The sequence below is a fragment of the Oncorhynchus keta genome, chromosome 13, assembly GCF_023373465.1.
Source record: "Oncorhynchus keta strain PuntledgeMale-10-30-2019 chromosome 13, Oket_V2, whole genome shotgun sequence".
NCBI lineage: Eukaryota > Metazoa > Chordata > Actinopteri > Salmoniformes > Salmonidae > Oncorhynchus > Oncorhynchus keta.
The window spans coordinates 17538805-18676304 of record NC_068433.1 but is presented as its reverse complement, the minus strand read 5'-3'; the positions used below and the strand labels follow the sequence as shown (position 1 = coordinate 18676304).

Genomic DNA, 1137500 nt, shown 5'->3' with positions numbered 1-1137500 from the left:
AGCTGGACCAGTTTTGCCTTGAAGAATGGGCAAAAATCACAGTGGGTAGATGTGCCAAGCTTATAGAGACATACCCCAAGAGACTTGCAGCTGTACTTGTTGCAAAAGGTGGCTCTACAAAGTATTGACTTTTGGGGGGTGAATAGTTATGCACGCTCAAGTTTTCTGTTTTTTTTAATCACAATAAAAATATTTTGCATCTTCAAAGTGGTAGTAGGCATGCTGTGCAAATCAAATGATACAACCCCCCCCAGAAATCAACAAAATAGGAAAAATGAAGGGGGTGAATACTTTCGCAAGCCACTGTAAGGAAGAGTGGGCAAAAATCCCTCAAAACAGATATCAGAGACTGATTACTGGCTATCGGAGACGTTTACTCCAAGTTATCGCTGCAAATGGAGGTGCCATTGACTGAAGGAGTGCACATATTTTTGCACACATCAATTCTCTGTTTCTGTTAAATAAACCACTTTTGTTAAATAAACATTGAACATATATCATGTCTTGGCGGTTGCTGTCATTTACTTGGAATGTCTTTTACGAATTGGGGTTTAGATAAGGATTTTATATGTTTATTTTAATATTTTATAGCAAAATAAAGACCAGCCCTGTAGTGTTCACATACTTTCAAGCAGCACTGTATTTTTGCAAACATCAATTCTGAGTTTCTGTTAAATAAACCACTTTTGTTAAAAAGTTTAGTTAATTTGTTATTGCAACCGCCAACCACAGGAGGATCCAGTAGCCCACTCTCAGTGAGTGTAGACAGCCTGCCTACCTGTTGCCACTCTGCTAATCGTCAGGTGGGGTGAGGAGGTAGGGGGTACCACGTGGGTAACTGGGAGGGGGCTTGCCTTGACTGTGTAACTGATTAGTAACAGGGGGAAACAACAACAAAAAGCCCTGGGGCCTATGATTTCTGGCAATGTAAAATTATGTTTGCTGAGGGGAAGGAAGAATTTGCATGGAAAGTAATAACAAGGAGTATTAGTTTAATCCATTGATTAACTAGAGCATAATTTGGTCATGACAGGTTCTCAACGTTAATAAAGTATACCAACAATAACCATGCCAACCTAATCTCACGGGTCCCAAAAGTTTGGAAATGAGTTTTGAAGAGAAACAGATTAAGAATATTACGAAACCTCTGAATTGCATGTAAATTGCATATTAATCTTCTGTTTCATCTCAAATATCTGTTGATTACTATACCTTTTTTTTTAATTAATGACACCTGTTGCAACTTGCATGTGTAGCTGACTAACCAAATGCAACAGAGGGATACTGGGGGACACAAGCTGAACAACAAATGTAGGATATTGAGGGGCCCATACATCATTGTTAGGCCATTTGAGTAACATTTTACTGTTCCAAACAAACACCATTTATGGCTTCATTGTATAAATGGGGATAGATAAAGGAAAGGATCTGCTTGGTGCTAAGTGGTGATGCATATTATAATCTTACTGGTTGATGGTATAAGCCAATCACAACACTAAAATCACCAGAGCTGGTATATCCTTCCCTATTATGGAATTAGAGAAAATAGCATCTGCAATTGGCAGGGTATAACAAATTGAAACATAACTATGTTAGATGAACAGTTATCACAACAGAGTTGGTGAACCTGAGTGTCAAGGGACAGAGATCCCCAGAGATCTTACTGCACCATGTAATTGTGGGCGGTTCCTCACTGTGTGTGTGTGTGTCTGTGTTTAAGCTGCATTCGAAAAAAGCATCACAGTGTGCGTTGTGGCATTTGGTGCTGTTGCACAGCCCTCTAACGGCTTTGTGGAATTACAGGCATGTGATAGTGAACTCCGGAATAGAGAATAATACTCTGATCCCGTCGAAAAGTGAGAGGGAGGGGGAAAAACTAGGCCAAGACAACCTGTCAGTCGTCAAATCCTCTGGGTATTTCTACCAGAAGAAGATATAGTGTTCAGCTTCTGAGAATCATGAAGGCATCTCAAAGACAATAAATAGCAAATAAAAAAAGCTAAATAGAAGCACTGAAGGATATATTCATCTTTAAAGGGGCTGGCCGCCTTGTAGATGCCGGCAGCTTTGTTTTGACGCGCTCATTGTGTGGCGTCTTTGAAATCTACAAGGGAATTTGCTCTGTATTCATTGAATTTTTTGGTCATTCACAAAAAGACACTGCCAACAGTACTTGAGATGGGCTTAAGAGAAAAGGATGCCTCTGTCTTTGATTCTATGATAAGAAAATCTTGAACCAGGGGCTAGACAATTCATGTCATTGTTTGTATTTGTCTCAAGAATTCAATCCGTCTTGGTTTGTATGGCCATTGCGAAAAAGCATCGGTTTATTGAGAATTTTGGAATGTAGCTAGCATTAGCTTATGGTAGATATAGACGTACAGTAAGCCAAAAGAGCCACATTAACGGTAATTAAGGTCTGCCTCAGTAAGAGGTTCAGAAGAACTTCCCGTTAGACAGAAATGATACAGGTGACCCAGACAGACCGCAAGCAGAAATCAGAGGCAGGCGAAGACAGTGCCGCTTAGACACTACACGACATCTTACACCTTGATCACACTGACAGCGTCATTGCATTTTGGTAAACCAGAAGCACATTCATTTCCAATGGAATGCTGCGTTTGCCTTGCAGCATTGCGTTGCAGAGGCAGTTGCAGTGCGTTCTGTGTGGTGCGTACATTGGATTTATCCAACATGTGCATCACACTGTATGCATAGATGGCTTGACAGAAATGGTAGCCGAAGGTGAATGTTGAACTTTTGTTGCACACATATCCAGATGATGCTGCGTACCATTTTGCTCAATGACGCTGTCGGTGTGACCGAGGCGTTAAAAACCCCACCAACAATAACAGTAGAAAACAAGGCTTCAGCAATACTTCCCCTCTTGCTTCATCGTGGTCTTTTAGAAGGTTGCCGTGCCAGGCTACTCTAGAGCTGCTAACGATTTTCAGTCACTGTAGTACGAAGCAACACACGCCAGACTACAATAGACAGATGTCTGTTACATCATCTGACCTTTTTTGCATGCTACGATTTACAAAGCGAATCCCATCCAGCGGCCAGTGCACTACGTCTGCACCCGATCCGTGAATATCTATTTGGTGATAATTAAATTGTTCTTTCCCAGCTTGATGTGGATTAATAATCGTCCGCTAATACTGTCCTGACATTTTCACTGCATCAACTCAATATTGTTTAGCGCAACAGCGGCGATAATTATGACGCTAGGGAGAGAGGGGGGGAGGAAGAGTGGGAGAGAGGGAAAGAGGGGAAGGGGGAGATAGGGAGAGAGAGAGAGAGAGAGAGAGAGATGGCTTGTCCTTCCCATTAGTCATAACTAGGCCCTCCAACTGTTGTCGGAGTGGCAGATTTTTTTACTTGAAACACTGGGCCAGAATCCTTTGGCCCTTGTTGTTTTCCTATGAAGAAAAAGATGAACTCGTGGTACTTTTGTTACATCATTAAAATCAACCAAAGAGAAACATTTTCAAGAACCTGAACAAGGGCCTTCTATAAATACAGGGATTGGGAGGAGGCGGAGTGGGCATAGAGCCACGCCACCACCTCAACTTCCTCCACGGCCCATCTGTGAGCGTGTCCCTCCCCTGGTATTCAAGGACCCATCGCCATTCGTTTGTGTATATTCTCCCTCTTTTGTCCCCGTTTGCTACTAGTCTAATTAGGTTATTTACTCCAGCTTACCTTCCAGTGTTTCATTACATAGGCCAGCAGCTGATAGGGACTGCTTCACACAGGACAGGTGAAGATAAAAAGTTAGGGACAAAAGATGATAAATGTCGGAGCGCGGCCGAAATGCAATCTGGCCGCCACGATGCAGAGATGCTCTAATGGCTTCTAGCGAAGAAGGGGGCAGGCACTGTCGAGATGGCAACGTGATGAATGGCACCGGCCTAGCAGGGAGGACTGTAGGCTATAGACAAACAGGGAAAGCGGCAAAGGATCCAGACAAAAAAAAAATGAGGATGGGCACGAAAGGGAAGCCAATTTCTTCTGAACTCATCTCCTTGTGACAAATTCAGTCCGGAAGGGCCAGGGAGGGAAATTGTTTTTTGGGGACGAGTTCCAACCCACCCCCCTTCTGCAAAGAAGAATCTATATGGATTCTGACAATGTCATGGCACAGGTAGAATGATTCTTGAAAGACTCCCCATGTGCTGCTAAAAAAAACAAAATGGCCACCCAGAACCCCACCTCGTCATACTGCCAACATACCTGTATCATGGAAATGTTGACATGACAAATTACCTGCATGATATTACCAGTTGTCACACCAAACACTTGTTTCACTGGTATTATGGTAGCCATTTTGAAGTCTCTCTCACATTGAGCTGATAGCCAGGTAAAGCGACCCCTACACTATAATTGAACTAGATTTGTCTTATTTCTATGTACCAGAACACTATCCCAAATAGACCAGTAGTAATTCAACATGGTTGAGTAAATCTGCACAAACCATTGGTGCCCATGACTAGTTTCACATTGGGTCATCGACGCCAACCGTGCCCATGTGTGATTTAATGAGGTGCCATAATGGGGGTGATGCCCACTTCCCAGTGCCACTGGGTGGCAGTTTGTGCCATGATGGCATCTCCACCGACCCCTCCAACACACGCATTGGGCAGACATTTTCCTTTCCTCTTAAAGGTTTGTTTTTCTCTAATTGCGCATCTCCTCATGGACAAGGCCCTTGTGCATTGAACCAAATTTTAGAAGCATTGTTGGACACTTTTCAATTGGCAATGGTGGAGTCCACAGTGGTTGTTAGAGGTTATGGGTAATGTTACAATTCCTACGAAATGGTGAAGAAGGAAGGTAATTATGCCTGACTTGCTAAAAAAGGCACCCCTTGCTGTTATTAAAACAGCTAACTATTCGATCTTGCTACTGTAAGAACACGCTGATTGATGTTGTGGCTTCAGTTCGGTGTGGCAATGAATCCAACCACTTTAAGGTAGAGATAAAACACATGCTTTACAACTCACTTGACACGCTAAGTGAACTGGCTTTCCCTAGAATATTCATGAACCTAACAAACAGTAATGCTGACTCAATGTGAGTATTTAACCTTTCTGCCTGTTAGTGTAAAGTGAAGACAGGGCCTGCCAAGCTTTAGAGGGCATCAGGATACCTCATGGCATTTCATTAAATAGCATTGGCTTTTCATTGAGTTGTGTGGGTTGTTGTGTCTCTATCTCTTTCTCTGCTTTGTGTTTTCACCACTCCCCGTCTAGAATAAAGACGATAGTTGGAGGGTTTACTAAGAAACCTGAAAACCCAACCGTTGCTAAAACAGGGAACCACCTGGGAATGTTAATACAACTTCCAGTTAAAACTCTGATACAAACCCAGTCAATAATAACTGTACTGTTATGGTAAGCCTCTGAGGTAAACATGAGGTCCTTTCCTGTGGTCTTCTAGATTTCGTCTCTGTGCAGTTACCCAATGGCCTTAAAACAAGCCTTTGGAGGTGCTGGAAATATCGGACACCCTCTTGTTTTCTGCCATTTGGGTACATATCATCCAATGCTGTGATAGCCATTGTTCTCTTGCTCAAACCAGTGTTCCCCAATCATCATATCTGCTGCGTCTTGGCTTGCTTTATTTTGACAGTTCTTTAGTGTGGTTGAGAGCGAAGCAAGCTATTCCAAAGTCATATCTTCAATATTTCCAGTTCAGTTTTAGCTGTGTATCCCCTCTCTCTGTGTTTGTTAAACTGTATATATACTGTATATCTACCATTTTTTCCCCTTGCGGGCACGCTGGGTTGAGCACCAACATACTGTATGAAGTAACATTTTACTGACAATAACCTGCACTGCATTCTTCATTCTGATTGGACTACAAGAGATACTGAAGATTGTAAATGGATGGAACTTTTTTACATTTTGTTTGGAAGCTCTGCAAACCACGCAAAACAGGCACAGTCGGTCACTAAGGGGATTGGCAAATACACAGGCACACACACACACACACACACACACACACACACACACACACACACACACACGCACAGTGAAAACAGAGGGGATCCCACATACGTAACCATTTGATGATAGCTGGCAAATTGAGTGGTAACATGGTGCTAGCAACAAAACACACACACTCAGACCTCCACACACTCTCTAACAACAAAACCCACACAATCAGACCTCCACACACTCTCTAACAACAAAACACACACAATCAGACCTCCACGCACTCTCTAACAACAAAACAAAACACACCCACTCAGACCTACACACACTCTCTAACAACAAAACACACACACTCAGCCCTACACACACTCTCTAACAACAAAACACACACACTCAGACCCACACACAAACTCTAACAGCAAAACACACACACTCAGACCTACACACTCTTTAGCAACAAAACACACACACACACACACACACACACACACACACACACACACACACACACACACACGCACACACACACACACACACACACACACACACACACACACACACACACACACACACACACACACACACACACACACACACACACACACACACACACACACACACTCAGACCCACACACACTCTAACAACAAAACACACACACTCAGACCTACACACACTTTAGCAACAAAACACACACACACACTCAGACCTACACACACTCTTTAGCAACAAAACACACACACTCAGACCCACACACACTCTTTCTACCTCTGTCTCACACTCCATCGGTTAGGCCAGCACACAAACACACAATCAAAAAGTCGAATCTTTAAAGTGATCTGAAGTTATTCATTCTCTGTATTATTTTAATGAGATCCCCCAGAGGGTTCTTGTTTTTGCAGTTTGCGGTGACATTGCCCCGCTCACATCCCATTCCATCACTCTCTACCGCCCACTTTCATTTGTTTGTCATTTGTGGGTCTTTTTAAAGACTAAGTAACAGCTATAGAAACGCACACAAAATCAACTGGGTACATTTTTGGTGCACAATTAGGCTTCAAAGCGGCTCGCCACGTTGTTATGGTGTACAATGAGTGTGGTTTTGTAGTTGACTCATCTGGAAACGTAGATACATTTCAAATGGAGCACAGCCAACAAAAAACAATGTATTCGTCATTATAACACACCCTCTGTCTGACATGTGTAAGTATGTAAGTACAAAATAAATGTGTTGTATGCAATATAACAAGCCATCACATATATAGATAGCTGTGGTATCTCCACTGTAAATTCTATTTATATTGGCATCAGGGAGATTACACTTCCACCGTTAAAATATTAATTTGATGTTAACTCCAACACAATCAATGATCATCTCAAAACCACTGACCTACTCGTTTGGGGTCGAGTGTTTTGATGAAATCAAAGGAAGTTAAGGAAGCGGGACAATTTCCTGCATCTTATTAGCATAATGATATAAACGCTGGAGCGTTTTGCCATGAATCAATACAGACAGTCACATTAGTGTATTAATTTGCTTCTTTTTTATTAAACGGCCATCAAAGGTCAGTGTCTCTCCTGATTAAGGATAAAAATAACAGGACCAATTGCCTGGGGATGTATCAGTCTTACTGTCTGGCCTCCTTGAGGCTGTCATTAGCTTTGTGTAAAGCTTGCATATGGAGTACATTTCCGATTTTCCATAGTGGTCACTCTTTTCTGTTGGCATACACGTATGGTGTACAGTGGTGTAAAGTACTTAAGTAAAACATATTTTAAAGTACTACTTAAGTAGTATTTGGGGTATCTGTACTTTACTATACTATTTATATGTTTGACAACGTTTACTTTTACTCCACTACATTCCTAAAGAAAATATGTACTTTTGTATTCTATATAAAAAAAACTTACATTTTGAATGCTTAGCAGGACAGGAAAATGGTCCAATTCACACATTTATATAGAGAACATCCCTGGTCATCCCTACTGCCTCTGATCTGCGGACTCGCTAAACACAAATACTGCATGTGTGTCACGTTCTGACCTTTTATTTATGTTGTTTTTGTCATTATTTAGTATGGTCAGGGCGTGAGTTGGGGTGGGCAGTCTATGTTGGTTTTTCTATGATTTTGGGATTTCTATGTTTCGGCCTAGTATGGTTCTCAATCAGAGGCAGGTGTCATTAGTTGTCTCTGATTGAGAATCATACTTAGGTAGCCTGGGTTTCACTGTTTGTTTGTGGGTGATTGTCTATGTTGATTGCTTGTTTCAGCACAGTTCTCATTAGCTTCACGGTTGTTATTTCGTTTATTGTTTTTGTATAGTGTTTCAGTGTTCAGTGTTTTCTTTATTAAAATTCATGATTAACACCTACCACGTTGCATTTTGGTCCTCCGATCCTTCTCGCCTCTCCTCTTCAGATGAAGAGGAGGACGACCGTGACAATGTGTAAATGATGTCTGAGTGTTGGAGAGTGCCCCTGGCTATCTATAAATAAACCTCTTTTTTTTGGTGCTGTCTGGATTGTTTAATATAAGGAATGTGAAATGATTGATACTTAAGTATATTTTAGTAGTTATATTTACTTTTGATACTTAAGCATATTTAAAACCAAATACTTTTAGACTTTTACCCAAGTGGTATTTTACTGGGTGGCTTTCACTTTTACTTGAGTCATTTTCTATTAAGGTATCTTTACTTTTACTGAAGTATGACAATTGGGTACTTTTCCCACCACTGATTGTGTATATTCTGCACAGTGCATCATACATGATCATGAATCCTTGCAAGGCATGTCTGTCAGTTTATCTATATTATTTCATCTTCATTCTCCATTAAAATAATTCATAAACAAATAACGAAAGTGCCATGGAGATTGATGAATTTGTACACATCTGAGCATGGCTTGACTGCTCTTGTTGTGATGCTGACCCACTGTGACGGGGGATCGCACTTACGAGATAAGACAGATAAACTGACAGACATGCCTTGCAGGGATTCATGATAATGTATGATACACTTGGTTGACCAAGGAAAACAGTGGGTTCTATGACAGCCTCCCACAGAATTATAGAATTATGCATTATCACCCCACCCTCAACAACGGACATCATGCATCATCAACCCCCCCCCCCCCCATCCAGTTCTGTATTCCCCTTTGCAGAATTTCTAATACTAATATAGTCTTCTTCCTTGTGTACTCTCTAGAGAAGTGGTTAGAGATGGCTAGTACACCGCATGGTACAGTATGTGCTAGTCTTCTGCAAGAGCCTGAGAAAACACAGTGTGTATGGAATGTGACATTTGTTACGGCTTGACAACTGGCGTCCATCGGAAATGGCTTGGCACCAGTTGGCCATAACATTTTTGTCTGTTTATGTACACTGTCGAATGCCCTGGAAGGATTCTCGACATAATCCATCTGTGCTTCTATGGAAGCAAATATGAGGCAGACTTTTCCACTCGGCGGTCGGAGGAAAAGACAATTACATGAAAGTTCATGCATTTCTAGCGATAGTGTGTGTAGTATAACCAGCTTTATTGGAGTCTTGTTTTGTTGTTGACCATCCTTCTGCTATTTGTTTGATTTCAGGCAAAGATATTGTAATATAAATGAGCTTTTGGCTATATGGATTACAATCAGAGCGTTGGAGACCTACCAACATATGATTTTTCTCTGCTCTGTGTCATTTTGGAATATATCATTTGTTTACAACCCTGTAAGTGAGCATTTCTCATTTGCCAAGATAATCCATCCACCTCACAGGTGTGGCATATCAAGAAGCTTATTAAATGAAATGATCACTACACAGGTGCCCCTTGTGCTGGGGACAATAAAAGTCCACTCTAAAATGTGCAGTTTTGTCACACAACACAATGGCACAGATGTCTCAAGTTTTGAGGGAGTGTGCAATTGGCATGCAGACTGAGGAATGTCCACCAGAGCTTTTGCCAGAGAATTCAATTTTAATTTCTCTACCATAAGCCGCCTACAACGTCATTTTAGAGAATTTGGCAGTATGTCAAATCAAGTTGGATTGGTCACATACATATATTTAGCAGATGATATTGCGGTTGTAGCAAAATGCTTGTGTTCCTAGCTCCAACAGTGCAGTAGTATCTCACAATTCACAACAATACAGTGGCTTCACCCCCCTTGACATTTTTCCTATTTTGTTACCTTACAACCTGGAATTGAACAATTTTTTTTTCTGGGGGTTTGTATCATTTGATTTACACAACATGCCTTCCACTTTGAAGATGCAAAATATTTTTTTTAAGACAAAAAAACTGTATTTAGCGCCATCCATCATTCAATTCTGACCAGTTTCCCAGTTCCTGACGATGAAAAACAACCCCACCGCATGATGCTGCCACCACCATGCTTCACTGTGGGGATGGTGTTCTCGGGGGATGAGAGGTGTTGGGTTTGCGCCAGACAAGGCATTTATCTTGATGGCCAAAAAGCTCAATTGTAGTCTCATCTGACCAGAGTACCTTCTTCCATATGTGTGGGGAGTCTCCCACATGCCTTTTGGCGAGCACTTTAAGCAATGGCTTTTTTTCTGGCCACTCTTCTGTAATGCCCAGCTCTGTGGAGTGTACGGCTTAAAGTGGTCCTATGGACAGATACTCCAATCTCCGCTGTGGAGCTTTGCAGCCCCTTCAGGGTTATCTTTGGTCTCTTTGTTGTCTCTCTGATTAATTCCCTCCCTGCTTGGTCTGTGAGTTTTGGTGGGTGGCCCTCTTTGACAGGTTTATTGTGGTGTCATATTTCAATTTTTCAATAATGGATTTAATGGTGCTCCGTGGGATGTTCAAAGTTTCGGATATTTTTTATAACCCAACCCTGATCTGTACTTCTCCACAACTTTGTCCCTGACCTGTTTGGAGAGCTCCTTGGTGTTCATGGTGCCGCTTGCTTGGTGTTGCGCCTTGCTTAGTGGTGTTGCAGACTCTGGGGACTTTCAGAACATGTGTATTTATAGTGAGATCGTGTGACAGATCATGTGACACTTAGACTGCACACAGGGGGACTTTATTTAACTAATTATGTGACTTCTTAAGGTAATTGGTTGCAAAATATCTTATTTGCCCGACTAGCATCACCACACTGGATGGTTCCGACCTTGAATATGTGGACACCTATAAGTACCTAGGTGTCTGGCTAGACTGCAAACTCTCCTTCCAGACCCATATCAAACATCTCCAATCGAAAATCAAATCAAGAGTCGGCTTTCTATTCCGCAACAAAGCCTCCTTCACTCACGCTGCCAAGCTTACCCTAGTAAAACTGAATATCCTACCGATCCTCGACTTCGGCAATGTCATCTACAAAATCGCTTCCAACACTCTACTCAGCAAACTGGATGCAGTTTATCACAGTGCTATCCGTTTTGTCACTAAAGCACCTTATACTACCCACCACTGCGACTTGTATGCTCTAGTCGGCTGGCCCTCGCTACATATTCGTCGCCAGACCCACTGGCTCCAGGTCATCTACAAGGCCATGCTCGGTAAAGCTCCGCCTTATCTCAGTTCACTGGTCACGATGGCAACACCCATCCGTAGCACGCCCTCCAGCAGGTGTATCTCACTGATCATCCCTAAAGCCAACACCTCGTTCGCCGCCTTTCTTTCCAGTACTCTGCTGCCTGTGACTGGAACGAATTGCATTAATCGCTGAAGTTGGAGACTTTTATCTCCCTCACCAACTTCAAACATCAGCTATCTGAGCAGCTAACCGATAGCTGCAGCTGTACATAATCTATTGGTAAATAGCCCACCCATTTTCACCTACCTCATCCCCACAGTTTTTATTTATTTACTTTTCTGCTCTTTTGCACACCAATATCTCTACCTGTACATGACCATCTGATCATTTATCACTCCAGTGTTAATCTGCAAAATTGTATTATTCGCCTACCTCCTCATGCCTTTTGCACACATTGTATATAGACTCCCCTTTTTTTCTACTGTGTTATTGACTTGTTAATTGTTTACTCCATGTGTAACTCTGTGTTGTCTGTTCACACTGCTATGCTTTATCTTGGCCAGGTCGCAGTTGCAAATGAGAACTTGTTCTCAACTAGCCTACCTGGTTAAATAAAGGTGAAATTAATTTTAAAAAATTTAAAAAAAAAATTAAAAAAACAATTTAGGGGCTTCATAGCAAAGGGGGTGAATACATATGCACGCATCACTTTTCCGTTTTTTTTTTTTTTTTTAAATTTCTTTAAACAAGTTATTTTTTTCATTTCACTTCACCAACTTGGACTATTTTGTGTACGTCCTTTACATGGAATCCAAATAAAAATCCATTTAAATTACAGGTTGTAATGCAACAAAATAGGAAAAACGCCAAGGGGGATGAATAGTTTTACAAGGCACTGGACACACAGATCTAAATGTAAAAGCATGTAATTAAGAAAAATATAAATATTAGGACGAGCAATATCGGAGTGGCATTGACTAAAATACAGTAGAATAGAATACAGTATATACATATGAAATGAGTAAAGCAGTATGTAAACGTTATTAAAGTGACTCGTATTCCATTATTAAAGTGACCAGTGATTCCATGTCTATGTATAGAGGGCAGCTGCCTCTAAGGTGCAGGGTTGATTATCCGGGGATAGCCAGCTAGAGATGGCTATTTAACAGTCTGATGGCCTTGAGATAGAAGGTGTTTTTCAGTCTTTGATGCATCTGTACTGACCTAGCCTTCTGGATGGTAGTGAGGTGAACAGGCCGTGGTTCGGGTGGTTGATGTTCTTGATGTTCCTTTTGGCTTTCCCGTGACATCGAGTGCAGTAGGTGTCCTGGAGGGCAGGCAGTGTGCCCCCGGTGATGCGTTGGGCAGATCGCACCACCCTCTGGAGAGCCCTGCGGTGCGGGCGGTGCAGTTGCCATACCATGCCGTGACACAGCCCAACAGGATGCATTCAATTGGGCATCTGTAAAAGGTTGTGAGGGTCTTAGGGGCCAAGCTGAATTTCTTCAGCCTCCAGTGGTTCATTATATCTATATTTTATGGCCAACTGGTAATGTAATCAAAAGGTTTCCATATGGTTAGTCATTTAGCAGATGCTCTTATCCAGAGCAAATAGGGTTAAGTGCCTTACTCAAGGGCACATTGACAGATTTTTCACCTAGTCAGCTCAGGGATTTGAACATGCTACCTTTCGGTTACTAGCTCAACACGCTTAACCTCTAGGCTACCACCACATGCATTTGAAACACTTTTTGATTGGGTATGGTTATTTTAGTTTGAACTAGACAGTTCATCCTTACCATTACACTGGAATAGTAAAATATATGTTATCGTTTCATCATCTATTCTCAAGTCCTCACTGCCCTCGCGTGATAACCGTGGTCCAGTTTGTGGTTGTGGTCCATTTAATGAATTGTTCCATTGCACAGCGGATAACAGAATGAACTAATACATTTTTTGCGTTAGTGGGCTGCCACTGCCTATCCTATCAGATAATTAACTTTCACAAATACACTGTGCCGTCTACCAAGCAGAGCAAGGCTGCAGCACAATTAGAATAACTTCTCTCTGCACACTCTTATTTCCACCCATTGTAAGAAAGACAAAACAAATAAAGGCAAATGTCATACTTCTTGGCAACCAAACTTTCAGACCCCTTATTTGTCAACCAACCATCCTGCAATTTCGCTATTTATACACCAATGCATGAATAATAAATGAATTGGTATGAAAACTGAAAGTCTGAGGAAAGCGATGTCTTCTGCGTGATACTCTTGCTGCTTCCCCATTCAACAAGCCGAGCCCAGATGTTCCGAATTCCAACAGGAGGGCTAATGTTTCCACCTCAATCGCTTTTCATGACACTTGGCCTCATGCCGACACGGGGCACATTTCAATATTCATTCACCTCCTTCTGTCTGGTTTCCACTACAAAGGGACGTTTCTTTTCATGTGTGCCGTTGGCCACCGCTGTAGCGATCCGGGTTCGCTTTGAGCACCGGGGGGGCCGTTTGAACAAAACCATCTGTTTTCCTAGGCCATTTTTATTAAGTGACAAACTGGATCCCCCCCCACCTTACTAATGTGTCTCGTGGGACACGGTGGCGGAAGGCAGCGGTTGGTGGTGTGTGTGTATCTCTTAACGGGTAGACACGTCTGGCAGGAGGATGGTTTGTTCTGCAGTCTCTCCACATCAAGACACTTCTGGTCGTGTATTTCAAACAACCTCTGAAACTCTGAGGAACAGGCGGTGGAGCACAATAACTGTTATCGATTCAGTACAGTACCTGGGCATTGGGATACATAGTACAACTTGGAGCCTTGTATTTATCCTTCAAAGACTGAAGTATAGGAAACTTGTATTAATTCCCTCCCATCTACAGTATGCGGCTTATTGGATAAAAAGGACTTATTCCTTCAGGTTATAAGAAAACATTTTTATTCTACAATGACCATTTTAGCCTTAAGCCACACTGCTGTTTTCCATTAAGATTACTAAGTGGTAAAGTATCATTGAATAGATTGTCCCTGGAAGTGTCCATTAAGCAAATGTGACTATCTTTTCCACTCTTCCTTCTGGAAGGTGGAGAAGGCAAAGAAAACATGAACTTTTCATGCCATCCACTCTTCTCTTCCCTCCCATTCGGCAGTGCTCAGCCTCCCTCTCTCTCCCACATGCCGGAATATCCTCGCACCTTCTCTCCACCCGCTACTTGGGATAGTGTAAAAATGTGTGAGTGTTTCTGAGTGTAGTTCTGTGTGTGGAGAAGGGGAGGCACGTAGAACAGAGTCGTGCAGTGTACTGCCGTATGGGAGACGAGAGACCATTATCTATTCTTTCTAAAGCAGTTCTCTTTTTTTGTACAGAATGCCACTGTCCCCAGAGCCCCAGAGCTCAGACCTCACAGAGCAGTGCCACAGAGCATGAGTAATGCAGTCGAACTAACACTGAGGATAGTTCCATATCATTTGAATGGGGGTTGAAGGGGAGGAGGGATGAGTGCTGGTCGGTTATCTCTTATTGCTTTGGACTTTCACCTATCATCTCCTAAGATATAACACAGTTATTGTGTTTATAATAATGTTATTAAGTTGTTAAATTTGTTAATGAATACATTTCGCGTGTAGTGTTTTTGTGATCAGATCACATATACAGTAGCAGTAGCGCGGCTCGTATTATGAACTTTATTATGTGACAAGCACGGAGATATTGACAGAAGAGCGTCGCAACGCCCCGAACAGTACAGTGTTAAACATCCACAGTGAATTCGTGTACTTTTCCTTATCCAGTAATTAACAATAATTCGGGGGACATATCCCTTTTCAAGTAATCACTAATTGCAATAAGAATTCCAGTTCCATTTAAGGCGAGATTACCGATGAGAATGCAATGCAAATCAGTAAACATTTCTAATTAAGCCTTGCTTCCTCCCTCTCGCCTGGCCCTTTGTGAGTACACATGGTGTTTCTCCACCAGCAACGAAAAGGCAGTTTTTATCACAAGTGTGCAGATGTAAAGCTGGTTTGTGCGGCTCAAAAATGCTTGACAGTTAGGAATGCCATGCGAGTTGCGTTATGTTTATTTTGCAGAGGAGTGTGTGTGTGTGTGTGTGTGTGTGTGTGTGTGTGTGTGTGTGTGTGTGTGTGTGTGTGTGTGTGTGTGTGTGTGTGTGTGTGTGTGTGTGTGTGTGTGTGTGTGTGTGTGTGTGTGTGTGTGTGTGTGCGTGTGCATGTGCAGTGTGTGTGTGTGTGTGTGTGTGTGTGTGTGTGTGTGTGTGTGTGTGTGAGTGTGTGAGTGTGTGTGTGTGTGTGTGTGTGCGTGTGCGTGTGCATGTGAGTGTGTGGCGGTGTGTGTTAGCCGACCCCTCTTTTCTCTTGTAGGAAAGGGATTTATAAAGTAGGATCATCATTTTCATCATAGACATTGGTCCAAAACGCTAATTAGTCCAGAGAGAGGCGAGCACTCATTCAAATGCTCACTCATTTTCATAGCACAACTAAAGTATCCCCTCTAGCCTGTATATTGGAGTTATTCCTGTCCATATAACGTGACCAGAGACATGTCTCGTCTCTAACTAGGGCCCAGAGTTTTTACCCGTTTGTTCATGTGGTCAGGTTTAACTCCTGTCTCTTATCCCTATTTCGATGATCCGATATCCAAGAGTAGTCTGTTGTATGAATACTGATGCTTTCACCAGTTCCTTTGCAGAATAGAAAAAGTGATTCCTGCCACGATCAAACACCACCACCCTCTTGCCGCCATTACACCACTTCCACTCCTCTTTCTCCTGGGCCAATCCTTGATGGCAACAGTTTCCATTTTGTTTGACTTGGCGAGGGTACGATCATTCATCAATATTTCCGAACTGATACAGCGTGGCTTTAAGACATCAAATGAGGTTAATGGCGTCTTTAAATGCTCCCTTTCTTCCCCTGTACATCCAAACGGGAGCGGGTATTTGTCAGACTGCCATCCAAAGTGATAGGATTAATTATAGTCCTTCCCTTTCCCTCAGCCCTTCACTCCCACCAAGTGAAAGAATCGGAAATGTGCCCTTTTATGCATATTAAATTGAAAATGTCACTCAGTATAATTGTTGAAACTGAGCGGTCCTGTACCGGATGTCTACTGTGGGAAAGAGGTATTAACAGGCGCTTCTCGACCTCTCGATTCATACTCTTAAATCGTCTGGCTGTTATAACACTAAAGAGGTATGAACAGGCGCTTTTCAACCTCTCGATTCATACTCTTAAATGGCCTGGCTGTTAGAACACTACTCGGGGCGAAGGCTCAATAGCTTCAAATGTTTTTGCCATTGTGAGTCGAAGCTCCGTTCTCAGATAATTTTGAGGAGAATGTCTCGGGCTATGTTGTCATGAATGTAGAGTTTTAGCGTGACTTATTCAGGCTTATTCTCAAAACAGAAGCATTTCATGAGGAGAATTTTGCTTCATCATTCCTTATTTTCCACAAAGCTTTGAAAATGCATATTGTCACAAAGGTATGATGTACTTTTTCCCAAATCAAATCAGTTTAAAACCAGTGTGACCTCTGAATGATTACTGTCGTTTTGCCAAACAGTGGCCATATTTTGTGACGAGCTCTCAATGTGCATTTTCCCTGTTGCATCATGCCTCCGTAACTTCTCTAGAAAAGGTAGTTAAAAGGCAGTCTCAAATCACAGAGCACTAATCAAATAATTTGGCAAAACAATGGGGCCTTCTTACCAACTCCTCTCCGAGCTCTCTCACACACTGGGCTTTCTGTTGTGCCAATAAGAATTGAGAAAGCAATGTGTGCTTTTAGTAGCTAGCCACAGTAACAAGCTCTGTACAGCAGCTGTCTCTACAGCAACAGCGGACATATTTTATATTTTAATCTCCCATAATGCTCAGAGATGGATCCCAACTGATCTCAACTTTTGAGCCTACCATGACCTCATTGGTGGATCAGACTATTACTTAAAGTGAGCTAGCTGGGGGGAGTGGCTAGAATGATTGTGGCCACATTTTCCTCATGAGGTCAGGTGGAAACCTTTTTAGATTAGAATAAAACCTTTACTATCCAAGATTTCCCATTCGTCTGCCTCCCATTAGACATTAAGGTAATTACATAAAAAAAAACATCACATTTAGCAGTCTGAGCAGTAAAGAGTGCAGGCTACAGAGGAGGCTGGGAAGATCCTGCTATAGCCCAACGGCTCTGTTAAAAAGTACTTAGCCCACCCTCCCCCTGTTAAGATCCAGCAATAAAAACCCACTGCCAGTCGTGAAAGTCTCTCTGCCACACATGTCCCCGGACACGGTGCTCTTAAGAGCGGCAATGGCTTTTCAGTCACCAAATTATTAATACTGTGTCTACCCAGGTTAAAATGAGTGGGATGCTTTGAAGCGTGACTTCTTTTTCATTAAACTTAGTGAATACGGACAAGGTTATATAATGACCCGCTGGAGAGTAGAACAGCGTTAGCGCAGGCACAACATCACTAACCTTTTAGCTTGCACCGGGCTTTACATTTTTCATTTGTTTGCAGGCGACAGCTTAACAGCGGATTAGCAGAGCTAGCCTCTGTATTAAATTAGGTAGATTCAAGGCATGCACAGCGAAGAAGCTACTGAGGTGCCGATCCAAAGTGATGACCGGGCATGATGGGTAATTGTAAGTGTTGTTGTTTTTTTGCCGTCATCCTCTCCTAAAATATTCTGACCATAGAGAAGCACAACATGTTTGTTTGTTTGTTTTACTCAAAAGCTATTTATTTTCCCTCTTGTCATAACCATTGGCTATAAGCTCTTTCTCAGACACCCAAATGGCATAACTAACAGATTTTTTGACAGGACGATATTTGATGTCACACCCTAGTCTTGACTTTGCTAAATATATATTTGATAAATGGAGACTCCAATATAGATGCTGTAATTTTACCTTTGTCACTGTTAAGTCAGACAGGGAGACAAAATATATATATATATATATATATATATATATATATATATGGTGGCACAAAGCTCTTTCTTTTCTGTTGGCCAGAACATGGCGAAAACACCAGAGAGGCACTGCTTGTAGATATCTGTATCTATTTATATAAAACAGAGGACCTGCCTGACTGGAGAAGATGCAGCGCAGCCTCCCTCAGGTTTCTGTGGCGCCCCCTCTGCTTTTAAATCTACATTTAGACAATAGCTAGTAACAGAGGCATCATCGTCTGCATCGCTCCTGAGCTCTCCCCTTTCATTCGCTGAGCAAAACAACAGATCATAGTATGTTTAAAAGGAGTAGGAGTAGTTAGGAGACACTGGGTCTGACACTGAGTCAGATATTTTCTGCTCCCCCCCTAATCCCCAATGGTGAAGGTTAGTGTAATCTGATCCTAGATCTGTGGTGAGGGACAACATCTGGGGGTTTGATTATGATATCTACTACCCTTGTCTCTGAAAACACCATTTCCTCAGTGTCACACCTCAATCATTCCCCATGGTGAGATGACTTTTCCCCTCCCTCTCACCGCCATCCCGAGTCCCCGTACGTGTCATCATAGTCCATCACAGCCCACGCAGGGAGAGGCATAGAGCCGTAATAGATGGCCCCCCGAGCAAACAGCCCAACAGCATATCAATTACCCATCAAGCCCTGCTCACTCAGATGCCACGATGCAACCACTCCCCAGCCCAGCAGACGATAAGATAACGTGCAAATACAGATATAATGGCACTTTTTCTGTTGCTTACAAACTGTGTGCTGTGGACCCAGCAGCACACCTATCGGATCCCGTCTGATGTGTGTGTGTGTGTGTGTTTGTGTGTGAGTGTGTGCCCGCTGATTTCCCAGTCACATATGTCAATGGAGGCCCAGCTGCCAGCTTGTTGATGTGCCCTTTTCATTACAGGCAACACATCTTATGTCATTTCTTTATTAACCCTTCAGGTTAATTTGTTCAGTTTCAGTACTGCCTGACGATCATACACAGACACACACACACAGATGAGGTGACTCAGCCGCTCCTAGTATTATTGCCGCTGTGTGGCCCCTAATGGCCCACTGAAGTGATTGATAAAAGGCATTCAGTTGTTGAACACAGGGACAGATGGAGTCACAACTCATACTGCATCTCGCCTCTCAGGCTGAGCAGGGATGTCTCCCACTGCAAAGCCTTATAGATAAAAGGGTTACAAAGGGGTTCTTCGGCTGTCCCCATAGGAGAACCCTATTTGGTTCCAGGTAAAACTCTTTTTGGGTCCCAAAATGGTTATACTCGGAAAGAAAGGGTTAATTTCAATCCTTTTACAGTATCACAACCACTTCTGAGAGCAGATTACCTCAGTGTGTAATCCCTCGCATGTGTTGTGTGTCCATGGAGCCATACTGTATGTGTACAATAAATTAATTATTTGTAAAAGAGAGGATTGCAATTCTTTGAAGAGATCAACAATGAATCAAGCAATTCATTTCGTGGAATTAGATGCTTAATCAAACAATGGCCCCAGATGACGTGGGTACGAGGTGCTGATTCTGAGCAACATTAAAAAGAAGGGTTAATGTCATATAGTGTGAAATTCAATTCAAAATCAACTGTAAATCTCTCATGGCCGTCGACACATGCCACAGTCGGACAAAGAAAACACTGTTCCTGTCTACTACTCTCACTCTCTCCTCCCCTTTACATTTCTGTACCTCATTGCCTTTACACTTGACTAGTTGTGCTGAATTGCGAGCACCAATTAGGGCTTAGAGAACCCTCACATGGACAATCAGAGCCTTGCCAGGGCCCTTATCAAGTGCATGTCTCATTTGTGCGGGATACAAGCCTGATGCCAAGTGGGTGGTTTTCCAGGGATTATCGATGTGAAGTAGCGAGATGTTCTCCACACACTGTTAAACACGTGAGGTCGTGGCTGTTATGTGGGATAGTTATCCAAAAGTTAGGTGACTCTATAAGAGGAGGTTATAAAATCCTCCTCCAACCCCTTTTCCTGGATAGTCTGTCTGTGATCTAGCACACCTGTTGCTACTACTTGATTCCCATGATTACCTTGATTAGCTCAATCAGGTGTGTTGGAGCAGGGCTGGAACAAAATCCTGCATGCCCAGAAGCTCTTTGGGAAGGAGGTTTGGCCACCCTTGTTCTGGAAGATTCTGAGGTGGAAAGCCGGTTATAGCTCTTCTATTTAGCGAGGTGAGCTCAGTCCGATGTCACTGTTAGCGTTAGCATGCTAACTGCCAAGAGCCATGTCGAACATCAATCATCGCCTGACTTCTGTTTCTCTCTAATGTTTTGGGAAATGGTGGCCTCGCTCATTAGAGACAAAATGGGGTGCCAGGAGATGTTAGGCATCGATACAGCAGATAACATGGGACTCATGGACTCATTTTAAAATGTGAATATTTTGAGTTCTGAAAACATCTGACAAACCTTGATTTGGGAGTGAACTGTCACTTTAAGACAGTAGCTGGGGGTAAGGCCTATTTCTTTGTTCAAAAGAGAAATAAATAGTTAACAACTTAACAACAAGGACAGGTGGCGGAAACAAATATCACATTTCCTTGTCTCACAGTGCCACATGGCACAAAGCGACTTACTTGCCCGTTTTGTTAATTAACATAACACTTGCAACTGCCGTAAACTGATTCCTTTGTCTAACTTTCTAAAAGGAGTGGTAGAGTGTGATAATGTGGAGTGTGAGAGCATTGCTGGAAATGGATATAAAGACCATATGTGGTTCCATGTAGCTCCAAACTTATTTCCAGTGTATTAGTGCTGCACACTGCTTAGTGTTAAGTGCTTCATTTTTCATACTTGTAAGGGATCCATGTTCTGCATAATTCATGTGTGGATGGGCCTGACTCTGGAGGTACCTTAGATAAATATTTAAACGCCAAAGTACCCACTACAATGTGACAGGCGGGCCCCACATTCTACCAGACACATCTCTGGCACTCCGGCACTCCCTCCTATTCACTAACACAGCGCAGAACCTCACACACAAGGATAGAGCATGGTGGCTTCGCTCATTAGAGACTAAATGGAGGGGCCAGGGGCTTGGGGCTAGGAGATGTATGTCCCGTAAAGCAGCATACACATAATGCACTGTGTGATATAAAACAGCTTGTCTCGATAAATGTGGCTCGGAGCGCTGAATGAGCTATTTCCGTCAAATATGACTGGCTCACTGTAATGTAATGTTCAGGATACCAGTGGCTCATGTTCATACACAACAAGAGAGGGAAAAGGTTACTGTGCCATTCTGTAGAGTCGGCTTCGATACACCCGGCTGCTAGCTTAGCCTTCTTCCCCTTTAGCGACTGTTTCTCTTGCTAATGGTTGCTAAATGAAATCAAATTGCATTCGTCACATGCTTCGTAAACAAAAGGTGTGGATCAACAGTGAAATACTTTCTTACAGGCCCTTCCCAACAGGGCAGAGAGAAGAAAATAGAGAAATAATAGAAAAGTAAGACAGGAAATAATAAAAGCGATAGTAGATACACAATGAGTAATGATAACTTGACTATATACAAGGGGTACCAGGACTGGGTCGACGTGCAGGGGTACTAGGTAATTGAGATAGATATCTACATAAAGCTAGCAATAAAGTGACAATCACCGGGAATATTGTGCAACTATGTGAAGCCTCAGCAAAATAGCATAACAGCAAATCCATACCTTAATGTCTGATTCCCAATAATAAACGCAAAGTACCTTTAATAAGATGTTGATTGGCTAGGTTGGTTGTCTTTCTTATGGTAGCATCAGGCTTGGTGGTAATTGACAACTTTTGTTATTGTGGTTTGCTTTGAATCAGTCCAGCTAGGAGCTTGCCACCTGTGCAGGCCTTTATTAATGAACACATCTTAGATTTGAAGGAGTTGTGTGTATTTATTGCGGGAACATGTATCTTGAACCTTATCCTCGTCCTGTTTTTTTTTATATCCCTGCCTCCTGTACATTGTGGCCGTTGACAAATAAAATTATTGTTTGCTGTCGTAGTGTTTCAAATGTCACCCGGCGTTTTTCTCTCAGTCAATGTAAACATTTGCATGGCAAGGTTTGGCCTTGACTGTACACGCCAGGTACAATGAGCACAGCCTGTGGTTTACTCAACGTCAACCTTCACCTTCGAAACGGGTCAACCTGCAACGAGATTGAGTATTGCAGTCAGCAGGAAGATGCTGGAATTAGCAGGATGTGATAAACAGCTGCTGTTTGACTCGCACACTCACTGGGTGTGGTTTGTGAAGTAGTGAGATGTTCATTTTCAGCTGGTATTTACAACAGGAATTTTCATTGAAGTATGCTCATGAAATGACTGAATGCATCCCACAGTGTGTTTTCAATCTATAGGCAGACACACTGTTTAAATATAATATATAATAATAATATAATATAATAATAATATGTAAATACATCACTAAACCTTCGCCCCCAATCTTTTATTCCTCCACTTTATATATGTAGTCCCTATACTGTATTGCACTCCAAATGGATGACTTCATTTACAACACTAGAATGTATTTACTACAAGGATTATATCTGTATTCCTACTACCTGCATCCTTATAACTATTATCCTATTGCATCCTTATACATGTATCTGATCTTACATTTCCGCATTGAGAAGCAATGCAGGCTCCAAACAGAGTCTGTTTTGACCTCCAAAGACAATCCTCTTAGCGATACCGTGCAACTGCTGACATCGGAAACTTTGTGACCTTCTGGTGTGAGCACGTTGATAAGGGAGAGAAATGACTTGCTCTCTACAACACTTAGCCCCCGCACTAACTATTTATGTCCTCTCTCACCCCCCTCTCTTCTTTCCAGCACCACCAAAGTTTTTAAGAACCCCCAATGACCAAACAGGCGTGCAAGGAGGGGTGGCGTCCTTCATTTGCCAAGCGACGGGAGACCCACGCCCCAAGATCGTTTGGAACAAGAAGGGGAAGAAAGTCAGCAACCAGAGATTTGAGGTATTAGGTCTATTGTTCTGATGTAAAATGCTCGACAAAAACGGGAATGCTCAACAGTGCTTTTGGTCCTCCCCCAAACCCCTAACACATTATCCACCCCCCTCTCGCGCAAACCTCCTTTGCCACCACGCATTAGCAGGCTCTAATAATCACGCTGGCCCAGGCCGTCTGACATGCTTGAGTTATAATGAGCAAGTACACAGAGATCTGGTGACAGATTTGTAATTAAAGAAAGGATGAAAGGGGGGAAGAAATGGTGTGCCCCAGATACCTATATTAATGCTGTGTTTGGCTGCCTTATGCAAAACGAAAGCGATGTAGCTCTGTGGTTCAAAGCTCTTTTGCTTCGTGGCATCTTTATCTAAATGCATGTCCCCCTCCCTGCTTGGCTTGGCTGCAAGCTTTGATTTGTTCTTCTCTTTAATCGCCATGACAAATAACACATCATCTCCGAACACCGATAAGATTTCTATTAATTTCTGTGTCATTCCCTTTCGGAGTGTATCATAGTGTGGCTTCTTGCCACACTACTACTCAGCAGTAGTGGTTTTATCTGGGTTTGGAGAACCTTCTCGCATCTTTGGCATCTCACACGCCGGGCAGAAATCGAATCTTATCAGAGTGCATCGCATTTGCGCCGCTCCACGTGCTGAATGCTAACACGCTAGCTTGCTAACACTCCCTTCACCGCCGCGAAGATTGCTTGCTTGCGTGCAACCACCCTCATTCCCCCACTCACGTGCCGCCGCCTCCTCATCCCTAACAAAGCCCATTTCCCTTTACAGAAACACTGAGACTTTCTCAATCCCATTTTCTTTCTCTTTGAGTTTGAAATGGGGAAGGGAGCACTTTTACTTACCATCATCACATGCTCTTGCAATGATTGCCCAAATGTACCATTGTCGCTCGGCCACTGAACCGCCAAGGTGTTTTGTTAAACTAACACGTGAAATGATATGCTCTGAACTGTACCAATGAGTATCGAGGCCGGTCCTCTGTACGTGTGTGTCTGGGTGTGTGCTTATGTGCCTGTATGCGTGTGTGTATGAAGCAGAGGTTCTTACCAGTCCATTGTTGTATGTAAACCTACCTAAAAATGCTTAAAAATGAGTTATGATACAGGGCTTTCTAAAAACAGTGAGTATACAGCATGCAACGATAGCTGTAAAAGCTACAAAACACCCGTTTGTGAACATTTTGTGTCGTCCGTCCAAAACAATCGGTCCTGTCTTTTTGTACTACTATCACGTCATGGTGATAACAATTGTTCGTTACTGTTTATCGAACCACATTTAATTGTTTGTTAATGTTCTGTCCCATTTGATATATTTCAATGTGATACATTTGTTTTTTTTAGAAATAGTGTGTCAACTTTAAGAGTGGGGCGAACCAAAATTAACATAAAATATAAAAACAGACATAAAAGTTAAAGTAATTAATTTCCTGACTGGCCAATAGATACTTTCCCATTCTTAAAGTTAGTTGTCCACTTTGGTTATCTTCCCAATAATTAGTACACAAGATAAAGTCATATTTCGGATTGAAAGCTGATCTCAGAGAGCTGTGAGCCATCTTTGAATTGATATTATGCTTAATCTTCCAATACATTACTATATAATAATAAGCTCTCTGAACACAACTTCCCTGGTAATAACTATACCAGTGGGTAGCCAATCATAAACACAATCATAGATAACAGTCTAAGGGCATAACTAGCCATACAAAACATTGATCAATATTGACAATGATGTAATCATTATCTACATGCTACAGACATGGGATATTTTCCTCTTATACTCACAATGCGTGGGTTCTATATCAATTGCCTAAAACTCCATCCTCTCCTCGTCTCCTCCCCTTCACCTGCACATAATTGAAAAGACATGCCTCAGGCTGACTTTCACCTGGTCAGTTGTCTCAGGTCAGAGCAATAAATGAGAGAAGGTGAGTGGATGGTGGATGCACTTTTTAGACAATTCAGAAAGAGCCCATATACTCCCAAACACTCACTCAAATAAGGTGCTTTTATTAAGAGCTGATATTAGCATATAATATGAGGCTATACTATCCATAGCAGCTTTCATAGTTTTCTGACGGGAAGCACAGTGTGTTTGGCACCATCAAGTGTTGTAGGCCAAATGTGTTTATTCTCTGCTGCAGGAGTGGATGGAATTGCTCTGCGCAAGCTTCCGTCACCGATTGTGAACAAAAAAACTCCTTTAACATATCTTGTTTCTCGCACCTGCAGGTGATTGAGTTCGATGACGGCTCTGGCTCGGTGTTGAGAATTCAGCCCTTGCGTACGCCCCGAGACGAAGCCATATACGAGTGCGTCGCCTCCAACACTGTTGGAGAGCTGAGTGCAACTACGAGACTCACTGTTTTACGTGGTAGGTGCTGCTTTCTCTGCAACCGAAATGCTAACTCTTGTTCATTTAACTCTCAGTTTCTTCAACTAACCAACCAGGTAAGCTAGACTTTCTTTGTTTCTATGTCTCTGCTGTCCTCTTTCTTTTCCCTTTCAACACATATAGTTGAATATCAGGTTTTGGTTCCACTCATGTTGAATGTACTGACTTAATTAGTCTTACTCAATTAGTAACTTAGCCAAATAAGTTGGATTTTCTAAATCAATTAACACATTTTCCTGACATGATAATTAAGATGCTGGTTGAGTTATGCAGAGTAGTTTCTATTTCTGTCTCTTGGTGTTCTAATGGAAAGTTCAGCGATATTCAAATCACATTTAATTTGGCTTATCTGCTTCTGCTTTAGTATTCACTTAACTGGAGAGAAAGAAATGGCTCTTTGAATCAGGTTTAAAACAATGAAATGTCTCAAATGTAAGTGGCTCATTCCATCATATAGGTCATGAATTATCATGTTTTAGCCCCTCTTATAATTTAACTGTATAACTAAATGAGTTTCCTATATTTGGTTGTAACTCTGTAATACTTGCAGTTGCTTGAGATATATGCACTGTCATAGGAAGTGCAAATTCACAATAGTTTCCTTTGAATACAAACATTTGTCGCATATCAGAAGTTATTTGCTTGCACCACAATCATAATCACTAGCACATACTGTACATATAAAAAGCAAATTCTTATCTTGATTCCACACAACATCCTATTGAAATGCTAAAGCCCACTATCCCGGGACTCAAAAAGACAATGTGGTTTTAGACCTATCTCCCTAAAGCAGACTTGTTATGTTCTGAATGGAGAAAATGCATATAAAATGCCTTGGCGCTCTGAATGAGGTGTGTTCCATTATCCCCCACAATTACACAGCATGGAAAATGAGTTCCTATTGAGTGGGGAGCTCCCAACCTAAAGGAATGAGCTGGCTTGACGACTCTCTGAAGCGCCTTGTCATCTCTTCCTTATCTCCACCGCCGAGGCGAACACAAGGCCCCTGGCACGGTCCCCGAGGGCCCACTGAAAGGGAAAGGTGGCAGATTCCCATGCAGCCTCCCCCCATGTTTACACTATGGCTCGGTGTGTGTGTGTGTGTGTGTGTGTGTGTGTGTGTGTGTGTGTGTGTGTGTGTGTGTGTGTGTGTGTGTGTGTGTGTGTGTGTGTGTGTGTGTGTGTGTGTGTGTGTGTGTGTGTGTGTGTTTTATGAATTTGTAACATGCAGGCACATACTGTATACACACACACACTTACACAGAGACAGGCGAGGGAAATGAGTGTCATTGTATCTGCTTCACAGACCCTATGCCTCTCAGCTCAGCTAAGGCATTAGCATGTAAAGTGCCTTCAGAAAATATTCACACCCGTTGACTTTTTCCACATTTTGTTGTGTTACAGCCTGAATTGAAAATTGATTAAATTGTGAATTTGTGTTACTGGCCTACACACAATGCCCCATAATGACGAAGTGGAATTATGGATAGTGTATAGTCACTACAAAAATACAGGCGTCCTTCCTAACTCAGTTGCCGGAGAGGAAGGAAAACACTCAGGGATTTCACCTTGAGGCCAAAGGTGGTTTTAAAACAGTTTAATGGCTGTGATAGGAGAAAACTGAGGATGGATCAACAACATTGTAGTTACTCCACAATACTAACCTAAATAACAGAGTGAAAAGAAGGAAACCTGTACAGATTAAAAATATTCTAAAACATGCATCCTGTTTCCCATAAGGAACTAAAGTCAAAGTGCAAAAAATGTGGCAGGGAAATTAAATCCAACTGAGTTATCATGTTATGTTATTATCACATCATGTTATGGGTATGCTTTTAGCAGAACAATAACCTAAAACACACTGGAGTTGCTTACAAAGTAGCCTAGTTACAGTTTTGACTTAAATCGACTTAAGAATCTATGGCTGTCTTGCAATGATCTATAAAAACTAAGAGAGTTGCACACTTTATATAAACACAGTCATTTATTGGGTAAACCACCAACGTTTCGGCATCACTGTGCCTTCTTCTAGCAATGATCAACAACCAACAGGCTACAACACAACAAAATGTGGAACAAGTAAAGGGGTATGAAAACTTTCTGTAGGCACTCTAGTTATGTTACCAGTCCCTAGTTCCCTATCTCTCCTGGTGTCCTATCACCGCTTTGACGATGAGCGAAGCCACATAGCCCGCAGCAGAAAGCCCTTCTGTGTTGCAATAAAGTAATGCTTTCTGGTCAAGCCAGATGAGAGCCAGATCTCTCTCACTCACTCGGGCATGCACCAGACGCCCAGATATACACACACACTTTCACATCCACATAAACCCTCAACAGATTTGCCAAACTCTACCTGAATGAGCACATTCAACAACAAAACAAATCTTGTCTTAACACCTGCTTTTCTCTAGAATGTGTTTCTGGCCAGCGAAACCAACCAAAGTCAAACATTGTCGAAGTTGTGTTTCAGAACGCAACCTCTTTTGGAGGCCTCGTGTCTTATTCATGTAGTCTACTGAGCGAGAATGCAAGTGCCCGTTGCAAGGTCAAGCTTTTTACGTTAGAGAGTGGGGTGGTAGGGTACAGTTATAGGGCAATGTAAGGGTCGTGTACTTTTACAATGTTACAGAACAATGCATAATACATAACACAATAAAGGCGTAGACATACTATTCTATCTCTGCTCTGTTCCAAAAATAGTCTACGTATCTCCGACATGGTTCTGTATCTCCCTTGGAGAATATATCTGTATTTGCGGCCATTTTGTTAAAGAGCCATGTACAAAATTCCTCTGCCTTGTACTTTATTTGGGGCTTGATACACCAAAAAGTCAAATCTGAGTTCCATCTGCCGGCGTAGCTAGGAGCTTTGGAGATTCTATCTCTAACCTTGTATTCCTCTTGCCGTGATGCGACAGACGGAATAGATACATGAACAAATGAAGACCCTACTAATATAGTGATACATATAAAGGAATTGTTCATTTAGTTCATTTGAGCTCCAGTGGCCTGTGCTAGGAGATAGGTTAGCATCTATTTCTGGTAGCTAGCTCCAGGAGGAGATAATGGATAATTCCATAAAGAGGGAAAAGTAACATTGTTGTAATTGCCACAGCAATGAAGAGTCAGGCCTGCGAGGTGAAGAATCCAGTGGCAGAGATATTAGCATTTGGGTGGGCTGCGGACTTGATAGAAAACGCCATTAGTAATGAACTTCTCTGTCTTAGAGAAAGTAATTTGCGTGAAAGGCAAAACCTGCGAGTGTAATGATGTTTGTACCCAGAATCTACTTTTCCAATGAATGAGGGACCTCATTTGCATATTGCATTTTTTCCTGTTTCTTTCTCTCCCCCCCCCCTCCATTATGATCAACACGGAGATGACTTAAGTCATGTCATATGTGATACGGGTGTTTGAATGAAGGTTATATAATTTGAGGTTGAAATTGCAAAATGGCTGAAGAGGAAGGGTGATACGAGAAGTCAGAGAAGCACAACAAATGGAGTCGTAAGTGTTGATGATATCCGTGTATTGTGTTACATTTTAACATTTGATGTTTTTTGTCTGATTTTACAAAAGGTGTTCTTGTATTGTAGGATATTTTTCATATTCCCCCAGGATACACAGAGACAAGACATCAATAAGACATTGATTCCCAAATGAGAAAATTATTGCATCAGCCAATATGTCAGCCAAGTGTCCATATACTTTAGATAGAGAGAGAACTATCCGTTTTGTCATTCTAACTACTAATCTATATCTACAGTATATTACATGTCAACCAGAGCATTTAGCCAAAGATTTTCAATAGTAGGCATGTCAATTTAAATAATTGCCTTCCAAAAGTAGGCACCAAACACAAGCACACAGACCTCATGTTACTTCAGCAGCACAATCGTATGCTATTATCATGTGCTATGGCTATGTCAATTTTCTTCACGGCAGATTCATTCATGATTAAGAAAGGTAATCTATCCATTTATTCCCATTATACTGTGAATCGTAATTTCTTTCGCCACTCTCACAAGCGTGCAGATGTGCTCAACCTGACAGAGTGTAAAATAGGAAGTCGCTCTACTCTGACGGATAAAAGGCCAAAACAAATTGCATTATTTCCATTTCTGTCGCAGGGTGCTCTCACTCTGGAAAAGTGGCCACGTTGAAGGGGAAGGATAATATTTTCAGAAGGAGCCTATTGTCACGTTCTGTCCTTAGTTCCTTTTTTATGTCTTTGTGTTAGGTTGGTCAGAGCGTGAGTTGGGGTGGGTAGTCTGTTCTTTTTTCTATGTTATATTTCTATGTGTTTGGCCTAGTATGGTTCTCAATCAGAGGCAGGTGTCGTTCATTGTCTCTAATTGAGAATCAAACTTAGGTAGCCTGTTTTCCCCAGTTTTTTCAATTAAAATATGACGAACACTTACCACGCTGCATGTTGGTCCTCCTCTCCTTCCACCAACGGGAATCGTTACACCTATAGACAACAACTTAGTTTACATGCTTAACTTTCTACATCTTGCGGTTTTCAAACACTCGACTAGAGTACAGTTTGAATAGTGTAATATTGAATGAGAACATGTGTATTAGGGAATGAATTGCTGCATCTGTAAAGAGAGGAAAACGTGAATATTATGAAGTTCCACCCACGTAAAACCAATAAGAATGTCTATATAAAAGTAATTTGTGTATTGCTATGTGTTTGTAGGCCGTACTGGCATAAATTCACCACAGTGATAAACTTAAACCAATGTTCCCAGTCTGAAGTTCAGAGTAGAACCCAGACAAATTATATCGTATTCTTTCTTTCATCATTCCCTCGAGTTGCAGTGCCCAGGCTATGTTTGCTCTTTGAATCCAACAAGGAACAGAATACGTCTCGACCAATAATAGTCTTAAGCACTCGCCTACCCACACAGATACATCACGTTTGTCCTCTTCACCATACTATTTTGCAAGGATTTCTATTTCAAATCCTAAAGGACTATTTTTCTGTGTCGTGTTGTATGGTCTTAATACTAATTCTTCACATGACTTTGTTTCTCAACTCTGTACTTTCTACTCTGTAGCCTACGTCCCAGGTTGTACTTAAAACAAGCACAGCCTGACCGAAAAACAAAACATTAACTGAGCGTTCAAATTGCTCGTGAAGCAAATTGCTGCCTCAGCTGTCTTGGACTGCCAGAGCAAGGCACGCAGTGGGGGCGAAGCAGGTGGCTATTGTACAATTGCAGAGCCTGAGATCGCTATGTTTGCGAAAGGCAATGCAGAAGGTGAACAAGGTAGCATAGTGGGCCAGGAGAGAGAACACAATGCTGTTTGGTTCACCGGAAAGTTCTGTACATACCCCATGCTACAAAACAGAACACTCAGAACACACAATTGGGCTGCGGAAGTATCAATAAATAGGGACTTTCAAAATCCTGCTGACTTCAACCCAGGTGAACTCCTTTTGAGGGGAGAAATAAGGAATAATTATAAACTGCTAGATAGCGTTTTAAGTGTAGCATAATGTTTGGTACGGTCATAAAGCAGTATAATTTCGAATTTCTTTCTGGTTCCTGAGCAGTTGAGCAACAAGTGGAGCATGGCAGTTGGTTATTTGCATGAGAGCAAAAAGTAGTCATCAGGTCTAATTGAACAGACACAGATTATTTACATTTCTCCATTTTAGATTGAGGATTTTCTTCTAAACTGTGGTGGTCCCATGTGATCCCGTGTGGCTCAGTTGGTGTTTGGAATGCCAGGGTTGTGTTTTCATTTCCCAGGGGGACAAGTAAAAAATAAATAAATTAAAATGTATTCACTACTGTAAATTGCTCTCGATCATCTGCTAAATTACCAAAATGTAAATGTAAAAATTTCAACTCTGCAGATTAAGGTATTTTATCAATATTGTCCGTCTTCTATAAATATGTCCAGATAGATAGCTCTTGCATTATGCACATTTTTCAATCAACCCCAAGCCTCGGAATGATTGTAAAACTGTGGTGAAGCTGCACATTATAATATAAATCTGTTGGCCAAAAAGACGAGTCTTGTATTGGCTCTCCCCTCAAATCTAAATCTCCTCAGTCTCGTTCATCACCAAAAATGGAACAGATAATGACAAGTTATTTATGATTGTAATTATAAAGATTGAGTCGACAGTCCTCAAAGAAATTGATCTCTCGGCGGAAGATAATTCTCTCTTAAATTTCCCTGCTTAATTAGTCTAGGGTGGCGAATTGGTATTTGTACAGTACTGAGTGTGATTTAAGACAAAAAAAAGTGTGCTGTCGTGGTGTTTAGCTAGAAATGACCTGCGGCTGGCTGCTATCAAGATGGATGTGCTTCTTTATGGTCCAATAACGAATGAGAAAACATCTGCTGAAGCCACAAAGGGACTGGGATTGCACTGTTAAAATGATAGATAATGTGGTGGTCAGGATGTTGGAGTATTTTCAAAATAAAAGCAAACATGACCCCCTATAAATTAATCATTATCGATTCAGACAGATGGGGCTAGTATTTTCTGCTTGGTGCTCCACTATATCAGTGTCCTCTGTAATGACCTCAGGTTTTAAAATGGGAGGCGCAATTAGTTGCTTAATGATTTGAAAATGCTAATTTCTTGTCACATCTCCTAGCAACAATTATTTTACTTGTTAATAGCCCCAAAAGGTTGGAGAATACAAAAAAAACAATGCCCACTAACTAATCTGCTACATGGACAGGCCAGACAAGCAAATGTCAAGGCCTAAACATTCCAATACCCAATTTTGGTGAGAGATACCTATCGCATACTGTAGGTTTCATCCCACTAATGGCACTACCATACAAATCAAAGGATGTGACAGGAAATTAATAATAGCTCAATAATTTCAATTATCTCCATTAGTTCTGTTGCTCTATATCATGTTACAGACCTGGAAGGTATGCGTGTAAGTAGCGATTTGCACACACTAGTCACAATCATCACAATTGACAAGGGGCTGTTTGGTGGAATGTGTCATCGTTACCGGGAAGCATTCCATGGGCTGTGGGGACTTGAAGGTCATAAAGTGGGAGTGTATTAGCCTGAGCCAAGGAGTCAAGGGGTGCTAATGTAGGCGCTTCGCTTTGATCTCAGCCATACTCAAGTCATTTTCTAGTACATTAATCGGGCAATTTAGGGTCACTTCTAATGCATCTAATGATGCTCTTGAGAAACCTCTAAAAACCTGCCTGCAAGGGTACTGCTAATTAAAGCCAAACAACTTTAGACTGCTAAAAAAACAAGGAAGGGAACAAATAGCCTAACTTTTGTTGAATGTTTTTCCATAGTTGTCATCATACGATCTTGGGTTATTTCGATTGTATTGATTTATTTAAAAGGCACAATGCAGATGTTTTTATCTCAATTTCGAATGATTTCTGAGTTACAATTAAGTACCATACCAAAAGAAGCAAACATATCTTCTGTCACAACTTCCGCCGAAGTCGGGTTCTCTCCTTGTTCGGGCGTCACCGGTCTTCTAGCCATCATCGATCCACTTTTCATTTTCCATGTGTTTTGTCTTGTTTTTCCTCACACCTGGTTTCAATTCCATCAGTTCTTGTGTATTTAACCCTCTTTTCTCCCCTTGTCTTTGTGTGGGATTGTTTATTGTAAGTGCTTGTGTACGTGCTGTTGGGTGCGCGACGGGTTTTTGTAGCCACTTATTCTTGTTCTTTTTATGCCGTGGGTTTTGCTATTAAACTGCTCCGGCTTTTACCAAGTTCTGCTCTCCTGCGTCTGACTTCCCTGCCACCGATTACACACCCCTTACAGCTTCTTAGCAAAGAGAAATTTCTCAGGCAAGAATTTAGCTTGGACTGTCTGGTGATGTCACCAGGCAGGCCAAAACGCCATCCCACCAAAACAGGCTGAAATTTCTTCCGGTCTTTTCAACAGCTCTTACACTAAAAGGGCATTATTATAATTTTAAACATTTCACGATATTATTCCAACCTCATAGTGTGTAAATATACAGTGAGCTCCAAAAATATTGGGACAGTGCAATATGTTTTGTTGTTTTGGCTCAGTACTCCAGCACTTTGGATTTTAAATGATACAATGACTGATGTTAAAATACAAACTGTAAGCTTTAATTTCAGGGTATTTTCATCCATATCCGGTTAACCATCTAGAAATTACAGCACTTTTTACAATAACAGGATAGGTAAGCATTTTTAGGGGGGTTGAGATATTTATGCATCTAACTTTCTCACTCATCATTATTCACGATTCATTCAGGATTATCCATAATCATGGTAGCATCCACATTAATGTAATATTTAGAAACGTATTCTATTCTTTTTTTTTTTTTACAATAAAAGCGACTCCAAAATGACACAATACATTATTTACCATTAATTTCTATTGGGCACAAAATAATCTGAAATACAACCAAAATAAACAGCAAATACATTCAAAGAATGTGTACAGTCACAAGCTTAATGTAGTCATTGCTTTCTAGGAACATTTTGTTACGTTACAGCCTTATTCTAAAATGGGTTAAATAAATAATAATCCTCATCAATCTACACACAATATCCCATAATGACGAAGCGAAAAAGGTTGCAAATGTATTAAACTATATATTTTTTTACATAAGTATTCAGACCCTTTGCTATGAGACTCGAAATTGAGCTCAGGTGCATCCTGTTTCTATTGATCATCCTTGCAATGTTTCTACAACTTGATTGTGGTAAATTCAGTTGATGGGACATGATTTGGAAAGGCACACACCTGTCTATATAAGGTCCCACAGTGCATGTCAGATCAAAAACCAAGTTCTGAGGTCAAAGGAATTGTCCGTAGAGATCCGAGACAGGATTGTGTTGGGGCACAGATCTGGTGAACGGTACCAGGCCTTAGTCAGGGGGGTGACCAAGAGGTCACACTGACAGAGCTCCAGAGTTCCTCTGTGGTGATGGAAGAACCTTCCAAATGGACAACCATCTCTGCAGCACTCCACCAATTAGGCCTTTATGGTAGCATGGCCAGGCAGAAGCCACAGCTCAGTAAAAGGCACATGACAGCCTGCTTGTAGTTTGCCAAAAAGGCACCAAAAGACTCTCAGACCATGATGAACAAGATTATCTGGTCTTATGAAACCAAGACTGAACTCTGTGGCCTGAATGCCAAGTGTCACGTTGGGAGGAAACCTGGCACCATCCCAACTGTAAAGCATGGTGGTGGCAGCATCATGCTGTGTGGATGTTTTTCAGCTCAAGGACTGGGAGACTAGTCAGGATCGAGGCAAGGATGAATGGAGCAATGTACAGAATCCTTGATGAAAACTTGCTCCAGAATGCGCTGTATAAGTGAATTTGTCCCAATACTTTTGGTCCCCTAAAATGGGGGGACTATGTACAAAGAGTGCTGTAATTTCTAAACGGTTCACCCGACATGGATGAAAATACCCTCAAATTAAACCTTGGCAGTCTGCACTTTAACTTCATAGTCTGGACGTCACTGTATACAAAACACAGCAATATCATGTTTTTGACTGCACTGGGCCTTTAACCTTTATTTTAGCTGGGTAACTCCCTTTGAACCAATGCGTCTTTTTCAAGGGAGCCCTGCATGTACACAAATCATACAAATTTACAACATTTACAAATACAATGCAAAAATAAATTATATTTACAAACAATATAAGTAAAGCAATCACACTTATGTTAGACAAAAGCATTGGCGTTATTTGCAGTGTCACATAACATTCTTTGCTAATTCATAGCATTTTGGTGGATGTATGGAACACATTGCGAACAAGTCTTTCGAACCAAACGTTTCCCACGAGTTTCAAACTCACTTTGCGAGGTTCAAGTGTCCTATGGCTAGACCTTGAGCCTAGAAATAACCATTTATGTAATGCATGCCACAAAACCACCAACGTCCCATGGAGAAACCCCAACTTATGCGGCAGTAACTTTGGGAAAACTTCTGTCTGTTTATTAGAAAAGAATGATGTAACCTGACTCCATTAAGGCCTTTTGGGAGCCATGATGTCCGTTCTGCCTAGTGTTAGCCCAAGTATGAGTAATCTCCCTTTTCTGTAGCATACTCTTAGCCCCAATCTTTTCAATAATGTAGAACTTTTTTTTCTCCTCTTGCCATTTATGTAGCGCTGCCCTTCTCAGGTGGACATGAACTTGTATAAAGTCTGTTCTCTCAGACATTTACTGTAGATGTTCTCTGGAAATTGCATCAAGACGATACCGTGCCCAAATGGATGAGAACTGAGCCATGGCCTGTAAAATAGCTCAGTGCTGTTACGCTAAAATGGTTCAGGGAGAAAATTGGTAAGTGTTCTTATATTGGAGAGCATGGTTTGCAAGTTAAAAAAGGGTGCATGTCGTCATTCAAGGAGTAATCTGAATATAATTCTATACTATTTTGGTGTCCAAAATATGTCTTCCTTGCACATTACATACACAAAATCACTCGGTCTTATGTAGCAAAAATTGAAATTGTGTTTTTTACATTGAATAAAATTAGAGACTCAGAGCTAGGGAATTGTCCATCATACAATGCAGTTGAGTGTGATGAATGAACTTGTAACCCCACTTTTGAGAAAATGGCCCTTTTTTTGGTACACCTACTGGAGAGCTCTTCTTTGTCTACGCCCATTCACCATCATTCACACCCTTTTAAGCCTTAGTGCCACCCATCTCTTTAAGAATTCACATGTGAAGCCATGTGATAAACACATGCTATATCAAATCAAATCGAACTTTATTTTTCACATGCACAGGAAAAAGAAGGTGTAACCGGTACAGTGATAGTACTTGCATAGTAGCAATATCAAAAACAGAAAGTGTCCACATAAAAATATTTTATAAATATTTGTATCATTATTAGATGATGCTTACCCAGACACACTTGTCTAAATTCATGGGTAATGTGAAGGAAATGCTAAAACCACTCCTCATCAACACCTAGCTAAGTGGATGGGTCCCTATTGTCTAGACATGTACACATGTTCATGAAATACAATCGATGGCCGTAATCACCCCCAGACACACCTGCTAATTTGTTGGGTCATGTAATAATCCATCCAACGTGGTAACTAGCTAGCTAAACAATGAACTGGCATAACCCCAACTCATACTACTACCAATACAAACATTGTCAGAAACTGTCATATGAATCTGCACGTAGCTAAATGTAAAAAAACTAGGTTTAATGTTACTAGCTAACATTAGCTTTGCAAATGGTTTTCTGATTCAAATAATATTACTACACAGATCATACACATAACATTAGCTGGCGAGCCAGCAAGCTAACTTTTGCTAGCTAACTAACAGTATGCTTTGACTTGCAATAAAAAATACTTTTTGACAAAATTAGAAACGTATATCTGAAAATGTAACTAGACTCTTAGCCGTATACATGGATGAACGTTTCACGGCAGACTGGAACTCTTAACTCCGTTTGGTTTGTAGCTACATCTTGTTTGGCCAGCTGTGTGTAAATTCACTCCGGTTCACACTGACCGTGGTGTGTGTAGAAAGTAGCCCATTACTTTTTCCTACTGATCTGCCGACAGATAAATTCAGGGCATCAATGTTGTTGAGAAAAGTAGCTAAACTTTTTTGTAGTTCTCGATTGCTAGCATTATATCTTTCAAAAACGGTGCAGTAGAAAGGACTGTCAAACACATACTGAACAGCTCACGTTATTGACAGAAGCGCGCTACATGGCAGACCAATCCAAACTCATCTCCCAGAATGTCCATCCCATTCATTATCTCAGCCAATCATGGCTAGTGGGAAGGTTCCTCACTTTTCCCATGGCTAAACCAACTAGGCTCGTAATTTAACAATTTTATTCATAATTATGGATGGAATACAAATTTGTTATTATGTTCCACAAGGCATTTAGGCCAAAAAAATGCATTTAGAAAAAAATCATATGTTTATATTCAAATGCTGCTCCTGTAAAGTAGTGACGTGCAGCATACACCTAGTTTCATGAAAGGAGTCACATTTGAGTAATTTAGCAGAAGCTCTTATCGAGAGCAGTTAGGGTTAAGTGCCTTGCTCATGGGCACATCGACAGATTTTACACCTATTCGGCTCGGGGATTCAAATCACCGACCTTTCAGTTACTGGTCCAATGTTGTTAACTTCTAGGCTACCTGCCGCCAGGTCATTAGGAATGCCCGTTTGACCAAACTGACCTTGCTGTTTCTTAATGCAAGGTACATGAAGGTTAATGAACCAATAGGATATGTCACAGGCCTATCTTCTTGCTTGTTTTCCTGCCTGGCTGGGAGGCTCACCTGGTCTCCGACACTCCGCTGGCCTCCTATAGATATGTTGTGGAGCTAAACAGGCTAATATGTGGATGTTATTTGTTAGTTAATGATTAGTGGATGCGATTGTATTTCTTATCTCAGGACTGTATTCCTTATCTCATATGTCTTGGATGCTTCCATTCTCACCCTATTGGGAAGTGAGAGAGGGGGAAAGGGACAATGAGAAAGACTGTCTGTTTCTTTGTGTGTGTGTGTGCGCGCGCGTGCGTGTGTAGCCAAAACAATGGGCAACTGGGCATTTTTATACATGACCCTAAGCATGATGGGATGTTATTTGCTTAATTAACTCAGGAACCACACATGCTTTCCATATACTGTGTCCCTCATTAAAGCATTAAATAAAGTGTTTCCTTTATTTTGGCATTGACCTGTACATGATGGGAAGCACAGAAATACAATTCAAAAACAGCTCTTCCAAGCAAAACAAACAGTTGAATTCGGAAGTTTACTTACACCTTAGCCAAATACATTTAAACTCAGTTTTTCATCATTCCTGACATTTAATCCGAGTAAAAATTCCCTGTCTTAGGTCAGTTAGGATCACCACTTTATTTTAAGAATGTGAAATGTCAGAATAATAGAAGAGAGAATGATTTATTTCAGCTTTTATTTCTTTCATCACATTCCCAGTGGGTCAGAAGTTTACATACACTCAATTAGTATTTGGTAGCATTGCCTTTAAATTGTTTAACTTTGGTCAAATGTCTCAGGTAGCCTTCCACAAGCTTCCCACAATAAGTTGGGTGAATTTTGTCCCATTCCTCCTGACAGAGCTGGTGTAACTGAGTCAGGTTTGTAGGCCTCCATGCTCGCACATGCTTTTTCAGTTCTGCCCACAACATTTTTATGGGATTGGGGTCAAGGCTTTGTGATGGCTACTCCAATACCTTGACTTTATTGTCCTTAAGCCATTTTGCCACAACTTTGGAAATATCCTTGGGGTCATTGTCCATTTGGAAGATCCTTTTGCGACCAAGCTTTAACTTCATGACTGATGTCTTGAGATGTTGCTTCAATATATCCACATAATGTTCCTACCTCATGATGATGTCTATTTTGTGAAGTGCACCAGTCCCTCCTGCAGCAAAGCACCCCTACAACATGATGCTGAAACCCCCATGCTTCACGGTTGGGATGGGGTTCTTTAGCTTGCAAGCCTCCCCCTTTTCCCTCCAAACATAACGATGGTAATTATGGCCAAACAGTTCTATTTTTGTTTCATCAGACGAGAGGACATTTCTCCAAAAAATATGATCTTTGTCCCCATGTGCAGTTGCAAACCGTAGTCTGACTTTTTTTATGGCGGTTTTGGAGCAGTGGCTTCTTCCTTGCTGCCTTTCAGGTTATGTTGATATAGGACTCATTTTACTGTGGATATAGATACTTTTGTACCTGTTTCCTCCAGCATCTTCTCAAGGTCCTTTGCTGTTGTTCTGGGTTTGATTTGTACTTTTTGTACCGAAGTATGTTCATCTCTCGGAGACAAAATGCGTCCTCTTCCTGAGCTGTATGACGGCTGCGTGGTCCCATGGTGTTTATACTTGCGTACTATTGTTTGTACAGATGAACGTGGTACCTTCAGGCATTTGGAAATTGCTCCCAAGGATGAACCAGACTTGTGGAAGTCTACAATTGTTTTTCTGAGGTCTTGGCTGATTTCTTTTGATTTTCTCATGATGTCAAGAAAAGAGGCACTGAGTTTGAAGGTAGGCCTTAAAATACATCCACAAGTACACCTCCAATTGACACAAATGATGTCAATTAGCCTATCAGAAGCTTCTAAAGCCATGACATCATTTTCTGGAATTTTTTTCAAGCTGTTTAAAGGCACAGTCAAATTGTGATACAGTGAATTGTAAGTGAAATAATCTGTCTGTAAACAATTGTTGGAAAAATGTCTTGTGTCATGCACAAAGTAGAGTTGGTTAACAAATATTTGTGTAGTGGTTGAAAAACTTGGTTTAATGACTCCAACCTAAGTGTATGTAAACTTCCGACTTCAACTGTGTATAATACATACCCCAAATGATTTGTAACAGGTTAGACGCACAATAATAGCCACATTAAAACATGAAGAGATTGAAATGACTAAAAGTCCTCATGGCATTAAGTGTTAAGGGCATCATCACAGAGCATCTTTATGAAATAACCAGCACTACTGCACTGTTTATGTATTCCTAGCCACGGCTTATTTATTTATGAATGCTTAATGTGCTCAAAGGAGAGAATGTAAGTTGAGGGACTGTTAAAACCAGAGCTCCCGAGCGTACGCCTCCCGGCTGATGAAGAAAAAAGAAGGAGACTTCATCTCTGCTTTGTGCTTGGTAAATAGCTCGAAGCTTTTCTGAAGTAGCTTTTTTTTTCTTCCTATGCCCCTCTTCTTGATATTAGTAATCATAACAGAAGAAATTGCTGATGGCTGATAAGTTGACGTAGAAGACACCCCCCTAAACAAATTAGGTTCCGTTTTTAAGGTAAACGGATTGAGAGAGAGAGAGAGAGAGAGAGAGAGAGAGAGAGAGAGAGAGAGAGAGAGAGAGAGAGAGAGAGAGAGAGAGAGAGAGAGAGAGAGAGAGAGAGAGAGAGAGAGAGAGGTACAGCTACAGGTACAGATCTCTATCGGAAATAAAAAAGACAAACTCATGTAAAGATAGGAGGAAGGTGTCAAAGGATAAAAATGATGAAAAGAGAGAGGTGTTTAAAGAAAAAGTGGTAGATGGAAGAAGCGACTACCTCTTTCTCTATCTACTCCTCTCTTTTTAGCTCCCTCCCTCCTTTTCTCCCTACCTCCCCTCCCTCTGTCCATGCTCCCTTTAAGTGATCTCCACCACTCAAAGGTAGTACATCTGCCTGAACTGACTTGCTGTCTACAAAGCTAGGCGAGCATTTGAGTGTAGACAGAGCTTTGTTGCTGACTGCCTGCCTGGCCAGGCCTGTGGAGAGAAGGCCCCAGTGCCTGTGGAGAGAAGGCTCCAGTTCCCATCCTGCTCCATCTCTCCTTTTCATCATTCTCTTTATCCGTCCATTTCAGCCCGACCCCTGGGGCATCCAACACACTCTCACTCCCTACCTCTCTACCTACCCCTCTCTTTCCTCCTCCCTCGCTCTGCTTCCTTTGCTTATGTGGAAATGGAGGGATATCATGGCTAATCCGTCATGTTTATAAATGTTGCAGCTCAGAGAGTATATGCACAGGCACCAATGTGAGCCTCACAGTGGTATCATATACATTTCTGTTGCACTCAGGTCAGTTGATGTGATTTGCTAGTCTTCTAGACATCGATGGCTGTAACAGATTGGCGACTGGGGCTACATGGACTGCAGGCATGGAGGAACAGTAGGTGGGGTCAGTTTAGAGGGCCTGTCCTAAGAAATACCACCCTTCCCACCCTTTCTGTCAGGCTGCAATGGAATGTTTGGATGTTTGGTTTGTCAGGAACAGTGTTCAGCTTGGTACAGTGCAATTTCTGTGAGAGGCCATTTGTCCTCGTAATGAACCTGCCACGTAAAAAGAGCATTCATTTATCTTGGTATTGACAAGACTGAGCATTTTACATACATTTATGGGGGAAAAGCGTTTTTTAAAAGAGGCTCCAGTTTACTGTTAGCTAATCGGTTTTAAGGCTCCTCTCTATACATTGACTCCTGTACATTTTCAGTGTCTTCCTGAATGAAGAATGAGTGGGCGTGTTCGTCTGTGAAGGAGGTTTTGAAAAATAGAAAATAGGGCAGCCGATGATTAATTGATTGACTCAGCAATGGAGTCCCCATAATCTTACGCATTAGCTGAGGGTGTTTTAATAGCAAATCAGAAACATTGAATTAGTTATAGGATCTAAAAGGGGATTTACACATGAAACAATCAGTAGAGAGAGCGAGTGGGGAGAGGATGCTATTTTTCACTGAGACCGAATGGATACCTGAGGTTGGAGAGCTTTCTCCTCCCCCAAACTCTAACCTCGTCTTCCTCCCTCCCTCCCTCCCTCTCTCCATCTCTTCCTCTTGTGCTTTCCTTCCTTCCTCTTACTCCTAGAGAAATTCCCATGCATATTTGTAATGGGATACCTTGCTTCTTGTCAAAGCTGATACATTACGATCGTTAATGAACAGACCGGACACAATTTCGCAACTCGAATTCTATTTGACCCCTCAGGCGATGGAGGTGAAAAACACATTTCAGCAGCTGTTGAAAGTGACTAATTTTCACACTTGGTCCCTGCATTTTCCGCAAATTAACTTAATGTGCTCTGTAAATTAGTTGCATCCCTTTGTTTTGCTGGATACAGTTGAAGCCACTCTGTTTGGGAGGCATGGTAAAAACTTAAGGGTATGAACATTTAAACGTTAAAATGTTGAAACAAAAATTCCGTCACTATCATGCAAGAAAAGATGCGAGTGTTGGTGTCCTCGGAAGTACGGCAACTAATCAGTCTCCTCCGTTCCCAAAATACTGAATCTTAAGTCGATTCCGAGCTCAAGATGAGTTTTCTTTCTACTAAATGTCTTAGTAAGCCACGGTTTAAAGTACTTTTTTAGGAGAGAGAGGTAGCTCGAGATTACACGACTATCAACACCAGCTGTACCTGGCTCACGGTACCAAATACCTAATACTATTTACCCAGTGTCAACTGAACACATTCGTCTGTATCACACATGGCAAGGAAATGGCTGAACATATTTCCACCTCGAACAAAAGCATGACCAAACACACTCGGTAGATTATTGACAGAAAGCTGGATTTTGAGTACCGGTCTGTTTACACAGCGGTAACTGGGTCAAGGGGTTTTTCGCTACAAATTTGAACTATTCATTTGCTTTCTAAATTCACAAGGTATTAGGGAGGACTGACAAGTCCTGCGGGTAGATTTGATTATTCTCTGTTTGTTTTTGTTGCTTTAGAGCCACTAGCGTAGTATTTACACAGATCAGATCAGACCAAATGCCTTTTTATGTAACAGGTTTTTTCACCAATGGCTATCTTGAGAGGCAACTTACAACAAAGTAAAGTCCTTGGCTTTGTTAGTTTTTGGTTGTGTTAGTTTCTAGCAGTCGGGTCTGCGGTGGACTCTGAGCTTTGTGCTTGTCTGCCAAGTACAAACCTGAATGATATATTTGGGAAATCCCCCCCTGCATGCTGTCTCTCCATTAAGTGCTGGTTATGAGGATTTTGTCTGCAATACTTGTATTTGTACTTTGACTGTTATCTAATGCTTTTTGATGGAAGGAGGCCTATTTGAGGATGTAGCTAGTCAGAACTAGGTGATTATGTGCGAGTGAAGATCTAAACCGACAATCCGATATTGTATAAAATGGAAGAGGCTTTTAGTTAGATCGAGATGACCTAATAAGATTCATATGATGCGATACACCCAGATTATGCTCAATCAGTCCCGTGATCAATCTAACGGTATCTTGGAGTGAATGTCATGTACTATATTTTGTGGTCTTCTATTTGACTGTTTTTGATGTTTGCTGTCATACATTGTTAATATTCTTGGATTATATTTAGCACTCCCTCCAAACCTTGACAACCTTGCTTTCGGTGGCAGTCTTGACTTGTATTGCTCTGCGTGGTTTGCTACACCTTCCCCTCCGTGAGATAATTTTGTCCATTGATGGTCAAAGGTCATCACTTTCACTTGCATCTTAAGTATTCGACACTGAGACGTTTATAATCTGACAAGCAATCCAACGGAATCTCATAAGGAGGGGGGGGTCAAGTTCCAGTATGATAAGTCTTAAACAAGCCCTGTATGTACAGCAGTGTGTCTTGAAGGGATATGTTGTGTTTGAGTAGCTCGCACCGAAGTGCTATCAGTAAAGACCATGGTGCTCGCCTACGGAGCTGTGAGGGGAACGGCACCTCAGTACCTCCAGGCTCTGTCAGGCCCTACACCCAAACAAGGGCACTGCGTTCATCCAGTCCCTACCACTGAGGAAGTACAGTTCCCGCTCAGCCCAGTCAAAACTGTTCGCTGCTCTGGCCCCCAATGGTGGAACAAACTCCCTCACGACGCCAGGACAGCGGAGTCAATCACCACCTTCCGGAGACACCTGAAACCCCACCTCTTCAAGGAATACCTAGGATAGGGTAAGTAAGGGTAGGTAATCCTTCTCCCCCAACAAGATTTAGATGCAAGTGGCTGTTCCACTGGTTGTCATAAGGTGTATGCACCAATTTGTAAGTCGCTCTGGATAAGAGCGTCTGCTAAATGACTTAAATGTAAATGTAAATGTAAAGACAAGTCGACAAATCAGTATCGCAAACTCCTGGTGGTCAATAACCATTTTACGGTCAAGAGCTCAAGCCTAATCTCTAAACACACACACACACACACACACACACACACACACACACACACACACACACACACACACACACACACACACACACAGACAGACAGACAGACAGACAGACAGACAGACAGACAGACAGACAGACAGACAGACAGACAGACAGACAGACAGACAGACAGACAGACAGACAGACAGACAGACAGACAGACAGACAGACAGACAGACAGACAGACAGACAGACAGACAGACAGACAGACAGACAGACAGACAGACAGACAGACAGACAGACAGACAGACAGACAGACAGACAGACAGACAGACAGACAGACAGACAGACAGACAGAACAGCTATCATAGTCCTCATGGAGAGCACACCGTCAGCACACCGTTTATCGGTTGTGATGTGTTAAAAGCATCATTTAGGTGACAGCTTTCCTGTTCAATACAGTGCCAGAGAGAGAGAAGGCAGTGAAACCAAAACGTCAGCATTTAGGACTGTTTTATATTGTGTCAATCTCTTTCATTTCCTAGGCCCTGTATTCACGATGTGCTTTCCCCACCTGTTCTGCTTGACATACAAATACAAATGTCATTTAAAAAATCTATTTATGTCATTGTAGGATATGAATTCTATTAAAGCATATGTCTTGTGGCCAAAATAACCCTGGAAGGGTAAGTTTTTATAAGGGAAATCTGATTTCAGAGACGTGCCTTAACCTGAAACCTTGTTTCTGTTTCAAATGGAAGAGGAGTATGTGGGTGACAGGCACAAGCGAAAAAAAAAAGCAAAAGGAATAAGCTAATTAAATGACAGTAAAACATTGTGCCCACTGGTCCGAGGGCACAAGATTGAGAGAATGATATCGCAGTGCAATGTTCTTGTAAAAAAATACATATAAGGGACAAGTTTCACCTCTGTAGAGGGTTTATGGAGGAAATGATGGATGGATATGTGGAGAAACACAGCCAGACAATATTCTGTCTATAAAAAATACTCTTTTTGAGGTGGAACTGTCACATTTTGGAATATTTCAATCCAGCTGTACATAGCTGATAAAGCAAATGTGGGTAGATTGAGAGGCCTGTCATCGTTGATTTGCTAGACTGTAAAATATCACCTTTTTACTGTGGTGAGAAGTGCACCTTGTAAGTGGAGCAGGGGAAAACAACAGCCGGGAGGGTAAGAGATGTAGGGAAAAACAAAGAATGAGAGATTGCGAAAAGGAGAGCAAATGGCGTCATAGATTTGGCACAAAGAGAAATTACTGGCTGCCTTTGTTACTGAAGAGCTCTTACATTTGGTCGAGTAATTTTGAGAGAAAACAAAAGCATAATTAACAGTTCCCTCTCGAATGCCAACATAATTAAATACATTAGTTGTACGGCTGCAGAGAGAGGAACATTTTGTTGAAGAGGATTCAGGTTCGCCCTTTAGCGGGTGTACTAACTGGTTGTATTGAACTTTGTGGGGAAAAATTTGAGCGAATGCTGTCGTAGTACAAGAAGCTGTCCTACTCAACTACTCAACATTGCTTATATTTCTTCAAAAGTTTGTGTCTCAACCAAAAACCCCTTAAAAAAATATAGTCCATGGCAAAACTAAAGAAAAAGTATTCTCCTGTCACAAAAGACGGTTTGTTATCAGCATAATAGAATACCAAATCCTAGGCATGTTACACTGCCACGTAACCCTCTGGGTCACATACAGTATTGAAACAGAAGGGCTGGCACGGATGAACTCAATAACGTTAGTGTTGCACGGTCTGTGCTCTTTGTCAAAAGCCATTTGCCCACACATCCTGCACAGTTGGACATCTGCCAGTGTCCTGGGGTAATGGTCAAGTCCTGAGTGCGTTACGGTGCCAGTCATCCTTAGATCGCCTTTTCTGGCAGGTTTTCTTGGCCTGCAGATTTCGCTCCCTCATCTATGCCCTGAGAGATGATTTGTTAGATGATTTATCCTGGACTCTGGCACCATTTCCATTTTATCCTCTCCCGAGGCCACTGCACTCTGTCTTTCATTCTCTCGTTCCTTCTCGTTCCCGCTCTCTCTATTCTGTGTGCGTTGCATGCCTGCACTTGTAGGTCACTATTATCCAAGTCCATAAAGCAACCAAGACTTAATTAGAACTAATTTCCATTTAATGCCCAATCAGCAATGCATGCCATGGACTCCGCAAGCCAGGACCCAACTAAATGATTGTCATTGGAGGAGTGTTGGTGAAGCAAAAGAGATGGTTGGTTAACATTCCTAACCCGGGAAATTCTTCATCTTCCAGGCTGTTGCTTTATTTATTTGGTGCTTTGATCGCAGCTACATTTCTAATTAGTGTGCCTTAACTGAACATTGCACACTATACTGAGGAGAAAAGGCCGTGGCTGCTGTGTGATTTAGGGGTGGAAGCAAATAGTTACAACCGTCACACTCAAAAGGAAATGTGAAATGTACTGTGCCTTTTTGTGCTGCCCGAAAAACCTAATCTCAAGACCAAAAAGAATAATAATATCAAATTCTAAACTGGACATGCTGTACAATAAAGCTAAAAGGATTGAGAAATATAAGACGGATGGGTGTCATACCTGAACAGGCAGGAGTGATTCCCAAACAACAATGATTCTCAGCACGCTCTTTCGCTACTGACCTGTGACAGCCTCTTTAAGTAGATTGTATCCGCTCAAAAAGGTCCAACAAATATATCTTATTTTAGCCTGTAGGGATTTTCCCAGAAGAATAACCTAAAGCCTGGGGTGAAAAGTCTGGTTCCGCCAAGGGGGGTTGACTGAATCCAATCCTTGTGCGGCAGGCATGGAATTAATGACGGAATGGGACCGGAAAGGTTTATGTCTTTATGGATTCCTTTTTTTTTTGGGGGGGGGGTCCACCGCACAACAGAAAAGGCTTATTTATTTCCTCCCCTTAAATCCCTCTGTACTTATTAGGTCATTTTGAAATTGAATGAAGTGTGAATTATAGAAACCACTACCGCGACCTCGCTGTATTAGAAGCGTTGACTGCCAGATTTATTAAATATTCCACTCACATCTCAATGTTCTAGGCAGGATCATGTGAGAGTGGTTAACTAGCAAATAATGGCACACAGCAAGTGCACACTTCCTGACATCCTCTACCCAGGTCCAGTGTGTGGAGTGTCAACAGGAAGCTGTCCGTCAAAGAAGTGGTTTCTAATAGCTGTGTAAATCTGATGTTAAAATGCAGCAAATATAGCATGGCAGAAGTAGCCCCTTGGTTCACCTCGCTGAGATAACCGCATTAGGCTCACAACGTTCTGTAAACATGGTACCCCCTGCTTCTTCACTCTTCCCTCTCTCACTCCATCCACCGTTACACAAACTGGGCTAAGTTGGTCTGGTAAACAGTAACTAATCACATCCCAAATGTTAGCCTGGTCTGCCGAGACTCAATTAGCCAGATTTAATTAGTGGTCCTCCCAAAGAGAATATTACTTATGTTTGTCAGTTGTAATTACACCACTGTGCAAAGGGAGTGTCGCACCGGGGCGTTTTGGGTGCGTTCTCTGGGGTTAGGGGAGAAGGGTTTGGTGGTGGCAGTCGAGACAAATTAGAGGGCTGGTTAGAGTTTTGAAGCCTTTGAAGACTTTTAAATATACGTGTATGGCTTCCCTTATCATCAAGGAGTAAGCAACATGTTGTTAGGGAGACAGTACGGAGACGTATGACTGATCGATAGACATCATTTGCTAATAGCCTGAGCTTATGTCCAATGACCTATGGTCTTAAGCCAAAACATGCTCACTGAGGTACTATTTGAGCCAATGTCTTTTTTTTTCTATCCTCTTATACTTGGCACCTGATGGCCTGACTGGTTAATGTGTGCAAATTGTCATTGCAAGTGCTTTTATATCAAGCACCAGCTCTCAGCAGTTCTTTAGAAGGTGACTTCAGCATTACTCCCCTCCATCTCATTTAGTGTGTAGATCCATTGTTGAATACAGTACAGTCTTGAGCAAAGTTATGAAACTGCCCTCACCTTAAACTGTCCTTGAGCTTTCAGGTTTTTTTTCTCCTGTGAGGTGAAAAGAAACCCTCACAGAGGTCTCTTTATGCTGCATTTTACATCAATGCACAGAGAATGGAGATGTCATGCATGCTGAACACCGACACACATATACACACACACACACACACACACACACACACACACACCCACACACGCACACACACACAAATTCAACGTTTTCCAATTTCCAATTCTATCACAGGAAACAGCCAACAGTTCCCTGAGCGGTAATGAATTAGCCCGTGTTGATAATTTATGCAACCACAAGTCGAAAACCCAAGCCCTGCCTATTAGCAGAACTGCAAACATAGCACATAGTAAAATTTCTAGCCGCTTTGCCCCGTTAGATTAATGAATTAATTCCTTTTTAACACTTTGTCAATAACTCCACCATTTTTCAAAAAGGCGTACAACAAACATCGTGTTGCATAAATTAACTAGCGATTATTCTCGTTTTATTTGGCTCTCTTGGCCTCCTGAAGAAAATACTGCCGCAGCTTGGCCCAATTTGAGTTGTTAATCACACCATAAGTGGAGGAAAGGTGTTTCATTTCCTCATTTATTAGCACAATGCTAATTATTTACGTTTATCCTGTTAGTGAGTGTATACATTTTCATACTTTTTCATTCTGGCCCCCCATGGGAATCAAAACCCACAACCCTGGCTTTGCAAGCTCCGTGCTCAAACAACTGAGCCACACGGTTCATTCTATGAGGTAACATTGTATACTGGGAGTGGCAGAGGAAGGCCAAAAGGGGCCTTTTTGTTATTTTTAGATCACAGGGGTAGTTTTAGAGTTATGGTCGGGCAGTATCTGAAGATACCTCTGATGTCATGACTTCTTGGCTGCTCCGGAGGAGCACGACTGCACTACCTTAGATCTCTCAAACTCGAGCTGATTTTGTATCAAACAATGGAATTCTGACAAAGACCACACAGTGGATATATTTGAACATGTAGGTATTGTCCTGCGGCGTTCTCTTTCAACTAGCTTTGTCTACAGAGTCAAATTAACAAGGGTATTGCTTTGCCCAGCACGAGAGCAATTTTGATTGATCAGAGAACGGCACAATTATGATCTCCTGAACACATATTTGCCCCCTCAACCATACATTGTACTTTTCTCCGACAATGATTTTTAGGCTGCACAGATTGTGACATCCCATTATGATATTCAACATGCGTCCTCCGAGGCATGCTCCTGGTTATTGTGTTTGAGCAGGTAGCTTTAGAAATCGACTGATTTTCCAATCGACCTTCGAACGGCCTGTGGAAAGCTCGGGAGAGGGAGATACCTCTCTCAATTAATTCCTCTCCTCCACCTCATCCTCCTCTCCCTCCCCTCAAATGAACACCTCTTTCATTAGGCTGTTTCGTTAATGGTACTTTAACACAGAGGTGCATTCTATGAAAGAGAAATGTACCGTCCTTGTCTCTTTTCCGTGTCTTCTTTTTACTTGGAATCCAAAAACATTTCCTGTTATTTTGTGCCGTGTGGGCAACGGCTGTAACCAGTTGATTTAATGTCACATTTGATGTATTAATCTGCAAAGCTTTTAAAGCATTCTTCTTGACCAGCTTTCTTAACTGAACTGCATACCCCTAAGTCATGAGAGGAGGTGTGCTTCGAAATAGTTTAGAAGTTCAACATATTTGTGAGAAACATGTTTGTTAGGCTCTCGAAATCTAAGTTATTTGAACTTTTTTTGTCATTCCTTTTAAAAATCAAAGTAAATCATTTGAATCGCTGTGTCACGCCCTGGTCTAAGTATTTTGTGTTTTCTTTATTATTTTGGTCAGGCCAGGGTGTGACATGGGTTTATTTATGTGGTGTGTTTAGTATTGTTTTTTTTTTGTAGGTATTGGGATTGTGGTATAGTGGGGTTTTCTAGAAAAGTCTATGGTTGCCTGAAGTGGTTCTCAATCAGAGGCAGGTGTTTATCGTTGTCTCTGATTGGGAACCATATTTAGGCAGCCATATTCTTTGAGTGTTGGGTGGGTGATTGTTCCTTTCTCTGTGTTACTGTGTACCAGTATAGGCTGTTTTGGTTTTCGTGTTACGTTTTTGTATTGTTTGTGTTTATTCGTTATTAAACATGTATGAAAATTACCACGCTGCATTTTGGTCCGATCCTTGCTACACCTCTTCGTCAGAGGAGGACACACTGGTTTAGTTCAACAATATCATTTAGTTGTCCCTATTTTAGACTTGGACTATCAGTATTAAAATTGATGGGCCTGCATGAGTATCCAACATTGACACAAGTTCAAGCCTTATCCGATAGCAAATCCATACCTTTATTGATGGTTAATTACCATACAATGAGAGAGCATGTTTTGTGGTGACTTATTTTTGTATAGACTGAAGACTCCTTACTAAATAAAAGTGTAAGTTGTGTATTTGCTCAACACACTCTGTGACTCTTTCCCCTCGCTCTCGCTCTCTCTCTCTCTCATTAGTTGCCTTGTGATCAGTTGAGAGAGTTGAGATTTCCATTTGTTTGCGGTGTGATGGATTGTAACTCAAGATGTTAATAGAGTAAACATTAGCCAGTAGCGTCGCCCCAACAGGTAGCTCAATACGCCTCAATGGAACTAAAATGAGTTAGGATCACATATTCACGGTTGTGTGAGAGTGAGTCTCTTTATGTAGGATGAGGAAACATGATGCCAGCAAACTTTTAGATGGACCAACCCCCAGGCATACCTCATTTCTTTAATGGCTAATGATCGAGAAGAGGACACTTAACACCTTGGATTGAGGATGTATTCTAAACTGTGTGTTTGTCATGATGTATTGCTAATTACACTTAAAATAGTATTGTCTTATTAAAAACCATTTCCCCTTCCCTTAATTACTCTGAATCGCAAAGACTTGGCAATTTGTTTTAGCCACCCCAAAGACATTCTCCAAGTTCATTTTTTTAGAAGTTGACTGTCAAACCTATATGAATATAAATAGAATGGCTTTCTATTTCTGCGCTTATGCCCTCATCCCCATTATTCACTCATTGAAGTTAACCTTGGTTCAGGTTGGGACATTAACTTGAAGAGGGATAGTTTTGAAGCTCAAAACTAAGTTCCTAATTTGTAATGAAGTCCAATTCTTAAAAAGGATGAACCCGCCACGGTATCCTCTCCTACCAGATAACCAAAAGTATTGTTGGAAGGCAGCCACGACTGTTGTCAGCTGCACAGAGACAGCGGCTGCTCAAATCTGTTTCCAGCCTGATGTGTGTCTCATGAAACTTTGATGAAGAGAGTGAGTCAGAATAGGTGGCTTTTGCGAGAGGGAAGGAAACATGAGCTAATTGGCCATATCATGATGGGAAGAGTGAAGCTTTAAGGTGTGCTTCAGCCTCACTGGTATGCCAACCGCATTGGTTCTGTGTGTCATATTAGCGCTTTAGTGTTAACTTAACCAAGGTAAAGCAATAGCCATTTTGGATGGGATATGTGCCCCAGCGCTCTCTGTAAAAGCCTTCTCTCGCTGCGAAAGAGCGTCAGCTTCCTGCTAAGAGCCTCAAGGGCCAGAAAAGCTTATGTAGGCCTTTGATTGTCTTTGTTTTGTTAAACTGATTTTTTTTTGCTCAGGAGAGGGCGCTGCATTAGTTATCTTGTCTTGCATCTCGAAGAACAGCGAGAGGAGCAGTCCCCCTTTCTGATAGCAGCACTTTGTAGCACAGGCAGAGGAAGAGACTACAATGTATGGTTGAGAGGTTTATGTGGCAGAGATCCATCCAATATGCAGTTGTACAAACGCTGAGAAGCAGTACAAATACTCAAAACACACCCCAAGTGTCAACTGTCTGAAAAATCTGTTGTGTTTTGTGTCACATTTTTAGAATGCAGAGCCTTGCTGAAATTGTGACTAGTGGTTATGTAAATGTTCAATCTCAGTTTTCATGTTATTTGTATTATTTGAAGGTTTATGCAAAGTGTAACTCGGATGGAATCAGAAAATAGTATTATGTCACTGAATAACTGTTTAGAACTTGACAATAGTATGAACGCAGTGCACGCATACACATCTCAATATGTCACTTTTCCTTGCTCGCTCGCTATCTCTCTCTCTCTCTCTCTCTCTCTCTCTCTCTCTCTCTCTCTCTCTCGCTCTCTCTCTCCCCCTCACACACACACACATTCTTGTTGATTCTAATCTCCTATTGATTGTGATTATGTCTGCCCTCTTCCTCTGGCTCTCTCCCCCTCCTACTCCTCTCACTTGCACTCAATGTGCTCACAGCTATGGTTTCCTCTTGGTTTTCACAGAGGACCAACTGCCTGCTGGTTTCCCCACCATTGACATGGGCCCCCAGTTGAAAGTGGTAGAGCGAACTCGCACGGCCACCATGCTCTGTGCCGCCAGCGGCAACCCTGACCCAGACATCTCCTGGTTCAAAGATTTCCTGCCCGTCAACACCACCAACAACAATGGACGCATCAAGCAGCTCAGATCAGGTAGGGTGTCACTGCCGCCCCCGGATATAAACCGGGAGTACTATTTTATATTTGCACCCCAATCCCCTCCGTTTCTGGTCTCTCGTTCTCCTCCTCCTCTTCTTCTTCTTCTTTGGCTTTGATTTAGTAGGTAATGGCATTGTTTCTACTGCTGCTTCCTCCTCCTCAACTGTGTGTGTCCTGGTGTGTCTCGTCTGTTCCTCCCACCCCTGCCTCCGGTTTTGTCATGGCTCTGTCGGTTATCTCCATGTTTGTTGCCGCTTCAGTCTGACTCTCTCATTGCTCACTGCTGTGACTGTTCTTCTGACGAGTTTCTTTTCTTTTGGTTTAGTTGATTCCCTTTGACTGCCCCGGTGCAGTGTTTGACGGATCCATTCTCTTCTTTTGATTTCCTCAGTTTTTAATCACTTGATTTCACTTAAACGATTAATATTCAACGTTGGGCTTCATTCAGAACTTGCAAAGGAGCACCCATGGTTTTTAGCAATTGAATTGCTTTCTAAGACAGCAAGAGAAAATTGACGAACGGAGTGAACAGGCAGACATTTAGACATTTTCCTTTCTAATTCTTTGTCCTTTTGGTTGTGATTTAACAACAAAATGTCCTTTCAAACTAACAGTTGTACTAAATCAGAAAAGAAAAGCTAACCTAACTTTGACGAAGGCAACTTTTCTTTCCGGAATGTTTTCCAGCCATAAGCAGCCACAGTAGTGTGTGAGACTTGTGTCTAGCTTTCCCAGTCCCTTGAGTCTCTCTGGATATACTCAATGCTTTTCCGCGTAGACTCCAACTTTCGCTTCCCTATGCTTGTGGCTTATTCCCAATATTTCCACATCCTGATCCCCTGAATATTCAAAGTTTCCTTTTGATATTGACATAGCATTAGAAATTATATATGCTTATTGTTACTTAACTCGTAGTTTGGCTAGCAATATTTGCTAATAGCAAGCTGTTTAAGATTTCTCACTACTTCTGGTACACTTAGTCTTCTATGTTTGACCACCTGTCTTCCCAGATTCCACAGCTGTCCTTTGTTAAATTGTCTTGTTAACCCTCCTTTGCCTGTTGTCAACAGAAACTGTGTAAATTAACACTTTTTTTATGTGCGACTTTCATTCTCCTGTGACGTAGAGTTGATAAAGATTTAACTCTGACAAAAAAAACCATGTAACTAAACCTAAGGAATATAATCATATTTTTATGCTGTCTTTCTTCTCTCCGTATTTAAATCTACAGAATCCTTTGGTAAGTGCTTAGTTCTGAAGCACACTTCACTCCCCACTAATTTTTCTTCATGTTATAACTATTAATAAAATGCATGGCATGCATTTTACTAACAGTTAGTGTAGACACAAAGATAACCCTAGTGGACACACATATACACCCCCCCCCCACCGCCACAAAGTTTTCCTATAAGCCATACAGGCACCTTTTCAAGAGCACACACATTTCACCCAGCTTAAGCCCAATATATGCCATATCCACCACCTTTGTAATATAACCTACCTATCTATCCTCACTGTATCGTATCCTCTCACTCAATCACTCACCCACTCACCCACTCACTCAACCATGTAAAGCCTACTAGCATTATAGAGATTTAAGCAGATGTTTAACGATTACTATGAGGTCAAGCTAAAGGGTTCCAAGTCTCTTAAACGAGTCTCTTCCCTCTCATATTCCAACTCCTCCAAGCCTTCCAAAGTAGATGGTCTTCAGAAGCCATGCCACTTCCAAAATGGCTGCTCCCCTGAGGCACACCTCTGCACAAGTTCTCTGACCTTCTCTGACCTATGATACCTTCCTATGATGAATCCTGTCTTTTTTTAACCAATAGAGTAGAGTTCTCTTTATATCTCTCTCTCTTTCTTCTTTCTCTTTCCTCTAGTACTCATTATTTACGTACTCTGATAAGTCTAATTTGATTCTTCTTCCAAAGCCCCCAGACTCTATCTTCTCGTACTAATGCTTCTTCTTTCTAATCTTATTTGCATTCATATTATCCACCCAGGTGGTACACCAATAAGAGGTAAGAGTGCTGAACTGACGTTCACAGAATGAACAAAGCAACTTCATTCTTGCTGTCGTCCCATCCATCCGCCCGTCCGCCTCCATTTTTGTCCTGTTTCCCGACTCCGAATCCCATTTAGTTCTCATTATCGACTTTCCTTTTTATTTGTCCTGTTCCGTTGACTTCATCCAATCTCCATTTTTTGTCTATGCTTTACTTCCTCCTTTGAATTTTGATTTGAAGAGCCTTTTTCAAAAAAACTCAGTTGTGATATGCTTGCTCTGGCTCAAAGAAGCATATCCAATGACAACTTATTTTTTTCGAACTCAAATTTTTATTTCATTTTTTGTTTAATTTTTGGCCATAGCGACTCATGTGTCCCTCTTTTTGTCCAACTAAAACAACCAAACATTTTTCCCCCTTAGCTGCTCTTGTTCAGCACTTAAATGATGCACAGATCCTGTGGAATCACGCAGGCATGCTGAAGACAACATTGCCTTTCCTCTGCTTTTTTTTCCCAAAGAACTCTTTCTGTCTTTGCAAGTCTATTTTTTTTATTTCTTCTATTTGCTTTCCTCTCCTGTACCTTCTGTAAAAAAATATATAAAAAGCCCAAACAACTACTTTTTTGATAAAGTTTCTCCCGGTGCTTTTTTCTCTTTCACCTATTTTTCTTACTTTTCTTGGGTTTGAAGGCTATTTTACTTTTTGACATTTTTTTTATTCTTCAAGGTTTTGGGGAAGGCAAACAGTTGAGTCAGGCGAGGACCTGGCAGGTCCATTTTTGCCATTTGGGAGTTGGAGAGTGATTGATGCATAAGCCATTTTCCCCCTGGTCATATGACACCACACTGCGGATCCCATTGGTGGATTTTTATGGGTGTCTTTTGTAGCTTTCACAAGCTAACGCAGTCAGTGGTTGGTTGCCTTCTTGTCGGCTCAAGGCCACCATTTTGAATTTTGTCTTCTAATACAATTGCATTTTATTTTTCAGCTAAGGGTTGTCAAAAGGTTGTAAGTTGTGCCGACATACATTTCTTGCTCTTTGGAAAACATCTGCATGTCAAACATTTTGTGACAGAGGGTGATATATTTGTAATACGATATTATGATGAGTATTTTTTTAACATATCTCAGCGGCATTTTTCTCCCCCCCGTTTTTTGTAAGTGCTGCATTTTTCTAACCAACTTTGACTGGATGAAGTCCTAAATCATTTGATTGATATTGGATCTGTGATTAAATATGCTAAAATTCATACCCAAATTTATTGTTTTAATGTTTTAATTGTCCTCCCTTGTTATGCTACTTTTGTATACTGTAAACCTCTTTTGTTTGAACCATGCTTCCTTGAAGCAGTTTCACTCATCCCCATATTGACAGTCCAGTGAAATGTTGTACATTGCAGGGCTTGCCCCTATCCCTCAAAGTCGAGCTATTCTATGACATATTTTAACACTGGCCTTAAAGTTGAGTGCCTTTTTAGACCCTGCAACATGTATGTAGGTTTGTTTGTATCCACTGAAGTCAATAATAAGGTAAATGTTAAATATTAAATATTTTTTCCATGGTTGTTAAATGTCATTTTTTCCCCCTAAGATTTCTGTAGGTCTGATAATGTAGCAATCTGACTGCAACTATCCATGATTACTACAATTCAAATGTATTTTGTTAATAATCACAGAATAAACGGAATAAAGATGTCACACATTTAATACATCAGACCAGGGGAATGTTCGGGGAAAATCTGTCAAGTTACAAGAACAATGCCTATTTGCTCAACAAATATGGTTGTGTTGGTCAATGTTAAAGTGAAATATCCTCTGTGCAAATGATCCCTACAGATACCAAAAATCCCTCTACGCTAGTTACAATGGTAGCCGATTTTACTCTGTACCCTCATCGATTAAAAAAAAAAGAGCAAGTCTAGGAGTGATGGGGCCCCAATGACATGTTGGCCCCTGAGCAGTCTAAAAGTGCAAATCTAGGAGTGAGGGGGCCCCAATGACATGTTGGCCCCTGAGCAGACTAAAAGAGCAAGTCTAGGAGTGAGGGGGCCCCAATGACATGTTGGCCCCTGAGCAGTTTTACAACAAGCACGTTTTTTTTATGTTTGTCAACTCAATTCAAAATGGCAGACACTTAACCAATGGTGTCCGGCACATATCTTCTATTCCCACGCAGGGGCCCTCCAGATTGAGCAGAGCGAAGAGTCCGACCAGGGGAAGTATGAGTGCGTCGCCACTAACAACGATGGAACCCGCTATTCTGCCCCCGCCAATCTATATGTTAGAGGTAGGAAAGCAATGATCAAACAACAACGGTATTCATCTTTGGAAGAAAAACATTTAAGTGGTATATTATGGTATGGTATATTATAGTACAACTGGTGTTGAAAGTGGGTAATTCTGGGTGCTGGAGTTACTGATCCAGTCCAGAGGTCCATGTCCAGTGAGGTACTTGTAAGTATGGCTGTTTTGTTCTATTAGACCTACCTGCACTGATTTGAACCTGTGTGTTCTGTTTTGTGTTTTTCTGTTCTGTTTCCTAAGTCTAACTCCAATGACTTGACTGCTTGGTGTGTTTACCTACTAATTGACTTTTACTCCTAAATGTACCTTGAGGGGAAATGGGTGGACAATCCCTCCACCAATCCCCTCTATTCATAGTAGCGGATCCTCTCTGATCTTTCTGTTTCTCTTCTCTTTTGAGCAACATTGGAAGGACACCTTTAACTCATCTCTCTTTGTCAATACAGTATTAAAAGTGCTGAGATTATATTAAATAATAATTGTATGTAGTTATCATTAAATATTTCATTTTAACGCCGGGTTTAAAATTGCAACATCTTTAATGTCTATGCTCGTGTTGATAGCATCAGCACATACATGTATCTGCTCATTTTCTTATAAGTGATAATTCATTGATAGGTAACACTATGTATTCTGGCTTTCATATCACCTTCTTGCGCTATTACAAATCTTTATTCCAATTGTCACAAACTGTCTATGTGAAAGTCACATTACATAGTTGAAGGCCAGTGGAATAAATGTTTATTGTGTGTTTTTTAAAATAAATTCTCTACTGATAAAATGGAGGTTTTATGTGATGCCGTGTCCATTGTTACCTTTTCATATAGATCAGTTAAACGTAATGGATATTCTTTTTTTCATATTAAATGGAGTAGTTTTTCATCAATTTTGTATGAATATGTTCACTGGCAGCTGTAGGTATTCTTCTTTAAAAAAACTAAGATCTATGATTCTGTCCGAGCCTTGTGGTTTGCACTGTCATCACGGATCATCAATTTAAAACACAATCAATGACAATACCTAGAATACTGAATAATGAACTATTGCATGTCAATCCTCGATATAAGCCAACCACATGACTGGGACAGGATTATATGATATGCTAAACATAGAAAATTATTTCAGCCCTCAAAATGCTTAACATATTTCATTGGTGCTACAGGACCTCTGCCTCTAAACTAGGGTGTGAGGGCAATGCAGTGGACTCCCTGTCCCCATGTGACAGGAAGTCCTTCACATTTTTTAAGTAGCAGTTTCAACGCCTTGAACATGGCCTTTTTACTCTCTCTGTGTCTCCCTTGTTTCCTTCTCCTTTCCTCATTTCATTGTGTTCTGCATCAAACCCCCTACATCCCTCAGAGCTGCGAGAAGGTTGGTGTGTTTTTACTTTTATACAAAACTGAAACTAAAGAAACTAATTTATTGCAACCGTCCAAAAACACAATTCTCAACAATACAAATCAAATACATTTTTCTCTCTCATTTTGTTCTATTCTTGGTTCATTATCATTTATATTACCGATAGCCTTGTATTACTACTGTTGTTTCTGCTGAGTTTCTCAGTTCACCTTTTCCATGAAGAATGCCCTTGGTCTTGGCTACGATGCTTGACTGTCCAAAAAGTGGTGCATGTCGTGGGAGGAAATGTGCATCTTTGGGGCGGTGGGAGGGTGTGGGATAATATTTGCATCTTCGGGGAGTATTTGCATGGTGACCTGTTTATGCTCAAGCTAGAGATCACCCCCCCACGCTCTCAGCCCCACCCCTGCCCCTTGCCCATCGGTGTCCTTAGCTTGTCAGTGTTCCTGCTTGGTTACTCAGGCCAACGGCGTGACAATGGCAGGCGGCACAAAAAAGCTCAGGGGCAACATGAGCCGCAGCACCGGAGGTGTCCTAAATCACTGCAGGCTCCTGGAATGAAGCGCTGCCATGCTCTGCGGCCTGCCTAGCTAAGACTGGATGCACATTTTCCCTCTGTTGCTCTTCATCATAGTCTCAGAGAAAGTTGTTTTAAAAGCTATAAGCTAAATTCCCCTTTGTTATAATCAGTGGCGAGGTTAGGCGCTCAGCTGTTAGCCTTGTGAGATGTACGCTGCCTCTGCAAAGGATTTTTCCAACAGAGGCTTTCATGAAAGAATGATGTATTTGGAGCATTAGCTGTAAGACTGGACAAATGTAATGATATTCAAATTAGTATGATAACATTATGTCATGGGGGAGCAGGATCCAATTGGATATTAATGAAATATGAAGCGAGTGAAAAGTTGTATTTAATAATGCAAGTAGTAGTTTCTGAGATTCCTTCTCTCTGGAGAGGCACAATCTGCTTAGCAGAATGTGCTGTATTAAATGTGATGGCGGTTGAACGCATTAGCTAATTCTACATGTAGATGCAGGCTTTTAGCTTTAGCAAACAATGCTATTAGCAAACAATGTTATTTTAGCTAGCCCTCAGTTTTATATCACATCACGTTAATGTATATTAATGACCACATACTGCGGGAAAACCCAATGGCTCTTGCCATTACATTAGTCAAGGCATTTTTGTGCCCCATATTTGAGAGGAGATTGTTTAATTTGAATTAAACGTGATTGGGACGATGGGAGTGTTTCACCCTTTATTAGTATGACCAAGGTTCACCGCCAAAGCACCTGAGTGATTAATCTTTCCAAGGTGCATGGAAGAGCAAACTGCATTCCCCAAATTCTGCCACCATTACGCATCTGCGTATCAAAGGAGATTGGCATATTGGGACTTATATTCATTCTGAGTAATATAAGCAGTAACACTGACTTCATTCCTTTAATCAAATTTCTCACTAGACATGTTTTAAAATCCAAACCCATTCCTCCTCTGTATCTGCCCCAGCCCCTGCCCCTTAAATATGCTTACCCTATATGGTGTGTTTCAATCGTATGTGGTTAACTAACTTAGTTAAACCTCAGAAAACGTTGTGATTCGTGTTGAGTTGCCTCTGCCTATCCCTGTCCTGTCCTGTCCTGTCATACTGTTGCATTTCCCCTAATCTGTCCAGTGACACTGTAAATTTGTCCTGCCCTAGCAACTCTCGCTTAAGTAGTGTTAATTTCCCAGAAACCCAACGCTGCCAGCCTAAACCTTACCTCCCTCCTGCCAGCCTAACTCTAACCGTCCTCCCCATGTTTGATATCTGTCTTTTTTTGTTACTATTTTTTTTCCCTCTCAATCCTCCTCTCTCCTTCCCATTCACCAAACATGGTTGCCTCTCTAAGCCAGCTATGTGCTTGTGTGCATGACAGAGAGTCCAAGCCACCATGACAAGCTCCAACCTTTTACCTCATAATGGATGCTGTTTCTTTTCATTTTCTTTTCAATATAAAATTTGGATATGTTTTTTCTTGTTGTTTATTCTCGAACATGGTTATTTTGGAATGTGTATCCACTTTTTTGATCTGAGAAGCAGAGTTGCACTCTATCCCATGTACCGTAGTTGGATGTGTTCCCACCACGGGCCGTAGTATGTGTGATGTGAGAATGTGACGCGGCACATTTACTTCACATCAACTGGAAGAACGCAGCATTGAAGTTGTTCTCTTGTACACTTCACTCTGCCATGCTGGCGACGCTCCAGTTCCTCTGTGCTGTTCTCCTTATGTCTGTATGGATGGTATCATTTGTGCATGGTGTTTGTGTAATCATTAGTCCGTAGCTAGTCCCATCTTTGAAGCCTGGACTGTGTTAAATATATTACATTAGATATAAAAGTAAAATTTCGTGCAAGTTGTATTGTAAATGTAAATATTTTTGTTATCCGTCTCTATACTGTAAACTTATGAGTCTCTTTTTTTCTCGGCCGTTGATGGGAAACCTTGGCCTTGTGCGGTTTGTACGAGTTGTTACCATTGCCTTTTGTCTTTTGCAGTGCGCCGGGTACCCCCGCGGTTCTCCATCCCGCCCACGGACAACGAGATCATGCCTGGAGGCAGTGTCAACATCACCTGTGTGGCGGTGGGCTCCCCTATGCCCTACGTCAAATGGATGCTGGGTGCCGAAGACCTGACGCCCGAGGACGACATGCCCATTGGACGAAACGTTTTGGAGCTCACTGACGTCCGCCAGTCGAACAACTATACCTGCGTGGCCATGTCCACTCTGGGGGTCATCGAGGCGGTAGCGCAGATCACAGTGAAAGGTAATGCACGTTTACTTCTTTCTGTCACGTATTGTTGGTCTCTGGAAGAAGGTTCCTAAAGCCTGGGATGTGTTGACGCCAGCCTCCGTCGATTAGATGCTAGATTGAGAATCAGTGAAAGGCTTATCTCACAACCAGGGGAGTTAAACGCCAGCGCTCTATATCCCTGTTGGTTGTGTGTTTGTGTGTGTGTGTGTGGGTGCGTGTGCATGTGTGCGTGCTTGCAACATAGTGGGTATTGTTTGATCTTCTCAGTAGGCAGGGTACTTATCAGAGTGTAAGCATCTCCTCCAATGCATACCAGGGAGAGAGAGATTCCAGATTGTCGTCATCATGTACACACACCAACACACAGAAGTACACGCACACACACGCTTTGTTTCTCCCAGACATAACAGAGGGATATTAGTCACAATATAACCAAGGCTGCCAGGAACTTCCCCCAATGTTACAATTGAGATAGCATATAAAGAGAGTCCATCGCCCTCATATCTTTCGACTCGTGTCACTGGTGTAAGTATTAAAGCAATAAATTAACCCACTACATTATTTAAGAGATACACATTGGAATTCTCTGGTTAACAGAAGCTTCCAGGGCTTTTGGCCTTTTACCTGTTTAACAAGAGTTCAAATATGGTTATAATGCACTGATGTGGCATACTAATGCAAGGTAAAAAATGTATGCACTGAGTGTACGAAACATTAAGGACACGTTCCTAATATTGAGTTGCACTCCCCCCTTCTGCTCTCAGAACAGCCTCACTTCGTCTGTGGCTAACAACACCCGTGCCAATATATCCTCCAAACAGCGGCTTCTCTGGCATTATCACTTAATTATACCATGGCATTGTTGAATACTCCTTTCTGATTGGCTTGCATTATTTCCCTATAAAGCACAGTATATTTGCACGGTAGAATTCAATGGCTATAGTTAATTTTTACATGTTTTGTTTGAGTTGCTTTTGAAAGCAAAAGTCAAATAGATAACAGTATTGTTATTGTTAACCATGATTTTCACAATAGCAATCTAGGACTGATGGTATGGTTAGCTAAACTAGCAAGTCTGTTTGTTTCATTACCACGGTAACCACTGCAGCTATCTAGTGAACTTGGTAGCTACGTCAGTGGATGTTGAACCCATACCGGCAAATGAACCCATTTCTAGTGGCAAATGTGTTTTATTATAGCCATGGTATAAAACGTCATTCCTTATTTTACATGTATTTTTATTTCACCTTTATTTAACCAGGTAGGCTGGTTGAAAACAAGTTCTCATTTACAACTGCGACCTGGCCAAGATAAAGCGAAGCAGTTCGACACATACAAAAACACAGAGTTACACATGGAATAAACAAACATACAGTCAATAATACAGTAGAAGAAATCTATATACAGTGAGTGCAAATGAGGTAGGATAAGGGAGGTAAGGCAAAAAATAGGCCTTGGTGGCGAAGTAATTACAATATAGCAATTAAACACTGGAATGGTAGATGTGCTGAAAATGAATGTGCAAGCAGAGATACTGGGGTGCAAAGAAGCAAGATAAATAAATAAATACAGTATGGGGATGAGGTAGTTGGATGGGCTATTTACAGATGGGCTTGAGCTTACAGATGGGCAGCTGGTGCTTAAAGCTAGTGAGGGAGATATGAGTCTCCAGCTTTAGGGATTTTTGCAGTTTGTTCCAGTCATTGGCAGCAGAGAACTGGAAGGAAAGGTGGCCAAAAGAGGAATTGGCTTTGGAGGTGACCAGTGAGATATATCTGCTGGAGCGCATGCTACGAGTGGGTGCTGCTATGGTGACAAGTGAGCTGAGATGGGTGGGTGGGGCTTTACCTAGCAGAGACGTGTAGATGACCTGGAGCCAGTGGGTTTGGCGACGAGTAAAGCGAGGGCCAGCCAATGAGAGCGTACAGGTCACAGTGGTGGGTAGTATATGGGGCTTTGGTGACAAAACGGATGGCACTGTGATAGACTGCATCCAATTTGCTGAGTAGAGTGTTTGAGGCTATTTTGTAAATTAATTCGCCGAAGTCGAGGATCGGTAGGATGGTCAGTTTTATGAGGGTATGTTTGGCAGCATGAGTGAAGGATGCTTTGTTGCGAAATAGGAAGCCGATTCTAAATTTAATTTTGGATTGGAGATGCTTAATGTGAGTCTGGAAGGAGAGTTTACAGTCTAACCAGACACCTAGGTATTTGTAGTTGTCCACATATTCTAAGTCAGAACCGTCCAGAGTAGTGATGCTGGATGGACTGGCGGGCAGGTGTGGGCAGCGATTGCTTGAGGAGCATGCATTTAGATTTACTTGTATTTAAGAGCAGTTGGAGGCCACAGAAGGAAGAATTGTATGGCATTGAAGCTCGTCTGGAGGTTTGTTAACAGAGTGTCCAAAGAAGGACCAGATGTATACAGAATGGTGTCGTCTGCATAGAGGTGGATGAGAGAATCACCAGCAGCAACAGCGACATCATTGATGTATACAGAGAAGAGAGTCGGCCCGAAGATTGAACCCTGTGGCACCCCCATAGAGACTGCCAGAGGTCCGGACAACAGAGTCGAAATCCTTGGCCAGGTCGATGAATACAGCTGCACAGTAATGTATCTTATCGATGGCGGTTATGATATCGTTTAGGACCTTGAGCGTGGTTGAGGTACACCCATGACCAGCTCTGAAACCAGATTGCATAGTGGAGAAGGTACGGTGGGATTCTAAATGGTCGGTAATATGTTTGTGAACTTGGCTTTCGAAGACCTTAGAAAGGCAGGGTAGGATAGATATAGGTCTGTAACAGTTTGAGTCTAGAGTGTCTCCCCCTTTGAAGAGGGGGAAGACCGCGGCAGCTTTCCAATCTTTGGGAATCTCAGACGATACAAAAGAGAGGTTTAACAGGCTAGTAATAGGGGTTGCAACAATTTCGGCAGATAATTTTAGAAAGAGAGAGTGCAGATTGTCTAGCCCGGCTGATTTGTAGTGGTCCAGATTTTGCAGCTCTTTCAGAAGATCAGCTATGTGGATTTGGGTGAAGGAGTAATGGGGAGGCTTGGGCGAGATGCTGTGCGGGTTTCAGGGCTGTTGACCGGGGTAGGGGTATTCAGGTGGAAAGCATGGCCAGCCATAGAAAAATGCTTATTGAAATTCTCATTCTCTCTTATCGTGGATTTATCATTGGTGACAGTGTTTCCTAGCCTCAGTGTAGTGGGCAGCTGGGAGGAGGTGTTCTTATTATCCATGAACTTTACAGTGTCCCCGAACTTTTTTGAGTTTGTGCTACAGGATGCAAATTTCTGCTTGAAAAAGCTAGACTTAGCTTTCCTAACTGCCTGTGTATATTGGTTCCTAACTTCCCTGAAAAGTTGCATATCACAGGGGCTATTCGATGCTAATGCAGAACGCCACAGGATGTTTTTGTGCTGGTCAAGGGCAGTCAGGTCTGAAGAGAACCACCGGCCATATCTGTTCCTGGTTCTAATTTTTTTAATGGGGCATGCTTATTTAAGATGGTGAGGAAGGCACTTCTAAAGAATAACCAGGAATCCTCTACTGACAGGATGAGGTCAATATCCTTCCAGGATACCCGGGCCAGGTCGATTAGAAAGGCCTGCCCGCAGAAGTGTTTTAGGGAGCGTTTGACAGTGATGAGGGGTGGTTGTTTGACCGCAGACAGTGAGGCAGTGATCGCTGAGATCTTGGTTGAAAACAGCAGAGGTGTATTTGGAGGGCAAGTTGGTTAGGATGATATCTATGAGGGTGCCCGTGTTTACAGATTTGGGGTTGTACCTGGTGGGTTCATTGATCATTTGTGTGAGACTGAGGGCATCAAGCTTGGATTGTAGGATGACCGGGGTGTTAAGCATGTCCCAGTTTAGGTCACCTAGCAGCATGAGCTCTGAAGATAGATGGGGAATCAATTCACATATGGTGTCCAGGGCACAGCTGGGGGCAGAGGGTGGTCTATAACAAACGGCAACAGTGAGAGACTTGTGAGAGACTTGTTTCTGGAAAGGTGGATTTTTAGAAGTAGAAGCTCAAATTGTTTGGGTGGTAAGACAGAACACTATCTCTGCAGTAGATTGCAACACTGCTCCCTTTGGCAGTTCTATCTTGTCGGAAAATGTTATAGATAGGGATGTACATTTCAGGGTTTTGGTGGTCCTCCAAAGCCAGGATTCAGACATGGCTAGGACATCCGGGTTGGCTAAAGCACTGAATAAAACAAATTTAGGAAGGAGGCTTCTAATGTTAACATGCATGAAACCAAGGCTTTTATGGTTACAGAAGTCAACAAATTAGAGCACCTGGGGAATAGGAGTGGAGCTAGGCACTGCAGGGATTAACCTCTACATCACCAGAGGAGAAGTAGGATAAGGGTACGGCTAAAGGCTATACGAACTGGTCGTCTAGTATTTTAAAAGCACGTTTCTGGGCGCAATATAATAGATTCAAGGCATAATGTACAGACAGGTATGGTATGTTAGGATGTGAGTACATTGGAGGTAAGCCTCGGCATTGAGTAATGATGAGAGAGATATTGTCTCTAGAGACGTTTAAACCAGGTGATGTCACTGCATATGTGGGAGGTGAAACTTAATGGTTGGTTAAGGCATATTGAGCAGGGCTAGAGGCTCTACAGTGAAATAAGACAATAATCACTCACCAGGACAGTAATGGACAAGGCATATTGATATTACGGAGAGGCATGCGTAGCCAAGTGATCATAGGGGTTCAGTGAGTGGTTGGGCTGGCTGGAGACATGGCGATTCAGACAGCTAGCAGGCCGGGGATAGCAAGCTAGCAGAAGGGCCTTAGAGGGATGTCGCGACGGAGGAAAGTCTGTTTTAGACTCCTCGTGCGGTGATGTCAATAGACCAGTCATGATGGTTTAGTAGGGTTCTGAGTAGCAGACGGGTCCAAGTCCAATTGGCAAAATAGGTATAGTGGCCAGCTAGCTGGCTAGCAGATGGGCATTCAGGGGACGTCGCGACGTAGGAGCCAGTTGAGTACACCCTCAAGCAGATTATGTCGGTAATCCAGTCGTAAAGGATCGTCGGGGTTCCATTTCAGTTAGCCGGGTGATGGGCCTAGCATGAGCTAGCTCCAGGTTAATTGGTACTTGCTTTGGGGCAGTGACATCCAGGTGAAAAGGTTTAGCGCTTGCGGTAGGAATCCGGGGATATGGAGAGAAAATAGGTCCGGTATGCTCTGGTTTGAATCGCGTTGTACAAACTGGCGAGAGCTCTCCGAGCTAACGGTTAGCAGATGATCACTGTCGGTGGGTAGCTGACTACTAGCTAGTAGCTTGTGAGCTGGCTAGCTGCTGTTGGGGGATTCTGGTTCGGAGGTAAATAAAAATACTTTAGAATAAAACAGAACCACACCACATTGGGTGAGGCGAGTTGCAGGAGAGTATTTTGAAGTTGAGGTTTAGAAAAATAGTTTTAAAATATATGTGAAGAAAAAGATAGATAAAGAATTATACATGGGACACGGCAAGATGAAGGGCAAAGACGTCTGACTGCTTCACCATCTTCGATTGAAATACATAGAACGTATAGCCCCTTGTTGATTATCCCTTACATATGTTATCTGTTTGTTTTTCCAGCATTGCCCAAGCCTCCCGGCATTCCCGTGGTGACGGAGCGCACGGCCACGAGCATCACGCTGACCTGGGACTCAGGCAACCCTGAGCCTGTCTCCTACTACATCATCCAGCACAAGTCCAAGTTTTCAGAGGACACATACAAGGAGATCGACGGCGTGGCCACCACTCGCTACAGCGTGGGCGGCCTCAGTCCTTACTCGGACTATGAGTTCCGGGTGCTGGCGGTGAACAACATCGGGCGTGGGCCACCCAGCGAGGACATCGAGGCCAAGACGGCTGAGCAAGCACCCAGCACGGCGCCCAGGCAGGTCAGGGGTCGTATGCTCAGCTCCACCACGGCTATTATCCACTGGGACGAACCAGAGGAGGCCAACGGGCAAATTATGGGCTACCGTGTCTACTACACCATGGACTCTGCGCAGCAAGTCAACACATGGGAGAAGCAGATAGTGCGTGGATCAAACTTCCTCACCATTCAGGGCCTCATCCCCAACAAGACCTATTACATTAAGGTCCTGGCCTACACGTCTGTGGGTGATGGACCTCTCTCTGCAGATCTCCAGATCATAGCCAAGACGGGAGGTAAGATTGTGTGTGGCCTATGCATGTTTTTGAGGACCAAAGCCTTGAAATGGACAATTATGTTAACTGTATATGAGTTGGGCTATAAATCTTATAGGAACTGAAGATCCGCAATCTGTGAGTTATGAGTAAACAAACAAATCATCTAACTCTACAATGGAGAGAATATCAACAGGCTAATTTGACAGCCATGTGTCTTCTTGGGAAAGCACATTACTCACTCAGTCTTTTTAGTCAGATAAAAGTATCCTTGTTTCTGACCACAGCAGTAAACACATTTGAAAGCTCTTTTTGGCACGCACTTGCTCTTGAGTGCCAAACAATTTTCATTTGGCATTCTGAATGACAGTTTATTAAACATTATAAACTAGGTGGTTCAAGGCCTGAATGCTGATTGTCTGCCAGCCGTGGTATATCAGACCATATACCACGGGTATGACAAAACATTTATTTTTACTGCTCTAATTACGTTGGTAGCCAGTTTATAAAAGCAATAAGGCACCTCAGGGGTTTGTGGTATATTGCCAATATACCATGGCTAAGGGCTATAATAACTGCCCTTAGCTGTGGTATATTGGCCGTATACCACACCCCCTTGGACATTATTGCTTAATTATACAACAAGTGGTTTGGAATTCCTATTGTTAGAGCATATCCTGCCTGTGATATACAACACAATATACACATGTCCAGTACATTCATAAAATGTGCCATTGTTTAAGTCGTTACCTAGCAATGTACTACTGCTACTACTACTTTTACAGATCCACTGTCTCATCTGCCCAGACATGCAACTTATAAACTTGATCACTGTAAAAAGTATCTAGACATTATCTCCGACATTTGCAACATTGTTGTAATATTGAAATTCAGGCAGGCAGCTTTTCTCAGCTACTCAAAATCATGAATCCGCATCATTTTTATTGATATATACAAAGGAAAGTAAATAGAGACAGGTAAAACTAAATGAAATGCAGCTAGTTAGCTCTCTTTCCAGCTTCAGTATGAAGTGATTGTGTTAGCTGTGTAGTTGGCTAGTTAGGAAGTGGGGAATGAGCCTCCATAGCAAACATTTCATTTTTGTTTGTCATAGCAACCTGCAAAGTTCTGGAACTATCATCCAGCGCTTGGGTAGTTTTGCTTTACATGGCATTCAATACGAATAGAACTAACGATCAGAGAATGCCTAAAATAGCACTTAGTTGAAAATCTGGATGGTTTAGGAAATAATCTAGATTTTTTTTATGCTGGTAACCCATTTTATAAAAGCAATAATACACTCAAGTCCATGTGTTATGACATTTTCATGGCTGTGGTGGTCTATCCCACCCTGTTTCGCCATGTGGCTATGACCACGTCCCAGCCATGATAAAACATGCATAACACATGGCTTCACATGTATTATTGCTTAAGTATAAAATCAGACTTGAGAACTTGAATAGTTCTTGAGCATAATTTAGACTGCCAATCATACATATTTAAACTTGTTTTCCTTAAATTATTTTCTAATCCAATATGATGAAATTGTGTCTGTAATTGAATAGTAATAACAGGTAGTCGCAATCACAGGTAATAGTAATAATGTATAAATAACAAGTTACTGCTAATGTTATTAGTAGTAAAAAATAGCCGCAGCAGCACTCGTGAAATACCTTTAGCAGCGGTATGGTGGGCGTTGCAATGAGTATCATTGGTTTAGTGGGCCAAATGTGTATTTGTATTGCTTTCCCAGTCCCTTCTCAACCGACCGACTTCAAAGGGGAAGCCAAATCTGAAACAAGCATACTACTATCGTGGATAGCCCCAGCACAGACCGGACAAGACAATCAAATCATGGGATATGAACTTCTGTACAAGAAGGGGGATGACAAGGAGGAGGTAAATGGTTTCTCACATTCAAAAATCAGCTATACTGGCCCAAATATATCTTACGTCCAATGGTACACGTTTTTTTGAAGTCCTGAACTGATGACATACCATTTTCTCAACAGAAACGCATCAGCTTTGAGCCTACCACCACGTACCTTCTGAAGGACTTGAAGCCCTTCACTACTTATACTTTCCAGCTAGCTGCGCGCAGTAAGCACGGTATCGGGGCCTACACCAATGAGATCTCCGCAGAAACCCCTCAAACACGTAGGTCCTCTTCCATATCTCAGCTCTGGCCAGACAGTTTACCACTGGATGTGGAAACTCCTTGGAGAGAAAATACATTCTTACATTTTCAAACGCATCTACCTTGGCCAATTTAGAATTACATCCGCTAAATTCCAATACCTTTTGCCAAAAACAGGTCAATGACATGATAAAAAATAAATGTAATCGAAAGAGATTGATAACTCTTAATAAAAATAAATGTAATCGAAAGCGGTGGATGACCTTGAAAATGGGTTAGTTCTGCAACAATTGGAGCTGAAACAGTGTGTTTTGTTGTCTACCTGACAATGCACCTATTAACTTTGAAATGGCTACATGGACAGAGTTCACTAGGGCTCTCCTGTGAAGTCAACAGACAAGGTCAAACAATATACAGAATCTACTCCTCTTCAACATCTTTGATGTGCAAAACATCCCAACCAAAGATAGAGCTTTGAACTATTCAGAAAAAATATATTTCCTATTTATCTGACTGTCTGTTGTTTTTGATTAACAAAAGTGCATGTTATCCCGCTATTGGAAGCCTTGTCTCTTGATTTTGCATTTAAGCCACGTCAGAGTATTTGCGTATTGAGACTGAGCTTTCTATGGAAATAAAATTCTGCCCATTTTATCTGGAGGTCAGAGGGGTTTCCTTTTCTCAGTAGCATAATTGGTAATGCCAACCCCTTAACTATTTTTTTTACAAACAATTGGATGGACTACCAATTCCATAGAAAGCTCAAAAGCAAGTAGTAACACTGAATATAGAGAATTACCGTTTTTCCACACAATAAGACCTCAGGTTTATTGAAATGACAAAATTGATCAAGGCACCAAATTGAAAGCTAGTTACAAACAAGTAGTGTATTGACTATTAGAAAATAGAACATTTCATTTCAAAAATTGATTTGAAATATTATTTGTAATATATTTAAAATAAACCGGAGGCCTGTGCAAGACAAAAAAGCAGAGAACAGGTAGGTATTAAGTTCAAAAAGTCCTAACGCGATGGGAGGTATCAAGAAAAGATGTCTGCATGCCAATGTGTTGAGACTTTCAAAAGTCAGTCATATCACCTTGGGAAGTTCTCTTTTGTACGATCAGGCTTTTACCACAAACCAACAGGCTTCGGAAAGGTTGGTGACCAATACAACTTTTTACACCTTGCTAGAGTTTAAGCATCAACCTTTATGTTTTTGGATTTGTGGTAACTGCTTGGCAAATGTATGATATTTGGTTGGAATTTATTAGGATTTTATGTGATCAAGAGAACTTTTACTGAGCAGTCATTTGATAAGTTTATATGAAATTTGGGCTTAGTCTTGGTAATAAGCCGAAGATATGAATCCCTAGAGTGATAATAGTTTTTAGGGAAAGAATGTCACATTTTTCATTTACAAAGGTAGGTTACATATTGTGAAGGTGTCCTATTATCTCATGACAACCCCATCCATACATCCTCATTGTATGTGTTTTTATTAATTGAGTTGACCTTGTTTGAAAGAAGTGTTAGTCTTTTGTCTTGCCTTTAGTCTCATCTTGATTGTGAAACCTCATTGACTTTTGGTACCACATCTTTGCAAACATTGTTTCAGTGCTTGTGCTTCATCCTCATGTCATATTTATTTTCCCTTTCCCTTTTCTTTATTCTTTGTTTGTTTCCACCACCATTATCCCAACCCCCCAAAAAACTTCAACCTACCTGTGAAACCCCTCCTCGAAACAAACAAAACCACAACTAAAATGGTTGATCCAATCAAACAAAACCCTGCTCCTCTTCCTATCCACTCCTCCAATCAGAGCCCTCAGCTCCACCTCAGGATATCAAGTGTTCTAGCCCCAGCTCCACCAATATCCTGGTAAGTTGGCGGCCTCCTCCTACGGACTTACAGAATGGGATCATAGTTAAGTATGCCGTCCAATACGCCGCCACTGAAGGGGAGGACACCACCACCCGAAAAATATCCGACATCCCTCCAGAAAGCTCCCAGTACCTCTTGGAACACTTGGAAAAATGGACGGAATACCGTGTGACAGTGACTGCTCACACAGATGTGGGTGAAGGACCTGAAAGCTTACCACAACTCATCCGCACCGAGGAGGATGGTATGTTTTTCCGAAACCGCTGCCCCCGTTGCAAATCCAGTCTGCCCTCTAACCTCTAACCCCCTTCAGAAACTGTCTAACAGCATTAACAGTCCCTCTGACTTAGCATCCCTCTCTTCTTCTTCCTCCTGCTTCTATCAAAGTTGGCAACACTCCTAACTCATTATGAGCCCACTTTTACTAACTTGGACCACTTCTGTGCAACTTTTTTTTTACTGAACAGACTGACCTAACTTTTTTTGTAAAGCTTAGTTAACTTTTTGTCAGTATTTTTCTGCCTTTATCCCCTAATACTCAATTTCAACATATGGTATGGCATTTTCTCCTGCATTGAAGCACTTCAGGCCTTTCTTTGACTTCCAGTCCCAAACTGTCTTTTTTTTGTATGAGAAAAAAACTTGAGATTTTAACCGTTTTTTTAATGAATTTGACTAAATGTGAATGTATGGACAGTGGAAAGGGAAGGTTCTTTTTTTAATTGGCCAAAAAAACAACACATTTTAAAAAATATATATTTTATTTAACTTTTTCTTCACGCTTCATAGCCAAAATTCTTGCAGGGTGCTTCAAGCTTTTGAAGCATCCCCTTTGGCTCCTCTTTTCAATTTTAACAAACACATTTTTATTCCATGTTTTTAATCCACTACTCCCATTTTTGAATGTTTCCAGATGAGGTCAATTGTCAGACCTGTTTTTGGGGTTGTTTTTCTTTTCCCTTGCCATTGTTGAAATATTGATATCATACAGTGCTTGTTGCCGTATGCTCCCCTTTTGTAGATTTTTTGACCCCAGCATTTTGCTCTTTGGAGTTGGCCAGAAATTAAAAGGGGAGAAGGGGTTCTCTATAATCTTGACCTTCTTTCTTTTATCCCATGGTGTTCCTCCAGTTCCCAGCGGCCCGCCTCGTAAAGTCGAGGTGGAGACTGTCAACTCTACGTCAATAAAAGTAATCTGGCGCTCGCCGATGCCCACCAAGCAGCACGGGCAGATCCGAGGGTACCAGGTGCACTATGTCAGGATGGTTAATGGGGAGCCCATGGGACAGCCAGCCATCAAGGACATCTTGATTGACGATGCGCAGGTAAGCACCCTCCTCCTCCGCCTTCCGCCCAAAACTCTCAGGTTCTCTCACCTTGAGAAGTTCTCTGACACAAGGACAGAGCATAAGAGTCACACCTGCCAGAGTGAAAATACAAGGATACAGTACTAAGCCGTATAATGTGTGGTTAAAACCACACGTTTTTACAATATGGTTTAAACCTGATGACACCAATTAGTTTTTCTCAGCATCTTTGAAACTGAGTCACCCATTGAGTAAATATATGATAGATACACATTCATACATTGGTGTGCATTTATAGGAATAGACCTACGCAGTATGGGACTCACCATATGTTACTCTCATTATCTAGTAGAAACAATCACAGGAACTACAGTGCATTCGGAAAGTATTCAGACCACTTGACTTTTTCCACAATTTGTTACGTTACAGCCTTATTTTAAAATGTATTAAATTGTTTTTTTTCCCACATCAACTGAACACATTATCCCATAATGACAAAGCAAAAACTGTTTTTTAGAAATGTTTGCGAATGTAATATAAAAAAACAGATATCACATTTACAATGCCTTGCGAAAGTATTCACCTCTTGGCATTTTTCCTATTTTGTTACCTTACAACCTGGAATTAAAATTGATTTTTGGGGGTTTTGTATCATTTGATTTACACAACATACTTACCACTTTGAAGATGCAAAATATTTTTTATTGTGAAACAAACAAAAAAACTGAAAAAGTTTCACCCCCCAAAGTCAATACTTTGTAGAGCCACCTTTTGCAGTAATTACAGCTGCAAGTCTCTTGGGATATGTCTCTATAAGCTTGTCACATCAAACCACTAGGATTTTTGACCATTCTTCAAGGCAAAACTGCTCCAGCTCCTTCAAGTTGGATGGGTTCCTGCTGTTGTACAGCAATCTTTAAGTCATACCACAGATTCTCAATTGGATTGGTCCTTCTGTAGCTCAGTTGGTAGAGCATGGCACTTGTAACGCCAGGGTAGTGGGTTCGATTCCCGGGACCACCCATACGTAGAATGTATGCACACATGACTGTAAGTCGCTTTGGATAAAAGCGTCCGCTAAATGGCATATTTTTTATTTTTTTTGGATTGAGGTCTGGGCTTTGACTAGGCCATTCCAAGACATGTAAATGTTTCCCCTTAATCCACTCGAGTGTTGCTTTAGCAGTATGCCATTTTCTTGCTGGAAGGTGAACCTCCATCCCAGTCTCAAATCTCTGGAAGACTGAAACAGGTTTCCCTCAAGAATTTCCCTGTATTTAGCGCCATCCATGATTCATTCAATTTTGACCAGTTTCCCAGTCCATGCCGATGAAAAACATCCCCACAGGGATGGTATTCTCGGGGTGATGAGAGGTGTTGGGTTTGTGCCAGACATAGCGTGTTCCTTGATGGCCAAAAAGCTCCATTTTAGTCTCATCTGCCCAGAATCCCTTCTTCCATATGTTTGGGGAGTCTTCCACATGCCTTTTGGCGAACACCAAATGTGTTTGCTTATTTTTTTCTTTAAGCAATGGCTTTTTTTTCTGGCCACTCTTCTGTAAAGCCCAGCTCTGTGGAGTGTATGGATTTAATGGTGCTCCGTGGGATGTTCAAAGTTTCTGATATTTTTTTATAACCCAACCCTGATCTGTACTTCTCCACAACTTTGTCCCTGACCTGTTTGGAGAGCTCCTTGGTGTTCATGGTGCTGCATGCTTGGTGGTGCCCCTTGCTTAGTGGTGTTGCAGAGTGTGGGGCCTTTCAGAACAGGTGTATATATACTGAGATCATGTGACACTTAGAATACACACAGGTGGACTTTATTTAATTAATTATGTGACTTCTGAAGGTAATTGGTTGCACCAGATCTTATTTAGGGGCTTCATAGCAAAGGGGGTGAATACATATTCACAAACCTCTTTTCTGTTTTATTTACAGAAAAAAATTAAAACAAGTTATTTTTTTCATTCCCTTCACCAATTTGGACTATTTTGTGAATGTCCATTACATGAAATCCAAATAAAAATTCATTTAAATTACAGGTTGTAATGCAACAAAATAGGAAAAACATCAAGTGGGGTGAATACTTTTGCAAGGCACTGTACAAAAGTATTCATAGCATTTATTCAGTACTTTGTTGATGCACCTTTGGCAGCAATTACAGCCTTGAGTCTTCTTGGGTATGATGCGACAAACCTGCATTTGGGGAGTTTCTCCCACTCTTCTCGGCATATCCACTCAAGCTCTGTCAGGTTGGATGGGGAGCGTTGCTGCACAGCTATTTTCAGGTCACTTCAGAGATGTTCGATCGGGTTCAAGTCTGGGTTCTGGATGGGCAGCTCAAGGACATTCAGCGACTTGTCTCAGAGCCACTCCTGCGTTGTCTTGGCTGTGTGCCTAGGGTTGTTGTCCTGTTGTAAGGTCAACCTTCACCCCAGTCCGAGGCCCTGAGTGCTCTGGAGCAGGTTTTCATCAAGGATCTATCTGTACTTTGCTCCATTCATCTTTGCCTCAATCCTGACTAGTCTCCCAGTCCCTGCCGCTGAAAAACATCCCCACAGCGTGATGCTGCCACCACTGTGCTTCACCGTAGGGATGGTGCCAGGCTTCCTCCAGACGTGACACGTGGCATTCAGAGCTCTGTCAGAGTAACCATCAGGTTCTTGGCCCTTCTCCCCCGATTGCTCAGTTTGGCCAGGCAGCCATGTCACGCCCTGACCATAGAGAGCCCTCGGTTCTCTATGGTGTTAAGGTCAGAGCGTGACTAGGGGGTGTTCTAGTCATTGATTTTCTATGTGGCTGGGTTGTATGGTTCCCATATTTAGGAAGCCCTTTCTCCCACCTGCTTTGTGTGATATTCTGTTTGTGTTTGTGCTTGTAGCACCACTGATGTCACATTTTAGTTGTTGGTGTATTGTTTTTTTGTTTGAAGTTTCACTGTAATAAAGATGTGGAACTCTACACACGCTGCCCCTTGGTCTGTTCATTACAACAACCGTGACAGGCCAGCTCTAGGAAGAGGCTTGGCGGTTCCAAACTTCTTCCATTTAAGAATGATGGAGGCCACTGTGTTCTTGGGGACCTTCAATGATGCAGACAGTTTTTGGTACCCTTCCCTAGATCTTTGCCTCGACACAATCCTGTCTCGGGGCTCTACGGACAATTCCTTTGACTATGGGGCCTGATATAGACAGGTGTGTGCCTTTCTAAATCATGTCCAACCAATTCAATTTACCACAGGTGGACTCCAATCAAGTTGTAGAAACATCTCAAGGATGATCAATGGAAACGGGATGCACCTGAGCTCAATTTCGGAGTCTCATAGCAAAGGGTCTAAATTAATATTTATTTATTCATTTTTCATCAATAATGTCTAAACCTACTTTCGCTTTGTCATTATGGGGTATTGTGTGTAAAAAAAAAAATTATAATAATAATTTTATCAATTTCAGAATAAATCTGTAACGTAACAAAATGTGGAAAAAGGGAAGGGGTCTGAATAGTTTCCGAATGAACTGTATAGGGCATTAATTGAAATGCGATGAATCACACATCCTTAAATGCAATGGAACTGACATATTCAATAACTTATTGGTGGTCAGTGAATGAAATCTCTTAGGGGTAAAATCATCCGTTAGTATATGTGTCTTGTCTGTGGCTTCTCCTCTACTGTTCTCTGTACTCTACTATCTCACTAGTGACCGCTGACTCTGTACTTTGCCTTTGTTTTGTTTTCTCTCTTCTTTCCTCTCTCTCACATCTTAATCAGTGGGAATATGATGATTCAACTGAACATGTGAGTAGATACAGAGACCTAATACAGAGTTAATCCCGTTCCCCCCTTCGATCCCCTGCATGCTCTGTGTCTCCTCTGTTCCTGACCGTCGCATGGTTTTGGCTGTATTGAACCTCACATTACCTCCTAACTGTTCTGAATCAAGCTAAGACAAAAAGAGAAAAACATACTCTAACTGCTTGTTTTCTACTTGTAAATTGATATGGAATGGCTTACTAACAGAAATCCATAGCCAACATTACAAGGCTATTCAGGAATGCTTAGCGGTGTTTATTATAATAAAGAAGATTTTCGAAAGGGGACCTAGTTTCAAAAATATAATACTGTATGTTACCATTGGTACTGCAGTACTTAGTCCCTTGCCTTTTCAATGCATGGAGTGACCTATGCTGACACGTCCACCAGTCTGATTGTTTGCATGGAGCGAAGGATCATATGCATTGAGCAAAGGATGGTGGACTATATAGTGGCAGGACAGATTTGTACCAACCATGTTCATTGCCAGTCATTCACTAATTAGTGAGCTGATATCTGTGAGATAATGTCCTCTGAATTAATTACAACATAAATGCATGCACAAAAATATTACGCCCACCCCGCAAAAATGACCAAATTGCAGCACAATCACAAGCAAGAGTTCTTAAAAGTCCCTATTATTCTAATCCACAGGAAATGGTCATCACAGAGCTGCAGGCTGAGACTATGTACTCAGTTGCTGTGGCAGCCTACACGACAAAGGGAGACGGAGCTCGCAGCAAGGCCAAGCTGATCACCACCACTGGCGCAGGTAAGGGAACTGTCATCACTGACAAATCTCCCCCTGCCCCTCTGCTAATGTACCCTGTGATCATCCCAAAATGCATTTGTGCTGTAGAGAGCTGTGAAAATTGCACCCAGTGAAAGGAAGCAAAAAAAAATGCTAAATCGACCTTTCCCCCCCATGGCTATTAAAGTGTGAATGCGGCTAATTGCCACCTCAATTATGACAACAATTGTAATTCCGCTCAGCCGCCGCTTTGACATTGGAATGCTCACAGGGGTTAAGGAACTAATGGAAAAATCAGGTGGGGAAATAGGGGAAGAAAAATACTTCCGAATTAATGGCAGCCCGACAGTCTGTTCTGCTCTCATTGGTTTCTTTTGAGAGAGAGGCATGACACAATCCAAACGGCAATTCAGAAATACTTTGCTGTGTGTTTTTGACATATAATTGCGCTGTCATCTAATCTTGTCTGTAAAGCCTTCCACCTGCCTCCACCGGCGTACAGATACAAATGGCAAGTGTGTGTGTGTGTGTAGGGTGGGGGGGATAGGAGCCTTCACTCAGTAAAGGCTTCACAGGTATGCCATATTGGTTAGGTATCAAAGCAAACAGCAGTAGCATTTATGCAAACAGGGTGTTAGCTATCTACTGCTCCCTTGGTGGGGTAAGCCTGCCTACTCATGAAGTCATAACAGCATCAGGCAATGACAACCCTTTACGCTGAGTAGGAAAGGAGATCAGATTTTGCTGTCATGCATTATGGCTTGGGTTGTTTTGGAATGTCATCATCCTCTCATTATTGTCGTAATGTCCGTTGGATATTCCTTTTAAAATGCTATAGCAGTTTGAACGGTTTCTTTGCATGGTATTTGTATTGAAAATTGTGTTTTGTCACTGCTCTTCTCTTAGTACCTGAAAAACCACGACTCATGGTCAGCCCCACCAATATGGGCACTGCCCTCCTCCAATGGCACCCCCCGGCTTTAACCCACGGCCCCCTGCAGGGCTACCGCCTCCGCTTCGGCCGCAAAGATGTCGACCCTCTGACCATCATTGAGTTCCCAGAGCGTGAGAACCACTACACCACCAAAGAGATCCACAAGGGGGCATCATACACCTTCCGCCTGTCCACCCGTAACAAGGTGGGCTTCGGCGAGGAGACGGTCAAAGAAATCAGCACACCTGAAGATATGCCTAGCGGCTTCCCACAAAGCATTGTAGCCGAGGGCGGCACTACTACCACCATTCAGGTGAGCTGGAATCCACTGTTACTGGCGGAGCGCAACGGCGTTATCGTGAAGTATGCCCTGCAGTACAAGGACATCAACAGCCCTCGGAGCCCCTCAGAACTCTTCATCACCGCCCCGGAGTCCACCATCACCCTTGACAGCCTCAAGGCAGACACCACTTACGATATCAAAATGTGTGCCTTCACCAGCAAAGGCTCCGGCCCCTATAGCCCCAGTGTCCAGTTCAGGACACAGCCCTTGGATCAAGGTAGGACCCCACCGCAATTCAACCTCCCGCCCACAAATCCAACTTCACCCCACAGCCACCACCAACAGCAACCACATCGTCAAGCCATAGTGGCAGAAGAACAAACAGATTCATCCGATCTCAGGATTGTTTTAAAATCATCTGTATGTATACATAGCACTCCCTCCCCATAAGAAAGAAAGATATGAACAGGTGGAGTAAGTATATGTGTCCTATGTCTTGTCAGCCAAGCCAACGGTGAGCCATTAGGTTAAAGAGCTGCTGTTAATTAAAAGGTAAGATAAAAGTAAGCTACGGTAAGATGGGAGTACTGTAGCCCTGCTAAGACCACTCTCGTGCTGGTTTCAGACTGGTTGTAACGGGAAACATGTTCAGGTAAGAGGTTTGTTGCTCCGGAATCCATTAGAGAGGGTTGTTCGTTTCGTGTCTAAATCATCTGCTCCCCCTTTCTTTCAGCAGTGTTTGCAAAAAATTTTCATGTGAAAGCTGCCATGAAGACAGCTGTGCTCCTCACCTGGGAGATCCCAGACAACTATAATGCAGCTCAGCCCTTCACAGTAAGAGCTTTTCGTATTTTAGTCAACAATGTTTGAGGACAGCAATCCAGAAAATATGACTTGTTTCTGATTGGCTTAAAGGGCCTTCTAGAGTGTGCATTATTTCCTGAAAGCAAAAGTTGAATTAAAACCATTATTGGCATTGTTGAATTCAATTTTCATAACAGCAAGTTTGGACTGATTGGTTTGGTTAGCTAAACTAGCAGGTCTGTTTGTTTGGTTAGCAAGGCAACTACTGTAGCTTCACTACATGATCAAAAGTATGTGGATACCTGCTCGTCGAACATCTCATTTAAAAATCATGGCCTGGCTCGCAGTCGGCGTTCCACATCTTCCCAAAGGTGTTCGATGGGGTTGAAAAACAGCCCCAGACCATTATTCCTCCTCCACCAAACTTTACAGATGGCACTATGCAGTTCTTGTGCTAACTTTGCTTCCAGAGGCGGTTTGGAACTCGGTAGTGAGTGTTGCAACCGAGGACAAATGATTTTTGAGCTCTATGTGCTTCAGCACTCGGCCCTTTCTGTGAGCTTGTGTGGCCTACCACTTCATGGTTGAGCCATTGTTGCTCCTAAACATTTCCACTTCAAAATAACAGCACTTACAGTTGACCGGGGCAGCTTTAGCAGGGCTGAAACTTGATGAACTGACTTGTTGGAAAGGTGGCATTCTATGACGGTGCCACGTTGAAAGTCACTGGGCTCTTCAGTAAGGTCATTCTAAAGATAGCATAGCTGTGTGCTCGATTTTATATACCTGTCAGCAACGGGTGTGGCTGAAATAGCCAAATCCACTCATTTTAAGGGGTGTCCACATACTTTTCTATATATAGTGTCTCTAGTAAACTTGCTAGCTACTTCAGTGGAATTTGAACCGATTTCTACCTGCAAATGAACACATGTCTCGCAACAAATGTGTTCAATTATAGCCATGGTATAAAAGGGACAATCAACTCGGAGCTGTATGTGTTCTCTGGAAAATATTACAACTCCGTGGAAGATTAGTTCAACTCCGCTAGCAGGTCGTGGAACACACCTCGCACGTCATTCATTATTTTACATAGAATGCATAGCCCTTCGTTGATTATCACTTAGATATAAATATGTTAACCAGCTACCGTATTGAGCAGAAGTTCAGACATGTCCCTGACTAAACAGACCTCAAGTGTCGAATTAGTGCATATCCTCAACATTCACACACCCTTTCCTTCCATCGCACATCCAGATCCTTTATGATGACGGCCAGAGCGTGGAGGTGGACGGCAAGCTCACTCAGAAGCTGATCACGGGTCTGCAGCCCGAGACACAGTACTCCTTCCTGCTAACCAACCGGGGCAACAGCGCTGGCGGTCTCCAGCACCGCGTCTCCACCATGACCGCCCCTGACATCCTGCGCACCAAGCCCTACCTGATTGGCAAGACCAACTTGGATGGCAAAGTCACTGTAGAGCTACCCTCAGTCCAGACTTCAGAGAAAGTCAGGTGAGTGGCGGGGATTAAAACTAATGCTATCGCTAATTGCAGACTTGTACTTACAGAGCTGGCTATTTAGCCTAATTTGATTGCACTTAATTAATGTGTCTCGGTGGCTGACCTAATCCATTTATTTACCTTCAGCTCATCTTTTGGTTCAATTATATCAGCATGATACCATTAAAGCTTATTTCTCCTTATTGCTCAATGTCACTCACATTGCTGTTACGTTATCTGTATAGTTGCACCTAGTAACTGAAAGGGACAAGATTTTTCACAGATTTCTCACCACTTTGTTTGTTTGACAGGGTTTGAAAGGTCAGAACATCAGCACTGAACTTCATTGCTTTCTTTAGAATTGTACACTATATTTTACATTCACTGCATTGTATCAAGCATGTTCCTCTTGTTCTCTCTTCCCCAACACAGAGAGGATGACACCATACATTCCCCCATCCAATTTATCCCACTCCCCAGTATTAAGTCTTGTAATGTCTCTCACTGACTTTCCAAATAAGCTCTGGGTTGTCAAAAGGCCAACATGCAGATCCAATTGTAGACTGGCATTTCAAACCCATTTCGGATTTTGATCTTGCTGGATGCGCTCGGGCCCACTCTCCCCCATGCCAGAGCTTAAGCTAATTAGCTTCCCATTAGCCTGCCACACTGCCTTCCTGGCTAAAGCTAGCTAGCACTGTGCCCAGCCAGGAGAAGCCCTCAAAAAAGTCTGGCAGAGGCTATTATCTCCCTTGCCGCCCGATGGGGGGATGAAAATCCCTCTAATTCCAGCTCCTCTTCTCTCCCTCGCGAAGGGCTGCTAATTAGCCCACAGAGTCTTCAGCGAGGTGTGACAGTGTGCCCGACTTTTCTGATCATGCTTCAATTAAAAGACAAGCATGGAAGAAAACCAACTCTTAATGGAATGATAACGGTCTAGCGTAACTCGCTAATGTCGCAATCATTCGTTGCCTTTGTCTGTTGTCCTCAACGCCTCCTACCCTATTACACCTACAGGATTAGTAGGAAGCTTCTCAACAAAAAGACGTGTTATGGTCCCCATGGAGACTAAACATTGTTGTGTCTGAAGCGAAAAGCTTTGATCTTGGTTTGTTTTGTCTAGACTCAGCATGTGACCATGTAAAAATGGTGCATTGTACACGTATTGTGGAGTGAACTGACAATGACCTTGAAGAGCTTGTGTTGTTTTTTCTTTCTTTCCCCTCTCATTTTCTAGGGGATACTACATAGTGGTGGTGCCTCTGAAGAAACAGCGCACAGGAAAGTTCCACAAACCCTGGGACAGTCCAGATGAGATGAACCTAGAAGAGGTAGGTACCACAAAATAATCCAAGAAATGAATACAGATTCCAAAAAGTCCTTTATTAGACATTACCATTCGATTTCTGTTGTGGATTCTCTATATTATTATAATTTTTTAAAACTAGGCAAGTCAGTTAAGAACAAATTCTTATTCACAATGAAGACTCAGTACTGAGTGAATTACAATGGAATTAACTTCAACCCAAATCCAGTAGAGACTGCCTCGGTCTCATCACTCTCTCAAGTCTTACTAAAAAGAAAGGTGGTAGGAAGAACTCGGCTCTTAACTCTGCAGATAGGAGAGGATGGGGGTGGGGAAACCTGGGGACAGGGCTGGTTGATTGATGCAAATAGCTGCAGAGAGCATTATTCATATGGAAATGAGGTAGAACATGGAGTAGTCATCAAGTGCACTGCAACTCAACCCCCCCCCCCCCCCCTCCCCCTTCCCACCCACTCTCTCCCCCCTTCCCACCCACTCTCTCCCTCTCAACTGAAATTACCTTGAAGAGCTGCATCAGGCCTCTGTGTCTGTCCTTATTCAAGGGAAAGGTATCACATTGGTTATGCACAAAAGTACTTGACAACATTTATATTTAGCCGGTCTAGGTATTTGAGAAGCTTTCATGCACTGTGTATGCTCAGGTACATTAGTGGAGAAAGCTTACGTAAGGATTTTGCCGTCAAATCGTAAAGTGTGCATGCTCTTTGTGATGCGTGAAACGCATATAGACCGTCTCTCAGCTATGTTAATGGCCCTCACCACACCACACACTCACCTGCCTAACACATGTGAAACATTCCTAGCACTCGTAAGATACTATGGATGGCATTCAATGAATTGCAGTAAGTGGGTCTCCAGATAGCGCTTCCAGAAATGTCTTTGGACAGCTCAGCATTCAACACCACAGTGCCCTCAAAGCTCATCAATAAGCTAAGGACCCTGGGACTAAACACTTCCCTCTGCAACTGGATCCTGTACTTCCTGACGAGCCACCCCCAGATTGCAAGGGTAGGTAACAACACATTCGCCACGCTGATCCTCAACACAGGGGCCACTCAGGGGTGCGTGCTCAGTCCCCTCCTGTACTCCCTGTTCACTCATGACTGCACAGCCAGGCACGACTCCAACACCATCATAAAGTTTGCCGATGACACAACAGTGGTAGGCCTGATCACCGATAATGACGAGACAGGCTATAGGGAGGAGGTCAAAGACCTGGCCATGTGGTGCCAGGACAACCTCTCCCTCAACGTGATCAAGACAAAGGAGATGATTGTGGAATACAGGAAAAAGAGGACCGAGCATGCCCCCTTCTCATTGAAGGGGCTGCAGTGGAGCAGGTTGAGCGCTTCAAGTTCCTTGGTGTCCACATCACCAACAAACTAACATGGTCCAAGCACACCAAGACAGTCATGAAGAGGGAACGACAAAACCTTTTCCCCCTCAGGAGACTGAAAATATATGGCATGCGTCCTCAGATCCTTAAAAGGTTCTTCACCACATACAGCTGCACTCGAGAGCATCCTGACTCGTTGCCTCACTGCCTGTGCCTGGTATGGCAACTGCTCGGCCTCCGACCGCAAGGCACTACAGAGGGTAGCGCGAACAGTCCAGTACATCACTGGGGCCAAGCTTCCTGCCATCCAGGACCTCTATACCAGGCGGTGTCAGAGGAAGGCCCTAAAAATTGTCAAAGACTCCAGCCACCCTAGTCATAGACTGTTCTCTCTGCTACAGCACGGCAAGCTGTACCGGAGCGCCTTTTAAACAGCTTCTACCCCCAAGCCATAAGACTCCTGAAAATCTAATCAAATGGCTACCCAGACTATTTGCCTTGCCCCCCCCTCTTTTACACCGCTGCTACTCTCTGTTGTTATCGTCTATGCATAGTCACTTTAATAACTCTACCTACATGTACATATTAACTCAACTAACCGTTAGTTGAGGAAATATGTACATGTAGGTAGTGTTATAAAAATGACTATGCATAGATGATAACAAAAGAGTACCAGCAGTGTAAAAGAGGGGGGCAATGCAATAGTCTGGGTAGCCATGCTGTTGTCTCATCTGCCGATCTTGGCTGATGTGTCACGCCTTGAACGATTACCCAAAAGTCGTCCCCTCCCGTCAGAATTGATTTGTTTGTCAATATCAGGCTCTCACCTTTTCACAACTTTTCCCAAGGGCGGCTGGATTTAGCCGTGTTGACATGGGAGATGATTGAAGACATTATCGGACAGTGCCACCGGCCCTTGTGACAAAGCCAGTGCAGACACTTGACAGGCGCACACACACTCCAGAGAGAGAGAGAGATATGGAGGTAGAGTTCTGACCGAGTAGCTGGCTTGGCTTACGTTGATACGATGTGTTAATTTCGGGAAGTCAAGCAGACATGAAACCCTTACATACATTCCCTTATTTATGTCAGTTTTCATTGGGCATGAATCAGCGTTATCTTGTAGCCTATAGCAATAACACTTGAGCGTAGAACTGCATACCATCACACTTTCCCATAAGAGCAAGCCAAGTTCTGCCTTTTTTGTGCGGAAGCAATCATACTCCCATTGTAAAAGTGTGACCTCATTCACATTCTGTCCAGGTTGCCTGGTGTTGCTACTAGGTAAATAATGACAGGTCGTCCTATTAGTGCAGTGCAACAATGCAATTTGAGACGTTAGGGGAGATGGGGGGCTGAGAGGGGGTTAGACTGGTTCGAATATGCTGAAGCAGCATTTTTCTGTTATGATACAATACAGTCGCCTTGGGGACTCACCCCTGTATTTTGATTTGGATGTTGCTCCTGGCTACTTACATAATGGGAGTGGTGTGTGTGTGGTGTGTGTGTGTGTGTGTGTGTGTGTGTGTGTGTGTGTGTGTGTGTGTGTGTGTGTGTGTGTGTGTGTGTGTGTGTGTGTGTGTGTGTGTGTGTGTGTGTGTGTGTATGTATTTACCCATGCTGAGCAAGGAACAGAACACCATTGCATTGTTGTTTAAGTGATACCTTGAGGCCAGGGGTGGGCAAACCTGTTCCTGGAGTGCTCCAGGTACTGCAGGATTTTGTTCCAACTAGGTACCACACCAGACCAACTGAGCTAATTGATCAGTTAAGTGATTGCCTAAATTCAACACACCTGGTCTTGCAGGTCGGTTAAATCAAAAACATAGGACATTTGGTGCTCTTAGCACTTTCAATGAGTAACCCCACCTATATTAACCCCTGTTATTTTGCATGCCACAGGGTATTTGCTAATATACAATTAAAATCAGTGCATTCCAGTGACTATAAACCATCATGCAATTGTGATGGTTCTGGTATCTGAGGAATATATCAACGTAATATATCCTTACCTATCCACAAGTACTGCAAATTTAGTCAGTTTACAACATATTTGCCTCTCTTCTCTTCAAAGGTTACGCAATGCTTAAGCACATTAACCCTCGTCCTCTTTATATCGCCAATGGAGCCAAAAATAAAAATGTGTTGTGACATCAGGGCCAAGGATTTCACCCTGAGCCAGTCAGGAACACTGTACACACACATGCATGCACATACACACACGTGTACACGCACAAACACACACACACAGAAACGGCAGAGCCACTGGAACATCAAAACGTTGTCTCCTTTCTTTAAAAAAATCGGATTTTTGATGACTTAAAATCCTTTTCGAAATGTTTGACAGTACATATGATTATTCTAGAATCTCATTTAGGAAAATCCACACATGTCGAAAATCCTTGCCGTGTAAGACAAATGAAATCCAAATGGTAATATTTCCTCTTCCGTTGCAATCAGTAGTTTGAGCTTTTGTAATCAGGAGGGATGTAACACAGATTTGATCTCTGTGTGTGTGTGTTTGTGTCCACGTTTGTGCGACTGTAAAACAAGTCTTTGTTCCTTTTTATCGACTGTCTGCATCATTTCTACTCTTCACTTTTAGCTGCTGAAAGAGATTAACCGAACAAGCCGAGGCCTTCGCTTCCGGAGGCAAGCTGAGCCCAAAGCCTACATTGCTGCCTACTTCAAAGACCTTCCCACCGACTTCACTCTGGGAGACACCAAGATCTATGGTGACTTTGAAAACAAGCAGCTCGCCAACGGCCAAGAGTACATCTTCTTTGTGCTTGCTGTCCTCGATATCTCTGAAAATGTAAGTATATGCCTTTTTATACTTTTTTTTTCTTAGAAACCTTTTCTCTTTCTCTCTCTCTCTTCCTTTGTTTCTCTTCTCTTAGACACCCCACTCCATAAAGGAATTAGTTCAAACAGGCACTACAGACGGCCCTCTGGTGATTTCCTTTGCCAGGGATCTTTCGCCTTCATGCTTAAAGTTGCATGTTAAACGTCAAAGACCCAAATCCACTGTGTCTTGGCAGGGGGCACCTCCCTTGGATGGATGCGTTACGTCGAGTCCTTTTGAGCTCCGGTCTCTGAAAAAGGGCCAAGGCAAAGAACGGAGTCCGCTACTGCAGAGGGGAAATTCCACAGGGGCTCCTGCCAATCGCAGGAATATCTCTATAACGGGACTCCTCTTTAATTGCGCGCCTACGGGCGAATGCCTTTATCTCCTCCACTGCAGCTTTGTGTGTGTGTGTGTGTGTGTGTGTGTGTGTGTGTGTGTGTGTGTGTGTGTGTGTGTGTGTGTGTGTGTGTGTGTGTGTGTGTGTGTGTGTGTGTGTGTGTGTGTGTGTGTGTGTGTGTGTGTGTGTGAGTCAAAGGAGAAAGGGGCATGATTAGTTGACTAAACGCGGTAGAATGATGTATTTGATGAGCTGGGAGGTTTTACAGCAGTCTGTCTTTGACTCCGCCAGTCCTGACTACAGGTAAAGGAGGATGATAACGGCAGGCAGGTGGGCTGACAAAATGGGAGGGAATCTCCAATTTGTCCACCACAGCACTGATTGGCTTTTTCTTTGCCCCAAAGCCACATTTCGTTCCCCTCAGAATGACGTGACGGAACTCAATCAGGGCAGAAATGAGAGATATTAGAGATACAGTATTTCAACATACCCATATCGTTTGGAGAGGTGAATTCGTAAATTAGCATTGACACAATAACTTTGAATAGGCTAATGGTGGCGTAGACGTCACATACAGGTTGTCCCAATGTCTTTGTGAAAGTCAGACTGACCGAATCTACGTCTTCTAAGATGAAAGTTGGAAACTTTTGAACTTGGAAACTTTCAGTGGCCTCACAGAAGGGCTGAGTTCTATTGATCGGAGTTCCTCTGTGAGGATAGAGATGTGAGAGAGTGCAGGTTGTTTTTCTAGACACTGTAGAGGAGGAGATCATTTTATGTTGAGGAACGATAAGGAACCTAGTCTGAACTGGGATCACAAAATGTGTTTTCAAAGTCACAGTAGGCAGAGGAATAGTGGAATTGGAGTCAGCCAAAAGTATTTCCTATCCTATTCTGCACAACTTGGGTAACTACATTGTGGTGCTAAAATAATTTCCCAAGTTCGTCCTCTACTCTATTCTGCTATATTCTACTTACATGTAATTACTAGCCTATGAAATGTTTTATTTATTTAAATAAATGATCCCACTATGAGTAATACCAATCCCCTTCCTCTCCTTCCCAGACCATGTATGCCACAAGCCCCTACTCTGACCCTCTTGTGTCAGCTGACCTTGACCCCCAGCCAATCATTGACGAGGAGGAGGGACTTATCTGGGTGGTGGGCCCAGTGCTCGCTGTTGTATTCATTATCTGCATCGTCATCGCCATCCTCCTGTACAAGAGGTAAGGACCGGAGAAAGAGACACACACACATACACAAGAAGGTGAGAGAGAAAGAGACATATTAAGTACATTCAAATACACTATCACACACAGTCTACCTTTCAGAAAAGATACACGCTCAATTACACGAACAGGCACACACATTTACACATGCACTTTCAACACACACACACACACACACACACACACACACACACACACACACACACACACACACACACACACACACACACACACACACACACACACACACATATTTACATGTACATAAGCACTCTCAATCAAACACCTATACGGTGGCTTGCGAACGTATTCACCCACCTTGGCATTTTCCCTATTTTGTTGCCTTACAACCTGGACCACCCCCAAGTCAATACTTTGTAGAGCCACCTTTTGCAGCTATACAGCTACCAGTCTCTTGGGGTATGTCTCTAAGCTTCGAATCAAACCAAATCTAATTGATGTATATAGCCCTTCGTACATCAGCTGATATATCAACGTGCTGTACAGAAACCCAGGCTAAAACCCCAAACAGCAAGCAATGCAGGTGTTGAAGCACGTTGGCTAGGAAAAACTCCCTAGAAAGGCCAAAATCTTGGCACATCTAGCCACTGGGATTTTTGCCCATTCTTCAAGGCAAAACTGCTCCAGCTCCTTCAAGTTGGATGGGTTCCTGCTGTTGTACAGCAATCTTTAAATCATACCACAGATTCTCAATTGGATTGAGGTCTGGGCTTTGACTAGGCCATTCCAAGACATGTAAATGTTTCCCTTTTAACCACTCGAGTGTTGCCTTAGCAGTATGCTTAGGGTCATTGTCCTGATGGAAGGACCTCTGTCCCAGTCTCAACTCTCTGGAAGACTGAAACAGGTTTCCCTCAAGAATTTCCCTGTATTTAGCGCCATCCATCATTCCTTCAATTTTGACCAGTCCCTGCCGATGGAAAAACATCCCCACAGCATGATGCTCCCACCATGGCATTCTTGGGTTATGAGAGGTGTTGGGTTTGCGCCAGAAATAGCGTTTTCCTTGATGGCCAAAAAGCTCAATTTTAGTCTCATCTGACCAGACTACCTTCTTCCATATGTTTGGGGAGTCTCCCACATGCCTTTAGGAAAACACCAAACGTGTTTGCTCATTTTTTTCTTTAAGCAATGGCTTTTTTTCTGGCCACTCTTCCGTAAAGCCCAGCTCTGTGGAGTGTACGGCTTAAAGTGGGTCTATGGACAGATACTCCAATCTCCGCTCTGGAGCTTTGCAGCTCCTTCAGGGTTATCTTTGGTCTCTTTGTTGCCTCACTGATTAATGCCCTCCTTGCCTGGTCCGTGAGTTTTGGTGGGCAGCCTTCTTTTGGCAGGTTTGTTGTGGTGCCATATACTTTCAATTGTCTAAATAATGGATTTAATGGTACCTCATGGGATGTTCAGAGTTTCTGAGATTTTTTTATAACCCAGCCCTGATCTGTACTTCTCCACAACTTTGTCCCTGACCTGTTTGGAGAGCTCCTTGGTGTTCATGGTGCTTCTTGCTTTGTGGTGTTGCGAACTCTGGGGCCTTTCAGAACAGGTGTATATAAACTGAGAACATGTGACGGATCATGTGACACTTAGATTGCACACAGGTGGACTTTATTTAATTAATTATGTGACTTAATTGGTAATTGGTGGCACCAGATCTTATTTAGGGGCTTCACATCAAAGGGGTTGAATACATATAGCATGCACCACTTTTCCGTAAAAAACAACAACAAATATTTGAATTTCTTAAAACAATTTGTCCATTACAAATTACAAATTGAATTACAGGTTGCAATGCAACACACAGAGAAGAAATCTGAGCATCTCTTGTCCTGGAACCCCGGCAGAAGCTGGCCGTTTGCTGTCACCGCTCATCAGTTAGGCGTAGGAGGGGAGTGCTCAGAGTATCTGCTACGTGTCAGTGCATGCGAATGCCCCCCCACACACACACACAAGAGAACCGCGCTCCTGGCTTGCTTGGTTGACCCCTTGTTTCCCTGGTGCTTCACAAGGACACATCTCTCTATCCTAGCTTCTCCCTCGTCTATTTTCAACCTTGAGTGAATACTGCTTTGGGCCACGTGGAGCAGTCTCCATAGCATCCACATTGAATGACACTGTAGAGCATATTAACGCATTACTTGAGAGAAGACTTTGGTGAATCTGTGCTTATAGTCAGTCTATCAATAGGTATGTTGTCCACTCAACACCACAAAAGAACATGCAAAGTATCTCTGAATGCATAGGTATTCATTAAACATACCAACATCAATCCAACATGAAAAATACCAATACCAATCCAACATCATTGAGTCTTATGGCTATTTACCTTAAATTGTTAGGTGTGTGTGACTATTTGGTTGTCCCAGGGCTTCCATGTTGGACGGGCAATGTCAGAGGCACCCGTGAAGAGTATTGAACTAACTTTCGGACATCGAATTAACGTAGAGGGGGGCTTCTCTGGTTTCTGTTTGTGCCCAGGCAGATTTACACAACAATGACCAAGTCAATGTCACCTGCGTGTCGGGACTTTCCGGTCCATAACCAGGAGATATATCACTTGTCAAGATCAATGTGATAGAATTGGTGCCCTGTGTGAAGAGAAAATGACAACATTACCGTGTGTGTTGAGGCAGGGGAAAGGACAAGATCATAGCAACACAGCATCGCTGATGAACTGTATAAATCAGTCACAGGAAGATGCACACCTACATCCCCACTTGGATACAGATCATAAACATGTTTATGTTAATCTGAGCTGAAAGTCATGGTTCCCTGTGTCCCAGACACCAAAACAGATCACAACGAATATAGGTGGCTTTTTACATTTTTTTACAACTGTTAAGGGGATAGGCCATATATACTCAAATGATATTATCTAGGTTTTTCTATGGAGTTTCTTCAATACTCCATGCAGGCACGTTATTTGTATTGTCATGTGTTGTTGCCTTGATGCAGTTATTCTTCAGCATAGAGACCTTCCATGCTTGAGTGACAATCAACCCCCTGAAATTATAGTATTTTAAACAACAAATAACCAATGGGGCATAATTGAGCGTGGTGTCCGTAGCGAAGCAATGCTAATCTTGCACGCCAATCAACATTGAGATACAATTGTTATTTTTTTGTAGTTAGTATTTAACAGGAAATGGTACATTACAGTATAAAATATGAACGCTAAACTTCAACTTCAGCCTATGGGGCATGATACTGTTGTCAATATTATTCAGTCGTCATAGCGATGGGTCATGTTGCCGTGCCAGCTAACGTCCTGTCATGTTTTTCTTTTCCCTGCTTACGAATGGAGCAGCAAACCAGACAGGTAAGAGTGAAAGGATGCGATATGCTGACAATACCACAACAACCCCCCACCTCAACCCTTTTAGTATCCCTTTGAGGACATTTCCTACATTCTATCTTGTTGGACAAAGTTCAATCATTGCAGAAAGTGGTTTTCCGCTTTCAAAAGTCAGCTGTTTGCATCGATTGAATTCAGACCCAAGTGCCAAATGCTTGAATTTGAATTGACACTGTATATTTGATCAGCCAGGACAGTTCATCTTAAAGATTTGAAGTGATCTTTCATTGCTTTTTGTTAGTCTCACCCTACATTACATTAAAACATCAATATATTTGATATTATTCCCATTTGACGAGAACCTAGCTTGTCATTAGAGTTGACACGTTGTAACGTTTTCATCTTGATATTCACTGAATACTGAGCCATCTCACCAACCCGTCTGATTGTCCTGTCTGTCTCAATACGAAGGGGTCATTTCCCGATGAACACAACCTCTAGAAATCCCCGTTTCTTAGATTCCAACACCATTCGTCCGCAAGAGACAACTTACTTTGCCTGTCTAGAACAGACCTGCATGCATTACAATGCTTTGACTGCTCCCCCTCACTTTCTCCTTAATTCTCAAAATGATATATATCTATCAAAAATAGATATATTTCTTCAACAGTATGACGTCACAGCCAAATGTACTCACTGGCCAGGAAAGCACTTTAACAGCATTTTCCCAGCTTTCCCCGCACAACTACTCCCCAATCATTGCATTGCATTTTACATTTGTTTTTAGCAAATGAGCCCTTGCATCGCTAGATGGCTATTACATTGTAGGTTACAAGGTAGATTTACCAAACTCTCACAATGTTAGACATAGACTCTGTGTTCAGATGTACCCATGCTATCCTTTTCAGACATTTTCTTGCCCGTCTTCTCCACCAAATGTAGCAAATCGTATGGAGGCTTGAGTCATTCTGTATGGTCCTGTGTTAAAACACATGCAAAGATGACCTCAGAGGGCGGCATCGACCTCGCGCGACCCATTCCGTCTTTTGTTGTTGTTCCTGACCATTACACCGTTGATCCCCAAGGCTGTTTACACAAGCCTCATTGCTTCCCATATAATGCAAAGGTCACAGGCCAGTGATTTCACTTAGCCCTGACTAGGAGAGGTTGGAGGTCAGAAGTCAAACGATGATGCACTATTTAAAAGGTCACTCGTAGTAGAGTGTTAGTCTCCCTTGTACTCTGTACACTTCTCGTTACACAGATCAAATGTATTGAGTCTTTGGGCAGATCCCCTTGTCAAAGCTCTTTGATATAACGATTGCAAGGGGTAAAAAGTAAATGGATGGATTCTAGTTCATTGATGAAATCTCCATCTTCCGTGTAGGTTAATCTTAGGTCTGAATACATATGGCACCTCGATATCTTCTCATAAGCATGATGTGAAATGATTTAAACTCCGTTTGTATTGTCGGAAGGAATTAAAGATGCTTTAACTTTATGCCTCTAGAATTGTTCATTTGATAAGCATTTATGAACATTATGATTTATGTCCCACTAAGAGTAGCATTCATCCCCACGTATACTAAAGATAACACAATCTGTCGGATTAAAGGAGGACTTGAACAATCCTGGAACATCTGATGTAATTCATCATTAAGACATTATATTGTATATGTAAAATGCACACATTTGATTATATTAATATAAGGGAATGTCTTCAACAGGAAAGGAAAATGCACCAAATAAATGATATAACTTAAAACAGTATTGATGTTTTTTACATGTTTTTTTCCCCACAGGAAAAGGGCAGAATCCGAAGCTAGAAAGGGCAGTCTGCCCAACAGTAAAGATATGCTGTCTCATAACCCCACCGACCCTGTGGAGCTTCGACGCATGAACTTCCAAACGCCTGGTAAGGGCTCACGCCCATCACTTCCATCTCACCCACTGTGAAAGCAAACATCAATCACACCAACCACTGCAGGGCTTCTTAGATCCAATTCACTCAATGACTTTTTGAAGTCAAAATAAAGTCAAAATAAGATGAATGTAGTTACTAATCTTTACCTGACTTAAAGGAACAGAATGAATGTCATTTATCAAATTGTAAATGGGGTTAGTTATCATTGGGGGAGTGTGTGAATGTGATCTCCTAAATGCTAAACCAACACTTCTCACGGAGCTCTTGTGACTAGAACATTCTGTGGGGTCAATGTTCAAAGTGTGGAAAATGGACAGGTGGCAGAGAAAAAACACAGAGTCAAAAATGAAAGAGAGGGAGATGCTGGAGAAGGAGGTGTAAGACTAACACTTTTATGGCAGTTAACATCATCTGCCTGTGCGGCCTTCGCCAAGCTAACACTAGTCTCCTCAGAGTGACAGCGTAGCATGTTGGAAGTCAAAGTTAGAGGTGAGTTGAAGACTACAATACTATGACAGTGTCATAATACCATATTACATCCTGTATTAGGCCAGTGGAGGGAAGAGCGGGCCAGTGACAAGCTGTGAACACAAACGTCCCCTCCCTTTTGACCTTCTGCGGTGAGGTGAACATCCGTCATGCCTGAGCTGCCTGGTCAAGGGACCCTTTTTGTCACCGAGGGGAAAAAGATGGCCGTCACAGTCTATTTGTCCAGAGGAGAGCCAATGTATTCTCTCCCAGCTACCTTTTTTGAGCGAAGAGACATGCCCAACTTGGTAGTGGGAGCAGTATGACAGGTGTTTGGATGTTAGAATGGCTAAGAATGTTAGAATGTTAAAGCCATATTTTTCAGGTCAGCTCGTATGAAAGAGGAATACAATCTAAAGACTATGAATATTTATGAAACCCCTACTCTCAATGACCTTATATCCATTACTGGCCATTACAAACTTGGCAAGAGGGGGCCTTTTTTCCCCCTCTCAGTTTCCACTTTGAGAAGCCGAGTTCAGAGTGATCTAAACCTCCACACTTTCCCCATTCTGGAACTATTCCGGAAACCTCTACAACCATCTTGATTAGTCTCACACACCCTTCTCATTTTCCAAAGAGCCACTCAAAGTGTCTCTCGACTTGCTGGAGAGGTCCAAACATCTCTGTCTCCCTCTTTTATAGCTTCCTCTCCAACGCTGATTGGTGCTACATTATACCGCGTTTCTCTTCCCTCCCTCACTCCCTCCCTCTTGTCATCCCTCTCGCACATCGCTGCTCCTCAATGCACATTTCCATTCTGAGGACGCTTGATGTGTGCATGACGCCACTCGGCGAACGATTGTTCCATTGTCAACCTGCGGATGAAAATGAGTCTTGAGCGGTAGGGGCCGATAGAAACACCCTCCGGAGAGAGAGAGTGAGAGAGAGAGTGAGAGCGCGAGTGAGAGCACACGAGAAAATAGGTCCCGTTTTTTCCTTTAGCTAATGGCTACTTGCGTTATCAGTGTAGATGAAAAGACCACTGACAGACACCTGTCTCAGACGGGAGAGTGGGCTATACGGCGCCTGTGTCCCGGCTATTATGAAACCTCAGCTATCTGGGACACGGTGATAACCCTTTGTGCGGACGCTGCCGTCACGAACCCTGAACACTATTTACATTTAACAATGTCAGTTCTTCCTTGTCAAAGTAAAGTTCACTAAAGTTTTTTATACAAGGTGAAACGTCCTGCCTGCAGGCTTTGTATGATGTCTGATGGTCAGAATGGATTTCATTATAGGATTGTGTGATCTCTTCACTCGGTTCTTCAGTGTCTTCGAATTGCCTCTTCTGCTCTGTTTTGTTGAGTGTTTTAATGTATTTCCCCCTGATTTACGTATTGTGGCGTAGGCTAGCTTCTAGCATGTCAATGTGTGTGGTACTAACTGGTCAATGGGACATTTTAGATGATACAATGTAGAACTTTAGTTTCCTTCAGACCCCTTCCCCAACTGTTTCTAGCCCTAAAACAAAAATAATCATCACATTGCTACGATCGTCTGCAACATTTTATTTATGCCGCCGTTTCCTCCGCAGGTTCAGGTGACCCTAGTTACCCCAGTAACTTCCATTTGTCAAGTTAGTTGGTCTTGTTTATGCATTCGTCACATTCTTCTTTTCTCTCTTTTGTTTTGTTACGGGGTTTTTTCCCATCCCGCTGTCTTCCTCCTTTCTACATAGGCTTGTAGTCAATCTCACCCCCCCATCTAATCCACACGTTACTCATTGCCATGTCACCTATCGCAGGAGGCAGAGTTAAAAAATGACACCCCGGTCATCAATCAAAGCAGACAACATTTCGGCCTAACTTTTTGATTCGTTTCGTTGTCGTTTGGTTTGTTTGTGCATTTGTTTGTGTCTTGCGTCATGTTAACTCTCGCCGGTCTCTTCGGCGTAAATAACATTCTTCTCTCACAGTAGGAAGTGTTACAGGAAGTGAAGTGTGCTTCATTTATTGTGATTGGCTTCCTTTCCTGTCATATCTTCCTATGAGCATGCCACTGCTTTGAGTGAAAAACTGGCCTAACAACGATCACTTCCACCTCTTACACACATGCTGCTTTTCTAATGATTCACTGGTTGTAACTGTGGTAGCAACCCCTTACCCTGGCGACTGACCTCTTGTCCGTTTGATTGATAGGCATGGCCAACCACCCACCAATCCCCATTTTGGACCTGGCCGATCATCTGGAGCGATTGAAAGCCAACGACAACCTGAAGTTTTCACAAGAATACGAGGTAAACATGAGGCTTCAGTATCTTTCCTATCTGTTTGTGTCCTACCTGTTTGCATATTTAGGTCAGATTGGAGATGTTATCGGAGAAAGATTACTGTTTTTCGATGAACTAAGATGCCATCTGTCATTCAGAACAAAGGGTTGGTATATTAAAGGCTTTTGACATTTGATTATGCTATATGTCCTGTTTGGGACTGACTTGTGCAGCCCTGCTACAGTGTATGTGAAAACATGAACATGATTCCAATAATCTACATGCTTGTTAGCGTATGGAACCCCAACAGTTTAGGCTCATGTGTACAAGAGAGAGGCTGGCTGCCCTCTAAACTCATTGTGTCACTCATTGTCACTCATTGTGTAATGTGTCATGGAGTTTATTTAAGCCTCAAGTCTCCCCATGTAATGTTATTTTTTCCGGGAACCTTTAATCCGGTCATTACAAAAATGTCACAGCCCTGACACAAAGCCAGTCCTCACATGGCAGCTGGCATACGGGGGAAAAAATTAAGATGGCTTCCCGTGGAGAACCTGTTCACCGGTCTCACCTGGGAAACCCAAATCCCCAATCCTTCCAATCTGCCCCATGCAAAGTGAAAATCAAACATTCATCCAGTGACAGCAGGCTTGATTGAAAGGGCCGTCATCCCACGCCGCCGTATCTCGGAACGGTAATCATTTTGGCATTTAATATGGACGCAGCTCGGAAAAGGTCAGTATCTCACCAACGCACCGTAAACTCATTAGCCCGCAGACAAGGTGAGGTGACTCGTCGGCCAGGATTCGCCAAAGTCTCTCATCTTCGACCGGGGAGGGAGAAGGGAAGTGGAGGCTGGAGTTGTCTTCGGTTCAGTGCGTTCACAAAAACACAATCCTATTTCCGTGATTTCATCAGACAATGAAACCTAGTGGGTTTGATTGATTGGAGCAGAATGTCAGGGGCCAAAAGTAAAGTTACTGTCGCCAGGTTTTTCCCACCACTCACACACACATCACTCTCGGCAGCCACTTCACAAATGGGGAATTAAATACCTTTAAAGCCCAATAAATCTCTTCCGTTTTTCCACCACCGCTTGTCATTGCTAGATGGATTCTGTACGAAACACAATGGGAGTAAATCTAAATAGATGGACTTGCGTACGCCTGAATGTCACTGAAGCTGCAGAATTGTGCTCGAGCGCCAGGGTCCTTTCAGGGGCAATGCGTGTGGTGGAACTGCAGTCGACCTCTATCTCTCCCTCCCCTCTTGTTCTCTCTGTGCCTTTGTCTCTGCCTCTGTCTCTGTCTCTGCCTTTGTCTCTGCCTTTGTCTCTGCCTTTGTCTCAATCTCTGCCTCCAAATCTCTCTCCCTGTCCCTTTCACTCCCTCTACCACCACTGCTCCGAACCATGAGATCACGATGTGGCTGGCTGCCAAGCGGCTTAAGTACATTGAATTTTAATTCTGAGACAGGTATTTTCACAAGGAATTAAAATACATTTTCTGAGCACAAGGACACCAGGGTTCTTTATTATGAGCAAAGTAGCGACCTCAACATACAGTACCAGTCAAATGTTTGGACACACCTATTCTGACACCTACTCTGACACCTACTCAATCAAGGGTTTTTCTTTATGAATACATTGTAGAATAATAGTGAAATAACACATATGGAATCATGTAGTAACCAAAAAAGTGTTAAACAAACCAAAATATATTTTATATTTGAGATCCTTCAAAGTAGCCACCCTTTGCCTTGATGACAGCTTTGTACACTCTTGGTATTCTCTCAACCAGCTTCACCTGGAATGCTTTTCCAACAGTCTTGAAGGACTTCCCACATATGCTGAGCACTTGTTGGCTGCTTTTCCTTAACTCTGCGGTCAGACTCATCCCAAACCATCATTGGGTTGAGGTCAGGGAATTGTGGAGGTCAGGTCATCTGATGTAGCACTTTATCACTCTACTTCTTGGTCAAATAGCCCTTACACAGCCTGGAGGTGTGTTGGGCCATTGTCCTGTTGAAAAACAAATGATAGTGGGACTAAGCGCAAACCAGATGGGATGGCGTATTGCTGCAGAATGCTGGTTAAATGTGCCTTGAATTCTAAATCAATTACAGACAGTGTCACCAGCAAGCACCCCCACACCATCACACCTCCTCCTCCTCCATGCTTCACGGTGGGAACCACACATGCAGAGATCATCTGTTCACCTACTTTGCATCTCACAAAGAAACGGTGGTTGTAACCAAAAATATCCAATTTGGACTCCAGACCAATGGACAGATTTAAACCGGTCTAATGTCCATTGCTTGTTTTTCATGGCCCAAGCAAGTCTCTTATTCTTATTGTTGTCCTTCAGTTGTGGTTTCTTTGCAGCAATTTGACCATGAAGGCCTGATTCACATAGTCTCCTCTGAACAGTTGATGTTGAGATGTGTCTGTTACTTGAACCATTTATTTGGGCTGCAATCTGAGTTGCAGTTAAGTCCAATTAACTTATCCTCTGCAGCAGAGGAAACTCTGGGTCTTCCTTTCCTGTGGCGGTCCTCATGAGAGCCAGTTTCATCATAGTGCTTGATGGTTTTTGCAACTGCACTTGAAGAAACTTTCAAAGTTCTTGAAATGTTCCGCATTGACTGACCTTCATGTGTCTTAAAGTAATGATGGACTGTCGTTTCTCTTATGCTTGTTTGAGCTGTTCTTGCCATAATATGGACTTGGTGTTTTACCAAATAGGTAAATCTTCTGTATACCAACCCTACCTTGTCATAACACATTTGATTGGCTCAAATGCATTAACCTGTTGCGACGAGCAATCCCGTACCCGGGATCCTATTTATAGCCTCAAGCTCATTACCATAACGCAACGTTAACTATTCATGAAAATCGCAAATGAAATTAAATAAATATATTAGCTCTCAAGCTTAGCCTTATGTTAACAACACTGTCATCTCAGATTTTCAAAATATGCTTTTGAACCATAGCTAAACAAGCATTTGTGTAAGAGTATTGATAACCTAGCATAGCATTAAGCCTGGCATTCAGCATGCAACATTTTCACAAAAACAAAAAAAGCATTAAAATAAAATCATTTACATTTGAAGAACTTCAGATGTTTTCAATGAGGAGACTCTCAGTGAAATAGCAAATGTTCAGTTTTTCCCAAAATATTATTTGTGTTGGACAAATCGCTCCGTTTTGTTCATCACGTTTGGGTAAGAAAAAAAACGAAAATTAAGTCATTACAACGCGAACTGTTTTCCAAATTAACTCCATAATATCGACAGAAACATGACAAACGTTGTTTAGAATCAATCCTCAAGGTGTTTTTCACATATCTATCGATGATAAATCATTCATGGCAGTTTGGTTTGGAAATGGAACGCGCATGGACCTGGAGATTACGCAATAATTTCGACGCAGGACACCGGGCGGACACCTGGTAAATGTAGTCTCTTATGGTCAATCTTCCAATGATATGCCTACAAATACGTCACAATGGTGCAGACACCTTGGGGAAACGACAGAAAGTGCAGGCTCATTCCTGGCACATTCACAGCCATATAAGGAGACATTGGAACACAGCGCCTTCAGAATCTGGGGCATTTCCTGTATGAAATTTCATCTTGGTTTCGCCTGTAGCATTAGTTCTGGGGCACTCATAGATAATATCTTTGCCATTTTGGAAACGTCAGAGTTTTTTCATTCCAAAGCTGTCAATTACATGCATAGTCGAGCATCTTTTCGTGACGAAATATCTTGTTTAAAACGGGAACATTTTTTTATACAAACAATTTAAAGAGCGCCCCCTATCTCGAAGAAGTTAAGAAGGAAAGATATTCCACAAATGTACTTTCAACAAGGTACACCTGTTAATTGAAATGCATTCCGGGTGACTACTTTGAAGAATTTCAAATATAACATATATTTGGAGTTGTTTAACACTTTTTAGGTTACTACTTGATGTGTGATTTCATAGTTTTGATGTCTTCACTATTATTCTACAATGTAAATAGTACAAATAAAGAAAAACCCTTGAATGAGTAGCTGTGTCCAAACTTTTGACTGGTACTGTATTTGGATGAAAATAGGTCAGCTTAGCCAAAAGTTTGTGGCTCACTGGCTCACACAGCATTCTGGTCCCACAGTGTAAATTATTCAGATAATGAATGTCACACAGCTGGGATTTGGTCTTACTCACAACGTTCACATGCTCTTAACACTAAGTCAAGGGGGCATGACAAAGCTTGTTCACTCTCGGAGACTGAAAATATTTGGCATAGGTCCTCAGATCCGCAAAAGGTTCTACAGCTGCACCATCGAGAGCATCCTGCTGACTGGTTGCATCACATCCTGTTATGGCATCTGCTTGGCCTCCGACCGCAAAGCACTACAGAGGGTAGTGCGTACGGCCCAGTACATCACTGGGGCCAAGATTCCTGCCATCCAGGACCTCTATCCCAGGCGGTGTTAGAGGAAGGCCCTAAAAATTGTCAATCTCCAGCCACCCTAGTCATAGACTATTCTCTCTGCTACCACATGGCAAGCGGTACCAGTGCTCCAAGTCTAGGTCCAAAAAGCTTCTACCCCCAAGCCATAAGCCTCCTGAACAGCTATTCAAATGGCTACCCAGACTATTAACATTGCCCCCCCCCCTTTTTGCGCTGCTGATACTCTCTGCTATATCTATACATAGCCACTTTAATAACTCTACCTACATGTACTGTACATATTACCTCGACTAACCGGTGCCCCCGCTCATTGACTCTGTAACAGTACCCCCTGTATATAGCCTCGCTGTTGTTATTTTCAACATTTCCACTAGCTTAATTTCACCAATTATGTCATGTCACTGCCAGATCAGTTATTACTATTGAGGAAGGAAGGATGCTTTTAAATCATATTTGAAAAATGTTCCCTCTCTATGCCTTCTGTCTGCCCTTCGGTTTCTAATACCCTTTATTCCTAGTAGTAAGCATAATCCAGCTCATAACTCCTTTACTGCAAACATTAAAAGTTAGAGACTCAGATCGTTAAAGAACACAGCCCAATATTTCCTCTGACATGTGAAATGGAACACTATCTTTCACAACATGGTGTTTTCTCCCAAATGGCTAGTGGTATTACATTTTATAGCCCATTTATTTACGCTGAGGGATCGTTTTCAATCCAGGCTTTACAGAGCTATAAAAGGATTAGATTGCTGATTCTTTTGGTTGTACTCAACTGTACGGCTCTTCTGTGTACCGTAAACACTAACCCGATAGATGGACCAAGGATGGTCGAGAGAAAACATGGCCTTTTTGGAAAAACTTAATCTAGAAATAGTGGACTCTTATCGTATCCTAGCCAATGGAGAGAGAGAATGACCTTTGACTAAAAGCATATTTGAAAGTCAACACATTCCGCCATGTTTTCTCCTCTTCCTTCATGCCGTGAAGACCGTACTCTCTCTCCGGGCTTTTGAGACCAATGTTCAGCCATTGTATGCTTCTCTGCCAACTGTAATTAGAAATTTGTCAACCCAAACATTGCTTGCAGGCAGGGCAGATGCCTATCAAAATTCTATTTTCAAAAGACAGTGAAGAGTAAGGAATACATTTTGTTACAAAAGTAAATAACTTGAGGTCGGTCAATGCTATAATATTGTGAAGTATGCTTTTTCCTCACAATTCGGAATAAGCTAAATGTTTGTTGTTGTTGTGAATAACGTTCAACTCTAAATTGATCATCTTTCGTCAATGATGGCTAATCCGTCAATAATGTCTGATCCCTGGCCGTGATCCTGCTCCCCCCGAGGGTGTCTCAGGGGGGAGTGGGAAAAAGCAACAAACATTTCCATTTCTAATCTCACTCTCGTACAGGTAACCCACATGTACATGCAGTGAAACAGGACACATATAAGCACCCCTTATTTGACCTTTGATCATTCCAAGTGAGCACCCCAAATGGCACCCTATTCCATTTTATAGTGCCCTGCTATATACCCTTTAGAACCCATAGGGCTCTAATCAATAGTAGTGTACTATATAAGGAATAGGGTGCCATTTGGACACAGCGCCAACCATCCTTCAGTTTAGACTGACAAAAAGGAGGCTCAGTTAAAACCATGACCTTCATCTGATTTCACATTAAATAGCTGTACCCCATTCTGAATGTATTCGTATGTTTTAATTGTGCCATTCATTTTAGCAAGTGAAAGCACCCATATTTTTTAAAGAGTAATTGAGAATGTCATGCGATTGAACTCAACTAAGGTCGCACATGCTCAGGTTAGGTACGATTTTATGGAAAACCCTGTGCTATATGATGAGGCCAAATACACTGACACGGCGGCAGCGAAAGCAAACTGTACAGTGTATTTATGGTACAGTTTATCCCTCTTCTCCATTTCAGAACCAGTGTACAGGATGCATGTGAGCATGCGTCACTGGATATTTAGGGACGCATAATATGGAATGATGGCGTTAGAATGCACCAGCCAGCTTTGGGACGGCTACACTTACCAGGGCTTGTCGCTTACACAAAATGTCTGTCATGCTACAAGTCAAAATAACCCTGGACGCTTTGGAAAATTGCAGTTAAGGCAGTGGAACGCGGGCCTAGAGTTTCAAGCTGATAATCCTGAAGAGTGTAAATACCGTCAAGCTTGAAGGCTTTGTTCACCCAAATTACAAAAATGACATATATTCGGGATATTGACTTGCATTGGTTTTGTGCCACAAATGCAAAACAATATATATTTGGAGACAGTGGCCAGGTAAACCAAACCAAAGCATGGATTGCTGTCATACTTTGTCCATCTGCTACTTACAGGGCAAGGAAAGTAATATGAAATGTTGTAATTTGGGTGAACTATCCCTTTAAATGTGTCTCCTGAATCTTCACAGTACTATAAAATGTTTTTTTTTGCTAATCCTCTGAATTATTATTATTGATCCGAGTTTGAATCTGTATTACTGCTCTGGGAGATGGAGCTAAATGGTGGTCGTGAGCACAAGTGATAAGTTATAAAGGAAAGTCATGAATAAAAGATCTCTCTACTTACAGTCCATCGACCCCGGGCAGCAGTTCACGTGGGAACACTCCAACCTGGAAGTCAACAAACCAAAGAACAGATATGCTAACGTGATAGCATACGACCACTCCAGAGTCCTGCTATCAGCTATTGACGGTAAGCAGCTTGGCTTGAAATGACTGTCGAGTAAGTCCACTTCCATACCACTGTCTTCTGTCCCCCATGAGTATTAGCATACGTTGAGTTATGCTATCTATGAAATCATATACACACTGCTCTCGTTTTGCAGGTCAATTTAAGATTTCAATAACATTCCTATATGAGGATTTACTTAATAATTATTGTATGTTATCATCAGTGGGGGGTCCCTCTCAAAGCTTTTCCTCCACTTCCCCAAGTGTCAGACATAATGTTTTATTCAACCTGTAAAGGACCTCAACTGAACTCTTTCAGGCATATCTGCATGATATATTTCTATCGGCAGTTTGTTTCAGCTAACAGTGATTTCTTTTGAAGAGCTAGTTAATCCATCTCTCTACACACACACACACACACACACACACACACACACACACACACACACACACACACACACACACACACACACACACACACACACACACACACACACACACACACACACACACACACACACACACACACACACACACACACACACACACACACACACACACACACACATACCTAACCATTTCCATTACATTTCTCCCATAGACAAAAATAATATGAGAAAAAAGAAACATTAACAGACTTCTGCTCTCCCAGTAAGTGGATGCTAATGGGAAGAAACCAGATAAAGTCTCTTTGCAGTCTCCCAGAAAGCCCATGCAGCTGAGAGTGTTGATGGATCCCATTAACTAGGCATAAACACACATCTGTAAGCCCACATCGAAGCCTTTGTGAGGGAGGAAACCGCTACTCCGCCAGACAGGCTTGTGGGACTTCCCCCTCGGAGCTCAGAACAAAGCCTTTGGCAACCAGGACTTCTTTGTTTACTTTGATTGAGTTATTTTGGCGCGAGGGACTTGTCTGTATAAGTAGATCACCAAGCAAGCGACTGACTGTCGAGATTGGAATGGAGGAAGTTTTCCTCGGCTGCTTTTGTAATCCCCTGATGTGTGGTAAAGTGTATGGTAGACTATTAGCATTGGCTATGCTAGAGGGGAATTGGGTGACACTTAACTTGACCCCTCGGTCCTTACAGGCCCACATAACGATGTCATGATAATGTTATAACAGATGTCATAAACAGTCCCAACACATGTTCAGCATCATCTGTTGACTTATCATAGTCATTAATCATGTCCACATCATATTATTGTTGTTGTGTGCCGTAAGACATGAGTACCACTTCATTAAGTCATTTGTACGCTTCCACAGGACTTTCATTTAGTTAGCCAACCTTTGTGTCTTCCTCCCACTTTGAACTCCAAACCATCCATCAAAATGTCTCCTTTCATTTTGACATTCCTCACCAGATGAATACACATTATGTAAGCAGACATCTGTATAGTCAGTTTTCCACTGTACTCTGCTTCAAAGCTGTCCCTGAACTCTATTCTTAACTCTGTTGAGACGCAGTTCAAAGTGGACCGACTTGAGTCACTGGCCAGCCCTTTCTCAAAAGGTCAGTGCAGCCAAAAGTGGGGAATCACAACACAACGTCACGGTTTTCCGTTGCTTGATCAGGGAGCTTTTAAAGCCCAGGTATACCGGTTATTCTCCAATTGTTGAAATTGTGAAGGCAGGTTGATGATGTAACAGCAGAGAGAAGCAAACTCATCAAATGTTATTTGTCACATGCTTTGTAAATAACAGGTGTAGACCAAACAGTGAAATGCTTACTTACTAGCCTTTTCTAACAATGCAGAGAGAAAGAAATGAGAAATAGTGTATATTTATATTATTTTATAATAACATGAGGAATAAATACACAATGAGTAACGATAACTTATATACATGTGTACCAGTACCTAGTCGATGTGCAGGGGTACAAGGTAAATGTGGTAGATATGTACATATACATACGGATAAAGTAACTAGGCAACGGGATAGATAATAAACAGTAAAAGCAGCGTAAATGATGAGTCAAAGGAGATTAGTTCAAAAAGGGTCAACGCAGATATTCCAGGTAGCTGGTTGGTTAACTATTTAACTTACTGTTGACCAGTCTTATTTTTTATTTTTTTATTTCTCCTTTATTTAACCAGGTAAGCCAGTTGAGAACAAGTTCTCATTTACAACTACGACCTGGCCAAGATAAAGTAAAGCAGTGCGACACAAACAACGACACAGTGTTACACATGGAATAAACAAATGTATAGTCAGTAACACAATAGAAAAAAAAGTATATATACAGTGTGTGCAAATGGCGTGAGGAGGTAAGGCAATAAATAGGCCACCGTAGCGAAGTAATTACAATTTAGCAAATGAACATTGGAGTGATAGATGTGCAGATGATGATGTGCAAGTAGAAATACTGGTATGCAAAAAAGTAAATGAAAACAATATGGGGATGAGGTAGGTAGATTGGATGTGTAACAGTTTTTGTCCTCCTCTCCTGAGGAGGAGTAGGAAGGATCGAACCAATGCGCAGCGTGGTAAGTGTCCATAATATAATTTTAATGAAATATAACTGAACACAGAAAACAAAAGAATAAGAGAATAAATGGAAACCGACACAGTCCCGTATGGAGCAAACACTGACACAGAAAATAATCACCCACAACCAAAATGTGGAAAACAGGCTACCTAAGTATGATTCTCAATCAGAGGCAACGATCGACAGCTGCCTCTGATTGAGAACCATACCAGGCCAAACACAGAAATACAACAAAGAAAAAATAACATAGACTATCCACCCCAACTAACGCCCTGACCAAACTAACACAAAGACAAAATAAAGGAACTAAGGTCAGAACGTGACAGGATGGGCTATTTACAGATGGGCTGTGTACAGCTGCAGCGATCGGTTAGCTGCTCAGATATCTGATGTTTGAAGTTAGTGAGGGAGATATAAGTCTCCAACTTCAGCGATTTTTGAAATTCGTTCCCGTCATTGGCAGCAGAGAACTGGAAGGAAAAACGACCAAAGCAGGTGTTGGCTTTAGGGATGACCAGGGAGATATAGCTGCTGGAGCGCGTTCTACAGGTGGGTGTTATCATGATCAGTGAGCTGAGATAAGGCAGAGCTTTACCTAGCAAATACTTATAGATGCCCTGGAGCCAGTGGGTCTGGCGACGAATATGTAGCGAGGGCCAGCCGATGAGAGCATACAGGTCGCAGTGGTGGGTAGTATATGGGGCTTTGGTGACAAAACGGATGGCACTGTGATAGACTGCATGCAGTTTGCTGAGTAGAGTGTTGGAGGCTATCATGTAAATTACATTGCCGAAGTAGAGGATAAGTAGGATGGTCAGTTTTATGAGGGTATGTTTGGCAGCATAAGTGAACGATGCTTTGTTGCGAAATAGGAAGCTGATTCTAGATGTCATTTTGGATTGGATATGCTTAATGTGAGTCTGGAAGGAGAGTTTACAGTCTAACCAGACACCTAGGTACTTGTAGTTGTCCACATATTCTAAGTCAGAACCGCCCAGAGTAGTGATGCTAGTCGGGCGGGCGGATGCGGGCAACGATCAGTTGAAAAGCATGCATTTAGTTTTACTAGCATTTAAGAGCAGTTAGAGGCCACGGAAGGAGTGTTGTATGGCATTGAAGCTCATTTAGAGGTTTGTTAACACTGTCCAAAGAAGGGCCAGATGTATACAGAATGGTGTCATCTGTGTAGAGGCGCAGCAAGAGCGACATTGTTGATATATACACAGAAAATAGTCGGCCTGAGAATTTAACGTTGTGGCACCCCCATAGAGACTGCCAGAGGTCCGGAAAACAGGCCCTCCGATTTGACACACTGAACTCTATCTGAGAAGTAGTTGGTGAACCAGGCGAGGCAGTCATTTGAGAAACCAAAGCTGTTGAGTCTGCCGATAAGAATGTGTTGATTGACAGAGTCGAAAGCCTTGGCCAGGTCGATGAAGATGGCTCCACAGTACTGTCTTTTATTGATGGCGGTTATGATATTGTTTAGTACCTTGAGCACGGCTAAGGTGCACCGGTGACCAGCTCAGAAAACGGATTGCACAGCGGAGAGGGTACAGTGGGATTCGAAATGATCAGTGATCTGTTTATTAACTTGGCTTTCAAAGACTTTAGAAAGGCAGGGCAGGATGGATATAGGTCTGTAACAGTTGGGTCTAGAGTGTCACCCCCTTTGAAGAGGGGGATGACCGCGGCAGCTTTCCAATCTTTTGGTATCTCGGACGATACGAAAGTGGGATTGGACAGACTGGTAATAGGGGTTGCAACAATGGTGGCGGATAATTTTAGAAAGAGAGGGTCCAGATTGTCAAGCCCAGCTGATTTGTACGGGTCCAGGTTTTGCAGCTCTTTCAGGACATCTGCTAACTGGGTTTGGGTGAAGGAGAAGCTGGGAGGCTTGGGCAAGTAGCTGCTGGGGGTCCGGACCTGTTGGCCGGGGTTGGGGTAGCCAGGAGGAAAGCATGGCCAGCCATAGAGAAATGTTTTTTGAAATTCTCGATTATCGTGTATTTATCGGTGGTGACAGTGTTTCCTCGCCTCAGTGCAGTGGGCAGCTGGGAGGAGGTGCTCTTATTCTCCATGGACTCCAGTGTCCCAGAACCTTTTGGAGTTAGAGCTACAGGATGCAAATTTATTTTTGAAAAAGCCAGCCTTTTCTTTCCTAACTTGAGGGTAGAAGCTGTTCATCTTGAGGGTCGAAGTGGTTTATAGCTTGAGTGTAGAAGCTGTTCAGGGTCCTGTTGGTTCCAGACTTGGTGAATCGCTGACCGCTTGCTGGTGACTTGGGTGGCTGGAGTCTTTACCCATTTTTAGGGCCTTCCTCTGACTCCGCCTGGTATAGAGGTCCTGGATGGCAGTGAGCTCGGCCCCCAGTGATGTACCGTAGGTTTATATCCTGGCACCACACTGCCAGATCTCTGACCTCCCTGTAGACAGTCTCATCGTCATCGGTGATCATTCCTACCACCGTCATGTCGCCTGCAAACTTAATGATGGTGTGAGAGACATGTGCAGCCACACAGTCGTGGGTAAACAGGGAGTACAGCAGGGGACTATGCACGCACCCCTAAGGGGCCCCTGTGTTGAGGGTCAGCAAGGCAGATGTGTTGTTGCCTAGCTTCACCACCATGGGGCAACCCTTCAGGAAGTCCAGGATCCAGTTGCAGAGGGATGTGTTTAATCCCAGGGTCCTTAGCTTAGTGGTGAGCTTGGATGGCGCATTGATGTTGAACGCTGAGCTGTAGTCAGTGAACAGCATTCTCACATAGGTGTTCCTTTTGTCCAAGTGGGAAAGGGCAGTCTGGAGTGCATTAGAGATCGCGTAGTCTGTGGATCTGTTGGAGTGAGTCCAGGATGTCTGTGATGAAGATGAGGTTGATGTGAGCAATGGCCAGCCTTTCAAAGCCTTTCATGGCTACAGATGTGAGTGCTATACAGGTGATACTCATTTAGACAGGTTACCTTGGCTTTTTTGATAATTTTTAAATTTAATTTAACCTTTATTTAAATAGACAAGTCAGTTAAGAACAAATTCTTATTTTTTTTTATTTATTTTTTTATTTCACCTTTATTTAACCAGGTAGGCTAGTTGAGAACAAGTTCTCATTTGCAACTGCGACCTGGCCAAGATAAAGCATAGCAGTGTGAACAGACAACACAGAGTTACACATGGAGTAAACAATTAGCAAGTCAATAACACAGTAGAAAAAAATGGGCAGTCTATATACAATGTGTGCAAAAGGCATGAGGAGGTAGGCGAATAATACAATTTTGCAGATTAACACTGGAGTGATAAATGATCAGATGGGCATGTACAGGTAGAGATATTGGTGTGCAAAAGAGCAGAAAAGTAAATAAATAAAAACAGTATAAAAACAGTATGGGAATGAGGTAGGTGAAAAAGGGTGAGCTATTTACCTATAGACTATGTACAGCTGCAGCGATCGGTTAGCTGCTCGGATAGCTGATGTTTGAAGTTGGAGAGGGAGATAAAAGTCTCCAACTTCAGCGATTTTTGCAATTCGTTCCAGTCACAGGCAGCAGAGTACTGGAACGAAAGGCGGCCAAATGAGGTGTTGGCTTTAGGGATGATCAGTGAGATACACCTGCTGGAGCTCGTGCTACGGATGGGTGTTGCCATCGTGACCAGTGAACTGAGATAAGGCGGAGCTTTACCTAGCATGGACTTGTAGATGACCTGGAGCCAGTGGGTTTGGCGACGAATATGTAGTGAGGGCCAGCCGACTAGAGCATACAAGTCGCAGTGGTGGGTGGTATAAGGTGCTTTAGTGACAAAACGGATGGCACTGTGATAGACTGCATCCAGTTTGCTGAGTAGAGTGTTGGAAGCCATTTTGTAGATGACATCGCCGAAGTCGAGGATCGGTAGGATAGTCAGTTTTACTAGGGTAAGCTTGGCAGCGTGAGTGAAGGAGGCTTTGTTGCGGAATAGAAAGCCGACTCTGGATTTGATTTTTGATTGGAGATGTTTGATGTGAGTCTGGAAGGAGAGTTTGCAGTCTAGCCAGACACCTAGGTACTTATAGATGTCCACATATTCAAGGTTGGAACCATCCAGGGTGGTGATGCTAGTCGGGCATGCGGGTGCAGGCAGCGATCGGTTGAAAAGCATGCATTTGGTTTTACTCGCGTTTAAGAGCAGTTGGAGGCCACGGAAGGAGTGCTGTATGGCATTGAAGCTCGTTTGGAGGTTGGATAGCACAGTGTCCAATGACGGGCCGAAAGTATATAGAATGGTGTCGTCTGCGTAGAGGTGGATCAGGGAATCGCCCGCAGCAAGAGCAACATCATTGATATATACAGAGAAAAGAGTCGGCCCGAGAATTGAACCCTGTGGCACCCCCATAGAGACTGCCAGAGGACCGGACAGCATGCCCTCTGATTTGACACACTGAACTCTGTCTGCAAAGTAATTGGTGAACCAGGCAAGGCAGTCATCCGAAAAACCGAGGCTGTTGAGTCTGCCGATAAGAATTTGGTGATTGACAGAGTCGAAAGCCTTGGCGAGGTCGATGAAGACGGCTGCACAGTACTGTCTTTTATCGATGGCGGTTATGATATCGTTTAGTACCTTGAGTGTGGCTGAGGTGCACCCGTGACCGGCTCGGAAACCAGATTGCACAGCGGAGAAGGTACGGTGGGATTCGAGATGGTCAGTGACCTGTTTGTTGACTTGGCTTTCGAAGACCTTAGATAGGCAGGGCAGGATGGATATAGGTCTATAGCAGTTTGGGTCCAGGGTGTCTCCCCTTTGAAGAGGGGGATGACTGCGGCAGCTTTCAATCCTTGGGGATCTCAGACGATATGAAAGAGAGGTTGAACAGGCTGGTAATAGGGGTTGCGACAATGGCGGCAGATAGTTTCAGAAATAGCGGGTCCAGATTGTCAAGCCCAGGTGATTTGTACGGGTCCAGGTTTTGCAGCTCTTTCAGAACATCTGCTATCTGGATTTGGGTAAAGGAGAACCTGGAGAGGCTTGGGTGAGGAACTACGGGGGGCGGAGCTGTTGGCCGAGGTTGGAGTAGCCAGGCGGAAGGCATGGCCAGCCGTTGAGAAGTGCTTATTGAAGTTTTCGATAATCATGGATTTATCGGTGGAGACCGTGTTTCCTAGCCTCAGTGTAGTGGGCAGCTGGGAGGAGGTGCTCTTGTTCTCCATGGACTTCACAGTGTCCCAGAACTTTTTGGAGTTGGAGCTACAGGATGCAAACTTCTGCCTGAAGAAGCTGGCCTTAGCTTTCCTGACTGACTGCGTGTAATGCCGACCTATCCCGGCCAAACCCGGACGATGCTGGGCCAATTGTGCGTCGCCCTATGGTACGGCCAGATGTGGCCAGATGTGATGCAGCCTGGATTCAAACCAGATACTGCAGTGACACCTCTTGCACTGAGATGCAGTGCCTTAGACCACGGTACCACTCAGGAGCAATTTTTGGGCACAGGGACTATGGTGGTCTGCTTGAAATATGTAGGTATTACAGACTGGGTCAGGGAGGTTGAAAATGTCAGTGAAAACACTTGCCAGCTGGTCAGTTCATGCTCTGAGTATACATCCTGGTAATCCGTCTGGCCCTGCGGCGTTGTGAATTTTAACCTTTTTAAAGGTCTAGCTCACATCATTTATAGACTCATGACCTCTTGCCTGGGGTTACAGGCCAACCTAGTACTCTGAAAGATAACTTTTTCCAAAAGTTACTTCAGTGTGGATTAATACCAAAATAAATGGAAAGCCATTAAAATTCCTAACACACATGGCACTTTCAGACAGTTTTAAGACAAGCTGGCAATTTTGTATGTGATTCTTCGATCATTTGCCAAGTTTTAATATCTGCGCCATATTATTAGTTGTGTTTCTGTCTTGATAACGATATTGAAAGTGTTGCAAGCAGATGGTTGCGTTCTCCACAAATCATGAGTGACACTTCAGCTGTCTTCCGAGAAACCATTTAGCAAATATGCATCCAGACACTCTTGTTTTCATTAAATCATGATAGTGTCTCTTTTTCCCTCCCAGTTTGAAAGCTGGGGGCTTAATCGTCTTTATCCCTTGTCCATCATGGAACTATACAGCCAGGCAACGGCTGTACTAAAGGGTTTAGGAGGGAAAAGGAAGGGAGGAAAAGAAGAGTAAGAAATGTTGGGGTTTGAATGAGCTCAGATTCTTTTTTTTTTTTTTTTTTGGTTGTACTAAATACGTTACCTGGGAGAAAAGGGGAAGGGAGGAGAGCTGGAGCGTGGGTGGGTTGACTGTGGAAACGTGGCGCCCATGCAGATGAGACTTATCTTCGTCGTCCATGTGTGCACCGGGCCCTCAACTGCCAGTCCCGAAGCATTGACTAACTGTCAGCTCCGTCTTCTCCTCTTCCCGGATTGGAAAAGACCACGGCGCTTTCATTTAGCAAGCGGTGAAAAAAGAGGAGAGTAGGAGGTTTTGTTGTTTGTTTTTCTCTCTGTGAGGTTGAGGAGAGAGGTGGGGAGAAGGCGTTTTTCAAAGCCAAACTCTATCTCTCAAGTTCACGGTAGATAGCGGAAATGCTCTTTTTGGAATCATCGTTACATTCAAGAGTAAGATAACAATTGACACAGTGATTCAACAAGTAGACCGCCATTTTGTGTTGATAGATGACACAAAAGGCACACAATGGCAAAGCTTAAACGAAAAACACAGTATAGACTGTTTGCCTGGGTAGTGCCTGAGTAAGAAAACTAACCCTGGAGTTGTGTCCTTTTTTGTTTGAAAGAACTGTCAGGATTAAGTGTTGTTTATTGTCAAAACAACTGAAGGTATTGAGTCGGACGAGCAGGGGTCTAAACCTGTAAGCACTACCATAGTGGGACTTCACCTTTCACAGTACCTGCAAGTGGATGGACTAACATTATTGATCCCTCTGAAGCTGAAGCCACTGTTTTGTGTCACTCATTGCGTCTTCCCTGTGTGTCGTACAACCAAGGTTAATCACTCTCCACACACAGACCACACACACACACACACACACACACACACACACACACACACACACACACACACACACACACACACACACACACACACACACACACACACACACACACACACACACACACACACACACACACACACACACACACACATCATCATCATCAACCATTCTAATCCCTTTCCCTCCTCTTTCCAAGGTATCCCTGGAAGTGATTACATCAACTCCAACTACATTGACGGCTACAGGAAGCAGAATGCGTACATCGCCACGCAGGGCTCGCTGCCTGAGACGTTTGGCGACTTCTGGAGGATGATCTGGGAACAGCGGAGTGCCAACATCGTCATGATGACCAAGCTGGAGGAGAGATCGAGGGTAAGCACAGATCTGGGATCAGCCCTGTGGGATCCATTATTGTTCATTTGATTATCATGCTCTGAGTAGAATGTGTCTTTAGCAGAGGTCTAGGTCTATTGCACAGATCCACGTTATTCAACCCTGACATTAGTCATAGTCGAAGAAACAACATTTAGTCATTCTCTGAATGTCCATATATGGGACACGTGTCATATTATTGGATTTGTAAACAAGAAAAAGTCAGGCACTGAAATGTGAAACTATGCCATTGTTATATGTTCTACCTCAAGCATCTACATTTTAATATCAGTGTACATGGTCTGTAAAGCAAGTATACCGGAATGTAATTCCAGATTCCAGATATACTTGTCAGATGCAAAATAGGTACAATTCAATGTGTCTGTTTTCCATTAGCTTACTTCCAAGCTTTATTGAAAAGGCAACATTATACCTTAACTCATGACTCCTCATGGCTCCTCCATTTTCTTCTGTGATGCAAATTCCCTGCCTTAACATTTTCTTTGGCCTGCCCATTCTTCCTTTCATTCTGTGTTCCTATTTCTTTGTGCATTTTGTGTCATGTCCCTTCAGATTCCCTCATATTTCTATTCTGATGCCAATGGATGTCACTCACTCCTTTATTTGCCACCTCATGAGTTTTCCTTTTGTCTTTTTTAGTATTAGTGCTGCTAAACCGTTAGTGTAGTTAGTCGCATGGCCACTAGGCTAGCCAGCAGCACTGCTTTAAAGGGACAATCTGCCGTTGCTACATCCATTTTTTATTTCAACTTTGAAACGAATAATACATACCCGTTGATTGTTGAAGAATTTAACAAATACATGCCTCATAAGCTTAGTTCAATAGTTCTACCCCGTCAGAACACAAAATATGAGCTGGTTTTGCTCCTTCCTTTGTAAACAATGTAATTGTAAACAAACACTGTAGAGCCTAAAAAAACATGGTTAAAACTATAATTGTTTTATGGATGGTCAGTGCTCTGTCTGTGAATTTGAGAGTGGTTGCATGTGTGGTTTAGCTATTTACCAAAATAGTTGTGGGGTGACCGCTTAGTTATTGTCTGAACTGCTAAACGACAATACTGTAATGAAGGTTTGAACGGCAGATTGCCCCTTTAAGCTATAGCGGAATATGTCGCTAATGCTAAAATGTCAGTCACTCGGCACAACAACCAAGCACACAGCACTTTTTCACTCTTTCAAGGTGAAAAGACACACTTGTGTCTGACACTGCAAGGTCTCTTATGTATGTTTGAAATCACAAAGAAACAAAGACCGCATGGTCTCCACAAGTTGCAAGGTCGCTACTTACACACAATTCCTTCTCTAAAGATCTGTTATTAACTTGTTTAAATGGTCTCCCAAAAGACATTGGTCTCTCAAGAGGAGAACAATTCAATGTATTCTACCTGACATGTCACTGTATCACCTGGTAGAACTCAATGAATAGATGCTGTGAGTGGATTGCTTTCACTATTCGCTAGCCTATATTGTAGACCCGAGTGCATGTGTTGATGTCTGGTTCTAGTTCTGTTGTGAATACATACAAAAGCTGCCTTATAGAACTCTGTCAAGCTTTAGCAGCTTGTTTGACAGCATTTCTGATGATTTAATAAGCTTCATTGTGTAGCTAACATCCTTTGGATGATTGGCTCGAAACATCTGAAGCCCTCTCGGTATATTGCAGATGCTCTCATACACTACATATACAAAAGTATGTGGACAGCCCTTCAAATGAGTGGATTTGTCTATTTCAGTCACACCCGTTGCTGACAGGTGTATGAAATGAGTCACACAGCCATGCAATCTCCATAGACAAGCATTGGCAGTAGAATGGTCTTACTGAAAAGTTCAGTGACTTTCAACGTGGCACTGTCATAGGATGCCACCTTTACAACATGTCAGTTCGTACATTTTTTGCCCTGCTAGAGCGGCCCCAGTCAACTGTAAGTGCTGTTATTGTGAAGTGGAAACGTCTAGGAGCAACAACGGCTCAGCCGCAAAGTGGTAAGCCACACAAGCCGACAGAATGCAACCGCCAAGTGTTGTCCTCAGTTGCAACACTCACTACCGAGTTCCAAACTGCCTCTGGAAGCAACGTAAGCACAAGAACTGTTCATCAGGAGCTTCATGAAATGGGTTTCCATGGCTGAGCAGCCACACACAAGCCTAAGATCACCATGCGCAATGCCAAGCATCGTCTGGAGTGGTGTAAACTTCACCATCGCACTTCACCATCTGGCAGTCCAGCGGAATGATCTGGGTTTGGCAGATGTCAGGAGAACACTACCTGCCCTATGCATAGTGCCAACTGTAAAGTTTGGTGGATGAGGAATAATTGTCTGGGGCTGTTTTTTATGGTTCAGGCTAGTCCCCTCAGTTCCAGTGAAGGGAAATCTTAACAATACAGCATACAATGACAGGCCTAATCGCCCAACATCAGTCCCCAACCTCACTAATGGTCTTGTGGGTGAATGGAAGCAAGTCCCCGCAGAAATGTTCCAGCATCTAGTGGAAAGCCTTCTTAGAAGAGTGGAGGCTGTTATAGCAGCAAAGGGGGGACCAACCCCACATTAATGCCAATGATTTTGGAATTAAATGTTCGACGGGTAGGTGTCCACATACTTTTGGTCATGTAGTGAATGTTTTACTTGGTTGTTATCATTCAAAATACTTTCCTAAAGTTGTGGAAATGTATATATGTATTTTTTTAAATAATCTTTAGATTATTGAAATTGTGTATCCTTACTGCACCACATTTACTGCACACACATTCTGTTGATTATACACTGATAATAAGAAGAATCTATTCTCAGTTGAGTTTCAGCAGCAGCACCTTCCACTGTAAGATGAGGGTAGTATAGTGTATGAGGTAAGGCATCTGCATGAAGACTCTTTGAGTTCACCACGCTTCCCTTTTGCAGCGAAACGACAATACTGTAATGGAGGTTGTGTTTTATTGCCTGTTTGCTGGACAACAAAAATGCTATAACCATAATAAACGTTTGCCTGTAATGTGATTGGAAAACTGCAGTTAAGATTGTAATTACAGAACCTGTCAGGCTAATAAATAGCACAGTCGGGCTTGAGTGGAACGTCTTAGCTGGGCCTGTTTTCCTCCATTGTGAAATCACACAAGTGATCTTTGCCTCGCCTCGACTTTCCTTCATGAAGCTGGATGATCATGCGTCAGTTGCGTCTATTAGGGTCCGTATAGTTCCAACTCAAGACAGTCGTTCAGAGAGTTAGAGGACAGAAATGGAGCATTGAGGATCAGATCAGATCAGAACTTTTTTCATACTGTTGTTAGGGATGTGGGCACAGACTCTCTAAGTTTAACTTTTTGTACACTGAAAATATAGAAGATATCGTTTATTTGACGTACTTCAAACAAAGTAGTTGCGTCATGCCTCTATTTGTTGGAACCTGGCTAGAGACAGAGTTGTTCGAATGTTTGACCAAACCACTTATTTTCTCTCAATTTCAGGTGAAATGTGACCAGTACTGGCCCACGAGAGGGACGGAGACCTACGGCCTCATCCAGGTGACACTTTTGGACACGGTGGAGCTGGCCACATACTGCGTCAGGACATTTGCACTTTATAAAGTACGTTTTATTTCTTATTATTAATTTAACCGTTATCTTTATTTCACCTGGAAGTCAGACACCAAATTCCGGTCTGTACCATGAACTCAGAGAACTAACACAGTCCAACACTTTCCAAGAGTAAAGTCTATTAAACTGAGTTAAACTGAGAACCATAGCCACGGGCCAGTAGCTTTACTCTATTCCCCTGGCATCATTGATGCAGTGCCTTTGAAATGTTATAAAGATCTTTTTTTTTTTAAACTGGACCACACCTCCTGTCCACTAAAGGCATTGAAGTATTATTGACAGACTTTTCCTCTGTCTATCAGAATGGCTCCAGTGAGAAAAGAGAGGTGAGGCAGTTCCAGTTCACGGCCTGGCCGGACCACGGGGTACCCGAGCACCCCACTCCGTTCCTGGCCTTCCTCAGACGGGTCAAAGCCTGTAATCCCCCAGACGCAGGGCCGATGGTGGTACATTGCAGGTAAGCAAGGCTCCTGATTTTGCTATCATAGGCTATGTTAGCCTGCTGAGCTAAGGACTTCTGGTCTCAGACAAGGTTACTCGTCATTGAAGCGCTGTTCACTGAATCACAGGTGTAGATAAAGACACAGAGGGAGAGAGAAAGAGACCAGGAAGAGAGAGCAAAAAAAGAGGAGGAGGTTAGGAGGAATGACAGGAATAGATGACATGAGCTGCATATCACTGACTGAGAGCCAGAGGGAGTCCTCCTTCTAGCTTTACCCAATGTTTATTTTTTCTTCTTGATTTAAAGGTATTTACTACAACAGAGTAAGAATTACCGATGTCAGTGCCCTTGGCGAAACTTAAACATCCCTTCTCTACACACAGCACACACACACACACACACACACACACACACACACACACACACACACACACAACACACACACACACACACACACACACACACACACACACACACACACACACACACACACACACACACACAGACACACAGACACACACACACACACACGTCCTCCCCACACTAACATGCCGACATCAGAGGTCCACGAGCATCCAGCTTATCCCTGGGGTTATTACAAAACACTAAAGGACTTATTTCACACCCCGAATGAGAAGGAGGACCAAACTCCAGACAAAAAAGAGAGTTGGGAATGCAGCCGTCTGCATCTCCTCAGACTGGGGATTTATACTGAAGGAGGCTCTGCAGTGTGTGTGAATGCGTGTGCGTGTCAGGGTGAGAGAGAGAGAGAGACAGACCAAGAGATAAATAAAGGCAGAGAGAGGAGGACATAGGAAATGGAACTGAAATAGAGCGAGCGCGAAGATACACATTTATGCCGGAAAAAAAGACAAAAAAGGGGATTACCAAATAATTTTAATGACCACATGTTGGAGTTAATTAGACCTAGTCGCAGAATCAGTATGAATTGAAAAATCCCAACTTTTTACGGCGAAGCAGAATGCAGGAATTAATGTCACTGTGCAGATGGGTTTTTGAATTCCTTGCCACTGCATCAGATAAAGAGTGCAGAGCTTCAAATCCCTATGGAAGTGTCTCGCACAATCCAAGATCCCCCAATGCTTTGTCAGACCACCATTTTGAAAATATGATTTCACCCCCCTAATTTAAAAAATACCTAGCCACCAATCCACTGCTTTTAGATTTGTGTGAAGTTGTAAACGAGTACACACTTCAAAATAAGATAGATATTATTGGGACACACACCCTTATATTTTAGGTTATATAAATATTTTAACCTTTATTTAACGAGGCAAGTCAGTTAAGAACAAATTCTTATTTACAATGACGGCCTACACCGGCCAAACCCGGACGGCGCTGGGCCAATTGTGCCCCGCGCTATGGGACTCCCAATCACAGACGGTTGTGATACAGCCTGGAATCAAACCAGTGTGGCTGTAGTGACGCCTTAAACACTGAGATGCAGTCCCTTAGACCACTGCGTCACTCGGGAGCGTAGAGAATTTGTGAGATGGCTGGTCCATCATGTCCTCTATCTTACTAGGATGTTGATGGCGGCACAGACCATTTGCAAGTCTAAACAAAAGCCGTTGATTGTTTTGTGGCGTATAATTAACTGCATTGTACAGACCTCTGAGCTTTTAGTAAATTAGCTGGTCAAGCTATTGCTAGCAAAAAACAGGCCGTTTACCATTCTCCCTGTAAGAAGTCAGTATTGCAACAGACTCAGACTGACCAAAGAGAGAGTCATAGTCAGTGTGGTGTGGGTGTGACCCAATCCCATAGAAACATGTATAGTTTTCACACAACACAAACACGTGTACCATGAGTGTCATTTCTTTTGATGGTTTGTTTAAAATATTTTCCTTAGAGACTTTCTCTCAAACATGCATCGACACACAAAACACACGTACAATCATTTGATCTGCAATGACCCCTAGAGTCGAAGGAACATAATTCATTTGACAAACACACACAACACGCAAACAATCGTTTCATCTGTAATGGCCTTTTGGAGTGGGAGGAGCAGAATTAAAGTCTGACCAACGTGGACCGTGTCTCAAGACCTGCAATCGATTTAGTTGCTTTGTTGTCACGCCCGAGAAAGAGACGCCAATTTACCCAGGCTGCAACGGGACTTGCCTTGTGAAAACGTGACATCGTAGACAATGAGATGAGCTTAAGTGGTTGGTGTCCTGTTTTTAACATTGGCTTGTGCTTTGCGTCTTTTATTCATTGAAAATGGCCGCCTTTTGTTGAAGACATCACTGTTAGTGTATGGCAATTAGGAGCATTAGGGGTTTGAGTTGAATTTGTTTTTGATAATGAGTGATAAAGAGACAAAATAATTCCGTTGGATTATCATTGTATTACAATTTATTCAATTTGATGTTGTAGGACTTTCCACTGTATGATATACCCATTGCCATCACAGTGTGTTAAAAGTTCACTTCATGGCCAAGTTCTTTAGTCAAATGATTGACTAATGTGAGGTTGCTCAGTTTACAGTCTGAAGGTTGTTAGAGAGTAACTTTAATTAGGTATTTGTTCGATAACATCGCAAATCCTGTTGCCAACCTTAAATAAAGTGTCAGAAAGATTGAAGAAGAGAAGAAGGATATTATTAAAAGTACATCCATGTGTTCCCACTGAAGAACTCTGTCTTCCCTTCTCTCTCTCTTCCCTTCTCTCACTTTCCTTTTCTTTCTCTTCTCTCTTTCCTTCTTTTCCCTTCTATCTCTCGTCTCTTTCCTTTTTTCTCTCTCTCTCTCTCTCTCTCTCTCTCTCTCTCTCTCTCTCTCTCTCTCTCTCTCTCTCTTCCCTTCCCTCTCTCTCTTTCTCTCTGTCTCTCTCTCTTCCCCTAACTCTCACTCTCTCTCTCTTCCCTTCTCTCTCTTTCTCTTCCTTTCTAACTCTCTCTCTCTCTCTCTCTCTTCCTTTCTCTTTCTCGCTCTCTGTTCCCTTCTGTCTCTCTTCCCTTCTCTCTCTCTCTTCCCTTCTCTCTCTTGGCCTACCTCTTTTCTCTCTCTCCTCTGTCTGTGTCTCTGTCTCTCTCTCTTTCTCCCTCTCATAAGGTGAAGTCATTGTTTCGTGTGTGTGTGTGTGTGTGTGTGTGGGGGGGGGGGGGGGGTTCTGTGTCTCAACAGTTTCATGCTGTTCTTGGTAACCCATAGGGTCGATGACTGTTGTGCTCCTATTGGAACTGAGGCCGTTGAGGCATTATGGGCTCACAGGGAGAGATCAGAACAGATTCGCCGGCCCTTTCTGCAGCTCTTTCCGACACAATAAGCACCACATGTTTAATTCTGGGTTTCCCAGGACATAGACATATCTGATATTGGCAGAAAGCTTAAATTCTTGTTCATCTAACTGCACTGTCAAATTTACAGTAGCTAATAAAGTGAAATAATACCATGCTATTGTTTGAGGACAGGGCACCGTTTTGAACATGAAAAGTTATTAATAAACAAATTAGGCACATTTGGGCAGTCTTGATACAACATTTTGAACAGAAATTCAATGGTTCATTGGATCAGTCTAAAACTTTGCACATATCTAAATTGCACCTGGGCTGGAATAATACATTATGGCCTTTCCCTTGCATTTCAAAGACGATGGTACAAAAAACAATACAAAAGAACGGTTAGTTTTTAAATTTGTATTATCTTTTACCAGATCTATTGTGTTATATCCTCCTATTTTCCTATCAAATTTCCACAGACTGCAACGTGTTTCCTTTCAAATGGTACCAAGAATATGCATATCCTCGCTTCACGGCCTGAGCTTCAGGCAGTTAGATTTGGGTATGTCACTTCAGGCGAAAATGTAAAAAAGGGGGCAGATCCCTAAAGGAAAGGTTCTATCAATTCCCTGGGTCATTTCTTGTTTTCATGTGTATCTAAGTTATTGGCATTCAAGCAGGTAGAAATCTGGCCGTAATGACGTAGCACCGTGATAAAGTTGCTCTCACTACACTGGAAGTGGGAAAATGTCTATCATACATGTCAGATTTCAGTACTGGCCTATGTCATAACTTTGTAGGATGTCTTCTCTCGGATGAGCCATTGATCTTATGTTCGTGATATTCCTACCTCGAGAAATGTGTAATTTAATGGAGGGGTGCATTGCATGGTGCCGTTGCCAGAGATATTATAGAAAGGGGATAGGAATCCAATGAATGAAGGAACATATTACGCCCGACCCAGCAAACTGTCGCATTCACTTTGTCATACTGCATCACACGGTTGCTAAGCTAATCGTCACGCAATCCTTTCTTCGGGACAGTTGGCTTTTCACTAGGACCGGGAGGAAAAATGGCTACCTCTCTGTTTAGCGCAAAAAAATCACACTGAGAGCCAACAACTGACCACTTACGCAATGTGGACGTTTACGCTCATTCTTCAAAATAAAGGCCTGAAACTACATCTAAAGGCTGTAGTCACCTTAGGGAAGCCACAGAAAAAAAGGAATCTGGTTATTATTATTATTATTATTATTATTATTATATCCCTTTCAATGGGCAATAGGGATGCATAGAAAGACAGGGGTTTCAAAATAAGAGTCACTTCCTGATTTGATTTTTCTCAGGATTTCACCTGCAATATCAGTTCTGTTATACTCACAGACAATATTTTTACAGTTTTGTAAACTTTAGCGTGTTTTCTATCCCATGCTATATGCATATTCTAGCATCTGGTCCTGAGAAATAGGCAGTTTACTTTGGAAACGTTATTTTTCCAAAAATAAAAATAGTGCCCCCTAGCTTCAAGAGGTTAACACTGTACATGAAAGGAATGAGTGATTTTGGGTTGATTTTCATTAAGAATGAGAATGAATGTTTCTCATGCATCAGACATATTCTTTGGAGGTTGTTTGATTCATACTGTAACGACCCTGGGTTTATAAGCACGGAAATCGACCCTGTCGCACAAGCATGCTTTTGCGGCACAGTCGATAGCGTGCCGGACCTCGGGCTCGAAGGTCAAGGGTTCGAGACCCACTCCCTGCTGTTTCGTTACAATACTCTATATATGAATGTCTACCACGTCTAGTCCAACAGGTCGATCTCCAAGGCATTCCTAGTCGATCGCCAAACATTTCTGTAAAAAAACAACAACAATAAAGCCTTGCGTTCATATTTGTATTTATTTGGCTCAATCTGTTGATGGTAGGTGCACTTGATTCAGCTGGCGGCTAGGCGAAGTGTTCCGGCAGGCCCGGGGAGCAAATCAAGTGCACTATAGGCCTGACGCTGGCCAATCGGATGGCTTAGGTTACTGTGTCTGCAGTAACGTAGCATGCGTAAAGGAAAGTTAAAGAAATGTTGATACTGTGAGATTTAAAATGTTTTAAAAAATGACTAGGGTGACCAAAAATGTCTTACTCAGTACTGTCAACAGTTTTCATTCAACACTTTTATACGCCAGAAAATGCACCTTCTTCCTACGTCTACTGGTGCTACAACCAGTACTGCTGCTGTAATGAATGATTGGGAAACTGTATCGATAGGCTTGCACTGTTGTTAATAGCGGTTTGGGTCTTTTTAAATATCGAGGAATATTTCACTTTCACTGTTCATAGGAGAAACAACATGCATTTGTGCATGAGGCAGGAATAATGCGGCGCTACTCGAGTTTCACTATCGACTTGAACATGGTGTCCCTTTTCGGTCAGTAAACTACCTACTATAACCTACTAAACAAACCGAATTGCTTAAGTACTGTTTTTAATAGGTTAATGTTGGGGCGGCAGGGTAGCCTAGTGGTTAGAGCATTGGACTAGTAGCCGGAAGTTTGCAAGTAGCCGGAAGGTAGCCGGAAGGTTGCAAGTTCGAATCCCCGAGCTGACAAGGTACAAATCTGTCGTTCTGCCCCTGAACAGGCATTTAACCCACTGTTCCTAGGCCGTCATTGAAAATAAGAATTTGTTCTTAACTGACTTGCCTAGTAAAATAAAGGTAAAAAAAAAAAAAAAATGTTGCAGAGGCGTAGGTTCTGTTTTTTAAGTCAAGTAAAAAAGAAAATCTGAATGGTAGATCTCGGGCTCGTATTTTAACTCAAAGTGAGCTTGACTTGGTGACTTGGTTGGTGACCACTGGTCTAGTCTATCAGCACCGACAGTAGTTAAAAGTTCATATTAGAGTGGTGTCTCAAATGAAGAGGAGGAAGGAGTAAACATTAGTCTGACGGAAAGAAGTCTAGACTTCTGCAAGGCCGTTGGAAGTCTGTGTCTGTCTGACCTTGCTGCCTCATCACGCAGTGAAATGGAGTATTCTCCTTGAGGCACTTTGAGCGGCGAGACTGCGGTCGCGTCTCAGACATCACGTGATGGGTTAAAAATGTGTCATTGGCTGCATCTGAAATGGCGCTTGAAATGCACTGCTTTTGACCAGGGCCCGTAGGGGATATGATGCCATTTTGAACACAGCCAGTGTCTGCTTTTGAGGTTGTGGAGAACAATGTAAGCTTACTGCAAAACGGTGAATAGACACATTTTCCTTTATACATACAATCCTGTGTTGCTATGACTGTGCCTCTGATGCATCTGCTTTGCCTTTCAGACAGTCTCTTGTATTTAGTGCTGATACGCTAAAAGTCATGCTAAGTAGAAGGGCAGCATTTTGATACACACTGTAAATGTGAAGATAATTGCGTAGTCTTTCTGTGGTCGCCTTAATAGGCCTTTATAAGCTAGAGAGTTTGCATGACCGAACTAGATTTGGTGACAATACAACATGTAAATTGCTTTTACTGTTGTCCAGGCTACATCTACTCTGGGTCCAGTTACAGCTGTTTTTAACAGTGTACAATCCCCCCGTTCCCCACACTCTGAAAAAAAAACCTGAAACCACTTTAGCCTGCCGCTGATGTATGCGGACGGCCAAAGCAGCTGGCCGCGGCTGTCGGAGCAGCCAGAGACAGGTCGTTAGTGCTGGGGGGAACGTGGAAAACAGGCCCAGAATCAGGGCCAGCCAGCCCCTATAACTGCCAAACATAAAGAACCTCTCAATCTCTTGCTCTCTACCTCTCTCTCCCCCACTCTCTCTTTCTTTCTCTCTCTACCGATAACGGAAGAGGCGAGCCAAGTGGCTATGTCACTCCCCCCCCCCCTCTTCCTCCTCTTCTTCCTCCACCTTCCCATCTTTCTGGCTCGACGCTGTCACTCTGTCACTTGCTTGCTCACAGGTCATCACTCTCCGGGGTTTGGGACTGGACTGTGAAAGCGGTGAAGGATTGGAAACAGCTGGGGCTGGGGTAGAAAATGTCTCACGCTTGCCGTGTTTTCTCCCCCCGCCGTGCTGCTCCTTAATCCCTGGATGTGATTCATATCCTCAAATATTCCTGAGAACATTTCACACGCAATATTACACACACACACACACACACACACACACACACACACACACACACACACACACACACACACACACACACACACACACACACACACACACACACACACACACACACACACACACACACACACACACACACACACACAAACCAATCTCTTCTCAAGAAGCTCAGCAACAACCGTGAGCCTCTGCTAACTACAGATGAAGTCTGAAGTTTACATACACTTTGGTTGGAGTCATTAGAACTCGTTTTTCAACCAATCCACAAATTTCTTGTTAACAAACTATAGTTTTTCCAAGTCGGTTATAACATCTACTTTGTGCATGACACAAGTCATTTTTTCCAAGAATTGTTTACAGACAGATTATTTCACTTATAATTCACTGTGTCACAATTCCAGTGGGTCAGAATTTTACATACACTAAGTTGACTGTGCCTTTAAGCAGCTTGTAAAATTCCAGAAAATGATGTCATGGCTTTAGAAGCTTCTGATCATTTGAGACATCATTTGAGTCAATTGGAGGTGTACCTGTAGATGTATTTCAAGGCCTACCTTAAAACTCAGTGCCTCTTTGCTTGGCATCATGGGAAAATCAAAAGAAATCAGCCAATACCTCAGAAAAAAGATTGTAGACCTCCACAAGTCTGGTTCATCCATGGGAGCAATTTCCAAATGCCTGAAGGTACCACGTTCATCTGTACAAACAATAGTACGCAAGTATAAACACCATGGGACCACGCAGCCGTCATACCGCTCAGGAAGGAGACGCGTTCTGTGAACGTACTTTGGTGCGAAAAGTGCAAATCAATCATAGAACAACAGCAAAGGACCATGTGAAGATGCTGGAGGAAGTAGGTACAAAAGTATCTATATCCACAGTAAAACGAGTCCAATATCGACATAACCTGAAAGGCCGCTCAGCAAGGAAGAAGCCACTGCTCCAAACCTGCCATAAAAAAGCCAGACTACGGTTTGCAACTCATATGGGGACAAAGATCGTACTTTTTGGAGAAATGTCCTCTGGTCTGTTGAAACAAAAATAGAACTGTTTGGCCATAATGACCATCGTTATGTTTGGAGGAAAAGGGGGAGGCTTGCAAGCTAAAGAACACCATCCCAACCGTGAAGCACGGGGGTGGCAGCATCATGTTGTGGGGGTGCTTTGCTGCAGAAGGGTCTTATGCACTTCACAAAATAGATGGCATCATGAGAAAGGAAATGTACGTGGATATATTGAAGCAACATCTCAAGACTTCAGTCAGGAAGTTAAAAATGGGTCTTCCAAATGGACAATGACCCCAATTATACTTCCAAAGTTGTGGCAAATGGCTTAAGGACAACAAAGTCAAGGTATTGGAGTGGCCTTCATAAAGCCCTGACCTCACTCCTATAGAAAATGTTGTGGGCAGAACTGAAAAAGCGTGTGCGAGTAAGGAGGCCTACAAACCTGACTCAGTTACACCAGCTCTGCCATGAGGAATGGGCCACAATTCACCCAACTTATTGTGGGAAGCTTGTTGAAGGCTACCGAAATGTTTGACCCAAGTTAAACAATTTAAAGGCAATGCTACCAAATACTAATTGAGTGTATGTAAACTTCTGACCCACTGGGAACGTGATGAAATAAATAAAAGCTGAAATAAATCATTCTCTATTCTATTATTCTGACATTTCACATTCTTAAAATAAAGTGGTGATCCTAACTGACCTAAGACAGAGAATTGTTACTTGGATTCAATGTCAGGAATTGTGAATAACTGAGTTTAATTGCATTTGGCTAAGGTGTATGTAAAATTCTGACTTCAACTGTACCTTAAGAGTGGCAACAAAGCCTGTGTCGAAACACGCTCCCAAATCAATCAGGGAACGTCGGCCATTTTAAACGCAAGCACATAATGTTTTGCTGCAACAAATGACTCCCGTATGTGTCTTAATTCTCTCTCCCATGCCGCCTCCGCTGCACCACGGCACATTTTCCAGACTTAGACCCCGGAGACTATCTTAACTCAGTCTTGAATCTTTTTGCCCTCCCTTTTTTCCCCTTTGTATAAATGAAAAACAAATGCTCTATCAGGGGAAGAAAGGCAGGGGAGCGTGGCTCGTACCTCGTAGCCATGTCGACTTAATGAGTTGAATAACCTATTTACTTTAGAGCAGCCAGCCAAGGACTGTCTTGTCAATGCTCGGCTGGGGGACACACGTGTTTGTCAGGCGGACTGGAGTTCATACTCCTCAACGATGCCATTGTGAAGAAAATCGAATAAATACTGTCAAAAAATAACCTCACTATGAAAGTAAAAAAAAAATGTTTGTGTTCAAAACGTATTTTGCGTTGTAAAAAAAAAAAATGAAAATTTGCATAATATGAAAATTAGACATATCCTCAGCTGTCTGTCCTTGTCGTTAAGTTTATGCTGCAATCTATTCTGAATAGAAGTGAAACATTAGCGACACATTTTCCCTCTTTTCCTTTGACATTTTTTTCTGGCTCTAATGTGACAATGTGCCGATGGGATTCTTAATGAAGAGGCCTGCTTTTCAGTGCCTTCTTGAGAGCCATTAGGTGCTTTTAACACATTGCGCTGAGCTAATGGCAGTAATTGACGTCAGCTGCTCTACTCTCTTACAAAGATACCCGGCAAATTTATCCGCATCTCAGTGACACAGGGAAAAAAGTGAAGCACATTTGTTTGTGTGTGTGCCATGTTTGCGATGTGTGTGTTTTGCGTGTGCCATGTTTGTGTGTGTGTGTGCCATGTTTGTGTATTTGTGCCATGTTTGTGATTTGTGTGTGTGTGCCATGATTGTGTTTGTGATGTTTGTGTGTGTGTGCCTTGTGTGTGTATATGTGTGTTTGTCTGTGTGTGTGGACGTGTTCAACTTTTCTTGTGGGGACCAGAAGTCCCCACATGAATAGTAAACAAATAAACATTTGACCAACTGTGGACTGTTTGTGCTATTTCTAGGGGGTTTATGGTTAAGGTGAGGATTAGTGTTAGGGTTAGGAGCTAGGGTTAGTTTTAGGAGCTAGGGTTAGGGTTAAGGTTAGTTTTATGGGTTAAGGTTAGGTTTAGGGTAAGAGTATGGGTTTGAGTTAGGGTTAGGGGTTAGGGAAAATAGGATTTGTATGGGACTGACATGTGTGTGTCCCCACAAGGTTAGCTGTACAAGACTGTGTTTGTGTTTGTGCTTTTTGACACTTCAGATAGAGGTTAAATTGAAATGTAAAATGTAATTAAATAGTGATTAGCTCAGATCAGGTTGGAGAGGACTGTAGGTGGGGGGTGCTCTGTGATTGCAGTGTCTGTAGAAAGCCACAATGCAGACTGCAGACCAGCACGGATTAACAAAACGTACGAAAAATGACAATTCTTCAATAAAGTTTTTGGAAATGTTATTTTTTCCTGTTTCTTACTAAGAAATTTGACTCTCAAAAATAATGTTGTTGGATTTCTTCTTGGAAATGTTCTTAATTCCAAGATACAGTGCCTTCCGAAAAATATTTACACCCCATTACTTTTTACACATTTTGTTGTGTTACAAAGTGTAATTAAAATGTATTTAATTGTCATTTGTTGTTAACGATCTACACAAAATACTCTGTCAAACTGGAAGAAAATTTGTAAAAAAAACGATGAAAAATAAATCACTAATAATGTTATCTTGAGTAGATAAGTATTCAACCATCTGAGTCAATACGAGTAAGAATCACCTTTGGCAGCAATTAGTCTTTCTGGGTAAGTCCCTAAGAGATTTGTTCACCTGGATTGTACAACATTTGCACATTATTCTTTAAAAAAATATCTTCAATCTCTGTCAAGTTGGTTGTTGATCATTGTCATTTTCAATCTTGCCATAGATTTTTAAGTTAAAACTGTAGCTAGGCCACCCAGGAACATTCAATGTCGTTTTGTATATTTGGCCTTGTGTTTTAGGTTATTGTCCTGCCGAAAGGTGAATTTGTCTCCCAGTGTCTGTTGGAAAGCAGACTGAACCAGGTTTTCCTCTAGGATGTTGCCTTTTGCTTAGCTCTATTCCGTTTATTTGTATCTTAAAAAGCTCCCTAGTCCTTGCCAATGACGAGCACATGATGCAGACACATCCATGCTTGAAAATAATAACAGTGGTTCTCAGTGAAGCGTTGTGTTGGATTTGCCCCAAACATAATGCTTTGTATTCAGGACACATAAAGTTCATTTCTTTGCCAAATGTTTTGCAGTTTTGCTTTCGTGCCTTATTGGAAATGGGATGCATGTTTTGGAATATTTGTATTTATGTACAGGCTTCCTTCGTTTCACTCTGTCATTTAAGTTAGTATTGTGGAGTAACTACAATGTTGTTGATCCATCCTCCGTTGTCTCCTATCACAGCCATTAAACTCTGTCACTGTTTTAAAGTCACCATTGGCCTCATGGTGAAATCCTTGAGCGGTTTCCTTCATCTTTGGCAGCTGAGGTAGGAAGGACGTCTGTATCTTTGTGACTGGCTCTATTGATACAGCATCCAATTTGTAACTTCACCATTTATCCACCAATAGGTGCCCTTCTTTGAAAGGCATTGGAAAACCTGCCTGGTCTTTGACTCTGTTTTTGAAGTTCACTGCTCGACTTGGGGACCTTACAGATAATTGTATGCGTCCATGGAACTTATTATGTGACTTGTTTTAAGTACATTTTTGGTCCTGAACTTATTTAGGCTTGCCATAAGTATACTTATTGACTCAGGACATTTCAGCTTTTAATTTGTAATTAATTTGTAAACATTTCTAAAAACATTATTCCACTCTGACATGATGGGATATTAAGTGTATGCCAGTGACACAACAACATGTGGAAAAAGTTAAGGTGTGTGTGAATACTCTCGCTGAACCCTAAACTAATGAAAACAATTGAACATGTTTCATTCACTCACAAACTTCCTCTGAAAGTTTCAGTAGTGATTGTTTTAAACCAAAAAACATATTTTCAAACTGTCATCTCAGTAAGAAATGTGCGAGCATGATTGTCATTGCTTCGCAATATAGCTATCTAGATCGGTTGCCTAGCGACAATCCTCTAGAAGTTCGTAAGAAGATATTTGAGAAGTTCATCTTAAGATATTGTTGAGGAATTGCACTTATGAACTTCTATTTTAAAATTAAGCTTCTTAAGTTTTTGTTTAAGTGTTTTGTGAATCTGGGCATGTCCAGACAACTGCAGCCAAAGCCATTCTCCAATTCCCACTGGTTCTGCAGCACCACATCAGATTTGATTACTCTCAAAGTCAAAATGGTCAGCACTGCAGCAGCCAAGGGGTTGGCAGCGTGGCCAAGGTGTTAGAGTAGCCAGGGAACTTCTCAGTTCCCCACAGCTGACACAGGGCACCTTTCTCAGCATTGAACTGTCACTCATTATCAACCAATGGAGAGTAGTCATTCTCATAATGGGCTTACACAGCACAACAAAGCTATATTGGTTAGGGTTAGGGGCTATAATAAACAAGAACGTTACAGTAACATCTGGGGGCAGATTTCAGGAATGACCGTCAACATGACTTGTATCAAGTTGCAACTGCAGAGGAAATTGTGACGCTATTGGCCCATTATCTCAATAGAGTTCTTACCTCAAAGGTTATTCAAGTGTCTTGTCAGTCAAGCTGGACAAGCCACTAAAACAGTTAGGTCAAGTCATCTATTGTCAATGCGGCTCAAATCAAGCCAATAGCAAGTCAACCTTGTCAGTTCTGACCATTTCCCTCCCTCTTCGTGTGTATTTGGGGACACAGTGCTGAGGTGTGCAGCACAGAATATTGTCTCTTAAGTGTCGCTTTGTTTTGTCTTTAGTGCCGGGGTGGGCCGCACGGGCTGTTTCATCGTGATCGACGCTATGCTGGAGCGCATCAAGCATGAGAAGACAGTGGACATCTACGGCCACGTGACGCTGATGCGCGCCCAGCGGAACTACATGGTGCAGACGGAGGACCAGTACGTGTTCATCCACGACGCGCTCCAGGAAGCCGTCACATGCGGCACCACTGAAGTGCCCGCCCGAAACCTCTACGCCTACATCCAGAAGCTGACTGGGATTGAGGGCGGAGAGAACGTCACGGGCATGGAGCTGGAGTTCAAGGTGAGTTGGTCTGCGTTGTATTATTGCCATGGATCTTTTATTTATTTATTTAATTATAATTGGAAAAATCCACACAAAAATTCCATTTATTTTCAAGGGGAATTATTTTAGTACAGTGCATCTAGTTGTAAAAGTAGCTTGTACAGGAGGCTTACATGAGTAAGCATGCAATTATAAAAAATATATTGCAAAAGGAATAGATAAACTGATGAAGGGTGCAATGCTACAGACAAACAGCCAACTTAAAGATATTGGACAGCCTGGATGCTAACCCAAGACCAATGTGCTCCAGCTCATATCCTGCTTTATAGTTCCAAAGTGGCCATGCCGACAAAAGAGAAACTAGCTATATAAAGAAAATAAGAAAAAAAACATTCTAGCAAGCGCCAGTGACTTTTTATGTCCAATTTTGTCGGATCGCAAACTTTAATTTCTTGTATTTACTGAAAGTCAGAGGGTGGTTAGATATAGTTTCATGTGAAAACCCCAACCCTCTCGTTCCAACTAACCCACCGGTCATAGTCAGCCAGTCTGTGGTGTGTTATATGTGCTGTATGTAATGCTTTTTGGCCTTGCTTGGTACGCACCCCTAGGAGATGATACAGGTTAGATTACCCATGGCCCTGTCCACATCGGGCTTGCTGCGGCATGAATTTTTTTTGTTTAATCACAACATGCAATTCTTTGCTCCGCACTGCAAATCTGAGGAGCAGCAGTAGTTCCCTTGATTCTCCTTTACATACTTAAAGGGCAATTCCACCACTTTTGAACCTCGTTTTCATTATCTCCAGCACAATACCAGTGTCTACATATGTGAAAACGGCAGATTTATACATTTTATAGAAAAAAATATCAAGTAAAAAAGATATACCCGATGACATCATCAAAAGTTGAAACATTTAAAAACTCATTGCCTGTTTAGAAAATGTTCTTTAACTTTTAATGCAACCCTTTGATGTCAAAGAGAAGCATTTTTGGGGCCTTTCTTCTTATATTTTTAACCACAGATCATAGAAACGCAGTGTTTTCACATATGTAGACACTGGTTTGGTGCTGGAGTTGATGAATATGAGGTTGAAAAGTGTAGCCTTTTCACGTTCAGAATGTTTGGCAGCCCGAGAACCCATAATCCTACTAAGTCCTTCCCTCACTTTTGCCAGCATTATATTACACAAGCCCCCTGTTTTTAATGTCACCCTCAAGCCAGACACTAGGTAAATAAAGGAGAGAGCTGCATTAGCCAACAGTCACCTAAAGGCAGTGCTTCTTATCTTCCTCTCTGCAGCGTTTAGCCAACACTAAAGCCCATACCTCGCGATTCATCAGTGCCAATCTCCCCTGCAACAAGTTCAAGAACCGCCTTGTGAACATAATGCCATACGAGTCCACGCGAGTGTGTCTTCAGCCAATCCGAGGGGTGGAAGGCTCCGACTACATCAATGCCAGTTTCATAGATGGATACAGGTGAGGAGAGCTTCTTTCAACATGTTGACCAATGTGGTTGAATTATTGAGACTCCTAGTAGACCACTTCGACCTTGTATTTTGTGATTCTGAATATTTTTATATTGTTTCAGGCAACAGAAAGCCTATATTGCCACGCAAGGGCCGCTAGCGGAGACGACAGAGGACTTCTGGAGGATGCTCTGGGAGCATAACTCCACCATCGTAGTCATGCTAACGAAGCTCCGAGAAATGGGCAGGGTATGTCATGCTAAACTATGTTGTTTCCGTGCACTCTGTTGGCCATGCTAACCAAATGTTGCTAATACTTTAACATGATAACATAACTGACAATACATATAGAAATGAACTATGCGAATATGCAAAATAAATTGAATTCAGACCAACAATGGGCCATCGTAAACAGCACGTACAGCCATACTCTGCTGGAATTTCATTGTACCGTATGAGGTAATCCCACTCATGGGGTTGGTTTCTGTTGTTTTTCCACCGCTGCAGGAAAAATGCCACCAGTATTGGCCAGCAGAGAGGTCGGCCAGATACCAGTACTTTGTGGTGGATCCCATGGCTGAGTACAACATGCCCCAGTACATCCTGAGAGAGTTCAAAGTGACTGACGCCAGGGTAAGTACTATACTGTTGTACACCCGTCTTTTACTGTTCAAACGCTCACTAAGATTTGACAGTGCTATGAAGCGTTCCTGACTTTGTAGTTTTTGTCAAAATATATCAGATTCGTTGTTTATTGTGTGGAGTTTGGTCAAACGCATAAATCTGTCTACTTTGAAGTTTTTGTCTTTGAATAACTCTGTTTCATGATAAAAACTTGGCAGCACCCGCTACCATTTCTTTGAGCCATTTGATTTTAACGGTTCAGATTGAGACTTGGACTGACAGTTGGCCGACTCCTACTGACCGGGTTTTTTAACTGTGCAGTAGTCCTCAAGCCAACATCTGGGACCCACATCTAATAAGTTGTTTATACCGAACTGGAGGTTTTTAAATGAATATATGCAGAAATATATTTGAGGGAATTATGACATGTGTCAAAGGTGTAAAAACAAATACGGAGCATGGCAGCCTTGAGCCGCTGGGACTTAATTCCATCAAAGGCTTACACTGATAAATGGTGCAGGCTTCTCCTTTGTAGTGTGTGTTACACTGGAACCTCAATGGGATTGCTTCCCCTTATCAAAGGGATACAATATCACTTAAGTAATGCACACCCTCAAAGACAGCTTTTCAAGAGCCTGCCAAAGCTCAGGCACATCAAAGGACTTAGCGTCTTTACTATTCATATTTTAATACAGTCAGGTGAAAATTACAGATATCTTTAGTAACAAACACCTGTCTCTGGTGCTTATAACTTTGTGCCTCGCGGCTCCCTGATTCGTTAATGACCGATATTGATATCTTCAATGGAAAAGCACACAAAAGACAGCGTCATTACTGAGGCATATCGAGATTGTCCGTTTTCTTTTTTTCCTCGACTATCTTCTTATGTGGCCTGTTGGTCAAGTGCTATGTACAGGTTGTCTTGTCTTGTATCCTCTTGGCTTGACGTTCCATTCAAGTGAACACACTGTATTCTCTCTCCCTATTTGTCCAGGACGGACAGTCACGGACGGTAAGGCAGTTTCAGTTTACAGACTGGCCCGAGCAAGGAGTGCCAAAATCGGGAGAGGGCTTCATCGATTTCATTGGCCAAGTTCATAAAACAAAAGAACAGTTTGGCCAAGATGGGCCTATATCTGTCCATTGTAGGTAAGGAGCCACATTCAAAACAATATTTTATGGAGTTTTATATAATTTACAAACAGTGTATAATGATAAGCAAGTACAATAACAGACCACAACGTTTAATGGTATTTAAAAGATTTAGCTCAACTTACAGTGGTGCTTAACTTTGATGTTACCAGGATAAAAGATCAGATTAATGATCTATCCAGACATTAAATTAGCTCCCAGACACCCCACAGCAGTCCTGTGAGAAATCATGGCAAGTGGGGAACATTAATATATAAACAGTCTAGTGAACAAAGACAAATAATGCAGTTTGTTTATAAATAGTCTAGTCTAGATTGTGTTGTTTTGTCTAGACTGTTGTTTTGTCTGGTCATGTGTTGTTTAGTCTGAGCATGTGTTGTTTTGTCTGGTCATGTGGTGTTGTCTGCTCATGTGGTGTTGTCTGGTCATGTGGTGTTTTGTCTGGTGATGTGGTGTTTTGCCTGTTTTTTTTCTGGTCAGATTGGAGGTTCTCAGACTGTTTATTTTCTGTCTGATTATCTTTTTATTGTTTCTTGCAGTGCTGGTGTAGGAAGGACCGGTGTCTTCATCACCCTCAGCATCGTATTAGAGCGAATGAGGTACGAGGGCGTGGTGGATATCTTCCAGACAGTGAAAATGCTCCGGACACAGAGACCGGCCATGGTGCAGACAGAGGTGAGATACCCTGTTGACCTGTACTTTACACACCTCTCACCTTATACACTAACTATACCAAACACTAGGAACACCTTCCTAATTTTGAGTTGCACCCCCCCTTTGCACTCAGAACAGCCTCAATTCTTTGGGGCATGGACTCTACAAGGTGTTGAAAGTGTTCCAAAGGGATGATGGCACATTTTGACATCAATGCTTCCCATTGTTGTATCAAGTTAGCTGGATGTCCTTTGGGTGGTGAACCATTCTATATAGACACGGGAAACTGTTGAGTGTGAAAATCCTAGCAGCATTGCAGTTCTTGACCCAAACCCCTGCTCCTGGCAGCTACCTGGCAGCTACTGCCATACCCCGTTCAAAGGCACATTTTATGTCTTGCCCATTCGCCCTCTGAATGGCACACATGCAGAATACATATCTCAAGGCTTAAAAATCCTTCTTTAACCTGTCACCCCCCCCTTCATTTACGCTGATTGAAGTGGATTTAAGTGACATCAATAAGGGATCATAGCTTTCACCTGGTCAGCCTATGTCATGGAAATAAACAGATGTCATTAATGTTTTGTACACGCAGTGTATACTATTAACTATTAGGCAGGTAACAACCCACAGCTATTTATAAGTAGTACGTCTCAAAAAGATTTACCATGTGCTGGGTTGAGCTAACAACCCACAGCACCACACACTTAGAATTTAAACGGAACACACAGGATTATCCTTGAATTGAAATGACTGCAGTTACCCAGCACAGTGAATTATCTACATAATCTGTGCACTTATCAGGTAGCTACTTCTCTGTTACATGGTGAAGTCAGCAGTCATATTGAGTCAGCAGTCATATTTCCTCTGTGTTTTCAAAGAAAGACTGTGTATACAAATCGATGCTCATGAGATACAGAATTCCACTTGCCGTCTACAAAATATCATTTGAATGGATGACAGACAACTGTTTCCAAGATCTATAGAAAAGATACACAATAGCTTACAAGTGGCTCTCTGAAATTGCTTAAAAGCAGCAATCTTCTACTCTCTGGTGAATTAAGTACATTTTTATTTATCTAATTTCTGAGCAACAGCAAATGTGAACGTGGCAGGCGGAGAAAGAGAGAATCGTTGAGTCCATGGAAACTAAAGATCATACATATGGAGAGTGGCAGAAAAGAAAGACAGCGAGACAGAGAGATAAACAAATGAATAGGACCTGGTTGGAAAATGGTGACAAACATTTTGGACCAATGTCTAATTTTCCTTCTCTCCTTTCTCCTCAGGATCAATACCAGTTCTGTTATAGAGCTGGTTTGGAATACCTTGGAAGCTTTGACCACTATGCAACGTAAGAGTCCCTGTCCCGGAGGAAAAGCAGAAGGCCCTTGGACAACCCCAGCGAGCCTCTCTTCTGAGCCATAATTTCCTGCTTGAGAAAGTACTTCTTAACTCCTAACTAAAGACTCAATTTAGGCCGAGATTCAATCAGATCAAGTGTTAACCGGCGATAGCAGACACCCGCATAGCAGATGTTTTGGCAGTGTTGGAGGTGGAACTGCATTGGAGTGTCAAATCGGTGAGCAGCTGCTCTTGCGATCCTTGTCATGAAGTCACACCCACCCCACTCACATTAGAAGTTCAGAGCCAGAAAGTGTAGGCCATATGGAATTAATTACACTCAAATAGAAAAATCATTAAAGGAAATAATGTTTCTATCATCAAAATGGAGGTGTAGATTTCATCTCACATTCCAGTGTTCCAACTTGTAAAACATACAGGCCATGGCAATACGCACTTTAGGTGTAATGCCGGGAGCCACCTGTGGATTTGACAGCTCTAACGCAGTTCCACCTCCAACACCGTCAAAACAACCACTACACGGATGTCGGCTAAAGCGGATCTGATTGAATAGAGCCCTAAGTGTTAGATGTGAGACACAAAAATGTCAAAAAAATCATAAAGATTATTCCTGGAGGACCAAGTGTTTCCCAAAACCCATGGAACTCATCCTGACACGGGAAACCGAGAGGGAATCCTGACTGTTGAAGCATCTTATGGAATTATTTTTTTTCTGTTGCTTCAAGGATTCGTCTTGGGTTAAAAAAAAAACTGAAAGAAACACAAACAAAATAATAACACAACGTACTATTACATCGACAAGTAATGCATCATATTACGAACCACAAGAGAGAGAAATGGAGGCACACAGAATGGCTTAAAACTTGATACACATTGTAAAGAGACATTTCTGTTCCACAATCAAACGACACAGAGACATCTATCCTTTGAAAAAGAAGACACCAGTGCTTGGTCCACTATGAAAAAAATACCCCGTTTCCTGTCGCAACGTTCATCATTTAAAGAATTGGGGGGGAAAGGGGGAATGTTTAAAGATATATGAAACAAATAAAACCTATTGATTTAGTTTTTTAGTACTTTACTATACAGTTGATATGTGCTTTATTTTAAACTGTGTGAAATTTGATTTCCTTTTTTTAACAAAACGTATCACTCGACAAAGTGAATCAAACAAAGTATTTGCGTAATCGTTCACTTTTCTCTTCCGAGTTGTATTTTTTTAAGCTGTAGAGCTGTTCTAATGTATGCACCGTCATGCAGAGAAAAGTCTTTGCTCTTTTACTTTTTCTTGCAAATTTTGGGGGTTTGTTTGTCTCAATATGTGCAGTCCTGTATTCACACTACCAAATGTTGACTTTGCTACAGTTTTTTTTGAGTTTTGTCTTATTTGTCCAATATCGGATACACAATAACTTACTTACACACTCATGCGATAAACTGCGGGCTTTGTGGAATCAACAGGGATGAGCAAAGTATGAAGTTGCTGCTACCGATTATCTTAGTTCTTCCATGTTAGAATGAAGGTAAAGATGAGCACCTGATGGATAAGATACGTGATATATAGTTATTTATGGTATATAGAAGATGACAGATATGAATGATATATTCATTATAATATGATCATGGCCTATTAACATATGTCTACTGAAATAAAGTACATATATAAAACGAATGGATTGTATATGAAAGCGTCCATAATGAGATGTCTATACTTTGGGGGAAATTAAAAGATTTTTCACTGGAATGCACATCAGTAGGACAAAATGTATTCAGTGCATATTTTCTTGTGCAATAAATAGGTGTATTATGAATAGGGTTCATGTGGATACTTTGTTAGTCATGACATTGTTGTGGTGAGGCATGTAGGTGGGGAAGGTGTCACTCGACGTATCACCAGTGCATTTAGATATGCTCAGAAAGTTTGTAGTTCCATAGCAGGGGGTCGCTTAGACTAAGTCAATGTTCCACACACTAGGACAAGGTACAAAGACGTCACTTTCTTCTTGAGGTGTTAAAACGCTCAACAGCGTAACATGTTTTCATTTTGCATTTAGAGTGCCTTATATTTCTGTCAGTTTTTTTATAACGTTCATTTAACACATTATTGTAATATTTGAGTAGTCCATGCATATAGTTCATATAACTGTACATTTAATTTCTATCTTAAGTATTCATTTGTTACATAATATGAAATTATATATGCAAATACGTACATGGCAAGGCTTTCTATTTTCAGTCCTTCTTGTGGCTCAGTGAAAATAATTGTTAAAAAAATAGCAGAGCATTCTATGGGAACGAGACCGATGTTTACCCCCCCCCATTCGCATTGTCCTTTTGTTCTCATTTCAAGTTCTTAAATCTATAAAAAGATCCAGCACTTAATTGGGATAGATGTATATTCAAAGAGAGGCAACCAGTCCATGTGCATTTTAAACAAACTAGGACTATTAAGAATGTTAGGAAAATTAAGGGAGTCAAAGCCAAATGCCTGTTGTCGACAAAGACATGCATCATGGGACAATTAGCGGAGTCCATGAGCTTTTACTGACCTTAACAGTGAAAAGCATTTTCTCTATTTCCAATGAGTCAAACGGACTCCAGCAAACGGACACAGTGTATAGTATATAGACACTCAGCCAAAGGATCCCTTCACTAGGCCTCAGGCTGGAAAGTATTAGACTGATACATGTATTTGCAATTATAAACAGTTGCAGAAATATACAAACTGTTGGAACAGTTAGTTACAAATCTGACAGTACTTAATTGTGTTTTACTGCTAGTGCGGAAGATGTACAGTACCAGTCGGAGTTTGGACACACCTACTCATTCAAGGTTTTTCTTTATTTGTATTATTTTCTACATTGTAGAATAATAGTGAAGACATCAACACTATGAAATAACACATATGGAATCATGTAGTATCCCAAAAATTGTTAAAGAAATCAAAATATATTTTAGATTCTTCAAAGTAGCCACCCTTTGCCTTGATGACAGCTTTGCACACGCTTGACATTCTCTCAACCAGCTTCACCTGGAATGCATTTTCAAAAGTCTTGAAGAAGTTCCCACATATGCTGAGCACTTGTTGGCTGCTTTTCCTTCACTCTGCGGTCCAACTCATCCCAAACCATCTCAATTGGGTTGAGGTCGGGTGATTGTGGAGGTCAGGTCATCAGATGCAGGACTACATCATTCTCATTCTTGTTTAAATAGCCCTTACACTGCCTGGAGGTGTGTTGGGTCATTGTCCTGTTAAAAAAAAATCTCTACAGAATGCTGTGGTAGCCATGCTGGTTAAGTGTGCCTTGAATTCTAGATAAATCACAGACAGTGTCACCAACAAAGCAGCCCCACACCATCACACCTCCTCCTCCCTGCTTCACGGTGGGAACCACACAGGTGGACATCATCCATTCACCTATTCTGTGTCTCACAAAGACACAGCTGTTGGAACTAAAAATATAAAATTTGGACACATCAGACCCAAGGACAGATTTCCACCGGTCTAATGTTCATTGCTCATGATTCTTGGTGCAAGCAAGTCTCTTCTTCTAGTTGGTATCCTTTAGTGGTGGTTTCTTTGCAGCAATTCGAACATGAAGGCCTGATTCACACAGGCTCCTCTGAATAGTTGATATTGAGATGTGTCTGTTTCTTGACCTCTGTGAAGCATTTATTTGGGCTGCAATTTCTGTGGCTGGTAACTCTAATGAATGTATCCTCTGCAGCAGAGGTAACTCTGGGTCTTCCTTTCTTGTGGTGGTAGAGATAGTTTCATCATAGTGCTTGATGGTTTTTGCCACTGCACTTGAAGAAACTTCAAAGTTCTTGAAATGTTTTCTCTTTGCATATTTGAGCTGTTCATGCCATAATATGGACTTGGTATTTTACCATATAGGGCTATCTTCTGTATGCCACCTCTACCTTGTCACAACACAACTAATTGGCTCAAACACATTAAGAAGGAAAGAAATTCCACAAATGAACTTTTAACAAGGTACACCTGTTAATTGAAATGCATTCCAGGTGACTACCTCATGAAGCTGGTTGAGAGAATGCCAAAGTGTGCAAAGCTGTCATAAAAGCAAGGAGTGGCTACTTTAAAGAGTTTATTTAACACTTTTTTTGGTTACTAGATGAGTCCATATGTGTTATTTCATAGATTTGATGTCTTCAATATTTTTTCTAAAATGTAGAAAATAGTAAGAATATAGAAAAACCCTGGAATGAGTTGGTGTATCCAACATTTTTATTATTACGTTTTTTGGGTTGAGGACACAACATATCATTTTAACCCCACATTTATTTGACCCTCGTGCTCTTTGATGGCTTTGTGGATGTGCATTCCAGGTGCTTTCTTTCCCTTTTTATTTCAAGCAGCTAAATTGTTTAGTTTTTTTTTTTAAATTAGGTGCTTTTTTTCAACTCTTGTCATAACCGTATAAAAGTGCTATTATTATTTAACCTCGATGCCATATTGTATGTACTTAGTTCAAGAGTCTGTGCACATGAACTGATCCACAACTTTCATTTTGTTTTCCCATCTTGATTTTTTTTATTTCAATTATGCATGGTGAAACATTGCAGAATGGCTGCAGCCGGCCTAATAGGAAGAATTGCACTTTCTTTATCTTTGTACTATGCACTGCCCTATTGATTCTGAACCCAATAATATATTACTTGAACCCATCTGTAAGAATCTCCTTCAACGTTCACTTTGTGTGTATGTAAATAACACATAAAAAGGATCGACTTTGAAAAAGACAAAAAAAAAGTTTGTGGCAAAAAAAGCATCAGTGATTATTCCAGAAGACAACTTTCAGAAATTTGTCCCAACCATCTGTTATTAACTAACGTGGCTTCGCCATTCAAGCTTGGAGTGTCATTACAGAAATAAACGTTGTGTTCTCTTTGCTCTCTCTATCTATCTCTCGTCTGGATGCATAGACTGAAATTAATTCATGAAATTGTAAAAAAAAAAGGCTTGTTAAAAAGAATCATACAATTACCTCTTATTAGTTGTAAGTGTAAACCGTTTTTTTTTCTGAATGAAAGAAGTGCTTTTTATTTTCTTAATTAGGTTACATTGGTGGCGAAAGAAGTCTGTATGAAAATCAGTTCTTTGCTGACACAAGTTCCATTTGTTATAAATGAATTCTATTAAAAAAGTCAGTGTTATGCACCATGGTCTTGTTTTTTTCCTTCTATCGCACATTGACTTTGAAAGACTAATGAAAGACATTTTACCTGTCACTGTCACATATTATATCCAGAGTTTTCCTCTCAAAAGAAAAAGGGGCCTCATCATACCATCATTGATATTGTGCAGTTAACTCTGTCAGTGACACATTAGCTGAAACCTGGGTTTCAATTGTACATCTACCCATGACCACCATTGGAAATTGGAAGAAACAAGGGAGACAATTTAAATTGTAATCCAATACACACTACACAAAGCTTGTGATGGCCAGGTTTCATAAGTTGCAATAGCATTTCATTTCAGCTGATGAATTGCCTGTTTGGTTAGAAATAGATATAGGGAAGTAGCTAGGCCATGGCTGGACAGTCCATTTCCACCATGCTATCCCAATCGATAGGGGTAGCGGTAGCTGGAGCAGATGCACTGAGTTGATTAACAAGGAGTGATCTTCCCTTTCCCCTCCCCTTTTTGCGTTACAAAGTGTAATGAATTCACACACCAGAACAATAGGAGGACACATGCACCTCTAACGAATCAGTGTGGTGTCAGTAAAAACAAGCTCTCACTCAACGTCAACAAAACAAAAGAGATGATTGTGGACTTCAGGAAACAGCAGAGGGCGCATCCCCCTATCCACATCTTTGGGACAGCAGTGGAAAAGGTGGAAAAAGTTCCTCGGCATACACATCACAGACAAACTTAAATGGTCCACCCACACAGACAGCTTGGTGAAGAAGGCGCAACAGCGCCTCTTCAACCTAAGGAGGCTTAAGAAATTTGTCTTGTCACCGAAAACCCTCACAAACTTTTACAGATGCACAATCGAGAGAGTCCTGTTGGGCTGTATCACCGCCTGGTATGGCAATTGCACTGCCCACAACGGCAAGGCTCTCCAGAGGGTGGTGCGATCTGCACAACGCATCACCGGGGGCAAACTACTGCCCTCCAGGACACCTACAGCACCCGATGTCACAGGCCAAAAGGATCATCAAGGACAACAACCACCCGAGCTACTGCCTGCTACCATCCAGAAGGTGAGGTCAGTACAGGTGCATTAAATCTAGGACCGACAGACTGAAAAACAGCTTCTATCTCATCAGACTGTTAACAGGCATCACTAACGCAGAGAGGCTGCTGCCTACATACAGACTTGAAATCACTGGCCACTTCAATAAATGGATCACCAGTCACTAATAATGCCACTTTAATATAATATAATAATATATGCCATTTAGCAGACGCTTTTATCCAAAGCGACTTACAGTCATGTGTGCATACATTCTACGTATGGGTGGTCCCGGGAATCGAACCCACTACCCTGGCGTTACAAGCGCCATGCTCTACCAACTGAGCTACAGAAGGACCACATATGTAATCATGTTTACATATCTTGCATCACTCATCTCATATGTATATACTGTATTTTATTCCGTCTGTTGCATCTTGCCTATGCCACTCTGTAATTGCTCATCCATATATTTATATGTATATATTCTTATTCCATTCCTTTACTAAGATTTGTGTGTATTTGGTAGTTGTGGAATTGTTAGATTACTTGTTTGATGTTGCTGCACTGTCGGAACTAGAAGCACAAGCATTTCGCTACACTTGCAATAACATTTGCTAACCATGCGTATGTGACCAATAACATTTGCTAACCATGCGTATGTGACCAATAACATTTGATTTGAATGTTTTCGGACCACCATAATACTATAGATGAAGAAGATTGACTGGTTATTGCTGATCGAGAAGCCTCCCCGACCCAGCAGGGCTTTCCCACATGTAGGTAAATCCTTTTGGTATGCCTTTCTATTTTCCTTTTGTATGTTATTACTTTGTCACCATCTGAACATCAATGACCCTGGACCCTTCACACTGGGCACAGACATCAATTCAACGTCTATTCCACATTGGTTCAAAGTAATTTAATTGAAATGACGTGGAGACAACGCTAAATCAACAAGTGTGTGCCCAGTGGGTGGTGAGTATGCTGTTTCCCCGAGGGACATACACACAACACCCACTGTGCCTCAGACTTCACTTGTTTTTTCAAATAAAGTTGGCTGCTTTGATGTTTCAGAAGCACCGTCTGGTAAATAGGCCTCACGTGTTACAATCTTACAGCAAAGAAGCAGAATGGCACGAGAAGCAACTATTTCCAAATACTGAAGTTCTATTTGAGAATTCACTTCAGCTAATGATTCTCTACAGTGAGGGATTGATTTCTGTGATTTTTTTATGATCATCAAATTGCTTTACGTTGATTGGAGGGAAACTTACCTCAGCCACTATCCATGATTAGCGCCCATCTGGGTGATATTGCGACACTGCATTAGTTGTGGTTACTCCCTCCATTTAAGGTACAGTGGTTCCTCCTTTAAAAGTCGCGAGCTTGCACTGTTGGACTTAGAGATACCCAGAGTCACGGCTTCATTGCTCCAGACCACCAGAAGGGGGAGATAGAGCACTCATTATGCATTGGGTCCCAAGGTTTTTATATGACCAATCATATCGAGTGATTCCAATGATGAATTTTGACGCCAGCCACGTGGTGTTCTTCAACAAAGATGGCTGACAAAACTTTACAGTGGTTGTAACATCATAACTAGTCAAGCAAAACATTTACAATTGAGAGGAATATGTAGAGACAAACAGTTGTGCATATTTTTTTGTCATAATGTTAATTGACAAAAATCGCTATTTTGCAAGTTATCTGACTAGCTAACATTAGCCAACTAGCTAGTGTTAGGATAATTAATTTGTAATTCGTGTTGTTTAATGTTTTAGGGACGCCTGAGAAAACCAGAAAACCAGGCTGTCGTCTTGTGAAACATTGGATGTAAAGAATCTAGCTAGCTAAAGCATTTATGCAAGATCTCAGAGCAAGTGATGTCACCAATTGAAACGCTATTAGTGCGCACCCCGTTTTCTCGCTAGCCATTTCACACCGGTTACACCCGACTTGAAAAAAATCTGAAAATACACATGTCTCACATGCGAGAAATTTGGCGAAATAGACAGACATACCAATATTTCCCCCATAGGAAACAATGGGAAGACCGCAGAATTTCAATATTATTTTTGTTGTTTACACTTTGTTGTTTACATTTTAACTATAAAACAAAGTGAGCAGGTCTCATTGCCATCAATAGCGAAGCAAACATTGTAATGTTGAACAATAAGCTGGGAATAGAACGTTCGGAAGGCGAGTTGGTGCCACGGTGCTCAATAGAACTAATAGGAGCTGGCAGGGAAAAAAATGCATGAAAATAAGGCCTTCAAAATGAAAGCAAGCAGCTGGGAAATATGGTCATATTATGAAACTGGGCTCCATGGTGGATGCAATGAACTAGCTTTTATCAGAAAAGAAAGTTGTTAAAAATGTAATGTGTCCAGCCTACTATCTACACAGATTTCAGATCAGAGCACTCTCGTCTGAGTGTACTAGAGCGCAGAATTATTACTTTACAAGCGCTCAACACCCGTTGAATATTGCCGGTGTCAGTAAACGTCGGAAAAAAAGCTTAATTAAATTGTTTCAAGCAGCACATTTTACAGTCACCAACATTCTGGTTAACACAAAAGCTGCCTTACCAGCTCTGCTAAGGCGAGTAAAATGGTCAGAGTGGTCTCATTTGCGTCTGGAAGTAGCTAGCCAATGTTAGCTTGGGTGCTTGACTGCCGTTGTAAGGCCAGAATGCTCAAATCAACCCTACTCCTTGGACCGAACGTGTGCTCCGAGAGCAAAACGGTCTGAATTTACAAATGGACAGTTTTTCTCTGAATGGAAACACCATCATTTTAATCAAATTAATTAATAATTTCTTAAAATCAATCCCAGATACTATGTTATTCCAAAAAAGGTTTTAAATTCTCTGGTAACGCCAATACGGAATTACTATCAAACGCTTCTCAAAGATGCCCTCTGGTGGTCAAACTAGCAATAACTTGCAGTAACAAAAGAAATGGCTGAGAATGAAATGACATGCAACAGAATGCTGCAGCAGCACGCAGGGTGTGCCAGAGTATGACACAACTTTTAAAGGAGGAACCACTGTACACAGCTATCTGTATTGATGTCTCTAACTGAAGTTAAGATGTCATCCTTGGAAGAATAGGTCATAAATCCCTCTCTATTTGTCTTCTACCTACAGTATCTACCTATTGAGGAATATCAATTGCTTTGAAGTGTATATATACAGTACCAGTCAAAGGTTTGGACACAACTACTCATTCAAGGGTTTTTATTTATTTGTAATGTTTTCTACATTGTAGAATAATAGTGAAGATGTCAAATCTATGACATAACGCATATGGAATCATGTTGTAAGCAAACAAGTGTTAAACAAATCAAAATATATTTTATATTTGAGATTCTTCAAAGTAGCTACCCTTTACCTTATGTCAGCTTTGCACATTCTTGGCATTCTCTCTACTAGTTTCATAAGGACTGCTTTTCCAACAGTCTTGAAGGAGTTCCCACATATGCTGAGCACCTGTTGGCTGCTTTTCCTTCACCCTGGAGTCCAACTCATCCCAAACCATCTCAATTGGGTTGAGGTCAGGTCATTGCTAAAATCACAGATTGCCCTTTCAAAGGAACAGTCTGTAAGAAGACCTAAGGTTCGAAACATTGTTATAATATAATTACGTGGGAGCATGAGCAGCAGTGTACAGCATTTTCCTTTCTGTTTTCCACAGTCTGTAAGATTCCCTGCTGTTCATCGGTTAGTTGAATGATATTCTGTATTGTTCCAATGACATTAGAAATGATAGTGTCAGGGGCAAAGAATTTATTTAATTGAAAAAAAAACAATGTTTACTTTAATTTTTACCCCTTTTTCTCCCTAATTTTGTGGTATCCAATTGTTTTTAGTAGCTACTATCTTGTCTCATCGCTACAACTCCAGTACGGGCTCGGGAGAGACGAAGGTTGAAAGTCATGCGTCCTCCGATACACAACCCAACCAAGCCGCACTGCTTCTTAACACAGCGCGCATCCAACCCGGAAGCCAGCCGCACCAATGTGTCGGAGGAAACACCGTGCGCCTGGCAACTTGGTTAGCGTGCACTGCGCCCGGCCCGCCACAGGAGTCGCTGGTGCGCGATGAGACAAGGATATCCCTACCGGCCAAGCCCTCCCTAACCCAGACGACGCTAGGCCAAGTGTGCGTCGCCCCAAGGACCGGTCGCGGCCGGTTACGACGGAGCCTAGGTTAACGGTCGTTGTCGGTGGAAGAAAAAGAGGACCACGGTGCAGGGTGGTATGTGTCCATATCTTTTAATAAAGAACTTGAACACTGAACAAAAACAATAAACCGACAACCGAAAACAGTTCTGGCTGGTGCAGACACACAACAGAAAACAGAAAATAATCACCCACGAAACACAATAAATATGGTTCTCAATCAGGGACAACGATTGACAGCTGCCTCTGATTGAGAACCATACCAGGCCAAACACAGAAATAGCAAATCATAGAAAAACTAACATAGACAACCCACCCAACTCACGCCCTGACCATACTAAAACAAAGACATAACAAAAGAACTCATGGCCGGAACGTGACAATTGCTTGCTATTTCATTGGTGCTCTTCACTTCATTGTAAAGGAATGAAAACAAAACAGAGTTAAATAATTAAATGATCAAATAACAATTACAAATCTGATGACACACCACAAAACATAGCTGCCAGGTCACCATGGAAACAGCCATGTAGGGATCTCTCAGCTACTGGTAAGATTATGACGAGTTGAATCAGAAAATCGTCTTGCTACCAGATAAGAAAATGTCATTCAACTCTGTAGATAATGAAAACTGTCAAGGCGGTCTTGGGTGCCAAGGTAAATTATTATCTGGGTTCCAATAAAAAATGCATTGTGATTTCCAATATGAGCTTCACTGATGTTACATTGGATGTAATAGTTACCATATTTCAATAGTTACATGATTAGTGATAGTATACGATGTGTCTCACACAAGGATGCTCAATTTCAAGGACTCTTAAAAGCCGTGTTACACTTTAAAACCACCCAAACAAAAATGATCAGCATACTGTCATCAGCTATCAATGATAGTCTTTGTTGTCAAAATTATGTTTTTCAAAAGTGTGGACACTGCCAACCAATGACCACAGCAATAGAGAGCATTTGCTGCAGGGATTGATGCCTACTGGCAACCTGATATCATAGGTTAGAATTAACATAGTAAATATAAATCAAAGACACTCAAATTAGTATGATATATTATGATTGGTATGGTTACATAAGAAAGATGGTTACTTAAGGCAAAATCAAAAGCAGGGTGGTTGGTTGGGAGTATAACTCAAACATCTAGCAACCCAAAGGTTGTGAATTTGAAACTCACAATGGGCAACTTTAATATTTTAACTAAATAGCAAGTTTTCAAGGACTTACTACTTTTTAGCTAATTGGTAACTGATTAGGATGTTAGCTAACCCTTCCCCCTAACTGTTTAGCTATCCCTTCCCCTAACCCTTTAACCTAACTCAAAACTTAACCCTAACATTAACCTTATACATATAGTACATTTTTTAAATTCGTAACATATTGTACATTTTTCAATTTTGTCACATATAATGCGGTACATATCATACAAAATGGGTGATGGACATCCAGAAATGAATACCTATAATCCAAAACGTAACATATGATACTAAATGAAGACTCTCAGATTTACATACGGAATAACACGAAAGGCATTTAGACCAGGTTGTTACTAGGGGTTGGTGGAGGACCTTTCTTCAAGACAGGACATCTCTTGTCTGACCCTGCATCGAAATTCCGAGCCATTTTTCTATAACCGGTTTCTGCTGGGAATTGCATACATGAGTTTCAGACAGAAACACGGGCCACTCCATGTCAGTGCTCATCAGTACAGTCATGAATAATACTTTTCATTGCGTTATAGCTACTACTGTAAGATTCATGTGTCCCAGACTTTTATAACTACCAACAATTCCCAATCCCTTGTCCCCAGGCAATTCCGCTACGCACACTACAGGAAGATAGTCCCCTGGGCCTATGGCGTTCTAAGACAGCACATCAGGAAACCTCTGCCAACCTGTGTTGTCTGCTATCCACCAACAGTTCCCTGTCTCTTGAACAATTACAGAGTGTTCCAGTGGCCCAATTTGGATGATCATTGACAATAAAAAATGTTTTAATTAAATAACTCTGTTTTGTAATCTAACAACAAAAGTAATGACAGTGTCACTTTTCAGAGTCTGCTAGAGCCTGCTATGTAATTGCTATGGTCAAAATAAAACAGCACTCTATACATATCAGAGCTTAAAATGAAATCATTTGAATGAACATATAACATATAAAACATTGACATTCCTTTGTGTAATATGAATAGAATAATGCCCAGACAAAAGATAGAGGTGGTTGTTCATCTAGAAGACGTATTATACACGTTCACAGTGGTTGTACAGCAACTGATCTCCATAATGTGTAGTACCAATGGTTTACCATGAGGTGTCGTATTACTGATACTGTCGTAAACAATACATGTCAATCATGTCAGTGTTGTGCCCAGAACAATGCAATTACATTTATTACATTTATGAATATCACCTATCAAACTAGTGTTACCGACTAATGTTGTTTCGAAAGTTAAATCATTAAGGCTGGTCTGAATGGATCACTTCATCACAACCCTTCCCAGCTCACGTATTAGAATAGCAGGCATTTATAGTATATGGTAGTGGTTTTAATGATACCTCATCAGCATAAATAGCAGGTATTTATATGGTAGTATATATAATGTTACCTCATTAGTATAGCAGGTATTTACATGGTAGCTGTTATATTACTGTATCAGCATAGCATAGCATAGCATAGCATAGCATAGCATAGCATAGCATTTATATGGTCCCTGTTTTGTTACCGCAATAACACAGCAGGTATTTACAGTGTATGGTAGCTGTTATGTCACCACTTCAGCAAAGCAGGTATTTATATGGTAATGATTATAAAGTTACCTCATAAGCATAGCAGGTATCCATTGTAGTGTTTATAAAAGGTAGCTCATAAGCATAGCAGGTATCCATTGTAGTGTTTATAAAAGGTAGCTCATAAGCATAGCAGGTATCCATTGTAGTGTTTATAAAAGGTAGCTCATAAGCATAGCAGGTATCCATTGTAGTGTTTATAAAAGGTAGCTCATAAGCATAGCAGGTATCCATTGTAGTGTTTATAAAAGGTAGCTCATAAGCATAGCAGGTATCCATTGTAGTGTTTGTAAAAGGTAGCTCATAAGCATAGCAGGTATCCATTGTAGTGTTTATAAAAGGTAGCTCATAAGCATAGCAGGTATCCATTGTAGTGTTTATAAAAGGTAGCTCATAAGCATAGCAGGTATCCATTGTAGTGTTTATAAAAGGTAGCTCATAAGCATAGCAGGTATCCATTGTAGTGTTTATAAAAGGTAGCTCATAAGCATAGCTGAGTTTAAATGAGTTTAAATGTATTTGGCTGAGGTGTATGTAAACTTCTGACTTCTGTATTATCTAGAGAGTGCTAACACGTGGCCAATCACTGCCATTAGTAACTGAGCTTGCATTAATGCAGTTTGTGCACAATACAATTCCACATTGAGAAATACCTGATGGAGGGTGTAGAGTCCTCAGGTTACACTGTTTCAGGTCCAGGTAGCACTGTGTTCTACACTGTCATGTTGCTGGTGCTGAAACTTCTGCAGCCTCAAATTCAACCTCATCTTCACCATCAACTGGTGCTGAGACAGGCACACCAGGCTCAGGTCTGTGCACCTCTCTTAGGGCCTTCAGAAATATAACTTAATGGCGGGGATCACGTGACCAATGGGAGATATGGTCGATTGTCACTAGAGCACTGCAAACCCAATACCTCTTTCATATTTATTACATTATTTTGATAAGGAACATTTCAACAACAAACCCAAGACTGACTAACAATGCCTACTACTCAAGATGGCAAGTAAAACAGCGCTTCTTTGACTTCTTCCCTTAAAGTTAAGTGTCAGAAGACAGCCTTCAGGACTGAAACTGAGGCCTTCATAGCTGGCGCGATTTCTGAGGCGTTAGCCAATCAACAGAACTCTCTCAAGGATATACTGTGTTAGCTGAGACGGTGGAACCACTCAACAGAAAACATCAATATACTTTAGCGGCTGTTGAAGCTCTTACAATCAACGTTGAGAGAAGGATGAAAGTGATTGACAATCTGTCTACTAAAGTGGACAATCTGAAAGGTTAAAATAAGGAAAGTCAATGACTGTTCTTCACAACTGGAGAAGATGGCTGAAATGGAGGACTGTTCCACATCGCTCAAATGTAAGATTAATTGATTTGAAAGAAGGAGATGAGACTGATGATCCCATCGAATTCCTACAGAGAATGATTCCTAAATGGATCCCATCCATATCTCATAAGGTTGTTTTAGAAAGTGCCCATCGCATCTACTCTGGACCTGGGACTAGTAATGCTTCAGACAGACCGAGGACGCTGATATTCAAGATCCTCCGGTACAACAACAGCCAAGCCATTCTACAAGGAGACAGAGCAGCAGAGCTCATTCACCACGCTCTTAGGGTACTTCGGTTTTTCCCTTACCACAGCACGCACGTCTTCCAATGCCGCAAAGTCTTCAACGAGGTCCTGAACAAACTCAGCCTGAGGGGCATCCAGTCATTCCTCGTCTATCCAGCAACGCTCCAGGCCACACACAGGGGAGAGCGCCTGTCATTCACCACAGCACAAGACACCAAGGAGTTCGTGGCATCACTTGGAGAGGACAACCATGAGCACCACAGTGGAGCTAGTTAGTTCTCCATGTTTGTGCTATGTTAAGGCATAATCGTTCAGTCGATTGAGCAGTTCTTCCCATTCTCTTATCTCCATTGTGTCAGTTAATGCATGATATTTAGGAAATGGAGTGAGTCATTCAGCGGTATTGGTAGGGTTTTAGTGACAGACACTGCTGCGTTCAGTCACAGGTCTAACATTGAGTGGAGAGGGCAGACTGTTGTCTCCTAACCTGTCAGGGAGGGAGGGAATCTTTGTTTCAACTGTTTTGATACATTTGGCAGGGTTATTGGGGTGGAATGGCAATCTGAAGGGTTTTGTAATGTTATACATCATTTAATCCAACAATGGATATGTTTACTATTTTTTTCTAGAATATCTGGCAAAGATTTTCTCCCTTCTGTAACCAGAAGCCTGCTCAATTTATCGGATTATAAGCTTATTATTGGAACTGACATGAATGCCATTATTGATTCTATGATAGATAGATCTGGACTTTCTCATAGCTCATCTCAAGTGAATGCTTCCCTGGCACTTAAACAATTTCTTAAAGATCTTCATCCTAATGTCTCCTTTAGATTTCATAATCCGACAACTAAGGACTATACATGCTTTTCTGCTAGATTTAAGACTTTCTTGAGAATTGACTATGTTTGAACATCTACTGATATTACAGGGAAGATGGAATTTATAAAAACATTACCGGCCATTCTATCTGATCATAATCCCATTCTTTGTCAATTTCAAATCTTTCCAATGAAAAAGAGGTTTAGTAATACTTTACTACACAACGCTGACTTCATCATACAGTTTAAATCCAATTTAAAATATTTTTGGGAAATAAATTACCACTCGGTGGAGGACTCAAATACGATATGGTTAACTGTAAAATGTTTCATAAGAGAAAACTAGACATTTTTCCTATAATTGACAGAAATTGGAAAATCATTTTTAAATGCTGGAAGACTCCCTTAAATAAATAACTATTCAACAGAGAGAGAAATTGAGCTTAAAACAAGTAGACTGGAACTTAATTACATGTTGCGACGTAGAGCAAAATTCATTATGCAGAGGGTACGACAAAGATACTATTTTCAAGGGAGTAGACCGAGCCACTTACTGGCACTGCAGCTTAAACATACTGAAACAAGATCCTCAATACAGCTCATCAGATCTCCTTCTAAGGGACTGATATCTGATCCTACAGAAATAAATACACATTTTAGAGCATATTATTTAGATGTATGCAGTTCCTCACATAGCTTTGTACTTCTGCTTGACAGCAGTTCCTGGAGAACGGTACGTTGCCCAAATTCTCAACGACGTCAACGACGTCATGCTCTTAAAATTAAGTTGAACAATAACCCAACACGTAAAGTGTTGTATCCATGTCTCATGAGCTGAAATAAAATATCCAAGACATTTTCCATAGGCACAGTGTAATGAGTTTCCTCCTCTTCTTCCGAAGAGGAGAGGCGAAACGGATCAGAGGACCAATACGCGGCGTGGTAATTTTCCATGGTACTTTTTAATGCTTTAAGGTACACATGAACAAACTAACAAAACAAGAAATGTGAAAACTCAAAAAACAGTCCTATCTGGTGCACACACAGAGACAGGAAACAATCACCCACAAACACACAGTGAAACCCAGGCCACCTAAGTATGATTCTCAATCAGAGACAACTAATGACACCTGCCTCTGATTGAGAACCATACTAGGCCGAAACATAGAAATTCCCAAAACCTAGACAAACAAACATAGACTACCCACCCAACTCACGCCCTGACCATACTAACTAAACACAAAACACAGAAAATAAAGGTCAGAACGTGACAGTACCCCCCCCCAAAGGTGCGGACTCCGGCCGCAAAACCTTGACCTATAGGGGAGGGTCTGGGTGGGCGTCTGTCCGCGGTGGCGGTTCTGGCGCGGGACGCGGACCCCACTTCACCCTTGTCTTTGTCCGCCTTATTTTCCGCCTCCGTGGCTTTCTCACCATGGCAACCCCTCTCAATGACCCCACTGGACAGAGGGGCAGCTCGGGACAGAGGGGCAGGGGCTCTGGACAGAGGGACAGGGGCTCTGGACAGAGGGACAGGGGCTCTGGACAGAGGGACAGGGGCTCTGGACAGAGGGACAGGGGCTCTGGCGCCTCTGGGCTGAGGGGCTCTGGCGCCTCTGGGCTGAGGGGCTCTGGCGCCTCTGGGCTGAGGGGCTCCGGCAGCGGCGCCGGACAGGCGGGACGCTCCGGCAGCGGCGCCGGACAGGCGAGAGGCTCCGGCAGTGGCGCCGGACAGGCGGGAGGCCCGGCAGCGGCGCCGGACAGGCGGGACGCTCCGGCAACGGCGCAGGACAGGCGGGACGCTCCGGCAGCGGCGCAGGACAGGCGGGACGCTCCGGCAACGGCGCCGGACAAGCGGGACGCTCCGGCAGCGGGGCGCCGGACAGGCGGGACGCTCCGGCAGCGGCGCCAGACAGGCGGGACGCTCCGGCAGCGGCGCCGGATGGGCGGGACGCTCCGGCAGCGGCGCCGGACAGGCGGGAGCACCTGCAGAGAGGACACAGAGAGACAGCCTGGTGCGTGGAGCTGCTACAGGAGGCAGCGGCGCCGGACAGGCGGGATGCTCCAGCAGCGGCGCCGGACAGGAGGGACGCTCCGGCAGCGGCGCCAGACAGGCGGGACGCTCCGGCAGCGGCGCCAGACAGGCGGGACGCCCGGCAGCGGCGCCGGACAGGCGGGACGCTCCGGCAGCAGCGCCGGACAGGCGGGAGGCTCCGGCAGCAGCGCCGGACAGGCGGGAGGCTCCGGCAGCGGCGCCGGACAGGCGGGAGGCTCCGCAGCAGCGCCGGACAGGCGGGAGGCTCCGGCAGCGGCGCCGGACAGGCGGGAGGCTCCGGCAGCGGCGCCGGACAGGCGGGAGGCCCGGACAGGCGGGAGGCTCCGGCAGCGGCGCCGGACAGGCGGGAGGCTCCGGCAGCGGCGCCGGACAGGCGGGAGGCTCCGGCAGCGGCGCCGGACAGGCGGGACGCTCCGGCAGCGGCGCCGGACAGGCGGGAGCACCTGCAGGGAGGAGACTGAGAGACAGCCTGGTGCGTGGGGCTGCCACAGGAACTACCAGGCTGGGGAGACTTTCAGGAGGCTTGATGTTAGGAGGAGCCTGAAAGATCGGGCTGTGGGGAGCACTGGAGCTCTGGTGCGCAACCTTGGCACCACTTTCCCAGGCTGGACAACTACTCGAGCCCGGACCCTCCAGAGTGCAGGCACAGGTTGAACCGGGCTGTGGGTAAGCACGGGAGATCTAGTGCTTACTACACGCACCTCTCCCCTAGGCTCCACTCCCACAGTTGCCCGGTACGAGCGGAGCGCAGGCAGAGGACGCACTGCACCTCCCAGCGCCCGGAGACACAGCACGCAGAGCCGGCGCAGGATAACCTGGACCAAGACTGCGTACCGGCGACCAGACCCGCTGAGCAGGCACCATACGCCCTGGCTCAATGCCCAAACTCGCATGGCACTCTCGGGGGGCTGTCCTATAGCGCACCGGGCTATGGACACGCACTGGCGACACCTTGCGCTCAACCGCATAACACGGTGCCTGACCAGTAATGCGCTGCTTATCATAAGCACGAGGAGTGAGCTCAGGTCTGCTACCTGGCTTAGTATCACACCTCGTGTGCCCCCCCCCAAAAAAAATTTGGGGCTGCCTCTCGTACCTGTCGCACTGCCGTGCTGGCTTCGCCAACCTCATTCTCCTGTAACCTTCCTTGCATTGCTCCATCGAATCCCAGGCGGGCTCCGGCACTCTCCCTGGGTCGACCGCCCACCTATCTATCTCCTCCCAAGTTGTGTAGTCCAGATTCAGCTCTGATGCTTGCCGCTGTTGTTGCTGCTGCTGCTGCTGTCGTCGCTGTCCTTTACCACGCCGCTTGGTCCGATTGTGGTGGGTGATTCTGTAATGAGTTTCCTCCTCTTCTTCCGAAGAGGAGAGGCGAAACGGATCAGAGGACCAATACGCGGCGTGGTAATTTTCCATGGTACTTTTTAATGCTTTAAGGTACACATGAACAAACTAACAAAACAAGAAATGTGAAAACTCAAAAAACAGTCCTATCTGGTGCAACACAGAGACAGGAAACAATCACCCACAAACACACAGTGAAACCCAGGCCACCTAAGTATGATTCTCAATCAGAGACAACTAATGACACCTGCCTCTGATTGAGAACCATACTAGGCCGAAACATAGAAATTCCCAAAACCTAGACAAACAAACATAGACTACCCACCCAACTCACGCCCTGACCATACTAACTAAACACAAAACACAGAAAATAAAGGTCAGAACGTGACACACAGAAAGCTTATTTCTCTCAAATTGTGTGCACAAATTTCTTTACATCCCTGTTAGTGGACATTTTTGCGGTCAGCCTATTGCAGGAGGATGGATTATCTTGGCAAAGGAGAAATGCTCACTCTCTTGGGTTTCAGTTTAAGATCCCCCTCCGTATCACCCTCTGTTTGCTCTTGTGGCTGAATGGCAGCAAGTCCACGCAGCAATGTTCCATCATCTAGTGGAAAGCCTTCCCAGAAGAGTGGAGGCTGTTACTACAGCACAGGGGAGACCAACCCCATATTAATGCCCATCATTTTGGAATGAGATGTTCGATGAGCAGGTGTCAACATACTTTTGGTCATGTAGTGTATTTAGTATGGTTTTTCCGGTCCTTCAATGGAATGCTAGAAGCTTGATAGCTAACAGGCACACGTTTAAGAAATGTGCATATGACATGGATGTAGTAACAGATGAAGGCATGGCTCAAACCTTAATTGGAGTTAGTGATTCTGGGATTTAGTTCGGCGATAGAGTGGAGGAGTCGGGTGGGGGTTGTGCTACATTTTTTAAAGAGGGGATGGCGTCCAGAGTATTGGAATGTGTGGGAATAGAGGTAACATTGTAATAGTTCATTTTTTTTATAACCCGACAAACCTCTTATGTTAGCACAATTAGAAGGGATTGATAGGAAGGTATTATGTGGTGGTGATTTTAATGCCCGTAATGAAATCTGGGGAAGTATGCATGAAGATAACAACAGGAGTATCGTTGAATAATTAATGGATAACAGGGGATTACTATGTATTAATGATGGGAGCGGAACAAGAATCAATGTTGTGAGGGGTACAGAGTCATTCTTCAACTTGACAATGGTTTCTGCGGTGATGGCAGGGAGGTGTGAATTGGAAGTGATAAGAGAAACCACGGTAGGGAGTAATCATTTTCCAGTTCGATATAAGGTCAATATGGATGTGTGTATGCAGAGTAGAGTCAATGACATGAGGTTGTGATTTGAGAAAGCTAACCGGAAGATGTTCAAGTACATGTGTGAGCGGGTGGGACAAAAGTTACCAATGCAGAGATCTGTGGATGAGTGCCATGAGAAAGTAATGTCTGTAATGACAAGTTCATTAGAGTTCATTAGAGTTAACTGCACCTCAGATTGCAGCCAACATAAATGTTTCACAGAGGTCAAGTAACAAACACATTTCACATTTCAACGTTTCAGAGAAAACTGTGTGATTCAGGCCTTCATGGTCGAATTGCTGCAAAACAGCTCCTTAAGGACACCAATGATAAGAAGAGACTTGCTTGGGCCAAGAAACACGAGAAATTGACATTAGACGGGTGGAAATCTATCCTATAGTTTCAACCGCCATGTTTTTGTGAGACACTGAGTTGGTGAACTAATGTTTTCCGCATGTGTGGTTCCCACCATGATGCATGGAAGAGGAAGTGTGGTGGTTTGGGGGTGATTTGCTGTTGACACTGTCTGTGATTTACTTAGAATTCAAGGCACACTTAATCAGCATGGCTACCACAGCATTCTGCAGAGATACGCAATCCCATCTGGTTTGTGCTTAGTTAGACTATCATTTGTATTTCAACAGGACAATGACCCAAAACACTGTGTAAGGCTGTGTAAGGGCTATTTGACCAAGAAGGAGAGTGATGGTGCTTTGTTAGATGACCTGGCCTCTACAATCACCCCACCACAACCCAATGGAGATGGTTTGGGATGAGTTGGACCGCAGAGTGAAGGAAAAGCAGCCAACAAGTGCTCAGCATATGTGGGAACTCATTCAAGACTGTTGGAAAAGCATTCCTGAGGAAGCTAGTTGAGAGAATGCCAAGAGTGTGCAGAACTGTCATCAAGGCAAAGGGTGGCTACTTTAAGAATCTTAAATATAAAATATATTTTGGTTTGTGTTGTATAGCACACTGTATTACAACTAATATAAGGACAGGACATGAGACGGGAGTAGAAATTAATGTGGGCATTGTTTAATGCATTTCACAGGTAGAACATTCCAAGCATTTCGACATAGGGAAACAAGGGGGGTTACAGGTACCCTAAAGGGACAAAACTAGAATATCAATACACAACAGTTTGTTGAACACTTTTGGTTACTTCATGATTCTATTCATCATTTTGATATTTTCACTATTATTTTACAAAATAGAAAATAGTAAAAATAAAGAAAAACCCTTGAATGAGTAGATGGGTCCTAACTTTTGACTGTTACTTCAGTACCAAATCATATATATATATATATATATATATAGATATAGATTTGGTACTGAAGGGAGATTATATAACCTGGTTTTGGCCTTATTTAATCACTATTTTCAAGTTAAAATAGGATCAATTTTATCTGATGCCTATGGAGGTGACAATAGTATTCTTTCAGGCAGTGCTATATTTTTTTCTACATTATGATTAACAATGTGTTTTAGAATGTAGGTAGGGGTATTGGAGATTCCCTATATGTGACTAGTTTCAGGAAACTAGGCATATGTCACAAGTCACAATTTCACAGGAGAGGCAGAAAGGCCTTCTTGAACATTTGAACTTTCATGTGCCTAAATAACAAATGTGTATGCCATCTGAAAATACAAATACGTTTCTTAAATTACGAGCCTTGTTGGTTTAGCCACAGAAAAAGGTGGGAACCTTCTCACTAGCCATGATTAGCTGAGATAATGAATGGGCTAGACATGCCGAGAGATGGGTTTCGGATTGGTCTGCCGTGTAGCATCTTCTTTCTATAAAATTAGCTGCTTGTTACGTGTAGATAATCCTTTCTACTGCAGTTTTTTCAAAATATATGACGTTAGCCATGGAGAACTGTGTTAGTTGCTATTATCAGGTGCTGTTGACAAAGGTCAGTGGGAAAAAGTTGTGATGGACTACTTTCAGGAGGATGGATGCTGACTCTCTGACTCTTTCCCAGTGGAAGGATCCGAACTAGAAAGCCTGCTGCAGCCCAAGTGATAGCGGTGGATGGACAGCTACTCCGGGGTTGAGTGACTGGCGATACCCCAAAACAAGAATGGCGATATTTCCAAATCAAGAATAACCTTTTGTATCAGGTGTCGCGCTAATAGGGTGAACTTCGAGAGGTATTGTTGCTGCCCCGACGGTACGTGGGAACCGTTCTTCAGCTGGCCCACACCCGCCTGTTGGGGGCGCACCTGGGAATGGAGAAGACCCAGGAACAGATCGCCGCCCGCTTCCACTGGCCCGGGATGAGGAGGGCCGTGGAAGACTACTGTCGCAGCTGCCCAGAGTGTCAACTCACAGCCCCGAAAGCACACTTCTGAAACCCACTGGTCCCCGTACCGATCATCCGGATGCCCTTTGTACGCATCGCCATGGACATAGTGGGACCCCTGATAAAAACTGCACGAGGACATCCAATGGAATCGCCAGGGAGCTGTTCCACCTCTTTAGCCCGGGTGGGCATCCCGAACGAGATCCTGACAGACCAAGGTACTGAGTTTATGTCCCGCCTAATGAAAGAGTTGTGTGCTCTCCTGCAGATCAAGCAGATCCGGAACTCCGTCTTTCACCTGCAGACGAATGGGCTCATTGAGCGCTCCAATAAAACGCTCAAAGAAATGCTGCGAAAGTTCATGATGGAAAGAACTGGGACCAGCTACTACCCCACCTTCTCCATCCGAGAAGTACCCCAGTTCTGGGTTTTCCCCTTTCGAACCACGTGGCCTACTGGACCTCGCCAAGAAGGTGTGGGAAGCCCAACCGACCCCCTTACGCAGCGTGGTAGAGCACGTGGAGAATATGAGGGAGTGGATGACAGCCATATGGCCAGTCGTGAGGGAACATACGGAGAAGGCCCAACGCTCCCAAGCCCAGGTCTACAATCGGGGAGCGCCCAGGTCTACAATCGGGGAGCCCAGCACCAAGAATTCCAGGTGGGAGACAGGGTGTTGGTCTTAATCCCCACGGCCGAAAGTAAGTTCCTGGCAACATGGCACGGGCCATACGAGGTGATCTAGAAGCCGAGACCTGTCAATTACCACGTACGGCAACCGGGGAGACGGAAACCAACCCGTTGAAGAAGTATCACGAGAGGACAGCCTTGGCCGTGTTATGGTTGGGACCAAGGATGCCAATGGTACCAGTGGTGGTCCCGAGCAATGAGGACCTCAACCCGGCCCAGAAGCTCGTCGATCGGAACACTGCGGTGCTCTCCAAGAAGCCGGGCCACACAATCCTCATTGAACACCACATCCGTACCCGGCCGGGGGAAAGAAAGAGGCCCTATCGGATTCCGGAGGCCTGAAGGAAAGCCGTGAAACAGGAAGTGGAGGCTATGCTGAGGATGGGGGTCGTTGAAGAGTCCCACAGTGCATGGTGCAGCCCCATCGTGTTGGTGCCCAAACCGGACGGTAGCCTCCGCTTCTGTAATGATTTCCGCGGTGTGAACGACATAAGCTTGTTCGACGCCTACCCCATGCTGAGGGTGGACGAGCTCCTCGACCGATTTGGAAAGGCCCAGTACATCAGCACCCTTGAACTGACCAAAGGATATTGGCAGCTACTGTTGGCAGCCTCCTCCCGGGAGAAGATGGCATTTTTGACACCAGACAGATTGTATGAGTACAATTGGTCTCCACAGGTCAAGTCCTTCCTAAGACTTGCAGGATACTATAGCCGGGTTTTTCCAACTCCCATCCAGACCAGGGGAAGGGATACAAATGATCGGGTCACCAGGTGGTTCTTGTCCCTTCAACGCGAAGCATGGAAACGCGGATGCCCTATCGAGAAGGGAGACATACGTTGCACTGATGCCAGTCCCCTCCCCGACAGCAGGTCAGCCTGACAGACGGAGTATACATCACAAATCATACTTTTTGGAGAAATGTGCTCTGGTCTGATGAAACAAAAATAGAACTGTTTGGCCATAATGACCATGATTATGATTGGAGGAAAAAGTGGGAGGCTGAAACACCAAGAAAACCATCCCAACCATGAAATATGGGGGTGGCAGAACCATGTTATGGGGGTGCTTTGCTCCAGGAGGGAAGATGGCATCATGAGGCAAGAATATTACATGGATATATTGAAGCAACATCTCAAGACATCCGTCAGGAAGTTAAAGCCTGGTCGCAAATGGGTCTTCCAAATGGACAATGACCCCAAGCATACTTCAAAAGTTGTGGCAAAATGGCTTAAGGTCAACAAAGTCAAGGTATTGGAGTGGCCATCAAAGCCCTCAGCTTAATCCTATAGAACATTTGAAAAACTGAGTTTAAATGTATTTGGCTAAGGTGTATGAAAAAGTCTGACTTCAACTGTATGTATACATATACACACTACTTTTCAAAAGTTTGGAGTCACTTAGAAATGTCCTTGTTTTCCATGAAAACATACATTAAATTAGTTACAAAATGAATAGGAAATATAGTGAAGACGTCACAAGGTTATAAAAATGATTTTTAATTGAAATAATAATTGTGTCCTTCAAACTTTGCTTTTGTCAAAGAATCCTCCATTTGCAGAAATTACAGCCTTGCGGACGTTTGGCATTCTAGTTTGCATTCAATTTGTTGAGGTAATCTGAAGAGATTTCACTTCCTGAAACAGTTCCCACAAGTTGGATTGGCTTGATGGGCACTTCTTGCATACCATACGGTCAAGCTGCTCTCACAACAGCTCAATAGGGTTGAGATCCGGTGACTGTGCTGGCTACTCCATTATAGACAGAATAACAGCTGACTGCTTCTTCCCCAAATAGTTATTGCATAGTTTGGAGCTGTGCTTTTCGGTCATTGTCCTGTGGTAGGAGGAAATTGGCTCCAATTAAGTGCCGTCCACAGGGTATGGCATGGCGTTGCAAAATGGAGTGAAAGCCTTCCTTCTTCAAGATCCCTTTTACCTTGTACAAATATCCCACTTTACCACCACCAAAGCAACCCCAGACCATCACATTGCCTCCACCTTGCTTGACAGATGGCTTCAAGCCCTCCTCCAGCATCTTTTCATTTTCTCTGCGTCAAACTTAGATTTGTCTGTCCATAACACTTTTTTCCAATCTTCCTCTGTCAAGTGTCTGTGCTCTTTTGACCATCTTTAGATTTCATTTTTTTTGGCCAGTCTTTTTCTTTGCAACTCTGCCTGGAAGGCCAACATCCCGGAGTCGCCTGTTCACTGTTGACATTGAGACTGGCGTTTTGCGGATATTATTTAATGAAGCTGTCAGTTGAGGACTTGTGAGGCATCTGTTTCTCAAACTAGACACTCTAATGTACTTATCCTCTTGCTCAGTTGTGCACCGGGGCCTCCCACCCCTCTTTCTCTTCTGGTTAGAGACAGTTTGCGCTATTCTGTAAAGGGAGTAGTACACAGCGTTGAACCAGATCTTCAGTTTCTTGGCAATTTCTCTCATGGAATAGCCTTCCTTTCTCAGAACAAGAATAGACGGACGAGTTTCAGAAGAAAGGTCTTTGTTCCTGGCCATTTTGAGCCTGTAATCGAACCCACAAATGCTGATGCTCTAGATACTCAACTAGTCTAAAGAAGGACAGTTTTATAGCTTCTTTAATTAGAACAACAGTTTTCTAATGATCAATTTGCCTTTTAAAATGATAAACTTCGATTAGACAACACAACGTGCCATTGGAACACAGGAGTGATGGTTGCTGATAATGGGACTATGTAGATGTTCCATTAAAAAAATCAGCCTTTTCCAGCTACAATAGTCATTTACAACATTAACAATGTCTACACTATATTACATTTACATTTAAGTCATTTAGCAGACGCTCTTATCCAGAGCGACTTACAAATTGGTGCATTCACCTTATGACATCCAGTGGTACAGCCACTTTACAATAGTGCATCTAAATCTTTTAAGGGGGGGGGGGGTGAGAAGGTTTACTTTATCCTATCCTAGGTATTCCTTAAAGAGGTGGGGTTTCAGGTGTCTCCGGAAGGTGGTGATTGACTCCGCTGTCCTGGCATCGTGAGGGAGTTTGTTCCACCATTTGGGGGCCAGAGCGGCGAACAGTTTTGACTGGGCTGAGCGGGAACTGTACTTCCTCAGTGGTAGGGAGGCGAGCAGGCCAGAGGTGGATGAACGCAGTGCCCTTGTTTGGGTGTAGGGCCTGATCAGAGCCTGAAGGTACTGAGGTGCCGTTCCCCTCACAGCTCCGTAGGCAAGCACCATGGTCTTGTAGCGGATGCGAGCTTCAACTGGAAGCCAGTGGAGAGAGCGGAGGAGTGGGGTGACGTGATATTATGATACATTTTATTTTATTTTAATGGACAAAATAAATAGCTTTTCTTTCAAAAACAAGGACATTTCTAAGTGACCCCAAATGTTTGGTCTGTAGTGTGTAAAAAGATGAGAGAGGCCTGTAATTTTCATCATAGGTACAATTCAACTATGACAGAATAAATGAGAAAAAAAATCCAGAAAATCACATTGTAGGATTTTTTATGAATTTATTTGCAAATTATGGTGGAAAATAAGTATTTGGTCAATAACAAAAGTTTATCTCAATACTTTCTTATATACCCTTTGTTAGCAATGACAGGCCTCTCTCATCTTTTTAAGTGTGAGAACTTGCACAATTGGTGGCTGACGAAATACGTTTTTGCCCCACAGTATATATGGGAAGCAGGTAAATGCCTTTCACTGAGCTGTGTAAAGATAGACTGACAGGGGTGAGACAATTAATTGAATTGTATCTTAATGTTATTTTGTTGTTTGCAGGTGGACCCTGATAGTGGGCACATGGGAACAGGCGTTTACTTCCTGAATTTGATGTGCAGATATGTAGAAACTAACAGATAAACTGTGAGTATACTCAGTTGAACTATTGGCAATAATTGTTGCCCTCCAGTGGGTGGAGCCGTATAACCTGTTAGAATTATAGTATGCTCATCATGACTCAGGATATGACCCAGATGCTGACACAGGAGGCGGAAGGTTCGGTTCTCAAAAAATTCATTATAACCAAGGAGCAGGCAAAAAGGCAGGAGGAGGGCAGGCATAGGTTTGTGGTCCAAGGCAGAGTAAAAACGTGACAGAACTGCTCACAGGCTCAGGGCAGGCAGAAAGGATCGGAACCGGGAAAACTAGAAAACAAGAACTGGAGAAAAACGGGAAACGTGCTGGTAAGAACTGACAAAACAAATGAACTGGCAACAGACAAACAGAAAACGCAGGGGCCTCCCCCCGAGGCAGAGACGAGTAGTCTCCAGGTCCTGATTGGCTCGTTCCGATTGGCCATTGGACTGGGGATGAAACCCGGAGGACAGGCTGACCCATTGAGGGTGTAGAATGTCTTCCAGAACCTAAACGAGACCTGAGGACCACGATCGGAGACCATGTCGACTGGAAGTCCATGGATCCCGAAGACTGCACCATAAGCTGGGCCGTTTACTTAGCTGAGGGTAACTTGGAAAGGGGAATGAAATGAGTAGCTTTGGAAAACCTATCCACCACAGTAAGGATGTTGGTATTGACATCTGACAGAGGGAGATCAGTGACAAAGTCCAGGGATATATGGGATCAGGGGCGATGAGGAACAGGGAGTGGTTGAAGGAGGCCAGCCTGAGCTTACCGCGGAGTCTTGTTCTGTGCGCACACATTGCAGGCGGCCCGAATGCAGAGGCATCCAGAACCATGGTGGGCCACCAAAAAAGTTGCCGGATAAAAGCTAGGGTCCGATGGGAGTCGGGATGACAGGTGAGTTTAGAGGAATGGGCCCATTCCAGGACTGGGGACCGGGCCGAATCTCGGACTAACATCCGGTTAGCCGAGCCCGGCTCTCAATAACCCAGACTAGTGTAGCTGCTAAACAAGAGGTAGAGAGGATGGTGTCAGGGTCAGATGGTGTAGCAGCGGAACTATACAGGCTGGAGAGGGTGTTCTTGGACCCAGAGCGGTAGGCAATGGTAAAATTGAATTGAGTGAATAACAGAGCCCAACGATCCTGTCTTGAGTTGAGGGGATTGGCCGAGATATTCCAATTTCTTATGATCGGTCCACACTAAGAATGGATGTTCCGCTCCTTCAAGCCAGTGCCTCCACTCCCCCACCACCATCTTGACCACCAGAATGTCCGACGTCATAGTTCCTCTCAGCAAAATTGAGACGATGGGAGAGGAAAGCGCAGGGATGCAGCTTTTTTGACCTGGACAGAATGCTGGGACAGGATGCCCCCACTCCAATGTCCGAGGCGTCAATCTCCACCACAAACTGACGGGACGGGTCTGTATGGATGAGGTTGGGGCCTGTGGTGAAACGTTGCTTCAGATCCAGAAACGCCCGGTCAGCAGCTGGAGACCACATGAACGGAACCTTGGGAGAGTTGAGTGCAGAGAGCGGGGAGACCAGGGTGCTGTAGCCCCGAATAAAGTGGCAGTAGAAATGAGCAAATCCCAGGAAACGTTGCAGCTGCACTCTGGATGTGGGTTGTGACCAACCCACCACCGCTCTCACCTTGTCAGTATCCATCTGAATATTCCCTGCAGCGATGACGTATCCCAGAAAAGAGATAGTGGAACAGTGGAACTCACATTTCTCCACTTTAACAAACAGCTGGTTCTCCAGGAGGAGCTGGAGGACTTGTCAGACATGGAGAACATGCACTTGAGCCATCTGGGAAAAGACTAGGATGTCGTCGAGATAGACAAACACAAACCGATTCAACATGTCACGGAGCACATTGTTGACCAAATCAAATTGTATTTGTCACATGTGCTGAATACAACAGGTGTAGGTAGACCTTACAGTGAAATGCTCACTTACAAGTCCTTAACCAACAATGTAGTTTTAAGAAAATACCCTCAAAAAAGTAAGTGATAAGAATCACAAATAATTAAAGAGCAGCAGTAGATATCAATAGCAGGGCTATATATAGGGGTTACCATGACCATGAGTCAATGTGTCAACAATGTGTCAATGTGCGGGGGCACCGGTGTCAAGGGAATTGAGGTAATTATGTACATGAAGGTAGTGTTATTAAAGTGGCCATGCATATGTGGGGGGGGGTGCAATGCAAATAGTCTGTGTAGCCATTTGATTAGCTGTTCAGGAGTCTTATGACTTGGGGGTAGAAGCTGTTTAGAAGCCTCTTGGACCTAGACTTGGAGCTCCGGTACCGCTTGCCATGTGGAAGTAGAGAGAACAGTCTATGACTAGGGTGGCTGGAGTCCTTGACAATTTTTAGGGTCTTCCTCTGACACCACCTGGTGTAGAGGTCCTGGATGGCAGGAAGCTTGGCCCCAGTGATGTACCGGGCCGTTCGCACTACCCTCTGTTGTGCCATGTGGTCGGAGGCTGAGCAGTTGCCATACCAGGCAGTGATGCACCCCAGTCAGGATGCTCTCGATGGTGCAGCAGTAAAACATTTTGAGGATCTGCTTACCCATAACAAATAACTTCAGTCTCCTGATGGGGAATAGGTTTTGTCGTGCCCTCTTCACCACTGTCTTGGTCTGCTTGGACCATGTTAGTTTGTTGGTGATGTGGACGACAAGGAACTTGAAGCTCTCAATCTGCTCCACTACAGCCCCATTGATGAGAATGGGTGTGTGCTTGGTCCTCCTTTTCCTGTAGTCCACAATCATCTCCTTTTGTCTTGATCACGTTGAGGGAGAGGTTGTTGTTCTTCCACCACACGGTCAGGTCTATGACCTCCTCCATAAAGGCTGTCTCATCATTGTCGTGCCTGGCAGTGCAGTCATGAGTAAACAGGGGGTACAGAGGGGGCTGAGCACGCACCCCTGAGGGACCCCCCGTGTTGAGGATTAGCATGGCGGATGTCCAGTTGCAAAGGGAGGTGTTTAGTCCCAGGGTCCTTCGCTTAGTGATGAGCTTTGCGGGCACTACAGTGTTGATCGCTGAGCTGTAGTCAATGAATAGCATTCTCACATACTGTATGTGTTCCTTTTGTCCAAGTGGGAAGGGGCAGTATGGAGTGCAATAGAGATTGCATCATCTGTGGATCTGTTGGTGCGGTATGCAGATTTGTCAGGGTCCAGGGTTTCTGGGATAATGATGTTGATGTGAGCCATGCCTACCTTTTCAAAGCAATTCATGGCGACAGACGTGAGTGCTACGGGTCGGTAGTCATTTAGGTATGCTACCTTAGTTTTCTTGGGCACACGGACTATGGTGGTCTGCTTGAAACATGTTGGTATTACAGACTCAGACAGGGAGAGTTTGAAAATGTCAGTGAAGACACTTTCCAGTTGGTCAGCGAATGCTCGGAGTACGTCTTGGTAATCCATCTGGCCCAGCGAACTTATGAATGTTGACCTGTTTAAAGGTCTTACTCACATCGGCTGCGGGGAAAAGAAGTTGGACCTTCAGAACGCCTACCACCTGGGCCTGGAACACTGCGGGAACCAGGTACTTGTAGTGTCCAGCATTACCTAGCTGTGCATTGCTAGCTGTGTTGAAGGCTGTTTTCGACAAACAGCATTACCAGGTACTCATAGTGACCCCTAGCCGTGTTGAAGGCTGTCTTCTTCTCGTCTCCTTCCCGTCTCCTTCCCGTATCCAAACCAGGTGGCAGGGGTTCCGAAGGTCCAACTTCGAAAAGATGGTCGCCCCATGGAGAGGCTCAAAAGCAGAGGAGTGGTAGCGGGTAATGATTGTTTATAGTGATGTCTTTGAGGCCCCGGTAGTCAATACACACACGGGTGCAGGGTTTGGTCCTTCTATTCCACAAAGAAAAACCCTGCGCCGGCAGGGGAGGCAGAAGGACGCATGATCCCGGCAGCTAAAGAGTCCTCAATGTATATCTCCTTGGTCTCGGTCTCCGGGCCAGACAGGGAAGAAATCAACCCCCAAACTGTTATGTTGCCCGGGAGGAGGTCAATAGCGCAATTGTAGGGTCGATACGGAGGAAAGGATGTGGCACGAGCGTTGTTGAAAACCTCCTGGAGGTCCTGGTACTCCGCGGGGATATAGGAGAGATCCGAGACTTTACCCAAGCCTGCAGAAGGTTGTCCCAGGGCAGCCTTAAACCAATGTGCATTGGCAGAATGGGCTCCAACCCAGTATAGAACCAGTAGCCCAGTCAATCAGGGGGTTATGCCTCTGGAGCCATAAAAATCCTGAAACTACAGCTGATTTTGATCACAGGCATATAGCCTAGGCATGCGATGGTTGGGAAATTTGAGGAAATCCGATTTCAAGAGTGAATACTGTTAGTAGAAATAACTAGACCAGCTAAATTCTTTATGAACTGCTTGGGTGTATTAGCTACAACTGTCCTCACATTTGTTCATTAACTAACATAACAACTGTTTCGAGCAGGCAGGTACGGTGGCTCCCATAGGACATACAGTTGAAGTCGGAAGTTTACATACATCTTAGCCAAATACATTTAAACTCAGTTTTTCACAATTCCTGAAATTTAATCCTAGTAAAATGTCCCTGTTTTAGGTCAGTTAGGATCACCACTTTATTTTAATAATGTGAACTGTCAGAATAATATTAGAGAGAATGATTTATTTCAGCATTTATTTCTTACATCACATTCCCAGTGGGTCAGAAGTTTACATACACTCAATTAGTATTTGGTAGCATTGCCTTTAAACTGTTTAACTTGGGTCAAATGTTTCAGGAAGCCTTCCACACGCTTCCCACAATAAGTTGGGTGAATTTTGTCCCATTCCTCCTGACAGAGCTGGTGTAACTGAGCCAGGTTTGTAGGCCTCCTTGCTCTCACATGCTTTTTCAGTTCTGCCCACACATGTTCTGTAGGATTGAGGTCTTGGCTTTGTGACCCATTTGTGACCAAGCTTTAACTTCCTGACTGATGCGTTGAGATGTTGCTTCAATATATCCACATTGTTTTCCTTCCTCATGTAGCCATCTATTTTGTGAAGTGCACAAGACCCTCCTGCAGCAAAGCCCCCCCACAACATGATGCTGCCACCCCCCTGCTTCATGGTTGGGTTGGTGTTCTTCGACTTGCAAGCCTCCCCCTTTTTCATCCAAACATAATGAGGACATTTCTCCAAAAAGTACAACCTTTGTCCCCACGTGCATTTGCAGACTGTAGTCTGACTTTATGGAACAGTGGCCTTTCAGGTTCTTCCTTGCTGAGCGGCCTTTCAGGTTCTGTGGATAGAGATACTTTTGTACCTGTTTCCTCCAGCATCTTCACAAGGTTCTTTGCTGTTGTTCTGGGATTGATTTGCACTTTTCGCATCAAAGTACATTTATCTCTAGGAGACAGAATGAGTCTCCTTCCTGAGCGGTATAATGGCTGCATGGTCCCATGGTGTTTATACTTGCATTCTATTCTTTGTACAGATGAATATGGTACCTTCAGGCGTTTGGAAATTGCTCCCAAGGATGAACCAGACTTGTGGAGGTCTACAAGTGTATGTAAACTTCCGACCTCAACTGTATAAGGTGAGTGAAAAGGAACACACAACCATAATCCACAAGGGTTACATACTGAACATAACAAATAGAACTGTTATTATGGATTCACATGACAATTAACTTGGCATACGCTATACAAAGTATGCGATTTGACACTCTCATGCGCAAATTTTGAAGTTGTCATATCTCTCTGTATGATTTGGGCTTTAGCAACAGTGTCAAAATTGACCAGAATTGTTTCACGTAGCTGCATAGACATGATAAAAATACATTTATTTTCTAATTTGATTCACTATATATGACACCGTTGACACAAGGCCGGACTGTTCTCTCATTCACTATCATGCATTCTGATTCCAGCGTGTACACGCTCAACCATGCTCGTCAAAAAAAACTGCTTTTCTTTTGATTTGTGCTTGCTTTGAGCTTTACAATAACTAAAACTCATGTGAGCTTCTTTGCGAGGCATTGGAAAACTTCCCTGGCCTTTGTGGTTGAATCTGTGTTTGAAATTTACCGCGATTTTAGCATGAAAATCTTGGTGGGACAAACAACAAAATAATAATATAGGTTGCATGCCAGCAAAGCCACTACACAACACAACACAATACATTAATTGCACTATAACGATGACAAACGGGCCTACGTAAAGTCCCAACAGCAGTACCAACACTTTACCACTGCTACACCTGCCTATCAGCAGAGCCTCTTCTGGCAGCGAAACAGTTCATTCAGCCTCATTTACTTCCTTTAAAAGAAACATAGCTGATATGGGGTGGCAGGTAGCCTAGTGGTTAGAGCGTTGGGCCAGTAACCGAAAGGTTGCTGGATTGAATCCCTGAGCTTACAAGGTAAAAATCTGTCATACTGTTCCCCAGTAGGCCGTCATTGTAAAAAAGTATTTTGTCCTTAATTGACTTGCCTACTTAAATAAAGGTGAAATACATTTTTTAAAATGTGGTTTCTACTGACAATTGAGATGTACAAACTATGGCATAAGGGGATGAAAAGCAGATAAGAGGCAATCTTTAATTTTGATTAAGACATTAATGAGCCAGCTAGGATAGACATAGTCAATATAACTATTTGTTCAGCACTTCTGAAATGTACAGAATTTAGAACATTAGAACAGAACAGGGCTGTTCTCCCTGTACACCAAGTCAGAACTGTAGGATAAATAAAGGAGGCATATATTTTTTATTTTATATATATATATATATATATATATTTTTTTTTAACCTTTATTTAACTAGGCAAGTCAGTTATGAACAAATTATTATTTTCAATGACGGCCTAGGAACAGTGAGTTAACTGCCTTGTTCAGGGGCAGATTGACAGATTTTTACCTTGTCGGCTCTGGGATTCGATTTTGCAACCTTTCGGTTACTAGTCCAACTCTTTAACCACTAGGCTACCTGCAGCCCCAATAATAATAATAATAATGCTTGCAGTTAGCCACTGATTCCTTCCAAACCACTCATTGTTGAATTTGCGATTTTCAACTTGTTGTGTAATGTTTATGTCCAATTGGCGATGAGCACCGATCTGTTTATCTATAATTTCTCTTCATTATTTCTCTTCATATGACAAGGATGAAAAATGATTTCCTAGTTGATTGTCGACTAGATTCATGATAACTGATAGCTAAGATTTTGAAAGTATGATGTTGACGCGATCAGTCCAATCAAAGCTACTGTAGATATAACCGGATTTGACTTCATTTTATCTGTGGCTAATGACATCGGGCCTTCTTGGATGGACACTTCTAATGTAACTCTGTAGCAGCACTCAAGGGGCTTGAATTTTTAACTCTACCCTTAGATTTGGCAGTTTTTTATTATTTTTATTTAACCTTTATTTAACCTGGTATTTCAGTTAGAAAAAGCTCTCATTTACAACTGCGACCTGGTCAAGATAAAGCAAAGCAGTGCGACAAAAACAACAACACAGAGTAACACATGGGAAAAACAAAAGTACAGTCAATGACACAATAGAAAAATCTATGTACAGTGATGTGGTGTCCCCATGAGTGACAGAAAACTGAGCCAATCACGGTGCAACTAGAGAACAATACCAACCCCTACGCTTTGTATTTTACGCTGGCTGCCCACAACCACAGAAAACACATGTTTTTTAATGAAAGTTTTATCAAAAACTATAGGTGGCGCTCTAAAATTTCCGCTGATTTGGTCCCGCCACAGGAACACTCCTCCATAAGAAGTTTTAACTTCTTCGAGATGGGGGGCGCTCTTTTAATTTTTGGATAAAAAACGTTCCCGTTTTAAACAAGATATTTTGTCACGAAAAGATGCTCGACTATGCATGTAATTGACAGCTTTCCAAAACTGCAAAGATATTATCTGTGAGTGCCCCATAACTAATGCTACAGGCGAAACCAAGATGAAGTTTCATACAGGAAATGCCCCAGATTCTGAAGGTGCTGTGTTCCAATGTCTCCTTATATGCCTTATTCTGTCGTTTCTCCAAGGTGTCTACAGCATTGTGACGTATTTGTAGGCATATCATTGGAAGATTGACCATAAGGGACTACATTTACCAGGTGTCCGCCCGGTGTCCTGTGTCGAAATTATTGCGTAATCTCTAGGTCCATGCGCGTTCCATTTCTTCAGAAGAGAAAGTCAACTGCCACGAAGGATTTATCATCGATAGATATGTGAAAAACACCTTGAGGATTGATTCTAAACATCGTTTGCCATGTTTGTCGATATTATGGAGTTAATTTGGAAAAAAGTTTGCGTTTTAATCACTTAATTTTCATTTTTTTTCTTACCCAAACGTGATGAAGAAAACGGAGCGATTTGTCAACACAAATAATCTTTTTGTAAAAACTGAACATTTGCTATCTAACTGAGAGTCTCCTCATTGAAAACATCTGAAGTTCTTCAAAGGTAAATGATTTTATTTGAATGCTTTTCTGGTTTTTGTGAAAATGTTGCATGCTGAATGCCAGGCATAATCCTATGCTAGGCTATCAATACTGTTACACAAATGCTTGTTTAGCTATGGTTCAAAAGCATATTTTGAAAATCTGAGATGACAGTGTTGTTAACAAAAGGCTAAGCTTGAGAGCAAATATATTTATTTCATTTCATTTGCGATTTTCATGAATAGTTAACGTTGCGTTATGCTAATGAGCTTGCGGATAGATTTACACAATCCTGGATACAGGTTTTTTTCGTAGCTAAACAGCAGCAAAAAATGGAGCGATTTGTCCTAAACAAATCATCTTTCAGGAAAAACTGAACATTTGCTATCTAACTGAGTCTCCTCATTGAAAACATCCGATGTTCTTCAAAGGTAAATTATTTTATTTGAATGCTTTTCTGGTTTTTGTGAAAATGTTGCCTGCTGAATGCTAACGCTAAATGCTACGCTAGCTATCAATAGCTATCAATACTGTTACACAAATGCTTGTTTTGCTATGGTTGAGAAGCATATTTTTGAAAATCTGAGATGACAGTGTTGTTAACAAAAGGCTAAGCTTGAGAGCTAGCATAATGATTTCATTTCATTTGCGATTTTCATGAATAGTTAGCGTTGCGTTATGGTAATGAGCTTGAGGCTGTAGTCACGATCCCGGATCCGGGATGGCTCGACGCAAGAAGTTAATTTGTGAACATTTACACATTTATTTTCTCCAATATGGAGTAGTGTGTGTAGGCCAGAGACAAAACATATCATTGTAATCCTTTTTAAATTCAGGCTGTAACACAACTAAATGTGGAACAAGTCAAAGGGTGTGAATACTTTCATGGTCTCCACAATTATACAGAAATTGCCCCAATTGGATTACCAATTTCTTTCAATAAACCTGCCAAGGCAGATGTTCACTTTACAGTAGACAGAAGACACATTTTGATCAAATCACTCTATTGTCACTTTACTTATTTTTCCACTGAAGACTGCGTGTCAGATGCACAGAGCAGATGTTTAATTATTGTTTCTCAAGACTCAGCAAAATGATTAAATCAACCAGCCAGTCACAACACCACACACAAGTCATTTCTCATTTATCTGTTCTTTAACAAAGACAGCTTGCCAGGCTCCAATTGTGCTTCTCTCAGTTAAAATTTTGGCTGAAACTTTTTCAAGCAAATGCTGATATGAGTACTGAAGTAGCTTCTGTGAAAACAAACAAAATGTGTCAAATAAAGCACGTTGTGATGTGGGTCCTAGTCGTACGTTTGTCTGTTTCCATCTCCTCGTTTCTCAAACCACCCTGAAGTTAACTTGCTCCAGCAAACTCTACACGCCTTACATCTTTGCCCTCTGTCTTCAGATGAAGACCTCATCTCTTTCCCAATTTGACATGACTCTCAAAACGACCCTCTGTCAGTCTCTCTATCACCCTTTGTCGTTTGGATTTCGCCCTTGGCCCATCTCAGTGACTTCAATACCTGTGTCTGTCAGATTTTAAAACCCTTTGTCATGAAATGGTATCTATCAAATATTCAGTGAGTTATGATGATCGCCTAGGCTTCAATCCTCTTAAAAATGTATTTAATGTCGGATGCAGTTGTTAACATTGATTAATTTCATCAATTTAACAATGTAAATGTATTGTAATGCAACATGATTCATATAAAACTTGATTCCTCTGATCTACACTACTTGCCCATTTTATTCTCTTACTGTGGAAACCAGTTTTGACTGTGTAGAACCATTAATCTCTCCATATCAGTTTCACACATCAGGGAAGAAGGGACGAAGCAACGTTAAAAGACTACGCCACTTCCAGAAGTCTCAGACTGACTAAACACACAACAGTGCACCAGAGTGTTCCTGTCGGGCAAACAAAATGGACAGCCACGGCTCTGCGAACACAAGGACCTCCCCCCCGGACCAAACCTGCCAGAATGGAGGAAAGCCGAAGCCTCTGATCCGGTAAGGAGAGAGGCACCATGCCCTGGATGAGGCGGATGATCACATTACATATGGACGTCCACCATCGTACTGACTTGGAGCTCAGCCGAGACGACAAACTCAGATACGAGCTGTCACTGCACCCAACGCTACACTTGGCGTGCATGCACATCACATTACTGCCCCGTTCTGGGCACAAGGATTCATCGAGCTACAAGTAATTGTGAAAAGAGAGAAGAAAAATGGGTGTATTTACAAGTAAAGAATATGTAGCAACTTTTCATTGGTCAAGAAAGTCTTCAAGCATTAAGTTCACTGCGGCGGTTGGATCATATACTGTATCTTGCTTTTCTATCATCTACCAGTGTTTGAATGAACTATTCTTCAATCTGATATGTTTATTATCTCTCTGACTGAACCGTATGGTGTGCACCTATTTGTCCACACTAATCTATAATGTTACAAGCGCATGGTGAGAAACAGATGGGTTGAGAGAAAGTGACAGAGAAACCAGGCATAATGTATATGGCCATATAGCTGGAGAGGTAACAGTAGCAGCCAGTAGCACTAGCAGTTCAAAGACCTGAAGGTTAATACCACTACCTCAGCTTCTTGCCAATCTCCTCCCCATCGCAACCTCTGCAGTCCTGCCATCTGTTCATGCTTCCCTGCCACTGGTTACCTCATCCCCTGTCCCCTCTATTAGTCTCAGAGAGTCCTCTACTGCAATGCACTCATCAGCCAGGACATTAACAAAAAAAGCACTTTCACCTCTGGCTGCAATTCCAGCAAATAGGAAAAGTATGTATGACGAAATATACACAAAACACAACGAAAACATGGTTCTGCAAAATGTGGGTGATTGTGGTTTTCTGTCAACATACCAGGCAGTGGAGGCTGCTGAGGGGAGGATAGCTCATAATAATGTCTGGAATGGAAAATCATGAAAATCATATTTTTTTGTACCATTCCATTGACTCCATTCCAGCCATTATTAAGAGTAGTCCTCCCCTCAGCAGCCTCCACTGATAGCAGGTGAGCTGGGAGTTCCATCCAATTTGAGATTTCCGACCTAGATTAGACCCTTGTCGTAAGACTCTCACCTCTCTTAAAACTTTCTTGCAAACGATCTACAGTTTGAGTAAATGTGAACGTTACGGTAGCTCTAATCAATTACCCCGTCAATGCAGTCTGTTGGGTGGCAGACAGAAAAAGGAAATATGATTTACGGGAGGTCCCGACAGCTTTTGTTGCAATGTGCGGCAATAATGCACATAACATTCCATGCTCAGCTGCAATCCTTCTACATGCCGGCGCCTCGCCATGGGTATAAGTAGGCTACAAAGCTTGTTGGACTCAGGGTATATTTTTTTCTTGACCTCCTAGGGCAGCGTGTCAATTATTCTTGGCATAGCTGTGTGGAGTACTTCATTCACGTAATCAAAATAAAATGCCAGGGCAGCAGAAAGTGAATGGAGCTAAGCCCCCAATATTCTAAGGAGAAGGCGGGTGGGGAGGATGGGGGTGTTTCAGCAGCAAACAACTCCATTACCAAAAGGTAAATGGGACGCATCAGCAATTTTGACCCTATTTGAATGGTTCTGGCCCGTGACCACCCCCGCATTGAATTCCTCCATTTCTCCACGAGGGAGCTGATGGCCAAAGTGTTTTTTTCTCTCACCCCCCAGTCAATCTTACATAATACATGTTGATAAAACTCTTCCTCGTACAGCTGCTGTGCTAACCAAAAATGGCTGTGACTAACTCACTGTAATGAGAAAATTTGGTTTCCTCAGTTTAATGGGAAAAATAGAGAGGAAGAGTCAGTTTAAACTTTTATGCAATGCTGTAATGCGGGTTTAACCAACTCCTGCATGGGGACGGGGGACGGGGACAGCGGGAGATAATTAAAATAAGCTGTCATGTTTTTTTCCGACCGTCTGTTATAGTAATTTCTCAGTCAGGGGTGTGTAGGAGTGTGTGTAATTTCAGCTGATTGTGGAGACAGTTCCGCAATGAGTAGATCTTTTTTATTCACTAACACAGCGAGGGAGCACTTTGTTTTTTTTTCTCTCACTATTGCACACCTTTAATTTACTTATTTTCTCTCTCAGGGGTCTTAATTTCTTAAATTGTTGCCAGACAAGCAGTTTTCATAAAAAAAATGGAATAACAGTGAAGGAATAACAGTGAATACCATAATAGTCAGAATGCATATGCCTTTATACTGTATTTGTACATTCCCAGTTGGCAAAAACTGGTTGAATCAACATTGTTTCCATGTCATTTTCAACAAAGATGACGTTGAATCAACGCGGACAATCAATGTGGACAACTGATTCAATTTGCAAAAAGTCATCAACATAAGGGAATTTAGTTTTTTTTTTACTCAACTTTTAACCTAATGTTCTTGAGCCTATTCCCCCTCAGGAAATGAAAAAGATTTGACATGGGTCCCGAGATCCTCAAAAGGTTCCACAGCTGCACCATCGACAGTATCCTGACTGGTTGCATCACTGCCTGGTACGGCAATTGCTCAGCCTCTGACTGCAAGGCACTACAGAGGGTAGTGCGTAAGGCCCAGTACATCACTGGGGCAAAGCTGCCTGCCATCCAGGACCTCTACACCAGGTGGTGTCAGAGGAAGGCCCTAAAAATTGTCAAAGACCCCAGCCACCCCAGTCATAGACTGTTCTCTCTACTACCGCATGGCAAGCGGTACCGGAGTGCTAAGTCTAGGACAAAAAGGCTTCTCAACAGTTTTTACCCCCAAGCCATAAGACTCCTTAACAGGTAATCAAAGGGCTACCCGTACTATTTGCATTGTGTGCCTCCCCCAACCCCTCTTTTGCTGCTACTCTCTGTTCATCATATATGCATAGTCACTTTAACCATATCTACATGTACATACTACCTCAATCAGCCTGACTAACCGGTGTCTGCATGTAGCCTCGCTACTTTTATAGCCTCGCTACTGTGTATAGCCTGTCATTTTATTGTTGTTTTATTTCTTAACTTTCCTATTGTTCACCTAACACCTTTTTTTGCACTATTGGTTAGAGCCTGTAAGTAAGCATTTCACTGTAAGGTCTGTTGTATTCGGCGCATGTGACAAATAAACTGATTTAATTTCATGTTGAATTCACGTTAGTTGACAACTCAACCAAATTTCAATCAAAACTAGACGTTGAACTGACTTCTGTGCCCAGTGAGTTGTCAATCACAGTTCTAATTAAAAACAACATTTTAAGTGAGAAGTAGACTTGTCTGATGCCAAAAAATAAATGAAATTTACTTGCCCACCACAATGCGTACTTCAGCCAGGCTCTACCAACGTTTTCCAAGCTAACCCTTTTTACATCTGTGCAATCACACAGTAACATAATTACAGCTGGGACTAAAAATGTATGTCAAACAAAAACCAATGATTGCAAAGTTAAACAAACCATACAACTCTCTGCACAAGGACAACTTTAACAATTTCCACAGCAATTCTTTACAAAAAAAAACAAATTTACTTGAAGAACAGTGCAGGAGCAAACTTAGGTAACAGAGTGACAGTTTGTGCTGTTTGTGCATCTGCACGGTTCTTCAAGTAAATGTGTCTCACCATCATTCTGCTACCATGGAATTGCCAATCTTACTTTCAATGCAACCAATAAATGTGTTACTGAATATTAAACCGCATGTGAGTCAATTGCAGTTGATAGCTTGTATGGGGTTCCAGACTTAATTTATCAGTTTAAGGGCCATGTGTCAATCATACTGTAGAATAATTCTTTCTGAGTATAAATAGTGTTGACTGATGTTCTTTTCCACAAAACAGACTTGTTTCATCTGTCTTTTTCAATAGATATTTGAAAAATATATCAGTATTGGCAATTGATGTTGAATGAACTGACAGTTGACTCTGAAACGGAATTTGAAACGGAATTTCCAAACCTGATATACCGTACAGAAATCAAATGTGATGCAGTATATGTCCAATTATATTTTAAATGACTACACTGACTTCAAATTATGTCGCCACCACATCTGTTGCTAATGTCATTGCAGTTATCGGTCGAAAACCTCTTCGAACGCTACACCAATGATGTTCTTAAAAAATAACAGCTATCTGAGACCAGTCTGAGAATCCCTATCCCTCTACGCAGCTGGTGGCAGATTCCATTTCCCTCACCAAGCGGGGTATCCCATCTGAAGCATTAAAATGCAGGAAATTGCTGTGTCATTTAAAATAAATTTGGTGGCACCTTCCTCTGTGTGGCCTATGGTTTATCCACAGGGTGAAGAATTCTCGGTGACACAAGGAGATGGGTTTCTTATTAAGCGCATGCTAATGATTTTGTGGTCCTAGCCGCTGGGTTCCTGAGTGGGCCACGGAGAGAGCTGTGAACATTAGCATCCGATACGCTGTGGGACAATGGGGGCTATGGAGGGATGGAGAAAAGGCACTGAAGTATATCAAAGGGAAGAAGGACTTATCTGTCGTCCTTGTGGCCCTATTCTAGAAACTGTGTTTTTGGGAAATGGCAACGGATCTTAGATGGTCAACCAAGGTGGTTGCTTTTGACAGTGCACATGTAAGAGAGTTTGTAGCCAAGTTAAGTTCAAAACAGAAACGCAACTTCAAAATGTTTTTTTTTTGTGTATTGGAAACGTCAGTCATCTACAACCATATGGTTGCTTCAACTATGTGACTTCACATACGGCCATCAGAGTGGTAACGATGCTGAGTAGTTAGATGTTAAACTCTGAGGCACAAATAGAGGACTATTAAAATATAGATAATTCATAGCCTAAGGACAAAATAGAAATTGTGATGCTTTCTGTAACATCTGTGTGGACGTGAATATAAAGCTAAATATAAATGCTAGTATTTCTAGGTACACAGGTCAGTTATCTTGACTTGGAGTATTCATGGTCTAATTACCTTCCAGTGGGCCTCCAATGATTTTGCTAGTCACTCTCATTCAGATATCATGTTAAAACTTGCTACAAACTTTCTTTAAAAATGCACAATTTTCACTACGCCTCATGGCAAAATTGCAGGAAATTGTAGAATTGCAGGAAATTAAAACTTTCTTTCTCTCCGCTGTCAAGATGGGGGCTGCTAAAATGCTTTCAAATCAAAACAAATCAAATTGTATTGGTCACATACACATGGTTAGCAGATGTTATTGCGAGTGTAGCGAAATGCTTTTACTTCTATATCCATCAGTGCAGCAGTGTCTAACAGGTAATACCTAACAATTCCACAACAAAACCTAATACACGCAATCTAGTACTGGAATGGGATAAGAATATATAAGTATAAAATATATGGATGAGCTGTGACAGAGCGGCTAAGATGCAACAGATAGTGTAGGATACAGTATATACATATGAGATAAGTAATGCGAGATATGTAAACATTCTTAAAGTGGCATTATTCAAGTGACTAGTGTTCCATTTATTAAAGTGTCCTATGATATCAAGTCTGTAAGTAGGCAGCCGCATCTCTGTGCTAGTGATGGCTGTTTAACAATCTGATGTCCTTGAGATAGAAGCTGTTTTTCAAACCTCTGTCCAGGTTTTGATGCACCTGTACTGACCTCACCTTCTGGATGGAAGCGCTGTGAACAGGCAGTGGCTCAGGTGGTTATTGTCCTTGATGATCTTTTTTGCTTTCCTCTTACATCAGGTGTTGTAGGTGTCATGGAGGGCAGTTCATTTGCCCCTGGTGATGCATTGAGTAGACCGCACCACCCTCTGGAGAGCCCTACGATTGTGGGCGGTGCAGTTGCCGTACCAGGCGGTTACACAGCCCGATAGGATGCTCTCGATTGTGCACCTGAAAAGTTAGTGAGGGTTTTCGGTGACAAGCCACATTATTTCAGCCTCCTGAGGTTGAAGAGGTGCTGTTGCGCCTTCCTCATCACACTGTCTGTGTGTGTGGACTATTTCAGTTTTTCGGTGATATGTACACCGAGGAACACAAAACTTTCCACCTTCTCCACTGCTGTCCAGTTGATGTGGATTGGGGGGTGCTCCCTTTGCTGTTTCCTGAAGTCCACAATTATGTCTTTTGTTTTGCTGAGTGAGAGGTTATTTTCCTGACACCACAGTCCGGGGGTCCTCACCTCCTCCCTGTACCTGTAGGCTGTCTCGTCATTGTTGGTAATCAAGCCTACCACTGTTGTGTCGTCTGCAAATTTGATGATTAAGTATCAGAGGCATGCATGGCCACGCAGTCATGGGTGAACAGGGAGTATAGGAGGGGGCTGAGAATACACCCTCGTGGGGACCCAGTGTTGAGGATCAGTGGAGTGGAGGTGTTGTTTCCTACCTTCACCACCTGGGGGCAGCCCGTTAGGAAGTCCAGGACCCACTTGCACAGGGTGGGGTCGAGACCCAGGGACTCAAGCTTAATGATGAGTTTGGAAGGTTCAATGGTGTTGAATGCTGAGCTGTAGTCAATGAACAGCATTCTTACATAGGTATTCCTCTTGTCCAGATGTGATAGGGCAGTGTGCAGTGTGATGGCGATAGCATCGACTGTGGACCTATTGGGGCGGTAAACAAATTGAAGTGGGTCTAAAGTGGCAGGTAGGGTGGAGATGATATGATCCTTGACAAGTCTCTCAAAGCACTTCATGATGACGGAAGTGAGTGCTACGGGGTGATAGTCATTGAGTTCAGTTACCTTGGCTTCCTTTGGAACAGGAACAATGGTGGCCATCTTGAAGCATGTGGGGACAGCAGACTGGGATAGGGATTGATTGAATATGTCCGTAAACACACGTGCTCTGAGGACGCTGCTAGGGATGGCGTCTGGGCCGGTAGCCTTGCGAGCGTTTACACGTTTACATTTTTACTCACGTCGGCCACGTTGAAGGAGAGCCCACAGTCTTTGGTAGCGGGCCGTGTCGTGGCACTGTATTCTCCTCAAAGTGCGCAAAGAAGTTGTTTAATTTGTCTGCTAGCAAGACGTCAATGTTTTGCCTGCAAGGTGGGGTCCCCCCCTACAAAATTTAGGGCCAGTTCTGATTGCATGTGTGGGCATGGATGTTGGTACGCAGACCTGCGAGCCGCTGCAGCCCCTCATGATGAGCGCTTCATGATGGCCCCCACAACTTTAAAAGTTGCCCATCTCTGCATTAAAAGAATACTATTTTAGATTGACCTGCTATGATTTATTTTGCATCTGTTTTGGTGCTGCCATGCATATAATCATTTTATTTCACCTATCGTTACTAAATGTGCATTACTTATTTCAGTGTGTATGAGCATATCCATGTGTTTATCTGCTTGTACTGCAGTTAGAGAGGTCAAATAGTTTGCTTCACAGTTCCAAGTCCTTTACATAGTCGTATGTTCTGGAAGAGAATGTTGAATGTCATTGCAGTAGTGCATTTAAATTCAAAGATGGCTTAGCAGTCAGACATCTTTGTCTTTGTCTTGTCTCGTCCCATGTGTATATATCTTTTTTTTCACGTTCTTTCAAAAAAAAACTTCTAAATACTTTCCTGCAACCCACCTCACACAATGTGGTGTGGATCTGTTTTTTCCCCAAAAGTATTTCTATTTACCTCTGAACTGGAATACCTCAACTGAAGCTAGCTAGCTAACTAGCTACGAGCTATCAGTCAGATAAACACTGCTAGCGGTCATCAGCTAACCTTTAGCTCGGAAAGCTCTTGCCAGTTCGTACAACGCGTTTCAAACCAGAACATACCGGATCTATTTTTCTCTCCATATCCCCGAATTCCTACCACAAACTCTGAACCTTTTCATCTGGATCATCACAGCCAGCTAACCGCAACCCGGGTTGACTACTCCTGGCTAATGTTTCCATTCCGGAACTAGCACCATCAAGCCTGGGCCTAGCCCATGCTAGACCCATCTACCGGCTCACTCCTGGGCTACAATATCCGGACCCCACCGATCCTCTACGACTGGAATACTGACATAATCTGCCGCAGAAGGCCCATTCTGCTAACCAGCTTGGACTGCTAGCTACAGTACCTAGAGCTACTTGGATCCCTACTAATTCCACGACTGGTCTATCGACGTCACCGCACGAAGGTGCAAAAAGAGACTTACCCCCATCGCGACGTCCCCCATAGGCTAGCCCCGGTCTGCTAACTTCTAGGTTGCTAGCCCCGGTCTGCTAACTGCTAGCCCCTGCTAACTGCTTGCTAGCCCGGTCTGCTAACTGTTAGCTTGTTTAGCCTCGGCCTACTAACTGTTAGCGTGTCAGCATCGGCCTGCTAACTGTCTGAATCACTGTGTCCCCAGTCAGCCCAACCACTCACTGGACACATATGTTCACTTGGTTATGCAAGCCTCTCTCTAGTATCAATATGCCTCGTCCATTACTGTCCTGGTTAGTGATTACTGTCTTATTTCACTGTAGAGTCTCTAGCCCTGCTCAATATGCCTTAACCAACCATGTTGTTCCACCTCCTACATATGCGATGACATCACCTGTTTTAAACGTCTCTAGGGACTATGTCTCTCTCATCATTACTCACTGCCTAGGTTTACCTCTAATGTACTCACATCCTACCTTACCTTTGTCTGTACACTATGTCTTGAATCTATGCTATCGTGCCCAGAAACGTGCTCCTTTTACTCTCTGTTCCGAACGTGCTAGATGGCCAGTTCGTATAGCATTTATCCGTACCCTTATCTTACTTCTCCTCTGTTCCTCTGGTGAAGTGGAGGTTAATCTAGGTCCTGCAGTGCCTAGCTCCACTCCCACTCCCCAGGTGTTCTCATTTGTTGACTTCTGTAACCATAAAGGCCTTGGTTTGATGCATGTTAACATGAGAAGCCTACTCCCTAAGTTTGTTTTACTCACTGCTTTAGCATGCTCTGCCAACCCGGATGTCTTAGCCGTGTCTGAATCCTGGCTTAGGAAAACCACCAAAAACCCTGAAGTCTCCATTGCTAACTATAACATTTTCCGACAAGATAGAACTGCCAAAGGGGGCGGTGTTGCAATCTACTGCAAAGATCGCCTGCAGAGTTCTGTCTTACTATCCAGGTCTGTACCCAAACAATTCGAGCTTCTACTTCTAAAAATCCACCTTTCCAGAAACAAGTCTCTCACTGTTGCCGCTTGCTATAGACCTCCCTCTGCCCCCAGCTGTGCCCTCGATACCATATGTGAATTGATTGCCCCCCATCTATCTTCTGAGCTCGTGCTACTAGGTGACCTAAACTGGGACATGCTTTACACCCCGGCCATCCTACAATCCAAGTTTGATGCCCTCAATCTCCCACAAATTATCAATGAACCTACCAGGTACAACTCCAAATCCATAAACACGGGCACCCTCTTAGATGTCATCTTAACTAACTCGCCCTCCAAATACACCTCTGCTGTTTTCAATCAAGATCACTGCCTCATTACCTGCATCCGTAATGGGTCTGCGACCAAATGACCACCCCTCATCACTGTCAAACGCTCCCTAAAACACTTCTGCGAGCAGGCCTTTCTAATCGACCTGGCCGGGATATTCTGGAATGACATTGACCTCATCCCGTCAGTAGATGTTGCCTGGCTATTCTTTAAAAGTGCCTTCCTCACCATCTTAAATAAGCATGCCCCATTCAATAAAAAAAAACTAGGAATATATATTGTCCTTGGTTCACTCCAGACCTGTCTACCCTTGACCAGCACAAAAACATCCTGTGGCGTTCTGCATTAACATTGATTAGCCCCCGTGATATGCTTACTTTTCAGGGAAGTTGGGAACAAGTATACACAGGCAGTTAGGAATGCTGAGGCTAGCTTTTTCAAACAGAAATTTGCATCCTGTAGTACCAAATCAAAAAAGTTCTGGGACACTGTAAAGTCCATGGAGAATAAGAGCACATCCTTCCAGCTGCCCACTGCTCTGAGGCTAGGAAACACTGTCACCACCGATAAATCCACTATAATTGAGAATTTCAACAAGCATTTCTCTACGGTTGGCCATGCTTTCCACCTGGCTACCCCTACCCCGGTCAACTGCCCGGCACCCTCCACAGCAATCCGCCAAATCCCCCACCATTTCTCCTTCACCCAATCCAGATAGCTGATCTTCGAGGGGGTTGACACTCTAGACCCAAACTGCTACAGACCTATATCTATCCTAGCCTGTCTTTCTAATGTCTTTGAAAGCCATGTTAACAAACAGATTACTGATCATTTCGAATACCACCGTACCTTCTCCACTATGCAATCTGGATTCAGAGCTGGTCATGGGATCACCTCAGCCACGCTCACGGTTCTAAACAACATCATAACCGCCATCGATAAGAGACATTACTGTGCAGCCGTATTCATCGACCTGGCCAAGGCTTTCGACTCTGTCAATCACCACATTCTTATTGGCAGACTCGAAACCCTTAGTTTCTCAAAGGATTGCCTCGCCTGGTTTACCAACTACTTCTCCGATAGAGTTCAGTGTATCAAATTGGAGGGCCTGTTGTCCAGACCTCTGGCAGTCTCTATTGGGGTGCCCCAGGGTTCAACCCTCGGGCCGACTCTCTTCTCCTAATACATCAATGATGTTGCTCTTGCTGCTCGTGATTCTCTGATACACCTCTACGCAGACAACACCATTCTGTATACTTTTGGCCCCTCTTTGGACACTGTGTTAACTAACCTCCAGATGAGCTTCAATGCCATACAATCCTCCTTCCGTGGCCTCCAACTGCTCTTAAATGCAAGTAAAACTAATAGCATGCTATTCAACCGATCACTGCCTGCACCTGCTCGCCCGTCCAGCATCACTACTCTGGACGGTTCTGACTTAGAATACGTGGACAACTACAAATACCTAGGTGTCTGGTTAGACTGTAAACTCTGCTTCCAGACTCACATTAAGCATCTCCAATCCAAAATGAAATCTAGAATCAGCGTCCTATATCGCAACAAATCATCCTTCACTCATGCTGCCAAACATACCCTCGTAAAACTGACCATCCTACTCATCCTCGACTTCGGTGATGTCATTTATAAAATAGTCTCCAACACTCTACTCAACAAACTGAATGCAGTCTATCACAGGGCCATCCGTTTTGTCACCGTTTTTGTACGCTCTCGTTGGTTGGCCCTCGCTTCATACTCATCGCCAAACCCACTGGCTCCAGGTCATCTACAAGACTCTGCTAGGTAAAGCTCCGCCTTATCACTGCTCACTGGTCACCATAGCAACACCCACTCGTAGCATGCGCTCCAGCAGGTATATCTCACTGGTCACCCCCAAAACCAATTCCTCCTTTGGTCGTCTTTCCTTCAAGTTCTCTGCTACCAATGACTGGAACTGTCACGGGCGTGGTAAGAAGTCGACCAAAGTGCAGCATGGTGAGTGTAAATGACTTTATTTCTAATGTTGCCAACAAAACAATAAACAATATAAAACAACCGTGACGCTTAAGCGGGCTATAGTGCCACGAACAAGGTCAAGTACCTAATGCGAAGGAGGGCAAAAGGGCTACCTCAGTGTCATTTCCAATCAGAGACAACGATAGACAGCTGTCCCTGATTGTGAACCATACCCGGCCAAAACATAGAAATAAAGAAACATAGAAATCAAAACATAGAATGCCCACCCAAATCACACCCTGACCAAACCAAAATAGAGACATAAACAGGCTCTCTCAGGTCAGGGCGTGACAGGAACGAACTGCATAAATCTCTGAAGCTGGAGACTCATATCTCCCTCACTAGCTTTAAGTACCAGCTGTCAGAGCAGCTCACAGATCACTGCACCTGTACATAGCCCATCTGTAAACAGCCCATCTGTCTATCTACCTACCCCTTCCCCATACTGTATTTATTTATTTATCTTGCACCCCAGTATCTCTACTTGCACATTAATCTGCTGCACATCTACCATTCCAGTGTTTAATTGCTATATTGTAATTACTTTGCCACCATGGCCTATTTATTGCCTTAACTCCCTTATCTTATCTCATTTGCACTCACTGTATATAGACTTCTTATTTTATTTTGTTCTACTGTATTATTGACTATGTTTTGTTTATTCCATGTGTAACTCTGTGTTGTTGTATGTGTCGAATTGCTATGCTTTATCTTGGCCAGGTCGCAGTTGCAAATGAGAACTTGTTCTCAACTAGCCTACCTGGTTTAATAAAGGTGAAATAAAATAAATGTATCATAGCTATTGATGACATTCATCAACACAGTACCAACTGATGAACACTGTTCTTCATATTAAAAAAATACATATTTCTCAGACTGTTGGACAATGTCAAGTGTAGTTGCAATTATCGGCCTAATCAATAAAAATCATGGCGGAGGGAACGGAATCAAATCCATCGCCTAAGATATTACCATTAAGATGGGAAAGCGATCGTTTAAGAGCGATTGGCTCCAACTTTTCCACTTGGAATTTAGAGGCTAGCTTGGCGGTAGGGAACACTGGAATGCATTACGACATCTATTAGCCATCGGAACAGTTAGGATAGCCTACCAAGCGAACGGCCATCGCCTTAGGAACACGACTGAGTTGTTTAGTAGAACAGTAGCGTTCCCCGTGGCACTTTTGTGTCCCTCTCCCAATGTGGGAATGATGGGAATATGTGTGGATAGACACCATGTCGTCACACTTTTTGTTCTCCCTCTCAGTCCTTCTCACTCCCTCCGTCTCAATCCCTCTGTCTCTCTCACTTCCCCTATCTTTCACTCCCCCAGTCTCTCTCTCAGGTTGGGGGCATAAGGGATGGCTATGTGTTCTCCCCCCTTTTACACCAGTAAAAATACTCTCTGTTTGTGATGCAGACCATGGGTATTGGGCAGAGCACAGGAATATGGCGTGTCTCCCACACACCTCGTACCAGAGGGAGGAGGAGGAGGGAGAACGGGAGATTTTGCATGCATGCAGGATTAGCTTAATTAAAGTGTCAGCCTGAGAAAATTGTAGACGTGCCTGGGTTAATGTCTGGGTATAACACCATGCCTGGCTCATCTTGGCTATGATGAGATATTTGGCTGCAGCATCCAGCTCTATGTTTCCTGGGGTGGCGGGGGACATAGGCTACTTTCCTGCTCGCACATTATAGGGACATTATAGGGATGCCAATTGTGTAACCCCAACAGTCATTATATTTATTATGCCGGTGTTCCATTCCAAAGAGCACCCTATTCCCTATATAGTGCACTATTTTTGGGCTCCGGTCAAAAGTAGTGAGCTATCTAGGGAATAGGGTGCCATTTGGGAAGCAAGGTGGAAGCTGCAGGTTAGGTAATTACTTAATGCCATTATGGCCATTTACTTTAAGAATTCGCATTTAATATCCTGTTGTATTATTGGAACAGCAGTTGTATAAAGCTTGATTAATATAGATTACTGTACGTCCAAACCTCTGAGAGCTTTGGTTAATGTTAATGACTGTTATTACACACAGCCAAACACATTCGCCATAGGTCGTCATAGCTAGTTCTAACCCCTATCTCTGTGCCTAAAATGAAATGCATCGGTGGGAGAGTGCAGATTGAGCCGTGAATTAACAGAGGCTCAATCTGAAATGAAAAAGGTTCGATCCCCACAGCCGCCAAGTTGGGCCCGCTCATTGAGAAAAGTACAATTTCCTTGCTAGCTAAGTATACATTTGTTCAATGCAGAACTGTTTGCTCCCGAGGCATGGCTCAAAATGACTACCTTCAGCAGGTCTCTCTCTGCTCCACAGCCATCTCCAATAGAAAACATGGTCAAAAAAACTCAATTTGGAATGGTAAAAGGGTTGTGTTTCTAAGAAAGCTTTAATAGTATAATAGTGTGTAGTGGTATTTAGAGTGCAGTCGTGATATTGATAGTTTTGTCTTGGAAATTGTCTGAAGTCAATTGCTTTGGAACTGTTACTTATTTATTGGAACTTATTTATTATTTATTGGAACTGTTACTGGCTCATTTGGAGCTACTCTAGGAAGGTGAAGATGTCTCTGAGATTTAGAGATTTTGTTTAACAAACTTGAAACATACCACCATATCCTTCAGTTTTCTTCTTCAACTGCCAGCTTTATCTCCCTCTTCTTAATCCAGACTTTACTGCAAACAATATGGCATGATTGTTTACTCTCCATACATTAATAACTAGTCTAACACAATTACAAGCTTTATGGGAAACACAACCAATGGGTGATTGTGAGAATAAACTACCGCAATTCACATTTAAAAAGAGATTTTAATAGACTGAAATTCCATCCCAGCAAGAGTGTATCAAGTGAGTAGTGCCAACTTTCTTTGTGGGAAATCTGTGGTAATACAACCAATTATTTGTTATTACTGTCTTGAGAAATCCCAGAGGTCCAACTTAGTCAAAAGTGTTTAGCTTGAACTTGAATAATTGGCTCTCCTGTTGAAGGTGCAGACCTCGACTTCCTGTGATAACGTGAGATAAATCAGTCCTCCTGAGAGAGCGTTGTTTCTAGCTTCACATCTATAACTCCATACACCGCTACTCCATAAATTAGCTCCGTATTTGAATTAGCAATAGTTGAGAAACAAACTTTGGGGGCTCTAAGGTGCGTCTTTGAACTAATTGTCTTCATCTCAATTAGACTTAAGCCTGTTTCACAGGGAAATCAACCACAGCGTCAAAATAATGTGTTTACCTTACCTTGTGTGATGGGTGTGGCTTGTAGTATGATGTTTATCAATTATGTCATATGGAAATGAAGTGTAGGCCTATGATATTACACATAGGAAGTTTCACTTTGTAAAACATTATTACCTTGACATACATATTAACAATGTAACCCTAAATCTGAAATACAGTGAAGTTGTTTTCCCTCTATTATAAACCTGAACATCACGTAAATGCTCAAATTCCCCAAACCAAGCTTTTCTGTCCTTGCACTAAACTAGCAGTATCTTAAACGTACGTTTCAATGCCAAGCGGGAAAAAAAAATGTACTGGTCAAGCAATATCTGTGGGAGGGATATTTATCTAACGGCAATAAAACATTGCTTATGCACGGACATGTAGTGGGTTCCATGGGAGACGGTTGACACTGATGAGCTAACAGTTGTGGTAAAGTGCTACTAGAGGAGACAGGTCTGAACTCTGTGATCGTTCCTCTTCCTATAGACCAATTCATCATAAGAATTATGAGCAGGACTTATATGGTTTCAGTAACTTCGAACCGTTCGTTTAAAGAGGAAGATCAGTATGTTAGAACTTCATATTAGATGGTTCTTCACCCTGAAAGTAGCTGAAGTTTGTTGTGACCGAGTTAAAGAAAAGCAAACCATGGTATACTCTCCCCCCTGGCCTCTAGTCTAATCTCAGCGTGAGGAACCAACTAAAATCGAGTTTCAAGGGGGCGGAGCTAGCATGTTGGAGTGAACGGTTGTGCGTGAGAGGCTCCTGCAACTTTTTTGCGAAATAATCTAATTTAACCTACTTTATGGCACTTTTTACAACAAACGTTTCTTTCTAATACAAGATTGTAACTTTTTATATGAAAATGCAGAGTAATAAGCGACCAAAGGACAATAAATCCACAGCGGAGGCCTACTCCCCATTAAACAACGAGACAGACATGGCGGGAGGCACATGCAACAACGTGACACTTACAGAACTCACCCGGGCTTTGGGGGAGCTACGTGTTGCTATAGCTGAGGATCTTAAGGCCACTATTGCTGAGCTGGACACCAAAATCGAGAGCGTCATTCGAACGGTCGCTTCGCATGGCCAGAGTATTGTGGACCTTGGGAAAGCTTCTGAATTCAACGCTGGTAGGATCGACGAGTTAGAGAAGCTATGCACGTCATTGCAGGATACTGTGCAGAGGCTTTCTGTGAAAGTGGTGGACCTGGAGGGCCGATCCAGACGTAATAACCTTCGCGTTGTTGGTCTGGCAGAGGGGATAGAGGCGGGCTCTCGCCCTACCGACTTCTTCGCCAAGCTATTGAAGGATGCAATGGGATCGGATGTTTTGGATTCGGATCCCCAGCTGGACCGCGCACATCGCTCCCTTGTCCCAGTGCCTGGACCGGGCCAACGTTCTCGCCCAGTAATAATCTGTTGTCACAGTTTCAAGACCAAGGATCTTATCCTGCGTGAAGCTCGAATGAGGGGCAACCTGTCACATAAAGGGCATCCATTCCGTGTCTATGAGGATTATGCGCCCGATGTGGCAAAGCATCACGCCGACGACAGAGATGTCATGACCAAACTCTACAAACTCCATCTTCGCTCAGCCTTAATCTTCCTTGCAAGACTAAGAATTACCCCGCCTTCCGGTGAGAAGATTTGGCTCTCCTCGGTTTTGGACGCAGAGAAGTTTATCCGGGGATATACACCAATCCCCCGTACAGGTTAGAGTGCCTTGTTATTGCGTGTTAGGATCTGCTCATGGACTCGAATCCATACTATACCATATTGGGTGAAAACGTATTAAACGGGCTCAACAAGGGCTACCGAGCATGTAAGACCAATGGATGGCGGTCAGAGCTCTCATTTAACGTTAAATTCACTTTCATCCCGGCTGTGCTCAGCGATGCATATTTTTTACTTCCAGGTTTGATCACTGACACCTTCGGACGGATATACTTATATTCCCCCACTTTTGTTTTGTTTCGTTATTTATTTTACAATCCTTACATCACTCTTACTACCATACCATTTATTTATTGCTTGCAGGGGACTGCAAGTTGACGCCTGGTTGCAAGTTGATGTTTTGTGCCGTTCTGCCTTTGTCTGGCCGTGGGCCTCTCTCCCGACTAGAGTCCCACCAGCCCTCTCTAGTGCTTATGTATGTGTAGGTGTGCGTACATATAATCACTATTTGTACTTTATTACTATTTTCTCTTAGCATTTTAGTATTATGTATGTGTATATTTTAAATCAGTGTAGATTGTTATTCTGGGGTATGAATGTTTGTATGTGTATGTGTGCATATGGATGTATATACATATTCTTTAAATATATATTTCTATATATGATTTTTTTGTGTGGGTATGTATACATACATGTATATGTATGTATGTGTGTGTGTGTATGTATGTATGTATATATATATGTGTGTGTGTGTGTGTGTATGTATGTGTGTGTATATATATATATATATATATATATATATATATATATATATATATATATACACACATATATGTATGTGTATACATACACATACATATATATATATATATATGTATGTGTATGTATGTATGTGTGTATGTGTGTGTATATATATATATATACACAAGGTATATATTTTTATTTATTTTTTATTAAACATATTTTCTTTATGGGGGAACGTTTAATTTAACAAATCCTTGTTCCGATCTCCTCACCCACAGTATGTAAAGGTACGGCTGACTATGTCGGTTGCGGATGGTTTATTTTTTGACCGGCAGTGCTTAGCAATATTATCTTGAGGCTATATCTTGCTTATCTATGGGATTGACCCAGGATGATGCTTAAATGCGCAATACGTTTAAGTTGCAACTTATTCGGTTTAGGTTTATTAGATGCTAACTGAACACTTAACTCGCGGGAGCCTCCTCAGTTCATATGTTAGTAGAAGTTCTAGGATAGTGAGAGGTGAACGTATAGTTGGGATTTTATTTTTGTTTTACCTCTTGTTCGAGGTCGCGCCGTGCTTTTTTGGCATCGGCCAGACAATGTGTTTATTATTTTAAAAATATTTTTTTTCTCTCCTGTTTGTACATGCCTGTTAAATGTGGGTTGATGGGGGGGGGGTAAGTGTTGGGGAAATTAGGGGAACAGGGTGGGAAGTAAAGGTGCTTGCAGGGGGGAGGGGTGGGTTGGATACTGCTCGGGTGTAGATGCTGATCGTGATGGTTTGGTGCGCTTTCTTACCTTTTTATCAAGTTACATGGTATGCAGGCCACCATAGGAACTACAAACGAGAGGAGGGCGGGGCTTACATTCACTTCCTGGAATGTCAAGGGTTTAAACAAACCAATTAACCACTTGAAAGCACTCTCGTCTGATATTATATTATATTTTTGCAAGAAACCCATCTGAAGAATAACTCTCATAGCAGACTTTATTTTTTTTATTTTACCTTTATTTAACCAGGCAAGTAAGAACACATTCTTACATTCTTATTTTCAATGACGGCCTGGGAACAGTGGGTTAACTGCCTGTTCAGGGGCAGAACGACAGATTTGTACCTTGTCAGCTCGGGGGTTTGAACTCACAACCTCCCGGTTACTAGTCCAACGCTCTGACCACTAGGCTACGCTGCCGGCCCACTTAAGTGTAGGTGGGTGGGGCAAGTGTATCACTCTAACTTCTCTGCCAAAACGAGAGGCACAGCGATTCTGGTACGGAAAGGAATTCCCTTTCTACATAAAACCACTATTGCGGATAAAGAGGGTCGGTATGTGATCGCAATAGGAGAAATCCACTCTACCTCAGTAACTCTACTAAATATCTATGGGCCAAACATTGACAACCCCTCTTTTTTCAAAAGAGTCCTTGCCCTGATTCCAGATATCTCCCATACTAACCTGGTCATTGGAGGGGACCTTAACTGTGTGCTAGACCAATATTTGGATAGATCCTCTACCTGGCAAACCCCTACCTCCTATTCAAGCGAATTTTTGAATACCTACATAAAAATTCAAACTTATTTGATATATGGAGGATCGCTAACCCTACGGGTAGGGAATACTCCCTTTACTCTCATGTTCACAAGGTTTACACTCGAATTGACTACTTTTTGTTGGATGCTAGACTACTCCCCTATACCTGTAATGTGAGGTATCATGATATTATAATCTCGGACCACAGTCCACTCACCTTCTCCCTGAGATTGGGTGACATTGTACCAAATGAGAGGGTCTGGAGGTTGAATCCTCAGCTCCTCCCAGAACCAACATTCTGTGAATATCTTAAAGACCAAATTACATTTTTCTTTGATACCAACGACAACACAGAGACCTCCCCAGCATTATTGTGGGAAACACTGAAGGCTTATCTGAGAGGCTGTATCATCTCCTTTCAGGAGTAGGCAAAACAGAGGAAAACTGGAAGAACTAGAGGGACAAATTCACTTACTGGATAGGGAGAATGCCAGCCACCCATCTATGGAGAAGCATAAAAAAATACCTCTTTAAAATTTGAATATAATCAGATTCTCTCAGCTAAAATTGCTAAATCTTTTCTCTATGCCAAGCAAAAATATTTTGAGTTTGGTGACAAACCACATAAATTACTCGCCAGACAACTTTGAAAAAATGTGAGTGACCGAATGATTCACAGGGTTAAATCTGCATCTGGGGAATTACTCTCTTCCCCCAAAGACATCAATGAAAGATTCCGGCAGTTTTATGAGACTCTATATACATCTAAAGCGGATCCTAACCCTGCCCTGCCCTGAACCAGGAAGATTCTAACTTCCTGAATAAGGAAATATCTCTTGATGAAATTCGAGAAACAATTAAATCTCTAAAGAGTGGCAAGACCCCGGGCCCAGATGGATACCCTGGTGAATTCTATAAAACATCCAGCAACATGCTCTCCCCCTATCTGCACAAAATGTTGATTCAGGCCAATAAGGATGGAGCTCTCCCTTCTACTTTGGACGAAGCGTTCATTACAGTTATACATAAGAAGGGTAAAGATCCAGAAGAGGTAGGGTCATACAGACCAATATCTCTCCTTAATACAGACCAAAAGATTTTAGCAAAAACTCTGGCTAACAGGCTTAGCACTTTAATTGGCAAATTGGTCCATTCGGATCAGACCGGCTTTATCCCTAACAGAAACTCATTCTTCAATCTCAGGCGCCTCTTCAATATTATGTATTCTCAGAGGTTACCCAACGTGGACCTTACCGTCATATCTCTTGACGCCGAAAAGGCATTTGACCAAGTTGAGTAGCCCTATCTATTCAAGGTCCTACAGAAATTTAATATTGGAGATAGGTTCATAAATTGGATCCAGCTTTTATAAATTGGATCCAGCTTTTATATAGGAACCCCTGTGCCAGAATACTCACTAACCAATCATTATCGCCCCGATTTAACCTCAACAGGGGGACAAGGCAGGGTTGTGCACTGTCGCCTATGCTCTTCGCCCTAATTATCGAACCGCTCGCTCAGACGATTAGATCTCATGCAGCAATACACGGCTATAATACTAAAGATACTCTAAATAAGATCTCCCTATACGCAGATTACATCCTCCTCTATGTAACAGAACCCCAGGCTAGTATCCCAGCTATTCTTGATGTGACCAATTTGTTTGGTACCTTCTCGGGATACAGAATAAATTGGAACAAGAGTGAATTAATGCCCGTACGGTCGCAAAATACCTCCTGGCTAGAACATCTCCCATTTAAGTTATCTTCAGAAAAATGTACCTACCTAGGAATTGTAGTTACCAAACAATACTCCTTACTATTTAAAGAGAATGTCCCCTCTCTGATACAAAAACTCAAAGCAAACATACTATTTTGGAGAACTCTCCCAATTTCTCTGCTCGGAAGAATTAATGCCATTAAAATGGTCTTCCTCCCACAACTGCTCTACCTATATCAGAACATCCCAGTATTCATACCTAAATCTGTTCATAAACAACTGGACTCAATTATCAATCCTTTCATCTGGGATTATAAAACACACAGGATAGGTAAAAAACACCTCTGTAAATCCAAGATGGAAGGAGGATTGTCTATCCCAAATTTGATATTTTATTATTGGGCCGCTAACCTCCGCATTGTTACGTTTCTGTTGGATGACGTACTCCCGGCATCCAGCTGGCTTAGTATGGAGCGTGAGGAGTGTCACCCCTTCTCTATTGGCGCTGTGATTTTGTCGCCTGTCAATCTGGAGATGTCACTTTATTGTAACAATCCTATAATACATAGCACAGTCCGAATCTGGAAGCAAATTAAAGTCCACTTTGAGCTCAGACCAATGTCATTCATGCTCCCTGTCGCCAGGAATCCCTCCTTTGCCCCTTCTAACCTTGATAACACCTTTGAGCGATGGGGAGAGTTGGGGATAAGTACCATAGGGGATTTATACATAGAAGGGACCTTTGCTTCCTTTGAGCTGCTGAGGGAAACTTATAATCTTCTCAGAAGTAATTTTTTCAGATACCTACAAATTAGAGACTACGTTAGAAAACACCTCCCAACATTTGGGAATGATAAACCTTCCATGTTTGACGGATGCATAAAAATATGCCCCACCTCAGATAAACTGATATCGCGTCTATATGATGCTTTTCAATCTGTTAGCACACCTTCTACTGATGCCATCAAGGCAAAATGGGAGGAAGAACTAGGGACTGACATCGCAGTGGCAGACTGGGAAGAGAACTTGGAGTATATCCACACATGCTCCATTAATTCCAGACATCGTCTCATACAATTCAAGGTATTACACAGATTACACTCTTCCAAAACTAAACTGCATAGGATATTTCCTGACACATCCCCTACATGTGATAAATGTCAGGCTACGCAGGGTACACTACTCCACTGCTTTGCCCTATGCTCTAGCTTGCATGGTTATTGGTGTGGAATTTTTAGGATCCTCTCTGAAGTTTTGGAGACGTCAATAGATCCAGACCCGCTTCTGATAATCCTGGGAGTATCTGAGTCCCTAAACGGATTAACCAACCCCCAAAAACAACTAATCTCGTATGGTCTCATCTCGGCAAAAAAACTAATCTTGTTGTTTTGGAAAAGGAGGGAAGCGCCCTCTACCAAATTATGGCTCAGTGAATTGGCAAACACTGTACACTTAGAAAAAATTAGATGTATTCTGAACAATAAATTATCAACATTTGATAAAATCTGGCAGCCTTTCCTCTCCTACTTGGACGAGTCGGCGCTGTGAATTTGTACTTATTAACGCACTCTCGATTGTAATATTTTAATCTACCTTTGGGCAGCGTGTGCTGGCCCTACCACCCGAGCAGTTGGGAGGGGGGATGGGGGATAGGGGGGACATCTTCCCTCTTTCTTTCTACGTGTCCTTGTTTTGTATGTCGTGTTTGGTATTATTTGTACTGCACCCAGAACTCTGGGTCTTGTTGTTCCTGTCTGCTCTTTTATGTTTAGATAAGAATTGTATACCTGTCATGTATACCTATACACCATTCTTGTGTGTGTTTAATAAAAATATTTGAAACAAAAAATTGAGTTTCAAAATACGGAACCTCCCCTTTAAGTGCCCCTCAAGCAGTAGTTTGAGCCAGGTTTCTCAAAAGACTAAACCAAACTTGCAAGGTGAGCAAAAGCTCCCCTCACTCCTGCTTGTTTTAATCCAGCTATACTTCCTCATTTAATTTCAATTTTAGACCAGATAATCCCTATTTGGAAGAAATATATGTTGGTGTATATTATCATTATGTATACTCTAATATATAGTTTCATTCAACACAAATATTTAAATGTTTGCTGGGGGAGGAGGAGGAGGAGTATAAAGCTTTTTATCTCTTGAATTCAAAGTGGCAAATGCACAAAACACTCACTGCCCGAGGTTAATGAAAACAAGGGTTCATTGCAAGTTGGCTGCAAACCTGCCCTCTCCGCACGACATGCAGAAGTCAGACATGAAAGATACAATAGCATCTGGCCAGAGGTGAAATCGCCCGTCATAACAATGCCACAAAGAATGAGTATTCTGGGAGAAAATGGTGATTATACTTAACATTGAAGCAGTCCCTTTTTACCAACTCCATGTGGCAGGCTCTTCAGATTCAATTAAGTGGACAAATGCTAGCACCTAGACAGATTTAATTTGTGTGTCATGGGGAGCTATTGTGTGAAGCCGTGTACTGCACAATAGAAAGTCTAATTGCGTGACACTACGTCTCATGACCAGCATTACAATGCATCTATAGAGAGATTCATGAATGCGCCATGAGAAAATGTATTAAATGGCTATACGGCAAGAGAATAGGATGATAGCTGGAATATGAGAAAATGTGTCAACTACCAATTCAGTCCAATCGTCTACCATTCTTCAATATTTTATAAAATATCTTGACAACATTCTTCATCAACAAATGCAGTTGAAGGCTCTGTGTAAACGTTGGTTAATTGATGCATTAAGAGTACAATATGATTGAGTGTAGTCTGGCCCAGGAGTGTGAAGTTGAACGGAAAGGCTCTGGAGCAACGAACCGCCATTGCTGTCTCTGCCTGGCCGGTTCCCCTTTCCACTGGGATTCTCTGCCTCTAACCCTATTACAGGGGCTGAGTCACTGGCTTACTGGTGCTCTTCCATGCCGTCGCTAGGAGAGGTGCGTCACTTGAGTGGGTTGAGTCACTGATGTGATCTTCCTGTCTGGGTTGTCACCCCCCCTTGGGTTGTGCCGTGGCGGAGATCTTTGTGAGCTATACTCGGCCTTGTCTCAGGATGGTAAGTTGGTGGTTGAAGATATCCCTCCAGTGGTGTGGGGCTGTGCTTTGGCAAAGTGGGTGGGGTTATATCCTGCCTGTTTGGCCCTGTCCGGGGGTATCATCGGATGGGGCCACAGTGTCTCCTGACCCCTCCTGTCTCAGCCTCCAGTATTTATGCTGCAGTAGTTTATGTGTCGGGGGGCTAGGGTCAGTCTGTTATATCTGGAGTACTTCTCCTGTCTTATCCGGTGTCCTGTGTGAATTTAAGTATGCTCTCTCTAATTCTCTCTTTCTCTCTCTCTCTCTCTCGGAGGACCAGAGCCCTAGGACCATGCCTCAGGACTACATGGCATGATGACTCCTTGCTGTCCCCAGTCCACCTGGCCGTGCTGCTGCTCCAGTTTCAACTGTTTTGCCTGCGGCTATGGAATCCTGACCTGTTCACCGGACATGCTACCTGTCCCAGACCTGCTGTTTTCAACTCTCTAGAGACAGCAGGAGCGGTAGAGATACTCTTAATGATCGGCTATGAAAAGCCAACTGACATTTACTCCTGAGGTGCTGACTTGCTGCACCCTCGACAACTACTGTGATTATTATTATTAGACCATGCTGGTCATTTATGAACATTTGAACATCTTGGCCATGTTCTGTTATAATCTCCACCCGGCACAGCCAGAAGAGGACTGGCCACCCCCCCATTTTCCTAGCCACAGTGCTTCTACACCTGCATTGCTTGCTGTTTGGGGTTTTAGGCTGGGTTTCTGTACAGCACTTTGAGATATCAGCTGATGTAAGAAGTATAATGGGCTGTATAATTATTATTATTTTTTTTTATACAATAATGTGTGATTTATTTTTTGTTGATACTTTGTACAATGAAATGACTCAAATGTCATTAGATACTTGAGGTGAAAATCTTGTGTGAAACCCTTTACTTGAAGTTCCTCTTGCTACAGTTGGAGACAAACCTTTAAGGTCTACCTGATGCTATCACGTTCCTCCATTTAGTTAAGGACCCCTCTCCATTCTCAAATGGTCGAGTCAGCAGTTTGTTTCGATGAGGTCCCGCCCTCAATGCCAGTACAATGACATGGCACTTGGTTATATATGGCTGAGGCTGTACCTGACAATGACAGGACCTCTATGGGTGCTATGCCACATCTCCAGTCACCTGCTGCCCGACTAAAAATGTAACTACAATACCTTGAGAGAGGCTCATGAATAACAGCCCTATGTACTATGTACTGAGAAACACAAAGGCACGTGCATGTGCACAGTTTTTTACTTTAGTTAACCAGGAGAATATCTTGAGGTTGAGAACATCAACCTTGAAGTCAATGGCTATACGGCAAGACAAAGGGATGATAGCTGTGGCAAGACAAAGGGATGATAGCTGTAAAATCAGACAACGTGTCAACTGCCAATGTCAAGCAACACAGTCTGATTTTCTACTGTTCTTCAATGGTTTATCCAAAATGGATTTTGACAACATTCTTCATCATTGAACATAAACGAAGGCTCTGTGTAAACTGACATTGGTTACTATAAATTATGCATTAAAGTGTGTGACTAATTTGTTGTTGTTACATTGTTCAATGAAACAAAACTTTAATGTCATTAGATATAGTGTAAGGGTTACATCTGGCACGGGGTGGTTTTGAGTGAAAAAAGATATATACAGTACCAGTCAAAACTCCCAGGAAATAGCACATATGGAATCATTAGTAACCAAAAAAAGTGTTTAACAAATCCAAAGTTAATTTGTGGAATTTATTTCCTTCTTAGTGCATTTGAGACAATCAGCTGTGTTGTGACAAGTTAGGGGTGGTATACAGAAGATAGACCTATTTGGTGAAAGACCAAGTCCATTTTATTGGAAGAACAGCTCAAATAAGCAAAGAGAAATGACAGTCCATCATTACTTTAAGACATGAAGGACAATCAATACGGAGCATTTTTGAGCAGTCACAAAAACCATCAAGCGCTATGACGAAACTAGCACTCATGAGGACCGCCACAGGAAAGGAAGACCCAGAGTTTCCTCTGCTGCAGAGGATAAATTAATTAGAGTTAACTGCACCTCAAATTGCAGCCCCAAATTTTTTTTCACAGAGTTCAAGTAACAGACACATCTCAACATCAACTGTTCAGAGGAAACTGTATCAATCAGGCCTTCATGGTCGAATTGCTGCAAAGAAACCACTGAAGGAAACCAATAAGAAGAAGAGACTTGCTTGGGCCAAGAAACAAGTATAATGGACATTAGACCTGTGGAAATCTCTCCATTGGTCTGATGAGTCCAAATCTTAGATTTTCAGTTCCAACTCTGCATCTTTGTGAGACGCAGAGTAGGTGAACGGATTATCTCAGAATGTGTGGTTCCCACTGTGAAGCATGGAGGAGGAGGTCTGATGGTGTGGGGATGCTTTGCTGGTGACACTGTCAGTGATTTATTTAGATTTCAAGGCACACTAAACCAGCATGGCTACAACAGAATTTTGCAGCGATATGCAATCCCATCTGATTTGCGCTTAGTTGGACTATCATTTGTTTTTCAACAGGACAATGAACCAAAACACACCACCAGGCTGTGGAAGGGCTATTTGACCAAGAAGGAGAGTGATGGAGTGCTGCATCAGATGACCTGGTGACCACAATCACCCAACCTCAACAGAATTGAGATGGTTTGGGATGAGTTGGACTGCAGAATGAAGGAAAAGCAGCCAACAAGTGCTCAGCATATGTGGGAACTCTTTCAAGAATGTTTGAAAAGCATTCCTCATGAAGCTGGTTGAGAGAATGCCAAGCGTGTACAAAACTGTCATCAAGGCAAACGGTGGCTACTTTGAAGAATCCCAAATATAAAACATTTTTTCTGGGGGACGAGGTGAGAGCACAGGGAAGGTGCTTTGTCGAGGTAGAAAGGAACTAGCAAGAGATTATGAAAGAAGATTTCTGGATTGTTTGTGCTCTGTTTATGCTCTCAAAATGTTGGAGCCCAAAGAAGACCCGTTTTTGAGGTGAGCAGGATGATTATCAAATCAAACTTTAATCGTCACATACACATGGTTAGCAGATGTTATTGCGAGTGTAGCGAAATGCTTATGCTTCTAGATCTGACAGTGCAGCAGTATCTAACAGGTAATATCTAACAATTGCACATCAAAATCTAATACACACAACCTACTAAAGGAATGGGAAGTCTAAAATATGTGGCTGAGCAGTGACAGAGCGGCTAAGACTCTATAGATAGTATAGGATAGATAGTGTAGGATACAGTATCCATTATATACATATGAGATGATTAATGTGAGATATGTAAACATTCTTAAAGTGGCATTATTCAAGTGACTAGTGTTCCATCTATTAAAGTGGCCAATGATATCAAGTCTGTTGGTAGTTAGCAGCCTCTCTCTGTTAGTGATGGCTGTTTAACAATCTGATGGCCTTGAGATAGAAGCTGTTTTTCAATCTCTCTGTCCCAGCTTTTATGCACCTGTACTGACCTTGCCTTCTGGATGGAAGCTGGGTGAACAGGCATTGGCTCAGGTGGTTATTCTCCTTAATGATCTGTTTTGCCTTCCTGTGACATCGGGCGTTGTAGGTGTCCTGGAGAGCAAGTAGTTTGCCCCCGGTGATGCGTTGTGCAGACCGCACCACCATCTGGAGAGCCCTGCGGTTGTGGGCGGTGAAGTTTCCGTACCAGGCGGTGATACAGCCCGACAGGATACTCTCGATTGTGCACCTGTAAAAGTTAGTGAGGGTTTTCAATGACAAGCCACATTTTTTCAGCTTCCTGAGATTTCTTCATCACACTGTCTGTGTGCGTGGACCATTTCAGTTTGTCGGTGATATGAACACAGAGGAACTTGAAACTTTCCTCCTTCTCCACTGCTGTCCTGTTGATGTGGAAAGGGGGATGCTCCCTTTGCTGTTTTCTGAAGTCAACGATCGTCTCTTTTGTTTTGTTGACATTGAGTGTGAGGTTATTTTCCTGGCACAACACTCTGAGGGCCCTCATCTCCTCCCTGTAGGCTGTCTCATCATTGTTGGTAATCAAGCCTACCACTGTAGTGTCGTCTGCAAACTTGATGATTGAGTTGGAGGCGTGCATGACAACGCAATCATGGGTGAACAGGGAGTACAGGAGGGGGGGTGACAACGCACCATTGTGGGGACCCAGTGTTGAGGATCAGCGGAGTGGAGATGTTGTTTCCTACCTTCACCACCTGGGGGCAGCCCGTCAGGAAGTCCGAAAGCTTAATGATGAGTTTGGAGGGTACTATGGTGTTGAATGCTGAGCTGTCGTCAATGAACAGCATTCTTACATAGGTATTCCTCTTGTCCAGATGTGATAGGGCAGTGTGCAGTGTAATGGCGATTGAATTGTCTGTGGACCTACTGGTAAGCAACTTTAAGTGGGTCTAAAGTGACAGGGTGCAAGTGATATGATCCTTTATATGGTTATGAGATGCATCAGATGACCTGGTCTCCACAATCCCCCCACCTCAACACAATTGAGATGGTTTGGCTTTTATCCAGCTGCAGAAGGAGTTTGTAATTGCCGACAGCTGTACCCCTAATGAGAGGGCGGGATCAGAAGTCCAATCTGCTGGAGCTGACCAATCAGCTGCTTGGGGGGAATCCAGGAAGCCATTTCCTGAAATACACAAACAACCCATTTTGAATTCAGGTTGTAACACAACAAAATGTGAAATAAATCAAGGGGTATGAATACTTTCTGAAGGCACTGTATTATGGAGTATGAGATTAAACTAACCCAGTAATTACTTGTATTGGCAATATTCTTTAATAAGCTATGCATTTCAAATGTTACACATTATCATACTTGACAATAGGTTATAAAAATGTAATCATGGCTTTATTAATCAGAATAGGATTTTAATCAAATATGTGCCTTTATAAAGTGCTTAGATGTTTCTTTGCTGCAAGACTGCGTTTCTGACTTATTTCATGACGTCCAAATGAAATCATAGTTATGTGGAATCTCAAACACTAAAGAGGGGCAAACCTAACTACCTGGTAGGCATGTGCTTCTGCGTAAGGTGCGTGTTGCTACCGAACTGAAAAAAAAGTGAATAAAGTCAATACAATTTTACTCACTTTTTGAATGAAGTTACTGGGTATAAACATATCACATCATCATCACACAATTCACTGGCGACACTAAATCTGTTTAGTAGAGGTTCAGAGATAGGAGCATATCTCCCTGTCAAGCATATTCCGAGTGATACCATGATGTGCAGTGCATGCACGCATGTTAATTCTACAGCGCAGATGGCTTGACTGATCATTTTCCTTTGCAGGGTAGGTTGTCACAGAATATGATAGCTGCAAAATTTAGAATGCAGCTATATTTATTCTGAGGGTCTCTATATAAAAGTTGCTGGCCCCGAACCCAGGGCCGGTTTAATGCAGGGGCTTACCGGGGCTGAAGCCCCTGGGCCCAGGCCCGTGGAGGCCCAAGAGGCAGTAACGTTCAGGAAATATATACTGTGTTTATTATATATAGATATATGTAGAATATATTTGATATTTTTTTTCACTGCAACCCCTAACCACAGAAAGACTCAGGTGCCCGCTCACAATGAGTATAGATAGTCTGCTAATCATCAGATGGGAGGAGGAGAGAAGGTAGGCCCACGTGGGTAACTGGGGGGCCCTGCCTTGATTGGGTAACTGCATAGTCAGGGGCTTGGCCCAAGCCTGTAGGGGGCTTAGGAGGCAATTATAATTTTTTCAATCAGTCTACTACCGGAGAATATCAACACCAAACACATTGGTTCACCGTTTGGGCAGTACACAGCATACCATAATGTTCTGAATAATGGCCAAGTCTAGCTCGCTCCTTATTCTACTGAACCGCTTAGGCGTAACAAACACAAGTCCAACATTTATCGGAAACTGTTAAACTACCTGTTCACTACCCTCCTGCTCTCCGGGGATGTACAACTCAATCCTGGGCCCAATATCACCGAGCCAGTGATACGCACCGGAGTGGAGAGCGGTGGAAGGCCTCGTCCACTGGTGGGTGAGTGCTATGGTCCTATGGTTTCTCTCGACTCACCCGGCTCCAGGATAGATTTTGACTCTTCAAACATACCAGAGTCGCTATATGCGATCCCTGACTCTGCTTCTGGTACGCAAGCTATTTTAATTAGTTCCCCGCATCCAGTGCAGGCGGGAGGGATTGTTAATTGCGCTACCGAACTGCCCCTAATCAAAACGAAACAAAACGGCCTAAACCCAGCCGTCAGAAAACATCAAAATTGTAACTTTTTCAATGTGTCAATCACTCTCGAGTCATCTGGGACCCACGAGCTAAGCCCAAGGGACTACTAGGGGGCACTTGAACATTCGTAGTGTCATTCCAAAAAGTGATCAGATTCAACATCTACTCACCGACTCCAACCTTGACTTTCTCTGCCTCTCAGAGACATGGCTCCATAAACACTCTCCATATGCTGCTTTGATTGTGCCTGGCTACAATGTTTTCAGGAGAGACAGGATTGAAGGAAGAGGAGGGGGTGTGATGATTTACATTAAAGAACATATCCGATGTAAACAAATTGAGTGGTCATGTGATAATGAACTAGAATGTATCGGCCTGAACGTTACACTGTCTCCCCAAATGTCTTTAACCCTCATTGGAATGTATAGGCCACCTTCCACCAAAAGTGTGTTTTTTGATCAGTTTAATACCATGCTTAGGGAATGTGATTTTGGGAAAGAGGTCATCTTAATGGGAGATTTTAACATTAATTATGAAGACAAGTGTTGTAGGAAAACCCTCAAACGGATCACTAATACCTTTGACCTTACACAGCTAGTTAAAGGGCCAACCAGGGTGACTTGTTGCTCTAAAACACAGATTGATTTGGTGTTCAGTAATAAACCAGAGAGAGTGACTAAATCATTCAATATGGTTACTGGGCTGTCTGATCATAATCTGACACTTATAGCCAGAAAGCTGTCTAAGAGCAGGTTTAACCTCTCTACTGTTAGAAAGCCGGATCAACTCAGAATACCTAAGAGTGAATTAAACTATTTTGAAAAAGCAATTAAGGGAATAAACTGGAATGATCTCTTGTCCTATACAGACGTGGAAGCTGATAGTCAGGTTTTTCTATCCACAATCCAGACTACAATAAATGGCTTCCTAAAGAAAATCAAATCCAAACCTGGCCAAAAGAGCACTCTTCCTTGGCTAAATGGAGAAATCTGGAAATTGATGAAAGAACGAGATTATGCTCTAAAAACAGCCCTAAAATCTAAATTAGAGCATGACAGACGTAGGTTTACCATGTTGAGAAATAAGGTGATAAAAGAAATCAGACATGCCAAGGCAAACTTTTTATTAACATAATTGGTGAAGCAAAGGGAAATTCTAAATTGATATGGGAGAATCTAAAAAAGTTAACAGGGAAAGACCATAGTAACACTGCAAAAAGACTAGAAATCATGGTGAATAACAATCTAACACAGGATGCAGTTGAAATAGCAACAGCCTTCAATTCCTACTTTATTGACTCTGTCAGGTTACTGACACAGAACCCTCCACTGATTTCTTGGGCTCAGTGCTAGTGAATGACACTCAACTTGTCTTCATCATAAGGGAGGTTTCTGAGTCAAAGGTGAACAAGGTGATTAGCTCACTAAAGAACTCTAAAGCCAAATATGTGTTTGGGATGGACTCTACCTTTCTTAAAAACTACAAAGTCACTCATTGGCCCCATTACTAAGGTCACCAACACATCTATTGGTCTCGGTGTGTTTCCAAGGGTATGGAAGTCGGCCATAATAACGGCCATCTTTAAATCTGGCGACCCTGCTGACGTGCGTAACTACAGGCCCATTAGTATACTACCTGTGGTGTCAAAGGTTGTTGAAAAGTGTGTAGCAGAACAACTGATTGCCCACCTCAACAACAGCCCCTTCACATTACACTCCATGCAGTTTGGCTTCAGAGCGAAACACTCCACAGAAACGGCCAACTGCTTTCTTCTGAAAATGTGAAGTCCAAGATGGACAAAGGGGGTGCTGTTGGGGCTGTGTTTCTGGACCTAAGGAAGGCTTTTGATACTGTTAACCATGAGATTCTCATCACAAAATTGTCCAAGTTCAACTTTTCCCCTGATGCCTTGAGATGGATGAAATCATACCTTGAAGGCAGAACTCAGTGTGTCAGAGTGAGCAATGAGCTGTCGCCCACTCGTAGCTATGATGTGGGCGTGCCCCAAGGGTCAATACTGGGGCCCCTCCTGTTCAGCCTGTACATTAATGATCTGCCTTCTGTCTGTACTGGGTCTGAAGTTCAAATGTATGCAGATGATACAGTGATATATGTGCATGCAAAGAGCAAACAACAAGCTGCACAAGAACTCACTACTGTAATGGTCCAGGTTACAAAGTGGCTCAGTGACTCGTGTTTGCATCTCAATGTGAAAAAACTGTTTGCATGTTCTTCACAAAGAGGGCAACAGATGCTACTGAGCCAGATGTCTATGTGTCAGGGGAGAAGCTCCAGGTGGTATCCGATTTTAAGTACCTTGGCATCATACTTGATTCCAACCTCTCTTTTAAAAAGCATGTGAAAAAGGTAATTCAATTAACTAAATTCAATCTAGCTAATTTCCGATTTATACGAAATTGTTTGACTACAGAGGTAGCAAAACTGTACTTCAAATCTATGATACTCCCCACTTAACATACTGCTTGACTAGTTGGGCCCAAGCTTGCTGTACAACATTAACACCTATTCAGTCTGTCTACAAACAGGCTCTCAAAGTGCTTGATAGGAAGCCCAATAGCCATCATCATTGTCACATCCTTAGAAAACATGAGCTCTTGAGTTGGGAAAATCTTGTGCAATACACCGACGCATGTCTTGTATTCAAGATCCTCAATGGCCTGGCTCCCCCTCCACTCAATATTTTTGTTAAACAGAAAACCCAGACATATGGCAGCAGATCCACAAGGTCTGCCATGAGAGGTGACTGTATAGTTCCCCTAAGGAAAAGCACCTTTAGTAAATCTGCATTCTCTGTGAGAGCTTCCCATGTCTGGAATACACTGCCATCAGACACACATAACTGCACCACATATCACACTTTCACAAAATGCTTGAAGACATGGCTAAAGGTCAATCAGATTTGTGAACATGGTCCCTAGCTGTGTGTTGCCGCTTTCCATGTTGTCTGTAGCTTGTGAGGTGTGGAAACACTTTGTTGCTTTTATGAATTTTGTCTTGCTGCTTTTTGTTCTATGTTGCTCTGTCTGTATGCTATGTCTTGCTTGTCTTATGTTGCTATGTTGCTATGTCTATGGTGCTATTCTCTATATTGTAATTGTTTTTAATAACCTGCCCAGGGACTGCGGTTGAAAATTAGCCGGCTGGCTAAAACCGGCACTTTTACTGAAACGTTGATTAATGTGCACTGTCCCTGTAAAAATAAAATAAACTAAACTAAAAAAACACGTACTTGAAATCCCTTGTTTACTCAAGTGTTTCCTTTATTTTGGCAGTTATGCCTACAGTAGGAAAGGCAGCAGTTTGGGCAGCATGCAGGCCAAATATTGGCTACAGATGGTTGGGTTGTAGCCATAGACGGGTTTTATAACCTCTTACCCTGGAAATTGGATTGTTAAAGTCACAGGTATAGCGTACCCTTCCATCCAGGACCTCTATACCAGGCGGTGTCAAAGGAAGGCCCTAAAAATTGTCAAAGACTCTAGCCACCCGAGTCATTGACTGTTCTCTCTGGTATCGGAGCGCCAAGTCTAGGTCCAAGAGACATCTAAACAGCTTCTACCCCCATGCCACAAGACTCCTGAACAGCTAATCAAATGGCTACCCAGAATTTTTGCATTGCCTCCCCCTTCTATGCTACTACTACTACTCTTTAATATCTCTACCTACATGTACATAATGCCTCAATTACCTCGATACCGGTGCCCCTGCAGATTGACTCTGTACTGGTACCCCCCACTGTATATACAGTGTCTTGCAAAAGTATTCACCCCCTTGGCATTTTTCCTATTTTGTTGCCTTACAACCTGGAATTAAACTAGTTTTTTGGGGGGTTTTGTATCCACTCTGAAGATACATAATATTTTGGGGTGTGAAAATAAACAAGAAATTAGACAAAGAAAAATAACAATTCACCCCCCCTCCCCCCAATACTTTGTAGAGCCACCATTTGCATTAATTACAGCTGCAAGTCTCTTGGGGTATGTCTTTATAAGCTTGGCACATCTAGCCTCTAGGATTTTTGCCCATTCTTCAAGGCAAATCTACTCCAGCTACTTCAAGTTGGATGGGTTTCGCTAGTGTATAGCAATCTTTAAGTCATACCACAGATTCTCAATTGGATTGAGGTCTGGGCTTTGACTAGGCCCTTCCAATACATTTATTGTTTCCCCTTAACTGTTGCTTTAGCAGTATTCTTTGGGTCATTGTCCTGCTGGAAGGTGAACCTCCGTCCCAGTCTCAAATCTCTGGAAGACTGAAACAGGTTTCCCTCAAGAATTTCACTGTATTTAGCGCTATCCATCCTTCCTTCAATTCTGACCAGTTTCCCAGTCCCTGCTGATGAAAAACATCCCCATAGCATGATGCTGCCACCACCATGCTTCACTGTAGGGATGGTGATGAGAGGTTTTGGGTTTACGCCAGACATAGCATTTTCGTTGATGGCCAAATAGCTCAATTTTAGTCTCATCTGAACATAGTACCTTCTTCCATATGTTTGGGGAGTCTCCCACATGCCTTTTGTCAAACACCAAACATGTCTGCTTATTTTTTTCTTCAAGCAATGGCTTCTTCTGGCCACTCTTCTGTGCAGCCCAGCTCTGTGGAGTATACGGCTTAAAGTGGTCCTATGGATGGATACTCCAATCTCCGCTGTGGAGCTTTGCAGCTCCTTCAGGGTCATCTTTGGTCTCTTTGTTGCCTCACTGATTAATGCCCTCCTTGCCTGGTCCATGAGTTTTGGTGGGTGGCCCTCTCTTGGCAGGTTTGTTGTGGTGCTATAGTCTTTCCATTTTTTAATGACGGATTTAATGGTGCTCCATGGGATGTTCAAAGTTTTTTATATTTTGAATGACCCAACCTTGATCTGTACTTCTCCACAACTTTGTCCCTGACCTGTTTTGGAGAGCTTCTTCGTCTTCATGGTGCTGCTTGCTTGGTGGTGCCCCTTGCTTAGTGGTGTTGCAGACTCTGGGGCCTTTCAGAACAGGTGTGGATATATACTGAGATCATGTGACAGATCATGTGACACTTAGATTGCACACAGGTGGACTTTATTTAACTAATTATGTGACTTCTGAATGTAATTGGTTGCACCAGATCTTATTTAGGGGCTTCATAGCAAAGGGGATGAATACATATGCACGCACCACTTTTCCGTTTGAATTTTTTTTTGTTTCACTTCACAAATTTGGACTATTTTGTATATTTTTTATTTTTTATTTTTATTTCACCTTTATTTAACCAGGTAGGCTAGTTGAGAAAAAGTTCTCATTTGCAACTGCGACCTGGCCAAGATAAAGCATAGCAGTGTGAACAGACAACACAGAGTTACACATGGAGTAAACAATTAACAAGTCAATAACACAGTAGAAAAAAAGGGGAGTCTATATACAATGTGTGCAAAAGGCATGAGGAGGTAGGCGAATAATTACAATATTGGTGATTAACACTGGAGTGATAAATGATCAGATGATCATGTACAGGTAGAGATATTGGTGTGCAAAAGAGCAGAAAAGTAAATAAATAAAAACTGTGGGGATGAGGTAGGTGAAAATGGGTGGGCTATTTACCAATAGATTATGTACAGCTGCAGCGATCGGTTAGCTGCTCAGATAGCTGATGTTTGAAGTTGGTGAGGGAGATAAAAGTCTCCAACTTCAGCGATTTTTGCAATTCGTTCCAGTCACAGGCAGCAGAGTACTGGAACGAAAGGCGGCCGAATGAGGTGTTGGCTTTAGGGATGATCAGTGAGATACACCTGCTGGAGCGCGTGCTACGGATGGGTGTTGCCATCGTGACCAGTGAACTGAGATAAGGCGGAGCTTTACCAAGCATGGCCTTGTAGATGACCTGGAGCCAGTGGGTCTGGAGACGAATATGTAGCGAGGGCCAGCCGGCTAGAGCATACAAGTCGCAGTGGTGGGTAGTATAAGGTGCTTTAGTGACAAAATGGATGGCACTGTGATAAACTGCATCCAGTTTGCTGAGTAGAGTGTTGGAAGCGATTTTGTAGATGACATCGCCAAAGTTGAGGATCGGTAGGATAGTCAGTTTTACTAGGGTAAGCTTGGCAGCGTGAGTGAAGGAGGCTTTGTTGCGGAATAGAAAGCCGACTCTTGATTTGATTTTCGATTGGAGATGTTTGATATGGGTCTGGAAGGAGAGTTTGCAGTCTAGCCAGACACCTAGGTACTTATAGGTGTCCACATATTCAAGGTCGGAACCATTCAGTGTGGTGATGCTAGTCGGGCATGCGGGTGCAGGCAGCGATCGGTTGAAAAGCATGCATTTATTTGTACTAGCGTTTAAGAGCAGTTGGAGGCCATGGAAGGAGTGTTGTATGGCATTGAAGCTCGTTTGGAGGTTAGATAGCACAGTGTCCAATGACGGGCCGAAAGTATATAGAATGGTGTCGTCTGCGTAGAGGTGGATCAGGGAATCGCCCGCAGCAAGACCAACATCATTGATATATATAGAGAAAAGAGAATTGAACCCTGTGGAGACTACCAGAGGACCGGACAGATTTGACACACTGAACTCTGTCTGCAAAGTAATTGGTGAACCAGGCAAGGCAGTCATCCGAAAAACCGAGGCTACTGAGTGTGCCGATAAGAATATGGTGATTGACAGAGTCGAAAGCCTTGGCAAGGTCGATGAAGACGGCTGCACAGTACTGTCTTTTATCGATGGCGGTTATGATGTTGTTTAGTACCTTGAGTGTGGCTGAGGTGCACCCGTGACCGGCTCGGAAACCAGATTGCATAGCGGAGAAGGTACGGTGGGATTCGAGATGGTCAGTGACCTGTTACAGACCTGACTTGGCTTTCGAAGACCTTAGATAGGCAGGGCAGAATGGATATAGGTCTGTAACAGTTTGGGTCCAGGGTGTCTCCCCTTTTGAAGAGGGGGATGACTGCGGCAGCTTTCCAATCCTTGGGGATCTCAGACGATATGAAAGAGAGGTTGAACAGGCTGGTAATAGGGGTTGCGACAATGGCAGCGGATAGTTTCAGAAATAGAGGGTCCAGATTGTCAAGCCCAGCTGATTTATATGGGTCCAGGTTTTGCAGCTCTTTCAGAACATCTGCTATCTGGATTTGGGTAAAGGAGAACCTGGAGAAGCTTGGGCGAGGAGCTGCGGGAGGGCCGGAGCTGTTGGCCGAGGTAGGAGTAGCCAGGCGGAAGGCATGGCCAGCCGTTGAGAAATGCTTGTTGAAGTTTTCGATAATCATGGATTTGTCGGTGGTGAGTCGCTGAGATCCTGGTTGAAGACAGCGGAGGTGTATTTGGAGGGCCAGTTGGTCAGGATGACGTCTATGAGGGTGCCCTTGCTTACAGAGTTAGGGTTGTACCTGGTGGGTTCCTTGATGATTTGTGTGAGATTGAGGGCATCTAGCTTAGATTGTATGTCCTTTACATGAAATCCAAATAAAAATCCATTTACATTTCAGGTTGTAATGCCACAAAATAGGAAAAACGCTAAGGGGGATGAATACTTTTGCAAGGCGCGGTAGCCCCGCTTTTTGTTATTTACTGCTGCACTTTAATTATTTGTTATTCTTATCTCATACTTTTTTGTGTTTTCTTAAAACTGCATTGTTGGTTATGGACTTGTACGTAAGCATTTCACTGTCCGATCTACATCTGTTGTATTCGGAGCATTTGAACAAATATAATTTAACTTAACCATCGATGTAAAAATACATCCAGTTTCCTTGTGTTTTTTGAGTTGTGGTAGTTTCAACGGTACGTATGCCCCTTAATCCACTATTGATTTATTACCACTCGACAAAACAACATGGTTTTTGGTGCATGTGCCGTTTAGAAGGTGTTAATTTAGATTCAATTAAAGTAATATAATTACTATTGTTGCACATGTACACTGAGTATACCAAACATTAGCAACACCTTCCTAATATTGAGTTGCCACATTTTTCGTCCTCAGAACAGCCTCAAATCGTCAGGGCAAGGTGTCGAAAGTATTCCACAGGGATGCTGTTCAATTTAGCCTCCAATGCTTCCCACATTTGTATCAAGTTGGCTGGGTGTCCTTTGGGTGGTGGACCGTTCTTGATACACACGAGAAACTGTTGCGCGTGAAAAACCCAGCAGTGTTGCAGTTCTTGACACAAACCGGTGTGCCGTTCAAAGGCACTTAAATATTTTGTCTTGCCCATTCAACCTCTGAATGGCACACATACACAATCCATGTCTCAATGCTTAACAATCCTTATTTAACCTGTCTCCTTCCCTTCATCTACACTGATTATTGTTGACATCAATAAGGGATCATAGCTTTCACTTGGATTCACCTGGTCAGTCTATGCCATGGAAAGAGCAGGTGTTCTTAACGTTTTGTACTCTCAGTGTATGTGTAGATAGTATATTTTATGTTAATTTTTCAATATCACAAACTATTTCTGCAAATTGGTTATTGATTTGGACACTTTAAAACTGTGTTTTGACATTGGGCTACTTATCAATATGTCAACAGGAAGCAGCGACAGCATAATTATCAACTTAAGTTTTAGGAATATAAATGGAACTTTCAGTATGAACTTCCAAGGATATTGTACTTAAAAACGACCGAATGAGTCTTTTCTGTGATTGATTTATTTGTATGATATACTAGAAATCACCAAAACGGGTTTGCCCTGCCTACTAAGAGAGAAAGTTTGGCACTATAAACTCTACCTGTTACTATCACCATCCACCATTTATACTGAACAAAAATATAAACGCAACACGTAAAGTGTTTGATCTTTTATTTCAGCTCATGAAAAATTAGACAAAATAAAAGATCAAAGAAATGTTCCATACACTCAAAAATATAATTTCTCTGAATTTTTGTGCAGTAATGTGTTTGTGAGCATTTCTTCTTTGCCAAGATAATCCTACCACCTGAGGTGTGGCATATCAAGAAGCTGATTAAACATGATCATTACACAGGTGCACTTAAAAGGCGACTTTAAAATGTGCAGAATTTTGTCACACAATAAAAGGCCACTCTAAAATGTAATTTTCTGTTACACAACACAATGTCTCAAGTTTTGAGGGAGCGTGCAACTGGCACCCTGACTGCAGGAATGTCCAGCAGAGCTGTTGTCAGAGAAATTTATGTTAATCTACCATAAGGCGCCTCTAACGTTGTTTTAGAGAATATGGCAGTACGTCCAACCGGCCTCACAACCGCAGACCACGTGTAACAATTTCAGCCCAGGACCTCTACATCCGGCTTCTTCACCTGTGGGTTTGTCTGAGACCAGCCACCCGGACAGCTAATAAAACTGAGGAGTATTTCTGTCCGTAATAAAGCACTTTCATGGGGAAAAACATATGGCCGGGCCTCATGTCCGGGCCTGGTTCCCCAGTGGGTAGGCCCATGCCCTCCCAGGCCCACCCATGGTTGTGCCCCTGCCCATTCATGTGAAATCCATATTTTGTTCAGTATAGTTAAGGACACCTGTTCATTCTCAAATGGGTCTGCAGTTTTTGTTCAATGATGTCCCGCCCTCAATGCCTCCTCAATCACACGGCACCTGGTTATATCTGGCTGAGGCTGTACCTGACAATGACAGGACCTCTATGGGTGCTATGCCACATCTCCAGTCACTTGCTGCCCGACAATTTTTTTTTACTGCAATGTCTTGAGAGAGACTCATGAATAAAAACAGCCCTATGTACTATGTACTGAGAAACACAAAGGCATGTGCATGTGTACAGTTTTTTTTAACTTTCATTAACCAGGAGAATATCTTGATTTTGACAACTGATGACAACAGACCGATTGGATCACAATTACAGCTGCTTGAAAATACTGAGGATGACATGTTGTAATCTAGAGGGGAAAATGGCAGATACTATAACATTAAATGTGAATATCCATCCAATTGAAAGACCTGCATATTGATTTTGATAGCCTCCACTTTAAATTAAGTTGATCTAACATTGTTCTAACATAGAACTTTGAAAATAACTTCATAATTGACCGATAGGCCTACACATCTTAATATTACACATGCCTGTGCTTTCAAATAACAAAAATAACAGCAAATCCTATATAACCTCACTATAATGTGCTTCCTATACTCAGCATTGAACATAAACACTCCAGGAATGATGTATTAAAACTTCCCAGCTGTCTCATAATACGTCAAGCCCACATTGTGAGCGGTAAATACACAAATTAGACTTAATTTATGTTGATAGAAGAGAGTGGGAGCAACTGGTAAATACTAAGTACGAGCATAGCCAATGTTTGGGAAGAGAGCACATCTCTGAGTTGGCAGAGCCATGCGTGGGATGGATTAGTGTCTTCGTGTTTATTTCGCTTTAATAGGATTTGATTTTATAGATTTTTTTGGCAATCCCCCTCCTCCAAACTCATCATTTGAGAATGGCTGGATAAATAATGTGGATTAAGAGTGTCGTCTTAACAAGATGGCCACCATGTTGCTTCAGGAAGATATTAGACTAGAATGTCTCCAAACTATTGAAAACAGGATGTTCTTTATAAATGGGGTTTTGGGAAAACAGCTAGTTTTTTCATCTGAAAAGTATTCTTCACAAATGTTGGAGTGGCCTTCATTTTTGGATGACTAACACAAAAGGAATATCAGATGGGGTGGTGGGAAGTAGAGTAATTATAGTAATTATTGCTGACAATAGGAATTCTAAGTGATGTGATGTCAGCTTAATTGAACACTGTAAAGATTATAGTAGCAATCCCACCCAGATATTGGATATTACAGTAAAGTCCCAATTCAGACCAAAATAAAATTTCTATTGTTTAAAGAACTAGTGCCGTGACTAAAACAACAGATGTTTGTAACGGCGTTCGTCTGTCGAAAGAGAGTCGGACCAAAATGCAGCGTGGTGGTTACTCATATTCTTTAATAAAGGTGAACGAGACATGAAATAACTTACTATACAAAAACAACAAACGAAACGCGAAAACCTATTACAGCCTATCTGGTGAACACTACACAGAGACAGGAACAATCACCCACAAAATACACAGTGAAACCCCGGCTACCTAAATATGGTTCCCAATCAGAGACAACGAGAATCACCTGACTCTGATTGAGAACCGCCTCAGGCAGCCAAACCTATGCTACACCCCTACTCAGCCGCAATCCCAATACCTACAAAACCCCAATACGAAACACAACAAAATAAACCCATGTCACACCCTGGCCTGACCAAATATATAACGAAAACACAAAAATACTATGACCAAGGCGTGACAGAACCCCCCCCCCCTAAGGTGCGGACTCCCGGACGCACCTCAAAACCATAGGGAGGGTCCGGGTGGGCGTCTGTCCATGGTGGCGGCTCCGGCTCAGGACGTGGACCCCACTCCATTAATGTCATAGTTCCTCCCCTTCGCGTCCTGGGATAATCCACCCTCGCCACCGACCATGGCCTAATAATCCTCACCCAGAACCCCACTGGACTGAGGGGCAGCTCGTGACTGAGGGGCAGCTCGGGACTCAGGGGCAGCTCGGGACTGAGGCAGCTCGGGACTGAGGGGAAGCTCGGGACTGAGGGGCAGCTCGGAACTAAGGGGAAGCTCGGGACTGAGGGGAAGCTCAGGACTGAGGGGAAGCCCGGGACTGAGGGGAAGCCCAGTACTGAGGGGAAGCCCAGTACTGAGAGGAAGCCCAGTACTGAGAGGAAGCCCAGTACTGAGATGAAGCTCAGGCAGGTAGTAGGCTCCGGTAGATCCTGTCTGGCTGGCGGATCTGGAAGATTCTGGTTGACTGGCAGATCTGGAAGATTCTGGTTGACTGGCAGATCTGGAAGAGTCTGGTTGACTGGCAGATCTGTAAGAATCTGGTTGACTGGCAGATCTGGAAGATCATGGCTGACTGGCGGATCTAGCTGCTCTGGCTGCTCCATGCAGACTGACAGCTCTGGCTGCTCCATGCATTTACATTACATTTTACATTTAAGTCATTTAGCAGACGCTCTTATCCAGAGCGACTTACAAATTGGTGCATTCACCTTATGACATCCAGTGGAACAGCCACTTTACAATAGTGCATCTAAATCTTTTAGGGGGGGGGGGGAAGAAGGATTACTTATCCTATCCTAGGTATTCCTTAAAGAGGTGGGGTTTCAGGTGTCTCCGGAAGGTGGTGATTGACTCCGCTGTCCTGTCTCCTCCTTTCTCATAATTTCATCATTCACTTCTTTCTCCCCCCATCACTCTCTCCCTTCCATCTTTATTTTCACACATTCTCACTCACACTCTGTCGGTCTCTGCCTTGGCCCGGTCTCTCTCCTGCAGCGCGTCCACCTTCTCCTCTCTCTCGTGATCCCTCTCTCTCTGGGCCGACGTCACGGCCTGCAGCAGCTTCTCACAGTCCATCTGCAGAATCTGGGCCTTGATCAGAGCTGCCTGCAGACTGGCAGCTCTGGCTGCTCCATGCAGACTGGCAGCTTTGTGCAGACTGACAGCTCTGGCTGCTCCATGTAGACTGGCAGCTCTGGCTGCTCCATGCAGATTGACAGCTCAGGCTGCTTCATGCAGACTGACAGCTCTGGCTGCTCCATGCAGACTGGCAGCTTTGTGCAGACTGACAGCTCTGGCTGCTCCATGTAGACTGGCAGCTCTGGCTGCTCCATGCAGATTGGCAGCTGTGGCTGCTCAGGCTGCTCCATGCAGGCTGACAGCTCTGGCTGCTCCATGCAGACTGGCAGCTCAGGCTGTTCCGAACAGGCAGGAGGCTCTGGCAGCGCTGTAGAGGAGGAAGGCTCTGGAAGCGCTGAACAGACGGGAGACTCCGACAGCGCAGGAGAGGAGGAAAACGCTGGCTGCGCTGAACAGGCGGGACGCACTGAAGGCCTGGTGCGTGGTGCTGGAACTGGTGGTACTGGATCAAGGACACGCCCAGGAAGCCTGGTGCGGGGAGCTGCTACCGGAGGACTGGTGTGTGGAGGTGGCTCTGGATAGACCGGACCGTGCAGGCGCACTGGAGCTCTTGAGCACCGAGCCTGCCCAACCGTACCTGGCTCGATGCCCACTCTAGCCCGGCCAATACGAAGAGCTGGTCTGAACCGCACCGGGCTATGCACCCGCACTGGAAACACTGTGCGCTCCATAGCATAACACGGTGCCTGCCCGGTCTCTCTAGCCCCCCGGTAAGCACAGGGAGTTTGCGCAGGTCTCCTACCTGGCATAGCCATACTCCCTGTAAGCCCCCTGAGCCCTCCCCCAATACATTTTTGGGGCTGCTTTTCGGGCTTCCTTGCCAACCGCGTTCCCCCGTATCGTCGGCTCCTATCTCCGGCTGCCTCTGCTCTCCTAAGTGCCTCCACCTGTTCCCATGGGAGGCGATCTCTTCCGGCCAGTATCTCCTCCCAAGTGTAACAACCTTTGCCATCCAACACGTCTTCCCATATCCATTCTCCGAATAATTCACCTGGCACAGGAAAATAATGAGGCAACAAATCTAGAAGGCCCTGCAGAGGAGCAGTCCTTTTGATAATATGTTTTCATGCTCATTCAATGAACATCACATTGTAAAGGGAATGTATTTCCATTTGTCAATGCAACTCTTTATACTGCATAGCATTGGTACCAAATGGGGTGATGATTAATATACGCACATATTTTAAAAACAACTAAATATCCATTCGTCATACGTAACTCAATGTGTACCCAATGAATAATTCACATAAAGTGCACAATGGATTAATGTTCATTTGTATGTTAGATAGAGTCCTTAATTGAAACAACTACAAAGCATTCACCCCGCATTTGTTTTGGTAAAAAGATGAGAGATGGGCCTGGAAATATTGAACCACTCTCAAATTCATAGATAGTGCTGTGGATGCAAGGACTGACCATGTATGATATATCACAATGATAGTTTTAACCATGTTTTGTGGCTACACAGTGTTTGTTTCTATTTATAATGTTTAGAAACGTTGGAGTTAAACAGGCTTATATTTTGGGTTATTTATTTATTTATTTAACCATTATTTAACTGGGAATGTCGGTTAAGAACAAATCCTTATTTACAATGACGGCCTACACAAAAAGTAAAATGATGGGTTGTGACGCGGTACGACAGTTGAACTAAGCTCATGAGGCATTTCTAAGTTAAATTCTTCAAGAATCAATGGGTATATATCATTCATGTCTAAGTTCAATAATGGATGTAGCAACTAAGGATTCTAGCTTTAAGTTAACCATGTAAAATTGCTGCGTGTCTTTGTGTTTAAGAATACATTTTTTGCAGGTTGTGTACATACAGTGTCAGCTTAGCTGAAACATTATTTAGCACACAGGGTAACAGACACAAAACGTTTTTATTTGACTGCCAAGCGACTTGGCCCAGATGTTCACATTATCTTCTTATACAAACATACCCCAAACTCTCCTTACGAGAAGATGTTGACAGACTGCTATCATTGCATTGAGCGACACAGTTTAAATATTCCACAAATGATTTAAGTGGACGATGAGTCAAGCCTCTAAGGATTCCCACAAACAATGTTAAAATATATCCAGAGACAGTCTCTCAAGCTTTGAGGAGTGAGAGACAGGGTTGTTTTAGTGGATTGAGGTTTGACCTTTGTCAGCACACTTGCTTCCACAAATTACACAGAGGTGATAATGTTTTGAATTGAAACATCTCCTTTGCCATTTGAAGTGGCAGTCCCCAACACCCTCAACTTGGCAGCCATTTTATGGTAGCCATTAAACCCTGAAGTGTTTCGGGGTGTTAACATGATCGAGGCTAAGACAGAAAAGCCACAATTTAGCTGTTCACAGGGACCCAGTGACATATCGTGACAATTGCCATTTTACTTTTTAATAAATGGAAGATTCCCAAGAGACAGTGGCACAGATTAATTTTGGACAGAGTGTAGATACAAGAGCTCTAGGCGTCGTCTAAACTGTAAGTTTACGATATATATTTCTTCCCCTAATATCACAAGGCAGCAAGAGAGCTTCCCTTGGACTTCAGACTTTCAAACTTTTGTTATATTTTCCACTTATCTGTAGTAATTCCACTGACAGCCTGCAGATACATTCAGAGCTGTCTGGGTCTGCTGCAATGACAGCTCCCGGAAATCCTCAGTGGCAAAGAAACTCCACTTTTCAGATGATTTCTTACTGTAGCTCTGAAGCTACATACCGATTTTAGATATTTTGTTCTAACACTGGGCTATCACTAGGTGATGTTAAATAATGTAGTTGGTGACATATATATATATATATAATTGCTCTAGTTACTTGTTAAAGCTATACAATGCAAGGCTTTAACACAGAACTTGACGCGACTTCATAGGAGAAGTGTGTTTGTGAAGTAGAAACTGTGAGAGGGAAGAGACGAGAATGAATGGGGGTTTTTCAGGCCATTTACTACAGTGTCTCCTGGTCCAGAGAAAGAAAATCACCCACTATGTAATATGTCAAACCTGCACTCAGGAGCCATCACAATCCTTGTGATAGAGCTGTTTCACTTCTGACTTTCAAAAACTTTCCCAGACATCATAACTCAACCATTATTTTCAGACTTGAGGGAGAGACGTCCAATGGGGGTAATGTCATATCCCTTACTGAAAAAAACAGGCTTCTGGCAAACAGTTGTGGCAAACCATTGGCCGATTTTCCACAAATTTGCGGGAAGCTCATATTTTCACATGCAAATTTGTTTTGTGGCAAACTATTGCGGCAAATTTGCAGCGGCTTGTGAATTTATGGCAAACAATTCTGGGAAACTTGTGGAAAAACATTCTAATGTTTGCTGCAAATTTGCTGCCAACTCAGTATGAATATGCAAATTAGATCAGGTTTTTGGTTGCTGTGTGTTAAACAACATTGAAATGTTGTATCTTCATAAACCAAATCTCACACAACTTCAAATGTACTTGCTTCTCACAGAGAAAACTAAACATTCTAAATGTACTAAATATACTAAACAACATGTATTCATTGTCTTAACAGATACATCCAATACAACTTGTAATCATCTGAATGGTAATGAAGAAAAGAGCAAAGACTGGATATTTCCCAAATAAATTGTTCATTTAATCTTTTTATGTTGCTACAACATTTACATGAGAGAAATGTGAACACGATGGGGATGTTTAACTTAGGATGTTTAAAGGGGAAACTACATCATTTGTATGAGCCAAGTGGCAACTGAGCAAAATGGCAGTTTAAAAGAGGATTAGCAAAACAGAAATAATTAAAACTAAATCAAACCCAGTTCAAAATTATTGCCTTTTGTCCTAAACAGAAAACAGACAAAATTTGCATATTGGAAACAATTACTGAAAACATGTTCTATTTTGGCATCTTAAATGGTAGACTCCATGGCTAATGCGTGGGTTTGGCTTTGGTAAAGCAAGGTCAGCTCTTACAAAGTTGCCTTGATGTTGCTATGCTTCTCACTGAAAGTGGCATTCTATATATTTTTCAGCAAAGAAACAATGTTTTTGCCTTGTATACATGCGACTAAATCAACCTTTAAATGTGTGTCCAACTGTTCCTAGAGAGCCAGCGTATACAATATTTTTCTCCAGCCAAGCCTCAACACAATTGATTCAAACTAATCAACTAATTATGATCTTCAATCTAGACTGGGGACTTCATCATTAAGAGACAGTTGTCTACTAGTTGTCTCTTCTTCTTGACTCAGGTGTATAAGGCTTAGGTGGAAGACAAGCAACAACCTGGCGACCTGGCCAAGGTAAAGCAAAGCAGTGTGACACAAACAACAACACAGAGTTACACATGGAATAAACAAACATACAGTCAATAATACAATAGAGGAAGTGTGTGCAAATGAGGTAGGATAAGGGGCGGTGAGGCAATAAATAGGCCATAGTGGCAAAATTATTACAGTATGGCAAATTAAACACTGGGGTGATAGATGTGCAGAAGATGAGTGTGCAAGTAGCGGTACTGGGGTGCAAAGGAGCAAAATAAATAAAACATGATCAAGATGAGCTAGTTACGAGTTTAAAGCAATGAAAGATCTAATTGTTATAAAGAATTAACGTACAGACTACATTTATGAGAATAATACATGCTTTACCTTATCAAGCTTGAAGGCGGTACACTCATTTTTCACCCAAAAAAGTGTTATGAGTGAATGCACCACAAACTTCTTTCCAGAGTGTTGATGCATCCTCCTCCCAATACAGCCTCTTTCAACACCACGGGTAGGGGAAGGGTATCCATCTGCAAAAGTGAAGTTTGGCTTTGATATCAGGTCAGCTCATATTGTTTCTACCTTAGCTGTTGTGCTAGCTAACATGCTACTGAACACTGACACTAGCAAATTGACATGGTATTAAACGACGGCAATGTATTCACCTAAACATGTAAGTGTTTAGGAACAAATCATTAGTTAGCTAGCTAGCTATTGCATTAACTGTGCAAAAATATAATAGCTAATGTTAGCTAGCTAGCTAAGCACTAGCCAGACAAGGGCGCTGACAGATTGAAACTGGTATTGCAGTGCCTTAAGGTTCCACTCAAATATAATAATGTTGTGTAATTATTTTGTATAATTTCTGGTAGTAAGGCAGTGTACTTGAGGTCACCATAGCCCAACTAGGATATGGCCAGAAGTACTTTAACTACCTAGAACTAGGGTATATATCCTCTCAAAAGCCAAGATGAGCCACTCACTTGAGACACACACACACACACACACACACGCACGCACGCACGCACGCACGCACGCACGCACGCACACACACACACACACACACACACACACACACACACACACACACACACACACACACACACACACACACACACACACACACTGGTGGCGGCTAGAGGGATGACCCTCTCCCATGCACCAGTAACCCTAATGGCCAGTCCTGTCAGCATCCCTTAGCCTCTTCTCAGACTTCACCTTAACCCCCCCCCTCCTCCTTATCAATCCCCCTTTCCCTCCCTTATTCAGAGCTGTCTTGCTTGCAATTTATTTTCCCCTGGTCCCCATGCTGAGAAAAGAGCAGTGTCAAGACAAAACCTCAGCAGCTCCCTAATGGCTACATTCAAGTGAAAGAGCTGCAAACAATGTACACTGTTGTGTGCATATCAACAAACAGTAATTGCATTGAGATAATGATACTGCTATCATCCCAACGAGCTAGTTCAGTACAGCTTTAAGCTTGACCGGTATAATTACCGTTGTCGTTAACATCACATTGCAGTTGGTGGGGAATTGAGGGCACTGAAATTGAGTTGATTATAAAAGCACATATAACACTTCAAATAGTGATCTTTGAAGGTCTAGACATACTACTGCTGTCTATTAAGGTAGGTGAAGGAAATGTTATTTCACTAATTGATACAAGCAACCACATTCCAGTAAAACCTAGAATTTCAGTCGAAAAAATTCAAGGATTTTTTTTGTCCCAACGCTGGGAAAAACACACCAAAAAGCAATGTAAATGTCTGTCACAGCTTTTTGGCAAGCACATTCTACAACAAAAGGCAAATTAAATTCATTCAGTTGAGTGTAATTAATGTTCTTTATCTATTAAATGGGTAGATAATGACTAGAACAGGAGATTGTCTGCAAAGTTGTTATTTTTGTTTTGTGCTGAATGGACAATAAAAGCTACTATATACTGAACTAAGTGGCCATTAATAATGAGATGACTTCGTCTGGAAAGTAATTATGTAATTGTAAATGGAAAGATGTCTCATTTGTGTCATACAAATGCAGTAAAAAGTTATTTAAATGTCACAAAACTAGAGACCAAATCAATCGTCAAATCACATTTTATTGGTCACATAAACATGGTTAGGAGATGTTAATGTGAGTGTAGCGAAATGGTTGACATGTAAGATTTGTAAACATAATTTAAAGTGACATTATTTAAAGTGCCATTGTTTAAAGTGACTAGTGATCCATTTATTAAAGTGGCCAGTGATTGTGTCTCAGTGTATATCTTTTTGGCCTTCCTGTGACATCGGGTGCTGTAGGTGTCATGGAGGGCAGGTAGTTTGCCCCCGGTGATGCATTGTGCAGAGCGCACCACCTTCTGGAGAGCCTTCTGGTTGAGGGCGGTGCAGTTGCAGTACCAGACTATGATACAGCCCGACAGGATGCTTTCAATTGTGCATCTGTAAACGTTTCTCAAGGTTTTAGGTGACAAGCCACATTTCTTCAGCCTCCAGAGGTTGAATAGGTGCTGTTGCACCTTCTTCGCTACACTGTCTGTGTAGGTGGACCATTTCAGTCTGTCTGTGATGTGTACTCCGAGGAACATAAAACTTTCCACCTTCTCAACTGCTGTCCCTTCAATGTGGATAGGGGGGGTGCTCCCTCTGCTGTTTCCTGAAATCCATGATCAACGTATGTTATTTGTTGACGTTGACGTTGAGTGAGAGGTTGTTTTCCTGACACCACACCCCCAGTGCCCTCACCTCCTCACTGTAGGCTGTCTCGTTGTTGTTGGTTATCAAGCCCGCTACTGTTGTGTCGTCTGCAAACTTGATGATTGAGTTGGAGGTGTGCGTGGCCACGCAGTCATGGGTGAACAGGGAGTGCAGGAGGGGGCTGAGCACGCACACTTGTGTCGCCTCAGTGTTGAGGATCAGCGGAGTGGAGATGTTGTTTCCTATATTCACCACCGTCAGAAAGTCCAGGACTACCGCTACAAGGCGCTACGGGGCGGTAGTCATTCAAGATGGCGCCGACAGAGATGGTCACCTTGCTTCAAGTCCTTAGGAAACAATGCATTTTTTTAATGTATTATTTCTTTATATTGTTACCCCAGGAGGTCTTAAGTCTTATTACATACAGCTGGGAAGAACTATTGGATATACAGTAAGAGTGACTTCAACTTACCAACATTGCGACCAGAATACGACTTTCCCAAAGCGGATTCTCTGTTTGGACCACCACCCAGGACAATGGACATAATCACATAATCCCAGAAGCCGACCCAAAACAACGGTGCTGCAGAAGGGGCAGATGGAGCGGCCTCCTGGTCAGGCTCCGTGGACGTGCACATCACCCACCACTCCTGATTATACTACTCGCCAATGTCCGGTCTCTTGAACCATAAGGTACAGTTGTAGTCGGAAGTTTACATACACCTTAGCCAAATACATTTAAACTCAGTTTTTCACAATTCCTGACATTTAATCCTTGTAAAAATTCCCCGTTTTAGGTCAGTTAGGATCAGCACTTTATTTTAAGAATGTGAAATGTCAGAATATTTGCAGAGAGAATTATATATTTCAGGCTTTTATTTATTTCAGCACATTCCCAGTGGGTCAGAAGTTTACATACACTCAATTGGTATTTAGTAGCATTACCTTTAAATTGTTTAACTTGGATCAAGCGTTTCGGGTAGCCTTCCACAAGCTCCCAAAAATAAGTTGGGGGAATTTTGTCCCATTCCTCCTGACAGAGCTGGTGTAACTGAGTAAGGTTTGTAGGCCTCCATGCTCGCACACGCTTGTTCAGTTCTGCCCACACATTTTCTACAAGATTGAGGTCAGGGCTTTGTGATGGCCACTCCAATACCTTGACTTTATTGTCCTTAAGCCATTTTGCCACAACTTTGGAAGTATGCTTGGGGTTATTGTCCATTTGGAAGACCCATTTGCGACGAGGCTTTAACTTCCTGACTGATGTCTTGAGATGTTGCTTCAATATATCCACAGTGGCAAAGAAGGGGGTCAAGTGATAAATGGCAGATATGTGAGAGCAGAACTAATAAACTGGCTCTGTCCTCTCACTAAAATGGCCACCCCTATCAGAACTACAGCTCACAAAATGACCGACTGCCAAAACTACAATTCCCAGAAGCGAGGAGAACACTCAGAAGGTGGGGATTATCCACAGAGAAGGGGTCACGACAAACCAGGAAGAGAGAGAGGCGGGGCTGGAATGATCTGTGAACCATAGAGAAAGAGACAATATATATCAGCTTGATTTACTGTGTATGAGCTGGACTTTTTGGACTTACCAGTTGGCGTTTGGACCTGGACCTATCGAGAACCCGATTGGTGTACCGAACCCTACTATCCTTGACCTCTCCTGTGGCCTGTGTGGACCAGGAATGAGAAACAAACACACAGGTACTGTCCTGTTCGAAATAACTCTCATTCTGGGATTTTGGTGACGGTTTCCCACTTAATTTGTGACAAATTCTCTTAATCTTGAAGAGGTTTGTCACACCACATCATTTTCCATCCTCATGATGCCATCTATTTTGTGAAGTGCACCAGTCCCTCCTTCTGCAAAGCAAACCCACACCATGAAGCTGCAGCCCCCGTGCTTCATGGTTGGGATGGTGTTCTTCGGCTTGCAAGCCTCACCCTTTTTTTTCAAACATAACGATGGTCATTATGCCCAAACAGTTCTATTGTTTCATCAGACCAGAGGGCATTTCTCCAGAAAGTACGATATTTGTCCCCATGTGCAGTTGCTAACCATAGTCTTGCTTTTTTATGGCGGTTTTGGAGCAGTGGCTTCTTCCTTGCTGAGTGGCCTTTTAGGTTATGTCGATATAGGACTCGTTTTAATGTGGAAATAGATACTTTTGTACCAGTTTCCTCCAGCATCTTCACAAGGTCCTTTGCTGTTGTTCTGGGATTGATTTGCCTCTCCTTCCTGAACGGTATGACAGCTGCGTGGTCCCATGGTGTTTATACTTGCATACTATTGTTTGTACAGATGAACGTGGTACCTTTATGTTGATTTTTGGTCCAGACTGGCCTTGATTTGGCCCAAACATAAGCGTCCGTGATTGGTTCACTCGCTATTATTTTGAATAGATTTGCCTTCAAACCAACTTAATTTGTTTGGTCCTGACCAGACCAAATCTGACCCAATTTTAAGTGTGGAGAGCACTGTGCAGTAAAGTGAAGTTCAGTACACAGTAGAGCACACTAAAGTTGAATACAGTGTACTGCACTATACTCTACTTTACTGTACTCTACGGTACTATAGTTTACTGTACTGCATTCTACTGAGCTCTACTATGCTGTACTTTGATTTCCAAACTTGTGATACATACATTTCTATAATTGGTTCAGATTTGGACCAAGTCAGGACCAACCAAATTTAGTCTTGTTTGAAGGCAAAGAAAAGTGCATAGAATAATACCCAAATATGCATAGGAGGATATTGCATATTTCTACCTTTTGTGTCCCTATTTAGGATACATCATCATGAAGAGAATGTCATTCATATCCATCATGATACATTTCTGTGAGGTACAGATCAGGGACCCATTATGAAATTCTGTTACTGCAATTCCGTTACCGGGAGTAAATCCACTTCACTGTCAGTAGTTCGATAACCAAAATAGATGTTTTCAAAGTCAAGGTGTCATGTCATAGCTGTCACCCCATTATTTCTGCAGACATCTCTGAATCTTCATTCAGAGCAGATATTTAAGTGTATTGGGAAAACGTGGTCACAAAAAAACTGAGGGATATTTTACTGAAATTCTGTTACCATACTTTGCATCAGCACAGGTCTTCTTTCAGTGTAAATTGTAAAAAAAATAGTCCTTGTGCATAGAGTTTTGAAATCAATGGTTTTTGCTTGCCAAAAATTGAAAGGGAAAAATCTGAATCTCACCGCAATTCCTGGAATTGCCCACAATGAATTGAGGAATGACCTACTATACTAGTCCCGAAGACATGTTGATATGGTATTCAAAATGACGAACCACCTCGAACAGCTAATGTGTATGTTCTATATTAATGTTCGCACCCCAAATTAGCTTGATTAATTGGAGCCCATTCGTTGATTAGCATTCATTGATTGAGCATCTATCCTTCAATAATTCAATCTTCCATCCAATATGTGTGGTTGTGTTCAATCAGGTCTAAAAATAGAACTGGCCCATTTACATGATGTATTGTATTTTGGACCACTTTCAGCAATCATAGTATTAGAAAAAGTCTCTTAAAACTCCACCGGGGAGTTGATTGATGAGGTATCACAAGAAAATACATCTGCCATCCTGTGACTTTTATTGCTTTTATTGTTGCCAAAACATATGGTCGCCATTAGCACGAAAACCACTGGGTTTCATTAAAAAAAATAAAGCTGGGAGCAGCTGCAGTCTGTGCACGAGGGACTCGGCGATCGTGGATGTTGAGGGGGCCAAATTCATAGCGGAAACCAGGCATCCTGCCCTATGATGTCATGCTCTTATTCACTCCAAGGCTAGCAAGTGGAAGGATGCAGAAGGTCTGTATGTCAACCCTCACTGTTATTTGAAGTGATACATGCTTCGGGGCTCACCATGATCACACAGTCGAGGAATGGAGCCCAGTAGAAGGGTTCAAAAGGCTCAGTTCTCAGAAAACAACCAGACACTGAACCTTCTGAATGGGCTCTTGTTACACTCTGGTATGGTGTAGCTTGCAGTAGTTAGGTCTATATCGCTCCCTTTTGAGAGGAGCTGGCTAGTGTGCCTGTAGACTTCCATCAGTTGCGCTAAGCTATCGATTATGCTAACTTCAATTATCTCCAAACTGCACTCAGAGACATAAAAATCGACTTAAATCTTGAAATCTCGCACTATCCCTTTATGTACCTGCAAGGATCTCACTGTTTGATCCACTTTAAGAGCTATTTCTCTCCCCAGGGTATGGCATTAAGCAGTATTGAGACTGTGATGTTGGATCACTGCATTGACTTTAATGCCATGTTGAGAGGGATTAAGGGAAAGAAATAGCCACCTAACTCAACACCGACACAGAATGAATTCATTGTGTGTCTGTACGTCTGTTCCTGTCTGTGTTTGCAGGCACATGCATGTAGGTGTGTGTGCAAACTCTCGCCACCGAAAACACACAAGGTGTCTGCTTGTATCTGATGAAGTGTTACACAAAAGTGCACACGCTCTTTGGATCCCCCGACGAATAAAAACACCTGTAAGGAGGCTGACGAAGAGCAAAAGGACAAATGTTAACTCTGTCCCCGCATACTCTAGTTAGCGTGGGAAGGGAAACACTTCAACATGTGTTTTCCCATAACGTCATAACTACATTGTGTACATTAGTGAAGGCTGGATTGTCTTCTGGGGATTGCAAAAAAATCACATAAAATGTTTTCCTTAAAATGGGGTAATCATGCTTTGCCTGAGGAGCGGGGGATGATGGAGGACGTGTGTAGTATACGGTGGGATCCGGGGCACACTGAGGAATACAGCTGCTCCATGTCCCTTTATGCAATATAAACATTGATGGGCACAATGGAGGAGGAAGAGGAGGAGGAGGAGGAAAGGGGATGTTGCTCTTCCTCATCATGTACTAGGTAATCCAATGATTTACTACTTAACAACATGATTCATGTGCTGCTTCCCATGAAGATGATCTCACTAAATGGCAGGTGGTTTGGACAGTCTAGCCTTATCTTAACAAAGGGAGGCTGCTGGCACTGTTTGTTTGAACGACTTGCAGTACTTACTAGGTGATCTAAGCAACCTATAAACCTATTTGTTTATTTGAGAACTTGAATTTGAAAATACTGTAAATGGATGTCATGCTGCCTGCTTAGCGAGTACGACTTCCTCCTACTACAGGTCCACAGGAGGTTTATGGCACCTAAATCAGGAAGGACGCGCTCGTGGTAATGGCTGGAGCAAAATAAGTGGAATGATAAAAACACATCAAACACATGGTTTGATGCCATTCCATTCGCGCCGTTCCAGTCATTATTAAGAGCCATCCTCCCCTCAGCAACCTCCAACATACGGCTCTTACCAAGGCCCGAAACCACGACCTCTGCCCTGCTAACACACATAACCACCCTCCTGAAGCAGGCGCACCCTCAAAAAGCTAGCTATTTGTCAGCGCAAGTGGAGACACCAGGCTGTGTGATTTTCAAAGATCCCCATCTGCGGCATAAACAGGTCTAACCATTGTAAATAGTATAAAAATGTATAGATACACCAGTAAGATACAGTGCCTTGAACAAAATGTAAAGTGGAATCATAAGGTATCATGAAGGATAGGAGATGATGAAGGAAAGAAGCTGCAGTGTATAACTGGGTAGTGACTTCTTTGTCTTGGAGATACTTAAAAGCCGCCCATCAAGGATAAAACGAACCCTGGGTCGGTTAGATATAGTTCATTGCTAGATTATGAATTAAACCCATTGTGCATGAACTCCCTTTAATGCACTACCGACTTCCGGCGCCGACAGAGATGGCCGCCTCGCTTCGCGTTTTTTGTTTTTTTACGTGTTATTTCTTACATTAGTACCCCAGGTCATCTTAGGTTTCATTACATACAGCCGAGAAGAACTACTGAATATAAGATCAGCGTCAACTCACCATCAGTACGACCAAGAATATGATTTTCGCGACGCGGATCCTGTGTTCTGCCTTTCAACCAGGACAACGGAATGGATCCCAGCCGGCGACCCCCCCAAACAAACGACTCCGTAAAAGAGGGAAACGAGGCGGTCTTCTGGTCAGACTCCGGAGACGGGCACATCGTGCACCACTCCCTAGCATTCTTCTCGCCAATGTCCAGTCTCTTGACAACAAGGTTGATGAAATCCGAGCAAGGGTAGCATTCCAGAGGGACATCAGAGACTGTAAAGTTCTTTGATTCACGGAAACATGGCTCACTGGAGAGACGCTATCGGAGGCGGTGCAGCCAGCGGGTTTCTCCACGCATCGCGCCGACAGAAACAAACATCTTTCTGGTAAGAAGAGGGGCGGGGGCATATGCCTTATGGCTAACGAGACATGGTGTGATCAAAGAAACATAGAGAAACTCAAATCCTTCTGTTCACCTGATTTAGAATTCCTCACAATCAAATGTCGACCGCATTATCTACCAAGAGAATTCTCTTTGATTATAATCACAGCCGTATATATTCCCCCCAAGCAGACACATCGATGGCTCTGAAGGAACTTTATTTGACTCTTTGCAAACTGGAATCTATACATCCTGAGGCTGCATTCATTGTAGCTGGGGATTTTAACAAGGCTAATCTGAAAGCAAGACTCCCTAAATTGTATCAGCATATCGATTGCGCAACCAGGGCTGGAAAAACATTGGATCATTGTTACTATAACTTCCGCGACGCATATAAGGCCCTGCCCCGCCCTCCTTTCGGAAAAGCTGACCACGACCTCATTTAGTTGATCCCTGCCTACAGACAGAAACAAAAACAAGAAGCTCCAACGCTGAGGTCTGTCCAACGCTCGTCCGACCAAGCTGATTCCACACTCCAAGACTGCTTCCATCACGTGGACTGGGATATGTTTCGTATTGCGTCAGATAACAACATTGACGAATACGCTGATTCGGTGTGCGAGTTCATTAGAACGTGCATTGAAGATGTCGTTCCCATAGCAACGATTAAAACATTCCCTAACCAGAAACCGTGGATTGATGGCAGAATTCGCGTGAAACTGAAAGCGCGAACCACTGCTTTTAATCAGGGCAAGGTGACTGGTAACATGACCGAATACGAACAGTGCAGCTATTCCCTCCGCAAGGCTATCAAACAAGCTAAGCGTCAGTATAAAGACAAAGTAGAATCTCAATTCAACGTCTCAGACACAAGAGGTATGTGGCAGGGTCTACAGTCAATCACGGACTACAAGAAGAAAACCAGCCCAGTCACGGACCAGGATGTCTTGCTCCCAGGCAGACTAAATAACTTTTTTTGCCCGCTTTGAGGACAATACAGTGCCACTGACACGGCCTGCAATGAAAACATGGGGACATTTAAACATGTTAAACGTGTTTAAACGTGTTAACCCTCGCAAGGCTGCAGGCCCAGACGGCATCCCCAGCCGCGCACTCAGAGCATGCGCAGACCAGCTGGCCGGTGTGTTTACGGACATACTCAATCAATCCCTATACCAGTCTGCTGTTCCCACATGCTTCAAGAGGGCCACCATTGTTCCTGTTCCCAAGAAAGCCAAGGTAACTGAGCTAAATGACTACCGCCCCGTAGCACTCACTTCCGTCATCATGAAGTGCTTTGAGAGACTAGTCAAGGACCATATCACCTCCACCCCACCTGACACCCTGGACCCACTCCAATTTGCTTACCGCCCAAATAGGTCCACAGACGATGCAATCTCAACCACACTGCACACTGCCCTAACCCATCTGGACAAGAGGAATACCTATGTGAGAATGCTGTTCATCGACTACAGCTCGGCATTCAACACCATAGTACCCTCCAAGCTCGTCATCAAGCTCGAGACCCTGGGTCTCGACCCTGCCCTGTGCAACTGGGTACTGGACTTCCTGACGGGCCGCCCCCAGGTGGTGAGGGTAGGCAACAACATCTTCACCCCGCTGATCCTCAACACTGGGGCACCACAAGGGTGCGTTTTGAGCCCTCTCCTGTACTCCCTGTTCACCCACGACTGCGTGGCCACGCACGCCTCCAACTCAATCATCAAGTTTGCGGACGACACAACAGTGGTAGGCTTGATTACCAACAACGACGAGACGGCCTACAGGGAGGAGGTGAGGGCCCTCGGAGTGTGGTGTCAGGAAAATAACCTCACACTCAACGTCAACAAAACTAAGCAGATGATTGTGGACTTCAGGAAACAGCAGAGGGAACACCTCCCTATCCACATCGATGGAACAGTAGTGGAGAGGGTAGCAAGTTTTAAGTTCCTCGGCATACACATCACAGACAAACTGAATTGGTCCACTCACACAGACAGCATCGTGAAGAAGACGCAGCAGCGCCTCTTCAACCTCAGGAGGCTGAATAAATTTGGCTTGTCACCAAAAGCACTCACAAACTTCTACAGATGCACAATCGAGAGCATCCTGGCGGGCTGTATCACCCACCGCCTGTTACGGCAACTGCTGCGCCCACAACCGTAAGGCTCTCCAGAGGGTAGTGAGGTCTACACAACGCATCACCGGGGGCAAACTACCTGCCCTCCAGGACACCTACACCACCCGATATTTACAGGAAGGCCATAAAGATCATCATGGACAACAACCACCCGAGCCACTGCCTGTTCACCCCGCTATCATCCAGAAGGCGAGGTCAGTACAGGTGCATCAAAGCTGGGACCGAGAGACTGAAAAACAGCTTCTATGTCAAGGCCATCAGACTGTTAAACAGCCACCACTAACATTGAGTGGCTGCTGCCAACACACTGACACTGACTCAACTCCAGCCACTTTAATAATGGGAATTGATGGGAAATGATGTAAAATATATCACTAGCCACTTTAAACAATGCTACCTAATATAATGTTACATACCCTACATTATTCATCTCATATGCATAAGTATATACTGTACTCTATATCATCGACTGCATCCTTATGTAATACACGTATCACTAGCCACTTTAACTATGCCACTTTGTTTACATACTCATCTCATATGTATATACTGTACTCGATACCATCTACTGTATCTTGCCTATGCTGCTCTGTACCATCACTCATTCATATATCTTTATGTACATATTCTTTATCCCCTTACACTGTGTATAAGACAGTAGTTTTGGAATTGTTAGTTAGATTACTTGTTGGTTATTACTGCATTGTCGGAACTAGAAGCACAAGCATTTCGCTACACTCGCATTATCATCTGCTAACCATGTGTATGTGACAAATAAAATTTGATTTGATGTGGTCACACCTGGTCCAAAATCACAATATGATTCTGAATATCGCATTAATGGTCTGACTGGTTGGAAATCGGACTTTTAATAATATTATTCCAGTCACTGACTGTGCAACTGAAGATAATACGGCATTTATTTCTTGATCCCTGGGATATTATTCATAACCACACAGCAATCTTAGTCTTATGCATTTCATGTGGCCGGGTCAAGAGGAGTTAAATAAACGTGCTGATGTCACTCACTAAATGTGCTGGTTGAGTGACAAGCAATAATAAGCATTCCCTTTTACCTCATGTACCTTAAAATACGCGACCCGAAGATAATTCCACATGAAACAGACTTCCCACAGTGATTTCCCTACTTATTCCCGGCATTCCAACATTTCACGTTTTCCTGTTTACATGGGCCCCATGACTTTGGATGTTGGGCCATGAATAAAAATGGTAGGAAATGTATCCTACCAGCTAATTTTTATAGTTCCGTAGTCTTATTCCCAGCTATAAAGTATTTTGAAACCTTTATAAATACAAGGCAGGGACTCAGTGGCTATCAGTGGTGTGACACTGCAATTCATCTTGCTCTGTGCAATCCAACATTTCTCGACAAACTGAAGTAGTACAAACGTGGATCATTTCTAAGCATAGGGAGTGGAAAATGGAGTCCACTTTTATAGGCCCTGGAGGTGGGAGGTGCACATACATTGTGTTAGCGAATTGTAAATTAAACTCAACTCACAAAATGTATGGGATGTCTGTCTGTCTGTACATCTGTGTCTGTCTGTACGTCTGTCTGTCTGTCTGTCTGTTCATCTGTGTCTGTCTGTACGTCTGTCTGTCTGTCTGTATGTCTGTCTGTCTGTACGTCTGTCTGTCTGTACATCTGTCTGTCTGTCTGTACGTCTGTCTGTCTGTACATCTGTGTCTGTCTGTACGTCTGTCTGTCTGTACGTCTGTCTGTCTGTACGTCTGTCTGTCTGTCTGTCTGTCTGTCTGTCTGTACGTCTGTCTGTCTGTACATCTGTGTCTGTCTGTACGTCTGTCTGTCTGTACATCTGTGTCTGTCTGTACGTCTGTCTGTCTGTACGTCTGTCTGTCTGTACGTCTGTCTGTCTGTACGTCTGTCTGTCTGTCTGTCTGTCTGTCTGTCTGTCTGTCTGTCTGTCTGTCTGTCTGTCTGTCTGTCTGTCTGTCTGTCTGTCTGTCTGCACGTCTGTCTGTCTGCACGTCTGTCTGTCTGTCTGTCTGCACGTCTGTCTGTCTGCGCGTCTGTCTGTCTGTCTGTCTGTCTGTCTGTCTGTCTGTCTGTCTGTCTGTCTGTCTGTCTGCACGTCTGTCTGTCTGTCTGTCTGTCTGCACGTCTGTCTGTCTGCACGTCTGTCTGTCTGTCTGTCTGCACGTCTGTCTGTCTGCACGTCTGTCTGTCTGTCTGTCTGTCTGTCTGTCTGTCTGTTTGTCTGAACAAACGGCAGACATTTTGCATCCATCAAAAACTAATGGCACTTGGGACCATATCAAAAGGGCTAATCAGAGTGCAGTTAGGTGGAGATTCATTAGTCCGTTGTCTGACACTATCAGGAGAGCCATTCTCGTGAGAGATTTCTTTTGAACGAACATCCTTGGGTGTCCAGTCGCTCTGTTTGTGCTTGAAATATGGTAATTGCAATCAAAAGTCTTCCGATTTTCAGATGCTCTTGGTGGTCAAACCGTGGGGAACCATTCTCTTTTGTGAGGAGGCTTTTAGTGCTTGACAACTGACATTAATTACAGTACTTACAGTTCCTTTTAATTATGACAAATTACGCAGCGTATTTAATAATGGTCCACAGACGTCAAATGTTGAGATGATAGGTAGATTGATAGTTGGATAGATTGGAGGAACATCCTTTGGTGCTCTGCCCAAAATTAACACAGCAATTATTGAGTTTTTATAGCTCGCAAAGGAAAGGCTTACTTCCACTCTTGTAAGTCCCAATAGGAAGGGAAAAACACTATAAACGCTCAAGACTTTAGGAAGGGGAATCTGGTTGTAAATGTATATTCTCATTGCTGTGGTGGGGCTCCCTATTTTATAGTGATTGATTTCACTTTTCTCCCTTCTCTCTCATTACTAAACAGAGACAAGGGACTTTGCTAAAACCGCTGATGCAATGTTCAACAGTATATTAATTTTTAAAAAAATAACATAGTCAAACTGTTAACCCTTGACATTATCATATACTTTATAAAGGTTGTATTAGTTTATAAAACTGAAATAATATAGTCAGACTAACACTTTACGTTAAAGAATGCTTAATAAAGGGTTTAAAGGTTGTCTATCCTTTAAAAATCAATGTCAGTATACCTTAATGTAAAGTGTTATTGTCAATCTAAACCAAGAGATCGTTTGATCAATGGCAGATGTACAGTTTCAAGGACATATGTGTCATGGTATTTCTACTCAGGTTGGCTGTCTACAGGAGTTTACCTTTTACTGCACTGGGCTAAATCAGGGCCAGAAATAATGCTTCTTGGAGGTCTTAAACAAATCGACTTTGAAACAAAAGTATACACCTCACACGCATGGTTATGGGCTCAACAAAAACAAGACACCTGTACCGTGTCAGATATAGAGTTGAAATGTATTCAATTTTGAGTTTGCATCCCAATATTACACTTTTTACACATCACAGAAGACTAACCCTTTGATATAGAAACACCGGATTTTCAACATATTTTTTCGAAATAAGGTTTGTTAATTATGAAATGATGGAAATATAAATAATATTCCACCCATGAGGTCACTAGGTCATTTGACTGCAGGAAAGGGCTACAGTGATCATGAGGTCACTAGGTCATTTGACTGCAGGAAAGGGCTACAGTGATGCTCTAGGACTTTTGTATAATCTCAGCCAGTAGTTTTGAAAGTGGTGCTCACAAGCCAACATTTGTTGTGTTCTACATCATCCAATTGTGTATTACGTCATCCATTTCATATGATATGTTACGTCCTGCAATTAAACAAATAGGCAATTTGCAATTCCTATGATATTGTTACGGGAATCCAATTCGTACGGTATGTTTTGAATTTGTTGTGCTTAAGATTCCCGAACTGCGTCTACGTATAAGGAACTCATGCAATTCATTCATGTTAGTTTGGGAAAGGACATTTGTGCCTTGGGATCTTGTAGGATGAACACTCACAAGCTGTATCATTCTGTAGGAAGGGAAATGTGTAAAACGTTGTCCTAGGGTCTTTTCCTGGTTCACCAATATGTATGTAAATCTTTAACAAAGGCCTCATACAGTATATAATGTTTGTTGGCCATATGGATCTCGATCTTAAAAAACCTTAAAAGGTTATTCTTCATGCACATCTTTTCTAAACAGTATATCAAGTGAGCATCACAGGCATAGAAGCCCACAGGCACGTAAGCCTAAAAGCCTCGCTTCACATGAAGATGTGTCATTACTTATAACTGTTTGAGTGTTGTCTCAATAAACGGAAGCCAAGCATAATATAGAAACCCCAACTAAGTCCCTTCAATTCACCAAATAGGCAATTACGGAAAGTTATGTTGAGAGGTTAGCTAATGCGGTTTGTTTTGACAGTGACTGTTTTCACGTCGACTCGGTGCCAGGTGACACAATCCATCTTGGTGACAGGGCACTGAAACCTTTATACCTTGTGACATCGTCTGTGGCAGCGAGGTATCTGCTTAACCCACCTCCATGTAAGCAGAAACTGAACTCTTAAACGATATGTTTGGACATTTTTCCTTAACTCTTCCACTTTCCCGAAGATGGAAAGTCTTAGGGTAACAGGAAAAAGTCTAACAGATTTTCTTGTACTATTTGAAGTTTACAAATCATATAGTAAATACGAATGGTAAATAAACGTTGTATAATAGCTACATAAAAATGCATTGTACGAGTATAGGTAGGCCAATTCTGAAAATACTTTTGTTCCACGTCTTTTTTTTGCAGTGTGCTGTAAAAAGGGCAATATCTGATATAACATTGTTGCTATTCAGACAAATAATTGCGTCTGGGATTTCTTTCCTCAGATCACCCACTATTAGGCTGCACCAGTACAGACTGCGAAATAGCAGTGGACCGGATTCAAATTCATGCTGCGGTGGTAATGTGTTCTGGAGGCAGTGGCTTAGAACAAGAGGCCTCCCTAGTCCACAACAAGAGCACAACTCTTGATATTCAGATATCAGATATATTCAGATATTTTCAGTTCCAGCTGGGGGACCTACCTTAAGCATGCCTCATTTGTTTAAGGTTATTGTAAGCCATGTTATCGCCAGATCACACAACCCAAAATCACACAACCCTTGTTATACAGTGTTTTATTTTCCCTGATCCTGATTAATGGAGGCCTATTCACACCCACATATTGATGAATAGACATGAAGGGAAACCAACATGATTTGTCTTCATCAATAACAGTAATACACGTTACAGAAGCTATTCTTGTTTTCAGTTTTTGGTTGGAGTCCTCAAGTTTCTTCTTAATGACCACCTGGGTGATGGGGGTCACTCTCTTCAAAGGTAATGATCACAGGTCATAGTTCATAGACATAGCACAGAGAAGGAGCTCTTTCAAAAGTAAATATTTTCTGCTAGCAACATCAAGTCCAGGATCCTGAGATGAAAAAAAGGACTTCAAAGCAAAGCACGGTACAAGAACCACAGTGGATTCTTCCGGACTTTTCCATGATTCATCTTCCCTGAAATAATGGCTGTAAACCTTAAATACCCTCAGACTCTGGAATAACACTTATGTGTCAGACCGAAATCCATACAAACCACCATGGTTTCAACATGGCACACACAGTATGTAGTTAGACACAGTGGAACTGTTAAATAGAAGAGTTTTTTGCCTAAGGGAAATTATGAACTAATTGGAGAAATTCTGTCATTTCAAAACCATAATTGCCCCTTACTTCTCTGAAAATGTACTTGGGATTTGACTCCTTTCCAGTAAAATACATTTTGGTAACCATATAAACATCTGTATGGAGGATAAATTCCAAATGTAAGTTTTCATTATGGTACTTTCATATAATACCTGCAAGAATTTCAGGAGGCATAACTAATGTAATTCTAGGCCTTAAGTAACACTAAAAATCATATGCACCAGCACTCCCATTTATTTGATGTCAAGTGGTCAGAATATCTGGAACACCTATTGAAAGCTGTGACAAATGATCGTGAAAAGCTAAACTAATTGATTGACACAGTTAGAATAGACTGAAGGCTTCATTCAAATCCACAATCAAATGTTGTCATTGTAAATAAATCCTCAACCAAAACCGTTTCAAACAAAATGCTAAGGCCTGTGTGTCAAGTATTTTAAAATGTATCTGGCTTCAGTATTAATAATGCAGTTGTTACGGCTGTTGATCTCTCTCTAACATCGGTGTGTTTTGCTTTTGTCTCATTCATTTTTAATGAATTGTTTCAGGTGCAGGCATGAGGGTAGCAAATCAAGAGGACATTTAGCACTCGGAGACGGTAACTATTGAGCTGATAAACCAAAGTAATGAAAACAGGGCTCCAATCTCAATGCTTTCTGTAGGATGTTTGTCTTCTTCCTCATATATGGCTCGCCAATGCTGTGGTACATGGATTCTGACACACACCTTTAGATTCAAGACAGGATGAGGTTGTCAGAATGAAATTGAGGCCCCAATTCAATCAAATGCACAATTTTCTCAACAATAGGTGATTTTTCATTTCAATATCCAATAAAAATGTCCACGGAAGGAACCGTTTGTGGGGTTGTCAGTTGAAACAAGGTAAACACCTCAGATATGGCATAAACATACTGAGTGAACTTGCAGTGATATTTTTCTCGATAAGCAGTTGATTGAATAGGGGCCTTACATTTTTACAGCTGTCTTTGGTGTTAATTATAACTTGCATTGCATCGTGGCCATCGGGTGTTCCCCAGTTTTGTTTGTCTTCTTTTTTTTACAGTAGGAGAGAAATTATATTAGATGATTTGCAAGTTGGACACAAAAGACCTTTGGTGAAGTAGTTGCCAAATTTGCGATGATGTCATACGTTGAGAGTGGTTGGTGGAAAGCTTGATGACTTATCCTCACTGGCATTGCAGCTAGTAAAGGGTAGGGCATACAATACATTCAATCATCAATGTTTTCACATCAAAGCCCATAAATAGGGAAGAACTGACACAACAAAATGGCTCCTATACTATACGAAAAAATGTGATTGCGCTGACATCGTAGCACTTTGGTTATATGAGGTCCACTAGGCCCAGACCACTTTGTCCGAACCCTCTACCAGTAATGAGGACACACTTGCGTAATGGGAGAACACATAGACCCTCACACTTGGCACGTTGGACAGAGAACACAGGTTTGGCACAGTGGCGGAGAACAAGAAACAATGAATCGGTGACTACTGTAGGTTGCACAGTAAAGTGCCTAGTCTCGACCACATTGTTCTTTTATGTCTACGGAGATAATTGTACGGTAATCATGACTATGTGTGAGTAGACAATAGTGCTTTACATGCCTGTCGTCTGTCTTTTCAAACAGGAGTATGTGAATGCATGTTTAGTTGTGGAATAAAAAAAAGTAAAAATTGAGGTACATTTCAGACAGAGAACAAAACTGTAGCATATGTGCTTCCATAACGGGATTTGCCCTTTGTTTAAAAGTGCCATCACATGACCTCATGGGCCCTATTTTGAAATGCCATCATCCAATTCTGATGAGGGATATGTGTTTTTGGATTGTTGTCTTGTCTGAGGTCAGTCCCTTTGCTTAGAGTTGCAAAACTCTGTGCGCGTGTGGGTGGTTTCCATGGCATGCTGCAAGGAAACAACTGCAAGGACAAACCAAGGAAGTGGTTGCCTCTGTATGTATGATATTATACGCATAATGTCTACACAGTTCACCATTAAAAACAACACTTTGGAGCCCTCTCTCTGATTATAATTTGTATAATTAATTCTAATTGTATATCTGGATTTTATATCTTTATGTTATTTTTGTGGTACGTTTTGGGTTGTCTACCTACAGTCTGTCAAAGTGACAGCTGTAAACCTACTTCTTGGCCCTGATTTTGAAAGTGCAGTGTAACCCTATCCAAAAGTAGTATTTTGTATTTGTACATTGTCAGCCTAGAAGGCAGATAGACATTAGTGTTATGGTTCAAATTGTCAGAAATACACTCTAACAGCACTTCTGTTTTACAGAACTTGATTTAGAAAGAAAACTAAAAATACTGTTGACTTACTTCTCCAAGTGTTGACTCACCCCCTCCATCAAGCAAAAATATTCAAAGCAGAACTGTACCCTCTTTAGAGCAGCAGTGTGTGGTTACACTATGGCTGGGGAACCCCTCTACTGGACACCCGAGGAACAGCTAATGTTCAGGCCCAGTGGTACAAGCGCATGCAGTAGGTAGACTAGATTTAACGGAAAAGGCTCCAGGAAGAATAGTAGCTCTGTTCCTGTCTTCAAGATGCCACCCAGAACAAATACTGTTACGGAGCATTTCATCTGCCATAACCATCACTACTGAATTATCTGTAAAGTTGAAGCCCATTAAGTAGGCTACAGAGCTGTCGAATAGATACTATCAAATATATATTCACCTTTTTAACTTTGTTTCCCAAATGACATTGTCCTACTTTAGAAATCAGTTTCTGTGCCTCGTATTGCCTGTTAGCCCACGTTACATTACACTTCAGATGCTAATGTCGTCACAAATCATTTTTTTAAACAACTGACTAAATCCATGAGCACCATTTTGAAAAAGGGAATGCACCGAGCTGAATAGAAATGATATATCCTTCCTCCCATTAACAAACATGAATCAGGAAATTGAGGTGGAATGGTTTCAATTCCGAGAGTTTGCGGAGAGAGACAACCCCTCACTGTGAAAAGACAATCTTCCCAGCGGGGGTGCCACCATCCACAATGAACTCTGTGTGATGGTAGAAAATGATGTCACTTAATAAAGCGTGTTTTATGATGGCACATTTAGACAAAACAAATGGTAATGTAATCCTATTTTTGCGAAGAGATTTGTTGATACACTGTATCTGACAGATTACAATGAATCCATTTAAGTGTCTAAATGGCTCTCGTTTCAACAAGTTACAAAGGTTCCGGGGAGATTTTAATCATCAGAATAACGTACTGAAATCAACTCAGACAGTTGCTATGTGCGTTAACTTTTTTCATTATGTTCAAATGACTAAGCTTAATCTTTCAGGATATCTTGAAGAGTCTTCTATGAAGCTAATCATCCGTTTGGTTTATTTTCAAACCCATGCAAACAATACATGAATAAGTGCAACTTCGAGTTTTACAGAAGATGGTAAAGTTGTATGTACTGTGGTTTCACTTTCTTGACAACTCCGCTCACATTCTTGGATAATATCTCAGCTTCCAGGAAGGTCCAAATAAGAATGATCCGCTTTTCACAGTGGCCCCAGACACATTGTAGAACACATTTGACACAACGGTTGTGATGCAACTGCTATTCGCGTGATACAGCGAATAGCAAAATGCCTGTGTAATTATCTGCTGAAAAACCCTCTGTGTCACAACCGTTCTGCCAAATGTCAGTTGTACAGGGCTGTAACGGACCGTAGCGATTATTCCATGGCATGACTTGCCACACTGTATGAATATTGCTCTCTACTTATTTTCCTCCCTGACAAAGGCATTGAGGGAACAATTGTACATTTTAAAGAAAGCCATTTCTTGGTGTGATGACGAAGCTAAATTCTAAAGCAGCCCTTTATTTTGTGCCAGTGCCAGTGGGAGGACATTTGGAAAAGTACGTCTCCATAGGTAGAACGGGGCTTGAGTAGCTTTGCTGGATTACGCCGACTGCAAATGTCAATTCCAGCAGGTTCCTGCGGCGAAATTCATGGCCATGCCTGAAACTATTAATTATTAATAACTGGAACAGTGTAACGTATATGTTGTCAAATTGCCTGAGGAGAGACTACTTAAATCAATTATTTGTCAGCAATATTCGATGAGGCGATTGCAAACAGCAACTGCCAAGCTTAAATGTGACACCCACGGAGAGTAGCACGGTGAACATGTGAACTCAGGAGTGGAGAACTGTGATTTACAGGGTTCACGCCATGTTGTTTCTCACTCCACTCACCTCTCACTCAATTCATAGGAAGTCCTCAAATAGCAGCTGATATGATATATTTGCTCGTCCTGTTCTAGTACATTTCCAGAACATTACCAGATGTGCCTTTTGAGTTAAGGCTTCTTTAGGAGGTTATTCGTTACAAGATACATTTTTGCTCGTGTAAAATATAAACATTGTGTCCTTAAAACCTTTTTAAACGGTGCTATGTCAAACATAATGAAAAAAAGGACCTCTTCTCAGGTTCATCTCGGAGCATCGAAGACGGAAATCACCTTTTCTGTAAACGTAAATGACAAGGTGAGAAAGACAGGGGAGTTGTTGCAATGCGCGGGAAAAGGGTTGAAGGACAAATCAGAGGTGAAACCAAGGTCTTGTCTTTACAAGAGTACAGTAGGTAAGCAATTCCAACTCAGCCAACATCTTTTAATACTGCTCTTCTATACTAACTACAACCCTAATCTAAATCTGAACCCCTACCCTAACCCTTATTCTAAACCTAACCCTAACTGTAACCTTAGCAACCAGTTGCTTATCAACAGATAGTCAAATAAAGTATGACCCTTAAATAACTTTTTTCAAAAATTGTCTTGTGTTGTTTTACAGGGTCAGACATACTGTAGTAATATGACACCACTGGAGCAAATTAGGGTTAAGTGTCTTGCTCAAGGACACAGACAGAGTTTTTACCTTGTCATCTCAGATATTTGAACCAGCAACCTTTCAGTTACTGGCCCACCGCTAGGCTACCTGCCTATACTCCCTGAAACATTCAAACTTCTCTAAACTTAAAACCAAGTCTTTGGAGACTGATGAGCAATCGATCAAGAATGACACATATAGTCTCTGCATACCTGAGGCAACTTAATCACTCTTTTTTAACATGTCTTTATTCCTCATTTGCATCTTAGCCATCTCGATGGAGTCTAGCATCTGCCTTGGGTTGTGCTAATTCATTCTAATTTTACACTCCCTCTTTCAACGGGGACCCAATTTGGTGTCTGCCCCCCTTAGCTTCCTTAACCTGATATTTAACCCTCGTTTTTGCTAAGTAAACAGCCTGAACAATGGATAATCAGAATGTGGGATGATGGCAAGAGAGAGGCAGATGCTCCTCTGGATTGCAGAAATCACTGCCTCTGCTTTGAATCAATCTGCAATTAGCACCGTTTCACAGCAGCTGCTCTTATGCCCTCATATATGTCGCTTTTTTCCGACACCGTAACGTAATTGCGGCATGGAGCCTTGGAGGCCTTTCAGAGAGAAAGGAGAAGGCGATGTCTGCATTTTCTCCGAGTTCAATGAACAATATTTCAAAAAAGTTACAGTGTGAAGTATGTTCAGGTGAAAGCTTTTGTCAAGTGTTCTCAAGCATACAGTATTTTACACTTTTTAACAGTGTGTCTGGTCTCTCCTCAGTTGAAACTCTATGCACTCCATGAAAATCTTCCTCATTTTACCAGCTAAGTTGACTTGGTGCTAGGGCTGGGCAATATATTGAGTTAATTAATTTCAGCGTTTATGTCCACTTGTCCTCATGTTGTCTTTGTGGTCTCCTCTCCTTCTCTCCTTTTCTCCTTCTGTGCTGTGTACCTTCCCACTCACACACCAAGCCACTGCTTATTCCTCTCTGGGGTCATTCCTCACGAAAGTAGAACAAAAGATGATTTTTTGGGATATTCACAAAATGTTATCCATAGAAGGATCCTTTGGAGGAAGGACCGTTAACATATATTTGACATTTGTATCTTAAAACATAACTGAGAAATAATTAATTGAAGTTGGAATATTTTACATTTTGGCCTTACGCAAGTCTTCTTTAAGACTACATAATGTTTCATCTGTGTTTGCTACAAAAAATACATTGGTGTTATATACAAGTACTATTTTGATTTCAATACCAATTTTCTTATATTAATTTATGAATAATTGAAAATAAAAACTAGAATATTGAAAATAAACCCTTTTTGATTTGGCTAATGTTTCAATATTTTGTTGATCATAATATCCTCTATGAGCATATCAAAGATCCAGAGTGGGATCTCTGCCACTTTTAGATCCAATTTATGGGTGGATTCAAAATGGTTGCCCTCTTCTGGTGATTTGCAGGATGTGCAATGATACAAGTTAAAGGAGTGCTGTGATTGGTTACTATGCCAATTTATCTGTATAAAATGGGCCATAACTTTAAAACCAGCAGAGATCTCACTCTGGAACTTTGATATACAATAGAGCAGTGGTTCCAAAACGTTATATAGTCCCGTACCCCTTCAACCATTCAACCTCCAGCTGCGTACCCCCTCTAGTACCAGGGTCAGCTGTACCCCCTCTAGCACCAGGGTCAGCGCACTCTCAAATGTTTTTTGCCATCATTGTACGCCTGCAACACACATACTATATGATACATTTATTAAACACAAGAATGAGTGTGAGTTTTTGTCACCACCTGACTCGTGGGAAGTGACAAAGAGCTGTTATAGTACCAGGGCACAAATAATAATGAAACGTTTTGCTCTTTATTTAGCCTTCTTACGTATAAAACCTTATTTGTTCATCAAAAATTGTGAATAACTCACCACAGGTTAATGAGAAGGGTGTGCTGGAAAGGATGCACATAACTCTGCAATGTTGGGTTGTATTGGAGAGAGTCTCAGTCTTAAATCATTTTCCACACACAGTTTGTATCTGTATTTAGTTTTCATGCTAGTGAGGGCCGAGAATCCACTCTCACATAGGTTCGTGGTTGCAAAGGGCATCAGTGTCTTAACAGCGCGATTTGCCAAGGCAAGAAACGCTGAGTGCAAACTTTAAGCTTGTCTCTCAATTTAAAAGAATAATGTGTCAATACTTTGCCCCTTGGTAACCAGCGCACTTCTATATGTTGTAAAAGCGTTAAATGGTCGCTGCCCATATCATTGCATAATGCAGAAAATACACAAGGGTTCAGGGGCCTTGCTTTAACAAAGTCAACCATTTTTACTGTAGTGTCCAAAACGTCTTTCAAGCTGTCATTCATTCCCCCGAGAGCAAGAGCCTCTTGGTGGATGCTGCAGTGTACCCAAGTGGCGTCGGGAGCAATTGCTTGCACGCGCATTACCACTCCACTATGTCTCCCTGTCATGTCTTTTGCACCATCAGTACAGATACCAACACATCTCGACCACCAAAGTCCATTTGATGTCACAAAGTTGTCCAGTACTTTAAAAATATCCTCTCATGTTGTCCTGGTTTCCAGTGGTTTGCAGAAGAGGATGTCTTCCTTAATTGACCCCCCATAAACGTAACGGACATATACCAGGAGCTGTGCCAGGCCTGCCACATCTGTCAACTCATCCAGCTGTAACGCATATAATTCACTGGCTTGTATGTGAAGCAGTAATTGTTTCAAAACATCTCCCGCCATGTCACTGATACATTGTGAAGCCGTGTTGTTTGATAAAGACATTGTCTGTATCGTTTTTTGGGCCTTTTCCACCAGCATTGTCCCAGCCATATCCACGACAGCAGGAAGAATTAAGTCCTCCACAATAGTATGTGGCTTGCCTGTCCTAGCCACTCGGTAGCTCTCCATATAAGATGCTTCTAGACTCTTATTAGTGGTATCTGTTGCTTTTATACATGTCTTACTACTCAAAAGTAATCTTGCTCCAAAAACTCCTGTGGCTTATTTTTCAAATTGTCATGTTTGGTTTCTAAATGTCTGTGCAAGAGTGAAGGTTTCCCGCAAGAAAGTAACGGTTAATATGATTGGATGTTAATTATTTGACTAGGCTACCTGTATTTGACATTGTGTTGTTATTTAGCTGAAAACTAGATGCTTTCATTTTTATTTTGGCAGTGAAACGAGGCTACTAAGGCGAGAACCTCACTCAAATGTATAGCCCCGTTGGAAAATATAAATCTGGTGTTTGAAAATATGAAGGGAAAAAACGTTTTTAGTGTGTGTATGTATATATGTATCCATTAGTGGATGTTGATGAGCATGGTTCTGGTTAAACTTGAAATAAAAAAAGAAACATTTTCATAGAAATGTTTAAAAGCCAGATGAGTGATTACTGCAAAAAAACTAAACTATTTTGATCAATTACATGTATTATTAATGGTTGTGGAATGCTTCTATATAGCATAGGTATAATTGTACAGGCCCTGAATCCATTAGATTCTTGATGACTGTTTGAAATGCAGTGTATTGACCTTTAATTTGTGCAATAAAGCTTATTTTGAGAGAAAATGTTAGATATAAGTAAAAACCAAACCACATCGCCCAGCCCTACATATCACCCAGCCCTGCATATCAACCCTAATCCCCAGACACCAGGGGATCTTTAGTATCCACAAAGAGTTAGGACATCGCTTAACGTGTCGTCTGAAGGACAATTGCTAGTTACAGCACAGCATTCGGTGCAGTTTGAAGTTTCAAACAATAGCCATGAATCAAGTGTAAGTTGCTACATTTTCCCTGTTGTCAACAAGATTACTTCCTCTCTACTATGTTCACCGACCAAGGAGCTCCACTTGAAGTAAGACTATACAGACTACCATAACAGCATGGCACTACAAACTACAATTATGGTGTGGTGTGAGTCATTTCTGATACAATGCCATGGGGAAAATGTTTGGTTTCTACAGAAACCTCATTATATGGGTTTCACTGAGCAGTTGAATAAGGGTTGCTAATGTGAAGAGTTTCATGCTGGGTGCAGTGCTTATATTTAGATAAATATACATGTTTTTTTCCTCTCTCTTTGTCAACAGGGAGTATCATGTATTTTTGGTTTCAAATGACAGATTCTAAGAAATCGAAGCACATTTTGAGAGCTATTTCATATGATGAGGTACAAAATCACTCTGTGGTAATCTGTCTGTCTCTTTCGGAATACACTTGCTGTAGCCATCCTGCACGCTGGCATCAAGTGTACTTTCTGTGTCTATGCTATACATATTATGTGTTTTTGAATTTGACATGTGTTACATGGTCGAGCTCAAAGAAGTGTTACATCACACGGGTGAAAAATGTGCAGCTTACTGGTCTATAAGCAGATATATAAAGTATAACGTCACACACAACCAAAGCTCCCATCTCTAATTCCCCATGCAATTTTGAGGATTACAACTGGCCAACCATTTCAATTGAACTGATCTTAACGCTGGCAGTCCAGCCATGGTTTGCCAGCCAAATGTTGACCCTTTCCTCGACCTTCATTATCACTGTAATTCCGTAAACGCACAGTCCAGAGCTCAAGTAAAGGTGAAAAGGGTTAAGTTCTGTAAATACAGTATATGTACATATATACACATTACCAGTCAAAAGTTTGGACTCACCTACTCATTCAAGGATTTGTCTGTATTTGTACTATTTCCTACATTGTAGAATAATAGTGAAGACATCAAAACTATGAAATAACACATATGAAATCATGTAGTGACTAAAAAAGTGCTAAACAAATCAAATTATATATATATTTTTTAGAGATTCTTCAAAGTAGCCTTGATGACAGCTTTGCACACTCTTGGCATGACAATTCTGCTTACTGATGCTTAAAGACGTGCAGCATGAACTTTGCGAATAAAAGCAGACACTGAATATCCTTTTTGAGCATGGTGAGGTTATTAATTAGGCTATGGATGGTGTACACCCGGTCACTACAAAGATACAGCCATCCTTCCTAAATCATTAGCCGGAGAGGACGGGAAATGATCAGGGATTTCACCATGAGGCCAATGATCATTTTAAAACAGTTAGAGAGTTCAATGGTTGTGATGTGACAAAACTGAAGATGAATCAACAACATTGTAGTTACTCCACAATACTACCCTCAATTACAGAGTGAAAAGGAAGCCTGTATAAAATACAAATATTCCAAAACATGCATTCTGTTTGCAATAAGGCGCTTAAGTAATACTGCAAAATATGTGGCAAAGAAATTAACTTTATGTCCTGATTACAAAGTGTTATATTTGGGGAAAATACAACACAATGCATCACTTACTACAAATTCTCTTGACCTGTGCCCTTAGGTTGACACTTTCATTCATGGGCTAGGTTAAAGCAACCTCATGATGGGTATAGGGAAAATTTGAGTATCATGTAGTAGCTTAAACCTATCGATGTTACATTGAGCTGGGTGAATGGAATGTAAGAGAAAAAAGGCCATTCTTAGAAAAAAGTATATCGTCCTCCCTCGTCTTAAACGGCACCGACCGCCACTGGTCTCAAGACTCTCCATTCCATTTTGTGCCATGTTATGAAGACATGCAAAGCAAATCTATGGGACTTCTCAAGACAATACCGTATTTAAATCCCATGTGAAACGAGACAACACATTTTATCTATATATTATTTTCTTTTCATTCAAGAAATATAATTAATCTAACATATTTTTTCAGAAAACATTTTAGGAAAAAAATGCAAACCGCAAGGTTAGAATTAGATTGTTTATTGATCAACCGAAACAAAAGAGAGCGAAAGAGAGAAAGACAAACAAAAGGAAAAACAGAAGGCTGCATAGGAGTCTCTCTCTGGTTGGACAGCCTCAAATATCACCTTCTCAGGGTCCAGGTAGCTCGTGAGGGAATTATGCCTTGCAAACATATTCTGTGCCTTCGGAAAGTATTCAGACCCCTTTACCTTTTCCAATTTTTTTAAAGTTATAGCCTTGTTCTAAAATGTATTAAATAGTTTTTTCCCCATCAATCTATGCACTATACCCCATAATGACAAAGCAAAAACAGGATTTTAGATTTTTTTTTTCAAATGTATATAAAAAATAACTGAAAAATCACATTTACATAAGTATTCAGACCCTTTCCTCAGTACTTTGTTGAAGCACCTTTGGCAGCGATTCTTCTTGGGTATGACGTTACAAGCTTGGCACACCTGTATTTGGGGAGTTCTCCAAGATCCTCTCAAGTGCTGTCAGGTTGGATGGAGAGCGTTGTTGCACAGCTATTTTCTGGTCTCGCCAGAGATGTTCGATCGGTTTCAAGTCCGGGCTCTGGCTGAGCCACTCATGGACATTCAGACACTTGTCCCGAAGCCACTCCTGCATTGTCTTGGCTGTGTGCTAAGGGTCATTGTTCTGTTGGAAGGTGAACCTTCTCCTCAGTCTGAGATCCTGAGCACTCTGGAACAGGTTTTCATCAAGGATCTCTCTGTACTTTGCTCTGTTCGTCTTTGCCTCGACCCTGACTTGTCTCCCAGTCCCTGCCGCTGAAAAACATTCCCACAGCATGATGCTGCCACCACCATGCTTCATCGTAGGGATGGTGCCAGGTTTCCTCCAGTTGTGACACTTGTCATTCAGGCTAAAGAGTTCAATCATGGTTTCATCAGACCAGAGAATCCAAGCTGACCTTCATGTGCCTTTTACTGAAGAGTGGCTTCCATCTGGCCACTCTGGGGAGATGCAGTGATGGTTGTCCTTCTGGAAGGTTCTCCCATCTCCATAGAGGAACTCTGGAGCTCTACCAGAGAGACCATTGAGTTCTTGGTCACCTCCCTGATTGCTCACATTGGTCCAGGCGGCCAGCTCTAGGAAGAGTCTTGGTGGTTCCAAACTTCTTACATTTAAGAATAATAGAGGTCACTGTGTTCTTGGGGACCTTCAATGATGCAGACATTTTTAATACCCTTCCCCAGATCTGTGCCTCGACACAATCCTGTCTCAGAGCTCTACGGACAATTCCAACTGTGGGACCTTATATAGACAGGTGTGTGCCCTTCCAAATCATGTCCAATCAATTGAATTTATCACAGGTTGACTCCAATCAAGTTGTAGAAACATCTCAAGGATGATCAATGGAAAGAGGATGCACCTGAGCTCAATTTTGTCTCATAGCAAAGGGTCTGAATACTTATGTAAATAAGCTATTCATGTATGTAAAATAAGGCAACAATTTCTGAAAACCTGTTTTCACTTTGTCATTATGGGGTATTGTGTATAAATTGCTGAAGATGTTTAATTATTTAATCCATTTTAGAATAAGGCTGTCACGTAACATAATGTGGAAAAGTCAAGAGATCTGAGTACTTTCCAAAGGCACTCTGTCTTGGTGGCACTCCCGCAGCTCCCTGCGTGTTTGAAGGCCAGTTTCTTTACCTTAGGGAGCATATTCTGAAGTTCTTGATCTGTTGAGGATCTTGCAATTTTCTTTATGGCCCTCTGTGTTAAAGATTTGAAGAGAGTGTATTTGAAATGGCAAAACAAACAAACTAACAAACACAATAATAACCAGGAAATGTTTATATATACACTGCTCAAAAAAATAAAGGGGACACTAAAATAACACATCCTAGATCTGAATGAATGAAATATTCTTATTAAATACTTTTTTCTTTACATAGTTGAATGTGCTGACAACAAAATCACACAAAACTTATCAATGGAAATCAAATGTATCAACCCAGGGAGGTCTGGATTTGGAGTCACACTCAAAATTAAAGTGGAAAACCACACTACAGGCTGATCCAACTTTGATGTAATGTCCTTAAAACAAGTCAAAATGAGGCTCATTAGTGTGTGTGGCCTCCACGTGCCTGTATGACCTCCCTACAATGCCTGGGCAAGCTCCTGATGAGGTGGCGGATGGTCTCCTGAGGGATCTCCTCCCAGACCTGGACGAAAGCATCCGCCAACTCCTGGACAGTCTGTGGTGGATGGAGCGAGACATGATGTCCCAGATGTGCTCAATTGGATTCAGGTCTGGGGAACGGGCGCGCCAGTCCATAGCATCAATGCCTTCATTTTGCAGGAACTGCTGACACACTCCAGCCACATGAGGTCTAGCATCGTCTTGCATTAGCAGGAACCCAGGGCCAACAACATCAGCATATGGTCTCACAAGGGGTCTGAGGATCTCATCTCGGTACCTAATGGCAGTCAGGCTACCTCTGGCGAGCACATGGAGGGCTGTGCGGCCCCCCAAAGAAATGCCACCCCACACCATGACTGACCCACCGCCAAACCGGTCATGCTGGAGGATGTAGCAGGCAGCAGAACGTTCTCCACGGAGTCTCCAGACTGTCACGTCTGTCACATGTGCTCAGTGTGAACCTGCTTTCATCTGTGAAGTGCACAGGGCGTCAGTGGTGAATTTGCCGATCTTGATGTTCTCTGGCAAATGCCAAACGTCCTGCACGGTGTTGGGCTGTAAGCACAACCCCCACCTGTGGACGTCGGGCCCTCATACCACCCTCATGGAGTCTGTTTCTGACCGTTTGAGCAGACACATGCACATTTGTGGCCTGCTGGAGGTCATTTTGCAGGGCTCTGGCAGTGCTCCTCCTGCTCCTCCTTTCACAAAGGCGGGGGTAGCGGTCCTGCTGCTGGGTTATTGCCCTCCCACGGCCACCTCCACGTCTCCTGATGTACTGGCCTGTCTCCTAGTAGCGCCTCCATGCTCTGGACACTACGCTGACAGATACAGCAAACCTTCTTGCCACATCTCGCATTGATGTGCCATCCTGGATGAGCTGCACTACCTGAGCCACTTGTGTGGGTTGTAGACTCTGTCTCATGCTACCACTAGAGTGAAAGCACCGCCAGCATTCAAAAGTGACCAAAACATCAGCCAGGAAGCATAGGAACTGAGAAGTGGTCTGTGGTCCCCACCTGCAGAACCACTCCTTTATTGGGGGTGTCTTGCTAAATGCCTATAATTTCCACCTGTTGTCTATTCGAAACAGTATGTGAAATTTATTGTCAATCAGTGTTGTTTCCTAAGTGGACAGTTTGATTTCACAGAAGTGTGATTGACCTGTAGTTACATTGTGTTGTTTAAGTGTTCCCTTTATTTTTTTGAGGCATTAAAAAGGCATTGTCAATTGTATTATGAAATCAGAACTGTTGTTTATGAACCACTTTTTGACCATTTTTATTGTGACACCCTCAACAAGCAGGTTTTCTTTCTCCTCAACAAGCAGAGTTTCCCGGAGAAACATGGCCTTGATTTTCTCCGAACATCTCCTTTGGCCCAATGCAACCTGGGAATCTAGTTGGCACAGTAAGGGAATAAAAAAACAAGTCATTAATGTATGTATAGCCTGTATATATAGTGTGTGTGTATTCTTACATGATGAGGCAGCACTTGGTTCCTGTCCCTGATGGCAAGGGCAGATGCAGGCACAGCAAGTGCAGCACGATTCTGTCTCAGTGGACCCTGTGTAAACGTTATTTGTCACAACTCTGAAAGCCTGCTTCAGACAGACCTTCTTGAAAAACATGCCGGAACATTTATTTATTCGACCCTGTTCTCTCCCGAATATGCTCATAGCCGTCATGACCAGCTCATCACCACCAGCCCTAGAGGTACTGCTAGCAGTGTTTGGCTCGATGACAGACCTCGCTGGAAGGTTAAATGTTACAAAGAATGAACAAATGTACGATATTTGGATACAATATAAATGTTACAAAATGGTGTTAATGGTACATATGATACAAATGTAGCAAATGATATGTTCACCTTCATTTTCTTCGACAGAAATGTTACCGTAGCGTCTTGGTCTCTGCAATTTGTTGGTAAACGTATCAAATCAAATCAAATCAAATTGTATTTGTCACATACACATGGTTAGCAGATGTTAATGTGAGTGTAGCGAAATGCTTGTGCTTCTAGTTCCGACAATGCAGTAATAACCAACAAGTAATCTAACTAACAATTCCAAAACTACTGTCTTATACACAGTGTAAGGGGATAAAGAATATGTACATAAGGATATATGAATGAGTGATGGTACAGAGCAGCATAGGCAAGATACAGTAGATGGTGTCGAGTACAGTATATACATATGAGATGGGTATGTAAACAAAGTGGCATAGTTAAAGTGGCTAGTGATACATGTATTACATAAGGATGCAGTCGATGATATAGAGTACAGTATATACGTATGCAAATGAGATGAATAATGTAGGGTAAGTAACATTATATAAGGTAGAATTGTTTAAAGTAGCTAGTGATATATTTACATCATTCCCATCAATTCCCATTATTAAAGTGGCTGGAGTTGAGTCAGTGTCAGTGTGTTGGCAGCAGCCACTCAATGTTAGTGGTGGCTGTTTAACAGTCTGATGGCCTTGAGATAGAAGCTGTTTTTCAGTCTCTCTGTCCCAGCTTTGATGCACCTGTACTGACCTCGCCTTCTGGATGATAGCGGGGTGAACAGGCAGTGGCTCGGGTGGTTGTTGTCCTTGATGATCTTTATGGCCTTCCTGTAACATCGGGTGGTGTAGGTGTCCTGGAGGGCAGGTAGTTTGCCCTGGGTGATGCGTCACAACGCAGACCTCACTATCCTCTGGAGAGCCTTACGGTTGAGGGCGGAGCAGTTGCCGTACCAGGCGGTGATACAGCCCGCCAGGATGCTCTCGATTGTGCATCTGTAGAAGTTTGTGAGTGCTTTGTGAGTGCTTTTGGTGACAAGCCGAATTTCTTCAGCCTCCTGAGGTTGAAGAGGCGCTGCTGCACCTTCTTCACGATGCTGTCTGTGTGAGTGGACCAATTCAGTTTGTCTGTGATGTGTATGCCGAGGAACTTAAAACTTGCTACCCTCTCCACTACTGTTCCATCGATGTGGATAGGGAGGTGTTCCCTCTGCTGTTTCCTGAAGTCCACAATCATCTCAGTTTTGTTGACGTTGAGTGTGAGGTTATTTTCCTGACACCACACTCCGAGGGCCCTCACCTCCTCCCTGTAGGCCGTCTCGTCGTTGTTGGTAATCAAGCCTACCACTGTTGTGTCGTCCGCAAACTTGATGATTGAGTTGGAGGCGTGCGTGGCCACGCAGTCGTGGGTGAACAGGGAGTACAGGAGAGGGCTCAGAACACACCCTTGTGGGGCCCCAGTGTTGAGGATCAGCGGGGTGGAGATGTTGTTGCCTACCCTCACCACCTGGGGGCGGCCCGTCAGGAAGTCCAGTACCCAGTTGCACAGGGCGGGGTCGAGACCCAGGGTCTCGAGCTTGATGACGAGCTTGGAGGGCACTATGGTGTTAAATGCCGAGCTGTAGTCGATGAACAGCATTCTCACATAGGTATTCCTCTTGTCCAGATGGGTTAGGGCAGTGTGGTTGAGATTGCATCGTCTGTGGACCTATTTGGGCGGTAAGCAAATTGGAGTGGGTCTAGGGTGTCAGGTAGGGTGGAGGTGATATGGTCCTTGACTAGTCTCTCAAAGCACTTCATGATGACGGAAGTGAGTGCTATGGGGCGGTAGTCGTTTAGCTCAGTTACCTTAGCTTTCTTGGGAACAGGAACAATGGTGGCCCTCTTGAAGCATGTGGGAACAACAGACTGGGATAGGGATTGATTGAATATGTCCGTAAACACACCAGCCAGCTGGTCTGCGCATGCTCTGAGGGCACGGCTGGGGATGCCGTCTGGGCCTGCAGCCTTGCGAGGGTTGACACGTTTAAATGTTTTCCTCACGTCGGCTGCAGTGAAGGAGAGTCTGCATGTTTTAGTTGCGGGCAGTGTCAGTGGCACTGTATTGTCCTCAAAGCGGGCAAAAAAGTTATTTAGTCTGCCTGGGAGCAGATGCAAAATTGAACGTCCAAAGTTTTGACAAAAAAGCTGTCTTCATCAGGGTATAAGGGTATATGTATATGGGTATATGTTCTGTTATAATCTCCACCCGGCACAGCCAGAAGAGGACTGTCTACCCCTCATAGCCTGGTTCCTCTCTAGGTTTCTTTCTAGGTTCTAGGGAGTTTTTCCAAGCAACCTTGCTTCTACACCTGCATTGCTGACTGTTTTGCGGGTTTAGGCTAGGTTTCTGTACAGCACGTTGTAACATCAGCTGATGTGAGAAGGGCTTTGTAAATACATTTGATTGATTCATTGATCTATCCATTAGCTGGTAGCAAAAGTTTGCCACAGTAATGTTAGCTGGACTGCAAACACTTTATTTAACTAGGCAAGTAAGTACAAATTCTTATTTACAATGATGGCTTACCGGGGAACAGTGGGTTAACTGCTTCGTTCAGGGGCAGAACAACAGATGTTTTTACCTTGTCTGATTGAGGATTCAATCCAGCAACCTTTCGGTTACTGGCCCAATGCTCTGACCACCACCTGCCGCTCCAAATTCTTGATGAGCAAATTTTCATGAATTTATTAGTAATTAGACTAGAACATTGTATTGGGTGGTTGTGTAGACATTCATTTGCAGAATTGGTCTATATATATATATATATATATATATCCAGTGGGGAGAACAAGTATTTGATACACTGCCGATTTTGCAGGTTTTCCTACTTACAAAGCATGTAGAGGTCTGTAATTTTTTATCATAGGTACACTTCAACTGTGAGAGACAGAATCTAAAACAAAAATCCAGAAAATCACATTGTATGATTTTTAAATAATGAATTAATTAGCATTTTATTGCATGACATAATTATTTGATAAATCAGAAAATCAGAACTTTATTTGGTACAGAAACCTTTGTTTGCAATTACAGAGATCATATGTTTCCTGTAGTTCTTGACCAGGTTTGCAAACACTGCAGCAGGGATTTTGGCCCACTCCTCCATACAGACCTTCTCCAGATCCTTCAGGTTTCGGGGCTGTCGCTGGGCAATACGGCAATACTCCCTTCAACGATTTTCTATTGGGTTCAGGTCTGGAGACTGGCTAGGCCACTCCAGGACCTTGAGATGCTTCTTACGGAGCCACTCCTTAGTTACCCTGACTGTGTGTTTTGGGTCGTTGTCATGCTGGAAGCCCAGCCACGACCTATCTTCAATGCTCTTACTGAGGGAAGGAGGTTGTTGGCCAAGATCTTGCGATACATGGCCCCATCCATCCTCCCCTCAATACGGTGCAATCGTCCTGTCCCCTTTGCAGAAATGCTTCACGGTTGGGATGGTGTTCTTGGGGTTGTACTCATCCTTCCTCTTCCTCCAAACATCAGACCACATGTCTCATCAGACCACATTACCTTCTCCCATTCCTCCTCTGGATCATCCAGATGGTCATTGGCAAACTTCAGACGGGCCTGGAAATGCGCTGGCTTGTGCAGGGGGACCTTGCGTGCACTGCAGGATTTTAATCCATGACGGCATAGTGTGTTACTAATGGTTTTCTTTGAGACTGTGGTCCCAGCACTCTTCAGGTCATTGACCAGGTCATGCCGTGTAGGTCTGGGCTGATCCCTCACCTTCCTCATGATCATTGATGCCCCACGAGGTGAGATCTTGCATGGAGCCCCAGACCGAGGGTGATTGACCGTCATCTTGAACTTCTTCCATTTTCTAATAATTTCGCCAAAAGTTGTTGCCTTCTCACCAAGCTGCTTGCCTATTGTCCTGTAGCCCATCCCAGCCTTGTGCAGGTCTACAATTGTATCCCTGATGTCCTTACATAGCTGCCTGGTCTTGGCCATTGTGGAGACGTTGGAGTCTGTGTGATTGAGTGTGTGGACAGGTGTCTTTTATAGAGGTAACGAGTTCAAACAGGTGCAGTTAATACAGGTAATGAGTGGAACAGGAGGGCTTCTTATAGAAAAACTAACAGGTCTGTGAGAGCCGGAATTCTAACTGGTTGGTAGGTGATCAAATACTTATGTCATGCAATAAAATGAAAATGAATTACTTAAAAATCATACAATTTGATTTTGTTATTGTTTTAGATTCCGTCTCTCACAGTTGAAGTGTACCTATGATAAAAATGACAGACCTCTACATGTGGGATGTTCAGTGTGCTGCATGACTATATTGATGAAAAACAGCTTGCATACGGGATCGAATGGTGGGCTTTTGCACAGATGGGGCTCCATCTATCACGGGACGCAGGCAGGCCAAAGGGACTTAAAGGGAATACCCTTCTGTCTCCTTCTGAGAATTAATGCCACATTCAAAACAACTGGGAACTCGGAACTGGGAACTTGGACATTTCCGACTTCTGACTTCAGTGCATTCAAGACAACGGCGAACTCTGAAAGAAACGAGCTCCGACTGGGAAAATTTGTTTTGAACGGTCATCCAACTCGGAATTCGGGCCTGTTTTCTCGAGCTCTGACTCTCCGACCTAAACATCACTGACATAACGATTTGACCTCACTTTTTTTTTTTCTCGAGTTTTCAGTTGTCCAAATATCGATTCAGATTGGATGTGACAGCAGAAATAAGGTGCACACTGTCGACCACGCCCCCTGACTTTGAGAAGCTCCGACTAAACATGCATCAAGCACGCCCATCTCATTAGTGGTGGTCAGATAAGAGACATTATGTCAGACTAATTTGCAATTGACTGCCCCGCATTAAAAGTATGTGATGGTGAGTTGAGAAGACAATCAGAAATACTGTTAGGATGTTTTTCAGTTCACTGCCTTCTACTGCCTGTGTTATATATGAATGTTGACTGCTACCTTGTGTTCAAATGCTGATTACAACCTCTATATACTGTCGTAGAACCAACTACTACCTTTGTTTGTTGTGTGTAATACTAGCTCCGAATTCCAGTGCAGGAGTTATGTACCAGTAGCGCCTAATTCTGCTGTCTGTTAGCGCTGACTCCTCATATGGTGTTGTCTATGATATAGGCCCAAGCATCTGTTTGGCATGATGCTGTTCTCTATGTTAACTGGATATAGGCAGTGCAGATGAGGCAGATGTAGTATCGCTAACTGGTTATCTGTGATACTGATTACCACAGATGTTTGTCAACATGCTATTGGTGTTATTGTCTGAGTTTTATAGAATAATGCAGTTACGCCATCTGTTCGCTGTCTGTGATATGTATTGGATATATTTTTTCACTATTAGTACATAAAAACATTTAGTTTATTTTTTACATATAGTACATAGTTAATGAGAGACTATTAATTTCAAAATGTTGGTTATGGTAAACAGTTATCATATCAACTCATGTTTAAGCAGTCCCAAGCATTGTGTAAACTCTCATATTTCAACTGCGCTAGCTACTAATACTCACCCAGTCTCTTGTGTTTAGTGAAGTGAATCATGAAGAAAGGAGAGGGAGGGCTATGTTGAATCTGACACTGCCATGTTGGGCCCTCGCCAGCATCACAATTGTCCGAGCAAGGGCCCCGGAGCTGAAATCATCCAGCACTAAATAACATGTAGGTGTCTGGTCCCCCGTTTATTGCTGACACAACCGATGATTCTTTTGCTCATCGATAATGCTAGAGCAGCCACTGACCGCACTCCCACTGCCTTTTGATTTCAAATGCAAGTGGGTGCTTAATAGAAAATGGATCATCCCAAAGAAATGATCATGTGCTCCCACCCCCTCTCCCTTTTCTCTCTTCCCCTCCCTGCCACCCGGCATCATAAAAGTCATCTTTGAAATGTGAAGCCTTATCTGCGCCGCAGAATGAAATGAAGTTCTCACAAGAAACATAGATTAAAAAAAGCCAGCTGACTGTCAACAGGCTGGTGATGTTATCTCAACCGGGAGAGAGAAGTACTAATTAAACAAATCTGTACTTTTTTTTCTCTCCTCTAGCTCTCATGTTTTAGTTCTGATGGAGCAGTGGCACCGTTTCCAGTTTCTTGTCACGTCTATATTGGCTTGGATTTAGGTTGAATAGGTCATTCTTATAAAGGGTTGTCATTTAGAGTATTTTTGCTTTCATGTAATTTCAGTTAAATAGTCTTCTTTATAATTCTTATCCTGGAAAACCAATAAGGATTTATAGGGCTCAATGTTCAAATAATGTTATTACAGACTTAGGTGACATACATCAAGAATATTCTTTTAACATTGATCCCTTTAACATTAGATCAGATAACTCGTGTTTATTGGAATGATAGTTTTGCAGAAGTGTTGTGCCTTTTATTCAATTAATGGAATGGTTAATCATGAATGCGTTTTAGATCCAATCATTAAAGCATTCTGAAAGTCCCCTGAAACAACACATGTATTCTTACCTTGTTTTGCATCTGACCCTTTTTGTGATTTTTTTTCATGCACTTGTTTTGAAAATGTTAGCTCTAAAAGTTTAACATAGTATGTACCTTATGGCCTTTTCTTCTTGGAATTCCTCTTACAATGACAAACACCTACCATCCGCCAAGATCTATTGCCTCAAATGATGTGCCTTTTTCTGCAGTCTCTTGATGGCACTAGGGGAGAAAAGCAATAGAGAGTTGTGAGAAAGTGAAGCGCCTGTGCTTGTGACCTATTGCCTTGTCAAGCGTTTGCAGAGATCAATTGGTCTTTCTTGAGAGAAGAAATCAGAAAAACATATATTATTGTAAGTAATAACGGAGGGTGGTTAGTGGTCGGCCTGTCCCTCTCCCAGACACCCTAGATCCACTCCAATTCACATACCGCCCCAACAGATCCACTGCTGACGCACTCTCTATTGTACTCCACACTGCTCTTTCCCACTTTCCCACAACACCTACGTGAGAATTCTGTTCATTGACTACAACACAGCATTCAACACCATGTGCCCACCAAGCTCATCACTAAGCTAAGGACCCTGGGACTAAACACCTCCTTCTGCAACTAGATCCTGGACTTCCTGATGGTTCGCCATCAGGTGGTGAGGGTACGCAACAACACATACGCCATGCTGATGCGTTTCATTTGTTTCATTTGTTTTAATGATACATAGGAGTACCATTCTCCAGCCATGTCTGTGGTCTAGAATGTTATATACTGTGAAAGGAAACAAACAGTTTTTCATGTATGGATATTTAGATATTCTTGCATTTTTGTCAGTCTAATATAAATTCTTACTTGAGAGCTTACAAAAGAGAGCTGCTATCTTTTGTGGTTGCATGAGCTGGAGTAATACCACCAGTCAGAAGATCAATTCAACTTTGTTAACTTGACTCTGCTGTAGACTGCTTTAAACATATCACTTCCGAGACTAAAATGCAGTTTTGATCAATCTGCTGAATTCTTTCCGCCATGGTGGCTCGTCCTTCTAATGTTCACTGGGTCCATCATGTGAATAAGTGACAGCCCTGTGGATATCAGAGGAAGCACAGAGAAAGAAACATTACATGTTTGCTTTAAGAAGGGTCTGCAGCATTTATAACCCGCGAGGGCAAGGGCTAGCAGAGCTATTTTCTCTTCTTTACCAACATTCCATCTCCCTTTGGTGACATCTCGTCACATATGTCTACAGGATAAATGTTAATTAAGGTAGACAGTCCGAGAAGGCTCCTTTTAAACGTTTGCTGGCACATGCTTGTGTACTCCAAACACCACAATGCAGCTTTGTACTTTAGGAAGTCTGTATGGATGCTTGCTATTACAAGATGTTAATACCACCAATCAATTAGTATGAATATGCCTTGTTATATTAACTTTAATTTTCTTTTTAATAAAGCCATTTAATAAAGCCATAATTTAATCATATTTAATATTGCATTTTTTTCTGATTGTCTGACAAAATGGAAGTTACAGTAGTATTGACAAGACATATGAAATATATTCATGATTAACATCTTTCTTGCTTCTGAAGGTGAAAGCTGCCAACCATAGTGTCGCTGTGTTATATGCAATTGTGTCCCACTGTCACGACTTCCGCCGAAGTCGGGTCCTCTCCTTGTTCAGGCAGCGCTCGGCGTCTCAATTCCCTCAATCATTTGTTGTGTATTTAACCCTCTGTTCACCCCATGTCTTTGTGTAGGATTGTTTATTGTAAGTGCTTGTGCACGTGTTGTTTGGTGCGTGATGGGTTTTTGTACCCAATTATTATATTTTTATACCGTGGATTTTGCTATTAAACTGCTCCGGCTATTACCAAGTTCTGCTCTCCTGGTCTGACTTCCCTGCCATCGATTACGCACCCCTTACAGAATCCCACACCAACTATATGGAGTCAGCAGGAGCAGGTGCCCCTGGAATAGGGGTGGAGGAGCGCGTCCGGGAGTATGACGGGACGGCTGCACGCTGCCAGGGTTTCCTGTTACAGCTCGACCTCTACGTGGCAACCATCCACCCGGCTCCTTCAGGTCATGAGAAGGTGTCCGCCCTCGTCTCGTGCCTATTTGGGAAAGCCATGGAGTGGGCCAACACAGTGTGGGGGGAAGGAGATGTGGCGCTGGACCATTTAGAGGATTTCACCTCGAAATGGTGGACGTCTCTTACATCTGAGCCAGGGGACAAGGAACGCCCAGGAGTTCGCCATGGATTTTTGGACCCTGGCCGCCGGAGCGGGACGGAATAATAGGGCCCTAATCGACGACTATCGCTGCAGTTTGCACGAGGATATCCATCGGGAGTTGGCCTGCAGGGACACCACCCTCATTTTCAACCAGCTGATGGACCTGTCCATTCGGCTGGATAACCTGCTGGCCACCCGAGACGTCCAGATCGGGTTCTATCGGTTCCATCCCCCTGCACCGCCACTCCGGTACCCATGGAGCTGGGAGGTGCTGTGCGTAGAGAGACTGTAGGAGAATCCGGCTCATGCACCATCTGTGGCCGCAGAGGTCACACTGCAGGTAGGTGCCGGGTTGGTTCCTCTGGGGAAGGAGGCAGCAAGCAGGGCACTCTGGCGTCGTCCCAGGTGAGCCGGCACCCTTCTTATTCAGAACCCTCTGTTGCACACATGTTTTTGTATGTTTTTTTCCCCCTGAGTTTTCCCCGCACTCCCAGCATAAGGCGCAAGGAGAAGGAGAGAATTTGTCTCTTCCTCATTGACTCTCCTGCGTTTCCCGTGGTGCTAGGCCTACCCTGGTTAGCTTGTCATGCCCACACTGTTTGTTGGCAACGGAGAGCTCTCACGGGGTGGTCGCGAGAGTGCTCAGGGAGGTGTTTAGGAGTTTCCGTTGGTGCTGCTACGGTGGAAAGTCCAGACCAAGTTTCCACCGTGCGCATTCCCCCTGAATATGCCGACTTGGCTCTCGCCTTCTCCAAAAAGAAGGCGACTCAATTACCACCCCATCGACAGGGCGATTGTGCAAGTAATCTCCTGGTAGATGCTGCACTTCCCAGGAGTCACGTGTATCCCCTCTCACAGGCGGAGATGGAGGCTATGGAAACATATGTCTTCGAATCCCTGCGTCAGGGGGACATTCGGTCCTCCACTTCACCCGCTTCCTCAAGTTTCTTTTTTGTGAAGAAGGAGGGAGGTCTGCGCCCGTGTATTGACTACCGAGGCCTAAATCAGATCACGGTCAGTCCCAGTTACCTCTTATCGCCACGGCAATTGAGTCAATGCACGGGGCACGCTTCTTCACCAAACTAGATCTCAGGAGTGCTTACAACCTGGTGCGTATCAGGGAGGGAGATGGAGAGTGACCGCATTTCAGCCTTGCGTAATTGGCCGACTCCCACCACGGTAAAGGAAGTGCAGCGGTTCCTAGGGTTTGCCAATTACTACCGGAGGTTTATCCAGGGTTTTGGTCAGGTAGGGGCTCCCATTACCTCACTGCTGAAGGGGAGCCCGGTGCGTGTGCAGTGGTCGGCTGAGGAGGACAGGGCTTTTGGTCACCTGAGGGCTCTGTTTACCTCGACTCCCATGAGGCGCTCCGGTATGCCACCGAAGCTCCGTCCCTGTGCCTTTTCGAAGAAGCTCAGCCCAGCGGAGCGAAACTGTGACGTGTGGTACCGGGAGCTGTTGACTGTCATGATGGCTTGGAGAAATTGGCTTGAGGGGGCTAAACACCATTTTCTTATCTGGACTGACCACCGCAATCTGGAGTACATCCGGGCAGCGAGGAGACTGACCCCTTGCCAGGCAAGGTGGGATATGTTTTTCACCCATTTTGTTTTTTCCCTGTCCTACAGACCAGGTTCTCAAAATGTAAAAGCAGATGCACTGTCCCGACTGTATGACACAGAGGAGTGGCCCATGGATCCCACTCCCATACTCCCGGCATCCTGCCTGGTGGCGCCGGTAGTGTGGGAGCTGGACGTGGACATTGAGCAGGCGTTACGTGTAGAGCCTCCTCCCCTCCAGTGTCCCGCTGGGCGTCTGTACGTTCCGTCTGCTGTCCGTGACAGGTTGATCTATTGGGCCCACACGTCAACCTCCTCTGGTCATCCTGGGATCGGTCTGAAGGTGCGCTGTTTGGTTGGGAAGTACTGGTGGCCTACCTTGGCCAAGGACGTGAGGGTTTATGTTTCCTCCTGCTCGGTGTGCGCCCAGTGTAAGGCTCCTAGGCACCTGCCCAGAGGGAGGCTACACTACTTACCCGTTCCACAGCGGCCTTGGTCGCACCTGTCGGTGGATTTTCTTACCGAACTCCCCCCTCACAGGGAAACACCACGTTCTGGGTCGTTGTGGATCGGTTCTCTAAATCCTGCTGTCTCCTCCCTCTGCCCGGTCTCCCTACGGCCCTACAGACTGCGGAGGCCGTGTTTACGCACATCTTACGGCACTACGGGGTGCCTGAGGCTATAGTGTCTGATCGAGGTCCCCAGTTCACTTCGAGGGTCTGGACAGCGTTCATGGAACGTCTGGGTTTCTTGGTCAGCCTTACCTCAGGGTTTCATCCCGAGAGTAATGGGCAGGTTGAGAGCGTGAACCAGGATGTGGGCAGGTTTCTGCGGTCGTATTGCCATGATCGGCCGGGGAGTGGGAAGCCTTCTTGCCCTGAGCCGAGATGGCTCAGAACTCCTCCACTAACCTCTTCCCCCTTTCAGTGCGTACTGGGGTACCAGCCGGTTCTGGCACCTTGGCATCAGAGTCAAACCGAGGCTCTTGCGGTGGACGACTGGTTCAGGCGCACAGAGTAGACATGGGACACCGCCCATATTCACCTCCAACGGGCCGTGCTGCGCCAGAAAGCCAGCGCAGTCCGTCACCACAGTGAGGCCCCGGTGTTCGCACCGGGGAACCGGGTCTGGCTCTCGACCCAGAACCTGCCCCTCCGCCTGCCCTGCCGGAAGCTGGGTCCGCGGATTGTGGGGACATTTAAAGTCCTGAGAAGAGTGAACAGGGTTTGTTATAGGTTATAGCTTCCCCCTGATGACCGTATTAACCCCTCGTTCCATGTGTCTCTCCTCAGGGCAGTGGGGGTTGGCCCGCTCCAGGAGACTGAGGTACGGGAGGTTCCTCCGCCCCCTCTGGACATCGAGGGGGCCCCGGCGTACTCCGTTTGCTCTATCCTGGATTTGAGGCGTCGGGAGAGGGGCCTTTTGTACCTCATGGAGTTGGACGGGTACGGTCTAGAGGAGAGGTGCTGGGTTCCGGTGGAGGATGTTTTGGACCCTTCAATGCTGTGGGAGTTTCTCCATCTGGATCGCCCTGCGCCTCGACCTCCGGGTCGTCCCCGAGGCCTGCGTCGGTGTCACGGCTTCCGCCGAAGTCAGTTCCTCTCCTTGTTCGGGCATTGTTCAGCGGTCGGCTACGCCGGTCTTCTAGCCATCATCAATCCACTTCTCATTTTCTATGTGTTTTGTCTTCTTTTTCCTCACACCTGATTTCAATTCCCTCAATCATTTGTTGTGTATTTAACCCTCTGTTCCCCCCATGTTTTTGTGTGGGATTGTTTATTGTATCGTGTTGTTTGGTGCGCAATGGTTTTTTTGTACCCAATTATTCTTGTTATTTTTATGCCGTGGGTTTTGATGTTTTGCTATTAAACTGCTCTGGCTATTACCAAGTTCTGCTCTCCTGCGTCTGACTTCCTTGCCACCGTTTACGCACCCCTTACACCCACCTTGTCTGCCCACATAGATTTAGCTTTTTAAGGTAACACGTTGGACCCCGCATGATGGCACTTACAATGTATGATACCAGACAAGCTCTACAAGGGGTGTATTCAGGGATGTGAAACATTCTGAATGTTGCAGATAGAAATAGACCAAATAGAGCTGTCATAATAACCTATTTTCTGAACAGGCCCATGTTGAAATGGAGACTAGATGCCTTCCCCATTCATTTCCGCAGAAGTCTTAGCTTGTCAAACAGCTGCGGGGTCATGGTTGACCAGGCTTTGTGGGGAACTATTTCCCACTCATTCACTCAAGATCATTGAGTATACCAAGAGCAAAATGCTGCATATTAACGACAAGCTCATGTTTTCAGTTTGTGTAGGGGGCTTTGGTTAAACAAATATTTGTGGTATGTTTAAACACCCTACACTGGTTAGCTGATGGCTACTACAGTACTTACTGTAAGGGTCAAGACACTGCTGTATTATACAGTCACCTTAATTCAAATTGTCTGATTACAATGTCAGTTGAACTACGTAGTTTAGATGAGGTATTGGAAAGACTTGAAGTTTCAAGAGAGCTCCGTGATTAACATGTAATGTTTTACTCTGTAAGAATGTAATGTGGGGACGTACACCTCCACACTATATTCCATTATACAATTCAACCCTTGTCTCTGTATCCATCCATGCAGCCCAAATCTCACCGAATGGTCCCTTCAATCTCAGATCAAAAATCAAAAGCCAACTTGACCCCGGGACATTGTTGCAGTTAACTTAATGTGTCCTGGCTTTCTCAAGGAATGTCTTGCCTGAGGCTTGGCTATAAAATTATAACATGATATTACATTTCCTAGTGGTTAATCATTAAAGACATTACATGTGGGGATCAGAGTTTGCTAGCCAGGATGTAAATCCCCATAGTGGGTTATATATTAGCCTAATGTTTTATTAAAGGGTGTAATTCCCAATAGCCCAACCCAGTCACTTTGTTTGGTAAGCTGACGTATGGCGCTGGGGAATAATGTAACCACTCTCAAATTCATAGAGCTTTGGCGGCAAGCACTGAAAGTCAACACAAGAAGCTGTTTATTTACAAAGACTCAAATGAGAACGAAAATATAAACAATGGAGCAATAAAACCTTGGGATAAGAGACTTCTTGTGCCACTTAAGGTAACCTTAGTTACCAAAAAGGACACCTACTAATCAAGTATAATGAGACAAACGCAACACAGATGTTCACTTGCTTTCTAAGAAGAAACCATTTAATAAGCTTTGATTCTCTAATTTCACTCAATGCTCAACGTGGTCTCAGGGAAATCTGTATAATTCTGAACGTAAATCTGTGAAACTCAATTTAGTGCATTACATTGGGTTACATTATGAAAGGAAGAGTGGATGTACAATATCACACAATTTAGAGGACGTACAGTATCATACATCTTACCTGGTCATACAATAGTTTACTAATTGGATGAAGTAAGTTATCATACGTCTTGGAGAACATATTATATAATATTATATGTCTTTCTTTGAGACCAGGTTGCTTGTTGCATTCTAACAACAAAGGATAATTACAGGGAGAATTTACGACCTAATGACAAAGGTTAGGATAATTTACTTGAAAGGTTAGGGGTACTTAAACAACAAAGGTGAGGTAAATTTACATAGCAGATTAGGTGAATTGGTTAGGCTTCCCCATGTAACCTGTGGCATTTGCTTACTGCTAAAATCAGAGAGAAAATCTTGCTTGAATTTCTCTGTTTAAAGTTCATCTGAATAGTTAGAATAGGCAAATGATTTCACACACGATGGATATCTCTAATACAACATTTAGTCGAGTTCAAAATGGCTGACAAATAAATGAATGCAAAAATTCCCTCAAACCACTTTAACCTTTACTCAACACATTTGGATTAAGAGGACTTGTAGCCTGAGGCGCAAACAACCTAATTTACCCCAACATTTCCTATTCTCTCTTTTTCTCTTTTATACAAATCTGGAACAGTTTTCAAAGGATGATGTGTATTACATAATAGTATGAATCTATTCCCTTTTTAATCCACCTGCAGGGCAGTGCTGATTGATTTGGCCGGAGAGTTCCTGCACTCTGGTTCACCTACCACTCTGGCCTCCAATTGGAACACTCTTCACTCGGCAACAATTCATATTTTCTAAGTATGGAGTATCAACACAGTAGTCTCTCTGAATAGGGAAAAGGGAACAGAGGGAGGGGGTGTTGCAAAAGCCCCTGAGGGCAGGGAAGATATTGAATCTGCTGTTTATTAAAAAAAAATTATCTCTTGAGCAGAGGGCGAGATGGATGAAGTTGATGCCTGATAGTAAACAACTCCTTTAATGATGGCCATTTTGGATAAGAATTGCTAGTTCCTCCCGTAGTTCTACCCTGGAGTGTAACTTAAAGCCTAGTTTTGAGTTTGTGATGATACTCAAGGCAGAATGTCATTAATCAATTCAGTTTTGGACCGAGTAAATCTCTCCATATACCCTATAACCACTATTCTTCAAATCATGGTTATAGCTGTATACTTTTGTACAGTTTCATGACCCATTGACAGCCATGCTGACCCATGGATCACAATCTTCATTATATTGAAACCAACTCTACCATGGCTTTTAGGTTAGATAATTTCACAGTCAAAATTTCTGGAGGCGACCATAATTGTCCATAATTGATGTGACCTTTGTGACCAAATAATTCAGGAGGAAAGCTATAAAACCCAAATACCTTATGAGAATTGCTTATAATCATTCAAATAAATAGCAGGGATTTGCTGTGTTACCAAACCAGTTTTATGTATGAATAAGATTGTCCCTTGCCAAAACCTTGTATGCCTCTTGCATGAACCTGAAGACTCACTCCAAGACCTGGGTCGAGTTGGATCAGACCTCACGATTAATCTTCAAACAATCTGCACTAGGCTTTAGGATTCCATTTCAGAGCCAGGGGGGTTTGGTAACTCGCATGCCAGCATTGATGATCTTTCCCCAGTATTACAGAGTTAGACTCACATGCCATTGATGATATTTCAAATAAAATCAAAACAAATGTATTTATATAGCCCTTCTTAGATCAGATGATATCTCAAAGTGCTGTGCAGAAACCCAGCCTAAAACCCCAAACAGCAACCAATGCAGGTGTAGAAGCACTGTTGCTAGGAAAAACTCCCTAGAAAGGCCAAAACCTAGGAAGAAACCTAGAGAGGAACCAGGCTATGAGGGATGGCCAGTCCTCTTCTGGTTGTGCCAGCTGCAGATTATAACAGAACATGGCCAAGATGTTCAAAAGTTCATAAATGACCAGCATGGTCAAATAATAATAATCACAATAGTTGTCGAGGGTGCAGCAAGTCAGCACCTCAGGAGTAAATGTCAGTTGGCTTTTCATAGCCGATCATTAATTAAGAGTATCTCTACCACTCCTGCTGTCTCTAGAGAGTTGAAAACAGCAGGTCTGGGACAGGTATCACGTCCGGTGAACAGGTCAGGGTTCCATAGCCGCAGGCAGAACAGTTGAAACTGGAGCAGTAGCATGGCCAGGTGGACTGGGGACAGCAAGGAGTCATCATGCCAGGTAGTCCTGAGGCATGGTCCTAGGGCTCTGGTCCTCCGAGAGAGAGAAAGAAAGAGAGAAAGAGAGAATTAGAGAGAGCATACTTAAATTCACACAGGACACCGGATAAGACAGGAGAAGTACTCCAGATATAACAGACTGACCCTAGCCCCCCGACTCATAAACTACTGCAGCATAAATACTGGAGGCTGAGACAGGAGGGGTCAGGAGACACTGTGGCCCCATCCGATGATACCCCTGGACAGGGCCAAACAGGCAGGATATAACCCCACCCACTTTGCCAAAGCACAGCCCCCACGCCACTGGAGGGATATATTCAACCACCGAATTACCATCCTGTGACAAGGCAGAGTATAGCCCACAAAGATCTCCGCCACGGCACCACCCAAGGGGGGGCACCAACCCAGACAGGAAGATCACGTCAGTGACTCAACCCACTCAAGTGACGCACCCCTCCTAGGAACGGCATGGAAGAGCACCAGTAAGCCAGTGACTCAGCCCCTGTTATAGGGTTAGAGGCAGCGAATCACAGTGGAGAGAGGGGAACCGGCCAGGCAGAGACAACAAAGGCGGTTCGTCACTCCAGAGCCTTTCCGTTCGTTGCTCCAGATCCTTTCAGCAAGGGCGGTTCGTTGCTCCAGAGCATTTCCCCAGTATTACAGTTAGACTCACATGCCATTGATGATATTTCCCCAGTATTACAGAGTTAGACTCACATGCCATTGATGATATTTCCCCAGTATTATAGAGTTAGACTCACATGCCATTGATGATATTTCCCAGTATTACAGCGTTAGACTCACATGCCATTGATGATATTTCCCAGTATTATCAAGAGTTGGCTTTCTTCCCTCTGGGGAATTTCTTCCAAATTGTGTTAGTTTTTCTACTTATTAAATGTCTTTCAAATCCAAACTCTGGCAGTCAAATTTCTCTGGCAGAGTTGGGAATGTGTGAACATGCGTCATTTTGTTGTTGTCTTGTCTGACTCAAACTGTGGTGTCATTTGGGAAACCTCAGTGGAGCATAACCTAAAGGGGATGAATGCCCTGAAAGATGTGACACTGCTTTAGAGAGTAGTCATCAGTTAGCTGGTTAACAACAGTTTACCAGGACACTATGGGCCAGGTTTAAATGTGCTTCTCAGTCTATAACTTGGCTGGTTTGCGCCTGAGAAAAGGTCCCTGTGGGTTTTCTGGTTTGATTATTCCCTCTGATAGATCCGAGTGGACAAAATAGGTTTAAACAATAAGGAGGAATCCCTATTTAATCTTCCAGAGTGCTAAATGGAGATATTACGACATAGTTAACACCTGTTTTATCGACTCAAATGTGTTATGTCTGAATCAATTTAGGCCAATTGAGTTAAAATGAGCCAGTTCTAGTATTGGAATCTACCCTATGATACTTGGACATACAGTGCATCCTCATCCATGACACTGCTTCTAAACTGTCTTTAGTCCTGGTTGATATTTGTATTGAAATGAATGTGAATGAAGGATTTACCAAGATAATGGCGCAGGCCGCAGAAAATGAAGATATCCTCAGTAAAAGGAAACCCCATTAATACATAGTGGGTAAAGTTAAAGAACTGCTAAGACTGTACGAGGACGTTTGTGTTTAAGGGAACATATCAAATGAACAAGAACGTCAATGCTATTTATTAGCTCAGTCAGAGGCATGTTCAAAACAAATGGAAAATCTGAACGTCATTATTTTTACAGAGGCAATTTGCGGAGGAATCAGGGAAGAACACATGTTAGGGGTTCCAGAGGGTGGTTGGGTGTATAAATTGCTTTAGAATGTTACAATTAATCTTGATACCGGAAAGTCCATAAAACCCCATCTTTGGCAGGAAATCCGTAGTTGTCTGTTCAAACAAATTGCATTCATGTGCCCTCAAAGTGTTTGGGGTTTGGAAATGAAAAATAAATGACTTTTAATGACCAAATGGGTACTGGATCATGGTCATAACAGCTATGGGAAATACACATTGAGATTCGTACATGTGGTCTTCATGATGTGTTCTTACAGTGAAATGTAGTGCATGTGAAGACAGATTAAGTGGAGTAAGCATGCAACTTCACCTGTATTTCTGTTTCTGTTCAGTGTGATTTGTAGGCTCCAGATAAAAAAATACCAATTGGTTATACATCTTAATAAACTGGGTGGTTCGAGCCCTGAATGCTGATTGGCTGACAGCCGCGGTATATCAGACCGTATACCGTGAGTATGACAAAACATGTATTTTTACTGCTCTATTTACCTTGGTAACCAGTTTATAATAGCAATAAGGCACCTCGGATTTGTGATATATGGCCAATATACAACGGCTATGGGCTATGTCCAGGCGCCCCGCTTTGCATTGTGCGTAAGAACAGCCCTTAGCCGTGGAATATTGTCCATATAGCACACCTCCTCGGGTCTTATTGCTTAAGTATACAAGGTCTGTTTTTCAACTGCAAACAAGAATTATTATCACAAGATTGTGCGTGTTAACATGGCCATATACTGCAGTATATCATTCCTATAAAATCAAATCCATAGGGAGAATCTCCCACAGTTATCGTAGTGACAGCACAACACTCATATTATATCATAATAGGCCTGTAGTCACATTGAGGACAAAAACATGGCAAATGGATTGGATTCTATCCTTCAGGTATGCTCTTGTCAACTCTATTCACTTCTGACACAGAGCTCTAAACATTTCACTTGACAGAAAAGCTAACGTTGGTCTCTCCAATACACATTATTTCCCCATTCATTTTGGGCATGCCATAGCACTGTCTGCCAAAAGTGGGGAAAAGCAATAAAGGGTGGAATGGCTGCAGTGTCCTTTTCCAAATGGGGTGCCCAATGAGGCCTCTCTAACCTCGGGCGAACACCATTTGCACCACTATTATTCCCCAACTTATTTATTTGGAATGGAGTATCCATTTTATTTTACATTTGCTGAGGAAATAGATGATGCAATGCGTCCCGACCACTGGGCTACCATATTGTTAGAAATGACACTTTTTCAATTTACTGCCGCGCTGTAGGCTGCCTCTTTGATGATGATCGGCGGAAACAATTGAAAATACAATGGATCTTCCAGGACAAAGAGCGATTGCCGTCATATACTTGATTCGATGGAGGCTCTCAACTGTATTTCGCTGTTGCGCCTCAGCCCTCTTTTCTCTGCAAACTTGCAAATTTCATTCTTGAAGGCAGAAAGGAAGGTCTTTGCGGGGTTAAGAGGTGAAACATGCACCTTACTCATTAAACCTGGATTATTACACCAAGCATTTTTTTTTATTAAAACAGAAGTTTGACTGTAAAAATGACTAGAAAGCTGACCTGCTCTGCTCATGTTGAATACTAACCTGTATGAAACATTTAAACGAGACTAAATCAATTTGGAAATGTATGGAGAGCATATTTGCCTCATTCAATTTTCTTCAATATTAAAAAGGTTAAAGGACAATGACATTAGTCAGGAATGGTCCCTGTTGCTCCGGCAAGACTTCCCCCTGGCAACAAGGATTTGGTTGTCTAGGTTTCTCCTTGTTATGAGAGGACTCTATTTATGTATTGTGGCCTTAGAATGTAGCTCACCGAGTTCCATCATCTTTCCATTTACTAATGCAGGCTGATCAAATTTAATTGCAAGCTTCGCTGATTTCAGCAACAGGTGTTTTTTTTCATAGCAATAAGTCGTGAGAGGAAGTGTTGTTCATCTCCTAATCGTGATGATAATGCATTCGGCTACCGGTATATTCTTGTGTGGAACAAAATAAAGGAACGATTTGACTGTATTTCTGTTAGAGGATCATTATTAGCTCCGTACAGACTTGATGTTCCCCCCTCTGGTCCCTAGAACAGCGTACTGAACATTTAAGTTAAATCTGTTAGGGGGGTTTCAGGTCTTTGACTGGGAGATTTCCATTGTGGAAATTGAGTATACATCCAGTTATCCCTTTCCCATGACAGGGGTAGTTTCACAACTGGTAAAGAATAACATTAACTTACCACTGAAATAAAAACGTAATACCCAATAGGTCCTGTGCTTTTTTTTGTATGTATATGGTGGTCAAACACTGGATTAGCATTCAAGTTCAACAGCTGGTTTGATTTCTCCGCTCCATGAGTTTAATTTAATTTATCAACTTTCTGAGGCCAAGGGTTGTGTATTTTGTATCCCGTAAACCACCAAATGCCTTTTAGCTAATGGTAGAGGCTGGCAAGCTGTTTGAAATGGGAGCGTGATAAGGTTGTGTCAATAAATCATGGATCTGCTTGTTTCCCAAATAAACGTCTGGAGGAAGTTGCTCAGTCCCATGTAGACGTCTGTGGTTTGTTTTTACATTTGAAAAGTACAGGAGTTGTTTATATTCCATCTGGACACAATGATCACTATACACCAGAACATCATTACCAAACAAGTGTATGATACAGGGCACTGATATTGAGACCAGATTTGAGTGAGAGGTGGTTTTCATGTTGTTGTTTCCATGTTCTATTCCCTGGAATGGCCAATGTTAGTTTAATGGGATTATTTTTTTTCTGGTCCTAAATATATTTGTATCAAGACTTTGACCTGTGATACATGTGTCATTATAAACTGGGTGGTTTGAGTCAAGAATGCTGATTGGCTGACAGCCGTGATATATCAGACCATGTATGACAAAACATAAATTTTTACTGTTCTAATTATGTTGGTTTATTATAGCAATAAGATACCTCAGGAGTTTGTGGTATATGGCCAATATACCACAGCTAATGGCTGTATCCAGGCACTCCACGTTGTGTCGTGCTTAAGAACAGCCCTTAGCCATGGGATATTGGCCATATACCACAAACCCTCGGGCATTATTGCTTAAGTAGACCATTCTGTAAAGTTTCAACAACCAGACATATAAACTCCCCTTTACAAACTATAGCCAGTGTTATTGTACCTAATTGGTCCTTTTGAGAAGGAGAGACTTGCACATGGTTGATAAGACAGACATTATTATAGGTGTCTTCCTTAGTGATATTAAACTTGACACTTTGATCTACTGTCACACTTTTGTATAAAATTTCAACTTATAAAACATACCCCTCAAATAGAAGCACAGAAGAGGACCTTTTCAATTCACAGGTCATTAATTAAGGAAATTGGACACTACAATACCATTATAATTGTGTCATAAAATAACACTTCTTTTCATTAGCACAACTATTCAACCGTATCTTCCAAAGGCACATCTTAACATTTCTCAAAATATTGACACGGGATTGTTTTTCAGACTCAACTTTTTAATGAAATAAAATCTGCAGGTATTTAATATGATAATCTAAATGATAATAAATGGTACGGGTGTGAATAACTCCATGAAGCCTGTAAACAAAAGTAGTTCTGCTCGGTGGCAAGATCCACTTTCTAGTCTTCTGAGAAATAAAATGTTTTAATAGCCTCTCTCCCTGTTAATGATATTCCGTTCATTTTTAACACACCATTGGACAGATATTGAAACCATTCATTTCTGTAATAGGGAACAGGCCTACAGAGTATTCTATCTGAATGCTGCATGCTTGACAGTCCTTTTTTGTGATAATGATTTCACTCTTTGAGCACCATCATGTATTTGGTAGATAATACAGTATGCAATCTTTTTCTTTCTAGATGTGATTGATGTGTGGATTCATTTGTATGACAACATAACATTGGAAATGTGAACGTGTGAAGCCATATATCAAAGTTGAAGTATGACAAACAATGGGTTACCCCCATATTTATGGCAGGGTTTGAATAGGATATTGGGGAGGATTTTCAATGAACATGTCGCATCTGTAGTCTCACTTACGGCATTATACATGTATGATTGCATATTATAAATGCATGACTGCATCCAGAACCAGCTTCACTGAGACCCAAAATGCCTAGCAGTCTTCTACCTCAGGGGAACATCGGATACAGAGAAAATATTAGTTTCTTGGAACTCTTTTTGGTCCAAGATCCAATACTGCTAGTAGGCAGATATCTAAAATGGATCTAACTGGAAGTAATATCAATAATAAACAGTACAACAGGAGTCGACAACTAGATTCAGGGTACTGTCATGCCTACTCCCTCCGGAGCTCGACGTTGCCGGTCTACTAACCACCGGTCCTGGGAACCCATCATTACACACACCTGGCAACACATCCTTTACGAACACCTGGCAACCCATCATTACGTACACCTGGCAACACATCATTACGCACACCTAGCAACCGATATTACGCACACCTTGCAACCCATCATTATGCACACCTGGCAACCCATCATTACGCACACCTGGCAACCCATCATTACGCACACCTGCACTCCATCATGAGGCAAACCTGGACTTCATCACTCCTTGATTACTTCCCCTTTATCTAGCGGTCTGTTGTATCACCCATTTGGTAGTATTTTTTTCTGTTTTCATGTTTAGATTCTACTCCTGTTTTTTTGTATCACTCCATGTTCGTTCCTATTAAACTCACCGACTGCACCTGCTTCCTGACTCCCTGCATCTCTGTTACAATTGCTATGTTTAGAAAGGAACCAACATATTTTTCCAAGATGCACTCTGGGTTTTTACAAAGTGCAGGACAAGCCATTCATTCAGAATGCCTTATCGGACAGCGTGATATACTTATTTACATTTTGGAAGCTAATAGATTACATTTAGTTAAAATATAAGACATAATAATTGTAATCAGAAGATACTATTAACATGTTAATATAATTGGTAACAAAATAAATAGCAATATATTACCTGCAGAATATATTGTCTTCTCACATTATTCAAACCCCACAGTCAATAAACAGCTTATAAAGCTATCTTAGCCTATAGATCACATATTGCAAACAAATCTGTACTAAAAACTCAATTTTGGAATTTCTGCATGTCCTTGACAATCGCTAATCAATATCCAAAAAAGCAACGACGAGAAATTCTGCAAACCTGCACATCATCTTCTTTCTGTTGTGCCACCAATGTGAGGGTTTATGGCAGGGGAAATGGTGTTGCAGTATTCTAATATGTGGTACGGGAATAATGACAAGTGAACCTGGGGAGCTTTGTGTTCACATTGTCCTAAAAAAGGCAACTGGACAGCGGAATTCAAGCGAACCGAACTTCAACCACCTCTCGAGATGGTCTCAGTTCGGTTCACTTCAGGGGCTGTTTTGAGGGGTCTGAGTTCGTTTGGAGTGTTCACACTGCACCACAAATTCAGCAAACTGCACTGAGCTCACAAAAATTGTCTGAAAGGGACCAAGTGTGAAAACACAGTAAAAATATTACCCATAATAATTGTTTTGGATATAAATACTCAGCATTTTTTTATTACTTTTTCTCTAATGGCTAACTACCAGGATGTTTTAAAAGGCAAGCTTAGTAGGCAGGGAGCTTTAAATATTTGAAGCTGTCCACTCAAGAGGAAGAGATCATCTCAAGAGGTGGTCTGAGTGTGGTTCGCTTGAATTCCGTGGTTCAGTTCCCTTTTGTTGCATTAAAATCATCTCCAATAAAGTTGGTGATACACAAAGCAACTTAAACACAACGTTTAAATTGCATCAATTATGTCAAAAATGGTTTATACATTTCCCGTTTCTTGTGATGCAGTTCACATTAGCACTGACAGATGTTTTGACTTTTCAAATGCGTTAGAGTTTTGAACACCCCCCCCCCCTTTTTCCATCATGCTGGCTGAAGATCTAGATAGCCAGTAACTAGCTAACACCAGACACAAATGAAGACCTAGATAGCCAGTAACTAGCTAACACCAGACACAGATGAAGACCTAGATACTTATTTTAAATTAGGTAATGGAATATCATGTTACAATTTGTGTATTAAAATGAGAGAGTTAGGGTGATATCACCCTATCCCCTTAATAATCCCTCCTCCTGAGTCCAAGTGTTTGACACTGGGGGAGGGGACAAGTAACTTTATGTACAAACTTTATCAATGTAGAAGCAACAGTCATTTTTCATACTTTGGTCATCATACTTTGATCTGGTTTCATCCAAATATGATCCAATTTCATGAAAAACAGGATTTTGTCTGTTCCTGACCTTAAACCCCCAAAGAATATTTAGACCTAACACATTGTGATTGGGGCCGTTCAAGGATTCCTACAATCCCTTGGAGTCAGTTAGCTCTGTGATGCGTATTGATCTTGTGTTGAGGCAGTAAAGGTTAATGTGCTAGCTATCGATTTGAATAAAGCCTTTTACTTAACTCCACATACACTCCTTCTGGGCACATTTGACACCTTTGGCCTGATTCAGTGTCAACCACTCCTCCTCAACATCCAAGAGCTAGCATAAGATAATGCTAATGCTAGCTGCAGGCTATACATTCCATTGCACTGCACGTACACACGTTCTTGTTTGGATAGGTCAGGAAAACATCATAAGGTACTCTCCTAAAGTAAAGTAAGCAAAATACATCTAAAAATATCAACATACTGTATGTTTGGTCATTTTCATTGTGTACCCTGCCGATTGTTGGCAGCTGTATTCAAAGCCATGGTCGATGAAGCAGAGGCAGAGCGAATCCGTATTGGGTCAATTAAAATCCCAACATTTTGGGATTTGAATTGACTCAATACGGATTCGCAAACCCAAAACAAAGACAGACTTATGCAGAATAGGGTTCGACGCACATTGAACTACAATGTACTGTCATAGACTACGTCATATCAGGAATTTGTTTACATTTAATCTCCATTGTATTATCTTCGCTCTGCGGCCCAGGAACGTCAATGTCAACCAAATACTATTCCTACTGCTTCATATGTGCTAGCAAATGAGTCTGGGTCTGGAAATACACACTTACCGAAGGAGAGCAAATGTGATGCTTCACTGATAGGCAGTGGTGCTTAAAAACACCCTAATGTTTACCATTGCAGTCTGCCATTGCAGCCAACAGAAGGAAATTCATTTCCCAATGTATTTTTTCATGACTCCTGCCAAAAACAGAGGTTTTATAGCAAGCAGCAGGCTCTGATCTCTGTGCTCGCTCTCATAAGGAGTTCATGGAGGGGGGGGGTTCCCGTTTTAATGTATTGTACAGTATGTGCCTGGAAAATAACTCTGCAATGGAATAAGGAATATGACTAGCTACACATGCATGAACCTGGGGTTGCAAAACTCCTGGAACATTTCCAGGTTTTTCAGAATTCCCAGTTGGATGATTCTACGATTTAGGATGGAATAAATTAGAAATCCGGAATCCTTCAACAAGGATTTCTGGAAACCCTGGGAATTTTGCAACCCTGTATGTACCTGTACAAGAGGCTTGTGGTGGTAATGACTGTTTGAGGAGCTGATTGGAGAATTTGTACTTGTTTTTTTAACTAGGCAAGTCAGTCAAGAACAAATTCTTATTGACAGTGACGGCCTACACCAGCCAAACCGTAACCCAGACGATGCTGGGCCAATTGTACCCCGCCCTAAGGGACTCCCAATCACAGCCAGTTGTGACACAGCCTGGAATCAAACCAGGGTCTGTAATGATGCCTCAAGCACTAAGATGCGGTGCCTTAATCCTCTGCGCCACTCGGGAGCCCTGGAATCCTTAGAGAAACGTAAATGTAACGAACATTTTCAAACTGTCGCACATTACAAGACTTGCGCCTCTTGATATCTGCCATTGCTGTTCTTTTTTCATAATTGCCCCACACGCATTTATTGTGCAGCCCATTGGTTAGAGAGCAGACTATTCTCATTGAGGAAGGTCACATGTTTACATCCCCTGGTGGATAACCGGTGCTCAGATGACTTGTGTGCCCCTCCCAAGCCATGCGTGTTCACTAAGCCCAGAGCGGCGGCTGCATACTGCGGTAATTACTGTGAGAAAAGGAAGGCTGTGTACCCAAATGACACCCTGTTCCCTATTTGGTGCAATTCTTTTCCCCACAAAATAGTGTACAATATGTAGGGAATAGGGTGCCATCTGGGATGCAGTTGCAGAGAGCAGAGACTATTGTACAGCTAGCTGCATGCGAGAGTAATTTACTGGGCTCCTATTTTCACTGGGGAAAAGGAGGTGCGGCATGACAGAAAAGGATGTAGAGAGGAAAAGGCAAGGATAGAGGGGGAGAAACAGTAAATGCTGAAGAAGGTGAGAGATGGTATAGATGGGGAGAGTCAATAAGTAAAAGTATGTCATCTGCTTTTGTTGTCAGTACAGTCAAGCATTTCAAAAGGGGGGTAAAGGAAGAGAAATGTGGGGATGAAAAGGAGGATGGATTTAGAAATGGTAAAAGGAAGATGGAGGCAGTGAGAGTGAACATGAGGTTTAGTACCAAGGCAGGGATGCTGATCCTGATCCGGCGACCCGTAGATTAACTGAGTAACCCCACTACATGGCTTTATTTTTTTGTCAACCAAAACGAAAATGCTGCCTTATGGTGTGAGCGGTTGAACCGGCAAGTCCTGGACTGGCCCCCATAGCTACCGAGTGCAAAGACCATCTGAGAATATTCTCCTGTCCTTTGAAGCTTTGGATTCTTTCCAGCTGTTATCCCCAATGCATCTGCCTAGAGAGCCAAGGACACAATTTGAGTCCACTTATCGGTTCATATTCGAGTCTGGTTGAACCGCAAAGGACAAAAGATTATTCTTATCTGAGAGAGGGCCCATTGTGTGCAGTTGAATGGCAGGCACAGCTCAGAGAAGATGGACTGCACTGCTGCATTTCCTTTATCATACTCTAGTCATTGTATCGCATCACTCGTAATAACTTTCCTTGGGACTAGAAATACACACACTCACTAAAGACATCCCTGCATTTACTTCATGCAGACTTTCTTCAGTAGCTAACTAAAGGACAAACAGATCACCAAGGTGAAGCCCTTGTGAAGGCACAGTATTTATTTTTATGCAATTCTATGGTGTGAGCACATCTTGTGTGACTAGTGTCATGCATCAGAGGGCCTTTTAGTTCACACACACACACACACACACACACACACACACACACACACACACACACACACACACACACACACACACACACACACACACACACACACACACACACACACACACACACACACACACACACACACACACACACACACACACACACACACAGTTCCCCTTTAATGGAAGTTTACGCCACATAGAGCCTTATGCTCAGATGAACGGCCATCTCTCCACTCTCTCTGTGTTAGGAACAATCTGGACACTTCACCGCATCAGTTAGTTTCACACTTTCACGCTTGGTACCTCGTGATGTAAAGAAACACAAAATGATGGCGGCCATATTGTCTATGATTTAAACTGTCAAACATATTGATGTTTAAAAATGATGAACAGCCAAATGCCTTGCCAAAAGAACAAGTGAATTGGGTTTTTGAAACGACAATGTAAGGTATTTGAAGAGGTATTGATGATGGTGGTTGTAACGGTCTCACAAACCAGCGCCCATGATTTTCTGTCAGGATGCTAACATTGTGAGAAGTAAGCTGTTCTATACTGTCAGTTACAAATGGTTCATACTTTCAGGGTGAAATGCTTTGACTACCAAACGGCTTTACTGATTGACAAATTATTCCATTGGGGGAAATAGAGGTCTGACTGAATGGTGTGACATGTCATTGCAAAAGTAACTGGTTCAGAATGGCCGCAACTTCTTTATAGTCCTCAACTCTGCAACGACTATGATTATTTTTAGCCCAAAGTTCAGTAGCTCTGTATTGAATGCACACTGCAGCATGGCAATTACCTTCTAGAATGTTAGTCCAATGGAATTGTCTGATCGAACTGTTATGGGTGGCTAAACAATTGCTATGCTTGAGAACATAATCCACATTTTAACAATGGCAGATTGATATGTTTTCATTGCCACATTTAAATGGCCAAAAACCAATTACTAGTGATATGAGTTGCATATTTCAGATCAAGAGGCGTTTTATGTTTGCCAAAGGATTACCCCGACCATAGCACCAATTGACCTTGTCTGAACAAGATATCTCATCCAAAGGGGAGAGAAGAAAATTGGTTGCTATGCTGGCGACTGAAAAACTCAAAAGGACAGTGTGGTGGACAAAGGAAGTAATCACAAGCAACTTATTTGGCGTTTTCGAAAAGGTCATTTACCTTTCAGCTTTGTATGTGTGTCTGAATGGGAAAAGCAACTGGGGTGGATTTTAATATGAATGTATGTTAATTAACATGATATTGGGATGTTTTGACAGGATATGGTCCATGTTGATTTTTCACAAGGCCAATTTCCCATGTTGTTGCATTGAACATGCTGTATGTAAAATGTGCCCCCTGGGCTTGCAGCCAGTGTGGTCTTTGGGAGTAAAGGGGTAATAGTGATACTCAACCAAATCTTGCTGTTTGAGTTTTTGAGGTGCGTTTTCCAAATTTCCATGGAATCACGGTATTGTGGAAGATCAATGCATAGGAGCGTACCTGTAAGTTATCAATTTACTTAACCTTTCACACACCCTAAATTGGGGTTGCCAACTTGGAGACCAAGCTTCTTCCAAGAGATTAGAAAAATCCTTAAACATTGTTTAGGACACTATTAAATGGATAGTTCACCCAAATTACAAAATTACATCAGTTTCCTTACCCTGTAACTATCCCTCGAAATTGTGAACCAGCCCTTGAATTTTATCTGGTCACAAAGACAATCTCTAGCATATAGTTAACTGCCAAAATAAAGGGGGAAAAAGTGTCTTAATAGGGGATTGTGCCACAACGAGCAGCCAGATTAGCTTCAATACACGTTGGCATAGATTCTACAAGTGTCTAGAACTCTATTGGAAGGGTGCGATACCATCTTCCACAATAAAAAAATATAGATGCATTTAACCTTTATTTAATAACTAGGCAAGTCAGTAAGAACAAATTCTTATTTACCATGACGGCCTAGAAACAGTGAGTTAACTGCCTTGTTCAGGGGCAGAACAACCATTTTTACCTTGTCAGCTCAGGGATTCGATCGAGCAACCTTTCGGTTACTGGCCCAACGCTCTAACCACTAGGCTACCTTCCACCTCCACAATAAATTCCATAACTTGTTGATGGTGGGGGAAAACGCTGTCTCAGGCGCCACTCCAGAATCTCCCAAAAGTGTTCAATTGGGTTGAGATCTGGTGACTGAGACGGCCATGACACATGGCTTAAATTGTTTCATGCTCATGGCCTGCCCAGCATGTGAATTGCTTAGGAATCACACCGGTGTGGAAGCACCTGCTTTCAATATACTTTGTTTCCCTCATTTACTCAAGTGTTTAATTTTTTTGCAGCTGTAGTTTCACATCTCATTTTTAGGCCAAACCGGAAAGGTTCGCAACCCTAACCTGAATGTGTACCACAGCTAAACCTAAGGTACTGTGATCCAATGTATAAAGAGTATTCGAGGGACTCTCTCCCCGCCGAAGCACAAACATGAGAGAGAACTTATGGAGATCAACGAGATTCCATTACCCTCATATCTCATTTCCCATCACTGGGTTGAAAATGGATTTGAGATGGACTGAGTCATTACCATTTGCTGCAGATCTCACGGACAGACTGTAAAGAATAGTGTGTGTGTGTGTGTGTGTGTGTGTGTGTGTGTGTGTGTGTGTGTGTGTGTGTGTGTGTGTGTGTGTGTGTGTGTGTGTGTGTGTGTGTGTGTGTGTGTGTGTGTGTGTGTGTGTGTGACACACCGATATTATGTGCCCTATCTGCACCCAATTCAAATGAATAGAGCTTTAGTGACAAGAAGGAAAGGTGAACACTAGTCCCAAGAGAGCTTTCCTCTTTTGAACTAATGTGTCGATAAAATGATTCAAATTTAAACCATAGGAGTCCAGTTCAAATGACGGCATGTCAAATGATTTTTTTTCATTAAAGCAATCTGAAATGACCACAACCCCTGGCCGACAGCATGCAGTCAAAAACAAGTACAGGACAAATATTTATTCCACTCTGTCTAATGTCTTTATCTTACTTATTCAAACATGTTGCTTTTCAATAAACCCTCCCTGCCAAATATTCTACTTAACCACCTACAAGCGTCCCACCGAGCAGCCGTATTAAAAAAACGATCTTTCTAGCTCTAAGTAACAGACGGATAAGAATAGAATCCCCCTACTCACTTGGGGCTATGTTAATAATTGAGTAGGAGCCTTTTAATATTGCAGACCATACTCTAGCCTTGGGAAGAGCAGTCTCTATCCTCTCTCATCCCCTTCTATGTTCCAGTAAGTGGAATCTTCTGAGGCCACACTGTCTGACTATTAGTTAGCAGTGGTGCTGTCAATTGATCTAGTATATTTAAAAAAGTTTAAACTTACGCCACATGTACCCAACTCAGTATCGAACCTGGGGAATTTGCATGTCTCGACTGGAGCCCACTGAGCTTAAGCATATAGGCCTTGAAAGCTCACCAGTAATTCCCAAAACCACTGCCTTGCGATCTGAGGTTGCGTGGAGTCAGTTCACCCAACAACAAAGGCAGAGGAAATGCATAACTTAAGACTGCATCAAAAGCCCCTTGATGGTAACCAACATATCTAAACTCAGTCAGCTGTGTACATTGGGCAGGCAGACAATCTCCGGAGGAAGATGTCAAAACAAACACTCCCGCCTCCAATTCCACCAGGAGCTGATGTCATGGACAACAACCCTTGCTTGTGTCACTATCCTCATCCCCACGCCTAACCCCTTCTCCACATGACAATAAGCTGGCTGGAAGTGGCTCTGACAGTTTTGGCATGGGAGTCGACACCGTCCGGACCCTGCCTCTCTGTGCTTGTAACAGCAGCAGAGCTAGAGACTGAACTGACAGCGTTTGGATGCTTTGACAGTTGGGAGGGAAAAAATGCAGGCGTGATTAATTTTAGCTCTCTTTAGCAGAGCAGGCATGTAACGTTGATGTGCTGTGTTAGCAAACTAGCGTGTTTGAGCCAGTCGACCGTGTCAAACAGGAACAGTCTTTGAGCCTGGCCTCTGATCGTGCAGTGTGATGTGATTGATAGCTTGGTAATGTTGCTCTCAGTTCCGAGAACTCCAAAACACCAGCAAGATAAGTACATTATAGATGTTGGCTACTAACATTTAGCAAAATGCTAACGTTGTAATGAAAAGCTACTCAACAACAAAGCAGCATCAGCTCCCATAACGTGGCAGGCAAGCTTTGGACAACTTGAGCAGTAGAACATACTGATGATGTAGCCAATGCCATTGTTGGGTCCCGTAAATACTTTAAGTACAGAAAACTGTATAGTGAAGTATAAGATGATGCAGGTAGCCTAGTGGTTAGAGTGTTGGACTAATAAACGAAAGGTTGCAATATAGAATCCCCGAGCTGACAAGGTAAAAATTTGTCTTTCGGCCACTGAACAAGGCAGTTAACCCACTGTTCCTAAGCTGTCATTGAAAATAAGAATTTGTTCTTAACTGACTTGCCTAGTAAAATAAAAACAAAGTCTTGAAAAACTTTTCAAGGACACCTTTCTGGTTATGAAGTGTCAGATTGAGTCTTCAGTCAAATTTGAGTGCTAATCTGTAATTTTTTTCATAGCTCCCCAAATGTTTTTGTGAATCAGATTTTTTCATAGCTAGTCACTGCTCATTTGAAAATGTGTTGGCTTGGCAGAGAGATCTGGCAATTAAGCCGAATCAAGCATCATTAGACATCATTGACTCCCAGTGATTACCATCTAGCATTAGGAAGATTTAACGGCATGAGTTGAGGCTGAAATGATTCTGGGTCGGCCTGGGTGGGATGTGGCCTCATCTTATCTGTCAAAATCTTCATAGCGTGATGATGATGACATGCTAATCACATGCTAATTATACAGTGGGGAGAACACGGATTTGATACACTGCCGATTTTGCAGGTTTTCCTACTTCCAAAGCATTTATCATAGGTACACTTCAACTGTGAGAGACGGAATCTAAAACAAAAATCCCGAAAATCACATTGTATGATTTTTAAGTAATTCATTTGCATGACATAAGTATTTGATACATCAGAAAAGCAGATCTTAATATTTGGTACAGAAACCTTTGTTTGCAATTACAGAGATCATACATTTTCTGTAGTTCTTGACCAGGTTTGCACACACTGCAGCAGGGATTTTGGCCCACTCCTCCATACAGACCGTCTCCAGATCCTTCAAGTTTCGTGGCTGCCGCTGGGCAATACGGACTTTCAGCTCCCTCCAAAGATGTTCTATTGGGTTCAAGTTTGGAGACTGGCTAGGCCACTCCAGGACCTTGAGATGCTTCTTACGGAGCCACTCCTTAGTTGCCCTGGCTGTGTGTTTGGGGTCGTTGTCATGCTGGAAGACCCAGCCACAACCCATCTTTAATGCTCTTACTGAGGGAAGGAGGTTATTGGCCAAGATCTCGTGATACATGGCCCCATCCATTCTCCCCTCAATACGGTGCAGTCGTCCTGTCCCCTTTGCAGAAAAGCATCCCCAAAGAATGATGTTTCCACCACCATGCTTCACGGTTGGGATGGTATTCTTGGGGTTGTACTCATCCTTCTTCTTCCTCCAAACACAGCGAGTGGAGTTTAGACCAAAAAGCTCTATTTTTGTCTCATCAGACCACATGACCTTCTCCCATTCCTCCTCTGAATCATCCAGATGGTCATTGGCAAACTTTAGACGGGCCTGGACATGTGCTGACTTGACCTTGCGTGCGCTGCAGGATTTTAATCCATGACGGCGTAGTGTGTTACTAATGGTTTTCTTTGAGACTGTGGTCCTAGCTCTCTCAGGTCATTGACCAGGTCCTGCCGTGTAGTTCTGGGCTGATCCCTCACCTTCCTCATGATCATTGATGCCCCACAAGGTGAGATCTTGCATGGAGCCCCAGACCGAGGGTGATTGATTGATCTTGAACTTCTTCCATTTTCTAATAATTGCATCAACAGTTGTTGCCTTCTCACCAAGCTGCTTGCCTATTGTCCTGTAGCCCATCCCAGCCTTGTGCAGGTCTACAATTTTATCCCTGATGTACTTACACAGCTCTCTGGTCTTGGCCATTGTGGAGAGGTTGGAGTCTGTTTGATTGAGTATGTGGACAGGTGTCTTTTAAACAGGTAACGAGTTCAAACAGGTGCAGTTAATACAGGTAATGAGTGGAGAACAGGAGGGCTTCTTATAGAAAAACGAACAGGTCTGTGAGAGCCGGAATTCTTTCTGGTTGGTAGGTGATCAAATACTTATGTCATGCAATAAAATGCTAATTAATTACTTAAAAATCATAAAATGTGATTTTCTGGATTTTTGTTTTAGATTCCGTCTCTCACAGTTGAAGTGTACCTATGATAAAAATGACAGACCTCTACATGTTTTGTAAGTAGGGAAAACCTGCAAAATCGTCAGTGTATCAAATACTTGTTCTCCCCACTGTATGTGTATTTCATGCTAATGAGAGGGAAGCACTGACATAGTTGACCAACTTTTCGGTGGAAACTTGTACATTTATTTCTAGAGCAGTTTGGCTAATATGTTGGAGCAGATATGCAAAAGAACTGAATGCTAAATGTTATACTAGCCTCAGCTCAAGGCTTTGCTCACGTTGTTCTCCAAATAACTTTGGTCTCCAAAGAACGTTGTTCTCCAACATTGTTCTCGATGTTGTTCACTTTCATACCGAAGGTGAGGTGAAAAACCTGCGCCAAAGGCTGTTATAATTCCTCTGCAGCGCTGTCAACTCAATGTTGCAGTTGAGACCCTGCTTTACCTTTTAAGATTAGTGTGAAGTTTGCGCAGGGACAGACATATCCATCAAAAACTACTACAGTTGTAAACACACACACACACACACACACACACACACACACACACACACACACACACACACACACACACACACACACACACACACACACACACACACACACACACACACACACACACACACACACACACACACCAGTTCAACCTAATCTGACCCCCGCCACAAGATGAGATGGCCCGGGAAAAAATCATCAGATCTGAAGGTTTTAGCAGAAAAGCCCCTGAGGGATTAAGAAATAGTATTTGTGTTTTCATCATCCGTGAGGTACAGAGTAAATCTCGTTTTCCTTGTCTGCTTTGATTAAATGCCAGCCACAAACCATTTTAATGGGAGGGGTGAATAACCCTTACCTGTCTGGAAAATAATTGCTCCAGTTGCTTCAGGGAGATACTAAATGCAGGGGCCTCATTGTACAAGCATCAATTCTGAGATGTTTCACTGGTTGTACACATACATGAAGACAGACATGTGCACACACACACACACACACACACACACACACACACACACACACACACACACACACACACACACACACACACACACACACACACACACACACACACGCAGAGGGAGTAGAGAAGAACAGAAAACATACAGCTGTACTGTCTGTTAGCAATGCATAAGAAGTGGCGTTTGGAAAGGAGGAGAAGAAGAAGACCAGATTAAACAAACCACCGTCAGTGGTACTTTGATGAGCGGAGCTGCCCATATTTATGATAAAAAATTGGGTGCCTTTCTTTCTGCCTAAACCCTTATCTGTACTGCATGCGCCTAAGTCTGATAGGGCCCTAGCCATGGGGAAAGATAACAAAAAATAATTAGTTAACATTCAGCTTTGAGCAGTCAGTTTTTTTTTCCCGGAATATAAAAATTGGAGTAGGAAGATAGAAAGAGCTCAAATGCCTACTCACAGAAAATATTTATACATTTTAACTCCAATACATAAAATGAAATGTGTCAGTGTGTGTGTGTGTGTTCGTCTAGAAGGGCACATTTTCCCACCAGGCAAGTGCAGACTTTAGCTTTGAGATAAGTCCATATTGAAAATACACACTTTTCACCTTGCTTACTCTCAGAAGTAAATGTTCAAGGATCTCAAGGAAGGCAGGAGTCCCCACATATAAACTGAGATTAGTGGTACTAGTGTTTCATCTTTCCCCCCCAATTTATGTCACATACAGCCTTGACATAATATTGAAACCAGGTTAAATTTGCACCTGTACCTTGGTGCTGTATTCTATTGACTTTTCGTTTTATGTTGACAGATAGGGACACGATTCAGGTGCCATTGGGATGTCACTCACGACAGAATACCTAATTCCTGGGGCTCTGGTCAAAAGTAGTGCTCTATGTAGGGAATAGGGTGCCTTTTGCGACTCAGCCCCGCTCACATTGTTCCTATCAAGTCAGTAACGTCCTGAACCAGCCTCCATTGGAAAAACATCTATATATTTTTTAATCCAATCAAACACTAGTACGTTAAAAGTATAGCATATTAATATGATTTTCCTGTGAAATAGCTTAACTGTCTAGCCTGGTTGTTATTATAAGCCTGTGCCAACATTGAAAATGAAATCCTCTTTGTGAAGTTGAAGAAATAAACAAGGTTGGCAATGGGTGTTCAGTTATGTGCTCAATAAATTACACTCAATAAATTACACCAAAAATAGTGTTGTCCTTCATTTCTTTTGACCATTTTCTATTGACATGTCATAGTTATGCGTCTTTTAGACATTTACCATCCGTTTCTGTCTTTCTCAAGTCTAACATCATGATGTGAGACTTGGGTGGCAGTCAGATCCGGGCACGCCTCGCAATGAGTTCTGACTCCCCCTGGCATGATTTCAGCAAAGCCCAAACGTCACCGCACATTACTCCTCTTTAAGCTTTCCATCTGCGACTCCCCACGGAGCACTCCCTGAGTAAAAAAATAACAAAACTCACAGAATTCCTGTTACTTTACTTTAAAGACCCAGACTGGATTACCTCCCAACTACATTCCTGAGCTCTTATCTCTAGCTACACCTTCTCGCTGTCTGTATTCCCGGGATTCCAGACTAATTCCCTGTTGCCCCCGCGTGAGGCAGGGAAATGTGCAGAGATACTGCTGGTTTGATCCTCCGTCGAACGATCTCGGGGTGGTGTCAGATGTTAGCCTGTGTTAACCTTTCCATGTGCCACCTGAGGGATCCTCTCTGCTCAGCTCAGGCTGACGTGTTGCATAGCAATCACAATGACTTCTGACCTACAGCTCTGTTAAATCGATGTAACAACAACATTTTCAACAAATTACAACTGTTTGGAGTGCTGTTGTATGTATAGCACACATCCCTAACCCTCCGAGTTGACATAGAGAACATCTTGATGTTAGCCATACACTAGTCGTTCGTCTCTGTCCCCTCCCTGTTGTACGTCACTGAGACCAATGCTCTCTGATGGAGGATAACCATAGAGCATGTTAGCTCAAGTCAAAAGACTATATGGATTTTTTACATATACACTAAACAACACCTTCTGACTTGATATCCCGGAGCTCCCTCTACTTATTTATTTTCATTGTTGTTAATTGTTGAGTTGAAAATTTCCAGGAACACCATGCTGATGATCGCTGCAGGGAATATGAGGGAATATGAACTTGGTGTGAAGCTTTCATTATCTGATGTTAGTCAATTAGAAACGGAAAGTTATAACCTTAGCAAAACTTTAAACATTTAATTCAGCCTGTCTGGGGTGCCAGCTGGGTGGAGTTTGCACTTTTGGGAGTATTCCATTGGTTCCATTGGTAAGATGTCCTTGATGACTGGCTGTCCCATAAACCATCCTGACATACTGCACCTGGTACCCTCGGAGGCTGTTGTCACTACCAGCCCTGTGCCAAGACTAGATTATCTGCTTGAATTACAGCAGCATGGAAGGTGAACGGAGGACTTCCACCATGATGAACGCAATTAGGCAGCAGGGAGAGGCGCTGTCTATCATATCAAGGAAAAAGGGTTGTAAATTGACAATGGATCTTTTCTGTTGACAGATGGAGTTTTGGGCTGACCAAGGGTGAAGGGCAATACAGAAAAAGTGTTAAGAAAAAAGTTGGAGTTGAAGAAACCCTCAATTTAAACCTGTACCCACTCACCCCAGTAAAATGAAATAACTCTCCAAGACACAGCAGGGTAATGATGTAGCATTAAATAGAGTCAGTGATAAAACAACAACTCTTCATTCACTTGTGGCCCTAGTAAAGGTTCAGAGATGACATTTACTTATAATCTTTCTGTTGTGTATATACATGTAATCTGGGGTTGTAGGCCTTTTTGTGTGATGCTGGAAAAAATGTCAGGTGATGCTGGAAAAATGTTGGGTGATGCTGGAAAAAAATGTTGGGTGATGCTGGAAAAAAATGTTGGATGATGCTGGAAAAAACAGTTAGGCAACTGGATATTAAAATAAGTATCTGGAATATAGTATTCTGAGATTTGTTGAGATAATGCAGGAGCATTAATCCTTTTAAATCTCCCCTCACAACCCTGATCCTTCTATCAACTTTATGACACCTGCCCCGACTGTGTCCACGACCTTGAGTGACCTGAACCAAACGCAATGCTTTTTAATCTGTGCCTTTGTCAATAATGAAGAGAAATATTAATGGCTTTAGTGTACATAGTATCAAATATTGACTGCAGGATTTGTTTTAAATCATTTCAACTTGTATTTCCATATTTATTTTATTTAGAGGTAGACTGTCTGAACATCAGCCTGAAAGCCGGAATTTAAAAGCCGGAATTGAATTGTCTCTGAATTCAAAGACTGACCTGGAATTTGAAATTAATTCAATTGAATTTACAGTGAGAGAGAATTATCCCCAAACCTGAACTCAACAAACTGACATGTCCAACATCCGTTACAGGCCTACCTCTATCTCCCTCTCTCTCTGTCTCTATGTATCTCTCTGTCTCTCTCTCTCTGTATCTCTCTCGTAGGATTTGTCTACCCAGATAACGATCAAAAGCAATACCAAATTTAGCATTATCGCTTTGATGGGAAGACGTCTTTCATTGGCATTATCGCAATGATCTTACAGCAAGCACCACTCACGGTGATATCCTCTCACGAAGATAGATTGAAATTATGTCTCTCAAACGCTCAGTCACATTGGAACCAATTGTCTGATGTTTTGCTTTATCCCCTCCGAGGTTATTCTCAGTAAGAGGAGACGTCAGTCTTTTCTACTGTCAAAGTAAAAAGGAGGAGGAGAAGTTAATAGTATGACTGCAGAGACGATAAACAAGCCACAGAGAAAGAGTAGAGAGTTTATTCTGAACCAATCGTCTCATCTTTCTGCTTAGCACCAAACTAGGACAGACATTATGTTGAAATCCGATGGGTTTGACATCCAATGGGCCAATAGCTTGGCCTCAGTAGAACGGGGCCTTGACCGGTATGCTCCGTGCTTTAATAGGGACAAGCGACAAGCCCCGGGGTTTGCCTCAGAGGCATACAGTCTGCGGCTTAACGTGCGAGGAAGGTTCCAGAGAAATGATTTCACCCAGGGCCCAAAGTGTGTGATCCAACTTGCTTTGAAGAAAAGATGAAAATGTATTCCAGGGCTTAGCTCGGTGCTAACCCGAGACTTGTGACTACGAGGTGGGTGACTTTGCTAGATGCTATACATGACAGTTCTTATGGCAGCTTCCACCCCAACCTGACTCGGTGTGTGCTGTTCTCGCTGTTGTGTCCTCACCTTTGTTTACATTTACAATTAGGTTAAATGGATTGCAGTACTGTAACCTCACATTTCAAAGTACCCGTTTGAAGTGGCACTCGTCATTGTCACCTTAAGTGATCATATCTTATTCAAATATTACAAAGGATAGTCACAGAAACTTCAAAGACTCACTCAGAACTTTGAAATGCCTTAGGAACACCACAATATGTTGTTCTTCCCGGTATGGTTGGAAGCCCCTGGCAGCTGGAGCTTGGCAACTACATCTCAATAGTCTAATACAGCTTCCTCTCTATACCTCATCTTGGCCATCTGCACTGATCTAAAAACACAGAGAAACATCTGGCAAATGGCAAGAAATTGGGAGTCTCAAATCAAGACAAACCATCAAACTGTGGCTTTCCATGACAGTTTTCCAGCCATATCTTGAGCATGACTGCCTTCCCGGGTCTATTTTTGGGACAGCGGTTACAGGAACCTCCTGTTTAACAACATGGAGTGTGACCCTTGAGGACTCAGGCCTGTTTGTCCTCTCCAATTGAGCTCAAGCCTGTCAATTTGAATCTCTATGGCCAGAAGATGTCGGCAGCACTGACAACACGATCCTATCTGACAGGCAGATTGCAGAGCACTTGCTCATATTTAGAATCCCAACTTTTTCCATGATTTGGGTGCCATATGAGTAACTAATGAGTTACAGAGAAGACGGGAAAAAATGCTTGACATTCTGCCATTCTCGATTACCATTGTGGACTCTTGGATTATACAGACGTCGCCTGCAATTGCGATTGAGGTCGATTGTTAGGCATAGCAGATGATATTGTGGGAAAACTACACATGCTGCATGAACAGACATAGGTAGGTATGACAAAGTTAACCTCGAAAATGTGATGCATTCGTCGCGTGATGTTTGGCGAGTCAGATCATCCTCTCAAAGGATCATATTGGTTAGCCAACAAAATATGGAGCATAAGAACACAGACGGGCACTTGTAGAGTACATTGGGTCGAGTTTCAATGACAGTGACATCGCTAGCCCTAGTGCCCTCATTCTCTGATTTCTAGAAGAAGAAAAAACTCTACATATATAATATGACTCATTGGAGACTGCAGACTAATTAGGATGTGATGCCCTGTCTAAATTCTTCCACCGCAGAACTTTGTACTGAGTCTTGTTCTTGAAGTTACACTGCGTTACGCTGGACGAGGAAGTCCTTGGAATTTGGCTGTGCCTATATTTCTTTTTTTCAATCTTATGACAACAAAACGCTATTTTTGTATTAAAATAATATCCATACATTAGCGCACCCCAGGAGACATTTCTGATGCCAAGTCCAGACACAACGCACATCCAATTGTATTAGCCACGATTCCCATAGTCACAGTTACATGTTCCACAGCAGTTGTCCAGCTTCCATAGATTGCATTCCTTGATATTTATTTGAATTTGATTTGTTCTCCCACATTTAGGAAGGAGAGGAGGGATACAAAAACAATATCCACATCAAAATTGATTTCAAGAGATATGACTTCAGCACAGTATGACTGCAAATTGGATTAGGAGACAAGTTACTATAGAAAGAAAGGGACGAGACGGAGTAAGGAGCTTTTGCTACTCATTCTGTGTTGTGTGGAAGAGATGATAATGACTGATCAAGGCTGGCACGTTTTAAGTGCTGACGATGGAAATGAATCTCTTCTGAGTAGTGACGTTATTTCCAATGTCCAATCCGTTTGAAATGAATGGTGATTCCTCAACATCTCTTTCTTCCTACATGCTTTTGTCATATGACACAGGTCTAATTGAAATATGAGCGGGATTAAAGGCTCTGAAATGTTTGTGAGCAATGTTTGTTTTATTTTGGCAATTTGGCAGTAAAAATAACCATTTATATCACACATTTCCCATGTATAGAATATATTATTAATGAGTTCAATTTGAATTGTAATATCTAGAGCAGGGGTGTTCAACCTACCCTACTGTACGAAATCTGGATCCTGTTTTCTGTTTTACCTGATACTTAATTGCATCCCACCTGGTGTCCCAGGTCTAAATCTGTCCCTGATTAGAGGGCAACAATGAAAAACAGGAGTGGCGCTGGCTTCAAGGTCCAGAGTTGAGTTTAAGGGATCTAGAGGGACCGAGACAAGAAAATGAAGGATGGTTAAGGCGTCGTCATATATAGATTGTGTCTAAACTTCCTCAAGGTCAAAAGTGTCATAATTCACATCCAGGGGGCTAAAACAATAACCCAGCAGAGGGTGTTAAGTACAGCAGGGAATACTCAGGTCCAGACTCATTAGATGACTGCCATGATACTTTCCCTCCTCTCTGGAGTGCACTTAAAAACCTTGCCTATGGTAGTATCTAGAGAGGTTCCCATTTTATATCTCTACTATGAAAATGTCCTGCAATACTTCAATGGCTCTCTGGCTAGATATTCCCCCACTCAAACAAAAATGTAATCAAATCAAATCAAATTGTATTAATCACAATACAACAGACGTAGTAGACCTTATAGTGAAATGCTTACTTACAAGCCCCTAACTGACAGCGCAGTTCCCAAAAATATGGCTAAGAATAAGAGGCAAAAGCAACAAGTAATTAAATAGGAGCAGTAAGAATAACAATATATACAGGGGGGTGCCAGTACAGAGTCAATGTGCGGGGGCACCGGTTAGTTGAGGTTGTATGTACATGTAGGTAGAGTTAATTAAAGGGACTATGCATAGATGACAACAGAGTGTGGCAGTGGTGTGGAGTTGGGAGGGGGAAATGTGAATAGTCTGGGTAGATATTTGCTTGCCGTGTGGTAACAGAGAGAACAGTCTATGACTAGGGTGGTTGGAGTCTTTTACAATTTTCAGGGCCATCCTCTGACACCGCCTGGTATAGAGGTCCTGGATGGCAGGAAGCTTGGCCCCAGTGATGTACTGGGCCGTTCGCACTACCCCCTGTAGTGCCTTGCAGTCGGAAGCCGCTCGGCCATACCAGGCAGTGATAAAACCAGGCAGGATACTCTCGATGGTGCAGCTGTAGAGCCTTTGGAGGATCTGTAGCTGTAGAGCCTTTTGCAGCCCCGTCAATGAGAATGGGGGCATGCTCTGTCCTCTTTTTCCTGTAGTCCACAATCATCTTCTTTGTCTTGATCACGTTGAGGGAGAGGTTGTTGTCCTGGCACCACACGGACAGGTCTCTGACCTCCTCCCTATAGGCTGTCTAGATGTTGTCAGTGATCAGGCCTACCACTGTTTTGTCATCGGGCAAAGTTAATGATGGTGTTGGAGTTGTGCTTGGCCGTGCAGTCATGAGTGAACAGGGAGTACCGGAGGGGGTTGAGCACGCACCCCTGAGGGGCCCCTGTGTTGAGCATCAGTGAAGTGGAGGTGTTGTTTCCTACCTTTACCACCTGGGGGTCGGCCCTTCAGGAAGTCCAGGACCCAGTTGCACTGGGCAGGGATCAGACCCAGGGCCTCCAGCTTGGAGGGTACTATGGTGTTGAAGGCTGAGCTATAGGCAATGAACCACATTCTTATATAGGTATTCCTCTTGTCCAGGTGGGATAGCGCAGTGTGAAGTGCAATGGCGATTGCATCGTCTATGAATCTATTGGGGCGGTAAGCAAATTGAAGTGGGTCTAGGATGCCAAGGTAGTGGTAATATGATCCTTAACTAGCCTCTCAAAGCACTTCATGATGACAGAAGAACAGAGGAGAAATCCTTGACTGAAAGACTGTGAGAAGAATGAAGGCTTTCTTTGGGGTAATTTACTTAGGCTTATAGACGGCTTGACACAGCTTCCCATGAACGTCTTCCAGACTTCCTCATGTTTGTTTTTTGCTGCATAGAAGTACAACATATAGAGTGTAAACAACATTTAAATGATTTGATAAACCCACAGTTTGGGCACAATTGCTATATACAGTCAGTGATGTAGTGGTCAAAAAAATGTGGTGGGTACACTCTGATCGCCGGTCGCTGCGCAAAAGTAAATACTTCCTGTTCTTAGAATGTATTTTTCCACAAAAGGTGGGTGGACTGTTCAAGTTTTCTTAGTCATATGTACGTACGAGATACGCATGGTATACATCGTCCAATGAAATGCTTACTTGTTGGTTCCTTCTCGACAATGCAAACAACAATAAGAAATAACAATGGTGGGGACATGCTTTGTACAAACACCTCTGTTTCACCTGTCAGACATGTCGGTATATCTGTCGTGACAAAGGGCCAGCCAGACTCTTTAATCATGTATTGTTTGTCCATTGTCAGCTGCATTGGCATTTTTTAATCACCCTTCTTTTAAATAAAAATTAATAGGAGTGTTTCACTAATTGCATGAACGATTGTGACAAATTAACTTGGATGGCTAGCTTTTTGAATCAGAGAGTGTTAATATTAGAAAATGTGCCCCAACTTTTTTATACCTACCATACATTCATTTTGGTTTTAATATGCTTGAAATTAAAGCATCTTCTGTTTCTCATTATTAGTGGGTCAACTGTGACCAATGGCTCTCCATTAGTAGACATTTTACATCCCAGGTCTGACAATCAATCAGAACGCTAAACGAAACATCAGGCTAATGAATGGTGTTGGATATATATTCATTTTGCCACAGTTTGTGTCAATGAAAGACATGTATTACTGTATCTCATTGCACTTAAGTGCCATAATTATTTCCATGAACATACAGAAGAGCGTAGACCAATTACATATGCTTTTAGAGATACACCCAGACACAAATTATAAACGCTGATGACATAATTCTAGGGTCATCCAGGAATACTCGATTGTATTGATTTCCATTATCATTTGACTTAATCTTTCTTTCAGTATACCCCTGTCTAAATGGTGATCAGTACATGATGATTACTAAGACTAACCTAACTAGTTACATTTGTCAAGGCTCAGAAGACCAAGATGCAGACAGTTTTGAAGTAAAACAAGTTTATTACAAAAACATTGGGGGGGCCCTCCTGAGTGGTGCAGTGGTCTAAGGATCCTGGTTCGAGTCCAGGCTCTATCGCAGCCGGCCGCGACCAGGAGACCAATGGGGCGGCGCACAATTCATCCAGTGGCGTCCGGGTTAGGGGTGGGTTTGGCCGGCAGGGATCCTCTTGTCCCATCGCGTACTAGCGACTCCTGTGGCGGGCCGGGCACCTTGCACGCTGACACGGTCGCCAGATGTATGTTTTTTTCTCCGGCACATTGGTGCGGCTGGCTCCTGGGTTAAGCGGGCATTGTGACAAGAAGCAGAGCGGCTTGGCTGGGTTGTGTTTTGGAGGACGCACGGCTCTCGACCTTCACCTCTCCCGAGTCCGCACGGGAGTTGCAGCGATAGGACAATTGTATACCACGAAATTGGGGAGAAAAAGGGGTAAAAAATGTATTAAAAGCAGGGGGACAGGCTAACGACAGGTCGAGATCAGGCCGAAAGATACAGAACGGCAGGCAGGCTCAGTTCAGGCACAGGTCAGTAATCCAGGGTGGGGCGATGAGGTACAGAACGACAGGCAGGCTCAGGGCTGGCAGAGGTCAGTAATCCAGGGTGGGGTGATGAGGTACAGAACGACAGGCAGGCTCAGGGCAGGCAGAGGTCAGTAATCCAGGGTGGGGTGATGAGGTACAGAACGGCAGGCTCAGGGCTGGCAGAGGTCAGTAATCCAGGGTGGGGTGATGAGGTACAGAACGGCAGGCTCAGGGCTGGCAGAGGTCAGTAATCCAGGGTGGGGTGATGAGGTACAGAACGGCAGGCAGGCTCAGGGCAGGCAGAGGTCAGTAATCCAGGGTGGGGTGATGAGGTACAGAACGGCAGGCTCAGGGCTGGCAGAGGTCAGTAATCCAGGGTGGGGTGATGAGGTACAGAACGGCAGGCAGGCTCAGGGCAGGTAGAGGTCAGTAATCCAGGGTGGGGTGATGAGGTACAGAACGGCAGGCAGGCTCAGGGCAGGCAGAGGTCAGTAATCCAGGGTGGGGTGATGAGGTACAGAACGACAGGCAGGATCAGGGCAGGCAGAGGTCAGTAATCCAGGGTGGGGTGATGAGGTATAGAACGGCAGGCAGGCTCAGGGCAGGCAGAGGTCAGTAATCCAGGGTGGGGTGATGAGGTATAGAACGGCAGGCAGGCTCAGGGCAGGCAGAGGTCAGTAATCCAGGGTGGGGTGATGAGGTACAGAACGACAGGCAGGCTCAGGGCTGGCAGAGGTCAGTAATCCAGGGTGGGGTGATGAGGTACAGAACGACAGGCAGGCTCAGGGCAGGCAGAGGTCAGTAATCCAGGGTGGGGTGATGAGGTACAGAACGACAGGCAGGCTCAGGGCAGGCAGAGGTCAGTAATCCAGGGTGGGGTGATGAGGTATAGAACAGCAGGCTCAGGGCAGGCAGAGGTCAGTAATCCAGGGTGGGGTGATGAGGTACAGAACGGCAGGCAGAATGGTCAAAACCGGGAAACCAGGAACTAGACCAAGATCAAGACAGGAGCACGGGGGAAAAAGGCTGGTGGGCTTAACAAAATGAACTGGCAACAAACAAACAGAGAACAGCTATAAATACACTGGGGACAATGTGGAAGATGGGCGACAGCTGGAGGGGGGGTGGAGACAAGCACAAAGACAGGTGAAATAGATCAGGGTGTGACAACATTGTTCAATTAAGCATCATTGCAGGAATCGCAGGTTGACGTTTGTCATGAGTCTTGTCCTGGAGGCAGAACTGAGTGACTTCCCCTTAGATAGGCCAGCTGAATAGTCCAAATTGGTTATTTTGTAAAAATTCATGAAACAGAAATATGCTTTTCCGTCTTAATTTAGGGTTAGGCATTAGGGTTAGCCATGTGGTTTAGCTTAGGGTCATGTTTAAAATCTGATTCTATGACTTTGTGGCTGTGCTAGCTCGTGACCGCTCTGCAGAAATACCTCCAGAAAAATATTAATGACGAAAATAACTAGTGCAAATAACACTAGTTAACATGACCAACAGTCTGCTTCATTACTGTGTAATCTTTACTTAATTAAGCACCAGATCATCACCTTCTGATCGACTTTGTGCTCCTATATTAAGTGCTAGGCAAGATACTCCGGGGAAGTCTGACTTTAGTAAATACGTCCAGGTGATGTTTTCTCTGGTCATTGATAAAGATGGAAGACTGAATGAATGAAGATGAATGAATAGGATTTGTTTAAATACAATACAAATGATTATGTTTGTGAATATCTCAATGCAGAGAAGTCACAAGTCAGAATTAATTGCGCTTCAGGCTCATTTGAAGAAAAGCAAACAACGTCTCGGGGGGAGTGGTAAACTAAGAATTGGACATGCGAATCAGTCGAGCGCACTTTGTGTTCTCCTGATAAAACTCACGGCTTCGGGGAGCTTCTAGCGTTGTATCCCGCTATAATTAATCACAGCGAAGTGCTGAGACACTGCAGCACCCAGGCAGGCAGGCCCTGGTGGCCCCAGGCGAAAAGAACTCTCTGATAAACACCCAACTAAATCACTCGGCAGTCTCCTCTCCACCACACCACACCACTCCATCGCAAGGCACTCAGAAAAAGAAATCCCCAGCACCAAGTCCATGTCTCTCACTCTCTCTTTTATAGGTGACAGTGACTCATCATTCAAATCCAATTTGGCCTTAAACCCTTGTAGCCTGTATGGTACCCACATGTTCCCCATGTCTGTTTATCAACATATGAAAACACATATTGCTTTCTTGCCCTGACAGGAACATGCAACGTTTTTTTGGTTTCGCTAAGTGAGTGTGTGGTTGTGTGCACATGAGTGCATGTGTTTTTCCATTAGCACTTGTTTGTGGGTAGCAGGGCTATCTGTGGAAAGGATAATACTTTACCCAAGTCCAGAGAAAATACAGGCGAATATATTGAGAAGTCACCTTGTCCTAGAGAGATTTACATGGTTATCAAAACGTCACGCCAGGGTAAGCCTACACGAAACACAGCTCTTTAAGTGTTTCTAAAATCCCCTATGGGAAAAATGAACGGTGGAAAAATTATTGGAAACGTTTCCCGGTTTGACCGCTAGGTTTTATGGGTATTATGACAGCTCCGCTGTGGGGCTCTATTGAGGTTGCCTCCTTTCAATAAGGGTCCTTCACCCAGACAGAGTTTACTAGTTGAGCACACCAACAAATCTCGCAACAACCACCAGTATACATCATTGAATTTGAGTACCAACATCTTTTACTGCATAGAAGAGGACGTCCTCACCTCTGTTTTGGGTCGGAGGGATTTTGGCCACCACATGCTAATGGCTAAGCCAAGCAGCCATTTAGTCATTTATCTGTTTTCCTTTGTTACATGTAGCTGGTAATCAATACATGTTTATTGTTTATGCATCCTTTGTGCTATTGCCTTCATGACAATTCTGGTATACTTGCTACCTTATGAGCTTTATTGTTTGTTTGTTTGCCATGTGCTACATGATGTAGCTACTGTTAGCCTGCTACAGCTTTGGCCTTCCGTGCCAATTGCTATTACACCACATTTCTGGCCATTCATTATTAACTGCTGCTATATTTATGCATAGCTTTATTCATTCATATGCTTACAGCATTTGCATATTATAATTCATTATTGCCTGTTTTTATTTGCACTTTCTGTTTCTCCCTTTTGACAAATCATACTTACCTGTTACCAATCCTACACAACCAACAAGCTGGTTACTGAGTCAAGTCACCGTCCAAGACATCAAAACTCTTCAAGATTGTAATGCAACCCATCTGAATGACATGTTCACCTATCCCCTCTGAATAAATAGAGTCTTAAACTGAACTGAATCTCTGCCTCCACCTGCTCTCTAATCTGAGTCCCACAGCAGATGGGTATTGCCATAACCCTCACCTAAACCTTAATTCTATTACTCCAAGGAATCACCTTACCTCAACCCAATTGAGATGATTTGGGATGAGTTATGGCCGCAGAGTGAAGGAGAAGCAGCCAACAAGTGCTCAGCATATGTGGGAAATCCTTTGGAAAAGCATTCTAGGTGAAGTTGGTTGAGAGAATGCCAAGAGAGTGCAAAGCTGTCATCAAGGCAAAGGGTGGCTACTTTGAAAAATCTAAAATATGTTTTGATTTGTTTAACACTTTTTTGGTTACTACATGATTCCATATTTGTTATTTCATTGTTTTGATGTCTTCACTATTATCCAACAATGTATAATGTAGAACATAGTAAAAATTAAGAGAAACCATTGACTGAGTAGGTGTACAAACTTTTGACTGGTACTGTGTGTGTGAAATTGGTTTTGATTTAGAATTGACTATTATCATGCACCTGTATCAAAACGGCCAGTGGAAAAAAGACATGTCATCTATGCACTAAAATAACGAATGGAGGATGCTTTTTACGTGGATCATTGTCATGCCAGCCAGTTAGGCTTTACTCCTGTTGTAAATATAAGAAATGTGCTTAATATTAGAAAAGTTGAGAAATAAATATAGTAGACCTAGCTTATATAAAGTCGATGGGATCCTCCTCTTTTTAGTAGAGGCCATAACATTTGCACTGATGTCAGAGTGATTAAAGGGACAACAGAGTGCTGCGTACAAGGCAGTTAGCAAGTTTGGTAGGCTGCTAAAGACCACGAGCAGCATCAGAGCTTGGAGAAGCATTACCCGACGCTGCCGTCCTAGCTTTTCCATCTAGAAAAAGCACGACTCCAAGAAACATAGGATATTTACAGATCCTGAAGACAGGATAGTCTCGAAGGGAGCTCGCCCAGTTTGTTCTCTGGTGATTGTTTGCTGATAGAACAGAGGGTAGAGGTGGTATATTTACTCGCCGACATAGTCTCATTCGGGTCGCGATCGCTTGCCTCTCTTGCACCGTCTCTTCCTCTTTCGAGTTGCGGGGATTAGGGTCTGGTCCGGATTTAGCAGTACGGTTAGTGATCGCTGTTCGGATGTCCAGAAGCTGTTTTCGGTCATAGGAAATGATGGCGGAAATATTATGTACAAAAAGAGTTAAGATTAGTGTAAAAAAAAAACACACAAAATGGCAGAAATGGTTCGGAGCCTGTAAGATGGGAGCGCCATCTTCACAATGGAAGATGTGAAAGTTGGAGAGGGGGGAAAGAGAGAGAGAGCGAGAAAGAGAGAGAGATTCTCTGGGCTGTTTTCTACTATATTTTCATAAATGGTCAGGCTGTGCTGCTGTCTATCATTAGGGAGTCCCCCCTGGGCATCGGCAGGCTGCATCCATGGCTGGCTGGCCGCGGCCGCCACCACCACCACTGAGCCCAGCTGTGGACAGATTGGTAGAGCAGACAACGCAGTTGTGTTCATTAGGCACCAAACGGAAGAACTTGGACTGAAACAGGGAAGGCCTACTTGGACTTATTCAATAATAAACACACATTTTATCTTTCCGTTGAAAAAATATTTTGAAACTTAATGAATATGACCATGGTCAAAATGGCAGGACTAAAGTCGAAGGGACTTTTTCCTGGACACAGATGAAGACTTGTCCTGGACGCATCACCGGGGGCAAACTATCTGCCCTCCCTGACACCTACACCACCCGATGTTACAGGAAGGCCATAAAGATCATCAAGGACAACAACCACCTGAGCCACTGCCTGTTCACCCCGCTATCATCCAGAAGGCGAGGTCAGTACAGGTGCATCAAAGCTGGGACAGAGAGACTGAAAAACAACTTCTATCTCAAGGCCATCAGACTGTTAAACAGCCACCACTAACATTGAATGGCTGCTGCCAACACACTGACTCAACTCCAGCCACTTTAATAATGGGAATTGATGGGAAATTATGTAAAATATATCACTAGCCACTTTAAACAATGCTACCTAATATAATGTTTACATACCCTACATGATTCATCTCATACGCATACGTATATACTGTACTCTATATCATCGACTGTATCCTTATGTAATACATGTATCACTAGCCACTTTAACTATGCCACTTTGTTTACATACTCATCTCATATGTATATACTGTACTCGATACCATCTACTGTATCTTGCCTATGCCGCTCTGTACCATCACTCATTCATATATCTTTATGTACATATTCTTTATCCCCTTACACTGTGTATAAGACAGTAGTTTTGGAATTGTTAGTTAGATTACTTGTTGGTTATTACTGCATTGTAGGAACTAGAAGCACAAGCATTTCGCTACACTCGCATTAACATCTGCTAACCATGTGTATGTGACAAATAAAATTGGATTTGATTTGATTTGATTTGACTAATAAACACTTTCAATTGGAGATTCCCTACTGAACATGCTGTTTAAGTCAAGGAAAAGGCTTTAATTTCTCTCTGGTAAACTGGCCATAAGGGTTTGTGTAAAAAGTAGGATTTCATATCCAAATGAGATCTTCTGTTTGGCATAGAAGCCCTCAGACAATGTAAACATCGCCATTCAGAGAGCAGAGGATATTAGACGGTAACACCTCGCTTGGAAAGCCCACTAAACCTAGTTCTAACCTTAACCCTTATCCTGAGCTTCAAATGAACCCTAACCCAAGGCCCAACCCTAACCTTAACCCTAACCTTAACCCTAATGTTATTCTAAACCCAACCCTTGTTCACACACTTATTCTAAACATAACCCTAACCTTTATTCTATCCCTAACCCTAACCCTAACCTTAGCAAGAATTTGCTTATCAACAGAGACTGTAGTTTGTTGATAGTATGACCAGCTATAAGGGTCTATCCAAATGAAGTGGGACCTACACTATTAGACTTGAATAACTTAAAAACAAGCTAGTTATCTGACATGGGGACAGTGTTTGGCCTTAAATGGTTCTCTGGATGTCTACTTACCTGATTCTAAAAAGAGAATAATTTTGAATAAGAGCATTAAAAATCTGTTGGTACTATTCTTACTGCATATTCACTCTTCAACGTTGCTCTCATTATTGGAAAAAGTAATCTGTAGTTGTATTGTTTTCCTGAGCCAGCTTAATTACATTTTGTATTTTTTTTATTCGATTCATCCCATAGGTCAAGACCATTTGAAAGCTTCCTCGTGAACTCTCAGCGCCACTTTGAGAGGTGGCTATTCAGGACAGGTTATATAGAGGCCAACACATTGTCCTGTGTGGATGCCATTCATGTTTCATCAAGCCACCTGCTCTGAGTTTACCTTGGACAAATTGATCAAATTAACAGTCTCGACAACTAAGAGCGGATGAGTCAGCGGCAGAAAAATAATGTCACCTCTGATTCCTTCCGTGCCATCGCACTGTGTATTTCAAGGGTCCTTTTCACTTGCGTCAAGAGTTCAGAGCGCTTTTTGCAGCTGTTCAGACGGCCACAAATAAATGTACGCCTTTTGATATGCACTGTTTCTGATGACGGCTACTTACTGTCACCCTCAGACTTAGCCTTTCTAACTTTGAATGTTCTTGGTTGGCCAGAAACCATTAGAAAATGTCAGACAGCATTGGTTAAACGTTAGATATAAACCAGCTGGATAGAGATTATGATTTGTTTAGAAGTACTGTGATGTGTTTACAGAATCAGGACTAAAAGGGACCAAATTGAGTGAGCCACTTCACCACAAGGATGCAGTCAGTCAAATAAGGGCTCAAAACAAGCCCCTGATGTTTGCCATTTCAGAGAGCTCCATGGTTTCCAGTTCATAGGTCGGTCAAGTGTTATGCCAGGCAAAACTGCAAAGCTTGGTGAAAAACAACAAGATAGAGCCCTGATGAATGATTAGCTTGATGAATGATTAGCTTGATGAGGAATCATGATCTAGATCAAGAGCAGGCTAATGTCAGCCGTCTGTCTTGTCCATCTGTCTCGTCATCCGAAGACCATTTATTGCCATTGGACACGATAGAGCCTTCTTCCTTGTTGTGATGGGACCTTTTCCCTTTTCCCTGCATGCCCCCCCCCCCCCTTTTCCCTTTTCCCTGCATGCCCCCCTTTCCCTTTTCCCTGTATGCTCCCCCCTTTCCCTTTTCCCTGCATGCCCCCCTTTCCCTTTTCCCTGCATGCCTCCCCCTTTCCCTTTTCCCTTCATGCCCCCCTTTCCCTTTTCCCTGCATGCCTCCCCCCTTTCCCTTTTCCCTGCATGCCCCCCCTTTCCCTTTTCCCTGCATGCCCCCCTTTTCACTTTTCCCTGCATGCCCCCCTTTCCCTTTTCCCTGCATGCTCCCCCCTTTCCCTTTTCCCTTCATGCCCCCCTTTCCCTTTTCCCTGCATGCCTCCCCCCTTTCCCTTTTCCCTGCATGCCCCCCTTTCCCTTTTCCCTGCATGCCCCCCTTTTCACTTTTCCCTGCATGCCCCCCCTTCTCTTTTCCCTGCATGCTCCCCCTTTCCCTTTTCCCTGCATGCCCCCCTTTCCCTTTTCCCTTCATGCCCCCCTTTCCCTTTTCCCTGCATGCCTCCCCCTTTCCCTTTTCCCTGCATGCCCCCCTTTCCCTTTTCCCTGCATGCCCCCCTTTTCACTTTTCCCTGCATGCCCCCCTTTCCCTTTTCCCTGCATGCTCCCCCCTTTCCCTTTTCCCTGCATTCTCCCCCTTTCCCTTTTCCCTGCATGCTCCCCCTTTCCCTTTTCCCTGCATGCTCCCCCTTTTCCCTTTTCCCTGCATGCTGCCCCCTTTCCCTTTTCCCTGCATGCCCCCCTTTCCCTTTTCCCTTCATGCTCCCCCCTTTCCCTTTTCCCTGCATGCCCCCCCCCCTCCTCCTCCTCCCAGTATGATGATTATTTGAAACGGCATCCCTGGAGCATGAATCTCATTCGCTGCTACCCATTTGCATGGGGGAAATAGGAAGTTAGGAGAGAATGGGGGGGGCAGCAGCACAGCCTGCCCATATGGTGGAATGTACAGCAGCCTCACACCGGAGAGCCTTTAAATCATTAGTAGATGAGATTGAACCACCGGCGGAGGAATTGGTGGGTGAAAAAGAGCTTGAAGGAGGATGAGAAAAAGAGAGAGAAAGGGAGAGATGTCTGTACTGCCATCCTTTGTACTGGCATCTGCATTCTAGTACCTATATTTATACCACACTGAGATATCTGAAAGGTACTCGTCACACCAAACTAAATGTTGAAATGTGAAGAGTAATATTGAAATGCGGTGAGATGGCTTACAAAATGAACTGCTGCACACTTAAGCTTTGCCGTTTGGGGTCCCATCCATTCACATTATTTGCGGTCTGGTTGAATCACCTTGCGCAGCGCAATGTTCCCCTGAAGTGAAAGCACTCAAAGGGCGATAATGCATTGGCAGAGACGGTGCAACATATAAAGACAGTGCACTTTTTCAAAGATGGCGACATGACAAGCCTGAGAAAGGTCCCAAAGAGGCTCCTCTCCTCTCGGTACAGGTTTGAGTGTTTGTTTGCCGATATGAAAGGAGAACAATGAGATATTTCTCAGAACATAAATCCTCTAGAGATGGGGAGACTATTGCTGTTTCTGCAGTAATTAAACCTGGAAGTTACCTTCAGCCAACACATGAGGCAGGGGCATTTGTACACACACGCTCACATGCTGCACTCACACATACAGGCACAAAATTGTGAAATGCCTAGTTTATTGACGAAATGCATATGGGAAAAACTGGAGAAGGGGGATGGGCGGTAGTACATATCCATCAGGGACTACCACAATTCACACACTTCACTTTTCGCCTTTGTAAAATGGACTTGTCGCGCATCAATGATTTATCCGGCAGCTGGTGTCTGACAGCCCCTTGCCCATATCGGAAATGTCCACTCTGCCAGACTCCAGTCCCTGGCAATGAGGACTGCTGTGGTAAAATCCCCAGCTCGGCAAGGCATGGCCAGCTAATCTCACGGTCACTTTTTGACTTGGCTTGGTGCTGTGCTTGTTGTCACCAGTCCTGCTGGCCAGCGAGGGACCGATTTAACGTGCAGTTCAAGGGGAATGCCATGGGGTCAGCTACTGCTGTCAACCATGTAGCATCATAGAGGGGATAAGAAGAGATTATTCGAATCACCCGTGTTAAAACACAACAATCCCTCTTCCAGCTGGTATTTTTCAACTAGCTCCCAGTTCGCTATAGAAACACAAGCCAGAGACAGACCAGCATAGCGTCAAAAAAATAGATAAATTCCACTTTTATTAACGGCCTTTGAAGGTCAAGTGCATTCAAACCCCTGGCGATCTAGATGTGGCATTTTGAACAACATGTCCAAAAATCTAGTTGAGGCGACAGGTGTGGAAGCTCCAGAATCTTTCTGTCAGGGACTTCCATATCCACTCGCGGCCCCTGTGGGAACATTCCGATTATCATGGTGCCACCAGTCAGACGGATGGCTGAACATCAGCTGTAGAAATGAAGAATTATGAGCGTCGGAGGCCAACCCAGAAGCCCCGGCACTCGGGCCATACATTATCCTGATAAATCCTGTCCACCTGTGCCAACGGGCCCATTGTCAAACCACGGCCACCTAATGACAGGAAACTGATAAGCGGGCGCAAAGTGTCAGCCGAGATGTAAAACAAAAATAGATTCAATTAATAATCTAAATTGGCATCCAAGAAGAGTGAAAGATGACAGAATGGTTTCTTGCCAGGTATTAGGTGCAAATGAAGAGTAATCCATTATTGAATCGTTTGGAATTGAACAAAAAGATGTGTGATGGGCCTGTACTCTTCACTGGTGATAGTTATAAGGTAGCTTAAGACATATGCTCTGATAAATGTTGAAATGACTTGACATTACCTCTGTTATACTACTGGTGAGTTTTAATATGTTTAAGATATTGGAACATTTATGTAATATGTGCATATAAACATAATACTCACCACCCTATTCCATCTATACTCTTTTTTGTGGTCTGTGGTATTTTGTTTATTCATCAACCTCAACATTGTGTCCCTGAAACTATATGGTAACCATGGCATTATTCATCACAGCATAGGGATGCTGTGCTATTAGAGATCTGAAGAGGGAAGTTTAGTCGGTTACATTGGGATGTCAGTCGTACGCCGACTGACCCGGAACAACCTTCACCGGGGCAGTCAAGCTGCATTAAACGTGGTTAATAGATTCTGCCCTTTAATATAGTATGTGAATATATACAGCAGCATTCATATTCATAGCTCATATGCCTGTCTCGCGGCTCTGCGGCTTTGCAGGGAGGGGTCTTCTTTGTGCTCATGTATAAACACGGCCGTATGTTCCAAGACACGGGAAACAGTGTTTCTCTGTGACATTTCAGGGAAGGGCCAAGTATAAAGCACCTGGATATGATGCATTACCGTATGCGTTATTTTACGAGGAATGAAGCATTTTTACAACTAATTGGAGCTAATTTGTCATTTGGTATGACAGAGCTAACTCAGTAACATACTGCATTTACCCCATACTCTGTGATGTGTCCCCACTACAACCAAATATGAAGCAGAGATGCATTTAGGGTTAGCAAACTCCGTTAACTTTCCCAAAATTCCCAGATTTTATAGAAATGCATTTCCTGCTTATTCCCTCTTGATTCCAAGAACCCTAGAATAATATAAGCCATGTTTTGATTCATACCTGGTTACTGGTTACAGGTCCTAATTGGATTTTAACCAATCTCTCACTAGAGGGAATTACAGCATTGCCCCAGAGATCCAATTCTGTGAATTTTCACATTGAAATAAATGCTTGGTAAAGGTACTTTTCTTAGAAATAATAGCTATTACACAATACTATTATGCCTATGGAATTATGAACATATAAGGTAGTGTAGTGTTACAGCACAGGCAATACACTTTTGAGGGTGAGCCTTGAAGCAACTCACTTCCAAAAGCAACTCACTATTTGTTTCTGTCTATTGCACTGAAAGCATCCAAGTGAACCCAACAGCACCCCTCTGTCTCAGTATGAGTAGTGTATCTATTTGATGCTGTCTGGTCAGAAAGAGTATGACATTGTTGCTGCCCATAGCATTGAATGCAAGAGAAGCTTTTGGCCTCCCTTGGTAAAATAAAATAATAGCCAATCAGCGTTGAGCTAAACTGAGCAAACTCAGCTGTGAATCAAATCAAATCAAATCAAATTTATTTGTCACATACACATGGTTAGCACATGTTAATGCGAGTGTAGCGAAATGCTTGTGCTTCTAGTTCCGACAATGCAGTAATAACCGCAGTAGATGGTATCGAGTACAGTATATACATATGAGATGAACAGGGCTCCGGGCAGCCGAGCGGAAATGGAGGAAAACTCGCCTCCCTGCGGACCTGGCATCCTTTCACTCCCTCCTCTCTACATTTTCCTCCTCTGTCTCTGCTGCTAAAGCCACTTTCTACCACTCTAAATTCCAAGCATCTGCCTCTAACCCTAGGAAGCTCTTTGCCACCTTCTCCTCCCTCCTGAATCCTCCTCCCCCTCCCCCCCTCCTCCCTCTCTGCAGATGACTTCGTCAACCATTTTGAAAAGAAGGTCGACAACATCCGATCCTCGTTTGCTAAGTCAAACGACACCGCTGGTTCTGCTCACACTGCCCTACCCTGTGCTCTGACCTCTTTCTCCCCTCTCTCCAGATGAAATCTCGCGTCTTGTGACGGCCGGCCGCCCAACAACCTGCCCGCTTGACCCTATCCCCTCCTCTCTTCTCCAGACCATTTCCGGAGACCTTCTCCCTTACCTCACCTCGCTCATCAACTCATCCCTGACCGCTGGCTACGTCCCTTCCGTCTTCAAGAGAGCGAGAGTTGCACCCCTTCTGAAAAAACCTACACTCGATCCCTCCGATGTCAACAACTACAGACCAGTATCCCTTCTTTCTTTTCTCTCCAAAACTCTTGAGCGTGCCGTCCTTGGCCAGCTCTACCGCTATCTCTCCCAGAATGACCTTCTTGATCCAAATCAGTCAGGTTTCAAGACTAGTCATTCAACTGAGACTGCTCTTCTCTGCATCACGGAGGCGCTCCGCACTGCTAAAGCTAACTCTCTCTCCTCTGCTCTCATCCTTCTAGACCTATCGGCTGCCTTCGATACTGTGAACCATCAGATCCTCCTCTCCACCCTCTCCGAGTTGGGCATCTCCGGCACGGCCCACGCTTGGATTGCGTCCTACCTGACAGGTCGCTCCTACCAGGTGGCGTGGCGAGAATCTGTCTCCTCACCACGCGCTCTCACCACTGGTGTCCCCAGGGCTCTGTTCTAGGCCCTCTCCTATTCTCGCTATATACCAAGTCACTTGGCTCTGTCATAACCTCACATGGTCTCTCCTATCATTGCTATGCAGACGACACACAATTAATCTTCTCCTTTCCCCCTTCTGATGACCAGGTGGCGAATCGCATCTCTGCATGTCTGGCAGACATATCAGTGTGGATGACGGATCACCACCTCAAGCTGAACCTCGGCAAGACGGAGCTCCTCTTCCTCCCGGGGAAGGACTGCCCATTCCATGATCTCGCCATCACGGTTGACAACTCCATTGTGTCCTCCTCCCAGAGCGCTAAGAACCTTGGCGTGATCCTGGACAACACCCTGTCGTTCTCAACTAACATCAAGGCGGTGGCCCGTTCCTGTAGGTTCATGCTCTACAACATCCGCAGAGTACGACCCTGCCTCACACAGGAAGCGGCGCAGGTCCTAATCCAGGCACTTGTCATCTCCCGTCTGGATTACTGCAACTCGCTGTTGGCTGGGCTCCCTGCCTGTGCCATTAAACCCCTACAACTCATCCAGAATGCCCGTCTGGTGTTCAACCTTCCCAAGTTCTCTCACGTCACCCCGCTCCTCCGCTCTCTCCACTGGCTTCCAGTTGAAGCTCGCATCCGCTACAAGACCATGGTGCTTGCCTACGGAGCTGTGAGGGGAACGGCACCTCAGTACCTCCAGGCTCTGATCAGGCCCTACACCCAAACAAGGGCACTGCGTTCATCCACCTCTGGCCTGCTCGCCTCCCTACCACTGAGGAAGTACAGTTCCCGCTCAGCCCAGTCAAAACTGTTCGCTGCTCTGGCCCCCCAATGGTGGAACAAACTCCCTCACGACGCCAGGACAGCGGAGTCAATCACCACCTTCCGGAGACACCTGAAACCCCACCTCTTTAAGGAATACCTAGGATAGGACAAGTAATCCTTCTCACCCCCCCCCCCCTAAAGATTTAGATGCACTATTGTAAAGTGGCTGTTCCACTGGATGTCATAAGGTGAATGCACCAATTTGTAAGTCGCTCTGGATAAGAGCGTCTGCTAAATGACTTAAATGTAATGTAAATGTAGATGAGTAATGTATGTAAACATATAAAAGTGGCATTGTTTAAAGTGGCTAATGATACATGTATTACATCAAGATGACAAGATGCAGTACAAGGTATAGAGTACAGTATATACAAATGAGATGAGTAATGTAGGGTATGTAAACATATAAAAGTGGCATTGTTAAAGTGGTTAGTGATACATGTATTACATAAAGATGGCGGATGCAGTACAAGGTATAGAGTACAGTATATACAAATGAGATGAGTAATGTAGGGTATGTCAACATTATATTAAGTGGCATTGGATCCGGGATGAGGGGTTCTATGAGGTTAAAGTGGCTAGTGATACATTTCTTTCATCCATTTTTACATTGTTAAAGTGTCTGGAGTTGAGTCAGTATGTTGGCAGCAGCCACTCAATGTTAGTGGTGGCTGTTCAACAGTCTGATGTCCTTGATGTCCTCTCCTTCCCTGCTTTGATGCACCTGTACTGACCTCGCCTTCTGGATGATAGCGGGGTAAACAGGCAGTGGCTTGGATGGTTGGTGTCCTTGGTGATCTTTATGGCCTTCCTGTGACATCGGGTGGTGTAGGTGTCCTGGAGGGCAGGTAGTTTGCCCCCGGTGATGCGTTGTGCAGACCTCACTACCCTCTGGAGAACCTTACGGTTGTGGGCGGAGCAATTGCCGTACCAGGCGGTGATACAGCCCAACAAGATGCTCTCCATTGTGCATCTGTAATAGTTTGTGAGTACTGTTGGTGACAAGCCAAATTTCTTTAGCCTCCTGAGGTTGGATATTGTGGATTCAGAGCTATCTATCTAATAGAACTCAAAGGGTTTTCTTTAATGGAAGCTTCTCTAATGTCAAACATGTCAAATGTGTTGTACCGCAGGGCAGCTCTCTAGGCCCTCTACTCTTTTCTATTGTTTTTCCAATGACCTGCCACTGGAATTAAACAAAGCATGTGTGTCCATGTATACTGATGATTCAACCATCTACGAATCAGCAACCACAGCTAAGGAAGTCACTGAAACCATTAACAAAGAGTTGCAGTCTGTTTTTGGGATGGGTGGCCATTAATAAACTGGTCCTGACCATATCTAAAACTAAGAGCATTGTATTTAGTAAAAATCATTCCTTAAGTTCTAGACCTCAGCTGAATCTGGTAATGAATGGTGTGGCTGTTGACCAAGTTGAGGAGACTAAATTACTTGGCTTTACCTTAGATTGTAAACTGTCATGGTCAAAACATATAGACTCAATGGTTGTAAAGAGGAGGAGACTTCTGTCCGTAATAAAGAGATGCTCTGCTTTTTTCACACCACACTTCAAAAAGCAAGTTCCGCAGGCTCTAGTTTTGTCTTGATTATTGTCCAGTTTTGTGGTCCAGTACTGCAAGGAAAGCTGACACACAGCTCTGACACACACTCTTATCCCACCAAACATGTCAGCAGGGTTCTTTTCACAGTCCCCAAATCAAGAACAAATTCAAGAGAGCGTACATTATTATATAGAGCCCTTATTGAATGGAACTTCCTTCATTCTCATATTGCTCAAATAAACATCAAACATAATAAAAGAAAACAGATAAAGCAACACCTCCCGGCACAACGCCTCTCCCCTATTTGGCCTAGATAGTTTGTGTGTATCCATTGATATGTAGGCTACATGTGCCGTTCTGTCCTTGAGCTGTTCTTGTCTATTGTTCTGTATTATGTCATTCTGTATTATGTTTCATGTTTGGTGTGGACCCCAGGAAGACTAGCTGCTGCTTTTGCAACAGCTAATGGGGATCCTAATAAAATACCAAATACCAAAAAATACCAAAATACACAGGAATCAGTACTGTGCCATTGACAGCCACGTCATATTAGCTTACGTTGATTGGACTAAATAGTTTTTGGTATATTTTAGTTGTCACTGTATTAGACTAAGCAGAGGAGATAAAATGATGTTCATATGTTGAAGGTGAAATAGTGCTGGAATTGTGGAGGCAGTTCCAGTTTTCTTTGCGACTATGGTAACTCTCCGTGGGTCTAAATCAATAGTTGTTTAGTAGTCTGAAAATAGTACCTTGCTTGACCATGCTATAGGTCATGTAACTGTTTACATGCAATATGTTTTGTGTTCTTCGCTGGACAGATGTTGCTCTCAGGTTTTGTAATGAAACAAATGTGTGGTTGAATTTATTCTGCTGCTGTGTCTTCGTATTATCCCTGCCTTAGGCCTATATATCAGGGTGTCAATGCATATGAACTAACAGTTTATAGAGCAAACAATGCAATTATTAAAACACATATGTTGTAATATGGCTTTGTTTCTGAATTGCCTTCCCCGGTGATTTTACCCACGCACAGCTACTGTTCCACACATCATTATACAAATGTTTATTTTGACATCATGTACATGGTTACCAATGCCATGTAGCATATGGTTGAAATATTTCATTTTTACAACTCTCTTATAAGTATTTTCATGGCCCAGTGCAGTCAAATTCTTATTTTCCTGTGTTTTATATATTTCCACACTATGGGGTTGGAATAATATCGTGAAAATTATGATAATTCCCTTTCAGTGTAAGAGCTGTTTGAAAGAACAACCTGAAATTTCTGCCTGTTTTGGTGGAATGGAGTTTTCGCCTGCCTGGTGACAACACAAGGCGCTAAATTAGTTAATTGACCAATAACAAAGAGAGTTCCAAACCTCTGCCAATAAAAGATCATTTTCAATGTTCCACTCCCCACTCAGACCACTCCCAGACAGTCCTAGCTAAATTATTGTTTGAGATATGGCTATTTGCTATGAAGCTATTTCTGTTTCTTTTTTGAACATTTTAATTTAAAACATTCACAGTAAGGTACTTAATTCTGAATATTGAGATAAAAACGGCTGCATTGGACCCTTATAATAATTACAGTTGTCTGGACATATTCTAAGAACATGTTGTGGTTGTCTATAATTATTCAGAAATCCCTTAATGTTTATAATATCAGTAAAAAATTATAATCCCAGAATGCATTAGATCAGACCCTAACCCTGATAGCTGTGTACAGTATGTCTATTTTAGCCACAAGCCCTTCTATTTTATTTTCAGATTAAAGGTGTGGTTCTTGCAGTGAGGGATTTTATAACAAATGGTGAAGATGTGTGTAACTGAGTGTGTGTCTCAGAGTGTATACAGGATTGAACACTCTCAGCCGTAATCGATGCCCCATGAAATGTGAAATTAATATCTGTATCTTTAGGCTAGTGAGGAGAAACAAGTCTAATTGTGTTGTCCATCAAGTCATTTATTTATTTATCAGATTCACACTAATGTTCAAAAGTTTGGGGTCACTTAAAAAAGTTTATGTTTTTGAAAGAAAAGCAAATTTTTTGTCCATTAAAATAACTGATCAGAAATACAGTGTTGTCACGCTCGTCATACGAAGGAGACCGAGGCGCAGAGTGGTAAGTGTACATTCTTATTTATTTAACGAATGAACACTGAACAAACTAACAAAATAACAAAACGAACCGTGAAGCTAATATGAGTAGTGCAGACAGGCAACTAAACATAGAACAAGAACCCACAAACACAAAAGGGAAAATGGCTACCTAAATATGATCCCCAATCAGAGACAACGATAAACAGCTGCCTCTGATTGGGAACCATATCAGACCACCATAGACATACTACCTAGACCTACAAAACCCCTAGACATACAAAACCCCTAGACAATTCAAAAACTAGCACACCCACCCTAGTCACACCCTGACCTAACCAAAATAATAAAGAAAACAGAGATATCTCAGATCAGGGCGTGACAAGTGTAGTCATTGTTAATTTTGTAAATGACTATTGCAGCTGGAAACGGCAGATATTTTAATGGAATATGTACATAGGTGTACAGAGGCCCATTATCAGCAACCATCGCTCCTGTGTTCCAATGGAACACAGTGTTAGCTAATCCAAGTTTATAATTTTAAAAGGCTAATTAATCATTAACAAACTTTTGCAATTACGTTAGCACAGGCTGAAAACTGATGTGAATGCCAAAAACAGTGATTCTAAAACACTTAATGTCTTGTCTATGGTTTCTTTCTGTCCAAAACAAATGACTTTTTTTGGCACAAAAGTATCTATAACAGTCATGTAACAGTCATGTAATATATATATATGTAATAGTCATGTAAGTCATGTAACAGTCATGTAATATATATGTAATAGTCATGTAACAGTCATGTAAGAGTCATGTATGAGTCATGTGGTCATGTCATGTGGGCATGTAATAGTCATGTAATAATCATGTGGTCATTCATGAAAGCATAAAATCAACCATGTCAACCTTTAAATGCTTTACTATCCAAATGTTTAAAGTGCCTGTGTGCGACAGAGAGAATGCATTTGACTGTTAGCGCTTTCAGGAGGAACGGAAAATTGCGTGTCAATTCATGAAGCATGTGCCATCGAAAATCTCTTCCCAACTATTTTTCAATCTGTATGGCTCTCCGCCAATAATTACATTTAGAGGATTGGAGGATTCTAAATGAATATCTAAGGTGCATTTTTCGTTGGGGCAAATCTGGAAAATGACATGCGCAAGAGACGGTGGTAATATTTTTCCTTTTAGAGACTATAATACATGGCATCCAGGTTAGGATAACTAAAACATTTCTTTATTAAAGACTATCAGAAAAAATGTTGGTACTTATTTATTTTGACCCAAAGCCAAGAATGAGTGAGTCACTCAGTTTTATGTACAGTTGAAGTCTGTACTTTACATACACTTAGGTTGGAGTCATTAAAAGTTGTTTTTCAAACCACTCCACAAATGTATTGTTAACAAACTATAGATTTGGGAAGTTGGTTAGGATATCTACCTTGTGCATGACAGGTAATTCTTCCAACAATTGTTTACTGGCAGATTATTTCACTTATAATTCACTGTATCACAACTCCAGTGGGTCAGAAGTTTATATACACTAAGTTGACTGTGCCTTTAAACAGCTTGGAAAATTGCAGAAAACTATGTCATGGCTTTAGAAGCTTCTGATAGGCTAATTGACATAATTTGAGTCAATTGGAGGTGTACCTGTAGATGTATTTCAAGGCCTACCTTCAAACTGCCTTTTTGCTTGACATCATGGGAAAATAAAAACAAATCAGCCAAAAATGGTAGACCTGGTCTGGTTCATCCTTGGGAGCAATTTCCAAATGCCTGAAGGTACCACGTTCATCTGTACAAACAATAGTACGCAAGTATAAACACCATGGGGTCATGCAGCCATCATACCGCTCAGGAAGGAGACGCGTTCTGTCTCCTAGAGATGAACATACTTTGGTACAAAAAGTGCAAATCAATCCCAGAACAACAGCAAAGGACCTTGAGAGGATGCTGGAGGAAACAGGCACAAAAGTATCTATATCCACAGTAAAACAAGTCCTATATTGACATAACCTGAAAGGCCGCTCAGCAATGAAGAAGCCACTGCTCCAAAACAGCCATAATAAAGCAGACTACGGTTTGCAACTGCACACGGGGACAAAGATCATACTTTTTGGAGAAATTTCCTCTGGATTGATGAAACAAAAATAGAACTGTTTAGCCGTAATGACCATTGTTATGTTTGGAGGAAAAAGAGAGAGGATTGCAAGCCGAAGAACACCATTCCAACCGTGAAGCACGGGTTGGCAGCATCATGTTGTGGGTGTGCTTTGCTGCAGGAGGGACTGGTTCACTTCCCAAAATAGATTGCATCATGAGGAGGGAAAATTACGTGGATATATTGAAGCAACATCTCAAGACATCAGTCAGGAAGTTAAAGCTTGGTCACAAATGGGTCTTCCAAATAGACAATGACCCCAAGCATACTTCCAAATTGTGGCAAAATGACTTAAGGACAACAAAGTCAAGGTATTGGAGTGGCCATCACAAAGCCCTGAGCTCAATCCTATAGAAAATGTGTGGGCAGAACTGAAAAAGCATGTGCGAGCAAGGAGCCCTACAAACCTGACTCAGTTACACCAGCTCTGTTACTAGGAATGGGCCACAATTCACCCAACTTACTACCCAAAACATTTGACCCAAGTTAAACAATTGAAAGGCAATGCTACCAAATAATAATTGTGTGTATGTAATCTTCTGGGAATGTGATGAAAGAAATAAAAGCTGAAATAAATCATTCTCTCTACTATGATTCTGACATTTCACATTCTTAAAATAAAGTGGTGATCCTAACTGACCTAAAACATGTCATTTTTACGAGGATTAAATATCAGGAATTGTGAAAAACTGAGTTTAAATGTATTTGGCTAAGGTATATGTAAACTTCCGACTTCAACTGTAGGAGCCGAGGCTATATGACTGCGCCATCAACCTGATTATTTAGCAGACATCACTTGCTTATATTCAGTCAACACATATATCATGGAATATAATTTAATATTTCCATGCACAACTATCAGTTTCTATTTGATTTGTATCGCCCATTCATTGTCAGGTAGAGACACAGTAGGCCTTGGGACCGAACATTATAATCAGTGCTCTACATCCCCTTTGCGGTGGTCTGGAGCGATGAAGCAGTGCCGCAAAGACATTACCTGTAAATCCTGCAGCATAATCTCAAAACCTTTAATTGAGGAACCACTGTATGTACTAGTTGTGTGGTTACGTAATAGTCATGTAATAGTTGCGTGTCATGAAATAGTTTACGGAATAGTGCCGAAGTAGTCAAGTTAGTGTCACGCCTTGGTCATTGTATTTTGTGTTTTCATTATATATTTGGTCAGGCCAGGGTGTGACATGGGTTTATATATTGTATTTTCGTATTGGGGTTTGTAGTATTTGTGATTGCGGCTGAGTAGGGGTGTTGTATAGGCTTGGCTGCCTGAGGCGGTTCTCAATCAGAGTCAGGTGATTCTCGTTGTCTCTGATTGGGAACCGTATTTAGGTAGCCGGGGTTTCACTGTGTATTTCGTGGGTGATTGTTCCTGTCTCTGTGTAGTTTCATCAGGCTGTAATTAGATTTTACGTTCCGTTTGTTGTTTTGTATTTTGTAATAGTTATTTCATGTATCGCGATCCTTCATTAAAGATCATGAGTAACCACCACGCAGCATTTCGGTCCGACTCTCTTTCTACAAACTGTAACGTCGTTCTTCGTTTGTCGAAAGAGAGTCGGACCGAAATGCAGCGTGGTTGTTACTCATGATCTTTAATGAAGGATCGCGATACATGAAATAACTATTACAAAATACAAAACAACAAACGGAACGTGAAATCTAATTACAGCCTATCTGGTGAAACCACACAGAGACAGGAACAATCACCCACGAAATACAAAGCGAAACTCAGGCTACCTAAATACGGTTCCCAATCAGAGACAACGAGAATCACCTGACTCTGATTGAGAACCGCCTCAGGCAGCCAAGCCTATACAACACCCCTAATCAGCCGCGATCCCAAATACTACAAACCCCAATACGAAAATACAATAACATAAACCCATGTCACACCCTGGCCTGACCAAATAATATAACGAAAACACAAAATACAATGACCAAGGCGTGACAGAACCCCCCCCCCCTCCCCTAAGGTGCGGACTCCCGGACGCACCTCAAAACCATAGGGAGGGTCCGGGTGGGCGTCTGTCCATGTTGGCGGTTCCGGCTCGGGACGTGGACCCCACTCCATTAAAGTCATAGTTCCTCTCCTTCGCGTCCTGGGATAATCCACCCTCGCCGCCGACCATGGCCTAATAGTCCTCACCCAGAACCCCACTGAACTGAGGAGCAGCTCGTGACTGAGGGGCAGCTCAGGACTGAGGGACAGCTCGGGACTGAGGGACAGCTCGGTACTGAGGGGCAGCTCGGGACTGAGGTAGCTCGGGACTGAGGGGAAGCTCGGGACTGAGGGGCAGCTCGGGACTGAGGGGCAGCTCGGGACTGAGGGGAAGCCCAGTACTGAGAGAAAGCCCAGTACTGAGAGGAAGCCCAGTACTGAGAGGAAGCTCAGGCAGGTAGTAGGCTCCGGTAGATCCTGGCTGGCTGGCGGATCTGGAAGATTCTGGTTGACTAGCAGATCTGGAAGAGACTGGTTGACTGGCAGATCTGGAAGAGACTGGTTGACTGGCAGATCTGGAAGAATCTGGTTGACAGGCAGATCTAGAAGATCATGGCTGACTGGCGGATCTAGCTGCTCTATGCAGGCTGACAGCTCCTTGGAGACTGGCAGCTCTTTGCAGACTGACAGCTCTTTGCAGACTGACAGCTCTGGCTGCTTCGAACAGACTGACAGATTTGACTGCTCCATGCAGGCTGACAGCTCTGACTGCTTCATACAGACTGACAGCTCTGGCTGCTTTATTCAGACTGACAGCTCTGACTGCTCCATGCATGCTGACAGCACCCTGCATACTGGCGGCTCCTTGCAGACTGACAGCTCTTTGCAGACTGACAGCTCCTTGCAGACTGACAGCTCTGGCTGCGTCATGCAGACTGACAGCTCTGACTGCTCCATGCAGGCTGACAGCACCCTGCAGACTGGCAGCTCTTTGCAGACTAACAGCTTTGGCTGCTTCATGCAGACTGACAGCACCTTGCAGACTGACAGCTCCCTGCAGACTGGCACCTCAGGCTGCTTCGAACAGGCAGGAGGCTCCGGCAGCGCTGTAGAGGAGGAAGGCTCTGATAGCGCTGAACAGGCGGGAGACTCCGACAGCGCAGGAAAGGAGAAAGGCTCTGATAGCGCTGAACAGGCGGGAGACTCCGACAGCGCAGGAGGGAAGGAAGGCTCTGGCTGTGCTGAACAGGCGAGGCGCACAGAAGGCCTGGTGCGTGGTGCTGGAACTGGTGCTACAGGATCGAGGACACGCACAGGAAGCCTGGTGCGGGAAGCTGCTACCGGAGGACTGGTGTGTGGAGGTGGCTCTGGATAGACCGGACCGTGCAGGCGCACTGGAGCCCTTGAGCACCGAGCCTGCCCAAGCTTACCTGGCTCGATGCCCATTCTAGCCCGGCCAATACGAAGGGCTGGTATGAACCGCACCGGGCTACGCACCCGCACTGGAAACACCATGCGCTCCATAGCATAACACAGTGTCTGCCCGGTCTCTCTAGCCCACCGGTAAGCACAGGGAGTTTGCACAGGTCTCCTACCTGGCATAGCCATACTCCCATTAAGCCTCCCCCAATAATTTTTTTGGACTGCTTTTCGGGCTTCCATCTGCGTCGCCGTGCTGCCTCCTCATACCAGCGCCTCTCCGCTTTAGCCGCCTCTTGTTCTTCCTTGGGACGGCGATATTCTCCCGACTGTGCCCAGGGTCCTTTTCCGTCTAATATCATCTCCCAAGACCAGAAGTCCTTATATTGCTGCTCCTCACGATTAACAGGGAGAGTAGGCTCAGGTCTGACTCCTGACTCTGCTACTCTCTCCCTGAGCCCTCCTCCAATAAATATTTGGGGGTGACTTTCGTTTTTCGCTCTGCGCCGCCGTGTCTTTCTTTTCGACTCCATTCGCCTATAGCCCTCTTCGCACTGCTCCAGCGAATCCCAGGCGGGCTCCGGCATTCTCTCTGGGTCGGCCGCCCACCTGTCTATCTCTTCCCACGTCGTATACTCCAAGCCTCTGCTGTCCATAACGTCCTCTCTTCGCTGCTGCCTGTTAACACGCTGCTCGGTCCGAGTGTGGTGGGTGATTCTGTAACGGCGTTCTTCGTTTGTCAAAAGAGAGTCGGACCGAAATGCAGCGTGGTTGTTACTCATGTTCTTTAATGAATGAAATGACGATACATAAAAATAACGTAATATACAAAATACAAAACAACAAAACGGAAGGTGAAACCTAATTACAGCCTATCTGGTGAAACTACACAGAGACAGGAACAATCACCCACGAAATACAAAGCGAAACTCAGGCTACCTAAATACGGTTCCCAATCAGAGACAACGAGAATCACCTGACTGATTGAGAACCGCCTCAGGCAGCCAAGCATATACAACACCCCTAATCAGCCGCGATCCCAAATACTACAAATCCCAATACAAAAATACAATAACATAAACCCATGTCACACCCTGGCCTGACCAAATAATATAACGAAAACACAAAATACAATGACCAAGGCATGACACAAACGAAGAACGACGTTACAGTTAATCATAAAATAGTCATGTGTTGGTCATGTAATAGTCATTTGCTGGTCGTGTGGTTATGGGATAGTCGTGTGATAGTAATGTGGTCTTGTAACAGTTATGTCATTGTTATGTAATACCCATGTAATAGTCATACGGTCTGGGAATAGTCTCATAATAGGCACATAATAATAATGATATAGTCATGTAATAGTCATGTGATAGTCATGTGATCATGTTATAGTAATGTGGTCATGTAATAGTTATGTAATAGTCATGTAATATCCATGTAACAGTCATGTACTGGTCATGTGGTTATGTTCTATTCATGTAAGATTCATGTTATAGTAATGTGGTAGTGTAATAGTCATGTAATATCCATGTAATAGCCACACTGTTATGGAATATTCACATAATAGTCACGTAAAAGTCATGTTATAGTTATTTAATAGTCATGTGATTATCAGGTGACAAAATGTGTTACAAAACATATAATAGGTCTTCTATTCTGTTTAGCAAATGTTTTTATCCAAAGCAGTTTACAGAAGTGTATGCATGGAATGGGTGGCCCCAGCAGGAATTGAACCCGCAAGCTTGACGTTACAAGCGCCATTCTCTATCAACTGAGTCACAGTTGCAAACCAAATTTGCACTTTTGAAATTAATAAATCACAAAATGTTTTACAATTTCCCAGGCGACTTTATACACTACATGAACAAAAGTTTGTTGAATATCTCATTCCAAAATCATGGGCAATAATATGGAGTTGGTCCCCCCTTCGTTGCAATAACAGCCTCCACTCTTCTGGGAAGGCTTTCCACAAGATGTTGGAACATTGCCGCGGGAACTTGCATTCAGTCACAAGAGCATTAGTGAGGCTGGGCACAGATGTTGGGCGATTAGGCCTGGCTCGCAGTTGGCGTTCCAATTCATCCCAAAGGTGTTCGATGGGGTTGAGGTCAAAGCTCTTTGCAGGCCAGTAAAGTTCTCCCACACCGATCTCGACAAACCATTTCTGTATGGGCCTCGCTTTGTGCATGGTGGCATTGTCATGCTGAATCAAGAAAGGGCCTTCCTCAAACTGTTGCCACAAAGTTGGAAGCACAGAATGGCCTAGAATGTCATTGTATGCTGTAGTGTAAGATTTCCCTTCACTGGAACTAAGGAACCTAAACCATGAAAAACAGCCCCACACCGTTATTCCTCCTCCACCAAACATTAAGGTTGGCACTATGCATTGGGGCAGGTAGCATTCTCCTGGCATCAGACAAACCCAGATTCGTCCGTCGGAATGCAAGACGGTGAAGAGTGATTCATCACCCTACAGAACGTCTTTCCACTACTCCAGAATCCAGAGCTTTACACCAATTCAGCCTACGCTTGGCATTGTGCATGATAATTTTAGGTTTGTGTGCTGCTGCTCGGCCATGGAAACCCATTTCATGAAGCTCCTGATGGATAGTTATTGTGCTAACATTGCTTCCAGAGTCAGTTCAGAACTCTGCAGTGAGTGTTACAGTTACAGCAACTTACAGTTGACCGGGGCAGCTCTAGCAGGGCAGAAATGTGACGAACAATTGACAATGCCATGTTGAAAGTCACTGAGCTCTTCAGTAAAGCCATTCAACTGACAATGTTTGTCTATGGAGATTGCATGGCGGTGTGCACGATTTCATACACCTGTCAGCAGCAGATGTGGCTGAAATAGCCGAATCCACTAATTTGAAGGTGTGTCCATATACTTTTGTATATATACTGTATATGCACATTTTCTGCAACAATAGTAATCAGACAATCTTTTTTTATGACTCTTTTAATAATGACTCTCTCTCTAAGTCTGTGTCCATGTCTCTGATATCCCACCTCCTCCCTGGTTGGCAGGGACACTCATGACATTTAATGTGTGCGTTTTATGTCTTTTGTAGTCAAGCGTTAAGGACATGCTGTCCTACATTAATGCGTTGGTTTCCGGCATGGGCAATGTGAAGGCCTAACACCGGTCTCCTCTCACCCTTCTCTTTCATCAGAGAAGAAAAGAAAGGATTGAGAGAGAGAGAGAAGAGGACACACTAGGTCTGGCTTGTGTATGAAAGGGGACCCTTTCTTAAATCATTTTTTAAAAGTCTGCATCTACTTGGTTGATATGTGGTGGCTCAGTGTAAAATGGTATGGGGACAGGGGAGGCGAGGCGAGACAACATAACTGCCATAACCCAGTCTCAGGGGGATAACAATACGGTTGTCTTATGCTCTCTGTCATAACCTTTTGACGGCATAGTGCCTAATCAAACATATTCACAGGTAGGGTTTCAGACGTTTTCGGAAGATGGGCAGGGACTCCGTTGTCCTGACATTAGGGCGATGTTCGTTCCACCATTGGGGTGCCAGGACAGAGAAGAGCTTTGACTGAGCTGAGTGGGAGCTGACCTCCCGTAGGGGTGGAAGTGCCAAGAGACCAGAGGTGGCAGAAGAGAGTGTTCGGAATGTAGGGTTTGAGCATACTGTATCGCCTGAAGGTAAGGATGGGCAGTTCCCCTTGCTGCTCTGTATAAACAGGATTTGTCTTTAACCAAAACAATGTATCTCTTGCACCATCTATGCCAATGCATCTTCATAGAATGATTCACATTTTCAAGTCTGTGGTTATTTGGGCTATTCACATTTCTGAGGTACTATGCAAAGCATTCTAGCCAGCTAATATTGCCTTTTTTTTCGTAGTATTCTACCTTTCATTCTACCCTCGCTCAGTTATTTTTCTCCTTTTTTATTTTCTTCAACTCCAGCCTCTCCATTCTTCCTCCTCCTCTCCCCTCACATTCTCTGCACCATCTCCCATCACATCTTTCTCTTTACTCTGCTCTCCCTCTTCTTCCACTATCTCCCCTCCACAGAGGAGACATTAGCAGAATGTTCTGGGCGCTAGCAAAGCGCCTGCATCTCAAGGCTCACATCCAGTCAGCCAATGTGTTTTGCCCCCACAATGTTCCCGAAGTACACTTGTGACTGCTTGCTTCAGTTGTCAAATACAAATTAGAGGCCAGCGGGAGGCTTTGAGCTTCAGTGCAGTTCTAAAACCTAATTTCCAGGCCTTCATTCTGTTTGTGTGTGTGAAAGGACAAGTGAAAAGAAAGGGAGAAGACCTTTTAGAAGCTTTGGAGCTGAGAACACTGAGAAATGGGGACATTTCTTAAGCAATATCCATGTGACAAAAGTAGAGGAAATTGTGCCTTAAATTGCTTATCTTTCCACTCTCCGTGACTTCAGAGTGCAAGCTCTTGTTTTGGGAAGACGGCAATAGATGTCGACTTTGGTGCATCCATTTGCAAATGGATCATTATTCCACTCTATCTTTTCCTTCCTAAGTAATGGAGCAAAGCCAAAACTTATGGCTTACTTTAGTTTGAGATGCATTTATCATTTAAATGACACTTGACAGTGCAAATCTGCAAACACATGACTTCATAGATTCAGTCCATCCCTGTATAAGCAACGACTTTACCAATGCTACCAAGCTGTTCAGACATTAGTGTTCATTAAAATGGTGATTGTAAATTCACTACCAAGTTGACCATAGGGATGACTTGAGGTTGTGCATAATGATATGATTGTGTTTGGATTTTCTTCATTCCATAGTATTCTGCTCTGAGGCATATGCGGTGCATTTAATTCAGTGAGTGAGTACATTGTTCAATAGTATCCCATAAAAACAGAATGTGCTTGACACTGCAACAATTAAAATGCTGCATATTATTCATCGTATCACATGTAAGAAACATACTATGCTGTGCTGTCCTTAGGACAAGATTCCACACAGGGAGACAATGCATGCACTTCTCTCCACATAACCCCAGGGTGGCTTTAGGTCTCACTCTCTCACCCCTAGCCTGTCAAAAAGGGATGACTTAAAAGCCGGAAGCAGGAGTTAAGTGAATTCTGGGAGCTTTTGTTGGTATTCATCTGACTGAACAGCCAATGGAATGCAAAGAAAGGAAAATGGAGTGCCTCTGGCTACCTTAGGGAGATGAAGCTAGCATGTTTTGAATAGTGTACATGTAAGTGCATTCGGGTGATTTTAATACCATAATCCTATAGCCAGGGGCACAAAGGTCTTGGGAAGTTAAAATGACAAATGGGAGGTAATGACAGGCCCGGGGGCTGATGTTCACCCCATGAAGCCAAACTACTCCTCCACTCTTCCTCTTCACAATAGACATGCTATGAATACATTCATTAAGTCTTAATAATGCTTAAAGTAATGCTTGTATAGTGCTTGTAGCTATAATGTCATGCGCATCATGTGCTTGCTTTAAAATGAAAAGTTGACGTCGGTAATGACTCTTCCGTTGAAAAACAGAGGTAGAACGTGAAGCGAAGCCACACTGTTTAAATTAGAACAACTTGGAAAACGAATAAACCCGTATTTGCTTGAAACCAGGCCCTGTGCTCTGTGGGAACTGTGTCCTTGAGGAAGGAGCGCAGCAGTCAGAGATGAGTTTACTGATGGTCAACTACACTTCATTGAGCAGCATTTTTAATTACGCTGTCGAGTCACTTACAGTCATTTAGATGAAGTACCGGAGCCATCATTTAGAGCAGGACTGTAGTCTCTACATACTGGACAGGTTTTGCTTAACACAAATGCAGCAGTAATAATGATAATTTTACAACTAAGACGGCTGCAGATTTCGCCTGATACCAGTGTCCCAGCAGGCAAACCTGATTGTAATGACTTCTTTTCAAACAGCTTTGCCCACTGGGGTATATTTTCATTTTTATCCAACATTCTGTCTTGATGTTCTGGTAGACAATTGCAGATACTAATGCATTTAAATGATTGCCAAACCCTTGGTTCCAAACCAGCTATCTTCCCATTTGAGACAATAGCAAATGTAAAGTGTCACTGAAATGATATTCCTTCACCAGCATGTGTTTGTATGGTTCCCGAACAGTAATTTCTCTTATATTCGTCTCTTGTCTTCAACCTCAAGAGAACTTTGTGGCACAAACAGCAGCTGAGCCCTTTTACTTTATTTTTTGCAAGTCTGTGCCCGGGGCCCCAGCTCCTCTCTCTCTCTCTCTCTCTCGGTGCCACCCCGTGTGGAGCGTTTGTTGTGGATAATGACCGGCCTCGGCTCCAGTATGTTCAAAACTGCTTACACATCTTCTAAATTGGTCATAGAGCAGACCGACATGTGAAAGGCACCTTGATTATAGCGCTCTGCCTCACGCCCTCTCGCTTGTTCATTTCGCAGACCGTTAATTATTATTGTGATTATTTAATTAAATAGGTTCGCTTTTCAAGGCTGGGGCCGTTGCCGGCTACGATGCTGTCACCGTCGCCAGCAGCAACGACAGGCAGGGTTGGCAAGTCGGCGAATGCCATGGGAACATCTGTAAGGAGCGAGCGGGGAGAGAGTTTCAACTAGCCTGCCTGGCAGTGGCTTCGGCGGACTTTGTACGACGGCGTTACGCTGATGTCAACAAAGGTTCCGCTCCATTTCGTTGATGAAGTTCACCTCGGGGACATGAAGATGTCTCAACACACATTACCGGAATCCATCTGCAGGGCAATTAGCGGGATTATCAATGTATGTCATCGCTTTAATGCCCAACACAGGTTTGGGCCCACCACCAGAGATGGTTGAACAGTGTATGAACATGTTAATGTCTGTGTGTGGGATCGGGATTGTAAAGCTTAACAGCCGTGCGAGATCTGTAGTCTATGCTGTCACACGGACTGTATGCACTTGCACTTTTTGGTCCCTTGACTGAAAGGTAAAGTGTTTTGCATTAAAAACCGTAATAATCAACAAGGCCATAGGTGCATCCAAAATGGGACCCTATTCCATAACTTGTGCAGATATTTTCAATCACAGTTATGGAAGCCATACAAATACAAGTAAAACAAGCTTAGAGTTTGTCTTCTGATGTGGTCAGACAGTTGAGCTCAGCTCATGAGGCATTTAAAAGTGACTTGGCTATATCATTCATTTAAAAGTCTGAAAATATATTTAGCAATTGCAGAATGCCACCTTAAAGGTGCTGTATAGAGTTGCAAGAACCATGTTCATGTTGTACTGAAAAAAATCACCAATCACAATTAGTTTTTTCCACACAAAAAGGGCTTTATTACAGACAGAATTACTCCTCAGCATGGAGGTGGCTTGCGCGTAATCTTGTCTGAGACCTGAAGACTTGTCTAATCACCCTAATGCTTTAACTCTGAGAGTCTTGACGTGTAGGATAACCTTGCAATCCAGTTGTTCATACAAGCGATAGCTTAGACCTTTAGTAATGAACAACTTTACTTGTCAAAGGTTTTGAAAAGAGACACTGTGCCTTTACTAAAGTCTTTACTAAACTATGGGCATTTAACATGCCAAAGCAGGACTCCGAGACACATCAGAACTTCTAAAACTCTGTCTGATAGCTTTAACTTTAGTCACTGTCAGTAGACGGCTACTCTATGGTTACTTGACCATGCACCTTAGAGGCTGCTGCCCTATGTACATAGTCATGGAACTCTGGTCCCTTGATGAAAACCTGCTACAGAGCGCTCAGGACCTCAGACTGGGGCAAAGGTTCACCTTTCAACAGGACAACGACCCTAAGCACACAGCCAAGCCAGCTAGAGCCTGGACATGAACCCGATCGAACATCTCTGGAGAGACCTGAAAATAGCTGTGCAGTGACGTTCCCCATCCAACCTGACAGAGGTGCTTCATACCCAAGAAGACTCGAGGATGTAATCGCTGCCAAAGGTGCTTCAACAAAGTACTGAGTAAAGGGTCTGAATACTTATGCAAATTATTTTTCCGTTTTTTATTCTAAAAACCTGTTTTTGCTTTGTCCTTATGGGGTGTTGTGTGTAGATAGATGAGGGGGGGAAACAATTGAATCCAATTTAGAATAATGCTGTAACGTAACAAAAATATTGTTACGTTACAGCCTTATTGTAAAATGGATTCAATTGGAAAAAGTCAAGGGGTCTGAATACTTTCCAAATGCACTGTATATGTGTATTTATATATACCTACATACACACACATAATATTTCTATATTTCTTAAATCCATTATTTACATTTTTAGATTTGTCTGTATTGTTGTGAGTTGTTAGATATTACTGCACTGCTGGAGCTAGGAACACAAGGATTTCGCTATACCCGTCATAACATCTGCTAAATACGTGTATGCAACCAATAAAATAAAATGTGATTTAACTTCCAAAACTGTGTGCTCTCTCTCGTTTCTCTTCCTGACTTGTCCAGCAGGTATTGACAGCCGTTCAGTGAAGACGGGCCCTTCAGGTGCGTCCACTCCAATAGAGTTCCATTCCTCTCTATTAATTCGTCATCAGCATGGATCCGCATCTTTGTTGAGGCGGCACCTCGGGTTTGCGCTCGGACAGCTCTGCCTGAATAAAAATGAAGTGAGTGGCTTCCATCACGCCACTTTTAGCACCATTTGTTTGAGTAAAACATGCCGGCCCATTATTGGAGTGTCACGCCTCTGTGTGTTTGGAACGCAACAAATCACCGGGGGCTATCGCCGGGGAGGTTTGTTGTATTACTCTCGGCAGAGGGGAACGGCGGTAATGCTGACAAACACAGGGAGAACCAGGGCCATTTACTAAACATCCATTAAAAGGGATGCCAATACACCGAGCAGCACAGCAGAGCCTTCTCAATCAACACTCGCATGGTCATTTATCTGCATTCACCCGGACTTGTGTAAAGTAGTTGTCTTGGGTCCAGGCCAATGAGAAAGCAGAAAAGTAACTTTTGGGGATTTGAATGTTGTGTGAATGTTGAAAGGAAGTGGGGTGGATCTATCATGTAGCGTGATGACCTAATTCAAGGGGTCAAGACCCTTAAATGTGACCAAAACCAAAACCTATGGTGGGTGCAACCATAGACTTTAACCATGAAGTAAAACAAATACATTAGCTTTGGGCAGGCTAAAGTACATTTCTGTCATAATTTGATTTGAATAGCACTAGCCTGTCAAAGCACTAGCCTACATGGAGCATATCACAGGTTTGTAGTTTACCACAGGGATTAAAGGAAAGGAAGTCCCCCCCCCACACAATGTGTTTTCTCCCTCGTCAATACTGTAGCATCAATAGCATTGATCCACAGAGCAGGTCACAGGTTTGGTTGTTCTTCAAATGCTCCTGGAAGCCTTTTAATGCTGGCTTCAAACTGCTGTTTCTATTCATGACTACAAGAGAGAGAGCCCAGACTTCAAAACCTGATGAGACCCTGCCTAGGGCTCTAGTTGAAGCTCATTAAAAAGGATGATCAGAACACAAGTAATAGAATAATAACAACATGTATTGGTAATTAGCATTATTTCCCTCTGTGAGCAAGAGCCCCAACGCATAGCAATACATGTCCCCTGTCCCAGGGAAATATTAAAGTTATGATATTGCTGCATCTTCCCAAGTAACAGCTCACTTCATTAGAATGAAGAGGAAATGCATGACTTTATTCTCTTTTTTCCCCCCTTCTAATTGCTGATACTGCCTGAAGGCACTCTTCTTTGTTGGATTTTTTAATTTACGTAAATGAATGAAATTATTTTTTTGTGAGCTTTTTTTTACCCTTAGGCAGTCAGGTGTGGCGATGCTTTGATTTCTTCAGACAATTGGTGTCACAAAACTCAGGAGGCGGGAAGTGAAATACTTGACAACGATGCTCTTGAACACCAAGATGTTATAGTATTACACTGACTAACGGGTTTTCTCGACGTATGAAGTGGCCTGCTGTGAGTATTATGTGGGAGTTCTCACTACATTTGCACGCTCACTAATATAACGTGTGATTCTCTCAAGATTAAATACACATGTCATGGCCCATATGAAATGTGTATTATGTGTCATGTGTATTACAATGACATTCTCCATGCCATTCACAGTGAAGGGTCTGAAAGGACAATTGAGTGGACAGTTGAATCTCATGAATATGACATAGTGGCATCTTTTGACTGACTTATCTGCCTGGTGGAGTCTTTTACAGAACACTTGACATATTCCCCATAGCTGCTCATCTGCACATCTCATGCATCATTTAAACATCAGTTTGGACGAGTAAGGAGAAAGTCCTCTTTAAACCATATATCCAAGGACATATATCATTTTACACAGCACCAGTCAAGTTTGGACACGCCTACTCATTCGTATTTTGTTTTTACTATTTTTACTATTTTCTAATTTGTTGGAGTAATAGTAAAGACATCAAAACTGAAATATCATATATGGAATCATGTATTAACCAACAAAGTGTTAAAAAAAAAATCTAAATCTAATATATTTTAGACTTGAGATTCTTCATTGAAGCCACACTAGGCCTTGATGACAGCTTTGCACACTCTTGGCATTCTCTCAGCCAGCTTCAGGAGGTAGTCACCTGGAATGCATTTAAATTAATAGGTGTGCCTTTTTAAAATTGAATTTGTAAAAATTCGCAGCTTTTTGTTAAAAATCGCGCAACATTTCAGAGCCCTGCTATTCATTACAGGAATATAGTATATGCATATGATTAGTATGTGTGGATAGAAAACACTCAGACGTTTCTAAAACTGGTTATATCACGGCTGTGACTATAACAGAACGTGCGTTTCATCGAAAAGTGCAGGAAAATCTGATCACTGAAAATGGAAAAAAATATCCATGCGCCACTTCCAAGGATTGTTAAAGGTGAACCGGATTAAATGAGGTCGTGTTTGCATTACCTACAGCTTCCACACGATGTCATCAGTCTTGTCATTTGCCTATGATTTGTTTCTTGGTCAAACAAAGAAGAGACAAGCCATTTCTTCAGGTATCCGACCGGATATTTTGGTTGAGATTTATCCGGACAGCATTTCCAGACGGACACCTATAGAATTGACATCGCCTCGTGATCAATTTTTATCGCTTATTAACGTGTACTAATACCTAAAGTTGCATTACAAAAGTATTTCGAAGAGTTTTGTGAAAGTTTATCGTCAACTTTTTTAAATAAAAAAAATGACGTTAAGTTAGAAAACGCTATTTTTTTCCGTTGTTCACACAGTGTTCATAGATCGATATCTAGGCTATATATGGACCGATTTAATCGAAAAAAGACCCAAAATTATGTTTATGGGACATCTAGGAGTGCCAAGAAAGAAGCTCGTCAAATGTAATGAATGTTTTATATTTTATTTCTGCGTTTTGAGTAGCCCCCGGCTATCGCAAAATCTGTCGTTAGGTGACGTCGCAGTATTTTGGGGGATACATGCTATCAGATAATAGCTTCTCATGCTTTCGCCGAAAAGCATTTCACAAATCTGACTTGGTGGATAGATTCACAACGAGTGTAGCTTTAATTCAGTACATTGTATGTGCATTTTAATGAAAGTTAATTTTTATCAAAAACTATACGTGGCGCACTTGAAATTTCCGCTGATTTATGTTCCCACCTCGGAACCACGGCCCTAACAAGTTTTAATGCGTTTGAGACAATAAGTTGTGACGTAACAAGGTAGGGGTGGTATACAGAAGATGTCCTATTTGGTAAAAGACCATGTCCATATTATGACAAGAACAGCTCAAATAAGCAAAGAGAAAAGATAGTCCATCATTACTTTAAGACATGAAGGTCAGTCAATGCAGACAATAACTTTTCTTCAAGTGCAGTCGCAAAAAACATCAAGAGCTACAGTATGATGAAACTGGCTCTTATGAGGACTGCCACAGGAAAGGAAGACCCAGAGTTACCTCTGCTGCAGAGGATAAGTTCATTAGAATTAACTGCACCTCAGATTGCAGCCCAAATAAATGTTTTATTTATTTTTATTTCACCTTTGTTTAACCAGGTAGGCTAGTTGAGAACAAGTTCTCATTTGCAACTGCGACCTGGCCAAGATAAAGCATAGCAGTGTGAACAGACAACACAGAGTTACACATGGAGTAAACAATTAGCAAGTCAATAACACAGTAGAAAAAATGGGCAGTCTATATACAATGTGTGCAAAAGGCATGAGGAGGTAGGCGAATAATACAATTTTGCAGATTAACACTGGAGTGATAAATGATCAGATGGGCATGTACAGGTAGAGATATTGGTGTGCAAAAGAGCAGAAAAGTAAATAAATAAAAACTCGGATAGCTGATGTTTGAAGTTGGTGAGGGAGATAAAAGTCTCCAACTTCAGCGATTTTTGCAATTCGTTCCAGTCACAGGCAGCAGAGTACTGGAGCGAAAGGCGGCCAAATGAGGTGTTGGCTTTAGGGATGATCAGTGAGATACACCTGCTGGAGCGCGTGCTACGGATGGGTGTTGCCATCGTGACCAGTGAGCTGAGATAAGGCGGAGCTTTACCTAGCATGGACTTGTAGATGACCTGGAGCCAGTGGGTCTGGCGACGAATATGTAGTGAGGGCCAGCCGACTAGAGCATACAAGTCGCAGTGGTGGGTGGTATAAGGTGCTTTAGTGACAAAACGGATGGCACTGTGATAGACTGCATCCAGTTTGCTGAGTAGAGTGTTGGAAGCCATTTTGTAGATGACATCGCCGAAGTCGAGGATCGGTAGGATAGTCAGTTTTACTAGGGTAAGCTTGGCAGCGTGAGTGAAGGAGGCTTTGTTGCGGAATAGAAAGCCGACTCTGGATTTGATTTTTGATTGGAGATGTTTGATGTGAGTCTGGAAGGAGAGTTTGCAGTCTAGCCAGACACCTAGGTACTTATAGATGTCCACATATTCAAGGTTGGAACCATCCAGGGTGGTGATGCTAGTCGGGCATGCGGGTGCAGGCAGCGATCGGTTGAAAAGCATGCATTTGGTTTTACTCGCGTTTAAGAGCAGTTGGAGGCCACGGAAGGAGTGCTGTATGGCATTGAAGCTCATTTGGAGGTTTGATAGCACAGTGTCCAATGACGGGCCGAAAGTATATAGAATGGTGTCGTCTGCGTAGAGGTGGATCAGGGAATCGCCCGCAGCAAGAGCAACATCATTGATATATACAGAGAAAAGAGTCGGCCCGAGAATTGAACCCTGTGGCACCCCATAGAGACTGCCAGAGGACCGGACAGCATGCCCTCTGATTTGACACACTGAACTCTGTCTGCAAAGTAATTGGTGAACCAGGCAAGGCAGTCATCCGAAAAACCGAGGCTGTTGAGTCTGCCGATAAGAATTTGGTGATTGACAGAGTCGAAAGCCTTGGCGAGGTCGATGAAGACGGCTGCACAGTACTGTCTTTTATCGATGGCGGTTATGATATCATTTAGTACCTTGAGTGTGGCTGAGGTGCACCCGTGACCGGCTCGGAAACCAGATTGCACAGCGGAGAAGGTACGGTGGGATTCGAGATGGTCAGTGACCTGTTTGTTGACTTGGCTTTCGAAGACCTTAGATAGGCAGGGCAGGATGGATATAGGTCTATAGCAGTTTGGGTCCAGGGTGTCTCCCCCTTTGAAGAGGGGGATGACTGCGGCAGCTTTCCAATCCTTGGGGATCTCAGACGATATGAAAGAGAGGTTGAACAGGCTGGTAATAGGGGTTGTGACAATGGCGGCAGATAGTTTCAGAAATAGCGGGTCCAGATTGTCAAGCCCAGCTGATTTGTACGGGTCCAGGTTTTGCAGCTCTTTCAGAACATCTGCTATCTGGATTTGGGTAAAGGAGAACCTGGAGAGGCTTGGGTGAGGAACTACGGGGGGGGCGGAGCTGTTGGCCGAGGTTGGAGTAGCCAGGCGGAAGGCATGGCCAGCCGTTGAGAAGTGCTTATTGAAGTTTTCGATAATCATGGATTTATCGGTGGAGACCGTGTTTCCTAGCCTCAGTGCAGTGGGCAGCTGGGAGGAGGTGCTCTTGTTCTCCATGGACTTCACAGTGTCCCAGAACTTTTTGGAGTTGGAGCTACAGGATGCAAACTTCTGCCTGAAGAAGCTGGCCTTAGCTTTCCTGACTGACTGCGTGTATTGGTTCCTGACTTCCCTGAACAGTTGCATATCACGGGGCTATTCGATGCTATTGCAGTCCGCCACAGGATGTTTTTGTGCTGGTCGAGGGCAGTCAGGTCTGGAGTGAACCAAGGGCTGTATCTGTTCTTGGTTCTGCATTTTTTGAACGGAGCATGCTTATCCAAAATGGTGAGGAAGTTACTTTTAAAGAATGACCAGGCATCCTCAACTGACGGGATGAGGTCAATGTCCTTCCAGGATACACGGGCCAGGTCGATTAGAAAGGCCTGCTCACAGAAGTGTTTTAGGGAGCGTTTGACAGTGATGAGGGGTGGTCGTTTGACTGCGGCTCCGTGGCGGATACAGGCGATGAGGCAGTGATCGCTGAGATCCTGGTTGAAGACAGCGGAGGTATATTTGGAGGGCCAGTTGGTCAGGATGGCGTCTATGAGGGTGCCCTTGTTTACAGAGTTAGGGTTGTACCTGGTGGGTTCCTTGATGATTTGCGTGAGATTGAGGGCATCTAGCTTAGATTGTAGGACTGCCGGGGTGTTAAGCATATCCCAGTTTAGGTCACCTAACAGAACAAACTCTGAAGCTAGATGGGGGCGATCAATTCACAAATGGTGTCCAGGGCACAGCTGGGAGCTGACGGGGGTCGGTAGCAGGCGGCAACAGTGAGAGACTTGTTTCTGGAGAGAGTAATTTTCAAAATTAGTAGTTCAAACTGTTTGGGTATGGACCTGGAAAGTATGACATTACTTTGCAGGCTATCTCTGCAGTAGACTGCGACTCCACCCCCTTTGGCAGTTCTATCTTGACGGAAGATGTTATAGTTGGGTATGGAAATCTCTGAATTTTGGTGGCCTTCCTGAGCCAGGATTCAGACACGGCAAGGACATCAGGGTTAGCAGAGTGTGCTAAAGCAGTGAGTAAAACAAACTTAGGGAGGAGGCTTCTGATGTTGACATGCATAAAACCAAGACTTTTTCGATCACAGAAGTCAACAAATGAGGGTACCTGGGGACATGCAGGGCCTGGGTTTACCTCCACATCACCCGCGGAACAGAGAAGGAGTAGTATGAGGGTGCGGCTAAAGGCTATCAAAACTGGTCGCCTAGAGCGTTGGGGGCAGAGGATAAGAGGAGCAGGTTTCTGGGCATGGTAGAATATATTCAGGGCATAATGCGCAGACAGGGGTATGGTGGGGTGCGGGTACAGCGGAGGTAAGCCCAGGCACTGGGTGATGATGAGAGAGGTTGTATCTCTGGACATGCTGGTTGTAATGGGTGAGGTCACCGCATGTGTGGGGGGTGGGACAAAGGAGGTAACAGGGGTATGCAGAGTGGATCTAGGGGCTCCATTGTGAACTAAAACAATGATAACTAACCTGAACAACAGTATACAAGGCATATTGACATTTGGGAGAGACATACAGCGAGGCATACAGTAATCACAGGTGTTGAATTGGGAAAGCTAGCTAGAAACAGTAGGCGAGGCTAATCAGCTAGCACAACAAACAGCAGGTAAAATGGCGTTGACTAGGCAACTGGGCCGACAGATAAAACAAACAAGCAGAATGGAGTACCGTGATTAATGGACAGTCCAGCGTGCGTCAGCTATGTAGCCAAGAGATCAGTGTCCAGGGGGCAGCGGTGGATGGGCAGGGAAGCTGGGCTGGCGAGTGTTATCCAGGTTTTTTTTTTTTTTTTTTTTAAACTAACAATGACTAAATAGCTTGTAGCTAGTTAGCTGGTTAGCGTCTGGAGGTTCTTGAGTGTGTCATAAAAATAAAATAAAAATTAAAAGTGATAGCGATTCCGTATCACAGTGGGTGAGGCAGGTTTCCGGAAGGTATAAACAAAATAAAAATCAAAGAGAGATAGAAAGTAAATGGGTTCAGAGTGATTGGGATGCGATGAGTCAGATGGTTAGCAGGCCTGTGCTAACAAGCTAACAGTTCATAGGCCCGGGCTAGACAAGCTAGCCGTTAGCAGGCCGAATTAGCAAGCAGGGAGATAGCGAGGGCTAGAGAGCTAACCTTTGGGGACGTCGCGATGGGGTGAGTCTGTTTATTCCTCTTCTTGCGGTGACATCGACAGACCGGTCGTGGGCCCGGGTAATTGTAGCCCAGGAGTATGCTACAGGAGCTCTAGTAAGCTGGGTGAGCTGGAGACACAGCGTTTCAGAAAGCTTGCGGGCCTTGGCCAGCAGATGGATCTTTGGCGATGTCGCAACGAAAAAGCCTGTTGAAACCACCTCGGACGATTATGTCGGCGGACCAGTCGTGATGGATCGGCGGGGCTCCGTGTCGGCAGTAAAGGGTCCAGGCCAATTGGCAAAAGAGGTATTGTTGGGCCTCTTCGGCTAGTCGGGAGATGGGCTTAGCTCAAGGCTAACTGTAGCTTGTTTTGGGACAGAGACGTTAGCCAGGAGTAGCCACTCGGATTGCAGCTAGCTAGTTGCGATGATCCGGTGTAAAGGTTCAGAGCTTGCGGTAGGAATCCGGAGATGTGGTAGAGAAAGAGCAGTCTGATATGCTCTGGGTTGATGTCGCGCTGGTGTCCTAGTTAGCTTAGAAGACCGCTAGCAATGGCTAACTGAGTACGAGCTAGTAGCTAGTTAGCTGGCTAGCTTCTGATGGTGGTTCCGGTTCTAAAGTAAAGTATAGAAAAAGCAGATCCGTACCACATTGGGTGATGCGGGTTGCAGGAGAGTATATTCAGCTCTAGTTTGAAAGTGAGATTAAAATATGTACGAAATATATACAGAAAAAAACGAAGAAAACTATATTTACACTAGACAGGACGGGACAAGACAAAACACACGTCCGACTGCTACGCCATCTTGGAAAACGGGAATGCTTCACGGAATTCAAGTAACAGACACATCTCAACATCAACTGTTCATAGGAGACTGTGTGAATCAGGCCTTCGGGGTGGAATTGCTGTAAAGGAACCACTACTAAAGGACACAAATAACAAGAGACTTGCTTGGGCCAAGAAACATGAGCAATTGACTTTAGACCGGTGTAAATCTGTCCTTTGGTCTGATGAGTCCAAATGTGAGATTTTTGGTTCCAACCATTGTGTCTTTGTGAGACGCAGAGAAGGTGAAAGGATGATCTCCACATGTGTGGTTCCCACCGTGAAGCATGGAGGAGGAGGTGTGATGGTGTGGGGAGGTTTGATGGTGCTGGTGACACTGTCAGTGATTTATTTAGAATTCAAGGCACACTTAACCAACATGGCAATCATCGCATCTTAGTGGGACTATCATTTGTTTTTCAGCAGGACAATGACCCAACACACCTCCAGGCTGTGTAAGGGCTATTTGTCCAAGAAGGAGAGTGATTGAGTGCTGCATCAGATGACCTGGCCTCCACAATCCCCCGACCTCAAACCAATTGAGATGGTTTGGGATGAGTTGAACTGCAGATTGAAGCAAAAGCAGCCAACAAGTGCTCAGCATATGTGGGAACTCCTTCAAGATTGTTGGAAAAGCATTCCAGGTGGATCCAGTTGAGAGAATTCCAGGAGTGCGCAAAGTTGTCATCAAGGCAAAGGGCGGCTACTTTGAAGAATCTAAAATATATTTTGATATGTTTAATGCTTTTTTGGTTACTACATGATTCCATATGTGTTATTTCATTGTTTTGATGTCTTCACTATTATTCTACAATGTAGAAAATAGTCAAATGAAAGAAAAACCCTTTAATGAGTAGGTGTGTCCAAACGGTTTAATGGTTGTGTAGATGTAACTGCCAAAGTAAAGGAAACATTTGAATAAATGAAGGATATAAATTATATTGAAAGCAGGTGCCTGAGTTAAATGGGAATGGAAACACTAGGCTTTAGAACAGCAGCTAACTGTAACTGTAACTCGCCATACTGGCATTGTTGCATTACTGGCAGGATGTCTCAAAAATGACTGAATCCCAAAACTGCCTGAGCGACCATGAACTCTGCGTGCATTATTAATGAGTGAAATTTGCAGGTGTCAAACCATACTATATGAAAGCATGATACATATTTTAAAAGCTGACACAATGAAGATAAAGAAAAAAACTTAGAGCATATTAAATATTCCTTATTTTGTAAGGATGGAAAATCTGAAATCAGAATACCTTTTACTGTGAATGAATTACATCCGTGGTATTTTCTAGAATTCTATGGAATTTTCCTTTATCAGACAGTTTCTTATCTGGATTGTAAATTAATTACATATCTGCACCAAAACATATTACAAATTGCATTTAGTCTTACATATGTTAAGGAAAGACATATGTTTATATATATTAATATAATGTTAATAAATCAATAACTTTATTGAAATTACTTTAATGAGGGAATAAATTGTGTCATTCAAACCTGAAAACAAATTGCAAGTTACATAAAAAATTGAAATGTCAAAACATGATAAGAATAAGGCATATAATAACAATAATTGGCTTTTACAACATATTTTACCCAGTATCTTGAACATCTTGTGCCGAACCTCTGGGTGAAGACTAGGAGTAGCTTTACTAGTGCCTATGTCAGCAATGAGTCACTGGAGTACCACAACATTTTCATCCCCTACGATACATAAAGCTTGCCCTTGCATTCTGCTGCTGCTTCTGTGTGTGTGTGTGTGTGTGTGTGTGTGTGTGTGTGTGTGTGTGTGTGTGTGTGTGTGTGTGTGTGTGTGTGTGTGTGTGTGTGTGTGTGTGTGTGTGTGTGTGTGTGTGTGTGTGTGTGAGTGTGTGAGTGAGTGAGTGAGTGTGTGAGTGAGTGAGTGAGTGAGTGAGTGAGTGAGTGAGTGAGTGAGTGAGTGAGCGAGCGAGCGTGCGAGCGTGCGTGCGTGTGTCGTACTGTAGAACACCAACAATGACTCAACTCACAATTAGACCAACAGTTGTACGCCTGTTATGACGTGCTCATTAAAGTTACCCTGCATCAACATTGCCAGGTTTGGTGTGGTAGAACGTCAGACCACAATAGCATGCTAGAAACCATGCATGACGTAAAACAGCTGTAATGGCACATGTGAAAACAATGACAAACCTTTTCTCCATAGAAAAAAATACATAATTACAGGCTATGGCTTAAAAATGGTATCATCTGCGACAGCTGTGGACTAAAACACCCGATATTAAAGCACCAGAGAGTGGGCATATTTTGTGTGTACGTATTGAAGTGTGTTGACCATGAAAGGAGAGAATTGTATGTTGAAGTACGATAATATGTCAAAGTGACGTACTGCTTTTAAGTAGGTAATGTGTTCTCCTGGAATTCCGTCATATGAATGATATAACAGCAAGCATTACTTAAAACCTGAGTCCTTTCATATGTATTCTAGCTATTTACACCGAAGTAATATATAAACGCAACAAGTAACAAATTCAAATATTTTACTTACAGTTCATTTAAAAATCAGTCCATGTAAATAAATTAATTAGGCCCTCATTTAGGGATTTCACATGACTGGGAATACAGATATACATCTGTTGTTCACAGTTATTGGGATTCATCAGTGAAGAGCACACTTCTCCAGTGTGCCAGTGGCCATCGAAGGTGAACATTTGCCCACTGAAGTCAGTTACGACGGCAAACTGCAGTCAGGTCAAGACCCTGGTGAGGACAACAAGCACGTCTGAGACAGTTTTTGACCGTTTGTGTTGGAATTCTCCGGGTCTGAAAACACACAGATTCGTCAGCAGTCTGGGTGGCTGGCCTCAGACAATCCCACAGGTGAAGAAGCTGGATGTAGAGGTCATAGGGTGGCGTGGTAACATGTGGTCTGTGGTTGTGAGGCTGATTGGACGTACTGCCAAATTCTCTAAAAATGACGTTGGAGGTGGCTTATGGTAGAGAAATGAACATTAAATTCTCTGGCAACAGCTCTAGTGGACATTCCTGCAGTCAGCATGCCAATCGCAGGCTCTTTCAAAACTTGAGATATACTGTATGTGGCATTGTGTTGTGTGACAAAATTGCACATTTCAGAGTGGCCTTTTATTGTCCGAAGCACAAGATGCACCTGTGTAATGATCATGCTGTTTAATCAGCTTCTTGATATGACACACCTGTCAGGTGGATGGATTATCTTGGCAAAGGAGAAATGCTCACTAACAGGGACGTAAACACATTTGTGCTCAAAATTTGAGAGAAATACGCTTTTTGTGTGTATGGAACATTTCGGGGATCTTTTATTTCAGCTCTTGAAACATGGGACCAACGCTTTACATGTTGCGTTTATATATTTTTTCAGTACAGTATTATACATACATTCAACTCCTTTAAACTAATTTCCATAGCATGTTAGATGTGCGAAGGCTTCAGATATCCGTATAGTCTTAACATTATTCACAAACCTTTTTCAGAGTAGTGACACATAGGCCTATATGTGTAAGTCAGTTCAACAACAAATCAGGATCTAAATCACTGTGTATTTGTCTGACATCAGTTCATAACAACGTGACATCCACCTCTCCTTCAAAAACAAACTCTTGCAGAGACCTTTGTATAACACTCATAACCCCGAAAGCCACCTTTAATGCTTATCATGTTTTGTCTGTCCGAGCATCATTTACAGTAAATATTGTTAGAGCTGTATATAAAAATGGTGTTTTCTGAGGATAGACAGTGACTTACTGTGAATAGGTAGACGAGGGAGAAAAGTCACGTGGGCTTCAGAAAACCCTACAATTAAATCAGAGAGTCAAATTTGCATGGAATAAGCATGTCATTAACTCTCAGGGCAGCTCAGGAACAATGCTGCTGCCAGGGTGGCATCCAAAGATAGGTACCAAATCCACCCGGTATGTGAGTGGTAATCGTCTATTCACCACCTCAGTTAACCTCATTTTCCAACTCTGAAATTGAGTTTTGACAAACACAAATAGGACTCAAGATAGGGGTTTTCCTGTTTTTCTTTTACAATATAGAGGTCAGTAGTTTTCATTTTGATAACCGTTGACTTCCATAACCTCGTCTAAATCACTGTTAATACAACTGTCTTCACCGAGCCAAAGTTAGCCACTGTAGACCTCTGATAACGTCAATTGGCCCTTGATGCAGTGCAAGAGGACCACAGTCAAGAAGCCTCTCGTAATTTTATTGTCCTTCATTTAATTGACGCGTACGTAATATATTATGATGATTCATATCCATAAAAACATAAATCCTTCCACATCTTTCCCTCACTAAGATGCAGAGAGACAAATATGTTTAATATCCCTTGGCGGTCCCGACTTTGAAGCCACAGCCCAAAGGGTCAAATGAAAGACCTCAACAGTTTCATCAGAAGCATGTCAACATTCAAATAAAAAATATTTCCCCTTTTGTAAACAAGGCCTGTTGTTCATTGCGAGCAAAACCATATGGAACTCCCTGTAACGTGGCCACCGCGTTCAAATAACACATTCTGATGCCAAAAGAAGGAAAATTGAGTGCTCTATACACAGGGTCACAAATTGTCGGTTTCCCTGAAGTCATCGCAAACCTCATTCAACCCGTTCACCCGGCATCAAAGGCCTGTTGGCGACCAGGCGAAGAATGTGGAATCCTGGGAAAGAGGTTAGCGAGTGTGGTATTGTCTATCGATCCTACAGAAGACATTTGGCGTTTGTGTTGGGGGGATTCACCCCAGGGACCTATGGTTTGGTTTGGAAAAGAAAAAAAAAAAAAACTTAAAAGATGCCAAACAATCCGGACGCTCGCACACAATGAGCTCCATCTAGCCAATGTTTGAATCATTTTTGTTTGTGGTGCTTTGACTGCAGACTCACTTCTTGACCGTAGCGTGGGTGTTGGAAAACAGAAAATGAATAAAAGGGAACAATAACAAAATACAGTACATGACCTTATGAAGGAAGAGGATTTCTGAATGTATAAACTGTGTGGCCAGCCTCAACTTTTACCTCATCAAAAGAAGAAAAATATCATGACTCACGTTTTCAGTATTTGCTAAATACTAGTTTGCTATACTGTGCAGAGAAGTGATTTTAAATGTTATTTGTTGAAATAAACTGAAACTATCAAAACTATAGTTCACTCCAAATGAGTATTTTCTCACATTCTCTCCCTGAACATGACTAAACACGACTACTATGCCTTTGACCATGTCGTTGAATTGCAGCTCTCCTATGCTAGGTTGGATGTAATAGACCCACATAACACATTGGCAGACAGTATCAAAATTATGCAACTGTATAAGCGCTAAACCAAGGGACATGCAGTCTCATTTATCCATCAATCGCTTTAATAACTTTATTCCCAGTTGTTAGCACTACATCAACTATGATGAAACTTATTGATCACCTATTCAACTTTAAAAAACATAATTGTCCTCGGCTAAGGCAACAAACTGCAAACCAAAGGAATACCGCGAGAAGAGTCATTAGAGACAACACTAACATTGCTCTGCAGTTCAATGATGTAGGGTATACTTTCCTGTGAAGAAAATGTTGTTCCTTCTCTGTATAGCACAGGATTATTATAATAATAATAACAATAAACAAAAATCATTTCAGAGTCAAGGCAGGCATCTGGCAAGGAAAGAGTTGAGGCAGAAGACAAAGTCCGTGTGCGTGTGAGAGAGGGAGAGAAAAGAATGAGGAACAAGAAAGACAAGACTGTTTGACACAGATAAATTCAGCTTATTCAGAGCCCCTGGAAGCCTCCAAAGCAAAAATAATAGGGCCATTTGCTTGATGGAAGGTTGCCAGGTTCCTGCTCCGTTGTTAGGCAGATGCAGGGCCTGAGTTGCATTCAGCGTTCTGCTTTTTCTTTGCCAATCTGGCGTGTTTTTCAACGCGACCCACCGACTTTCACTGTGATATTCGACAATACGACGAGGCGATTCAAGGAGCTGTTTCTACAAAACAATCAATATATCTATTAATTTCCCTTTGATCCGATTGATTGGCACCATGACTTGTTACTGATTTACGACACTCATAGCCCAAGTCCTTCTCCTATGATTGGTTGTGTTGTACATTTTTCACATCTGTTATGTAGAAAGTTTGCACACGTGTGTTTTTTTAGAACCGTTATGATTATTGAATGGTTATATTACTTAAAGAGAGAAATATATGGAAAATACCAGGTTATTGACTTAATCCAATCTGCCAAGAAACTCAGTTCAATCAGAATATACCTCAACCCATTGATAACAGAAATACAATTGTTTTTTAATTGCAATGTGGCAGCTTGAAAGTCCACTATTCCCTTCCACAGGATAAAAAACACACACACACTGAAGCCTTGTTTTGAAGGGGCAATGATCCAGTCCAATCGATATCCAGGCCAGTGTGTGATTCTGTGCTTTATTTTGTCTCCGACCATTAGCTCCGTCTCTGGCTGACAGCGCTAAGACTGGGGCACATACTTAATAGCCTTAATAGCCTTCTCTGACAACGTAGAATGGATGATGCTTCATGTTGCTGGGCCAAAGTCAACCTAGGGGTCATTTTGTGCCAGTGATCCGATAAACCCACAACCGGCTGAGTAATACAAACCCAAAATGTGACACCGGTGTAGAGGAAATGTCCTAAGCTTTACAGGCAATCTTTGAGTAGAAGATCATGCGAACATTTTATTTTCATGACAGTCTTTTGCCCTCTACGCTAAAGTGGGATCTATTTGTGGTGATCTTGTGTTTCAGCAGCACCGAAGGCGTAGTAGGTTGATGATGATGATGAAGACCATAGATGTGTTGACCACTTTCAGAATTTAGGATGTGTTGCTGAGGGTCTAAGCATCGGTGCAATATTTCGTATGAGTGGTCACATTGCACATCTTGGTAAAACGTTGTACTGCAATGGCGTTTTTTTTATCCCCAAGCTGAATGCCAGCCATTGAGAAGAATGGTGGTCACACATCTGTGGTTTTTGGGTCTGGGTGCTTGGGTTAAACTCGAACATACTCTCCAGCTGGCCCCAAAACTGTTTCATCTCCCAGAAATGCTTTCCATAATGGTTGGTTGGTATACCACAGATCTGGGAGTTGGAAATGCAAGTTCAGTTTGTGTTGTTTCTGCCAGTTAAAACAATGTGCAATTTTCCCTAAAGGAGGAGTACCTACATATTCCACAAACCTAAGACAAGGCTGTCATTAACAACACAGCCTTGTTGGTTTACAATAGACGGTATTGGGGAAGCTACTCTGAAAATATAGTTTACCAAGCTACTAATTAATTAACACTGAAGGAATTTAAGCTACTCTAAAGCTACCCTTAAGAAACACAGTTTATTTAGCTAAAGTTACTTTGAAAAAGTAGTTAATGTCACGCCCTGGTCTAAGTGTTTTGTGTTTTCTTTATTATTTTGGTCAGGCCAGGGTGTGACATGGGTTTATTTATGTGGTGTGTTTAGTCTTGTTTTTTTTTGTAGGTATTGGGAATGTGGTACAGTGGGGTTTTCTAGAAAAGTCTATGGTTGCCTGAAGTGGTTCTCAATCAGAGGCAGGTGTTTATCGTTGTCTCTGATTGGGAACCATATTTAGGCAGCCATATTCTTTGAGTGTTTCGTGGGTGATTGTTCCTGTCTCTGTGTTAGTTTGCACCAGATAGGCTGTTTAGGTTTTCATGTTACGTTTCTTGTTTTTGTGTTGTTCGTTTTCATCGTTATTAAATATGTATAAAAATTACCACGCTGCATTTTGTTCCGCCTCTCCTTCACGGCAAGAAAAATGTGAACAGAATCACCCACCAACCAAGGACCAAGCGGTGTGGTAAACAGAGGCAGCAGCAACAGCTGCAGCAGGAGAAGCAACAGGTGCAGCAAGAGCAACAGCAGCAGCAGCAAAAGCAGCAGCAGGATTAGCTAGCACGGCAGAGCGGCTGGAAGCCCGAGAGGCAGCCCCAAAAATGTATTTGGGGGGAGGAACAGGGAGAGTGTGGCAGAGTCAGGAGTCAGACCTGAGCCAACTCCCCCTGTTTACTGTAAGGAGCCATGGGTGGAATTGGAGCTGTCGGCGAAGCTGAGTGCTGAGTCTGAGAGTGTTGAGGATGTATTGGACAGAATAGAGAAAAGGCTGTTGGTTTGGCATAGTATGCAAGGCATTCGCCCTGAGGTGCGTGTCCCCAGCCCGGTACCACCAGTGCCGGCACCACGCAACAGGCCTGTTCTGCGCTGCCGGACTCTCCCGCTTTTTTAGCGGTGCCAGAGCCTTCCTCCTCTACAGCACTGCCGGAGTCTCCCGCCTGTTCAGCGCTGCCGGACTCTCCCGCCTGTTCAGAGCTGCCAGAGTCTCCCACCTGTTCAGCGCTGCCGGAGTCTCCCGCCTGTTCAGCGCTGCCGGACTCTCCCGCCTGTTCAGCGCTGTCAGAGTCTCCCGCCAGTTCTGCGCTGCCGGAGTCTCCCGCTTGTTTAGCGCTGCCAGAGCCTTCCTCCTCTACTGCGCTGCCGGAGTCTCCCGCCTGTTCAGCGCTGCCGGACTCTCCCGCCTGTTCAGAGCTGCCGGAGTCTCCCACCTGTTCAGCGCTGCCGGAGTCTCCCGCCTGTTCAGCGCTGCCGGAGTCTCCCGCCTGTTCAGCGCTGTCAGAGTCTCCCGCCTGTTCTGCGCTGCCGGAGTCTCCCGCTTGTTTAGCGCTGCCAGAGCCTTCCTCCTCTACTGCGCTGCCGGAGTCTCCCGCCTGTTCAGCGCTGCCAGTCTGCATGGAGCAGCCAGAGCTGCCAGTCTGCATGGAGCTGCCAGTCTGCATGGAGCAGCCAGAGCTGCCAGTCTGCATGGAGCTGCCAGTCTGCATGGAGCAGCCAGAGCCGCCAGTCTGCATGGAGCCGCCAGTCTGCATGGAGCAGCCAGAGCCGCCAGTCTGCATGGAGCAGCCAGAGCCGCCAGTCTGCATAGAGCAGCCAGTCAGCATGGAGCAGCCAGAGCAGCCAGAGCCGCCAGTCAGCCAGGATCCACCAGTCAGCCAGGATCCGACATTCAGCCAGGATCCGCCAGTCTGCCAGGATCTGCCGGAACCGCCAGTCAGCCAGGATCTGCCAGAACCACCAACCAGCCAGGATCTGCCAGATCCAACTACCTGCCTGAGCTTCCTCTCAGTGCTGAGCTTCCCCTCAGTGCCGAGCTTCCCCTCAGTGCCGAGCTTCCCCTCAGTCCCGAGCTTCCCCTCAGTCCCAAGCTTCCCCTCAGTCCTGAGCTGCCCCTCAGTCCAGTGGAGTCCTTGGTGAGGGTTACTAGGCCAAGGTCGGCGGCGAGGGTCGCCAATCAAAGGACGCGATGCAGGTGGACTAAGACTTTGTTGGAGTGGGGTCAACGTCCCGCGCCGGAGCTGCCATCGTGGACAGACGCCCACCCGGACCCTCCCCTATGGGTTTAGGTGTGCGGCCGGTGGGGGGGGGTTCTGTCACGCCCTGGTCTAAGTATTTTGTGTTTTCTTTATTATTTTGGTCAGGCCAGGGTGTGACATGGGTTTATTTATGTGGTGTGTTTGAACGGAAGTGTCTGGGAACGAGATTAGGCGTAATGTGACTAACATGACTTCACGTTAGAGCGTGTTCAATCTTTCAGCACAACATGTCATCCTTTAAAAAACACATGTTTATATCATATTCGACATTGTGTTATATCACATTTGACATTGGTGATTATGTCACAGTTATGCCACATTTAAGAACCCTTTATCAAGCTAGACATACAGTTATAGATGCTTTGTAACCATTTATGTAGAGCTTCTAAAGGCATTGTGAAGTCTTTATGAAGCCTTTATAAGGTGAAAGTCATTTAAAGCTTTTATTTTATCGCTCTCTCTCTCTCTTTCTCACTTGCCCCTCTCACAATGTGTTTTCACAGCCTTTCCTCCTCTGAGTTAAAATAATGGTCTCAGGAAGGGTGGGTGGGGGTGAAAAGGAGATAAATTTGCTGTGACATTCAGTTCACTCCACCAGTCCCCCTGTGTGTGATTTGAGAGCAGTCTATTAGGCAGACGCTTTGCTTAAACATGAGAAGAGTTATTGGACAGGGTAGCTATGACTCTGGCCGGGGAAGAGGGCAGGATTTTGAAGAGAAACGGCTACATGCTGACCCTACGAGCAAGACAAGCATTCATTTTCAAGGCAAATAAATAGATTAATGAATGAGCGTTCCGCCAAGGGTTGTCTGATCAACTCCGGGGACAAGAAATAAATAACGTTAGGTATTTGTTCTTATGGGAAGGCATCACAAACTGATAGTAAATATAAAAGTGTGGAGTGTGAGTAAATAAAGATAAGGGCAATCCTGCAGTTAATGAGTACTCTGGTTCCCGTGAGAGTGAACACTGAACATATTGTTACATTTACATTTTAGTCATTTAGTAGACACTATTATCCTGAGTGACTTACAGTAAGTAATGAGTGCATACATTTTCGTCCTGGTCCCATATGCGAATCAAACCTAAAACCATGGCTTTGCAAGCATCATGCTCTACAAAATGAGTCCTGTAATCAGTACTTTAAAGAAAGCTGATAAAGGGCAATTTGGTCGGTCTCAGTCTTTTCAACCTATGTGTTTGTATCTCTCAATGAGTGGCTCTGAGCAGATCTTTTGTCCATGACTGCACTCTTAGAAACAAAAGGTGCTCTGTAGGTGCTCTTTAGCTGTACCCATAGGAGAACCCTTCAAAGAACCTTTTTTGTTCCAGGTAGAACCCTTTTGGGTTGATTATTTTTTTATGACTACCTCATCTCTGTAGCCCACACATACAATTATCTGTAAGGTCCTATCTGTAAGGTCCCTTAGACGAGCAGTACATTTCAAACACAGATTCAACCACAAAGACCATGGAGGTTTTCCAATGCCTCGCAAAGAAGGGCACATATTGATAGATGGGTAAAAATAAATAAAGAAGTAGACATTGAATATCCATTTGAGCGTGGTGAAGTTATTAATGACACTTTGGATGGTGTATCAATACACCCAGTCACTACAAAGAGACAGGCGTATTTCCAAACTTAGTTGACAGAGAGGAAGGAAACCACTCGGGGATTTTGCCATGAGGCCAATGGTGACTTTAAAACAGTTACAGGGTTCAATGGCTGTGAAAGGAGAAGGCTGAGGATGGATCCACAACATTGCAGTTACTCCACAGTACCAACCTAAATGACAGAGTGAAAAGAAAGAAGCCTGTACAAAATACAAATATTCCAAAGCATGCAATAAGGCATTAAAGAAAAACTGCAAAAAATGTGTCAAAGAAATGAACTTTATGTCCTAAATACAATGTGTTATGTATGGTATAAATCCAACATAACATATCACTGAGTAACACTTCATATTATCAAGCATGGTGTTTTCTGCATCATGTTATGGGTATGCTTATCATCGGCAAGAACTAGGGAGTTTTTTAAAAACTGAATTGATCTAAGCACAGGCAAAATTCTAGAGGAAAACCTGTTTGTCTGCTTTCCAACAGACACTGGGAGACAAATTCCTCTTTCAGTAGGACAATAACCGAAAACACAAGGCCAAATATACACTGGAGTTGCTTACCAAGACAACATTAAATGTTCCTGAGTGGCCTGGTCACCGTTTTGACTTAAATCGGCTTGCAAATCTATGGCAATAGTCAACAGAAAATGGCTGTCTAGCATTGATCAACAACCAACTTGACTGAGCCAGAAGAATATTGTCCAGTTCAGGTGTGCAAAGCTCTAAGACTTACTCAGAAAGACTCTCAGCTGTAATCACTGCCAAAGATGATTCTAATATCTATTGACTCGGGTGTGAATACTTAAGTAAATTAGATATTTTTAGATTCTATTTTCAAAAAAATTGCAAACATTTATGAAAACATGTTGTCACTTTGTCCTTATGGGGTATTGTGTTCAATAAAAAAAAAAATATTTCATACATTTATAATTCAGACTGTACCAAAAAAAAGTGTAAAGTATCAATTTTGTTTTATTTTTATTTCAACTTTATTTAACCAGGTTGGCAAGTCGAGAACAAGTTCTCATTTACAATTGCGACCTGGCCAAGATAAAGCAGGGCAGTTCGACACATACAACAACACAGAGTTACACATAGAGTAAAACAAACTTACAGTCAATAATACAGTAGAAAAATAAGTCTATATGCAATGTGAGCGAATGAGGTGAGATAAGGGAGGTAAAGGCAAAAAAAAGGCCATGGTGGCGAAGTAAATACAATATAGCAAGTAAAACACTGGAATGATAGATTTGCAGTGGAAGAATGTACAAAGTAGAGATAGAAATAATGGGGTGCAAAGGAGCAAAATAAATAAATAAATACAGCAGGGGGAGAGGTAGTTGTTTGGGCTAAATTATAGATGGGCTATGTACAGGTGCAGTAATCTGTGAGCTGCTCTGACAGCTGGTGCTTAAAGCTAGTGAGGGAGATAAGTGTTTCCAGTTTCAGAGATTTTTGTAGTTTGTTCCAGTCATTGGCAGCAGAGAACTGGAAGGAGAGGCGGCCAAAGGAAGAATTTGTTTTGGGGGTGACCAGAGAGATATACCTGCTGGAGCGCGTGCTACAGGTGGGTGCTGCTACGGTGACAAGCGAGCTGAGATAAGGGGGGACTTTACCTAGCAGGGTCATGTAGATGACCGGGAGCCAGTGGGTTTGGCAATGAGTATGAAGCGAGGGCCAGCCAACGAGAGCGTACAGGTCGCAGAGCATACAGGTCGCGTACAGGTCGTAGGGTGTTGGAGGCCATCGGTAGGATGGTCAGTTTTCCAAGGGTATGTTTGGCAGCATGAGTGAAGGATGCTTTGTTGCGAAATAGGAAGCCGATTTTAGATTTCTTTGGATTGGAGATGTTTAATGTGAGTCTGGAAGGAGAGTTTACAGTCTAACCAGACACCTAGATATTTGTAGTTGTCCACATATTCTAAGTCAGAACCATCCAGAGTAGTGATGTTGGACGGGCGGGCCGGTGCAGACAGCGATCGGTTGAAGAGCATGCATTTAGTTTTACTTGTATTTAAGAGCAAATGGAGGCCACGGAAGGAGAGGTGTATGGCATTGAAGCTCGTCTGGAGGGTTGTTAACACAGTGTCCAAATAAGGGCCAGAAGTGGTGGTCCTTCTGTAGCTCAGTTGGTAGAGCATGGCGCTTGTAACGCCAGGGTAGTGGGTTCAATCCCCGGGACCACCCATACGTAGAATGTATGCACACATGACTGTAAGTCGCTTTGGATAAAAGCGTCTGCTAAATGGCATATATTATTATTATTATATTAAGTATACAGAATGGTGTCGTCTGCGTAGAGGTGGATCAAAGACTCACCAGCAGCAAGAGTGACATCATTGATGTATACAGAGAAAAAGAGTCGGTCCAAGAATTGAATCCTGTGGCACCCCCATAGAGACTGCCAGAGGCCTGGAAAACTGGCCCTCCAATTTGACAAGTAGTTGGTGAACCAGGCCAGGCAATCATTTGAGAAACCAAGGCTATCGAGTCTGCCGATGAGGATGTGAAGATTGACAGAGTCGAAAGCCTTGGCCAGGTCAATGAATGCGGCAGCACAGTATTGTTTCTTATCGATGGCGGTTAAGATATCGTTTAGGACGTTGAGCGTGGCTGAGGTGCACCCATGACAAGCTCTGAAACCAGATTGCATAGCGGAGAAGGTATGGTGGGATACAAAATGGCCGGTAATCTGTTTGTTGACTTTGCTTTCGAAGACCTTAGAAAGGCAGGGTGGGATATATATAGGTCTGTAGCAGTTTGGGTCAAGAGTGTCCCCCCCTTTGAAGAGGGGGATGACTGCAGCTGCTTTCCAATCTTTGGGAATCTCAGACGACACGAAAGAGAGGTTGAAGAGGCTAGTAATAGGGGTTGCAACAATTTCGGCAGATCATTTCAGAAAGAAAGGGTCCAGATTGTCTAGCCCGGCTGATTTGTACAGGTTCAGGTTTTGCAGCTCTTTCAGAACATCAGCTGACTGGATTTGGGAGAAGGAGAAATGGGGAAGTTTTTGGCGAGTTGCTGTGGGGGGTGCAGTGCTGTTGACCGGTGTAGGGGAAGCCAGGTGGAAAGCATGGCCAGACGTAGAAAAATGCTTATTGAAATTCTCAATTGTAGTGGATTTATCGGTGGTGACAGTGTTTCTTATCCTCAGTGCAGTGGGCAGCTGGGAGGAGGTGTTCTTATTCTCAATGGACTTTACAGTGTACAGAACTTTTTTGAGTTTGTGTTGCAGGAAGCAAATTTCTGCTTGAAAAAGCTAGCCTCTGCTTTTCTAACTGCCTGTGTATGTTGGTTTCGAGCTTCCCTGAAAAGTTGCATATCACGGGGGCTGTTTGATGCAAATGCAGAACGCCATAGGATGTTTTTGTGTTGTTTAAGGGCAGTAAGGTCTGGAGAGAACCAAGGGCTATATCTGTTCCTGGTTCTACATTTCTTGAATGGGGCATGCTTATTTAAAATGGTGAGGAAGGCATTTAAAAAAAATAACAGGCATCCTCTACTGATGGGATGAGATCAAAATCATTACAGGATACCCCGGCCAGGTCGATTAGAAAGGCCTGCTCGCTGAAGTGTATCAGGGAGCGTTTGACAGTGATGAGTGGAGGTCGTTTGACTGCTGACCCATTACGGATGCAGGCAATGAGGCAGTGATTGCTGAGATCTTGGTTGAAAACAGCAGAGGTGTATTTAGAGGGCAAGTTGGTTAGGATAATATCTATGAAGGTGCCCGTGTTTACAGCTTTGGGGTGGTACCTGGTAGGTTCATTGATCATTTGTGAGAGATTGAGGGCATCAAGCTTCGATTGTAGGGTGGCTGGGGTGTTAAGCATGTTCCAGTTTTGGTCGGCCCAGCAGCACGAGCTCTGAAGATAGATGGGGGGCAATCAGTTCACATATGGTGTCCAGAGCACAGCTGGGGCAGAGGGTGGTCTATAGCAGGCGGCAATAGTGAGAGACTTGTTTTAAGAGAGGTGGATTATTAAGAGTAGAAGTTCAAATTGTTTGGGTACAGACCTGGATAGTAGGACAGAACTCTGCAGGCTATCTCTGCAGTAGATTGCAACACCACCCCCTTTGGCCGTTCTATCTTGTCTGAAAATGTTTTAGTAAGGGATGGAGATTTCAGAATTGTTGATGGTCTTCCTAAGCCCGGATTCAGACATGGCTAGAACATCTGGGTTGGCAGAGTGTGCTAAAGCAGTGAATAAAACAAAATTAGGGAGGAGGCTTCTAATGTTAACATGCATGAAACTAAGGCTATTACGGTTACATAAGTCATCAAAAGAGAGCACCTGGGAAATAGGAGTGGAGCTAGGCACTGCAGAGCCTGGTTTAACCTCTACATCACCAGAGGAACAAAGGAGGAGTAGGATAATTTGTGGCTAAAAGCTATGAGAATTGGTCGTCTAGAACGTCCGGAACAGAGAGTAAAAGCAGGCTTCTGGGGGCGATAAAATAGCTTCAAGGTACAATGTACAGACAAAGGTATGGTAGGATGTGAATACAGTGGAGGTAAACCTAGGTATTGAGTGACGATGAGAGAGATATTGTCTCTAGAAACATAATTGAAACCAGGTGATGTCATCGCATGTGTGGGTGGTGGAACTGAAGGGTTGGATAAGGTATAATGAGCAGGGCTAGAGAGTCTACAGTGAAATAAGCCAATAAACACTAACCAGAACAGCAATGGACAAGGCATATTGACATTAGGGAGAGGCATGCTTAGTCGAGTGATCATAAGGGTCCAGTGAGTAGTGAGGTTGGTTGGGGTAACAGCATTTCAGACAGCTAGCCCGGGCCATCGGTAGCAAGCTAGTATAGGATGGTCTGTTTTTAGCCACCTCATGCGTTTCCGTCGGTAGATTAGTGGGGTTCCGTGTGGTAGAGGGGATCAATCCAATTGGCAAAATAGATGTAGTTATAGTGACCCAAGTAAGAATTGCCCGATAGACCCATAGCAGCTGATAAGACTGCTAACGATTAGCGGAGCGCAGATGGGCATTCAGGTAAAGTCGCGACGGAGGGGCCAGTTGGATAACTCCCTCGGACAGAGCCCGGTGGGGCTCCGCATCGGCAGTAAAATGGGTCCGGATAGATGATTGTAGCCCAGGAGTGGCTGATGGAACTCTTGAGCTGGCTAGCTCTGGAATAATTTATGTTTGCTCTGGGATCGACTAGCTAGCTGCGAGATCCAGGTGTAAATGTCCAGAGCTTGCGGTTGAAATCCGGGGATATGGAGAGAAAAATAGGTTAGCTGGCTAGCTTCTGGTTAGCTTCTGGCTAGCTTCTGGTTAGCTTCTGGCTAGCTTCTATTGTGGATTTCAGATTTGAGAAAGTAATACTTTCTTTCTTTTTAATTGGTGAGACGGGTTGCAGGAGAGTGTTTTGAAGTTGAGTTTTTGTAAAAGAAAATATATAAAAGATGTGAAGAACGATATATAAATGTAAATATATACATACACGGGCCACGACAAGACGAGGACAAAGGAGGTGTCACGCCCTGGCTTTAGTTATCTTTGTTTTCTTTATTATTTTGGTTAGGTCAGGGTGTGACATGGGGGATTTATGTGTTTTGTCTGGTCTAGGGGATTTGTATATTTATGGGGTGTTCTCTAGGTGTTTATGGAAGTCTATGGTTGCCTAGATTGGTTCTCAGTTAGAGGCAGGTGTTTATCGTTGTCTCTGTTTGGGAACCATATTTAGGCAGCCATGTTCTTTGGGTATTTTGTGGGTGATTGTCTTCTGTCTTTGTGTCATTGCACCAGATAGGGCTGTTTTGGTTTTCACTTTTGTTGTTTTGTATTTTGTAGTGTTCTCATGTATGGTCTTGATTAAACATGTTGAACTCTAACCACGCTGCATTTTGGTCCTCCTCTCCTTCCCGGGAAGAACAACGTTACAGGACGTCTGACTGCTATGCCATCATTGAAGAAGATTTATACGTATATAATACTTTCTGAAGGCAATGTATGTCCTCAAACATATAGGTGTCATCTCCCCTCATTTTGTCTCCAGCAACACTCCTTTAAACACTAATGAATAACCATTACGGCCCGTAAAGGGTTACTGTCAACACTCAGACTATTTTTATACAGCCACCATCAGGGCTTGTTTCTCCCTAACCTTTTACAGGAGCTATTGATTTATTTCCATTTCTCTACAGCTCGTGATCAAAGTTAGTAAATTCCACTTTGTCTCCTTTGGCAATTAATTCACAATAGCTACCCAAAATCTCCACCTCCATCTCTCCCCGTTTTTAAACGTAAATTATAATATTCCAATACCGTCGGTGACAGCCAAGACACGGTTTGCCGATTGGTGCTAAGAAGTCCCATGACCCCTTCTCGCCGTCCCTGTGGCAAAAGCAGCGGAGTGCACTCCAACGGTGATCAATAACCAGATCCCGATTAGCCTTGGGCGCACTCCACAGCTCCCTCAGGATCACTCCCCCTCCTAATCATGCTTCAAATAACATTTATAAGAAATCATTAACATTGAATACCAAAGATGACACCCTTAGCATAACAAGTCTCTGATGAACCCATGTTTATATAATTACCACCTTATTTTGGCTCTATTGTATGCCACTGAATGTGCATAAATTGAAAAACCTAAAGTAATTATTTTTCCTCTACTGCTCAAGGGGCTAGTTTCCTTGGGACTGGGGGGACTGTCGGAACAGACGCTGGCCTAAATTAAGCTTTTGTTAGCTTTGTCTGCTACTGGATGTTCCAACCAATTTGGGACTTGAGGCCTTCCCTCAGAAGTGTGGTTATGTACCTTGCTACGTTCCAAATTAAGCATCCATGCAATCTACCACTGCCCTTTTTAGTGTTTTCTGGTACACCTTGACGCTGGAGCTGAGCAAAGTACTAATTGGTTTGAACATTTTGGCAATGATACACTGATTATGCAGGAAAAAGCCTGCCAAGATACTGTATATTGTGTAGAGCAAAAACATTGCAAGCACAGATCAAATGAATAGCGGGAGGCGATTAGACCAGAAGTTCGCTGGTTCAAATACCCGAGCCAACAAGGTGAAAAATCTGTCGATGTGCCCTTGAGCAAAGCACTCAATCCTAATTTGCTCCAAGCCACCGTACTACTATGGCTGACCGTGTAAAACAAAACAAATACATATTTGGCGCAGGCTTCCACCTATGCACAAACTATCTTACAAAGCATGAACCTCTTTGGGTATGCATGCACTGTGTACTTCGGCATCTTCAGAGACAATTATGCATCCTGTACTTTTCTTCTTTGGTGACGTGCAGAAACGACACAGTAAGCAACCCTTTATGACCTCACCTCAACAAGGCTTGGATCTCTCCTTCCAGCCTAATGCATATACAGTAGCTATGGATGCTCCTATCTGGGTGCAATGTGATGAAATTGTGCCAATAAGTGTTTTTTTCACATATACAGTACCACCAGAAGTTTGGACACGCCTACTCATTTAATGATTTTTTTCATTTTTACTATTTTCTGCATTGTAGAATAATAGTGAAGACATCAACAAACGAAATAGCACATATGGAATCATGTAATAAACCAAAAAGTCTTAAACAAATACAATTTGATTTTAGATTCTTCAAAGTAGCCACCCTTTGCCTTGATGGCAGCTTAGTACACTCTTGGCATTCTCTCAACCAGCTTCAATGCTTTTCCAACAGTTTTGAAGGAGTTCCCACATACGCTGAGCATTTGTTGGCTGCTTTTCCTTCACTCTGCAGTCCAACTCATCCCAAACCATCTCAATTAGGTTGAGGTCTGGTGATTGTGGAGGCCAGGTCATCTGATGCAGCACTCCATCACTATCCTTCTTGGTCAAATAGCCCTTACACAGCCTGGAGGTGTGTTGGGTCATTGTCCTGTTGAAAAACAAATTATAGTCCCACTAAGCACAAACCAGATGTGAGGGTGTATCGCTGCAGAATGCTGTGGTAGCCGTGCTGGTTACGTGTGCCTTGAATTCTAAATAAATCACTGAGAGAGTCACCAGCAAAGCATCCCCACACGATCACACCTCCTCCTCCATGCTTCACGATGGGAACCACACATGCGAAGATCATCCGTTCACCTACTCTGCGTCTCACAAAGACACGGCTTTTGGAACCAAAAATCTCACATTTGGACTCATCAGACCAAAGGAGAGATTTCCACTGGTCTAATGTCCATTGCTCATTTTTCTTGGCCTAAGCAAGTCTCTACTTCCTATTGGTGTCTTTTAGTAGTGGTGTCTTTGCAGCAATTTGACCATGAAGGCCTGATTCAAGTAGTCTGCTCTAGACAGTTGATGTTGAGATGTGTATGTTACTTGAATTCTGTGAAGCATTTATTTGGGCTGCAATCTGTCACGCCCTGACCATAGAGAGCCCTCGGTGTTCTCTATGGTGTTTTAGGTCAGTGTGTAATGATTGGACCAAGGCATAGCTCGTGTAGAGTTCCACATCTTTTAATTAACAGAAACTCACCAAACAAACAAGCACAAACGAAACATGAAGCTACTGGTTGTGCACACAGGCAACTATCTGTAGACAAGATCCCACAAAGCACAATGAGGAAATGGCTGCCTTAATATGATCCCCAATCAGAGACAACAATAAACAGTTGTCTCTGATTGGGAACCACACCAGGCCAACATAAACCATTAATCACCTAGATGACCCACCATAGTCAGTATCATGCCCCAACCAACAGAGAATAAACAGCTCTCTATGGTCAGGGCGTGACAGTACCCCCCTTCCAAAGGTGTGGATTCCGACCGCAAAACCTGACTCAATAGGGGAGGGTCCGGGTGGGCATCTACCATCGGGGGGTGGCTCCGGTGCGGGGCGAAGTACCCACTCCGCTCGCAGATACGACGTCTTCCTCCATGGCGGCTTACCGCCCAAATAGGTCCAAAGACGATGCAATCTCAACCACACTGCACACTGCCCTAACCCATCTGGACAAGAGGAATACCTATGTGAGAATGCTGTCTCTGGGTCTCGACCCCGCCCTGTGCAACTGGGTACTGGACTTCCTGACGGGCCGCCCCCAGGTGGTGAGGGTGGGTAACAAAATCTCCATCCCACTGATCCTCAACACTGTACTCCCTGTTCACCCATGACTGCGTGGCCATGCACGCCTCCAACTCAATCAGTTTGCGGACGACACTACAGTGGTAGGCTTCATTACCAACAACGACGATACGGCCTACAGGGAGGAGGTGAGGGCCCTCGGAGTGTGGTGTCAGGAAAATAACCTCACACTCAACTTCAACAAAACAAAGGAGATGATTGTGGACTTCAAGAAACAGCAGAGGGAGCACCCCCCTATCCACATCGATGGGACAGTAGTGGAGAGGGTAGTACGTTTTAAGTTCCTCGGCGTACACATCACGGACAAACTGAATTGGTCCACCCACACAGACAGCATCGTGAGGAAGGCGCAGCAGCGCCTCTTCAACCCCAGGGGGCTGAAGAAATTTGGCTTGTCACCAAAACTCCACTCACAAACTTCTACAGATGCACAATCGAGAGCATCCTGTCGGGCTGTATCACCGCCTGGTGCGGCAACTGCTCCGCCCACAACCGTAAGGCTCTCCAGAGGGTAGTGAGGTCTGCACAACGCATCACCGGGGGCAAACTACCTGCCCTCCAGGACACCTACACCACCCGATGTCACAGGAAGGCCATAAAGATCATCAAGGACAACAACCACCCGAGCCACTGCCTGTTCGCCCCGCTATCCTCCAGAAGGCGAGGTCAGTACAGGTGCATCAAAGCAGGGACCGAGAGACTGAAAAACAGCTTCTATCTCAAAGCCATCAGACTGTTAAACAGCCACCACTAACATTGAGTGGCTGCTGCCAACACACTGACTCAACTCCAGCCACTTTAATAATGGGAATTGATGGAAATTTATGTAATATATATCACTAGCCACTTTAAACAATGCTACTTAATATCATGTTTACATACCCTACATTACTCATCTCATATGTATATGTATATACTTTATCTTTATGTAATACATGTATTACTAGCCTCTTTAAACTATGCCACTTTGTTTACATACCCTACTTTACTCATCTCATATGTATATACTGTACTCGATACCATCTACTGCATCTTGCTTATGCCGTTCTGTACCATCACTCATTCATATATCTTTATGTACATATTCTTTATCCCTTTACACTTGTAAAGGGTTGTAAGGTAATAAGGTAGTAGTTTTGGAATTGTTAGGTTAAATTACTCATTGGTTATTACTGCATTGTCGCAACTAGAAGCACAAGCATTTCGCTACACTCGCATTAACATCTGCTAACCATGTGTATGTGACAAATAAAATTGGATTTGATTTGATTTAGATGACCCACCCTAGTCACTATCACGCCCCAACCAACAGAGAATAAACAGCTCTCTTTGGTCAGGGCGTGACTAGGGGGGTTCTAGGTGTTGTGTTTCTATGTTGGTGTGTGGATATGGTTCCCAATTGGAGGCAGCTAATAATCGTTGCCTCTAATTGGGGATCATACTTAGTTTGTCCTTTTTCCCACCTGCAATGTGGGATATTGTTTTGTTTCGTATTAGTGCCTATGTGCGCTACGTATTGCACGTTCGTTAATTCTTAGTTGTTTTGGGAAGTTTTCTATAATAAAAATGAGGAACTCTACTCATGCTGTGCCTTGGTCCACTTATTTATATCATATCTTGACATAATCTGAGGCGCAGTTAACTCTAATGAAGTTATCCTCTGCAGCAGAGGTAACTATGGGTCTTCCTTTCCTGTGGAGGTCCTCATGAGAGTTAGTTTCATCATAGCGCTTGATGGTTTTTGCGCCTGCACTTCAATAAACTTTCAAAGTTCTTGACATTTTGTAGATTGACTGACCTTCATGTCTTAAAGTAATGATGGACTGTCATTTCTCTTTGCTTATTTGAGCTGTTCTTGCCATAATCTTGTGTATACCACCCCTACCTTTTCACAACGCATTTGATTGGCTCAAACACATTAAGAAGGAAAGAAATTCCACAAATGAACAAGGCACACATGTTAATTGAAATTTATTCCAGGTGACTTCCTCATGAAGCTGGTTGAGAGAATGCCAAGAGTGTGCAAAGCTGTCATCAAGGCAAAGTGTGGCTACTTTGAAGAATCTAAAATCTATTTACATTTGTTTATCACTTTTTTTGGTTACTACATGATTTCATATGTACTATTTCATAGTTTTGATGTCGTCACTGCTATTCTACAAAGTAGAAATAGTAAAACAATTAAGAAAAACCCTTGAATGAGTAGATGTATCCAAACTTTTGACTGGTACTTTAAGTCAAACAGGGCCACGCATGATGACTGAATCACAATGTAAATGTGAATGAATCTAACATCATACCATGGTGCTTCTCCGTAGTTCTGATCACTGCAACAATATAGTATAGAATGCTAATATCTTAGATGGCTGTAAGGTAACCAAAACCTCTGTTCTCTCCATTCACTTCTTCCTCTTCATCCATCGCTATTTAGTCAATCGAGTGGAGCAGGGTGATCGCTGAAGCTTAACTTCACCATAGTGAACGATGGAATAACTCTCTTCCAGACATTATCAGGATGCCCCGAGGGAAACCTACGGCAACGTTAATGGGAATAGGTCCAGCACATCTGTCAGTCAACGGGTGGGAGAACACGATTCGATGTCATCAGGCACAGTGTCAAGAGTGTGAGGGGATATCAGGCCCCTGGGATGTCTGCTTCCTGCTTGCTCATCATGATCACCGCATGATTGGCTTACAGAAAGGTGACCGTGACCTGTCGATGGATTGACGGGATGCATATTTTAAACATGGTGACGGCACTCAGTGGGGTTGCTAAGTGAATGCAGTGAAGAATTTCATATGGAAGGATATGACAAAAATTGCAACACTTTTTTTCCTCAAGTGCCTTGGTCTGGATAGTGCACTTAATACGTGCACCCTGACACCTAGATTGACATTAAGGATACATTATGTGTAAAGGTAGGCATCCCTGGCTGCGTGCGCACACACACGCACACTCCCACACACATGGGATGTCAACCAACTGACAGGGAGGTTGCCAGATTGGACATCACACACCTCTTGTCCTTGTGGGAGTGTGAACCTGCTTACTTTCCATTTTCCATTTGTCCTCTTTTGAACGGGCCAAGAGGTTTCAGCTGGCTTTGCTGCTCCGGAGGCAAGGTTCGGATGGAGAGCAGGGTGATATGCATCAGGGTCAGACTGGTTTCGCCACACTGTCCCTCTCCATCTCGCTCCTAGTGAACATCCTCCCACTCACCCCCATCTACATGTCCCTAGAGTGACAAAACAAGTTAGAGAAGCAATAAATCAAACCTGGACTGCCCAATTTGGTTTCCTAATGTAATTAATAAGTGCTAAACGTATTTACCAGGCCATCATTTGCAGATGCCACTTTGAAGGGACTATTTAAAAAACTTTGCTGATAGGAAAATGCTTAATGTTTTCCTCTTTTTGTGCATGCAAATGCAACACAGTGAGTGGGCACTCATTTATATTTTCAAAATTGCTTGAGGGAGAGAATCATTTTTGACCAGGAACATTCTAAATCATTTAGATGTATCATCCAAGAAAACTTGACCAAAAATGAAAATGCATACCAGAAGGTGACCTATCAGAAGGTGGACTCAATCAATTTAAGCTGCAATATGTCACATTTTAGGCAACCCTGACAAAATTCACATAGAAATGTGGAAGCAAGTCTAAGAAGCGGTAGGTCTTTTCTACATGAGCTATCTCTATGCTTCCTGTTTGTAAGTTTATTTTTTGCATATTTTACTTTGGGTTTTGTACACCACCTTCAAACAGTTGAACATATAATATTTTTGGTTATGGAAAATATATTTAGATGGTAAAATGATTCTCTCCACTATACTTGCTTGTTTTGTCACATAAACCGAAATTCTGAACTATTAGAATTTTAGCAACCAGGAAATGGCAAAGCGATTTCTGTATAGTGCATCTTTAAATCTCCATTACTCTGGCCCCAATCCCTGCACTAGCACCAGACTTCCCTAATCCCCCCTCCACTCTCCCTTACTGCAGCACTGCACTTCAGGATAGTGCAGACAGACATAGATGCATAAGCGAACAAGGGAGGGATGAGACGGAGGGGTGATTGCCGAAGAGCAGAGCTTGTCATGAGTGGATTTATAGCTCGGGAGAGACAGCGACGGGACCCGGGCGAATTGATGGGTGACACATAATCAGCCTTATCGCGGCCTGCAAAAACTGGATTGCATCCAGTGGCTTGTGATCCAGACGGATTTGGCTAATGTCCCCCCATCCTCTCGGGGGCTCCGACAGCTCTTCCCGTTATCAGGCGCAGGACCAGTCAGGGCTCCTCCTCGCCCCCTCCACTTCTGTCTGTATCTTTTGACCTTGAGGGCCAGTTGGAGAGGCAGCTGGGGTCTCTGAGAGTGTCCAGGCTTCTCTCTTTCCTCTGTGGCTCAGTTGCATGGCGTGGGGATCGTGGGTTCCATTCCCACCGGGGCCACCTATACCAATGTACAGTATGCACACATGACTAGAAGCTTTGGGGGGGAAAAAGCATCTTCTAAGTGACAGCTTATTTTATTCTCTCTCTCTCTCATTGCTTATCAGGGATAGGAAATAGTGTAGGACTCAGACTATTATACTGCAACTATCGTATCACTACAATCCCCTGTATGCAATAATAATTTACCCTAGAGATTAGAGGCTTCAATTAAGAGCAAATTCATCTGACATATTTTGCCTGAATATGTGATGTAAAAACCAGGGTACTGACACTGGTGTTGTGGTGTCTGGGCAAAGATGAAATAGCCTTCAGAGACACAACGTGCTGGCTCTGAGGGGAGCCTCTGGGACATCAATCACAAAAGACGTTGGCTGGCTTCATTGCTAAGTCTCACGATCGAGGGTGGCAGTGGTTGTTTTGTTGGAGACACATTGTGTTGATTAGAAAACCAGTGAGTTGCAAAACATGTAACTACTGAATTCGTCTCACGCCACCTTTTTTTAACTTTTCTCGATTATTGTGTAAAGCACAATTGAAAACAGTCTCTCTTTTTTATTTTTTATTACAAACATATTTTCGGGTCTTTCAAATGTTAAAGTATACAAATTACAAGAGAACATTTGCATAATTCAACTATTTATGGGAGTTAGAGCAACAGTACTGGAGTTCCTATACACAGAGGGACCACAGTTGCCAGAATATTCTTCATGAGATTAAATGTAGGGCAACTTTCTTAATTTAAGAAAAGTTTTTGGCTAATCAATAACCACAAATAGGCAAAGTAATTTTGGCAGAAATGTATTGCACCACAATACCTTATTGAGTTTGGTTGTGGGCCTACAAACAAAGAAAGCTATATTTAGGGGGAATACAATGTATGCATAGGAGAAATGATGCTAAAAACATTCTCAACATACATTGTTCAATTAAGCACAATGTACAACTACAGTGTAGCAATTAAAATAACCAATACTGATATGCTCTGTCCACATAAAACGTATATTACACATGTCAACTTTAATGAATACTTTCCTATTGAGCTGTGAGTACAGGGAATAATCGAAGGTAATGGGATATACATTGATTATAATGGTGCCAATGGGCCAACTAAAGTCTATGGAAGAGTTTACCAGTTCTTTGATGCATTGGATTGCACACACACGCACACGCACGCACACGCACGCACACACACACACACACACACACACACACACACACACACACACACACACACACACACACACACACACACACACACACACACACACACACACACACAGAGAGAGAGAGCAGGGAAGTACTTATTGAGATTTCCAATCTTCATTTTCACTTTAACAGTGAGATAAAAGAGGTTTACTGAAGGGGGAAAAAAGCATGATCATTTCTGGATCCCATTGCAGTGTGTTGGCAAGCACAGTATGGATTTTGTAATGAGCTTAATTGCCTCGTTTTAATGGCAACCTGCAGCAAATGCAGACCAAAGGATTAAACCACATTGTTTATATTCCCTGTTTCTACCTCTTCTGATTCACTTAGTGACGATTAGCCCATATCAACCTGCAAAAGCAGCAGGAAGCTGTGTATTTTTATATTTCAGGAAATTCTCAAAGTATAGGTGCCACATGGTTCCCAATGGCTGGAGGTTTATGTGACTCCGTATGGCAAAACTGACATTTCTTCCAGACGATGTCAGTTGTACCAACGTTGTCATGTGGTAACTTCATGACCATGACCGACGTCACCTTTTCACAACCTGGTGCTAACGTTTGAAACCTTGGACAACATGGTTTGTTGTTAGAGATGTATGTTATCCTCAAACGTGTCTCCCAGAAATGACTTTCATCACTCTTGCTTTGCTGCTTTTCCCTCTCTCTCCCTAAATTGACCTCAGAAGAACTATCTGCCACATTGCTTGATGTCTGCGCTCCTCTTCAGACAACATGTAGGTAGAGTTAATTAAAGTGTCTGTGCATAGGTGACAACCGAGAGTGGCAGTGTTGTGGAGAGGGGGGCGGGGCAATGCAAATAGTCTGGGTAGCCAAATAGTCTGGGTAGATGTTCAGAGGTCTTATGGCGTGGGGGAAGAAGCTGTTTAGAAGCCTCTTGGACCTAGACTTGACGCTCCGGTACCTCTTTATGACTAGGGTGGCTGGAGTCTTTGAAATTTTTAGGGCCTTCCTCTGACACCGCCTGGTATAGAGGTCCTGGATGGCAGGAAGCTTGGCCCCAGTGATGTACCGGGCCGATCGCACTACCCGCTGTTGTGCCATGCGGTCGGAGGCTGAGCAGTTGCCATACCAGGCAGTGATGCAACCAGTCAGGATGCTCTCGATGGTGTAGCTGTAAAACTTTTTGAGGATCTGAGGACCCATGCCAAATCTTTTCAGTCTCCTGAGGGGGAATAGGTTTTGATGTGCCCGCTTCACGACTGTCTTGGTGTGCTTGGACCATGTTAGTTTGTTGGTGATGTGGACACCAAGGAACTTGAAGTCCTCAACCTGCTTCACTGCAGTCCCATCGATGAGAATGGGGGCGTGCTCGGTCCTCTTTTTCCTGTAGTCCACAATCATCTCCTTTGTCTTGATCACGTTGAGGGAGAGTTTGTTGTCCTACCACCACACAGCCAGGACTCTGACCTCCCTATAGGCTGTCTCGTTGTTGTCGGTGATCAGCCCTACCACTGTTGTGTCATCGGCAAAGTTAATGATGGTGTTGGAGTCGTGCCTGGCTGTGCAGTCATGAGTGAACAGGGAGTACACGAGGAGGCTGAGCACGCACCCCTGAGAGGCCCCTGTGTTGAGGATCAGTAGGCCTCTACCTGTGGGCGGCCGTCAGGAAGTCCAGAATCCAGTTGCAGAAGGAGGTGTTCAGTCCCGGGGTCCTTAGCTTATTGATGAGCTTCGAGGGCACTATGGTGTTGAACGCTGAGCTGTAGTCAATGAATCGCATTCTCATGTAGGTGTCCCTTTTGTCCAGGTCGGAAAGGGCAGTGTGGAGCAATATAAACTGCATCATCTGTGGATCTGTTGGGGCGGTATGCAAATTGGAGTGGGTCTAGGGTTTCTGGGATGATGGTGTTGATGTGAGGCATGAACAGTCTTTCAAAGCACTTCATGGCTACAGACGTGAGTGGTAGTCAATTAGGCAGGTTACCTTAGTGTTCTTGGGCTCAGGCTCTATGGTGGTGTTTCAGTATGATATGTTAGATAAAGGAATAACGACAGACACCAATGTCAGGTTCAGTAGCCTTGTTTGTGCATTGTACAAATTCCTACAACTGGAGTCCGGGGAACAGTCCGGCTAGTCGATTACCTATCAACTAGACTCCGTAACATCATCCTTTTCAATAGAAAGTGCAAACATAAAGGCATAACATTAAATTCTTAACAGTCAGGTCATAACAATAGAAAAAGCATTACATTTTCTTTTTTTACTTCAGTTGTCATCTTCCTTTTTTAATTTCAATTTAATTATTTAACCTGTTACTCCTACCCCCTACTTTTTCGAACATTCTGTTAAAAATCGCGCAACATTTCAGCGCCCTGCTGCTCATGCCAGGAATATAGTATATGCATATGATTAGTATGTGTGGATAGAAAACACTCAGACGTTTATAAAACTGGTTCACGGCTGTGACTATAACAGAACGTGCGTTTCATCGAAAAGTGCAGGAAAATCTGATCACTGAAAATGGAAAAATATATCCAATAAAGGTGAACCACATTTCATGGGGCTGACTTGAACCCATTTGATAAAGGTGAACCACATTTCATGGGGCTGAGGTTGCAATACCTACAGCTTCCACACGTTGTCTAGAGTCTTGTCATTTGCCTACTATTTGTTTCTTGGTCAAACAGACGCAAGGCCGCGCAGTTCTTCCGGTCTCCTACCGGATATTTTGGTTGAGATTTACCTGGACATTATTTCCAGACAGACAGCTAAAGAATATACTTCGCCTCGTGATCAATTTGATCGCTTATTAACGTTTACTAATACCTAAAGTTGCAGTACAAAAGTATTTCGAAGTGTTTTGTGAAAGTTTATCGTCAACTTTTTTAATTTTAAAAAATGACGTTACGTTATAAGACGCTATTTTTTTCCGTTTATCACACAGTCTTCATAGATCGATATCTAGGCTATATATGGACCGATTTAATCGAAAAAAGACCCAATAGTGATTATGGGACATCTAGGAGTGCCAACAAAGAAGATGGTCAAAGGTAATGAATGTTTTATATTTTATTTGTGCGGTTTGTGTAGCGACGACTATGCTAATTATTTTGTTTACGTCCCCTGCGGGTCTTTTGGGGTGTTACATGCTATCAGATAATAGCTTCTCATGCTTTTGCCGAAAAGCATTTTAAAAATCTAACTTGTTGCCTGGATTCACAACGAGTGTAGCTTTAATTCAATGCCCTGCATGTGTATTTTAATGAACGTTTGAGTTTTAACTAGTACTATTAGCATTTAGCGTAGCGCATTTGCATTTCCAGATGTCTAGATGGGACGCCTGCGTGTCAGGTAGGAGCAAGAGGGAACAAATATAGATTTTAATTAACCGAGGGCAAGTTAACAGTCCCTTGCTTACAGAGTAAGCCTGTCCGGTGGCTTGCACAGCCGACCCACCCGTGAGTACGTATTCGCTCTTACAGGGGTAGGATTAGGGGCACGAGCTGGAGAGCTTGGTGGGGTAGAAGCCTCACCTTCAGTTAGCCCATGTCTCAATTCTGCACCCCTTACTCTTAGGCCTGGACTGTGATCCAGCTCATTTCGGTGAGTGTATGGCGTGTTCTGGTTTGTCTGCTCTGCTACGCGCAGATCCACCCCACCAGGTAAGAACATTGTGCAACTCTCTGCAGGCATGTGCCCAGCCTCCAAAGTCCTGTGTGGTCTCCCGGCAGCGGTTTCATCCTTATCGTTTCACCCAGCTCCAGCTCTGGTAGGTCCCGAGCAGTCCGTTCGTAGAAGCACTTAGCGAGCTGCTTTCTGTGACGCAGTTTGTCCGTGACGTCAACCATGACGCAGGGCTCAAGTAGCTTGTTAGCTATGGGGATGGTAGTCTTCAGACATCTGGACAGAAGGCGTTGTGCCGGGCTGCTGTCCATGTTTTCAGTGGGTGTGTTCCTCCACTGTAAGATCGCTTTCCATGGGTTGTTGCTGTCACGCAAGGCCCTGCATAACAGGTTTTTTGCAATCTTGACAGCTGATTCTGCCTTGCCATTTCCTTTTGGGTGTCTTGGAGAGGAGGTCACGTGGTCAAACTCCCATTCTGAGGCGAAACGCTTGAACTGTGCAGTGAATTGTGGGCCATTGTCCGTGATTACCTTGTCAGGCTGACCTTGCCTTGCAAACTGCGCCTTGCAGCGCTTTATGACCGTCTCTGCAGACAAGTCAGGAAGCAGTTCAATTTCCCAAAAGTCAGAGTAGTGATCAACGATGAGAAGATAGTCCTTTTCTCTGTGGCTGAATAAGTCCATGCTGACGATTTGCCAGGCCCTTGTGGGCAGTTCGTGTGACATCATGGTTTCCTTTTGCTGTTCATGAGCGTACTCGTTGCATGTGGTACAGTTGCTGACAAAGTCTTTCATTTCTGCTTGCATGTTTGGCCAGTATAATGTTTCACGAGCCTGGCGGTAGCATGCATCACCTCCAACGTGACTGGAGTGTATGCGGGTAAGCATCTCTGGACGTAGTGATTTGGGAATAATGACCTTCTGACCTCTGAACAAGAGGCCATTTTGCACGCTGATCTCATCTCGAAAGGTCCAGTATTCTCTCACTGTGAAAGGTGTCTCCACTTTCAGGTATGGCCAACCTGCGAGAGCCATGGACTTCAGTGACTGTAGGCGTTCGTCCTTGTCAGTGTGTTGCCTTATCTGGGCTAGGCGGTGATCTGTGACGTTTAAGTAGTCTGCCTGATTGATCTGTTGAACATCTTGTTGTTCCTGCTGTAGCTAACAGATGGCCTGCCGCTGATAGACAGTGCCTCTGCCTGTACATTGTGTTGTTGCCCTGCTCAATGTGTCGCTGATGTACATCTCTGGTCCTGGCTTGTAAATGACCTTCAGGCTGTAGTTTTGCAGAGTCAGGAGCATGCTTTGAAGCCTCTTGGGCGCGTTGAGGAGAGGTTTACTGAATATGGCAATGAGTGGTTTGTGGTCAGTTTCAGCGATGACCAGGTCTCGCCCATATAAGTAGTGATGGAATCGCTGGCAGGAGAAGACGATGCTGAGGCACTCTTTCTCAATTTGTTCCTAGTTTTGTTCGGTGGGGGTGAGCGCTCTCGAGGCAAACACAACGGGCTGGCCTTCCTGCATAAGGCAGCATCCAAGTCCCCTTCGGCTGGAGTCGCTTTGGATTGTGACAGGCTTCATGACGTCGTAGTAGCGCAACACTGGCATGGATGAAGCCAGAGATTTCATCTCCTGCACTGCGGCCTCATGCTTGGGTAGCCAGTGCCATGGTGTGTCTTTGTCCAGAAACCGGCGCAGAGGCTCACAGACTGCTGATAGGTGTGGCATGAACTTTGCAAGATAGTTTGCAAAGCCGATGAGACTCTGTACTCCTTTTGCATCAGACGGGTTTGGCATGTCGAGGATCGCTCTGACCTTGTCTGGGTCCGGCTTCAGGCCTTTTGCCGAGAGAATGTGGCCATGGAAGTGGACGTCTTTCACCTTGAACTGCAGCTTCTTCAGGCCAAGGCGAAGCTTAACTGATCGGCAGCGCTCCATCAGTGCCAGGAGCTTCACATCGTGGTCGCGTACTGCTTCTTCGTCTGTGTCACCACAGCCTACGATCAGGACATCATCTGCGATGGGTTCAATGCCCTTGAGCCCAGCCAGTATCTCGTGCTGCTTACGTTGGTATATCTCAGGCGCCACCGAGACACCAAACGGGAGCTTGAGCCAGCGTTTCCGACCCCAGGGGGTCCAGAAGGTAGTCGTGAGGCTGCTTTCTTCATCCAGCTTGCATTGAAGGAATGCATCTCGGGCATCCACCAAGGTGAAAATCCTGGTCTTGGGAAGCTTATAGAGGACATCCTCTAGTGTCGGCATGATGTAGTGGGATCGTTTCAGTGCTTGGTTCAGATGCTTTGGGTCGATGCAGACCCTCAGCTTCTCTGGTTTTTTCACTATGACCATATTGCTGATCCAGTCAGTTGGTTCAGTCACAGATGTCATGTGGCCATCGGCCTCATACTTGTCCAGCTGGGCCTTCACAGCCACTTTCATTGCAATGGGCACATTGCGTGGAGCACACTGGACTGGAGTGATGCTCTCATCCACTTCAAAGTGTACCTCCCCAGGCACAGATTCAACGGGCATGTTGAATACATCGTCATATCTGCTAAGTAGTTGTTCTTTGGACAGGGGTCCATGCTGGACATGATCCACAATGTGCAGGTCATTTGGTGCAGTGAACTGCATCAGTCCCAGGCGTTCGCATGTAGAGCCTGAAAGGAGAGGATGTTGACTGGTTTTTACAATCTCAAACTCCAGCTTGTGTTTGCGTCCCCGAATAACACATTCGGTCTCAAAGGTGCCCATAGAGCTCATTAGCTCTCCTGAGTAGAGCTTTAGTCTAGTATCGCTGGGCAATAGATGTGTGTCAGGTGCCAGATGGAATTTGCCTTTGTAGCTCATTACGTTGCATGTAGCACCAGAATCCAGTTGACATTGTTGTTGCTTGTTGTGTAATCGTAGTGTCACAAACCATTTCTTCCCTCTTGAGTGTACAGCCCCAATGGATTCATGCATGTAAATGTCACTTTCACTTTTCAGCTCTGAACATTGAATGACATCATCAACACAGTGAATCTTGCCCTCACTCACCCTTCTTTTGCTTTTGAGACACTTTTGCAAAATGATTATTAGTTCCACAAGCTCTGCATGGTTTTCAGTAGGCAGGGCAGTGCTCTTTGCCACATGTGTGTGTATTCCCACAGTATTTACATGCTACGGGGCTCTCTGTGTTCACCGTTCGTGGTGAATTGCTCTGCCTCGATTGGTTTAGTCTGAATGTCTGCCTAGCAACAGTGTGAACGGTATCAACGTCGGAGCGTGGGGTTTCGATTTCCATTGCTCTCATTCTCATGTCAGTGACTTCAGCAGTGCGGCACATTTCAATGGCAGTTACTAATGTTAAGTCTCTCTCTCTCAGTAGACGCCGGCGTGTATCAGGTATGTTAAGTCTCTCTCTCTCAGTAGACGCCGGCGTGTATCCTCATTTGCAATTCCCAGCACTATTTTGTCACGAATCAATTCATCTTTCAATCCCCCGTATTCACAAGTGGCAGATCTCTCTCATACGGGTTACAAAGTTGTGTCCTGACTCACCCTCTTCCTGTTTACAGCTTCCGAAAACGAACCGCTCATAAATTACGTTTCTGGCGGGTTTGAAGTAGTTCTCCAATGCATCCAATATAGCCTTTGCATCACACTGTTGACGTGCTGTGAGGGTGAGATTGTGCCGGTAGATATGCCTGCATTCGCTGCCCATTAAACTCCTCAGAGTTGCCGCTTGTACCTCGTTGGGTTTCTCATGTAGACCGGTCGCCAGCACATAGTCCTCAAATTCATCCCTGAAGTTGTCCCAATTAGTATTCCAGTCCCCTGTGAGAACCATGGGATTTGGTGGCGGAATGTTCACTGCCATAGCAATGGAATATGAGATTTCTTTGCCTTCAGTCATCGACGTAGGTAGTGATGCTAGCTAGGCAGCTAACAACGAGTTGATCAGTGTTGTGAGTAGGAAACGGCGTGTGTTCGCATATGGAACGTAACTGCGCCTATACTGTACTTAGCTACAAAAATAACAAACATGTGTTTTCCGAGCCACTTCTGAAACCATGTTTCAGTATGATATGTTAGATAAAGGAATAACGACAGACACCAATGTCAGGTTCAATAGCCTTGTTTGTGCATTGTACGAATCCCTACAACTGGAGTCCGGGGAACAGTCCGGCTAGTCGATTACCTATCAACTAGACTCCATAACAGTCTGCTTAAAACATGTTGGTATTACAGACTCGGACAGGGAGATGTTGAAGATGTCAGTGAAGACTCTTGCTATTTGGTCAGCGCATGCTCGCAGGACAGGTACTGGTTATCTGTCTGGCCCTGCGGCCTTGTGAATATTGACTTGTCTTTAGGTCTTACTCACATTGGCTGCAGAAAGCGTGATCACACAGTCTTCCGGTACAGCTGGTGCTCTCATGCATGTTTCAGTGTTATTTACCTCGAAGCGAATATAGAAGTAGTTTAGCTCATCTGGTAGGCTTGTGTCACTGGGCAGCTCTCGGCTGTGATTCCCGTAGTAGTCTGTAATGGCTTGCAGGCCCTGACGCATCCGACGGGCATCAGAGCCAGTGTCGCCAGCCTGTTTGATGGTTCGTCGGAAAGGCATAGAGGGATTTCTTATAAGGGTCCGGATTTGTGTCCCGCTCCTTGAAAGCGGCAGCTCTAGTCTTCAGCTCAATGCAGATGCTGCCTGTAATCCATAGCTTCCGTTTGGGGCATGTACGTACGGTCACTGTGCAAAATGATCGCATAAAACGGACCCAGCACCGCAATACAAAAAGAGTGCTCGCAATTTAAACCAATCAATGCACATTTACCGCATAGTTCAATCAAGCAACATGTCAACCATATTTTTCCCTCGTCAGTGCATTGCTAAAATTCATTGCATATTCGCATACAAACATTTCTGAATTAATGCAGCAAAATCAAGCATTTCTGTCTGCTAATATCACCAGAAATCCTGTGAAATCCTGGAGGACCTGAATTGCACTTCTCTGACCACGCTTCCTGCTTCTTCCACTCGATTTGGGATCCTGGTGGCACTGGACATGGTTTTAGAACATGCTGCTCATTTACCTTGATGTTGTACTCTCTGCCACCACGGTAGTGTACACAATACATGCCTCCTCTCTTGAACCTACCAGACCTGAACCTACCAGATTGGGAAGGCTGAAGAGACTTTGATATACAGGGTGCATTCCAGGTCATCTTTTTTTACACTCACGCTAAGCATCTAAGAAGATTGCTAGATCATATTAATGGGGTTCCTGAGATGTTTATAGAAAAGTTTGTGGTCATACGCACATCCTTAGAAACATAGGTGCTGGGCTCATAAAGAATACTGGTATAGAACAAGAAGGCCCGCACACCGTTAAAGCTCCCAATTCACCACTTTATTGACAACGTTTCGATCCGAAACTGATCTTCGTCAGGTCAAATCCCAAAATCCACACATTTCACCTCACATGACCATTGCGGACATGACGCATGGTGGGTGCAAAAACGTTCAATATCTCTAATAATTAAGTAACAATGAGATGGGCACATGTAATGGTTACAGAACATAATATACAGTATATTTACAAAATGACCAAGTGGGTAACCTGGAAGGCAAGACAAATCAAAGTCAAGTAACGTATTTGGGTAATGCCTGAGATGTTACCCAGGCATTGTGAGAACTTTGCAATGTGACTCCAATAAAAAAGGACCTGGAACGTGACCATCATTTGCCCATTGCAGTGAGAATGTAAGCTTCTGAGAAGATGGAGTGGGGCAAAAAAGTATTTAGTCAGCCACCAATTGTGCAAGTTCTCCCACTTAAAAATATGAGAGAGGCCTGTAATTTTCATCATAGGAACACTTCAACTATGACGGACAAAATGAGAAAAAAAAAATCCAGAAAATCACATTGTAGGATTTTTAATACATTTATTTGCAAATTATGGTGGAAAATAAGTGTTTGGTCACCTACAAACAAGCAAGATTTCTGTCTCTCACAGACCTGTAACTTCTTCTTTAAGAGGCTCCTCTGTCCTCCACTCGTTACCTGTATTAATGGCACCTGTTTGAACTTGTTATCAGTATAAAACAGTCACACTCCAAACTCCACTATGGTCAAGACCAAAGAGCTGTCAAAGGACACCAGAAACAAAATTGTAGACCTGCACCAGGCTGGGAAGACTGAATCTGCAATAGGTAAGCAGCTTGGTTTGTGTCTCCTGACCCCTCCTGTCTCAGCCTCCAGTATTTATGCTGCATTAGTTTGTGTCGGGGGGCTAGGGTCAGTTTGTTATATTTGGAGTACTTCTCCTGTCCTATTCGGTGTCCTGTGTGAATCTAAGTGTGTGTTCTCTAATTCTCTCCTTCTCTCTTTCTTTCTCTCTCTCAGAGGACCTGAGCCCTGACATGATGACTCCTTGCTGTCCCCAGTCCACCTGGCCGTGCTGCTGCTCCAGTTTCAACTGTTCTGCCTTATTATTATTCGACCATGCTGGTCATTTATGAACATTTGAACATCTTGGCCATGTTCTGTTATAATCTCCACCCGGCACAGCCAGAAGAGGACTGGCCACCCCACATATGCTCTCTCTAATTCTCTCTGTCTTTCTCTCTCTCGGAGGACCTGAGCCCTAGGACCATGCCCCAGGACTACGTGACATGATGACTCCTTGCTGTCCCCAGTCCACCTGGCCGTGCTGCTGCTCCAGTTTCAACTGTTCTGCCTTATTATTATTCGACCATGCTGGTCATTTATGAACATTTGAACATCTTGGCCATGTTCTGTTATAATCTCCACCCAGCACAGCTAGAAGAGGACTGGCCACCCCACATAGCCTGGTTCCTCTCTAGGTTTCTTCCTAGGTTTTGGCCTTTCTAGGGACTTTTCCCGAGCCACCGTGCTTCTACACCTGCATTGCTTGCTGTTTGGGGTTTTAGGCTGGGTTTCTGTACAGCACTTTGAGATATCAGCTGATGTACGAAGGGCTATATACATACATTTGATTTGATTTGGTTTGAAGAAATCAACTGTGGGAGCAATTATTAGGAAATGGAAGACATACAAGACCACTGATAATCTCCCTCGATCGGGGGCTCCACGCAGGATCTCACCCTGTGATTTTCATTTTGTCTATCATAGTCGAAGCGTACCTATGATGAAAACTGCAGGCCTCTCTCATCCTTTGAAGTGGGAGAACTTGCACAATTGGCGGCTGACTAAATACTTTTTTGCCCCACTGTAAGAGATGGGCTCGATTTTTTTCTCACGATATGCTAAGTGCTTCAATGTAAGAAATATGCTCTGATCTTACATTTTTGCATCTACTGTACCTATCAATTTTGCGATTTGTTGGTATTTTGGGCCATTAATATTTTCAAAAAGCAAACCTACAATGTCAATCTTGATGAAAATTTATATTTTCTTTAGTTTATCATACTACCGTCATAAAAATGTAATGCATTTGAACTACTTTAAAATGGACATACATCCATAATTTCAATTACACATCATTTAAAAGCCCATTTGATACAGAATAACAAACTGGACTGTAGTAATTTACTTTAATAAAGAGATGGTGATTGGGCCTAAATACGTGTACCATCTCACACCAGCTCATTTTCCTCAGCTTCAGAAGCATCTACATTAACCAAATTGTGTGTGGTTATCCTTAGATATATTGCCGAGACTTGCCCAGAGGAAATTATTGATATGTTGTAAAAAACAAAATGTTTTATCTACATTTACATTTAACATTTACATTTAAGTCATTTAGCAGACGCTCTTATCCAGAGCGACTTACATTTTGTGTTTAGTTTTTTTACAGATAGAAAGATGGAAAAAGTATTTATCCACAATTTGCTCTGACTAAGTTAGGTCATGGAGGGTCGTAAAAAAAAGGAAACCAAAACATTAGGCTGACTTAATCCAGTGTCAAGATTTGCTTCATTTGAATATTTCACAAAAGGCATAATACAAAAAAGGTCAAAGTTGATTGTGATGTAATAACTAAATAAAAATCCCTATTAGGGTGTGGGTCCATTAAGGGACATTTCTAAAATGTTCAACTTCATATTCATCATCTCCAGCACCAACCCTAAATCAACAAATGTGAAAATGGCACATTTCTAGGTTATGTAGAAAAGAGATAGAGGAAGATACATTTTTTTCATTGACATTATCAGTGTACTTCGTGTAATTTTAACCAATTATGAGTTGGCATTGCCCACTAATTGCCTACTATTTGCCTACTAATTGGTTGATGATGTCATTGGAAACACTTATCTTCCTCAATCTTTTTCACGACAAAACATAGAACCGTGCCATTTTCACATATGTTGATGTCGGGGTGGTGCCGAGGATGATGAATATGAAGTAGAACATGTTTCCCTTTAATAATTATATTTCAACATCACAGTTTCTGTCTGCAAATTAAACTCAAAACGAGCTCTTCAGGAGCCAGCTGTTCTATGTCACCATTTTCTTTCCACTCTCATCCCGCGTCGACTGCATAGCATCCTGCAAAGTGCTGACTTGCGGCCTTAGTAAACAAGTCATGGGTCATTTACTTATTGCACAATGATGCATACGTGTATAATACAAGCCAGTGAAGCTCCAATTAAATTCTAGGCCACACGCTCTCAAGATCATTGTTGTTCCACCTCGCCTATTTATTTGTTAATTCAGTCTGTGGAAGCTAATCATCAAAATCATCAGATTAATTCCTGGGTCTCAAGAAAAAGAAACAAAATTGTTGCTACTATTAACATGATTGTGCATCCATTCACATGAGCTGAATAGACAACTAAATCTTGAGTCAAGTCGAAAGAGGGAAATGATGGGCTTTTATAGATACAATCGACTCTTCATTTTCAAGCCGCATTCTTTTGTTTTCTATTTTCTAGCCTTTCCTTTTCACTGAAGCAAATCTCTCACAATGAGTATGTATAAGCTATGCAAATCTCAGTCGGTCTAGTGGAAAAAAAAAAAAAAAATCAGGTAATGACATTGATTGCAGTTACCATCTTGAACGAAGAGGCAAACAAACCGGAGAGATGCCGACATGACACTATAAGCTCATTATACAGGATATATTACATTTACATATAAATTGAGTTAAATCACAATTCCCTCTGCTGTTGCGTTACGATTACAGCAGCTTATCAGTAAAAGAAGTTGGGCTCTTTTGTTGCAGCGAAGCCTCATTGTTGACAGCATTCAAATTCATCCAAAAAGGAAAACTGCGTTTTATTCACTGCTTTTATGTAATTAAGGACATTGGATGGTGCTGCTTTAGAAACAACTTCTGTGAACCCATCAAACGATTTAATCTAAGTACAAGCCTTGATGTTTCTATACCTACTGAACATTTAAATATACCTCCACATCACATATTTAGAAATCAAATGATAAGTGAGGTAAGAAAAATAAAATACATTATCAATGCTGTTTGATGCTTGTAACGTAATACTTTCCCCATTTCATACGAAACCCATTGAAACCAGTTCTAACCGGTGGCAACCATACCATCCCAAAGCCCACAGAGGCCCTTTATCCTCCGCAAACAGAACATCATGGATCCTCGTGGAAGTTTTTCTAGTCTATGTATTACTTCCTGTCTTCCTCACAGAAGCCCAGCTCTTGTCCTTTTTATCGGAGAATGATTTTGAAGATAACTAAAGCCACGGTTACGTACATAGTCACTCCGGGAGATGAGTAATGGTAAGGGATTCTATTTCACGAACGATTGCAGTTAAGAAGAAAGATGTTCAGGGTTGACACTCGCCGCCATTACGAGAGTTGCGGGCTCCCGGAGACTCCCTTAATGTCTCTGAAAAGCGTCCGTTTACAAAGGGGGCTACGTGACTGTGGTTGGCGTCACCCTTTCTTTCCTCTGTTTCGCTATCCCTCCTCTTTACCAATGTGACTAGGGCTCCTAAGATGCAGCAACCGGTATGACAAATGGTTGCTTAAAGAGCATTTTAAGAGGATTACTGTCTCTCTCCCCGGTTAACAGGGAGAGTGAGAAAGGAGAGAGGGAGAGCAGGAGAGAGAGCATGAGAGAGGGAGAGAGAGAGAGAACCAAACATTAGGTTGGTAGAGTTGATTTATTATGTGTATAAGTACACAAGGAAAACATCTACCTATGTGAGCTAGAAAAGGGGGATGATACAAGCTATTCCTCACTGTCTTGAGGTCATCATGTGGCATATTTTGTGCCTCTGACAACCATTTTTCCCTCCTCCCTCGTGTTGTTCAGATGAGTGTCTCTGTGGAATATTGAGATTTCCAAAGACTTGTTGTTTACTGTTTGTTTTTTTTGGTGTAGCATTTAATGTTATTACAGTGCTTTATCTCCGTTCTTACCGATGCCGAGTCATTTCACATAAATAATTGAAATCTGTTGTTTCACGGAGACGAGGATTTTCTTTCCTCTTGAGTGAGTGTCATACCACAGTCATTTCGTTAAAAACCATGGCCATGCAGTATTGATTACTGTTCCGACTGACTATGTTGTCAGGTTATCGATCATACCCTCTCACATCATGTGCTTTGCTGCATGCGTGCCACATCAGTGTAGCAAATGGACAGAACAGTAGTTTTTCTCCTGAGAGAAAACATAGCATGTGGATAGAGCATGGCCAAAACCCTATTTCCAAATATGTCTCTGTAGCACTACTTAATATCTACCATATGGTGCATGTCTCTATTGTATGTTTATCAGTATTATATTACTGTAAAGCTAATAATTATTAATTAAAACAATTTAGGGGGTAGATCAGCTTTAATATTGCATATAGATTGTAGCTTACATCAATGTAATTGCCTGCATCATTTCCAATCCCCCATATATTTTTTGGGTAAATATAAATCTATATCTTTTTAAATATATTAGCTGAGCCATACCAAAAATAACACCAATTTTATACATTATTTTAGATCTATGTTTTCTCTCATCAAAGTACTGAAAGTGTGCCCTTGAATTCACCTTCTTGAAAAACATACTCTGCCTCTTTCATACGTGGGAAGCCCTGATCTACATGATAAATAACAGGTCTGTCTCATCATTAACTCAGCCAGTCGTTTTGTTAGTGTGGTCGGCTTGCCCGGCACACCATGAGGTTTGGATACTGCTGGAGACGGTGCGGTCTACAGGTCAAAAGTATCCAGTGCCTCCTAGCTGGGAGGTTCCAGTACCCACAGACTGGGGCTGAAAGAGTGTTCTTTCAACAAAAACAGTCTGGAAGGGTAGGAAAAGTTCAGCAAATGTTGAAAACCAGATATTTTGTTTTTTTGACTTAATTTGGTCAATTTTTCTTCTGTAAAGTCATGAAACGAAGAGCTGGCATAGACTTAAAGATTTGATAATGATGAAAGACTCGCCCATGCAGACAGACATGCCCAGAAGATCCCCAACACATGTGGGAAGCCATACCCTTCCCTCTGTGCCTGTCTTCAAAGCGCCATGCTTCACTAGGTACCACACAACCCACCACCCAGGCCGTATGTACAGATCCGCATCCACCCAACCCTTTCATTCTTCCCCATGACACTATCGCCACTATTTTCCTGCAGTTTTGCCTATCCATAGTCTTGCTCACATCCTTGTCGCAAACATGTATGATTCATCCCTCTTGGTGGTAACAGCCACACCGGCAGTGTTAGGAGGTAGTGGTGTATACTGACATTCAACACAACACCACAGCATGCAGGCATAGTAGAGCATGACAAACACGCTGCAGGTTATGGAGCGCCAAAAGACATGGATGACGTGCTGCCGCATGATTTCTTTTAGGTGAAGACGTCAAGTGATGGATGCAATAGCCCCCTATGACATCACGGACAATAAATATGGCCTTGGCTTGTCAAACAGAGCACATCGTTAATGATAAATGGCTAACGTGATGTGTTTCGCAGCTGCTTTCAGCATCGGGGACTGTTTAGCGCCTAACTCTCTTTCTGAGATATCACCGAGCCTCACCGCGCCACAACTTATTCTGTAATTAGGTGCCTGTGACTGGGCTGTGAGAGGTTGCTGTGGTTGTTTCCCTTTGCTCTGAAGGAAGGAGAGAAGGAGGGAAGTTTGGTTGTTTTTTTAGGTTTACAGATAGGGGTTTCTATCAAATGTTGGGTTATGGAAGTGGTCTGATATATTATTATATACTGTACCTCATGTACTGCAGTTACCTACTGTATATACACGGAGTATACCGAACATTAGGAACACCTTCTTAATATTGACTTGAACCCCCTCTTTATCCCTCATAACAGCCTCAATTCGTCAGGGCATGGACTCTACAAGGTGTCGAAAGTGTTCCACAGGGATGCTAGCCCATGTTGACTCCACAGTTGTGCCAAGTTGGCTGGATGTCCTTTGGGTAGTAAACCATTCTTGATACACACAAGAAACTGTTGCGCATGAAAAACCCAGCAGCATTGCAGCTCTTGACAAAAACTGGTGCACCTGGCACCTACTACCATACCCCGTTCAAAGGCACTTACATCTTTTGTCTTGCCCATTCACCATCTAAATGAAACACATACACAATCCATGTCTAAAGGCTTAAAAATCCTTCTTTAACCTGTCTTCTCCCCTTCATCTATAAGGATAGAATGGCTTTAACAAGTGACATCAATAAGGGATCCTAGTTTTCATCTGGATTCACCTGGTCATGGAAAGAGCAGGTGTTCTTAAGTTTTGTACACCTCTCAGTCTAAACACACATGGCATTTTCTTGTTAGGGATAGGATTCTCTGATTCAGAGAGGTGTGGGGGGCTGCCTTAATCGACCTCTACGTCTGCAGGATCTTAATTTGATCACTTTTGTTGCTGAGAATTTTTCTGGACCGCAGGAAACGCAGATGAGCTTTGATTTACATAAATTCACTGAAAACCCACACAAACACAGGGTTATATTAACAGTATTCCCCTTTTCTGTTCTGTTGTTGCAGGATTATTTTGGTACGACAATACAGGTCAAATAAAAATCCTACATCCGTAGTATTCCTGTTGCATGCAGTCTTCTTTCCTGATATACCACCATACATGAATTAAGGAAAAAGCTGGTTTTGCTAAAAATGAGGTTAAAGGAAAGACAAATAGAACGAAACAATGCCCAAAACAAAAGGGATTTTTCAAAAGTTGCATGCCAAGACATTGTCTGCCAGACACAAAAAATGATCCCAGCAATAACAAATGGAGGTGAGGAAAGGAGAGAACAGCGGAAACGTCCTCCGTGACACGGCCGCTCACTCTGTTGGAACAGGCGCTGAGGTACTACCTCTTCTGATCTATGGACTGTCAGGAGGGATATTTGCTGAAATACTTGTTCCACAGCGCAAGAATGAACTGCAGAAATACTTTACTTGTGTTCCACAACACAAATATGAAGGAAAGGAAAGGAGGGAGGTGGGAAAGAATGGAGGAAGGGAAGGAGGGGTGGAGGAAGGGAAGGAGGGGTGGAGGAAGGGAAGGAGGGGTGGAGGAAGGGAAGGAGGGGTGAAGGAAGGGAAGCAGGGGTGAAGAAAGGGAAGGAAGGGAAGGAGGGGTGGAGGAAGGGAAGGAGGGGTGGAGGAAGGGAAGGAGGGGTGGAGGAAGGGAAGCAGGGGTGGACTGCTGAAAGAATTATCCATGTTCCACAGCACAAATATGAACTGCTGAAATGCTTTACTTGTGTTCCACAGCACAAACATGAAGGGGAGGAGAGGAAGGAAAGGAGGGAGGTAGGAAAGAATGTTTGAAGGGAAGGAGGGGTGGAGGAAGGGAAGGAGGGGTGGAGGAAGGGAAGGAGGGGTGGAGGAAGGGAAGGAGGGGTGGAGGAAGGGAAGGAGGGGTGGAGGAAGGGAAGGAGTGGTGGAGGAAGGGAAGGAGTGGTGGAGGAACGGAAGGAGGGGTGGAGGAAGGGGAAAGGGGGTGGAGGTAGGGAAGGAGTGGTGGAGGAAGGGAAGGAGTGGTGGAGGAAGGGAAGGAGGGGTGGAGGAAGGGAAGGAGGGGTGGAGGAAGGGAAAAGGGGGTGGAGGTAGGGAAGGAGTGGTGGAGGAAGGGAAGGAAGGGTGGAGGAAGGGAAGGAGGGGTGGAGGAAGGGAAGGAGGGGTGGAGGAAGGGAAGGATGGGGGAGGGAAGGGAAGGAGGGGTGGAGGAAGGGAAGGAGGGGTGGAGACAGTGGAGGGGTGGAGACAGGGAAAGGGGGTGGAGGAAGGGAAGGAAGGGTGGAGACAGGGAAGGAGAGGTGGAGACAGGGAAGGAGGGGCGGAGGAAGGGAAGGAGGGGTGGAGGTAGGGAAGAAGGGTAGAGGAAGGGAAGGAGGGGTGGAGGTAGGGAAGAAGGGTAGAGGAAGGGAACACTATCTCCTTCTGACTCTCTTTAAATTACACTTTGGACAAGTGAAACCAAGGAACAAAAATACCCCAAATGGAATAAGTGAAGGGAGATCAAGGGGATTTCAATAATAGAAGCCTGCTTTTGTATACGCCCTTCTGTTGGTTTCCCACATTGGGTTTTTGTATCGGCAGGGCACTGTATGATTCATAGATTCATCCATTGCGGTTTGTAAATCGTTGAAAACCTTGACATTTTGACTCCAATTCAGGCTAGGATGATTCACAGGCAGGTTCCGATCCAACGCTCTGTTTGTATTATGGAAAACACACCTCAGGCAACCTTCTTAGCCTCCATCATGTTCTCCCCTCTTGTCAGTCCCACACAGCATGTGTGATTTGGGGGGGCTTTTAGTCGTCAACTCAGCAGAACAGGTGTCCCATCGACGCATCATCATTCTTTCAGACAAACAACCATGTCCGCCCACGCAAACTGCATGGAACAGGAACACGGCTGCGAGCGTCGGCATTGTGTTGATTTGTGGCTCATGACCTTAGAACATTAGCAGACGTGCGAGATCACAGGTCTTTGTCAAAACCCCATAGGACCCGTCAGGACCCGTCAAATGTTCAGATGTCAATGGAAGGTTTGCCTGGAATTTTTTTGTTTAATTTGGGCCTATATGAGGTGGCACATGTTTACCTACTGTAGCTACAATGCAGCACGCCTGTCATCACATTCGGCAATCCAAAATTGTGGCAATGCTCCTCCATTGTAGTTTACTTACCAGGACGACATAGAGCATTTTAGATGCGGTAAGGAACTAACAAGTTGTGTGAGAATTAATGTCAGTAATAACATTAACATTTTAGTCATCCTCTCATCGCCGACAGCCCCAGGGAGAGCCAGCCATGCGTATTCTATTAACAAAAGGCACGCCCAGTGCGCCCAAGTCTCATCCTTCGTTTCGAACACATCCCCAAATCCCCTGACACAAACTGTTTGCTTTTTCACTCGAGCCTGGAAGAAGGGATGATGAGACAGAGAGGGAGAGATGATGGCAGGGAAAGATGGAGAGGAAGAGAAAGGGAAAGGAAAGCAGAGAAAATGTCACTTTTTCCCTCAATCAGATCATTTAGACAACAGGGCCACTTCTTTCTGGACATCTCGGTAAACTTCCATTCTGCCTTTAGGGGGCTTAGCACTGGATCTTCCATCAGCCAGATCCATAAAACTACCTTGCCCCTGGGCACTGAGCCTGAAAACCGTCTCAGCGGTGGCGGCAGTAGCATCACCTTCCGTGGTCTGCCTGCCGTAAGCACGGGGAGCCCGTTTAGTTGAGGAATTACAGGGCATTCACAGAGATCCACTGTGCAGGAGCCGCAACAAGATCCGGCAAGACATAACAGGCCAATGTTATCTGTGACTGTGTTAGGAGTTGAGAGCTCCAGCGTAAAAGGCAGGCAGAGGACAGCTAATTCTGTGGTCAAAAAGGCATCAGCTTGTGCTTAAATAAGGCTACACTTTACTGCCCACTTGAAAATCACACTTGTGTTTTCCAGTGATCGATATTTCCCTGAACGGAGGTCTAGTAAGTTGAATCAAACCAGCTTGCAAGACAAGGAAAAACTTCCCCCACAGTTCAGTTCATACTGTTGTCAGACTGTTGACGGGTAAATTGTAGATATGTGGACAATGTTAAGGTTTGTTGTACATTGTCTCTGGTTGGTAGTGAGCATAGAATGGTTTGCCTATTTGGTAGGCAACATCGTATCTGTATTTGGTTGCTGTCATACAGCATATTAAACATCACTTGTTTGTGCATGCGTACATGTGCGCCTGACTACTGTGAGCTAAAAATTCATGTCTATGACCTGTTATCATTAAATGAACGTAACATTTATTGAATAACAGCAGAAGTGACCGTTTAAAATGAGTAGGACCTTTTCGCTTCAGTTCAAGAGACAGCTACAGCGACAACAATTACATTCGCTTTCAATTTCTTCAGACACTAATTTGTTCCATGTAAGGTTATTAAATAGAAGTGTTTCAAATCAAAAGCAGACGTGGCTCTGGCTGTGTGGTATTTTCAACTACACGGAAGCAAAGAACAGAGGACAACCAAGTACAGCAATGATTATCTTCTCTCACATATAGACTAGATCATTCACATACAATTAGATGACAAGACAACCTTTGGAAGATGAATGTTTTGGCAGGCCTAGAGCACCCTGCAACTACTTTATTACCTAACACTTAAAATAATTTGTTCACTCCAGAGTGCGAATTATACTGTGACAATCAGGGCGTCTCTATATTTTTCCCTTGACCTGCGTGCACAGACATTTGTATGTGCCTAATAGTAAAGACATGTCATTTAACGGTAAAACATTTTTTTTAATGCCTTTTAATTTGGCATTAACACAACCAGTCATGATTTTTTTATCGTATTGTCAACCAAATTACTTTTAAAAAAAATAGGCTATCTGCGCATGTTCGTCCACTCCAAAATAATTCCAGCATCCAAACAGTGCACTGTGGACTCGCACCATTTGATGAATGGAAAGACGTCTGTTACAAAACATCAAAAAGTTTAATTGCATTCAGCGATTGTCATTAGGTCTACACTCTTGTAGCCTGAATTAATTGATGTATCTTGCTACAAATTGTTACAAATTGGGATATTATTTTTGATGATATATCATATAGTATCGTTTTGACAATATCACAATATAATTTGAGCTCTAGTTGGGTGTACCTGAACCAGAACTCAAGTATTTTTCCTTCATAGCTTGTTCTCCATGTCATTATCGTCATAATAAGTGGACCAAAGCACAGCGTGATCTGGGTTCCACATCTTTTCATACGTACTGGGCTGTGGAGGCGCACTGGAGGTCTGGAGCGTAGAGCTGGCACAACCCGTCCTGGCTGGATGGTCATCCATCCGGGTGGGCATCTCATCTCGGTGGAGGCTTCGGTGCGTGACGCAGACCCCGCTCCCCTTGAGGCTCTCCCCACTTTGGTGGAGCCTATGGTGCAGGGATCGTCGCCGGTGACTCCGGACCGTAGATCGTCGTCGCGGATACCGGATGCTTCCATTGCAGGGTCTTGTCCCCTGCCATAACCTCCTCCCATGTCCTTGATGTCCTCCACTCCCCTTTCTCCCGGGCCCAGGATCCCTGCTCCTCCTGGTCACACTGCTTTGTCCTTTGGTGGTGGGATCTTCTGTCATGATCATAATAAGTGGACCAAAGTGCAGCGTGTTCTGGGTTCAACATCTTTTTTTACTAAGTGAAACACACAGCAAAACAATAAACTCAAACGAAACGTGAAGCTAACATAGTGCTCACAGGCAACTACACAAAGTCAAGATCCCACAAAGCATAATGGGGAAATGGCTACCTAAATATGATCCCCAATCATAGACAACGATAAACAGCTGCCTCTGACTGGGAACCATACCAGGCCAACATAGATATATAATTCACCTAGATAACCCACCCTAGTCACTGTCACGCCCAAACCAACATAGAGAATTAACAGCTCTCTATGGTCAGGGCGTGACACTCCAGCTTCTTTTTAAATATGGGAGCCAGTTTGTTTTCAGCACTTTTATGTCCATGACTGATCGAAAGTTGTTTTCTCATGGCTCTCTCTTGTCCCCCTGCAGCACATATGGAGACATATGGTGAGCAATATGTTTGGAACATTGAATCGAAATAAAATCACAGCATCGATTTGCAATACATACAGTATAGACTCGTGAGTATCGCAATACATATCTTATCAGCACCTAAGTATCGTGATAACATTGTCAGGTCCTTTGCAACTCCCAGCCCTAGAGGTTGGGATGTTCGTTTAATTTGGAATAGACTCACTATAGCAATACAAATTGCAGTGTAAACAAATAGGAGAATGGTTCAATTGCCATTATTTAGAGACCACCCCCATCAAAATTGGACGTGTTGCATTTAGGGGGACTCCTTTATTTCGGACTCTGGTTCGCTGCCATTATCATCAACATTCCCAATAAACTGATGCAATAGTAGTACTACTACATGTCTGGCATTGAGATGACTAATTCTGTCATTGACACACATCTGGCACTTCATGGGGATGAGGCATTTTTACTATTACCTTAGAACAGCACTGTACAATACATTTCATTTCTAGACAAAGACAGATTTAGAGTAAGACGTGTGTGTGTCTGTAAGGCTCTGAAGTTAGCTGGTGGAATCAAATCAGCAAAATCCTCAAATAAATGGTTTCAGATCATGCCCCTTTCACATGCCATTACCATTAGTAGGCATTAGCCATGAGGCTTGATCCCCCTTCCATGTGGGGTCCAGACCAGGGCTGTCAAACTAATTTTGCCCCGAGGGCCACATTCGGTCTTCAACGAGGTCCGGAGGGCCGCACTGAAAATGTGTTGTATTTCCTCACCTTCAACATTTTGTAAAAAATAGTCCTCTAGCCATCATTTTGTGAATTTACTAAGCTCTGTCATTTAGTTGATTATTAGCGAGCTGGACACAGTCAAACGACTCTATGAATGTAGGTCTATCATTTATACAGTTTCCGCTTGGTTTCAGTCATTCTGCGTTTTGGGTTCAGTCACCCCCCAAATGTGTTCCTTTTATATATATATATATATTAAACCACCCGCAGGCCGAATTGGACCCGGCTGGTCTAGACAATGTACTGGCTTTCGTTACACCCTCGAGACACATCAAGTCTGACACACACACAGACACACAGCTGCAAAGCTACTCAGGGTGAAACACCTGCAGCTGTGACATCATGGCTATGTGTCGAAGTACTCGGAGTGGTAAGAGAGTGTGAGATACACGGCTCACGTCGCCACCGGAAACACTGGCTGGGATTAAAATGCCGGATGCCTACCAGGAGTTGAGGAAAGCAGAGGGTGGGAGAAAGGCAGTCATTTGCATATAAGGATTTGACATTGGAGAAAATCAACACCGTGAATTAATTGCACTCCAGATATAGCAGAGTCGGTTATGTTAACAGCATTTGTTCAAGGAATAAACAACACAAAATTCAATTTGAGGAACATACGGGGAACATACCGTACAAAGCAATAGTCGATGCTGAATATTTGTCAGAGTTTCAGAGACGAGAGTTAAATGAAAGTGGATAATAGGAGATTACCTTGTTAACTGATGAAAAATAAGACGCATACTTAATGGCTGGCACAGTGGGTGGTGGTACAGGCATGTAGAACTGTTGATAATGGAGGTGTACCGCTCAGCAGGTAAGCAGAACATCGCTGACATTTGGCTCTTTTAATTTGCACAAGGTCTGTAACCTGCTGCGCTCCTAGACCTGTCAGAATTCTAAGATGATACCCTTGGTAGAAAGGCATAGAGCAGAGGATCCATATTCAATGCTTTCTAATGAACTATCTAGAAAACTGAACATATTTTTTTCAAGAGATGGGTGTAATACAGAGCATGACATTAAAGATTAAAGACATTAAAAGACATTAAACATTATACATTAAAGTATAATCGAGCTTCCTATGATTTGGCCAAAAATAATGATGGTTTAACAGCTTTGTAATACAGATGTTACACATGTCTTGACTGGATAATGGATTCAACGTAGAGCGAGTGGGAGGGAAAGTATGTGGATCTATAAAAGCTAAGTCTGTTGACTTGAAGATTCAGGAAAATGTTAAGGAAAAATTGCAACAGCCATACTTTACTGTCTTGTGTTTGCATTACATTTTTATTTCAGATTGAATCCAGGGCAGAAGGCAGATGGTGGTTTATCTGCCAACAATGTTCACAATGGAACACTGCAGGGTGCAGATAGTAAGTTGCTGGTCTCAGATCAGTTTTATTACATGACTCATTATGGTGGCGCACACACACACACACACACACACACAGTTCATTAACCACAGCTCAGCGTTCAACACCATAGTGCTCTCAAATCTCATCACTAAGCTAACGACCCTGGGACTAAACACCTCCCTCTGCAACTGGATTCTGGACCTCCTGACGGGCCATCCCCAGGTGGTAAGGGTAGGTAACAACACATGCGTTATGCTGATCCTCAACACGGGGCCCCTCATGACTGCATGGCCAGGCACGACTCCAACACCATCATTAAGTTTGCCGATGACACAAAAGTGGTAGGCCTGATCACCAACAATGATGAGACAGTCTATAGGGAGGAGGTCAGAGACCTGGTCGTGTGGTGCCAGGATAACAACCTCTCCCTCAACGTCACCAAGACAAAGGAGATGATTGTGGGCTACAGCAAAAGGAGCACTGAGCACGTCCCCATTCTCATCGATGGGGCTGTAGAGGAGCAAGTTAAGAGCTTCAAGTTCCTTTGTTGTCCACATCACCAACAAACTATCATGGACCAAACACACCAAGACAGTTGTGAAGAGGGCACGACAAAGCCTATTCCCCCTCAGGAGACTGAAAAGATTTGGCATGGGTCCTGAGATCCTCAAAAGGTTCTACAGCTGCACCATCGAGAGCATCCCTGCCTGTTATGGCAATTGCTCGGCCTCCGACTGTAAAGCACTACAGAAGGTAATGCGTACGGCCCAGTATATCACTGCGGCCAAGCTTCCTGCCATCCAGGACCTCTACAACAGTGTCAGAGGAAGGCCCTAAAAGAAAGACTCCCAAAGACTCCAGCCATCCTACTCATAGACTGTTCTATCTGCTACCACACGGCAAGCGGTACCGGAGTGCCAGGTCTAGGTCCAAAAGGCTTCTTAACAGCTTCTACCCCCAAGCCATAAGACTTCTGAACAGCTAATCAAATCGCTACTGAGACTATTTGCATTGCCCCCCTCTTTTACGCTGGTGCTACTCTCTGTTTATTATCTATGCACAGTTACTTTAACTCTACCTATATGTACATATTACCTCAATTACCTCAAATAACCGGTGTCCCCACACACTGACTCTGTACCGGTACCCCCTGTATATAGCCTCACTACTGTTATTTTACTGCTGCTCTTTAATTATTTGTTGATTTTATTTATTTTTTGTTACTTATCTATTTTTTTTAACTTAATACTTATTTTTCTTACAACTGCATTGTTGTTTAAGGGCTTGTAAGTAAGTATTTCACTGTAAGGTGTTGTATTTGGCACATGTGACAAATAAAATTTGATTTGGCCATTGTTCCTTCAACCTCTCTCATTCTCCCCATAAGCTACACATGGAGGTTTACCGATACAAAGGTGTTGAGGTCGATCACTAGCAGAGACAATGCAGCTATTTGAACAGTCAATGGCTGTTTTCTCTGTTTTCCACTCCCGCTGTTTTGAGGCCGCAAACTTTGGATGGACATTCAACTTATATTTATTATTTTTGTCCATCTCCTCTGTTAGAATGTTCGGAATTCCATTCCTTCTATTGTATTATATTCAGTGATTCCGCCTCCTACCACCTCTCCCAAGGTGGTATGACCTCCTAACACACAGGTGCATGTTCTCAAAAAGAGGCACCTCTCCACTTGGGCCGCACCCCTGCTCTTCCTTCCACACAAAGGCAAATGATTGAGCATCAGAGTTCTCCCACACAGAGAAGAAAATCAGATCCAGCCCCATTTGAATATTGCAACAGGGTTGTGAGTGGAGGCAGAGAAGGACAACACTGCCCCCTTGCTGTGAAAGACATCACTCCAGATGTATTAGACAGAGTTCATTAGTGAGGATGAAAAAGAGCTGATACCATTTTAGCAGACGAGCATGATTCCTAATATAACTGTAGACTATTCATTATGGTGCATATCATTCATGTGGTAAACTGGCTATCATGGAGGTTGATTTTATGGCATTTAATTTTGCCTATGCCATGAACATACACTTTGGTTCTTCAGTGAGGGCATAGCAGTCAGTCTCTTCTCCAAAAGTATTAATTGAAAACTTACCCACCACCCACAGTGGACTCCAAACTTGTGTCCCAAGTCCTCTTTACCCATATAAGTGAATCAGAAAAAAAGTGGAGCTGAGAGACTAGCAGAGACACCAACTCTCATCCTTACTAGAGCAGACAGAATTCACATCAATAGCTGTGTGTGTGTGTGTGCGTGTGTCTGCTCTCATCGTGTGTGTGTGTGTGTGTGTGTGTGTGTGTGTGTGTGTGTGTGTGTGTGTGTGTGTGTGTGTGTGTGTGTGTGTGTGTGTGTGTGTGTGTGTGTGTGTGTGTGTGTGTGTGTGTGTGTGTGTGTGTGTGTGTGTGTGTGTGTGTGTGTGTGTGCGTGTGTGTGTGTGTGTGGGTGTCTGTGTGTGTACTCTCTTCTCTAAACTCCACTGAGAGTTTGGTTGTAGCTAATCTGTCTCCTACAGCGTGGGTGGTGGCCGTGGTCAGGGGCAAGGGACTGCTGGGTAGAGAATGGTAGGGAGACGGTGGTGATCGACAGTTGTATTTAGCCTGCTGGAGTCTCAGCAACCGAACAGGGCCGAGGGGAGGAGTCAGGGCTGTTTGGAGAGAAGCTATCACTGTTGGAAACCCACATGCACACACACATACGTACACACACATTACACAAACAAAAACACAGACACACAAAAATAGCAGAAGCAAACTTTGGTATCAGAATGACAGTTTGTGCAGTTGGTGCCGTCATTCTGTTACCAAACTTTGCATATGCGCTGTTCATCAAGTCAATTTATTTTTGTAAAATTTCCAGTGACATTTCTTAAAAGTAGTCCATAGAGTTGTATAGTGTCTTTAGCTTTGGGTATTTGTTTGACATACATTTTAAAGTGAAACATCTGTCTCAGCATCACACTGTTACGGTGGAATTGCTCGTAATTCAGCTGCATTTACAAAACACATACTAGACGTGTGTTCTTTGTGGGGAGTTTAAGTAATTGTGTGCTTCAGAGAATACATACTTAATTACACCTGAGGGAATTAATAAAAATAATGGGAAAAATACATGCACACATGCAGGCACACACTAACAAGCAAATAACCAGCAACACACACACACACACACACACACACACACACACACACACACACACACACACACACACACACACACACACACACACACACACACACACACACACACACACACACACACACACACACACACACACACACAACGTCACATTGCTCAAATCACTGGCGTAGTCAAAACACTCTCCCCTCTAGTCATGTCCCATTAAAAGCAGGACCAAGCACAACATATACAGATCACAGATAGCCCTGCTCACTTCTACTGATTGAGTTCAATGGTGTGCCTTTGCCTGCTGTCTTACTATCAGTTTAGGAATGCTTAGACCGCTTACAAACAATCGTAATCCCACCTTTCCCACGACTCAATCAAAATCACGTCAACGAAAGGCATCAGACATTTTAATCCCAGACAGTGTTGCCGGTGGCGATGTGAACAGTGTCTCTCTCACCATTACTCAAGTGGGGGCCGATAGGCAACCTGAAACGGCCATTTGCCCATAGGGCTCTGGTCAAAAGTAGTGCACTCTATAGGGAATAGGGTGTCGTTTGGGAATTAGCCGCGGACGATTATGTCTCTGTCAGCATGGCCATTAATGCAGAACAGGGGAGAGGAGAGAGGCGAGCTCGACTTGTCAAAATGCAGAGAAATGAGTGTTCCAGAAGCCCGATAGACCCATCGACGGCTTTTCTGAACAGGTGTAAATTTGATATAATTTGATTGTTTTTTGGGGCGGCCATTAATATGGCTTGTATTTATCCCAACTGTGGTTAGCTCCTTGACTGCCTTATTACTATTCAACAGCAAATGTTCCTGAGCTGTGTATTAGTACGAGGAAGGGGGGCATGAAAGCTGATATTGTCACGCCCTAATCTGTTTCACCTGTCCCTGTGATTGTCTCCACCCCCTCCAGGTGTCACTTATTTTGCCCAGTGTATTTATCCCTGTGTTTCCTGTCTCTCTGTGCCAGTTCGTCTTGTAAGTTTAGTCAAGTCAACCAGTGTGTTTTTCCCTGTACTTCTTTTCTATTCTCTTTTGCTGGTCTGCCTCCTGTGTCTGCATCTGGGTCTCGCCTTGTGCCTTGATAGAAATTATAATCTACATAGCTATGTCATTTGATACCAAATAACCTATAATACTATCTTTTGATGTAGGTTTTGTGAGGTATGATGAACCTGTTTGATGTCAGTTCAGTGAGGTATGAGGACCCTGTTTGGTGTCAGTTTAGTGAGGTATGAGGACCCTGTTTGGTGTCAGTTTAGTGAGGTATGAGGATGCTGTTTAATGTCCCTGTTTGGTGTCAGTTTAGTGAGGTATGGGGACCCTGTTTGGTGTCAGTTTAGTGAGGTATGAGGATGCTGTTTAATGTCCCTGTTTGGTGTCAGTTTAGTGAGATATGAGGACCCTGTTTGGTGTCAGTTTAGTGAGGTATGGGGACGCTGTTTGGTGTCAGTTTAGTGAGGTATGGGGACCCTGTTTGGTGTCAGTTTAGTGAGGTATGGGGACCCTGTTTGGTGTCAGTTTAGTGAGGTATGGGGACCCTGTTTGGTGTCAGTTTAGTGAGGTATGGGGACCCTGTTTGATGTCAGTTTAGTGAGGTATGGGGACGCTGTTTGATGTCAGTTTAGTGAGGTACAGTTTAGTGAGGTATGGGGACCCTGTTTGGTGTCAGTTTAGTGAGGTATGGGGACCCTGTTTGGTGTCAGTTTAGTGAGGTATGGGGACCCTGTTTGGTGTCAGTTTAGTGAGGTATGAGGATCCTGTTTGGTGTCAGTTTAGTGAGGTATGGGGACCCTGTTTGGTGTCAGTTTAGTGAGGTATGAGGACCCTGTTTGGTGTCAGTTTAGTGAGGTATGGGGACCCTGTTTGGTGTCAGTTTAGTGAGGTATGAGGAACCTGTTTGGGGTTTCTTTAAGCCGTTTGAGGGATGTGTGGTCTATTGAAAACTCCATTCAGACATCCATAGACTAACCGTTACCCTTGAGGATTGACCTTGAGGCTTGACTAATAATTGAACAACTAAATACAGTACTATTATTAGGTTAAAACAATACTATTTCAGACACAACAGCAAAGTAGGCCGTCTCCAAAATCATTGAATATCTCTGTATCACTGTGTTGTCAACAGTCTTTATGTCTGAATGTCTATTTCTGTTACCACAAACGTCATTAAATATGTCCAATCATATCTGGCACAAGCCCAAAGGAAATTCTCCCCCTACACCCCCTGTTTTGGGTGGGCATTATAAGCCTTCCCCTTCCCCTTTGATACTGTAAAATGCAAAAACGATTAAGGCTCGTCTTTCCCTCATCTGCTCCCTGTGCATCAGTGTCAACACCAGCAGCAGGTAGCAAGTAGAGCGAGCGTGCTGTGATTTAAGACAGCTTCGCTGTTACAACTGTCAGCACCTCCTTCAGATACACAGAAATCATTGCTACCACCTCTTATTTTAATAAGGTCTGACTGCTCCAGGACTACGGCATAATTCTAACCGGTGCTCGGCTTTAAGGAGAGGCTGTCATAATTCTGAGGTGGCCAATTATCACTTCCTGATGTGTCATAAGGGGGCGGGGGAGGGATGGGTATGGGGGGGATGCTTCTTGCATGTACAGGCTTCTCAAAATGACGTAGTTCTGTGAGTGAGTTTGTATTTGTATTTATTATGGATCCCCATTAGCTGCTACCAGAGCAGCAGCTACTCCTCCGGAGGTTCAAGTGAAATTAAGGCAGTTTATACAATTTTTAAAACATTACAATACATTCACAGATTTCACAACACACTGTGTGCACTCAGGCCCCTACTCCACCACGTGCGTGCGTGCGTGCCAATGTTTGTGTTGCTTCACAGTCCCCACTGTTCCATAAGGTGTTTTTTAAATCTAACTTAAATCTAACTGCTTGCGTCAGTTACTTGATGTGGAATAGAGTTCCATGTAGTCATGGCTCTCTCTAGTACTGTGTGCCTCCCATAGTCTGTTCTGGACTTGGGAACTGTGAAGAGACCTCTTGTGGCATGTCTTGTGGGGTGTCCGAGCTGTGTGCCAGTAGTTTAGACAGACAGCTTGGTGCAGTCAACATGTCAATACCTCTCATAAATAAAAGTAGTGATGAAGTCAATCTCTCCTCCACTTTCCAACAGGAGAGATTGACATGCATATTATTAATATTAGCTCTCTGTGTACATCCAAGGGCCAGCCGTGCTGCCCTGTTCTGAGCCAATTGCAATTTTCCGAAGTCCTTTTTTGTGGCACCTTACCACACGACTGAACAGTAGTCAAGGTGCGACAAAACTAGGGCCTGGTGGACCTGCCTTGTTGATAGTGTTGTTATTAACTTCTTATGGCTGCAGGTGCAGTATTGAGTAGCTTGGATGAAAGGTGCCCAGAGTAAATGGCCTGCTCCTCAGTCTCAGTTGCTAACAGAACTCAGTTGCTAACATAACTCATATGGCAGGCATAAACTTGAGAAGAAATCCAAACAGGAAGTGAGAAATCTGAGGTAGGTTGATTTTCAACTCGGGCCCTATTGAATTCACAGTGGGATATGAATTAAGTTCCAATTCCTAGGGCTTCCACTACATGTCAACCATCTTTAGAAACTTGAATGAGGCTTCTACTGTGTTGTGGGACTGAATAAGAGCTGAATGAGTCAGGTTACTGGCAGAGAGCCATTTCCTGGTCACGCACATTCCACATGATATCAACCTGCGTTCCGTTGCTCCTCTAGACACAAAGGAATTCTCTGTTTGGAACTTTATTGAAGATTTATGATAAAAACATCCAAATGATTGATTCTATACTTAGTTTGAAATGTTTCTTCGACCTTGTCACGTCCTGACCTTAGTTCCTTTTTTATGTCTCTGTTTTAGTTTGGTCAGGGCGTGAGTTGGGGTGGGCATTCTATGTTTTGTGTTCTATGTTTTCCATTTCTATGTGTTTGGCCTGGTATGGTTCCCAATCAGAGGCAGCTGGCAATCGTTGTCTCTGATTGAGAACCATACTTAGGCAGCCTGTTTTTCCCACATGAGTTGTGGGTAGTTGTTTTCTGTCTGTGTCTCTACCAGACAGGACTGTTTCGGTTGTGCTTTTGTTTACGTTGTGTTTCAGTGTTCAGCTTATTTAATAAATCTAACATGGACACTTACCACGCTGCATCTTGGTCCTCTCCTTCCAACAGCCGTTACAGACCTGTAATATAACTTTTTGAAGTTTTTGTCCGAAGTAATGCACGAGCGTTTGGATTTGTATACCTAACGAGCTAACAAAAGTAGCTACTTGGACATATATAACGGACATTATCGAACAAATCAAGCATTTATTGCGGGACTAGGATTCCTGGGAGTGCATTCTGATGAAGATCATCGAAGGTAAGGGAATATTTATCATGTAACTTCTGGCTTCTGTTGACTCCAACATGGCGGCTAATTTGATTATTTTTCTGAGCACCGTCTCAGATTATTGCATGGTTTGCTTTTTCCTTAAAGTTGAAAAAAAAGAATCTGACACAGCGGTTGCATTAAGGAGAGGTATATCTATAATTCCATGTGTATAACTTGTATTACCATCTACATTTATGATGAGTAGTTCTGTTGAATTGATGTGGCTATGCAAAATCACTGGATGTTTTTGGAACTAGTGAACGTAACGCGCCAATGTAAACTCAGATTTGTATCAAACAAAACATACATATATTGCATAACATGAAGTCCTGTGAGTGTCATCTGATGAAGATCATCGAAGGTTAGTGATTAATTTTATCTCTATTTGTGCTTTTTGTGACTTCTATCTTTAGCTGGAAAAATGGCTGTGTTTATTCTGTGGCTTGGTGGTGACCTAACATAATGGTTTGTGATGCTTTCGCTGAAAAAGCATATTTGAAATCGGACACTGTGGGGTGATTAACAACAAGATTACCTTTAAAACGGTATAAGATACATGTATGTTTGAGGAATTTTAATTATGAGATTTCTGTTTTGAATTTGTCGCCCTGTACTTTCACTGGCTGTTGACATATCGATCCCGTTAACGGGATTGCAGCCATAAGAAGTTTAAGAAGGCAGAGCATCGCTATATTATAGACAGACTTCTCCCCATCTTAGCTACTACTGCATCAATATGTTTTGACTATGACACTTTACAATCTAGGGTTACTCCAAGCAGTTTAGTCATCTCAACCAGCTCAATTTCCACATTATTTATTACAATATTTAGTTTAGCTTTAGAGTTTAGTGAGTGTTTTATTCCAAATACAATGCTTTAAGTTTTAGAAATATTTAGGGCTAACTTATTCCTTGCCACCCACTGTGAAACTAACTGCAGCTCTTTGTTGAGTATTGCCGTCATTTCAGTCGCTGTAGTAAATTACGTGTATAGTGTTGAGTCATCCGCATAGATAGACACTCTGGCTTTACTCAGTGGCATGTTGTTAGTAAAATTGAAAAAGGCAAGGTGCCTAAACAACTACCTTGGGGAATTATATTTGAGAGGCTTCCGTTATAGAACACTATCTGTGTTCTGTTAGACAAGTAACTCTTTATCCACATTATAGCAGGGTGTGTAAAGCCATAACACAGAAGTTTTTCCAGCTGCAGTCTATGATCGATAATGTCAAAAGCTGCACTGAAGTCTAACAAGACAGCCCCCACAATCATTTTATCATCAATTTCTCTCAGCCAATCATCAGCCATTTGTGTAAGTGCTGTGTTTGCTGAGTGTCCTTCCCTATAAGCATGCTGAAAGGTATCTGGTCAAACAAAAATTTTTCCTGAAGTTTACTACGGGTTGTAACAGGCTGAGAGGTTGGCTATTTGAGCCAGTAAAGGGGGCTTTACTATTCTTGGGTAGCGGAATGATCTTAGCTTCCCTCCAGGCCTGAAGGCACACTCTCTCTAGTAGGCTTAAATTGAAGATGTGGCCAATAGGAGTGGCCATGTCGTCTGCTATTATCGTCAGTAATTTTCCATCCAGATTGTCAGACCCTGTGGCTTGTCATTGTTGATAGACATTTTTTCACCTTTTCCACACGGACTTTACAGAATTCAAAAGTACAATTATTGTCTTTCATAATTTGGTCCAATATACTTGGATGTGTAGTGCCAGTGTTTGTTGCTGGCATGTCATCCCTAAGTTTGCTTATGAAAAAGTCATATCAGTGGGCTTTGTGATGAATGAGGAGTTGTCTTGAAGGAGCAGAGTTGTCTTTTTTTCCCAAAATTTCATTTAAGGTGCCCCAAAGCTTTTTACGATCATTCTTTCTATAATTTATCTTTGTTTCATGGTGTAGTTTCTTTTTTCATTTTTTTTTTAGATTAGTCACACGATTTATTCATTTGCAGTACGTTTGCCAATCAGTTGGGCTGCCAGACTTAATTGCCATACATTTTGCCTCATCCCTCTCAACCATACCATTTTTTAATTCCTCACCAATCCAAGGGGATTTAACAGTTTTTACAGTAATTTTCTTAACGGGTGCGTTGCTTATTAGTAACTGGAATAAATAGTTCCACAAGTGCGTCAAGTGCAGTGTTTGGTTGCTCCTCATTACACACCACAGACCAGCAAATATCATCGACATATGAATCACTACAAAACTTATTGTATGACCTCTTCTATACTATGTTAGGCCCAGCCTTTGGAATTTTGGTTTTCCTAGATATGGCTACTATATTGTGATCACTGCATCCTATGGATCTAGATACTTCTTTAATGCACATATCTGCAGCATTAGTAAAGATGTGTTGAATACATGTTGATTTCATTCCTGTGCTGTTTATAAATACCCTAGTAGGTTGATTGACAACCTGATCCAGGTTACAGGCACTGGATACAGTAATATGTTTTTTTCCTGAGTGGGCAGCTTGATGATAACCAGTCAATATTTAAATCACCCAGAAAATATACTTCTCTGTTGATAACCAGACAATATTTAAATCCCCCAGAAAATATACTTCTCTGTTGATACATTAACAAGCATTTCACACATATTATCCAGATACTGACTGTTAGCACTTGGTCTATAGCAGCTTGCCACAAGAATGAAGCTATATTACTTCAACAATATTTAACATTATATCGTCTCTAAGCTTACAGGAATGTGGTTCCGAATACAGACCACAACACCACCTCTGTTGGAATTTCTGTCTTTTATGTAGATGTTATAGCCATGTATTGCTACCACTGGATCATCAAAGGTATTATCTAGGGGAGTTTCAAGCAAGTTTTTGATTCATGGACCTTGTTTCTTAGGCCACGCATGTTAATATGGGCTATTCTTTGCACTTTTCTGGGTTGCTTGATTGATAAGCTTCCCGGTAAAACATAAAAACAGAGGTAGACTTACTCATGTTATTTACACTGCAGCGCAGGGTGAGCTGCATAAAGTGGTCTTCCTACTGTTACTCACCGCCTCTGTGCTAACAGTGTAACTCTGGTTTATAAGCTCATGATTACTGCTTACAATAGCTATAGAATAAACAGATGTATTCGGTGCAATTAGGGGTGCATACATTAAAATACTTATATTGTGTTTGCCAATGCCCCTAAAATCATGTACATTTGATGCAGCATTATGACAACTCATTGTCACAATGGTAGTGATTCCAGGAGCCAAGATGATTTGGATGGACTCTGTGATTCCTGTAGAGTATCTTCTGTTTCCAGAAGGTGTCAATGAAAGTGACTACAGAAGAGCAACAGTAGTCTTTTAGCCAGATCTCCCCCTGTAAGGAATCTGGCAGGATCCGGGGACAGATAGCAGCGTTCACAAAAATGCAGCCCAACAGAGCTGCAGGATTCAAAATAAAATAAAAGTATATAAAAATAGTGTCAGCTTTTAAACCGAGGTCTTTGGTTCAGGTTTTGGTGTTCGACAGCGTTCAACAACAACAAACATACGTCGCGCTCTGATGACATAGGGATTGCTTGGCCCAAGTGACAACAAACAACTAATCATCCTAAACAGGAACAAAGGCACGCACACACACTAAACTGTGTGAATTGTCACGTCTGTCAGCTGTGTGGGGGAAAGTCCAGTAAAGGTCCTCCTTATCTGTGTAATGAACTTGCCACCACTACCAGCTATTATCATCACAGTTGACAACAGCAAGTCGGGAGGGATATTAGAGAACGACTCAAAAATAAAATAATAATAATTTCACCTTTATTTAACCAGGCAGGCTAGTTGAGAACAAGTTCTCAGTTACAACTGCGACCTGGCCAAGATCAAGCAAAGCAGTTTGACACATACAACAGAGTTACACATTGAATACACAAACATACAGTCAATAATACAGTAGAAAAAGTCTATATACAGTGTGTGCAAATGAGCTAGGATAAGGGAGGTGAGGCAATAAATAGGCCATGGTGGCGAAGTAATTACAATATAGCAAATAAACACTGGAATGGTAGATGTGCAGAAGATGAATGTGCAAGTAGAGATATTGGGGTAAAAAGGAGTAAGATAAAAACATAAATACAATATGGGGATGAGGTAGTTGGATGGGAAGAGAAGAGAAGAGAGTCGGTCCAAGAATTGAATCCTGTGGCACCCCCATAGAGACTCCCAGAGGCCCGGAAAACTGGCCCTCCAATTTGACAAGTAGTTGGTGAACCAGGCCAGGCAATCATTTGAGAAACCAAGGCTATCGAGTCTGCCGATGAGGATGTGAAGATTGACAGAGTCGAAAGCCTTGGCCAGGTCAATGAATACGGCTGCACAGTATTGTTTCTTATCGATGGCGGTTGAGATATTGTTTAGGACGTTGAGCGTGGCTGAGGTGCACCCATGACAAGCTCTGAAACCAGATTGCATAGCGGAGAAGGTATGGTGGGATTCAAAATGGTCGGTAATCTGTTTGTTGACTTTGCTTTCGAAGACCTTAGAAAGGCAGGGTAGGATAGATATAGGTCTGTAGCAGTTTGGGTCAAGAGTGTCCCCCCCTTTTGAAGAGGGGGATGACTGCAGCTGCGTTCCAATCTTTGGGAATCTCAGACGACACGAAAGAGAGGTTGAAGAGGCTAGTAATAGGGGTTGCAACAATTCACCTATGCTCTAAGGTTTTCCAGCACACAGCTTTGACCTACTACAGTGGTCTATTGTACTACAAACAATGTTTATTCGGGTTGCTTAGGATTCAAACCTTCTCAAACAGCCTAATTTATACTCTTAGAGGAGGTCCTCCCACAATGATGTGATTTGTACCGCATACAAGGTCATGTATTGCATTCTTCCCACCCCACACTGAGACATTACCCCTTTCCAATATCTTTTCAAGCTTTTGTTTTTTATATAAAAGCAAGCTTTGCTTTTATACTTACAAGACCATCATGCTTGATTGAGTGAGCTGTTTTGTCTTGTAGTAATGTGGTGTCTGCCTCTTTTTCCTTAAACCTTCATTTTAACAATACACGTAATTGAAAAATAAATATATTCCATAAGATGGTTCTTGGTCAATAGGTACCCAATGTAACAACAGGACGTGGGTGTGTTCGACACGGTTACTTATGTAGATATGGAGGTCTATATATTGTAGCACATCTTCAAATCAAATCACATTCAACTGTATTAGTCACGTGCCCCGAATCCAACCTTACAGTGAAATGCTTACTTTACAAGCCTGTAACCAACAATGCAGTTTAAAAAATACGAATAAGAAATAAAAGGAACAAGTAATTAAAGAGCAGCAGTGAAATAACAATAGCAAGACGACATACCGGGGGGGGTACAGGTACAGAGGCAATGTGCCGGGGCACCGGTTAGTCGAGGTATTGATTAATATGTACATGTAGGTAGAGTTATTAAAGTGACTATACATAGATAATAACAGAGAGTAGCAGCGGTGTGGGAGAGGGGGATGGGCAATGCAAAGGGGGGCTGTGTTGAGGATCAGCGTGGCAGATGTGTTGTTACCTACCGTTGCCACCTGGGGGCGGCCTGGCAGGAAGTCCAGGATCCAGTTGCAGAGGGAGGTGTTTAGTCCCAGGGTCCATAGCTTAGTGATGAGATTTGAGGGCACTATGGTGTTGAACGCTGAGCTGTAGTCAATAAAATTGCATTCTCACATAGGTGTTCCTTTTGTCCAGGTGGGAAAGGGAAGTGTGGAGTGCAATAGAGATTGCATCATCTGTGGATTTGTTAGGGTGGCATGCAAATTGGAGTGGGTCAAGGGTTTCTGGGATAATGGTGTTGATGTGAGCCATAACCACCCTTTCAAAGAACTTCATAGCTACAGACGTGAGTGCTACGGGTCGGTAGTCATTTAGGTGATCACACAGTCGTCCGTGTTATTTGCCTCGAAGCGAGCATAGAAGTAGTTTAGGTCGTCTGGTAGGCTCGTGTCACTGGGCAGCTCTCGGCTGTGGTTCACTTTGTAGTCTGTAATTGTTTGCAAGCCCTGCCACATCCGACAAGAGCCGGAGCCGGTGTACAGTGATTGCTCAACTAAAGATTTTGCGACTCTGACGCAGAATTTAGAGCTATTTTGTGGTTTAGTACTAGCAGAACAATATATATTGGTCATATCGGTCATGGATCCCGAGTGGCTCACAATGGGATTGCTTTGCAGTTCTCCAGCTTTATCCACTGAAATAGCGGTAGGCCCACAAGGTTCAAGGCATGAGGGCAGGAGGCACGAGACAGGCCGCAGAGCAGGGCACAGAAGAAGGAAGAGGAGGAAGGGGGTGGAGGAGGAGGAAGGTGGGGGGACACCCCACCCCACCCCACTGGGTAGCACAGAGCAACACTTTAAGGGGCATTGCATTCATAATGGCGTTGACTTTGGAAACGTTCCCACTGTTCTTTGTGCCTGTCTGCACGCTCAAACTAAAACAATGTATGTAAAACACCTGCATTGTTTGCTGTTTGGGGTTTTAGGCTGGGTTTCTGTACAGCACTTTGAGATATCAGCTGATGTACGAAGGGCTATATAAATAAATTTGATTTGATTTGATTTGATTAATGGCGCAAGAAATGCCCCTTAGATATGAATTCGGAGGGCAGAAATTATTCAATATTAGAGCACTAGACCTCTGACAAAAGGCGTCAGTCAAAATGAACTTAAATCCGAACTGGATGACATGAAAAGCGCACGTTTGTAAATCCCAAACTCTGAAAGTAATTGGAAAGGTAGATACAAGATGCTGTGTTTTTATTTACAGTAGTGATGGACAGCTGGAGGCATTTTGAAAACAGGTTTTCAAACACTTGTTTTTCCACAAGTGTACTGTAACCCTTTTAGTAGGACAATAGACGCTTTATAGCCCAGCTACTGTAAGTGTGAACACCCCCCCAACACCCCCCAGATGGACATCGTTTTCATCAAGCCAGCTTCTTTCTATGGTGCTACCCATTCCAGGGTTAGAATTTTCAAGAGATCTTCAGAATGAGCCAGAGCTGAGAGGATCACCAAAACTGAAGGTATTTTAGTTTCAGTGCATTTTCTTCAAAAAAATGTATATAGCCTATCAATGTGTAGGCATACTGTGTGATAAAATCGATAATTAAATAAAGGATCAATTAAAATTGTGTACTAAAATCGTGAATGGGTTTCTGCAGAGCATACAACCATGCCGACAATCATCTGTGGAGTTCAGTGGACAAAGGGCTGGACAACGGGCCGCACCTTAAAAACGCATGGTTGCCAAGAAAGCAGGTAAGTTTAGCTTGATTCTTAAAATGTGTAAGCAGCATTTGTGTGTTGGAGTCACTTTTCATTCTTAATTGCTCTATCGTTTCTATCATATGAATCAAATCAAATCAAATTTTATTTGTCACATACACATGGTTAGCAGATGTAAATGCGAGTGTAGCGAAATGCTTGTGCTTCTAGTTCCAACAATGCAGTAATAACCAACAAGTAATCTAACTAACAATTCCAAAACTACTGTCTTATACACAGTGTAAGGGGATAAAGAATATGTACATAAAGATATATGAATGAGTGATGGTACAGAGCAGCATAGGCAAGATACAGTAGATGGTATCGAGTACAGTATATACATATGAGATGAGTATGTAAACAAAGTGGCATAGTTAAAGTGGCTAGTGATACATGTATTACATAAGGATGCAGTAGATGATATAGAGTACAGTATATACGTATACATATGAGATGAATAATGTAGGGTATGTAAACATTATATTAGGTAGCATTGTTTAAAGTGGCTAGTGATATATTATACATTTCCCATCAATTCCCCTTTATTAAAGTGGCTGGAGTTGAGTCAGTGTGTTGGCAGCAGCCACTCAATGTTAGTGGTGGCTGTTTAACAGTCTGATGGCCTTGAGATAGAAGCTGTTTTTCAGTCTCTCGGTCCCAGCTTTGATGCACCTGTACTGACCTCGCCTTCTGGATGATAGCGGGGTGAACAGGCAGTGGCTCGGGTGGTTGTTGTCCTTGATGATCTTTATGGCCTTCCTGTAACATCGGGTGGTGTAGGTGTCTTGGAGGGCAGGTAGTTTGCCCCCGGTGATGCGTTGTGCAGACCTCACTACCCTCTGGAGAGCCTTACGGTTGTGGGCGGAGCAGTTGCCGTACCAGGCGGTGATACAGCCCGCCAGGATGCTCTCGATTGTGCATCTGTAGAAGTTTGAGTGCTTTTGGTGACAAGCCAAATTTCTTCAGCCTCCTGAGGTTGAAGAGGCGCTGCTGCGCCTTCTTCACGATGCTGTCTGTGTGAGTGGACCAATTCAGTTTGTCTGTGATGTGTATGCCGAGGAACTTAAAACTTACTACCCTCTCCACTACTGTTCCATCGATGTGGATAGGGGGGTGTTCCCTCTGCTGTTTCCTGAAGTCCACAATCATCTCCTTAGTTTTGTTGAGGTTGAGTGTGAGGTTATTTTCCTGACACCACACTCCGAGGGCCCTCACCTCCTCCCTGTAGGCCGTCTCGTCGTTGTTGGTAATCAAGCCTACCACTTGTGTCGTCCGCAAACTTGATGATTGAGTTGGACACGTGCGTGGCCACGCAGTCGTGGGTGAACAGGGAGAACAGGAGAGGGCTCAGAACGCACCCTTGTGGGGCCCCAGTGTTGAGGATCAGCGGGGTGGAGATGTTGTTGCCTACCCTCACCACCTGAGGGCGGCCCGTCAGGAAGTCCAGTACCCAGTTGCACAGGGCGGGGTCGAGACCCAGGGTCTCGAGCTTGATGACGAGCTTGGAGGGTACTATGGTGTTGAATGCCGAGCTGTAGTCGATGAACAGCATTCTCACATAGGTATTCCTCTTGTCCAGATGGGTTAGGGCAGTGTGCAGTGTGGTTGAGATTGCATCGTCTGTGGACCTATTTGGGCGGTAAGCAAATATGCCACTGTAATCGATGCTCAGGGCGGTACCATTCTGCTCATCTGATGAAGGTGCCCATGGATCAGATTCAAACTTTGAAGACCGAGATCAGGTCATTGAAGGCAGACGAGCAAAAAGAGAAACATTATCTGAGGGCAGAGATACGGGCGACAGCTGATGCATTTGTCCAGAGTCAAGAGGGTAGAGTCGGGCTTCTATTCTAAAAATGCTTTAAATGCTTTATTATCCAAATGTTTAAAGTGCGTGTGGGCGACCTCATGCAAACACAAAATATCTCATAAAGCATATACTGTACAGTACTGTATTTCTTCATCATCTTTATGCTTTCGTTAATAAAATAATGATAAAAAATACTCTTTCAAAATGCAGATGTTTATTTCCTTATGGATACAAAACAAATTACTATGGGAAGAAATATCACTGAATGACGTAAATATTGGAAAAAATTAGGCTAATGAAGGTAAACAAGTCACTTGAAAATACTCTTTCAAACACACACGGTCACATTGTACAGCGCCATTGTGGTTATTAGCAGGACAATAGACTTGCCTGGAAGGAGGGTAGGGGGGAAATTATATCATCAAATGTATGTGTGTTGTGTTATATTCTACTACATGCCTTTCACATTTCCATAAACTTCAAAGTGTTTCCTTTAAAATGGTACCAAGAATATGCATATCCTTGCTTCAGGGCTACAGGCAGTTAGATTTGGGTAAGACATTTTTGGCGAAAATTGGGGGGGAAAAAGGGGCTAATCCTAAAGAGGACATTTATCAGTTGGAACGTTTAACATGTGGAAGGTGGGAAAAGTATTCATATTATTATTATGTATCACATCATACTGTGATTGGCAGTCCCATCGGGCAGCCCACAATTGGCCCAGCTTTTCACCCCATCTAAAAACAGAAACACATATTTTTGCCTTTACAAATATTACTTTGGCCTTTAATCAGATTACAAACACTTTCAATTTTTTGAAAATGAAATAATCTCGTGTAAACTGCGTTGCAGCAGATGCTGTTCGATACCTGTGCCAGCCGCCACCGGGAGACCCATGAGATTACTTTTGGTTTCTCCAGAAATAAATAATTCTAAATAACAAACTGGCTTTATTTACAAAATTGTTAGAATGTCTCACCCCATGTTCAAGAATGGCATTATTCTCGCTCACTCAAGGTTAAATGAAAACAAAATAATCTATATCATTATACATAATCAAGTTGATGGCACAGTCATATAGCCCGGCACCTACAAAAAGCTGAGTGACTCACTCATTCATTACATTTACATTTAAGTCATTTAGCAGACGCTCTTATCCAGAGCGACTTACAAATTGGTGCATACACCTTATGACATCCAGTGGAACAGCCACTTACAATAGTGCATCTAAATCTTTTTAGGGGGGGTGAGAAGGATTACTTACCCTATCCTAGGTATTCCTTGAAGAGGTGGGGTTTCAGGTGTCTCCGGAAGGTGGCGATTGACTCCGCTGTCCTGGCGTCGTGAGGAGTGTGTTCCACCATTGGGGGCCAGAGCAGCGAACAGTTTTGACTGGGCTGAGCGGGAACTGTACTTCCTCAGTGGTAGGGAGGCGAGCAGGCCAGAGGTGGATGAACGCAGTGCCCTTGTTTGGGTGTAGGGCCTGATCAGAGCCTGGAGGTACTGAGGTGCCGTTCCCCTCACAGCTCCGTAGGCAAGCACCATGGTCTTGTAGCGGATGCGAGCTTCAACTGGAAGCCAGTGGAGAGAGCGGAGGAGCGGGGTGACGTGAGAGAACTTGGGAAGGTTGAACACCAGACGGGCTGCGGCGTTCTGGATGAGTTGTAGGGGTTTAATGGCACAGGCAGGGAGCCCAGCCAACAGCGAGTTGCAGTAATCAAGACGGGAGATGACAAGTGCCTGGATTAGGACCTGCGCCGCTCCCTGTGTGAGGCAGGGTCGTACTCTGCGGATGTTGTAGAGCATGAACCTACAGGAACGGGACACCGCCTTGATGTTAGTTGAGAACGACAGGGTGTTGTCCAGGATCACGCCAAGGTTCTTAGCGCTCTGGGAGGAGGACACAATGGAGTTGTCAACCGTGATGGCGAGATCATGGAACGGGCAGTCCTTCCCGGGAGGAAGAGGAGCTCCGTCTTGCTGAGGTTCAGCTTGAGGTGGTGATCCGTCATCCACACTGATATGTCTGCCAGACATGCAGAGATGCGATTCGCCACCTGGTCATCAGAAGGGGGAAAGGAGAAGATTAATTGTGTGTCGTCTGCATAGCAATGATAGGAGAGACCATGTGAGGTTATGACAGAGCCAAGTGACTTGGTGTATAGCGAGAATAAGAGAGGGCCTAGAACAGAGCCCTGGGGACACCAGTGGTGAGACCGCGTGGTGAGGAGACAGATTCTCGCCACGCCACCTGGTAGGAGCGACCTGTCAGGTAGGACGCAATCCAAGCGTGGGCCGTGCCGGAGATGCCCAACTCGGAGAGGGTGGAGAGGAGGATCTGATGGTTCACAGTATCGAAGGCAGCCGATAGGTCTAGAAGGATGAGAGCAGAGGAGAGAGAGTTAGCTTTAGCAGTGCGGAGCGCCTCCGTGATACAGAGAAGAGCAGTCTCAGTTGAATGACTAGTCTTGAAACCTGACTGATTTGGATCAAGAAGGTCATTCTGAGAGAGATAGCGGTAGAGCTGGCCAAGGACGGCACGCTCAAGAGTTTTGGAGAGAAAAGAGAGAAGGGATACTGGTCTGTAGTTGTTGACATCGGAGGGATCGAGTGTAGGTTTTTTCAGAAGGGGTGCAACTCTCGCTCTCTTGAAGACGGGAGGGACGTAGCCAGCGGTCAGGGATGAGTTGATGAGCGAGGTGAGGTAAGGGAGAAGGTCTCCGGAAATGGTCTGGAGAAGAGAGGAGGGGATAGGGTCAAGCGGGCAAGGGTCATTCATGGCTTTGGATCAAAAGAAATAAGTTCCAAAATTCTTTCTGATAGTCTTTAATAAAGAAATGTTTTGGTTATCCTGACCTGGACACCATGTATAGAATTATAATAGCCAATTACAAACACTGGGGCCCCCCGAGTGGTGCAGCGGTCTAAGACGCTGCATCACAGTGCAAGCTGCATTGCTACAGATGTCTCAACATCAAGAGTGAAGAGGTGACTCCAGGATGCTGGCCTTCTAGGCAGAGTTGCTCTGTCCAGTGTCTGTGTCATTTTGCCCATCTTTCCTTTTTTGGCCAATCTGAGATATGGCTTTTTCTTTGCAACTTTGCCTAGAAGGCCAACATCCCGGGGTTGCCTCTTCACTGTTGACGTTGAGACTGGTGTTTTGCGGGTACTATTTAATGAAGCTTCCAGTTGAGGACTTGTGAGGCATCTGTTTCTCAAATTAGACACACTAATGTACTTGTCCACTTGCTCAGTTGTGCACCGGGGCCTCCCACTCCTCTTTTTATTCTGGTTAGGTCCAGTTTGCTCTTGTCTGTGAAGGGAGTAGTGCACAGCATTGTACGATATCTTCCGTTTCTTGGCAATTTCTCACATGGTATTGCCCTCATTTCTCAGAACAAGAATAGACTAACGAGTTTCAGAAGAAAGTGCTTTGTTTCCAGGCATTTTGAGCCTGTAATTGAACACACAAATGCTGATGCTCCAGATACTCAACTAGTCTAAAGAAGGCCAGTTTTATTGATTCTTTAATCAGAACAACAGTTTTCAGCTGTGCTAACATAATTGTTAAAGTGTTTTCTAATGATCAAATAGCCTTTTAAAATGATAAACTTGGATTAGCTAACACAACGTGCCATTGGAACACAGGAGTGATGGTTGCTGATAATGGGCCTCTGTACGCCAATGTAGATATTCCATAAAAAATCAGCAGTGTTCCAGCTGCAATAGTAATTTACAACATTAACAATGTCTACACTGTATTTCTGATCAATTTGATGTTATTTTAATGGACCAAAAATGTGCTTTTCTTTCAAAAACAAGGACATTTCTAAGTGACCCCAAACTTTTGAACGGTAGTGTATGTCTAATGGTCACCTTACGGACTCTGTAGCCTCGTTTTAATCCAACGTCTAGAATTTTAGCTAGGTTTGGGCAAAATTTGTCTCATGACCCTAATGCTAACGACCCTGTCAAAAATCCGGTATCGTGCTTCTCGGTAATGGCTGGACGGATCATGACGAGAGTTGTGTGGTTTGTACCTCCAAGTTGATTGGCGAATTCTCATTGACATCATTGTCATATTGGCTTAGATATGATGGTAGGGAGATTGCAATTTAACATTGAGCTTCAACCAATCCCATACGATTGTTGCGTCGGTCCGACAACAATCTAGCTAGCAGGTGCTCACTGTTATCTAGGAGGGCTTTATCTGAAAAATTATGAGTTGAGCCAAAGTACCACAAGCAAAACTTTTACGGATCGTGCCCTCGATAGGGCTGTAATATAGACTCGCTCAAAGTGCACAGATAAGTGTTTGGAATAGCAAGGAAGTTGATAAGTGGAGGAAGAAAAAGGAGGACTGGAGCTGTGCCCAAGTGTAATTGAGCTATGAGTGTATAGCAGTATATCCCTTTTTCTTACAGCCGTAGTAGGTACAATATATTTATCCACAGAGAGCCCAGAAGGGAGAACTTGTGAATTGTGCTGTATTGTGTGTCTAATGCATAGACCTTAATGCAAACCTTTAGTGCTCTTTGACTATGAGCGTTTGAGTGAGGTGAATAACAGTTATTCCCCGTTTCTTGCACTAGCTGGTTTAATTGCTCCACTGAGGGACTAGAATGGAGAAGAAGCAGTGTGTGTATTGTACACATTCATTCTGTGAAGCAGCCGCCCCCACCAATAGAAAGGCAATGGGTTTTCACCATAACAGCTAGCACATCATGGGATGGAACACAGCATACGCAGGTGAGAGGATGCAAGGTAAGGTTAGAGAAAATACCAAGCTCCTATATACACTGAACAGATATATAAGCTCAACATGTAAAGTGTCGGTCCCATGTTTCATGAGCTGAAATAAAAGATCCCAGAAATTGTCCATACGCAAAAAAAGCTTATTTCTCTCAAATGTTGTACACAAATATGTTTACATCCCTGTTAGTGAGCATTTCTCCTTTGCCCAGAAAATCCATCCACCTGACAAGTGTGGTATATCGAGAAGCTGATTAAACAGCATGACCATTACACAGGTGCACCTTCTGCTTGTGAAAACAAAAGGTTATTCTAAAATGTGCAGTTCTGTCACACAGATGTCTCAAGTTTTGAGGGAGAGTGCAATTGGCATGCTGACTGCAAGATTGTCCACCAGAGCTGTTGCCAGAGAATCAAATGTTAATTTCTCTACCAACATCGTTTTAGAGAATTTGGCAATTCGTCCAACCAGCCTCACAACCGCAGACCACGTGTAACCATGCCAGCCCAGGACCTCCACATCCGGCTTCTTTACGTGTATGATCGTTTGAAAATAGTCACCCGGACAGCTGATGAAACTGAGGAGTTCTGTCTGTAATAAAGCCCCTTTGTGGGGAAAAACATAGTCTGGGCCTGGTTCCCCAGTGGGTGGGATGGGCTCCCAAGTGGGTGGGCCTATGCCCTCCCAGGCCTGCACCCCTGCCAAGTCATGTGAAATCCATCAGTTAGACCCTAATTTATTTATTTTCATTTAACCAGGCATGTCAGTTAAGTACAAATTCTTATTTATAATGACTGCCTACGGAGGAACAGTGGGTTAAATGCCTTGTTCAGGAGCGGGAATGACAGATTTTTAGCTTGTCAGCTCAGGGACTTGATCCAGCAACCTTCCAGTAACTGGCCCAACACTCTAACCACTAGGCTACATGACACCCCAGTCATATTTCAATTAACTGATTTCCTTATATGAACTGTAACTTGGCAAAATCATAATTGTTGCATGTTACGTTTATATTTTTCTTCGGTATAAGATCTATTGCATGTTGCGCTTATCTTACAACTAGGAGCCACTTCCTGACCATAGTGCATTTGCGTAACTGCCTGTGACTTTGAGGGATACGTTTTCATTCTCAAGGGGCCTCACGGGTACACTCTGGAAATTAGAAAACTAAAACATGATTAACAGAGTAAACAGTAACAAACCCTGGACCAGTTGGTATCCATGGCATATAAAATAAGAGGTCTAGTGTATCAATGTCGACATAAATCACACTCCACTTCCTAGTTTCCTCCCTCATATTATGTTTTCGTTGTACTGTCTCTACCTGTTTTGGTTTTGCTCAGTCCATGCAGTAGCTTATAGCCTGAGGCTGCATTGCGTTTGTGTGGTACTTGAACCCTTGCCGGAAATGTTCCTGGTCTCTCTATATGAGGGGAGATGTTACATTGTAACGCTTCAGAGAGATTGTGAAACCCTGCTGTTCTTTTCATTGGCAGGAGACTCCATTATGCAGTTGGAACATTGGTCTCATGCTACTGCTGCCCTCACTCAAACATGCACATCTAACTCGCTATCGCTTACCACAGGTGTTGGAGGGTAATGTGAATAGTGCACAGATTTTTTTACCAAATTATTTGCAAAATGTGATAAACAATAGACACAAAAAAGATTGTATATAAGAACATACAGTATAGTCTATGAACATTCGTTGGACTTAATAATAGGACATTCATAACATGTCCTCAGCACAGATGGTAGCTAATTGCCACATTGACATGCATTCAAATTCAAGATAGTGAATTTGGCCGTTTTATGATGATTTTATTTTCTATTGTCGTATAACATTGTCAACTATGAAAGGGAACATCAATAGAACAGGGTCTGCGATCTCTTAAATATGACTAGTTATCATAGCTCAGGGTACACACATGTATTGTTCCATAATGGTTAGTCAACTTTCCCAAACTCTCCAGCTGACTCCTATGGGAACTTCTATGGGTAGTTCTCCTGTCAGAAAGTCGTCTCCCTCAAGGTAACGCTTCCCCTATCTCTCCGTTTCTCCATAAATAAAAAATAGTATGGGTAATATTGTTCTGCCGCTAAGCCCTCTGTTTACGCCGCGGTTTAATGCAGCAAGGCCTTAATTGCATTCATTATCTGAGGCTGCAGGTCTGGGCCTAGGCTGGGGGACGAGATGGGGGATTTCACTTATCTCTTGTTTATTCCAAAATATATATAATAATAACTGCCAAGAGATAATGAGTAATGAGAATGTATTTAAGAAATAAATAATGAAAAAGACCAGGATTTCCTCCGCGCTTTTATCAACTTCCATTTTCTTTCACTCGGAAGGAAATTACGATGCGTCGTCGGCCGTTTTGGCTCAAGTTTGTTTACAGTCGTGAGGGAAAATGACTGGTGTTCAAATGTGGGCGGAAATAATATTGAATCTAGAGATGTGCTGAGGTAGTGTTGGATAATGGGGGTTTAATTGAAAAATATGTTCTATTCTGCCTGGTAACAAAAGAGAAAAAAAAAAGAATGTCATTCAATATCAACCGAGGGACATGGTTAGTATGTGATGCATTGTTTACTTAAAGGATGCATTTAATGAACTACATACAGTACAAATATTAACCCCCAGGAGACAAAAGCAATTCATGTAACACTTACTTTTATCCTGCTCCTCACCCCTGGGCAACACTGCCTCTCCTACTGTTAAGATAGAACTGTTACTATGCTAACAAACAATATTAGAAAATAAATTGACATACAGTATATGGACTTCCACACACTCCATTAAGCCCAAAGCCCTTATTTTCATGTAATTCTGGGCCAAGCACACATTGACTCACTGCACCGTTCTGTAGTGTATTAAACTAAGAAATGACAGTCTATCCTTTATGCATAATGGTTATGACTAATATTGAGGTAAGCTGTTTTCCATACTACAACCAATGTCATGGTACATTATTGCACTGTATTACATATACCCGGTTAATTGAAAATGATAAATTAGCTAACTGGCTGCATCTTTGCCTCGATGGCTTAATACACTGCAGGTACAAAACGAGAACACTAATTTCACAGAATGGTAGCCATGTCGTGGCCCAGTCCGTGACATGAGATGACATATGTAAGGGGCAGATGGGATGGATGGTTAATCCAGGTTTGTTTGTCAGTGATGTCGGCAGCGTGTCGAACCAACTGGTCAAGGCAGGTGCCAGATCAGATAACAAACTGATTGATGCAGGCTGCTCCACCAGAACATTATGCTGAGCATGAATAAGGGGTATGGGAAATATTCAGTAAATCTTGGAGGAAATTGGAATTACTGTAGACTATTAAAGCCTGTGTTTGAGAGCGTTATACATGAAAACAGTACGGCTTTTTTATTCCGTAAAAGTTCACTTTTACTGCATTGAAATTGTACATCTTTATCTTTGTTGTGACTGTAAACTCACCTGTAAGATTAATGACTATCAAAAAATAACAGACTAAAAGAAGTAACAGCATCAATAGGACATGCACGATTCACTGGTCATGCTGTCACCATGTTCGATGACCAGAGACCAGAGCAGTGGCACGTGGCATACAATCAGCAGGAGAAACCTTGGCAATGTGAGAGTAGCATGTACAGATGGAATGTTTCCCAATTCCTTAGTGGACAATAACACACATAAACACGCACACACACAGAGAGAGGAGTCAGGGAACTGTATTCTGGCATCTTCCCAGAGACTGCACCCACCAGCTGGACTGACTTGATGTCCCTAGCACACACACACACACACACACACACACACACACACACACACACACACACACACACACACACACACACACACACACACACACACACACACACACACACACACACACACACACACACACACACACACACACACACACACACACACACACACACACACACACACACGCACACAGAGGAGTCAAGGAACTGTACTTCTGGCATCTTCCCAAAGACTGCACTAACCAACTGGACTGACACACACCGGAAGATTGCCCGGAATATCCCGTGCTCCCAGCTGCTCTCGAAATAGAACCGGGAAGGGGCGGGAGCGTGTGTCATGTGACTCGTCACTGCTGACCCCTTGCGTAGGGGGCGAGGGACCGGGCCAAATAGTTATCTCTGCAGTCGTAGCTACCTCCGCCTTCTGCACACTAGCGCTAATGAAAACTACAGTGGAGAAAATAAGAAGAACCCTTCCTGCCTCTACAGTGTCCATTCTAGGTCACACCAGGCTAGCTTTGGCCGGCACTTCTCACATAATATTGAGTCACCTTTCACAACATCCTGTATCAACACACTACTCTGCTACTGTGAACAAAGTAAAGGGAGAGTCGAGGAAAGAAATGCAAGGCTCGATCTATACAGTACTATTTCACCCCTCTTTTAAAGCATGTCCGCCTGTCACTGACACACATATCAGTAGGCGGTTACATAGTGGTGTGATTAACACTGGCTTAGACCAGTGTTTCCTTGCTAAATATATTTTAAAACTTATTGCGAAATGCATATTCATTATCGCGTCATTTATTTGGAATGGATATCTAACTGCTACTTCGTTGACAGATAAAATGGATTAAAACTGCCTGGACGGTATTGGTAGCATGGGTATGTTGTACCAAAGAGCGTACACTAGGGTTGCAAAATTCCGGTGTCTTTCTCAAAAGTCCCCAGTTTTTGTTTTAATTCCAGGAATCTTCCAACCAGGATTTCTTGGAAACCTGGGAATTTTGGAAAAGCTACTGTAATTTTGCAAAGGCAGTGTTGATAACTTTATGTTAGTGAGAGTAGTCGTTTGGCATCATTATGCCGAACCATTCGTCTGTTTCTCCCATCCTCCAGGCTCTTCGGTTTTAGTCTGGTGGCGAAAAGAAAAAGAAAAAATGATAGAAAATGTATTTCAATAATGGTGTCACCACCTTCCAGATTTATACAGCTTTTAATATTGCAGAGGAGAGGGACAAGACGGGAGGAAGGAGGGAGAGGGGAGAAGAAGGGAGGCTGATTTTTATCTGAGAGAGAGAAGATGACAGTTCCATTACCTGAAAGTCAAGGATGCCGTTCCCTGATCCAACAAGTATGGGCTGAGTCCCAAATGGCACCCTATTCCTTACATAGTGCACTACTTTTGACCAGCGCCTTATGGACACTCATCAAAAGTAGTGCACTACATACAGTAGGGGCCTCTTCTTATTTGATCAATATAGCAGGTTGGCCGGTTTGGTCCATCAGTGTTGAGGGCTCGCTCATCTACCAGCCCTGGGAGAGTCAATTATGTTTTTCAAAGTCTAGGTTGACTGTTGTGATGGTGGGTTATTTTATGACGATGAACAATTTTCACACTTTGATAAATAACAATAAGTTTACCAAGTTCAATGTGTCTCAGTTGATGAGATTTGAATGTCCTTGATAATGGTCCCTGCAAGAGTTTGAATACACATAAACAATGATCATTTTAAGAGGTACCGTACGCTAGTGTGAGTTTACTTGAGAACAAAATGTGTGTGTGTGTGTTACCAAGGAAATGTGAGGTAACACACACACACACACTTTGTTATTTGATTTTTGGGGGGGATTTGAATGAATAACAGACAAATGTTCATAACATGTGGCTATGGAGGAAATTGATCAATTCCATTCAATTTCATGTTCAAAACATGAAAAACTTACAAAACCATTTTGAAACATCACATTTGACAATAAATGTGTAATAATGTTGGGGAATTTAAACCATTTACTTGTGTTACAAAAGGTTAATTAAAGAAAAGTGTTACTGTTGTGTCTTTTTGTCATAATTTCCAATTTGGGGTTAAAATGTGTTGGTGCTTTTAGGGTTAAAAACCATCCCATTTACTTCACATAGAAACAGTGATTTAAAAAATAGTTATGGCACAACTCCTACTCTTCATTTATAAAATTAAATTAAATTAATTTAAATTAAAAACAACATTTGACACACCTCAATCCCAGATAATGACACATGAGGAGTGAGCGATGTAAGTGGGACAAGAGTGGTATAATTATGCCATTTTGCAAGGCATGACAGTGAAAAAATGTATCTATGGTCATCGTTTCCCAATGAACACTGGGAGAAATGTGTGGTTCGAATTGGTGGAGATGGTGAGAGAAGTTGGTATTTGATAAGAATTTTCGAAGAAAAAACAATTAACTTTCCACGGCATAAATAGTCCTACTTCTTCCCCCTATAGCGTTAATCAGAGAGGTGTCATGAAAAGAAGTGAGGTCATTGCGTGGGATTCAGTGAGACTTTGACTGCCCCCTTGAACCCCCTCTGGCCTACCAAGCAGTCACTGCCATGGCCGAATGTCTGGGAATGAACCGGAACTCGTCAACAATCTGTAATTAGTGTTGTGGAGTTTGGCCGCTACTACCCACACTCTGTGATGCCGGGATGGAGGGTAATGGCTCACCAACGGTAATTAAACTTTTAAATATAGATCACTGAAGCGCATGTAAGCAATCATCTTAGAGAGGCATCCGGGTCACTAATGTAAATTGGCGACCCAAGCATGAATAATCAATTGGCTCAAAATGCCAGGGGAAAATAAATCTAGTGATGTTTCAGTGCAACACTCGATCTCACATCTTATTTCCCACTAAAGCGATAGCCCCTCATTTTGCTGTCAGATCTAAAGTAGGAGATGGAGAACAGTGCATTTCATGGAGACTGACACCTATTAATACAGTAACCCATCTCTCCAGCAAAGGGGATTTACTTCTGAGCGCAACTTTTCATTTGAGCCAAGATAACTTTTGAACTACCAATAACATGTACTGTAAGTGCTATTTTGTTAAGAGATAACTATGTCAAGACCTCATATATGAGTTCCATGAAAAAACGGTGCATTCTCAACCCTAAAATACCATTACATAAATACACAACGTTACTGTGACCAGTTATGCTAATCCATTTTATATTAAAGACCTCTCATGACTAACATGAGATGGGGTAAAGCAACTCAACTCCATTTCAGAAAGGCTAAAGAGCAGGAAATAAATGAAAACTCCTCACCCTTAAGTATTGAAGCCAACTGCTGTCATACCACAGGGAGAGGATAATGATGGGTCTTTAAATAACAAGTCATGTTCATAGACGCAGCTTAATGCGAGTGCTCTGAATCACCATCTTCACAAGCCTTAATGACATTTGCCATCACTGGCGGGCAAAGGAGGGCAAACACCAACTTCATTACCCAGACGCATGATTACATAAAGGCATGAGCCAGGCTGCCATCCGCTCACTGGAAAATAGGCTGAGTCCCACAAATGTTTTCAGGGGCTCCCATGAAAAAAACCCTGAAGGAAGATAGAGAGTTTCCCTGGCGCTTCTATGGATTATAATTTTTTATAGTGGTTGAAAAACACTGACATCCCCTATTATGGTTAGTGTAACCTTGACCTCTGACTGACAGGACAATTATGTTCTATTGGTAAACACTGGGGGGGGACAGGACCCCACTGGAGTGGTGATGATGCAGGGAAGCACTCCCCACTCACGCTCGCCTCCCTCAGACTCGGGGCCTCCCTCAGACTCGGGGCCTCGTTCAGTCCTTCAGGCTGACGGCGAGGGCAAACGGTCGGCATTCGGGCCATCGCCCCGTCCGTGATGGATTAGCCCCGGTCTGTCTGGCTGCTCGGCAGCTAGACGCCGGCGCTCCCAGATAAATGCCTGTGCTTAAGGGTTTAAAGCATTCTCTTCCTCTAATAAAGATGTCTATCACCAATGAATAACTAACCGCTTGGATCCGCTAAGTCGGCACTGAGCAAGGGGTGGACGGGAGTGATCAGCAACCCACAAATCAATCATATATAAACAGCGCGACAAGATGAACTCTAACTACGATAACAATTCCAGGGGAATATTGTGGCATAAAAAAAGGGATAATGAAAGCCAGTGAGCGAGCAGTAGTAATAACGAGGCGCTAATAAAAGAGATAAGAAATCAAAAGGGAAGTGGAGTGGCGGGAAAAGGAACAATATCTCTTTCCATTCTTCTGACGGCGCCGGAGCCTTTCAGAGCTGAAGTAACCCAGATTAGAATAAAGCCTCTTTAAAAATATGACCAAGATTTAAGACACAAGGTAATTAAAATCAATCACTTCAAAACAAAGGAGCTTCACTGAAATGCAGCAAAATGGCATGAATAGGAAGCTTATAATGGAAGCAAAATATAATGAGATGTAATGAAATGTAACGCCTTTTCTAGTCTCGGAATGTAGAGATAGCATAGCTATGGTAGAAGACAAAATAACGTAGAATCTGTCAATTGCACTGGCTTGTAATTTTTGAATGGAATGGATAGTCACATTTATTGCCGCACTGGTTTTGCACAAATCCATAAGTAGTAGTGATGGGCAGTCTTTTCGGTGAACCGCATCATTTGGCTCCATTCACATAAAAGAGACACATCATTTTAGCTTCCAAACGGTTGGCTACCATTATGTCAGATCGTGCATGCACGTTACAAATACATTTTTACCTGACCAAATTAATACATCACCGCACTGCAAGATGATCGTGACCCAGAATGAGGTGCTCTCCCCACTTGTTATTGTTTCTGCAGTGAGGATTCACCATCCTCACTGCAGAGTGATTGTGTGCTCTAAAAAGCAGAAGTAGCCATATTCAAATTTGATTGCGTTGTTAGGAGCTAGTGACATCAGCATTTTGCTGCACCGCTATAACACCTGCTAACTGTGTACTTGACCAATAAAAAGAACGGCTCTTTCACCGATGCGACTCGGTTCCCAAAGTTGACCAAAAAGAGCTGTTCAGAAAGAGCTGTTCATTCTCGAACAACCCATCACTATTTAATAGCAGTTTTCATTCAGACATGGACTTGAAAACAAGGAGTCCCTTTTACATAGGGGGTGAAGGGGTCCCTTGCTGTGGCCCCAGGACACCAGGCTCCCTGTCTGGCCCCTGAAGAGCATATGGCTGGATAATCCAGATATTACCTTCAACTCTTCCACCTGAAGCAGAACATGCCCAGACATGCCCATCAAGCACACACTGCAGAGCCAGAATGGGGAGAGGGATCGAGAGAGTGTGGGGGGGGGGGGGCAGTGAGTGGCAGAACAGGAGCTGTCTGACTCTTATCCTCGTCATTTTCCGCACCCCATCAACTCCAATACACTCACTGAGATGATGCGTGAACATTCAGTCAAGGTATAAGTGAGGGGAAGGAGAGAGGTGGATTGAAAGGGAGAGAGGGAGGGGTGGGTATACAGGATTTCAGCCATGCTCAGTGTTGAGACTGCTAAAATGGATGACCGGAGACTCTGTGAAAGCAGGTCTTTGGCGAGGGAGTCCTCTGTGTTCAGCGTGAGAAACAGGTGAGTAGTGACGGAGCGAAACTCACTTTTGTTTCTCCTCCGGTCTGATAACAACCTGAAGCACTTGTCTGCCTTGAGCAACTAGTAGGAATGGCATGGAAATCTTTCATTGTCACTATCAATGAGGGATGAAAACGTTCACATAAAATACTGTAGGCAGATGGGGTAGCTTGCTGACAAAGTGTTCCAGCATTCATTTCCCAATAAAAGTTTATGGGCCTGACTCAACTCTTTCAAATGTTTAGAGCAGTGGTTGTCACTAATATTTCTGAGGGAGCGACTTTTGTGAAACAAGCAAGCTGGGCGAACCCCTAAATCCATCAGAGAAGGAGGATTGGGGTGTCACGAAGTGGAATTGATTCATACTTGATATGAAATGGATTCACACATGATATTTAAAATATGATAATAAAATGATATTCCATCAAGCTATACAATTCCCTATTGTAGGCTCTTGGGGGTATCAGAAACATGTGTGGAAATAATTAGAAACTTTTGAATCTGGCCCTTTCTCCATTAACTCAAAAGTGACAGTGCATTCAGAAAGTATTCATACCCCTTGACTTATTCCACATTTTGTTGTGTTACAGCCTGAATGAAATCTATTAAAGTTTGTTTCTTTGCCACATTTTTTTGCAGTTTTACTGTAGTGCCTTATTGCAAACAGAATGCCTGTTTTGTCATATTTTATTCTGTAAAGGCTTCCTCCTTTTCACGGTGTCATTTAGGTTAGTATTGTGCAGAAACTACAATGTTGTTGAACAATCCTCCTATCACAACCATTAACTATTTTCAAGTCACCATTGGCCAGTTTCCTTCCTCTCCGACAACTGAGTTAGGAAGGCCACCTGTATCTTTGTAGTGACTGGGTGTATTGATACACCATCTAAAGTGTAATTGATAACTGCACCATGCTCAAAGGGTTATTTGATGTCTTCTTTTGTAAGGCATTGGGAAACCTCCCAGGTCTTTGTTGTTGAATCTGTGTTTGAAATTCACTGCTCGACTGAGGAACCGTATAGATAATGAATTGTATGTCTGGGTTACATTTATGAGGTAGTCATTCAGAAATCATGTTAAACACTATCGCACACAGACTGAGTCCATGTAACTTAGTATGTGACTTGTCAAGCAAATAGTTACTCCGGAACTTATTTAGGCTTACCGTCACAAAGGGGTTGAATACATTTCAGCTTTTTATTTTTGATTCATTTCTTTAAAATTCTAAAAACATAATTCCGCTTTGTCATTATGGGGTATTGTCTGTAGTCCAGTGACGCACCATCTGAATTTAACCCATTTTAAATGCAAGCTGTAACCGAGCAAAATGTTGAAAGAACAAAGGGTGTGAATACTTTCTGAAGGCACTGTATAGCACAAAGATATTTACACATTTAATTCAATCTGAAGGAAGTACTCTATATGCTTTGGAGTGATTGAAATTCATCAGAAAGGTATTGGAAAGTTCAGGAAAACATCAGAGAAGATTATGATCATCAAGCAATCTTTGTGCATGATGTTTTGTGGAGAATCAATTTTGTTCCCCCCAGCAATTATGTGCAGATTCCTCACTCTCCCCTGTAACGAGTCCTGTGTGCGTCGTAGAAACAGAAGACACATACAGTACGTGCTCCTGAGAGTCTCAGCTTTCCAGCATGGGGTCATAGTGTCTACCACCTCTAACCGTTCAAAAGCTAGAGACATTTCTCTCAATTCATATTTGATTTTCAAGATGCACTAAAGACACTAGAACCCACTCTTACCCCTGGATTTGTTCCCGCCGTCAAGAGCAGATATCAAAGTTTACTTACACAAGATGGTTCTATGAACTAAGCAGTGCATTCAGCTGACGACAATAACAAATTGTATAACGCATACATTCAGAGTATTGTCACGCGCCGCTAATTAAGTTGCAGAGAGACACACGATGACTGTGGCTGGTTTAGAGTCTAGCCGGACCAATCTGTGGCTAACGCGTCAGCTCACTTCGACCTTTGACACCAACCGTGTGTAACAGAGGTTCGAGAGATGAGTTTCCTTGATTACATGCATTAGCTCTCCGAGCTAATGCCTAGGCTTTAGCTTAACTGGCTGACCCAGTGTTGTGGCACACAGTAGATATGGGTTTTGATTCCTTTCAGTCAGACTTGCTATCCCATCAAAGTGGGTGGTGAACGAGAAGAGCCACCACTGATGATGCCATTCATTCTATGTCTTCAAACTCCTCATCAGGGCTTCACCCTCCTTCCTCTCTACTTTATTATTATTATTGTGATGGAGGGGGAAAGGCGTCCCTTTTTCCACTGCAAAGTACTTGCTCACTCAGAAAGAGAAGATGTGATCCCAAGAGTGTCAAGGCGCCCAGCATGGGTTAGATTACCTCCGTTAAGACAGTGAAATCAAATGACAGCTGGCAAAACTCTGCACAGGAAGCGCACCAAATAACACTTCCTCAACGTCGAGGCTAATTGATTCCGTGCATCTGAAATGGTAAAGAATCCGTTGTAGGCTGTCTCCGAGTATGAGCATCATTAAATCTACAAAACCACAGCGACGACAATGTGGGAATGCTGAGAAATCTGAAGTTCCAATCTTGGCAAAGCTACAAATACATCATGATCTCTTTGTGAATGACTCATAAAGGCAACATAGAATGGATGTTAGTTTACCCTTCAGGCACAAAATGGGGCTGTGAAAAAGGGTTTGAAAGACCGAAATTTGTGTTGATTTTACCATCAAACAGAGCTGCCTACAGAGTGCTTACAAAGTGCCAGGGGGATGTGTGGAGGCAAGACATTGTATATAAATGGCCTTACAACATCACAGTGTACTTTAGTGAAAAATGGACTTTTACACTCCTGCTGCTAGCTGGGAAACCACATTTCACGAAATGCATCAATGCAGCAGATCTGTCAAAGTATTTGAGGGGGACCAATCTTCGATCTGGGAGGTTAAATTGTTGATTTGACCTCAATGAAAAGGAAGCATTTACATCCTCCTCATGATTATATACTGAAGTACATACAGTAAGTAGGGCCTCCTGCCCTGAGGGATATTTTCAAAGGTTTTCCTTTCCATCCCTTCTTCTTCCATGTTGGCTTTGTTGGTTTCCAAGCATGAACGCTAAACCAAATACTGTAATATAACATTCGCCCAAGTTGTTGCTTTGGTGAAGAATTGCATTGTGGTTTGTGCAAGTCATGTGCAGAATCTACTTTTCTTGAACTGAAATACTCTGGTCTTCAAATGTCATTGGAGATGTTCTTGAGGCTCGTCATTTTAACAGACCTGGGTGTTTGAGAGCTAAAGTAATTGGCCCTCACGGCGTAAATGGCACAGGCCTGTATGTTGTCAGATCACACCAACAGTCAAGACTGTATCAACGACGTGGGTTACTTGAGTGCACGTGTTTCCTCCAACAAATTTTGTGTAACAGGATTTGCCATTAGAGTTTCTTTGACAATCCAGTCAGTTTAGTGTTCATCAAATGAATTTTCATTACACTGAAAAGATGCTGACAACTAAATTATTTGACTGGTTATATCGCACGTCTAAGTGGAAAATTAGATAGCAAATTTTTGGGGAAAGCTACTCATCTATTTCTGAAATGGAGAAAAGGTCAAATATAATGGACAAGGGAACCAAATATGAGACACTGGGGGATAGTGAATTGTCAAGTCGAGCATCATCTTGTGTGATCAGTCGACCACTAAATGAGATTTGCTAGAACATATATTTATTTCACGGTTCCAATTGCTTTCCCGTGACTAGCTAAACATATTCTAATGTCTCTCTCTACACAGAACTGTTTGAGTTCATTCATTAAGCGCTATAGAATTACAGTAGTGGTGTCTTGCTATTGCTATGTAAAGCCACTAGGGCCAGTATAGATTATGCATGCATTTTAGCAGCTTGGGTGATGTAAAAAATACTACAACTAGATTTAAAAAATAGTCTGTGTGAAAATATATCCATTTTGATGAACAACTGACAGCACCCACAGAGTAATGATCAAGCACAAATAAACCAATATGATACCCATGCCAGTGTAATACATTCCCCCCCAAAATAAATTCCAGTACCCATTTTAGACCTGAGCAATCTGACTCCGCTAAAATAAATGTGAAATAATGTTGCTTTTTTTGATATCCACTATAGTTTTTATAGTGGATATCAAGTGTATAAATTGCTTAGCTGGGCTGATGAGACAGTGGATTGCGCAGTCAGATGGAACAGAGTAAATCGGCATTTTAACGTCATAGATTTAGCCGGTGGTAACTTGTGGAATAAACACCGGCTGGAATGTGATTTTAACCATTCGGCATTCGGGATTAGACCCAACCATTGTATAAAAACCCCTATGACACTTATGAGTACTTGAAAAGGGTCACATGATCCCCATGTGACACACTATACATTGAACACAAACAAACATGTGGTTTGTTTATCAAAACCCAGGGACAGTATGCGATCTGAGCGGGCGTCACAAAGTCAATTTATCTTTCTGAACGAGTTGGATCAAGAGGCAGGTAGAGGTAGGGTATATTTAAAGAACTGGGTCTCTGGCCGACTCTCTCAACTCGGAATGAGAGTGCTCCATCATCCGGCGCCGCTCGATGACACAGGCTGGGGGACCAGGCGGAAAGAGCAATAGGGTGTCGTGCACTCGGCGACGCTTTCCTTCGGAGTGGGCTGCTACGGACTTGTTATGGTCTCGCATCACGCTCGGTCTTACAGGGACACGGAGGAACAGTTCAAAGGAACTGGCTGGTTGGTTGGTTCCTACTACTTTGGAACCTGTTGAGTTGAGGGAGTAAACAACAGTAAAGTGACTGTTGTTAAGATGTGTGCTAGATTCTCGATTTCTGTTGAACTGTATCCCATTCGGTGTACCATTTCAAAACGTGTACTGTCGGTGCATGACCACTACAGAATAGCTGTTGTATAGATTGCTTTTGCTCCACAAAACTGTAATATACTGTACCTATGCTCAAACGATGTGTCATTACACGGTATCTGTTCATGCGACTAGGCCTGCCATATAAATGGATAGGTATTATTGAACACAATATGTATGCATAAAATATTTCTGCCAACTGTTTAAGGAAAATCAGTAAAAGTTTGATAAATCATAATTGCTAATTATGACTGTCCTAAATGTCTTACTGAACAGTATGGGGAATGTTATTCACAAAACTAGTTCTTCCTCTCTTCTAGTGTTTCTGTTTCTCCTTTAACTGTCCCTTTTGTTTTCAAACGAGAAAACAATGCTTCCCCGTTTTCACCAAATTCATTTTAATTAGAGTTTGTTGGTATCACTGGAAGACGCCATGCATTTTAATTGAATCTAATTACCTGAAAAGCAGGACTCTATCCATAACTGTCACTTTTTAATTATAAATTGGGTTCAGGAAACTACCGTTAAAAACAAGAGAAAATGGAATACAGCTTCCCAACACAGTATCACCCCATTCACAATTTTAACTTCAATTTTACCTTTATTTTTCTAGGCAAGTCAGTTAAGAACAAATTCTTATTTTCAATGACGGCCTAGGAACAGTGGGTTAACTGCCTTGTTCAGGGGCAGAACGACAGATTTTTACCTTGTCAGCTCAGGGATTCCTTTCGGTTACAAGTACAACGCTCTAAACACTAGTCTACCTGCCGCCCCAAAATAATAATTTTTTCTGTTTTATTTTTCTAAATAGGAATTTTAAAAAGTGTGCCTTTATACAAAACATCAATCCATAAATACAGTGGGGCAAAAAAGTATTTAGTCAGCCACCAATTGTGCAAGTTCTCCCACATAAAAAGATGAGAGAGGCCTGTAATTTTAATCATAGGTACACTTCAACTAAAAAAAATCCAGAAAATCACATCACAACAGCCCCAAAACATCACTGCTCTAGAGGAGATCTGCATGAAGGAATGGGCCAAAATACCAGCAACAGTGTGTGAAAACCTTGTGAAGACTTACAGAAAACATTTGACCCCTGTCATTGCCAACAAAGGGTATTTAACAAAGTATTGAGAAAGTTTTGTTTTTGACCAAATACTTATTTTCCACAATCATTTTTCATTTTTTTCATTTTGTCTGTCATATTTGAAGCCTACCTATGATGAAAATTACAGGCCTCTCCCATCTTTTTTTAAGTGGGAGAACTTACACAATTGGTGGCTGACTAAATGCTTTTTTGCCCCACTGTATCATTTGTATGTAAAGCACTTTAAGATGTAGGGAAACATGTATCAGGAATGCACAGCGAGAACCTTCACATTTTCACCTCAAACAGTCACGCTGAAAGTCTAAGGCACATTTTCATTTTACGGCCTGTCAACTTTCTGATATGGAGCAAATGAATGCGGCAGAAAACAAATCTATCAAATCCTACATCAGAACAACCATGCTCTCTATTCTTCTCTGACAGGGGAACACATATATAGTGAGAGGAGAAGAAGGAGGAGGAGGGACAGAAGGACGGGAGAGGAGATATTAAACCTTTGAACCAACCTGCTGACTGAAAAGGAGCCCCTGGCGTGAAAGGATTTTTTTACTTCAATCCCGGGTAATTGCCCACTTAATTTTTACCAGGGACGGCAAATTATTACCCCGAGTATCATGTCAAACACACAGTCACTGGGATAGTCCACACTGGGGTGGGGTGTGTGTGTGTGTCACGCCCTGGTCGAAGTATATTGTGTTTGTCTTTATTTATTTGGTCAGGCCGGGGTGTGACATGGGTTTATTGTGGTGTGTTTTGTCTTGGGGTTTTGTTAGGTATTGGGTGTGTGGCTTAGTGGGGGTATCTAGCAAAGACTATGGCTGTCTGGAGTGGTTCTCAATCAGAGGCAGGTGTTTATTGTTGTCTCTGATTGGGAACCATATTTAGGCAGCCATATTCTTTGAGTGTTTTGTGGGTGATTGTTCCTGTCTCTGTGTTTGTAGTCACCAGATAGGCTGTATAGGTTTTCACATTCCGTTTGTTGTTTTAGTATTGTTCGTGTTTCATCATTATTAAACATGTATCAAAATTACCACGCTGCATTTTGGTCCGACTGTCCTTCAACGGAAGAAAACCGTAACAGTGTGTGTGTGTGTGGGGGGGGTTACAGAAAGACGCCCAAAACATGCAAACATTTGAGTGAGGATGAAGGTAATTATAGATTGCCATTTTATCAGATATTCCAAACCCTGGCCCTCAAGGACTGCTGTATCAGCCGGTTTTTATACTTGCCATTTTACATCGTGTGACCAATGCCATTAAATGATCAATGAAAGGTCATTGAGGTCAATCATATTCAATACAGTTGACTTCCTGTTGAAAGCAGCTATTTGGGACTATAATAACAGCAGGCAGTAAACTGGAACATGCAGTTATCAGGACCAATACAAAGTAGAGTTCACACTGATGCAAAGTGCATTTCTCAAGAATTGACTGTCATCTCTTTGGGAGGTTCAAAAATTTGTTCTTAATTCTTAAGACAGTGAATTTCTCCTCTGGCTATTTTTTACGCCTTGTTTGTTCTTTCGGGCCCCCCGTCGACTAATTATCATCAGAAGGCATAGCGCCATGAGAGACCGTTAAAAAAACTCCAGGTCTTGTCACTCCACGAGATCTTCTAAGATGCGTGAGAGGCAAAGTGTGAAAAGTGTGTCTGACATGGGTTGGAATAAAAAGGGTCATTCGGAGGCACATCAGTGGAAAAGCGTTGAATGGAGGAACCGGTCTGAACATTCAGAAGAGCAAACGTATAGATGGCACATATCAGTTCAGTTCAATGAGTCCCCGGTGGCACCACGGCGGGGCGAAAATGTTAATTTCATGGCGTTTAGACAGAGCTAATGGATACCTGCCTGGAACACGACAGGTTAATCAGTGTCTTTTCAGCCCTCGCCTTTTTGAACGTCTCCTGTTGAGTGTGAGTCACCCTGCTGCCATAACGGTCCAGGCAGGCGAGACGTACATGGTGACACGAGGCGATATTAGACGTTTTGATTCAAAGCGTATACCTTTGAGGCGCTGTGAGTCTTCATCAGTGATTCCACAAACGTGGCGGGGTCTATTAATGTTTCCTTTAAATGTTCACTAGTAATTACAAGGGTATTCTTTAAATGTTCACTAGTAATTACAAGGGTTCTGTTCTTAAGAACAGATTCAGGTGGATAATGGCAAAAGTTGTGTTATCTGGGTATTTCAAGTTCTCTTATTGAGACGGGTACTCATACATGTTCCTACTCATACATGCACAAAGGACTCATACATGCTTATACCAAGTCTGAATGCATAATACCATACCATGAAATGAATCAAAGTTTCCTGTGAGGGTATTGGGATATCAGCTTTGAAATCGACAGAACCACAAGAGTCAAACGCACAACAGGCAAACACAAAAAAACATCTGTGTGATTGGTTTTACAGGACAAGTAGGATTTGAGTCGAAGAAAACACATTCAAACCAATGCAAGATGAAGAGCATTTGGACCAGGGGAAGCAAGAAATGTAATAGTATGTAAGAAATGTAAATGTAATAATGTAATCCTCTGGAACCACAGTAATGAATAACGCTGAGGTGAATAATTCTCCTTCTAAACGTTTATCAAACACAATGCAGCAGCTGCACCCAGGCTAATGTTAGTGTGTGTGTGTGTGTGTGTGTGTGTGTGTGTGTGTGTGTGTGTGTGTGTGTGTGTGTGTGTGTGTGTGTGTGTGTGTGTGTGTGTGTGTGTGTGTGTGTGTGTGTGTGTGTGTGTGTGTGTGTGATCTTCTTCATCATGGTCAGAAGTGCTGTGGCCTCGCAAATCCCATCTCACAGCATCTGCTCCCATCTTCAAGATGCAGGGCAACACACACACACACACACGCACAGTTATTTTTTTCAACGCTTGAATTATGATCCAAAGGCATTTATAACCTGCTCTGGAGAATTTAGCTAAATTAAAACCTTGGACTTCATCAGATTATTAATTTCTCTAGCAATTCATTGCACTTAGGATGACTTCAGAGAAATTAAAGTGTTGGGTTGGTTTCAAAAGGGTGAGAGAGGAGTACTGGGGGAGAAATGAAATCAGTCATCGACGTCCATAAATCTCATTGGTGTTCATTGCAGAGTGAAGAGCGACCGGCACATTTGTGCTGACAACGGGAAATAGTTTGGCGGAGCGCTGGCACAGTTATTTTTTCCATTAGGGAAATACCTCACACACAGACACACACACCAATGGAGTGTGTGTGTGTGTGTGTGTGTGTGTGTGTGTGTGTGTGTGTGTGTGTGTGTGTGTGTGTGTGTGTGTGTGTGTGTGTGTGTGTGTGTGTGTGTGTGTGTGTGTGTGTGTGTGTGTGTGTGTGTGTGTGTGTGTGTGTGTGTGTGTGTGTGTGCATACGTGTGTGGTCCAAGCATATGTCACTGCAGCAATAGATTGAGAGGAGGTGTGGGCATTGGAGGTGAGGTCATTTCCATTCTGAAAAGCACCATTAAAAGTGATTAATTTAATAAGCAATAACTCATGGTGTCCCAAGAACATATTACAGAGGCACCTGAGTGATGAATCACACTTTAAAGGCAACTAAACGCTATCAGAAATATTCTCTTTAATGAGCATGTGTACTAAATCAAGTTGCCCGCCACGTCGCTGACAAGAATGGTGTTTTGATGCTAATGTTGTCCTGTTTATCATTTTGAAATTGTGGTCGGACAAACAAATACAAATCTGCAAAAGCTGTAAAATTGAGGGAAGGTGGAGTGTTTATGTGTGGGTTCCTGGTACGAGTAGATAGATCAACCCAAAAGATGCTCCACTTTGAGAGGTGACGGACTACAGCCAAGTATGGCTATGAAACGACCTCCGCCTTGCTACAGTGGCTTTCAATTGAATTAACAATCATAACAACAGCACTTTCTATTATGATACTGTGTCCATCTGTATTTATCTGATATTTACCAGCTTTTACCACCTTACATTTTGATACTTAGCTACTTCAATTCAACACAAACTACCTGGTACCAGAGGAAGGACCTAAAAATGTTCAAAGACCCCAGCCACCCCAGTCATAGACTGTTCTCTCTACTACCGCATGGCAAGCGGTACCGGAGTGCCAAGTCTAGGACAAAAAGGCTTCTCAATAGTTTTTAACCCTAAGCCATAAGACTCCTGAACAGGTAACCAAATGGTTACCCGTACTATTTGCAGTGTGTGCCCCCAACCCCACTTTTACGCTGCTGCTACTCTATGTTTACCATATATGCTTAGTCACTTTAACTATACATTCATGTACATACTACCTCAATTGGCCCGACCAACCAGTGCTCCCGCACATTTGCTAACCGAGCTATCTGCATTGTGTCCCGCCACCCGCCAACCCCTCTTTTATGCTACTGCTACTCTCTGTTCAACATAAATGCATAGTCACTTTAACCATATCTACATGTACATACTACCTCAATAAGCCTGACTAACCGGTGTCTGTATATAACCTTGCAACTGTTATTTTCTAATCTCTTTTTACTGTTGTTTTATTTCTTTACTTACCTACACACACACACACACAAACATACCTTTTTTCGCACTATTGGTTAGAGTCTGTAAGTAAGCATTTCACTGTTGTAAACAACGCACGTGACAAATACACTTTGATTTGAGGGGTCATTAACCAGAGGTGGGGCAACGGTACAGGACGGCGAGTAGGCTCAGGGTCGGGGTAGGCAGAGGTCAGTAATCCAGAGGGGAACGAAGGTACAGGTCGGCAGGCAGCCTTGGGGTCAGGGGTAGGCAGAGTGGTAAGGAAGGCAGGCTCGGAGTCAGGACAGGCAAGGGTCAAAACCAGGAGGATGAAAAAAGGAGAGACTGGAAAAAGCAGGAGCTGAAACACAAAACACTTGTTGACTTAACAAACAAGACGAACTGGCAACAGATAAACAGAGAACACAGTTATAAATACACAAGGGATAATGGGGAAGATGGACAACACCTGGAGGGGGGTGGAGACAATCACAAAGACAGGTGAAACAGAACAGGGTGTGACAGGGAGGTAACAAGGCAGGTAACAAGGGAAGTAACAAGGGAAGATTTCCACACTTTTTGTCCGTGACCATTGGCTGCCTTTGTCCATCCTTTTGTACAGGAGGACTCACCCAAGGCTAAAGCTGGGACGAAAAACAGAAAATGATCGACACCGACCACACTGATCACAGGCATTTTTCTGATATTGTTTATTGCGATAAGTAGCCTAAACTAGAGAAATGTGAAGTTTGAAATGAAATAAGTTTGCCAACATGGGCGATTGTAAATGGGACAATTGATGGCTACAACCATCAAACTAGCAGTAGTAGTTTAAAGGATAATACATGTTAAAAACGCATCAATTCAGGCAATTTATTGAGATATGGATTTTTGTCCACATCACCCAGCTCTACCCAATGCTATGTTCTGTCCATATTTCCTTGTAACCTTTGTAGTGCTATACGTGTAAGTGACTGGTGAAGTGGGCAGTGTAATGAGGTAGTGAGTCAAAGCTTGAATTAAACATTCCACCTACTCATTGGCTATGTGGATCCATGTTCCCTTTTCTCCTAAAACATCCTGTTCTCATGTCAGATGAATGAGTTGAACACTATTCTAGATGTTTTATTTTTAAATAATAATAATTGTGCAGAGGTAAAATTGTGTGTGAGGGAGTCATTTCCCTCAATTATTTCAATCGAAGATTTGGTACAAGCCCTTTTCTAAGACGTTGATTTTTGGAGCAATAAGATGAATTTACTGGTGTGCATGTTAACTCCTCTTAACTATATTCTTTCTATGCTGGCAAATGATGAGTCACTTTCATAGAGCATTACTGTTGCCTATGGTCAATTACGGTGTCGTTACATTGTGATGACACAACAGCTCTAATCAGTTTCATTGTACTGGATAAATTAACGGCTATGTTTTAGGAGTATGGTTTTCGCTTATCAGTGAAGAGTCAATACTGACCCAATCAATATTTATAATTAGAGGTGCATGTTAATTTCGTTATGTACACAATAACTCAGACATCAAATTGAAGAGATTGAGATAAGGTAATTCGGGTGCCATTGCAATGAATTTGAACAGAATGTTTTTCTGTCTTAATAGCACACAAATTACACTTGGTAAGTTCAGGACATACTTTGGACCCATTAATTGCCATGAAAAGGTAAAAAATGACATTTTTGTTCAGCTGAAAATTGCATTCTCAAGGATTACAGAATGAATGGGCGCATTAAATTGGAGCTACAAAGGGCCATGTTAAATTATTATAGTAGCAAAATATCTTGATTGAAAAGTCAAGTTTTTGCCATTGGTGTATGCAAACAGAACGTACCCATTAGTCCGCCTCTCGCGTGGGATGAATGGCTTCTGCTCGACGCAGAAACCGTTGGCATGACATCCTGTAATCAAGTTAATTTTCCTCTCGGATGACCTATTATTTGAATGACAGCACCAACTGGCTTGTAGCATTGAGTCTTGTTCCTATACTCACTGACGTACATGAAATGTAGACAGATCCTTTTACAGTGAAGCAGAGTTGTTTTTACCACCCAGGAACTCACTGAATGCTAAAATCCAGATAAAAACAAGTTGTAGATTTTGTTATTGTAAACAACATTATAGTCCCAGTATGCAGGCAACAAAAATAACAGCCCGATCATTCGGTCCAGGTACTCAGAAGCCATACATGGCTCAGCTCAGGTTGCCTCAGTGTTTTCTTATGACTACTGATTTCTATTGTTCTCTTCATGCACATGTTGCCGCACAGACAAGCCGATAATTTTGTATGTTTTGTGATTGTTTTGCAGCTCCAATAATATCGTTGTCTCTCAGTCCATTCCAGGTCAATCCCAAAGGGGTGCACATGTTTGTTTTAGCCCAGCACAAACCAACTGATTCAGCCAATCAAGGGCTTAATGATTGGTTGATTATTTTAACTAGTGTTAGTGTGTCAGAGCTACATTCAATTTGATCATCCCTGAGAGTCCCTCTGGAATGCATCAAGAGACACTGTAAGAACTTGAAGCATTGACATCTTAGTCATGTAACACAGGGTGTCCCAAAACCTCCCGGGTGCACGTGTTGGTTTTTGCCCTAGCACTACACAGCTGATTTGAAATAACCAACAATCATCAAGCGTTGATTATTTGAATCGGTGCAGTGCAAGGACAAAAACCAGAATGTGCACCCAGGGGGGACCCCAGGACCAAGTTTGCGAAACCCTAATTTAGCAGACACATTTTTCACCTAGTTGACTCAGGGATTCAAACCAGCAATATTTCAGTTACTGGCACAACACTGTTAACCACTAGGCTACCTGACGCTTTCTATCCTCCATTACCTAACCCGGTCTCAGGTCTGCAGTTGTGACAGAGTATTGACGGGTCCTTCCACCTATTTACAGCCCAACACCTTATCAGCCATGTACATGCCTGGCCCTCCCCCTTCCCCCCACCTCCACCCCATCCTTCCATCCATTCAATAGCTCCCCCAAACAGTTTCCCAACAGTTGAGTTGACATGAGGCATGTCTCCTCACCCAGTCACATACTCGATAACAAAGGATGACCTTGACCTCATTCAGTCAATAGGTCACGGAATGTGGGGAGATGGCTCTGGATTTCAAAGGGCACAGGGTGGTGAACAGTAAACAATGACAATGACACTGGTCGTATATACATATACCCCAATGGAGCAATTGTACTGTCCCCAGCCTTTACCTCCCTCCTTCTTGTACGCTAGTCATTTCATTATCACCGTTCCCTTCCCTCATTACTCAACGTGGTTCCCGCCACTAGTGAGCCGTGAAGAGAAATTAATTAATTACCATGTATTTACCACGAGATTCGGATCTTTAGCCGAAGGCTTCTAATTTGAAAATCCCAACATTTGGGGTATGGTGTTTACCTTGTGAACCTTCGCCAATTTATTTTAGAATTATTTGGCTCAAACTATAAGAAGAGACTGGGGCTGAAAATAGTCTCCCTGATTGAATATTCCAAATGAGAGACACCTACAGTACATAGCCACCGGTCTTAGCAGCAATCACGGCAGCCATTTTATTTAGATAGGCAAGCGTGACTAGGAGGTACACATCTGCGCCGAACTGTCATTTATGAAACACGTGCCCGCCGGCTTCGAACACTGTGTGCTGCCATGCTCGGCTCATCCCGTTACGCCAACAACACCATCCCACCCCTCCTCCCTCCTACACTCCTCTCCCTCTATCTCTCACCTCCTGCTTCACTGAGTTTTCACCCAACAAACAAGCAATGTTATACCTCTATTATGTGCGAGGGAGCCAGGCCTCTCCACTACTCGCGACTTGACACTGGCGTAATGGCAACATATATGTACACACATCAACTGATCATCAGATGCAGACTCTATTTAAATTATCTTGACTGGCAGGCAAAGGATTGGAAGGGGGCTCGGTTGGGAAGATGATTTAGAGGAGGATGTCCATTTATCCTGACAGCCTAGGATGGCGTGCACGCCAGTAAGCGAACCACTCTTATGCATAGTAGTAGTAGTAGTATACGTATTGTTGTACTTTACACACTGCAAGATGAAAATAGCCATTTAGCTTTCTGTATGTAGCAGTTGCTGCTTAATAGTATAGGACTAGCCATGAGATCAGTGAGAATTAATACAAAGTCCAATCAGTTATTGTGCAGATTTAAGATAGGTAATTAATGTACAGCAGCCAAGAGTTCTGGGGCTTCGTGCTATGTCTTAGTAATTACTAGGTTCACTTGCTTTTTAGAAATATCCCAGGGAAAGGGGATACCTGGTCAGTTGCACAACTGAAAGCATTCACCCGAAATGTGTCTTCCGCATTTAACCCAACCCCTCTGAATCAGAGTGGTGCAGGGGGCTGCCTTAACAGACATTGTCGGCGCCCGGGGAGCAGTTGTTGTTGGCGGTCAACTACCTTGCTCAAGGGCAAAACAGTCGATTTTTCCACATTGCCGCCTCGGCGATTCAAACCAGCTGTTTGGTTACTGGCCCAAAGCTCTTAACCTCGAGGCTCCGCCACCTGACCCACCCTTCAAAAGAACAGCTATGTTACTGTTACTTTAAAGCGTCTTACATTTCATCCTTAAAGCTTCAACAAAGTAACGGTGACACTGAAAATTAGAATTCCGCTCCCTTGTTTTGGGAAGCCCACAGCTTGAGCATTGGGACTTAAATAGAGCAACAGTCTCACTTGACTCAACATAGGATATGGACTTAGATAGAGAGGGTGGGAAAATGAAAAGTTAATTGGGAACAGTTGGGGCTGGAGTGGGATTGTGACTTTGATCAATGGCTGGGGAAACTCATTATCAGCGTGGGGCAGTACGTGAGGTGGACTTTAATTGTGTGCCAGTCTGTAACTCGGTGAAGTAATTGACAGCTGCAACAGACAGGTGTGCCCCATGACACTGTGACACGATGCAAAAAGACAGAAAGGGAATGGAGAGAGAGAATGGAGAGAAAGAGGGAGGGAAGAGGGGGAGGTCCTTTCAACTCCCTAACATGCATACTCTGTCACGCCAATGTCCTAAATTTAAAGAAGGGTGTGTGTGGGGATGTGTGCCTCAGGTGGAGACATCTCATGGCACTGTCGTCCACCGTCATACTGTAGTGTCGACCTAGTTGTCAGTAACTTCTATCGTAATGGCTCCCATTAGTAGGTGCAAACAGAGAGACAGCCTTTTCAAGTTGAGGAGTTGACAAAGCTGTACCTTGCAGGCTTTGAAAGCAGTGGTGTTTAATTGGTGTTGGACCAGTCACTTGCAAGACCTACAGTACTTGTCCATATGTGTTAATAGTAAAATGTCATAAATTCTTGTGAAAGAGATGCTCCATCCACGAACTACCAGCTACCAGTATTACTGAAAATGAACTGAAAAGGTATGACAGTGCTATGTAGAAACTCCCTGTAGCCCCTAATTGGAACTACATTTCTATTTGCTTAAACAATTTGGTCAATGTTACAAGCACTTGTTCAACATTTCAGTCATTTAGCAGATACTCTTATCCAGAGCGACTTACAGGAGCAATTAGGGTTAAGTGCCTTGCTCAATGGCACATCGAGAGATTTATCACCTAGTTGGCTCGGGGATTTGAACCAGTAACCCAACATTCAACGCTCTTAACCGCCACTTAAGGCCACTTGCCGACCCAAGCCAAATTTGATGGTGATCCAACAGAACAAGAATAAGAGGGCCTGCATTCTATAGGCTGCCTGTGACTCATCTTTTAGCAGGAACAAACACAGTTCTATCTGACAACCGCTAAGAGGACCGAAGCTGAACTGTGCTGAATTCAATCAAGCGTACCATAATTCCTTCCAGCCTATGTGTACATCCCAAATGGCAACCTATTCCCTATTTGGCGCATTACTTTTGACCAGGGCCCCCTATATAGGTAATAGAGTGCCATTTGGGACTCAGTCTAGGAGTGGAAGTTGACTTATGGCTCCTATAATCAAGCTCCTCCTCTGTGACATGATTAAGAACTCAGCAAAGTAGGCACACACACTCTGCAAATCCTTTGGAGATGCCCCCTTCTTTAGAGTGAAGTGCACTCATTATATTCCAAAGGGGACTTGGGTGCTTCATTAGCTTTTATGCCCGGCCACCCAGGAGCTCGCCTAGCGAGTTCATGATTCTCGTGGGGGAGGGGGCAACTCGAAGAGTCCTCGATTGCAGGGATTTTCAATTGGTACATAGGCCTCTTGCAGACCCCATGAAATGTATTTTGGCTCTCTTGGTGTAGCTGGACCTTTTAACCAGCTTGTGGAATTGGGAATTTTGCAATGTCTCGAGCCAATGTGATCTGTAATGTTGTAACAGATTTCCTCCTCTTCGTCTGAGTAAGGATCGGACCAAAACGAAGCGTGGTAAGTGTCCATATTGATTTATTCAACAACACAACTGAACACTGGAACAAAATAATAAACGTGAAATATACAAAACCGAAACAGTACCGTGTGGCCCAAACACTCACACGGAAACAAACACCCACAAACCAAAAATGAAACCCAGCTACCTAAGTATGACTCTCAATCAGAGACAACTAACGACACCTGCCTCTGATTGAGAACCATACTAGGCTGAACACAAAAACCAACATAGAAAAACAAACAGACTGCCCACCCCAACTCACGCCCTGACCATACTAAAACAGAGAATAAAATAACAGAACTATGGTCAGAACGTGACAAATGTGGTGAAAGAAAATGATCCGTTTTTCATGATGTAATCTACAGGGTTCTTCTGTTTCAACTGAATCAGCTGAATTTGAAGTGTTAAAAGAAAAGATGCATAATGTTACAACCCAGAGATAACTGGCAACTGTCTTGCAAAATATAAATGTCATCGTACCACCTGGTAGTTATGATGCTACTCTCCTTTGCATGGACCTTATCATAATACAAGGTGAAACACAGACGTTAAATCAAGTATCTTTAGATTATAAGATTTGTTGACCATCTTCCTTTGGCATTACAAATAAGCCTACAATGGCCTCTGAGGCAAACACACTGTGCAAACCAACGACACACAACTTGACTGTAAGGATATGTCGAAGGGTCAGGGTCACTGGGAAATTGAGCGCTAGCTACAGTACCTGCGAGAGCGTCTTTGTGCAGAATCTAATTACAACGTTAACCCCACCCGCCGAGGCGCGACTCCGGCGCGCAGCCAGACGGTCGCTGACACAATACCACATGGTGAGGTACTTTTAGATGACCAGACAGATGCTTTGGTCCAACTCACTAATTAGCAAGACTCTTCAAGGTCCATAACCAGGGAAGAGAAACTCTGACCATGGCCATCTGCATTCTAAAAACACCACGCATCTGCTATGGCAACAACATTCCAGAATGTATGTGGTTTCATTCATTCATTAACACAATTCTTGTTGTGTTTACATTAACTTTGTCAGCCATGTTGGTTTTTCCAGGTCCACAACCAGGAAGAATAAACTCTGACCACAGACAAACACCACACGTGTTGTGGCAGCAACACTGCCAAATGTATTCACACATTAATACATTCGTTGTTTTGTTTACATTCAAAAAAGTCATAATGTCGGCCATATGGGTTTTCTAAGATATCAGGGTCTAAAAACACCACACACATCTGCTGTATCAGTGTCATTGTGGATTGAATGCCGTTTTGTGTGTGTGCACATATGGGTGTTTGTTTGTCTGCGTGAGGGAAGTTTCTTTCTGAACATAAAATAATGATAAAAGTAACAGGCCACCATAAACAGAAACAAAAGACATGTAATGTTCTTCCATTTTGCCTCGAGGCTTCGCAGAATATGAATTGCCACTAAGTACTCTCTCAAACATATTAGTCCATAGATTATAGCCATTATAGGTAAAGCTCCTGGCTAAAAGATTAGGCGTCTAATTCATTTTCTCTTTAACTTCGTCTTTGTACATTATTTGTGATGCATTGCCTCTTTAAAGCTAGAGTTGCGAGCGAAATGCCACTTTAATAGTGTTTTGCATCTCCCATTCTGTTTACTGTCATTGCCATAATGGTTGTTGAAATGCTCAAATGGTTCTTGCCACACATTATCAACTATGTCATCCTGTTAAATACTTGTTTTGCACCCAAATGAGAATGGTATAGGTGACGGAACATTCTAGAAAAAAATTAAAGTTGACAGGCTGACATTGACCCCTCAGCTTTGAGGACATCTTCCATCACTTCAAGTTTTTCGTCTGCCAAAGATTAATTTGATGCTTCCCATCTCTCACTACTAAAATAAGGCTGTACAGATGCATGACAAGTGTTTCAATATCTGTCGGAGCTCCATTTCCTAGCCTTGGTTTTTTTTTGTCCGTGGACCCGCTGCCGATCCAGTGCGTTTGATCCCAACTTTTCCCACTGTCTGCTAAATATCACCAACATTTCCAGGCAGCCTGGCTGTCACAGTGGAATACGTGCGTGTGCTTTTCTCTCTGTGTGTGTGTGCGCGCATGTGTCTCTTGCGTGCGTGTGTACGCATTTTCGGTGTGTGTTTGCGTCTGTCTGCCAATGTCTGTCAGAGTGAGGAGGGGAGCTTTATCCAGAGCAGGATAAATACAATTGGTTACCTGGCGAGGCTCAAGGCAGCTCGATCGATGACACTCTCCGTCTCTGCTGATGAACTCCCCTCTCTGACAAGGTGTATCATTCAGACCTGTCATCAACCAGGGCACTGTCTCGACGTTTCAAAACATCCAGCATACGGGACCAGACAGTGTCTTTTCCTATCCTAGGATACGCAGGGCTTTGTTCCAGCCCAAATCAAGTGCTTGATGATTAGTTGAATGACGTGCGTTAGTAGTGGAACACAAGACTGTATATGCACAGGGTTGAATAACACTGGGCTGAGAGGTTTTTGTGAAGTGTGTGGGTTGCCCTAAGTGAGGGTTGCCCATGTAACAAATGTGTTGCCATTGTTGTTACCCATATCACAAAAGTGAGGAGAAGCATCCAGCTGCAGATTATGCATATTTTTTAGCATTTCAAATGGTATGTGCGCGCGCAACTTGTAGAAGTTTATTGGTCACGTGTATCACGTGAGTCAGTAGCATTGTTCCAGGACGTCAGTGTGCTACGCACATACCGGTCGGGGCACTAGCCCTGGTCCAGGGCGTTACGTTGTGCAGCTAGCTAGTACACACAAGCTAGGCTAGCTAGCTAGTAACCTCTAACTAGCTGGTACCTACACACTAGCTAGCTTTCCAGTACACATGATCTAGTACACACTAGCTAGCACACACTAGCTACCTAGCTTCTAATTCTAAATGTAATTTCACCACCCATGCTGTTGGTGGCGGTAACATCTCGTATGTCTCACAGCATCTGTGGCGTGAAAAAGGAATCTGCTGAAGCCAGACCCTATTGGAAGTGAGTGAAGGAGGGCATGTCACGTGTAAGGACATGTATGACTATGTTTTTCTGTGTAAACATCGATGATGCTTGATGACTGTCAGTTTAGCAGAAACACTGCGACATGTCCACCTTATTTCTTATCCACAGGTGAGTTATTGACGTCGCGCAATCAGTTTCTGCATCTTCACAAGAGCTTGTTATACCCCCAAATGTGTGGTCTGGTCAAAACATGTTAGCTGCCATTTTCACCTCAAACAGGGATGATAGGATCAGATGGACGGATGGAGAGTCAGTCAGTGTGAAGGAGGAGATGAAGCATCGGTCCGGTTATGAGATGGGTGTCTGATGCCTTTTCAGAGGCGCTGTTTTGGCAGCGGCGCCAGTCAATCACGATTACAATGGCGATGGGAGACGAGAGCAGGGGAGCAGAAAGAGCAGAAGCGATAATTACTATGAAAGGGACAAGATAATGGGAACGAGCCTCACTCTACCAATCATTTCACATATTATCTGCTGACTGACCTTCGACAACCAGCAATCACAGCTCATATTTGCGAAATCGCAAATAAATTATTTTGACATTGGCGTGTGTATGTGAGAGAGAGATTTGATTGATGTGTGTGTGTGTGTGTTTGTGTGTATCAGCACAGGTGTGATTGTGAGCGCGTGTGTGTCATCCGCACACCAGCGTGTAAGCATGTGTATTATCTGTAAGTGTGAGGAAAATATGCCAAGGATTATTATGTCCCTTTCTCCACTTTACCATGACGTTATGGGTCTCTCCTCAACAAGCTCACTGCAGAATTAGACGTTTCTCAAAGGGTTAAATGTAGGCACACACTCCGGATGGTTAAGGTAAGGGTTTGGGAGAGGGTAAAGCATTTATTTTTTTAAATGTCCATCACTGGGATCAAACATGCAACCTTCTGATCCAGAGTCATGGGGATACACTGATCTACCATCCTCATCCACAACGCCCTAGCAAAACCCAAGCCTACTTGATGGTATTAGCGCTCATTGTTGCTCCTCGTGGCCAGTTTGAAGGAATGTCCTGTCGTCCAATTTCAAAGTCAATCTTGAACAATCTCCCTGCTATCCTTAACCATTTATTGAGTGGATGCTGTAGTTACTTTCAATTGCCTGGCAAAATTGCCAACACAATAAAGCTTAAAGTGGAACTCCAATCTCCTTTTGAATGGGCAATAAGACAAAGTGAAAGAGTGCAGCATTGAATGATCTTAATCTTGTCTTTAGCCAGACGAACTTCAATAGGAACACATGGGACAACAACTTAGGAGACAACTTGAGAGAAACAAAGCTTTTTCCTGTGAGATAATATAAGGAATCATGAAATGGAAGCTAGAGAGACAAGATGCTTAAACTTACTGAAAACAGAGCAGAGAAGTGCTAAACTACTTCTGGGGCTGGGATCAGTTTGGCCTTTTAGATCACAATGAATAAGATGACATGGAAAGGGGATACCTGATCCTAGATGCTTGATACATATGGCCCCTAAATGTTCACTTGAGTATTTACTTCAGTGTCCCCTCATTATAAGTAAATACTGTATCTCCTTATAAGCATAAGTGGTCCTTCTGTAGCTCAGTTGGTAGAGCGTGGCGCTTGTAACGCCAGGGTAGTGGGTTCGATTCCCGGGATCACCCATACGTAGAATGTATGCACACATGACTGTAAGTCGCTTTGGATAAAAGCGTCTGCTAAATGGCATATATTATATAAGTATATTTCATACTTTCTGGTTCAGGGGGGAAATAATATCAGCGTCCCTCTCAAGTGTAGCTAGCTGGAGGCATTAATCTCAGCGTTGTTTAATGTAAATGTGTCGTTATTGGGCTTAATGAAAATTAAGTTGTTTATGCTGCCTGATTACAAGGGTATATCTCCGTTTAATGTACATGCTTCAGCTGAGCAATGGGGTGACTTGGGTCATTTGGACTGGAGTAAAAATCGTACACACTGTGAATGCCCAAACAGTTTAAGCAAAATCATGCATATTGATTTAGATCAGGATGAACATTTTCAAGGTCATTGATACAGTTGAAGTCGGAAGTTTACATACACCTTAGCCAAATACATTTAAACTCAGTTTTTCACAATTCCTGACATTTAATCAGAGTAAGAATTCCCTGTCTTAGGTCAGTTAGGATCACCACTTTATTTTAAGAAAGTAAATGTCAGAATAATAGTAGAGAATGATTTATTTCAGCTATAATTTCTTTCATCACATTCCAAGCGGGTCATACGTTGACATACCATCAATTGGTATTTGGTAGCATTGCCTTTAAATTGTTTCACATTTCAGTTTAGCCTTCCACAAGCTTTCCACAATAAGTCTGGTGAATTTTGGACCATTCTTCCTGACAGAGCTGGTGTAACTCAGTCAGGCTTGTAGGCCTACTTGCTTGCACAGTTTTCAGTTCTGCCCACAAATTTTCTATGGGATTGAGGTCAGGCTTTGTGATGCAACCTCCAATATCTTGTTGTCCTTAAGCCATTTTGCCACAACTTTGGAAGTATGCTTGGGGTCATTGTCCAATTGGAAGACCCATTTGCGACCAACCTTTAAGAGGCACTTTGTTATCATTCCAGAGGAGAATACAATAACCTCCATTTTGGAGGAAAACAGTAGAATGACTACTCTGAGGAAAAGAGTGACTAAGAAGAGGCCTCCTCGCTTTTGTACTCTACACAAGATGTCACTCAACAGTCATCAGGCGACAAAACGTAGGAAGCCGCTAAAAGCTGTTTACACACAAACAGGCAGTGTATGGGGGATTACAGCAGCCGCTAACATACAAGCTCACAGCCATTGTCTGTTTATACAAGTGTCAAAGAACATGATTGCATTCTTTGCACTCGTATCAAATGACACCGCTGGGAAAAAGTTGAGCCCACTCGAGGATGATTGAACGGTAGATTATTAGTGGCGATTTTGCGTGTTCCAGAACATAACCGCCTGATGTTGTGGTGCTGCTGCAAATTATGCTAATTCGTGTTATATAAACCTTCATAATATGGAGGATGCTGAAGGAGAGCTGTGTGTTGTCGGCTTTTCCTCATAGTGGCTTGCTCATGCTAAAAGCACACACACACACACACACACACACTATACATTTTCCTTTACACTCATGTACCCCTGTGTTTCTCCTGTAACCGTAAGAGTGTGGCAGCAGCTGGGAACGGTTTCCTAGGTGATGGCAAAAGCAGCACTTCTGGATGTATGAGTGGTTCAATGTGTTACGCCCCATTTTCTTCTACTCCGAAGTGCAAGCCTCTGACTTCTCAGCTCGGCTCTATGTCGACTGTATGATGACATTGTAACACACTGTAGTGACTTAAACGGGAACTGCTTCCTAGAACCAGCTGATCTGGTTATAAACAGCCTATGTGGCATCGATACGGGTCAGAAACATTCATTTTAGTGTGGAAATTGACTACATAGTGTAAATAGGATAATAAATCAGTCTCGTCCAAAAGGAGATTTTGGAAGTTAGTGCGTCACAACTGGTATGGATGGGTGGGGTATGGATGACCTACATACCCAAACCAGGTAGGCCAGTTGAGAACAAGTTCTCATTTACAACTGCGACCTGGCCAAGATAAAGCAAAGCAGTTCGACAAAAACAACAGAGTTACACATGGAATAAACAATCTTACAGTCAATAACACAATAGAAAAATCTGTATACAGTGTGTGCAAATGAAGTAAAGAGGTAAGGCAAAAAAATAGGCCAATAGTGGCAAAGTAATTACAATTTAGCAATTTACACTGGAGTGATATACAGTTGAAGTCGGAAGTTTACATACACTTAGGTTGGAGTCATTAAAACTCGTTTTTCAACCGCTCCACACATTTGTTGTTAATTTTTCCAACAATTATTCCCGGGCAGATTATTTCACTTATAATTCACTGTATCACAATTCCTGTGGGTCAGAAGTTTACATAAACTAAGTTGACTGTGCCTTTAAACAGCTTGGAAAATTCCAGAAAATGATGTCATGGCTTTAGAAGCTTCTGATAGGCTAATTGACATCATTTGAGTCAATTGGAGGTGTACCTGGGGATGTATTTCAAGGCCTACCTCAAAACTCAGTGCCTCTTTGCTTGAGCATCATGGGAAAATCAAGAGAAATCAGTCAAGACCTCAGAAAAAAAATTGTAGACCTCCACAAATCTGTTTCATCCTTGGGCGCAATTTCCAAATGCCTGAAAGTACCATGTTCATCTGTACAAACAATATTATGCCAAACTACGGTTTGCAACTGCACTTGGAGACAAAGATCGTACTTTTTGGAGAATAGTCCTCTGGTCTGATGAAACAAAATTAGAACTGTTTGGCCATAATGACCATCATTATGTTTGGAGGAAAAAGGGGGAGGCTTGCAAGCCGAAGAACACCATCCCAACCGTGAAGCACGGGGGTGGCAACATCATGTTGTGGGGGTGCTTTGCTGGAGGAGGGACTGGTGCACTTCACAAAATAGATGACATCATGAGGAAGAAGATTATGTGGATATATTGAAGCAGCATCTCAAGACATCAGTCAGGAAGTTAAAGCTTGGTCACAAATGGGTCTTCCAAATGGACAATGACCCCAAGCATACTTCCAAAGTTGTGGCAAAATGGCTTAAGGACAACAAAGTCAAGGCATTGGAATGGCCATCACAAAGCACTGACCTCAATCCTATAGAAAATTTGTGGGCAGAACTGAAAAAGCGCGTGCGAGCAAGGAGGCCTAAAAACCTGACTCAGTTACACCAGCTCTGTCAGGAGGAATGGGGCAAAATTCACCCAACGTATTGTGGGAAGCTTGTGGAAGGCTACCGGAAATGTTTGACTCAAGTTAAACAATTTAAAGGCAATGCTACCAAATACTAATTGAGTGTATGTAAACTTCTGACCCACTGGGAATGTGATGAAAGAAATACACTGCTCAAAAAATAAAGGGAACACTTAAACAACACAATGTAACTCCAAGTCAATCACACTTCTGTGAAATCAAACTGTCCACTTAGGAAGCAACACTGATTGACAATAAATTTCACATGCTGTTGTGCAAATGGAATAGACAACAGGTGGAAATGATAGGCAATTAGCAAGACCCCCAATAAAGGAGTGGTTCTGCAGGTGGGAACCACAGACCACTTCTCAGTTCCTATGCTTCCTGGCTGATGTTTTGGTCACTTTTGAATGCTGGCGGTGCTTTCACTCTAGTGGTAGCATGAGACGGAGTCTACAACCCACACAAGTGGCTCAGGTAGTGCAGCTCATCCAGGATGGCACATCAATGCGAGCTGTGGCAAGAAGGTTTGCTGTGTCTGTCATCGTAGTGTCCAGCAAATTCGCCACTGGAGCCCTGTGCACTTCACAGATGAAAGCAGGTTCACACTGAGCATATGTGACAGACGTGACAGTCTGGAGACGCCGTGGAGAACGTTCTGCTGCCTGCAACATCCTCCAGCATGACCGGTTTGGCGGTGGGTCAGTCATGGTGTGGGGTGGCATTTCTTTGGGGGGCCGCACAGCCCTCCATGTGCTGGCCAGAGGTAGCCTGACTGCCATTAGGTACCGAGATGAGATCCTCAGACCCCTTGTGAGACCATATGCTGGTGCGGTTGGTCGTGGGTTCCTCCTAATGCAAGACAATGCTAGACCTCATGTGGCTGGAGTGTGTCAGCAGTTCCTGCAAGAGGAAGGCATTGATGCTATGGACTGGCCCGCCCGTTCCCCAGACCTGAATCCAATTGAGCACATCTGGGACATCATGTCTCACTCAATCCACCAATGCCACGTTGCACCACAGACTGTCCAGGAGTTGGCGGATGCTTTAGTCCAGGTCTGGGAGGAGATTCCTCAGGAGACCATCCGCCACCTCATCAGGAGCATGCCCAGGCATTGTAGGGAGGTCATACAGGCACGTGGAGGCCACACACACTACTGAGCCTCATTTTGACTTGTTTTAAGGACATTACATCAAAGTTGGATCAGCCTGTAGCGTGGTTTTCCACTTTAATTTTGAGGGTGACTCCAAATCCAGACCTCCTTGGGTTGATAAATTTGATTTCCATTGATCATTTGTGTGATTTTGTTGTCAGTAGATTCAACTATGTAAAGAAAAAAGTATTTATTAAGAATATTTAATTAATTCAGATCTAGGATGTTATTTTAGTGTTCCCTTAATTTTTCGAACAGTGTATAAGCTGAAATAAATCATTCTCTCTACTATTATTCCGACATTACACATTCTTAAAATAAAGTGGTGATCCTAACTGACCTAAAACAGGGAATTTTTACTAGGATTAAATGTCAGGAATGTGAAAAACGTCAGGAGTGTAAATGTATTTGGCTAAGGTGTATGTAAACTTTCAACTTCAACTGTATGTGCAGATGAGGATGTGCAAGTAGAAATATTGGTGTGCAAAAGAACAGAAAAACAAAAAGAAATATGGGGATGAGGTAGGTATTTGGTTGGATGGGCTATTTACAGATGGGCTGTGTACAGCTGCAACGATCGGTAAGCTGTTCTGACAGCTGACTCTTAAAGCTTGTGAGGGAGATATGTCTCCAACTTCAGTGTTTTTTTGCAATTCGTTCCAGTCATTGGCAGTAGAGAACTGGAAGGAAAGTCAGCCAAAAGCGGTGTTGGCTTTGGGGATGACCAGTGAAATACACCTGCTGGAGCGCGTGCTATGGTTGGGTGTTGCTATGGTGACCAGTGAGCTGAGATAAGGACCTTTACCTAGCAAAGACTTATAGATGACCAGGAGCCAGTGGGTTTGGCAACGATTATGTAGCGAGGACCAGCCAATGAGAGTATACAGGTCGCAGTGGTGGGTAGTACATGGAGCTTTGGTGACAAAACGGATGGCACTGTGATAGACTGCATCCAATTTCCTGAGTAGAGTGTTGGAGGCTATTTTGTAAAGGACATTGCCGAAGTCAAGGATCGGATTGTCAGTTTTACAAGGGTATGTTTGGCAGCTTGAGTGAAGGATGCTTTGTTGCGAAATAAGAAGCCGATTCTAGATTTAACTTTGGATTAGAGATGCTTAATATGAGTCTGGAAGGAGAGTTTACAGTCTAGCCAGAAAACTAGGTATTTATAGTTGTGTCTCGTGGTGATTAAGGCCATCTATTGTATTTCATGAACATGTGTAGACAATAGTGACTCATTCACTTAGCTAGACGTGGCTGGGAGGTGGTTCTTGCATTTCTTTCACAAGCCCCATCAATGTATACAAGTGTGAATGGGAGAGTGTCATCTAATAATTATAAAATATTGATCAAATATTTGTATCTAGACATTCTTGACATTGCTACTATGCCAGTAACCATTTCACTGTACTGTTTACACCTTCTGTATCCTGTGTATGTGACAAATAAAGATCTGATTTTATTTGATATAGTGTGTGTTTACCAGAGACAACAATGTGAAGAACAACATGACCTGCACCAAAATCAGATTAGGATATAGGCCAAGGATTAGATAGTGTATATTTACCTGGAGTTTTTCCTTATTGTGAGCTACTACTTTTACCACTTTTAGTCCTGAAAACGTTGGTTGTTTTACTGCACTACTCACTCTGTTTAGCACATGGCCTCACATGTGAATCCTTAAAGAGACGGGTGGGTCTAAAGCTGCAGCGTGCCGTGGTTCTGGGGCTTGGGTCTTCAGTGAAGTCCTACACAGTCCCACCCGAATTAATCCAACTCTTATTACCATCATTATGATGCCACGGCTCTCGACACTATACATTTAGACAAACGCAGTATAACCAGGCGTTGCGTCACCTTGAAATTGACATTTTTATTCAGAGAATTGCAGGGGAAGAGTACAATACGTTTTCATTGTGCAGCTTCGTTGCCCTGCGCGCTTGTTCCTTGAGCTGTAGATCCACTCGGGTGTCCCCAAAAGTTTTCAAAAGCACCATTGCTTGTAAGTGCCCAGCCGTACTTTGGTGTCTCGTTGCTGCCTTGGTTAGACAACTCAGGTTTGCAAAGCCAGTGTGGCTCCAAACACCAAATCGATCACTTGCAAATAATAGGCATTCCCAGCAGTACAGTTTGCAATGCTTCTCGGAGCCTGTGAGTCATTGATAGCGGCCATAGTTGAAAGTGGTGAACGAACCCCTTTCCCGCCTGTGACAGGCTTTGTAGCGTCGGCGTCTACCTCTCCTGACAATGTCTAACTTTTCTTGAAAAGTATGTCTTGAGAATGGCGTTATAATTATATCCTCAACCAAATCGATATCTTCTCCTTCTGCCATTGTGGGTTGAAAAAACAGCTTAGTTGTACGCAAATTAATTAGTTGATCAATTTCAGTTTCCTAGTTCTGAGACCTGCCCATATAGGACCTGCCTCTCAATATTGGTAATCCAATCAAAAGACGTGCACGCACTACGCCTGCTAGCTGGCTCCTGTGTAACACTGGAGCCAGCCAGCAGGCGTACAATAGCCAACTCTAAAGCTGATTGGTTGACACTACATTTGAATTTCCATTCACTTTAAGCTACAAGCGCCCGCACTGTTGATTCTGAAGGCCTGAGGGCAGATTTTAGACCCCTGGCAACACATGATGGCTGAATATGATTGGATAAAAGATCTAACATAAAGACCAGCGCTCCAAATCTCAACCTGGGTCTGGAAGCAGTGCAACCAAGAGGAACGCTATGAAATGAAGAGTAACTCTTACTCTGGGGAATAATTTAATACATATTTGTGGGAAAATATATTAAAAAATATATATATATTCTGATGATGTTTAGGCCAGCAGAGACGGCCCACCACTGGTCTAAAGTTTAAGAGGGTGTAAACGATGCTGAATGGGTGTAGGAAAAGAAGAGCTCTCCAGTAGGTGTGCCAAAACATTAAAGTCCCATTTTCTCAAAAGTGGGATAACAAGTTTATCAACTTTCAAAGCAAAATTACTTTCCCATTGTTCCTCAACTGCAGTGTATAATATATGATCTACTTTAATCCAATGTAAAAAAAACACCATTTCAAATGTTGCTATATAGGACCGAATCCAGGTGGTTGGTCACATATGTATACTGATGATATTTGATTTAATTCACAAGCTACTAACAAAACCTGGTAGAGTTGTTGTTCAGCAGTGTTGTGGGAACCCCCCTACCATATCAGGAGCAGATGGCTGAGGCAGTATGTGGCAGGCACCAGTCCCACTTCAGGATGGTCACATTTGATCTGCTCATAGGTCAAAATACTATCCTTTGTCTGTCCTGGAATTCACCTAACAACCACTGATAATGTAATCAGTGCTTTGTGTACCAACTCTACCTTGTTTTTCTAAAGATGGTGGACAGGAGAGGTGGTTTGTTTGATACAGTTGATACAGATGTCTGAACTTGCACTCAGCATTACAATTATACAAGTGGGTGACTTGTCACCAGGACAAGTCACCTTGATCCATGGGTTGAGGTAAACTCTCCACGATTCCTGCCACCTGACTGCACCTGCCCATAACCTGTCATACATAGATGGAAGGGACTTCATCGCTCACTGGAGACTTGAAGACAGAACCTCCCCCACAGGGCTGTAGGTAAAGTGTAGGCATACTCTCTTTCTAAGTAAATCAATATTATTGCCCATTTACCGCAGAAAATGTATTGTTTTTGTAACACGAACACACCCATGGATTTTTTTGGTTGATAAATGTATCTACACTCAAGCTTGCAATGTTTGTGCAATGTCCACATGGAAACTACACCTGCAGGGAGATTAGTTGTGCTTTACCCTACTCTGCTGAGAAAAAAATATATATTTTGGTTATTGAGCTAGAATAAGTGAAGTGGATTTACACCAGGAATTACGTTAACAGGTCCCTGATCTGTACTACACAGAAATGGAAGATTATGAATATTAATGTTATTCTCCTCTTGTTTTACAAGTTTGGACATCACAGCGCAGCAGAGCACAGTAGGGTACAGTGCAGTACAATTCAGCACAGCAGAGTAGGGTAGAGTAGGATAGAGTAGAGTTCAGAACAGTTCAGTAGAGTACAGTAAAGTAGAGCAGAGTACCATACGATATACTGTACTATACTTTTCTGTACTGTATTGTCTGAATTGTACTACTGTACTGCATTGTACTGTACTCTACTCACTATACTGTATTGTATTGTACTGTCCTATCCAAACTTATGAAACATACGTCTGTGACAGGTTCAGATTTGATCCAGTCCGTCTGTGACCAGGGCGGACTGACCAAATGTCAACTACTTTTCAGGGTAGCCTGCCTAGTGGTTACAGCGTTGGACTAGTAACCGGAAGGTTGCAAGTTCAAATCCCAGAGCTGACAAGGTACAAATCTGTCATTCTGCCCCTGAACAGGCAGTTAACCCACTGTTCCTAGGCCGTCATTGAAAATAAGAATTTGTTCTTCACTGACTTGCCTGGTTAAATAAAGGTAAAACAAAACAAAAACAATGTCTGGTGTCGGTCAGTGCTCAGTAGGTGAGGATGCTGGTTACAGTACATGGAAAGAAAGGGGGCTCATGGCAAGGTGTCAGTAAGAGCTGGGAGAGGTGACAATAACTAGAGGGAGAGAGAGGGGTTGTCCAGATGACAGAAAGACAAAGAGAATTGTTATAAGCTGAACATGACAGTATGCCAGTAGACAGGATCATTGTAGCAGGTGACCCAACTTTGGTTTCTGGCTATTATGGTTTCCCATTGTATCCAATTCAGTTGCAGGAATTTGGTTACAGATTTTGGGGTAATTCCGTTACCAATTTGGTACCAGAATTACCAGTCTTAATCACTTAATAATTTATAAACAATATTGATATTAGTAAAATGACAATAACTAATTGGTAGGTATACCATTATAGTTACTTCTGTGAACTTTCATTGTCCTCCCTCATGAGAGAGAGAAATGAGAAAATATCTTTAAAATGTGTCTTTTTGGTAATGGAATTACAAGGCACAAAGCAATATTTCTTAAATGTACAGAAGGAAAACCATTTCTAAGAACCCTTTTCCATCTGTTTATCCATAAATCAAAGCCTTAACTTATGCTTAATTTTTTAAAATGGAAAATGGTTGAAAAATGTATTCTTGCCTTCATTTCCCCAAAATGTAGACTCTTAGATTTAATTTCACATACCTCTATAAACTTCACATGTTGGTGGCCATGGGTCATTTTCGATAGAAATGCCCAGTAGTAGAATACACAAGGTTCAATTTCAAAACGTGATTGTGCATCAGCAGTTTTTCTCTTGTTTAAGTCAGTCACTGACAGTCACTCACTGACAGTCACTCAATTAGCCCATGTCAGCTAACTTTTTTCAGATTTGGAAGTTAGTCTAGCGGCAAGCTATTAATGGTCGAATTACAGACCGGGGTCGGCCATTGATCATCAGATATCATATTAAAAAACTGAAAATATTGGACTCCACCCTATGGCAAAATGTGTAGAATTGCAGGAAATGTGTAGAATTTCACAACAATTGTATTAGGGCTCTGACTGCCTGTGTAGAATTGGATATGGGTACACAGACCCGAGAACCACTGCGGCCCCTCATGATGAGTTCAGATTTGTTTGAGGCGCCCAACCCCATCCATCCCTGGGGTAGATGGTAAACAAAAAACCTGAAGCCACACCAAACAAGCTAAAAATGTGGAATAGCACAACACAGTGTAGCATATAAAGGTAACCTGTGGTGCAGTAATAGAAATATAATCCAGGTAATACCCAACAAATCTATCACTTCCATTCTAGAAATAGAAATCCTTCCATTTTAAAACGTGTTCCTCTCTTTCCTTTCCTCTTTAACATGAATGGCGAATAAGGGCGGGGCAGTCAATGTCCCTTCTGTCGAGAATCAAAAGACACACAGCTATGAAGGTTAAAGCGTGAATTGTCCGAGTGCTGGCCTGAGCAACGACGACCGAGCTCTGTCGTGAACAATTTTGCAAGTGGTTTAAAAAAAAAGAAAAGACTGTCTACCAGGGTCAAAGTGCTAATACGTTAACACTGTTTGACCGCTTTGAGAGGGAAAAGGGGGAAGATTATTAACGGTCGAGAGAGAGAAAAATAATGCGTTTCAGCTTCGCAAGGGATTAAACCCTTCAAATGGCAATTAAACGGTGCTTCGCCAGTCCCAGAGAGCAAAAGTTAAAAGCAAGGCAGTTTATTCATGAAAGCCTCTGATAGCCAATACACTGTTTTGTCTTCTCTCTTGCTCCCTACCTTTTTTTCTGTCACTCTAATCCACATATTTTCACAAAAAGCCTGCTAGTGTCTGAGCCTTGGCCCTGCAAAATGTCAATTAACCTGCCAATGGAAATCAGGGTGGCCCGACCCGAGTGTTCTTCCAACCAAAGGTTTGCCATCGCCTTCAGGAAGCTTCACCGTGACTAAAACTGAACGTAGGCCTGGCATCTTGGCCTTGTGGGAAACGCAGACACGTTGCCACCATGATTGGCACATTTTTTCTTCTCTCTCAAGACATTGTTTCTTGTCAATGTATGTGTCTGTGTCACAGTCATTGACAAGGTCTCGTTTCATGCATGCAAGTGGGAGAAGCACGTGTGCATGTGGTGTAAATGTAAATGTCAAACAGTATATCACTGCCCCCTAGTGTTGAACCAAGAACTTTGACATGACATGTCCAAGACACCGTATACAGGGAGCTTCCTATTTATTAAGAGACTTCAAAGTGACTTCATATGATAAAATAAATACTGTTCCTTTGTTCCATATCGTAATATGGTAAAGAATCAGCCAACTCAAATTTCAGAGGGCAAGTAACAACAAGATAAATATCTGACCCAAGCTAGATTTAAACATGTTCAGTCTTTCAATGAACACCCATCAACAAATACAGCAAACATGTATCAGAATATGCAGCATCTCATTTTACAGCATACAACCTGAGGAAGGTTGCTGGAGAGAGCTTATTCGGTGTGTGGTCTCAAACCTCCAGCCTAGCCTCCAGTCTGCTCTCTCTGTGTACTCCATTAAGCCACCCTCTCAAATCTCAACATTTGGTAAATCCCTGGAACAGACTACACCCCTACCACTTTACTTCCCCAGCCCGCCCAGTTTTTTAAATCTTCCAAAGCAATCAGATTCCACACGTTCTACTGCCCCAAATTAGAGGCGTCTTTATATAATCCGGTTCCTACTACAGAGGCCTGGGGGCTTTGTGTTGGTGTGTGTGTGTTTGTGTGTAGAGAGAGACAGATATGGTACAGAAACTAGAGGAGGATGTGATGGAAGGATGAGGACAGGAGGGAGAGGGAGGCAGAGTGAGAGAAGGGGTACATTTATCAGGGGGAAAGAGATTAAGGGAGGTTGACAGAGTAAGGAATCACATGGAGATGTGTGGTGAGAGAGGGAGAGGGGGGAAGGAGAAAGAGAGACAGAAGAAAGCGAGAGAGAGGAGGAAATGACAAAGCAGAAGCCTGCCTCTGACAGTGTGCTCAGCCTGGCTGATGGCTCCTAATGAAGTAAGCCAGCTGCGGAGGACGAGCCGCCCTGACAGGAAGCGAGACAGAGGAGGGAACACATACTCGCATAACTCTCGGTGTCAGCCAAGACTCAAACACCCAAACTCTGTGTGTGACAAACAACCCATGCAATCAGGAGTAGACTGCTACCCAGATGGCAGAAATGATAGAAAGGGCCACCTTAGTTCCTTTGGGTTTACCATGTGACGTCTCACCAATAGGGTTTTTGTGATCACCAGGTGAGTTTCACTCACCCCTCGGGAGTGCAAGAAATTCATCACAAGAGCCACCTAAATCAATGAATTGTGACGTCTAGTATTTATATCCATCAATTGCGATTTTCAACCATTCCATTGACAGAGTTGATATTATTGATGACATCGAATCACTAGTTTCAGGAACTTTGCAAAGGCATCATCTCACCTCTTCTCCTTCTCAAACTAAAAGTAGCCAGCTGGCACCGTCAGTTTGTTTTTAGTCAAATAATGGTTGACTACCTCGCAACACTGACCTGGAAATAGGATCAGAGAGATTGGAGAGAAGAAGTGAGCCGTGCAATTTCCATCCAGCCTCATTCTCTTCGAGGCGCGAATGGAAACAGTCCCGGGATCAATACCCTATTTCTGCATAGAAATTGTGCAGGGATGGTAGACTAATTAGCTATGATTAGTAAAATGGTCTGTAGTCGAGAGCCTCTGCAATTACTACAACAAATAACGATCTAGAAATTTATTAATTACGTTTGAGGCTGATTGCATGCAGGGATTAATGCGATTAGGGGGCCTTATCTTGTAGAGGAAATGTCTTTTTGTGAGACTTATATCTTTAATTAACCTGCCTGTTATGGATTATGTGATAGTTTTGGGTAGATGGGTGTTGAGGAGATGTGCAAGGGCATTGGTTTTTGTTATCCTCTGCTGCCCTCTAAAGGGCAAGAGAAGGAGAATAGCCTAATGTAGTTTCTTCTGACCTTATCAACTACATTTTTATTTGTCACATGTGACGAATACAACCAGCCATACAACAGGTGTAGAATATAACGTGAAATGCTTACTAATGATGGGGGGAAAGTTAGAAGAGTAAAGACCATTTAAAAAAAGGCCAGTGATATTTAGAGAAAATATTTCATGCTTATTGGCTGGAAGCCCTTTCACTTTGTTGAAGCACATTTGACAGCGATTACAGCCTTAAGTCTTCTAGGCTTTGACGCTACAAGCTTGGCACATCTGTATTTGGGGAATTTCTCCCATTTTCTATGCAGATCTGTCAGGTTGGGTGGGGAGCGTCGCTGCACTGCTATTTTCAGGTCTCTCCAGAGATGTTCGGTCGGGTTCAAGTCCAGTTCAAGTCTGTGCCACTCAAAAACATTGAGATTTGTCCCAAAGCCACTCCTGCGTTGTCTTGGCCATGTGCTTAGGGTTGTTGTCCTGTTGGAAGGTGAACCTTTGCCTCAGTCTGAGGTCCTGAACACTCTGGAGCAGGTTTTCATCAAGGATCTCTCAGTACTTTGCTCTGTTCATCTTTCCCTTGATCCTGACTAGTCTCCCAGTCCCTACCGCAGAGAAACATACCACAGCATGATGCTGCCACCACCATGCTTCACTGTAGGGATGGTATTGGCCAGGTGATGATGGGGTGCCAGCTTTCCTCCAGACGTGACGCTTGGCATTCAGGGCAAAGAGTTCAATCTTGGTTTCATTTTTTTTTAAATATTTTTTTTACCTTTATTTAACCAGGCAAGTCAGTTAAGAACACATTCTTATTTTCAATGACGGCCTGGGAACAGTGGGTTCTGTTCAGGGGCAGAACGACAGATTTGTACCTTGTCAGCTCGGGGGTTTGAACTCGCAACCTTCCGGTTACTAGTCCAACGCTCTAACCACTAGGCTGCGCTGCCGCCCCGACGAGAGAATGTTCTTTCTCATGGTCTGAGAGTCTTTAGGTGCCTCCAAGCGTGCTGTCATGTGCCTTTTACTGAGGAGTGGCTACCGTCTGGCAACTCTACTATAAAGGCCTGATTGGTGGAGTGCTGCAGAGATGGTGGTCCTTCTGGAAGTTTCACCCATCTCCACAGAGAAACTCTGGAGCTCTGTCAGAGTGACTATTGGGTTCTTGGTCACCTCCCTGACCAAAGCCCTTCTACCCCGATTGCTCAGTTTGGCTAGGCGGCCAGCTCTAGGAAGTGTCTTAGTGGTTCCAAACTTCTTCCATTTAAGAATGGGAAGCCACGGTGTTCCTTGGGACCTTCAATGCTGCAAAAATATTTTGGTGCCCTTCCCCAGATCTGTGCCTCGACACAATCCTGTCTCGGAGCTCTACTGACAATTCCTTCAACCTCATGACTTGGTTTTTGCTCTGACATGCACCTGTAAACTGTGGGACCTTATATAGACAGGCGTACGCCTTTACTCAATTCAAGTTGTGGAAACATCTCAAGGATGATCAATGGAAACAGGATCCATTGAGTTTTGAAACTATGGCGCACGACACGGTTAAATCAGCACAATCAACAACATATTTTAATTGCTGGTGTCTTGAAGCAAACATTGGGATCATGTATACTGTGCGAATGACCATTTTAAAAAAGAGCAACGTAGAGCAATTTACAATGCGGCAAAATTAGGAATTTGTGGTAAGTGCATGGAGCTACCGTCTTTATGCACAAGGTTGTCAGTCCCATTAACGCCACAAGATGGTGCAATGTCCTTAGGAGTGCACGTCGGGAACATTTGCTGAAAATGTCATCATTTGAGGATCTATAGAGGTCACCAGTTGTGTACTAAAGTCCTCTTTCGTTTCTCATTGGCTCCGTGATTTACAGCCATTTGTGATTTGTGATACAACAATTCTTTTGTACATAAATAATCGCAATGGTGGTGTAAACATTTTTGTGCAGACAAACTCTATTATATAAAAAAAATATATATGGTATGCCTCCTCCAGTCCAGTTAGATTTTTGGAAAGTAGTAAACCAGTGTACACTTTAGGTGAAAGGAGATATTATGTGGACACACTCTGTAGATACAATGCCTATAGAAAGTTTACATCCCTTTGAATTTCTTCACACTGTGATTAAAGTGGGATTAAAATTGATTTGTCTTTTTTTGTCAATGTTTTATAAACAATTATTTTTTAAAGATGAATGCAAAACAACTTGATTAGATAAGTACCCCCCTGGTCAATACATGTTAGAAACACCTTTGACAGTGATTGCAGCTGTAACTCTTATTGGTTAAGTCTCATAAGAGCTTTGCACACCTTTATTGTGCAAAATTTTCCCATTATTCTTCACAAAATTATTTAAGTGCTGTCAAGGAGTTGGGGATCATGGCTATTTTCAAGTCTCGCCATAGATATTCCAACACATTTATAAAATTATAACTTGGCCACTCAGGAACATTCACTGTCTTCTTGGTAAGCAACTCCAGTGTAGATTTGGCTTTGTGTTGTAGGTTTGTCCTGCTGAAGGGTGAATTACTCTCCCAGTCTCTGGTTTAAAGTAGACTCAAGGAGCTTTTCCTTTAGGATTTTGCCTGTGCTTAGCTTCATCCTGTTTCTTGTCATCCTAAAAAAAAATCATGTTTTGGAATATTTGTATTCTGTATATTTGTATTAATCTTTTCACTCTGTAATTTAGGTCATTATTGTGGCGTCACTACAATGTTGTTGATCGATCTTCAGTTGTCCCATCACAGTCATTGAACTCTGTAGCCATTTCAAAATCACCAATGGCCTCATTCCTGTCCTGTAGCTCAGCTCTGAAGGACAACGGGCATCTTTGACATGTCTGGGTGGTTTCATACATCATCCACAGTATAAATATTAACTGGACCAAATATATTCAATGTCTGATTTCTATTGATACCCAACTACCAATCACTGCCCTTCTTTGAGGCTTTCGAAAAGCTCCCTGGGCCTTGTCGTTAAATCGGTGCTTGAAATTCAATACTTGACTGAGGGGCCTTACAGTACATCTTTATTTGTGGGACATAAGATGGGGTAGTCAGACATTATAACAAACCCTACTATATCACACATTTAGCCAATATAATTTGATTTGTTGAGCTAGATTTAACTTCTGAGCTAATTTAGGCTTGGGGTGAATTCTTATGTATCAACTATATTTATTTTTAAATTATACATTTAAAAAAAAATCTGTAGAATTGTATTTTCACTTTAACAGAGTATTGTGTAGATCAATGACAAAAAAAAATACAATAATTATTTTAATCTCACTTTGTAATGCAACAAAATGTGAAAAAAAAGTTCAAGGGGGTGTAGACTTTCTATAGGCCCGGTTTATGTTCCTCTTCCTCCGGGGATTACCTTAATCTAGATGGTAGCAGAGCTTCACGTTTCCAAGCCTCCATGGCTAAGCCTCTTGTTCTCCATGTATCACTTAAGTTCATTGCAGCATTTTCTTTCTCAATATCAAATAATTTCTGGGTTACAATTAAGTACCTTGCTGTGGTTGTTTTCAATTAAAACGGTTTTAAAAAATGTTTTACTTAATAGCTTCTTAGAAAAATTCTAATTCAAGTTTTTCACTGCACTAACTTCACTTAACTCCTTGTATAATTTTACTGTTGCCTTCCTATTTACTCTTCCAGTACATGTAAACTCAGATATTCACTAAAGGGTTTAAACACTGTATCCCAGGCTTGTTCAATGAACCATAAACAATTAATGAACATGCACCTGTGGAACGGTCGTTAAGACACTAACAGTATACAGACGTTAGGCAATTAAGGTCACAGTTATGAAAACTTAGGACACTAAAGAGGCCTTTCTACGGACTCTGTAAAACACCAAAAAAAGATGCCCAGGGTCCCTGATAATCTGTGTGAACGTGCCTTAGGCATGCTGCAAGGAAGCATGAGGACTGCAGATTTGGCCAGGGCAATAAATGGTAATGTTCATACTGTGAGACAGCTGATCGTACTTGCAGTGGCAGACCACGCGTAAAAACACCTGCCCAGGATCAGTACATCCAAACATCACACCAGCAGGACAGGTACAGGATGGCAACAACAACTACCGAGTTACACCAGGAACACACAATCCCTCCATCAGTGCTCAGACTGTCCACAATAGGCTGAGAAAGGCTGGACTGAGGGCTTGTAGGCCTGTTGTAAGGCAGGTCCTCACCAGAAATCACCGGAAACAACATCGCCTACGGGCTCAAACCCACCGTCGCTGGACCAGACAGGACTGGCAAAATGTGCTCTTCACTGATGAGTCCCGGTTTTGCCTCACCAGGGGTGATTGTCGGATTCAAGTTTATCGTCGAAGGAATGAGCGTTACACCGACGTCTGTACTCTGGAGCGGGATCAATTTGGAGGTGGAGGGTCCATCATGGTCTGGGGCGGTGTGTCACAGCATCATGAGCTTGTCATTGCAGGCAATCTCAACGCTGTGCGTTATAGGGAAGACATCCTCCTCCCTCATGTGGTCCCCTTCCTGCAGGCTCATCCTGATATGACCCTCCAGCATGACAATGCCACCAGTCATACTGCTCGTTCTGTGTGTGATTTCCTGCAAGACAGGAATGTCAGTGTTCTGCCATGGCCAGCGAAGAGCCCGGATCTTAATTTCATTGAGCACGTCTGGGACCTGTTGGCTTGGAGGGTGAAGGCTTGGGCCATTCCCCCCAGAAATTTCCAGGAACTTGCAGGTGCCTTGGAAGAGTGGGGTAACATCTCACAGCAAGAACTGGCAAATCGGGTGCAGTCCATGAGGAGATGCACTGCAGTACTTTATGCAGCTAGTGGCCACACCAGAAACTGACTTACTTTAGATTTTGACCCCCCTTTGTTCAGGGACACATTATTCCATTTCTGTTAGTCACGTGTCTGTGGAACTTGTTCAGCTTATGTCTCAGTTGAATCTTATGTTCATACAAATATTTACACGTTAAGTTTGCTGAAAATAAAACGCAGTTGACAGTGAGAGGACGTTTCTTTTGTTTATATCTTTGTAGACTTGTTTGATTACATTTACACTAATCTTTCGTGTTCAGGCATAGTCATAAAATATGTTTGTGAGATTTAGGTTCAGGTTTGCAGAGATTCTATTTACCCCAAGTAGTCTATCTATAATTATGGATATTATAATTATGTACATTAATGTTATATGAGAATAACTGATTTAGAAAACTTGGACATGGCTGTGGTTAAATATAATTATTTATTAAACAATTGTTAATCAAAAATGAAATTAAATGTTAAAAAAAACATCTAGAAAAATGACATATTGTCCAAATGACGGCTCCTATTTCAACTTGATGTAGAAAACTAGAAAAGGCACTGTGCAGTGAAGTCTGCCGAGCAATATATTAAAACATTTACAACAAAAATTACTTTCTTACAGCATCACTAGAATGGTCCGCCATGAAAAAAAATGACATAGCATGTAGGCAATGTTGTGATAATCTCTGGGTCAAACTAGAACAATACCTGCAGAAAAACGGGAATTTTCTCCTTCATTTACCTCACTCTTAAAATCCTTACATCCAGTAATCAATCCATTCTTGAGGTTTTGGTAAATCAAACAGACCTGGGTCAAATTCCTATTTGAAATACTTACAAGTTTGAGGTGGGTTGGATTTATCTTGGAGTTTAGACTTTTGGAACAAATTCAATTGGTTCCATTCTACAGGAACATCTAAATGAATTTGACACGTGTTTGACCCAGGAGACAAACAGAAGCATGGTTTGACAACATGAAAAGTAACGTACCTTTAACACACCGCCCCAGTATGTGACAGGAGAAACATTAAAAGAGCGAACAATGAGGCTTATATCTGGAAAGGAGTGTGAGAGGCGATCTGAACTGGGGATAGAAAGCCATATAAAACACAGCAGCAAATTGTCAGGGGTGTATTTGTTAGTACAAACCATTTCACAAAAATGAGTGTTTCTTATTGAACAAGTTCGGGTTAGTCACTCCCCGTTTCATCCATTTGGTTCCTAGTGAATACACCCCTGGAATGGCAGGGTTAAAAAGGCAGCTTAGAACATACGCCAGATACCAATTACTTGAGATGCTTCTCTCCTAACAAGTAGCTTTGAGATGCTTCTCTCCTAACAAGTAGCTGTTTTTATCTCAATATAAAATTCTGTGGGTCACAATTAAGTACTTTACTGTGATTTGTTTTCAATTAAAATTGGCTCTTAGGAAAGAGCAATTTCTCAAGCAAGAATTTTGATCGGACCTTATGGGAGTGCTGAGTGGAGAGTCGGGAAACTGAAAACTAGCTGTTATTGGCAGAGGTTTGGAACTCTTTTGAACTGGTCAATCAACTAATTTCTTCCTGGTGATGTCAACAGGCAGGTCAAAACTCAGTCTCACCACAACAGGCTGACATTTCAGGCAGTCTTTTCAAACAGCTTTTACACTAAAATTGTAATATAATTTTCACAATTTCACAACCTCTGTGTGGAAATATATACTGTATAAAACACAGGAAAAGCAAGTTTGACTGCACTGGGCCTTTAAAACACTCATTCAACCTCGGACTGGAAAAGATTCACCCACGATTAGGTTCCTCTGTGGCCACATAGGGGGACCCTTGGGACTTATTTTAAAGTAGTGCTCCTACAAAAACAATGCATACGTGCACACAAACTGAATCTCCCTTATTCCATGACTGCATCAACACTGGACATTAAAAGTAAAAAACCTGCTCAAGGCATATTTACCTCACCTTGTTACATTGTTACATAGGCAGAGGTTGCGCAGTCACTGTAGAAAAATGAAATGACCGTAATTCGAGAAACAAATACAAGCATTTCATAGATTTTCTGGCTAAAGTGTAAATTGGTTAGAGCTGAGTTATTGTCATTGTTACATGTAGTTTATTTGATCATCTCTGGAGGGGAAAAGTGGTTTCGTGGGAAACATTCTTCAGTGAGCCAACCTGTGAATGACCTTGGAAGTAAGTTCGAGCAGTTCCCTGCATCAACCAAGAACCATCCTAGGTTTGGATCCTCTTTCGTAATTTATTTTTGGCTTTCTACTGTGCAAATCCACAATTACTGCTGCTGCCATCTAGTGGCCACAATCCCAATCACATGAAGACCGGTGTGCAGGCATGGCATAAGACTCCTGAGACTACTGCTGAACTGAAGAGTACTCTTCAGACTTTTACTGCCTCTGGGAGTTACCAATCTCTTTGGCATTCCAGATTCATGTCTGTCTTCTGATATGACATCTCTACAAGCAAATAAGCATCACCGTAAGAGGATTCAAAAATTGTAGAAGGAGATTACATTTTTTCTAACTGTGGCTTTCGTACCAGACCCCTTCAACAGTAGAATTTCCATCATAGAAACCCATGTTCATCAAGTCCTCTGGGTGTTACAGGATTCCATTTAGCTATAGTTTTACTGGAGTAGTAACCTGCAAAAGACAGGAACATATATTATTCACCCCTGTAATAGACTTCTAATGAAAGTTTTTATAACATTTATTGATGACCCAAAAATCTATAGTAGAAAACATGCTTTCACTTTGGTCACTTTAAAACCCACAAATGGTGACATGGGTATGACCACAAACAACTAGGGCTCCAAGTGTCTTCCACTTTCCGTGGCAAATTATCTACAGAGAGCTCCAGTTACCTGATTCAGGCTGGCTCTTGGGGGGCTCTGTAGGTTGGGAATCTGGGATGGGTAGGCTTCCCTCTCCCAGGTCGCTCTCACCAGACGACATGTGTTGTTCCCCGCCTTTAGCGTTCGTCATCATGTGCAGGGCGGGCCTCTGGTGGTATTTTGCCCGGTATGTGTCTGTCATACAATTGTCCACAGAGAAGTAGGTGGTGGGGAGGCCCATAGGTAGAACCATCTCCCCTGTCACCGGAGAGTCTAGGTCGTCCGTGTCGTCCCCTGGCATTGAACTGGGAACCTTCTCCTCTCCGCTCTCACTGGCCGTCAGATCGTTCCGGTCCTGGTCCAACGAGCCTGACTTGGAGCTAGCGTCCGATGAGAGCTTGTGCTCGACGGGCGTCTCAATCCACCTGCGGAGGATGGTTTGGGAGAGTATCGGCCCGTTTTTGGCCTCGTTCCTGGCGTTTGTGCAAATGGGCTCCTGGAGCTGGGGAGCACAGAACCCCGACTGGTCTGTCAACCGGTGGACATTGGTCTTGGGAGGGAGAAGTGGGGTCAGGATGTGGTAGTGGGGCTGGGGGGAGCGGTCTTTGGTTACCAGGGCCTTGGTCTCTTCCTGTTCGGAGAAGGAGCCGGCGAGGTCGTCGTAGCTGTTCCACTCTGAGGTGCTGGTCTTGGGCAGGTATGGGGGAATAGGGCTGACCGGGCTGGGGCTGCCATCGATGTTATCCTCCTGCTCGTCATCCAGACCTTCCGTCCTCTCCAGAATCCCATGCGTATATCGGAAGGCTCTTCTTCTGCCGCAAGGAGAATAGGACATACATCAATATATTTTCAAACTAGAAGGAAAACAGTCTATCCAGAATAAGATGTAATACTTCATCACAAGCATCAATATTGGCACATCAAAATGGGTCAATTGTTTCCATTACCTTTCAGTTATAGTAAAGAATCAAAGAAACAAACATTTCACTCTACTGAAACTAGTACAATGACCATGCTTTACCTTTGGGAACTTGGACTCAATTTTAGGAGATGTGAGTCTTGCAGATCTGGAAACTTTGCTGGGTGTTCACCTGGAATAGATTAATACATTCATTAGATTTGGTAAATTGCTACGAATTTGCTAAAGCATTTGACATACGTAAGTCTGTCAAATGTATTGCTATTGTAAGACTGATTATAGTTGGCATATGTTCCTCTATATCTAGTAAAACATACAAAACAAACAAAAACGCTTAGCCCAAAACACTTAGAAACAACACTGCCCTATTCTGAATCAAATACCAAAAATTACTTCTCTAAATACATTGTCAAACCTTACCTTCACTGACACACACAAACCACTCAAATATTGCTGTGCTTCTGCTTTGATCCCATGTTCGAACAGGGTCACAGACATGTTATCTAACTGGGGTCATGTTAAGGGCCTAGCCAGGTGCTGGGGGAATAGGTATCAAAGAGCGGCAGTCTGGTAGAGTGCCCCCGGGCCCCCTGTGCACCACTGTCTGACCCGGCATGAGCGAGGCTGAGGCCCCTCAAAGGGAGCCAGAGCTGAAGTACCAAGCCGATGCCTATTTGCTTGCCTTCAGGTTGACAATGCTAATCCCTGCTAACGCAAAGTGAGAACTTAAACAAAAATATAAACACAACATGTAACAATTTAAAATATTTGAATCAGTTACAGTTCATAAGAAAATCAGTAAATTGAAATAAATAAATTAGGCCCTAATCTATGGTTTTGACTTGACTGGGAATGCAGATATGCATCAGTTGTTCACAGATACCTTTAAAACAAAGTAGAGGCGTGGATCAGAAGTCCAGTCAGTATTTGGTGTGACCACCATTTGCCTCATGCAGCGCGACATCTCCTTGGCATAGAGTTGATCAGGCTGTTGATTGTGGCCTGTAGACTGTTGCCCCACTCCTCTTCAAATGGCTGTGCGAAGTTGCAGTATATTGGCGAGATCCAGAGCATCCCAAACAGGCTCAATGGGTGACATGTCAGGTGAGTATGCAGGCCATGGAAGAAATGGGACATTTTCAGTTTCCAGGAATTGTATGCAGATCCTTGCAACATAGGGCAGTGCATTATCATGCTGAAACATGAGGTGATAGCGATGGATGAATGGCCCAAAACTGTTGTTTTCGTTGTCCGTAGCTTATGCCTGCCAATATCACAACCCCACCATGGGACACTCTGTTCACAACATTGACAATAGCAAACCGCTCTCCCACAAGATGCCATACATGCAGTCTGCAATCTGCACGTTACAGTTGAAAGAGGGATTCATCTGTGAATTCCACATATCTCCAGCGTGCCAGTGGCCGTCGAAGGTGAACATTTCCCCACTAAAGTCAGTTACGACGCCGGACTGCGGTCAAGACGCCGGTGAGGAAGACGAGCTTCCCTGTGACGGTTTCTGACAGTTTGGGCAGAAATTCTTCGGTTGTGCAAACTCAATTTCATCAGCTGACAGACTGGCTGGTCTCAGACGATCCCGCTGGTGAAGAAACCGGATGTTGAGGTCCTGCGCTGGCATGGTTACACGTGGTCTGCAGTTGTGAGGCTGGTTGGACGTACTGCCAAATTCTCTAAAATGACATTGGAGGTGGCTTATGGTAGAGAAATGAACATTAAATTCTCTGGCAGCATCTCTGGTGGACATTCCTGCAGTCAGCATGCCAATTGCACGCTCCCTCAACTTGAGACATGTGGCACTGTGTTGTGTGACAACTGAACATTATAGTGGCCTTTTATTGTCCCCAGCGCAAGGTGCACCTGTGTAATGATCCTGCTGTTTAATCAGCATCTTGATATGCCACACCTGTCAGGTGGATGGATTATCTTGCCAAATGAGAAATGCTTGCTAACAGGGATGTAAACAGATATGTGTACAAAATTTCAGAGAAATAATCTTATGCATATGGAAAATGCCTGGGATCTTTTATTTCAGATCTAACATGTGACCAACAATTTACATGTATTTTTGTTCAGTATATAAGCACACTGACAAGGTGAGTGTCGGGCTTTGAACAGCTGACTGGGTTGGAGAGGTGAGCGAGTGGTTTATGATATCTGTGGCGCGTCAGCACACTCGACCCCCCTTTTTTTTTTGCACTCTCCGCAGGAGCATTACTGTCTAAATCCCTTCTGCTGGCATGCTATGATTACGCTGGGATCGGACTCCAGAGTCCAGGCTCTGTTTTCATTATTTTTTTCTCTCTCCCTCCCCTCCCAACGCTGCGTGTTTTTAAGCCGCTAAAGTCCGTGTGGCGATTCTCAGTTTGACGCTGTTGATTTGTAATGTGGACAAGCAACCCAAACATGAAAAACAAAGCGAGGATGCAGTTTACAGCCCTCCACTACATTGGGCCTTACTGTAGCAAATCCTCTTCTTTACGGTGTTGTGGGCTGTTGCCAAGAGAACTTGAGGGACCGGGGAGAGTAGCTGCTGTATAACAGAGGCGGCTGCGGTCACTGCTTACAGAGATCCCTCGTCGCACTTTAAAATCACAAAAATGTTTCAGACATCAGCAATCAGACTAGATATTAATCAATGGCTGAATAATATCTTAAGTGATTAACGGCAGAGTCAGGGTCACTAATAAATAGCATTGTGGTGCACTTTTCCCTTAGTGTTACAAATATAACCATTAGAGACCCACAAAGTAATTTAGGTAGGGTGCATTAATAAATTCATGTGGTTTTGGTTAATTTTCTAGAAGTTAGGGGCACCACAAGTTCAATTGTATAGTTCAAAAAACTGTTGCATTAAGTTGCTTGTGCTGGCATAAGAAACAATATGTGTAAGCTTGGGTCCTTATAGAATCAAAAACGCTAATATATACTAAATTTCCTCACAATGACACTTAAAACACATTTGTTTACTGGATGAATCCAAATGGAGAACATACACTTTGAAAACCAGTTACTCTCTGTGATTGACTATGGCCCCTGGTGTTTTTGTGTACGTCATTCAGTGTTGTGTTCCAGCTCTGACGGTTTTGAAGGTACCATTTCAGCGAATGGGACTACACAGAGCAGCCGAAAAGGACACCATCTCATGTGCCGAAAGCCAATCAAATCATCATCTTACTAAATCACAGTAGTGATGTCATTTTGTTTCAAAAGCTCTACCATCATAGCTCAGCATCTTTGAGCTAAAGGTGATTTTGCAAATATCAAACGTGTCATCACGAACTCCAACCTGTTTTTTTATGATAACACCAGAATGTTGACAGCTCTTTGAACGTCTTAAGTAGCTGTGTTGATGCAGCAAAATGAGGCAATGTCAGACGTTTCAATTTTAAGATTGCAGAGCCAAGATTTGTAGACCTCAGGGTTTTCTGCTGATCTGCAGTCCTTCAAAATCCGCAACATCAATCATACTTGCATTCACATTGCAATTCAGTTTCTGGTGCGAATCAATTATGGGAGGAGAAAAAAGTTAACCATGGTAAAAATGTAGAGCTTTCAATAAATCTAAATGTGAACTGATGGTGATCAAAGTGATCAGGGGACAAAAAAACTGGCAAGAGTATTTATTGACATCTAATAAATGGTTCCTGTTCCAGCTTGAAACACCAATAGCACACAGATCAGAGGAATATAACTCAAGGTGGTATGGATTGCAGGGACAAAAAAAATACAGGATCTCGCAAGCTTTCCACTCTTCGCTTTGCTCAGGTTCAGTTTTAAACTCAACATCTGTACTTCAATACATGAATCAATCATTTCAACCACATTTACTTAGGCAATTTGTTCAAATTCAATTAGGAAATAATGGACCATTTGGCCACAAAGTCATTTGAGATTGTTATTAAAAGGGTTTGAACGGGATCTTAAGCACCTACACGTGTAACATATTGTACAAATTACAATTTGTAACATATTATACGAATTGCAGGGTGGAAAAAAACCATTTTTCAGAACATAACAAACAGATATGAAAAGGATGGCGTTATACACAACTGTGGCTCACGATCACTACTTTCAAAACTACTAGCTGAAATTATACAAAACATTTCTAGCATCACTTTAAACCTCAACCCTGTCCATATTGTCCATAAATCTCATCACTCAACGTAATCCATCCACTCTGTATGGTTTATAGGTGTGTTGATGAGACCCTGGTCTGAGAACATTAAACCTAAAAAGGCCTGATATTAATGTGTACTCTGAGGGTGTTAACGAAAAGGTTAACACATAAGTCACTGGCTTGTTATTAAGTGGTGTCAATGGGCTAGCTAAGCCTGGGAGCATTACAACCCAACTCCCAATCCGCCATCCCCTATATATTACACTACCAGGCCCATAAAGCACTGGTCAGAAGTAGTGTACTATGCACAGAGTGTACAAAACATTAACACCTGCTCTTTCCATGACAGACTGACCAGGTGAAAGCTATGATCCCTTATTGATGTTACCAGTTAAATCAACTTCAAAATCAGTGTAGATGAAGGGGAGGAGACAGGTTAAATATAGATGTATATGTGTGCCATTCAGAGGATGAATGGGCAAGATAAACTATTTAAGTGCCTTTGAACGGGGTATGGTAGTAGGTGCCAGGCGCACCGGTTTGTGTCAAGAATGGTCCACCAACCAAAGGACATCTAGCCAACTTGACAACTGTGGAAAGCATTGGCATCAACATGGGCCAGCCTTCCTGTGGAACGCTTTCGACACCTTGTAGAGTCCACGCCCCGGCGAAATGAGGCTGTTCTGAGGGCAAAAGGTGGAGGCGCAACTCAATATTAGGAAGGTGTTCCTAATGTTTGGTATACTCAGTGTATATGAAATAGGATGTCATTTGGTACAGGACAGAGAGAAACCCTGCCTGGAAAAGGCTTTATGTTAATCATTTCCATTAATTGAATATAGGTTCTTCTATTTACTATGTTCATTCAAATATATGAGTATTACAAAAGGGAGAGATGATAGCACACCTGACTGGATGAATGTTTGAAATTATTATGCAATAGAGGCCTATTAATTCCTTGAGAAAGCAGACATGGCTTGGTTGTGCTTGGTTATCCATTGGGAGTCAAAAGGCACTCTTTCCATCTCAACAGGTGGAAGCAGCAGAGCTAAGACCTGCTCTCAAAGCAAAGTCTTAGACACACACTAATACACGCCACCACAAATGCTTGAGCACAACGACGTTCACTTGTTTGCTCAAAATCTTCCGTATTTCACAGACAAATTAACACCTACATAGCAATAAGTTGTCAGCATTAATGAATAGAGATAGTTTGTGTCTTGGTGACAGAGGTTGGTGCATTGAAAAGGACGGGTAATTATCGACTGCAAAATGTGACTTTCATTGTTAATGAGAGAGGTCCATATTTCATCTAAGGGGGCATATTCAGGCAGAATTAGGGATGTTGTGCTTACACGATAGCAAAACAACAGTTAGCACTGCAGAGCGCGTGACTATGGTCTCCAGACAAGCGTCTGGGGAACCGCGGGAGCCAATGGGGGTAAATCAAGTGAGGGCAAGATTTAAAGCTTGGATATGGCTGTTTGAAGCGGCTGGACTTTATCTCCCCCCCAGTGGCCGTGACCTTTCGAAGCCACACACACACACACACACACAGAGAACGCCTTCTCTAAAGGCATTGCATCCATTTTAGTACGCTGTGGTTAGGCTGGCATACCGGCAACAGGGAATATAGCGCTGTCATTTGGGTGGGCAATATCTGGATGGCTGTTCCAGAAGAGAGACATCCACGTTCTCAACTTTTATTACTGTTGTTTGTAGATGTAACACTGTATATCCAGACAAAACAAAGGTTTGTGGTTTCTAAAATGGTGTTTACATCTTAGATTATTATTTTTTTATCGTTTTGCCATCGATTCTCCCACCCACACACCCATGTGCTTTTAAAAAGGATTTTAGCCTCTAATGGACCTCTGGAATCTACTCAGACCTATCTGCAGCACAAGCCCAGGCCAGACTACCACAGCTGAACTCCTGCCAAATTGACTTCAAAACACTGTAGCTTGTCAATACAATTTGCAAATGGCAGGGAGCAGAGGCAACATCCCAGGCACAAATAGAGTGACAACATCGAACACTCAAGTTATCAACAAGTAGTGATGGGGGAACAAAATCAATAGGTAGCTATCGGGATATTATTTTTAATGATATATTGTATCGACAATATTGTTATATTATTTTTTGCACCAATTGGCTTTACCTGGACCAAAACTCCATTCATAGCTTGTTCTTAATCTTATAGGGAGACAAGTTGTTTTCAGCACTTATTTCCATGACTGATCAAAATGTGTTTCCTCATAGCTCTCTCTTGTCCCTCTGCAGCAGACAAAGGGTGAACAATATGTTTGGGACATCGAATCTCAATAAAATCACAGTATCGAATCAAAATACATATCAGCACCTAAGGAAGGAGGAGTCCAAATTTACCCCCTTTTTCGTGGTATCCAATTGGTAGTGGCTACTATCTTGTCTCATCGCAACAACTCCCGTATGGGCTCGGGACGAAGGTCGAAAGTCATGCGTCCTCCGATACACAACCCAACCAAGCCGCACTTCTTCTTAACACAGCGCGCATCCAACCCGGAAGCCAGCCGCACCAATGTGTCGGAGGAAACACTGTGTACTCCTGTGGCAGGCCGGGCGCAGTGGTTAGCGTGCACTGCGCCCGGCCCGCCACAGGAGTCGCTGGTGCGCAATGAGACAAGGATATCTCTATCACTCCCTAACCCGGACAACGCTAGGCCAATTGTGCGTCACGCCACGGACCTCCCGGTCGCGGCCGGTTACGACAGAGCCTGGGCACGAACCCAGAGTCTCTAGTGGCACAGCTGGCGCTGCAGTACAGCGCCCTTAACCACTGTGCCACCCGGGAGACCCCTCCAAATTTGAGATTTTAAGTTCCAACCCTCGTGTCTTTGTGAGACGCAAAATCGGAAATATGACATTTTGTTACAGAAAAATATCACGGAAGCCAAGTGCAAGGCAATGAATCAACATGGTGCCGGAACAATTAAATCAATTGATTCTTTTGTAGTCCTACTGTGTGTGCAATAAGCTACAAAACATATTAAAATCTATTTCATTGGTCACCACTGTTTTCAAAAAAAGGGGGGGGGGAGCAGGGCAACAGAAATCCCAGCGGTGAAAAATACATCAAGGCTTAAAAGCATTTGTTTCCTTGCCAGGGAGTATTTCCACATGGATTGCTCTGCATACAAAGACGCTCAAGGGCTAGCACAGGGCCGACAAAACACTACCCTTTTCCGCTTCATTTAGTCAGCTCACCAAACTTACATAAAACCAACCCACCTTCCCTCTGTAAACATTGGTTGAGACCTCGCATTCACCGCATTCGTTGTTATCAAGAAGGGACACAATAAAAGGAGGGGAGGAGAAAATATTTGGTGCCACAGACAATGGCATTTTATTTATGTGCATGAGGGAATTCCACCTTCTGACAGGCCCGGTCGTGGCATTTTCTGCTCAGCTGGGCACAGCTGGGAGGCCCCCGCAAGCTCGCTCATCATCCCTGCTTTGTAAGGACAAACTCCATGGATTTCAATTCTGAGAATTGGTGACGGGTGTTTAAAGGGCTGCCGTAGATTGGAGCATTACAAAACAATGTTTTTTCTCTGGTGGAATAGATGGGTCAGACAGTGGGGACATGTGATGAAAATCAGAGAGTAAGGGGTGTCTGAGCTAGGGATGTAACAAATGGAGAAAAATAAACGTATAAAGTTTTCGCTTAAAACGAATAGAAACATTTATAAAAATAAACATGAATTCACAACAGAGCTGTGCTGCTGCCAGCAATGGTCCTCAAATCCTCTCGAGAATCGATTCAGCTCGGAGTCGACTCCTAAGATTCAGTTTCTATTGGAAAAAATCTGTCTTGTTTACATGCCTCGCAAATTCACAGAAGTAGCTACCATACTCTGTGTCCTTTAGGCTGTTGTGTTCTGACATTTTCAAATCTGTCGCTAGCTCAGACCGTTATCCCCACCTGCTTCAAGATGTCCACTATCATCCCCGTTCATCTTCCCCTCGATCCTGACTAGCCGAAAAAAACATCCTCACAGCATGCTGCCACCAGAATGCTTCACCGTAGGGATGGTGCCAGGTTTCCTCCAGACGTGACGCTTGGCATTCAGGCCAAAGAGTTCAATCTTGTTTCTCATGGTCGGAGAGTCTTTAGGTGCCTTTTGGCAAACTCAAAGCGGGCTGTCATGCACCTTTTACTCATTTAGACGTTCTCACCCTTAGACTGAGTGGCGAACCACCCTGCGGCTATTCATGTCAGCTAATCTCCCTTTATCCTGTCTGGGGACAAAAAAATAGCTATTGTAGCTAGTTGTAAACCTGGCTTTTATTCTGGGAAAAAAAATGTGTACTAAAAGATGGTTGCTTTTTATCATCAATCTGACACAGGATTTATTGATTTGTTCTACTTCTCTTTGAAACTGGTTGATTAAGTGTATATTGATGTTCACCCCTCTCCACACCACTTCATGTTCATACATGCATTGTTCAGGGCAGGACACATCATATTACTCTGTGCACTGCACCGAACACAAACTTTCCTCTGGAAAAGGTCAGATCCAGTAAATGAGGAATCGGTCTCACATGTGCTTCCTTACAGAATCTCCACCATTGGGCTATGACCTTAGCACAACTGATGGGACCATAAATCAAGGAAATTACAGAGAGGCGTTTCTTAATATCGCTAGACCTTATACTGCACATTAAACCTATCGGGGGAAATTAAACTTTAGGACCTAATGACAAAGATTATCATTCTCTGATGATAATGACGCCACCAGTCTTCCTTCCCTCCATATCAGACATAGTGGCTGACAAATTATATTTCCTACCATCGGAAAGGTTCAGCTGCCTCTTATACACAACAATCCATTTAGTCTAAATGAGGGCTCATCTAGGTCGCCAAAATATTGACTTGAAATTAGGACAGCTGCCTCGTTTAATAATTTTTGCGTGTTCTTGCTTTGGGCAAAAGTGAGAATTTTGCCAGATGGCTTTTCTGAAAACTAACAAACAAGGACAACATCATTAAAAAGTACCTGAGAAGCAGGTGTACAAAACTAGCAAAACAAATAAGGAGTTGTGTACGTGAAGAGCTGAAAGGCAACTGGCACAAAGCATCATGGGAAGGCTGGACAACTAATGGTTAATTACCAGTGTTTGGAGGGAAAGCGGATCCTAGATCTGTACCTACTGTAGGGGAGACTTTACCCTGTAGTGCTTACCATAGGAGAAAGAGGAGTGCAAGATGTCAGTCTTGGAGTCGTCACCTCTCCGGCAAGGGAAGGGATCCCTGAAATTCACAAATTGGGCAGGGCTGAGTCAAACGCTGACACCACATGACAAAGGCCTTTCTCTCTATGCATGTCCCATTGTATGGCATCTCTTCACATGCAGGTTTTTCCAACCTTTTAAAGAGATTATTTTGGATCTAACCTGCTAGAGTAAACACAGAAATAACACCCCCACCCACCCAGATCCCACTCCCACACTACTTTGTTCTGTGAATGATTTATTAATGAGTCATCTGATACTACATCTACAAAACAGCTTTTTTATTTTAGTCCATGCATGGCTCACATCCATTTCTCTCTCAGTTTGGTGCATTGGTGAATTCAGGTGACTGAGAGGAGTCAATACTAATTGTGCCCTAACAGGAATGGAGCACTGAATTGAGAGGTGTCAATACAATAGGCTATAAGTGTGGCACTATCACCTCTTGAAATCAACTAGCAATAAAGTGCAGTGATCTACAGACGCATGTAAAGAGATTATCTGCGTACATTAAGGCCTTTTAGAGTTTTCACTTACAGATTTTGACATGGATTTCTTGGTCAAGTAAAGTACCTACACTGAGTGTACAAAACATTAAAAACACCTGCTCTTTCCATGACAGACTGACCAGGTGAATTCAGGTGAAAGCTATGATCCCTTATTGATGTCACTTGTTAAATATACTTCAAATCACTGTAGATGAAGAGGAGGAGACAGGTTAAAGAATCATTTTTAAGCCTTGAGACATGGATTGTATATTCGTGCCATTCAGAGGGTGAATGGGAAATAAAAAATGTTTTAAGTGCCTTTGAACGGGGTATGGTAATAGTTGCCAGGCGCACCGGTTTGTGTCAAGAACTGCAACACTGCTGGGTTTTTCCACGCTCAACAGTTTGTGTGTATCAAGAATGGCCCACCACCCAAAGGACATCTAGCCAACTTGACAACTGTGAGATGCATTGGAGTCAACATGGGCCAGCATCCCTGTGGAATGCTTGACACCTTGTAGAGTCCATGCCCTGACTAATTGAGGCTGTTCTGAGGGCAAAAGGTGGTGCAACTCAATATTAGGAAAGTGTCTTAATGTTTTTTTTACTCAGTGTATATAGTCGTAGTACTGACTCATCGAAAACAAATAATTCACTCATTGAGTAAGGTATTTATATCATATACATAAGGATGAATTAACATATTGTACTATCTTGTTATAATGACTACACTACTGTCAATAGACGCTGGATTGCATAACGCATTTTGGTCAGACTGGTGTTTGCCCATCGATTGACTGTGCCTCTTGGGAAGAAATCAGTCGTCAGCTAGTTGGGATCATTATCGCCTGGCGAGCCGACACTGCAGTCTCTAGCACAATAACCTCGGTAGATTCTGCTGTGTGCACGTCTGTATAAAAATAACATTTAAAAAAGTCTCAGAATGGGTTGTTTGCACCGTCTAATTATTCATAAATGGCAGAGATTTTGAAGTTGAGTCAAATCATAACATGAGTAGTGAAGAGATTATAGCTGAAGGGAGGCAGCGAGTGAATAAAAGGTGTCTCAAAAATATCTGAATAGAACAGAATGAAAAATCCAAAAGTAGGCTATACAGTGCATTCAGAAAGTATGCAGACCCCTTGACTTTTTACACATTGTTACGTTACAGCCTTATTCTAAAATTGATCCATTTAAAAATCCTCAATCTACACACAATACCCCATAATGACAAAGCAAAGACAGGTTTTTAGAAATGTTTGCAAATGCAGATTTTATAAAAAAAATATTAAAATAAATATTCAAACACTTTGCTGTGATACATGAAATTGAGCACAGGTACATCCTTTATGTTTCTACAACTTGATAGGAGTCCACCTATGGTAAATTTGATTGATTGGACATGATTTGGAAAGGCACACACCTGTCTATATAAGGCCCCACATATTGACAGTGCACGTCAGAGCAAAAACCAAGCCATGAAGTCGAAGGAATTGTCCGTAGAGCTCAGACAGGATTGTGTCGAGGCTCAGATCTGGGGGAAGGGAACCAAAACATGTCTGCCGCATTGAATGTCCCCAAGAACACTGTGGCATCTTCCTAGACCTGGCCGCCTGGCCAAACTGAGCAATTGGGGGAGAAGGGCCATGGTCAGAGAGGTGACCAAGAACCTGATGGTCACTCAGACAGAGCTCCAGAGTTTCTCTGTTGAGATGGGAGAACCTTCCAGAAGGACAACCATCTCTGCAGCACTCTACCAATCAGGCCTTTATGGTAGAGTGGGCAGACGGAAGCGACTCGTCAGTAAAAGGCAAATGACAGCCCACTTGGGGTTTGTCACAAGGCACCTAAAGGACTCTCAGACCATGAGAAAGATTCTCTGGTCTGAAGAAACCAAGATTGGACTCTTTGGCCTGAATGCCAAACATCACATCTGTAGGAAACCTGGCACTATCCCTACGGTGAAGCATGGTGGTGGCAGCATCATGCTGTGGGGATGTTTTTCAGTGGCAGGGTCTGGGAGACTAGTCAGGATCGAGGGAAAGATTAACAGAGAAAAGTACATTAAAAAAACCTGCTCCAGAGCGCTCAGTACCTCCTACTGGGGTGAAGGTTCACCTTGGACTTGAACCCGATCGAACATCTCTGGAGAGACCTGAAAATAGCTGTGCAGCGACGCTCCCCATCCAACCTAACAGAGCTTGAGAGGATCTGCAGAGGAAAATGGGAGAAACTCCCCCAATACAGGTGTGCCAAGCTTGTACCGTCATACCCAAGAAGACTTAAGACTGTAATCGATGCCAAAAGTGTTTTAACAAAGTAGAGTAAAAGCTCTGAATACTTATGTAAATGTGATGTTTCAATTTGCAAACATTTCTAAAAAACAGTTTTTGCTTTGTCATTATGGGGTATTGTGTATGGATTGATGAGGGGAAAAAAATACTTATCCATTTTAGAATAAGGCTGTAACAAAATGTGGAAAAAGTCAAGGGGTATGAATACTTTCCGAATGCACTGTATATTAACTAAATGTCTTAGTGCTTCAAATGATCTTATAAGAGAATCAACAGCATACAGAAAATAACACTCCTGTTTACCTTGTCAGGTGTACCTCAGGTTTGGGCCTCAGCTCTTTGGACGTAAAATTCTCCACCACGGGCGAGTCCAGGTTGGCCGACCCGTTGCTAAGCCGGTCGCTGCTCTCGTATCCCGACTCGGTGCGCTGGATCTTCCAGTTGTCGCTGTGCACCTTCAGCGTGCTGACCTTTGACCTGTCCTTGCCCTCTGACTCCAGTGAACTGCGGCTGTCGCCCGTCTCGGGCCGCTGCTCATCCTCGTAGATGGTCATCAGGCTCTTGGACTTGTGCTCCTCACGCCCGCCCCATGTGAAGTCCTGGTCCTGTTCCCTGTCTCTTTCGTTGGAGGGTGGTGCCATCTCCTGGCTGGAGGGTCTCCGGTGGGGACTGTGCTGCCGGTGCTCCTGACTCCCTCCACCACTACCGCTTATCACACTATCCACGTTTAGCACCTCGCGCATGGGCTTCCATGGCCGACTTGGCCTGCTGCTGCTACTGCTGCTGGAGCTGGAGTTCCGGCCGCCCTCCCGGCTCCCAGGGCGCTCCCGCGATTCCTGGCTGCTGTCCGTGTCGTAGCCGTTAGAAAGCTGCTCTAGTCTCCGGCTGTAATGGCTGCCACCGGAGCCCTCACTGCCGCTGGGCAGGGCTGGTAGTACCTGGACCCTGGAATGGGAGTGAGGAGGACCCTCGTGAGAGGAGCACCTGCCGCCAAAGTGGGGGGCCCTCTCTGTCCTGGTGGGCCCTTTGCCCTGGCTGGCATACAGGCGCGTATCCAGGTACTGCTTGAAGCCATTCTCCGGCGGGGAGGCGGAGCGCGAGTATCTCTCTGATATTGGATCTGAAGGAAAGAGAAGAAGGATTTTATGAGAATTTATTCAAGTGTAGTGTTTCGGAAGACATGAACACACATTTTGTAAGGACATTGTCCTAGAAGTCTGTCTGCTACTTACAAGGATGTGGTAAGCTTTTTCTACAGATATTGCCCAAGATAATTTATCCTACATGTTAAAAACTGCTGTCCTCTTCAATTTGTTGGCTACAATGAGGTAGAAAATCCTCTAGCAAAACCTATTTCGAGCTTCATTGCAAGAAGCTGTTATTCCACATGACAAGACAAATTTGCTCCATGTTCTTACAATATGAGACAAAATAAACACATTGGGCGACCTCTGTCATTACAAAGTCGCCAAGGCTTGTCCAAAAAGAGGCAAACAAAACCCACTGAGTCGCATCAATTCACCTGAGGCCAAAGCAGGGTGCGAAGGGAGAGGACCTTAAAATTCTTAGGAAAATAACCTTTTCTGGTTGATGTCGCTAAGAAAGTCTCTTTTTCCACGTAGGAAATGCTGATTCCAACATTGCCCTCGAGCTGGCGTAGTATCCAAACTGCCGCCCTTAATGCCAAATGCCAGTGTAATGTGACACATTGAAAGTTAGAATTGTTGCACTTGGCAAGGTCATTCCAGGCCAGCGTTTGCTAAGGAAGACCGCAGGGGTGTAGTGGAGTATGGGAACAATGAGGTCGTCGTGGTCTGTTGTACGTCTGTAGACAAGAGGAAGGTGTAAATAATGGACGCCGGGATACAGTGTGCATCTCCGTGGCATAGCAGTATGGTTAGCAACCTCACGCTGTGACATCTGTGGAGATATTAATGATGAAAGGTGGCTGTGTGCGTGTGTGTATGTCTGTATACATACTCCCTGCTGGCTGTCCATGACTCCTTGAATAGAGGAGTCTGTGGCCTAGAGATGTGTATGACTTTGAGGACATAGTGTGTGTGTGTGTGTGTGTGTGTGTGTGTGTGTGTGTGTGTGTGTGTGTGTGTGTGTGTGTGTGTGTGTGTGTGTACACGAGTGTTTGTTTTTCAAGGACACAGAGTCATGCCGGCCACTTTTGAAAAATATGATTTGACATCTCCACTGGAACAGTACAGGGATATGTTATTAAGGGGGAGGGGTATGCAGTAAGGTGGGCAGTAAGCTTAACTTGCTAAATATTAATTTCCGTTTAACTTTATTTACTGATAGTCTTCTTTGTTGAAGAGCTCTAACAGAAGACGCACTAAGGGACAATTACTCAACGTTAGGATGACCGGGTCCAATGGCTCGGTTGGATGGAGCATTGTCCTTCCAACATCAGGGTTGTGGGTTTTGATTCCCACACATTCTACATATGTCCTGGTCTTGATATACATTTTAGAACTGGAAGCGGTCTGGTATAAAAGTGTGTCTAAATCCCCATATTAATATGAATTAATAGCATGACGGGGCGTGTGGTCTAGGATTGAAGCCTACACTGAGGTCTCAGGTGTGCAGAGAGAGTTATGAGAGGTTACAATCCACAGCGCCTGAGGATGGAACCTCCCCCGAGAGACGGAGTCGCTATGGCTAGGGAATCTGCTGACGGAGAGCGCGAGGGTTAAATCACCTCGACCGTAACTTGCCCTGTTCACATGGCGTGTGTGAGAGACTCGTGTGATATTTGATGTGTGATTTTGTGCACTTGTGTCCGTCTATGTAAGGGTTTCTGTGAACTGGTCCAGCTGTGTGTGTGCGTGCATGTGTACACACGTGCGACAAAGACGGTCTAACTATGCGTGTAGCGATGCTAACACGGCATGCGTGTCAGTTAGGATTGGAAGCTAAATGTCAACACAGTTACACTGTGCTAGATGAAGAGGGAAACGTGTCCTGGTAACACCAACTGCAATATCCCAAATGGAGCCCTATTTCGTACACGGTGTACTGCCAAAGCCCTGTGGTCAAAAGTATTGCATTATAGAGAGAATAGGGTGCCATTTGCGATGAAGCCAATGTCTCCCATTGACACCAACTCTCCCCATCTGACCTGAACACCAACTTTCTTGTTTTGCTATTTTTCCATGTGTGACGGGACGGAAAATCGTTTAAGATTCCAGGCACCCAAGCTGTTCTCTCTACTTCCACATGGCAATCTCTACTGGTGCGCCAAGTCTGACACCAACATGCTACAGAACAGTTTCTATCCCTAAGCCATGGGCTGTTCTCTCTACTTCCACATGGCAATCTCTACTGGTGCGCCAAGTCTGACACCAACATGCTACAGAACAGTTTCTATCCCTAAGCCATGGGCTGTTCTCTCTACTTCCACATGGCAAGCTCTACTGGTGCGCCAAGTCTGACACCAACAGGCTACGGAACAGTTTCTATCCCCAAGCCATGGACTGTTCTCTCTACTTCCACATGGCAATCTCTACTGGTGCGCCAAGTCTGACACCAACATGCTACGGAACAGTTTCTATCCCCAAGCCATGGGCTGTTCTCTCTACTTCCACATGGCAAGCTCTACTGGTGCGCCAAGTCTGACACCAACATGCTACAGAACAGTTTCTATCCCCAAGCCATGGGCTGTTCTCTCTACTTCCGCATGGCAATCTCTACTGGTGCGCCAAGTCTGACACCAACATGCTACAGAACAGTTTCTATCCCCAAGCCATGGGCTGTTCTCTCTACTTCCACATGGCAAGCTCTACTGGTGCGCCAAGTCTGACACCAACATGCTACAGAACAGTTTCTATCCCCAAGACATGGGCTGTTCTCTCTACTTCCACATGGCAAGCTCTACTGGTGCGCCAAGTCTGACACCAACAGGCTACGGAACAGTTTCTATCCCCAAGCCATTAGACTGCTAAATAGCTAACAAAATAGCAACACGGATTGTCCAAGTTGATCCTTGTATTTTATTTCCCCACTGTCTCTATGCACACTCATAGGGACACACACTGACACGCCAACACACATACTCCCTGTTCATCATATATCCTGATGCCTAGTCACCTTACCCCTATACATATCTACCTCAATCACTCCGGTATCCCTGCACATTGTAAATATGGTAGTGGAACTGATCGTGTGTACAGCGTTAAAACTTGAAACTAAAACGATCAAGTACCTTTGAAGAGAGCTAGCCTGGGCACGAGTATTATATTTAGATTTATTCCACTCACTTTAGCTCACCTCCAGCCTCACCATTCATCAAAGCCATGATGCTAGCCTCTGTTAGCCTGGTGCATTCAATCATAATGGGACATGAGCCTGGTGCTAACATAGTGGCTGTGGGGGCTAGTTCAATTTCAGTTCCTATCACCTTGCCCCTATTTCCAACCCGTTTGGTGTTTACAGAAATGTAACGACAGGACAGGTGAGAGAAACACGACAGAGGGTTAGAGACCAAGGAGGAAAGGGGTGAAGTTGCCTCTAGGCACTGACTTATGATCAATATGGCATTTTCCTCCAATGGTTCGGGTTAGGCTTTGGGTATGCTGATCCTTAGATCCGTTCTTATGAACAATTTTAGAGATTGCTTTCACATCGATCTACCTGTAAGTCCCCCACCAACACACACAGCAAGCCACAACACCTTTGAGGGACTACTTATGGTTGGATGAGAGAAGGTAGGCTATATGAGGGTGGTAGTGGGTCTCATGTGGCCATAGATGTTGCCTTATTTCTTTTGCTGGCCTAGATATAAGCAATATGGGTCCAGGACCAGGAGTTAAATGATCCTACTCTCACACTCTACTACCACTGTCGTGTGATCACTCAAGACATTGAAATAGCACCTCCAGACAGCAGCTAGGAATCCAAATAGAACAGGGTATACACTCTACCACAGATTCCAGTAGTGAGATAGAGAACGGTACGTGGAAGGGCCTGATTCAAAAGGGAGGGAGACATGATCCCCATCCTGACACATTGCTCCCAAACCACCCTGCCTGGTAGGCCATTCCAGTGCACCACTGGTTTGTTGTGCATCTTTATGGTGGTAATGATGGATTGCATGTGTACTGTGTAGAGCATTGTGTCAAGGATCATTTTCTATTTTCATTGCTGTGTGTGTGTGTGTGTGTGTGTGTGTGTGTGTGTGTGTGTGTGTGTGGTGCAATGCCACTATCATTTCATATCAGTTACTTTTCCTCCCTATGTGTGTGTGTGTAGTGCAATGCCACTATCATTTCATATCAGTTACTTTTCCTCCCTGTGTGTGTGTGTAGTGCAATGCCACTATCATTTCATATCAGTTACTTTTCCTCCCTGTGTGTGTGTGTAGTGCAATGCCACCATCATTTCATATCAGTTACTTTTCCTCCCTGTGTGTGTGTGTGCGCGCGTGTGTGTGTTTTTATTTAACCTTTATTTATACAGGTTTTTTTCATGGAGTTAAAATCTCGTTTTCAAGAGAGACCTTGACCAACAGCAACAGGGTGAACAAAGATTCAGACAAAACAACTTACATACACTAACACAACATTGAACAAAACTATAGACACACACGATACAACAATTACGTAAAGACAAAATGTCATAACTAAAAAAAGCTGTCCTAAAGACAATACCACTCTTCTATGATATTTACGTCGACCAAGGACATGTGTATGTAAACTGTGTGTGTGTGTGTAGCGCCATACCTCGGTAGCGGGCGTCCTGTCTCCTCCTCTCTGTCCTGTCCTGGTCTCTCTTGGAGGGGTGCATTCCCCGGACCTCCCCTGCCTTCATTACCACCTCTCTGGAGATGTCCTTCAGACGGCTCTTAGGATCACTGGTGCCCAGCTTCACTGCACAACAGGGGAAAGAAACGCATTCTAGACTACATTCTATTTCAGTCATTTTGAGAAACAGAGTGACTTCCAATAGACAACACACCAAAAGGAACAAGCCGTCAAACACGAAGGGGTAAAGTCCTTTCTACTGTACCTCTAATCCCAACACAAACTACAGTCACTTAAGCCACCCCCACCCCATCTTCCACCTCCACTACTCCTCCCTTCCATCCCCTGACTAGCCCCCTGGAGGCATTGAACAGTGCTGAGTTTAAGGAGTAGTTTAGGGCCGATCGATGTGATGTACACGCCGTGCTTTTCTGCTTCACGGGGGGGAAATGCACTGAGATGGAACCCGTGGAAGAAATTCTCTCTCCTTCTATCATCCCTAAGTCTCATCTCTGTAGCCTCTTCTCGTAAAGTAGGAGAAAGTCGGATACAATGGATAGGACTAGAAGCATGTGGCTGCGGTCGTTGAAAATGCCAAACAACTCTGTGTAGCACAGAAAACGTGCTAGAAGAGGGTCTCTGTGAATAAGAACTGAAGGTTTCGGCTTCGCATTGAAATCAATGACGAGACAATTTTGCAAATTGCACAGTCACTCTATTGCCTGGATAAAGTGTCATGAGGACAATTCATCACTTTTCCCACAAGGTACTTGACTGCTATGATTATTATTTTCAGTCATTCGGGGTGGCCTTGCTGTTCTCAAAAGCCCTGAGCGACTGGTAACTTTTCCAGTGCTGGTGGATAGAAAACATTCAAAATGCATCATATTGAGCTGATGGCTTTAAGCAGGGAGTAACAACAAAGGGGGACCTAAACAAGGACAGACGTTACGCAATCCATCGTAATCAAAGGAATGTGCAATAATAACTAAGGCTTGTGTCCCAAATGGTGCCCTCTCTCTTTCCACTATAGTGCACTACTTTTGACCCTGGTTAAAGGTAGTGCACTATATAGGGAATAGGGTGCTTAAAAGAGTCTGCCCTTATGCTCTTTCCTTGCATCGCCTTCGCTTGCCTCTTCTCCTTGGAGGTGTACGTGCTCCTGATACCTCATTCCCATGTGTCCTCATTCCCTTCCATCATAAAGGTCACTTTTCAAACTCTGGCCCATCTCCCTCCCAGGCCTTACTCCTCCTCTCAAAGGCTGTCCTTCTACCCTCTTGGCTGTTCTTGCCTCTATCCATGCTCCACCCCCCTATAGTAACTCTAATCTACCTGCAATCTTCTCTACCTCTAACCCCGCCACATCTTTCAGTCTCTTCTCTCAATACCTATCATGTACCTCCCAAATGTCTCACTCTGATAATACCCATATTCCATAGCTATGTGTAGAAATAACCATTCCTCTTCCTGTCTCCCATCATATCCCCCCCGCCCCCAACGCCTTGTCGTACCTGGTCCACGACCCCCGCCAGTCTGGCCACTGCCCCTGGTAAAGGTGGAAGGGGTCTGGCTATTCTGTTTGAAGCTGCTGGGGCCCAGCAGGGCATTCAGGTTCTCCCTGGTCAGGTCCAGTTTCTTGGGGCCCGGAAGTGGAGAGGAGGGCGCTGGTTGGTCGAAAAGGAGTAGAGGGACAGAATCTTTTATTTTTTACATATGGATGGCCTATGTCTCTTCATGGATCCGTTTCTACTGGTGACACAAACCAGGGTGGGGATCAATTCCAACAAGCAATTCCTAGGCATTATGTAAATAAGCTTACTATTACCATTACGTTTCAGTTCATTCCAAAAATCTCTGGAAAAATTTATATTAAAAAAAAAAAAATCAATAGTTTAGTGCGACCCAATTAACATTTTGAAAATGTAACGGAACATTTATATTTCTTCTAAAGCACGCCTCTGAAGGCCAGTGAGCCGCAGTCACCATCACGACCTGGGGGCGAGGCCAGCTCAGAGAGTTAGAGAGCAGATCATTAAGGGGGATAAACCCCACCCCAAACAAATCCAGAGGTTTTTAATCCTCACACAGAAATGTTTAGCTGTACAAATGTACAACTTCTTGACATTGCCAACATTGACGGGTATTATGGTCGAGGTCGTAGTAAAAAAAATATATATATTTTTTAATATTGTTCAATGCCTTCTGCTCATGAACTCTCGTAGTTCAGTTTCAAATCAAGTATTGAGTGGTACAGAAAGGTTGGAACACCATTAGCTAATTCACTAATAAACAGTAATCCAACTAGAGTGCAAAATTCTGGGAACTTTCCTCAAATTGACAGTTTTTCCAGAAATCCCCGTTTGGAATATTCCTGGAATCAGGAAACAATAAGCAGGGAATTTGGGAATCCTCCAAACAGGATTTTGCAACCATAAATCCAACTGAAGTGATGGGCATCCCAAACTTGTTTTGAAGTCCAGCACGTATTTGTAAAGTCATCACTTTTGTCAACTGCAACGTATTTTCTGGTCATACAGTCAAAACAGAAAATCTCAAGAACATTGAGAGACTTCAAAATGCCAAAATTGTGGCCCGAACAGACCCATCGACCCAATCATATTAACAAAACAGAATTCTACACTGCAACATGTACTGTAGTGCCCCCGCCCCCCCTCTCTCCGACTGAATGTGGCGAGGCTAACACTCCACAGAAAGCAATTCATGTGCATCCGGGCTCAAATTTAGACCAAAATAGTTCAAGGGGATGCTAGCCAAAAAAGTTTGAAAACCACTGCTCTGTGGCAGTGGTGGTCATTTGGCTAGTACACACTGTTAAAAGGAAGTTGTAACCACAGTCACACACCATTGACAACACTTGCTGACATGAATTCCAAATTGCTCTTGCCGGAGATCTCTACTCATAGAAGCACTTATTTTAGGACCCCCTCTCGCTGAGAATTTACTGCACCGACTTAAATATAGCATCCCCATGTTCAGCATGAATTAAAAGGAACTGTGAATTATAAACGTGGTGTGTGGTTCCTGAGAATTGTCTCGAGTGAAGCTAAGGGGGTCGTTCAACCATTTTGGAAAGGGGGGGCCATTTGAATCTGGTCTCCAAAAGACCTAAACCAAGACCACGAGAGACTGCATCGCCGTCGCAAAAACACCAGAAGTCACAAGTGATTGTACAATTGACTTAATATTGTTGGCATCCTGAAAAAATATATATATATTTGTGCATAATTTTTATACGCAAATTTGAAAGCAGTTATTTCCCCTCAATGTGCTGTAAAAGTTCCATGACTCTAGGGGTAGTGTGTAGTTCTTCCTATAAATGAAAAAAAGAATGACACTCTGTCCGATGTATACCTTGGACGGCTCCGTTGACGGGGGACTTGTAGCAGGACTGGTCAGTGTTCTGGCGTGAGGTGTCGTCTACGGAGATGGCGCTGCCATCTGGGTTGGAGTAGAATAGGAGGAGGGGTTGGAAGTGGCCTTTGGTGCATTTGGTGACCACATCTTTCCACCGGGTCCCAATCTAGGATAGGGGAGATGAGACTGGGAGGTCAATAGGAGACTCACATGAAGAGTGTGTGTGTGTGTGTGTTCCTGCTTGACAGGCAGAAAGGCGAAATGGCATTTTCCCAATGTGACAAGAAAATAAAATGTTCCCCGTGTCTTACTGGCACCGACCAGTTTCCTCATCTCATTAGACAGAGAGGTCTTGTCAGAAGCCAAATGTGTCATTTAATGCCAGTCAATACACATTACTACTTTTGAAGAGACTATTTATTTGATGAGCATCAGTTGCCAAAACCTGACTATGTAAATGTTAGGTACCTTGGAGTACACCGTGCAGAAAATGCTGACTTGTAATTGAATTGGTTCATACATTTAAAAGGACTTGGGCTCTAAGAAATGTTATTAACAGAGTACATACTATCGTATGCCTCATTTTAAATTGATAGTGCACAAACAAAAACCCCAGAGGACAAATGTTGACAATGCTTGCTTGAATTCAGGGACATTCTTTGAACCACTACCCTCAAAACATATGGTGACCATAGACCAGGCATGTCACAAAAGAGTTCAGGGAGGAAATGTCATTTTAGAATGTCCAAGGAGACATTGTTGTGCACTGCGAAAGCACATTGTCCCCTTTGTCTTGGATCTTAAGTGAATATTATGCGTTGAAGCAGTTTCACAATCACATTAGCTGAGCAGAGTTAAGTGTCTGCCTCACTACAAAACGCCACAGAGGCAGACTGGAGGCTAACAGATGCTAGTTTACTCCTTAATTAACCAAAGGAAGGAGAAGGAGAGAGGAGCAGAAGGTGTGAGAGAGAGAGAGACAGGAAGGAGAAAGAGCAAGAAAGGAATGTGACAGTAAAATGGGGGAGGGGGGCTAATTAAAAGATGGAGAGAGGGTGCTCAAAGTTGACATTTTTCATGTTGGCCACTGATCCCCACCTGGGGCAACAACAACATAGGCTTAGTGGAACCGTGGAACCACTGCAATAACTGATACAAGCAATTATGACAGTCAACAAACTGCAACCATAAATGTCAAATATAAATATAGTTTTAAAAGCCATCCATAAACTGTAGGGTATTTCTGCTCATTACTTGGTGTGAGGCCATAAGAGAACGAGTAGCAACACAGCAGGTATATGGCGTGTTATTTGGTTGGCTCGGGTGCTGTGCTTGTAGCACTCTGTCCCAGTCGGGCTGAAGTGCATACACAGCACAAGCTGCTGGATTGACTCCGAGCCAGCCAGCCTCTGCACCGCAGTCCAATCAAATGGACTGGACGCAGACACACCCAGTGTTGTACATTATCATTCTCACATATGCATGCACACACAACATACCAATTCTTACCGTAAGACATTTCAATTTGATATCCTGAAATGTGGAAGTCCACTAAACAGTGTAGCTCAACTGTGGATGACTGATGCAATTAACTAGGGAAAGACTGAAGGTGCTTCCACTGGGAAAACCTAATACTAGTAGTACTGCTGCTGCATGTGTGTGTGTGTGTGTGTGTGTCCACCCTTGCAAACACGTGTGGGTGTTGGTGGTGGTGATTATTGCAGACTGTTCAACCCCACTGAAGAGTCATCAACCCGGGGGTGGTGAAGAAAGATCGATGTGGCCCTTATAAGAAGATGGTGGAGATAAGAGATGGCTCAGGGAGCTCCCTGCTCTCATTCTCTTGTAAAACAGTCTCCTTTTCATCAGCTCAGACGAGTACATTTCTGCACTTTGAGTTGTTGTCTAGGGAGGCTTTAGCTCCAGATAATAGCAGATTTTTATCCCATGATATTATACATCAGCTTCCTGAAAAATCCTCTCATGTCAGACTGTATTCCTGATTTTATTTCAAATCAACTAGTTGAATCGCTTTAAAGAAAGTTACCAACAAAAATGTTACTTTAGTTACTTGGTGAATTCCTTTTTCTGGTCATAGTGTCAGAGAGGGAGTGTGTGTGAACCACTACAGCAAACGAGACAGAGGCTAGTGCGTGTGGGGTGCGCCTGTCCATGCATTTATACGTGTGTGGTCCAAGCAGCATATGTTAGCACAGTGAAAGATGCTATGAGTGTCGGTTGAGGTGTAGTGTTTTTACTCCCTTGCTAGGAGGACTGCATGTCTTTTTCCCCTCCCTCACCTCTTTGACTGTGGCGTCGTCGAAGAACACCCATTTGGCGGACTTGGTGTGGAAGGCGAAGGCACAATAGTGGCGACTGGAGTAACAGATCATCCCAACCAATTGAAGCTCTCCCTTTTTGGCATGCTCGTCTGTCACCCGGTAGAAGAGCTGCGGACACACACTTAAAATTACTTTATTTGGTCAAATTTAGCCCAAAACACTCCCACCCTGCCCATGAGTAATCTTGCCTAAGACCTAACGACTTAAGTTGGCTCCCCGAACTTTAGCTCAATGGACTAACAGTCTTATCACACAGCAGAACCTTCTCAGTCAGATATACAGCATTTTACCAAAAACATTCATGTTTGTCATCCACACGGTAGCATTTGGACAGTAAAATTGCCCTTCAACTTGGACTATTGCTGCCATGCAGGCATGGTAAATGTACACATCTCTAGCTGCTCAGGCAATCGTCAGTATAATGTCATCCTCCCACCAGTTTGAATAGACCGCTGGATGAGGAGGCTGTGAAATAGCCTCTTGTTTTTCCTGAATGGCTGGTTCTCTTTGGTCATGGGAGACAATGGATTCCTAGGCAGGGGGAGGTTTTCTCCAACACCCAGCACAGTCACATGAACAGTACAAGTATGAATCAAGCCCTTTGTGGTACTTGGGGGGGGGTTCTGCTAGACGAGCTAGACTAATCCAGTATTGGAATGCGCTCAAAACAAGGAGAGGGGAAAAGAGGAATCTGTGCTTGTAGTATTCAAGGGAGATGGTGTTGTGTAATATGTTGTTCCTGGCCTATGACAGTTTGTTCTAGATTTGTAGCCGGTTTCAGTGAAGCTCATTTCCTTTTATTCTTGAAGGAACAGGGACAGTGTCAGCCAGAGTTGAGTGCTACAAATTAAACCTCCTGTACGCCCATGCCAAGGACACTCTGTACTCCAACATGGACTCACACAAACCTTCCAGACACGCACCATTCTCTTACACATAATATACACACATTCACATGTAATTTTTCTCTGAGTCTCTCACAAACAAATCACACACAAACACTGTACTCTTCCATCGTGGCACTGAGGGGGTGTTGACACGATCTGGCCATGCAGCAGGGGCTTTTTGATCAGCGGTGTGGGCCAACTGGGCATTGCACCACGCACTGCTTACGCAACACTCCGACTTACGCAGGGATAAAGCCCACTTTATTTCCCCCATATGCTCCATGGCACCGAAATAAACTGACCCCAACACAACCAGGGCAAGGAACACCAGCTGTGGAGGCTCCAACAAACAAACAAACAAACAGAAAAAGACAGAAAGCAAATAGAGTAAAACCAGAATGTAGTGATTTGAACCATATTTTAGGAGCTCGACCAATTCAAAATAGTGTATTATTGTTGTTTTTCCTATTTCCAGGGTTCACATTTTGGGGGGTAAGGTGGACATTTTGTTTGGGTGCAATCACTGCTTTGGCTATTTTAATCACACTACTTGACTAATCTGTTTTATGACGGGCTGACAGAGAATTAGACATGTTTTAATCTTATGTGGAGGTACTTGGCCATCACTAACTTTTTTCACAGGTCTTTGGCCCCGATCATAGATCCAACTTTGTATTGCCCAATGGGTTTTTTATGACAGTGATTGGAAAAGTACACTTCTCCACTGTCTTTGAACCTTTTTTAGTTTCTCTACGACCCATCACTTTCAATAAACAAAACAAAAGAGCAGACTGAAAGCGCTACATCAGTGTTTCCAAAACTCAGTCCTGAGTACTCCAAGGGGTGCACGTTTTGGTTTTTGACCCAGCCCTACACAGCTGATTCAAATAATACAACACTTAATGATGATTTGGTTATTTAAATCAGCTGTGTAGTGCTGGGGAAAAACCTAAACGTGCAACCCTTGGGGCCTCCGTACCAAGTTTGGGAAAGACTACGCTACAATATTGAACTGATCTTCGTAAATAATATAATCAGTTTGTTGTGCTTTTTGTCCCTGCTGGCTTTCCATCCTTACCCCAGAGAGGTTGAGGTGTGGCCCCAGCGAGCGAATGACGTCCTCCGTGAGGTCTGACTGGTCTGAGTCCCACACGAAGCCGATGGTGACGATCTCCGGGGAGTTCATGAGGACTCGGCGTATCTTGATCCTCTGGCCACAGTTACTCTGGTGACAGCGAGAGAGGGAGGAGACAGATAACTAGGGGAGCAGAGCTAACTAACCAGTTTAGCTAACAGGGCCGGGACAATACCAGTATTGCGATACTCGTTTGAATCGTGGCAAGGAAACAAACAGAAAGTGGATTTCACATCTTTAGGAAAACAGCCCTAATGTTGGAAACAAACATCATTATGGTTGTCATCCAGAGTCACATGTCCTTATTTTCCAAGCTATAGCACACAATATTTTGCATACAGCAGGTTTTTAAAGGACCAAAGAGTTTGATGGGCTTTGTGTTTTCATTTTTGCCATAGGAAAAAAATATTGCGATACTGCTATTGTCCCAGCTCTATTAGCTAACTAACCAGACAACTCAGTAACAAGAACCCTAAATACGGCTTCACAGTGGGAGGGGGGTTCTGCTGTTGTCTTGCTAGTGACTTTCCAACATCGCCCCCTACTAGTTGTCTAGTGTGATGAGAATGGAGCTGCATCCTGACTTGAGATATGCGTGTGCTAGTTTTTGCACAAAACTGCCATTGACATCAATGTATGATTTTCTTAATGCTTGACAGGACAGACACTTACCGGACAGTTGCGGGAATCCCCGATGGTGCTAGCCGCTTGCAGCAGCTCTCCAAATGACTCGTCCCGCCTCTGATAAACCTGTTGACTGAGAGAACCAGAAAGAGTGTGAGAGAAAGATATGAGAGAGAGAGTTTACAGAGAGTGACAAAGCTACAAAAGTCACTCAGTAACCCTAAGAGGAACATGGAGAAATGTGTGTTTTGTGTGACGTCAGTAAGCATGGCTTACCAGAGGGCAGTGGTGGAGACATAATGCACTAGCTCAGTGAAGGGCAGGGGGTCGGAGGATGCCCCACAGCTACGGCACACAGACTGCAGGGGAGAGGGGAACAGGAACACAACACAGACACGTGGCCGTTAGCTAGGCGCCGCTTAGCCACTGCCAAGCACTAATTATCAAGTCAGCGTGTCATTTCACGAGGTGTAGTAGTTTGGGGGCAGTTATGGGGAAATTACTACTTTAGGGTGTTTGTGTGAACTGTGATGGAAGAGAGTGGATTGTTTGTCAGTTGAGAGGAAAAGTGGCAGGCGGGGTGGGGTGGGTTGTGTTTTGTGTCCAGTCTTCAGACGTCATCTCTTGCCTCCTTTCTTAACACTGGGCCACAGCACTGCTGGCTTTTAAACTATAGGGCCTCTACCGAAACATCAAAGCAACCCTCCTGCTGGAGAGCTACTGGGGTATACAGGTGTTTTGTTCCAACCATACTGTAACTGTAGCACAGCAAACTATCCGCTACTGTGCACTCGAACACAACGTGCTCTGACCCTAGCGGTCCCAACACCACACAACACCCGATTCCACTAACCTGTTGAGCAGCTGATTAACAGAATCAGGTGTGTAAAACCGTGCTGGAAGAAGAGCTTGCATATCTACTTGCTCTCAGAGTTGGCCACCTATGCATCACCATCAAACCATGCATCAAAGCTGTCTGATACGTTGACGACAGGACTGCTCTGGGATTTAGTGAGATGAACATCATACCGGCAGGGAGGGATCTGAGGAAAACCCCCCTCTCTATTCCAGAGTAGCAGCCCCACTCTGGAGACGAGACGAATTGGGTAGCTCCTATCTCAGACAGCGATCCATGTGGCTGCTGCTGTACCCCTGGATGGTGTGTGATCCCTGTGCCTGCAAATGGATATGGACCTGTGTGTGTGTGTGTGTGTGTGTGTGTGTGTGTGTGTGTGTGTGTGTGTGTGTGTGTGTGTGTGTGTGTGTGTGTGTGTGTGTGTATGCTACCACATGCTAGGAGTTTCCTTTAACCTGTTCGTAGAGTGTCATGGCAAACTTCTGGTGTGTGATGCAGGACTTGGAGGTGCAGGCATCTGTCTCCTCAGGCACAATGTGCAGGTGGATCCGTTCCAGAATATTCTCCTGTGGAAATATACCATGACGATAAGAAATGGGTCAAAACAAAACGTGTAATAGTTTTCACCGAATCACCAATAGCAAAGTTAGCTTGATCTTATCCAAAGGAATATTCACATTTTTAAATTGAAACTTTGGTAATCGCCCCCCTCTATTGAAATATTAGCAATCACCAGCTAATAATTTTTTCCTCAGCATGTATCGCCCTCAAATCACCCTCAGCTATACACTTATCTCCTTAATGTACCAGTAAAGAGAAAAATAACGTCTGGTAAACCAATACTTCCCCCCCTGATACATCTGTATAAACCTGTATTGTTTTGTGACATTAAACAGCTAGGGAGTTATGCGGTGCCTCACTACTGTAGTTAAGGAACCAGTCTGAGTGCAAGCGGCCTCCACTTCAAACTCACACGTTGCTACAGAATCCCACTGGGTTTATGAAAGAGTCAGGCTGCTTTTAGACCTTCACCATTTCGAAGCGATTTAATCTGACACTGGCTAATTCTGCTCAGAAATTAATCCAAGTCGTACTGGCTGAAGCATTACAGGGCCTTGATTTGGTCTTTAATTTACGCATGTGAACCTAAGATTCACGTGGTTATTAGGTCCTTAGGAAAAAGAGAGAATGGCTAAATGCAGGGCATTGTCAAATCTGAACATGCACACAGCGAAACGTACATTGAGAATTAAACCAGTTGTAACAATGTTAGAATGATTCAGATGACATGCCTGACCAAATTGCAGGTAAAAATAAAGGGAGAAAACCCTGTGATCTCACGTTACATTTCTATTCTAGCTATATCATTAAAACAGGGTTGTTGCCAAACTGAGAATGGGACATTGGTTACAGGACAAACATTTCATTGTTTGTTTTGTCTGGCACCTGACCACCACCTTGGATTTGATTGGATTGTGGTTCTTTCTAAATCATTGTTTATTCAAAACAAACTCCAGTACGAGACGGAAACCACAGGAGTCGGAGGTAAATTTTTACTAACGGCCTGTGTGAGTAGTTCCCTGTGTTGCCGGGGAGCTCGGAGAGTGGGCTCATTGGTTATTTGGTTTGGCTGGCCTCTCTTTTTCTCATCACCTCCTGTTCTACAGAGAACGAGAGACTTAATTTTCAAATCCATTTATCCTCCACTGTAGAATGAGCCCTCCTGAGTGAATGACCTCCCCACTCGAGAGCTGCTGCGCTGAACAGAAAATGAGTGTACGTTTGTGCTGAGTAGGTTTACAGCAATTTCACTACGGCGTCAAACCCAATACTCGCAGACAGAGAACACAATGTACTGGAGTGTACCGTCCCCTAATCCCTATGGCTAAAGAGGAACAAATCATTAGCGAAGTCAAAAACTAGATGTAATGTACAGTAATATTCCTAAATCCTGGATGTTTCTTAGTTGGTGTTGAAGCGTCTGAACATTCCAGGGTCTGAGCTTGTAATGACATTCTCTCTGTTGGGTCTAGAATGAGTGTTAAAAAGAACAGGGTAAGAAAGCATTACTACTACAGTGGAAGATAGCCAAACTAAGCACAAGTGGACTGAATAGTTATGGATATAATGAATCATTCAGAGGGCTCATAGAGACATCTTTAAACCACTCGGAGTGATGCTGCATACACAGTGAGGAAACCGTAAAGGCCCAAAGATGGTGCTTCTGCTTCCATAACCCGCCACCATTATATATTACGGGTTGTGTCGAGGAGATTGGTGGGAGAGGGGACAGGGCTCTTTCAGACGGTGACCTTGCTGAAATCGTTGTTACAGCACGTCTGCCCTCATATGTCCCCAACACACATTCCAGTCTATCCCTGGGGAGGCCCCAGTCGCCTCCGCTCAGAGGCGCCCCTGGATACCTGGGTTAAGCCGGTAAGCTTGGTCGATCACCATGGGAAACTTACGAAGCACTCTGCAGCATCGTCCATGAAGCCGAGCTGAAAGCGGTGCTCGTCCTTAAAGGTCTCTGCCAGAGCATGACGCAGGTTGTCTGACGGCAAAGCGCGCTCCCGACTGTGCTGGAACTGGGAGAAGATGCCCTGCGGAAAAGGAAAGAAGTTGGGAATTAACCAGACCATTCATTTAATTCAAGGTTTCTGAACAAACCTAAATGACTTTCAAGAACCTGAAAATGAAAACATTTTAAATGAATTATTAACAGCAGTTCAAGGGACAACTACGTGTCAGCAACAATAAAGCCCTAAAAAGTAACTTTAATATATTGTGATTGCTTGCAACAACTGTAAGACTTGATGTAGGGTGCATACCTTCAACGCACAGAAGATGCAAGAGTCTCCGAGACAGAAGTGCCCAGGAAGCTGCCTTAGACTGCGTCTGAAGATGTCCAGCTGCCACAGCACCTGAACAATGGATTGAAGAAAATATATTGACAAAGTATTGTCATGTTCATTAAGTGCCTCATTATCCACACCAAACTCTCAGTATAACCCAGACTTGCCCAGCTAATCCTTCCTGATAACCTTTGATGAAAGACAGGTTTTAAATGGGATTTGTTTTAGAAAACAATTTTTCAGTTCCAAATGTGACACTTGAGGGCCAGTTAATATTTATGGGTGGAAATCAAGGTTTATCCAGCTTTACTTCACATATGCTCAAACATTCTCAACCATGGATTTGGGGCTAGTGATGGCCTTCCTTGGTAGAGGGTGCTTAGATTTAAAAGGGGGTCTCTGGTTGAGTCAGGCCATGGAGGAGGACAGAGGAAGGAGGGAGAATAAAGGAAGGCTACTGTTCCTTGGAAACATAGCCCTCGGTGTCAGACATCGTCACCCAGCTCAGCCATGTCTCGCCCCCTGAGTCACAGCCTGGAAGAGTGACCTCACCGCGGGATGATTGCACCCGTCAACCCTGTCGCCAACTGCCATCCCACGAGCCAAAAACAACCTTCCAGTAACTTGCCGGGACATACTGACAAATTTACAGTGACTAAGCTATGGGCTTTGAGGCTGTAAAGTAATGCTGGTGTTGGTAAATATTTTTGTCCGGGGGGACATGCTGTCGAGCCCTTTCTTAAAACTATGCAACGCTAACATGAGTGACGTAGCCTACTGGAAATGAGAACATGTTTTGTATCGACTCGGCTTACCAGGTGTTGCAATAAAAGGATTTGGCATTGTTGCAATTTACATTAAGCTTTTATTAATGTCCCTAATCAGAGATTAACAGTGTCTCTAGATCCATCCCATTGTTCGGGATACATAACCATTAAAAAAAAAAGCATTTCTGTTCATGGCCATTACCTCTGCAGCATATGAAGAAAACATGCAGTAACAATTTACTATTTATTGGTAAGTTAGGACTCACCTGCACCGCACTGTTGAGAAAGCAGCTGTTCTGCCCCGGCTCATTCAGCAGGCCTTTTGTGGGGGCTAGAGACAGCATGCTCCCCGGCTGGTAGGACTTGGAGAGATTGCCCCCGGGCTTTCTGAAGAACTTGGCCCATGCCATTTGATAGAGTGTCTGCCTTTGGACGGGAGTGGAGTGACTTGGTGAGGCAGACTGGGGCTCGTTGCTGGTAGCGGTGGGATCCCTCGCCCAGTCAAGAAACGAACCCCGACAATCTGAGGCTACGTTATTCCGCTTTCAGCAGCTATTTTCCTGCTACACATGGGCGACTACTGCCACCTCTCCACAGCTCGATAGGAAGGTAATATTACCTTGTCCACCACTTGGAAAAGTCTGAAATGTCACAAAAAAATATTATTTTTATTTTAAGTCACTGGCTAGGAAGTCTTTTGAGTCCAGAGAAAATCCTTTCAAAACAGATTGCTAGTCTGATTGTTCTTATGCATAGCCGTTTGACTCCTGAAGGAGGGGTGTTAGACATTCTCCAACCTGGATCATTCTGCACTGGGGATTCAGTACAGGGATGGGAGGGGCTGTGGGTCCCGGTTGTCTCTGGGGGCTCTCCACATTGGCCTGACGTTATAGAGCAGTCAAATAGAATTGATCGCCCCTTTCCAAGGTTCATCCATAGCGAAGATCTATCCAGGCAGCTCTTACCATTGGATGTCAACTGGGTCTGATCTGTAAAAGTAAAAAAGAGTGAAAGGAGACTTGAGTCACAACAAAAATAATAATTTAACTGAAAACAAATGAATATCCAGGAGAAACATTCTCTCGAGGTCCTATTGTGCAATACTGTATGACCTTTATTGAAAAAGTGGTGTTTGGATCCTTCTAGTCAGTCAATTATATTTCTGGCAATAGTAAACATCAGGCTTCACCGAGAAATCAGTTCACAGAGTCCACCAAACTAAGATATTATAGGCAACTGTGCATACATATTACATGCTGTAAAGCTTAAACCTTTCGTCACCTTGTCACTTTGAATAGTCGTGCCCCAGCTTCCGAGTTGAAGGTTAACAATAAATGGGAGCTATGCCAAGTTACACGGTAATATCATCTGCCCAGTAAACAATGTAGTGCAAATAAGATACTTGCAGCACGCCTTCCTTCAGGTTCAATGCCTGGTCAATGGCCAGTCTTTCAACATTAAGCCACATAGTGCCTCTCATAGCCATGCCAACGTGCGTGTTCGCCTTGGAGCAGACTTAGCATTAGGTTAACATGGCAGACAAGGCATTATCCTGCCCAGCCTGACCTACTGCTCACCATCTCCTCTCAAAAACATAACCGGGGCACGTGTCGTCAACCATTTGAGATTCAGTTGATCCTGGAAGCAGTGCAGCCCACATGCTCAAGGGCCTACTGGCACACTGAACTTCAAATGCAATAACCGACCCGTAAGGCAGCCACGACAGAGACAACAGAGCCGTTTCCCAGAATGCTGCCGGTGTCATCTGCAATGGGTCATCTGCTCGCTTTGGACTTGCTGGTTAAGGGTTGTTTAAGTACAATGCATGTACATATACTGTATTTTTGCTAAAGGAGCCAGGCAATTCAGTACCAAGGTTATTAGGGTGACACATCCCACTGGGGAACCAGCAGACCACAGTCAACCAACAAGCTTCCTGAACCATGTGGTGTTTTGTTGTTCTTATCTGTCTGTTTGAAACTTGTAAATGTTAGCTGAGGAACACTAAGGATTCTATACAAATGTGTATTCTATTCACATCAGTGTTACTTATATAGCTGAAAAGGTGGTTAGGGAAGTTCAGACATGTGGGATAATCACAGGAAATGATCTAGAAGCTATAAAATGACACTGAGCAGCAATTTCCACTGTCATACAATTCATACTTCTGTTTTAAGTTAGGCACCTCTGAGTACATGATGATGCAAATCCTGTATTCTACAGCTCACAAGCACCCATGTAGACCAGTGAAGTGCCATTCATTGCTTAACAATCAACAAATAGATCCACAGCATTAGTAATTGACTGCAACAGGTAGATATTGTGTGTTAAGGCATGCAGTCAGAAACAGACTGGCCATAGGGCAGTTCTGGCAAATGCCAGATGGGCTGGTCCATCTTTAGGGGTTTTATGTGGAGAATTATCATCATTTGGACTTCCTGACAGGCCGCCTCCAGGTGGTGAAGGTAGGCAACAACACATCTGCCAAAATGGGGGCCCCCCAATGGTGCGTGCTTAGTCCACTCCTGTACTCCCTGTTCACCCACAACTGCATGGCCAAGCACAACTCCAACACCATTATTAACTTCTTTGGGCTCATTGGGGCGCTAGCATCCCACCTCGACAACATCCGGTGAAATTGCCGGATTGCCAAATTCAAATGACAAAAATAGTAATAAACACTCATGAAAATACAAGTGTTATACATTGGTTAAAACCTTTACCGGATCGGTGGGTCCCCTGCGGGAAGGTTGAGCTAAAGTAGGCTAATGTGATTAGCATGTTGTAAGTAACAAGAAAATGTCCCAGGACATAGACATATCTGACATTGACAGAAAGCTTAAATTCTTGTTAATCTATCTGCACTGTCCAATTTAGAATAGCTCTGACAGTGAAAGAATAAAATGCTATTTTTTGAGGAGAGTGCACAGTTATGAACTTGAAGATGTATTAATAAACCAACTAGGCAGCCTTGATACAACATTTTGAACAGAAATGCAATGGTTCATTGGATCAGTCTAAAACTTTGCACATACAGTGCCTTGCGAAAGTATTCGGCCCCCTTGAACTTTGCGACCTTTTGCCACATTTCAGGCTTCAAACATAAAGATATAAAACTGTATTTTTTTTGTGAAGAATCAACAACAAGTGGGACACAATCATGAAGTGGAACGACATTTATTGGATATTTCAAACTTTAACAAATCAAAAACTGAAAAAAATTGGCGTGCAAAATTATTCTGCCCCCTTTAGGTGAAAATATATATATTTTTAAAGAGGGGTGGATCCTTATTAATCCCCTGTGAATTTCAGTTTGTGACAAAACATGCAATGTATAGTGTGGAAAGAATCATTGTACCATCTAAATTGCTGTGACATATATTCAGCTGGTGTACAAAACCAAAAGTAAGAGGCAAAACTTAAGAACAGGAAGCATAGAAATACCATACATAGAACAGATCTACTGCTTACATATTGCAGCTTTAAAATTAGTCTTTGTTAATGATGGCAAGACTTGTTTATAAAGCACAGTGTGGCTTGATCACTTGTCCTTGGGTCTAACAAAAAGTGCAGACATGCAAAATCCACCAACAAACATCTGATCTCAATGAAAAGCACATTCACCTGAGATGGCAGGCCTTTCAAGGGGCCTATCCATCACATCTCGATTGGATTCGTTTTGCATATCCTTGTTCAACAACAACTGTAATTTGCATCCCTGACTAGAACTGGAAAGATAAACCGAAAATTACTGACACCGACTTCCTCTTACTGAAGCACTTTTGTGTACGGTCAGTCATTTTCTGTTATTCTGCTTCACAATATTCCTCTAAAATAATTATTTGGTCAACAGTAATATCCTAAGCATTATGTTGATTCGTAGCCAAGTGAGGGGTCACCCGACTCATTTCACTGGTCTGGATTTTTTGGAATCGACCAAAACACATGAAAGAGTTGAGACGTCCTTTGTAAAGAGAGAGTCTTGCTTAGTGTCTTGTGAATTCCAAGCGCAAACAAACAAAAAAGTATCTCGTCATAGCAAAAATGATAAGGCTAGCTAGCACCTTTGAGCAATCAGCTAGAGTGTCTGTTCTGCATCAGCATTTTTGACAGGGTATGTCTGTTAGACATGAACACCGCAAACGTGACCTGGTCTACAGTGTGGGACATTTAAGTCATCTGGTGATGTAATTGATCTATTAGAGATGTGTTGATGAATGGCCTCAGAGGTTTAACTGATGTATTTTATATGGAAATGTCAAGAGCCTTTCATTAGACGGTCTGTCGTCAAACTGTAACATTCCTTTAACATATGTCAGATAAATAATAACAAAACGTGACTGTTCAAGAAGCAGCCACTGGCTATTTTACAGAAACACAAAGCTCAGTGTGTTTTAATTTGACATCAAGTTGCCCTAATACCTGTGTAACAACTTCAATAACTGACTTTCCCCACTCTTGTTGCCTCCAATATGAAACTCCCTGAGGCATTTCCATACTGAATCCTTAATGTTAGACAGTGGTGCAGTGTGCCTTTGCTCAATGCAGATCAATACATCATCCCACCTAGCTGGCGCATTACACACCTTTGTGACGGCTAAAGCGTGTCCCTCCCCACAACTCGCCGCCTCTGAACTCAACGCTGATGGATGGCTTTCCCAATAGGAGAACACATTCAGTGGTGAAACTAGTTCCCTGGGGTGAGAGAATGCCCAGTGCTTTCAGGCTAGCTGCTGCTTTTTGTCCTCAAATCAAATTAGGTATTAACAATGGTCTTTAAATGTATATCATATTCTCTCTGAAGACGTTGCTCATCTTGAAATTCTGGCATATGAGACAATAAAGGAAAGAAATGGTGTGGCTCATTGCACTTTAAATGTATGCAGTAGGATAAATCTATGGGTGTTAATCTTAATGAAAAGTAAAGTATATATACTTTTTTCTTTCTTGACATTTTAGCTAAGAGCTGTCTATGGCAGCATAACTTGAATGACTGACAAAAATGTAAATACGGCAACTTAACGTTCGTAATATTCCATGACTAATTTAAAAACATATTCAAACAAGTTGTTTTTCCCAGCACTTTGACCTGTGCGTTATTAAATTAATTAGACCAATCTGTTCCAAATCCTGACTGTGGTCAACTCAACATGTTCAGAAATCACACTTAAAATAACCAAAGACAGCTGCTATAAAAAAAAATGTTTTATACTTTTAGAAACTCTTCCACTGTTTGCTATGACGCCCCCCCAGAAATCTTCTTGTTTCACACATTACATGCAAGTGTGAAATGGAAATATCATAAATCCCCCCGAGACTGTTTGCCATGACACCCCGCCTGACCCAAAATAGATGAGAACCAGACAGAGCATGTTTTGGAAATAACAAAAGAAACCATGTCCATCCATTGTCACTATACTTACTCACTTACAAAAATGTAACAGGGGACAAGTGAGGTATCTGATGAACTAACAGCCAAGAACACATTCCTTTATATAAATGTCGAAAGACTACACTTTTCCTCTAGAACCTACAGTTGGTAATAAACTGAACAATCGTAAGTTGTTTTCACACAGACTTGTTGAATAAAGGGAACGTTAACTTCCCAAATCAACACTACACAAAACAAATACCTACCAAGGAAACATATTACTGTTGTTTGCAGACACTTCGAAGGTTCAGAAGTTTGCCTTCCTTGCTTATGCTCTCAGAGGTTTTACTCAAGTGTTCTGTTTATTCACAAAATGACAGCAATTTGGCACTAGCGACTCCTGTGGCGGGCCGGGTGCAATGCACGCTGACACGGTAGCCAGTTGTACGGTGTTTCCTCCTACACATTGGTGCGGCATTGTGTTAAAGAGGCAGTGCGGCTTGGCTGGGTTGTGTTTCGGAGGACACACAGCTCTCGAACTTCGCGTCTCCAGAGCTCGTACGGGGGTTTCAGTGATGGGACAAGACTAACTACCAATTGGATTCCACGCAATTGGAGAGAAAAAAGGGGGGTACAAAAAATGAAATGGAAAACCTACAAAATATTCTCAGTTGGTACTATTGGGGCCTATATGTTCTTGCCAGAAACAATCAAACTGTGGTTAACTGCTTTCAAAGCCATGTTCTGCAAACCTACAGCATGTTAAGGACTCAGTAGATTGACATACAGTTAGCCGTCCATTAAATCAACAGAGGAAACATCCTTGACCAACTAGAAATGTCATGTCCCTTCCACCCTCATGTAACGGGGCCTCATTTGTATACCACGTGTACATTTCAAATCAAATAGTAATCAAACTGTCAACATATACACATATTCTCAGCGATAAAATCAGAGCCATATTATATTTGAGCGCGACAGCCCTACCAGGCTGTCTATTCACCTTTTATAGTAACAAAAACACACTCATTTTCTGTATGACTTGGTGATGTTGAAACTGGATAATGACCGTTCGTAAAAGAAAGCCCAATGGAAAATATGATCACATTCTGTAGAGGTCTGGGCAGAATGTTGCAGTGACTTCTTCAAACTAAAAATGCATACCGCCTAGCGGGTGCCAAACACTGGCCGCGCATTCTGCAAGATTCATTGTCCTTTCTAACTATTTAAAAGTAAATGCTACAGTCCACATCTATGCAAAATAAATGCAAATTGTTGTTCAAAATGCCTCCGTTTTATCATTAGGCCTACGTTTGAACGTTATTATTAGCCTACCATTATTATATTTCCTGTGCAACAAACATCTCCCATTTCCCCCCCAAAACAATCAATAAGCCTATTTGCTTGCAATACAGTTGACCAACCTTCTTGAAGTTGTGCACATGCATGGTTTGGGATTTGCGTGGAGATATGCACACTTTCCCATCAAGTTCTATCTTTATAACTATCAACCTTTGCTGTAAAATGAGGCCCCTGGACTTCAAACAATTCTCCCATGTGGGGCAGACACCAGACAGTTACAGCCAGCCTTCTCGGTGTTGGCCAGGGTTGAATTTTGAATTCCAGTCAATTCGGGAAGTACACAAATTCCATGTTTTTCATTGAGGGAAATTTGCAATTGGAATTTGGTGTACTTTCTGAACTGAAATTGACCCAAACCTTGGTATTGATCAATTCCAATGTGCGCTCAATACTTCAGACTACTTAATTTAAAGCTGCCGTTAGGCAAATGCAGTGAAGTGCGAAAGTGAAGAGAAAAGCAATGTTTATTGATATCGTCCCCCACACTCGGTCAGAACCTGCCTCACTTTGCTTCCCACACACATTTTTGCTTCAATTGGTTTCAATCGAAAACACTTGTGTATGTCACAATCCCTAGATGTTGCTGCAGAGGCCTTTGCAGTACGACTTCATGAAACATAAAATCCTCAAACCTTTTTGACCATGTAAAAATGCAAGCTGACCATGAGGAAACTGGGCTCAGCTGTGGGGAAATGAAACAAGACTGATGAAAATCCTGAAATAACAGAAAGAAACAAAAGCTGGAGAATTCCCTGCAGAATGGAGCAAAAGTGGTGCCAGGAAATAATCGCTCACTCAACGTCAACAAAATGAAAGCGCTTCAGGAGACCGCAGAGCACGACCCCCCCCCCCCATCCACATCGACAGGCCGCAGTGGAGAGGGTGAATAGCTTCAAGTTCCTCGGCGTCCGCATCACTGGCGACCTGAAACAGTCCAGTCACACAGACAGTGTGGTGAAGAAGGCACAGCAGCACCTCTACAACCTCAGGAGGCTGATGAAATTTGGCTTGTTCCCTAAGACCCTCACAGACTTCTACAATCGCACCATTGAGACCATCCTGTTGGGCTGTATCACTGCCTGTTACGGCAATTGCACAGTCCGCAGGGTTGTGCGGTCAGCCCAACACGTCACTAGGGGCATACTACCTGCCCTCAACGACATCCACAGTACCCGGTGTCACAGGAAGGCCAAGATCATCATCAAGGACCTCAGTCACCCGAGCCACAGCCTGTTCACCCCGCTACCATCTAGAAGGCGGAGATGTACAGGTGCATCAAAGTTCGGAGACAACAAAAAAAATGCTTCCATCTCCAGGCCATCAGACTTAAATAGTCACCACTAGCCGGCCTCCACCCAGTACCCTGCCCTGCCATATGTATATAGTCATAGAACACGGTTTACAGTGCCTTCGGAAAGTATTCAGACCCCTTGGCTTTTTGCACATGTTGTTACATTAAAGCCTTTTTCTAAAATTGTTTGTATATAGTTCCCCCCCCCCCCTCAATCTACACACAATAGCCCATTATGACAAATCAAAAACAGAATCTCTCTTTCCTTCGCTCCATTCATCTTTACCTCAATCCTGACTAGTCTCCCAGTCCCTGTCGTTGAAAAACATCTCCACAGCATGATGCCGCCACCACCATGCATCACCATAAGGATGGTGCCAGATTTCCTCCAGACGTGATGCTTGGCATTCAGGCCAAAGAGTTCTATATTGGTTGCATCAGATCAGAGATTGAGAGTTTAGGTGTCTTTTGGCAAACTCCAAGTGGGCTGTCATGTGCCTTTTACTGAGGAGACCCTTCTTCCCCGATTATTCAGTTTAGCAGGCAGCCAGCTCTAGGAAGAGTCTTGGTGGTTCCAAACTTCTTCCATTTAAGAATGATGGAGGGCACTGTGTTCTTTAGTACCTTTAATGCTGCAGAAATGTTTTGGTACCCGTCCCCAGATCTGTGCCTCAATTACAATCCTGTCTCGGAGCTCAATGGAAAATTCCTTTGTTTTTGCTGTGACATCCCACTGTCAAATGTGGGACCTTTCATAGACAGGTGTGTGCCTTTACAAATCATGTCCAATCAATTGAATTTACCACAGGTGAACTCCAATCAAGTTGTAGAAACATCTCAAGGATGATCAATGGAAACAGGGTTCACCGGAGTTCATTTTCGAGTCTCATAGCAAAGAGTCTGAATACTTGTATTAAAAATAGAAAACAGAAATACCTTATTTACATTTGGTAAAAAACTGTTCTCGCTTCGTCATTAAAGGCTATTGTGTGTAGATTGCTGAGAATTGTTATTTATTTAATACATTTTAGAATAAGGCTGTAACATAACATTTGGAAACATTCAAGGGGTCTGAATACTTTCCAAAAGCACAATCTGTATTCTAGTAAAGGTTAATCTTATAAAACTACAGCTGTACACACCTTCTATTAATATACTGTCCACACACACAATTTATTTAGATATAAATAACTCTGACATTGCTCGTTAGGATGTTTCTTAATTTCTTCAATTGTTTTGATAGATTAAAAGGTATTGCTGCACTGTTGGAGCTAGAAACACAAGCATTTTGCTGCACCTGCAATAACATCTTCAAATATGTGTACGCAACCCAAATATTTTTATTTGATTTTCCAAGGCAAGCAGAAGTTTCCTGTGTGAACTTCCTGCTGAAACATTCCAGCACGTGGACACTACTTGAACCCTGTGAAACTGAACAGGTCAGCCACACCTCGCTGAGAGCCACTCAACGAACAGCCCCCATTCGGTCACAGCGAGAGTGGAATAGGGAGAGAACAGAAGTAAAATGTTCCCAAAAACAGATCCTGTATTTATTTTTTTAAAGGCACCGATTGAAATATAACTTCCTTCCTTAGACTGTTCAGACTACTTCCTAAATGTTTCGCTGCTTCCCACGACTTGCTAATAAATGTTAGAGCCATGGCCAACAACTCCCCCCACCACCCCCACCCTCCATTTATTTTAAAACAGATTAATGAGTTTATTCTGTTCCAGCAGCTAATTGAAATTCTGCAAGCGGGGTGTGTGTATGAGCGGGTTTTAGTGCACTCTGGCTTAGCCCTTTAATGCCTGTAAGATGTGTCATTTGTAAGAAAATTATGTATAGCTTCAAAAACAGGTTTTAAAAATGAATGTTGCTTGCAGGGAATGTAATTCTTTGAACGCTACAGTGAAAATGTGATTGGATGCATTTTCTCCATTGTCTACAGTTTAGTTAGTGGTCCACTCTGATGTAGCCTACCACCTCCAGACTGTGGCTTTAATGAATGGACGATGCAGTTGCTACATAGGCCAACAAATGAGGCACAAGTTATCATCAATGCCAGGTACCAGTGTTGTGTTCAAGACCGGATTGGGGGGGTTCAAAATGTCCAGTACTTCTGTGTTCATATTTCAGAACAACATATGGATTCTTTAGACATTCGAATAGTGAAAAAAAAATGCATTCTGAAGGAAAATAGAGCCACTCTACAAATTATTACTAACCACAGTGGGGATCAATGGGCCTTCAGAGAAGGGATTTATAAAATAATGATTATAATAATTAAATCTCTTCAGTTTGTTCGAAAGGGTTAACAATGGTCTCTGGGGAGATCAATCTAGCTAGCTAAAAATCAGCCATTGGCTAGGACATCAGAAGCTAGATAAAAAGGCATCTGCCATTCAACTGTATTTGGGCAAAATGTTCGAGTGACAGTGGAATCAACCAATCACACTTTGACTTAATGAGTGGGACTGTTTTACAAAATCATATGGAAACTTCTACTTTCGAAGGCCAACAATACCGAGCAGTATTTTTCCCACGGTCTAGCTAGCTTTTGTTGTCGGCTAGTTTGCAGCAGGTGTTATCAAAGAGGATGTTGTTGCTAATTTGTTAGCCTTTCCCTTTTCAAGAATAACTTTCAACAAGAAATTAAGTTTCATATGATTATCCTCTGGTGAGTGGAAATGTGTTCTCTATTGCAGTGCACTTGCTGTTTGTTAGACATCTCTTTGAAAATAACGCATGTATTGAAACATTGTTGCATTTAAAGTGGAATTTTAGCAACATGAAATCCTATTCAAATCTGTTCATATACAGTGGTTCCTCCTTTAAGAAGTTGCAAGCTTATGCCGTGGGACTTATAGGTAATTTGTGGTTTAGTACGGTACCCTGAGTCACCACTTCATTGCTCCAGACCAGCACAAGGGGGAGTTAGAGCACTGATTATGCTTTTGGGTCCTACTGTGTCCAACTGACAATGATATGGCGACATAAAACATGACTTCAGTTTTACTTGCTAAAACTGTTGTTACCCTAAGGTTATTATTATTTTATTTTGCTCTTACTGTAGTACTGTAGGCCACTCCCGACTGGTCACATTGTGCAGCACCTAAGTGGTGCAACGGTCTAAGACAGCTGTGTTGATACAGATGCTGGTTCAATACCCATGCCGGCCTCGACTGGGAGACCCATAAGATGACTGTAGGTTTTTGTTTTTTCTCCCTCTAAAATCAGAAATAATTCTAAATAACAAACTGGCTTAATTTACAAATTAGTAACAATGTCTCACCCCATGTTCATTTGACATTATATGAAAAACTAATCGCCAAAATATTTAAGGGGCATCGCACTAATAATGGCACTGACTAGGGAAACGTTCCGACTGTTCTGTTCTTAGTACCAGTCTGCACGTTCAAACTAAAACAATGATTTCATTAATAAAATAATGATAAAAATACTCTTTCAAAATGCCGATGTTTATTTAGTTATGGAACTACATGGGAATAAATATCACTGAATTGTAGAAATATCCTCCAATCCTCTATACGTAATTATTGGAGGAGAGTCACGTCATATTTTTCGATATACTGTAGGTGACATGAGTCCCACTAGTGTTGAGTAATGTGCTGTTAAAAGTGGTGTAAGTCTTATTTATTTAAAGAGCATCTTGAAGTTAGAAGCAATAGGATTTGAAGCAAAAGTCTACAACATTTTAGCACCGTTTCGCACAGCTCTGAGACAAGCATGCGGACTGGTCTTGACAAATCAATGAGATTTTTATTTTCACTTTATCTCCGTTTGGGTATTGGTTAGACTAGAATTAGAAAATTAGGGTGCATAAATGTTATGCTCTTATTGTAACCTTTATTTAACTAGGCAAGTCAGTTAAGAACAAATTCTTATTGACAAGGACAGCCTACTCCTTCCACCCCGTCGGGGAATTAAACCCCGGTCTCCCATGTGCCCTGCCCGCACGACACATGGATTCTTTAGCTAAAAAGCCCAGTACTGTACTCCCGACCATCACATTGTACATCGCCATATTTTCCATTCCATGCTAATGGAAACCCAGAGTTTTTCATTTTTCTTGGAATAGAAACAGTAATATTAATCAAATGAATTAAGCAAGTACCCGTCAAAAGTTTGGACACACTTACTCATTCCAGGGTTTCTTTATTTGTACTATTTTCAACGTTGTAGAATAATAGTAAAGACATCACAACTATGAAATAACACATATGGAATCAGTTAAGAACAGCCTACTCCTTCCTCCCAGTCAGGGAATTGAATACCGGTCTACAGAGTGCCTGCATTCTCTAGTACAGCCATTATTGAAGGCCATGAAATGTTTCTCAAAGATGCCCTCTGGTGGTCAAACTAGCATTAAATGGTACCAGTGGTTCACACTTAAATAACGTGCCATATAATTCTGCAGCAACATGCAAGCTGCACTGCAGTATGCTGCGACTTTTAAAGGAGGAACCACTGTACACCCCTGTTCATATGAACATCTGTCTTGTCCTGGACCGGAGTCTACACAGACCAGTGTGCTATAGTTATATCAGAGCTACAGTGGACCTTTATACAAACAAGCCATTTGCCACACGGGCCAGCAATCATTCACTTTGAACTGGAGTGTGTGTTTACAGGCAGTTGCAACAGCGCGACTTTAGGTCATTAGAACGCAGTCGCCAAAAGCAACAAAACACACCTGAATGAATTTCTGCAAATATGTAAATACTACAGGAGTCCTCTTAAATGAGGGAACATTAGTCTATTGAGCAAACAATCATCAAAAAGTTAGTTTCTCTCTCCCTCAGTTATGCACACCAACAACTAATACTAGCCAGAGCAAGATGATCTCAAATCTAACAAAGGAATATTAGATAAACCCTCTCAAACTTTTTCAGCTAGCTGGCCGTAGAAATTGCACTGAAACTATAGGGAATTATAACCTCCTCGTCTTTCTGCAGCTAAACTGCCAATGCATGCTTGTCCCAACCAAGCACCAACCAAGCTAAAGTTGTCAAGCTTGCAAACTAGCTACTTCCAGACACAAATGAGAGAGCACCCCACTGACCATTTTACTTGCCAAGGCAGAACTGGTTAGGCTGTTTACATGTTTTCTAGAGCGTGCTTGACTAACTAGATCTTTTTTGGCCTACATTTACTGACACCGGTCATATTCAGCAGGTGTTGCGCATTCGTAAATTCATCAGTCATTCTGCACTCTAGCACACCAAGACAGTCGTGAAGAGGGCACGACAAAGCCTATTCCCCCTCAGGAAACTAAAAAGATTTGGCTTGGGTCCTGAGATCCTCAAAAGGTTCTACAGCTGCAACATCGAGAGCATTCTGACTGGTTGCATCACTGCCTGGTACGGCAACTGCTCGGCCTCTGACCGCAAGGCCCTACAGAGGGTAATGCGTACGGCCCAGTACATCACCAGGGCTAAACTGCCTGCCATCCAGGACCTCTACACCAGGCGGTGTCAGAGGAAGGCCCTAAAAATGGTCAAAGACCCCAGCCACCCCAGTCAGACTGTTCTCTCTACTACCGCATGGCAAGCGGTACCGGAGTGCCAAGTTTAGGACAAAAAGGCTTCTCAACAGTTTTCACCCCCAAGACATAAGACACCTGAACAGGTAATCAAATGGCTACCCAGACTATTTGCATTGTGTGCCTCCCCCAACCCCTCTTTCTACGCTGCTGCTACTCTCTGTTTATCATATATACATAGTCACTTTGTCTATACATTCATGTACATACTACCTCAATCAGCCTGACTAACCGGTGTCTGTATGTAGCCTCGCTACTTGTATAGCCCGTCTTTTTACTGTTGTTTTATTTCTTTACCCATTGTTCACCTAATACCTTTTTTGCAATATTGGTTAGAGCCTGTAAGTAAGCATTTCACTGTCAGGTCTACTCCTGTTGTACTCCGCCCACGTGACAAATAAACTTTAATTTGATTTGAGAGTGCTCTGAAATTGGAGTAGATGGCCAGAGTGAATTTACATACACAAGAGATATTCTAACTGTTTATAGTTAGCTAACACACTTTTGTACATCACCTTGTAACGTACAATTGACCTTATTTTAGCTGCCCATCTCTGCATGATTTAAGAAAGCAATGAGCTCCGTCTGGTCTTTTTAAAAATGACAGGTCAGGAAGCGAAACCTACTGCGTGATAGGGAAAGCTGTGTGGGGAAACAGGTTTTTTTTGTTACCCGATCGGTCCAATCTATCACCTCTAAAATGTAAATAAACACTATAAGGAGTTTATAGAATGTGTCATGACATACCTATTTGAAGGTTAGTGTCGAATTGAATCATGTTTTTAGGGCGGCGCTAAAGTGATCTTCAGAAGTAAACAGCGGTTGTCGTGGCTTTTGAGAGTCATGATGGCTGCAGTGATGACGCAAAAAATGAATGCATTCAGTTGTACAATTAACTAGATATCCCCCTTACCCTGTCCCTTTCTTGTTTTGAATCTGCGAGAGAAGCGCTACACCTGGTGGAGAAGCTGTCCGACACAGGAGTTGCATTATGCGTGCTGTACGCTACATCATGACATGTCACAATTTTAAAAAAGGTACAGCGTCAGAGGGGTCAGTTTTGAAAAACTTTTCTCCAATACTAATTGGGCCATTACCATGTCAAACAACGCTTCAATAGAAACATAGTTCACACCCCAGATTTTGATGCCAACACAGTCGCTACAATCCCATTAGTTTTCACTGCAGCCTCGTTTGAATGCCGCGGTTGCGCAGATTTGTTCGGAATGGGGTTAGTCAACAGTAACAGTCATTCAAGTTCTTGCTAGCTAACCAAACGATACCTGCATCACTAACTGTGTATCGCCACCAAAAAATAAATTAGGAAAATGTCAGTCACACACCCACTCCTCCAATGGCAGGACTTCCTCCTAGCTAGCAAACGTTAGGCTCTGTGTTTTTAGCTTACTACATAAATAGACATGCTAGCTTATTAGCCATGTTATGAGTGACTTGTGATCATTGCCGTTGCTAGTTTGATTGCATTGACATTCCCAGCCTTTAGTTACATTCATCCATTTTTGTCCAGAATATTGAGTCATTGAAACTGAAACAGTGCATCCCGAATCGATTTGGAAACGCTTAATGTTTGTGTTTTTCTATTCTTATGATTGGGACCTACTGGCTTATTATGACCAAGTTTATGGACTGCTTATCCGTTAACATTATGCGGTGTGCGACTGCCGCCTTTCCACCGGCCCTATGCAGTGAAGTGGGGCACACTAATTTTGCCAAAAAGTTTCCAAACGGCCCACCTATGTTTTATTTTTTTAATTCCTAGAGATTTTTTTACATTTTCACTCTCCTGCATGAGTGTGCTGGTATTACGGTTGCTGTCCTTTCAAAAATTAGGAACCTGTCACACACTGAAGGCCTACAGGTTCTCCACTATGCAAACATGTCTACAATAGATATAAAGGCTGTTAATATAATGTTTCAAAAAAGGAGCGTATATATTTGGCCTGGTGAAGCAGTTTTATGCACTGACTGAATGGATGCTGATAATTCTGAGTTCTTTTACTCAACTGGTCTTGGTAAGAAATGACTAGTCCTCACTGTCCAAGACCGAGTACAAATGCACCGACACAAGGCCACACTCAATGTGGTCTCGAGACCATTCTCGTACTACAATACTGCCAGGTACAATAAAATCAAACCTCATAAATAGTGCTGATTATGAGAACTGACTGGTGAACTGCACTGCATTGAGATAGCACTTTTTCTTTTCCAAATGGCACTTGATTTGACTATCCCAGTGAAGCACAAAAACATCCCACCCATAAACTTCCATAGACAACCATGAACCTCTGAAACAACTCCTCCCTTAAATATCCCATTCATTTTCTTGAGTAAACACATTGTGTAGCATGGGCCATGCTGCTACAGAAACAAGCTGGTTCTTCAGCATTCTATTATTTTCTCAAAACTACCTTACTACGGGTTCTAATGAAACGATCCCCCAAAAAGTTTAGCATGATACATTATCCATGGGCTAAAAACAGCATCGCATTATCTAGTGGTGTACAATAAAGCGAATGTCACAAAAAGATAATCAAAATGTTGAGTTGTTATACTGAGGAGTGCATACGGTTTGTGTAAAATAGAGAATAATTTCTGAATGAAGTTTTCCAATATTAATTGTGATGGAAGAAGTTTATTCTAAAACATAAATTATCATTCATATCAATTCAACTGAATTTGGAGCTTTGTCAAGTGGGAAAATCTAACCCTGTCACAATCGAGGCTCATTGTTGTCCCAAAATAGATGAATAAGTAGGCTATATAACACGTTCATATTGAGCTTTATTCTAAGTGAACACCACTCGCTCACCTCAAAATAATTCAAAGAAACTCACATAATGTATATAAAAGTAGCCTACAATATCATACAGTCTAGAATAAACCATTGATTTCTGATGAGATCATTTTCATTCAGTTTGTAATACCTTACCCACAACTCAGGTTTTTAATGAGCTCTGTGCCTTTGATTGTGAGGAATATATATTTTAAAAAAAGAGCCTGATGTTTGAGGATAGGATGAGGTATTCATTTTGCTAGCAAGGCTTTAGGGAGAAAATAAGGTGTCGAAGACTCACATCAGTGAAACTCACTGGGGAGTTGAGTACAAACTGTACTCACTGGTCATTCAAAAAGACAGTATTTCAAAAGAACTGAGCTATGTGGTAAAAAATACTTATTGACTGTCTGCATATCACTCAGATGTTTTCTGAATGTTCTGTAAAAGTGAATCATGTACAGAAATGTGATATTGGCAGTGTTGAAACTAGTGTTGTCACCATGACAAATATATTGACCAAAAATACACAATAATTTCAAAAGTGTTTACTGAGTTACAGTTCATATAAAGAAATCAGTGCAGACTTGGGTGGGCCTGTGGTGAGGGCACAGGCCCCACCCACTGGGGAGCCAGGCCCAGCCAATCAGAAAGCGTTTTTCCCCACAAAGTGCTTTATTAGAGACAGAAATACTCAGTTTCATCAGCTGTCCAGGTGGTTGGTCTCAGATGGTCCCGCAGGTGAGGAAGCCAAATGTGGAGGTCCTTTGGTCCCCAGCACAAGGTGCACCTGTGCTAGAAGCATACCACCATACATCCCACTGCTGGCTTGCCTCTGAAGGTAATCAGGGTTGGTCCTTGTTGGTCCCTGGATGGGTGACCAGATGCTGCTGGATGTGGCATTGGAGGGCCATATCCCAATGCCTCAGGGCAGTGATTGGGGACATTGCCCTGTGTAGGGTGCCGTCTTTCGGATGGGACGTTAAACGGGTGATCTGACTCTGTGGTCACTAAGATCCCATGGCACTTATCGTAAGAGTAGGGGTGTTAACCCCATTGTCCTGGCGAAATTCATAATTCCCATCTAATCATCTCCAGCTTCCAATTGGCTCATTCATCCCCCTTCCTCTCCCCTGTAACTATTCCCCAGGTTGGTGCTGTAAATGATAACGTGTTCTCAGTCAACTTACCTTAAATCATTTTAAATAATGCTGTTTAATCAGATGCTTGATATGCCACACCTGTCAGGTGGATGGATTATATTGGCAGAGGATAAATGCTCACTAACAGGGATTTATATTTGAAAGAAATGTGCTTTTTGTGCATATGGAACACTTCTGGGATCTTTTATTTCAGCTTATGAAACATACCAACACTTTAGATGTTGCGTTTATATTTTTGTTCATTATAGAACAGATATGTTCATGAATGGAAATGCCTTAGTAGCTTGGCCCAAGATTAATTAAGGAGCCTACCGTTACTCCTTAAAGTCCAATGACCTTTTGAGGTAGCCTGGCTCTGGCAGCCAAAACAGCCAACTAAAATACTCCATCTAAACATGAATCAATTCTCAATTGTGATATACGGTTCTAGAAATACATTTCTCCCTGCTCTGCTGACGAGTTCTTTGCTCCACTCATAAAGGAGTAATAAAGGCCTAGTGCACTCATTTGGTGGGGAATTGTGTTTTTGTATTAATTACTTTTTTTTCTTAAATTGTGATTTATCAGGGGGTGCTGGGGCACCCTCAGCACCCCTACTTCCCATGGCTATGGCTGTAACATGGAGACATGGCCATGTGGGAAAACTAACCCTAACCCTAAAGGCTGTGTATCAATTACACTTTAGAAAATTATTTCTCGCTGATATGAAAGAAAAGGTCCTTATGCTTCCAAAACGGTACCGCGAGCAATGAGTGTTAATATTCAGACTGAACGTTGCGGTTCTTAACAAAACTAGCCCTCTACAGAACAGAAGGAATTCTTTGGGGTGTGGATTCTACAAGACAGAAACATTCCACAGGGTTGTTGGTCTATGCTGATGCGATGGCATCACACAATTGCTGCAGATTGGAAGGCGGTACACCACCAGCCTGTACTGTTGACACCAGGCAGAAATGGGTCCATGGACCATGCCGTTTACGGCAAATCCTGAATCTGCCATCAGCATGACGCAGCAGGAACTGGGATTCGTCAGACTAGGCAATGTTTTTCCACTGCTCAATAGTCCAGTGTTGGAGATCGCTTACCCACGGGAGCCACTTCTTGAATTTAGCTGATAGGAGTGAAACCCAGTGTGGTCATCTGCTGCAATAGCCCATCCGTGACAAGGATCGACGAGTTGTGCATTCCAATATGCTGTTCTGCAGCAATATTTGTCTGTTTGTGGCCCGCCTGTTAGCTTGCGCAATTCTTGCCATTCTCCTTCAACCTTTCTCATCAACTTGCTGCTTTCCCCCACAGGACAGCCACTGACTGGATGTTTTTTGTTTATCGCAACCTTCTCTGGAAACCCTAGACACTGTTGTTCATGAAAAGCCCAGGAAGGCAGCTGTTTTTGAGATCCTAGATCCGGTGTGCCTGACACCAATGATCAAACCACGCTCAAAGTCGCTTAGGACACTCGTTTTGCCCATGCTAACGTTCAATCGAACAGAACTGAATGCCTCGATGCTGGTCTGCCTGCTTTATATAGCAAGCCAAGGCCATGTGACTCACGGTCTGTAGAAGCGATACATTTTTTTTTAAACAGGGTGGTGTACCTAAAACTGTTCGGTGAGAGTATATTTCCCACACTGAGGTTGGAATAATACTGTGACATTTTGAAAATGATAAATGCCCTTTTAGTGTAAGAGCTGTTGAAAAGACAGACTCAAATGTCTGCCTGTTTTGGTGGGATGGAGTTTTGGTATGCCTGGTGAAATCAAATGAGTTAATAGACCAATGAGAAAGAGTTCCAACCCGCTCTGTCAATTTCTGCTAATTTTCCATTTTCCCCTCCCACTCCGAGGGATTATTGAGCAGTGACAGTCCTCCCAAAATTCTTGCTTGAGAAATTGCTCTTTGCTAAAAAAAGCCATTTTTGTTTATTTTTGACCATTTTAATTGAAAACAATCATAGTAATTGTTACCCAGAAATAATTGGATATTGGAGATTTTAAAAAACTGCTGCATTGGACATTTTGGGGGCTGCAGGTAGTCTAGAAGAGCATTGGGCCAGTAACCAAAAGGTCTCTGGTTTGAGTAGCCGACCCGAGTTGACAAGGTGGGGGGGAAAAAAATATTTTAAAAAAGTCTGTCGATGAGCGCTTGAGCAAGGCACTTAACCCTAATTTGCACCAGTGGCGTGATAATACTATAATACTACTGACTCTGTAAAAACAACATTTCACTGCATCTTTCAGGTGTATGTGAGAATAAAACCAAGCCTGCAGTAACCTGCCAAGTTCAATAGGTTGCAATTACACAAGTATTTTGGCTTATTTGCTGGAGATTTTTTAAAATAACATGATTGACCAGGCACAAAAATATGGCATAGTTTATGGGAAATGGGTTTGGGAGGCTTTCAATAAGTAAACTTTTATGAATTGCTGTCAGTGTCAACTGGCTATGTGACAGACTAGTCTTTGTTCGTGTTGATACAATGTTGCAAGAACAATGAGGAAATATGTCAAGCCAGGCCCTTCCACAATGTTTAGGAGATATATATATATATAACATGAAGGCTACTTTTTGTTTCATGCAGTCATATAAGCACTACTAATATACCGCACTAATAGTTTGACGTTTTTGTTTCGTTCGTGAATAGGTCAATGACACAGCCTATTATATCTATATATAGATATAATAGGCTAACAAATCGGAAGTTCATCAGCGATTTCATACGTTTCGACTGAGTTTACCTGTAATTCAGGTACATTTACGCCTCATGCGCGTTGATGCTGGACATTTTAGAGAGAAAATAACAAACAACCCAACCTAAACCAAAAGAACACAACACTCACCGTTTTAAAGAAATACCAATATATCACAAGGAGGGAATCTGCAGCTCTTCCAAATGTGTTTGAATTCTTGAAATGGAAACAGCTAGGAGTTTCGGGAAGAAATTGACGACGCCTATGATACTGTCCCAACAGTCGTTGCGGTAAAAATATATATATATATATATATTATATATACACAAACAGAGGGCTCGTTATAAATTAAACCACATAACTAAAAGCACGTGTTACAACTTTGCTGTTATCGTTGTTACGGACTCTTTCTTCCTGTATAATTCCAGTTTTTGACACCATCCGTCCCATTCACTTGCTGTAGGCTATTCCGGTTTTTAGAGTCGTATGTTTCTTGCAGTTGTTGATGCGCAGATGTAGTGAGCAATGATCGACTTCGGCACCTGAAATACTGGATTAGTGATGTTTTCAGAGCTGCGAGGTCAAACCCCGCCTCTTGAGCGGCACTGTATTTACTGCAGCCCTCGGTAGCCTACTGAACCACGTCCGCACAGGCAGCAACCACGACTCTCTGCGAGCGAAGGGAGGAGTTTCACTGCACTTTCTTGTGAACTTTCCGCCACCAATCACTCAGGTAGGATGCAGTTTAAGAATATTGTGGCGGCAGGTATGGAAGGAGTCGAATTTAGCATACCGGTTGGCTATGCATTTTTACATAGTTCAGGTTAATAAGTGCTTCGGCGACATACAGCCTTCCAACGCAAGCAATGTGGCGACAATTAGGCCTAAAACAAGGATAACAAGGGCGAAATTGTGGTGTAGCCTAGATATTGGTGGGACGAGTCCAAAGAACAGTAGATGGATTGTTTTATTTTTACATTTGAAACGCATTTCCTGTAATTCTACACAGTTTGACATGATTTATCTCTTGAGGGGTATATGGAGAGGGATTTTGAAAGCTGTGGAAGGATATCTTCATCATCATTAAGACTTGTATTATAATTTCCTGGTTGCTACAATTCTAATAGTTCACAAAATTTCAGTTTGTGTCAACACAAGCAAATAGTGTAGATGAACATTGTACCACCTAAACCGCTGTGAAATATATTTTTCATTACCAAAAATATTGTATTTTCAGCTGTTTGAAGCTGGTGTGCAAAACTGGAAAGTAAAAGACGAATTTAAGAATGGAAGCATAAAATAACACAGAACAGATTTAAGAATGGAAGCATAGAAATAACACATAGAACAGATCTACATCTTCTTAGACTTGCTTTCAAAAAGAATGACAGATCTATAACTAACATTACTTTGTGAATTTGGTCAGGTCGTCCAAAAAGTTACAAATTGCAGCTTTAAGAAGATGCAAAATATGAAGACTGAGTTTTATTATAGTTCGAGTTCCCCTACCTTATGTCCAAATAAAATACATACATACTGTATAAAAATAATTGAGTGTGAACATAGAGTACCATGGTCAGACTGACACTTGTGTTGTTGAATATTGATCAGGAGTCTGTCTCCCGACTGTATAACCTCGATAGGGCAGCCAAAATATTATTCCAGCCAACATTTGGGGCCATGGGGCACCAACCTCCAGGGGTCCCCCAAAAACGAACAATAATGATATTTATGGGGGTAAAACAGATTGTTTTAGGAAAACGGCTAACTTCCTGCATTTCCCCAAAAATTATAATGAGGCTCAGAGAAAAATGTGGTGTTTTATTGCTCATCTCATGCTACTCTTTTTTTTTTTATTCTGCAATTCTACACATTTTGCCATTGTTTATGGCATGTTCATATCATATATGAAATTATTGTGGGGGACAAATCAACCTGTCCTGAATATTGGGGGGGTGGCATGACTCCCCCCAATAATTTTGTCAATTTTACCTGTGCTTGTGGATTATGAAGAACTGAAATCATTACCTCAATTCTGTTGCAAAATGTTTCTTAAATGTTAGAAAATTAAACTGGGCGGGACCTAGCTGAATTTGTCCAATAGAAACTCTCTCTTTCGTTGCAAAATGCTACCGTTTGGACAAATGATTACACCCCAGTTGTAGGGCCTACAAAAATGTGATGTAAGAATCCTGTTATCCAAACAACATCTGCCCAATCCTGTTATATAAAGAAAGCAATACAATTATTTAAAAAATTCAACAACAAAATAATCAGTAGTGTAGAATGCAAATATTGTGCATTCTATTATTGTATTATATTCTTTAGTATAGGCTACTTTGCTCCACTTTTGTATTTTATAGTAACCTACATGTATGTGTCTACGTCTGTAATTTGTTTATGGTGTGTCTATGTCTGTAAGTCGTTACGTCTCATATTTGACTGGCACATTGTTCCCTCTGCTGCTGTATTTGTTGGACCAGGTCTCCCTTATAATCTCTGTTTCATCTCAGTGAGCTTCCTGGATAGGTAAGGGTTAAATAAATACAAATAACAGTTATGGGTCACACCATGCAGATGATGATTTGTGTCTCTTGCTCTCGCTCACTCTCATTTCCTTCATGGAAATATAAAATGTAACTCATTAACCCCTAGTGCCTGGAGAAAGAGTAGTTTAACAAGGTCACATGATACCAGAGGCAAAACGTGACGTAATTTCAAGCTTCAGAGAGAACTCTTACAGTTAATGATTTGAGTTGTTGACCAAACACGTTCAGTACCAGTCAAAAGTTTGGACACATCGACTCATTCCAGGGTTTTTCTTTATTTTTACTATTTTATACATTGTAAAATAATAGTGAAGACATCAAAACTTTTAAATAACACATATGGAATCATGTAGTAACCAAGAAAGTGTTAATCAAAATCAATTATTCAAAGTAGCCACCCTTTGCCTTGATGACAGCTTTGCACACTTTTGGCATTCTCTCAACCAGCTTCATGAGGTAGTCACCTGGAATGCATTTCAATTAACAGGTGTGCCTTGTTAAAAATTACTTTGGAATTTCTTTCCTTCTTAATGCGTTTGAGCCAATCAGTTGTGTTGTGACAAGGTAGGGTTGGTATACAGAAGATAGCCCTATTTGGTAAAAGACCAAGTAAATATTATGGCAAGAACAGCTGAAATAACCAAAGAGTCAATCTGGAAAATTTCAATAACTTTGAATGTTTCTTCAAGTGCAGTCACAAAAAATATCAAGTACTATGATGAAACTGGCTCTCGTGAGGACCACCACAGGAAAGGAAGACCCAGAGTTAAATCTGCTGCAGAGGATAAGTTCATGTCCTTTGGTCTGACGAGTACAAATTTGAAATCTGCATGTATGGTTCCCACCGTGAAGCTTGGAGGATGAGGAGGTGTTGGGGTGCTTTGCTGGTGACACTGTCAGTAATGATTTAAAATTCAATTCATTCACTTAACCAGCATGGCTACCACAGCATTCTGCAGTGATACGCCATCCCCATCTGCTTGCGCTTAGTGGGACTGTAATTTATGTTTCAACAGGACAATGACCCAAAACACACATCCAGGCTATGTAAGGGATATTCGATGAAGAAGGAGAGTGATGGAGTACTGCATCAGATGATCTTGCCTCCACAATCACCAATCCTCAACCCAATTGAGATGGTTTGGGATGAGTTGGACTGAAGAGTGAAGGAAAAGCAGCCAACAAGTGCTCAGAATATGTGGGAACTCATTCAAGACTGTTGGAAAAGCATTCCTTAAGAAGCTGGTTGAGAGAATGCAAAGAATGTGCAAAGCTGTCATCAAGGGTGGCGATTTTGAAGAATCTCAAATCTAAAATATATTTTGATTTGTTGAAAACATTTTGGTTACTACATGATTCCATATGTGTCATCTAATCGTTTTGATGTCTTCACTACTACAAAGGGAAACCCAGACGCGAGCTGCCCAGTGACGCGAGCAGCAAAGTGACGTGAGACTATCAAACGAGCAAAATGCCATTTATGCTCGCTTCAAGGCAAGCAACACTGACGCATGCACGAGAGCACCAGCTGTTCTGGATGACTGTGTGATAACGCTCTCGGTAGCCGACGTGAACAAAACTTTCAAATAGGTCAACATTCAGAGCCACTGTTCTTAGACAGATTACCAGGACGTGTACTCAAGGTATGCACGGACCAACTGTCAAGTGTCTTCACTGACATTTTCAACTTCTCCCTGACTGAGTATGTAATACCTACATGTTTCAAGCAGAACACCATAGTCCCTGTGCCCAAGGAAGCGAAGGTAACCTGCCTAAATGGTTACCGCCCCGTGGCACTCAAGCCATGAAATGCTTTGAAAGGCTGGTCATGGCTCACATCAACAACAACCTCCCAGAAATCCTAGACCCATTCCAATTCGTATACCGCCCCAACAGATCCGCAGAAGACGCAATCTCAATCGCACTCCACACCGCCCTTTCTCACCTGGACAAAAGTAACACCTATGTGAGAATCATCGACTACAACTCAGCGTTCAACAGCATACTGCCCACGAAGCTCATCACTAAGCTAAGGACTCTGGGACTAAACAGCTCCCTCTGCAACTGGATCCTGGACTTCTTAACGGGCTGCCCCCAGCTGGTAAGAGTAGGCAACAATATGTCTGCCACGCTGATCCTTAACACTGGGGACCCTCAGGGGTGTGTAGTTAGTCCCCTCCTGTATTCCCTGTTCACCCACGACTGCATTGCCAAACACGACTCCAACACCATCATTAAGTTTGCTGACGACAACAGTGGTAGGCCTGATTACTGACAACGATGAGACTGCCTATAAGGAGGAGGTCAGAGAACTGGCCGTGTGGTGCCAGGACAACAACCTCTCCCTCAATGTGAGCAAGACAAAGGAGCTGATCGTGGACTACAGGAAATGGCAGGCCGAACTGTAGTGGAGTGGTCGAGAGTTTCAAGTTCCTTGGTGTCCACATCACCAACGAACTATCATGGTCCAAACTAGAGGTCGACTGATTAATCGGAATGGCTGATTAATTAGGGCCGATTTTAAAGTTTTCATAACAATCGGAAATCGGTATTTTTGGACACCAATTTGGCAGATTTTTATTTTATTTATTTATTATTATTATTTTCATTATTTAAAAAAAATATATTATTATTATTTTTTTATATATATATTTAAAAATGTACTTATAAAAAACAATCAATCAATCATAGTAAACAACACATGGTTGATGATATTACTAGTTTATCTAGCGTGTCCTGCGTTGCATATTTATTTTTATTTTTTATTTTACCTTTTATTTAACTAGGCTAGTCAGTTAAGAACAAAATCTTATTTTCAATGACGGCCTAGGAACAGTGGGTTAACTGCCTGTTCAGGGGCAGAACGACAGATTTGTACCTTGTCAGCTCGGAATTTGAACTTGCAACCTTCCGGTTACTAGTCCAACACTCTAACCACTAGGCTACCCTGCTGCCCCGGTGTGCATTCGTGAAAAAAGACTGTCGTTGCTCCAATGTGTACCTAACCATAAACATCAATGTCTTTCTTAAAATCACTACACAGAAGTATATATTTTTAAACCTGTATATTTAGCTAAAATAAATCCAGGTTAGCAGGCAATATTAACCAGGTGAAATTGTGTCACTTCTCTTGCGTTCATTACACGCAGAGTCAATGTATATACAACAGTTTGGGCCGCTTAACCGCCTAATTTGCCAGAATTCTACGTAATTATGACATAACATTGAAGGTTGTGCAATGTAACAGGAATATTTAGACTTATGGATGCCACCCGTTAGATAAAATACGGAACGGTTCCGTATTTCACTGAAAGAATAAACGTCTTGTTTTCGAGATGATAGTTTCCGGATTCTACCATATTAATGACCAAAGGCTCGTATTTCTGTGTGTTATTATGTTATAACTAACTATGATTTGATAGAGCAGTCTTACGGAGCGGTGGTAGGCAGCAGCAGGCTCGTAAGCATTCATTCAAACAGCACTTTTGTGCGTTTTGCCAACAGCTCTTCGCAATGCTTCAAGCATTGCCCTGTTTATGACTTCAAACCTATCAACTTCTGAGATTAGGCTGGTGTAACCGATGTGAAATGGCTAGCTAGTTGGCGGGGTGGCTAGCTAGTTAGCGGGGTGCGCGCTAATAGCGTTTCAAACGTCACTCACTCTGAGACTTGGAGTGGTTGTTCCCCTTGCTCTGCATTGGTAACGCTGCTTCGAGGGTGACTGTTGTCGATGTGTTCCTGGTTCGAGCCCAGGTCGGAGTGAGGAGAGGGACGCAAGCTATACTGTTACACTGACAATACTAAAGTGCCTAGAAGAACATCCAATAGTCAAAGGTTAATGAAATATAAATGGTATAGAGGGAAATAGTCCTATAATTCCTATAATAACTACAACCTAAACCTTCTTACCTGGGAATATTGAAGACCCATGTTAAAAGGAACCACCATCTTTCATATGTTCTGAGCAAGGAACTTAAACGTTAGCTTTTTTACATGGCACATATTGCACTTTTACTTTCTTCTCCAACACTTTGTTTTTGCATTATTTAAACCAAATAGATCATGTTTCATTATTTATTTGAGGCTAAATTGATTTAGTTGATGTATTATATTAAAATAAGTGTTCATTCAGTATTTTTGTAATTGTCATTATTACAAATACATTTTTTTAAATCGTCAGATTAATCTGTATCGGCTTTTTTTGGTCCTCCAATAATCTGTATCGGCGTTGAAAAATCATAATCCAAACATACCAAGACACTCGTGAAGAGGGCACGACAAAACCTTTTCCCCCTCAGGATACTGAAAAGATTTGGCATGGGCCCCCAGAAAAAAAAGGAATATACACAGACTTGCAAAGGTCATCTAACCTCAAATTTTCAACCATCTGTTTCCCAGATTTGAAAGCGCTTTGAATGGCATTGTATTTTGATTGACAGTAGTCTTTAGAGTGCAATCCTCTTTTATCATCTTGAAGATCCTGAAGTAGTGAGATAAATTTGGGACAAAGTTTAAAGTGATGAAATAGAATTTCTGCTGCTTTGGGCTCCGGTCCTATTGGCTGCCTACCCAGACTCCTTGCTCCGGCCGTACGCTATGCCATGCCCAAGGACGTTAGTTTCTTCTCTGCAATGAGCCTGGATCCGAGTACCTCCCAGACAATTTTTAGAATGCCAACACATTCTAACGGTTCTGATTGGTCCCACAATCCGATGGGTTGGGCCAGAACCAGAACACAGGTGGGTAAAGCGGCGTTTCGAAAATGTATCATTGGCTTTGATACTCGGATTGGTTAGAGATTATCCAATCGCTGATGACTTTGTTCTGTACCACACCCCTCATTTTGATGTCACCACAAACGGCTTCAACAATGGCCACCACAGACTGAAGTATGTACCAAACATAGAGCAACAGAAGAATTCATTTTGATTCGATACGGCAACCAGTACTATCAATCAGCTTTATTGCAGTGTAGATCTCACACTTGATCCAATCGGTTGTACAACCCAATATGAGCTAATCATTTTCAGGTGGGCCAAAGGTCTTGTGAGCTTGCACTGAATAAACATTGGCTTTTAAACAAAGCTGTCCAATGGCAAAGAGTGATCGTGAAAATCTGATGCGACGATCAAATGTGTGGTGAAAGGGGGTCACAGTATGGCCCAGGCTTTCCCCAGGAAGTACTTGAAAGCGCAATAGAGGAGACAATGCCTTTTCCCTCGACAAACGTTTCCCTGGGGGACACACAGTGCTTCCTCTCAGACCAAGGAACACATTTAGTGTGTTAATCATTTTAAGTGATGTGAGCTAAGAGCCTACGCCACTGAGCCCTTATCAACAATCACCCATTCAAAACCATGCAGTGGACGCTGGCTTGTTACAGTAAGGAAGAGGACATTATCCCCTCACCGGGTGGGGAATTCTTTGACAGGAATGAAGAAGTCAGCACTTGAAATAAAGTTGGTGTACTTCAACAACAAACTGAAGTGCAATTACACTAGAAACATGGTAACATACCAGTCCCTCCCAAGAGGCTAGGAATGTTTCTGTGCTTACAGGAAAGAATGAATAAAAAAGTGTTTTGATATCAGTGGGGTGGTTTGCACATGTACTGAGCTGACTTTATTTTTGACGCTCTCTTCCCAACATTAGACATCCTCACCTTGCTTTGAAGTGATGCCACTGAATATTTATGCGTACAGATGGATCAGGCTTCGGCTATTTCCTTTCCAAGTTGAGTAACACATTTCAAAAGTTGGTTTGTGATATGCAATAGCTTGCATATCAGCAGTTGAATCCACAGATTTGTGCCACATCAGCATCGCTCTGCAAAACTGAGTCTATCTGAATATTACTGTATAGTTGCAGCATGTGCATGGACAGGTCATTGTCCGGTTTAGACCTAATGTAAATGCCTCCCAGGAATCAACGGCTCATTGGTCTCTCATTGTCCAGCTCTGGGTCATTGGTCATTGCAGACAGCACAACACCCAAGCTGTAAACCAAACGTGTCCTTCCAACAGCATTACGCTTAGCACTTCTCTTGTTCAGAGGTAATGGAGACTGTATATTAGAGCAGTGGTTCCCAAACGGCAAACTGTGGGGCACGAGGGGTAGGCAGGGGGGACGCGTATCACCCCCCCCTCCCCCCGACAGAAATATAAATCTAAAAATATTTTCAAGGAACTCATTCCGGTTTTAAACTTGCTCTTGAACGTTGTAATAGTAGAATGTACAAGGTGCAATTTCAAACTTGGGTAGTGCATCATCATTCAGTACATACCTTTTTAGAGAGCTATTTATAGCTTGTCAGAAATGTCCAGATCAACTAGCCCATGCCAGCTAACATTTTTTTTGTTTGTTTTGTAGCCCATTTTCTGTCACTCATATCACATGAATACACATTAGACGTCCCAAAATGTCTAGAATTGCAAGAAAATTAGCTTTAAAATGTGTAGAATTGCCAGATATAAGTTTTAAACCTGCAAAATTCTCTCCACCAACAAGAGGGATGTGGACAGTTTTTTTTCATAAACAGTGCTTGTGCCCATCGAAATAGACGTGGCACATGCGCACGCAATGCTGGAGGGGGGGCATCGAGTTAACAGTCTTAGAGGACTGTGGCAACAACTAAAAATACATGGCTGTTTAGGTGTTTCTGAATAGCTACAACGATACTCTATATCAACCATATTTCTTAACAATGACTATGAGCATAAAACTGCCATGGAAAACAAATCTGAACTACACTGCTCCAAAAAATGAAGGGAACACTAAAATAGCACATCCTTGATCTGAATGAATGAAGTATTCTTATTAAATACTTTTTTCTTTACATAGTTGAATGTGATGAAAACAAAATCACACACAAATTATCAATGGAAATCAAATTTATCAACCCATGGAGGTCTGGATTTGGAGTCACACTCAAAATTAAAGTGGAAAACCACACTATAGGCTGATCCAACTTTGATGTGATGTCCTTAAAACAAGTCAAAATGAGGCTCAGTAGTGTGTGTGGCCTCCGCGTGCCTGTATGACCTCCCTACAACGCCTGGGCATGCTCCTGATGAGGTGGCGGATGGTCTCCTAAAGGATCTCCTCCCAGACCTGGACTAAAGCATCCGCCAACACCTGGACAGTCTGTGGTGCAACGTGGCGTTGGTGGATGGAGCGAGACATGATGTCCCAGATGTGCTCAATTGGATTCAGGTCTGGGGAACGGGCGGGCCAGTCCATAGCATCAATGCCTTCCTCTTGCAGGAACTGCTGACACACTCCAGCCACATGAGGTCTAGCATTGTCTTGCATTAGGAGGAACCCAGGGCCAACCGCACCAGCATATGGTCTCACAAGGGGTCTGAGGATCTCATCTCGGTACCTAATGGCAGTCATGCTACCTCTGGCGAGCACATGGAGGGCTGTGCGGGCCCCCAAAGAAATGCCACCCCACACCATGACTGACCCACAGCCAAACCGGTCATGCTGGAGGATGTTGCAGGCAGCAGAACGTTCTCCACGGAGTCTCCAGACTCTGTCATGTCTGTCACATGTGCTCAGTGTGAACCTGCTTTCATCTGTGAAGAGCACAGGGCGCCAGTGTTGAATTTGCCAATCTTGGTGTTCTCTGGCAAATGCCAAACGTCCTTCACGGTGTTGGGCTGTAAGCACAACCCCCACCTGTGGACGTCGGGCCCTCATACCACCCTCATGGAGTCTGTTTCTGACCGTTTGAGCAGACACATGCACATTTGTGGCCTGCTGGAGGTCATTTTGCAGGGCTCTGGCAGTGCTCCTCCTGCTCCTCCTTGCACAAAGGCGGAGGTAGCGGTCCTGCTGCTGGGTTGTTGCCCTCCTACGGCCTCCTCCACATCTCCTGATGTACTGGCCTGTCTCCTGGTAGCGCCTCCATGCTCTGGACACTACGCTGACAGACACAGCAAACCTTCTTGCCACATCTCGCATTGATGTCCCATCCTGGATGAGCTGCACTACCTGAGCCACTTGTGTGGGTTGTAGACTCCGTCTCATGCTACCACTAGAGTGAAAGCACCGCCAGCATTCAAAAGTGACCAAAACATTCTGCAGGTCACCACCTGCAGAACCATTCCTTTATTGGGGGTGTCTTATTTCCACCTGTTGTCTATTCCATTTGCACAACAGCATGTGAAATGTATTGTCAATCAGTGTTGCTTCTTACGTGGAAAGTTTGATTTCACAGAAGTGTGATTGACTTGGAGTTACATTGTGTTGTTTAAGTGTTCCCTATATTTTTTTGAGCAGTGTAATTTGAACATATTCCCTGCAGAAAGGAGTACATTTAATTGGCATTTAAATACTTTTCAAGTCTGTTATGCTCAGAATCAGTGAGGTTGAGAAGTTGCTCTATCCACACACAAATGGTTGCAAAGTTCCAGTAACTTTCCACAAATTCCCAAGTTTACCAGAAATCCTGGTTGTAGGATTCCTGATTTCCTGATTCCAGTAATCTTCCAACTGAGACTTCTGGAAACCTGGGATTTTTTTAGAAAGTTACTGGTATTTTACAACCCACCCTCTATGCAAAGTATAGATTTCCGAATTAGAGACCAAACAGTTTATGAACACATCTAACAGCATAGCAAACCACTGATCCTCAACACTACCCTACCTCGACTGGTTTGTGAAGGGCATTTTAATTAAAGATTAATTACATAGACTTTGCCAGCTCTGCAAGGAGACACTGACTGCACATAAACAGCCCACTGAGGATTTCTGCCTCTGCTTGCCCTGACTTCTCACCTTGAGAAAAGCCCCCAGTGAACAGCTAGTGATTTGCTGAACACAGTGCCTTGCCCGGAGGCTCAAATGACAAACCCATGTCCTCTGGCGTACCACCAACCCAAGCCGTTTTCCCTCAATTCCCAACACAGCAGATAAAAGCAATAAGCTGCGTTCAATTTGGAGTTGACATCTGACATCTCTCAAATCCAAATGTTATGTTTTCATTCACTTAGTTTGGGCTATTGATGTTTCTCTCACCAGCTAGCAATTTAGGTTGGCATCCCCCATGACTCACTGTGCCTACCAAACATATTGACCAATCCCCTAGGTGGAGAGAAATCAGCTCATGTTTATTTTTGATTTCGTTGGTGACATTGATTGGGTCACCAGGCGGCTTAATGCCGTTTCACCCCAAACGCAGCAAGCCATTTGAAGGACAGCAGGGATATTTTCAGCATCACTGTCTGGTTTTTCAATCCATACTTGTTTCTATTATTGGCAATGGGCAGACGCTGTTTGAAAATGGGGACAACCGCTAGCGTTCAAGAACAAGGCCACATTGTCGGCTCTTTCACAGAACTGTTCCTACTTATGTGAAGCACACTTTTTCTTGTAAAAAATGTATCATATTTGTCTGGCTAAAATGTATTTTATAACATAAGGAAGTAAAATGTATTCTCCAAAGTGCGTTTTCACCCACTCTGGGTAGTGGGTGGACTGGATACCCTAGATTATAATTCCTGGATAAATATAGGCCTAGAACAAGTTGTTAGCACCCATGGCCCCCATTGTGGAAATGAACCGTGTCTAATCTCTCTCTTATGTAACTAGGGGTATTCACATTTTATATAGCGGCTCGTTAGTGGTAATTCAATAGTAGCACTAACCGTAGTGTTTTAGACAGAACATCATGTTCAAGTGTTTTGTTTTGGACATTAGTGGGTACATGGTGAATAAGAAGGGCGCAACTGGGAGTGTGTTCAGAATCCTGTCATTAATTAGTTTGTAATCATGACTGATATCGACCAAACAGCCAATGGTTTATGGATGGTTCCTTGGTGAATGGGTAGAGCTTGTTAACCAGGTTGACACACACACACACATCTGTGTATATGTATATATAAACGGAACAACTTAAGAGTTTACTGAGTTACAGTTCATATAAGGAAATCAGTCAATCTAAATACATTATATTAGACCCTAATCTATGGATTTCACATGACTGGGAATACAGATATGCATCTGTTGGTCACAGATACCTGTTGGTGACAAAGTAGGGACGTAGATCAGAAAACCAGTCAGTATCTGGTATGACCAGTCAGTATCTGGTATGACCAGTCAGTATCTGGTATGACCAGTCAGTATCTGGTATGACCAGTCAGTATCTGCTATGACCAGTCAGTATCTGCTATGACCAGTCAGTATCTGGTATGACCAGTCAGTATCTGGTATGACCAGTCAGTATCTGCTATGACCAGTCAGTATCTGCTATGACCACCATTTGCCTCATGCAGCATGACACAAATCCTTCGCATAGAGTTGATCAGGCTGTTGATTGTGGAATGTTGTACCACACCTCTTCAATGGCTGTGCAAAGATGCTGGATATTGGTGGAAACTGGAACATGCTGTTGTACACGTTGATCCAGAGCATCCCAAACATGCTCAATAGGTGACATGTCTGGTGAGTATGGAAGCCATGGAAAAACTGGAACATTTTCAGCTTCCAGAAATGATGTACAGATTCTTGTGACATGGGGCAGTGCATTATAATGCTGAAACATGAAGTGATGGTGGTGGAGGAATGGCACGACTATGGGCCTCAGGATCTCCTCACGTTATCTCTGTGCATTCAAATTGCCATCGATAAAATGCAATTGTGTTTGTTGTCTGTACCTTATGCCTGCTTATACCATAACCCCACCACCACTATGGGGCACTCTGTTCACAACGTTAACATCAACAAACTGCTCGCCGTTGGACGTACTGCCAAATTCTCTAAAACGATGTCAGAGGCAGCTGATGGTAGAGAAATGAACATTCAATTATCTGGCAACCGCTCTGGTGGACATTCCTGCAGTCAGCAAGCCAATTGTACGCTCCCTCAAAATTTGATACATCTAATCGCCCAACATCAGTGCCCGACCTCACTCATGCTCTTGTGGCTGAATGGAAGCAAATACCTGCAGCAATGTTCCAGCATCTAGTGGAAAGCCTTCCCAGAAGAGTGGAGGCTGTTATAGCGGCAAAAGGGGGACCAACCCCACATTAATGCCCATTATTTTTGGAATGAAATGTTCGACGAGAAGGTGTCCACATACTTTTGGCCATGTAGTGTATGTGTGTGTCAGTCTTTGCATGTAGCATGAAGTCCGAGTAATGTAATGTAATGAAACATCTGGTGCAGGCGAGGTGTCTTGTTAACAAGCGTTACGTAATCAGGGACGACTGCAAAGAGTGTAGACATACAGTATATATTAACTCGCTTGAACTTTCCTCTCCAACATCTTCATCTGCCCTTTTTTTTTCAAAGCCCTGCACCGACTCATATTATACACCGTTGCTGTGAGCTGTTACCTGCTGCAGTTAGGGGGAAAAGGGGGATGACACAAGCAACAACAAAAAAATTGGGCAATTGACCATGTTACATTAACTTTGGCGCACACGGCCAAGTGGTGACTGTGTTATATTTTGCTGCTGTGTTTGCAGTATCCGTGGCAGTCTGAGCCCCAGCACTCGCAGTGGAAGTGATACTATCGCCTCAGTACTGTCTGTTAAGGAAACAAATGGCCTCCACCATCAGGGATAGGAGACATTTATTATTCTTTCCACTTCAACGTCGTCATAAAACGGAGGGTGATTTTGTATGGACAAAATACAAAGAGTGGAATTCCACTTTTTTTTTTTTTTTTTTTTTTTCTCCTCAAATGTCTACTCCTGAAACAGGAAATGGCATTCGATTGTGGAAGGGAAAGTTGTCGTCTCAATTCCAAGCCATAACTTTGTTTCAAGCATGTCTCTTGCTTGTAAGTTCATCACTCTTTCCTGCCCATTAACCAATGAGAGAAGTTAATACATACTGTACATTGGCCATTCGGCAGGGGAGGCATTTACTGTAGATCAACCCCAGAGGGAAAGGTCATGGGCTGGGCTCGTTGTGAAACTGCACTGTTTAATTGGTGTCTCGAGGATGCAGGCTCTTATGTAAACAGGAACTAAATCTTGGTTGTTCAGTTGTCTCAATGCTATCTAATTAACATCGTTGCTTGCATGAACCAAAGTTGTTCAGTGTTTAATTATGCAGTTATAACTTTAAAACGAGCACTCAATGAGGAAAGAGTTTTAGGTTTTAGTTGTACTCTCTGAAGTTCTCTGGATAAAAAAAAAAACAGTCTGTGATTAACCGTGGGCGCAGCACTCAGTAGTGATGTAGTTATTGTCGTAGGCTAATCAGTAATGATGTGGTAAGCTAATGCGTAAAGATGTGGTAGGGTAATCAGTAATGGTGTGGTAGGCTAATCAGTAGTGACCTAGGCTAATCGGTAATGATGTAGTTGGTGTACTAGGCTAATCAGTAATGGTGTGATTAAAAAAAACGCTACTACTTGATTGGAAAACTGTATACAGTGAGATATAGCACTGCCATTTATGACATTTGAGTCACATCTCCCATGGAGTGTGCATGTGCCCTGTTACCCTTTGACACCACCTCATCAGTAACCCTATACCAACCTCAGGATATTTTCTTCACTTGTATTTTTGTCCATCACACTGGGTTGAGCACCCCCTGTGAAGTAGACCACATGCTGTGTCCATTTACTAGAACCAGGCCAAAGCCTGCAGTATATTTACACCATCTACAGTATTGTTAATAATACAGTGGATATACACTGAAACAGATTAGGTCTACTCCTGGACCAAACAGTACTTTAAATAGTGATCCTCTTAAATGGTATTTTAACTAAAAGTTGGTGTTTTGTCTGTGGGTGTGTCTGGGATTAGACCTACTCCTGGAGGACCAAAAATCCCAATGGTTGGATATCAGTAATTTAGAACACGTGTGGAGATCCCACGTCCCAAATGCAGCGCTGTATGTTTGAAAGTTGTGTCTGCCTGCAGAATAATGCAAGGGTAGAAACCAACATAAAATGTTACTAGTCAAACTCTCCAAATATGTCCCATGGTCCTCTGAGGAACCACATTCTCAGACAGAAACAGGTGCCCATGAGAGCAACAGTACAGTATTCACTTTCAGAACACCTCCCTTTAGCAGTGCTTGTGAGACCTTGCCGTTTTAGCCTGTACAATAGCCCGCTATTAGCCTGGAATCTATTCTGCTATTACTCTGTTTCAGGCTCTTTACATGAGACATTGAAAGGTTAGAGGAAACCCTTTTGGGAGATGAATCTCACCCTTTTAGAGCCTGCGTGTGTCAGCTGCAAAAAAAAGTGTCTTTTGGTGCTGTTTGTGCAGAGTAATTCTCTGGGGACTGAAGTACTTTTCCATGACACTCACTGGCTGTACATGCAGTACCAACAGCACCAATTGATGGCTTCACAAGACCGTGGGAGTGCTATATAAACATTCAGACGGCAGACTAACATGATATTAAACTCTGTTAGAAGTAACAACAAGAAGAAAACCATTGGCATGTTTGGGTAGTAGTTATGAAGTTCCGAAAACCAATGAGAATTGTGATTGTTGAGTCTGTCTGTCCCGCGTTTCACAATCTCAGGCAATCACACGATTGAAGGGCAAAAGTGGTCTTGTCTTCTCCGCAATGCCCCAGAGAGTGTGGTACATGACCCGGGTATTGGTCTATACTATCGGCCATGTTTTTGTTGGATTTTACAAAATACCGTGACAAAGGCATTCGCCCGAAACGTGTCCGTTTTTAACAATGAAGTGATTTAATTGAAATGGTTATTTTTGAAGAACACTCCTATTGCCCTTCAAAGAGTTGCTGATTTATCTTCTCATCTACAATACTCCCCAGAGCACAGTGTGCAGGAGTGACTGGGCAGGCCTTGTCTTCGACCATATTCCTGGATGTCTTGGTCTGCCAATCAAAGCCCCTCGACTCGCTCGGCCCACCTCCCGTCATACTATCCCGTGCCAAATAATACACCCCTGGGGGAACCCAACGCATCACCAGCCAAATATTTCCTATCTGAGTTTTGATACCGGGGATAATCAAAGTTCAAAGAGAGTCCAGGCCATTCTTGATAAACAGGCTGGATATAGCGTAACGGTCTTGGCAATGCCACCGTGCTCAGATGCTGAGTGTACACAGAGCGCTGAGGAGACTGATGGAGAGGAATTCAATAAGACAGCCAAAGGGGAGGTTCATGTGGGCCAGTGCATTACACAGATTGCCAAAACAGAGGCTAGGAATGCATGTAGCCACTGGACCCCATTTGACCACTGTCTGTCAACCATAATCAGTGGTCCCTGTCATTATGGGGCAATAGGGAGTGGGTTTGCATCAACTTTCTAGTATTGAAATGCAGAAAGATTAATTGTCCAGCCGATTTACATGAGATGGAGAACTGTCTTTGGCATGTGTTGTTTTGTGAGCAAAAATGCCAAAGTTCTCTCTTTGTGGTAGCTGAATTTGTCCTTTCATCTTGAGAAATGGTATAAGGCTGAAAGAATTCACCTGTTCATCCTGTAACTATATTCCCAGCTCTCTAGTAGATTTATAATATATGAAAATAATGTTTTTAATGAAAATGTCATTATTTTTATAAATATGTTGGCAACCGTTTTATAAAGACCATAAGGCCCTCAACCCATTTAGGCTTCAACCTTGTGCCTAAGAACAGCCCTTAGTCAGGAGTTATCACACAATAACCCCTGGGTTCTTATGCCTTATTGCTTAAATGTACAGAGCGAAAAGACTAAAAACACTCTCCGAAAGCTGACATTTGCCGAGACCCCAATTTTTTTCAGATCACCAAGTGACCAACCGGTCTTGCAATCCACAAGGGCTGTACATTTAGCTTGCTTCACACTGCTCTGGTGATGATGGGCAGCTAAACAAAAAGCTGTCTTTTACACATGTCAAGATTCTGTTTGAATGGATTGTCTTTCTCTGTTTGCTTCCCTGCCTCTGTCTGTCTGTATAAATTCATTTGACTGCTAGTCTGTCTGGCTGTCTGTATCTCTCTCTCACTCCCTCCCTCTCTGTGCTCATCATAACTGCCCAGGGGTGCCCCCCCATCACACAACGTCGTTATTTCATGTGTGATATACTTTCCTCGTTTTCATGGAGTGCATGAAGTCAAATCTGTAAAATAATGGCTTCAGATGATTCTTATTATTCATAAAGCCTTGAAAGAATCTCACGTTTGAATTTGAATGAAGGTGCATGTGGAGTTCTGTAGATAAGCAGGTAAACAAAAGTGCAAACGAACATGTAAAGTGTTGTTCCCATGTTTCATGAGAAGAAAAAAATGAATTTCTATCAAATTTTGTGCACATATTTGTTTACATCCTTGTTGGTGAGCATTTCTCCTTTGGAAAGCTAATCCATGCACCTGACAGGTGTGGCATATCAAGAAGCTGATTAAACCGCATGCTCATTACACAGGTGCACCTTGTGCTGGGGGACAATAAAAGGCCACTCTAAAATGTAAAGTTTTGTCACACAACACAAAGCCTCAGATGTCTCAAGTTTTGAGGGAGCGTGCAATTGGCATGCTAAGAGCAGGAATGTCCACCAGAGCTTTTGCCAGATAATTTCTCTACCATAACGTCTGACGACGTGTTACAGAATTTAGCGGCCTGTCCAACGGCCTCACAACCGCAGACCACGTGTAACCATGCTAGCCCAGGACCTCATCTGGCTTCTTCACCTGCGGGATCGTTTGAGACCAGGCACCCGGACAGCTGATGAAACTGTGGGTTTGCGCAACCAAAGAATTTCTGCACAAACTGTCAGAAACCGTTTCAGGGAAGCTCATCTGCGTGCTCATCTTCCTCACTAGGGTCTTGACCTGACTGCGGTTCGGCATCGTAACCGACTTCAGTGTGCAAATTCTCACCTTCGATGGCCACTGGCACACTGCAGAATCTCGGTTTCAACTGTACCGGGCAGATGGCGTCGAGTGGTTTGCCAACGTCAACATTGTTAACAGAGTGCCCCATGGTGGCAGTGGGATCATGCTATGGGCAGGCATAAGCTATGGACAATGAACACGATTGCATTTCGATGGCAATTTGAATAAACAGAGATACCGTGATGAGATCCTGAGGTCCATTGTCATGCCATTCATCCACCGCCATCACCTCATGTTTCAGCATGATGATGCACGGCCCCATGTCGCAAGGATCTGTACACAATTCCTGGAAGCTGAAAAAGACCCAGTCGTCCATGGCTTGCATACACACCAGAAATGTCACCCATGGAGCATGTTTGTGATGCTCTGGATCTATGTGTACCCGCCAATATCTAGCAACTTCGCACAGCCATTGAAGAGGAGTGGGACAGCATTCCACAGACCACAATCAACAGCCTGATCAACTCTATGCAAATGAGATTTGTTGTGCTGCATGAGGCAAATGGTGGTCACCAGATACTGTCTGGTTTTCTGATCCACGACCCTACTTGTTTTTTAAGGTATCTGTGACCAACAAGCATATCTTTATGCTTCCCGGTCATGTGAAATCCATAGATCAGGACCTAATTTATTTATTTCATTTCACTGATTTCACTGATTTCAGTATTTGAACTGTAACTCAGTATAAAAAAAATACACTGTCATGCGGCCCATGGATCCTTCACTGTAGATCAACACTCACTGCTGAACAGTTATTCAAGCATTTCTCTGGGAATATGTGAAAGCAATCACAGGGGATATAGAGTGTACTGTATATGCTGATGTAATTCAGCAGGAAAAAATGCAATTCAATTGTAAACTGAAATTATAACATTGTGCTTTACATAATTTTATTTAGCTCAAAAACAACTAATACAGTAATCAAATGTCATCAGGCAGATTCATTATATCTTATACACATCAATGTGCAGTATGTAAATATCCTATACTGTATTTAGTAACTCTAGCTAGTGTAAACTAGCTGGTTTACTTACTTCAAGTGCAGTTTGGAGATGGGCAGAACACCTTGGGCATGGGCAGATCAGTTAATCAGAGAAACTTGCATTTTTCGCCACAAAAAAGTAGCCAACTTACCCTAATCAGGCAATCAAAAATGCCTCCTTCCCTCACTCTGACCCTATTCTGACCCTAACCCAGCGGAAGGACTTTTGGGTAGCAAACCAAGCAGCATCTCAGAAGATTGAACAACTTCCAGAAGTTCAAAGGTCATCGGACTCTGGGATAAACATGGGATCCAGGTGCATTTTGGGGAGGATGACGGGGGTGCTGGCCCCCGCCCAGCCGCAGGCCACCCTATTGAATGTGGGCCTCTGCACCGCAGGCTCCCCCTGGAGCTCTGGGTACAGCTCCGGCATGGTGTTGTGTTCCACGTCGGGGGCCTTGAACAACGGGGCCGGTATGGTGGACTTGCCGCCGAAGCCGCCAAACGGGGTAGCCACTCTGGAGATGGATAGAGGATTGACAATGTTAATATTAGCCTTGCACAACTAACAAGGCAGAGGGGAAGTGACACATTGACTGAGTCATTAAAGAGTCTAAGCCTCTGGCTGGAGGACATGTTCTGTTGACATGGTAAGGGATGTATGGTAAGAGATGTATGGTGTATTTGTTGACAATGTTGTGACTCAGATAAAGGAATGTACAGTATGTCAGTGGACAAAGTGTAAAAGCAAGTTTACATTTCTATACATTTCTGCCTAGTAGACATAGAGAATGTTGTGTAGAAAACCAACTGTTCGAAACACTACTTGTTTCTTGCAAGGGTAAAGCATCATCTTTTTATTTAAGGAGATCTGAGTATCAAAACTCCTTAATGTATATATTTTTTGGAGGGTCAGGACAGAGTTAGAAACAAGATTTGGGGGATAGACCTAGGAGGAAGAACAGTAAGGAAAGGCACAGCCAGTCAGGGAAAGGGGGGGCACCTAGTCAGTTGCAAAACTGAATGCATTCAATGGAAATGTGTCTTCCTCATTGAACCCAATCCCTCTGAATCAAAGAGGTGCGGGGGCCAGCCATAATGGACATCCACGTCATCTGTGCCCGGGGAGCAGTTTTTGGGGGTTAACTGCCTTGCTCAATGGCAGAACAGCATTTTCTCCCCCACCGTGCTGGCTCTGAGATTTGAACCAGCGATCTTCTGGCTCTTAAACTTTGGGAACCCCTGGCCTAGCGGTTTTCACTCAAGCCCTCCCTTGAAGCATTGGGGAACATTCCACACCCCACGTCTATTTCTATGGGCACAAGCACTGTTCATGACACAAACTGTCCAACCCCTCTTGTTGATGGAGAGAACAGTTTGCAGGTTTAAAGCGTATTTCCTGCAATTCTACACATTTTGTCATGGGGTGCAGAGAACAATGAGCAGTTTTAAAGTACATTTTCTTGCAATTCTATACATTTTACCATGCCATGTCATATTTCAGTGACTCGAACATTGCTACAAAATCTATGGGCCAAAGAACCTAGCGAAAAAAACGTGGGCTAGTTTATCTGGACATTTCTGAGAAGTTATAAATACTTCTCTGAGGTATGCAATGACTGACATGACAAGAGGAAACTGATGATGCACTACCCAATTCCAAAATTGAACTCTACTATTACAACGTTCTCAAGTAAGTTGAAAGCAGAACTGAGTTCATTAAAAAATTATAATTAAATGTACTCAGTACCAGTCAAACGTTTGGACCCATCTACTCATTCAAAGGTTTTTCTTTATTTTTTACTATTTTCTATATTGTAGAATAATAGTGAAGACATCCAAACTATGAAATAACACATATGGAATCCTGTTTTGAAACCAAAAAAGTGTTAAACAAATCCAAATATATTGTAGATTCTTCAAAGTAGCCACCCTTTGCCATGATGACTGCTTTGCACACTTGGCATTCTCTCAAACAGCTTCACGTTGAATACTTTTCCAACCGTCTTGAAGGAGTTCCCATATACGCTGAGTACTTGTTGACTGCTTTTCCTTCACTCTGCGGTCCATCTCATCCCAAACCATCTCAATTGGGTTGAGGTCGGGTGATTGTGGAGGCCAGGTCATCTGATGCAGTACGCCATCACTCTCCTTTTGCCAAATAGCCCTTACACAGCCTGGAAGTGTGTTTTGTGACATTTTCCTGTTGAAGAACAAATGATAGTCCCACGAAACGCACACCAGATGGGATTGCATATCGCTGCAGATTTCTCTGGTAAGTGTGCCTTAAATCACAGTCAGCGTCACCAGCAAAGCACCGTCACACCTCCTCCTCCTTGCTTCATGATGGGAACCACACATGCGGAGATCATCTGTTCACCTACTCTGCGTCTCACAAAGACACGGCGGTTGGAACCAAAAATCTTAGATTTGGACTCATCAGACCGAAGGACAGATTTCCATCGGTAAAATGCCCATTGTTCGTGTTTCTTGGCCCAAGCAAGTGTCTTCTTCTTATAGGTGTCCTTTAGTAGTGGTTTCTTTGCAGCAATTCGACCATGAAGGCCTGATTTTCACGCAGTCTCCTCTGAACAGTTGATGTTGAGATGTGTCTGTTACTTGAACTCTGCAGCCAAAATAAATGCTTCAATCTGAGGTGCATTTAACTTTAACTTATCCTCTGCAGCAGAGGTAACTCTGGGTCTTCCTATCCTGTGGTGGACCTCATGAGAGCCAGTTTCATCATAGAGCTTGATTGCTTTTGCGACTGCACAAATTTGACGGATTGACTGACCTTCATGTCTTAAGGTAATGATGGACTGTCATTTCTTTTTGCTTCTTCGAGCTGTTCTTGCCATAATATAGACTTAGTCCAATTTGGTAAAAGACCATCTTCTGTATACCGGCCCTACCTTGTCACAACACATCTGATTGACTCACACACATTAAGATGGAAAGAAATTCCACAAATTACCTTTTAACAAGCCTGTTAATTGAAATGCATTCCAAGTGACTACCTCCATGAAGCTGGTTGAGAGAATGCCAAGATTGTGCAAAGCTGTCATCAAGGCAAAGGGTGGCTACTTTGAAGAATCTCAATTCTAAAATATATTATGATTTAACACTTTTCTTTTTTGGTTACTAAATGATTCCATGTGTTATTTCATCGTTTTGATGTCTTCACTATTATTCTATAATGTAGAAAATTATTTTTAAAAATAAAGAAGAATCCTTGAATGAGTAGGTGTGTCCAAACTTTTGACTGGTACTGTATGTATTTTATAAAAAAATTAAAAATTGGGGGGGCCCCACAGTTTGGGAACCACTGCGCTTGTCTACCTGCTGCCCTCAATCAGCTGAGCGAAGGCTTGAACCTCCGTTGCCGTGGGGATATAATTTGTCTAGAGTCAGGAGCATTACTACTGCACCAGCCTCTGGCATGGCAAGTACTGTACTATTTCAGCCAAGGTATGGTCCAGGACAGGTCCATCATCAGTCATACCTGTTGAAGCTCTTGTACCCTGGTCCTTCAGGCTTGGCCTCTGGCTCTGCCAGGTGGTTGACAAGGCTATCGGCCAGGGAGGGGTCGCTGTGGTAGATGGCCTGGTCCCAGGGGGAGTGGTAGGACTTGGGGAGGCATGTGCTGTTGAACTTCTCTGGTTCCATTTGTTTTAGAGGTCCACCATAACCTGGGCAAACGAGGGGGAGAGAGAATCTGGTGTAAGGGCCCTGTGACTCCATTCGGTACAGTTTGTCAAAGCGGTAGAAGAAGTTGAGAGCGGGAGAGGAAGAATCAGAGGGAGAGCTAGACATAGAAATAAGGAAGAGGAGGCAGTGAGAAACTGCATAACAGAGATGGTGTAATGATTTACAATGCCATTTGAGGAATCTATCAGGTCATACTGTACTCTCAAGCTGATTTTTTTTTGTCTTGCACAAACCTCAATATAAACAAAGTGCAGCAATGTATGGGTTCTCCCTGTATGGTCAAAAATATGGTTAAGTTTCACAGTGAACCAACATGAAGGACATTTTACTGTGTGGTGTAAGGGTGACAGGGAAGGCCTATCCAAATAAGTATCCTTCAAAACTAGTGTTCTTCGCCAGGGGCGCCTTGCAAACACGTGTTATGTAACGTCGGGTGTTGCTGTGTCACGTCCAACCCTCTTACAACTAACAAAATACTCTGAGTTTGTTTTATCAAAGGAGGAAATGAGAAAGACCAAACATTGTCTCCTCGGGGGAGTTGTGCTGTTTTTTTTTTTTTAGAAACTTCCTTCACAAACGCAAACCACAAGATCTACTTGGGGCCACGGAGAAGTGTTCACGAGCATGGCTGCACATTTGGCTGCTCCAATGTGCTGTGGGAAATGTACTGTGACTGCCGCACTGCAGGAAACACTGGGGGTTGGGAAGATGAAAGGGAGATCACTGTATTAGTGACATGGGGTTAAGGCATGGTAGATATAGACAACAAGACTAGGGACAAAGTTTTGACTCCATGTTTTGAAGCATTGTTCCAAATGTTATCGCGTTCGCGTCATGATCTCGAGCCAGTCCGTCAGACCCACACTACCAGAGGGACAAGATATTTGGGTAGCACTTGACATTACAGCAATGAATAAAGTGGTACCATGGTGATAACATTGTAGTATTACATATCTATTACCACTGTATTACCATAATATTCACCCTTTGCCACTCTGTAATGTAAAAGGCTATCGATACGGTTATATCAGTGGAGTAACATTTCAACACGAGTCTGATTGCGGTGCAGTGATTTATTCGGTAGCCAGCATTTCCTTGCTTCCCTTCCCTATTCACACTATTCAACAAGCCATTAGACACTCAATAGTGAAACATCTGGGTTCATCTCTTGGCTAATTTAAGAGTCATTGTGTGACATCCGATAACCTTTGAGCCCAATTCTCGGCTACTGTTATCGCTGTGTCCACGGACTTCTCCGCCGACTCCCTCTCAAGGTGGTGGCGTAGTCAGTCGTATGTTCCCAAAATAGCATTGCAAACTGTCTCCATGTGCTCATCGGCTTAACTGGTGTCCATATTATGTTGACGGTGCTGGATCAGGAGGTTGAGCATGATCCGAGTGCCATTCGCTTCCTGATGGTTCTCAGAGGATAGCGAGTGGTGGACACAGGAAATACTCTGCGCATTTCCTGTGGAGGAAACTTGACTATTATCAAACTATCCCCAAGGTCGCCCATAAAAAGTGAGGGAAAGGAAGGGAGAGAATGGATAGATACAGAGAGTGAGGGAGAGATCCACGGAGAAAGATAGAGAGGGGGGAGAAGGAATGCTCCTGCCCTGGAGCCCGGAAGATTCCACTCAAGAATAATTTTTCCCCCACGAAGACGCCTAAGTACAAAAAAATACAATGGAATTAATAAAATGCCAAAACAATGAAGACTATCCCCACGCTGTAGCTAAACGTTTCATAGTTTGTTAAATCCAGCTGGACCAACATCTATTTTATCCATACACTTACCTCATGTGAATAAAGGAGTAAACGTTACTAGCACCGAAGGTTCTACCATAGAGCAAGATGTAGCTATGACCATATTACTTAATAAAAGTAAAATCCTATCTAGGGGGTTATGGGGCTAGGGTTACTTTCTTGAAAGGACATAAGGCCAGGGATATTCTCACCGGGCTGCGTAATTTTTAATTTGGCCTAAGGTTTCGAGCTCTGTGCCCGATGCAGGTGCTCCAATAAATGTTTTCAACTGGCCAAGGCTTGATGACTTCAATGTCACCGGCTCACCCGTGCTAGTATAAATCATGCTAATGACTCCACTGACATCCAGGTTAATGAGTCGTTGGGGTCATGGGGTCATGAATTTAGAGCAGAGGTTATGTCGCATTAGCAGCACCCACCTGGTGCAATGTTGTCTGGGTTGGAGGTGTTGCTCGGATCAGGCGTGTTCGGGGTTGTTTTAGACTGTTCCACTCCCAAGCTGTTGCTTTCTGTGGTTTCTTGACTCTGCGTTTGAAGAGTTACACCATTCCAAGGAGAAGGTTAGAGGGAGGGAGGGAGGGAAAAGGCAAGGACAGAGACAGTTTAGATCAAAGGTCAGAGATATAGAGGGGTTAAGAAAGAGAAAGTGAGATTGGGAGAACGATGGAGAGTTCAGTGACTGTCTTATGTAGAGCCAGTAACATAAGGAGCATTGTATTCCCATGTATAAATATCCTGTGCTGTGGTCCACAGTGGGTAACTTTCATCCTCCCCAGTGATATTTGTACTAATTTATGCCAGGACTTCCTCAGGAAATGTTGACAACTTTAAATAAATTCCCCTTTGACCCAAAATCGAAACAAACGGGGACTGCAAGATCAAACTATTTTCATTTAGAGTTTTAATAATTTCATCCGATTCAGTGTCCAATAGATTCCAAACAACCTTAAAATGTGCAGGTGACTGCCAAAATAAAGGAAACACCAATATATATAGTGTCTGTGTGGAGTGTTTGGCCACCACGAGCCAAAACCGCTTCAATGCGCCTTGTCATGGAGTTCCAGACGCTTGCAGAATCTATTGGATTCTTCCATGAGAAATGACTTCATTTGGTGAGGGTGGGGGAAAACACTATCTCTGGCACTGCTTCAGAATCTCCCATATGTTTTCAATTGGGTTGAGATCTAGTGACTAAGACTTACACACACACACACACTACTCACCCTTTAAACCCTCTATGCTCATTTGAGACCCCTCTTTCAAAGTCACTGAGATATCTTCTTTTAGCCATGGTAGACAAAATAATGGGCGACTTGGAATGTTATTCATGACTCTAAACATGATGGGATGTTAATTGATAAATTAACTCAGAAACCACACCTGTGTGGAAGCACCTGATTTCAATATACTTTGTATCCCTCATTTACTCAAGTGTTTCCTTTATTTCGGCAGTTGCCTGTATGTATGTGTGTGTGTGTTTACAGGCTCAAACAACTAGTTATCAGAGGAAGTGTCCTGGAAGTGGCTTCTAAATGGAAAGAAACAGATTGGACTCTCTGTTTCAATTAGTTTGGTAAAGTATATTGGGAAATGTCCCTGTATGGTCTGAGTAGCATATTAGCCGCTAGGGCCTAATGTAGCCGCTAGGGCCTACAGTAGCCGCTAGGGCCTAAAGTAGCCGCTAGGGCCTAAAGTAGCCGCTAGGGCCTAAAGTAGCCGCTAGGGCCTAAAGTAGCCGCTAGGGCCTAAGTGGCCTAAATTTCCGGGACGAGAAGATGAAGACTTGGCACACTGCCCATCCAAACACAAAGCTTGTAAACAGGACTTTTAACTTATGCCTGTTGTAAGAATCTCATAGCTATTATGCAAGTACAAGGCCTTATCCAGAAACAACCCCCTATCCGTTACCCCCTATCTGTTACCCCCTATCCGTTACGCCCTATCTGTTACTCGAGCAGTTAGGCTGTTTCTGCAATGTGTCTGAGTCTTGAGCAGCAGTAAGGCTGCAGTCTGATAATCATCTCAAGCGCTTATGTGTTTCAGGAAATTAGGTATAGTGTTCGTCAAGTGTCTGTTGCCGTTCTCCTCCTCGTAAGCGTATAGGCAACTATAGGATTGGGGAGAATGAATCACTAGATGACAGTCTCCTACAGTACAAGATAAGCTCTTCGAACACTATTGATAATGGTTTGAATGAACCGAATGGAAACTCTGCGATGAGCCCTCTTTAAATCTCTCATCACAATCGCGTAGAGCTCCAAAACAAATGCTAATGGTATCGGTCATCTCCCTCATTGCTCATTTTCCCATAAACGTTCACGTTGAAACAGCAACTTTGTTCCAGTTTTTTGATTGTCGTTGTCGTATCCAGAGTTTTTAATCTAGCTACCGTTCACATTCAAGCGTGTACTGTACATGCAAGGGGTTTGTGTTGCTTACATTGATCTGTGTGTTGGTTACATTCTGGATGCTCTCGAAGGTGTATTTTTCAGAGCGCCTCTTGCGCTTTTCAAAGAGGAGGGAGCCCCTGTTGGAGGCCAGAGACAGCTCCTCCAGCATCACATCCTTAGGGACACTCATCTTCTTCCCCAGGTCCATCTCTGCATCTGGAAGAGACACAACAGCTCTGAGAAAGTAGGGATGGTGTGTATGGGGAAAGGTGGGTGGGGATGCGTGTGTGTTGTGTCATTCTGTACCTCAGCTGTGCATGCCCTTGTTATGGTTTTATCTGTGTTTGGCTGAGCTAGTGTCCCACACATCCTTACTTTTTAATGACCCTATTATGCATGTAGTCTGTCAGAGTAAGTTATGCTCGTTATACTGACAATATTCACATTTGTCTATTTACATTCTACTGATTTACCTTTCACTGTAAAACATATTCCCATTACCCATCTGGCTGACTTAATATATCGTATGCTGTCAATAATACAATACATTTTTAATAATCTTTCTGTGTCAGACAGCCTCTCATGTTGGCCCCCTTGTTTGTGATTAGCAGTGAAATCCCCCCCCCCCCCTCCCGTGCATGCTGATCATGGAGACGTCATAGTCTAATCAAATGAGCCAAAAGCAAACCAGCCTGACAGAATATCCCTCAGCTGTCAGTGGCCCTCAGGCTCTCCCCCTCTCTCTCTCTCTCTCTCCCCAATGAGCCATGCAGTTGTCCCCTCCCAGAAATAGCTTGTTCAAAGGACAACGACAAAGGGATTAATTACATTCAGTAATAAACAAACTTCACATTTGCTTATTTATATCCAAGGCCGCAGACCGGTTCAATGGTGCTGCTTGGAAACCAGTAGTGAATTAGATGATACCCCGTTACAGAGTCTGTATAGATTGAGTGAGAGAGAGAGTGTGTGTTTGTCTTTGTTTACAGGCACACACACACACATGTATTTGTATGACTGCAGTTAAATTGTTCATGTGTGTCCATGTGTTTTTTTAACATTAGAAATGAATGAAGGGAGGCAGCGGGGGGAGAGAGAGGCCATGTGTCGTACCATACCTTCAGGACCCTGTACCTCCCTACAGATGGCTGCAGCTTGCATCTTCCTCTCGTTGGTCGTCATGGTAGAGAACTGAGACATCGCTGCCCCTGGGGAAACAATATCACAAGGGACAGCATGTGCCGTAGCAACTAGCTTAACAAACCAAAGGAAGCAATGCCGCGCAGCACTGTAAGGCATGCTATCCTCACCAACATTACACTCCCCCTGCCACGAACAAACACCCACCGCAGCAGGTACAATTTATTGGTAGTGCTGAAAGGGCAAAGTTAACACATTCCTTTTAAATAATCCTGAACCGTTAAACGCCAAGCACATGCTCGGGAGACATGACACTCACTCGGTGGTGAAGCGAGAATCAATATGCTTGGGATCACCCTTTTGGGTTGAGAAAGGACATAGGTACGGGACGGGCAATGTCACAGCAAGCATGTGTGACGGTTGACAAGATGTGGGAAAAGCAACAGTCCACATCATACCATTGTGTTCCTTGGTCTAGCTGTATGATGCACCATCTTGTTTTCATTTGAAATCCACATAAAAATCTGTATCCGTATGAATGGGTGCTCATTCAGTAAGTCATTCGGTAAACATCATTTAGGTAAAGACAACAGCAGAGTAATGTGCAGAGAAATCAAAGTACTTGTCCTGTCTATTCACTTGGCCTGAGAGCCATTCCTATACGACAATCTGACCATTTTAAATAAAGCATTCTTAGCTCTAGTGTCGCTAGTGTCACCTCCAGAGAGGTCAATAAACGTCCAAAGATGTTCTCAATGTTAGTAAGCTCTTTAAATCTATTTGTATCCACTGTGGGAATAACACCAAGAACACTATGTATGGAGAACTTGGAAATATTGTGAAAAAGATTGCTTGACATCACCGTGCATAATGACATTCATCACCCTACAGTAAGCCATTTACATATCAGGCTGCATTAAGTCTTAGGAGGGATCATATAGTAGACATACATGTGTACCTTACATCAAGTGTCCTACATTAACAAGACATGGGGATGCAAGAGAAAAACTGTTCGATTGGACAATAATACAGCTCTGTCAATCATAACGCCTGGACTATTGAAAGTCCCAAACAAGCTTGAAACATCAATGTCACCCTGTGGTATCACCCAGCAAAACATTTCGGCACAGCACCTAGGAAGTGACCCTATGCCTATGACACCTTACCTGTGTGTAGGTCCCTTTAGGGGCGTCTGAACATGTGCCTGTATCCTTACGGAAGCTAGGAAGACGTGGGGCAAGGAGGTCAGACTGGGTGGGGCGACCTGCACGGGTCCTTGCACTCCCCTGTGCTGAAGCCTTAACAGGGGTGAGTGGGAAGGAGGGGGTGGTGAGGGGGATTGGTGGCTGGCTGGATGAGTGACTGGCTGTGTGGGTGTCAGTGTGTGTCCTAGTTATGGGGCATGTTTGAGTGGTAAGGCTAAAGCAACCCGACTATGTGAAGGAACGAGAAGTGAAGTCAGGGTAGGTGAAACTACGACAGCCGAAAGTCGGACACTAAGGCTCAGATCGACATGGCAGAATCAAAATAAACATCTCCAACCCCCATATCATACACTCACAAACTGAAATCATATGTGTGTACATTGTACAATCAATTAGTAAGAGGGAGCCTCAAATATGAAATCCATTTACACTGTAGACAGTATTTCCAATGTAGCCTGCTATATTTGAATTGCGGCAAAGTTGTTTCCGATTTCAGTCACGTCTTTGGTCATGTTCCCGTGGGTCAAACAAAAGACCCTAATAATTGGTTGACAGTAGAGCCTTCCACAATGCAGGTGACGGCTGCAGGATGAAGTTGGTGAAGGGCAACTGCAGAAACTTGCAGTCATCTTCGTGACCTTTTAATCACGTGATTTTCATGTTGTCGACATGTAGGCAGGCGCCAGTCGGCCAATTTGTATCTCTATAATGCAACACACTTCGAAAGGCGGTGACCAACAATGGTCACTGACTTGACAAAAGTGATCCGCTCGAACGCGCCCAATGGTATGTGGTTCGGGCGGTGGGGGGCTAAATATAGCGGCTACCACTCCCCTTCCCTCCCTCTCGCTCGTTGCTCAGTGTCTGTACAGAAGCTTAGGCTGGGTGCAGGGGTTGCTGCCGAACTAGCTCCTGTCTAGCCACTACTTCCCCCCCACCCTTTTCTGACACCATACCATCTCCCATAGTTCCCTTGGTCTGACCTGTTGGAAAGTGTGTGAGGCTGGGGTTGTAAATACCCCTCTCCCCCCAGTAGCGCCAAGGACAAAACCCTTATATTACCAATCCTTATCACATATCTGTTGCGTAGACCTCAACGGCCTGTTCAGGGAGCTGAAATGATTGGATATGTATCTGCTATAAACTCCTCCTAAGCTGCTGAAAGGAACCGTTTTGCGATTGGACCCTAGGTGGCAGTAGAGGTAATTGAGAGGTGGGGTTTTATATTTCCGGTGCACCAAATGCATCAATGACTATGGGACTACCAATAGTTTAGTTACCAGGACATAACTGCACCCCAGCCTTGTAGTTTTGGAACTTTGTAGGCTTTTTGAATGGTCTTCAATTAGCTATAACTTTGTGAAAGGCAAAAGTAAATTCATCCACAAACACAAGTTAGATTATATAAACCTTAAAGGGGCAATCTGCAGTTGCTGCATACATTTTTGGACCTATAAAGTAATTTATATATAAAGTTACCCATTGATTGTTAAATAATTATAAATGCCTTATGACCTTAGTTCCACTGTCATACCCCATCATAAACCAAAATATAAGCTTGGTTTACTCCAATGTTTATACACAAACACTGTATAGACATTTACATTTACATTTACATTTAAGTCATTTAGCAGACGCTCTTATCCAGAGCGACTTACAAATTGGTGCATACACCTTATGACAACCAGTGGAACAGCCACTTGCATCTAAATCTTGTTGGGGGGGAGAAGGATTACCTACCCTTACTTACCCTATCCTAGGTATTCCTTGAAGAGGTGGGGTTTCAGGTGTCTCCGGAAGGTGGTGATTGACTCCGCTGTCCTGGCGTCGTGAGGGAGTTTGTTCCACCATTGGGGGCCAGAGCAGCGAACAGTTTTGACTGGGCTGAGCGGGAACTGTACTTCCTCAGTGGTAGGGAGGCGAGCAGGCCAGAGGTGGATGAACGCAGTGCCCTTGTTTGGGTGTAGGGCCTGATCAGAGCCTGGAGGTACTGAGGTGCCGTTCCCCTCACAGCTCCGTAGGGCGAGCACCATGGTCTTGTAGCGGATGCGATCAACTGGAAGCCAGTGGAGAGAGCGGAGGAGCGGGGTGACGTGAGAGAACTTGGGAAGGTTGAACACCAGACGGGCTGCGGCGTTCTGGATGAGTTGTAGGGGTTTAATGGCACAGGCAGGGAGCCCAGCCAACAGCGAGTTGCAGTAATCAAGACGGAGATGACAAGTGCCTGGATTAGGACCTGCGCCGCTTCCTGTGTGAGGCAGGGTGACTCTGCGGATGTTGTAGAGCATGAACCTACAGGAACGGGACACCGCCTTGATGTTAGTTGAGAACGTCAGGGTGTTGTCCAGGATCACGCCAAGGTTCTTAGCGCTCTGGGAGGAGGACACAATGGAGTTGTCAACCGTGATGGCGAGATCATGGAACGGGCAGTCCTCCCCCGGGAGGAAGAGGAGCTCCGTCTTGCTGAGGTTCAGCTTGAGGTGGTGATCCGTCATCCACACTGATATGTCTGCCAGACATGCAGAGATGCGATTCGCCACCTGGTCATCAGAAGGGGGAAAGGAGAAGATTAATTGTGTGTCGTCTGCATAGCAATGATAGGAGAGACCATGTGAGGTTATGACAGAGCCAAGTGACTTGGTGTATAGCGAGAATAAGAGAGGGCCTAGAACAGAGCCCTGGGGGACACCAGTGGTGAGAGCGCGTGGTGAGGAGACAGATTCTCGCCACGCCACCTGGTAGGAGCTTCAAAACATGCTTAAAACTATAACTTTAATGTACTGGATGGTCAGTCCTTGCATCCATGGCTCTGTCTATGAATTTGATAGTGGTTCCATTTCTCCAGGCCCATCTCTCATCTTTACACCAAAACAGAAACCGGGGATGTTGAGGAGTTTGTTGAACAACATTCACAGTTCTTCACTACTTCTATCCTATTCTAGTCTATCCAACTCAATTGCTGACTGTTGCGTTATGCTACTTTGTGGCATCAAACTTGGAGATTGAAGCATCATCACATGCTGAGAACAAAGCCATTCCCCGCCCCCACTTCAGCCAACAGATCACATCTCTCTGTTCCTACAAGCAGCAACTCAAGAAGGACCCACCAACACAGAGAATAGGGTGGCGCTGGACAGAGGAAGCAGTTTCAATGCTGCAGGATTGTTTTGAGAACATTCTGATTGGAATATGTTCAGAGTCATCCACCCAGGACTCATCATCAACATTGAGGAATATACATTGTCATTCAGGCTTCATTAGGAAATGTGTTGATGATGTTGTACCCACAATAACAATTCGGACATACCCCAGCCAAATATCCTGGATATACTGAGATATCCGTACAATGCTGAGAGCCTGTACTGCAGAATTGAATGTAAGCAGAACGAACACCGATGACTCTGTGTCGTGTGACACATACAAACAAAGTCGGTACGAGCTCCACAAAACCATTAGGGAGACAAAAAGATAATATAGACTCAAACTTGAGTTGATGTTTGACAACTCAGACTCGCGTCGCATATGGCTAGGATTACAGACTATCACTGACTGCCAAAGCCTACCTCCTAGATGAGTTTAACACATTCTATACTTGCTTCGAGGCAAACAATACCGAGCCATACAGAAAGACTCGCTGTTCTGGACTACCAGGCTCTTTTTCTGTCCGAAGCTAATGTGAGAACTCCAGTGAACCCTCACAAAGCCACCAGCCCAGATGGCATCCCTGGCCACGTCCTCAGAGTGTGTGCTGACGAGCTGGCAGGAGTCTTTTCAGACACTTTCAACTTCTCCCTGTCCCAGGTGGTAGTCCCCACCTGCTTTAAGGAGACCACCATCATCCCAGTCCCCAAGAAAAACAAAGTGACATGCCAGGCACACTGGACCAATCCAATTTGCCTACTGCTTCAAAAGATTCACGGAAGATGCCATTTCCATTGCTATTCACATGGCAGCAGCACATCTGGGCAAGGGGAACACCTATGTGAGAATGCTGTTCATTGACTATAGTTCAGCATTCAACACTATTGTTCCCTCCAAGCTCAACACCAAGCTCAGAGCCGTGGGTCTTGACACCATCCTCCGCAACTGGATCTTGACTCTTAACACAGAGGCCCCACAGGGGTATGTCCTCAGTTCTCTGCTGTCCTCCCTGTTCACCAACGACTGCATGGCTTTGCACGACACCAACTCCATCATCAAGTTTTTCTCACAAAACCATGGTTGTAGGCCTGATAACCAACAAGGACAAGTCAGCCTATAGGGAGGAGGTAAGTTTTTATTTTACCTTTATTTAACTAGGCAAGTCAGTTAAGAAAAATTGTTATTTTCAATGACGGCCTAGGAACAGTGGGTTAACTGCCTGTTCAGGGGCAGAACGACAGATTTGTATCTTGTCAGCTCGGGGTTTAAACATGCAACCTTCCGGTTACTAGTCCAACGCTCTTAACCACTAGGCTACCCTGCCGCCCCAAGTGAACTGGCATTGTGGTGTCAAGACAGCAACCTCTCCCTCAACATCAGCAAAACAAAGTAGTTGATTGTTGACTTCAGGAAGCAGACGAGGGAACATGCCCACATCAACGGGACTGCAGTAGAGAGTCAACAGTTCTAAGTTCCTCGACATCCACATCGCCGAAGACTTGTGCATTGTGGCCTGGTAAGGGAATTTCTCAGTCTCTGTCACAAGGCCCTAAAGCGGGTGGTGAAGATGGCCCAGTACATCACTGGGACTGTGCTCCCACCAATACAGGACATCTACTCGAAGCGATTCCTGAGGAAGGCACACAGCATCATCAAGGACCCCACACACCCCAGCCACGAGCTGTTCTCTCCCTTACCGCCAGGAAGACTGTATCGGAGCATGAGGTCTGATACCAACAGGCTCAGAGACGGTTTCTATATACAAGCCAAAAGACTGATGAAAACTTGAACTGGACTGACCTGCTCTGATTCTTCACACCTTAGCACACATGCACTCACTCATACACACACAAGATGGCGTAGCAGTCAGATGTCTTTGTCTTTGTCTTGTCCCATGTATATATCTTTTTCTTCGCATTCTTTTAAATATTTTTCCTAAACCTCAACTTCAAAATACTCTGTTGCAACCCGCCTCACCCAATGTGGTGTGGATCTGTTTTTTTCTAAAGTTTTTCTATTTACCTCTGAACTGGAATACCTCAACTGAAGTTAGCTAGCTAACTAGCTACCAGCTATCAGTCTGCTAACCTTTAGCTCGGAAAGCTCTCGACAGTTAATACAACGCATTTCAAACCAGCGCATGCCGGACCTATGTTTCTCTCCATATCCCAAGATTCCTACCGCAAACTCTGAACCCTTTCATCTGGATCATGGCAGCTAGCTAACCGCAACCTGGGTTGACTACTCCTGGCTAACGTTTCTGTCCCGTAGCAAGCACCAACTAGCCTGGGGCTAGCCGACGCTTGAACCATCTCCCAGCTAGGGCTCCTGGGCTACTCCTGAAGCCCACTCCTCAGCTACAATATCCAGACCCCTTCTACTGCCGGTACGGGGCACGGAACCCCGCAGATCCTTCACGACTGGAATACCGACATAATCTGCCCGAGGATCCCAAAAGGCCCCTCAGGCGCGACTTCCCCTGAAGACCCATTCTGCTGACCGCGGCCTGCTAGCTATCTATAGCATATTGGACTGTTAGCTGATCCACCGGCCAGTTTCTTGGACCACTATACCCATTTTGCCAATTGGACTTGGGCCCCTCTGCTACTTGGAACCCTACTAATTCCACGACTGGTCTATCAACGTCACCGCACGAGGAGGCAAAAACAGACTTTTCCCCCATTGCGACGTCCCTCTAAGGCCTTATGCTAGCTTGCTAGCCCCGGACAGCTAACTGTCTGAATCGCCGTGTCCCCAGCCAGCCCAACCACTCACTGGACCCATACGATCACTTGGCTACGCATGCCTCTCCCTAATATCAATACGCCTTGTCCATTACTGTCCTGGTTAGTGATTACTGTCTTATTTCACTGTAGAACCAAAAGCCCTGCTCAATATGCCTTAACCAACCATGTTGTTCCACCTCCCACATATGTGATGACATCACCTGGTTTTAAACGTCTCTAGAGACTATATCTCTCTCTTCACCACTAAATGCCTAGGTTTACCTCCAATGTACTCTAATTTCTACCATACCTTTGTCTGTACATTATGCCTTGAATCTATGCTATCGTGCCCAGAAACCTGCTCCCTTTACTCTCTGTTCCGAACGTGCGAGACGGCCAGTTCTTCTAGCCTTTAGCCATACCCTTATCCTACTTCTCCTCTGTTCCTCTGGTGATGTACAGGTTAATCCAGGATCTGCAGTGCCAAGCTCCACTCCTACTCCCCAGGTGCTCTCATTTGTTGTCTTCTGTAACCGTAAAAGCCTTGGTTTCATGCATGTTAACATTAGAAGCCTACTCCCTAAGGTGGCTTTATTCACTGCTTTAGCACATTCTGCCAAACCGGATGTCTTAGCCGTGTCTGAATCCTGGCTTAGGAAAACCACCAAAAACACTGAAATTTCCATCCCTAACTATAACATTTTCCGCCAAGATAGAACTGCCAAAGGGGGCGGTGTTGCAATCTACTGCAGAGATATCCTGCAGAGTTCTGTCTTACTATCCAGGTCTGTACCCAAACAATTCAAGCTTCTACTTCTGAAAATTCACCTTTCCAGAAACAAGTCTCTCGCTGTTGCCGCTTGCTATGGACCACCCTCTGAATTGATTGCCCCCGCATCTATCTTCTGAGCTCGTGCTCCTAGGTGACCTAATCTGGGACATGCTTAACACCCCGGTCATCCTACAGTCTAAGCTTGATGCCCTCAATCTCACACAAATTATCGATGAACCTACAAGGTGCAACTCCAAATCTGTAAACACGGGCACCCTCATGGATATCATCCTAACTAACTTGCCCTCCAAATACACCTCTGCTGTTTTCAACCAAGATCTCAGCGATCATTGCCTCATTGCCTGCATCCTTAATGGGTCTGCAGTCAAATGACCAACCCTCATCACTGTCAAACGCTCCCTAAAACACTTCTGCGAACATGCCTTTCTAATTGACCTGGCTGGGGTATCCTGGAATGATATTGATCTCATCCCGTCAGTAGAGGATGCCTGGTTATTCTTTAAAAGTGCCTTCCTCACCATCTTAAATAAGCATGCTCCATTCAAAAAATGTAGAACTAGGAATAGATGTAGCCCTTGGTTCACTCCAGACCTGTCTGCCCTTGACCAGCACAAAAACATCCTGTGGCGTTCTGCATAAGCATCGAATAGCCCCCGTGATATGCAACTTTTTAGGGAAGTTAGGAACTAATATATACAGACAATTAGGAAAGCTAAGGCTAGCTTTTTCAAAGAAATTTGCATCCTGTAGTACAAACTCAAAAAAGTTCTGGGACACTGTAAAGTCCATGGAGAATAAGAGCACCTCCTTCCAGCTGCCCACTGCACTGAGGCTAGGAAACACTTTCACTACCGATATATCCAAAATAATTGAGAATTTCAAGAAGCATTTTTCTACGGCTGGCCATGCTTTCCACCTGGCTACCCTTAACCCGGACAACAGCCCTGCACTCCCCACAGCAACTCGCCCAACTCGCCACTGTCATCCCCCTCTTCAAAGGGGGAGACACTCTAGACCCAGAATGCTACAGACCTATCTCTATTCTGCCCTGCCTTTCTAAGGTCTTTGAAAGCCAAGTTAATAAACAGATCACCGACCATTTCGAATCTCACCGTACCTTCTCCACGATGCAATCTGTTTCAGAGCTGGTCATGGGTGCACCTCAGCCATGCTCAAGGTCCTAAACGTCATCATAACCACCATCGATAAGAGACATTACTGTGCAGCCGTATTCATCGACCTTGCTAAGGCTTTCGACGCTGTCAATCACAACATTCTTATTGGCAGACTCAACAGCCTTGGTTTCTCGAATGATTGCCTCACTTGGTTCACCATCTACTTCTCCGATAGAGTTCAGTGTGTCAAATCGGAGGGCCTGTTGTCCGGACCTCTGGCAGTCTCTATGGGGGTGCCACAGGGTTCAATTCTCGGGCCAACTCTCTTCTCTGTATACATCAATGATGTCGCTCTCGCTGCTGGTGATTCTTTGATCCACCTCTACGCAGATGACACCATTCTGTATACCTCTGGCCCTTCGTTGGACACTCTGTTAACTAACCTCCAGATGAGCTTCAATGCCATACAACTCTCCTTCCGTGGCCTCCAATTGCTCTTAAATACAAGTAAAGCTAAATGCATGCTCTTCATCCGATCCCTGCCCGCACCTGCCCGCCTGTCCAACATCACTACTCTGGACGGTTCTGACTTAGAATATGTGGACAACTACAGATACCTAGGTGTCTGGTTACACTAAACTCTACTTTCAGACTCACATTAAACATCTCCAATCCAAAATTAAATCTACATTTGGCTTCCTATTTCGCAACAAAGCATCCTTCACTCATGCTACCAAGCATACCCTTGTAAAACTGACCATCCTACAGTTCCTCGACTTCAGCAATGTAATTTACAAAATAGCCTCCAACACTCTACTCAGCAAACTGGATGCAGTCTATCACAGTGCCATCCGTTTTGTCACCAAAGCCCCATATACTGTACTACCCATCACCTGTATGATCTCGTTGGCTGGCCCTCGCTTCATACTCGTTGCCAAACGCACTGGCTCCAGGTCATCTACAAGACTCTGCAAGGTAAAGCTCCGCCTTATGTCAGCTCACTGGTCACCATAGCAGCACCCACCCGTAGCACGCACTCCAGCAGGTATATCTCACTGGTCACCCCCGAAGCCAATTCTTCCTTTGTCCGCCTCTCCTTCCAGTTCTGCTTCCAATGACTGGAATGAACTGCAAAAATCTCAGAAGCTGGAGACTCTTACCTCCCTCACTAGCTTTAAGCACCAGCTGTCAGAGCAGCTCACAGATCACTACACCTGTACATAGCTCATCTGTAAATATCCCATCCAATCTACCTCATCCCCATACTGTATTTATTTATTTATCTTGCTCCTTTGCACCCCAGTATCTCAACTTGTACATTCATCTTCTGCACATCCTACCATTCCAGTGTTTAATTGCTATTGCTATTGTAATTACTCTGCCACCATGGCCTATTTATTGCCTTACCTCTCTTATCCTACCTCATTTGCACATGCTGTATATAGATTTTTCAACTGTATTAGTGATCGTATGTTTGTTTATTCCATGTGTAACTCTGTTGTTGTATGTGTCGAACTGCTTTGCTTTATCTTGGCCAGGTCGCAGTTGCAAATGAGAACTTGTTCTCAACTAGCCTAGCTGGTTAAATAAAGGTGAAATAAAAAAAATAAAAAACACACACAGTACATTCATGCTACACACACATCACAACTGCTGCTACCAGATTCTTATTTCCATTACCCAATACACGTGTAAATATTGTGCCAAAACTATAAATTGTGCCTTCCTGTAAAATACTTATGCTAAAATGTTTATTCTATTCCACTGAGCCATTAACTTTGTTTGTGTTCTTATCTTTTATTATTTATTATTGTTGTTTGCATTGTCGAGAAGGAACCAACAAGTAAGCATTTTCCGTTGGGCGACGTATACCATGCGTATCCCGTAGAACTAATAAGGTGTGAAAAGAAACAACATTTTAGCATCACATGGACTACCAGCAGCACAGAAAACAATGATCTAATGATTCCATTTAGATTTGATGATGCCTATATTAGAACTGGGATGCGTTAAGATGGAGTAGCTTAGAAACATGTCAGTCCCACAACAACAAAATGAGAAAAATACTTTGTCAGTAGTTCAATGCTTTTTTATTTCCCAAAATGCCTCATCCTGGCCTACTGAAATCAAAGTGAAGAAATCAAATGATGAAATCAAAACTGACAAAAAAGTACACAGACATTGGATAATTGTTTGGACTGAAAGTACTGTAAAATAAATGAAAATACAAAAAAATATCACTCTTATCACTCCAATATATCGTTGCTGATGACACACATACGCAACTTTGTAAAATCACATGACAGATACTAACTAGTGTTAAACAATTTCAAATCTTGCAATAATAAGAGATGATACATGAAAACTCAGAATTTGATCCATCGCAATCGCACATGAAATCTTCACTCTGGACTGATGAGAATCCATGAAAGAAGTAAGCAACACTGGCCAACGCAAGTGATGTATCTCACAATTTCAACTTGATCCACACCATACATGTCCATGACCACATAATAAAATGACAGTTATTGATTTCCTATTCTACATTCTATTTGCTTTGAAGCCTATTTATCACCAGCCACGGACATCAGCAAATAACACATTCTGTGCTCTACTTAACAAAGTCCAAGAACACCATTTCCACCCCTCACTCTCGAATGTACCTAATGTCAACTCTCATCTCTGACATAACTGGATCTCACTTTACATGAAGGTTTATTTAACATTTATTAATGTAAAGTATTAAGGTCATCTAAAGGACTTACCTAAACATATATGATTATGATTTATATGGAAGTTGGAGATGCGAGTAGCATCTCACAGTAGTATTCAGCCCTGTGTTCTTAGCCCCTTGCTCTGGATTGTTAACGGTTTACTATAATTGACTCCCTAAGCATTAACCGTATCCATATTGACACGTTTAGGTTGAGACACGCGAATCCACGAACACCCCAAAAACCAGCATGCTAAGTAAATACATCCGCAGTGGCACTAAGTCATCTGGATAATAAAACGGTAAAACCATAGCACGTGACCCTTTCGTATCCAACTCCCCGTAACGTATATGTGGCCACCAACTACTACTATAACACCTGTGTTATTTTGTGTGTTTCTCTTAGTGTTCGTGCCCTATCAACTAATGCACTAGGTCTTAGTTTGTCATCACACATTATTGTACCGCTCAGCAATTTCAAACTGACCTTTGTCGTGGTCATTGGTGAGTGGGTGATCTGTTTTGATGCACAGCGAACATAGCGGTATATTTCCCACTGTATTCCATACCGTATAAAGGTGTTTTGACACAAATGTACATGTCCATTCATTACTCCCATCCTTTAATTTTTATACATGACAATCACACATTCTGCCTTACAACATACTTTATTCCCATTTCTTCCTCCGAAGAAATACTATTGATTTCACTTACTTTGAATGCTACCATCACATCACAGTGTTGGAGGAAATTAAAGCCTCTGACAGTGCAATTACACCATTCTTTTTGCTTCAATCACTCATTGATTTCTGTCCAATGAAAGCTTGATGAAGTGAAACTCAATGGCATCCCATTTGACTAAAATAGAACCATCATTGACAGTGTCCCCAATACCAAAACATTTACTCTTATCATCTGTATATTCTTAGCAGTATTCTCAGTGCAACCGAATAAGCAGATCCAACCTCCTTCAATCTCTCTCCTGTACACACCACAAACTATCCCCTCGCTCTCCTCAACCCTTGTGTTATCCCATTGTCCCAAGTTTTATTTTATGCTGATTATATATATGGTCCTTACTACTATTCATCTGAATATCTTGGAGTCACTTTCTGGTCTTGTTATGAAGAAAAGTAGCCATTATGTTTGTCTGCCTCTAGCGTCTCCAGCTCCAGTCAGTGTGGTACACAGATCTGTAGCTCGGCTGCTGCTGCCCCCTCAGGGGCCTTCCGTTCCCATAACCGGCCCCAGAGTGCTCGATATTGGCCTCCGTCAGGGACCTCTGGGGCTGCAACTGTCTGGGCAGGGACCTGTTGCCAGCTGGACCGGCGGGGGCCGAGGCCGTGCTCTTGGTTGGGGACAGGAACGGAGGCATAACTCTGCTGTAAATCTGGGTCTGGGTCTGGTTCTGCCTCTGGTTCCATCTCTGGTTCGGGTTCCATCCCTCAGTCATCCTGGGAGGATCATAGGACACCCTAGACTTCCACTCAGCAGGGGGCTCGGGGAGCAGCTTGCGCTGGGCAGCCAAGCACACGTTGAAGGCGATGGCCTGCTGGAGGTTCTGGAAGGTGAAGGCCTCGTCGACCAGGCCCATGGGGTGGCGGGCTGCGGCCTCCCAGGGGGAAGGATGCTTGTAACTCTTGTCCAGCCAGGACATCTGCCTCCCCTGGGGTGCTGGAGCAGACGAGGCCCGGGGTTTATATGAGAGGGAAGGGGACCCAGACGATGACCGGAGGCCCAGCGATGGTGCTCTGGCGGCGGGTGGGGACAGAGAGTAGCTCCTGCCAAATGCCTGTAAAATAGACATTCAGACATGTTTACTTCAGACAGGGACTGTTTTTTAAGCACGCACTAGTCTGACTATCCTTCCAGCAAGAACAAATCACAGTGGAACTTGGAAAATAGCTTAGACATACAGTAGTTTGAGAGCCTCCTTTGAGCATTTAATACCCACATATAATCCAGTATTCTCTTCCCTCTCTCGCAGCAACAGTCATGTGTAACCTAATATGAAGCTGTACAGTTATGTTCCAAGTAATATTTTTGATATGGTAGTTCGATTGTTTATCAACAATAATATAAAGCAATGTGAGGAGTATTTTGGTAACCTGAATCATGATATATTAGGAGTTGACATTCATGCTGCTAGTATACTGCACAAAGGCCAGCTCTCAATTCTCAAAACAACTATTGATGTTCTAAAGGAAGACAACTCTACCAGAAGCAGGATACAACTTGATAGAGGATTCCTATTCAAGAAGCTACACCCTTAGAAAAAAAGGAGAACCATTTGAAGAACCTTTTTTGGTTTAAGGAAAAACTATTTTGGTTTCCATGTAGAGCCCTTTCCACAGAGGGTCCTACAAGGAACCAAAAAGGGTCCTACAAGGAACCAAAAAGGGTCCTACATGGAACCAAAAAGGGTTATGCCTGGAACCACAAAGGGTTCTGCTATAGGAACAGCTGAATAACCCTTTTGGAACCCTTTTTTCTAAGAATGTACTTTTCCATTTTTTTGTTGTCACAATTCCAACACTTGCCCGACTTTTGATTTCTCAGAACAATTGGCTTATGTGTGTGTTTCCAAAATGAGCCACATTTATCTTGTTTAAATTGGATCTTACTGGCTTTGTGGATTACCAGCATCACTTTCAAGGTGTCTCAATGAGTCAGCCAAGCTTCTCAAAGGCCGATATCTTGTCTCTCTCATTGTATCAAAGATCAGGTCCCTTTTAATTCCCTATTAGGATCCCTGCACAGGCAGAGGAAATGTGTGTGTCGATTGGGCAGTGCTGGCAGAACAGTCTTCCTGCAATTCAAACCACTCTGAAGGGAGTGTGCTGCCATCTGGTGAATAAGTGTAAGAACAGCCAACAACATCAACTCCTGTAGAATGTTGTCAATGGCCAGAAAAGAAAATGGAATTGCACAATTCCTTTTAGGGGGAAATTCGATGAATAACTTGTTTAGTGAGTCAAGATATCCGGTAAGCTGTAAGAAGAGTCCAAGAATTGTCTTTGCGATCCAGCTGTCACTATTTTGACTGGGACGCATATGAATCGGCTTAAGTAGATTAGTAGACAATGTAGCTACATTAGGTCATGTTTTATTCAAGATTGATGTTAAAAAGGATTTGTACACGTGAAAGGATGTTGCCTTTATTGCATTTGGTTTATTTGTTTATCGGGATATACAGTAGATTTTGAAAATGATTATCTATGGAAAAATCTAAATTCCCCCTGTTGTCACATTTTCTATTTTATTTCCTCTATCTTTTTTTCCATTGCTAAATTGTAGCTCAAGCTTACTGTTTTTAATCAAATTAACAGATAGACGGTGTTAAATGTGGGTGGAGTATGAATAAGTGTGTTACCTAATGTTAATCCAAGTGTTTTGCCAAGTTTGACAGTAATCAAATTAACCAAACCTGCACTTTAAGCCACATTCGAAAGGTAAGGGTGGGACATGGTGATACACAATGGAATTGGCCTTAACACCGTATGATATCCCAGGATAGGACAGGCCATGTACAGTTGTAGGATCTTAATTTGATCAACCTTTTGCAAGATGACTTTTCTGCAATGCAGGACATGTAAAACTTGTGGTGTATTTTAGGTTTAAAAAGGCTTGATTTACCCTTACGAAAAATATATCAACCCTTACAAAAATGGCCATTAATTATAATCCACATAATATTTAACATTTCCTGTTGCTGCAGGATTATTTTCCTGCTGTAGCAAACTGGATCAGATTAAGCTCCTACATCTGTAGGTCTTTGGAGTGGACGTTTGTCAGAGGTTTTTGTGTTTTCAGACAGATGTTTGACTCGCTCCACATACGGTGCATCAGTGTTATGGGTCAGATTATCAAGATTTATGTATTTCAATCCCCGACTGACGCTTAAAATAGCCTCCTACCAGGAGAGAAGGAAAGGCATGAACTAATCGCTGATTTCCAGCCACCGCAGGGAATGCTTGGGTGTCTACCTGGGATTGGAGGGGTGACATAAAATTTAGATGGGCACCATTGAGTCTGGCTTTACGACACCATTGGGGAGTCCGCCTAGCATTAGCCTTTTAATGATGTCATGGCAGCTGGGTCCATTGGAAAGGGTGTCTGCTGGGCTGACATGACAGTGCTACTGTACACAGGGATTTTATATTTGTGCTTTTCACTTGACTCCTACGTCGCTGGTTTGTAAGAAAGCGCAATCTATTAAATCTGTTGACAACATCCAATGGAAAATACTGAGATGAGGCCATGTGTTGACAAACAGTTTTGGGGTCTTCTATCATTCAGTTCACCAGGAAACACAACATGTTGTGCATCAATCAATGTTTTCCCATTCATTCTGCAACTGTCCCATTCCTTAGCCATAAATCTGCCACAGTTTAGTCTTTATTTGCGACTTAAAGCCTCTCCCACAACACATACAGAGCACTTTACAGTTATTAAAATGTACAACCAAGAAGAACACCTAAATAATTACTCGCTTAGAATGCATAAACAATACATAAATCGACAGTATGTGAGATTTTAAGAAACCGGTGCAGCCAAAAGGCCAGAACAGGAAGTGAGGATGATCAAATTCCCTCCCGATATAGCCTGTGCCTGCGGTGGGTACCGAATTGATATTAAAAGTCCCCCTCAACAGACGACATCCCCTTGACAACCTCTCTAACATGGCTCCCAACACGACGTGGTGATGCAAGACCGGACGGGTAAAAATTTACACTGTAGGTCAGAGCTTGCTCATTCTCCAGTCTTATCCAATGAGGTTGTCCAAGCTGGAAATATCCTTCTGTCACCATGCGTTCAGGGATGGGAGTGTGCTTTTTGAGCACTTTTCTCAATTCTAGAGAAGTCTAGAGTTCAAGTGAGGGACTCATCATATTTCTAAGCAGAGGCAGCTGGCTTGTAACAAGGCTTTTATAGATTGTGAGCAGTGAGCTATTATTGGACAGTGGTTGGCTCTCCACCATTTTGAATTTACGATATTTAACCACAGATGGTGCTAACAGTGGTAGCTAGCTACCTCCACTCTATCAGCACAAAAGCATGTTGGGTATGCCAATAAACATGTCAGTTGTTTAGAAGGTGACATGGAGTACCTGCAACTTTGTTTCTCCTCTATTCTAGTTCACACTATGTTCTCAAACTTCCTTCAGGCTGTGATTTATTGAACGTACTATTTGTATTTCGCTATGACTGAAAATAGTTTAAGACGTGCTACTGTTTACAAAAATCCAAACCAAATATCCCTGGGTGTTCCTATTTGAGTTAGGAAGTAGCAAAATAATGAATGTGGGTGTTTTTGACATTTTTCTACAGAAAATATGGCGCAGTGGTAAGGTGGGAACAGAGTTGTGTCAAGTATAAAGAAGGTGTAGAGGGAAAGTAAAGAGTGGGCAGAATGGGATGTGAAAATGCAGGCAGAAGAGGCCAACCAAGGAAACGCAAACGTAAGGGTAAAAGGCATTTTAATGGCACTGACATGAATCGTACAGAAAGTGCACTATGAAAAAGAAACACAAAAGAAAATGAAAAAGAATCGACAGAACAAGAGAAAGCAACACTAACAAATGTATGCCATTCAAATGACAGGGTGGTTCATCCAAACTCCCCTTTTTCTGTAACTGCTTATTTCAATATCTCTTTTTAATGTCTTTTTTGGCCATTATGTTAAACCAAAGCAGGTGTACAGAAACAGGGGAAAAAAATATGCAAAGCTAAAATTAGAAGCGTGAGAAAAGACAGAATAGCTGGAGGTCTAGTGAGCGACTGCCATTCATGTTGTTGAAATAATACGAGCCCACTAATCCTCCCAAACCGACAGCTTTCACTCACGCACACACATCATCTGTGACATGGAAAAGTTTACATTTAGTGACCTAACATGACGCAATAACTGGTAAAAATGAATCTAAAACAATTCAAGCAGGGTCTTTTGGAAGACACTGATTGAAATTGTACCAGATCTACATCTTAAACTTGTGCAAGTACCTTCCACCTCCAGGAGACGGGACCCTAAGAAAAAAATACAAGACTTTTATATGTATACTTCAATTTATAAAATACAAAACATTCCCTTTTTGCAATGCAATTTATGAATGTTTGGTAAATGAAGTAGCCATGTTTCCTATTCACTATTGCATATGAACATTATATCCACCAAATCTAAGTAACGTCACTGTACTTACAAAACACATGTCAAATGAAGCCAGGCGGCTCTCAAACCTGACCCTAAATATGTTTCCACTGACCACTCCTGGTCTCCCAAACCATGTCGAGAGCTTGGGACGATAAGGTTCTATCTACATTGTTGTCCAAATGTTGTCATTGACGTAGTCTTGTTCTGTTCAATGTTCTCTACCTATAAAGTACTCTAAATACCCCCAATTCATGTTGTTACACTTAATAGAATAAGTTTAAAAATTACTGACACCTTTCAAACCAATGAGGGTTTGAAACTGTACAGCCAATTATCTCAGAATGGTCTTTTAGCAGATAGAGCCTTATGGTGCCAAGCTCTCAGTGTCTTAAACCTCTTAGTCGCTACTAATAATTTTCTTCTCAGATCATTCAAGGTCAATTTTGACAAATTATTGCACATCTTAACAGCTAACAAATACACTGTTGATATTGCAGAAGATCTTATCAAACTTGTCACTGGCTCACACACCGCCTTAGTACTCCAACCTTTTCTTAAATTCCCTTTAAAGTATCTCTCATTTCCAATTGTAACTTTCTCAGCAATATACATTCACCTGTTCCTCTGAATTCTTGCTGGCTATTATCCTCGTTCACATTCTGGCAATGCCTGCACACATCATAAGTCTATTGAATGCATTTTGTGGATTTCCTGAAAAACTACATTTTATCATTTTTGGGCTTAGATAATTGAGATATATCAATATCATATTTAATTTTCTATGTATTGTGCATTGCAATATTGCAAAGAAACCAACATTGAAAAGCTTTGCTTGAAAAACGAAGATATTATATAGTTGTATACATGTAAAGAGTGAATGCATAGCAGGTGGAAAAATACATCCAAATTTTATATATTAAAGGCCCAGTGCAGTCAAAAATGTGAATATCCTGTGTTTTATATATATTTTTCCACAGTATGAGGTTGGAATAATACTGGGGAATTGTGACAATATGATAATGCCATTTCAGTGTAAGAGCCTGAAACTTTGGTTGGATGGCGTTTTGGCCTGCCTGCCGACATCACCAGGCAGTATAAGTTAATATACCAATAACAAATAGTTTCAAACCACTCTACCAATAACATCTAGTTTTCAGGTTATGTAACCCTCCCATTAGGCTCGTCCAATTAGGCCCCTCACTTAGACCACTCCCAGACAGTCCTAGCAAAATTCTTGCTTGAGAAATTGCTCTTTGCTAAGACGCAATTTGTTTGTTTTTAACCATTTTAATTAAAAAATAAAACAGTAAGGTACTTAATTCTTACACAGAAATGATTTGATATTGAGATCAAAACAGCTGCATCGGGCCTTTTTAAAATTCTAGTATTTATTTAAAAAAATATGTTGGCTATAAAATGTTGAAAAGGCATCTTAAAAGCTTTCTATGAATATATAGCATTTATATGAATGTACTGTGCATGTATATGTTGTAACTAGATCTACTGTTCTTTTAAGGAAAGATCACTTAATTATGCTATCAGAATTACTCTTTCCCCACAGCTGCTGGCTTCCACACCTGGGCTGAACTCTTTTTGGCCATGAACCTGGGCTTTGGAGCGGTGCTGCCCCCAGAGACTGACTCAGACTTTGCCGCTATGGGAAAGCTGGGCACCACGTAGGTACTGGGAGGTAGTGGCTGGTATGGGGCTTGGGGTGCTGCTTGGTAGGGGGGGCTATGGGATGGCTGATAAGGACCTTGGGGGGTGTGTTGGTAAGAAGGGTTTTGAGCTTGCTGCTGGGATTGATAAGGGTCTGGAGGGGCTTGTTTGTAAGGGGGATTATATGGATGTTGGTAAGGGCCAGCAGGAACCTGCTGGTAGGGATTGTTAGATGGCTGGTAAGCATTAGGTGAGGCTGGGTGGTATGGACTATCATGCATGGGTGGTTGAGGGGTAATCCCGTAGAGCTGCTGGGGCTGCTGTGAATAGGGAGCATTCATTTGTCCAGCCGGCTGGACAGGGGCAGCGTGCTCATATCTTATTGGTTGGTTTTGGTTTGGAGGGACTGGGGCAGGCTTTGGTGCGGCGGCCTTGGCAGCCTCGGCAGCCTCCACTGCTGGGCCATAAGTAAAGAGGGAGGCATTGAGCTGATAAGGCTGATGTTTCATGACATCTATAACGGCAAGGGGTTTGCAGGCAGGTTTGCCTTTCCCTTTCTTTGCTTTGACCACAGGGCTAGATGGAGGGGGTTGCTTAATGGCCCCTGGTGGGTAGGAAGGGGACTGTATGGGGTTGTAATTCGATGTAGGGGGAGCTCTGCAATTGGGTGAATATTTCCACGGATGAGGTACGGAGGGAGAGGGCGACGTGGGCCTTGCCTTGTTTGCCTGCACAGTGGCTGCCTGGGCTTGCTGTGCTGCCTGTGCAGTGGCTGCCAGCACAGTGTCCGAATCCACGACATACTTCTCCATACGAGACTGCCTCTTGGCGAACAAATCGGCTCCTTTCCCCCGAACCGCTGGCATCGACAAAGCCGAGCCCATTCCTCCTACTGGTGCCAAAACACTGGCCATTGGATTGATGACGGGTGACGAGGACCTTTCGTCAAGTGTGTAAGAGTTAATTCGCTGTGGGGGAGGTGGAGGAGTAGAACAGGGAGCACTTTGTGGAGCATTCCAAGGTTTTGGAGAAGGTTGACACACTCTGTGCATCCAGGTCTGAGTATTCACTGGGGCTTGCTGTGGTTGTGGGGCCCAGGTACTTGTGTGTGTCTGAGGCTGTGCCTGAGCTGGGGCCCATGCATTCATAGGTGGCTGTAAGGGTGCCTGCTGTGGAGGTGGTTGTTGCCAGTTTTGCTGGGGTGAGGATTGGGTTGAAGGTGGTTGGACCCAAGGTGGCTGTGGCCGGGCCTGATTCTGATCTGGGGCCCAGGCATTCATGGGTGGCTGTTCTTGCTCTGGAGATAGCTGGGCCCATGGAGGCTGGACCTGAGCCTGAGCAGGTGCTGGGGCCCATGCATTCATATGGGGTTGAGGCTGAGCTGGATGTTGGGGTTGAGCTTGTTGGGCCCAAGGTGGTTGTTGTGGCTGGGTATGGCTCTGTGGTGGTGTCCATGCATTCATTGGAGGCTGAGATGATGACACCCAAGGTGGCTGAGGCTGGTCCTGGGGCCAAGCCTGTTCTGGAGACTGAGGCTGTTTAGCCCAAGGTGCCTGGGGATGTTGCTGTGCTTGTTCTTGAGGTTGAGCCCAAGGTGCCTGGGGCTGTTGCTGTTCTTGAGGTTGAACCCATTGGAGTTGTGACTGGGCAGGCGCTATAGCCCAAGAATTAATGGGTGGCTGAGGCTGAGGAGGGGGTGGTTGGGGAGTCACCCAAGGGAGCTGTGGTGGGGACTTACTTGGAGCTGGAGCCTGGTGCTTCATTTCAGCAGGTGGCCAAGTACTCACAAGTGGCTGCTGTGATGCCTGTGTTAGTGACGGAGCCCAGGAACTCACTTGAGGCTCGGGTTGCGAATGAGGCTGAGTTGGTGAGGGACCATTTCCTCCCCAGGCTGGCGCTTGCTGGGGCTGCTGCTGCTGTGCCTGGGACCCTGGGGGACTCCATGTGTGTTTGGCTGGAGAGGGGGGCTTGGCAGGAACAGGAGCTTCCTGGGGGGCAAAAGGAGGGGAGGGCTCTGGGGCCGGTTCTGGGGCGGACTCGGTCTCAAGGGCTGCAGCAGGTGCAGGGACGCTATTTTCAGCATGCAGTGGCAACTCCTGGTTGGCCAGCTCAGGCTGAGGGGACCAGGGTGGAGAGTTTGGGTTAATGATGGGCTTGGGAGCCACTGGTGGAGGCGTTTTATGCTTGACCCTTGGTGACTGGAGGAAGTTGCAAGCCTCAGCACCCAAGCTAAGATAGTCCTCTTCCGTGCATGACTCGGAATCCAACTTCTTGTCACTCCTGTTGAGGAGATTCAGAAGCTCGGGGTTGGGTGACACTTTGGGTGCTTGTTTGAAATTGAACATTGGCTTGCCCTTGAACCTGTTCCTTGTGTCCTGCAAGATCCCAGACTTGATTGCTGGCGTCGAAATGCGCTCGTCGCGTGAGGCAATCTGCTCTCCCTGACCCATCATCTCTTGGTTGCTCCCACTCACTGGGGCAGAAAACAGGGCGGGCATCTGGTTTTGTAATGAGAAGGGTTGGGCAGTTTGATTGCTCATGGAACTCTGCATTTCATTGGTTTGATGGTTGGCCATGCCATTCATGTTAGAGGAGTACTGCTGAATATGCTGCTGTTGGTACTCTTGCTGCTGTTGATGATATTGTTGTTGCTGCTGGTACTGCTGCTGTTCGTACTGTTGTTGTTGCTGCTGGTATTGCTGCTGCTCGTACTGTTGTTGTTGCTGCTGCTGCTGCTGTTCATAGTACTGCTGCTCTTGGTACTTCTGATACTGTTGCTGCTGCTTCTGGTGCATGCTAAAGTCCATGTAGGCCTGCCTCTCTGTGGTGGCCTGCATGTACGAGCGCTCCTCCATCTGCTGGTTGGCTGCATGTTTCTCCACCTCCTGTACCCCCTCCACGGGAATCCCCTGGCGTCTCATCTCCTCATGTTCGCCAACGATCTCATCCATGCGCTGGCGGCGATGGGCGAACATTGTGGCCCCCTTTCCCGTGGTGTTGGGCAGTTGCTCCATCTCCTCTCCGGAGTTGAGCTTGCGCTCGATCTCGAGTAGTCCTGTGTCCCAGTCGAAGGTTAGCACTCTGCCACCGCCCTGGGCATTCGTGATAAAGTCCTCCTCAAGCTCTGATCCGCTGGTGGTGGCTACGAGGGTGAATTTGATCGCTCTGGCGTCTTCCTCGTCGCTGTCGTCGACCTCGTACTCTGGTTCACTCTCACCGGTGCCGTAGCTGACGAGTGTGTACTTCTTGGCCCTCTGTCGATGCCTCTTGAACATCAACACCCCCTTGTTGTTGGGGTTGGGAGCTTCAGCGTTCAGAAGGATAGCAATGCGCTTACATTTAGACTTGGCCTCCTTCACCTGCTTGTCTGACAGGCTCTCACTGCGCCTGAGCCCTGTGAGGGGGAGAGGGGAGGGAGGGAGGGAGAGAGAGGGTAGAGGGAGAGAGTTAGTTCATTTAACTGCATATTATGGGTAATAATAGCTCGGGTAGAACTGAAACCACCACAAATCTTTCCTTTTGGATGCACATGCATCGTAAAAATAACATGCATTCTGTAAAATATCACAAATGAATATCTTCCTATCTGAGCTCAAAGTATTTGGACAAGTGACAACTTGTTTTGTTTTGGCTCTGTACTCCAGCAATTCTAATTTGAAATGATATAATGACTGAGGTTAAAGTGCAGACTCTCAGGTTTAATTTGAGGGGATTTTCAGCAATATCGGGTGAACAAAACTTTTTTGTAGATAGTTCCCCTATTTTAAGGGACCAAACGTGTTGAGACAAATTCACTTATGTTTATTAAAGTAGTAAAATGTTAAGTATTTGGTCCCATATTCATAGCACGCAATGACTACATCAAGCTTGTGACTCTACACATTTGTTGGATGCATTTGCTGTTTGTTTTGGTTGTGTTTCAGATTATTTGGTGGACAATAGAAATGAATAGTAAATAATGTTGTGTCATTTTGGAGTCACTTTTATTGTAAATAAGAATAGAAATACTAACCTCCCGTGTAATTGTAATGATGAGAGATTAGCATGTCTTGGGGGTATGATATTTGTGCGTCTAACTTTCTCACTCGTCATTGTTCACGATTCATTCAGGATGATCTGTAAGCATGGTAGCATCCACATTTATGTAGAAGTGTTTATGAAACATAGTCTATTCTTATTTACAATTGAAATGACTCCAGAATGATGCAATAACACTATTTACCATTTCATTTCTATTGTCCACCAAATAACCTGAAACACAACCAAAACAAACGGCAAATTTAATTTTAAAAAAATTGTAGAGTCAGAAGCTTGATGTAGTCATTGTGTGCTATGAATATGGGACTAAATACTTAACATTTTACTACTTTAATACACATAAGTGAATTTGTCCCAATACTTTTGGTCCCCTAAAATGCGGGGACTATGTGTAAAATGTGCTGTAATTTCTAAACTCAAATCAGACCATGCTATTAGTTACTTAAAGTCAGCATGAGCTAAATATCAATGCGGACTATTTGATTCAGCCCATTTTTATTTTGAAATATTTCAATCCAAAACGAATTTGTAAAACTCCCTCAAATGACAAGTGCAATCAATAACCTATAAATTGATGTTTTCATAGACATCATTCGTTCAAATACTTTCCTGGTCCCGATTTTATAGTTGGCTTTTGATGCCCTTTACTTAGTGCCAAGACGTATCACAAATTTGTTCACTCAATCTACACAATCTCTATTCAATTAACACGCCAAGCAATTACCCAATTCTCTGACCCATGCCTAATATACTCCTTGTTTGTTCCCCAATAATACATGATATTAACACAGCTGTGACAGCCTGTTCAACGGGTGGTCCAATAGTTGGAGGGAAAAGCAGAGCATAGAACATATTCATATTAGCCTGTGGGACAATAGTTCATTCACCAGCACCCAAACACCTTTACCCCTTTTCTGTCCACTCTCGGATCTGTCACCTAAACCCGAGGCGACGACAGGCATGCCCACACACTCTTTAACGACCCCAACCGTACCCACACATACAAACACAAAGCGGCGATTTATAAAAGAACCCATCCTTAAAAATAAAAAAAAATCCCACAGTAGACTAACCTCAAGGTGGAGGAAGACTGGGAGTAGTGAGCGACTCTCTCTTTACGGCGCAGGCTAAGACGAGCCGTTTTAAAGGATCGGGTAACGGGCCAGTGCAGCATATGCTGGTGTCCATCAAAGAGCATTTCTACAGGCATCATCAATGCACTGGTGTTTTATTTATGTCCCCCTGCATGGCTCAATGTAATGCTTTATCTATCTCTGGAAGACACATCCTGATCAGGCCCATATTCAAAACTAGGGAAAAACATTTGATAGGGCATTTTGTAGAAAAATGTATAATAAACAAATATTATGAGAATGATGTATTCTTATACCCCATCTCTCTCTCTCTCTCTCTTTCTTTCTCCTCTTATATCAATCTATCTCACATCTTTCTTTCTTTATCTTTCTCCTGATACAGTAAATTGCCACAATCCTGCCTTCTGTGATCTTGGATACTACTAGTATAATTCAGCCTTGAACTGGACCTCTCTGCTTCAATCCAAAACAAAGCCCCTCCCAAGTAAGAGAGATTGTCTACTATTTTGGGGGGCACATTTTAGCGTGCAACAGAGCACCGGGCTAAGGAATGCACACATGCCATCCAGAGTTGCTTTAACAAATGAAGTTCACAGCAGTGCTATGTCAGTCTGCTATTAGGTCTGAGTCTGTGCACCCTATAAGACAACACTAATTTGACACTCATACACAAAGGATGACGAGTGGCAGTGAGATAAGTGGAAGGGAAAAGGTATGGGGTACTCACTGGCGTGCTTGGCCCGGTGCTTGTTAGGTTTCTCAAGGTCCTTCTCTGAATCTGAGTCTCGCTCCGCTGCTGGTTCGGCCCCCTCTGTGGGAATTCCAAAGGAGACGGTGAAGGAGGCTCCCTGGCTTTTCCCTCCTCCTTCCTCCCCAGGGGCTTCACCAACACTTCCACTGGCCCCATAGACGACTACCCCTTCTACCAGGCGAGGAGAGCCCCTCTGCAGGGTGACCTCCACCTGGCCGAGCAGAGGGGGGGAGCTCAGCACCACTCCATGCTGACTCAGGGGCTCCCGAGCTGGGCCAGGGACGTAGAGCGAGTGGGTGGTGGTGTGAAGGAGGGCCTCGTTCTTGAGGGCCTCTCTCGCCTGAATCTCCCCCTCTATTCCAAGAGCACTCCCCAGGGAGGTGCAGACGGGATCCTCCAGGGTGTGTTCGGCGAGGGACAACTGTAGCTCCACCATTGCCCCAGGGGAGAAGCTCCCCCCCTGGGGTCCCTCTCGACCTTTGTCCCCTCCTCCTCTGGGGAACTGGCACTCCTCAGGCGCAGGTACGCAGAGCTGGGTGCGGACCAGATGGATCCCTCCGGGGGCCTCCATGTCACTCTCTGTCTCCCCATAGTAGGCCTCGTCCTGGGAATCAGCGATGTAGAGCTCCCTGGGGGGTTGGGACCTGCCAGGGGACAGGATGTGGAGGGTGGTGCTTTCCAAAGCCTCACCAGAGGACTCCCTTGTGCCAAAGTAGGTCTCTGAATGAAAATCCTCAGGGGATATGGTGTGCCATCTGTATGAAATAGTTCAATGAAAATTGTTTAAAAAACTTAGCCAAGTTTTGAAACTGAGCATATTGTGTTAATATGTCTTATCTGGGGACTGGCATAGAACATCTAATTGCAAAACTACAGTGTTTTTGATCTCATAATTTGATTGCCTGGATTTCCAATATGCAATATCGTTGAATATTGTGCTGCGCACCCGTGCACTTGCCCTTTGTGTTAACTAAATCTATCTCATCAACCACTGGCCCTCAAGTGGTCACCTTAATCAAGCAAACTCAATCTCCGTCCCTCATGTTATTTGACTGGAGTGAAACACTGAAGTGGAAAGTAATCACATTTCAATTGGGCCCCACTTAATTTCCCCTTTTAGTGTCATAGAGGAAAACAGAATGTCATTCTGTGACTACAGTTATTACATTGGAGTCATTTGGAGCCTAGCAACCAAAGGGAAGGGGATGAGAGATGTGACCAAAAATGTTAAAATTGGCATAATCTCGACACCCAGAACCAAATCTTGAGTGTGAACTGGTCTGTGTTTAGTCTGTCACCAGAGACTTAAAGTGGCATGGTTACAGTCCTACAATTGCTTTTCACCCATCTAGTCTGTTGACGTCAGAGTGCTATGCATGATGGGGAAATAAGACGGCTAGCCACTTTAGAGTAACACGATCCACTTGCAAAGGGACTGTGTGCCTGCTGGGTGATCTAAATTATGCCTTAAATATGGGCAATGGCACCAATATCCCATGGCACACCAGATATGTGATGCCCACTGAGTAACTGTTTAACAGCTGCTTGTTGAGCGGGCAGCTCGTTCGTCAGCAGCCAAGCCACTCAAAGGTCAACGCACTTGCCAATAAAGCCACTCTGTCTGTCTGTCCGCCCACCATATTCCAGGCCACTCAACCAAGTACAAGGGCAGGTCATTTACAGCATGCTGTCTAAAGGCACATACACTGGTGATTTGTTGTGTTGAACCAGGCCTTGTAGTACATGGCCCAGTTAATAGGACCAAGCAGTAGGTTTTGAGAGCATTGAGTCGGGGATGGTTAAACCTTGGTAAACCGGTAGCACCCAGGGTTGGGCTCGATTTGAATTCAAGTCAATTCAAGAAGTAAGCTGAAATTCCAATTCAGTAATTGGAAAAAAAAAAGAGCATGTCTTTCAAATTCAAATCACTTTCTGAATTCACTTTCTTCAATTCAAATTGACCCCAACCCTGGTAGCACCCCGACGTTGAAATGATGATGATCTTGACTTCTCCCATTAAAAAGAATGGATTGAGAAACAATGTTGTAGTTAATAGTAAAAAAACAATCCAGCTTTCGACGTTACCTTTTGACCAGTAGTTGCAGGCAGTCGACGGAGGCGTCAATGAGAGCATTTGCTTTTGGGAGGGAAAGCTCCCCGCAGGGTTCTCCATTCAGCGACACCACCTCGTCCCCCTCGCAGATCCCGGCCAGGGACGCATGACCGCCCTCTTCCACCTATGGGAAGACAAACAGTGGTGAGTCACAATGACACAATGCCTCACAATATATATGTATAATTCCTTCACCTGGCACTACAACAATTACTCAGGTTACGGTATTTACTGTAACGAAGTTGGTTTTGGTGAACCACTGTTGCGTGATGTGTAACTTTTCCTGAGATCGGAAGACTTGATAATCGAGCTCTAGGCATTAACTTGGTGAGCTATCTCAAGATGCCCAGGTTCAAACTCTACATGACTGTAGGTCGCATTTTCAATTGGACATCTACTTGGATAAAAGACAGAATACCTTCCCCATGGTTCTCTTGGACTATGAGGACAGCCATTCAAAAGATTTGAGTATATGTTTAATCAAGTGGGTATCGGGTCCCTGGTCATTGGCAAGACTTAAGATGATGTTAGTAATGTGTCAAGCCTAGACATTAGCTCTGGGAGCCAACTTGAGTCTTTGGGTCTCAGACAAGGTTACTCTTCAGCAAAGCTCAGCCAAAGTCTTCTGTTCCACTTGCCGTGAGGAGTCCAAAGTTAAATCAGGTCTTTATTGATACGAGTCCAAATGCTACAAATGTGTACCAGTACAGTACCACCATTTAGATATCATTGACTTAGATGATGGCACAACAATACCTTACAATACTAATCCACGCCATACATTTTCAGAGCAACTGCTGACAAAAAGGTCAACATAGGAAATCACCACTGTATTCACATGTTAACCCAATGCTCCCATTGGCTACTATATTCAAATGCCAGTGTAACCAGCCAGTGTGGACAATCCTGACAGGTCATCTCTCCAAATGTGACATCAGAGCGCACAGTGCCCACCAGTGAACATACCACAACAGGTGCTCGTCGTGTGACCCAACAATGCAAATTGCTGCTTCGTTCAGAGCCGTAACCCAGACGTTCAGAATAGCCAAGCAGCAGGGGGTGTTTAAGTGCAGGAGTTACCACTGACCTTCTCTCGCACTTTGGGTGACAGTGGTACTGTATCTACAGCTTCAAACCACCTCAACTTCATCACTCAATAGCTGAACTAATAGGGAAATATATGGACTCAGCTGACATTGATACTTATTTCATTTAATATAACTGTGTCACTTGTGTACTGTTGGCACAGTGATATTATGTTACTGTACTTATTGAAATGACATTTACTGATCTCTAGAATGTTAAGAGCAAGATTGCAAAATATGAGAAATAAAATGTGGTGGAAACATTTCAAACATGCTCAATGCATTGTAGATTAATATAACATACTACTGCAATAACCCTTCACTTTATAAAGCTGTAGTAAATCAACTATAAATAGATTGCATCTAGTAAAGGAACTATACAACTACCACTGTGATGAAACTATATAGAGTGAAAGACATGTAAATACTCTATATGTGGTTATTAGTGAAATTAGTATGATTTGGAAAAATGTGAAGGTGCAATGTGTGATTTTTGGACTTTTTAATTAATGATATACGTATACAAGAATATACCTTTTATAAATGCCTCATAAGCTTAGTTTAACTGTCGTACACCATTAGAACCCAAAGTAGTTATTATATTGTTTGTAAAAAAGACTGGTGCAGCAGTCTAAGGCACTGCATCGCAGTGCTAGCTGTGTAACTACAGATCCTGGTTCGATTCCAGGCTGTGTTGCAGCCTGCCGCGACTGAGATACATGAGGTGGAGCACAATTGGCCCAGCGTCGTCTGGGTTAGGGGAGGGTTTGGCTGGCCGGGATGTCCTTGTCCCATCGCGCTCTAGCGACTCCCGTGGCTGGTCGCGTGCAGTGCACGCTGACACCGTCGCTAGGTGTACGGTGTTTCCTCTGACACATTGGTGCGACTGGCTTCTGGGTTAAGCGGGCATTGTGGCAAGAAGCAGTGTGGCTTGGCGGGGTCATCTTTCGGAAGTAGCACGACTCTTGACCTTCACCTCTCCCGAGTCCGTACGGCAGTTGCAGCGATGGGACAAGACTAACTACGAATTGGATATCACAAAATTGGGGAGAAAAAGGGGGGTACATTTTTTTGTATAATAAATAAATACAAAAAAATATGTTTTTAAATGTAATTATTAACAAACACTGTATAGCTTTAACCCTTTACACTCGTACACGCCTAAATTTGAACGCAGTGGCTGCAGTAACATGTTATAAATTACGTCAAAGCTCTGGCTCTATGCTTCAAATCGCTGTATTGGTTTTGACCGACAGACATTCTGAATTTGAGCACGGCACACGACAAGAAGTTGCCCCCATCCCGCCCACTAATTGATGCCCACTTGACCCAGATTACGATTTATAATAGGCTATTTACAATGGACCGTAAACAACAACAGTAATTGTCTGATGGCGGGGATGCAGGGTTGTGTTCCAAACAAAAGTACAAGTGTGCTTGCTCTAGTTCCTCAACGGCAGAGCTAGGAGAGCTCAAAAAAAGAACCTTCTTTGAGTTATAAAAGTGCATTGAAATGACCTAGGACCTGTGCACCCTATTGAGAGTCTGTGGCCACTTGGAGAAACCAGTTAGTCCTCTCACTTAAAACCTTGTCATTTTGTTGTCTACGTTGCACCTACCCCACATTTTCCAGGAATATTCTTATCGTGTTACTGAATGTATCCAGAGTATGTTCAGATGTTGTTATCAACAAATGCAGTGAAAAGTACAGTAAATGTAAAATGCTAAATAAAATCAACAGTGTAATGTTTGGATTCAGTCTTGTGTCAGGTGAACTGTTGTCCTCAACTTTGGTCTAATAATTTCCCCATAGTCTCCAAACTGTTCCCTTTCAGTCGCTACAATGCCTATGCTTTTCATATATCTGTAAAAAAAACAGTTAAATGTATCCCTATAGGCCAATTCCCACGAGTGTAAAGAGATTGTGTTAACTATAATTTTTCATCCATAGCTCTGTCTATACATTTGTGTGGTTACCTTTCTCCCTCGGCAGTTTATCAAAACAGTGGCGTGGTGTCCAATTTTGTTAATGACTGATCTGCAGATTGGCCCTTTTTAAACAGTATCCAGCACTGGCAGTTAATTTCTTATGGTCAGTGCAGCACCTACTGGAGTGGCCAGTGTCGTTTAAATGGCTGTTCTTTAGGGGTGTGGAGGACAAAAGGTGTGTATCGTTATTCATACAAATCCCTCTCCTCTGTACATTCCATTTGCTTCCAGTCGAAGCTCGCATCCACTACAAGACCACAGTGCTTGCCTACGGACCAGCAAGGGGAACTGCCCCTCCCATCTTCAGGCTATGCTCAAACCCTACATTCCAACCTGAGCACTCTGTTCTGCCACCTCTGGTCTTTTGGCACTTCTACCCCTACGGGAGGTCAGCTCCCACTTAGCCCAGTCAAAGCTCTTCTCTGTCCTGACACCCCAGTAGTGGAACGAGCTTCCTTCCCCCTGATGCTAAGACAGCAGTCCCTGCCAATCTTCCAAAAAGATCCGTTACCCTACCTCTTAAAATAATATCTTAAATAAGACATCGGACTTACCCCCTACCCAAACTAAAATGTAAACTGTGTACTTGTTTTTTCCCCCCCAAAAAGTACTTATTATGACTGTGATATGTGGTTCTCACCAAGCTATCTTAATATGAATGCACTTACTGTAAGTTGCTCTGGTTAAGTCTCTGCTAAATGACTCAAATGTTAATGTACCGTGTATATAGCAGCAAACCATGCAAATGCAACCATCAAATCAAATCAAATCAAATGTATTTATATAGCCCTTCGTACATCAGCTGATATCTCAAAGTGCTGTACAGAAACCCAGCCTAAAACCCCAAACAGCAAGCAATGCAGGTGTAGAAGCACGTTTGCTTTCACTTTGGTAGTAAAAATCTGCATTGTTTTCTACTCAATTCTCCATTAAACCTGAAGCCACTGTGTCAGTAATTGGTTATTGCACAAATTACAAGAATTGTAGTTTCATTTATTTTATTTAACCTTTATTTAACTAGGCAAGTCCAGTTAAGAACAAATTCTTATTTACAATGAGGCCTAACCCGGCCAAATCCTAACCCGGCCAAATCATAACCTGGCCAAATCCTAACCCGGACAAAGCTGGGCCAATTGTACGCCGCCCTATGGGACTCCCAATCTGTAGTGACATACTTGTGTGTCCCCTGCATGTGCTCCCTCTGCTGTACCCTGAAGTCCAAAATATCGAAAATTGAAGTGTGTCTAGGGTGTCAGGTAAGGAAGAAATGATATGATCATTAACTAGCCTCTCAAAGCACTTCAGGATGACAGAAGTGAGTGCTACAAGGCGATAGTCATTTAGTTCAGTTACTATTTGCTTTCTTTGGTAGAGGAACAGTGGTCGACATCTTGAAGCAAGTGGGGACAACAGACTGGGATAGGGTGGCTGGAATAGGGCGGATCACAATTTGGATCAGTGACGTCAGGGGAGGGTTTGGCCGGGGTAGGCTGTCATTGTAAATAAGAATTCTTGCAACCAACAGAATATTATTTATATGGGAAATACAACCACCAGAGCTCTGCAGGTTTTTTCTGCGAAGAGGCATAATCATTAGATCATTGGTTTGGTACTGTCCATAAGTAGCTTGTTTTTGGTCCAGGAATGGCTAAAGATTTGCATTATTTACCTGGAGCTAACCCTGCAGATAGCATTTCTGGGTGATCTGAAAAGTCATAGTCAATCGCTCAATAATATAGTCATATTTTTTGCAAAATATTTATTTTCAATTTACAATTGTAGAAACTATGAGAATGGAAAGGTTCAGAGCTTTTGTGAAACATCACAGCACAATTGAAAAATGCATGGCAAATATGGATGGTGTTAAGAGAGAGATGGGAAGGGGTTGAATGGGACTAAAAACAACAAGATAACCAATGTAAAACATACTATGCCCGTAAAACGTATACAGGTTAGGAACCTTTTTGAAAGAGTACAGTTTGAACGATATCACAAATGGAAATCAAACCGGATGGACATAAAATGTATATAGTATGTACATGTATAACCTGTAAATACAGGCCTAAGCATTGTTGTTCACTAGTTTGCTCCAATTGAGGGAGGGGTGGTAGGGTTTGAGGGTATAAAGGAAATATACTAATCCCCAAAAATAGTGTGTGTGTGTAATATATATATCTGTCTGCCACGACCAGGGGGTTTGGCCAAGACGTTAACACAGATCAGACACGGACAAAGTTGGATTAGCTCGGTTTCAAGAGTGTTTATTTAAATAACAACCGTCTTCTGGGCTCCAGGGTCTTGCTGTATCCTGGGGGAAGCTCCCTCCGTTACCTCTGGGACTGAGCATGACTATACAGGAGTAACCTCTCTTCCCCCGGAGCTGCCCTTCTGGCAGCTTTATGGGACTCGTCCAGCTGGTGAGCGATCAGCCCCAATTAGTCCTGGCCGGAGAGCCCGTCGAGACCTGGCACGTCCAGTAGAGGGAGCCATTGCCTCGTGATAGACTCCATCTGTCACCAGGCCTCAACGAGTCTCCCCCTGGTGGCTGACCTGCTGTACGCCATATATATATATATATATATATATATATATATATATATATATTTGCAAAAAATATATATTGGGGATTGGAAGTGATGCAGACAACTACATTGATGGAAGCTATAATCTATCTGCAATATTAAAGCTGATCTCCCCCCTATTTTAAAAAATAAATAAAACACACACAAAAAATAGTTGATAATAATTGACTTGCCTAGTTAAAAAAAACATTTAAAAACAAAAGGGAGATGGAATATGTCCGTAAACACTCCAGCCAGCTGGTCTGCTCATGCTCTGAGGGTTGCGGCTGTATGCTGTCTGGGCCGGCAACCTTGCGAGGGTTAACACGCCACGGAGAAGGAGAGTGCACTGTCCTTGGTAGCGGGCCACGTCGGTGACACTGTGTTATCCTCAAAGCGGAGTAGGTTTTAATAGTCACAGTGGGTTCAACATCTCCTACAGTGCCTTGCGAAAGTATTCGGCCTCCTTGAACTTTGCGACCTTTTGCCACATTTCAGGCTTCAAACATAAAGATATAAAACTGTATTTTTTTGTGAAGAATCAACAACAAGTGGGACACAATCATGAAGTGGAATGACATTTATTGGATATTTCCAACTTTTTTAACAAATCAAAAACTGAAAAATTGGGAATGCAAAATGATTCAGCCCCTTTACTTTCAGTGCAGCAAACTCTCTCCAGAAGTTCAGTGAGGATCTCTGAATGATCTCATGTTGACCTAAATGACTAATGATGATAAATACAATCCACCTGTGTGTAATCAAGTCTCCGTATAAATGCACCTGCACTGTGATAGTCTCAGAGGTCCGTTAAAAGCGCAGAGAGCATCATGAAGAACAAGGAACACACCAGGCAGGTCCGAGATACTGTTGTGAAGAAGTTTAAAGCCAGATTTGGATACAAAAAGATTTCCCAAGCTTTAAACATCCCAAGGAGCACTGTGCAAGCGATAATATTGAAATGGAAGGAGTATCAGACCACTGCAAATCTACCAAGACCTGGCCGTCCCTCTAAACTTTCAGCTCATACAAGGAGAAGACTGATCAGAGATGCAGCCAAGAGGCCCATGATCACTCTGGATGAACTGCAGAGATCTACAGCTGAGGTGGGAGACTCTGTCCATAGGACAACAATCAGTCGTATATTGCACAAATCTGGCCTTTATGGAAGAGTGGCAAGAAGAAAGCCATTTCTTAAAGATATCCATAAAAAGTGTTGTTTAAAGTTTGCCACAAGCCACCTGGGAGACACACCAAACATGTGGAAGAAGGTGCTCTGGTCAGATGAAACCAAAATTGAACTTTTTGGCAACAATGCAAAACGTTGTGTTTGGCGTAAAAGCAACACAGCTCATCACCCTGAACACACCATCCCCACTGTCAAACATGGTGGTGGCGGCATCATGGTTTGGGCCTGCTTTTCTTCAGCAGGGACAGGGAAGATGGTTAAAATTGATGGGAAGATGGATGGAGCCAAATACAGGACCATTCTGGAAGAAATCCTGATGGAGTCTGCAAAAGAACTGAGACTGGGACGGAGATTTGTCTTCCAACAAGACAATGATCCAAAACATAAAGCAAAATCTACAATGGAATGGTTAAAAAATAAACATATCCAGGTGTTAGAATGGCCAAGTCAAAGTCCAGACCTGAATCCAATCGAGAATCTGTGGAAAGAACTGAAAACTGCTGTTCACAAATGCTCTCCATCCAACCTCACTGAGCTTGAGCTGTTTTGCAAGGAGGAATGGGAAAAAATTCAGTCTCTCGATGTGCAAAACTGATAGAGACATACCCCAAGCGACTTACAGCTGTAATCGCAGCAAAAGGTGGCGCTACAAAGTATTAACTTACGGGGGCTGAATAATTTTGCACGCCCAATTTTTCAGTTTTTGATTTGTTACATTTTTTTCAAATATCCAATAAATGTCGTTCCACTTCAAGATTGTGTCCCACTTGTTGTTGATTCTTCACAAAATTACAGTTTTATATATTTATGTTTGAAGCCTGAAATGTGGCAAAAGGTCGCAAAGTTCAAGGGGGCCGAATACTTTCGCAAGGCACTGTATACACTTCCTGATGAACTCAAGTCACTGTATCAGTGTATTCGTCAATGTTATTCTCAGAGGCTACTCGGAACATATCCCAGTCCGCGTGATCAATACAATCTTGAAGCATGGATTCCGATTGGTCAGACCAGCATTGAATAGACCTTAGCATGGGTACTTAATGTTTGAGTTTCTGCCTTCAGGAAGGGAAGAGCAAAGTGTTGTGATCAGATTTACTCGAAGGGAGGACGGGGGAAGGGGCTTGTAGGCATTTCAAAAAGTTAAGTAGCAGTGGTCCAATGTTTTCCCAGCCTGAGTACTACAGTCAATGTGTTGGTAGAACTTCGGTAGCATTTTCCTCAGATTTGATTTGTTAAAATCCCCAGCTACAATAAATGCAGCATCAGAATATGTGGTTTCCAGTTTACATAAAGTCTAGTGTAGTTCTTTGAGGGCCTTCGTGGTATCTGCTTGAGGGGGAATATACACTGCTGTGACTATAACCGAAGTGAATTCTCTTGGGAGTTAATACGGTCTGCATTTGATTGTGAGGTATTCTAGGTTGGTAGAACGAAAGGACTTGAGTTTCCATATGTTATCACAATCACACCATGAGTACTTAATCATGAAACATACACCCCCACATTTCTTCTTCTTGGAGTGTTCTTTATTCCTGTCTGCGCGATGTCCCGAGAACCCAGCTGGCTGTATATACTGGGACAGTATATCACGAGAGAGCCATGTTTCCATCTAAAGTTCTGCACCCATATGCATAAAGTCTGAGTAGGACCACTGATCTAGGATCAGTTTAGTATTTTAGCTAATAATGAGTAAGATGACATGGACTGGAGACCAAAGGAGGCTGGTGGGAGGAGTTATAGGAAAATGGGCTCATTGTAATGTATGGAATGGATTAAATGAAATGGAGTCAAATGTGCTTTCCATAAGATTGTGTTTGATACCTTTCCATTTATTCCATTCCAGCCATTATAATGAGCCCTTCCTTCTATAGCTCCTCCCACCAGCCTCCTCTGCTGGAGATGCTTCATGCATACAGTTTTATTCCATCAACGGGAATAATGTTTTCACAAATATAGTATGTAATGAATGAATGTAATGAATAAATAGATGTTTATACATGATCACATCTGCGTATTTTACACCATGTTGTCTCTACTTCCTTAAGTACAGAATTGGGCCTTTATTAAAAAATTGCTTCTAAAGGACAAATCTTGGCGTTGATCACACCAGAGAATTACAACAAAGTACATTTTTTTACACTTTAATGTTCCTCCACTACCCCTAATGACAACCACATGAGCAGCCTTAACTTTCTGTCTCTACCTCATGCATCTTTCATTACTTGCAAATAGCCTTTCAGTTTTGAAACTTTTGTAGGCTTTTTTAATGGTCTTCTATGGGCAAAAACGTAGCGAAATGGTCTTCATCGCAAAAACGTCAAAGTCGATTCATCCACAAACACAAAATATAATTGTACGTATCTTATTTGACCTGATTTTCATTAATTTGATGATATATATTGAAGCCCATGCAAAAGATCAGGTAGTAAGATGCAGGAACGCATCACTTGCATGGCGTATAGGCCTTGTTGTTGTCACTCACTCTGCTTGTAACCCTGGGCCAGAATGTAATGTGCTGCCTCTCCTACGTTGTTTTGAGCCCCCTCATTCTGGCCAACTGCCTCTGTCGGAGTTCATTAAACCAGTCCCCATTCTAGCCAACATAGTATCAACATGACTCACATATGTATACCGTACAATAATTATAATATACGGTACTTCTACACAAATACCATTTCCATCACACTTAGTATCAAACAAGTCTGGGCATGAAGCTAAGAGTTTAACACTTCTAAAAAGGAAACAGCCTGACAACCTGTGATAAATACGAGATCTCGCTATATATACAGATGTGTTTTATGGGTTTATTTTACGAGCTGGCACCCTCTGCAGGTTGGAAATAACCGGATGCATCCTGTTTTAAGGGGAAATGGAAAGAGCCTGTGACGCGACTTCTGCTTTTGGACTTTAACAAGGTGACATCTTAACTCCTCCTCCACATGAATCGATTGGTTGATCAGTGCAGAAGAGAATCTCCACCCACAGTCATTTTTTCTCGTCAAGACCAGAAAGAAAAACGCCTCCTCAGGTGTTTATTTTACGGCTGCTTCATTGGGTTAATGAGCTGGTAACCATCTGATAAAGCAGTCGGACTCCAGCCTGAGTTTTAGGAGCCATCTGTGTGCAAACGGCCATATATGGAGAACTCCTGTGAGCCTGTGTTTGGACTCGTACCTCTCTATGGGAGGAAAGTCTGTCTGGACCACCACAGCACCACTCCTTTCATTTCTTTCCCCTCCTGAGCCATAGTGATACACACATAATGTCAGACAATATTCTAGACCGGACTGAGTTGCCACTGTTAAATTTCAGTCTTGGGTTCCTCCGGTTATTGTATATGCTGCGTTTGAATTGTTATTTTTCATCTGTTTCTATTTTGCTCTTGGTTTGGAAAGATCAACAAAGGAAACACCCCGATGCTTTTTATTATTCATAAAGAGTGTGAGGTTTGAATCTGTCGTTCAGATTACAGTGCAGCGTTCAACACAATCTCACGTAGTTACAATGTGGTATTTACCATACATCAAGATTTTTAACAGTCAGACATTTTATATTGTCATCTGTAGGGCCAAAATTAGACAATTCATGCTCGTGCCATGCCTGACTGCGCCTTTCCCAAATGTCCTACTTTTTAGTGTCTTAAACTCCACACAAAATCACAGGAAACACAAGACTGTGCATTGAACACAAAGCTTCAGGCAGTTCCATGCAGCTTTAAGCAATTATGTTTTCAAATCTCAGGCAAACATTTTCTAGCGGTTTTACAGGTAGCGCTGGCTACTCATGGAATGGCAACTGACTGTTACTGCCTCTATATACTGTATTTAAAGGTGCACTCAGTAACTTTGAGTTCGTCAGTGGTAACCTGAGGTACTACAAACGCATTCAGCCCACAGACAACAAAAAAAGATAAGGGGTTACATCTGTAAGCCGAATCTTCTGGAGTAACATGAAATAACACAAAGCTGTGCGTTTGTTTTATGCATTAATTGAATTGATAAGGCAGTGCATACTGTTTAAAACAAAATCACTCAACTTGATATCAAGGTTTTCATTTTCGTCCTCACAGGAAGGGACAAGCACTGATTGGCCACCACAGTGAAATCCTGCAGTCACCACTTGTGATTGGACAGAGCCATTTGTCTCCTGCTATAACTCTACGACTGTGAGGGATGCATGAGAAAGGGATATTTAATAGTACAGCATCTTAATCAAGCGCATGTGGTCCACCATTAGGACTAATGCACAAGTAACAAAAGGCCGCTATACTCACAGGGCTGGTTTCCCGGACACAGATTAGGACTAGTCCTGGACTAATAGGATATTTCAATGGAGACTCTCTAATGAGCAAGCTTTTTAGTCTAGAAAACTGGTCCAAAGAAGAGTTAAGACTGCTCTCACCCAGGAGCGATATTCCCCAAAATATGGGAAATGACTTTACTGCTCTCTTTTGAAATGACTTCAGCACTCCTCCCTGTAATGACATTGCTATTTACGCAAAGGGAATCCAAAGTCTTTATTTGAAGGAAACATTTATTCTGGTCGTCAGACAACAGGGTTGACTTGATTCGCAGTGACATATCTCAGTAATTGGAAGGCCAAAATAGCCCTATCCATACACTTGCTACCATCTGTGCAGACTACATAGGAAGGTAACTTGAGGGTGATTGTCCGCCTGTCTGGATTCTGCTTGGACACAGAAACAGGACAACATACCTATCTCATAGGATTTAACCATGTTGGAGTAGCATCACTGGCACTTTCAAATGAGCTGTAGCGCAAACTGAATCCCATGTAGCTATATTTTTATATTGTCATAGCAATCCAAGATCCATAATTAGCCTTCATGGATGAATTCCCAGGGCGTTTTTCATCTCATGCAATTTCCCGTGCCTGCCTGTCTGTCAAGTGATATAATTTCAAGGGGCTATAGAAATCAAAGGACTCCGTTTGCCACAACTCCCTGCAATGTGGCAGGAAATGCCACGTGACAGTGATTAATCAACCATTACCATGAGAGATAGGGAAAGGGAAACCGCAAGTTCGTTTGGTATGGTGCAAGTGTTGTAGTGTTTCATTGTATGATTAATTCAGTAGCTAAACCCAACCTGGAAGTATTTATTTGGTCTCTTTACCCTCTTATCGGAGATTGGTATTTTCCTTGGAGTTTACGTTCCCCTCTGTATCCGAGGAGGCTGGTAGGGGGGAGCTATAGGAGGATGAGCTCATTGTAATGGCTGGAATGGAATTAATGGAACGGAGTCGAACGTGGTTTCCATATGTTTGATTCCGTTCCGATGATTCCATTTCCAGATATTACAATGAGCCCATCCTCCTATAGCTCCTCCCACCAGCCTCCACTACTCTGTATGTATTTGGACAGGAAAGCTAAAATTGTACATTTAGCTCTATACGGCAGCATTTTTTATTTGATATCAAATGTTTCGTGAGGTGACAGCACAGAATGTCACCGATCATTTGAGGGTATTTTTATTCACATCTCAGGTGATGAACAAACAAACCGTGAGAGCCACGCACAGACTTGCGCTTTGAAGTCTGTGATAAATAATACTTTCCTAAGGTTAGGTTTAGAATAAAGGTTAGGTTAATGGTAAAGGTTAGGATTAGGGGAGCAGAAGTCAGAATGGTACCGGAGGGGATGGCTGCCATTTTACGTGCTCCTAACCAACTGCAATTTTGTTAGGTTTTCTTTGCAACTTATTTTTTTACTTATTTTGTACATAATGTTGCTGCTACCATCTCTTATGACCAAAAATAACTTCTGGACATCAAAACAGCAATTACTCACCTCAAACTGTAAGAAGATTTTTTATTTTTTTACGAGTCTGACGTGAAGGATATACTGCTTTCTCGGGAACAGGCCCAAATCCCCATCAATTGCGTGAAAAAAAGATGGATAAAAAGGGGCGGAGGTCAGGCTGCCTTCTGAGAATCGTAGAGGAGTATGTAAAGAAGCTACATCTGGTAAGACGTGGGGCGGGGGAGTGTCCATTTGTCAATAACAGCTGATTTGTAGTTTCATTTAAGTGATCGCCTATCCAATATGCTGTGTCTATGGGGCCAAATTGCACTTCCCAAGGCTTCCAGCAGATGTCAACAGTCTTTAGAAAGTTGTTTGAGGCTTCTATTGCAGAAGGGTGTCGAATAAGAGCTGTTTCAACAAGTGGACTAGGCTGAAGCCAATCAGTTGTTTACTGCGTTGTCACGCGGGTGCACCGTTCCTTCTTTTTCCTCTGTAATGAATACGCTATTAGTATAAAAAGACCCTAAGGATTGATTGTAAACATCGCGCATTGTGCCTTTGGAATAGTGAACTAAACGCGAACAAAACAGAGGTATTTGGACATAAATATGGACGTAATCGAACAAAACAAACGTTTCTTGTGGGAGTCCTGGGAGTGCAATACGACGAATATCAGCAAAGGTAAGTGAAGATTTATAATGCTATTTATGACTTTTGTTGACTCCACAATTTCGCGGGTAACTGTATGGCTTGCTTAACCAGTTGAAGCTATGGGGGCGCTATTTCATTATTGGATAAAAAAACGTTCCCGTTTTAAGCAATATATATATATATATATATATATATATATATATATATATGCTCGACTATGCATATAATTGGCAGCTTTGGAAAGAAAACACTCGGACGTTTTCAAAACTGCAAAGATATTATCTGTGAGTGCCACAGAACTCATGCTACAGGTGAAACCAAGATGAAACCTCAAACAGGAAATGAGCAGAATTTTTGAGGCTCTGTTTTCCATCGTCTCCTTATATGGCTGTGAATGTGCCATGAATGAACCGAAGCTCTCTGCCGTTCGTCCAAGATGTCTGCAGCATTGTGACGTATTTGTAGGCATATCATTGGAAGATTGGCCATAAGAGACTACATTTGCCAGGGGTCCGCCCGGTGTCCTTTGTCTAAATTGGTGCGTAATTTTCAGCTGCTGGCATTTTCCCATGGTATACAGAGGGGAAAGCACACTTCCACGAACGATATATCTTTGAAGAGATATGTAGAAAAACACCTTGAGGATTGATTCTAAACAACGTTTGCCATGTTTCAGTCGATATTATGGAGTTAATTTGGAAAAAAGTTTGCGTTGTAATGACTGAATTTTCGTTTTTTTTTTGGTAGCCAAACATGACGCAGAAAACGGACCGATTTCTCCTGCACAAATAATCTTTCAGGAAAAACTGAACATTTGCTATCTAACTGAGAGTCTGCTCATTGAAAACATCCGAAGTTCTTCAAAGGTAAATGATTTATTTGAATGTTTTTCTGGTTTTTGTGAAAATGTTGCCTGCTGATGCTAACGCTAAATGCTAATGCTAGCTATCAATAGCTATCAATACTGTTACACAAATGCTAGTTTTGCTATGGTTGAGAAGCATATTTTTGAAAATCTGAGATGAGTGTTGTTAACAAAATGCTAAGCTTGAGAGCTAGCATATTGATTTAATTTCATTTGCGATTTTCATGAATAGTTAACGTTGTGTTATGCTAATGAGCTTGCGGATAGATTTACACAATCCTGGATACAGGTTTTTTTAGTAGCTAAACGTGACTCACAAAATGGAGCGATTTCTCCTGCACAAATAATCTTTCAGGAAAAACGGAACATTTGCTATCTAACTGAGAGTCTCCTCATTGAAAACATCCGAAGTTCTTCAAAGGTAGATGATTTTATTTGAATGGTTTTCTGGTTTTTGTAAAAATGTTGCCTGCTGAATGCTAATGCTAAATGCTATGCTAACGCTAAATGCTGCTACACAAATGCTTGTTTTGCTATGGTTGAGAAGCATATTTTTTTAAATCTGAGATGACAGTGTTGTTAACAAAAGGCTAAGCTTGAGAGCTAGCATATTGATTTCATTTAATTTGCGATTTTCATGAATAGTTAACGTTGCGCTATGGTAATGAGCTTGAGGCTGTATTCACGATCCCGGAACCGGGATGGCTCGCCGCAAGAGGTTATGTTCATCTTTAATTCTATGGAAAACATGTATCTTTCATCAAAGTTTATGATGAGTATTTCTGTTATTTGATGTGGCTCTCTGCCATTTCTCCAGATGTTTTGGAGGCATTTCTGAACATGGCGCAAATGTAAACTGAGGTTTTTGGATATAAATATGAACTTGATCGAACAAAACATATATGTATTGTGTAACATTGAGTCCTGGGACTGTCATCTGATGAAGATCGTCAAAGGTTAGTGATTGATTTTATCTATATTTCTGCTTTTTGTGACACCTCCTCTTTGGTTGGAAAATGGCTGAATGCTTTCTGTGACGAGTTGCTGACCTAACATAATGATATTGTTCTGCTTTTGCCGGAAAGCCTTTTTGAAATCGGACACGGTGGTTGGATTAACGAGAAGTGTATCTTTAAAATGGTGTAAAATACTTGTATGGTAGAGGAATTTTAATTATGAGATTTCTGTTGTTTTGAATTTGGCGCCTGAAATTTCACTGGCTGTTGGCGAGTTGGGATGCTAGCGTCCCGAACGACCCCAGAGAGGTTAAAGAAGTCTTAGGGTATTGCTCGCCTAAGGTAGAGTACCTTAAGTTAAGATGTAGACCACACTATCTACCAAGAGAGTTCTAATCTATATTATTTGTAGCCGTCTATTTACAGTACCACTCCAAACCGATGCTGGCACTAAGACCGCAATCAACCAGCTGTATAAAGCCATAAGGAAACAAGAAAATGCTCATCCAGAAGTGGCGCTCCTAGTGGCCGGGGACTTTAATGCAGGCAAACTTAAATCCGTTTGACCTAATTTCTACCAGCATGTCACGTGCAGCCAGAGGGACAAAAACTCTCGACCACCTTTACTCCACACCCATAGATGCATACAAAAATCTGCTTACAAGCAGGAAGTACTAGTGACTCGCTCAATACAGAACTGGTCAGATGACGCGGATGCTACGCTACAGGACTGTTTTGCTAGCACAGACTGGAATATGTTCCGGGATTCATCCATTGACATTGAGGAGTATACCACTCATCAGCATCATCAATAAGTGCTTCGACGACGTCGTCCACACAGTGACCATACGTACATATCCCAACCAGAAGCCATGGAGTACAGGCAACATCCGCATCGAGCTAATGGCTAAAGTTGCCGCTTTCAAGGAGCGGGACACTAATCCGGACGCTTATAAGAAATCCCCCTATGCCCTCAGACGAACCATCAAACAGGCAAAAACGTCAATACGGGATTAAGATTGAATCCTACTACATCGGCTCTGAGGCTCATCGGATGTGGCAGGGCTTGAAAACTATTACGGACTAGTGAAAGGGAAACCTAGCCGCGAGCTGCCCAGTGATGCGAGCCTACCAGCGGAGCTAAATGCCTTTTTATGCTCGTTTTGAGGCAAGCAACACTGAAGCATGCATGAGAGCACCAGCTGTTTCACATGACTGTGTGATAACGCTCTCGGTAGGGGGTGTGAGGAAGACCTTTAAAACAGGTCAACATTCACAAACCCACAGGGCCAGACGCGTTACCATGACGTGTACTCAAAGCATGCGTGGACAACCTGACAAGTGTCTTCACTGACATTTTCAACCTCTCCCTGATCGAGTGTGTAATACCTACATGTTTCAAGCAGACCACCATAATACCTGTGCTCTAGGAACTGAAGTTAACCTGCCTAAATGATTACAACCCCGTAGCACTCACGTCAGTAGCCATGAAGTGCTTTGAAAGACTGGCTCACATCAACAGCATCATCCCAGATACCCTAGACCCACTCAAATTCGCACACCACCACAACAGATCCACAGATGACGCAATCTCAATCGCACTCCATACTGCCCTTTCCCACCTGGACAAAAGCAACAACTATGTGAGAATGCTGTTCATTGGCTACATCTCAGAGTTCAACATCCTCCGTGCCCACAAAGTTCATCATAAAACTAAAGGACCCTGGGACTAAACAACTCCCTCTGCAACTGGATCCTGGACTTCCTGACAGGCCGACCCCAGGTGGTAAGGGTAGGCAACAATACGTCTGCCACACCTATCCTCAATACAGGGTCCCCTCAGGAATGTGTTATTAGTCCCCTCCAGTACTCCCTGTTCACTCATTACTGCATGGCCAAACAACTCCACCATCATTGAGTTTTCTGATGATACAACAGTGGTAGGCCTGATCACCGACAACGATGAGAAAGCCTATACGGAGGAGGTCAGACACCTGGCAGTGTGGTGCCAGGACAACAACCAGTCACTTAACTTGAGCAAGACAAAAGGACCTGGATTGTGGACTACAGGAAAATGCGGGCCGAACAGGCCCCCATTAACATCGATGGGGCTGTAGTGGAGTGGGTCGAGAGTTTCAAGTTCCTTGGTGTCCACATTATCAACGAACTATCATGGTCCAAACACACCAAGACAGTCGAGAAGAGGGCACGACAACACCTTTTCCCCCTCAGGAGACTGAAAAGATTTGCCATGGGTCCCCAGATCCTCAAAGATCTACAGCTGCACCATCGAGAGTATCGTGACCGGTTCCATCACCGCCTGGTATGGCAACTGCTTGACATCTGACCATAAGGCGCTCCAGAGGATAGTGTGTACAGCCCAGTACATCACTGGGGCCAAGCTTCCTGCCATCCAGGACCTATATACTAAGCGGTGTCAGAGACGATCCCCAAAATTGTCAAAGAAAACAGTCACCCAAGGTATAGACTGTTCTCTTTGCTACCGCACAGCAAGCGGTACCGGAGCGCCAAGTCTAGGACCAAAAGTCTCCTTAACAGCTTCTCCCCCTTGCCATAAGACTGCTGAACAATTAATCAAATGGCCACCGGACTATTTACATTGCTGCCCCACCCCACCCCCATTTATTTTTTACACTGCTGCTAGTCTCTGTTTATTATCTATGCATAGTCACTTCACCCCTACCTACATGTACAAATGACCTTGACTAACCTGTACCCCCACACATTGACTCTGTATATAGCCTTGTTATTGTTATTTTATTGTGTTACTTTTTATTATTTTTACTTCAGTTTATTTGGTAAATATTTTCTGAACTCTTTCTTGAACTGCACTGTTGGTTAAGGGCTTGTAAGTACGTATTTCCCGGTAAACCTGTTGTATCCGGCACGTGACAAATACAGTTTAATTTGATTTGGATAATTAGTTGAAATGTTGTTGACAATTATTGAACATCTATCCACTGAACATCGACAAACCATCTACTTAGGACTAGCCAAATAAAGTGTTACAAATAAGTATCCTCCACTTACAGAAATGTGGCTGCCTTTCAGTCACACTAAAGAGTTTCTGCACCTTTAAAAAAACAAAAAAAATCAGTGGGTTGTGACTTCACCAACTTTGTTCTCAAGCCAGGACTCCCAAAACTTACAAAATAACTTCCCATATATGGAAAACTGCCTCTTGAGAGTGTAGAGAGACCCCCTCACACTGTGATCTACTGCATGTCAGTACATTGAACAATCACTTTCTCCTTGGAGAGGGAGCCCTGCTCACACCTAATCCAACAGAAGCTTTGAATAACTCCAACTAATCAGATATGAAAGTACCCTACCTCTGACAGTGGAGTATTTCTCATAATCTTGGTATGTTAGCTTTTTAAACTTTTACAGCTCTTGACCCGCCCCCGGCCCAACCCCCCTCAAAAAGTATTGAGACAAGCTAAAAGTTATGTCTTCCAGATGACTTTCTGTTAGGATGAGGTCACTCTTCAGATATCCTCGACTGAGGCGTAGACTAGCAAGAGACGTCTTCTATTGACATTTGACATCAACACAGGCAACATTCTTACAGCTAAGCTGAAGACATTCACACAGTACTTATAGAACAATGTGCTCAGACTGTGGAGGGACCCTCTTTAGGAGCTTAGCACCCTAAAATTCTGCAGGAGAATGATACTTGTTCGACAAATCATATAATTAGTTCAATGAGGATGTCATGTACAAAACACTTTGAAGACTGAAGAGTCACTTGTAGAGTGGGGGGGTCGGGGGAGGGGTGCATTTCCCTACAAATGTAATTCACCTTTAATTTAATTTACATTTCCCCTTATTCCCTACGCTACATTAGAAAGGCCTCTTTCACAGCTGCCGTGCTTAAGTATTTTTTGGAATGTCAACATGTTCCCCAGTTGTGCCAATAACAAGGTTTAGAGCAAGACTTTATTTGTCTAAAAATTGAAATCCAGTTGGTTGAATTATTTATAGATTTACCTTACTGGAGTGGCTGTGGATGAGTGACGCTTCTCATGGATGATATAATACAGCATCAGTGTCATTTTTTACATGTCAAAGTTGTTACTTGTTTGTCAATGTCCCAAATAAATTAACTAAATCAATTGATTGTCAACATAAAGTAATAGAATGAAAGATGACTTCAGTTGAAATTGTATGACACAAAAAGCAAACATTTTCAAAATAGCCAAATATATGCATCTTGGCACCTAAATCCCTCACGTACTTTTACAGATGCACAATTGAGAGCATCCTGTCAGGCAAGCTACACTGAAAATATAAACTGAACAAAAATATGAACGCAACATGTAAAGTGTTGGTTTCATGAGCTGAAATAAAATATCCCAGAAATGTTCCATGCGCACAAAAGCTTATTTCTCTCAAAAGTTGTGCACAAATTTGTTTACATCCCTGTTAGTGAGCATTTCTCCTTTGCCAAGATAATCCATTCACCTGACTGGTGTGACATTTCAAGAAGCTGATTAAACAGCATGCTCATTACACAGGTGCACTCTGTGCTGGGGACAATAAAAGGCCACTCTAAAAGTTGTACTTTTGTCCCACAACACAATGCCACAGATGTCTCAAGTTTTGAGGGAGTGTGCAATTGGCATGCTGACTGCAAGATTGTCCACTACAGCTGTTGCCAGAGAATGTAATGTAATTTTTTCTACCATAAGCCGCCTGCAACGTCATTTTAGAGAATTTGGCAGTACGTCCAACCGGCCTCAATTGCAGACCACATGTAACCACGCCAGCTCAGGACCTCCACATCCGGCTTCTTCACCTGCAGGATCGTCTGAGACCTACCACCCAGACAGCTGATGAAGCTGTGGTTTGCACAACCAAATAATGTTTGCACAAACTGTCAGAAACTGTCTCAGGGAAGCTCACCTGTGTGCTCGTCATCTTCACCAGGGTCTTGACCTGACTGCAGTTGTGAACAGAGTGCCCCATGGTGGGGTTGTGCTATGGTCAGGCATAAATTACGGACAACGAACACAATTGGATTTTATCAATGGGAATTTGAATGCACAGAATTACTGTGACGAGATCCTGAGGCCCATTGTCATGCCATTCATCTGCCATCATCAACTCATGTTTCAGCATGATAATGCACGGCCCAGTTCTGCCATGGCCTGCATACTCAACAAACATGTCACTGATTGAGCATGTTTGGTATGCGCTGGATCAACGTGCATGACAGCATGTTCCAGCTCACGCCAATATCCAGCAATTTCGCACAGCCACTGAAGAGGAGTGGGACAACATTCCACAGGCCACAATCAACAGCCTGATCAACTCTATGTGAAGGAGATGTATTGTGCTGCATGAGGCAAATCATAGTCACTCCAGATACTGGCTTTTTTTTGGGGGGGAGGGGTTTATCTGTGACCAACATATCTGTATTCCCAGTCATGTGAAATCCATAGATTAGGGCCTATAATTGATTTCAATTGACTGATTTCCTTATATGAACTGTAACTCTGTAAAATCTTTGAAATTGTTGCATTTATATTTTTGTTCAGTGCAGTTTACCAAGCTACCAATTACTTCATACTGCAACAAGTTAAAGTTATTCTTAAGAAAAATATAGTTTACTTTGCAAAAATTACTCTGAAGGTAGTTAACTACATTCAAACTAATTCGTGGAAAATTATCATATCTAAAATGTCAGACTACACTCTTCGAAAAAAGGGTTCTACATGGACCCAAAAGAAACCCAAAAGGGTTCTGCCTCTTCTACTCTTGGAACCCAAAAGAGTTCTACCTGGACCCAAAAGGGTTCTTCAAAGAGTTCTCCAATGGGGACAGCCAAATGACCCTTTTAGGTTATAGATGGTACAATCTTACAAAAACAAAGTGCTAAGTTAAGAAACATGACTGCAAGAACAGATCACTATGGAGTCGGATGTTAACAGAATGTGTAGTTTAATAAAACACAAAAACCTAAGTTTCAAGTGAGAATTAGGCAGGTCTGATGCTGGAAAAGAAAGGAATTTCTTGTCTACTTATTTTTGCAAAAACAAATGGTGTGTAGTTCAATAGTTAGCTAAACCGCTACATGGCAAAAACATATTTAACAACTGAAAACACTACCAAGACTGGAATTTGGTTCAACTACCACCAAGCTACTAAAAAATATAGTTTTATTACTAGTTTAACTACTGTACATGCAGTTCACTACTCCCCAACACTGTAAACACTGCAATACTGTTTAGTTCTATTTAGACAATCATCAAGTTTGCTGATGACAACAGTGATAACCCTGATTACCAACAACGACAAGTCAGCCAACAGGAGGAGGTGAGTGCCTTGGCGGTGTGGTACCAGGAAAATACCCTCTCTCCAAATGTCTACAAAACGAGCTGATCGTGGACTACAAGAGACAGCAGAGAGAGCAAGCCCCAATAGGTAGGTCCGGCCGTTCAAGGGTCACCATTCTAGTGGAGCAGTTTGGGCTATTTCAGTCAGGCTTGAGGTTATGCTTTTCACATGGTATCATGTAAATTAAAAGGTATTGGCAAAGCAAATAAAAATGTAGTAGAGGTGGAAGAGATCATATTGGTGCTCAAAGGGAGCATTATTAATACAGGCAGTGGACAGCTCTTTTAAAATGTCATTATGAGATTCTAAGTAGACTTTTCCTGCAGTCAAATGACCTAGTGACCTCATGGGTGGAATATTATTTATATTTCCATAATTTCATAATTAACCGATATTATTTTTAAAAACCTGGTGTTTCTATGTCAAACGGTTTTGTTATATTTCAGTCTTCTGTGATGTATAAAAAGTGTACTATTGGGATGCAAACTCAAAATTGAATACATTTCAACTCTATATCTGACATGATACAGGTGTCTTTTTTAAGCCCATTACCATGTGTGTGAGGAGTGTACTTTTGTTTCAAAGTAGATTTAAGACTACCAAGAAACACTGTGTGACCCTGATTTAGCCCACTGCAGTAAAAATGAATTATACCATCTATGAAATGCTGTGTAGTCTACACTATGCTGTAGATAAGAGTGGAGGTGCTTCAGTAAACTATCCTCTCATGATGAGTAACTTACCATGCACTCATGATGAATAACTTTGCTAACAGCCTCAGGGACGGTTTCCCAGACACAGATTAGGCCTAGTCCTGGACTAAAAAGCACTTTCAATGAAGATTCTCCATTTAAGCATGCTTTTTAGACCAGGACTAGGCTTAATCTGTGACTGGGAAACCACAATTTAGGGTTGATTACAAAGCAAGTTACAAAGCACTGAGTTTCAACGTCTGTCAAAAAATTGACCATAAATTCTTCAATATTTGGTCCATCGTTTCCTGGAGTTCCAGTTACAAAGTTGAATGGCTGTGATAGGAGAAAACAGAATGGCTCAACAACACTCCACAATACTAAACTAAATGACAGAGTGAAAAGAAGGAAGTCTGTACAGAATCAAAAATATTCCAAAACACTCATCCTTTTTGTAATAAGGCACTAAAGTAATACTGCAAAAATGTGGCTAAGAATTTTTTTTCTGAATACAATGCATTATGTTTGAGGCAAATCCAACACATCACTGAGTACCATTCTTTATATTTTCAAGCATGGGGGTGGCTGCATCATGTTATGGGTATGCTTGTCATCGACAAGGACTAGGGAGTTTTTTTTATTAAAAGAAAAGGAGTAGAGCTAAGCACTGGCAAAATCCTAGAGGAAAACCTGGTTCAGTCTGCTTTCCAACAGACACTGGGAGACAAAATGTTCCTTTCAGCAGGATAATAACCTAAAACAAAAGGCCAAATATCTTACCAAGATGACACTGAATGTTTCTGAGTGACCGAGTTACAATTTCTCCTTAAATTGATTTAAATCAATGGCAAGCCTTGAAAATGGCTGTCTACCAATGATCAACAACCAAGCTAACTTAGCTTGATGAGTTTAAAAAAATAATAATGTGCAAATATTGTGCAATCCAGATGTGCAAAACTCTTAGAGATTTACCCAAAAAGTCTCACAGGTGTAATCGTTGCCAAAGGTGACTCAAACATGTATTGAATCAAGAGGTTGAATACTTATCTAATGAAGATCATCTTTTTTTCATTCATCTTCCACTTTGACATTTGAGTATTTGTTGTATAGATCATTGGAAAAAAACAATTAAAACAATTTTAATCCCAATTTGTAACACAAGAAAATGTGAAAAAAGTCAAATGGTGTGAATACATTCTGAAGGCACTGTAATGACTAAAATTGTCCTAAAACACAGCAAATGGCTACAAGTGAGGTTTGGGTCAGTGTTGTGGGCCCACTTAAAATTTTACTTAGGTGGAAGTACTTCCACAAAGTTCAGGAACCCCAAGTATTTAGTATTTCATGAAGTATTCAAATATGTATTGGCTCAGGATTTTTTTATTGGGATGCCCATATATCACTTCCACCTAAGTGAACTTTAAGTCAAGTGAAGGCAATTGCTTAAAAGCAGTAATGTGTAGCCAGTAATGCCTAATATTGTGTTGCCAGTAATACAGATTATGCCTACAATACTAAATGAATCAACAAGTGGTTGGCTGCGCAATTAGGCCTATTAGTCTTAAATTATAATCTTCAATTAAACAAGATAAATCTGAATCTGAATAATATGTCCCGTTCAACAGCTTTCCTTCTTTCTCTTGTTGTTGTTTAAATTGGTACCACTCCGTGACCTCTGGAGGTACGCTCGCAGCGCATAGCAACGGTCTCTCTCCTTTCCACAGCTCGAGCGCGTGTTTAGATTCTTGCTGAAATCTTCACTTGTGATAAAGGATCGCTGCAGCCCTCGAGCTCTGACCATATAAGGGTCTCCAAGAATCCTACGCACAAAACATCTCCGACACACCAGCAAATGGGGAATTCTGCCTGTTCCAAACAAACAAGCTGATAGCATTTTCCCAAATAAAAGTTTAACCATAGAATATATAGAACCTTAACCCTAAAGAGCAAAAGCATTCATATATCTGCCTCATCATCTTCCCATCAAATAGGCTACATTTCCAGCGCAGCTAGTGAATTAATTTCCAAATCGCCACTGTTCCTCTAAACATGAGGAGAATATAACTAGTTGGCCACAAATTCTCACCAAGACTGTTATGCCATTGTGAAAGGCACCATTATTCCAGCTGGTAACAATTATAAACTACTGTTCGTCTGGATGCACTAGCATACCAGCCAAATCAGAATGGTACTGTAACATAGATGACATCCTCTTTTGAAAATTGAGTTTCAAACACTGTTTGACATAACCACGTTCCTAAAGCCACACTGTATATGACATGTAAATGAACTCTTTTCATGATTCAATACAACAATTCCACAAATAAAAGCGAGACGAAACAAACCCGCAGTGCGACACAGCATAAAGTTGATGAAGGCTCCAGTAGTCTGTTAAAACTCGGCAACTCCAAAAGCATAAACAATTAACAAACAACATACTTCAAACGAATGATGTTTCTACCTGATAAACCTGCAAACGCCGGTAGTCATCCCCCTCTCCCTCGCGGAGACTGAAGCCCCAGGGCGCGCCTCCGTGCACCGTAACACAGATATAATCCCCAGTGCCCATGCCACACGCAACAGGCTCCCACCAAAACCGCTATCATCAAATTGTCCGGAGTTGGACCAACAGGGCTCTATGAAACCAAGAGCAGCACAGTGCAGTATAATTCCCATCATCTGCACGTTATGCAGAGTCCAGCCCGCTCTGAAACGTCATTACATATGGACCCGCCCGCGCGCGAATCAAGTGGTGCGCTCGAGAGAAAGTCTTGTAGCAGCGTTTGTATGGGGCCACAACTGAGTCGGGGTTGACTTTTCATACAGTGTCGTTACAATAATAATGAGCTCTGATATCTCAATGTAGCGATTATGCTGCCTGGTTTTCTAGACAAGTTGGTTTGTTGGCCTAAGTAGAATATTGGTTGAAAGTTATTTAATTGGTATTGTTTATCCCTATACATTTATTGATTAATTGCATTGTACATTTGAATAGCCTCTCTCATGACGTTCTCTGTAAGTGGCCCGCGGTCAATTTAGTCGAGTATGGGCATGTGAGGTGCCAAGGATATTGACTGTACTCTTTTCCGTTTGGCCACACCTATAGAATTTAACACAATGGACTAACCCATGGCGATATATAATATAAACTTAATTCACTGGTAGGGAATTTGTCTTGAGCATACGCAGGCCTAAACGAATACTAGAAAGTGAATGAACACACTACAGTCGCATATAGCCAACAATTATGCAGAGATTAAACAATTGAAATCAATTGCTGATTGACTGTGTAAACGTTGGTTTCACATTATAAATAATCTTAACAAAATCTGGAATTTTGTAGATCTAGCCTGCTGAGACTAATTAATATATATGTACGATCTGGTTTGGTCTCAATTATATACACCTTTTAAGGTCATGTGACAGTGGATATCTACCTACTACTGCATAGTGAATGAAACATGAAAGCAATGGGTCTACCCATCTTCCTTCATAGTTTACATTTAGCCTACCTTATGCCATAGCTATAGGACTAACTGTCAAATCAGAACTGCACAATTTACTGGGCCTTGAAGAGTTTAATGCTACGCAATCGGCGTAGCATTAAACTCCCTGGTTAAATAAAGGTGAAATAAAAAATAAATAAAAAATCCTCTATGCTGACCTGTAGGGTTTCCCACAAATTGGCGCATGCGCACGCACCACTGAGAACTACAGCGCGATACATGGGGGTCGTCACTAAGTTAACACAGCCACAAAGTCATAAACCCCGCCTATTTCTAAAATGTATTTTCTTTAAATGTGATTATTAACCTAACCCTAACCTTAACCACACTGCTAGTCTTATGCCGCACCCTAGCTTTATTTCTTTTTTAAAGCAGATATTTGTTTTCATGGATGTTTACGATATCGGCGATTCTGACTTTGTGGCTGGGGTAACTAGAGAAAACATGGCATAGGGACCGGTGCTGTGTTGGAGTTTGACGTGGCACTCCGCTTTCACGATCAGGAATTCAGAGTAGAAGACTCGGCAGATACTCGCCAGAATACAGGTAAATAATTGTACAGAAAAGCCTAAAGGGATTTGTAAGAGGGTATTTTATCATATGGTCTATTGAAATGCATGTGTTTAAACGAATGCTTTCTCCGTGACGCAAACTTAGTTTCACATGTAGACATTTCCGTGTATGAACAACAATGTATCTATTTGTAAATAACGTACACTGCGCCTATCAGAAACGCATGTTGTGCGCTGGATAGATGGATATTGATGCGGGTGCTGCAAACAACAGCTATATTTTCTTGCAGTTGATAAATATCGGTGTCAGTCTTGTTGTAACTAAATGGTAGACTAACGTTTCCTAGGTTAGCGATGCTAAGATTTGTGTCGAAAATAACGGTCTTTGACGTGGCAATTCTGGGTAGTGGCTGAAGGACTCGTCTTACATTTTTTTTTTTTGCTATGACTGTCTCTTGATATTTCTATCTTAATTTATGGACTTTTTACATGTATTTTTATTCACTTTTGTATTTGATTGTCTACGAGTCGAGAACGGAGTTGTCAATGTGAGACAGCTGTTTATGTGGCCTTAATTGAGCGAGATGTGACAACTCTATAGGCTATAGTGTGGAAGTTCATCAAGTCAAGCTTAGTTGGTTCTAAAATGGAGAAAATGTCAACTTTACTGTGAGATTAAAATATAAAGAATAGTTTACAAGGGAGAACAATAATTTGCTTACAAGGGAGAACAATATAGCATACTATTTTGCAGAAGGTGACAAATGTATTTAGGTCTATGTATTTATAACCGTTGGCCTTATTGAAAGACCTATTGCTCAAGAATGATTTCACCAACACTGCACGTGAATAATTTTGAACAGCTAAAGATATCAATAGCCTACAATTTCTGCTCCAATATTTTTTATTTATTATTTATTTTTATTTCACCTTTATTTAACCAGGTAGGCTAGTTGAGAACAAGTTCTCATTTGCAACTGCGACCTGGCCAAGATAAAGCATAGCAGTGTGAGCAGACAACACAGAGTTACACATGGAGTAAACAATTAACAAGTCAATCACACAATAGGAACAAAAAAAAGTGGAGTCTATATACATTGTGTGCAAAAGGCATGAGGTAGGCGAATAATTACAATTTTGCAGATTAGCACTGGAGTGATAAATGATCAGATGGTCATGTACAGGTAGAAATATTGGTGTGCAAAAGAGCAGAAAAGTAAATAAATAAAAACAGTATGGGGATGAGGTAGGTAAAAATGGGTGGGCTATTTGCCGATAGACTATGTACAGCTGCAGCGATCAGTTAGCTGCTCAGATAGCAGATGTTTGAAGTTGGTGAGGGAGATAAGTCTCCAACTTCTGCTTTTTTTTTGTTTTTTTTTGCAATTCGTTCCAGTCACAGGCAGCAGAGAACTGGAACGAAAGGCGGCCAAATGAGGTGTTGGCTTTAGGGATGATCAGTTAGATACACCTGCTGGAGCGCGTGCTACGGATGGGTGTTGCCATTGTGACCAGTGAACTGAGATAAGGCGGAGCTTTACCTAGCATGGACTTGTAGATGACCTGGAGCCAGTGGGTCTGGCGACGAATATGTAGCGAGGGCCAGTCGACTAGAGCGTACAAGTCGCAGTGGTGGGTGGTATAAGGTGCATTAGTGACAAAACGGATGGCACTGTGATAAACTGCATCCAGTTTGCTGAGTAGAGTGTTGGAGGAAATTTTGTAGATGGCATCGCCGAAGTCGAGGATCGGTAGGATAGTCAGTTTTACTAGGGTAAGTTTGGCGGCGTGAGTGAAGGAGGCTTTGTTGTGGAATAGAACGCCGACTCTTGATTTGATTTTCGATTGGAGATGTTTGATGTGAGTCTGGAAGGAGAGTTTACAGTCTAGCCAGACACCTAGGTATGTCATCATGAACCAATTGTCAAATGTTATCACATATATTCATCTTGAGAAAATAAGACGTCTTATTTTAGGAGCATTGTTGCAGGAAACTGACATAAGTATAGTCACTTGTAGATTAGACAATGACGATGGGACCTTATCTCCAACGGTCCAATGCGCTTGGGTCTTGTTGTCTTGAGGTCAAATATTGCTTGTTTGCGTTGCCTAGTGGAGAATACCACATATTTACTTTGTACTGTAGGAAAATACTGATGTTGGGTGTGGGGGGGGAAACTACTGAAGACCACGAACCTGTCAAGTGTGGGGAAAAATGTTCCCATGTGCAGTGTCAGTTGTTTCTAAATGCTGTGGTTGGTGAAATTCTGTGAATTAGAGCTTTTTTAATCTCAGTTTTAACTTCAAGCAACATTTTCTTGGCCCTTCAAGTCTAGCCTGCCGTAAATAAACTGCATCCTCAGAAAACAAAATTCCTTGCTTCTGTCTTTGCAGGTTCTTGGATCTCTGCCAATTTGGAATGAGAAGACCGTAACAGCATTTAGGATGAGTCAGCAGGGTTATGTTGCCACGCCTCCATACTCCCAGGCCCAGCCTGGGATGGGGGGCTACCCAGCTGGGTTTGGGAGTTCGCCTGCCCAGCCCCTCTATGGACATTATGGGGGACAACCTCAGTCATTCCCAGCCCCACCAACAGGTTAAGCCATGTTCCTTTGGTCTCTCATTCCTCCTGTAAAATCTTCTGTTTAGCTTTTCATCCAACCAGTCTGATCTTGTCATTTGGGATGTGTGCAATTCTTTATTAGTCCAGGAGCAATTGTTTGTTCATGATTCAAGCAATGCAGCTTCCAATTGAAATGACAAAATGTAAGCCTAGGGATATGCATTTCTGTTGCTCGGCCATACTATCACCTCGTCATTTAGAAGGTTTGCCCGTGTATACTGTACTGTGTATGTAATGTGTGACTGCAAGAGGATGCCTTGTGGACAGCAATGCTATTGGCACAGCATTTAGATGAGACATTTTGCTCAGGTGCATACTTTGTGTATATATTGTCTGACCATAAGATGATTTTTTTACCTTCCAGGTTTGATGAAGCCTGTGTCATCCCCCTCTGGCATGCCTCCACCAGAGGTCTCCAGCCAGTATGGCTCAAACATTCAGCAGAATGGATCTCACCCTCAAAGGTAACAGAGCTTACTCCACCGAGCAGAGTCCATTTACCACAATAATGTTCTAATGGTCGAATTCTACCCTTCTTGAAGTATGCACTTGATCTATCCACCTAATGGAATTGTATTAAATGGAAATGGAATGGTGTAATACCAATGGTAGAAACACCCTCTAGCCCATGTTAACACCATGTCATTGCTTCAACCAATGAGTGGGAGGGAGCAAGTGCACACTTTGGGTAAAAGGGTCAAGAATTGAAAGGCAACCATGGCTTCATCCCAATACTCTTAGTGCATTCCTTCCATTTTCTTCAAGTCCACTAATAGGTAAATGGACTCAATATTTATTTCGTCTGTTGGAACAGATAATATTTAGCTCTTTGTTTACTGTCCTCCAGGTACCCTGCCCCTCCTGCTGCTGCTGCCGCCTCTCCGTATGGACACCCCCCTAATTCCCCCTACCACACCATAGCCCCCCAGGCCCCAGCACAGCAGCTCACCAATCAGATGGGTTCCATGAACCTCGGATATGGTAATTAATCACTGTTTGTAGAACTCAAGATTGTTGTATTGGGAATGGTTAGGGGGGTGGCATCCACTTCAGAAAGTAAAAAAGATGCAAAGCAACCTTCAAACAAGTTAAAACCTCTTGATTCTAGCCATCCCGGATCCGGGATCGTGAATACAGCCTCAAGCTCATTAGCATAACGCAACGTTAACTGTTCATGAAAATCGCAAATGAAATTAAATAAATATATTAGCTCTCAAGCTTAGCCTTTTGTTAACAACACTGTCATCTCAGATTTTCAAAATATGCTTTTGAACCATAGCTAAACAAGCATTTGTGTAACAGTATTGATAGCCTAGCATAGCATTAAGCCTGGCATTCAGCATGCAACATTTTCACAAAAACAAGAAAATCATTCAAATAAAATCATTTACCTTTGAAGAACTTCAGATGTTTTCAATGAGGAGAGACTCAGTTAGATAGCAAATGTTCAGTTTTTACAAAAATATTATTTGTGTAGACAAATCGCTCCGTTTTCTTCATCACGTTTGGGTAAGAAAAAAAACGAAAATTAAGTCATTACAACGCTAACTTTTTTCCAAATTAACTCCATAATATCGACAGAAACATGGCAAACGTTGTTTAGAATCAAACCTCAAGGTGTTTTTCACATATCTATTGATGATAAATCATTCGTGGCAGTTTAGTTTCTTCTCTGAAGAAATGGAACGCGCATGGACCTATAGATTACGCAATAATTTCTACGCGGGACACCGGGCAGACACCTGGTAAATGTAGTCTCTTATGGTCAATCTTCCAATGATATGCCTACAAATACTTCACAATGCTGCAGACACCTTGGGGAAACGACAGAAAGGGCAGGCTCATTCCTGGTGCATTCACAGCCATATAAAGAGACATTCATAATCTGGGGCATTTCCTGTATGAAATGTCATCTTGGTTTTGCCTGTAGCATTAGTTCTGGGGCACTCACAGATAATATCTTTGCAGTTTTGGAAACGTCAGAGTTTTTTCTTTCCAAAGCTGTCAATTACATCCATAGTCGAGCATCTTTACGTGACAAAATATCTTGTTTAAAACGGGAATGTTTTTTATCCAAAAATTAAAAGAGCGCCCCCTATCTCGAAGAAGTTAAAAAAGCAAACGGCTGTGTTGTCCAAACAGTAGAAAATAAGCTTTTCTTACTAGTGGTAGTCTAGATATTTATGGCTTTGTCAACTTTGGTAAACTAGCATGCGGCTATGTTAGCAACTTGCCCAAGCCCAGACAGCTGATGTTCTGAAAGATGCAACATTTGGATCATTACAAATCAGCTGGGCTAGACAATCTGGATCCTCTCTTTCTAAAATTATCAGCTGAAATTGTTGCAACCCCTATTACTAGCTTGTTCAACCTCTCTTTCGTATCATCTGAGATCCCCAAAGATTGGAAAGCTGCAGCGGTCATCCCCCTCTTCAAAGGGGAAAACACTCTAGACCCAAACTGTTATAGACCTATATCCATCCTGCCCTGCCTTTCTAAAATCTTTGAAAATCAAGTTAACAAACAGATCACAGACAATTTCGAATCCCACCGTACCTTCTCCACTATGCAATCTGGTTTCCAAGCTGGTCATGGATGCACCTCAGCCATGCTCAAGATTCTAAACGATATTATAACCGCTATCGATAAAAGCCAAGGCTTTCGACTCTGTCAATCACCGCATTTTTATTTGCAGACTCAATAGCCTTGGTTTCTCAAATGACTGAGTCGCCTGGTTCACCAACTACTTCTCAGATAGAGTTCGGTGTGTCAAGTTCAATTCTCGGGCCGACTCTTTTCTCTGTTGCTCTTGCTGCTGGTGATTCTCTGATCCACCTCTATGCAGACGACACCATTCTGTATACTTCTGGCCCTTCTTTGGACACTGTGTTGACAAACCTCCAAACCAACTTCAATGCCAAACAACTTTCCTTCCGTGGCCTCCAACTGCTTTTAAGTGCTAGTAGAACTAAATGCATGCTCTTCAACCGATTGCTGCCCGCCCGACTAGCATCACTACTCTGGACGGTTCTGACTTAGAATATGTGGACAACTACAGATACCTAGGTGTCTGGTTGGACTGTAAACTCTCCTTCCAGACTCACATTAAGCATCTCAAATCCAAAATTAAATCTAGAATCAGCTTCCTATTTCGCAACAAAGCCTCCTTCACTCATGCTGCCAAACACACCCTCGTAAAACTGATTATCCTACCGATCCTTGACTCTGGCGATGTCATTTACAAAATAGCCTCCAACAGACTACATACAGTTTGGTGAGTAGAGTATCACAGTGCCATCCGTTTTGTCACCAAAGACCCATATACTACCCATTACTGCGACCTGTATGCTCTCGTTGGCTGGCCCTCGTTACATATTCGTCGCCAAACCCACTGGCTCCAGATCCTCAAGTCTTTGCTAGGTAAAGGCCCACCTAATCTCAGCTCTCTGGTCACCATAGCAACACCCGCCCGTAGCATGCGCTCCAGCAGGTATATTTTACTGGTCATTCCCAAAGCTAACACTCACTTTGTCCGCCTTTCCTTCCAGTTCTCTGCTGCCAATGACTGGAACTAATTGCAAAAATCACTGAAGCTGGAGACTTATCTCCCTCACTAGCCAAACTGTAAATGGCACACCCAACTACCTCATCCCCATATTGTTATTTATCTTCTTGCTCTTTTGCACCCCAGTATCTGTATGTGCACATCATCATCTGCACATCTATCACTCCAGTGTTAATGCTAAATTGTAATTGTTTCGCCTCTATGGCCTGTTTTATTTACTGCCTTACGTCCCTACTCTTCTACATTTGCACACACTGTAAATATATTTTTCTATTGTGTTATAGACTGTAGGTTTGTTTGTAACTCTGTTGTTTTTGTCACACTGCTTTGCTTTATCTTAGCCAGTTCACAGTTAATGAGAACTTGTTCTCAACTGGCTTACCTGGTTAAATAAAGGTGAAATAAAAAAGTTATTGTTAGGCTTCGTTCATGCAGTGTGTTGAAAGTTGTTCACACTCCCCTACCTATCCTGCAGGTCCAGGGCCCATGCAGAACCCTCAGGCACCCCCCACCTCTCCCCCAGCCCAGCAGCCATTCCAGACTGCCCCTCCCCCAACCATGGGACAAACAACCCTGGGCCCCCCACTTACGGGCCCCCATTCACCCCAGATGGCTCCCCCACAGTCACCCCTAGCTGGCCCATCTTTGGGAGGGCACCCATCTTTGGGAGGGCACCCATCTATGGGAGGGCACCCACCCATGGGAGGCATGGGTAGGCCCTTCCCAGGCCCACCCCCTCCAGGCTCTGGGGGCTTCCAGCAGCCTGGGCCTGGAGCAGCCGGACAACCAGGATACCCTCAGCAACCACAAGGTACAGAAAGCGCAGTTACCTGTGGCTCAGTGATGATCACTGCAAAGCTTTATGGATTTATAGGGCCAGTTTCCTGGAGCCAGATGAAGCCTATTCCTGGAATAAAACATGGTTTTCAGGAATAATCTAGGTTATGGTAACTCACTGTGGTAGTCAAACTTATCTTATCGAAGGTGGTGAGTAGTGTGTACAAATAGCTTTTGGAGTACTGTACCACTTAGTGTGTGCTTGCCACTAGGATTGCACCAGGTGTAGGTCACCAGAGCCTTTACACTGTGGCATGGTCTATGTTTCAGGTCAGTTTGGGGGGCAGATGGCGGGACCCGGGATGGCGGGACCCTTCCAAGGTGGGGCAGCCCATATGTCCGGGCCACCTCAGAAAAAGCTGGACCCTGACTCCATCCCTAGCACAGTGAGTTCATATTTAATCCTCGTGTGACTTCACGTCTTTGCATGCCATGTCACATGTTTCCCAGCTACCTCCAAGCCAGTATTACCTATAAAGACATCTCTTTAGAAGACTGCACACCCAGTATGGGCCCAGGTTAGACATGTGAGCATCCCATTTTTGTTACCCCCACCTCCCCAAATTACCTATTGTATGTGTCTTATTTGGATGAAATGTATGACCGACAAAGTCAACCCTGTGTCTCGTAGTTAAAACCACAAAATGCTTGACTGATTGTGGTTGGAATGTTCTCAGGCAACAACAAAGCAACAGCAGAATGTGAATTTGTACGATACCAATACGTCTCCGTTACCACACACATCTAGAAAAAACTGACCGATTGAAAGCTTTCACCCACAGCCTGACTGTTTAAGGAAATGGCTCCGCAAAGTATACACTCTTTCACTGACAATGCACCTCTCTGGTTTAGACACAAGTCACTGAGGACGACCAAGCCAAACGAGGAGGACAGGTGTACACCACAAACCTCAGAGGTCAGGTTCCCCCGCTAGTCACTACTGACTTTACTGTACAGGACCAAGGTAAGGCACAGGAATACCACTATACTGTAAACACAAACTTATGTGTCATTGAACAGAACTAACCTTATTTCCAACATATTTAACTTATCTTTTTGTCCAGTCCATCACTAGCACACCTGACTCAACTAATCAAGGGCTTTGTGATTACTTGACTAGTTGACTCAGGTTTGTTTGTTGGGATGGAACAAAAATGTGCCGTTGTGGGGTTCCCCAAGGAATGGATTAGTAGAACGTGACACGGATGGCTTTGAACAAATCTGATAATGGCCTTAGATCAAACATACACTTCTGAAAGATATTCTAATGGCAACATAAGAACATGATTGGGGTCTTTTCATTAGTGCACACCGTAGCAAAATGTTTTCTCAGGGGAAACGTTTTGCAATGAAAACTAGTTTCTAAGGTAGCTCCCTCACTGTTTTGGCCTCTTTGTTTCTATTTGGTTCATATTGAGTAGACAGACCCCTGCTCTAACTCCAAAGAATACCTCTAGAAGCCAGTAATATAACATAAATCTTTAGATGAGATTCCATTTTTTTTTCTCAATTTTTTCAATTTTTTTTTACCCTTTGCTCTCGTTTTAAGTTGCGCCACTTCAGATTTGTCAAACTTAAAACATTTCAGTCTCAGAAAAATTGTTTGACCACACTGGAAAAAATTAAAATATATTAATGTTAAGGTTCTCTTTGAGTGCAACGTTACCTGAAAATTGCAAGTGAAATACTGATTGTTATGAATTAAGTGGTAACGTTTGATACTGTACTTAAATGTATGAATTAGAACACTGAATATTGCATTTCTTTGTAAAAAGTGAAAATGTAAGTTATTTACAGCCTGATGAATATATATAAAGGGAAGAACTGAACGATATTAGGACTAGTGGATGGCTTTATGCGTAAACACAAAATGCTAACATGTTTAAACTATATATTTTCTTGAATCAAACCAATGAGTACAACTTAATTGAACCATTTACATTTGTATTTACGTTTCCATTTCTTCATCCTCTTTAGGAAACGCCAGTCCAAGATTCATGCGTTGCACCACCTACTCTTTCCCCTGCACGGCTGACCTGGCCAAGCAGTGCCAAGTTCCTTTGGGTGCCATCATTAAACCTTTCGCCACGCTGCCAAAGAATGAGGTAGGCCTTATCCTGTGTATGTTTGCAGAGATTATCCACATTGTTATACAAAGTCAGACCACTAAACCACTTATGAATTTTGAAACCAAGATGTTTAAACCCAGATACTATCAAAACCTCAGGTACATACTGTAGACATCCTTTTAGGGAAGGGAGACACTAGCACTTTTAGTTTTACTCAATGACACGTAGATGTATTATTCCCTTAAAAATATACTGTACGTCCAAGTGCTGTAAACTTTTAAAAGTGTCCTGTGGACAACCTTCATGTGGATCTTGGGTGGTCTCAGGAATCCTGCCTTAGATATTCTTCCCCTCATTTTGTCTTCTGTGCCAAAGGGCCTTTTTAGGCAATGCTACTGTAGCTTTCGCTCTGTCTCGTAGAAAGAGCTAATTAGCTAATGTCAAGATCTGCGTGGACCCCAGAATATGAAAGGGGTTCAGCAAAGCAATCAAGTCCATTGCCTTCTCTGGTTAGCCCTCAATGTCCAGACAGCACTAGCATGATTCCCATAGTAGGAAGCTAATGCCCTGCATAGATTCCATATCAAACAAAAGCTAACACATTATCGCCATGTTAGCATTATTGTTTTGTTTGTAATGAATGATCTCATTTTTATAATTCAGCTTCACATCCCATTTGGATGACCTACTTGGCTGCATTCACTTCTGTCTGCATGTGGAGTTTCATGGTCTTGGAGGCCATATGAAAAACACACACACTAGTATATAAACAAGTACTAGAGTAAAAGCCTCCCCTCAAGAAAGAGCAGAAATCAAGGGAGTCTTATTGGGACAATTAAATGTGTTTTTAGGTTAGATTTATATCGCTGAGACAATGTTTTGGTTGTTAGGCTACAATATTTTGGATAGTATATAATTTCGGTGATGCTTAATGTAAATAGTTTGAAGTAGTTGAACGAGATTTGGCCATGCACATGTGAATATAGCATGTGCGCACAGTTTATTTTCACTAATGAATGTTTGTGAGTGTACGGACTTTGTGCATGTAATTTATGCCATATGTTTCCATGGGTTTGCTTGTGTGTGGGCTAGAAGTTATAGGCACACCTTTACCATCTGTATTCCTACACATTCCCACTCAGCAGGAAAAATATTTCATCCTTACATTAAACAAAGCCTTATTCGGACAGAAACGTTCAGTTATAGACAAATGTAATGTAAATGTAATGCAGCTATTTACATACATGGAGCATGAGATTGATCCGTTTCTGGGGAGCAAATCTGCTTTGCGTATCGTGACGGCACGTGTTGAGTTGCACGATAATAGATGAGATCACCCACAATGTTTAGACTAAATGCATTATGGCAGAGTGTGGGTCTACACGGGCGAAGATCTTGACAGAACTCGCACTTGTGTAAAACGGCAACAACTTCACTCTTCTAGACTGTTGCACTGTGTTAGGTCTTGTTTTTAATTTCCACAATAGTTCTGTTTTAAAGGCAATATTTGAATTTAAAGTAAAGCTAAATTTAACTGTTAGGATGATTGTATATAGATAGTGTGGCAGAACCAATTGGTGAGGCATAAACTGAAGCATGGGAAATGACTCCACCTTTGGCCAAGGGAGCCACTACAGCCCAACTACCCAGGAGGACTGGCACACGTGTTTTTTTTTAACCTTTATTTAACTAGGCAAGTCGGTTAAGAACAAAATCTTATTTTCAATGACTGCCTAGGAACAGTGGGTTAACTTCCTTGTTCAGGGGCAGAACGTCAGATTTGTCATCTCAGGGATTCGATCTTGCAACCTTTCGTTTACTAGTCCAACGCTCTAACCAGTAGGCTACCTGCCGCCCCAAACAGAACCAATCAGTCGATATAATCGAGAACAATCATCAGAAATCACACGATATGAATCAAACAGATGGGTGCCGCCTGACCCACGAGTTGGTCAGAAGGTTCAAATCAACTTTTCAAATCATAATTTCAGGGTAAGCGGTAATGATAATTTTTATTGTGTTGTAACTGAAAATAGAAGATCTTCTGATGTCCTTTCCCTTCGTCAAAGGTACATAATGATTTTTTAAAGTGTTTTTACCCCAGGATAGCCCGCTAATATGACCCACAGTAGGGAAGAACGTTTCTTGAAAACAATTTGATCTACAGTACATCTACACCACGATATGGAATGTTGATTTGAACCTTCTGACCAACTAGTGTATCAGGTGGCGCCCCACTGTCTGATTCATGTCGTTTGATTTCTGATGATAGTTGTCGATTTTTTTTTAATATAAACCGATTGCAATTATATCGGGTGCATGTGTAGCCTTTCATTTAATCAGCCTCATTTGTGACACACTGGCAGAGAGCACATGGGCACTGTGTTTTAAATCACTCTAAGGTTGGGTTAAGGATGTGATCCAAGTAAATGTTTTTATTGCAGCCTTGCATCCTGGTTGTATTTACTGATATATTATCCAGTCAATGACTGCAACAACTATGCTTCTGTTATTGTGTAGTTTGTGCTGCCCTGTAATAAACGTCCCTTTTTCAGGACCCTGTCTTTCAAAGATAATTCGTAAAAATCCAAATAACTTCACAGATCTTCATTGTAAAGGGTTTAAACACTGTTTCCCATGCTCGTTCAGTGAACCATAAACAATTAATGAACATGAACCTGTGGAACAATCGTTAAGACACGAACAGCTTACAGATGGTAGGCAATTCAGGTCACAGTTATGAAAACGTAGGACACTAAAGAGGCCTTTCAACTGACTCTGAAAAACACCAAAATAAATATGCCCAGGGTCCCTGCTTATCCGGGTGAACGTGCCTTAGGCATTCTGCAAGGAGGCATGAGGACTGCAGATGTGGCCAGGGTAATAAATTGCAATGTCCTTACTGTGAGACGCCTAAGACAGCGCTGGTGGTTGGTTGGATTCGCATTTATCGTCTAAGGAATGAGCATTACACCGAGGCCTGCACTCTGGAGCGGGATCGATTTTGGAGGCGAGAAGTCCGTCATGGTCTGGGGCGGTGTGTCACAGCATCATCGGACTGAGCTTGTCATTGCCTGCAATCTCAATGATATGCATTACAGGGAAGACATCATCCTTCCTGCAGGCTCATCCTGACATGACCCTCCAGCATGACAATGCCACCAGCCATACTCCTCGTTCTGTGTGATTTCTTGCAAGACAGTAATGTCAGTTTTCTGCCATGACCAGCAAAGAGCCCGGATCTCAATCCCATTGACCACGTCTGGGACCTGTTGGATCAGAGGGTGAGAGCTAGGGCCATTCCCCCAGGAAATACCTGGGAACTTGCAGGTGCCTTGGTGGAAGAGTGGGGTAACATCTCACAGCAAGAACTAGCAAATCTGTTGCAGTCCATGAGGAGGAGATGCACTGCAGTACTTAATGCAGCTGGTGGCCACAACAGATACTGACGGTTACTTCTGATTTTGCCCCCCTTTGTTCAGGGACACATTATTCCATTTCTGCTTGTCACAAGTCTGTGTAACTTGTTCAGTTTATGTCTCAGTTGTTGAATCTTGTTATGTTCATACAAATATTTACACATGTTAAGTTTGCTGAAAATAAATTAAGTTGACAGTGAGAGGACGTTTATTTTTTTGCTGAGTTTATAAACTGATTAGGATAATGCATGGTAGTAATCATCATTAACCTGAAGCCTGTCAATTTCACCCAAACTATTAACTAAGGCATCGTCTATGTACAGTTGACTATGGGTCAGTGCTATCCGGAACCTTGGGACGTCCCTACCCTTACCGTAACCATAATCCTTTCCGAACCTTAACCCTTACATAACCATTTTACATTTTAACTTCAATGGGGTAGGGACGTCCCAAGGACCCTGGATAGCCCGGACTGTTGACTATGGGCAACAATTGACTCTCTAAAACAAATGCGTGACGGCTCTCTTATGTGATGGCTGTCTTATGAGACTATCTCCTCTGTTCTATTGTGTGGCCCAGACTCCTCTCTACGTCGTGAACCATGGTGAGACTGGCCCGATCCGCTGTAACCGCTGCAAAGCCTACATGTGTCCCTACATGCAGTTCATCGATGGCGGCCGCCGCTACCAGTGCGGCTTCTGCAACTGCGTCAACGAAGGTACCCATAATGAGGGGATGGGAGACCTTATTGGGTCATAATGTCCCGTGGCTAAAGATCAGCTATGGATCTGACTAATCTTTTGGAGCTCAAGCTAAATAAAATAAGTTGTCTTTTTAATTTGAGTAACTTACATTATCCAAGATTTAAATTATAGTAGTTGGTTATTCTTCATATTTCTGACTTAAGGTCTGACCAGGGCTTTAGGGTAGTTTTGAACCCTCTTACATAGAAACTAATGCACTCGGGTAGGGGACACCTGAGCCATTTAAGGCGTAGTTGCTAAACAGAGGCAATATTAAGTTTGAGGTATGTTTTTGTCACCACTGGTAAAACACGTTATTTTGTTCTCTCCACAGTACCAGCTTTTTATTTCCAACACCTGGACCACATGGGCAGAAGGGTGGATTTATATGAGAGGCCAGAGCTGTCGCTGGGGTCCTATGAGTTCGAAGCCACCCTGGATTACTGCAAGGTAAGCAATGCTCTACCATTGTGGTTTACCTTCATAAATTAACCTTCATAGTGAACCTTATGTATGATATTGTTTCATTTTATACAAATAGAAATTGTCAGTTGGTAAAATAACTACTTTGAATTACTTTTGTATGGATGAAAAGTAAAATGTGTTTCAATCAATATTCCTAGCAGTTTATACATCGCCAATAACCTACAATTTGAATTGACATAGAGGAAAGCTGTGATGGTACATGGAACAGAACGGATAAAACTGGCCAAAGTAATTATTGGCAAGAGTCTATCTCTTAAAGACTTGTATGAAGTGAAAGTGATTAGGAGCACAGAGTACAGGCAAAAGCATGTTCTGTTCTCTCAACACCACCTCATTAAAGACAAAAGTGCTCCATTTTGTTACGCTCTGTGGGGTGGTCTTTTCTAGTACATTCTGGGTAGCGGTAAGTGGCGGCTAGCAACGCCACGTTTTGCTACTGAAGCCATCTTGTTACTTCAGTCTGTTTATTAATGTTTGGAAATGTAGTCCCGGCCAGCTTTCAGCGCAAGCATCCGAGGTGAGCCGAGTCAGACTGTTACCGCGGAAACAAAACAACGGCCTGTGCTGTGTCCTTCATCCACATTCCTAACAAATGGAGGGCAGTCGGATGTCACACACAGTCTTAACGGCTCCAAGATCCAAGCAAGCTGTAAGCTTAAAACGCAGAGAAAGTAATGGGTGTGGTGGAGGGATACACAGGGCAGAACATGTGAGGAAGAGAGAAAATTGGGATCCAATAGTAGCCAACACGTTTCACCTAAAGTTGGGGTACAGATTTGACGTCTCTGGTGTGTTCACGTTATTATGTGGTTAACCTTGGAGGCAGGGTCAGTTGTTGATTTCATAAGTGAACAATAGTTTGTTTTCAGGGTTGTTTTAGACAAAGACATTTTAAACCGCAAATTAAGGAAATAAGATGAAGTAACAGTTGAATTGAAGTTGTAATTCAAAATGTCCTCTTTCTCTCTTTCAGAACAACAAGCCAGACAGTCCTCCGGCATACATCTTCATGATAGACGTGTCCTATGCCAACATCAAGAGCGGACTGGTCAGACTGGTATGTGAGGAGCTGAAGACCCTGCTAGACAACCTGCCCAGGTACACCCACAATACACACACACGCTATCAAACACTGACCTCGTAATCAAGGAATGGAGCCTTGAACCTGGCCCAATATCACTCTGCCTACTGCCTAGCTCCAAGATCTTTTTATATACAATCTGACAACTTGGAGTGAGACCCACTACATAGTCTTACGGGTTATGGTGAAATGACATAAGCCATGTCCAATGTCATAATCTTTTATACAATGCCCTGCTCTCCAAAGGATTAGCTTTGGATAACTGAAGTCTCACGTCAGAGAGAACCCACATTAGATTTATAGAAGTGTTGGTTTTCAACGCCCCCATCACCCATAATGTGTAGCTTGGTGGTTTGATATTTGGGGTGGGTTGCAGACCTCCAGATACATTATAGCCTACACTACCTCCCACTTTTCTGTCAACACATCTTCAGGGGGGGCCATATGTTCGCCTGAGCTTCATTATGCTTCCATCGCCTCAGGGTGTAACACAATACTACTGGAAATCTGCGATACCTTGCCAAATATGGTTGTCCCACATCTACAAGGCAAAGAAAAAAGCAAGTATTTAAGTATCTCATCAGTTGAAAATGATTTCCTAAAGGTTGTGGGGGTGGGTTGATGGGAGATGCTTGGGGAAGGGAAAGAATGAGGGGGAGGGGAGAAAATGTTATGGTGCAGTGCAGACTCTAACCCTGAATCATGTCCAAGACACAAGAAGTCCGCGGCACAGATGGGTCTGATTTTTGGCTGTTTTGTGGGTCGCCAGCAAGACACAAGGTTTTGATTTACCATCGAGAAATGGATGACATACTTCACCTGACTTTCCTAAAATAACTTATTTGGAAACTGGCTCTCGCTCCTAGCCTGCAGACTTATGGAGATATTTGTCCGAAACCCTTACGTCACCCCCGAAACGGTTAGGTAGTGCTCTATCCAAACAAGCCCTCTGTTTTTAAATTACTTTTCTTCCCTGTTGTCCATTGAGACTTTGCTCTCTCCTGTATTGAAACTAATGGAAAACATGTTGGGAACAGAACACTTTTATAAGGATCTGCAACGCTGCCGAAATAGCCACATTTTTGCTTCTAGCTTGCTACTGGGGAAAAGGGTCTCCAAGAAAGCACACGCAGGTGTAGACTAAATCCTGTGGCATTTTCTCCTTCATTTTAATATTTCATCACTGTTACTCAGTATGAAATCGAGCAATAAAAAGCTGCATTGCATGACTGCTTCTCATGTCAGTTCTTGATGTTGAGACCCATAGAACAGACTTGTCATCATTTACATATGGCAGATTTAGTTATAACGAGCACCTCCTTTATACTGGATTAAAGTGCATGTTCTATACTGCTGTGTTCAGAAAGGGAGACAAACCCCAGTTTCCCCTGTCAGATGGGGAATACTTTTACACTTTATTTGGATAGTCCATCTGTAGTGTGTGCATATATATATATATATATATATTTTTTTTTTTTAGTGTGACCATTTGTAGAGAATCAACTGCTTGCAAAAGTTAGGATAAGGGTTAAGTTTATGGCTAGGGGTTAGTAGATAGTTGAAATGTTACTGATACTGAGCATCTACAGATGGACTATCCAAATAGTGATACCCATTGTTTTGATGATAAGGGTTTTAGATACAGGCCCCAGTTCAACAGACTTACTAGTCCAGCAGGCCAATTCCAAGAGCTCTAATTTGTCGCTCAGGTTCTCTTCGTGCTACTACAGCTACTTTCTCTGTAGCCTCATCAACACAGAGGTGTATATAAAATAGAGTTTATCTCAACTGGGTGGAATTCTACCCAGTCCATGAAAATGAAAGCGAGATCTGTAAAGGGCTGAAAACAAAGTCATATATTTCACTGACAGTTTATTATTCATGTTATTTAACTTCTGTTGAGGCACGAGTTGGAGAGGGTTGTTTGTAAGAGAGAGAAATTGTGTGTGGACATTAAATCACATGACATCAGAGATGGCAGTCATCTTAATTGAAAGCATATGAGGCCCCTTTTTTACTTCACCTATCAGCACTTTGCCCTGAAGAAAAACAATCCTAACCCTCTTTCTGTGGATGTTTGTAAGTCCGTCAGGCATAACTGGGTGATGGCCTTTTTTTATTTTTTTTGGAGTGATGGATGCTGGAATAGGTGCCCAACCCCGGAATGAGACCCTCTCCTCCAATGTGTTTTTTCTTTGCTTTAAAAATGGGTTTCTGCACCCAGGAATGTTTTTAACTCTAAAACACTCGTAGTTAAATAAATCAATTATGGCGGGAATTTGTTTTGCTAGAGCAAATAAATATACAAAGGTCTGAAAAACCAGGCATGAGATTGTGCCTTTTGACGTAGTGATATCGGAGATTTTGAAGGAAAACCATTAGCGCTCTAATTAAGCAATAAGGCCCGAGGGGGTGTGGTATATGGCCAATATAACACGGCTAAGGACTATTCTTACGCACGATGCAATAAGGCACCACAAATCCCTGAGGTGCCTTATTGCTATTATAAACCAATCAGCATCAGGGCTCGAACCACCTAGTTTATAATTTAACATGACCTATTGAAGCATCAATAACCAAAACATAGATCGTAATGAAAGGAGCAATTACATAGGTCAACTCTAGATCTGGCTGTCCCATATCCTGTAGTACTGTATGCCTATTTGGCTGAAGCTAACATGACTGCGTTAAAATACTATTTGAAGTCTTTCAAATTCTTTGAGCATTTGCTTGAGCCTGCCTGAAGTGCCAGATGGGCGGAGTTGATACTTTTGGGAATATTGTATTGTTTCTATTACCAGGTCAGTTAGCGAACACTGCTTGCAAACAGTGTGTGTATCCACGTTGTTTTGTTATCCGTTCTGGTCATATCATGTTTAGAATACAACTTCAGAATAGGGGACTGATCTGCCGTTTATTGGCCATTTTATGTGCATCAGCGACTATAACAATTTAGTGATGACTTAATCTATGCTGTAACATAGTTCCCTGTAATGACAAGCATGTTTAGTTCAAATAAAAAACTATTCTGAAAGGTTCTCTCTTCTAGCCTGATCCCAAATTTGTGTATGTTTTAGGCAAATATTATCAATGACATGACTATCATTAATGACTCATGCCAGGCTACTGCTCTCTCTCTCTTTTTCTCCCCCCCCCCCCCTAAATGACACTAACGCTCATCCCCAACTTTGCCCCCTCTTCCTCCCGCACAGAGAGGATGGTTCCGAGAGCTCGACGGTGAAGGTGGGCTTTGTCACTTACAACAAGATCCTACACTTCTACAACGTGAAGAGTGCCCTGGCCCAGCCTCAGATGATGGTGGTGTCCGACACGGCCGAGATGTTTGTCCCACTGCTCGACGGCTTCCTCGTCAACTTCCAGGAGTCTCGCGCCGTCATCAACAAGTAAGGGGCACACCTCTGACATGAGAATTGACTTGAGTAGTGATGCTTGATGCTTGCATGTTTTCAAATATTTAGATATGTTCATTATTGTTTATGAATAGCAATAGGCAGGTCATTGGTAATGTTAGGCATCTGAACCTTTTTGAAGGAGGCATTGACAATATTTTGCTTATATAGCCCAATTGGAGGGGCAGGATGAACTCTGCACATTGTCACACTTTGGGGTATAGATTACAATCTGATGCAGACCAAAGGGTAAACATTCTGTCTGAAACAATCTTACTTCCTGGGTTTGTAGTGGTGTCTTTCTTTTTGATAAATGTATACATTGTCTTTATCTCCAGCTCCTTCTCAAAGCCTGTCGATGTGCATCTATTTCTGTCAAAGCTCATTTCTGAGCAACATTTTTCATGTCATGAAAACTATTGTTGAATGACAACATTTGATTATCTTGCCACACCAGGTGTCCAAGGCCTCATTTTATCTGTAGTTTCAGTGGTTTTCATCACAAATGTCAAGATAACGTTGAAAAACAGTTGCTTCCAGAGAAGTGGTCCCTGGAAATATTTTATATTAAAAAGACCCATGTGGATTTATATGGAAAATGGTCTTATCTATGCAGTTGTATGACACGGCATCAAAATGATTTATTACAACTTGATATTTTGGTATGTCTATGATAAATCACTTAATCCCAGATCAACCAGTTTGTTTTTCTGAAGAACTGACTCATTTTTCTCAAATTGTACAATATAATTAAACAAATGTGAGTTGAGTCCTTGGTTTAGATCCAAATATGACTTTGTAGCAACAACAACAATTCTTCCAAAGGTGTTTTATTTACTGCATGAGCTGAGAAATTCACTCTTCTAAACTGTCTATGTGCATGATAGTCTTCCAATGATCTGTGTAATTGTAAGGACAATACCGTTGGATGTAGCCACTGGCTGTCCCAGTAATCGAAAATAACTTTTTCCTTAACTCTCTTCCTTGATAAACCACAGACTGTTAAAATAACTGGATGGACACTGACTGTAGTACTTACACTCATCAACTCCTTTCAGATTAGCAGTCATAAAGGAAAGGAGGCAATGAAACAGCTATTTTAACACAATTGGGACAGAGCAAATTGTGTATCTACCAAGTGTTGAACACAATGTTCCAGAGGTGAATGATTGTGACACTTCCTCCCTCTCACTCCTCTCCAGTCTCCTGGACCAGATCCCTGATATGTTTGCAGACACCAACGAGAGCGAGACGGTCTTTGCCCCCGTCATCCAGGCTGGGGTAGAGGCACTCAAGGTGAGAGGCTAGATGTCAACTCTGTCACACACGAGGGAATGGGATAGTAGGGCAGCTGTTACTTTGTCCAGGCGGTGATGGACTCCACAAAGTACCCAATAACCTCTCTGATTTCATTACAATTGTTTATTTACATAGGGACGGATAGAAAAACACTGGCACATTGAAATGAAAAGACGACAGATTAAAAGACAAACAGACCCACATAATAAGTTGATAAAGTACATTGTGACATCAATTAAACTCAAAGCTCGAGGAATTATAATAGTCCAAAAAAATAAGTCTGTCAGCTGTAGAGGCCATCTTTTTACAGTCACAGCCCCTTTACCGCCAACCCCCCAAAAAAGGGATTTTTTTTTTTGTCAGCATAGTCCATTATACCGTGCGTTCTCAGTTGGCATTGTGCCTTAAACAGTTTCTCCATCAACCCAATGACTCTAACTTTCCGTTTTGCTTCTTAATAGAACTGTTTATTTAATCAGCTCCAACTGAATTTTTCCCAACGGCTTGCCTTCAGTTTGAATTAATGTGTGGTAGAGGTCACGTAATTTCAGATGCGAACAGACATCCTTGCAGAAAATCTCATTTGATTTGGCACGTGCGCCGAACAGGTATAGATAGACCTTACCGTGAAATACTTACTTACAAGCCCTTAACCAACAATGCATTTCAAGAAAGAGTTCAAATATTTATTAAATAAACTAAATTTTTAAAAAGTAATAGAATAAGGTTAGTGGAGGTCATTTGTACATGTAGGTAGGGGTAAAGTGACTGCATAGATAGTGGTGCAGCAGTCTAAGGTACTGCATCTCTGTGCTAGAGGCTTCACTACAGACACTGGTTCGATTCCAGGCTGTATCACAACCGGCTGTGATTGGGAGTCCCATAGGTCGGCGCACAATTGGCCCAGCGTTGGCCGGGGTAGGCCTTCATTGTAAAAAAAAAAGAATTTGTTCTTGCCTAGGTAAATAAAAGGTTAAATAAACAGTGAGTAGCACCAGTGTAAAAACAAATGGGGGGGTGACAATATAAATAGTCTGGGTGCCAGTATTCTGCAGTATTATGGCTTGGGGGTAGAAGCTGTTAAGGAGCCTTTTGGAACTAGACTTGGTGCTCTGAAACTGCTTACTGTGCGGTAGCAGAGAGAACAATTTGACTTGGGTGACTGGAGTCTTTGACCAAAATTGTTTTGACCTTCCTCTGACATCTCCTAGTATATAGGTCCTGGGTGGCAGGAACCTTGGCCATACCAGGCGGTGATGCGACCGGGTCCGAATGTTCTCGATGGTGCAGCTGTATAACTTTTTGAGGATCTGGGCACCCATGCCAAATCTTTTCAGTCTCCCAAGGGGGAAAGGGTGTTGTCGTGACCTCTTCACAGCTTTCTTGGTGTGAAGTTTGTTGGTGATGTGCACATCAAGGAACTTGAAACTCTCGACCCGCTCCACTACAGCCCCGTCAATGTGAATGAGTGCGTGTTCGGCCCTCCTTTTCCTGTAGTCCACAATCAGCTCCTTGGTCTTACTCACGTTGAGGGAGAGGTTGTTGTCCTGGCACCAGACTGCCAGGTCTCTGACCTCCCTATAGGCTGTCTCATCATTGTCGGTGATCAGGCCTTAATGATGGTGTTGGAGTCGTGCTTGGCCACGCAGTCGTGGGTGAACAGGGAGTACAGGAGGGGACTAAGCACGCACCCCTGAGGGGCCCCCGTATTGAGGATCAGTTTGGCAGATGTTGTTGCCTCCCCTTACCACCTGGGGGCGGCCCATCAGGAAGTCAAGGATCCAGTTGCAGAGGGAGGTGTTTAGTCCAGGGTCCTTAGGTTAGTGATGAGCTTTGTGGGCACTGTGGTGCTGATCTGTAGTCAATGAACAGCATTCTCACAGGTGTTCCTTTTGTCCAGGTGGGAAAATGCGGGTATGATGGTGAGTCACAACTAATTTGGGTCACGAAGACCATTGACTCTGTTGCTTTAGCCATCTGTTGACCTACACTTAAACCCTAGAATCCCCTCACTGAACGTGAAAATAATGAGGCCTGTCTAGGTCAAATCAATGTTGTTCCCTTCATTGAAACGGTCACACAAGGAAATACTTGCATGTACACCTTTTCTCTGTATTCACTCTCTCCTGTTGTTCCCTCTCTGTAATGTGTTATTTTTGTTGTCTCCAGACAGCAGAATGCAGTGGCAAGCTGTTCATCTTCCACTCATCCATCCCCACCGCCGACGCCCCTGGGAAACTGAAGAACAGGGACGACAAGAAGCTGATCAACACAGAGAAAGAGAAGGTAAAGAAAAATAGCCCGTCTTTTGCATTTAAAACAAAGTGGACCATATTATCATTGGCTCTAAAATGTGTGTTGTTTGGTTCCCCTGCGGTGTCCTAGACTCTGTTCCAGCCCCAGAAGGGTGTGTACGAGCAGCTCTCCAAGGACTGTGTGTCTCAGGGTTGCAGCGTGGATCTCTTCCTCTTCCCCAGCCAGTATGTGGACCTCGCCACCATGGGAGACGTCCCCACACACACAGGAGGCTCCATTTTCAAGTACAGCAACTTCCAGGTATACAAAAACAGTAATTGCAAACAACTGCACAATAGTTTGTTTTTACATTTGAGTCATTTAGCAGACACTCTTAACCGGAATGACGTACAGGTTCAATTAGATTTATGTGCCTTGTCCAAGGGCACATACACAGATTTATCACCTAGTCAGCTCAGGGATTCGAACCAGCCGCCATCTGTTATTGGCCCGACACTCTATCCGCTGTCGTCTAGTTCCCCAGAGCGCTCTTTTTATGCCACATCTTATTTTTCCACACTGCCATTTTGAGTCCATGAATCGTTATCTTATTGAACACATGAAATTACTCTCATTACATGAAATGCATTAAAGCCCATTTTCTCATTCAGATCTTGGCACTGGACCAATATTCCATGGAGTATAATTGGGGGAAACTCTGTTACCTTGTTGTTGACTGTGTCACTGCCTGTGTATTTCAGGTGGAAATGGATGGAGAGCATTTCTTGAGTGACCTGAGGAAGGATGTGGAGAAGGCCATCGGGTTTGACGCCATCATGAGAGTCCGCACCAGCACAGGTAATTCAGTCAACTGTTTTTAGTGTATTGCACTTGTATGTACTTAAAAAAGAGATACAGTTTAGATTGTAGAATTTAAGAACATTTTAAATTACATTTGTTTCCAATAGTTTTACATCGGCAGATAATTCCAATGCTTAAATTATGCATTGATTAAAAGGTATTTAGGTAAAATTGGTTTTAATACTGCTAGACTGTATTGCACTTCAAGACACTAACCCATAGTTTCCCTTGTCTCTCCTGCCAGGCTTCAGGGCTACAAACTTCTTCGGTGCTATCCACATGAACAACACCACAGATGTGGAGATGGCTGCTGTGGACTGTGACAAGGCTGTGACTGTGGAGTTCAAACACGATGACAAACTTAGCGAGGAGACGGGCGCACTCATGCAGGTGTCTCTCTCACACACACACACACACACGACTAAAAAAAAAATATCACCACATTGTTTTGCTGAAGTCATCTTAAGCTTCTGTTTTGAATGGTTACCACTAATCAGATATTTAGGCTCACTGCAAAGTGGATATTTGACTGCAACAAATACAAATATGCATCATATTTAATAACCAATTTATCCCATTCACAATGTGTTTTCAGCCAAAGGTTCCACAAAGCCTTAAACATCCTACTCTGACATGAAAGATTGAAATCATGACAGGCTTTTAACCCTCTAACGGCGTGTGTGTGTGTGTGTGTGTGTGTGTGTGTGTGTTCCGTTTCCCAGTGTGCCTTGCTGTACACGACCGTCAGCGGCCAGCGTCGTTTGCGGATCCACAACCTCAGTCTGAACTGCAGCGCCCAGCTGTCTGAGCTCTACAAGAGCTGTGAGACTGACGCCCTCATCAACTTCTTTGCCAAGTCAGGTGACTGCACACAGCAGAGTATTACTGTATTTAGGCTTGTGTTCAGTAAGGGCCAAATGAGATGCCCAATAAATCCACTTCCCATCTAGGCATAATGAATGCGATTCGATATAAAGAGTTATTTGCCAAAGTTCCGGAGCATGTCTAAGTATTTTTATAAGCTTTTGGTCTGGATGTGTCAGTAGTTCATACATGCAGAATCTATGAGAATAATTACTCTTACCTCAAATAGAGACAATGCGTTTGAAAGCGAGTGTTTTTCAGGAAGCTGTGCCATTTTCCCCCACATGGGCCAGCCCCCTAGCATTTTGAGTTCTACCAATGAGCTTCAGCCCCTTACCATTTGAGTGACAGCTAGCAAGAGGCACATGATGCACACACAGCAGAGAGAGAGAGGGCAATGACGTGGTGCACATATGTGACGTAGTACACAATTTTCAGGGACCACTTGGCTCGTGAGTGCTACTTTCAGATCTACTGGCTAAAAAGTATACACAAGTACTGGAGAATCTCTTGAATTAAATAGTCAGATCATTGGATGTAACATACTTGGCTGGTGTGTTTTTATTATGCATTATTCAGCATAATGATACCCAATATGTAGACCTTTTATCTGGGAAATCTGCTTCAGTCGACTCGTGACTTGTGGCTTCAACATTGCTGGTCGATGGTGTCATAATTATACTTTAGTTAAATACACCTCATGCATCACTTTAGCTTCCTGATACCCAGTATATCTAAATCACCTTATAAGATAACTAAGAGGTGAAGTGAGTCTTTTAAAACCAGAACCATATGCCTCCCATAAAGTATTAGTGACAAGCAAACTTGTTGTATGACATGAGAGCACTTTAGACAGCTTTAGTGTGGGAACACAGTTACTGACCTACAAATTCCCTCTACCTCTCCCTTCATCACTCCCTCTCTCTCAGCGTACCGTGCCATGCTGAACCAGCCCCTGAAGACGGTGAGGGAGATTCTGGTCAACCAGACGGCCCACATGCTAGCCTGCTACAGGAAAAACTGTTCCAGTCCCTCCACTGCCAGCCAGGTCAGTGGCACAACACTGTGGACAAATTTCATAGAATAAAAAATTTTCTTTAATTTTAAATTTTTTACTTGTCTGTGTTATGGTCGCTTTTTACAAATGCAGTGGTGTGATTTAACTCCTAAGCTGGTGACATTTCAAGTATCAAGTTTTAAAGAAGTGTACAAACATCCATTAACTTATAGGTGCAGGGTACAAAAGTAAACTGATGAAAGAAAGACCGAAGGATTCCTGCAAATTTGATTCCTACTGCAGTTTTAGGTTTGCTTTTGTCATTTCAAGTATCGCAAACATTGTTACTATAGTGTCAGGGAGTCGTGTATTAGGGGTTCTCACTTGCTCCTCTCTCCCCTTGTGTAGCTGATTCTGCCTGATGCCATGAAGGTGTTCCCAGTCTACTTAAACAGCCTGATGAAGACTGGTCCCTTGGTGGGCAGCGCTGAGCTCTCTACAGACGACAGGGCTCACCAGAGACTCATCGCCACGGCCATGGGGGTGGAGGATACCCAGCTGCTGCTCTACCCACGCCTTATCCCACTGGTGAGACAACGCTCTCCGGCCTTAACCTGCTGAAGAAACCGCACACACACAAACGCACCCACCTCTGGCTCTACCCATGTCCCATCAATCTCACTCCCTCTCTCGGAGGTCCTTTTTACCAACTGCAATTACATTTTTCTATGATTCTGATACCGGTTTCCTTCCTCATTTAGGTAAATGGACCTCCAATCTTAAGTGTTCTATCACTATCCCACTTCCTGTCATCATATTGTTAGTGCGGAGTTCTGGCTATATGGTTTTAACTTAATTGATGTCAAAAGATACTCTGGGATATATACTGAATATCACTCTGGTCAAGGGATACAATAAATAAACTGAAAGATATTCAGTGTGGATCCCATTAAGGTAAAGAAGACTCCTGTTCCTGATGAACAGCAGAGGGCAGCATTTCGCTGCACCTCCCTACAACATAGTTGACTCATTTACTAGTTCTTTGGTATTGGCATCTGTAAAGTGTGACATCCTCTTATTTGATATGGCAACTCATTCCACAAAAATTATGGCATTTGTATGAGGTTGTGTATTGCATGCCAGCACACAAACAATTACCCAGCAAAACCTGCCATTTTGAGGTGGCTGATAAGAGACGCTGAATGAATAGTGTGTGCATGAGACTTCAGAGAAGAGTATGAGGGTAAATAGTTGCCCTCAGTAGAATAATTACATGCTTCATAATTGTGACACAATGGCAGTTATTTGTTCTCCTTCACATCAATTGCCATGTTTGCTGGGAAAGTGCCAGGCACTTGTGATTCATTTGTGGGTCACAGCAAACACGGCAATTGTTTTAAAGAAATACTTTAAGATGTGCATAATTAGGGTTGGAATGTTCCTCCTAATAATATGCTGCAAACTCTGGAGCACTGCTCACCAGAATGAAAGTGCAAGATGCATTTAACTTGTCAACCCACCTTGATATGGCAAAAAAATAGTAGCAGTCTCATTGAAAAGGTGTACAGCTCAATATTTTGTAAGGACTCATCTCAAAATGCTATTGTTGGGGTGCAGTTTATACAATGGTTCTTGTTACAGATTGTGGTCTAACATGAGTCATGTGCAGCCCCCTCCATATCTTTGAAGTTATATTTATTCATTGATTCCTCCTCCAGCACAATATGGATGTTGCCAGTGATGTGGTGCCAGCTCCAGTGCGCTGTTCTGAGGAGCGCCTGACAGATGCTGGCATGTTCCTGCTGGAGAATGGGCGCTCCCTCTTCCTGTGGCTGGGCCAGGCCTGCCCCCCAGAGCTGGTCCAGAGAGTCTTCAATGTGCCCTCCTTCGCCCACCTGCCCGCTGACCTGGTGAGGACCAGAACTCCCTTACGCCCAAGCTCTACAGAGGATGGAGTGTTTTGAAACACCTTAGTTGGATACCATTAGTTCAGATATTTGAAAAGTTAATTCAAGACTGCATAGAAAGAACATATCACTAATATTCATGTGTTTTCCAGAGCTCCCTGCCAGTTCTGGATAACCCACAGTCTAAGAAGCTGCGTTCCATCATTGACTCATTGCTTGACCAGAGGCCCAGCGCCATGAAGGTACAGTATTCCATGTATTGGTTACTGTTACTATGCATACTTTCCACTGGATGTCTAAACTACTTTGATATAATTAAAGAACAGTATCTGTTTGTTGAATTGGGAAACAAATGTAGCCATATTTATCACATGGTCATAAATCTTACTTTTAAGCCCTGGGAACAATAAAATCACATATTCAACAGGCTGCACAAGCTTACACTCTTTTTACTTGAAAGCAACTGCCAAAAAATGAAAGGAGTAGTGAAATATGTTGCTGTTGATATAGAATAATATTAATAATAGACTGGGTAAGTTTGAGCAAGCTTTAAAAAAAAAACTGAAAGCAGTTTGTGCAGCAGTGTGCACCTCAGGTCCTCAAGGGCTACCAGGTCTGCTGGTTCCATTCTAGCTGATGAACACCTCCCAAGATGCTCATCAGCTAGAATGAAAACCAGGAGTGTCTTCTTACTATTTACATCATTTAGCGATTAAGTGCCAGGGAGAAAGAAAAACAACCAGGACTGTAGTCCTTGAGGACCAAAGCTGTGCACTGGAGTTGGGGTAAGGTCCTAAGTTGACTGTGTTCCTGTGTATAGCTTCTGATCGTGAAGCAGAAAGACCGGTCTGAGATGCTGTTCCGCCAGCACCTGGTGGAGGACAAGGGGCCCCATGGTGGAGCCTCCTACATGGACTTCCTGTGCTACGTCCACTGCGAGATCAGACAAGTCCTCACTTAACCCCCCTTCCCTGGATATCACCTCTTACAGAGTCCATAGCTGCCTTTCCAACAACTCTTTAACCCCTTATTCCACACAAACCTACAGGACTACCGTTCTCTCTCATATCTGTCAGTATCAGGATCTGTGCTCCAGTTTGCATTGTACATTTGTCTACATATGAGTCAGTCTGACTTTAAGTCAGCAGAATTTATGTACATTAACAATGAACTGATTTCTATGTAAATTGGCCAATGGTTGTAAAAGGAATTGTTGGGATTCGGGACACATTAGGCCCTCCGGACCACATTTGCAACAGACAGTTGGTTTCACTATTGAGTAAACCCAATTTTTAATAGTGTATATTTAGCTTTTTTATTGCCAATGTCTGTTAAGCACATACATTCCTTGTCACAATTTCTCATTAGGGAAGAGTTGACAGAATTTCACAGCATCAAATGGTAATTTAGTCACATGGGTTGGAATAAACATCTGGTTGCCATGACTGAAAATTGGTGCCGTGGCTATTAAATTAATGGCTCACTTTACCATTAGTAATTGGATTCCATTGTTTTTCCATTCCGCTCAGGTATGGAGAGAAATTCCTAGCTAGATTATTGAATCAAGGCCAAATCCAGTGACAACTCACTGACAAACATGGGGAAAAATAACCCAAATAATTTCTGTAAAGATGAGATGAAACATTCCACTCTTAATTCCAATTGTATACCTTGGTTTTTCTCTTCAAGTTACTGCTTATGTCTCATTTACTGGCATTATCATTACTTCAATATATAAAGTCAATTATTGGTTGTTTGTATGCGAGGAGGAGGTTTTGGGGGAAATGGAGTTCCTGTGCCAGTTCAATCTGCCTTAATTTGTTTGTTGTAAATATAGGCCATTAGTCTATTCCAGTGAGATACAGATTTCAATCTAAGGTTTGTATGCAAACATATCTCAGGTCATACCTAGCAATTGTGGTGCAGAGATGGGAAAACAGTGGCGTAACTTGAATGGATGTATTCGAGTGAAGGGGCCTTGGAGTAGATTCTGAGCCTAAAGCCTATATATCTATATAAAAAATATTGTTTTTGATTAAATTCCTGACTACATCAAGCTTTTGAGAAGTTATGTGCTTGTCTTATTTCCATTGAAAATTCTCACTAACAATCTTGTTGAGCTGTGTTTGAAAAAGTACCAAATTGTCATACTTGCAAAGTAAAGATACATCAATAAAGACTCAAGTAAAAGGGCAAAGTCACCCGGTAACATCTGAGTAAGTCTAAAAGTATTTGGTTTTAAATATACTTGATCAAAAGTGAAAGTATGAATCACATCAAATAACTTATTAAGCCTACCGGATGGAACTATTTTCTTTACGGAGAGCCAGGAGCTGAGATGGGTGAGATGGGTGGGGAGATCGGTGAGATGGGGTGGGGAACTCGGACACAATTTCCACCAGATCAAAGGCAGTAGGGATGTTCTGTTTAAGTGTGTGAATTAGACCATTTTCTTGTCCTGCAAAGCATTCAAACTAAGTACTTTTGGGTGTTAGGGAAAATGTACGGAGTAAAAAGTACATAATTATCTTTAGGAATTTAGTGAGGTAAGTCAATATAAATAGTAAAGTACAGATCCCCCAAAAAAGTGTTTTTGTTTTTTACTTCTATGCCAGACTAAGATGTAAAATACATTAAGTGATATAGGATACAGTTTCATTTGACTGCCTCAAATATACTGAACAAAGAAACGCAACATGTAAAGTGTTGGTCCCATGATTCGTTGTGGCGAAATGTTCCATACGTACAACAGGCTTATTTGTTAGTGAGCATTTCCCCTTTGCCAAGAAAATCCATCCACCAGACAGGTGTGGCTTATCAAGAAGCTGATTGAACTGCATGATTATTACACAGTTTCACCTTCAACTATTTCCATGTTAAAATCAAATCAAAGTTTGTCACGTTCGCCGAATACAACCTTACAGTGAAATGCTTAATTACAGGCTCTAACCAATGGTGAGAGAAAGAAAAAGGTGTGTGTGTGTGTAGGTAGGTAAAGAAATAAAATAACAGTAAAAAGACATTTGAAAAAAGAGTAGCAAGGCTATATACAGACACCTGTTAGTCAGGCTTATTGAGGTAGTATGTACATGTAGGTATCGTTAAAGTGACTATGACCACATTGTTGATGTGGACACCAAGGAATTTGAAGCTCTCATCCTGCTCCACTACAGCCCCGTCGATGAGAATGGGGACGTGCTCGGTGCTCCTTTTCCTGTAGTCCACAATCATCTCCTTAGTCTTGGTTACGTTGAGGGATAGGTTGTTATTCTGGCACCACCCGGCCAGGTCTGTGACCTCCTCCCTATAGGCTGTCTCATCGTTGTCGGTGATCAGGCCTGCCACTGTTGTGTTATCAGCAAACTTAATGATGGTGTTGGAGTCGTGCCTGGCCATGCAGTCGTGGGTGAGCAGGGAGTACAGGAGGGGACTGAGCACGCACCCCTGGGGAGCTCCAGTGTTGAGGATCAGTGTGGCAGATGTGTTGCTACCTATCCTCACCACCTGGGGGTGACCTGTCAGGAAGTCCAGGATCCAGTTGCAGAGGGAGGTGTTTAGTCCCAGGATCCTTAGCTTGGTGATGAGCTTTGAGGGTACTATGGTGTTGAACGCTGAGCTGTAGTCAATGAACGGCATTCTCACATAGGTGTTCCTTTTGTCCAAGTGGGAAAGGGCAGTGTGGAGTGCAATAGAGATTGCATCTTCTGTGGATCTGTTTGGGCGGTATGCAAATTGGAGTGGGTCTAGGGTTTCTGGGATAATGGTGTTGATGTGAGCCATTACCAGCCTTTCAAAGCACTTAATGGCTACAGAAGTAAGCGCTACGTGTCTGTAGTCATTTATGCAGGTTGCCTTTGTGTTCTTGGGCACAGGGAATGGACTGCTTGAAACATGTTATTACAGACTCAATCAAGGACATGTTGAAAATGTCAGTGAAGACACCTGCCAGTTGGTCAGCACATGCCCGGAGCATGTGGGATGTGTTTTCTTCCATTGTTTTTGACAAGGCCACACTGGTAGGCCTAAATTATGATAATATAGCCACAGTAGCCAACTTGGTCACGGTTAAAACTGACTTAAAGCGGGTACAGCCTTATTGTTCACAGTAAACGCACGGCAGGATTTTCAAAGTTCAAGTTTGAGCTCAGCAGATCTGAAACTTTCTCTGTGACATTTTTTGGGAGGGAACATTGAACATAACTACACACCACAGTGACACAACCACATGAAATATCTGAACACAGGGGACATGAACATTCAAACTAGTTTATTGAATCTCTCTTATAAAATGCACTCACCTAATCACAAAGACAACTGTACATCTTAAATGTCCAGTGCAGCTTAAGGTCCTTTATATCACCCTTCTAATCCTATATGGGTCTGCACAAATTAAACCTACACTATCTTGGATAGCAGTTTCCTAGATGTAGCTAAATGGCAGAAAGATGAGTCTTTCCTTCCTACATTTTTAGAGTGGTCCTCTGTAGCTCAAAGCATGGCACTTGTAATGCCAGGGTAGTGGGTTTGATTCCCGGGACCACCCAAACGTGAAACGTGCACGACTAAATCGCTTTGGATTAAAAGGGCCATCAAAATGGCATATTGTATTGAGTGAAAGAGGAACATAGTTCCTTAACATTTTATAGAGGTCCTTCGAGGAAAATATACAGCACTTCTATTTCAAAATACGATTCAAGTCAATGTTTTACCTAATGTGTTTAATGCTTCTCAACTCAACTAGTTTTTTTCAGGATTGGAGTAACAACGTGACTCCATTGCAAGTTATTTGAATGGGTGTGGGATTTTTTTTTAAATCTTGGCAGCGTCTGCATCCCTGAATTGCCAATATTTCAAAGTACATTATTTCTTTGAACCAAGTGGTAGGCTCAGAGTACCACAAGGTGGCATTATTGTAACATTTTGTAATGGATCCAAGCCACAAACTTATCACACAGAGGCTACTCAAATAAGCTAATAACATTGGTACATTGTGTAAGAAAATAAATACCATTTAAGTCCTGTGCATATATCTGTGAAGGTTTTAACAGGCTTTGTTCAATCAATTCATTTTCCAAGATCAGATTGAGTGCAATAAAATCTGAACTCAAGAGCACCCAATTACTACCCTCATGCACCTCATGCTATTATGATGGATTTAAATACATTAGGATGTAAGGTTGAATAACAGATTGCCAGAAGTCACTTTCTTAGCCAGAGACACGTTCAATGGGGAGAACACGTTTTGAGATGGTGAAACCTGGACTTGTCCAAGTAGCTGTGCCTTACTTAAATCGACCCATGTTTTAAGGAGATAATTAGCCCACTGAACAACATCCTTGGTCAAATAAGATCAAGCTAGGTACACAAACAAGTCATTTCCCTAGACTATGCTTCTTCTGGTGAACTCCAGAACACATTCCCAGGGGTACATTTACATGGATAAATAAGTTATTGCCAATTAAGGAAAAAGAATATGCAAAATACTGCAGATACGTCCTTGCTCATGTCCACATTGCTTTCCTCAAACTTTTAATTTAGGGATGGGCAATAAAGTAGGGTTTTGGAGCAGAATCATCCTGTAAGTAGTGATATTGGGGAGGGAGGGGCCCCATCTGCTACCCAGCATGCTCTGTCCCTGAGCATGATTGGAGCCAATCAGGACTCTAATCAGAGACCGCAGGGGCCAATCAATCCTCATATGCAGGGAAACTGGACACGTCACAAACAAGATGAAGGAAAACACAGGTCCTGTCCAGAAACAAGCCCTACACTGAGTATATTTAAGCAATATGGCCATAGCTCCACCTTGCCCTCTGATAGGCTGAGTGGAATTATCACCATGTTGTTTCCACCTGTCCAATCCTCCACTATCATTCCAGTGTTTAATTGCTATATTGTAATTATTTTGCCACTATGGCCTATTTATTGCCTTACCTCCCTATATAGACTTTTTCTATTGTATTGTCGACTGTATGTTTGTTTATTCCATGTGTATCTATGTGTTGTTATTTGTGTCACACTGCTTTGCTTTATCTTGGCCAGGGCACAGTTGTCAATGAGAACTTGTTCTCAACCAGTCTACCTGGTTAAATAAAGGTGAAATAATGTTTTTTTTTTATTTTACATTTTTTATTGTCAAGATAGTTGGGGATAGGGGTTGTTTCTGGACAGGGCAACAGATCTACCTCTCAAAACCAAAGTATGACAGATTCCAAATTGCTTGTATAGCTTCACCCCAGTGACCCTCTGCAAAGGACAGTGATAAACTTGCATATTCAAAAAGGCCATCATTTCCCCCCCAAGAGTGAGCTTCTGCTTAATACTGTCCACCTGACTATCCCTTTGTACATTGACTAGCAGATCTACCATATATCATATCTATATAATTAAAATCCAACATACCAGTGTAACCTGCAAAATTGTTATTTGAAACATGAATGAAAGCAAGTCAACAGGACACATGGGGAATACAGACATGTACGGTCAAATAAAATACAGTACATTTAAAAGCAGCATAATCTTGTGGCAAGATAATTGTTTCTCCTAATCGCATACTCAATGTAAGTAACAGCTACCTGTGTGCTTCTAATGATACTTTTCACCGTCCAGACTCGTCATCGAATTCAACGTGCAGTGCATCGTCTCATTTTAGTTGGCAAGTAAGCATGAACAAAGTTGAAAGTTCCACATAGATTCTTAGAGTATATACACTTTTTTTTTTAAATGGTACAATGTTAAGTCTATTTTACTTGAGTGCTGGGAGAGCAAAGGATGGACCGTGGTGGCTGAAAAACCTCAGTGGTTAGGAACATTCTGGAATTCTGAGCCTGATTTCAGCATACAGTTATGTCACTATTCATCATACAAACTTTCACCTTCCAGGCTCATTGTTGTGCATCTGTTCAAAGGCAGTGGCATAAGATAACACATTTTGCTGGTTTCCACTAGATAACACAGGCACAAATGCAATATCGTAAAAATTAATGAAAACAAAACATTTGCATTTTGGTTTTAATTTAAGGTTTGGTATAAAATCAGGGTTAAAGTTTGGAATACAATTTTAAGAAGATACATCTTAGAAATAGGCGGGGTTCATTATTTTGTGTCTGTGTGAAACAGTGATGACCCAGTTTGCTGGATTCCTGTACTGTAGATACTGTAAATGGTGACTGCAGCACAGCTGTTAAGATATGTGTGTCTTTGTACACAGGAGATTTGAAGAGTTCAATCTACTTAATCAAACCACAAAACTCAAATTGTAAAGATTGTAAAGATCAATTTTTTTTTTTTTTTTTTTTACAGTTATTCCAGAATGTTTCATACCATTTACATGTATGATTTGTGTGGTCCATTGCGGCGTATGCCGGTTGTTGGTTGGTGTCTGTTGATAGTCGAGTCCAGAGCTCTCCAAGTCAGCCACGAGTTAAATTACGTTTTCAAAGAGCTGCATCGACCTCATGATGTTCTCATCCTGGTGGACAAAGAGAGGAACTCAGACTTCACTGAAAATGTATACCAGAGGTACTAAATACTGTATTATGTGTGATGCAATTGCAGAGAAGGCGGCGGAAATAACTCACATTTTGGCAGCAGTCAATAAACTCGTCTATGGTTACAACACCATCCTTATTTTTATCCATCTTCTGTTGGTCAGGAACATCCGAGAGGTTCGTCAGGAACGTCAGAGGTTGGGAAGGCAATGCAAAATATGTATATTGTAATAGTACACATGGATGAACTAATTCGAAAGATGGTAAATAGTTATTTTCATGTCACATAACAAATGCCATTGTACTTTAATGTAACTTGTATTTAAATATGACAAGCATTGGACTATTGGTCCATACAATACATGCTGATGATGATGGTGAATGCAATATGCACATTTTGGCAACAATGTATGGCACTTAAAAAAAAACACACACCTGAAAAAATATCTCCACATGTTGTCGAGGGGTATCGTCTTTGAGTAGGGGATGTGTGCATTTCCCCATCATGTCATAGATGGCCTTCATGATGTCAAGCATTTCCTGTTAAACAGAGAGTAAAGATAAGGTTGACAAGTACACTGTATAAAAGACCAGGTGAAGAAAAGACGAGGATCCTTTTTAAATATCATTAGACTGGTTGACCAAAATGTAAAGATATGTCATGCTTTACTTCTACATAAAGCAAAGTATCACCAATTACTAGGTCAGTATTTTATTCCTATTTATAGACATCAATAAGTAACTCAATTAACGTCATATAGACAGCGAGTTGCGACACTGATTGTATGTACCTCTTTAGTAATATGTCCGTCCTTATTAATATCATACAGATTGAACGCCCAGTTGAGCTTCTCCTGGACTGAGCCTCGGAGGAGGATAGAGAGGCCCATAACAAAGTCCTGCAGTAGAAACACAAACTATTGGAAATTGTACCAAAAACATATCAGAAATATCTATGAAGCCTTAATGGGTTGATATGATACTGGTAACAGACATTTCTACTCAGGTACAAAGAATGAACTTGAACTGAACTCTTTTTGGTTACCATATCTAAGTGATACGGAAATTGAATTGAACTTGGTCCGGTTATCATATCTAAGTGATTGAAGTATCTAGTCTAAAATATATAACATTTAAATCCTCTAGCAGACACTCTTATCCAGAGGAGCAATTGGTGTCAAGTGCCTTGCTCAAGGGCACATACCCCGCTGGGATTTGAACCAGCAACCTTTCGGATACTGCCCCAATGCTCTTAACTGATAGGCTACTGCCACCCATAACACATTCATCAGTATGATTCTTTACAACAATATTCTTCCCCCCCCCCAAAAAAAACAAATGAACACACATTATATCCTTGGGGTGCAGAAACATAGATAATAAATAATGCACATTGTTTGATTTGTAGAGATGCTTTGGGATCCCTACAAAATAGCTTTGAGTGTGATACAGTACTCTTGGACAGAAGAACGCACCGTGTTTTTGTAACACCAGATAACTCGGGTGATGAGCAAAGACAACTTTTCTATCCTAATAAGCAAGATTATTCACTTCATTAATGTTAATTATATGTATGCTGGGGGGAATCCATTTGGACTCCATTCAAATTAAGTGAAGTTTCACGGTTAGCATGTGTCTTGTGGGTATGAAGCTTCTAACAACCTTGGAATGTTCAATTTTTTGTATCAACTTCTGTCAAATGCTCCTAGGGCAACGGTGTAGGTAACTAGGAGAGGATTGAGACGACACACATACTCTCAGAGACTGATGTAAGAAATCTCCACAATTGTACATTCTATATTAAAATATGTATTGTAAAATAGATGATTTAACCTGGAATGTTCCATTGAGATACAGTATATAAAGATAATAAATATATATATATACTTAGACAGTGCCTTCAGAAAGTATTTACACCCTTTGACTTTTCCAAATGTTGTTGTGTTACAGCCTGAATTGAAGACTAATTACATTTACATTTTGTGTCACTGGCCTGGCTACACAATACTCCACAATGTGTTTTTGTTTGTTTTTATAAATGAATAAAACATTTAAAGAGCTGAAACATCTCGAGTCAATAGGAATTCAACCCTTTTGTTATAGCAAGCCTACATAAGTTCAGGAGTATATATTTTTTTTAAGTCACATAAGTTGCAAACATGATTTTTTTTAAAAGACTGCCTCATCTCTATACCTGACACACACAATTATCTGTAAGGTCCCTCAGTCGAGCATTGAATTTCAAACATTTTCAACCACAAAGATCAGGGAGGTTTTCCAATGCATTGCAAAGAAGGCTGCATCACATCTGGTCATGATTGGCAGTCCCATATGGCGGATCAATAACATTGTAGTTGCTTCACAATACTAACCTAAAGGACAAAGTGAAAAGAAGGAAGCCTGTACAGAATACAAATATTCCAAAACATGCATCCTGTTTGCAATAAGGCACTAAAGTAATACTGCAAAAAATGTGGCACAGCAATTGACTTTTTGACAATAATCTAAAAATCAAGGCCAAATCTACACTGGAGTTGTTTACCAAGAAGACAGTGAATGTTCCTGATTGGCAGAGTTACAGTTTTAACTTAAATCTGCTTGAAAATCTATGGCAAGACCTGAAAATGGTTGTCTGGCAATGATCAACAAACAAATTGACAGAGCTTGAAGAATTTTGAAAAGAATAATGGGCAAATGATGCACAATCCAGGTGTGGAAAGCTCTTAAGTGGTTTACCCAGAAAGACTAACAGATGTAATCGCTGCCAAAGGTGATTGCAACATGTATTAACTCAGGTGGTTGAATACTTATTAGCGACCGTTTTATTTTAATTTTTAATTTTTATTTTTTACTAATGTTAAAATTCTTCTTCAACTTTGACATTAGTATTTTGTGTACATTGTTGACAGAAAATAGCATTTAAATACATTTTAATCCCACTTTGCAACACAAAATGTGGAAAAAGTCAAGGGGTGTGAATACTTTCTGAAGACACTGTATATCTTGTATCCTGTCAATTCTGGTCCTGAAGACTAGCAGGGTGTGCAGGCTATTGTTGTAGCTCAGCATTAGCCCACCCTACTCAAGTCATCAACAAAGCCTTTAAGTTAAATGGGTGTCAAGACTAGATTGAAATTAAAAGCCTGTACACCCTGTATGTCTCCAGTACCATGATTGACCGACACTGGTCAAGACTGAGTGTTCCAACAAGAGTAACACTATAGAACCAAATATCAAATGAGAAATGTATCTAGGTCATTATACTTCAGAGAGTGATGTCAGGGATGTCATCAGGGGCGGATTGGTCGTCTGGCAAATCTGGCAGATGCCAGATGGGCTGAACCATTTTTTTGGACAGTGAAAAGAGAGCGGCACAGCCAGCTGCTGATGAGCCTGTTAATATATTTTTGTAGTAGCCTTTTCTTTTTTCTCTGTTGGCATAATCTATCAGCTTTCTCTATTGGGCAGATACAGTGAGAAATGCCCCCCCTACCAAGATGGGCCGGTCTGGTTAAGTTCAAAGTCAAAACCGCCATCAATTTGCCAGGCCGTTCCTACCGAAAGGTAAAAAATGAAATGACCAGTAAAAAGGTTGTGCAGGGAAAAAAAGAAAAAGCTTTTGAGTCCGTTGCAGCAAAATCTGGGATACCAAATTGACAGATAAGGCCCATGTTTTGTAAAATAGCGGAACTAAAGAAGCAAAAGAGAGGAAGGATTGCGAGGGAGAGGCCGTTAGATGAGTTAATAAGGATGATGACAAACAAAGAACCTGACTCAAGGCACACACACAGTTAAACTGCACTCAAAGGAACGTAGGACAATACAGTGGAGGTAGAAAACAGAGACACACACACACACTGATAGATGTATACTGAGTTCCTTGATGTTTTGGCTGCATATGTTGCCTAATAATTATAGGCCTAATGATGGGGGGGGCATATATCAGACAGGCATTTGCATATGTAGGCTAGTATGCAGCCTAGTTAGGCTAGAAAATAATTAGCTACTGTAAGCCTATTGAACACACAATTACAATTCATTCATTTGCACAAGTTTCTCATCTTCCATAAAAAATATTGCAACATCAGTCTTCTTGTGTGTGCGTGCATGCATGCAGGTTTAACTACGGTGTAGTCAGTTAGCGATCGGCTAGGCCTACTTATGATACTGCAACTGTCTTATGATTAGATTGAAAGGCTTTCCCAAAAACATTTTGAATTAAATGTTAAGTACACCTACCTGGCAGAATGATATCATGATTATTATTTGTATGAATCGGGTGAGGATTTGGTTGGCAAACTCTGCCATCGTAGTAGCCTACGACAACATTGGTTCCCAGTAGATGGGTAAGTGGCAGTCAAAATTGGCTATATTGTCAAAAATAATGAAAAAACACATTTTCTTTTTGGTTTTAATTTCAGGTTAGGATTAAGCATAAGGTTAGCAGTGTGGTTAGGGTTAGGTTTAAAATTTGATTTTAAGAAGATAAATTGTAGAAATAGGCAGGGTTTATAACTTTGCCACTTGCCCAGATAGTGACGACCAGAAACATCGCTAGACAAACACAGTCCTCTCTCGCTAGGTGCACAATCAAAATAACACTCAAGAATCACCCTAAAATATTGTTTTTGATGTGATTTTTGCATTAACATGGACTCAGAACATCCAATTGTTTTGTTAATCTAATGAAAAAAATATATTTTGTGAGCTAAAAACTGGGGGGGTGTAGGAGATGCTGGGGCCGCTGTGGTGCAGCTGGCATGGTGTCAGTCAAAGGAATAGGATCTGAAGAAGGATACACAAGCTTACCTCAAAACTCACAGATCCATCTTTATCCGTGTCAAAGGCGTTGAACAGAAAATGTGCATACATCGACGCGTCTGAAATGAGAGACACACAGCCTCAGTCAAACATAGTGGTGACCAGTCACAGCCTCAATTTAGACCGACGATACAGGCCCACAGTGGTTCCAGATAGACATTTTCAAATGTTTTATTCCACTGTTCAACATAAAATCCATCCCAAGTACACAGAAAACAGAGTAGAAAGAGTTTGGATTCATTTTTCTTTCTTGCTTTCACAGTTGCACGCCTTTAAGTGAGATGTGTTATCGCTCCCTTTCATTCTCACGGCAAGAATAACAAAGACTGTTCTTCACACATGTTGCGGTTGGAACAGGGGTAATCCTCAAATATCTTCAGACAGCATAAACAGAAGCGCGTGTGTGTGTGTGTGTGTGCGTGTACTTGTCCTCTTGTTGTAAAGATGGAAGTGTCAGTCTTGAGTTCCTTTTGTTGAGCTGTATAATACAGATGTTAGTCCACCAAACACAAGGGACACTATCAGAAAGGGCTCCAGCTAGTGTCATAGAAACAAAGGGAGCACAAAAAAAACAAGCTATACAACGACATCACAATGTTACATTGCTTCTTAACAGGAAATCCATCCTTTTACATTGGTCAATTAAGCAATAAGGCCAGAGGGGGTCTGGAGTATGGCCAATACACCATGGCTAAGGGCTGTTCTTAAGCACAACGCAACGCGGAGTGCCCGGACACATCCCTTAGCCGTGGTATATTGGCCGTATACCACAAACCCCTGAGGTGCCTTATTGCTATTATAAAACGGGGACCAATGTAAGTAGAGCAGTAAAAATAAATGTTTCGTCATACCCGTGGTCTGATATACCACTGCTGTCAGCCAATCAGCATTCAGGGCTCGAACCACCCGGTTTATAATAAGAGACATACTGTAACATCTATGATATCAGTGGTCACCAACCAGTCGATCACGATCCACTGGTCAATCTTCAAGGCATTCCTAGTCGATCACCAAAAATGTCTGTAGAAAAGCCAACCATAAAGGCTTGCTCTCCTTTTTTTATTTGTTTGTGTTGCGCTATTGCCGGTAGGTGCACTTGATTCAGAAGCCCTGCGCACCGGGTCCACAAAGTGTTCCCATTTTGAACCATTTTAGTTTGTCTGAAAAGACCAACTCTACCTACCCAGCGGACCGGGAGATCTGTGGCTAAATCGAGTGGGCCTAATGCTCTCCATGCCTACAGCTTCCACATCCCCGGCCACAGCAAAGTTGGATTCTAGACTACATGAGATTTCATAACTTTTAAAAACCATGACCAGAGAGACTGTCAAAGAATACAGCAAAGAGATACTGTAGAGGAGAATGGATCTTTGTGTGAGTTTTGTCTGCCACACACTACTGTTATGTACATACAGGTTGTATAGAAACGCTATTTTGATTAGGTTTCTAACGTACTATAGGCTCTTGTACTATTTTATTGTAAAATAAATGAAGATGTGTGTTGTACAGCGGTCGACAGATCTAGCCATATCCTCAGAGTTCACACAGAGTTTGGTCTCTCTTGCTGTAATGAAGCGCAACCAGAGCCATGTGGTTATGGAGACATCATATAAAACTGAATTGGGGGGACACATTCGCCAGTGTTGTTCGTCATTTGTCTTATTTGATACGGTGTCTTTTAGGGGGCTTTTTAAAAACATCATGTGTGAATTAGAATCCGGGGGAGAACTTCAGAGTAGAAAAATATTACCTCAGGGCAGTGTGAACTCTAAATGAACTGAATATCGATATGCCATAGAAAGTCCAGGCGCTTATTTCCAAGAACCCAAACCCCTCTTTTTCCAGGTAGACCAATTCCAATGACCCAATTCCACTGGATAATCAAAAGCAAAAGCACATTTGGTCCGGCCAAAGGAAAACCTCATTATAAAATGGACTAAGCACCCCCTATTCCTAGTCAGTAAGGGATGGGTCATTCTTGAATTGCATTGGTAAATGCTGTCCCTTGACTTTGACACAATGAAAAAACACTTACAATGGAACATGTATGTTGTCATTTATTTAACTGTTGTTTAATAAGAAAACATATGCATATAAGTCCTTTATACTGCAAAATATATATTTGTATGCATTGTAGAAACTACTGGGGGCTAGCGAATTGGCTTGTCCCACTGGTGACGTGTTTTTGGGGATTTCGCGATATCTATCTATTATTATTGATAATTTGGTGTCTAAATCCAGTGTTACTTGGTGTTACTCAACTTAGATTAAGGGAAATAACATTGTGAGCAAAATTATTAATCATATCTCTTTAGTAAATTATTTTTAAAGGTTTGATGACCATAGATTTGAGAATTTGTGGCCTCCATTACAGAAATTCCTTGTTAACCAAAAATGTCTCATTGGTGTTACCATCATTGGTGTTACTACTCCTACTGGTACAATGTTATCATAATGATAAACATAATTTAAAGTCATTAAGCTACCATATTAGTTGATTTAGAATGGGAAGAATGACCCAAATACATTTTAAATAAATAAACAATCTAGAAAAATTAAGTGAATTTTCCACAATGTCTTGCCCAAGCGCCACCGTAATTTAAGAACGACCCGGATAAAACAGCAAAAACGAAAGAAAAACATGAAACGTTCTTCAGATATAATGGCGCCGGAGGAGATGGCTGCCATTTTACGGTTTCATCACCAATTGTGCGATTGTTTGTTTGTTTTTTTGCGTTATTTGCAACTTATTTTGTATATAATGTTTCTGCCACCATCTCTTATAACCGAAAAGAGCTTATAGATATCGGTACAGCGATTACTCACTGGAAATATATTTTTTCTTTAACGAAGCGGATGCGAAGGATTTACTTCAGACACCAGACAAGGCCCAAATCCCTGTGATTCGCGTGAGAAAGAGACGGAGACATCGGGGACGTAGGTCGGGGTGCCTCGTTAGGATCCGACGGCGAATGAGTAATCTGCCTCTACCATCAGTCCTATTAGCCAACATACAATCATTGGATAACAAAATAGATGAGCTACGATCACGAATATCCTGACAACGTGACATTAAATAACTAATATTTTATGTTTCACCGAGTCGTGGCTGAACGACAACATGAATAACGTACAGCTGGCGGGGTTTACGCTGCATCGACAAGGTAGAACAGCCGCCTCCGGTAAGACAAGGTGTGGCGGTCTGTGTATATTTGTAAACAAAAGCTGGTGCATGAAATCTAATAGTAAGGAAGTCTTGAGGATTTTCTGGCCTGAGCAGGTCATGGCTCACATCAACACCATTATCCCAGAAACCCCAGACCCACTCCAATTTGCATACCGCCCCAACAGATCCACAGATGATGCAATCGCTATTGCACTCCACACTTCCCTTTCCCACCTGGACAAAAGGATCACTTATGTGAGGATGCTATTCATTGACTACAGCTCAGCGTTCAACACCATAGTGCCCTCAAAGCTCATCACTAATGTAAGGACCCTGGGACTAAACACCTCCCTCTGCAACTGGATCCTGGACTTCCTGACATGCCACCCCCAGGTGGTAAGGGTAGGTAACAACATATCTGCCACGCTGATCCTCAACACGGGGGCCCCCCAGGGGTGCGTGCTCAGTCCCCTCCTGTACTCCCTGTTCACTCATGACTGCAGGGCCAGGCACGACTCCAACACCATCATTAATTTTGCAGACGAGACAACTGTGGTAGGACTGATCAGCAACAACGATGAGACAGCCTATAGGGACGAGGGCAGAAACCTGACCGTGGGGTGCCAGGAAAACAACCTCTCCTTCAATGTGATCAAAACAAGAGATGATTGTGGACTACAGGAAAAGGAGGACCGAGCACACCCCCATTCTCACCGACAGGGCTGTAGTGGAGCAGATTGAGAGATTCAAGTTCCTTGGTGTCCACATCACCATCAAAATATCATGGTTCAAACACATGCCTATTCCCCCTCAGGAGACTGAAAAGATTTGGCATGGGTCCTCAGATCCTCAAAAAGTTCTACAGATGCACCATCAAGAGCATGGTTGCATCACTGCCTGGTATGGCAACTGCTCGGCCTCCGACCGCAAGCCTTTACTGAGGGTAGTGCATACGGCCTAGTACATCACTGGGGCCAAGCTTCCCGTGTCAGAGGAAGGCCCTAAAAATTGTCAAAGACTCCAGCCACCCTAGTAATAGACTGTTCCCCTCTGCTACCGCACAGCAAGCGTTACCGGAGCACCAAGTCTAGGTCCAAAAGGCTTCCATTTTCTACCCCCCTAAGCCATAAGACTCCTGAATAGCTAATCAAATGGCTACCCAGACTAATTTACATGGTCCCCCCCTCTTTTACGCTGCTGCTACTCTCTGTTTATTATCTTTGCATAGTCACTTTTACTCTACCTACATGTACATATTACCTCAATTACCTCAACTAACCGTTGCCCCCGCTCATTGACTCTGTACCGGTACCCCCTGTATGTAGCCTTGCTACTGCTATTTTACTGCTGCTCTTGAATTATTTGTTATTTATCTATTTTTTACTAAGCATTTATTTTTCTTAACTGCATTGTTGGCTTGTAAGTAAGCATTTCACTAACTTCTACACTTAGTGACAAATAAAATTAGATTTTATTTGATTTCCATTTTGTAATGCGATATTCTTATATTCCTTCTCATTACCTTTTTTTAAACCTTTTTTGTCTGCCTCCTATGCCTAAAATGGAGACATTGCTCGAGATAATTAATCAAGTTGATTACAGAATGCAGTAAAAGAGTTAAAAAGTAACAAGAGCCTCCAGCTGATCTAGAAGCTTCCCCAACCAGGGTCGTGTTCAATAGGTAAAAAGCAGAAAGTGTTTTGAAACGGAAAACAACCAAACTTTGTGGAGAAGTTTAAGTAGTACATTCTCTGTTTCAACGCCTTTTTCTCCCATTTTGTGCATATTGAACACAACCCAGGGTTAACGATTTCAGCCCTGAAGCAGTATGGATGGTGGGAGCCATTTGTCAAGCAGAACAATTCTCACCAGATGTGTCAACATACCTCCCTGTGGGAAGAACTGGGAGTAGATGACTTTGAAGGTGTCTTCATTGACCACGCCGCTAGGGCACTCCTGCAAAGAAAAGGAAAAAGGAAATATCATTCCATAATTCATTCGAAATCTTAATGTTTTGAGGGTATACAATGTGTTCACATTTAAAACAAGCTTATATTTTGGGGCATATATCATGAGGCATTTCTAAGTTATATTCTTCAAGAATCAATGGGTATCTATCATTCATTTATATGTCCAAAAATGGATGTAGCAACTAAGGACTGTAGCTTTAAAGGTTTCTCAATTAAAACATGTTTTCAAAATGCTAGTTGATTTGAACAGAGGGTCTTTTCTCCAGGCCAACAAGGTATTCCCAGTTTGCCTCTAGAAAACCTCTGACATGGCCAACCCTATGCTGCAAGACGTGATAAAAGCAATCCTTTCTACTGATGTGAAAAGGACCGCCGTAGCCTTTCATTGGCACGATACAGTTGATTCAGCGTTCCACTGTATATGGGGAGAAACTATACATAAAAGGCTCTGATTTCATTCAGTGCTTTGGAGTAAAAAAGTAGATGGCCCATTCAATGTCATCCAAATCCAAGAACAAAGGAAAATGCAAGCCAAGCTCCGACCAATTTCTCATCCGAGGCCTTTTTAAAGCTACCAAGATGTAGACGTCTGGCCCCATTCAGTAAACTTAAGAGACATTTATATGAGTACTCTTATGCAACTCTTCAAAAGCCAGTCTTTTCAGAAAAAGAAACATCCAGAGAAGAGTGTTGTTAGCGCATAAACCTCAGCATTGAGATGTGTTGGAGGCGGGTAAGCCTTGTTTTCATTATCGACTTATTACCAGCCAGCATTCACACGGCCCGGCCAATCAATTTTGGGAGTGCATTTTTCGCCACAGGGGAAAATATTTCACCCGTGCTGACAATCTCTCAACCCAAAGGTATGAGGGAATTGACTACCCACATTTTCAATACAAGAATCGACCCTCAGACAAGGCAATATGGGGTTGCAGGATTTCATAAGAGAGACCATATCAAGGTGAGGTGAATGCACATAAAAACATTGGGCGACACTCTCTTTAAACACAATTCATGCATTTGGACAGTGGTTTTCTTGATTTACAGTAAATGGGACCCGGGATGCCAGGATACTGTAGCTGGGGGGGGTTAGGCTTGAAAGTGAAAAATAAAATATATCCATAAGTTATGTGAAGGTAAGAACATTATGCTGTTACTGTGCCTTATTGGGCTGTGTTTTCTAATCCTTCCCTATATGAAACTAGGAAAAGCTTCAACCAGATAAAACACACACTTTCATAGCCCTCGCACACAGTACTGAAAGAGGGCCAAAGGTCAAATGAAACCAAAAAAACTATACGAGTTTATGAAATGTGTTTCCTGCAAATACACTGGCAATCAGTGGGATGCGTTTTTCACATAATTGCATAGAACTACAGTATGGCTTGCATATCAGATGCATTTGGCTGGCCATTATCAACCTTTCATTTTTAGTAGTTGCTCTTATCCAGAGCAATGTACCGGAGCAACTAGGGTTTAAGTGACTTGTTCAAGGGCACATCAACACATTTTTCACCTCGTCGACCGGCCTAACACTCTTAACCGCTAGGCTACCTGCTGCCCACGCCCTCGAGTGAGCGTGGGGAAAAGTGTACCGACCATTATACCCAAAATGGAAACAGGAAGATACAGAGGGCTTTTAAAATGGTGTCATTTGAGAGAAAAATGAGGCTTGGCTCCTTCCTCAAGTCAAAGAGCTATACACTATCTGCCCTTGTCTGCTAAATGGAAATCTATAATGTTTGACATTGAAGCCCTTAAGAATTGTATTAGCCTATCATGTAGGCTTCTGGAGCTAGCGTTAAGGTAGTAGAGATAACTTTTCTTACAGAGTAGAATACTGAGAATAAAATCAATTTTGCTTTAGAAATCCACCAAGGACACAGTCTAAAAAGATCAATCATTGACATGAATCATTTGTTGTTAAACAATGAACAGTAGCATACACTTCCTTTTTTATCTTGCCTCTGTACAAGACAGAACGAGAATATAAATCCTGCAGTGTGCGCACATACATACAACTTCATTACTTGTTTGTCATTTAGTAAATCAGAAGGACACGAATGGATTCCCAGCTCAAGACACCATATTTACATTGACATTGTAGTCATTTAGCAGACGCTCTTAGACCACAGCAACTTATAGGAGATATTAGGGTTACGTGTCATGCTCAAGGGCACATTGGCAGACATTGGTAGATTTCCCTTAGTTGGCTTAGGGATTCAAACCAGCAACCTTTCTGTTAATGGCCCAACACTCTTAACCACTAGGCTACCTGCCACTCATTAAAGGTTCACCAACCCACTGTTGGGCTGCTGATAACAATGATAACACTTAAGCTATGTGCTTTCGAGAACATTCACAGCTCACACTAACAAAGCTTTCGTCTCCGTAAAAGGTGCAAGATTAATGTCAAGCATGTGGGGATGGTTCCTTATATAGCCTCTAGCAGGGTTACTAAAGTACTATTTGAGAAGGTCCAGTCGTTTTCCTCGTTAGCTAAGGTCCGGATGAATATTGTTATTTATCGGCATAGTAACAAACCACCACCTCACAACTCATGCAACCCCAAGCTGTCTACTGTATATAATACCATACATCTCCCAGTGTTTGGAAAGAGAAGACCATTGTGAAATAATAATGAGAAAAAAAGGGAAGGCCACTAAATAAATGAAACACGGGACTGAGCAATGTTGAAATAATCCATCAAGTTGAACAGTGTAAAGACCACATAAAGTAGTGGTTGTAGTAGCTTTCCAGGTTGGTATCGTATGGTTATGAATGAGTATTCATTTACTGAGGCAACACATGTCATTGCTACGGTGGCCCTGCGGCGCAATTACCCCAAAACAACAATGAAAAAAGTGGATAGAAACAAAATTAACTTAAATGATCGCATTGCAAACTGGATGAACTTGACACAAACACAATTGACTTAGCACAAACAAAATGCTAATTGGCCACAAAAGGTCACTTAATGATAGGCGACACAAATATTGACAAGATTTATAGAACTTGTACATGCATGCAAAACTGTATCCAACTCCAATGGAGAGAGTGAAGGGTGATAATTGTGTGGGTCACAGTTGTTGTTTCGATGTTTGTGGGTCAGGACCAACTACATAAACACAGCTGGTAGGTGGCACCCTTAGACTTTTCAAGGGCAGGGCTTGCATGCCTTGTCAAGTAGCAAATCACACCAGCGGGCATTAGATCAGCACTCGGTTTGTGTGTATGAATGTCAATGTGTTTCCCCACTGAGCTAAAGCCTACCACGAGCATTCACGTTTCAGGCAAGAATTTCCCTCAAATAACATCTAAAACTCCTCAGAACCTTGCACAACAGGCGCAAGACCAAGGGGGTTGAGTTGTAAAAGTTTGCACCAAAGTTACCAGTGAGTGCGCTCCAGGCATACTGTAACTTTACACCTCAGCGTCTACTCAATTGTCTCAGGTGGTCTCTGATATGACCAAGTCTGCAGAAGAGAGATGGAGGAACAGTTTACCCTGGGTGGGTAGGGTAGTAAGTACCCTGGGACCCACGTGTTTGGGTCCCCAGATGGCTCATGGTTTTGGGGGAACGAGGGGAAATGCAGGGGAGTTGCTAGTTCTTTGTTGTTTCATAAACCCCTTTTACTATCCTGTGAGTATCCTGTAGGTCAAGAAGACCTCGATTTTCCTGGAAAGCAGGCGAGAACACAAAGTTTGAATGAAGTTTGTGTCCAGTTTTTCTTTTCGCTGTCTTGTGACCTGATTCTGTCAAAAGTTAAGTGTAAGGGAGCTATGAAGGGTGTTGTGGTGTTAACATCTTACCCCTCTGAGGATGGTCTTACTAGGCAATACTGGGTATACAGTACACCGCTTATGCTGTCTATATAAGCTTGATCTAGTCCTGGCTTTAAAAGTCCTGTGTTTGGAATTGTAGGTTACACGTTGAGGGTGTCAAAGTAATAATTATCTCATATACAGAGCCTTCAGAAAGTATTCATACCCCTTGACTTATTACACATTTTATTGTGATACAGCCTGAATTCAAAATGGATTAAATAGTATTTTTTCTCACCCATCGCCACACAATACCCCATAATGACGAAGTAAAAACATGTTTTTAGATATTTTTTGCTCATTTATTGAAAATGAAATACAGACATATCAAATTTACATAAGTATTCACACCCCTGAGTCAATACATGTTAGTATCACCTTTGACAGCGATTACAGCTGTGAGTCTATCTGGGTAAGTCTCTAAGAGCTTTGAACACCTGGAATATTGAACAATATTTCCACATTATTCTTTTAAAAATTCTTCAAGCTGTGTCAAGTTGGTTGTTGATTATTGCCAGACAGCCATTTTCAAGTCTTGCCATAGATTAAAGCCGATTTAAGTCAAAACTGTAGTGTAACTCCAGTGTATATTTGGCCTTGTGCTTTAGGTCATTGTCCTGCTGAAAGGAAAATGTGTCTCCCAGTGTCTGTTGGAAAGCAGACTGAACCAGGTTTTCCTCTAGGATTTTGCCTGTGGTTAGCTCTACTCCTTCTCTTTTTTATCCTAAAATACTCCCTAGTCCCTGTCGATGACATGCATACACAACATGAGGCAGCCACCACCATGCTTTTTTACCCATCTACCAATAGCTACCCTTCTTTGCGTAGCACATGCTCCAGCAGGTATATCTCACTGGTCATCCCCAAAGCCAACACCTCCTTTGGCCGCCTTTCCTTCCAGTTCTCTGCTGCCAATGACTGGAACGAATTGCAAAAATCGCTGAAGTTGGAGACTTATATCTCCCTCACTAGCTTTAAGCATCCGCTGTCTGAGCAGCTTACCGATCACTGCAGCTGTACACAGCCCATCCAATCTACCGACCTCATCCCCATATTGTTATTAGTTACTTTTTTGCACACCAGTATTTCTACTTGCACATCATCATCTGCACATCTACACTCTTGCCTTACATCCTCATGTCATTTGCCCACACTGTATATAGACTTTTTCTATTTTGTTATTGACTCTACATTTGTTTATTCCTAATGTAACTCTGTGTTGTTGTTTGTGTCGCATTGCTTTGCTTCATCTTGGCCAGGTCGCAGTTGTTAATGAGAACTTGTTCTCAACTGGCCTACCTGGTGAAATAAAGGTGAAAAAAAAAATTAATCTAATTTAACATTTTTGGAAAACCTCCATGATCTTTGTGGTTGACTGAGGGACTTTACAGATAATTCTATGTGTGGGGTACATAGATGAGGTAGTTATTCAAAATTCGTGTGAGTGAGTCTAACTTATTATGCGACTTTAAGCACATTTTTATCTCCTTAACTTATTTAGACTTGCCACTCAAGACATTTCAGCTTTGTCTTTTTAAAGAATTTGTAAACATTTCTAGAAACATAATTCCACTTAGACATTATGGGGTGTTGTGTGTAGGCCAGTGACACAACATTTAATCCATTTAATTTCAGGCTGTAACAACCAAATATGGAAAAAGTGTAAATACTTTCTGAAGGCACTGTATTTTACAAATGCATAATCATGGATATTGCAGTAATTCTAATATACTATACCTCAGATATTTGTTTGTCAGACAATCTCCATATAAGCTATTACACTTAACAAATATTTAAACGCAACATGTAAAGTGTTGGTCCCATGTTTCATGAGCTGAAAATACCTGAACATTTCCATACACACAAAAAAGCTTATTTCTCTAAAATTGTGTGCACAAATTGGTTTACATCCCTGTTAGTGAGCATTTCTCCTTTGCCAAGATATCAAGATGTTGATTAAACTGCAAGATATCCTTTTCCAAGATATCAAGAAGCTGATTAAACAGCACGATCATTACACAGATGCATCTTGTGCTGGGGACAAAGGGACACTCTAAAATATGCATTTTTTCACACGACACAATGCCACAGATGTCCTAAATTTTGAGTGAGCATGCAATTGGCATGCTGACTGCAGGATTGCCCACCACAGCTGTTGCCAGATAATTGAATGTTAATTTCTCTACCATAAGCCGCCTACAACATCGTTTAAGAGAATTTGGCATTATGTCCAACCGGTCTCACAACTACATGTATGGCGTTGTGTGGGCGAACGGTTTGCTGATGTCAACGTTGTGAACAGAGTGCCCCATGGTGGCGGTGGGGTTATGGAATGGGCAGGTATAAGCTACGGACAACGTACAAAATTGCATTTAGCGATGGCAATTTGAATGCACAGAGATACCATGACGAGATCCTGAGGCTCATTGTCGTGCCATTCATCCGCCGCCATCACCTCATGTTTTAGCATGATCATGCGCTGCCCCATGGCGCAAGGATCTCTACATAATTCCTGGAAGCTAAAAATGTCCCAGTTCTTCCATGGCCTGCGTACTCTGTTGAATCAACTTCAAACCTAATCACTAAACCAATCAAGGTGTCTGCTGTACAGACACAAAGTTCGACGTAGACAATATTTATTTGGAGCCTTTGTTGTTTCGCAAAGTTAGTGCTAATTAAAACACTTTTGTGTTCTTGTCAACCCCCCCCCCCCACACTGCTTTTTCACACTGCATGAGGCCATATAGAGTACAGTAATTATGCTCAGAATGGTTATAGTATGTTGCACCATTAAACGGCTTCCCTTATTTCAGCCCTATTGTCTGCTAATCAAAATATGGTTGTGAGCCGTGCAGAGTGGAAATGCAGTGTGTTCACGCTATCCTTGAAACCCCAGAGACTGTTGGGAGGTTACAGATGTCAACACTAATTGGACATAGTGATTAAATGGCAAAGTAATGAAGAATGGCTGGGTCCCAAACAAAGAAACATCCTACTGCTGCCCTTTATACAGTGCAGTGACTCGCCCTAGCACATGTGAGGAGACCAGATGAAAGAAATGTGTATAGAGATTCAGTAATATTGCTTTAATTTGTCAGGTCCTTCCAGAGTGATGAAGGCAAATCTACAAGGGCAGGGAGAATGTGGGAAGTTTTCAGTTTGGAATCAAGCCAATTGACTAAAATGTAAGCCACCACACAAACAATAACATCTTCACTTCAGATCACACAACGCGCAACAGATTGCTGCATGTTTTGCTTTTCACAGAGAACAGAGTTCACACTGCACCTAAAGTTGTTAAGAGCTCGATTTAGAGGAGAGCGTTTGATCAAGGCCAGCGAAGACAGGTAAAGTGGTCAAGCCGGCTGAAAGAGACAGCTAAAATGTTTTCTGTATCGATTCCATCAAAACGCAGGGGCTAGAGAACCCGCAAAAACGTCCACTTACATTCTGTGAGGTGAGGTCAAGTTCATCTCGGTCATGGTGACACACAGTGAGGGAAAAAAGTATTTCATCCCCTGCTGATTTTGTACGTTTGCCCACTGTTAAAAAATGATCCGTCTATCATTTTAATGGTAGGTTTATTTGAACAGTGAGAGACAGAATAACAACAAAAAAATCTAGGAAAACACATTTTAAAAATGTTATAAATTTATTTGCATTTTAATGAGGGAAATAAGTATTTGACCCCCTCTCAATCAGAAAGATTTCTGGCTCCCAGGTGTATTTTATACAGGTAATGAATGACCTGAGATTAAGAGCACACTCTTAAAGGGAGTGCTCCTAATCTAAACTTGTTACCTGTATAAAAGACACCTGTCCACAGAAGCAATCAATCAGATTCCAAACTCTCCACCATGGCCAAGACCAAAGAGTTCTCCAAGGATGTCAGGGACAAGATTGTAGACCTACACAAGGCTGGAATGGGCTACAAGACCATCGCCAAGCAGCTTGGTGAGAAGGTAACAACAGTTGGTGCGATTATTCGCAAATGGAAGAAACACAAAAGTACTGTCAATCTCCCTCGGCCTGGGGCTACATGCAAGATCTCACCTCGTGGAGTTTCAATGATCATGAGAAAAGTGAGGAATCAGCCCAGAACTACACGGGAGGATCTTGTCAAGGATCTCAAGGCAGCTGGGACCATAGTCACTAAGAAAACAATTGGTAACACACTACGCAGTGAAGGACTGAAATCCTGCAGCGCCCGCAAGGTCCCCCTGCACAAGAAAGCACATATACATGCCCGTCTGAAGTTTGCCAATGAAAATTTGAATGATTCAGAGGACAACTGGGTGAAAGTGTTGTGGTCAGATGAGACCAAAATGGAGCTCTTTGGCATCAACTCAACTCGCCGTGTTTGGAGGAGGAATGCTGCCTATGACCCCAAGAACACCATCCCTACCGTCAAACATGGAGGTGGAAACATTATGCTTTGGAGGTGTTTTTCTGCTAAGGGGACAGGACAACTTCACCGCATCAAAGGGACGATGGACGGGGCCATGTACCGTCAAATCTTGAGTGAGAACCTCCTTCCCTCAGCCAGGGTATTGACAATGGGTCGTGGATGGGTATTCCAGCATGACAATGACCCAAAACACACGGCCATGGCAACAAAGGAGTGGCTCAAGAAGAAGCACATTAAGGTCCTGGAGTGGCCTAGCCAGTCTCCAGACCTTAATCCCATAGAAAATCCGTGGAGGGAGATGAAGGTTTGAGTTGCCAAACGTCAGCCTCGAAACCTTAATAACTTGGAGAAGATCTGCAAAGAGGAGTGGGACAAAATCCCTCCTGAGATGTGTGCAAACCTGGTGGCCAACTACAAGAAATGTCTGACCTCTGTGATTGCCAACAAAATTTTTCCACCAAGTCATGATTTGCAGAGGGGTCAAATACTTATTTCCCTAATTAAAATGCAAATCAATTTATTACATTTTTGACATGCGTTTTTCTGGATTTTTTTGTTGTTATTTTTGTCTCTCACTGTTCAAATAAACCTACCATTAAAATTATAGACTGATAATTTATTTGTCAGTGGGCAAACATTCAAAATCAGCAGGGGATCAAATACTTTTTTCCCTCACTGTAAATCTCACTGAGAGACCAGAGAGCTCATCTCAATTGTGAGGAGAATGAAACCTACTAAAGCCAAATAGAAAAATGTCCAATGAATATTGTCAGCATGTTGGTGTGCTGATATGATTGGTCTGTGTTTACGTCAATCAATATCAAAATAGAGTAAAATCTCACAAAATTGTTACTCTATGACAGTGCACTTCTCTACATATGGGTTTGAATGGGTCTGAGATGACTCAGTGTATCTGTATTAATTTGATAAACTTGTGAAATGAACTCATCCATGAGAAGAAAATCATAACTCATTTGTGGAATGCAACCCCAGCCGCACGTGAAATTCCTTACAATGACTCATCTCGTCAAGGTCGGGGAAGGAAATATATGTGGAAAATCAAGCTACTGACTGAGAAGTTTTAACAGCGGCATCTCCGCTGATGTATTTTAAAGAGTTGCAATCTGAGGTGGCAATCTGATGCCCCAGGCCGATGCCCTGGCTCGGAATTCCTGAACAGTTTGGAAGAATTGGTCAGACGTGAGGAGATTGGGTTGCTATTGTCAGGAGTCTGGGATGAGGTCGGCAATGCGAGAAACAACCTTCATACTGCGTCTGACGATAAAGACGAGCAGTGTTGGACATATGACCACATCGGTCTGAATAAAGCCCTGTTCGGACATCTAAATAATTGGCCAAAGGTCTCGTTCTGGGAACTACTGATCCGAGAGAAAGCCAAACTCTGGCCGCTCGGAGGGGTTATAAATGTCTTACTCGTAAAGATTGATGTTCAAAAAGACTCTCCTACCACCCTCAGATGCTCACCTTGGAGCGATGATTCGCACCCAAGACTGAGACGTCTAGGACACAGGGCCAAAATTGCTTAGAATAGAGACTGTTCCAGATTACATTTATCAGGCCAGTTTTTTAAAAAGCTTTCCTGTGTTCTGCCCCTGACACTGGCTGAGCGTGAACCATAGATCAGGATTTTGACCTGAGCGGGTAATAAGTTAAAGAGCTATAGCCTCGACAATGGACAAAAGCTAGTCAAAAGCTGTGAGACACTGTCCTGATTGGGAATGTGCCCAACTACAATAACTGCCTAACTGTAGAGGAGTGATGGGTCTGGCTTCTGCTGAGAGGCCACTCTCATTGAACATGCAAGACCAAATGTCACCTTAAAACAGTCTTAGCGAAAGAGGAGAGAAAAAAAAAGCTCTAGAGGTAGGGGAAGGGGTCTTAAAAATGTTTTGATGGGAGATTCCATAGGGACAAGGCGTCAGGGGACAACATGGTGACAATTAAGAGCCGCCTCAGGCATTAGAGAACTTATCAGCCCTTATTTCCAGTCTCCTGTGGTGGGGGGCTAATGGGTAGACTTCCCCTATGCACATCACAGTGTCTCTGGGTAGTGTCCACAGGGACCAGGGCCACTCGGGATGCGGTGTCATAGGCTGTGGGCCTACCCATTTGTCACCAGACAATTTGGGTCAAGTTAATTCTGGGTCATCTCATTACGGTTCTTAACAGAGGTGACAAAGACCTTTTTATTGTACACTTGCCGCTCTAAAGAACCTTGTGTGACCCGATTGTTCGTTAGTCATTAAATAGTATATCGAATGCATTTGAGGTGTGACCTAATTGTTCCTTTAGTACTCATCCTTGAGTATTCTCGAGTGAGGTACACTGTGTGGCCAAAAGTATGTGGACACGTGCTCATCGAGCATCTCATTCCAAAATCATGGGCATTAATATGGAGTTGGTCACCCCTTTGGTGCTATAACAGTGTCCACTCTTCTGGGAAGGCTTTCCACTAGATGTTGGAACGTTGCTGCAGGGACTTGCTTCCATTTAGCCACAAAATCATTAGTGAGGTCGGGCACTGATGTTGGGAGATTAGGCCTGGCTCGAAATTGGACTTACAATTCATCCAAAAGGTGTTTGATGGGGGTCGAGGTCAGGGCTCAGTGCAGGCCAGTCAAATTCTTCCACACACCGATCTCAGCAAACCATTTCTGGATGGACCTCGCTTTGTGAATGGGGGAATTGTCATGTGAAACAGGAAATGGCCTTCCCCAAACTATAATGACATTGTAGCTGTAGCGTTAAGATTTCCCTTCACTGGAACTAAGATGCCTAGCCAGAACCATGAAAAACAGCCCCAGAACATTATTCCTCATCCACCAAACTTTACAGTTGGCACTATGCATTCAGTTAGGTAGCGTTCTCCTGGCAACCGACAAACCCAGTTTTGTTCATCGGACTGCCAGATGGTGAAGTGTGATTCATCACTCCAGAGAACGCGTTTCACTGCTCCAGTGTCCAATGGCGGCGAGCCAACGCTCTGGATAACATAAAACAGCTCTGCTAGGGCGAGTAAAATGGTCAGAGTGAACAGTTCTCTCATTTGCGTCTGGAAGTAGCTAGCAAGCTGGCCAACGTTAGCCAGTTAGCTTGGGTGCTTGACTGCTGTTGTTAGGTCAGAATGCTCGGGTCAACCGTACTCCTCAGCCAGAGCATCCAGTGTGCTCTATGAACGCTCCGAGAGCAAAATGCTTTTAATTTACAAACTGACAATCTGAAAACGTTCTGAGTTTAAGAACACCCAGAGCACACTCTGGCACTCTAGATGACATTTATGACCACACCCATAGTATAAACCAGCCCTCTTGAAATCTTTGGTTGTTAAAGTACATGGCCTCACATGTGAATCCTTCAAGAGACGGTGGGTCTAAAGCTTAACGAGGGTGTAAACAATGCTGAATGGGTGTACTGTAGACAAAGAAGAGCTCTCCAGTAAGTGTACCAAAACATTCCAAGGGCCATGTCTCAAAAATTAGGTCCAAAGTTGATCAACTTTCAAAGCATAATTACTTTCCCATTGTTCCTCAAATATAGTGTATGACATACCATATACCAAGTCTCTACTTTAATAAAATGTAACAATTACTTTTTATAATCATCTAAATTTGCAACATAAGACGGAATCGAGCCCGGTCGGTCACATACAGTTGAAGTCGGAAGTTTACATACACCTTTGCCTAATACACTTAAACTCACCTTTTCACAATTCCTGACATTTAAACCTAGTAAAAATTCCCTGTCTTAGGTCAGTTAGGATCACCACTTTATTTTAAGAATGTGAAATGTCAGAATAATAGCAGAGAGAATAATTTATTTCAGGTTTTATTTCTTTCATCACATTCCCAGAAGTTGAGTCAGAAGTTTACATACACTCAATGAGTATTTGGTAGCATTGCCTTTAAATTGTTTAACTTGGATCAAATGTTTCAGGTTGCCTTCCACAATAAGTTGGGTTAATTTTGGCCCATTCCTGCTGACAGACCTAGTGTAACTGAGTCAGGTTTGAAGGCCTCCTTGCTCGCACACGCCTTTTCAGTTCTGCCCACACATTTCGATAGGATTGAGGTTAGGGCTTTGTGATGGCCATGGAGGGAGTGACTTTGCTGTCCTTAAGCCATTTTGCCACAACTTAGGAAGTATGCTTGGGTCCATAAGGAAGATGCATTTACGACCAAGCTGTAACTTCCTGACTAATGTCTTGAGATGTTGCTTGAATATATCCACATGATTTTCCGTCTTCATGATGCCATCTATTTTGTGAAGTGCACCAGTCCCTCCTGCAGAAAAGCACCCCCCACAACATGATGCTAAAACCCCTGTGCATCACGTTTGGGATGGTATTCTTCGGCTTGCAAGCCTCCCCCTTTTTCCTCCAAACATAACGATGGTCATTATGGCCAAACAGTTCCATTTTTGTTTCATCAGACCAGAGGACATTTTTCCAAAAAGTATGAACTTTGTCCTAATGCGCAGTTGCAAACCGTAGTCTGGCTTTTTATGGTGGTTTTGGAACAGTGGCTTCTTCCTTGCTGAGCGGCCTTTCAGGTTATGTCGATATAGGACTCGTTTTACTGTGGATATAGATACTATTGTACCCGTTTCCTCCAGCATCTTCACAAAGTCCTTTGCTGTTGTTCTGGGATTTATTAGCACTTTTCGCACCAAAGTACGTTCATCTCTAGGAGACACGTCTCCTTCCTGAGCAGTATGACGGCTGCTTGGTCCCGTGGTGTTTATACTTGTGTACTATTGTTTGTACAGATGAACGTGGTACCTTCAGGCATTTGGAAGTTGCTCCCAAGGATGAACCAGACTTGTGTATTCTTGGCTGATTTATTTGGATTTTCCCTTGATGTCAAGCAAAGAGGCACTAAGTTTGAAGGTAGGCCTTGAAATACATCCACAGGTACACTCTAGATGACATTTATGACCACACCCATAGTATAAACCAGCCCTCTTGAAATCTTTGGTTGTTAAAGTACATGGCCTCACATGTGAATCCTTCAAGAGACGGTGGGTCTAAAGCTTAACGAGGGTGTAAACAATGCTGAATGGGTGTACTGTAGACAAAGAAGAGCTCTCCAGTAAGTGTACCAAAACATTCCAAGGGCCATGTCTCAAAAATTAGGTCCAAAGTTGATCAACTTTCAAAGCATAATTACTTTCCCATTGTTCCTCAAATATAGTGTATGACATACCATATACCAAGTCTCTACTTTAATAAAATGTAACAATTACTTTTTATAATCATCTAAATTTGCAACATAAGACGGAATCGAGCCCGGTCGGTCACATACAGTTGAAGTCGGAAGTTTACATACACCTTTGCCTAATACACTTAAACTCACCTTTTCACAATTCCTGACATTTAAACCTAGTAAAAATTCCCTGTCTTAGGTCAGTTAGGATCACCACTTTATTTTAAGAATGTGAAATGTCAGAATAATAGCAGAGAGAATAATTTATTTCAGGTTTTATTTCTTTCATCACATTCCCAGAAGTTGAGTCAGAAGTTTACATACACTCAATGAGTATTTGGTAGCATTGCCTTTAAATTGTTTAACTTGGATCAAATGTTTCAGGTTGCCTTCCACAATAAGTTGGGTTAATTTTGGCCCATTCCTGCTGACAGACCTAGTGTAACTGAGTCAGGTTTGAAGGCCTCCTTGCTCGCACACGCCTTTTCAGTTCTGCCCACACATTTCGATAGGATTGAGGTTAGGGCTTTGTGATGGCCATGGAGTGACTTTGCTGTCCTTAAGCCATTTTGCCACAACTTAGGAAGTATGCTTGGGTCCATAAGGAAGATGCATTTACGACCAAGCTGTAACTTCCTGACTAATGTCTTGAGATGTTGCTTGAATATATCCACATGATTTTCCGTCTTCATGATGCCATCTATTTTGTGAAGTGCACCAGTCCCTCCTGCAGAAAAGCACCCCCCACAACATGATGCTAAAACCCCTGTGCATCACGTTTGGGATGGTATTCTTCGGCTTGCAAGCCTCCCCCTTTTTCCTCCAAACATAACGATGGTCATTATGGCCAAACAGTTCCATTTTTGTTTCATCAGACCAGAGGACATTTTTCCAAAAAGTATGAACTTTGTCCTAATGCGCAGTTGCAAACCGTAGTCTGGCTTTTTTATGGTGGTTTTGGAACAGTGGCTTCTTCCTTGCTGAGCGGCCTTTCAGGTTATGTCGATATAGGACTCGTTTTACTGTGGATATAGATACTATTGTACCCGTTTCCTCCAGCATCTTCACAAAGTCCTTTGCTGTTGTTCTGGGATTTATTAGCACTTTTCGCACCAAAGTACGTTCATCTCTAGGAGACACGTCTCCTTCCTGAGCAGTATGACGGCTGCTTGGTCCCGTGGTGTTTATACTTGTGTACTATTGTTTGTACAGATGAACGTGGTACCTTCAGGCATTTGGAAGTTGCTCCCAAGGATGAACCAGACTTGTGTATTCTTGGCTGATTTATTTGGATTTTCCCTTGATGTCAAGCAAAGAGGCACTAAGTTTGAAGGTAGGCCTTGAAATACATCCACAGGTACACCTCCAATTAACTCAAATGATGTCAATTAGCCTATCAGAAGCTTCTAAAGCCATGATCTCATTTTCTGGAATTTTCCAAGCTGTTTAATGGCACAGTCAACTTAGTGTATGTAAACTTCTGACCCACTGGAATTGTGATACAGTGAATTATAAGTGAAATAATCTGTCTGTAAACAATTGTTGGAAAAATTCCTTGTGTCATGCACAAAGTTGCCAAAACTATGGTTTGTTAACAAGAAATGTGTGGAGTGGTTGAAAAACGAGTTTTAAAGACTCCAACCTAAGTGTATGTAAACTTCCCGACTTCAACCGTATGTACAATGTGGACCAAGAGGAAAGCACTTAAAATGATTAATTAAAACACTTGTTTCCAAAGTGGTCCTCAAATGGTAAGAACGGTCTAAGAATGGAAACACGAGTCTGACTACATGGATATTTGGAGTGGGACATTTATGGGGAGACAGAAAAGAGACAATGCATGTTCTCTTAATTCCATTTTGGATGCGTGGTTAAACTGGCCCACTTACGTTCTTGAAGCCTCGGTAGAGGATCTGCAGCTCCTTGCGGTTGAAGCGGGTCAGGGCCTCCAGTTGCTCCAGGCCCTCGGGGCGATGGCGGACGGCTGAAAGCTCCAACTCATCCTCCACGCTGTCTGGAGAGGAGGAAGAAGGAGTGAGACATTCAGAAGCTGACGATAACTGACTACATTTCACCCATAAGAGAAAGGAGTGTGTGCTGTCCTTATAAGCTCAGCAAAAAAATAAACGTCCCTTTTTTCAGGACCCTGTCCTTCAAAGATAATTAGTAAAAATCCAAAAAACTTTACAGATCTTCATTGTAAAGGGTTTAAACACGGTTTCCCATGCTTGTTCAATAAACCATAAACAATGAATGAACATGCACCTGTGGAACGGTCGTTAAGACACTAACAGCTTACAGACAGTAGGCAATTAAGGTCACAGTTATGAAAACTTAGGACACTAAAGAGGCCTTTCTACTGACTCTGAAAAACACAACAAAAAAAGATGTCCAGGGTCCCTGCTCATCTGCGTGAACATGCCTTAGGCATGCTGCCATGAGGCATGAGGAGTGGAGATGTGGCAAGGACAATAAATTGCAATGTCCATACTGTGAGACGCCTAAGACAGTGCTACAGGACCGTCAGCTGAGAGTCCTCGCAGTGGCAGACCACATGTAACAACACCTGCACAGGATCAGTACATCCGAACAACACAATGGTACAGGATGGCAACAACAACTGCCCGAGTTACACCAGGAATGCACAATCCCTCCATCAATGCTCACACTGTCCGCAATAGGCTGAAAGAGGCTGGACTGAGGGCTTGTAGGCCTATTTATAAGGCAGGTCCTCACCAGACATCAGATGGAACAACGTCGACTATGGGCACAAACCCACCATCATTGGACCAGACAGGACTGACAAAAAGTGCTCTTTACTATGCTCTTTTTCTAGTCCCGGTTTTGTTTTACCAGGGGTGATGGTCGGATTCACATTTATCGTCGAAGGAATGAGTGTTACACCGAGGCCTGCACTCTGGAGCGGGATCGATTTGGAGGTGGAGCGTCCGTCATGGTCTGGGCCGGTGTGTCACAGCATCATCGGACTAAGCTTGTTGTCATTGCAGGCAATCTCGACACTGTGCATTACAGGGAAGACATCCTCATCCCTCATGTGGTACCCTTCCTGCAGGCTCATCCTGACATGACCCTCCAGCATGACAATGCCACCAGCCATACTGCTCATTCTGTGCATGATTTCCTGCATGACAGGAATGTTAGTGTTCTGCCACGGCCAGCAAAGAGCCTGGATCTCAATCCCATTGAGCACATCTGGGATCTGTTGGATCAGAGGGTAAGGGCTTGGGCCATTTCCCCCAGAAATGTCTGGGAACTTGCAAGTGCCTTGGTGGAAGAGTGGGGTAAAATCTCACAGCAAGAACTGGCAAATATGGTGCAGTCCATGAGGAGGAGATGCACTGCAGTTCTTAAGACAGCTGGTAGCCACGCCAGATACTGACTGTTACTTTTGATTTTTACCCCCCTTTGTTCAGGGACACATTATTCCATTTCTGTTAGTCATATAGTGGGGAGAACAAGTATTTGATAACCTGTAAAATCGGCAGTGTTTCCTACTTACAAAGCATGTAGAGGGGTGTCATTTTTATCATAAGTACACTTCAACTGGGAGAGACGGAATCTAAAACAAAAATCCAGAAAATCACATTGTATGATTTTTAAGTAATTAATTTGCATTTTATTGCATGACATAAGTATTTGATCACCTACCAACCAGTAAGAATTCGGGCTCTCACAGACCCGTTAGTTTTTCTTTAAGAAGCCCTCCTGTTCTTCACTCATTACCTGTATTAACTGCACCTGTTTGAACTCCTGACCTGTATAAAAGACACCTGTCCACACACTCAATCAAACAGACTCCAACCTCTCCACAATGGCCAAGACCAGAGAGCTGTGTAAGGACATCAGGGATACAATTGTAGAATTGCACTAGGCTGGGATGGGCTACAGGAAAATAGGCAAGCAGCTTGGTGAGAAGGCAACAAATGTTGGCGCAATTATTAGAAAATGGAAGAAGTTCAAGATGACGGTCAATCACCCTCGGTCTGGGGCTCCATGCAAGATCTCACCTCGTGGGGCATCAATGATGAGGAAGGTGAGGGATCAGCCCAGAACTACACAGCAGGACCTGGTCAATGACCTGAAGAGAGCTGGGACCACAGTCTCAAAGAAAACCATAAGTAACACACTACGCCGTCATGGATTAAAATCCTGCAGCGCACGCAAGGTCCCCCTGCTCAAGCTAGCGCATGTCCAGGCCCGTCTGAAGTTTGTCAATGACCATCTGGATGATCCAGAGGAGGAATGGGAGAAGGTCATGTGGTCTGATGAGACAAAATTAGAGCTTTTTGGTCTAAACTCCACTCGCTGTGTTTGGAGGAAGAAGGATGAGTACAACCCCAAGAACACCATCCCAAACGTGAAGCATGGAGATGGAAACATCATTCTTTGGGGATGCTTTTCTGCAAAGGGGACAAGACGACTGCACCGTATTGATGGGAGGATGGATGGGGCCATGTATCGCAAGATCTTGGCCAACAACCTCCTTCCCTCAGTAAGAGCATTGAAGATGGGTCGTGGCTGGGTCTTCCAGCATGACAATGACCCGAAAAACACAGCCAGGGCAACTAAGGAGTGGCTCCGTAAGAAGCATCTCAAGGTCCTGGAGTGGCCTAGCCAGTCTCCAGACCTGAACCCAATAGAAAATCTTTGGAGGGAGCTGAAAGTCCGTAAAATCCCTGCTGCAGTGTGTGCAAACCTGGTCAAGAACTACAGGAAGCATATGATCTCTGTAATTGCAAACAAAGGTTTCTGTACCAAATATTAAGTTCTGCTTTTCTGATGTATCAAATACTTATGTCATGCAATAAAATGCAAATGAATTACTTAAAAATCATACAATGTGATTTTCTGGATTTTTGTTTTAGATTCCGTCTCACACAGTTGAAGTGTACGATAACAATTGAAGTTGAAGTGTATGATAACAATTACCGACCTCTACATGCTTTGTAAGTAGGAAAACCTGTAAAATCAGCAGTGTATCAAATACTTGTTCTCCCCACTGTATGTCTGTGGAACTTGTTCAGTTTGTCTCAGTTGTTGAGTTTATTTCAGTCAGTTGTGCCACAAAGATCACACAACCCCGAATCACCCTCTAAGCACAGACATTAGAAGTGTGTAGTTTACACTACCCACGTTAATCAAATCAATTAGAAGAAACCCTAGTTCTCTATTAAACCATCACTTTTTTTATAGCAGCAGCAGGGTTAATGGGACTACGATTTAAACGTCAAACAGTTCTTTTAAATATGCTAACTGTGCTGCGGTTATTATCCAGCCACAGTTACGCAGGGCACGTGTCCAGCAGCCCCCGAACTCCAGAGGTTCTCGAACCAATTTTATTATATGATTTTTATTTCGAGGGGTTGTGGGCCCCCCAGACAGCATATGATAGCAAAATGTTTATAATTGCAGGAAATGTGCTGTAAAACTGTACGATTCTCACTCGATCTCATGGCAAAATGTGTAGAATAACAGGAAATTTGCTTGAAATCTGCTAAATATTCTCATAGTCTCATGATAAATCGTGTAGAATAGACATGTTTTCAACACAATTGCAGGAAGTTGGCCATTTACCTAAAACAAAATCTGTTTTCTTTAAGGAGGTCGGTGCCCGGGGCCCCAAATGCAGTAGTCCGTTTCTGTGGGGAAAGCATACCATGTAGTCCCCACTTAAATGCAGTGGCTTTAATATGACTGTTCTGAACCAATTATCCACCATAGTCAGCCAAAGGAGACTTTAGACAAAATTAAATGTTGTACAATTACAGCACAAGAGCAAATACACACATTTGTATCACCCCTGTTGCTAAGGAAATCCAATTAATATGCCATTCACGCAAAGGACACTAATGGTTTAAAGGCCTACAGACAATTGAATTTCAGCTCCACAGTATCAGTCTCAGGAGAATAAGAATATAGGCTAGTAGCGTGCAGTCATTGTCAGTTTAGCCATATTCACTTGATGATCACTACAATTGGACATTATTTGACATTAGGCTTAAGGGTCAGTTTCAAGCACATTTCAAAAGCCAACCAATCAAGGAACCTATTTTCTTTTCACATCCTCCCCTTGCCCCTTCATTAGAAAACCTTACATGACAAAACAGAGCAAAACCCCCCAAAACGGTTGCCGGTGTCCCGATCTCTCCTATGAAATATCACGGCAGCGAGGTAATTAGTGTTAGAGACCTAAGAACACAGCCCCTCTGGCAAAGAGCCTCCTCAAGATGAGGGCTGCTGAACCCTGAGAAACACTTTAATGGGCCTGTAATGATGACACCCGCCGTCTCGGCCCTGTCACCGCTAGCGGAGCTAAGCGCTTGACTCATCTCGCTTGCACACACACACACACACACACACACACACACACACACACACACACACACACACACACACACACACACACACACACACACACACACACACACACACACACACACACACACACACACACACACACACACACACCTGAGATATGACAGCATCTCGCCAACCCTAATTAGCCTAAAAGACCACGTCTCCTCTCAGTCCTTGATTAACCTGCCGAAACGGAGCTGGGCCCCAACAGGGTGGGTGTGTGTCTACAAGCATGATGGGTAAGTGAAGACACACCATTTGTTCTCGGAGTCTGAGTTTCCCTACGTTGCCGGTGAAAACCCTATGCCCACGCTTCAAAAGAATACGATATCTAGTGGTCCTATACATAAAGCTAATGTAAACATGCTTACCCTTCTCGTGATGCTGAATGAATTACTGCCGTCACTCACACTGTCAAGTCAATGTCCTGTCCACTGAGTGTGTTGGTGCTCCACAAAGTGAGGTAAGACACTGCGTGAGAGGTGATTCATCAAAAGAGTGCAACGGAGTCGGCCTCTCCATGTCAGTGGTTAAATGATTAAAGAAAGTTCTATCCAAAAGGCACTATTTGCAATGGCTTATATTTATTCATTTTTGTTTTTCCTCAAACCTTTACTTTTGTACACCCACAGGGACAGTCACATCAACCAGACAACCCAGATGAATGATTCACCAGTTTCTACTGACTCATAGTTATGACATCATCATAGTCAGAGTTTCAATTGCTATTTATCCAATGGACAATAAAGTCGTCCCCCCAGGTATATTGGAAACAGGTGGGTTGTAGCATCAGACCTAACCCAGTGCATTGACATCTTCCATATTGACATTTGCATCTCTTTTGCCATGCACCTTCACGGATCCCAGGGATCCCACACATTGAAGGCAGTCAATTCAGGAAGTGATTTGAATTAAAACATTTAAAATAAAACATTTTTAAATAACTCGTACTTTACAGTTTATTATACACATTTTTTTCAATTATTGAATTGGAATTTCAGTTTACACCCTGAATAGACTGAATTGACCCCAGAGAGAAGGGAGGAAGGATAACAGTTAGGGGAAAGAGGGATAAAGAGAGTGTTAAAGACTTGCTTTGGCTACTGGTAGATGACTTTTTGGCAGAGGAGCAAGGAAAGAGCTTCATGAGCCGAGCTCTGACACCGCGCCTGTGGTCGTTCTGGGGGCAGACGTAACCTAGGAGATACAGCACGGTGAGTGTCACAGTTACCAGGGCAACTGGTGGCTGCAATGCATGCTGGGAGACAAAGTGAATGGGGAAGGGAGATGTTGGAGTGCAAGCAGTGGAGATCAGTTACTGTCACAAAGAACTCTCAGGACAACAACACTGGAGTGCATTTACCTGCTATGTGAAAACATTCAGATTTAGCACTCATGTATTATTAAAGGCAAATTAAATCTCAGATCTGGGCACAAATTATCATCAAAGTGGACGCATCTCATGTCAGCCATTATGACCAAGCCGAGGCAGCTTGGTCTCACCATTAATTCAGTAAAATATTGTTGTTTGAAATTGGCTTTCAAATGCAATGCAAAAAACCATTCACTTCAGTATGGCAGCCAATGCTGATACATTCAGTACCTACAACCGAGATGCAACTGTCAGCAGTAATCTTGGCCTGCTAGTGTAAGGCCTACTCCATGAACCCAGTCATTATGTTAACATGACTTATTAATATACTGTAATATTGTGGCACTGGGTCATCACCGTAGGAGGGGCTTTTAATTTTATCTGGAGCATGTGACCTTAGGTCAGACACCAATCCAATACCTCATCTATCAAACTCATTTCACACAGTCAAGCGTATTGCTTTACAAACTCCCAGGGGTCCATGTTGTGCCTGCCACTGTGGGCAATATTATACATGACTGCAACAGCATTGTGTGTCAACACAATATCTATCTCAAGAGGATAAAATGCTCAACCTTTATGATCGCTATAGCGTGTAATGTATTTTGTAGAATTTTTATTCATTTAAATAACACGTTTAGGGGACATCTCCTGCAAGCGCTAAAGTTGCTTCTTCTTGCCAAAGTGAAAACATTAATTCTGCAGGCCTTTAAGGCTAGCGTGGGCGTAAAAAAAAGCTCACGAACGCGGTGTCGTTCATCACTCACTCGTAATTACAAGACGGCTTTCATGTCTGGTATAAAGAATAAAGGCAGTGGCTGAATGCGCTGCGTGTTTGTGAGGGAGGCACAGTGAGGAGTCCAGACACACTGACAGCCACTAGATGGGAACTCTAGAAAGTGGAGAAAGAGGCTTCCCTTTACTTGGGACTTGTTCAGTGGCTGGCTACATTTAGCAGATATTATATTTCTACGTGGAGCTGACTACAGTCTAACACAGCGGTATATGCGATGCAAGCCAACATGATGACATACAATGTAGAAATATACATAGATTTTCTGACAAATGACATGAATCTAGTTTCTTCTTCGAGACAATATCCATCCAGGCCAATAACCAATGTGTGAGACACAATATCCTCCTCCTCTATCATGTCAGGGCAATCTTCTGGACCATCAGGTCAGATGTCTTGCTGTTGTCGTCCATTCTTGTTGCCACACTGACATACCGATCTCCTTGCCACTCAGCAGCAGGGTATGTGTCCTCGGCAAAAATACAAAAAGCTTTGGAGAGCAGATATTTATGTGGAATCATTAAGGTAGTGCAGTGACACTAGCCTTTAGTAGCTCCAATAAGAGCTGAAGGGAATAGCCCAAGTCAAGTAATTTATGTGACAACTCTGGCCAGTATTGAAATTCAAAGACAATACTTGTCTGAAGTGAATGCCCAACTTACACAAATCCATACTTGCATGTTTTGTTATTTTCGGGAGCTGCGCGGTACCCTGCTCAGGGCCCGGCTTGAGAAATGGCAGACAGCAAAGCACTGTCATTCTAAGTGGAATTAGTATAGGCCCTGAGTGACACGGCCCTTAATGCAGCCAGTGTTTCTGGATGAACACTTGCCCTTTGTTTCATAATGGACTAAATGGATGTGATATGTCCTAATGTAAGAGACAGCTTCGACTGAGCTAGCAGGCGTCACAGTGACTGCTTCCTTACCACAGCTCCTGCTCCAGTGAATTGTGGTGCCAAGTTTGTAGTGTGACATATTCATCACAGGCAAAGGTCCAATGTTGTTGTCCTGACCAAAGCATTGTGGGAATACGGACAAACTGGGGACCCACCATTTTTGAAATCACAACACAGCATAAAATCACAACATGCACACTGCTGTCATGTTCATACTTTTGCCTTCTGCAAAGAAGGGAACACAACTGTGGCACAGCTAGTTCCCCAAAAAGGTTGCCCTATTCCTAAGGGACCACATGTGTTGCTGACATTTTTCAGTACACATAGTACATTATTTTTCTGACACAAAGGTCCCTCATCTAGCTTATCTTGTAAAGTAGCAGCAGGTTAGTCTTGCAGCTCATTTCTTACATGATAAGCAGACGTGTTCAAAATCTGTCTTGCCCACTAATGATTACTAAAACTACTTACTGTGTGCTAGTCATACTACACTGAACAAAAGTATAAACGCAACGTGTAAGGTGTTGATCCAATGTTTCATGAGCTGAAATAAAAAGATCCCAGCATTTTTCAACATGCACAAAAATATTATTTCTCTAAAAATGTTTGCCGCAAATTTGTTTACATCCTTGTTAGTGAGAATTTCTCCTTTACATAATCCATCCAACTGACAAGTGTGGCATATCACGCAGCTGATTAAACAGCATGCTCATTCCAAAGGTTGTGCTGGGGACAATAAAAGGCCAATCTAAAATGTGTCATTTTTTCACACAACACAATGCCACAGATGTCTCAAGTTTTAGGGCGCATGCCATAGGCAGGAATGTCAACTTGAGGTGTTGCCAGATAATTTAATGTTAATTCCTCTCTCATAAGCCACCTTCAACGCCGTTTTATAGAGCCTCACAACCGCAGACCACGTGTATGGAGTCACGTGGGTGAACAGTTTACTGATGTCAGCAATATGAACAGTGCCCCATGGTGGCGGTGGGGTTATGGTATGACCATGCATTAGCTACGGACAACGAACACAATTTCAATTTCTCGATGGTAATCTGAATTTTGAATTAGGCAAGTTAGTTTAAGAACAAATTCTTATATTCAATGACAGCCTAGGAACATATTTGTACCTTGTCACCTCCAGGATTTGAACTTGCAACCTTCAAGTTACTAGTCCAACACTGTAACCACTAGGCTACCCTGCCTCCCCAGGGTTGAATGCATTGAGATACCATGATGAGATCCTGAGGCCCATTGTTGGGCCATTCATCCGCCGCCATCACCTCATGTTTCAGCATGATAAGGCACGACCCCATGTCGCAAGGATCTGTACACAGTTGCCGGAAGGTTAAAATGCCCCAGTTCTTCCATGGCCTGCATACTCACCAGACATGTCACCCATTGAGCATGTGTGGGATGCTCTGGATCGCCGTGTGCGACAGTGTGTTCCAGTTCACGCCGATATCCAGCAACTTCGCACAGCCATTGAAGAGGAGTGGGACAACATTCCACAGGCCACAATCAACAGCCTGATCAACTCTATGTGAAGGAGGTGTGTTGTGCTGCATGAGGCGGTGGTGGTCACACCAGATACTGACTGGATTTCTGATCTAGGCCCTTACTTTTTTAAGATGTATTTTTGACCAACAGATGCCTATCTGTATTCCCAGTCATGTGAACTCCATAGATTATTTATTCATTTTAATTGACTGATTTCATTATATGAACTGGAACTCAGTAAAATCGTTGAAATTGTTGCGTTTATATTTTTGTTCTGTATATTTAGAAAGTACTGTTAGGTAAAAAAGTATGCAGTAATCAACAAATATCAACATACTACTCCAAACTGAGAATGCGTAACTAATTCGCAATTTCACTTGTGCCGTGCCATTCGTGCATTTTTGATCTGATTATCAGCTGTTGTCAAACACATGCGGCTGTGAGAAGACCATTTTCTTCCTCAATAGCGTACAGCGAATTCTACTAGTTCAAAAAACGAAATGAGTATGACATCCTGGCATTTCTAGCACACATTTTCTAAATTTCACATACTATAAAACATACAAAAAGCCTACTATTTATTTGGGTATTCGGACACAGCCCATGTCTTTTCCTTCAGATGAGTACTTCCAAAATGAGGTACAGTTGAACAAAATGACAAAGTACAGATCAGGGAACCGTACTGAACCTTTCCACAACGAACAGTATTCTGGGTGATTGTCCTATTCTCAGAAATTACAATATATCATGAAGAGGAAACCGATTTTCTTTCCAGCCTCTTCAATCTAATCATCCCCTATGTAAAGCTTTGACCTTCTCATGACTTCCATCTAACCTCCTAGGTTAGGGTTCCCTCCACTTATCATATCCCTTGTTCAAATATCCCCCAATATTGCAATATTACTGGAGCATGGTCTGTAATGGAGCTAAACAGTGCTCTGTTCAGAAAGCTTTTCTCATGCATGTCGAGGTCTTACTCTGGGATGAGTTAGCATCAGATCCCAAATGTTAGGTTCACTCTGTGGCGTCAGGGAGCCGGGATGAGAAAAACAGGCCAGCACTCAGAGGACCTACAATTCATCATCCGGCAACACACCTGCTAGTGTTACAGACAATCACACTCCAGTGTCACATAAGTGCCTTGTCGGAGGTGTGTGGAGCTATAACCGTGCATGGACTGTGGTGGCACTGTAATTAACATAACCCATGTTGACCTAAGGATATCCAGGCCTGGTCTGGTGATAATGCTGTCTGGTCGTTAACCAGAGGAAAGGAAACCCCCTCTCTCGGGTGGCGAGAAACCCAGTTGAATAATAGAGGGCTCATTAGCAGGTGACCATACTATACTGTGCTGTTCACTCCAATGCCATAAGCCACATTCTAAAACGTCAAATATGATTGCATCTGTAATGGGAATTTTTACATTTGTGCTTTTCTTATAACTAAATGTCTGTGTTCTATTTATGTACTGTTCTATAAACCAATTTCTGTGTTCATGCAAGTGGCTGACTGAACGAATCCTCACTATCAAGAGCTGCAATTTGGCAGTACGCCCAGAACCTTGTTTTGAGAATGAAAGATCTCAGTTTCAAGGTGAGGTATTAGTCTGTCACATGTTATGTTCCAGTATTCGTCAGTCACACGTATTCAACAAAAAGGTAATGATTAATTCATTATGCTAAATCACGCAGATATAACTTGTCTGTGTATAGCCGTATATAAGACAACTGCTGGGACTGCCCAAGCAGAGCTCCTGATTGACTTGTGTACTATGGTGCATTGAGTTGGTTGGAAGCTCCCCAGCATGCTGACAATAAACAAAGATTAATATTAAGATTGGCTTCGAGTGTCCCTGTTTAAGAATTTCCACATCATGTAAAATGTCATTAGGATACGACATATCTTTTGTGAGATAGACCAACTGGCCATCTGGTGTAGACATGTACACTACATGACCAAAAGTATGTGGACACCTGCTCATCAAATATCTCGAATATGGAGTTGGTCCCCCCCTTACTGTTCTAACAGCCTACACTCTTCCTGGAAGGCTTTCCACTAGATGTTGGAACATTGATGCGGGGACTTGCTGCCAATTCAGCCACTAGAGGATTAGTGAGGTCGGGCACTGATGTTGGGCGATTAGGCCTGGCTCGCAATCGGCATTCCAATTCATCCCAAAGGTGTTCGAAGGGGTTGAGTTCAGGGTTCTGTGCAGGCCAGTCAAGTTCTTCCACACACAACAAAACATTCTGGATGGACCACAATTTATGCACGGGGCATTGCCATGCTGAAACAGGATAGGGCCTTCCCCAAACTGTTGCCACAAAGTTGGAAGCACAGAGTGTAATTGTATGCTGTAGCGTTAAGATTCCCTTCACTGGAACTAAGGGGCCTAGGCCGAAGCTGGCAACCGTCGGACCACCAGATGGTGAAGTGTGATTCAATACTTCAGAGAACCCGTTTCGACTGCTCCAGAATCCACGTACGGCGAGCTTTACACCATTCCAGCCGACGCTTGGCATTGCGCATGGTGATCTTAGGCTTGTGTGAGGCTGCTCGGCGAATTAAACCCATTTCATGAAGCTCCTGACAAACGTAGCTTCCAGGGGCAGTTTGGAACTCGGTAGTGAGTGTTGCAACTGAGCACTCGGCAGTCCCGTTCTGTGAGCTTGTGGCCTACCACTTCACGGCTGAGCCGTTGCTCCTAGATGCTTCCACTTCACAATAACAGCACTTATAGTTGACCGGGGTAGGTCTAGCAGGGCATACATTTGACAAACTGACTTGTTGGAACAGTGGCATCCTATGATGGGGCCACGTTGAAAATCACTGAGCTCTTCAGTAAGGACATTCTCCTGCCAATGTTTTTCTATGGAGATTGCATGGCTGTGTGCTCATTTTATACACCTGTCAGCAACGGGTGTGACTGAAAAACCCAAGTTCACTATTTTGAAGGGCTGTCCACATACTTCTGTAAATATACAGCAGTGTACATGAGGAGTACAGAAATGGACATACAGATGAACAATCTTAATTTGAGGCACTTTGCACCAGCAGGAAAATAATCCTGCAGCAACAGGAATTTGAAAGTGGAAATTACAAACTTCCGAAGCCTTTTTAAACCTCAAATACACAACAAGTGTGAAATTTGCTGCATTGCAGTAAAGTTATCCTGCAACCGGTTGATCAAATTAAGATCCTAACACGATTACAATGGCAGGTCAGTTCTTCATGGTTGCTTGTGCAATAAGAGTGAAACTAAAGTCTGGTCAGCACAAACTATGTGACGTGTCCTCTACTTGCGACACACCACAGCCCACTCCAGTAGACAAGCTGGACCCTGAGCCAAACTATACACTGATCTTATCTCCACCTGAACCATTTCCTCATATAGTCATTGGGGCCTGGCAAGACAACATAGGACCGGAGCAAGAGTCTCATGTAAATGGCCGGTAAAGAAACACACTCTGCCATTGTTCACTTCTAACATGCTGACCACACCACCAACCAGCGTCTGCGTTGCCAAGCGCTAAAATAGAAGTCAGTTCTATTTGTGACGCTGAACGCGGTGCACGTCCAGCCTCTCCTATCTCCTCATTGGTTTAAAGAAGCAGATACCCACGTGCCATCTTCTCATTGGCTACACCCAAGTGGGTGATTGAAAGATGAACGGAGTTTGGTCGTTCGGCGTTGTAACTATGAAAGTTAGATGCCAATTGCCATATAAAGTCCAAAGAAGAAAAAGCCTGGAAGGAGGAGAGATGACTAGAAACGATTCGGTTGACCGTTTTGTGTGTGGATTGTCGGAGTAGAGGACCTTGTACATTTCAGGTAAAATAACAACTCAACTTTTATAACCCAGGACAAATTAGCTAGCAACTGCAAGCTAGCTAGATAAATTGCCATAAAATATGTAATGCTTTTTGACCTGTACCCGAATTAATATAATTGGTTCAGAGTTTGTTTTGATATTTTAACCTGCGTGTCGTGAACGCCTTTGGTGTGGGGGGACAAAATCAATTTGCGCATGATGGCACGCGGCCGGTTTGGGTACGGTGTAAGGAACCGAACAAAAGTGTAAATAGAAGAATAATCACTCCACCTGTCACACGAGAGATCTTACGCCACGACACACTTCGGAAGACAGTGGCGCAATATGTGACAAATGACAATGAGCGTGAAAGTGTTCTGCGGGTGTTGAACATGGATGGTAAACGTCACCACAGCATCCGGGACAATGATATTGCCAGAGAGCTTTGTTGGACAGGGCTGTCGCAAGGTGTTGATGTATGTCTCCGCTCAATTCTGTCAGCACTGGATAAAAGTCAAGATGAAGGTATGGGCAAAAGCCCATAAACGTCCCCACACACTGGAGTCGGATGTCATTGGCCGCCCAAAACAGTCCCCTTGATGGAGTTATTACTTTGACTTGAGTGATACCTTATATATTTTCTCAACTGCCAGACTGCTGTGGACTCCCAGAGGAAATGTGACATAATAGATTGCTGATTGTGCTCTGATAGTGCATTTTACATTTGCCCTTTAATTCTTCTGAAGGTGATATAATCAATGATCAGTGAGCTGGAAAATTATCATAGAGGACAGTATATGCAAACGACTCTACGTATTTATTTGGACAATGAAGCTAAAACGTTTCATTTGGCTCTATATTCCAGAACTTTGGATTTGATATCAAACGTTCTATATGAGACGACAGTACGAAATGTCACATTTTATCTGAGAGTATATTCATACACATCGGTTTTACCGTTTAGAAAGTAAAGCACTTTATGCATCTAGTCCCCCCCATTTGAAGCTGTCAAAAGTATTTGGACAAATTCACTTCATAGTGCATTACATTTTGTCAAACAAGTATTTGGTCCCATATTCCTAGCACACAATGACTATATTAAGCTTGTGACGCGACAAACTTGTTGTATTCATCTCTCAAGCCGTGACACGTGATTCCAATGTAAACTGATGATCGAGGCCACTTCTTCGATTGAGATGTCAACACCTAGTGACTGACTGAAGGTCAACTCAGTACGAAAAGTCACTGCATTGATTCCTGTCTGTAGATACAGTTGAAGTCAGACGTTGACATACACCATTCCACAAATTTCTTGTTAACAAACTATAGTTTTGGCAAGTCGGTAAGGACATCTACTTTGTGCATGACACAAGTCATTTTTCCAACAATTGTTTACAGACAGATTATTTCACTTCTAATTCACTGTGTCGTAATTCCAGTGGGTCAGAAGTTTACACACACTAAGTTGACTGTGCCTTTAAACAGCTTGGAAAATTCCAGAAAATTATGTCATGGCCTTAGAAACTTCTAAAAGGCTAATTGACATAATTTGAGTCAATTGGAGGTGTACCTGTGGATGTATTTCAAGGCCTACCTTCAAACTCAGTGCCTCTTTGCTTGACATCATGGGAAAATCTAAATAAATCAGCCAATCCCGCAGAATAAAAATTGTAGACGTCCACAAGTCTGGATCATCCTTGGGAGCAATTTCCAAACTCCTGGAGGTACCACGTTCATCTAATGGACATTCCTTGAATAGTGAGATTTATTCTTATCCACGTCAACTTCCTTATCTATTATGTGATTCCATTCCACTAATTCATTTTTTTAGACCAGTTAATTACATCCGATATGCAAATAGGAGATTAATACAATAAAATCTTAATTTATTACAATTAAAATACTGTGTATGAACAACAGTATGCAAGTACAAACACCATGGGACCACGCAGTCGTCATACCGCTCAGGAAGGAGATGTGTTCTGTCTCCTAGAGTTGAAGGTGCTTTGGTGCGAAAAGTGCTAATAAATCACAGAACAACAGCAAAGGACCTTGTGAAGATGCTGGAGGAAACAGGTACAAGAGTATCTATATCCACAGTAAAACGAGCCCTATATCGACATAACCTGAAAGGCCGATCAGCAAGGAAGAAGCCACTGCTCCAAAACCACCATAAAAAAGCCAGACTACAGTTTGCAACTGCACATGGGGACAAATATCGTACTTTTAGGAGAAATGTCCTCTGGTCCGATGAAACAAAAATAGAACTGTTGGGCCAAAATGACCATCGTTATGTTTGGAGGAAGGGGGAGACTAGCAGGCCGAAGAACACCATCCCAACCGTGAAGCACGGGGGTGGCAGCATCATGTTGTGGGGGTGCTTTGCTGCAGGATGGACTTGTACACTTCACAAAATAGATGCCATCATGAGGACGGAAAATGATGTGAATAGATTGAAGCAACATCTCAAGACATCAGTCAGGAAGTTAAAGCTTGGTCACAAATGGGTCTTCCAAATGGACAATGACCCCAAGCATACTTCCAAAGTTGTGGCAAAATGGCTTAAGGACAATAAAGTCAAGGTATTGGAGTGGCCATTACAAAGCCCTGACCTCAAAGCTATAGAAAATGTGTGGGCAGAACTGAAAAAGTGTGTGCGAGCACGGAGGCCTACCAACCTGACTCAGTTACACCAGCTCTGTCAGCAGGAATGGGCCAAAATTAACCCAACTTATTGTGGGAAGCTTGTGGAACGCTACCCGAAACGTCTGACCCAAGTTAAACAATTTAAAGGCAATTCTACCAAATACTAATTGAGTGTATGTAAACTTCTGACCCACTGGGGATGTGATGAAAGAAATAAAAGCTGAAATAAATCATTCTCTCTACTATTATTCTGACATTTCACATTCTTAAAAGAAAGTGGTGATCCTAACTGACTTAAAACAGGGAATTTTTACTGGGATTAAATGTCAGGAATTGTGAAAAACTGAGTTTAAATGTACTTGGCTAAGGTGTATGTAAACTTCCGACTTCAACTGTAGATATGTGGCATGTTAATTGTCATGGGAGATCAAAATAAATAAATAATATATACAGTATGTGTGTCTGACAGGGAGAGCAATCTAACACAATATCGGGAACTTCTATGCATTTCAATTTGCAATCCAAGTTCCATTATTTGCTGTGTCTTGGTGGTGGGAGCATTTATTTACTATAATACTTTCCGAGAGGCAGTCAGTCGTCGTCTGCTTTAAACAACAATCCCCATGTTTACTCCGAGTTGAAATGAGGATGAACTACCGACTATCCCTTGGCAGAAGGTCTTGAGGTAAACTTACACAGCGAGAGAGGGAGTTGAATTGAAATGAGAGAGTCCTTCCACTGGCCAATGGTGGATTTGATAGGTGTTGGAACAATCACGCGGAGGAGGCCGGCGTGAGATCAGTTCGACAATGCTCTCTTGCCGTGGCACTGTCATCACAGGCGGACGTTCTTCTCCCAGAACATGCCTGAGATTTTGGAGAGCCGGATCTGATCGCCCGCCGATAGACAGCCGTTATGGCAGCTTCGTAATGAGCCACTCGGAAGCACATCTGCTCATGTTTGGGGATGAGCCTCGCTAACTTTCCATATAGCTTTTTTAAGACTCAGAAGAGGCAAAAACATGTCAGGTAAGGCTTAATGACATCAAAATGATGGTGATTGGGAGCGAAGCCAGATCTGGTGGAGAGGCTTGAAATAATTTCAACCCACATAGGCACCGAGGCAAGCCGTGAAGTAATGTTCAACTGTTGCATCCATTAATATTGCAAATGCCTGCCTCTCAGTCAGATGGAGAAATGCTGCTGGTGAGTCCCAAGGGGATGGAGATGTCTCTCACAGACAGCCTGGTGAGGTTTTGTGTTTTAAATTGGAGACAATCCTCTGGTACTAGTCCAGAATACCACTTCTTGTCATCTCCACCTGCCAAACAATTCTGGGCACAACAGTGGACACACTGAGCCTGGCCCTAGAACATTTTAGAGGCAAGACTATAAATAAGCCCCCCCCACACACACACACACACACACACACACACACACACACACACACACACACACACACACACACACACACACACACACACACAGGCAACATGTGCCATTATTGTTATCGGGGAACATCAGAGCACTGCTGTCACTGCTCAACGAAGCAGGTGAGTGCACAGCATAAACACGGACAGCATACCTTCAGAATGCCAAGCTGATTTATCTGATGAGGCAAGAGTCTCTTTGCCGGGTAGCAGACAGCAAAGGTTCACACGCATACAATGAGGCCACTTTCCTTCTAGAATGGTGAAGAAGTACATGAGGCCACATACAGCTTAGTTGAGGCCTGGCAAACCGACGACTCAAAAGGAGGCATTTGCCTTTACAACACGAGGAAAAGAGGGAATCTATTTGGCATCGTCTCCACTGTCAATCTGAATATTAGCTTTTTTAAGTCTCGTTTTTTGGAGATGGCATGCAAATGCTCAGTGCCAGAAAAATACCACCTCCACTGACAACCACTGGATCTTCTGTGTGTGTGTTGGCATCCCTAGGTCTAGGCTGGAGGAAGGGAGATTTTCAAAAGGAGTAAACTGAGGTGCCCTTGGGACATATTCTGAAACCCAGACACGGTTTACGTTTCCAGAGGAGTAATACATTCCCATTGGACCTCTCACAGATACAAATATTTGCAAATGATCCAACACAAATGGTAGCAGACAGTAGAATACAATTACAACCACTGCCAAACAACGCGTCTCTCAAATGACTTTTCTTCATTTGCGTTGTGCCCGATGTACAAAGTCGATAGAAGATGGGTATTTCAACCACACTCTTGACCACCTAATGGGAAAGGCTAATTTTATCTCACACATACGCCATGGAAAATAACCATAGAAACAAATAAAAGCAGCCATTCGTTCCTATTTGTGGTCTCAAACAAAAATAGGCTTTAAGATTGGAGTCAGAGAGAATTATGTCATTGCTGTTATTGAATAAAAATGCAGCCTCTAGATCGATGTTGCTGGCTGTGAGGATGGCAGTGGAATGACTTTGGATAGGAAGGAAGGTCATTGAATATACACTGAACAAAAATATAAACACAACATGCAACAATTTTAAGATTTTACAGTCAATTGAAATAAATGAGGCTCTAATCTATGGACTTCACATGACTGGGAATACAGATATGCATCTTTTGGTCACAGACACCTTAAAAAAAAGTAGGGGATCAGAAAACCAGTCAGTATCTGTTGTGATCACCACTTGCCTGATGCAGCACAACAAATCTCCTTTGCATAGAGTTGATCATGCTGTTGATTGTGGCCTGTGGGATGTTGTCCCACTCCTCTTCAATGGCTGTGAGACGTTGCTGGATATTGGCAGGAACTGGAACACGCTGCCAAACATGCTCAATGGGTGACATGTCTGCAGGTCATGGAAGAACTGGGACATTTTCAGCTTCCAGGAATTGTGTACCAATCCTCGTGACATGTGGCCGTGTATCATCACGCTGAAACATGATGTGATGGCGGCGGATGAATGGCACAACAATGGGCCTCAGGATCTCGTCAAGGTAGCTATGCATTCAAATTCGCACTGATAAAATGCAATTGCGTTCATTGTCCATAGCTTATGCCTTCCCATACCAAAACCCCACCACCAGCAACGTTGACATCAGCAACCCGCTCGCCCACACGACGCCATACATGATGTCTGCCATCTGGCCAGTACAGTTGAAACCGGGTTTCATTTGTGCAGAGCGTGCCAGTGGCCATCGAAGGTGAGCATTTGCCCACTGAAGTCGGTTACGACGCCAAACTGCAGTCAGGTCAAAGACCCTGGTGAGGGCGACGATCATGCAGATGAGCTTACCTGAGACGGTTTCTGACAGCTTGTGCAGAAATTATTTGGTTGTGCAGTTTCATCAGCTGGTCTGCAGGTGAAGAAACCGGATGTGGAGGTCCTGGGCTGGCATGGTTACACATGGTTTGTGGTTGTGAAGCAATTTGGATGGTGTTCTTCGGCTTGCAAGCCTCCCCCTTTTTCCTCCAAACACAACGATGGTCATTATGGCCAAACAGTTCTAATTTTGTTTCATCAGACCAAAGGACATTTCTCCTAAAAGTATGATCTTTGTCCCCTTGTGCAGTTGCAATATCAACAGTGAAGAGGCGACTCCGGGATGCAAACTTCTACGGCACTGCAGAATTCCATGAAAAAGGGTAAAGAGATTTCTCTGATAGCAATCTAGTTGTGAGCATTCCCAATTGTTGATACAGTGGAACAAAGCTCCATGGTATTGTTGTACCTCAGCATCGCCTATCTCCAGATGACGCAAGCCACTTTGTCATTTATCCAATTCAATAAAATGGCAAATTCCTTTGTTACGGGTGGGCTATTGTATCAGACTTAAGGCAAATTATAAACCTGTCTTTGTGTGGATGATAGTTTTCACTGTTTCATACATCAAATAATGAAAGTGGTACCCTAAGGCAGTGACATCACCTAGACCAGCGAGTCAGCACTTTCACAACTCTACCTAAAATGGGGTAAACTAACTCACAACAACATTTTGACTTTAATTTGCAAAGTATCGGTTAGACTTTCAAAGCCAGACAAAACACTTCGGGAAAACGAAACAAAAATTAAACAAAGAAACTTATTCAGACACTATGTATCCAAAAGTCTGTGGACACCCCTTCAAATTAGTTGATTCAGCTATTTCAGCCCCACCCATTGCTGACAGGTGTATAAAATCGAGCACAAAGCAATGCAATCTCCATAGAAAAACATTGGCAGTAGAATGGCCTTACTGAAGAGCTCAGTGGCTTTCAACGTGGCACCGTCATAGGATGCCACCTTTCCAACAAGTCAGTTCGTAAAATTTCTGCCCTGCTCAAGCTTCCCCGGTCAATTGTAAGTGCTCTTATTGTGAAGTGGAAACGTCTAGGAGCAACAATGGCTCAGTCGCAAAGTGGTAGGCCACACAAGCTCACAGAACAGGACCGCCAAGTGCTGAAGCACGTAGCGCGTGAAAATCGTCTGTTCACAGTTGCAATACTCACTACCAAGTTCCAAAATGCCTCTGGAAGCAACATTTGTCAGGAGAACCAAGAAATGGGTTTTCCATGGCCGATGTGCAATGCCAAGCGTCGGTTCGAGTGGTGCAAAGCTCGAGAGCAGTGGAAACGCGTTCTCTGAAGTGATGAATCACGCTCCACCATCTGGCAGTCCAACGGACGAATTTGGGTTTGGCGGATGCCAGGAGAACGCTACTGTACCTGCCCGAATGCATAGTGCCAACTGTAAAGTTTAGTGGAGGAGGAATAATGGTCTGGGGCTGTTCTTCATGGTTCGGGCCCCTTAGTTCCAGTGAAGGGAAATGTTAACGCTACAGCATACAATGACATTCCAGATTATTCTGTGCTTCTAACTTTGTTGCAACAGTTTGGGGAAGGCCCTTTCCTGTTTCAGTATGATAATGCACAAAGCGAGGTCTATACAGAAATAGTTTGTCTAGATCGGTGTGGAAGAACTTGACTGGTCTGCACAGAGCCCTGATCTCAACCCCATCGAATACCTTTGGGTTGAATTGGAACGCCAACTGTGAGCCAGGCCTAATCGACCAACACCAGCGCCCGACCTCACTCATGCTCATGGCTGTGTTCCAACATCTAGTGAAAAGCCTTCCCGGAAGAGTGGAGGCTGTTATAACAGCAAAGGGGGGACCAACTCCATATTAATGCCCATGATTTTGGAATGAGCTGTTTGACGAGCAGGTGTCCGCATACTTTTAGACTATCTGTGATTAACTTTGACATAATTACATATATATATATACACATATATATACACATATATATACACATATATATATATATTTAAACTCAGCAAGTCAGTTGAAGGCCTACCCCACAAGCCGAAACAGGGACAATTCTGCGCCACCCTATGAGACTCCCAATCACGGCCGGATGTGTTTCAGCCTAGATTCGAACCAGGGACTGTAGCGTAATCTCTTGCACTGAGATACAGTGCCTTAGACCGCTGTGCCACTCGGGAGCCCATAATATATCAAAGCACCTACGCCCTCAGAAAAATTATGGAAAACACTGTTTTAGGGGGATATTCTTTTTCATTTAGCAAGCTAATTAAACTCATGAAAGTGCTGATTGAGCATATTCCCTGTATCGTCTTGATTGAATAATAAATAACGGATGGGTTACTTCACACCTCAGGCACTCGGCTTCAAAGCTCCTCAAACAATGATTGAATAGGTTCAAGAGGAAAACAATATACTGCTTAATACAATTTTCTCAAGACGACCGTTTTCATGTCATAAGTATTTTGCAGTCTGACATGGGCCACAAAAGCTTTTTTATTTTCCACAGAGGTTTTTAATTCAGTAATGTCATGGTAACTCTAAGAAGAAGCACACTCCAACACCTGTCACACCATTGTGTGACATACATGGTCAGCCTGAATTCATTGGCATTATGGAGATATATTCCTGTTTTCTCCTACTGCTCTGAAATAAAGATCATTTAACATCCTACGACTTCAAAATCTGCCTTCATCTCATCACTGTTCGTCACTCGCCCCCTGTCAGAATTGATTATCTGGGAAACGTTTACCAGTACTGATCATCAGGGTTTCTGACCATTTCGGTAAGTTTCCATCCCACGCTCTTCTCAGTGATGAGGGCTAAATACACTTGAGGGGACCATTGGTCAGATCACCCCAGGAAAGGTTGTGTCTAGCAATGTTTACAGGCATTTCTAAAATAGTGGGTTAAAATAGGGTAATTGTTGCAGTCGATTTTCATCCTGTTCACGATATTGAATAAGGATCTTGTTATAAAGAGGGAGTGTGTATGACCTGTTTTTGTTTTGAAAAAAGCAATATCCTTCTCTTTACTCTTTTAAGGTATTACCTTGCACATAACAGATGTCATGAGTGTTTCCTCTTACAGAAAAGTAGGGACTTTATGATAGAAGTAAAAAACAAAATTTCTCCTTTATTTAACGTGAAATATGCAGAAATCACTGCACCATTTTCTGATAAAAAAAAAGTATAATTGGTTGTGTAATTTCTGTTTCTGTGACAAAACAAACAGTCATTATGTAGAGAAACATTGTACCAAATAAACCGCAGAGAAATATATTTTCCATAACCAAAATAAAAGTATTTTCAGCTGTTTGAAGCTGGTGTTCAAAACCGAAATCTTAAGAATGGAAAGCATAGAAATAGCTCACATGGAACAGATCTACAGCTTTTTAGACTTGCTTTAAATGAGAATGACAGGTCTATAACTCACATTTCTATGTGAATTTGGTCAGGTTGCCCAAAAAGTTACACATTGCAGCATTAAATAAAGTGTCAAGACACAACCAATTTTGCCAGACAAGCCAGGTAGTCCCTTGACACTTTAATGGACATTTGCCAAGATGTAAAAAAATGTTTTTTTAATTGACTTGGAAGGAGGGAGAGGATTTGATGAGTCATTTTTTTGTTACAGTCCAATATTTTTGTCAGAGGAATCAACATACTACAACTATGTGGCACAATAAAAAAAAGTACTACTTATGGCCAGTGTTGTAGTCGAGTCACTAAACCATATCCGAGTCGAATCCCAAGTCCCCTGCGCTTGAGTCCGAGTAGGTCACAAGACCCTTTGGGTATGCGATATACACCGTCATAGTACGGATGAAGCCTGGGTTGGAGTGGGAAGCTAAAATCCTGAGTAGATCTAGCTTGTTTCGTAGTATACCCCTCAGGTCCAAGTGCTCAAGTCTGAGTCACAGTGACCGGGTCTGAGGTTTTAAGTTGAACGTGGTTCCAGTCTTTTCTTAATTTTTTTCTGTTCCATATTTGAGATTGTGCCACACTGCACCATTTGCTGAAAAACTTTGAAGAGCAAAACAAATGATTTGGGGTTCTTTAGACATATTTGGTATTTTGGTTACTGGTGTTTTGTTGCTCGCTCGTATTGCCGGCTTGACGGCTCGATGCTTGGCTGTTGCTAAATTCGCACCTCTATTAATTTGGCTTGGATTTGGTCAAAGAAATCAGCCCAGCAACAACTAGTGGCTGGCTGGCGGGAAGATTTTCATGTGAGCTTTGAAGTAGCGCAAAGATTTTCCTCATTGCACAATGGTCATAATTGCCTGTAAAATGCAATAGCCTATGAAACAAATAAGTAATACACACAGGCTCAAACATATTTAATTTGAATATAATGTTCAATAGTTATGTCAAATCAATAATGATGTTGAAGGGGCTGAATGGTCTCTAGACAGAATTGGCTATTAAATCAAATGCAACAATCTTTCAGCTACTTTATTTTGGTTGGTAATCACCCACTGATATTTGTGTAGGCTTTTATTGCAAAGTGAAAAGAAAAGGGAGACTTGTCAGAACCTGGCTATTGGATACAGGGGGGAAATTGGGAAGGTAAAGCAAGAAGACAAATTCAAAGACAACCTACCTCTCTATACTCAAGGGGAGAAAGAGACAAAGAACTACAGTGGCTTACGAAAGCACTTTTCCTATTTTGTTGCCTTACAACCTGGAATTAAAATAGATTTTGTTGGGGGTTTGTATCACTTGATTTACACAACATGCCTACCACTTTGAAGATGCAACATATTTTTTATTGTGAAACAAACAAGAAATAAGACAAAAGAACAGAAAACTTTGAGCGTGCATAGCTATTCACCCCCCCCCCCTCCACAAAGTCAATACTTTGTAAAGCCACATATGCAGCGATCCATCATTCCTTCAATTCTGACCAGTTTCCCAGTCCCTGCCGATGAAAAACATTCCCACAGCATGATGCTGCCACCACCATGCTTCACGGTGGGGATGGTATTCTCGGGGTGATGAGAGGTGTTGGGTTTGCGCCAGACATAGCGTTTTCCTTGATGGCCAAAAAGTCTCATCTGACAAGAGTACCTTCTTCCATATGTTTGGGGAGTCTCCCACATGCATTTGGGCTAACACCAAATGTGTTTGCTTATTTTTTTCTTTAAGCAATTACTTTCTTTCTGGCCACTCTTCCATAAAGTCCAGCTCTGTGGAGTGTACTGCTTAAAGTGGTCCTATGGACAGATGCTCCAATCTCCGCTGTGGAGCTTTGCAGCTCCTTCAGGGTTATCTTTGGTCTCTGATTAATGCCCTACTTGACTGGTCCGTGAGCTTTGGTGGGTGGCCCTCACTTGGCAGGTTTGTTGTGGTGCCATATTATATTTTTTAGAATGGATTTAATGGTGCTTCATGGGAATGTTCACAGGTTCTCATATTTTTTTATAACCCAACCCTGATCTGTACTTCTGCCCAACTTTGACCCTGACCTGTTTGGATGGCTCCTTGGTTTTCATGGTTTTTATTTATTTTATTTTACCTTTATTTTACTAGGCAAGTCAGTTAAGAACAAATTATTTTCAATGACGGCCAAGTGGGTTAACTGCCTTGTTCAGGGGCAGAACGGCAGATTAGGCGCAGAACGACAGATTGGGCTAGTAACATTTCGGTTACTAGCCCAATGCTCTAACCACTAGGCTACCCTGCCACCCCACTTGCTTGGTAGTGCCACTTGCTTGGTAGTGCCACTTGCTTGGTAGTGCCACTTGCTTAGGGTTGTTGTAGACTCTGGGGCCTTTCAAAACAAGTGTATATATACACTGAGATCATGTGACAGATCATGTGACACTTAGATTGCACACAGGTGGAGTTTTTTAACTAATTATGTTACTTCTGAAGGCAATTGGTTGCATCAGATCTTATTTAGGGGCTTCGTAAGAAAGGGGGTGAATACATATGCACACACCACTTTTTTGTTTTAAATTTTTTTGAATTTTTTAAAACAAATAATTTTTTTCATTTCACTTCACCAATTGGACTATTTTGGACTATTTTATGTCCATTACGTGAAATCTAAATAAAAATCTATTTAAATTACAGGTTGTAATGCAAATAGGAAAAACGTCAAGGGGATGAATACGTTTGCACTGATGTTTTACAATTCAACTCAAAACCTTTATAAAGCTGCTTGTGTTTCTTATATAGATATTGGACTCGTTTTACTGTGGATATAGATACTTTTGTACCTGTTTCCTCCAGCATCATCACAAGGTCCTTTGCTGTTGTTCTGGGATTGATTTGCACTTGATTCGCACCAAAGTATGTTCATCTCTAGGAGACAGAATGTGTCTCCTTCCTGAGCGGTATGACAGCTGTGTGGTCCCATGGTGTTTATACTTGCGTGCTATTGTTTGTACAGTTGAACGTGGTACCTCCAGGAGTTTGGAAATTGCTCCCAACGATGAACCAGACTTGTGGAGGTCTACAATTTTTATTCTGAGGTCTTGGCTGATTTATTTAGATTTTCCCATGATGTCAAGCAAAGAGGCACTGAGTTTGAAGGTAGGCCTTGAAATACATCCACAGGTACACATCCAATTGACTCAAATGATGTCAATTAGCTCATCAGAAGCTTCTAAAGCCATGACATCATTTTCTAGATTTTCCAAGCTGTTTAAAAGGAAAAGTCAACTTAGTGTATGTAAACATCTGACCCACTGGAATTGTGATACAGTGAATTATAAGTGAAATACTCTGTCTGTAAACAATTGTTGGAAAAATGACTTGTGTCATGCACAAAGTAGATGTCCTAACTGACTTGCCAAAACTATATTTTGGTAACAAGAAATGTGTGGAGTGGTTGAAAAAACGAGTTTTAATGACTCCAACCTAAGTGTATGTAAACGTCTGACTTCAACTGTAGTTTCAGAAATACCTTTAATAAATGTATTCTCAGTTGCAGGCTACTGTCATACACACCACAACATCAAACTGTCAAAAACAGGGAGTAAAAGTAGCTCTAACTGCAAGTCTTAAACTGTTAAATTGAAAACAAAGTGCAAGCAAACCAACTAGTGAACTCTGCTGAAAGCCCAAGGCCAGGCATCATCTCTGCCACAGACCTATTTCAGAACCCAGCCTCCAAAACCAACTGCAGAGAGAACATGCACAGTTTTACGTAAGAAACAAAAGGGTAGCAAATAAATACAAATGTCTAGAAGCCATGTTTATTTTTTTCTGTCGTGACCCTCAGAACGCTGAATGACAATGATATGAATAAGACTGTCATTCAGTCTGCAGACTAAAGGTCCTTGTGATTGATGGGATTAGATGTTGGCTCGAGCTACACTGTCAAACTACTACTGGCAGAGTGTAAAAAAAGCCAAAAATGTGAATCCTAGCTAAATTAGGTTTATCCACTCTTCAGACATTGTCGACATTGGATGTTGGGAAATTCTACCCAACCAGAAACAGATGGTCTAAGATGTGTGTGTGTATATATATATATATATATAGTATTATTTATTTATTTATTTATTTATTTATTTTTATGAGTCCTCATTTATCCTGCTACTAGGTTAATTGAAAACCAATGTGCATGTGTTACTGTGTGGCTGAGATATATTGCCTGTAAATCTATTGTCCTCGAGGCAAAGCAAATTACAACAGAGACGCAACATTGTATGAGAAACACCTTCAAGAACCCCATTAGAAGTCACTCTTTTAGCCAAATTAGAAACAAGAGAAAGGCCACGTGAGATGGTTATCTGCTAAAACACTCCATGTTTTCTACCCTAATTGCTGACACAGTGTTTTAAATTGACGGTGTTCTGCTCTCATGTAAAAAAAAAGGAAAGAAAGAAAGGTCTGTGTCACCAGGGCCGAGAAATATTTATCTTCCCCTGACACACTGGTACTGTCTGTACCTGGGAGGCCTTGATCAGCACTATGCACTAATAGGTGGGAGTGTGTGTGTGTGTGTGTGTGTGTGCAAAGGTCTGTGTCATCATGACCACAGCAGTCTGATTCTCAGAAGTCCTGGAGAACCAGCAGGAGGATGAGGGTTAAGTGTCAGCAGCTAATCAGTCAGATAGTAGGTAGAGGGGCTCTAGCTGACTGATTACAGCTCAGACTTTCAATTAGCTATCCTATCCACACAAGAAGAAGAAAAAGTACACCTTATGGAACAGCGGGGACTGTGAAGCAGCACAAACATAGGCACAGACACCTGCATACAAACACACAATAACATATGCACTATAAACACACGTACACACATGGATTTTGTGCTGTAGATATGTGGTAGTGCAGTAAGGGCCTGAGGGCACACACTTAATGTGTTGTGAATGCGTTGTAATGTTTAAAAAATTGTATAACTGCCTTAATTTAGCTGGACCACAGAAAGAGTAGCTGCTACCTTGGCTGCAGCTAATGGGGATCCATAATAAATACAAATACAAGGGTGTAGTGGGTCTTAAAGTCAGTCTCAGACATTGCAGACAAACTGTTAAAAGCCCAGTGCAGTCAAAAACATAATTTACCTGTGTTTTACATATATTTCCAAACTATGAGGTTGGAATAATACTACGAAATTGTGAAAATTATAATGTCCTTTTGGTGTAAGAGCTATTTGAAAAGGCTGGCTGAAATATCAGCCTGTTTTGGTGGGATGGATGGAGTTTAGTCCTGCCTGGTGACATCTCCAGGTGGAAAATTAGAGAGTTCCAAACCTCTCTGCCAATCACAACTAATTTTCAGGTTTCTCGTCTCCACTCAACCACCCCAGACAGTCCTAGCTAAATTCTTGCTTGAGAAATTGCTCATTGCTAAGAAGGTTTTTTGGTTTCGTTTTGACCATTTAATTGAAAACAATCACAGGAAGGTACTTCACTGTTACCCAGGAATTATTTGATATTGAGATAAAAACAGCTGCATTGGACCTTTATCCGCAGCCCTATTGCCTCTGACCACAAAACATCGGCTTTCATTTCTGCTCCTTTCCGATGATTGCCGATGATCATCAAATCAAATCAACGTTTATTTGTCACGTGCGCCGAATACAACAGGTGAAAGGTGACATGCTTACTTACAGGCTCTAACCAATAGTGCAAAAAAGGTATTAGGTGAACAATAGGTAGGTAAAGAAATAAAAACAACAGTAAAAAGACAGGCTATATACAGTAGCGAGGCTATAAAAGTAGCGAGGTTACATACAGACACCGGTTAGTCAGGCTGATTGAGGTAGTATGTACATGTAGATATGGTTAAAGTGAATGTGCATATATGATGAACAGAGAGTAGCAATAGCGCTAAAGATGGGTTGGCGGGTGGTGGGTGGGACACAAGGCAGATAGCCCGATTAGCCAATGTGCGGGAGCAGTGGTTGGTCGGCCCAATTGAGGTAGTATGTATATGAGTGTATAGTTATAGTGACTATGCATATATGATAAACAGAAGGTAGCAGCAGCGTAACAAAGAGGGGTTGGGGGGGATCACAATGCAAATAGTCCGGGTAGCCATTTGATTACCTGTTCAGGAGTCTTATGGCTTGGGGGTAAAAACTGTTGAGAAGCCTTTATGTCCAAGACTTGGCACTCCAGTACCGCTTGCCATGTGGTAGTGGAGAGAATAGTCTATGACTGGGGTGGCTGGGGTCTTTGACAATTTTTAGGGCCTTCCTCTGACACCGCCTGGTGTAGAGGGCCTGGATGGCAGGCAGCTTAGCCCCAGTGATGTACTGGGCCATACGCACTACCCGTTGTAATGCCTTGCGGTCAAAGGCTGAGCAATTGCCGTACCAGGCAGTGATGCAACCAGGTAGGATGCTCTCGATGTTGCAGCTGAACCTTTTGAGGATCTCAGGACCCATGCCAAATCTTTTTAGTTTCCTGAGGGGGAATAGGCTTTGTCGTGCCCTCTTCACAACTGTCTTGGTGTGTTTGGACCAATCTCGTTTGTTGTTGATGTGGACACCAAGGAACTTGAAGCTCTCAACCTGCTCCACTACAGCCCCGTCGATGAGAATGGGGGCATGCTCGGTCCTCCTTTTCCTGTAGTCCACAATCATCTCCTTAGTCTTGGTTACGCTGAGGGATAGGTTGTTATTCTGGCACCACCCGGCCAGATCTCTGACCTCCTCCCTATAGGCTGCCTCGTCGTTGATCAGGCCTACCACTGTTGTGTCGTCTGCAAACTTAATGATGGTGTTGGAGTTGTGCCTGGCCATGCAGTCGTGGGTGAACAAGGAGTACAGGAGGGGACTGAGCACGCACCCCTGGGGAGCTCCAGTGTTGAGGATCAGCGTGGCAGATGTGTTACTACCTACCCTCACCACCTGGGGGCGGCCCTTCAGGAAGTCCAGGATCCAGTTGCAGAGGGAGGTGTTTAGTCCCAGGTTCCTTAGTTTAGTGATGAGCTTTGAGGGTACTATGGTGTTGAACGCTGAGCTGTAGTCAATGAATAGCATTCTCAGATAAGTGTTCCTTTTGTCCAGGTGGGAAAGGGCAGTGTGGAGTGCAATAGAGATTGCATTATCTGTGGATCTGTTTGGGCAGTATGCAAATTAGAGTGGGTCTAGGGTTTCTGGGATAATGGTGTTGATGTGACCCATTACCAACATTTCAAAGCACTTCATGACCACAGACGTGAGTGCTACGGGTCTGTAGTCATTTAGGCAGGTTGCCTTTGTGTTCTTGGGCATAGGGACTATGGTGGTCTGCTTGAAACAAATTAGTACTACAGACTCAATCAGGAACATGTTGAAAATGTCAGTGAAGACACCTGCCAGTTGGTCAGCACATGCCCAGAGCACACATCCTGGTAATCCGTCTGGCCCCTCAGCCTTGTGTATGTTGACCTGTTTAAAGGTTTTACTCACGTCGGCTACGGAGAGCGTGATCACACAGTCGTCCGGAACAGCTGATGCTCTCATGCATGCCTCAGTGTTGCTTGCCTTGAAGTGAGCATAGAAGTGATTTAGCTAGTCTGGTAGGCTCGTGTCACTGGGCAGCTCGTGGCTGTGCTTCCCTTTGTAGTCTAATAGTTTGCAAGCCCTGCCACATAAGATGAGCGTCAGAGCCGGTGTAGTATGATTCAATCTTAGCCCTGTATTGACGCTTTGCCTGTTTCATGGTTTGTCGCAGGGCATAGCAGGATTTCTTGTAAGCTTTCAGGTTAGAGTCCCGCACCTTGAAAGGGGCAGCTCTACCCTGTAGCTCAGTACGAATGCTGCCTGTAATCCATGGCTTCTGGTTGGGGTATGTACGTACAGTCACTGTGGGGACGACGTCCTCGATGCACTTATTGATTAAGCCAGTGACTGATGTGGTGTAACTCCTCAATGCCATCGGAAGAATCCCGGAACATGTTTCAGTCTGTGATAGCACAACAGTCCTGTAGTTTATCATCTGCTTCATCTGACCACTTTTTTATAGACCAAGTCACTGTTGCTTCCTGCTATAATTTGTGCTTGTAAGCAGGAATCAGGAGGATAGAGTTGTGGTCGGATTTACCAAATGGAGGGCGAGGGAGAGCTTTGTACGCGTCTCTGTATGTGGAATACAGGTGATATAGATTTTTAGACCTCTGGTTGCACATTTAACATGTTGATGGACATTTGGTAGAACTGATTTAAGTTCCCCTGCATTAAAGTCTCTGGCCACTAGGAGCGCCGCCTCTGGGTGAGTGGTTTCCTGTTTCCTTATTTCCTTATACAGCTGCCTGAGTGCGATCTTAGTGCCAGCATCTGTCTGTGGTGGTAAATAAACAGCCACGTAAATTATAGCTGAAATCTCACTAGGCAAGTAGTGTGGCATGCAATTTATCACAATATACTCTACTTCAGGCGAGCAAAATCTAGAGACTCCCTTAGAGTTGCTAAGAAGTAAGAGAATAGTGTAAGGGTGCCAAAAACATAACAAGTGTTTAAAGTGTGCTGTTTTCTCTTTCACTCTCTTTGTCTATGTATCTCTCCCGAGCATAACACCCCAAGCATAATGAGAACCAAGTATATGTTTAATCAATTTCAGGCTATGGTTGCAAAAGAGGAAGGATGAGTGCATATATGTATCTTTTACCAAGAATAGAAAGAGATTGATTGTTCAATGAGGTTGGGTAAGTGTTCTTTATATAACTGTACCTTGATCAAGAACTCAAAGATGAATATTCCAGTAATGTTTTTAAAAGAAAATGTACATTTTTCTATTCGACCTTTGATTACCAAATTATTTTGATTAATTCCGACTTGCCTGGTTAAAAATGTTAAATAAAATAAAAACTAATAATTATCAGACATCTGGAAGACTACCTGAACAACCTATCCTTCCATTCTAGAAGAGGCTAGTTGGGCATGATAATTGTCACCATAATCTGATCTATGGGATAGTGACCACATCATCTGGTCTAAGCAGGTTTCTACCACACGCTGTGGAGGGTGATATCTTCATCCAACCTCCATGGCAAAAGATCAATACAATGACCGCTGCTGGTATTGAAAATTAGGACAATTGTCTTTCAAAGTAAAGGACTAAAGATTTAACTTACAGTATATCAGCCTAATTTAGTGTCCAGTGTGTCGTAAACTAAAATGATTAGATACACTTGAACTTGCTTGTTGAACCGCATAGGAACAACACAAGATCAAACCTTGACAATAACAGTGTGATACTGAAAGCATGTTTGCATAAGACCACAATTAATATTGATTAATCAATGGCATTTGAGACCTATATACACACACACACACACATACACATACACACACACATACATACATACATACATACATACACACACACATACATACATACATACATACATACATACATACATACATACATACATACATACATACATACATACATACATACATACATACATACATACATACATACATACATACATACATACATACATACATACATACATACATACATACATACATATATATATATATATATACACACACAGTATATAGTACCAGTCAAAAGTTTGGACACACCTACTCATTCAAGGTTTTCATATTTTTTTTATTGCTATTTTCTACATTGTAGAATAACAGTGAAGACATCAAAACTATAAAGAACACATATATGGAATCATGTAGTAACCAAAAAAAAGTGTTAAACAAATCAAAATATATTTTATATTTGAGATTCTTCAAAGTAGACACATTAGAAATGAAAAGACTAGAACATCCCCCTAGTCACGCTCTGATCTGAACACCATAGAGAACCAAGGGCTCTCTATGTTCAGGGCGTGACAATAGCACAACAACATGTGGAAAAAAGTCAAGGGGATTGAATACTTTCTGTAAATATATTTCAGGATGTTGTGTATCCCTGGAAATAATCAGAATTCATGTAAACATTACATAATTGTCCAAATAAAGTGGTATCTTGGCAGAACTTACCCAGTGTATGAGGTAAGTTGTGCAGAAGGGCAAGGTCTGTTGCGGGGCCTACACATTTCTGTACTGAATGAAATATTACCACTAACTGTCTTTATTTCCCAAACAAAATTCAACACAATCACAAATCACTTTTTTGCCTTTTTAATCACTCTAAGTATATTTTAACACAGGCTTTACATCTAACAAACAACTTGTAGTTTTTAAAAACACTTAACATAGGCCAGGCCCTGTTGTTACCTCATATCCCAGCAATAATGCCTTCAATGACACTCAACTTGCCTTTGGCTAAACTTACCCCATAGCCATTGGCTCAATTTACCCAAAGGCAAACATTTAGACTATATTGGCCCACACAGCTACAAGGATGCACTTTCATGCTAGGTTTAGGACCTCATATTGAGGTGTATAGAGACCCTAACTGATATTGAAAACCATATTAAAAGTATCTACTTTGGTTTAGATACAAGTATCATAAAACCTCTAACGCAATACATTCATTTGGTTTCTTCCTTCACAGACTCCATGAAATGATGACCTCTTCCTAAAAATTTGGTCAAATTATACATTTTGTGTATGGTTTTTTAAAAACAAGGGGCGGCTCAACTAACCATTTGGCTCAACTTACCCCACTCCCCCCTACTCTAGGACTAGAGATGAGAAACACTGGTTTAAGAAACCTAAAATGCTGAACGACTTAAATTAAAGTGGCACAAATCTAACTTGGCCTGTAGGCCAATATAAAGCACAATTGGCGATTATTTACTGTCTCTCAGTTGCCTAAGCCTCCAGCACTCATAGCTTCCCCGGCTACCTTTGATGCAGTGTCGCTTAATGCTCCCTTCATGTACGCCCCCTAGCTCATCTTTCTGAGTTCTGGATCCCTCAGTCACTTCCCGAAACTCCTCAATTAACACAGTCGTTGACCCCGTCTCTCTCTCTCTCTCTGTGCTGTATTGCCATTCCTGTTCTCAGTTTCACAAAATGCCCTCCAAGACACAACTCCAAATTCAAGCCTTATTTGCAAGAAAGGAGTGACAATTTTTCCAAAGCAATATACTATAAATACAGTACAAAACATGTTACATATAGGAACTTATCCAAGCAAATTACAACAGAGTATAACCTGGTTAGGAGAACCACCAATGGACATATCACTCTTGCATATACTACAATTCAAACTCCCCCAAACTATTCCCAGCCCCTCGCTCGCTCTTCGCTCTCCATCTCTCAGTCTCGCTCACCTTTCTCTCTCTGTTTCTGTTCATCTCTTACCCTCTGAGAAGTTGATGAGTCCCAGCAGATGCAGCAGCTTGAGCGAGGCACACACCAGCACCACGATTCCCACCGCCTGCAGCCCCTCAGTCTCCCACAACGCGTTCAGCATGCCTCCACCATGCCCCAGCTCCGGCCCCCGACCCAGCCTCCTTGCGCTCTGGATCTGCGTCCCCTGTGCTCCAGTTCCCCCGCGCCCTCTCCACCTCCGTCGCGCCTACCCACACGCCTGCTCACTCCCCAAATCCAGACAGGGTGGGATGGAAGCTGAACGGTGGATGAGGAGAAGACGTCTGTCTGCCTTAGAGTCCCAGAAAGTCTGCTAGAGGCATACAGGAAATGTCCCACAGAGTTGCTAAGAAGTAAGAGAATAGTGTAAGGGTGCCAGAAACATAACGTGGCTCCTGAAGTGTTTAAAGTGTGCCTTTTTCTCTTTCACTCTCTTTGTCTATGTATCTCTCTCTGTCAAGGGAGATTAGTGTATGTGAGCGCTACGGATGAGGAGAGAATTAACTATGTTCCCTCTGACAGTAGCGCTCTCTGAGACGGGAAAGAGGCAGAGGAGGGAGGGAATACAAGAGCAAGAGGGAGGGAGGTAGAGAGAGGAGCTGTGGTTGTTAAAATGGCCAGCTTCAGTCCAAACGGCCAGCTTCAGTCAGCTGATTCTAGCCATCCGTTATGGTTAGTTCTGGTCGGGCAGCTTAGTCTCCTATTCAGAGGTCCCCCACTTTTGTTAGTGTCTTATTGGTCAAGGCCACGCCAAATACTTATAAAATCACATCTCCTTCAACCACATCAGTTGCCTTGATTCCCGGGACTTCAGTTTCAGTTAGTGTCTGACCCCAGCACGCTGTGTGGTCAGAAATGTGCTTTCCCCATGCTGATGAGCACTTCCACAGTTTTCCCTCCTGCTGAACTTTTCCTCCTGTGGACTGAATCCCTGTACATGTATGTCTGATGTTTAATTGTGCATCTAAACGACCACATAGTTTATGTCAGTTCTCACTGGACATGATTCTCAGTTATCTGAACCATGAGTGGTCAGATGTGTGTGTGTGATGTGTGTGTGAATGTGGACATGTTCTTCAATTAAACTCCCCTTAACCTGGACATCCGCCTCATCCTTGTTCTGACCGGACATTCTGTAGTGGTTGCTACGGGTCTTAAGCCAGCACCTAAGGTTTCTTATTACATTTATGGTCATTTGATTCTCTACCGCCCTACCCCTATTTTTCAGTGGTACTAAAGTTTACAGTCTCACACACTGCGTACTTACACTGAGTGTACAAAACATTAGGAACACCAGCTCTTTCTATGACATAGACTGACCAGGTTAAAGCTATGATCCCTTATCGATGCCACATATTAAATCCATTTCAATCAGTATACATGAAGGGGAGGAGACCGATTTAAAGAAGGATTTTTAAGATTTGAGACAATAGAGATATGGATTGTGTATGTGTGCCTTTCAGACGATGAATGGGCATGACAAAAGATGTAAGTGCCTTTGAATGAGGTATGGTTGTAGGTGCCAGGCACACTGGTTTAAGTGTGTCAAGAACTGCAACGCTGCTGGGTTTTTCACGCTCAACAGTTTCCAGTGTGCATGAAGAATGGTCCATCACCCAAAGCACATCCAGCAAACTTGACACAACTGTGGGATTCATTCGAGTCAACAAGGGCCAGCATCCCTGTGGAATGCTTTTAACACCTTGTAGAGTCCATGCCCCGCCAAATTGAGGCTGCTCTGAGGGCAAAGTGGAATGCATCTCAATATTAGGGAGGTGTTCCTAATGTTTTCTACACTGAGTGTAAATATTAAATTACCCCATAAGGGACAATCAACAAATCAGGTCAATCTGCAATGGACACTAGGCTAGTGAGTCATATGAACACATAGTACAGTTTTCTGGCATTATTACATGAAGAAAAGTAGGCAACATTCTGGGGGTAGTGGTCTAAATTGGGTTGGAGCACAACTATTGGCTACTGGGACAGTTGTATATTTACATAAATACTATGAAATCAGTACCGCGATACTCATTAGGCAAACAGCCCTAATGTTGGAAACAAACATCATTATGTTGTCATCCAGAGTCAAATTGATTTATTTTCCAATCTATAGCACACAAACAGTTTGTGTTTACATTTTTGCCATGAAAAAATATTGCGATGCTGTTATTGTCCTGGGCCTAATAAATACATTGTTTCCCATGGGAGCACGAATTGATCACATCACATGGTAATAATGAGAAAGAGTCCATTTGAAAGGGCGATGGAAAGCTACAGGGACAACAACAACACAGATTAAAATAGTCAATTAGGAAAGTGGAAACTTCAATCTACATACTAATAGCAGCTTCCATTTCGGTGCTTAATTGTAACACAAAGCTAGAATCCTTAGTTGCTACATACATTTTGGGACTTATAAATGAATGACATAACTTATAAATGCCTCGTGAGCTTAGTTCAACTGTCGTACCCCATCAGAACCCAACATATAAACTTGTTTCACTCCAATGTTTATAAACAATGTAAACATTAACAAACACTGTACCACATCAACACATGGTTTAAACTATAATGTTGATCTCCTGGATGGTCAGTCCTTGCATCCACAGCTTTGTCTATGAATTTGAGATTCGATACATTTCTCCTGGCCCATCCCTCAGTGTTTTACCAAAGCAGATACGGGGTATCACTTTGCACAGCAAGTGGTACCGTAGAGCCAAGTCTAGGTCCAAAGGGCTTCCAGCTTCTACCCCACAAGCCATAAGACTCCTGAACATCTAATCAAATGGCTACCCAGACTATTTGCATTGTGCCCCCCCCCCTTCCCCTCTTTTACACTGCTGCTACTCTGTTTATTACCTATGCAGTCACTTTAACTCTACCTACATGTACATATTACCTCAATTACCTCGACTAACAGATGCCCCCGCACATTGACTCTGTACCAGTAACCCCTGTATATAGCCTCGCTACTGTTATATTTACTGCTGCTCTTTAATGATTTTTTTTTTATTTAAATTTTTACTTATCTATTTTTTACTTAACACTTATTCTTCTTAAAACTGCAAGGTTGGTTAAGGGCATGTAAGTAAACATTTCACTGTAAGGTCTGTTGTATTCGGCTCTAGCGTTAATGGTTTAAGCCCCTGTCTAACTGAACTGTAGCTTGGAAGGAGACTTCATTTGAATCTGGAACCTGTGCCAAAAAGCATAAAAAGCTAATTGATTGCCCTATCATATCAAATGGGACTGAGGGAAGGGGTGCGCACTAACTCGAGAAGCTAAAAGCCAGTGATCATACCGCCACCTACCGGTCTGCTAACAGAACTGTTCATAATACCACCAACTGGTTTAGGAATTCTTCTGAGCTGTTCTCCATCCACCTACTGAGCCATCCTTTCCTTTCCTTTTGTGGGTAACAGCTTGACTGATAACACCTTCGTTACATCTGGTACCGCAAGTCCCCCATAAAGAAACATTGATTTTCATTTACATTTTGCTCAAGTTTACACAGCTCTTACACAGAATGTAAATTCAAGGACAAATGAAAACAATATTTTCATCTTCTCCTCGCATGAATAATTTAGCATAGTGCAAAAAAAAACAAAAAAAAACTATTCACCAACATACTGTATTTCATGAAAATGGCCTCTGGCCTTGTGATCGTTTATTGGTAAGCGTCTCATTCACAGTGCTATGTCACTAAATATCACTCTAAAAGGCCCCTGGGAGTAAGGGATCTCAAAGATCAGATGTGTATTATTGCAGGAGACATACTAAGGACATATGAAGGGTAATCTGTGTTACAGGTGTAAAATGCAGTATGTAGCTCGCTACCAAAGTTCAACATAGCTGCGTTCTCACTGGAGATGGGAATGTTGTGTTTTTTTTACTGACGGCAAAATTTCAAGCTAACATCAACGAGAACAAAATAAAAGCAATATTGCACTGCAAATTGAATAGTAGATTACACGCCTACAGAATGATGCGCAATCCTCCTTTTAAATAATGTGATAGGGTAAGACCAACATTTGAGTTTTTCAAAATGACCACCAAAACCACCATGATTGTTTTTGTAGTTGCGTAACATCCAATGTCTTAACCTCCAACCTCCACTACAGGGCTCCACCAAAGCTGAAGGAGAAGACAACCAGGATAAAGTCACGAGATGAGATAATGCGTGTGTTACGAGTATGCAACATAAGCTGCATGTGCATAGCCATCTACAATTACCTAAAAATGTTGGTGTATGTAGACCTACGCATATATTCGCACACCCACGATAGACTGATATAGCCTACACCCACATCACCAAACTCACACCTCTGATGTCAGCACATGAAGTCTGGCAGCACATCAGTAAAGGTAGAATCATATCATCCCACAGGACAATGGAGGAGTGAGTCATTCAGTCACCAGCACACATCTCTAGTCGCCCATGGTGTCAATTCACTGAACCGCTGGGGAGAGACAGATTTCTTCAAGATCTTCTCAGTGGAGGTTACAGCCCCAGAATGGAGATAGATGGATGGTGAATAAAACATGGGGCCAATGGACCAATCATAACCTCTCCAGTGCATACGGATGCTGTAACCGTAGTGATTAACAATTGAAGACATGAGGGTAGACAGACACCAATGGGAAGAGAGAGAGAGAAAGAGTGTTCTTCATACATCATAGTTACAGATTAACATAAAATAGATACTGTATGTATGTTTGATTGATTATTTTTCCAAAGGAAGGCATGATCAACTGACAGAACAGGCAATGTGTGTGAATCTGGTCAAACCTTTTTTTTGTGGGAATAGAATCAAACAGTGCAAGTCCCCATATAGTTTCCATTTTCCGACAACATCTGTCTGCCGACGTGTCCAGAGGTGCCAGTGTCAGAAAATGTATTTCGGCCGCATCGAGGAATCAGTCTCCATTCCGAGACTGATTCCTTATGATGGAGCACGATGTGCCACTGACAAACCCGAGGCTTTTGTTTCTCTGTCTTACATGGCAGGCCTGGCGGGCTGAGAGATAGATTTCTGGAACAGATTACATATTTTCTCTCTCATGGCTTTGTCTCGCTGCCCTCCAGCCTGCCTGGCCTGCCATATTCGCTGGGGGGGGGGGATGTTATCACCAGGAGTCTGGAGGCCGGGCCACGGAGGAAGAGGAAGAAGTCAAAGTCCACTACATCAACAGTGTGTGTCTGTCTGGAAGCTGGAGCTCCTTTTGCACAGGCAATAGCAACGACAGAATTCAATCATTAAGTAGCATCATGGAAAGGCAGCAATCGATGAATAAGCACCATACCCCAGTGGGATTGTCTTTGTCAATGGGCAAATGTCTTTGCAGCAGAACTTTAACGTTTAGAGTAACTGAGGTTTTAATGCCAAAACCCAAGACAAAGATGATTCCAGAATGATAAATCACACACACATGAACACCACCGGGGAGAAATTAATGACATTTTCTGTTGTTGAACATGTAACCCCATTCCTTGTTTATTAGTTTCCCACCATGCATACCTAGCTACTAGCCAGGTAGCCCAGAGTAGACATTGAGCTGCCGCGAATCTACAGGACCAAGAGGAGACGGGAGCCATCATCAATGAAAACGATGACGATCGGCGGACAGGCAAAAACCGGTTATTCGGCGTGATCTCAGATTAGCGAAAACCTGAAGCGGTCTGCTCAGGCATGCAATACGGCTTTGGTGTTTAGGTCGTTTTCTGGGAGCACGTTAAAATGAGCCCATCATATTTACAGAGGCATCGCCTGTGAAGGGGATGGCAATTAGAAGCTATGAACCGAGGCAACCTGTAGTGGAGCTGCATTGACAATGAATGGTGGAGGGACTCTTACGATGCAGAGACATTTCTTCGTGGCCTCTTTGGATCTTGCAGACACACAAAGGAGAATGTCACATGCACACAAGTAAACATCTACAGATGCCGCATGCCTACATCAAAAGGGCACGAGACCCCTTAGGTCTGACAATAGGCTTATCGCTCACTCTAATGGGTTACATATGCCCCTTTAATTTTTATTGCCATCGAGCCCCAGGGCTTTTTGTGAGAATTGTTCATATCAAACGAGTGACAGTGATTTATTTTCACAACACCCAAGTTGACAGGGTGCCCTGGGCTTGCTCCATCACATGTTAGTGCTCAACTCCCTTCATGCCATCTTAGCCATATTTTATATATGTGTATCGATACAAAATGAACACACAGCCTGCTATAGCTAAAATGATAGCATGCATCACATGCTGGTATGATATTGATTGGACCATTAACACAGTGAGTTGCTATTGGCTGTTAACCCTCATGGCTCTATTGACAGATACAGGTGGACAATGGGTCCAATCAGTTGTACACCCAGCTGGAAAGGCAGTGAATGGCCAGTCAATGGCATTGTCTGCAGGTGGACAGTCACACAAAAGCCAGGGGTTTGGAGTCAGGACAGCATGCTGCTGCAGATAACGTTGACCTCTGTTCCATCCGTCTTAGCCTGGGTGTTAACATGTTCCAAAAGCCTTACTGTGGACATCCTGCATGGGAGACAGAGGGCAAGCTCTTCACATGGAGGACTAGCTTTGTCCTTCTGATTTACAGTATAGGCTAGGCTACCATCCTTCAGTGGCAAGGTACCACAAAAAAATGTTGCTGAAGAAGAATACGATACGAGGTGGCTGAAAAACAGAGCGGGAAGTGGACATAGTGAGTCTGTCCAAACACGGGATCTGGTGGGCAAATCCTGGTTGCTGAGAGGAAATCCCTTCAGGCAATTATCGCTTGAATGGATCATGAACATGGCGAAGAAATAGGGAAGTATAATGCGTGTCATCTGTGTTCAATCTAAGTGTCCTTGGTTCAAGTCAGGGGTAGAGTCCGAAGCAAAGAACGGTTGTCAATGCTCATGGTTTGTCCTATTGACCAACTGTCAATGAGGTCTGGTCTCTAAGAACGTCAAAGCATCGATTTTCTGCCGATGACAAGCACATACATAGCCTACCAAGAGCCTTTAGAAAAAGACAACGTACAGTGATGGAGGAGAGCGCCACAAAAGTAAAATTGATCAGTTCAAGCGCCAAACATTTTAGACAAATATGTACAGCATCCAAAGCTTTTCCTCCAATCACAATGGGTGAGTAACACTGCTTGATGACTGACTCAACACAGTACAACTCAAACTAAACGGGTCAATGGCGGCATGCACTCTGACCCGTTATCCCACCATCCTTCTCAGGCAGCATGGTTCTGAAAAGTGCTGAATACAAATTGGCTCCCGATTTAAAATGAAGATGGAGAACGAGCTATGAAGGAAAATGACTGGAACTTTGGTGCAGGTACAGCCAACTAGAGCAAAAATAATATTGTGATATTGTCAAAATACCCTGATATGTAACTATCGATCCCTCCCCGTCACTAAAAGTAATGTATTATGGATCTGTTTGCTGAGAATGTCGAGGAAGAAAATACCCACTGGTTGTGTTGATGATGTTGATCACTGTAAAACTCTCCAGGGGTTTTTGTGGTTAAGATCTAAATGGCAAGCTGCTTTGAAGAAGGCATGCATAACGGGCGGGTGCGAATGGTTGGGTAATGCTGTGCAGATGTCTAACATGGATATGATGCAGACGCCAAGAAGTGTCTGCAAACGGTGTGTACTACACGTCCAGCCCAGGGATCGGCAGGTCATTGATTTCATAATTTCCAAAAACATTTAGGCCTACAGTAGGACCAATATAAAGTGTCCTGATTTTAATTACAGGTCATATTGTAATCAATCCTATCAGATTATTGTATCTAACTGGGTTGAATCGAGAATTAATATCAGAAGTAAACATGAGCCTTCATTCTTGTATCATTTCATATCAAATCAAAATCAAATTAAAGTTTATTTGTCACGTGTGCCGAACACAACAGGTGTAAACCTTACAGTGAAATGCCTACTTACAGGCTCTAACCAATGGTGCCAAAAAAAAGGTGTGTGTTTGTGTGTGTGTGTGTGTGTGTAGGTATGTAAGTAAATAAATAAAACAACAGTAGAAAGACATTTGAAAAAAGCAAGGCTAAACACAGACACCTGTTAGTCAGGCTTATTGAGGTAGTATGTACATGTAGGTATCGTTAAAGTGACTGTGCATATATGATGAACAGAGAGTAGCAGAAGCGTAAAACAAAAGAGGGGTTGGTGAATGGTGGGACACAATGCAGATAGCCCGGTCAGCCAATGTGCGGGAGCACTGGTTGGCCGGGCCAATTTAGGTAGAATGTACATGAATGTATAGTTAAAGTGACTATGCATATAGGATAAACAGAGAGTACCAGCAGCGTAAAAGAGGGGTTGGGGGCACACAATGCAAATAGTCCGGGTAACTCCTGTTCAGGAGTGTGTATTTTGACCTGTTTAAAGGTCTTACTCACGTCGGCTACGGAGAGCGTGGTCACACAGTCGTCCGCAACAGCTGATGCTCTCATGCATATTTCAGTGTTACTTGCCTCGAAGCTGCATTGGTAGTTACAGTCTTGTCCCATCGCTGCAACTCCCCTACTGACTTAGGAGAGGCGAAAGTCAAGAGCCAGGCATCCTCCGAAACAAGCATCTTAACACGGAAGCCAGCTGCACCAATGTGTTGGAGGAAACACCGTCCAATTGGCGACCAAAGTCACCCGGCCTGCCACAAGAACTCAATAGAGCGCGATGGGACAAGGAAATCCTGGCCGGCCAAACCCTCCCCTGACCCGGACTACGATGAGACAATGGGTCTCCCGGTCACGGCCGGCTGTGACACAGCCTGGGACTGTAGTGACGCCTTAAGTACTGCAATGCCTTAGACCGCTTGCAGTCCTTGGGAGGCCCTTATATGTTTGGTTTTAATAATGTTCTACCACTATATATTTCCTCCTCATATAATTCAGTTAATTGTGTGAAGAAATCCCTTGTCGTAAAGCGGTTGATGCCGGCAGAGTGTTATCAGGGGCAGTCTGTGCCGATTTGCAAAATGGATCCGATATCTTTGGCAGCAGACAAGCGCGGGGGGGAAAACAGATCACATTGAGTATCTCGTTGAGCGTCCAAGAGAAATACACAGTGACTACAAAATGGCTGTCTGTAGATCGTTTTTTATTAAGGTGATAGCTACTATAGAAGTTAGACGTTAGATGACTGATTTCCGCTGTCATGAGAAAAGGACTGGTGCGCAGGGAAATAAACTTAAAAAAACACTCAAACTCAAAAATAATTTTAAAGCACATTCATCAATAAACACTGTGCTAAAGCTAGGGTTCACCGCTGAAGAGGATGGACATTTTGGAGATAGTTCTTGTGATGGTAAAAGTGTTGAAATTACACATTCAACGCACATTTGTCTTGGGGGGGTGGTTGAAAACTAATTACAACAGCCAGAGGTGAAGCACTTAGCTGCATACAGCATGCTGTGTATGTCATCTGCTACATACCAGCATACACCAGACATTTCCAACATTTGGAGAGCCGATGGTTACAAAGTCAATGAATTATCCCCTCGTGATCATTAATCATCATGTAAACAACAGATCTGTATATTGTTATTGCTTATGACAAGATACACGGACATGGCTTGATAGTACCATCTCTGACATTTATGAATAGCTTTTTAAGTGGTGATGGCAAAATTATGAGCACAAGCAAGACGGCAAATGAAATATTTTAACAACCCCTAGTTTGCCGGAATGTGAAGAAGACAGGATTAATGATTTTAAAGATGTGAGATACAGTAGGTGGCAATATATATATATATATCTTTCAAAGTCCGATATGGCCCATAACCTGTTCTAAAAGGGTTATTTTAAATGTGGAGCCAACGCCATTAAACAAAGCCATTAAAAGTCAGCTTCAAAAGCCAGTTGGACGTGTTTTAAAGGGATGACCTTGCAGAGACGTACTACTTCTGAAAGATATCTCAAGGAGAAATTCAAAAGCTCTTATGTACGGTTTGAAAGGCAGGAGCTCAAAGTGAAAGTTTAGATCAGTTCTTTTACATGGTCCTTTTTTAAACTTGGTCCAATTTGGGATAGATGCAATTATCTTTATTATCAGCCGAGGGGCAATCAAATTGTGTTGTCTGGCCCATAGCCTAACTGTGCAGACACACACCAGGTGAGTACGTTGTCTATCATATAGTCTCTGCTCTAACTTCTCTGATACAGAATGGTTTTCTTTGCGGAGGGACTTTGATATGATTTTGTTACAAATTTTTTACACTAGCGGAGACTCCCATCTCATTATAAAGGTGTATGCAAACCTCATTAAACAAATGACATGAGAGTGCATAAGAATAAGAACATCCCATTAACTTAATATGGCTCCCACTTGCACCGTGATGATGATCCTGTATAACTAAATGTCTGTGGAAAGACTGCCTAGTCAGGCATAATTCAATGTAGTGCTCCCGTTAGTGGCAATACGCCTGCCACTCCACGTCTGATATTCCAAGACATTACAAAAATGATAAGAAATTGTAGAGTTTGTATAACATCCGTCTTTGGTCTCTATTCAGCTATACCCAGTTAAATCATTCAGCATTTCAAACCTGTGAAGGGGAGAACTTTAATATGAATAAAACGGACAAATACGCTGAAACTAGGCTAAATCAGAAGCAAAATGTAATGCTTATATTTATTTCATTTTCGGAAATCAATGTCAGTTTTGAAAAACAACCGTTCCATGAGTTGAATACTCATTAAAACACGGTAATTTGTTTTAAAGCTGATTCAAAAGCTTGAAAATGTTCTATCAAATGGTACATTGAAACACACATACAAGGTGAAAATGTCTCCCTCCCGAGGCAGATCTTATAACTACCTATGCCCATGTGCATTTGTGGTTTGCATACAGTTTTGTGCATCAACCCACCTTTCTGCACAACAAGAATGTTTTCGCTTTTCATGGAGGTGTATTCAACGGCACAAACCGTAGCAAAATCTCTTCCAACGAAAATATTTTTGCAAAGGAAACGAGAGTTACTGTTGGATAAAAGTTTTGTTCAGTTTGCTTCCTAGTTAAAACACTCCAGGTTATCACGTTTGACTGGGCCTGGCAGTGTCGATGAGGTGGGTCTTTATATACACATGAGTTTCCCCTTAAGAAACAATACGATACACACACAAGCAATGGAATCTGGCAGTCCAGGCAAGCTAAATCTTACGGTTTAAGTATTTGATAGAAAACAAATACTATACCGATGTCTGCTTTCAAATGATGAAGCCAGTTTGCCATCATGCTACCATGATGACAATATCGTAAAAGGATAGTAAAGGGCGGTGAGTGGTGTTGCCATGGTGATTGGTGAATCACTGCCGAGTGAAAACTCTTTCAAATTATCACTGTCACAAAATCAGTACAGCACACAATGTCACTTGTTGCTATGACGAAGCAAGTGGTCTGTAATTGAAATGCCATTGGAGGTTTTAGCCTAATTGTTAAGTGTTAAGTGACAACTTAACATGACTGCACCCCTCACATTGTTTCTTTATATGTATTATTAGAATAAATGTAACAATCAAGTTGGTTGAGGTCAGGGATAGATGGTTAGTTCCACAAACTAATAGTGAGCTGTAACACTTGTACTAGTAATGTTATTTTGATGCAAGACAGTCTCAATAATATCCCCTTACAATAATATCCACCTTACTATACAATCAAAAACACACTATATATCCAAAAGTCTGTGGACACATATATCCAAAAGTCTGTGGACCTTCAAATGAGTCGATTTGGCTATTTCAGCCACATCTGCTGCTGACAGCTGTATAAAAAAAGAGCACACATCCATGCAATCGCCATAGACAAACATTGGCAGTAGAATGGCCTTACTGAAGAGCTCAGTGACTTTCAATGTGGCAACGTCATAGGATGCCACCTTTCCAACAAGTCAGTTCGTCAAATGTATGTCCTGCTAGAGCTACCCCGGTCAACTGTAAGTGCTGTTATTGGGAAGTGGAAACGTCTAGGAGCAACAATGGGTCAACAGCAAAGTGGTAGGCCACAAAAGATCACAGAAAGGGACCGCTGAGTGCTGAAGCACATAGTGTGTAAAAAATAGTCTGTCCTCAGTTGCAACACTCACTACCGAGTTCCAAACTTCCTCTGGAAGCAACGTTAGCACAATAACTGTTCGTCGGGAGCTTCATGAAATGGGTTTCTATGGCCGAGCAGCCTAAGATCACCATGCGCAATGCCAGGAGTCGGCTGGAATGGTGTGAAGCTCGCTGCCATTGGACTCCAGAGCAGTGGCAAGGCATTCTCTGGAATGATGAATCACGCTTCACCATCTGGCAGATGAATCTGGGTTTGGCGGATGCCAGGAGAATGCTACCTGCCCAAATGCTTAGTTCCAACTGTAAAGTTCGGTGGAGGAGGAATAATGGTCTGGGACTGTTTTTCATGGTTCAGGCTAGGCCCCTTAGTTCCAGTGAATGGAAATCTTAACGTCACAGCATACAATTACATGCTATATGATTCGGTGCTTCTAACTTTGTGGAAACAGTTTGGGGAATGGCCTTTCTTGATTAAGCATGACAATGCCCCAGTGCACAAAGGGAGGTCCATACAGAAATGGTTTGTTGAGATCAGTGTGGAAGAACTTGACTGGCCTGACCTAAACCCCATCGAAAACCTTTGGGATAAATTGGGACGCTGACTGCGAGCCAGGCTTAACCGTCCAACATCAGTGCCCGACCTCACTAATGCTTGTGGGTGAATGGAAGCAAGTCCCTGCAGCAATGTTCCAACATTTAGTGGAAAGTCTTCCCAGAGGAGTGGAGGACGTTATAGCAGCTAGCAGCTTCTGTCATGTAATGAACCATTCAAATAAATCTGGATCAAAACCGAGATAACCCACATGCTTCCATAGCTGTGCCACGGAGTTGTTTTGACCATTTGTAACCACTGGATACGATCAGGCATCATTAAACTTCCCGTCTGGGGGGTGATCTCTAGATTACCATATCAGATGGCTTGTCTCATCAGCTGTCACATCGCCGGGCTGCTGTCAGTCACTGTCTCCCCTTCTGAAGGGGAGGCGGGTAAACTCTTATGAGCCGTTTGCGTCTGGCTGTGTCGTGTGTCTATTTTTAAACCCAGTGTGGGAGAGTAGCACAGTTGGAGGAACCACACCGTTGGGCTTGTTTTATTAAACAGACATATTCATAACTTAGTTACAAAGGTTAGGGACTATCAGAAATCCTTCTGGAAAAGTCTAAATATTATAATCGTAATTGTATTGCATGTCCTATTTTTAAGCCTCTGACTGAATATAACGTAAGTTACTAATGCACTGTTTACATTAGTATGCAGATGTTAAGACACAATTGTTTCGGTGCAGGTCTGTGTTCATAAATGAGTAGGAGCGCTGCCCAAGGCTCGAAAGACAGAGTATGACAACATTGACTACAAATCAAGCATCTAAAGCTTCACTGAGGCATAATGTAAATAGTAAACGTGTCAAACTCGATATCCTGTCCCAGGTGTTTTGTTTACACGTCCTTGAAAGCTCGCTGGACGAACAAAAATCCAATGGACGATTGTTACACTTGCCTGGTTTCACACAGTTTGACCAGACTGACTGTTGGGATCAATGTCTCGTCCTCCCATTTTTAAACTGAGCTGTGGAACAATACAATTGCATCTACAGTGATTTTCCTTGATCATCTCTCCATTGATTAGTCAGTGAATGAAACCCCTTCGTCAAGGTCGATCTTTCATCTCTACTGCCTTTCCCATGCTGCTTGTGGACCACTGGGTTGAAGCTAGAGGTCTTCATGGGTCCAAAAAGTTCGACCCCAAACCGAACAGACCAGAGGACAATCAGACCCGAAACACGAAAGGATGCGAGGACAACTCTACGTAGACCCGACCCGTACCCTAACAGGTCGGGTCTCAGGTATATCTGGTCCACCAGGACCCGTGAAGACCTCTAGTTGAAGCTGGTGCAAAGGCCTTGCTGTTGGGTGACAGCTCCAATATCACAGAGCTAAGGAGAATAAAACGTCTACATGCTGAGGGAAATTTCTATGGACTACATCACATCCTAGACTATCTGAGCTTGCATGTCTTGACTGCTGATGTGCATAATTTAAGGCTGCATAGTAAAATGAAACGATAATAGACAAAGTGTCTCACACTCAGATCCTTATATATGCCATTTAGCAGACGCTTTTATCAAAAGCAATTTACAGTCATGTGCTCAGTAAGGCCTCAGTATGTGCAATTGAAAGACACCTCAATCAAATCCAACTACAGTGGCTTGCGAAAGTATTCACCCCCTTGGCATTTTTCCTATTTTGTTGCCTTACAACCAGGGAATTCAAATTTTTTGGTGGTTTGTATCATTTGATTTACACAACATGCCTACCACTTTGAAGATGCTAAATTTGTTAAACAAGAAATAAGACAAAAAAACTGAAAACTTGAGCATGCATAACTATTAACCCCCTCAAGTCAATACTTTGTAGAGCCACCATTTGCAGCAATTATAGCTGCAAGTCTCTTGGGGTATGTCTCTATAAGCTTGGCATATCGAGCAATTGGGATTTTTACCCATTCTTCAAGGCAAAACTGCTCCAGCTCCTTCAAGTTGGATGGGTTCCTCTGGTGTACAGCAATCTTTAAGCCATACCACAGATTCTCAATTGGATTGAGGTCTGGGCTTTGACTAGGCCATTCAGAAACATTGAAATGTTTCCCCTTAAACCACTCGATTGTTGCTTTAACAGTATGCTTAGGGTCATTGTCCTGCTGGAAGGTGAACCTCTGTCCCAGTATCAAATCTCTGGAAGACTGAAACAGGTTTCCCTCAAGGATTTTCCCGTATTTAGCGCCATCCATCACTTCTTCAATTCTGACCAGTTTCCCAGTCCCTGCCGATGAAAAACATCCCCACAGCATGATGCTGCCGCCACCATGCTTCACTGTGCGGATGGTGTTCTCGGGGTGATGAGAGGTGTTGGGTTTGCCAGACATAGCATTTTCCTTGATGGCCAAAACGCTAAATTTTAGTCTCATCTGACCAGAGTACCTTCTTCCATATGTTTGGGGAGTCTCCCACATGCCTTTTGGCAAACACCAAACGTGTGTTCTTATATATTTCTTTAAGCAATGGCTTTTTTCTGAACACTCTTCTGTAAAGCCCAGCTCTGTGGAGTGTACGGCTTAAAGTGGTCCTATGGACAGATACTCCAATCTCTGCTGTGGAGCTTTGCAGCTCCTTCAGGGTTATCTTTGGTCTCTGTTGCCTCTCTGATTAATGCCCTCCTTGCCTAGTCTGTGAGTTTTGGTAGGTGGCCCTCTCTTGGCAGGTTTGTTGTGGTGCCATATTCTTTCCATTTTTAATAATGGATTTAATGGTGCTCCATGGGATGTTCAACGTTTCAGATCTTTTTTTTTTATATCCCAACCCTATTCTCTACTTCTCCACAACTTTGTCCCTGACCTGTTTGGAGAGCGCCTTGGTCTTCATGGTGCCGCTTGCTTGGTGGTTCCCCTTGCTTAATGGTGTTGCAGACTCTGGGGCTTTTCAGAACAGGTATATAAATACTGAGATCACGTGACACTTAAATAAAGTCCACCTGTGTGCAATCTAACTAATTATGTGACTTCTGAAGGCGATTGGTTGCACCAGATCTTATTGAGGGGCTTCATAGCAAAGAGGGTGAATACTTTTCATTTCACTTCACCAATTTGGACTATTTCGTGTATTTCCATTACATGAAATCCAAATAAAAATCCATTTGAAATGACAGGTTGTAATGCAACAAAATAGGAAAAGCCAAGGGGGATGAATACTTTTGCACGGCACTGTAGCTAGATCCTTGCAACTCAAGGAAGCAATCTCCACAAAGTCATCAGTACACATGTGCAAGGTCAAAATTGCTTGAGTCAACCTAAAGGTTTTCCTAACACTAATTTGCTTAAGGAATTATCAAGAAATATATATCCATCCTAAGTTGGAATGCTGCCAACCAGGCTTCTAGTTGAGCAATGATCTGGCCTACTAGCTACATTTATAGATAGAGTATTGCAATTAGCTACAGCTAATTAAAGCATTTTAATTGTGCCTTTTGCTTGTAAAAGAACACCCCATCCATCCATGTTTTCATTGTATTGTAAATCAGTAAAGTAGAGTTGGGAATTTGATGTTAAGTAATTGCCATCTGAGACAAATTCCCAAAAGAGAGCATTATGTATTCCATAATTACAATCAGGAAGGGTGACTAAAAGGCTATATCCTAGCTCAGGCATTTTGTCAGTCTCTATATTCATATCTCAAATGTGCTATACTGCTCTTCAAATGTAGATGTCGGGTCAACATGACCTTAACTTCAGCAATGTTAATTGGAAGCACATAGCGCATCAGTAACTTTTGGCTAAAAACACTTCTCCAGGAAGAGACTTACCGCTTGCATGGATTCAGTTTATTGGAGAGTACTTATACCCTTCAATTTTAAGAAACAGGAATGGCCTTGCACAATTTGCTAGTGCTCTGCCCACTTAAGAAATAGTGCTGTTGACTGCTGCTTGACCAAATTTGTCAATCTAAAAGTGAATCACAGCTTACCTCCAGAGGAGGAGAAAGTGGCTTCAGCAAGACTTTCCCACCCCATATGTAAGGAGGGCTGTGATAGTCCACACATTGGAATGGTTGTTTGGAGATGGGCGCCTGTTCAGGAAACACAAGGGGCAACACGTCGCAGACATTTCAACCGAAAATTGTGTTTTTTTAGAACCAAAAGAAACTGGCAAATGTTTTTGAACCAACATTTATTTTGGGTCTATATAGCTTGCTGCTCATTTTTTATACAATCAATAGCCTTTTTGCCTTGGCTAAAGTATTTTCCAAACTTCCAGAGGCAGTTTGGTAGTGAGTGTTGCAACCGATGACAGACAATTTTTATGCGCTGTGTGCTTCAGCACCCGTCAGTTCCGTTCTTGAGCTTGTGTGGCCAATCACGACACGGCTGAGCCGTTGTTGCTCCTAGTAGTTTCCACTTCACAATGACAGCACTTACAGTTAAAAGGGGTAGCTCTAGCAGGGCAGAAATGTGATGAACTGACTTGTTGAAAAGGTGACATCCTATGACGGTGTCACGTTGAAAATGACTAAACTCTTCAGTAACGCCATTCTAATGCCAATGTTTTTCTATGAAGATTGCTTGGCTGTGTGCTCGATTTTATACATCTGTCAGCAATGGCTGAAATAGCCAAATCCACTAATTTGAAGGATTTGAAGACAATCTGCAGGGTCTTGGAAACTTGCAAGAAGGAATAAAGAATGGTGGCAAGGTCAGCTTTCTAAATCTACACAGACAAGCTCATCACCTTTTTGCACTGTTCTGCCCCTGTTTCCACACATCTGCTAACTGCCACGTAAACAAAAAGGTTGTACTTTCTATAAAAGCTGAGAGCCAACTCTGTTTGTTGGGCTTTTAACTCTGCATTTTTGAGTGATTGTTGACTGCTCCATCTTTGCAAATCTTATAATAAAGTTGTTGTTTGAAGAATCTACAGTCCCTCTTCTTGTGGTTAGAATTTCCACAACAATAAACAGTGCATTCGGGAAAGTATTCAGACCCCTTGGCTTTCTCCACATTTTGTTACGTTACAGCCTTATTCTAAAATGGATTAAATACGTTTTTCCCTCAATCTACATACAATATTCCATAATGACAAAACGAAAAGAAAAAAAATAAATACCTTATTTACATAAGTATTCAGACCCTTTGCTATGAGACTCAAAATTAAGCTATATAAGGTCCCACAGTTGACAGTTCATGTCAGAGCCAAAACCAAGCCACGAGGTCGTAGGAATTGTCCATAGAGCTCTGAGACAGGTGTCATGACGTTGCCCTATTGGGTGAGGTTTATAACCCCCATAAATACCTTTCCCCCTTTTCTCTCCACTCTACAGAATGGACTTTCGGATATCCCTTTGTTAACATAGAGAGAGTATGGTAACATCAAAAGGTTGGGGAAAGGTACAATATTTCTGTAATCCAACCAGTTGAAAGTGTCCGTTGGTAATATATGATGTCAGATCAGTTGGTGTCTGGGACATTATATCTGATGTTAGGACGACATAAATTGTATCTTGGAAAGTCTACACATTCTAGTTATCAGATTCAAATTCAGTTTCTTTTTGCGAAAAGATTAAATGTAATTTTAGCCTCTAAATGAGAGAATTATTTTCATAAGTAAACAATGCTCACTCAGTGGCCATGCCCAAGTAAACAGACATTGATTGAGAACTATGAAACATGCCCTTCTCTCCCACTCTCCCCTCAAACTTGAGTTCCCGACGACGTGAGGACTGGTGTCCATACGTTTAAAAGGGCTAATTTCAACATGGAGGTGATGATCACCACACTGGAAGGATTAATTTCTACTAGACCAGCTAGAATTCAACGCGAGCTGATTATGGCAAAATGGTATGAACTTTGAACTCTTATTCACTAAAGAAAATGTGATACATCCTACAAGTCGAGTTATCAGCCGCAGCTGTAAAAGTATGTGGCCTAGGAAAGGGCAGACAATCCTAATGAGAATGACAGGGTATAACGTATCCACCCTACAACACTACGACCAGAAAGATTCTTCAAAGGACAATGGTGATCTCTGCTGGGCAAACCAGTCTTCCATCTTTGACACATGTATCGAAGCGCAGCTCAGTGTAAATATATATCTTGCATTTTCCTTTTGTGAATGTGCGGTTAGTAGAATGCATAAGATTCTATATTTACGGTAGCATAGCTTCTCAAGGTCCGATAGAGATCCAATCCCCTTTGCCCGTCAGTCTTCCCGCTCTTTGATTCAAACCCAACCCCCTTTCTTTGTGAAACCAACCGTCATATCGGTTTCGTCCGCATGATTAGTAATCGATGTATGATCCATCCTGTGTATATGTAATTCTGTGTGACTATTTAGGTATTTAGTAAATGAATAATTAAGCCAATTTTTGTAATGCTGATTCAAACTTGTTAGACAGGGTTCGTGAAGATAACCAAGAATTCTACGACGTTCAGATGAGACTGAATAAGGTGACAATTAATAATTGACTGCTATTAATATAGAGTTTATTCAGAAGACAGCAACTCTATAAACACTCTTCCATGGTGCCCCAGGTTATTAACGAGTTAATTGTCAGATGGTTTAATTCAAACACGTAATCACTGAAACGTTAGGTAATCGATTTGATAAAATATCATGTCATAATAATTTAATCAGTCAGATACACGACACAGGATTGTGTCGCAGCACAGATCTGGAGAAGGGTACCAAAACATTTCTGCAGCATTGAAGGTTCCCAAGAACACAGTTGCCTCCATCCTTCTTAAATGGAAGAAGTTTGGAACCACCAAGACTTTGGCCGTCCGGCCAAACTGAGCAGGGAGGTGACCAAGAACCCAATGGTCACGCAGAGCTCTAGAGTTCCTCTGTGAAGATGGGAATACCTTCCAGAAGTACAACCATCTCTGCAGCACTTCACCAATCAGGCCTTTATGGTAGAGTGGCCAGACAGAAGCCACTCCTCAGTTTTCCAAAAGGCACCTAAAGGACCCTGACCATGAGAAACAAGATTCTCTGGCCTGATGAAATCAAGATTGAACCATTTGACCGGAGTGCCAAGCATCATGTTTAGAGGAAACCTGGCACCATCCCTACGGTGAAGGATGGGTGGTGGCAGAATCATGCTGTGGGGAAGTTTTTCAGCAGCAGGAACTGGGAGACTACTCAGGAGCAAGGGAAAGATGAATGGAGGAAAGTACAGAGAGATCCTTGATGAAAACCTGCTCCAGTGCACTCAGGACCTCAGACTGGGGCGAAGGTTCACCTTCCAACAGGACAACGACCCTAAGAACACAGCCAAGAAAACGCAGGAGTGGCTTCGGAACAAGTCTCTGAATGTCCTTGAAATGATGCAGACAATTACATTGACAGAAGCCACAATCTATTTGCAATATTAAAGCTGATCCATCCCCTAAAAAAATACACTAAATAATAAATAATATTTTAAATCGCAATCAAACTTTTCCTCAAGACAGCATCACTAACATGCACCTTTAATGAAGGTGCTCAATGACAACATATTAATGTCTGAAACAAAAGCAATTTAAGACTAATAACCATATTTCTACCCCTGAATGATACATGACTTATTATAAATGTTGAACCAATTGTTGAAGCACAGAATGCAAGAGATAAGATAGCACAGTCAAGACCAAAGGCATTTGCAACAGAGGACGAATGTATAACCTGTTTCTGAAGATACATGAAAGTTAGGAATGGGGGGGAATTGATAGAGTATTGCAATATTATTTTGTACAATATTCTATCGATTCTATGACTATAAAATCGGTAAACATTATAGAATCGCAATACATATTGAATGGGGGAATAAAATCATATCGGCACCGAAGTATGGTAATGATATCGTATTGTGAGGTACATGTACACAATTATAGTCAACTTCAACCAAGATATCCATAAAGAGCCACAAACCAACAATTAAGTAAACTGTGTAATATGGAATACACTGCATTTGAAGTTAGATTCAAGCTCGGAGGACCTGACAACTTGTCGTTCAGAAAAGTCCTCTAAACGTCTTCATATGCTCTGACGAAACTCAAAGACAGCCTAGCTTATATCTTACCGTCGTAACCCGTCTCTAAAAGTCCGAACTGCTCCATAACCTTGACAAAGAGAATCACCACCACCAGAACGGCAATCATCTCCAGCCCCTCAAGGTTCATGGTGACCAAATCAGTCAGGTCATGGGCTGCCCAAACACAGAGCTCACTGCCTGTTTACAGGACATTTAACTTCACTTAGAGAGCCAGCATCCCAGGCTTGACGAGACACAGGCGAAAGAGAGAAGAGAGAAAGAAAGGGGAGGGAGAGGTTCTGAGAGAGAGGGGGCGTGAAGAGAGAGGGGAACAAGTGATGGGAGGAACACAATCAACCAATAAAAATACAAAGGGTAAAGTAAAGAGGAAGAAGACAGTAAGAGGAAGAAAAGGGGCGGGTTGACAGAGAGAAACGAGCAAATGGAGAGGCACAAAGACAGAGGGAGAGAGACAGCCACCAGTGTTGCCAGGTGCTGTGGAGATTGCCAAGCCCATTGTTATCTTCCCCCCACAGTGGGACACACAAAACGCTGCAGAAAGGACAACCAATCACATCCCAGCATAGGAGGGTCACATAAGATCACCCTCCCGACCCCCCCCAAACCCCATGTTACCTCCTCGATGATCCCCGGGTATCCCATGAACCCATGGATCAGGGAAAGTCCCAAGGCTGCTCTCTGGAAGTACCGGTACATCGCAATACAATACATTCCATAATATTGTCCCGGTAAGAACAGAAGGAAGCGTTCTGAATAACCTGTTGCTATGGTGACAGTAAACATGTCAAGAGATATTTGACCAGCCGTGTACGGTTACCAAAGCATATGGTATACTAATGGGTAATAGAAAAGTGTTCTGAGGTGAACCACTATCCACCTGAGCCTTTTCTGTGCTAATCTACTTTAAAATGTATCCCAAGATTTAAAAAAAAATCTAATTAAGGACATTTTCTTCCAAAATGCATAACTAGGTAACAGTGTTACATTGAAAATATCCTAGCATGGTAGGCTACATGAGAAGCAAATCAATAAAGACAGAATGACGGTCATAAACCGCCAATTAAGTACGCAGTCAATCATTTTCTCTAAATATATTCTGCGATATATTCACTATGTTTTTAAAGGGTTCAAAAGAATTTGAAGAAACTGTGGGTCCTTCCTGATATTGTGTGTTACATGGATACTTAAATGGGTCTCTTTCCTCTGTCGTAATAATGACATTATGCAGTAGGCTTGATTGGAATGCTTATTCCTCTCAGGTTGTCCTTTGATTAGAGTGTATAAAGCTGATTAAATGAACATGTGTGCCTGCTCTCCCCACCACCTTCAACATTAGCAAGGTCAATGCGCTAGCTCAACTTGATTTACGAATCCAATTCCATAAAGAGGGGTCTGAATAGGTAGATAAATATACATGGATGGTTCTCATGGGACAGTTTCATTATAAGCTCAGTTATTTTTTTCGTACTGGCGTTTCCTGTTCTGAATTGAAAAATATTAATTCAATCGCTCTTAAAGCATGCATTATTTTGTCTGGTAGGCTTCGTTCGCATATACTGTGAGGTCCAAAAGTATTTGGGCAGTGACACGTTTAAAAAATAAAATTGGGCTGAAATGATACAATGACTATGAGGTTATCCATATCAGGTGAAACGCTTAGAAATTACAGCCCTTTTTGTACATAGTCCAGCCATTTCAGGGAACTAAAGTATTTGGACAAATTCACTTATGTGTATTTCAGTAGTTTAGTATTTGGTCCCATAATACTAGCACGCAATGACTACATCAAGCTTATGACTCCACAAACTTGGATGCATTTCCTGTTTTTGTTTTGGTTGCATTTCAGATTATTTTGTGCCCGACAGTAATTAATGGTAATAATAGAATATGTTTCTGAACAAAAACGTCCACATTAATGTGGACACTGCCATGACGATGAGTGATTTCATTCTAATCATGCATGCCAATCCTACCTTACCTTGTGCAATGACGGTAGTACTGGCAGAGCAAAAAAAGAAATCACTGAATGACTTACAGTAAGTACCTGGTTGCACTGCATGACTTTATTTAATACATCTAACCATACACAACACTGTGCATACCGATCCATCATGCACACACACAGACAGCTTACAAGGCTATAAGAATATGACCTCATAATGGGGTGCGAATATAATTCCATTGATTGCGTTTTAGCCGTGCGAAACAGTGTGCGTATCTAAAACGACGGCCCATTTCTTTCTGTCTCCACAGGTTGTTGTATTGTTTTGGTTTCTGACAGCAATGAATATACAGTACTGTGGATGGGAGATTTTGCTGCCATCAGATGGACGCTGAGAGAAACGGCAGGGCTCCACAGAGTTCTCAACTATGCTCCTCCTCCTCACTGTACGCTATTTATTCAAATGCATATTTCAAATCAAATGAAATTGTATTCGTCACATGGACCAAATAAACAGTGAAATGCTTACTTACAAGCCCTAAACCAATAATGCAGGTAAGACACCTAAAAAAAACAAGAAATAAAAGTAACAAATAATTAAAGAGCAGCGGTAAAATGACAATAGGGAGGCTATACTGTAACAGGTTAGTGAAGGCTGCCAATCCTGCTATGTACTCCTGTCAATCTCACATATTTTAGTAAAGACTAAAATATGTGATGTCAAAAGGCAAAAGGGCACTTTACCAGATGGTACCCTTGCTGAATACATAAGTGGGCATGTTGCCCCATGATAGTTGACACATCACATCATCATCAATCACTGACAAACATGACCTCCAAAAAATGCTTTCTTCCCTTTAAAGGGCAGTACAGTGCAGAGCCATTGGACTATGCATTACAACCTATCCACCTATGGGCCTCCTGCAGCTGCAGGGCAATGGGGATTAGTTAGAGCCATAGGGATGGGAGCCTTTATCATTTCACACATCTTAAGCAGTTTATTCATTCATTCACCCATCATGGCCCTGTGGATATGTGGGACTGGGTAGTGTGGACACAGACAAGGCAGCAGGACCGGTTGGACGCCCATCCTAGTAGCACCTGCTCCAGTCTATGTGTAATTAGCACAACCCCACCTGACGCCATCCTGGACCCTGGAGCCAAACCTTTGTCAGTTTCCATTATCACACCAAGTCATGCTGCTAAACACGGTCACAGAGCCCACCATCTCAGGTCAGCATGTTACAGCACAACCAGCTCTAAAGGCACAACTTCAAAACAGAGTTGCATCCAAAGAACACCATACCTACTGTGAAGCATGGGGGTGGAAACATCATGCTTTGGGGCTGTTTTTCTGCAAAGGGACCAGGACGACTGATAAAGGAAAGAATGAATGGTGCCATGTATCGTGAGATTTTGAGTGAAAACCTCTTTCCATCAGCAAGGGCATTGAAGATGAAACGTGGCTGGGTCTTTCAGCATGACAATGATCCCAAACACACCGACCGGGCAACGTAGGAGTGGCTTCATAAGAAGCATTTCAAGGTCCTGGAGTGGCCGAGCCAGTCTCCAGATCTCAACCCCATAGAAAATCTTTGGAGGGAGTTGAAAGTCCGTGTTGCCCAGCAACAGCCCCAAAACATCACTGCTCTAGAGGACATCTGCATGGAGGAATGGGCCAAAATACCAGCAACAGTGTGTGAAAACCTTGTGAAGACTTACAGAAAACGTTTGACCTCTGTCATTGCCAACAAAGGGTATATAACAAAGTATTGAGATAAACTTTTGTTATTGACCAAATACTTATTTTCCACCATAATTTGCAAATAAATAAATTAAAAATCCTACAATGTGATGTCCTCGATTTTTTCCCTCATTTTGTCTGTCATAGTTGAAGTGTACCTATGATGAAAATTACAGGTCTCTCTCATCTTTTTAAGTGGGAGAACTTGCACAATTGGTGGCTGACTAAATACTTTTTTGCCCCACTGTATATAGGGGGTAACAGTACAGAGTCAATGTGTGGGGGCACCGGTTACTCGAGTTAATTGAGGTGATATGTACATGTAGCAAAAAAGAGGGGGGGATGCAAATAGTCTGGGTAGACATTCAAATAGTCTGGGTAGATGTTCAGGAGTCTTATGGCTTGGGGGTAGAATCTGTTTAGAAGCCTCTTGGACCTAGACTTGGCGGTCCGGTACCGCTTGCCATGTTGTAGCAGAGAGAACAGTCTATGACTAGGGTGGCTGGAGTCTTTGACAATTTTTAGGGCCTTCCTCTGACACCACCTGGTATAGAGGTCCTGGATGGCAGGGAGCTTGGCCCCAGTGATGTTCTGGGCTGTACGCACTACCCTCTGTAGTGCCATGCTTTCGGAGGCTGAGCAGTTGCCATACCAGGCAGTGATGCAACCCGTCAGGATGCTCTCGATGGTGCAGCGGTAGAGCGGTCTGAGGACCCATGCCAAATCTTTTCAGTCTCCTGGGGGGTGTGCTTGGACCATGTTAGTTTGTTGGTGATGTGAACGCCAAGGAACTTGAAGCTCCCAACCTGCTCCACTACAGCCCCGTCAATGACAATGGGGGCGTGCTCGGTCCTCCTTTTCCTGTAGTCCACAATCTTCTCCTTTGTCTTGATCACTTTGAGGGAGAGGTTGTTGTCCTTGCACCACACGGTCAGGTCTCTGACCTCCTCCCTATAGGCTGTCTCGTCATTGTCGGGGATCAGGCTGTTGTGTCATCGTCAAATTTAATGATGGTGTTGGAGTCGTACCTGGCCATGCAGTCATGAGTGAACAGGGACTACCTGAGGGGCCCCGTGTTGAGAATCTGCGTGGTAGATGTGTTGATACCTACCCTTACCACCTGGGGGCGGCCTGTCAGGAAGTCTAGGATCTAGTTGCAGAGGGGGTGTTTCGTCCCAGGGTCCTTAGCTTAGTGATGAGCTATAGTGTTGAACGCTGAGCTGTAGTCAATGAATAGCATTCTCACATAGGTGTTCCTTTTGTCCAGGTGGGAAAGGGCAGTGTGGAGTATAAGAGAGATTAGATCATCTGTGGATCTGTTGGGGCGGTATGCAAATTGGAGTGGGTCTAGGGTCTCTGGGATAATAGTGTAGACGTGAGCCATGACCAACCTTCCAACGCACTTCATGGCTACAGACGTGAGTGCTACGGGTCAGTAGTCATTTGGGCAGGTTACCTTAGTGTTCTTGGGCACAGGGACTATGGTGTTCTGCTTGAAACATGTTGGTATTTCAGACTCAGACAGGGATAGGTTGGAAATGTCAGTGAATACACTTGCCAGTTGGTCTGGGCATGTTCGGAGTACAGTCGTGACCAATAGTTTTAAGAATGACACAAATTCATGTTCACAAAGTCTGCTGCCTCAGTTTGTATGATGACAATTTGCATATACTCCAGAATGTTATGAAGAGTGATCAGATGAATTGCAATTAATTGCAATGAATTTGACATGCAAATGAACTGAATCCCCCAAAAACATTTCCACTGCATTTCAGCCCTGCCACAAAAGGACCAGCTGACATCATGTCAGTGATTCTCTCATTAACAGAGGTGTGAGTGTTGACAATGCTGGAGATCATTCGGTCATGCTGATTGAGATCGAATAACAGACTGGAAGCTTCAAAAGGAGGGTGGTGCTTGGAATCTTTGTTCTTCTTCTGTCAACCATGGTTACCTGCAAGGAAACACGTGCCGTCATCATTGCTTTGCACAAAAAGGGCTTCACAGGCAAGGATATTGCTGCCAGTAAGATTGCGCCTAAATCAACCATTTATCAGATCATCAAGAAGTTCAAGGAGAGCGGTTCAATTGTTGTGAAGAAGGCTTCAGGGTGCCCAAGAAAGTCCAGCAAGCGCCAGGACCATCTCCGAAAGTGGATTCAGCTGCGGGATCAGGGCACCACCAGTACAGAGCTTGCTCAGGAATGGCAGCAGGCAGGTGTGAGTCCTTCTGCACACACAGTGAGGCGAAGACTTTTGGATGGTCTGGTGTCAAGAAGGGCAGCAAAGAAGTGACTTTTCTCCAGGAAAAACATCAGGGACAGACTGATATTCTGCAAAAGGTACAGGGATTGGACTGCTGAGGACTGGGGTAAAGTCATGTTCTCTGATGAATCCCCTTTCCGATTGTTTGGGGCATCCGGAAAAAAGCTTGTCCGGAGAAGACAAGGTGTGCGCTACCATCAGTCCTGTGTCATGCCAACAGTAAAGCATCCTGAGACCATTCATGTGAGGGTTTGCTTCTCAGCCAAGAGAGTGGGCTCACTTACAATTTTGCCTAAGAACACAGCCATGAATAAAGAATGGACCAACACATCCTTCGAGAGCAACTTCTCCCAACCATCCAGGAACAGTTTGGTGACGAACAATGCTTTTCCAGCATGATGGAGCACCTTGCCATAAGGAAAAAGTGATAACTAAGTGGCTCGGGGAACAAAACATCGATATTTTGGGTCCATGGCCAGGAAACTCCCAAGACATTAATCCCATTGAGAACTTATGGTCAATCCTCAAGAGGTGGTGGACAAACAAAAACCCACAAATTCTGACAAACTCCAAGCATTGATTACGCAAGAATGGGATGCCATCAGTCAGGATGTGGTCCAGAAGTTATTTGACAGCATGCCAGGGCGGATTGCAGAGGTAAAAAAAAAAGAAGGCTCAACACTGCAAATATTGAGTCTTTGCATTAACTTCATGTAATTGTCAATAAAATCCTTTGACACTTATGAAATGCTTGTACTTATACTTCAGTATTCCATAGTAACATCTGACAAAAATATCTAAAGACACAGAAGCAGCAAACTTTGTGAAAATTTATATTTGTTTTCATTCTCAAAACTTTTGACCGCGAGGCATTGAGGCATTGTGAATGTTGACCCGTTTAAAGGTCTTACTCACATTGGCTGCGGAGAGCATGATCACACAGTCGCCCGAAACAGCTGATGCGCTCATACATGTTTCAGTAATACTTGCCTCGAAGTGAGCATACAGTAGAAGTCATTTAGCTCATCTTGTAGGCTCGTGTCACTGGGCAGCTCTCGGCTGTGCATCCCTTCGTAATCCGTAATAGTTTGCAAGCCCTGCCACATCCGATACGAGTCGGAGCCGGTGTAGTATGATTCAATCTTACTCCTGTATTGACGCTTTGCCTGTTTGATGGTTCGTCGGAGGGCATAGCGGGATTTCTTATAAGTAATGGATGAGTATTCATGGATAAGTTATACAGTGCAAAGATAAGACTCCACAATGAGATATATGCTCCCAAGTGTGTATACTGAAACCACATTGAACCTATAAGTCTTCAACAGGTCTCTGGAGCCGAAAACATTGCCTGAGAAATTAGCAATTTAGGGAGTTGAATAGGGACAAATTCACTTAAAACTAGGAAAAAAATACTAATGGTCATGCATAATGCAATTTTCCCCATCATGATTTAGCTTCAGAAGATGTTGGTGAAGCAACAGCCAGAGTGCCCCTATGAAAGGGTAAGCAAAATTGGACCAAAAAGGTAATGGGATATAGAATTCTCAGCATGTTTAAGTGCATCAACATAATCATTACAGATTAAATGGAAGGCTGTTGCACTTTGCAACACTGAGTCTCACAGGTTTAAAGGTTCCCAAGAAAGCAAAAGTCATTGTTGGAAAACAGGAAGGGAACCAGGTCTGCACTGTACATTGGGGTCAGTATAAACAACTGTTGCCCCAAGGTTGCCAGAGTGCCCCATGATGTGTCTTGGCCCGTTCAGTGGGGATTAGGCCAGTCTGTGCATGGCTAAGCCTACTTCCTACTGCACCTGCTGGGCCCCCTAAGAGGGATGCTAGCCATTAATCCCAGTCTTAGGAAGCCTCCATAATATTGGCCCGTGTACCCCAAGGAGACAAGTGATTAATTCCAGGAAGTAAGCTATCCTGTCGAGGGCCACTCAACGTTAAGAATGAAAACAAGCTTGTAGCAACAAGTCAACCTCTTTGACCCTGCCGGTTCAATTTAAATGCTAATTTAGCAGTGTCCACACATTTCAAAAGTGACGGTTCTTAGGGATGAACTATGAGGGGTTATGATAGGTGTTTGGATAGCTTATACTGTTAGTACTTATATTTAACAAGTATGGATATTTGAGAGACTATAACAATCTCTTTAATCATCTCGTAATTATTGGACACTATGGCTTTGAAATATCAATGGATCAATCTTCTGTCTGCAATCCTATGCGTCTGGTTTTGCCAATTTCCCAATGGTGAGGTCTGATGTGAACACAATGTGTAGATACAGTATATATATTCAAAGCATATTCCTTCAAAGAGTTAAAGTTGCACTAATGAATGAGATTGGTGAGTTTTTGAATCAACCAACATCTCTTGGGCCATTCTCTTATGGGGATCCTAATAAACTAAAATACATCTCTTGAGGGACAAGGAACCTGACTAGCTCTATGTGGATCGATGTTGACTTTACCTCTCGATATTGACTTGTGACACATGGCCTTTAAGAGAAGCAGTGCAATGTATGCACACTGATAACTCCATTATACCGTATGAGTGTGTAGCGTAATTATTTAAAATATACAGGAGTATGGCTATGAATACTGCAGCAATATTAGCAGTGATATGCTGTTTTTCTTTCAGGAGGTATATCAGCTTTAATACTGCAGATATATTGTGGCTTCTATCAATGTAATTATCTGTATCATTTCTCATCCCTCTACATTTCTAAATATTTTTGGGTAATTATATTTTTCTTTGTATTTTCCTTCTTGTATTATTTTCCTCTAACCCTACATCCCTAACCTAATAGGATGAAACTAATTGACAACAATACTTAGGCGTCTACTTCCAGTTCATACATACTAAATACATTTTACAGACAAAGTATATTTTACATTAGTTATCTTTAAAAATATATATTTCTTTGTCTCACCCTTCAGCTCCCCTCAACCCATCCCTTCTATCTCTGAACACCACCGAGTTTTGATTTATACTGTGCGGTGATGTTTCTAAACAGTTCTGAACCTCTCTATTCTCAAAGTTTTTACAGATTGTAAATTAAAGATACCGTTTTTTGCTAAGATTATTATTATGGGCCTCCAATTTTTTAAATGGACTGGAGATTTATATTTACCACCTGGGTCCTGTTTCGGTAATAGTGAAGTCAGACCTTCGTGTTGAGTATCTGATACTCTACCATTTTTATAGTAGTTAAAGCATCCTAACAATGGTCCTCTGAGTACATCAAGAAAGGTTCATGCTTTTTTTTTATCAACTCACTTAAAGAGGTCTCAGGACCAATACCTTAGGCATTATATCAAGGATCTCATGCAAGTCTTCAAGTATTAGGCAAGGTCACGCATCACTCGTACGTGGTATGCCATGATACATTTTGAGTTAGCTTTTCTTGTGAGAGATTTACCATTATTTTAAAATGAAACACACCAAATGAACAGTGCAGGGGTGCAAACATTCACTGCTTAATTATACAACCATTCACCTCAATTTGGCAGATTGGAAAAGTACAAAACAGACATGCATTTACCCACTGAGGACTTGAGTCACTTCCTGTTTTGTAGTTTCAATCTGAGAGGCAATGCGTCGAGTGCACAGCACTCCTACGCCAACCCCACTAACAAACAATCCTGTAAAGATGACGTCCACGACAACAAGCCCACTACATCTAGCCTAGAACTACAATCATAATGAAACCCCCATAACTAACCCCAACATCTTTTCACCTTGGAATACTTCAGTAGCTCAAAACCCACTGACAAACAAACCCTGAACAAGACAGTCTAGAACAAAAATGCTCAATAGATCTAGCCCTAGAATTCCATTCAGAACTCTATAAAAACTGATTAATAGAATCCCTGTGGACCCTACCATCATATTGACCCGCCATAACTAGCCTACAGTCACATATTTTCATCTTGAGACACTTGAAAAGCTTCATACCCATTAAGATCAAATCAAATCAAATGTTATTTGTCACATACACATGGTTAGCAGATGTTAATGCGAGTGTAGCGAAATGCTTGTGCTTCTGTATGGAGTAGAGTGGAGTTGGAGTGTACGGTTGGCAAGGCGCTAACTAAAACAGCGGCTCTCTTCACCGGTGGATGAGAACAGCTATGGTAATTAGTGTGAGGCATTAGAAGGGGTAGTGGAGTGGCACTGCGGGCCTCAGGGCCTGTGCGTTTACCGCTCAGTGACTCGGCCCAATTCATCGTCGCTCCCATCCACCGTGATGGTCCCAGGAGCTGGAGCTCAGGCTGGGTTTGAACTCTCAACTTCAAATCTTATATATGGATAGACACGAACACAGATGCAAAATAACAGACTAGAATAATAAAATAGCTCATTACAATGCTGAGCACAGTGAGTAGTAATCAAATTTGGAGGATAGCATATCTTCATTTCAGCTTTAGACTTTATGGCGTTTCATAAAATGTTATGCCGGAGGGGAATTGTGCCTGCCTGGTCAATGTGCTCCATTCTGGTTCTGGTGAAAAGTGCTTAAAATGCATATAGCTGTCCAAACTGTGATCTATTGCCTAACAGAGTTAACCAGCACCCCCATTAATTTTACCTTCAACCTGTATTACAATACTTGAATGAAATATGACTTAGGATGGGAGTGGTCCATTCAGTCTCTCTTACAGCACAAAGCAACTAAATGTTACAAAACAAATGAGGGATGGGCCTGGAGATATTGAACCACTCTCAAATTAAAAGACAGAGCTTTGGATGCAGGGATTGACCATGAGATCACAATTATAGTTTTAACTATGTTTTGGAGCTGTACAGTGTTTGCTTACAATCACATCGTTTAACAAACAATGGAGTTAAACGGTCTTATATTTTGGATTCTGATGGGAATGATAAGGTGAAAATATGTTGTTAGAAATGTTTCATTGAAAATGAAGTACAGAAATCTAATTTTAGAAGCATTCCCAATACATGTTAGAATCATCTTTGGCAGTGACTACAGCGGAGCGTCTTTCTGAGTAAGTCTCTAAGAGCTTTGCACAACTGGATTGTACAATATTTGTACAATATTTTTTATTTTCTCAAGCTCTGTCAAGTTGATCTTTGCTAGACAGCCATTTAAGTCTTGCCATATATTTTCAAGCAGATTTAAGTCAAACTGTAACTAGGCCACTCAGGAACATTCAATGTCGTCTTGGTAAGCAACTCACTGGTATATTTGGCCTTGTGTTTTAGGTTATTGTCTTACTGAAAGGTGAATTCATCTCCCAGTGTCTGTTGGAAAGCAGACAACCAGGTTTTCCTCTAGGGTTTTGCCTGTCCTTAGCTCTATTCCGTTTCTTTTTAGCCCCCCCGCAAAAAACTCCCTAGTCCTTGCTGATGACGAGCATACCCATAACATGATGCAGAAAACACCATGCTTTAAAATATGTGTGGTACTCAGTGATGTGTTGTATTTACCCTAAACATAAAGCTTTGTATTCAGGACAAAGTTAATTTCTTTGCTACATCTTTTGCATATTACTTTACTGCCTTATTGCAAAATGGATGAATGTTTTTGGAATATTTGTATTATGTAAAGGCTTCCTTCTTTTCACTCGGTCATTGATGTTAGTATTGTGTAGTAACTACAATTTTGTTGATCCAGACTCAGTTTTCTTCTATCAAAGCCATTAAACTCTGTAACTGTTTTAAAGTCCTTTCTCTCCGGCAACTGAGTTAGGAAGGACGCCTGTATCTTTGTAGTGACTGGGTGTATTGATACAGCATCCAAAGTGATATTCAATGTTCGTTTATTTTTACCCATCTACCAATAGGTGCTCTTCTTTGCGAGGCATTGGAGAACCTCCCTGATCTTTGTGGTTGAATCTGTTTGAAATTCACTGCTCGACTAATGGACCTTACAGATAATTGTATGTGTGGGGTACAGAGATGAGGCAGTCAGTAAAAAAATCATGTTAAACACTATTATTTCACACAGAGTGAGTCCATGCAACTTATTATGTGACTTAAGCAAATGTTTACTCCTGAAATTACTTAGGCTTGCCATAACAACTGGGTTGAATACCTACTGACTCAAGACATTTCAGCTTTGAATTCTTAATTAATTAAAGGTAATTCCTCTTTGACATTATGGGTTATTGTGTGTGGCCCATGACAAAAAAAAATGTAACACAACAAAATTTGGAAAAAGTGAATACTGAAGGCATTGTACATTATATCATTCAACTGTGATATATTGCCTAAGAGAGTTATATAAAACATAAAAAAATGGCAGATGTCTACACTGTGCCTTTAAGAATCAAACAAAAACGTGTTCTAAAGAAAAGTCCACCGTCCTGTGTGTCCCCTCCTCCCCTCAGAAACAAACAAACCACACACACACACACCGTGGCCTACCTGTCCTTTTGCGCCTCTGATCTTTCTGAAGCGAAAAGATGACCATCAAAGCACCCATGCTGCCCCCCTGTACCCGTCTTGATCAGTGATCCAGAAGTCCTGCGCTACTGCTAGTTTTGACGAAGCTACAGCTATCACAGGTTGCTGGCTTGTGAGTTGAGCAGAGTAGAGCTGATGAGCTGCAAGTACAACAGTCTCTGGTCCCTGCTTCCCCTTTTATCCACCCAGGCTTAGTGGGCTGGGCACTCAACAAGGGTGTGAAGTGGGGAGTCGAGCGCTCGTGCCTCCCTTTTACAGTTTTTAATCCCCCCCCCCTCATTTTCTCTCTGAAGTAGTTGCTTCGGAGGAGAGTGCTGCTGCTCTGCCTGGCTACTTTGTACCATTTGAGCACCTACGAGATTAATTGACCTCTCTGAGCAGGAGCCAGGCACTCGCTGTGGGGAATAGTAAGGCCACTATTTCAACAGATACCCTTTCACAGAGGGAAGGAATCGAGGGAGAAATAGGCCGGAGGGAACTCAAACATAAATAGTGTCGCTTGCCATTAGTCAATAGGTCTCCTTTAACCATAGCCCCCATGCTGTGAAAGAGAGTGGAAAACCCATAGGCAGCCACCGCCACTGTAGATATTTCAATTACAAGCGAGGCAATCACTTGAGAATTACGTCCATCTGAACCATTTCAATCCTCAAACTGGGAACCAATTTTTAAAAAGCAGATTCATGGGTGAGGAGACACCTATTTTTCTGATTCTGCCAGTGTATTCTGATTCTTTATGCAACATAGACATGTTTTTCAAAGGATGCGATGAGATCCTGGAAATTACAATGGAATGACATACCTTGCTGCGAATTACCTTCAATACAGTAATCCAGTATTTTTTTTAAAATCCCAATTATGTAAGCGGAATTTCATTTAATCAATCACAGTCGTTGAGTCCTGTAATTGCAATCACAACATTCATAATACAAGGGAACATCAATGGGAAACATGTAATCGAAAACGCACAAAAGACTGTGAGAAATATGATTGATATGCAGAGAGCATAGGACATCTAGCATCAACAGGTTGTACAGGAGGAGAGACGTGTTTTAAAAGGCAAACGTTTCCAAAGAATCCCTCAAAATGTGATTACAAGTTTTTAAAGGAGACCCTTTGCCTGCCAATTAGCGGTGGACACAAAAGCCTTTATGGATGGTCAGAGAAGACGAAGGACCTCGCAATTCTGAAGGTCTACAGAATGCTGGCCCCTTTTTGACTGACATGGTCTCGCACCTTAAAAATATCCCTGGCACTCTCGACGACTGTTCCCTTTCACACAACAACATTTTAAAAAACTTCTCCCTGCCACACCCTCAGTACCCTTGGCAGTCTTTTCAAAGAACGTTGGTGGTCCAATTCACCACACAACCGCCCACAGTCAAGTACCAATCTTCCCACTCCATTATTCAGCTTCCTTCCTCTTCGGTGTCAACATTGCTGTTCTGGGGCCTGCGACAAATAAGAGTCTGAGGTAGAAGCAAGTATGTGGGGCTGGGGATGATGAAAACAACTCCCAGCATGGCATGAGCAAGGATTAAGAGCAGGATGGAGACCCCTAAACATAGAAATCTACCTGGCAGTGTGGCCATCCTTGAGGTCAGAGGTCCTTTGTGTCGTTCGCTGCCCTGGATCTACATTGCAATTGGGTTTCTCTCAAGGAGTCAGAGTCCGAGCTACAGGGGCTTGAAAACTAAATTACAGCCAAAACCACTCTGGCCAGCTCAGAGAAATAGATAGCTTTGTTGTGGTAGGGAATAGGGCTACTTCGTAAGGCTGCTGTCACTTTAAAATGTATTTTCTCTGCCTCCAGTGGTGCTTTTCAGACCGTTGGTCGCAGTGGGAAAGAGATTGTAATTTGTTGGACAATATCTTCACTAAGCCCTTGGATTTAAAGGTTTATCTTAAATTAAATTCTGGAATGTTTGCATTGCAAATGGATTAGGCTTGGTTCAACATCTGATCAATATACAATAAATGAAGTGACAAAAGATCAGCCCAAAAGAAACTAAGAAAATGCACTTCAAATAACTTATTGTAAACAGCTTCACAGACAGCTCGTAACTGCTGAGGACTGTAGACAGTTCCTAACTGCCCGGAACCACAGACAGTTCCTAAATAGTGAAATGCATTGATATTAATAACTGCGAGGCTCACAATAATCCCAAACTGCAGGAGAATGGAGAATAGTACATGCAGGATGAGAAGCAACCCATCAGTGGCAGAGAAGTATTGGGCCAACAAGACTTTCAATGGTACATCCCGTTTCAAAGCTCTTCACTGTGGCCTGTTGGCACAGATCTGGAATCAGATTATCTTCCCCAAAATCCTTAACCTAATCATCAGGGGGTAAAAACAAAACTGACCTTAGATTAGTGTGTCTAGGGGCAACCACATCTTATCTTGACTGCTGTCTGCAGCTACCTCTTTAGTTGCATTAGCTCTGGCGACACCTCAAGCACCCTGCCATCCACTGAGCCTGTGGACCTAAAAAATCTTGATGCTTGTTGACTGTAGCCTCTGACTAGCAATGTAAAAATGCATTTCCATTGCATCTGCTCCTGATCTACTGTAGCCCAGCGAGGATCATTCCAAGGGCAAAGTCATTATTTTGACACCGTAATGCCTTCTATTAATAAAAAAAGATTAGATGCCTCACTAGATCAATCTGACCATCGTCATTTCATCTGCAGTAAGGCTTACTTCATCTGTGTGCAGAGATAACATGTCAGAATCCTGCCCCTTGTTTTAACTGGTAAACCTTTAAAATGGCATGCTGTCACAAGCGACTGTCTCTACCTAAAATGCCAGAGAATAACGATTCTTGACTATTAATCACACTGTGCTCATAAGTCAAATTAATGTGTTGTTTTTTCTCTTCGGGATCGGTGTCACATCCATGGGACGGTTGAGCTAACGTAGGCTAATGCGATTAGCATGACGTTGTAGGTAACAAGAACATTTCGCAGGACATAGACATATCTGAAAGCTTAAATTCTTTTTAATCTCACTGCACTGTCCAATTTACAGTAGCTATTACAGTGAAAGAATACCATGCTATTGTTTGAGGAGAGTGCACACTTTTGAACATGAAAAGTTATCAATAAACCAATTAGACACATTTGGGCAGTCTTGATATTTTTTTTTGAAGAGAAATACAATGGTTCATTGGATCAGTCTAAATCTTTGCACATACACTGCTGAGATCTAGTGGCCAAAATCTAAATTGCACCTGGGCTGGAATAATACATTATGGCCTTTCCCTTGCATTTCAAAGACGATGGTACAAAAAACAATACAAAAGAACGGTTGTTTTTTTATTTTTTTATTATCTTTTATCAGATTTATTGTTTTATATTCTCCTACATTCCTTTCATATTTCCACAAACTTCAAAGTGTTTCATTTCAAGTTCGAACACAATTAGTTGGAAAATCCCTCTCCTTGCATCTTTTTCCTACACATTTTTTGATATTTGTGTGATTTATCATGATTTTTAGAAGAAACTAAATCAAACAGATTTTGATATCAAGGAAAGAGAACACATGCCTTCACAGAAACAACATGATTTTTTCCTTAGAGGTTTTTTGATTCGATTTGGTTCAACAGTATGTCAGAATAAAGCAAGGTGCTGTGTTGAAGTTGAGTTCATTGCACAGACGACCCAGTCAGTGGGTGCCACACGTATTTGATTTGCAGAGACACTTTCAGAAACACCCATTAAAATCTAGCTCCGCTCTGGCGGTTATCACGGTTTCCAATGTACAAGCAGGGAATGGAAAGCGGCCTCATTTCATCATGCTCAATGAGCTGACTGACTCAACGTGTGGCTCTTCTGTATCTCACCTTGTTCATTCTACTGTGTCAGACATTGTTTGTGCCCCAAATGGCACCCCATTCCCTATAGAGTGCACTACTTTTGAACAGGACCCATAGGGCTCTGGTCAAAAGTAGTGCACTTTGTAGGGATTGGGGTGCCATTTGGGACATAGTGACGGAACAAAGCTGATTAATTGAACCTCGTTCATCTAACCCTTATCAGTAATGAGTAATATGTTTCACGTGAATTACTGAGAGTACTACACTACCGGTCAAAAGTTTTAGAACACCTACTCATTCAAGGGTTTTTCTTTATTTTTACTATTTTCTACATTGTAGAATAATAGTAAATACATCAAAACTATAACACATATGGAATCACGTAGTAACCAAAAAAGTGTTAAACAAATGAAAATGTACTTTATATTTGAGATTTTTCAAATAGCCACTCTTTGCCTTGATAACAGCTTTGCACACTCTTGGCATTCTCTCAAACACCTTCACCTGGAATGCTTTTCCAACAGTCTTGGAAGGAGTTCCCACATATACTGAGAACTTGTTGGCTGCTTTTCCTTCACTCTGCAGTCGGACTCATCCCAAACCATCTCAATTTGGTTGAAGTCAGGGGATTATGGAGGCCAGGTCATCTGATGCAGTACTCCATCACTCTCCTTCTTGGTAAAATAGCCCTTACACAGCCTGGAGGTGTGTTGGGTCATTGTCCTGTTGAAACACAAATTATAGTCCCACGCGCAAACCAGATGGGATGACGTAATGCTGCAGAATGTTGTGGTAGCCATGCTGGTTAAGTGTGTTAAGTTTCACCAACAAAGCCCCCCCACACCATAACACCTCCTCCTCCATGCTTTGCGATAGGAAATACAAAAACGTAGATCATCCGTTCACAAAGACACAGAGGTTGAAACCAAAAATCTCCAATTTGGACTGCAGACCAAATGACACATTTCCACGGTCTAATGTCCATTCCTTATGTTTCTCTTCTTGCTGGTGTCCTTTAGTAGTGGTTCCTTTGCAGCAATTTGACCATGAAGACCTGATTCACACAGTCTCTTCTGAACAGTTGATGTTAAGATGTGTCTGTTACTTGAACTCTGTGAAGCATTTATTTGGGCTGCAATTTCCTGAGGCTGGTAACTCTAATGAATGTATCCACTTCAGCAGAGGTAACTCTGGATCTTCCATTCCTGTGACGGTCCTCATGAGAGCCAGTTTCATCATAGCGCTTCATGGTTTTTGCGGCTGCACTTGAAGACACTTTCAAAGCTCTTGAAATGTTCCATATTGACTGACATTCATGTCTTAAGGTAATGATGGACTGTCATTTCTCTTTGCTTATTTGAGCTGTTCTTGCCATAATATGGACTTGGTCTTTTACCAAATAGAGCTAGCTATCTTCTGTATACCACCCCTGCTTTGTCACAACACAACTGATTGGCTCTAATGCGTTAAGAAGGAAAGACATTTCACAAATGAACTTTCAACAAAGCCTAGTGGTTAGAGCGTTGGACTAGTAACCGGAAGGCTGCAAGTTCAAACCCCTGAGCTGACCCCCGCTCTTCCTAGGCAGTCATTGAAAATAAGAATTTGTTCTTAACTGACTTTCCTAGTTAAATAAAGGTAAATAATAATAATAAAACAATCGAAATGAAGCTCAAGTGCATTCCATTGATCATCCTTGAGATGCTTCTTCAACTTTATTGGAGTCCTCCTGTGGTCAATTCAATTGATTGGACATGATATGGAAAGGCACACACACATCTGTCTATATAAGTGTCCCACAGTTGACAGTGCATGTCAGAGCAAAAACCAAGCCATGAGGTTGAAGGAATTGTCCGTCGAGCTCCGAGAAAAGGATTGTGTTGAGGCACAGATCTGGGGAAGGATGCCAAAACATTTCTGCAGCATTGAAGGTCCCCAAGAACACAGTGGTCTCCACCATTCTTAAATGGAAGAAGTTTATAACCACCAAGACTCTTCCTAGAGCTGGCCGACTGGGCAATCGGGGCGGTGACCAAAAACCTGATCGTCAGCTCCAGAGTTCCTCAAGATTCTCTGGTCTGATGAAACTCTTTGGCCTGAATGCCAAGCATCACGTCTGGAGGAAACGTGGCACCATCTCTACGGTGAAACATGGAGGTGGCAGCATCATGCTGTGGGGATGTTTTTCATTGGCAGGGACTAGGAGACTAGTCAGGACCGAAGGAAAGATGAATGGAGTAAAGCACAGAGAGATCCTTGATGAAAACCTGCTCTAGATCGCTCATGACCTCAGACTGGGGGGGAAAGGTTCACCTTCCAACAGGACAACGATCCTAAGCACACAGCCAAGACAATGTAAGAGTGGCTTCGGGACAAGTCTCTGAATGTCCTTGAGTGGCCCAACCAGGACTTGAGCCCAATCGAACATCTCTGGAGAGACCTGAAAAACAGCCAAGCAGCGACACTCCCCATCCAACCTGACAGTGCTTGAGCGGATCTGCAGAGAAGAATGGGAGAAACTCACCAAATACAGGTGTGCCAAGCTTGTAGAGTCATACCCAAGAAGACTTGAGGCTGTAATCGCTGCCAAAGGTGCTTCAACAAAGTACTGTGTAAAGGGTCTGAATACTTATGTAAATGTGATACTTCAGTTTACACTTTGTCATTGTGTGTAGATTGATGAGAATTATTATTTTTATTTCTTTGAATAGGGCTATAACGTTACAAAATGTGGAAAAAGTCAAGGGGTCTGAATACTTTCCGAATGCACTGTATGTGCCTCTATTGTGTAACACCTACAAGTAGGTGTTAACACACCCAATCAATTATACAACTGGTGTAGAAGCATGTTCCCAGGGTGTGAGAACAAGTTGATATCGATTGATGAATTTACTGCGGGCCACGGAGTGTGGATGGACTGACAGTGAGGATTTGATTCATGTGTCACATCCTCGCTCATCTTTGGTAGGCCAAAGAGCACTATTTTCATTACATCTGACCATAGCCCTGGTTCCCGTTCAAGTGGTCAGATGACAAAAATATGGTGGTCGATCTTCGATGTTATGAGGCTATTTTGCTTCACCTGGTTCTGGGGCCCTTGTGAAGTTCGTGAACCACAACCTTTTAGACAACCTGGTTGCCTCTGCCAGGAGGCAGACACTGGGCCGCAAGTGGATCTTCCAGCAAGCACTAATCATTCCCAAGCACTAATCATTCCCAAGCACTAATCATTCCCAAGCACTAATCATTCCCAAGCACTAATCATTCCCAAGCACTAATCATTCCCAAGCACTAATCAAAATCCTCAAAGAAATGGTTAATGGACCACAAAAATCAACATTTTGCAATGGCCATCTCAGTCTGCAGACTTGAACCCCATTGAAAACCTGGGGTTTGAATTGAAGAGGGCAGCCCATAAAAGCAGACGAAGGATATCACGGCTCTGGAAAGATTATGTATGGAAGAATTATCTAAGATACCTCACAACGTGTTCTCCAATTTCAAAGGTACAGTGTCACTATCTTTGCAAGGGGACAGCACTAGAGTATTGAAAACAGGGCTGCCAATAATTTGTCTTATTTATTTTATAGTCTTTTTCATCTTTATCAAGGGTGCCAATCATTTTGGAACAGACTGTGTCCTGAGGCATACAGTACATGTGTACATGTAGCATATGCCTCAGGACATGTAATTAACACTTGCACGCTATGTTCCCAGTCATTTTTTCTGGGGTCGTGTCAGGGACCAGGACATTTTGACATGAATGTGTTTCACATTTTCAGTGCTTCAGCTTTACCCACAATAGATACAATTCTCAAAACAAATTCAGACTGTAATATTACTGAATAATAATGTAGCAAACTACCAGGATTAACGTTGCATCCAATGTGAACTACAGTAATTCATGCGGAACACAGCCATTACATATATAATCCTCCCCAACTTCGATAGATGTCTAGAGAGGCTATGGGGACAACCGTAACAGCCGCCAGTCGCAACTGTGGTGTAGTGCTGATGTTTGGACAACAGATGGAGCTATAGGCTTCAGAGACGTTTTCAGAAACGCCATTAAAATCTAGCTCCGCTCTGGCAGTTATCACAGTTTCCAATGTACAAGCAGAGAATGGAAAGCGGTCTCATTCCATCATGCTCAATGAGTTGACTGACTCAACATGTGTCTCTTCTGTATCTCACCTTCATTCTACTGTGTCAGACATGGTTTAGGTCCCAAATGGCACCCTATTCCCTATATCGTGCACTACTTTTGACCAGGACCCATAGGGCTCTGGTCAAAGGTAGTGCACTTTGTAGGGATTAGGGTGCCATTTGGGACAAATCTACAACGGAACAAAGCTGATTAATTGAACCTCATTCAACTAAACCTTATCAGTAATGACTCATATTTTTGGTATTACACTACCGGTCAAAAGTTTTAGAACACCTACTCATTCAAGGGTTTTTCTTTATTTTTACTATTTTCTACATTGTAGAGTAATACTGAGACATAAAAACTATGACATAACAATTACAGAATCATGTAGTAACCAAAAAAGTGTTCAAGAAATCAAAATATATTTTATATTTGAGGATTCTTCAAATAGCCACCCTTTTCCTTGACAGCTTTACACACTATTGGCATTCTCTCAACCAGCTTCACCTGGAATGCTTTTCCAACAGTCTTGAAAGAGTTCCCACATATGCTGAGCACTTTTTGGCTGCTTTTCCTTCACTCTGCAGTCGGACTCATCCCAAACCATCTCAATTTGGTTGAAGTCAGGGGAGGTCATCTGATGCAGCACTCCATCACTCTCCTTCTTGGTAAAATAGTCCTTATAAAGCCTGGAGGTGTGTTGGGTCATGATAGTCCCACTAAGCCCAAAACTGACATGATGGTGTATCGCTAAAGAATGCTGTGGTAGACATGCTGGATAAGTGTGCCTTGAATTCTACATAAATCACAGACAGAGTCACCAGCAAAGCACCCCGACATCATAACACCTCCTCCTCCATGCTTTATGATGGGAAATACACATGTGTAGATCATCCGTTCACAAAGACACAGGGTTGAAACCAAAAATCTCCAATTTGGACTCCGGACCAAAGGACAAGAGAAATACCATACTGAAAGATTCTCAGCTAAATAACATATTGTCAATATGGCCAAAAGGTCCTAAGGTCAGAGCCACGATGTATACTCTCAGCTTGTTCATGTCATTCTACAAGAGTCAAGATAAACTCTTCATTATATTACTTAATTAATCCTCTTCATGCCTTGAGGCACATAAGGCGGCCACAAGAGAGCGCCACTGCTTCAGGTCTGAAGGCTTCTTGCTGAGGGTTCTGCAGATCAGGCCACACTATCTCCTTTTCGATTGTACTTTTCCATGTTTCTTTTGGGCATCCTGGCTTTCGCCTCCCATCTGGTGTCCAGGATAGGACAATCAAATGGTGTGCGATCCGGTGGTAATCTGCATACATGTCCCAGCCATAGTCATTATATTATTTGGCCAGCACATCCACAGGATTCTTCAGTGCTTTGTTTTGAAATGTTTCCAGTTTGTGTTAATAAAGCTGTGATTTTCCAACATTCTGACCCATATCGGAGAACGCTGATGACATTTCTTTTGAAGATGCATATTTTGAGTGGTAGGCTGATATATCTTGGCTCTCGATACAGGTCTTAACATGGCAAAGGCCTGATTCCCTTTACTGAGCCTGGCGGTCACATCACTCATGGAATCGCCACATTTGGTCACCTTGCTCCCAAAATGAACTCGTCCACCTCTTCCAGGGCAGTGTTGTTGACGTTGATTGGTGTGTTGATTTTGTCGTTCATTCTCATGCCTTTTGTCTTTTCAATGTTGATGTTGAGGCCTGCCATTCGTGTGATGTCTGCCATCTTTTGAGTTTTTGCCTGCATGTTCTGATGAGGACTTGCAACAAGACAGAGGTCATCTGCACAGTCCAGATCTTCAAGCACTGGGTCAAGTGTCCACCTGATCCCACATTTTCCATATGTTGTGGTTTCCTCCATCAGCCAGTTATTTGCAAGGATGAACAGTGAGAGAATATGCATCGTTGTCCTTCACTATATTACTCCACATGATAATCTTGCTGTGAGAACTGTGTTAGGGAATGTTCACCCATTCAATTTTAAATCAAGAGATCTGACTCATCATCTGAGTCATGAAATACAATTTCTTAGTGTCGTGGAATGAGAACCGGAACATAAATGTCCATAAATGTACCCGTATAATCTACAAAACACATTATCAGCATTTAACACCCCCACCATTAAAGATAGCTTTGCTCTCCCTAAAATCTGAGGGAAATGTTCTTCAAATAAAATTCTCAAAAATAACCACAAAGCTTTTACTACACTTACCAACTGACTCACTTGTTTTTACTAGACTTAGATGAGGGCATGAAAGGATATAGACAATATAAATAGTGGAAAACTTAGTAAAAGGGCCATCAAAAGGACAAAAGATCTGTCTCCCCCACAAACTATAGGCCTACAATCCTGACTGTATATTCTTACCTTAAAAGTGCGTCTCAAGATTCCAATCCAAACACTTAGTATTCATGTCGGCCAACTAATCCTTGTACATTTGTAATGGCGGTTTTGCATCTTGGTCATTTGGGGAATCAGTGATTGAGCGGATAGTAGGGCACTGTATCTTTTTTAATTATTTTTTCAAACTGCAAGCAGAGCAGTCCCACTTTCAGAGGAAGTGAAATTGAAGTGCCTTGGGAATACTATTTTAGTGTTTTCAGCAGTATGATGGGAAGGTTTAACAAAACTGGCGAATGAAATCGAGGAATCCCAAAAAGTTGTTTTAAGGCAGGAATTAGCCAGAGGGGAAGCAAAAGGAGAGCAGCAACCCAATAAATGTGATCCTTCTACAAAGACGTTTTCCTCTCGCTCCTCTTTGCCAAAAGATATAAATTAAAAACCACACTATGGAGTCCCTAACACAAGCATAATAGGTGCCTGCTTAAAGTAATGATGCCACCTAGCCCAACTCAGCAGTGTGTAAACACAACGCATCAACTGATCCAGGGACTACTTGGCTGTCTTACCCATGCATGGGAAGATCAGGCAGGACCGGTGTACGGGTGTAAGGTGAACTGATCTAGAATCAGTTGAGGATAAACGGAGCATCCCAGTAGGCTACAGTGCTTGCCTGAGCAGCAGTTGGTGAAAGCACGCAGGCCCCTAATATGCCATGGCACAGATGCCTGTTTCCAAACAGGTCTGCAACCTGCTGTTTCTAATTACAGCCCAATTAAGACAACGGCCTTCTGAGGACGCTGGAGGCACTGGGTGCGGGCATGCGTTAGGGTTGTTTGCGTTGTCATGGAACAGAGCAGACGGCTTAGATTAGTGGGTGCTCATCTGTGTGTGTGTGTGTGTGTGTGTGAGTGTGTGAGTGAGAAAAAAAGGAAGGATTAAAGGTCTACTGTATGAAGTGTCTGTGTGTATGTACACTGAACAAAAATATAAACACACCATGTTAAGTGTTGGTCCCATGTTTCATGAGCTGAAATAAAATAAATGAAATGTTCCATACTCACAAAAAGCTTATTTCTCTCAAATTTTGTGCACACATTTGTTTACATCCCTGTTAGTGAGCATTTTTCCTTTTCCAAGATAATCCATCCACCTGACAGGTGTGGCATAACACGAAAGTGATTAAACAGCATGATCATTACACAGGTGCACCTTTTGCTGGGGACAATAAAATGCACTCTAAAATGTGCAGTTTTGTCACACAGTACCTTGCCGTGCTGACTGCAGGACTGTCCACCAGAGCTGTTGCCAGAGAATTAAATGTTAATTTCTCTACCATAAGCCATCTCCAACGTCATTTTTGAGAATTTGGCAGTACGTCCAACCGGCCTCACATCGCAGACCACGTGTAGGGCGTCGTGTGGGCGAGCGGTTTTCTGATGTCAACAATGGGGCGGCAGGGTATCCTAGTGGTTAGATAGTTGGACTAGTAACCGAAAAGGTTGCAAGTTCAAATCCCCGAGCTGACAAGGTAGAAATCTGTCATTCTCCCCCTAAATAGGCATTTAATCTACTGTTCCTAGGCCGTCATTGAAAATAAGAATTTGTTCTTAACTGCCTTGCCTAGTTAAATAATGGTAAAATTAAAAAAATGTAAATAAAATGTGAACACAGTGCCCAATTGTGGCGGTGGGTTTATGGTATGGGCAGGCATAAGCTATGGACAACAAACACAATTGCATTTTATCGATGGCAATTTGAATGTACAGAGATACCATGGCAAGAGCCTGAAGCCCATTGTTGTGCCATTCATCCGCCGCCATCACCTCATCTTTCAACATGATAATGCACGGCCCCATGTCGCAAGGAACTGTAAACAATTCCTGGAAGCTGAAAATGTCCTCGTTCTTCTATGGCCTGCATACTTGACTAGAAATGTTACCCATTGAGCATGTTTGGGATGCTCTGGATTGACGTGTACGACAGCGTGTTCCAGTTCCAGTCAATATATTCAGCAACTTCTCACAGCCATTGAGGGGGAGTAGAACAAAATTCCATAAGGACACAATCAGCAGCCTGATCAACTCTATGCGAAGGAGATGTGTTGTGTTGCTTGAGACAAATGGTGGCCAAACCAGATACGGAATGGTTTTCTGATCCACGCCTCTACCTTTTTTTTAAAAAGGTATGTGTGACCAACAGATGCATATCTGTATTCCCAGTCTTGTGGGCCTAATTTCAGTTGACTTATTTCCTTATATGAACTGTAACTCAGTAAAATCTTTGAAATTGTTGCGTTTATATTTTTGTTCAGTGTAGTTAGGTGTGAGAAGGACAAGTAACATGTTAGTGAAGGCTGCCAATCCTGCTATGTACTCCTGTCAAACTCACATAGTTTAGTAAAGACTAAAATATGTGATGTCAATGGCAAAAGGGCACTTTACCAGATGGTACCCTTGCTGAATACATAAGTGGGCACGTTGCCCCATGATAGTTGACACATCACATCATCATCAATCACTGACAAACATGACCTCCAAAAAATGCTTTCTTCCCTTTAAAGGGCAGTACAGTGCAGAGCCATTGGACTATGCATTACAACCTATCCACCTATGGGCCTCCTGCAGCTTCAGGGCAATGTGGATTAGTTAAAGCCATAGGGATGGGAGCCTTTAATATTTCACACTGTTGAAATTAGCACAAATCTGTCAGGGCACACTTTGGGTTTATGGGAGTTGACCTTAATCACTGGTCCTAGGTCAGATATTGTTTACCCCCCCCCTAACATTCAAGGTTAGTGAATTTCTATCTCAAGCAGTTTATTAGACCTCATTCGCCCATCATGGCCCTGTGGATATGTGGGACTGGGTAGTGTGGACACAGACAAGGCAGCAGGACCGGTTGGACGCCCATCCTAGTAGCACCTGCTCCAGTCTATCTGTAATTAGCACAACCCCACCTGACGCCATCCTGGACCCTGGAGCCATAACCTTTGTCAGTTTCCATTATCACACCAAGTCATGCTGCTAAACACTGTCACAGAGCCCACCATTTCAGGTCAGCATGTTACAGTACAACCAGCTCTAAAAGGCACAACTCCAAAACATTTATATTCCTACGACAATATAGACGACGATAATATAGGAAATGAGTACGCTTGGCCCATTAATTCATACTGTGTCGTCAAACGGACACCTCAAATCATGCCAAGAACACTAATTGATGACACATGTGCCGGTGATAATTGTGCATTACAATGAATCATTTCTGCTGACATCTGGCTCTAGGTGTAAACAATGAGGTGTAAACATTGAGGTGTAAACTTTGAGGTGTAAACTTTGAAATTGAGGGTAATAACACTCCAGCAGTAAAACAAATTCTACGATCATGAACACAAACACAACTAAGTAAACTATCAAAACGCTAGCAGGGAAAACGTTATGTATTTGTATTTTCTATAAAAGAGCGGTCCCAATCTCCAAGGCAATATGTTTTCACTCTCTCCCTCCTCTACTCTACTGTTCAATCCAATTAGTTTAAACAAATACAAATGTTGAACCCAATTCGTTTTCATGGAGGAGGTCAGAGTTGAGCTGGTATATTTGAATGTCATTTATATTTGACATTTTCACAATGCGATATCCTCTTTGGCTCTGGAGATGGCTATTTGCAAGAGAGTATCTTCACATGTTTCAGATATGCATTAAGGTGTTCAGAGAGTTGAGATTACAGGAGAGTAATCCATCTCCACTTTATTTGAGGTGCTTCCTGCATACTATTACCTAAGCAGGGTGAAGATGAGATGTAGAGCTTCAGGATGAGGACTAATAGAAATTTAAAATCTCGACAGCCGAGTTTACATGAATTATGGGCATTCATTATTTTATTTCTCAAAGTGGGCGAGAGCTCGCCCGAGTCAAAAGGATTGACGAGGTCATCGATCATCGGGTTGTCATGGCGATGATTTATCTGGTGCACTTTTGAGCACATCGTTACTTGACTTCAGTCCATCTCCAGTTTTTTTTACATTTTCACCTTTATTTAACCAGGTAGGACAGTTGAGAACAAGTTCTCATTTACAACTGCGACCTGGCCAAGATAAAGTAAAGCACTTTGACAAAAACGACAACAACACAGAGTTACACATGGGATAACCAATGCACAGTCAATAATACAATAGGAAATCTGTACATAGTGTGTGTAAATTAAGTAAGGAGGTAGGCCATAGTAGCGAAGTAATGACATTTTAACAAAATTAACACTGGAGTGATAGATGTGCAGATGAGGATGTGCAAGCATAAACACCGATGTGCAAAAGAGTAGAAAAAACAAATATGGGGATGAGGTAGGTAGTTGGTTGGATGGGCTATTTACAGGTGGGCTGTGTACAGCTGCAGCGATCGGTAAGCTGCTCTGACAGCTGACAATTAAAGTTAGTGAGGGAGATATAAGTCTCCAACTTCAGTGATTTTGCAATTCGTTCCAGTCATTGGCAGTAGAGACCTGGAAGGAAAGGCGGCCAAAAGTGGTGATGACTTTGGGGATGACCAGTGAAATATACCTGCTGGAGCGCGTGCTATGAGTGTTGCTATGGTGACCCGTGAGCTGAGATAAGGCGGAGCTTTACCTAGCAAAGACTCAGATGACCTGGAGCCAGTGGGTTTGGCGACAAATATGTAGCGAGGGCCAGCCAACGACAGCATACAGGTCGCAGTGGTGGGTAGTATATGAGGCTTTGGTGACAAAACGGATGGCACTGTGATAGACTGCATCCAATTTTCTGAGTAGAGTGCTGGAGGCTATTTTGTAAATGACATCGCAAAGTCAAGGATCGGTAGGATAGTCCGTTTTACAAGGGTATGTTTGGCAGCATGAGTGAAGGAGGCTTTGTTGCAAAATAGGAATTCTAGATTTTACTTTGGAATGGAGATGCTTAATGTGAGTATGGAAGGAGAGTTTACAGTCTAGCCAGATACCTAGGTATTGATAGTTGTCCACATGTTCTAAGTCAGAACCGTCCAGAGAAGTGATTCTGGGCGGGCGGGCAGGTATCGGTTGAAGAGCATACATTTAGTTTTACTAGCGTTTAAGCGCAGTTGGAGTCGACGGAAGGAGTGTTGTACGGCATTGAAGCTTGTTTGGAGGTTTGTCACCACAGTGTCCAAAGAAGGGCCAGATGTATACAGAATGGTGTCGTCTGCGTAGAGGTGGATCAAATAATCTCCCGCAGCAAGAGCGACATCATTGATATATATACAGAGAAAAGAGTCTGCCCGAGAATTGAACCCTGTGGCATGCCCATAGACTGCCAGAGGTCCGGACAACAGGCCCTCCAATTTGACACACTGAACTCTATCTGAGAAGTAGTTAGTGAACCAGGTGAGGCAGTCATTAGAGAAACCAAGGCTGTTGAGTCTGCCGAATAGAATACGGTGATTGACAGAGTCGAAAGCCTTGGCGAGGTTGATGAAGACGGCTGCACAGTACTTCTTTTATTGATGGTAGTTATGATATCATTTAGGACCTGTTTCCCTGAAACGTTGCAAATCGCAGGAACTATTTGAAGCTAGTGCAGTGAGCCACAGGATGTTTTTGTGCTGGTCAAGGGCAGTCAAGTCTGGAGTGAACCATGGGCTATATCTGTTATTAGTTCTACATTTTTGGAACGGGGCATGCTTATTTAAGGCACTTTTGAAGAACAACCAGGCATCCTCTACTGACGGGATGAGGTCAATATCCTTCCAGGATACCTGGGCCAGGCCGATTAGAATGGCCTGCTCTCAGAAGTGCTTTAGGGAGTGTTTGCCAGTGATAAGGGGTGGTCGTTTGACAGCGGACCCATAACGGACGCAGGCAATGAGGCAGTGATTGTGTTTCACTCCAGACTGATGTACAGTCGACTCCTTGGCTGATTATTCCTTACAGTATATGCATCTGATATTCTAAATGCACTGGGTTGAAATACAGGTGCTAATAGCGGCTTGCAGTGCTTTCAACCTGTCAGAGTGCAGGTTTGCTTTTTAGGTGGTCGTCCTCAAAGGCCCCTGGTTGTGTGTATTCTGTGTGCGCACGCGCGATGCACCCAGACACCAATTGGTTGCTGGAATCGCACCATCCAACTCCCAACACGTATCCCACCCACAGCAGTGTACGGATCACACATCGGCCTCCACACCCACATGAAGTGGCGCATGCCATACCCTATAGCCTAAAAGGCGCTATCCAATTCTTGAATTGTATTAAGCATATCGCTGAGGAACCATCAGAGAGCCAATGCCTGAAAACAGCAATACATTCTCCAACACCTGCTCAGTGCTCACACAATCATTCAAACAACCATATTGAGTATACTTGAATGACAGAATATAAGCTTCATGGGTTTGTATGTACAGTACCAGTCAAAAGTTTGGACACACCTACTCATTCAAGGGTTTTTCTTTATTTGGACTATTTTATACATTGTAGAATAATAGTGAAGACATCAAAATGAAATAACACATTTGGAATCATATAGTAACCAAAAAAAGTGTTAAACAAATCAAAATATATATGTTATATTTGAGATTCTTCAAAGTAGCCATGCCAGCTTTGCACAATTGGCATTGTGATTTGTTGAATACTTTTTTGGATACTACATGATTCCACAAATTGTATTTCATAGTTTTGATGTCTTCACAATTATTCTACAATGTATAAAATAGTAAAAATAAAGAAAAACTTTTGAATGAGTAGGTGTGTCTAAACCTTTGACTGGTACTATATGTAAACACAAACAGTATCATGAAAAAGGGATAGGTAGTCATCTTTTAGTCGTCTTCAGACTATGTTCTGTCAGTCACATTGCAAAGCCATTACCACCAATCTGATTAAAGCCAGTCAATAACAGTGACAGGTGAACCGTGAGCGAGCAGTGTCATCGATATGAACATTAGCGGTAACATCATGGTACCCTGTCAAGGTGTAGCCTGCTTCCCTATTCATAGTCAGCCAATACCTGAGAGATGGCTTACCTGCTGAAAATGACAACCCCAAACAGAGCTAAGGAGTGTAACAGAGCTAGCAGTTAATGCTAACACGAACAGGAACGCTGTTTCCTCATGCCCTCCAATCTCCCACACAGCTCTTAGACCTGCAACAGAGCGCTAATGGTAACACAATGCTATCTCCTCATGTAACTGAGAGCTAACGTGTAACGCTAATACAATGCTATCTCATGTAGTGCTGTTGCAATGACCGTATTACCACCACTCCAGCAGTCATGAGTCATGACCGCAATAAAATGATATGGAACCGTTGAGTCACAGTAATCTCCTTTTAAGCACATAGGCTGTGGTGATTTTAGCATGTAAAACTTGGTGGGGGGAAAAAAATACAAATTAGATGCATACCAGCAAAGACACTAAACAATATATTAATTTGACCATAAAAGGTGACAAATGGTGCCCACAAACTGAGTCCCAATAGCAGTCCCAACACTTACCACCACTACACATGGCTATCAGCAGAGCCTTGTCTACCAGTGAAACAGTTAATTCAGCATAATTTACTGCCTTTAAAAAACATAGCTGATATGGCTGACTTGCTTAAAACAAATGTGGTTTCTACTGACAATTGAGATGTACAAACTATGGCATAAGGGGACGACGCGCAGATCAGAGGTATTCCGTAATTTAGATTAAGACATTAATGAGCAAGCTTGGATGGACATTGTCAATAAAACTACTTGTTCAGCACTTTTGAAATGTACAGTGACAGAATTCAGAACATGGGTTGTTCTTACAGTATTGACCTTGTACACCAAGTCAGAACCGTAGGATAAATAAAGGGGGCATATAAGCAGACAATGAAGCTCTTACAATATTCAATAACATTTCTCTAAAACAGGCTATAAGCTACACGTGCACCACCAAGTCAGAAAGGCAGGCAAAATTATGAGGGGAAAGTTAAATGATTAGGGTGAGGCACGTGGGCTACTAACAGCTTACTACACAACATACACTTAGTATTACTTTCTTAGCTACAGTATGCATGTCTCCCTGGCATGTTACATCATTTATGCGGCAGCAAACAAGACCGTTTTGGAATCACCTTGTTGTGCTGTGCTCACGTGAACAGGAAGGTTCAAGGCTAATTTTGTCATCGAATTCTGACATCTCTGGATTTATGGAGCTTTCAAGACAACTGGGAACTCCAGGTCAGTGTCTAAAAACCAGTTTTCACTTTGTCATTATGGGGTATTGTGTGTAGATTGATGAGGATTTTTGTTTATTTAATCAAATTTAGAATAAGGCCATAACTAACAAAATGTGGAAAAAGTCAAGGGGTCTGAATACTTTACGAAGGCACTGTAAAATAAAGGCATGGGATTTAAGTATTATCTTATCCGCTAAAAGAACAAGCTTACAGCCTATGGAATGGCGCATAGCCAGATAACATACAGTAGGCCAACTCATATTCTGTTTTTCTGAAATACATTTTCTCCATATCACAATATTTATTTATTAGACTTTTAATGTAGATGTTGCAAAGACACACATCAGCGGCTTGTATGAGTAGAGGCCTGGAGATGCTAAACATTTATATGTTAATTAACGGTCAATTACCGTGAGGCCAGCAGGCTTTTGCATGACAATAACCGTCTGACAAAATTCTATGACCGACCGAGCCCTAATCTCATGTAACTGAGAGTGAATGGGTAATGCTAAAACAATGCTATCTCCTCATGTAACAGAGCTAATGGGTAATGCCATTACTAACACAAACATCTCACCGTGCCCACTGTTTTCCACATATGACTAATACCAAGGCTAATGCAGGTGGAGTGTGCATTACGTCACATTGTTCAGTCAGTCACCTCCTGGGCTTAAAGTGGAAGTGAATGATTGCCATGTGATCGACAGAAGGACATAAGTCACTCACGTTATCAGTTCCCTATGATAGAGATTGGTACTGATTCACCCATAGATGATAGACAGGGCACTTCAATACTAACACTGACTGCTGACTAACTTTCTTGCCATTAGTTAGACTCATTTGCGAGCAACACACTCGTATTGCATAATTGGTGTATGCACCTCTCTTATTAGGGTTAATACAAGACGGCTCAAGACCATTTCCATTAGACACCACCTTCACCACCGCTTACCGAAAATTGCGATGCAAAAGCTAGGCTAAAACTAATTACTTTTGATGTCTGGCTTTCTTGTCCTCATTTCAGTAAGATGCCCATTCAGAGGGTGACAGGGAACGTTTTTGGCCAAGGTTTGTCAGCAGTTTGTGTGTCGTATTGTTATCTGCCGTCAGCCTAATTCAGTTACAAACGCTTCCCGTAGACACTCAGGGACAACCGGATGATTAATGACACTGGTGACTTCATGACAATGAAACAGCAGCCATGTTTTAGCCGATTGCCCATGTGAAAACCTTCTATACAGTAAATGTCACACAAAATGAAGGATGTGGGACTGGGCAGTAATCCAGAGTGCATCCTTGTCAACAAATACTGTAGTTGGTTGGCTCTGATTGGATCTTCATGATGGTAAATGGGATAGTTCACACTAACATACAAGTTTATCATACATTTACAGACCTCAGAAGTGGACTAATGTTGTGATGAGTCAATGTTTCGCTCCCTCTGTTGTGTAGGGCCTACCTACATCTAGGTATACACCTCAATCCCAAATGAATGAGAAAGATGGGCATCGTCTGAGATTATGAAATTAGATGGTGCCCATCTCTCCCAGTCGGATCTACATACGGCACGGGACGTACAGCCAAACATTAGATCACCTTTGAGGTTTGATGACTTCGGCTTGGACTGCATCTTCTGACGTTGTGCTGAAATTGTATTGATTTGACAGTCAATTTGAATAAACATTTCCTAACAGTTTTTCTAGTGCCTTATATGTGCACAATGCTGTTGGAAAACCTTCAAATCAACAAGACTAAGTCGAGGACCTCCAGGTGACGAGCTGACAATTTATCAGACAGCCATGTGATGTAATGGCTGACGAAGCGATACAATAAACTACTCATCAGCATAACTAATACAGCACCTCCCTACTGTAAATAGAATGGGTAGGCTACGTCAAAGTAATTATGAAGGTAGCTATTTAACACATCCATTTTTGGGGGACTTATGTATTGATCAGTGTCGGCCATTTTGGTAATATGCTCTAGTTAACAATCAGTCACAATCTTCCATAGGGAATGTCCCAAGAAACAGACCAAACATGGCATGTATAAGGCTAGTATACATCACCTAGGAGTTTGTGTTTCCGTGATTTCACGATCATAAACAATGCATGAGTTTAACTTGACAGGTAGAAAAGTGTACAGTACCCGAATTCTGCATTGCATATATTACTATTGAGCTCAGCCAAAGCTTTGTTTCATTTTAGTACTGTGTCGAGAGGATGCCTCTCAATTGAATTGGACGCTCCCTCGGGAAGCGAAGTTAAACGTTTAGCATTGTCTATGGGTGTTGAAGGGCAAAGAAATCATCCATATTGATGCCATTAACTGTGGGTCTTAACAACATGTAACAGGCCATTATGTCATATGGCCATGGTCAATAGATTTTGTTCTGCAACAAACTACATGCCAGACATAAAATGGACAGGGGTCAATGATTAGGGTACATCGGTCAAGCCTGTATTGAACTTCCTCTCCCATGTTGTGGATGGTATGAAAATCTATTGGAAATCAACCAATCCTCCGTCGTTGACGCAATGGAAAGGTCAAATGCTTTACTGTCATCTAGCAAGTGTGTGGGCAACGGAGAGAAACAAAATGCAGTTTGAGGCCATGTGGCGGAAAATGATATGGCCGTGGGAGATAGGGGTGACGGCTAGTGGGTCCGGGCAGGTTGACGTTTGTATGACGTCGTCGTTTGTATGTGCATGTTTTGTTTTGTTGCTAAAATATCAAATAGAATTGTATAGAAAAAATGTCAAAAGGTATGTCAAAATGTACCCCAGTATCAGTCATAATAACCACTATAAGTTTTTAGAAAAACTTATAAAGGTCTATGTTTTGTGTAGGCTTACCCTGGCATGACATTTTGATAACCGTGTAAATCTTTCCAGGACTAGGTGACTCATCAATATACTCGCCATTATTTACCCCCTCCGACGAATGTAATGATAATTAGCTGTTATTGTGACTATCATAAATAACTGCAAATGTCATGACTATCTGGACAAGACTGCCGAATCGAGGCAAAGGTAAGAATCTCTTGATTAACTATCTAATGTTAGCTAAATGTAGTAATGAATAAATTAGCACTGCTTCTTGACACACTGCTCGCTTAACCCGGAAGCCAGCTGCACCAATGTGTCGGAGGAAACACCGTACAACTGGCGACCGTGTCAGCGGTCATGCGCCCTTCCTGCCACAGGAGTCGCTAGAAAGCGATGGGACAAGGACATCCCAGCCGGTCAAACCCTCCCCTGACCAGGCGGTGCTGGTCCAATTGTGCGCGGCCTCATGGGTCTCCCGGTCGCGGCCGGCTGCGACACAGCCCGAGATCGAACCCGGGTCTGTAGGCTAACACGAAACACAGCCTTTATTTTAAGTGTTTCTAAAATCCCCATTGGAAAAATGAATGGTGGAAAAACAATTGAAACCATTTCCCTGTCTGCTAGGTTTTATGGGTATTATGACACCTCCACTGTAGGGCTCTTTTATAGTTGCGCCTGTTTTGCTCCTGCTATAAAGAAATAGGCCCACCACGAGTCAGTGCAAAACAGCCCCATCACCAACTAAACACACACACACACGAGGTGTCTACAGAGTTCAGATTCCTCCGTGCTCCAGGGCCACTCTTAATGCATTCTGACTGCCGTGCAGTGCCATCCATCTCAGGGGAGAGCAAGGGCAGCTCATCACCGCTCAACCTGTCAAAGCCCTGCCATCACCACTGCTCTCCAGGAATACAGACACCCCCATGGAGGGCTGACCAGGGTTTAGGAACGCCCCGGAAATTATACATTTTCAACATTTGTTTGGATTGTAGACCTCTGAGTTAAGGGATATTTCAGACAACGATATTCATTCTTTCTGCAGAAAAACTCCCCAAAATGATCAGTGAAGTGTGATAATATACATCACCCAGACTACATAAATCAACAGAAGGATATCGTCATTGCCCTTCATTATGAACTCATCATGTCACTCTCCTACCACCATGGAAGTGAAGTATAAGATCAAATACTGGAGCCACCATCCAGTCTATTCCACTGAGGAGCAATGGAGTGTATCATAATGGGTGGCCATACGACTCATACTGGGTCAATACCACCAATCTATGGAATTAATTTCCTGGCTTCATAGTTCAGGAGCTGAAATTGACCAGGCTCATTGGAGACACTGTTCGGATTGGATTAGAATGGAATGAAGGGGAAATGGCCCCAGATATGAGGGAAATATATGCTAAAAATTACCTACCTCCAAAGTGGAAGATTTGCTTAGGTTGAGAAAAATCAAAACAGACGCATTCAAATGCACACGAACATACACAAATACACACAAACACTTTTCTTTTGAATATGACATGTAGTTCACATGAAGTTCAATTATTGGGAGAGAAATCTATCCCATAACATGGGTTGGGCTCCTCTGAGTCAGTTCTCTCTCAGTCCCTACAAAACATTACTGTGTTAATAACCTTGGCTCCCCTTAGAGGGACCCAGAAGGTACGGTCATATGCACATCCTGACGTACTGAATTAATAGATTCTAGGACATTATGTGCCTTCCAGACATAAAAATAAACTCTCCTCATGCATGTTTACATTACATTGCCACCGATTTATAAAACGCCACATAGCGGGGAAGTCTTGGGCTGCAATAATCATGTGAATACAGTGCAGTGTTTACAGTAAAGTTAATATGGGTGTTTCTATGTACACAACAAAACCTAAACCTGTCTTGTAGATCTGAATAAGACATCAGCTACTGTAGCGGCTCTTCCAATGACCAATCCAATAGGAGCATGCTGAAAATTATGCAATACTGAGTCATTAAAATGAAAACCCCAGTGTACTTGTTCAGATATATGTTCAGATATAGATGTACACTGTGTAGGTCTGAGTGATATGGCCTAAAAATCATATCTTGACTTTTTATGGGTGATTCACAATATATATCTCAATTTTGTAAAATGCTTTTCTCTAAATAAGCTTTGTTGTACAATTAAAAGTAAAACATATAGCATTTCAAACAGTCAGCTATAATCTGATGAATTGCAATCTTGTGAAATATAAGCCTTCCACAACCATAAGACCCACGAATAATTGTATTCTTTTACCAAAATATACTGAACAAAAATATAAACGCAACATGCACAATCTCAACTATTTTACCGTGTTACAGTTCATATAAGAAAATGTGTTAATTGAAGTACATCTATGGATTTCACATGATTGGGCGGGGGCGCAGCCATGGGAGGGCATACACACACTGAGGAGACGTACTGACAAATCCTCTAAAACGACATTGAAGGCAGCTTATGGTAGAGAAATGAACATTACATTCTCTGGCAACTGCTCTGGTGGACATTCCTGCAGTCAGCAATTGTAAACTCCCTCAAAACGTGAGACATCTTTGACATTGTGTTGTGTGACAAAACTGCACATTTTAGAGTGGCCTTTTATTGTCCCCAGCACAAGGTGCACCTGTGTAATAATCATGCTGTTTTATCAGCTTCTTGATATGCCACACCTGTCAGATGGATGGATTATCTTGCCAAAGGAGAAATGCTCACAAACAGGGATGTAAACAAATTTGTGCCAAAAATTGGGAAGATGAGCTTTTTGTGCTTCTGGAAAATGTCTGGGATATTTTATGGGGATTTTATTTCAGCTCATGAAAGGTGTATGCACCAATTTGTAAGTCGCTCTGGATAAGAGCGTCTGCTAAATGACTTAAATGTAAATGTAAATGTAATGAAACATGGAATCAACACATTACATGTTGCGCTTATATTTTTTGTTCAGTAAAGTTTAACCTGCTTTTTTGCAATAATCACTGACCTGACTTAAGTCTGTCTATGAAAATTTGAACAGTATCATGCATAATGCAGATTCAGTAATAATGACTAACTTCTTGTAGCAGGCATTATAGAAAATAAACAATCTCTAAAGCACAAGCCAGCTGAACATTACATTTCAAGTTTAGCCAACTTGGATCTATTTGCTAGCTAACAAGGCAGAATCAATGTTCAGGTATTGCAGCACATTGAGATGTCAACCCGTGTGATGGAACCACTTCGTAGACTCATACCACTTTTCTTGATGTTGGTATGAGGTGAGCGCACCCCCTCTGATGTACACGCAGACAAACACACGGGCTACAAAATGGGCTAATATACAAATACATTCACAAAACACAGACATGCACAACACACACAGACATACACAAAACACATTTTAGCTAACACATAGCTACAAAAGGTGTTCACACACACACCAAAACACATGGCAACAAATCAAATCAAATTTATTGGTCACATACACATGGTTAACAGATGTTATTGCGAGCGTAGCGAAATGCTTGTGGAAGGTTCCAACACAGACACAAAACACATGGCTAAAGAAAGTGCTAACAGACACACACCATCCCCATCTCATCCTTCACTTCAATTGCCTATTATGTCACGCAGATGAAGTTGTCAGACTCTTAAAGCAGAGACCTGCTGCATCACCATTGCTTATTATGCCCATGCAGGGGTCATAAAACTCTTGCGGAAGGCAATCAATCAAACAGGCCAACACGTGAGGTGCCTGCCTAGTGAGAGACCAAGGCCACAAACTTAAGCGTCTGAAGCATTCTAAAGCCAGAGTGTGATGTTGTTCTAATATGGACACCGTACGGGTGACTTTCTGTCAAAAGAATACTAATAATGCCTAATATGGAGAGATTCCGTGCCAGTGTGACCCAAAAATATTTTTACAAGCACATACATTTTCCAGAGTGGGTGCTCCGTTACTTTTTAAGTTATACATTTTACAAGTACCGTCGACACAGTGAATGGGAAAAAGGGAATTCTGCTGGTGGTTTGCTGAACATGCAATCCGAAAGGAGGGGCTGTGATTGGTTAATGACCTATAATGTCAAAGAAATGTGTCATACCTTCAAAAGCACCAGAGCACCCACTGGACATGTAATGTACTTGTAAAGTATATTGTTTAAAACAATATGTAAAACCTTTGCTATTAAGATTTAAGTTTAATAAATGAATATGAAACATTTCATTTCAGAATCGAGACATACTCTATATTTGAAAGCACACATTAAGGAATATAGAGTAATTTTTATTTTTTAAATTTTACCTTTATTTAACCAGGCAAGTCAGTTAAGAACAAATTCTTATTTTCAATGACGGCCTAGGAACAGTGGGTTAACTGCCTGTTCAGGGGCAGAACGACAAATTTGTACCTTGTCAGCTCGGGGGTTTGAACTCGCAACCTTCCGGTTATTAGTCCAACGCTCTAACCACTAGGCTACCCTGTAATGAAACCAAGATGTCTGTATCATGGACAGTTAATGGATCATAGGGTCTTACAGGAGGCATGTATACTGTAGGTCTAAAAAGGGCCTAAAATGGCCACTTTCATCATGATTAAAAAAAAAGGTGTGTGATACAATGTAAAAAGCATGCCAAACATTATTCCCCTGCATGAAGTGTGATAATTGCCATAACAATCGGAGAAACTGCGCAGTGGTCTAAGACACTGCATCTCAGTGCAAGAGGCGTTACTGCAGTACCTGGTTTGAATCCAGGCTGCATCACATCCGGTTGTGATTGGGAGTCCCATAGGGCGGGGTGCACAATAGGCCCAGTGTTGTCTGGGTTTGGCCGGGGTAGGCTGTCAGTGTAAATAAGAATTTGTTCTCAACTGACTTGCCTAGATAAACAACGGTTAAATTTAACATTTAAAAGACCAAAAATATTTTCGGACTACCGCTGGCGTGGAATTGCCCTATGGACACCGTAGCAGCAACTTTCATTCAAAGGGAATAATGCTGTCCTTATATGGACACCGTAGCAATGACTTTCCCTAGAAGGAATAATGCTGTCCTAATACGGACAGTGACATTATCTTTATCAGACATTACCTTCTTCATATGGATTCTTTTCATTAGGCCTGTTTTGGCTCCACTGTTCTGGGAGTCTATTTCAGCCTCCTCCTCGCTGAGAATGGTCAGACCCCCTTCGCCAAGCGGATCGATCACTTTGTTAAGGGACAAGTAATTGTGGGGCTGCTTCAAGAGCAAATCATTCAGGCGTCACTCGGCCCAGGGGGCTACAGCACAGAGGGGAGATGAGGAGGGGGAATGATGGGAGGGAATGATATCTCCTCGTGACATGTTGAGTGCTTCATCCTGGTCTGTCTGTTTTGTGTGTAATGGGAAACGCAACACTGACGATCGATTAGGAGTCTGGCGCTCTGGCCGAGGGTTAGTGAGGACGGCAGCTTGAGGCCTTGGGGACGTAGTATTTCAGATCCACCAGTTTACCTCAGGAAGAACTTAGCATCAGAAAAACAAGCTAACAGTCAAGAGGGGCTATCTATTTCATTTGCTGTCATGAGATGTTTTGGCCTAGCGAACAGCCTAACAAACAACAGCCACCTGTACTGCTCGAGCTGTGCAGAACCAATCAATTTCAACATTGGAATGGTGTAGATTCTAAAATGCTCTACTTCCCGACAAGTAGGAGAGCTCCCTATAATATTTGAACGTGTATGTGGGCACTTTCCTTGACTACAGTCCAAGTAGTAAGAGAGGAAGAGGCAAAGCGAGAGGGTCCACTCATAAAAATCTGTCCACGTGGGAATGCTGCGTTATTCAATGTGTTTCTATGGGCTTAATGAGCTTATTCTGCCGATAAGCAGACTGCCTGCCTTCCTGCCTTTGGGACAACGACTCCCTTTGTTAGGGAGGAGAAAAGACCATCTTGTCATTATATACAGTACTTTTGATGCAGTCAATCTCATGGCCATCCAAATCACATCAAAATGAAGGTGCCAGTAGCCTCTCCTCTCACAGGTAGCCTTGCGGTTAGAGCTTTGGGCCAGTTCGAATACCCAAGCCGACAAGGGGAAAAAATCTGTTGATGTGCCCTTGAGCAAGGCACCTGTACTACCTAACCTTAGTAGTACAGCGTCCCTGGTGCAACCTATGGCTGAACTTGTAAAACAACATTTCACTGCACCTTTCCGGTGTGTGACAATGCATGATGGGTAGACTACATAAACCAGCACAACGAGGCATTCTGTGCCGATAGCAGCACTGGTTAAGTCACATATTACACTGAACAAATATATAAAACGCAACGATTTCAAAAGGTTTTACTAAGTTACAGTTAATATAAGGAAATCTGTCAATTTAAATAAATTCATTAGGCCCAGATCTCTGGATTTCAAATGACTGGGAATACAGATATGCATCTGCTTGTCACAGATACCTTTTTTTAAAGGTAGGGCCATGGATTAGAAAACCAATAATTATCTGGTGTGACCACCATTTGCCTCATGCAGCGTGACACATCTCCTTCACATAGAGTTGATCAGGCTGTTGTTTGTGGCCAGTGGAATGTTGTCCCACTCCTCTTCAATGTCTGTGCGAAGTTGCTGGATATTGGCGGGAACTGGAACACGCTGTTATACATGTCGATCCAGAGCATCCCAAACATGCTCAATGGGTGGCATGTCTGGTAAGTATGCAGGCAATCGAAGAACTGGGACATTTTCAGCTTCCATGAATGGTGTACAGATCCTTGCAACATGGGGCAGTGTATTATCATGCTGAAACATCAGTTTATGGTGGCGGATGAATGGCACGTTAATGGGCTTCAGGATCTTATCACGGTATCTTTGCATTTAAATTGCCATCGATAACATGCAATTGTGTTCAGTGTCCATAGACTTATGCCTGCCCATACCATAACCCCACCATGGGGCACTCTGTTCACAACGTTAACATCAGCAAACCGCTCACCCACATGACGCCATACATGCTGTCTGCCATCTGACCGGTACAGTTTGATTCAACTGTGAAGAGCACACTTCTTCAGGGTGCCAGTGGCCATCAAAGGTGAGCATTTGTCAGTTATGATGCTGAACTGCAGTCAGATCAAGACCCTGGTGAGCATGGCAAGCACGTAGATGAGCTTCCCTGAGACGTTTTCTGACAGTTTGTGCAGAAATTCTTAGGTTGTGCAAACCCAGTGTTTCATTAGCTGTCCAGGTGGCTGGTCTCAGACTATTCCGTAGGTGAAGAAGCCAGGTGTGGAGGTCCTGGGCTGGCGTGGTTACACGTGATCTGCGGTTGTGAGGCCAGTTCTCTAAAATGACGTTGTAGGTGGCTCATGGTTGAGAAATTAACAATCAATTCTCTGGCTAAAGCTCTGGTGGACATTCTTGCAGTCAGCATGCCAATTGTACACTCCCTCAAAACTTTAGACAACTGTGGCATCGTGTTGTGTGACAAAACTGATTATTATTATTATTATTATTATTATTTTAGAGCAGCCTTTTATTGTCCTCGGCACAAGGTGCAATGTGTAATGATCATGCCTTTTCATCAGCTTCTTGATATGCCACACCTGTCAAGTGGATGAACTGTCTTGCCAAAGGAGAAATGCTCACAAACAGGGATGTAAACAAATTTGTGCCGCAAATTTGAGAAGATAAGCTTTTTGTGCTTCTGGAAAATGTCTGGGATATTTTATTTCAGCTCATGAAACATGGGATCAACACATTACATGTTGCGCTTATATAACCACTAGGTAGCCTACCGTTAGACTTGTAACCGAAAAGTTGCAAGATCGAATCCCAGAGCTGGCAAGGTAAAAATCTGTCGTTCAGTTCACCTACTGTTCCTAGGCCGTCATTGGAAATAAGAATTTGTTCTTAACTGACTTGCCTAGTTAATTAAAGGTAAAACATATATAAATATATATTTTTATTCACTATAGACTGTTATTTTGCAATAATCACTGACCTGACTTTCAAATCTGTCTATGAAAACGCCCCTTTTGTTAAAAGGTGTCAAACCAGTATCATGCATAATGCATATTCACTAATAATGACTAACTTCTTGTTATAGAAAATAAACCATCTCTAAAGCACAAGCCCACATGCTAGTGAGTAGCCAGCTGAACGTTACATTTCAAGTTTAGCCAACGTGTATCTATTTGCTAGCTAACAAGGCAGAACAGTAAAATTGTTATGAACACACCCTTCTGTCCGTCGCCAACTGTTTGAACAGCATGTTGGCCTGTCTACTTTGTTCAGATGTTGAAATCAAGTGGCCTACCTTACTTCTCAGAATGAGAGTGAGTTGCCAGCTCCTTATACTAGACAGCTAGGTCTTTGGCTAAAATGCTGCTAGCTGTAAGTAACGCAATGCCATGTGGAATGGGATGCAAACAATTTTGTGCACAAAATTTGCGAGAAATAATACTTTTGTGCATATGGACATTTTCAGGGATCTTTTGTTCAGTCTATTTATAGCCATCTCACTCACACAAAATGTACACTTTGTTAATGTATTCTCTGGTGTTTGTTCGCTACCTGCGGACTGAAAAGGTATCCTCGTCCCATAAGAGCACATCAAGAGATAAATCCAATGCCGTATTGTCAGATTACCTTCATCATTTCTAATGTGGGCATTGTCCCCCTTTATGGCATATTCAGTGTGGTGCTGTGGGCTCTAGTTTCAGCCACCAATTATCATTGCCAGCGCCATTTTTCATGTCTAATGGTTTCCTCTATTAAAGAGGAACCTGGAGGTACTGTAATTTAGCCGGCTGTCATTAAGACGAGACCAACAACGGATGCTTCCAGAGTTATTTGCTCTTTGTGCTCTGTGTCTCAGTGATGAAAGGATTCAGACTTTTTCCTGAAATGTTAGAAATAGGATGAATAGACGTTCTCATGCAGATTTGAACGACACACTATTCGATTGCAACCAGCATCTAGGTCTATCTGTTGGAGATGATTGGGAGGAATTAGGATGGTCATTTATCGAATGTGTTGGCTACATTACGCCATTGATTATGAAATACTGCTTGAACACAGTGTATCAAAACAAACCCTTGATCATTTCAAGCATTACTGCAGCATTAATAAAATGTACATTTCACTGATCCTGGTATGTTAAATCAGTACTTTCACAAAGCTTCCCTTTTGGACTATCCATTGCGTCGTAGCTTGTCACACAGTAAAGTCACAAAAGGTAGGCCCTTCACAAAAGGGATCACCTCGTCACCAAACCAATTCACTTCATGCCATGTCCACTAAAAACATACAATCAAAAAGTAGAGAAGGTTCTAAGCTCTCACTATGTCAGTTGGCTCCAGGTCCAACTTCAGGAGGTGACACCTTTACGACTGAAATAAAATGGATAAGATGGATAAGAAATAAAGTGACAGTATTTCCCCTGGTTAAGATGGATAAGAAATAAAATGACAGTATTTCCCCTGGTTTAGAGACATGCTCTCAGATGTAGTACAGTGCCTTCAGAAAGTATTCAGACCCCTTGACTTTTTCAAATATTCTATTCTAAAATGGATTTTAAAAATACAGTGGGGCAAAAGAGTATTTAGTTAGCCACCAATTGTGCAAGTTCTCCCACTTAAAAAGATGAGGCCTGTAATTTTCATCATAGGTACACTTCAACTATGACGGACAAAATGAGAAAAAGAAATCCAGAAAATCACATTGTAGGATTTTTTATGAATTTATTTGCAAATTATGGTGGAAAATAAGTATTTGGTCACCTACAAACAAGCAAGATTTCTGGCTCTCACAGACCTGTAACTTCTTCTTTAAGAGGCTCCTCTGTCCTCCACTCGTTACCTGTATTAATGGCACCTGTTTGAACTTGTTATCAGTATAGAAGACACCTGTCCACAGCCTCAAACAGTCACACTCCAAACTCCACTATGGCCAAGACCAAAGGCCACCAGAAACAAAATTGTAGACCTGCACCAGGCTGGGAAGACTGAATCTGCAATAAGTAAGCAGCTTGGTTTGAAGAAATCAACTGTGGGAGCAATTAATAGGGAAATGGAAGACATACAAGACCACTGATAATCTCCCTCGATCTGGGGCTCCACGCAAGATCTCAACCCGTGGGATCAAAATGATCACAAGAACGGTGAGCAAAAATCCCAGAACCACACGGGGAGACCTAGTGAATGACCTGCAGAGAGCTGGGACCAAAGTAACAAAGCCTACCGTCAGTAACACAATACGCCACCAGGGACTCAAATCCTGTAGTGCTAGAAGTGTCCCCCTGCTTAAGCCAGTACATGACCAGGCCCGTCTGAAGTTTGCTAGAGAGCATTTGGATGATCCAGAAGAAGATTGGGAGAATGTCATATGGTCAGATGAAACCAAAATATAACTTTTTGGTAAAAACTCAAGTCGGTGTCGTTTGGATGACAAAGAATGCTGAGTTGCATCCACTGTGAAGCATGGGGGTGGAAACATCATGATTTGGGGCTGTTTTTCTGCAAAGGGACCAGGACGACTGATCCGTGTAAAGGAAAGAATGAATGGGGCCATGTATCGTGAGATTTTGAGTGAAAACCTCCTTCCATCAGCAAGGGCATTGAAGATGAAACGTGGCTGGGTCTTTCAGCATGACAATGATGCCAAACACACCACCCGGGCAACGAAGGAGTGGCTTCGTAAGAAGCATTTCAAGGTCCTGGAGTGGCCTTGCCAGTCTCCAGATCTCAACCCCATAGAAAATATTTGGAGGGAGTTGAAAGTCCGTGTTGCCCAGCAACAGCCCCAAAACATCACTGCTCTAGAGGAGATCTGCATGGAGGAATGGGCCAAAATACCAGCAACAGTGTGTGAAAACCTTGTAAAGACTTACAGAAAGCGTTTGACCTCTGTCATTACCAACAAAGGGTATATAACAAAGTATTGAGATAAACTTTTGTTATTGACCAAATACTTATTTTCCACCATAATTTGCAAATAAATTCATTACAAATCCTACAATGTGATTTTCTGGATTTTTTTTCTCATTTTGTCTGTCATAGTTGAAGTGTACCTATGATGAAAATTACAGGCCTCTCATATTTTTAAGTGGGAGAACTTGCACAATTGGTGGCTGACTAAATACTTTTTTGCCCCACTGTATAAATCCTCAGCAATCTAAACACAATATTCCATAATGAAGCGTAAACAGGCTTTTAGAAATTGGACACCTTCCAAATATTGAGTTGTGCTCAGAACAGCCTCAATTTGTCAGACTCTACAAGGTGTTGAAAGTGTTCCACAGGGATGCTGGCCCATGTTGACTCCAATGCTTCACACAGTTGTATCAAGTTGGCTGGATGTCTTTTGGGTGGTGAATCATTCTTGATACATACGGGAAACTGTTGATCGTAAAAAAAAACTCAGCAGTGTTGCAGTTCTTGACACACTCAAACCAAATGCGGCGAGCACCTACTACCATGCCCAGTTCAAAGGCATTTAAATATTTTGTCTTGCCGATTCACCCACTGAACAGCACTCATACACAATCCATGTCTCAATTGTCTCAACGCTTGAAAATCCTTCTTTAACCTGTCTCCTCCCCTTCATCTACACCGATTAAAGTGTATTTAACAAGTGACATGCATAAGGGATCATAGCTTTCACCCAGATTCACCTGACATGGAAATAGCAGGTGTCCTTAATGTTTTGCACACTCAATGTACAGTACCAGTTAAAGTTTGGACACACCTACTTATTCAAAGGGTTTTCTTTATTTGACTATTTTCTACATGTAACGGCGTTCGTCAGTTGAAGGAGAAGCGGACCAAAATGCAGCGTGGTGGTTACTCATGTTCTTTAATGAAGAATCGACGATACATGAAATAACTATAATATACAAAAAACAACAAACGAACCGCGAAACCTATTACAGCCTATGTGGTGAACACTAACACAGAGACAGGAACAATCACCCACGAAAACACTCACAGAATATGGCTGCCTAAATATGGTTCCCAATCAGAGACGAGAATCACCTGACTCTGATTGAGAACCGCCTCAGGCAGCCATAGACTACGTCGACGCCCCAAAAACCCCAAGACAAAAAACACACCACAATAACCCATGTCACACCCTGGCCTGACCAAATATATAAAGAAAACACAAAATACTAAGACCAAGGCGTGACACTACATCTTAGAATAATAGTGAAGACATCACAACTATGAAATAACACATGGAATCATGTAGTAGCCAAAAAAGTGTTAAACAAATCAATATATTTTTTAAAGCAGCCACCCTTTGCCTTGATGACAGCTTTGCACACTCTTGGCATTCTCTCAACCAGCTTAACCTGGAATGCTTTTCCATCAGTCTTGAAGGAGTTTCCACATATGCTGAGAAGTTTTTGGCTGCTTTTCCTTCACCCTGCGGTCCAACTCATCCCAAAACATCTCCATTGGGTTGAGGTCAGGGGATTGTGGAGGCCGGGTCATCTGATGCAGCACTCCATCACACTCCTTCTTGGTCAAATAGCCCTTACACAGCCTGTTGGTGTTTTGGGTCATTGTCTTGTTGAAAAACAAATGATAGTCCCACTAAGCTCAAACCAGCCATGCTGGTTAAGTGTGCCTTGAATTCAAAATAAATCACAGACTGTATCACCAGCAAAGCACCCCCACACCATCACACCTTCTCCTCCATGCTTCAGTGGGAATCACAAATGCAGAGATTATCCATTCACCTACTCCGCCTCTCACAAAGACATAGCGGTTGGAACCAAAAATCACCAATTTGGAATAATCAGAACAAAAGTCTAATGTCCATTGCTCGTGTTTCTTGGCCCAACAAAGTCTCGTTCTTATTCATGTCCTTTAGTAGTGGTTTCTTTGCAGCAATTCGACCATGAAGGCCTGATTCACGCAGTCTCTTCTGAACAGTGAATGTTAAGATGTGTCTGTTACTTGAACTCTGTGAAGCATTTATTTGGGCTGCAATCTGAGGCTGGTAACTCTAATGAACTTATCCTCTTCAGCAGAGGTAACTCTGGGTTTTCCTTTCCTGTGGCGGTCCTCATGAGAGACAGTTTCATCATAGCGTTTGATGGTTTTTGCGACTGCACTTGAAGAAACTTTCAAAGATCTTAACATTTTAAGGATTGACTGACTGAATGTCTTAAAGTAATGATGGAATGTTGTTTTTCTTTGCTGATTTGAGCTGTTCTTGCCATAATATGGACTTGGTCTTTTACCAAATAGGGCTATCTTCTGTATACCACCCTTTCCTTGTCACAACACAACTGATTGGCTCAAACATATTAAGGAAAGAAATTCCACAAATTAACAAGGCACACCTGTTAATTAAAATTCATTCCAGGTGTCTACCTCATGAAACTGGTTGAGAGAATGACAACTGTGCAAAGCTTTCATCAAGACAAAGGGTGGCTACTTATATATAAAATATATTTTGATTTATTTAACACTTTTTTGGTTATTACATGATTCCTTATGTGCTATTTCATTATTTTGATGTCTTCACTATTATTCTACAATGTAGAAAATAGTAAAAATAAAGAAAAATCTTTGAATGAGTAGGTGTCCAAACATTTGACTGGTACTGTATATGATTGTATTCAAAAGCAAGCAAGGTTTGAAATGATTATGTTTTAGTCAAATATTATATGTTCTGCCTTCTTGCGGTCAATTTGCAGTCTGCAAATGATTTGTAATTATGTTCCAGACCCCTGACCATCCTCTGAATCTAGTTGATGATCCCTGGACTATGTATTATATCAGGAAATGAAAACATGGACTTATCTGTTGCTGTACTTGTAAGTCAGATGCAGTCTGCAAATCATTACCAAAGGAAAGGCATGAAGGTATGCAGTAACTTATCGACAGCCTCTGACCCACCATAGCCCTAGCGCCGGGACAGCAAACTGTTCTCATTTTAAACCATTTCATGTGTCTGAAGTTAGAACATTGCATACCTGGCAGGCCCAGAAAGCAAATCAATTGCACCAACAAAGTTGATACTGTCAGATTAACACTGAAAACCATGACTAGAGAGAGAATCAATGAATACACAGAGCTGCTGTTTGAGTAGGTTCATGTTTAAGTTTTTATTCAGCACTGTCAACACTTTGTTAAACACTTTTTTGAGCCATAAAATAAATTCACATTCTCCCTACTTCCATTCACACTACAACCAGCACTGCAGCTGCAATGAATGATGAGCAAAGTGTTTCCATAAGCTTGTGTTGTTATTAGCGGCTTGTGTATTTCTTAATATCGAGGAATATTTCATTCTCTGGGCATAGGAGTAACAAAATTAATTGGTACATAAGAGCACTGCAGTGCGACTTGAGTTTTGCCATCAGCTGGAAGACTCCCCTTTTCTCAGTGGAGGGAAGGAGAGGTGAGGGGCGGTGAGTCGTGGGAGAGGCAGCCTCACCACTGCTTCCTCCCCCTTCCCTCAGACTGACCATCAGATGCAGGCCATCAGTCCAGTAAAATAAAAAGCTAATTATTATGCTCACTCAGCTGTGCCTCACGTAGTAATACAACACATGATTTGTGTGACAAATTTGATATACCTCAAGTGTTGAAATTTAATTTCAAAATGTTCTAAAAGAACATTGGCAGTGCAATCAAGCATAGCCCATATGTAGCCAACATGCAGTAATAATGTATTGGGCCTATAGCCTACTGCACAAACCTCATTGCTACAGAACTGTTTTCAATAGTTTAACGTTGCATAGGCTTACATTTTTTCAATTCATGTTTAAAAAAATATATCTGAGCGGTAGATCTCTCTTTTCACTTTTGACTCAAAGTGATTGACTCAAAAGGTTGGTGACCACTGCTCTAGACTGAAACTTCACACGGCTCCTCCTGTGGAATTGACTATCGCCTAACGATCAACGCATAAAAATACCTTGGGGTTGATAGCACTGTCCTTCAGAGCATTCCGGGGTCCATTGCTTTGATTGCAGTCAGAGAGCTCATTTGGATGCACACACTCATTGTTCTGTGGCTCAGTTGGACGCACGTATATCTCCCAGGGAAACTGGAGGAGGATTTAAATGTATATTCCTATAAAAATTCTAAAGTGGACGACCAAAAGGCGAAGAGAGTCAATGTCACCGTTCTGGTGAAAGGGCTTTGTACATAAACATTCCATCCCCTCATTAAGTCAGATGGCTAGACCTGAGTTTTCGTAGCCTTTAGTCCATTAAAACTCATCCACACACACCTGACATGTAGATAATGGCAATGATTCAATGAAATACTACCCAGCTCAATGGATGCTGCATTATCTATGATGTCTAACCTCGAGCAACATGTTCTTCCTGTCTATATATGGTATTGTACATACACTCAGTTTTGTTAGGCACACCCATCTAAACTCAGCAAAAAAAGAAATGGCCCTTTTTCAGGACCCTGTCTTTCAAAGATAATTTATAAAAATCCAAATAACTTTACAGATCTTCATTGTTAAGGGTTTAAACACTGTTTCCCCATGCTTGTTCAATGAACCATAAACAATGAATCTACATGCACCTGTGGAACGGTCGTTAAGACAACAACAGGTTACAGACGGTAGGCAATTAAGGTCACAGTAATGAAAACTTAGGACACTAAAGAGGCCTTTCTACTACCTCTGAATAACACCAAAAGAAAGATGCCCAGAGTCCCTGCTCATCTGCGTGAAAGTACCTTAGGCATTCTGCAAGGAGGCATGAGAACTGCAGATGTGACAAGGGCAATAAATTGCAATGTCCGTACTGAGACACCTAAGACAGCGCAACAGGGAGACAGGACGGACCGCTGATCGTCTTCGAAGTGGCAGACCATGTGTAACAATACCTGAACAGGATAGGCACATCCGAACATCACACCTGCGGAACAGTACAGGATGGCAACAACAACTGCCCGAGTTACACCAGGAACGCACAACCCCTCCATCAGTGCTCAGACTGTCCACAATAGGTTGAGAGGGCTTGTAGGCCTGTTGTAAGGCAGGTCCTCACCAGACATCACCGGCAACAACGTCACCTATGGGCACAAACCCACCATCGCTGGTCCAGATAGGACTGGCAAAAGGTGCTCTTCACTGACGAGTCGCGGTTTTGTCTCACCAGGGGTGATGGCCGGATTCGCGTTTATCCTCGAAAGAATGAGCGTTACACCGAGACCTGTACTCTGGAGCGGGATGGATTTGGAGGTGGAGGGTCCGTCATGGTCTGGGGCGGTGTGTCACAGCATCATCGGACACAGCTTGTCATTGCAGGCAATCTCAGCGCTGTGCATTACAGGGAAGACATCCTCCTCCCTCATGCGGTACCCTTCCTGCAGGTTCATCCTGACATGACCCTCCAGCATGACAATGCCACCAGCCATACTGCTCGTTCCGTGCGTGATTTCCTGCTAGATAGGAATGTCAGTGTTCTGCTATGGCCAGCGAAGAGCCAGGATCTCAATCCCATTGAGCCCGTCTGGGACCTGTTGGATCGGAGGGTGAGGGCTCGGGCCATTCCCCCCAGAAAGGTCTGGGAACGTAAAGGTGCCTTGGTGGAAGAATGGGGTAACATCTCACAGCAAGAACTAGCAAATATAGTGCAGTACATGAGGAGGAGATGCACTGCAGTACTTAATGCAGCTGGTGGCCACACCAGATACTGACTGTTACTTTTGATTTTGACCCCCACTTTGTTCAGGGACACATTATTCCATTTCTGTTAGTCACATGTCTGTGGAAGTTGTTCAGTTTATGTCTCGGTTGTTGAATCCTGTTACGTTCATACAAATATTTACACATGTTAAGTTTGCTGAAAATAATTGCAGTTGACAGTGAGAGGACGTTTCTGTTTTCTCTGAGTTTAGCACTGGGTCTTACCCACCTTTGCCTCCAGAACAGCCAACATTTTTTGGGACATGGATACGTTGCTCAATTGGTAGGGACCTAACGTGTGCCAGAAAAACATTCCCAACACCATTACACCACCAGGCTGTACCGTTGACATCAAGGACAAAACAACTTATTGCCATGCCGACAAGTGACAACATGCATGTGTGTAATATCTGTAGGGATGAAACGAGCTGTTTGTATTTTGCTGTGACTGGTAATATCCTGGTTCAATCCTGATTTATTGCATTTGTTAATGGAATAGGCATATCGTATTTCCGCCCACTCGGGTTCCTCCACCAAAAAGCACAGCTTCTGTCTCCAGAGAAACCATAACCCAGGTTACTGGGTGTCCAATTAAATAGTGTAAGGTCATTATGCATGTTTACTTTCCTGCATGCAGTATTGGCAGTCTAGTCATCTCACACACTTGTACTGTAGGTGCACAGATCTATTTATATGCGTTTGTACATGCTGTACATAAAAGAGATTGTTGCAGTTTCAACTCTCCGAACGAGCAGCATGGCGTCCGATGCTTAACGCGCAGCCATTAAAGGGGAATTAAAAACACATTTGAACAAAGCTCATGTCGAGGGACTTCAAACTAAGTAGAAGCTAAATGCTTTTATCAGCACTGGTGCACTTCTCATTACCCTCCCATTCACAGTATGGGGCGTTCTTCTGTAGTACGCTAATTATTGCAACAGCACAGCTCTCTCAGTCCTTAAGGTTACATGTCATGTGTGATGCACCCAGAGGCCAGTTTATTAGGTTCACTACCCCGTTCACTAAAACGTTTAGCTCCTACAGGCAGTGAGTCACGTGGCTGTGGTTTGCTATATAAAGCTGGCAGACAGGCATTGAGGCATTCAGTTACTGGTATGATCGTCGGTGCCAGGCGCGCCAGCTCCAGTATCTCAGAAACGTCTGTCTTCTGGGCATTTCACACACAACAGTGTCTAGGGTTTACCGAGAATGGTGCGACAAACAAAATACATCCAGTCAGTGGCAGTCCTGTGGACGAAAACAGCTTGTTGATGAGAAAGTTTGAATCAGAATGGCAGGAATTGTGCAAGCTAACAGGCGGGCCACAAACAGTAAATAAATGGTGCAGTACAACAGTGGTTTGCAGAACGGCATCTCGGAACGCACAACTCCCAACTCGTCGGTCCTTGGCGCGGATGGGCTATTTCAGTAGACGACCACACAAGGTTCTACTCCTATCAGCTAAAAGCAAAAACAAGCGTCTCCAATGGACACACGATCACCAACACTGTACAATTGAGGAGTGGAAAAACATTGTCTGGTCAGACGAATTCCGGTTTCTGTTGCGCCATGCTGATGGCAGAGTCAGGACTCGGCGTAAGAAGCATGGGACCATGACCCCATCCTGCCTGGTGTCAATGGTGTTAAAGGGGAATTAAAAATACATTTGAACAGAGCTAACTGGCTTTAGCTCAAAGACTGAAAGTCTATGTCTGTCTGCAAGCATGGCAAAAATCACAAAGTATCCCTTTAAGACTCCCCTATCCTTTTGCTAAAATACACTGAAAGTTATGATGGGAGAGGGAGGAGAGTTAAAGAAATCCCATTTGGAGGGCTCTAAATCCTGTGCTGCATCAGTCATGGAGATCTATGGCTGTAATTCTCATTATTAAGCAGTCAAGCAGAGATACTGATCGCCCAGCTTCGCCAAACGCCGCTGGTCGCCACAGTGATTTATTCCTGCCGATCCCCGGAGATAGATTCCGGTGTGTCAACACTAGGGGTGATAATGATGTGTGTCCCCCCCCATCCCATCCCACATCAATGTATCGCTTGTGACTTGTAAGATCTAGTCTGAGGGCAGAGAGCCTAGTTCAAACCGGGTCCGGCTCGCCTTCGTATGGTGTATCATGTTGTAAGGTGTAGTTTCTAAGATCAGGGTAAAAGGGCATCAGCATAATGTCACACACACACACAGTCACCTATCAACCTATTCGCTCCCTCGGTTAGTGCTGTCCCACTGATAAGAAAAGAGAGGACCTCTTTGATGGCTATTGTTACCCCAAAAGGTAACAGACCCTCCTGTCACGTGCCTCAGAGCCTGAGCATTAGTCAACCCTACTGCACCATCCTGAATTACAGCCTCTATCCACATTTCTTTCATTAGGTCACTGGGATGGAGGACAAAAAACCTGGACGTTGACAGGGAACACTATTAGATGTTCCATGTCACTGCGCAACTGTAGGGCGCAACTGTGATCTATCCTTATTACGTACAAGTCTAATCTATCAAGTCACAAACTAAAAGAATGGTCAACTGGTTTCTTAGTAAACAGTGAACAGTAAAATACCAATGAATTTACGCCAGATGGCCAAGCTCGACGATTACAGAAGTGACAAAACCAACCCTAAACCAACCAAACATTTTTTTGTTTACTGTGTTGCTTTGCATTTCATTTGAATTTGCATACCCACCGCACAGAGCATGATGGCAAAAGTAAATCTATGACACGACACATTCATCAATTCAGCTTCTGACGTAACCACCTCATGCATGACTCCAGGGGATCTGGGTGGCATCCTATTTGCATCTACTTTGTTGACACACAACCATGTAAATGATTGACCAGGGCCTCGGTGGTTGTCTGCCTCCTAAATTATGGAGAAGGTGCTCTATATTCCGTATGGCGATCCATGACAGAATCCGCGAGGGAGAGTGAAAGGTTGGCTGGATTTACAGGGGTAAGAGAAGGGGTTTCTGGATAGGGTTATTCTCGTGTCAGAGCGGTCACTCAGCCCCCTAGGCTTAGGTTGCGGTGGCCTTCGCATCCTGCAAGTTAAGCCAAAATCCTGGCTCGACTGCTCCTTGCACGCATGCACATACGCAAGCAAGCATGCACGCACACAAGCAAACCTGCACATAGCCTACGAGTGCAGGCATAGCATGCAAAAACACAAGCACACACCCCCAGAAAGACAGGAGTCAGATCACACATGGACTCTTCTCCCAAATGAGTTAAATAACATCTAAAACTAGGTTAATTTGAACAGCCTGACTTCTGAAGCAGCTGCGCCACTTGGACAGAATATGTCTGCTCAGATACAAAAGGAGAACATTCAGTAAAAAATATCAGATTCCTGTAATAGTCATGTTTGTTTATCTATAGCCATTTGAAATGGGACTTAATCCTGGACCAATTAATTATATTGTCCCCCTACCGGGCTTCTTCAATTGAAAACATTAAATAAAATGTTTAACATGCCTTTAATCACAATCCCAACCTATTTCAATCCCAACCTATTACAATCCCAATCTATTAGCTAAAGGCCATAATCAAATCCGCATGTTGCCGACGTTATGATTGAGATACTTTCACGTCAATGCTGAGATATACATTTCTCGTCGAATTCTGATGAAAAGGGTTGTCTAAACCGTCACAATAGTAAAACATAGAAAGCCTAAAAGGTGATCGCAACAAGCAGACTGAATATCCGCTGCCAAGCTCGCAGGTGGTTCCTCTATAAATGTGTTCATCATCAAACTTGCTAAGGCTGTCGGTTTTTGTCATGATAATCCTGTTGAATTGAAAAGTCTCAAGAGAGAGACGGGTAAGATTGGAGGGGGAGTTCTGCACCTGAAGGCAATACAAAGATGTGCACAGCAGGTCTGGCAGTGTGTGTATTCTGCTAGATGTTAGAGCGAGCTGACCTATAACTAGATACTGTATCAACAAAAGCCTTCAGCCAAGCCAAGGACTGTAAAAACTAAAATTCTTCTTCTACTCTTCATAAATCTACATTAGTGTTGTTCTTTAAATGCCAGCTCTCTGTGCTGTATTTATAGCAGGAAGGCCAGGGCGGTGGAGTGAGGAGGTGAGTGAGGTGTGTGTGTGTGTGTGTGTGTGTGTGTGTGTGTGTGTGTGTGTGTGTGTGTGTGTGTGTGTGGACATGTTTAACTATTCTTGTGGAGACTTCTGGTGACCCCCCCCCAAACAAAAAAAAACAAAAAAATTGCAACTGTGGACATTTGACAAGGTCAAATGCTATTTCTAGGGGGTTTAAGGTTAGAATTAGATTAAGGGTTAGGAGCTAGGGTTAGGTTTAGGGTAAGGATTAAGGTTAGGTTTTTGGGTTAAGGTTCGGGTAAGAGTATGGGTTAGGGTTAGGAAAAATAGGATTTTGAATGGGACTGAATTGTGTGTCCCCACAAGACTGTGTGTCCCCACAAGACTGTGTGTGTGTGTGTGTGTGTGTGTGTGTGTGTGTGTGTGTGTGTGTGTGTGTGTGTGTGTGTGTGTGTGTGTGTGTGTGTGTGTGTGTGTGTGTGTGTGTGTGTGTGTGTGTGTGTGTGTGTGTGTGTGTGTGTGTGTGTGGACTGATAGGCAATTACAAAGGTAACAGAGGGTGTAATTACAAAACAACATTGTTGAAACAATCCCTCCTGATTTATGCTTGCACTCATGTTTCCCCTACTACAGGGCACCCTATTAAAAGGATCACTGAAACAAAACACCTACAACTGTCGTTTCTCAACAGTGGCTGTTGTGCATACAAATCTGACAGCGAGCAGCAATGCATGATTTGAAACAACACACCATCATCACTGTTGCCTACCACCTGCCTACGGATGCAAATTAGACCAAGATGTTTTTTTTTTTCAATTTTAGTAACTTAGCAGACGCTGTTATCCCGACCGACTTGTAGTTAGTACATTCATCTTAAGATAGCTAGGTGAGACAACCACATCAGTCAAAGTAAGTACATTTTTCCTCAATGTAGCCATCAGCACAGTCAGTGCTAGTGTTATGCAAAAATGGTTTGCCGAAAATAGCTACACTGACATCGAGAGGCTTGACATCGAGCAAGGAAGGTTTCCAGTGTGAAGAGACCTGGGTCAAATACTTGTGCTGTGCTTGATTTAGTTGGTCTGGTATAACAATTGAACAAAATAAATGGTCCCAAAAGTGGCAAACTCAAGGTAAATCATTTACAGAGATGTTGATTGGTGGGCTTTGTCCATCACTTTCTCTTTGGAAAAGCTGAGATAGTCCCGTCTGAAGCCAAATCAAATCAAATCTTATTTGCCACATGCGCCCTTAAACAACCATACAGTTTCAAAATAGAAGAAGTGTTAAGTAAAAAATACAAAATAAAAGTAACAAATAATTCAAAAGCAGCAGTAAAATAAAAGTAGCGAGGCTATATACAGGGGTTACCGGTACAGAGTCAATGTGTGGAGACACCGGTTAATCGAGGTAATTGAGGTAATATGTACATGTAGGTAGAGTTAAAGTGACTATGCATAGGTAATAACCAGAGAGTAGCAACAGCATAAAAGAGGGGGGCAATGCAAATAGCCTGAGTAGCCATGGTCCTTCTGTAGCTCAGTTGGTAGAGCATGGCGCTTGTAACGCCAGGGTAGTGGGTTCGATTCCCGGGACCACCCATACGTAGAATGTATGCACACATGACTGTAAGTCGCTTTGGATAAAAGCGTCTGCTAAATGGCATATATTATTATTATATTATTATATTACTTGATTAGCTGTTCACAAGTCTTATGGCTTGGGGGTAGAAGCTGTTAAGAAGCCTCTTGGACCTAGACTTGGTGCTCCGGTACCGCTTGCCATGCAGTAGTAGAGAGAACAGTCTATGACTGGGGTGGCTGGAGTCTTTAGACAATTTTTAGGGCCTTCCTCTGACACCGCCTGGTATAGAGGTCCTTGTATGGCAGGAAGCTTGACCCCAGTGATGTACTGGGCCGTACGCACTACCCTCTGTAGGCCGAGCAGTTGCCATACCAGGCAGTAATGCAACCATTCAGGATGCTTTCGATGGTGCAGCTGTAGAACATTGAGGATCTGAGGACACATGTCAAATATTTTCAGTCTCATGCGAGGGAATAGGATTTGTCGTCACGACTGTCTTGGTGTGTTTTGACCATGATAGTTTGTTGGTGATGTTGACACCAAGGAACTTCTTTGTCTTGATCACATTGAGGGAGAGGTTGTTATCCTGGCACCACATGGGCAGGTCTCTGACCTCCTCCTTATAGGCTGTCCATCGGGTGCACTTCAGTTGGCCACGCAGTGCGCCTCCTCAGACTTTTGATGAAGGTTCGGCAGCCTCTGCCACGCCTTCATGCAGCGTACCAGAGCAGTTCTTTCACTGTCGGAAGAAATGGTAATGCATATTAATATACACTGAACAAAAATATAAAACGCAACATGTAAAGTGTTGGTTCCATGTTTCATGAGCTGAAATAAAAAAAAATCCATAAAATGTTCAATACGCACAAAAAGCATATTTCTCTCAAATGTTGGGCACAAATGTGTTGATATCCATGTTATTGAGCATTTCGCCTTTGCCAACATAATCCATCCACCTGACAGGTGTGGCATTTCAAGAAGCTGACTAAACAGCATGAGCATTACACAGATGCACCTTTTACAGAGGAAAATAAAAGGCCACTTTAAATATGCAGTTTTGTCACACAACATAATGACATAGATGTCTTAAGTTCTGAGGGAGAGTGCAATTAGCATGCTGACTGCAAGAATATCCACCAGAGCTGTTGCCAGAGAATTGAATGTGAATTGTTCTACCATAAGGTGCCTCCAACATTGTTTTAGAGAATTGGTACGTCCAACAGGCCTCACAACCGCAAGCCACGTGTAACCATGTCAGCTCAGGACCTCCACATCCAGGCTTCATGTCTTAAAGTAATGATGTACTATGGTTTCTCTTTGCTTATTTGAGCTGTTCTTGCGATAATATGTACTAATAATAATAATATGTGTATTTTACCAAATAGGGCTATCTTCTGTATACCACCCCTACCTTGTCACAACACAACTGATTGGCTCAAACTAATTTAGAAGAAAATAAAATCCAGAAATTAACTTTTAACAAGGCACACCTGTTATTTGAAATGCATTCCAGGTGACTACCTCATGAAGCTGGTTGAGAGAATGCCAAGAATGTGCAAAGCTGTCATCAAGGCAAAGGGTGGCTACTTTGAAGAATCTCAAATCTCAAATCTATTTTGATATGTTTAACACTTCTTTTGGATACTACATGATTCCATATTCGTTATTTCATAGTTTTGATGTCTTCACTTCTACAGTGAAGACAATAGTAAAAATTAAGATAAACCATTGAATGAGTAGGTGTGTCCAAACCTTTGACAGGTAATATATACACACACACACACACATATATATACACACATATATATACACACACACATATATATACATACATATATATACATAGACACACACATATATATACATAGACATATACATATCTCAGTCTGGCCAATAAAAAGAAAAGATTAAGATGGGCAAAAGAACATAGACACTAGACAGAGGAACTGCCTAGAAGGCCAGCATCCCGGAGTCGCCTCTTCACTGTTGATGTTGAGACTGGTGTTTTGCGGGTACTATTTAATGAAGCTGCCATTTGAGGACTTGAGAGGCGTCTGTTTCTCAAACTAGACACTCTAATATACTTGTCCTCTTGTTCAGTTGTGCACTGGGGCCTCCCACTTCTTTTTCTATTCTGATTATAGTCTATTTGCGCTGTTCTGTGACGGGGCAGTACACAGCGCTGTACCAGATCTTAAGTTTCTTGGTAATTTCTCAAATGGAATAGCCTTCATTTCTCAGAACAAGAATAGACCGACAAATTTCAGAAGAAAGTTCTTTGTTTCTGGCCATTTTGAGCCTGTAATCGAACCCACAAAGGCTGGTGCTCCAGATATTCAACTAATCTAAAGAAGGCCAGTTTTATTGTGACCCCAAACTTTTGAATGGTAGTGTATTTTATGGCTTTTGAACAAGCTCTCTCCATTACAGAATTCCATTTAGGGCCGATCTAAAAAGACTTGAAAGCATATCCAAGAAATAGCTACATTAGATAATTGAAAAAGGATGTTGCTTTTTGCATTTTTCAAGCACAGGCCAAACAAATGTAACATTAAAAAGAAATCACAGAAATATTGCGGGACTTTACATAAGAAGTGCCTCAATGAAGCATGTTGCGTTCATCTCATAGATACTTTGCATTCCCAGCATTGCACTGCAATTCTTTAAGCCTTTCACAGTACTGATACCCTATTCCTACCCAACCCAGCCTATACAACTCAGAAAAATTCATACATCCCATTATCTTGCAGACCCTTAATGGTATACTAAGCTCTTCCAGTTTCCAGGGAACCGTTCTGTCCGCTCTCCCATCAGGGTGTATTGATTCCCCTTTGTTGCAGGAAGAGCTGAGGCAAGACTTCAGCGCTAGTAATTGGGAGTTAACCATGCGTGGAGAGGACATTCTCTCACAAGCCGCCTGGGCAAGAGGGTCCATTTCTTGAACACTGACAAGACCAGCAGAGGGAAAAGGACAGAGGTTAAAAGGAAGAGAACAAGAAAGAGTGGGAAGAAAAAAGTACATGATTGAGAGGAGACGTCAGAAGACCAGACAAAGAGGATTGAGAAGTGGGGAAGAGAAGTGGAGAGAATAAACAACAGGGGAGCAAGAAAGAGGGTTGAGCGGGATAGAGAACCAGAGAGTGAGTGAATAAGCAACTGAGAGGGGGGTACCGGAGGAAGGTGGGTAGAGAATTTTTAAAATCTAAATTGAATCTAAGTTATGACTTGAGGGAGCACCAAGACACTAAGAGGGAAGGCGCGGGGGTAATGGCACAAGTCGCTGAGGTGATAAAACACCAGGAACAAAGAACACAAATCAAGACCAAACAAATGAAGATCACCGTGTTGACGTAAAAGAGCAAAGCCTTTGCTGGCTATTCGATATCCTTCTGCTCCTTTAAGGACGACCCTGTCGCCTCTAAACATCATTGTCTAATAATGAAGGTCTATTTAGCTGCTGGTTTTCAATTTGGCTCCACTGCTGCAGCAGCAACGCAAACCAGGCACTTGTGATCTGTGGTTCCCCATCCAATACACAGAGCGCTGTGCTCGACCGTGCCCTCCAACGATGCTGCTAAAAATACTCTGGCCATTCTTTCCTATGAAAGGGACTCATTAAGTGCAAATTGGAAAACTGAGTACATTTGCTCTATGTGTTAGATTGGAATGGAGTCCAGGCTATGATCACTGGGAGTCGGAGGCCAATGCAAATGGCAGAAAAACATGACTTCTAGGTATCCACAGGGACCAGCGTGGACTCTGATTATATTGCGGTCCCCGCGGCTACCAAAAAAACCACCTCAGCAAATGGAAACGTCACCCTGCCCTTTGCCTTCAACGAAAACATGTCAACATCGATCCTCCTGTTTCTGACCAACTCATGAATCTTCAAACCAATAGTCAAGCGTAAGGTGTCTATTGTTCATAAGTTCTTACTTGATCAAACAGGTTTCGAATTACTGTAACTCATCTAGATGCTGCAGCCATAAAACACAGACCATACTAATGTGTATAAAAATACAGTGCACGTATTCAATGAATGTAATGTGCAAACATTAACAAAGGAGTAACTGTGGTAACCGGGGGCGTACACACAATAATAACTGTAGTCCCTGGATACAGGGAGCTGTAATCACTTCTGCCAACCCTGAGGGTGACATTAATATGATAAGCTCATTATTATCTAATTACGTATTGCACGCCTGATTAATAACATACTACTCAACCAACTCTCATTCTACGATGACTGCTAGCATGCTGAACCATGTGTATGTGAGTTTTGGGTTTGCATTGCAACGCACACGTGAGCTTTTTTTTGGGGGGGGGGGTGGTTAGACACAGCCGCACACCAAAAACAGATTGTCATCAAAGTACGAATAACAGGTGGTTGCATTAACTTCTGATTTATAACATAGTGGAGGATTGCTGAAATCAAGAAACATTACATCACAGCCGTAATGAGTTTTGGGGTTTGAAACAAATGGTGGAAGACAACCGAGTAGTCCAATGTTAGACGTGACATTTCGCGTGCCTCTCTTTTACATAAGAGTGAGGTGGATTGTTTTTACTCGCCTCTCCCTCTGGTCATGGCCGTAGCAGACAACCCATCAGCGCCAGACTACCGTGAGTATGTAACTCGGGGGGCCTAGGACACCTCCGGTAGCAAGGAGCCAGTGAATCAGACCTGAATCAGACCTGCCAGAAAACCGATATGGATCCAGAAATCAATATCGGACCTCTTACTGTTTTGTGCCAATGGCAGTAAACTGTGGGAAAGGGGTCACGCCGACATTTTAATACTAATTTACATGCTGCCATGCCGAGACATACCATCTTAAATCTTAAATTTAATCCTAGTAAAAATTCCCTGTTTTAGGCCAGTTAGGATCATCACTTTATTTTAAGAATGTGAAATGTCAGAATAATAGTAGAGAGAATGATTTATTTCAGCTTCTATTTCTTTCATCACATCCCCAGTGGGTCAGAAGTTTACATACACTCAATTAGTATTTGGTAGAATTGCCTTTAAATTGTTTAACTTGGGTCAGATGTTTCAGGTTGCCTTCCACAAGCTTCCCACAATAAGTTGGATGAATTTTGGCCCATTCCTCCTGACTGAGCTGGTGTAACTGAGTCAGGTTTGTAGGCCTCCTTGCTAGCACATGCTTTTTCAGTTGTGCCCACAAATCTCCATGGGATTGAGGTCAGGGCCTTGTGATGGCCACTCCAATACCTCAACTTTGTTGTCCTTAAGCCATTTTGTCACAACTTGGGAAGTATGCTTGGGGTCATTGTCCATTTGGAAGACCCATCTGCGACCAAGCTTTAACTTCCTGACTGATGTCTTGAGATGTTGCTTCAATATATCCACATAATTGTCCTGCCTCATGATCTATTTTGTGAAGTGCACCAGACCCTCCTGCAGCAAAGCACCCCCACAACATGATGCTGCCACCTCCGTGCTTCACGGTTGGGACGATGTTCTTCGGCTTGCAAGCCTCCCCCTTTTTCCTTCAAAGATAGCGATGGTCATTTTGGCCAAAGAGTTATATTTTTGTTTCATCAGACCAGAGGACATTTCTCCAAAATGTACGATCTTTGTCCCCATGTGCAGTTGCAAACCGTAGTCTGGCTTTTTTAATGGCGGTTTTGGAGCAGTGGCTTCTTCCTTGCTGAGCGGCCTTTCTCAGGTTATGTCGATATAGGACTTGTTTTATTGTGGATATAGTTAAGTTTGTACCTGTTGACTCCAGCATCTTCACATAGCCCTTTGCTGCTGTTCTGGGATTGATTTTCACTTTTCGCACAAAAGTATGTTCATCTCTAGCAGACAGAATGCATCTCCTTCCTGAGTGGTATGACGGCTGCGTGGTCCCATGGTGTTTATACTTGCGTGCTAGTGTTTGAACGTGGCATTTGGAAATTGCTCCCAAGAATGAACCAGACTTGTGGAGGTCTGCAATTTATTTTCTGAAGTCTTGGCTGATTTCTTTTGATTTTCCCATGATGTCAAGCAAAAAGGCACTGAGTTTAAAGGTAGGTCTTGAAATACATCCACAGGTACACCTCCAATTGACTCAAATTATGTCAATTAGCCTATCAGAAGCTTCTAAAGCCATGACATTTTATGGAATTTTCCAAGCTGTTTAATGGCACAGTCAACTTAGTGTGTGTAAACTTCTGTCCCACTGGAATTGTGATATAGACATTTCCACTTCACAAAAGCAGCAGCTCTAGTAGGGCAGAAATTTTACGAACTAAATTGTTGGAAAGGTGGCATCTTATCACGGTGCCACATTGAAAGTCACTGAGCTCTTTAGTAAGGCCATTCTACTGCTAATTTTTGTCTATAGAGAATGCATGGCTGTGTGCTTGATTTTATGCACCTGTCAGCAACGTGTGTGGCTGAAATAGCAAAATCCACTAATTTGAAGGGGTATCCACATACTTTTGCATATATAGTGTAGCTCTCACCTCTGATAGTGGTAATACAATTGTCCTACTTTACTTTCTCGACTGCAGACAGTCTGCAGCTAGGGGGTGTCTGAACATTTTCAGTCAGACTGAAATCTAGTTATGATGCGACCTGGACAGTGAAGCTGCTTTGGGATATTCTTGCCTCAGAATGTCTGAAGAACCATGTCGGCTCTATGGATTGCAATTTCAAGAACATTAGGGCAAGAAAGTTTAACGAGAAACTAACATGCTGCAAGCAACAAAATATCCAATTGAGGTTTCCCTAAAATAGTAAGAATAGGCTTAATCTGAGTCCGGGAAAATTATGTTTTGATATAATATATGTATCACATCACATGAAAACCATTACTATAGATCTTGATTCTCTGCACAGCCAGTAATATGTAGCCACAATACACACACTGAACAGTGCCTTCGGAAAGTAGTCATTCCCCTTGACTTTTTCCACATTTAAAATCCTCATCAATCTACACGCAATATCCCATATAGATAAGGTAAAAACAGGTTTAGAAATTTTTGCAAATGTATTAAAAATAAAAAAAGAGAAATACCTTATTTACATAAGTATTCAGACCCTCTGCTATGAGACGCATTATTGAGCTCAGGTGCATCCTGTTTCCATTGATCATTCTTGAGATGTTTCTACAATTTGATTGAAGTCCACCTGTGGTAATTTCAATTGATTGGACGTGATTTGGAAAGGCACACACCTGTCTATATATAAGGTCCCACAGTTGACAGTGCATGTCAGAGCAAAAACCAAGCCATGAGGTCAAAGGAATTGTCCGTAGAGCTCCGAGACAGGATTGTGTTGAGGCACAGATCTCAGTAAGAGTACCAAAACAATGTGGCAGCATCGAAACTCCAAGAACACAGTGGCCTTCCCTATTCTGAAGTTTGGAATCACCAAGACTCTTCCTAGAGCTGTCCACCCAGGCAAACTGAGCAATCGGGGGAGAAGGACCTTGGTCAGGGAGGTGACAAACAACCCGATGTTCACTCTGACAGAGTTCCAGCGTTCCTCTGGAGATGGGAGGTATTTTCAGAAGGACAACCATCTCTGCAGCACACCACCAGTCAGGCCTTTATGGTTGTGTGGTAAAACGGAAGCCACTCCTCAGTAAAGGGCACATGAAAGCCTGCTTGGTGTTTGACAAAAGGCACATAAAGGACTCTCCGACCATGAGAAACAACATTCTCTGGTCTGATGAAACCGAGATTGAATTCTCCTGAATGCCAAGAGTCACGCCTGAAGGAAACCTGGCGTCCTTCCTTACAGTGAAGCATTGTTGTGGCAGCATCATGCTGTGGGGATGTTTTTCAGTGGCAGGTATTGGGAGACTAGTCAGGATCGAGAGAAAGATGAACGAAGCAAAGTACAAAGAGATCTTTGATGAAAACCTGCTCTAGAGAGCCCAGGACCTCAGGCTGGGGGCGAGTCTTTGAATGTCCTTGAGTGGCCCAGCCAGAGCCCGGACTAGAACTCGATCGAACATCTCTGGAAAGACCTGAAAATAGCTGTGCAGGGGACACTCCGCCTCCAACCTGACAGAGCTTGAGAGGATCTGCAGAGAAGAATGGGAGAAACTCCCCAAATGCAGGTGTGCCAAGCTTATAGCCTCATACCCAAGAAGACTTGAGGCTGTAATCGCTGCCAAAGGTGCTTCAACAAAGCACAGAGTAAAGGGTCTGAATACTTAGGTAAATGTAATACTCTTTATTTTTTAAAACCTGTTTTTGCTTTGTCATTATGGGGTATTGTGTGTAGATTGATAAGGGGGGAAACAATTTAATCCATTTTAGAATAAGGCTGTAACGTAACAAAATGTGGAAAAAGTCAAGGGTTCTGAATACTTTCGGGAATGCACTGTAGTGGGGGATGACAATACAATCATATTGTTACACAACAGTTATTTTACACTGTACAAGCAACAGTTCCAGAACAAAATGGCCTTGTGTTAGGGTGCAGACCAGGAGTCTATGAAAGGCATAACATCACAGAGCATATCCCTTGAGAAGTGGCAACAGCTCACCCCAGATTCTGCCACCACACACTCAAAATAAATACATACTAGGAAATGGACCGTCCTGGGAATGCACACAGAGGTGCACCTTTGCTCACATGTAAACACATCACTGATGCACACTCAAACAGAAAGATACACACAATCCCCCGCCAAACAGGCTGTACTTTGTAGCAGACATGAGCAGAAGAATCAGTATCAGCAATGTCCTAAGCTTTGGGCTGGATCCAACACTTGCAAATATCTCTCCCTTACATGCAACTTCACATGAAGATGTCTTATGCTGAATCGACAACATTTAGCTCCGAAAGTATATTAGAACATCACTGAGTGTCTTCATGGAGGCAACATGTCAACATTTCTCTCACTTTACAATACGGAAGAGTAAGGAGAGGAAATGTTAGCCGCGACGGAATTCAAATTGATTTGGTTAAATAAAATTACTTGAAATCAATGAAGGATCCCAACCTCTCAACAGAATCCAGGGACCTGTACACCTCTTTAGAGAGACTAAAGTTAGTCTGTCTAAGGAAACTTTCCCCAGGTAACGGATCCAATAACAAACAACAAAACAGGAGGGAAATAGGCGTGAATGTTCTGGAATCAGTGCCAGGTATTTGAGCCTGTCCGGCTGAAAATGGATGATGCATTACCGGAGCTGCCGCAGGTGACAGCTGAATGCTCAGGGGCCCATCCGACCGGAGAGGGGGAGAGAAACTGAGGAAATATATAGCTCTGATCTGGAGCAAACGGAAGATTTACAGCACGCTGTCTGTAGCGAAGGGAGGGGCATCGGCTGCATAGAAGAGAAAATGTACAGGAGAGACTTGGAACACTTGTGCAGAGAGTGTTGCCTCAAGGTCTGGGGGGGGGGGGGTATTGACAAGATAAAGGATTGGCTCTGAAATGAGGCCCGCTAAGGAGTAAACGCGTGAATCGTGCAGCTTTGGAAAACCTAACTGGACTTGATTGATACTTTGGTGAATAGTCTCTTTTTCTCTTCATCATAAACGATGCATTCTAGAAGGCAGATGTGTAAGTGTTTCCCTCCGTGCTCACAACAGATAAATCGTTGCAGTTTCGTTTTATGGCCAGAGAACCTGCACAATTCAGATTTGTTTTCCCTCTGTTCTCTGAGGCTGAGCACTGCTGAAAAATTCAAGGACCCTGCTCTGCCAAGGTGCTAACATTGAACGTGTACCATGAATTTAAATTCAACCGCAGTCTTACTGTAGCTATTCTAGTCGCCATAACCTTAAGGGTCGGCAAGGTTTTGCCCACATTGAAACATGTAAAGTTAATCTATCATTGTTCATCATCCACATGAATAAACCAGACCTCAACACTCATATGCTAGTTGCCAGTAAAATAAGACAATATACACGTATATAAGCCATTATATACAGTATGGTGCCATACTGCACTGCAGGCCGATGTATAGAGATATCATCTCGGTGACTAACAGAGAGCATGCATGGACTGTTCCTTGAAAGTAAAGTGATCAACAAAGCAATGGCGTTGAGACTATTCTAGAACAATTAACAACTCAATTAAAATCCTATGCGGTAATATGTTTAATCTATCCTTCTACTACCTGATCATCCCAGTGATGCGGTCATTGGTCTGGTCAAAACACTTCTAGATGTTAATTACGTCAAGTCGTAAATCATTTGCCGCTGCAGATTTTGATTCAGCAATGGGTTGACTGAGGTAGAAATGCGTTTCTGGCTCCAATGGTTGAATGATAGTGTACTACTTCATATGTTTGATGGCACTTCTTATGTCGTCTCATCATCGTCTTGATTCACTGTTGGCTGCTGTACCCCTCAGCAGATGTTTTCAGGCTAAATACAATGTCTTTACTTTCCATGACCACCAGCAGCAGCATTGGTGGTATACTACACAGTAAGTCACTCTAGAAGAAAAGGGATCTTCTAAAATTGTCAGTGTACATTTAACATTATCCCATTACCAAAAGGATAATATAAAATATCAACATCTCTGAGATTGAGTAGATTATGCTAAATAACTGATTAAAGATGTGGGACAAGATGTGGGCCTGGTTTGGTTACAAACCAACTGTAATATCTTATGTTTCGTGGCTGAACGAGTCGTGGCTGAACGACGATACGATAATATACAGTTGGCTGGGTTTTCTGTGCATCGGCAGGACAGAACAGCTCAGTCTGTAAAACAAGGGGTGTCTATTCGTCAATAACAATTGGTGCGCAATATTAAGGACGTCTTGAGATATTGCTCGCCTGAGGTAGAGTACCTTATGATCATCCAGAAGTGGCGCTCCTAGTGGCCAGAGACTTTAATGCAGGCAAACTTAAATCAGTTTTCCCTCATTAACAGCATGTCACATGTGCAACCAGAGGGAATAAAAACTCTAGATGACCTTTATTCCACACACAGAGATACATACAAAGCTCTCCCTCGCCCTCCATTTGGCAAATCTGACCACAATGCAATCCTCTTGATTCCTGCCTACAAGCAAAAACTAAAGCAGGAAGTACCAGTGACTCGCTCAATACGGAAGTGGTCAGATGACACGGATGCTACGCTACGGGAACTGTTTTGCTAGCACAGACTGGAATATGTTCAGGGATTCATCCAATGGCATTGAGGAGAATACCACCTCAGTCATCAATAAGCGCATCGACGACGTCGTCCCCACAGTGACCGTATGTACATATCCAAACCAGAAGCCATGGATTACAGGCAACATCCGCACCGAGCTAAAAGACCAGAGCTGCCACTTTCAAGGAGCGAGACACTAATTTGGAAGCTTATAAAACATCCTGCTATGCCCTCAGACGAACCATCAAACAAGCAAAGCTTAAATACAGGACTAAGACTGAATCCTACTAAACCGGCTCTGACGCTCGTCGGATGTGGCAGGACTTGCAAACTATTACAGCCTACAAAGGGAAACCCAGCCGCAAGCTGCCCTGTGACGCAAGCCTACCAGACGAGCAAAATGCCTTTTATGCTCACTTCGAGACAAGCAACACTGAAGCATATGAGAGCACCAACTGATCCGGATGACTGTGAAATCACACTCTCCATAGCCAATGTAAGCAAGACCTATAAACAGGTCAACATTCACAAGGCCGCGGGGCCAGACAGATTACCATGATGAGTACTCAGGTCATGCGCGGACCAACAGGAAATTGTTTTGACATTTTCAACCTCTCCCTGACCGAGTCTAATACCTACATGTTTCAAATAGACCACCATAGCCCCTGTGCACAAGAAAGCAAAGGCAACCTGCCTAAATGACTACCGCCCCAAAGCACTCACGTCGGTAGCCATGAAGTGCTTTGAAAACCCTAGACCTACTCCAATTCGCATATCGCCCCAAGAGATCCACAGATGACGCAATCTCAATTCCACTCCACACTGCCCTTTCCCACCTGGACAAAAGGAACACCTATGTGAGAATGCTGTTCATTGACTACAGCTCAGCGTTCAACAGAGCTCATCACTAAGCTAAGGACCCTGGGAATAAAAACATTCCTTTGCAACTGGATCCTGGACTTCCTGAAGGGCCACCCCCAGGTGGTAAGGGTAGGCAACAACACATCTGCGACACTGATCCTCAACACGGGGGCCAATCAGGGGTGTATGCTCAGTCCCCTCCTTTACTCCCTGTTCATCCACGACTGTATGGCCAAGCACGACTCCAACACCATCATTGCTGACAACACAAAAGTGGTAGCCCTGATCACCGACAACGATGAGACAGCCTATAGGGAGGAGGTCAGAGACATGACAGTGTGGCGCCTGCCAGGAGAACAACCTCTCTTCAACATGAGCAAGACAAAGAAGCTGATCGTGGACTACAGGAAAAGGCGGGCTGATCACGCCCCCATTCACATCGACGGGACAGTAGTGGAGCAGGTTGAGAGTTCCAAGCCCCTTGGTGTCCACATCACCAACAAACTATCATGGTCCAAACAGGGCACAGACTCCAGTCAGACTCCAGTCATAGACCGTTCTCCCTGCTACTGCAAGGCGAGTGGTACCGGAGCATCAAGTCTAGGTCCAAAAGGCCCCTTAAAGGTTTCTAACCCTAAGCTATAAGACTGCTGAACAATTAATCCAACAGCCGCCCAGACTACTCACATTGACCCCTTTGTAATTTACACTGCTGCTACTCTCTGTTTATTATCTACAAATTACCTCGACTAACCTGTACCCCCTCACATTGACTTCGTACCGGTACCTCCTGTATATCGCCTCCTTATTGTTATTTTATTATGTTCCTTTTAATTATTTTTTTACTTTAGTTTAAAAAAAATATTAATCCGCCAGTCAATGTATTGTCAAAGGCGACAGACAAAAAACGAGGCCCACAGTACAATGCCTACAGCTTCCACACGATGTCGCCAGTACTGGCATTTTTTGCCTGCTTTATCCTTGGTTAGATGACGTTAGGGCACTTCCTTTCTTGGGGCTCGCCCCAGGATGTTGTGAAATTGAAAACATGGACGATGATTTCAAGACTTGCTGCTATCGAATACAGATCGCCCCGTGATACATTTTATAGATTATTAACGTTTATTAATACCTAAAGTTGTTTTAGAAAAGTAGTTTGAAGTGATTTGTAAAAGTTTATAGGCAACTTTTGTCATTTTAAAAAGTGACGTTGCGTCTTGTAAAGGGGCATTTTCCTGGATCAGACCGGTCTGCAGCAAATGACATTTTGGGTATACAATGACGGATTTAATCGGGAAAAAGACCAAATTGTGATGTTTATGGGACATATAGGAGTGCCAACAAAGAAGCTCGTCAAAGGTAATGAATGTTTCATAATTTATTTCTCCGTTTTGGGTAGCGCCGGCTACCGCAAAATCTGTTGTTTTGGTGACGTTCTGGTATTTTGGGGGGTGCATGCTATCAGATAATAGCTTCTCATGCTTTCGCCGAAAAGCATTTTACAAATCTGACTTGGTGGCTAGATTCACGAGTGTAGCTTTAATTCAGTACCTTGCATGTGTGTTTTAATGAAGGTTTGAGTTTCATCAAACTATAGGTGGCGCTCTAAAATTTCCGCTGATTCGGTTCCTGTAAAGCATGGGTGTCAAACTCTGGCCCGTGGGCCAAATTTGGCCCGCGGGGTAATTATATTTGGCCCGCGAGACAATACCAAATTACTACTAGAGCTGGCCCGCCGGTATTAGACAGCGCATTCACCACTAATACTACGAATCCCATAATGCTCTGCTGTTTTCGCACGCCAATCAGGACAGGACCCAGAAACGCTCTCTCCTCTGTGACAGTAGTCATAGCAACATAGACGCTACAACTGTCAGCGAGCTAACCCTTCCCAAAAATGGCGAAAGAAAGGCAGAAAACAGGAGCTTTCTGGACAAGTGGGAGGCAGAATATCTGTTTACATATGTAAAAGACAAACCTGTTTGTCTTGTTTGTGGAGTCAACGTGGCTGTAAGTAAGGAGTACAACATTAGACGACACTATGAAACGAAACACCATGACAAATACAAGGACCTGGACATGACTCAAAGGAGCCAGAAAGTAGAGGAGATGAAAAGAAGTTTGGTTTCACAACAGAATATGTTTAAAAAAGCCACATCACAAAGCGAGGCTGCTGTAAAGGCTAGTTATATAGTGGCAGCAGAGATCGCAAAATCAGCCCGGCCCTTTAATGAGGGAGAGTTCATGAAAAAGCGCATGATGAATGTTTGTGACCTCGTATGCCCAGAGAAAAAACAAGCATTTTCAAACGTGAGCCTGAGCAGGAACACAGTAGCTGATCGCACATGTGATCTTGCCACCAATCTGTATGACCAGCTGATGGAAAAGGGAAAAGATTTTGTTGCGTTCTCCCTCGCTGTGGATGAGAGCTGCGACGCATCTGATACTGCTCAGCTGTCAGTCTTCATCCGTGGAGTGGACTCAAATCTGTGTGTTACGGAGGAGCTATTAGGATTCAAATCAATGCATGGCACAACCACAGGAAAGGAAATCTTTGAGGAGGTTTCCAAATGTGTAACTGAAATAAAGCTGCCGTGGGATAAACTCGTTGGATTAACGACAGATGGTGCGCCAGCGATGTGCGGTAAAAAGAGTGGACTGGTGGGCATGGTTCGGGAGAAGATGCGGGAAGAGAACTGTGCAGGTGAGCTAACTGTTTACCACTGCATCATACATCAGGAAGCACTGTGTGCCAAAGTCCTAAAGATGGAACATGTTATGACCACAGTAACACAGGTAGTTAACTTTATAAGAGCCAAAGGTCTAAATCACCGCCAGTTTAAATCTTTTCTGGAGGAGTGTGGTTCGGAATACGCAGACGTGCCGTATCACACAGAGGTGAGATGGCTAAGCAGAGGAAAAGTACTGAACAGATGTTTCGAGCTGCGTGAGGAAATATGTCAATTCCTGGAAACCAAAGGGAAGGATACAGCAGAGCTCCGGGAGCAAAAGTTCCTGTGTGAGCTGGCCTTTCTCTGTGACATCTCGAGCCATCTCGATGCGCTGAACCTGCAGCTTCAGGGGCGGGGGCGCATCATCACAGACATGTACGCTGCAGTGAGGGCCTTCAAAACTAAACTGTGCCTGTGGGAGAATCAGATGCTGCAAGGAAACCCTTGCCATTTTCCCAGCTGCCAATCCATAAAAGCGCAGATCTCTACCGCAGTGTTCCCATGCGCACAGTTTGCTGAAAAACTCAGTGTTCTCGCCGCTGAGTTTAGCCGGCGATTTGCCGACTTCGATGCCCAGAAATGCAAGTTTGAACTGCTTAGTAATCCCTTCGCAGTTGATGTGGAAAATGCACCAACCAACATCCAAATGGAGCTGATTGAACTCCAGTGCAATGACACGCTGAAGTCAAAGTATGATGCTGTGGGCGCCGCACAGTTTCCACGGTTCATCCCTGACACAATGCCTCAGCTCCGCACCCAAGCTGCTCAGATGCTCTCCATGTTCGGCAGCACTTATCTATGCGAGCAACTTTTCTCCTCGATGAAGATGACCAAAACAACTCACAGGAGACGTCTGACTGATGAACATCTTCACTCGATACTGAGGATTTCTTCAGCTCAGAGCTTGAGCCCAGACATTGATGAACTAGCATCCAAGAAGAGATGCCAGGTATCTGGCTTGGGCACATCAGATTAGACCAGTGTGCAATAATTTACATTTTCTTTATGCACTTTTTCTTGCTACAAGGCATGGGCTTGAATGGTTCATTGATTTATTATCATTTTATTTGTAAAATTATTAGCCAGTGGAAAAAGTTTATTTTGGTATTTAAATCAGAAGGCTGCAAATAGAAAAGAGGCATACAATTTTTATTTAAAATGTATTTAATAAATGAATGCCATTGATGTGTTTTTTCATTTGAAATTCGATTTTGCATGTCTCCACTATTAAATTATATATTGTATGTAATAAGCGATGCTTGTTCCATATTCAATGTTAAAGCAAAACTTGTTTGGGTCCATATTAAAAGGTTAATTTGTTCAATGTTGGCCCGTGACTTTGTTCAGGTTTTACATTTTGGCCCACTGGGTATTTGAGTTTGACACCCCTGCTGTAAAGGAACCAACATCCCTAACTTTATTTTTTAATTTAATTGTTTTACTTTGGTTTATTTAGTAAATATTTTCTTAACTCTATTTCTTGAACTGCATTGTTGATTAACGGCTTGTAAGTAAGCCTGTTGTATTCGGCGCCTGTGACAAATACAATTAGATTTGAACAGGTCTCCACCAAATGTGCAAATAACTACCAGATAGCCATTTTCCATCATTTGTATTTTATTATTGTAGATAAAGAACCACACCAATCCATGGGGCTTCTTACAAATCAATACTAGTATTGATCAAATGTATCATAGTGGCACTTGACATACTCCATTTAATTACGTGAACACTTTGCGTTGTCAGAATCCCCTTTTTAATGCAACCAATGGGGATTGGATGTTTAGAGAAAGAGGCAATGCACACTTAAAACATCTGTACTGGATTTAAGATGTTAATAACATTTTGGTTTGCTGGAGTCAGTGAGCTTACAGGAATTGGGCTTCCTCCAATGGGAATTAAAGCTGCTCGATTTATCCATAGCTATTCATAATTAACAAGTTAGGCGGTATCTGTCAATAGAGGGAGTAATGCCAGAAAAGACTAACTACACCATAAGCAGATTCTAAAAGGAAAGCTCAAAGGCCTGTTTTACTGGTATATCCACACACCTGAAACAAGTTAACCTTTATCAGGTTTTAAAACACAAATGACTGCAGAAAATGTTTTTAATTTAGGCCTATATTATCCACCAATTTATAAAATGAAAGGCCAGAACAATGCTACTATGAGCAAATAACATCTATGCTTCAATGAATACCTGTTGGTATGGAAACAAATATGCGCTTGGAGGAGAGGAGATGATCCTCTCTCCACGCTCCATACCTCCCATGGTGACTGACCACATCATTGAGTGGTGTAACTGAGTGGAAAATACCATCCTACATCCAGTCATGTACTGAACCGCTAAACTCCCCAATGCTGACATGTCCTCTACATACATATATACATATATATATATATATATATATATATATATATACATATATACATATATATATATATACATATATATATATATATATATATACATATATATATATATACATATATACATATATATATATATACACATATATATATACATATATATATATATATATATATATACATATATATATATACACATATATATATACACATATATATATACACATATATATATACACATATATACACATATATACACATATACATATATATATATATATATATATCCATGTTGTTTTGTAGTTAGATTGGTCAAATTGTCAAATTGATTTTATGATTGAATAATTGATTCATTAATGCATACATGGATGTCTTAATTAACAACAAAAAAGTTCAACTGTAATGATATTGAACTCAAAAGATGCCCAACAATTGAACAACAATTGCCATTCTGTGACTTTGGCTAATACACCTTTCTTTTTGTTGTGGTATCGTTTTTGAATTGAGTTTCGTGACGGTATCGTGATACTAAACCTGGTATCGTAGTCAAACTTCTGGTATCGTGACAACACTATGGTACACATCACGACTGGCGAGACAATGAACCTCTGTGAGGCAGCCAAATTAATGTTCTAAAAAAAAAACAGGGATATTATGTATCCTAGCCCAGAGAGACCATAGAGAGTTGACAATGTACTCCGGTCGTTACAAAAGCCAGTGTCTTCATAATACATGAAAATCAACTGACTGACTAACTGAATGATTGGTATAAACAAACACACCCTTTCATGAATAATGTATACAAGCACATTCTATGAATACTGTATGCTTACAGTATCTATAGATCATGTTATATCCACATGCTACTACAGGTAACCTTTATTCTGTGTGTAACTCGTCACATCATAATGCGCTGTAATCCAATATAATCCAATGTCATCTCTTTAAATCTCATTGGTTCACCATCAGTCCAATCACCAAAGCTCAGACCTGAGAGTTCAGGTACTACTGAAGTTACAATCAGTCTGTTAATATAGTCACAGTTTTACAAATCACACCTAAATCATGCGAACAAGGAAGTTACTTTGGGAATTATTTTCCTGATGCAGTACGGCTGTATAATTTACCTGTCGAGGTTCGCTGAGGAGCCAGCAAACACATTGACCAAGGTCACTTTGCAACTTGATTAATATATTCACGAGAATTAAACTTCAGTCACTTTTAATGACCAAGAATACGCTTCACCCATGAATAAACTCTGTGGCTCATGAACTGGAACAAACAGGGTGACAAATTCAAGAAAGTAGCATAACATATAGGCTACTGCATAGAAAGTCAAACGCTATAAGTGTTCAATAAATCAATTACAGCCAGGTATGACAGAAGGTTGTGTTGTCACAGCCGTAACGATGCACAGATTGATCTGTAACAAAACAATCAAAATGCAACATAATTGGGCTTCTTTGACGAAGCTGTGTAAACGGCCCTCAATGACTAACGGCCCATTTGTGCTGTGCAGCTCAGGCATGCTGGAAGGGTTGTACACTACTAGCGATGAGTGGCATATTTTCAGGCACCTGTCCAAGGTGACGAGATAAAGACTCTTTCAGTCCCTTCCAACCGCCTCCTCACCCTCTTTCTGTCTTCAGCTGTGTTGCTCTCTTTTCTGCTCTCTTTCTCTCTGATACACACACACACACACACACACACACACACACACACACACACACACACACACACACACACACACACACACACACACACAAACACCCAATGATCTGGAACATGTAATAAGCAAACACCAACTGTGGTATTTCTCACTGTAACTTGACCCAGAGTCATACTTGTATACATCAGCTAGACACCACAAGGAATGGCAAGAAATAAAATGCCTGATAGCTCTGAAAGTGGCAGTTTTATGAGTCTGTGGAAGCTTTGGCTCTGCTTTGCACCTTGAAGCAAGTGACCATACATGAGCACATTTAGAAGCAGCTTCCAAGAATACAGCAACCAACGTCACGTCCAAGATTACCACAACTGTTCGGCTACATCCCTCCTCAAGCAGGACTAAGAAAGCAATGGAAAGTTAGTGTTCACACAGCACACAGTAGAAGAGAAGTGATGGCACAAAGCCCCTCAGAAACTTTACCTGCATGGAGTGTGCCTGTGATGAGTCTGTACAGGTACTGGGCGAATTTAAACATTTCCCTCTTGCACCTCTTCCTACAGCTGCTCATGATTGCTTTCGGGGGTCAGGGGTGAGCGGCACGAGGGGAATGGTGACTCCTTTTCAGGGTGTAATCCTCTTGGTCCTCCCTCTAGGCTTTTGAGTAAAACAGTGACTTTCCTCTCCTCTTGTCATCCAGTCCACTCCACTCCTCTGTCCGGCTACGTTCCCCGGCTTGTGGTCTGGTGTGTGCGTGTGTGAGAGAGAGAGAGAGGCGGCCGCGGTAGGCTCATGTGTGTGTGGAGAGCACTGGGGGGGCTCTTCTTAATGTGACAAATCTCTCAGGGCTTCTCTGGCGCCTCCGGGGGATGGCAGCGCAGCGAGCGCTCTGTCAGGGTCAGTTTACCTCTTGGTCCCCACAGGGCTGCTCTGTATTTATTGCCCTCTCTCTTTTTCTCTGCAGTGTCTCTTTCCTCTTTGTCCTCCTCACTGAAGCTTCTCGTTTACAACTGAGGTTATTCTCTCTCCACCCCTCTCTCTAGCTACGTCTGTACAGTAGCTCTCCACCTCTTACATTGTCTGTGTAGTATCTCTCCACCTCTCTCTGCCTCTCTTGCTCCAGTACTACGCTGGATGATCACTCTACTCAGCACCATCTGTGGATGTTTTGCCCTCGCCAAGGGGGGAGGAGCCTGTTTGGCCCTAGGGAGGAGGAGAGAGAAGGGGAGGTGGGGAAAGTAGTAGTGGGAAAGTGTCTACCTCAATGAATCAGCAATGACAGAACAGCAGATTACGGGCCTGTCATATCACGCCGCAATGCACTATAACCAGAGATGGACGGTGTTAATTGAATGGAACCTGATTCCCAGGAGAGACAGAGAGAGGGGAGAAACAAAGAGCTTGTGAGAGAGGGATAAGGGGGGGATATGTAGGGATAGATTGAGGTACATGGGGCAGGGAGAAAAAGACCGGATGAGTGGGTGGGTGGGTGGGGGGGAGAGAGAGACACGAGTTAAAGAGAGAGCACGAGAAAGAGAGAGAGTGCGAGAGGGAGGGTGAGAGAGGGAGGGAAGGGAGAAGATATACAATACCAATCAAACGTTTTGACACACCTGCTCATTCCAGGGTTTGTCTTTATTTGTACTATTTTCTAAATTGTAGAATAATAGTGAAGACATACAAACTATGAAATACCACATATGGAATCATGTAATAACCAAAAAAGTGTTAAACAAATCTAAATATATTTTACATTCTTCAAAGTATCCACCCTTTTCCTTGATGACAGCTTTGCACACTCTTGGCATTCTCTCAACCAGCTTCACCTGGAATGCTTTTCCAACAGTTTTGAAGGAGTTTCCACATATGCTGAGCACTTGTTGGCGGTTTTTACTTCATTCTGCGGTCCAACTCATCCCAAACCATCTCGATTGGGATGAGATCAGGTGATTGTGGAGGCCAGGTCATCTGATGCAGCACTCCATCACTCTCCTTCTTGGTCAAATAGCCTTTATACAGGCTGGAGGTGTGTTGGGTCATTGTCCTGTTGAAAAACAAATGATAGTCCCACTAAGCGCAAACCAGATGGGATGGTGTATCGTTGCAGAATGCTATGGTAGCCATGCTGCTTAAGTATGCTTTAAAATAAATTACTGAGTGTCAGAAGCAAAGCACCCCGACACCATCGCACCTCCTCCATGCTTCACGGCGGGATCCACACATGTGGAGATCATCCGTTCACCTACTCCGCCGTCTCACAAAGACACGACAGTTGGAACCAAAAATCTCTGATTTCCACCGGTTTAATGTCCATTGCTCGTGTCTTGGCCCAAGCAAGTGTCTTCTTATTGGTATCCTTTAGTAGTTGTGTCTTTGCAGTAATTTGACTATGAATGCCTGATTCACACAGTCTCCTCTGAACAGTTGATGTTGAAATGTGTCTGTTACTTGAACTCTGAAGCATTTTTTTGGACTGGTAACTCTAATGAACTTATGCTCTATAGCAGAGGTAACTCTGCGTCTTTCTTTCCTGTGGCGGTCCTCATGAGACAGTTTCATCATAGCTCTTGATGGTTTTTGCGACTGCACTTGAAGAAACATTCAACATTCTTGAAATCTTACAGGATTGACTGACCTTCATGTTTTAAAGCAATGATGGACTGTTGTTTCTCTTTGCTATATTGAGCTGTTCTTGCGATAATATGTACTTGATCTTTTACCAAATAGGGATATCTTCTGTATACCACCCCTACCTTGTCACAACACAACTGATTGGCTCAAATGCATTAAGAAGGAAATAAATTCCACAAATTAACTTTAACAAGGCACACCTGTTAATTGAAATCATTCCAGGTGACTACCTCATGAAGCTGGTTGAGAGAATTTCACCAGTGTGCAAAGCTGTCATCAAGGCAAAGGGTGGCTACTTTGAAGAATCTCCAATATAAAAAATATTTTGATTTGTTTAACACTTTTTTGGTTACTACATGATTCCATGTGTTATTTCCTTAGTTTTGATGTCTTCACTATTATTCTAGAATGTAGAAAATAGTCCAAATAAAGAAAAACCCTTGAATGAGTGGGTGTGTCCTAACTGTTTACTGGTAGTGTAGGTACAGAAGCCAAGGTGAGAGAGTGAGAAAATGAGACGGAAAGAGAGACGAGGAATATTGAGTGAGGATCAGAGAGTGATATGAGGAGAGGTTGGGAGAAGCTGGTTAACAGGGGCGGCCAGGAAAAGGGGCTTCCTGCATGTTGCTGGAACCTAATTTAAAGGTAATAACAGCCCGGGAGCCAAGGTTATCTCATCTGGCTTGCTAATGACTGATGGGCGGCGCCCATCATATTTTAGTCGCTCAAAACAGCTAGTGTTCTGATGACATCACGACCAACTTACCAGGACGAGCACATCAACGTCGCCCGCTAATTAGCCTTCGCCTCAATTACGCACATCGATCAATGCCAATGTTTTCCCCAGTCAAAAGAGACAGTCATTAACTCAGACCACGATCAACTCCTAAATCAATTCTCACATGCCCTGCTATCAATTGAAAAAAACTGTCCCTTTTCAGTGATATTATTTCAAGGCTGTCAAATGGGTAGTTTGGGTGCTGTGAGGCCTAGGATTCACTATGTGTCTGACTAACATTGTGGAGGCTTGAGCATTCAGGTATGAAATGAGGTGGCTGAAATCTACTGTGAAATGAGAGTAGAGTTCCAAAGGTCATTCCGTGCACACAGAACAGGCAGGCCTATTTTGGGAATGTCGCTCGGAGTGGAGAGCTCTTTTCCGCAAGTGCCGTTGTCGCCTCCGAGGACTCCGACCTCTGCTCTCGCCGGCGCGTGACTCTGAAGTACATTATTTTAGGACAGAGATGAGGAGCACAGGGACTGTTTCCACGTTGAAAAGTGTTTTTGAACAATTTAGAGACATCCTTTGTCAAATCCTAAAGCTGTGGATTAAATTCACACCGTCGGTCAAAGCTCCCAAAAAATGCACCCAGTAAGAACATTACAACACAATGAAAGTATCACATGATGTCATAATGAAGGACAACTTTAGCATGTCTAATAAACATTTAATCACCACTGACCACTGATCAAATGCAGTGTTAGAAAGAAATATGGCTCAATCAACTTACCATGTCAGCTCATTTACTTTCAGTTTTCTTGTAAAAAGAAAGACAAACTACATTGGAGTCCAGATCTGGACGAGAACACCAACATCAACTTAAAACTCTCAACCTAAAGCTGAAAAATAAAAACAACACCCTTCCTATGTGCCTGCTGCTTCACCCTCTCAAGAGTCCACGATGAATGAGCCAGCCAATACCTGAAGGTGTGCAGCCCTAATCAAGAGCATTCAATAGGAGACATTTCAATCAGCGAGGTCCGAAAAGTTACATGGAGAGAGAGAATTTCTCTCTCAGAGTGCACCATTTTCTCCAATGGAGAATTTGGGTTCAGAATCTGTGCAGCTCGGGTCACCTCTCACCCAGTGCCTGGTTTCCAATTCCAGCTGTGTTTCCGATAAACAAAAAGGGCCTTTTAAATGTTTACAGCAAATTCCCATGCAGTTGTGATTCACTGAAGTTCTACTGGAGTATTTTAAGGACAGGCCATTTTCGTCGATGCACTGCTTTCTGGGATGCTTCAAGTGACATGAGGACAATTTAGTTCTCTGGTCTATCTCTGACAATACAGACTGAGATAGTCAGTGGTTCCCGTCACACAAACCTGAGCCAATCTGAACCACTGGCATAATAAAACCAACTAGTGTACACAATATTGTTTGCGTGTAGCATTATAGTAACAGCAATCTCTCATCTTTGACCAGACATGAAAGTACCTTTTTATAAATTGTTAAATTAGGGTCTTCTGTTCCTCGAAATACACACATAATGTATACGATCCATGACCATCACATTCCAAGCCCATATACGTACAGTCAGGACACCCTCAAGACCAGTCACGTTTGCCTTAATGGAAATTGCCTTGGAATTGTCTTGGAAGCCCTGCTGACGTCATGGGATGTTAACAGTCAGGATAGAGTATGTAATAGGCAGCTTCTGTTTTGGTACTGGTATTCCAAAAAGGATAATACATGTAAGAACACAACCTAAAAAAACAACCACAACCTCAACCACAACAACAAACATCACATTTTGGTCATTTTGAGATTCTGTGACGAGACATGGAGCAATGATGAATGATATTGTATGAAATAGGCTAATACTGTATTGTCTCTTGCCAAGTTCTAACAGCAGCAAACAGTGAGCAGACATTGCCTTATTTCACACACAGACACACAGACACACACACACACACTTCAAGGGTATTGGGAAGGCCAAGAGAATACTAACCATCACTGCCTGCTGAAGGGAAGGAGGAGGACGACGAGGATAGAGGTGAAGAGAAAAGTGAGAGTGGAGGAGAGAGAACTACAAACAAAGCAAAGAGAATACTAACCATCACTGCCTGCTGAAGGGAAGGAGGAGGACGACGAGGATAGAGGTGAAGAGAAAAGAGAGAGTGGAGGAGAGAGAACTACAAACAAAGCAAAGAGAATAATAACTTTCCAATGCATTACCTCCGGTCAAAAAATACAAACATTCAAAAACTTTCCGTGTGGCCTATGGACGCTATATGTGAAGCACTGCCTCTGGATCACATATAGCTTAATACTGCAGCATGGGTTCGAGTAGTGCCCACTGCTATTTCAGTACAAAAAAAACTATTTTCCACCATCTCTTCTTTCCAGGGATCTTCTTTCCAAGGATCAAATGACATAAAATATACCTTAAAATAAATATACAGTACCAGTCAAAAGTCCGGGCACACCTGCTCAATCAAGGGTTTTTCTTTATTTTTACTATTTTCTACATTATAGAACTATAGTGAAGACATCAAAAATATGAAATAACACATATGGAATCATGTAGTAACCAAAAAAGTGTTAAACAAATCAAAACATATTTTATGAGTTTCTTCAAAGTAGCCACCCTTTGCCTTGATGACAGCTTTGCACACTCTAGGCATTCTCTCATCCAGCTTCATGAGGTAATCACCTGGAATGCATTTCAATTAACAGTTGTGCCTTGTTAAAAGTTAATTTGTGGAATTTCTTTCCTTAATGTGTTTGAGCCAATCAGTTGTGTTGTGACAAGGTAGGGGTGGTATACAGAAGATAGCCCTATTTGCTAAAAGACCAAGTCCATATCATCGCAAGAACAGCTCAAATAAGCAAAGACAAATAACAGTCCATCATTACTTTAAGACAAGGTCAGTCAATCTGGAAAATGTCAAGAACTTTGAAAGTTTCTTCAAGTGCAGTCGCAAAAACCATCAAACGCTATGATGAAACTGTCTCTAGTGAGGACCGCCACAGGAAAGGAAAACCCAGAGTTACCTCCGCTGCAGAGGATAAGTTCATTAGAGTTACCAACCTCAGAAATTGCAGCCAAAAATAAATGCTTCAGAGTTAAAGTAACAGATTCCTCTGAACAGTTGATGTTGAGATGTGACTGCTCGAGTCAGGCCTTCATGGTCAAATTGCTGCAAAGAAACCACTACTAAAGGACACCAATAAGAAGAAGAGACTGTTGGGCCAAGAAACACGAGCAATGGACATTAGACCAGTGGAAATCTGTCCTTTGATCTGGAGTCCAAATTTGATTTTTTTTTTTGTTCCAATCTCTGTGTCTTTGTGAGACGCTGTATAGGTGAACGAATGATCTGAGAATGTGTATTTCCAACAGTGAAGCATGGAGGAGGTGGTGTGAAAGTGTGGGGGTGCTGTGATTTATTTAGAATTTAAGGCATACTTAACTAGCATGGCTACCACAACATTCTGCAACGATATGCCATCCCATCTGGTTTGGGATTAGTGGGACTATCATTTGTATTCAATAGGATAATGACCCAACACACTTCCAGGCTGTGTAAGGGCTATATGACCAAGAAGGAGAGTGATGAGTGCTGCATCAGATGACATGGCCTCCACAATCAGCCCACCTCAACAGACCTGGCCTCCACAAGCAACCCTCCTCAAACCAATTGAGATAGTTTGGGATGAGTTGGACTGCAGAGAGAAGGAAAAGCAGCCAACAAGTGCTCAGCATATGTGAAACTCCTTCAAGACTGTTGGAAAAGCATTCCAGGTGAAGCTTATTGAGAGAATGCCAAGAATGTGCAAAGCTGTCATGAATGCAAAGGGTGGCTACTTTGAAGAATCTAAAATCTAAAACATATTTTGATTTGTTTAACACTTTTTTGGTTACTATATGATTCCATATGTGTTATTTGATAGTTTTGAGGTCTTCACTATTATTCTACAATGTAGAAAATAGTCAAAAAATAAAGAAAAACCCTTCAATGACATTGTCCATGTGTGATATTCGGAGTAATCCCAATATTATGTCTAAAAGACACACCTGGATTCAGAATTTGTGAGGATGGACATTTCATACGCAATCCATATCCGGAATAGACTCATTCGATATCCTGAGATGCATGTACGTGACATCCTATACATTGCATATGTGTTTTCTCAGCATATTCAAGATAGGAAACTTTATTGAGTCCAGATATGCATCTCTTGGCTGAGGTTCAAATCAGGATCTAAAAATTCTTCTTGATATGCTGAAAATAAGGACGATTTCAGATGCATTTCAGATTTTCCTGCACATGCTGAATAATTGGATATATGAAGTCCATATTTTTCTTTCGTGCAGATATCATTTTTGGATTCCCTCCGGATATCATACATAGTATGGCCGGATATTGACTCATTAGATAGGCCATGTTGACATCATATTTTCTCTACATGTTGACAAATACTGGAAGTAGGCCAACATAAGCTCAGCCAAAAAAGAAACGTCCTCTCACTGTCAACTGCATTTATTTTCACCAAACTTAACATGTGTAAATATTTGTATGAACATAACAAGATTCAACAACTGGGACATAAACTGAACAAGTTCCACAGACATGTGACTAACAGAAATTAAATCATTTGTTCCTGAACAAAGGGGGGGGGGGGAATCACGCACAGTACGAGCAGTATGGCTGGTGGCATTGTCATGCTGGAGGGTCATGTCAGGATGAGCCTGCAGGAAGGGGACCACATGAGGGAGTAGGATGTCTTCCCTGTAACGCGCAACATTGAGATTGCCAGCAATGACAACAAGCTCAGTCCGATGATGCTGTGACACACCGCCCCCAGACCATGACAGACCCTCCACCTCCAAATTGATCCCGCTCCAGAGTACAGGGCTCGGTGTAATGCTCATTCCTTCAACGGTAAACGTGAATCCGACCATCACCCCTGGTGAGACAAAACCGCGACTCGTCAGTGAAGATCACTTTTTGCCAGTCCTGTCTGGTCCAGCGACAGTGGGTTTGTGCCCATAGGCAATGTTGTTGCCTGTGATGTCATTAAATTATCTATGAAAAACAGGGTCCTGAAAAGGGGATGTTTCCATTTTTACTGAGTTTAGTATATTTATTTTCCAACTGCTATTTTTCAATTTGGTTGCGACAAATGAGTGTGTAAACGGTGTGGACGAACTGACAAATGGAGAAACAAAAAAGTGAGAAGCTGTTAAATTTCTTATGGCTTAGATCCCGCTAACGGGATCGATATGACAACAGCCAGTGAAAGTGCAGGGCGCCAAATTCAAAACAACATAAATCTCATAATTACAATTCGTCAAACATATAAGTATTTTACACCATTTTAAAGATAAAATTGTTGTTAATCCCACCACAGTGTCCGATTTCAAAAAGGCTTTACAGCGAAAGCACACCAAACGATTATGTTAGGTCACTGCCTAGTCACAGAAAAACACAGCCAATTTTCCAGCCAAAGAGAGGAGTCACAAAAAGCAGAAATAGAGATAAGATTAATCACTAACCTTTGATGATCTCAATCAGATGACCCTCATAGGACTTCATGTTACACAATACATGTATGTTTTGTTCGATAAAGTTCATATTTATATATAAAAATCTGGGTTTACATTGGCGCGTTATGTTCAGTAGTTCCAAAACATCTGGTGAGCCACATCAATTTACAGAAATACTCATCATAAATGTTGATGAAAATACAAGTGTTATGCATGGAACTGTAGATAAACTTATGCTTAAGAAAATGTGCTAATTTGGCCAGTAGGGCTTGCTAGGCTTGATAGGGGGGTAAGCGCAAACTATCCTAACCCCATCAAACCTCAAGGTGACGGCTAACGTTGTAAAACGTTTAGGCATATTTGGGATTACTGGTTAATATAAAATAGTTAGTTAGCTAGCTAGCTAACTATAAACTTGGCTGTATACTGAACAAAAATATAAAATGCAACATGTAGAGTGTTGGTCCCATGTTTCATGAGCTGAAATAAAATATCCCAGAAATGTTCCATTTGCACAAAAAGGTTATTTCTCTCAAATATTTTGCACAAATTTGTTTACATCCCTGTTTGTGAGCATTACTCATTTGCCAAGATAATCCATCCACCCGACAGGTGTGGCATATCAAGAAGCTGAATAAACAGCATGATCATTACACAGGTGCACCTTGTGCTGGGGACAATAAAAGGCCAGTATCCTAAAATGTTCAGTTTTGTCACACAATGCCACAGATGTCAAATTTTGAGGGAGTGCGCAATTGGCATGCTGACTGCAGGAATGTCCACCAGAGCTGTTGCCAGAGAACTGCATGTTAATTTCTCTACCATAAGCCGCTTCCAATGTCATTTTAGAGAAATTGGCAGTACGTGCAACCGGCCTCAAACCGCAGACCACGTGTAACCACGCCAGCCCAGGACCTCCACATCCGGCATCAGATTTCCTTACATGAACTGTAACTCAGTCAAATCTTTGAAATGATTGCATGTTGCGTTTATATTTTTGTTCAGTGTAGAAAGTCACCTCTGAGTACAATACGTATACATTATCACATATTCAGCTCTAACCTTGTTGTAATTCACTCCTGACACCAAAAGGAGCCGATAGGTCATAAACATGTTTTTTTTTTTACACAAGACACATGCATCCTGGTTAAAATACATGCCTTGACATATCAAATGTATTTATAAAGCCCTTTTTACATCAGCAGATGTCACAAAGTGCTATACAGAAACAAGGCCTAAAACCCCAAACAACAAGCAATGCAGATGTAGAAGCACGGTGGCTAAGAAGAACTCCATAGAAAGGCAGGAACCTAGGAAGAAACCTAGAGAGGAACCAGGCTCTGAGTGGTGGCCAGTCCTCATCTGGCCATGCTGGGTGGATATTAGAAGAGTACATGGCCATATCAGAAAGATAATGTAAGATAAATGTTACATCTATTTTCCAAAGTGTCCCATCTCTTTACTGGCAATGTTAAAATCACAAGGTCATGACACCCAATGTGACAAACAAGCCATTCCAACCAATAACGGCGCCCATAAGAGCCGATTGTATCAAAAGTGTAACATTACACACTAAGCAGATCAATCACCTTCATGTGATGGATCGTTCAATATGCCGTGGATTTAACCCCCAACACTCAACAAACCCTGGGGTGTGCTTTTCCCAAGCTTTATGGGGAAGGGCAAAGCATGTCCTCTAAAAAAAGGAAACATTTTCTGAGATGAGACGATAAAGGAAGAGCCTGTCAAACTGTCTTGGGAAGGAGAGCTTTTGGGTGCCGATAGCTCTGAAGGCAAAGTGATGCCTTTTTCAAGACAACTGTGTTATCAGTGACATTTGGAGTTTCGTGCACTGAGCGGTTTCAGAAATGAGCCAGGTTAGTATCCTCCGAGCTCGCTAAACTGCTATGACAGTTTGCGAATGTTAGCTCACCTGCTCCCGTGGGCCATTGTGGAGAAGCCATATGGTGTTCATCCTTGTGTTCATTTGAATCTGGGATGGATCTGTATCCACGCAAAGACTTTGGACATTTTGTCGACCTATAACTAGGCAATACTGAACCATATGGATAATCATCTGAATTAAGTGTCAGAGCAGTACTTGATACTCCAGGTATGATTTTATATGCAGTTTTGCATGCAGGGAAGGGCATTGAAATTTGGGCTATTTCTAATGCTCGTCTGGAGTCAGTGGTCTTTTTGCATTCACTTCCATGTCTCAGTCTCCTACTATAGCTCATTTGCAAATGGTTATTCCATCACAGAATATTGATATAATCCCCAACAGTAGAAACTGGTTGATGTGGTACTTGAGCTTTACAAAGAAACTTGCAGTCAAATTCATTCCTACTTGTGGGATTTTTATTTATTTATATGTGCCATTATGCTTCAGATGTCCTATCGCAGTATCAGAAGCAGCTATTCTGTAAGACGAATGACGCGCAGATAAGGGTAGACTTGGCTTTCTTTGTCCATTTACGAAGCCTACTGCTGAAGAGAGGCTGTAATGGACAACTTATCTTTGGGCAACTTTAGATAACTTTTCCAGAGCTATCTCGAATAGAGAGCAAAGAGGACGATTGTTGGCATGGCTCCATGTTCCACTAGGGAGATAATGCTTTGTTATCCTGCCTCTCCTTTTAATTTGGTCGTTTTGGGTTGTTAAAAGCGGTCTCGGCTTTTCTTTGTTGGGTTGCGAGTCTTTATGTCTGTTAATGTCCATTTACTCTTCTCTCTGTGTGTGAATCATTGTTGTCTCTTGCAGTCTTTTATGGGGGTTTTCACCTCTGGCAGCGTATCAGAGTCTGATTACGGGCAAGGTCGCCAGATCAGGCTAATCAAATATAATGCACAGCCATATGTGGGTCTGGCGGTCATGAATTGTTGTCAGCCAGTGATTGTCAAGCAAATAACTTCCGGTCTCACGGTAATTGACTGTTAATTAACATAAACACATTTAGCATCTCCTGGCTTCCACTCGTAGCCTACAAGCCACAGATGCAGACCTCTGTAGCATCTACATTTTTAAAAAGTCTAATAAATCCATGTAATATAGCCTACACTGTCGCAATAAATCCATTATTTATTTGAGACAGGTCTAAAGAAACATGATAGAAAGAAAATATAGTGTATTTCAGAAGGACAGAATAACATACTCTGAGTTGTCCTTGTGTTAGGCCATGACCTGGCTATGACATATGGTTGTGGGTTACACTAGTTCATTTAGCAGGTAAGATTTGCTTAAAATTCTGTGGCATTATTTTATAGTATGTAGAACACAATTGAACTTAGCTGAATAAAATAGAAAGGATATTTTCCCCAAACGTTTTGTGGGAGTGCACACATGCAGCTATTCTGTGTTTGATTTGATTTGATTTGTTGTCGTGACGTTGTTTTAGTTAATGTGACGACTGTTTCTAATCAAATGATTAAAGTTTCTAATTGCGTGATTAACTAAATCAAGCAATTATTAATTCATTAACCTGGGGCACCATGGGAAAACTCGTTTTTATTGAGTTTCTATTTCCCAAATTAACTCAAAGAATATCAGAATATTGATTTTACAACAGCCGCTAATTCACCAGTTATCTCTACAATCTCGTTCTGAACGTTGTATAGTCAATGAATCTGCACGGACCCGGGTCTCACCAATGAGTTCGTACCACACCAATCTTAGTTTAATATTTATCTGCTAAAAATCTCAAATGATGATAAAAGATAGACAAAACACATTATAGGCTATTGATTAAAACGTAGTATAACGGGCCAACACACTATGGCGCGTGTTCAAAGAGAGAGAGAAAAAAGAAAGTACACGAGAGAAATATACATTTGGGTGAATTTGTCAGCTATGCTTAATCTAACCCTAGCCTTGCCCCAAACTGCCGCTCTTATGGGTCAGAATATAATGATGTAATTACGTGGGGAAGTTCACTGTGGATCCTCCGCATGGACCGTTCAAGCTGCTTGATGATGCACTTCTCCGGCGCACCTTTCTGGTCGTCCTCACAATGTCAGTGTCCTTTTGGTTTAGGAGTCTGTTCCCTCACCCTTGCTATGGAAGGAGTCTTCTGAGGACAGACAGCTATGTAGCTCAGAGCTCACAGCATAGGAATGAAACCTTTTAGATACCACGATTCGCTGGGATTGGATGCTATGGGGGTCTGGCTTGAATTCACCCGCCTAGACACAGCTACTCACCCGTAGCTTGGGTAGAAAAATATTTCTTTGTCTTCAAACTTGTGTTGCGTTTTGGGTTCATTTACTTTTTAGACCTTAGCTGCAGCTTGGGTCACGTAGTCTTCACTGGAAATTCTTTATTCACAGGTTTTATACCCTTTGGTCAGAAGTGGGCGTAACCGCCTTTAGGGCAATTCTCTGGGTGTACCAAGTTAAGAGGGCATGGTCTAGATTTTACTCAAATCCAGTTTTAGACAACTAACTTCACATTTCATCTTCCCCAAAACATTCTCTTTGATTTGGATATTTTCCATACAACGTACAATGTATAAACATCAAACATATACTCGGAAAACTCTTCACGTTACAATGTTTTTGTAATAACGTCATCTATTAACCTTTAATAACAAAACAAAAATGACATACATTTTCATATTCTATCCATCATCATGACGGAAACCATTGTTCCAAAGTCCCTTTATTTCATGTTCTGAGGCTGGTTCTCCATAGTAACAGGACAAAGGAATTTGTCTGTGGCCTGAGATTTACCAGGGGCGTGAGGGGTCATAAAACCCCCACATCTTCAGACCCCTAGATCTCTCCTCCTGTGTTGGGGTTGAGAGATAATCTGTAGGGTTGTGGTCTCCTGTAACCTGACCTGATCAGGACAGTTCAAAGATATAGGTACTCCTATATGATTAATTTAGAGTTATTTATGTAACTTTAGTTTTGATAAACATTTGGGCTATATGTTTTGATTTTGTCACGTGTGCTCCCTCTTTGGCCTCAAGGTCACCAGGCTGCTCATTATGTCGCACACCTGTCACCATCGTTACTCGCACCTGCGCATCGTCAGACTCACCTGGACTCCATCGCTTCCTTGATTACCTTCCCTATATATGTCACGCCCTTTGGTTCCTTTCCCAGGCGTCATCAGTCTCTCATTTACAATTTGACAAGAACTTGATAATGCCTCGAATTTCCCGTCTGCATCCCCTTTGTGTGGCCGTAATGCCCCTTAATAAAATCCATGCCTATTGCAGCCAGTGGCCGTTGTGCCCTTGGGTTGAATATTAAAATGGCCTTCTCCCGGCTGTGTGCCGAAGTACCTCTCACTCACATGGCTCTCAGTCATGTGATCAGGTCTTTCTCACGGGCTACAAGTGAAGACAGACACATCGGGGATGCAACTGCGTGCTTCCTCATCCAATTCCGAGGCGCATATTGAAGATATTGGAAGAACTGTCCACATTTACTTTGTCAGCCAACAAGATGAGTAGGCCTAACAAACAGCAAAAGCACTAGCCTATGTCAATCTACTATCCCCCATAGTACAAAAGTTTACCTATTCTATTTTGTGCTAGAAATAAATATTACAAACATAGTCCGAGACAGTTGTGGGATGAGATGGATTCCAAATTAATACCACTAGCGTCTAAAAACCAATGAGCCTGACGCAACATGTGAAAGTTTAGCTTAAAATGTTGATAAACTATTAGGCTATTTATTCACATAAGCCCAGCAATGCGCACACGGCAGTAGGTTATATGCACAAATGTTCCATGTTCCGATCGCTGCCTGCACCCGCATGCCCGACTAGCATCACCACCCTGGATGGTTCCGACCTTGAATATGTGGACATCTATAACTACCTAGGTATCTGGCTAGACTGCAAACTCTCCTTCCAGACTCGTATCAAACATCTCCAATCGAAAATCAAATCAAGAGTCGGCTTTCTATTCCGCAACAAAGCCTCCTTCACTCACGCTGCCAAGCTTACCCTAGTAAAACTGACTATCCTACCGATCCTCGACTTCGGCGATGTCATCTACAAAATTGCTTCCAACACTCTACTCAGCAAACTGGATGCAGTTTATCACAGTGCCATCCGTTTTGTCACTAAAGCACCTGATACCACCCACCACTGCGACTTGTATGCTCTAGTCGGCTGGCCCTCGCTACATATTCGTCGCCAGACCCACTGGCTCCAGGTCATCTACAAGGCCATGCTAGGTAAAGCTCCGCCTTATCTCAGTTCACTGGTCACGATGGCAACACGTAGCATGTGCTACGATGGCAACACGTAGCATGTGCTCCAGCAGGTGTATCTCACTGATCATCCCTAAAGCCAACACCTCATTCGGCCGCCTTTCGTTCCAGTACTCTGATGCCTGTGAATGGAACGAATTGCAAAAATCGAATTGCCCACGCCCAATTTTTCAGTTTTTGAATTGTTAAAAAAGTTTGAAATATTCAATAAATGTCGTTCCACTTCACGATTGTGTCCCACTTGTTGTTGATTCTTCACAAAAAAAATACAGTTTTATATCTTTATGTTTGAAGCCTGAAATGTGGCAAAAGGTCGCAAAGTTCAAGGGGGCCGAATACTTTCGCAAGGCACTGTATGTATGCCAGTTAGGGTCTACACTCGTTGTAAAGTGGATTAATGTGCTTAATTTAAAGAAGTTATTTGGTTACATTAGTAGTGATACAAACCTATGGGCTAGGCTACATTAGGTGTGCGACTATGATTTGAAAAAGTCGCAAGAAGAAGCATGTGCTGTTTGCCTTAAGCTGGGCATCATTCACAAGTGATAATATATAATTCGCAGCTAATATAGTCAGCAATAAAACTTCTTAATTTAATCTTGTCTTTACATATACTAAATAATATATGCATGAAATCTATTTTCATTTAGAATGGACCATTAACATGCACCTGTTTCGAAACAGGCAGTGGAAATCAATACATGTCACATATGCACTTAAATAGCGAACGGAGGACCCTTTTCCCATGGTTCATTTTCATGTCAGCCAGGTAGGCTATGCTCCTGTTTTAAAGTGAAGCAATGTGCTTAATATTAGGAAAGTGTTTATTTTCAGCAAACTTAACACGTGTAAATATTTGTATGAACATAACAAGATTTAACAACTGAGACATAAACTGAACAAGTTTCACAGACATGTGACTAACAGAAATGTAATAATGTGTCCCTGAACAAAGAGGGTGTCAAAATCAAAAGTAACAGTCATTATCTGGTGTGGCCACCAGCTGCATTACATACTGCAGTGGATCTCCTCCTCATGGACTGCACCAGATTTGCCAGTTCTTGCTTTGAGAGGTTATCCCACTCTTCCACCAAGGCACCTGCAAGCACTTTTTGCCCGTCCTGTCTGGTCCAGCAATGGTGGGTTTGTGCCCATAGGCAATGTTGTTGCCGGTGATGTCTGGTGAGGACCTGCCTTACAACAGGCTTACAAGCCCTCTCAACCTATTGTGGACAATCTGAGCACTGATGGAGGGATTGTGTGTTCCTGGTGTAACTCGGACAGTTGTTGTTACCATCCTGTACCTGTCACGCAGGTGTGATGTTCGGATGTACCGATCCTGTGCAGGTGTTGTTACACGTGGTCTGCCACAGCAAAGACGACCGGCTGTCCGTCCTGCCACCCTGTAGCGCTGTCTTAGGCGTCTCACAGTACGGACATTGCAATTTATTGCCCTGGCCACATCTGCAGTCCTCATGCTTCCTTGCAGCATGCCTAAGGCACGTTCACGTAGATGAGCAGGGACCCTGGGCATCTTTCTTTTGGTGTTTTTCAGAGTCAGTTGAAAGGCCTCTTTAGTGTCCTAAGTTTTCATAACTGTGACCTTAATTGCCTACCGTCTGTAAGCTGTTAGGGTCTTAACGACCATTCCACAGGTGCATGTTCATTAGCTGATGGGATCCTCCTCTTTTTAAGAGGCCATCACTCGGTTTTGTCACGCAATTGCATAGCCTATAGAAATGTTGCTACTAATGACCAGCAGCAGCATTAGAGCTTGGAGAAGCCTAATTACCGTGACTAAAGAGTCACGTGGAATTTGAATGTCGTCATGACTCATGACCACCGCCGTGGCCGTAATATGGTCACCGTAACAGCCCTAGGTCTGGGAAATCTGTTGGTCTGGGATTTAATGTAAAGTGTGTGGCGCCTGAAGCCTGACAATGCAAATGTGAGGGTCCTTGTGTTTTCAATGTGTAGATTTACAGGTGGGGTTCTTGTAATGGCATGGTAATCAACTATACTTTCAGCAGTGCCACAACATAGTATGATTATTGGTTGTGGTCCAAAGCAGTATTTAGATTTGCTTAGAGGTATAATGACTCAAGCCACACAAAATAAAAAATGTCAAGAGCCACTGAATCAAGGTCTAAAAGCATTACCATATCAACCTCGGTGGAGAACAACGATGACTCCCTACCATTTGTAGTCATCATCTGTAACACGAGAGACTCTTGTCTGTACCACTGCTCTCTTAAGCAGGGAGGAGTGCCAGAACAGCAGATAGCATCTAGAGCACATTTGAGACTGAGTTGCAGCTACCTAAGAACATCCCAAAGGCCAAAACCCGCTTTGGTCGCTGTCCACCAAGGAGTCAGCCTGACAAATTACAGTACATCGAGGGACAGACCGAAAGAGAAGCTGAAGATAGACAGTCAAAACGTGGATATGGGACAATTTAAAAAATATATATATGTGTAGGAGACATTCCTGAAAACTGCAAAGTGAAGAACAAAAAACATGGTAGGTCTCAGAGAAAGAGTCGGAATAAAGACGACACTGGTGACAACGCTATCTCCTAGTCTGCTGGGGCCAACTGACAAATTAGTTAGGGAACAGACAGGGATGGTCCAGGAGTGGGAGACACATTGAGGAAGAGGGGAGAGGGAGAGAGAAGTGGAGAGTAATGAAGACCTCAGGGCTGGGGGGGAAATGATGACAACGATCTATCTATCGCTCTCTTTGATGGAGTGAGAGTTCTTTGCTCATTTTGCCTTCCCTTACCATCCCTCGGGCCAAAAAAGTCTTTAAATATGATGCCCCTCTACAGACATATACCATCCATCTCATCATTGATAGGGAAGAAACTCTACCTTAGCAGTAGAGTAGGACCCTGGTAATGGTTAATAACCATTACATAAGGGGCTAGTTGCATATTGAACAAGGAAACAGTAAGTACACATATCGTCCCCCATGAATGATGCAGTTCCCCCCCTTGGGCCAGTCAGTGTAATTTTTTAAATGCCCGATCTCTATGGCAAGATGCATCCTTCACCCAAGTTTCGTCAAAAATCGGTGGTGTCAGATATCACGTGGGTTAGAAAGCTCATATTCCTGAGCATCAGTACCAAATTTTGTTTAAATACAAATATCCTTGACGGATTTAATGACAATGTTTAATGATTAATGTTTTTTTGTTCAATAGCGTCCATGTTGGTTTATAGGTACCTTTCTGGAAAATATTGCGTTGAAAGACGTTTGTCCAGAAGAGTAGCGTTTAAGTGTTTTCACAAAATTCTAACTGTTGGAAAATCCATAATGGTGGACTTTATGGCTCCCTCAGGAAAATGTGTTCCTTGTGAGCAGATGTACAGTATGTGCCAAATTTCATGACTTGGGGTCAAACAGAGTGAGCGGCGTGACCTTTCAAAGTTAGCATTTTCAATCTCTTATAGCGCCACCATCTGCACCACGTATCAGCAGGTAGCCTAGCGGTTAAGAGTGTTGGGCCAGTAACCAAAAGGTCGCTGGTTCGAGTCTGTCTATGTGCTCTTGAGCAATGCACTTAAACCCTAATTGCTCTTGTAAGTCGCTCTGAATAAGAGCGTCTGATAAATGAATGAAATGTAAGGTCAAATGTAATTCACTCAAGTTTCGTCATAAATCGGACCAGTGCTGTCTGACATATTGCATGTGAAGAAAGAAAGGAAAGAGAAATCAACTCCACGATTTCATTGTGAGGGACCATTATAATCTGTAATAGCATGGTGTAGGCCTACATCTTTCACCTGAAATCATCATTGCTTTCTCTGTTAAACTGTCAAATACTTTTAGGGAGTAAGCCTGAAAGGTCTGAACAGACCACCATCCAACTGTCCTAAATCTGGGTCTAGACTAGAGAGACACTCCTGTGGCTATTTCACATAGGTCACTTTTGGTTTCCTCACAAATAGCGCCACAGGGTGTAATTATTGGCCGGTGCACTTTCTCTGGCCACAGAGGAGATATATGGGGGATAAAACAGAAGTAGGGGATAATACTGAAGAGCTGTTTACTGTACGACCGTTTTTGCATTATGGTGGATTACAGGATGCTGAGCTACGCCACTAATGACTGAACAGCTGCCACACCCATGGTGTTCAGGTGGAGACTGAGGTGAGGCAAATTTCCCTGTCAAAGCCAAATACAGGTGGCTCGTTTAGCCAATATTAAGCCTTCCCATTAGAAGCACAATATCAATGCACATTAAATATGCAGTGTAAATATCAAAATTAGACATGTTAGATGCCAACGCTCATCTACAGGAAATATTCAGTTTTCCCATATCCTGTGATAAATCTTACATTTGCATGCGAGTCATTTCACAGACACTCTTATCCACAGTAATTTTCAATAAATGCAGTCAACTATGGGAGGGGTGAAACAACCACATGGGGCTTTCCAGTGATGTGGCACTAAGGGTTCCAATCCAGTGTGTTTGAGCAATCAATTAGCAACAGAAAGGTGGGGTAATCCTTTCCATACACTCGAAGGGCAATGTCATCTCGTGAGATATGCTTAATTGGAGGTACTTAATGAGTTCAATTAGTACAAATCAAGAGATGAGAGAGTGTTAACATGAAGTGATTGCAATCCCATTTATGCAAGACCCATTTATGGTATTCATAGAACACTTTGTCCTCTATGTTAAGTACCTTTGGACATGCCATTTTAATTAAATATCTTAAATTGTGCCATTAATAAATTCAGAGTTGTAAAATAAGAAAATGTAAGTCAATAAGACTTCAGGATGGACTGTGAGCATATAAAAAAATACAAAAAAATACATACAATTTTGTTCGTCAGAAACTATTCTAAACCGAACAAAAATATAAATGCATCATTTAAAGTGTTGGTCCCATGTTTCATGAGCTGAAATAAAAGATCCCAGAAATGTTACATACACAGAAAAAGCGTATTTCTCTCAAATGTTGCACCCAAATACATCCCTGATAGTGAGCATTTCTCCTTTGCCAAGATTATCCATCCACCTGATAGGTGTGGCATATCAAGAAGCTGATTAAACAGCATGATCATTACATAGCTGAACCTGCTGCTGGGGACAATAAAAGGCCACTCTAAAAATGTACAGTTTTGTCACACAACACAATGCCACAGATGTCTCAAGTTTTGGAATGTCCACCAGAGCTGTTGACATAATTGAATGTTCATTTCTCTCCCATGAGCCGCCTCCAATGCCATTTTAGAGAATTTGGCAGTACAACCGCAGACCATGTGTTACCACGCCAGCCCTACACATCTGGCTTCTTGTCTGAGACCAGCCAACTGGACAGCTGATTAAACTGAGGAGTATTTCTGGCTGTAATAAAGCGCTTTTGTGGGGAAAAACTCATTCTGATTGGCTGGCTCTGACGACCAAGTCGGTGGGCTTAAGGCCTCCTAGGCCGACCCATGGCTGTGCCCCTGCCCAGTCATGTGAAATCCATAGATTAGGGCCTAATGAATTTCTTAATTGACTGATGTCTTTATATAAACTGTAACTCACGGGCAATAAAGATAAAACATCAGGTGACAAAAGAAAATAATGAAATGACAAAAGCAATTTATTATTGTAGATTCTGAACTCAATTTCGAGTCACACATTAGGAATATGTTTTTTAAATTTTACCCCGTTTTCTCCCCAATTTCGTGGTATCCAATAGTTTTTTAGTAGCTACAATCTTCTCTCATCGCTACAACTCCCGTACGGGCTCGGGAGAGTCATGCGTCCTCCGATACACAACCCAACCAAGTCGCACTGCTTCTTAACACAGCTCACATCCAACCCGGAAGCCAGCCACACCAATGTGTCAGAGGAAACACCGTGCACCTGGCAACCTGACCCGCCACAGGAGTCGCTGGTGCGCGATAAGACAAGGATATCCCTACCGGCCAACCCCTCCCTAATACGGACGACTCTAGAACAATTGTGCATCGCCCCACTGACTTCCCGGTTGCGGCCGGTTACGACAGAGCCTGGGCGCGAACCCAGAGTCTCTGGTGGCACTGCACTGCTGGCGCTGCAGTACAGCGTCCTTAACCACCACTGCTCACCTGATGAACATTGCCACGGTGCAGCCATTTCTCTCTCTGGCTAATACAGAGAGAATCATCTATGCTTTTATTACAAGCAGGCTCCTATTCCCCCTCAGGAAACTAAAAAGATTTGGCATGGGTCCTAAGATCCTCAAAAGGTTCTACAGCTGCAACATCGAGAGCACTGGTTGCATCACTGCCTGGCACGACAATTGCTCGGCCTCCGACCGCAAGGCACTACAGAGGGTAGTGCGTACGGCCAGTACATCACTGGGGCCAAGCTGCCTGCCATCCAGGACCTCTACACCAGGCGGTGTCAGAGGAAGGGCCTAAAAATGATCAAAGACCCCAGCCACCCCAGTCATAGACTGTTCTCTCTACTACCGCATGGCAAGCGGTACCTGACTCCCAAGTCTAGGACAAAAAGGCTTCAACAGTTTTTACCCTCAAGCCATAATACTCCTTAAATGGCTACCCGGACTATTTGCACTGTGTTGCCCCCCCCCAACCCCTCTTTTACGCTGCTGCTACTAATTCTTTAGTTGTTTATCCTCGTTTGTTGTGTAGTAAATATTTCAGTTTTTATTTTTATTCGTTTTTTCCTGTCAAGCACATTGTGTTGCATTCCATGTCTGAAATGACCTGTATCAATAAAGCTTGATTTGAACTCAGGAAAATCTCAGAAATTGTTGCATGTTGCTTTTATTTTTTTGTTCAGTATAAATTCAAATCTCTGCATTTGCTGACAGTCACAATTCAATTACTCAGCCAGTTACCATTGTAGAGCCATCAGGATTTTGTGATTTATCATATGCATTGCTAAGCAGCTCCAGTCAAGCCGTTACGCAGTTTTAACAAAATGAACCTGTCAGGGACAATGTGGATGCAAGCACGCCTGACAAGTGAGGGAATCATACGTAATTACAATAAGCCACTACTCGCCACAACCTGCAGCCATCTTCCAGAGCCCATGACGTTATCTGCTTCAATCGTTTTACTCGATGCACTTTGCATTAAGTGCCCATTTCTGTGATAACAATTTGTCACGAGGGAAACAAAGAAAGTAAAATAGCTAAAGTAAAATGGCTTCTGGCTGACAAACACTCATTTATTTGCATATCACACAAACTTCAGCAGATCGTGTCAAATCAGTTTTTATTACCTCAGTTACACTGTAACTATGAGACATGATCCATGAACAAAAGTTATTAACTGAATGACTGTGAGATGAGTGAGAAAAACAAAATGTCTGTTACCGCCATGGGATCGGACAAATTACAACCGACCCGCAGTACAGCATAATGATCATTAGCAATGCAATTACTGTGAATGTGAACCCATTGTATTTGAAATTCATCAGTGAAAGTGGATTGCCCGTAAGTACTAAAGTGTGTAAGGGAGCATAATTCGGGGTATTAAGTAGCAAACTAATGTACTCTGTTTACAACTGTACTATTCCCTTAACCAGGGGTTCCTGGAAACATCTCTGAACTTCACGTACACAGCCATATTGATCATGGCTGTCTGGCATTGTGTTTGGCCAATAGGTGTCTGGTACTATTCATGATGTTCTGGATATTATCAATGGAGACCACTTTTCATAACAAGGCTCAAGTGTTTCTCTGATGCGTTTAGAATTGGATTCATGTTTTATCCTTTGCTCTATGCCCCCAAACTAGCCGCCATCATTCGCGTGTGGCCTACTCGTTTCTAAACTAAGGTGCTAACGTTTTGCTGGTTCAAGAGGTCGAAGTAAACACCGTGAGCACTTAGGAAGAATCTAAACTGTTAGTGTTCAAACGGAGTTATCTGTCATAACAAAGCGTATATTGTACCACGCTAAAAAGGTCTGCGGGCCAGCTGAAGTGTTTTATTTTTTCCATGACCTCATTTGTTTATTTGATCTCTGATGGATGCCTGGTGAAGTTCTGACCTACACTCACTGGCCAGTTTATTAGGTATGCCCATCTAGTACCGGGTCTGACCCCTTTTTGCCACCAGAACAGCCTGAGTTCTTCAGGCCATGGATTTTACAAGGTGTTAGAAACATTCCACATGCTGGCATCACGCAGTTCCTGCAGATCGGATGGTGGTGCATTCATGCTGCAAACAGCCCGTTTCATCTCATCCCATAGATGCTCTATTGGGTTTGATCAGCCACAATGAGCACGGTTACATGAACATAATAGCACGAACAGATGCGCAAATCAAGCGCACCGCTTTAACTCTGGTTAAGGTATTTACATGTCCTAAAAATTGAAAAGACCAGAAAATCAAGTGTTATAATCAGTGTATGCTTATATGCTTACTTCGATTAAGAACTGCTCATCTTAATCGGTGTAAGGTGTTTTCATTACTAATGCCATACCCTGCCTTGTGCCACTGTCACGTTCTGACCTTTATTTCCTTTGTTTTGTCGTTATTTAGTATGGTCAGGGCGTGAGTTGGGGTGGGCAGTCTGTTTTTCTATGATTTTGTTTTTCTATGATTTTGGGATTTCTGTGTTTCGGCCTAGTATGGTTCTCAATCAGAGGCAGGTGTCATTAGTTGTCTCTGATTGAGAATCATATTTAGGTAGCCCGGGTTTCACTGTTTGTTTGTGGGTGTTTGTTTCCGTGTCTGTTTGTTCACCACACGGTACTGTTTTCGGTTTATTCACGTTACGTTTTTGTATTTTATTGTTCAGTTTGTCTTTAAAATAAACATCATGAACACTTACCACCCCGCATCTTGGTCCGATCCATGCTAAACCTCCTCTTCAGATGAAGAGGAGGAAAACCTTTACAGCCACGATCAGTTTAATATCAAATTATTATGTCGGACCCCAGTAAGACTAGCTGTCGCCATTGGCGTCGGCTAACGGGATCCTAATATAATCAAAAGATTGTGAGTTAAAAAGTATTATTATATTGTTGATTGATTGACTATGGCCTTCCAAATCGCCAACACTGCTATTTGTTGGGTTCATTTTAAATTAATGTTGTGAATTTTCAGCCATTCACAGAGTATTCAGACCCCGTTTCAAGCTATTACAGTACTTGAATTTAAGAGTTCTAAAGTACTTTAAGCACCTAGTACAAACCCTGTTTACATATACCAGACAAACAATTTCCCTATCTTCTCCCCCTTCCAATTGCATCCACCATTTTTACGGTAATACTGCAATGAGTAGGTTGTAATTTTGGATTGAGCAAACATTCCTATTATTTCCAATAGCTGCATGTGTGACATAACTCCACCATTCCCACTAATAATATCATTAATAAATAATACAATTTATTTCTTTTTTAATCTGGACTGAAAGGATTTCATTGCCTCAAGTTTGTCTAAGTTGGCCTTCACACAGGTCTTTCTGTCCGTTTCTTAATTTTACATTATTATTAATTAGGTGAAAAATCCGTAAACATCATTCAGTAGAAATGGAGACTGAAAACATACGCTTAAAATATTTCTGCTTCCTCTCAAAATATTAACTTGGTGAATAATGGATGGCGGCGTCATTTGTAACAAGTTTGTGCAAATTACTTTCTGTAACGAGTTTCTGTAAAAATAATTTAATTTAAGTTCATTTCATAATTTCACAGCAAACCTGCAACATTGTTGATCATATAGCCTACAGCGTAATAGTATTCATCAAGAAAACTACACTGAGTGTACACGCCGGTTTGTGCCACGAACTACAATGCTGCTGGGTTTTTCCATGCGCAACAATTTCCCGTGTGTAACAAAAATGGTCCACCACCCAAAGGACATCCAGCCAACTTGACAATTGTGGGAAGCATTGGAGTCAAAATGGGCCAGCATCCCTGTGGAACACTTTCCCACCTTGTAGAGTCCACGCCCTTGACGAATTGAGGCTGTTCGGAGGGCATGTTCTTAATGTTTCGTACCCTCAGTGTGTATATAACCATTGTAAAAGTAGGCTTAATGAAACACGCTTAGATTCCCCCTCACCAAAGGACCGTACACATCAAATTCATCAGTGAGTGTCCCATTTGCCTTAGATGCACATTATCTGCAAGTTCCAAAAATTAGGCTACCGCTCTGAATAGCTGCGCAATCATTAACTTCTAACATAATAGCCCAAACATAAATGTGTTATCTTCCAGTACACAATATTAGGCATGGGCAACCACCAAACCCATGTCGTGTCCCACTAATGGCCTGCATTAATGCAAATAGCATTCAGTCTGAAATCATTTTATTGCACATCATCTAGATATAATAAAAATAAAATGTCACACGTGGACGATTATAGTGTCACATATCCACAGTCTGCCACAGTCTACGACTGTATGGATGTCAAATGAGAGAACGCAAGGGGGGGGTCTACGAAAGCGCTAAAAGACCAAAAAGGTGAGGGCGAGATAGAAATTTAAGTATATAGTGTTGTGTATGCATAATTGGGAAATGCTGGCTCAGCATGGCAGGGACACTCAAAACCAAGTCGTAATCTTGAAGTCCATGAAGAACTGATTGTTTATGTACAATGTATCCAATACCAGGCGTACTTTCTGGCCCTGTGGTGTTTTAACGCCTCCTATCCATGATTTAGCCCAGGTGTTGTTCATTTATGGAGAAAGAGGTTCCCTTCAGCTCCGTTCATCTTTCCATCACTACCACGTTCTTCTTGTAGTGGGTTAGAGGTGGGCAACAATGGGTCTCTGCTTGTTAGGGACCTTCCTTCCAAACCCACGTGCCTTTTGGTAGTTTGCCACTTGTTCCTCTTTCATCTTAAATTTGACCCGTATTTTCTGTCACTAGGTAATCTTCTCTTTCCTCTTCCTCCAGCCCCATGATGACAATGTTACGCTTCATGCTTCTGCATTTTAGGTCCAGAATTCACGACTTTATCTGTTTGTTGTCATCCCGAATAGTGTTTGTTTTCATTTGGAGAGTCTGTACTGTGGTTCTGAGTACTATGGTTCTGAAGGTTTCATTTCCAGTCTTTACCTCCTGTATTCATTTGTTAAACTCCACTGACAGTTTGAGGGCTTCGGATTCTGACAATACCCAGGGGATCAGATCTAGCAATTGTTTATTCATCTTCGACAACACAGTACTGTCAACCTTGGAAAATGTTGTTGGGTAATCTCCTTCTCCGTTCATTATGTTAGAATGTTTGGACGGCCGCGGTTTTGTCGGTTTCGCTGGATGACATTACTGTTCTAACTCGCTTTGTTGACTTGCTCCAGTTCCGATATGTCCTCCAGTTTGTTTGTGTTGATCAATTAATGGATAAATTATCATTTTTAAACAATAAATTCTGACAGGTTGGGAGCTCAACACGCCAGCACCTGTCGTGCAATTTCCTAAAAAAAGTTGCTTCTTAGCAAAGATAATTTAGCTAGGACTGTCTGGTAGTGGTCTGAGTCACAGTGCCATTTTGAAAGAATGTCAGACTCGGCCAATGCACCAAGGGACTAATAAGCATCCAGCTTTCGCTTGTGCAACCCTCCAAGGGGCCTTCGTTATGACAAAGGTAATGGGGTTGGGTTTTTCTTGGAGGCTATGACAACATGGACGGGGAGAAAGGGCCATTTGGCAAGAACTGCATGGGGATTTGAGTTGACATGCTATGAAATGTAGGCCGTCATTTTAAATAACAATTTGTTCTTAACTGACGTGCCTAGTTAAATTAAATAAATAAATAAAAATGAATTGAGTTTCAGAGCTAAAATGTACTCTGCTGGAAAGAAGAGCATGTTTGAAAATCCAATTGTGCTGCAGATCAGGGCTCTCCAACCCTGTTCCTGGAGAGCTTCCATCCTATAGGTTCACTTCCTATTCTCCAATCTTCTCTCCAGATTTCCTACCTTAAATCTCCCACTTCGCTCTCTCCCTCCCTCCCTCTTGTCCTTCTCTCTTGCTCTAACTCCACATTCCTCTCACAGATGTCCCTCTCTGCTGGAGTCATCTGCATTGCTGGCCCTGAGAGGACTTCTAACCTGGCCTCCTGTTGTATGCTTTGGCAGAGCCGCTTCCCCTTCATCACTCCCACTATACCTGGGTCTTGTTCAGGAGTGTGCAACATACTGAACGTTGCAGATAGCAATATCAATATAGAACTGACATGATTACTCAATTTCAGAGGCAGGTCTACACAATTACAGACAATACATCTCAGCTTACAGCACTGAAAGTGGGCCATGCATCGGCTCGTAGACCTTCACTCCCATTAATATTACATTTCCAATCAGATGGGGTGAGATGGCAGCCACATCTCTTCCATTAGCCCAAGTGATAATGACAATGGCTCTTATAATCGGCAGGTAGAGCTTTGGGCCAGTAACCGAAAAGTTGCTAGATTGAATCCCTGAGCTGACAAGGTAAAAATCTGACGTTCTTCCTCTGAACAAGGCAGTTAACCCACTGTTCCTAGGCCGTCGTTGTAAATAAGAATTTGTTCTTAACTGACTTGCCAAGTTAAATCAAATAGTAATGCTTAAATATTAAGCAGCCAGCCATTAAGGTGTGCTGCAAGCAGAGCGCCGCGTGTAGGACTTCTGTACTTCAGCTGGGACGTTACAAAGACATGATCTGGGTACAGAACAAACTGTCAATGGGAAAGGTGTGATCATCTATTTAGAGATGCTTTGATTTTGCTCAAAATTGGCTTTTGAGGCAATGGTGCAGAAGTGACATTTTTTAGGTGTAATTGAGTTGAACTGTGCTGCTATGAAAAGATAGGCTACTTTATCTCATCTCTGTATTGATGAAAAGCTCAATTTGCCGCTAGCGCCACATACTTCCCAACTCCCGTATGAAAAATGTAACAAGGTTTAAAAATGAATCACATGTATTGAAGCATATCACTTCCTTAGCTTTGGGTGTTACAGATGAGATGGCAACTGGTAAGAGCGTCTGGCCTCTTGCGCATTTAAAAAAAAAAAATCAGCAGTAGTACTGTGGCAGTCATGAAAATGTTGTCAGACGGTTATTGTTATGCAAAAGGTTTTCTGGTCTCCCGGGGATTGACCGTTAATTAACATAAACGCATTTAGCATCTCCAGGACTCCACACATACAAGCCGCAACTTAGGAACAGCTGCATTTTTTTTTCAAAGTTATAATAAATCATTTTAATATACACCATCACAATAAATCCAATACTTATTTTAGTCAGGTCTAAAGAAACATATAATTTTTTTTTTCTTTTCAAAAGAACAGAATATGAGTTGACCTACTGTAGGCCTTTGTTATCTGGCTATGCTCAATCCTGTAGGTTTGTTCATTTCGCTGACAAGATATTCTTATAAGTCCTGCTGCATTATTTCATACGATCCGATTTTATAGTAAGAAGAATAGAACTGAACTTAGCTGAATAAAACAATTATGGATATATTTCCCATTACAGAGCGAGTGTGCACATGAAGTGGCTATGTTGAGCGGAAAAGTGATCATTTGAAACAGGTCCTTCGCACTAGATTTAGAGTTCTTTGGCAACTTTAGCTGTGAATTATACAAACCTTAGAATGTCTTAGAAATCAGAACATACATTATATGGGCTGCATGGTGTCACTATAGACTATTGATTTGATAAAAATATCAACACAAATCTTGCGCTGTTCATCAAGTGATCATATTTTCACCCGTCAGACTATTTTCTATCTAATCTGGTCTTTACTAATATGTCAAATGTATTTAGATTTTGAATTACCCATTATCAAACGGGCAGGGGAAAAACATACATGGCATCTGTATACACTCAAATAGTGAATGGGAATCTGCGTGCTGTATGAGCAGCAGAGAAATAAATATAAGAACATGTATTTCACTCCAACGCATCAATCACTGTTTGAGAAGCAGACTCTCACTATCCGACAGGTGATATTCCAACCAAACGGTATTCAATGGGCTCTAAAACCCTGTTCCTGCAGCTACAGTGCTTCATTTGGGAAACCAATTGTAATCTGTTCGGGAACATCAATAGTAACATGTTTTCACAATGAAACATATTTCACTAAACGGTTGACAGCCTGTCTGCTCGATCAAGATAGGAATAAAGGAGAGAGATGATGGGATGGAAACACATGTTGATGAGATATTCTCTATAGCTGAAGGTAAGGTGTCACCCAATTATTTATGAAAAAAAAATGCTCTATTGCTAGGCTATTCAAAATCACATTCAAATTCTCCATTGTAGGCTAACTGTAAGCCTCCCTGCACAAACAATGAACCAACAGCATCGTCCGCCGAACGCTACACGTTCACTCCCAGACTCATGGACAGACATTTTGGAGCATAACATAAGGCAATCAGTCCATCAATTATGCATAATAGTAGAGTCCAAACTCAAAGGTGATACCTCAAATTTGTTTAATTTTGGAGTATAGGATAGACCAATTATGTACCAAAGACATCTTAAAATCAGTTTTGTTTTCTGTTTTTCTGCCATGCACATTTTTCCAGCTCAGGCTCACAAGCTAACAGTGCAATCGGAAAGTGTTCATATTTTGTATCCGCATTTTGTTACATTACAGCCTTATTATAACATTTCTGAAATTCTTTTTTTACTCATCAACCTACACACAATACCCCTTAAGGACAAAGCAAAAACACGTTTTTAGAAATTTAGAAACCCTTTACTCAGTACTTTGTTTAAGAACCTTTGGCAGCAATTACACCCTCAAGTCTTCGAGGATATGATGCTATAAGCTTGGCACACCTGTATTTGGGAAGTTCCTCCCTTTCTTCTCTGTAGATCATCTTAAGCTCTGTATGGTTGGATGGGGAATGTCACTGCACAGCTATTTTCAGGTCTCTCCCGAGACGTTCGATCTGGTTCAAGTTCGGACTGTGGCTGGGCTACTCAAGGACATTCAGATACTTCTCCCGAAGCCACTCATGTGTTGTCTTGGCTGTGTGCTTAGGTTCGCTGTCCTGTTGGAAGGTGAACCGTCGCCCCAGTCTGAGGTTCTGAGGCCTCTGGAGCAGGTTTTCATCAAGGATCTCTGTACTTTACTCCGTTCATATTTCCCTCAATACTCACTAGTCTCCCAGTCCCTGCCGCTGAAAAACATACCCACATACCCACAATCCTGTCTCTGAGCTCTACGACCTATTCCTTCGACCCCATGGCTTTGTTTTTGCTCAAACATGTATTATCAACTGCGGGACCTTATATAGACAAGAGAATGTGCCTTTCCAAATCATGCCCAATCAATTGAATTTACCAGGTGGACTCCAATCATGTTGTAGAAACACATCAAGGATGATCCATGGAAACAGGATACACCTGAGCTCATTTTCAAGCCTCATAGCAAAAGGTCTGAATACTTATGTAAATAAGGTATTTCTATTTTTTATTTTTAACACTTTTCATAATATTTAAAAAATAAAAACTTTTCTCCTCGTCATTATAGGGTATTGTGTGTCGATGTCTGAGGAAAAACATTATTGAAATCCATTTTAGAATAAGCCTGTAAGGTAATAAAATGTTGAAAATGTCAAGGGGTCTGAATACTTTCAGAATGGGAAAGGGGAAAGGGGGATACCTAGACAGTTTTACAACTGAATGCATTCAACTGAAATGTGTCTTGTACTGTATGCACAAGCTTGAAACAGCATCCACATCCGGTTTGAAACAGCATCCACATCCGGTTTGAAACAGCATCCACATCCGGTTTGAAACAGCATCCACATACGGTTTGAAACAGCATCCACATACAGTTTGAAACAGCATCCACATACAGTTTGAAACAGCATCCACATACAGTTTGAAACAGCATCCACATCCGGTTTGAAACAGCATCCACATCCGGTTTGAAACAGCATCCACATCCGGTTTGAAACAGCATCCACATACGGTTTGAAACAGCATCCACATACAGTTTGAAACAGCATCCACATACAGTTTGAAACAGCATCCACATACAGTTTGAAACAGCATCCACATACAGTTTGAAACAGCATCCACATACAGTTTGAAACAGCATCCACATACAGTTTGAAACAGCATCCACATACAGTTTGAAACAGCATCCACATACAGTTTGAAACAGCATCCACATACAGTTTGAAACAGCATCCACATACAGTTTGAAACAGCATCCACATACAGTTTGAAACAGCATCCACATACAGTTTGAAACAGCATCCACATACAGTTTGAAACAGCATCCACATACAGTTTGAAACAGCATCCACATACAGTTTGAAACAGCATCCACATACGGTTTGAAACAGCATCCACATACCGTTTGAAACAGCATCCACATACAGTTTGAAACAGCATCCACATACAGTTTGAAACAGCATCCACATACAGTTTGAAACAGCATCCACATACAGTTTGAAACAGCATCCACATACAGTTTGAAACAGCATCCACATACAGTTTGAAACAGCATCCACATACGGTTTGAAACAGCATCCACATCTGGTTTGAAACAGCATCAACATACAGTTTGAAACAGCATCCACATCCGGTTTGAAACAGCATCCACATACAGTTTGAAACAGCATCCACATACAGTTTGAAACAGCATCCACATACAGTTTGAAACAGCATCCACATCTGGTTTGAAACAGCATCCACACACAGTTTGAAACAGCATCCACATCTGGTTTGAAACAGCATCCACATACAGTTTGAAACAGCATTCACATACAGTTTGAAACAGCATCCACATCCGGTTTGAAACAGCATCCACATCCGGTTTGAAACAGCATCCACATCCGGTTTGAAACAGCATCCACATACAGTTTGAAACAGCATCCACATACAGTTTGAAACAGCATCCACATACAGTTTGAAACAGCATCCACATACGGTTTGAAACAGCATCCACATACGGTTTGAAACAGCATCCACATACGGTTTGAAACAGCATCCACATCCGGTTTGAAACAGCATCCACATCCGGTTTGAAACAGCATCCACATCCGGTTTGAAACAGCATCCACATCCGGTTTGAAACAGCATCCACATCCGGTTTGAAACAGCATCCACATCCGGTTTGAAACAGCATCCACATACAGTTTGAAACAGCATCCACATACAGTTTGAAACAGCATCCACATCTGGTTTGAAACAGCATCCACATCTGGTTTGAAACAGCATCCACATACAGTTTGAAACAGCATTCACATACAGTTTGAAACAGCATTCACATCCGGTTTGAAACAGCATTCACATCCGGTTTGAAACAGCATTCACATCCGGTTTGAAACAGCATCCACATCCGGTTTGAAACAGCATCCACATACAGTTTGAAACAGCATCCACATCTGGTTTGAAACAGCATCCACATACAGTTTGAAACAGCATTCACATACAGTTTGAAACAGCATCCACATCCGGTTTGAAACAGCATCCACATCCGGTTTGAAACAGCATCCACATCCGGTTTGAAACAGCATCCACATCCGGTTTGAAACAGCATTCACAAAGAACCTATTTTACACTGTTTCAACCTGCTGTTAAACTTCTTTCTTCAAATTGATCATCACAGTGAGGTGAGTTTTAAAAGTATGATAGGCCTACTGTATTGATGTGTTTGATGTGATTTTCCATTGCATTTTAATTGATGTCAGAGTGGTTAGATGGACAATAGAGCCCTGAGTACCAGGCCATTAGGATCTGATGGAAGTTACCAAGTTGGGTACTACCAAAGCATGTCCTGAGTGCATAAAAGGAGATTACCGTGACTAACGGCCATGTTGAAATTTACTGCGGTAACAACTCATGACTGCCGGTGTGGCGGTAATACGGTCACCGCAACATACCTAATCAGCAGTGGACTAAAACTTCTGAGGCCCGTCAAGTCATGCTCTACACACACCTTTAAAATCTCATTAAATGTTCATTACTGTGGTCATTCACTTTGATTGACTCCTATTTAAATTCATGAGATTCACTTGTCAAACACAGTCCTGTCTAGCAGCTGCACTGAACTGACTGATGTGAGCTCCAACACGCATCACCTCAAAACTAAATTTCCCATGAACCTCTGCCTCGTCCCTGGTGTTTGTTTTTTTATAGATTAAATGGGGGAAATTACCTCGTGATTAAGGAGCCAGTCTCTCCAGCGACCAGTCTAATGTCTGTATGTAGTGTTTTGGTGTACTCAAACAATGATTATTAACCAAAAGCAAATTCCTCAAGAGAATAATAGAATTTGCAATAGGCTCTTTGTCACGCTAGACAATCCTTGCCATGTTTAATGAGGGAGAATGACTCGGCAAGCTAATGTTCAAATGTCAAATCTATTTGCAGAGAGAGAGAGAGAGAGAGAGAGGGTGTATTCATTCCCCTCCCTGCTCAATCACTAGAGTTCTAAAGTGAGAAATTAAGCGATGAAATCTTGAAAATAGCAACAGCGCATCTGGGACCACATTAGCAACGGAAAGTCAACATGTTTAATTCCGGACCACTCCTTCCATTAGAGATTTGTCATGCAGTCAAATGCCCATTAAGCGACGGTTTCCCAGATTGCAGCCTATTAACACAACGGTTCAACCTCTTGTTGTGGCTTACTGATAAACTAGAGGTTTGTCTCTACTAGAGGCTTGCGCGGTATCCAGATTTCCATACCTTCATAGCAACCTTGTGCCATTCTGGGATAGTCGGTAATACCGTCACTGAACACAAGGGGTGTTATGTTCAAACCCCACTGAGCCGCTGTCTTCCGAAGTCATCTGAATACAAGCAACTCAAAAATGCTACTCACAGTTTGCTGCACACACAAAAATATTAGAGAGCAAGGAGGGGATTCTCTGCTGTTACCAAGATTTGCTTGATTTTGCAATTGGATAACTACCAAGTTAACAAACCAAATGCAGCGCATTTAGCACAGTTTAGACTGTAAACATAATAGTTATAACTGCCTGGCAAACATTTAGTTGTAAATTCCATACTGTAACTAGATCATCTGGCGTGTGCTGCACAAAAGTGAGTGAGTGACTCAAGGCTCCGTGTGCTTATCATCATTGTGTGCTTATAACCAAACACCATGTGACTGGGGACTACCGGTAAGCTTCACAATAAAAAAAGTATTTGAAAGGTGAAATTAAGAAGGAGATCGGATTTGTCTCCTGACGTATTGCATAAGTTGACTGCAGATATTCCATTAAAAAGTAGTTACAAATATTCAAATGTATAAAAAAAAATGTATAATAAATAGTTTCAACGGTATTGACTGTATGGAAAAACCATCCCGTGGCTATTTCAAAATACCCCGGTATACGATATACCGCACAAACCTCGACTCTACCTGCAGTTACAGGTATACTCCAGAACATTATCCATTAAAAAAAAATTCTGCTCTCAAGTTTGCTTTCTTTTTACCACAAAAATCATGAAAGCCAACTAAGTGGTTGCTCCTTTAAAAGTTGCGTCATACTGCAGCATACCTTGCGGGCTGCTGCAGCATACCTTGCGGGCTGCTGCAGCATACCTTGCGGGCTGCTGCAGCATTCTGTGGCACGTTATCTAATTGTCAGGCATTTTTTCTGTTAATGCAAGTTAGTGCTAGTTTGACCACCAGAGGGCATCGTTGAGAAGCATTTGATAGTTTTCCAAATTGGCATTACCAGATCATTTAAAACCTTTTTTGTAATAACATAGTATATAGGATTGATTTTAAGAAAGTTGGCTTAATTAATTTGATTAATATTATGGTGTTTTTATTCAGAGAAAAATGAAACCCTCAGGGTTTTCGTTAAGATGGAATGGAAAATATGGCGCTATACAACGTGACGGTCAGGAGTAGGCTACAGCATAAGAGGATTGGGAGATTCTAAATTGTTTGCCTTCATTAGACAACTTTGTTCCAATATTTCTGTAAATCAGTTATATTTATTCCCATAGTAATTAATTATGGATCCATAACTAAATCAACATCTGCATTTTGAAAGAGTATTTTTAGAATTATTTTCTTAACGAAAGCATAAAGATGCTGATGAAGAAATACAGTACTGTACAGTATATGCTTTTACGTTTGGATAATAAAGCATTTTAAGCATTTTGAAGATATAAGCCACCTGCATTTGTTTATTAGGCTACTATGCAGTGTGATAAGTAAACATAGAATACAATTCATAATGTAGTAAACATGGGAAAGTGCCTAATTCCTTAAATAAGGGAGAGCAGGCCATGTCTGTACTACAAAATGCAGTCACGCAGGTGACCGGGGTTAAATTCCCTGATGCGGAGGAGTAGGCTGTCCTAAATAAGAATTTGTTCTTAACGGATTACATATGTGTTATTTCATAGTTGTGATGTCTTCACTATTATTCTACAATATTTAAAATAGTACAAATACACTGCTCAAAAAAAATAATAGGGATAAAGGGAACACTAAAATAATACATCCTAGATCTAAATTAATTAAATATTCTTATTAAATACTTTTTTCTTTACATAGTTGAATGTGCTGACAACAAAATCATACAAAAATTATCAATGGAAATCAAATGTATCAACCCATGGAGGTCTGGATTTGGAGTCACAATCAAAATTAAAGTGGAAAACCACACTACAGGCTGATCCAACTTTGATGTAATGTCCTTAAAACAAGTCAAAATGAGGCTCAGTAGTGTGTGGCCTCCACGTGCCTGTATGACCTCCCTATAACGCCTGGGCATGCTCCTGATGAGGTGGCGGATGGTCTCCTGAGGGATCTCCTCCCAGACCTGGACTAAAGCATCCGCCAACTCCTGGACAGTCTGTGGTGCAACGTGGCGTTGGTGGATGGAGCGAGACATGATGTCCCAGATGTGCTCAATTGGATTCAGGTCTGGGGAACGGGCGGGCCAGTCCATAGCATCAATGCCTTCCTCTTGCAGAAACTGCTGACACACTCCAGCCACATGAGGTCTAGCATTGTCTTGCATTAGGAGGAACCCAGGGCCAACCACACCAGCATATTGTCTCACAAGGGGTCTGAGGATCTCATCTCGGGTACCTAATGGCAGTCAGGCTAACTCTGGCGAGCACATGGAGGGCTGTGCGGCCCCCCAAAGAAATGCCACCCCACACCATGACTGACCCACCGCCAAACCGGTAATGCTGGAGGATGTTGCAGGCAGCAGAACGTTCTCCACGGCGTCTCCAGACTGTCACATCTGTCACATGTGCTCAGTGTGAACCTGCTTTCATCTGTGAAGAGCACAGGGCGCCAGTGGCGAATTTGCCAATCTTGGTGTTCACTGGCAAATGCCAAACGTCCTGCACGGCGTTGGGGTATAAGCACAACTCCCACCTGTGGACGTCAGGCCCTCATACCACCCTCATGGAGTCTGTTTGAGCAGACACATGCACATTTGTGGCCTGCTGGAGGTCATTTTGCAGGACTGGCAGTGCTCCTCCTGATCCTCCTTGCACAAAGGCAGAGGTAGCGGTCCTGCTGCTGGGTTGTTGCCCTCCTACGGCCTCCGCCACGTCTCCTGATGTACTGGCCTGTCTCCTGGTAGCGCCTCCATGCTCTGGACACTGCTGACAGACACAGCAAACCTTCTTGCCACATCTCGCATTGATGTGCCATCCTGGATGAGCTGCACTACCTGAGCCACTTGTGTGGGTTGTAGATTCCGTCTCATGCTACCACTAGAGTGATAGCACCGCCAGCATTCAAAAGTGACCAAAACATCAGCCAGGAAGCATAGGAACTGAGAAGTGGTCTGTGGTCTCCACCTGCAGAACCACTCCTTTATTGGGGGTGTCTTGCCAAATGCCTATAATTTCCACCTGTTGTCTATTCCATTTTCACAACAGCATGTGAAATGTATTGTCAATCAGTGTTGCTTCCTAAATGGACAGTTTGATTTCACAGAAGTGTGATTGACTTGAAGTTACATTGTGTTGTTTAAGTGTTCAGTGAGCAGTGTATAATATGCAAAAGTATGTGGACATCAAATTACTATATTCTGCTATTTGGCTATTATTCTGCTAGGTGTATAAAATCAAGCACATAGGCATGCAATCTCCATAGACAAACATTGGCAGTGGAATGGCCTTACTGAAGAGCTCAGTGACTTTCAACGTGACAACGTCATAGGATGCAACATTTCCAACAAGTCAGTTTAGCCGAGTAGCCGGACACAAGCCTAAGATCACTATGAGCATTGACAAGTGTTCGCCAGAGTGGTGTAAAGCTCGCCGCCATTGGACTGGAGAAGTGGAAACATGTTCTCTAGAGTGATGAATCCCGCTTCACCATCTTGCAGTCCGACAGACGAATCTGGGTTTGGCGGATACCTGGAGCACACTGCCTGCCCCAATGCATAGTGCCAATTATAAAGTTTGGTGGAGGAGAAATAATGGTCTGGGTCTGTTTTTTATGGTTTGGTCTAGACCCTTTAGTTCCAGTGAAGGGAAATCTTAACACTACAGCATACTATTTTAGACTATTCTGTTCTTCCAACTTTGTGGTAACAGTTTGTGGCAACAGTTTCAGCATGACAATGCCCCCGTGTGCACAAATGGTTTGTTGAGATCGGTGTGGAAGAACTTGATTGGCCTGCACAGAGCCCCGACTTCAACCCCATTGAACACCTTTGCGATGAATTGGAATGCCGGCTGCGAGCCATGCCTAAATCGCCCAACATCATTGCCCAACCTCACTAATGCCGTTGTGGCTGAATGGAAAAAGGTCCCAACAGCAATGTTCTAACATCTAGTGGAAACCTTCCCAGAAGAGCGGAGGCTGTTACAGCAGCAAAGAGGGGACCAACTCTGTCACATTTACACTCAGCGAGCCTCCCACTACAATCAACGCACTGAAATAGCTGGATTGCTGACAATTGAAACAAATCTGTATCCCATGTCATAGTGACAGCTTTGTTCTCCTGGATCCTGGCCACCATCGACTAGTCGGTGACAGGTTGACAGATCCTCCTGTCTGGGCATTCACCCTCGGATCAACACATGCCATGTGGTCAAAGGTAGGACATGGTGGGAAAGCGATATACTGTCAGCTACATGAGATTCCAATCAGTGTACTTATGAAGACATACGAATCCAAATGGCATTATTCTGTGTTCCAAATGAACGCATGTAACCATGTAAACAGTTTAAGAATACTGTATACTAGCCAATACATTTACACAGCTTTAGGGTAACTACTATAAGTGGGTTCCCTGGTTTAAATGCAGTGTATACAAAGGACTTATGAATATAACAAAAAAAATACACAGGCCAATCATTAGAAACAACTTAGTATGTGCAATAATGTGCAACTCCAATGTCATCTTTACTTTGCTCTGCCGCGGCAACGCAACTCAAATGCTGTTTTTTCACCGAAGCTGAGGCAACCTAAATTGGCTCTGTGACAGGGACAGTTGTGTGAAAGCGGAGAGACACAGATGCATATGAAGTCACTTCTGGCCTCAGGCGCTGAGTCTTACGTGGTTACACTGTACCTAGCATCAATCACACAGGCTATTTTTAGGACGGCCAGTCCACCTCTGGAATACAAACACTGGGCTGAAGTAGGTTAGGCCCACAGCCTACAGTGAGCGATACATATGTAGGGTGGCCATCTTGGAAATATAGTAACAGCTGATTGATGACAAAGAGCAGAGGATATTTAGTAATGGCAGAGATGCATTTAAAGACCTATGAAGAAAAATGTCACATTCTTGGTGGGAACCACTTTGAAAGAAGGTTTTAATTTGAAAGTGTAATTAAACTTTTAGAGAGAGAGGAAGCAAAATGGCTGATATAATACTGCTTATCATGGGCTAATTCTCAGTGAATTGCCGAGTTTTGGTGGGCCATGGAACAATCTGGCATTAATGAGTTAATGAGGTCTCAAGTATGAAAACGACAGATTTTCTAATAGTACACAGCAGTGGAGGCTGCTGAGGGGCTCCTAATAATGTCTGGAATGGAGTAAAATAAATGGTATCAAACCATGTGTTTGATATATATGGTACCATTCCACTAATTCCGCTCTATCCATGACCACAAGACCGTCCTCCCCAATTAAGGTGCCACCAACCTCCAATTGTACAGTCCACTGAAACTACCAAATACACTGCTGCAGAGAACGAATGGAAAACAACCACAGCTTTAATGATGTAGATATAATGAACCCCAACCAAGAGAAAGGACAGACGAGCGCATGGCAGGACATACCTACGAGTCAGAGTCACGTGCTCGCAGACGTCTCGGTTGACGTATCCTAGGACAGCGGCGAGGCCTATTGTCTGTCGTCGGGATACTTTCACCTGTTTTGCAGACTGCTCCGTTAGTTCAGAATGGGCGACTCCGGCTAAGTCCCCGTTAGCCGTGTTTAGCCGCTAATCCTGTTCATCGTCACACAGCGCAGGGTTCTGTTGTGACGGGCTCCAGACAAGTGGGGAAAAGGACTGCCAGTCTCATTGTGCATGAATGGAAACTAATACTGAAGTGTTTGTCTCCATTTTTGGAGGTTTTGGGCTTTCGGAACAACAACGATTATTCATGCCACTGATTAATAGAACGCTAATTGAATCAACTCCAATAGGGACCTTTTGGGTGCCGCCATTATAAACTTTACAATTATGTTAATAATGGTACAGCAGAAAGGAACTGTGATAATTAGTCAAATAACCAGTAGCTTCTTTCTAAGTGATAGAGTAAGCAATTGAGTATAGCCTTTTCTTAAAGACCTAAGTCTATATTAGTTGAGGGCAAAAAGCAGTTGGTTCAGTAACGGATAAACGCTGACGTTCTGTACATTACCTTTGGAATAATGGACGATGCAGCGGGACGAGGTGGTAATGTAACGGTAATTCCCAGTTAATGTACCCTACTGTCGGGAAAAGGAGCAGAACAGGCCCTACTGTCGGGAGAAGGAGCGGAGCAGGCCCTACTGTCGGGAGAAGGAGCAGAACAGGCCCTACTGTCGGGAGAAGGAGCAGAGCAGGCCCTACTGTCGGGAGAAGGAGCAGAACAGGCCCTACTGTCGGGAGAAGGAGCAGAACAGGCCCTACTGTCGGGAGAAGGAGCAGAACAGGCCCTACTGTCGGGAGAAGGAGCAGTAAAGGGCCTACTGTCGGGAGAAGGAACAAAACAGGCCCTACTGTCGGGAGAAGGAGCAGAGCAGGCCCTACTGTCGGGAGAAGGAGCAGAGCAGGCCCTACTGTCGGGAGAAGGGGCAGAGCAGGCCCTACTGTCGGGAGAAGGAGCAGAGCAGGCCCTACTGTCGGGAGAAGGAGCAGAGCAGGCCCTACTGTCGGGAGAAGGAGCAGAGCAGGCCCTACTGTCGGGAGAAGGAGCAGAGCAGGCCCTACTGTCGGGAGAAGGAGCAGAGCAGGCCCTACTGTCGGGAGAAGGAGCAGAGCAGGCCCTACTGTCGGGAGAAGGAGCAGAGCAGGCCCTACTGTCGGGAGAAGGAGCGGAGCAGGCCCTACTGTCGGGAGAAGGAGCAGAACAGGCCCTACTGTCGGGAGAAGGAGCAGAACAGGCCCTACTGTCGGGAGAAGGAGCAGAACAGGCCCTACTGTCGGGAGAAGGAGCGGAGCAGGCCCTACTGTCGGGAGAAGGAGCAGAACAGGCCCTACTGTCGGGAGAAGGAGCAGAACAGGCCCTACTGTCGGGAGAAGGAGCAGAACAGGCCCTACTGTCGGGAGAAGGAGCAGAACAGGCCCTACTGTCGGGAGAAGGAGCGGAGCAGGCCCTACTGTCGGGAGAAGGAGCGGAGCAGGCCCTACTGTCGGGAGAAGGAGCAGAACAGGCCCTACTGTCAGTAGTAGGAGGGACAGCAGGGGGAAACCATTCAGAACATGACAAACTAAATTGGGTTAGAGCTCCTGTTCTGTTGGTAATATTTAGAGTCTAACAACGTCAATGTTATACTTATTTAGGAAAAGTCAAGGAGGAGGATGGAGTGGGGCATGAGTTTAAAAGTATTGAGTATTAAAACAGTCCAATTCAGTCCAAACGACTGCTTTAGCGGTTCTAGTGTTCATTTAAAAAACAGTGGGGTGACAGGCATTAATGAAGAGACCAATTTCTAACGGCGTCACTCAGCACTGGGTCAAAACCGCTAGGTCTGGATCTCCTGCTGCGACAGCACTTTTCCTCCAGCAATTACATCTGCAATCAACTCAACAACAAGTGTGCAAGAGGGAAGGTCAGTTAATGTGCTCACCACAAAAAATTGCAGAAACAATTTAAAAAATGCTTTCTTTTTCATGGTCCTGCTACAAGAAACTCTTCAGGAGTGCTTGCCTAGCTACCTGGGGGAATTGGAAGATGTGACCCTGACATGTAATCTCATGGTGAGAGATTCTGCATCTGACGGCTGGGATAGGCAGACCGGCGGAGAGCACTGGTGCCCCCTGTGAGGGGAAAGGCATGCAGTAGAACCTGAAGAGCAGAAGTTGAATAGGAGCAGCACTTGCACTGATTAGCCTGTACAGAAAATTTATAAAGAGGGAAGACAAACAGGGCTACAAGCGGAAAAACAAAACAATTTGACATACTGTACACTACCGGTCAAAAGTTTTAGAACACCTACTCATTCAAGGTTTTTCTTCTTTTTTTTTAAAACTATTTTCTACATTGTAGAATAATAGTGAAGACATCAACACTATGAAATAACACATATGGAATCATGTAGTAACCAAAAAAATGGTTAAACAAATCAAAATATGTTTTATATTTGAGAGAGAGCTTTACACACTCTTGGCATTCTCTCAACCAGCTTCATGAGGTAGTCACCTGAAATGCATTTCAATTAACAGGTGTGCCTTGTAAAAGTTAATTTGTGGAATTTCTTTCCTTCTTAATGTGTTTGTAAGTACAGATATTGTTTACTCACTGGGAAATGAATATCCAACTAGTCATTGACAACTGTGTGGAGCTTGGAGTTTGTGACAGCAGCTAAGTGATCTTATCACAGTATCACAGACTCAATGTCCAGGGATTTCCAATGATCATCTTCCCTTTAACGACTTGTGTAGCGTGTGAGCATCAAAGTGTTACATGTGCGTGTTCATGGGAGTCTCGGGTTATCAGACGTTTTTGTAAAAAAGAAAAAAAGAGCCGGGCCCCTTCGGGATCCACCCTTGTCTCACAAACACGCCTCTGACTCAGCCCGGTTAATCACACAGACTAATGGTTTGCTTCTGCGGACACAAAATAAATATACGAATCCAAACGGTACAACACAGAACTCTGTATCTCTAACACTTTGGGTTAAACACCAATGGTATTCAGTAAGTTGGTTTATATTTAGAATAATGTTGTACAGCTTTGTCATTCTAATATTTTTTTAATGATTTGATATATTTTATGTGTGATAAGGCCACACAGAGCACCAGAGATAACTACAATGAACAAAAATAAACTAAACAATTTGAAAGATTTTGCTGAGAAACACACTTCTCCAGCGTGCATCGGGGGGGGGGGTCTTTTAATTCAGATCATGAAACATTGGACCAACACTTTACAAGCTGCGTTTATATATTTGTTCAGTGTACAGACACCTGTGATAATCTGAAGTTCCCAAAAAGGTCTAGTATTCACAAAACAACTTGAGTTACCAAAGCTCTAGTAGTTTACTTATAAACGTGAAATGTGTCCAGTAATATACTCTCCCTTCGCTTTGCCACCCTAGTCATCGTTAATCATTAGTGATGCTATTGACAAACCATTGGCCCGTCGTCTAATCTTACGCAAATTTACATAACATTTAAAATAAAAAGGCCTAAACTGCTATATCAAACTGATGTTCCAAGTTCCAACTGAAGGATATTCAAGATCTAGCTAATAATCTTAAAAAGAACGCATACAATTGCCAAATCTGACCTGAGTATCAGAACCCTCCTTGCTTTCACAGGCATTGCATAGCCCATGGCCAAGTGCAAGCGAGCAATAGCCCATGAAAGTAAAGAAACGGTGCGGCGTATTCAGCCATAATGCTGTTAATGACATGCTATTTTACCTGCTCAACCTGTGGATACACTCTGTGCCCAATTTCATATTGGACATAAATGTATATTATAGGTCTACAATATGACGCTTTGGGAAGCTGCCTGAGGATAATGAAATCTAACAGTACTTGTAAACGAAAAGAAAACAAAGGGACAATTGACTATCGCCTAAAAGCCATAGGCATAATCCATTTCAACAGCCTAAACATGCCTTAGTATAGAAATTGAGTCTTGAAATGTCATATTATAGAGATGACCTACAGGCTACAGAAGTGTACAGTATTACAATATTATGTAACAAAGAACAGTACAACTGATATCAAGTCTTGCACTAAGTAGGCTACTGCTTGTATGTGTGGGTTGCTGCCATCTTCTGGTGGCAAACGTGAGGTTCAATTGATTTCTCAGAGATGTACAATACATTAATCATATTTTCTGGCAAGATCGCCCAAAAAGTATTTGGCCTATTCCAATGATTATATATATTTTTCTTCCCCCAACAGATTAAATACATGAGCAGCTTGTACACTGAGCAATATACAGCACAGATAACAAAATGAATGCTAAATTCTAAGAGCAATTAAAACACCTAAATAAATTGCTTTTTTCACTTAGAACAGAATATGTCCACATTATTGGTGTTAATTCGCCTACAAAATGGAATTGCATACAGGACAAAACCACGACAGTACATTTCCCTCAGTCTTGCAAAGAAGAGATACATATAATGGTGTATTCTTGCCCCCTCTATCGTCCAAATGTAATATCCACATAAAGTTGGCTGAAATGATGCATACAGTTTGGAGTCCTGTATTGTGGACAACATCACTGACGCACACAGAGGATTCTGACACTCGCTGTCACACAGCTGTCGAAATTATACTTTAAATAAACTGTAAGTGCCATATACAAATATCAAAACTAAGTATGTCGACAAACTGAGGCTTGCCATTCAATTAAGTCCAAAAATACAAAACCTCAAAACATTTGACAAATCAAAAGTGAGGGGCCCGCTCAGAATAGACAAGTCCTTGACTAGCCCTATAGCTCTGGGCATGCATATTTATGTATGCCTGACTTAGCAAGCTTGCTCATTTGCCATTGACCTCCTCTTGGTCCTGAGGGACCTATTATCAACTGGGAGGGCTGTATATGTGATTATCTAAGTACTGGAGAAGCAGCCTGTTGTGGGACTCGGGTAATATGTTTTGTGCCAAAATTGAGGAGTACATACACTCAGTCTTATTCAAAGGGGGGTCTCAGCTGGGTGCCGTAGCTCATTCATTACAAGGTGGGGGTCTTTAACAACTATACTCTGACAGAAACACATAGGATAATATTTACACATGCCATCCACAAAGTGTTACAATGGGATCCCAATGATTGAGTTATGTACAAACTCTGTCTGAAGATTTTAAAACACAAAATGAGGAGGACAGTGATATATGGCATGTCTATAGTGATCTGCAAGTGACAGTGGCTTCTGTATGCTTTAGTCTTGACTGAAGTATCATTTGAATGCTAAATGTCATTCGTGTCATCCCTTAAGACAGATTCATTTTATAGCGTCACAGATTCATAAAGCATTCACAAGCAATTGTCATCTTCACTTAAAAAGCGATATAGCACGGGTCACTTACTGAAAGGTTATGCTTTAAGAGGTGACTTGGCAGCTGCTGTTGTAATGCGCCAATGTGTCCTCGGCTGGAGAGATTGGCAGGTTTCCTCAACAGCAGGGAAGACCGAACCGGAATTCTAAATTAGGACTGCTCTTGGAACAACATTTTCCTCCAGGCCACAGTAGTCCAAGTCTCAGTGCCATTTAAATGCAAAACTGAAACGGAAAATTAGTTTACATTATACAAATGTACCTCTAGGCAACAAAAACAAAAACAGAGGCTCTGAACCCATGCCATGCACATCTAAGAAAGGGGAAATGTATTCTGAATAACCTCAACTGAAAGACAAAGCCTTTAGGACAAATTTATCTCCGTTAACTAGCCAAGAATATTTTACTGTATTTTTATTTTCCCAATGGCTCAATACTACACTGGTCATTCTCATCCTCTTTTGAGGATATTCCCTAGGAAGACTTCCAGGGCTAAATATAGCCATGCCAACTTAACATTATACTAGTGAAGATAATGTCCAAACCAATTTCTATACCTGACAGGATGTACTGAAAATATATTGACAGAATATATTAAATACCAAAAGATTCATTTTGGGATACATTTCTAAAAGGAAAAAGCTCTCTCCAAGGACACAGGCTGGACAGCTTGATCCATCCCAAAACTGGGAAATGCTGGCAGATGTGGGCCAGTGCCTCACAGTTCCATCAGTGACAGCTGTAAGCCCGTGACCATATTAACCAAACTGGTACTATGGTCCAACTCTCTGTGCACTGTCTACTTTGACAGAGATAATGCCTTGGGAGGATGCTATGGACGAGCCATTTGAGAGGAAGAGGCTGAGCTTGCAGACGATGCAAAGCAGCGAGGCTTTGCCTAGTGGCTATCACAGAGACTGAGCAGGTATAGAGGGGAGTTTCTGGGATGCCAGAATTCACTGTTGAGCATTCTGGAGATCTGTAGGCTCGTAAACACAACATTAAGGATGGAAGGTGCCCACTTGAAAATCCCAATGGCGTAACTGACCTGCCCATATCCCTGTCTCAACACCGGTGCACGTTTAGGTTAGTGCTATGATATTCTATTGGCACAACGGATTTCATAACATGTCCCCGTGTATTTGAAAGCAGAGCAAAGAAAATTGACAAATGTATCGGCTTTAGAGCGAGTCAAACTGATACATAGAGGAAAACAATTCTACGCTTTGGCTATCATCTCAGTTTATGGCCTATAATGTCTCAAGATCCCATTGGAGGGAGCTCTCCTATAGTAAATGCTATTCCATAATGCCATATGACCGATGTACATATAGAGCCCACTGAGTAATCAACAACACTGCTGTTACAATGCAAATATTTTGACTAACGCCGCCAGCTTCAGCATATGGTACGATGAGCGCTAATCATTTTTCACTCTGACTGGACCATACATTTCACCTTTCCTACAAGGTGGGGTCAGGGCCGATCGATATCAAAACAAATCAAATCCAATCCTATTGGTCACATAGCAGATGTTAATGCAAGTGTAGCGAAATGCTTGTGCTTCTAGTTCCGACAATGCAGTAATAACCAACGAGTAATCTAACCTAACAATTCCAAAACTACTACCTTAAAGGGATAAAGAATATGTACATAAAGATATATGAATGAGTGATGGTACAGAACGGCATAGGCAAGATGCAGTAGATGGTATAGAGTACAGTATATACATATGAGATGAGTAATGTAGGGTATGTAAACAAAGTGGCATAGTTTAAAGTGGCTAGTGATACAGTGATACATGTATTACATAAAGATGCAGTAGATGATAGAGTACAGTATATACATATGAGATGAGTAATGTAGGGTATGTAAACATTATAATTAGTAGCATTGTTTAAAGTGGCTAGTGATATATTTTTACATCAATTTCCATTATTAAAGTGGCTGGAGTTGAGTCAGTGTGTTGGCAGCAGCCACTGTTAGTGGTGGCTGTTTAACAGTCTAATGGCCTTGAGATAGAAGCTGTTTTTCAGCCTCTCGGTCCCTGCTTTGATGCACCTGTACTGACCTCGCCTTCTGGATGATAGCGGGGTGAACAGGCAGTGGCTCGGGTGGTTGTTGTCCTTGATGATCTTTATGGCCTTCGTGTGGCATCGGGGTGGTGTAGGTGTCCTGGAGGGCAGGTAGTTTGCCCCCGGTGATGAGTTGTGCAGACCTCACTACCCTCTGGAGAGCCTTACGGTTGTGGGCGGAGCAGTTGCCGTACCAGGCGGTGATACAGCCCGACAGGATGCTCTCGATTGTGCATCTGTAGAAGTTTGTGAGTGCTTTTGGCGACAAGCCGAATTTCTTCAGCCTCCTGAGGTTGAAGAGGCGCTGCTGGGCCTTCTTCACGACGCGGTCTGTGTGGGTGAACCAATTCAGTTTGTTTGTGATGTGTACGCCGAGGAACTTAAAACTTACTACCCTCTACACTACTGTCCAGTCGATGTGGATAGGGGGGTGCTCCCTCTGCCGTTTCCTGAAGTCCACAATCATCTCCTTTGTTTTGTTGATGTTGAGTGTGAGTGTGAGGTTATTTTCCTGCCACCACACTCAGAGGGCCCTCACCTCCTCCCTGTAGGCCGTCTCGTCGTTGTTGGTAATCAAGCCTACTACTGTAGTGTCATCCTCAAACTTGATAGGAGTGCCACGCAGTCATGGGTGAAAAGGGAGTACAGGAGAGGGCTCAGAACGCACCCTTGTGGGGCCCCAGTGTTGAGGATCAGCGGGGTGGAGATGTTGTTGGCGGCCCGTCAGGAAGTCCAGTACCCAGTTGCACAGGGCGGGGTCGAGACCCAGGCTTAGTCTTATCATGTGGAGCTGTTTTTTGCCCCACATACTTGAGCTGCGCGATTGACAAAATATTGAATTACGATTTTCAGTTTGTCAGATATTGCAAGTGCGATTTTCAAACGCTTGGGATCATATGAAGTAATACATACTGTGATAACTGAATACTAAACCAAATACTCTTTTCCAACATTGTTATACTTACAACAGATAGGATTATTAAATATTACATTTTAAAATTAAATGATCATCAAAGTGCGCCATAAGCACAGCACTTATTCATTAATGATATTATGAGTTCCTATTTCACCATTATGAGCTTCCTATTCCATCCTTAAATAACCTAAGTGAATTATTTATTCAGGCAGCCATATGCTGCAGATGGGATAGGACGCTTATGATTGTGTAATGTATAAGTAGGCTCAATCATTATTATAATTGAAATGATTTGTCAGTGCCTTAAAAACATGAAACACAGCCTACCGATAGCAAGATGCAGCCTGTGCCCAGAGCATTGGAGTCTGGTTCAGTCATTCAATGCGATGGCCTTATACACACCTGCTGCTCTTCGTTCAGGCCCCAGGTGGCTAAATCTTCTCGCAACCCCAGTGCGATGTTTGCTCCTGTGTGATCTCTGAGGAAGTAGCCGATGATGTTTGCAAGCACCGACCTTTGCAGTTCAAACTCCTCATCAATAGTGTCAAAAGAATGTAGGTATTTGTTGTTCTACTACTAAAGGTCTATTGTAGTCGCGCAATAATCAACATGTGTAAGATCGGTTTCAACTTGTCCCTTAACTTTGTTATACAATGTTGGGACGGCGATTTGGAAGAAATATGTGCGAGATGGAATGAATCTTGGATCTCCTGTCCAGCTGGTTTATCATCTTCTTGAAGATGTCTTTGCAGACTGTGTAAATAGGAATCATGTGATAGAAACAGTGCCATCAGAAAGTATTCACACCCATTGACTTTATCCACAACACAGGCAGAATTTAAAATGTTACTGGCCTACAAACAATCTCAAAGTGGAATTATGTTTTAAGACATTTTTTGAAATTAATAAAACATTTAAAGTTGTAATGTCTTGAGTCAAGTATTCAACCCCTTTGTAATGGCAAGCCTAAATAAATTCAGGAGTAAGAATTTCCTTAACAAGTCACATAACTTGCATGGACTCATTGTGTGCAATAAGTGTTTAACACTATTGTAAACCACACATACAATTATCTGTAAGGTCCCTCAGTCAAGCAGTGCATTTCAAACACAGTTTCAACTACAAAGACCAGGGAGGTTTTCCAATGCCTGCAAAGAAGAGCACCTATTGGTAGATTTCTTCGTTTTTTTTTAAGTAGACATTGAATTTACTTTTGAGCATGATGAAGTAATTACACTTTGGATGGTGTATACATACACCCAGTCACTACAAAGATACAGTGCATCTGGAAAGTATTCAGACCCCTTCCCTTTTTCCACTGTTATTCTAAAATGGATGACTTTTTTTAATCCTCATTCTACACACAATACCCCATAAAGACAGTTGTTTTGACATTTTTGCAAATATATTAAAAACAGAAAACAGAAATGCCTTAGTACACATAGCTATTCAGACCCTTTACTTAGTACTTTGTTGAAGCACCTTTGGCAGCGAGTACGGCCTCGAGTCTTCTTGGGTATGTAGATTGATGAGTAAAAAATAAAACAAGGCTGCAATGTAACAAAACGTGGAAAAAGTCAAAGGGTCTGAATACTTAATGAATGCACGGCATAGGCTTCCTTCCTAACTCAGTTGCCGGAGAGGAGGGAAACCACTCAGGAATTTCATCATGATTCCAGTGGTGATTTTAAAACAGATACGGAGTTTAACGGCTGTGATAGGTGAAAACTGAGGATGGATCAACAACATTGTAGTTACTCCACAATACTAACATAATTTAGAGTGAAAAGGAAGCCTGCACAGCAAAAACATATTCCAAAACATGCTCCCTGTTTACAACAGGTCAATAAAGAATTTAGGCAAAAAAAGTGGAAAAGCTATTTGCTTTTTGTCCTCAATACAAAGTGTTATGTTGGGGCAAACATGTTTTCAAGCATAGTGGTGGCTGCATGTTATGGAAATGCTTGCAATCATTAAGGACTGGGGCATTTTTCAGGATAAGAAATGGAGCTAAGCACAGACAAAACCCTAGAGGAAAACCTGGTTCAGTCTGCTTTCCACCAGACACTGGGAGATGAATTCACCTTTCAGCAGGACAATAACCTAAAACACATGGCCAAATATACAGTTGAAGTCAGAAGTTTACATACACTTAGGTTGGCATCATTAAAACTAATTTTTCAACCACTCCACAAATTTCTTGTTAACAAACTATAGTTTTGGCAAGTTGGTAAGGACATCTACTGTGTGCATGACACAAATTATTTTTCCAACAATTGTTTACAGACAGATTATTTCACTTATAATTCACTGTATCACAATTCCAGTGGTCAGAGGTTTACATACACTATGCCTTTAAACAGCTGACTGTGCCTTTAAACAGCTTGGAAAATTCCAGAAAATGATGTCATGGCTTTAGAAGCTTCTGTTAGACTAATTAACATAATTTGAGTCAATTGGAGGTGTACCTGTGGATGTATTTCAAGGCCTACCTCAAAGCAATTTCAAAACGCCTGAAGGTACCACGTTCACCTGTACCACGCAGGCGTCAAACCGCTCAGGAAGGAGATGCGTTCTGTCTCCTAGAGATGAAGGTGCTTTTGTGCAAAAAGTGCAAATCAATCCCAGCACAACAGCAAAGGACCTTGTGAAGATGCTGGAGGAAGAACAGGTACAAAAGTATCTATATCCACAGTAAAACGAGTCCTATATCGACAAAACCTGAAAGGCCGCTCAGCAAGGAAGAAGCTACTGCTCCAAAACCGCCATAAAAAAGCCAGACTACGGTTTGCAACTGCACATGGGGACAAAGATCGTACCTTTTGGAGAAATTAACTCTGGTCTGATGAAACAAAAATAGAACTGTTTGGCCATAATGACCATCGTTATGTTTGGAGGAAAAAGGGGGATGCTTGCAAGCTGAAGAACACCATCCCAACTGTGAAGCACGGGGGTGAGAGCATCATGTTGCGGGGGTGCTTTGCTGCAGGAGGGACTGGTGCACTTCACAAAATAGATGGCAACATGAGGTAGGAAAATAATGTGGATATATTGAAGCAACACCTCAAGACATCAGTCAGGATGTTAAAGCTTGGTCGCAAATGGGTCTTCCAAATGGACAATGACCCCAAGCATACTTCCCAAGTTGTGGCAAAATGCCTTAAGGACAACAAAGTCAAGTTATTGGAGTGGCCATCACAAAGCCCCCGACCTCAATCCTATAGAAAATTTGTGGCAGAATTGAAAAAGCATGTGCGAGCAAGGCCTAAAAACCTGACTCAATTACACCAGCTCTATCCGGAGGATTGGGTCAAAATTCACCCAACTTATTATGGGAAGCTTGTGGAAGGCTACCCAAAACATTTAACCCAAGTTAAACGATTTAAAGGCAATGCTACCAGATGAGAATCTTAAAATGAAGTGGTGATCCTAACTGACCTAAAACAGGGAATTTTTACTAGGATTAAATGTCAGGACTTGTGAAAAACGGAGTTTAAATGTATTTGGCTAAGGTGTATGTAAACTTCTGACTTCAGCTGTACACTGGAGTTACTTACAAAGAAGACAGTGAATGTTCCTGAGTGGCCGAGTTACAGTGATGAATTAAATCTACTTGAAAATCTATGGCGAGACCTGACAATGGTTGTCTAGCAATGATCAACAACCAATTTGACAGAGTTTGAAGAATTTTGAAAATAATCATGGGCAAATGTTGCATAATCCAGGTGTGGAAATCTCTTAAAGATTTACCTAGAAAGACAGCTGTATTCACTGCCAAATGTGCTTCTACAAAGTATTGACTCAAGGGTGTGAATACTTATAGTAAGTAAATGAGATATCTGGATTTCATTTTCAATAAAATTGCAAACATTTCTAAAGACATGATTTTACTTTGTCATTGTAGGGTACTGTGTGTAGATGGGTGAGGAAAAATATGTGTTCACTCCATTTTGAATTCAGGCTATAACAACAAAATGTGGAGATAAACGGTTCCGGGTTGGAGCGAGCGGTCGCATTCGCACTTCGCTCTGCAGGTTGTATAACTTTTTCATTACATTTCATTATAGTACAACGGTTGATTTGTCTAATCTTAGCAATTCTTCTTAGCTAGCTACATAGCCGTCCTTGTATCAGAGATAATTGCATAATTATCGTATTTCGTCGCCCTAACGTAGCCTTCACTGCTATTCGCCCAGGAGCTAGCTGACGCTAGCTAACGCACACAGATTAGCATCACTGTAGTGCTATTCACTCAACTGAACGACTTGATTAGTCTAGTGTTAGCTAGCTACATAGCTGTCTTTGTTTCCAAGATAATTGTGTAGTTTAGTGTGTGTAGCCTTGGAGTGATTATCTTAATTCACTGAGGTTCGCTAGCCAGCTATTTGTCGTCCTTAACGTAGGAGACTCTGCTAGCTAGCCAACAGCTAACAGCTAACAGCTAGCCAACGTCACCACAAGTCTACTGATTCGAATTCAATCACCGGTCAGGTAGTATCACATTTTCATTTCATTTCATTACAGTACAACGGTTTGATTTGTTTGATCGTAGCTAGCTACATAGCCGTCTTTGTTTCAAAGATAATTGTGTAGTCTAGAGCGATTTCCTAGGTTAGCTAGCCAGCTATTGTCGTTCTTTTAATGCAACGTAACGTAAACAACACTGCTAGCTAGCCAGCTAGCCCCCGAATAGTAGCACTGTAGAAACTATTACACTCAACGGAACGACTTGATTAGTGTAGTGCCAACAACGCAGCTACTGCCAGCTAGCCTACTTTAGCAGTACTGTATCATTTTAATCATTTTAGTCAATAAGATTCTTGCTACGTAAGCTTAACTTTCTGAACATTCGAGACGTGTAGTCCACTTGTCATTCCAATCTCCTTGCATTAGCGTAGCCTTTTCTGTAGCCTATCAACTATGTGTCTGTCTATCCCTGTTCTCTCCTCTCTGCACAGACCATACAAACGCTCCACACCGCGTGGCCGCGACCACCCTAATCTGGTGGTCCCAGCGCGTACGACCCACGTGGAGTTCCAGGTCTCCGGTAGCCTCTGGAACTGCCGATCTGCGGCCAACAAGGCAGAGTTCATCTCAGCCTATGCCTCCCTCCAGTCCCTTGACTTCTTGGCACTGACGGAAACATGGATCACCACAGATAACACTGCTACTCCTACTGCTCTCTCCTCGTCCGCCCACGTGTTCTCGCACACCCCGAGAGCTTCTGGTCAGCGGGGTGGTGGCACCGGGATCCTCATCTCTCCCAAGTGGTCTTTCTCTCTTTCTCCCTTACCCATCTGTCTATCGCCTCCTTTGAATTCCATGCTGTCACAGTTACCAGCCCTTTCAAGATTAACATCCTTATCATTTATCGCCCTCCAGGTTCCCTCGGAGAGTTCATCAATGAGCTTGATGCCTTGATAAGCTCCTTTCCTGAGGACGGCTCACCTCTCACAGTTCTGGGCGACTTTAACCTCCCCACGTCTACCTTTGACTCATTCCTCTCTGCCTCCTTCTTTCCACTCCTCTCCTCTTTTGACCTCACCCTCTCACCTTCCCCCCCTACTCACAAGGCAGGCAATACGCTTGACCTCATCTTTACTAGATGCTGTTCTTCCACTAACCTCATTGCAACTCCCCTCCAAGTCTCCGACCACTACCTTGTATCCTTTTCCCTCTCGCTCTCATCCAACACTTCCCACACTGCCCCTACTCGGATGGTATCGCGCCGTCCCAACCTTCGCTCTCTCTCCCCCGCTACCCTCTCCTCTTCCATCCTATCATCTCTTCCCTCTGCTAAAACTTTCTCCAACCTATCTCCTGATTCTGCCTCCTCAACCCTCCTCTCCTCCCTTACTGCATCCTTTGACTCTCTATGTCCCCTATCCTCCAGGCCGGCTCGGTCCTCCCCTCCCGCTCCGTGGCTTGACGACTCATTGTGAGCTCACAGAACAGGGCTCCGGGCAGCCGAGCGGAAATGGAGGAAAACTCGCCTCCCTGCGGACCTGGCATCCTTTCACTCCCTCTCTACATTTTCCTCCTCTGTCTCTGCTGCTAAAGCCACTTTCTACCATTCTAAATTCCAAGCATCTGCCTCTAACCCTAGGAAGCTCTTTGCCACCTTCTCCTCCCTCCTGAATCCTCCCCCCCTCCTCCCTCTCTGCAGATGACTTCGTCAACCATTTTGAAAAGAAGGTCGACGACATCCGATCCTCGTTTGCTAAGTCAAACGACACCGCTGGTTCTGCTCACACTGCCCTACCCTATGCTCTGACCTCTTTCTCCCTCTCTCTCCAGATGAAATCTCGCGTCTTGTGACGTCCGGCCGCCCAACAACCTGCCCGCTTGACCCTATCCCCTCCTCTCTTCTCCAGACCATTTCCGGAGACCTTCTCCCTTACCTCACCTCGCTCATCAACTCATCCCTGACCGCTGGCTACGTCCCTCCCGTCTTCAAGAGAGCGAGAGTTGCACCCCTTCTGAAAAAACCTACACTCGATCCCTCCGATGTCAACAACTACAGACCAGTATCCCTTCTCTCTTTTCTCTCCAAAACTCTTGAGCGTGCCGTCCTTGGCCAGCTCTACCGCTATCTCTCTCAGAATGACCTTCTTGATACAAATCAGTCAGGTTTCAAGACTAGTCATTCAACTGAGACTGCTCTTCTCTGTATCACGGAGGCGCTCCGCACTGCTAAAGCTAACTCTCTCTCCTCTGCTCTCATCCTTCTAGACCTATCGGCTGCCTTCGATACTGTGAACCATCAGATCCTCCTCTCCACCCTCTCCGAGTTGGGCATCTCCGGCGCGGCCCACGCTTGGATTGCGTCCTACCTGACAGGTCGCTCCTACCAGGTGGCGTGGCGAGAATCTGTCTCCTCACCACGCGCTCTCACCACTGGTGTCCCCAGGGCTCTGTTCTAGGCCCTCTCTTATTCTCGCTATACACCAAGTCACTTGGCTCTGTCATAACCTCACATGGTCTCTCCTATCATTGCTATGCAGACGACACACAATTAATCTTCTCCTTTCCCCCTTCTGATGACCAGGTGGCGAATCGCATCTCTGCATGTCTGGCAGACATATCAGTGTGGATGACGGATCACCACCTCAAGCTGAACCTCAGCAAGACGGAGCTCCTCTTCCTCCCGGGAAGGACTGCCCGTTCCATGATCTCGCCATCACGGTTGACAACTCCATTGTGTCCTCCTCCCAGAGCGCTAAGAACCTTGGCGTGATCCTGGACAACACCCTGACGTTCTCAACTAACATCAAGGCGGTGTCCCGTTCCTGTAGGTTCATGCTCTACAACATCCGCAGAGTACGACCCTGCCTCACACAGGAAGCGGCGCAGGTCCTAATCCAGGCACTTGTCATCTCCCGTCTTGATTACTGCAACTCGCTGTTGGCTGGGCTCCCTGCCTGTGCCATTAAACCCCTACAACTCATCCAGAACGCCGCAGCCCGTCTGGTGTTCAACCTTCCCAAGTTCTCTCACGTCACCCCGCTCCTCCGCTCTCTCCACTGGCTTCCAGTTGAAGCTCGCATCCGCTACAAGACCATGGTGCTTGCCTACGGAGCTGTGAGGGGAACGGCACCTCAGTACCTCCAGGCTCTGATCAGGCCCTACACCCAAACAAGAGCACTGCGTTCATCCACCTCTGGCCTGCTCGCCTCCCTACCACTGAGGAAGTACAGTTCCCGCTCAGCCCAGTCAAAACTGTTCGCTGCTCTGGCCCCCCAATGGTGGAACAAACTCCCTCACGACGCCAGGACAGCGGAGTCAATCACCACCTTCCGGAGACACCTGAAACCCCACCTCTTCAAGGAATACCTAGGATAGGGTAAGTAAGGGTAAGTAATCCTTCTCCACCCCCCCCCCCCAAAAAAAGATTTAGATGCAAGTGGCTGTTCCACTGGATGTCATAAGGTGTATGCACCAATTTGTGAGTCGCTCTGGATAAGAGCGTCTGCTAAATGACTTAAATGTAAATGTAAATGAGTAAGTCAAGTGGCATGAATATCTTCCAAAGGCACTGTACAGTAGGTGATAGCCTCGGTGATTTCTATGTGGCAGCGGGATGTTTTTTCATTTGCTCTTATCAGCACTCAGGTTGCGGACACACTGAGGTGAAGAAGCCCTATCTCTCCTCAGCAGCATTTTTCATTGTGCACTCTTAGCGGGGACACTTGAGATTGGTCAGCATGTGCATGTCATGCAGAGAGAGAGAGAGCCCACTTGTGATTGGTCAGCATGTGCATGTCATGCAGAGAGAGAGAGAGAGAGAGAGAGCCCGCTTGTGATTGGTCAGCATGTGCATGTCATGCAGAGAGAGAGAGAGCCTACTTAGGATTGGTCAGCATCCTCTGTGCGTGTAGAGAGCCCGCTTGTGACTTAAAAATAAACAGTAGACAATGATTTCTGCCAAAAAACCCTCAGCATTCAGTCTTACATGAGTTCCTCTGGTGTTATGATTACTTTTTTAATTTATTTTTTATCCATGGAATTTGAATGAAAGTCTACATCAACAGCTGACCTTTTCCAGTCTAGGACATGATGCATTCACCTTGCAAGCTCTCATGCACATAACTTGTAAAATGTGGGAAAAGGACTGGGCCTTCCATGAGTATCCATTTTACAAAATCATCAAACCCCAACACCATGTCATTAGACTGCTAAATTCCCTGGGGTAATAGTGACGTTACCACCAAAACAAAGAACATCTGAGAAAAGGTAAGCTAAGCTATATGTTGACAAGAAAAAGCTGGTACATATTAAAAATATATGTGGACACCCCTTTAAATTAGTGGATTCAGTTATTTTGGCCATTCCCGACAGGTGTATAAAATCAGGTTACTCAACAGAGTAACCGGGTGGTAGCAGGCTAGTGATGGCCTTGACTTCTATTACCATCGCCAACCATGTAAAAATAGCCTACGTAAAGCCAACAAAAAAAACATTGCAGCCTGCAGGTTGAAAATATAAAATAAATCACATTGGATATGCATGGCCTGTCTGCAAGGAACTTGAAACATTTGATCAACTATTAATTCGGTCCAGCCCCAAGCTTGCACTAACAAACCTGCAACACCATATAAAATATTCTGGACCCTCAGAGTTCCCCGGCCAGTGAGCTCCAGACACAGCTGTATTTGCGCAAGAGATAATCAGGTAAGCCTATTTTATGACAATTCCACCAGATCACAGCATGACATTTGTTTTCCCTTTCACGCCGAGTGGTTATCAAAAGGGAGAGAGCTGGAAAGATTTCTCAAAATGGGCTACTTTGAAGAACTATTGTCATTCTCAATGGATGTAAAAATAGACTTTGTTTACAGCAAGTTTGAAGTGACAAGAAAATGACTTTGAGAAGCTCCACAGTTCATTTGTGGTGGTAAGTTAAGACAATTAGAAATACCATCAGATCCCCAAATGGGCACATTTATAAGTCTATGTTTGCACGCAGGGAAGATAGCCTAGGCCTACTTCTACGTGTATTCAGGTGCGCGTCCTTACTCAACATTGACAGGAGCACGCCAAACAAAATACAATGAATGAATTGATAACTCGTATATGGAATGAAATAAACCAAAACTTGTTTCTCACAAGTGTAGCATAGGTTGTGCACTCTGCCACTGACATGCAGAACTGTTAGACTGTTATAATAATACTATATTGAATGCATTAGCAGAAATTAGGTTAACCAAGCAAACATTGTAGGTTAGAAATGATGGGAATTAACTGTAAAATGTGATACTGGTGCGCCATCCCCAAGGCCCCCATAATGGATTAATCCTCTGAGACCGGCATCAATCAAGACATGTACCATACATTTGATTTATTTTTTTGCAACCGCTCAACTAAAAAAAATGCTTGGCCGACCAACAGCCTATCGACCAAACAATCGATCAGTCAACTACTGGGGACCGCCCTAGATGGAACACACATTTCAAAACAATACGCTCATCTCCACCCCAGCTCTGAATTTCCATAAGGCCAATGTGAGGATAATGCTACAGTAGAACCCATGAGGGAGGCCATTACTGCGAGCTAACAGCATCGTCATGAAGGCATTAGAACATTCCTTGACTCAAGTCCTCGAAACTCCATGACAGGTTTAATAATCACTTTCTGTGAACACTTCCGAGGTTTGTGATGATTTGTGTTAAAGCTGCAATATGTGTCTTTTTTGGGGGCGACCCGACTAAATTCACATAGAAAAGTGACAGATCTATAACTCCTTCTCATTGAAAGCAAATCTAAGAATTGGTAGATCTGTTTTATGTGTGCTATTTCTATTGCTTCCCATTCTGAAGTTAAATGTTTGCGTCTTTTACTTTAGGTTTTGTACACCAGCTTCAAACAGCTGAAAACAATATTCTGGGTTATAGAAAATATATTTCAGTGGTTTAGATGGTACAATGATACATTGCTTGTTTTGTCACAAACTGAAATTAGGCAAACTATGCAAATTTTAGCAACCAGGAAATGGCAAATTCTGGATATTGCAGCGAATAGTGTGCTAATACAGGCCATTACATTAGCCACAACCTGTTATAGATGCTTACATGCAGATTTGTAAAGCATCATGGGTGATGGGACTATGAATGCATTCATAATGCACTATGGTTCATAGAAAGTTTTACCAAAGTTGTTGTCTCCCAGATGAGGGGAACAGTAGTATATTTAGAATTCCCTGGCCCTCCCTACTCTACTTTAAAAGATAACCTATAATTTTATTTCTTTTTTTTTTATGTCCAGTTTATGTCCATGCAAGTATGCACAACGGAATTGATGTTGTGTATGTTTTATCAACAAGTGCTTGGCCTAGATAATAGTTTGCTCTACAAGTTTGTTACCATGCGTGTACATGCTTGCTTGTCATCATGCCCAGCTGCACAATGCCATGGTGGTCAGAAGCCCTGTGGCTCCATGACAACAGGTCAGTGGGTAGCCCCAGCAGGGCCAGACCGAAGCAGCATTGAGCTGAGTGTATCTAGGCCGAACACACTTCACGTCACCCACATATTCACCAGTGCTGTAACCTTGTCATCCATCAAAACAGCAGCGGTTTAAAAATAGAAGAACACGGGACATAGCAAATCATCTCCTCAAAGAAATCACCTGCAGCATTCAATCTAAGGAGGTTCTGAGCCAGCCAGGCATTGAGTTTAGTACACCAACTCCGATAGCCCTGCCTTTTTTACAACAATTTGTGCTATTTAACAGAACACTTCAACAGAGAGGAGCGCCGTGGATTATTGTGCGCTTGTGCTCAGATACCACTGTACCACTCACAAGCCCGGGAAATTGATACCATGACCTCGTTGACCATATCAAGTCATATGATATACCATTGGGAAAATCTTAAGACGATTTTCAGGTTAGAAACAAAGGCTATGAAATAACATTAAAGTGAATTCATTACACAGTAAAAAAAAAAACAAAGGCAGTCAACTGCATTAACACTGGACATTGTTTTATTCATACAGCATCAGAAGAAATAAGGAAGTAGATATGAACCTGTTTTGCCATGTGAATCGCTTATAAAACATTTCAGCATGCAAGCATTAATTTCAAACAATAGTTACCTTCCACGTGGCCATCAATTTGTGACCGAGATGGCATTCATCACTCAATACCTAGGTTTAACTCCACTGTATTCACATCCTACCATACCTTTGTCTGTACATTATACCTTGATGCTATTTTATCGCCCCCAGAAACCTCCTTTTACTCTCTGTTCCAGACGTTCTAGATGACCAATTCTTATTGCTTTTAGCCGCACCCTTATTCTTCTCCTCCTATGTTCCTCTGGCAATGTAGAGGTGAATCCAGGCCCTGCAGTGCCTAGCTCCACTCCTATTCCCCAGGCGCTCTCTTTTGATGACTTCTGTAACCGTAATAGCCTTGGTTTCATGCATGTTAACATTAGAAGCCTCCTCCCTAAGTTTGTTCTATTCACTGCTTTAGCACACTCTGCCAACCCGGATGTTCTAGCTGTGTCTGAAACCTGGCTTAGGAAGACCACCAAATTCAGAAATTTTTATTCCAAACTACAACATTTTCAGACAAGATAGAACTGCCAAAGGGGGCGGTGTTGCAATCTACTGCAAAGATAGCCTGCAGAGTTCTGTCCTACTATCCAGGTCTGTACCCAAACAATTTGAACTTCTACTTTTAAAAATCCACCTCTCTAAAAACAAGTCTCTCACCGTTGCCGCCTGCTATAGACCACCCTCTGCCCCGAGCTGTGCTCTGGACACCATATGTGAACTGATTGCCCCTCATCTATCTTCAGAGCTCGTGCTGCTAGGCGACCTAAACTGGAACATGCTTAACACCCCAGCCATCCTACAATCTAAACTTGATGCCCTCAATCTCACACAATAATATAATAATAATATATGCCATTTAGCTGACGCTTTTATCCAAAGCGACTTACAGTCATGTGTGCATACATTCTACGTATGGGTGGTCCCGGGAATCGAACCCACTACCCTGGCGTTACAAGCGCCATGCTCTACCAACTGAGCCACAGAAGGACCACACAAATTATCAATGAACCTACCAGGTACCCCCCCAAAGCCTTAAACACGGGCACCCTCATAGATATCATCCTAACCAACTTCGCCTCTAAAGACACCTCTGCTGTCTTCAACCAAGATCTCAGCGATCACTGCCTCATTGCCTGCATCCGTAATGGGTCAGCGGTCAAACGACCTCCACTCATCACTGTAAAACGCTCCCTGAAACACTTCAGCGAGCAGGCCTTTCTAATCGACCTGGCCCGGGGTATCCTGGAAGGATATTGATCTCATCCCGTCAGTAGAGGATGCCTGGATATTTAAAAAAGAAAAATGCCTTCCTAACCATCTTAAATAAACATGCCCCATTCAAGAAATTTAGAACCAGGAACAGATATAGCCCTTGGTTCTCCCCAGACCTGACTGCCCTTAACCAACACAAAAACATCCTATGGCATTCTGCATTAGCATCGAACAGCCCCCCGTGATATGCAGCTGTTCAGGGAGGCTAGAAACCGTTATACACAGGCAGTTAGAAAAGCCAAGGCTAGCTTTTTCAAGCAGAAATTTGCTTCCTGCAACACTAACTCAAAAGTTCTGGGACACTGTAAAGTCCATGGAGAATAAGAACACCTCCTCCCAGCTGCCCACTGCACTGAAGATAGGAAACACTGTCACCACTGATAAATCCACCATAATTGAGAATTTCAATAAGCATTTTTCTACGGCTGGCCATGCTTTCCACCTGGCTACTCCTACCCCGGTCAACAGCACTGCACCCCCAACAGCAACTCGCCCAAGCCTTCCCCATTTCTCCTTCTCCCAAATCCATTCAGCTGATGTTCTGAAAGAGCTGAAAAATCTGGACCCCTACAAATCAGCCGGGCTAGACAATCTGGACCCTTTCTTTCTAAAATGATCTGCCGAAATTGTTGCCACCCCTATTACTAGCGTGTTCAACCTCTCGTGTCGTCTAAGATTCCCAAAGATTGGAAAGCAGCTGCGGTCATCCCCCTCTTCAAAGGGGGGGACACTCTTGACCCAAACTGTTACAGACCTATATCTAACCTACCATGCCTTTCTAAGGTCTTCGAAAGCCAAGTCAACAAACAGATTACTGACCATTTCGAATATCACCATACCTTCTCTGCTATGCAATCTGGTTTCAGAGCTGGTCATGGGTGCACGTCAGCCACGCTCAAGGTCCTAAATGATATCTTAACCGCCATCGATAAGAAACATTACTGTGCAGCCGTATTCATTGATCTGGCCAAGGCTTTCGACTCTGACAATCACCACATCCTCATCGGCAGACTCGACAGCCTTGGTTTCTCAAATGATTGCCTCGCCTGGTTCACCAACTACTTCTCTGATAGAGTTCAGTGTGTCAAATCGGAGGGTCTGCTGTCTGGACCTCTGGCAGTCTATGGGGGTGCCACAGGGTTCAATTCTTGGACCAACTCTCTTCTCTGTATACATCAATGAGGTCGCTCTTGCTGCTGGTGAGTCTCTGATCCACATCTACGCAGACGACACCATTCTGTATACTTCCGGCCCTTCTTTGGACACTGTGTTAACAACCCTCCAGGCAAGCTTCAATGCCATACAATTCTCCTTTCGTGGCCTCCAATTGCTCTTAAATACAAGTAAAACTAAATGCATGCTCTTCAACCGATCGCTACCTGCACCTACCCGCCTGTCCAACATCACTACTCTGGACGGCTCTGACTTAGAATACATGGACAACTACAAATACTTAGGTGTCTGGTTAGACTGTAAACTCTCCTTCCAGACCCATATCAAACATCTCCAATCCAAAGTTAAATCTAGAATTGGCTTCCTATTTCGCAACAAAGCATCCTTCACTCATGCTGCCAAACATACCCTTGTAAAACTGACCATCCTCGACTTTGGCGATGTCATTTACAAAATAGCCTCCAATACCCTACTCAACAAATTGGATGCAGTCTATCACAGTGCAATCCGTTTTGTCACCAAAGCCCCATATACTACCCACCATTGCGACCTGTACGCTCTCGTTGGCTGGCCCTCGCTTCATACTCGTCGCCAAACCCACTGGTTCCATGTCATCTACAAGACCCTGCTAGGTAAAGTCCCCCCTTATCTCAGCTCGCTGGTCACCATAGCATCTCCCATCTGTAGCACACGCTCCAGCAGGTATATCGCTCTAGTCACCCCCAAAACCAATTATTTCTTTGGCCGCCTCTCCTTCCAGTTCTCTGCTGCCAATGACTGGAACGAACTACAAAAATCTCTGAAACTGGAAACACTTATCTCCCTCACTAGCTTTAAGCACCAACTGTCAGAGCATCTTACAGATTACTGCGCCTGTACATAGCCCACCTATAATTTAGCCCAAACAACTACCTCTTTCCCAACTGTATTTTATTTATTTATTTAGCTCCTTTGCACCCCATTGTTTTTATTTCTACTTTGCACATTCTTCCATTGCAAAACTACCATTCCAGTGTTTTACTTGCTATATTGTATTTACTTCACCATCATGACCTTTTTTGCCTTTACCTCCCTTCTCACCTCATTTGCTCACATTGTATATAGACTTGTTTATACTGTATTATTGACTGTATGTTTGTTTATTCCATGTGTAACTCTGTGTCGTTGTATCTGTCGAACTGCTTTGCTTTATCTTGGCCAGGTCGCAATTGTAAATGAGAACTTGTTCTCAACTTGCCTACCTGGTTAAATAAAGGTGAAATTAAAAATAAATTTAAAAAAGCTACCTGTACTGTATAAAAAGGTGTGCCTCCTTCTGCAGATGAACCCTCTCTAACAGGAGACGAATGCCATGGCGAAGTTGACAGCACTGTCTCCTACTTGTGAGCACTGTCTTTGCGCTCAGCGACACAAGGCCCTTACTAGAGGCCCAACTTCATCCTCTTAAACCTCTACAGGAGACGGCAAATCCATGGATCCTTACTCTTACAGGAGACTGACGTGAAACACGTTCCTCCTATACTCTAAAAAGAAAAAGGTTCCTGGAGTATCCTTTAGGGGTTCTTCAAATTGAAACTGTGGGGGAACCCCTTTTAATGGTTCCTCAAAGAAACTTTTGGGTAAAAAAATATTTCACTACCCCCCCAACCTCCCCTATTATTATTATTAATAATAATACTACTAATAAGCATAACAATAACACCATATTTTATTTGTCATTGTTTATCATGATTTTAGTGGCAAAGCAGAGTTCAAAAATCTAAATAGGAGGTAAACTCCCAGCCGATCCCCAAGTATAATGGGTATGTCCTTTGGTGTGTTGATGCTCTCCGTATCCACAGCCCAGAATGATTTTACAGTGCATGGTCATTGAACAGGAGTCCTGTTATATTCAGAGTTGTAGGGAGGGTGAAGCCTGTGAATCCCCAAAATAGTCATACAGATGATTAACAAAACATTCACACGACAGTATTCATACCTTTGTTTTTGTACATATGAATGAAAAAAAAGCTGTTTTGATAATGGTTTTCATACACATTTCTCCTCCATAAACGTAGAGGCCTATGGGATATTCATTGAAGAGGTAAGGGAGGAGGATGGTCAATGTGCTCTGCATAGCATAATACCAATTCACATACCTTTGTATGCCTCCTCGTCTGTATACCTGCAAACACCGACACAAAAGTGAGCAGTTCAGTCATCTGTACCCAACACTGCTAGCTTTCAACATATTCTTATAGCCTACATATTCTTACCTCTGATATCCATTGAATTGTGTCCATTTTGGGTTTTAGAAAGATTTGCCATATATGAAAAGACAGATGGTATCATCATAAAACAGTATCAATTTAGATCACACAAGGGACAAACCTTACCTTCAATTGAGGAGATCTTAACATTTTTCAGTTAAGGGCCTGTTTCAGTTGGGCAGTTAGGTTCCTGCAAGAACCCCCACCAATTCAGGAGGTTCCTTGATTCCACCTCCTTTGTCGTTCTTGGAAGAACCTTTTTCAGTGCCAAGAACCCTAAAGTTTTTCAAAGACCTTTGAGACTCTTAGATGAACCCTTGTTGAACCCCACATTTTTAGAGTGCATATAGAGGACATGGGTGCCAAGGGGAACTACGTTGGAACAGAACCCACCTCTCGAGGTCTGCAGACATACGCACGGCTTCCCGGGAACCTGGATCGGGAAGTTGCTACCCCAGGAGTGCCTTAGGCTGTGGAACGACGGGTCCAGGTTTTACGACCACGACAACATACAGCCTGATAATTAATTGAGAAGTCTATTTTGTTTGGTTGTCTATTTATGGACACATTAAATTGGTTACTAGGTAACATTACTAGAAAAAAACCCACACCATTGTTTCTTTCGCTGCATTTTGTTTCGTAACATCCATCTTGTATATACTGGAAATGGGGCAGTTTGATATCAATAATGTGTCACCTAAAAAATAAAGGATCACTTCCATATTCAAACAGGCCATGCATGTTAGTGTAAGCCAGGATCCACAACCTCACCCTACAAACTAATCTACAATAAGCATGTAAAGAATAAAATAACATGAAAGGGCTGCTGTATTCGAATAGTGTAATACAATTACCATTTATTTTCATACTACAGTATTAATTATGCACTAATGGTAATTATTTCCCAAATGAGAGTTCAGCACTTTTTAATGGGAATTGTCAATACTCCAGGGAAGAGCCAACTCAGCATAACTGTAATGAATAGTGAGAGCGGTGTAGTCCATTGTTGAATGGTTTCCCCTCTCTCCCCAGAGCAGCCTTCTCACCTGTTAAATGGAGCATGGCACTACAGCCTGAGTAGAAAGCCACTTGACTGAACATGAGTCACGACACACAGGAACCTTTTCCCATTCTTCTCCCTCCTCAGGTCTGAGTCAATGTGTCAGAATGTCTGCATAAATTATTCAGCCGAGCGGTGCCTGCTATCTGCAGATAACCAGTGGCTCTTATGCTGGTCAGCGTGTTCCAAAGACACTGTATAAGCCACCTGGTGATTAGGCATCTGTCCGTGAAGAGCTGTGTATCATTGTGGCAATAGAGCACAAGACAAATTAGACAAAGTACTGTACATCGTACAGGTCACAACTACTTTCTCAGGGGCTCCCTTTTCTCAGCTCACTAGCCAAAGGCTAGTTGGGGTCAGAATTTACACAGACGGCGACAAATGTCCAGTCGTGAAAAAGTACACCCGCTGGAAAGTTAATTTTTTTGTAAAAATTTGGACACATGGGTATTTGAGCTAAATTCCCACCACATTCATTTTGAAAGGTAACCAGATTTAACTAAAAAATATATATTTTGAAAATGTTATGCAATTAAAAAATATATATATATTTTCCTTATGAGGAAAAAGTTAGTACACCCCAACCTTTACCATCACATAATAAAATGGCTAAAATTAGAATCAGGTGCACCAAAACAGGTACAAATGATTAGAAAATCATATGAGTGTGTGGAACATCATGCCAAGATCAAAATACCCACCTAAGGCCCTCAGAAGAAAGACTATTGATGTCCATGAGTCTGGGAGGGGATACAAATCAATTTCCAAGCAAATCAATGTACATCATCCCACTGTCTGACGGCTCATCTACAAATGGAGAAGTCCCACCAAACTCAGTCCAAGAGCTGACCGAAAGATGCTCATAGAAGACTCTAAGAACCCCAGGGTAACATCAAGTGATCTTACACGCCTCTCTTGCCACAATCAATGTCAAAGTGCATGAGTCAACTGTCAGAAAGAGACAAACATGGCCTTACATGGGAGGTCAGGAAGGAAGAAGCCTCTGCTCTCAAAAATAACATCAAGACAAGACTGACGTCTGCCAGACAACAGCTGGGTAAAGACCAAAACTACTGGAACTATGTGCTCTGGACAGTCAAAGGTGGAGTTGTTTGGCCGCAATGCCAGATGTCATGTTTGGCAAAAACGAACCATTGCCGTTATTACAGCCAAAGGGGGCAACACCATCTATTGAAGCTAGAGATGTACTTATTTTTTACGCACCATGGAATTGCATTCGTTGATTTTTGATGATTCAATGATTGCAAAGTATAAACTTCCAGTGTTGTCAATAGTGTTGAAATGAAGATTACATTTATCTGTCCAAATATGAAAATTAAAGGAAACTGTTCAGGGAGTGTACTTACTTTTTCACACGACTGTACATCAGGACTGAATGAATGCAGCACGTGACAGCTCTATGTTGTTTGGCCCCACGACAGGATAGCTGTTGTAAATCTCACGGTCTTTAAATAAATGGAGCCGTAACCATTTGTTTTATGACAGATTTTGCAAACAGCATTGTGGATCCTTTCTAAAAATCCATATGCATTATGTCTAAATCATAAATCATAAAGTATAAGGGTGCTGCTTCCACATTCACTAAACCGATTGAATCACAATGCTGTGAAAATATATAAAGATGGATGTAATGTGGCTTTAAGTCTAACTCCCCTATGGCCACGTAGCCTTTAGTCTAAGAATAGGGGCAATTTAAAGTGGTTGCATTGGTTGCATACTGATGAGGGCATGACACACTAAGTATATACAGTGCATTTGGAAAGTATTCAGACCCCTTCCCTTTTTCCACATTTTGTTACATTACAGACTTATTATAAAATTGATACAAATATTTTTTTACCCTCATCTACACACAGTACCACATAATGACAAAGCGAAAACAGATTTTTTTAAAACCTTTTTGCACATTCATTAAATACCTTATTTAAATATGTTTCTACAACTTGATTGGAGTCCACCTGTGGTATATTCAATTGATTGGACATGATTTGGAAAGACACACCTGTCTATATAAGGGCCCAAAGTTGACAGTGCATGTCAGAGCAAAAAACAAACCATGATGTCGAAGGACTTGTACATAGCGCTACGAGACATAATTGTGTCTCGTAACTGATCTGAGGAAGGGTACCAAAAAATGTCCAAGAACACAGTTGCCTCCAATATTCTTAAAAATGGAAGAAGTTTGGCACCACCAACACTCTTCGATCTGGCCACTCGGCCAAACTGAACAATCAGGGAAAAAGAGGCTTGTTAAGGGAGGTGACCAAGAACCTGATGGTCACCCTGACAGAGCTCCAGATCACCTCTGTGGAGATGGGAGAACCTTCCAGAGGAACAACCATCTCTGCAGCACTCCATCATTCAGACGGAAGCCACTCCTCAGTAAAAGGCACATGACAGCCTGCTTGGAGATTCCTAAAAGGCACCTAAAGGACTCTCAGACCATGAGGAACAAGATTCTCTGGTCTGATGAAACCAAGATTGAACTCCTTGGCCTAAATGGCAAAACGTCACATCTGGAGGAAAGCTGGCACCATCCATACGGTGAAAGATGTGGGAATGTTTTTCAGTGGCAGAGGCTGGAAGACTAGTCAGCATCGAGGGAAAGATGAACGGAGCAAAGTACAGAGAACCTGCTCCAGAGCGCTCAGACTGGTTCGAAGGTTCACCTTCCAACAGGACAACAACCTTAAGCACACAGCAATGACAACGCAGGAGTGGCTTCAGGACAAGTCTCAATGTCCATGAGTGGCTCAACCAGAGCCCGGACTTGAACCTGATCAAACATCTCTAGAGAGAACTGAAAAAATAAAACTGCGCAGCAATGCTCTCCATCCAACCTGACAGAGCTTGAGAGGATCTGCAGAGAAGAATGGGAGAAACTCGCCAAATACAGGTGTACCAAGCTTGTAGCATCAAAGCTGCTTCAACAATGTACTGACTAAAGAGTCTGAAAACGTGTAAATGTGATTTTTTTTATATTTTTGATACATTTGCAACAAACAAAAAAACGTTTTGCTTTGTCATTATGGGGTATTGTGTGTGATTGACGAGGAAAAAAACAATTGAATACATTTTAGAATAAGGCTTTAACGTAACAATGTGGAAAAAGTCAAGGGGTCTGAATACTTTCCAAATGCACTGTAAGAGACTAAGTTGTGTCTCTTACCTAACCGTGACTCGCTTCGGGAAACCAGGTGTACCTCGCACATCCCTACTTCACAGGAGAGCCATTTGAACATGATAATTTTTTTAAAAATCCAAATGCATTTTTTTTGCCAGAAATGTCTTCTGGACCATGTGAACTTTCATGTGCCTTAATAACAAGCTTGTATGCCATCTGTAAATTCGAATACAATTGTTATAATTACAAGCCTAGTTGGTTTAGCCACGAAAAAAAACAGCAACCTTCCAGCTAGCCATGATTGGCTGAGATAAAGCGTGGCACACTTCTAGCACACTAAAGAGGGGCACACAATGCAGCACAATTCTGTCTATAATAAGAGCTGGTCAGTATGTGTAGGTAATCCTTTCTAACGCTGCTTTTTTGAAAAGGTATCACGTAGTAAAATTTCATAAGTGTGAATCTCCACTTTCTAGAAGACCGAGTTTTGAAATCAGTGGAATTAGAGTATGATAGCTAAGGAGATGGAGAACATTCTGCAGTTTGATTGCAAATAACACACAGAAGGCTGTTGTATAAAAACACCCGCCTCTGGATTACATCTTCAAACTATGGGCAACCATGGCACCCGTAAGATAGTCTAGCTAGTTACATTTTCAGATATTACCCGTTTCTAATATAGTCAGAAAGTCAACTGTTAACTAGCTGGCTATCTCGGTAGCTAACGTTACGTGTATGATCTGCGGAGTAATAGTATTCTAATCGCAGAGCCATTTGTATTGCTAGTTATAGCCCAAGTTAGCTAGCTAACATTGAACCTGATTGTTGAGCCAGCTTGGTTTAAAGATGACAGGGTGGAGGTTGGTCGACCACAGCAGGCAGCTGAAAAAAGGGCATTGGAGGCACAGACACAGAGAAGATGGCCATGATGAAACAACTACTGGAACACGGTTGTTGCTTGTCTTCCTGTTCACCGTGTAGCATGACCCGGAGCACACCATCTATGGTATCATCAATGACATCCTGCTCTCAAAAATAGATTAAACATTGTTTACTAGCCAAAAGAAAGCAGTCACGCCTTTTCTGTGAACCGTTTGATCGTTCGTAAATTCGTCATTATCAAGCGCTCTAGATGCTCGAACCAGAGCGTTCACATTTCAGAGTAGAGCGTCCAGAGTGAATTTACAAACTCACCCTATGCTCAGACAAGGTACAGGGTAGCTGAGGAATGCTCAACTCAGTTCTCTTATACCGAGGCAGAGTTTAATTTTGATAACTAGTCACAGTATTTTCTAGCAACAACATCGAGTCACCATCAGTCCATTCTTGTCAAACTTGAAAACGCTTACCTGTACCTGTTTGTCCTCTGTACAACTGCGGTCCTTCCGCTGGGTGCTGAAATTCATTCTTTTAATAACAACGAATACAACTTTTCCCCTGCATTTGGGTCCGTGCCATCAGGGATCCACAGGACGTCCTTATTCCATTGAAGTTGAACTGTAAAATGGTTAAGGGTTATGGTTGGCTTATGGTTAAGGTTAGGGTAAGGGTTAAGGTTAGGTTTTAGGATAGGGACGTCCCAAGGATCCCGGATAGCACGGACCCAATTGAATCTCAGCTTACGTAGTACGTAGTACGAGCAACACAAGGAAAATGTTTGGTGGTTGTATTCCAGTCCTGGAGATCTGAATCCCTACTGTTTTTTGTGTCTACCTGGTAGTTAATTGCATGATGCTAAATTAATCTCTTATAAGAGGGAGAGGATGAAAACCAGAAGAGTTTCTACCCTCCAGAACCAACATTTAACAGCCCTGGTACAACAACATTGGTTGCTAAATACAAAATCTGACACGACAACAACCACAGACTGAAAATAATGTCTGCATTTCTTGTCTATCAAATGTGTAGCTTATGCTGAGTAATGAAATAAGAAATGATATAAGACTGATAGAGTTGGCAGACTCCTTTAATAGGGAGCTTTATTGGACTGTGGGTATAAATCATGACCACTAATTGACATGCCAAACCTTCCTCTACTTCAACAGTCTGGTAAAGCAAGTGCACTGTCATCTGCAGTGCACCCAAAAACAATGAAAACAGTTATTGGTCAAATGAGAAATATCAAATCTATTGACCACTTGCACAGTCATGTTGGGACCGAATCCATTTGCACAAAAAATGTGAAATCTTAACAAGTTCGACCAAAACCTATGATTGATTTTAGGGTAGTGAAACTTTTCCAGGGTTAAACTGATTCCTATTCTGCATGGTAGTGTGATGGTGTTCCTTTTCCCTTAACCAATGAGAATGACTATTCAAATGGTTAGTTCACAATATCAAATACAGTATGTTCCAAACGGAAATAGGCTTCCAGAAAACGGGTTAGCGGAACGCTAGTGACAAACAAGGAGTATGTCAATGTAGAAAATCAATGTACGAAAATATAAACCCAACATCCCAGAAATGTTCCATACGCACAAAAAAGCGTATTTCTTTCTATCTGTGAGCAGATGCAGATCTGTACTCCCAATCATGTGAAATAAATAGATTCATGAATTTATTTCAATTAGCTGATTAACTTAAACTGTAACTCAGTAAAAATCATTGAAATTGTTGCATGTTGCATTTATATTTTTGTTCAGTGTATATAAACGGTACATCGTCATCAAAGGTGAGGACAGATGACAATAAGCCTCTCTATCCATCTGTCCAATCACAGCACTCAGAACATAACAAATCCAATTGGACAGGCCATTCCACTGCACATAGATGATTTTACTTAATTGCGTGTTATGCTCCACCTCCTACATCATATATCAAACTTGAACCGTGACCTCATGAAATGTTCTTCTTCCATAGCTTTCAGACAGGACATAAATGAAGAGCGCAGGGACGATTAGAACATCTATCGCTGACTTGGGGAGGCTGATGGTTATAGATGTAGCGTGACATATTGGTACTCATCAGGATATGGGCAGACAGACCTCTATAGTTCAACTCTGTACATATAAGGCTACATTCTCTGATACTAAGAGAATGGGCGGCAGGTAGCCTAGTGATTAAGCGCAATGGGTCAGTAACCGAAAGGTTGCTAGTTCGAACCCAGGAGCTGACTTGGTGAAACATCTGTTGATGTGCCCTTGAGCAAGGCACTTAATTAACCCTAATTGCTCTGGTAAATTGCTCTGGATAAGAGTGTCTGCTAAATTAATAGAAATGCACTACAGTGAAGGAGACTGGCACTCTGTCCCTCGGTGGCACCGCCTGTTTGGCATCCAAGGAAGTCAAACAGAGTGAAATGTGTGGCGTAAACAAGCCTAGGAGTTGATTATCTAAACATGAAAGGCAGTCCATTCTCCTTTTGGCCTCCAGCAATCATAAACTCACTCCTTCTGTTCACTCTTCCCTGTTTATTTCTGCCACAACCGCATATAAACTCTCACTCCCTCCTTATCTGCCTCTCTCAATCTCTCCCTCCTTATCTCACTCCCTCCCTATCTGCCTCTCTCAATCTCCCTCCCTCCCTCCCTCCCTCCCTCCCTGCCTCTCTCAATCTCTCTCTCCCTATCTGCCTCTCTCAATCTCTCTCCCTCCCTCCCTATCTGCCTCTCTCAATCTCTCTCCCTCCCTCCCTATCTGCCTCTCTCAATCTCTCTCCCTCCCTCCCTATCTGCCTCTCTCAATCTCTCTCCCTCCCCTGCCCTCTCTATCTCTCTCCCTCCCTCCCTATCTGCCTCTCTCAATCTCTCTCCCTCCCTCCCTATCTGCCTCTCTCAATCTCTCTCCCTCCCTCCCTATCTGCCTCTCTCAATCTCTCTCCCTCCCTCCCTATCTGCCTCTCTCAATCTCTCCCTCCCTATCTGCCTCTCTCAATCTCTCCCTCCCTATCTGCCTCTCTCAATCTCTCTCTCCCTCCCTCCCTATCTGCCTCTCTCAATCCCTCTCTCCCTATCTGCCTCTCTCAATCCCTCTCTCCCTATCTGCCTCTCTCAATCCCTCTCTCCCTCCCTCCCTATCTCTCTCCCTCCCTCCCTCCCTATCTGCCTCTCTCAATCTCTCTCCCTCCCTCCCTATCTGCCTCTCTCAATCTCTCTCTCCCTCCCTCCCTCCCTATCTGCCTCTCTCAATCTCTCTCCCTCCCTCCCTATCTGACTCTCTCAATCTCTCTCTCCCTCCCTCCCTCCCTATCTGCCTCTCTCAATCTCTCTCTCCCTCCCTCCCTCCCTATCTGCCTCTCTCAATCTCTCCCTCCCTCCCTCCCTCCCTATCTGCCTCTCTCAATCTCTCTCTCCCTATCTGCCTCTCTCTCAATCTCTCTCTCCCTATCTGCCTCTCTCAATCTCTCTCCCTCCCTATCTGCCTCTCTCAATCTCTCTCCCTCCCTCCCTATCTGCCTCTCTCAATCTCTCTCTCTCCCTCCCTATCTGCCTCTCTCAATCTCTCTCTCTCTCTCTCCCTCCCTCCCTATCTGCCTCTCTCAATCTCTCTCTCTCCCTCCCTATCTGCCTCTCTCAATCTCTCTCTCTCCCTCCCTCCCTATCTGCCTCTCTCAATCCCTCTCTCCCTCCCTCCCTATCTGCCTCTCTCAATCCCTCTCTCCCTCCCTCCCTATCTGCCTCTCTCAATCCCTCTCTCCCTCTCTCCCTATCTGCCTCTCTCAATCTCTCTCTCCCTCCCTCCCTATCTGCCTCTCTCAATCCCTCTCTCCCTCCCTCCCTATCTGCCTCTCTCCCTCCCTCCCTATCTGCCTCTCTCAATCTCTCTCCCTATCTGCCTCTCTCAATCTCTCTCTCCCTCCCTCCCTATCTGCCTCTCTCAATCTCTCTCTCCCTCCCTCCCTCCCTGCCCTCTCAACTCTGCCTCTCAATCTCTCTCCCTATCTGCCTCTCTCAATCTCTCTCTCCCTCTCTGCCTCTCTCAATCTCTCTCTCCCTATCTGCCTCTCTCAATCTCTCTCTCCCTATCTGCCTCTCTCAATCTCTCTCTCCCTATCTGCCTCTCTCAATCTCTCCCTCCCTATCTGCCTCTCTCAATCTCTCCCTCCCTATCTGCCTCTCTCAATCTCTCTCTCCCTATCTGCCTCTCTCAATCTCTCCCTCCCTATCTGCCTCTCTCAATCTCTCCCTCCCTATCTGCCTCTCTCAATCTCTCCCTCCCTATCTGCCTCTCTCAATCTCTCTCTCCCTATCTGCCTCTCTCAATCTCTCCCTCCCTATCTGCCTCTCTCAATCTCTCCCTCCCTATCTGCCTCTCTCAATCTCTCCCCCCCTATCTGCCTCTCTCAATATCTCCCTCCCCATCTGCCTCTCTCAATCTCTCCCTCCCTCCCCATCTGCCTCTCTCCCTCCCTCCCTCCCAATCTCTCCCTCCCAATCTGCCTCTCTCAATCTCTCCCTCCCTCCCCATCTGCCTCTCTCAATCTCTCCCTCCCCTCTCCCTATCTGCCTCTCTCAATCCCCCCCCTCCTATCTGCCTCTCTCAATCTCTCCCTCCCCATCTGCCTCTCTCAATCTCTCTCCCTATCTGCCTCTCTCAATCTCTCTCTCAATCTGCCTCTCTCTCTCCCTCCCTCCCTATCTGCCTCTCAATATCTCCCTCCCCATCTGCCTCTCTCAATCTCTCCCTCCCTCCCCATCTGCCTCTCTCAATCTCTCCCTCCCTCCCTCCCTCCCTCCCCATCTGCCTCTCAATCTCTCCTCCCTCCCTGCCTCCCTCCCCATCTGCCTCTCTCAATCCCTCCCCCTCCCCCTCTCTCAATCTCCCTCCCCATCTGCCTCTCTCAATCTCTCCCTCCCTCCCTCCCTCCCTCCCCATCTGCCTCTCAATCTCTCCCTCCCTCCCTCCCCATCTGCCTCTCTCAATCCCCCCTCCTGCCTCTCTCAATCTCCCTCCCCATCTGCCTCTCTCAATCTCACCCCCCCTATCTGCCTCTCTCAATCTCTCCCTCCCTATCTGCCTCTCTCAATCTCTCCCTCCCTCCCTATCTGCCTCTCTCAATCTCTCCCTCCCTCCCTATCTGCCTCTCTCAATCTCTCCCTCCCTCCCTATCTGCCTCTCTCAATCTCTCCCTCCCTCCCTATCTGCCTCTCTCAATCTCTCCCTCCCTCCCTATCTGCCTCTCTCAATCTCTCCCTCCCTCCCTATCTGCCTCTCTCAATATCTCCCTCCCTCCCTATCTGCCTCTCTCAATATCTCCCTCCCTCCCTATCTGCCCTCTCAATCTCTCCCTCCCTCCCTCTCAATCTCTCAATCTCCCTCCTCTCTCCTCCTCCCTCCCCATCTGCCTCTCTCAATCTCTCTCTCCCTCCCCTATCTGCCCTCCCCAATCTGCCTCTCTCAATCTCTCCCTCCCTCCCCATCTGCCTCTCCCTCCCTCAATCTGCCTCTCTCCCTCCCTCCCCATCTGCCTCTCTCAATCTCTCTCTCTCCCTCCCTCCCCATCTGCCTCTCTCAATCTCTCCCTCCCTCCCTATCTGCCTCTCTCAATCTCTCCCTCCCTCCCCATCTCTCAATCTCTCCCTCCCTCCCTCCCTCCCTATCTGCCTCTCTCAATCTCTCCCTCCCTCCCTATCTGCCTCTCTCAATCTCTCCCTCCCTCCCTATCTGCCTCTCTCAATCTCTCCCTCCCTCCCTATCTGCCTCTCTCAATCTCTCCCTCCCTCTCTCTTTCTCACCGTCTTGCTCTCTGGCCTGAGTCAGACGGCAGGCGGTCATCCTAGCAGATGCTTCCCGACATGACAACCCAACGGGAAAAACAAAAGCTGGCTCCTAAACAAACAGAACCTGGTGGAGTGCGCCTGGGAGACAGTGTTTTTTTTGTGTAGGGGGGAATGACATTTTTCTAAATCTGATCATGAAGTCAGCCTAGTAAGTAACTAGCTAGTCTTTTTAACCTCTCTAGGGTTGGTGAGACGCTAATGTCCCACCAGGCCACCCTCCAGTGAAACTGCAGAGAGAAAACATTCTAAATACACCATTTGTTATAGTAAACAACCTTGTAAATACGTGCATCTTACATCATTTAAAAGATGAACGTCTTATTCATCAAGCCGCTGTCAGATTTCAAAAAGCTGTTACTACGAAAGCAAACATGCTATTTTCTGAGGACGGCGCCACTAACACACAAGTATTACTAGCATTTTCCAACCAAGCATTAGGTCATGAAAGTCAGAAATAACAATAAAATAAATTGCTTACCATTGAAGATCTTCCTCTGGTGGCAATGTCAAGTGTCCTAACTACACAGTGAATGTTCGTTTTGTTTGATAAAATCCATTTTTATAGCCTAACACGAAACATTTGTAAACCGCTTGCGTCATGATTTCCGTCTTTCAACTTTGGACGATACGTTCGTGGTAATTACACACACTAAACAAACGTTTATCCAGTCATGGTTGGTTTCATTGCAATCCTCTGGTTGTTACAAACACAACCATACATGATGGTTCTTTTCCCGGGACGTATTGACCGAAACAAACCGATTTGAACCAATCAATGACATCATTGCGCACCAATGGTAGGACCGGTCTATCATTGATTGACTGTATTTTGGCCCAATGACCACTGATCATCTTGAATTCTAGCTTGGAAGATAGCCAATGAGCTGAGGTAAACGGCAATATGTAACGGTTATACGTTTGAAGACCAGCCTTTGTCATAAACTCTGGCGTAAAAGAGGTTCATTCGCCATTGCAAATCCTACTTGAGGGAGCCACTGGTGTTACGCATAGCAGTACATATTCAATAGCATTTTCAACAAGTTTATATATTTAAAATATGGCGAATAAATCAGGAAAAGCTAAAACAAAGTCTAGGTATACAGATTTAACCCAAATTATAGAGGAAATAGGTAGATACAGCGAGACAGAGTTGCTTCAGGAAGATTAATCTTTCAGCGAAGCTAGTTTTGACTCCCAGGCGGAAGACATGTTTCTGCATGGCGAGGATGACATGCTGGATTGGTAAATTCTAATGCTAATGTCATTGTTTGAAATTAATAATATAAAATATTATTCATTTGAGATTTTTTTTTAAATATTTTTTGTTGTTGTAATATATTAGTTATTGGATTTTCAACTGCTGGGGAAGGGCTACAAAATGTTTGTGGACAACTTCTACACAAGCGCTACACTGTTTACAGAGCTGAGGAAGCGGGATGTGTGGGCTTGTGGCACCATTCGGACCAACAGAGTGGGCTTTCCAAAGACAAAGGTGAACGTCATGCCTAAGCGGGCTGAGCGGGGTACCATGCGATGGATCCGTGAAGATGGCCTGCTCTTTGTGAAGTGGATGGATACCAGAGAGGTGGTCATGTGCTCCAGTATCCACAAGTCCTTCAGAATAGATCACGTCGTTAGCCGTGTGAAGGACAGTGCCGCGGCATGGACCACAAAAAATGTCCCCATTCCAGCTGCTGTGAAGGACTACAACAAGAGCATGGGAGGTGTGGACCTGTCAGATGCGCTGATAGGATACTACAATGTTCTCCACAAGACCATAAAATGGTACAAGATATTTTTCTATAATTTCATTGACATTGCTGTGGTGAATGCCTTCATCCTCCAGAAGGAAATGGCTAAGAGCTGTGGACAGCCCCCCATCTCACAGCTAGCCTTCAGGGAGCTGCTCATCCAGGAGCTTGCTAGCTACAGCAAGTCCACTGTAGCACCTTCTGTCCCCTCTACCTCTGTCCCTTCTGCTCCAACCAGTGGTGTTCACCTGCCCAGATTAATCTCTGCAGGCATGAATGTGCCTCAGGGCAAAAGGGGCACAAGTAAGGAGACATCGTTGTGCCCTTTGTCACAGGAAATGCCCCATCACCTGCACCACCTGTTCAGTAAGCCTTTGCTTTACAGCAAAAAGAGACTGCTATGGGCCATGGCACCAGCAGCACAATATTGTGTAGAGGACTGAGGGGGTCTTCACAATATTGTAAATAGAAAATATGTAAATAGTTACCCTTGTTAATTGTTTGTTTTATTATTATTTCTTTTTTTATATAAAAAAAATATATATTTTTATGTGGGGGGTGTGTTAGAAAAGCATGTATGTATTTTGTATATAGTTATTTCCTTAAAAATGTATAATTTTACCAATTCGGCCACTTGGGTACATTTGGGTGGGACACCTGGGTGACTTCATGTTCAATGTCATGTAGCTCACTAATTTTTTATGAAAATTTCTGTCCAAAACATTGCTCAGCTATAGTTGCCATCTTATGGTCTTCATTCAAATCCTCCACAGCATCCTATCTGTATGTTTGGCTGTTCTTGGTCATTTGAAAGATGATGCAGCAATAATAAAAAACAGAAAACATATGTTTATTTCCTTGTATTTTCTTCTACCAGATCTATTGTGTTATATTCTCCTAAATTCAATTCACATTTCCACAAAATTCAGAGTGTTCCCTTTCAAATGATACCAAGAATATGCATATCCTTGCCTCTGAGCCTGAGCTACAGGCAGTTAGATTAGGGTATGTCTTAGGCGGAAATTGAGAAGAAGGGTGGGGGGTACCCCAAAGAAGTTAAGTAAAATACTGCTCACCTGCTATGTATAATGGTTCTTTCCCTTATAGAAAACCACATCCCGTCATCTTATCGCTGGTCAAGGAAAACTAAATATACAGTTGAAGTCGGAAGTTTACATATACTTAGGTTGGAGTCATTAAAACTCGTTTTTCAACCACTCCACACATTTCTTGTTGACAAACTATAGTTTAGGCAAGTCAGTTAGGAGATCTACTTTGTGCATGACAAGTAATTTTTCCAACAATTATTTACAGATTATTTCACTGTATCACAATTCCAGTGGGTCAGAAGTTTACGTACACTAAATTGACTGTGCCTTTAAACAGCTTGGAAAATTCCAGAAAATTATGTCATGGCTTTAGAAGCTTCTGATAGGCTAATTGACATCATTTGAGTCAATTGGAAGTGTACCTGTGGATGTATTTCAAGACCTACCTTCAAACTCAGTGTCCATTTTCTTGACATCATGGGAAAATCCAAAGAAATCAGCAAAGACCTCAGAAAAAAATTGTAGACCTCCACAAGTCTGGTTCATCCTTGGGAGAAATTTCCAAACGCCTGAAGGTACCACGTTTATCTGTACAAACAGTAGTACGCAAGTATAAACACCAGGGGACCACGCAGCCGCTCATACCGCTCATACCGCTCCTAGAGATTAAGGTGATTTTGTGTGAAAAGTGCAAATCAATCCCAGAACAGCAGCAAAGGTCCTTGTGAAGATGCTGGAGTAAAAACAGGTACAAAAGTATCTATATCCACAGTAAAACGAGTCCTATACATAACCTGAAAGGCCGCTAAGCAAGGAAGAAGCCACTGCTCCAAAAACAGCATAATAAATCCAGACTACGGTTTGCAACTACACATGGGGACAAAGATCACACTTTTTGGAGAAATGTCCTCTGGTCTTATGAAACAAAAATAGAACTGTTTGGTCATAATGACCATCGTTATGTTTGAAGGAAAAATGGGGAGGCTTGCAAGCCGAAGAACACCATCCCAACCATGAGGCACGGGGGTGGCATCATCATGGTGTGGGGGGTGCTTTGCTGCAGGAAGGACTGGTGCACTTCACAAAATAGATGGCATCATGAGGAAGGAAAAATTATGTGAATATATTGAAACAACATCTCAAGACATCAGTCAGGAAGTTAAAGCTTGGTCGCAAATGGGTCTTCCAAATGGACAATGACCCCAAGCCTAATTCCAAAGTTGTTGCAAAATGGCTTAAGGACAACAATGTCAAGGTATTGGAGTGGCCATCACAAACCCCTGACCTCAATCCCATAGACAATGTGTGAGCAGAACTGAAAAGGTGTGTGCGAGCACGGAGGCCTACAAACCCGACTCAGTTACACCAGCTCTGTCAGGGGGAATGGGCCAAAACTCACCCAACTTATTGTGGGAAGCTTGTGGAAGGCTACCCGAAACGCTTGACCCAAGTTAAATCAATTTAAAGGCAATGCTACCAAATACTATTTGAGTGTATGCAAACCTCTGACCCACTGGGGATGTGATGAAAGAAATAGAAGCTGAAATAAATCATTCTCCCTACTATTATTCTGACATTTCACAATCTTAAAATAATGTGGTGATCCTAACTGGACTAAAAAAGGGAATTTTCACTAGGATTAAATGTCAGGAATTGTGAAAAACTGAGTTTAAATGTATTTGGCTAAGGTGTATGTAAACCTCCGACTTCAACTGTAGCTGGCAAATTATAGCATCACAAGAGAAAACAATACAGAGAACTAGCAGCCGAACGCCTCCAGAATGTATCTTCCTCCACTGTAAAAGTTCAGTGGTGATCTGCTAGGGGAATGAATGAGGCAGGGATGCCAGTCATCATTGCAGCAACAGTACCCCAAGCTGGGTGGCTGGTTGTAGCTATTTACACAAGGGACAATTCCACTCCAAGAAAAGTAAAGGGGTAATCCCAGTCATTTCAACCAAGTACAAGTGCTGCCACTTGAGTGACGTGAAAAGCTTGATCTGCGTTTGCTAACAATGATCAACTGAAAGGGTGAGTGTGTTACTGGCCAGCCATCAGTTAGCTGATGCAATGCAATGACATGGCTAACCATAGTCAGCAATACGATTACATGCAGAGTACCCCTGCCTATTTACACATCACACGGATTGGTAGCAATAACATTATACTGCATCATGGCTGGACAATCCTACTAGAGAGCCAATGAGGCTGCAGGTTTTTGTTCCAGCCCTGCTCTAACACCTAATTCAGCTAATTAATGTCTCGATTAGAACCTGCATGTACCTGGTAGCACTATAGGATTACAGAATATAATTGTCACAAGAAGGTGTTCTGTACAAACACTGACTGGACAGATGCTCATTGTACAACAAAGTTAGTCAACATGTTTTAAATGTGCAACCAATTCCATTGTACAACTCCAAAATCTAAAACTGGCCACAAAATGGCCAAATTCTGTAGGAAAGACAGTCTGAACATGAGTATGCTTTAACACCACATGATTCAAAATCCCCTTTACAAGAAATGACTAAGCAGCTGAAGGCACTGAATATGCAAATTAAAAACAATTAGGCTAATCTTGCCAGAGCATTTCTCCCAGTACCGCAACATCAAATGAGTGCATTGTTAATTTGCCTTGTCAGTAGAGAGTTGAGGAAGTACAGAATTACCCAGTCAGAATAAATCACAGTTTCATATCTCACCTCAGAATACATGTATTGGGAAAAGGAGCTAGAGAAAACAATCGCATAAGGAACATTTTCTACCGCCACAGACCACTTTAGAGAAAGTTGTGATCAGCACAATTTGTCCACTCACAGTTGGATTCCTTGAAATCCTTTGGTTCAAACGCCTAGTCTGCAGGCATAATTAGGACCCAATTAAAGATGCAAACAGCCAAAACAAACATTGAAATGTGTGGAGGATCTGTTAACTACTGTTCCATTGCTTTATGAGAGAAGCAATGAGCTGCCAGAGTGATTATCAGTTTGGAAGGCAACCATGTTCTGATTAGAAAAGAAGCATGCGTAGGAACGTAGGTGGTCACTTGCTCACTTCGAGAACAAACTGTATTTGTGTTGTCCATGACCTCTACCTCTCCACGAGACTAAAGGACACATGTAGTAGTTGCAGGGACGCATCTTAGTGATTTTTACGGGATGCGCTAGGTAACACTACAGTATAAAAATGTGGTGTTACATTGTATTTAAGTAATTTATTTGTAGATATAGTAATGGAGTTGAGCAGGTAAGAGCAACAATGTTGGAGGGAATGTCAATTCAACTGTGTACGTTTTTATATAATGAAAAACATATTCCTCGACCTAAAACGGTCTACAAAGTTGTAGTCCTGACTACGGCAAATACTTTTTCTTATGGTGGCAGCAGAATATGAATTTATAGTAATCTGACATAGTAGTCATTAAAGATCACTGCACGAATGCTGTGCCAAATTCAGTTACCAATGTTAATGTTTCACATTCAAATCGTATTATGTACCATATAATTCATATCATAAGCCATTAAATGTTCACAAACCAGACTAGAGATGCCAGTAAATAGCTAAAAAAATGTTTTAGTATAGGCTACATGACAAAAAAAGGATAGACCAACATTTTCCGACTAATTAGGCTACAATAAATTAAAACAAATATAGAACGCAATGAACGAAACCTCACGCAAGTGTTTCTATTCAAAAACAGCTGTTCAAATAGACAAGACAGGTAGTGCTAAGTAGCTGTAGTATGTACACCAAATACGGTACATTTCGTTCCTATAATATCGGAGAAGGCAAAAGTAGAAACATGACTCATTCAACATTTTATAATTTAGCAAACGTCTCCATGCAAAGCACTTCGAGGTAAACCCAACGCCTCTGACACGCCAACTCCACCGGCATGCGTCGCCTAGTATCAGCATCAACATATCAACCCAAAGGCTGTATAATAAAACATGCAAATACTGTCCTACCAGTTGAACGTCCAGCAGCATCCACTCGGGCAGATATGCTTTCCACTCTCTTTGAATCCATGGTTATAAAAGTCGTTCGTTTAGTTTGAGCGACAGTGAGTAAATGACTTGGAGCACTGGAAAGTTGACGCTGCTTTGCCCACGAGCTTGTGCAGATTCTGCAGAAATCTTGCGCATGGCATTCTCAATGGGGGGCGAGCATACGACACATCAAAACTTCAGTCAGCTGCAATAAGCAAATGAGTCCATTTCTAAATTGGAATCGGGAACCGGTTGTTTGACATTACTTCTTATTATAACGACTGTTTAAGTTCTGTTTGTATATGGTGTTATCAAATTGAGGGAATTTAATATTTTAAAGATTAGACTTCTCATTAATCTACATATATAGGTATTAGGCCCTTTCTATAGAAAAAAATAGCCAAACAAGATCAAACAAAGTAACGTTTTTTTCTCAATGTACATTCCAATTATCCTATAGTCTATATAGGATATGAAAAGGTGACTCACAATAATGACTTTTTTCCTTCTGTTGACACAATGCAGGAGTATAATGTTACAAAGTCAATTATTTGCCATGCTGGGGGCCAATAACAAACAAACAAACAAAAACAAAACACACACACACTTGGTCTGCAGTTCTTGGTTCCAAGTGCCACTGGGAATATACATTTTCTCTGTTTTTGACACACTATCAGTCAGTGGTGGAAAAAGTACCCAACTGTCATACTTGAGTAAAAGTAAAGATGGCTAAATAGAAAATGACTAAAAGTGAAAGTCACCCAGTCAAGTTACACTTAAGTATATTTAAAACCAAATACTTTTACTCAAGTATCAAAAGTCAATGAAATTGCTAAAATATATTTAAGTATCAAAAGTATAAATAGTTTGAAATTCCTTATATTACTAGCCTATTACTAGCATGTTCAACCTCTCTTTCATGTCGTCTGAGATTCCCAAAGATTGGAAAGCAGCTGTAGTCATCCCACTCTTCAAAGGGGGAGACACTTTTTTAATTTATTTTTTGTTAATTTTTTGTGAATTGTACCCCTTTTTCTCCCCAATTTCATGGTATCCAATTGTTTTAGTAGCTACTATCTTGTCTCATCGCTACAACTCCCGTACGGGGTCGGGAGAGACGAAGTTTGAAAGTCATGCGTCCTCCGATACACAACCCAACCAAGCCGCACTGCTTCTTAACACAGCGCGCATCCAACCCGGAAGCCAGTCGCACCAATGTGTCGGAGGAAACACCATGCACCTGGCAACCTTGGTTAGCGCGCACTGCGCCCAGCCCGCCACAGGAGTTGCTGGTGCGCGATGAGACATGGACATCCCTACCGGCCAAGCCCTCCCTAACCCGGACGACGCTAGGCCAATTGTGGCTCCGACAGAGCCTGGGCACGAACCCAGAGTCTCTGATGGCACAGCTGGCGCTGCAGTACAGCGCCCTTAACCACTGTGCCACCCGGGAGGCTAGGGGGGGGGACACTCTTGACACAAACTGCTACAGACCTATATCTATCCTACCCTGCCTTTCTAAGGTCTTCGAAAGCCAAGTCAACAAACAGATTACCGACCATTTCGAATCCCACCGCACCTTCTCCGCTATGCAATTTGGTTTCAGAGCTGGTCATGGGTGCACCTCAGCTCAAGGTCCTAAACAATATCTTAACTGCCATCGATAAGAAACAATACTGTGCAGTTGTATTCATTGACCTGGCCAAGGCTTTCAATCACCACATCCTTATTGGCAGACTCAATAGCCTTGGTTTCTCAAATGATTGCCTCGCCTGGTTCACCAACTACTTCTCTGATAGAGTTCAGTGTGTCAAACCGGAGGGCCTGTTGTCCAGGCCTCTGGCAGTCTCTATGGGGGCGCCACAAGGTTCAATTCTTGGGCCCACTCTCTTCTCTGTATACATCAATCATGTCGCTCTTGCTGCTGGTGAGTCTCTGATCCACCTCTACGCAGACGACACCATTCTGTATACTTTTGGCCCTTCTTTGGACACTGTGTTAACAACCCTCTAGATGAGCTCCAACGCCATACTACTATCCTTTCATGGCCTCCAACTGCTCTTAAATACAAGTAAAAGAAAATGCATGCTTTTCAACCGATCGCTGCCTGCACCTGCCCACCCGTCCAGCATCACTACTCTGGATAGTTCTGACTTAGAATATGTGGACAACTACAAATACTGTCTCTGGTTAGACTGTAAACTCTCCTTCCAGACTCACATCAAACATCTCCAAGCCAAAGTTATATTTAGAATTGGCTTCCTATTTCGTAACAAAGCATCCTTCACTCATGCTGCCAAACATACCCTCGTAAAACTGACCATCCTCGACTTTGGCGATGTCATTTACAAAATAGCCTCCAATACCCTACCCTACCTAAATTGGATGCAGTCTATCACAGTGCCATCCGTTTTGTCACCAAAGCCCCATATACTACCCACCACTGCGTCCTGTACGCTCTCGTTGGCTGGCCCTCGCTTCATACTCGTCACCAAACCCACTGGCTCCAGGTCATCTACAAGACCCTGCTAGGTAAAGTCCCCCCTTAGCTCGCTGGTCACCATAGCAGCACCCACCTGTAGCACGCACTCCAGCAGATATATCTCTCTGGTCACCCCCAAAACCAATTCCTCCTTTGGCCGCCTCTCCTTCCAGTTCTCTACTGCCAATGACTGGAACAAACTACTAAAATCTCTGAAACTGGAAACACTCCCTCACTAGCTTAAAGCACCAGCTGTCAGAGCAGCTCACAGATTACTGCACCTGTACATAGCACATCTATAATTTAGCCCAAACTACCTCTTCCCCTACTGTATTTATTTATTTATTTTGCTCCTTTGCACCCCATTATTTCTATTTCTACTTTGCACATTCTTCCACTGCAAATCTACCATTCCAGTGTTTTACTTGCTATATTGTATTTACTTCACCACCCTGACCTTTTAGCCTTTACCTCCCTCATCTCACCTCATTTGCTCACATCGTATATATAGACTTACTTTTCTACTGTTTTATTGACTGTATGTTTGTTTTACTCCATGTGTAACTCCATGTGTAATACAGCTAGTTTTTCAGGAAAACTGACCATTTGGTTCTTATGCAAGCTAGCAGTAGCCACATTGAACAACAAAGGAGCTGATTGGCTGACGCTGCCATTCCAAAATGGCTTACGGTGGCCACTGCTAGCTAGCTAGCATGGGGACGAAAAGGGCAGCTGACACTATGTAGAAGGGACGATTACAATCCATTTATATCCTGATCACACATTACATTAAGATTATATTTTCATATCCACAGCACAACATGTGAGCTAATATAGACTTATATGGGGGAAAGCATTAGAGCAAATGTCATTAGTTACAGTTACTCATTTCTGACATAATAATGAATAATGGTCTCTTGATGATTCATTAATACAATTGCACAATCTAGTATGCAAGTATGAAACATTAAAGAGCCATGATGCTTATTGCAGACATGCCCCCCCCATCCACCCGTCATGGGTATTATCAGATGCAAAAGGAAGTGCAAATCAACGTATTCTTATGCAATCTCCAACCATACTGTGATTCACATGAATACATGTTATGCGAGGGAGGGTAAGGGGAGGGCCTCATTTAAAATGCAAAATTCATCAGAGGAGATTCACTCATGAAATATTACAACTAATTAGCCCTGGCTAAATTCACACTGTACTGCCTGAAAGGGACAGTCACTTTCATTCAGTTTCTTTTGACAAAGTACCACAGTTAAGCTAGTTACAACTTTTAGAAGATTGTAGAAAGTAATGGAATGGATAGCGCTTGCATGACTCTCTATGCTGCTTGAGAGAGAATAATGTCTGTTCTACACAGCACCGTTCTATCTGAACATTCTACTGTATAGCATTTGCGTAAGGTTGCAAAATTCCAGTAGCTTCCCCAAAATTCCCCGCTTTTCCAGAAATCTTGATTGGAAAATTCCTGGAGTCAGGATGGAATAAACAGGAAATCTGGGAATCCTCCAAGCTAGGAATTTTGGCAAACTTATTGGAATTGTGTAACCCTAGTTGCATACAAGCCTCACGTAGCAGGATATACCATAGAAGATGTGTATCCTACTTACACGATACAAAAATATAAACACAAAGTGTTGGTCCCATGTTTTATGAGCCAAAATAAAAGATACCAGAATTGTTCCATATGCACAAAAACCTTTTCTCAAAAATGTTGTGCACAAATTGGTTTACATCCCTGTTAGTGAGCATTTCTCCTTTGCCATGATAATCCATCCACCTGACAGGTGTGGTATATCAAGAAACTGATTAAACAGCATGATCATTACACAGGTGCTCCTTGTGCTGGGGACAATAAAATACCACTCAAACGTTCAGTTTTGTCATACTACACAAGGCCACAGCGTGCAATTGGCATGCTGACTGCAGGAATTTCCACCAGAGCTGTTGCCAGAGAATTGAATGTCACTACCATAAGCCACCTCCAACATTGTTTTAGAGAATTTGGCAGTACATCCAAACAGCCTCACAACCACAGATCACGTTTAACTACACCAGGCCAGGACCTCCACATCCGGCTTCTTTACCTGTGGGATCGTCTGAGACCAGCCACCTGGACAGCTGATGAAACTGTGGGTTTGTACAGCCAAAGAATTTCTGCATAAACTGTCAGATACCGTTGCAGGGAAGCGCATCTGTGTGCTCATCATCCTCACCAGGGTCTTGACCTGACTGCAGTTCGGCATCATAACCGACTTCAGTGGGCAAATGCTCACCTTCGATGGCCACTGGAATGCTGGAGAAGTGTGCTCTTCATGGATGAATCCCGGTTTCAACTGTACCGGGCAGATGGCAGACGGCGTCGTGTGGGTGAGCAGTATGCTGATGTCAACGTTATGAACAGAGTGCCCCATGGGGGTGGTGGGGTTATGGTATTGGCAGGCATAAGCTACGGACAACAAACACAATTGCATTTTATAGATGGCAATTTGAATGCACAGATATATCGTGACAAGATCCTGAGGCAAATTGTTATGTCATTCATCCGCCGCCATCACCTCATGTTTCAGCATGATAATTCATGGCCCCATGTCGCAAGGATTTGTACACAATTCCTGGAAGCTGAAAATGTCCCAGTTCTTCAATGGCCTGCATACTCACCAATTGAGCATGTTTGGGGTGCTCTGGATCAACGTGTACGACAGTGGTTCCAGTTCGCTCCAATATCCAGCAAATTCGCACAGCCACTGATTAGGAGTGGGACAACATTCCACAGGCCACAACCAACAGTCTGATCAACTCTATGTGAAAGAGATATGTCACGCTGCATGAGGCAAATGCTGGTCACACCAGATACTGACTGGTTTTCTGATCTCCACCCCTACCTTTTTCTTTAAGATATCTGTGACCAACAGATGCATATCTGTATTCCCAGTCATGTAAAATCCATAGATCAGGTCCTAATTTATTTATTTCAATTGACTTATATGAACTATAAAATCTTTGAAATTGTTGTATGTTGCGTTTATATTTTTGTTCAGTGTAGATATGTCTTGTAAATACCACTGCCAGCACATTCACTTCTGTTGATGTGAATAGCGTAAGAAATGTGTGCACATGCTCTAGAGTCCCATTACAGTACATTAAATACGCTAGCTAGTTTACCCCAAAAGCTAGTGGTTCAGTCTGTCACAATAGCTTCCCCTTCACATGCAACTTTGTGTGATACTAACAGTAAGTAGTAACCTCCTGACCAGTACTTAAGTAAAAAAAATACTTTAAAGTACTACTTAAGTTGTTTTTGGGGGTATCTGTACTTTACTATTTATATTTTTACTTCACTACATTCCTAAAGAAAATAAATGTAATTTTTACACCATACATTTTCCCTGACACCCAAAAGTACAATTCACACACTTATCAAGAGAACATCCCTGGTCATCCCTACTGCCTTTGATCTGGCAGTCACTAAAACCAAATACTTCATTTGTAAATTATGTCTGAGTGTTGGGGTGTGCCCCTTGCCATCTGCCAATCAAAATATTTGTTTAATTATGCTGTCTGGTTTTCTTAATATAAGGAATTTTAAATGGTTTATACTTGCACTTTTGATACTAAAGTACATTTGAGCAATTCCGTTTACTTCTGATACTTAAGTATATTTAAAACCAAATACTTAGACTTTTACTCAAGTAGCATTTTACCGGGTGACTTTCCCTTTTACTTGAGTCATTTTCTATTAAGGTATCGTTACTTTTATTCAAGCATGAAAATTGAGCACTTTTCCCACCACTGCTCCTGACTCCACTCTGCAGTTGACGTGTTGAACTCAAAGTGACAAGTGAGTCTGGCTTAGGGGCGATGAGACTAACGCTGAGGCTATCAATGGGATGGGTTTATGTAACTGCAGTCTAAAGTCGTACTATTATGTGGGCTATATAGTACACAACAATCAGATGCTCTGAGGCATCCAGGGTAGTCATAGCCTTAAATGCACGCCTTCCAATTGAAATGTATGCCAGAAGCATGAACGTGCCAGTTAACATTGAAGATTTAAATGGAGTCCAAAGATTTCAGATTACTTGGAACAAATCAATAATGCAATATTGCAACACTGTTACATATAATGACTGTTTGCCTGAGGTTGATGCCGTGCAGGTGCTTGTACGCATGGGCACACACACATGCACTGAAACATATCCAGTTGTTCTTGCTGTTTAGATTTTTGTTGTCCTTGACGTATTTTGTTTTTACATCGTTGTTTTTCTCTTTTGCTCTTCTTGGTTGTTGGTGCATTGGGGGACGATGGTTTGGGGGGTTTTGGGGGTGGGGAATGGAGGGAGAGGTGGGGTGGTCTCAGTTGGTTGAGGAGCAGCTCTCGGGAGGAAACTGTGTGTGTGTGTGTGTGGGGGGGGATCATGGAGGGTTGGTGGCCTGGCGGTTGGGAGCTTGGGGGCCCGTGGCCAACAGGTCGCTGGTTTGGGTCCCCGTTTTGACTTGATGGGGGATCTGTCAACGTGTCCTTGGGCAGGGTGTTGATCCTGGTTGCTTCTGTGGGTCACTCTGGCGGTTGGGAGCTTGGGGGCCCGTGGCCGACAGGTCGCTGGTTCGGGTCCCCGTTTTGACTTGATGGGGGATCTGTCAACGCGTCCTTGGGCAGGGCGTTGATCCTGGTTGCTTCTGTGGGTCGCTCTGGAGTCTTTTAGATGACAATGTAATGTAAATGTTGAGCGGCTTCACTGCAGGTAGATTGTATATTTTATAATTCAAAAAACGATTTAAAAAATAATACAATATTGTGACTTTCTTGTAAACCGGTAACATATTGCAAGGTGTTTCAACTGACCAACAAATTGAGCACACTGGGAGTCCTCCAGGAGTGGAATAAAAAAATAACTGTCAAAGATAACCTGTGGGGATAAATACCTTGAGTCTCCTTCCTCCTCTCCAACTAAATCTTACCTTATCTCTCCCTTCACTCTCCCTCTTATTCTCTCTTCTTCGGTCTCCATCTGCCCCTCTCTGTGAGTCTCACCCTCACTCTGTCCATCCTGCAGTTTCTCCCTCAACCTCACCTTCCCTCTGTCCCTCCCCTCCATCTCTCCCTCTAGTGGTGTGAGGGCTGTGCTTTGGCAAAGTGGGTGGGGTTATATCCTTCCTGTTTGGCCCTGTCCGGGGGTGTCCTTGGATGGGGCCACAGTGTCTCCTGACCCCTCCTGTCTCATCCTCCAGTATTTATGCTGCAGTAGTTTATGTGTCGGGGGGCTAGGGTCAGTTTGTTATATCTGGAGTACTTCTCCTGTCCTATTCGGTGTCCTGTGCGAATCTAAGTGTGCGTTCTCTAATTCTCTCCTTCCCTCTTTCTTTCTCTCTCTCGGAGGACCTGAGCCCTAGGACCATGCCCCAGGACTACCTGACATGATGACTCCTTGCTGTCCCCAGTCCACCTGGCCATGCTGCTGCTCCAGTTTAAACTGGCCTGGGCCCTAGGACCATGTCCCAGGACTACCTGACATGATGACTCCTTGCTGTCCCCAGTTCACCTGGCCATGCTGCTGCTCCAGTTTCAACTGTTCTGCCTTACTATTATTCAACCATGCTGGTCATTTATGAACATGTGGACATCTTGGCCACGTTCTGTTATAATCTCCACCCGGCACAGCCAGAAGAGGACTGGCCACCCCACATATGCTCTCTCTAATTCTCTCTTTCTTTCTCTCTCTCGGAGGACCTGAGCCCTAGGACCATGCCCCAGGACTACCTGACATGATGGCTCCTTGCTGTCCCCAGTCCACCTGACTGTGCTGCTGCTCCAGTTTCAACTGTTCTGCCTTATTATTATTCGACCATGCTGGTCATTTATGAACATTTGAACATCTTGGTCATGTTCTTTTATAATCTCTACCCGGCACAGCCAGAAGAGGACTGGCCACCCCACATAGCCCGGTTCCTCTCTAGGTTTTTTCCTAGGTTTTGGCCTTTCTAGGGAGTTTTTCCTAGCCACCGTGCTTTTACACCTGCATTGTTTGCTGTTTGGGGTTTTAGGCTGGGTTTCTGTACAGCACTTTGAGATATCAGCTGATGTACGAAGGGCTATATAAATACATTTGATTTGATTTGATTCTCTTATCTCTGACTCTTAGCCGAATCTGAAACTCTGCCCATTGCATAATGGGCCCCACACCTAGCCATCTTCATAGTCAAGAATCCCTTAGATAAGCCTGAAAAGAAATAAACAATGGGATCCCACAGTGTCTATACGGACCAGTGGAGGCTGCTGAGGAGAGAACGGCTCATCATAATGTCTGGAAAAGAGAAAATGGATTGGCATCAAACACCTGGAAACAATTCCACTTATTCCACTCCAGTTATTACCACGAGCGTGTTCTCCCCAATTATGGTGCCACCAACCTCCTGTGATACAGACATTCTTGGTGACTATACCCATAGACCTAAAAGACCGACAACAGTTGGATTCAGGACAAGCAAGGCAAACGATGACTTACTTGGAGTTCAGCATAGGCCAATGATGAATATCATCCATTTCACTCGATTAAAGGCAAATTCTTCCAGGTCGCATCAGTTGAGGCCCTCTCTCTCAGTCAACTTCCCCAGATGTGACTGCAAACAAAGCAATCAGATAAAATGCACATGTTTACCCATCATATTCTATCAGTAAAGCTAAATAGGAAGTTAGTCATTATGAAACCAGTTAGTGGGAGTATGCTGTTCAATAGTCTAGCTCTGTCTAAGTCCTAGGCCCAAGGCACACAGACAGCTTACCTTCTCCATCATCTGACCTCAGATCTGGCAGCGTTGGCCCTCTAGGCCGGCCGTCTCCATTATTGTCATTCAGTTGTATTTAGTTGAGTTGATACCAAGAATATGTTATGAATTTTATGTATAATGACTAAATGATGAAAACATTTAAAGTAATGATAGGACTATATCTAACAGAATTCTACCCTGTCTCTGTATAACGATGAAGAATGTTTGTCCATAAGAAAAGAGGGACTGTTAGCAGGCAAGGAACTGTGGCAGACAACTTGTGACCTCTGTGAAACTGACAACAGGGAAGGAAGTCTCCCCACCCAGGGAGGGGAGGAGACCTTGGGCTTGCAGTAGATTGTGTAACATGTTGCAGGATATGACAAGCAATGTATGCTTAGGAGAAGACTTGTAAACTATATTGTCATTGTCTTAGAGGAGGAGGGACATTTATGATGAAATGAGAGGTATATAAACCAATGTACGTGTAATGATGGGCAGAGCTCTTGTGAATAAACGTTGCTAACTATTGTAGACTGGCCTCTGTCTGTTTCATTTCAACAAGAATCTTACAAATTATTGGTAACAGACCCGAGTAGTTCAATTGAAGTTCAGTTTATGAACATTGAGAACATAATTCTCTTAACAGAATACAAAATAAAGAAAAGCTGCATCAAGGGGACCGCATGCTCTCCCTCACAGTCCAAATTACCTGGATGTGCAGAAGCACATCAAAAACGTAACTCCCTACAAATACACCACATCAACACAAGTGTCTTTTCATAGCAGGTAAGGAGAGGATTAATTAAAAAAAAAACTTTTTTAAACTTAACCCCTTTTCCTAACCTTAACCTAATTGTCCTAACCTACGTTAATTCTCCTCACCCGCTGTGTAAGTTCTCCTAACCTGCTACAAAAAAAAGTTGTAGCTGTATCTAAAGTAGTCCCTCTAGTTAGAACCGTAGCTACTGCTATCTGACGGTATGGAGTGGGATTATGTGGTAGTGCTGTCTAAAGTAAATGGACATTTCCTAACAGTTTGCAAAGAAATTAACACAACAAAAGGCATCAATGTAATATAAAATCACGAGAAGCACACTGGCCATCACAATTCAATTCCCGTACATTAAAGATGACCGTTTAATAAAGCTATTTGTCTTCATATTTGTGGAGGGTGGAGAGAACTATTGAGTACTACATGAGTGAGGATACACTTGGTAATAATAGACACCATAAAATGAGACCATTGAAGAGACCCACTATAGTGAAACCAAAGAGTCTGTTTTTCACCTACTGGGCCAAGAGAGGTGACATTCTACCCAGTTGACAATGGAGTGACTCCATTCACTGGGGCCATCCACTGTAAAGTTGAGGTCAAAGTTAACGGATAGGTCTGCCATGGAGTACTGTACAGATAAGCAAATCATCTAGAAGCTAAGGGATGAGGCTGTTTAAATGTAACCACCCTCTAATTCATAGACAGAGTTATGGATGCAGGGACTGACCATCCATGATATCAATTGTATACTTTTAACCATGATTTGAGGCTATACAGTGTTTATTTACATTTACATTGTTTACAAACATTGGAGTAAAACAATCTTATATGTTGGGTTCTGATGGGGTGTGACAGTTGAACTAAGCTCACGAGGCGTTTTTAAGTTATGATCTTCAAGAATCAATTAGTACATATAATACATGTATGTCCAAAAAATGGATTCAGCAACTTAAGTGTAACCATTTCAAATGACAAGTCGCTAATCTCTACAATTGTGTTTAACTGTGTGGCCATTTGAGCTCATTGAGCGACGGAGATGGTTACGGTATGTTGCTATTTGTAGGCCTGTGTTATTCTCTCTGAAAATGGAATGTTCTGACAATCTAAAAATAAAAATGTTCTGACCATCTAAAATATCTGTCCGCAGGGCGCGACAGAGGGTAGTGCTTATGGCCCAGTACGTCACTGGGGCCAAGCTTCCAACCATCCAGGACCTATATACCAGGCGGTGTCAGAGGAAGGCCCTAAAAACTGCCAAAGATTCAAGACACCCAGTCATAGACAGTTCTCTCTGCTACTGCACGGTAAGCTGTAACGGAGCACCAAGTCTAGGACCAAAAGGCTCCTTAACAGCTTCTATCCCCAAGCCATAAGACTGCTGAACAGCTTAATAAAATGTCTACCCAGACTATTTGACCCCCTTTTTTTACACTGCTGCTACTCGTGGTTTATTATCTATGCTTAGTCGTGGGCCTCCCGAGTGGCGCAGTGGTCTAAGGCACTGCATCGCAGTGCTAGCTGTGCCACTAGAGATTCTGGGTTTGAGTCCAGGCTCTTTCACAGCCAGCCGTGACCGGGAGGCACACAATTGGCCCAACGTCGTCCGGGTTACGGGAGGGTTTGGCCGGCAAGGATGTCCTTGCCCCATCGCGCACTAGCAACTGCTGTGGTGGGCCGGGCACAGTGCATGCTGACACGGTCGCCAGGTGCACAGTGTTTCCTCAGACATATTGGTGAGGCTGGCTTCCGGGTTAAGTGGGCATTGTGTCAAGAAGCAGTGTGGTTGGGTTGTATTTCGGAGGACGCATGGCTCTCGGCCTCCGCCTCTCCCGAGCTGCCTAATGTACATACAGTGGGGCAAAAAAGTATTTCGTCAGCCACCAATTGTGCAAGTTCTCCCACTTAAAAAGATGAGGCCTGTAATTTTCATTCTAGGTACACTTCAACTATGACAGGCAGACAAAATTAGGGAAAAAAATCCTTAAAATTGAGTGTGACTGTTTGAGGTTGTGGACAGGTGTCTTTTATACTGATAACAAGTTCAAACAGGGCATTTAATACAGGTAACGAGTGGAGGACAGAGGAGCCTCTTAAAGAAGAAGTTACAGGTATGTGAGAGCCATAAATCTTGCTTGTTTGTCGGTGACCAAATACTTATTTTCCACCATAATTTGCAAATTAATTCATAAAAAATCCTACAATGTGATTTTCTGGATTTTCTTTTCTCATTTTGTCTGTCATAGTTGAAGTGTACCTATGATGAAAATTACAGGCCTCTCTCATATTTTTAAGTGGGAGAACTTGCACAATTGGTGGCTGACTAAATACTTTTTTGCCCCACTGTATGACTTCAATTACCTCAACTAACCCGCACCTTTCCACATTGACTCAGTACCGGTAATTAGTTTTTTTTGTTTTATTTGACTTTAAATTCAATTGATTTTACATGATTTGGAAAGGCACACACCTGTCTATGTAAAGTCCCACAGTTGACAGAAAATAAACAAGCCATGATTTCGAAGGAATCTGGGGATGGGTACTAAAAAATGTCTGCAGCATTGAAGGTCCCCAAGAACACAGTGGCCTCAATCATTCTTAAATGGAAGAAGTATGGAATCACCAAGACTCTTCCTAGAGCTGGCCTCCCTGTCAAACTGAGCAATCGGGGGAGAAGGCCCTTGGTCAGGGAGGTGACCAAGAACACGATGGTCATTCTGATAGAGCGCCCAAGTTCCTTTTTAGAGATGTTGGGCGGCAGGGTAGCCTAGTGGTTAGAGCGTTGGACGAGTAACCGAAAGGTTGCAAGTTCAAATCCCCGAGCTGACAAGGTACAAATCTGTCGTTCTGCCCCTGAACAGGCAGTGTTCCTAGGCCGTCATTGTAAATAAGAATTTGTTCTTAACTGACTTGCCTAGTAAAATAAAGGTAAAAAATAAAAATAAAAATGGGAGATTTTTCCAGAAGTACAACCATCTCTGCAGCACTCTACCAATCAGGCCTTTATGGAAGAGTGGCCAGACGGAAGCCACCCCTCTGTAAAAGGCACATGACAGCCAGCTTGCAGTTCACCAAAATGCACCTAAAGGACTCTCAGACCATGAGAAACAAGATTCTCTGCTCTGATGAAACCAAGACTGAACTCTGGCCTGATTTATATATATTTTTTTTAATTTCACCTTTATTTAACCAGGTAAGCTAGTTGAGAACAAGTTCTCATTTGCAACTGCGACCTGGCCAAGATAAAGCATAGCAGTTCGACACATACAACAACACAGAGTTACACATGAAATGAACAAAACATACAGTACAAAAAAAAGTCTATATACAGTGAGTGCAAATAAGGTCAAATAAGGGAGTTAAGGCAATAAATAGGCCATGGTGGCAAAGTAATTACAATATAGCAATTAAACACCGGAATGGTAGATGTGCAAAAGATTGATGTGCAAGTAGAGATACTGTGGTGCAAAAGGAGCAAAATAAATAAATACAGTATGGGAATGAGGTAGATAGATGGGTTGTATACAGATGGGCTATGAACAGGTGCAGTGATCTGTGAGCTGCTCTGACAGCTGGTTCTTAATGCTAGTGAGAGAGATGGGAATTTCCAGCTTCAGAGATTTTTGCAGTTCGTTCGAGTCAGTGGCAGCAGAGAACTGGAAGGAAAGGCGACCAAACGAGGAATTGGCTTTGGGGGTAACCAGTGAGATATACCTGCAGGAGCGTGTGCTACGAGTGGGTGCTGCTATGGTGACCAGCAAGCTGAGATAGGGCGGGGCTTTACCTAGCAGAGACTTGTAGATAACCTGTAGCCAGTGGGTTTGGCGACGAGTATGAAGCGAGGGCCAGCCAACGAGAGCATACAGGTCGCAGTGGTGGGTAGTATATGGGGCTTTGGTGACAAAACACATGGCACTGTGATAGACTACATCCAGTTTGCTGAGTAGAGTGTTGGAGGCTATTTTATAGATGACATTGCCGAAGTCAAGGATCAGTAGGATGATCAGTTTTACGAGGGTATGTTTGGCAGCATGAGTGAAGGATGCTTTGTTGCGAAATAGGAAGCCGATTCTAGATTGCATTTTTGATTGGAGATGCTTAATGTGAGTCTGGAAGGAGAGTTTACAGTCTAGCCAGACACCTCGGTGTTTGTAGTTATCCACGTATTCTAAGTCAGAGCCGTCCAGAGCAGTGATGCTGGATGGGCGGGCAGGTGCGGGCAATGATCGGTTGAATAGCATGAATTTAGTTTTATTTGCGTTTAAGAGCAGTTGGAGGCCACGGAAGGAGAGTTGTATGGCATTGAAGCACATCTGGAGGTTAGTTAACACAGTGTCCAAAGAAGGGCCAGAAGTATACAGAATGGTGTCGTCTGCGTAGAGGTGGATTAGAGAATCACCAGCAGCAAGAGTGACATCATTGATGTATACAGAGAAGAGAGTCGGCCCGAGAATTTAACCTTGTGGCACCCCCATAGAGACTGCCAGAGGTCCGAACAACAGGCCCTCCGATTTGACACACTGAGCTCTATGAAAGAAGTAGTTGGTGAACCAGGCGAGGCAATCATTTGAGAAACCAAGGCTGTTGAGTCTGCCAATAAGAACAGTGATGAGGGGTGGTCGTTTGCTCGCAGACCCATTACGGATGCAGGCAATGAGGCAGTGATCGCTGAGATCTTGGTTGAAAACAGCAGAGGTGTATTTGGAGGGTGAGTTAGTTAGGTTGATATCTATGAGGGTGCCCGTGTTTACGGATTTGGGGTTATATCTGGTAGGTTCATTGATAAATTGTGTGAGATTGAGGGCATCAAGCTTAGATTGTAGGATGGCCGGGGTGTTAAGCATGTCCCAGTTTAGGTCACCTAGCAGCACGAGCTCAGAAGATAGATGGGGGGGCAATCAGATCACATATGGTGTCGAGGGCACAGCTGGGGGCAGAGGGTGGTCTATAGCAAACGGCAACGGTGAGAGACTTGATTCTGGAAAGGTACATTTTTAGAAGTAGAAGCTCAAATTGTTTGGGTACAGACCTGGATAGTAAGACAGAACTCTGCAGGTTATCTTTGCAGTAAATTGCAACACCGCCCCCTTTGGCAGTTCTATCTCGTCAGAAAATGTTATAGTAAGGAATGGAAATTTCAAGGTTTTTGGTGGTCTTCCTGAGCCAGGATTCAGACACACCTGAAGGACATCCGGATTGGTGGAGTGTGCTAAAGCAGTGAATAAAGCAAACTTGGGGAGGCTTCTAATGTTAACATGCATGAAACCAAGGCATTTACGGTTGCAGAAGTCAACAAATGAGAGAGCCTGGGGGATGGGAGTGGAGGTAGACACTGCAGGACCTGGATTAACCTCTACATCACCAGAGGAACAGAGGAGGAGTAGGATAAGGGTACGGCTAAAGGCTAACAGAACTGGACGCCTAGTACGTTCAGAACAGAGAATAAAAGGAGCAGATTTCTGGGAACGGTAGAATATATTCAAGGCATAATGTACAGATAAAGGTATAGTATGATGTGAATACAGTGGGGGTAAACCTGTTCATATAGTGATAATGAAAGAGATATTGTCTCTAAAAATAGCATTTAAACCAGGTGATGTCACTGCGTGTGTGGGGGGTGGAACTAAATTGTTAGCCGAGGCGTGTTGAGCAGTGCAAGAGGCTCTACAGTGAAATAAAACAATAGTTACAAACCAGAACAGCAATCGACACGGCATGGTGACGTTAGGGAAAGGCATGCGTAGCCGGGTGATCATACAAGTCCAGTGCGTGGCTTCAGGCAGTTAGCGGCACGGGGCTAGCAGGCTAACAGAATGCCAGGAGTTACATCTGGAGGAAACCTGGCCCCATCCCTACTGTGAAGCATGGTGTTGGCAGACTAGTCAGGAAAGATAAACGGCGCAAAGTAGAGAGAGATCCTTGATGAAAACCTGCTCCAGAAGTTGCTCTGGAACAAGTCTCTAAATGTCCAGGGGTGGCCGAGCCAGAGCCTGAACATCTCGGGAGAAACCTGAAAATAGCTTTGCAGCAACGCTCCCCATCCAACCTGACAGAGCTTGAGAGGATCTGCAGAGAAGAATGGAAGAAGATCCCCAAATACAGGTGTGCCAAGCTTGTAGGGCCATACCCAAGAAGACTTGAGGCTGTAATTACTGCCAACGGTGCTTCAACAAAGTACTGAGTAAAAGGTCTGAATATTTACGCAAACATTATATTTCAGTTAAAAAAAAAGAAATTGTATACATTTGCAAACATGTCTAAAAACATGTTTTTGCTTTGTCATTATGGGGTGGGTAGATTGAGGGAAAAAAAACAACATTTAATCCATTTTAGAAAAAGGCTGTAATGTAACAAAATGTGGAAAAAGTCAAGGGGTCTGAATACTTTCCGAATGCACTGTATACACTATACATCCATTAGAAAGCACCATATTTAGAATGTATGATTCATATTTTACCTTATAAACAATGGCTTGACACTGGCATAATCATTAGAAACGCTGGTTGCTGATTTATATTTTAATCTACATTTCGGGCCTCTGAAGTTGTAGATAATTAGAACGTTCCAGGTAATATATTTAATGTTCCTCTAAACAGTTCCGAGACAGCTAATTGCGACTAGCACAGATGGCCTGACTTCATATAAGGTATCCATTTTTATTCCCCTGGCAAGTTTCCACAACAAAGCCAGATGCTTCTTCCAGGCATTGTAGGCAAACAATCGGAAAAAATGTAAGAGACGCATCACTCGTCTGGTAACGCTCTTAGGATACTCAATGGGAGGAAAAATTGATATAATTTTATACATCTCAATATGGCAGTCAACATTTGAAGTTTCTCAACTACTTAAAAAAATGTTTTTAATTAACTGTCGAGTCCTGGAAGAAATGGATACCCTTTGAGTTCTGAACACACATTCGGGAAAGCACCCGACTTAATATCTGATCTGTAATTCATCCATTTTCTGCCCGAGGAGGTGTCCGCGTCATTTCAAGGCAGACTGAATCGGTCTGTTGGTTGACTTGATCCAGAGAGTAAACAGAAGTGTCAACCTCAAGTGAACTTTCTAACAGACGGGATCGACTCCTTGAAACCTCTGTCATTATTTGAGGCTCACTCTCCTGACTGGAGGGAATCACTGAAGCCAACACGAATCAAGACATAATTGCTCAATACATTATTCAAAGGTCTTATTACGGTTTGTCATTTCCAAGATGGCTGGGTAATATATCGATGCCCGCCTGAAATATTCTCTATAATACATCATTAGCAGAAAGGCAGAGTGATGGCTTTACTTTCTTTGCTGTGTCCTTTGTGACTGGGACAGTTACAGAGAGTCAATACTTTTTTAATGAATCACTTTCAACGTTACATGACCTTCACACAACAGCTCAGAAACGGACAGGTTGATAAGTAAAGGCCGCAGTATGTCAAAACAAATGTCAACATCTAAGGCAGATCCTCCTGGATGGATTGCCCTTTGGCCCCCAGGAGAATTGCTAATCAATGGGTTAGGACCGTAGGATTGACGATAGGATAGGATTCACCTAACAGACTAAAAGGATGGCAATCCGTCTCAGTCCAACATGTTGCGTTGCAAAGGTACTGCTCAGTTGTCGAGTCATGCTCCTGTCCCCCCTGCTGACTCTTTCCTAACAGGGATTTACAGCTGTGAATAGCGCTGATGGTCTGCTAGAGAGGAGAGGAAAGGTGTGAAGGTGACGATGCACTGCATTAATGATCCCTTCCTCTCACTGCCGACAGTGACACGGACTCCGCCCTGAGAATCAGCTGTCAATTACCTCAGGCGTTACCAGTGGGCCCCTGGAAACTTCCGGGGCAGAAAAAAAAAATTAATTAGATCCAGACTAAGACCTCAACCACAATTAAATAATTGACTCTCCAGGTGAGTGTAAAAAGAAGAGGACACAGTTCACCAAATCCCCAATTACAAGCTTGTCATGGTAGCTGCCGAGAAAGAGAGAGATCTTTTGAAAACCAAGATGCTTGGACTCACCTTTTGCACTCCTCTCGAAATATGTCGGAGTAAAGGTTAGCCGAGAAAAAGGGAATAAGAAACTTTCAATTACGTGAATGGAATTAGAAACGTTTGGTTTATTACACTGAAACAAACTAGAAAATTAAAAAGAACCCGCCCAGTGGATACACACTAGGCAATGGCACAGAACATGCAGTTTCACGTCCATAACTCATTTAATTAGGATTAAATGATAGAAAAATAAACCATTTACAAAATGTCTACTACAGAGACAGACCAGTGGCATCCAAAACACACACGTTCCACAAACTCAAAATAGTGTGACTATTTTGAAGATATTTTTTTCAATAACAATTGTTTTGAAACATTGTACCATAAAATAAAATAAACAATGATCGAAACAAAAAATTCACAGTTGAAGGGAGAGCGCACGTGACATGCAGTCTTTGGTGCAGAAAACACACTACACAGTAGTTTCGTGTTTCCATAGTCCCGTTTTTATGTTGGCTGAGCACGAGCTCTCTGTGTTGATTATAGGCATGATCTGCCCATTGTTTTTGAGCGTGCCGTTTTGTGTAGCCAGGTTGAGCCCGTACGACTTGGGCTGGCCGTCCACCAGCTCTGTGTTATTGGGCTGCTTTATGCTACTACTGTCTTTAATCGTAACGGACGCAGAAGTCCCAGCCCCCTCACCTTCTCCTCCTGTTCCTACTGTTGATCCTACACTTCCACTTCCCACTACTCCGATAGCTCCGTTGCCTAGGGCGCTAGTGCTGCCCCCTCCTTTGTCGGTGTAGCGCGAGCGTCGGGGCAGGGACGTGCTAGCGTCACTGCTGTCTTGTAGCGTCTGACTCTGGTGGCGTTCCCTGTAGGCCATGTAGACTGCCCGTCGGCTGCACCGCGCCTGCTGACTGTCGTGGTGTTCGTGGCGATGCCGCCTGTGGGGGCCGCTCTGCACGCTGCCGTCCACGCTGGTGGGCACGTCATAGGCGTACTCGCGCAGCACCGTGAGTCGGCTGGCCCGGTGGGCCCGCGCCCTGTTCTTGTGATGCCGGCCCGTGGGTCCGTTGGCGGCAGGATTGTTGTTGTTGGGCCGGAACTGCACTTCCACGGGTGCCACGTGCATCTTGATCTCGTTGTCCACCGAGTGCTCCGTCAGGCTGTTGTCCAGCATGGCTGCCCCATTGGCGGGCAGGGCTAGTAGGGGCAATGATTTGTTCTGTGCTGCCTCTGCATGCAGATTGGTCAGTTTGCTTCCCTGGGTGGAGTTTCGGACACTTGGGCCACTCTTATTGGTGCAGGATGACTCTGCGCTGCTGTGGGCACACTTGGCCGCATCGTCGTTGCCCCTACCAACCGACCCAGCCGCGGACACCGTGGATGCCCCTGGCAGTGGCAGCAGGGCGTCCTCCTGGGCCGAGTAGGCCCGTCTCTCGGGGCAACAGGCCTGGGCCCAGTGGCGCCTCATGTCCTGGCGGTTGACGCAGTGGTGTGCCATCAAAAAGCCACCCAGAGCCAGCGCCGCAACGCCAAACAGGCAGGAGAACACCAGGTCGGCCGGCCTCTCCTGGGACACAGCCATGGCGCCAAACACCCACAGCGACGCGTAGAGCCCCAGAGCAACCGCCGCGCCCAGGAGCTGTAGAGCGAACGTATGCTCGTTCTCCAGTGCTGACAGGGACACGGCATGGGGAGCCGACACCGTCGAGGACGAGGCGTCGTGGGACTGGAGGTGGAGGAGTGTGGCCGGGACGTCTCCAGCATCGCTGCCCGCTACCGCCAGCCGCTGTTGCTCCTCGGCGGGTTCCTTGAGTTCGTAGCGGCGCTCGGGGTGGCGGCGCAGCTGGAGGAGGATGCTAAGGAAGTACATGCAGTCCACGAAGACGATGAAGCCGACGGGGCCGTAGAAGGCCCCCAGGCTGGGCTCCCACGCCATCCAGCAACTGAGGAGAAGACAGAAGGGGAAGGCATCAGTACAAACATACAATAAATATTTATGTAAATGTGGTACACACGTACAATATCATACACACAAATGTATTGTGCAGATGTGTCGATATATCAGCTGCATTCAGTGAAAACACATAATTGTCAATGAAGCCATAAGACAAGTATGACATGACAAATCTTTGCCAGATGAGTCAAGTGTCACCCATTCAAGTGGTCCACAAACCATTTTTAAATTATAACAACTTCAACATTGTTTTGTGTTTGACTCAACCCATAGCTCATTAAATCAAGTTTTTAAAAAACACACGCAGGCATTGAGTCTCTTTGAAAATGCGAAAAGCGGGAATAGAGTATCTGTTCCGGAATATTCCACGGGGCGGGTTCCATTCGTCTCAGCTGCAAACTAATTAAACTCCAAAGACTTCAGACAGACACAGGTCCAGATTTCCAAATTACAACCCAAACAGCTGCCACCATAAAGTGAGAGAATGAAAGAGGGGGAGAAATGAAGAGGGAAAGAAAGAGCGAGAGAGCGACAGAAAGAGAGAAGCGAGAACACAAACAGAGAGAGGAAGAATGAGAAGAAAGAGAGACCGACAGACTTGGAAAATGGCAGCAGACGTGAGGTGCCGAGACACACACTATAAATAGCGCTCCCCAATCGGGCTCTCGGAACTTCACAGGGACTCAGAACTTTTCCTCCCCCCACAAAATATTTGTTATTTACATAAAGCTACGCACACGCTCATTCTGACCAGTGGAAAACGAAAAGCAATTTCTCTTGGGTCTAGTTTTATATATACACAAAGCCTTCTGTCGATATAAAACATAACAATTTCCATAAACACACACTATAGTAGAATAACTAATTGGTTTCCATACAATGTGACAGTAAACTGGCACTACTTACTATGGTGCGTTGGTCTGGCTACCGTAGTTCTTGATGTTGGCGGCTGCGGTTATGCCACAGACGATGATCGGTATCCCTCCGCCTATTAGGTAGAACCTGGTAGGAAAAGGTAGCGGAAAAAAAGAACTGAGTAGGACCTGCTTGGGATCAAATTGGTGGTGAGTTGGTTGCAGAGGTGGCATGTGTGCTTCAGGCCTCCATACTGACATCATGTGGTGGGTGTTAAACCAACGACGCAAACCAAACCCTCTCTCTCCACAAGTCACAGCTATATTTCCAGAAGATACATAATACACACATAATAGTATTAGCAGCTCCTTGTAAAGGGAGAGAAACGCAAAATGGGATTGTACAGCATTTCAACTGATCCTCGTCCACACACTAAACAGTTAGTCTGACACGGCTATAATGAACAAACCTTTTCATAACTGTGCATCGTGGGAAATGTAGTATTTTACCTCAGCATGGGTCGTGGAGGGGGCGGGGGCTCGTCCAGCTCTTCGTAGTGCTTGGCCTTGCGGGTCACTTGCTTGTAGATGTTGCGTGCCGTCACGCCCACCCACAGAGCTGTGGCCAGGGTCGAGTAGTGCAGAACTATGCCCACCTGGAAAAAAATCACCACCGAGCTCAGTCACGATCAGGATTCCACATTAAACAAACAACTTCATTATGAAAATGTTCAATGCGCCAAACTGTATGAGTGTACCAAGTATCATGATTTTATGAAAGAGTTCACATATTGCCTGGACTATATAAAGGCTTTATAGAGCATTCACAAATTCTACATTCGCACTACATAGATGCTTCACTAATAATTGATCAGCAAAATACTACGCATTCTGAAAACTCACTTCATAAAATGCTATTGTACTAATTGACCGTTTGTAAAGTTCCTTGACAAAGTAGAGCCTAGCTGTAGGATATCCTTTATTCTAGGGGGCAAAGCGTTATTTTCCAAGTTGTTCTCTACCAGCTGGGATCTTTGTGTTAAGGACAATGAGTATATGAAAAGAACCCAGTGCAAATCAGCAGGGGCTGCTACACTGCCTTCAGTCCCGTTTCTCCTCCCTTCTCATGGATTTAATGGTGGAAACAGCAAGTGTACACTTTGGGGAAAAAGGGTGGAGAACCAGGCATCACGCTATGTTGCCAAAGGCAATTTTGCCTCCTCCACAACATCTTGAGATCCCCATATAATTGTGAGATGCTTTTGGCAAGGGAAGGCAGGTTGGCAGTCTGGCTGGCAGGTTGGTAGGCAGATAGGCTGGCACACCAGTGGGTTATGGTGGTGGGGGGGGGGGAATACTCACAGCTTGGCACACGCTGGCGTAACGCGTCTGGTTGATGCCACCCACGAAGACGCCGCAGGTGAGGAAGATGTGGAGGCAGAGGTTGACCAGCATGTGCCAGAACTTACGGCTGATTCGGACAGACCTGGACACGCAACCACACAGAACTAGTGAGATTCATCAAAACAATATCAGGGAATAAAATATCTCGTCTGTTTGTTTGATCCATTCAAAATCTGTTACGAGTTTGGAGTGGTGGCGATGTGCTCGTGGAGTGGTGAACATATTAGTGGAGACTGGACAGTATTGGTCCCCAAACTTCCTTGCGTTGTCACCCACCCCAAAAGAAACTTGTGCTGTGACCCGAAAGCGAGTCACAGTCCATCATTTGGTAATATTAGATACCGTACTACTAGTAAGATGGGTACTTGGTATCTTATGCACTAGGTATACACGGTATTAGATTCTACTAGGAGGTAGAGCTGTTACCTGTGGTGGTAAACGTAGCTGATGATGATGGCCAGCAGACAGAGCAGGAGGACGATAGCTGTGGCATAGAGGACTGGGTGGAGAGGCTCAATGCTGGGAGAGAAATACTCCACCCCAGTAAGATCCTGTGGGATACACACATCAAAATGTTTGAATGTCATCACTTCAGACAATGTGTCATACAAAAACAAATGAACCCTGAAGAAAAGGTATGAGACAATTTCGTCAACTCAGGAGATTGTCATGTGATTGTCCCAAAACTAAACAGGTAGTGTTTATAGAGCGTGTGAACCCGAAAAGAGATGTTGAGCCCGTCTTGAAAAGGCTAATGTCTCGATGTCAGTATCCGAAATACTCAGAAGCATCGTGGCAAGAAAACAAAAGAAGAAGCGTACTGCATTTACTGAGGAAAACATGTTGGAAACAGCCTTATGTTGTCTCCCGGAGTCACATTTGTTCATTGAGTTTAAAAGGCCATTAAACCCCTGGCCACTCACCATGAGCACGGCGTAGTTGCTGAGCGAGTCACAGGAGAGCGTGGTGAAGTTGTCATGGTGGCGCACGACACGGCAGCCCTCGCTCTGCCAGCCACCCTGCCCACCCAGCAGGCTGAAGTTCCAGCAGGCGGGCACGGCGTCCGAGCCACGGGCAAACCTCCGCAGCGTGGCATTCACCGGCACACGCAGTCCGCGCAGCTGGAAACCCTCTGACCAATCAGAGGCAGAGAGACAGAGAGAGAGATGAGGAGAGCGATGAGGAGAGAGAGAGAGAAAAAGAGAGAGAGGCGTGAGTCTTCAAAACATATCCTGGTGCTTTTATTTATTGGTCCTTTTTTTAGCTACCTTTTCTAAAATCCAATGCAAGACGAAAGGGTGAAAGGTAGCCTAGCGGTTAGAGCGTTGGGCCAGTAACCGAAAGGTTGCTAGATCAAATCCCCGAGCTGACAAGGTAAAAATATTTTCGTTCTGCCACTGAACAAGGCAGTTAACCCACTGTTCCTGGGCCGTCATTGTAAATAAGAATTAGTTCTTAACGGACTTGCCTATCTGTATTACAGATGGATCCCTAAATCAAAAGTCTTTGCCCAAACCACAAAATTCACTCTTAAAACAAGTCACAACAGTATCTTGAACAAAACCCATCTAATACTTTAGTGGTACAGTAGGGTCCATGGCGGACTCACCAATCTTGGCCAGGAGAACGGGGGTGGCCACGTTCCTCCTCTTCCCACCGTCAGCCAGCAGGGTGGAGTTGCCCGTGGATGGGAAGAGCTTGCCGTTGCGGAAGGCCAGCAAGTGAAGCTTGTAGACGTTGTCGTCGGCCTGGCCCACGTACTGAGAGAACAGAGAGGGGGGGAGCTGCAGGGACGCCTCCACCATGGTGTTCTAGGGAGAGAAAGAGAGGATTTATTCTTTCATGTTATTTATCCTTTATTTAGTCCCATAGAGATAAAAAAAAATATGATTGAGTGTAAAGCATAATGTGTGATTCTGGTTTAACGTTTAAGTCTACAATTCATTGTTTAGTTAGCATTTACTTAGAAAAGACATGGTTATATGGTAAGCTGTTCTTAGGTTTGTGCTATGGGTGAACCTCAAGACAACACACCTCACTTTGGTAAAACATTTCAAGGGGCAATGATGGCGATATCTAAAACGAATGATGCATCATTTTCAGTCTATATATTGTTCAGGCTAAGGGGACCTGTTTCAATGACTGCTGCTGCTTGCGCTTTGCAGTCTGGGCTACTTTATAAGCACTTTGTGACAAGTGCTGATGTACAAAAGTTTGTGTTTCTACACATTGGATCGATTGCCTCTCCTTCGGTCATTCCTGGATACTGACCTTGAGAGAGAGGCTGGACAGGGTGCTGGTGACGTTACACTTGAAGCTGAGCTGGCGGTCAGGGTTGCCGTCCAGGTCAATGCGTGGGCCCAGGTCTCGGAGAGCGATGTGTTCAGGCATCAGCTTCTGGAACAGTGTGCAGGTCATGCCATTGAAGCTGCTCGCCTTGATGGCGTGGGCCTCCAGGGCGATGTTATGGGAATTCTGGGAACAAATGATAGGAAAAATACGCATGAGGTCAAATAAACAACAATCAGATGTACTTTTTAAATTCCAATAGTAAAAACACACATACAAAACGCCACCTCCCAACGACAATGCATTTACACCCCGATGCCATTTGGTAATGCGATCTTATGATCTGCCGCGATCTTACGGTGGAGTGGGCCTGGGTTCCGCTGGCAAGCTGGTGTACAGAGATCCTCTGGAGACACTCCACGATGCGGGAGCAGGCCCTGGCCTCGCGCTGAGCCAGCCGCAACACCCGCTCATCAGCGTGCATCAGATTACTGGAGATGTCCACCATCACGTCCCCCAACTGAGACAGACAGAACAGGGTTAACACACACACACACACCACACACACCAAGAAACCACAGAACTACACATAGTTACCTGCAAATACCAGACAGAGGTACACGCATACACAGGCCTTATCAATCGAAACAATAGAGTGCTTTGTTTTTTTATCCAAACACTCAATGTAGTCTTTATTATCATCGTCCTGGAAATACCTGAATTTGAGCCTTCGGGTTCCTCTCAGCGTTGACGGAGGGCACAGAGCTCTAGACCAGGGCTGCATTCCAAACACTTAACAGAAACACCCTATCCACTCAGCCCTCAAAGTAAGTGGACACTTCTGATGACGTTTCATGATGTCTGATGAGTATACACTTACAGAGCGAGGGAGGATAGATTCTTTATTTATTTTTAATGGACCACCTTGTCCGGAAATTCGTCATTCGTTCACCCCGCGATGATTGTGTTTTCAGCCACCGGTAGCTTGTGGGTGCTTTATATGCGCTACAGTCAATTATGATTGCATGTCGACTTATATTAACTATGTAATTATTATGATCGCCAGCAAATTATTTACCCAACCAACGTTAGCCTGCCTTGCTACTTCTGAAGAAGGAAAATGTTTTATTTCTACATTTTCCAAAAGCTAACCAAACAAAAACATCATTACTTTTACAAGACGTGTTTGTGCATTAGTAGCACAATTTCTAACTTATTTACATTCATTCTCCATAATGACGTTTTAAGTTTTGGCGATACTTTTCTTAGCGGATGTACAATCATCGCAAATTGAATTATGGCGCGTTTCAGGCCCCGAAGTGAACATAATTGTACACTCGTAGACTCCATTAAAAACGAGGGCTGAGGGGCTTACTTTGCGAACTTCCCTTGTCTGGCTAATCATTTGGACCGACGACAAATATGGCTGCGGGGATTCCCCCAAGAGCTTAAGGCGAGGGTAAGTGGACGATGGTGTGTCTTTTACAACATTGCTCAGGTGCAACATTCAAAGCCTTCCCCAATGAGCACAAACTGACAGGTGTGAAACCCAACAGACAAAGAAACCCGACCCGGCCTTGCTTTGCAATCCCCCGCAGCTCGACAGGAAAAATCCCCCAATCCAGATCCTAGCTCATTCGCTTTCATTACGATTCCTCTGTGGATTTAAACAGGACAGGGTTGCTCTGTATCAACTATGAGGAGTGGAATAATATAAAAGGGCCAAAGTATCAGCAGTAAGCTGGAGGTGAATACACTGTGTGGCGTATTCGCACCTCTCACTTGCACACACAGTAAACACACACTTAAAAAAGACTATTACCTAGCTCTACTTAGAACATTTATTTTGGTTCTGACCCCCATTTCTTCTCATTACACTTATGCCTGAGGCCGTGCATGTTACTGTCCTCTCCGAGTGTGTGTGTGTTTGTGCTTCTTTATATGAACATCTTATTCATCCATAAAGGTGGGACTGGGAGACTGAAGCGGGACTCACCTCCTTGTATTTCTCGGCAAACTTGCCAAACTTCTCGATCATCTCAGCCACGAAGATGACGTCCATCTTGTCTGAGAAGTTGGCGGCCTCGAATGTGTAGACGAGCAGCTGGCGGGCCGTGATCACCGCGTTGGTCATGTTCAGAGGCATCTGGAACACAGAGAGACAGAGAGGTTTAGAAGGACTGTACACAAGAGTGAACGCTTCAAAAAACAACACTTGAGTGTAGGAAGACAAAAAGAAAGAAAGAGAAAAATAACAAATCAAGAGGGGAGACTTGGCGGGAGATATACAATAAGTTGAAGAAAGAAAAGACGGACAAAGAGAGCAAATCAAACATGGTCAGACAGAGTGTCATGGTCACCTGGTTGATGATGTAGAGGAAGCGAGTTACGTCTTTCTGGTACTGGCAGCGGAAGTAGTCGTCCTTGGCCCACAGGCCCCCGCGGTCACAATCCCGCCGCGCGCGCCGCTCCTCACCCACCGAGCCAGAGTAGATTCCCGTGCCCGACGCCAGCTTGTTGCAGGGCAGGTAGACTGTGATGCCTGCTAGGGTACGAGGCCATCTGAGAGGTGGGGGGGGATCGAGAGAGAAAAACAAGGAGAAAAAGAGAGGGGAGCAAAAGATACAATAGATAGAAAGAGAGGGACAGAGAGAGAGAGACATAGTATATAGATAGAAAGAGGGACAGAGAGACAGTGAGTAAAGTCTTAGAAGGGTGGGTTTGCCACAATGTGGTGGCATGATTCACAAGATGTGTTCCAGGAACATGGGATTACTTATCCGCAACAGCGGTTTACTTACTGAGCTCAACATCATCATTGAAAACCGTGGAGCGCTTTAGTTCCTGACCAGTACTACTTATTCACTCAATGGAATAAATGCTTTTGACAGTCACTCAACTGGTTCGTATTCATTAGTGCACACTGTGGGAAAACATACCAAAACAGTGTACAAACTAAACTATTGGAATTTCAGGTTAGTAAGGCCTAATGAATACGACCCAGATTTTACTACTAACAACAAGTCTGATATTCAGCCACTAGGTGGTGCCACCGAGCTGAGTTTGTTTAAAAAATAACTGTCTGGTACAAACTTGTTTACCTCAACAAGCACATTAAAATTAAACAAGTACGTGATTAAATAAGACACTAGATATATATATTAATACAATAGATAAATATATTAGATTCATAAAATAGATTAATACAACTACAAACATTTACCTGAAAAATTTCACAGACAGATTACCAACTAATAATAACCTAGACTAGCATAAAATGTGATAGTGAAAGTAGCACCCCCTCACCTGAAGTCACCCTTGTTGTTGGACACTCTGTCGGGTGGGCAGTACTTGGCGGAGCTCTCCAGAACCACAATGTCGACGGTACGGGTGGTGTTCCCTCGGCTGGTCTTCACACGACACTCCCATTTCCCAGTTGAAGCAGGCTGGATGTTGGAGATGGTCAACGCACTGAGTAAAGAACAGAGGGGAACAAGTAAATCAAATATTACTGCCAAAGACGGAAAGAGAGAGTAGACCGCTTTTAACCATGCACAATCTGTCATTTTAATTTACAGTCCAAAAGTGGTACCCCAGCTGTCTCTTGCGGCCTACTGCTTAGCTGATTTAAAGAGGGTTAGGTCAGTTGTGCTTTGTGGAAACAATCAATCAAATCCTATTTACATAGCCCTTTTTACAATAACATTTGTCATCAAGTGCTTGACAGTAACCTTCCCTTAACCTCCAAGCAGCAGCAGGGGTAAGGAAAAACTCATCTAAGGGTGCCGTTCTCATTACCACTGTCTTCTATCTATCCACCAACCCGCCCACAAGTACCGTCCCCCTTACCTGGCGATGAGGGAGCAGTTCTGTACCATGCTCTTCTCGATGAAGATGCCCTGGGCTGCATCGGGCTCCACCATGCGGCCGTCCTGGTACCACAGCACCTGCATGTCCTCCGCCACGAACGAGGCCTGGCACTGGAAGGGCAGGCTGTCGCCCTGGAACACGACCTGACGCTGGGACGGAGTCAGCTGGAAGGAAGGCAGTTCCAGGGGTGCGTCTGGAGGGTAGGGGAGTATGGGGGTTACATTTTAGTGCATCGCTCTCTCTGGACTGCATGTCTGGGTAGGATTGGGTTAATTCAAGTTATTTGTTCACAACTGAATTATTCTCCTCAGGGGTGAAGCCAGGTGCGAAATGAAGCCCATCTGTAAATAGCACACCCAACTACCTCATCCCCATATATATTTTTTTGTTTTTTGCTATTTTGCACCCCAGTATCTCTACTTGCACATGATCTGCACATCTATCACTCCGGTGTTAATGTTAAATTGTAATTATTTATTGCCTTACCTCCCTAATCTTATTACATTTGCACACACTGTACATACACTTTTTATATTGTGTTATTTTTGTTGTTTTTGTCGCACTGCTTTGATTTATAATCTTGGCCAGGTCGCAGTTGTAAATGAGAACTTGTTCTCAACTGGCCTACCTGGATAAATACATGTGAAATAAAAAATTTAAAATAAAGAGGGGATCATTTCAATAGTCAAACGTTGGTACCTATTTGTCACTCGGTCATGTGTCTCCACTTGTAAAAGCTGTGCCACGTATTTCCTAACCCGTGCAGTGAAGAGTGCCAAACTGATAAGACAGGGCAAGCACAAACAAAACACTGCAGTGCTCCGTACTGCTGGCCCTTCCCTTATCGCCTGTGTCATTGGACAACTCCCACTCCCAACAACACCAGCAACTAAAGCCATCTCTGAACTGAACACAAAATAACTGCACTATACGCCATTTGTTCTCTGTTCATCTCTCTGCATTTTGATATACCCTGTACATCCACCGAATATCAACTGTGTATACACTGTACATCCACCGAATATCAACTGTATATACCCTGTACATCCACCGAATATCAACTGTATATACCCTGTACATCCACCGAATATCAACTGTATATACCCTGTACATCCACCGAATATCAACTGTATATACACTGTACATCCACCGAATATCAACTGTATATACACTGTACATTCACCGAATATCAACTGTATATACCCTGTACATCCACCGTATATCAACTGTATATACCCTGTACATCCACCGTATATCAACTGTATATACACTGTACATTCACCGAATATCAACTGTACATCCACCGAATATCAACTGTACATTCACCGAATATCAACTGTACATCCACCGTATATCAACTGTCGATACCCTGTACATCCACCGTATATCAACTGTATATACACTGTACATTCACCGAATATCAACTGTACATCCACCGAATATCAACTGTACATTCACCGAATATCAACTGTACATCCACCGTATATCAACTGTACATTCACCGAATATCAACTGTACATCCACCGTATATCAACTGTATATACCCTGTACATCCACCGTATATCAACTGTATATACACTGTACATTCACCGAATATCAACTGTATATACACTGTACATTCACCGAATATCAACTGTACATCCACCGTATATCAACTGTATATACCCTGTACATCCACCGTATATCAACTGTATATACACTGTACATTCACCGAATATCAACTGTACATCCACCGAATATCAACTGTACATTCACCGAATATCAACTGTACATCCACCGTATATCAACTGTATATACCCTGTACATCCACCGTATATCAACTGTATATACCCTGTACATCCACCGTATATCAACTGTATATACACTGTACATTCACCGAATATCAACTGTATATACACTGTACATTCACCGAATATGAACTGTATATACCCTGTACATCCACCGTATATCAACTGTATATACACTGTACATTCACCGAATATCAACTGTACATCCACCGTATATCAACTGTATATACCCTGTACATCCACCGTATATCAACTGTATATACACTGTACATTCACCGAATATCAACTGTACATCCACCGTATATCAACTGTATATACCCTGTACATCCACCGTATATCAACTGTATATACCCTGTACATCCACCGTATATCAACTGTATATACACTGTACATTCACCGAATATCAACTGTATATACACTGTACATTCACCGAATATGAACTGTATATACCCTGTACATCCACCGTATATCAACTGTATATACACTGTACATTCACCGAATATCAACTGTACATCCACCGTATATCAACTGTATATACCCTGTACATCCACCGTATATCAACTGTATATACACTGTACATTCACCGAATATCAACTGTACATCCACCGAATATCAACTGTACATTCACCGAATATCAACTGTACATCCACCGTATATCAACTGTATATACCCTGTACATCCACCGTATATCAACTGTATATACCCTGTACATCCACCGTATATCAACTGTATATACACTGTACATTCACCGAATATCAACTGTATATACACTGTACATTCACCGAATATGAACTGTATATACCCTGTACATCCACCGTATATCAACTGTATATACACTGTACATTCACCGAATATCAACTGTATATACACTGTACATTCACCGAATATCAACTGTGTATACCCTGTACATCCACCGAATATCAACTGTATATACACTGTACATCCACCGTATATCAACTGTATATACCCTGTACATCCACCGTATATCAACTGTATATACCCTGTACATCCACCGTATATCAACTGTACATCCACCGAATATCAACTGTATATACCCTGTACATCCACCGTATATCAACTGTACATCCACCGAATATCAACTGTATATACCCTGTACATCCACCGAATATCAACTGTATATACCCTGTACATCCACCGAATATCAACTGTATATACACTGTACATCCACCGTATATCAACTGTATATACCCTGTACATCCACCGTATATCAACTGTATATACCCTGTACATCCACCGAATATCAACTGTATATACCCTGTACATCCACCGAATATCAACTGTATATACACTGTACATCCACCGAATATCAACTGTATATACCCTGTACATCCACCGTATATCAACTGTATATACACTGTACATTCACCGAATATCAACTGTATATACACTGTACATTCACCGAATATCAACTGTATATACCCTGTACATCCACCGTATATCAACTGTATATACACTGTACATTCACCGAATATCAACTGTATATACACTGTACATTCACCGAATATCAACTGTATATACCCTGTACATCCACCGTATATCAACTGTATATACCCTGTACATCCACCGTATATCAACTGTATATACACTGTACATTCACCGAATATCAACTGTATATACACTGTACATTCACCGAATATCAACTGTATATACCCTGTACATCCACCGTATATCAACTGTATATACACTGTACATTCACCGAATATCAACTGTATATACCCTGTACATCCACCGTATATCAACTGTATATACCCTGTACATCCACCGTATATCAACTGTATATACACTGTACATTCACCGAATATCAACTGTATATACACTGTACATTCACCGTATATCAACTGTATATACCCTGTACATCCACCGTATATCAACTGTATATACACTGTACATTCACCGAATATCAACTGTATATACACTGTACATTCACCGAATATCAACTGTATATACCCTGTACATCCACCGAATATCAACTGTATATACCCTGTACATCCACCGTATATCAACTGTATATACACTGTACATCCACCGTATATCAACTGTATATACACTGTACATCCACCGTATATCAACTGTATATACACTGTACATCCACCGTATATCAACTGTACATCCACCGAATATCAACTGTATATACACTGTACATTCACCGAATATCAACTGTATATACCCTGTACATTCACCGAATATCAACTGTATATACCCTGTACATCCACCGAATATCAACTGTATATACACTGTACATCCACCGTATATCAACTGTATATACACTGTACATTCACTGTATATTTGTATATAAACTGTTCTTTCTCCCGAGTGGCACAGTGGTCTAAGACACTGCATCTCAGTGCAAGAGGAGTCACTGCAGTACCTGGTTCGAATCCAGGCTGCATCACATCCGGCCGTGATTGGGAGTCCCATAGGGTGGTGCACAATAGGCCCAGCAATTGACCCAGCACAATTGGTAGGCCGTCATTGTAAATAAGCATTTGTTCTTAACTGACTTACCTAGTTAAATAAAGGTAAAAAATTAAATATCTTATAGCTCTATACTCACTCTACCTAGTTGTATGTAAACTCTGTTGTCTGTATTCTGTCTCTAAATGTAGTCGATCACTAGCACCATATATCACCAAGTACAACTCTGAGCATGTGTAAAGGTAGCTACTTGGCGAATAAAGGTGATTCTGAACTGAAAATAGAGTGCAGAGCCAAATGCTAGAGGTTGCACGTCCATCTGTTCTGTATATCCAGATCAGATGTGTGGGCATGGTTATGCGTGACTGTGCTAGAGTTTGAAGATGTGTGTGTACGCATCAAAAGGTAGTCTCTTACTAGGAGCTCTGGTACAAACAATGTGATGTAAAGGGGTAACAGGTGTTTGTATGTACGTGGAGCTCAAGGGCTTTAAGGTGATGAGTAGTTGTAGGACCAGGTGTGTGTGTGTGTGTGTGTGTGTGTGTGTGTGTGTGTGTGTGTGTGTGTGTGTGTGTGTGTGTGTGTGTGTGTGTGTGTGTGTGTGTGTGTGTGTCCTTACCACAGGTGAACAGCTCAGGCTTGGTGGAGGTGATGAGCTGGCCCTGCAGGGAGCGGGGGTAGGAGCAGCTGGTGTCCTTCACCCCCACGTTGTTGTCTTTGATCCAGTGCAGCAGCCACAACAGGTTGCAGTCGCACAGCAGGTACGGCGTCTGGAACTCCCTGAGGTAACGTGGGGACAGGCAGAGTTAAAAAATACATTTAAAAAGGAGCATTACTTTCAGTTTCATTTACAGTGAAAAGTGAATGTCCCCTGTTCGATCCCCCGTTCCATAACCTACTTTCTATGCTGTGTTCCTCTGATCTACTTTTTATTGCCTCTCTGCAATTGTTTGTAAACTGAGGGTTGGGCCCTTGGTGGATGGAACCATTTGAATCTTTGTTCTGCTTCCTGGCTGAATGCGTTTGCATTACCTTGAGTTGCGAACCAGGAAATAAAAGTTACAGATTGCACCTATTGGTGCATTTCTACAACAGGGTATTGTACTATACTCTTTAAAGTACCCCGAATAGAAAACCCACTACACTGCCACAGGGTGTCATGGAATAGCGTTGCAGGGCCTGAACTCTAAAGCATACTTACAAAGTCTTCAATGACACCAAGCTGTCAAACGTCCCTTGGGCCAGCGATGAAAACATGTTTCCTGAAAGGTTTCTGAAAAGGACAAGATGAAGGCTATCAATCATCTACAACAGATCAAATCAAGTGTGCCAATCTGTCACACATCACACAATCAGGACCCAAACACAACCTGTCATTGGCAACTCCACTGAGATGTCCAGGAATCTTAATCCTCACCTTTGCATCGTAGGGAAAAGCACATGGAATAATATGTTGCAGCTGTGGCACTGAGACCCGTGGGGGAACCATGGGTATTATGCTAATATCACAGCACCTGGACGCCACCATTTTCTGAGCAGGGCAATTACTATTAGGGCGTTGGAGCCAGATATGTCACTTTCACATGAATGTCCTTATCAATGACTTATTTTTAGGATGGATAGGGGGAAAATGCAAACCGTTTTCAAAGAAAACAATACTATGGATCTGGCGTATTTAAACAAAGTAATAAAGGAAAAACAACTACTACTTACAGTCGAACTAGACTTGTGAGGCCTTTGAATATGTCCACGTTGAGGCAGCCAATGCGATTGTTGGACAGGTCTCTGTAGAAAGCAAAACAAATGGAAATTCTGGTTATATTCTGTCCTGATTTACTCAAGTCAAACAGCAGCAACAGTCTAAGAAACGTAATTTGCCATCGGTAATTGTACAAACAGCATGAAATTCATGACTAGAGTCAATTGACCTCATGTGGTGACTCTGCAAATTCTAATAAATCCACATTGTAGCTCAACAAGTCAAAAAGTGGAGAAAACTGTCAACTCAATTAAAAGACGGGTGATGTCATTCGCAGAGACAGGTTGGGGCAGAGGCAGGGATTGAAAAATCCAGGTCTGTCAGTTTTACAACTTTTCAAGGTGATTTGAGACGATGCCTGTGTTCGCCCCGAGGCGGCTTTCACATCAAAGCTGTTAGTAACACACTATACTAGTTGAAATTAATGTATTATGATTGATGTCCTACACATCAAAGTGTGTCTTTTTTCACCAGGACCTGACACAAAGTGTCTGCCAAACATCAGGTAGTATTATCGATCTTTGAAGAAACCGTGTTTGGGCAAGGATTTTATTTCGTCTACATTGTGAAAATATGATTTTGATCAACTCAAAGATAGTTGAAACTAGAAGAAATGATGATGGAAGGCAGTTCGAAACAACCATGTATAAAATCAAGGATGTGGTGTATTTGCAAGCCGTTACAGATAAACAAAACAGATATGCTAAATGACTCGAACGTAAACAAATGACTCAAGTGTAACATTGGAACGGTCAGAAGAGGCCTATAATAAATAAATAATAATATATGCCATTTAGCAGACGCTTTTATCCAAAGCGACTTACAGTCATGTGTGCATACATTCTACGTATGGGTGGTCCCGGGAATCGAACCCACTACCCTGGCGTTACAAGCGCCATGCTCTGCCATGCTCTACCAACTGAGCTACAGAAGGCCTCACAATACCCTACAAACTAGACCCTGCTAGCTGCAAGCTACAACCCTAGCCCAAGGCCTAATGCCAGGGCAGCATCAGACACTTAAATGCTTAGAAATTAAGTGTGGAGCGTATTACGTAAACATCCTGGTGTTGGTCTAATTATTGTTGTGGTTCCTAGGGAGGGTGGCAGCTGGGGAATTTACTGAGTGAGGTGGTTAGTTCCGCCTGGCCTGGGAAAAACCTTTCAAGGGTTGCCAAGAAGTCATGCTGGCATCCCGTGTCTGAGGAGGATCACCTACTGGGGTGGAACTCCCTTAGCTAAAGGGATAAACTCCCACCCTGCCAATGCTGCCATGGCATAGCATTAGACATGGTCCAGTGCTTTGCAGTTGATAGTGCAGTGTGACGTCAAAGCAGCCCACATAAGGAGAAAATGGCCATCTCTCACAAATTGGCCACATCATCCCAAATATATTCCAACACGTTTGTTTTTTAAAATCTTGTGTTCTGTCCATTAAAGTAGCAGCAGCGCTCAACATTACAGCAGACCCAGAGCAAGCTGTCTGTTGTGATATGAGCAGATATAAAAATAGACGGGTGTGTAAGTAACAAGACGGGGTCAGTGACTGTTCAGCTGTCGGTGGAATGTAGCGGCTGCTGCCGGGTGGTAAGGCCCTGGAGTGGCCAGTAGGGGGTTGTAGCTTGAAGTTGCCCCTAGACACTGGATCCTGGGTCCATTTTCCATTTCCCCCACACTAATGGTTAACGTCAGGATTGGGGGAAGGGAGGCTGATCCTAGATCTGTAGATAGGGGAAACTTCACCCCAGACATACATGAATGGGTTGCATCCAGCAAAAAAAAATGTGCTTTGTCGCGTCATAGGCATCTTATGGCTCTATTGACAACGTACACATTTAGCTGAATGCAACTGATATATGGGCACGTCGCACCTGAGTCTAGACCTACTTTCTGCACATCAGGACCTTGACTAGCTGTATCGGGTGGTAAAACAGGGTTGGATCTAGCCTCCCCTTGGGCTCTCTCCCCCCAGGGTATTACAGTATCTACTCCACCACCCCTAGCCAGTCAGCCCCAAACAGCTGGGACCAGGCACCATGTGACTGATCCCAGATCAGATGTTTGTCCCATGACGTGTCCAAAGCAACCCTCAAAACGTTGCGGTCATGTTAGCTTTGCTTTTCATTTACTACAGTGGGAGCGGATCAGTTGCAGCTCGTATCCGTCAGCTGGGTTGAAATAGGATAACATTTCCTAACAATGTACACTGGAATGGACATTGGCCTACATTTCGATTCATTACAAATGATGACAATGAAAAGGGGTGAAGTAATACATTGTAGCATGCATTGAACATGTCTGTTTTTTCAAGAGAAACTTAAAGAAAAATGTCAAGTCTGACATCGCTCTCCTCTCTCCGACAAGACGGATAAAAGAGGCAAGCAGCTTCGGTTTGGCCAAGTCGCTCGAGTCTTAAAAACGAGCGAAAATCTAATTAGGCTCTTTGAAGTGAGGTACAGGGACAGATGGGAGAAATTAAAGATGGCTGAGGCTGAGAGAGAGAGAGAGAGAGAGAGAGAGAGAGAGAGAGAGAGAGAGAGAGAGAGAGAACACTGAGTCTTTGTCGGGTGCTTTCGCTACTGACTGCATTGGAAGAGAGAGGGAGCGTGTATTTTCATGTCCTCCCTGTCAATTAACTCCATCACCCTTTTCCAGAAGCAGAAGAGGGCGTGGCTGGAGGGTAGGTGCACCGCGTGCCAGCAGTCACCACAGGGCTTCTGTTTACAGCACCAGGCCCAAGTTCAAGACTCATTTTACCTCAGCTACTCCTTTCGCACTTTTGCTAGTTGAGGAATATGTTGTAAGCGATATGTTGGAGACGCAGCCAGAGACAGGAGCAAATGAATGATTTAACCACCTCCTGAAAACCTGTCTGTGCCGTATATTTCCACTGCCAAACATGTTAATTATGTGCAAAGACTGCTGTGTCTTCTGACCATAATACTGATGCATTTATAATCAGTGGATATCCAGTTTTTCTGATCAATTCATTTCGACCCAACGTTGACATTGTGTTATATAGGCGCATGCAAGATGAAACAGCTGTTTGCTGAATGATTTGTAGGTTGGCTGAGGGAATTACAGTTAGCTATACGTTTAGGAAATATAAGTCTACAGTTGGTTGTAAAATGGTTGAGGCTTGACGAGGGGAAATTAAGCTCTGCCCAAGCCAAGGATACAACCTTCCTGTCTCACTCACAGCTCCGCACTAGCATCCAAACTATAGTTTATGTTGGTAAGGACCGGCAGGTATAAGATGATTGCAATACACAAAGGCGCACACACACAGACAGAGACACACAAACACTCAGAAGAGTGCACAGGCACAAACACACTCATACGCGCTCTCTCTAGCACAGACACACAGACCCACGCACATGCCCATCCATCCATTCCCCTTTCCATGAATGTGTGAAAGTAGATAGGGCCTCATGCAGTCTCAAGTGGTCCCTGGCAAGGGCCCAAGTGGACTGGAGAACTGAATAGAACATTGCTTGAAGCATGAAAACACAGAGAATCTCAATGCCGATAAGTACCTATCGGCAGTCTATCACAGTGGGAGGCCGTTCCTTCTCTTGCTAGAACAAAAGCGGTACCTGCCGACCCTGTAGCAACGAACGTACCGATTTTACTTGTAAAATCACAATGCTTGTCAGTGGCCAACAACTTTACTTTGAGCCAATCAGAGAGCACGAACCCCCACGTGGGAGAGCAATATAAAAGGGGGATTTTCTCTGCACATCCACGGGTGAGACAGTCACACTTCATATGCAATGTAGGCTATGGGATGGTAGCTAGCTAAGTGCGCAAAACACTTCTTCCAAGCTAGATAACCATTGTATCTGGAATTGACATTATAATTAAATCACAATGGATTAGCTCGTTTCCATGATCAGCTGCCTGTGTTAGCTGCTGAGTTAGTGCAGTGTCCTTAGCTAGCTAGCTATGCTGTGCTAGCTAACGAATATGCTAACATGAGCAAGTTAGCTAAACATTTGGCTCTTGACAGCCACTGGCAGTATGGGATAATGGAGTGTGAATTAAATAGTTTCTTCGTCATCTTGCTAGGTAGTGTATCTAGCTGTGGCCATCTGGCTAATATAATAAGGACTTTTTACAAAATAACAATTAAAATTGCAGACAGCTTGACATCTAGACCATTAGCAATACCCACGGATATGCATTGCCAAACGAAGCTACTGCCACCTTCTGGTTTGGAGTATTTTAACAAGAGGCGAGTGGCTGACGACTTCGCTGTGTGAACACACAAGAGATCGACTGCCGACACTCTGTTCAAAGGCGCTAAGTACTGTTGCCAGGCAAAAGTTTTAAAATCCTACCAGAGATTTTACAGCTGTCGCTTACGTAGACTGGATAGGCTAGACACAGAGTTAGCAATTGCCTCTATCTCAGAAACAACAGATAGGGCCAAGAGTATTGTCGAAACCTGGCAAAGACCGTTCTGTTAAAATGTTGCATTGTGGGAGCATATACAACAGTGTGTAGTTTTTTTTCTTTCTTTTATACAACAGTTTTGGACATGGTGCATTATGGATGCAGTATAACACATCTGATGTTGAGCAATAGAGGATCGGCATAGACGCATTTTTAAAATCGTTCAGCCCATGACTCGTCCATCTGCCAAGAAAATGACAAATTTGATTAAAATGAAAATGATTTATTGCTGATGGTGATATTGATAATACTCACAGTCTTTTGAGTGCGAGCAATCCAAGGAAAGCCCCCGGTTCGATACGACTGACGATGTTGTTCCGCATGTCCCTGTGAAAGACAAACAAAGGGTAAGCCACAAGAAAATAAAAAGGCGAAAATAAACGTCAAGTGCACAACAAAGAACGTCTGGTTCGTGTCACGGCATATTGCAATCAACACATATTAGGAATATTTGCAGCCAACTTGATCCAAAAATACCATTCCCCAATGACTAAGACATATTCTTTTACGCATCTAATAACACAAAGATATTCTCTCTAGGCCTGCTCAAATACATAAAAAATGACAGTCGAAGAAACACACTTCAGATCAGAGGTGTTCCCGAAATCCACATAAATACAGTGGATTGTGAGAAAGACAAGGTCCGGCTCAGAGCAAAAGAACTTAGGACTTTTCACTGGATAGGGACAAAGGTGGACTTTTTCCCTGACTTCTCCAAGGAGGTCCAGGACAAGAGAAAAGCATTCGTGGAGGTGAGACACATGTGCATGAAAGTGTGTCGCGGACGTCAATGAGGCCGAACGATCTGAGTAGCGTGGTAGGCGATGGAAGGTCTCCGTGATGGCAGTGGTTCATCACGGATTAACTACCATTTTTCTCTAAGCTGAGAGAACTTCCTATGTTGTGAGTAATAGTCTCACTGAGTGTTTATGCTGTGAATGCTGCCTACAATTTATCATTCTGGTTTACAGTTGATATCATTATAGTACTCGATTGAGCAGCAATCTAGGCCAAGCATATCATTTGTTTTACGGTCATAGTAGGGATAAACATATCTATTTTTTTGTTTGTTTTCACTCGCATGTTCGTGCCATGTGTGATGGGCACAACCCAAAGTGTTAGTTGGCTGAGTTATCATTATTCTGACCTATATCGGACACCCTTTGATGTTGGCTCTCTGCTTACAATCCTGCCTTATGGAATTAGACGGTTCATGAGAAAGATAATCTCTTCTCTTTGGGAGTATAATGAGCAGCCTGTCTTTATGTCCAATGGTTTTGGTTGATCCATGTCATTTCAATGACATGTCATCGCTGTCATATCAAAATGTATATGGGCATGCCTGTATTTGGCGTTGGTAAAACGTCCTTATTCTAGTTGGATCGTCAGTGGTGGGAAGTCCTCGGTACACTTCACACGGATGAAGGCCTGGTTTAGGGGAGGGCGATTTAAAAGAGAAATAATTGTGTCGCGTGGGTTTGGGACATGTTTGTTCTATGGGAAGTTTAGTGTTCTGTGGGGTGCACTACCAGTCGTTCACTTTTCTTTGATTCAAAAGCAAAGGCTATCCGAAAGGCATTGATTTAAAATACTTCAATAGTCGTCATGTTTTGGTAATAGTTATATTTACAACCTTTCAGACGTGACCAACGTGATTCAAATGCACAAATCAAGTGGATGCTGCAGTGTTTCCAAGTGGCGTCAGAAGCAACTGCTTGCACGCGCGTTACCACTCCACTATGTCTCCCTGTCACGGATTTTGCGCCATCAGTAGAGATACCAACATGAGCAGCAGCTACGTTTGGCTACATACGGACCGTTAGTGGAATTCCCACAAGAGAGTAACGGTTAATGTGATTGGATGTTAATTATTGGACTAGGTTGCCTGTATTTGACATTGTGTTGTTATTTCGCTGAAGAATAGATGGTTTCATTTTATTTTTGGCAGTGAAACGAGACTACTCAGGTGAGAGAGAGAGAGAGAAACTAACTCAAATGTATAACCCCGTTGGAAAATCTAAAATGTGCATTTAAAAAAAGGCCAATCACGTTTTTATTTGGCGTACACCAGTTTGGGAATACCTGCCATAATACATTCAACCCCCCAAAAAGAGGTGTATATTCTATTTTCCAAAAGTATACATGTTCAAGTGGGAAAATAGTTTAAGGACATAGAGGGACAAATCTTGACTTTACTTGTATTGGTTTCAGGCCAAAATATAATATGAACATTTATGCTCTGAATGAGGAGGACCCAGACTTCTTCTGTCAATTTAACAAAATTATATTGGATTTTGTTTATTTCTCTCTGGTACTAGGGGGGGAGGGACTATAATCAGGTCCCTGATGCATTTTTATACAAATCCAAAACTGTTCTAACCAAGACCTCCAAAACGAGGATGCTGGTGACTGATCAATCCAAACCCTCGTGATTACACATTCTTTTTGAATAGGCACACTGTTTATTCACGGGTCGACTACTTTATCTCACACTCTCCGATAGATAAAGTGGGTCCTTGCAGTGTGGGCACGATAGCTATGACAGATCATGCACCCATTGATCTGACTGTTGACATGGGAGAAGAAAGATAAAAATGTAAAATGTTGGCGATTGAACAACAACCTCTTACGGGACAAGGTGTTTTGTGAAATCCTTAACACACACACACACACACACACACACACACACACACACACACACACACACACACACACACACACACACACACACACACACACACACACACACACACACACACACACACACACACACACACACATTCTCTGAAACAAATAGGGAAGCTTTTAAAGCATACATACGAGGAGTAATGATAGAACGATCAGCTACTATTAAGAAATTAAATAAACAGAAAATGTATAAACTTGAAACAGAGCTCAAAACGCTGGAGAGGGAATATTGTTCCAATCCTAACAACATTTCTCTGGTAAACCTGACAAAAAACAAATACGAGCTGCATACTTTATTCAGTAAAAAAGCTGAAGCAGAGATGATACAAAATCAGGTGAAAAGGCAGGAAAACTGTTGGCCAGTCAATTGAAATCTAGAGAAACAGATCTTCAAACAGGTGGAATCAGAAATAAGACAGGCAAGCTGATTACCAATCAGAAAAAAATAACTACATATTTCAAGACTTTGAAATCAGAGGCATTCTTTCAGAATTTGAACCTTCCTAAACGTACAGAGGAAGCCTGGGCTTGACCACCCCATTACTTTGGAGGAATTGACCAAAAAAAAGACAAGCACCCAGTGGTAAAACCCCCGGGGTTGGATGGGATACCCAGTGATTTCTAGAAAAGGTTTGCAGAGCAGCTTAGCTCAGTAATATTGAAAACATTTAACACATCGATTGAGTTCCGACCTTCACGTGATGCAGTAATCACCCTAATTGTAATTTTATTTCACCTTTATTTAACCAGGTACGCCAGTTGAGAACAAGTTCTCATTTACAACTGCGACCTGGCCAAGATAAAGCAAAGCAGTGTGACACAAACAACAACAGAGTTACACATGGAATAAACAAGAGTACAGTCAATAACACAATATAAAAAAAAAGTACTCAGAAATGGAAAGGATCCCCATGGATGTGGGAGCTACCGTCTAATTTCTTTGATACATTTGAATGGAAAATGGTTTACAAAACTTCTGGCTATGGAGGGTGAATCATAACATTAAGAAAATCATAAATACAGACCAGGTGGGATCTATGAAAAGCAGAACTTCATCTGACAATCCTACAGCATGTCATCTGGAAGGCAAAAGATTTGGATACTTCAGTGGCAGCCTTATCCCCAGACGCAGAGAAAGCCTTTTATAGGGTGGGCTGGGACGACCTGCATTACACTAGAAATACATTTGGATTTGGACAGGGCTTTCAGAATATTATTAAACATACAGTTGAAGTTGGAAGTTTACATACACTTAGGTTGGAGTCATTAAAACTCATTTTTCAACCACTCCACAAATTTCTTGTTAACAAACTATAGTTTTGGCAAGGCGGTTAGGACATCTACTTTGTGCATGACAGAAGTAATTTTTCCAACAATTGCTTACAGACAGATTATTTCACTGCAATCACATTTCCAGTGGGTCAGAAGTTTACATACACTAAGTTGACTGTGCCTTTAAACAGCTTGGAAAATTCCAGAAAATAATTTCATGGCTTTAGAAGCTTTTAATAGGCTAATTGACATAATTTGAGTCAATTGGAGGTGTGCCTCTTCGCTTGGCATCATGGGGAAATCAAAAGAAATCAGCCAAGACCTCAGACATTTTTTTTGTAGACCTCCACAAGTCTGGTTCATCCTTGGGAGCAATTTCCAAACGCCTGAAGGTACCACGTTCATCTGTACAAAAAATAGTATTCAAGTATAAACACCATGGGACCACACAGCCGTCATACCGCTCAGTAAGGAGACGCGTTCTGTCTCCTAGAGATACAGTTCCCGCTCAGCCCAGTCAAAACTGTTCGCTGCTCTGGCCCCCCAATGGTGGAACAAACTCCCTCACGACGCCAGGACAGCGGAGTCAATCACCACCTTCCGGAGACACCTGAAACCCCACCTCTTTAAGGAATACCTAGGATAGGATAAAGTAATCCTTCTCACCCCCCCCCCCCCCCCCCTTAAAAGATTTAGATGCACTATTGTAAAGTGGCTGTTCCACTGGATGTCATAAGGTGAATGCACCAATTTGTAAGTCGCTCTGGATAAGAGTGTCTGCTAAATGACTTAAATGTAAATGTAGAGATGAACGTTCTTTGGTGCAAAAAGTGCAAATCAATCCCAGAACAACAGCAAAGGACCTTGTGAAGATGCTGGAGGAAACAGGTACAAAAGTATCTATATCCACAGTAAAATGAGTCCTGTATCGACATAACCTGAAAGGCTGCTCAGCAAGAAAGAAGCCACTGCTCCAAAACCGCCATAAAAAAGCCAGACTACGGTTTGCACCTGCACATGGGGACAAAGACCATACTTTTTGGAGAAATGTGCTCCGGTCTGATGAAACTAAATTAGAACTGTTTGGAGGAAAAAGGGGGAGGCTTGCAAGACGAAGAACACCCTCCCAACCATGAAGCACGAGGGTGGCAGCATCATGTTGTGGGGGTTCTTTGCTGCAGGAGGGACTAGTACACTTGACAAAATATATGGCATCATGAGGCAGGACAATTATGTGGATATATTGAAGCAACATCTCAAGACATCAGTCAGGAAGTTATAGCTTGGTCGCAAATGGGTCTTCCAAATGGACAATGACCCCAAGCATACTTCCAAAGTTGTGGCAAAATGGCGTAAGGACAACAAAGGCAAGGTATTGGAGTGGCCATCACAAAGCTCTGACCTCAATCCTATAGACATTTTGTGGGCAGAACTGAAAAAGAGTGTGCGAGCAAGGAGGCCTACAAATCTGACTCAGTTACACCAGCTCTGTCAGGAGGAATGGGCCAAAATTCACCCAACGTATTGTGGGAAGCTTGTGGAAGGCTCCCCGAAACATTTGATCCAAGTTAAACAATTTAAAAGCAATGCTACCAAATACTAATTGAGTGTATGTAAACTTCTGACCCACTGTGAATGTAATGAAATAAATATAAGCTGAAATGAATCATTCTCTCTACTATTATTCTGACATTTCACATTCTTAATATAAAGTGGTGATCCTAACTGACCTAAGACAGGGAATTTTTACTAGGTTTAAATGTCAGGAATTGAGAAACTGAGTTTAAATGTATTTGGCAAAGGTGTATGTAAACTTCTGACTTCAACTGTATGTACAACGAGGTCCTCCCGAGCGGTCTACGGCACTGCATCGCATCCTGGTTCGAGTCCAGGCTCTGTTGGTTGCCAGGTGTACGGTGTTTCCTCCGACACATTGGTGCAGCTGGCATTGTGTCAAGAAGCAGTGCGGCTTGTCTGGGTTCTGTTTCGGAGGATGCACAGCTCTCGACCTTCGCCTCTCCTGAGTTCTGTACGGGAGTTGCAGCGATGAGACAAGACTAACTACCAAATGGAATCCACACAATTAGGGAGAAAAAGTGGTAAAAAAAACAACATTTAGTCACTAACAGACTATGATCATCTCCATTTTTAGTAGGACAAGGCAACTGTCTCTCGCCTCCCCTGTTTATTATAGCATTAAAACCATTTGCCTGAAGCCATTAGGCTGCATCAGTCAATCAAAGGGGTTAATATAGGAGGTAGGGAGAATAAACTACTGCTTCATGCAGACTGGAGGTTTCAATGGGTCTCTAAAAACTTGAGGTACCTGGGGATCGCTTTAAATCCTGGTCTGGAGAACATGACTTCATAAAACCTTGACCCACTACTGAACAAAATTAAACTCCAGTTTAAGAGCTGGGATAAGCTACAAATCTCATTATGGGGTAGGAAACAGGTTATAAAAGACAGTCATAGCTCCTCATATTACCAGTGTTCATACCGGTCTATACCTTTAAATCCATAGACAAAATGATTAGTACGTTTGTATGGGCCGGTAAAAAGGCCAGGGTGAAACTAGCGAGACTACAGGCAACGACTGAGAAGGGAGGATTAAAGCTCCCTAACATGTCATCATATCAAGAAGACTCAGTAGCTGCCCAAATAGGCGCTCTCTTTACTGAAAATTCTAATAGGCCAATTTTGGAGGACATGGAATTGAATGCCCCATTCGGAGCATCAGATTATTTGAGTCAACAAAAGGTGGGACTGCAGAATCCAATAATGTCCCGTACAATAATATATGGAGTCAGATTCATAAGAAAGAGAAATCTTTACCTTTCCTGACAAGCTCTGTTTTGTTATGGAACAACCCTAAATTGAAAATAGGGGGACATGTGGTCTTCTGGAAAGATTGGAATAGATAGGGGATAAAGAACATTGGTTGTCTATTTCAAGAATACGCGTTTACCTCTTTTGAATAACTAAGGTCCAAGTATAATTGACAGAAACAAGACTTTTAGAGATATCTCCAGTTTAGACATTGTGTGCTTAAGGTAGGACAGAATAACAACAAATTCCATGTCAATTCTGATATAAGTCTTAAGATAGCAATCCTTTGCTAATTACCACATACGGCACGGTTTCTATATAGCCATCTTATAGGTGGATTGAACGGAACTTGTAAGGGAAAAAGACCAGGGAGATATCTTTTGGAGCGGAGGAATGGAATATTATAGCACAACAGATGCTCCTCCCTATGAGAGATGCCCGGTCCAAACTGATTACATTGAAAGTGTTCAATAGGATTTATAGGACTCCTCTGAGGTTGAACAGAATAGGTTTGATAGAATCCAGTCTATGCTGGAGATGTCAGTCAAGTACAGGTGACATAATCCATATGATCTGTAACTGTCCGAGCTTGCATACCTTTTGGCAGAATGTAATGGAAAAGATTACCTGCAAATCCTGCTTTGCCATTACTGAATATCACTAAAGATGTTGATAGACTGAGAAGCTCATGTTTAAACTGGCTAAACGCTGCTCTAACCACAGCGAAAAGAGTCATACTGAGACACTGGAGGGAGAAGAACCCTCCCTCATTTAACGAATGGTACATAGCCTTGGCAGAAACAGCTTCAGATGAAAGGTTGATTTATAGAATGAATGGTACACTCGATAATGTTTCTGACATCTGGGGACAAAAAAAAGAAGCGGCAGCTCCAGTGAGCACATGATCACCAACACTGGACAACTGAGGACTGGAAAAACATTGCCTGGAACATGACAGTGAGTTCAGTTTACTTGGGTGGCCTGGTCAGCCCCCAGACCTCAACCCAATAGAGCGTCTTTGGGATGAGATGGAACAGGCTGTTCACAGCATGAATGTACCGACGTCCAATCTGCAGCAACTACATGATGTCATCCCGTCAGCATGGACCAACATCCCTGTGGAACGTTTCCGACACCTTGTAGAATGCCCCGAAGAATTCAGTCTGTTCTGGAAGCAGAGGGTGGTCCGACTCGGTACTAGATGGGTGTACCTAATAAAAACTGGCCGGTGATTGTATAAGAGCTTTGTACAGTGCATTCGGAAAGTATTCAGACTAGGGGTCGACCAATTATGATTTTTCTACGCCGATACTGATACCGATTATTGGAGGACCAAAAAAAGCCGATACCGATTAAAATCGGTTCGATTTTTGCTATGTATTTCTAATAATGACAATTACAACAATACTGAATTAACACTTATTTTAACTTAATATAATACATCAATAAAATCAATTTAGCCTCAAATAAATAATTAAACATGTTCTATTTGGTTTAAATAATGCAAAAACAAAGTGTTGGAGAAGAAAGTAAAAGTGCAATATGTGCCATGTAAGAAAGCTAACATTTAAGTTCCTTGCTCCGAACATGAACATATGAAAGCTGGTGGTTCCTTTTAACACGAGTCTTGAATATTCCCAGGTAAGAAGTTTTGGGTTGTAGTTATTATAGGAATTATAGGACTATTTCTCTCTATACGATTTGTATTTCATATACCCTTGACTATTGGATGTTCGTATAGGCACTTTAGTATTGCCAGTGTAACAGTATAGCTTCCGTCCCCCTCCTCGCTCCAGCCTGGGCTCGAACCAGGAACATAATCTCGGGAGTTGATAGGCTTGAAGTCTGAAACAGCTCAATGCTTGAAGCATTGCGAAGAGCTGCTGGCAAAACTCACGAAAGTGCTGTTTGAATGAATGCTTACAAGCCTGCTGGTGCCTACCACCGCTCAGTCAGACTGCTCTATTAAATCATAGACTTAATTATAATATAATAACACACAGAAATATGAGCCTTCGGTCAATAAAATGGTTGAATCCGGAAACTATCACTTCGAAAACAAAACGTTTATTCCTTCAGTGGAATACGGAATCGTTCCGTATTTTATACAACGGCTGGCATCCCTAAGTCTAAATACTCTTGTTACATTGCACAACCTTCAATGTTTTGTCATAATTACGTAAAATTCTGGCAAATTAGTTCGCAACGAGCCAGGCGGCCCAAACTGTTGCATATACCCTGACTCTGCGTGCAATGAACGCAAGAGAAGTGACACAGTTTTCTTAACTGACTTGGCTCATTAAATAAAGTTGTAAAATAAAAAAAATTATGCAAAAATCTGCGTCCAAAAATACCGATTTCCGATCGCCATGAACTTAATCGGTCGACCTATTATTCCCTTGACTTTTTCCACATTTTGTTAGGTTACAGCCTTTTTCCTATCAATCTACACACAATACCCCATAATGACAAAGCAAAAAACAGGTTTTTAGAAACCAAATTATAAAAAACATTAATATCACATTTTACAGAAGCCCTCAGACCTTTTACTCAGTACTTGGTTGAAGCACCTTTGGCAGCGATTACAGCTTTTAGTCTTCTTGGATATGACGCTACAAGCTTGGTACACCTGTATTTGGGGAGTTTCTCCCATTCTTCTCTGCAGATCCTCTCAAGCTCTTTTAGGTTGGATGGGGAGCGTCGCTGCACAGCTATTTTCAGGTCTCTCCAGAGATGTTCAATTGTGTTCAAGTTCGGCCTCTGGCTGGGCCACTCACGGACATTAAGAGACTTGTCCCGAAGCCACTCCAGCATTGTCTTGGCTGTGTGCTTAGGGTTGTTGTCCTGTTGGAAGGTGAAACTTTGCCCCCCAGTCTGAGGTCCTGAGTATTCTTGAACAGGTGTTCATCCATGATCTCTCTGTACTTTGCTCCGTTCATCTTTCCCTCGATGCTGACTAGTCTTCCAGTCTCTGCCACTGAAAAACATCTCCACAGCATGATGCTGCTGCCACCACCATGCTTCACCGTTGGGAGGGTGCCAGGTTTCCTCCAGACGTGACCCCTGGCATTCAGGCCAAGGGGATTCTTGTTTCTTATGGTCTGAGTCCTCTATGTGCCTTTTGGCAAACTCCAAGCGGGCTGTCATGTGCCTTTTACCGACAGGTGTGTGCCTTTTCAAATCATGTCCAATCATTTGAATTTACCACAGGTGGACTCCAATCAAGGATGACGAATGGAAACAAGATGCACCTGAGCTCAATTTCGAGTCATAGCAAAGGGTCTGAATACTTGTTTTTATTTTTAATACATTTGCAAAAATGTCTAACAAAACAGATTTTGCTTTGTGGTTATGGGGTAGTGTGTGTAGATTGAGGAGGAAAAACATTCATTTAATCAATTTCAGAATAAGGCTGTAAGGTAACAAAATGTGGAGGAACTCAAGGGGTCTGAATACTTTCCGAATGTACTGTACATTCAGAGACAACAAAGTCAAAGAGTAAGGCCTACACCCAAGAGCCAGTTTTGGGGTACAATTTTAGCAAAATGTATGACTGTCCTTAAAATGAAATCCCACTGACGCTAACTCACCCCGTTGACCCCTGGTGCTATGGTACTTGTATTGTACTTCTTTATAGACAATATAACTGCAACGGCCACCAATTTCCCCATATCCTGTGGGACTCTCACCTACTCAGACACCTCTGGCAGGGACACTAGACCCCCCAATCAAGCCTCCTCAGCCCAGTAACTGACAGCCATGGGTCTCCAGGGGCCCCACACACAAAGGCTCCCCACCCCGCTTCGCCCTGGACTGAGTTCGAGGCAGCACGGTCACAGATACCTGCTAGCACCTAGCGCTCACCTGCGCCACCACTGCCGAGTCACTCATTACGATCTGTGTTTTTAAAGACCTCGCAGGTCGCCACCTGATCCCCCATACAAAGGCCACTGGGTAACTGTGACTGGGCTGTTTGATGTTCAGTAGCTGTCATCTGGCTGGAGGGGGATTGGGAGACAGGGCCACACATGGATCATAGGAGCCAAGCTATTGCTTTTGATGTGCATTGGCAAAATTGGCTTTCCTGTAGAGGAGTGTTGAAAGACAAATGGAAAAGGGGTAAGGCCAAAAAAAAGAATGATCTTCAAAATGTTATGAATTGGTGCCTCCATGGCAATTAAAAAAGGCTGATTGAGAGCCTTTTTACTAAATAATGTGTTTGATTTGTATGATTGTGTATTGCTTTTAGTGTATTGATGTGCATATTGATGTGTATAATGTATTATTGATGTATGTAGTGTGTATTGATGTCTATATAGGCAATCTGTGAAAGAGACCTTGGTCTCAGTACGACTCGCTGTCAAAAAAAGGTTTAAAGAATGCAACAAATGCGAGGCACAAATGGATCACCTTGGACCACCTGTAAGAGGCCAGAAAAAGAGAGAGGATCTTTGTACTTGCTTACTGTGCCGGATGGTACCTTTAACCCTACTAATAATTTGTCCCCGGCCAATTCTGTTCTCCCCTCTAAATACCATCAAAGTTTCACTTTGAAATGCTGCTGTTGCCTTTGTCAACACTAGCTGTGCTCTTGACCCAACTGTTTCATGTTGGTGACCATAGTAAATCAACCGAGGGGCAAAGTGTCACAAGTTATGGAATAGACTCTGGGGGACGGTGTTCAACAAGGCACAATTTTGGTTCACATTTATCCATGCTTTGATTAGGCTTGATGATACCAAGGTGGGGCCGGTGCCAGCTAAATGACCGGTGTCAAACGCCAGTGGGGGCAGCCCACAGTTTAGCACCAAAGCCAATCCCAATCTACTGATCCTTCCATTTCCTCAAAGAGTAGTGCTGGAATGCTGTCAAAGGGTGAAACAGTGAACCAATTTTTCTGAACTCGTTTCAAACTGAAATTCAGAATTTTATGTGATTCCAATTCCTAATGGTCGTTCTGTGGTTTTCCCAAAATGACAGCTTGGCGTGATCGGTTCTGTGGCGTCTTAGACGGGGGAAACAATGGTCTTTGTTTGGTGGATTACGTTAAGCGAGTCACTGAAAGGTTTTGTTTCTGATCTTTTTTTGTCAGTTGTTTACGAAGCTGGTTGACCTACATCTTCTACTGATTGACTGTCAAGTTGTCACAGACATGACTAAGATAAAAATTCTGGGGTGGCATCCATGTATTGAAAAAACTAAATTGTACAAATTCAACACTATCACCTTTGTCACTGCACTGGCAGAATTATCAGTAAAAGTACAGAATATTAAACCATTTGAGATTTCCTTTTAGAGAAGCAGAATAACTTGTGGGAAGAGTCAGGTAGTGGTGGAGGTAGACCGCGTGCAACCTATCCCAACTCCCCTCAGGTTCCAAAACTGCCGACCACAAACTACCTGGCACATTTCAAACTCCCTTTGCAAGAACACGCTAGGCCTGCTTGCCATGCTAAAATGTAAATGACTGGATAATGAAATCTGAATTAATTTACCTCAGAGTACTTTAGGGGATTCCCTTGTTCCCTTTTAGGGAATTATCCTTGTGCGCTGATTAGATCGAACCTGAGATTCTGTAGAAGCCTCTGCAGCCATTTTGGAAAGATGTAGAAACACAGCCAAATGCACTGTTTGATATAAGAGCGCAGCAGCTACTGACAAACATTATAAGCTTGTGATTTGGATGTTGGAAAATATTAAGTCTCTTCAATTTTCATCTGCCACAAGTAATATTAAAGTATATAAAAGTTGAAGTTTCTTTGGCAGGTGTCGAATACGTATACTCTACCAAATCTGGCACAAAGTTTATTTTCAAGGTGAACATTGATGTTACAATCACGAGAAATTGCTGATGTTAAAAAAAGTCTGTCTACTGAAACAAAAACAGAACACAAGATCACACTCATTCTCAACGTGGAGAGTTCTCACTCCACCGGAGTCCAGTTCAGTGAGGAACAAACGGAAAATCTCCCACACCATACTTTTTTATACGTTTAACTTGAGTGTATCTTTTGCAACGTTGATAACCTACAATTACAAAAAATCTTCACAGGTTTCTTACATGCATAAAAGACCAGCATTCCTCATATACTGTCATTCCCCATAGCAATGGTTCCGTTTGAAACTCAAAACCTCCTCAGTCCTTCCAAATAACAAGAGATTATCCCTGCTTCATTTGTAATAATAACCATTCCCTCTGTCTTGACTCCGTGTCAGCTTTGGGAGAGAATTACTGTGCGACAGGGCTTGGGTTCATATTACTGTATAGGAGGGTGACCATGAGAGTTGATTATTGACTTCAGCGGGACTGCAGTAGAGATAGGGCTGTTGCGGTCATAACATTTTGTCAGGCGGTTATTGTTATGCAATAGATTGACCGTTAATTAACATAAACAGGTTTAGCCCCTTTAGAACATCTACATTAAAAACTGTCTAATAAAATAATTGATCACACACCATCACAATGAATCCATTCTTTATTTTAGTCAGGTCGAAATGAAGAAAATGTATTTCAGAACAGAATAGGAGTGGGCCTACTGTATGTTATCTGGCTATGCGCCATGCCATAGGTTTGTTCATTTGTTAAATTTAACCTTTATTTCACAGTTAATAACACATTCTTATTTACAATGACAGCCTAGGAACAGCAGGTTAACTGCCTTGTTCAGGGGCAGAACCTTAGTCAGCTCGGGGATTCGATTCAGCAACCTTTCGTTTCCTGGCCCAACACTCTAACTACTAGGCTACCTGCAGACCCATTTAGCTGACAAGATATGCCATTATTTTATAACATTTTATAGTAAGAAGAATATACTTGCGCTAAACTGAATGAAATAGAATGTATATGTTTCCTATTACAGAGATGGTTTGACTATGAAGTGGCTATGTTGAGCTTAGAAATTGTCATTTGAAACAGGTCCTAGATTTAGCAATATTGGGCAACTTTAGTTGTGAATGAGAGCAACCGTATAATGTATTAGAAAACATATATGGGCTGCATGATGCGACTATCGGTGATTTGAGAAAGTAGCAAAAAAACATATTGCGCTCTGCTCCTTGCCTCAGGCTGCACAGCTATTCTCTCATCAAGTGATCATATTTTCAACCATCAGACTATAATCAATATATTCTTGTCTTTACTAATATGTCAAATTAGTTTGGATTTAGAATGACCCGTTATCAAATTGGCAGGAACAGGGGCAAAAAAAATCTATGTAACCTGTATGCACTAGAATAGTGAATGGAGGCTGCGCGCTTCCCCACCATCCGTTTTTTAGGCTACTTTGGTTTTATAGCAGAGCATGCGCTTAATACGAGCAGCTAAAAAAGACTATTTCTTCCTAACAAAGACCGTAATTAATTTGCCTGAATTTTACATAATTATGACATAACATTGAAGGTTGTTCAATGTAACAGCAATATTTAGACTTATGGTTGCCACCCGTTCGATAAAATACGTAAAGGTTCCGTATTTCACTGAAATAATAAACGTTTTGTTTTTTAAATTATTGTTTCCGGATTTGACCATATTAAATGACCTAAGGCTCGTATGTCTGTGTGTTTATTATACTATAATTAAGTCTATGATTTGATAGAGCAGTCTGAGCGGTGGTAGGCAGCAGCAGGCTCGTAAGCATTCATTCAAACAGCACTTATTAGGTGCATTTGCCAGCAGCTCTTAGCAATGTTTGAAGCACAACTCTGTTTATGCCTTCAAGCCTATTAACTCCCGAGATTAGGCTGGCAATACTAAAGTGCCTATAAGAACATCCAATAGTCAAAGGTCTATGAAATACAAATGGTAAAAAGAGAAATAGTCCTATAATAAACTACAACCTAAAACCTCTTAACTGGGAAAATTGAAGACTCATGTTAAAAGGAAACACCAGCTTTCATATATTCTCATGTTCTGAGCAAGGAACTGAAACGTTAGCTTTCTTACATATTGCACTTTTACTTTCTTCTCCAACACTGTGTTTTTGCATTATTTAAACCAAATTGAACATGTTTCATAATTTATTTGAGACTAAATTGATTTTATTTATGTATTATATTAAGTTAAAAAGTTGTTCATTCAGTATTGTTGTAATTGTCATTTATTCCATATATATATATATATACATATAAAATCGTCACTAGCAGTCACTGCAACAGCCCTAAGTAGAGAGTCACGAGTTTTTAAGTTCCTCGTCATCCACGTCGAGGACTTGTCGTGGACCAACACCACCCCTTGTCAAGAGGGTGCAACAGCGTCTCTACTTCCTAAGGCGGCTGAAGAAATTCTGCATGCGCCCCCAGGTCCTGTCCAAATACTGCCACTGCATCACAGAGAGCTTCCTGACCGGTTGCATCATGGCCTGGTATGGGAATTGCACCATCCACAAGGCCCTTCAGCGAGTGGCGAAAACAGACCAGCATATCACTGGGACCGTGCCCTCACCCATCCAGGACATCAACTAAAAACGGTGCCTGTGAAAGGCACGCAGCGCCATCAAAGTCCCCACACACCCCATCCACAAGTTGTTCTCTAGCTTACCGTCGGGAAGACCATATCGGAGCATAAAGTCTGATAGAATCTGTCTCTGAGCCTGTTGGTATCTACAAGACATCCGACTGCTGAACACTGGAACTGGACTGACCACCTGCTCTGATTCTCCACACCTTAGCACACACCCACACAGACATACACACAGTGTACAAAACATGAAGAAACCTGCTCTTTCCACAACAGACTGACCAGGTGAAAGCTATGATCCCTTATTGATGTCACCTGTTGAATCCACTTCAAAACAGTGTAGATGAGGTATTCCCAAACTGGAGTATTTGCCGTACCCCCGACGGCATTGCGCGTACACCGCCGTCGGGCGAACAGCAAATATTTATTTTATAAACATTTTTTAAAATGTTCTTTACATTTTCAAACAGTACATTTATATTTTCCAGCAGGGCTATACATTTGTGTGAGTTTTTTCCCCTCGACTGAGTAGGCTCCTTTCACTGCCCAAAAATGTTAAATTAAAACCATCTAGTGTTCAGCGAAATAACAACAATGTCAAATACAGGTAGCCTAGTCAAATAATCAACATCCAATCACATTAACTGTTACTCTCTTGCGGGAAACCTTCACTCTTGCGCAGACATTTAGAAATGAAAGATGGCAATTCGAAAAACTAAGCCACGGGAATTTGAGCGAGAATTAAGACTACTAGAGTAGTATGACATGTATAATAGCAACAGATACCACTAATAAGAATGGGCTAGAAGTGTCTTATATGGTGAGATACCGAGTGGCTAGGACAGGCAAGCCCCATACTACTGTGGAGGACTTAATACTTCCTGCTGCTGCAGATATGACTGGGACAATGCTGTGACAATGCTGGGATAATGCTGGGACAATGCTGGGGGGAAAGGCCAAACCAACTATACAGACAATGCCTTCATCAAACAACAATTTCACGACGCATCAGTGACATGGCAGGAGATGTTTTGAAACAATTACTGCTTCGCATACAAGCCAGTGAATTATATGCGTTACAGCTGGATGAGTCAACAGACGTGGCGGGCTTGGCACAGCTCCTGGTATATATCCGTTACGTTTATGGGGGGTCAATTAAGGAAGAGATCCTCTTCTGCAAACCACTGGAAACCAGGACAACATGAGAGGATGTTTCTTAAAGTGCTGGATAGCTTTGTGACATCAAATGGACTTTGGTGGTCAAGATGTGTTGGTATCTGTACTGAAGGCGCAAAAGCCATGACAGGGAGACACAGTGGAGTGGTAACGCGGGTGCAAGCAGTTACTCCCGACGACACTTGGGAACACTCCAGCATCCACGAGAGGCTCTTGCTGCCAAAGGAATGCCTGACAGCTTGAAAGACGTTTTGGACACTACAGTAAAAATGGTTAACTTTGTTAATGCAAGGCCCCTGAACCCTCGTGTATTTTCTGCATTATGCAATGATATGGGCAGCGACCATGTAGCGCTTTGAGAGATGAGCTTAAATTTCTCTTTACTGAAAACAATTATCACTTGTCTGACTACTTGCATGATGACGAGTTTCTCACATGACTGCCCGATCTGGGTGATGTTTTTTCTCGCCTGAATAATCTGAATATGGGATTACAGGGACTCTCTGCAACTATATTCAATGTGCGGGACAAAATTGAGGTTATGATTAAGAAGTTAGAGCTCTTTTCTGCCTGCATTAACAAGGACAACACACAGTTCTTTCAATAATTGTATGATGTTTGTGTGCAAATAAACTCAGACTTACAGACAATGTCAAATGTGATATAGCAAAGCACACCACTGAGCTGGGTACGCAATAACGCAGGTACTGTCCCGAAACGGACGACACAAACAACTTGATTCGTTATCCCTTTCATGCTCTGCCTCCAGTCTACTTACCGATATCTGAACAAGAGAGCCTCAGAAGCCGCTGACAGATTTCTGGATTGGGCTGCGCTCAGAGTATCCTGCCTTGGCAAATCGAGCTGTTAAGACACTGATGCCCTTTGCAATCACATACCTATGTGAGAGTGGATTCTCTGCCCTCACTAGCATGAAAACTAAATACAGCCATAGACTGTGTGTGGAAAATGATTTAAGATGGAGACTCTCTCCAATACAACTCAACATTGCAGAGTTATGTGCATCCTTTCAAGCACGCCCTTGTCATTAACCCGTGGTAAGTTATTCACAGTTTTATATGTAAGATGGCTAAATAAAGACCAACATTATTGATTATTATTTGTGCCCTGGTCCTATATGAGCTCTTAGTCACTTTCCCAGGAGCCGGGTTGTGACAAAAACTCACACTCATTCTTATGTTTAATAAATATATTGTATAGTGTGTGTGTGTGTGTGTGTGTGTGTGTGTGACAGGCTTACAATGATGGCAAAAAAATAATTTGAGTGTGCGCTGATCCTGGTGCTAGAGGGGGTACGCAGCTGGAGGTTGAATGTTTGAAGGGGTACAGACCTATAAAACGTTTGGGACCCACTGGTGTAGATGAATGGGAGGAGACAGGTTAAAGAAATATTTTTAAGCCTTAAGACAACTGAGACAAGGATGGTGTATGTGTGCAGTTCAGGGGGTGAATGGATTGGCAACACAAAAGATGTAAGTGCCTTTGAACATATGGTAGCAGGTGCCAGGTGTCGAACTGCAACTCTTCTGGGTTTTTCACGCTCAACAGTTTCCCGTGTGTATCAAGAATGGTCCAAAACCCAAACGACATCCAGCCAATGGTAGGTCAGTGGTCGAAAACAAGTAATTGATTGATAAGAGGACAAAGGAGGCTGACACAAATTGTGCAGAGCAACAGTTAGTCAACTGACACTCCAGTCCAACTTTAGTGCCCAAAGACCCCAAAAATGATGCACAACTCATCGTAGCTTGACATGAACGGGGTATGGCAGCCGAGGATCTTACAGAGTTCCACTTCTTTCAGCTAAAAAATAACAAGAAACTGCATTTGCAGTGGACGAAAGGAACAAAAACACCGGACACTGAAGAATTCCAAAAACATTGCCTGGTCTGTTGAATCCCGGTTCCTGCTGTTTCACGCTGATGGCAGGACTTGGGTATGGAGAAAACCACATGCATCCATCACACCGCGTGTCAACATTGCAGACAGATGGTGGTGGGGTGATGGTGTGGGGTGGGTTCTCACACATTGGGCCCCTTGATAAAAGTGGAGCAGGTTTGAATGCCACAGGATATCTGAACATTGTCAATCAGGTGCACCTCTTCGTGACAGCAGTTTATCCATCTGCAAATACATGTTTTTCAACAGGATAGCACACCATGCCACATGGCTAAGATTGTTCAGGTATGGTTCCACGGACATGACGGTCAATTAATCTCACTGCAGTGGCCTGCCCAGTCACCAGATCTCAATCCAATTGAGCATCTGTGGGATGAGATGGAACAAGCTATTTGGAGTCGAGATGGGACGATACATACCATGCATATCCCGTACATAAGACTAATACAACTTGAAACCTGTTATCTTATGCAATGTTGATAACCTACAGGTACACAATCTTACAGTTCTCTTACATGCATAAAAGACTAGCATTCCTCATATACTGTCCTTCCCCATAGTAATGGTTCCGTTTGAAACTCAAAACCTCCTCCAGTCCTTCCAAATAACAAGAGATTATCCCTGCTTCATTTGTAATAATAACCATTCCCTCTGTCTTGACTCCGTGTCAGTTTTGGGAGAGAATTACCGTGCGACAGCAGCTGGCTTGGGTTCATATTACCGTGTAGGAGGGTGATAATGTGGACTCAGTGGACCTCATCTCATGCCAGGGCACCTTTGGCCCTCACAAAACACTGTTGTTGCCACAGTACCCTGAGATTTCACGGCCATGGCTGAAGAGGGCTAATCAATTCCCCCCTCTGCCTGCCACACAACCAGCTGAAATCCCAAAACGCACCAATGCACACAGACAGATAGACCTGAAGCAGAGGAGAAACCCCCTTTTTGAGGGCTGAGGTCTGAGAAAGGAGGGAGGGTGTGGAGTAAGGTTGGCGGGGGGGCATCACTGCAAGCGCATCACTGCATGCAAACAGACCAGGGCACAGAATAATTTTTTGTAGTCGGATGAGAGAGGGTGAGAGGGAGAGGGGATGAGGAGGGAGGGGGCTGGAAGGCAGAAAAGCAGGGATGCTTCAGCATGAGGCCGGGCTTGCATTGTGTGTGAATCCCTCTGCCGACACCTCTAGCCTTGGCTTGGCTTCATTAGAATGACAAAGCAAAGAGCTTCACTGGATGGGTGGGGGGGAGTACAATGGGAGCTACTTTCTAAGGTAGATGTGCCACTGGCTACACGGTTCTTTCACACAGAGAATGAACTCGCCAGCCGCAGCGACTGGCCGTATACTATGCATTAAGACGAAGTAAAGAGCACTAAAAGACTTCCTCGGCGTTGGAGGATCAAAGACGATTTACACTTAGCGTCAGAAAAAGACCCTGGTTTATCTTACGGCCTTCCACTCTGAAATTCTAGCATCTGACCCACTTATAAAAACCAGGAGGGAAGCTCTCCCCAAACCCCTAAACAATTTGGGAGTCAGGTGAGATCAGGCATGTGGCTAGTCCAAGCGTAACTCAAAGAACCACGGAGTATGACGTGCACTCATTGCAGTGCAGTGATATTCTGAAGCAGATCTAAGCCTAGGTAAAACTCTAGGTACATTCTAGGTAAAACTCTCAAACTTTAAATCACTGTGACCCAACATTAGGGGATGAGTTAGTTTTATCCAACCTTCAACCGCTTGGCTATGGTTTCAGAACCAATACCAGATGACTGACTGCGGCCAAAAAAGGTTTCAAGTACCTCCCACGGGCAGATTCCTGACCCTTTTAACAAGACCTGGGAAAATTTGATGGAAAATATGCCCTTAAAATTCCCCATCGATGCAGTCATCTGTTACTGTAGCCTTGGGTAAAAGCTATTAATGGTCTGGTTATTTTATCTGCATGAAGCCATTCCAAAGCGATAAATCACCAGAGGTCCACAACACACGAGCCGAGAGCATTTCCTCGGAATCTCGGGGGAAACACGGGCGGTGAGATTCCAAACTCCAAAGACAGACGCTTTGCACTGCGGCAGGAACGATGAATTTCGGCAGTCTCACGCCATCGTTCCGAAGCACACTCAATATTGACAGAGCACATCGCCTCAATAAATGTCTTTGCTGCCTATTGACAGGGAGGCAGAGAAAGTAGAGCAGGCCTACTCTCCCCTCTATGCGTTGCTCCTCTCTAGCCTTCACTCTTACTTTCTTTTGCTCTCCTCCTAACTCTCACTCTAGCTCAAAGCAATTGGTATACTTTCAACTAAGCTAAATTCATCCTCACTAACAGGTGTAAGAATAGCTCACAGAATCATTTTTACTCCCATTAGAATCACTAGGAATCACTAAGAAATTCCTGGTGTGTGGAACAAGCTCGGATTGGATTCTGCATCATAACTGCAATATAGAACAAGGACCAAGTCTATAATAAATAAAGCACGTGTCTAACATAGCACGTCCACAATATTCATTCATGCAAAAAGGCCACGAGGAGGTGCGGTATATTGCCAATATATTATATTTGTAACCAGTTTATAATAGCAACGACACCTCTGGGGGTTGTGGTATATGACCAATATGCCACAGCTAAGGGCTGTATCTAGGCACTCTGCGTTGCGTTGTGCTTAAGAACAGCCCTTAGCTGTGGCATATTGGGCATATACCACAACCCCCAGAGGTGTTGTTGCTATTATAAACTGGTTACAAATATAATTAGAACAGTACAAATGAATGTTTTGTCATACCCGTGGTTTAAGACGGGGTGGTTCGAGCCTTGAATGATGATTGGCTGACAGCCGTGGTATATCAGACCGTATGACAGGGGTATGACAAAACAATTATATTGCTGTAATTACTTTGGTTACCAGTGTATTACAGCAATAAGGCACCTCTGGGGTTTGTGATGTATGGCCAATATACCACGGCTAAGGTGTGTATCTAGGCACTCTGTGTTGCATTGTGCTAAGAACAGCCCTTTGACGTGGTACAGTGCCTTGCAAAAGTATACATCCCCCTTGGCGTTTTTCCTATGTTGTTGCATGACAACCTGTAATTTAAATATACATTTATTTGGATTTCATGGAATGAAAATACACAAAATAGTCCAAATTGGTGAAATTCAAAATATAACTTGTTTTAAAAAATGTAAATGAATAAATATGAAAAAGTGGTGCGTGCACATGTATTCACCTACTTTGCTATGAAGCACCTAAATACAATCTGGTGCAACCGATTACCTTCAGAAGTCACATAATTAGTTAAATAAAGTCCACCTGAGTGCAATCTAAGTGTCACATGATCTCAGTATATTTACACACCTGTTCTGAAAGGCACCAGTCTGCAACACCACTAAGCAAGGTGCACCACCAATCAAGCGGCACCATGAAGACCAAGGAGCTCTCCAAACAGGTCAGGGACAAAGTTGTGGAGAAGTACAGATCACGTTTGGGTTATACAAAAAGTATCTGAAACTTTGAATATCCTACGGAGCACCATTAAATCCGTTATTAAAAGAAAATAGAAAGAATATGGCACCACAACAAACCTGCCAAGAGAGGGCCGCCCACCAAAACTCAAGGAGGGCATTAATCAGAGGCAACAGAGACCAAAGATAACCCTGAAGGAGCTGCAAAGCTCCACAGCGGAGATTGGAGTATCTGTCCATAGGACCACTTTAAGCCATACACTCCACAGAGCTGGGCATTACGGAAGAGTGGCCAGAAAAAAAGCCATATGGGATTGAGGTTTCCCTTCCAGCAGGACAATGACCCTAAGCATACTGCTAAAGCAACACTTGAGTGGTTTAAGGGGAAACATTTAAATGTCTTGGAATGGCCTAGTCAAAGCCCAGACCTCAATCCAATTGAGAATCTGTGGTATGACTTAAATATTGCTGTACACCAGCGGAACCCATCCAACTTGAAGGAGCTGGAGCAGTTTAGCCTTGAAGAATGGGCAAAAATCCCAGTGGCTAGAAGTGCCAAGCTTTTAGAGACATACTCCAAGAGACTTACAGCTATAATTGCTGCAAAAGGAGGCTCTACAAAGTATTGACTTTTGGAGGGTGAATAGTTACGCACGCTCAAGTTTGCAGTTTTTTGTCTTATTTCTTGTTTGTGTCACAATAAAAAATATTTAGCATCTTCAAGTGGTAGGCATGTTGTGTAAATCAAATGATACAATCCCCCCCAAAAATCAAATTTAATTCCAGGTTGTAAGGCAGAAAAATAGGAAAAATGCCAAGGGGGGCTGAATACTTTCACAATTGGCCATACACCACACCCCCTCATGCCTTATTTTTATTTATTTTTATTTTTATTTAAACTAGGTAAGTCAGTTAAGAACAAATTCTTATTTACAATGACGGCCAACCAAAAGGACTCCTGCGGGGATGGGGGCGGGGATTAAAAATACAAATGTTTAATATAAACACAGGACAAAACACACATCACAACAAGAGACAACACTACATAAAGAGAGACCTAAGACAACAACATAGCAAGGCAGCAACACATGACAACACATGGTAGCAAGACAACATGGTAGCAACACAACATGGTAGCAGCACAAAAACATGGTACAAACATTATTGGGCACAGACAACAGCACAAAGGACAAGGTAGAGACAACAATAGATCACGCGAAGCAGCCACAACTGTCAGTAAGAGTGTCCACGATTGAGTCTTTGAATGAAGAGACTGGGATAAAACTGCCCAGTTACAGTGTTTGTTGCAGCTCGTTCCAGTCGCCAGCTGCAGCGAACTGAAAAGACGAGGGACCTCGCACCCAGGGATGCGTGTTCTTCGGGATCTTTAACAGAATGTGACTGGCAGAACGGGTGTGGTATGTGGAGGATGAGGGCTGCAGTAGATATCTCAGATAGGAGGGAGTGAGGCCTAAGAGGGTTTAATAAATAAGTATCAACCAGTGGGTCTTGCGACGGGTAGACAGATGACCAGTGATGTGTCCTATAAGGAGCGTTGGTCACAAATCAGATGGCCGAATGGCAAAGAACATCTAGCCGCTCGAAAGTACCCTCACCTGCCGATCTATAAATGATGTCTCTGTAATCTAGCAAGGGTAGGATGGTCATCTGAACCAGGGTGGAAACCAAGTCTAGACTTAACTTTAGCCTGCAGCTTTGATATGTGCTGAGAGAAGGACAGTGTACTGTCTAGCCATACTCCCTAGTAATTGTATTAGGTGACTACCTCAAGCTCTAAACCCCAAGAGGTAATAAATCACACCTGTGGGGAGAGGGGCATTCTTATAACCAAACCACATGAACTTTGTTTTGGAGGTGTTCAGAACAAATTTTAACTTTATTTAACCAGGCAAGTCAGAACAAATTCTTATTTTCAATGACGGCCTAGGAACAGTGGGTTAACTGCCTGTTCAGGGGCAGAACGACAGATTTGTACCTTGTCAGCTCGGGGGTTTGAACTCGCAACCTTCCGGTTATTAGTCACACGCTCTAGGCTACCCTGCCGCCCCAGGGTAGAGAAAGCTTGTTGGACACTAAGAAAGCTTTGTTTTAGAGCATTTAACACAGCATTTAACACACAATCTGGGGAGGGGCCAGCTGAGTGTAAGACTGTATCATCTGCTTCCTACTACCTGAGCTGTTGTTGATGTAAATTGAGAAGTGTGGGGCCTAGGATTGAGCCTTGGTGACAGGCAGAGGCTGAGACAACAGATTTTCTGACTTTATACACTGCACTCTTTGAGAGAAGTAGTTAGCAATCCAGGCCAAAGACCCCTCAGAGACATCAATACTCCTTAGCTGGCCCACAAGAATGGAATGATCAACCATATCAAAAGCTTTGGCCAAGTCAATAAAAATAGCAGCACAACATTGCTAAGAATCAAGGGCAATTGTGAAGTCATTGAGGAACTTTCAGGTTGCAATGACACATCCAAAACCTGAGCGGAAACCAGATTGCATACCAGAGAGAATACCAGAGACATCAAGAAAGCTAGTCAGTTGATTATTGACAAGTTTTTGGATATAAAAAATATATTTATGGAACAAAAGGAACATTTGCTGTCTAACTGGGAGTCTCTTGAGTGAAAACATCCGAAGATCATCAAAGGTAAACGGTTCATTTGATTGCTTTTCTGATTTGTGACCAAGCTTCCTGATGTTAAGTGTACATAATGCTATGCTAGGCTATCGATAAACTTACACAAACGCTTGTATTGCTTTCGCTGTAAAGCATAATTTCAAAATCTGAGACGACAGGATGATTAACAAAAGGCTAAGCTGTGTTTCGCTATATTTCACGAATATTCATATTTTCTCGTATGCTATTCAGCGGTTGCTGATGACAAATATACCGGATCCGGGATGGGTAGTTCTAAGAGTTAAAGAAGAAAGGGTCTAAACCATCTGACCCAGATGGTTTTTTGGGGTCAAGTTTCGGTAGCTCCTTTAACCCCTCGGACTCAGTGACTGCCTGCAGGGAGAAAGAAACTTTGTTGCGGGGCAGGGAGAAAAGAGGGAGAAGCATCGAGGATAGTCACATTAGAAGGGATGGGAGATGAGGAAATGTTGGACGGGCAGGGAGGCATGGCTGAGTCAAATATGAATCCTGACTTAATGAAGTGAAGAAGAGCCCAGCCATGCGCTTCTTGTCAGTAACAACCACATCATCAACTTTAAGGGACATGGGCAGCTGTGAGGAGGAGGGTTTATTCTCCAGGTCTTTAACTGTTTTCCAGAACTTCTTGGGATTAGACCTACAGAGAGAGAACTGCTCCTTAAAGTAACTAAATTTGGCCTTCCGGATAGCCTGCACTTATTTTTCATTTGCCTGAACAAGAACCAGTCAGCTTGAGTATGCGTGTGGCGAGCCTTTCGCCAAATGCAATTCTTGAGGTGGAGTAACTCTGCAAGATCACGGTCGAAGCAGGGGCTGAACCTGTTTTTAATTCTCATTTTCTTTATGGGGCATGTTTGTTAACAATACCACTGAAAATATCAAAAAGGAAGGTCCAAGCAACTTCAACAGAGGGGATCAAGCTGATTCTATACCATTTTACAGAGGCCAGTTCATGACGGAAGGATTGCTCATTAAAGTTTTTAAAACAGTGATCACTAAGGTCATTACAGAAAACACCAGACTGATATCCTCACAAATACTCCTAATGGGTAATATCAAGAAGAATAGCCTTTTCTGGGTGTTTGGAGTCATACTTTGTGGGATTGGTAATAATCTGAGAAAGATTTAGGGATTCCCATTGCTTTTGGACTTGGTCAGGTTTAAGCATGTCCCAGTTTAGGTCACCAAGCAGGACAAATTCAGATTTAGTGTAACGGGCCAGGAGAGAGCTTAGGGCAGGTAGGGTACAGGCCGGTGCTGATGGAGGACGATAGCAGCCAGCAACAGTCAACAAAGAGCTATTTGAAAGTTTAAATGCACAAAGTCAGCAAATCAAATTGTTTGGGGACAGACTTGGTGGAGACAACTGAGCACTTTAGTTGATCCTTGGTAAAGTGCCACACTCCCACCTTTGGAAGATCTGTCTTGCCGAAAAAGGTTATAACCAGAAAGGGTTAACATCAGTATTCAAAACGCTCTTCCTTAACCACATCTCAGTAATGACCAACACATCTGGATAGGAGCTTTGAACCAACACTTTCAATTTATCAATTTGTTTAGGTAATAAGCTTCTAGTGTTAACGTGCAGAAAAGCCAGGCTTTTAAAAAGACAGAAAACAGTGAAGCAGATACCAAGTCAGATTTGGGGCTACCAACAGTAGATGGGCCAGGGTGTAAATGCACATTTCCAGATATCATCAACAGTAATACAATCAAGGCACGGCAGAGGACAGGGAGAGCTCTGCAGTACTAATGTATAACATCTGAATGTGCATCAGATGGCAACAAGATCATATTGTACAGCATTTCCATCAGGTAACATGAATACAAAGTCGACGAGAGCTGGTTAGAATAGGATGGGAGGCCAAAAGACTGTGTACCCAATAGAGAGTCAGAGTCCCAAGTGTGGGAACAAACAGTCTGTCCCACAGTTGGGAAAAGAAAGTTTGTATTCAAAAAAACATGTAGGGGTCATGAGGCGAATAACGAAATAGCAAAATGCACAAGAAAAAAGAACGACTTGGGGCTAGCCATTGTAAGATCAGAGTCACTCGCGCCAACAGTGCCTGTGTGCTTAATTGCTTAAATATACCACGGCTTTCAGCCAATCAGCACTCAGGGATTGAACCACCCTGTTTATAATATGGCATATCTGGTAATGGTGATGGGGGTTTGTTCTAGACTCACTGAAAAGATGCTGGCACATTCCGGAAGTACGGTCCTACTAAGAGCATCCCATTGTCCGACAATAGTTAACCCCGGAGGCCATACCTATTTTTAACCCTCTCTAGTGCCATCCAAGTGCTGGATGCCTCCTGGTTTTGTGTGACCTGGATGTTCTGTTGGCATGAAGCCAAAGTGCATTTCATAAGGCCCCTGATTCTTCTAAATCTACTGGATTGTCATGCAGAATTTCTGTACTGACTGGTTGTACGTTGCAATAGATGTGCAGTGAATGTGTGTCTCGTCAAAGAGCATGTGAAGAGCAAGACATGATTCTTGATATCGATTGGCACATTGCAGTGTTATTGCTTTTTTTGTGCCGGCCACAATTGAAATGCATATACAGGGAAACAGGGATGAAAGGCATAAATGACACTCATTGTTGATTCCGTCATGGTCAGAGCTTGTGGGAAACATGTGAATATTCTGAAAAATAATAAGACTCACAATCTTTCCAATGTAGACAGCCCGGTGAAGGATCCATTCCTCAATTCCTGAATTTTGTTGTTGCTTAAAATCCTGTGAAGGAAAAAAAAGAGATGTATCAACCACTAAACGTGTCTACATCAATAAGACACCACAAAAGACCACATTTTAACGACAAAAGTACAGCAGCTTTCAGTAGTGTTAGTAGAATTTCAACAAAACTACATTTCACATACTACAACTAGCTCATTACCCAACAAGGAGGAGCCTACCATGGACATGTTGAATTCCATCAACACTGAAAGAAAGCTAAGCTCTAGTAATCTCATTGTCTCTCAACCCTCCGTTCACGGAATGTTCTCTAGTGCCAAGAAGAGGGGAAAACAACTTTCTTCTGCCCACCGTGTACTTCCATGATGCTAAATTGGTAGCATGTGTCTCTACAGTGTACAATTCATCCAGGTAGGAGATATGCGATAACGTCTGGTGCATACTTTCCGTCAACCCACTTCCGCTTTGATGTTTAAAGGTATAATAATTGGATCCAAAAATGCTGTGACTCACTTTGAGATTGTTTCCAGAGTGCTACATGAAGTCATTTGATGTAACGTTATAGGCTTGATCGTAGACACCGGCAGTTCAGGTGTTTGGTCTCAAACTTCAATAATGATAGAGTCGTTGGCAACCAGGTATTATCGTTTCATAGGGGCTAGATCCACAAGTCACTGGTATTGCTGAATCTAGGATCAGACTAGTCCAGGTCAGGGCAAAAATGACTCGATGAAAGTATGCTTTATTTGACTGAGATAAATCGGATCTTTAGATAGTAAGATGCATCACATCCTTAATGAATTACCTCAAGAATCTATTCAATCAGATAAAATAGCAAGTATTGTACTTTTTGTCCCCTTATGAAATTGAGAAAAGCCCTCAGAAGATGCCATGAGGTTATCAACATTGTGTCAGGCAACGGAGCTCCACTCAAAAAGCAGTCCACAATTTGATAACACCTCCATCATTCAACCGATCTATTCAGATCAGATTGTGCCTCAATTTATAAATGCACCAACGGTCTCTTCATTCAATGGTGGAAAACGGGAGAGGCCTCGCAGAGAACATGTCGTTTGAAATTCGAGTTTCAAATGTCAAGACTAGTGCAATCACATGACCAAAGCTTTAGTTATTTTTTATTTATTGGGGGCTTCAGCAAAAAGTATCAAACATCTGCAGAGAAAATGTCCTGTGTCAGAAGAGCATACATTTGAAGTAGAGGTCGATGATTAATCGGAATGGCCGATTAATTAGAGCCGATAACATTGTTTTCGAGATGATAGTTTCCGGATTTGACCATATTAATGGCCTAAGGCCCGTATTTCTGTGTGTTATTATGTTATAATTAAGTCTATGATTTGATAAAGCAGTCTGACTGAGTGATGGTAGGCACCAGCAGGCTCGTAAACATTCATTCAAAGAGCACTTTCGTGAGTTTTGCCAGCAGCTCTTCGCAATGGCTAGCTCGTTAGCGGGATGCGCACTAATAGCGTTTCAAATGTCACTCACTCTGAGACTTGGAGTAGTCTCAGAGCGAGTGCCGCGGCTTTTGTGGAGGGATGGGTAACGCTGCTTCGAGGGTGGCTGTTGTCGATGTGTTCCTGGTTCGAGCCCATGTAGGAGCGAGGAGAGGGACGGAAGCTATACTGTTACACTGGCAATACTAGAGTGCCTATAAGAACATCCAATAGTCAAAGGTATATGAAATACAAATCATATAGAGAGAAATAGTCCTATAACTCCTATAATAACTACAACCTAAAACTTCTTACCTGGGAATATTGAAGACTCATGTTAAAAGGAACCACCAGCTTTCATATGTTCTCATGTTCTGAGTAAGGAACTGAAACGTTAGCTTTCTTACATAGCACATATTGCACTTTTACTTCTCCAACACTTTGTTTCAGCATTATTTAAACCAAATTGAACATGTTTCATTATTTATTTGAGGCTAAATTGATTTTATTTAAGTATTATATTACATTAAAAAATAAGTGTTCAAGGCTTAGTAATTGAATAGTGATGTTTACTCCTGTGGGAAGACCCAACTGGCTTGTGTTCATCCTAATCTTTGACTTTCGGGAGGGGATGTGGTGAGTCCCACACAACCAGTACCGACAACCCCCGGCCAGATTGGAGTCATTACGGGTGTTGAGGACTAGCTTTATTACAAGGTTGGCTGGTGAAGACTATCGATATTTTCTCTTCCCTGCTCCCAACCCCTCAGAGAGGAAACACAAACCGTTCCTGTGTTTCACGACTGGCCCCGTGGCCCGTGCATTCTTCTCCGCGTGCTGAAACTCCAGATGTTGGGGCTTGGTGAGGAACGAGACTGCAAAGTCTATCACTGCTCTCGACACATACTGATGATTTAGGCAGAGCCACAGGGGATTCACACAAAGATCTTGGGTCGAGAAAATCATTGAGGAATAACTGGTCTGACCCAGATTTATATGGCCTGTGATGTTTTATTGTAAGGTTCAGGGAGGGATGATTTCAATTCCAGTGTGAATGCTAAGTAAAGTACATCAATGGCTTTTTTACAGATGATAATGAGCACAAAGATGAAAGCAATTAATGCATTGAATGAATTATGTTTATCTATATTTTGTTATTTTTTTGGGGGGGGGGGCTCTGCTGCCAGGAAGATGGCACCAACAGACATGGTAGCACTGCTTCTAGCTCCTCAGCAACTCTGCAGTATGTTTTTTTTTGTGTGTTGTTTCTTACATTATTATCCCAGAACGTTTGTGTTTATTACATACAGCCACAAGCATTTCGCTTCACCCGCAATAACATCTGCTAAATGTGTACGTGACCAATGAAATTGGATTTGATATGTTCATGACAAGTTCAATATATTTTCTCTCTCCTGACCTGAGTGACGTGTAGACACATGCAGCTCCAATTGCAGATTTGTTTATCCACAAATATCCCTGCTACTTCCGTAGAAAACCACATAATTGTATTCAGAATTAAAAGACATAACAGCTATATTACAAAACACACACACTCTTAGGAATTATTCAAGTCCGGCTGGATAAATATGCACTTCCAACCTTGTGACTCTCCAACTGTCAAAATAAATCTGTGTAAGAGGCTTCTCCTGAGAGTCATGAGCTCTGTTCTCCCTTCCCCCTCTCTCTTCCTCCCTCCCTCTCTCCTCCTCCTCTCCCTCGTGTCCCTCCTTCCTCCATTCCACCCTCCCCCCCTCCTCATCCTGACTGGTGTGTGACCTCAGTGCGAGGGGAACTGCTTAGCTTGCACGACTGCAAAAGAAACCTGTATATATAGTTTACCATAAACTACGACCTCTGAACAATGCGTGTTTATAGTTCTGCCGTCTGAGCACTCATACCATTCACATAGTCATTGGGATAAGGGTTCTGCATTGTAGATAGATATTAGGAGCCTACAACAAAGAATTTTTGTTGTAAAGAATAGATGTTGTAAAAGCTGTAGAATATATGTTGTAAAGAATAGATGTAAAGCAGTAGAATAGATGTGAAGCACGGCAAAGAAGTGGGCCTATAGACTGAGCCACTTCAGCCTGACTGAGCCGGACATGCCTAGTTAAATAGAGGTTAAATAAATAAATAAAAATACACATTTCAAAAGTGAATGCAGCCAGCAACAACACCATGTACTGATTCTCAATAGGTAGATAAATCAAGCACTGAAGAACCATATCCAGAAAAGGTGGACAATCTTTTGGCAGTCTAGACACCTTTGACCAATTCAATGTGTTCCATCTGCAGAGGGCAAGTGTCTGCTTCTCAGTCTGCATTCGGAGCGTCTGCACGTCTGCATTCGGAGCGTCTGCACGTCTGCATTCGGAGCGTCTGCACGTCTGCATTCGGAGCGTCTGCACGTCTGCATTCGGAGCGTCTGCATTCGGATCGTCACACTAGAAGCGTACTTAGCATCTGAAATCAGCACCACCTGTAGGTTGTCTCCATCTCACATTTGACTACCAGCTTCCTGAGCGTCTGCACTGGTAAATTCCTCAGGGCTCAGGGGCAGAGGAGGGGAACCACCCTTATCTTGACGCAAAGATAAAACCGCCTTGAGCATGAGCCAGGAACAAAAGAGCAGTGGGATCCAGACAAATCTCATGTAATATGCACTAATGTACCAGGGACTGAAAAAATCACATGAATTGTAGCCTATAATCACACAAACTTTGCCGTCAAACCCAACCATCTCCATTGTTAACTAACATTTCACCAAATCCATTGTGATAATTCTGTTCTTTGCACGCTCTTGGAGTGAAGCAAATAATTCAAAGACAAAAACATAATCTATATTACAGTTATTCTTTCCCAGAAGGAGCCTCACAGTCTTGAGGCTAAGTTTGCACTAACTTTGCATGAGAAAATCCAGCCTTTGAATTGCACCAGCCTCAGGTTATTAGCACAAAGTTAACCAGGGATTGAGGAAAAAAAGCCAACCACTATACGACCCCCTCAAAGGCAGTAGGCAATCAAAGTCGACTGGTGCTCTCTCAACACTTGAGACATTAACCCTTTAGAAACACAGGGGTAAGAAGATTGACTGCATAAAAAATAGATAGATATATTTTCAGGCAATGACCCCCTTTCAAACAGGCACATTTTTACCACATTCTTACCTGCATATGCCTTGTTACACCTCCAGTGTACATGCCAGCATTGAGTGGTAGTAGTAGTGAGCAGATGTGGGTGGGCTTCCATTTTAATAAATCCATTGAATAATACACTGTCAAAAATCCACGTCATCTCTTTCCTACCCTGACTCCACTTTGTGAGTGAGCAGGTGTAGGGTCTTACATTGAGAGCATCTTCATCATGAGATCTATAGAAAATAATAGCAATCCTATTTTCAAAAACATGCAAGTCTCGTGTTCATATATCACAACCTCTGCTGGATTTTTGAGTTGCCTAGAAGCAATCGAGGGAAAAAAAGAGGCCTGCAATCGAGCAAAATAAGAAGCCCACACTTGTTTCGGGCTACATTATTGCATGGTAAATGTTTCTGATCAGTGATAGATGAGCTATACCACCTCCACTTATTTGCCCAGACAGAAACCAATTAACTAAATAGCCTATACAGATGGGGAATCAGTGAAACAGTCACATTGACTGAGACAAGTCAGTGAAGCCACAGGCTTTTGGTTGGGAGTAGGACTATGCTACTAAGCCACTGTAGGACAGTAGGCCTACGCTACTAAGCCACTGTAGGACAGTAGGCCTACGCTACTAAGCCACTGTAGGACAGTAGGCCTACGCTACTAAGCCACTGTAGGACAGTAGGCCTACGCTACTAAGCCACTGTAGGACAGTAGGCCTACGCTACTAAGCCACTGTAGGACAGTAGGCCTACGCTACTAAGCCACTGTAGGACAGTAGGCCTACGCTACTAAGCCACTGTAGGACAGTAGACCTACGCTACTAAGCCACTGTAGGACAGTAGGCCTACGCTACTAAGCCACTGTAGGACAGTAGGCCTACGCTACTAAGCCACTGTAGGACAGTAGGCCTACGCTACTAAGCCACTGTAGGACAGTAGGCCTACGCTACTAAGCCACTGTAGGACAGTAGGCCTACGCTACTAAGCCACTGTAGGACAGTAGGCCCTACGCTACTAAGCCACTGTAGGACAGTAGGCCTACGCTACTAAGCCACTGTAGGACAGTAGGCCTACGCTACTAAGCCACTGTAGGACAGTAGGCCTACGCTACTAAGCCACTGTAGGACAGTAGGCCTACGCTACTAAGCCACTGTAGGACAGTAGGCCTACGCTACTAAGCCCTGTAGGACAGTAGGCCTACGCTACTAAGCCACTGTAGGACAGTAGGCCTACGCTACTAAGCCACTGTAGGACAGTAGCCCTACGCTACTAAGCCACTGTAGGACAGTAGCCCTACGCTACTAAGCCACTGTAGGACAGTAGGCCTACGCTACTAAGCCCCTGTAGGACAGTAGGCCTACGCTACTAAGCCCCTGTAGGACAGTAGGCCTACGCTACTAAGCCACTGTAGGACAGTAGGCCTACGCTACTAAGCCACTGTAGGACAGTAGGCCTACGCTACTACGTCACTGTGAGTGAAGAGCAGAAAATGTTAAATAATAATCTACTTGTTAAACTACATAACATGCTGGCAAAAGGTTCTAATAAATGAGTCAACTAGACAAGGTGATCATGAGTAGCACTCGCCTCAACTAAGCTAACATTCAGTGAAAAAAAAATCTGACATTGATTGATTTATCAAGACATGTACCCGCTTGTCTCAACGTAGCGCGGTGGCATTGGCCACACACGGGTAGGCTATTGCTTAGAATTAATGACAACGATTGGATGACTCTGGGAGTTTCAGTAAGCAACAATTTGATGCATGCCTTCAATTGCATTAGTCTACTTTATTCCAATATTTCCATCATTCAGTGATTTGGATCCAACCAGTTGTGGTTAAGGAAACAACATGCCTCGCAAAGTTTAGAAAATGGCAGGAGGATGGTTAACTGGAGCTGCTTAGCAACCATTAAAGAGTAGTGCGTGCCACTGCCGCCTCAGCATTACGGCTACGTATCATACTAAGCCGTAAGCAGAAGTTTACCCAATTATCATTTTTGGCTTTGATACTGGCAATACCTTTCAGATATAAGGAAAAAGCTGAAAAAAAGTTGGCGGTATGGTAAAGTTGGCGGTAGGATAAAGTCGGAGGAAAAAACGTCTTTCTGAAAGGGATATCAATGTGAGCTTAGTGAACGGGAAAACTATGAACATTCATCAAAAGTAACTGATACAGACATAAGGGTCAAATGTAGCGTTGGAGACCATAAGGATACTATTTGAAATTTGCGATTGATTATTGCTCAATTAAGTTATGACCTGGAAGCGTCTTCATAAAAATTAAGGCCTGAATACTGTCTCCCATTTGGAAGACAAAGGCCTCGTCTTTGAAAGAATGAACTTTTGTTTGGGCAGAGCTGAAAAAGACACTTGTCATTCAAGCACCGACTATGCTGTGTCACTCTCCCATAGTTATAAGCCTGAAAATATCCCCTTTCAATTCCAGTAAGCCACGGTATAAGAACGTATAGAAAACGGTCATCTTACAACTCCTTCAGGTGCATGGTATACACGGTGCCAACATCCAAATACTGGGCTGACAGCCAAATGAATAGAAACCAAGAACTGGGGCCTTCCAGATAGACAAACAGGAAGGCCCATGTCCTTATACGGAAATTCAGATTCACATACATAAGACAAAATGTATAGCCTAGCCTTGAAAATCAACTTGAGACCCAAGTATGGTCTGGCAAACCAAATGCTCAACAGGTCTGAGTGCGTAATGAGAGACCGTGAGCTGCCTGGCTGTGAACACTCAATCGCCAGTCAGTGAATGGCCTTTGGGATTTCGTTATCTTCTCCAAACATCACACAACAGCAAAGAAAAACATGGGGAGCGTTGCTTTAACCAAAATGCTTGCCTGAAAAGCAAAACAAACCATTCTAGCCACCGGACATGCATGACAGTGTACTCCCGGGTACTAGTTCCACGAGCACTTCAAAAGGCCGCCGGCCTGCCAACTTCCCCTTTTCATGTAGGAGCAGCTAAACAAATCAAACGAACAACAGAAAGGATTCTACCTTCAGATTCCACAGCAATTTTAAATTCAGCTCACTCAAATTGACAAGACAATATCAAATATAGGAGGTAAGAGAACGCGGTGTGTGCATCTGTAGGCCTATAAAGTACTTGTCTTTGCTAGGGCTGGGACGATACCAGTATCGTGATACTCATTGGTATTGTGACAAGGAAAATAAAAGTGAATTTAACTTCTTTAGGAAAACAGCCCTAATGTGGGAAACAAACATGTTGTCATCCAGAGTCATATTTATTTATCTCCCATGATACAATATTTACATACGGCAGGTATTTAAAGGACCAAAGTGTTGGGTCTCATTCATGTTTTCATTTTTGACATGAATTTTTTTTTTTGCGATACTGGTATTGTCACAACACTTGTCTTTGTCATATGTTTTACATTCTAATATAAATGTATTTTACATCAAGTCTAACTATTCTGAGTAAGCTACTCCGTTCTAAAAACATGGTCCAATGGCATCACTGCAGTCTTCAGGAAACCGGATGCATACCGGGCCGTCCCCCATGATTCCCTGCCACGAACCGTGCAATTAGTGCTCTTGACTGTGTCGTCAAATTACACTGCCTTACATGCAGTACGAGGAAATCCCTGTCTCTTCCTGACATCAATCCCACACTCCTTGGTGGAGGTGGACTCTAGGGTGTGTGCTGGGCCACATAGTCAAGCCCAGGTGCCTGCTGGGAAGGATCCAAATGACACTCAACAATTCTCTCGAAGAAATATGAGCTCTACTGTTGCTGTACACCAAGAATATGGTTCAACAGAGGCCGTGCTAATATAGGGTGAAACATGAACAGGTTGAGCCTCACACACATGCAGTTGCGCATATATACTTCTTCACACGACACACCTGAAATTAGCCCACTATGCGGATGAAAGGGTGCAAAGGTTATCAACGCACCAGGGTTGATGTTGCACAAGTCTTTTCTGACAAGAGCTGGTTGTGTCAACGCGTTTGTCATTTCCTCTTGGATTACTTTGGCATGCAGTATCAGTTGGGAGTGCAAATGCTGGGAATGCTGCACTCATCCTTTCTTCACAGACATGCATTCAGCAGCCTGAACCCGGAGAGAACCACGCTGGAGAACTGGATGCATTCCACAACAGGGTCGCCAAATACTTCGCCTAGAAGCACAAAGGAGCTTGACTTAAGCCAATCAAAGCCTTCCAACGATTTGAATTTCAAACGACGGCCAACTAACATTGTTCCAAAACTGGAGGGATTAGTTACACCGACCAAAATGTCTGGAAGATTTTTGTTGATGATTCAAGAAAAATGGCCAACTTGTTTCTTTGTTTCATTCAGAGAAGTGCTCAGTTTCACTCCAGACAGGAAACGGGAAGTGTGTGGGTCAAAGAGAGGGAAGGTCGATTATGATTTAATGGGCTCTAATTACACAAGTTGAATTACTGCATCGGACCAGGTCTTTAATTTGCAGAGAAGCAGGCGTGTCAATAGACTATTTAAAATGTCCCAAATAACAAGTCTGGAAAGGGACCCCATGGAAACGATGCCCCAAATTAACACATTTAGAACATGCTACCCTGGTTTGTCAGACCCCAGACCTGTGGTTTAGGAGTTAAGGCTAGATAAGATTGTGTGAACTCTGTTCAGAAACGTCCATTATCTTCACAAGTCAGAGGTAACTCTAGATTTTAAAAAAAGATTGCCCTGAGATAATGGTGGTGATCTAACACTAAAACTGACAGAAAAATGTACTTACCCACAATGGTTTGTCTGTCATAGGACATCTTGACATAGTAAATTCACCGGGGAAAAGTTGAAAAGGCCACAAAAAAAACTAATTTTCTGGGGTGTGCTCAACAAGAAGTTAAAGAACTCTCTTATTGGCAGTCAATTGATCAATAAACAGAATACTATCCAAATGTTTTAGATTGAGGTTGGATTCCCTACAATATCAACTTTGCATGTGGCACTTTCCCTACTCCCAACTTTAGCTTTTAGGGCCAGGAGGGCAGAATGAATTTGTTGCTCTCACAGAGCAAAAAGGTCTGGGACCGACAGTGTCCAGGTAGGGGGAAGTGATTGATTTTCAGGGTCAAGGAAGGTCGGGCAGAGCAGCAGGGACCCTGACTGTGATCGGGCCAGTCCAGTCCCACTGTGTCCAGACTAAGGCTAGGAATTGCCAGGAACCTCATGATACAATATTATCAAAACACTCAAGTGCTGATACAATATATATTGTGATTCTCACGATTCTACAGTGCATTCAGAAAGTATTCAGACCCCTTGACTTTTTACACATTTTGTTATGTTACAGCCTTATTCTAAAATTGATTAAATTGTTTTCTTTACTCAATCTACACACAATACCCCATAATGACAAAGAAAACCGTTTAGACATTTTTTGTAAATGTATTAAAAATAGAAACGAAAATATCACATTTACATAATTATTCAGACCCTTTACTCAGCACCTTTGGCAGTGATCACAACCTCAAGTCTTCTTCGGTATGATGCTAAAAGTTTGGCACACCTGTATTTGGGGAGTTTCTCCCATCCTTCTCTGCAGATCCTCTCAAGCTCTGTCAGGTTGGATGAGGAGCGTTGCTGCACAGCTTGGTTTCACCAGACCAGAGAATCATGTTTCTCATGGTCTGAGAGTCTTTAGGTGCCTTTTGGCAAACTCCAAGCGGGCTGTCATGTGCCTTTTACTGAGGAGTGGCTGCCGTCTGGCCACTCTACCATAAAGGCCTGATTGATGGAGTGCTGCAGAGATGGTTGTCCTTCTGGAAGATTCTCCCATCTCCACAAAAGGAATTCTAGAGCTCTGCCACAGTGACCACTGGATTCTTGGTCACCTCCCTGACCAAGGCCCTTCTTCCCAGATTGCTCAGTTTGGCCGGGCGGCCAGCTCTAGGAAGAGTCTTGCTGGTTCCAAACTTCTTCCATTTAAGAATGATGGAGGCCATGGTGTTCTTGGGGACCTTCAATGCTGCAAAAAAAAATCTGTGCCTCGACACAATCCTGTTTTGGAGCTCTACAGATAATCCCTCTGTCATCTGTGGGACCTTATAGAGACAGGTGTGTGCCTTTCCAATCATGTCTAACCAATTGAATTTACCACAGGTGGACTCCAATCAAGTTGTAGAAACATATCAAGGATGATCCATAGAAACAGGATTCACCTGAGATTAATTTCAGGTCTCATAGCAAAGGGTCTGAATACTTATGTAAATAAGGTGTCTGTTTTAAATTTGAATTATTTTGCAAACATTTCAATAAGCCTGTTTTCGCTTTGTCCTTATGGGGTATTGTGTGTAGATTGCTGAGGATTTTTATATATATTTGTAATAATGTCAATTACAACAATCATGAATGAACCCTATTATTTTAACTTATTATAATACATAAATAAAATCTATTTAGTCTCAAATAAATAATTAAACATGTTAAATTTGGTTTAAATAATGCAAAAATAGTGTTGCAGAAGAAAGTAAAAGTACAATATGTGCCATGTAAAAAAGCTCATGTTTAAGTTCCTTGCTCAGAACATGAGAACATATGAAAGCTGGTGGTTCAATATTTGCAGTTCCTCAATATTCCCAGTTAAGAAGTTTTAGGCTGTCGTTATTTTAGGAATTATGATGCGTCGACTATTACTCTCAATACCATTTGTATTTCATAGACCTTTGACTATTGGATGTTCTTATAGGCACTTTAGTATTGCCAGCCTAATCTCGGGAGTTGATAGGCTTGAAGTCATAAACAGCGCTGTGCTTCAAGCAATGCTAAGAACTGCTCGCAAACGCAGTAAAGTGCTGTCGGAATGAATGCTTTCATGCCTGCTGCTGCCTACCACCGCACAGTCTGACTGTTCTATCAAATATCAAATCACAGACTTAATCATAATAAACACACAGAAATACAACCCTTTGGTCATTAATATGGTAAAATCCGGAAACTATCATTTCGAAAACAAAACGTTTATTCTTTCAGTGAAATACGGAACCATTCCATATTTAGTCGAACGGGTGGCAACCCTAAGTCTAAATATTGCTGTTACAGTGCGCAAATGTAAAATTCTGGCAAATTAATGATGGTCTTTGTTAGGAAGAAACACAGTTCGCAACAAGCCAAGCGACCCAAACTGTTGCATATATCCTGACTCTGCTTGCACTGAACGCAAGAGAAGTGACAATTTCCCTAGTTAATATTGACTGCTAACATGCATTTATTTTAACTAAATGTTTAGGTGTAAAAAAATATACTTCTGTGTATTGATTTTAAGAAAGGCATTGATGTTTATGGTTAGGTACATTTGTGCAACAAATTTGCTTTTTTCACAAATGCGATTGTGTTAAATCGTCACCCGTTTGGCAAAGTTGAAGTAGGCTGTGATTGGATGATAAATTAACAGGCATCGCATTGATTGTATGCAACGCAGGACAAGCTAGTTAACCTAGTAATATCATCAACCATGTGTAGTTAACTAGTGATTATGTGAAGATTGATTGTTTTTTATAAAATAGGTTTAATGCTAGCGAGCAACATACCATGGCTCATTGCAACCACAAGGTCCTTTTGACGCGGCACTCGCGCAACAGGTGGTCAGCCTGCCACGCAGCCTCCTCATGGACTGCAATGTTATCGGCCATGATCAGCGTCCAAAAAGGCTGATTACCGATTGTTGTGAAAACTTGAAACTGTCCCTAATTAAAATCGGCCATCGATCGACCTCTAATCCTGATATATAACTATATAACAATTTCACTAGTCCATACCACTGTCAACCCATTGGCAGGACACTGAGGTTGTAAACCAGGCCATAGACCACCACATCTTCGGGAGAGGACTGGCCATTTTACAGGCCGTAAATAGACCTCCCCCAAATGTAGCGGTTAAAAGAAGAGCACAGTTTCACGGTCACTAATTTGGACAGAGTTGCAGCGAGTCTATTTGACAGAGATCTTGACACCCTGAAGACCTACCCATCATTATTCCTGAAATCTGTTGACAAAAACATTGAGAGACACATGGGGAAGTTTAGTGGGAAACCCATAGGAATGCCTGAGAACTTCATTATCTCTCTTGTTCTGTGATGGCCATCTTTCATACCTTGAATCATGGAGCTTGGTTCAACGCTCAAGACATGAGCAATATGTTTCCCTTCCCAATCAATCACTGTCGGGCCGAACAAAATGATGGCCCTCCAAGCAGTTCAGCCTACTTTTAACGCATACAGAAATATCACATACCATGACATCACATACCATGACGGAGGTAATAATATCTCAATCTCAAAAATGTAACAAAAACACATTTACTTGAAGAATGAAGAACAGTGCAGATGCAAAGTTTGTGCTGTTTCCATCTTATAGGCTATTCCAAGGCAATGGTAGAGTACTGGTGTAAGGAACTGATGTTCTTGGCTTGTGTACACTCAAAAACACTGCTTCAGTCTTGTCTCCATCTGGGCGACAACATGTGAAATAGGTTGCGGTGGTTTAATGGTATGCACAGTGTGGTTGCGTTGCACAAACAACTGCATGTATCACATATGTTGTGGCAATGAAATGAGATACAAAACTGTTGCCAACCACACACTAGATGTGTTCACCAATAACTCTCACTGCATGTTTTTGCTTGGTCCAGGGGCGAACTGGCAATCTGGCATTACGGGCAAATGCCAGATGGACTGGTCCAATTTCATCCTAGTGGGTCTGTCTAACACTTTTTTGGGGTAGGGGGCACAAAATTATTATTATCTAGCTAATGGGGCCTTGAAGAAAACAAATTGTCCCAGTATGCCCCTGGCTTAAGGTGTCAGCATGATAAAGTTTGGCTGAAGTGCTAGCATACTTTGCTTGAAAGCGTCAATGGTGCCGTTTGTCCATTTTAAGACAGCATAGCCATTTTTTCCATTTCCTCAAAATAGTCAGAATTACTCTTAAGATAACTTAAGAAATCTGCCATTAATGTTGACGCTTTTGCAGAGGAGATATTAGTTGCGCAATTTTGCATCTGACTGTGATGTTTGGTGGTGTTTCTCAAGTGAAAGTATTTGCATGAGGACGCCGTTGTCTCTCAATGAATGACCACAGGCACTTCATTGAAGAAGACCTACTGTTGACCAATCGCCAATAAGAGGGCGTAGACTCTGGTTGCCGACGTTGGCTTGCCTCGAGAGAGAGAGAGAGAGAGAGAGAGAGAGAGAGAGAGAGAGAGAGAGAGAGAGAGAGAGAGAGAGAGAGAGAGAAGAAATTGTGTGTGACCGGACAGCCCCCCCAAAAAACCTGTGCCTTCGTCCAAAAAGGAAAAACAAACGTGAAAAATGGCATCGTAATACATGCAGGAACTGTTCCAAACTCTTTCGGCTGGGAAGCATGCAGACGACTTAAGACTACATAAATACCCTTTGGATGCCGTACAATTATATACTGCAAGAATTTACAATTATGAAAAGGTATTTTGGTATAAGACATTTCCATCATACGGGACTAGATTATAGCCAATGACATGTTACATATGATTTATAAGTAAAGGATAATATTATTGTATGCAGCTGACAAGGGACGGATGTGGAAGAGGCAATACAGCTACAAATAGTGACCTCAGCATCTTTGACACAAGTCCTTTGTTATGGACATGGTAACTATATTTGAGCTGTAATGGACAGTATTTGTATGTCAGCAGTTGAAATCATCAGCCGATTTGAGTGATTAACCCCAACAAGATCAGACTAGAACCAAGAACATATATAGTTGGCTATAGCCTATTGGAAGAATTATGCATGACCTCAGTCAGACCATCACTTATCAATAGTCATGTCAAAATACAAATACATATCGTGTTAGGCTGAAAGTTGAATAAGTTTCTCAAACCACAGGCCGACAGACAGGATAAATTGCAGGTAATAAACAAGGCAAATATTTGGCCGCATGGTTCTTTCTGTATCCCCAAGCTGTTCCAAACAAGGGGACAGCATCGTCATTATTTTGTTGATGCCAGACAGGCCTATTGATCTATACTTACAACGTGACTGTTCTGTTGGGGAAGGAGTCCGGGGGTAACACCTGATGGAGTTCCATATTGCTGCAGACCACTTTCCTGTCCGCCGTGGCCACTGACGGTGTGCTTTTCCCTGCGCTCTTTGAACGTTCATCATATGATTTACAGTCAGATGATACCGCAGAGCCATCGCCTCCGAGTAGCAAAACAAATAACAATTGCAACAAAGCAACCACACATACCCTCATTTTCAAAATATATCCCAAGATAATTAGGCTACTGTAGCATTGGCAAATAAAATAATATATTCATATCAAATAGCGCAGGAGGCTGGGAATTGTGTGTGTAGTATAAAATGGCCTGGTTCTTTCTGGAAATAAGGGTGAGCCAAAACGTCCCTCAGAATACCCGGACAGTTTTAGTCATGTTGCAAACATCTTGTCCACTATAATGTGGATTTGGATTCCCTCCTCCATTTCTTGCAAAGGTTTCGATGTATGTGTTCAGCGGCAATCAATCCGAGAGAGGGTCTGTACATCCTTTGTTTGCCAAACGACACGATTCACAATTCCATTTCGTCATAAGGTCTTTGCAGCCTTCCCGAAAAAAAAAATGTTCACTTGTAACGATTTTTCAGGGTTACACAACGAAACTTCCGCGATAGAGAAAATATGTTCTTTGTTGCCAATAGCGCGGATCTAATTGAGAATTTGCCTACTCCACCAAGAGACAGCTGCAGTCATCCCAAGATAACACACTCTAATTTCAGGAAATTTGATCACGCCTTAGCTTTAAAAACTTTCTCCTTAAGAGAACTCATCCCGAGAGCCGTAGACTGGAACACTTAAATAGCATTACAACTAACTACAACAGCTGTAAGCAACTTTTCACTTTAGTGGCGCCCATCGACTCCAGTTGTTGGTGCAAAATGAAATCATGGGACATCTCCTAAAAAAACGAAAGCAAGAAACATAATCCCACTCCGAGTTAGTCAGTAATCTTGTGTTTAAATATGAGTTAAAGTGGGTCCCTTCCAAGTTTGAGTAAATATCCAGAATTGTTGTCCTTGACTTTCAATTGGAGCGTCCACGTCTCTCTCTGAAAGTATTCATTGGCTTTCTTTCCATTGAGAACTCTTCTCCCACAGTCCTGCCCTTGGCTCCATGTTGCAATTCCACCCACTGACGTCACTCCACATAGACCGCCTCTTTCTCCGATTCTCCCTGAGCAGTTGGATCTACCTTTAAATACAAAATAAATAAGACGATACTGTCTAGTAAAAGCATATTGATGCACGTACATCAGCAGTCATACAGCAAACAACCTCTCTTGATGCAGTTGATAGGTCGGAAATGTTCTTCAATTTCATAGAAAATATTGTCCAGTATTGGTCAATGAACTTTTGAGCGTTCCTGAGACTGAGCAAACTTGTTGATTTGGAAATGTAGCCCAGTTAGTATTTACATAGTGTTGTCGACCCGATTTATTGGCCGATGACTTGGATAACATGTATTTGGTAACACATACTATACTAGTAATACTGCAATAAATACAGTAACAACATTGTAACAGCATTTTTGAAATGGTATGTAACAATATAACAATACTACATTGTTGTTACTAGTGCAATAATAGCAGAACCACACATATCTACCTAGCTACACATGTCTACTTTGATAACAAGGTGACCAAGAAAATTAAACAATGATTTCATTTTAAAATGTGATTAAAGTAACCCTTGGCAATGCACCCTTTCTCTCTTTTACTGCGCCCAGCATTGTATCTCCTCTCTTTCTAGGTGCCTTCACACAAAGCCCTCTTTTCACTTCTCAAACAAGTTCAGGCTAGCTTTGTAATGGGCAATCGCCATGAAAAGCCAGAGTCAGTCAGACAGGAAGAGACCATACACTAATTCAAATATGCAGTACTACAATACCCTTGTATAACACTATTGACATGTAAGGGCCCATAGAAACTAGATAAATACATTTTAGTAGAGTTGGGTTGCCAGACGCTGTCCGTCCGTCTGTCTATGTTCAGGTCAATTGAGCAGCTTGGCTTTAGAAGAGTGGCTGACAGACAAGCAGCGGAACCTCTCAGTCATCTCAGGAAACGTCATACCCAGAGGCTGCACAGCTTTAACTTCCATTAGCCTTCATTTCAGGATCGCACAGGGCTTTGACGTCCACTAAAAGAAGGCTGTGTCCAAACATATGGACCACAGTCATTGTAGTAATAGGTTTTCCTTCTTCGTGGAGAGAAAAACAAGGAATACTTTAGGATGACACAATGAAAGTTATTTAGAGGGGCGGTGTATTTTGGGTGGCCTTCAATATTGACTGAAAAGAGACCAAAATAAGGTTACATAATACACCAAATCCATGAAATAATGTTATATGACTAATTTAAAATGACTAAATTAAAGATATTTCTCCAGATGCAGGATTAATCTCTATTATAATACACATAAACTATGATAATTGTCACTACAGTCCAATGAATGTCTGTAATGGCTTGCATTGACTGGTAATTTGATTAGTAGATTGTAATCTCCCAATAAAGCGCTCAGGACTAGTCACATCCCAAAGATTCAAGATGTCATTTCATTCTCTGGGTTATTTTTTTAATCAATTAACTCATATGAGCACATTTGTGAAGTAAAATATAACTTCGTGCATTTATGAAAATATTTTTTATTAAATCGAATTCAGCCAGGGTGCAGGACAGGTAACAAGTGATTAATGAGCAATGTGCAGGTTCACAAATACATTAGCCTCATCTAACCACTATCCTTTCTTTACTCGGCTACATGTTTATTGTAGCCTACAAATATAATTTGTCCAGCGCTCGCTCACGTCATCGATCGTGAACAAGCACGGGTGAAGAGCTCCCGAGTCTACGCACCAGTTCTTACTTGCTTGACTATTCAATATTTGACAAGAGAATTGACTCTTTTTTTTTTTTACATGTAGGCAAATAGAACCAACAGCCCTGAATGGAATTGTTTGCATAGAACGATGCTGAAACCATGTTCCCGAACTTTGCATGGGGCGCGGCAACATTCCCTTATCAAATCGAGGGTATGTAACAATAGTTTGTCTGGCGCTAGCGGTAGTCAAACAGTCCACGTGATAATTTCTTCAAGCGTTTGTAGATAGCTCGGTTCAGTAATTGGATTTAGGAAAGCTAATGCGCGTCCCCGAGATGAGATTCTCTGGCCAAGTGCAAGAAGTAGCCTACACAACTGCTGACAACCTATAGGCTACAGCAGGGCCGGATTTAGCTTTTGGGGGCCCTAAACTAGATTTGTTTGGGGAGCCTCCCCACCAAGCAGGCGAACATGTATGTTTTAAAGTTAATTTACTGCAATTCTACACATTTGACCATTGCGACTAGGGAAAATAGAGCCGTTTTAAGCATGCTTTCTGCAGTTTTACACATTTTGCCGTGGGGCGGAGAGAATTTTGCAATTTCATAACACATTTCATACAATTCTACTCATTTTGCCATGGGCTAGATAATTATTTTTGCAGTTTTAACTAAAGTTTTCTGCCGTTCTACAAATTTAGCCATCGGGCAGGGAGAGAAAATGTATTAATTTTAAAGTTAATTTCCTGCAATTCTACCGATTAAGTCATGGGGTGGAGAGACATTTTTGCACGTTTAAAGCTAATTTCCTGCAATTCTACACATTTTGCCATGACTTATGCCATGTTAATGATATCTGCGTGAGAGTGCCTAACAAAATCAATGGAGTGTCAGGACCCCTTGACAAGTGCCGGTCGGTACATTTTTTAGCTGACACTGTCAGTGACTGACAAAACAGGAGAAACGTGCTCCTTGTGTACCAGTAAAAAAATAAAATAAAATTTGGACACACCTACTCATTCAAGGCTTTTTCTTCATTTTTACAATTTTATACATATAGAATAATAGTGAAGACATCAAAACTATGAAATAACACAGATGGAATCATGTAGTAACCACAAAAGTGTTAAACAAATCCAAATAGATATTAGATTTTAGATTTTTCAAATTAGCAACCCTTTGCCTTGATGACAGATTTGCACACTTGTGGCATTCTCTCAACCAGCTCCATGAGGTAGTCACCTGGAATGCATTTAAACTAACAGGTGTGCCTTGTTAAAGGTTAATTTGGAGAATTTCTTTCTTAATGCGTTTCAGCCAATCGGTTGTGTTGTGACAAGGTAGAGGTGGTAAACAGAAGACAGCCCCATTTGGTAAAAGACCAACAACAGCTCAAATAAGCAAAGAGAAACGACAGTCTATCATTACTTTAAGATGTGAAGGTCAGTCAATCTGGAACATTTCAAGAACTTTGAAAGTTTCTTCAAGTGCAGCTATAATTAAACTGGCTCTCATGAGGACCGCCACAGGAAAGGAAGACCCAGAGTTTCCTCTGCTGCAGAGGATAAGTTCATTAGAGTTACCAGCCTCAGAAATTGCAGCCCAAATAAATGCTTCACAGAGTTCAAGTAACAAACACATTAGGTGCGCATAGAAAGGAGTCATGAGTGCATTCAGGTGTGTGTGCTGCGGCTAATTTTCACCACAATAAACAAACAGGCTCATTTCTGTTCAGAACATCCCAAGGTATTTTATATATTTTTATTTTATTTATTTAACTGGGCAAGTCAGTTAAGAATACATTCTTATTTACAATGACGGCCTACCCCAGCCAAACCCTAACCCAGACGACACTGGGCCAATTGTGCGCCGTACTATGGGACTCCCAATCACAACCAGTTGAGATACAGCTTGGACTCGAACCAGGTCTGTAATGACGTCTCTAGCACTAAGATGCAGTGCTTTAGACCGCTGCACCACTCGGGACATGTCATCTTGTAACTGTACATCAAACATAGTGACTGTAAACGTTAACACTGTATATTACATTGATTATGATTTGGAGTGCACATTTGGACTCACAGGTGTTTGGCTTTTGCTTGTATGACATCAATGTGGTCCTTCTGTGGCTCAGTTGGTAGAGCATGGCGCTTGTAACGCCAGGGTAGTGGGTTCGATTCCCGGGACCACCCATACGTAGAATGTATGCACACATGACTGTAAGTCGCTTTGGATAAAAGCGTCAGCTAAATGGCATATATTATCAACGTTGTAGCCCTATTTATTACAATCCTCAACGAGTCATCTTCATTTACAGCATTTCCCTAACTCGGACAACAAAACATATGCAAAGTTGCCCAATTACCGGGATGGATGAGGGCAACTTCTTGTCATGCACTGTGCTCAAGTTCAGAACCGCTGTCAGTCATACAGCGATGTAAAACGCACAGCTGCAAGGGTCCTGTGTGTAGCTGGTGTAGAGAGTCAGGCGCAGGACAGCAATTATAAGTAATAAACATACTTTTACTCAAAATGACAAATGTACAAAGTAACATCACGAGCACACAATGACGGACCAAAAATACAATAAACAATCACTCACAAATACAACGTGTGGAACAGAGGGTTAAATAATAAACAAGTAATTGATTGAGTGAAGCCAGGTGTGATAAGACAAAGACAGAACAAATGGAAAATGAAAAGTGGATCGGTGGTGGCTAGAAAGCCGGTGACGTCGACCGCCGAATGCCGCCCGAACAAGGAGAGGGACCGACTTCGGAAGTCGTAACAAGAGCCAGAGCTCTGACATCAGCACGGATGACACAGCTGCTTCTGAACGCTACCACGCCTTTTCCTTAGGCTGGTTCGCCTGGCCCGTGTTTGTGACCGGGGACTACCAAGAAGTGACAAGGTCTAGTTTTGAGGTCAAATGCAAAGGACTGGGTTACGAAGGATCCAGACCGTCCAGGTTCTCCAAGGACGAGCCTATTATTTTTGTTATTGCTGACATCTTTGCGTTGAACTACTAGACGTCTTGGAGGGTGGAGCCTATGAAGTTTTGGGATTGAATAGTGACCAAGAGGCAGAGGGGGTGTTGGACCCGTCCTGGCATGATGACTCCTTGCTGTCCCCAGTCCACCTGGCCGTGCTGCTGCTCCAGTTTCAACTGTTCTGCCCTGCGGCTATGGAATCCTGACCTGTTCACCGGACGTGCTACCTGTCCCAGACCTGCTGTTTTCAACTCTCTAGAGACAGCAGGTGTGGTAGAGATAATCTCAATGATCGGCTATGAAAAGCCAACTGACATTTACTTCTGAGGTGCTGACTTGCTGCACCCTCGACAACTAATGTGATTATTATTATTTGACCATGCTGGTCATTTATGAACATTTGAACATCTTGGCCATGTTCTGTTATAATCTCCAGCCGGCACAACCAGAAGAGGACTGGCCACGCCTCATAGCCTGGTTCCTCTCTAGGTTTCTTCCTAGGTTTTGGCCTTTCTAGGGAGTTTTTCCTAGCCACCGTGCTTCTACACCTGCATTGCTTGCTGTTTGGGGTTTTAGGCTGGGTTTCTGTACAGCACTTTGAGATATCAGCTGATGTACGAAGGGCTATATAAATACATTTGATTTGATTTGATTTGTGGGGTGTCATGGCTGGCTGTGGTTCCTGACGACCTTAACTTAAGAAACTGCTGAAGTACATTAGGGGTAAAGTGGACAATGGCCCTGTTCCAGTACTTTGAAAATACTTTTCAAAATGTCCACTTCACAGCTTCCACAAATCCACTTCAGCTCCATTTAAAAGCAGTCAATTCAAAAGATAAATTGAAGTTTGAGAATCGATCATTTCCTGGGTTTTTCCATGAGAGTTATTAAATTCATGACTTGAATCACCTGCCTTGAGCCAATCAAATTGAGCCAAACCTTGAGTGAGGAGAAAGCAATAGCTTGCTATTGTTTATTTTTTTTGCACAGTAAACAGATTGAACATCTATTACAGTTGTCACATCGAATTGTGTCACATTGATTGCTTCAGGTGAACACTATTTGAGAATGAGCCATTTCCTTTTGTTGCTGGTTGTCACTTTCCATTAGCATGAGTGGAGTCCTGTACCAGTGCAACGGACACACACGCACGAACGCACGCACGCACGCACACACACACACACACACACACACACACACACACACACACACACACACACACACACACACACACACACACACACACACACACACACACACACACACACACACAGTGTTGTTTGACTGTCATTTGTGAACTCAGGCGTTGTTAGACAATGATAGCTACCACTTTTCACAGGACACATTCAATAACCCTGCGGTCTACATCACAGAAAATGGCTTCTCCCAGGTGGGGCCAGTGGACATGGAAGACATCCAGCACTGTGGGTTTTACCAGGACATCATCCAGGTTAGTAGCCAGAGGTAATGACCACAGCAGGCCACAATAGAGGTACTGCATATTATGGAAAATCTATCATTTTAGGATGTTACTTTCTTCTGAAAGCCAATTTGACCAGTCGCTTCTTGTACTATTTTAACCTCTTAAAGGTTGCTTTGCACATCAAATCCTAGTATATATGCAAGATCTAGAAACTATGGAGGCTGAGTCACCTGGTTCCAATTTGATGACCCTGTTCCGTTGTCTTAGGTATGTAGGCTATTTCACTTCAACAGAGAAAGGTTGAGAGAGAGAGAGAGAGACTATGGCTATCACAATACAACGGGATCTTGTTCTTTTGTAACGTGCAAATAAAGTATTTTCAGATTAGCCCTTAATGTGCATTGTCACGTATTTAATAAGTATAGCACCATCTGTTATTAACTTGCTGTTTGTCCCTTTGTTCTAGATCTGAGAGAGGATGTTGTTGACGTGCTAGTTTAATTCACCTGGTCCTTCCTGGATAACTTTGAATGGGCCGACAGTTTCACTTTGTCCTGTTCCACATGGACTTTTCTTGACCAGAGTGACCGTGGACCGCGTACCACTCTGGAAGAGGGTACTCCGGGATCATCTCCAAGTACAGATCTTAGACCAGGACAAATAACTAAACAGCCAATGGGCACAGAGAAAATCATCCAAATCAGCCAATAAAAGACATTTTTTGCTCAATGTTCTGTTCTGATCAATTACAACCAAGCTTGGCCCATTTTGATTTGCCATTTTGATTTGAAGCCCATCTGAAACACATTATAGTTGTGAAGTCTTTAAGACGTTCCTTCTCACCACTTTTCTCTGTCAACCCTGAAAATGTTTTGTAAAAGAGTGCGAAGCTCATTCGGCTCCCTCCGCAAGAAATTGATTTTGTCTGATTTCTTCCCTGACTTTGGCATAGAACTGCAAGGACCCGGCCAAAGAGTGTTACGTTTATTCAAGTGAATGCAAATTTGTATTATATCCTGCCCAATTCCCAGTCAATCTGTACAAAGGGTTTTTGGAGGGTAGAGGAGGATGGAGAATTCCCTACACAGAGTATGGAGCCAGCTATAAGCCATCCAGGCCTACCTGTTGTTGCCAATTCAGGGTTGGTCGGGGGCACAAGTCTACAGAGGAGTGTGTGTGTGTGTTTCTGTGTCTGTGTGCGCATGCTTGTATGTGTGTGTCGGCATCTTTGTGTGTGTGTCTGTGTCTTTGTATGTGTGTTTGAATGTGTGTGTGTAATCTTATATCTCAACCCGCAAGGCCCCTATATGGCTCAGATGAGTTTTTTTTGAGATCCTATACAGCCCTCATGGTGAAAAAAAATACACAATGCCACTCATTGTGCCCGGTGGAGGGTTAGAGTTGAGTGAGCGCTTGATGTAACACTAAGAGTAAATCCTACTGGGCCTGGGTAGGGAGTGGCGCCAGACAGGAGCCCATACCCAGGTATGAATGATCACATAGTCTAATGCAGATTTGTATTTACAAACAGTGAATCAGAGATTATGCGCAGGGGTTACTGGGAAGTCAGTACATTATGAGGGAAGAGATTTACGTACATTCAAATGTGCAGGATGAGGACAAAGATTTGAATGGAAAAACATTTACCAACCAAATGTAAGCAAATTGTGCACTTCTGCTCAAGGTTTGTTCACTGTTTTATACAGTGGCAGGGGAAAAGTCTGTGTACATACCGTACTGTCAATACACAAGGGAAACGGTCCTCAGCTTCAATGGTAAAAGGCATCGTCAGATTTGTTCTTATCGTAAAATATAAACGATCCGTCCATAGGGGGCTGAGGTAAAGGATCCACCCATAGGGAGCTAAAGTAAAGTATCCGCCCATAGGGGACTGAGGTAAAGGACCCACCCATAGCGGGCTGAGGTAAAGGATCCGCCCATAGGGGGCTGAGGTAAAGGATCCACCCATAGGAGACTGAGGTAAAGGATCCACCCATAGGGAGCTAAAGTAAAGGATCCGCCCATAGGGGACTGAGGTAAAGGATCCACCCATAGGGGGCTGAGGTAAAGGACCCACCCATAGGGGGCTGAGGTAAAGGATCCGCCCATAGGGGGCTGAGGTAAAGGATCCACCCATAGGAGGCTGAGGTAAAGGATCCACCCATAGGAGGCTGAGGTAAAGGATCAGCCCATAGGAGGCTGAGGTAGAGGATCCACCCATAGGAGGCTGAGGTAAAGGATCAGCCCATAGGGAGCTAAAGTAAAGGATCCACCCATAGGAGGCTGAGGTAAAGGATCAGCCCATAGGGAGCTAAAGTAAAGGATCCGCCCATAGGGGACTGAGGTAAAGGATCCACCCATAGGGGGCTGAGGTAAAGGATCCGCCCATAGGGGACTGAGGTAAAGGATCCACCCATAGGGGGCTGAGGTAAAGGATCCGCCCATAGGGGACTGAGGTAAAGGATCCACCCATAGGAGGCTGAAGTAAAGGATCAGCCCATAGGGAGCTAAAGTAAAGGATCCGCCCATAGGGGACTGAGGTAAAGAGTCCACCCATAGGGGGCTGAGGTAAAGGATCCGCCCATAGGGGGCTGAGGTAAAGGATCCGCCCATAGGGGGCTGAGGTAAAGGATCCACCCATAGGGGGCTGAGGTAAAGGATCCGCCCATAGGGGGCTGAGGTAAAGGATCCGCCCATAGGGGGCTGAGGTAAAGGATCCGCCCATAGGAGGCTGAGGTAAAGGATCAGCCCATAGGGAGCTAAAGTAAAGGATCCGCCCATAGGGGACTGAGGTAAAGGATCCACCCATAGGGGGCTGAGGTAAAGGATACACCCATAGGAGGCTGAGGTAAAGGATCAGCCCATAGGGAGCTAAAGTAAAGGATCCGCCCATAGGGGACTGAGGTAAAGGATCCACCCATAGGGGGCTGAGGTAAAGGATCCGCCCATAGGGGGCTGAGGTAAAGGATCCGCCCATAGGGGGCTGAGGTAAAGGATCCACCCATAGGGGGCTGAGGTAAAGGATCTGCCCATAGGGGGCTGAGGTAAAGGATCCACCCATAGGGGGCTGAGGTAAAGGATCCGCCCATAGGAGGCTGAGGTAAAGGATCAGCCCATAGGGAGCTAAAGTAAAGGATCCGCCCATAGGGGACTGAGTTAAAGGATCCACCCATAGGGGGCTGAGGTAAAGGATCTGCCCCTAGGAGGCTGAGGTAAAGGATCCGCCCATAGGGGGCTGAGGTAAAGGATCCGCCCATAGGGGGCTGAGGTAAAGGATCCGCCCATGGGGGACTGAGGTAAAGGATCCACCCATAGGGGGCTGAGGTAAAGGATCCGCCCATAGGGGGCTGAGGTAAAGGATCCGCCCATAGGGGGCTGAGGTAAAGGATCCACCCATAGTGGGCTGAGGTAAAGACTCAGAGACAGGACTACAGTGCTGTGGTCTATAGACTCAGAGACAGGACTACAGTGCTGTGGTCTGTAGACTCAGAGACAGGACTACAATACTGTGGTCTGTAGACTCAGAGACAGGACTACAGTGCTGTGGTCTGTAGACTCAGAGACAGGTATACAGTGCTGTGGTCTATAGACTTAGAGACAGGACTGCAGTGCTGTGGTCTATAGACTCAGAGACGGGACTACAGTGCTGTGGTCTATAGACTTAGAGACAGGACTGCAGTGCTGTGGTCTATAGACTTAGAGACAGGACTGCAGTGCTGTGGTCTATAGACTCAGAGACAGGACTACAGTGTTGTGGTCTATAGATTTAGAGACAGGACTGCATTGCTACAGCATAAAGACTCAGGGACAGGACTACTGAATGGACAGATGCTATGGCTGCATCTCAATGGAGAATGACTGTTCTGAAAGGAACTTGACAGTACAAAAGGTACCCAAAACAGTCCTAGGTCTATTGGTGGGTTTGCTCCTTGCAGTCCTTTCAGATGATGCAAGGAAAGATAGTCACAAAGAGACTTGAGATGTGACAGGTATCGTCAGTCTCCCTTTGTAATGCCAAAAATGACAGTCAACCTGGGGTTTATTCCTTATGTCTTGCAATGGAAACGGTTTACCATTTAAGAACCAAACGGAACAAAACAGGGCGGGACCAATAGAAACTCGTTTTCGTTGCTAAACTTTTTCCGTTCGCAGTAAACGGTTTCTGTGGCAAAACGTTTTTCAACAGAATCGGCGTCATCTATACACCCCTGCTCTTAGTCTCAGATGGTTCTGTTGCCATACTGTGCGCTCCTAACAACGTTTTTATGTCTTTACTCATTCATCTGTAGCATATGCTCCTTTACCATCTTTGTTTGATTTGAATGTTGCTTTGTCCGTTTTTCTCTCTCCACCCGTTTTCTGTGCTAAAAGTAAGGAATGTAAATATTTACTTCATACCCTCGTGGTCCTGACTGGAACATCCTTTGTGTGTCCTTCTGAACCCGACTTCCTACAAATGTTCCTCTGTGAACAATAGTGTGTACTTGTACGTCAAGCCTGACCTGTAGCTTTGGTTGGGTCCCTGTTTTACCATCTCATCTTTCCATTCGCTTGAATTCAAAGCCATCAATGCCATTCAATAAAAGGTATTAAACACATCCAAATAGATTGACTGTATTATGAGCCTGTCAGTGTGGATGAAACTCATTTCAACAGCCATGCTGAACAACAGATGTCATCCTGCCCCGGCAGCTGTACAAACTCCCGACTGTGAGAAACTACCCAGAGAACAAGGTGAAAATCCTCCCTCAAGTCACGTGTTGACTCTATGCACATAGTGTGGTTAATTCTGGCTTCATTTAATGTATGGACTGTGTACAATGGACTGTAGAACCTGATAAATTAATGAAATTGCTCACTTAAGTTTGAGTGGGCATTGACAATGGAACAGCCTCGGTTGTATGGTGTTAGTATCGTAAGAAGGTGGTATAAAATTGAATGTTTTCTTAACCCTGAAATTATACAAATTAAATCATATTTACTTGTTATTTTCAACTACATAAGTGGATTTATTTGTTGTTTTGTTTTTAAAGCATTAAAATATGTTCCTTTCACTCTACTTGGATACGAGTGAACGTTGGAGGATATTTTTGTTGTCTCACACTGCCACTATGTGGAACCAAGTAGAACTACAGCTTTGCTGCGAAATTAAGTGGTCATGAACACAATGTGACATCACACAATACGGTGTTTTGAACCCATAAAAATGATCACCAACCATCTCTCCATAACTCCCTAAACCATATCTGTCGTTATGATATATTTAGCATACAAATAAGAGGAATATAAAATATCAATATTTATGCCCCAGTATGAAGGGAAGCATAATTTGTATTATGTATTATGCGACTTTGTTGTTTGCATTAATAAGCATATTGTGGCATGACGTATCGTCGGCTATGCAGATTGTTTTCAACAAATGTGAAAAATGCCTCCGTGGCCCTCCTCTAAGTCAAGCAGAATGATATTCTCTTTTGTCTTGTGATGAATAACAACCTATTGTGCGGCCATCAATAACGTATTTGAAACCAGCGGTGAATATTTCAACACAGGTTTTTTAAATATATGTAAGATTTAACAATATTTTACACCACTTCTCTAACCTGACTTGAAAACATTTGGCCCAGAAAATAAATGCTTTAAAGTTCATTCAAGTTTGCCTCTTATTTTACAGTGAATAACAACATTAAAGGCCCAGTGAAGTCAGAAACGCGGTTTCCTGTGTTTTATATATTTCCACACTATGAGGTTGGAATAATACTGTGAAATTGTAAAAATATATACATATATAATAATGCCCTTTTAGTGTAAGAGATGTTGAAAATACCAGTTGAAATTTCAGCCTGTTTTGGTGGGATGGAGTTTCCGCCTGCCTGGTGACATCATCAGATGGTAAATTTGTTAATAGACAAGAGAGTTCCAAACCTCTCTGCCAATAACAGCTAGTTATCAGTTTTCCCCTCCCCACTCAGACCACTCCCATATGAGTCCAAGCAAAATTCTTTCTTGAGAAATTGCTCTTGCCTAAGAAGCAATTTTTGTTTCTTTTTGACCATTTCAATTGAAAACAATAAGAGTAAAGTACTTCGTTGTTACCCAGAAATGATTTGATATTGAGATAAAAATGGCTGCATTGGACCTTTAAGAGCAGAATATAAGTATGGTAAAGGGGTACTTCACTACTTCTTTTTAAAGCACCATAATTATTCTCTTCAGCACCATACCAAAGTCTCCATATATGAAAACAGCATTGTTCTACTTTCTCCAGTCAAAAGGATAAGATGAAAAGGTTATAAGAAAATGACCCCCTATGATGTCATCAAGGGTAGCGATAAAGTGTGGAAAATAGTAAATGAACACACTAATAATCATTTTATGACAAATCAATAATACAATTCAGTTAGGATCATACAAAACTGTGCAACCTATAGTCCTACCAACTTCCAAAATGCATTTTGCACACATTCAATTTGGTAAACACAATAATAAAGTGGTTGTTTTCAGTATCAAATTGAAGGTTAAACAAAATATATTGTTATTTCCCTATGATTTATGCTTGTCAAGGTACATCATTTTTGCTAGAAATTCCAGATTGGACTGGATGAGTAATTTCCCAGCCAGTGTCTCTCATTACTGATTGATTCATCTTTCCATGTGACTAGCTAGGGAGCAGTATGGATGAGATAACTGCTCCGGAATTGATTGCATGAAATATAAGGAGAAGTTAGTACTGCGCCTAACGAGCAGCACGATTGGCCTTTTGTGATAGTCTGGATGGGATAATATGTGCCTATTGCAGGTTTGAATGCTGAAACATTAATTAACATTTAAATAATTCACTGTTACAGACTATTTTATTAAGCCCCACGAATATTCAACTTTAATTCATTACAGGGGGAATTTATTCTGATTAGGCTGTGATGTAGAAAGTCGCTCAGGAAGCCGTTTCCAAACGTGCTTTCCAATTAAGCCGCAAATATATCATGTATATAGATAGATATAGATTGATTCTGAATTAGGACGTTTAATTGTAACATTCAATCACAGTCGCCGATGGAGATTTGTGCCGATGAACATTCTCACAAATTAGCAAGGGAGGCACATTTGTATTTGGCCAAACTTAACTTGTTATATTTTGACAGGCCCTATAAAATATTAAACGGCCAGAGAACTCATTTACCGAATATAAATATCTGAATAATTTAGCTGCTAATTAACTAGTATCTCCATAATAAATTATGTAAAAAAGTCTGAGTTTGATGTCTTGACATATTCAGGTACAGAGGCGCTGACTTCTAGAAAATAATTACCTTTTCTATTTACTGATTGCCCTCATATGCATATTCCCGGGAGAAATGGTGTAATGAAATTGTTTCTTTAATGTCAAGATAAAGAGATGTACCCCTTGTGTACTGAACTGATAGCTTCCATGTATCTCCCCATTTATTCCTCTCTCACATCCCTGGTCTTCTTATCTCAGTCTCTCTCTCAGCCAATCAGAAAGTGACAGAGGAGAAGTTTCTCTTTCTCCCTCTCTCTCATATGTATATGTATGCCTCTGTCTATCTTCCCTGTCTCGCTTTCTCTTTCACCCTCTCTCTCCCCCCTCTCTACAGAGCTCATCTCTTTCCCTCATTCTAATCGTATCGCTCAGTCTCCGTTGACAAGAGAGGAGAAGAAAGAAAGAAACAGCCCAAACTTTATAAATCTCATTGACCTATTTCACCAGACTTTTAGCTGGGAATGTATAATCATGCCAAACACTGAAGAAGAAATTTAGAAGTAATGTGTTATTTTTCCCCACTTCTCCTCATCACAACCTCGATATCCCCCTCTTCTTTGAGCTGGAAGCCATTTCTGTGGAGGGGGGGGATAAATGCTTTTAGGTGGCGTTACTCGCTCTTTCAAAGCTCCGCAGCTACTTTTGTCCATGTCGTAAGAAGCGTGACATCGGAGTTAAAAAGTGCTTTGGATAGCCTCGACATTGAATCTTGAATTTGGGGATGAGACAAGATTGAGGGACGAATGCTTCTGCCTCGAAGACAGGAACCGGAATTAGTGCCAGCCATGCAGAGAACTAAATTACACAGAAATTACAGATGATCTCAACCGCATACAAGCAATTTTGGGATCTGTGTTGAAACATATCTATAGCAGAACAGCAAAAATGCTCATATACATTTATAGAGCTTCTGATCATTTTCTTGCCTTAGTACCTGACTTATATATCTTAGACCAGGGTTTCCCAAACTCGGTCCTGGGGCCCCCCTGGGTGCACATTTTGTTTTTTTCCCTAGCATTACACAGCTGATTCAAATAACCAAATCATGATCAAGCTTTGATTATTTTAATCAGCTGTGTAGTGCTCGGGCAAAAACCAACACGTGCACCCAGGGGCGGCCCCAGGTCCGAGTTTGGGAAACCTTGTCTCAGACCGCCCTTTGCAAAATATTAAATACAAATGTAATCTGTGAATACAAAATTCACTGATACGTGTTTTGTCCACATAATACTAACACGTTGTTTTCATCAGTAGAGAAACGTGTGAAATTGTGTTCACTGTTTCCGGAAATCAGTTCATCCTCCTGCACAACATTCTAAATCATACCATCAGCGTCATACCATGGTCACAACATATTGCAAGATCTAGGCAATGGGGGCTGTCTAATTGTTATGCTTTTTTACAATATTGCAGACATGCAGAGGTGCAGAGAATTAAGTTGTGTTACTTCTACATAACATAACATAACATACATAACATACATAAGGCCTATACATTCATATCAGTTGTGTTTCTTCTACATAACATAACATACATAACATACATAAGGCCTATACATTCATATCAGTTGTGTTACTTCTACATAACATAACATACATAACATACATAAGGCCTATACATTCATATCAGTTGTGTTACTTCTACATAACATAACATACATAACATACATAAGGCCTATACATTCATATCAGTTGTGTTACTTCTACATAACATAACATACATAACATACATAAGGCCTATACATTCATATCAGTTGTGTTACTTCTACATAACATAACATACATAACATACATAAGGCCTATACATTCATATCAGTTGTGTTACTTCTACATAACATAACATACATAACATACATAAGGCCTATACATTCATATCAGTTGTGTTACTTCTACATAACATAACATACATAACATACATAAGGCCTATACATTCACATCAGTTGTGTTACTTCTACATAACATAACATACATAACATACATAAGGCCTATACATTCATATCAGTTGTGTTACTTCTACATAACATAACATACATAACATACATAAGGCCTATACATTCATATCAGTTGTGTTACTTCTACATAACATAACATACATAACATACATAAGGCCTATACATTCATATCAGTTGTGTTACTTCTACATAACATAACATACATAACATACATAAGGCCTATACATTCATATCAGTTGTGTTACTTCTACATAACATACATAACATACATAAGGCCTATACATTCATATCAGTTGTGTTACTTCTACATAACATAACATAACATACATAACATACATAAGGCCTATACATTCATATCAGTTGTGTTACTTCTACATAACATAACATACATAACATACATAAGGCCTATACATTCATATCAGTTGTGTTACTTCTACATAACATAACATACATAACATACATAAGGCCTATACATTCATATCAGTTGTGTTACTTCTACATAACATAACATACATAACATACATAAGGCCTATACATTCATATCAGTTGTGTTTCTTCTACATAACATACATAACATACATAAGGCCTATACATTCATATCAGTTGTGTTCCTTCCATTTTATTATTCACCTTTCCTTATTTCTACTGTGGATTGTGTTGATATGTGCCAATGGAAAGTCTACCAAACTATGAGCAAACCAACCTTTGTTTTGAATACGTGATGGTACCGATTAATTAATGCCATTATTTTGTCAGGGATAATATTTGATTTGATGTATATGAAATTGTTTGGTAAAATATGCATTGACCATAATTCTGCACCTTTGGATAGTTGAACTTCTAATTTTGATCATTAGGAATTAGTGACGGAAAAGAAAATGTATTGATCTACTGGGATTTTTAAAACACAGACTGACTTAGTTTTTTCTGCTTGCACTCAAGAGATAAGTATGCTTGCATGAATTTTTTTGCAGGCAGTACTGTTCTCTTTTGATAAATGTATTAGCAATTTTGATGGTATAATATAGTTCTGCTGATTGTATTTATGTTTTGAGAAGCTAACTATATTTTGACAAATGCATTTAATGTTTTGCAAAAAAGCCACAGAGTTTTGAAAATCGACAACATTGTTTCAAAACACGCTAGTATGCATGTGAGAAAAATGTCAAAAATGCAATGATAACAAACTATTCATAGTTTTCTTTGTGGTCCACCCTGAGAAGCAGGAAATGACGTCGCCAAACGACTGTTCAAGCCCAACTTTTCCCCGTGTATGACGGCTTTTCGTGATAGAGGTTCTCAGACCCCTTGGAAAATGTCAAGCTAGTAGTATATTCAGCCGCTCCTGAGAGCACAGCGGACAAAGTGTAAGGAGATTGGTATTCAGGGCGTGTGGGTGCTGTAGGTAGACCTAGCAGGGCGAGAGAGAAGCCGCCTGTATATGTCAGCCAGGTCGTTCAATTTGATGTCGAAATTGGACGTCTATCCATGTCTGAGGACGTTGGGAAATGCCTTGGAAAACCGGCCACAAGGGCCAACAGCGAGTATTACTACCATCAAGTAGGCTTGGGTTTTGCTAGGGAGTTGTGGATGGCGATGGTAGATCGGTGTAATCCCACAACTCCGGATCAGAAGGTTGTGTGATCTTTTTTTGTCGTTGATTTGAACCCTATCGTAAACCTGAACCCTTACCTTAACCGTTCCCAAATGAGTGCCTACACTTAACCCTCAACTTCGAAATGTGACGTTTGTAGAAATGGAACGATACCGAGCAGCAGGAGCAACAAAAAACACGTAGAAATTCAACATTTTTGGAGAAACTTCGAAGTTTGACGTTTGGAGAACATGGATGAACGTCTAACTCTGTAGTGAGACTGTGAGAGCTTGTTGGTATGTGTTGCGGTGGCCAATGAGCCACCTCAATCATGGCAGAAACCACAGGGGAGAGAGAGAGAGCGAGTGAGTGTGTGTCTGAGTGTATGTGCGCGTGTGTGTGTGTGTGTGTGTGTGTGTGTGTGTGTGTGTGTGTGTGTGTGTGTGTGTGTGTGTGTGTGTGTGTGTGTGTGTGTGTGTGTGTGTGTGTGTGTGTGTGTGTGTGTGTGTGTGTGCGGGTGGGTGGGTGTATCACACCGGGACAACTGTAACCAGTTGAAATAAGAAGTGACTATATTCTGATGTGATGATACCAGGAGTAGCAAAGAGAGAAATATACACTATTGTTCCCTTTGAAAATGTCAACAAAGACAGAGACAAAATCTGAAACACCCTTGTCATTGACACTCACCAAAACCACAACACCTCGAAACATTATCTAACCATTTCCACAAAAACATAAATTATCCCTACCAAAATGGTCAATAAAACTTTCCAAGCCCCATAATCATCCTAAAATCACCCTAAAACATACAGTTTCAGTAATCCCCGTCGAATGCTGCCTCCTTAGCCTCACGCCAAAAGTAAACGGAGATGCCTCCGTCCACCGTCCTCTCACTAGTGAGAGAGCAGGGAGGTGAGGTGGTGGTGGGGAGCAACAATGTGCCACTGTCTCGCTAACACTAATTAGCTCTAAGTGTTGTACGACACGCTCCCTCTCATCGGCGTTGTCACTCAGGGTTGGAGTGTGGCTAATGAGAGAGTTATCTAGGCCCTTGTAATAACACATTCAAATGAACACCGCTGACCTGACCTATGGGATGGCTTTTTAATCTCACCACTTAATGCCGATCAGACTGTTCCGCTCAAAGCTCGTTAGCTCAACTTTCATTTGATCAAACAGGTGTTAATTATGTTTCATTGCTCTGTGACTTTGCACACGGATCTTCAGGTGTTTTTGGGTGATGGGGAGGGGGAGTGGGGTGGTGCCCTGAGGAAAAGGGACATGGGAGTGTGTGTTAGGGTGTGTAAGCCCCTTATCGTGGGTATACAGTCAAGGATTAGGGAGGTTAGTAAGGTCACGGGGTTTACAGCGGATTTCCGCCACATGTAAAGCAGCATTCATTCATTAGCATAATCATTATCCGTTGGCGCCAAAACGCAACGCCGGACTGTTGACGCAAAGCAAAACTTCAGAGGGGGGCCGGAGAATTGTAACAATATTTACCTGGGTGATATTAGTCATTTAATCATTCACACTTCCGCAAATAAGCTTGCAGTTCTTTAATTGGATAAAGGTATTGTTGTTGTGAGCGGCGAAATGTGTGTCTGGTCAGTTTCTGCCTCTCAGCTAGACGGCATTGAACCCCACTAACATGAGGAATAACCCCCTTCAGGTGTTTGGCTGTTGGTGTTTTTGTTTTTCTAAGTTACACCGGTAATAAATAGCAGATCAGGTGGAGTTCAAGGCTACAAACAAATGGGCTTATGCATTGGCTGGCTTTTTGGGGGCTTGTATTGTTAAACATCTCTTGCATGTTTGTGTGTGTGTGTGTGTGTGTGTCTTTTTGTCTGTGAATGTGTGTGCATGTGTGTGTTGGGGGGGGCATTAGCAATTGTAGAACAGGTCTATGAAGGTAAATCAAACTCCCTTGGCCCTCTGACATCACAGGGAGGAGACAGAGCCATAACCAGGGTTTGAGTTTTAGTGAGGTCTGGAGGAGGGGAGGGTGGGGGGCATTATCATCACCATGGCTGCTGTAGGTTCATTCAAGCACATAGCCTATTCGCATCACGACTGATCAATCAGTTGTAATGACGTATTGTATAAAACCATGAACAGATATCTATTTTCTCGAATTGCATAGCGTTCATGTTCGTATTCCTAGGCATTACTAATTAAGCTCCGCACAAACGGACACAGATGATCGCATTATCACATTCACATGAATTATTTGAATATTACTTACGATTCTGTATTAATATCAGTAATGTATTGGTAAAAAAAATGTGTGTAATGGATAAGACAAAACAACCACCCATACAAACAAAAGGTATGATATTTTTACAACTATATTATTATTATTATTATTATTTTTACAACTATATTGTTGTCACGCCCTGACCTTAGTTATCTTTGTTTTCTTTATTATTTTAGTTAGGTCAGGGTGTGACGAGGGTGGTTTGTTTAGTTTTTGTATTGTCTAGGGGTTTTTGTATGTCTAGGTTTTTTTTGTAAGTCTAGGTGTTTATATTTCTATGGTTGCCTAGATTTTTTTTACAGATTTTCTCAAGTTTGGGAACCACCGTCCTAACCTCTCTCTCTGCTGGCTAGCTCCTTCTTTCTCCTCTGCTTCCTCCCGCAAGCATTGCAGCCTGCCTCAGCCTCACTTCTAAGTGCCACATCACCGTCTGTCTCAGTAACCTACTCTCTGTAAAGCAACGTTCTTATGAGAATTTAGGAGCTGATTTTTTTGCTGCTGCTGAGGAAGGCTCTGTTTAACGTTAGCTGGCTGAGTAATACTAGCCAGAGCCCTTCAACGTTTCTACAATAGTCTCTGCACGAAGCTATTCACCTGACTGACATACAGCATATGTATAATACTTTTTTTACTACAAGAAATGACCGAGGTCTGGACCTTGGTTTCCTCATATGTAGTTATGGCCAATGGGAGGAGAGAAAGGAAAAAGGCACACACACATGTGACTTACCCAGAAGGCCCACCACTCCCCAAACTCATTACATCCCCCTTTATGGTGTGTACAAACAATTTGAAGTGAACTGAATGGGGCGCAATAAAGAGGGATTTTACTGGATTTGCTAAGAGCGTCACTCCGAGGAGACCAAGGCCTATACATTGGGTAGCTAATTCATTTTAGAATGTATGTTTCCAATTCAATTTAAAAACGCAACAATGGCCACTTGAAGTGTTGCTCGAAGACAACTGTCATCACACGGTAGTCGCTGAAAGACGCCACGCGCGGAAACTCAATAACAACGGGATTAGATTCATGGCAATTGTTATTCCAGCAGCCCCTTTTGTTTAGACAACAGCTTTTTGTTACTGCGTCGCTCGGAAACAACCTTCCCCTCCCCTGTGCCGCTCCAATGAACGCAAAAACTCCACCAGTCTGTTGTCTACTGTGCACTGACTTGAAACATGTCGGATACTGTGTGATCATTCTGATATGAATATAACTCTTCTGGAATATACTTTTCAAGGGAGACTTGGCCCAAGACTTGACCATACAATGTTTATTGCATCGATGTGAGTACAATATACACCAGTGGTTCCCAAACTGTGGGGCGCACCACCTAGGGGAACTCAGTCCGGCTTTCAACTCACTTTTGACAGTTGTAATGGTAGAATTCACAAGGTGCAATTTCTGAGGTAGTGCATCTTGGGTAGTGCATCTTGGGTAGTGCATCTATCAGTTTTCCTCTTGTCACGTCAGTCATTGCATACCTGAGAGAGCTATTTATAACTTGTCAGGGCGTGGGATGTTCCCCGATGCTGGAAGGGGGACCTAAGTGAAAAGGTGGACCGTTCTTGATACACACGGGAAACTGTTGAGGGTGAAAAAGCCAGCAGCATTGCAGTTCTTGACACACTCAAACCGGTGCGCCTTGCACCTACGGACAGACCCCGTTCAAAGGCACTTCAACCGTTTGTCTTGTCCATTCACCCTCTGAATGGCACACATACACAATCCATGCCTCAATTCACACCCCTTGACTTTTTCCACATTTTGTTGTGTTACAAAGTGGTATAAAAATGTATTTAAAAACACTTTTTTAGGTCAACAATCTACACAAAATACTATGTTATGTCAAAGTGGAAGAAGAATTCTAACATTTAGTAATGGAAAAGTAATGGAAAATAAAACACTAAAATATATTTATTAGATAAGTATTCACCCCCCTGAGTCAATACAGGGTATAATCAGCTGTGAGTATTTCTGGGTAAGTATCTAAGAGCTTTGCACATCTGGATTGTACAATATTTGCCCATTATTCTTAAAACAAATCTTCAAACACGGTCAAGTTGGCTGCTGATCATTGCCATAGATTTTCAAGCTAATTTAAGTCAAAATCACAGCTAGGTCACTCAGGAACATTCAATGTCATCTTGGTAAGCAATTCCAGTGTATATGTGGCCTTGTGTTTTAGGTTATTGTCCTGCTGAAAGGTGAATTCATCTCCCAGTGTCTGTTGGAAAACAGACCAAACCAGGTTTTGAGATTTTGCCTGTGCTTAGCACTTTTTATCATAATTAACTCCCTAGTACTTGCCAATGACAAGCATACTCATAACATGATACAGCCACCCCCATGGTTGAAAATATGAAGAGTTGTATTCAGTGATGTGTTGTTGGATTTGCCCCAAACGTAACGCTTTGTATTCAGGGAAAAAGTTAATGAATTTTCCACATTCTTAGCAGTTTTACTTTAGTGCCTTATTACAAACAGGATGGATGTTTTGGAATATTTTTTTATTCTGTAGAGGCTTCCTTCTTTTCACTCTGTCATTTAGGTTAGTATTGTGGAGTAACTACACTGTTGTTAATCCATCCACAGTTATCTCCTATCACAGCCATTCAACTCTGTAACTATTTAAAAATCTCCACTGGCCTCATGGTGAAATCTCTGAGCGGTTTTCTTTCTCTCCAGCAACTTAGATAGGAAGGTTGCCTGTATTTCTGTAGTGACTGGGTGTATTGATACACCATCCAAAGTGTAATTGATAAATGCACCATGCACATAGGGATATTCAATGTCCGTTTTTTTTTAACCCATCTACCAATAAGGGCCCTTCTTTGCAAACCACTGGTCTTTGTGGTTGAATCTGTGCTTGAAATTCACTGTTTGACAGAGGGACCTTACAGATAATTGTATGTGTGGGGTACAGAGATGGGGTAGTCATTTAAAAATAATGTCCATGCAACTTATTTTGTGACTTGTTAACCAAATTGTTTATCTTGAACTTATTTAGGCTTCCATTACAAAAAGGTGGAATACTTATTGAGTCAAGACATTTCAGCTCTTAATTTTTGACATTATGGAGTATTGTGTGTAGATCAGTGACACAACATCTCAATGTAATCCATTTGATATTCAGGCTGTAACACAACATAATGTGGAACAAGTGAAGGGACGTAAATACTTTCTGAAGGCACTAGGTTTAGTAAACAAGCCTGTCATTGGTTAAAAGGGCATTGTACACTAGCCTCTGCTTGAGAGTGTTCTATATAGGCTGTGGGAGGCAGGTTCTTCTCTCTATCTATCGTGGTGAGGCCCATTGTCATGCAGTGCCTCAGGTAAAGAGCCCAGTCGTCACTCACTCCTGTGACGGCCGGCGCTATCTACCCTGACGGTGACTGATACTGATGAAAGGAGTGTGTGTGTGTGTGTGTGTGTGTGTGTGTGTGTGTGTGTGTGTGTGTGTGTGTGTGTGTGTGTGTGTGTGTGTGTGTGTGTGTGTGTGTGTGTGTGTGTGTGTGTGTGTGTGTGTGTGTGTGTGTGTGTGTGTGTGTGCGTGCGTGCGTGCGTGCGTGTGTGTGTAATTTCCGAGGTGGGTCTGGTGAATGGAGGCTATGTGTGGGAGAGATGCATGCCACCATGGCTGGAGGTTCTGTTGGAGGCCGGTGGGCAGTACCCTGCCAGGCAGCCTTGCCCGTGAGGGGGATGGACGGATAACCAAGGATGACCACTGTTGCCATGATGGATCAGTTGTCACATGGTTGTGGAAGGGCACGGTAGCAAAACAGCAGAGTGTGTCCATTGGTGTTTCTGCTGTGTGGCTCAGTTATTGAGTAGGGGCTTGCGACGCCAGGGTTGTGGGTTCAATTCCTATAGGGGACTGGTATGAAAAAACATATATGTATGCGCTCATTACTGTAAGCTGCTCTGGACAAGAGTGTCTGCTAAATTATTCAAATGTATGTCCACTTCAGTGGCTGGTGGTACTATGTTTCAGAGGGTGCACATTTTAGTTCAGTCCTAGCACTGACATCTAATCCAACCAATCAAAGGCTTAGTCATTAATTGATTAGTTGAATCGGGTGTGTCAGTGCTGGAATAGAACAAAACAGTGCAGGCCCTTTTGAGAAAGACCCAGTGGCCAGTATGATCAATCACCAGCCTTGCCGAAGTGCCTGGGGCCCCCTAGTGGACGCATGGGTGTGACCCTCAATGTGACCACGTGTCATTCCTGGACCAATAACAGGGACTTTTGTTTGAGGTGCTGAGGTGTGAGGTGTTCAAATCACCACAACGTGCTCTGGGAGCTGAGTGTGGATGTGTGTCTATGTGTGCGTGCGTGCGTGCGTGTGTGTGTGTGTGTGTGTGTGTGTGTGTGTGTGTGTGTGTGTGTGTGTGTGTGTGTGTGCGTGCGTGCGTGTGTGTGTGTGTGTGTGTGTGTGTGCGTGCGTGCGTGTGTGTGGACGGAGGCTGAAGGTGGTGTGTTTGTCCATGAGTGTATGTGTCTGCGTGCGCTGAAGGTGGTGTTCCTTGGATTCATTGCTTTTGCGTGCATGTGTCTGCATACATGTGTGCTCTCACGCAGCCTTCCCCCAGGAGATCGATGTGTCTCCATGGAACATTGTCCTGACTCCCGGCAAGTGGAGTGAGTAGAGACTAAGGGGTTGTTGGAGAGGAAGGAGAGAAAGAACAGCACAGTAAATGTGTGCTATGCAAATAGCCCCAGAGGACATCGCAATCAATTTATCTTATTGAAACAAATGGGGAGAGCAGCTCGGCCGGGGTGATATTTTTTGTTGTTGTTGGCCGCCCCCATTGTTATTGTAATTAACCCTCCCAACCCAAATCCCTTACACCTCCCTCTTGACTCACCCCCTGCACCCCAATCCTGGCGACCCCATTGCCGGGCCCTGTCTCAGATCCCTTTTACCTCAATGAAAAGCCCTGGCGTTCGCAGGTAACATGTAAATGCAGTAATCATGATTTATAGGCCCAGGTGACATGCAAAAAGCCATATGAGATCCGCAGAGGAAGGCATATCGGGGAGGGTATTCCATGTGTGTGGACCACCTCCTTCTCAGCAACCCTCCAAGATGGCTTACGGTCATTCCCGGAACACTCTCATGTTGATAATCTCAGCAACATTAATGGAATCCCAATATACAAAATGGACGCGCTTCAAGATGACCTCGGCAGACACTAAAGTCGGCCACTCCAGCACAATGACTACTTCATATACATATACATAGCTGTCCTATTGAGGATTTGCCATTCTTGTTCTTTTTCTTTCGGGTGGCTGTATTGATGCCTGTAGTTCCCAGCGGCTATTCCTGAGTGTGGCGTGGGCATTGTGTGTGTTTATGTGGCCCTATGGAGACAGATCGATAGCTAAAGGAGAGAGCTGGGGTCACAGTAGCGATCAATACATCCGTACAAATGACCTCGAGCCGCCGCATGATCGGCCGCTTGACACCTGAGACGATCTTTACACCAAATGTCCTTCAGACAGACATTCCACGACAGCGGGGCTAGGGGTGCTACAAACCGCTTCCTGCTCCTCACTTCAGCTCCAAAAACAGCAAGAGGCTGTATTTAAACTAGCGCCCGGCAAACTTCCGCTGGTGTATAGCCCATGGTTTACCCAGCATCACCTAAGCACAAACCCATGCAGCTGAGAATGCCAATTACCCCGTGCGCGGTGCATGCACCCACCTCTCGCGGCTCAGGCTTAACAGGCAAATTGGGATTCATTCGGGAAAGGTCCGGCGTGGAGGTGACACTGTGTCGTTCTGCCCCGAAAAAAGGGGGTCGTCCGCAGCGAATGTGGAGCGACGGGCGACACTGATTGTTCCCCCATTACCCGCGTGCCATTTTGCATAAGCGGCACATGGCTGTGATGAAAACTAGTGGCTGTTGGTTTCAGGTGCGAGGCAGACACCCTGGAAATGAGCTTTTTTCTCTATTTTCTTCTCGCCCTTTTCTGCCGCTGTCGCCACCTCCGCATAATTCAGCGGACCCATCTTGTAGAAATGTCAGCGTGTGATGGGGTCGCAGAGCAGCCAGCGTGACAGAACGCGACGCTTCCCTGGCTGCCGGGCTCAAAGACTGGCTGAGCAGGCCGAACGGTGCAGCCCGTCTGACCTTGTGGCTGTTGATGTATGCAGCCGCATTTGCGTCAGAAAAACGGATGCTTCTCTTCTTCTTGGTGGGCTTTCGTCGCAGTGAGTGAGAGCACGACTTACCAGCCCCCCAGTTCATGGAGAGGTGGCGCATCTTTCAAAGAGAGGGTATTAGGTTTTTATTTTCCAGAGGAAATATAAATACATTCATTTTTTTCTTCTCCTTTTTTGAAGAGGTCAATTCTCTTCTTCACATATCTTTATGTGCCCTCCAATTCTTCACCATAGCCTTCGGCACATCCGAAAACGTTCCCCTGTTCTATCACAACCAACCCCACCCCCTACTTCCTACCTTGAGAACAACACCAAAGGTACCATCTCCATTTCTTCCCCCCTTTCCTCTCTCCTTCAGAGACCTGATTACAAATGGTCAATTTGAAAATAGAGTCGAAAGTCCCCCAAGGCCGCTTGCTTGTCAAATTGAAAAGGCACAAGGACGAGTAAGTCGCCCCTGTCCTCGTCCTGATATTCCGAGGCGAGAGGGAGAGAGAACGAGAGAGAGGAAAGAGAGAGAGCGAGCGAGAGAGGAAAGAGAAAGACAGAGCGAGAAGGGGCGAGAGAAAAAAGGGAACATAACAAATTCCCCCCGTTCGGCAGGCGATGCTAGGCGATGGGGATGCGAGGTAGAAGCAGAGGCAGAGGCAGCGGGGGGAAGCGGAGATCTTGAACATCTAGCCCTCAGCATTTATATCAGAAGACTCCACAAAGCGCCATGGATCACTCCAGTCAGCTGGTGTTAGTGGTATCAGGAAAAGCCATGGAGCTGTCACCAGAGTATGGGCCTTTCATAATTTACCACAGACGGGCCTTACCCTTCTCTCCCTCAGCCTCAGTCAAATGCAGACACAAGCCTTTGAGGATAATATGTTTTCAAATCTCTCCTCCTCATGCTGAGAGAAGGCCATTTTTATTTAATATATTTATTTAATTTCCTGACTCTCTCCCTCTTGCTTCCCCCCCAAAATCACCCCCAAAGCAGTACGCAGAGTGGTCAAGGCGCGGCTTATTTTCCTGTCTGCACTAATCTACCAGGCCTTTGTTTTCCTTGCCATTGTCCACAATGATGCACTTCTCCACAGTGGAAGTGGTATTGTCTTGTCTTTTGAAGTCCACATTCTACTATATCCGCCGTGGTAATTTAACAGTAACTACAACGGGACGAAAAAACGAGGTAGCGAAGCCCCAAAAACATTTCATCTGAAATAAACCTGAGCCAGTGATGATTCGCAAAGGGAAACCATCTAGTTTGTCTGGAAATGAACTCTCCTAATAATATATCACCCATATTTCACCCAACCCGAAATGCTGCAAACAGACTGAGCAAATACTATCCGCCATGAGAGTTATCATCTAGGCATCTGCAGTGACTTTTTCACATTCACGATGGCCTGTTCTCTGGTTAATAATAACGGTGATGGAGAGTGGCCTTTGAAACACTCCCGACGTCGTTTACGCCACTACTCGCCGGAGAGGGCTTGTAATCAGATGGGATACACGCCCCCCTCCTCGCCGTTCCCCCACTCTCCTCGAAATACATTATGGAGGAATATGAGCAACACATCTTATTTGATACGGTGAGGTGAATTGAAGAGGTTGTGAACATTGTGTCGCACTCAAACAGCTGAATGGTAATAGACAGTAAGAAGACGGAAGAAATAGAACCGTGAGACCGTCACTCACCAGGAAGTGGCAGGCTGTGTAAGTACACTGCCCTCTTACAGATACAAGGGAATATTACCATATGTCACTCTACCGGGGCCGTTGTCATGCGGGTGATTATCACTGACCCGTCACAAGTGGCAACATGACCCTAAATGTATGTATCATGTAAACTTTCCCCCACCTTGCATGACATTAGCCATGTTTCAATATGAATGCTGAGCTAGCCTTTAATAGCAAATGGCCAACCCAAAGCTAGGAAGGCAGAGATAATGTGTAGCTCTTCCCTGGAGGCTCAATGATGCCATTAGGATTTAGACCAGAAACACACCTGGTTGAATACAGCGATATTCCCGATATAATATACACGGAGTGTACAAAACATAAATAACACCTTGTTAATATTGAGTTGCAACAAGGAAACTGTTGAGCGGGACAAACCCAGCAGCCTTGCAGTTCTTGGCACAAACCGGTGCGCCTGGCACCTACTATCATACCCCATTCAAAGGCACTTACATTTTTTGTTTTGCCCATTTACCCTCTGAATGGTACACAAACACAATCCATGCCTCAATTATCTCAACGCTTAAAAATCCCTCTTTAATAACCTGTCTCCTCCCCTTCATCTACAATGATTGAAGTGGATTTAACAAGTGGCATCAATAAGGGATCATAGCTTTCACCTGCATCACTTGGTCAGTCCACATCACGTATATAGCAGGTGTTCTGAACGTTTTGTACACTCAGTGTTTTCCTTTTGTTTGGCCCTGATGAAGGCATTTGGCCAAAGATGGTAGTTTTCTCAATAAAACATAGATGACTTGTTCCTACAGACACCGACAGTATAGGCCACTAGACAAACAACACACGGCTGCATGGAACTAATTGTTATTATTTCCCCTCTACTCCTCCTGTCAGTTGGTTCTTACTCACGGAGACACATTTGAAGCTGCTCTATATTATTCTTTATGTAGTTCCCTCTAACCACAGTTAAAGAGAAAACGCTCCTGTCCTCCAGTTCTCGACTAAGCGGGGTCTCAGTGTGGCCCTCTGCTTACGGGGTTGGGGAGGGATGGGATGGGGGGTAAAACTGCTTGGGTAAGCAGAGTAAGGATTCCTTCTTTTCCAGGAAGTCCCCCCTTTAGCCGAGACGCGTTCTATCCCCGACCTGTATTATTATGATTATCAGCAAACAAGTATTTTTTGGACGATGATCAGTAAAAGCGGCATACATATGTGTCGGGTGCAATTCTCCTGGGAATAGCAAAAGCACTGTGCTGATTTTTCCTTTTCATTCAGTACCCAATGTTCACAGCGAAAATGGTGTGTGTGAGGGTGCTTATGGTTTGTTGTATTTGCTATCCTCAATTGGGGGAGATGAGGGCAAATGGTTGAAAGTAAGTACGCCAAATGGCGTACACAGTACATTTATGTCAGTTAGCAGGCACTCTTATCCAGAGTGACTTACAGAGCGACTTGAAGGTGGTAGATCATTGAAAGCCACTCATTCCAAGAGAGAGCACTGAGTAGTCAAGAGGGCACCGACAGACACACATACGCACGCCCAATGTGGATAATACCCTATGAACAAAACGTCAAAGTGTATTAGAGAGGGGAAGCCGCAAGCAGAGACGTTTCACTTGCTAAAGCAATCTATAAGCTCTTTATGTTAGTAGTACCACGACCTGGTACTACTTCAACTCCATGTGTAGGATGCATGGGAAAAAGTTGAGGCCCATTCAGTCAGAGTATATATATTAGCATAGAATGCTGAATTACCGGCTGCGACTCAAACACACAGAAGCGGTAAGAAGGTTCTTCTGCATACCGCGCATTAGCTATTTTGACTGTCCCTTCTAACAATTTGACTGTCCCTTCTAACAATTTGACTGTCCCTTCTAACAATTTGACTGTCCCTTCTAACAATTTGACCATTTAAAAAAAATTGACTGGCATTCCAACAATTTGCCCGCCCCTTCTAACAATTTGACTGTCCCTTCTAAAAATGTGACTGTCCCATCTAACAATTCGACTGTCCCTTCTTCAACTGCCCCTTCTAACAATTTGACTGTCCCTTCTAACAATTCAGCTGTCCCTTCTAACAATTCAGCTGTCCCTTCTAACAATTCATCTGTCCCTTCTAACAATTCAGCTGTCCCTTCTAACAATTCAGCTGTCCCTTCTAACAATTCAGCTGTCCCTTCTAACAATTCAGCTGTCCCTTCTAACAATTCGACTGCCCCTTCTAACAATTCGACTGCCCCTTCTAACAATTCGACTGTCCCTTCTAACAATTCAGCTGTCCCTTCTAACAATTCGACTGCCCCTTCTAACAATTCGACTGTCCCTTCTAACAATTCAGCTGTCCCTTCTAACAATTCAGCTGTCCCTTCTAACAATTTGACTGTCCCTTCGAACAATAAAACTATCCCTTCGAACATTTTTACTGTCCTTTCTAACAATTCAGCTGTCCCTTCTAACAATTCAGCTGTCCCTTCTAACAATTCATCTGTCCCTTCTAACAATTCAGCTGTCCCTTCTAACAATTCAGCTGTCCCTTCTAACAATTCAGCTGTCCCTTCTAACAATTCAGCTGTCCCTTCTAACAATTCAGCTGTCTAATCCACATATTCCTGGTTTGAGCAACAATGATGAGGAAGACATCAAAAATAGAGCGAGTCGGGTCTATTCCTCCTGACAGAGGCTTTGCATCTCGCCGATGAAGGGAGGATGATGAAAGAGAGGGGTGGACAGGAGGAAGATATCCGCTGAACAAGTGGACACAAATAAACAGCGTCTCAGGGCCCCTAATCCTAGAGACAGGCTCGGCAGTGGCCTGTCAAACCGCGCGTCGCCAATTTGAATGCACAGCAGGAACTCCCCACTCATCAATTTTGTGGGGATCTTGTTTATTTGCAACCCCTCTCTCTCCACACCACCAACAAAGTCTATTATTTGTTTTTGTGCAGAGTCTGTTTGACATTGAGACGGTGATGACGAGGAGGAGGAGGAGAGGAAAGAGGAAAGAGGAAAGAGGAAAGGAGGAAGAGGAGGGAGAGGATGAGAAAGAGGAAGGGTGGTGGAAGATGGGTAAAAAGAGGAGTAAGAGGAAATAGAGGATGAAGAAGAAAAGGCAGATTATAAAATGTAGTTACTAAGGGATAAGTCGACCTAGGACGAAGGATTTAGATATCTCGGTAAAGGTGTTGGCCTTGGGGACAGAACACTCAGTCGCTCGTTGGCTCGTCAGCTATGAAATCGCAGAGGCCTTCAACTCCCGTGCCAAGTATGCCACTCACTGGCTATGGAATTTGAAGCAGGTGTCCAGACCAATATATCAGCAGGGCTGTGGCTGCGCCAACGGAACGCCACTCTGGGAGGAGAGACTGAGAGGCTAGGTTGAAGGGTTGTGGGGAGGAAAAAGTTTAGAGAGAGTTGCCTCATACATTTTGTCTTCATAACCGTGCTGTAGTACTGTAGTAAGCGTGGGGGGCGTTCATTACGTATTTTCTCATGTATATTGCATAGAGAGTTGCCATGACGTTGCCCTGTTGGTGAGGTTTATGACTCCCATAAATACCTTTCCCCCTTTTCTCTCTCTACTCTACAGAATGGACTGGAGAGTATGGTACCATCGGGGCGGCGGCGTTGGACAAGGTAAAAATCTGCTGTTCTGCCCCTGAACAAGGCAGTTAACCCACTGTTCCTAGGCCGTCATTGAAAATAAGTATTTGATTGACATGACAATAGCCAGTGAAAGTGCAGGGCGCCAAATTCAAAACAACAGAAATCTCATCATTAAAATTCCTCAAACATTCAAGTATTTTACACCATTTTAAAGATAAACTTGTTGTTAATCCCACCACAGTGTCCGATTTCAAAAAGGCTTTACGACTAAAGCACACCAAACGATTATGTTAAGTCAGCACCTCGTCACAGAAAAACACAGCCATTTTTCCAGCCAAAGAGAGGAGTCACAAAAAGCACAAATAGAGATACAATTAATCACTAACCTTTGATGATCTTCATCAGATGACACTCATAGGACTTCATGTTACACAATACATGTATGTTTTGTTCGATAAAGTTCATATTTATATACAAAAATCTCAGTTTACATTGGCGCGTTACGCTCAGTAATGTTTTTCTTCCAAAACATCCGGTGATTTTGCAGAGAGTTACAGAAATACTCATAATAAACATTGATAAAAGATACAAGTGTTATGCATGGAACTTCAGATAAACTTAACCTTAATGCAACCACTGTGTCAAATAAAAAAAAATGTTTAAACTTTACGGAAAAAGCACACCATTCAATAATCTGAGTACAGCGCTCAGACATGAAAATAAGCCATACCAGCCATGTTGTGGAGTCAACAGAAGTCGGAAATAGCATTATACATATTCACTTACCTTTGATGATCTTCATCAGAATTCACTCCCAGGAATCCCAGTTCCACAATAAATATTTATTTTGTTCAATGAAGTCCATCATTTATGTCCAAATACCTCCTTTTTGTTCGCGCCTTTAGTTCACAAATCCACATTCACGACGCGCATGCCAGACGAAAAGTTTAAAAAATCCACTACAGTTCGCAGAAACATGTCAAACGATGTACAGAATCAATCTTTTGGATGTTTTAAACATCCTTTGGCAAACCTCTTACTCAATCAGCTCTCAGTCTCTCCTCCTTCACAGTAGAAGCCTCAAACAAGGTTCTAAAGACTGTTGACATCTAGTGGAAGCCTTAGGAAGTGCAATCGGACCAACTAATATACTACATATGCATATCTTAGCTATCTGGGCCTGAGTAGCAGGCAGTTTACTCTACAACCATCAGATTTAACTGACTTGCCTGGTTATTTAACACTATTTTTTTCCAACCAGTTGAAAGTTATGTTATACTTAAAGATTATGATTCAATCAGTTGTTGTCTGAGAAACTTCATGAGTGTTTTATAATCCATATATACTAATATAATAATAATATAATATATAATATCTGGGCCATTTAGCTGACAGTTTATCCAAAGCGAGTTACAGTCATGACTTGTAGTTAAATAACACTATTTTTGTAATCCAACCAGTTGAAAGTATCTGTTGGTACTTAAAGATTATAATGTTTGATCAGTTGTTGTCTGAGATATTATTACTGATGATAGGGCGACAAAAATTGTATCTAGGAAAGTCTAAACATTCTAGTTATTAGATTCACATGGAATTGTTGTGCAATTGAAATGTTTAAATATGAAACTATTTGTGAAAAGATTAAATGTATTTTTAGTTTTAAAATGAGAGAATTGTTTTCATAAGTAAAATATGCTCACTCAGTGGTCACGCCCACGTGAATAGGCATTGGTTGGAAATTATGAACCAACCCCTTTTCTACATTCCTTTTCTACATTCCTGGAAAAGCCACCGTGACCGTGAATTATCTTATGTTCCCGACGACATGAGGACTGGTGTCCATACGTTTAAAAGGGCTAATTTCAACGTGGAGGTGACGATCGCCACGCTGGAAGGATGAATTTCGACTATACCTGCCAGAATATAGAATGAGCTTAGTAGAATGAGTCTTCCCTTTTCCTTAAATTGCGTTCACTCCCCCTCAAGAATTTAAAAGGCAAGTGTAAGAAGTAGGGGTCTTTTAAATCCACAAAGGGGTGTAAGCAAGTGCACAATTTGGGTAGCCGGGCATAGAATCTGAACAAAGGGAGAAAGCACATTTCCTGCCCAGTCTGTATGTGAGTGTTTATTGAGCACACTCCTTCCCCTCTGTCCCTGTGTCCCGCAGTCTCCCTCCTCCACCTTCTGTCCCTGTGTCTCCCCCTCCCTCCTCCATCCTCTGTCCCTGTGTCCCCCTTCTCCCTCCTCCCTCTTCTATCCCTGTGTCCCCCCTCTCCCTCTTCTGTCCCTGTGTCCCCCTCTCCCTCTTCTGTCCCTGTGTCCCCCCTCTCCCTCTTCTGTCCCCCCTCTCCCCCCTCTCCCTCTTCTGTCCCTGTGTCCCCCTTCTTCCTCTTCTGTCCCTGTGTCCCCCCTCTCCCTCTTCTGTCCCTGTGTCCCCCCTCTCCCTCTTCTGTCCCTGTGTCCCCCTTCTTCCTCTTCTGTCCCTGTGTCCCCCCTCTCCCTCTTCTGTCCCTGTGTCCCCCCTATCCCTCTTCTGTCCCTGTGTCCCCCTCTCCCTCTTCTGTCCCTGTGTCCCCCTCTCCCTCTTCTGTCCCTGTGTCCCCCATCTCCCTCTTCTGTCCCTGTGTCCCCCTCTCCCACTTCTGTCCCTGTGTCCCCCCTCTCCCACTTCTGTCCCTGTGTCCCCCCTCTCCCCCCTCTCCCTCTTCTGTCCCTGTGTCCCCCTTCTCCCTCTTCTATCCCTGTGTCCCCCTTCTCCCTCCTCCCTCTGTCCCTGTGTTCATTCCTCTCCCTCCTCCCACCTGTCCCTGTGTCCCCCCTCTCTCTCTTCTGTCCCTGTCCCCCTCTCCCTCTTCTGTCCCTGTGTCCCCCTCTCCCTCTTCTGTCCCTGTGTTCCCCTTCTCCCTCCTCCCTCTGTCCCTGTGTTCACCCCTTTCCCTCCTCCCACCTCTGTCCCTGTGTCCCCCCTCTCCCTCTTCTGTCCCTGTGTCCCCCTCTCCCTCTTCTGTCCCTGTGTTCCCCTTCTCCCTCCTCCCTCTGTCCCTGTGTTCACCCCTTTCCCTCCTCCCACCTCTGTCCCTGTGTTCCACCCTCTCCCTCCTCCCACCTCTGTCCCTGTGTTCCACCCTCTCCCTCCTCCCCCTCTGTCCCTGTGCCCCCCCTCTCCCTCTTATGTTCCTGTGTCCCCCCTCTCCCTCCTCTCCCTCCTCTGTCCCCCCTTCTCCTTCCGTCTCCCCCTGTCCCTGTGTTCCAACCTCTCCCTCCTCCCACCTCTGTCTCTGTGTTCCTCCCTCTCCCTCCTCCCTCCTCTGTCCTGCCAGAGTGAATCCCAGCGCCACCTCTGAGCCACCTGACCTTTGGCTCTGCCTTTTAGAAGTATTTATCCGCCTGCCGCCTGGTCAGTTTAAGCCAAGTTGGCTCCCCTCCCCTCCGCCCCATCCCGCCCACCTAGTTAACCTTCTCACAGAGCGCAATTGTGTGGGTCCTCAGCTCTGCGGCCATGCTGTTTGCTTCGTACTCTCAACGAACACCTCTCCACACTCACACTCCATGTCAGATTAATAGTTTTTTAAATGCCTCTTCTTTAAATAAAAAATAAAGAACGATATACAGTACCAGTCAAAAGTATGGACACACCTACTCGTTCAGGGGTTTTCCTTTATTTTTACTCTTTTCTACATTGTAGAATAATAGCAAAGATATCAAAAATCATGTAGTAACCAAAACAGTGTTAAACAAATCTAAATATATTTTATATTTGAGATTCTTCAAAGTAGCCACACTTTCCCTTGATGACAGCTTTGCACACTCTTGCCATTCTCTCAACCAGCTTTATGAAGTAGTGACCTGGAGTGCATTTCAATTAATTGGTGTGCCTTCTTAAAAGTGAATATGTGGAATTTCTTTACTTCTTAATGCGTTTGAGCCAATCAGGTTCCCTGTGGATATGGGAGAATGTTCCAGAAAGACAACGATCTCTGCAACACTCCACCAATCAGGCCAATCATTCCACCAAACAAGATTCTCTGGTCTGGTGAAACCAAGATTGAACTCTTTGGCCTGAATGCCATGCTTCACGTCTTGAGGAAACCTGGCACCATCCATGCAGTGAAGCATGGTGGTGACAGCATCATGCTCTGGGGATGTTTTTCAGCGGCAATGACTGGGAGACGAGTCAGGATCGAGGCACAGATGAACGGAGCGAAGTACAGATAGATCCTTGATGAAAACCTGCTCCAGAGTGCTCAGGACCTCCGACTGGGGTGAAGCTTCACCTTCCAACAGGACAACAACCCAAAGGACACAGACAAGATACGAGGAGTGGCTTCGGGACAAGTCTCCGAATGTCCTTGAGTGGCACAGCCAGAGTCCGGACTTGAACCAGATCAAACATCTCTGGAGAGACCTGAAAATAGCTGTTCAGCAACGCTTTTCATTTAACCTGACAGAGCTTGAGAGGATCTGCAGAGAAGAATACAGGTGTGCCAAGCTTGTAGCGTCAAACCCAAGAAGACTCGATGCTGTAATCGCTGCCAAAGGTGCTTCAACAAAGTACTGAGTAAAGGGTCTGAATACTTATGTAAATGTATTATTTCAATTTGTATTTTTAATACATTTGCTAAAATTTATAAAAACATGTTTTTGCTTTGTCATTATGGAGTATTGTATGTAGATTGATGAGATAAAGCTGTAACTTAACTAAATGTGGGAAAGGTCAAGAGGTCTAAAAACTTTCAGAAGGCACGGTATTGTATATACAGTTGAAGTCGGAAGTTTACATACAGTTAGGTTGGAGTCATTAAAACTCGTTTTTCAACCACTCCTCAATTTTCTTGTTAACAAACTATAGTTTTGGCAAGTTAGTTAGGACATCTACTTTGCGCATGACATCAGTTTTTTTCCAACAATTGCTTACAGACAGAATATTTCACTTATAATTCACTGTATCACAATTCCAGTGGGTCAGAAGTTGACATACACTAAATTGACTGTGCCTTTAAACCGCTTGGAAAATTCCAGAAAATTATGTCATGGCTTTAGAAACTTCTGATAGGCTAATTGACATAATTTGAGTCAATTGGATGTGCACCTGTGGATGTATTTCAAGGCCTACCTTCAAACTCAGTGGCTCTTTGCTTGACATCATGGGAAAATCTAAATAAATCAGCCAAGACCTCAGAAAACAATTGTAGACCTCCACAAGTCTGGATCATCCTTGGGAGCAATTTCCAAACGGCTGAAGGTATAAACAAGTATATCCATATCCATGTTATAAACACCATGGGACCACGCAGCCTTCATACCGCTCAGGAAGGAGACGCGTTCTGTCTCCTAGAGATGTGTGCAAATCGATCCCAGAACAACAGCAAAGGATACTTCGAAAGTTATGACTTAAGGACAACAAAGTCAAGGTATTGGAGTGGCCATCCCAAAGCCCTGATCTCAATCCTATAGAAGATTTGTGGGCAGAACTGAAAAAGTGTGTGCGAGGAAGGAAGCCTACAAACCTGAATCAGTTACACCAACTCTGTCAGGAAAAATGGGCCAAAAGTCACCCAACTTATTGTGGGAAGCTTGTGGAAGGCTACCTGAAATGTTTGACACAAGTTTAACAAGATTAAGGCAATGAGACCAAATACTAACTGAGTGTATGTAAACTTCTGACCCACTGGGAATGTGATGAAAGAAATAAAAGCTGATATAAATCATTCTCTCTACTATTATCCTGACATTTCACATTCTTAAAATAAAGTGGTGATCCTAACTGACCTAAGACAAATTATTTTTACTAGGATTAAATGTCAGGAATTGTGAAAAACTGAGTTTAAATGTATTTGGCTAAGGTGTATGTGAACTTCCGACTTCAACTGTATATACACTGACCAAGAATATAAACGCAACATGCAACAATTTCAACGATTTAACTGAGTTACAGTTCATACAAGGAAATCAGTCAATTTCAATAAATTCATTAGGCCCTAATCTATGAATTTCACATGAAGGGGCAGGGGTTCAGCCATGGGTGGGCCTGGGAGGGCATAGACCCACCCACCTGAAAGCCAGGCCCACCCACTGGCGAGCCAGGTCCAGCCAATCAGACTGAGTTTTTCCCCACATAGGGCTTTATTACAGACAGAAATGCTCCTCAGTTTCATCAGCTGCCCGGGTGACTAGTCTCAGACGATCCCATAGTCTCAGGTCCTGGGCTGACATGGTTACACGTGGTCTGCGGTTCTGAGGCCTGTTGGACCCATTGCCAATTTCTCTAAAATGACGTTGGAGGCGATTTATGGTAGAAAAATGAACATTCCATTTCCTGGCAACAGCTCTGGTGGACATTCCTGCAGTCAGCATTCCAATTGCAGGCTCCTTCAAAACTTGAGACGTCCCTGGCATTGTGTTGCGTGACAAAACGGCACATTTCAGAGTGGCCTTGTACTGTCCCCAGCACAGGGTGCACCTGTGTAATGATCATGCTGTTTAATCTGTATTTTGATATTCTCTACCTATCAGGTGGATGGATTATTTTGGCAAAGGAGAAATGCTCACTAACATGGATTTAAACAAAAAAAAAAAACATTTTTAGGATCTATTATTTCAGCTCATGAAACATTTCAGCTCATGGACCAACACTTTACATGTTGGGTTCATGTTTTTGTTCAGTATATATATTCTTTAAGAACCATGAGGTTGGCATTCAGGCGCAGGGTCGTGGGTTCTAAATATAGTTTTTTTTAATTGCGACGTCCTCGTCCTCGTCCTCTCTGCCGTGACAGACAAAGGCACTATTCTCGCTGCCACGCAGAGTTCTGGGGCGGCAGGCGTGCACACTCTGTGCCAGTTGTTCCTGACACCTCCTTGGCAGTGCCAGGCTGACCCGCTGGGAAGGCTAACACACACACACACTAACGCCTGACTGACAACTAACTCCTCCTGTCTGGGTATGTCCAACATGACACTGTCTCTCTCCTGTGAGAGTTGCTTACAAACGGTGCTTAAACATGGAATGACTAGGCCTTAACCCAGTAACAGCAACAGGAGTTGTCATTTCCATAAACACCCAGTCAGCACATATACGTATACAAATCATAGGAGTGCCATTGCTAGTGCATAAATCACAGGGCCTGTCTGGAGGTAAGTAAGACCATTTTTTCACGTTAAGGCCTGAAAGTTTTGCCTCAGAGTTGAGGTCGTAAAGATGCTCCCAGCAAAGGGAATTGTGGGATGGCGCCACACGCCACACCGTAGAAGCACACAACAATTCAGCCGTCTAAACGCCCTGTCACCGCGCTGCTCTCGTTTCAAGCGTTTTTTTCCCGTCTTCCCAGGAGAAGAGAGTTCCGGTGAGGTGTACATTGTGCACCGCTGTAATTAATCTGTGTCAGGTCAAAAAAAAAAACAGGCTGAAGTATGAGGTGCCTTTGATGACGCAATCCCTTTCTTTGTTTTTGCCTTTTTCTTGGCCACGAATTGTTTTCGCATTCACAGGGAAATGTGGGAGCACCAAAGAGCTCTCGCTGTGTCTTCTTGTTCTGCAGTGCTTTCATGTCTCTAATGCCGGCTAAAACCCTCACACAGCGTACAGCAGAGAGTGCATGTTCACTGCCATATGATACAGCTTGGGCTTAGAAGAGACAGTGACAATGGACTTATGAGATGGAAATGGAATTGTCCATTCAATAGACACCATGGAGCCTAATGTAGGTCTATATGTGGCCACTTCCTATACCCCAATTTCCGGTCCAGTCACCAATTCAAAAAAAGCATGTTGATGTCATTTCTATGCAAAATATGTTCCCCAAACAGGATGATTCAAAGGGATATCATGGTTCCAGGACAGATTGGGTTAGGAGTAAAACGGCTGTCTTCCTAGGAGGGAAAGATTACCAGAGCCCAGCCAACATGGAAATGATGCACCGTGTCATTGTATACTGAAAGTGTCATAAAAACTGTAAAGGGTTGCATTCGCTATCGTGTTCCACTACTAATCTCTTGGGTTGAGTTGAAGCTAGCAGTGTGGAGATACAGTAGATATACTGAACCAGAACTCATACTGGATGTAAAAAAAAAAAAAACTTCTAAGGCAGGGTTCCCTAACTGATGACCCCGCAGGTGATTTTATTTGGCCCCCCATGTTTTCTGAGCAAAAACCCCCCAAAAAGTTTTAATGAAACATTTTACTTTAATTGTTGGACATAAAAGACAGTTGTGGAAATCTGTTCCAAAGTACTCCCACGCATAATAGAGAGAAATAGGCCAGTGAGATGTTATACAAATGGAAGCGAGGTTTGAAGTTGTTATGTTTTCGTCAAATATTATATCTATTTGGGCTTCTTGTGGTCAATTTGAAGTCTAGAAAAACCAATCAGCCTGAGTCTAGTTGCTGATCCCTGTTCTAAGGCATCTACTGTAGCACCACTGGAAACCATTGCCACCCTTCCCAACCCAACAGAGTTCTGACATTGACTGCTGGATGAATCATTTACAGGAAAATTAGCTCAAATGCGATCGATCTGGACGAAAAAAAAGAGTGGAAAAAACGTCTGTTTTTTTTTTTAACAAGTACTATATACCACAGGGGACAGAACATGAATGTAAACATTATATTGAAGAACGGGAAAAGGCCTGAGACACTTAAGTTCGCACACACATGCACAAACACGCACGCACGCACACACACACTCCTCAAACACCCTGAATACACCTTGAAATGTCAAAATATACCATGCACACTCAGATGCATCGAGAAGGTCCCACATGCCCTTGCCCCACTTTCTACTCTCATCTGTGAGTATCCAACTGTTTGGCCCCATGCATAATATAGAGATGCTATACAGAAAAGTTGTTTTATTGAAGCATTGCATCAGGTGAGGGGGGTGAAACAAATCCATACCAAATCTGGACCACTGAGCAAAACCTCCTCTCAATCTCTTGGCTCTAAAATGAGCGCTGGGGTATTCTAAAGGCATCTGTTATTTTTTTTAAACTTTATTTAAACCTTTTCTTTTTTTGTCTTTTTTTGCTTCATTATCAGGTCTTCTGAACGTTTCTTACCTGTAAAGTCAGACCAACTGAGCGACGAGCCGCAGAGAGAGAGAGAGAGAGCGAGGCAGAGAGAGAGCGAGGTAGAGAGAGAGAGAGAGAGAGAGAGAGAGAGAGAGAGAGAGAGAGAGAGAGAGAGAGAGAGAGAGAGAGAGAGGGGGCAGAGGCAAAGAGTGAGAGAGGCAGAGAGTGAGAGCGAGGTAGGGAGAGAGAGAGAGAGAGAGAGAGAGAGAGAGAGAGAGAGAGAGAGAGAGAGAGAGGGGGCAGAGGCAAAGAGTGAGAGAGGCAGAGAGAGAGCGAGGTAGGGAGAGAGAGAGAGAGAGAGAGAGAGAGAGAGAGAGAGAGAGAGAGAGAGAGAGAGAGAGAGAGAGAGAGAGAGAGAGAGAGAGAGAGAGAGAGAGAGAGAGAGAGGGGCAGAGGCAAAGAGTGAGAGAGGCAGAGAGTAAGAGTGAGGTAGTTAGAGAGAGAGCGAGGCAGAGAGAGCGAGGCAGAAACAGAGGCAGAAGCAAAGAGTGAGAGGGGCAGAGAGTGAGAGCGAGGTAGTGAGAGAGAGAGTGAGGCAGAGAGAGCGAGGCAGAGAGAGTGAGGCAGAGAGAGAGAGAACTTGGATTTGAAGACTTTAAACAGATCACGTGTTTCGTCCGGAGCTCCTCAAAGGATGAGGCCTTTTGGGTTTCACTCCTGCCCCAGCGCTCATTTAGACCCTATTATTCTAATTACTCTGCCAATTGTACATATTTAACATTTCCCGAGGTCCTCTCCCACTCGACGATAAAAAGACGTGCCGCGAACCGAGGTCCATAACAACATCTATAAAATAAATTGCTGAAGCTTGCAGATAAAAAAGCTAAATGGACGAAATTCATCAGGCGATTATAACAATTATGTTCCTGGATTCGGATGGAACCTCCGGATCACGGACCTCTCCGTCTGCGTATTCCTGGCACCGATTCCCAACCCGGCACATGATTCAGACGGTGCTCCTGCCCATCCATCTACCTTTGGGAATACCAGGCCCGACCGTCTGAGTTCCGGTGTGCCTAGATATTAATGTTGGGCTATAATTCCCGACATCTTGCCCGTCTGCTCTGTGACACAAGCGGTTTATTAATAGCCTATTAATAGCCTATAAATATTCACTTGATGTTTAGTGGAACTTTGTGGTGAGAGATTAGCTGAAGTCGTTCTCACAGCAACTCAAGGAGGAGGCAGAATTTTTTGTCTTCTGACAACAGTGCAATGATGGAGCTAACCTTGGAGATCTCAGATGATGGGGGAATGAACCTTGGTTTAAAGCGTCTCTTTTATTCTCGGGCTGTTCATGACTAGCCAGGCGGAGAATGAGGGGCTACATGCTCCAGACGACTCCCATATCCTTCAATCCCAGACCTCCAAAATACCCCCAAAAAAAAAAAAAATGCAGTCTGGAATTCGAACCCAGGTCTCCAGTTTCCCACAAGATTGCTTCGGCCCGCTCAGATAAAAGTTAGTTTTCAGATCCGTGGCAAGATTACTCATCAATCCATCTCTGTTACATAAGCCAATAAGGAGATGCCTTGACTTACTCAAATAACGCCGCCAATTCAATCTTCATTCCACCTCAGTATTCTACAAGTACACCCTGATAACTGAGCCGACCCCCTTTTATTGCGTAAGCCCTTTTCTAATCAAACAAAGCGGAGGCAAAAAGTTTGAGAGAAAATGTAAATGTATTTTGAGAAATGAGTAGGTTGTCTCCCTTAGCAAGTGAAGAGAACCAGATCCTTACAAATACCAAGTACAATCAGACAACTTCCTGGAGTAAGCACACACCACAATGTACACCTTGGCTCACAGAGGAACAAATTGCCATCGACAAAGTCTTGTTGCACTTTCTCCTACCCTGAATATGATCTAAATACGTATTGCTAGTCATACAGACACTTTTGAATAGAGCGAGAGAGTGGGCGAGTGTGAAAGACATAGATAGAGGTATAGAGAAAGGAAGAGAGAGAGAGAGAGAGAGAGAGAGAGAGAGAGAGAGAGAGAGAGAGAGAGAGAGAGAGAGAGAGCGAGAGAAAGGGAGAGAGAGTCTCTCACTGTCTCTTTCGGTCTGGCTAGGTTTGGTTCATTCTAATTCATGGAGACAGGATAGGGGATAGATTGCTAGCCTTGGGTGTTAAAGGACAGCCCATTCTCCCAGAGAGATGGATTAGGAGAGGGAGGGGAAATGAATGATCATGGCTTTTAATGGCCTTTTGGCTTTCTTACTCCCCCTTCTTTCCATTTCCGGCTGGGGGACTTTTGCGATGGTGACATTTCCGCATACAGAGCATCAGCCCTTTGCAGCTTCACACCACCACAACCACTGTTACCTATATTATGTGATTGAGTGTTCTCTCGCAGCCAAAATGGGCAAATGGTAACATGCTAAAGGATAAATAGAGGATTTTGAATGAACCAACCCCTGCAGAAGTACTTAGGCAGAAACGGACTGATCATAGCACAGTTCGAACAAATGCCAGACGGGCTGGTCCATAAAAAATATATTATAAAAAAAAAATATATATATATATATATAGTAACATTCACCGGGTAGGTGCAGTGAAATGCGTTGTTTTACAGGGTGAGTTATAGTAGTATGGCACCCCTATAGTAAATTAGGGTTAAGTACCTTACTCAATGGCACAGAAAGACTTTCACCTTGTCGGCTCGGGTATTCAAACCAGGGACCTTTTGGTTAATGCTCTAACCACTACCCAGTGGGCACACCTGCCTAAATTATTTTTCTGTTGTTGGAACGGTGCCACCTCAAATGTATTTTTTCACAGACAAGCAGCTACGTGCATACCCCAGATGAACCTTTCTCTGCCAGTGCCCCCCAAAAGCATCGTAACCTAACTCACTATGGGTCAACCATTGCTCCCATGTCCCCTTTCAGACAGGGTTTGGATGGTTAGATCTACTTGGCCTGAATCCACCCCCAATCCAGCTGCCGTTCTCCGTCCGAGAAGCTCTCTATACCCGCTCTGCTGTCTACGTGAGCAGAAGTGTTAAGAGGGAAAGAACATACAGCACATTATAAATCACATACGTCGGTGGTAGTTAGTTGAATAATACACTGCGCCATTACTTTATATGGAAATGTAGCCTTGGGTCTTGGAATAACGAATGGGGCTTGCGCTTAATTTCTGTCATGATAAGTTCACTTGTTGATTGCCTTCCGTGAGGCAAGAATCTGTCTTCATAAGGCTCTGCTCGGGTCATGTGACTATTGGTGCTAATAATTCATTGGTTTAATTTATTTCTGTAACAATACACCAGGTTATGTATTTTAGAGATGTGAGCGAGGGAGGGATGGTTGAGAAAAGCATAAGGCCGGACAACGAAAAGGAATTTGGGAATGGAAGTCTTGAAACGTCTGTGCGTGTTTGATTTCCCTTTTTCTACATTCAACTGTTTTGCATTGACAAAGGAGAAAGCCGAGTAAAAATGTGGAGGTCATCTCCCGGCAGTTCTTTCTCTACTGCAGGGTCTGTATCACCTCAAATCTGATACATCTTTCGTAACGTAATAACAAAACACACACACACACACACACACACACACACACACACACACACACACACACACACACACACACACACACACACACACACACACACACACACACACACACACACACACACACACACACACACACACACACACACACACACACACACACACACACACGAGCTGGACCAAATAAAACAGAACTGAACATTACAACAGGCCAAGAGAAGATGTTTTGGAATTCGTTCTATGAGACAGCTTGAATCCTCATTGTATGCATGTTCGTTTGAGGCTGTTGGGATGACCATTGGAAGATGAGATCACAAAGCCACTTCATCAGGCTGTCTCTCTCTTTACTTCCATTGCTCTCTCTCTCCCCCTCTACCCCTCCCTCTCTCTCTCTTTTAATCCGGCCAGGGTGGAGGGTTTAGGGCAGAGGATGGAATGAGTTTAGGGGGCTCCGGCCCTGTCTGTCCAGCCCCAGGCATCCGTCACCGTCAGACAGACCCTACCGGCATCCTCTTTTGCCTCGGTGGGAGAGGGGGATGGGAAGAGCGAAGGATAGAGATGGATGGGTAAGGGGCTTGTGCTCCTCTATCATCATTTCACAGGTCTGGGATTCTGAGACAGCGACACCTCACACTGAGAATCACCACTGACTGTGGTGGAGGATACAGGGAGATATAAGGATAGAGAGGTTTGGAGGGAGAAAAAGAGGATTGTTTATGGGCAAAGTGATGAAAAGATCCATGAAATTCTACCTCAACTGGTAAGAAATTAGATTACTTTTTTTCAATTCATTTGATGTCTTTTCACCTTTCAAACATGTTTGCCTTATTAGAAGATGTAAAGGCATTAGGACCGAACTGGCAGGGACACAGAAGTAGTGAGAGGTGAGCAATAGAGACACAGAGAAAGGTAGAGAGAGAGAGTGAGAGCGAGAGACACACACACACACAACACAGATTAGGCCACCGCTGGGACTGAGGAAAATAGGTTTCGGGGACCCAGGACTACGTCTGTGGTTCCACGTCTGGGCTTAGACACAGCCTGTCGATAACTAATCCTGACCTTTCCCCAGCCGCAAAATTGAAAATAAGAATACGAAAAATAAAATAGATGGTGGGTGAAATCATGGGGCGGAGGAAACGGTAGAGCTAATGGATTCAGTGCAGAGGGAAGGGCGTACAGTTGGATGGCACTATCAGCCCCGGGCGAGGCATCCTCCACACAGCACAGGGACTAATTCCTGGCTTGGTCGGCCCAACAGCCCAAACCCTTCAAGAAGAGGAGGAGAGGCAGTCACGGACTGGGCGATGATTCACAGAATTGCGGAGGAGCTGGAGGACAGATGGAATGGGAAATGTGGGAATGTGGATAGATCTAGAGAGGTGATCTGGAAATGGAGACGTGAAATGGTTCCTACAGGTAATTGGTGATCTATACAACTCCTAATGTTTGTGAAAACCACTCCCCTCCCCCTGGTTCACTCTTTGCAGTGAGTAGGGACTATATCTGTCGCCTCACCTATCCTAACCTCCCTTTCCTCACACTTACACCACACACACACATACACACACACGCACACACGGCAGCATGAACACACTTAGAAAAGCACACGTAAACACACGCTCGTAAACACACACTCCCATAAACATACCCTCCTGCTTGCTCTGTCATACCTGTTAGAGCTCTAAATTACCTTCCCATCGCCATGGCGAGGGTTGCCAAGCATCTCAGTGTATTGCATACATTTGGTTACATTATCTAGCCACCCATGGAGCTGGGGGAAGTAGGTATTGGGCTAACTCTCCCCAGGATCTAAAAGCAATTCGTAAAAAAAGTGACTTTTTTACATAATTTGAAACAGAATTTCATCACCTGCAGATGGCAGCCATTCCGCTAACTAAATCAACTTTCATGGCACAACTGGTATATGTGTCACTCATTTTAACATTGTGCACTTCAAAATGCAATCACCACAAGACCAGGTGTTGGCTGTGTCGCCTTTCCACACTCTTCCAAAATATTCTTAATGAAGTTTATCATTTACCAGCCTGTGAAATTGTTAGCTAATTAGCCAAAAATGCATTTTCTAAAGCAAGATACATAGGAAAACTAGAACTATAAGCATCTGCAAGTGCAGTGTTAACCTCTGAGCTCTCCAAAACCAGGTGACAAAAAACCTGGAGTGGATCCTGGCCAGTTCTCCAAAACAGTGCAAAATCCAACAAGGCCCAATCTCACTTAAAATGACAATCAGCGCTGTAGTTACAGCCACCCTGTCCAACTGGAGCTAGGCTCTGCCTCGTGGGTATACAACCATACGGCAAGCCTTGGCACTGAAAGACCACTCTCACACACAATGGATGAAGAAACACACATACACAGAGCTGAGCACACGTAGGCACACACAGAAGTATACACAAACACACAGACACAAACAGAGCCCCCCCCCCCTGCACACACACAAAGAAAAGTGCCAGGCATCATGGTGGCTTAGTTTCTGAAAGGGGGCCACTAGGTGGGGTGTTTTCCTCTCTTCTTATGGGACAAATGCAAAGACACAGTCAGCCTGTCCAGTCTGGTCTGTTTAATCTCTTCTATTCTGAGCTGCTGTTGTGATTTAACTCTAGCTCATATATATCCCAGAGGGATTTCAGGTCAGTCCGTTTGCAGCTCCTAATTCCCTGCCTGTTGGTGGTTGGGATAATAAGGTTTGAGGATCTCGGCAGGTTCATTAGGCAATCCTAATCCGCTCTGAACAAGTCGGCTGGACACACAGAGACAGAGAGAGAGAGAGACAGCCAGAGAAAGACAGAGAGAGTGAGGGAGAGAGAAACACAGATAGGGAGACATAGAGACAGAGAGGGACAGACAGACAGACAGACAGACAGACAGACAGACAGACAGACAGACAGACAGACAGACAGACAGACAGACAGACAGACGAGAGGGAAAGAAAAAGGAAGGAGGAAAAGTGAGACACAGGGAGGAGAGCGAGAGAGAGGGTGGGGGGGGAGACACAAACCTGTACACGTACTGTTTACACTCGCTCACTAAAATGATTGGATTCGCAGACGTTCGGGCATGTGGCCCCGAGAACGAGAACGGTATAATCTCCCTTCCTCCTTCCATCCCTGCCTCCCTCTCTCTTTCGGGTTGGCAGATCAACAGGCCCTACCTGTAACTGCTTCTTCCTGGGCGTTGGCGCGTCTCCGCTGCTGAATATGCTGCCATGCCTTTTGATGCAAATAATACACATCTGTAAGACTCATTAGTTGCTCAGTGGGTAATGGTGCCAGACGGATGCAGGAAAACAGGAGGCCCAGCTAGGCAAAAGAAGATAGCATTTTAACGGCCACCACACACTATCCTGCCAAGCGTTTTCATAGCACTGTTGGTTTCCAGATAACCAGAGAACAAGAGCATGGAGGTGTTGTGGGAGACAGGCCTACAGAGATGTATTTGTTTGTTTGATGTATTTTTAACTTTTCTGGATAAATCCAAATATGGTTTCTCTTTTTTTCCTGGAACACCAAAAGGCAGCACCACATTTGACTTAAAATTGAATAAATAGTATCAGTGGAGGTTGGTTTATTGAAAAACTCCCTTCCTTTCCCCTGCCTTTCCTTTCTTTACTTCCTTCCCCTTACTCTCCTTTCCTTTCTTTCCTTTCCTTTCCTTTCTTTGCTTTCTTCCCCTTACTCTCCTTTCCTTTCTTCCCCTTCCTTTCCTTACATTTCCATTCCTTTCCTTTCCTTTCCTACCCTTCCTTTCATTTCCTTCCCCTCCTTTCCTTTCTTTGCTTTCTTCCCCTTACTCTCCTTTCCTTTCTTCCCCTTCCTTTCCTTACATTTCCTTACATTTCCTTTCCTTTCCATTCCTTTCCATTCCTTTCCTTTCCTTTCCTTTCCTATCCTTTCCTATCCTTTCCTTCATCTCCTTTCCTTTCTTCCCGCTTTCTTTCCTTCCCTTTTCCTTCCCCTTTCCTTCCCTTCTTCCATCAACAATCTGCCATGACTGGAAAGGTGAAAGCTACTGTAGGTAGTCAGAACTGATTGATTTAATTTATTAGACCATTTTTAAATACATAACATACATAAGAGAAGAAAATCATAAATACAATTGAAGAAAATCATCAAGGATAAAACAATAAAGCTCAAAGGCAGCAAGGTTAGGCAGCAATTGTATTGGCTAAAAACAATGAAAGACAAAATTGGTTTCAAAAAATGTGTCAATAGTACAATACTATTTCCATATTAGACAACACTGGACAGGTACTTCACCCTTGTCTCATTTACCCCTAATTTATACAACAATCAATCCCTAATATATACAAGACAATCACAATAAAATACACAATAAGACACCAAACGTCAGCCCATAGACTATCCCGGGCATTTTCTTCTCACCCACGTACCGTAATCTTAAGGTTCACTTTTGAGACACTACTATTTAGCATTTTTTTCAGTGAGAACTTGAAGCCGACCACGGAGGTTATGAATTTCAAGTTCTTTGGATTACTATTCCAAAGAATGGCAGCTGACTACAAAGGTTTCTTTCCCCCATACAACTCTTAAATCTGAAAGGAAGAACGTCAGTTTCACTTCTTCCAGTGAAATAGTTGTGGTTATCCTTGACCTAGTTAAAGTAGTTACATAGGTACTTGGGGGACCATACTGTGGGCAATCGTATTTACAAGACTTCATTTAAGCTGAGAGACTCTCTCTTTCATTTCAAACTATCTGAGACTTTGATAGTGGGAATGGTCAAGATCATTATTTTTTTTTTTTTTAATTGAACCTTTATTTAACTGGGCAAGTCAGTTAAGAACAAATTCTTAAGATGCATACGTGCTGGAAGTTCAATAATAATCCTGACAAATTTGTTCTGAGATGTATGCAGCTTGTTTTTTTATTATTTTAGGGGCACTATTGTACCAGGAAGAGCATGCATAGTCAAAGTGGCAATGTCACCATTGTGGAAATGTGGAAGTTAGCTAATTAGCTAAGTCTACTGTGTCACCTACTACCAATTTAAGGCCAGGCGATTTCCTAGGTGTTACTTTGGACCCATACAAGATGGGCAGTTTTTCCAAGGTGGAGTGCCATTTACTGACATTCAGAAGCTCTGCACTGAGGGCTTTCTCAACCACGTGTTTGTTTTTGTGGGAAAACCACAGTGTAGAATAATCTGCAAAGAAGAAAAGGTCATATGTACAGGCATATTTCAGATCATTTAAATACAACAGAAAGAAAAGTGGACCCAGCACACTCCCTTGGAGTACCCCACAGTTCAAGGTTTTGGGTTGAGACAGTCAGACACATCCACCATCTGTTTTCTTTCTTGCAGAAAAAGCTAACCCATTTCATGACTAAGTTGTTAAAGCCCATGGCTCTTAGTTTGGTTCACACAGAATCACACGATCCACAAACGCCTTTTGGAGATCTAACGTAACCATACCAAAATCCCTCCATATACTTTCTTCCTGATGTGGTCAGTCAGATATAGTAGGCAAGTGTCAGTGGAATGGGATTTCCTAAAGCCATATTGGAACTCATTCAGTGCATTCAGAAAGTATTCAGACCCCTTGACTTTTTTCACATTTTGTTACATTACAGCCTTATAATGAAAAGGATTAAATAAAAAAAATCCCCATCAATCTACATACAATACCCCATAATGACAAAGCAAAAAAAGGTTTTTAGAAATGTTTGAAAATTGATAAAACATAAAAAACAAATACCATATTTACATAAGTATTCAGACCAATTGCTATGAGACTAGAAATTGAGATCATGTGCTTCCTGTTTCCATTGATCATCCTTGAGATATTTCTACAACTTGATTGGAGTCCATCTGTGGTAAATTCAATTGATTGAACATGATTTGGAAAGGCACACACCTGTCTATGTAAGGTCCCATTGTTGACAGTCCTTCTCAGAGAACAAATCAAGCCATGAGGTCGAAGGAATTGTCCGTAGAGCTTCGAGACAGGATTGTATCGAGACACAGATCTGGGGAAGGGTACCAAAACATTTCTTTATTATTGAAAGTCCCCAAGAACACAGTGGCCTTCCAAATGGAAGATGTTTTGAACCCCCAGAGCTGGCCTTGATCAAGGAGGTGCCCAAGAACCCGATTGTCACTCTGACAGAGCTCCAGTGTCCCTTTGTAGGGATGGGAGGACCTTCCAGAAGGACAACCATCTCTGCAGCACTCCACCAATCAGGTCTTTATGGTAGAGTGGCCAGACGGATGCCACTCCTCAGTAAAAAGCACATGACAGCCCGCTTGTATTTTGCCAAAAGGCACCTAAAGGACTCTCAGGCCATGAGAAACAAGATTCCCTGGTCTGATGAAACCAAGATTGAACTCTTTGGCCTGAATGCCAAGGGTCACGTCTGGAGGAAACCAGGCACCATCGCTACGGTGAAGCATGGTGGTGGCAGCATCATGCTGTGGGGGGATGTGGGGATGTTTTTCAGCGGCAGGGACTGGGAGACCAGTCAGGATCAAGGGAAAGATGAACAGAGCAAAGTACAGAGAGATCCTTGATGAAAACCTGCTCTGGAGCGCTCAGGGCCTCAGACTGGACAACGACCCTAAGCACACAGCCAAGACAATGCAGGAGTGGCTTCGGGACAAGTCTCTGAATGTCCTTGAGTGGCCCAGCCAAAACCCGGACTTGAACCCGATCGAACATCTCTGGAGAGACCTGAAAATGGCTGTGCAGAGATGCTCTCCATCAAACCTGACTGAGCTTGAAAATAATGGATGACACTCACCAAATACAGGTGTGATATCAGTTTTGTATTTGTAATAAATTTGCAAACATTTCTAAGAACCTGTTTTAGCTTTATCAGTATGGGGTAGATTGAAGAGGAGAAAAACTAATTGAATCCATTTTAGAATAAGGGGGTAAGTAAAGGGGTCTGAATACATACCGAATGCTCTGTTCTTTTGTGTGTGTTTTTTCCCACCTTTATTTAACCAGGTAGGCCAGTTGAGAACAAGTTCTCATTTACAACAGCGACCTGGCCAAGGTAAAGCAAAGCAGTGCGACACAAACAACAACACAGAGTTACACATGGAATAAACAAACGTACAGTCAATAACACAATAGAAAAAAGTCTATATACAGTGTGTGCAAATGGCGTGAGGAGGTAAGGCAATGTGAATAGGCCATAGTAGCGAAGTAATTACATTTTTTTTGTACGAATACACTGTATAGGTTGTTGTGTTAGGAAATATAACTGTCAATCTGCTCGAACATGATCTTTTCCATGACCTTTGATGAAATACACAGGATTGAGACAGGCCGATAGTTTCCATGATCCAGCTTATTCCCTTTTTTTATATAGAAGAATGAGCCTTGCAAGTTTTAGTTCATTGGGAAAAATCCCTAGTTCAGCCAAAACCACAGCTGAATTGCTGCAACCATTGGCTGGATTGTTCAATCAATCAAATCTCAGGAAGTAGCTTGAAGAGGAGAAAATAAGTCATTTTAACAAAGTCAGGTCATTAAAACTTCTTCAGGATTGGTGGGTCCCCTGTGGGATGGTTGAGCTAACATAGGCTAATGCGATTAGCATGAGGTTGTAAGTAACAATTAGATTTACATTTAGACATATATGATATTGCCAGAAAGCTTAAATTATTGTTATTATAACTGCACTGTCCAATTTACAGTAGCTTTTACATGTTTGGGAAAGAATACCATGCTATTGTTTGAGGAGAGTTCACAGTATTGAACATGAAAAGTTATTAATAAACAATTAGGCACATTTGGGCAGTCTTGATGCAACATTTTTAACAGCAATGCAATGGTTCATTGGATCAGTCTAAAACGTTGCATATACACTGCTGCCATCTATTGGCCAAAATCTCAATTGCAACTTGCCTAGAATAATACATAATCGCCTTTCTCTTGCATTCCCTCTGACCCAAAAAATACCAAACAATATATTTTACCAGATCTAATGTGTTATATTCTCATACATTCCTTTCACATTTCCACAAACTTCAAGTGTTTCCTTTCAAATGGTACCAAGAATATGCATATCCTTGCTTCAGGGCCTGAGCTACAGGCAGTTAGATTTGGGAATGTCATTTTAGGCAAAAATTAGCTGGTGGGGCCAATATTTAAGAGGTTTTAATGTTACTCCTTGGCCTGAAGTACTACAATAAAACTATATACTTGAAGTAATCGTCTTTGTAAAACCTCTTTGGGCTAGGGGGCAGTATTTTGACGTCCGGACATCCGGATGAAAAGCATGCCCAAAGTAAACTGCCTGTTACTCAGGCCCAGAAGCTATTATATGCATATAATTGGTAGATTTGGATAGGAAATACTCTAACGTTTCTAAAACTGTTAAAATGTATGTGAGTATAACATAACTGATATGGCAGGCAAAACCCTGAGGACAAACAATCCAAAAAAATGACAATTGCAGCCTCCCCCTGTTTCCAATGGCTGTCATGTTTATTATGAGGCAAAATCCTCCCAGATTGCAGGTCCTAGGGCTTCCACTAGATGTCAACAGTCTTTAGAAAGAGTTTAAGGCTCGTTTTTGGAAAAATGATTTGTGGTTTTGTAGTTTTTCTAAGTGGCTCCCATTTTGGCTGTAGTGTTTTCAAGCACTTGGATGAGAGTGCGTCCTTTGTTGTTTATCTCCGGTAAAGACAATAACGATTCTCCGTCTTAAATTTGATTGTTTATTTACGCATTAGGGTACCTGAGGTTTGATTATAAACGTTGTTTGACTTTTTTGGAGAAGTTTATTGGTAATGTTTGGGATTCATTTTGTTTGCATTTTGAAGGAGGGAAACCGGTGGATTATTGAAAGAAGAGCGCCAGCTAAACTGAATATTTGGGGAAATAAAGAAGGAATTTATCAAATAAAAGGATAATTTGTGATGTAGCTGGGACCTGTAAGAGTGCCAACAGAAGAAGATCTTCAAAGGTAAGGCATTTATTCCATCGCTATTTCTGACTTTCGTGGCCCACCTGCCTGGTTGAAAATGTTTTTCATGATTTTGTATGCGGGCGCTGTCCTCAATCGCTGTAAAGCCTTTTTGAAATCTGACACAGCGGCTGGATTAACAAGAAGTGAAGCTTTATTTTGATGCATGACACTTGCATTTTCATGAATGTTAAATATTTATATTTCTGTCATTTGAATTTTGCGCTCTGCAATTTCACCGGATGTTGTCGAAGTGGGTCGCCAGCGGAACACCTGCGCCAGAAAGGTTAATACAGTGCATTTGGAAAGTATTCAGACCCCTTGACTTTCTCCCCATTTTGTTACGTTACAGCTTTATTCTAAAATGGATAAAGCGTTTTTCTAGACCGGAACCACGGCCCCTTGCGTTACCTAGCTGGCTTCTGACGTTCATCCTAGCTTTACTCTCAATTGGCTAGCTTCGTCAGGCAGCTTTAGATGCGAGGGGAAAACAAATATAATATTTGATAGCTAACAATCTGATTGATTAAGTTGATATGAATTCTATTAGCTAGCTGTCAACATGTAGCTAGCTAGCTAAATTGAACCTGCTGGGGGAAAGTCTCGCACCATCATTACTGTCGCTAATGTTAGGTTTCTAGAAAATAAAAACAATGTATTTGCTAGCTATATTTTAAAGACTCGTTACCTACTTTAACACTTTTTGTCAAGCTACTTTGTTCCACTGCCTCTTTATTGATTAATTGGTGACTGAAAAATCCCCCTCCTTAAGGTCCCCAATCAATGGGTGAAATAATATGTTAATTGTGTAGATAATCTTCTAAGAAAACCAATGGTTCAAACCTGATATCTCTATCATAATCCATTCAAAATGTATTGGAGTTTTACCCTTCTAGGATGGTAAAAATGATGGTGACCAGAGGCCAGAAAAACAAAGTGGTCAAAAATCAGGAAAATATCATTACGTCAGCTAGGCTGGATGCTGTACAAAAATGAAGGAAACCCGACAGGCTTACTATTGAACTTGTAATCTTTTTTTTCTCAAATCCTTTTACATGCTAATTTTTCTATTTGCGACCCACAGAGACAAGAGTACGACCACAAAATGTTTAATCCTAAAAAGTTTCAGCGAGAAAGCTGCATCGCTTGGTGCTTATTATTGGCTGTATAAGGTTAATAATGTATAAGGTTAATGGAATGTTAGAGAAAGACCCCACTGAACAATTCAGAACACGAAGAATCATTTTTTTGTCTTGGTAAAATGTGTTTTATATCATAAAGGAAGTGTCATCACCAAAGCACGTTTTCACCCGCTCTCGGCATCCTACCCTGCTGCAAATAGGCTGTTCTGTTTTGGTATCATTTGGATGAACAGGCTTGTGCACATTTCCATGAGTGTTTAATTAGCCTAGTTAGCCAAATGACTGACTGACTAGGCTTATTGTTATTCATGTTTTTGTCGTTATTGCATTTCAGGTAGGAGAGGGTGTACGATCACTAGAAAGCAGCACGCTTCCAGACAACCGCAGAACCCCAGAGGTGTTACAGTCAATGCTTACGAACTGGATGTTGATGTGAACGGCCCATTTATATCAATGACACTAACAAAATGGTTGGATTGTTCAGCATCATGTGCAGTAAATGCTAACATGGTTTTGGTGATGAAAGGTGCATAATGCATTTATTGTCATTTCCCCGTCAGGCCTCTGCACGCTGTGACATGGTCCTGGATGGTAACGCACATCTGCTTCCAGCTGCCTGACTGAATTCTGGGGCCTTCAGTGGTACCTTACCTGACATTATAGCCAGAGGCTCCTTATCTCTGACTCGTAGCCATTTAACATTTCAACATGTATTTTATGTAACCCCTCATTCATACAAACGGCTTATTATATTATACTATACTATTATACTATATATTATATTATACTTATTATATTCACTGGTCTATTTGTCATCTTCTTCGGTCTCGTCTGGGATATATATTTTAGTTGGCACACCTGTGTGATGTCTTATAAATTTAAACGTGTATTCACACTGGACACGAGACTTGCGTTGATTTTAGATTAAATAAAATAAAAATCATAAGCACGGAGTGTTCTGTTGATGGAGAAAGTCTGCATGTTGTTTGATGTTTAAGTCACCATAGTAGCGAGTAAAATTGAATAAAAACAGGCTATGAAAAAGGTATTGTTTTGTCACACAACTTAACAAAACGTTCTTTTATTTGGTGGTCATCGCGCAAATTTGGCCATTGAAAGTCTAGTCTAGTTGCATTCTTCCTCAGGGAACTGTCTGCTGATTGCTGACAACAGTGTGGCAGTTTTTTTTAATGTGCTGCACTAGAGTTCCATGGCCCAGCAGACTCGCCTGGCGACAGAGGGATGGACATATGTTAGTTTGTCTGGGACATTTTTAGAGGGAGGAGAGGGAGGAGGGAGGAGCATGAGTTTGAGTGAGCACAGTAGTGGCCCTGGATAATACGAGGTATGCATTCACACAGAGACAACCGTGCGTGAAGTGAATGCCACCAGCGAGGAGCTTACTTCTCCGTGGTCTGGAGAGAACGCAGGCAGTTGGTCAGAAAGCTCTGGAGGTCCTTGGAGAATTCGCCCTGTAACACCTGTAGAGAGATGGACAGGGGCACTGAATGCACTTGAAAGAGAGGAAGCAGGAGAGTTAACGTTTAAATTGATGGTGATTTAGGACTATAAGGGTGCCTTCCAATTCAGACAAATGGATACGTAAAGGACACAACAACTCAATGGTTTAGAAGGTGTGTGTTGGGAGGAAATGTAGGTTTATGTTGTGCTGTCAGAAAAGTTCAAAGACTATCGATCAACCAATTAAAAACGTAGAACAGTGTTTTCCCTGACAGAATAGCTGCAATGGACAAGCGTTTGAAGCATTTTGGTTGGGTGGTAGCCTTACTCTGGGGTTCAAGTTGTATCTGAATGTCTAGAAGTTTGCTCACACTCCCTCTGACTCTAAGCCCTCACCCCTGACCCCCCATTGGCCCAGGGCCTCCTGTCAAACCCTCTCATCAGTCTATCTGACAGAGAGTTAGTTCAGAGAATGGATCCTTGCTGTTTGGTTGATCCACATGTGGTCTCAGGTTGGGTGGAGTAGAGGTTGGAGATTGTTGAGTTGGTGAAGGTAACTCGGAGTGGACTCGTGATTTATTATGTTTCTTACACACAGAGGGAGAGGGTGCTCCGTATGACGACATTAGGGACAAGAATTGTGACATGCTTTGCTCTCCGGAGCAGGGCGCCATTGAAAGGAGTGATATCGGGGGTGGCATTTCAGTGTTGAGGAGGAGCTGTTGAAATGGAAGATTCCCTGTGTCTGTAAACCCTGCCTCTTGATGAGATGCAGATTCCGTGGGGAAACGGAGAAGACATTATCTGTCACGCTGAGTTTGGATGCAGAATCGTTACCAGATAAGGTCACGGTAGGACGTGTCAGTTATCCCAGGAGAGCTTATGTTCCGAAAATATTACGGTGTTTTAGGTGTTTTAGGTTATGGGCATATTGCACCAGTGTGTAGGAGGGAGATGCCTAAACGTGAGAAGTGTGCAGGAGGGCATGAGACGAAGGAATGTGTGATATCAGTGGAGAAGGTTATGTGTGTTAGGGGTGGGGGTGATCAAGGAGCCGGAGATCAGAGGTGTCCGGTGTGAGAAAGGCAGATTGAGGTTGCCAGAGCAACACAGAAAGTGTCAAATGCCGAAGCAGTGGAGCGAGGTAGAGGAAGATGGGTACAGGGTGAGGGATCCTGAGAGGATGTCTGTGAGTAGGCAGAGATCAAGAGAGAGTGATGGAAAGAATATGTGCTTCAGTAAGGTGGGATTTTTAGCATTTATAGCCACGGTTGTTAAGTGTACTGCAGAAATGGATGGAAAGTCACAGCAGATAGAGGTTGTGGTGGCAGTGGCAGAGAAGGACTTGGTATTGTGAGGATTTGCTGTAGAACAGCTGCAGGGGCTGTGATATGGCCTCTCAGACCGTTGGTCTGGAGTAGGACTAGGTAGGGGTAAATAGTGGAATGGGTGGTGGGTTTATAAAGAGGACTAATAGGTGATAGGGTCATTTTCTTTTCCTTTTTCCCAGTGTTGTATCATTACATCTAAGAATATAATGTAGGTCGGCCGTGAATGGCCTCACACTCCAGTACAATAGGTGGCGGTGTATGCACTTAAATTCTGAAAATAAGTTATGCTTGCTTATCTTATTGAATGTATTCAAATGTCAAGTTACAAGTTTGCGACCGTTGCTACATTTTTCACACACTATGATACAAGCTTGGCAAATTATATTTGCGAATCTTACATGCAACCACCAATCTCAATGTTCGACCACAAAATTCAGGATACAAATTCACAGGGTTCAGTCATCATTATTATCCCATAGTGACATACCACCTTGATTCGTGACTTGTCAGAGGAAGCGATATGGAGTGTTGGAGTGTTAGCTGTGCAGTGAGGCTGAACTTTGATTTTGAATTGAACAATAACTATTGAGATCTATTGTTTTGGATCAGTTAACTGATCTAATGATCAATTGGGGCTCCCGAGTGGCGCAGAGTTCTAAGGCACTGCAACTAAGTGCAAGAGGTGTCACTACAGTCCCTGGTGCGAATCCAGACTGTATCACATCCTGCCGTGATAGGTAGTCCCATAGGGTGGCGCACAATTGGCTCAGCGTCGTCTGGGGTAGGCCGTCATTGTAAATAATAATTTTTTATTAACTGACTTGCTTAAATTAAATTAAGATTTTTTAAAAAACAAAAACATTTTCACTCAATATTTAGGCAAAAAAAATATGACCTGCATAACAGCTTCATTTGAAATGGACAATGTCTTCAATTCAATTCACTTTCTAAATTGAATCAAATGGCACAGAGAAGGCATACCTTCATCCCAAATGGCACCCTACTCCTAGTGCACTACTACCCGATAAGCCCTGCGGTGTGCGAGAGACTAAAGAGTGATCCAGGCATGTGCCCTGGCGCACGCACACACACACACACACATGCACACACATATCAAATGCATCCAGAGTGCCTAATAAAACAAAGCACTTAAGAAATCAAAGTGAGAACGGCCGGGGCCTGGGAGTGAAGGACACAGATCTGAGGACACACACACACACACACAGACATGCTGCTTGGACCCCTGCTATGCACACACACTTCATGAGGAAGCTGTGGCTTTTGAGGCTGTACTGGCACCTTCACATACAAAGAAGAAAACTGCACACACACACACACACACACACACACACACACACACACACACACACACACACACACACACACACACACACACACACACACACACACACACACACACACACACACACACACACACACACACACACACACACACACACACACACACACACACACACACACACACACACACACACACACACACACACTACCCCTTATATGTTCGTAAATAGATAGTTATAGAAACATTAAAACATGCAGGAACATATTGGAAAACAGCACATACTGTACACTGAATGTACAACACATTAGGAACACCTTCCTAATATTGAGTCGCACCCCCTTTTGCCCTAAGAACAGCCTCGATTCATTCATGGACTACAAGGTGTCAAAAGCGTTCCTCAGGGATGCTGGCCCATATTGACTCCAATGCTTTCTACAGTTGTGTCAAGTTAGCTGGATGTCCTTTGGGTGGTGGACCATTATTAATACACACGGGAAACTGTTGAGCGTGACAAACCCAGCAGCGTGGCATTTCTTGGCACACTCAAACAGCTGCGGCTGGCACCTACTGCCATACCCTGTTCAAAGGCACTTCAGTGTTTTGTATTTCCCATTCACCCTCTGACTGTGACACGTACACAAAGCATGTCTCAAGGCTTAAAAATCCTTCTTTAACCCGTCTCCTCCCCTTCATCGACATTGATTGAAGTGGATTTAACAAGTGACATCAATAAGAGATCTGTAAAGAATGCGCTGGGAAGCAAGCTCAGGGAGTGAATACATTTCATAAATAAACTAACACGAAGAAAACAAGAAACACGAACAGCGCACCGACTTGAAACAGATACAATGTCATGTATCGTAATGTTTGCTGCCATTAAATGTTATGACTGTTATATTATCAAATCAGTTCTATATGTGTAATTATTCCACAATTAAACTAATCACGGAATAGAAATGAACTAGGAAGTCGGGGCACCATGGGAAAATGTTGTTTATAGAGTTGCAATTTCCCGGATATAACTCTTAAGATACTTTATTATCTTATCGATTAGAGTCTTCTATTAATGTATTATTACCTCATCGGACTCATTCCTGAATGTCACGAACCCTAGCATAATAAATCATGAATCAGCGATATACAAATTGGCTTAATCATTTATTTACTAACTAACTAATCAATCACAGAATTACATAAACACACACACACAGAAGGTCATACATTGGTTACTAACGTGACACAAGGAAAAGTCCCTAGTGGACAAAACCGATATGACGGCTTGGTAGACAAAGGAAAGGAGTGGGGACAGCTGGTGCTAATGCTAATACTTTGAACAGGAACAACCGCTCATTTGAATAAAAAAATTCAATTGACATATTTACGAGTGTATGCCTTTGCTGTCCCTCTCTGCGGTCGGCGGTCTGTTTGCTGGATAGTCAGTCAACATAAAGTCTCTGGTTTGTCCACCAGAGATCAAAGTATTTCGTAGTTGTAGCTTGTTATAATGGATACGTCAGAGTACCATTCGATCATTTGATTGGTTGCGTTTACCAGACTAAAGTACTTAAACAGCTGCAGCCTGAATAATTGCTCTTTAGTTTGTAGATTTCTTAGCCACTTCAACGTGGGAATGATCTCCACGTTCTCTGTTCTTGTCCTTTGGTAGAGTTGCCAACCATTTCAACATGTAGCGACAGTTTCCATGTTTTCTGGTCTAATGTAATATTTGTCATGGGTGGTTTTATACAGGAGTAGTTGATAAAAGGGCGTTCCATGACACCGTGTAATGTCTGTCCTCATGGGGGCGGGGCCACTGACTGATCATAAGTTACTATGAAAAACAATTATCATTTAGAAGACTAAGATCACATTGTTATCTTTCCAAAAGTACTCTTATGCATAATCATTTATTTGATACAACATTCAGATGCAACCCCATAATTGAGACGTGTATACAAAGAAAGAAACAGTACTGTGTGTCTCCTGTCCTCCATCACCAAATGAAACGAGGTCACCAAATGAAACAAACTCAACATGACTGTTCCTTAAGTGTCCACGGACCACCCCGACTGCTTGGAATACAGAAATACTGTTCAATGATTCAACCTTTTGATGTCCAAGTGTGTCTCTGTGTTCCACAGTCACATTCCAATCTCAAATACTACAGAGCCCAGAAGCAGAGTATTTTACGACCGCCATAAAGCGCCCCCCACACACACACACACACCCCCCCTCTGCACCTCTGAGGGAGAGAGAGGGTGCTGTAGAGCGGAACCACTGCAACCTGATCTGTCAGATCTTTATAGGAGTGCTATGACACATGGAAAGAGCAGGTGTTCCTAATGTTTTGTACACTCAGTGTACACAACCAGGCAATGCAATCCCACATAAACAATCACTAACACCAAGACCCCCTTTCCCCTCCACACACCCCATCCCATCCCTCTCCTAGTTATATTGAACAGCAGAGTCCTTGGAGCACCTTCAATCTGTTCATCTGTTAAAGTGTCAGAGTCTATGCATCATCCTGAGTCCTCAGAGCAGTGGGGTAACAAACACTGATGAGTCCCAAATGACACCTTATTCCCTACATAGTGCACTACTCATCACCAGAGGCTCTTGGGCTCTGGTCAAAAGCAATTTGGGACGCAGGCACAGAAAGAGAAAGGGAAAGGGGAAGGGGGATACCTAGTCAGTTGCACAACTGAATGTATTCAACTGAAATGTGTCTTCCGCATTTAACCCAACCCCAGCATCTCTCAAGAGGTTTACTATATTTTAAATACAACCTGAACCGTGCAGTTTGCCAAGTAATCAAATCCTACTCAAACATGGCAAGTTCTTGTATGAGTTAGACTTCATTATACACTGGCAAAGGGAATTGTATAAGTATGGATTATCCATTGAGCATTAAAGCATTTTAATTTTGCATCGCATAAGATGCTCATCTCAAGGATCTTATTCCAGAGGAACTAAAGCAATATACAGCCAAGACCTTAAGAAGTGAAGCTGCACGTCCTTGGATGGCATACTTACTACAACGAAGAGCATGCAGTCATGCAAACCAATCACAGTTATACTATTCAGATGAAAACTCATTTACAATATGAGTTTGTCAGAGGAATTAAGTACCAGCTCTAACAGTCTCACGTCAGAATTAGACATTCATCGTTAAATTCCAAAGTTGTTGCAAACATCAGATTTCGAAGTGTTTAAGGTTATGTTTAGGCATTAACTCTGAGTGGTTAAGGTTAGGCATTAACTCTGAGTGGTTAAGGTTAGGAATTAACTCTGAGTGGTTAAGGTTAGGCATTAACTCTGAGTGGTTGAGGTTAGGCATGCACTCTGAATGGTTAAGGTTAGGCATTAACTCTGAGTGGTTAAGGTTAGGCATTAACTCTGAGTGGTTAAGGTTAGGCATTAACTCTGAGTGGTTGAGGTTAGGCATGAACCCTGAGTGGTTAAGGTTAGGCATTAACTCTGAGTGGTTAAGGTTAGGCATTAACTCTGAGTGGTTAAGGTTAGGCATTAACTCTGAGTGGTTGAGGTTAGGCATGAACCCTGAGTGGTTAAGGTTAGGCATTAACTCTGAGTGGTTAAGGTTAGGCATTAACTCTGAGTGGTAAAGGTTAGGCATTAACTCTGAGTGGTTGAGGTTAGGCATGCACTCTGAATGGTTAAGGTAAGGGTTAAGGTTTGGGATAGGGTTAAAACAGAAATACAAAAAAACATCTTTCTATTGCTGCCACTGGATTTGAACTTGCAACCTTTGGAAGCAGAGGTTGATGCTTAGAGGTTGACGCTTAAGCCCATCCACAACACCCGAGCAAAGCCGAAGTCTACTTGCTTACTGCTGCCCCTAGTGGCCAGTTTTCACGTGATCTCCCGACGTCCTTAGACATGGATGGACGTGGAATACTGACTTGAATCACGGGCGACCTGGCTGGGAATAAAAGTACGCTTACACACACGCACTGAAATTCAATGACACACACACACACAAAGACAATAACACACGCACAAACAGATTACTTCCATTGGCTCTTTAAGGCTCTGCTTACATCAGCATGCTGAACTAACATCCCCTCTCAATAACACAAGGGGCACCTGGGAGGTGAGTTTGGGAGCTGAGGTGTGCTCAGGTTCCAGGGCGTCAATGATCCTTGAGACCTGTGTGTGTGTGTGTGTGTTTGTGTGTGTGTGTGTGTTGGTATGTGTGTGAGAGAGTGTGTGTCAGGGGAGGCTGCGGAGGGGAGGACGGCTCATAATAATGGCTGGAATGGAGTCATTGGAATGGTATCAGTCACATGAAAACCATGTGTTTGATACCATTCCATTGACTCCATACCAGCCATTATTAGGAGCCGTCCTCCCCTCAGCAGCCTCCACTGGTGTGTGTTTGTGTATAGCTGTCTTTGGGTGTGTACGTCTGCTTGCACTCTTTAACATTCCTGCCAGGTGCCTTTCCAGGGGGACGTTCGGTGTCATCACGGACGAGTATACAACCGTCACCTGAGTGCCACAATCTCTCTAATTGATCGTGGTGTCGTTGTCGCAGCGCCGCATCCTGACTCAAGAGGCCTCTGTGTCTCCCACTGACACGCCTCACCTTGTTCCCAGCAAACATGGGGCTTCGAGGCGTGCAGTCGTTGTGCCTCGTCACCGGCGAGTGCTATGTTCGCAGAAGGAGGATATTTTTTTCATCTTGGATGACGATGAGTCTGAGGTGTGAATGTGTACAGTTGTATTGGAAACCCAGTCTGTGGTTAAATATTTGGCCCAAACGCTCTAAGTCACTAGTACTCACTACCCCTCTTTTGCAGATTTTCCTCTGTATTTGTGGCCCTCTCTCTCTACCTACCTTGCTCTCTTCCTATATACCCTCCCTTACTGCCAATGTCCCTCTTTCACGCCCTCTCTTTTTATCTCTCTCTCTCTCTCTCTCTCTCTCTCTCTCTCTCTCTCTCTCTCTCTCTCTCTCTGTGTCCTTTACAGCCTCTCCCTCTCCTGTGCGCAGTGAGATGTGAGTGTGTGTTTGACGAGGGAGGGGAGGAAGGGTTGTGGTTTAATGTCAAGCCGGACCATGAGCCGCTCTGAGGAGTTGATTCGCTCCAGCTCAGCGCCCGAGGCCGATTAGCATTCCGTCGCTAACCCCCACATACTGTACCTGTACTCATGGCCCCATACGTTGGCCGCCACCGACATACCTTCATCTCCCCCTTTCTTACTCAGTCGTTCCCACCACAGACGCTAATAGTGAGGCATACAACTATGACTACCACATTCCCTACCAGCTAACCTGAAGGAGAATATCTTAGTTCTTATAGATTTAGCAAAGTGCTTGCAACTATAGGGGTAATTATCCAAGCAGGAAATCGTTTTTTTTAAAATCCCACCTTATGGAAGTTTTACCTATTGTGATGATGCGCTAAGTGTTTGGTTCCCCGGAGACCATCCACTGAGACAGAGGCTTTGTGGCTCTTTAAAGACTTGCCATTCTCATTGGTATTGAGACACTGACACGGCGATCTGGCGTTTGTGGGCCCGTTCCTTCACACAATAAGACAGTGGTAATGTCGATGCCGGCTTGTGAGATATTGATCGATCTGATATAACCAGATTTCTTCTTGTTGGGTTTGGAACGCCGGATTAGCTACATGCTCGCGTTAAAACAGGGGGTCAAGATGAATTTGATCTGAAAGTTCAGAATGAAATGCATATTGTTTTGATACGCCAAATAAGCAATGGGATAATATTGTAAGATGCAGAGTAAGAAACGGACATGTGTGCTGATATGCCAATAGCTATTGAAGAAGTAAGGACAAACAAGGTTCAATGGTAAAACCTTGTGTGTGAATCTTTGAATAAATGCACTTACGTCATATAATATGAAGACAAAATAAATGTCATCTGGGAGAATTCTAAATCAATTAAGGGATTAACATTGTCTTGTTGTCCCGGTCGCCTGAATGAATGGACCAAGGCGCAGCGCACTGAGAGTTCCACATGTTTAGTAAATATGAAAGTCGCCAAAAACAATACAGACGTAAACGAAACGTGATGTTCTGGGCTGCTCACAGGCAGCTAAACAAAAACAACATCCCACAAACGACAGGTAGGTAAAAGGCTGCCTAAATATGATCCCCAATCAGAGACAACGATAGACTGCCTCTGATTGGGAAGCATACCAGGCCAACAAAGAAATAGAAACACATAGATTGCCCACCCTAGTCACACCCTGACCTAACCAAATAGAGAATTAAAAGGATCTCTAAGGTCAGGGCGTGACAGTTGTGAATATGTTACATTTGTCATATTGAACTGATAGTCATGTAACTCTGTATATCTACACGTCTTCTTCAAAATGGTGGCTTGATATCAGAAAGGCTGGCTGGACGCCATCCAACCCAAGCGTTATATCTCCTTACTTGAAACAGCATCATTTGAGTAGGTGCTCAAGGTCTGTTAAATGAGCCATGCATCTGATAGTTGGTATAAAATCCATAGGTGAGGAGTGCAAACTTCATTGAACTAAAGTGGGAACAAACTTTGGATTATTGAACTCACTCCAGATGCTCACGAATGTCAGGTTCGATCAGGTGAGGGAGCAACGGTACCGAGCATCAGAGTTTGTATTCCACACTTGCAACTCCAGCAATGGAAGACAAGGCTATAACTGTGCAGGAGTAAAGTTACATTGAGAAAGAAGGAGAGGAAACGAGTCGATATTTCCAAGTATCTTTGAACCAGCCCACCAATGAGCCCTACGACATTGTGAACGGCGCGCGACGACTCTGAAATAATCATAATAGAAGAATATGAATTTTCAAACGCTAACCTCGAGGCAAAGCGCTCGATCATCGGCGTTCGCTCCCCTAACCCCTCGTCTGGGTGCGGCGCGAGGGCTCCAGCATTTCGCCCTGCCACAAATCACAGAGCGCCGTCGCTTTATTCTTTCATACATCAAAATAAGAGAGGAGTATGTATTTTGTCTGCAAGTGTATATTTACAAATGAGCGGTTTTAATTTAAAAGAATGACCCAATTCTTCTCCGGTGTCAAAGACATGATGACGAATGCTTCGCCTGGAGTCGCGCTGCGTGATTGGTTTTCTATTGCATCAAAATCAGAGATTCATAGATCATGATAAAGTGGCCTGGACAATGCTTTGTTAATGACTAGGGGAGGCTACAGACTCGGATCGTTTTTGAAAGAAACAGATTTTTCTTCAAATACATCTTCATCAGACTGGAAACGTACATTGCTTTCAAACGGCGTTTAGAAGTATGACATAGTTACAAGACAAACAACAACAACAAAAAGGTTGTACTTGATGTGGAATTTACACATTTCAGAAGCCTTTTAAACCTCAAATACACTGCAAGTTTTACATTTCCTGCATCGCAAGGTGATCAAATGAAGATTATCGATCTGTACTTGTAGTGATTTGACTACATGGTGATTGGGTGCAGGGGTTACAGAGGGGTATTACCATTACAGGAAGCATCATTGTATACTGCGCTGTCATTTTCTCTCAGAAACTGCAGTAAAGCAGTTGGACAACTTTTATGCCAGCAGTGTAAAATCCCGTTTGCTTGCTTCTTTCTGACTGCTGTTTTTCCTTCCCTCTCAGTTTTCGGTTGAACTTGAGTCCGTGAGGCAGCTCCCCCGTCCTCTACACTTCCTGGCTGTGTGGGTTTTTAATAGAGAGAATGCCCTCCACCACCACTACCACCGCCCCCTGCAGCTCTATTTACACTTCCTCCATGGCCCTGCCAAATCAGGGGCCATCAAATTGGGCAGTTAAGGGTCGGAAGAGCAAGGAGCACGTTTTATCACTATATATGTTGAGAAATCAATGCAGGCTCTCCAATGACTGTCTTTTTATGGACAGCCAGGGAAATACACAATGTAGGAGGAGGGAAGTGAATGAAGGCCTTCATTTTCACCCTCCCAAATTCACACAAAGGCATTAGCACATTAGTCTCTGTAGCTTATAGCTTCCGCATCGGAGTCCGTTTGAGCAGTCGGGCATATTCTTTGTCTTCATGGCTTTGCATAAAGCGACAAAGGAAAGTGTACAGATCAGATGACTCAGCATAGCATATCAATGAGGACCTCCTGCATACCTGCTCCTGTACGAGTCACCTATATATAGATACACACAAACAAACACACTGCTTGGCCAGGCACGTCTCCACGATTCCATCACTGGGTGCGTTGCAAATGCCGAAGGGGAAACTGAGCAGCTGATTTAAACCGCGGCGTCTCAACCACAGCCCTTTCTTTATTTAGAAAAGCTGCTGCTGCTCCCCTGGTCCAGACCCCAAGGTCGGTGGTTGCATCACGTATGGTCAGCGGCTGCCAGCGCAGCAGCCTATCAGTCATCAGCCTTAATGACGAGGGGTCAGGCAGTTGTTCCAGGTGTAAAAATAGACTCCAGGAGAGTCAAACGCGTAAGCTTTCAGGGACGAGGCCAGGGATGGGACTTGGCAGTGGTGTACTTCTGGATTATCAGTCCATCCGCAGCGTTGTCCTGTCTCTGACCAAAAGCAACAACCTTTGAATGAGAAGGGGGATAGAAAAGGCGTCGCTGACTACAGAGGGAAAGGCCCAGATTAATGCACTCGCAATCATTTAGTGGTACCCTCCACTGGGTGCTATTCTGTTTGACCTCGTTCGGACGAGTAAAGGTCCGTACACAAAAAAGGATGCTGAGCCTATAGTTCATCCTAGTTTGATTTGGCCTGGGTTGGCCTGGTCCAGCTTGGATGGGAATATTCAGCGAGCGCGCAGGGTACGAGTGCTCTCATCCTGTAAGAGCTCTGGTTCCCCTGCGTACGCCACACTCAAGTCATGCCACTTCCATTTGAAAAGCGGACGAGACTCACACACGTGTGTACTGTGTGGCTGGAATCTGTTCCCTTTCAAGTCAATTGTCTTGTGACTATGTGTCTGTGAGTGTGTGCGTATCTGTGATTGTGTGTGTGTGTCTGTGAGTGTGTGCGTATCTGTGATTGTGTGTGTAACATTGTTTGTGAGAGAGAATGTAAGAGAGTGTATACGCTAGATAAAGTGTGTGAGCGAAAGAGAGAGAGATTGGAAGTGTGTGCGTGTGTGTGTGCTTGTTTGTTTGTATGTTTGTGCCCGCTAATGCACGTGTTCGTGCATGCATGCACTGGGGCAAGGGTAAAAAGGGGTCAGTGTAGGGAGGGAGTATGCATCTTTAGAAGCCCTGTGAAATGAGAGCAGAAGGAACTTAGAGTACATTAAAGCGGTGTCACTGTTAATGATCAAGCAGACGGCAATTAACGCTAACAAAACTCAGATGTCCTTTGGCCCAGAGGGAAGACAAACTATAACAGCTCTGTAGTACACCACTCCGTTAAAGAAACAAGGGGCTATTTAAAAAAAAAAGAAGCAATCCCAAAAGTTGAGGGAGGATGTATTAATTGTCTCAATTTGGAAGATGAAACTAAGGGTAGAATTCATACCCACCTGCCCTCAGGTAACAGTACTTTCCGGTAATCATAGTACTTCACAAAGAGGTGCTCTGAAATGGCAACTCAGTGTTACACATATCCACCCGATATGACACTTCAAAAGCAATTATTTCGATAGGCAGTGTTAAAAATAAATGTTTAAAAAACGGTCCTTGCTATCCGGGTACCTTGGGGCATCCAACTCTGACATCACACCATTGACGTTGACATTTTAAATGGTCATGGTTAAGGTTATGGTTAGGTAAGGGCTAAGGGACATCCTAAGGACCCGGGATAGCACCAAGCTCAACACAGAGGCTGCAATATTCATACATTTGACATTTCTAGAATCTAGAACAACTCAGCATCTACACGGACTGCAACAGTATGACCTCGCATCAGTTGACCCTGCACGGACACACCAGAACTAAAGGATGTGACATACATTCCACCGTATCAGGTGTATTATGGTTTCATATTACATTTATGTCATTCTTGTTTATATTGAGCCCAAATGGGACTCCCTTGTCTCTGCGGCTCTGAGGTAGCTAGCGACAGATGGCAGGCCCCCTTATGGAGCGGCTATAGGCTTAGCTCCAGCATACCCACCAGCCTGGAGTAGCCACACATGTTCCCATTGCAATTAAGTCTAGCTGACCCCTCTGAGCACCCGGTACCAGTGGGGCGTTTTTGTCGCATTTCCCCATGCAGATGCTAGCACTAGTGCATCCAATGGGAAGCCCCCTTTCCCACACGTCACGCCGTGCACATATGGCCGCTCCGTGTAAAGCACAGTTAATAATGCTGACATGTTTAGGAAATCACATAACGCACTGCTGGAATATCAACGGGAGACAATGATGGGATTTACCATCTGTATGACCAACAATGTTGAGGACACATATAGATGTCCAATGTCTTTGTATCGTGTATATAAAGGGGAAAGCATTTCAGATCAGACTGCAGGTGGTGAGATTGACATTTGAAGGAAGGTTAGTGGCGACTAACGAACGAACGGCGTATCGCCTATAAATCCAATGGCTCTGTCTCAAATAGTCTCCCCTCGACTACTCGCATCCCGTCTCCTCGGCTCATTCTGAAACTTGTTGGAGGAGAAGGTCTAAGGTACAGCCCTGCAATCCTTTTTCTCCCGTGTGTTTAGAAAAAGGAGGCGAGGAGAAAGGACGTGAGGAATTGAGGAAAGGATTGAGAGAGGGCCAATGTTGGGAATTGATAGGTGTGCTCGTTACTGTAGTTGTAGTAGAACGTTGGGTAAGATGAAGGGTTCCTTGCAGATGAAACAGCATGCGAGTGTTCAGCTTCCTCCCAGCTCTGCACTGTAGACAGCATTACGGGCAAAGCGTTTAAATCGGTGGGGAAAACCGAACGCTCGATTCTAACTCCACAACCCTCTTCTCCAAGTCAGAACTTCTCTGCTCCAAGTCAGAACAAGAATAGCCTCTCTTCATGAGTATGATTTACTGATTCATCTTCTGATGTTCTGATGTCACTGCCAGGGAGGAAAGAAGAGCAAAAAAAGATGCTTGAGAGCCTTTCCTCCAGTCTAGTTATCAGTGGTGTAAAGTACTTAAGTAAAAATACTTTAAAGTACTACTTAAGTAGTTTTTGGGGATATTTGTTTTTAACTTGACTATTTATGTTTTTGACAACTTTTACTTCACTACATTCCAAAATAAAATAATTTACTTTTTACTCCATACATTTTCCCTGGCACCTAAATGTAGTCATTACATTTTTAATGTTTAGCATGACAGGAATATGCTCAAAGTCACGGACTTTCAAGAGAACATCTCTGGTCATCCCTACAACCTCTGATCAGGCGGACTCACGAAACACAAATGCTTTGTTTGTAAATTATGTCTGAATGTTGTGTGCCCCTTGCTATTCGTACATTTTAAAAGCAAGAAAACTATGCTGTCTGTTTGCTTGATATGAGGAATTTGAAACATATACTTTTACTATTGATACTTAAGTATATTTTAAGTAGTATTTTACTGGGTGAATATCTAACAAGTGATATCTAACAATGTCACAACAATACACACAATACACACAAATCTAAAGGAAAGGAATGGAATGAAGAATTATATAAATATTTGGGTGAGCAATGTCAGAGCGGCATAGAATAAGATACAGTAGAATAGGATAGAATACAGTATATACATATGAGATGAGTAATGCAAAATGTGTAAACATTATTAAAGTGATTGGTGTTCCATTATTAAAGTGGCCAGTGATGTCAAGTCTATGTATATAAGGCAGCAGCCTCTAATGTGCTGGTAATGGCTATTTAACAGTTTGATGGCCTTGAGAGAGAAGCTATTTTTCAGTCTCTCGGTCCCAGCTTTGATGCACCTGTACTGACCTCGCCTTATGGATGATAGTGTGGTGAACAGGCAGTAGCTCGGGTGGTTGTTGTCCTTGATTATCTTTTTGGTCTTCCTGTGACATCGGGTGCTGTAGGTGTCCTGGAGGGCAGGTAGTTTGCCCCTGGTGATGCGTTGGGGCAGACCGCACCACCCTCTGGAGAGCCCTGCGGTTGGGGGTGGTGCAGTTGCAGTACCAAATCCCAAGCAAAAATATATCAGCATATGTGGTTTCCAGTTTGCAGAAAGCCCAGTAAAGTTATTTGAGGGCCGTCATGGTATTGGCTTGGGGGGAATATACCATGACTTTGATTGACGGATTGCATTTGATTGTGAGGTATTCCAGGTCCGGTGAACAAAAGGACTTGAACAAAAGGATCTATCGGTATCCATCTATCTATTATATCTATATCTATACATCCACCCATCATCGACCTACCCACCCATCACCAACCCATCCACCCTTCACCCACCCATCAACCCTTAATCCACCCATCAACCCTTCATCCATCCATCCATCCCCCATCCATCCCCCACCCATCTATCCATCCACCCATCCATCCACACTTCCATTCCATCCACACTTCACCCACCCACCCATCACCCACCCATCAACACTTCATTCATTAATCCATCCATCCCCCACCCATCTATTCTTCATCCACCCTTCACCCACCCACCCATCCACCCTTCACCCACCCACCCTTCACTCATCCATCCAGTCTTCATCCACCCACCCACCCTTCATCCACCCACCCATTCTTTATTCCTCCCATCACCCATCCATCCATCCTTCATCCATACACCCACCCACCCTTCTTCCACCCATCCACCTCAGTCTGTTTGTCTGTCAGTCAATCTGTCTATCTGTCCATCTATCCAATTTGGAGAGAGAGTGAAGCCACTCCATTGTCTGGGCACCAGCTCAGCTCTTCTCTGAGTGTTGAGCAGTACAAGAGCTCAAAGAGCATCACGGCTGTCAGTCTCTCTGTAAATTGCTCTGGTTCCCAGGGATCTGTCGGACTAGATGGTTGGGGTTCAGGCTGGAGTTTATCTGTTCTCCTCATCCAATTAGGAAATGAGTTACAACCCCCACTTACACTGGGGCCAATGGACACACAAATGCGCGCATACACACACACATATATTCGCACACACACACACACACACACACACACACACACACACACACACACACACACACACACACACACACACACACACACACACACACACACACACACACACACACACACACACACACACACACACACACACACACTCCTTCAGGATCTGTCACTCACACTATTTCTTTATTTAGATCTCAGGAGGGATAATCAGTCAAAACACACACAAATACACAGATGGATAAATATAAATGGTCTGTCTGTCTCCCTCCCCCTGCCACACAAGGCACACAAAAGAGAATGCATCACATCCACACACTCCCTCCCACTCACTCACACACACACGCACTCACGGATACAGAACAACTACACACATACGCCGGTGGCTGGTGGCAGGAGTGGACAGGCCTTTGTGAGATAACGGGCAAACGCAGGCTGACAGGCTCGGCTGGGCCATTATTGAATTGCAGTGAAGACTATATTACTTTAGAGTGAGATAAAAGACTACATACAAGACGGATGGGCGGGGGACATCAAACAAGACTGTGTCCGGATTGTGCCAGGAGTAATCCAGCTGAAGGCAGTGCTGATTTCCCCTCAGACCAGGTGCCATTTCTCCTTTAATATTTCTTATGAGGAACACGGCAAGGCCTTTCTTTATTTCTTTATCCTCTCTTCTGTTCTTCCCCCCTCCCTCTCTCTTGCTTGCTTTCTTTATTCCTTCATTTTTTTTTCACTCACTCTCTCGCCTCTATCTCCTCCCACGAATCACCATTGCACAAAAGTCTGATGTTATGATTGGAATTCTTCAGAATCGTTTAATTTCATGTTGTGTGCTCGAGACTGGGAGATGCTCGTGTGGGGCACAAAGAGAGGAGGACCTCTGGGGAAATTCGTGTTGTAAGGGGTGGCCTTCGAATGCAATGTAACCGGCGTAAAGGCATCTGATGCTGGAAAAACATTGTTTTGCCCTGTGTTGTGTCTGGAGCTGGATCAGTCAAAACAAGTTGCTCTCATCTTTTTATTCTAGTGAAAGAAACATATAAAGGAGCACTGCACCCACTGATTTGGCCTTGTTTTGGGGCTTTCTCTCCATGAAATCCTGGCAGCTATGACAGAAGACAAATGTGAGTTGGCTTGGAGGTGTGGTTTCGATGTGGGTGTTTCTTGGGTGTGTCCTAGTAGTAGCCTAGTGGCTGGAGCATTGGGCCAGTAAGTAACCGGAAGGTTGCTGGATCGAATCCCCGAGCTCACAATGTAAAAATCCATCATTCTGCCCCTGAGCAAGGCAGTTAACCCACTGTTCCCCGGGCGCCGAAGACGTGGATGTTGATTAAGGCAGCCCCCCACGCCTCTCTGATTCAGAGAGATACATTACTAGGTATCCCCCTTTCCATTCCCATCTCTCACTCAATCACAACAACCAAACCTTCTACAGGTTGAGTTCAATAACTGCAGAGATGGTGAGATGCCAGAGGAAGCTTTGAATAGGCCAGTAGCCTACAGAGTAATATGTAGATATTCAAAATGAAGCGTTTTGATAACTTTCAAATGTAAACAACACAAGTAAAGTTGTGACCAGTCAAATTTTAATGTAGAGTGCCAGGTCTCACTCAATTCAGAGACATCAGTGTCAAGCCCGTCTGTCAGTCTGGACTTAATCACATCACATCATCTTGCAAGTCTCCATATGCTGGCTCCATACATGTTTCTGTGAACACATACACCCAGTCTCTGTTCTATTGCCAATGGCAATTAGGCTAGGTAATATCTGACACACAAAAAGGCACAATGTTGAAGTTTGAACAGGTCATATAAAACCTACTCAATGATGGTCTCCCCATCTTACGACCGATGCTGGCGTCTGGCAAAAGCATCTACAGTCCATCGGTAGAAATAGGCAGAGTTGAGGCAGAGGTCATCAGTGATGCGTGGAATACAAATACCGTACTGGTTTATTAGTAATCACCCTCAGTCCCACACAGTGGATGTGTTGAGTACCTGGGCCTGGTTATATAAAACACTATGTGAATTTTCCCCTTATATTTTATTTTAAAGTTTCCTTAATTTTAAGTCAGTTGCACAAAAATTGTTATGGTGAATTTCCCCCTTAAAAAAAGTGAAAAAGTTAAGGAGGTGAATGTTGCTTTCATCTGCTCTGGTGACAAAAGGAAAACATCAACCAGCTAGCTACTTAGCTAACAATGGAAGGTCCAGAATCCATGGCTACAATTCTATCTGGATAGTTAGCTATATTCACTCTGTAAGCTAGCTTGACATACTAGAAAGTCATATAAACAAGTTGAGAAAAAATAAACTACAAGAAACATGGTTTATTATCTTCTGAAGCAATTTGGTTATCCTGTCTTGATTGTAGAAGTTCTGTTTTGCGATCTCACAAAATTAAAGTGATCTCCCGACAAGACACTTAGTCAGTGAATCAGGCCGTCTCTCTGGTAACCAGATAACCAGTATGCGAAAGTCAAGGTAAAGGGTGGCTAGTTTGAAGAATCTCAAATATAAAATACATTTAGACTTTTTTTGTTTACTCCAAGATTCCATATGTGTTATTTCATAGTTTTGATGTCTTCACATTTATTCTACAATTTAGAAGATAGTAAAAATAAAAAATAAAAACTTTGACTGGTACTGTATATACACATACATACAGTTGAAGTCGGAAGTTTACAAACACTTTAGCCAAATAAATGTAAACTCAGTTTTGCACAATTCCTGACATTTAATCCTAGTAAAAGCCCTTGTCTTAGGTAAGTTAGGATCACCACATTATTTTAAGAATGTGAAAATAGTAGTAGAGAGAATAATAGTAGAGAGAATGATTTATTTCAGCTTTTATTTATTTCATCACATGGTATGAGATACATGTATGTTTGAGGCATTTTAAGTATGAGATTTTTGATGTTTTGAAATTTGCGCCCTGCACTTTCACTGGCTATTGTCATATCACTCCCGTTAACGGGATTGCAGATTGCGGGATTGCAAGAAATTCAATTGTTTAACTTGGGTCAAACATTTTGGGTAGCCTTCCACAAGCTTCCCACAATAAGTTTGGTGAATTTTGGCCAATTCCTCCTGACAGAGCTGGTGTAACTCAGTCAGGTTTGTAGGCCTCCTTGCGCGCGCACACTTTTTCAGTTCTGCCCACAAATTTTCTATGGGATTGAGGTCAGGGCTTTGTTATGGTCACTCCAATACCTTGACTTTGTTGTCTTTAAGCCATTTTGCCACAACTTTGGAAGTGTGCTTGGGGTCATTGTCCATTTGGAAGACCCATTTGCGACCAAGCTATAACTGATGTCTTGATATGTTGCTTCAATATATCCACATAATTTTCTTTCCTCATGAAGCCATCTATTTTGTGAAATGCACCAGTCAGCAAAGCAGCAAGCACCCCCACAACATGATGCTGCCACCCCGTGCTTCACGGTTGGGATGGTGTTCTTTGGCTTGCAAGCCTCCCCCTTTTCCCTCCAAACATAACGATGGTCATTTTGGCCAGTTCTATTTTTGTTTCATCAGACCAGAGGACATTTCTCCAAAAAGTACGATATTTGTCCCCATGTGCAGTTGCAAACTGTAGTCTGGCTTTTTAGTGGCGGTTTTGGAGCAGTGGCTTCTTCCTTCCTAAGCCTTTCAGGTTATGTCAATATAGGACTCATTTTACTGTGGATATAGATACTTTTGTACCTGTTTCCTCTAGCATCTTCACAAGGTCCGTTGCGGTTGTTCTGGGATTGATTTGCACTTCTCGCACCAAAGTACGATCATCTCTAAGAGACAGAACGCTTCTCCTTCCTGAGCGGTGTGACAGCTGCCTGGTCCCATGCTGTTTATACTTGCGTACTATTGTTTGTACAGATGAACGTGGTATTTGGAAATTGCTCCCATGTATAAGGTCTTGGCTGATTTCTTTTGATTGTCCCATGATGTCAAGCAAAGAGGCACTGAGTTTGAAGGTAGGCCTTGAAATACATCCACAGGTACAACCTAAGTGTATGTAAACTTCCTACTTCAACTGTACATACACATAAATACACATATATATATATTTATATATATATATAAATAAATACACACACATATATACAGATGTAAATTGATTTGCTCCCGAATGGATTGGATTCAGGCCCGGCGACCCTGTCACAATATGCAACCAACTGTGACATGCTTTGCTATAGCCCTGGGTTGGTTTGAGTTTGTTGCTGCTAGTTAGTACACTGTTGTAGTCAGAGATGAGTTAGCTAGTACCACCGTAGCTGCATCCAATATCTTTTGGTGCACTAGAAATTGGCTAATCTGATTGTTTTGTCTAAATTACACTAACGTAGAGTGGCATTGAAATATGTTGACATTGTTATAGTAGGACAATAATTAGTAGGAAACATCTTTGATAATTGTATCCACAACAAACTTAATTTACTCGTTGTGATGCACTGAGGTTCCAAATTATTGTTGACGGGACAGACTTTATGACCCAAATGATCCTATTTACACTTAATGGTACATTTTGACACTAGATAAAATATTTCCGAATCATATCGATGCCGCAGGCCGTTTTCAAAGGGATTCAGTTTTTTTTTAGAGGCAGTCACTCTTTCAGTCTCTCTACTGTTAAATTCAAACACTTAGGGCTGCCAATTGTTGAATTAAAAAGGCTATGAATAAAAACACTATCATTAAAGCTTTTATCATTATTCATTTCTTATACAGTACAGGGCAGTATCCCTTTACACTCAACACCATATACAGGTTGTAACGGCAGATATGGCCTCTGATAAGCGCCTACATTGGAATCCAGTGGCTGTACAGTAACATGCTTTACATGACATCAGAGCTCAGGGACTCCGCTTTACAGCTCTGTATGGGATTCAACTGACAGCCGTTCTAATCTTGAGCGGCACACGCAACAAGATGACCCCATCCCTCCTGCTAATTAGGCTACTTTTGCATTTTTTGTTGTTGAGGGGATGCTGTAAATGTGCCGAGATATGTAAATCTGCTTTTTGTTTTTTTTGCTTGTGGAATAATCTCCAAGGCTCTCTAAAATTGGATGAATTTGTGCCTCTAGGGCAATTCAAAAGGCTGAATTGTGTTTGTTTTCTATGATTGTGTTTTGTGTTTCATGTATTGATGTGCATATTGATGTATATATTGATGTGTATAATGTATATTGAGGGGTAGTGATGAGTATACAAGTCTCATCTGTAAAAGAGACCCTGGTCCCAGCATGACTCCCTGTCAAAACAATGGTTAAATTCAATTAAATCAAGAGGACTCAATGTGTTCTGAAAAATTAGACATTGAGGATGATAAAAAATACATAATTGATGTCATACAAGCAAACTACACACTCTTCAGTTCAAATGTGCATTTCACACAATTTACAGTATCAATGTTTATCAATGTTTATGATTACTATGTTTGACGTACAGTTACAAGCAGGGGTGCAACTTTCACTGGGGACAAGAGGGTCATGTCCCCCCCCACATTTTGAAATTACATTTCTGTCCCCCCCAGTTTTATCATTGAAATGTCATTCAAAAGGAGGCAACGGTGTGCTTTAGGACCATGCGGACACCTCCAAGCAGCCGGGTAGTCTGTTTGGAGTGTACAGCCTGCTGGATTTATGACTGTGTGGACAACACAGAGCGGGCTGACAGGCTGTGTGAATGTAAAGCTTCTGGAAGACTGGCTGGATCAGCACGGGAGAATTGAGCATAGTTCAGTGTGTATGTTTTGCGCTCTTTCACCGAGTTGTAAAAGCAAGCAGAGCAAAAACTGGCTACTCTTTAGTTGACTGGTGTAGCTGGCAAGGTAAGTGCTATTTAATTTAAACTAAAACGAATAAACTAGGGTTTATTCGCTGTGCTGAGCTGGTATTGTAACTGACATGTAAAGTTAGCTAATGTTTCAACCTCTCTCGACCGCGGGTCACTCATCTGAACGCACTCATGACTCCATTCTATGCACACCAACATTACTATCTTTGTCTCTGAAGTGCTAAGACTAAGATTGTATTTTGGCAGAATAAAAAGCTTTCAAATGATGCCCACTTGACCCAGACTGTGATTTATAATTGGCCATGTTTGGAATGCGCAAACAACAGTAATTGTGTGAGGGTGGGGATGCAGGGCTGTGTTCCAAACAAAAAACTACAAACATGCTTGGTTTAGTTCCTCAATGGCACAGCTAGGATAGCTCAAAAAAGCATCTAATATTTGGAGGCTCTTTCCTTGTGTCATTAAAGTGCATTGTCATTACTGAGGAAATTTGCACACGTTGGAGAAAGTAAAGTAAATGTAAAATGCACATAAAATCAACAGTGTAATGTTTGGATTCAGTCTTGTGTCAGGTGAACTGTTGTGTCCTCACCTTTGGTCTAAAAATGTTCCCATAATCTCCAAACTTTTCTCATTTAATTGTTACCATGGTTATGCATATGCTTCTCATATTTCTTCTGTTCAAAACATTTCAATTTAGCCCATAGAGGACCATTTCCACGAGTGTAAAGGGTTCATTACAAATGCAAACAGACAATGCATTCGCTCTGAGGAATTTATTGTTAGTAATAGAATATTTTATTTTTATCCACCACAGGGAAACGCCATATTTTCTTACTTGGCAGCGCTAAATGGCATTAGACTTGACAGGAATGTCGGCATGTCATTAATCAAAAATATATGCATGGAAATCATCCTTACACCTCCACACAGGTTACGCTCAGGTGCCGTTGTTACTCCCCGTGGTATTATTGATAAATTGCACCAGAACTAACAGTTGCGAACGTTGTGCCTTGGTCGAAACGTCATAATAAGAAATTACCTCAGATCCCCAACAGAATTATTTTGCTTGTGCACCGCCCTCCATTGGCTCGAGGCACAATTGAACCCCCCTTGGGTTGTGCCGTGGCGGAGATCTTTGTGGGCTATACTCAGCCTTGTCTCAGGATGGTAAGTTGGTGGTTGAAGATATCCCTCAAGTGGTGTGGGAGCTGTGCTTTGGAAAAGTGGGTGGGGTTATATCTTTCCTGTTTGGCCCTGTCCGGGGGTATCATCGGATGGGGCCACCGTGTCTCCTGACCCCTCCTGTCTCTGCCTCCAGTATTTATGCTGAAGTAGTTTGTGTCGGGGGGCTAGGGTCAGTTTTTTATATCTGGAGTACTTCTCCTGTCTTATCCGGTGTCCTGTGTGAATTTCAGTATGCTCTCTCTAATTCTCTCTTTCTCTCTTTCTTTCTCTCTCTCGGAGGACCTGAGCCCTAGGACCATGCCTCAGGACTACCTGGCATGATGACTCCTTGCTGTCCCCAGTCCATCTGGCCGTGCTGCTACTACAGTTTCAACTGTTCTGCCTACGGCTATGGAATCCTGACCTGTTCACCGGACGCGCTACCTGTCCCAGACGTATTATTTGACCATGCTGGTCATTTATGAACATTTGTACATCTTGGCCATGTTCTGTTATAATCTCCACCCGGCACAGCCAGAAGAGGACTGGCCACCCCTCATAGCCTGGTTTCTCTCTAGGTTTCTTCCTAAGTTTTGGCCTTTCTAGGGAGTTTTTCCTAGCCACCGTGCTTCAACACCTGCATTGCTTGCTGTTTGGGGTTTTAGGCTGGGTTTCTGTACAGCACTTTGAGATATCAGCTGATGTACGAAAGGGCTATATAAATACATTTGATTTGATTTTGATTTGAAATCTGGATTCCCAATGAAAACCCATTGAAAAGAGAGTGACCTCAAAAAGAAAAAAATCTGAATGGTTTTTTATCGGGGTTTCGCTTGCTATATAAGTTATTTTATACTCACAGACATGATTCAAACAGTTTTCGAAACTTCAGTGTTTTCTATCCAAATATACTAATACTATGCATATCTTATCTTCTGGGGATGAGTAGCAGGCAGTTGAATTTGGGCATGCATTTCATCCGGATGTGAAAAAACTGCCCCCTGTCACCAAGAAGTTAAATTGATGAAGAGCCCAATGCATTATGACCGCTGCAGTGGGTTTCGGTGTGTGAATAAACATAGGTTTCTCTTTAATAAACGGGTGTAATCATGAAATAGAGTGCCACACACATTTTAAATTAATCCTGCAGTCAACACTTTCTGAGAGGTTGTGCCGGTATAGCGAGAATGGTTCCATTGTCTTATTTTTCCTCCGATGTGATTCACAATATGATAATAATAATTAAGTGAGGTTATTAATTTTTAACGAGAGCCCTAAATGGTGTGCCCCTTGGGCCTATAACCTCTTGGTTTTAATTAATATGTGGTGGGTGCACATTAGGCTTTCAATTAGAGTGGGGGGAATGGCCAGGCAATCACCAAGCGATTTCAATCCATATGCTCATCAAGGGTTCGAGTCATGGCTTTTTAAATCAACCACTCAATCGCCCGGAAGAAAGAAAGAAGGGGGAAAACTTGCATCTATCCGGCATTAGCTTAAGACACTGCACGCCGACGTTAAAGATGGGTGGGGAGATGTTGAACTTCAAGAGTGCTTTTTTTTAATGAGGTTAGATTAAGCCAGTAACATGACACTAAAGAGAGAGGGAATTCAGAAGAGCAAGGGAAAAAAGGTAGAATCCCTCAAGAAAGGAGGGGAGCGGGGATTAATGAGATGCAAATGATCCCACGTTGGTTTAAATGCTGACAGCTGAAGTGTCGCTTTGACAGAGGCGCTGTCAGCCCGAACAAGCTCCAGTACACACTCCCCGTTTTCAACCCAAACAAATGGCTGCGACATGCCAAGGCGAGACGCGCTCTGTGTCTGTCGGCTGCCGCGGGTGACGCGTTGCGTGTCTCGAAGCAGTCAAGACGCGTCCGCTCCATGTTGGGGGGCTAGCCATTGAGCAGGTAAATGCCAGGATGTTGGGCAATGTGGCAGACCACAGGAGCCCTACTAATAAAGTGCCCTTTCGACATCCTCCCACCCCCTCCTTCCCAACATTCATGTCACAGCATTAAATGACCCTGGTGCATATTGATTCAGAGTGCATCGCTCTCTTGGGAGGTGGGGTTGGGCATGGCCTGGGGCTTTTCCTGGAGAGAGTGGCAAGAAAGCAGCACTCGTGTTCCCAGAAAAATCGAGGGAGGCAGAGAGCGAGATACAGATAGAGAAAGAGAAAACCCTCTCCCTCCCCCCAGTTTAGCCACACAGACACTAAACAAGCCCCTCAGCTCAATCTCACCTGGCCACAGTATCAACAACAAGACACAGTGGCATTCAGCTGGAAGAGATGGAGTCTTCAACCGACCGGCCTATATCCCCCATGACTAGTCTGGAGAAGCCGAGTGATATTTATTTCCCCTTATTTTACCAGGTAAATTGACTGAGAACATATTATCTTTTACCGTAACGACTTGGGGAAGAGTTACAGGGTGGAGAAGAGGGGATGAATGAGCCAATTGGAAGCTGGGGATGATTAGGTGGCCATGATGGAATGTGGCCAGGTTAGGAATTTAGCCAGGGGAATAACACCCCTACTATTATGTTATGTGCCATCAGATCTTAAGTGACCACAGGGAGTCAGGATAACAAAAGCCAGCAGCATATCACCCTGCTTACCACTGCTGGCTTGCTTCTGAAGCTAAGCAGGGTTGGTTGTGGTCAGTCCTTGGGTGGGAGACCAGATGCTGCTGGAAGTGTTGTTGGAGGGCCAGAAGTAGGCACTCTTTCCTCTGGTCTAAAAAAATGTGATACTGCCCTGTGTAGGGTGCTGTCTTTTGGATGGGACGTTAAACGGGTGTCCTGACTCTCTGAGGTCACTAAAGATCCCATGGCACTTTTTGTAAGAGTAGGGTGTTAACCCTGGTGTCCTGGCAAAATTCCCAATCTGGCCCTCAAACCATCATGGTCACCTAATAATCCCCAGTTTACAATTGGCTCATTATTCAGGGCCCATATCCACAAAGTGTCTCAGAAAAGGTCCTAAGGAACCTGTTTTAGGACCCCAAAAAACTCCCCGGTTTGAGGAGGATGTTAAGACACTGCTCAGAAAAACTTTGAGCCAGGAGTAACTCATAAAAGTCTGTCATTTAGTAATCACAACAATGTGAGGTACTGCAAAGGAAAGCAAGTGATGAGGCTCATTGACATGTAGCAAATGATGGGGAATAACCAATGAATCATCACCAGCTGTGAACTCAATGAGCTTCAGACAACCACAGTGAATGTGACTGTACATCAAATGTTGCAATGGTAAAACGATTGATATACATTTTTCCTGACATGATCACTTTGCCTACCTTTAATTATTGGTGTGTGTGTGTTTAAGTTAGGAGCACAGAATAGTCTAGAATGTCATTGTATGCTGTAGCGTTAAGATTTACATTCACTGGAACTAAGGGGCCTAGCCCGGAACATGAAAATCAGCCTCAGACCATTTTTCCTCCTACACCAAACTTTACAGTTGGCACTATGCATTCGGGCAAGAAGCGTTCTCCTGGCATCCACCAAACATAGATTAGTCCATCGGACTGCCATATGGTGAAGCGTGATTCATCACTCCAGAGATCGCGTTTCCACTGCTCCGGAGTCCAATGGCAGTGAGCTTTACACCACTCCAGCCAACGCTTGGCATTGTGCATGGTGATCTGAGGCTTGTGTACTGCTGCTAGGCCATGGAAACCCATTTCATGAAGCTCCCGACGAACAGTTTTTGTGCTAACGTTGCTCCCAGAGGCAGTTTGGAACTCGGCAGTGAGTGTTGCAACTGAGGAAATTATTTTTACGCGCTATGCACGTCAGGGGGGTATTGTGTGTAGATTGATGAGGGAAAACATTTTTTTTAATAGATTTACAATAAGGCTGTAATGTAACAAAATTGGGAAAATTCAAGGAGTCTGAATACTTTCCGAAAATCCCCAAGAAAACAGTGTGCATATATTTTGAACCAATTCTGGTATTTTGAATAGTGTGACGGCATATTGCACTGAATCATGCAGCACGATGGTCGTTAAAATAGTTATTTTGATCATATCACCATTATATCAACACTCCCATTTAACAACTCAATCGCTTTGGTACAGTAGGCATCAGGTCACTTGCCGAAAATGTTGCATGAAACATTAGAAAGGTCTATCATTTTTACCAAAGTTAGCATAGCCACTAGATGCCCATATTTTTCAACAACGTGATATTCCACTTGAAATAACACGATGTGGGTTCAGGAAACAATCCGAAGAAGAAGGAGATGATTTATTAGCCTAGTGGTAATAAGTATTTAGGTATTGCATGGGAATTAGGCCACGTGAAATCGTTGTCAAAAGTGCACAAGATACAGTTGCATGTTGGTCTAGATTATTTATAGGTTGATGACATAGAAATATCAAAACAACCGATCAATAACTCCAAAGCAATGTCCTGTCTGTGTCGCAGGAACCACTTGTTCAATTTTCAAGGCCCCGGCTAGTAACTCTTAACGGGTTAGGACAGCTCATGAGGTCTCCTAAATGTCAGTCAACTAGGTGGGACTCTTATGACTAAAGAGGCGTCCTGCATAGCTTGTATTTTTACCCATAAGAGTAGGAGTAAAAATGTTCCCATTCTCAGCACTTGCGACCAATTTTCTACTCGTAGATGCTTTGTGGATACGGCCTCTGGTCATCAATCTAGGGACCGACCATGACCGGCCCTGTTTAGCTTCAGAGGTAAGCCAGCAATGGAGTGCAGGGGGGTATGCCGCTGGGCTGAGTATTTAGACTCCTCTAATACTCAGAAAAGACGATGTAGGATCAATCCTGCTTTAATGCTCTTTGAGTAATCGACTATGGGACTGTGTACGTTAAGTGCAAGTTTTCATCCTTTGTTTTGTTCCGCGAGACTATCTCTTTGTAATACATGAGCACAGTTTTAGTGGTCGACGTGTGCTGTTAATAAATTGCACAGCTTAAGTGTAGTATTAAACCATGCAGCAGTTGCTCAGGGGGAAATGGTAAATGATGCCCTAACTTAATGTATTCCTTCCTTGTTGTCCAAGAGCATTTTGTATTCTACTGTCATACACACACACACACACCTACACACACACGCACACGCACAGAGACGGAGAGTGCTTAGCAGAGTCATTAACCATTCCAGGAGTCCCTGTGAAATGCATGAGGCTTGTAGATGACTGTAATTTCCCAGGCACTGCTGTGGAACCTCAGGTCTCAGTTCATGTAAATATTAAAGCTCAGAGCAAAACAAACCACACAAGGACTTCAACAAACAGCTCTGTTGGAAGAAATGGCAGAATTCCTCACCACTTCATCGAGGTTGCTAAAAACAACATCAGTGAGTATATTGTATATAATATCACTTTTAACCAAAGCGAACAGTAATCAAGGCAAACATTTTCAGACAGGTGGCCCAGGCGGGAATCAAACCCACAACCTTTGCGTTGCTAGCGTTTGGTTCACCAACTGAGCCAAACAGGACCACATTTGGTTCTGCAGAAGGCATCATTAGCTGTATATGACACATTGGACATCTAAAGACTGAAGGGCTTGAAGAGCCCACAGGGTCCGCCAACTGTTCAAACGCAAGAATGCACCCGCATCCTCAAGAGGTGGCCCCTCACCGAGGTGGCCCCGAATTAGAAACACCCTCAAACACATTTCCCCATGCTGTCGTTACACTGGTGAGAGAGCAACAGAGGAAGCGAGAGAAGAACGACGATGGCTAATGTACACCAGCAATTACCGACCATCATAATCACAGCATCCATTGACAACATAATCAGAGCACAATCAGGTGGTGAATCAGAGGCAATTTGCAAAGTAGCCCTACATCTTCGAGGGGTTGGCTAAATCCTCCAGTTGTGCATGGAGGGCTGAAAAGGTCTAATTAATGTAATGAGGTGGTGACAGAGAGGCTAACCGCGACCTCGGCTAGGCACGAGCCACCTATGAATATGAGACAAACGTCGGCAGGCGTTAGCCTTCCTCGCTAACATCAGGAAACTGGGTTCAACGGCGGCTCTGCAGACTCCATTGCGGTGCCAATTCAAAAAATGAGCAGGTGTCAAATTGGGCTTGATTGAGAAGATGAGAAGACAAGAAACGACAGATGTACAAGTTGTTGTGGCAATTTGTCCTGTAATTTCCGTCTTTTGTGTGTGTGTGTGTGTGTGTGTGTGTGTGTGTGTGTGTGTGTGTGTGTGTGTGTGTGTGTGTGTGTGTGTGTGTGTGTGTGTGTGTGTGTGTGTGTGTGTGTGTGTGTGTGTGTGTGTGTGTGTGTCGCTGTGTATCTAAAGTGTTGTGATAATGAGCAGCACAAGTACCTATTTTTCCCTGTGGTGGCTGATTATCTTTGCAAAGGTCTGGCTGCTAACCAAGATATGTAGATATTGATAAGCTTGTCTTTTTAGTTTTAGAATGTATCCTTGTAGAGGGGGGGGATATGTAAAGAGACAGACAAAAATATCTGCTGAAATTTCTCACAATCTGCCAGCATGTTAACTGCAAAAAAAAAAGGAACTACCTTGTGGTTATGTTATTAAACTTAAAAAGGAAATACCTTGTGGTTATGTTATTAAACTTAAAAAGGAAATACCTCGTGGTTATGTTATTAAACTTAAAAAGGAAATACCTCGTGGTTATGTTATTAAACTTAAAAAGGAAATACCTCGTGGTTATGTTATTAAACTTAAAAAGGAAATACCTTGTGGTTATGTTATTAAACTTAAAAAGGAAATACCTTGTGGTTATGTTATTAAACTTAAAAAGGAAATACCTTGTGGTTATGTTATTAAACTTAAAAAGGAAATACCTTGTGGTTATGTTATTAAACTTAAAAAGGAAATACCTTGTGGTTATGTTATTAAACTTAAAAAGGAAATACCTTGTGGTTATGTTATTAAACTTAAAAAGGAAATACCTTGTGGTTATGTTATTAAACTTAAAAAGGAAATACCTTGTGGTTATGTTATTAAACTTAAAAAGGAAATACCTTGTGGTTATGTTATTAAACTTAAAAAGGAAATTCCTTGTGGTTATGTTATTAAACTTAAAAAGGAAATACCTTGTGGTTATGTTATTAAACTTAAAAAGGAAATACCTCGTGGTTATGTTATTAAACTTAAAAAGGAAATACCTTGTGGTTATGTTATTGAAATACCTCGTGGTTATGTTATTAAACTTAAAAAGGAAATACCTTGTGGTTATGTTATTAAACTTAAAAAGGAAATACCTTGTGGTTATGTTATTAAACTTAAAAAGGAAATACCTTGTGGTTATGTTATTAAACTAAAAAGGAAATACCTTGTGGTTATGTTATTAAACTTGTTATTAAACTTAAAAAGGAAATACCTTGTGGTTATGTTATTAAACTTAAAAGGAAATACCTTGTGGTTATGTTATTAAACTTGTGGTTATGTTATTAAACTTAAAAAGGAAATACCTTGTGGTTATGTTATTAAACTTAAAAAGGAAATACCTTGTGGTTATGTTATTAAACTTAAAAAGGTCGTGGTTATGTTATTAAACTTAAAAAGAAATACCTTGTGGAAATACCTTAAAAAGGTGGTTATGTTATTAAACTTAAAAAGGAAATACCTTGTGGTTATGTTATTAAACTTAAAAGGTGGTTATGTTATTAAACTTAAAAGGAAATACCTCGTGGTTATGTTATTAAACTTAAAAAGGAAATACCTTGTGGTTATGTTATTAAACTTAAATACCTTGTGGTTAAAAACTTAAAAAGGAAATACCTTGTGGTTATGTTATTAAACTTAAAAAGGAAATACCTTGTGGTTATGTTATTAAACTTAAAAAGGAAATACCTGTGGTTATGTTATTAAACTTAAAAAGGAAATACCTTGTGGTTATGTTATTAAACTTAAAAAGGAAATACTTGTGGTTATGTTATTAAACTTAAAAAGGTGGTTATGTTATTAAACTTAAAAAGGAAATACCTCGTGGTTATGTTATTAAACTTAAAAGGAAATACCTTGTGGTTATGTTATTAAACTTAAAAAGGAAATACCTTGTGGTTATGTTATTACTTAAAAAGGAAATACCTTGTGGTTATGTTATTAAACCTTGTGTTATGTTATTAAACTTAAAAAGGAAATATGGTTATGTTATTAAACTTAAAAGGAAATACCTTGTGGTTATGTAAAAAGGGTTATGTTATTAAACTTAAAAAGGAAATACCTTGTGGTTATGTTATTAAACTTAAAAAGGAAATACCTTGTGGTTATGTTATTAAACTTAAAAAGGAAATACCTCGTGGTTATGTTATTAAACTTAAAAAGGAAAACCTTGTGGTTATGTTATTAAATACCTTGTGGTTATGTTATTAAACTTAAAAAGGAAATACCTTGTGGTTATGTTATTAAACTTAAAAAGGAAATACCTCGTGGTTATGTTATTAAACTTAAAAAGGAAATACCTTGTGGTTATGTTATTAAACTTAAAAAGGAAATACCTTGTGGTTATGTTATTAAACTTAAAAAGGAAATACCTCGTGGTTATGTTATTAAACTTAAAAAGGAAATACCTCGTGGTTATGTTATTAAACTTAAAAAGGAACAACACGGAAACGGAATTAATCGGCACCAAAAAAGGATGCAGATATACACAGTTGAGCAAATTGAATTGGAATGTAAATGATAAAACGTTTCCTGTACCGGCCTCCAAATTCACAGTCTGTGCTTTTCCCTCCGTTGCTCAAATGTGGATAACAACAAAATTAATTATACATATTAACGCTTGCCAATTTATTTTTCATGCGCATCTCCCCGAAAACGGCTTTCCACAAAAGCTGCCCGTCCAGAATTTGAACTAACTAATCTTGGTCTGCCTGAAGAGAGAAAACAAGCTCCTTTGAGGGAATAAGCTCCATTCTGTAACAGCGTTTACATGTGTGGCTGAGCACAGAGCCTTCTACTTGGAAGTTCAATCAAGAGCCATCAGAGGAATGGTTAGCAGATAATACCCAAACTACTTTGCTTTACAAGTACAAATGGACAGAGGCACGGAGGCATACCACACACATAGCATGAGTCATAATTTAGGCCCCCCTTTACAATCAGTGTCCCTTGTAATTATGAGTTCACATGGTAGTAAAACAGGCAGTTACAATGTAATTGCAGTGTAGTTACATACTCTTACATTGTGGTTACAGCTGCTTCATAAGTACAAGTTATGATCTAAACAGCAACAGTACAACGGCCCTTGCGGGGCCTCGAACCTGCTGGGTCTCCCAGTCCAATGGCAGACCTGCTAACCACGCACCAATGAAGGCTAACCCATTTGGGGAGGGGTTTACCCTCTTTAACCCAACATTCATACCACGGCAAGGCTCATTACAGTATGACAGTCCAGCAGGAAATATCCAAATCAAGTGCAACGCTCAAACACCTAAAAAGGCACAGGCGGGCCAACAAAGTTTGGCTAAGCAAACTGCAAGGTTCTTTGCATTTACTCCCTGTGGCTATCATTTAGAAAGGTATGCCCGCAATTCCATTGATGCCGTGTTCCTGCGTTCTTCAAAACACCTCTGTTATGTCAGATGGGAGCTGGACTCCTCCCAATATCCTGAAGGCTTATTGGTACAATGTATTGGTACTTATTGGTACAACCCAGAGAGGGCACCCAGAGATAACAGGGGAAGTTAATATAATAATAATATAATAATATATGCCATTTAGCTGACGCTTTTATCCAAAGCGACTTACAGTCATGTGTGCATACATTCTACGTATGGGTGGTCCCGGGAATCGAACCCACTACCCTGGCGTTACAAGCGCCATGCTCTACCAACTGAGCCACAGAAGGACCACTCAAACTCATCCGAACGTGAGCTAACTGGGGGAGGTATGTAAAGTAGCGTACATTAGGCTTCCTAACCCCTACATATCAGGTTTATGTCACCATACATCAAGATGCATAGCGGTGACCCACTCTTGTTCAAATTGGGCTAATTAGCTACACTGGAATAGAAAACAATTGTCACCTTTGTAAAAAAAAAATACTCCATCTACTGATGTGTCACTTTTTTATGAAACCTTTGACCTTTGCGTAATCGCAACCTAATGCAGCAGGATTTCTTAGGTTGCGCCTGATAGTGTTCAGAAACCAACCGGACCTTCTGCTCTGCTCCTCATTCTGTGGGTGCCTCTCAAAAGCAGTGCACTGCGGAGGTACTAGAGCGCCGTGGGGGACACAGGCCGTCGTAGCTCTATTCGCCATTACAATCGCGGAGTGACTACTGCTGTTACATCACGAGTGGCCTATGCAGTATGCTCGGCAAAATGTGATGAATGAGTTTAGTGGGATGTTAAAGGTGAGAACGAACCGTGTTTCGGGAGTCCAGAGCTCTGACGGATATTAGACCTCATTAAGAGCTTGTTGGACTCTCGCCTCGGCTGAAATACAAAGCCAACAGCTAAAAGGCGTGAAGAGGAGAACAAACCTTCCAGCTGCATTACGTCTTAGTTCTTCCTCTAAAGGGCTCTGCTTGGACAGACTCCAAGGTGAGATTTATAAGGGATCAGTATCCCTACAAACATACAGTACAGCCTATATTTGCCATGCATTTGGGGTTGAAGTATATAGCTTGAGCTAACACAACCAATGGCATGGGAGGGGGACTCATCTTGACACAACACCACTTTTGAGGTCTGAAGATTCTGGAGCAAATTTTCACAAACCCACTATGCTATGTTTGATTAAAGCGGTAACAACGATCTCCACATACTAACCGGGCATTAACCAGTCCTTACCTCTCAAGTTCTTACAGGCGGAGTGGCCTCGTCACATTTGAAGGGTTGAATCATGTTTAAAATCATAGGCCTTTACTCCACAAACTTGACATGAGACAATTTTCCATATTAACTACTGCTCTCTTCCAACAGCCAGGGTAGAGTGTGTGTGTGTGTGTGTGTGTGTGTGTGTGTGTGTGTGTGTGTGTGTGTGTGTGTGTGTGTGTGTGTGTGTGTGTGTGTGTGTGTGTGTGTGTGTGTGTGTGTGTGTGTGTGTGTGTGTGTGTGTGTGTGTGTGTGTGTGTGTGTGTGTGTGTGTGTGTGTGTGTGTGTGTGTGTGTGTGTGTGTGTGTGTGTGTGTGTGTGTGTGTGTGCGTATGCGCGTGCGTGTATGCATGTACGTGTGTGTGTGTTCAGTTTAGTGTGTGTACGTGTTTGCCTGCCTGTGTGTGTGCATGTGTATGTTTGGGTCTGATGGTGTGCGTGGGTTAAAATCACACCAGAGACTTGAGCTGGCAGATCTATTATGCACGTCATCAATCTTGGGGGATTCTGGCATCTCACTAGCCGAACAAATTGTCAGTTATCAAAACTCAATTTCAAAAATGACATGTCAGTATTCTCTCTCTCTCCCTCTGCTCAGCTACTCAGCATGGGTCGGAATATCCAAGGCCTCCCCTTCAGAGGACAAACCAAGTTCAGTCCACCCTCCCCTCTCTACAGCTTAAGCACCACTAGTTTTGTATGCAAAGAGTTAATGGGCAGGAAGAGTTAATGGCTCCTGGGTAACCGCGGCATTCCTGTGAGCAGATAAGACTGTTTCTGAATTGATTTGGTTATGCTTCATTGATAATAAAAGTAACCATGCTTTGTTTACATAACACACAGAGATGGCGTGTGCACACACGCACACGCACACACACACACACACACACACACACACACACACACACACACACACACGATTTGGGGCTGGAGTTGAGAATGAGTGAGAAAGAGAGAGAGAGAGACAGTGTGTGTGTGTGCGTGTGTCATGGTGCAGGAGCTGTGTTACAGACTGACAAGGTCAAACTTGTGGAGAGAGGAGGGGAGGGAGAGAAATCATTAAAGGGAAGTATGGACGGGATCGTGCCAGACTAAAGAGACCTAATTCTTCTCTACTGCCATTAATGAAAGTCATCAGTCACATGTCTTTGCACAGCAAATATACACACAGGCACAGGTGTGCACGTTATTGTACATGTAGACCCACGTAAATGTACACAACGCAAGGGCCTTGCTCGAGGGCACATCGAGAGATTTTTCACATAGTCGGCTCAGGGATTTAAACCAGAGACCTCTCGGTTACTGGCCCAACGCTCTTAACCGCTAGGCTAACTGCCGTATTAAAGGTAGTCTACAGTCCTAATCTTATACTGTGTATTAAGACAATTCCCTGATAATATCCTTGCAAAATGTCCTTTCCCAAAGTAAACACCTAACCTTGTTCTACTTTTGCTACCGACTTACTCACATAATCCTCTTCACCCCCTACCAAACCGCCATCAAGACACGGAAGTAAAAAACCAAACAAAGTCAGCTTCAGCCTCCCCCCATTGCAAACTCAAGCCATCACTTCAGAAGGGAGGGACTGCAGGTGGGGGTAACTTTCCGTTCGGGTGGCTTTAAAACTCCTCGGCAGCCGGAGTCGCAGACTCGCGGCGTCAAATTCTATTTGGCGTGCATTGAGGTGTAACCTTGACGAGAGTTTGGAATCATTTGATTAGTCGGCAGCAAAAAAACGTGTCTCTATCAGTTTAATGGGATTACGGTGGCTTTTAAAAAGCACCCTGAGAACTACCAGAGAGAGATACCAGATGTGGGTGAAATACATAACATATGGGAGCAGAGGGCAACAGGATGTATGCACTGAGCTTATATATACCTCAATGACGTCAAGAACCCGCATGACTTCAAGAGTTTAACTTAACACATGACCAAAACCCAACTGACGCCAGTCGACCAGCGAGAGTAATGGTAGTGTCTAACAATAGCAGTAGCCACTAAGGTGAGATCACATTAAAGAGCAGCGTCAGTCGACCAATGAATAGTCCCACTGTACAAAATTGCTTCCACTTCCACAAAGCCATCAGCACTTTGAACACTTGACACTATCAAATGTACTTGTATACTGTGAATTTCACCCCCGCTCCCCCTCCGTCCCCTAAATGAGTCCCAGCAGCATGTCAGAAATCAGTGTGACTGACTCTGTTGAGAACTGGTCTGGTCTGAGATTTATAACCTTCAGGGAGCACTTCTGAGAGCAGAGAGCGAGAGAGAGAAGAGAGAGAGAGGGATAGGGAGAGAAAGAAAGAAAGAAAGACATGGAGATAGAGGGAGAGAGGAGGGAGAGGGAGAGAGAGAGAGGGATAAAGAGACACTTGCAGATAGATAGAGGAGGGAAGAAAAAATTGACAGAAGAAAAGCTCCAATAATCATAAACATCCGGTGGCCATTCCCAGAACAGTAAATCCTGGAGCCGGCGCTCATCAGCATTCCAGAGGACCAGGCAGATTACTCAGGCCACTCTGTAATTTGCAATAAAGAATAAAGATGACGCCAAAACAAAAACAAATCTGAGATGATACAAATTAGGAGTGCGCTTGGTTTAGTCTGTCAAAGCAGTAAATCTCCAGCAGGCTGTGTAAAACTCAGGTCGGGCGCGAGTGCGTTGGAAATTAATGAGCTGTCCCTTTTCGTTATTTTATTTCCTTGTATCTCCGCCGTTTGGCCTGGACGGTGAATCAATCCGCCTTTATGGTAATGACGCTTCAATGTGGGAAATTATTGCATTAAATGGATTGCATTCGTTTTGGCCGTAAAAAGGGAGACATCATACTTCACGCGCTTTACCGTTTGCCGTGGCCCCACACTCTCCTGAGGCTGGAACCGTTAACTTCGCTGACACTTATCAGGATATATATGTATGCTGCAGTTCATAAAGTGTCACGCCGACTTCGTCTTCTCCGTGTCACCACAACATTTCTGACAGAACACTTCCTTAAACACCCCCCCAACACCACCACCCACCCCCTCTCACACTCGCACCTTTCACTACAATATTTTAAGTGTCCCTCTCCCTCAAGTGATCTAGTGTGGTGCATTTACCAAATCACCGCATTGCCTAATGCCTCAACCCCTCGTTTATCGGCTCCAACCAGTGATGTCACCGAGTCTGCCGAGGTGAATTCCTTGCCCAGAGAGGGTCTCTCCGTATGCATCCCAAATGGCACCCTATTCCCTGGGACACAGCATCTCACTCAGCATGGGGACAGTATGACTGACACACAGACAAGACTGTACCTAACCTCATGTCATATCCCTCTGCTGACTCATCACTACTTGGCCCTTTCAAATCAAATCAAATCAAATGTATTTATATAGCCCTTCGTACATCAGCTGATATCTCAAAGTGCTGTACAGAAACCCAGCCTAAAACCCCAAACAGCAAGCAATGCAGGTGTAGAAGCACGGTGGCTAGGAAAAACTCCCTAGAAAGGCCAAAACCTAGGAAGAAACCTAGAGAGGAACCAGGCTATGTGGGGTGGCCAGTCCTCTTCTGGCTGGGCCGGGTGGAGATTATAACAGAACATGGCCAAGATGTTCAAATGTTCATAAATGACCAGCATGGTCGAATAATAATAAGGCAGAACAGTTGAAACTGGAGCAGCAGCACAGTCAGGTGGACTGGGGACAGCAAGGAATCATCATGTCAGGTAGTCCTGGGGCACGGTCCAAGGGCTCAGGTCCTCCGAGAGAGAGAAATAAAGAGAGAATTAGAGAGAGCATATGTGGGGTGGCCAGTCCTCTTCTGGCTGTGCCGGGTGGAAATTATAACAGAACATGGCCAAGATGTTTAAATGTTCATAAATGACCAGCATGGTCAAATAATAGTAAGGCAGAACAGTTGAAACTGGAGCAGCAGCATGGCCAGGTGGACTGGGGACAGCAAGGAGTCATCATGTCAGGGAATCCTGAGGCATGGTCCTAGGGCTCAGGTCCTCCGAGAGAGAGAAAGAAAGAAGGAGAGAATTAGAGAACGCACACTTAGATTCACACAGGACACCGAATAGGACAGGAGAAGTACTCCAGATATAACAAACTGACCCTAGCCCCCCGACACCAACTACTACAGCATAAATACTGGAGGCTGAGACAGGAGGGGTCAGGAGACACTGTGGCCCCATCCGAGGACACCCCCGGACAGGGCCAAACAGGAAGGATATAACCCCACCCACTTTGCCAAAGCACAGCCCCCACACCACTAGAGGGATATCTTCAACCACCAACTTACCATCCTGAGACAAGGCTGAGTATAGCCCACAAAGATCTCCGCCACGGCACAACCCAATGGGGGGGCGCCAACCCAGACAGGATGACCACAACAGTGAATCAACCCATTCAGGTGACGCACCCCCTCCAGGGACGGCATGAGAGAGCCCCAGTAAGCCAGTGACTCAGCCCCTGTGATAGGGTTAGTGGCAGAGAATCCCAGTGGAAAGAGGGGACCCGGCCAGGCAGAGACAGCAAGGGCGGTTCGTTGCTCCAGAGGCTTTCCGTTCACCTTCCCACTCCTGGGCCAGACTACACTCAATCCTATGACCCACTGAAGAGATGAGTCTTCAGTAAAGACTTAAAGGTTGAGACCGAGTTTGCGTCTCTGACATGGGTAGGCAGACCGTTCCATAAAAATGGAGCTCTATAGAAGAAAGCCCTGCCTCCAGCTGTTTGCTTAGAAATTCTAGGGACAATTAGGAGGCCTGCGTCTTGTGACCGTAGCGTACGTGTAGGTATGTACGGCAGGACCAAATCAGAGAGATAGGTAGGAGCAAGCCCATGTAATGCTTTGTAGGTTCGCAGTAAAACCTTGAAATCAGCCCTTGCTTTGACAGGAAGCCAGTGTAGAGAGGCTAGCACTGGAGTAATATGATCACATTTTTTGGTTCTAGTCAGGATTCTAGCAGCCGTATTTAGCACTAACTGAAGTTTATTTAGTGCTTTATCCGGGTAGCCGGAAAGTAGAGCATTGCAGTAGTCTAACCTAGAAATGACCAAAGCATGGATTAATTTTTATGCATCATTTTTGGACAGAAAGTTTCTGATTTTTGCAATATTAAGTAGATGGAAAAAAGCTGTCCTCGAAATGGTCTTGATATGTTCTTCAAAAGAGAGATCAGGGTCCAGAGTAACGCCGAGGTCCTTCACAGTTTTATTTGAGACGACTGTACAACCATTAAGATTAATTGTCAGATTCAACAGAAGATCTCTTTGTTTCTTGGGACCTAGAACAAGCATCTCTGTTTTGTCCGAGTTTAATAGTAGAAAGTTTGCAGCCATCCACTTCCTTATGTCTGAAACACATGCTTCCAGCGAGGGCAATTTTGGGGCTTCACCATGTTTCATTGAAATGTACAGCTGTGTGTCATCAGCATAGCAGTGAAAGTTAGCATTATGTTTTCGAATAACATCCCCAAGAGGTAAAATATATAGTGAAAACAATAGTGGTCCTAAAACGGAACCTTGAGGAACACCGAAATTTACAGTTGATTTGTCAGAGGACAAACCATTCACAGAGACAAACTGATATCTTTCCGACAGATAAGATCTAAACCAGGCCAGAACATGTCCGTGTAGACCAATTTCAGATTCGAGGCGAGCTCCGCCCCCGGTGTAGTTCAAGTTATCCCTCCTCCTCTTCATGAAAATAACCCTAACCTCTGTTTACGTTGGTCCCATCGTGCTGATACGGGATATAGCAAAGATTGTGTAACATTTAACACAGGGGTCTTTTTCCTCTCCGGTCTTCAATGTTAGTCTGACCCCAACCTGCAGCTTGTAGGTCAGCTCTCACGGGACCCTCTGCAGATTCCAACTCTGCTTCAGGGAGGCTTGGACGGCTGGCTGCATGGTCCACTTGCTCTTTTCAGCACACCGCTGCCAAGCAGAACATCCCGGGGGGCTCGTGGCACGCGACGGTCATACGCCAAGCCCCAGTGTGTGTGAGTGTGTGTGTGTGTGTGTGATTGTCAGGCAATCTCCTTGAGCTTGTAACAGAGAAACGTGGCAGTCGCATTGTGGTGGAGCACACTAACCTTCTGTGTTTCTGGCCCGACCTCAGTGTAACTTGGTCTTGTTCCACAAACAGAACGTTATGGGGTCAGAGCCACTCAGAGACAGAGGTGGAAACATAGTGGAAACGTTCAGTGAACATTGTCAACAGAGGCCTTTGTTCTACTAAAAAAGGGGGCCATGTAAATGTGACCAAATTCATTTTAATACGCTCCTGTAGCTATGAACACATACAACAGGTCAAGTGACATTGGAGTTTTGCATCACCTGGTTTGAAGTACCTTATATGTGAACTGTGAACCAATGCTATTCTGTGCGCGTCAACCTCATCCAATCAAACGCTTTGACCCACTATGGTCAGCTACACTTTGACCAAGCATGAATAAGACAAGATGCACACATTATATATCTTTGGTTCAAAATGAGATAAAAAAACAACAACCTTTTGTTCCTGATCTTTCGGTCCTCTGTTTTAGTTTTACACACGGCCAATTTCCACACATCGGTTGTCCCCTTAGGACGAGGAGGACAGTGATCACTCGGGTTTTTCACCTTCACATAAGTCCCTTACATGGCTGTCTGGAGGTATTTGTGGCCACAACGGCGTCTGGGGAGAGAAAACTGCTGAGACAAACCCTGTGTGTATGTATAGCTCAAACCCAATGTAAATATATACATTTGTATTTGCCAATTCGGTATGGTGGCGAAACGGCCGGCTGGAGACAGAGGGATGAAATAATCCATCATGTTGGCACCAGCCTAAATAGCAGCCCGACTCCAGTGAGACCTCTGCTGATTTTTGCCTCTCACTCCCCGGCCATTGGTGGCTCAAAGGGGCACTTTACAGTAACTGAAACCCCAAAATACCCCCTGGTTCCCAAGCGTGGCCGACTCAGGCCGAAGCTCCTATTGCCACTATGTATTCATTATCTCCTTCCTCTGGTGCTTACACATCAATATGGACGACATAAAAGGGGCGAGGGAGCTCGACCGGCGGCCCGTCCATTGACAAAGCGTGTCTCGGCGGGTCGATAGCATATTAATACGGGACAATGGCAGTTGCAGCGCGTCCCTCGAACCTCTAGGCCCTATCGGAAGGCCCAGTGGCTGTGTGAATGGCCTCTGTGATTCCACTGGGGAGGATGACTGGGTGTGTGTTAGAAGGGTGTGTGTTAGACGGGTGTGAATGTGGGGGGGAGGGGTTGTGCGTGCTCGCTTCTGTGTGTGACTGTTTGTGTGTAAGTGTGTGTGTATCATTGTTTGTGTGGGTAGCTGTGACCGCTCTCTCCCCAAGAGGTCTTATCACTGACCAGAGTGAGTGAATGAGTGTGAGAGGGAGTGAGTGAGAGAGGGAGTGAGTGAGAGACGGAGTGAGTGAGTGAGAACGAGAGTGAGAGCCTTTGCCCTCTGTTTCAAACACAAACCTGTCAGTCTGCTGGGGAAACTGATCACAACGGCATAGAGCAGAGACCTCAACGTCTGCGTGTTTGTACATGTGACTTTAGGTTCTAATGGTAAGTGGGATAGGATTGGTACTACTGGTGAACTTATGGAGTGTGTGTGTGTGTGTGTGTGTGTGTGTGTGTGTGTGTGTGTGTGTGTGTGTGTGTGTGTGTGTGTGTGTGTGTGTGTGTGTGTGTGTGTGTGTGTGTGTGTGTGTGTGTGTTCTCCAATCTCATGCTAAACAAAATAGCAATAACATACCAAAGCCAAGGTGGAAAACTTCTGACCATCACTGCTGGTCCTATTCCTGTATTTATGGTTTCTCAAGCATTATCCTTCCAAGGCCACCTGTGTGACATATCATAGTAACTGTACTGTGGGCATATACTAATTAAAAGGGATGCATAAGAACCACCTCACATAAATGGCCGTTGTCACAACAATGTGTTTTTTGTATGCACGTTGCCCTGTTGGCAAGACCGTGTCATTTGGTTAATTTGGTTAAAAGCAAAGTAGTAAATCTATTTTTCATCACACAGCTCCATGTATTTTCCTGGTGAATCCACCACAACATACAGAGTGGAGGTGGGTCATAGGTCACTGTCTCCATGGTGAATCCACCACAACATACAGAGTGGAGGCGGGTCATAGGTCACTGTCTCCATGGTGGTCATAGGTCAGGTCATAGGTCACTGTCTCCATGGTGAATCCACAAACACAACGGGTCACAGGTCACTGTCTCCATGGTGAATCCACCACAAACATGGAGGCGGGTCATAGGTCACTGTCTCCATGGTGAATCCACCACAAACATACAGATGGTGAATCCACCACAACATACAGAGAGGCGGGTCATAGGTCACTTTCTCCATGGTGAATCCACCACAAACATACAGAGGGAGGCGGGTCATAGGTCACTTTCTCCATGGTGAATCCACCACAACATACAGAGGGAGGCGGGTCATAGGTCACTGTCTCCATGGTGAATCCACCACAACATACAGAGTGGAGGCGGGTCATAGGTCACTGAATCTCATAGGTCACTGTCTCCATGGTGAATCCACACAAACAAACATCACAGAGAAGGGAGGCGGGTCATAGGTCACTGTCTCCATGGTGAATCCACCACAAACATACAGAGGGGAGGCGGGTCATAGGTCATCCACCACAACATACAGAGAGTCACAGGTTTCTCCATGGTGAATCCACCACAACATACAGAGGGGAGGCGGGTCATAGGTCACTTTCTCCATGGTGAATCCACCACAACATACAGAGGGAGGCGGGTCATAGGTCACTTTCTCCATGGTGAATCCACCACAACATACAGAGGGGAGGCGGGTCATAGGTCACTTTCTCCATGGTGAATCCACCACAAACATACAGAGAAGAGGCAGGTCATAGGTCACTTTCTCCATGGTGAATCCACCACAACATACAGAGGGGAGGCGGGTCATAGGTCACTGTCTCCATGGTGAATCCACCACAAACATACAGAGGGGAGGCGGGTCATAGGTCACTGTCTCCATGGTGAATCCACCACAACATACAGAGGGTGGAGGCGGGTCATAGGTCACTTTCTCCATGGTGAATCCACCACAACATACAGAGGGGAGGCGGGTCATAGGTCACTGTCTCCATGGTGAATCCACCACAACATACAGAGGGGAGGCGGGTCATAGGTCACTGTCTCCATGGTGAATCCACCACAACATACAGAGTGGAGGCGGGTCATAGGTCACTGTCTCCATGGTGAATCCACCACAACATACAGAGTGGAGGCGGGTCATAGGTCACTGTCTCCATGGTGAATCCACCACAACATACAGAGGGGAGGCGGGTCATAGGTCACTGTCTCCATGGTGAATCCACCACAACATACAGAGGGGAGGCGGGTCATAGGTCACTGTCTCCATGGTGAATCCACCACAAACATACAGAGGGGAGGCGGGTCATAGGTCACTGTCTCCATGGTGAATCCACCACAACATACAGAGGGTAGGCAGGTCATAGGTCACTTTCTCCATGGTGAATCCACCACAAACATACAGAGTGGAGGCAGGTCATAGGTCACTGTCTCCATGGTGAATCCACCACAAACATACAGAGTGGAGGCAGGTCATAGGTCACTGTCTCCATGGTGAATCCACCACAAACATACAGAGTGGAGGCAGGTCATAGGTCACTGTCTCCATGGTGAATTCACCACAAACATACAGAGGGGAGGCGGGTCATAGGTCACTTCTTTAAGAAGAGCTGTGTGTTGTTCTCTTATACATACAAGTAGAGAAGGGAAAGAGAGTGAGGAAGGAGGGACACACACTGACAGCCAATGGCAGTAACACACACACACAACCCTGCACAGAGGTGTTTCGATTCATCCCCTCCTGCAGGGTCCCTGTTTACAGTTTTGATTTGAGCCATATGGAGCGACTGGCGTCTACACGAGTAAATTACCTCCTTGCCGTCCCGCTCTCCACAGCCTGGCTCTGGCATTGTGATTGTGTGTGTGCGTGTGTGTGTGTGTGTGTGTATGTGTGCACGCGCGTGTGCGAGGTGGGGGTGAGACATTTCAGCTGGCCACGTTGGATCCTGATGGCCTCAGCCCAGCTCCATTTGCTTCTCCCTACCCATGTATAATTCCTGGGGAAATATAGGCCCTTGAAGGCCTGGTGGCAAAGGGCTTGTTTATTAACTGACCACCCCTGGTGGCGGGTGGAGTTGTCAGCTCCTGGGTGGGGTATGGGGGTGGGGGGGGCAGAGAGGGTTCAAACTCAAAAAGCATTCTTTAAAGTCCCCTACCACTACTGACATGCTTTTCCATCACGCGAGCCAACTCGGCTCACCTCGATAACATCCATTTTCATATGAATAAATTAGCCGTTCCACATGTGAATTGGAATCATTTCGCCCTCTTTTTACCGTTTCAACAATTACGCCATCTTCATAACCCCAGGTATCTTTTTCGAAGAGAGCGGTGGCAACTGACTGAAATGAAGTTCTCCGAATCACCCGGGAACTGGGGCAAATTGATTTAGGGTGGCTAAGGGATGTGGTTGACGTGGCTGCAGATTCATTATCAAAGTTCATGCATTGTGTTTACCTAAACTACGATTACCTTAACAAGGAGCATATATCACATAATGAATCCCCAAGATTACCAACCGAAGTTCATAAACTAGTAACGAGTTTCCTCACGCTCCACCATTAATTGTTTGCCTGTTAAAACAACCACTGTCACCTCGGTGAGGGAGAAACACTGCCGATTTTTTCCTACTTACAAAGCATGTAGAGGTCTGTAATTTTTATCATAGGTAAACTTCAACTGTGAGAGACTGGATCTAAAACAAAAATCCAGAAAATCACACTGTATGATTTTTAAGTAATTCATTTGCATTTTATTGCATGACATAAGTATTTGATACATCAGAAAAGCAGAACTTAGGTACAGAAACCTTTGTTTGCAATTACATAGATCATACGCTTCCTGTAGTTCTTGACCAGGTTTGCACACACGCAGGGATTTTGGCCCACTCTTCCATACAGACCTTCTCCAGATCCTTCAGGTTTCGGGGCTGTCGCTGGGCAATACGGACTTTCAGCTCCCTCCAAAGATTTTCTATTGGGTTCAGGTGGCTAGGCCACTCCAGGACCTTGGGATGCTTCTTACGGAGCCACTCCTTAGTTGCCCTGGCTGTGTGTTTCGGGTCGTTGTCATGCTGGAAGACCCAGCAACGACCCATCTTCAATGCTCTTACTGAGGGAAGGAGGTTGTTGGCCAAAATCTCACAATACATGGCCCCATCCATCCTCCCCTCAATACGGTGCAGTCGTCCTGTCCCCTTTGCAGAAAAGCATCCCCAAAGAATGATGTTTCCACCTCCGTGCTTCACGGTTGGGAGGTTGTTCTTGGGGTTGTACTCATCCTTCTTCCTCCAAACACGGCGAGTGGAGTTTTGACCAAAAAGATATATTTTTGTCTCAGACCACATGACCTCCCCTTCCTCCTCTGGATCACATTGGCAAACTTCAGACGGGCCTGGACATGCACTAGCTTGAGCAGGGGGACCTTGCGTGCGCTGCAGGATTTTAATCCATGACGGCGTAGTGTGTTACTAATGGTTTTCTTTGAGACTGTAGTCACAACTCTCTTCAGGTCATTGACCAGGTCCTGCCCTGTAGTTCTGGGCTGATCCCTCACCTTCCTCATGATCACTGATGCCCCGCGAGGTGAGATCTTGCATGGAGCCCCAGAACGAGGGTGATTGACCGTCATCTTGAACTTCTTCCATTTTCTAATAATTGCGCCAACAGTTGTTGCCTTCTCACCAAGCTGCTTGCCTTTGTCCTGTAGCCCATCCCAGCCTTGTGCAGGTCTACAATTTTATCCCTGATGTCCTTATACAGCTCTCTGGTCTTGGCCATTGTGGAGAGGTTGGAGTCTGTTTGATTGAGTGTGTGGACAGGTGTCTTTTATACAGGTCAGGAGTTCAAACAGGTGCAGTTAATACAGGTAATGAGTGGAGAACAGGAGGGCTTCTTAAAGAAAAACTAACAGGTCTGTGAGAGCCGGAATTCTTACTGGCTTACATGACTGATGTCATGCAAAAAAATGCAAATTAATTACTTAAAAATCATACAATGTGATTTTCTGGATTTTTGTTTTAGATTCCGTCTCTCACAGTTGAAGTGTACCTATGATAAAAATGACAGAAAAAAAAAATACCTCTACATGCTTTGTAAGTAGGGAAACCTGCAAAATCGGCAGTGTATCAAATACGTGTTCTCCCCACTGTAGGTAGGGTAAATGTGAGAATGGTTTGCATTTTTGCCACACTCAATACATTAGTTAGAAAATGTCAGGACCCATTGAAAAACAGTAGGCCTATGGTCTATTCTAGAATACATGTGAGGATCTGTTTTAATATGTTGATACACACAAGTCAAATTATATTATGAAACCTATTCTAGTGGAAGATTTAAGGGTTTTAGGGAACATTTGTCAATATCGTCAGCCATTTTAATGGAAATAGACATTGCCAGCTAGGCATTGAATACCCTTAGCATTGGCTACCATTTCATTTGAGAGACTTCTGTCTAACCCAAACCATCTACTACTTTAACGCATGTGTGTCCATTCATAGTACAGTATCTTCTGTGAAATGAAAATACAAAAACATGTCTTCTCCAGCAGTACCTGCCAGTTGGTGTAAAACCTGTCTTCTCCAGCAGTACCTGCCAGTTGGTGTAAAACCTGTCTTCTCCAGCAGTATCTGCCAGTTGGTGTAAAACCTGTCTTCTCCAGCAGTATCTGCCAGTTGGTGTAAAACCTGTCTTCTCCAGCAGTGCCTGCCAGTTGGAGTTAAACCTGTCGTCTCCAGCAGTACCTGTCAGTTGGTGTAAAACCTGTCTTCTCCAGCAGTACCTGTCAGTTGGTGTAAACCCTCTCTTCTCCAGCAGTACCTGGCAGTTGATATAGAACCTGTATTCTCCAGCAGTACATGCCAGTTGGTATAAAACCTGTCTTCTCCAGCAGTACCTGCCAGTTGGTATAAAACCTGTATTCTCAAGTAGTACCTGCCAGTTGGTATAAAACCTGTATTCTCAAGCAGTACCTGCCAGTTGGTGTAAAACCTGTATTCTCCAGAAGTACCTGCCAGTTGGTGTAAAACCTGTCGTCTCCAGCAGTGCCTGCCAGTTGGAGTTAAACCTGTCGTATCCAGCAGTACCTGTCAGTTGGTGTAAAACATGTCTTCTCCAGCAGTACCTGTCAGTTGGTGTAAAACCTGTCTTCTCCAGCAGTACCTGGCAGTTGAATATAGAACCTGTATTCTCCAGCAGTACATGCCAGTTGGTATAAAACCTGTCTTCTCCAGCAGTACCTGCCAGTTGGTATAAAACCTGTATTCTCAAGCAGTACCTGCCAGTTGGTATAAAACCTGTATTCTCAAGCAGTACCTGCCAGTTGGTGTAAAACCTGTATTCTCCAGAAGTACCTGCCAGTTGGTATTAAACCTGTCTTCTCCAGCAGTACCTGCCAGTTGGTATAAAACCTGTATTCTCAAGCAGTACCTGCCAGTTGTTATAAAACCTGTATTCTCCAGCAGTACCTGCCAGTTGGTTTAAAACCTGTATTCTCCAGCAGTACCTGCCAGTTGGTATAACAAACAACATAGAATGCCCACCCCAAATCACACCCTGACCTAACCAAATAGAGAAATAAAACGGCTCTCTAAGGTCAGGGCGTGACATAGCCTATGGCACTGTCCGCTGAAGAGAGAGGACCCTGTAAATAAGCCATTGCCCTAAGCAGAAACACATAGGCAAGAGAGTAAAAGATAGATTTCTTTCTAAATGGAAACGCCCTTTGCAGTTAAGAGTGTTGGGCCAGTAACTGAAAGGTTTCTGGTTCGAATCCCCGAGCCGACTATGTGGAAAATCTGTCTGTGCCCTTGAGCAAAGCATCCTGATTGCTCCTGTAAGTCTGGATAAGAATGTGGATGGGTGATGTTTTTGGAGCGAGACCTCAAAATGGTTATCAATTACCATTTGTTTGCAATTCAATATGCTTTCCAATCGTGGGATAGTGCTTTCAAATTGCTCTTGAGGTTTTTGTTTAATGCAGTAACTGCTACCCTCTCCCTCTCTCTTCCTGTCTCTATCCCCCCTGTTGTCTAAATCAGACAGTCTATTCCTGTCTCCATCCCCCGTTGTCCAAACCAGACAGTCTATTCCTGTCTCCATCCCCCGTTGTCCAAACCAGACAGTCTATTCCTGTCTCCATCCCCCGTTGTCCAAACCAGACAGTCTATTCCTGTCTCCATCCCCCGTTGTCCAAACCAGACAGTCTATTCCGGTCTCTATTCCCCCTGTTGTCCAAACCAGACAGTCTATTCCAGTCTCTATTCCCCCTGTTGTCCAAACCAGACAGTCTATTCTGGTCTCTATTCCCCCTGTTGTCCAAACCAGACAGTCTATTCCGGTCTCTATCCCCCCTGTTGTCCAAACAAGACAGTCTATTCCGGTCTCTTTCTCTCCTTTCTCCACCCACATTATAATTCTGTCCCTCAGCCTGCCACTCTGTCTCTTCCCTTTGTATTCTGTCCCTCAGCCTGCCACTATGTCTCTTCCCTTTATATTCTGTCCCTCAGCCTGCCACTCTGTCTCTTCCCTTTATATTCTGTCCCCCAGCCTGCCACTCTGTCTCTTCCCTTTATATTCTGTCCCTCAGCCGCCACTCTGTCTCTTCCCTTTATATTCTGTCCCCCAGCCTGCCACTCTGTCTCTTCCCTTTATATTCTGTCCCCCAGCCTGCCACTCTGTCTCTTCCTTTTATATTCTGTCCCCCAGCCTGCCACTCTGTCTCTTCCCTTTATATTCTGTCCCCCAGCCTGCCACTATGTCTCTTCCCTTTATATTCTGTCCCCCAGCCGCCACTCTGTCTCTTCCCTTTATATTCTGTCCCCCAGCCGCCACTCTGTCTCTTCCCTTTATATTCTGTCCCTCAGCCTGCCACTATGTCTCTTCCCTTTATATTCTGTCCCCCAGCCTGCCACTCTGTCTCTTCCTTTTATATTCTGTCCCCCAGCCTGCCACTCTGTCTCTTCCCTTTGTATTCTGTCCCCCAGCCTGCAACTCTGTCTCTTCCCTTTATATTCTGTCCCCCAGCCTGCCACTCTGTCTCTTCCCTTTATATTCTGTCCCCCAGCCTGCCACTATGTCTCTTCCCTTTATATTCTGTCCCCCAGCCTGCAACTCTGTCTCTTCCCTTTATATTCTATCCCCCAGCCTGCCACTCTGTCTCTTCCCTTTATATTCTGTCCCCCAGCCTGCCACTCTGTCTCTTCCCTTTATATTCTGTCCCCCAGCCTGCAACTCTGTCTCTTCCCTTTATATTCTGTCCCCCAGCCTGCCACTCTGTCTCTTCCCTTTATATTCTGTCCCCCAGCCTGCCACTCTGTCTCTTCCCTTTATATTCTGTCCCCCAGCCTGCCACTCTGTCTCTTCCCTTTATATTCTGTCCCCCAGCCTGCCACTCTGTCTCTTCCCTTTATATTCTGTCCCCCAGCCTGCCACTCTGTCTCTTCCCTGTTATATTCTTCCTTTATATTCTGTCCCCCAGCCTGCCACTCTGTCTCTTCCTTTTATATTCTGTCCCCCAGCCTGCCACTCTGTCTCTTCCCTTTGTATTCTGTCCCCCAGCCTGCAACTCTGTCTCTTCCCTTTATATTCTGTCCCCCAGCCTGCCACTCTGTCTCTTCCCTTTATATTCTGTCCCCCAGCCTGCCACCTGTCTCTTCCCTTTATATTCTGTCCCCCAGCCTGCAACTCTGTCTCTTCCCTTTATATTCTGTCCCTCACTCTGTCTCTTCCCATATTCTGTCCCCAGCCTGCCACTCTGTCTCTTCCCTTTGTATTCTGTCCCTCCTGCCTGCAACTCTGTCTCTTCCCTTTATATTCTGTCCCCCAGCCTGCCACTCTGTCTCTTCCCTTTATTATTCTGTCCCCCAGCCTGGGATCTGTCTCTTCCCTTTATTTGTCCCCCAGGAACTCTGAATTCTGTCCCCCAAAATAACCCAGCCTGAAAACCTGTAAACAGTCCCAAGGCTGAACTCTGTCTCTTCCCTTTAATTCTATCCCTAAACAGAAATACAACTACCCACCTTCCCTTTAAAAGCCTGCAAAACTGGATACCTGCCTGCCACTATGATTCCCTTTATATTCTGTCCCCCAGCCTGCCACTCTGTCTCTTCCAGCTGTCCCTGATTGAGAACCATACCCGGCTGAAACATAGAAATATAAAAACCTAGACATACAAACATAGAATGCCCACCCAAATCACACCCTGACCAAACAAAAATAGAAACATACAAAGCAATCTACGGTCAGGACGTGACATCGTTGTCCTGTCGACTGGACCTTTTTTGAAACACCATTATTTTAGTCTTACTGAGATTTACTGTCAGGGCACAGCTCTGGTAGAATCTGTGCAGAAGATCTAGGTGCTGCTGTATGCCCTCCTTGGTTGGTGACAGAAGCACCAGATCATCAGCAAATAGTAGACATTTGACTTCAAATTCTAGTAGGGTGAGGCCGGTTGCTGCAGACTGTTCTACTGCCCTCGCCAATTCATTGATATATATATATATATATTGAAGATGGTGGGGCTTATGCTGCATCCCTGTATCACCCCACGGCCCTGTGGAAAGAAATGCGTGTTTTTTGCCAATTTGAATCGCAGACTTGTTGTTTGTTGTACACAAGCAACAAGCTGGGAAGATTGTATCCCCCATATATATAACATTCAATTAGTTGCAAGAATATAGTATAGTAATTTATATAGAAAAATGTTAAGTTTTGAATCCGGCGTTGTTTTGCGTATCAATTCATAAACCATGTGCCATGGAATGGGTACATCGAAAATCTCTTCAAGGTCCTTTGCGGTTGTTCTGGGATTGATTTGCACTTTTCGCACCAAAGTACGTTCATCACTAGGAGACAGAACGCGTCTCCTTCCTGAGCGGTGAAATGGCTGTGTGGTCCCATGGTGTTTATTCTTGCGTACTATTGTTTGTACAGATGAATGTGGTACCTTCAGGCATTTGGAAATTGCTCCCAAGGATGAACCAGACTTGTGGAGGTCTACAATTTTTTTCTTCACTGAGTTTGAAGGTAGGTCTTGAAATATATCCACAGGTAGACCTCCAATTGACTCAAATTATGTCAAAATTATGTCAAGTAACCAAGTAATCGGAAGCTTCTAAAGCCATGACATACTTTTCTGGAATTTTCCAAGCTGTTTAAAGGCACAGTCAACTTAGTGTATGTAAACTTCTGTCCCATGAATTGTGATACAGTTAATTATAAGTGAAATAATTTGTCTGTAAACAATTGTTGAAAAAAGGGCTTGTAGATGTCCTAACCGACTTGCCAAAACTATAGTTCGTTGACAATACATTTGTGGAGTGGTTGAAAAATGAGTTTTAACGACTCCAACCTAAGTGTATGTAAACGTACGACTTCAACTGTAACGCTTCGTGTTGTTTGTTTAGTGTTTTTCCATTTTTCCAGAAGTGGCTAGAGTCTATGGATTCTTCAATTACATTGAGCCGACTTCTGATGTGCTCTCCCTTCTTTTTCCGTATGTCACCGCTGGCTGAAGGACTGGACCAAGATGCAGCATGGTAAGCGTACATTTTGTTTTTATTAAAAATGACGCAGACAAAACAAAGAACAAAACGTGAAGCTTTGGGCTATGTGCCCTGAACAAAGTCAAAGTTAACTTCCCACAAAACAGGTGGGGGGTGGGCCTCTGATTGAGAACCATACCAGGCCAAACAGAAATACAAAACATAGAATGCCCACCCTAGTCACACTGGCCTAACCGAAATAGAGAATAAAAAGCCTCTCTATGGCCAGGGTGTGACACCTTAGTGTGTTTCTGTACTGTTTTAGTGACTCACCATAGTGAAGGCGTAGGTTTTCTGGGTCTCTATGTTTTCAGTTGGACAGGTTTCTCAATTTCTTTCTTAGGTTTTTGCATTCTTCATCAAACCTTTTGTCATTGTTGTTCATTTTCTTCGGTTTACTGTTTGAAATGTTTTGATTTGATAGGGAAGCTGAGAGGTCAAATATACTGCTTAGATTTTCTACTGCCAAGTTTACACTTTCACTATTACACTGGAACGTTTTGTCCAGGGAGTTGTCTATAGGGGATAGAATTTGTTGTTGCCTTCCATCAATAGCGTTTCTTAATATTACTCAGTTCCTTTGGCATTGATGCCTCATGATTGAGTATTGCTCTGTTCAAGTAGACTGTAATTTTGCTGTGATCTGATAGGGGTGTCAGTGGACTGACCGTGAACGCTCTGAGAGACTCTGGGTTGAGGTCAGTGATAAAGTAGTCTACAGTACTACTGCCAAGAGATGAGCTATATAGGTGTACCTACTGTAGGAGTCCCCTCGAAGCCTACCATTGACTATGTACATACCCAGCATGTGACAAAGCTGCAGGAGTTGTGAACCGTTTTTGTTGGTTATGTTGTCATAGTTGTGCCTAGGGGGGCATATGGGGGAGGGAATGCTGTCACCTCCAGGCAGGTGTTTGTCACCGTGTGCTGAGGGTGTCAGGTTCTTGTCCGGTTCCGGGATTTAGGTCACAACAGACTAGTACATGTCCCTTTAAATGATTGATTTCCCCCTCCAGGATGGAGAAGCTGTCTTCATTAAAGTACGGGGATTCTAGAGGGGGGATATAGGTAGCACCCAGGAGGACATTTTTCTCTGTCAAGATAATTTCCTTATGAATTTCTTGCCAAATGTAAAATGTTCCTGTTTTGATTAATTTAATAGAGAGTTAGGTCTGCTCTATACCAAATTAGCATACCCCCTGAGTCCCTTCCCTGTTTCACACCTGGTAGTTTGCTGGATGGGACTACCAGCTCTCTGTAACCTAGAGGGCAACCAGTGGGACCGTGTCCTCTATACCATGTTTCTTGTAGGATGACAATGTCTGTATTTCTGATTTCTTTGATGAAGTCCAGGTTTCTGCTCTTTAGGCCAAAGGCAGATGACCTCAGGCCTGGGATATTCTAGGATGAGATAGTGAAGGCTTTGTGTTCCATAAAGTGTCCAATGTGGTTGGTCTTGTGGTTTGACCTCAGCCCATTAAGTGTGAGCAGAGCCTGCTGAGCATCTGGTACATGCCATTGGCTTGGGCTAGTGTAATAGTGGGGGTTGGGCCTGTTTGCCTGCTTACGGCCTGGCCGTATGTGTGGCTTCCATGTTGAAGCCCTCTTTGCGGGAGTGATCTGAGGGGGTCTAAATGGGGTGTGGGCATGGTTGACTTGGGGGGGTGTTGAGAGGTTGGGGTGGGGGTGTGGATGTGGCTGGTGGTGTTCTGGATGTAGGTCCTCTCGGAGTGGGTCCTCTATGTGTAGATCCGGAGGAGGTGTTCCGCAGGTCTGGGAGAGTGTCTTGCTGGTCTGGTCTGGGTGGGGCGTCTATTGATCTGTTGCTCCTGTGTGAAGTGTTTTGGGGCTGCGTTTGAGAGCGATGTCCTTTAGGGTCCGGACGAAGGTGGGCACTGCTGCCTTGTATAGGTGGACCTGGTCATAAAGACTTTTCAAGTTCAGGGTGGAGTGGTGGGCCAGGTAAACATTTGGTTTTGAGGCACAGTCATGGGAAATACTTGCATTTACCCGCTGTATGGTAGCAGGGTGGAAGTCCTTTTGTGGTAGCAAGGTGGAGACAACCACTTGTCTGTTGGAGAAAGTAGAAGAAGCTTTTTCAATCACTCCCTTGAGTGCTGTGGCCACCCTTTCCTGCTGTGCTCTCAGATAGTTTGTGCCTGTGTGTATTATTATGTGGCTGGGTGACCCTAGTTGGTCCTCAGACAGAAGGTCTAGGGCGCGCTGGGTGTTCGGACATCAGAGTTTAGGCACTCTGTGTTTGGGAAAAAGTTATTTTTCTTGTATATATGTTTTCCGTTTGAGTCCATAAGTAGTACAATCTGTGTATTGTGTATGTCCTCAGTGGGTGTGGGGGGTTTTCAGGAGGGCTATCATCGTGGCTGACAGGCAAGGTGCTCAGAGGGAGTGGGATCCCCTGGGCTTGGAGTTCTTCATTTGCCTGTCCCACTGTGATGTCGATGTGGTCAGGGTCTGGGGTGGACTGTTCTGCTGTGGTGTTAAGACTTTTGTCGGGAGCTGAGGAGGGCTGTTCTGCTGGCTTCTCTGCGGGGGTGGCCACCTCTCTAGTGGGTCTTTCTCTGTCACACGCCTTCGCCCTCACCCTCCCCTCCAGCAGTCTGATCCTCTCCTCTAGTGCTCTGTTCTTCTCCTGCTCTTTCTCCTGTATATGTTGTCTCACTACAGTCCAGAGTGCAGATATGTCTCTCTACACCTCCAGCTCTTCAGGTCTAGTTAAGAGAGTGTTATTGTGCTGGACTGTTGTCTGGGTCTGTGCTGACTGGAATGTAATCACCTGCTGTTCCAGCTCCACCTGCCTTACCTCCAGCTGGGTGAATGTATCCCTTATTTCAATGAGGGAGTAGTACTCTGTGCTGGGAGGTGAGGGGTTGCTCGTCTGTGGGGTTGTGTAATGAAGAGGTCTGGTCTGACCCACTCAGGGTGGGGGTATCTTTCTCATGGGAGAGCTTCTCCTGCTGAGCTATTTCTTTCATTAGGTGAAAGTCCAGCTGAAACTGTTTGCGGTTGCCCTGTACCAGTACTGTTCCAGACTTACGGAGATTGATATTAGCTGACTCAGAGTCCTCGTTGTCTAGTATCCTGAGTTCACACCCATCGGTAACACCCACCCTCTTAACAGAGGGGTAATGTGTTAATATAGCACTGTGCCATGCCAGGGGATGGTCTGTGTGGAAGATAAGTTTGCTTTACATTCCCATTTTTATAATAGTCAGCTAAAAGTGTCTCTTGATATTCCATAAGGAGCTTCCTTTGTACTTTTTCCGTGTCTTATTATTCTTTACATACAAAAGGTACTGTATTTGAATGACCTCTAAACAGCTGGAAGATGCTTCTCCATTTGGTTGGAGTCTCCTGCCATTGCTAACTGAAGTTGTATCTCTTTGTCCTAGCAAGCTTGGTAGCTGTAGCATTTAGTCCTTATAAAGTCAAATATATAATTGTAATGTATTGTTCTACTTGGCTTTTGGAAGTAAAAAGACTTCAGACTAAGCATTACTCACTCCGTTCCAGGTTGGATGGTGTTGTCCTTGGGTGTAGGAAGCATTCCATGTAATTCCATCCAAAATCAGGTTGTATGTTTGGAGTGTATAAGTCTGTTAGACCTGGTGTGAAGGTTGTGTTGTTTAGGGTAGCATCCTGTACCCTGTCATTTCTTTTTCTCTCTCTCTCTCTCTCTCTCTCTCTCTCTCTCTCTCTCTCGTGTGGTAAAACAGCATGGAGGAAGAGGGAGGGAGAAGTCTAACCTTGCCCTGGGTGGGGCCTTCACACCAGGGTTGAGGCCTGGGGGTGGCCACAGGCTGATCAGAGCCAAGGTGATGAGAGGGGAAATGGACGTGTATGATATGCATAGTATTTACACTGCATAATCCATACTGTGACATATGGTGAAAATGTATGCACACACACAGATGCACTCACATAGGCACGTGCGCACACAGACATGCGCACAGAGACATGTGCACAGACACGCGCACACACACACACACACACACACACACACACACACACACACACACACACACACACACACACACACACACACACACACACACTGCCTCCGTTGGGTGTAGCTCCTAGTAGAGAATAAAGGCTGCAAACAGCATAAGAACAGGAACGTCTTCATAGGAACGAATCGACCAGGATCTGGGAGGGAAAAGCATTATTAAACGGAGTGTCACAATGGGAGCTGCTTGACCCTGTCACCCTTTTCACCCTGGGACACCTTTACTGTAGCCATATCATGGGAATACCCTGGTGCTACGGCATCTCTCACTGCCACACCCAAGAGCGCTGTGGGACTGAGTGGGTGTCATTGTTCATGACAGACCTAGGTGCCTCATTAAGGGCCTATTCAGGTCCCCATAGCCCCAGGACAGATGAAAGGGTCAAAAAGGCTCTCTAAGCGACAGATCTTTCGAAATGGACCAGGAGTCACTTCAGTCTCTTATGGTTGTCATGTCCATTATAAAGCCTCGTCCCTGAGCTCTTCGACAAGGCGCATGGGAGGAGTAACCAGGACAGGAAGCTGAGAGGAAGAAGGAAGAAGAAGAAATAAGGAAGAAGGAGGAAGAAAGAATATGAAACAAGAAAGAAGAAGAGGAAAGAAGAAGAAGAAGAAAGAAAGAAGAAGAAGAAAGAAGTAAGAATAAGAAATGAGAAGAAAGAAGAAGAAGGAAGAGGAAAGAAGAAGAAGAAGGGTAACCAGAGTAACCAGGACAGGAAGCTGAGAGGAAGAAGAAGGAAGAAGAAGAAAGAAGAAGAAGGAAGAAGGAGGAAGAAAGAATAGGAAAGAAGGAAGAAGAAGAAAGAAGAAGAAAGAAGAAGAAAGAAGGAAAATGAAGAAGAAGAATGAAGAAGAAGAATGAAGAAGAAGAAAGAAGGAGGAAGAAAGAATAGGAAAGAAGAAAGAAGGAAGAAGAAAGAAGAAGAAAGAAGGAAGAAGGAGGAAGAAAGAATAGGAAAGAAGAAAGAAGGAAGAAGAAGAAGAAAGAAGGAAGAAAAAGAAAGAAGAAGAAGAAAGAAGGAATAAGAAGAAAGAAGAAGAAAGAAGGAAGAAGAAGAAAGAATAAGGAGGATGAGGAGTTGTTTCAGTAACTGTCAGCTCGCCACTCAGAGACAGTGCTCAAGTCCACCATAAACTCACTCGGCCAGTCCAGTCTGGAGATCTCTCGACAAACATCTATCAGCAGAGACAGGCCATTTCCGCTGGGCCGTCACCTTGCGCTGGCGTGGTGGTGACCTGTCAATCTTATCTGGACGTCACGGCCCCTCGGCCCCCTGTGCATCTAGGGTCCTACTCAGAGTTTACCACCTCCTCTGAGCCACCTCCCTCCTAGTCTCCAGACAGTCTCATCATGCCCACATCAATCAGGTCTGATGGCTACTGCTTGGGAGTTGTTGTTGTTTTTTTGGGTGGGGGGGTTCTGTTGTGCTGTGTGTGACCACTAACTGGAGGACTGGAGGGCAGAGGTGTTTGTGTCTTAATCTGAGCTAAACACTCTATGTTAATTGAACTGAAATAAAAGTCTCAGACAAGTAGCACAGTTACAATAGTCTCTCCTTGACATTTTAAGCAATTATCCTTTGGTTCAAAAGTACAAGCTAACGCGATCCACCAGGTTAGAAGTCATGGACGAGCCATGGACACAACAGTAGCGAGTTGATTAGTATTGGCGAGAGGATTGAGAGCTTGTTTACGCATCACCTTGCAAGGCGTCGCAGGACTGTTTGTAAGCAACACAAATAAATTAACTCATTAAATATGCAAAGAAAAGTAGTAGGTCACTGTCAAACACAACAGGAAACACAAGTAGGATGACAACGTGAACCCTTTAATAAAATACACAAATAAACAACTAATTAAACAATGCATCAATGCTACACTATATATACACACACACAAAAGTATGTGGACAACCATTCAAATTAGTGGATTTTGGCTTTTTCAGCCACACCTGTTGCTGACAAGCGTATAAAATCAAGCACACAGCCATGCAATTTCCATAGACAAACACTGGCAGTAGAATGGCCCGTACTGAAAAGCTCAGTGACTTTCAACTTGCCACTTTCATAGGATGTCACTTTTCCAACAAGTCAGTTCGTCAAATTTCTGCACTGCTAGAGCTGCCCCGGTCAACCGTAAGTGGTGTTATTGTGAAGTGAAAACGTCTAGGAGCGGCTCAACTGCGAAGTGATAGACCACAGAAGCTCACAGAATGGGCCCGCCAAGTGCTGAATCGTCTAAAAATCTTCTGTCCTCGGTTGCAACACTCACTCCCGAGTTCCAAACGTCCTCTGGAAGCAACATCAGCACAATAACTGTTCGCCGGGAGCTTCATGAAATGGGTTTCCATGGCCGAGCAGCCACATACAAGCCTAAGATCACCAAGCGCAGATGCCAAGCGTCTGCTGGAGTGGTGTAAAGCTCGCCAACCATTGAAACGCATTCTCTGGAATGATGAGTCACGCTTTAGCAGGCCAACTGAAAAATCTAGGTTTGGCAGATGCTGGGAGAACGCGACCTGCCTCAATGCAACTGTAAAGTTTGGTGGAGGATGAATAATGGTCTGGGGGTGTTTTTCATGGTGGGGCTAGGCCCCTTACTTCCAGTGAAGGGAAATCTTAACACTACAGCATACAATGACATTCGTGATGATTCTGTGCTTCCAACTTTGTGGCAACAGTTTGTGGAAGGCCCGTTCCTGTTTCAGCAATACAATGCCCCCTGTGCACAAAGTGAGGTCCAGACATAAATGGTTTGTTGAGATCGGTGTGTGCAGGCCAGAACTTGACTGGCCTGCACAGAGCCCTGACCTCAACCCCATCGAATGCCTTTGGGATGAATTGGAATGCAGTCTGCAAGCCAGGCCTAATCGCCTAACATCACTTATGCTCTCGTGGCTGTATGGAAAGCAAGTCCCCGCAGTAATGTTCCAAAATCTTCTGGAAAGCCTTCCCAGAAGAGTGGAGGCTGTTATAGCAGCAAAGAGAGGACCAAATCCATATTAATGCCCATGATTTTGGAATTAGATTTTTGACGAGCAGGTGTCCACATACTTTTGGTCATGTTGTGTACCATTAAAAGGTACAAAGACAACGAAACGGTTAATTCAAATAAATAGATGACAGCTACATATGTCAAGATCCACCGCCACAGTTCACATACAGGGGGCGGCCATTTTGACTGAACATAAATGGTCCAGATTTTGCCTTTTAAAAGGTTCGACTTGGCAGGATCTGAGCAGCCATTTTGTAATGCTTTGTAACCTGGAAGTGTTCTGCTTTCCAAAAATCCACTGATGAGTCTCTACTTTGGAAATAACCTGCAAATAAAACCCATCAAGACAAGGTGATTATTTCAAACTAAAGGCTGCAAAGGCTCCCAATGGCATTTCCCTCTGCTTGAGCCAGCCAGACATTCAAGGTGTAGGTTGTTTTGCTGCTGCCTGGTGCTCCCTAATGTTGAAACAAATGAGATAGACACATAGCACTCGACTTTTCTGTCTGTCAGACTTTATGTGTGTGTGTGTGTGTGTGTGTGTGTGTGTGTGTGTGTGTGTGTGTGTGTGTGTGTGTGTGTGTGTGTGTGTGTGTGTGTGTGTGTTGTGTGTTTGTGTGTGTGCGCATGTACGTGCACACGTGGAGCGATTTGGATGAGGGGCTGGCCTTTCCAGGTCATCACATCCCCCTGCGTTATAACATAATATAGCATGGGTAAGGCTATTAGCATTAGAAAGGTCACTTGGAAAAGTGGAAATCAAATATGGGATTCGGAGGTGCCATTGAGCCAACAGGCCTATTAGTATTCATGCAGTGCGAATGAATGAAAAATAGGAGCCCTACAGGCCATAGTATTAAACTCAATAAGCGTTGATTTGCCCAACCTCCAACTCCCCTGTTTTTCCACCTACAATTTCTCCCCCTTAATATTTCATATTAAGGGGTATTTGGGGGTTAAAGCCACGGGGCTGTCAGAATCAGAGTTCTCACATGGCTGACACTTATGCCACCTACCGTTGGTAGGATTAATGATTGTCTGGAGCTAGCATGACTAGCCATATTTTCAGAATTGCAATCAAATCAAATATTATTGGTCACATGCTCCGAATACAACAGGTGAAATGATTACTTACAAGCCCTTAACCAACAATGCTGTTTCAGAAACAGAGTTAAGAAAATATTAACTAAATAACTGAAGTAAAAAAATATATAAAAATAACACTAACATCATCACCACTACCTCAGCAGGCAGAACTGATTAGAATGACGTTAGGCTTTTCAACTTTATACTGGTTGTAAATGTAAAATACGTAAACTGCAACAACAAAACAAGAATCAACTGATAGTAACATAACATGTGTACGGGTAACAGGCCCTAAATATTTTCCTTTGCCTGATGCAGGGACTTCTGGGAGAAGGAGTTCTTATGAGGTTGAGTCACTGAACGCTGTTCCCCACCAACTCCCCTCCCTACCTGCCGCTCCTGCCCCATCTGTCAGCCAGTAACCTGCTTGAGTTCACCATGCCGTTAGCGCACCTGTGCCTGCCTCCTAAAATAAAGCTGTCTGACACACACACACACGCACACACACTCTCAAACGCACTATGCTGTCATATACACACACTATGCTGTTGTACACACATTCACACACACAGCGGCAGGTGGTAGAGAGTTGGGCCAGTAACCAGAAAGGTGGCTGGTTTGAATACCCGACCCAACAAGGTGAAATATCTGTTGATGTGCCCTTGAGCAAGGCACTTAACCCTCATTTGCTCCAGTGGCGTCGTACTACTATGGCTGACCTATCCGGTGTTTGTGACAAACATATATTTTAATATCTACTCAGACACACACACACACACACACACACACACACACACACACACTTCCAGGCTGTTGGCGTTTTGCGAGGTGGATGGGAACACACAGCGTCTCTCGTTCTCTGTCCCTCTCTTGCTCACACATGCACAGTGACGTAAAGAGGACAAAAGGAATGCCTTAGGGCCATGCTCCCACAGTTCCATTACCTCAGATGAGGCACTTCTGTGTCCACACACACGACTGTCACATACACAAGCGTATGCAGACAGACAAATCTACACCACGCACGCACGCACGCACGCACGCACGCACGCACGCACGCACGCACGCACACACACACACACACACACACACACACCATTGAGTAGCAAAGGTGTTCACTCTGCCCTCTCCTCATTGGGTTTAAAGTATGGCTGGGGACCACACTGTCCTGTCCCCTCCTATCCCCAGATAGACACGCACCATCGCTCTCGTCTGATACGGGACAACATGGCAGCCCTCCCCCCGCCCACCCTGTGACGCTCCCCAACACCTTGAGCCATCTGTGTACCAACACACAGCATGAGTCCCAAATGACACTCTAATCCCTACATAGTGCACTACTTTTTACCAAAACCCCTCTCGTCAAAAGTAGTGCACAATGAAGGGAATAGCGTGTCATTTGGGATGCAGTCTCAGTCACATTGTGTCCATTTTTCCAGGCTAACTTTGTTCATCCGGATGTTACCAGGTGCTGTCAACTCAAGGTTGGCGATTTTTGTTCTGTTTTGGGTTGAAAGATGCCCCTGAATGCTTCAGTAGAGGGCTTTCCATATATTATTGTAAGTACTAGAGTGTTCCTACAATCCATATCCCAGAATGAGTTGTGTCATCTGCACACTCGTTACATTGTTACATGGCAGTAGTCCATTGAGTGACACCAGGGAATGTGATCAGTTCAATCTTTTGATTTAAGATGTGAACATTCACTCTGTTAAATAACCACTTGCTTGCGCAGGGACAAAACAAATCTACGAAAGTGACAAATAAACTGTTGAGGCAAATATGGTACTTCTAATTCAAATGATAAAACGATACAACCAACCACCCAGAAAAGGTTTCTCAAAAGACAACCACCACTTCTTTGCTCCGACGACTATGTCACGAGAAGCGACACTCCGGTGCTTCAGAGAGCAAAGTGTAGATTTTTTTCATAGCCACAGTCTGCTTTCTCAAACGTAGCGAGAAAAAAGGGCACTATTAGTCAGCATTAGTCATAAATGAATAATTTATTCCGATTTGAAATTTAGATGAGGCTGCCGCCGAATTCCCACGCGAGGCCTCGGCACAACAAAAAGCCTGTCTGCCGAGAAGATATATGTTTAAGTAATGCTACTGGAAACCCCACGCCGCTGAGTGATAATACTAGGCCGTGTTGCAACCCCCCCCCCCCTGGTAAGACACGTACATTTGAAGCTATCAAAAATATCGGTCCCCCCATGCCTTCCCCGCCTTTCTGTTTAGGCTGTGCTGATAGCAGCACTTGAAAAGGATTCCCATGAGGGAAACTTTTTCTAAATGGGAGGTTTGGTGGGTAGGCTGAGTGGCTGGGCTAAGTTTTAACAGTGTTGCCAGCTTTAGGAGATTGGGGGAACAACACTAACGGTACCCCTCCCAAACACCGTCAATACGTGGTCAGTAGACATCGTCATTTCCATATCCGTTTTGTTTATCTACACCATGATGTAACTGCTCATCATATACCCATTTATTTCTGAGGAATACGATCTCGAAACACCTTACCACTGCCTAACCATATCATTACCCAAAACATGTCCACAGCCTTCAGCGTACTCTGACAGGCGTTAGAACATATTTACTACAGTGTTGCGGCGGAATCCTGCTGAATAAAGCCACGGACTCGGGTCTGTTTGCCACGTGCATGTTCAACGGCTACAGGACGTCCTCTCAACAAGACAGAAATCCCACTGCTGCCACCATCTGTCAGCCAATAGCTCTCTGACGGGGAAAAAAAACGGTTTGAGGCAACTTGATAGGACACTTGCGGAAAGAAACGGCAAGGATATGACCTTCCTACAGTAGGTTACACTTATGAACCATGTTGATCCCTTTCTAGTGAATAAGAAGGATAAGGAGAGGTAACGGAGCTTTGAAAACGAGACTTCTGCTGTCTCGGGTGTCCTTCGAGTGGATAGACGGGCTCGACGTTCTCCCCCCTCCTCTTTTCCCTCTGTGAATTGCTTTTTTTACGATTTAATAACAACCTCCATTTTGTACCCAAAAGGGATTTGTGGGGTTATCACCCAACTTCTCATTCCCCGCCGTTGTCATCTCTCCCCTCAAGTCTGTCGTGAAGCAATGCGAATGTCAAAATAATTATTCCACGTTATTCTCTATTCCAGCCTCTCCCCATGGCATTCTCTATCTACATTATGTAGTTACGTCCTGATTGATATTCTGCTGGTCATCACAAAGGCCAATTGACCTTTTTCACAGTGACGAGTGGGCACTCTGTGATTGTTCTAGACACTGGCTGACAGTTTAACATGGTGAAAAGGCTCAATTTGGAAGGAGTTTTTTCCCCCTTTATTTCTTTCAGCTAATTGGACCTCTGGTTGTTTGGCTGGAGAGAATCCTAGCACATTTGTATGGCCTTCCATCGACTTGAAGAGACACGCTCCAGGAATTTGGGTTTGGATTGCCATGGGTCAAGATCCCCTGTCAACGTCAATGTTTGTGAGGTTGTGGGGTGACAATGTATTCCCCATTAGCTACAGTATCATCACTTTTTTTTCCCCCCCTAAAACATTGATTAAATATTTTAAAGTCATAACTGAAATGAAAGTTAAAAGAAACTCAATCTCAAAAGTAGTTCTACCCAAGACAATCTTTTAATTCGGGTCAATCCATTTGAATTCAATCCCTTCTTGACAGCATCCCTTTTTATTTAAACAAAAACATACCATACACATTTCCCCATGCAAGAAGGGGTCAGAAAGAGACTTGTTGGACCTGAATGCAAAAACATTCAGGAGATAAAGGTTCTGTGTTGACCCATTTTGAATACCCATCATACCAGGGAACATCCATTGCTTCATTACCAGAAAATAGAAAATGGTTTAGTTTGATGTAAAAGCTAACAACAGTGTTATTGTCAAACAACTTTGTTATTTCTAGAAAAAAATTGTCATTTTTAAACCTAATGCAAATTATAAAGAAAATGCTAAACTCCCATTCATAGCTTAGACCCTATTTCACATCACAACACCACCACAAGGGATGTTTTGCCCCTGCAATTACTACCACAAAAATGACCATCAGCCCACCAACCGTCGAATGTTGTTACGCTCCTCATTTGGAGAATGACCGGACCAAGGTGCAGCGTGGTAGGCGCACATTTTCTTTATTAATGTTCCACCAACAACCAATAAACAACACAACGAACGTAAAGCTTCATAGTGCTAAACCTGCAACAAACTACAAAAAAAACAAGAGTGCACAGTTCTGTAAGGCTAAGAAACTATACAGAAAACAAGATCCCACAGTTCTGTAAGGCTAAGAAACTATACAGAAAACAAGATCACACAAAACCCAAAAGGAAAATGACAACTTATGTGATCCCCAATCAGAGACAACGATAGACAGCTGCCTCTGATAGGGAAACACACACAGCCAAAAACAAAGAAATCGAAAACATAGACTTTCCCACCCAAGTCAAACCCTGACCTAACCAAACATAGAAAATAATAAGGAACTCTTAAGGTCACGGCGTGACAGTACCCCCCTCTCAAAAGGTGCGGACTCCGGCCGCAAACCTGAACATATAGGGGAGGGTCCGGTTGGGCATCTACTATCGGTGGAGGCTCCGGTGCGAGACGCAGGCCCAGCTCCGCTTTAGGCTCCCCCCACTTCGGTGGCGCCTCCGCTCGCCAACCCGTGTGAGGCTGCCTCTCTTGCTTCCGTCCTTGCCGTGACTCCTGGTATCGGCGCCATTCCTCACTCGGTACCTCCGCCTGCTTCCATGGCCGTGTCTTGTCCCCTGCCATTACCTCCTCCCAGGTCCAGGATGTCCTCCACTCCCTTTTCTCCCGGGCCTGGGATACCTGCTCCTCCTGGCCACGCTGCTTGGTCCTTTGGTGATGGGATCTTCTGTTACGTTCACTGTCTTCAAACTCCCTGTCATAAATGAGCCATGGCGCAGCGTGCATGTAATTCCACATCTTTAATAAAGTGAAACTTTCACAAAAGAACAGGTAAACAGAACCCGAACGTGACGCAACCGTGGCGCACACAAACACACACAGAAAATGAATAATTACCCACAACATTAGGTGGGAAAAAGGCTGCCTGAGTATGATTCCCAATCAGAGACATTATCCCAGAAATGATAATAAACTGTTTGACAACCCTGTTTGTAAGTTTTAAATGTTATTGATCTCAACCGTTTATCTTTCCCAGAGATGAAGACATGTCTCATGGTATGGTAAACTTGGAGCAACTTTATCTCTTGGATGTTCTCCCATTCAGGTCCAAAGAGTCACTTTGATCACTTCGACAATGGGCCAATGTATATGGAAGGTTTCATTCAAATCAAAAGGGGTGCTGTCAAAAAGTGATTGAATTCAAATGGATTTACCCAAGAGACACTAGGACTATGTACAGTATCATCCACTTCTGTCTGGTGTGCGTCAGATTTGGAATCAATTGGAATTGAAGGCAGTCGATTTAAAATGTTAAAATTCAGAAATGTTCAAACTTTAGAAATAAATAGCTTCTACTTTTCAGTTTATTGAGAACTTATTGAAAATAAATGCACTTTTTTTACTGAATTGTAATTTCAGTTTACTTCCTGAATTGACTGCCTTCAATTCGAAATGAACACAACCCTGTTGTACAGGACTGTTGCTGAAGAGATTCTGCTACTGTAAAAACTCTGTCTGGGCAATCCCTAACCTCCTCAACCCTCTCTCTGTCAATCAATAGTGTTTCTCATCCAGCGGGTTGAGATATCATTAATAATGACTGACACGATGCTATAGTGGTAATAAACTTGGGGAATCTGCTCTGCAATGTATAGAAATGGCACATGGACAGTGTGTTACACACACGACAGCTCGTGATGGACAAGCCTAGGTAAATGGGTTTGGACTCATCCCCATAGAAGAGACTCCTGCCTTTGGATAGCCTTCCCCCTTTTGAGTTGTGGTGTGTGAATATAGGGGGCTGTGTGACCTGCGATTGCTCAGGGAAATTTAGCTATAGGCACAGGTAGCCAAGTGGTTAGAGGGTTCGACTAGTAACCGAAAGGTTGCAAGATTGAATCCCTGAGCTGACAAGGTACAAATCTGTCGTTCTGCCTCCGAACAAGGCAGTTAACCCACTGTTCCTAGGCCGTCATTGAAAATAAGAATTTGTTCTAAACTGCCTTGCCTAGTAAAATAAAGGTAAAATGAAATATGTAAAAAAAAAAAACATGGATGTGTGGTTTTAAAACACGGGGGATGGTGGGCTTTAGGTGCTGCTAAGATGGAGTCTGTGGACAAACATGCCGATTTTCTGAGTGAGAGAACCCGACTTGGGTTCAAATACTATTTGCCATCTTTCAAATACTTTTACAAATGTTATTGAGCCTGCCCAATCGCGGCGGATGGGTGGGGTTTGCAACTATTTTGGAACTATTCCATTGCGCCTGGCAAGCTCAATCAGGCGCAGCTAATGTATACGAAGGAAAACAAATACAATTTGAACACAGGCCTGGTGTACCTGAGCTGGGGATAAACGAGAATGTACTGGGTAAATAGGTGCTAACTGGGGCAAGTTAAGGCAATTGTCATTCCCTCTCCTTCTATTGACTATAAGTGCTATTCCATCTCCACAAGACGTAGACAAATGTGAACCCGGGTAGAGCGCTAAAAAGGCCAAACTTCTTCAGCCGTTTCAGGAGCCAAAGAGTTGAATTACATGATTGATTTCGAGAGATGATGACTTGTCATCTCAGACTGAGAGGAGGGAGGAAGGGAGGGAGAAAGAGTCGAGCAAAGATGAGATATTTTTCTTCTCCTAACTGACAAGCCTGAAATACGGTCTATACTGGTTAACCAAAAGGAATATATTAGAAAAATTCCCATTATTTCCCTTTCAGCCATGAAAATCAATTCTGAAGTGATTGCATTCAGGGACAAGAGAGAGAGAGAAAAGAGTTGATGTGCCTTTGGCTGGTCAAATGGATAGACACAAGTATTTTTTCTCTTCATGTTTCCCAGTCCCGAGAGAACTGCCTGAGATAGGAATGACAAACTAAATATTTCTGTTCTTCTCCCGTCATCTTCCAACGTGTACCTTTTGTTGAATCACAAGCCCTGCATTTGCTCATCTCAACAACGCGTTTCTCCACTGCTGTAGTAAAGACCCAGAGTATTGTAGATGTTCAAGGTATTGAGGGTTTACATAGTAAAGACCTAGAGAGTATTGTAGGTGTTCAAGGTGTTGAGGGTTTACATAGTAAAGACCCAGAGTATTGTAGATGTTCAAGGTGTTGAGGGTTTACATAGTAAAGACCCAGAGTATTGTAGATGTTCAAGGTATTGAGGGTTTACATAGTAAAGACCCAGAGTATTGTAGATGTTCAAGGTGTTGATGGTTTGCATAGTAAAGACCCAGAGAGTATTGTAGGTGTTCAAGGTGTTGAGGGCTTACATAGTAAAGACCTAGACGGTATTGTAGGTGTTCAAAGTGTTGAGGGTTTACATAGTAAAGACCTAGAGATTATTGTAGGTGTTCAAGGTGTTGAGGGTTTAGGTATTAAAGACCCAGAGAGTATTGTAGGTGTTCAAGGTGTTGAGGGTTTACATAGTAAAGACCTAGACGGTATTGTAGGTGTTCAAAGTGTTGAGGGTTTACATAGTAAAGACCTAGAGATTATTGTAGGTGTTCAAGGTGTTGAGGGTTTACGTATTAAAGACCCAGAGAGTATTGTAGGTGTTCAAGGTGTTGAGGGTTTGCATAGTAAAGACCCAGAGAGTATTGTAGGTGTTCAAGGTGTTGAGGGTTTGCATAGTAAAGACCCAGAGAGTATTGTAGGTGTTCAAGGTGTCAAGGTGTTGAGGGTTTACATAGTAAAGACCTAGACGGTATTGTAGGTGTTCAAAGTGTTGAGGGTTTACATAGTAAAGACCTAGAGAGTATTGTAGGTGTTCAAGGTGTTGAGGGTTTGCATAGTAAAGACCCAGAGAGTATTGTAGGTGTTCAAGGTGTTGAGGGTTTGCATAGTAAAGACCCAGAGAGTATTGTAGGTGTTCAAGGTGTTGATGGTTTACATAGTAAAGACCCAGAGAGTATTGTAGGTGTTCAAGGTGTTAAGGGTTTAGGTATTAAAGACCCAGAGAGTATTGTAGGTGTTCAAGGTGTTAAGGGTTTAGGTATTAAAGACCCAGAGAGTATTGTAGGTGTTCAAGGTGTTGAGGGTTTGCATAGTAAAGACCCAGAGAGTATTGTAGGTGTTCAAGGTGTTGATGGTTTACATAGTAAAGACCCAGAGAGTATTGTAGGTGTTCAAGGTGTTAAGGGTTTAGGTATTAAAGACCCATAGAGTATTGTAGGTGTTCAAGGTGTTAAGGGTTTAGGTATTAAAGACCCAGAGAGTATTGTAGGTGTTCAAGGTGTTAAGGGTTTAGGTATTAAAGACCCAGAGAGTATTGTAGGTGTTCAAGGTGTTGAGGGTTTACATAGTAAAGACCCAGAGAGTATTGTAGGTGTTCAAGGTATTGAGGGTTTACATAGTAAAGACCCAGAGAGTATTGTAGGTGTTCTAGGTTTTGAGGGTTTGCATAGTAAAGACCCAGAGAGTATTGTAGGTGTTCAAGGTGTTGAGGGTTTAACGTTGTCTTCCCATTAGCATTTTAAGTGCACAGAAAATGATGATGCAAGCGCCAAAGAATATTTAATTGTTGCTGCCAGGATTAAGTTAAGCTCTCGAGAACATCTCTCACCGACGAAATGGTGTGTGGGCCAATGAGCCGTTTCATTGACTGCACAGTCCCATGGCCACCACTTGCTGAATCAGAGGCTAGCCTGGCATGGCTCAGGTTGGAGCAGCATCTGATCCGCTGGGGGAATTGGGGCCCGTTGCTCCGTGGCCAGGGTCGTAACCCGTGACCGTGAATCCCAAATGGCCACCCCAACCTCCCCCTCCCTGACTCTCCACAACGTGGCACGAGTTTCCTCTGAGGGCGTAACAACAGAATGAACCTGTACCGGGCGCCTTTCAGGGAAAAAAGAGCCGAGAGACAGGCAATTTCATGCACTTAACCCCTTTTATTTTTTTCATGAGGCCTGGCTAGAGTTTCATGGCCAGAACCTGCAATGTGAGCCGTGAATACGAGGGGCCTATAATAAGATGTCGTGGTGGTGGGATCGCCTCAGAGACCCCTCTGTGCCCTCTTGACTTCAGTCTGTGCCCTCTCTAGGAAAGAGTGCCTTTCAAAGGTCTACAGCCTTCAACGAGAGAGATGGCAGGGATAATGGATGTGCTGTTTGTGTGTGCACGTGTGTGGTGTTTGTGATCATGATACTGGCGTCTGACTGGTGTGTGCGTGTGCGTGTGCGTGTGTGTGTGTGTGTGTGTGTGTGTGTGTGTGTGTGTGTGTGTGTGTGTGCAGAGGTAAGGCGGAAATTAATATGCCAAATCCACATCTGTCTGAGTGCCCCGGCCTCATAGCTCATTCCAGATATGCTCATCTGTTAAAGTGGCAGCCACCGACATCCTCAAGGAGCCGTTCCTTGAGCGAGGGAGTGGGGGAAATAAACGAGGGTCTGCCAGAGGAGAGGAAGACAGAAAGAGCTCCTCCACTTTTCTGAGGGAGCCCGCGTACTCCTAAAAATACCCCCCCCCCCTATCAGTTCCACATGGTGCATCGCATCTCAAATTATACACAATCACAGGAGAGGGGAAATTAGCACATTTGAGTACCCAAATTAGCATGCAGTGAGAATATAGTGATATAAACTCTGGTTATAGGTAACATCTCCTGTGAGACAATAACGGGATAAACGCGGGGAGGAACAGACAGATGCAACCCTCCTCCTCTCGGGTTATCAACGCTCGATGACCTGTCTAAACAGACCCCCACATCTCACCTGTGACTCTTTGCTGTGTGTCCATTAAACATGGATGAGATGGACTCAATATTGCTCATTGCTTCTTTGACACACTCTGACTTTGCACCAGTCCACATTTCAGTCCACCTCTTCCTTTCATTCTTTCTTTCTTTTCAAAGATTATTCAAGGTTATTACCTCCTCCAAAAGGCCACTTAGGATGCACAGGGGTAATATGCTGGGTATCTAAGATTTTTTTTCGACAGGTCCGTTCGCTCCAAGTGTGTTTATAATTCACTCTGGTGGCATGGTTTGCTACATATGAAACCACACCATGGCTTTCAATGGACACAGTTATTAACTGAATTCCTATCCCAATGGACCCAGGTGGGGGAAAGATATTTGCCTTCCCGACCGCTAAAGTGAATTGAGCCATTTGCAACACTGTATTATACATTAAAAAAATGTAGATGTGGCAATGTTCCTTTGTGGGTAAACCCCATTAATCTTTCGTGAAAGGTAAACAGCATCAAGTAAACAATGGAAGGAAGGAAGTGAATTCGAGAGCGAGGTTAAGAGTGCACATGCATCGAGAGCATCCGACTGCATCCTTCAATATGTTCTATAAACCTCGGAATCCATACGCCAGTCAAGCTTCGTCTCATCTTTTGACAGTTTTGCAGCTCGTCTAGAGGTTTGCCATAAAACAGTAGTGAAAAGGGGTCCCTGAAGAGCTGGGGCTATGCCCTCAATCTTAACTTGTCCAGCAGTCGATCGAGACCAGTCATATACGCCATGTTAGTATTTTATTTAAAGAAAATCAAGACCATGACAACTATCAGTATCCTCTCAAGGATATGTCAGAAAAGTTTGTTCGTTGAGTAAGGTTGAGTGCTAGGCACTTGAAGATCATAAAAAAAAAAGCAGGAAAGAAAAGGGATTGCAGTTGGCGCGTCTGGTGTTTGCGCCTGAGGGCTACTCTGACCCTGTGACCCGAACAAACATGATGACTCAGCCAATCGAGACAGGTCCATGCTGCAACCTGTCTCTTTAAGAAACACACACACACAAACAACCATGCACGCACACACACACACACACACACACACACACACACATACACATACACATACACATACACATACACACACAAATGAAAATGGCAGAGAACAATCTCCAATCCCGGGTCGCTTCCCTTAAGTCCGCATGACGCGCCTTCAATCTCCTGCGCCTGTCACACAACAAACCCGGAGCACGCTGACAAATCTATGTGCACCTCCATGTACGATCAAATTAGAGATGTACCCCTGTGGTATCGGGGGGAGAGAAAGAGAGGGACAAGTTAATCATGTCTGAGTAGCTTCTCCCATCACTGGCAGCCCACTTTAATCAAATTATGACCTTGTAAAGCATGCACTTGTCATTTGGGACCCAAATCTCCTCGCTAATGACTAATTAGCCTCACATCACCTGTGCCTTCCAAAACTTCCATTACACCCAGAACTACGCTCAAGATAATGGAATAAACAAAAGAGGGGAGAAAAAAAAAAAAGCAGACAAACAGACAATAAGGATACACGCATTCATTAACAGCAATTAGCGGGAAAGGGCTTGAGAAAAAGGCAGAAAACAAGTGAGTGATGCTAACCTTGTTTGAGGTTATGTCCGGCGGAGTTGGGTGTATAACTTAAGGCCATGACACATCAGTAACTCCAAGTCAACTCAAACCAAGCCCATTTGAATAAAGGCGCATAAATAATAATTTTCTTCATGTTAGGTCTTGTTACAAAGTAGCTTTGAGATGATGACCCTTGCTTTGAGGTCACACATGCGGTCTACTTGGCCTCTGAAGTGTCAACTTATCGGCACGGAGGAACGAGGGTTTGTTTGTTCCGTCCAGCGCTCCGTGCAGCTGTGGCATTTGGCGGCAGGCGCACAAACAGGCGGCGCCATTCATTACAACCATTTTATATCAGACACACTCTACGTCTAGGGGCCCTAAGCATCTGCCTCCATATCAGGGAGGGAGGGAGGGAGGGAGGGGAGGGAGGGAGGGAGGGAGGGAGGGAGGGAGGGAGGGAGGGGGGGGAGGGAGGGAGGGAGGGAGGGAGGGGGACAGAGGAGGACAAGGAGAGCAAAAAAAGAGAGGCAAAAAGAGGTAAAGACATTTATATAGAGAAAAGGTGTTTAAAAAAATACAGACCGTTTGGACGTCCCTCCTCTTCATCTCTCCCTCCTCATCTTCACATCACAGGAACATCTGGCTGTGAAGACGGACAATAAAAGGCCCATTGGCTGAGAGTCCATAGATCTATCTCAAACAAACAAACACACACACACACACACACACACACACACACACACACACACACACACACACACACACACACACACACACACACACACACACACACACACACACACACACACACACACACACACACACACACACACACACACATCCTCGTCAAGTCATCCTAGAGAGGACTCTTGGGAGACCACCACACACTGCAGTACACAGCTGTAACAATTAGAGCTGTGGTTCTAACACACAGTCATAACTGTATTGGCCTAGAGTCTGATATGGTATTCAGCATGAAATTCAACAGAAACATTGTGGTCAAAAATGTTTAATGCTTCAATACATACCATTTCCCATCTGAACTAACTAAAATTATGTAGCAGTGGACATCCAACAGCTACATGTGTATAGTATATTGAATTTCCCACAAGACTTGAATACAATTCTGTAGCCATGAACATCATCAACATCCATTTACAGTATATGTGTTCAACTGTTCAATGTATAGAATTTCCCACCTGAATTGAATTGCAATTGGTTGCTATAATGGTAAATAGCAAGTAAGTAAGATATAAATACATACTTAAGTTGTTGGTCCAAACTCATATTAATAAAGAAGTTTAACAGAGGGAAGTAGCTATGTGAATGCAGTGTAAAGTACCTAAGTGAAAATCATTTTAAGTACTACTTAAGTATTTTTGGGGGGTATTATTTGTACTTTACTTCACTATTTATATTTTGAATACTTTTACTTCACTACATTCCTGAAGAAAATAATGTACTTTTTTCCTGACACCCAAAAGTTGTGGTTCCATTTTGAATGCTTAGCGGACAGGAAGTGTGCTGGAGTGTGCCAATAGCTATCTGTAAATACATTTTTTTTAAACAAGAAAATGGTGCCTTCTGGTTTGCTTAATATAAGGAATTTGAAATCATTCATAATTTCACTTTTGATACTTAAGTTCATTTTAGCAATTCCATTTACTTTTGATACTTAAGTATATTTAAAACCAAATAATTTTAGATTCTTACTCAAGTAGTATTTTACTGTGTGACTTTCACTTTTACTTGAGTCATTTTCTATTAAGGTATCTTTAATTTTACTCAAGTATGACAATTGGGTACTTTTGCCACCACTGTGTAAATATAATCCAAACATGAGCTAAAAAGTTTGTGTCTGCTCGTCTGTTGTTGTCTACACTGTGGCCTCTCTCCAGTTCTTTATCTACTGTGATGAATGGGCCCACGCCGCGTCCCAAATAAAGATATCCCGCCGCCTCCGCCACGGTAACCAAGCACTTCAAAATAATGTGGCCAACCCAATGGAGGTTGCACTAAATTTGATCTCATTCAATTTCCTTAAACTATCAGCCAAGGCACGCAAGGACAATGGCTGTCTTTTATAAATCACACGCGACGCTCTCCTCTCAAAAGGGCTCCTGAGGGTTGCCCTGGGAGACATTGATACATAAAACATCACCAAGATTTTCCTACAAACCCAATTTATGAGAAGTGACATGAGATTGGGTTGAGGAAACAGAGTATCAAATCAAATTTATTTATATAGCCCTTCGTACATCAGCTGATATCTCAAAGTCTGTACAGAAACCCAGCCTAAAACCCCAAACAGCAAGCAATGCAGGTGTAGAAGCACAGTGGCTAGGAAACACTCCCTAGAAAGGCCAAAACCTAGGAAGAAACCTAGAGAGGAACCAGGCTATGTGGGGTGGCCAGTCCTCTTCTGGCTGTGCCGGGTGGAGATTATAACAGAACATGGCCAAGATGTTCAAATGTTCATAAATGACCAGCATGGTCAAATAATAATAATCACAGGCAGAACAGATGAAACTGTAGCAGCAGCACGGCCAGGTGGACTGGGGACAGCAAGGAGTCATCATGCCAGGTAGTCCTGAGGCATGGTCCTAGGGCTCAGGTCCTCAGAGAGAGAGAGAGAAAGAAAGTGAGAAAGAGAGAATTAGAGAGAGCATACTTAAATTCACACAGGACACCGGATAGGACAGGAGAAGAACTCCAGATATAACAAACTGACCCTAGCCCCCCGACACATAAACTACTGCAGCATGAATACTGGAGGCTGAGGCACTGTGGCCCCATCCGATGATACCCCCGGACAGGACCAAACAGGAAGGATATAACCCCACCCACTTTGCCAAAGCACAGCCCCCACACCACTGGAGGTATATCTTCAACCACCAACTTACCATCCTGAGACAAGGCCGAGTATAGCCCACAAAGATCTCCGCCACGGCACAACCCAAGGGGGGGCGCCAACCCAGACAGGAAGATCACATTAGTGACTCAACCCACTCAAGTGACGCACCCCTCTTAGGGACGGTATGAAAGAGCCCTAGTAAGCCAGTGACCCAGCCCCTGTAATAGGGTTGGAGGCAGAGAATCCCAGTGGAAAGAGGGGAACCGGCCAGGCAGAAACAGCAAGGGCGGTTCATTGCTCCAGAGCCTTTCCATTCACCTTCACACTCCTGGGCCCGACTACAGTCAATCATATGACCCACTGTAGAGATGAGTCTTCAGTAAAGACTTAAAGGTTGAGACCGAGTTTGCGTCTCTCACATGGGTAGGCAGACCGTTCCATAAAAATGGAACTCTGTAGGAGAAAGCCCTGCCTCCAGCTGTTTGCTTAGAAATTCTAGGGACAATTAGGAGGCCTGAGTTTTGTGACCGTAGCGTACATGTAGGTATGTACGGCAGGACCAAATCAGAGAGATAGTTAGGAGCAAACCCATATAATGCTTTGTAGGTTAGCAGTAAAACCTTGAAATCAGCCCTTGCCTTGACAGGAAGCCAGTGTAGGGAGGCTAGCACTGGAGTAATATGATACATTGTTTTGGTTCTAGTCAGGAATCTAGCAGCCGTATTTAGCACTAACTGAAGTTTATTTCGTGCTTTATCCAGAGCATTGCAGTAGTCCAACCTAGAAGCAATAAAAGCATGGATTAATTTTTCTGTATCATTTTTGGACAGAAAGTTTCTGATTTTTGCAATGTTACATAGATGGAAAAAAAGCTGTCCTTGAAACAGTCTTGATATGTTCTTCAAAAGAGAGATCAGGGTCCAGAGTAACGCTGAGGTTCTTCACAGTTTTATTTGAGACGACTGTACAACCATTAAGATTAATTGTCCGATTCAGCAGAAGATCTCTTTGTTTCTTGGGACCTAAAACAAGCATCTCTGTTTTGTCCGAGTTTAAAAGTAGAAAGTTTGCAGTCATCCACTTCCTTATGACTGTAACATATGCTTCTAGCGAGGGCAATTTTGGGGCTTCACCATGTTTCTTTGAAATGTACAGCTGTGTGTCATCCGCATAGCAGTGAAAGTTAACATTATGTTTTCGAATGACATCCCCAAGAGGTAAAATATATAGTGAAAAAAATAGTGGTCCTAAAACGGAACCTTGAGGATCACCGAAATTTACAGTTGATTTGTCAGAGGACAAAAACCATTCACAGAGACAAACTGATATCTTTCCTACAGATAAGATCTAAACCAGGCCAGAACTTGTCCGTGTAGACCAATTTGGGTTTCCAATCTCTCCAAAAGAATGTGGTGATCGATGGTATCAAAAGCAGCACTAAGGTCTAGGAGCACAAGGACAGATGCAGAGCCTCAGTCTGATGCCATTAAAAGGTCATTTACCACCTTCACAAGTGCAGTCTCAGTGCTATGATGGGGTAGAAAACCAGACTGATGCACTTCGCATACATTGTTTGTCTTCAGGAAGGCAGCAACAGCCTTTTCTAAAAATTTGAGAGAAATGGAAGATTCGATATAGGCCGATAGTTTTTTAAATATTTTCTGGGTCAAGGTTTGGCTTTTTCAAGAGAGGCTTTATTACTGCCACTTTTAGTGAGTGTGGTACACCTCCGGTGGACAGAGAGCTGTTTGTTATGTTCAACATAGGAGGGCCAAGCACAGGAAGCAGCTCTTTCAGTAGTTTAGTTGGAATAGGGTCCAGTACCCTTGAATGTGTCAGGAAGCAGCTCTTTCAGTAGTTTAGTTGGAATAGGGTCCAGTACCCTTGAATGTGTCAGGTAACATCGTGCATGTCGGTCGCAGTCTGCTATTGGAGGTTAATACAAGAAATGGTAAGATATCACTTAGATATTCTTTGAGCATTGTTTGATTCAATTTGCCCTGTACAATAGAACCCATAAAAGAGTCCCAAAGTGCAAACTCCCAGAAAAATCAAGTGCGTCTGAAAGTACATACCACTGGTCGAAAACGGGTTGAATCAACGTTGTTTCCATGTCGTTTCAACCCCCCAAAATTATATGATGTCATTGAATGAATGTGGAAAACTGATTGGATTTGCAAAAAGTCAGCATTTTGGGGTGGGGGGGGGGTTCACCCAACTTTTAACTTAAATCAAATGACAGGGTGACATTTGTTGCCGATTTCACATTATTAGACAAATCAACCAAATGTCAATCAAAACTAGACTTTGAACTGTCGTCTGTGCCCAGTGGGGTGACACATGTATTTGACCCAGGTCTGCTATATACAGTACACACTGTTCACTGGCATTATGGTAAATCTTTGAATAATCTGCTGTTATGGGATACATTATTGTCCCTCAACACTGACTGGGCGTGTTAATTCAAACTCTACTGAACAAAGATATAAAATCGCAACATGTAAAGTGTTGGTCCCATGTTTCATGACTTAATGATGATGTTGGAGTCGTGCCTGGTTGTGCAGTCATGAGTAAACAGGGAGTACAGGAGGGAACTGAGCATGCACCCCTGAGTGGCACCTGTGTTGAGGATCAGCGTGGCGGATGTATTCTTACCTCCCCTTATCACCTGGGGGCGGCCTGTCAGGAAGTCCAGGATCCAGTTGCAGAGGGAGGTGTTTAGTCCCAGGGTCCTTAGCCTATTGATGAGCTTAGAGGGCACTATGGTGTTGAACACTGAGTGGTAGTCAATGAATAGCATTCTCACATAGGTGTTTCTTTCGTCCAGGTGGGAAAGGGCGGTGTGGAGTGCAATATAGATTGTGGATCTGTGGATCTGTTGGGGTGGTATGCAAATTGAAGTGGGTCTAGGGTTTCTGGTATGATGATGTTGATGTAAGCCATAAACAGCCTTTCAAAGCACTTCATGGCTACAGATGTGAGTGGTTTGGTCGGTAGTGTTCTTGGGAACAGGGACTATGGTGGTCTGCTTAAAACATGTTGGTATTACAGACTCGGACAGGTAGAGGTTGAAAATGTCAGTGAAGACACTTGCCAGTTGGTTAGCTCATGCTCGCAGTTCATGTCCTGGTAATCCGTCTGGCCCTGCGGCCTTGTGAATGTTGACCTGTTTAAAGGTCTTACTTACATCGGCTGTGGAGTTCCAATGTAATGCATGTTCTTCTCATGCATGTTTCAGTGTTATTTGCCTCGAAGCGAGCGTAGAAGTTGTTTAGCTCGTCTGGTAGGCTCGTGTCACTGGGCAGCTCTCGGCTGTGCTTCCCTTTCTAGTCTGTAATGGTTTGCAAGCCCTGCCACATCCGACAAGCGTCAGAGCCGGCGTAGTACGACTCGATCTTAGTCCTGTATTGACGCTTTGCCTGTTTGATCGTTTGTCGGAGGGCACAGCAGGATTTCTTATAAGCTTCAGGGTTAGAGTCCTGCTCATTGAAAGCGGAAGATCTAGCCTTTAGCTCAGTGCGGATGCTGCCTATAATCCATGGCTTCTGGTTGGGGTATGTACGTACGGTCACTGTGGGGACGACGTCATCGATGCACTTATTGAAGAAGCCAATAACTGATGTGGTGTACAATGCCATCAGAGGAATCCCGGAACATATTCCAGTCTGTGCTAGCAAAACCGTTCTGTAGCTTTGCTTCCTCTGACCACTTTTTTATTGATCTAGTCACCGGTGCTTCCTGCTTTAATTTTTGCTTGTAAGCAGGATGTAAGCAAATGGAGTGTGAGGGAGAGCTTTGTATGCGTCTCTTTGTGTAGAGTATAGGTGGTCCTGAGTTATTTTTCCTCTGGTTGCACATTAAACATGCTGATAGAAATGTGGTAAAATGGAATTAAGTTTACCTGCATTAAAGTCCCCAGCTACTAGGAGCACCACCTCTGGGTGAGCGTTTGCTTGTTTGCTTAAGGCAGAAAACAGCTCATTCAATGCTGTCTAAGTGGCAGCTTCTGACTGTGGTGGTATGTAAACAGCTACAAAGAATACAGATGAAATTACTCTCGGTAGGTAGTGTGGTCTACTGCTTATCATGAGATACTCTACCTCAGCCAAGCAATAGCTCGAGACTTCCTTAGATATCGTGCACCAGCTGTTGTTTACAAAAATGCATAAACCGCCGCACCTCGTCTTACCAGACGCTGCTGTTCTATCCTGCCGGTACATCGTATAACCAGCCAGCTGAATATTGACATTGTCAGCGTTCAGTCACGACTCCTTGAAGCATAAGAAGTTACAGTTTTTAATGTCCCATTGGTAGTTTAATCTTCTGCGTAACTCGCCGATTTTATTCTCCAAAGATTGCATGTTTGCTAGCAGAATGGAGGGAAGTAGGGGTTAATTAGATAACCTATGAATTCTCAGAAGGCAGCCCGATCTTCTGCCCCTCTTTCTCCGCCTCTACACGCAGATCATGGGGATCGGGGCCTGTTCCCGAGGAAGCAGTATATCCTTTGCATAGGGCTCGTCCGGGTCATGAAAGGAAAAAATGAATTTTGCTAGTCCGTGGTGAGTAATCGCAGTCCTGATGGGAGAACCTTCCAGAAGGACAACCATATCTGCAGCACTTCACCAATCAGGCCTTTATGGTAGAGTTGTCAAACGGAAGCCACTCCTCAGTAAAAAGGCAAATGACAGTGAAGAATGGAAGAAACTCCCGAAATACAGGTGTATCAAGCTTGTGGCGTCATACCCAAGAAGACTAAAGGCTGTAATCGCTGCCAAACGTGCTTCAACAAAGTAAATGTAAATGAGTAAATGTGCATGCAAAATGTACATGTAAAATGCATATGTAGCAGAAAAGCGGTCTTTTTTTTTAAACATAAAAATACATTTTTTAAATAATAATAAAAGAAAGTACTGAGTTTAAGGGTCTGAATACTTATGTAAATGTGATATTTCCAGTTTTTTTTTTAAATAAACATTTGCAAATAAAAACTAAAACTGTTTTTGCTTTGTCATTATGGGGTATTGTGTGTAGATTGATGAGGGGGTAAAAAACTATCCGTACGATCCGTATGTATGTATGTATGTATGTATGTATGTATGTATGTATGTATGTATGTATGTATGTATGTATGTATGTATGTATGTATGTATGTACAGTAGGGAGAACAAGCACTGCTGATTTTGCAGGTTTTCCTACTTACAAAGCATGTAGAGGTCTGTCATTTTTACCATAGGTACACTTCAACTGTGAGAGACGGAATCTAAAACAAAAATCCAGAAAATCACATTGTATGATTTTTAAGTAATTAATTTGCATTTGATACATTTGATACACACACACTCTTTTTCTCTACTGTACTGCGCTGTCCAAACTATTGAAACATAGACATCTATAATTAGTACAGATTTGGTCCAGACCAACCATATTTGGTCTTGTTGGGGGTGGAGCTCATTAGAATACTATCCAGTGTGTAGAATAATACCCAGATATGCAAAGGAGGATAGTATATTTATCTACCTTTGTGTATCTATTTAGGATACATCACCATGAAGAGAAGGACATTCAAATGATGCATTTCTGTATAGTAGAGATCAGGGACCCAGGATGTCATTCTTTTACCGGTTGTTGATCCACTTCACAACGGAGAGGTTTTCAAACTCAAGGTTTCATATCATAGCTGACATCCCATTCTTTCTGCAGACGTCTTTGAATCTTAATTCAGAGCAGATATTTAAGTGTTTTTGGAATGTGGTCACATAAAAAAACTGAGGGAGATTTAACTGTCTTTGCATCTGCACTGTTCCTCAAGTAAATGTGTTATCGTAAAATGTGGCAATTGTTAAAAGTAGACTTCTGCACATTGGTGTATGGTTAGGTAAACTTTGCAATCAATGGTTTTTGCTCAGTATACAATTGAACCCATAAGAGCCTAAGCCCTGTCTAAGTTGCGTGGCATTTAAGACAAAGCATGTTTGCAAGCAAAACAGAGTGCTAGCGAGACTACGCTAAACCCTGCATTGACTTTCAACTGATAATGAAACCAACAAACTACGGATTAGAAGCCAAAAGAAAACATGTTTTTTAGCTTCCAAACCACCCCTGGCCTCAAAACATAGATACCAAAAAGAGAGCTTCATATATAGCAAACAAAATGATTACACATCTTTAGAGCAATCTGGGGGTCCTGTGGTCGTAACCACTTTGTCGATAGCCTTCCAGTGGGCAGGTGCGCTGATACAGATGGTTTCATGAAGATCCATTAAAAATAATTTTGCTCATCGTCAGGCCCAGGAGGGGCCCATCACACTGAGATGGGTGAGACGCACTGAACTGCCAACAGGCGCTACCAACCACAACCCTCTCCTCACCACCCCACCGTGAGCCGCCCCGTTGCCATGGGAACGCCACGCACAGATGGAACACAGGGAGGGAAGAGAGGAAGAGGGCAGCAGATACACACCACACACATACACAGACACCTTGGGGTTGAGGACCACACAGAGGAGGCCAAAGGGGAGCCACTTGCAGCCTCTTGTAGAAGATTGAGTCAGAGGGCCACATCAATAGCATCGTTGCTACATCTATAGTATGTTAGGTTATTTTGTAAAGTCCTTGTGAGGCTGCTTATGTATCATTTGTTCACCCTGTTTCAGGATAACCTTCCTGCAATGCAGGACATTTAAAACGTGCAGTGTATTTGAGGTTTAAAAAGGCTTCTGAAGTTGTTAATTTCACTTTGAATGTTCAGACTTGATTTCCCCTTATGAAAAAAATGTATCAACCCTACAGAAAAAAATATGAATCTATTATAATCCACATAATAATTCTCATTTCATGTTGCTGCAGGATTATTTCCTTGCTGTAGAAAACTGGCTCAAATTAAGATCTTACATCTGTAGCTGAAAGGTAAGATTTATTGGAGAGAGAAAATGGAAAAGTAATTGACAAAAATAATAAGGAATTGTATTTATTCCTCGTGTTATTTTTCTATTTTTCTCTCTGCATTGTTGTCAAGGGCCTGTAAACAAGCATTTCACTGTTAGACTACACCTGTTGTTTACAAAGCATGTGACAAATACCATTTTATTTGAATACCATATATGTTTTGAATGGCTGATGTTTTGATGTTTCTTTGATATAGGGATTATCAAAAGATGTAGAAAATCAATGTTTAATAAAAATGGCTTCCTAGGGGAGAGACAGTTCTTTGACAGGGGTTGTCTCCTGCCTTATCTCTCTGTCTTCAGATCCCGAGACAGGCAAATATTTAAACAGTAAACACTAAAGATTAGATGCCGTGCTGCTCTGTCAGACCCACACACACTCACACACAACCTGCAAAACACACGCTGCGCTCTCTAAAACACACAGACACAAAAATGTGTACACCCAAACACTCGTGCTTGGTTTTTAAACAACTAATTGGCCGATGCCGGTTTATTTATTTTAATTCCATTTTGTTCTTTTATTTCTGTGCGCTTAATGCGCAGTTTCCCTATAAGATAAATCAGATCAAGCCCGAACTGTGCAATGTAGTAGGGAGTTGTAGTTCCCAGCAGGCCAACAGTCTACATTGTTTAGCGTAGGTAATTAACTACAATGACCATAATCCATTGCCTACTTGTTCAGTCTGCGTTTATTTCATGGCAGCTATGTTAGGTTAGTGTGGGGCAGACACGGTGAGAGAGAGAAGAGACAGTAGAACGCGCAATTCGAGGGGGATGGAGAGAAGTTGTTTCCCGAGGTATCTTTACCTGAGAATACATTATCTAAGTGATTGTTAGTTGGTTTTCAGCAGTCATAAAAGTATGCCATATTTACTTTGAAGAACTACAACAATGGTGATCTTTGGCAGTAGCTCCACAGAGATGAGATGATGACTTGGAATGAAACAGCTGAAATAATTCATTAAAGTAAAGTAATGTAAATAAATGATGGTTAATAAGTGATAAGGGACGGATCAAAATGTACAGAATTTCAGTAAAGGGGAGGGTTTAGTATATATTTTTAAATATAGTCCAGGGGAGGGTCATGTCATTTCTAATTGATGAAATTTCAATATTTCTCAGTGTTAGCTGAGATTTGTCGGTCAATTCCTCCAACCGACACTCTTTTAATAGCCTACCTAAGTGTCAGTGAAGTGCTGTTAAGTTAAAACCAAGACTAAAATTTAGGGGGTAAGTGAGAGTATGCCATAGGTCTAGCTTTAAAGAACATGGCAAAAAGCGCAGGCGTACGCCTTGTTAGGATACGATTACCCAAGAAAATACAACTGATCCGATTCTGTAAAGTGATCTATAACATCGCTTTGGTCTGCAACACTTTATGCTAGAAACAAGCTGTAAAATACCAGGGTAAGACGTGACTCCAATGTATGTGGGGATACCATTGTTTCCAATGTATGTGGGGATACCATTGTTTCCAATGTATGTGGGGATACCATTGTTTCCAATGTATGTGGGGATACCATTGTTTCCAATGTATGTGGGGATACCATTGTTTCCAATGTATGTGGGGATACCATTGTTTCCAATGTATGTGGGGATACCATTGGTTCCAATGTATGTGGGGATACCATTGGTTCCAATGTATGTGGGGATACCATTGGTTCCAATGTATGTGGGGATACCATTGTTTCCAATGTATGTGGGGATACCATTGTTTCCAATGTATGTGGGGATACCATTGTTTCCAATGTATGTGGGGATACCATTGTTTCCAATGTATGTGGGGATACCATTGTTCCAATGTATGTGGGGATACCATTGTTTCCAATGTATGTGGGGATACCATTGGTTCCAATGTATGTGGGGATACCATTGTTTCCAATGTATGTGGGGATACCATTGGTTCCAATGTATGTGGGGATACCATTGTTTCCAATGTATGTGGGGATACCATTGTTTCCAATGTATGTGGGGATACCATTGTTTCCAATGTATGTGGGGATACCATTGTTTCCAATGTATGTGGGGATACCATTGTTTCCAATGTATGTGGGGATACCATTGTTTCCAATGTATGTGGGGATACCATTGTTTCCAATGTATGTGGGGATACCATTGTTTCCAATGTATGTGGGGATACCATTGTTTCCAATGTATGTGGGGATACCATTGTTTCCAATGTATGTGGGGATACCATTGGTTCCAATGTATGTGGGGATACCATTGTTTCCAATGTATGTGGGGATACCATTGGTTCCAATGTATGTGGGGATACCATTGTTTCCAATGTATGTGGGGATACCATTGTTTCTCATTTCTTTGACATTCAGTGGCTCACTTTGCTTGGGAAGTAATCTGATTCTGTGACTATCAATTGATTAAGCGATTCACTTTCTGAACAATGGAAGACGTTAAACCCAGACAGCTTTTAGGTAAATACTTGTGACCTCTTGTTGGGTTAAGCCACAGAAGATGATCAACCAGCAGTTAAAGCTTACCCTTTTCTGCATCGGTCATTTTTGAAAGTAACATGCTCAGATTCCTGATGACATCTGAGATTGAATTATTTAAAAACGGACCGTTTTCTTGCAAACAGGACACACTGATTTAACATTGGAGAAATGTGGTAAGATGAACACATAGGCCTATCTCTCTGTCCGTGCTCAGCCTTTAATTTTCTTAATTTGTGTGCTATTAAAAAAAGATTCCATTCTAATATGTCAAATTACGTAGAATTCCATGAAATGTTTATAAATGTCTATTTTTTCTCGAACCTGCAAATACGACGATAGATTCATGTAAAGCTTTTACTATAAAGGAGATCTTTCCCCTACTCTTGTCCACGGTGATCTGCGAACCCACAACTTTCTGGCCTGCAGCCCTGTGCGATATCCATATAATGCTTAGATGAGATTTTAAAAGGCTCTGGTCAGTCTAAAAAGTGAGGGTAAATGGTAGGGATGTTCTCTGCTATCCACTTTGTTTTAATGATTGTTTTGGGTGTATGGGAGTGTCTTTTTTTCAAGTGTTCAGGGAGGGTATAGGTAAAATGTATTTTGCCGAAGGGAGGGCAATTTCGATTTTCTCCATGTAACCCTTATCATAAATAGCATTTACTCCCTAAGCAGTAACGGGCAGTTACTACCATCATGGGACTTTTATTAATTGTTTTATTCTATGCTGTTACAGCATTCAACCCACTTAATGCATAGTGCATTAATGTTCCAATCGAAATTGAAATCGAAAACTGTGATCATTTTTTTTTACAATCGAACTGACCTCAGAAACACTAATTGCTAAGCACTACCACACACACAGGTGCTCACTCACACACACACACACACACACACACACACACACACACACACACACACACACACACACACACACACACACACACACACACACACACACACACACACACACACACACACACACACACACAATGTGTGACCGCGAAACCCACTCTCAAACTCTGAATCATAGTCCACTTAGCCGTGATATTTCTACAAAGTCAACATTCCCCTCTGTATTGAAAGTGTTGAGAACAGACATGCACCACACCGACGTCCTCCACCGGCATCCTCCAACCGGCCGCTATCCAAATTCACTGTCATTCAGATTAGCCTGGGAGTCACCAGATGCCTGCGGGCGCTGCAACAGCAGCACACTGAAACGCCGTAATTAATCCCAGATTACATCCTGCACCTCTAAAGCTCCATCACGCCAGTTAGCTCGGAGAAGTGCTTCCCAAGGTTAAGAAGAAACTGAGAAGTGTCAGTACACATGTTGTTCTTCTACAGAATGACACGCTGGTCTGGAGTGACATTACATTCAGTATTACAACACATTTATATTTTATTCAGATGGGAAATGCTCTCTATTGAACAGCTGAACACATAACTAGATATGTTTGATGTTCACTGCATGGAAGGTTAGCTCTGAAAACTGCTTCCAAAGGAAAAACTGGGAAACAGCAATACCCACACTAATCTGGAAAACAGCAATACCCACACTAATCTGGAAAACAGCAATACCCACACTAATCTGGAAAACAGCAATACCCACACTAATCTGGAAAACAGCAATACCCACACTAATCTGGAAAACAGCAATACCCACACTAATCTGGGAAACAGCAATACCCACACTAATCTGGGAAACAGCAATACCCACACTAATCTGGGAAACAGCAATACCCACACTAATCTGGGAAACAGCAATACCCACACTAATCTGGAAAACAGCAATACCCACACTAATCTGGAAAACAGCAATACCCACACTAATCTGGAAAACAGCAATACCCACACTAATCTGGAAAACAGAAATACCCACACTAATCTGGAAAACAGCAATACCCACACTAATCTGGAAAACAGCAATACCCACACTAATCTGGGAAACAGCAATACCCACACTAATCTGGAAAACAGCAATACCCACACTAATCTGGAAAACAGCAATACCCACACTAATCTGGAAAACAGCAATACCCACACTAATCTGGAAAACAGCAATACCCACACTAATCTGGAAAACAGCAATACCCACACTAATCTGGAAAACAGCAATACCCACACTAATCTGAGAAACAGTAATACCCACACTAATCTGGAAAACAGCAATACCCACACTAATCCGGGAAACAGCAATATCCACACTAATCTGGAAAACAGCAATACCCACACTAATCCGGAAAACAGCAATACCCACACTAATCCGGGAAACAGCAATACCCACACTAATCTGGAAAACAGCAATACCCACACTAATCTGAGAAACAGCAATACCCACACTAATCTGGAAAACAGCAATACCCACACTAATCTGGAAAACAGCAATACCCACACTAATCTGGAAAACAGCAATACCCACACTAATCTGAGAAACAGTAATACCCACACTAATCTGAGAAACAGTAATACCCACACTAATCTGGAAAACAGCAATACCCACACTAATCCGGGAAACAGCAATATCCACACTAATCTGGAAAACAGCAATACCCACACTAATCTGGAAAACAGCAATACCCACACTAATCTGAGAAACAGCAATACCCACACTAATCTGGAAAACAGCAATACCCACACTAATCTGGAAAACAGCAATACCCACACTAATCTGGAAAACAGCAATACCCACACTAATCTGGAAAACAGCAATACCCACACTAATCTGGAAAACATCAATACCCACACTAATCTGGAAAACAGCAATACCCACACTAATCTGAGAAACAGTAATACCCACACTAATCTGAGAAACAGTAATACCCACACTAATATGAGAAACAGCAATACCCACACTAATATGAGAAACAGCAATACCCACACTAATCTGGAAAACAGCAATACCCACACTAATCTGGAAAACAGCAATAACTAATCTGGAAAACAGCAATACCCACACTAATCTGGAAAACAGCAATACCCACACTAATCTGGAAAACAGCAATACCCACACTAATCTGGAAAACAGCAATACCCACACTAATCTGGAAAACAGCAATACCCACACTAATCTGGAAAACAGCAATACCCACACTAATCTGAGAAACAGTAATACCCACACTAATCTGGAAAACAGCAATACCCACACTAATCCGGGAAACAGCAATATCCACACTAATCTGGAAAACAGCAATACCCACACTAATCTGGAAAACAGCAATACCCACACTAATCCGGGAAACAGCAATACCCACACTAATCTGGAAAACAGCAATACCCACACTAATCTGAGAAACAGCAATACCCACACTAATCTGGAAAACAGCAATACCCACACTAATCTGGAAAACAGCAATACCCACACTAATCTGGAAAACAGCAATACCCACACTAATCTGAGAAACAGCAATAGCCACAATAATCTGGAAAACAGCAATACCCACACTAATCTGGAAAACAGCAATACCCACACTAATCTGAAAAACAGCAATACCCACACTAATCTGGAAAACAGCAATACCCACACTAATACGGGAAACAGCAATATCCACACTAATCTGGGAAACAGTAATACCCACAATAATCTGTGAAACAGCAATACCCACACTAATCTGAGAAACAGCAATATCCACAATAATCTGAGAAACAGCAATACCCACACTAATCTGGGAAACAGCAATATCCACACTAATCTGGGAAACAGCAATATCCACAATAATCTGAGAAACTGCAATACCCACACTAATCTGGGAAACAGCAATATCCACACTAATCTGGGAAACAGTAATAACCACAATAATCTGTGAAACAGCAATACCCACACTAATCTAAGAAAACAGCAATATCCACACTAATCTGACAAACAGCAATACCTACAATGATCTGGGAAACGGCAATACCCACACTAATCTGAGAAACAGCAATACCCACACTAATATGAGAAACAGCAATACCCACACTAATCTGAGAAACAGCAATACCCACACTAATCTGAGAAACAGCAATACCCACACTAATCTGAGAAACAGCAATACCCACACTAATCTGGGAAACAGCAATACCCACAATGATCTGGGAAACAGCAAAACCCACACTAATCTGAGAAACAGCAATACCCACACTAATTTGGGAAATAGCAATACCCACAATAATCTGGGAAACAGCAATACCCACACTAATCTGAGAAACAGCAATATCCACACTAATCTGACAAACAGCAATACCTACAATGATCTGGGAAACAGCAATACCCACACTAATCTGAGAAACAGAAATACCCACACTAATCTGAGAAACAGCAATACCCACACTAATCTGAGAAACAGCAATACCCACACTAATCTGAGAAACAGCAATACCCACACTAATCTGGGAAACAGCAATACCCACAATGATCTGGGAAACAGAAATACCCACACTAATCTGAGAAACAGCAAAACCCACACTAATCTGAGAAACAGCAATACCCACACTAATTTGGGAAATAGCAATACCCACACTAATTTGGGAAACAGCAATACCCACACTAATCTGGAAAACAGCAATACCCACACTAATCCGGGAAACAGCAATACCCACACTAATCTGGAAAACAGCAATACCCACACTAATCTGAGAAACAGCAATACCCACACTAATCTGGAAAACAGCAATACCCACACTAATCTGGAAAACAGCAATACCCACACTAATCTGGAAAACAGCAATACCCACACTAATCTGAGAAACAGCAATAGCCACAATAATCTGGAAAACAGCAATACCCACACTAATCTGGAAAACAGCAATACCCACACTAATCTGAAAAACAGCAATACCCACACTAATCTGGAAAACAGCAATACCCACACTAATACGGGAAACAGCAATATCCACACTAATCTGGGAAACAGTAATACCCACAATAATCTGTGAAACAGCAATACCCACACTAATCTGAGAAACAGCAATATCCACAATAATCTGAGAAACAGCAATACCCACACTAATCTGGGAAACAGCAATATCCACACTAATCTGGGAAACAGCAATATCCACAATAATCTGAGAAACTGCAATACCCACACTAATCTGGGAAACAGCAATATCCACACTAATCTGGGAAACAGTAATAACCACAATAATCTGTGAAACAGCAATACCCACACTAATCTAAGAAAACAGCAATATCCACACTAATCTGACAAACAGCAATACCTACAATGATCTGGGAAACAGCAATACCCACACTAATCTGAGAAACAGCAATACCCACACTAATATGAGAAACAGCAATACCCACACTAATCTGAGAAACAGCAATACCCACACTAATCTGAGAAACAGCAATACCCACACTAATCTGAGAAACAGCAATACCCACACTAATCTGGGAAACAGCAATACCCACAATGATCTGGGAAACAGCAAAACCCACACTAATCTGAGAAACAGCAATACCCACACTAATCTGGGAAACAGCAATATCCACACTAATCTGGGAAACAGCAATATCCACAATAATCTGAGAAACTGCAATACCCACACTAATCTGGGAAACAGCAATATCCACACTAATCTGGGAAACAGTAATAACCACAATAATCTGTGAAACAGCAATACCCACACTAATCTAAGAAAACAGCAATATCCACACTAATCTGACAAACAGCAATACCTACAATGATCTGGGAAACAGCAATACCCACACTAATCTGAGAAACAGCAATACCCACACTAATATGAGAAACAGCAATACCCACACTAATCTGAGAAACAGCAATACCCACACTAATCTGAGAAACAGCAATACCCACACTAATCTGAGAAACAGCAATACCCACACTAATCTGGGAAACAGCAATACCCACAATGATCTGGGAAACAGCAAAACCCACACTAATCTGAGAAACAGCAATACCCACACTAATTTGGGAAATAGCAATACCCACAATAATCTGGGAAACAGCAATACCCACACTAATCTGAGAAACAGCAATATCCACACTAATCTGACAAACAGCAATACCTACAATGATCTGGGAAACAGCAATACCCACACTAATCTGAGAAACAGAAATACCCACACTAATCTGAGAAACAGCAATACCCACACTAATCTGAGAAACAGCAATACCCACACTAATCTGAGAAACAGCAATACCCACACTAATCTGGGAAACAGCAATACCCACAATGATCTGGGAAACAGAAATACCCACACTAATCTGAGAAACAGCAAAACCCACACTAATCTGAGAAACAGCAATACCCACACTAATTTGGGAAATAGCAATACCCACACTAATTTGGGAAATAGCAATACCCACACTAATCTGAGAAACAGCAATACCCACACTAATCTGAGAAACAGCAATACCCACAATAATCTGGAGCATGACCCCATAGGGGTGGGGGAGGGCTGAAGGTATGGTTCTTGTATGGAGTCCTGGAAAAATAAATAGTGGGGGTACACCGTACCGGTAAAACATGAGCCTATCACAATAATTACAACAAAAAGTCAAGAAAACTTTAGGCCAGTGGTAGGCAATCTTGTTCCTGGAGTCCCACAGGTACTGCAGGATTTTGTTACAATTAGGCACCACACCAGACCAACTGAGCTAATTGATCAGTTAAGTGTTTGCCTAAATTCAACACACCTGATCTTTCTGGTGGGTTAAATCAAAACAGTGCCTGCGGCCCTGCAGGACGAGGGTCGTCTATCCCCGCTGTAGGCTACTACACTATTATTTATGATTAACGCATGTCAAAAGGCATGAAAAATGTGTGAATGGGAGGTATAGCGGGTGGAATAGCCTGGGGGAGTTATCTACATAGCAAGACAAGACAGGGTAACATACTACTAAGACAACACCTAACAAGATCCTCAAGAGTTTCAGATATCGAGTGTTGTTCAGGGCTATCAACTGAATTCCTTAGAATATCTTGTTATCTTGAGACGTGTTCAAATGTCCTCCTAAATGAAAATAAGAGCCAAAGTTGTGGGCTGTCCTAATGTGATTTGTTACAAGCCTAATAGAGCCTGCGTCCTCTCTCCCTCTCTTGAATGTTGATATTTCGGCTGACCTTTCAAAGCTCAATTCCTTTTTCCTCAGCCATCGAATCTAAATTAAATAAATTAACTACATAATACATTAAAGCAGTTTCAATTAAAAATTGAAATCCCTTTGATGCCAGCGAACCGTTTGTTGATGTGCTTGAGAAAGTGCGACACCCCCCGTTTCAGTGGGGAGGCCATAAGGGTCTGTTTACTTTTGATTAGAGCGGGCCGAGTCATTTCTCACAGAGGGGGAGCGTTGTTGTTTCTCCTGCCACTCTCTGTACTGCATTGGAGCCATTCGGCACAGCGACCATGAAAGACTCACTCCATCTGACTAAGCAGGATGTGGACTTGCCCGCTCTGGCTATTCCGCACATTCTATCCCTCCCTGCTACCGTCCGTCTGTCTTAAAGTTTGGCTACTGATGTGAAATGGCGTCTGTGTGCGGCTCATCTTCAAGCGGCTGGAATCGTAGCCCGATACAACACCCCCCCCCCCCAGACAAGCCGGGAGCCCTTGAATTAAGTCAATCATTTAGTCGTAACAAATTACAATAATAATTAAATCATTAACACATTAAATATAGCAATTAGAAATCGTGTCCTACATCAATGAATTTGAGTGAATTTTATGGGGGAGAGCAAATGGAGCAATGGAGTGTGCCAAAACACACTTATTATTTTATTTATTTAATATTTTTTCTTCTTCTACTACACACTTTGGAGCGTGTTGCACAACCTCGAGAGTAACCCTCCGCTAAAGAAATGAATAAATAACCGCAGATCAGAATCGGCAAATGATAATTAAAAAATGAAGTGAAAAAAAAGTATAAACCACGTTGAACGACGATTCTCTCTGTTACAGTCTGGTTCACAGCCCTTAAAGAAGCAAGCCGTTTCGTATTCGTAAAGCCACTGTCTAAGAATCCCAGTAACTTCAACTAACGTATTTGCCCCATTGTTTACATTTAGTTGGTGGGTCCACTTTGATTGTATACACATCTTACAGGGTGTGGCTTTAATAAGACTTGGCTTATGTTTAAGTGGTGTTTTTTATACACTGTTACATTATATATAAACCTCACCAGTCTCCCAAACTACATTTCCCGGTCGCCTAGCAACAGCAGCACTCCCTAGTTCAGGCGGAGCGGGGTCAGAGGGGAAGAAAAGCATGCAAACCTAAACCACCTTGCGCTTGATGAAGCTCACCAATTGATAGCTCTGGCTAAAGTGATGTCTCTGGACCTCGGAGTCCTGGTGAAAATAGGTAGCTAGCTAAGTGGTGGGGATATCGTTGAGATGGTAAGAGCCTGGGTGTAATCCCCTTATATCCCCACCAACAGACACGGCCTCACAGTTAGAAAGCTGCTGGAACGGCACATTGGAACAAAACACAGTGTCGTACAAGCAGGGCTTTGGTCCGTGTTCGTTTCGGAGCTTGGATGAAGAGTTGTTTTCATTTGATTTGTGTATGTGTGTGTGTGCGAGTTTGTGCACGCCTGTCCACGTTGCGGCAGATCGCCTCCATATGTCTTGAAAGTTCACAAAAAACAAAAAGTCAATGTCATTTCAACATAGCAGAACACAAAGTCCTCTAAACAGTCTCAGACAAAGAAAACAGCTGTTGCTCAATGAGCTAACAAATGTTGGCCATGACATTGAGTCCTCCAGCTAGTTTGCAGGTGGGTCCGTTTCTCCTGAGCGCAGCCCATTGGTCTGTTGGTAATTCACCTCATTTGGAGGTTGTAAATAATGCCTGGTGCCATGGCTTCAGTGGCGCGTGGACTAGGAAATGGCCTTCTGGAGGCGAGGAGTGGAGATCTGTGTGCCTGACCTGAGACCGGAGCCACTGCATGGCTCGCTGGTTACAGCTGCCACGCAGCCAGGTAAAATTTACCAGTTAATTGTTTGTTTATCATTTCTAGGAGGATGAGAAGAGGCCAAGGCTTCCACTGCGAACATGGACACAAACTCTTTTTCTCTCTACCTATCACCCTCTCACTTTTTTCCACAGTTATTTTCCACTATTGATGACATGATGAGCCTTTGGGGGAATGATTGTGTGAGAGTCCATCTGTTTCAAGGAGTAGCTTTGTCTGTGTGTTGTGTTGTGTGTTTGTCATAAGTGGACATTAGCTTTCCTATTTATCTGAACTTTCACTGATCTATGCATGCTTTCACCAATGATTGACCTAAATTGATTGTGTGTGTGTGCTGTGACTTGGAGATTTGCTGTGCTTAATATAATTATTATTTTTAATCCACCCTCCTAATTGGAGCATCCCCCTAAAACACATCTCTCTTTCAGTGCTGTTCACGCAGTGCCAAACAACCATCCGGATCTGTCTTGATTTACTGTTATTAATACTGGCAAAGTTGAAATCGAATTTGGTTTTAAATGTTGTAACTGAAAGAGTTTTGTAATGTTATATTTTTTTATGTAAAGTGTTGTTTGATCCATTGCATTGCTCATGACCCAACTCAAAGGTGACCTGTCACAAACCTGTGCACAAACCTGTGTTCCCCCTCAGGAACTGGCGTAGTCTGGTAGTTGAACAATTTTAGTCACAGCCCCTCTCGGCCAGGGTGTGTGTTTGTGCATCTATACTCCATACTTCTAAAAATGATTCACTTTACAGAGCATCTATTCTTCATCATACAGTATACACATGCTCCCACGGTGAATAAGGTCAGAGTGCATGTAGCCTCATCCCCGGGCTAAATTGCTACAGCATATAGAGCCTGCAAATACCAAAACAAAGTGAGACTTGAAAGAGCCGTGGGTTCAAATCGAGACGGGAGAGAGAGTCTGCAACAGTTGTATTAGATGGGACTTTGAACATTTCAGAAAATCGCCAATAAATATTCTATCACAGCGACCATATTTTTTGGGAAGCCCAATTTGATTGTGAATTTAGGCCATAGAGAAAGCATCCCTATAGAGTTCCCATTATGGCATCTAAAAGCACACAGGCAGCGCCATTCAGGCAAACTCTACTTTGAATTAGTCAGTTTTCTTCGTCATGATTGGCTGATCCCTTCTGGTTGGACAAGACTCCAACCGGGTCATCAGGAGCGATCAGCCAATGAAGTTGGAAGCCCCACCCAGTTGACTACATTAAAATGGTAGAAGCCCCAGATGGCACTGCCCGTGCTGATGTGGTCTTTTGGCCATTAGAGGCCTCTATCATTCTCTATGGTTTGGGTATACAACAAATGTGAAAACAGTTCTAAAAGTTTTCCTTGTTTAGCCTAAATCACTTGCACTGCTCACACTTGGAAATCCAAAATGTAGAGGGGAGGTTCTATGGTGATGGCCAGAGATTAGCCGATGAAAATCCAGCTGGAGTTTTTCCCGCTCCTGCCTCTAGTTCCTTGTGAAACCAGCTGGTGGACGAGATTACTGTATGCTAGTCTAGCACCCCCAGACAACTGTTGACAATCAATCCCCTGTGCAGCATTAGTAAGATGGGGATCAAACGCCTTGAGTGAAAGCCTAATGCGCACTGACTTCGGTCGCCAGTTGTACAGTGTTTCGTCAGACACATTGGTGCAGCTGGCTTCCGGGTTAAGTGAGCAGTGTGTCAAGAAGCAGTGCAGCTTGGTAGGGTCGCGTTTCGGAACACGCATGGCTCTTGACCTTTGCTGCTCCCGAGTCCGGCGATGGGACAAGACTGTAACTACCAATTGGATATCACGAAATATAGGAGAAAAAGAGGGAAAAAGTATATTTTTAAAAATTAAATTCATTCTAATTTGCAGATAGAAAACAAATGAATTTGAAGTGTCAGAATTTCCTCATGATCACTTTGACGACCCAATGTGCTTTGCTTTGGGTAAAAACCTGCACGTAAAATCAGCGTGCATATTTGGTTGACATTTTTTGGAGTTGTCAACCAACGTGAATTCTACTTTAAATAAACCGAATTTTAAAATCTTCTTGATTTGTGATTGAAATCTGGTTAAAAGACCATTGTGTTTCCAACCAAAAATTCCATTGAAGTTCAACGGCAGCATGTTGACAAATGACATTGATAGAATGTAAGTTCAACATAGTTTTGCCCTGTGCTGGTCAGAACGGCATTATGCAAAAACATGGTAGAGGACGGAAGACTCCCAGACAGAGGGGCCTGACTTGGGGCAATGCCATCACCTCGACTGCAAGGCAAAAAGACCCAGGGGCCAGTCAATGCTATCAAAGGTCTATTTCTGTATACATTCCAAAATACCATGAGGATGATGATCTCTCTCCCATCGATCACCAAGGTCTACATATCTTTAGACAGCATTGATTCTATATTGGCTTGTGTATTCCAGGAAGCATTAACAGACAAGCTTGTGTGAAGTGGTGTGTGTGTAAGCCTTCGCGCATGAATGTGTTTGTATGAGAGAGACAAGAATAGTGGAATGGGTGAATAACAAATGTCTTTGATTTCAGATGTATGGGCGGAGAGGAGCTCAGGTAACAAAGGATTTCACCAAGAGAATGTAGGCCTATTCGCTATGTCAAGGGGTTTCGCCACAAGAAAAATAGAGTCCAACAACAGATCTATTTCAATGCACATTTCCTATAAGCCTATAGTGCCTTTCTATCAAAAACTCTACTTTAAAAATAGCATTGTGATGGTTTGAGGAAGAACGATGGAAAAAGTCCCCTCAGGGCAATAGTCTTTCACAACCCCACTACTTGTTCTTTCAATCAGGCGTGCAGCAGCAGTGTTCAGTGTTATCTCCCAAACTGCTGTTTGTTTTGATAGAGCGGCCTGCTACCCCAATTGGCGTTCACTTGTCACAGCTGCGAGCTAAATCAGAGCCTCACACGGCCTCAATATTTCCCGACACCCTCAGAAGCCTCTTATACTCTGATACTCCCGCCACAGTTTCCCACAACAACAACATTTGTCTCATTTGCCACCAGCCCTCCGACTTCCTTTGCTAAATGGATGCTTTACGAAATATATTCTTTGGTGTGTGGCGCTAATCTATGGCTGCCTTTTAATGAAACTATGAGAAATTACCACTATCAAACATCAAAATGATTAAATTATAGATTAACATCCCAAAATTCATTAGCAGACGAATGCCAAGCTCCAATGGTGCCCCATTGAAAAATAATAGCAAGTACTTAAAAAAAAAAATTGCGGTTACTGATTTGGCTGACAACTTTTCGGAGATGCACAGATATGATGCATGTTGATAATACTACAGGCGTGTCTTGTGCTTAACATTAATGTGGTATGGATCCTGTTTGACTTTGAGGAATATTAGGAGAAATCCCTCAGAAAGGCAATACATAAGCTTTTACATAAAACATATGAGCTATAGTTCACCAGGCTGAGAAATTATATTTTCATGTAAGACTAGAGCCAAGGCCACTAAAATGTACTAATTAAGCAATCATTTGAAGCTAATTATCATGAAGCATTATGCTCTTTGAAATCTAGAAGACACAATATATACATTTCAAATAGTCATTAATAATGCAATGTTTCACCCAGTTCTAAAAACATTAACAGCCGAACTACAATTCATTGTTTGATCACACTGAAATAACCAGAAGCTAGTTGTGTGACAAAATACCATTAACATGCTTATTGAGGGCCAGAAGGGATCAACAAATTTGAATAGTATTGTTCCCTAAAAGCAATGCATGCAACGGCTTTGAAGTAATGTGCTGTACAAACCAAGGTTCAATTAGGTTGCTTAAACTCTAAGGGAGGGTTCTACACTATATACAATGCATCACAGAATTACATATTAGAACTAATTTGATAGGATCCCTGTGCAGTGCATAGCCTCACAGTTTACCCATACGTTTGTATTAGATTCTTCAACCCCGGTTGGCATTCAGGTGGATTCAATATACTGAACATTGCAGATAGAAATGCAAGGAATAGAGCTAACTCGACTCCTTACTCTATACATGTCAGAGAACAATGTCTATTCTATGCAATATATTTCTATTAACAGGGCCCTCGATCATGGTGGTAGAGCTAATCACTTGTCAATATCAGAGTCTCTGTCAGTCTCCATCGTTGGCTACGTGATGGACTGCCCCTCCTCACTCCCTGAAGACATTTCAGCCACCGGGGCAAGGCCCCCATTTAACGTGACATGATTAAGACATGGAGGAAGGAAGGATTGTGAGTGGGAAGGTGTGTGTAGGGAATGGGTTAGAGTTAGAGATGTGTAAGTGTGTGTAGCAGGTTAGAGCTTACCATCATCACCCACCACCCTACTTCCTCATTCTCATACCAGTCAGATCCCAATTCATTCGCTGGGAAGAACTCTTCCCCATCAAGCCAATCATCTGAGAGGAGTAGAAGAAGAGCGAGTGGGCGGCTTCATCTGATTCAGTCAAATACTAATGTGGAATGTATCACCCAGTATACAGATATCCCAACCCCACCTCTCCAAGCCTCCTCTCTCCAACTTCACCCCTCTCCAACCTTCCCCTCTCTCCAACCTCCCCAACCTCTCCAAGCCTACTCTCTCCAACCTCCCCGTCTCTTCAACCTCCCAGTCTCTCCAATCTCCCAAAGCCCCCTCTCTCAAAGCATAATCTCTGCAACCTCCCCCTTTCTCCAACCCCCCTCTCTCCAACCCCCTCTCCTCTCTCCAAGCCTCCTCTCTCCAAGCCTCCCCCTCTCTCCAACCTCCCCAACCTCCCTGCCTCTCTAAGCCTACTCTCTCCAACCTCCCCGTCTTTCCAACCTCGCCATCTCTCCAATCTCCCAAAGCCTCCTCTCTCAAAGCATCATCTCTGCAACCTCTACCTTTCTCCAACCCCCTCTCTCCAACCCCCTCTCCTCTCTCCAAGCCCCCTCCGCTCTCCAAGCCCCCTCCGCTCTCCAAGCCCCCTCCGCTCTCCAAGCCTCCTCCGCTCTCCAAGCCTCCGCTCTCCAAGCCTCCGCTCTCCAAACCTCCTCTCTCCAAACCTCCTCTCTCCAAACCTCCTCTCTCCAAGCCTCCGCTCTCCAAGCCTCCGCTCTCCAAGCCTCCGCTCTCCAAGCCTCCGCTCTCCAAGCCTCCGCTCTCCAAGCCTCCGCTCTCCATGCCTCCGCTCTCCATGCCTCCGCTCTCCATGCCTCCGCTCTCCATGCCTCCGCTCTCCATGCCTCCGCTCTCCAAGCCTCCGCTCTCCATGCCTCCGCTCTCCATGCCTCCGCTCTCCATGCCTCCGCTCTCCATGCCTCCGCTCTCCATGCCTCCGCTCTCCATGCCTCCGCTCTCCAAGCCTCCGCTCTCCAAGCCTCCGCTCTCCATGCCTCCGCTCTCCGTGCATCTCTAAGCAGACCATCAAGCCATTGTAAAACTGACAGCCATAGGCTGCATTTAGACAGGCAGCCAAATTCTGATGTTTTTTTTCACTAAATTGGTATTTTGACCAATGAGATCAGCCATAGTAAAACTGAGCGCCATAATGTTCGGGAGCCGTAGGGGCTCATTAGGATGTATAAACCTACATAGCACCTTCATTCATATTCTCCATAAACTGCCGGGGCTAGATGTATATTTTTTTCCCTGCCTTGTGACAGGGAGGGTGGACAATAAACCTGCAATAATATTCATGCCACAAGATTGATTTGCAAAATATACTCAGCAAAATATACTCAGCAAAATAATAAAAGTCCTCTCACTGACAACTGCATTTATTTAGAGCAAACTTAACATGTGTAAATATTTGTATGAACATAACAAGATTCAACAACCAAGACATAAACTGAACAAGTTACACAGACACGTGACTAACAGAAATGGAATAATGTGTCCCTGAACAAAGGGGGGTCAAAATCAAAAGTAACAGTCAGTATCCGGTGTGGCCACCAGCTGCATTAAGTACTGCAGAGCATCTCCTCCTCATGGACTGCACCAGATTTGCCAGTTCTTGCGGTGAGATGTTACCCCACGCTTCCACAAAGGCACCTGCAAGTTCCCGTACATTTCTGGGGGGGAATGGCCCTTGCCATCACCCTCCGATCCAACAGGTCCCAGACGTGCTCGATCCGGGCTCTTCGCTGGCCATGGCAGAACACTGACATTCCTGTTTTGCAGGAAATTCCGCACAGAACGAGCAGTATGGCTGGTAGCATTGTCATGCTGGAGGATCATGTCAGGATGAGCCTGCAGGAAGGGTACCACATGAGCGAGGAGGATGTCTTCCCTGTAACGCACAGCGTTGAGATTACCATGCAATGACAACAAGCTCAGTTCGATGATGCTGTGACACACCGCCTCAGACCATGACGGACCCTCCACCTGCAAATCGATCCCGCTCCAGAGTACAGGCCTCGGTGTGAATCTGAATAAGTCAGGGCTTTGACTGTGTATATGTATATGAATGGCGGTGAATGAATGAATGGAAGTGTCAAAGATCTACAGTACCAGTCAAAAGTTTGGACAAACCTACTCATTCAAGGGTTTTTCTTTATTTTTTTACTATTTTCTACATTGTAGAATAATAGTGAAGACATCAATACCATGAAATAGCACATATGGAATCATGTTTTAACCTAAAAAGTGTTAAATCAAAATATATTTTATATTTGAGATTCTTCACAGTAGCCACCCTTTGCCTTGATGACAGCTTTACACACTCTTGGCATTCTCTCAGCCAGCTTCATGAGGTAGTCACCTGGAATGCATTTTAATCAACAGGTGTGCCTTGTTAAAAGTTCATTTGTGACCAGTTCCAGGAAACTAGGCGTAGGTCGCGGGTCACTACTTCACAGGAGAGCCGTTTAAACGCAATCCCTTCTCGAATATGTGAACTCCCATGTGCCTTAATAAGAAACCCGTAGGCCATTGATAAATACAAATACAATTGTTAAATTACGAGCCTAGTTAATGTATCAAAATAAAAAAGTCAGCAACCTTCCCGCTAGACATGATTGGCTGAGATAATGAGTGGGCTGGACATGCCGAGATGAGTATAGCACGCTTCTGTCTATTTGAGCTGGTCAATATGTCTAGGTAATCCTGTCTAACGAGGCTTTTTTATTTTTTATTGTGTATTAAGTGTTGGTCTCCACTTTCTGGAGGACCGAGTTTTGAAATCAGTGAAATTCGACAATGATAGCTAAGGAGATAGAGAAAACGCCTGTCTCCGGATTACATCTTCAAACTAAGGGCAAACATGGCATCCGACAGGAGACACAGAGTAACCTCTGCTGCAGAGGATAAGTTCATTAGATTTAACTGCACCTCAGATTGCAATCCAAATAAATGCTTCACAGAATTCAAGTAACAGACACATCTCAACATCAACTGTTCTGAGGAGACTGCATGAATCAGGCTTTCATGGTCGAATTGCTGCAAAGAAACCACTACTAAAGGACACCAATATGAAGAAGAGACTTGCTTGGCTCAAGAAACACGAGCGGTGAAAATCTGTCGTTTGGTCTGGAGTCCAACCGCCGTGTCTTTGTGAGACGAAGTGTAGCTGAACGGATTAAATATACGTGTGTAGTTCCCACCGTAAAGCATGGAGGAGGTGGTATGATTGTGTGTGGGTGCTTTGTTGATGACACTGTCTGTGATTTATTTAGAATTCGAGGCTCACTTAACCAGCATGGCTACCACAGCATTCTGCAGCAACACACCATCCCATCTGGTTTGGGCTTAGTGGGACTATCATTTGTTTTTCAACAAGACAATAACCCAACACACATCCAGGCTGTGTAACGGCTATTTGACCAAGAAGAAGAGTGATGGAATGCTGCATCAGATGACCTGGCCTCCTCAATCACCCGACCTCAACCCAATTGAGATGGTTTGGGATGAGTTGGACCGCAGAGTGAAGGAAAAGCAGCGGGTGGTTACTTTGAAGAATCTCAAATATAACATATATTTTGATTTGATTAACACTTTTTTAGGTTACTACTTGATTCCATATGTTTTATTTCATAGTTTTTAATGACTAAGTGCATACAGACTTTTGACGAGTACTGTATATGAAAATGTTTGTTGGGGTACATATTCAGTACAGTAACCATTTTCCTCCCCTACTTATATTTTTGGACTGTACAATCTGCAAAATAGGATTTGATACTGATTACAATGAGCAAAGGAAAAAGTGGCCCTGGTATTTCACCCTGGGCAGAGAGGGAGAGAGAGTGAGGGCTGGGGGTTAAGAGAGAGAGAGAGAACAACAGATGGAGAGAAAGAGACAAAGGTAATGACAGAGGTGGAGAGAGAACGGGCGAATGAAAACCGTGAGAGAGCAAGAAATTATTGCTATGATGATATAACTCGGAGAATGATTCATTTCTCTCCACCGTGCAAAGTTCAATATGTGAATTCCACAGAAGCTCTGAGTAGCATCAGAAGCAGCAGTCAGAATTACAGGGCCCACAGTGCTCTCAGAATCTGATTTTCAGAGTCAAAACAGGCCCAGAAGATCACACCTCTTATCTCTCACATACCTACAGTGTATTGAAGCTCCCGTAAATTCTACCTTCTCTGAATCCAAATCTGTTTGTTCAACTTACAGCTAACTAGGTCACTAACATGATAGGTGACAGTGGTGTGTTTGTGTGTCTATGCTTTGTGTGCGTGAGTGAGTGAGTGAGTGAGTGAGTGAGTGAGTGAGTGAGTGAGTGAGTGAGTGAGAGACAGACAGAGAGTGAGAGTGAGAGCGATCATATTCTAAATCAAATGATGAAACATAAAGAGCAAATATTCCAATTGGCTATACTTAAACTCTTTACATCATCTGCAGCTCTGGCATCTTCCCCAATAGTTTGAACCAAGGACTGATCACCCCAATCCACAAAAGTGTAGACAAATTTGACCCCAATAATTAATATGGAATCTGCGTCAACAGCATTCCCGGAAAAATAATCTGCAGTATAATCAACATCAGACTCAAAAAAATCTCATCAGACATCAAAACAATGTCCTGAACAAATGTCAAATTGGCTTCTTACCAACATACCATACGACAGGCCACGTAGATACCCTGCACACCCTTATTGACAAACAAACTAAACAAAAACAGTCTTCTCATGCTTTGTCGATTTCATGAGGATCTGCGATACAAATTGATGGAAAGCGTATTACATATTACATTACAAAATCTATGTACACAAAGTGTGCAGTTAAAATTGGCAATAAACACAGATTTATTTTCTCAGGGCCGTGGGGTGAGACAGGGATGCAGCTTGAACCTAATCAAAATGCATTTGTCATGGGGCGGCAGGGTGGTCGGCAGGGAAGCCTAGTGGGTAGCCTAGTGGTTAGAGCGTTGGACTAGTAACTGGAAGGTTGCAAGCTCAAACCCCCGAGCTGACAAGGTACAAATATGTCGTTCTGCCCCCGAACAGGCAGTTAACCCACTGTTCCTAGGCCGTCATTGAAACAGGGATGCAGCTTGAACCTAATCAAAATGCATTTGTCATGGGGCGGCAGGGAAGCCTAGTGGGTAGCCTAGTGGTTAGAGCGTTGGACTAGTAACTGGAAGGTTGCAAGCTCAAACCCCCGAGCTGACAAGGTACAAATATGTCGTTCTGCCCCCGAACAGGCAGTTAACCCACTGTTCCTAGGCCGTCATTGAAAATAAGAATTTGTTCTTCACTGACATGCCTAGTTAAATAAAGAAAAAAATAAATAAAATGCTTAAGTAAGCATTTGACAAATACAATTTGATTTGATTCAAGCTGCATCCCTGTCTCACCCCACAATGCATAGAGAGAGAAAAAAAGAGAAATAATAGAAACATAACAATAGAAATAAATACACAATGAGTGACGATAACTTGACCCCCACCCTCTTCAACATATACTGTTTATAAATTAATTAGGGAGGGCACTAGAACAGTCTGCAGCACCCGGCCTAACCCTACCGGAGTAGCCAGGACAACAAATACAAATTCTATCTAGACACTGTTGCCCTTGAGCACACAAAGAACTATACCTACCTCAGCCTAAACATTAACACCGCAGGACACTTTCACGAGGCTGTGAACGACCTTAGGGACAAGGCAAGAAGGGCAATATACGACATCAAAAGGAACATAGAACTCAACATCCCAATTAGGATCTGGCTAGAAATACTAAATAAATCAGATATAGAACCCATTGCTCTGTATGGTTGTGAGGTATGGGGTTCGCTCACCAACCAAGAATACACAAAATGGGACAAACACTCAATTTAGACTGCATGCAGAATTCTGCCCCAAAAAAATACTTGTGTACAACACAAAACACCAAACAATGCATGCAGTCAAATTAGGACTATACCCTCTAGTTATCAAAATCCAGAAAAGATCTGTTAAATTCTACAACCACCTACAAAAAAAGCTATGCCCACACATTCCACCACAATGCCCTCACCTACAGAGAGATGAACATAGAGAAGAGTCCCCTTAGCCAGCTGGTTCTGGAGCTTTGTTCACAAACACAAACAGACTCCACAGAGCCCAGGGCAGCAACACAATTAGACCCTACCAAATTATGAGAAAGCAAAAAGATAACTACTTGACACACTGGAAAGAATTAAACAAAAAAAAACGGAGTGAATTGGAATGCTATCTGGCACTGAACAGAGAGTACACAGTGGCAGAATTCCTGACCGCTGTGCCTGAACCAAAATTAAGAAAATCATTGGCTGTACAGACTCAGTGAGCATAGCCTTGCTATTGAGAGGCCACCATAGGCAGACCTGGCTCTTGAAAAAAGACAGGCTATGTACTCACTGCCCACAAAATGAGGTGGAAACTGAGCTACACTTCCTTACCTCCTGCCAAATGTATCTCTAATGACTGCATTGGAGATACACATTTCCCACAGTTCACACAGACCCACAAAGAATTTGAAAACAAAGCAAAACATTGATAAACTCCCATATACGTTAGACGAAGTACTGCAGTGTGCAATCACATCGGCAAGATTTGTGACCCCGTTGCCATGAGTAAAGGGCAACCAGTGGAGCAGAAACATTGTAAATGCCACCAATATTTATCTTCCCCTACTATTCGCACTAGAACTATTTGCACATTGCACACTGTACACTGTACATACAGTGCCTTCAGAAAGTATTCACACCCCTTGGCTTGTTCCACATTTTGTTGCATTACAGCCTGACGTTATAATGGATTAAATTTAAATATTACTTTGTCCCAATACCCCATAACGTCAAAGTGGAAGCCTAGTGGTTAGAGCGTTGGACTAGTAACCGGAAGGTTGCAAGTTCAAATCCCCGAGCTGACAAGGTACAAATCTGTCGTTCTGCCCCTGAACAGGCAGTTAACCCACTGTTCATTGAAAATAAGGCCGTCATTGAAAATAAGAATTTGTTCTTAACTGACTTGCCTAGTTAAATAAAGGTAAAATAAAAAATAAATAATTATATTTTTAGAAATGCATTTAAAAACAAAAAGCTGAAATGTCTAGCATCAATAAGTATTCAAACCCTTTGTTATGGCAAGTCTAAATAAGTTGAGGAGTAAAAATGTGCTTCACATGTCAGATAATCATGTGCATGAACTCACTCTGTGTGCAATAATAGTGGTTAACATGATTTTTGAATGCCTACTGTACCTTTTCTCTGTACCCCACACATACAATTATCTGTAAGGTCCCTCAGTGGAGCAGTGAATTTCAAACAGATTCAACCACAGGGACCAGGGAGGTTCTCCAATGCCTTGAAAAGAAGGCCACCTAGGCAAACATTGAATATCCCTTTGAGCCTGGTGAAGTTATTAATTAAACTTTGGATGGTGTATCAATACACCCAGTCACTACAAAGAGACAGGCGTCCTTCCTGACTCAGTTGCCGGAGAGGAAGGAAACCGCTCAGGGATTTGACATTGAGGCCAATGTTGACTTTAAAACAGTTTAGAGGCTGTGATAGGAGAAAGCTGAATATTACTAGTTAGTCCACAATACTAACCTAAAGGACAAAGTGAAAAGGAAGCCTGTACTGAATAAATAATAATAAATATTCCAAAAGATTCATCCTGTTTGCAACAAGGCACTAAAGTAAAACAGCTAAAAATGTGGCAAAGAAATGTACTTTATGTCCTGAATACAAAGTGTTATGTTTGGGGTAAATCTAACAACATCACTGAGTACCACGCTTCATGTTTTCAAGCATGATTGTGGCTGCATAATGTTATGGGTATGCTTGTCATCGACAAGGACTAAAGAGTGTTTTTAGGATAAAAATAAACAGAATAGATCTAAGCACAGGCAAACTCCTAGACAATAACTTAAAACAAAAGGCCCAATATACACTGGAGTTGCTTACCAAGACAACATTGAATGTAGTGGCCTAGTTAAAGTTGACTTAAATCTGCTTGAAAATCTCTTGGCAAAACCTGAAAATGTCTGTCTAGCAATGATCCATTTTTAACCTACTTTGTAACACAATGAAATGTGGGTGTAACGCTCGTCTGAAGAAGAGGGAGTGGACCAAAGCGCAGTGTCGTACATGTTCATGATGTTTATTAAAATCTGAACACTAGAACAAAATAACAAAGAGCAAAAATGACAACAAACAGCTCTGTCAGGTGCAGAAACTCAAAACAGAAAACAATTACCCACAAAACACAGCTGGGAAAAAGCTGCCTAAGTATGATTCTCAATCAGAGACAACGATAGACAGCTGCCTCTGATTGAGAACCACACCCGGCAAAACACACAGAAATAGAAAACATAGAAACAAAGAAACTAGAATGCCCACCTGAATCACACCCTGGCCAAACCAAAATAGAGAATAAAAGCCTCTCTATGGCCAGGGCGTGACAGTGGGAAAAGTCAATACTGTGAATACTTTCTGAAGGCACTGTAGCTGATAATATAACACGTGAAATGTCTATCTTTATGAATACAATATTTACTGTTAAATTCAAATCGTTATTTTTTGGCGATGTTGTTTTGTGTCCTCTCACTTTCGCTTATTTCACTTGCTTTGGCAATGTAAACGTGTAAACACCTTAAACTTACAGAAGACAGAAAAAAACCATCCTAAACTAAATATAAGCATTGATATTAGTTGGCAGGGGTCTTCAACATGATTGTGTTTTGATGTATTTGTAATACCTTAAGACTTTTTCTGGTAGATGTTTTATAACACCCCTTCGGGAGAAAGAGCGAGGGGAAGCTTCTCTGCTACAATGAGTCGGACCGTTTGGAAGAATCTCTCCCAGCACAGAAACATCTGGCTGTGAAACCGGTCCATAAAAAGGCCCATTGACCGTGTGCGTCATGATTGACTAATTGAGCCCCTTCAAATGACAGCCTTCACAACATCAAATGTCATCATCACGCAGGTGTATCGACAGAGGCTCATCCATAATTAAAGAGAAATAGCTATTGCGATGGTTAAATCAGGTCAATCAACAAATCCAAATTCTTTACAGCCCAACTGTATTCCAGATCAAACTAATTGACAATACTAATAAGACCAAACTAATGGATGATGTCAAAGTGTTACAGATAAACCATGAAGGTGAAATAATTCCACCAGCCTCGGTTGTCTTGACAGTTATCGGTCAGGTGGATTAAACTCTACGGTATATTCAATTCAGCGTCTATTAACCATCATCTGTGATGCTTTATGCAACAGCTAGTTAAGCAAGCAAACCAGTGTTGTCACAACTGAAGCGCGCATGAGGCTGTTCAGTAAGACATCGAAACCCTCTGCAGTACCAATGAAAAGCTAGGCGGTGAAGGTTCTAAGCACCTAAAAGCTAGACTACATCCAGATAACACCTATAATGTGAAAAGGCCAATTTTGTTTTTCACATGTTTTTTTATTCGTTATTTAACTAAGGAAGTCAGTTAAGAACAAATTCTTATTTACAATGACGGCCGATTAAAGTACATGTTTTATCAAGAGCAGACACTTTTGCATGTGAAAACTCAGTTGTTCCTCCACATGCTTGACATAGGTCACTTTAGGAGAAAGCTAAAGGTCACTTAGTGATTTTCCACAATGCATTGGAGCTGAAGTCTGATGATGGTAGGTGTGACAGGCCTGCCATGAGAAGGGAATGTTATGTTCAGCCATAAAGCATTGCCTGTTTTAACAGTGTGTGTTTTCACCAAACCTGAATGTACATTTCTAGAATATGTCATTTTGATGACTTTACCTGCGGCTTTGACCGGGGCATCAGGCTCAAGCCCGAGAGGCCACCCAGTTTTAAAACGAATGCAATAACGCTTCACCTGGTGCAAGCGCCCTCATTGCTGTCTTACCTTGTCCATAGACTGCTTGCAGGGTAAAGAAACCACTGTGCCATTTTGTAATTTGGGTGAATTATCCCTGTAATGACTGACTCTACAAACAGAAGCATGTGAGTGGAAATCCTCGAGAGCCAACAGAAAGCAACAGACAATATTCAGATGCATTGTCACGCTCAACGTCCCAGCAAATAATAAGAAATAATAACAAAAGATGTGCCCCCTCCCTTCGCTCTCTTGAAGTGAGAGCCCCGCTTTCTACATACCTCCAATTCAGTCACTGGTAAATGTGTCATATCAGCTCGCTCCAAATCTTTAGACACAGTAGTAGACATAATATTGCATGCAGGGACAGACAAGCTCACAGTGCCATTGTAACATTTTCACTAGACAACAGTGTATACACCCAGTAAATATTCAGTTATTTCCCACAATGCATTGGAGCTGAAGTCTGATGATGGTAGGTGTGACAGGCCTGCCACGAGAAGGGAATGTTCAGCCATAAAGCATCGCCGGTTTTAACAGTGTGTGTTTTCACCAAACTTGAATGTACATTTCTAGATATATGTCACATTTCACTGGGTATGAGTGGCTTTCTTCAGAACAGCACGCAGTCTAAAAGAGCTGTGTGTGTCACCCCTGCAAACACTATACCCAAGCGTGCACACACACACACATACACACACACCGCATACAGTAAGTGCAGTACCCAGAGGTCGAGCCTCATGCACAGTTAATGTTTCTCCTGTCTAGATGATTAACATTGCCTGATCCCCGCTCCCAAACGGCGCCCAAATTTCGGTCTCCTCCGGACTCACCTTCTGTGTTCAACACACTCCTGGGCCTCAGTAAAAATAGCTGTTCCACCCCTGTGGTTCACTTTGTTCCAGCTTGCTGTCAGAACAAGCTCTTTGTCCACTATGATGGCAGGCCTGGGAGATATCGATTTAAAGACAGGCAATGGAGAATGTTTGGAAAGTTCACAGTGCTACTTGTTTAAGCTGTTTGGCATTTTTTTAATTACATGTATTATGTCTATTCAGACAAACAATTTTAACCATGAACTGACCACATTCACTGCCATACATAAACTCAACTACTTCCTGCTTTCTTCCGACAACTAACCTCTGACCAATCAGAATAGAGAAAAGTAGTTGCTAGGTAGATAATCAATTACAATTCCAAACAACTGATTCAGCATATTTTATAACTACACAACATTGACTTAGAAAATTATATTTATTGTAATATAATTCTACACGTGGTCATTTACATGTTAAAGGACCCATGAGCACCAACATATGGAGTTTATAGGAGCATATCAAATGTGGTGTCAAATGAAAGTTAAGAGACAATATTTTGGGGAAATAAAGGCATGAATATGTTTTTCAACCATTTTCCATTCTGAAAATTAGGAATAAGCAAAGTCTTCTGTTCCTGGTACTTCCTGTGTAGAGCTCAATTTTTGTGTATTTTATTTTATTCCTCATGTTAGTTACTATTTAATTTTTATTATAATTACTTAAACTGCGTCGTAGGGAAAGGTTCGTAAGCAATCACTTCACTGTAAAGTTTACACCAGTTGTATTCGGGGGCATGTGATAAATACAAGTTGATTTGATGCTTTGATTTCTAGTCACACAGATGGAAAAGGGGTCATAAAAAATTGACTAGAAAAAATCTTATAAATCCATTAGATATACATCAAAACACATTCATGTTGAAGTAAATTAATATGTAAGTTTAAGAAATACTTCCTAGAGTCTGGTCATTCTGTTTTAAAAAACACATACAGTGTGCTCGGAAAGTATTGACACTTTGGTTGTTGTTTTGACTCTGTACTTTGGATTTGAAATGTTACAATGACTATGAGGTTAAAATGCAGACTGTCAGCTATAATGTTAGGGTGTTTACATCCATATCGAGTGAAGCTTTTAGGAATCGCAGCACTTTTAGTACATAATCCCCCCATTTTAGGGGACCAAAAGTATTGGGACAAATTCACTTAAATAAGTAGTCAAAAGTTCAGTGATTAGTCCCATATTCCTAGCACGCAAGGATTATATCAAGCTTGTGACTCTACAAACTTGTTGGATGCATTTGCTGTTTGTTTTGTTTGTGTTTACAGATTATTTTGGGCCCAATAGAAATGAATGGTAAATAATGTAGTGTGTTATTTGAGTAATTGTGATTGTAAATAAAAATAGACTATGTTTCTAAACACTTCTATATTCATGTGGATGCCAACCATGATTACAGAGAATCCTGAATGAATCGTAAATAATAATGAGTGAGAAAGTTAGATGCACAAATATCATACCCCCTCTCACCATTGTAATAACAGATCGAAGTATCTGTATCTGGTCGAAGTATTTTGTGTTTTTCTTCATGTATTTGGTCATTTGGTTAAATAAACATGGATCGCAATCGACACGCTGCAGTTTGGTCCGACTCTCCTTCACCATATGAAAACCGTGACAACTAAAGTGCTGGAGTACAGAGCCAAAACAAAACATGTTCACTGTCCAAGTACTTTTGAAGCTCACTGTACCTTTAACATATTATAACATCTCTCTCTCTCATAAGGAGGGAGGATTATGAAAGTTCAATTAGTTCATTTTTTTAACGGATAAAATATGAATTATTAAGTGATTCAAATGCGGCACTCTGTTACCAAATCAGGAACAGTAAAAAAAGAATTATAATAATTCAGGACCAGAATGAATGCAATTGAAATGGCCACAATGGGAAATCGTAGTAGTCACAAAGCACAGCGGTAGTAGAGTAAAGTAGAATACAGTACAGTAGAGCACAGTAGAATACAGTACAGTAGAGCACACGAGTAGAGTACAGTACAATGTCATTTATAAACCGGGGCGATCGAGCCCTGGATGCTGATTGGCTTTAAGACGTGGCAAATGAGACATTATAAACCGAGTGGTTTGAGCCCTGAATGCTGATTGGCTGAGAGCAGTGACATATCGGACCGTATACCACAGGTATGACAAAAAATGACTATTTACTGATCTAATTATGTTGGTAACCAGTTTATAATAGCAATAAGGTACCTCAGGAGTTTGTGGTATATGGCCAATATACCACGTCTAAGGGCTGTATCCAGGCACTCCGTGTTGCGTTGCGCATAAGAACAGTCCTTAGCCGTGGTATATTGTCCGTATACCACAAACCCCCTCGGACCTTATTGCTTAATATGCCATACTAACTTTACTAATCTACTCTACTTTTCTTTACTGTATTGTACTGCAGTGGTTCCCAAACTGTGGGGATCGACCCCCTAAGGGTCTGCGGGGTGGGTAACTCACTCTGTCTTTAAAGTTACTCTTCAAGTGGTAATGGTAGAATGCACAAGGTGTTTCATCGGTTTTCCTTGTCATGTCAGTCATTGCATACCTTAGAGAGCTATTTATAACTTGTCAGAAGTGTCCAGATCAACTAGTCCATGAATGTCAGCTAACATTTTTTTAGCCCATAGATTTTGTAGTAATGTTCGAGTCACTCTAATATCACATGTATACACATTAGACATGCAAAAAAATGTATAGAATTGCAATCAAATTTGCTTTAAAACGGATACAGAGCATCCCAAACGTGCTCAATGGGTAACATGTCTGGTGAGTATGCAGGCCATGGAAGAACTGGGACATGTTCAGCTTGCTGGAATTGTGTACAGATCCTTGCGACATGGGTGAAACATGAGGTGATGGCGGCAGATGAATGGCACTACAATGGGCCTCGTCGCAGTATTTCGGTGCATTCAAATTGCCATCGATATAATGCAATTGTGTTTGTTGTCCGTAGCTTATGCCTGCCTGCCCATACCATAACCACACTGCCACTCTGTTCACAGCGTTGACATCAGGATACCGTTCGCCCACACAACGCCATACACTCTGTCTGCTATCTGCTTGGTACAGTTGAAACAGGGATTCATCTGTGAAGAGCATACTTCTTCAGCATGCCAGGGGCCATCGAAGGTGAGAATTTGCCCACTAAAGATGGTTATGAACCGAACTACAGTCAGGTCAAGACCCTGGTGAGGTCGATGAATACACAGATGAGCTTCCCTGAGATGGTTTCTGACAGTTTAAGAAGAAATTATTTGTTTGCACAAACTCAGTTTCATCAATTGCCCAGGTGCCTGGTCTTAGACAATCCCGCAGGTGAATAATAAGAAGGCAGATGTGGAGTTCCTGGGCTGGCAAATTATCTAAAACTACGTTGGAGGTAGCTTATGGTGGAAATTCTCTAGTGGAAATTCCTGCAGTCAGTATGCCAATTGCACATCTGTGGCATATCTGTGGCATTGGGTTGTGTAACAATACTGCACATTTTAGATTGTCCTTTTATTGTACCCAGCACAAGGTTCACCTGTGTAATTATCATGCTGTTTAATCAGCTTCTTGATATGACACACCTGTCAGGTGGATTGATTATCTTGGCAAAAAAATCCCCACTAACAGGGATGTAAACAAATTTGGGCACAACATGAGAGAAATAAGCCTTTTGTGTAAATGTTTCAGCTCATGAAACACTTTACATATTACGTTTATATGTTTGTTCAGTGTAGCTACATGCAACATGTGTGTAATTGTGCATCAGTCAGATAATCAGCATTAGTATTTACCAAAGCCTATAAAATGGATCCCTTGTGATGCATGGTGTACAGTAGCTTCATTATTAAATCCAAACATTTTAATTGTAGTGGTCCATATTTCAATAGACATTTTGAGTGAATATGGTAAGAGTAAATAAATATACATTATACTGCAAGGTCGCTTTTATAAAGCCTAGAAAACCAAGGCTATCTTGTGTTGTTTGAATCCACCTAGCTACTTTTGTGTTGCTAGCAGCTAAGTCATGATACTCGGCTGTCATGCACAGGCTGCACTCTCAAAGCAATGCTGATTAGGTCCAGGTGTGTGTTTGTCCTTCCAAATATGCTAATCAATACAGATTCTTTGGTCTAGTGGTTGTTCCCATTTACACACTCACATAACTACATCCTTCTTCTGGTTTTACCTGTCTATGTTTACTTAAGCCTGACAGGGTTCAAATACTTGAACAATCATTTCAAATACTTTCACCATTTGCTTGAGTCTGCCTGGAGTGCCAGATGGGTGGGGTTTGCCATTTTGGGACTTTTCTATTGGTTTATTAAACCAGGCACACTTAAACAGGCACAAATAAATTATATTTTTATTTGCATTGTGAGATTTTTGTGGGGGGCGGGTTGCCATATCAGCTTTGACGATATTTGTATTTTTGCATTGTTTTAGTTAGGCTACTGTAGGTTGCTAAAATGATGTACATGTTGTCTTCCTGTTGACACAAAATGGCTTTCCATATGACATTTAATTACCAAAAGACTCCCACGTGAGCTTCCTTCTAGTATCCTGATATTTCCTGCCCAGTATCTGTATCAAGTAAGAAACATGCTGGAATGAAGGACTGTCTCTCTCCTTCACACTGTCTGATTTGCTTAGCCAAGGCACTGACGTCTAACGCTGACCTGAACGAAACCAGTGGAAATCTTGGCTGTGTTTCAGAGGGCTCGATTTGGGCTAGCCCAACGACCGTCTCTCAGAGATCATAGAAAGTTTGCCGGGTCAATACGTCACAGCCAGCACAAGCTCAGAGAGAGAACAAAAGTGGAAATATTAAGTGTGTTGAAGCTGTCACTAATGTTTGTAGTAGACATGACTGGAGGAGTGTAGTAACTTGTGAACATGTGGCTCATGTCAGAACATGTATCACTGATTAATTAATCATCGATTATTTGGATCATATTTTTTGTCATATAATAAATACACACTGGATATGTGAGAAAGATATATTAGAATGCATCAAGATTTAGATACTTGTAATTTAAACTGTGTGACACTGCATTGTTGGTTAAGGGCTTGTAAGTAAGCATTTCACTGTAAGGTCTACCTACACCTGTTGTATTTGGCTCATGTTACAAATTCAATTTTATTTTATTTGTTTGGGCCGGCTACTTGCAAATGTATTTCTGTATTTAAAAATATTTAAAAATACAAAATACATGTATTTCAATGAAATACATCTCAAAATACTTGTATTTTCTAGTTTTTTTTTTATACATTGATCTTATGGTATTTTGTAATTGTATTTTGTATTAGTAGTTTGTCATTTTAGCCCATCCCTGTGCATAGACAGTGTGACTCCAATTACTGGTTAAAAATACTCCACGCCCTAATCCGCATGTTAATAACGTCATTAAAGTGGTGTTTCATGGGCTTCATAATCTTCTGTGACATGTCTTGAAATTCAATAAACCCCATTTTAACACTTTGTTTCAACATACTCCGGAAGGCTAAGTTGGTTAACTTACTTCACTCACTATAATTACGTCTGGAGAATTCTTCCGGATTACAGTTGTTTATCTTGATTCTCTATGGATGTCATCCTATAAGGTTCACACATTATTCCCACCCAATGAGATGGTTGGTAGGTGTTCATGTGGCTTGGAATATTGAATTGTTTAGAGAGGAAGAGGCAAAGAGAGAGGTTCCACTCCCGTCAAAATCTGTCCAAAAAAATACCTAAAACAATAAGAAATAAAAGTAACAAATAATTAAAGAGCAGCCGTAAAATAACAATAGAGAGGCTTATATACAGGGAGTACCGGTACAGAGTCAATGTGCAGGGGCACTGGTTAGTCAAGGTAATTGAGGTAATATGTACATGTAGGTAGAGTTATTAAAGTGACTATGCACAGATAATAAACAGGGAGTAGCAGCAGCGTAAAAGGGGGGCACAATGCAAATAGTCTGGGTAGCCATTTGATTTGATGTTCAGGAGTCTTATGACTTGGAGGTAGTTTAGAATCCTCTTGGACATAGACTTGGCGCTCCGGTACCGCTTGCCGTGTGGTAGCAGAGAGAACAGTTAATGACTAGGGTGGCTGGAATCTTTGACATTTTTTAGGGCCTTCCTCTGACACCGCCTGGTATAGTGGTCCTAGATGGCAGGAAGCTGATGTACTGGGCCGTACGCACTACCCCCTGTAGCGTAGTGCAACAACATTATCAGTAACAGTTACAGGAACCTTTTACTTGCTATGACTGTGATATGTGATATGTTTATCTACATTAGTTGAATGTACTGACTGTAAATCACTCTGGATTAAGAGTGTCTGCTAAATTACCAAAATGCAAATGTGAAAATAAACATCAAAATGAACTGCAAAGCACATTGGGTATTACTATTTTCCTTGTTTTGGGGCGGAGCTCATTAGAGTAATACTCGTGAATTGCATGAATTGCAATCGTACATCTTCAGATGTACAGTACCAGTAAAAAGTTGACACACCCACACATTTAAGGGTTTTTCTTTATTTGTATTATTTTCTACATTGTAGAATAACAGTGAAGACATCCAAACTATGAAAAAGCACATATGGAATCATATATATTCGGCGCCCATGACAAATAAACTTTGATTGGATTTGATTTGGTCTTTTACCAAATAGGGTCAAATCTTCTGTATACCACCCCTGCCTTTTCACAACACATCTGATTGGCTCAAACGCATTAAGAAGGAAAGAAATTACACAAATTAACTTTACACACCTGTTAATTGAAATGCATTCCAGTTGACTACCTCATGAAGCTGGTTGAGAGAATGCCACGAGTGTGCAAAGCTGTCAAGGCAAAGTGTGGCTACTTTGAAGAATCTCAAATGTCAAATACATTTTGATTTGTTTAACACTTTTTTTGGTTGCTACATGATTTCATATGTGTTTTTTCATACTTGTCGTGTCTTCACTAATATTCTACAATGTAGGAGGTGAGTAGGTGTTTCCAAACTTTTGACTGGTACTGTACATTTACATTTAGTTAATTTAGCAGATGCGCTTAACATACCATAGTGCCATCAGACTTCTGAAACTAAACTAAACATAATTGTGACCTGCTATAAACAAAAATGTACAGAAAAGTATTTTGTATTTTGAAAATACCAATTACAGCTCTCAAAAGTATCTTGTTACAAAGTACACCGGAGTGTAGTTCGGCCCAGTGTAATACAAATGTCAAAATACTCTGTGAAGTAATTGAAATACTTATTTCAAATACATGTAACAGAAATACTATGCATCTGAAGACACATTGGTTGTGGTCTGCAAATTCCATTTAAAAATAAATAAGCCTCCCTGATGCTTTGAGAAAATGTCCTCTCAGTGTCCTCTCAATATGCAGCGCATCACCTCTCCTTCACAATAGAGTTGATCAGGCTGTTGTTTGTGGCCTGTGGAATGTTGTCCCACTGTGCAAAGTTGCTGGATATTGTCGGGAACTGAAACACGCTGTTGTACACCTTGATCCAGAGCATCCCAAACATGGTCAATGGGTGAAGTGTCTGATGAGAATGCAGGCCGTAGAAGAACTGGGACATTTTTAGCTTCCAGGAATTGTGTACAGATCCTTGTGACATGGGGCCATGCATAAATAACCATGCTGAAACATCAAATCAAATCAAATGTTATTGGTCACATACACATGGTTAGCAGATGTTAATGCGAGTGTAGCGAAATGCTTGTGCTTCCAGTTCCGACTATGCAGTAAAATCTAACAGGCAATCTAACAAATTCACAACAACTACCTTATTCACGGAAATACACACAAATGTAAAGGGATGAATAAGAATATGTACATGTAAATATATGGATGAGCGATGGCGTGCGGCATAGGCAAGATGCAGTAGATGGTGTAGAATACAGTATATACACATATGAGATGAGTAATGTAGCATATGTAAACATTATTAAAGTGGCGTTATTTAAAGTGACTAGTGATACCGTTATTAAGTCTGTTTATTTAAGTGGCCAGAGATTTGAGTCTGTATGTTGGCAGCAGCCTCTCTATGTTAGTGATGGCTGTTTAACAGTCTGATGGTCTTGAGATAGAAGCTGTTTTTCAGTCTCTTGGTCCCTGCTTTGATGCACCTGTACTGACCTCACCTTCTGGATGATAGCGGGGTGAACAGGCAGTGGCTCGGGTGGTTGTTGTCCTTGATGATATGTTTTGCCTTCCTGTGACATCGGGTGTTGTAGGTGTCCTGGAGGGCAGGTAGTTTGCCCCTGGTGATGCGTTGTGCAGACCGCACTACCCTCTGGAGAGCCTTGCGGTTGAGGGCGGTGCAATTGCCATACCAGGCGGTGAGACAGTCCGACAGGATGCTCTCGATTGTGCAACATGAGACATGAGGTGATGGCGGCTGATGAATGGTACGACAATGGCCTCCACTGCCCTGCACTCTTAGACAAAATGGTTCCAAAAGGGTTCTTTGGCTTCCCCATAGGAGTACTCCTTTTGGTTCCCGGTAGAACCCTTTTTGGTTTCAAGCAGAACCCTTTTGAGTTCCATGTAGAACTCCCTGTGGAATGGGTTGTACATGAACCCCAAAAGTTCTCCCTGGAACAAAAAAGGATCTTCAAAGTGTTTTCCTATGGGGATAGCCGAAGAAGCTTTTTAGGTTCTAGATAGCAACTTTTTTCCTAAGAGTTTAGGACACACTGTGTGAAGAGCACTGCCATAAATACACAACAACGTTTTTTTTTTTTAAATGGCAGCCATTTGAATGCGTTGGGACATGTTCCCAAGATGTGATGTATCATCTAAAAGTAAAGCTTGCATTTACTGTACATTGAGGTAAATTGTTCACACAAATAATGTGTCCACTCTCCATTCTAATGTACAGTGACAGCTATTCCTCCCATGTGGTCAGCTCCAACTGAGACAGTGTGTAAGGGTCTGTGCCTCACCTGAAGAGAGTAGAGAGAGGGGGGTGGGGAGGGGGGGGGAGACAGAGAGAGAGAGAGAAAGAGGGATAGAAAGAGGGAGAGCGAGTTGCAGCCAATCGGACTATATAAATGTGTCTGTCTGTACCCTTCCAAATATAAGGTACATGAGGTCTACACTGGAGAATCAGGTCCAATAATATGATGTACTGCTGGAGCAGGATAGTGCATCATTCAGTGTCTAATTGCCTCCAAGCTGTCTATTTGCAAGAGGAAATGAACATATTTGATTTGTCAGATTCTTGACTAAAGTCATTAAGGACAGTGTAAGTCACGGGAATTATGCTAACGGAAATTGATGCCACTTGATGATTACCAAATAATCACTGACGATTTGGCAAATGCACTCACATCACTTCATTTGCATATTCTATTCAACGCTAGCTCATCAACCATCACACTAAGTGAACACCAGCAAAAACGCCTCACTATCACTTGCTGCTGGCCATTTGAATTTACAGTATCCTTGAGGTGGCTAGGCTATGTAGATTTTGCCATTACAGTCAGGTAGCCCCACAAAGCACGGGCCTGTCAGGTCGAATCAATCCCCCTCTCGATCTCTTCCTTTCTTAGATGATGCGCGCACAAAAAAGCACACCCGTCTGCGGCCGGAACCCTGTGTTCTGTCAGTCGGCTATCCCCATGGTGGCCGCGATCTTTCTGCTGACGTCCCGGTGTGGCATTAGTTGCCAGCCCCAGCATTCTAAAAGGCCTGCCGTGGCCCGGAGGCATGGTATAAATCCTTGGTAACAGGCACATCGCAGGTGCGTCTTGTTGTGCAATCAGCTTCTCCTCCACGATTCAGACAGCAGCCTCAACTGGAGGCCTATCAACAAGGGAGGGTTGTAGTTGCGTCTGGGACTTTTTCGCTAATCCGCTAACGCTTTCTCTTTTCCCTCCCTGCCTACGCACAGTGGAGCCACATCTGATTCATTTGATCCCAACTTTCCCTTTTTTGTTGCTCTAATTAATACGGCACGTCTTGGGCACACTCGAGGTAATTAGCGTTGTTTTTCTCCAGCGACACACAGCAGATGGTGATTGAAAATAGAAGGATGAGTCGCTCAATCAGCCGCCATTTGTGTGTAACCATTAATTATCTAGGAGAAGTATCCACTCGTGGTCCCCAAAGTTGATAGTTTGTGGGGGGACTGTCCGTCTGTTGTTCATTACTCTTTGAAAGACAACTGTTGGAATGGGGAGTGTGCGATCATAATAGCGCTGTCATAATCATCTCCCCATCACTTGCCGCACGATAGACAGACGCATCTTGGAGGCCTATAGACGGCACTGGTGCTACTGAAACAGGTCTGGGGCCTTTGGAGATAGAAATACTGTACAGTATATATACACTCTGTCAGTGCTAGTCGTGTGGTAGAGGCCAAAAACAACATAATAATATACTGCACCAAAATGATCATATGATCCAATGAGAACAATATGACCGTGGGCATCCTAGTTGTTAGCTCACATGACCATCATGGCACATCTTACCATGCCACAGACAGGATTAAAGAAGCAGACTCTCTTTTTGTACATGGCAACCGATGGGAGTTGGAACTCTACCGGCGATGGGAATCATCAAGATGATATGATATTTCAGGCGAAGATAACATTTAGCATCTTCCACCGGTTTTGGCAAGACTCGTTGGAACTGGCAAGCACGGGTTATGCATGAGTAGAGCTCATGGAAGGGATACTTTTCCTGGTGACAACGGGGGAACAGCACTGCTTATCAAATCCTCTAAAAATACAACTTGAGGAGGAGGGAGGAGAGTGGAGGTTTGGGGCTCAAGCTTAGGAAGTCTTGAAAGAAAACGTGAGGCAAGAGAACTGAGGAATCCAGGGACCTCGCCTCGCCTGCATCGCTTTGATGTCATTCAGTCATCGCTAACAGTTCACTAATCCTACTTCTTGGCACACTCTAATCCTGTTTTTTCTCCCCCTACTTCCCAGTCCTAATGGTGTCACTTAACTTGAATTATTATGATAGAATTATACAGGCAAGCGATTTAACTAGAATGCCAGCTTCACACTATTAGTGAGAAAAAAATGTGTTCCTTCTGAGATGGAATTTTCCCAATGAATCATGTGCTTGCCCGAGAAGAAACTGGTCCTGATACTAAATTACGGGTAGCATTACACATGTTCCACCCCACAGCCTTTAATGAACTAGTCTTGAGTAGTGTAATATTCTTATCAAGGTTTTCTTCTCCCCCTTCCACCCTGACCTGCATACTTTGTATGCGAGAGGCAAAAAGGTGTGGGAAATGTGTGAGAAACAAGGTGCTTGTTGTTAAAAACTCTACTGCCTTAAGGCCTCAATGACTTGACGATTTATTTCAAAATAAAAGTTCAATGCGACTTTGGTTAGACTTCATTCTATGCTCAAGTTTAATATGTCTACTTTAAAATGGTCCATTTTTTACTCCACAGAGCGTTTGGACGACAGTGCCAACCCTAATACCAGTGCTACTCAATGAAGTGGAGGAAGGACAATGGCCGCCCCGCAACTCTAAACAGCATCTCCTGTTTGTCCTGGAGAGAACCGAAGCTGATCAAACCCCATTATCTGCAAGGCTTCCACTTACTGTTCCCTTGCTTTTCCCCTCCCCCTTTTTCCCCATCACGATAGGATCCCCGACATGATCTGTTATGTGTTTTTTATTATTAACCAGTAAGATAAGAACCTATCTGGATTGAGATTTCCCGGGACTATTTCATTCTGTGGAAAGGGCAAGCAGAGAGACCTCCAGCTGGAGTGCTGCAGCCGAGCTGAAATGAAAGCTAGCCACCACTTTTTCTCTGGGGCTAAACGGCACCCCTTAATAAAAAACACAATCAGACCCCCAGCCTTAAGGTTTAATGCACATTCCTCCCACATTTCCCTTCAAACCAGCAGAAAAAAAGGTTAGGGGGCTCGCAGTGAGAGGCCCAGCCACGAGGCCAACCTGCGAGCGATACAGTCATAATGAGCAGCCCGTCGCATATCAACGAAGCAATCATCTGCTTGCCAGTACTCCGTCGGCCATTTTGTGACTTTAATGAATTTGTCCTCTCAACTTTTTTAATTAACTTGCAGAGTCATGGTGCGCTGGGCTAAAGTTGTAGACATAGATAACTAGGAGAATATATAGCATTGCTCAGGTGATAGGAATATCAAAGAGGGGAAAGCTGGGGTCTAATTAATTTCTTAGTGGTGGAGAGTGGTAGCTGAGGGAGAAGGATCCAACACTTGAAGGCATTGAAATGTTACATGAGTAGACTTTCATTTCATACAGTCCATGATGCTAGAGAAACCTAATGCGCATATATATATATATATATATATATATATTGCTCTGTCAAATCTACAGTAAATGCTAACTACTACAGGCAGTGTGGTCTCATGTCTAACATTGCACACAGTAAAACAGGTATGTTCATATATTAAGTTATAGCATAGAGGGTAGACTTCAGGGAAACGCCATTACAGTCATACCCAAATGAAACTGGTCACAATGATGCCTGACTAAGGGAAGTACACACTCTCACCATGACAGTGAGAGAGGAAGCAGGAGGGATGAAGGTAAAAGAAGAAAGCTACCTGACAGGACAGTTCCCAGTGAGTTTCTTTCAAACACATTTCCCTTTATTGACATGTTGAGGCTGATGAGAATTGCACATAAAAATAAAATTCACAAGAAAGTCATACAATAGGAACCACAAAAGGCATCGATAAGGACTCGGCAGAAGGCAACGTGGATAGGACACAAACAGGTAACAACCCAAAGCAACCCCCCGCACCCCCCAACACACACACATACACTATCTGCCTATAAACAGACACACACACACACGCTCACACTCGCAAACATTATTGTCCTTCCAAAAGAAACATGATCACCCAACAAACGTTTAAGCAGTGGCGAATTCCTCAGTAGTTCACATTATTAAAGAGTCTGCCACAGGTGACATTTTGAGAACCATAAGGTGTTATAATATATTGCTACTCTAGGCGATTTACAAAGCGAATTTTTTATTTTATTACAATGATTAAAGCCACATCTATCAAATGGGACGCGACGCCATTACCCATGCGCTGTACAGAAAATCAAAAAAAGATGTTGAAATACAGGTGAAGGGGGAAGTATTTCCCCCACTGATTTTTGCCTCTTTGCATCAGGAGAATTAGCTCGTTTTCATCTACACAGTCAATCTTAATGAAAGGTAGCCTGTGATCAGTGAAGCTTTCATACAAAAAAAACGTCCTACGTCTCGTGATGGAGCCAGTTTTTTCTCGTTACTTGGCTCTGACTATAAACAGGATATTAATTCAACCAGAAAGCACAAGGTTACCTTTAATGTCACGTCGAAGGTGCTGTGATATCTGGACTGTGTGGCAGCAGCGCCTAATGGAAAATGGTGCAGTAGCATGCAGTATTGAGTAGTTTCTCTAGGCTTATAGGATGTCATTCAAGTACTGCCATTCAGACAGGAGAGCCTGATAGTCTAAGTAGTTTGTGCTTTATCGGCTGTCATTGAATAGACATGCGCTACACAGACAAATGTTTTGGTGCTAGGATGCTTGTTGCTGAACACTACAGTTTTAACACTGTGTTTTCTGTTGCATTCGTTTACATTTGTACAGTTGCCACAAGGTTTCTACAGAAACACACAGACCCAAACTCACACTAAATGTGCAAACATGAGTGTTGACTGACTTGAACATACTGTAAGGTGTTCTCTGTTGGGTGATAAGAGTCATGTGACCGTGCTAAGAATGGAATGGAATCCCCGTATGTAGCCAGCGATTGGGTAATGGGTCGGATCTAAAACCACACAACAATATAAGCTAAAGTACAACTTTGAAAAATAATTTATTGCTTTTTTAAATACTTTTTCTTTCATTTATATTATTATTAATTATTTTTGTAATTACTGTGAATAATGTAAATATTATCAGCATGTATATATATATTTTGAACATCAAATACAAGATTTAAAAAAAAAATTCTGGAAAGAAAATTGTAAACTTTTGTTTGGCATTCACATAATCAAGCGTGTGTGGAGCAACAAATCAGATTTTTACAGTGTGGTACAACAAAATACCTGCAAAATCATTTTATTGCTTCATGTTCTACGTGTATAAAGGAAAATAACGTGGTAGACATTTTGTCATGGCTGCAAACCACTGTTGTGGAGACAGAAATCACTTGGACAATGAGCAGCATATCTCATCCCACTGTTCGAGAAGATTATTAAGAATATGTTGATTGTTTCTGAAAGGCATAGAAAGAAATATTCCCATAAAACTGTTATTTATTGTTCATCTTACCACTGATTGTAAATTAAATAACAAAAATCTAATAACAATATAAATAGCTAAAATGTGTGAGGTACACCACGTGACATGGGAACCATAAATATTTTTGATTAAAATATTAAAATAAATAGATAAATATGCATGGTTTATCCTGTTTGAACAGATTAAACATAGTAGTAGTCCTTCCTCAAAGAGGGTAAAATTATCAAAATAAGAACCATAGAAATCATTGAAATCAAAATGAGTTTGATACATACTGATTGTTTCAGAAATAATTCATACAAATAATGGGGTTTGTTTTTTTACAATCATGAAAAAACACGTTAGAAATGCATTTCAGACTAGTTGTCTAAGGAAAAACACTGAGAAACTTTAAACATAAAACTATAAATGGTGAACTTTTTATCCCAACAAAGTAAATGTCAAAAAAGGAGATTTGTTGACATGCTCCCTCGAAATGAGCCTCCAACACATTTTTACAATCATGTCATGTCTTCTAAACTTCATGTAGGTGTACAATATGTCTTACATCATTGTAATAACTACAGATCGACATTCTTAATTAAGAAAATTTCTTCATCAAAAGGCTGCATTTTACAGTGCATAGCTGTAACAAATAAAGAACTTTGTCTGATATGTACACAAAAAAATACAACATATTTTGATCATATCTGTAAATACAGCGCTACATTTTTGTCCGAAAATGTAGACAGCATTGTTATCTCTCGTTAATAGTGTAACACCACATCCAAACACCAGATTTTTAAAAAAGAAAAGAAAATCAGGCACAAAAAAAAAGAAAAGAAAAAGCCTGAACAACCTGCACATTTTCACCACTCAAAGCATTTGTTGGGTGTTTGTAGTGCTTGGAGAGAAAAATCTCCTCAACGTCTTTGTCTTTCACTGACCGTTGTACAACAGTACAGCACACACATCTGTACACAGGCTATGAGGATTCACTGGCTCTCCCGGTACTGTCTCTTCCCAGCTTCTTCAGAAGCTATGTTCATGTAAACATTGTTGTTAATATACTTTATATATATATATATATAGGTCTATATATAGAGATTCATCTTTATATACTCTCTTACATAGAGTGTAAAACTTCTGGAAGTCTCGTAGTCGACGGACAGAAACATTAGTGAGGTATCAAGACATCCCTCTTTGTAGACAGCAGGTGACAGGGCAACTGTTACCTTCTTAAGCTGCACTGGGCCTCTTTCAGCAAGCTGTCGAAATCCATGGAGTCGTACTTGCTTTTAGTGGAGGCTGGATCAAAGTCGTCAGAATGGGAGTCTGAAACCAGAGATGGATATTGACGTCAGGGTTAAGCAGACTAAGTGGTCTCCATTTCTTGTCACAAAATCACCTCTCACCTTTGTTTTGTTTTGCGTATTGAGGGGCAGTTTCCTGGACACATAAAGCATAGTCCTACACTAAAAAGCATGGCAAGAATCTCCATTGAAATACCTTCCAGTCCAGCAATAAGATGAATCTTTGTCCAGAACTGCCCATAAATGTTTGACAATTTAAGTCATCGTGAATTAGTTATATTCTGAATACATCCATTTCAAAGGACGTTCAAACCATTTCACATAATCCTATAAACAACTGCAAATCTGTATGACTATCTGCATCTATGTGAAAGGACTCATCTGAATCGGTTGCTTTTCAATAAGTCTGAAAGCTATCTGTACCCCCCCCCCCCTCCAATGTTTCATATCTCCCCACAAATTAGACGTTTAGACACCATTCATCTTTACATCGTTCAAAGGCTCAGGGTGGAAAATAAAGCTTTTCTGATACTGAGCGACAAAATCGTCAAAACTGTGCGAGCGGCAGGGGGCATATATTTTGATTGGTCGGCGCGATAATAAATGTGTCTTATCTCTCGTGGCAGACAGCTTCACAAATGGGGCCCCCACACGGGCGGCAGCACGCATTGAGAGCTTGAGAAATGGGAATGACCATGGCATGCAGGAGATGCCAGTCGTGATCTAATGCTATGGCCAAGGGGTACGCCGCGCACCTTGAGGGATGACAAATACCCATGTGCACTACTTAGAACTAATGGACAGTCAAAAAAAAAAAAACGAGACGAGACAAGAAAGCCAGGCAAGATTGAGAGGAGGAACTGAGGCCGCTACTGCATGACATTATTTAAGTTCCTTCGCTTTGAACAGGGAGTATTTTCCTCTCCCTTTCTTTTATCCTACCCTCGTCATGGGCCGTTTGGGATAAACTGGTCTTTCTCTCTAAAAAAAAAGAGAATGAAGCAGAATGAAGGTCTTTCTTTTCATCCCGAAACTGATTAGTAGTGTCAGTCGTCAATGTCTTTCCTCAAGGGCCTGGGATTAACGCATCGTCTCTGTACACTTCACCAACGTCCACGCCATGAATGCCACTGGTTTCAGGCCCGAGCCTCAGAAATAAACATTAACGTCTTTGTTCCTTGGAAGAACATTCCATTTGCTTTCCTCTGCTGTGACCTACTGACCTCCCGGTTCGCCCTGCATTAAACATTCCCCACCCTACGCTTTGTCGTGGAACGAATGTCGAGTGGAAAATAGGAGCAACAATACAAGCCCCACTTGGCATCTTAACCGCCATCATCAAATGGACCAAATGACACACAGACGAGCATCCATCTTGATGGACTGACTGACTCCGGCTATAGTGCTATTTAAACATCGCTCCCAGTGTCTACCGTCTGTTAATGATAGTGGGGCTATAGTAAAGAGAGGATGGAAAAAGGAGGGATGGAGACCCCACTTTCTGTTCTGGTTTTCAACAGGCGTCTACGTAGGGAGAAGCCAAGATTTGTCTCAGTGCCTTGCATTATTTATCAAATGCGTCATCCGGCACTATAGCCATGTCCTTCTGAACAATGAATGCAGTCTTTCGGGCGTATGCGCTTTCTTTTTTCTGTGCATGCACTCGCACGTTGTGTACCTTTTCCTCAGATTAATCGACTAGCTCTACCCGTGCTTTTAAGTCGCCGGCACTTTGTAGGGCTGCCGCCATGAGGAGCCGACCCTGTGTCAGCATCTGTGTCCAAAAGCATGAGGAAGAGAGTGCTGATTATTAGTCAATCAGGCCTCTGCTGTCAGGCTCCCTCCGTCCGTCCGTCCGTCCCTCCCTCCCTCCCTCCGTCTCTCTCTCTCTCTCCCTCCCTCTCTCTCCTCCCTCCCTCCCTCCCTCCCTCCGTCCGTCCCTCCCTCCCTCCCTCCCTCCCTCCCTCCCTCCCTCCATCCCTCGGTGGATGACACGCTGCTAGGTAACACAGCGAGGTCTTGCCTCTGTTGAACACCACAACAGCTGGCAACAGACGGAGGCTCACCCAGGAGGGAGGGGCTGAGGGGATTTAACCTTGCACCCCTCTTCCCTTCATCCCTCCCTCCCTCTCTCCTTCCATCTACCTACCTCTCTTTACCCTCCAGAGCATAAAATATACATGCCTGTATATAGGGTATCAAAACAAACCGCGGACTAGCTTTTAAAGGGCATCGTTCTCTTTCTTCCCAATTCCATACTTCTCGAGTATCGACTAAGTACGAAGATATAGGCTGTGAACAATGGAATGGATCAATGCCTCTCCATTCCTCGAGATATACTCCTATATGGGTGCTGGTTAAAGAGGAATTGTACACAGATTGACCCCTGAACTGTTTTTGCCCGTGATGACTGGAAGGTAGACTCTAACGCTTGAGGCAGGGTGATAAGAGTTGGTTTTGAAAGGCATCATTCGAGCCCTCCCCTCCATCCTTCACTCCCTTTGACAGTCTGCGTGTATTAGCAGAAGCTCCGGGGTTCTCCCGAGCAACAACAAAGCAGCACTTACCCAAGTCTGTATAATTCGATTTGCAGAACTGCTTTTGTCCACCGAAGCACAGCTCGAACTGGGGCTCGTTTGACCGGCGCAAGGTGTGTCCGTTTTCAAGGGCAGCGACGGCGTCACAAGTGTAGCGGTAGGTGATGAAGCCAAAATTGTCCCTGCGGTCAAGAACAGAAAATGAAAAGTCAAACCAACAATGTCAGGTTCTCTTCTGGTAGCGGACATCCAGACTATTTATATGCAAAAGAGAAATCAATAAAAATGTATCTTTGGGGCTTTTTATAGGCTAGGGATAGATAGGATAACAGACATGACTGGAATGCAAAAAAGCGCTCTCCTGCCCTGCGTCTACTCCTGACTTTGACATAGAAGTCGATGCAAAGCCCAAAGTTTTCTGTGTTCCACCTAACCCAGAGGGTAGAAATGAAGGGAACGATGTACTACAATGAATCCTATTACACCCCCCCATAAACCCAACACACAAACACACACATGCGAGCACACAGTCCCGGGGCCTTACCCGTCATCTCTCAGGTTCACGGCACACTCTTCGATCTCGCCGAAGACTTCAAAGCGCCGCTTCAGCTCGGTCCGCGTGCTGTCGGACCTCAGTCTCCCCACGTACACCACCCGTCTCTCCTCCTGCTCATTAACAGAGAGAGAGAGGGAGAGAGATTAAAGGAGGAGTATATTCCTCTCCTTTCCGCTTTTCCCTCCCCTTCAGGCCCACTCGGTGGCCGTAATGAACTACTCGGAACTCCTGATGGCGAGCGCTGACTCGAGGCCACCCTTTTGTCACATCGCTCTTGTTTTTTTCCCCCGTTGATTGTTCGGGCTGTGCTAAATACCTCCTCTTATCTGATAGGACAGATTCATTATGGTCCCTTGTCTTTTTTCTTTCCCCCCCCCTAGCCTTTATAGAACCGTATACATTAAGACTATCAGAGGTTTGCTCTTCCTCTTTCGTTTTGTGGTCTGAGAACCTAAAATGAGCCAATGAGTTGTTTGGTATTACACAACTTAAGAAGCCTGTATCTGTAGTCAAAAGAGGACAAATGCATTTTTAAGTGTCCTTCAATTATGGGTAACTGTTGCACTAGAGAATTAGACCTCTCGCTTGGCTCTGAATATCAGACAATAAGCTGCCGTTACACAAACACCATTAAAGAAACCTGTACGAAACACCATTACTAAGAACAGGCCGTGGGGGAGAAAACACCATTACTAAGAACATGCCGTGGGGGAGAAAACACCATTACTAAGAACAGGCCGTGGGGGAGAAAACACCATTACTAAGAACATGCCGTGGGGGACCAAACACCATTACTAAGAACATGCCGTGGGGGAGAAAACACCATTACTAAGAACAGGCCGTGGGGGAGAAAACACCATTACTAAGAACATGCCGTGGGGGAGAAAACACCATTACTAAGAACAGGCCGTGGGGGAGAAAACACCATTACTAAGAACAGGCCGTGGGGAGAAAACACCATTTTCCACAAACCACAAAGGACACAAAGGTCACACTGGCATAATTTAGACCTACCGCACGAGGCTGCAATTATGGTTTTGGGAGCAATTTAATTGCATCTGCTAATCATATAATGCAGAACAAGCCTCTAGGCTGTTGTATCACTGGAATTATTTATTCACTCATTTACTTGCCATTACTGGGGCGAGTCTATAGAGATCCATTCAAATGTTGAATGCTACCCCGGGGCCACTGGTAACTGATACATGTAAATCAGTCGCCTGGTAGTGAAACTCAAAGTTCACCTTCGCAAAGAACCTAGACTAAGGTTCTGTTCCAAATAGCACCCTACTCCCTACATAGTGCACTACTTTTGAGCAGAGCTTTATGGGCCCTGGTCAAAAGTAGTGCACTAAACTCAGCAAAAAAAGAAACATCCCTATTTCAGGACCCTGTCTTTCTAAGATAATTAGTAAAAATCCAAATACCTTCACAGATCTTCATGGTAAAGGGTTTAAACACTGTTTCCCATGCTTGTTCACTGAACCATAAACAATTAATGAACATGCACCTGAGCACCTCTTAACGGTCGTCAAGACACTAACAGCGTACAGACGGTAGGAAAATACGGTCACAGTTATGAAAACTTAGGACACTATAAAGAGGCCTTTCTACTGACTCTGAAAAACACCAAAAGAAAGATGGCCAGGGTCCCTGCTCATCTGTGTGAATGTGCCTTAGGCATGCTGCAAGGAGGCATGAGGACTGCAGATGTGGCCAGGGCAATAAATTGCAATGTCCATCCGTACTGTGAGACGCCTAAGACAGCGCTACGGGGAGACAGGACGGACAGCTGATCGTCCTCACAGTGGCAGACCACGTGTAACAACACCTGAACAGGATAGGTACATCCGAACATCACACCTGCGGGACAGGTACAGGATAGCAACAATAACTGCCCAAGTTACACCAGGAACGCACAATCCCTCCATCAGTGCTCAGACTGTCCGCAATAGGCTGAGAGAGGCTGGACTGAGGGCTTGTAGGCCTGTTGTAAGGCAGGTCCTCACCATATATCACTGGCAACAATGTCGCCTACGGGCACAAACCCACCGTTGCTGGACCAGAAAGGAAGGGCAAAAAGTGCTCTTCACTGACAGGTCGAGGTTCTGTCTCCCCAAGGGTGATGGTCAGATTCGCGTTTATTGTCGAGGGGAATGAGTGTTACACAGAGGCCTGTACTCTGGAGTGGGATCAATTTGGAGGTGGAGGATCCATCATGGTCTGAGGCGGTGTGTCACAGCATCATCGGACTGAGCTTGGTGTCATTGCAGATAATCTCAACGCTATGTGTTACAGGGAAGACATCCTCCTCCCTCATGTGGTACCCTTCCTGCAGGCTCATCCTGACATTACCCTCTAGCATGACAATGCCACCAGCCATACCGTTCGTTATGTGTGTGATTTTCTGAAAGACAGGAATGTCAGTGTTCTGCCATGGCCAGCGAAGAGCCCGGATCTCAATCCCATTGAACATGTTGGATCGGAGGGTGAGGGCTAGGGCCATTCCCCCCAGAAATATCCAGGAACTTGCAGGTGCCTTGGTGGAAGAGTGGGGTAACATCTCACAGCACGAATTGGCAAATCTGGTGCAGTCCACGAGGAGGAGATGCACTGCAGTACTTAATGCAGCTGGTGGCCATACCGGATACTGACTGTTACTTTTGATTTTGACCCCCCTTTGTTCAGGGACACATTATTCAATTTCCGTTAGTCACGTTGTCTGTGGAACTTGTTCAGTTTATGTCTCAGTTGTTGAATCTTGTTACGTTCATACAAATATTTACACATGTTAAGTTTACTGAAAAGAAAAGCAGTTGACAGTGAGAGGACGTTTATTTTTTTGCTGAGTTTATATAGGGAATAGGGTGCCTTATGGGATACGTTCTAAATGGTACGACATGCACTCCAATCGTCAGAAAAATACAAATGAACCGTAATATTCAGTATTATTATTTTTTCTTCTCCTCCCTTCACATACAGTATGAGACAAAGTGTTTGCTGAATTAGGGATTTAGATGCTGACAATTGAAAAATACGCCGGCTTTCCGAGACGGCACCCCGAGGCTGGCCGTCTGTGTGTGTGTGTGTCGTGTGTGTGTGTGTTGCCCTCGCATCATCTGGCCTCCCAAACCTCTACTGACAGCTTGGCTTTGCTGCCTGTAATTGTCTCACCTAAAATGTATGCAGGCCAAAGATAGCGTGTGTGCATTATTTGACGTGCACATTTATCATCCTGTGTTAGCATGTTTAAAATGTGCGCAATCTCACACAGAGACAGGTAGAGAACGGAAAATTGATATTCATCCCATTTTCATTGAATTTGAACTAGATCACTGGAAAGATTCCTTATTTAAACAATGTACATTTCCATGGCAGTGAATTTCCTTTTTTTAGTCTTGTTCCCTCTCTCCCTCTCTTCCTGTTTCTAACATCTGCCCCTGTGGTGTGATTAATAAGATCCGACACCGTTCCCAGACGCTGGAGACTTTTAAAAATACACAACCCTGAGATAAAGAGGAAACGCGTGGAGCCCTGAATGATTCAGTGACTCACTTTGCATCTATTCATTCATTACAGAGGAACAGCAGGCAGCAGGGCACGGCAACGAGCCCTCAACTGTCTGCCCTGTCTAGGTAGTGCAGAGGGTGTGTGAGACAGCGACGGGCACAGCCGGGCTATATTAATACCAGGCTGCCATTAGAAGGACGAGAGAAAGACAGAGAGAGAGAGAAGGGGGGGTTGAGAGATGGGCAGAGAGAGAGAGAGAGATTCACTGAGTATACAAAACACGAAGGATACCTGCTCTTTCTGTGCCAAAGACTGACCAGGTGAAAGCTATGATCCCTTATTGATGTCACTTGTTAAATCCACTTCAAAATCAGTGTAGATGAAGGGGAGGAGACGGGATTAAGAAGTATTTTTAACCCTTGAGACAATTGAGACATGGATTGTGTATGTAAGTGCGTTTGAATGGGGTATGGTAGTAGGTGCCAGGCTGCTGGGTTTGTCTCACTCAACAGTTTCCCGTTTGTATCAAGAATGGTCCACCACCCAAAGGACATCCAGCCAACTTGCCACAATGTTGGGAAGCATTGCAGTCAACATGCGCCACCATCATGGTGGAACGCTTTTGACACCTTGTAGAGTCCGCGCCCCGGCGAGTTGAGGCTGTTCTGAGGTGCAACTCAATATTAGGAAGGTGTTCCTAATGTTTGATATACTCAGAATATAAGACAAAATGACAGGGGAACTCACTATTGCTTTTTCCCTTTGCCTCTCCCTCTGCTCAGCCCTCTCAAACTCCCTCTTCTGGAAGTCCTGGCGATACTCCTCGCGCTTCAGACACTCGTGCTGGTATTCCTCGTAGCTGTCGTACCTGCGGAGGGACCAAACCAAACCCATCACTTTCACTGTCCTCCACCGCCCTTCCGCTGTCCTTCCAACATCTGCCCTTCATTTTCACGTCCGCACTTATAAAGCGTATCAGCCGAAACCCCACCAAGGAGTTGGGCTAAATTTCCCCCCTCCCGGAGGGGTGGGGAGACAAACAAAGGCATTAATAAGAAGATGCCTCCCCCTGGTCGTAAAGGTTATGGATCCTGCAGGAGAGGCCCACAGGAGAGAGCGGGTGAGATGCACAGTAGAGAGCTGGACAGCTGCCACTGTCAGCACTACTTCACATCATTACTTTCAGCTTAGTTAGAGCTTCATCCGGGGAGAAAAAGTGCAACTTTCGTCAGATGTGGCCATGCATTGGAGAGATGGGAAAATAGGACTTTGGGCTTCTCTGGTGTCATCGGGCTAATCAATGGCTAATGAAGGAGTGCCAATATTCAACACCGTGTTCCACAATCCTGCTGGTTTTCGGTCAATACATATTTTTGGTTACAAGGCAAGGATGAAAACTAACTTCAATTGAAGGAACTGGATCATGAGGGACCCGAGCTGTTTACCCCTGGTTTCAGTGTAAGGGATGTGTTGAACCCTTACCGTGGCCTGCGACTGAGGGGGGATCTGGACTGTGAGTGAGGGCTTTTGTGGGTCCTGGACCGCAAAGTGCTGGAGTCCATGTTGTGGCGAGACCTGCAAAATCAGAATGCATATTAATCATCAAGATGTCCATCATCTGGAGTCTAATAATAAAGTATTGTCTAAATGTAACTGTCTGTGCATTCTGCGTAATTCAGTCTTATCGACTGCGAGCATTATTTCAATAAATTAAATCATATCTGAGATGGGTATCTGTGAATCCGATAAAATTGTCTAGACATACTTAGGCATTCCTCATTCATATCCTTTCCTTACAAGATGACAGAGCCACACTGTCAAATCTGACCATTTAAAAAAAAAAAAACACAAAGTCCTAATATATTCAGCAATATTTTCAGAACGCTTTTCCCAAGTTTGACCGAATTTGACTTCCTTCACTCTTCCCCTCCACATTGCAGCTGGGTTTAAATGTTCTCACCTTTCCTCCCACCAGGGCCAGTATGTACTGTACAAGCACCACGTATCTATGTTAAATGAGGGGAAGTTCCTAAGGCCCCGCGGCCAAACGCTAAAGTTAGTATCCCGACAGAGTACAGGCTCTTTTAGCTCCCATTGCATTATTATTGAACTGATGCTGAAGAAGGGAGACTTGAATAATAGAAGGAGAGACGTTAGGCTATGGTCCAACGTCCACAGAGTTAAGGAAGTGGCGAGTTTGAAAAGAGAGAGGGGGAGTAGAGAGACTTGAGGACATTTTGTTGAACATTTTTCACAGAGTTCTTGAGATACTCGGGTATCCCTGACCTTTTACGAGGTTACTTTTCCCCCCGCTTTTCTTCTTTCAAACTCTAACCTGGACATCTTTAGCAACCTAGTGACCGTCTCTGTGTACTGTATCATAACGTTGGCGATAGTCCTCAGCCTGAATGATTTATCAAGGATATACTGCAAAACAGAAGGCAAAGCTCACCTCCATTGAGACTGACCTTTCAGTAACCCAGAAAACCAATTCACTTATGAGCGTGAGGGAAGTGAATGAATAGTCTATCCATTTTGCAAGGCACTCAATGCAAGACTGCTGAAAGTATACCTACTGTATATCCGTTCCCTTTGCTCTGATCAAAGGGAACCATGGGAAATGTAGTTTTTCCTGGGCTGCTGTGATGATGCACATTGTTTTCAGAGGAGGGGATAAAGAACTAAACTCCCAAGATTTGGCTTTCATCTCTGGGGACAAAGAAGGGGTCTCGCCTGGCGCTCAATGAAACAACAGCTGCTGCCTAAAACAACACGCGCCGCATCAAATAGTAGATCCCGGGAAAACGGAGGTGGGAATGAGAGTGACAAAATGCTCCGATAACAGTCATTGCCAGGGGAAAGGAGGCTTTGACAACGTTGAAGCAACCAAAGCACAACACCTCAGGCGCCGCTCATTTTCCTAGTTGCCGCCTTCTCTGATATACAGTTTTGATCTCACAGTTTGACTAACACGCCAAACCTCCTCGTCTGGTATCTGCTAGTGGAACCCTGGGTCTGCATGTACAAGCCTCTCAGAGTATGAGTACTGATCTAGGATCCGTTTCCTCAGTTAGATCATAATGAATAAGATTACATGTACAGGGGGGGCCTGATCCTAGATCAGCACTCCGACCCTGAGAAGTGTGAGACATATGGCCTCTGCTCTGTAGTTAAGCACTGAGACGGTTGAGCTTGGCTAGCCTCACTACACCAGCCTAACACAATCCACCGTCTAGTAGTCCAGCCGGGAAGGATTCTCCCTGGCCCTGTCACACTCTCTCCTGTTGTTAAAGCCTCTTTCACCAGGAACATAATACGTTTTCTCTGTGGTTGGGGATGCAGAAGCAGCTAGAGGCCCCATTCCGGGGAGACTGGAGAGCCTCATACCGCAGGGCCTATCCTCTCCTGACACCGTCCCTGACGGCTGAGGAGACCTGTTTACACGACTGAGCTGTCCACCTCCTGCCGGGAGCACCGTCAGAGCCGCCCATAACGCTTAGGCAACGTTCAAACAACAGAAGGGAAACGTCTCCCACCAGGAGGGAACGTGCTAGTTGGCTGTATTCCTACATCCACACTGGCAGGCTACTTAGAATGAAGCTAAGCAGTAGATATTTTGGGCACGATGTCTAAGTGGTGTGGTAGTACGGACATGGGAACCTAGCCACAGTGAGTAGAGGGTTTACTCACCTGGAGGAGGGGCGTCCGTCAGGCGAGCTGGAGAGGGAGCGCCTCCGGTGGTGGGAGGAGGAACTGCGGGACCGGGACCGGGAGTGAGAGCGGGAGGAGGGGGAGCCCGAGTGGGGCCAGTGGAAGTGTCTGGGGGAGAGGAGGAGGGAGGAGGGGGGCGAGACGGAACCCCGTGAGGGGGAGCAGCTGGACAGCGAGCAGGACGGCGAGCAGGACTCGAAAAGCAGGTCCAAAGGGATGCCCTCCCAGGGGTAGAGGAAGTGGCCCTCGACGCCTTGACCCTCCAGCTCCTCGTGGAAGGGAGAGAGGCCCGGGTGCAGGTACCCAGTAGAACCAGACCCAGAACTAGGGAGCTTGGGGTAGTTCTCGTACCCAGCAGGGCTCTCCTTGGGGGTCTGCAGGGCTCCGGCCATCTCCCCTCCTCCCCGTCTCCCCTCCTCCACCACCACCTCCTCCCCCTTCTCACCCTGGCTATAGATGGCTTGCTGGGGGCGGCCAAAGTGCTTGTTGAGCTCCGCCCGGATATCCTGGTCTCGCAGGGGCTGCTTCCTGCTGGCAGAGTGCTGGTCCCCTTCTGGGGACTGTGGTGGGTGTGGTTTGTCCTGGGTGATGGGGGTCCGGTCCTGCCCCCGAGCCTCCTTACCCACAGGGGAAGAGCTTTGCTGCTGCTGCAGCTGCTTGGCCAAAGAGGATGAAGATGGAGGAGGAGATGTAGAGGATGAAGAGGAGGAGGAGGGTGGCATGGCTGAGTCCTTACATTCCACATGCCTGTCCTCCGCCACACCCGGATTGGGCTTCAGAGGGGTTGTCGTAGTAGTCGTCATGGTAACGGTAGCGTTAGCCGCATTAGTGTCAGCGCCGGCGGCAGGGTCCTGTTTTGTGCTGGTCGCCGTGGACTGACAATAGTCGTGGTCACCGTAGCAGCGAGGCTGGACACTCCGCTTGTTGTTGCCGCAGCAGCGCTCCTCCTTGCAGCCCCCTGTCGTCGCAGCAACCACAGAGGTGGGGAGGACAGTGGACGCTTTGCTTAGCTGGGCGTACAGCTCAGTCTGCTCTGGGCCCTTCCTGCCTGGGGCCGAGGTTGGGGCTGGGGGCCTGCAGGGTTTCGCCTCACTCATCCGAGCCCTCTTGCACGCCAGGGCAGATGGGGAGCATGAAGACAACTTGGTTTTGATCGATGCTTTGAAAGGGTTCTCTTGACTGACTTTGTGGGGGGGCGTGGTAGGTGGTGTCAAACCTGGAGAGAGGGAGGTAGGGAGAGAGGGGGGGAGAGAGAGAGAGAGAGAGAGAGAAAGAGAGAGAGGGTCGATAAAAGAGAATGGAAATATAATGCATTCTTCCTCCCCACCTTCCACCCTCTCCTCGCACTCCCTACAACCTGTTTAAAGACAGTGGACACACACAGGGGTTGATTAAAATATTCACTTTCATCCCTGGTCCTAATCCTGATCCGTATTTTATTGCAATCTTGACAGATTAATGCAATGCTCTGTGTAATTTAATATGGTGGAGCCGCTACACGGCTCGGCTACCACCGTCATCCCTCCCTGACCTTGGACCATCCCTCATTCAGGAAGAAAAGAAAAACATTGGCAGCAGACAAACATCCTCCTCGAAGTGGAGCGTCCTTCGAACATGTAACTGTCGAATCTAGCCGACGCGTTGGACGATGGCCAAGCGATTTCAATAAAAGCAAAGGCCTTTTGGCTCAGTTTTGAAAATCTATCACAAGTGTCCTATGTTTTGGGCTTCTGCTCTCTATTGCAAGTCAAGGTGGCGAGATATGTCAGGCAGCGAGATGTGTCAGTTTTCGGCACTGCATGTTGCTATAGCGTGCCACTGTGCTGTCATATGATAGTGGCGGCTTGGTGCGGGGGAGATGTCTGACTGGTAATGGAGGCTCAGTGTCTGCCGGGGGAATGGGTTGTCATTTTTCTCAGATCCTGCTTGCCTCTCTGTGGCTCGTGCCGAACCCGACCCCTCCTGACAAGTTTACGAGCCGACAGATGGCAGTTATATGGGAAGTCCTGAGATGGGCCTGCTTTATAGCATTGTTAACTATCACGCAAACAACCAGCGCTAGGTAGGCAGTCCCTTTCCTTCTGTCTCCCTCTCGTCTCTTCCCTCCTTTTTCCCGTTCTGTCTCCCACTCCGGTTCAATCTCTCGTTCTCTGTCTCTGTGGTTCAATCTCTCGTTCTCTGTCTCTGTGGTTCAATCTCTCGTTCTCTGTCTCTGGTTCAATCTATCGTTCTCTGTCTCTGGTTCAATCTCTCGTTCTCTGTCTCTGGTTCAATCTCTCGTTCTCTGTCTCTGTGGTTCAATCTCTCGTTCTCTGTCTCTCTGGTTCAATCTCTCGTTCTCTGTCTCTGTGGTTCAATCTCTCGTTCTCTGTCTCTGGTTCAATCTCTCGTTCTCTGTCTCTCTGGTTCAATCTCTCGTTCTCTGTCTCTCTGGTTCAATCTCTCGTTCTCTGTCTCTCTGGTTCAATCTCTCGTTCTCTGTCTCTCTGGTTCAATCTCTCGTTCTCTGTCTCTCTGGTTCAATCTCTCGTTCTCTGTCTCTGTGGTTCAATCTCTCGTTCTCTGTCTCTGGTTCAATCTATCGTTCTCTGTCTCTGGTTCAATCTCTCGTTCTCTGTCTCTGTGGTTCAATCTCTCGTTCTCTGTCTCTGGTTCAATCTCTCGTTCTCTGTCTCTGGTTCAATCTATCGTTCTCTGTCTCTCTGGTTCAATCTCTCGTTCTCTGTCTCTGGTTCAATCTCTCGTTCTCTGTCTCTGTGGTTCAATCTCTCGTTCTCTGTCTCTGGTTCAATCTATCGTTCTCTGTCTCTGGTTCAATCTCTCGTTCTCTGTCTCTGGTTCAATCTCTCGTTCTCTGTCTCTGTGGTTCAATCTCTCGTTCTCTGTCTCTGGTTCAATCTATCGTTCTCTGTCTCTCTGGTTCAATCTCTCGTTCTCTGTCTCTCTGGTTCAATCTCTCGTTCTCTGTCTCTGTGGTTCAATCTCTCGTTCTCTGTCTCTGGTTCAATCTATCGTTCTCTGTCTCTGGTTCAATCTCTCATTCTCTGTCTCTCTGGTTCAATCTCTCGTTCTCTGTCTCTGTGGTTCAATCTCTCATTCTCTGTCTCTGGTTCAATCTATCGTTCTCTGTCTCTCTGGTTCAATCTCTCGTTATCTGTCTCTCTGGTTCAATCTCTCGTTCTCTGTCTCTGTGGTTCAATCTCTCGTTCTCTGTCTCTGGTTCAATCTATCGTTCTCTGTCTCTGGTTCAATCTATCATCCTCTGTCTCTCTGGTTCAATCTCTCGTTCTCTGTCTCTCTGGTTCAATCTATCGTTCTCTGTCTCTGTGGTTCAATCTCTCGATCTCTGTCTCTGTGGTTCAATCTCTCGTTCTCTGTCTCTCTGGTTCAATCTCTCGTTCTCTGTCTCTCTGGTTCAATCTATCGTTCTCTGTCTCTGGTTCAATCTATCGTTCTCTGTCTCTCTGGTTCAATCTCTCATTCTCTGTCTCTCTGGTTCAATCTCTCGTTCTCTGTCTCTCTGGTTCAATCTCTCGTTCTCTGTCTCTCTGGTTCAATCTCTCGTTCTCTGTCTCTGGTTCAATCTATCGTTCTCTGTCTCTCTGGTTCAATCTCTCATTCTCTGTCTCTCTGGTTCAATCTCTCGTTCTCTGTCTCTCTGGTTCAATCTATCGTTCTCTGTCTCTGGTTCAATCTCTCGTTCTCTGTCTCTCTGGTTCAATCTATCGTTCTCTGTCTCTGGTTCAATCTCTCATTCTCTGTCTCTCTGGTTCAATCTCTCGTTCTCTGTCTCTCTGGTTCAATCTCTCATTCTCTGTCTCTCTGGTTCAATCTATCGTTCTCTGTCTCTGGTTCAATCTCTCGTTCTCTGTCTCTCTGGTTCAATCTCTCATTCTCTGTCTCTCTGGTTCAATCTCTCATTCTCTGTCACTCTGGTTCAATCTCTCGTTATCTGTCTCTCTGGTTCAATCTCTCGTTCTCTGTCTCTGGTTCAATCTATCATCCTCTGTCTCTCTGGTTCAATCTATCATTCTTTCTCCTCTAGACAAATACATAGGCATGCACACACGGACAGACACACACGGACAGACACACACGGACAGACACACACACACACACGGACAGATACACACACACACACACACGGACACACGGACACACACACACACACACACACACACACACACACACACACACACACACACACACACACACACACACACACACACACACACACACACACACACACACACACACACACACACACACACACACACACACACACACACACAGACAGAAAGACAGAGAGAGACAGACACACAGAAAGACAGAGAGAGACAGACACAGACACACACACAATAGTCACATACAGCCTCCTTCTCTGGAGTGAAGCTCAGGCACTTTGAACACCTACGCTCCCTGTCTTTGCCATTGTTATGAATGCACATCACTCTCCCTTGCAGTGAATTGCACCAAATGACAGCTATTAGTATCAAATCCTGTGTAAGAGTATTTACTGGGGAGGCTTGGAGCCTGAAAAAAAGAGAGGGAGAGAGAAAGAGAGAGAGACATAAAAATTCAGTTGCGGGGCCATTTCCTGAGTTTGGGCTCTCTAATCCAACCATCTTATCATCTAGACTTATCTGGATTTTACGGTAAAGCCGAACCGCAAACCCCCATCCCTCTTTAACAGTCAGACGTGGTACACCGATAGCGACACAGAGACTTGATGCAGTATTTCAGAGAGATAGAGATGAGAAAGAGTGCTATATCTATCATTACGCCAATGAAATGAGCTATGAAAAGGGAGGGCCGGTGTGGTGCCTGAGGAACTTCTGTTTCGCCAATGAAACGCCATCTGTGCAAAACAATGCGCACTAGGGTCATAAACTAGGAGCCATTAGTGCCGGGGTGAAATAAATCAGAATTAGATAAATATGCGCCTCTCAGTCAAACCGGCTTGGGATGGATGCTCGGCAGACACAAACACCAATCATACAGCGAATAGAGTTTTTTTTTTTTCTCTCTCTTTTTTTCTGTAATCTGTTTCTTTCCGGACTGTAAATTGCGAAGAGACCTCAGAGCAAACGACTCCGACGCCAACTCAGGGCTTAAAGAGTTGATCCGGTGGTAAGCCATGCAAATAGCAACACATAGACCCAACCCCGGTGTCATGAGATACTGTAATTAAAGACAACACAGTAAATCTATTAGCAAAAGGAGATTAGTCCTTCCAGTCAAATCCATGGGCTCTCTCTGAGTAGTGGGGTTGTCTCAGGTTTACCTTATGGGGGAGGTGGGACAGGGCCATAGTAAAATGATCCTCGTGTAAATACAGTTAGCAGTATCAAATTCTGAATAGAAGATATTTACAATTACTTTTCCTACTACTACTACTCCTACTACTACTACTACTACTACTACTACTACTGATAATGTAGACATAACGCTACACCCTATGTGTCATTCTTGAATTGCAGTGGCATTTGGGGATTTATGAAAATGTTTTTTTTTCTTGTTTTTTCATTTTGATTTAAATGTATTTGGGTACATCTTCCCCTTCTAAATCACTAATATGGCAGCTTAATGACTTTAAATACAGTTACACTCTGAGAAAAAAAGGTGATCTAGAAACTAAAATGGTTTTTCAGCTGTCCTCATAGGAGAACCCTTTGAAGAACCCTTTTTGGTTCCAGGTAGAAGAACCCTTTTGGTTCCAGGTAGAACCATTTTGGGTTCCAGAAGAACCTTTTCCACAGAATTATCTACATGGAACCCCAAAAGGGTTCGACCTGAAACCAAAACAGGGTCTCCTATGAGGACAACCGAAGAACCCTTTCCGAACCCTTTTTCGTAGGCTAACATTGTACCACCAGGAAGAGTAGTAACACCAACGATGGTAACACCAATGAGACATTTTTGGTTATTGTGGATTTTCTTAAATGGAGGCCCCATATTTGTATTTATTAAAGATCCCCATTAGTTCCTGCAGAGGCTGCAGCTACTCATCCTGGGGTCCAGCAAAATGAAGGCGCTTATACAATTTAAAAAACATTACAATACATTCATAACAGATTTCACAACACACTAAATGTGTGCCCTCAAGCCCCTACTCCACTACCACATAGCTACAAAACCAAATCCATCTGTACGATAAACAGCATGTTATCATGTGTGTGTATGCACGTGTCTGTGCCTACGTTTGTGTTGCTTCACAGTTCCCGCTGTTCCATAAGCTTGCTTCAGTTTTACTGCTTGCTTCAGTTTTACTGCTTGCTTCAGTTAGTTGATGTGTAGTCATTTCATTTCATTTATTTGAGTAGGGACAGATGCAATAATATTGACACGTTGCAATGTACAACAGTAAGATGAATTGCATCATAACACTATCTTTGTAACGAGAGGTGTTCAAGGTGGTAACACCAAATGACATAAAACTGAGGGGCAGACATGATCCTAGTACAAAAAAAAGGTATTTTAATTGATCTATACAATATATTTAAAAAAAATAATATTCTTCACTTTCTAGCATTCAAAATAATAGATACACATCTCTAAATCCCCAAAACATGTCAGTACAACTCTACACATTACTACTGGGACAAAGCCAATGTGCTTACCCTAAGTACATTAAACAATACCTAAACAAAGCCTTGCAGTATAAAGGACATTATGTTGTATCATTGATAAACAGTTCAATATGAACAAAAAACATGTATGATGTGTTAACTATTTCTCATTTAAAGTGCAAATGCCACTGCAGTTCAAGAACGACCCCCATGTCAGGGAAAAAGTTTACAACTGAAATGCTAACCTACTACTGTACTACATAAATACTTACAAGTGCCTCTCCTTAAAGATGCACTATGCAGAAATAGCTCCGCCGTGCTTGAAAAAAATGTATTCTTATCGTTCCCCAAATAACAGTTGATGTGACACACCAAGCGGTCATAGTGTAGAGAATCATTGTACCATTCTAAACCGCTGTGAAATATGCTTTACAAAATAAAAAATGTTGTGTTTGAAGCTGGTACACAAAACCAAAAGTAAAAGAGGCAAAAATTCTACTTAAAAATGGGAAGCATAAAATAGCACACATAGAGAATATCTATCGCTTCTTAGACTTGTTTCAAAGGGAATGAAAGATCTATAACTCACATTTCTATGTGGATTTGGTCGGGCCGCCCAAAAAGTGACATTTTGTAGCTTTAAACTTGCCACAGAAAATTCCATGTCCGATTGAAGCACTGACCTACTTCCGCCTGAGGGTTGCCCTTCCTCCTTTGGCTTACCTCCACCTGGTTATCAATTAAAGAAGCCTAATCTCCAGATCTACTGGAACGGGTCTGCTGAGGACACATTAACTCAAGGGATCACTAAGATTTCATTCCCCCTGTTTCTCCATATCTGGCATTCCTGAGTCGCCTACCACACGGGACTAGACTAATCCTAAAACTTAAAGGGGCTCCGTATTCGTTACCATTGTCCTCTAATGGCTTTTCCCCTAATATCTAATCCCAAATCCCAAAGGGCAGTGAAGTCAGAGTTTGGGTTTATTAACTATGGCTGAAGCAGGAACACAGGGAGACGAGGAGAATGGGACTGGA

At 42.9% G+C, this 1137500-nt stretch overlaps 8 protein-coding genes and 3 long non-coding RNA genes across 43 annotated transcripts in view; 4 read left to right on the top strand and 7 right to left on the bottom strand.

Annotated features, from left to right (window-relative positions):
• Positions 1-141004, top strand: part of LOC118391984 (receptor-type tyrosine-protein phosphatase delta-like) — a 377633-nt gene extending 236629 nt beyond the window's left edge. For 2 of the 15 annotated variants that reach the window (XM_035783528.2, XM_052459494.1), the window contains 33 exons: positions 23246-23391; positions 25640-25781; positions 52734-52922; positions 57117-57227; positions 61147-61416; positions 67021-67602; positions 69335-69480; positions 69594-69738; positions 71542-71847; positions 72735-72928; positions 76680-76706; positions 77376-77493; positions 78379-78966; positions 79426-79523; positions 80748-81004; positions 82230-82323; positions 86261-86470; positions 87907-88067; positions 91393-91407; positions 93186-93298; positions 95376-95417; positions 95980-96077; positions 103108-103231; positions 112874-113049; positions 116537-116656; positions 116968-117122; positions 130288-130573; positions 131859-132037; positions 132150-132276; positions 132535-132660; positions 133646-133800; positions 134343-134478; positions 135747-141004. In XM_035783528.2, coding sequence (XP_035639421.1) covers positions 23246-23391; positions 25640-25781; positions 52734-52922; positions 57117-57227; positions 61147-61416; positions 67021-67602; positions 69335-69480; positions 69594-69738; positions 71542-71847; positions 72735-72928; positions 76680-76706; positions 77376-77493; positions 78379-78966; positions 79426-79523; positions 80748-81004; positions 82230-82323; positions 86261-86470; positions 87907-88067; positions 91393-91407; positions 93186-93298; positions 95376-95417; positions 95980-96077; positions 103108-103231; positions 112874-113049; positions 116537-116656; positions 116968-117122; positions 130288-130573; positions 131859-132037; positions 132150-132276; positions 132535-132660; positions 133646-133800; positions 134343-134478; positions 135747-135815 — 5705 coding nt within the window. In that variant the 3' untranslated portion in view covers positions 135816-141004. Of the gene's footprint in view, positions 1-23245; positions 23392-25639; positions 25782-52733; positions 52923-54873; positions 54953-57116; positions 57228-61146; positions 61417-67020; positions 67603-69334; positions 69481-69593; positions 69739-71541; positions 71848-72734; positions 72929-76679; positions 76707-77375; positions 77494-78378; positions 78967-79425; positions 79524-80747; positions 81005-82229; positions 82324-86260; positions 86471-87906; positions 88068-91392; positions 91408-93185; positions 93299-95375; positions 95418-95979; positions 96078-103107; positions 103232-112873; positions 113050-116536; positions 116657-116967; positions 117123-130287; positions 130574-131858; positions 132038-132149; positions 132277-132534; positions 132661-133645; positions 133801-134342; positions 134479-135746 lie in introns of those variants that run through there. The other 13 variants (XM_052459499.1, XM_052459496.1, XM_052459495.1 and 10 more) reach the window with 13 other exon arrangements.
• Positions 141005-454372: 313368 nt separating this feature from the next.
• On the bottom strand, positions 454373-509294 carry LOC118391981 (inactive ubiquitin carboxyl-terminal hydrolase 53-like). 3 transcript variants are annotated; one of them, XM_035783515.2, is made up of 18 exons: positions 508889-509294; positions 489301-489492; positions 488770-489144; positions 487713-487805; positions 487350-487484; positions 485337-485447; positions 484302-484384; positions 484074-484158; positions 483345-483491; positions 481338-481487; positions 479035-479203; positions 477174-477326; positions 475639-475785; positions 470213-471029; positions 467079-467146; positions 457818-457887; positions 456827-457605; positions 454373-456605 (listed from the first exon to the last, which is right to left on the bottom strand). In XM_035783515.2, exons 3-18 carry the CDS (start codon positions 488911-488913, stop codon positions 456529-456531), a joined length of 3228 nt encoding a protein of 1075 aa, XP_035639408.1. In that variant the 5' UTR covers positions 488914-489144; positions 489301-489492; positions 508889-509294; the 3' UTR covers positions 454373-456528. The 3 variants fall into 3 exon arrangements, with proteins under 3 accessions (XP_035639408.1, XP_035639407.1, XP_052315469.1); XM_035783514.2 differs by having other exon boundaries at positions 456827-457608; positions 508889-509293; XM_052459509.1 differs by having other exon boundaries at positions 456827-457608; positions 488770-489492; positions 508889-509293.
• Positions 509295-509381: 87 nt separating this feature from the next.
• LOC118391983 (uncharacterized) lies at positions 509382-567410 on the top strand. The gene is made up of 5 exons (XR_004827273.2): positions 509382-509471; positions 556503-556617; positions 562115-562216; positions 564580-564740; positions 565510-567410. It is a non-coding gene; the product is annotated as an uncharacterized LOC118391983 (long non-coding RNA).
• LOC118391982 (myozenin-2-like) lies at positions 527971-538458 on the bottom strand. Of its 2 annotated transcripts, XM_035783516.2 has the most exons (6): positions 538264-538458; positions 537076-537165; positions 536007-536173; positions 533987-534092; positions 531595-531781; positions 527971-528610 (listed from the first exon to the last, which is right to left on the bottom strand). In XM_035783516.2, exons 2-6 carry the CDS (start codon positions 537155-537157, stop codon positions 528370-528372), a joined length of 783 nt encoding a protein of 260 aa, XP_035639409.1. In that variant the 5' UTR covers positions 537158-537165; positions 538264-538458; the 3' UTR covers positions 527971-528369. The 2 variants fall into 2 exon arrangements, with proteins under 2 accessions (XP_035639409.1, XP_035639410.1); XM_035783517.2 differs by lacking the exon at positions 538264-538458 and having other exon boundaries at positions 537071-537165.
• LOC118391980 (synaptopodin-2-like) lies at positions 548128-589407 on the bottom strand. Of its 4 annotated transcripts, XM_035783511.2 has the most exons (6): positions 589170-589407; positions 564569-564720; positions 562460-563238; positions 557320-559994; positions 554794-554817; positions 548128-550582 (listed from the first exon to the last, which is right to left on the bottom strand). In XM_035783511.2, exons 1-6 carry the CDS (start codon positions 589275-589277, stop codon positions 549947-549949), a joined length of 4374 nt encoding a protein of 1457 aa, XP_035639404.1. In that variant the 5' UTR covers positions 589278-589407; the 3' UTR covers positions 548128-549946. The 4 variants fall into 4 exon arrangements, 3 of the variants coding, with proteins under 3 accessions (XP_035639404.1, XP_035639405.1, XP_035639403.1); XM_035783512.2 differs by lacking the exon at positions 554794-554817 and having other exon boundaries at positions 589170-589406; XR_008062718.1 differs by having other exon boundaries at positions 550457-550582; positions 554794-559994.
• A 1114-nt stretch (positions 589408-590521) lies between these two features.
• LOC118391979 (protein transport protein Sec24D-like) lies at positions 590522-619179 on the top strand. Its single transcript, XM_035783509.2, has 23 exons — positions 590522-590760; positions 593121-593322; positions 593714-593813; positions 594197-594330; positions 597390-597725; positions 598022-598137; positions 598604-598715; positions 599729-599856; positions 603819-603957; positions 604317-604432; positions 605442-605566; positions 608762-608953; positions 610162-610255; positions 612428-612544; positions 612644-612814; positions 613255-613351; positions 613599-613744; positions 614077-614215; positions 615148-615266; positions 615624-615803; positions 616934-617125; positions 617275-617364; positions 617943-619179. Exons 2-23 carry the CDS (start codon positions 593172-593174, stop codon positions 618081-618083), a joined length of 3135 nt encoding a protein of 1044 aa, XP_035639402.1. The 5' UTR covers positions 590522-590760; positions 593121-593171; the 3' UTR covers positions 618084-619179.
• A 2195-nt stretch (positions 619180-621374) lies between these two features.
• Positions 621375-860630, bottom strand: LOC118391978 (Kv channel-interacting protein 4-like). Of its 4 annotated transcripts, XM_052459510.1 has the most exons (9): positions 860389-860630; positions 655494-655599; positions 649914-650034; positions 634486-634555; positions 629422-629492; positions 625404-625511; positions 625048-625152; positions 624703-624765; positions 621375-624593 (listed from the first exon to the last, which is right to left on the bottom strand). In XM_052459510.1, exons 1-9 carry the CDS (start codon positions 860447-860449, stop codon positions 624546-624548), a joined length of 753 nt encoding a protein of 250 aa, XP_052315470.1. In that variant the 5' UTR covers positions 860450-860630; the 3' UTR covers positions 621375-624545. The 4 variants fall into 4 exon arrangements, with proteins under 4 accessions (XP_052315470.1, XP_035639401.1, XP_035639400.1 ...); XM_035783508.2 differs by lacking the exon at positions 655494-655599 and having other exon boundaries at positions 649914-650038; XM_035783507.2 differs by lacking the exons at positions 655494-655599; positions 860389-860630 and adding an exon at positions 779253-779907 and having other exon boundaries at positions 649914-650038.
• Positions 860631-878540: 17910 nt separating this feature from the next.
• On the bottom strand, positions 878541-942292 carry LOC118391976 (adhesion G protein-coupled receptor A3-like). Its single transcript, XM_035783504.2, has 19 exons — positions 941083-942292; positions 926404-926475; positions 899507-899578; positions 894752-894823; positions 894240-894311; positions 893658-893818; positions 888795-889008; positions 888252-888416; positions 887306-887507; positions 886942-887091; positions 885304-885465; positions 884928-885131; positions 884266-884467; positions 883580-883788; positions 883083-883207; positions 882615-882738; positions 881763-881908; positions 881305-881400; positions 878541-880387 (listed from the first exon to the last, which is right to left on the bottom strand). Exons 1-19 carry the CDS (start codon positions 941304-941306, stop codon positions 878908-878910), a joined length of 4152 nt encoding a protein of 1383 aa, XP_035639397.1. The 5' UTR covers positions 941307-942292; the 3' UTR covers positions 878541-878907.
• Positions 926682-949068, top strand: LOC118391977 (uncharacterized). Its single transcript, XR_004827272.2, has 3 exons — positions 926682-926844; positions 948256-948366; positions 948806-949068. It is a non-coding gene; the product is annotated as an uncharacterized LOC118391977 (long non-coding RNA).
• A 117777-nt stretch (positions 949069-1066845) lies between these two features.
• Positions 1066846-1068335, bottom strand: LOC118392631 (uncharacterized). Its single transcript, XR_004827410.2, has 2 exons — positions 1068260-1068335; positions 1066846-1067363 (listed from the first exon to the last, which is right to left on the bottom strand). It is a non-coding gene; the product is annotated as an uncharacterized LOC118392631 (long non-coding RNA).
• Positions 1068336-1116787: 48452 nt separating this feature from the next.
• LOC118391975 (peroxisome proliferator-activated receptor gamma coactivator 1-alpha-like) overlaps positions 1116788-1137500 on the bottom strand; it is a 77755-nt gene continuing 57042 nt past the window's right edge. For 4 of the 10 annotated variants that reach the window (XM_052459485.1, XM_052459487.1, XM_052459486.1 and 1 more), the window contains exons 8-14: positions 1129873-1131109; positions 1127665-1127757; positions 1126930-1127050; positions 1122661-1122785; positions 1122147-1122298; positions 1119502-1119601; positions 1116788-1119305 (exon numbers count right to left, since the gene is read on the bottom strand). In XM_052459485.1, coding sequence (XP_052315445.1) covers positions 1119299-1119305; positions 1119502-1119601; positions 1122147-1122298; positions 1122661-1122785; positions 1126930-1127050; positions 1127665-1127757; positions 1129873-1131109 — 1835 coding nt within the window. In that variant the 3' untranslated portion in view covers positions 1116788-1119298. Of the gene's footprint in view, positions 1119602-1122146; positions 1122299-1122660; positions 1122786-1126929; positions 1127051-1127664; positions 1127761-1129872; positions 1131110-1137500 lie in introns of those variants that run through there. The other 6 variants (XM_052459488.1, XM_052459492.1, XM_052459483.1 and 3 more) reach the window with 4 other exon arrangements.

Bases quoted from the DNA above. Each gene is read 5' to 3' on its own strand.
- LOC118391976 (XM_035783504.2), bottom strand. From the start codon at position 941,306: ATGAGGGTATGTGTGGTTGCTTTGTTGCAATTGTTATTTGTTTTGCTA. The intron at 893,819-894,239 runs GTAAGTATGCTT...ACGTTACCTCAG, and splicing joins TTGGTGTCATTGAAGACTTT to GGAGTTCCAGACGCCGTACC. The intron at 883,789-884,265 runs GTGAGTCCGCCA...CTGATTGGTCAG, and splicing joins CGTTCTCCTGGCCAAGATTG to AGGGTTTCCAGCTGCGCGGA.
- LOC118391981 (XM_052459509.1), bottom strand. From the start codon at position 488,913: ATGGCATGGGCCAAGTTCTTCAGAAAGCCCGGGGGCAATCTCTCCAAG. The intron at 487,806-488,769 runs GTGAGTCCTAAC...TCCATTGTTCAG, and splicing joins TTCTCAACAGTGCGGTGCAG to GTGCTGTGGCAGCTGGACAT. The intron at 479,204-481,337 runs GTGAGGGAGGGG...CCCCTATCCTAG, and splicing joins ACGACGCCACAGTCAAAGAG to ATTGGGACCCGGTGGAAAGA.
- LOC118391978 (XM_052459510.1), bottom strand. From the start codon at position 860,449: ATGGATTCAAAGAGAGTGGAAAGCATATCTGCCCGAGTGGATGCTGCT. The intron at 634,556-649,913 runs GTAAGTGGGCCA...TTTTCTTTGCAG, and splicing joins TCTACCGAGGCTTCAAGAAC to GAGTGCCCTAGCGGCGTGGT. The intron at 625,512-629,421 runs GTAAGCTTGTGT...TTTCTACTGCAG, and splicing joins ATGGATCTGTGAGTTTTGAG to GACTTTGTTATGGGCCTCTC.
- LOC118391979 (XM_035783509.2), top strand. From the start codon at position 593,172: ATGAGTCAGCAGGGTTATGTTGCCACGCCTCCATACTCCCAGGCCCAG. The intron at 613,352-613,598 runs GTAATTCAGTCA...CTCTCCTGCCAG, and splicing joins GAGAGTCCGCACCAGCACAG to GCTTCAGGGCTACAAACTTC. The intron at 614,216-615,147 runs GTGACTGCACAC...CCTCTCTCTCAG, and splicing joins CAACTTCTTTGCCAAGTCAG to CGTACCGTGCCATGCTGAAC.
- LOC118391982 (XM_035783516.2), bottom strand. From the start codon at position 537,157: ATGTCTCAGTTCTCTACCATGACGACCAACGAGAGGAAGATGCAAGCT. The intron at 536,174-537,075 runs GTATGGTACGAC...TGTCTCTTCCAG, and splicing joins GGAGGTACAGGGTCCTGAAG to ATGCAGAGATGGACCTGGGG. The intron at 528,611-531,594 runs GTATGACTGATG...ATCCATCTCCAG, and splicing joins GGGTACAAGAGCTTCAACAG to AGTGGCTACCCCGTTTGGCG.
- LOC118391980 (XM_035783510.2), bottom strand. From the start codon at position 589,277: ATGGGCACTGGGGATTATATCTGTGTTACGGTGCACGGAGGCGCGCCC. The intron at 564,721-589,169 runs GTAGAAACATCA...GTCTTCCCATAG, and splicing joins GGCGTTTGCAGGTTTATCAG to GTGGAAGAGGGCGGTCATGC. The intron at 559,995-562,459 runs GTGAGTACCCCA...TCCCCCTCACAG, and splicing joins GCACCGGGCCAAGCACGCCA to GGCTCAGGCGCAGTGAGAGC.